The sequence below is a fragment of the Bubalus bubalis genome, chromosome 4, assembly GCF_019923935.1.
Source record: "Bubalus bubalis isolate 160015118507 breed Murrah chromosome 4, NDDB_SH_1, whole genome shotgun sequence".
Taxonomy (NCBI): domain Eukaryota; kingdom Metazoa; phylum Chordata; class Mammalia; order Artiodactyla; family Bovidae; genus Bubalus; species Bubalus bubalis.
Genome location: NC_059160.1, coordinates 129,047,954 through 130,201,386, shown reverse-complemented (window position 1 = coordinate 130,201,386; position 1,153,433 = coordinate 129,047,954). Strand labels below are relative to the sequence as shown.

The window sequence follows — 1,153,433 nt, the reverse complement described above, 5'->3', positions numbered from 1 at the left end:
AAAAGTTGGCTTAAAGCTCAACATTCAGAAAACGAAGATCATGGCATCCGGTCCCATCACTTCATAGGAAATAGATGGGGAAACAGTGGAAACAGTGTCAGTATCAGTGGAAACAGTATTTTGGGGAGCTCCAAAATCACTGCAGATGGTGACTGCAGCCATGAAATTAAAAGACGCTTACTCCTTGGAAGAAAAGTTATGACCAACCTAGACAGCATGTTCAAAAGCAGAGACATTACTTTGCCAACAAAGGTCCGTCTAGTCGAGGCTATGGTTTTTCCAGTGGTCATGTATAGATGCGAGAGTTGGACTGTGAAGAAAGCTGAGGCCGAAGAATTGATGTTTTTGAACTGTGGTGCTGGAGAAGACTCTTGAGAGTTCCTTGGACTGCAAGGAGATCCAACCAGTCCATTCTAAAGGAGATCAGCCCTGGGTGTTCTTTGGAAGGAATGATGCTGAAGTTTAAACTCCAGTACTTTGGCCACCTCATGCGAAGAGGTGACTCATTAGAAAAGACTCTGATGCTGGGAGGGATTGGGGGCAGGAGAAAAAGGGGACGACAGAGGATGAGATGGCTGGATGGCATCACCGACTCAATGGACGTGAGTTTGAGTGAACTCCAGAAGATGGTGATGGACAGGGAGGCCTGGCGTGCTGCGATTCATGTGGTCACAGAGAGTCAGACACGACTGAGAGACTGAACTGAACTGAACTGAAGTTATTAGTAGCAATATACACATATCTGACCTATTTAACAAAAATTAACATCATGCAGTGGCACCCCACTCCAGTACTCTTGCCTGGGGAATCCCATGGATGGAGGAGCCTGGTGGGCTGCAGTCCATGGGGTCGCTAGAATCGGACGCGACTGAGCAATTTCCCTTTCACTTTTCACTTTCATGCTTTGGAGAAGGAAATGGCAACCCACTCCAGTGTTCTTGCCTGGAGAATCCCAGGGACGGGGCAGCCTGGTGGGCTGCAGTCTATGGGTTCGCACAGAGTCGGACACGACTGAAGTGACTTAGCAACATCACGCCCAGGGATGAAAGAATACATACTACTTTCAAGTGCACATAAAACATTTACCACAATTTATTATTTGCTGGACTGTAAATAATTCTCTATTATTTCAGTCATACAAAGTATGGTTTCAGTTATATATAATTAAACTGGAAATAGACAACCATAGATTATGGGACACTCCTGGGGCTTGGAAATTAAACATATACTTTTATATATCTCATGAGTGAAAGATAAATCATTGAATGATTTATCATTAAAATTTATAAAATATTTTTAACTGAGTGGTATTGGAACAACATGCCAAAACATGTATGATGCAGCTTAGCATTTCTATATAAAGAACATTTATATCTTGAAATGTATAGAATAGAAACACAAAAAATATTATAATTAATGATTTAAGTATATATTTCAAGAAGGTAGAAAAAGAACAGCAAGAATCTACTAGATGACAAAAAATTTAAAAAGTGAGAGCAGATACAATGATGTAGAAAACCAGTTGAAAAAATCAATAAAATCTAAAGATGGTTCTTCAAAAAGACTAAAAAATTGCATAAGACCTTGGCAAGGGAAAAATGAGAAAACAGAGATCACCAATATCAGAAATGAAAAACTAGGCATCACTATGTACCATAGACACAATAAAAGAATACGGATTATTATAATAGCACTTAACTTACATAAATTTAAACTTTGAAATAATAGACAAAACTTAAATCTGACACCAGGAGAATAAAAAATATAAATATATATGTATCTGTCAATTAAATGGATATGTAATTTAAAACTGTCTCAGAGAAATGTTCAGATTCAGATGGCTTCATTATCAATCTTAAAAATTTTCTTCCAGACAATATAAAAAGAATAAATATTTACCCACTTGTTTTAGGGGACAACACAGTATGTATAACCAGATTATATTGGTATTTCAATCCCAGTTTGTAACTGGGCTATGTTCCTTATACTCAAATATCTGGAAGTGAGAACAAGTCATACTCCTAGGCTTAACACAATTTTTAGTCAACAGTTAATATAGCACAACTAATGTGAAGCACAACATTTGAAAATCACTAGTTTCTCCTGAAGCAGAATACACATTGTTTTGATGTTTTTGTCTATTTCTCTGTTTTTGTTTCCCTTATTACTGGAAAGAGAGGGAAGACATTTCAAAAGCAATACAGATAATGAATAGGAACAGAAAATGCTAAGTAATTAGTTTCCAAGCAGTATAGACAAATAGGTAACAACATTTAATATATTATTATCCATTAAAAGCACCATCTAACACCTCTCTGTCTCTCTCTGTATACTCTCTCTCTCTCTCTCTCTCTCTCTCTATATATATATATATATATATATATGTATACATACACATACACACACACAAAATAGAACACAAAATTTCTGTTATTATTTTACTGATTATCCATGTCAATTTGATCCATGGAATGAGAGGAATATAGAAAACTTTACAATCAATAAATCTATACTTCTAAATGTGGCAAGCAATCTGAATAAGTATATCCTTTTATGAATTTTTCTAAACATACATTTTTGGTGGACCTGTTTAAAATATGAAAGTGAACATGATGATTTTCCTTGATATTTAATTTTTTAGAGATGTTAGCTATTTTCCAAGATTGCACTTTTTGACGTATGAGACAAATTCACTGGAATTTTACAATATTATTCAGAGATTAGAGCTTACCTACAGTAAATTTTATTACAGAATGAAAGCATAACTAATAAATACCAAAAACTCAAAAAGATGTTAACAATTAAGTAAGCAAGGCTATATCAGTTGCATATCAGTAAATTCAGTAGGCATTATTATTAATTCACCTAGAAATAAAATTGATGTCTATTTTTAAATATTTGATTTCAAAAAAATGTCCATGCTTATATGAGATGTCAATGCTTATATGAAATGTCAATTCTTATATGAGTGTGTTTGAAGTTGTTAAATTCGAGGTCATTTCTGATACAGCAATAGACAATGAATACAAAATGTAATTGTATTAAGTTTTTATGTCACTTTTAGGAGCATTGACCTTTTCTTCTCATATATTTTCATTTGTCCTGACCCTGTTTTATATTACTTGGTAAGAACATAAACATCATTACAAATTTTGTATTTTTGTTTGGTAAATGTTTCTTCATTGAGGTTTTTATATTTTTGTTAAATTCATTTTATATTATTATTTTTATCACTACTATGGAAAATATTTTTGCAATTCTATTTCTAGGTGAATTCCCGCATTGGAGGCAGACGCTTTAACCTCTGAGCCACCAGGGAAGCCAATAATGTTCTAGAGACTAGAATTAATAGAGAAGAACTTTTTGATTTATGTACTTGTATTAAGAGTTCTTGCCATTCCTTTACTAATCTAGTAGATTTTTAATGTCTCCTGGATTTTTAAAGCTACAGCCATTTTATTAAGAAAGCGCTATCATTCTATTTATTCTGTTATAATATTTCTTTTCCTTTTTTATTTGAATCCTTTAGGAAGAATCCAGATGTCTATCCACTATTTTCTGGCAATGATCTTACAGTGCGTACATGCATGCATGCTAAGTTGCTTCAGACTCCGTGGACTGTAGGATTTTCCAGGCAAAAATGCTGGAGTGGGTTGCCATTTCCTGCTCCAGAGGTCTTCCCAAGCCAGGTGTTGAACCTGTGTCTCCTGCCTTGGCAGGTGGATTCCTTGCCACTGCAGCACTGGGAGGCCCTCATTCGGGTCCCTTTGTGTTACTGAAGCACAGGACACCGTGCTACACTTAAACTAGGGAAAGGCGGAGCTAAAAGGAGTCAATGCGAAAACCTCTCCCCCACACAGAACAACAAAACCTTAATCTTTCAAAATACCATCTTGTCATATGAGCACACACTGTGACTGTCTTGAAATCATTTGTAGACCTTGATAAGACAGTTTTGCTGGAGAGGGGAGGCAAGAGAGAAGTGGATTGAAGAAAGTATGGATGGGTATGAGAAAGTTAGAACAGTGTGCACATACTGTTAGAAAAGAATTGATAATGAAAGGCAGTGAGAGGAGGTAAAAAAAATAGAGATTATTGATTATTTAAACAAATGTTTAGTAAGCTGGTATGTCTTTATAAGATACAGTAATGGAAGTACCAAAAAACTCATGTACATAAATTGATCAGTTCATCATAATGGTAGTTACTGACAGGGTTATCAAGATTATAAAATTGTTCCAGAGTTGTTTAAACATTCATTCAGAATTTGATGTGATTTGCTATGTATACAAGATGGAGTAGGGGGGGGTGGGGAATTGAAGAAGATATAAATCTTGTCTTCATAGAAATTAAACCTCAAAGGATGAGAAAAGACATGAACATACATAGAACAGACAATATACATACCGGAATAAAAACAAAAGACTCAGAAAATATCCCATACTGGGCAGTTCTACTAATGAGCTCATCTGCATAATTTGTTTTAATAGGCTCATTTTCTTAATGCTGTTCATACTTTTTAGGGATAAAAATGCCATCTTTGCTTAATTCATTATTGTTTTGAAAAGGTAACGTTAATATTCTTGTTCTGGTTGTTTAAAAAAATGATATGTCAACATCCAAGACTTCAGGCCATTAGTAATCTACTGTCGTATGTTTGATAATATGTTTTACCACATCGTGATACCAGATGCTGTTCACATCCCTACATATATCTAAGTCATTGATGACAACTTCAGAAGCTTCAAAGCAAAAGTGTCACTTTGAATGAATATTTGGTGAGAGTTGATGTGACAAGTCTTAGCCAGTATTTTAGAATGCTTTGATTTAAAATGTTTAAAATAAAAATTCTGGCCAATATCTATACTAATTATAGTCCTATAAAAGAAAGATATATATCATTTCAACCTGAAATTTTAAGTGCTGTTATAGACCACATGCCAAAAACCCACCACGTCACCTGGGGAAGCTGAGGAAGGCTTAACTGCAAAAGGTAACACTTGATGTGATTCTTGAAGAATGTTACACCAATCCCACATATCTATAGCCCTTTGACACCAGACATGTAGAAAAATCAAGACTGTTCACTCAAAGGAGACATTCATCTCTGTATTGGTATTTGTACATCACTAAAACAGAAAAGTAATACTTCACTTATTTAACTCACAAGATACTAAAATTACTCTAAATAAGATATCGTGTATGTTATATTTATTGTCTTTGCAATAGTGTTATACCTTTTCTAAAATGGCATAGATTCAAATTATAAAAATAATATTAAAAAGTGGAGAATAGTGTTATAAGCCAGCTTAAGGCATACTCATTTTCAGTCATATTGTCCACCATCAAAAGGTAAACTGCACATTAAAATTTATTAGAGCTTATTTGAATAAACATCTATTCAAATTGGTCAGTACCAGACCTAAAGTGGTTGGGACTCCATTGATAGGAGACTGTTGTTCAATCACTAAGTCATGTCCGACTCTTTGTAAACCCCACGGACTGTAGCACACCAGGCTTCCCTCCTGGAGTTTGCTCAAACTCATATCTGTTGAGTCAGTGATGCCATCTAACCATCTCATCCTCTGTTGCCCTCTTCTCTTCCTGCCCTCAATGTTTCCCAGCACTAGGGTCTTTTCCAGTGACTCAACTCTTCAGATCAGGTGGCCAGCATATAAGAGCTTCAACTTCAGCATCAGTCCTTCCAATGAATATTCAGGGTTGATTTCCTTTAGGATTAACTGCTTGATACAGGGGACAGATTTTTATAAAGAAAAGATAGAAGCAGTCTATAGCCCTACCACCCTGAATGTGCCCAGTCTCATCTGATCTTGGAAGCTAAGCAAGGTCAAACCTGGTTAGGCCTGGTTGTGCTTGGATGGGAGAAAAGACACAAGCAAAGCAAGGCAATATATTTATTTGGTTATAGCTTTATCAGTTGCCTTATTTAGAAAGCCTAATTGTCTGTTTGTGATTAGTCATTTTGAAGTTTCATTTTCTCAGGTTTAAGTGCATTGATCTAGCATACATTAGTTTACATAGTCTGTGAAGCATTAGGGTCATCTCTGTCTAATGTCCTCCTTGTTTAAATACTTAACAACACTCAACCGTTACCCTGCATTTAAAAACTAAATTGATAAAAACAGTGCATTGGTATTTTTAAGTACGGGTCTCTATCCTCAATCTAAATATTCTAAAGGATCATTCCTAAAAGAGATACACACAGTGCTCCTTTGTTTAGGTTGGGGGAGTGAGAACAGAAGTAAGCCATGCTTAATTACTCACCCTGCCTAGAAAGCAAACTACATAAATCCACTTGTAAAAATTATACTATTTCTATTGGGAAGCATAGGTAATTGAAATAATCAGAATGGAATTGAGATTAGGAATGTGGTAGTAAAGCCTTCCTCAGTGATCAGTGCAAAGAAATAGAGGAAAACAATAGAACATAGAAGACTAGAGATCTCGTCAAGAAAATTAGAGATACCAAGGGAACATTTCCTGCAAGGATGGACACAATAAAGGACAGAAATGGTATGGACCTAACAGAAGCAGAAGATATGAAGAAGAGATGGCAAGAATACATAGAAGAACTATACAAAAAAGATCTTCATGACCCAGATAATCACGATGGTGTGATCACTCACCTAGAGCCAGACATCCTGGAATGTGAAGTCAAGTGGGCCTTAGGAAGCATCACTATGAACAAAGCTAGTGGAGGTGATGGAATTTCAGTTGAGCTATTTCAAATGCTAAAAGATGATTCTGTTAAAGTGCTTCACTCAATATGCCAGCAAAATTGGACAACACAGCAGTGGCCACAGTACTGGAAAAGATCAGTTTTCATTCCGATCCCAAAGAAAGGCAATGCCAAGGAATGCTCAAACTACTACACAGTTGCACTCATCTCGCACACTAGCAAAGTAATGCTCAAAATTCTCCAAGCCAGGCTTCAACAATACGTGAGCTGTGAACTACTAGATGTTCAAGCTAGTTCTAGGAAAGGCAAAGGAACCAGAGAACAAATTGCCAACGTCTGCTGGATGATCGAAAAAGCAAGAGAGTTCCAGAAAAATATCAATATCTGCTCTATTACCCATGCCAAAGCCTTTGACTGTGTGGATCACAATAAACTGTGGAAAATTCTTGCAGAGATGGGACTACCAGACCACCTGATCTGCCTCTTGAGAAATCTGTATGCAGGTCAAGAAGCAACAGTCAGAACTGGACATGGAACAACAGACTGGTTCCAAATAAGAAAAGGAGTACGTCAAGGCTGTATATTGTCACCCTGCTTATTTAACTTATATGCAGAGTACATCATGAGAAGCTCTAGGCTGGATGAGCACAAGCTGGAATCAAGATTGCCAGGAGAAATATCAATAATCTCAGATATGCAGATGACAACACCCTTATGGCAGAAAATGAAGAGGAACTAAAGAGCCTCTTGATGAAAGTGAAAGAGGAGAGTGAAAACTTGGCTTAAAGCTCAACAATCAGAAAACTAAGATCATGGCATCCGGTCCCATCACTTCAGGGAAATAGATGGGGAAACAGTGAAAACAGTGGCAGATTATATTTTTTGAGGCTCCAAAATCACTGCAGATGGTGACTGCAGCCATGAACCTAAAAGACACTTACTCCTTGGAAGGAATGTTATGACCAACCTAGACAGCATATTAAAAATCATAGGGATTACTTTGCCAAGAAAGGTCCATCTAATCAAGGCTATGGTTCTTCCAGTGGTCATGTATGGTTGTGAGAGTTGGACTATAAAGAAAGCTGAGCACCGAAGTATTGATGCTTTTGAACTGTGGTGTTGGAACAAACTCTTGAGAGTCCCTCGGAGTGCAAGGAGATCCAGCCAGTCCATTTTAAAGGAAATCAGTCCTGAATATTCATTGGAAGGACTGATGTTGAAGCTGAAACTCCAATACTTTGGCCACATAATGAGAATAGCTGACTCATTTGAAAAGACCCTGATACTGGGAAAGATTGAAGGGGGGAGGAGAAGGAGACGACAGAGGATGAGATGGTTGGATGGCATCACTGACTCAATGGACATGAGTTTGAGTAAACTCCAGGAGTTGATGATGGACATAGAGGCCTGGCATGCTGCAGTCCATGGGGTCACAGAGTCGGACACGACTGAGTGACTGAACTGAATTGAACTGAAATGAGTATTTCAGTAGCATTGATTTAGCCATAATGTTCCTGACTCCACTGGGAAAAATATGCCTAAAATACATGAACGAAAATGTAAAACTTACTGTTCACCTCGTTTGTACACTCTTTACAGGTAGGGCCCTTGTCTTATTGATCTGTTTTGGTCAGAGATCCTTTGCAGTCAATATTGGACTGCATGAATATAGACTGTCTCCTAGACGTTTTTTTAGAGTCTGTCTCTGTCAAGTCTTTAGATGTTAAAGAGAAAGCAAATCAAGTCACAGTGAGTGCCTTAAGGCAAGAATTGTATTATATTAACATTTGATTCTCTAGCACAGAGCTGTATATAAGTTGTCATTAAATAATGGATAAATGAATTAATTAAATGTGCAGATGTTGAGAGATCATACTCATAACTCTTACATTTTTGTTGTTGTAGTTGTTGTTTTAGTATCTAGGAAACACTTTAGTTTCATTTAATTCCAGATACTTAAGATTTTGTATTTTTTTTGTGTGATATGTGATCACTTCCTGATAACTAAGCTCTTTCATGATGTATACAAGGAAAACAGTCATGGTTCTGCCGTTAACTGGTAATACAGTCATAGACAAATGCCTAATTATTTTGGCTCATCAATTATGTAATTCTGATTCTTAAAAAATAAGGATAGGTGAAGTAGGGCAGAATATCAGTATGATGATTTCTTTGATAATTTCTCCTTGAGGATTTTGATATGTTGTCTTTTTCAGTTAATGTTAGTGTGTATAGTAATAATAAAATGTTTATGTAGTAATGACAGTCTTAAATATTCAGAATGCTCTTGCATATACATATATATATATATATATATATATATATATATCATTTGATACTTAAACAAAAAAAGCCTGTGAAATATTTAGTATTATACCATTGTTATGTCCATTTTATACTGAGGATACTGAGGCCCAGAAAGGGCATGTGGCTTGTCAAGTATGAAGGGCACTCAAGCTTGGGCACCCCAATCCACACCTGTTTGCACATTTCTTTTAACTACACCATGTGATTCTTCAAAAATGAGCTTTGGCAAAATCAAAGTCGATATGAATGTATCCTTTCCACTTAAAATTATATAGAAAGTGTTTATATTTTTGTCTTCCTCATTTTTTCATATCAATTATGAAGAAATAACACAGTGTATTATAATGAACAAGTAATCTCTAGGCCCATATGGAGCTTTAATAAGATTTATTTCATTTTATTTATTTTTCTTCTTGCATTCTTTTTCCTTTTTAATATGCTTTTGCAGGAATGGTCAGGGGATCTTTTATTAAGGTGGTAATTTAAATGACAATATACTAGTAGATAGATCTTACATCAGAGGTTGGAAAATATTTCTTGGAAAATAATATAGAAAAGCCTGGAGATAGATGATTGCCTAGGGTTTTGTTTGTTTGTTTGTTTTTCCCCAAATGCTTTTACAAACTTTCTAAGTCAGAGATTTGCCTTAAAAGCTATTTGCCATTTTATAAATATTGATTTTTCACAGCATTTGCTAAATATTTTAAATATTGTCTATAGATTTTAATATAAACTGACAAAATAGCAATAAAAAATAATGTTTATGCTGAGTCCCATAGTATGAATCTGTACTTACTAGTGAGGAGAAGGGGGTGACAGAGGATGAGATGGTTGGATAGCATCACTGACTCTTTGCTCAAACTGGAGTTTGAGCAAACTCCAGGAGATAGTAGAAGACAGGGGAGCCTGGTGTACTAAGGTTCATGGGGTCACAAAGAGTAGGATATGACTTAGCAACTGAAAAACAACTCTGTAATGAGATATTTGTTATAACTTTTCTCTGAATAATTTCCTGACCTTGCATTCTTTCACCAAATTCACAAATATTTCTTTATCATATACAATCTTCTTGGAAAGTAGAAATAATTCAAGTGGCTGGTAGCTGCTGAAAAAGGCAAAAAAAAAAACAACCACATCTATAAATAATCATATATCCCAAAAGCAAATCCAAAATGTCCTATCTAGGCACAGTTCAGAGAGCATTATTTTTTCAGGCTAAAGTTTGGTCTTGTCCATTGTTAAACGGTGGTTTACTTTCCACATTCTATTAGACATTGGTGTACCTTCTGCACTCCCTGACCTCAGGTAACTTGTATTATCAGGCAAGAGGAAATAAAGTGATTAATATTCATGAACACCATTGCAAAGTTAGAAAAGCTAAGGAATAGTGTTAGTCATTGACATGTAACATTTCTCAAAGTAAACCATGGAATAAAATGAATTTCTTTAAGCATGAAGTCAGATGTCTGCTTAAAATAAATCTTTGGCCACGTTGGAATACCTTACCAGCAGAATTATCTGAACTAAGTTTTTGCTTCATCACATCTTATGGCAGAAATTCTTAATTGATTCTCATTTACCTATTTCTATGAATAAGTGTGTTGCACATAAACATTCATAGTTTAAAATTTGGGGATCATATTTCTAACTTTCTTTCTGTTCTAATAGCTATAAGTCATATTTCTAACATCTTTCTACTCTAAAATTCTAATATTTTATTAATTATATATGCCAGACAGACATTGTTTAAAGATATTTATGGAATTATCTTTATAAAGAATCATGGTAAGTATATGATTTATCTATATGCCTCATACTTTAATATTCTCAAATTAGATATAGATGTTCTCAAATTATTTTTTACATTTAAACCTTGAGTATTTTATGCCTTAATAAAAAGATTACAAATTTCAGAAAATACATCATGAGACTCATATGTTTAATGAATATCTTCCAGAAGACTTTTTTTTTTAATCATGTTCTAAAATAAAAGAGCAAAAACTGAAAGGAAAACAAGTACTCAAGAACCAGCTTTGTACAAAACTTATTTTAAATTGCATTACGTGAAAAAAAAATTATTTCTGAAGAGCAGCAGATGAAAAAAAACAATTAAAACTAGAAATCCAAAGACAAAAATGACTTCAAGAAAAACACAGGATTTCCTCTTATGATACCATCTAGGGGTCACACAGAGTCACCACTGAAGCAACTTAGCAGCAGTAGCTTCAGCAGAGGGGAAGAGGCTGTTAAGAAACACAAAAGACTAATTATAATGTTTAGTTAAGAGGAATGATTATCAGCAAAAGTGGAAACAGGGGAGGGTGGGAGGATTATAGCAATGTAAATTGAATCACACAATGTAGGCATTCAACAGAATTCATTTATCTTGCTCAGAGCAATCAAAGAGTAAACAGAAAAAAAAAATTCTTCAAGAGCTTTTAGACACACAGAATTAGAAAACAAAACAGTCAGAACTCAGCTGCCAGCTTGCATAAAGGTAGGACTCTAGACAGTGAGGAAATGACCGCATGGGAGGAAAGCTTAGCTCTGCTCTTTTCTTTGTGGGTGTTCTTTTAGTTTGGGGAGGGATAAGCCAGAACTTTGGGGAACTTTTTAAAAGACAAGAATAATCCCACTAACTACATTTTCATTGAGCTACTTATTGTCTTATTGTTTTAGAGTTAATAATTGGAGGTATCATTTTACTTATGATTTTTAGATGGAAGGGCAAGGTTGAATTTCCCTAAAACTTGAAATAATAGTTGCAGCCTGGTAAAAGTTGGGGAGGTGGAATTTCTACATCCTCTAAACTCCATTTATAAATAGGAAGAGGAAAGTCACATGCATAAGGGGCATGTACTCTGTACACACAGAGTACATTGGTTTATGCCTTGCCTTGGTAGTTGCTCAGTCCTATCTGACTCTTTGCAACCCCATGGGCTGTAGCCCACCAGGCTCCTCTGTCCATGGAATTCTCCAGGCAAGAATACTAGAGTGGGCAGCCATTCCCTTCTTCTGGGGATCTTCCCCACCCAGGGATCAAACCTGTGTCTCTTGCATTGCAGGCAGATTCTTTACCATCTGAACCACTAGGGAAGCCCCACATTGGTTCATGTTGGGGCCCTAATTCCCTTAAATAGGAAAAGGAATCCCCATCACAGCCCTCCTTTCTACAGATTTGAAGACTTGAGAGTTTTTGATTCAAAGGAAACAACATAAAGAAGTAGGAATATAAACCTCTCCACGTTCCCATTTCTTCCACCTAAGTCTGATATTTTCTTTTTTCAGCTTCTTAGGTAAGCAATCACTCTTGCAAATCTTTTTGTTTTTAACAAGTAAAATAGATATACAGGCCCTAGAGATGCATCAATTGCCACCTTGAATAACATGTGAACTCCAGGTCTTTACAATAGCCATTCCCTTCTCCAGGGGATCGTCCTAATCCAGAGATCAAACCCAGGTCTCCTGCATTGCAGGTGGAGTCTTTACCATCTGAGCCACCAGGACTCCCATAATTATTCCTGCAGATATAGTCAAGTGACTATTCATCCACTTGGCCTGTGGCCCTTGATCACATAGAATCTTAGGGCGGATATGCTGCTTTTTGTGGTGAGGAAGTTAAACTGTACCTGAGCGTACAGACACACTAGAATCTCCTGTTCCTAAAAGCCTAAAAAGATTCTACTCTTTCTCCTCATTGGTCCAGAAATTAGCAGAACATGTCTGTTTTTTTTTTAATGATTCTTTTATGTCTAAACAAATCATATATATTTGTGAAATAAAATTTGAAATAAAATTCATATTTTGGGGGAATACAAGAAAAATATAAACAAAAAAGTCTGTGCCCTTTGGCCTCCTCTCTTCCCGCACTGTGCGTTGTGTATCTACATTATGCATGGACCAAACCTTCCCCATGGGCAGAAATACCCTCTCAACCATAAAGAGAAACGTTCTTCTAGCATCAGTGAAACAGCTCCTTAAAGATCATATTCCTTCTTGATCTCGCAAAGGGCCACAATGATGCTTAAATCTGAATTATATAAACTGTCCATAATACATTATTTGATATACAGCCGTCTGTCTCAAAAAACTTATATAACTATGCCTTGATTTCTAAGGGGCAAAACAGTTCTCAGAGATCTCTGAGATGCTTTTCCCCAGGTTATAATCCTCAAATTTGGCTTGAATAAAATTTTCCATTTCTTTCTTAGACAAACTGATTAATTTTCATCAAGGTATTAAATTTTAGTCCAAGTGCTGCTGCTGCTGCTAAGTCGCTTTAGTCGTGTCTCACTCTGTGCAACCCCAGAGACGGAAGCCCACCAGGCTCCCCCGTCCTTGGGATTCTCCAGGCAAGAACACTGGAGTGGGTTGCCATTTCCTTCTCCAATGCATGAAAGTGAAAAGTAAAAGGGAAGTCGCTCAGTCATGTCTGACTCTTAGCGACCCCATGGACTGCAGCCTACCAGGCTCCTCCATCCATGGGATTTTCCAGGCAAGAGTGCTGGAGTGGGGTGCCATTGCCTTCTCCGTTTAGTCCAACTAATAGATACTAAATTCCCATTTAGTGTCAAGCATTGAACTAACTGGTCTGTGGTATAAAAAGATAAACATTGCATCATCCTTAGTTTCAAGGATCTCATCGTATGTGGAAAGCATAGAGATAATGGTAGCATACCATTGTTTCAACATCTGTATGAGCCTAGCTCCAGTGGTCACTGGACCCTGCAGTGTCAATATCATTATCCCTACATTAAAGATAAGGGCACTGAGGAACAGAAAATTTAAATAACTTTTGCAAAGTCACATAGCACATGGCTGAACAGTATTTCAAGTCTTGGTCTTTCTACTATGTTGCACTTTGCATAACAGTCTCTGTCATTGCCTTGATACTAAGTCATTGTTCAGCCCTCGTCCTTAAAATCAAACAATCCTAAGTCCTTTATCATTTCTACTTTGTTGTTATGGTGTCTGTACGTTCTTGTGCATCTATTCAATCATTACTGATTGTCTATATGATTGAGTAATAATTTTGAGTTATATTGAATGCGTGAGAGCTCTCAATGATTCCCTTTAACGTCCTCCATTTTTCAGCAAAACAGAGAAAAACTTCCTGAATCCTAGTAAAATTTAAACCCTCCTCTAACCCTGGTACATACCACGTATGCACTCTGAAGCCGAAGTGTTCTGAAAAATATTTAGGAGGTACTGAGGTGTGAGGCACAGAAAAAGTAAAAATATTGAAATACTGCTAGAAAACATAACATTTTATTCAGAGAATTGTTGCTACTGCTATTGACATTTTCAGATGGAGCCTCAGGCTTTGACAATGACAAATGGTCTTTATTGTTAGTTCAGGCTATAAAGTCAACAGGAAAGCACTGAACATTAGTCAACTTTGACTTAACTGAAGTACTTTAATATCCTTAACCAGGCATGGTTTGACATAAACCACAGCATTAATTACCCTCAGGCTTTGCCTAAAATTTTATTTTCTACCCCATTCTTAATATCCTTTTGACATATGGATCATAACAATTGGGATAAAATTAGTCTTGACATTCTTGAGAAAGCATATTCATTAGCGTTCCACTTCATTCCTTAATTAGGCATGAAGAATCAGGAAAAGACAATTGGCAGGCAGTGTATGGTATCTACAAACATTCTGGGTTACTTTCAGTGATCTAAACAACTAGAACTTATTTTTAAGGAAATTCTCAAAGTATATCAAAATGTATCATAAGGATCGAACTCAAAAATATTTATCTGTTTATCTCAGCATTTAGTACTGTGCTTGACACTCCATAAGCTTTTGTTAAATAAATAAGCCTCCCAAACTATTGCTCTTTATGGTCTATAAAAAGACATTTTAATTTTAATTTTTCAAGTTATTTACAGTGAGACAGTATAAACTGAGAAAATTTACATCATCTTCATTGTGACCCTACAAAGTCCTGCAGTATTTTCTTATTCTTTCAAGAAATACTATACTTAGTGTTAAGTCGCTTCAGTCTTGTCCAACTCTTTGCGACCCCATGGACTATAGCCCACCAGGGATTCTGTCCATGGGATTCTCCATGCAAGAATACTGGAGTAGGTTGCCATTTTCTTCTTCAGGGGATCTTCCCCACACAGGGATCAAACCCAAGTCTCTTATGTCTCCTGCATTGGCAGGCAGATTCTTTACCACTAGTGCTACCTGGGAATATTTTACTCTAATTTTTTAAAAAAATTTTATATAGTTGATTTACAATTTTGTGTTAATTCTTCTGTACAGCAAAGTGATAGTTACTAATATTTATATATGTATATATTCATATATATATTATGTATATATGTAATATATGTATGTATGCTTTTTCATTATGGTTTATCATAGGATATTGAATATAGTGCCCTCTGATATACAATAGGACCTTGTTGTTTATCCATCCTATATATAATAGTTTGCATCTGGTAATCCCAAACTCCCAATCCTTCCCTCCCCCACCCCTACCCCCTTTCTTTTGGCAACGACAAGTCTGATGTCTATATCTGTGAGTCTGTTTCTATTTCATATATAAGTTCATTTTATCATATTTTAGATTCTACATATATGTGATATCATGTAATATCTGCTTTATCTTTCTTATTTACTTTCCTTAGTATGATAATGCTAGGTCTATCCATATTGCTGCAAATGGCATTATTTCATTCTTTTTTATGACTGAGTGATATTCCATTTTGTGTACATGTGTTTATATGTGTATCCCTTCATCTGTCAGTGGATGTGTAGTTTGTTTTCATGGCTTGGCTATTGTAAATAGTGTAACTATGAACATAGGGGTGCATATATCTTTTTGAATTATAGTTTTGTCTGGGTATATGCCCAGGATTGGGACTGCAGGATCATAAGGCAACTCTATTTTTAGTTTTTGAGGAACCTCTATGCTGTTTTCCATAGTGACTGTACCAATTTGCATTCCCACCAACAGTATAGGAGGGTTCCCTTTTCTTCACACCCTCTCCAGCGTACGTTATTTGTAGACTTATTAATAATGACCATTCTGACCAGTGTGAGGCAATAGTTCATTGTAGTTTTTATTTGCATTTATCTGATTTATTATATTTATAATAATTATAATTGATAATAATTGGTAATGATGAGCATCTTTTCATGTGCCCATTGGCCATCTGTATATCTTCTTTGGAGAAATGTCTATTTAGGTCTTCTGCCCAGTTTTCAATTGGGTTGTTTGGTTTTTTCCTACTGAATTATGTGAGCTGTTTGTATATCAAAACAATTAATTTTGAATGTATTTTATCATGTTCTTTTTATTTTATTTTATCATATCATCAACCAAGTGTGGTCACTCTCAGCCATAAGAATGAGTACCCCTGTGATCTCTTTCTAAGTGTATTACTTTCCTGGGGAGACTGTAACAGATTGTCAAAAATCTGGTGACTTAAAGCAACAGAAATTTATTTCTCACAATTCTGGATGCTCAGAGTTCAAAGTCAGGGTTTTAATAGGCCATGATCCCTCTGGAAGTTCTGAAGGACAGTCTGTGCCATTAATTTAGAGCCCACTTTAGACCAGTAGGATCTCACCTTAAGTTGATTACATCTGCAAAGACCTTATTTTCAATGAGATCATATTTGCAGGCTCTTATTGGACATGGATTTTGGGGAGACATCCACTCAATCCAGTGTGTCAAGATGAGGTTAGTCCATTTAGGTATCATCTTTTTAGTGTAAACAAAGTAGGATTGTTCATGAAATATTTTATTAACTTACTAGTAATGAGTTTGTTGATTAATATCGAGAATTTATCTAGGTGAAGTTACTAGGTAAGAAAAACATTGGTCTATAGAATGGCCAATGATAGTCCAAAGAAATCTGTTCATAGGGTTGAATTACAATCAATAGGAGACTTTATCCAATCATATCAGTTTAGTTCAGTTGTTCAGTCCTGTCTGACTCTTTGCAATCCCATTGACTGCAGCACACCAGGATTACCTGTCTATTACCAACTCCCAGAACTTGCTCAAACTCATGTCCATTGAGTCAGTGATGCCATCCAGCCATCTCATTCTCAGCCATCCCCTTCTCTTCCTGGCTTCAATCTTTCCCAGCATCAGGGTCTTTTCCAATTTGTCAGTTCTTTGCATCAGGTGGCCAAAGTATTGGAGATTCAGGTTCACAATCAGTCCTTCCAGTGATGGACCGATTTCCTTCAGGATTGGTGGATTTGATCACCTTGCAGTCCAGGGCACTCGCAAGAGTCTTCTCCAACACCACAGTTCAAAAGCATCAATTCTTCGGCGCTCAGCTTTCTTTATGCTCCAACTCTCACATCCATACATAACTACTGGAAAAACCATAGCTTTGACTAGATGGGCCTTTGTCAGCAAAGTAATATCTCTGCTTTTTAATATGCTATCTAGGTTGGTCATAACTTTTCTTCCAAGGAGTAAGCGTCTTTTAATTTTATGGCTGCAGTCACCATCTGCACTGATTTCACTTTCATCAAGAGGTTCTTTAATTCCTCTTCGCTTTCTGCCCTAAGGGTGGTGTTATCTGCATATCTGAGGTTATGGATATTTCTCCCGGCAATCTTGATACCAGCTTGTGCTTTATCTAGCCCAGCATTTCTCATGATGTACTCTGCATAGAAGTTAAATAAGCAGGGTGACAATATACAGCCTTGACGTACTCCTTTCCCAGTCCTGAACCAGTCCATTGTTCCATGCCCGGTTCTAACTGTTGCTTCTTGACCTGCATACAGATTTCTCAGGAGGCATGTAAGGTGGTCTGGTATTCCCATCTCTTTCAGAATTTTCCACAGTTTATTGTGATCCACACAGTCAAAGGCTTTGGCATCATCCATAAAGAAGTAGATGTTTTTCTGGAACTCTCTTGCTTTCTCTGTGATCTAGAGGATGTTGGCAATTTGATCTCTGCTTTTTCTGCCTTTTCTAAATCCAGCTTGAACGTCTGGAATTTATCGGTTCACATACTGTTGAAGCCTCACTTGGAGAATTTTGAGCATTACTTTCCTAGCATGTGAGATGAGTGCAATTGTGCAGTAGTTTTAACAGTCTTTGGCATTGCCTTTCTTTGAGATTGGAATGAAAACTTACCTTTTCCAGTCCTGTGGCCACTGATGTGTTTTCCAAATTTGCTGGTATATTGAGTGCAGCACTTTCACAGCATCATCTTTTAAGATTTGAAATAGCACAACTGAAATTCCATCACCTCCACTAGCTTTGTTCGTAGTGATGCTTCCTAAGGCCCACTTGACATCGCATTCCAGGATGTCTGGCTCTAGGTCAGTGATCACACAATTGTGGTTATCTGGTTCATGACGATCTTTTTTGTATAGTTATTCTGTGTATTCTTGCCCTCTCTTCTTAATATCTTCTACTTTTGTTAGGTCCATATCATTTCTGTCCTTTATCGAGCCCATCTTTGCATGAAATGGTCCCTTGGTATCTCTAATTTTCTTGAAGAAATCTCTCATCTTTCCCATTCTATTGTTTTTCTCTATTTCTTTGCATTGATCACTTAGGAAGGCTTTCTTATCTCTCCTTGCTATTCCTTGGAACTCTGCATTCAGATGGGTATATCTTTCTTTTCTCCTTTGCTTTATCTTCTCTTCTTTTCTCAACTATTTGTAGGGCCTCCACAGACAACCATTTTGCCTTTTTCCGATTGTATACAACCACTTGATCACAATTCCACTCCAATCAAAAGATATTCTTTACCATGATTGCAAATAAACATGTCTATTAATAACCCTTTTCTTCTTTGATGATCTGATACACTCTTTTCTGTATGGTACCCAGTTGTCCCTTCACAGTTTCACCTCCTGCTTCTTGTGCTATGATTTTGCTTTTAACCTCTTTCACTCCTTTCAGAGAATCAGACAGATAAACCACAGTAGAAAAAATTTTAGGCTGTAAGAAGTAAACTCTTTCTGCATATGTTGTTTTCACACTCGTTACTCTCTTTACACATGCAATGCCCTCTGTCTGAGATGTCCCCTCCAAATATTTATATGCCTCATCTTCTTACTTCAATCTGGCATCTGCTTTATTATGGGTTCCTCACAGAGGCCTTCCCTGACCACCCTTCTCCATTATACTCTCTCCTGTTACTCTGTTCATTTAATTGTTTATATCATTTAAATCAACCTGATAATACAGTCTAATTATATTAATATATTGATTTGTTTATTGTTTGTATAACCCACTAAAATATAGACTTCATAAAGCCATGACTTTTTCTAACAGTTGACCATTGTCTTTCACTGACAACAATAATGATAGTCTGCCCCATAGCAGCTCCTTAATAAATGTTTGTCACGCTAGTAAAGTAATGCTCAAAATTCTTCAAGCCAGGCTTCAGCAATACGTGAACCGTGAACTTCCAGATGTTCAAGCTGATTTAGAAAAGGCAGAGGAACCAGAGATCAAATTGCCAACATCTGCTGGATCATGGAAAAAGCAAGGGAGTTCCAGAAAAACATCTATTTCTGCTTTATTGACTATGCCAAAGCCTTTGACTGTGTGGGTCACAGTAAACTGTAGAAAATTCTGAAAGAGATGGGAATACCAGACCACCTGACCTGCTTCTTGAGAAACCTATATGCAGGTAAGGAAGCAACAGTTAGAACTGGACATGGAACAACAGACTGGTTCCAATTAGGAAAAGGAGTACCTCAAGGCTGTATATTGTCACCCTGCTTATTTAACTTATATGCAGAGTACATCATGAGAAGCGCTGGGCTGGAAGAAGCACAAGTTGGAATCAAGACTGCTGGGGATAAATATCAATAACCTCAGGTATGCAGATGACACTACCCTTATGGCAGAAAGTGAAGAGGAACTAAAAAGCCTCTTATTGAAAGTGAAAGAGGAGAGTGAAAAAGTTGGCTTAAAGCTCAACATTCAGAAAACAAAGATCATGGCATCTGGTCCCATCACTTCATGGCACATAGATGGGGAAACAGTGGAAACAGCGTCAGATTTTATTTTGGGGGACTTCAAAATCACTGCAGAGGGTGACTGCAGCCATGAAATTAAAAGACGCTTACTCCTTGGAAGGAAAGTTATGACCTAGACAGCATATTCAAAAGCAGAGGTATTACTTTGCCAACAAAGGTCCATCTAGTCAAGGCTATGATTTTCCCAGTGGTCATGTATGGATGTGAAAGTTGGATGGTGAAGAAAGCTGAGTGCCAAAGAATTGATGCTTTTGAACTGTGGTGTTGGAGAAGACTCTTGAGAGTCCCTTGGACTGCAAAGAGATACATTCTAAAGGCGATTAGTCCTGGGTGTTCATTGGAAGGACTAATGCTGAAGCTGAAACTCCAATACTTTGGCCACCTCATGCGAAGAGTTGACTCATTGGAAAAGACCCTGATGCTGGGAGGGATTGGGGGCAGGAGGAGAAGAGGACGACAGAGGATGAGATGGCTGTATGGCATCACTGACTCGATGGACGTTAGTCTGGGTGAACTCTGGGAGTTGGTGATGGACAGGGAGGCCTGGCGTACTGAGATTCATGGGGTCACAAAGAGTCAGACACGACTGAGTGACTGAACTGAACTGAACTGAATCATTGAATAAATGTATGATTTTGAGGTACATATCTCTGAAATGTCCCTTCATATTCTACCAGTTGGTCTAAAAATAAACATTAACAAATGTGTGACTCTCCATATTTCTTATTCCCTGAAATGTATCTGAGTCTTAACAGATTGCCAGAAATATAGAACATAATTGGGAAGAGCTGCATTTCCTCATGATGAATTCACCAGCCTTTACAAACACCACTGATAGTATATAATTTGGCCACTTATTCCTGAAGAATTTTGCTGCCTAGTGGCAAACTTTTTTTCGTTTTATCATACAACTAGACTAGGTAAACACTTTTTGTAATGGTAACCAATTGAAATAACTTATGATAATTAAAATAGCTTTTGATGCAGCCATGTGAGTATTTTAATTACTTTAGATCACAAAATAGACTATTGTACATCTAGAAATAGCATGACTTTTTCTTTTACTCTTCCAGGCTGTGGCTATTGAACTAGAGCACTAAGTTTGGGAAATACACCAAGCAAACAAGTCACTTGTCCCCATAAGTTTCATAGTAATACTCATTACTTGATGAAATCATCTGAAGAATTTAATGTTTATGTATTTCCTTGAAGAAAGCAACTCTATAATTGTTGTTGTTGTTTAGTTGCTAAGTCATGTCCGACTCTTTTGCAATTGCACAGACTGTAGCAGGCCAGGCTTCTCTGTCCATTGGATTTCCCAGGTAAGAATACTGGAGTGCATTGCCATTTCTTTCTCTGTGGGATCTTCCTGATCCAGGGATCAAACACATGTCTTCTGCTTGGCAGGCAGATTCTTTACCACTGAGCCACTAGGGAAGCCCCCTCTATAAATAAGCATTTATAGTACAATCATAAGGAAATATTCACGTTTTTTTCAGGAGAAAAAAGAGAAAGATGCTAGATTAAATAAAAATTAAGCAGCATATACCCACTGCAATATTCTTGCCTGGGAAATCCCATGGACAGAGTAGCCTGCCAGGGTTCATGGGATCACAAAAGAGTCAGACATGACTTAACAACTAAAGAGCAGCAGCAACATGTACCTTAATATAATGCTATCACAGTGAAACTTCATTGGGTCCTTAACACAGAAAAATAAATGATTTTATAATAAAAATATTAATATAGTTTATATATTAAAATATAAAATACTGTTTTATGGCATATTATTTTTCAATAAATAGTTTGCCATGTTACAAAGTTTTTTATTGTTATGAATATGCATCTTAATAGCTTTCCAGTGGTAGCTTTTTAATAGCTTTCAAATTCAATAGACTTTAAGTCTTTCAGAACAGTTTTCTCAAATTTTTTGATCACATAGCTTTGATGTTAAAAAGTAATTAAATGCTTCTTTAATGTGTAAGTATTCATATCCTATACACATATGTAATATATTATAAATCTAACAAAGTATGCAAAAATATGGGCATTAGAAAGTTTTAGCTAAAATAAATGTGAATAGACCGTGTTTTAATACTTTTATTCCAAACCCCCATGATAATTTTGCTCACACCAAAATGGATGAAGCATTGTAAGGAAACAGAAAGAAGACTAGAGGAAGCAGTTGTTCAGAAAGCCATGACAGTATTGAAACTTGTGAAAGCCATCCCCTACACTCACTTTTCAAAAATGCACAGATCTTGAAATATAATAGAAAATTTCTCTACCTTCAGCCTCTCTCTCCAGCCCTTCTGTATAGTAGGCTTTGAGGAATAGGTCTTCTGGCAGTTAATACTAATGTCTGCAGAGACACTATTCCCAGCACAAACCCTTATAATAGATCCTAATCCTCTGATCGTAAGTGGTGAGCACTTGAGAGTCTCAGGGCCAGGCAGCCTGTCTCTCCTGGCATTGAACACACAGGGACAGGAGGTAGTTGGAACTTCCCTCCTTGTGGCAGCACCTTAGCATTTTTATGAAGTTGCCTTGGCTGAATACTCAGAACTGCGCTGAGGCTGAGTACTGTCAGCACAAAGCTGGATTGTTCATTATGTTTTTCTATTCTTGAGCTATCTTAGTAGCTTTCCAAATAGCCTCTCTTCCTGCTCAGGCTTCTCAGAGGCAGTTTTTATTTCAACCAAGGAAACATAACTGGTATTTTCCCTACCACCACTGAATTTTCAGGAGCTCAAAGCTTCATTCATCCATTCAGCAAGTCATTCAGTCTTTTTTTTTTTTTTCAGAGTTCATAATTTTTATTCCAGGCAACAAAAATTAAAGCCAGAAGACATTAAGCTGGAAACACACATATACATGCATACACACAATTATCATCTAACTATAATAGCTATTTGTTGCAAGGAAAACAGCTAATACATACTACGTGCTATGAAAATATTTCTATATCTATATATATTAAAAGATTTACTAGACCTGCAGCATACCATAAAATCTTTAGTTTGCCTTCTAACAAATATTTATTGAATACTTATAATGTGTTAGGTGCTAGACCATAATAAAAAAAAATGAGTAAGGCATGTTTTGTTATTGTTGTTGTTCAGTCACCCAGTTGTGTCCAACTTTTTGCAACTGATGCAATGAATATTAACTCAGGCAACTCTGGGAGATAGTGAGAGACAGGGAGGCCCGGTGTGCTACATTGGTGATGCCATCCAGCCATCTCATCCTCTGACACCCTCTTCTTCTTCCACCCTTGATCTTTCCCAGCATCAGGGACTTTTCCAATGAGTTGTCTGCTCGCATCAGATGACCAAAATACTGGAGTTTCAGCTTCAGCATCACAACCAGTGAATATTCAGGGATGATCTCATTCAAGATTGACTGCTTTGACCTCCTTGTTGTCCAAGAGACTTTCAGGAGTCTTCCCCAGCACCACAGTTTGAAGGCATCAATTCTTTGGCATTCTGCTTTCTTTATGTTCCATTTCTCACAACCAAACATGACCACTGCAAAGACCATAGCCTTGACTATACAAACCTTTGTCTGCAGAGTACTGTCTCTGCTTTTCAACACCCTGTCTAGGTTTGTCTTCACTGTTCTGCCAAGAAGCGGTCATCTTCTGATTTCATGGCTGCAGTCACCATCCGCAGTGATTTTGGAGCCCAAGAACAGGAAATCTGTCACTTAGATCAGATCAGATCAGATCAGTCACTCAGTCGTGTCCGACTCTTGCGACCCCATGAATTGCAGCACGCCAGGCCTCCCTGTCCATCACCAGCTCCCGGAGTTCACACCTTCTATTTGCCATGAAGTAATGGGGCCAGATGCCATAATCTTAGTGTTGTTTGTTTTTTTTTTTTTTAAATACTTAGTCTTAAGCCTGTTCTTTCACTCTCTTTCTTCACCCTCATCAAAAGGCTCTTTTGTTCCTCTTTGCTTTCTGCCATTAGAGTGGTATCATCTGCATTTCTGAGGTTGTTGATGTTTCTCCCATCTATCTTGATTCCGGCTTTGACTCATCCAGCCTGGTATTTCTCATAATGTACTCAGCGTATAGGTTAAACAAACAGGGTGACAGCAGACAGTCCTGTTGTACTCCTTTCTCGATCTTGAACCAATCAGTTGTTCCATATAGGGTTCTAACTGCTGCTTCTTGGCCCACGTACAGGTTTCTCAGGAGACAGGTAAGATGGTCTGGTATTCCCATCTAAGAGCTATCCACAGTTTGTTATGATCTACACTGTTAAAGGCTTTAGTGTAGTCAATGAAACAGAGATAGATGTTTTTCTGAAATTCCCTTGCTTTCTCTATAATCCAAGGAATATTGGCAAGTTGATCTCTAGTTCCCCTAGTTCAGTGATGTCCATGTGTAAAGTCATCTCTTAAGTTGTTGAAAAAGAGTATTTGCTATGACTAGTGCATTCTCTTGGCATAATTCAGTTAGCCTTTGCCCTGCTTTATTTTGTTCTCCAAGGCCAAACTTGCCTGGTATTCCAGGTATATCTTGACTTCCTACTTTTTCATTCCAAACCCTGATGATGAATAGAATATCTTTTTTAGGTGTTATTTCTAGGAGGTCTTCTGGGTCTTCATAGAACTGATCAACTTCAGCTTCTTCAGCATCAGAGGCATAGACTTGGATTACTGTGATGTTGAATGGCTTGCCTTGGAAGCAAACAGAGATTATTCTGTCATTTTTGAGGTTGCACTCAAGTATTGTATTTTGGACTCTTTTGTTGTTTATAAGGGCTACTCTGTTTTTTTCTGTGGAATTCTTGCCCCAGTAGTAGATACAATGGTCATCTTGTATCTATTAAATTAAATCTGCTCATTCCTGTCCATTTTAGTTCACTGATTCCTAGGATGTTGATGTTTATTCTTACCATCTCCTGCTTCAGTTTAGTTCAGTCGCTCAGTCGTGTCTGACTCTTTGTGACCCCATGAATCGCAGCACGCCAGGCCTCCTTGTCCATCACCATCTCCCGGAGTTCACTCAAACTCATGTCCATCATGTCGGTGATGCCATCCAGCCATCTCATCCTCTGTTGTCCCCTTCTCCTCCTGCCCCCAATCCCTCCCAGCATCAGAGTCTTTTCCAATGAGTCAACTCTTCACATGAGGTGGCCAACGTACTGGAGTTTGAGCTTTAGCATCATTCCTTCCAAAGAACACCCAGGGCTGATCTCCTTCAGAATGGACTGGTTGGATCTCCTTGCAGTCCAAGGGACTCTCAAGAGTCTTCTCCAACACTACAGTTCAAAAGCATCAATTCTTCAGCGCTCAGCTTTCTTCACAGTCCAACTCTCGCATCCATACATGACCACAGGAAAAACCATAGCCTTGACTAGATGGACATTTGTTGGCAAAGTAATGTCTCTGCTTTTCAATATGCTATCTAGGTTGGTCATAACTTTTCTTCCAAGGAGTAAGCCTCTTTTAATTTCATGGCTGCAATCACCATCTGCAGTGATTTTGGAGCCCAGAAAAATAAAGTCTGACACTGTTTCCACTGTTTCCCCATCTATTTCCCATGAAGTGATGGGACTGGATGCTATGATCTTCGTTTTCTGAATGTTGAGCTTTAAGCCAACTTTTTCACTCTCCTCTTTCACTTTCATCAAGAGGCTTTTGAGTTCCTCTTCACTTTCTGCCATAAGGGTGGTGTCATCTGCATATCTGAGGTTATTGATATTTCTCCCAGCAATCTGGATTCCAGCTTGTGCTTCTTCCAGCCCAGCATTTCTCATGATGTACTGACCACATCCAATTTTCCTTGATTCATGAACCTAGCATTCCAGGTTCCTATACAATTTTGTACTTTGCAACATCGGATTTTACTTTCATCACCAGACACATCTACAGCTGAGTATCATATCCTCAAAGATATGATGGGTTTGGCCCAGCCGTTTCATTCATTCTGGGACTATTGGTGATTCTCCTCCACTCATCATCCATAGTAGCATATCAGATACCTTCAGACCTAGGGAATTCATCTTTTGGTATCAGATCTTTTTGTCCTTTTATACAGTTCGTGAGGTTCTCACAGCAAGTATACTGGGGTCATTTGCCATTCCCTCCTCCAGTGGATCACATTTTGTCAGAACCCCCTGGTATGACCCATCCATCTTGGGTGGCCTTGCATGGCTCATGGATTCATTGAGTTAGGCAAGCTTCTGCACCATCGCAAGACAGTGATCCATGAAGGGTAAAGTGTGTTTATTGTACTTCAAAACAACAAGTTTATAGTTGAGGAAATAGAGTGAATCAGATAACTGCCTTAGAGTTGTGATTTTATAATTACAAGATGCTGAGGGACAGGAAAGAAGCATAAAGTCCAGGTGTGAAAAAACAAAGGCTGCTTTTTGAAGAAGGTAATACAAATTCTAAGTCTTAAATGATTAATCCTACAGAATATATATACTGCTTGGAATATATATCCTAAGCAAAGGGGAACAACACCAACAAATGCCCAAGAAGTAAATTCAATATGGTGCATGAAGAACCATTGTACTTTGGTGTTGAATATTAGTTATGGCACCAAGGATGAAGCTAGGAGCTTAGGAGTTTGAACAGTGCCCCATTTTTTTTTTAAAGATTTCATTATCAAATTAGAATGCTTAGCTCATCTGCAATAAACCTGTTAAGTGTTCTGCAAATTCTTACACTATCCATGCAATTCACTCATAATTAAGTGCTTCACTAATAGGAAGAAATAACTCACAGAGAGGAAGGTCAGTATCAGTACAATTACTAATCTTCTTAAAGCAAAACCAGAAATCAACACTGATTCCATGATCAAGAATCTTATGATCTTTGGACTTCCCTGGCAGTCCAGCAGTTAAGACTGTGTGCTTCAAATGCAAGAGCTGCAAGTTCAGTCCCTGGATGAAGAACTAAGATCCCACATGTTGTGCAGTGTGTCCAAAAAAAAAGAAAAAGAATCTTTTGATCTATATTAATCAACACAAGGATGTATCAAGCCACTAAAAAATAGCAATAAACATGTTACTGAAAGTGTGCCTGGTGAGAATATATAAAATCAGAAAATTAAGCCCCATAGTAGTAAGGCTTTGCTAATCACATAGTTTGTTCTTAATATTGGTATCCTAAGTTATCTAACTGCCTTCAGTTTATCATATAGCATTGTATCCCATATATTAAGGGCAGGTCTTTCTTTTGTGCCCTTATTGAACAAACAGTCTTTAAACATATGCATTAAGTTGATTATCTCTAATGTTACCCACCTCAGGGGTTATCCAGGCTGGCATTCTAACAAGTGAGCATTCTGAAGAAAGCAATTACAATATTTATTCCCTCTGGCACGTGGCAGTTGATACTTTGCATTTTGATGCTTATTTGCCAAAGTTTGGCTTTTACAAAGCACTTGTCTTTTCAGAATTGCAAGCCTTTGATAACTTGTTGAAGAAAAAAGAAGAGAGATAAGACCACAAAAATCAAATCATGGATTTTCACCTCTTATAACCTTTTCATTTTGGACCTGGGAAATAATTTTATCGAATGGCTTTGCAGATATCCTTCTGAGATGAGATTAAGTGGTATAGGTGCCAGGTAATTATTTTTCCCCACACCCACTTTCAGTCTGTCTGATTCAGACACCTGCACTTGTTTTTGGAAAATGAAAATTAATTCAGAGAAAGGCATATTTAAAGGTCTTAGTTTCTAATAAAGGACTTTCAACTGGGAGATTAAAAGCCATTTGATTTTTCTTTTGAGATGCCCGATTCCTGGTCCCCCAAAAGGGATATAATCCCTCACCAGGGAACTCCAATCTCTAAAGAGACCACTAGAGATATGAAAACCCACATAAAATTATACCTGAAAAAATGTTTCTCCATTAAATGTTGCTGTTTTCCTTCTTTAATCTCTTTACCCTTCCAAATATTTCTTCCTCTTATAAGGATACACCAAAAAGCATTTGACTCCGTTATTTCACAGCTTTTCATGAACAGAAATCAGTCCTGTTCTCCCTTTGCAGCTCAAGAAATCATTACATGACTTCTCCAAAGGTTAGAGGGTACAATGTCTACATAATGTCTTCCTGTGCCACATTTGCACACACACTACCTGGGCTTATGGACATCTTCCCAAGGCTGCTGTTGGCTGTGACTTTACAGGTATCAGCAAACTTCATAAGACAGGGATAAATAGCCACAGAACTGATGGAGAAATGATTCAGCTCCTCCAAAGAATCTTAAATTTGACCCTGGGACAACTTCAAGCTGTATTTGGCACAGTGGGATGGGATGTACTGGGAATGAAGACACCCTGGAAAGCTTCTAATGAAGAGCATTGCCTGTTTAGGAAGACAGACCCAGCTGATCTGTAAGCACAAGTGGTGAGACTGTCATTTATCTGAGTCCTATTTTGAATTTTCAGTAATATGTGTGATTTTTGTGAATGGAGATTGTAATTCAGTTTCCTGTTGCAAAGGGTGCAATGTGGCAATGTCCACCAAATCACCACATCAAAGAAGCCAATTCCAGACCAGACTGCTTTAGTATTTTTTGGCTAGGAGAGAATGCTGGAGACAGAACGGCAGATTGGCCCCTCTCCATAACCTTGGTCTTTATTTTTTCCTCTGCTAATATTTTCAGTCTAGTAATTTACACAGAAATATTCTGTTTTCTGAAAGGAATCTACTGAACTCCACTTGAAGGATAAAGAGAGAACACATGCAATCCATGTCTTCAAGGAGCTTAGAGTCTAATGGGGATAACTGGTTGGCACAGGAGGTGTGGAGAACTGAGCCAGCCAAACTTAACTATCAGGTGAACTTTTTAAATATGAGTGTAGGTTTTCACCATACAAGTACTTGTACTTTCTTTTTTTTTTTTCATTTTTTAATTTTATTTTATTTTTAAACTTTACAATATTGTATTAGTTTTGCCAAATATCAAAATGAATCCACCACAGGTATACATGTGTTCCCCATCCTGAACCCTCCTCCCTCCTCCTTCCCCATACCATCCCTCTGGGTTGTCCCAGTGCACCAGCCCCAAGCATCCAGTATCGTGCATCGAACCTGGACTGGCTTCCTTAAAGAACAAGGCCAAAAGCTAAAGTCTCTTTGTGTTGCCCCCATCAGTTAACACAGTGGTTTGGATTTAGTGAATCGTCTATACTTGTTTTGAAAAAAATAAAGGTATTGAATGGAGTTCTTAACAATTACTATAAATATTTAGGAAAATACTTACCCGTTTCCTCTTCCAGTGTAAAAATTATATAAATTGAAGCAAATGTATACTCAGTAAACAAATCAATGCATATGAAAGTGTGTCCTAGAGTCCCAAGAGTCCCAAGAGAGAATCGAATTATTAGTGCCATGTTTTTTGTCTAAAGCACTGGGAACAAGTATTAATTTCTTCAACTCAATGGTTTAAAAGTCCTCAGAGTTTCAGTGTATGTGTAATATATGCATAAATATATTGGAAAGATGCTAGAGATTGGAGTAGTCAGGACATATTGACAGAAGACTGTTAACAGAATTATCTGAGAAGCCCATGGCAGACAATGGGGATATTTCTGAAAGTCAGGGCCACAGGATCCTCTTGTCAAGCCAAGTACCCATGAACACGACAAAAGGTGAATGATTTGGATAACATCCAGATGCTCTGCAACAAGACAGATGCTTCCAAGAGGAGACAGAAGTGTAGTTAGAATGATGAAGTTCTCCATGAAGCACATGCAAGAATGCAGGAGACTAGAGTTATTCATTTGCACCAGTGAAAGAAATCTCAGCTCCCTTTTCCAGGTGGTATCCTGAGAAGGTGAGAGGAGAAATGCTGCCACTTAAGCTTTCTCCCCCGGAGAAGGAAATGGCATCCCACTCTAGTACTTTTGCCTGGAAAATCCCATGGACAGAGGAGCCTGGTAGGCTGCAGTCCATGGGGTTGCTAGAGTCGGACATGACTGAGTGACTTCACTTTGACTTTTCACTTTCATGCACTAGAGAAGGAAATGGCAACCCACTCCAGTGTTCTTGCCTGGAGAATCCCAGGGATGGTGGAGCCTGGTGGGCTGCCGTCTATGGGATCGCACAGAGTCGGACACGACTGACACGACTTAGCAGCAGCAGCAGCAGAGCAAGAGGTCAAGAGGAGCCGGGGTCTGAAGCTTTTGAGCCTGTGGCAAATCGAAGGAGATGCCGGAAAACTCCAAGAGCACACTTACACAAGCTGCAGAGGAACAAATTGGAAACAGAATTGATGCTCATTCTTAGTCCTTCCTGCCCTGCTGTGGGGCAGAGTTCTGAGAGGTAAAAACTCTCCTGTGTTTCTCTTCTAGTCTACAGCATGCTACACTTCTGGTTACCAATTGTGTAAGGATTTTCCACACCAAGAAATTCTCCCACTGTTCAGCAGACCCAGACTAGATGTCCAACAAATTTAACTTAATTTTAACACTACCTACTTTAGTTAGCACAAAACCCATGGGTTAAAGTGCTCAGTCCCATAAGACTGCCCACCTTCAGACACTAATTACAAGGCCAAGTTGTCACCTGTTCTTCTAACAGACTTGCTGTAAATCTGAGGTTCCCATAGTCCTGTCTCAGTTTCAATCTTTTTCTGGAACAGCTCACAAAACTCAGTTTACTTACTATTGCCAATTAATTACAAAAGGTTATAACTCAGGAATAGCCATATGGAAGAGATGCATAAGATACAATGTGGAGAAGGGGTACAAAGTTGCCATGCCCTTTTTGACTGTGCCACCCTCCCAACACCTCCCAGTTCACCAACTTAGAAGCTCTGAATCCCATACTTCAGGGATTTTTATAAAGATATTATTACATAGGCATAATTTGTTAAATCAGTGGCTATTGATGATTGAACTCGATATCCAACTCCTCTTCCCTCCCAGGAGTTTGGGACAAAAAGTGTATCTAACCACTTGGCTGGTTCCCCTGGCAATCACCGCCCCATCTTTAGGGGGTTTCTAAAAGTCATCTTATTAACATAAATACAGTCGTGATTGGAAAGGATTTGTTACGAGTAGCAAAAGACACATTTATGTCTCATCATTTAGGAAATCACAGTATCACAGGGTCAGACTCTAAGATGTTCCCCAATGGCGCCACCTCCTGGTATTCATGCCTTGCCTTATTTTCTGTCCTTGATTTTGGGTGGAACTTGTGATTTTCTTCTAACCAATGGAATATGGCAAAGGTAATGGATGTCACTTGCATGATTAGGTTACATAAGTTTATGTTTTCTTCTTTACTGCCAGACCCTGGTTTCTCTTGCCTTCTCGGTTTTCATGGTTTAATAAAGCAGGTGGTCACGTTGGAGAGGCTGTGTGACCAAGAGATTATTGGTGACCTGTTCCCAACAAGCAACAAGAAACTGAGGCCCTCAGGGCAACAGCCTGCAAACAACTAATTTAGCCAACAACCAAGTGAGTTGAGACCCAAGGTATGACATCTTGATTGCAGCCTGGTAAGAGACCCAGGAAATGGCGACCCACTCCAGTGTTCTTGCCTGGAGAATCCCAGGGACGGGGGAGCCTAATGGGCTGCCGTCTGTGGGGTGGCACAGAGTCGGACACGACTGAAGCGACTTAGCAGCAGCAGCAAGAGACCTAGAACACAGTTAAGTCAGGCCTAGACTTCTGACCCAGAGAAACTATGAAATAATAAATGTGTGTTGCTTTTAGCGTCTTAAGTTTTTGATCATTTGTTACACAGCGTTAGATAATAGAACTCTTGTGGAAAGTGGGTGCCCATAGTCTAAACTGGAAGTGGTCAGATAATTGTCTGGCCTTGATTGTCTCTGGGAAGGGAATCTTTTCACACTCAGGAAATAGTGTGGTGATAATTTTGTGTGTCAGTTTGGCTGAGTCACAGGGCCCACATATTTGGTTAAATATTGTTTCTGGATTGTGCCTATGAGGATGTTTCTGAATGAGGTTAATATTTGAATCATTAGACTAAATAAAACAGATTGTCCTCTTCAATGTGGATAGATATCATTCAATCCATTGAATAACTGAATAGAATAAAAGACTGAGTCAGACAGAATTCTTTCTACTTGACTGTCTTTGAACTGGAACATCAATCTTCTGCTGATTTTGATTTCAGACTTGGACTAGAACTAACTCTGTTGTCTCTCCTGAGTGTTTGGCAACTGCATGTGTTGAAATTTTCAGCCTCCATAATCACATAAGCCAATTCCTTGCAATAAAAAAAAAAAATATATATATATATATATACACACACACACTCACACACACACACATATATGTATATATATATGCAGTTTTTAATGCCTTCTTTCCTGCCCTTCTAATTTTTTCCTTCAACCAAAGCCACACCCTCAAGAGAACTCTACCTGTAAGTAATTCTATTTTTCATCTCATCTGGGAAGAAAGTAACCTTAGAGAGAAGACTTAAAGTTTGTTGCACTTCTAAGGAACACTTTGAGCTCATGAAACATCATGAACAGACCTGATTCCTTTTGCAGAGGGCTGGAAGGGGTGCAGTAAGCACTGCTTAGAGCCTTACTTTACCTTCATCACTCCCATTCCCTAAGCCTCACTCACAGAGGCTGCCCCATTTATTTTAGGTCCTCTCCTTATGTTTCAGTTTCTAAACATGCTTGTAAACGATAAGCAAATATAAATGTTTTATTTTTACTCTAAATGTGACATTACATTTTCATTCTACTAGATAGTATTTCTTTTTTTTCTGACAAAAGTAGTGGTGAACATTTGAGACATGTACTCTAGATATTGAAAGAAATCTACATTATTAAAAGCTGAGGTGCATGTAAAAATGCCAGTTTAAATAGCACATCCTCTGAAGTATATACCCTGATACCTATTTTTCCAGGCTCTTAAAAATGTTTTGCTGTCATTAGCTTTACTCAGCCTGACTCTATTAATATTATTATATCTCTATTGGAAAGGTATAGAAAGTCAGACAGAAGGTGTAACGGAGAGTCCAAGGTCACAAGCTTCTGTGCCTGGAATATAAAACCTTTCAGAGTCAAGCGTTTGGAATGTTTTCTTTTCCCCAATTGACAAGAACTAGTCAAGCAAGTGACAGCTTAGAAACACTGTTATTTGCAAGTATCCCTTCCCTCTCTTTTACAAGTCCTTTGCATATCTATTCACACAGAGGTCAATGAATTATACATCAGTTGAATCTCTTTGTACCCTTCATGCACTTATACTTCTGTTAGTCGTGTAATCTTGAATTCATCACTCTGAATTTTCCCTCTGTACTCACCCTAATTTCTGGTAAACACTGTTTTTGCTGTACACCCACCACCCCTTGCCACTGCCTTAAGAAATTAGAGGGAAAGAAAATCCAACCTTTTCCTGTTTAGGTTTTATCTTCCAAATGAGAGAACACTCTTTTGACTTCTGACTGCGGTTAAAAAAGGAGGTTGTCTAATCCTCTGCCCAAAGAGCAACGCTACAGCTGAGAGAAATTAGTGAAATTAACCATTTCAGTGTTATATAAATTGACCAAAAACATACAGCAATCTGAAAAGAGCTTATGCTTGAAGAGTTACTGAACTTCAGGTGAGACTAGGAGTCTGTGGATAGGGCTTGGACTGTCCACCTCCTCTCCCCTGTGGCTCAGTCAGTGTGGAGGTTCTGCTAAGCACAGTAAGCCGTTAGACCAGCATTTTGCTGCCGTGGTCGAAAACAGGTCACTCAGTTGACAGCCGTAGAAGATACCTATGCGCATTGCAATTGTCAGTAAAAGTGATAACCTTGACAGTGAGTTAGCAAAAAGGGTTAATGGCTCTGTTATCCTGATGTCTTTGGATATAGTTGGGGCAAACCTTTTCCTGGATAAAACTGCCTAACAGTGGAGACCACAGAAGGACCAAGTTGTCCGCAGATGGCTGCTTAACCTAAGACCCTGCTGCTGCTGCTGCTAAGTCGCTTCAGTTGTGTCCAACTCTATAAGACCCATAGACGGCAGCCCACCAGGCTCCCCCATCCCTGGGATTCTCCAGGCAAGAATACTGAAGGAGGTTGCCATTTCCTTCCCCAATGCATGAAAGTGAGAAGTGAAAGTAAAGTTGCTCAGTCGTGTCCGACTCTTCATGACACCATGGACTGCAGCCTACCAGGCTCCTCCGTCCATGGGATTCTCCAGGCAAGAGTACTGGAGTGGGGTGCCATCACCTTCTCCGACCCTAAGACCCTAAGGGAAAGTAAAAGCTGGGCATGCTTGAAAACAGACTGAAGTTTGAAGGTGCTCCCTTGCCCACACATAGATCTATTGGTTAGTAAGTAAGAAGACTTACTGGCTTAAGATCTTTGAGCACAATCTCTGTGAAATTATTGACTGACGTCCAACTTTGCAGGTGTTGGGGCAACCACTAAGGAGTCAGGCTTAAAAATAAGAAGAACTTGACAGAAAATCAGCAAAAGATACGGACGACTTAAGCAACATAACTGACATGTTTCTGTTGTTCAGTCACTAAGTGCTGTCCATTTCCACCACAGGGAGTGCAGCACACCAGGTTTCTCTGTCCTTCCGATCGACCCAAATTTGCTCAGATTCATGTCTGTTGAGTCAGTGATGCTATCAAACCATCTCATTCTCTACCACCACCTTCTACTTTTGCCTTCAATCTATCCCAGCATCAGGGTCTTTTCCAATGAGTTGGCCCTTTGCATCAAGTGGCCAAAGTGTTGGAGCTTAAGCTTTATGAACAGTACTTCCAGTGAAAAGTCAGAGTTGATTTGCTTTAGGATTGACTGGTTTGATCTCCTTGTAGTTTAAGGACTCTGAAGAGTCTTCTCTAGCACCACAATTTGGAAGGCATCAGTTCTTCAATGCTCAGCGTTCTTTATGGTCCAACTCTCACATCAATACATGCCTACTGGAGAAACCACAGCTTTGACTATATAGACCTTTGTCAGCAAAGCGATGTCTCTGCTTTTTAATATGCTGCCTAGGTTTGTCATAGCTTTTCTTCTAAGGAGCAGGCATCTTTTAATTTCGTGGTTGCAGTCACTGTCTGCAGTGATTTTGGAGACCAAGAAAACAAAATCTGTTATTACTTCCATTTCTTCCCCTTCTATATGCCGTGAAGTGATGGGACCAGATGCCATGATATTGGTTTTTTGAATGTGCAGTTTTTTAAGCCAGCTTTTGCACCCTCCTCTTTCACCCTTTAGTTTCTTTTTACTTTCTGCCATTAGAGTGGTATCATCTGCCTATCTGAAGTTGCTGATATTTCTCTTGGCAATCTTGATTCCAGCTTGTGATTCCTCCAGCCTGACATTTCACATGATGTACTCTCCACATAAGTTAAATAAGCAGAGTGACAATATAAAGCCTTGTCATACTCCTTTCCCAGTTTTGAACCAGTCCATTGTTCCATGTCCAGTTATTACTGTTGCTTTTTGACCTGCATACATATTTCTCAGGAGACAAGTAACATGGTCTGGTATTCCATCTTTTTAAGAATTTTCCACAGTTTGTTGTGATCCACACAGTCAAAGGCTTTAGCATAGTCAAGAAAGCAGAAGTAGATGTTTTTCTGTAATTCTCTTGCTTTCTCTGTGATCCAGTGAATGTTGGCAATTTGATCTCTGGTTCCTCTGCCTTTTCTAAAACCAGCTTGTACATCTGGAAGTTCTCAATGCACATCCTGCTAAAGCCTAGCTTGAAGGATTTTGAATATAACTTTACTAGGATGTGAAATGAGTACAATTGTACAGTAGTTTGAACATTTTTGGCATTGCCCTTCTTTGAGAGTGGAATGAAAACTGACCTTTTCCAGTCCTGTGGCCACTGTTGAGTTTTCCAAATTGGCTAATGTATTAAGTGCAGCATGTAACAACATAATCTTAGGATTTGAAGTAGCTCAGCTGGAATTCCATCACCTTTACCACCTTTATTCCTAGTAATGCTTCCTAAGGCCCATAATCCAAGATGTCTGGCTCTAGGTGAGTGACCACACCATCGTGATTATTCAGGTCATTAAGACCTTTTTTGTGTAGTTTTTCTGTGTCACCTCTTCTTAATGTCTTCTGCTTTTGTTAAATTGTTACTGTTTGTGTCTTTAAAGTGCCCATCCTTGCATGTAATGTTCCTTTGATATCTCCATTTTCTTGAAGATATCTCTAGTCTTTCCCATTCTGTTTGTTTTTTTTTTCCCTTTATTTCTTTGCAATGTTCCTTTAAGAAGGGCTTCTTATCTATCCTTGCTATTCTTTGCAACTCTGCATTCACTTGGATATATCTTTTCCTTTCTCCTTTGCCTTTCATTTCTCTTCTTTTCTTAGCTATTTGTAAAACCTCCTCAGACAATGTCTTCTTGCATTTGTTTTTCTTTGGGATGGTTTTGATCACTGCCTGCTGTACAGTTATAAACCTCCATCCACAGTTCTTCAAGCATTCTGTCTGTCAGATCCAATCCCTTGAATCTATTTCTCACCTCAACTGTATAATCATAAGGGAATTTATTTAGGTCATGTATGAATTGCCTAGTGGTTTTCCCTACTTTCTTCAATTTAATTCTGAATTTTGCACTAAGGAGCTTATGATCTGAGCCACAGTCAGCCCTAGGTCTTGTTTTTGCTGATTGTGTAGAGCTTCTCCATTTTCAGCTGCAAAGAATATAATCAGTCTGATTTCAGTTTTGACCATCTGGTGATGTCCATATGTAGAGTCGTCTCTTGTGTTGTTAGAAAAGGGTCTTTGGTATGACCAGTGTGTTCTCTAGACAAAACTCCGTTAGCTTTTGCCCTGCTTCATTTTGTACCCTAAAGCCAAACTTGCCTGTTACTGCAGATATCTCTGACTTCCTACTTTTGCTTACCAATCCCCTATGATGAAAAGGGCATCTTTTTTTTGGTTTTGATTCTAGAAGGTCTTGTAGGTCTTCACAGAACCGGTCAACTTTAGCTTCTTCTGCATCAGTGCTTGGGGCATAGACATATTACTATGATGTTGAATGGTTTGCCTTGGAAACAAACCTAGATCATTCTGTCATTTTTGAACTTGCACCCAAGTACTGCATTTTGGAGTCTTTTGTCGACTGTGAGAACTACTCCATTTCTTCTAAGGGATTCATGCCCACACTACTAATGGTCATCTGAATTAAATTTACCCATTCTTGTCCATTTTAATTCACTGATTCCTATGATGTTGATCTTTATTCTTTGCCATTTCCTGCTTGACCACATCCAATTTATCTTGATTCATGGACCTAACATTCCAGGTTCCTATGCAATATTGTTCTGTACAGCATCTGATTTTACTTTCACCACCAGACACATCAACAACTGGGCATTGTTTCTGCTTTGGCCTGGCTGTTTCATTCTTTCTGGGGCTATTTGTAATTGCTGTCCACTCTCCTTCCACCTGGTGATTCATTTTCTGGTGTCATATCTTTTTGTCTTTTCATACTGTTCATATAACTGACATATATAGAATACTTAATTCAACATTTGCACAATAAAAATTATTTTTAAGTGCATACAGAACATTCTCTAGAACAGATCATATGCTAAGCAAGAAAATGTTTCAAAAATTTTCTAAAAATTAAAATCATATGAAATAGCTTTCCAGTGACAACAGAACTAAGTTAGAAATGAATAACAGGCATTCTTTCTTTTTGAATATCTCACTGTGTTCAACTCTTCTCCTGAGTTTACTGCACATCTTTATGATCATTATTTGAACTCTTTATTGGACAGATAGCTTATCATCACTTAGCTTAGTTCTTTCTCTGGAGTTTATCTTATTCATTCATTTAGAATATATTCCTCTGTTCTCTCATTTTTGCCTAATTCTCTGTGTTTCTTTCAATCTTTTAGATAAGTGAGCTACATTTCCCAATCTTGGAGATATGGCTTTGTGTCAAAGATGCTTTTATACTTCAAATAGAAGTATTTATATTGTAAATCAACTGCACTTAAATTAAAAAAAGAAAAAGATATTTAAAGTTTTCTTGGCTGCCAGGTCCTGCCCCATACAGAAGCTGCTAGGCTCATTGGTGTACAGGGCTGGGTCCCTTAGCAGCTGGTTGATCAGACTGGAAGTTCTCAGGAGCTGTACAGACCAACTGGTGGGAAAATAAGCCTCTGGCCCTAACCCCCTAGAGAGAGCACTCCAAAATGGTACTTGCCAACCTGATGGTAGGATTAACTTTCAAAAATGGCTGCTGCCAGGGTTAATATTTGCAGGGGATTTGTCATGGTTGCCTCCTGCCTCTCCAGGGGCCTCTCCAAGATCAGCAAGTGGGTCTGACCCAGGCTTCCTGCAAACTCCTGCTTCCCTGTTGGGTCTCAGAGTGTGTGAAATTTTGCATGAGTTCTTTTTTTTTTTTTTCCTTAGGTTTATTTTATTTTATTTTTTTTTAAACTTTACAATATTGTATTGGTTTTGCCAAATATCAAAATGAATCAGCCACAGGTATACATGTGTTCCCCATCCTGAACCCTCCTCCCTCCTCCCTCCCCATACCATCCCTCTGGGTCATCCCAGTGCACCAGCCCCAAGCATCCAGTATCATGCATCGAACCTGGACTGGCGACTTGTTTCACACATGATATTATACATGTTTCAATGCCATTCTCCCAAATCATCCCACCCTATCCCTCTCCCACAGAGTCCAAAAGACTGTTCTATACATCAGTGTCTCTTTTGCTGTCTCGTATACAGGGTTATTGTTACCGTCTTTCTAAATTCCATATATATGCGTTAGTATACTGTATTGGTGTTTTCCTTTCTGGCTTACTTCACTCTGTATAATAGGCTCCAGTTTCATCCACCTCATTAGAACTGATTCAAATGTATTCTTTTTAATGGCTGAATAATACTCCATTGTGTATATGTACCATAGCTTTCTTATCCATTCATCTGCTGATGGACATCTAGGTTGCTTCCATGTCCTGGCTATTATAAAGTTCTTTAAAGGCATAGTCTTTGTTTCCTGCACTCCTCTGGCTCTTCCATGTACAAGCTCTATTGGCCTTCAAAGCCAGACATTTTGGCTGCTTGTCTTCACAGTGCGGGAGCCTGATGTGGGCTCAGATTCCTTGCTCCTTGGGGAAAACCTCTATAATTGTGATTACCTCCCATTTGTGGGTTGAGTCTTGACTATACCATGTCTCTGCCCCTACTACTTATCTCATTGTGGTTCCTTCTTTATATGTTTAGTTGTGAAAAATCATTTCTACTCCTCAGGGTGTTCTCATGGATACTTGCTTTATACATAGTTGTAATTCTGTGTGCCCATGGGAGGAGGTTCAGCTCAGGGTCTTCCTACTCTGCCATCTTGGCCGCTGTGCCTTGAGTTGATTCTTTATAGGATAGCAGAGTTAAGTTAAACTGAAGAGAAAAACTATATGAAAAAATACAATTTTAGAGTGATTTGCACCCTTGGAACAGTAATTTACATCTGTGTAATTCACTTTTCTAAAGTAACATCAGTTCTCCTTCAGGATTATGTCAGATAGACTTGTTTTCAATGAATTACAATTAAAAGCAAAATTTTTCACATGGTTTAAGTTTGCAAAGTGTACTATTACAACATCAGTCAGGCCCTGAGAGTTTTACTGATAAAAGGTGTATTATTTAGAACATAATAGGTTTATAGGCTGGCACAAATAAATAAAACAATGTACAGCTTTACGAAGAAAGTTGGTATTTAGTTAGTTTTAATGATAGTGGCTTGGCGTGAGAAGTGCATAAAGTCTGTTAAAATGTAGTAGATAAGAGAAAATCTTCCACAGTGTGACTCTTGTTTTAATGATGGAGGCTCTCCTTATAATAAATTACTTTACACTAACTTTTATCAATTAATCATAGCAATCTAATTCACACTTGATTCAAGTCATGTCTTAAATAGTTTTATAGATTTGAACATAAACTATTTTATTTATAAAGGATGTATGGATTATGGTGGCATATCCAAAGTATGTTTCCTATACCACAAAATACACCATTTGAAAAGGATTTTGTGGTCAAATATGTTTGAAAAACGTTATTTACTGTATCCATCTCTTAAGGATTGGAATATACATTAGTACATCAAAAGCTCTGAGAAGTTCTTGAAATAAGCCTCCTGTTCTGCTTGACTTCAATATATCTTAACCTTTCAGCAAGATTACACATTGTGTCCTCTCCCCCACATGCTAAATGCTGACCTTGTTGGTGACAGCTTCACTTTTCTTTAGCTCTTTTCAGCTGATGCAAGGCCTGGTGATGTGAGTGGTCATATGATTGCCTCCCAGGATGTTATAATGGTAGGAAGCTCAGCTGCTAAGAGACAGTGGAAGATGACCCAACTGCTACAGGTACCACTGGGTCCAGAGGACAGGTAGGGGCTTTGGCCTGCCTCTGTAGCATCTGGCACAGCTTACTTGTCCCTCCATTAGTTCTTATCTATGCAGGGCTTCCCTCATAGCTCAGTTGGTTAAGAATGTTCCTGCAATGTGGAAGACCTAGGCTTGATTCCTAGGTCGGGAAGATCTCCTGGAGAAGGAAATGGCAGTCCACTCCAGTATTCTTGCCTGGAGAATCCCATGGACAGAGGAGCCTGGCAGGCTACAGTCCATGGGGTCACAAGCGTCTGACACGACTTAGCAGCTAAACCACCACCTGACAGCAGCTGCCTCCCTCCACCAGTCTCTGCTCACCATTTGGGATTTCTGAGTGAGTGATTTCTGTTGCTTCTCTGATTTCCATTTCATTCAGAAGTTGTCATGATAAGCAGAAGACAGTCTAGAGGCTTTCTGGGGCCGTGGTTCTTGACACAGTCACTAACTGAAGTGAAAGTGAAAGTTTCTCAGTTGAGTCCGACTCATTGCAACTCCATGGACTGTACAGTCCATGGAATTCTCCAGGCCAGAATACTGGAGTGGTAGCCTTTTCTTTCTCCAGGGGATCTTCCCAAAACAGGGATTGAATCCAGGTCTCCCACATTGTAGGTGGACTCTTTACCAGCTGAGCCACAAGGGAAGGCCAAGAATACTGGAGGGGGTGGCCTATCCCTTCTCCAGCAGATCTTCCTGACCCAGGAATCAAACCAGGGTCTCCTGCATTGCAGGTGGATTCTTTACCAACTGAGCTATTAGGGAAGCCCCAGTCACTAAGTTGACCTAATTAAAAAACACATGAGATACTTACTGTGTGGCAGGTACTGATCTTAATACTTCACAGATAGTAACTCATTTAGTCCTCATGCATCTTAAAATGCATGCCCCTTATTAGCCCCATACTATGACTGGAAATTTTTAAATAGAGAACTTTAGTAACTTGCTCATTACTGCTAGTAATAGTGCATGGTTGAGCCAGGATTCATACTTAACCAGTAAGCTACAGTGCCTCTTACAGGTCACTTATTTGCTTCTCCGTGTCTGTCATTGTTCAGTCTCTAAGTCATGTCTGACTCTTTGTGACCCCATGGACTGCAACATGGCAGGCTTCCCTATCCTTCACTATCTCCCAGAGTTTGCTCAGATTCATGTCCATTGAGTCAGTGATGCTATCTAACCATCTCATCCTCTGCCTCCCCCTTCTCCTTTTGCCTTCAGTCCCTCCCAGCACCAGGATCTTTTCTAGTGCGTTGGCTCTTTGCATCAAGTGGCCAAAGTATTGGAGCTTCAGCTTCAGCATCAGTCCTTCCAGTGAATATTCAGGGTTGATTTCCTTTAGGATTGACTGGTTTGACCTCCTTTCAGTCCAAGGAGCTCTGAAGAGTCTTCTCCAGCACCACAATTGAAGGCATCAATTCTTCAACACTCAGCCTTCTTTATGGTCTAATTCTCACATCCATACATGACTACCAGAAAAGCCAAATCTTTGACTATGTAGACCTTCATCGGCAAAGTGATGTACTGTCTAGATTTGTCATGGCTTTTCTTCCAAGGAGCAAGGGTCTTTGTGGATGGCTGCAGTCACAATTCACAGTGATTTTGGAGCCCAAGAAAATAAAGCCTGTCACTGTTTCCATTGTTTCCTCATCTATTTGCCTTGAAGTGATGGGACCAGGTGCCATGATCTCAGTTTTTTCATGTTGAGTTTTAAGCCAACTTTTTCATTCTCTCTCTGTAATCATTAAATAAGATGCACTGTAAAGAATGCCTCCCAGTCCTACGTTTACATCTCTGTCCTGCTTTATCTGTTCTTGTGTGTTTTCAAGAAATCTTTCCTAGATTCAGGAAAGTTTCCTCACTCTACTAACAGTCACAGTTTGACAGGTCAGACAAAGCAGTTGCAAGTGAGGCTGACAGGTCGTCACAGACAGATGCTTTACACCTGGCCATGATTATAAAGCGAGGCTGAGAGAGATGAAAGGCACGTGTGGTATTATAAAATTTAGGCCAGTAATCAACTGGTAGAGTGCTTGGCACAGAGTGGATACTCAATCAAAGTTTGAAGACCAAAGGGTGCACTATGATGAAAGATGACTATCAGTGAATTTGAAACCCTAATCCATTAAAAAAGAGAGACAGCTAGTTGCAGAGTGCCATTTAAGATAAAATTTCTAAAAGAGTAAGATTTAGCTATCAAGAGGATCTGCAAGTTTGAATGGATGGTGAAGTCAGAAGTCTTAAGTATAAATCATATTCATAATGGAAGATTGGCCTGAATGCCAGTAAGTTCCAGAACAGTAACAAAGTTAGTCATTTCCCTAAAGTTTTTAAAGTTTTCAGTCAGCAGTTACTCATCATTAATGTTTCATATGTGTCAGCAAATACAAGAAAATAGTTTCTTGAAACAGCAGGGGAAACATTAAAATGTCATTTAATATCTGCCTATAAATTGCAACTTAACTTATATTTAAACTGTGTAACTGTGCAAGTAAATCCATACAAGGAAAACATGCAAAAAAATTTTAAAGGTATATATGGTATTATGAGAAATTTTTATTTTTTGGAATTGTGTGGTTACCTTCCAACCTTTGCAGTAGTTTTAAAATTACTCAGAATAAATATAAAATAAACATTTTATAGTTCCTTCATGCTGTGCCACTAGATGGACTAACCCCTGTCAGGACCAAAACTGAACCACTGCATGTAGGACACCTGCACTGAGATAGAAATTAGTCCGTGTTCAGAATTTTAAACAAGCAAGCATTTTCTATTCCCTTTGTTCTAATAAAGATACTTACTTTTCTGTAAAAGCTACAAACCGATCTTAGTGTGAATTATTTAAGAGCAGTAGACAGCAGTAACAATTTACCAATGTTGTTTGTTTTCTGCCTACAAAAAGGAGGTGGGAGGAATTAATTGTGTGAAAAATATTAAGATCATAAATAGGAATGGAACCAACGTTCTCCCAGGACACTATGTCTAATGACTGGATTAGACCATGACTGATAGACCATCCTGGGTTGCTTCTCATCCCCAGAAGATTAGATTTATGGGATGGAAATAAGAAAGAGCCACCTCAGTCGGAGCCTTTTGCTAATCACAGGTGTATATATCATTTAATGATATGATTTATCCCTGATTTAAGCCTTCTGATTAATATTCTATTTCCTACTTCAGACCTATTGGATGGTTTTTTCCTTTGGGTTTTTACAAATACCTGATCACTTTACACTAACAATAGATACGTTGTTATGTAAAAATAGTATCAAAATGTTATCTGAATTTTTGTTTATATTTATTTTAAAATAGTACACATTTAAACATTCAGAAAAAAAATTTCTGAAAGTTCAATTTCAAGAAACTTTTAGCAGAAAAGGTAAAAGAAAAACTCCTATTTCAGGAAAAGTTCTGACTATTATTATAGAAAGAGAAAATTAGAATAAGCAGATGTTAGCGGTAATGTCTGTTGATGAAAATGGTGCACATATGGAATGAATATAATAAAAACTTAGCTAATAAAAAAGTATCTGCTTAATGACAAATAATGCCAAGATGAGAATTTACTTATTAGTCATTACCTAATGGTTTATTATTTGTTTTTGGTGTTGCTTGTAGACAAAGCAATTAGAAAACTGAATTTTCATGTGGATGTTCTAACAAAGCGTGTTACTGATTGTCACTTTTAGTCCTTCAAATGTAAGCAATATTCTGGTAAAATAATATCTTTCTTAATATAGAATGACTAATATTTATAGACATGATGAATTATTATTTTACCTTGATAATTTATACCAGAAAACTCAGATTCAAAGACTGTTTTAAACTAAGGCATATTTAAAAGAGATGTAGAATTTTTCAATACTAATCATATATATATATATTTTCAAGTACAAATACATCTTCTAGAAGGTTTCACATTAACCTAAGCAATTGAGGTTGATTCCATATTTAAATTTACACCTTGCACCTGGCCTCATTCTAGTGCCACTTCCTAATCACTACACTGCAACAAGATATTTTCAAGATATTGACAATGCTGTGATATTTTGGTAATGGTGCTTTAGGGAGGATTCAGTGAAGGTAATTATTCTATCTTCATGAATTTACATCTTAGCATTTCAAGTTGATATGTTAGCATATAATCCTGTAAATGTAATTAATTCAATAGCTCTACAATCAAAATTATTTTAGCAAAGGCTGAAGCTTTTCATTTTTTAACACCATTCTTAGAACTATTTTATCATTTTTTTCATCATGTATCTTTGCAATTAACGTTTAAATAAGGGCTCTTGATGAAAGTGAAAGAGGAGAGTGAAAAAGTTGGCTTAAAGCTCAACATTCAGAAAACGAAGATCATGGCATCCGGTCCCATCACTTCATGGGAAATAGATGGGAAACAGTGTCAACAGTGTCAGACTTTATTTTTGGGGGCTCCAGAATCACTGCAGATGGTGATTGTAGCCATGAAATTAAAAGCGGCTTACTCCTTGGAAGGAAAGTTATGACCAACCTAGATAGCATATTCAAAAGCAGAGACATTATTTTGCCAACAGAGGTCCGTCTAGTCAAGGCTATGGTTTTTCCAATGGTCATGTATGGATGTGAGAGTTGGAACTGTGAAGAAAGCTGAGTGCCGAAGAATTGATTCTTTTCAACTGTGGTGTTGGAGAAGACTCTTGAGAGTCCCTTGGACTGCAAGGAGATCCAACCAATCCATCCTAAAGGAGACCAGTCCTAGGTGTTCATTGGAAGGACTGATGCTGAGGCTGAAACTCCAGTACTTTGGCCACCTCATGCGAAGAGTTGACTCATTGGAGGAGACCCTGATGCTGGGAAGGATTGGGGGCAGGAGTAGAAGGGGACAACAGAGGATGAGATGGCTGGATGGCATCACTGACTCGATGCACATGAATTTGGGTGAACTCTGGGAGTTGGCGATGGACAGGGAGGCGTGGCGTGCTGCGATTCATGGAGTCGCAAAGAGCCGGACACGACTGAGCGACTGAACTGAACTGAACTGAAGGTCTCAATGCTGTCCTTAGATAATCATGCACAGAATTGACCGGATTATCTGGGGACAAAAATTGAACATTACTTCCTGAGGGAATTACACATGTTAATTGAGGGTAGATATTAGCCCTTGATAACTAACGGAAGTTATTCATGCTCATTGTACACATAATTTTATCATTGGCAAGTCTTTTATTACTGCATAGAAATAAAAAGACTGAGAAGCCCAATTTTCCAGTTTAAATATTCGTGTTTGGTTAAAATCTTCCATATAAAGTCATAGTTCTTAAATTCAATTATTATGTGGTTTCTTTTTTCTCTGCCTTACTCTCCTTAGTTATTTTTACCCTAGTAGGTATCAATGATGCTTTGACAAACATCTGATTTTCCTGGGTGGTATAAGAAAAGTCCACATTAACAAATTATGAAAAGAAAAAAAAGGGTGAATTAGTAATTTTTTTGCTAGATTAACATGTTGATATTTAAAATTGTCTTGTATCGAAATCCTTTGGGATTCCATTGAGATCTGGGTATTCTATATACAGCATAAAATCACAATACCTGTTTGCAGCCCAGAACTAGGGAGTGTAAAGAATGTGTTTTTTTTTTTTTAACACTATATTTTTAAAACAATTACAGATAATGTTAAGAAGGATAAAATATGTTTAAGGGCAGAGAATCTAGATCCAAATTTAGTCACTAATACTAAGAGTCAGAAATTTTAAGACCTATGGTTTATTTATTAATTCACCCTTGATTTTAGGACTGAAATTCTTCAACATCCTGTGATTTGATTAGCAGTCTGAGTTCACATCACTTCTCAAATTCACATGCTGTCTCAAAAAATAAAAGTTCCCTTCCCAAGGCACATCCACCTGATGACAGGAGCAGAACACCCAGGAGCATGACAAGGCACTCACAAACCAGCTGTGGGACTCCCAGGGAGGGAGTGAGGGGGTGAGTAATCTGCTCCTATTCACTGTACTTAGCCCCTGATTTTCATTGGCTGTTGCTAAGCTGAACACATTCTGTATGTGTGGAAAAAGCTTTTATTAAACATGCTCTGATTGTTAAAAAGACTATTTTACTAGTAAAAATTGAGTGTTATCAATAAGCAGTCACCTTCATGAATACCATAGTTGGTCATACTACTTCAATATCAGTAAGTAAATAGGATAAATAGCACAAGTTTTCTTTGCCTCATTTCACTCAAATCGATGTTATAACTGTTGAATTCTCCAAATGAAAGAAATCTACTGTGATAAATATTAGTTTGCTTTATTTTATCTTTTTTTTTTTTACAAGCAAACCCAGCACTGTTTGCATTTGTCATAATCCTAAACTGTTCAAGGAGCAAGGAAATCATAACTGCATGATCAGATCAGATCAGATCAGTCGCTCAGTTGTGTCCGACTCTTTGCGACCCCATGAATTGCAGCACGCCAGGCCTCCCTGTCCATCACCAACTCCCGGAGTTCACTGAGACTCACGTCCATCGAGTCAGTGATGCCATCCAGCCATCTCATCCTCTGTTGTCCCCTTCTCCTCCTGCCCCCAATCCCTCCCAGCATCAGAGTCTTTTCCAATGAGTCAACTCTTCACATGAGGTGGACAAAGTACTGGAGTTTTAGCTTCAGCATCATTCCTTCCAAAGAAATCTCAGGGCTGATCTCCTTCAGAATGGACTGGTTGGATCTCCTTGCAGTGCAAGGGACTCTCAAGAGTCTTCTGCAACACCACAGTTCAAAAGCATCAATTCTTCGGCACTCAGCCTTCTTCACAGTCCAACTCTCACATCCATACATGACCACAGGAAAAACCATAGCCTTGACTAGACGAACCTTTGTTGGCAAAGTAATGTCTCTGCTTTTGAATATGCTATCTAGGTTGGTCATAACTTTCCTTCCAAGGAGTAAGCGTCTTTTAATTTCATGGCTGCAGTCACCATCTGCAGTGATTTTGGAGCCCAGAAAAATAAAGTCTGACACTGTTGACACTGTTTCCCCATCTATTTCCCATGAAGTGATGGGACCGGATGCCATGATCTTCGTTTTCTGAATGTTGAGCTTTAAGCCAACTTTTTCACTCTCCTCTTTCACTTTCATCAAGAGGCTTTTGAGTTCCTCTTCACTTTCTGCCATAAGGGTGGTGTCATCTGCATATCTGAGGTTATTGATATTTCTCCTGGCAATCTTGATTCCAGTTTGTGTTTCTTCCAGTCCAGCGTTTCTCATGATGTACTCTGCATATAAGTTAAATAAACAGGGTGACAATATACAGCCTTGATGAACTGCTTTTCCTATTTGGAACCAGTATGTTGTTCCATGTCCAGTTCTAACTGTTGCTTCCTGACCTGCATACAAATTTCTCAAGAGGCAGATCAGGTGGTCTGGTATTCCCATCTCTTGAAGAATTTTCCACAGTTTATTGTGATCCACACAGTCAAAGGCTTTGGCATAGTCAATAAAGCAGAAATAGATGCTTTTCTGGAACTCTCTTGCTTTTTCCATGATCCAGCGGATGTTGGCAATTTGATCTCTCGTTCCTCTGCCTTTTCTAAAACCAGCTTGAACATCAGGAAGTTCACGGTTCTCATATTGCTGAAGCCTGGCTTGGAGAATTTTGAGCATTACTTTACTAGCATGTGAGATGAGTGCAATTGTATGGTAGTTTGAGCATTCTTTGGCATTGCCTTTCTTTGGGATTGGAATGAAAACTGACCTTTTCCAGTCCTGTGGCCACTGCTTAGTTTTCCAAATTTGCTGACATATTGTGTGCAGCACTTTGACAGCATCATCTTTCAGGATTTGGAATAGCTCAACTGGAATTCCATCACCTCCACTAGCTTTGTTCATAGTGATGCTTTCTAAGGCCCACTTGACTTCACATTCCAGGATGTCTGGCTCTAAGTCAGTGATCACACCATCGTGATTATCTGGGTCATGAAGATCTTTTTTGTACAGTTCTTCTGTGTATTCTTGCCATCTCTTCTTAATATCTTCTGCTTCTGTTAGGTCCATACCATTTCTGTCCTTTATCGAGCTCATCTTTGCATGAAATGTTCCTTTGGTATCTCTGATTTTCTTGAACAGATCCCTAGTCTTTCCCATTCTGTTGTTTTCCTCTATTTCTTTGCATTGATCGCTGAAGAATGCTTTCTTATCTCTTCTTGCTATTCTTTGGAACTCTGCATTCAGATGTTTATATCTAGTTTCTGGATTTGCTTTCTGTTCCCCACTATGGCCGTCTGCTCAGCATCATCCAGCCTCTCTTGTAAGTCTTTCCTTTTCGCCTTTGCTTTTCGCTTCTCTTCTTTTCACTGCATGATAGTCCCTTTCTGTTTCCTCCTTTTACACAGCCCAACTATGGACTGTTATGATGGCACCCAACAGGAATGGTGAGAAACACACTTGGGAGCACTTATTCAGTTTTTAAAAATCAACTCAATATTCAGTTTGAAGGAGAAACAGAGGGGCCCAACACAGTGATGGGAAGTCTAAGCTAGACTCGAGTAAATGTGTTTCCTTTCAAACTGAATACAGGCTTCATATCTGTACACTGTGTGGTCTGAAATAGTAAAGCACCATCCGTTGGCATTCAAGGTACTAACTAGCTAAATTAATGACACTTTTTAAAAAGGAAAAGTGTTTATGCTTGATTGGCCCTCTTTGGTCACTTTTGTTTTAATAGGCTCTGAGAGCCTTGTCTGACGCAACCCATTTCTGGAGCATCTAAGCGGCGTGGCCTCTAGGAAGTCTTCCATGACGTGGGGCATGCCTCTCAATGTAGAGTAAAATGAGCTGAGTGTGAGAGCACTTTGGGAAGCATAAACCACTTTCTTCATAAAAAAAGTGAAGCTTTTTAAAATCAGTATATTTATTGAAGTATGTATTTACAATATTAATTTCTGCTCTACAAAAAAGTGATTCAGTTATGCCTGTATGCATTTTCATATATTCTTTTTCACTGTGATTTATCATAGGATATTTAATGTAAATCTGTGCTATACAGTAGGATCTTATTGTTTATCAATTCTATATATAAAGCTGACATCTGCTAACACCAGCCTCTCACCTCATCCCTCCCACAACCCCTCTTCCTTGGCAAACCACCAGTCTGTATTCTACATCTGTGATTCTGTTCCTGTTTCATAGATTTTGCATACAGGTGATATCGTATTGTATTCGTCTTTTTTTTTTAAAGAAACTTTTCAATGCAGCTTGATATTTCCTTGCTTTAAGCATGTATCTGAAAGAGTCCAAAATGCAGTACTTGGATGCAATCTCAAAAACAACCGAATGATCTCTGTTCATTTCCAAGGCAAACCATTCAGTATCACAGTAATCCAAGTCTATGCCCTGACCAGTAATGCTGAAGAAGCTGAAGTTGAATGGCTCTTTGAAGACCTTTTAGAACTAACACACACAAATGATGTCCTTTTCATTATAGGGGACTGGAATGCAAAAGTAGGAAGTCAAGAAACACCTGGAGTAACAGGTAAATTTGGCCTGGGAGTACAGAATGAAGCAGGGCAAAAGCTAATAGAGTTTTGCCAAGAGAACTCACTGGTCATAGCAAACACCCTTTTCCACCAACACAAGAGAAGACTCTACACATGGACATCACCATGGTCAACACCAAAATCAGATTGATTATATTCTTTGAAGCCAAAGATGGAGAAGCTCTATACAGTCAACAAAAACAAGACCAGGAGCTGACTGTGGCTCAGATCATGAACTCCTTATTGCAAAAATTCAGACTTAAATTGAAGAAAGTAGGGAAAACCACTAGACCATTCAGGTATGAAATCAAATCCCTTAAGATTATACAGTGGAAGTGGAGAAATAGATTTAGGGACTAGATCTGATAGACAGAGTGCCTGAATAACATGGACAGAGTTTTGTGACATTGTACAGAATGCAGGGATCAAGACCATCCCCAAGAAAAAGAAATGCAAAAAGGCAAAGTGGTTGTCTGAGGAGGCCTTACAAATAGCTGTGAAAAAAAGAGAAGTGAAAGGCAAAGGAGAAAAGGAAAGATATGCCCATTTGAATGCAGAGTTTCAAAGAATAGCAAGGAGAGATAAAGCCTTCTTCAGCGATCAATGCAAAAAAATAGATGAAAACAATAGAATGGGAAAGATTAGATATATCTTCAAGAAAATTAGAGATACCAAGGGAACGTTTCATGCAAAGATGGGCACAGTAAATGACAGAAATGATATGGACCTAATAGAAGCAGAAGATATTAAGAAGAGGTGGCAAGAATACACAGAAGAACTGTACAAAAAAGATCTTCATGACCCAGATAGTCGCGATGGTGTGATCCCTCACCTAGAGTCAGCCATCCTGGAATTCAAAGTCAAGTGGGCCTTAGGAAGCATCACTATGAACAAAACTAATGGAGGTGATGGAATTCCAGTTGTGTTATTTCAAAGCCTAAAAGATGATGCTGTGAAAGTGCTGCACTCAATATGCCAGCAAATTTGGAAAACTCAGCAGTGGCCACAGGACTGGAAAAGGTCAGTCTTCATTCCAGTCCCAAAGAAACAAATGCCAAAGAATGCTCAAACTACTGCACAACTGCACTCATCTCACACACTTGCAAAGTAATACTCAAAATTCTCCAAGCCAGGCTTCAACAGTACATGAGCTGTAAACTTCCAGATGTACAAGTTGGATTCAGAAAAGGCAGAGGAACCACAGATCAAATTGCAAACATGTGTTGGATCATTGAAAAAGCAAGAGAGTTCCAGAAAAACATCTACTTCTCCTTTATTGACTATGGCAAAGCCTTTGACTGTGTGGATACAACAAACTGTGGAAAATTCTTCAAGAGATGGGAATACCAGACCACCTGACCTGGCTGCTGAGACATCTCTATGCAGGTCAAGAAGCAACAGTTAGAACTGGACATGAAACTACAGACTGGTTCCAAATAGGGAAAGGAGTCTGTCAAGGCTATATATGGTCAGCTCAGAAGGCTGAGTGCTAAAGAATTGATGCTTTTGAACTGTGATGTTGGAGAAGACTCTTGAGAGTTCCTTGGACTGCAAGGAGGTCAACCAGTCAATGGTACAGGAAATCAGTCCTGAATATTCATTGTAAGGACTGTTCCTGAAGCTGAAACTCCAGTACTTTGGCCACCTGTTGGGAGGAACTGACTCATTTGAAAAGACCTTGATGCTGGGAGAGACTGAAGGCGGGAGGAGAAGGGGACAACAGAGGATGAGATGGTTGGATGACATCACAGACTTGATGGACATGAGTTGAGTAAGCTCCGGGAGTTGGTGATGGACAGGGAAGCCTGGCATGCTGCAGTCCATGGGGTGCAATCCATGGGGTTACATGATTGAGGGACTTAACTGAAGCATGTATCCATTTAGTATGTTAAATACTTTGCTAAAAGTATTAAATAGAATGCACCCATTAATCAGGAGATCATAGATATACCTCGATGTATCTATATATATTGTTGTTGTTCTGTCTCTCAGTCGGGTCTGACTCCTTGGGACCCCCATGGACTCCACCTCACCAGGCTTCCCTGTCCTTCACCAACTCTCGGAGCTTGCTCACATTCATGTCTGTTGAGTCAGTGATACCATCCCAATCATCTTGTCCTCTGTCATTCCTTTCTCCTCCTACCTTCAATCTTTCCCACTATTGGGGTCTTTTCCAATGATTTGGCTCTTTGCATCAGGTGGCCAAAATATTGGAGCTTCAGCATTAGTTCTTCCAGTAAACATTCAGGATTGATTTCCTTTAGGATTGACTGTGGAGAAGGCAATGGCACCCCACTCCAGTACTCTTGCCTGGAAAATCCCATGAACGGAGGAGCCTGGTAGGCTGCTGACCATGGGGTCATGAAGAGTCAGACATGACTCAGAGACTTCACTTTCATTTTTCCCTTTCATGCATTGGAGAAGGAAATGGCAACCCACTCCAGTGTTCTTGCCTGGAGAATCCCAGGGACGGGGGAACCTGGTGGGCCACCGTCTATGGGGTCTCACAGAGTCGGACACGACTGAAGCAACTTAGCAGCAGGATTGACTGATGAAATCTCCTTTCAGTCCAGGGACTCTCAAGAGACTTGTCCAACACCACAGTTTGAAAGTTTCAATTCTTCAGTGCTCAGCCTTCTTTATATTCCAATTCTCACATCCATACATGACTACTGAAAAAAAAAACATAGTTTTGAGTATATGAATACTTATATTTATTATAATATATGTATGTGCTGTTCTTGGTCACTCAGTCGTGTCCAGCTCTTTGTGACCCCATAGACCGTAACCCAACAGGCTCCTCAGTTCATGGGGATTCTCCAGGCAAGAATACTAGAGTGAATTATCATTCCCTCCTCCAGGGGATCTTCCCAACCCAAGGATCAAACCCAGGTCTCCCACATTGCAGGTGGATTCTTTACCATTTGAGCTACCAGGAAAGCCCAATATGTATACTGATATTTATTAATAAGCCAGAATTCTGGAGTAGGTAGCCTTTCCCTTCTCCAGTGGATCTTCCCAACCCAGGGATTGAACCCAGGTCTCCCTCATTGCAGGTGGATTCTTTACCAGCTGAGCCACAAGGGAAATCCTTATTAATGGACAGTTCTTGTATATATAGGATTATCTTAATTTTGTGCATATATCCCACACTATAAAGTACCTATGTAGATGACACCAATATCTAGATTTTGTTCAGTTCTGCACATCTATATTTAACTTTAATTGCACATTTAATCAAGGAATTTCTATATTTGAAAATTGAGACAGTAGCAATGTGACTAGGACTGAAAAGCACCAAATTTACTTCCTCCATGGATGCAGAAAACATACACAACAATAAAGTGGAGGTAATTTTTAAGTAGGTTATTTTTTAAATTAACACAGTTCATCTTTGTTAATAACAGAAAGTAAGTATGCAGTCAGATTTAGGAACTGAAACACTGATAGAATTCAACATTCACAAACTTGAAGTTAAGAGTTTAAGATTAACATTGTAAACCTAGAAATAAACATAAGTATTTTTCTGTAAATAAGACATTATATCATATGCCTTAAAATTTCAGATACTATTGTTTGTTAAAATTTTTAAATGTAAAAATGCCTGCCTTAATGTTTATGAACTATAGCATATGATTGAGAAATAGAAATATAACCAGCTAAGAAACTCTTTTAGGAACACTTATAGTTTTACTGAGATATAATTGACATATAGGGTTGTGTAAGTTTAATGTACACAAGGTGTGGATTTGTTACATTATTTTGCAAAATGATTAACTCCATAGAGTTATTTAATACCTCTATCACTTCACATAATTACTATTTCTTTTTTGTGGTGAGAACATTTAAGATTTCTCTTCACAACTTTCAAGTATATATATCAGTATTATTAACTATAATCACCAAGGTGTACAGTAGATTCCCTAGAACTTATTCATCTAACTGAAAGTTTGTACTATTTGATTAACATCTCCCCATATAGGAATACTTTATATCAAGTCCAGGAAAGGAAGATGGCTTTCCGGAATTCCTCATGGCAAGGTTTTAAGGTTCGGCTGTGGGAAATTTCCAAGTTTCAAATTGAAAACATCTACTGGATTATAGAAAAAGCAATGCAATTCCAGAAAAAACAACATCTACTTCTGCTTCATTGATTATGGTAAAACTGCTGGTTGTGTGGATCACAGCAAACTATGGAAAATTCTTAAAGAGATGGGAACCTGCCTCCTGAGAAGCGTGTATGCAGGTCAAGAAGCAACAGCTAGAACCAGACATGGAACGACAGACAGGTTCAAAACTGGAAAATGAGTACATTCAGGCTGTATATTGTCTTATTTAACTTCTATGCAGAGTACACATATTGTCTTATTTAACTTCTATGTAGAGTACATCATGCAAAATAGTGGGCTGGATGACTCACAAGTTAGAACAAGAAACATTCAGAAAACTAAGATCATGGCATCTGGTTCCATCACTTCATGGCAAATATATGGGCAAACATTGGAAACAGTGACAGACTGTTTTCTTGAGCTCCAAAATCACTGCAGTGACTGTGGCCATGAAATTAAAAGACGCTTGCTCCTTGGAAGAAAAGCTATGACAAACCTAGACAGTGTATTAAAAAGCAGAGACGTTACTTTGCCAACAAATGTCCATATAGTCAAAGCTATGGTTTTTCTAGTAGTCATGAACAAATGTGAGAGCTGGACCATAAGGAAGGCTGAGCACCAAAGAACAGATGCTTTCAAACTGTGGTGCTGGAGAAGACTCTGTAGAGTCCCTTGGACAACAAGGAGGTCAAACCAGTCAATCCTAAAGGAAATCAATCCTGAATATATATTGGAAGGACTGATGCTAAAGCTGAAACTCCAATACTTTGGTCACCTGATGAGAAGAGCCAGCTCGTTAGAAAAGACCCTGATGCTGGGAAGGAGGAGGAGAAGGGGACGACAGAGGATGAGGTGGTTGAATGGCATCACCAACTCAATGAACATAAGTTTGAGCAAACTCAGGGAGATGGTGAAGGACAGGGAAGCCTGGCATGCTGCATGGTGTCACAAAGAGTTGGACACCACTGTGCAACTGTACAGCAACGATGGGAAATTGGCACTGGAAAAATAAACAGAAGAGCAGGTCTCCAAGTACCAGCCAAAGTTGAGTCCATCCAGAGACCACATCAGTTCAGTTCAGTTCAGTTGCTCAGTCGTGTGTGACTTTTTGCAACCCCATGAATCACAGCACGCCAGGCCTCCCTGTTGATATGAAGGAGTAAAACACTCTCCTGAGTAATATTTGAGGGAATCATGGAAAATAATTGATGCTCAGTTCAGTTCAGTTCAGTCACTGAGTCGTGTGCAAGTCTTTGCAACCCCATGAATTGCAGCATGCCAGGCCTCCCTGTACATCACGAACCCCTGGAGTTCACTCAAACTCATGTCCATCGAGTTGGTGATGCCATCCAGCCATCTCATCTTCTGTCATCCCCTTCTCCTCCTGCCCCCAATCCCTCCCAGCATCAGAGTCTTTTCCAATGAGTCAACTCTTCACATGAGGTGGCCAAAGTATTGAAGTTTCAGCTTTAGCATCAGTCCTTCCAATGAACACCCAGGACTGATCTCCTTTAGAATGGACAGGTTGGATCTCCTTGCAGTCCAAGGGACTCTCAAGAGTCTTCTCCAACACCACAGTTCAAAAGCATCAATTCTTTGGCACTCAGCTTTCTTCACAGTCCAACTCTCGCATCCATACATGACCACTGGAAAAACCATAACCTTGACTAGACGGACCTTTGTTGGCAAAGTAATTGGTGCTAGTGTTTCAGAAACTCACTCTGGACTAATGCAGTGAAAGTCCTGATACCTCATTGCATTTATCAGAGGGTCAATCCTTGGCCAGAAATTGGCATTTCTTTTCCTGAAACTGGATGCTTGGGGCTGGTGCACTGGGACGACCCAGAGGGATGGTATGGGGAGGGAGGGAGGAGGAGGGTTCAGGATGAGGAACACATGTATACCTGTGGCGGATTCATTTTGATGTTTGGCAAAAATAATACAATTATGTAAAGTTTAAAAATAAAATTAAATTAAAAAAAAATAATAAATAAATAAATAAATAAATTTTTGGCTTCAAAGAATCATCAGTTCCTCTATTTTCCCTTCTAAGAGCATACCAACAGTGTGCCATGTTGGTTAAATGAGGACAAGTTGATACTGTTGATAAATTTTCTTCCAGGACCCTAATCTGTCATCTTTTGTCACTAATATGTTAAGTGAACTTTAAAATCAAAATATAGATTTACTCACTTGCTTTCACATCCATCTTTATGGATTTCTTTGCCAAACTACTACCTGAGAAATTCTGGGTTAGCCTTCCTGCCCAGAAATAACTCCCTCAATTCTATACTTGACCATCAGGAAACTTATTTTGTAATAAAAACAATGCTAGTTCATTTTTTCCTTCTGTTATAAGAAGCCCATAGCATAGGGGTTTTGTTCATATGGTGACAGAATTTTAAAGAGTACGGAAAAAAGAGCAGCTTATAAAGTCCTTAAAATAACACCATTCATTTATTTTGCCTGGGTTTTGAAAGAACCTTGCTAAATTGAATTTTTCCATTTGTGCAAACTAGTTCTACTAATTCTATTTAATAACTCTTCTAGAATTGTTCTTATCTAGGAAAAGAATAGGATGTATATAGACGCGGAACCCAGGAAAACTGGTTTTATAAAGGCAAGGAGCTCAAAATGTTTTTCAGAAGCGAAATAGAAAACTAATGTAGTCAGCACACCAGCATCAAAAACAAGCTTCTTTATTGTTGTCCATAAAGTTGCTGGTTTGCAAGTTGGTCCCACACATGGAGGATAAAGAGGGAAGAAAGAGGCTGAGCACTCCAGATGGGTAGGTGGAAGGTTTAATAAGCAAGGGAGCTCACATGTGTGGCTTGTTTTGTATGGCCACAGATGGGTAAATGGCTTCACGCCATCAACCAGAATTTTTAAAGTTTATTTAAAAGTTTTATAACTGTTCATAACTGAACTGAATTGCACATACCATCCACATGGCCATAACACCTCACTCTCTGAAAGCTGCGTCCTTGAAACAGCTCTGGCTATAAGAACAGTGGTCAGAACATTTATTCAAAGGATGGGGAGGAAATGAGGAACCTCTGATCACCTGGGTCCAGCTCATGGGTCAGCCGGTGCTCAGGTCCTCTCCATCAGCTCCTCCAAACAACAGCGGATCTTAACGTTTATCTGCAACATCAGTTGGAACGGTGATTCAGTACATGCTTAGTGCATGATTGTCAACAGTTAAGGGAGCAGACAAATAGTCATAGGTTTTTAAATAATACTTCCCAGTGTTTTTAAAGTCATGAAGAAAAATGAAATTAGAACATTACAACAGTGAGATGGCAACTGCTAACACCTAGTCTTTAGGAGGGGACAATCAAAATCAGATAAAATGATCTTGTTCAGAAGAATAATTTAATTTTAAATGCTTGATGAGATCATTTCTATTATTCTTTATTTATGCCTGGATCTTTGTAGAAGGGAAGAACAAATAAGAGTTGCTTAAGTATAAATTTAGAATTATTTTCTGAAGGGGAGCAGAATAATACCACCGCCAAATATGCCTCTTTGGCATACTAATTCTTTTGAACTGAAGTTACATGGGAAACAGCCAGCTCAACAAGGCACTTTACCCTCCTTTCTATGTTCTGAAAGCACAAAATAAATACTCCATGAAATTTATTTAAAATAAAATATTTATTTAAATTATTTGATTATAAATATTTATTTAAAATATCCCTGTACTGTGGGGGTGGAAGGCATCCTTATAATCAGAGATAGGGAATTTAGGGTCAAGAAGGGTACACAAACAAACCTTGTTACTTCTTAACTAATTTACTAACCCATGCCCAAACTCCTTTGTATTGCTGCTGCTGCTGCTGCTAAGTCGCTTCAGTCGTGTCCGACTCTGTGCAACCCCATAGACGGCAGCCTAGTTCTTCACAAATTTATTGTTTCCTTGTCAAAAATCTAGACTGTCTAAAATATTTTGCCCTGGGATTTCATATTTTTATTGGCTCCCATATGTACAGGGCTTCCCTTGTGGCTCAGCTGGTAAAAAATCTGCCTGCAATGTGGAGACCTGGGTTCAATGGAAAAACTATAGCCTTGACTAGACGGACCTTTGTTGGCAAAGTGATGTCTCTGCTTTTGAATATGCTATCTAGGCTGGTCATAACTTTCCTTCCAAGGAGTAAGCATCTTTTAATTTCATGGCTGCAGTCACCATCTGCAGTGACTCTAGAGCCCAAAAAAATAAAGTCTGACACTGTTTCCACTGTTTCCCCATCTATTTCCCATGAAGTGATGGACTGGATGCCATGACCTTAGTTTTCTGTATGTTGAGCTTTAAGCCAACTTTTTCACTCTCCTCTTTCACTCTCATCAAGAGGCTTTTGAGTTCCTCTTCACTTTCTGCCATAAGGGTGGTGTCATCTGCATATCTGTGGTTATTGATATTTCTTCCAGCAATCTTGATTCCAGCTTGTGCTTCTTCCAGCCCAGCGTTTCTCATGATGTACTCTGCATATAAGTTAAATAAGCAGGGTGACAATATGCAGCCTTGACATACTCCTTTTCCTATTTGGAACCAGTGTGTTGTTCCATGTCCAGTTCTAACTGTTGCTTCCTGACCTGCATATAGGTTTCTCAAGAGGCAGGTCAGGTGGTCTGGTATTCCCATCTCTTTCAGAATTTTCCACAGTTTATTGTGATCCAGACAATCAAAGGCTCTGGCATAGTCAATAAAGCAGAAATAGATATTTTTCTGGAACTCTCTTGTTTTTTCGATGATCCAGCGGATGTTGTCAATTTGATTATTTGCCTTCAGGACTTGGAAATTCCTCTCTGTCTCCATTTTCATTTTCCCAATTTTTTCCTTTGTTATCCTCACTTTTACCATATGCCCTTGAGCAGGAAACTGAACTAGATGGTTTGGTGCCCTCATTCACTTCAGGTCCCCAAACAGCTAAGCCAGGTGATAAAACATGTGAAACTCTTGTTTTATTATTTATTGAGTGTGAAAATGCTTCTATTGGTTTGAAAAGGTCACACTTCTATCTCTGCATTCAATCTGTTTTCAGACATATTCCTATATTTACTCAAAAGAACTGCTCTCCTTTCCTCTTTCATTCAACAACTGTGTATTGAATTACTGATGTGTGCCAAGAATAGAAGGTGGTAAGAAAATCAGATACGGACCCCTACCGTCTTGGAGTCAGATACACCATTTTATCAAAATGTGGTTTCTGATTCATCTCCTTACCTTCATTCTCCCTCTAGAATCCCCATGACCCAGGGAAACAATCATGCTTAGATGATCTCTAAGTTGGAACAACTCTCTTAGATGATGTGTTGCCTTTATTCTAGCCTTTCTGAATTTCAAAGAGTTATACAAATGAATTTAATTAACATGCTCACAAGTCACCACATTCTTATTATGACCAGAGGTGATATGATTTCTCTAGGATCAGGAGTGCAGTGTAACATAATCTTTGATACCATGTGGCACTCACTTTTTTGCAGAAGGAAATCTCATTTCACAGTTCCCTTATAAGGCTTCCAATTTTTGTTTCATGAGGAATTATTATTAAGTATCTTTTAGAGTTTTTCAAGATAAACTTCAGTTTTCAAATTAACAATTTCTCTTAGAACACTGTGGCTTTGTTAAAAGTTTAGGTTGGTTGCTTTAAAATAGACTTACTCCTGTCAAAATGAGATAGTGAGAGGCGAGGAACAGCATTGAAGTGGGAAAGAGTGTACTTTATAGTGACATCTCCACAGTTCTTCAATGTTTTAGCTGAAATAATTAAATTGAGACTTGAGCCTACTCTAATATAAGCATATTTTTTATATAACTTACTAAATTATTTCAGTCCCAAAGGCCCTATTTCAGGGTAGTGAATGCCTCCTGCGGTACTTGGATGGGAAAACAAAACTTTGAACCACATTGCTAATAAATAAAAGACTTTTCTCTCTCTGGTACACCAAGGGGAAAATATTAGAAAATGGGTCTTATGAGATAAGTACATTTAAAAGTTAACATGATATGGTGGAAATAAAACTGGCCCAAGAGCCAAAACAATGGATATCAATGTCAGCTCAGCCACTAATAAGTTTTTGACCTTGGATAATTTGCTCAACTTCCTTGAGCACAGTTCCTAGTCTATAGAACTAGATTAGTAGGTAGATGAGTACCTCCCTCATGGAATTCTAAGAGTAAAGATAAGAAAATATATATATAAGTACATAACAGAATGCCTGGCAAGTGGTTAGCCATTGGTAAATAAGTTTCTTCTCTCTTGTCTTTCCTTTGCTTGCTGGAAAACCCTGTGTGAGGCAGTGGAGAGCCTAGATTTCATTGATCACATCAGGAAGCTACAATCTGTATATGAAATAGACCAATGATACAGTAAGTAGGGAAGTTACTGCTTTTTTGGTGTGGTGTGGTGGCTGCCACAAAACCCACTGTGAGACCATGGCCTCTTCACAGCACAAGTGTGCTGTAGTAACTGTGCAGTATTATGCCATGGTTATCACACTATTAGGTTGTCGTTGAATGCTTTGAACCTTCTGAAACAGAGCAGGACCCTATGGGGCCCTCCCTGGTACAAGTCCTTTCTGTGTCCCCCGTATCTTGTGTGTGTGAAACCACACTTCTCAGGTAGATCTCAAACTCAGCTAAAATGCAGAGTTGGGACTTGAACCCACTGTCTTTTAATTGAAACTACTCACCTGGTGTCAGAACTTTCCAAAGTCCAGGTTCTTTAGTCTCAGTGCAGGAAGAATGCAGCAAGAGACAAAGTGGGAGGTGAAGAGTGAGTTTATTAGCATAGAATGCTTGTGAGAGATACAAGTGGGCAGGCAGGAAAGCTCTGCCCTGAGAACTGAGAGGACTTTATAAGCAAAAGAAAAGTGGGGAGGGGAAGAACACCACCTTCTTCCTCATTCTTGGCCAGACGTCAAGGCTTACATCAGTAGTTCCTCCTTTGACCGTATGTGGTCTAACCAGGACTGTCATGGCACTACTTAAATCATAATTCCCAGGTGGCACAGGGATAAATAATCCACCTGCGAATGCAGGAGATGCGGGTTTGATCCCTGACTTGGGAAGATCCCCTGAAGAGGAAATGGCAACCTACTCCAATATTCTTGCCTGGAAAATTCCATGTAAGAGGAGACAAATTACATCAGTTCTTTGGTAATAGAATATAGTGATCTTTACTCAAGTCAGTTCAGTCACATTCTTTGCGAACCCACGGACTGCGGTACATAACCAGCTCCCAGAGCTTGCTCAGACTCATGTCCATCGAGTTGGTGATGTGACCCAACCATCTCATCCTTTGTCATCCCCTTCTCTTCCTGCCTTCAATCTTTCCCACCATCAGGGTCTTTTCTGATGAGTCAATTCTTTGCATCAGGTGGCCAAACTATTGGAGTTTCAGCTTCAGCATCAGTCCTTCTAATGTATACTCATGACTGATCTCCTTTAGGATGGACTGGTTGTATCTCCTTGCAGTCCAAGGGACTCTCAAGAGTCTTCTCCAACACCACAGTTCAAAAGCATCAATACTTCAGCACTCAACTTTCTTTATAGTCCAAATCTCACATCCATACATGACTACTGGATAAACCATAGCTTTTACTAGATGGACATTTGTTGGCAAAGTAATGTCTCTGCTTTTTAATATGCTGGCTAGATTGGTCATAGTTTTTCTTCCAAGGAGCAAGTGTCTATTAATTCCATGGCTGCATTTACCATCTGCACTGATTTTGAAGCCCAAGAAAAAAAAGGTCTCTCACTATTTCCATTGTTTCCCCATCTATTTGCCATGAAGTGATGGGACCAGATGCCATGATCTTAGTTTTCTGAATGTTGGGTTTTAAGCCAACTTTTTCACTCTCCTCTTTGACTTTCATCAAGAGGCTCTTTAGTTCCTCTTCACTTTCTGCCTTATGGTGGTGTCATCTGCATATCTGAGCTTATTGATATTTCTCCTGGCAATATTGATTCCAGCTTGTGCTTCATCCTGCCTGGCATTTCACATGATGTACTCTGCATATAAGTTAAATAAACAGGGTAACAATCTTAGTGTAAGAATTCTATATTTTGAAAAATGATCATTTGAATTTTGTTTATGTTTTCTATAGCTTTTGCTTGTTTGCCTTATTATTTATTAAAGATCTGTTTTGAAAATGTAAGCTTATGAGGATTATGATAAAAATAGAACCAGGAGATGGGTTTAGAATGAGCAGTGTGCCCCTGGAGCTAAGTGTGATAGAAGGAGGAATTATAATGAAAGAACCCCAGTTCTGGGGATACAGGGGACTTCTAGAGCTAAGGATAATCACTCAAAAGATTATCCTTAGGAAAGTTATCTCTGCTAAAACTTTGAACTTTGTGAAATTACTTTAAAGGAAGACATTATCTATACTTTCTGCCCCAAATATTTCCCTATTACCTCTCTGTCCCTTGATAAGTTTTCAGAAACTCCAGTACTAATCACTTTTCTGGAACTCTCTTGCTTTTTCCATGATCCAGCAGATGTTGGCAATTTGATCTCTGGTTCCTCTGCCATTTCTAAAACCAGCTTGAACATCTGGAATTTCACTGTTCACGTATTGCTGAAGCCTGGCTTGGAGAATTTTAAGCATTATTTTACTAGTGTGTGAGATGAGTGCAGCAATTGTGCGGTAGTTTGAGCATTCTTTGGCATTGCCATTCTTTGGGATTGGAATGAAAACTGACCTTTTCCAGTCCTGTGGCCACTGCTGAGTTTTCCAAATTTGCTGGCATATTGAGTGCAGTATTTTCACAGCATCATCTTTCAAGATTTGAAATAGCTCAACTGGAATTCCATCACCTCCACTAGCTTTGTTCATAGTGATGCTTTTTCTTTTCCTATGTTTTTTATTCATTTTTTAATTATTATTATTAGTATTTTACTTTACAATATTGTATTGGATTTGCCATACATAAACATGAATCCACCACGGGTGTACATGTGTTCCCAATCCTGAACCCCCCCTCCCACCTTCCTCCCCATACCATCCCTCTGGGTCATCCCAGTGCATCAGCCCAAAGCTTCCTGTATCCTGCATCAAACCTTGACTGGCGATTTATTTCTTATATGATATTATACATGTTTTAATGCCACTCTCCCAAATCATCCCCCTGTTCCCTCTCCCACAGAGTCCAAAAGACTGTTCTATACATCTGTGTCTCTTTTGCTGTCTCGCATACAGGGTTGTCGTTACCATCTTTCTAAATAACATATATATGCGTTAGTATACTGTATTGGTGTTTTTCTTTCTGGCTTCACTCTGTATAACAGGCTCCAGTCATCCACCTCATTAGAACTGATTCAAATGTATTCTTTTTAATGGCCGAGTAATACTCCATTGTGTATATGTAACACAGCTTTCTTATCCATTCATCTGCTGATGGACATCTAGGTTGCTTCCATGTCCTGGCTATTATAAACAGTGCTGCAATGAACATTGGGGTACACGTGTCTCTTTCAATTCTGGTTTCCTCGGTGTGTATGCCCAGCAGTGGGATTGCTGGGTCGTATGGCAGTTCTATTTCCAGTTTTTTAAGGAATCTCCACACTGTTCCCCATAGTGGCTGTACTAGTTTGCATTCCCACCAACAGTGGAAGAGGGTTCCCTTTTCTCCACACCCTCTCCAGCATTTATTGCTTGTAGACTTTTTGGATCGCAGCCATTCTGACTGGCGTGAAACAGTACCTCATTGTGGTTTTGATTTGCATTTCTCTGATAATGAGTGATGTTGAGCATCTTTTCATGTGTTTGTTAGCCATCTGTGTGTCTTCTTTGGAGAAATGTCTATTTAGTTCTTTGGCCCATTTTTTGATTGGGTCATTTATTTTTCTGGAATTGAGCTGCAGGAGTTGCTTGGATATTTTTGAGATTAGTTGTTTGTCAGTTGCTTCATTTGCTATTATTTTCTCCCATTCTGAAGGCTGTCTTTTCACCTTGCTTATAGTTTCTTTTGTTGTGCACAAACTTTTAATTTTAATTAGGTCCAATTTGTTTATTTTTGCTTTTATTTCCAATATTCTGGGAGGTGGGTCATAGTGGATCCTGCTGTGATGTGTGTCGGAGAGTGTGCTTTCTAAGGCCCAGTTGACTTCACATTCCAGGATGTCTGGCTCTAAGTCAGTGATCACACCATCGTGATTATCTTGGTTGTGAAGATTTTTTTGTACAGTTCTTCTGTGTATTCTTGCTACCTCTTCTTAATATTTACTGCTTCTGTTAGGTCCATACCATTTCTGTCCTTTATCGAGCCTATCTTTGCATGAAATGTTCCCTTGGTATCTCTAATTTTCTTGAAGAGATCTCTAGTTTTTCCCATTCTATTGTTTTCCTCTATTTCTTTGCACTGATCACTGAGGAAGGCTTTCTCATCTCTCGTTGCTATTCTTTGGAACTCTGCATTCAGATGTTTATATCTTTCCTTTTCTCCTTTGCTTTTCACTTCTCTTATTTTCACAGCTATTTGTAAGGCCTCCTAAGACAGCCATTTTGCTTTTTTGCATTTCTTTCTCTTGGGGATAGTCTTGATCCCTGTCTCTTGTACAATGTCATGAACCTCCATCCATAGTTTGTCAGGCACTCTATCAGGTCTAGTCCCTTAAATCTATTTCTCACTTCCACTTCCCTTATGATTATAAGGGATTTTATTTAGGTCATACCTGAATGTTCTAGTGGTTTTCCCCACTTTCTTCAATTTAAGTCTGAATTTGGCAATAAGGAGTTGATGACCTGAGCCACATTCAGCTCCCAGTCTTGTTTTTGCTGATGTGTAGAGTTTTTCCATCTTTGGCTGCAAAGAATATAATCAATCTGATTTTGGTGTTGACCATCTGGTGGTGTCCATGTGTAGAGTCTTCTCTTGTGTTGTTGGAAGAGGGTGTTTTCTATGACCAGTGCGTTTTCTTGGCAAAACTCTATTAGCCTTTGCCTTGCTTCATTCCGTATTCCAAGGCCAAATTTGCCTGTTACTCCAAGTGTTTCTTGACTTCCTACTTTTGCTTTCCAGTCCCCTATAATGAAAAGGACATCTCTTTTGTGTGTTAGTTCTAAAAGGTTTTGTAGGTCTTCATAGAACCATTTAACTTCAGCTTCTTCAGCATTACTGGTTGGGGCATAGGCTTGGATTACTGTGATATTGAATGGTTTGCCTTGGAAATTAACAGAGATCATTCTGTCGTTTTTGAGATTGCATCCAAATATTGCATTTTGGACTCTTTTGTTGACCATGATGGCTATTCCATTTCTTCTAAGGGATTCCTGCCCACAGTAGTAGATAAAATGGTCATCTGAGTTAAATTCACCCATTGCAGTCCATTTTAGTTCGCTGATTCCTAGAATGTCAATATTCACTCTTGCCATATCTTGTTTGACCACTTCCAATTTGCCTTGATTCATGGACCTAACATTCCAGGTTCCTATGCAATATGGCTCTTTACAGCATCGGACCTTGCTTCTATCACCAGTCACATCCACATCTGGGTATTGTTTTTGCTTTGGCTCCATCCCTTCATTATTTCTAGAGTTATTTCTCCACTGATCTCCAAGTGCATATTGGGTACTTACTGACCTGGGGAGTTCCTCTTTCAGTATCCTATCATTTTGCCTTTTCATACTGTTCATGGGGTTCTCAAGGCAAGAATACTGAAGTGGTTTGCCATTCCCTTCTCCAGTGGACCACATTCTGTCAGTGACCTCCCTCTTGAGAAACCTATATGCAGTTCAGGAAGCAACAGTTAGAACTGGACATGGAACAACAGACTGGTTCCAAATAGGAAAAGGAGTACATCAAGGCTGTATATTGTCACCCTGCTTATTTAACTTATATGCAGAATACATCATGAGAAATGCTGGGCTGGAAGAAGCACAAGCTGGAATCAAGATTTCAGGGAGAAATATCAATAACCTCAGATATGCAGATGACACCACACTTATGGCAGAAAGTGAAGAAGACCTAAAGAACCTCTTGATAAAAGTGAAAGAGGAGAGTGGAAAAGTTGACCTAAAGCTCAACATTCAGAAAACTAAGATCGTGGCACCTGGTCCCATCACTTCATGAGAAATAGATGGGGAAACAGTGGAAACAGTGTCAGACTTTATTTTGGGGAGCTCCAAAATCACTGCAGATGGTGATTGCAGCCATGAAATTAAAAGATGCTTACTCCTTGGAAGGAAAGTTATGACCAACCTAGATAGCATATTTAGGAGAGACATTACTTTGTCAACAAAGGTCTATCTAGTCAAGGGTATGGTTTTTCCAGTGGTCTTGTATGGATGTGAGAGTTGGACTGTGAAGAAAGCTGAGCACTGAAGAATTGATGCTTTTGAACTGTGGTGTTGGAGAAGACTCTTGAGAGTCCCTTCGATTGCAAGGACATCCAACCAGTCCATCCTAAAGGAGATCAGTCCTGGGTGTTCATTGGAAGGACTGATGCTAAAGCGAAACTCCAATACTTTGGCCACCTCATGCAAAGAATTGACTCATTGGAAAAGACCCTGATGCTGGGAAAGATTGAGGGCAGGAGGAAAAGGGGACGACAGAGAATGAGATGGCTGGGTGGCATCACCGACTCGATGGACATGAGTTTAAGTGAACTCTGGCAGTTGGTGATGGACAGGGAGGCCTGGTGTGCTGCTATTCATGGGGTCACAAAGAGTCAGACACGACTGAGTAACTGAACTGAACTGAACTGAATCACTTGTAGATAAGACCATAAAAGCCATGTTAGTACTTAAGTATGTTCCTTGGGCGGAGAAGGCAATGGCACCCCACTCTAGTACTCTTGCCTGGAAAATCCCATGGATGGAGAAGCCTGGTGAGCTACAGTCCATGGGGTCGCTAAGAGTCAGACACGACTGAGCGACTTCACTTTCACTTTTCACTCTCATGCCTTGGAGAAGGAAATGGCAACCCACTCCAGTGTTCTTGCCTTGAGAATCCCAGGGACAGGGGAGCCTGGTGGGCTGCCATCTATGGGGTCACATAGAGTCGGACAGAACTGAAGCCACTTAGCAGCAGCAGCATGTTCATTGGAAGGAGAGAGTCCTTAGATTTTTTCACTTACTAACCTCAGATCCTTATTGTCTTGTCAGATTTATTAGCAGAAGCTGCTGTTGCTGGGGAAGAAAGAGAGAGCAAGATAGGTGGGACCAGGGTATGGAGCATGAGACCCAGTAGATGCTCCTTAACTGACAAAGTGCACACTAAGTACCACAAGAAAAAAGATTGAGTAAGCTAAGAAGAAAAATAAATAAATAAAAAGGAAAGAATTGGAGATAGAGAGACACACCTACGGTATTTATTTTAAATATTTGTTTGAGAGCAATTCTGTAATAATAAAGTCCAAGTAACTCCAGGTTCTGTGAGGGCTGCACCACTGCCTGGAACTGTGAATGGATGCTGCTGAGAGTTCATTCTTGTCTTCCCCAGAGGACCTGATCATCATGTGACATAGAGTAAGCAATGGATACCTGTCTCTCTTAAACTGCATTTTTTATTTTGTCAGCACTTTTTCCCTCAAAATTGTTAAGGAATTTGCAAAAGCAAAGTTTACTTAACAAGTTATATTAATGATTCAACATTTGTACATTGGCCAGTTCCCAAGCAGAAAGGCATCTTTAGTGACCTCATACTAGTGCAACATACTAAATGAGGATACATGGGTTTTAGACTTGACTCAACATCTGGCATATAACTTTGAACCTTTGTAATCAAACCCTGGGGATATCACACTTCTAAAGTGATGAGAACAGGGCTGTTACTGATAGAAGCAGAATTAGCTTTTCAACTGTGGTCTGGCCTCAGAGAGCACTGGAGTTCAGTTTACTTGCCCTGCAAAGTTATTATTACTTTTAGGGTAAATAGAACTACTCTGTGGGCTTCCTTGGTGGCTCAATGGTAAAGAATATGCCTGCCAATGCAGGAGACATGGATCAATCCCAGGGTCAAAAAGATCCCCTGAAAGAGAAGATAGCAACCTACTACAGTATTCTTGCCTGGGAAACCCCAAGGACAGGGGAGCCTGAAGTGCTATAGTCCTTATGGTCACAAAAAAGAAATTACTTAGCAACTAAATAGCAACAAAAGACAACAAGAACCACTTTAGCCAATGTGAGCCTGTGCTACTAACAGGCAAGAGCAAGGGAGGGCCTCCCGTGGTGCCTTCATGATCTTCCCTCCCTAAGAAGTTTTCTATCTTTACTATTACTTAAAATGAATAAAGAAAGATCTTGTGTCCTCCTTCAATACCAATGTTGTGATGTAAATATTTGTGTTTTGTCTTGTTTGGAAAGTGAAAGTAGCTCAGTTGTGTCTGACTCTTTGTGACCCCATGGACTGTAGAGTCCATGGAATTCTCCAGGCCAGAATACTGGAGTGCGTAACCTTTCCCTTCTCCAGGGGATCTTCCCAACCCAGGGATCAAACCCAGGTCTCCTGCATTGTAGGCAGATTCTTTACCAGGTGAGCCACAAGGAAAGTCCAAGAATACTGGAGTGGGTAGCCTATCCTTCTCCAGTGGATCATCCCAACCCAGGAATCAAACTGGGATATCCTGCATTGCAGACAGATTCGTTACCAACCTCATTCTATTTTCTGCATCAGAGGGCATTTCTGATGCTCTCAAGGTTTGAATCACAGTTATATCGAGAGCACAGTGATTCAAAGCCCAGGTTCTAGAGTCAGATGAGGATATTCAAGTCCCTGCTCTGCCACCTCCAGGTTGTTAAGACTCTTTACATGAACCTCCGTTATAGTAACCTCTGCTAACATCGACCTTTTAGGAATCACTGAACTAAAATCGACTGGAATGGGTGAATTTAACTCAGATGAGAAATACCAGTAACCTCAGATATGCAGATGACACCACCCTTATGGCAGAAAGTGAAGAACTAAGAGTCTCTTGATTAAAGTCAAAGAAGAGAGTGAAAAAGTTGGCTTAAAGCTCAACATTCAGAAAACGAAGATCATGGCATCCAGTCCCATCACTTCATGGCACATAGATGGGAAACAGTGGAAACAGTGTCAGACTTTATTTTGGGGGGCTCCAAAATCACTGCAGATGGTGATTGCAGCCATGAAATTAAAAGATGCTTACTCCTTGGAAGGAAAGATATGACCAACCTAGATATCATATTAAAAAGCAGAGACATTTTAAGCCTTTCTTGCATCTCCTCAATCCTTGTCTCCAGGCTATTTATCTGTGATTCCATTTTAATTTCAAGATTTTGGATCAATTTCACTATCATTATTCGGAATTCTTTATCAGGTAGATTCCCTATCTCTTCCTCTTTGGTTTGGTTTGGTGGGCATTTATCCTGTTCTTTTATCTGCTGGGTATTCCTCTGTCTCTTCATCTTGTTTAAATTGCTGAGTTTGGGGTGTCCTTTCCGTATTCTGGCAGTTTGTGGAGTTCTCTTTATTGTGGCGTTTCCTCGCTGTGTGTGGGTTTGTACAGGTGGCTTGTCACGGTTTCCTGGTTAGGGAAGCTTGTGTCAGTGTTCTGGTGGGTGGAGCTGGATTACTTCTATCTGGAGTGCAATGAAATGTCCAGTAATGAGTTATGAGATGTCTATGGTTTGGGGGTGACTTTGGGCAGCCTGTATCTTGAAGCTCAGGGCTGTGTTCCTTTGTTGCTGGAGAATTTGCTTGGTATGTCTTGCCCTGGAACTTGTTGGCTCTTGTGTGGTGCTTGGTTTCAGTGTTGGTATGGAGGCGTTTGATGAACTCCTGTCAATTAATGTTCCTTGGAGTCAGGAGTTCCCTGGGGTCAGGGTTTAGACTTAAGCCTCCTGCTTCCAGTTATTGGTCTTATTTTTACAGTAGTTTCAAAACTTCTCCTTCTATACTGCACCACTGATAAAACATCTACATTAAAGATGAAAAGTTTCTCTACCATGAGGGTCACTCAGAGAGGTTCACAGCGTTACATGGAGAAGAGAAGAGGGAGGAGGGAGTTAGAGGTGACCCAAATGAGATGAGGTAGAATCAATAGTGGAGAGAGTGGGCTAGCCAGTAATCACTTCCTTATGTGCATTCCACATCTGGACCGCTCAGAGATGTTCATGGAGTTATACAGAGAAGAGAAGAAGGAGGAAGGAGACAGAGGTGGCCAGAAGGATAGAAGGGGGGAATGAAAAGGAGGGAGACAGATCCAGCCAGTAATCAGTTCCCTAAGTGTTCCCCACCGTCTGAAACATACAGAAATTCAGAGTTGGGTAGAGTAGAGAGGGGTTAGGGAGGAGACACAGGCGACCTGGTGGAGGAAAAGGAGAGTCCAAAGGGAGAGAGAGCAGTCAAGCCAGTAAACTCAAAATGGATTAAAGATCTAAACATAAAACCAGAAACTATAAAACTCCTAGAGGAGAACATAGGCAAATCACTCTCTGACATACATCACAGCAGGATCCTCTATGACCCACCTCCCAGAATACTGGAAATAAAAACAAAAATAAATGGGACCTAATTAAACTTAAAAGCTTCTGCACATCAAAGGAAACTATTAGCAAGGTGAAAAGACAGCCTTCAGAATGGGAGAAAATAATAGCAAATGAAGCAACTGACAAACAACTAATCTCAAAAATATACAAGCAACTCCTACAGCTCAACTCCAGAAAAATAAATGACCCAATCAAAAAATGGGCCAAAGAACTAAACAGACATTTCTCCAAAGAAGACATACAGATGGCTAACAAACACATGAAAAGATGCTCAACATCACTCATTATCAGAGAAATGCAAATAAAACCACTATGAGGTACCATTTCACACCAGTTAGAATGGCTGCAATCCAAAAGTCTACAAGTAATAAATGCTGGAGAGGGTGTGGAGAAAAGGGAACCCTCTTCCACTGTTGGTGGGAATGCAAACTAGTACAGCCACTATAGAGAACAGTGTGGAGATTCCTTAAAAAACTGGAAATAGACCTGCCTTATGATCCAGCAATCCCACTGCTGGGCATACACACTGAGGAAACCAGAAGGGAAAGAGACACGTGTACCCCAATGTTCATTGCAGCACTGTTTATAATAGCCAGGACATGGAAGCAACCTAGATGTCCATCAGCAGATGAATGGATAAGAAAGCTGTGGTACATATACACAATGGAATATTACTCAGCCATTAAAAGAATACATTTGAATCAGTTCTAATGAGGTGGGTGAAACTGGAGCCTATTATACAGAGTGAAGTAAGCCAGAAAGAAAAACACCAATACAGTATACTAATGCATATATATGTTATTTAGAAAGATAGTAACAATAACCCTGTGTACAAGACAGCAAAAGAGACACTGATGTATAGAACAGTCTTTTGGACTCTGTGGGAGAGGGAGAGGGTGGGAAGATTTGGGAGAATGGCATTTAAACATGTAAAATATCATGTATGAAACAAGTTGCCAGTCCAGGTTCAATACACGATACTGGATGCTTGGGGCTAGTGCACTGGGACGACCCAGAGGGATGGTATGGGGAGGGAGGAGGGAGGAGGGTTCAGGATGGGGAACACATGTATACCTGTGGTGGATTCATTTTGATATTTGACAAAACTAATACAATTATGCAAAGTTTAAAAATAAACTAAAATTAAAAAAGAAAAAGAAAAAGCAGAGACATTACTTTGCCAACAAAGGTCCATCTAGTCAAGGCTATCGTTTTTCCAGTAGTCATGTATGGATGTGAGATTTGAACTATAAAGAAAGCTGAGTGCCGAAGAATTGATGCTTTTGAACTGTGGTGTTGTAGAAGACTCTTGAGAGTCCCTTGGACTGCAAGGAGAGCCAACCAGTCCATCCTAAAGGAGATCAGTCCTGGGTGTTCATTGGAAGGACTGATGTTGAAGCTGAAACTCCAATACTTTGGCTACCTGATGTGAAGAGCTGACTCATTTGAAAAGACCCTGATGCTGGAAAAGATTGAGGGCAGGAGGAGAAGGGGATGACAGAGGATGAGATGGGTGGATGTCATCACCGACTCTATGGACATGGGTTTGGGTGGACTCCAGGATTTGTTGATGGACAGGGAGGCCTGGCGTGCTGTGGTTCATGGGGTTGCAAAGAGTTGGACACAACTGAGTGACTGAACTGAACTAAACTCAGATGACAATTTTATCTACTACTGTATCCCTTAGAAGAAATGGAGAATTGCTTAGAGCAAATGGAGTAGTCATCATAGTCAACAAAAGAGTCTGAAATGCAGTACTTGGATGCAATCTCAAAAATGACAGAATGCTCTCTGTTCGATTCCAAAGCAAATAATTCAGTATCACAGTAATCCAAGTCTGTGCCCCGACTAGTAAAGCTGAAGAAGCTGAAGTTGAACAGTTCTATGAAGACCTACAAGATCTTCTAGAACTAAAACCCCCCAAAAATGTCCTTTTCATCATAGGGGACTGGAGTGGAAAAGTAGGAAGTCAAGATATACCTTGAGTAACAGGCAAGTTTGGCCTTGGAGTACAAAATGAAGCAGGGGAAAGGCTAACAGAGTTTAACCAAGAGAACGCACTGGTCATTGCAAACACCCTCTTCCAACAACACAAGAGAAGACTCTACACAAGGACATCAACATGGTCAATACCAAAATCAGATTTACTATATTCTTTGCAGCCAAAGATGGAGAAGCTATATACAGACAGCAAACACAAGACTGAGAGTTGACCATGGCCCAGATCATGAACTCCTTATTGCAAAATTTAGAATTAAATTGAAGAAAGTATGGAAAACCACTAGACCATTCAGGTATGAAATCAAATCCCTTATGATTATACAGTGGAAGTGAGAAATAGATTTAAGGGACTAGATCTGATAGACAGAGTGCCTGAAGAACATGGACAGAGTTTTGTGACATTGTACAGAATGCAGGGATCAAGACCATCCCCAAGAAAAAGAAATGCAAAAAGGCAAAGTGGTTGTCTGAGGAGGCCTTACAAATAGCTGAGAAAAGAAGAGAAGATAAATGCAAAGGAGAAAAGGAGAGATATACCCATTTGAATGCAGAGTTCCAGAGAATAGCAAGGAGAGATAAGAAAGCCTTCTTCAGTGATCAATGCATAGAAATAGATGAAAACAATAGAATGGGAAGATGAGATGTCTTCAAGAAAATTAGAGATACCAAGAGAACGTTTCATGCAAAGATGGGCACAGTAAATGACAGAAATGGTATGGACTTAACAGAAGCAGTAGATATTAAGAAGAGGTGACAAGAATACACAGAAGAACTGTACAAAAAAGATCTTCACGACCAAGATAATCACAATGGTGTGATCACTCACCTAGAGCCAGCCATCGTGGAATGCAAAGACAAATGAGCCTTAGGAAGCATCACTATGAACAAAGCTAGTGGAGGTGATGGAATTCCAGTTGAGCTATTTCAAATCCTAAAAGATGATGCTGTGAAAGTCTGCACTCAATATGCCAGCAAATTTGGAAAACTCAGCAGTGGCCACAGGACTGGAAAAGGTCAGTTTTCATCCCAATCCCAAAGAAAGGCAATGCCAAAGAATGCTCAAACTACCACACAATTCCATTCATCTCACATGCTAGTAAAGTAATGCTCAAAATTCTCCAAGCCAGGCTTAAACAGTACATGACTGTGAACTTCCAGATGTTCAAACTGGATTTAGAAAAGGCAGAGGAACCAGAGATCAATCAAGTTGCCAACATCAGTTGTTTCATTATAAAAGCAAGAGAGTTCCAGAAAAACATTTGCTTCTGCTTTATTGACTATGCCAAAGCCTTTAACTGTGTGGATCACCACAAACTGGAAAATTCTTCAAGAGATGGGAATACCAGACCACCTGACCTGCCTCCTGAGAAATCAGTATGCAGGTCAAGAAGCAACGGTTAGAACTAGACATGGAACTATACAGACTGGTTCCTAATCGGGAAAGGAGTACATCAAGGCTGTATATTGTTACCCTGCTTATTTAACTTATATGCAGAGTACATCGTGAGAAATGTTGGGCTGGGTGAAGCACAAGCTGGAATCAAGATTGCTCAGAGAAATATCAATAACTTCAAATATGCAGATGACACCACCCTTATGGCAGAAAGCGAAGAAGAACTGAAATGCCTTTTGATGAAAGTGAAAGAGGAGAGTGAAAAAGTTGGCTTAAAACTCAACATTCAGAAAACTAAGATCATGGCATCTGGTCCCATCCCTTTATGGCAAATAGATGGAGAAGCAATGGAAACAGTGAGAGACTTTATTTTCTGGGGATCCAAAATCAGTGTAGATGGTGACTGCAGCCATGAAATTAAAGGATGCTTGCTCCTTGGAAGGAAAGCTATGACCAATCTAGACAGCATATTAAGAAGCAGAGACATTACTTTGCAACAAAGGTCTGTCTAGTCACAGCTTTGTTTTTTCCAGTAGTCATGTATAGATGTGAGAGTTGGACTATAAAGAAAGCTGAGCACCAGAGAATTGATGCTTTTGAACTGTGGTGTTGGAGAAGACTCTTGAGAGTCCCTTGGACTGCAAGGAGATCCAACCAGTCCATCCTAAAGGAAATTAGTCCTGAGTATTCATTAGAAGGACTGATGCTGATGCTGAAACTGCATTACTTTGGCGACCTGATGCCATGAACTGACTCATTGGAAAAAACCCTGATCGTGGGGAAGATTGAAGACGGGAGGAGAAGGGGATGACAGAGGATGAGATGGTTGGATGGCATCACTGACTCGATGGATATGATTTTAGTAAGCTCCCAGACTTGGTGATGGACACGGAAGCCTGGCGTGCTGCAGTCCATGGGGTCACAATGAGTTGGACATGACTGATCAATTGAACTGAACTAAACTTAACTGTCGGACATGACTGAGTGACTGAACTGAACTTCTCTCATCAGCTATATATGTACAGCATGCACTTATATCATGCCTAGCACAGCAGGAATCTTATTGTTGGTGTGTTTCACATACTACCTCATTTATTCTTCATAATAACCCTCATTTAAGGATCACAATCAACTTTCTGAAGTTGATATAATGAAAATCCCCATGTTATAAGTAATGACATGAGACTAGGGAAGGTTATGCTATTCACCTATGGTTGCAGAGCTAGGAAGTGATAGAGGGAGAATCAATCCTCTGTCAGTCTGACTCCAGTTAAGACACAAGCCATATAATGTATCATAGCCATTACATCAAAGGTGTACTAGCTATTTTTATGTATTTCTGAGAGACTGGATTGTCAGCAGAAACAAGTGAACCTTAAATAACAAAAGACAACTCAGTGAACAAACCATAAGTTAAATCCGTATTACACTTTATTAACTTGGGTGAAAATAACCCACCTAAAATCGTGACATCTACCAGTATGCCAAACAAAAGTAAAGTTGAAGGAGCCAGATTATGCACTACTATCAGGATACAAGACAGTGTTGCTGCTCTTGAGTAGATGGTAATCTAGTTGGACCAATTAAATATTGTTCTCATACATGTAAAAAATAATCATTGCAGGTTCACTGTATACTCATCATTAGGATGCATAATGACTAATAAAGGGTAACTAAGCAAGCATTCCCCACTCCAGTACTGTTGCCTGGAAAATCCCATGGACAGAGGAGCCTTGTGGGCTGCAGTCCAGGGGGTCGCTAAGAGTTGGACATGACTGAGCGACTTCACTTTCACTTTTAACTTTCATGCATTGGAGAAGGAAATGGCAACCCACTCCAGTGTTCTTGCCTGGAGAATCCCAGGGACGGGGGAGCCTGGTGGGCTGCCGTCTATGGGGTCGCACAGAGTCAGACACGACTGAAGCGACATAGCAGCAGCAGCAGCAAGCAAGCATTTGCTCTCAAATGATGAGCATGGGCTTCTGAAAAAAATTGAAGTAAATTGTATGGTTCAGGTATTACATGCTAAAGGATTTTTTTCTAAATTATGAAAATATGTTAACACATTTACAGGAGACTTGAAAAATATAGAACAAAGTTGCATATAGTTCCGCTATGTATTACAATTATTTTTAAGTAGATAAGATATTTAGTTGGGGGAGAAAAAAAAGATATTTAGTTGGAGTTTCAATATCAATTCTCAAAAACTAATAGAAAGGATAGAGAGAAAAGTAGAAAGATATAGTAGACCTGAAAACCACAGTGAACTAGTTCAACATAATCAAGATTTACACAGTTTCCACACAACAGCAGGGTACAAATTCTATTCAAGTTCCATATACTATAAACCAGGAGACACTGGAACATATCCAGGGACGTAAAACAAGGTGCAAAAATTTCATGGTCTAAAGGTATTGAAATCATACAGAGCCTGTTCTCTTATCACTGTGGAATTATATCAGAAATCAATATCAAAAGATATTTGAAAAGAACCCACATATTTTCAAATGCAAAGTGACATTTGCCAAAAGGGATCTTTGACTTAGCCATTGAAAGCCTCGGGAAGGTTCAAAGAACACAGAGGGTGATTCTGTGTGAAAAATCACAGAGGGTGATTGCAGAGAAGAAAGCATTTAAATGAGAAATTAATATCAAGAATACTGTAAATACGCCATGTATTTGGAAATTAAATGTCCACTTTTAAATGATTGATGTGTCTGAGAAGCCATAACAAGGAAGATTAGAAAATATTTGTAACAGAATAAAAACTAAAAGAGAATTTACCAGATTTTGTTGCATGCACTGAAGCTGTTCAATGCAACTAAATACAGTGTGGAATCTTGAATAAGGTATGAAAACAAATAATGGACACTAACATAAAATTTTGTAAATTTGAACAAAATTTGTGTTTTAGTTAATACTGTATCACATGCTACTTTCCTAGTGTTTTTTCCAGTGTGATATTTCTTTATATTTTCAGAATTGGATTAGAATTTCAAGCCTCATTCAAAAACTTTTTTAAAAATCGCTAAAATAATATTTCTAGACTTTTAGCAATAATACTAGATGCCAGAATAAATGGAATTATATCAAAGTTTTGAATAAATATAAATTAGAAATCTAGTATTCTATTCATACGTAGTCAAACAAGTGAAACCAAAATGTTATAAATTTTTTAGCTAAGGAAAAATTCATGTTTTCTAAAATACATATATTATACTTAATATATATGTATACATGCACACACACACAAAGCTTTTTTACTACACTTGATAAAGGCTTGAGAAAGAGCCTAAAAAAAGAAAAGATGGAGAAATTGAAAAACATAAATGAAATGAAAGCCCTGAATATGAAATAGAAAAAGTGAAACAAGCTAAATAAAAGTAAAAGATCATCATATAGTCCATTTTTAAAAATATGGCTACTCATTAGAATCATATCTGGAGTTTTTGAGCAAAAAACAATACCTGGGCATTTGTATTTGACAAAAAATTCCAAGATAATAGGAATGTGTATCTGATTTTTTAAAAGTGATTACAGGTTTTTCTATTAAATGGTAGTTTCAGTGATAATAGAATTCTGTTATTTTCTGTTGACCAATCATGATACAGTGGTATTATAATGAATAATAGTTCAGTTCAGTTCAGTCGCTCAGTCATGTTTGACTCTTTGTGACCCCATGAACCACAGCACGCCAGGCCTCCCTGTCCATCACCAACTCCCGGAGTTCACTCAGACTCACGTCCATCGAGTCAGTGATGCCATCCAGCCATCTCATCCTCTGTCGTCCCCTTCTCCTCCTGCCCCCAATCCCTCCAGCATGAGAGTCTTTTCCAATGAGTCAGCTTTTCTCATGAGGTGGCGAGGTGGCGAAAGTACTGGAGTTTCAACTTTAGCATCATTCCTTCCAAAGAACACCCAGGGCTGATGTCCTTTAGGATGGACTGGTTGGATCTCCTTGCAGTCCAAGGGCCTTTCAAGAGTCTTCTCCAACACCACAGCTCAAAAGCATCAATTCTTTGGTGCTCAGCTTTCTTCACAGTCCAACTCTCACATCCATACATGACCACAGGAAAAACCATAGCCTTGACTAGACGGACCTTTGTTGGCAAAGTAACGTCTCTGCTTTTGAATATGCTATCTAGGTTGGTCATAACTTTCCTTCCAAGGAGTAAGCATCTTTTAATTTCATGGCTGCAATCACCATCTGCAGTGATTTTGGAGCCATGAATAATAGTTACATAATCACAATAGTAAAAGATGTTTTTCAGTTTTCACAATCAATAGGCAGACAAAAAAATAAAAGATAATTATAATTGCAAGCCATGATGGTAACATGACTAACCAAACAGTCATAATGGCTCAAGCAGTAAAGAATCCGCCTGAAATGGAGGAGATGCAGGTTCAATCCCTGGGTTGGGAAGATACTCTGGAAGAGGAAATGGCAACCCACTCCTGTATTCTTGCCTGGAAAATCCCATGGACAGAGGAACCAAGTGGTCTACAGTCCAGAGGGTGACAAAGAGTTGGACATGACTGAACATTGGATGGTTGGAGGGACAAAATAATTACATACGATTTAGGGGTTTAAGGAGAGTGATGTGGTAAATGGAAGTGCAAACAAGCACATGTTTTCTTCCACCCAGCCAGTCTATGTCTTTTAGTTGGTGCATTTACTCCATTTACAGTTAAGGTGATTATTGATATGTATGATCCTGTTACCATTTTCTTAATTGTTTTGGGTTTATTCTTTGTTGGTCTCTTCCTTCTCTTGCGTTCCATGCCTGGAGAAGTTCCTTTAACATTTGTTGTAAAGCTGGTTTGGTGGTGCTAAATTCTCTTAACTTTTGTTTGTCTCTTGTCCAGAAAGCTTTTCATTTCTCCATCAAATCCAAATGAGTGTCTTGCTGAGTTGAGTGTTCTTGCTTATAGTTTCTTCCCTTTCATCACTTGAAGTACTTCATGCCATTCCCTTCTGGCTTATCGAGTTTCTGTTGAGAAATCAACTTATAACCTTATGGGAGCTCCCTTGTATGTTATTTGTCTTTTTTCCCTTGTTGCTTTTATTATTTTATCTTTGTCTTTAATTTAGGTCAGCTTGATTAATATCTAATCTGTTTTGGTGTGTTTCTCCTTGGGTTTATCCTGCCTGGGACTGTGTGCTTCTTGGCCTTGGCTGACTGTTTCTTTTCCCATGTTAGGGAAGTTTTCAGCTATTATCTCCTCAAATATTTTCTTGAGTTCTTTTTCTCTCTCTTCTGCTGGGACCCCTATAATGCAAATGTTGGTCTGTTTAATGTTGTCCCAGAGGACTCTTAGGCTGTGTTCATTTTTTTCATCTTTCTATATTCTGCTTTACAGTAGTGGTTTCCACCATTTTGTCTTCCAGGTCACTTATCCATTCTTCTGCCTCAATAATTCTGCTATTAATTTCTTCCAATTATCATTCATCTTTGTTTGTTCTTTAGTTTTTCTAGGTCTTTGGTAGACATTTCTTTTATCTTGCCCCTTCTTTTTCCAAGATCCTGGATCATCTGCACTATTCATTATTTTTGAATTCTTTTTCTACAAAGTTGTTATCTGCACTTCCATTTAGTTGTTTCTTGGGGGTTTTATCTTGTTCTTTCATTGCGAAATAATCTTCTGCTTTTCATTTTGATTAACTTTCTATGGTTGTGGTTTTCATTCTGGAGGCTGTGGGATATTGATTCTTCTATCTGCCTTCTGGTGGATGAGGCTGATGAGGACTGGCAGTGGGAAAAACAGGTTATTGTTCTGGTAGGCAGGGTCCTTCTCAGTAAAGCTTTAATCTGTTGATGGGTGGGGCTACACTCTCTTCTTGTTAGCTGTTTGGGCTGAGGCAACCCAGCCTTGGTGCAGGCTCTATGGTAGGGTTAATGGCAGCCTCCAAGAGGACTCACTTGCCAAGGGTCACCTTCCAGGATCACTGCTGCCAGTGCCTCTGTCCCCACAGTGAGCCACTGCTGACTCACACCTCCACAGGAGACCCTCCAACACTAGCAGGTAGATCTGGTCATCTCCTGTAGGGTCCTGGTGCATGCAAGATTTTGTGCCTGCCAAGAGTGGAGTTTCTGTTAACCCCAGTCCTGTGGAAGTCCTATAATCAAATCCTGATGACCTTCAAAGACAGATTCCCTGGGGGTTCTTAATCCCTTTGCTGGATCCCCCAGGTTGGGAAGCCTGACACAGGGTTCAGAACCTTCACCACAGTGGGAGAACTTCTTACCTCCAGTTTGTGGGTCGCCCACCCAATGGGTATGGGATTTGATTTTATTGTGATTGTGCCCTTCCTACCAACTTGTTGTAGCTTCTCCTTTGTCTTTGGACTTGGGTTGTCTTTTTTTGGTGGGTTCCAGTGTTCCCCTATTGATGATTGTTCAACAGCTCATTGCAATTTTGGTGCTCTCATAGGAGGAGATGATCGCACTCATGTCCTTCTAATCCACCATCTTGATTTGATCTCTTGCTATAGGATTTTTGAGTTGGAGAGATAATGACATTACTGTAGAGCCAAGATCTGAACTGAGTCTTGAACGAAGAGATTTGGATAAATGCACAGTAGATTGAAAGGCCTTCCAGAAAAAGGGAAAACATAAATGAAGCCTTGGGGCAGGAAAAGTCTAACATGGCTGGGATAGCAAGGAAAAGAAATGATAACAAAGACTGATTCTAGAAGATAAAATACAAAGTTGTCCAAGTTATTCAGTTTATGAAGTATTTTCATATATGATCAATTACTAGCTAACTCTGCAAAGCAGAAATATGTAGGTATTAGTATTTCCATTTAAAAAATAGCTGAGAATTTATATACACAGGTATTAAGTTAGTATTGTGATAGCAGTAAAAATAGAGTATTTTACCTCTTTTATTTTCGTTAGTAATGTATTTCCTATAGTACAAAGGATAGGGAAGAATGTTTAAGTCAGGAAAAATGATTAAATAAGCATCATAGAGTCAAATGTAATAATAATAAATTGAATAGACTAGCATCTAATACACTCAGGATGTTACTATAGGGTTCTGTCTTAAAGGGCATCTATCTATCTATCACATGTATAAAGTACCTATCCTAAGAATCACATCTGAACATTTTTCCCTTGAGTTTTGTTTTTGTGTAAAAAATAAGCTATGTTCAAAAAAATATTCAAAAAGCAGAACAGATGTTACTTTAAATCAGCATAGTCCACTTTGCATGTCTTTTCCTCCTTTTTCTTAAAATTTTAACTTGAGCTATATGCCAGTCTAGAATATTTGAAGATTTTTTTAAAAAAAATATTCTTTATAAACTGAGATGATAGACTTTTGAAAACATACATATAAACCCACATAATAGAAGAAAATTAAATTTTATAACCTTCCTGGAAAGATTCTGACATAGGGTGGAAAGTTCATGCACATTTTTTAAAACCTTCCTCAGTGTTAGGATCCAAATGATTTGTACATTTTAATGCTGAAAGTTGAATTTCAGCTTAACAGTCACCTTATCCTGAAAAAGGTCATATGCAGGTCTAGCTTTTGTTATGTGTTTGCAAAGAATTGAGGTGGTTGGAACTAGGAAATTGCTGCTTAAAAAAAATTAAAAAAAAAAACTGGAGTAAAGCCAGAGTTCTATAATATTAATGATGATGGCAGCTATAGTTTGTTGATGACTTATAATATGTGAGCCTCTGCCTCCTCCCAGAGTCCTGGAAAGAGAACCTAAAAGAAATCCCAAAGCCTAAAAATGGAAGAAAGCATGGCCAGAATTTATATACATGGTGCAATAAGTGGAACAGCAAACAGGTGAGAGGCAAGGATGCATGGTACATTCAGGGAATGAAATTAAAAGTGATGGGGAGCAAGGTAGTTACTGAAATCTCCTACCTGCTGCTAGTCAGGGTCTTAGCTAATTAGCTGGAAAATGTTTTCGCTACAGTTGTTTTGTTGATGTGGGAGACCATAGGAAACCACTGGATGCAATGAAATAGATTAGAATGTGGAGCCATACAAGCAGCTAAAGTTTCACATCCCAGCTCTGCCTCTCATGGGCTGCATCACACTTAATCCATCATTTTTTTATCTGTAGAAATCTCCAGGATAATACCATATAACAAAAGTAGGGGTTCTCCATGCAGTAAATGACAAAATTAATGTCAGCAAAAACAAGACCTGGCGCTGACTGTGGCTCAGATCATGAGCTCTGTATTGCAAAATTCAGGCTTAAAGTGAAGAAAGTAGGGAAAACCACTAGGGCATTCAGGTATGACCTAAATGAAATCCCTTTTGGAGGTGATGAAAAGATTCAGAGGTTTAGATCTGATAGACAGAGTGCCTGAAGAACTATGGACAGAGGTTCATAACATTGTACAAGAGGCAGTGACCAAAATAATCCCAAAGAAAAAGAAAGGCAAGAGGGCAAAGTGATTGTCTGAGGAGGCTTTACAAATAGCTGTGGAAAGAAGAGAAGCGAAGGGCAAGGGAGGATGGGAAAGATATACCCAACTGAATGCAGAATTCCAGAGAATAGCAAGGAGAGATAAGAAGGCCTCCTTAAATGAACAGTGCAGAGAAATAAAGAAAAGCAATAGCATAGGAAAGACTAGAGATCTCTTTGTGAAAATTGGATATATCAAGGGAAGGTATCATGCACAGATAGGTACAGTGAAGGAGAGAAGCAGTAAGGACCTAACAGAAGCACAAGAGATTAAAAAGAGTTGGCAAGAATACACAGAAGAACTATACAAAAATCTTAAGTACCTGAATAACCATGCTGGTGTGGTCACTCAACTAGAGCCAGACATCCTGGAATGTGAAGTCAAGTGGGCCTTAAGAAGCATTACTATGAAGAAAGCTAGTGGAGGTGATGGAATTCCAGCTGAGCTATTTTCAAATCCAAAAAGATGTTGCTGATAAAGTGTTGCACTCAATATGCCAGAAAATTTGGAAAACTCAGCAGTGGCCACAGGACAAGAAAAGGTCAGTTTTCATTCCAGTCCCAAAGAAAGACAATGCCAAAGAATGTTCAAACTACTGTACAATTGCACTCATTTCACATGCTAGTAAGATAATGCTCAAAATCCTTCAAGCAGGCTTCAACAGTACATGAACTGAGAACCTCCAAATGTACAGGCTGGATTTAGAAAAGACAGAGGAACCAGAGGCCAAGATTTGTTGGATCAGAGAAAAATCAAGAGAGTTCCAGAAAAAACTTCTACTTCTCCTTCATTGATTGCACTAAATCCTTTGACTGTGTGGATCAAAACAAACTGTGAAAAATTCTTAAAGATTTGAGAATACCAGACCACCTTACCTGCCTCCTGAGAAATCTGTATGCAGGTCAAGAAGCAACAGTTAGAACCAGAAATGAAACAACAGACTGGTTCATAATTGAGAATAGAGTTCCTCAAGGCTGTACATTGTCACCCTGCTTATTTGATTTATATGCAGAGTTCAGTTCAGCTCAGTCGCTCAGTCGTGTCCGACTTTTTGCAACCCCATGAACCGCAGCACACCAGGCCTTCCTGTCCATCACCAACTGCCAGAGTCTACCCAAACCCATGTCCATAGAGCCCGTGATGCCATCCAACCATCTCATCTTCTTTGTCCCCTTCTCCTCCTGCCCTCAATCTTTCCCAGCATCAGGGTCTTTTTAAATGAGTCAGCTCTTCACATCAGGTAGCCAAACTATTGGAGTTTCAGCTTCAACATCAGTCCTTCCAATGAATACCCAGGACTGATCTCCTTTAGGTTGGACTGGTTGGATCTCTTTGCAGTCTAAGGGACTCTCAAGAGTCTTCTCTAACACCACAGTTCAAAAGCATCAATTCTTCAGTGCTTAGCTTTCTTTACCATCCAACTCTCACATCCATACATGACCAGTGGAAAAACCATAGCCTTGACTAGATGGACCTTTGTTGACAAAGTAATGTCTCTGCTTTTTAATATGCTGCCTAGGTTGGTCATATCTTTCTTTCCAAGGAGTAAGCATCTTTTAATTTCATGGCTGCAATCACCATCTGCAATGATTTTGGAGCCCAGAAAAATAAAGTCTGACACTGTTTCCACTGTTTCCCCCATCTATTTGCCATGAAGTGATGGGACCAGATGCCATGATCTTAGTTTTCTGAATGTTGAGCTTTAAGCCAACTTTTTCACTCTCCTCTTTCACTTTCATCGAGAGGCTCTTTAGTTCTTCTTCACTTTCTTCCATAAGGATGGTGTCATCTGCATATCTGAAGTTATTGATAGCTACTACCTTGTAAATGCAGTCCTCTGGGAGGACAAGCCTAGGAAGCCTGGGAAGTAAAGAGTGGAGAAACCCTCACTGGTTTGCGTCTATCATATCATTCCTGGGGAGCTCTAAACAACCATAGTCCTATTACATTGTCTTGTGTCTATATTGAGATTTTTCTGATCATTCAATAAAATAAAAAGAAATCCCCAGAAATAGTCTAGTTCAGATAATATTTACTTTGAGTTAGTTTTCAAAACTCTTTTATGTCCATTTACTCATTTACCTTTACATTAAACCTGTGCTTTTGAGAATGAAAGACAGGTCCACAGCCTCACAGACAGTTGGATTCAGTTCTGTCTATTGACTGTTTGTTCTGTCTGCTTCCTCATGTTACCAAACACCGTCTCTTCACAAAGAGTTTTTTTCGAATATGTACCCTGATAAAAGGTGTGTGTGTTTCAGGTCCCAACTGGGACATGGCCATTGTTAGAAAACACAAAGCCAGGTTACTTCCACTGGAGGTTTGGGTTTTCTGGGGAGTCTGGTTTGTAACTCTGTGGCAGGGTCCCAAATACAAACACTGTTCATATTTTTATTTAAAGTTTGGAGGAAATAGAAAATACTTTCACTTTGTATGCAGCATGAATGACCCAGGAGACCAACTCTCTAGGATCCATAGCTGTCAGAAAACTAAACAAAATGCCTTTCTGTGCAGTGCAAGTATTTGCTTTAGATGTTTTGAGGAGTAGATGCTGCAGTCAGCAGTGATATTCTTTCACAGGGTTCAGCCAAAGTCAATAGGCTTTTTATTCCCAGAATATCTTAGCCCAAAGACATAACATCCTTTTAGAGACAGCCTCAGAAACTTGTCTGCTTGACTGCTTGCCGGCAGCTGCTCCTTCCTGACTATAAAGCAACTTTTCTGCAAAAGCAAGAAGGAACTAGGCCAGTAAGCTTAAACTATGGTCCCTTTAGCAAAATGTCATAGTGAATTTCTGATCCCTGATCATGAATTATATTTATGGAAAATCAAAAGTAAAAACCAAGTAAGTCCTATCAACATATTCTGTATAATATATTTTTCCTTAGTATTTATAAATGGTTTTGTAATCTGTATTTGTAAATCTACAGTATAGAATGCCACTTCTGAGTATGCAGTCATATTCTGTATTTTCTTCCTGAGTATAAAAAAGTATTTATTTATGACTCTTCTTTTATAGGCTTCTCCTCATAGCGTTAGAGGCGCTAGGGGCTCTAAATAAGTAGGAATGACTCATTGACTAAAGATTCTGATCTCAGGTTTCTTAAAACCACAAATAAAGACCCCTATTTCTTTCTGTCTCTCTTATCCTGATAGATTGTAAAATAGCTACATTTTGCTCTGAGTAAGAATGAACTTAAGATCAGCTCCCTTGCCCCAACTCAACCTCCCATTCTTAGGTCTGTGAACACTAAATCTTCAGTCAGCCCTGAAATTGCACTCAAATACTGTATGCATGTGTAAGTTTTTCAAGGTTCTCCTCTTTTTCATTTCACAAAAGATTTTGAATAGAGAATTAAGAATACTCTGCTAGTCTTAGAACATTTTTTTTTTTTTTTGAGATTTTTGTCAAGTCTTTACAGTGTTTCTTCTTCCCTCTGATCTGTGATATCCTGTACTGCAGCAGTTTTATAACCCATGATCCATTTTTCAAATGTGTCTTGGAAATAGAGTGATCATACAATAAACATTGCTCAGTGCCAGCCAAATAATCTTCAGTTTAGAACTTATTCCATTTCAGAATGATTGGTCACCATTTTTTAAGAAATAGATGATCCAATATTGACCCACAGAAAATGGTCCCCAGTCACGTTTCTAAATTCATAGGGATTACTTTAAACATAACTTTAACTTTCCCCAACATTAGAATGCCTATCTAATGGCCATGACCTCCCTGAAGTCATCAAGGTAACAAAAACCAATCAAGTTTATTGAGTCTTGATAACTTTACCAATGAAGTTGCCGTAGGTCAGTACAAAAAAAAAAAAAAAAGAAAGAAAGCTTTGTACCATCATGCTCATAATGCAACCTGCCAGCAAAGGTATCTTGTTGTGCATGCTCCCCACAGCCTGTTCAGACTCTTAAGAACACATGTAAAAAAGCCAGAAAAGGGAACCGACAAACAGGGATCCTTGTCCCCTGTTTGAAGGATTGTATCATCGGAATTTTCATCCAGGGATTTCTAAAAGTTCACAGAACCATTTAAAATCCTCCTTCTGGATTAGTTCTCCCAAATTTGGGATGCTAGACATACTGATCTGAGCCAGAGTATTCTCCATGAGAATAAGCAGAATTATCTAGCTCTTTGTCATGCAATATGGTAGCAGCTGGCTACATGTGGCTTTTGGGCACTTGAATATGGCTAGTTCTAATTAGGTGGTTTTGAGTGTAAAATACACAACAGACTTTGAAGATTTAATAGAGAAAAATTTATAAAATATTTTACATTAATTACTTGCTGAAATGGTTATTTTTGGATGTATAACTTAAATATACTATTAAAATTAATTTCTCCTGTTATATTGACTTTTTTTAATATGGCTAGTAAAAAAATCTGGGAGGGATTGGGGGCAGGAGGATAAGGGGACGACAGAGGATGAGATGGCTGGATGGCATCACTGACTCGATGGAAGTAAGTCTGGGTGAACTCCGGGAGTTGGTGATGGACAGGGAGGCCTGGAGTGCTGCAATTCATGGGGTCATGAAGAGTCGGACACGACTGAGCGACTGAACTGAACTGAGTAAAAAAATGTAAAAATCCATGTATGACTTACATTTATATTTCTGTTGGTTTCTTCCAACTGCAGTGTTCTAGATCCTAAACAGCAAAATGATAAGGATTGTTTAAAGCTCTTTCTATAAACCAGGCCCATCCTCAGCACAAAATGGAAACTAAAAGCATGCCAGGGTAAAAGGGACATGAAGAATAACATCTTACATTCACCAAGAATGCAAAATGTTAGGAAGCAAAATGGGAGGGAAATGTAAATCAAGCCAGTGAAACACAATAGAGAAAAAAGAAGTCTAAGTCCCAGTGACTCAGCAATCTAAATGTGATAAATGCAATTACTTAAGTGTTAGAAGACAACAGGTGAATTTCACTGTAACCTCAGAGTAAGGGAAGGTTTTCTAATTATAGCAAAAAGAAGGTTCATACACACACACACACATACACACAGAGAAAAGGTTGAGAAATTGACTATACAAAAAAATTTTAAATACTTTATTTTGAATTGAAAAACAACATAAGCAAAGTAAAAAGACAAATTGGAAGCAAATATTTGCAACATATATGACAGACTAATATCCCTACTACACAAATAGGAGCATTTAAAAATTAAGAAAACAAAACCCACAAATTCTAGAGAAAACATAGGAAACAGACTGGAACAAAGAAAGAATCTGCCTGCCTGTGCAGGAGACATGGGTTTCATCCCTAGGTCAGGAAGAGCCCTTGGAGAAGGGAGTGCAACCCACTTCAGTATTCTTGCCTGGGAAATCCCATGGACAGAGGAGCCTGGTGGGCTGCAGTCCATGGGGTCGTAAAGAGTTGGACATGATTTACTGATTAAACAACAATGCAAAAATAACACAAACATATGAAAAGCTGTTCCATTTCATTCATAGTAAAAGAAGACAAAACCATATGATATATCATTTCTCATCATCAGATTGACAAAAATTCAAGGTCTTGATCATTCCTGTCTGTTATTAGAATGAAGAATGATGCACTCCATGTACTACTGAAGGGAATTACCAAAAAACATGACCTCTATAGAGGGGAATTTGTCAACAATTTGTCCCAAAACCTACATTGACATTCACCCTAGAACACTCACTTATCTTGATGCTCAAATTGTACCAGATTTGTCGAGAACTCATTCAAACTTGCCCTTGGGTCTTTTTGATTTGCTTCCATCACTTTCAGAGCACTATCTTACTTTCTGTCAGAAGATATTCAAATTATTTCACACCTTCCCTGTTCCAAGCCCAGAATCAGGCATTTTCCCAAGGAGATCTGGCTCTTCCTCTAAGAATTTGCTCTGAGATTATACCTCCAACAATACAAAAATACCTCCATAGAAGGTCATTTCTTGCAGCATTATTTATAATTATAAAATACTGGAAGCTATCGAAATGGGCAAGCATAAGAGAAATGTTAGAAAACTGCATCTGTAAAAAGGAATAAAAATATCTCTATGAAATGATGAGTGAGTTCCAGGATATGATTGAAGTGACAAGACCAAAGTGCTTTATGCTAGGGATTCTTACTGAGTATGACTCACAGCCTGAAAATTTTAATATATATGTTAGGGGAAGCACACTGACTGAAACCAGCCACCCTGGCCAGGCACCATAGTAACCATTTGCATGAGTTGTTTTACGACAGGAGGTCCTGGTAAGGCGGAACTAATAAGCCACTACCAACCGGAAGAGTTTGGGAAAGGTCATAAGGAGACACCACATGTCCTACCACCTCCCAGAATCCTTCTCTCTGGCATCCATCTTGGCTGAACAAGGTGTGCACCACCAGGAAGGACTCTGAGTCAGAAAGATTTGCTAAAGACTAATCCCATCACCATAAAACCTGAGGCTGCAAACCATGTGGCAGAGCTGTTCTCCTGGGTTCCCTTACCCTACTGCTCTCCACCCAGGTGCCCTTTCCCAATAAAATCTCTTGCTTTGTCAGCACATGTGTCTCCTCGGACAATTCATTTCCAAGTGTTAGATAAGAGCCCAGTTTCAGGCCCTGGAAGGGGTCCCCCTTTCTGCAATATATATATTAAAATCAGAGGGGAAACAAGAAGGTATACATGTTCTTTTTAATTTTTCAAAAATAAATACAGGTGGAATCCACCAGAAAGTAATGTAAACTGGCTAATTATAAGGGATTTGAAAATAAAGTAAAAGAATTATGAAGTATGGAAAAGGGAAGGACCCTTGTCTGAGTCTATTTTCTTGTATAGTTTTGCTTTTTTCATATTAATGTTCAACGTATTAAAAAATAACACTAAATCAACAAGAATCGGTGGAACCCTAGAACTGATGCATTGTTTCAAATGAGTAAGTCCACTGAGGGGAAAACAATAAATCCCATCCAAGTAAAATTGCATATTGTATTTTGGTTGTATGTGCCCTCATTCAAAGAAAGATAAAGAGCTGCAAACAAGTCTTGATCTGTTTGTTTATATTGTGGAGTTAATACAGGAATGAGGATTCTGAAACTATTTTGTATGTATTGTAAGATTGAGTAAATAAATATGGATGTGGTTGGCAGTCAAGGTCTCACTGTGGAAGAAAAGGAGCTACAATTATGGAATGAGTTAGGCAGAAACACTATGGGATTCACAGTTCCATGTGTGTTTCTAACTCTGTCCTTTGAAAGAGTGCAGAAGCAAAGAGTACATCTAGGCCCCAGAAATTGGTTTCTAAATATCATTCTTAATGAAAAAGAATTAGCATCCTTGGAAAAATGAATGACTGTGGGGCTGGTGCCACAAATGGATAAGATAAGCATAGAACATCTTGTGTCACAGCTAAGGTGCTCCCCAGTGGAAAAGGAACGTGTCAGAAAGACACAGGAGCAAGCCTGGGAGTCTTGTTGGACAAATGCATGGCAGTTTTAGCATCAAAATAAATAAGGATATTAAGAACTTATAATTTATTATATAAGTAAAGATCCATGAGTTTATACTGATAATAGGGATGATAGATTAGATAGATGACATATAAATAAGTGATTGATGGGTAGGTAGATATGTAGATAATATGTAGATGATAGGTAGGTAGGTAGATAGGTAGGTAATAGGTAGATGTAAAGGGAAAGAAGGCTCTGTTTTATCCTCATGTATCAACTTATAAAAGAATGATAGATCAGAAAATTGCTATTTATCCTGTCATGGTAAAAACCAATTTAAGCAAGCATCATCAATAGTTGAGGGGGGCCAGTTTTGATAAGGAACAGAATATCATATAATTTCAAAGCATTTCCTTACAATATCCTTATTATTGACAGAAAAAATTATGTAGTAGAGAAATGGGACAAAACTTTAACCAAATGCTCAAAGTTACCATCTCCAGTAAGGGCCACATGGAAACCTATGCAATCTGAGGAGGACAAAATGTCATTCGTGCTGTGTTGTAATGAAACACAGATCTTGACGAAACTTTGAAGAATCTGAAATGGAGAGATGTTATTTTATGGAGTTCTTCACAAATACCCATAATATGAGAGAAAAAGAAAAACTGTTGAATTGTTCTACATTAAATTATATTCAACAAAAATGACACCCAAATGCAATATAACTAGACTAGGAAAATGGGTACAGAAAAGAAATAATTGGAACAATTGATGGAACTGAAACACTGACAAGTTGAAATATGGACTGTAGATGACATTAAAATACTGTACCAGGATTAAATTTCCTGAGTTTATTAGCTGAACTATGGCTATGTAGGAGACTACTTGTTCTGAGGAAATACACACTGAAATATTATGGGGTAAAATGGAATGATTCATGCAAATTACCTCAAAGATTTGAGAATTAAAATGTGTATTAAGAGAGGGAGAATGATAAAGAAGTGCTTGTTGTTCAGTTGCTCAGTCATGTCTGACTCTGTATGGCCCCATGGACTGCAGCATGAGAGGCCTGCCTGTCCTTCACCATCTCCTGGAGCCTGCTCAAACTCATGCCTATTGAGTCAGTGATGCCATCCAACCATCTCATCCTCTCTCATCCCCTTCTCCTCCTGCCTACAATCTTTCCCAATATTAGGGCCTTTTCTAGTGTGTTAGCTCTTTGCATCAGGTGACCAAAGTATTAGAGCTTCAGCATCAGTCCTTCTAATTCAGGGTTGATTTCCTATAGAATGGATTGGTTTGATCTCCTTGCAGGCCAGTTCAGTTAAGTTCAGTTGCTCAGTAGTGTCTGACTCTGTGACTCCATGAACTGCAGCACACCAGGCCTCCCTGTCCATCGCCAACTCCAGGAGTTCACTCGAACTTACATCCATCAAGTCAGTGATGCCATCCAGCCATCTCATCCTCTGTCGTCCCCTTCTCCTCCTGCCCCCAATCCCTCCCAGCATCAGTCTTTTCCAATGAGTCAACTCTTCACATGAGGTGGTCAAAGTACTGAAGTTTCAGCTTTAGCATCATTCCTTCCAAAGAACACCCAGGGCTGATCTCCTTTAGAATGGACTGGTTGGATCTCCTTGCAGTCCAAGGGACTCTCAAGAGTCTTCTCCAATACCACAGTTCAAAAGCATCAATTCTTTGGTGCTCAGCTTTCTTCACAGTCCAACTCTCACATCCATACATGACTACTGGAAAAACCATAGCCTTGACTAGATGGAATTTTGCAGGCCAAGGGACCCTCAAGAAGTCCTCTCCTCTCCAACACACAGATCAAAAGCATCAATTCTTTGGCGTGCAACCTTCTTTATCGTCCAACTCTCACCTCCATACATGACTAGTGGAAAAAGCATAGCTTTGACTATACAGACCTTTGTCAGCAAAGTATTATCTCTGCTTTTTAATATGCTGTTTAGGTTTGTCATAGCTTTGCTTCCAAGGAGCAAAAGTATTTTAATTTCAGGGCTGCAATCACCATCTGCAGTGATTTTGGAGTCCAAGAAAATAAAGTCTGTCACTGTTTCTATTGTTTCCCCATCTATTTGCCATGAAATAATGGAACCGGATTCCATGATCTTAGTTTTTTGAATGTTGAGTTTTAAGCCAGTTTTTTCACCTTCATCAATTCATCAGTGTTGTTAATTTTAAATATGTATGTATAAAGACGTGCAGCAACATATTAAAAATTAGCCAAGTTGGATAAATAATATACAAGATACTTTGTACTGTTCTTGACTTTTTTTCTGGAAATTTTAAATTATTTCCAGGTAAAAAGATTTTTTAAATATCTTTGAAATACATTTGTCAGATCAAAGAAGGAGGCAAATTATGTCCATTTCCCTGCTAGAACTCAGGAGCAGTCAAGCTTGTGAAATTAAATGGCCATATGGACTTTCTAGGGAAGGACAAGTAGCTAATTTGGGAGATATCTGTGATTTCTCTTGAAAACAGATTCAGTATACATTCTGTGTGCTTGGGAGTGGCTGAGAAGAGGAAGAGGAAGATTCTCAATGGAAGGAGACATAGATCTTAGACTAGAAGATAATCATGCCAGCTGATATTTGACTGGCCAGGTGCATGAAGGACAAAATCCACCTCCTCCCCTCATCCCACCTCTTCACTACCTCCAAAAATACCCTATCCCTGTCAATACACAAGCCCTCCAAATCTACTGAGATTACAGTCAGCCTTCTCCACAGGGGCCTCAGTATAAAACTGAAGTTGAATGTTGAATGTGTCTAAAAGAATTCCTAAGTTTTTACACTTGGTGAGATATATTTATACTTAACAAATAACATCCATCTCTTATCTTGACTCTGAAAACATGTATTTTAATAGCCTGAGTGATTTTTTTTAAGCTAGATATGAGCATCCTTAACTTCTTCCTTCAAAGGGAGAATGTCTGCTGAAATTAGATCTGATTTCAGATTAGACCTAAAAAAAATCAGTTGATATCAAAATACATCCATTCTGACAACAACCAAAAAGCAATTATGTTCACATTTAACTTCAGCTTATTTGATACATGCAAGAACTACAAGAAAAATTCTCTGGCCAGCAAAGCCACTATTGGCTGGACCGCTCATTTCCAAAATCCAATAATGCCACATGATGCCTCTTGTGAACAGAATTTCTATTTCCTCTGCCTCTTAAAATGATCTTGAGGCCAGGAAATTTCCTATGAGACAGTATAAAACAACTGTTCTGCCTGAGTCTCAGAGTAATGATGCCTTCTTATTCCCAGCTTCTGTGCCACCTCTGCTCATCACTCAAGAAGTGGAAGACTTGACAGATGCAAAGCAGTTATTCTTCTCTGCTATTCTCCTTTCAGTGATGCTCATGGGATGCCCTGAGGGGAGACCCTGAAAGTGATTTAATGTACTCTGCAAGACAAGGGCTTCTTCAGCATCCACAGTGAGGTTGCTCTCATAACCAGGGTTACAAATTACTAACTGTCCAGTCTCAATAAAAGTTCATGCTTCCAAACTACTACCATCCTGATTAAAATGCCAGAATCTTTCTTTGTTTATTGTTTTATAGCTTAGTAAATCGCTTCTCTACATAATTACATTTTAAACTCATGCTGTAATGTCCTCATTAGAAAACTGTTGTTGTTTAGTCGCTGTCATATTTGTGTGTATGTGTGTGTGTGTGAGATCCCATGGACTGTAGCCCACCAGGCTCCTTTGTCCATGGAGTTTCCCAGGCAAGAATACTGGGGTAGGCTGCCATTTCCTTCTCCAAGGGATCTTGCTGACCCAGGGATCAAATCTGTGTCACCTGCATTGACAGATGGATTCTTTACCACTGAGCCCCATTAGAAAATATATTGGCCAAAATCCATGACTGGTAACCAGTGGAAAGAAACTCAAGATATGACCTTCGTGTGCCCTGTCTAATATTGCTTCTCCTCAACCTAAATTTATGTTTTTTAAAAATTTTATTGGAGTATAGTTGGTTTACAATATTGTGTTAGTTTCAGGTGTACAGCAAAGTGGATTTGTGTCATATATCCACTCATTTTTAGATTCTTTTCCTATGTAGATTATTATACAGTATTGGGAAGAGTTCCTTATGCTACACAGTAGGTCCTTGTTGGCTGTCTATTTTATGTATCAGTTCAGTTCAGTCGCTCAGTTGTGTCTGACTCTTTGTGACCCCATGAACCACAGCACACCAGGCCTCCCTGTCCATCACCAACTCCCTGAGTTCACTGAGACTCACGTCCATCGAGTCACTGATGCCATCCAGCCATCTCATCCTCTATGTCCCCTTCTCCTCCTGCCCCCAATCCCTCCCAGGATCAGAGTCTTTTCCAATGAGTCAACTCTTCACATGAGGTGGCCAAAGTACTGGAGTTTCAGCTTTAGCATCATTCCTTCCAAAGAAATCCAAAGGCTGATCTCCTTCAGAATGGACTGGTTGGATCTCCTTGCAGTCCAAGGGACTCTCAAGAGTCTTCTCCAACACCACAGTTCAAAAGCATCAATTCTTCGGCACTCAGCCTTCTTCACAGTCCAACTCTCACATCCATACATGACCATAAGAAAAACCATAGCCTTGACTAGATGAACCTTTGTTGGCAAAGTAATGTCTCTGCTTTTGAATATGCTATCTAGGTTGGTCATAACTTTCCTTCCAAGGAGTAATCGTCTTTTAATTTCATGGCTGCAGTCACCATCTGCAGTGATTTTGGAGCCCAAAAATATCAAGTCTGACATTGTTTCCACTGTTTCCCCATCTATTTCCCATGAAGTGATGGGACTGGATGCCATGATCTTCGTTTTCTGAATGTTGAGCTTTAAGCCAACTTTTTCACTCTCCTCTTTCACTTTCATCAAGAGGCTTTTGAGTTCCTCTTCACTTTCTGCCATAAGGGTGGTGTCAACTGCATTTCTGAGGTTATTGATATTTCTCCCAGCAATCTAGATTCCAGCTTGTGTTTCTTCCAGTCCAGCGTTTCTCATGATGTACTCTTCATATAAGTTAAATAAGTAGAGTGACAATATACAGCCTTGACATACTCCTTTTCCTATTTGGAACCAGTCTGCTGTTCCATGTCCAGTTCGAACTGTTGCTTCCTGACCTGCATACAGATTTCTCAAGAGGCAGGTCAGGTGTTCTGGTATTCCCATCTCTTTCAGAATTTTCCACAGTTTATTGTGATCCACACAGTCAAAGGCTTTGGCATAGTCAATAAAGCATAAATAGATATTTTTCTGGAACTCTCTTGCTTTTTCCATGATCCAGTGGATGTTGGCAATTTGATCTCTGGTTCCTCTGCCTTTTTTAAAACCAGCTTGCACATCAGGAAGTTCACGGTTCACATATTGCTGAAGCCTGGCTTGGAGAATTTTGAGCCTTACTTTACTAGCGTGTGAGATGAGTGCAATTGTGCAGTAGTTTGAGCATTCTTAGGCATTGCCTTTCTTTGGGATTGGGGTGAAAACTGACCTTTTCCAGTCCTGTGGCCACTGCTGAGTTTTCCAAATTTGCTGGCATATTGAGTGCAGCACTTTCACAGCATCATCTTTCAGTATATGAAATAGCTCAACTGGTATTCCATCACCTCCACTAGCTTTGTTCGTAGTGATGCTTCCTAAGGCCCACTTGACTTCACATTCCAGGATGCCTGGCTCTAGGTCAGTGATCACACCATCGTGATTGGCCGAAAGGAGCTACCCTGCATCTGAGGTCAAGGGCCACGACGAGAGGAGTTACCCTGTGTCCGAGGTCAGGTGCGGCGGCCCAGAGGAGCTTCCCCACGCCCCCAAGCCTGAGGCCAGGGTCAGCAGCTGGGAGGAGCAACCCCACGCCTGAGGCCAGGGGCGGCGGCCAGGAGGACCAACCCCACGTCCAAGGAGCTGTGGCTGCGCGGGTGCAGGAGGGCCTAGAGGAGCTATCCCACGTTGAAGGTCAGGAAGGGCGGCGGTGAGGAGATACCCCTCATCCAAGGTAAGGAGCAGCGGCTGCGCTTTGCTAGAGCAGCCGTGAAGAGATACCCCACGCCCAAGGTAAGAGAAACCCAAGTAAGACGGTAGGTGTTGCAAGAGGGTATCAGAGGGCAGACACACTGAAACCATACTCACAGAAAACTAGTAAATCTAATATGACTCAATGGAACTAAGCCATGCCCGTGGGGCAACCCAAGACAGGCGGGTCATGGTGGAGAGATCTGACAGAATGTGGTCCACTGGAGAAGGGAATGGCAAACCACTTCAGTATTCTTGCCTTGAGAACCCCATGAACAGCATGAAAAGGCCAAATGATAGGACACTGAAAGAGGAACTCCCCAGGTCAGTAGGTGCCCAATATGCTACTGGAGATCAGTGGAGAAATTTTACATATAGTAGTGTGTATATGTCAATCCCAGTCTCCCAGTTTATCCCTCCCTGCTCCCATTCATCCCCAGAAACCATCAGTTTGTTTCTACACCTGGAACCCTGTTTCTGTTTTGTAAATAGGTTCCACATATAAGTGATATCATATATTTGTCTTTGTCTGGCTTACTTCACTCAGTACAACAAGACAATCACTATATCCATCCATATTACTGCAGATGTCATTATTTTGTTATTTCTTATGGCTGAGTAATATTTCTTTGTATGTATGTGCTACATATTTATCCATTCTTCTGTGGATGGACATTTAGGTTGCTTCTATGTACTGGCTATTGTACATAGTACTTCAGTGAATACTGGGGTGAATCTATACTTCTGAATTATGTTTTTCTCCAGATATACACCCAGGAGTGGGATAGCTGAATCACATAGTAGCTCTATTTTTAGCTTTTTAAGGAACCTTCATACTGTTCTCCATAGTAGCTGTACCAATTTGCATTGCCACAAACCCTGAACATCCCTCCAGCATTTATTGTTTGTAGATTTTTTGATGATGGCCCTTCTGACCAGTGTGAAGTGGTACCTCGTTTGTAGTTTGGGTTTGAATTTCTCTAATAATTAGTGGTATTGAGCATATTTTCATGTGCTTTGGGGCCATCTGTATGTCTTCTTTGGATAGATGTTTACTTAGATCTGCCTCCATTTTTTATCGTGTTGTTTGCTTTTTTGTTATTGAGCTGAAGAGTTGTTTACATATTTTGGAGACTAATTCTTTGTCAATCACTTCATTTGTAAATATTTGCAATGTAAATGGGTTAAATGCTCCAACCAAAGGGCATAAATTGGCTGAATGGATACAAAAGCAAGACCTGTATATATACCATCTACAAGAGACCCACTTCATACCTAGGGCACATATAGACTGAAAGTGAAGGAAGAGAAAAAGATACTCCATGCCAATGGAAATCAAAAGAAAATAATTACAAGAGACAGGAAGGATACCATATAATGATCAAGGGATTAATCCAGTGAGATATAACAGTTGTAAATAGATATGCACCCAACATAGGAACACCTCAATATATAAGGCAAATGCTACCAGCCATAAAAAAGAGAAACTGACAGTAACACAATTCTCAACCCAAATTTAAATGCATGGTGTGATCTTTAATTTTATGTATTGATTTAATTGGGATCTTGGGTACTCGGATAATTGGTCAGACATTGTCTTAAATGTATCTTTGAGGGTGTTTTGTGATGGATTTAGTATTTAAATGACTAAACTAAATTGCTCACCCTTAGGTGGGTGGGCCCTATCCACTCCAGTATTCTTGCCAGGGAAATCCCACGGACAGAGGGGCCTAGTGGGCTATAGTCTATGTCAGGATGTGCATACATCTCCCAAACAAGGGGAGATTCCTCCTACCTTATTGTTTTTGAGCTTGGTCATTGTTTTTTCCCTCAACTGAACTCAACTGAAACTTCAGCTATTCCTGGTCTCTTTGCCAGCCTTTGGTCTTAAATTACACTACTGACTCCCAATCCTCAAGCTTTGGGGCTTGGAGTGGATTGTATACCATCAACTCTCCTGGGTCTCCAGCTTGCTATCTTGCTCTGTAGCTCTTGGGACTTGTTAGCTTTCATAATCACATGAGCTAATTCCTTATTAAATCATAAGAAATATATATAAATCCCTTGATCATTATGTCATATCTTTTCTGTCTCTTGTAATTGTTTTCTTTTGATTTCCATTGGCATGGAGTATCTTTTTCTCTTCCTTCACTTTCAATCTATATGTGTCCCTAGGTATGAAGTGGGTCTCTTGTATACAGCATATATACAGGTCTTTCTTTTGTATCCATTCAGCCAATTTATTTTCTTTGATTGGAGCATCTTTGGTTGGAGATGATTCTTGAGAGTCCCTTGGACTGCAAGGAAATAAAACCAGTAAACTAAAGGAAATCAACTCTGAATATTCATTGGAAGGACTGATGCTACAACTGAACTCCAAATACTTTGGCCACCTAATGTGAAGAGCTGACTCATTAGAAAAGACCTTGATGTTGGGAAAGATTGAAAGCAGGAGGAGAAGGGGACGACAGAGGAAGAGATGGTTGGATGGCATCACCAACTCAATGGACATGAGTTTGAGCAATCTCTGGCAGATGGTGAAGGATAGGAAAGCCTGGTGTGCCATAGTCCATGGGGTCGCAAAAAGAGTAGGACCCAACTGAGTGACCGAAAAACAACAATAATCCATATAGGTATACATACCCTATGGGTTCTTTTCCGTGGAGAACCCTAATAGACATAGGGTTAGTTTGGAAAGTTTTAACAAATTTGATAAGAGTTCGCTGTTTGGAGGTTGCAATCCATTATCTGTGGCCTTCTCTGTTTTTTTAACTTGTGAGGAATTGCTGGCTTGCTGTCTCTTGCCAATGAGAAAGAGGTCACTGTGCTTTATGTCATGTTCTGAACACTGGGACTCCATCTAGAGCCAACTGCTTGGTTATCTTAGAGAAGGACGACCTCCAAAATGCTCTGGTTTGCTTCTGATTTCTTGGGTTATGCATTTGTAGTAGCCTAACAGAATTCACAGAGGGCAATGGCAACCCACTGCAGTACTCTTGCCTGGAAAATCCCATGGACAGAAGAGCCTGGTGGGCTGCAGTCCATGGGGTCGCGAAGAGTCAGACACGACTGAGTGATTTCACTTTCACTTTTCACTTTCATGCATTGGAGAAGGAAATGGCAACCCACTCCAGTGTTCTTGCCTGGAGAATCCCAGGGATGGGGGAGCCTGGTGGGCTGCCATCTATGGGGTTGCACAGAGTCGGACACGACTGAAGCGACTTAGCAGCAGCAGCAGCAGCAACAGAATTCACACCTATTGTAAGTATTGAGAAGATATAACTACCAGCTGACCCACAGGCTGGATGCCAGCAATCAGAGACTCTCCATCCCTTCTCCTGTGCTTGAAATGTATGTTCTGCCCATGATACTCCTGGCTGGAGCTGTTTCAAGGATATAACCTTGATACAGTAATGTGTGTTTGAATACGTGACTGAACCCAATTAAGGCCTCTATAAATCTTAAAGATTCTGGTGGGAAAGTGTAGAGATCTCCTCGTTTTGTGGCTGCCCAAGACAAACATACGTGTAAGTTCCCTTGCTTGTTATACCTACCACCTACCAGCCTAGAGTTATCTGCCTCTCTCCTTGCCGTCTATGTACAGAAGCCGGTTTGCAAACCAACAAGGTCACCTTGTAAATTTATTTGCTTTTACCCATTAATATTTCCTTCAGGATGGAAAACACCCAGACACCACATAGGGCTACAGAGCCTGAGAAACTGAAGTTCTGACACCAACCCCCTCCACTTATCAGCTATGTGAACTTGGTACATTTCTCTAATTGAGATTTAGTTTCCTCATATGTGTTATAGTGATCAATAATTCACAGAATTATTGCAAAAACTAAGTGGAACAACTGGGGTAAAATGCCTGGCATCTTAAGCAAACAATGAACATTAGTTTCTTTCCTTTCTCTGTAGTACTTTTGGCCAAGTTTAGGGTAACTTCATTAATAAATGTTATTTTAAGTCACTAAGTTTTGGGAGGTTTTCCCTCATAGTTCAGTTGGTAGAGAATCCACCTACAATGCAAGAGACCCCGGTTTGATTCCTTGGTCAGGAAGATCCCCTGGAGAAGGGATAGGCTACCCACTCCAGTATTCTCAAGCTTCCCTTGTGGCTCAGCTGGTAAAGAATCTGCCTTCAATGCAGGAGACCTGGGCTCAATCCCTGGGTTGAGAAGATCCCCTGGAGAAGGGAAAGGCTACCTACTCCAGTATTCTGGCCTGGAGAATTCCATGGACTAAAGAGTCCATGGAGTCGCAAAGAGTCGGACACAACTGAGCTACTTTCATTTTCAAGTTTCGGGATGGATTGTTATGCATCAAAAGATAATCATCTTTTCTGTTTTTTATCCTCTCTGAAATAATCATTAAAAAAAAAAACAAGCATTATAAGTAATTATCAGTTTCCCACATCCATCACTCTTCAAACTCCACATGAAGAATTTCTTCCCCATACATCTGTAAGTAGAGCTTACCGAAGGCTGTAGGCCCAGTTTTGAGCCTAAATGATAGCATAAGCCCTGGAATAGTTACACAAATGGCCAGCATTAATTCAGACTTAACACTGGTCTTCCCTTCATTCAGGACCTTTGCTTCTTCAAGCTCCTAATTTGTACCCTGAAACTGATCCTTGACTGAATCAGTTTAATTTCCTAAATACCTACCTATGCTAAGAACTGTGCCCAAGAGGTAGAGGCACAAAGGGGATTAGGGCACAGCCTTGCTCTTGAGAAGGAGAAGTGTCAGCAGAGTAAAGTAAACAAGAAAGTATCACCTAATAGAAGGCAGTATCTAACTGGAAGCTCAGTTCTTTACTAACACATATTTGCCTGGGACTGCCCAGCGTCTCAGCACAAAGCTCTACTTTTGGTGAATCTACAGTTTGACTTGTTCACATTGCTGATCTGCCTGCTTGAGCCTCCTTGCTCTTGCATCTTTAGAGTTACAAACTGCCCTCTTGTCCCTGCTTATTAGAGGCCCATGGTCCTTTGGCTAAGGTAATTAGCACATCTACTCCCCTCCTCAAGGTGTTTTTGTTTATTTCAGACCTACCTCTGGATTCACATTCCTGTCAACCAGCCTGGATCCCATCCCTGCCCCTGCTCTGTGGTATGACCCAACCCATATGTCTACCTGGGTATCTGATGACACCATTCACTGACAACTGGGTCCTGTCCTATTGAGTCTCCTCTTAGTGCTACTTGTCAGCATGGGCTTTGGACTTTCCACCACTAACCTATTCAGTGATCTTGACTAGTTAGCCTCTTCTTACTATTTTCTGTACTCTATTCCATTGCTTTCCCTGCTTTAAACACCTTTGCGTGTGTGGGTGCATGCTCAGTTGCTTAGTTGTGTGATTCTTTGAGACGCCCTGGACTGTAGCCCACCAGGCTTCTCTGACCATGGCATTTTTCCAGCAAGAATACTGAAGTGGGTTGCCCTTTCTTCTTCTGGATGATCTTCCTGACCCAGGGATTGAACCTGTGTCTCCCAAATTGGCAGGTGTATTCTTTACCACTGAACCACTGGGGAAACCGTTAAACACCCTCTGTATCTGCGTGCATGCTCAGTCGTGTCCAACTCTTTGTGACCCCATGGACTGTAGTCTGCCAAGCTCCTCTGTCCACGGGATTCTCCAGGCAAGAATACTGGAATAATGTGCCTTACCTATCTCATAACTAATTTAATTATTGTAAATGTCCAAACTAGAAATTTTAAACTCAACATGAATCAGAAAAGAATAATTGAATCAGCCTATATTGGTCAAAATCACTCTTTAGGCTGTTATTTATAAGAGAACAAATAATTTTAATTAAGAAGAGAACATTTTAAGATTCTTAATAACAAGAAGTTTGATGCAGGAGAGTCATCAACATCTCAATGACACATTCCTTTGGAAATATTTTAAAGGATAACTAGTAGGTGGGGAGAGTCTAGAACAGGTTTCCATGTTCCTGCTACCTTTCACCCTTGTGGTGAAACTCTGGAATGAGTTGTTAACTCACTGCCTCAGAATCTCAGGCCTCATCCTTCCCCTCCTCTGGGCAGCCTGATTAAGGCAAAGGCAGATAACAAAGCCCAGGCAAGTGTCTCCTGAGTGTCTCCTACTGGGGCAGGCAACCAACAAAAATAAAAAGATCCAACAACTGATGAAAACTGGGACACTGAAACCCTCTGCAGAACTTGGACTGTTCAGCTGGGGATCACTGTGCCCTGGAAACTCCACCATCAATTATCCTCACCCTGCGTAACCTCATTTTTCTCCTAGCAGCCTATGTAAATAAAGTAAAATCTTCCCTGAAGGCAAAACTAATGGCTACCCATTAACATGAAACTGTTTGTCCTACACAAATAGTGGACAGAGTATCTATAATTCCACAGGAAATGACCGATATTTTCTAAACAACTGAGGTGCTAGTAAGATCATTATGGGACTGCACTTAATAACTCTAAATGTTAAATGTAGCCCAGCCTCCCTTGAAACCAATTTGAATTGGCAAGGAGCATAATGTCAGGATTGAAAGTGATTGGTGCATATCATGCATAACTTTTGTGGATAGATGAATAAAATATTTGCCAGGGCTTGGGCACTAACTAGATATGAGGCACAAGAGGGAAAAAAAATACTGTAGTGCAAATAGGAACCAGTATTGCTGGGAAGATGGCAAATTTTGTTGCTGTTGTTCAGTTTCTCAGCCGGATCCGACTCTTTTCAACCCCATAGACCGCAGCACGCCAGGCTTTCCTTATCCTTCACAATCTCCCAGGGCTTGCTCAAACTTATGTCCATCAAGTCAGTGATGCCATCCAACCATCTCATCCTCTGTTGTCCCCTTCTCCTCCTGCCTTCAATCTTTCCCAGCATCAGGGTCTTTTCTAATGAGTCAGCTCTTCACATCAGGTGGCTGAAGTATTGGCCACTTCAACATCAGTCCTTTCAAGAGCAAGCGTCTTTTAATTCCATGGTTGCAGTCACCATCCACAGTGATTCTGGAGCCCAATAAAATAAAATCTGTCACTATTTCCATTGTTTCCCCATCTATTTGCCATGAAATGATGGGACCGGATGCCATGATCTTAATTTTTTGAAAGTTGAGTTTTAAGTGAGGTTTTCACTCTCCTCTTTCACCTTCATCAAGAGTCTCTAGTTCTTCGCTTTCTGCCACAAGGGTGGTGTCATCTGCATATCTGAAGTTATTGGTATTTCTGCCGGCAATCTGGATTCCAGCTTGTGCTTCATCCAGCCTGGTATTTTGCATGATGTACTCTGCATAAAATTTAAATAAGCAGGGTGACAATATATAACCTTGATGTACTCCTTTTCCAATTTTGAACCAGTCCATCGTTCCATCTCCAGATCTAACTGTTACTTCTTGACCTGCATACTGGTTTCTCAGGAGGCAGGCAAGGTGGCCTGGTATTCCCTCTACAGCTTGTTGTGATCCAAACAGTCAAAGACTTTAGCATAGTCAGTGAAGCAAAAGTAGATGTTTTTCTGGAACTCTTTTGCTTTTTCTATGATCCAAGGGATGTTGGCAGTTTGATCTCTGGTTCCTCTGCCTTTTCTAAATCCAGCTTGAACATCTGGAAGCTCTCTACTCAAATACTATTGAAGCCTAGCTTGGAGGATTTTGAGCATGACTTTGCTAACATGTGAAATGAGTGCGATTATGCAGTACTTTGAACCAAATTTGGTTTGTAGTATAAGCCAGATCTTAGTTGCTCTTAAAAAAACTGATGAGAACAGACCTTAATTCAAATCCATGGCCAGTGACTGTCCACAGCCTCCCCCACTATCTCCATTAGTTTCTCTGGCTCAGTTGCATACAACTGTCTCTTCCCTGCCCCTCCTGTGCCATAGAGTTGGATGTTTGTGGTTGCCTTCATCAGCTCTGAAAGAAATGCTTTAGATGTACTGATGATATGGGTTTCACAGGAAGGCATGAAACTGGCCATCACTGTGGCTCCCCATCCACCAACTTTCTCTTTCTCTATTATCACGCATCTTTCCCTCCTGAAGCATCTGGGCGCTGTCTCATTACTATATGCTGGTCAACTCTACACACACCTAGATGTCTATTCCTTTACACCAAGTAATCAACAAGGAGATTTTATGAATATATATACTTCCTTCACTGAAATATATAGTGGTGTAATTTTTTTCTTCACCCTATTGAACTATATATATATATACATATATATATGTATATATATATATATATGTATATATATTATATATGTGTGTGTGTGTGTGTGTGTATTTCCTTCATCTTTGGACTGTGTTGAAATTCCATTTATATTCTAAATTTTCTCTTCTTTACTATTGCTGCTGCTGTTAGTAGTAATACTAGTATTTCTCCTACTCAATTAACATTGTTAACAGCTTTATTGAGATATGGTGAAAGTGTTAGTTGCTCAGTCGTGTCTGACTTTTTGCAACCCTATGGTCTATAGTGTACCAGACTCCTCTGTCCATGAGATTCTCCAGGCAAGAATACTGGATTGCCATTTTCTTCTCCAGAGAATCTTCCCAACCTAGGGATTGAGCCCAGGTTTCCTGCTTTTCAGGCAGATTCTTCACCATCTGAGTCACCAAGAAAGCTCTTTTTGAGGAATAATGATACATAAATAACTGTACATACTTAATCTGTACAGTTTGATGAATTTGGACATATGCAGATACCCATGATCCCATCACCACAATCAGGCAATAGATGTATCTCATCACCTCCCAAGGTTTCCTTGTGTTCTTTTGTATATGTTTGCTTTGTGATGAGAACACTTAACATGAGATCTACCCTCCTAACAAAATTTTAAGTGTACACTTGAGTGTGTTGTTGGGCCTCCCTCATGACTCCCTGTTAAAGAGTCTGCCTGCCAATGTAGGAGACTAGGATTTGATCTCTGGATTGGGAAGATCTCCTGGATAAGGAAATGGCAACCCACTCCAATATTCTTTCCTGGGAAATCTCATGGACAGAGGAACATGGTGGGCTACAGTCCATAGGGTTGCAAAAGAGTCAGACATGACTTAGTGACTAAACAACAACGGTATTGTTAACTACAGGCATTGTATTGTAGAGCAAATCTCTAGAACAAATCATCTAGCACAACTAAAACTTTATACCTATTTGAATAATAACTTTGTATTTCCACTCAACCCCTGACAACACTGTTATATTCTCTGTTTTTAATACTTTGACCATTTCACATACCTCAGGTCTGGGGAATCATCCAGTGTTTATCCTTCTGTGACTGATTTCACTTAGCATAAGGTCTTCCAGGATCATCCTTGTTATCAAAAATGGCAGAATTATCAGGGAGATGCAAATCGGAACTACAATGAGATATCACCTCAGATCTGTTAGCATGACTATGATTTTTTTAAAAGATAAGTATTGGAAAGGTTGTGGAGAAATTAAAACCATTGTACATTGTTGGTAGGAATGTAAATTGGTACGGCCACATAAAATTCTCTCAAAAAATTAGAAACACACCTACCGTATTTTCCAGCAATCCCATTTCAGGGGATTGAACAGAACTGAAATTAGAATCTTTAAGAAAACCCAGGGCTGATCTCCTTTAGAATGGACTGGTTGGATCTCCTTGCAATCCAAGGGACTCTCAAGAGTCTTCTCCAACACCACAGTTCAAAAGCATCAATTCTTCGGTGCTCAGCCTTCTTCACAGTCCAACTCTCACATCCATACATGACCAAAGGAAAAACCATAGCTGTGACTAGACAGACCTTTGTTGGCAAAGTAATGTCTCTGCTTTTGAATATGCTATCTAGGTTGGTCATAATTTTTCTTCCAAGGAGTAAGCGTCTTTTAATTTCATGGCTGCAGTCACCATCTGCAGTGATTTTGGAGCCCAAAAAAATGAAGTCTGACACTGTTTCCACTGTTTCCCCATCTATTTCCCATGAAGTGATGGGACCAGATGCCATGATCTTAGTTTTCTGAATGTTGAGCTTTAAGCCAACTTTTTCACTCTCCTCTTTCACCTTCATCAAGAGGCTTTTTAGTTCCTCTTCACTTTCTGCCATAAGGGTGGTGTCATCTGCATATCTGAGATTATTGATATTTCTCCCGGCAATCTTGATTCCAGCTTGTGCTTCTTCTAGCCCAGCGTTTCTCATGATGTACTCTGCATACAATTTAAATAAGCAGGGTGACAATATACAGCCTTGACATACTCCTTTTCCTATTTGGAACCAGTCTGTTGTTCCATGTCCAGTTCTAACTGTTGCTTCCTGACCTGCATACAAATTTCTCAAGAGGCAGGTCAGGTGGTCTGGTATTCCCTTCTCTTTCAGGATTTTCCACAGTTTATTGTGATCCACACAGTCAAAGGCTTTGGCATAGTCAATAAAGCAGAAATAGATGTTTTTATGGAACTCTCTTGCTTTTTCCATGATCCAGCGGATGTTGGCAATTTGACCTCTGGTTCCTCTGCCTTTTCTAAAACCAGCTTGAACGTCAGGAAGTTTACAGTTCACGTATTGCTGAAGCCTGGCTTGGAGAATTTTGAGCATTACTTTACTAGCATGTGAGATGAGTGCAATTGTGTGGTAGTTTGAACATTCTTTGGCATTGCCTTTCTTTGGGATTGGAATAAAAGCTGACCTTTCCAGTCCTGTGGCAACTGCTCAGTTTTCCAAATTTTCTGGCATATTGAATGCAGCACTTTCACAACATCATCTTTCAGGATTTGAAGTAGCTCAACTGGAATTCCATCACCTAATGATGCTAAAGCTGAAACTCCAGTACTTTGGCCACCTCATGCAAAGAGTTGGCTCATTGGAAAAGACTCTGATGCTGGGAGGGATTGGGGGCAGGAGGAGAAGGAGATGACAGAGGATGAGATGGCTGGATGGCATCACTGACTCGATGGACATGAGTCTGAGTGAACTCTGAGAGTTGGTGATGGACAGGGAGGCCTGGCATGCTGCGATTCATGGGGTCGCAAAGAGTCAGACTTGACTTAGCGACTGAACTGAATTGAACAGTTATATATACTCTCATGTTTATTGCAGCTTTTTTCATAATAGCCATGATATTGAAACAACTTAAATGTTCTTGCACAGATAAGTGGACAAAGAAAATGTAATACATATGTATACAGTAAAATATTATTAAGCCTTAAAAGAGAAATGAATCCATTAACATTTGCATCAACATTTGGGTTTACAAAGTACTTTATAATTTCCAAACACCTTTTACAACCTTTGTCTTATTTGCTCCTCACAACATTTTGTGAAGGAGTCAAGATTTAATTATTGGCTACAAGTTATAAAGGAGGACTGAGGTTGTGTGACTTGCCCAAGTCAGGTGTGACTTGCCCCAAATCCTAGGGTTAGTTCATGTTCAAAGTGGACAGGATAGAATGGAGAACTTTTGATTCTTAAGCTTGGAATATTTCCTTTTGATAAAATCATGCTGCATCAATAAGAACATTCTGTAAATGGCTCAATGACTTTTTCAACAGATGTGAGTTTTAAGATCTGACATTTCCAGAGAAAATAAGGACAATGGGCTTTAATTTATAAAGAGAAAATGTCAGCTGAAGGAAGAGAGCATAGGAAAGGGACAGAAGGTGAGCTGGTGGGAGAAACCAGAAGTAAGAAATTTCTCATTGTTTTTAAAAAACATTCAGTAGAGATCATCCAGAGACCATAACTTCATTGATTTAGGTACTCAGCTCAGGAAGGACCATGTATATACATAGTAAAGAACATGTCAGAGCTCTCAATCAGAGGCTCCTGGGTCTTTCTGTTCATGCTTCAGTACCTCATTCAAAGAATCTGATTGAAATCAGTGCCCACTTTAGTTGTCTATGGACAAACAGAGGAGTCTCATAGCATCAACATGCCAGTGACCTCCCTGTCCTTCTAAAGAGAAAGTGTATTAAATCTGGGGACACCCTAATTGTCTCTTACAACATATTATACGAATTAGTTCTTAAAGAACTGACAAAATGTTGGCAAGATGATATGAAGAGAAACAGAAAAACCTTGATCATTTTTTTTTTTTTTTTGGTAGCAGTTCTCCAATTTGGATAGAACACTGGGAATAGTGAATGTGCTGAAACTGGACAGACAGAAAGTAGTTATGACAGGTTCTCAAGATAAATAGTTTTAATTGGCTGTTGGAAGTTGACAAGAAGACACATACTTTGCTGCATTAGATATTTGTGTTTAAATATTACATACATTTATGAAAATCTTTTAGCCTCATAGCGCACTTTCAGTTGGAATTACTATGAATCAGTAAGCTGTACCATGGGGCAAAATTCCTTAACACAAAATTGCTTTCTTTAGTGTGGCCCTTCAAATTTTACTGCATTGGTATTGGGTCTTTTTTGCTAAATAGGGAAGGTGGATCATGACCAAAATAACTTTTATTCATAGAGCAGTGGTAGTAATCACAGCAGAAGATATCTATTGTGTTTACTCCAATGACAACTGTTTGCATTTAGTATAAATATCCTCCCTTCAAATTGGCCTCATTGGAAAAAAATTATCTTGGAATTTTAAGTTATCTTCTCTTGCCAAGTCTAGAAGTTCTGTCCTTTCATCAAAATAATAATAATAATAATAAGTCGTATTTTCCTAGGTTGAAAAGCATTCTATTATCTGAAGGGGAAAGGATGTCCTGGAAAGGAGCAGAATGAGAACTCCATCTTGGGTTACTGAGAGAATGGCCATAATTGAGATTTGAGGCTTCACCCTGAAAAAAACACCATTGAAGAAACAGCATATTCCAGTGGTAAAAAGTACTAAACTAGAAACTAAGAACTGGTAAACATTTTTTTTTTTTTATTCTAGAGCTCAGAAATGGTCACAATTCTTAGACATCTAATTTTCTCTCTTATTGCCTCCCTCCTACATTTAATGACAAAAATAACTGATGATGGGTTACAACCACGTTATGCTCTACAGGCACAGGAAGTGTTGATGTTAGAAGCTTCTTCAAGAGTAGAGCATTTTAGAAAAAAAAAAAAAAAGATTCTTGTACTCTATTTCAGAAAGTTTCAATGGAATTAGCAAAACTACTTTCAACATTCACAGTTTGTGAACTCCAAAATCTAGAGGGCTTTTTCTTTTTAATGTTTTTTAGGAGAGGGAGGGCAGATACCAAATGTTTTTGCTTTACCACAGTTAAAAATCAAACCATCTCGATTAATTTCCAATGACATTTTAAACCCCATGTTCTCTGGAGCAAGTCTTGAGGGTTTTTATAATTTTCTCATTTCAAATGCAAGCTATATGAATTGAGTTTAACATTTGAAAATATAAAAATGTTATTCATGAGTCTTTAAAAAATATATATGTGCATGTAGTGGCAACTAAAGTCTTTGAAAGTAATGTACTCTGTTCTCCCTGGAACATACATAATATATGTAACTTCTTTTAAGTTAAATGCCTAAAGAAATTAACATACACTAAAAGGAAACCCTAAGGTCTAAATTAATATTCTTCACTTGTATCTAAATACTTACCAGGGAGCCATTGAACAAAAAAGGTGTATCTTTTCTTGGCTGCACAGCATGGAGAATCTCAGTTCCGGAACCCAGATTGAACCTGTGCTCCCATGAGTGGAAGCATGGAGTCTTAACCACTGGACCTCTAGGGAGGTTCCAGGAATGTCATTTTAAATTGAAAGAATTTTTGAGAACCAAAGTCATTAATGGTTACTACTTTAGTATTTCTCACCATACGTTTGCATTTTTATGATATTATGATATTAACACTGAACACAAAGTCTACTCAGCCATTATTTAGATCCATAAGTGATTAAGCTAAGCTAGTCTTTTGACTTTTTATTCATTACCTGGTGGTTTTATTGGTCAGATGTTTTGGCCTGATACAGCCATCTTCTCACCTTAAGCCTTACAATCCAGTCACTGGATTTGTGGCCGGATTTGTCAATGCCTTTTCCTTTTCCATGTGGTAGGACCGAGAAACAATTTGAAAGTTCCCTTCTTGCTTTTTTTTTAAACGCTAGCTACAAAAATGTAGGAAGGACCTCCCATAAGGGAAAGAGCATAGTAGATCCAACTAAGGAAACTATCACATTCTAACTAGGGTTAGTTATGTGTAACCATGTTTGTTATTTAATTGCTAAGTCACGTCAGACTCTTTGTGAGTTTGTAGCCTGTCAGGCTCTTCTGTCCATCGCATTTCCCAGGCCAGAATACTGAAGTGGATTGCCATTCCCTTCTCCACAGGATCTTCCTGACCCAGGGATCGAACTCATGTCTCCTGCATTGGCATGTGGGTTCTTTACCACTGAGCTACTAGGGAAGCCTGTATAATTATATCCTTACTGCTGCTAAGTCGCTTCAGTCGTGTCCGAATCTGTGCAACTCCATAGACGGCAGCCCACCAGGCTCCCCTGTCCCTGGGATTCTCCAGGCAAGAACACTGGAGTGGGTTGCCATTTCCTTCTCCAATGCATGAAAGTGAAAAGTGAAAGTGAAGTCGCTCAGTTGTGTCTGACTCTTAGCGACCCCATGGATTGCAGCCTACCAGGCTCCTCTGTCCATGGGATTTTCCAGGCAAGAGTACTGGAGTGGGGTGCCATTGCCCTCTCCCATATAATTATATCCTTAAGATACAGTTAATTCCTTTGAGAACAGAAACTATGACTTATTTACTTCTGTTTAGCACCGAATGCATGTAAATATTCAAAGCCTATTTACAGAATTAAATAAATGAATGAATAAATAGATGACTGAATGAATCAATCAGTCAGTTGTTTTCCCTTGACACTGAATTACCCTAAACCTTCAAAGGGGATGGGATAAGAAAGAATAGAAAAGCTGTTCTTGCTTAGTCTCTAAGTCATGTCCAACTCTTTGTAACCCCATGGACTGTAGCCCGCCAGGCTCCTCTGTCTGTGGAATTTCCCAGGCAAGAATACTGGCATGGGTTGCCATTTCTTCCTCCAGGAGATCTTCCTGACCCAAGGGTTGAACTATTGTCTCTTGCATCTCCTGCACTGGCAGGCGAATTCTTTACCACTGAGTCACCTGGGAAGCCCATGGGAAAACTGGGAAGCAATCATATATTGGACTCCGTATAGTCATTCACCTGTATTATTTCATAAGGTTCAGAGATGTTCCATGACATTGACCAAAGTCACACAACTAGTACATGGTGAGATTGGGATTTAAAACTAACCCTGGCATTAAAGCCTGTGATCTTTTTACTATCCAAATAGTTCTTATTCTACATCCTGTTTTCCAATATGTGGGGATTAGGAGAGAGTAGGAAGTGAAAGTTTCTTTTTTCACCACCTAACAAGGTTTTTCTCTCATCCTAAATTTGGGAGGTTGCATTTTGGAGGATGTGAAATTAAAGCATCTTTAACACTGATTTAGAACTGGACATGGAACAATGAATTGATTTGAAATTGAGAAAAGAGTTTGTCAAGGCTGTATATTGTCACTCTGCTTATTTAACTTATGTGCAGAGTACATCAGGAGAAATGGTGGGCTGGATAAATTACAAGCTGGAATGAAGATTGCTGGGAGAAATATCAACAACCCCAGATATGCAGATAATATCACTCTAATGACAGAAAATGAAGAGAAACTAAAGAGCCTCTTCTTGATGAGGGTGAAAGAGGAGAGTGAAAAGCTGGCTTAAAACTCAGCACTCAAAAAGTCTAAGATCATGGCATCCAGTTCCATTCCTTCGTGGCAAATAGAAGGGGGAAAAGAAGCAGTGACAAGCTTTATTTTCTTGGGCTCCAAACTCACTGAGGATGGTGACTGCAGCCATGAAATTACAACATTCTTGCTCCTTGGAAGGAAAGGAAAGACACACCTAGACAGTGTATTGAAAAGCAGAGACATCACTTTGAAGACAAAGGTCTGTATAGACAGAGCTATGGTTTTTCCAGTAGTCATGTATGGATGTGAGAGTTGGACCATAAATAAGGCTAAGGACTGAAGAATTGATGCTTTTGAATTGTGGTTGTAGAGAATACTCTTGAGAGTCCCTCAGACAGCAAGGAGATCAAACTAGTCAATCCTAAAGGAAATCAACCCTAAATAGTCATTTAAAGGACTAATGCTGAAGTTGATGCTCCAATGCTTTGGCCACCTAATGTGAAGTGCCAACTCATTGGAAAAGACCCTGATGCTAGGAAGGATTGAGGGCAGGAGAAGAGGGAGGTAGAGGACGAGATGGTTGGATAGCATTGTCAACACAATGGATATGCACTTGAGTAAACTCCAGGAAATACTGAATGACAAGGAAGCCTGGCAAGCTGCAGTCTATGGGGTCACAAAGAGTCAAACACGACTTAGTAACTGAAAAACAACACTGATTTAGGGAAATCAGCAATCATGGAGAAAGAAAAGACTGGACCTGCTGTATGTTAAGGGACCAGGGGAGAAAAGTTTCAATATTCTGTAAGTTTTCAATTGTTTACAGCCAACTGCCATCACCCGCATTGTGTGGTTCATCAGTGAAGCACCCCTGCCTCAATTCAGCAAATAAATCACCAAGGCCAATAGCTGTTTGACCCAAATCAACAAATAGCATATATTCACCTTGGATAAGGATCTGAGTCACTGCATGTGTTTCTTAAAATGTAACTTCAGTCCTCTTTAGCACCAATAACCCCATGTTCTTAGGGATGTTCCTGCAGGACATATACTTTCTGCAGCATTTGCTTATCTCAGCTAATATCTTGCCCCCCCCCCCAAAAAAAAAGTCTTAAGTAAGGGTCTTTTTTTTTTTTTAATTATTGAAGTATGGCTGATTTACAATGCTGTGTTACTTTCTGCTGTACAGCCCAGTGATTTTTATCATATTATTTTCCATTATAATTTATCACAAGATATTAAATATAGTTCTCTGTGCTATATAGTAGAACCTTGTTATGTACCCATTCTATATGTACTAGTTCACATCTGGTAATCCCAGACTCCCAGTCTTCCCCTCCCCTATCCCCTCCCCCTCCTAGTAACCACAAATATGATCCTTATGTATGTGAGTCTGTTTCTGTTTTGTAGATAAGTGCATTTGTATCATATATTAATTCTACATATAAATGACATGATACGCTATTTGTGTTTCTCTTTCTGACATATCACTTTGTATGATCATTTTTAGTTGCATCCATGTTGCTGTGAATGACATTCTTTCTTTCTTTTTATTGCTGAGTTTTATTCCATTGTATCTGTGTATCAAATCTTCATTATTCATTCATCTCTCAATTAACATTTAGATTGTTTCCATGTATTGACTGTTGTGAAAAGTGCTGCTATGAACTTAGATATGCATGTATCTTTTTGAATTATAGTTTTACCTGTATATATATATCCAGAAGTGGGATTGCTGGATCATATATCAACTTTGTTTTTAGTTTTTTTGAGGTACTTCTGTACTGTTTTCCATAGTATCTGCACAAATTTATATTTCCATGAATGATGTAGGAGGTTCACCTTTCTCCACATACTCTCCAGCATTTATTATCTGTAGACTTTTTAATAATCATGGCCATTTTGACTGGTGTCAGGTGGTACTTCATTGTAGTTTTGAATGAGCAAGGGTATTAATGTGGGTCCAGTGCACTTTTATTGGTCTGAACTTGGATTTCAGAGAATCCAAGATAACCTAAAATTGTAGAGAACAATTGTTCTGTGTGTTCTTTTTTTTTTGCAAGAATTTTATAGCTATTATTAGATTCTAAAAGTGGTTAAAGAAAACCAAAAAGGTTAAAGATTTGGGATAAAGAAAATACAGCTTATAGTTTTAAATTTCTACTTTGTCTTATTTTCCTGCTGATAATCTGTATTCTCATTTATATTTTATGATCGGATAAAACCATGAAAATATTCCTCATAGTTTAAAATTTCTACTTTATCTTATTTCTCTGATGATAATTTGTATTTTCATTTATATTTTATCATTTTTGCTGTAAGCTCCAAACATGAGAATTTAAACACCTAAATCAGTATCTGTTTAAGTCAAAGCACTAATAACACTGCCAGTTGTTGAAAGGGAGCCTGCCAGTGCATGCTGGCAAGAAGAATTAACTCAGAGCTCAGACTTTCTCCCCAAGGAAAGCCTCACACAGAGAACAAGAAGAAATGCCAACAGCTTCTTAATGGAAGTTCAAGTTTATGCAAGGCATGCTACTAGGCACTGCCTTAAAGACACCAAGGTCATTGCTGTTGAGGAAGCAGTTGCCATCTTAGTATAAACATGAGAAGAACAACGATACGCAGTAGCTATACTAAATGGAGATGTATAGCACCTCAGTAACAGAGCTGCAAGATGCAGGCACCTTGTTGTCATAAGGCAGCTGGGGGAGAGATAAAGGTCATTTCAGTTTCACACACTGCCACTTTACTACAATGCATCCTGTTCAAGCACTCACACTCAGTAAAGTCCCTGGGAATCATCAATACCGCTTTTTCCTGTGTTCATTTGAGCCAGTATGTTTTGTGATTCGTATGTACCAACTGACATAATAAACTCTAACTACACCCAAGGAACCAATATGGCACATTACATCAAGAGCATAGCATGAAAGAGTCCCTGGTGAGATTCTGTTAAGTCACAGTGTAATAGTTTCAGCAGAGGCATTTACTTGTTAAAGACTCTCTAAACAGATAGCGACATGATAAGAATATATTAGAAGCTGCTTGCCGTGTCAGTCATCCAAAGCTAATGTTATAAGATGTTGCATAGAAAAACCAGAAGGAAAATAGATTAGGTTTGTTAAAATTCAACTACACCTAGTTTGTGGAGTATAATAACCTTGTCAAAACCCTTGGTATTTTGAATTGAAATTATCCCACTGTACAACCTTCCCAGATTCTAACACTAAATAAGCAAGAATAAAGATTAGTTATCTGTGCTAGTTTGTTCACAGAGCTATTACTACTATCAGTAGTACAAGATGAGGTAAGGGTCAAGAAGGATCACTTAATTTTACCCAAGTCCATGACTAAAGATAAAATGCCCAAACCCTGGACAGCTTTTTTGCTGGTGGGCACCAGGGGACCAGATAGGAAAGGGCCAGTCTTTCACTACCAATAAGCAAGATTGGGAGTGGGGTGAGGCCCACATTTTACAGAATTCACAACTAGTGACATTTAAAAATAAGATTACAACTTAATTCTTTTCACTATGCCTTGCTGCCATCTCCATTGATGGAGATGAACAGTTGTCCACACGGAGCTACTGACAGAACAGTAGCACCATTTAGACAATTTAGGCCTCTTTTGTATTCCTCAGAGAATGTCACAGGATGCCAGGAGCTTGGGACTAGATTGTGCTGTTAGAACATACGTAAATATCTTTTTTTAATAATAATAGTTTTTCTCAGGAAAAAAAGTAAGCCAAGAATAAAATCTCAGACACATGCATATATATGTACATATACAAAAATACAAATCTTTTTTTCTATGCATACATATGTCTATTTTCCACAAACAGGGTCATATTGTATATACTATTTTATTATGTAATTGTTTTTTTCCCTTAGTGATATGTCAGAGAAATCAGCTAATTTAAGACAGAGAATTTTCTTAATATGCTTAATAGTATATAGTACAAAATGATTGGAAACAATTATCTTCAATGCAAGTTCCTCTTGACCTTTGGAAACCTAGAATCTGTAGACTGAGACTATAGATCTGAGACTTTGGATCAGGCAACATCCCTATCTTAACTCTCTCCTATGCCATGTCCAAACGCCTTCCTCTAATGGCGGGAAGCCATGATGCTCCTTCACTGCCAAATAATGTGAGTTTCAACTTTTAATCTAGGTTTCTGCTGTCTAAGGGCTTCTCTGGTGACTTAGATGGTAAAGAATCTGCCTGCAATGCAGGAAACCTGGGTTTGATCCCTGGGTTGGGAAGATTCCCTGGAAAAGAGAATGGCTACCCACTCCAGTATTCTTGCCTGGAGAATTCCCTGGACAGAGGATCCTGGTGGGCTACAGTCCATGGGGTCACAAATAGTCAGACATGACTGACGACTGACACACACACTCTGCTATCTATGTACAATAACTTTATATCTTTCGAAAACCATTACATTGATGGGACCTGAGGGCTCATTTCGAGCAGCATCTTCAGAGTCTAGGCCATCATTATTTAACGTATTGTGAACTCAATTTCATTCTTTAGAAAACCTACTAGAAGAGAAAGGAGTAGAGAAATAGTGAGTATATGCATCACAGGAAGAAAATGCAGATATTGGATTATGAACTTTAGCTATATGGGTGTATGTTTGCTTGGGTCACAAAGTAAAATGAACACAAATTTTAAAACTTGAAACAATAATGAATCTAGCTAGAGAAACCTTTAGAACAGCAGAATTCCAGAGTTCCCCTAGAATCTCTCTGTACCAAAAAAAAAAAAAAAAAAAAACCATAATGCATAAATTCATTAAGTATGGAATTACTCTGACAGCTTCAGGGCTCACAGTAGCTGGCCTCCATATTTGTTAAAAGAAGCAAACTTTTGACATTTTGTTACTCCTGCTTCTGAGCCTTACAGGAAAAAATAAAATGTGTGCAGCCTGACTTATTTTAATCATAAAACTAGGCATGTTTCTATAATAATGAATCTTCTGATTAAAGACTGCCAAGTTCAAAGGCTCGTTTTGGCTGCAGGAAAGAAATTAAATGATTCAGAATTAAAGATGAAGGAACTAAAGCAGGTGAAATGTTGAAATGGCTTAAACTACTGCTCTGGTACTAGTCTCTCACCTTCAGTGGAGTTTCAACAGGAGTAGATTATCAGAGGAGACAATTTGTATTGAAACCATTAGCCCTTGTATATGTCTGTAAATTTTAAAACCTGGTAAAAAGTTTCAGTTTTGACCTTTGACAGTCAGTGACTATGAAGCTAAACACAGTGATATCCATAGCCAACTGTAAGATGTCATAATACTCCCATTAACTCATTAACATAAGCCACAACTCAAAAATGTGGTCATCGATTGGGGTTGAATTGATCCGCTGAAGAGTTCACTTTGGGAATTAATTTGAGAGTTCTAAGTCTCTGTCCTTTAAAGTGGTCTATTTCTTGTGAAAAGCATGAATAATTTTATGTATCTGTTTAACTCAAGATCTACAACTTTTGCAAACCTTCCCTGATTCTCTTGTCTTTCCCTTTTAACAGTAATAACACATATTCTGAACCATAAGGTGGCATGCAAATATGTATTACACTAGACTGTTCACTATATAATATTTGATTTTTTAAACCTAGCTTCTCACAGGTAAGGAGTAGTTTCATATCATAATTCTCAGATTTTATAGGACATTACTGAGCACAAACCAGTCCCTCAACAAATATTGATTACACAATAAAGCAGAAAACAAGAAGGAAACCAGCATTTATTGAATAATGATGTACCAAACCCTTGGTGTGCATTATGTCATTATGAGCCCCAGGTTATCCTGAATAGCATGGACAGTTATCCATATTCTACAAATGAAGAAATTGAGTTCAGTAATGTTTAACAATTCACAATTCCCCCTAGGTCTCCAGAACCTGGAGATCTTCTTGCTATAGCAAGGATGGCAAATATGCGCCACATCCCTGGCAAGCAATCTTGCCTACCTTACTGAGCCAATATATAACCTCAGAATCTGACTCAATACAGTGTTCTGGGCAGCTTCTGTCAATTGATCATAGTTCATTCAGGAGTTGAAAACAAATTGCAAATTTGAAATCAGACATATAGTCTCCAAGAAACTTTCCAACTCTGATACCCTATACCTCCTACCTACATCCTTTAAAGAGTTTTATTATAATAAGACATTTTTACAATAAAAACTTTAAATGAATAAAATAGTTTTTATTATATATTTCATTGTAATAAATTATAAAAGGCAAAATCTTAGGTGAGTGAAATATAAAACTGTCACCTTGTCAAGAGTTCAACTGCCACACTGGACTGCCTGTGCACCTTCTCTCCGACTTACCTTTCCCCAGCCTTCTCTGCTTCCCTGTCTCTTTTCTGGCGTTAACTTCAATCTGCTCTGACATGGCAATTCTATCCACATATGGTTTTTGAACACATGAAAAGGTAGCTAGTTCGAACTGAAATATGCCATCAGAATAAAATACTCTAGATTTTGAAGACTGGTATGAAAATGAGATCGTTAAGTATCTCATTAATAATTTTTATGTTGATCACATGTTGACATTATAATATTAGAATATAATTGAGTTAGAGAACATATAGTGTTAAATTAATTTCATCTATTTCCTTTTACTTTCTTATAATATGGTAACTAGAAAATGCAAAGAAACACGTGGCTCATATTTATGGCTTGCATTATGTTTTTGTTGGATAGCCCTCCCATAAAGGCTTTCATCTTCCATCTTTGATTCTTCTGTTTGCCTTGCTTCTATGTGGCTTCCTGTTCCATTTCAAGGATGGATGGTCCTTCATATTCCTTAGCTGTTGGCTCTTGGCTGCAGCCTTGTGTCTGGCTTTCATGTGATGAGTTCTTCCATCTTTCCTCAGTCCACAATAGCCTCCCTAAGCTACAGCTCTCTGCTGCCCACTGCTGTTGCCAGGAAATGTCTGAACTCTGAGCTGGATTTCAGTTCTTCTAGCCAGACCCCATCAATTCCAGCACTCTTAGTTTCCTGTGAGTTCTTTCAGATACATGGCAAGAGATCAGATTTTAAATGGGGAAGTGAGAAGATAGTCAAGCTCTTCCCCCCTGACTTGGAGTACACCTTCTTTTGCAGGGCATTCGGCCATCATACAGTAGTCCACCAGTGGCTGATTGATTAAGCAAGTGAAGTAGGTGATCCACGCTGATAATAACTTACTAATGGTCTGTGGAGTAGCATGGGCAGTGGTAAAAGAAGTAGAATAGCTGAGACCACAACTGAAAATGTCCAGAGCAAGTCAGATGGCTGTTAGGGTCTAAATGTGAGATTACGAACAGGAACTGCTTGTTTGTAAGGCAGAGGGGAATAATGGGAAGATTCAAAGCTGAGAAATTCATGTGTAGAGTAAAGATAAAGAGAAAATCTCCTAAATCAAAGATCCAACCACCAGGGGGCCATAGAAAAAATGTTAAAAGATCTGAATTTATGTCTCAGCCCTGTCTCCCAATTACACTTCCAGTTGTTTATCATTTAATTTTTGCATCTAAAAACTATAGAGAATAATGCTTTTCTTACCTGAGCATTGTGTCAGTTATATAAAACATTCAGTGAAGAGGGAAAGTTGCAGGAGGAGAGGGTAATAGAAGGGGTGGAAGTCTCTCCCCCAAATCCCAGACTGGGGGGAAATGTGTAGCTATAGGTAATATGATCTTGACAAGAAAAGCACACGAAAACACCTATGTATATTGTAAAATATAAATCACAGTCTACTTTTTTTCAAAACAGTATATAATTACAATGTGTAAAATCATGAATGAACATTTTTGAGAAGGAAAGAGAAAGTGACTCTGAGAACATTGCCTTTGGAAGGCACACTCATGACCATGCCAACTTCTCTAGAAGTTTAGTCCCACAAATGAAAGTGTGAATATAAAAAGTCTCCAAAACCCTTGCCAGGGTGACACTAGCCTTCTTGTTTTTCCTCAAGTCATGTTATACTGGTTCCTGCTTCAGAACTTCCACACTTCCTTTTCTCCCTGCCTGAAACACTTTTCCTTTGGCTCACTGCCTCGTTTCTCTTCTACTCACAGCACCAGCCCTTCTATGCCCAAGAGACCTTCTGAGGTTAAACAACATGTGTAGTCTCAAAAAATTACCCTGCGCCACATGAGTCACTGGTGTCCTGAGAAAGGCTCTCAACAAGAAGGAAACTGAGCCTTCTAAACCATGGCCTCAGGTGTTCCTCTTCAGCAGTGGGTGACCTTGCAGTAACCCAGGTGTGACCATCCACACCAGGGCAAGGAGTAAAGACCCTCATCAGGAGCTGCCCAGACTTAAAAAGCCTCCTGCCCCACAAGAGTCAATAAGTCTTGCAATCCATTCATGGACATATCTTCCAGAGTCCCCAAAACCAACACGCCAGTTACAAGACTCACAGACTCAGAGAAGCCCAGAAAGCTCAGGCCTCCATCAGATACTTAGAGATTATTTGCTGTACCTCCTATTTCAGATGCAATTTACCTGTATGCCATCATTTTTATCATAAGCAAGTTTGCTTAATTACATGGTTGGCACTTTTACTCAAATCAGATCACTAGAGAAATAGATCTAAGCAGTTGGACTGAAGCTCAGGTTCTCATGAAGCAGATTTGGTTAACCCACACCATCTAAAATAGCCATGGATTCTGTCCCTTCAGACTTTCAACCCTCTGGCCCTGCTTCATTTCTATTTGTAGCATATATCATTATTTATTTATCTATGTGCTTCTTTGTTGCCTGGTGTCCCCCATATTAGCTCCATTAGAATGAAGAAGTTGTCTGATATGTTCCCTGTTGTACCTAGCATCTAGAAGAATGTGTAGCATAGAGTAGGCACTCAATAAATATCTGTTAAATGAATAATGTCAGTATCCAGGATTTGGTGCAAAGAATTCATGCTATGGACAGGGAGGCCTGGCATGCTGCCGTCCATGGGGTCACAAAGAGTCGGACACGACTGAGCAACTGAACTCAACTCAAATAGCAATTATGAGCAGATGTGTGTGGGCAAGCAATTCGTTAGTATGCCAAGTGACCTGCCCCTCCCCCTGCCCCGGAAACCTGGCCCCAAGGACACACAGGTTCCAGAGAAATAATTACATTCTCAAGAAAACTAGGGTATTGGTCAGGACTTTTCGTTACAGAGCAGCACAAAGTGACCTAGTCTGTAGAACCTAAAACACTGGAAAACAACAACAAACAAAAAACAACCAAATGCAGGAATCTAGCTACTGGAACATTTGAATTCCGACATCAAAATGGATTCACCACCAAGATGGCTTCGCTGGCAGTTTCACTTCTATAAGATGCTTCAGCACAATGGATCAAATTACCACATTTTCCACCATCATTTCCCAAAGTGTTCTGTGAGATGTTAATATATACAATTTAGAAAAGGGTTCATGCCTGGGAAATCCAGTTAAATATCTTTATTAAAAGACCTCTCTGAGAGTTTACTTTGTAAATTTCAAAGACAGACCACAAAATACAAACTTTCCCAAACTTTGCAAACTGTAGAAACCCTTCTTTCTCAGTGCATCTCACTGTATTTTGCAATAGTTTTCATGAATGTGTTTTATGCTGTTTGGCAGAGAACCATAAATATGTATGTTATGACCAAAATTCCCCAAATGAGGAAACAGGAACTAGGAACTGAAAGTAACATTAATACAAGCATCCCTTGGAAGTAATGCATCCCTCATGAGTTATTTCTCAGTGCATGCAAAAGTTATGTTTACACTGTAGTCTATTAAATGTACATGCTAAACATGCTAATCACTTGAGCCTTCAGTAAGCTGTAGTAACATTAATGATCATTGACCACAGATCATCATAGCAAACATAGTGATAATGAAAAAGTTTGATGCTTTGTGAGAATTACAAAAATGTGGCACAGAGACATGTAGTGAGCAAATGCTGTTGGAAAAATGGCACCAATGGACTTGCTCAGCTCAGGGTTGACAAACTTTCAGATTTCAAAGTCAACAAACTTTAAATCTGTAAAAGGAAATATCTGGACAGCACCATAAAGCTAAAGTGCAGTAAAATGAGGTAATCCTGTATTCAGTATGTTTTTGAATGTATACCTTAACTATTAAAATTTGAGTTTTAATTTAAAAGGTTTGGTTTTTTTTTTTTTTTTTTTTCAGAAGAAAAGTGAAAGTTAATCAGTCAGTCATGTTCTACTCTTTGTGACCCCATGGACTGTAGCCCACCAGCCTCGTCTGTCCATGGAATTCTCCAGGCAAGGGTACTAGAGTGGGTAGCCATTCTGTTCTTCAGGAGATCTTCTCAACCCAAGGATCAAACCCATATCTCCCACATTGCAGGCAGATTCTTTACCATCTGAGCCAGCAGTGAAGCCCTTTTTTTTTTTTTTTTTTTCCCAATAGATATATATGTATAGTTAGTCACTTAAAAAAAAAAAATCTGTCTGTGAATAACTAATAGCTCCCTTATCCCAGTTCTGTTCCAGTCTCCACAAGAATGAACCCTTTAAAAGTCTTCCAGTTTTAACAACCGTGAATATTCACTGACTACAGTGCTTAAACAACTTGAATAGAATTTAGCAGCTGGCTTAATACCTATGCTTGATAATAGGCAATCTAAGAAGATAGCAGTTTTATGTTTAATCAGGTACCAAATGGAACATACTTTTCCTCAAATGTACCAAAAGTGAGAAGAAAAACAAATTTGAAAATAAATCTGCCCACCCACTTTATAACCTAGACTTTCATTAGTTCTGTGAAGTGTCTAGATATCTAAAGCCCACTCCTTCCTCTGTGTCCATGGTCTGCGAGGTGGCTGCCTCTCCTCACACTCTTTTCTAGCTCCAGCCAAATTTGCTTCGACTGTTGACATATAGGAAATTCGCAAAATCTTTTGAAGGCAGAATAATGTGCTACCGCACAGAAGGGGAGCAGCATGCAACAAAGTCTAAATCAAATAGTGCTGTTTTATCACTGTGGCCCCTGGCTGCCTCTATCAACAGCCAAATTAAGCCAAAAACCATTTATTTAAATAGATAGAAAGAACCACTAATCACTTTTCATATAAGTTAAGCTAATAGCAAGTCGAGAATCTCACAGTTGGACTAAACATGTAAACAAGGATTGTACCCAGCATTAATATTCATCTCTGAAATACTGACTTCTTTACATTCCCTGTAGTTCTTCACACTTCATGACAAGCATTTATTATATATAAAAGAATTTTAAATGTCTACTTCTGACAGAATAATCATCTATTTTTTACCATGTGTGAACAAGGAAACATCTTAATTCCAATTTTCATATCAATATATTTCACTGTGTGGGTCCTGGCTGCAGAGCCTCGAAATGTTTGCACAAACTCTTCCCCTGCAGCTTTTTGGCAGCCAGCTTACTTTTTAAGCACAGTACAAATCATAAAACATTAAAAAACTTTATCTGTTTCGAGGTTAAAAACATTGTTTTTGTTGATTGGTTTATAGAAAAAGCAGAGAACAAAGTTGAAGTCATTCTGGAAACAGTTTGCTTCTGTGTTCATGTGCTGATATCTCATTCCCCAATTTGCCAAGGGAAAGCCTTTCATATCCAGAAGCAGCATTTTCAATGTGTGTGAGAAACCAGCTGTACATATTTGGTCATAGCAGGAAAACACAAAATGCCCAGGGAGTCTCTTGCCGATCAGTCAACGAGCATCGGAAGGCAGCACTGTGTTCCTCTTGGGGAAGCCTCCATCATTCATTCAGCTGTTGCCTGCTTACCTCCTCATGGATTGTTTTCTCCCACTTCCAATTTGGTAATTTGTCACAACCAAAATATCAGGCCATTACATTAAAAACCTACCAATGTTGAACAGTTTATAGTGTCATAGCAGATGTGAAGTGCTAGAAACACTTTCTGAAAGAATTTCCAGAAATCCTCCAAGCAGCTCTAATGAACTGTCAGTTCGGTTCAGTTCAGTCGCTCAGTCGTGTCCAACTCTTTGTGACCCCATGAACAGCAGCACACCAGGCCTCCCTGTCCATCACCAACTCCCAGAGTTTACCCAAACTCATGTCCATTGAGTCAGAGATGCTATCCAACCATCTCATCCTCTGTCATCCCCTTCTCCTCCTGCCCTCAATCTTTCCCAGCATCAGGGTCTTTTCAAGTGAGTCAGCTCTTCACATCAGGTGGCCAAAGTACTGGAGTTTCAGCTTCAACATCAGTCCTTCCAGTGAACACCCAGGACTGATCTCCTTTAGGATTGACAGGTTGTATCTCCTTGCAGTCCAAGGGACTCTCAAGAGCCTTCTCCAACACCACAGTTCAAAAGCATCAATTCTTCTGCACTCAGCTTTCTTTAATGAACTATAGGCTTACATAAACCTAGACCAGAAGTGTCTGTTGCCTGTTTACTGTGTCTTACTATGTATGACCTTAACCTTTATTTAAGGGGTTATTCTGTTCTCCCCAAAATGTAAAGCACATGTTAACATCTATCCTTATATTTTTTTCAGTATTTCTCATGTCAAAGCAGAAAATAAAGTCTCACATGAAACACATAATTTTTTATAGCTAGAATAATCATCAAAGTGTTTTCCTGAATCTTCTGGTGCCATTTAAACCTCCATTGTAATGTTTTGTCCAGAAATGACTCATGAAACAAAAAGAGAGGAAATTACATTTAAAGTCAGCAGCTCTATAAGATACTTCTGTGGAAGAGAGATTTCAAACTGATGCTTTTGGAAATACCAACTAAATAAATCAGAGCAAGGGGAACTAGAGAGAAATTTAATTTGGATGCATCTATGGTTAAATAGCCACTTGAATGGATAATAATGCTTTCCTAGTTTGTGCTTATCCAACCTCTTAGAGGGTTTGATATTAGACCAGGCAATTCAGATCCACACTGTGTACTCTCCTGAACTCACTTCACTCAGCTCTCAAGCTGTAATATCCAAAATGAATCCTCTGGCACTTTTTGTACAAGTACAGATTATTTGTTTTGACCACAATTCCTTTGGAGGAATCACATTCCCTTAGCTTAAATTACCTGCCTAAAAATAATTGAGCTTGGCACATTTCTTCCTGAGTGAGTGGAGAAAAAATTGTCAAATGTTTCAGAGATATGGTCTTGGTTTTCAAAAAGCCCAGTATTGAGTGTCTTTTTTAATTTACCATTGCATGACTCTGAAAATATTTTCCTGAATCAACTGCACTATGAAACTGATTTTCTAAATACCAGATTCTTCATTACTTCCTTTAAATAAGTAAATGCTAAAGCATTTCAATGTATTGGCTTTATAAACATTAATATTACTGTCACAGTCATGATCCCACCTTAGTGTGTGATCCTAGAGAAACCGATTTTTCTATCAACTGGAGCAAGAATATGAAGTAAGGCTGACTGATGTATTGAGAATAAGTATGTTAGTTAATCTTTATTGAATATTTCCTAGGTGTCAGATATGGGTAATACTGTCATCTCCATCTACAGGTGAGCAAACCAAGGAGCAGAAAGGTTAAATGACTTGCTTGCAATTACATGACCAGTAGCGGCACAGCTGGGACTGGGCTTGGCTGTCTGGCATCAGACTCCATGCTGGGAACCATGGTGCTATTGTGTAATGAGGTTAGGAACTGATTCTGCAGATGTCAGCAACACAGTTCACCTCAGGTGTCAGGTATCAACTTAACCTTCAATGGAACTCTTAGAAACACATCAGGCTCGGTATCTCCTTTCACCTACAGGAAAATTAAAAGGTAAATGTAGTAGGAATTTGGAAGACAAGTAATTACACTTTCCCAGTTTTCACAACGTGTAAACTGTCTAACAACCTGTTGTATAACACTTTATAAACTGTAAATCTCTAGAAACCAATACTTCTGGTCCAACCAGTATAACATGAGGTCTAGGAACTGGCACTAATGTACATGTAAGTTAGTCAAGCTGTAGTCTGTCAGGGCTGGTGGAGGTTTTCAGAGAGTTGTTATCTACGTTTCACTGGGTATTCTTGAACAGTGCTGATGTATTTCTTTATTCATCTCACAAAGGACAGTAGATGCCATAACAAAGTAGTCTTCTGAGGCAATATTATTTCTTTGTAGACATAAAGGCAATTATTAAATATAAAATGTTGATGATTTTTTTAAAAAATAGTGTGTCTATTGGGTGTTTGTGAAGATACCCAAGTCACAGTGAAAGCACAGGGAATTACAAGTATATAATGACAAAGTACAGATCTGGGTGATGGAATATGAAGAATAAACTTAATTTCCAAAGTAGAGTTAACACTAAATTTTCACATTTTTAAAAAATACCAAGTGTGGTTACTCTGCTTCTCTAAGAAAATCCTCATTGCTCCTTTAAAGAACAAAGATTTAGCATTGAGCTAGCTGTTTTTATTAATATTAAAATCACCCAGCAAGTGTTGATCTTAACCAGAGGCTACACATCAACATATCATCTTCCAAAGGATCCATCATTGGCAAGTACCACGCGGATTCCAAAAAAATTATAAAAGTCTCAGTTTGATGAGCCTCTGGAGATGACTGATAAAAGAAGCTGTTCTAACAGCTTGAATTCCCTAGATGACTTGGGAAATGTCACAGAATATAACAGGGAAGTTTGGAATGAAGTAACAAATTGATGATCCCTGTCAGATTAGAGCACAGATTTTTATCAGTTTCAAAGGATTTGCTGAGAGTACTTGCAGAGCTCTAATCATTCTAAATAATAGATCTAATTGGTTCATATTTTATTAGGCAAAATTAAAGCTCTTGGAAAAGTTCAAAGTATTTTCTACATGAACAACCTTATTGTAGAGTTTTCAATTCATAAGAAAAAGTTGAAGAGGCCTTTCTTAAGAAAACATTCTGTTATTTAAAAGACCCAATGTTAACATTAAATAACCAACGTGAACAACAGAACTTTCAGGGTCAAGGCTTTGAACTCAGACTTGGTTAAATTTTTGACTTTTCTGATTAGTGACTGTGAGCTTAGTGCATTACTCATTTTCTCTAAGTTTAATATTTCATCTGTTCAATGATCTTAATATTGCATATTTCACAAGATTGTCCTAAGCCTGAAATGAGATGTTTGAGAAGTGTTTAGCAAAGTGTGTGATATATGGTAAAGATCTCAATATACTGGACTTTATTTATTCAATATATAGGTATCCTTCACTGTCTCTTTCTTCTAGTAGAATAAAGGAGGCTTAGTGAGTACAGGGACGTCTTTTTTGTTCGCTACTGTGCCTAAAGCAGTGTCTCATTAATATTATGAGGACTCAATAAATACTGTTGATTGGAGGACTAATACTTTATTACTTCATATGGAAGATCTTGTTACTCTAAAATTCATGCTTTTCATATCCTTTTATTATAAAATATGAGAGGGGCCATCACTACTGATCCTGTGGACAAAGAAGGGTAACCAAGAAATATTATGGACAATTCCATGCCCACAAGTTTGATAACTTAGATGAAATGGATCAATTCCTTGAGAGAGACAATCTACCAGAGCTCACCCAGGGATAAATAAATAATGTGAATTGAGCTGTGACTATTAAATAAATTGAGTCAATAATTGACAATTTCCAAAACAGAAAGAACGAGGCCCAGATAATTTCCTTGGTAAATGCTACCAGATATTTTAGGAAGAAACAGAAACTATTCTTGACAATTCCTCCCAGAAAACAGAAGCAGAAGGAACACTTCCTTATTCATCCTATGAGGCCAGAATTACCCTAATACCAAAACCAGATAAAGACATTACATGAAAGAAAAGGTACAGACCAACATATGTCATGAACATGTCATGTTCAGATTTTATGAACATGAACATTTTATGAACATTTCTATATCATGAACAGATTTTGTTGAACTCCTCCATAAGATAATAGCACATTGAATCCAACAGTGATCAAAAGAATTACACACTGTGACCAAATGGTATCAGTTAACCCATAATATCAACAAGATAAAGAAGAGAATTTCTATTAGTAGAAGCAAAAGAAGCATTTGAAAAAATCCAATATCAATGTATATTAAAGACTCATAAAACTAGAAATCAAGGTGGGCTTCTTCAAATTGATAAAGCACAGAAACACCTTTGTTCATCAGTTTGTCCATTCATGAAGCCACAGTTTCCAACCCATATGAGTTGATACAAATTGGTTGAATTCTAACCTTAGTTTTCTTTATTAAATGATGGTAGAAGCAGGGCAAAGACTAATAGAGTTTTGCCAAGAAAATGCACTGGTCATAGCAAACACCCTCTTCCAACAACACAAGAGAAGACTCTACACTTGGACATCACCAGATGGTCAACACCAAAATCAGATTGATTATATTCTTTGCAGCCAAAGATGGAGAAGCTCTATACAGTCAACAAAAATAAGACCAGGAGCTGACTGTGGCTCAGATCATGAGCTTCTTATTGCCAAATTCAGACTTAAATTGAAGAAAGTAGGGGAAACCACTAGACCATTCAGGTATGACCTAAATCAAATCCCTTATGATTATACAGTGGAAGTGAGAAATAGATTTAAGGGCCTAGATCTGATAGATAGAGTGCCTGGTGAGCTATGGACGGAGGTTCGTGACATTGTACAGGAGGCAGGGATCAAGACATTCCCATGGAAAAGAAATGCAAAAAATCAAAATGGCTGTCTGGGGAGGCCTTACAAATAGCTGTGAGAAGAAGAGAAGTGAGAAGCAAAGGAGAAAAGGAAAGATATAAGCATCTGAATGCAGAGTTCCAAAGAATAGCAAGAAGAGATAAGAAAGCCTTCCTCAGCGATCAATGCAAAGAAATAGAGGAAAACAACAGAATGGGAAAGACTAGAGATCTCTTCAAGAAAATTAGAGATACCAAGGGACCATTTCATGCAAAGATGGGCTCGATAAAGGACAGAAATGCTATGGACCCAACAGAAGCAGAAGATATTAAGAAGAGGTAGTAAGAATACACAGAACTGTACAAAAAAGATCTTCACGACCCAGATAATCATGATGGTGTGATCACTGACCTAGAGCCAGACATCCTGGAATGTGAAGTCAAGTGGGCCTTGGGAACCATCACTACGAACAAAGCTAGTGGAGGTGATGGAATTCCAGTTGAGCTATTTCAAATCCTGAAAGATGATGCTGTGAAAGTGCTGCACTCAATATGCCAGCAAATTTGGAAAACTCAGCAGTGGCCACAGGACTGGACAAGGTCAGTTTTCATTCCAATCCCAAAGAAAGGCACTGCCCAAAAATGCTCAAACTACCGCACAATTGCACTCATGCAGAGTGCATCATTGGAAATGCTGGACTGGAAGAAACACAAGCTGGAATCAAGATTGCCAGGAGAAATCTCAATAACCTCATATATGCAGATGACACCACCCTTATGGCAGAAAGTGAAGAGGAACTAAAAAGCCTCTTGATGAAAGTGAAAGTGGAGAGTGAAAAAATTGGCTTAAAGCTCAACATTCAGAAAACGAAGATCATGGCATCTGGTCCCATCACTTCATGGGAAATAGAAGGGGAAACAGTGGAAACAGTGTCAGACTTTATTTTTGGGGCTCCAAAATCATTGCAGATGGTGACTGCAGCCATGAAATTAAAAGATTCTTACTCCTTGGAAGGAAAGTAATGACCAACCTAGATAGCATATTCAAAAGCAGAGACATTATTTTGCCAACAAAGGTCCGTCTAGTTAAGGCTATGGTTTTTCCAGTGGTCATGTATGGATGTGAGAGTTGGACTGTGAAGAAGGCTGAGTGCTGAAGAATTGATGCTTTTGAACTGTGGTGTTGGAGAAGACTCTTGAGAGTCCCTTGGACTGCAAGGAGATCCAGCCAGTCCATTCTGAAGGAGATCAGCCCTGGGATTTCTTTGGAAGGAATGATGCTAAAGCTGAAACTCCAGCACTTTGGCCACCTCATGCGAAGAGTTAACTCATTGGAAAAGACTCTGATGCTGGGAAGGATTTGGGGCAGGAGGAGAAGGGGACAACAAAGGATGAGATGGCTGGATGGCATCGCTGACTCGATGGTCATGAGTCTGAGTGAACTCCAGGAGTTGGTGATGGACAGGGAGGCCTGGCATGCTGTGATTCATGGGGTCACAATGAGTCGGACACGACTGAGTGACTAAACTGAACTGAACTGAATCATATCTACCTCATTGTTTTATATTGAGACTTAAATAAGATCATCACTCTATAACTCTTAACTTAGTGCCTTGCATTTAGTAAACATCAGCTGTTCTTTATTTGTTTTCCTGACTGATCTTCAAAGTAGAAAAAGAAAGGGGAAAGAAAACAGATTGTTGATCTATTTGTCCCAGTCTGATGCTGCATCAAAATCTCTCACACGACTACCTTTCTGCAGCTTGACTAGCACATATTTATGGTTCCTGAGGCCATCAGCTAAGATAAAGTCTAGAAAAACAAAATATTAAAGATGAATATGAATAAGTATTATTAGAGACAAAGATGAATCTTGTCAAAATTATATCTGATTGGTTCTTGCCATGAAGATTAGTCAAGAAGAAGAAACAGAAGACATCCAAATTGCTAAAGAAGAAGTAAAACTATCTCTATTTGCAGGTGACATGATCTTGAATATAGACTATTCTAATGAATCCCATTAAAAAAAATCATTAACACTAATAAACTAGCATACTTGCAGAATTAAGATTAATTTACAAAAATATATTCTATTTATATAATAGTTTTGAATGATCTAAAAAAGAAATTAAGAGGACAATTTACATTTACAATAGAATTCAAAAGAATAAAATACTTATAAATAGATTTAACAAAAAAATACAAAATTTGTGTAATAAAAACTACAAAATATCATTGCTAGTTTAAAGTAGATCTATATAAATGGAAAGGCATCCAATATTCATAGATGAGAAGATTTCATATTGTCAAGATGGCAATACTCTCCAGATTGATCTATAGATTCAGTATAATGTGTCAAATTTTCAACTTCTTTTTTCTTAAATTGGCATTCTGATCTTAAACTTCATGCAGTAATGCGAGAAACTCAAGTAGCTAAAACAGCCTTACAGTCTTGAAAAAAGAAGAACAAAATGTGAGGACTCACATTTCCTGAGCTCAAGCCTTACCACAAAGATCAGTAATCAAGACCACATGGTATTGGCACAAGAGGGGTGTATGTGTGTCTGTGTAAAAGAATAAAGAAACCAGAAATAAAACCTCCCATTCATTTATGGTCAATTGACTTTTGACAAGGGTACCAAGAAAAGTTTTTTCAACAAGTGGTATTGGGACAACCAGATATTCACATGCAAAAGAAACTGGACTCCTGCTTTATATCTTATATAAAAATCAACTCAAAATGTGTAGACCTAACTGTAAGAGCTAGAAGTATAAAAACTCTTAGGAAAAAAAGCATAAACGTATATCTGTATGACTCTGTGTTAGGCAAAGATTTTCTAGATATGACATCAAAAGCACAAGGGACCAAACAGATAAATTGACATCATCAACATTTTTTTAAATTGTATTTTCAGTGACACCATTAAGAAAGTGAGAAGAACCCATAGAATTGGAGAGGTTTTGAAATTATATACCAGATAAGGGACTTCCACAATGTGTTAAAAAAAAAAAAAAAAAAAAAAAAAAAAAAACAACTTTGCAATGCAACTGTAAAAAGACAAATGGCCCACTTTTTAAACGGGCAAATTTGAATAGACATTTCTCCAAAGGAGATATGCAAATAACCAATAAGCACATGAAGAGATGCTCAACATCACTGGCTATAAGGGAAATAAAAATTAAAACCACAATGAGATACCACTTTAAAGGATAGCTATAATCAAAAAGATAGGCAACTACTAATGTGGTTGAAGATGCAGGGAAAGTAAAACCCTCAAGACATGGCTAGTAGGGTTATAAAATGGTGCAGCCCCTTTAGGAATGAGTTACTTAAAACAGAAATATCATATACCCAACAATCTTACTCTGTACTGGCTACTTTGAAGCAAATGATTCAAGAGTCCATCTTTGATAAATCATTTCAAATCAAAGGAACAATGACAAATTATACCATTAAAATGTCACAGGTCACTTTTACATGTATATGCAGATCATACCTGGCAAAATCATTGTAAATTATACAGAGGCAAACTCTCACTAAACCCTTATTAATATTAGCACTAGGATTAGTTCTATTCATTGTTGGTGCTACTTTACCTATTCGGTGTATCATAATATTTTATATCCTTTTATATAATTAATGGTATAGTTTTAGATAACAGGGATATAAATATTTACTTGGCACAGTATTTTAACATTATAAATAGTTTATAGGTTTATAGTTGTGTTATTTTTCCTTTGTCTAGCACAAAGATCTCCTTTGTTAAAGTTGGACAGGAAAGCAGGCTTAGTGTGTACTCTGAAGGACATCTGTGTTTTCTGACCCAAACTAACTCCTGTTCCTCCCATCAAATCCATCTTCCCCACACATTTTCTGTTCCCTTACTAGGCAGGGCACTCTCCATTCTTGGAAGGTCCCTATCTCTGGGATTCCCTTTCATTCTCATCTCTTTTCTCTGTCTCTCACTTTCTTTCACTCCTTTGGTCTCTCTTCCTCTACGTATCAAAATCCCTGTGGGCAGGGAGGGCAGGGCAGGAGCACCCCAAAGGCTGGCAGATGGAGCGGGGGCGGGAAACCTGAGGGGTGGAAGCAGACGGCAGCAGCAGCTGAGTGGGGTCAGTTCACTGTAGTGTTTGCCAATGTTGGCGTCATCTCCAGAGTGTCCCTGGCGAAAAGTTTTTGGAGCCAGTGAGGGATACAGCTCTTTGGTCAGTATTGTTTTAACATGCTTCAAATAAATCAGAGATCAAGCCCTGCACCATTGGAATGGGAGCACTGACTCTAAGACCCTAGACTACCAGAGAACTAACCCTAGGGAGTATCAAATAGTGAACACTCACACAAAGGAAACCACTTGGATATAATACCCAGCATCACCCAACCACCAGTTGCACCCTGCGCAGGACCCCTCATCTAAACAAACAAAACAAAAATACAAACCCAATCATCAGCACACAGGATTACCGCCTCAATCAGACCTGCCCATCAGAGGAAAAACAAATAAATAAACAAAAACTCACTACATATCTCACCCTATACAAAGCTCACGCAAACCACTGGACCAACCTAAGGAGGGCAGAAACCAAAAGGAAGAAAGAATTCAAACTTGAAACCTGGGAAAAGGAGAAATCAAACACAATAAGCTAAAAACAAAAAATAATGAAAAGGCAGAGAAATACTACAAAAATGAAGGAACAAATTAGAAACACAAAAGTACGAATAAATGAACAGGAAATAGGCAAACTACCTGAAAAAGAACTCAGAATGATGATAGTAAAGATGGTCAAAAACCTTAAAATGGAGAAAATGCAAGCATGAATCAACAAAGACATAGAAGAATTAAAGAATAAACATAGAGAAAAACAACACAATTACTGAAATTAACAATAGAAGGAATCAATAGCAGAATATCTGAAGCAGAAAATGAATCAATGAGCTGGAAGATAACATGGTGGAAATAAGTTTTGAAGAACAGAATAAAGTAAAAAAAAAATGGAAAGAACTGAGGATAGTCTCAGAGACCTCTTCTACTACTGCTGCTAAGTCACTTCAGTCGTGTCTGACTCTGTGTGACCCCATAGACGGCAGTCCACCAGGCTCCTCTGTCCCTGGGATTCTCCAGGCAAGAACACTGGAGTGGGTTGCCATTTCCTTCTCCAATGCATGAAAGTGAAAAGTGAAAGGGAAGTCACTCAGTCGTGTCTGACTCCGCGACCCCATGGACTGCAGCCCACAAGGTTCCCCCGTCCATGGGATTTTCCAGGCAAGAGTACTGGAAAGAGTACTGGAGTGGGTTGCCATTGCCTTCTCCACAGAGACCTCTGAGACAATATCAAATGCACCAACATTTGAAATATAGCCGTCCAGGAAGAAGAAGAGAAAAAGAAAGGGTATCAGAAAATTTTTGAAAAGATTATAGTTGAAAATTTCTCCAACATGGAAAAAGAAACAGTCAGTCAAGTCCAAGAGGCACAAAGAGTCCCATACAGGAAAAACCCAAGGAGAAATATGCCAAGACACATACTAATCAACTAACAAAGAATAAACACAAAGAAAGAATATTAAAAGCAGCAAGGGAGAAGCAACAAGTAACATACAAGGGAAACCCCATATGCTTAACAGCTGATCTTTCAGCAGAAACTCTGCAGGCCAGAAGGGAATGGCAGGCTATATTTATAGTATTGAAAGGGAAAAATCTACAGCCAAGATTACTGTCCCCGGTAAGGATCTCATTCAAAATTGATACAGAGATAAAAAGCTTTTCAGACAAGCAAAAGTTAAGAGAATTCAGTACTACCAAACTAGCTTTACAATAAATGTAAAGGGATTTATATAGTCAAGAAACACAAGAGAAGAAAAAACATCTACAAAATCAACCCCAAACAATTAAGAAAATGGCAACAGAAACATGTATATCAATAATTACTTTAAATGTAAATGCATTAAATGCTCCAACAAAATGACACAAACGGGCTGAATGGATACAAAAACAAGACCCATATATATACTGTCTACAAGAAACCCACTTCAGACCTAAAGACACATATAGACTGCAAGTGAGAGGATGGAAATATATATTCCCTGCAAATGGGAAGCAAAAGCAAGCTGGAGTATCAATCCTCATATCAGACAAAATAGACCTTAAAATAAAGAAGATTACAAGAGATAAGGAAGGACACTACATAATGATCAAGGGATCAATCCAAGAGGAAGACATAACAATTGTAAATATCTATGCACCCAACATGAGAGTAGCTCACAAACATTAACAGACATAAAAGGAAAAATTGACTGTAACACAATAGTAGTATGAGAGTTAGTAACACCCCACTCACACCAATGGACAGATCATCAAAACAGAAAAGCAATAAGGAAACACAACTCTTAAATGATACATTAGATGAGATGGATCTCATTGCTATCTTCAGGACATTCCATCCAAATGCAGAAGAATACACCTTCTTCTCAAGCGTACATGGAACATTCTCCAGGATAGACCACATCTTGGGTCACAAATCAAGCCTCAGTAAACTTAAGAAAATTGAAACCATATCAAGCATCTTCTCTGACCACAATGCTACGAAACTACATATCAATTACAAGAAAAAACTAAGACACACAAACATGTGGAAATTAAATGACACATTCTAAATAATCAACAGGTTACTGAAGAAATCAAAAGAGAAATCAAAAAATTTCTAGACACAAATGACAATGAAAACAAGGCAACTCAAAACCTATGGGATACAGCAAAAGCAGTTTTAAGAGGGAAATTTATAGCAATACAATCCTACCTCAAGAAACAGGAAGAACGTTGAAGAGAGAACCTAACTTTACACCTAAAACAGCTAGAGAAAGAAGAACAAAAAAATCCAAAAATTAGTAGAAGGAAAGAAATTAAAGAAATGAGCAGAAATAAATGAAAAAGAAATGAAAGAAACAATAGTAATGATTAATAAAACTAAAACCTGGTCCTTTGAGAAGATAAACAAAATTGACAAGCTTTTAGCCAGACTAATCAAGAACAAAGAGAGGTGAATGAAATCAACAAAATTAGAAATGAAAAAGAAGAGGTTACAAAAATACAAAAAATTATAATAGATTATTATGAATGACTATATGGCAATAAAATGGATAACCTGGAAGAAATGCACAGTTTCTTAGGAAAGTTTAGTCTGCCAAGAAAAACCAGGAATAAATAGAAATTATGAACAACCAAATTACAAGCACTGGAATTGAAGCTGTGATCAAAAATCTCCCAAAAAACAAAAGCCCAGGACCAGATGGCTTCACAGGAGAATTCTGTCAAACATTTGGTGAAGAGCTAATCCCTATCCTTATGAAACTATTTCAAAAAATTGCAGAGGAAGGAACACTTCCAAACCTATTCTATGAGACCACCATCACCCTGATACCAAAACCAGACAAAGACAACACAAAGAAAGAAAACCACAGGCCAATATCACTGAAGAACATAGGTGTAAAAATCCTCAACAAAATTTTAGCAAACAGAATTCAGCAACACATCAAAAAGCTCATACATCATGATCAAGTTGGGTTTACTCCAGGAAAGCAAGGATCCTTCAATATATGCAAATCAATCAATGTGATACACCATGTTAACAAATTGAAAGATAAAAACCATATGATCATCTCACTAGATATAGAAAAAGCCTTTGACAAAATTCTGCAACCATTTACGATGGAAACTCTTCAAAAAATGGGTACAGGTGAAACCTACCTCAACATAGTAAAGGCCATGTATGATAAGCCTACAGAAAACATAATTCTCAATGAAAATTATGAAATAGATGAATTATGAATAGGTGAAAAACTGAAAGCATTCCCCCTAAGATCAGGAACAAGACAAGGATGTCCACTTTCACCACGATTATTCAACATAGTTCTGAAAGTCCTAGCTACAGCAATCAGAGAAGAAAAAGAAATAAAAGAAATCCAGATCAGAAAAGAAGAAGTAAAGCTCTCACAGTTTGCAGATGACATGATACTGTACATAGAAAACCCTAAAAGTAGTATCAGAAAATTACTAGAGCTAATCAGTGAATTTAGCAAAGTTGCAGGATACGAAATCAATACACATTGCATTTCTATATACTAACAGTGAAAAATCAGAAAGAGAAATTAAGAGATCAACCCCATTCACCACTGCAGCAAAAAGAATTAAATATCTGGGAATTAACTTACCTAAGAAGACAAAAGAACTGTACACAGAAAATTATAAGGCACTGGTGAAATAAATCAAAGATGACATAAACAGAGAGATAGTCCATGTTCCTGGGTGAAGTGAAGTGAAGTGAAGTCACTCATCCATGTCCGACTTTTTGTGACCCCATGGACTTTAGCCTACCAGGCTCCTCTGTCCATGGGATTTTCCAGGTAAGAGTACTGGAGTAGGTTGCCATTTCCTTCTCCAGGGGATATTCCCAACCCAGGGATCAAACCCAGGTCTCCAGCTTTGTAGGCAGATGCTTTACCGTCTAGGCCACCTATTTTGAAAATGACTTTACTACAAAATGAAATCTACAGATTCAATGTGATCCCTATCAAATTATCAATGGCAGTTTTCATATAACTAAAACAAAAATTTTGCAATTCATATGGAAACACAAAAGACCCCAAACATCCAAAGCAGTCTTGAGAAAGAAGAATGGAGCTGGAGGAATCAACCTTCCTGACTTCAGATTATACTACAAAGCTACATTCATCAAGACAGTATGGTACTGGCACAAAAACAGAAATATAGACCAATGGAACAAGATAGAAAGCCCAGAAATAAACCCATACACCTATCGGTACCTTATTTTGACAAAGGAGACAAAAGTATACAATGGGGCAAAGACAGCTTCTTCAATAAATGGTGCTGGGCAAACTGGACAGCTACATGTAAAAGAATGAAATTAGAACACTTCCTAACACCACACACAAAGATAAACTCAAAATGGATTAAAGACCTAAATGGAAGACCAGAAACTAAAACTCTTAGAGGAAAACATAGGCAGATCACGCAATGACATAAATCAAAGCAAGATCATCTATGACCCACCTCCTCAGTTCAGTTCAGTTCAGTCGCTCAGTCATGTCCGACTCTTTGCGACCCCATGAATCGCAGCACGCCAGGCCTCCTTGTCTACCACCAACTCCCGGAGTTCACTCAGACTCACCTCCTAGAGTATTGGAAATAAAAGTAAATTAAGTGGGACCTGATTAAACTTAAAAGCTTTTGCACAGCAAAGGAAGCTCTAAGCAAGATGAAAAGATGACCCTCAGAATGGAAGAAAATAATACCAAATGAAACAACTGACCAAGGATTAATTTCCAAAATATACAAGTAACTCAAAGAACTCAATGCCAGGAAAACAAACAACTCACTCAAAAAGTGGGAAAAAGACCTAAACTGACGTTTCTCCAAAGACATATAGATGACTAACAAACACATGAAAAGATGCTCAACATTTCTTTTTACTAGAGAAATTCAAATCAAAACCACAATGAGATATTACCTCACACCAATCAGAATGGCCCTCATCAAAATGTCTATGAGCAATAAATGCTGGAGAGGGTGTGGAGGCTCTTGCACTGTTTGCTGGGAATGTAAACTGATACAGCCCCTATGGAAGATGGTATGGAGATTCCTTAAAAAACTAGGAATAAAACAACCATATAATCCAGCAATCCCACTCCTAGGCATATACCCTGAGGAAACCAAAACTGAAAAAACACATGTATCCCATTGTTCATTGCAGCACTATTTACAATAGCTAGAACATGGAAGCTAGCTAGATGTCCATCGACAGGTGAATGGATAAAGATGTTGTGGTACAGATACACAATGGGATATTACTTAGCCACTAAAAGGAACACATTTGAGTCAGTTTTGATGAGGTGGATGAACCTAGAACCTATTTTACAGAGTGAAGTGAGTGAGAAAGAGAAAGATAAATATCATATTCTAATGCATAATATACAGAATCTAGAAAAATGGTACTAAAGAATTTATTTACAGGGTACAAATGGAGAAAATACATAGAGAATAGACTTATGGACTTGGGAGAGGAGAGGAGAGGGTAAGCTGTATGGAGAGAGTAACATGGAAACTTACATTACTATATGTAAAATAGAGAGCCAACAGGAATTTGCTGTATGGTTCAGTAAACTCAAACAGGGTCTCTGTAAATCTAGAGGGGTGTGATGGGGCAAGAAATGGGAGGGAGGCTCAAACAGGAGGGGATAAATGTATACCTATGGCTGATTCATGTTGAGGTTTGACAGAAAACAACAAAATTCTATAAAGCAATTATCTTTCAATAAAATAATAATAAAAAAAGAAAATCCTACCGTATCCATATTTAAAAACTTTCCCTCTCCCTTCCATCATGATGGTGTCTTCTCTGTGCTCCAATTGAATTGAAATGGTTAAGTCTAACAGGTTGGGAGTTTGCTATGCGACAAGCCCTAATGTTAAACACTACAGTGATCTATCACTTCTTTTAATCCTTCCAGTATCCTTCATGATGAAGGTGTTATTAATCCCAACTCTACTAAGGATATCAAGATGCATAAATGTCGAAGATGCCTATCTTAAAAAACAGAGCTGGTATCCAAACTCAGGCAGACTGATTCTAGAACCATCCATGGGCTTTTGATCCCAGTGACAAGAATCCTACTTATATAAAAGTTACTGTTTTCTGAGCCTGCACTTTTCATTGGATAGTGAACCTAGGAGCAGGGGTGTGAACTGGGGTAGAAAATCAACATCTTATTCCTCCTCGTACCTAGCCAGCCCTTGGCACAATGCCTGTGGCATAATGGTACTCAATTCACATTCATGGAGTTAAATTATAATAGTATTCCTATGGAAACTACAATCAGCTTTATGGTAATTGTGCTTCATATTTGTCTAGACACTTGCAGCAAAAATACTAGACTGCGTGACTTGCTATTTGCACACTCATTATCTGGAATGAGCTGCCTTATTAATATTACTCACTCTTGTTCTTTGGCACTCACATGGAAAGTGGCTCTAGCCAATCATCAGATGAAAAGATGAAATGATTACAGTATAACAATTCATATCATATCATTATCAATAACAGTGTTCTGGGTGTTTAGGCATACATCCTTTCATACATACAACTTATTAAGTGTGTACTGTTATCTCCATTTTAAAGATGAGAAAACTGAGACTCAGGTTAAGGAACTATCCAAGGTCACAGAGTTTGTAAGGGAACCCAACCCTACCTGTCTCACCGTAGAACTTGGGCACACGTGCATCTCACCACATCTCCCACCAGTTCTGCCATTGGAACAGGATGTATAGGGACAGATAGCAGTTCCCAACAAATGCACTCTGTGCTCCCTGAAGTTTCCTCAAGGTCTGAGAAGTCCCACAACACTCCTCAGCCCCCACCAACTACCTTTTATGTAAATAACCATTACTTATTTGTTAACACAAATACTATTTTCCTTTCTTTGAACGTGTGAGTGTTTGCTTTTCTATTGCTAGCCTTGACATTGCCACAAAATTGCTTGCAGCATAATGATTGGATCAATTCCATTTTGAAGAACTGAGTAACCATTGCCTGGGGGTATGGTCAGCCTGGCATGCAGTCTCCCTGATGTTTGCAAGTGGCTTCATGGATTCAGTACGCATTTTAGATTTAAGTATGTGCTCCACAATCAAAGAAGTATTTATTTGTGTGTTGGTGTGTTATGCATAGTATTGTCTTATCTTTTCTTATGTTACTGACATAATAAAAACTAGACTTTTTGGTGGTGAAAACCATTTTCTGGGTAATTTCAAAGTAGTCACTGGAAATTCACTTTCCAACACTGAGGGAGAATTGTAAGCTGTTGACATCAGTAAAAAACACAGCACTTACATGCCCATGTGAAGTGCCTTGTTCCTTTTTGCATTCTTTCTCTTTTTAATCCCAGTTTTCTTCTTTGTTTGCCTGCTCAAAATGGCTTGGATTTATCCTCTGTTAACAAGATCACTTGCCAACATTCCCCAGCAAGCTGGAAAATAAGAAAATGGGCAGTCTCTCTGTAACTCTTGCTTCCCTGGGACCTTCCCACCAGATTTGAAATAATGGATTCCACAAATAGGAAAGGACAGCATTTCTCCAAAGGAAAACATTTTATGGATGTTTGTACAAAATCATCCCAGGGATGAGCTCTTAAAGAGGAGATATTCAAATGGATTAAATTTGCAATATAAATCCTCTGACATTTCCATTAATTTGTTTAATAATTAGCCTGGCATTTTTGCTGTTTAATTAGATGGAAAATAATTGTTTCTTCTAAGCCTTGCCTAATCAGTTTTAAGTAATGTTTATGTAAATTTGAAAATTGAATAGAAGGAATTAATATTATAACAAGGGTGATTCTTAAATTAAGGCATGTTTATCTGAGAAATAAGAACCCACGAGAATGGCTTGTCCATTGTTGCCAGTTTCTCTGTTTCCTTTAGGATTTTGCAAATGGGCATCATTTCTATTTTTGGCCCAGTTTCCATTTCCTTGGTAACAAGGATCCTGCAAATAGAGGACTGTGAGTCCTATAAGGTTCACAGACCACAAGCAGGGCTCACTCAGGTCTCTCAGAGTGTGCTGAGAATCCACAGCACTCCTAAGGAGAGGAAACAAGAAGTCACTGGCCAAGGATATTGTGTTCACTGTGTATATCCTGTTGCCTTGGATTTTCAGTGTTTCACTTTACTTTCTATTCCAAATATTTTACACAGTCAATTTCTGACTAAAAGCCAGGGAAATTAAATAAACAGGGAAGTGTGGAATGAAACAGAAGCACTGAGAATTGGGGTGAGGGTTGTCTACCACCAGGGCTAAGACGGTGGTGAAGCAGATGCTTTGGTCCACTTCTCTGACAGTCTACATGCTCAGTGCCCTCTGGATCCCTACATTCAAGGTCCAAAACTGCTTTCTTCCACGCCTACCTCCACTGATGGCCAGTGGACCTAGTGCCATCTGACAGAACCTTACAAAGGCTAACTGAGCAAGTATATATGGGCTAAGGTTTTCATAAGTTAACTTTTTGGAAATCAGTTTTTAACTCTTAAACCCAAAAAAGTTAATGTGAGATGTCAAATTTTCCCCAGTGAATTAATAATTAGTATCTGTTTTTTCAAAACCGTATCAGTTCAGTTCTTTCGTTCATTCGTGTCTGACTCTGTGACCTTATGGACTGCAGCATTCCAGGCTTCCCTGTCCATTACCAACTCCCAGAGTGTGCTCAAGTTCATGTCTATCTAGTTGGTGATGCCATCCAACCATCTCATCCTTTGTCGTCCCCTTCTTGTCCTGCCTTCAATCTTTCCCAGCATCAGGGTCTTTTCTAATGAGCAAGCTCTTTGCATCAGGTGGCCAATACAAAGTATCGTAGCTTCAGAACCATATAGATACAGGTAAATAATCATTTTGCTCTGCAAAATAAAATAAACCTGTGAGGTATTTTATAGTAAATACTTTATTGTCTATCATCTGTGAAGTGGAGATAATTCCTTCATAGTTGTTGGGAAGCCCAGTACAAAATAGCCGGGAGGAAGTCCTTGGGAAAATGGCGAAGGGCCAGAAGTACCCCGGCTTGGTGCTGCGGGCAGAAAAACATCTCCTGCCTTTGGTTATGCCCGGCGCCAAGATTTAATAATAAATATTAAGGATGTTGCTTGAGAAAACGGGTTATGGGATAAGTACATGGGTCACTTAGAGCGCGCTGTCCTTGAAATATTTTTACTGATTAGGTGTTAACCCTGTACACACTCTGCTGGCTGTATACTCTAAGCTCTTTGTTTCTACTTCTATAAAAAAGCTTGACTGCAGAAATAAACTTGTCAGTCCTTGCAAGAGACTGTCCGAGTGTCATTCTTTCAGGTTCATCGCTTCCAAGTCCCAGGGAGAAAATCCCCAACAATAGTCTTATCAGAATAATTCAGTTCAGTTCAGTCGCTCAGTTGTGTCTGACTCTTTGCAACCCCATGAATTGCAGCACGCCAGGCTTCCCTGTCCATCACCATCTCCCAGAGTTCACTCAAACTCACGCCCATCAAGTTGGTGCTGCCATCTAGCGATCTCATCCTCTGTTGTCCCCTTCTCCTCCTGCCCCCAATCCCTCCCAGCATCAGAGTCCTTTCCCATGAGTCAACTCTTCACATGAGGTGGCCAAAGTACTGGAGTTTCAGTTTTAGCATCATTCCTTCCAAAGAACACCCAGGACTGATATCCTCTAGAATGGACTGGTTGGATCTCCTTGCAGTCCCAGGGGATCTCAAGAGTCTTCTCCAACACCACAGTTCAAAAGCATCAATTCTTCAGTGCTCAGCTTTCTTCACAATCCAACTCTCACATCCATACATGACCACTGGAAAAACCATACCCTTGACTAGACAGACCTTTGTTGGCAAAAATAATGTCTCTGCTTTTGAATATGCTATCTAGGTTGGTCATAACTTTCCTTCCAAGGAGTAAGCGTCTTTTAATTTCATGGCTGCAGTCACCATCTGCAGTGATTTTGGAGCCCCAAAAAATAAAGTCTGACACTGTTTCCACTGTTTCCCCATCTATCTGCCATGAAGTGATGGGACCAGATGCCATGATCTTAGTTTTCTGAATGTTGAGCTTTAAGCCAACTTTTGCACTCTCCTCTTTCACTTTCATAAAGAGGCTTTTGAGTTCCTCTTCACTTTCTGCCATAAGGGTGGTGTCATCTGTATATCAGGTTATTGATATTTCTCCTGGCAATCTTGATTCCAGCTTGTGCTTCTTCCAGCCCAGCGTTTCTCATGATGTACTCTGCATATAAGTTAAATAAGCATGGCGACAATATACAGCCTTGATGTACTCCTTTTCCTATTTGGAACCAGTCTGTTGTTCCATGTCCAGTTCTAACTGTTGCTTCCTGACCTGCATATAGGTTTCTCAAGAGGCAGATCAGGTGGTCTGGTATTCCCATCTCTTTCAGAATTTTCCACAGTTTATTGTGATCCACACAGTCAAAGGCTTTGGCATAGTCAATAAAGCAGAAATAGATGTTTTTCTGGAGCTCTCTTGCTTTTTGCATGATCCAGCAGATGTTGGCAATTTGATCTCTGGTTCTTCTGCCTTTTCTAAAACCAGCTTGAACATCTGGAAGTTCACGGTTCACATATTGCTGAAGCCTGTCTTGGAGAATTTTGAGCATTACTTTACTAGCGTGTGAGATGAGTGCAATTGTGCAGTAGTTTGAGCATTCTTTGGCATTGCCTTTCTTTGGGATTAGAATGAAAACTGACCTTTTCCAGTCCTGTGGCCACTGCTGAGTTTTCCAAATTTGCTGGCATATTGAGTGCAGCACTTTCACAGCATCATCTTTCCGGATTTGAAATAGCTCAACTGGAATTCCATCACCTCCACTAGCTTTGTTCATCATGATGCTTTCTAAGGCCCACTTGACTTCACATTCCAGGATGAGATCAAATATAAAAATCACTTGGCACATGGTCTAAAAACTAGTACACAGTTACAAGTGGTAGGTCATTTTTAATATTCTGAGCCCTATTCTGAATGTGAGCATAACAATTTGAATGTTGTTCAGTAGCTAATGTTGTATCTGACTCTCTGTGACCCCATAAACTGTAGCACACTTGGCTTCCCTGTCCTTCACTTTTTCCTGGAGTTTGTTCAAGCTGATGTCCATTAAGTTGGTGATGGTATCCAACCATCTCATCCTCACTTGCCTCCCCCTCCTCCTGCCCTCAATTTTTCCCAGCATCACAGTCTTTTTCAATGAGTCAGCTCTTCACATCAGGCAGCTGAAGCTTCAGCCTCAGCACCAGTCCTTCCAGTGAATATTTAGGGTTGATTTCTTTAGGACTGACTGGGTTGATCTCTTTGTTGTTCAAGGGACTCTCAAGAGTCTTCTCCAGCACTACCATATATACATTATACATATATGATATATATTAATATATATACATACTCTGCATGAATGGCAAATTGTTAAATGAGGGAAAAAAATGCTGATATAATTCCTGCTTTAATTCAGAGCTTGAGAAAAGTTAACATTGCTGAGATAGTTTTTTCTTATTCAGTGAAAACCTTTTACTTCTCTCTTAAGCATTGGTATTTATGATTACTTTTTCTTGTACTTTTAAAAGAAATACATAATTTTAACCAAAAAACTCAAAATGAGTTATCTTTTGTTCATTAAACATTGATCATTCATATTCTTAACATCACATATGTCATTGTAAAGTTAATTCCAATTCAATGGTTTCAGAAAAGAGTTTTTATTGTTGATAATAAGTATTAATCATCTTTAAGCATAAAATGAAGCAAGTAAGTCTTTTTTTAGACTATCATAACATTGCATATTGGAAATAACTTCAAATCTAATGTTTTAGCTCTGTGATAAAATTAATTACACTTGAAAGGAATTCTGGCTTTTTTGTATTAGATGAATTCCTTACTGAAATAAATTATTTTAGGCTAAAAAAATATTGGGAGCAATAAAACACTAATGGCATCTATTAGGGTCAGAAAGATTTTTGAAAGAAGCATTTTGTACTGTCTCTGTCCTAATCATCCAATAAAAGAGTTCCAATTCAGAGCAGGCTCTGATTTACCATTCTGATTAGATGCATATGGTAAACATTAGTGGCATTCACCTGGGAACCAGCACTGCCCAATCAATTCACTTAGAAAACAGTACTATCCAATTCCTCTTCCTCTCAAATAGGTACATAGCCTCCCCACCTATCTCCCAAGAATAGAGTTCAGCAGATCTCAACTTTGTGATATGAAACCTACTAGCTTTTTGGAGGGAAAACATGTCTGTTTCTTCCTGTTACCATGGAGGAAATGTTCCTTCTTTTATTTAAGATCAGTCCCTCAAATTATGTAATGAGCCTGTTTTCTCCTGCCTTTGCAGGATTCTTACACTACCAATGACCTCTTCTTTTCCTGATTTCTCCTTCTCTGTCTAGTTAATTATTTTACTCCATCAGTTTTTAGACAGTCTGAAGTCTCCTTCATCCTAAAATAAATTTCCTTCTGCCTTTACCATTTATTCTCCAAGCTACTGCTCTTTGTCCTCTCTTGAGACAAAAATGGCAAAATAATTGTATTGTCTCAGCTCTCTATCTTTATGTTCTCATCTCCCCAATCTCAACTCTCTTTAATCTGGCTTTCATCACTTTCTCTATCAAATTAGTTCTATAGAGATTGTCAGTGTCTGTGATGACAAAGAATCCAATGGGAATTTTTCAGACTTCATCTCACTTTAATCTTTCAAAAAACTCTGCTGACCTTCTTAAAATGTTCTCTTCTATTGGTTCTCATGCACTTCACATCACTGGTTTCCTGTATCCACTCTCCAATCTCCTTGGTTAATTCATCCTTCTCTGCCTACCATTTTAAATAAGGAGGCTTGACTCCTCAGAAATTAAACTATAGGTGCTTCCCTCTTGTTTTACTGTTCTCTTTGTTCAGACAACTCATGGCATCAAACACCATCCAGATGTTCCAATCTAAGTATGTAACCCAGAGCTTTTCTTTGAGTTCCAATCCCAGTACAGCCAACTGCCTATTGAGCATCAAGACAGCATCAGGACATGAAGCTCTGAAGGCACATTAAATAGAGCATGTCCCAAACCAAACTCAGGATCTCCCCTCACACCCTTAAACCTGGGTTTCCTCTGGTCTTCCCTATCTCAGTGAATGGCATCCAAACCATCAGGCTGTGGACACCAGAAATCTAAGGGCCAATCCTGACACCATCAACCCCACCCCCTTCACGTCACCAATCTTGCCACTTGCTTCTCACCTAATTTCATATTGTCACTTCTCTTGTCTCAATCACTACCATCCTAAACCAAACTACCATTTCATCCTACCTGGGCTACTGCTAAAGTTTCTAACTGACCCTGCCATGTCCAATATTGATCTTTAATCTGTTCTTCACACTACAACCAAAGTAAGCTCTTCAAAAGGCAGATTTGTATATTTCATTCTCTAGTAAAACCTTGTAATGGGTTGCATTGCTCTCCTGATAAGAAACAAAATACTTTTATGTATTTGTTGTAGGAGGCTCCATGTGATCTGGCCTAGACTCATGTTTGCAGCATCTTTTCTCTTCTCTCTCCCCACTCCAGCCACACTACCCTTCTTTTAGTTCTTTTTGGCCAATCTCATAGCCCTCTTTATTTGTTATTCACTGCTCTTATTGTAATTTTTATCTATCATTTTTTGAGCACTTGATTACCTGTCTCCTCCAAAAGACTGTTGTCAAAATCAGGGCCCAAATCATGTATACTTTGCTCAACAGTTTATCTCAAGCATTTTGCTCACACATAGTAGGTTCTCCTCACATTTATTAGCTGAATGTCTGAATTGGAGATACCAGATTTGTGATTCATCAGTTAAAAGCATGGGAGTGGATGAGCTCTGCTAAAATGGGAAGGCAAGTAGATCAAAGAAATAAGCCTGTGAGAGTCCATTCAGGGGACTTGAGGAAGAATGTGTAGGGTAGTCCCAATTGTAGAAAATTAAACCAATATGGACTATTTAATGGAGAAGGCAATGGCACCCCACCCCAGTACTCTTGCCTGGAAATTCCCATGGATGGAGGAGCCTGGTGGGCTGCAGTCCATGGGGTCCCTAAGAGTCTGACACGACTGAGTGACTTCACTTTCACTTTTCACTTTCATGCATTGGAGAAGGAAATAGCAACCCACTCCAGTGTTCTTGCCTGGAAAATCCCAGGGACGGGGGAGCCTGGTGGGCTGCCGTCTGTGGGGTCGCACAGAGTCGGACACGACTAATGCGATGCAGCAGCAGCAGCAGCAGCAGAACTATTTAAAGTAGCTCTGAAAAAGGAACTCCTTAACATTGGTTACTTTTTCTCCAGTTTAACTTATTTCTTCTGATTTGTTAACAGAACTAAATACAAAGTTTCTCATGGATATACTGTTATCCTTTCCTTGTGGAGTAGAGACTTGCTTTAGCACCTAAGATGAAATGAGTACCAACTTGTTTTCACTAATGGGCAATTGTCACTGAATTCTCTCCTTAGGTTTCCAAGGCATCATTCCCTCAGAAATTGGCAGCACAGGTGTGTCATACACATCTTCCAGGTGCAAAGGCTTCACTCTCTAATAGGTGGTAGGAGTGCAGCTGAAGGACCCACTTGGGTGAAGTGGCTATTACAAACCTCCTGTGTGTTCTGAAAGTCACATGTCAATCAAACACCTTCCTTCTCCTGGAAAGGGTAACTTAAATATCCCAATAGCAAGGAAGATAAAAATACAGCAAGAATATTGAACCTCATAAAAGCAATGCCAGATAAAATACAGGACTCCCAGTTAAATTTGAATTTCAGATAAATAACAGTTTTTAATATGTCTGTGCAGTGTTTAGACATATTATAAAATAATTCATTGTTTAATGAAAATTCATATTTATTAAGCATACTGTATATTTATTGCTAAATCTGATAGCTCTAAGTAAAGTCCACTTGTTCATTCATCACCTATTTGAACTTTCAGTCCATAATAAAGAACAAACCCAGGTGCATGTGGAGTCTGGCCAGCTGCCTGCCTGAGGATGGTCCCAGCCCACTACTGTGCACAGGCTGCCCTCAGTCAAAAGATATGCAGGTAGTTGCCCTTCAAACACTTTCAACTCCTTGTCATTAAGTTTGGGAGTTCAATGATTTTTTTTTTTAACTTTTTTCATTTTCTAAATGAGGATATATACTTATTTTTTATTGAAATATGTTTGATATATGTATGGTATGACATGAGTGCTTAGTTCTGTCCGACCCTTTGTGACTGAATGGACTGTAGCTCACCAGGCTCCGCTGTCCATGGGATTTCCCAGGCAAGAATACTGGAGTGGGTTGTCATTTCCTTCTCTGCTGCTGCTGCTAAGTCGTTCAGTCGTGTCCGACTCTGTGCAACCCCGTAGACGGCAGCCCACCAGGCTCCTCCGTCCCTGTGATTCTCCAGGCAAGAACACTGGAGTGGGTTGCCATTTCCTTCTCCAATGCATGAAAGTGAAAAGTGAAAGTGAAGTCGCTCAGTAATGTCTGACCCTAGCGACCCCATGGACTGCAGCCTACCAGGCTCCTGCGTCCATGGGATTTTCTAGGCAAAAGTACTGGAGTGGGGTGCCATTGCCTTCTCCACATTTCCTTCTCTAGCACTGTGTAAATTTAAGGTGTATGTAACTAATTTGATACATTTATATATTGATGTGCTTACCATTGTGGCAATAATTAGCACTTTCATCATGTTACATAATTACCCTTTCTTTTCAGTGATTAGAATAATTTAATTTTAGTCTCTTGGAAAGTATGGTGATTATAATACAATATTTTGTCTATATTCACTATACTTTGCATGAGAGCTCTAAGGCTTATGTATTACTTAACAATAATGGTATGAATTGTTCCATACTCTAAAGTTGCCACACAATCATTTTTTTAATTGTTTTTCAATTAATGATTTAAGCCCTGATCTCCTTTATTAGCAGGAAGTCCATTATCTACTTCTGGGATGGCTTTTATCCCCAGAATTGTCCAGATACTCTAGTAGTCCAAAAGAGAGGAGAGGATGGGATGGAAATCTCTTCACCCAAGCAGTGCTTCTGCCTCATGAAGTCTCCATGCCTGTGGATGGCCAGCCTCTGCCCACTCCAAAAGGGACCTGAGCCTCTACATGAATGGCTATCTGCCCAGGGCTACAGGGTGTCTACACTAGGGTCCATCCACCCACTCTTGTAATGTTAAAACAATATAGTGTGCCCCCAGTCTGCAGAACTTAGAGTTTAGATCTTTCCACTGCCACACCCAGTTATTTCCTGGGAGACCAGCTGGCTTTCTCATGCAGACTCAAGGCTGGCTCTGATGTGTCCACCCACCTCACCACTCACTAGACCACCTTGGTCTCCTCCCCCATGGCTGCCTCTCCCCACCACCCCCAACAGGAATCTGTGCTCTAAAGATCCCCAGCCTTTCCTTGTAAATTCACAACACAAAGAATCTGAATATACTCCCTTTTTCTACATGCTGCTGCTGCTGCTAAGTCGCTTCAGTTGTGTCCGACTCTGTGCGACCCCATAGACGGCAGCCCACCAGGTTCCCCCATCCCTGGGATTCTCCAGGCAAGAACACTGGAGTGGGTTGCCATTTCCTGCTCCAACATGTGAAAGTGAAAAGTAAAAGTGAAGTCATTCAGTCGTGTCTGACTCTTAGCGACCCCATGGACTGCAGCCTTCCAGGCTCCTCCGTCCATGGAATTTTCTACATGAGCGGAGCTCATTGTTCAGCTCTACCCATCTAAAAGAAAGTTCTTCAGTGATCCCAAAAGCTCTTACCCTTCTGAGAGGAGCCTGGTTGGGGATTCCAGGAGAACCAACACGCCTTCTTGAGCAATGGGTGGTTCCCTTCCCATGTTCCAAAGCACTTTTCTGGCTCTTCTTCCCTAGAAGGGCTCCCACAGCATCTGTAGAGGATACATAAAAGCAAAATAAAATAAATTATACTGAGCCCATATCTCACCATTAACCAGCAGATCTGATTCAGCTTCTCAAGTCCTTATGTCAGGCAAAGCCATTCTCTCATTCCCTTTATCTTACTGGGCAACTCTTAATAGCAAAAATCACCCATTTGGACTAATTCTTAAAAATACAAATAAAGCTGAAGGACCAAGTTAATGTGTCTTGACTCGTTTAACTGAAAACTATTCATTTTTTAAAATAATATGTTATATCATTGGTATTGGTATGGACTCAAATGCCTAAATATTTCATAACTATCTATATATGAGTTTTTAATTGAAGTTTAATTTACAGTGTTGTGTTAGTTTCAAGTGTGCAGCAAAGTGACTGTTATATATATTCTTTTTCAGATTTTTATGAGCTATTATAAGATATTGAGTATAGTCCCCCATGCCATACAGTAAGTCTTTGTTGTTTACCTAGTTTATATATAGCAGTGTGTATATGTTAATCCCCACATCCTAATTTATCTCTCTGTCCACCACCCCCCAACCCCAGCTATCCCCCTTGGTAACCACAAGTTTACTTTTTATGTCTCTGAGTCTATTTCTATTTTGAAAATAAGTTCGTCTCATTTTTTTAGATTCCACAAAAAAGTGATATCATGTTATGATTATCTTTAATATATGATTTTTCTTAATTCACAAGGCTTAAATCATAGAATTTTAGTGCAGTAAAAGTGATCAATAAGCATACTTTGATTTTCCAGCAGGAGAAACTGAGACCCAGAGAGGCATATGCACAAAGTCCATGAATCGCTTGTTATCCATTGAGTCACACATTAGTTGACACATCTTATATGTCAGCCATATGGTGGGAAGTTCAAGGATGAATCATACATGGAAAACTCCACTGGAATTGGGAATCAGAACTCCTCACTTCAAGCACGAAGTTCTTTCCTTCCATTGAAGGCAGGCTGTTAGAATGACCTCTGCTCCCTTTGGATTTTGAAGTGGAAGACCATTTAACACCTTGTTGTCCACCCAACATCCCACTCTCAGAGCTTCACTTACCACCAAGGGCTCACTTATACACCAACTAGACTAGTAACCCGGAGAAGGCAATGGCACCCCACTCCAGTACTCTTGCCTGGAAAATCCCATGGATGGGGAGCCTGGTAGGCTGCAGTCCATGGGGTCGTGAAGAGTCGGACATGACTGAGAGACTTCACTTTCACTTTTCACTTTCATGCATTGGAGAAGGAAATGGCAACCCACTCCAGTGTTTTTGCCTGGAGAATCCCAGGGATGGCGGAGCCTGGTGGGCTGCTGTCTATGGGGTCGCACAGAGTCGGACACAAGTGAAGCGACTTAGTAGTAGTAGTAGTAGACTAATAACCTGTGTTTGAAAATAAACATTTGGGAAGTTAGTTGTTTCCGAAGTCACACATGCCACTTTGAATCCAGTGGTAATATCAAATCCCCTCATGACTTTAAATTCTTTTTCATTTCAAGCCACTGCCACAGAGCATAAAGATGCCACACATAAATCAAAAATGAATGTTTCTTTCCTTTCCTATATTATTGCAGAAATGTTTATTTGCCACATCATTTAATAGCAAAGAAGAAAGCTGTAGATAGGAGAAGGGAAGCAGGGGCACTGAGCCTGCTTACTTGGGAAAAGGCTTGAAACTTCTGACCAGAGTGAATTCCTTGTGATTTTAGGGAAGGGCTTTAGCATGCAGATAAAATAGGAGACCTGAGGAACTGCCTCCACTTCCCAAATGTTCTGTTTTTGTTTCAATTATGTTAACTTCTGATTCTCTCCCCTTGAGCTATCCAGACCACCGCCACTGTCGCTGTCATCCTGGTGTTTTCCTTTTTTAATATATATATAACAATTATATATATAGTAATAATATTACTATATATATTACAATTGATGGTTTTCCATGCTAAGACATCCCTTATCTATCTCAGCAAGTATGAATCTATGTTTTTAAACTACACAGAGGAAAATCCACACACACACACCATCAAAGAGAACAGCTGTGAGAAGCTATTTGCTTCTATAGAAGAGTTCTTAGGCAGGGATTTAGGAGAGCTGGGTTCTGGTTCCAGATCTGATATTCAAATATTAATGTCTCAGGAACTAAAATACTCACCCCCGTATGCTTCTCTCCCAGGGCCTGGCACAAGAGAGGAGCAAAAGCTATATCATCTATCAAATTTCTCTCCCACCAGAAATTCCCTTCTCCACTGGGCATGATCCTTTCCTTGTCTCCCACCTTTATCCTGTTGATTTCTGTTCTAAGTGCTTATTCATGCCTTTGGTCATTTGATTTTCATTAGTCCTTCATTCCGGAGAAGGCAATGGCACCCCACTCCAATATTCTTCCCTGGAAAATCCCATGGACGGAGGGGCCTGGAAGGCTGCAGTCCATGGGGTCGCTGAGGGTCAGACACGACTGAACAACTTCCCTTTCACTTTTCACTTTCATGCATTGGAGAAGGAAATGGCAACCCACTCTAGTGTTCTTGCCTGGAGAATCCCAGGAATGGGGGAGCCTGGTGGGCTGCCGTCTATGGAGTCGCACAGAGTTGGACACAACTGAAGTGACTTAGCAGCAGCAGCAGGCCTTCATTCATCAAATCTAGAACAGCCTCCTTCCTCAGCATCTGTCTTATCCCATCCCAACCATCCTCAGCTGAAGTTCAAATTTCACTTCAGTATAGCTTTTCAGTTTTAATGCCATCAATCTTGTCCTGCTCAGAAGTCCCAGCTGTTTTCTACTTGTATCACATAATTTTCACTTGGTTATACAATGTCTCATATTACTGTTTTAGATTATTTTGCTTTATTTATTAATGGCTTCATGATATTTGCATTGCCTCCCATCTAAATCTCAACCCCCTTTCTCTAAAAAATTAAAAGTCCTAGTTTCTTGTCTAGTCTCAACTATTCCATGTGACTCTGAGCAAAACCAATGATCTTCCACTTTCTTGTATAAAAAATAAGAGCTCCTTAAAATTGCTTTCAGCTCTACTAATCTGTAAGTTTGAGATTTTATTTAGATTTCAGATGTCTTCTTTTTTCAGATTTGTTATTATTTCAGATTTGTTCTTTTGAATGTAATTTGTATTATTCTTTTGATTTTCTAGCACCATCCTGGTATGTAATAGATGCTTAATCAAGGAATATGTTTAAGTAAGGTCAGTGAGATCATGTCCCAGGCTATTCTGTGCAAGTACAGGAATTCCAAGGGTTAAATTGAGGTTTCTTTGAAAGTGTACCTCAATTCCTAAGGCTTTTCCTATTATGCTGTATCAGAAGTGTCTTTCTCCTTCAAAGTATGGGAGAGGATGTGGAAACACAGCTCAGTGTTTGTTGGAACAAAAGCTTTCCTATAAATCCAACTTCAAACTTATAATTTTCAACCAATGAGCAGCAATTCCTTTACCTCCAGGGGCCAGGAGTCTTCTGTATTTTTAAATAAAGGGAAAGGCACGAACTGTCACACAATAAGCTGACAACATGACCCAATTTAAGAAGAAAGAAATGAAACAATCAACAGTTTCTTTTTGCAATTTGGAAGGAGGGAGTGAAATCTGATAATCCTAGCCTGTTCCTCATTTTCTGCTTGAAGAAAAAGTAAAGGGTATTTATGAGAACTGTCCTCTGTTATTAAACTGAGATGATTGCTTCGGCCCTTCTAAACTGTTTTGTAATATTAATTTTTCACTAATGACATTTTTAATATACTGTGTGATAAATCCCTGCCAGTGTCTCACTCTCAGTAGTGTCGACATGGGGAATGTAATAAGCATGACCCCAGTCTCTTACATATATTGGAGCACTCATTACCCAATGCTGTGGCCAATTTGCATCTCCAATTCACAAGCAGTCTTTCTCCAGCTGTTACCTCAATTTGTCCTTGCAACCATTTTCATCAGTTCTAGAGAATTTTATGTAGTAAAACTTTGCAAGTATCATAGGAGTGGAGGTAAAGGAATGAGGAGGGATTTGTGTTCTCCATCAGAGGAAATCAGATGAGTTCACAGTCAGCTTCCAGGGAACACTCACAGGGGCAGCTCTGCTTAGCTTTTGAATCTGTGACTCCCTCAATCATAGGCACTAGCCTCAAAGCTAGTTGTTGTCAGGCTCCTGCTGAATTTGGAGGAAACTGACTTCAAATATTGTCAGCATCAAGTAAATCAGATGGTTCTATAAAACTAGAGCTTTGAAGTTTGAGAGGGAAAAAAAAGCAACCTTGATTAGGCTCTTTACTTCTGATTCTAACCTGTCACTTACCTGCCATGCTAAGGAAAAAAGGAAAAGGAAGATAGATGGAAAATAAATAAGAATATTGAAGGGATTCTCCGGAACACTCAGCACCTAGTCAGAAAGGACAGCCCCTAAATCACATGCCCCAATAAAACACTTCAGAGCTGCTGGGTGCTTTGAAGTAAAGTGTATAGAAATATTTGAAAAGAGTTTACTCATGATTTTATACTTTCATTTATTCATTCATTCTTAACAAACATTCTCTGTCAGACATTGGGCTAGGTCTGAGGGATACATGTGTGATTAATTATTGTTCAGCAAATTATATCACCTGTAAGTTCTGTGAAACCAAGTCTCTCTCTCTCTCTCTTTTTTTAACATATATCTCTGAGCCTGGAATAGCATGTGGCAGAAAATACATCCTTTGAGAGAGAGATTAGGATGCAAAGAGAAAGAGAACCAGAAAATGAGGCAGGAGAGAGCTGAGTTTAATTCCCAGGATTTTGGAAAATATCCTGTCTGGAGTAGATGCTCAGTGAATGTTAGCTATTGTTTATGCATATAGTGGAATTAGGAGAAGGCAATGGCACTCCACTCCAGTACTCTTGCCTGGAAAATCCCATGGCCGGAGGAGCCTGGTGGGCTGCAGTCCATGGGGTCGCTAAGAGTCGGACACGACTGAGCGACTTCACTTTCACTTTCTTTTTTTTTTTTTTTAATTTTATTTTATTTTTAAACTTTACATAATTGTATTAGTTTTGCCAAATATCAAAATGAATCTGCCACAGGTATACATGTGTTCCCCATTGTGAACCCTCCTCCCTCCTCCCTCCCCATGCATTGGAGAAGGAAATGGCAGCCCACTCCAGTGTTCTTGCCTGGAGAATCCCAGGGATGGGGAAGCCTGCTGGGCTGCCGTCTATGGGGTAACACAGAGTCAGACACGACTGAAGCGACTTAGCATAGTGGAATTAATTCCCAAAACATTGACTACACTGTATGACTCTAGTTATTTATGTTCAGGCTGTATAAAAAGATCTTAATGCAAACATTTTATGCTTCTATTGATATTTGCTTAGAGGGAAATGAACACAGTAGGCAGCTACTCTTCTTCACAGTGTGTTCTTCTTTGTACATGAATTAAGTGTTAGTTACTCAGTCATGTCCGACTGTGACCCCATGGACTGTAACCTGCCAGGCTCCTCTGTCCATGGGATTTCCCAGGCAAGAATACTAAAGTGGGTTACCATTTCTTTCTCCAAGGGATCTTCCCAACCCAGGGATCAAACCTGAGTCTCCTTCATTGCCAGCAATTTCTTTACTATCTGAGCCACTAGGAAGGCCACAATAATCATGAGTATATTTTGGCAAACTCATTTAACTAGACCTCTTCTGGGGAAGGTTGTAAAGAAGATTAAGAAAACTTTAACTGGGAGCAAAAAGAACTGCTAGTTTTATATGAAATGCAGGGAATAAAGGTGCAAGGGGGAAGGTGGGGCCTTTAGTGGGATTTTAAAATTTTGTCTAAGCTGAATTCCAAGATGTGGCTTTGCTACATTGAAGACATTGAGCTAGAAGGGACAGACCCTGCACTCAAAGACCCCGTGGCTGTAAAGGACCCATACAGAGGATGAGATGCACTGGGAAGGGTTACAAGAGCAGAAAGCACTAAACTGCTCAGGGCACAGCCCCCAACCCGGCTAGGTGGCCAGTGACCAGAGGAGGGTTTCCAGAGGAGGTGATGCCTCAACCAGATTTTTTAAAGAATAAGATGTCATGATGCATGTGTATGCATGGCTGAGCCCCTTTGCTCTCACCTGAAACTATCACATCCTTGTTACTCAACTCTACTCCAATACAAAGTAAAAAGTTAAAAAAAAAATAAAGTGTAAGATGCAGTGAAATAAAAGTAAGCCAAACAGGAGCAAACAAGCAGACAAAGCAGGAGAGGGTTGTTGACTGGGGGAAAAGAAAAACAAAATGAAAGTACAACCTAAAAGTTAACGATTATGTTTTGTTCTGTAGATTTGCTGAGGATTTAAGCTCAGAATGCAACCTCTCATAGCTCTGAAGGACTGCTCTGAACAGGTAAGGGAAGAACCAGGATATAGGGGAGCTTTTGCAAGCAAACAAATCAAGAAGCAGGTAGTCAGAACATCAAAAGATTGCTGTTAATTAAAGAAAACCGGACATCTCAAGTTAATGAATTTAGTTCTTTTCTATGTATGGGGAAGATGGCAAGTCTGGGCTCACTGAAACCATCTCTTCAATGTGCACCTTAAGTATCTAGGCCAGAATCCTGTTTAGTACATCCTGAATCCCCTCAGGGTATACAGGCAGGGGCAGCTGCAGTGGCCAGTGGCCTGATGTCCACAACATCCTTTGTGGATTGATATGTCACAGTCCATGGGGCATCCCAGCGGTGAAAAGAGCACAGACCACAGAACAGAGGGGAGAGGTCAGAGCAGGTTTGAGAGACTTCAGAGGATCTTTATTTGACCAGCCACTGGGAAGAAGGGGGCCACCCTAGAAACATGGACAGAGACATGATTAGGGAGAGGTGGCCATGCTGAGGAGCCTGGGTCTTCCTCTGGAGAAAACAGGAAGTATCATTCACATGCTCAGTTAGCACAGAAACACAGACTGGTGGCAAGTAGAAAGTAGGCCTTGCAAAACCAGCTTCCTCTAAACAGCAATCCCCAACCTTATTGGCACCAGGGACTAGTTTTATGGAAGACAGTTTTTCTACAGACCAGGTTGGGGAGTGGGGATTTGGATGATTTCAAAATGGTTTGAACACATTACATGTATTGTGCACTTTACTTCTATTCTTATTACATCTGCTCCACCTCAGCTCATCAGGCATTAGATACTGGAGACTGGGGACCCCTCATGGATGCAAACCACTGGACCAGTGGACCAGAGTTCACTCATCTCAAAAATATGGAAAGTAATGTGGAGAACATAAAGATGAGTAAGACATGTGCTTCAAAGACATTACAATCCAGAAAGGGAGAGTCCTGAATGGTTACTGTCCCAGGAGGAATACAGATAACGCGTGTTGGTTTTTCAAACTAGGTAGGAATTCCCTCCAGCTGGGCGATCAGGAAATGTTTTATGGAGAAGGTGACTTGGGTGTTCTACCCTAAGGCAATGGTTCTCAAGCCTGAATGTGTGTCAGAATTACCTGGAAGACTTTACCATAGACCACTGGGCCCCACCCAGAGTTTAATCACTGGATCTGGAGTGAGGCCCCAAACTTGCAGCCCTCATAAGTCTCCAGGTGACGCTGATTCTGCTGGTCCAAGGGCAAGGCTTTGGAGAACGTTTACTCAATTGTGACAGAACTGGTCAGATAGAAATGAAGCTTTAAGTAGCTCATGAAGAGGAAACCATGTATGTAAGGCACATGGCTAGAAAAGCAAGGCTATATCCTGATTACAGCCAAGTTGAAGTAAAATATAAGACCTGTAAGTATATAAGGTATTATCAGACACAATAAACTTCGTAAATTAATTACCCAGTCAACTCCAGTTAGCTGAGAGCAGTCATACTAGAGTAGTTATCCAGCATAAGGTAATGGCCAATGTGAGCATTTCCTCCTACTGTCTACCCTGCAGCGGTCTTAGCTCACTGGTCTGCCCTCCTCTCTGAACTGAAACAGCCATTGATTGGTACCAGTCAACTCAGCCATTGTATGCATTACTGACCTTTTATGCATTCTGATCTAAACAGAATGGAACTTAAAAATCCCTTTAGTTACCTGAAGTTGGGAATGTTTAAAAGAGCTTTTAACAAGGTAAGAAAGATTATAAAAATAAAAAATGAAAGTACTCAAAGGAAAAAAAGAAAAAGAAACAGAAGTATTCTCTGTATACATCAAGTTCTCAAGTCACTTAAAAAAAAAATAAAAGGGCCCCAAGCAAAGACTAGTTTGACCGATGCAGGTGTATAATGGTTTGCAAGGTGTTTTGAGCTGAATTGTGCTTAAATATACATTGAAATCCTAGCCCAGAAAAGATGGCTGGATTTACCTCTTAGTGAATGTTGAACCAAAAGACACAACCAAGCCAAAGATTGGGAGAAGGAAGGACTTATTTCTACTTGAAGCAAGTAAGGACACGAGGGATCTTTCCCAAAACAGTGTCTCCTGAACAGCAAAACTGGAGAAGTTTTAAGCTAAGTTTTCACATGCATTTCCCTAAAGGGCTTGTATGCATGCTCAGTCATATCCAACTCTTTGCAACCCCATGGACTGTATCCCGCCAGGCTCCTCTGTCCATGGGATTTTCCCAGCAAGAATACTGGAGTGGGTTGCCATTTCCTTCTCCAGGAGGGGGCTTGAGCAGAGGAGAACTTAGCATGAAATTGAGACAGAGGTTGACAAAGTCCAATCTTCAGTTGATTGAAGTCAGGAGAGTTGACATCACCATTAGTCCTCCACTGGTCTGGGGGGTCTTGGTTCCTGCAGAACTCAAAGACAAGTATCAGATTGTTACATACATCCCTTGAGGATGAGTTAGGCCTCTGCTTCAGTCACTGAACTCCTGTTTGCCTTTTCTGTGTTTCTGCATTCCTTTGTTCCCTTAAGATCATTGATTACTGAGATGTGTTCAAGGACAAGCATCATGCCCATCTTAGATCACAAAATGGCTTAGGCCAAAATGACTTTTCTTATGTCAAGAAGGCCATTTCCAGTTCTCTTTCTCTGGGGACCTCCTAACCTATCTGCTATCATACAAAAATGTGACATTATTTGGAAATCGGGTGTTTATGGAGGTAATCAAGTTAAAATGGGATTAGTGTGGACCCTTATCAAATATGGCTGGTGTCCAGTTGAGCATAATTAAGGAGAGGGACAGGTATTATAATAAATACTGTGAACTGAACTGAACTGAGGCCAGAAAACTCACACCAACTTTACCTGATATTCCCACCCCGAAGTCCTTAATTTTAATTCTTTTTTCTTTAGCAAATTACTCTGCTATCTCTTTCTTAATTACTTTATGACTTTCTTAACTACTCTTTGACTTTGAGAGAGAGGTAGCCAGTACATTGCCATTCGTCTCAAAGTCCAAAAGGCTGTTCAGCTGGGCACCCTCCTACCTGTGAGAAAAGGAAGGATAATTTCCCCTACTGGCAATGGTCTTGGTGATGGAGGAAGCGGTGGAGCAGGAGAGGCAAGACAAATCAGAGCAGAGTTGGGGCTGGGCAGCTAGGGCAGAGGGTTTCCTGACCAGGAAGGGAGGGAGGGAGCCAGAAGAAGACCTGGGGTTGAGACTCATCACCTCACAACTGACTCAGGCTCAAAATGTGTTCCTGCTTGCTGAGAAGGAAAACCATGCAGTACTTAGAGGATGTTGCCTAATGTCCTCCTTCAGAAGCAAAGTGTCCTAATTTCTACCACACACCAAGAACAGCTAGGTGCCCCCTACTGATTGGCACACACATGGTCTAATTGGTCCTCCATATTTGAGGGGTAATTTTGATTATTGCTTTTCCACACTTGGCAAGGGCTTCCTGGGGCTTTGTTTATATGATACCCCACCTTCCAGCCAGGAGGGCACACTCCAGTCACAGCAAGGAAAACGCTGTCTGAAGCCAATCTGAAAAGAAATCATTATGTGTGCCCATTTTCAATCAGGAACATATTAGCTAACTTGGCACAGCTTGTTCTTTAGTTTAAATTGAAACATTCATATGTAACTCAAAAAAGATAAGCCCAGACTTGATGCCAAAATCTCAGTTCTCTATATACTGGTGCTGGGTCAATTGTCAGAGACAGAGTTTTAGGTGAACTAGAAAAGGATAGCTTTGTTGTTTTGCTGGGCAAAGGGAGAGGGATATAGCAGGCTCTTGCCCTCAAAACCATGTGTCCCCACTTGGGGACAATATTGAGAGGCTGTATAGTAATTGTTCAAAGAAGATGTGATCAGCTCATGGACATTGTTCCAACAGGTTGATGGTAAGGTAAGTGAGAGTCAGCGTCATCAACCTTCAGATCCAACTGGTCTGGTCTACGTGCTTGTGGGCAGCCTACCATCCTTAGTCATTAACTTCCCCACCTGAAGGGGGTTTCAGTATCTGCAAAATAACTCAAAGATATTGTGTGTATCCCTTGATGGGAAACAGGACCTTGTCTGAAGCCTACTCTCTTAACTGTTTCTCTTAGTCTCACATCCCCTCCCTCCCCTAATTAACAACTGCTTGAATCTGCCCATTGAAACTCAGAGAAGGTCACAGAGGCTGAATGAAGGCTGTTTCCTAAAGTCAAAGAAATGGGGGACACAGAAAGTCTCTGTGCCCAGGAACCCCAGAGGTCCCTGCATGGTATCATTCTGACCGAGATTTTTGGAAATCAGAGGTTGCTTTTCCACAGTGGTGCAGGTGCTGCCTAAAAACCTGGCCTCTGTTCACCAGAGCCAAGTAAAATGTGGAGACAGTGATTTGGAGAAGTAGAAATGAGTAGCTTTATTACTTTACTGGGGAATGGGGGACACAGTGGGCTCCTGCCTTGCAAAACTGTGTCCTGTGTCTCCACTTGAAGAGGATAGTGAGAAGTTTTATAGTAATGGTTTGAAGAGGGTTATCAGCTTGTGGACATTGTTCTGTTTGGTTGGTGGTGAGATAAGTGGGAGTCAGCATCATCAATCTTCAGGTTCCAATTGGTCTAGGGTGGTCTTCATGCTTATAAGTAGCATGCCATCATTAATCGTTAACTTCTCCCACCTGGAGGCATTTTCAATATCTGTGAAACATTCAAAGATATTGTTATGTGTATCCATTGATAAGGAACTAGGACCTTGTCCCAAGGCTGCACTATTTCTCTTGACCATTTGTTTCTCCCTGGTCTCACATCCTCTCCTTTCCCTAATTAACAACTGTTTGAATCTGCCCACAGGGACTCAGGGAAGGTCATGAAAGCTGAACAAAGGCTGTTTCCTGTAATTATAAAATGGGGGACACAGGAAGACTTTGTGCCCAGGAGTCCCACAGGGCCCTGCTTGGTATCACAGGCTGTTCTTGTCCTCCCATCTCTTGGGAACTCTCAGGGGCAAGACCAGTGAATGAGGAATGAGCAGTGTTTGTGTTAGGGTTCTCCAGAGAAACAGAACAAGTAGGGGATAGAGATATATATTTATTATGAGGAATTTGCTCACATGTTTATGGAGACTGAGAAATCCCATGAACTGCTATCTACAAGCTAAAGACCCTGGATAGCCAGGGGTATAATCCAGTCCTCTGGTAGGTGACACAAAGTGGATCTAGATGAGTGTACCTAGAACACAGAAAGTGATGACGGGGTTTTCCATAAGTCTACAATTTATGGTGATTTATATTCCACTTATATGTGAGTGCTAAGTCACTTCAGTTGTGTCTGACTCTGTGCGACCCTCTGGACTGTAGCCTGCCAGGCTCCTCTGCCCATGGGACTCTCCAGGTAAGAATACTGCAGTGGGTTGCCATGCGCCCCTCCAGGGATCTTCCCACCCCAGGGATTGAACCCACGTCTCTTACATCTCCTGCATTGGCAGACAGCTTCTTCACCACTAGCGCCACCCAGGAAGACCATTCTACCTGTAGTCCTACTGAAATTATTTTCAAATGATTGGATGATTCTAGCAAAAGAAAAGACTAAGAACAGCATTTGCCCTTCCAGATCCCAAGGGCAGAGAGTTACTTTTGAAATGATAGGGACTTCTCAAAGTGGATCACACACTATCAGTGTGTTTTCTCTCAGGAAACCGAATCATGTCATTGAATAAAGATGTCCTTAGAGGATTTAGCACAGAAGTAAGTGTGAAATCACCTCATCTCAGCCCTGCTGGTGTATCTTAGGATTCACCGTTCATCATCAGGGTAGATGACTTACAATTTTCAAAAGTTTCATACCAATGATTTCGTATATTTTCATAATAACCCTTTTCCCCCTACCTGTATATTGTCCCTCTCCTTCCTCTCCCCACTGGTAACCACTAGCTTGTTCTCTATATCTGTGAGTCTGCTTCGTTTTTGTTTTATTCACTAGTTTGTTGTATTCCTCTTTATTCTTATACTTAGAATCCCATGTATAATGACTTGAAGAAAGAACACCTAAAGATTGTTATGAGTTTGAGACTGTCATGAAATGAATCTATACCAGTGAGGTTGGGAAACCACATTTTCAAGGGAGTTAGCCTTAGGACATGGCTACTAATGAAAGCGTGTTCATTGATCCCTTCTTTCCTCAGGAAACACTGAATACACACTGTCTAATGCTTTCAGGATGCAGTGAAAAATAAAACACAGTCCCTGCCCTCAAGTGCTTCTAATAGGGACACTGAGTCAATAAGAGGCCATTAAAATCCAGTGTGGTAAGTCCTGTGAGCAAGTAAATGGGATGTGATGGACTAATGGCCAAACCCAATCCAGATGTTGGAAAGTCAGATCCCATCCCTGAGGGCAGAGGCCAGCATTCCCTCAGTGTTGTTTGTCACTCTGTGGTTAAATGAGTCATGCAGTTTCACTGGGAAGACACGTGCTCATTTGTTCTCTTTTATTGCTGTTGTTGTTAAGTTGCTCAGTTGTGTCCAGCTCTTTGTAACCCATGGACTGCAGCACACCAGGCTTCCTTGTCCTTCACCATCTCCCAGAATTTGCTCAAACTCATGTCGATTGAGTTGGTGATGCCATCTAACCATCTCATCTTCTGTCATCCCCTTCTCCTGCCTTCAATCTTTCCTAGTATCAGGGTCTTTTCCGATGAGTTGAAGAGAATTAGAGATACCTGGTTATAAGTTCTCAATGCTTTGATTCAGATTCTTGGTCAACTTGGGGAAATTGTTCACATGATAAATATTAGGCTGAATACAATCAGACGAACATTCCTGCCAAGTGTGTGAGTGCTCAATCAGTTGTGTCTGGTTTTTTATGACCCCACGGACTGTAGCCTGCCAGGCTCCTTTGTCTGTGGAGTTTTCCAGGCCAAAATACTAGAGTGGGCTGCTATTTCCTATTCCAGGGGGGTCTTCCCGGCCCAAGGATCTAACCTGCATTTCCTGTGTCTCCTGCATTGGTAGGTGAATCCTGTATCCCTGCAACACCTGTGATGCCCTCTCCTGCTGGGAGATAGTCCCAATTTACAGATGAGAAGACTGAGTTTCTGAGAGGTGGTGACTCACCAGTTCATACAACTCATAAGTGTCAGAGCTATACCCAAATATGCAAGATTCTAAAGGAAGGTCATTAAGCTAGTAAGATAAGTGCTACACTAAGTATCTGTGAGGAAACCTATTTTAGCTAAAAAGCACCACATTGTTCCTGGGCTCTGAAGACTGCCTGATTTCAATATTCAAGTGGTGCAGCTGAAGACTGTGGCCTAAAGTGAGTGATGCTGGAGGAATCACCCTTTCCAAAGGAGTCCCACCTGCATACTACACAGACATGCACCTGAAACCAGCTTTCCCTCTGTATTTTAAGGGGCTTGGGGGAGCACAGGCTCTTGGGAAAGGAAGTGTAGGACCAGAAAAGTAGTCAGTAAGACTCCTAGCAGCACCATGTGGCTGCTGCTGCAATTTGTCTGGCTCTGTTTTCTATTGTCTCTTGGTCTGAATAGCCAGCATCAGTCCGAGGTACCTGAGTATCCTGACGAACTACGCTGTGGGCTAAGGAGCTTTCAATTCACCATAAACCCTCTCAGTCAGGAGACGGAGACTCCTCCTGCACTAGTAGCATGGGGTAAGTTTGAAGGCTGAGTTAGGCAATGGCATGTCTCCTCTACTGTGTAAAATTGGCCTCTGTTTTCTGTTCGAATGCCTCCCTACCTTTGCTAAACTCGGCTGCTTCTCTATAGAAGTAATCTGAAGTATAACTTCACCTCTGAACCTGATTTCCCTCTTGTTTCTCCTTTCTTGGCAGCTGCTCTTGAGTCTAAGGCAAAGCTGGCTGTCCCTCCCCAGCACTGGTGACAGGGATGACTGACCATATGTGTTTTCTTCCCCATCCACACTCCTAGATAACCATGGGCTGCCGCACAGCCTGCAGAATGACTCGGACTGTGGCACCTGGGTCAGTGAGGGCCCTGGCCGCTCCCTGGTGGGGGAAGCCTCCTACAGTGGCTGCTATGTCACTGAGTGGGTAAGTATGACCTGTCCTTAGGAAGGCTGAGATGCCTCTGCCACCATCCAGGCTGACTTCATGGGCCTGTCTCTCCAGGACTCCTACTACATCATGACTGTTGGAATTGAAAGAGCAGGTGTGAGTGGATCTGCAGCAGTTATAGAGACAAAGCTGTTCAAGTGCCCTGTGAATCTCCCAGGTAAGGGCTGGATACTTCTGGGTTCTGGGTGGTATGGAGCTGCCTGAAATGTGTCCTTGGGTATCTTCTACCCATTCTGTGCAGTGATACCAGGCACCCATCGAGAACTGTGTTCCAGCCCTTCACAGGCGACCCTAGGATAAACACCACCTGAGCGATTACTTGGGGCTCAGGAACTTTGAAGGGTACTTCACATGTTACCTGTAATCCCAACCTAGCGCTATTGCTAGCCCCAGCAGGGAGCTTTCCAAGCACCCCTCACTGGTAGGTGGCAGAGCTGAGATTCAACCAAGAGTTATCCCAGGACCAGAGATCGCCTTCTTGAAGGGTCTGGAAGGAGACTCAGCAAACGCCTTCAAGAAGCAGACTCTGTTGAGAATAGGGCTCAGTCCCTTCAGCTGGGGCTACTGGACTGCTTAACTTGGTATTTAACTGGGTGATTAACAGGAAGGTACAATGCCAGCTCAACTCCAGTGAATCTTGCCTTGCCCCCCAAGAGCCCTACCTCAGTCATAAAGAGTCAAACTTCTGTTTTTAAACTTTTAACCATACTGTGCAGCATGTGGGATCTTAGGTCCCAACCAGAGATCAAACCCAAAACCCTTGCAGTGGAAGCACACAGTCTTAACTGGCCTCCCAGGGAGGTCCCAAGAGTTGAACCTACAATTCTTCACATCTGCATTGTTATGTGATCACCCAGTGGAGTAATACTGATAAAATACATAATCGTAGGCCCCACTCCCTGCTTACTGAACTGCATTTCAAAATGATGGTAATTTAGAGTACACTAAGTACTTTTTAAAGAACAGAAGGAAGAATTCTTTAATAAAGTCTCACCGCTTCTACCAATCTTGTTCGTAATTCCTCTTCCAAAGAGTACTCATTTCAGGGCACTCTTATAAGGTAACCAAGTAGTGATCTTTATAATCCAGACTTAATTTCTAGTATGTAAATATCTCTTCCAATCCCATGGATATCTATGGGAACTTAATGTTTCTTAATGAAAAGATCTCCTAAAGACTAGACTTTGTTACCTAGTTCAAGTTACTCTTCAATATCTATCCTAGATGTCCCAAATGCTGGCCTTTGTGACTCTGTCCCAGTGTGGGACAGACTGCCATGTGCTCCTTCACCCATCACTCAAGGAGACTGCAAACAGCTAGGCTGCTGCTACAACTCTGAAGAGGTCATTTCCTGTTACTATGGAAACACAGGTGAGTCACTATGTTTTTGAAATTAGCTGAAGAGTGCCTGTAATTACCATTAACTAAACCCAAAGGAAGGTTATCTCCTTCACCCCCCATCCAGAAGGCAAATACTGAAAGATGACCAAAAGTTAATGTATAAGTTAGTACCTCCTTAGAACACTTGACCTTCAGTGACCCAGCTTTCTACAGTCTTCCATTGCATATTCTCCTAGAACCCAACAGAAAGCAAATAACATTCAATGAACTCAGGAAGCTAAGTCTATGTGCAGGATGTTAATTGATAGAAACTTAGCCAGTTTCAAGAAAGATAATCTGGTGGCTGATTGTGTGTAAAGAACTTTATTTCAGAAGATGAGCCTTATTTCAAAAGAACACTGTCTCAAATCATGCTCCAAGTCTTTCTCACGTAAAAATGACCTTCATGAAACAAGATGCTACATAATTCTAAGCTCTTAATCCTAGCTGATGAGTGAAACAGCAGGTATGGCTATCTTCATTCTACAGGTGAAGCTGATACAAGGAGGTTAAATACACAGTAAGTAGTGGAGGCAAGATTCAAATCCAAGTGCCCATCCAAAGCCCCAGCTAAACTCTGGATGGCTGAACCTCCTTCAAGGTCATTACCTAGAATGCCAGCTTTTCTAGCTGGAGAAGAGGAGGGTGGGGAATTTAAAATAATGAAACTATAATTTTTAGACTCGTGTCTGGCTGGATCAATCACTTGAGGTGACCTGCCTTCAGCACAGTTGCTCTGGTGTTTCAGTGACTTCACACTGTACCCAAGATGGCCACTTCTCTATTGCTGTGTCCCGGAATGTGACCTCGCCCCCACTGCTCTTGAATTCTGTACACTTGGCCTTCAGGAATGACAGTGAATGTAAACCCGTGATGGCAACACACACTTTTGTTCTGTTCCGGTTTCCATTTACTACCTGTGGTACTACAAAACAGGTGAGAGGAGCTGACCCTGGGCTCTGTTTAAGTTGGTCAGGAATGCCTTCGTGATTGGGGGAGAACTGGACTAGCTTAGCTGTGAAGAATATACCTGACTTACTGCTTGTCATGTAGGATGGCCTCTAGGACAGAGGGGCCTTCATTACTGAGAAAGCAAAAACCTCTGCTGGGTGCTTGGCTAAGTCATCCCACCTGCCCGCTAGTGAGGGGCTAGCCCCCATTACCAAGGTGTAGAAGAACAAATAACAGGTTCCTCCCACCACACAGCCCTGGGAAAGGACCAGGGAAATCAGCTGAGATAAGTAGTATTTCTGGCTTCATTACTCAAAGCCCCTTCCTGTTCCTTTGCCCTGAAAGTAAGATGAAGTGATAATTTCCCTACTAGTCAATGGGCATCCTTTCTGAGTGCTGGATGAAAGCAAAATTGAGTGAAGCAGCATCTGGCTTGCAGGAGTGACAGGAATTCTTTACCTGCCCTTGCAGATCACTGGAAAGCAGGCGGTATATGAAAATGAGCTGGTTGCAGCTCGGGATGTGAGAACTTGGAGTCGTGGTTCTATTACCCGAGACAGTACTTTCAGGTAAAGGTCTTAGTTAATCTGACCTTGCTTGACCAGAATGCCTGAATTTCCCTCCATAAACAGGAGTTCTAGAGAAAACATTCATAAATGACCATAAACAACCATCTTCCTCATGGCAGAATCTCTATTGCCTTGACTATCCAATCTCACAGACCATTATTTGATCTAGTAGCCCTGCATTATTACCACCGACTTGATCTAAGCCTCAGACTCGACCTGACTTCAATTTCGTTTCACTGGATCTTTGTTTCTCTAGTCTCTTCCTTCTACCTCCAATATCTAAGCTGTAGTAAAATGAATCTTTTTAAAAACCTTAGCTAGTATACTTAGTTTTCTCTTTGTCTTCCAGAGCTTAAACTTTATTATGAACATAACTTGCAGGGTCCTGCATGAAACTGCTGCTACTTCTTCAGCCAAAACTTTCCCAATGTTCTCAGTCCTTCCCTAACTGTTCCCTAACCTCAGATTGTGCTTCCATAGAGTATTCAAGGGACCCCAGACTTCTTGCTTCCATACTTTACCCTTCTTTCCTCTACCTCTCAGTTACTGCTTTCCATTTTTCCCTCATCAAATTACCTGCCACATCTTCCCTGACTACCGCCTCCAGAGAACACACCTGTTTATCATAGAGCCATATCTATCTTTTAAAATCTACTGAAGTATAGTTGATTTATAATGTGTTAATTTCTGCTGTACAAAGTGACTTCAGTTACACATCTTTTTCATATTTCCATTATGGTTTATGGCAGGATATTGAATAGACTCCTGTCCTATACAGTAGGACTTTGTTTATTGATTCAACATATAATAGTCTGTGCTTCCCTGGTGGCTCAGGGTTATATCAAACTCTCTAATATGGATCTTGTTTACCTATTGGTCTCCCCAATGATAGCTTTCACAAGGCCAGAACCAAACCCCACTTGTTTATAAACTTGTTCTAACACCTGATACTTAAAAATGATTCCTCAAACCTTAAAGAGGTGACATGGTCTACCCACTGAAGATAGTAGCTAAAATCTTTATTTTTCTGCAGGCTCCAAGTCAGTTGTAGCTACTCTGCAAGTAGCAATGCTCTCCCAGTTAATGTCCAGGTTCTTACTCTCCCACCACCCCTTCCTGAGACCCAGCCTGGAAACCTCACTCTGGAACTTAAGATTGCCAAAGGTATGACCCTCTTGGGTAGACTGTCTGGCCCCTGGGTAGTCTAAGTCATCTTCTGGGCAGGAAGACTCTAACTTGGTAACAAGATATTATTCCTTTCAAAGGCATTTATGTGGGTGATGGTTTATCCCAAGCCACCTAGAGGTTCCAAGCTCTTTACTGCTTCAACTTGTTTTGGCCTGTTGCAGATAAACGCTATCGCTCCTACTACACGGCTAGTGACTACCCAGTGGTGAAGTTGCTTCGGGATGCCATCTATGTGGAAGTCTCCATCCATCAGAGAACAGACCCCAGTCTCAAGCTGCGCCTGGACCAGTGTTGGGCAACACCCAGCGCAGATGCCCTGCTCCAGCCCCAGTGGCCCTTGTTGGTGAATGGGTGAGTGTCTTCCCTTCACCTGTGTTACCATCCCTCCAAGAAGCCCATCTTGACTGCTGGATATCCTTGCTTAGGTGCCCCTACACAGGAGACAACTATCAGACAAAACTGATCCCTGTCTGGGAAGCCTCAGACCTGCCATTTCCTTCTCACTACCAGCGCTTCAGCATTTCCACCTTCAGCTTTGTGGACTCAGTGGCAAAGCAGGCCCTCAAGGGACCGGTATGATGCTGCCTCCTGTGCTCTTCAGCTGGGCTCTAAATCCCCCAACTCAAATGTTTCCACACAGTACCACTTTTCAGCTGAGGTGGCCCTGTAACATTGGCTTTTGGTATTGCCTCAGAGCAATCAAGGGATGCCTGTGGCATGTGACATGGGTCAACTAGAGTCTGGTATCATAGTGCTTCTGTGATGTCAGTTTGGTTTATCAATTTTCTGATAATTCTTTGACTTCTTCCTGGGAGAGAGAAAGCAGGTTTGAAGACTTAGGATGTGCTAGACCCATGATCCCAATTCTTTTGGTTCCCAGGTGTATCTGCACTGCAGTGCATCAGTCTGCCAGCCTGCTGGGACACCATCCTGTGTGACACTCTGTCCTGCCAGACGTAAGTATCCAACCTGTCTATGCCAGAAGCCAGAGTGAAGTGTTATTTGGAGTCCAGTGCTAACCTTTAGTCTGTGGCGCATGAATCAAACTGAAGATTCATCTAATTAACGAGTCTTCTTTAAGTACTTTCATGATGCAATAGAACAGAAATACAACTAGTGTCCTAGAGTTCCAGGCTTCTAAATATTTCAGGATTAATAGCTTATATTTATAACTTTCAGCCTTAGTTTTTCTCCATATAAAATTTTACTTAGCAGGGAGTCAAGTGGGTTCACAGCCTATAATCTAATAAAACACTTCTGTGGTATCAGATATACATGTAGGCTTTTATTTATCAGATATAAATGTTGGCAGGTCTGGCAACATGGCCTCAAGACTTATAGATGGCATAGGATTGCAGACTTAGTATGTGTTAATTGGTCAGGCCCAGTGCTCATACAGTCATATTCTACCTGATCCCACAACACTTACCTGGCTCCTGAATTAATTGGGAGTCATGACTCTTAATGATCCCTGGGTTGGGAAGATCCCCTGGAGGAGGTCTTAGCAAACCACTCCAGTATTCTGGCCTGGAGAATCCCCATGGACACAGGAGCATGGTGGACTACATCCATGGGGGTCACAAAGAGCTAGACACGACTGAGTGACTAAACACAGCACAGCATGACCCCTGAAGGTTTAAGCCTGTTCTGGTAGGAAGAAAAACTCATATACTACTATTCAGAACTATCATTTAGTAAACTAAATACTCAACATCTAACTGCAATTATATATTTATATATACTTAGATATCTAAAATTTTTGAGAAGTACAGAGACCCTATAATTAGCAATAGAAATAGGATTCAAACAGAGCTTTGCTGTTACTGTTACCAGGTGCCTTTATATCATAGGGTCTCAGTATTAAGACATTACTATTCAAGTACCTGTACTTAGGAAGGATGACAGTTTGGGGATAGTCTAAAATCATAATTTCTCTGAAACTGCTAGCATTAATACAAATGAGCAAGTCTGAGACTTTGTGTCTAATGCATTAAGGTTTTTCTTGGAGAAAAACTTAATGGAACAGAACTGTCTGTGACAAGGGACCTAGTCCTGTTTTAGTACTCCACAACCACTCATATGTACAAAACTAACAAATCCTTAACTCCTCTCTCCAACAGGAAGAAGAAGCTCTGACATCCATTTTCAGAACAACATGGCTAGCATTTCTAGCAAGGGTCCTTTGATTCTACTCCAAGCCATTCAAGACTCTTCAGAAAAGCTCCACAAATACTCAAGTGAGTGTAAGGAGAATGATATCTGAACCACTGGTCAAACCAAAGCTACTTGCGCATCCCTACTTCTTAATTCCTTACTGGTTTGGTCAATATGAACCTCAAAAGGAATTACCTAGCTTTTTCTCCCCCTATAGCTCAAGACTAGCAGTCTTTATTAGGATGTAACATCACTTGGCTTCAGCATACTAAGCTACGTTTCCATCCTGCAGGGTCTCCTGTAGACTCTCAAGCTTTGTGGGTAGCTGGCCTATCTGGAGTCTTTATCGTTGGAGCCTTGTTCGTGTCCTACCTGGCCATTAGGAAATGGAGATGAGCTGCTCAGCCCAAATGTGTTAATAAAACCAGATTGCACTACTAGTCTCCTCAGCTCCTCATTTGACAAGTAATCTCTTTAGACTAGCTCATCTGCTGTTGGCCTCCCCTCCTTTCAACTTGTAATCTGTTCTTCAGCCCTTCCATCTTCTGAATAGAACATCTCAGTAGAACTTCCTAGTTGGTTAACAACTCAAGCAGAACCTACAAAAATATCTCAGGCTTAGCAGACATATTTACAAACTTATGAGGGTGTAAAACAGAACTCGTCCAGAAAACCAAACTAAGGAAGAACTAGTTTAGACTAGTCATGAATCTCCTAGACCATCAGTATTCTGACTTCAGTGTGCATCAGGGTCAAAGGAGAGTTGGTATAAACAGATTACTATCCCCACTCCCAGACTTTGACATCTTCAAAGAAGTTTAAAGACTATTTGTCTTATCTGTTGTGCCTTAAAATCTCCCTAAACTGCAGTGGCCTAACATTAATCATTAAGTGGGTCTGGGCTGAGGCTTATGAACTTGCATTTGTAACCATTCCTCAGGTGATACTTAGCTTTCTATTCAAGCATCACACTTCAAAAACTAATGTCTTAGGACAATGCCTAAAAAGCAGCATCAGATCATGGATTGATCAATTGGAAGTAACTTGCTCAGAAGAGGCTTTGGTTTGAGCTAGAACCAACAAGTAATTTCCCAGTTTAGTTTTTAAGACAATTAGAAAAAGACAGAGAAAGTCACAATAATTCATTTTTCCCCTATGTAGACATCCTATCCAAAGGACTCAGCAGTCCCCAACCTTTATTTTTAATTGGAGGATAATTACTTTATAATGTTGTGTTGGTTTCTGCCATACATCAACATGAATCAGCCAGAGGTATACATATGTCCCCTCCCTTCCAGCCCCCACCCCATCCCACCTCTCTAGGTCGTCACAGAGCACCGGTTTGAGCTCCCTGTGTCCTACAGTAAATACCCTCTGGCTATCTATTTTACATACAGCCATGTATGTTCCAATGCTACTCATTTTGTCCCACCCTCTCCTTACCCCATTGTGTTCCCAAGTTTCTGTTGTATCTATATTGCTGCCCTGCAAACAGATTCATCAGTACCATTTTTCCAGATTCTGTATATAAAAATACAATGTTTCTTTTTTTTTACTTCACTCTGTATTTAGTTCAGTAGCTCAGTTGTATCCGATTCTTTGTGACCCCATGGACTGCAGCATGCCAGGCTTCCCTCTCCATTACCAACTCCCAGACATTGCTCAAACTCATGCCCATCAAGTCAGTGATAGCATCCAACCATCTCATCTCCTGTCATCCCCTTCTCCTCCTTCCTGCAATCTTTCCCAGTATCAGGGTCTTCCCCATGAATCAGTTTTTCTCATACAGTAGCCACAGTACTGGAGCTTCAGCTTCAGCATCAATCCTTCCAGTGAATATTCAGGGTTGATTTTCTTTAGAATTGACTGGTTTGATCTCCCTGCAATCCAAGGGACTCTCAAGAGTCTTCTCCAACACCACAGTTCAAAAGCATCAATTCATTGGTGCTTAGCTTTCTTTATAGTCCAACTATCACATCCATACATGACTACTGGAAAAACCATAGCTTTGACTAGATGGACCTTTGTTGGCAAAGTAATGTCTTGGCTTTTTAATATGCTATCTAGGTTGGTCATAACTTTGCTTCCAAGGAGCAAGCATCTTTTAATTTCATGGCTGCAGTCACCATCTGCAGTGATTTTGGAGCCCACACAGGTTCTGTATCTTTAACCTTTTTGGTACCAGAGACCATTTCAATGAAAGACCATTTTTCCACAGACTGGCATCAGGGGATTGTTTTGAGATGATTCAAGGGCATTATGTTTATTGTGTACTTTATTTCTGTTAATCAGTTCCAACTCACATCACCAGGTATTAGATCCTAGAGGTTGGGGATCCCTGCTGTAACTAACACTGCTGGCCAAAGTCTGTGGATCCCCTGTCTTCCCAGAGGGAGGCTCTGAAAGTATGCCTCGATTAAACAAGATGCCACCACTTATCTTCCTGGAGGAACTTCCAGGTCTTTTTGAAGTATGTTGTTGATGAGCACTGGAGTTGTTTCTAGCCTGGGGTGGTTGGTAATAAAGCTGCTATAAACATTGGGGAATTCATCTTTCAGTGTCCTATGTTTTTGCCTTTTCATACTGTTTATGGGGTTCTCAAGGCAAGAATACTTAAGTGGTTTGCCATTCACTTCTCCATTGGACACATTTCATCAGAAGAGGTGGCAAGAATACACAGAACTGTACAAAAAGATCTTCATGACCCAGATAATCACAATGGTGTGATCGCTCACCTAGAGCCAGAAATCCTGGAATGTGAAGTCAAGTGAGTCGTAGGAAGCATCACTATGAACAAAGCTAGGGGAGGTAATGGAATTCCATTGGGCTATTTCAAATCCTAAAAGATGATGCTGTGAAAGTGCTGCACTCAATATGCCGGCAAATTTGGAAAACTCAGCAGTGGCCACAGGACTGAAAAAGGTCAGTTTTCATTCCAATCCCAAAGAAAGGCAATGCCAAAGAATCTTCAAACTACTGTACAATTGCACTCATCTCACATGCTAGTAAAGTAATGCTCAAAATTCTCCAAGACAGGCTTCAGCAATACATGAACTGTGAACTTCCTGATGTTCAAGCTGGTTTTAGAAAAGGCAGAGGAACCCGAGACCAAATTGCCAACATCTGCTGGATCATGGAAAAAGCAAGAGAGTTCCATAAAAACATCTATTTCTGCTTTATTGACTATGCCAAAGCCTTTGACTGTGTGGATCACAATAAACTGTGGAAAATTCTGAAAGAGATGGGAATACCAGACCCCCTGACCTGCCTCTTGAGAAACCTGTATGCAGGTCAGGAAGCAACAGTTAGAACTGGACATGGAACAACAGACTGGTTCCAAATAGGAAAAGGAGTACATCAAGGCTGTATATTGTCACCCTCCTTATTTAACTTATATGCAGAGTACATCATGAGAAACACTGGGCTGGAAGAAGCACAAGCTGGAATCAAGATTGCTGGGAGAAATATCAATAACCTTAGATATACAGATGACACCACCCTTATGGCAGAAAGTGAAGAAGAGCTAAAGAGCCTCTTGATGAAAGTGAAAGAGGAGAGTGAAAAAGTTGGCTTAGAACCCAACATTCAGAACACTAAGATCATGGCATCCGGTCCCATCACTTCATGGCAAATAGATGGGGAAACAGTGAAAACAGTGTCAGACTTTATTTGGGGGGGCTCAAAAATCACTGCAGATGGTGACTGCAGCCATAAAATTAAAATACACCTGCTCCTTGGAAGAAAAGTTATGACCAACATAGACAGCATATTAAAAAGCAGAGATATTACTTTCCCAACAAAGGTCCATCTAGTCAAGGCTATGGTTTTTCCAGTGGTCATGTACGGATATGAAAGTTGGACTGGAAGAAAACTGAGGCCGAAGAACTGATGTTTTTGAACAGTGGTGTTGCAGAAGACTCTTGAGAATCCTTTGGACTGCAAAGAGATCCAACCAGTCCATCCTAAAGGAGACTGGTCCTGGGTGTTCATTGGAAGGGCTGATGCTGAGGCTGAAACTCCAGTACTTTGGCCACCTGTTGTGAAGAGCTGACTCATTTGAAACGATCCCGATGCTGGGAAAGATTGAAGGCAGAAGGAGAAGGAGACAACAGAGGATGAGATGGTTGTATGGCATCACCGACTGGATGGGCATGTGTTTGAATAAACTCCGTGAGTTGGTGATGGACAGGGAGGTCTGGTGTGCTGCAGCCCATGGGGTTACAAAGAGTTGGACACAACTGAGCAACTGAACTAACTGATGAACATGGGTAGCCAACCTCCTTCTTGTGTACAACAACTTTGTACCATTTCCTGCTTGGAATCAGAATGGCCTTGTGTGACAATTACCATGGTAAACATTATGGTACTGCTGGCACTGGCTTATGAGAGATGTCACAGCTTCTGCCTTGGATCACTTCCTCTGGACAAGCTAACCACAGTAACGATGCTGAAGCTGCCCTGTGGAGCAGGTCTGTGGCTCCCTGGCTAACAGCCATGTCAGTGAACCTCCAGTGGTAGTCCCCATCTAATCAAAACCTTAGGAAAGACTGCACCAGAACCACCCAGCTGAACCATTTCTGAATACCTGCTCCACCACAGCTGATGAAAGATTAATGTTGTTATGCCATCACAGTTTGGGATTTTAAGATAACTAAGACAAAGTCTTTCAACGTCTTAGATGTCATGTCAGCTCTTCAATACCAAGGAGAAGAAGTGTTCAAAGCGTATTAACTTTATAAGCAACTGCCAAACCATTTTCCAAAGTATTTCTAATGTCTTTACATTCTTACTAGGTTTGTAAAGAGTTCTAATGATTCTAAATCCCTTAAGGATAGGCTTAAGATTCCCTCCCAACTTCTTGTTGGGAGGGAAAACTTGCTAGAGTTAGGTATTGGCTCCTCCTTAGTTTTTACCTACTTCAACCTATGGGGGCCCAGAGCTGTCTCACTTCTCTCTGTCATCACTCAAGTTTTTGACACTGCAAGTTTAACTGCATATTTTGTTAAGACTGTTTCCTCCTCTTCAGTGTTTGCAAGCTGAGGGGGTGGGGGGTTGCTGCTTGTGTCTAAATGGCCAACAAGCAAGGGAGCTTTTAAGCCCATGAGATATACTAGAATTCACAAAAATTACACAGCTGAGAGACAAAATTAATACCTTCAGTCATACAGATGAAGATCTACTGGTCACCAACCATTTAGAGACTAAAGAAGTATCAAGTTTCCTTCATTTTCCAGGGGGACGGTTTTCTTCAGGTGAGTCTAAGAAAACCCAAAGCAGCTGGCAGCAGGCTGAAAACAATATCTTGACATCAGATCAGATCAGTCGCTCAGTCATGTCCAACTCTTTGCGACCTCATGAATTGCAACACGCCAGGCCTCCCTGTCCATCACCAACTCCTGGAGTTCACTGAGACTCACGTCCATTGAGTCAGTGATGCCATCCAGCCATCTCATCCTCTGACGTCCCCTTCTCCTCTTGCCCCAAATCCCTCCCAGCATCAGTCTTTTCCAATGAGTCAACTCTTCACATGAGGTGGCCAAAGTACTGGAGTTTCAGCTTTAGCATCATTCCTTCCAAAGAAATCCCAGGGCTGATCTCCTTCAGAATAGACTGCTTGGATCTCCTTGCAGTGCAAGGGACTCTCAAGAGTCTTCTCCAACACCACAGTTCAAAAGCATCAATTCTTTGCTGCTCAGCCTTCTTCACAGTCTAACTCTCACATCCATACATGACCACTGGGAAAACCATAGCCTTGACTAGACGGACCTTTGTTGGCAAAGTCATGTCTCTGCTTTTGAATATGCTATCTAGCTTGGTCATAACTTTCCTTCCAAGGAGTAAGCGTCTTTTAATTTCATGGCTGCAGTCACCATCTGCAGTGATTTTGGTGCCCAGAAAAATAAAGTCTGACACTGTTTGCACTGTTTCCCATCTATTTCCCATGAAGTGGTGGGACCGGATGCCATGATCTTCATTTTCTGAATGTTGAGCTTTAAGCCAACTTTTTCACTCTCCACTTTCACTTTCATCAAGAGGCTTTTGAGTTCCTCTTCACTTTCTGCCATAAGGGTGGTGTCATCCACATATCTGAGGTTATTGATATTTCTCCTGGCAATCTTGATTCCAGCTTGGGTTTCTTCCAGTCCAGCATTTCTCATGATGTACTCTGCATGTAAGTTAAATAAGCAGGGTGACAATATACAGCCTTGACGAACTCCTCTTCCTATTTGGAACCAGTCTTTTGTTCCATGTCCAGTTCTAACTGTTGCTTCCTGACCTGCATACAGATTTCCCAAGAGGCAGATCAGGTGGTCTGGTATTCCTATCTCTTTCAGAATTTTCCACAGTTTATTGTGATTCACACAGTCAAAGGCTTTGGCATAGTCAATAAAGCAGAAATAGATGCTTTTCTGGAACTCTCTTGCTTTTTCCATGATCCAGCAGATGTTGGCAATTTGATCTCTGGTTCCTCTGCCTTTTTTAAAACCAGCTTGAACATCAGGAAGTTCACGGTTCACATATTGCTGAAGCCTGGCTTGTAGAATTTTGAGCATTACTTTACTAGCGTGTGAGATGAGTACAATTGTGCGGTAGTTTGAGCATTCTTTGGCATTGCCTTTATTTGGGATTGGAATGAAAACTGACAGTCCCAGAAATTGAAACATGATTTTATGTTTATGTGTCAGGAAGCATTTAACAGGAGGCTTCCTGTGTGCTGTTTTGGATCTATCATGAATCCTCTGTTCCTTATTAATTCCTGAATATTCAGGAATTAAGAGGGGTGGCAAACTGCTCCCAGGGCTGCGGAATGCATGCATTTCCTTCATTAGTTTTTCCATACAGTGGTAAGTAACTATTTATGACCCTCTTCCTTTTTATGAACCATACGGTAAAAGTAATTATTTACAACCCTCTCTTTTTGATATGGATTGCCTTATGTTTCCCTGATAATTTGTAAGTCTGGACTTTTGATCTTTATCTTTGCTGAAAACAGCTACCTCGTATGACAGTATATACAGTGTCAGACTTTATTTTTTGGGCTCCAAAATCACTGCAGATGGTGACTGCAGCCATAAATTAAAAGACGCTTACTCCTTAGAAGGAAAGTTATGACCAACCTAGATAGCATATTCATAAGCAGAGACATTACTTTGCCAACAAAGGTTCATCTAGTCAAGGCTATGGTTTTTCCTGTGGTCATGTATGGATGTGAGAGTTGGACTGTGAAGAAGGCTGAGCAGCAAAGAATTGATGCTTTTGAACTGTGGTGTTGGAGAAGACTCTTGAGAGTCCCTGGACTGCAAGGAGATCCAACCAGTCCATTCTGAAGGAGATCAGCCCTGGGATTTCTTTGGAAGGAATGATGCTAAAGCTGAAACTCCAGTACTTTGGCCACCTCATGCGAAGAGTTGACTCATTGGAAAAGACTCTGATGCTGGGAGGGATTGGAGGAAGGAGGAGAAGGGGACGACAGAGGATGAGATGGCTGGAATGCATCACTGACTCGATGGACGTGAGTCTGAGTGAACTTCGGGAGTTGGTGATGCACAGGGAGGCCTGGCGTGCTGCGATTCATGGGGTCGCAAATAGTCGGACACGACTGAGCGACTGAACCAAACTGAACAGAAGACAGTATATATACCCACACTATGTTGAATAAAACACTCTTGTTCCATCAGAGCTTGGGTGCCTGTGTCTTTCTTTCTTTCTTTCTCTCTCTCTCTCTCTCTCCGGCTAATTCTCTGGAGCATAGAAACCCGTCGTGCTGACTCTCCTGCCTGGGCTTCTAAGACCCTCTCAAGAAGGCACACTGTGCCTTCTTGACCCCCTCAAGAGGGTGCCTGGTGCCTTCATGAGCGACGCAAGCTCTGTGTCAAGAGCTTTATTGTTTTTCTGCTTAAACCAAAGAATATCAACCTCTTTCTCTGTCTCTTTTACTTTCTTATTATCAACTCTGGACCACCAGGTTCTGATCCATTAAAAGACCTCATCATTCATGTTCTTAATATTCAGTGAAATAAGCTCCCTTTCATACTAGGGACTGACAGTAGAGGACTCTATTTTAGCAAACAGGAAACTTATGGATGTGGCCTGGGAACAGGAGAAGCAATAGGAAACCAGAAGTTCGATATCACAGTAGCTATTCAGGTGGAATCCTGTGATTTTTAATAGAGAATATCAGCCTTCTGCTACTTGCATCTTCACCCGGAATATTTAGAACAGGATATGGCATGACTGTTTGCCAGACATTTAATCTCTACAGATTCAACCATCTCACTTCTGAAATAAGGACTAAATTATTTCTTTCTGCCTTTGAATTCTTCATTCTTAGAATATTCTTGCTAAGTCACTTCAGTCGTATCCGACTTTGTGCGACCCCATAGACGGCAGCCCACCAGGCTCCCCCGTCCCTGGGATTCTCCAGGCAAGAACACTGGAGTGGGTTGCCATTTCCTTCTCCAATTAAGAATATTCTTAATCTCCAATAATTTTCCATTGGTCCTTATTCCTAGCTCTTCCTTGGAAATTCTACTTCCCTGATTCCTTGCTCAGAATTTTCATGCTGTGAGCTGGTGATGTGCTTCTGTCTTTTAGACCATAGCATACTTCTGTCTTCTGAAAGCTAAAATTTAGCTTTTATTTAATATTAATAAAAGTCTCTGCATGCCTTACTAAAACAACCATAGGCCAGAGGGAGCAGAAATTAAGTAGTTCTGCCACTTACCAACTTCTTCTTACTTTTCCCAAGAAGTATTGCTTTTTCATCCTTGCTAATATGAGACTGAAGACATTGCCACAGAAAAATAAATCACCTTCAAGCACACCCCAGTAGCCCGGTTCAGGTGTTGAAAAGTGGCCAAATCAAGTACAGGCTCTCATTTTAAGCAAAGTGATTAGGAAGGGAGGGGGCAGAGAAGAAAGGACTGACTATACAAAGATTTATGGCTGTAAAATAAATAGGTTTCAATGAAATTGGATTAAAAAATGTTATATGTACAGAATTTTGTCTTTTCATCTCAGTAAAGGGTTGGATCATAATAGCTGCTTCTTCAAGTGTACAAAGTGTTCTTATTATGTGCCTGGTCAGTTAATTTGTCCCCTCATAGCATAGAAATGCTGCTGTCTCAGAAGGCTGAATTTGTTTTACATGTGTCAGAAAAACCTATGAGGTTAGTTTCAAATAAGGCATCTGCTTTTTACCTTTGGCCTTATTGTCCTCTGTGGGATAAATGGTAGGGATTAGGGGACAAGGAGTGGATGGAGACCAGGAAAATGAGAGAGGTGCCAACCTAGGGAGAGAGACCCACGTGTCCACCAGACATGGATTCCTCACCATGGTGAAGGTGTACATGAGAAGCAGTCCTGAGAATGAGGAGGTGGTTGTTGGGAGGTCTGGTTCCTGTTGCCAGTGGCCTTCATGGCTGGTTATGCTACCTAGACTTCATCAAATTCAGACTTTCATCCAAAAACTTCCCTTGTCCTTGTCCAGGACAAAAGCCCTGGCACAGACCAGGAACTGAATGAATCACACCAAACTATGTCATAATTTAACCAGATTTAAAGAAGTCTTGAAAATTCCCAGAAATTGGATGGCCAGATTTTAACGAGAACACACTGATCTCCCAGCACAAAACTCCTGACCTGGCAGGCCTATTAGGCATGCAGACTGTCTGCCTCTTCAGCAGCCCCTGGTGGTTCACGGAAATGACAAAAGCTTCATGATAACTAAGGACTGTCCCTTTGCACATACTTAAATGTCTTTATCTTGTGATAATTAGGAAAGCAACAGACTTCAGATTTCTCATTAAAACACTCACAACTCTTTTCTCCCCTTGAGGAAAAGTACTTAAGCAAGAAATAAAACTGCCACAACAAAACAAAACAAAAACACAAATCCAATGGCAACTGTATCATGCTTTTCTCTTCGGAATCCTAGCCTTCAGTTCTCATAGTTTAGTTCAGTCGCTCAATCATGTCTGACTCTTTGCGACCCCATGAATCGCAGCATGCCTGGCCTCCTTGTCCATCACCAAATCCCAGAGTTCACCCAAACCCATGTCCATCGAGTCAGTGATGCCATCCAGCGATCTCATCCTCCGTCGTCCCCTTCTCCTCCTGCCCCAATCCCTCCCAGCATCAGAGTCTTTTCCAATGAGTCAACACTTCACATGAGGTGGCCAAAGTATTGGAGTTTCAGCTCAGCATCAGTCCTTCCAACGAATACCCAGGACTGATCTCCTTTAGAATGGACTGGTTGGATCTCCTTGCAGTCCAAGGGACTCTCAAGAGTCTTCTCCAACACCACAGCTAAAACGCATCAATTCTTCAGCGCTCAGCTTTCTTCACAGTCCAACTCTCACATCTACATGACAACTGGCAAAACCATAGCCTTGACTAGACGGACCTTTGTTGGCAATGTCTCTACTTTTGCATATACTATCTAGGTTGGTCATAAATTTCCTTCCAAGGAGTTAGTGTCTTTTAATTTCATGGCTGCAATCACCATCTGCCGTGATTTGGGGGCCCCCCAAAATAAAGTCTGACACTGTTTCCACTGTTTCCCCATCTGTTTCCCACGAAGTGATGGGACCAGATGCCATGATCTTAGCATGATTTTTCAGGATTTGAAATGGCTCAACTGGAATTCCATCACCTCCACTAGCTTTAGTGACATATAACTCACATTCAATTCATCCATTTAAATTGTATGATTATTCAGTGGTTTTTTTGGATATTCAGAGCTATGTAACTATCACTACACTCAATTTTAGGAAATTTTCTTCATCATCCTCAAAGAAACCCTATTTGAGTCACTGCCAATTCCCACCTCTCCCCAGTCCCTGACATCCACTATCTATCTCTGTAGATCTGCCTGATTTGGAGTATCTCACATAAATGAAAGCATATAATATGTGGGCTTTTATGGCTGACTTGTTTCATTGCATGATGTTTTCAAGATTCATTTATGCTACAAGGTGTGTCTGTACTTCAATCTTTTGTACCGTTGGATAATCACTATGGTCTGATCACTCACCTAGAGCCAGGCATCCTGAAATGTGAAGTCAGGTGGGCCTTAGGAAGCATCACTATGAACAAAGCTAGTGGAGGTGATGGAATTCCAGTTGAGCTACTTCAAATCCTGAAAGATGATACTGTGAAAGTGCTGCACTCAATATACCAGCAAATTTGGAAAACTCAGCAGTGGCCACAGGACTGAAAAAGGTCAGTTTTCATTCCAATCCCAAAGAAAGGCAATCCCAAAGAATGCTCAAACTACTGCACAATTGCACTCATCTCACACACTAGTAAAGTAATGCTCAAAATTCTCCAAGCCAGGCTTCAGCAGTACGTGAACTGTGAACTACTAGATGTTCAAGCTGGTTTTAGAAAAGGCAGAGGAACCAGAGATCAAATTGCCAACATCTGCTGGATCATGGAAAAAGCAAGAGAGTTCCAGAAAAACATCTATTTCTGCTTTATTGACTATGCCAAAGCCTTTGACTGTGTGGATCACAATAAACTGTGGAAAATTCTGAAAGAGATGTGATGGGAATACCAGACCACCTGACCTGCCTCTTGAGAAACCTATATGCAGGTCAGGAAGAAACAGTTAGAACTGGACATAGAACAACAGACTGGTTCCAAATAGGAAAAGGAGTACATCAGGTCAGATCAGATCAGTCGCTCAGTTGTGTCCGACTCTTCGCGACCCCATGAATCGCAGCACGCCAGGCCTCCCTGTCCAACACCAACTCCCGGAGTTCACTGAGACTCACGTCCATTGAGTCAGTGATGCCCTCCAGCCATCTCATCCACTGTCATCCCCTTCTCCTCTTGCCCCCAATCCCTCCCAGCATCAGAGTCTTTCCCAATGAGTCAACTCTTCGCATGAGGTGGCCAAAGTACTGGAGTTTCAGCTTTAGCATCATTCCTTCCAAAGAAATCCCAGGGCTGATCTCCTTCAGAATGCACTGGTTGAATCTCCTTGCAGTCCAAGGGACTCTCAAGAGTCTTCTCCAACACCACAGTTCAAAAGCATCAATTCTTTGCTGCTCAGCCTTCTTCACAGTCCAACTCTCACATCCATACATGACCACAGGAAAAACCATAGCCTTAACTAGACGGACCTTTGTTGGCAAAGTAATGTGTCTGCTTTTGAATATGCTATCTAGGTTGGTCATAACTTTCCTTCCAAGGAGTAAGTGTCTTTTAATTTCATGGCTGCAGTCACCATCTGTAGTGATTTTGGTGCCCAGAAAAATAAAGTCTGACACTGTTTGCACTGTTTCCCATCTATTTCCCATGAAGTGGTGGGACCGGATGCCATGATCTTCGTTTTCTGAATGTTGAGCTTTACGCCAACTTTTTCACTCTCCACTTTGACTTTCATCAAGAGGCTTTTGAGTTCCTCTTCACTTTCTGCCATAAGAGTGGTGTCATCCACATATCTGAGGTTATTGATATTTCTCCTGGCAATCTTGATTCCAGCTTGGGTTTCTTCCAGTCCAGCATTTCTCATGATGTACTCTGCATGTAAGTTAAATAAGCAGGGTGACAATATACAGCCTTGACGAACTCCTTTTCCTATTTGGAACCAGTCTGTTTTTCCATGTCCAGTTCTAACTGTTGCCTCCTGACCAACATACAAATTTCTCAAGAGGCAGGTCAGGTGGCCTGGTATTCCCATCTCTTTCAGAATTTTCCACAGTTTATTGTGATCCACACAGTCAAAAGCTTTGGCATAGTCAATAAAGCAGAAATAGATGCTTTTCTGGAACTCTCTTGCTTTTTCTATGATCCAGCGGATGTTGGCAATTTGATCTCTGGTTCCTCTGCCTTTTCTAAAACCAGCTTGAACATCAGGAAGTTCACAGTTCACATATTACTGAAGCCTGTCTTGGAGAATTTTGAGCATTGCTTTACTAGCCTGTGAGATGAGTGCAATTGTGCGGTAGTTTGAGCATTCTTTGGGATTGCCTTTCTTTGGGATTGGAATGAAAACTGACCTTTTTCAGTCCTGTGGCCACTGCTGAGTTTTCCAAGGCTGTACATTGTCACCCTGCTTATTTAACTTATATGCAGAGTACATCATGAGAAACGCTGGGCTGGAGGAACACAAGCTGATATCAAGATTGCCGGGAGAAATATCAATAACTTCAGGTATGCAGATGACACCACCCTTATGGCAGAAAGTGAAGCAGAACTAAAGAGCCTCTTGATGAAAGTGAAAGAGGAGAGTGAAAAAGTTGACTTAAAGCTCAACATTCAGAAAACTAAGAGCGTGGCATCTGGTCCCATCTCTTCATGGCAAATAGATGGGGAAACAGTGGCTGACTTTATTTTTCTGGGCTCCAAAATCACTGCAGATGGTGATTGCAGCTATGAAATTAAAAGACACTTACTCCTTGGAAGGAAAGTTATGACCAACGTAGACAGCATATTTAAAAGAAGAGACATTGTTTTGCCAACAAAGGTCCATCTAGTCAAGGCTATGGTTTTTCCAGTGATCATGTACAAATGTGAGAGTTGGACTATAAAGAAAACTGAGTACTGAAGAATTGATGCTTTTGAACTGTGGTGTTGGAGAAGACTCTTGAGAGTCCCTGGACTGCAAGGAGATCCAACCAGTCCATCCTAAAGGAGATCAGTCCTGGGTATTCATTGGAAGGACTGATGTTGAAGCTGAAACTCCAATGCTTTGGCCACCTGATGCAAAGAGCTGACTCATTTGAAAAGACCCTGATGCTGGGAAAGATTGAGGGCAGGAGGAGAAGGGGACGACAGAGGATGAGATGGTTGTTTGGCATCACTGACTAGATATAATGGGTTTGGGTGAACTCCAGGATTTGGTGATAGACAGGGAGGCCTGGTGGACTGCGTTTCATGGGGTCACAAAGAATCGGACACGACTAAGTGAGTGAACTGAACTGAATGTCCCATTGTTACTTTTTGTGTGTCCATTTATCATAGGCACTTGGGTTATTTCTACCTTTGGTTATTAAGAGTAATGCTGCTATAAAATTGTATACAAGTTGTACTATGAACATATGTTTCTCTCTAGGTTATAGACCCAGGAGTAGAATTTCTGGGTCATGCAGTAACACTGTGTTTAAAATTTTGAGAAACTTTGGAACCGCTTTTTAAATTGTTCCACCATTTTACATTTCTGCCAACAATGTATAAGTGTCCCAATTTCTCTGCATCTTCACCAACACTTACTATTTGTCTTTTTGTCTCATATTGCAAAGTAAGATGAAAATGATTTTTAAACATGGAAAAAGGGAAAATAAAGGCACCCATTGTTCTACCAGTAAAAATACTAATATGTATGACCAAATTAGAAAAATTCAAACTGTGTAGAAAAGCACAAATAAAAGGTACTCCAATTCCCTCTCCCAGTCACTCTTCCTGAAAGTGAGTATGTCAGGCCAGAAGAAAGAAGTCTCGTGTGTACATGGTATACTTTTTATTTGGTATGTTTGATTTTGTTGTTGTTCAGGCACTTAGTAATTCCTGACTCTTTGAAACCCCATGTAGTGCAACACACCAGGCTTCCCTGTCCTGCACCATCTTCTGGAGCTTGCTCAAACTCATGTCCATTGAGTTGGTGATGTCAGCCCCTTCTCCTACCTTCAATGTTTCCCAGCATCAGGGTCTTTTCTAATGAGTGGACTCTTCACATCAGGTGGCCAAAGTATTGGAACTTCAGCTTCAGCATCAGTACTTCAAATGAATATTCAGGAATGATTTCCTTTGGGATTGACTGGTGTGATCTCCTTGCAGTCCAAGGGACTCTCAATAGTCTTCTCTAACACAACAGTTCAAAAGCATCAATTCTCCGGTGCTCAGCTTTCTTTATGGTCGGAGTCTCAAATCCATACATGACTACTGCAAAAGCCATTGCTTTGACTAGATGGACCTTTTTTGGCAAAGTAATGTCTCTGCTTTTTAATATGCTATCTGGCTTTTCTTCCGAGGAGGAAGCATCTTTGAATTTCACGGATGCAGTCACCATATGCAGTGGTTTTGGAGCCCCCCAAAATAAAGCCTCTCTGTTTCCATTGTTTCCCCATCTATTTGCCATAAAGTGATGGGACTGGATGCCATGATCTTAGTTTACTGAATGTTGAAATTTAAGCCAACTTTTTCACCCTCCTCTTTCACTTTCATCAACAGGCTCTTTAGTTCTTCTTTGCTTTCTGCCATAAGCGGGGTGCCATCTGCATATCTGAGGTTATTGATATTTTCCCAGCAATCTTGATTCCAGTGTGTGCTTCATCCATATGACATTTCACATGACATATTCTGCATATAAGTTAAATAAGCAGGGTGACAATATACAGCCTTGACATACTCCTTTCCCAATTTGGAACCAGTCTATTGTTCCATGTCCAGTTCTAACTGTTGTTTCTTGACCTGCATACAGCTTTCTCAGGAGGTAGGTAAGGTGGTCTGGTATTCCCATCTCTTTAAGAATTTTTCACAGTTTGTTGTAATGGACACAGTCAACCAGGACTTTCCTGGTGGCTCAGATGGTAAAGTGTCTGTCTAAAATGCAGGAGATGAGGGTTTGATCCATGGGTCAGGAAGATCCCCTGGATAAGGAAATGGAACCCACTCCATTACTACTGACTGGAAAATCCCATGGATGGAGGAGCATGGTGGGCTGCAGTCCATGGGATCACAAAGAGTCGGACACTACTGAGTGACTTCACTCACACAGTCAAAGACTTTGATGTACTCAATAAAGCAGAAATAAGTTTTTCTGGAATTCTCTTGCTTTTTCAAGGATCCAATGGATGTTAGCAATTTGATCTCTGGTGTATCTGCCTTTTTGAAATCCAGCTTGAATATCTGGAATTTCATAGTTCATGTACTGTAGAACCTGGCTTAGAGAATTTTGAGCATTACTTTACAACTGTGTGACATGATTGCAATTGTGCAGTAGTTTGAACATTCTTTGGCATTGCCTTTCTTTGGGATTGGAATGAAAACTGACCTTTTCCAGTCCTGTGGCCACTGCTGAGTTTTCCAAATTTGCTGGCATATTGAGTGCAGCACTTTCACAGCATCATCTTTCAGGATTTGAAATAGCTCAACTGGAATTCCATCACCTCCACTAGCTTTGTTCGTAGTGATGCTTTTGAAGACCCACTTGACTTCACATTCCAGGATGTCAGGCTCTAGGTCAGTGATCACACCATCGTGGTTTTCTGGGTCATGAAGATCTTTTCTGTATAGTTCTTCTGTATATTCTTGCCACCTCTTCTTAATATCTTCTGCTTCTGTTAGGTCCATACCATTTCTGTCCTTTATTGTGCCCATCTTTGCATGAAATGTTCCCTTGGTATCTCTAATTTTCTTGAAGAGATCTCTAGTCTTTCCCATTCTATTGTTTTCCTCTATTTCTTTGCACTGATAGCTGAGGAAGGCTTTTTTATCTCTCTTAGTTATTCTTTAGAACTCTGCACTCAAATGGGTATATCATTCCTTTTCTCCTTTGTCTTTAGCTTCTCTTCTTTTCTCAGCTATTTGTAAGGCCTCCTCAGACAATCATTTTGCCTTTTTGCATTTCTTTTTCTTGGGGATGGTCTTGATCCCTGCCTCCTGTACAATATCACAAACCTCCATCCATAGTTATTCAGATGCTTTATCAGATTGAGTCCCTTGAATCTATTTGTCACTTCCACTGTATAGTCATAAGGAATTTGATTTAGGTCATACCTGAATGATCTAGTGGTTTTCCCTACTTTTTCAACTGAAGTCTGAATTTGGCAATAAGGAATTCATGATCAGGGCTACAGTCAACTCCCAGTCTTGTTTTTACTGACTGTATAGAGCTTCTCCAGCTTTGGCTGCAAAGAATATAATCAATCTGATTTTGGTGTTGGCCATCTGGTGATGTCCATATGTAGAGTCTTTTCTTGTGTTGTTGGAAGAGGGTGTTTGCTATGACCAATGCATTCTCTTGGCAAAACTCTATTAGCCTTTGCCCTGCTTCATTTTGTACTCCAAGGCCAAACTTGTCTGTTACTCCAGGTATATCTTGACTTTCTATTTTTGCATTTCAGCCCCCTATAATGAAAAAGTCATTTTTGAGGGTGTTAGTTCTAGAAGGTTTTGTAGGTCTTTATAGAACCATTCACCTTCGGCTTCTTCAGCATTACTGGTCGGGGCATAGATTTGGATTTCTGTGATATTGAATGTTTTGCCTTGGAAACAAACAGAGATCATTCTGTCATTTTTGAGATTTCACCCAAGAACTGCATTTCAGACTTTTGTTGACTATGAGGGCTACTCCATTTCTTCTAAAGGATTCTTACCCACGGTAGTAGATATAATGGTCATCTGAGTTAAATTTGCCCATTCCAGTCCACTTTAGTTCACTGATTACTAAAATGTCAATGTTCACTCTTACTATCTCCTGTTTGACCACTTCCTATTTACCTTAATTCATGGACCTAACATTCCAGGTTCCTATGCAATATTGTTCTTTACAGCATCAGACTTTACTTCCATCACCAGTCTCATCCACAGCTGGGCATTGGTTTTGCTTTGGCTCTGGGTCTTCATTCTTTCTGGAGTTATTTCTCCACTCTTCTCCAGTGGCATATTGGGCACCTACCAACCTGGGGAGTTCATCTTTCAGTGTCCTATCTTTTTGCCTTTTATACTTTTCATGGGGTTCTCAATGCAAGAATACTTAAGTGGGTTGCCATTCCCTTCTCCAATGGGCCACATTTTGTCAGAATTCTCCACCCTATGAAACTTTGTGGGCAAAGTATTGTCTGTGCTTTTTAATACACTGTCTAGGTTTGTCATAGCTTTTGTTCAGGAGCAAGTGTCTTTTAATTTCATGGTTGCAGTCACCATCTGCAGTGATTTTGGAGCTCATGAAAATAAGTCTGTCACTGTTTCAATTGTTTCCCCATCTATTTGCCATGAAGTGATGGGACCAGATGCCATGGTCTTTGTTTTTTGAACATTGAGTTTTAAGCCAGATTTTTCACTCTTCTCTTTTACCTTCATCAAGAGGCTCGTTAGTTCTTCACTTTCTGCCATAAGGGTTGTGTCATCTGCATAACTGAGGTTATTGATATTTTTCTATGCAATCTTGATTCCAGCCTGGCATTTCACAAGATGTACTCTGCATTTATGTTAAATAAGCAGGGTGACATATACAGCCTTGATGTATTATTTCCCCCATTTTGAATCTGTCCACTACTCCTTGTCTGATTCTAACTTGCTTTTTGACCTGTATACATGTTTCACAGAAGGCGGATAAGGTGGTCTGGTATTCTCAACTCTGTAAGAATTTTCCACAGTTTGTTGTGATTCTCAGAATCAAAGGCTTTAGCACAGTCAGTGAAGCTGAAATAGATGTTTTTCTGAAATTCTGCTTTTTTTTTTTTTTAAATGATCCAATGGATGTTGGCAATTTGATCTCGGGTTCCTCTGCCTTTTCTAAATCTAACTTGAACATCTTTAAGTTCTTGGTTCACATACTGTTGAAGCTTAGCTTAGAGAATTTTGAGCATTACTTTGCTAGCATGTGAAATGAGTGCAATCTGTGGTAGTTTGAACAGTCTTTGGCATTGCTCTTCTTTGGGATTTGAGTGAAAACTGACCTTTTCCAGTCCCATGGCCACTGCTGAATTTTCCAAATTTTCTGGCGTATTGAATGCCACACTTTCACAGCATCACCGTCCAGGATTTGAAATAGCTCATGTGGCTTTCCATCACCTCCTCTCGCTATGCAGTTATATACCTGTACATGGTATCACTGTCATTTCTTGCTATACGTATATGTCATCCGTCTCTTGTCCAGAAGGCCTGTAGCCTCCAAAGAATAAGGACGTGTCAGCTCAGGATAACCAGCCAGGCTTCAGGAGTCCTGGAGGGCATAGCAGTGCCTTTTCCCTTTGTGTCTTCCCATGGGCTCACCAAAGTACTCTGTATGTAAGAAAAAACATTTTTACAAGCTGGCTTTTTATTTAACTGTGGCAGGAAGAATACTCTAGTGTATGTGTTGGCTTTCTTTTTCTGCTGAGCTTCCCAAAGTAAAGCCCAAGGGATGGGGAAGCTGAGCCCAGGGTCAGTGGTCCTCTTATGTGCCTGCTTTGTACTCTGCACTAGGCGATTAGATCAGGCTCCATGCTCTTGATAATGCCTGCATGCGCTCAACCATATCTCCTTCAAATAGATTTCCCTGCAAGCATGCTGTTTCTGGCATTTGCTGTTGCCCAGGAAGCTACAGGGACAGGTGATAGGAAAGCATTCGTAATTACGTTTATTCATAATGATGGCTAGGGAAGAAGCTTTCTGTCAAAGGCACATTTAAATTCGATGAGTCAACCCTTTTTGCAATTACCATGCAGAAAAGCTTAATATAATCTATTGAAGTGGCCTCCGTAAGATGACACAGAAACCCTTAGACACCTCCAGGATGACTCGATGCCCTTGGTTTGGGACAATCAACTTAATGTTCTGTGTTTCCTGGGAATGAACTTTCCCTCATTTCACCCCATAGTCTACATTATAAGATTCCCTATGCTGTCAAGAACCATCTTCTTTTAGCCAAAATATGGAAACAATTGAAACAGTGTAGCACAATGAAAGTACTTCCCCATTTCAGATATGATAAAAAAAAATTTAGTAGAATATATTAATGGAAAAGTGGAAAGAGCACAAAAGCAGTGGTATTTAAATATTATGATTGTAGTAAATATTTATTTCATGCTAATGATGCATTGGGTAAAATAAAAAACAAAATGAGATGCAGAATTAATCATGTGTCTACCCTGGTGATCTTAGCTAAGTGAAAGGTTATTCTATGAAACAGATGATGTGGAAAGGGAAAGATTAATTTGTGCATTTTAACCTCTGAAATAAGTGTTTAGGAAGCATAAAATAATAAACCTTTTTAGCATATATAACATTCCAGACACTGTGTGAGCGATTTCCATGGATTATATAATTCTTACAATGCCAAAGAAGTATATGTTTAATAAATGATGATGACCAAGGTGATAATGGGGCTTCCAAGGTGTCACTACTGGTAAAGAAACTGCCTGCCAATGCAGGAGAAGCAAGAGATTGGGGTTTGACCCCTGAGTTGGGAAGATCCCCTGGAGGAGGAAATGGCAATCTACTCCAGTATTCTTGCCTGGAAAATTCCATGCACAGAGGAGCCTGGCAGTTACAATCCAAGGGTCACAAAGAGTCGGACACTACTGAGCAACCGAGCACATGGTAATAGTAATGATAATGTTAATATAGAGAATATCTACCATTTTGTATGCACTGTGCTAAGCTCATTAAATATATCATTATATTTAGTTCTCATAACTCTTTTCTACATATTGATGTAGTTTGTGATATCACAGTTGTTAAATATATAGACACAGACAAAAATAGCAAAACTTACTATTTCTAGTATGCTGCTGCTGCTGCTACTGCTGCTAAGTCGCTTCAGTCATGTCCAACTCTGTGCGACCCCACAGACGGCAGCCCACCAGGCTCCCCCGTCCCTGGGATTCTCCAGGCAAGAACACTGGAGTGGGTTGCCATTTCCTTCTCCAATGCATGAAAGTGAAAAGTGAAAGTGAAGTCGCTTAGTCGTGCCTGACTCTTAGCGACCCCACGGACTGCAGCCTACCAGGCTCCTCTGTCCATGAGATTTTTCCAGGCAAGAGTACTGGAGTGGGTTGCCATTGCCTTCTCCTCTAGTATGCTATATCCTACAAAAGAGAAAAACTCTTACTTATCTACACAAAGGTCTCTTTTTAATTTATCATGGGAGGTTGACAAAGATTGTTTTGGTTTCTCATCCGTCTGAATGAGAGACACACTCACTTGTGAAAGCAAAAGTAAAATTCATTGCTCACCTATATTTTCTTAAACACTCTGTGCTGGGCTCTGTGTGAGCGAGATACTAAGGATCAGAACTCAGTGTCTAAAGAACAAAAACATATTAACTGTGATACAGAGATAGAGACAAGAAAGGGCATTGACTATGGCCACATACAGGTACCAAAGTATGAAGACATTGTGTAAGCCTGGGGTGTCTCTTCCACCAGCCATGATGAGAGTTTAAATGCAAATTTATTGAAATAAAATTAAAAATACAGTTCCTCATTTATACTAGCCGCCTTTCCAGTGCACAAAGCACACCTCCCTCCTCACCACTGGGCTGGGTATATAGCCTAAGCTAAAAGAAATGATCTCATTCTTCTGGACAGGGACAGATTTGGGGTCATTGTTTGACTCAGGAAGGGTCACTTTTCCATGACTGATCTAGGTTCACACAGACAGCTGTTTGTCTTCGGAGAGCAGAAGCTCTGAGAATCATATTAGCCTAAATCTACTACAGGCCATCACTACAACCAAGTGGAGAGAACGTGACAGAGAACCCCATCAAATCTAAAAAGAGCAGAGAAAGGAAGAGGGAGGAGGCAGAAGAGAAGGAAGAAGTGAGAAGAAGCTTTAAAGTGATTTTTGTTTGTACTTCTGGGCTCACCTGTACATGAAGTGCCAACCTCATAAACAGTCAGTATGCTTCCACTTTGCTGGAAGGAGTCTAAGTTAGTTTATTTCATTTTCAGCCAAAGGACTTGGCTGAAATTCATTTTCTCCACATCCTGAAGCCAACTAAGTACAGGGAAGAAAATTAGCTGATAATGTAGTTTATACTAAGTTGTAAGTTACTCATGGCTCAGTGTTCCATCTGCTCACTAAAATGTCAGATTTTTTAAAGGACCCTGAAGAGTTGATGCCCTCTTTCCATAGTATTCTATGTTACCTGCTTTTTCTTTCTTTTCTTCATACTCTCTTTTTCATTAGGAATTAGTTTTTTAGAGCAGTTTAGGTTTATAGAAAAATTGTAGAGAAAGTATCAAGAATACCCCTATACTCCCTCCCTCCCCAACAATTTCCCCACTTATTAACATCTTGTATTAATGTGGTGCATTTATTGCAATTGATGAACACATATTGATATATTATTATTAACTTCATGACAAATAGATGGGGAAAAAGTGAAAACAGTGTCAGATTTCATTTTCTCGGGCTCCAAAATCACTGTGGACATTGACTGCAGCCACAAACTTAAAAGACACTTGCTCCTTGCAAGAAAAGTTATGACAAACATAGACACTGTATTAAAAAGCAGAGAAATCACTCTGCCAACAAAAGTTACATCTAGTCAAAGCTATGGTTTTTCCAGCAGTCGTGTATGGATGTGAGAGTTGGACCATAAAGAAGGCTGAGCACTGAAGAATTGATGCCTTCAAACTGTGGTGCTGGAGAAGACTCCTGAAAGTCCCTTGGACAGCAAGGAGCTCAAATCAGTCAGTCCTAAAGGAAATCAACCCTGTATATTCATTGAAATGATTGGTGCTGAAGCTGAAGCTCCAATACTTTGGCCACCTAATGTGAAGAGCCAACTCATTGGAAAAGACCCTGATGCTGGGAAAGATTGAGGGCAAGAGGAGAAGGGGGTTACAAAGGATGAGATGGTTGGATGGCATCACTGACTCAATGGACATGAGTTCAAGCAAACTCATGGAGATGGTGAAGGACAGGGAAGCCTGGCATGCTGCAGTCCATGGGGTTGGAAAGAGTTGGAAATGACTTATCAACTGAACAATAACAATGATAATTTACATTAGGGCTTCCCAGGTGGCACAGTGGTAAAGAATTCACCTGCCAACGCAGGACACACAAAGGACTCAGGTTTGATCCCTGGGTGGGGAGGATCCCCTGGAGGAGGTTCATGGGGTCGCAAAGAATCAGACATGACTGGGTGACTGAGCACACACACATAATTTATATTATGGTTCACTCTTATTGTTCTACATTCTAAGGATTTTGACAAATGCCTGATGTTGTATATCCACCATTACAATATCACACAGAATTAATTTCACTGCCCTAAAAATCCCTTGCTTCACTTATTCATCCCTTTCTTCACTCAAATCCCTGGTAACCAGTGATCTTTTCACTGTCTCCATAATTGTGCTTCTCCAGGATGTCATGTGGTTGAAGTCATGAAGTACAAGAGTTTTCACTTTGGTTTCATTCACTTAGTAATATTCATTAAAGTTTCCCCATGTCTTCTCATGGCTTTGTAGTGCCTGTTTTAATCACTGAAAAATATTCCATTGTCTGGATGTACCACAGTTTCTTTACCCATCCAGCTACTAAAGAACATCTTGTAAAGCTGCTGTAGATATATGACCTTTTTCTGTTATGGCTGCCTATCCTATTTTGAAAGCTGCTTCTCTTATTCGAAGAGCAACTCAGATGTCAGCTGCTTGACAAAAATTTCACAGCTCCCCTGGATGATATAAATCACAGCAAATACTCTACCTATAGCATTTCTTACATGCTTCTATAATAACTCTATTATCATATTATTGGATAGTTTCTTTGTCTCTCTACTCTTTACCAAGTGATCTCTTTTGTGATGTCTTACTCTCTATTCAATCACTTAGTCTTTACTTCAGTTTCCTTGTCTGTAAAATAAAAATTGTCAGAATTAAATACATAGATACAATATATACATTATATATATATATATACACATTTTGAATATATATTTAGAATAATGTCTGACACACAATGTACACCATATAGGTTTTCCCTGTAGCTCAAATTGTAAAGAATCTGCCGGGTTTGATCAGACTTCACAGACCCAGGTTTGATCAGACCGCAGTTTGATCCCTGGGTTGGGAAGATCCTCTGGAGAAGGGCATGACAACCCACTCCAGTATTCTTGCCTGGAGAATCCCATGGACAGGAAGTCTGGCAGGCTATAGTCCATGGGATCACAAAGAGTTGGACACTACTGAGTGACTAACATGACTACGTACACTATATAAATTTTATTTCATTTATTTTTCACTACACTTGGGGCATGCAGGATCTTGATTCCATGACCAGAATTGAGTCTGTGTCCACTGCAGTGGAAGCACAGAATCTTAACCACTGGACTACAGGAAAGTCCCTAAAGTATATAAATTTTAACTGCTACTAGAGCAACCATCAGAGAAGGCAATGGCACCCCACTCCAGTACTCTTGCCTGGAAAATCCCATGGACAGAGGAGCCTGGTAGGCTGCAGTCCATGGGGTCGCTAAAAGTCGGACATGACTAAGCAACTTCCCTTTCCCTTTTCACTTTCTTGCATTGGAGAAGGAAATGGCAATCCACTCCAGTGTTCTTGCCTGGAGAATCCCAGGGGAGCCTGGTGGGCTGCTGTCTATAGGGTCGCACAGAGTCAGACATGACTGAAGCTGCTTAGCAGCAGCAGCAGCAGCAGAGCAACCATCGGAGAAGGCAATGGCACCCCACTCCAGTACTCTTGCCTGGAAAATCCCATGGACAGAGGAGCCTGGTAGGCTGCAGTCCATGGGGTCGCTGAGTCAGACATAACTGAGCAACTTCACTTTCATTTTCATTTTCATGCATTGGCGATGGAAATGGCAACCCACTCCAGCGTTCTTGCCTGGAGAATCCCAGGGAGTGGGGAGCCTTGTAGGCTGCCATCTATGAGGTCACACAGAGTCGGACATGACTGACACGACTTAGCAGCAGCAGCAGAGCAACCGTATCAGTTCACTTCAGTCACTCAGTTGTGTCTGACACTTTGGTACCCCATGGACTGCAGCACACCAAGTCTCCCTGTCCATCACCAACTCCTGGAGTGTGCTCAAATGCATGTCCATCAAGTTGGTCATGCCATCCAACCATCTCATCCTCTGTTTTCCCCTTCTCCTCCTGCCTTCAACTTTTCTCAGCATCAGGGTATTTTCCAATGATTCAGGCTATTTTCTTCGCATCAAGATAGCCAAACTATTGGAGCTTCAGCTTTAGCATCAGTCCTTTCAATGAACATTCAGGATTCATTTCCTTTAGGACTGACTGGTTTGATCGCCTTGCAATCCAAGGGACCCTGAACTCTCCAACAACACAGTTCAAAAGCACCAATTCTTTGGTGCTTAGCTTTCTTTATAGTCCACATCTCACATGAATACATGACTACTGGAAAAACCATAGCTTTGACTAGACAGACTTTTCTCAGCAATGTAATGTCTCTGATTCTTAATATGCTGTCTAGGTTGGTCATAACTTTTATTCCAAGGATAAGTGTCTTTTAATTTTGTGGCTGCAGTCACCATCTGCAGTGATTTTGGAGCCCAAGAAAATAAAGTCTCTCACTGATTCCATTGTTTCCCCATCAATTTGCCATGAAATAATGATCTTAGTTTTTTGAATGTTGAGTTTTCAAACAGCTTTCATGCTCCTCTTTCACTTTCATCAAGAGGCTCTTTAGTTCCTCTTCACTTTCTGCCATAAGGGTGGTGTCATCTGAATATCTGAGGTTATTGATATTTCTCCTGACAATTTTGATTCCAGTGTGTGCTTCATCCAGCCTGGCATTTCACATGATGTACTCTGCATATGAGTTAAATAAGCAGGGTGACAGTATACAGCCTTGACCTATTCCTTTCCCAATTTGAAACCAATCCATTGTTCCATGTCTCTTTCTAACTGTTGCCTCTTGACCCTGCTACAGATTTCTCAGGAGGCAGGTATAGTGGTCTGGCATTCCCATCTCTTTAAGAATTTCCCACATTTTCTTGTGATCCACACAGTCAAAGGTTTTGGCATAGTCCAAAAAACAGAAGTAGGTGTTTTTCTGAAACTCTCTTGCTTTTTCGATGATCCAACAGATGTTGGCAATTTGATCTCTGGTTCCTCTGTCTTTTCCAGCTTGAACATCTAAAGTTCACAGTTCACGAACTGTTGAAGCCTAGCTTGGAGAATTTTGACCATTACTTTGCTAGTGTGAGAGATGAGTGCAATTGTGCAGTAGTCTGAACATTCTTTTGCATTGCCTTTCTTTGGGATTGGAATGAAAACTGACCTTTTCCAGTCCTATGGCCACTGCTGAGTTTTCCAAATTTGCTAGCATATTAAGTGCAGCACTTTCACAGCATCATCTTTTAGGACTTGAAATAGCTCAACTGGAATTTCATCACCTCCACTAGCTTTGTTCAGATGTGATGCTTCCTAAGACCCACTTGACTTCGCATACCAGGATGTCTGGCTCCAGGTGAGTCATCATACCATCATGGTTATCTGGGTCATGAAGATCATTTTTGTATAGTTCTTCTGTGTATTCTTGCCACCTCTTCTTAATATCTTCTGCTTCTGTTAGGTCCTTACCATTTCTGTCCTTTATTGTGCCCATCGTTGCATGAAATGTTCCTTTGGTATCTCTAATTTTCTTGAAGAGATCTGTAGTCTTTCCCATTCTATTGTTTTCCTCTATTTCTTTGCAATGATCACTGAGGAAGGCTTTCTTATCTCTCCCTGCTATTCTTTGGAACTCTGCATTCAAATAGGTATATCATTACTTTTCTCCTTTGCCTTTTACTCCTCTTCTTTCTCAGCTATTTGTAAAGCCTCCTCAGATAGTTATTTTTCCTTTTTGCATTTCTTTTATTGGGAATGGTCTTGATCCCTGCCTCCTGAACAGTGTCATGAACCTCTGTCCATAGTTCTTCAAGCACTCTATCAGATCTAATCCCTTGAATCTATTTGTCACTTCCACTGTATAATCATAAGGGATTTGATTTAGGTCATACCTAAATGGTCTAGTGGTTCGTTGTTGTTCAGACACTGGCAAATGCTCTTGGCCAGTACCAATTTGTAGTTGACAAGCAAGTGCAAATTTGTAGTTGACAGTGTTAATCCCAACCTCCTAGTTTATCCCCCACTGCTTTCCCCTTTGGTAACCATAATCTTGTTTTCTATGTCTGTGCTTCTATTTCTGTTTTGTAAATAAGTTCATTTGTATCTCTTTAGTTTTTGGATCCTGCATATAAGTGCAGAGAAGGAAATGGCAACCCACTCCAGTACTCTTGCCCGGAAACTCCCATGGACAGAGGAACATGGAAGCTTGCAGTCCATGGGGTTGCTAAGGGTCAGACACGACTGAGCGACTTCACTTTCACTTTTCACTTTCATTCATTGGAGAAAGAAATGGCAACCCACTCCAGTACTCTTGCCTGGAAACCCCAATGGATGGAGGAGCCTGGTAGGCTACAGTTCATGGGGTCGCTAAGAGTCAGACACGACTGAGCGACTTCACTTCACTTTTCACTTTCATGCATTGGAGAAAGAAATGGCAACCCACTCCAGTGTTCTTGCCTGGAGAATCCCAGGGACGGGGGAGCCTGGTGGGCTACCATCTATAGGGTCGCACAGAGTTGGACACGACTGAAGCGACTTAGCAGCAGCAGCTACAGCAGCAGCAGCATATAAGTGATACCATATGATATTTATTTCTATGTCAACTTACTTCACTTAGTATAATAATCTTTAGGTCCATCTATGTTGCTGCAAATGGCATTGTTTCATTCTTTTTTAATGGCTGAGTAGTATTCCATTGTATATATGTACCACATCTTTTTCACCCATTCATCTTTTTTACCACATCTTTTTTATGATGGACACTTAAGTTGTTTCCATACATTGGCTTCTATTAATAGAACTACTGTGAACATTGGGGAGCATGTATCTTTTTGAATTAGAGGATTTTTTCTGGATATATGCCCAGGAGTGGGATTGCTGGATACCGTAACTCTGTTTTTAGTTTTTTAAGGGATAGCTATTTCTAAGGGTTGTTGTGGAGTTAAAGGAGGAAGCACCAGGCAGAGAGCTGACCACAAGTTCCCTTTCTTTTCCTTGTCCACCTGATTTGCCAGGACAGGAAGATTCTGAGGATGCAAATACAGCTCTTGCTTCTAAGAACCCACTCATCAGTCCAGCTGGGTTTCCAAGTGTACCTCTGCCTTATTCACAGCTGACTTTCTTTAAGGCTTGCTGCTGCTAAGTCACTTCAGTCGAGTCCGACTCTCAGCGACCCCATGGACAGCAGCCTACCAGGCTCCTCCGTCCATGGGATTTTCCAGGCAAGAGTACTGGAGTGGGGTGCCATTGCCTTCTCCATAAGGCTTAGATATAACCAATTCTCAAAAGTTGAGTCAAAGATTAAAATTTTAGAAAGATTAAATTCCTTTGAGCCAGAATAGCACTTGAAACTTACTTTATAAATGAGCTTTGATTCCTCAGTAGTGACAGTCTCTCCATCCTCCTTCCCTCCCACAGTTCAGTAGATGATGTCTAACTATCTGATCTTGCGAAGTTATTAAGTATGCATTTGCTACAGTCATTCCCTTCTACCCCCACTCTCCCTGGAGATTTTATCCTAATTACCGACTTGCTTTCCTTCATTAGACTATGATTTGTTTGTGAATTTTTTGTTTTCTTAACAGTCTAAGTAGCTGGAGGGCTCTGGGAATTTTGTGCCTGGATGTCAGTTGTTTTTTTCCTCTTTCCCTCCAAAGGGATGAATTGCAAATACCTGCCACCTCTTCTCAGCCTTCATGGATTGGGCCCAACGTCAACCAGCAGTCTTATCAGTAACGAGGTTTGTGCCATGCAGCAATGTTGGCTGCACCTAGATAGGGGAGATGAAGGAGAACACCAGGTTTGCCAATCTGTAGCTCAGATCATGCCTTGTTCTTTTGTAGGAAGTACCTGTGAGCACTTGAGACTCGTGCCCTCAACTGTTCTCTTCATGCTGGCTCTCAGGGATCAGCAGGCTGCTTTGAGAATGGACATTTGGAGGGAGTGCACTTGAGCAAGCGGTAGAAGAGGGGTCACAGCTATAGTTGGTCTCAATGAGAATTTTGGAACTTCATAAGCAATTTGTGCCTTGGCCTGGGCTCTCCTGAAAGCAAAGACTGAGACAACATCCTCTGGACAGGTAGTTTGTTTGTTGGCAGGGCATGGAAACCTAGGAAGAGGAGCAAGAGACCAAGAGGAGAGAAACAGAAAGAGCAAGAAGTGATGCAAAGAGGGTGTTGCCATGTTAGCAACTATTCCGACAGATGGGCTCCATGTCCTGGAATTATCTGAGGAGCTTTCTGACATGTGACTCCAAGCTTTCCCCCGGGGTGTAAGAAAAGACATTATTTATCCATTGACTCTGATTTCCCTGTCAGTCAAGGTGGGGTCCCTTAGGACAAAACTCCTTGAGTTGTACTTTTGAGCAGCACATGCATGAGTAACCTTAAAGGTGATGGGAAACCTCAGGCATGGCCCACTGCAGCCCCAGAGAAACCGAGGAAGGAGACAAGGGATGCACAGTACCAGCCAGACCAAGCACTGTTGGGGCAGAGGTCCAGAGCTGGCCAAAGGCCTACATGGAAGTACAAGGATCCCACTAGTCCTTTTAATTTTCTACTCTCAATCTCATTTGACAAATGGCACAATGCTTTCTCAAATACTGTATATGCTGCTGCTGCTGCTAAATCACTTCAGTCATATCCGACTCTGTGTGACCCCATAGATGGCAGCCCACCAGGCTCCCCCATCCCTGGGATTCTCCAGGCAAGAACACTGGAGTGGGTTGCCATTTCCTTCTCCAATGCATGAAAGTGAAAAGTGAATGTGAAATCGCTCAGTCGTGTTCAACTCTTCGCGATCCCATGGACTGCAGCCTACTAGGCTCTTCCATCCATGGGATTTTCCAGGCAAGAGTACCGGAGTGGGTTGCCATTGCCTTCTCTGTATCTGATGCTACTCATTTCCAACTGAAGGTTAGAAGGCAAATTAAAGGTGATTCCCAGCACTGTTTAATGATACTCTGGGTGCTGTCAATTATTTTGAAGCACATTGTAAAACTCTCCAAAATAATTCAAACCTGCATATTAACATACCCTAGAATATATTTCAGAGGAGTATTGAGGTGGGAAGGGCTGCATATTGTTAAGTCAAGCCGTGGTGAGATGTCCCTGTTTGTAAAGCTTTAGAAGAGCTTAAAGAGCAACACTCATCTTGACACTGGAGCTGAGTGACTTCAAGTCCTCAAAGGTGTAGGCGGTGATGATTCAGGATGTATTCAGCAAAATAATTTCCTCCAATAATAGAGGAAACCATTGTCTGATCCTGAAGTGTCTCAAATGTGATTCAAATGGAGCATCTTTATATCTTTTCAGTGTAACAAAAAGTAAATTAGAGTATAAATTTAAATGTGCAAAGTCCTAGAGAGCAGGGAGTTGATTTATATACTTATCACATTGTGACTAATCATGTATTTGAAGGGCATGGGGAAATTATGCTAAGACAGGCAGGATGCAAAGGCCAGGGTGTCCTCAGAAATCAATTACTTGAGTCTGGTTCAAAATCACATCATGGTAACTGACAGCAGGAGGTTTCTATTCAGATCTGTAGGGAAACCATGTCCTTCACCATTTAAGTTAAGGAAAGAACCTGAGGAGAAACGCCAGTGCTCTAGCCGGTAGTAAGGTGAGCTACTGGGCTCACATGGCTGTAGTCTTTGGCTGTGATTTCTCATTCTGAGGATGTTTTCAGGAAGAAAGCATGACATTGGGACAACATGGCAGGATATTTGCCTAAAGAGTGGGTCTAAAGCCTTAAAAAATACATATATTTCAACTGTGTTACAATTTTTGGAGAACAGGCCTTATGGTATTTGTCTATGCTATTTATAATCCAGAGCAATGGGAATTTGGGCAAAGTCACTATCCCAGACATCACTGTGGAGTATCAGTGGAGGCATGAGAAAGAGAAAGGGGGAAGGGAGATCCAATGAGAGAATGTTCCAGTGAAGTAAGTTGGTATGGGTTAAAGATAATGTCAGAGACAAGCCAGAAACTAGGAAGGATTGTTTATGAGACTAGTCATCTTTAGACTGTGTGAGAAGTGAAGACAAAGTATTTTGAGAGGGACAGACAAGGTCAAGGCATTAAGAAACAATGGCAATTTATGAAGTTGATTTTAGAGGCTGAAGCAGTATATTGGAAAGGTTATGTTAAAGGCACATTGGTATGAGTGAGAGATTAAGCTGCAAGCTATGGATATATTTGGCTGCAACTCAATAAAAATTATTAAGGATAAGAAAAGAAAGCCATGACTTGACTCTCCTGTTCCAATAATGACTGAAAAGTTTAACCTTTGCAGTTCTGGAATTGAAGACACAGCAAAAGTTCAAGGCTGAGCTTGACAATAACACAAAGAGATGGGGGAAGGAGAGAGGAAGAGAAAGAGCAATGCTCTGGAAGGCATCCACATGAAAGCAGCCTGCCAATGTATTTATAAATGTGATCAACTTCCTTCTCTAAATTCTCATCAAGGCAGATTAAAACATTTTTAATATAAGATACTTTATAATTGGCTTGGGAAAATTAGGTGGAAGGCAAATGCAAATCAGATAGGAGACAAATTCCAATTAAAGAACACAAGAGAAACTTTTAGATGTGATCAGCTTCCAGTAAGCAAATGAAATGATAAATGAACAGAAAAGATCATAATCTTTCTCTTAAATGCCAAAGGAAAGTGTCATCTTGAGGTTTATCCAATTTATTACAATCCCATGGTGAAGATTGCTATAATGCAGAAATCCTTGCCACAATTATATTCTGCAGTATTCTAAACTACTGAAATAACTGAAAACACTAAAGAGAATTCAATGTATTTGATTTACCACACCCCTAAAGCATGGATGCAGAATATTAACAAATATGATAAAGACTAATAATATTTGCTGAGCATTGTTCAGACACACAGTAATATTGGGTGCTTTATCTCATTTAATTCTCCTGACAATGCAATGAGGTATGAAACTGTTATCCTCATTCTACAAGGGGAAAAACTGAGATTTAAAAGGGCTAGAAAATGTGCCATATTTGGTTTTGTTCAACCCTGTATTCATAGTACCTCCTAGCCTAGTGACTGGCAAATAAAGAAAGGCATTTAGTAACTATGAGTGATGAGTGAATGGATGAGAAAATGAATTGGTGATGCCTAAACTCATATCCTGAGCTGCCTAAGGCCAAATCTTTAAGCGTTCTACTCTATTGTTTATTACTAATATGACTGTGAAATACAGTTTGAAATTAGTTTTAGAATATTAATAACCTTCAGCAATCACCAAGACAAGTAAATCACATCCTTTCTTTGGCATTTTGATGACAAATCTGATGGGATAGCTACCAAAACAATTTAAACACCCATGGAGAGAGTAGACAAAAGTTGCAATTTAGCCCTTTATTCATTTTCCAAACCCAAAATTTATCCCTAATTTCAGGGTAGTCTAAAAAAAATTCCAAAAAAATAAAATGTACATTGACAAAAAAGTGAAGTAGCTGCCAAAAAACACCTATCCTTACAAGTAAACTCCAAAGTATTCAATAATCAGGTATATATCACAGTGATTTTTTAAGAGCCTAAAAAGAGAGAGAGAGAGTTAGAGGGAAATAGGGAGGGAAGGAAAGAGAGAGAAAAAGAGAAATCATGCTTACAGGAGACAACAGTGAAGACCTTTCAGAGAAGTTTCAAAATACTGAGAAGAAACAAAATCAAAGTTGTGCAACATAGGTGATCCATGTCATGTTCACCACAGCAAAGAGAAACCTTGTCCCACATTCACTTGTGAATCTCCTTCAATTCAGTAGTCGAGTTGTCTCAACCTGATGCAACATGATTGTACAATAATTATATTAGGAGCAGAACACGCTGTGCTGATTAAAACTAGCGGTGGCATCAAACACACCCAGCAAGAGTGTTTTGCTGATGCTCCTCACTTGTTTCCTCTGTTAGTGATCCCCAGGGAGACATCCAGCCTGAAACTTGGTGCTAATATAAAAGCTGAGTATGTTTAGCTCGATTCAATTGCTTTTTCCTGGCTCTGATTATACCTTGCCTTCTCCGGTGGTATTAATTAGGTTGCAAAGTTACACTGCCACGGCTGAAACAATTTCAGTATGATGGAAAGTTCCGCCAGAATCTTGATCGAGCATAAAAAGTTGGGTCTGACAGTGAAAAGCCCCCCAGATCCAAAGCCTCAGTGAGATTAAACCAAGGCCCATTCAGTTGGGTGCTATGCAAGAAAGTCAGAAGACTTACGTCAGTCAAAAAGTACTTTTGTAAAGGTGGAGCATAAAATTCCTCTCACAGCACCAACTCAAGAGGCAAACATTCATGTAACAAACATTTACTGAAAAGCTGTAACTTACGGAAAATTGTTCTAGGCAATGCTGAATAACAGGAGAGTAAGGCGGTAATGCTGACCTTCAAGAGTTCACCATCTAATAAAACAAAAGAGATTTGCTTTTTAAAAAAGCGTTTCAGTATAGTGATATTTATTTATTTTATTTTATTTTTTAACTTTACAATATTGTATTGGTTGTTTCTTGTGGGCTGTCATGATCATCTTCTTCACTGGAAAACAAACAAAAACACCAAATGAGATATAAAAGCTGACTTTGGTTTAAAAAAATTTTTATCAAAGCACAACATGCTTAGAGAAAAATGTGCTAATAACTACATAGTTGAATAAGCACAGAGTGACACAGCAACCTCCCAGATCAGCAAATGTAATCCTGCGTCCATTGCAAAAGCCAGCCTGTGCCCTTTCTTAGCCACAAACCCCCTCTTCTTCCCTCAAGTGGACTTTAAAACCATAGGTTACTTTTGTATATTTGTTATTATGCCGTATTTATTGCTTTTGGATCTGACTTCTTTCATTCAACTGTGAGATTCATCCATATTGTTGCTTGTGTGGTAGCTCATTCATTTGCATTGGTGTATAGTAGGTCATTGCATAAATATGGCATATCAGTAGAGTTTGTTCACTGAATTATTGAGGGGTATTTTCCTACTGTTTGGTCAGGCCACTCAAGGTGGCTGTTCTCTTGATCTCTGCACGTCCCTGGCAGACCAAAGTCTGCTTCACCTATACCTACTCACCTGACTGACCTTCCTAATCAGTAAATGCCTACCTATCTACTTATCCCAGCTGTTGATTGTTCTTGTCAAAGGGGTGTTGAAGGGTGAGCACCTCTGATGGTTTCCCTGGTAACTGATGACCCAGCTTGATATCAATACCACCTGTAATTGACAATCTCCCCTTCCCCCCCAGAGCTGAGATTGCTGTAGTGTCCTGCCTTCTGTGTCCTTCCTGCTGTCTGCCACACACACAATGGGGTATTGCTCCAAGATCCTGCTTCAGACTGTCGAGCTCCCCCTACTCATTAAAGCAGCAACATCTCCATCTGGGTTCTTTCTTCAGTCTTGAAGTTGGTTGAGCATAGGACTTGCAGTCCTCCAGTTGAAGTCCTACAGCTGGTGAACCAGCCAGGAGACAGAAGAAACTCCTATGAGCGCCAAGATGTTGAGAAGGATGGGAATGAAAAGTTACAGGGGTCTCCACTAACATTTGGGGCCTGAAAGTTTGCAGGGATTAGCCCAGAGTGACTGTCCACTAATATGTGGGACCCCCAAAGTTACAGGAATAACTGCAGTGTGGCCATCCACTAATGTGGTGCCAAAAAGTTCCAGTGAAAGTGATGTAAAAGGGAAAGTCGATCAGTCGTGTCTGACTCTTTGCAACCACATGGACTCACCAGAATACTGGAGTGGGTAGCCTTTCCCTTCTCCACGAGATCTTCCCAACCCAGGGATTGTACCCAGGTCTCCCACATTGCAGGTGGATTCTTTACCAGCTGAGCCACAAGGGAAGCCCAAAAATTCCAGAGGTGATCCCAAAAGTTGCTGGGGTAACCCCGGGGTGGCTGTCCATTAGTATGGGGGTCCTGTGGTGGCTGTCCTTGATAAGTGGGGGCTGCCAAGAGATTTAAAGAGCAGCATTACCCTAATGTCTCTGCTGTTGAATCAAAGTGAGCCTTTTTATATTTGGTTAAGCTAGATTCTAGGGGGAATCGGTCTTTCTTTTCTTGTGCTTTTGAGATGTAAATGATCCACCTGGGCTCTCAGAAACTTAAATCAAATGTGATCTCTAAAAGTGGGGGGAAAAGAACTTCTAGGTAAATTCTATAGGAATGATTGTTCGGGGGACTATCTATCTAAAATCATCTCTCCAGAGTTTGGTAACTTGAAATGAAACAAAGTTGAAATGAAGAGAATTCATTGACTATCTGTATCATTTCAAGTAGAATAAAATATTGGAACATTAATTGCTAGGCAGTCTGTTTACCTACCTTATCTTCTTGGGAGAGTTAGACTAAAGCATAAGTTTTCCAATCAGGAAGTGCTGGTATGACAGTTTAAATTACTTACTTCTTGGTTTTTGCCTGAGATTAAAATTTTTAAGGGTTATAAGATTATAACCAGTCATAATTCTGGTTATTATAACTAAGTTTCTTTATTAAGTAAGTTGTAATCAGGTATTTAATTCTGATGCTTTTGTAAATGTGCTTCATCTTCAAGAAGATTCATATGAAGGACCTTGACCAGTATGAGTCTCTGATAAATTTCAGATTATGCCACTGAACTGGGTAAAAATTTTAAAAATCCTAATGGAAAACCTGATGCCTTCGTAAAAAGTTAACAAAAGGATTGTTTACCGAGTGAACTGGTGCATATGGTTATAATTTGTATGGTTTTAGTCTGGAGTGTTACTGATTTTGATCTGTGTTTTCCCCTTCCCATCAAGTTAATTGTGATTTACAGCAATTTGATAAATCACACCTGTGAGTAGAATTGAAACTTTTTTTCTCTCTCTCTCTCTCTCTCTGCCTGGTCCCTACATAGATTTGAGACTCTCGTGTTCTGAGCAGCCTTATCAGGTAAGTAGGAAAGAATGTTTCCTGACATGTACAGAAATCTTGATATTTTGGAGAACTCCAGAGGTGAACCTGATGGCAGGGCTTTGGCATTGCTTTCCTGGCCTCCAGAGCCCTTTGGGGAATTCAGTCTGCGATTCCTTCTGAAAAATTCCTCCACAACCAGTTGGAGCCAATTGACCAGGCATGTTTTAAAGACAAATTAGCCTTAATTTGCTGTGTTTGGTAGAGAGTAAGGTCGTTTTAGAGAGGAAAGTATTGTTTCAGTGGATATTAAATTCTGGTTTTGCTAATTGAGGTCTTTATTTATGAAAGTTTCTGCATTAACCATACTTTTACCCTGATGATCAGGAGGGGGAAAGTAACTAACGAAGTTGTCAGAGTATAACTACTCAGGATGTGTGACACGGCTTGCTTTTTTCTGCTGTTAAAAGTACATGTACAGTGCTTGTGTAACAATTGGCTATAGATGATAAGATGCATGATCACCATATCTGATTAGTTTTCCCCAGTGTGGATGAGTAGGAAAATATAAAGGAGGCCTAGTACTGAGGGACATGAGCTATACCCAGGGCAGGCAGCTGAACCACCCCAGCTTCTAGGGACAAATATTTTGATCATCAGTGCTTTCTATTAAATATTTGGAATCAAAAGGGGAAATGATGGGAAAATCTGCATATATTGAGGTATGGGGAAGTCAAAAGGCTTGTGCATTAAGTTAAATTTTAGTGATCAGAGCAGCCTATTTAGACATGCACTGTGCATATGCTTTGTCCACTAAGGAAGGGAATGCATTTGAAAGTCAAAACTTAATAGCTCTGGTTTCAGACATCCATGGTAAAACAAGATGGACATTGCAGTTGTGATTATTTGTTTGTTTTTGACTTGATTCACTGTCTTTATTTTTTAATCAAAGTACAATTGATTGACAATGTTGTGCTAGTTTCAAGTCTACTGCAAAGTGATTCAGTTATATAAATAAACTTTTGCAGATTATTTTTTCTTATAGGTCATTATAGTTCCCTGTGCTATACAGTAGGTCCTTGTTGGTAATCTATTTTATATATGGTAGTGTGTATATGTTAATCATAAACTCTTATCCCTCCCCACTTTCTCATTTGGTAGCCATACATTTGCCTTCTATATCTGTGGGTCTTTTTCTGTTTTGTATATTAAGTTCATTTGTATCTTTTTTTTTTAAAGATTCCACAAAAAAGTGTTTTCATGTGATATCAATTTTTCTCTTTCTGGCTTAGTACTCTAATCTCTAGGTCTGTTCATGTTACTGAAAATGACCTTATTTCATTCTTTCTTATGGCTGAGTAATATTCTGTTGTTTATATATGTCACATCCCCTTTTTCCATTCCTCTGTCAATGAACATTTAGGTTACTTCTATGTCTTGGCTGTTGTAAATCTTGCAGCAATGAACATTGGTGTGCATGTATCTTTTTATTGGGATATAAGTACTTTACATTATTGTGTTTGTTTCTGTTGTGCAACATCGTGAATTGGCCATATGTATACATATATCCAGAGAAGGCAATGGCACCCTACTCCAGTACTCTTGCCTGGAAAATCCCATGGACGGAGGAGCCTGGTAGGCTGCAGTCCAAGGGGTCGCTAAGAGTAGGACATGACTGAGCGACTTCACTTTCACTTTTCACTTTCATGCATTGGAGAAGGACATGGCAACCCACTCCAGTGTTCTTGCCTGGAGAATCCCAGGGACGGGGGAGCCTGGTGGGCTGTCATCTCTGGGGTCGCACAGAGTCGGACATGACTGAAGTGACTTAGCAGCATACATATATCCTCTCCCTCTTAAGCCTCCCTCCCACTCTTTCATTCCACCTGTCTAGGTCATCACAGAGCAACAAGCTAAGTTCCCTGTGCTATATACAGCAGCTTCCCGCGAGCTATCTGTTTTACACACAGTAGTGTATACTCCGGAGAAGGCAATGGCTCCCCACTCCAGTATTCTTGCCTGGAGAATCCCAGAGAAGGGGGAGCCTGGTGGGCTGCCGTCTATGGGGTCACACAGAGTCGGACGCGACTGAAACAACTTGGCGGCAGCAGCATATACTCTCTCAATTCATTGCCCCCATCCCCTCTGTGTCCACAAGTCCATTTTCTACATCTCTGCCTCTATTCCTGTGCTGTAAAAGGTTCAGTACCATTTTTCTAGATTCTATATGTATGCATTAATATACAATATTTATTTTATATGATATTTTTCTCTTTTTGTTTTTTTTTTTTTTTTTTTTTTTTTTTTTTTGTGATAGCCATAAGATTTTATTTTTATTTGGCTACAATAAATTACAAGGACATTTTTTTGGAAGAAACACTTCAATAGGAGGGCTGTAACGTGGGCTCTTCACTCAATATGACGGGCTCTAGATTCATTCACATCACTTTGACTCAATTTCATTCCTTTTTATGGCTGAGTAATATTCCATTGTATATGTGCACCACAACTTTTTTGTCCATTTTATCTGCCAGTGGACATCTAGGTTGATTCCATGTCCTGGCTGTTGTAAGTTTTGCTACAGTGAACATTGGGATATGTGTGTCTTTTTGAGTTATGGTTTTCTCAGGATATATGCCTAGTAGTGGGATTGCTGGGTCATTCTATGTTTAGTTTTTTAAGGAACACCCATACTGTTCTTCACAGTGGCTGTACAAAAGTACATTCTGATGAACAGTGTAATAGGATTCCCTTCTCTCCACTCCATATCCAATATGTATTATTTGTAGATTTTTTGATGATTGATGGCCATTCTGGCTGGTGTGAAGTGATACCTCATTGTAGTTCTGATTTGCATTTCTCTAATAATTAGTGATGTTGAGCATCTTTTCATGTGCCTCTTGGCCATTTGTCTGTCTTCTTTGGAGAGATATCTATTTAGGTCTTCCATCCAGTTTTTGATTGGGTTGTTTGTTGTTTTGATATTGAGCTCCATGAACTGTATATTTTTTAGATTAATCCTTTGTTGCTTCATTTGCAAATATTTTCTCCCATTCTGAGGGTTGTCTTTTTGTCTTGTTTATGGTTTCTTTGCTGGGCAAAAGCTTGTAAGTTTAATTACGTCTTAATTATTTATTTTTTGTTTTTGTTTTCATTATTTTAGTAGCTGAATTACAAAACTTGCTGTGACTTATGTCAGAGAGTGTTTTTCCTATGTTTTCCTCTAAGAATTTTATACCATTTGGTCTTATATTTAGGTCTTTAATCCATTTTGAGTTTATTTTTGTGTATGGTGTTATGTAGTATTCTAGTTTCATTCTTTGACATATAGCTGTTCATGTAGCTGTCCAGATTTCCCAGCACCACCTACTGAAGAGGCTGTCTTTTTTCTGTTTTATAGTCTTGCTTCCTTTATCACGCGTAGATTGTGACCATAGGTGTGTGGGTTTATCTCTGGGCTTTCTATCCTGTACCATTGGTGTATACTTCTGTTTTTGTGCCAGTACCATTCAGTTTTGATTAGTGTAGTTTTATAGTATGGTTTGAAGACAGGAAGCCCGGTTCCTCCTGCTCCATTTTTCATTCTCAAGATTTCTTTGTCTATTTGGGATCTTTTGTATTTCCATACAAAGTAAAAAACATTTTTTTCTAGTTCTGTGAAAAATGCCCTTGGGGATTTAATAGGAATTGCACTGTATCTGTAGATTGTCTTGGGTAGTATAGTCATTTTGGCAACATTAATTTTTCCAATCCAAGAACATGGTATATTTTCCCATCTGTTTGTGTCATCTCCGATTTCTTTCATCAGTGTCTTAGTTTTCAGAGTGCAGTTTTGCCTCCTTAGGTAGGTTTGTGCCTAGGTATTTTATTCTTTTTGATGTGATGGTAAACAGGATTATTTCCTTAATTTTTCTTTCTATTCTTTTTATCATAAGTGTATGGAAATACAACAGATTTCTGCATATTAATTCTGTATCCTGAAAACTTACTGAATTAATAAGCTTTGGAATTCATCCAAAACTCTAGAATCTTTGGATTCTTTTATTTCTTCTCTTATTGCTGTGGCTCAGACATACAAAACTATGTTTACTGGAAGTGGTGAGATTGGGCATCCCTGTCTTGTTCCTGATCTTAGAGGAAATGCTTTCAGCTTTTCACCATTGAGTATGATGTTACCTGTGGATTTGTCATGTTGCCTTTATTATATTGAAGTAGGTTCCCTTTTTGCCAACTTTCTGAAGAGTTTTTATCATAAATGGGTGTTGAGTTCTATCAAAAGATTTTCCTGCATCTATTGAGATGATCAAATTTTTTTTAACTCAGTTTGTTGGAGTGGTATATCACACTGACTGATTTGTGGATGGTGATACCATCCAACCATCTAATCCTCTGTTGTCCCCTTCAACTCCTGCAATCAGTCTTTCCCAGCATCAGGGTCTTTTCCAATGAGTAAGGGTCTTTTCTTCACATCAGGTAGCCAATGTATTGGAGCTTCAGCTTTAGCATCAGTCCTTCTGATGAATATTCAGGATTGATTTCCTTTAGGATTGATTGATTTGATTTCCTTGCAGTCCAAGGGACTTCAAGAGCCTTCTCCAACATCACAGTTCAAAAGCATCAATTCTTTGGGATTCAGCCTTCTTTTCAGTCCAACTCTCACATCCATACATGATCACTGGAAAAACCATCGCTTTGATTAGATGGACCTTTGTTGGCAAAGTAATGTCTCTGCTTTTTAACATGCTAAGTTGGTCATAGCTTTTCTTCCAAGGAGCAAGCATCATTTAATTTCATGGCTGCAGTCACCATCTGCTGTAATTTTGAAGCCCAAGAAAATAAAGTCTGTCCCTGTTTCTATTGTTTCCCCATCTATTTCCCATGAAGTGATGGGACCAGAAGACATGATCTTAGTTTTTTGAATGTTGAGTTTTAAACCAACTTTTTCACTCTCCTCTTTCACCCTCATCAAGAGGCTCTTTAGTTGGAAGGTGAAAGTGAAGTAGCTCAGTTGTGTCTGGCTCTTTGCGACCCCATGGACTATAGCCTACCACACTCCTCTGTCCATGGGATTCTCCAGGCAAGAGTACTGGAATAGGTTGCCATTTCCTTCTCCAGAGGATCTTCCCGATGCAGGGATCAAACCCAGGTCTCCAACATTGTAGGCAGACACTTTACCGTCTGAGCCACCAGGGAACCTGGACTCGATACTAGTTACCCAAGTAAGAAATCTACCTCCAATAAAAGTCAAAGTAGGTGAGCACATCCTGATATTTCTGCCACTAGCTTTGATGACCCCAGAGAGAGCCACAGTCACTCCTCACCTCCCCAGGAGACCATCAAGCAGATAGATCTGACGCAGGCTCCTAGGAAGTCACCACTTTAGACTTGAGTCTTGTCACACTTGAGACCTTGTATATGCCCTCCAAGTGTGGAGTCTCTATTCTTCTCAGTTCAGTGAAGCTCTTGCATTCAAGCCCTGATGGCTTTCAAAACCAAATGCTCTGAGGGCTCCTCCTTCCAATGCCTGACCCCAAATCTGGGAGTCTTGACATGGGGTTTAGAACTCTGTAAGAGAACTTATGCAATATAATTATTCTCCACTTTGTAGGTCACCCACTTGGTGAAGGGTGGTGTGGGATTTGATTGTATTGTGAGTGCACCCGTCCTGCCATCTCATTGAGGTTTCTTCTTGTTATTTGGATGTGGTATTGTTAGTTCCAGTCTTTTTTTAATCAGTATTGTTCAGCAATTAATTGTAATTTTTTGATGTATTCCTAGGAGGAGGTGAGCTCAAGGTCCTTTTACTTTGCCATCATGTCTCCAATCTAGTAGATGTGAATTTTTTGGACACATTGTCTTGTATAAGTGAAAATTTGGGTTTTCTATACCATATTGCCAGAGAAGACAATGGCACCCCACTCCAGTACTCTTGCCTGGAAAATCCCATGGACAGAGGAGCCTGGTAGGCTGCAGTCCATGGGGTCGCTAAGAGTCGGACACGACTGAGTGACTTCACTTTCACTTGTCACTTTCAGTTCCATGCATTGGAGAAGGAAATGGCAACCCACTCCAGTGTTCTTGCCTGGAGAATCCCAGGGATGGGGGAGCCTGGTGGGCTGCCGTCTATGGGGTCGCACAGAGTTGGACACGACAAGCGACTTAGCAGCAGCAGCAGCATACTATATTGCAGACCTCCTCAAAACCACAAGGAGCTGTGATACTATCTTGGAATGCAATTACTGCTTGTATTTTGCTTAATTGTCATGATCTCGCCTGTGTTGTGCCTGTTAGATGTCTTACATTTCGTCTCTGGCAGGAGGGAGGAAATCTATTTGGGGACTGAGTAACACTGGTCTCACTACAGTGTGTCTAATTTCTGGGTCTACAGTGAGATGCTGTAATCCTCTGGACTTCCATGAAAAATTGACCTGGCTAATGACTATGTGAGGAAGCTGACCATGGGGGGAAAAAACCCTCACCATCTACCCTCACCACCACATGGCAATACATCAGAAAGACTCCCATTGGTAGGCGTTTCTCTACAGCTGACAGCACATAGCGCCTATGGGCTATGCTGTGTGGAATGGAATAGACTGACTTCTGGACACACCAGTCCAACTAGTGGGATTAACTGTTTTTGTTGTTGTTGTTTAGAAGGACCTAATCAGTCCACCCCTAATGGCACGCAGCATAACTTGGGGTGGCAGACCTGTACTGTGACTGCTGACTTGTGCCTAGGCCACCAGAATGTTTCTTTTGGAACCAGGGCCTTCTCCTCCCCATGGGGGTGGCTCTGCCCAGCCAGTGCCTGCTTCACCTATACCCTACTCACATGAATGAACTTCCTGTGTACTTGCCCTCAGCCCCAGCTAAAGATTGCCCTTATGAAAGGGGCAGTGAGTGGTGTGCCCCTCAGCTAATCTCCTTGGTAACTGATGAGCCAACCTTACATCAATTCCCTCCATAAATGGCAATCTGCCCTGCACCAGGAGCAAAGACTACCTCCATACCCTGCCCACCATGTGCCACACATGAAGGGGTATTGTTCCAGGGCCTTACTTCAGACATGTAAAACTCCCCATCCATTCTCTTGCTGACTACAGACTCTTTGTTTGGTTTTGAAGCTGGAGATGCACAGAGCTTAGTCCTTAGTCATGCGTAGTTCAGCCCAATACCCACAGTGCTTAGCTATTATGGAAATTTTTCCTATGAAAATTATTATTTTTGTTGTTGTTCAATTTTATTTTATTTTTAAACTTTACATAATTGTATTAGTTTTGCCAAATATCAAAATGAATCCGCCACAGGTATACATGTGCTCCCCATCCTGAACCCTCCTCCCTCATCCCTCCCCATTCCATCCCTCTGGGTCGTCCCAGTGCACCAGCCCCAAGCATCCAGTATTGTGCATCGAACCTGGACTGGCAACTCGTTTCATACATGATATTTTACATGTTTCAATGCCATTCTCCCAAATCTTCCCACCCTCTCCCTCTCCCACAGAGTCCATAAGACTGTTCTATACATCAGTGTCTCTTTTGCTGTCTCGTACACAGGGTTATTGTTACCATCTTTCTAAATTCCATATATATGCGTTAGTATACTGTATTGGTGTTTTTCTTTCTGGCTTACTTCACTCTGTATAATAGGCTCCAGTTTCATCCACCTCATTAGAACCGATTCAAATGTATTCTTTTTAATGGCTGAGTAATACTCCATTGTGTATATGTACCACTGCTTTCTTATCCATTCATCTGCTGATGGACATCTAGGTTGCTTCCATGTCCTGGCTATTATAAACAGTGCTGCAATGAACATTGGGGTACACGTGTCTCTTTCCCTTCTGGTTTCCTCAGTGTGTATGCCCAGCAGTGGGATTGCTGGATCATAAGGCAGTTCTATTTCCAGTTTTTTAAGGAATCTCCACACTGTTCTCCATAGTGGCTGTACTAGTTTGCATTCCCACCAACAGTGTAAGAGGGTTCCCTTTTCTCCGCACCCTCTCCAGCATTTATTACTTGTAGATCTTTGGATCGCAGCCATTCTGACTGGTGTGAAATGGTACCTCATAGTGTTTTTGATTTGCATTTCTCTGATAATGAGTGATGTTGAGCATCTTTTCATGTGTTTGTTAGCCATCTGTATGTCTTCTTTGGAGAAATGTCTATTTAGTTCTTTGGCCCATTTTTTGATTGGGTCATTTATTTTTCTGGAGTTGAGCTGTAGGAGTTCCTTGTATATTCTCGAGATTAGTTGTTTGTCAGTTGCTTCATTTGCTATTATCTTCTCCCATTCCGAAGGCTGTCTTTTCACCTTGCTAATAGTTTCCTTTGATGTGCAGAAGCTTTTAAGGTTAATTAGGTCCCATTTGTTTATTTTTGCTTTTATTTCCAATATTCTGGGAGGTGGGTCATAGAGGATCCTGCTGTGATGTATGTCAGAGAGTGTTTTGCCTATGTTCTCCTCTAGGAGTTTTATAGTTTCTGGTCTTAACGTTTAGATCTTTAATCCATTTTGAGTTTATTTTTGTGTATGGTGTTAGAAAGTGTTCTAGTTTCATTCTTTTATGAGTGGTTGACCAGATTTCCCAGCACCACTTGTTAAAGAGATTGTCTTTAATCCATTGTATATTCTTGCCTCCTTTGTCAAAGATAAGGTGTCCATATGTATGTGGATTTATCTCTGGGCTTTCTATTTTGTTCCATTGATCTATATTTCTGTCTTTGTGCCAGTACCATACTGTCTTGAGAACTGTGGCTTTGTAGTAGAGCCTGAAGTCAGGCAGGTTGATTCCTCCAGTTCCATTCTTCTTTCTCAAGATTGCTTTGGCTATTTGAGGTTTTTTGTATTTCCATACAAATTGTGAAATTATTTGTTCTAGCTCTGTGAAGAATGCTGTTGGTAGCTTGATAGGGATTGCATTGAATCTATAGATTGCTTTGGGTAGTATACTCATTTTCACTATATTGATTCTTCCAATCCATGAACATGGTATATTTCTCCATCTGTTAGTGTCCTCTTTGATTTCTTTCACCAGTGTTTTATAGTTTTCTATATATAGGTCTTTAGTTTCTTTAGGTAGATATATTCCTAAGTATTTTATTCTTTCTGTTGCAATGGTGAATGGAATTGTTTCCTTAATTTCTCTTTCTGTTTTCTCATTATTAGTGTATAGGAATGCAAGGGATTTCTGTGTGTTGATTTTATATCCTGCAACTTTACTATAGTCATTGATTAGTTCTAGTAATTTTCTGGTGGAGTCTTTAGGGTTTTCTATGTAGAAGATCATGTCATCTGCAAACAGTGAGAGCTTTACTTCTTCTTTTCCAATTTGGATTCCTTTTATTTCTTTTTCTGCTCTGATTGCTGTGGCCAAAACTTCCAAAACTATGTTGAATAGTAATGGTGAAAGTGGGCACCCTTGTCTTGTTCCTGACTTTAGAGGAAATGCTTTCAATTTTTCACCATTGAGGATAATGTTTGCTGTGGGTTGTCATATATAGCTTTTATTATGTTGAGGTATGTTCCTTCTATTCCTGCTTTCTGGAGAGTTTTTATCATAAATGGATGTTGAATTTTGTCAAAGGCTTTCTCTGCATCTATTGAGATAATCATATGGTTTTTATTTTTCAATTTGTTAATGTGGTGTATTACATTGATTGATTTGCGGATATTGAAAAATCCTTGCATCCCTGGGATAAAGCCCACTTGGTCATGGTGTATGATCTTTTTAATGTGTTGTTGGATTCTGATTGCTAGAATTTTGTTAAGGATTTTTGCATCTATGTTCATCAGTGATATTGGCCTGTAGTTTTCTTTTTTTGTGGGATCTTTGTCAGGTTTTGGTATTAGGGTGATGGTAGCCTCATAGAATGAGTTTGGAAGTTTACCATCCTCTGCAATTTTCTGGAAGAGTTTGAGCAGGATAGGTGTTAGCTCTTCTCTAAATTTTTGGTAGAATTCAGCTGTGAAGCCGTCTGGACCTGAGCTTTTGTTTGCTGGAAGATTTTTGATTACAGTTTCAATTTCTGTGCTTGTGGTGGGTCTGTTAAGATTTTCTATTTCTTCCTGGTCGAGTTTTGGAAAGTTGTACTTTTCTAAGAATTTGTCCATTTCTTCCACATTGTCCATTTTATTGGCATATAATTGTTGATAATACTCTCTTATGATCCTTTGTATTTCTGTGTTGTCTGTTGTGATCTCTCCATTTTCATTTCTATTTTTATTGATTTGATTTTTCTCCCTTTGTTTCTTGATGAGTCTGGCTAATGGTTTGTCAATTTTATTTATCCTTTCAAAGAACCAGCTTTTGGTTTTGTTGATTTTTGCTATGGTCTCTTTTGTTTCTTTTGCATTTATTTCTGCTCTAAGTTTTAAGATTTCTTTCCTTCTACTAACCCTGGGGTTCTTCATTTCTTCCTTTTCTAGTTGCTTTAGGTGTAGAGTTAGGTTACTTATTTGATTTTTTTCTTGTTTCTTGAGGTGTGCCTGTATTGCTATGAACTTTCCCCTCAGGACTGCTTTTACCGTGTCCCACAGGTTTTGGGTTGTTGTGTTTTCATTTTCATTCATTTCTATGCAAATTTTGATTTCTTTTTTGATTTCTTCTGTGATTTGTTGGTTATTCAGCAGCGTGTTGTTCAGCCTCCATATGTTGGAATTTTTAATAGTTTTTCTCCTGTAATTGAGATCTAATCTTACTGCATTGTGGTCAGAAAAGATGCTTGGAATGATTTCTATTTTTTTGAATTTACCAAGGCTAGCTTTATGGCCCAGGATGTGATCTATCCTGGAGAAGGTTCCATGTTCGCTTGAGAAAAAGGTGAAATTCATTGCTTTGGGATGAAATGTCCTATAGATATCAATTAGGTCTAACTGGTCTATTGTATCGTTTAAAGTTTGTGTTTCCTTGTTAATGTTCTGTTTAGTTGATCTATCCATAGGTGTGAGTGGGGTATTAAAGTCTCCCACTATTATTGTGTTATTGTTAATTTCTCCTTTCATACTTGTTAGCATTTGTCTTACATACTGCGGTGCTCCCGTGTTGGGTGCATATATATTTATAATTGTTATATCTTCTTCTTGGATTGATCCTTTGATCATTATGTAGTGACCATCTTTGTCTCTTTTCACAGTCTTTGTTTTAAAGTCTATTTTATCTGATATGAGTATTGCTACTCCTGCTTTCTTTTGGTCCCTATTTGCATGGAAAATCTTTTTCCAGCCCTTCACTTTCAGTCTGTATGTGTCCCCTGTTTTGAGGTGGGTCTCTTGTAGACAACATATGTAGGGGTCTTATTTTTGTATCCATTCAGCCAGTCTTTGTCTTTTGGTTGGGGCATTCAACCCATTTACGTTTAAGGTAATTACTGATAAGTATGATCCCGTTGCCATTTACTTTATTGTTTTGGGTTCGAATTTATACACCGTTTTTGCGTTTCCTGTCTAGAGAATATCCTTTAGTATTTGTTGGAGAGCTGGTTTGGTGGTGCAGAATTCTCTCAGCTTTTGCTTGTGTGAAAAGCTTTTGATTTCTCCTTCATACTTGAATGAGATCCTTGCTGGGTACAATAATCTGGGCTGTAGGTTATTTTCTTTCATCATTTTAAGTATGTCTTGCCATTCCCTCCTGGCTTGAAGAGTTTCTATTGAAAGATCAGCTGTTATCCTTATGGGTATTCCCTTGTGTGTTATTTGTTGTTTTTCCCTTGCTGCTTTTAATATTTGTTCTTTGTGTTTGATCTTTGTTAATTTGATTAATATGTATCTTGGGGTGTTTTGCCTTGGGTTTATCCTTTTTGGGACTCTCTGGGTTTCTTGGACTTGGGTGATTATTTCCTTCCCCATTTTAGGGAAGTTTTCAACTATTATCTCCTCAAGTATTTTCTCATGGTCTTTCTTTTTGTCTTCTTCTTCTGGAACCCCTATGATTTGAATGTTGTAGTGTTTAATATTGTCCTGGAGGTCTCTGAGATTGTCCTCATTTCTTTTAATTCGTTTTTCTTTTATCCTCTCTGATTCATTTATTTCTACCATTCTATCTTCTAATTCACTAATCCTATCTTCTGCCTCTGTTATTCTACTATTTGTTGCCTCCAGAGTGTTTTTAATTTCACTTATTGCATTATTCATTATATATTGACTCTTTTTTATTTCTTCTAAGTCCTTGTTAAACCTTTCTTGCATCTTCTCAATCCTTGCCTCGAGGCTATTTATCTGTGATTCCATTTTAATTTCAAGATTTTGGATCAATTTCACTATCATTATTCGGAATTCTTTATCAGGTAGATTCCCTATCTCTTCCTCTTTTGTTTGGTTTGGTGGGCATTTATCCTGTTCCTTTATCTGCTGGGTATTCCTCTGTCTCTTCATCTTGTTTAAATTGCTGAGTTTGGGGTGTCCTTTCTGTATTCTGGCAGTTTGTGGAGTTCTCTTTATTGTGGCCTTTCCTCACTGTGTGTGGGTTTGTACAGGTGGCTTGTCAAGGTTTCCTGGTTAGGGAAGCTTGTGTCGATGTTCTGGTGGATGGAGCTGTATTTCTTCTCTCTCCTTTCGAAGAGTTGGGTTGCTTTTCTGTGTGCCTGATGTCCTCTGCCGGCATTCAGAAGTTGTTTTGTGGAATTTACTCAACGTTTAAATGCTCTTTTGATGAATTTGTGGGGGAGAAAGTGTTTTCCCCGTCCTACTCCTCCGCCATCTTGGCTCCTCCCCTGGAGAGATTCTTCATTGTAGAGATCCTCATCTGTCTTAAGGAAAAAGGACTTTGCGTTCCTCCAGAAAAGCGGGAAAACAGTTGTCCCTCAACCCGGAATAAAACAGGGCACGGGAAAAAGCCTTTCCTGTCACCTCTGCAGTCTCCTATGAAAATTATTGTACTTACTTTTTGGTGTACATATGTCACAGTTGGATGAAGACCAAGCAGTGGGATTTCTGGTTCACATAGTATGTATCTGATTACCTTTAGTAGATATTACTACACAGAAAATTATCTTATTAAACACCCTTTATGAATTAGCAAGAACATAAAGAATAGTCAAGGGACAAAGTTTCCTCCCTTCCATCCTTCTGTCCTCCTTCCTCCCTTCCTTAATGCTGCTGCTACTGCTGCTAAGTCGCTTCAGTCGTGTCCGATTCTGTGCGACCCCAGAGATGGCAGCCCACCAGGCTGCACCATCCCTGGGATTCTCCAGGCAAGAACACTGGAGTGGCTTGCCATTTTCTTCTCCAATGCATGAAAGTGAAAAGTGAAAGTGAAGTCGCTCAGTCGTGTCCGACTCCTAGCCACCCCATGGACTGCAGCCTACCAGGCTCCTCCATCCATGGGATTTTCCAGGCAAGAGTACTGGAGTGGGTTGCCATTGCCTTCTCCGCCCTTCCTTAATAATTCAGCCTAAAAACCAGTAGATGGGGCATCTGACAGGAAATGGCAATGGTAGCAACCTGGTCTGTAGTGTAGGAATCTCAGAGGAGTGAGGAGCACAGCTTCATGGGAGAGTGAGAGTGAACATGGAGGGGAAGCCAGGAGAGGGCTGCTGAGGGATGAGAAGGGTGTCCAGATTTGAGGGAAGTGACCCAGCTGTTGGCAAAAGTGACTGGGTGTGGGTGGCTGCACAATAAGAGCAGCCCAGTGAAGATATCAAAGGCTAAGTGAGATACGGAGAAGGGACCAGATGCAGAATGATGTGGAAAAGACAGTTTAGTTACATAGATGGAGTAAGGGTCCAATGAGTAAACTTGTTTAGGATAAAGGGATCCAGGTTTCTAACTACTGGAGAAAGGAGTTACAAATATGGAAGAGGAGAAACTAGAATGAACTCTATGGTGTTGAATTGGACTTGGAGATATCAGTGTATATGGTCTCAATACATAGAAATAGATATAAAATAGATATAGATGTAAGTGTGTATATATGGAAACATATATATTCCCCAGCTCAGTGCACTGTGCCTAGGGATAGTTTGATGTCTTCTTTGTCTCTCTGGGTGCCTTTTATTTTTCTTGCCTAGTTTCCTTAGCCAGGACCTCTTGTATAAAGTTGAATAGAAATGGTGAGAGCAGATTTTTTGTTGTTGTTCCTGATGTTAGAGGGGAAAACTTTGTCTTTCACCAATAATTATGATATTAGATGGGTTTTTTGTTTGTTTTTTGGTAGATGCTATTATCAGGTTGAGGAAATTTCTCTCTTTCTTGTCTGTTGGAAGTCTTTATCATGAAAGTGTATTGGGTTTTGTTAAGTATTTTTTTTTTTTTGCCTCTATTGAGATGATCATGTATATTTTGTGCTTTAATCAGTTAAAAAATTAGCTCTCTATTTTCAGTCTTTTTTCTCTTTGTTTTATTTTGGGTAATTTTTTTTTTTTTTTTTTTTTTTTTTGCTATTTCTTCAAGTTCACTTTTCTCATGCATTCCAAACTTCTGTTCAAGTGTTAATCCCATCTCACATAACTGTCATCTCAGATACTGTACTGTTGTATTATTTCGTCTCTACTGGTATTTGTTTTCTATTACTATCATAACAAATTACCACAAATGTGGCATCTCAAACCAACAGTCACTTATTACATCACAGTTCTACAGGTCAGAAGTCTGTGTCCCATGTGACTTGGTTAATTCTATGCTTTGTTGAGCTCAAGGTGGCAGCAAGGCCGTGTTCCTTCCTAGAGGCTCTGGGGATGAACACATGTCCAGGCTCATTCAGGTCATTGGCAGGAAGTTCTGTGCTGCTGTAGATCAGAACTTCCTGTTCCCTCCCTTGAGTGATTTTGGCTTCTAGAGGCCACCCACATCCCCTGTCCCCTGTCTCCTTTCCTCCATATTTAAAGCTAGCAACAGTGGTTCAAGTTCCTATCACACTTTCAATCTCTCTAACATTGCCTTTTGACTCATGTCTTTTTTGCCTGCAGCCTGAGAAATTTTTTTTCAGGTACTTCCCTCCGTAGATTCAGTTTCCTCACCTGCTTGTGTCGATCTCTACTCAGCTGAATATGAGAAGGGTACCCTCCCCACACTTGTAGAGCTCTCCATTTCTCCCTCTCTCTGTATATTTCTTTTTATCTGCTTCTCCTTCCACAGAACACCAACCAACTTTGACCTCCCCAGAGTCCTAGCAACATCTTGTTAACTTGGACAAGGTGTGGTGGTGGTTGTTTCAAGTAAGAGAAATTAACCAGCATTACCTTAAATAGTGGATTGATATTTACTTTGAAATGAAAAACAAAAAAACTTAAATTTTTATCACATAATAATTTGAGGTATAATATAAATATAGTAAAATGACAAATCTTAAAAATATAAGTTGATGAATTTTTACATATGTATATGTGAATTGATGCTTTTGAACTGTGGTGTTGGAGAAGACTCTTGAGAGTCCCTTGGACTGCAAGGAGATCCAACCAGTCCATTCTGAAGGAGATCAGCCCTGGGATTTCTTTGGAAGGAATGATGCTAAAGCTGAAACTCCAGTACTTTGGCCACCTCATGCGAAGAGTTGACTCATTGGAAAAGACTCTGCTGTTGGGAGGGATTGGGGGCAGGAGGAGAAGGGGACGACAGAGGATGAGATGGCTGGATGGCATCACTGACTCAATGGACCTGAGTCTGAGTGAACTCCGGGAGTTGGTGATGGACAGGGAGGCCTGGCGTGCTGCGATTCATGGGGTTGCAAAGAGTCGGACACGACTGAGCAACTGAACTGAACTGAACTGATGCCTATATAACCACAACCATGATCAAGTTATAGAACAGTTTTAATACTTTTAATATGCCTGTTTCACAACTCTGTTTCCTTTTGCTACACATAAGATAGCTGTCTGCCCAATTTTAAATTTTGTTTTTATTTTATATTATTATATAGTATATTTATAATATTGTTTTAATTTCAGGTATACAGAAAAGAGATTGTTAGACATACGTCCATTATTTTTTCATATTCTTTTCCCATATAGGTGATTACAGATTATTGAGTAGAGATTCCTGTGCTATACAGTAGGTCCCTGTTGATTATCTATTTTTTATATAGTTGTGTGTGTATATGCTAATCCTAAACTCTAATTTTCCCTCTCCCTACCTTTCTCTTCATAATTATGTTTGTTTCTAAGTCTGTCTGTCTGTTTCCATTTTGTAGATAAGTTCTATTGTATCATTTTTTTTAGATTCCATCATGTAAGTGATAACTGTATTTTTCTTTCTCTGACTTACTACACTTAGTACAATAAACTCTAGGTCCAACCATGTTACTGCAATGGAATTATTTCATTCTTTACTATGGCTGAGTAACATCTCATTGTATATATGTAATACATCTTCTTTATCCATTCCTCTGTTGAATTTAAGCTGCTTCCATGTCTTGGATATTGTAAACAGTGCAGCAGTGAACATTGAGGTGAATGTATCTTTTTGATATATTATAGCTTTCTGGAGATAATATGCCCAGGAGTGGGATCATATGGTAGTTCTATTTTAATTTTCTTAAGGAACCTCCATACTGTTCTCCATAATAGTTGTACCAATTTACATTCCCACCAACAGTGTAGGAGGATTCTTTTTTCTCCATACCATCTCCAACATTTATGTTTGTGGGCATTTTGATAATGGCCATTCTGACTGGTATGAGGTAATAGTACCTCATTGTAGTTTTGATTTCCTTTTCTCTAATAATTAGTGAGGTTGAACATCTTTTCATGTGCTATTTGACCATCTGGATGTCTTTTGACAAATGTCTATTTTTATTGTTTTTTGGGTTTTTTTTTTATATTGAGCTACATGAGTTGCTTAAATATTTTGGTGATTAATCCCTTGTTAGTCACATACTTTACAAATATTTTCTCCCATTCTGTGGGTTGTCACTTCATTTTGTTTATGTTTTCTTTTGCTATGCAAAAGCTTGTAAGTTTAATGAGGTCCTGTTTGTTTATTTTTGTTTTTGTTTCCATTATTCTAGAAAATGGATCCAAAAAGATATTACTGTGACATGTTTCTCTAAAGGTTTCGTAGTATCTGGTCTTACATTTAGGTCTTTAATCCCTTTTGAATTTATTTTTGCATATGGTGTTGGAGAATGTTCTGATTTCATTCTTTTACATGAAGCTATCCATTTTTCCCAGCACCACTTATTGAAGAGACTGTCTGTTTTCCATTGTGTATTCTTGCCTCCTTTATTGTGGATTAGGTGACCCCAGGTGCATGGGCTCATCTCTGGACTTTCTATCCTATTCCATATCCTGTTACTCTATATGTCTATTTTTGTGCTATTGGCATATTGTTTTGTAGTATAGTCTGAATTCAGGGAGCCTGATTCCTCCAGGTCCTTTTTTCTTTCCCTGGGTTGCTTAGGCTATTTGGGATTTTTGTGTTTCCATATAAATTTAAAATTTTTTTGTTCTAGTACTGTGAAAAATCCTATTGGTGATTTGATAGGGATTGCATTGAATCTGTACATTGCCTTGGGTAGTATAGTCATTTTGACAATATTAATTTTTGTAATCCAAGAGTGTGGTATATTTTTCCATCTGTTTGTGTCATCTTTGATTTCTCTCATCAGTATCTTACAGTTTTCAGAATACAAGTTTTTGCCTCCCTAGGTACTTTTATGCCTAAGTATTTGAACTTTCCAATGTGATGATAAATGGGATTGTTTCCTTTATTTATTTTTCTAATCTTTTCTTGTGAATATATAGAAATGTAATAGATTTCTGTATATTAATTTTGTATCCTGCAACCTTGCTGAATTCATTGATGGGCGCTAGCAGTTTCCAGTAGCATCTTTAGAATCTTCTATGTATAGTATCACATCATCTACAAATAGAGACGGTTTTGCTTCTTGTTTTCTAATTTCGATTTTTTTAATTTCTTTTTCTTCTCTGTGTGGCTGTGGCTAGAACATACAAAACTATGTTGAAAGTACCAAGAGTAGACATCCTTTTCTTTTTCCTGATCATAGACAAAATGCTTTCAGCTTTTCACCATCGAGTATGATATTAGCTGTGGATTTGTCATATGTTGCCTTTATTATGTTGAGGTAGGTTCTCTCTATACACACTTTTTGAGGATATTTAACAAATGGTGTTGAGGTATATTTATGGCTGATTCATGCTGATGTATGACAGAAACTAACACAATATTGTAAAGCAATTAAATTATCCTCTGATTAAAAATAAATTTATTTAGAAAGCACTTTTTCTGCATCTATTGAGATGATCATATGGTTTTCGTTCAATTTGTTAAAAGCTTTTCTGCATCTGTTGAGATGATCATGTGGCTTTTGTTCTTCAGTTTATTGATTTGGTGTATCATACTGACTGATCTACTTGATCATGGGGTATGATCCTTTTAATGTATTATTGGATTCACTTCACTCATATTTTGTTGAGGACTTTTGTGTCTGTGTTCATCAGTGATATTGGGCAGTAATTTTTTTGTGTGGTATTATTTTGGTACCAATACAAATATCAGACTTTGGTATCAAGATGATGGTGATTTTGGTATCAGGGTGATTGATGGTGGGCTAATAGAATGTATTTGGAAGTAGTGTTCCTTCTTCAGTTTTTTGGAATAGTTTTAGAAGGATAGGTGTGAACACTTCTCTAAATATTTGGTAGAATTCACCTGTGAAGCCATCTGGTCCTGGGTTTTGTTTAGGAGTTTTAAAATCACAGATTCATTTTCAGTGCGTGCCATCGGTCTGTTCATATTTCCTATTTCTTTCTGGTTTAGTCTTGGGAGATTGTATCTTTCTAATAGGTTGTATTGATGTATAGTTGCTTGTAGTAATCTCTAATGATCCCTTGTATTTCTGTGATGCCAATTATAACTTTTTATTTCTAGTTTATTGATTTGAGTTCTCTCCCTTTTTTCTTGATGAATCTGAGTAAAGGTTTATCAATTTTGTTTATCTTTTCAGTGAACCAACTTTTAGTTTCATTGATCTTTTTATTGTGTTCTTCATCTCTGTTTCATTTATTCTGCTTTGATTTTCATGATTTCTTTCCTCTAAGAAAGAAGATTTCCTCTAAGTTTAGGGTTTTGTTGTTCTTCTCTCTAGTTGGTTTTAAGTGTAAGTTTAGGGTGTTTAAGGTTTTTCTTATTTCCTGAGGTAAGATTGTATCACTATTAACATCCCTATTATAACTGCTTTTGCTGTGTCCCATAGGTTTTAGATAATTGTAGGTTTTTTCACTTATCTTTCAGTATTTTTTAATTTCTTCTTTGATTTCTTGATTGTTTAGTAGCATATTGTTTAGCCTTGCATGTTGTTCCTTTTTGCAGTTTTTCTGGTAGTTGGTTTCTGATCTCAGTGTGTGGTGTAAAAAGATGCTTGATTTGATTTCAGTATTCTTAAATTTACCAAAGCTTGCCTTGTGGCCCAGCAAACCACAAGTGATCTGTCTTGGAGAATATTCCATGTGCACTTGAATGTGTATTCTGCTGCTTTCAGATGGAATGTTCTATAAATATCAGTTAAGTTCATTGGTCTAATGTGTCATTTAAGTCCCGATTTCCTGTCTGGATGATCTGTCCATTGAAGTAAGTGGGATGTTAAAGTCCCCATTATTATTGAAGTGAAGTGAAGTGAAGTCGCTCAGTCGTGTCTGACTCCTTGTGACCCCATGGACTGTAGCCTACCAGGCTCCTCCATCCCTGGGATTCTCCAGGCAGGAATACTGGAGTGGGTTGCCATTTTCTTCTCCAGGAGATCTTCCCAACCCAGGGATCGAACCTGAGTCTCCCGTATTGCAGGCAGACGCTTGACCATCTGAGCCACCATTATCATTGTGTTACTGTCAATTTCCCTTTTTATGGTGATTAGCAGTGCCTTATATATTGAGTTCCTCCTGTGTAGGATGCATATATTTATAATTGATATATCTTTTTCTTGTATTGATCTCTTGATTATTATATAATGTTCTTCTCTGTCCCTTGTAACAGTCTTTATTTTAAAGTCTATTTTGTCTGTAATGAGTGTTTCTGCCTCAGCTTTCTTTTGATTTGTATTTACATGGAATAACTTTTTTCATCACTTCCAGTTCGTATGTGTTCCTAGATCTGAATTGGGTCTCTTGTAGAAAGCCTATATTCAGGTCATGTTTTTGTATCCATTCAGTTGGTCTGTGTCATTTGGTTGGAGCATTTAATTCATTTCTGTTCAAGGTAATTATCGATGTGTATATTCTTACTTTTATCCTGTTACTTGTTTTGCATACATTTTTGTAAGTCTTTTTATTTCCCTTCCTCTTTTATTCTCCTGTGATTTGTTGGTATCTTTAGTGTTGTATTTAAATTGCTTTTTATTTTCTTTATGTGTATCTATTGTAGATTTTTGATCTGCAAGTTTATGAGGTTTTGATATAACCGTCTACATATCTACAAGATTGTTCTAAGTTTCTAGTCTTTAGTTTCAAATGCAATTTCAGTATCCTATTTGTACTCTGTTCTCATGATTTCTGGTTAAGGTGTCATATTTGTGTATGGATGATTTTCTACCATTACGTATGATATGCCTTTACTGGTGAGCTTTCCCATTTCATAATTTTCTAGTTTCTAGTTGTGACCTTTTCTCTTTTGCCAAGAGAAGTTCCTTTAGCATCTGTTGTAAAGCTGACATGGTACTAAATTCTCTTAGCTTTTGCCTGTCTGTAAGGCTTTTGTTTTCTCATCAAATCTGAACAAGAGCCTTTTTGAGTAGAGTATTCTTGGTTATAAGCTTTTCCCTTTTATTACTTTATATATATCTTGCCACTCCCTTCTTGCCTACAAACATAGCTGATAGTCTTATGGGGAATCTCTTGTATGTTACTTCTTGCTTTTCCTTTGTTGGTTTTAATATTTTTTCTGTCTTTCATTTTTGTCTATTTGAGTAGTATGTGCCTTATTGTGTTCCTCCTTGTGTTTATCCTTACTGGCACTCTGTGCTTCCTGTAATTTAGTTGAGTGTTTCCTTTGCCATGTTAGGGAATTTTTTGGCTCTTATCTCTTTAAGTATTTTCTCAGGCCCTTTCTCTCTCTCCTCCTTCTAGGACTCCAATAATGTGAATGTTGGTGCATGTAATATTGTTCCAGAGGTCTCTTAGACCATCTTCATTTTTTTTTTTCATTCTTCTTTCTTTATTCTGTTCCATGGCAGTGTTTTCCACTACGCTTGTCTTTCGTCTCACTTACTCATTATTCAACCTCATTTATTCTGCTATTGATTCCTTCCAGAGTACTTTTCAGTTATTATATTGTTCATCTCTGTTTGCTCTTTAAAGCTTCTATTTCTATTAAACATTTCTTGTGTCTTCTCAGTCTGTACCTCCATTCTTTTTCTCAGATCTTGGATCATCTTTTCTATTGTCTTTACCCTGAATTCTTTTTCAGGTAGATTGCCTATATCCACTTCACTTAGTTGTTCTTACAGGGTTTTATATTGTTCCTTCTTCTGTAACATGTCTCTGCCACCTCCTTTTGTCTAACTTTCTGTGTTTGTGATCTCTGTTCCTTAGGCTGCAGGACTGTAATTCTTCCTGGTTCTGGTGTCTGCTTCCTGATGGGTTAGGTTGGTCCAGGGGCTTGTGCAGGCTTTCTCTTATGATGGACTGGTGCATGCCCACTGGTGGGTGGAGCTGGGTCTTGTCCTTCTGGTGGGCAGAGCTGTGTCAAAGGGTGTGTCTGTAGGCAGCTGTGGGCTCGGGATGACTTTAGGCATTGTGTCTGCTGGTGGGCGGGACTGTGTTCCTGCTCTATTGATTGATTGGACTGAGGCATCCTAGCACTTGAGCCTGTAGGCTGTTGGGTGGGGCCGGGTCTCTGTGTCAAAACGACCACCTCCAGGAGAGCTGATGCCAGTGAGTTTCCCCTGGGGTGTCCACCATCAGTATCCTTACACCTGCAGTGAACTGTAGAAGACCCTTGCCTACCCAGGAGACCCTGAAAGACCTGAAGATAGTTCTGATCCAGGCCCTAATGGAGTCATTGCTTTGCCCTGGGTCCCATTGCACATGAAACCTTGTGTGTGCCCTCCAAGTGTGGAGTCTCTGTTTCCCTCTATCCTGTGGATCTCCTGCTCTCAATCCCTGTTGGCATTCAAAGCCAAATGCTCTGGGGGTTCCTCTTCCTGATGCCAGAACCCCAGGCTGGTGAGCCTGACAGGCTCAGAACTGTGACTCCTGTGGGAGAACCTCTGTGATATAATTATTTTCCAGTCTGTGGGTTGCCAACCCACCTGGGGATTGGGATGTATCCTGAATACTGCCCTCCTACTATCTTTTCATGGCATGACTTCTTGTTTGAGTGTACAATATCTTATTTGGTAGGTTCAAGTCTTTTTTGTTGATGATTGTTCAGCAGTCGTGAATTTTGATGTGCTCCTGAGAGGAGGTGAGCTCAAGTCCTTCTATTTCACCATCTTGTCTCTTGTCTAAAATTTTAAATTCTTCTAGATAATTCCCTGTCACTAAAGATTATACCCTTGAACATTAGTTTGAGAAATGCTGATCTCTGGGAACAAATTCAAAGTTCATTACCTCAGGACAGTTATGGATTGAGTTATATCTCTAGCTCCCCATCTCTAACCTCAGAATGTGGTCTTAGTTGAAGAGAGTCTATGCAGTGGTAATCAAGTTAAACTGAGGTCATTGGGGTGGGCCCTAATCCAATGTGACTGATTGCCTTATAAAAACAAGAAATATAGCCAAAGACACGCACCCAGGGAGAATGCCACATAAAGGTTAGAGTTGCTTTGCCACAGTGAAGGATCTCCAAAGGCTTCCAGAAAACATCAGAATCTAGGAGAAAGGCATAGGACAGATCTCCCTTACAGCATCCTCTAGAACTTAGACAATAAATTTGTTTAAGCCACTCAATTTGTGGTGCTTTGTAACAGAACATAATATGAATAAACTAGGCATTCAACTGGGCTTCACTCATAGCTCAGTCAGTGAAGACTCTTCCTGCAATGCAGGAGAACCCTGGTTCAATTCCTGGGTTAGGAAGATTCCCTGGAGAAGGAAATAGCAACCCACTCCAGTATTCTTGCCTGGAGAATCCTATGGACAGAGGAGACTTGCAGGCTACAGCCCATGAGGTCACAAGAGTTGGACATGACTTAGTGACTAACCCACAAGGCATTCAACATGTTTCTAAATCAACAAACTATAAATATGTCCATTTTCTACAAATTAATCAATAATTTAACAAAATTATAACCAAAACCTCAAAGGAAATTTTTTGGAACTTGAGAAAATGATGTTAAGTGGTATCTGAAAAGAATTAAAGCATTAGAAATATAGGGAGGTTAGAGAGGAAAAATAAATTATGATAGAGGGCTAACTTTATTATTATTAAAACATACTTTAAAGTTTTAGTAATTAAAATACGGTGCTAAGGTAGAATTTGTTCAAATACTTATTGTTGCCAGTAACAGAAAGCTACTTCAAATTAGTTTAAACATTAATGTCATTGTTTAATATAAATGAAAAGATGTATGGCAGGCTTCCTGTGATGGTTTAATTTAGAAGCTCATGATGACATCCAGGATTACAGCTCTGTTTCCCTGTTATTCTCTCTTCTGCCTTTCTCCTTCTGTCAACTTTATTTTCAGACTGTCTTCTATATAGTAGTAAAATGAATATCTGACCTGCTACAGCTTAATGCTTGTCATTCAAATCCAACAGGATAGACAGATTGATACATGCATATAACTATCAAAAAAGAAAGTCCCAAGATTACTGCTTTTAACCACCTACCCTGTAACAATCACACGGTCAGTGATATAATTACTTCATTGCTGACTCTCTTTGAACTATATGAAAAAGTTCTTAGGCAATGAGAATTAGAATCAGAACAAAAGGATACTTGAAAATAATAGGGAAGAAACAAAGTTTGTTAGAATTCACTAGTGAAATCACCTTTGAAGGAATGTGTTTTTTTTTAATTTTTATTTTTTTTGTATTTTTTAAATTTTATTTTATTTTTAAACTTTACATAATTGTATTAGTTTTGCCAAATATCAAAATGAATCCACCACAGGTATACATGTGTTCCCCATCCTGAACCCTCCTCCCTTCCTCCCTCCCCATACCATCCCTCTGGGTCGTCCCAGTGCACCAGCCCCAAGCATCCAGTATCGTGCATCGAACCTGGACTGGCAACTCGTTTCATACATGATATTTTACATGTTTCAATGCCATTCTCCCAAATCTTCCCACCCTCTCCCTCTCCCACAGAGTCTGTTTTTAATGACAAATTCAATTACTTTGTTAGATTAAGGGCTTATGACATTTTCAATTCATCTTTTCAATGTGGTATAGTGTTTTTCAGGCATCTGTTCATTTCATTTTAGAAAAAGGCTAAATTATCAAATTTATTGCCCTACAGTTGTTAATGTTCATTGTGTGTTTAATATCTGTAGTATCTTTAATGGTATCATCTCTTTTATTCCTGAAATGAATAAGTTGTGCTTTTATTTTCATGCTCAAGTAATAATACTATAGATTTGTCAACTTTTTTATTCTTTTCAAGACCAATTTTGACTTCACTAATCTTTTCTATTTTTCTGTTTTCATTTTGTTGATTTTAGCTCTTATCTATCTTATTTGATTTACTTTGGATTTAGTTCTCTTTTTTAAATTCTAGCTTCAAGTATAGAAACCTGCACAATTGATTCTAAACCTTTCCTTTGTACTAATAAAAGAATTTAAAGCTAAACATTTAGCTACATCCCATAAACTTTGTTCAACTTTCATTATCATCTTTTCTTAAAATACTCTAATTTCTTTTTTCTTCTTAAAAGTTTTAATTTCAGCTATTAAAAGGGGAGCAGGACTAAAAAAGAGGGAGCAGCGCTAACAACAAAAAAGAGAAAGTGGTGAAGTCCTTATGTTAATAATTTTGGTCCCTGGTCACTAGTTCCTAAGTGGCTTTTAGTCTTTGATTTTTATATTAGGCTTGGGAAGAAAGGGGTCATCAATCCCATCTCCTTATCTTCCTCCCAACTTAGAGCTTTAACCAAGACCTTGCTGTTTCCTCTTTTCACAATGGCTCCTTATCCAGTACTACAGCCAAAGATAACATTCAAAGCAAGTGATCACTGATTGACTTCCATCTGAACCTTAAACCTGAATGGATTAGTCATCCTAGGAAGCTAATACTCCTTACCCTTTCTGGTTCTCCCTCAGAAGAGTGATGTGTGTGCATGCTATGGCCTCAGGCATGACTGACTGTGTTTGTGGTCTCTGTAACCTACCAGGCCCTTCTGTCCATAGGATTCTCCAGGCAAGAGTACTGGAATGGTTTGCCATTTCTTTCTCCAGGCAGAAGAGCAATAGGAAACTTAGAAAAACCAAGCATGAAATTTACATGAAATAGTAAATATACAATCTAAATATTCTTTTGCAACCACAGAGAATGAAGTAGAAACAAACTATCAGAATTACAGAAAAAAATAGACTATTTTAGATTTGCCTAATTATTCAGAAGTTTAAAACACTGAATTTTACAATTATGAATACACTGAATTGATTAAAAATTTTTCCTTGACCTTGGAAAATCTTTAGATTTAGGAGTGCTGATTATCTCCTGTGAAATCTCATTTCATTATTTCGGGGAAGTTTATAATATAAAATCCCTTTCTTCGAATTGTATTTTTCAGTTCTTAGCATTTACTTTGAGTTTTAGAATTCTGTCATTAAGCATCAGGTAAAGTAATCTAGTCTTAGCCAGTTTAAATGACGTCATCAATGCAGATTAAATGTGTATCTAGTAAGTGTTAGAGCTGGGGCTGGAATCCAGGTCTCTTGACTCCTAGGCTAGTGCTTTTACACACTACGCTTGAAGACCAGTACATCATAACATCATCAAATGATCTTAGGCTCTCAGGGTCCTCAAGATCATGTAAACTCCCTTAAATTATAATCTGTGAACCACTTGTATCAAAACACTGTGCATTGGCAGAGATTGGGTGCTGATTTTAAAAGCAGCTTCCCTGACCTTATCAGACCTTCCAAATCAGAATACTTTGGGGTATGGCTGAGGAATTTGATAGATTTGTAAACTTACAGATTCTCAGATGATTGTTATGTACCTATATTGAGCATACTTTTCTAGAAATGCTGAAAAATTACAGTCTCTACTTAAAATCTTCTCATAAGGGCTTCCCTGGTGGCTCAGTGGTAAAGAATCCACCTGCCAATGCAGGAGATACAGGTTCGATCCCTGATCCAGAAAGATCCCACATGCCTCTGCACTACAACTGTTGAGCCTGTGCTCTAGACCCGGGGAGCCACAGCTACTGAGCCCGCATGCTGCAACTGAAGACCACACGCCCTAGAGCCCATGGTCTGCAACAAGAGTAGCCCCCAATCACCACAAGTAGAGAAAAGCCCCTGCAGCAATGTAGACCCAGCACAGGCAAAAATAAAAATTTTTTTAAATTCTCACCAGGAAGCACTTTACTTCTAAAACTATCATAGCCCACTGTTAGGGAAAAGCATTAAAAAGCCATTGGAAAGATGAACAAAATCCTGTTTTTATTACTTCTAACAGTTGGTTCTAGCTTCTTGAAACAAAACAGAATAGATTTTTCTTTTTTTTCCCCTGGAACTTAAAATTTTCAAATTCAGTAAACAGACTCTCTGTACTTTCATTCAAGTAATCGATTGTACGATTCTCCTTGTTGGAGAAAATGGAAGTAAATTAAATGTTAAGAAAATTTTGTTCTCTTTCTGGACCTGCTAGCATTATGCCACATTTCCCTAAGATTTGAAGCTATTTTTTCTCATTCATTTTTGATTATTATATATTTCAAATGTATAACATTCCAACAAAAAAGTTACAGGATGGACACTTGTATCAGACCCAGATCTCATTTGCTTCCTTGGATCTCTTCCATGCCACCTAAGTCCTGGCCTCCAGCCTCTGGCTATCCCTCAGCCTCCCCCACCAGACAATTTTGTTCATGTCCTTGTGGTTCTACTGCCTGGGGCTATAGCACCCAGAGAATGTTGGCTCCTTTGCCTACTTACAGACTTGGACCAGCCACCCATTGAGAGTATGGATCTGTTACGCAGAGTGTCCTGTTAGAGGAACCCTGGTGATTCAGTGGAGCAGGTGTTAGGAGGAGCTGATGTGTCCCAGGCTGAACTCTGACCGAGGAGGACAGGGGATAGAAGAAAAGTAACGGATTCACTTTCTGCTCTATCTTCTCTCATCAACTATTGCAAGACACAATTTCCTTTACAGAATGTCTTGTGAAGTCCTGGTGGGCCAACTACACAGCACCTGCCCAGCTGCTCTCTTGCTCTTTGTGACTCATGGCAGAATGGAGCCAGCGCATACATGGATTGATTTGCATTTCTGCGCAGCCGTCCTTTACCCACTCTTACTGCTTGATTGCCACAATAAAGCATAATCACTTAATATCCTTGTCTCAAGCTACCTTCTAAGACAATACCATGTTGGTGCAAGCCCAGATAAACAGGAAATAGTTCCTTTCATAATATTGTACCTTAATGAGTGATAGTGTGTATAGCATTTTGCCTCTGCTCATTTAAACTGAGCTTTCATGACAATTTCATATGCAGTCATTTCACAATTTATACTTTTTAAGCAAAATTATAGAGTTTCTATCATTTACCTCACTGGTGAGAAAACTTCATGAATAATTGTGTTTCTTCTGTATATAATAAATGATGAATAAGCTGTCAATCTATACATTTTTATTAATTTACATCTAGCCAAACCTTCTGCTCAATTCATCTTTTTAAATTTTATTGAGGTATAGTTGATTTACAATGTGTTAATTTCTACTGTACAGAAAATGATTCAGTTACACATATATATGCATTCTTTCTCATATTCTTTTCCATTATGGTTTATCTAAGGATATGGAATATGATCTCCTGTGCTATACAGTAGAACTTTGTTATTGATTCAATATATAATATTTTTCACCTGCTAATCCCAAACTATCCACTTCAAGGATCACTGCCTTGTGGCAAAGGGGCTTGCATAACTCAATGAAGCTATGGGAATAGAGGGATAGGGAGGCCTAGCATGCTGCAGTCCATTGGATTGCAAAGAGTTGGACAGGATTGGGCAACTGACCAGCAACAACAACAGTCCCAAACACCAAATCCATCCCTGCCCTACCCATCCTCCTCCAACCACATGTCTGTTCCCTGTGAATCTGTTTCTGTTTCACAGGTAAGTTTATTTGTGCCATGTTTTAAATTCTACCTGTAAATGATATCATATGACATTTGTCTTTCTAACTTACTTAGTACATTAATCTCTAGGTCCATCCATGTTGCTGCAAATGACATTATTTTATCTTTTTTATGGCTGAGTAATATTCCATTGTATATATGTACCTCATATTCATCTTCTTTATCCATCCATCTGTTAATGGACATTTATGTTGCTTCCCAGTCTTGGCTATTATAAATTGTGCAGCAGTGAACATTGGGGTACATGTATCTTTGTGAATTATGGTTTTCTCTTGATATATGCCCAGAATTGGGATTGCTAGAGTCTAATGACAACTCTATATTTAGTTTTTTGAGGAATCTCCATGCTGTTTTCCACAGCAGGGGCACCAATTTACATTCCCACCAACAGTGTAGGAGGATTCCTTTTTCTACACACCCTCTCCAGCATTTGTGATTTGTAGACTTTTAAATGATGGTCATTTTGACCAGTGTGAAATGGTGCCTCATTTTAGGTTTGATTTTCATTTCTCTAATAACTAGTGATGTTGAGCATCTTTTCATATGCCTGTTGGCCATGTATATGTTTTCTTTGGAGAAATGTCTATTTCAGTCTTTTGCCCATTTTTCAGTTGGGTTGTTTGTTTTTCTGTGGTGTCATATGAGCTGTTTATTTATTTTGAAAATTAAGACCTTATTGGTTGCATCATTTGCAAATATTTTCCCCCATTCTGTAGGTTGTCTTTTCATTTTGTTTATGGTTTCCTTTGCTATGCAAAAGCTTTTAAGTTTGATTGTTTCTCATTTGTTTATTTTTGCTTTTATTTTTATTGACTTGGTAGAATGACCTCAGAAAATATTGGTACGATTGTCAAATAATGTTTTGCCTATGATGTCTTCTAGCAGTTTTATAGTATCATATTTTATGTTTAAGCTTTTAAGCCATTTTGAATTTATTCTTGTACAGGGTGTAAGGGTGTTTTCTAGCTTCATTGATTTACATGCAGCAGCACCACTTGCTGAACAGACTCTTTTTCTCATATTGAACTGTTTTGGTTACTGTAGATTTGTAGTATTGTCTGAAATCTAGGAAAGTTATTCCTTCTGCCTGGTTCTCCCCTACCCCTCAGGATTACTTTGGCAATTCTAGATATTTGTTCTAGTTCTTTGAAAAATGTCATGGGGTAATCTAATAAGGCTTGCATTAAATCTGTAGACTGCTTTGTATAGTATTGCCATTTTAATAATATTAATGTACTTTCTATTTCTTTGAGTAAACTTTAGTTTCCTTTATTAATGTTTTATACTTCTAAGCATATGTCTTTCACCTCCTTGGTGAGGTTTATTCCTAAGTATTTTTTGATGAAATTTTAAAAGGGATTGTTTACATTACCTTTTTGATATTTTGTTTTCAGTATCAAATTTTCTTTTTTGATAATCTCTTTGTCTGATTTGGGCATCAGGGAGATGGTGGCTTCATAAACTGTCTCTGGGAGTGTTCCTTCCTTTTTAGTCTCTTGGAAGAGTTTGAGAAGGATGGGTATGGGTTCTTCTTTGTATGCTTGGTGTAATCTGTGTACCAAACATTGTATGTGAAGCTATCTGGCCCTGGACTTTTGTTTGTAGGGAGGTTTTTGGTTTGTTTTTTTTTTTTTAATAACAGATTCTATTTCACTGCTAGTGACCAGTCTATTCAAATTATCTGTTTCTTCTTGGTTGTGGGTGGGTTCCCCTGTTGGTGGGTTGTGTTTCTAGAAACTTGTCCATTTCTTCTATCTTGTCCAATTAGTTAGTATATAATTATTGATAATATTATCTTATGGTGTTTTGTATTTCTGTTATATTGGTTGTTATGTTTCCTTTTTCATTTCTTATTTTGTTTATTGGGGCCCTCTCTTTTCTTCTTGATGAGTCTGGCCAGAGGCTTGTCATTTTTGTTTACCCTTTCATAGAACCACCTCTTAGTTTTACCATTTTTTTCTATTTTTTAGTCTTTTATTTACTTCTTCTCTGATCTTTATTATTTTCTTCCACCTGCTGACTTTTGATCTTTTAAAATTCTTTTAGGTGGTATGTTAGGTTGTTTATTTGAGAGTTTTGTTTATTCTTGAAGAAAGTCTATATTGCTATGAACTTTCTTCTATGAACTGCTTTTGTTGCATCCCATAGATTTTTGTATGGTTGTGTTTTTATTGTCACTTGTATCAAAATACTTTTAAATTTCCTCTTTGATTTCACTGTTGACCCATTAATTTTTTCATAGCATGTTGTTTATGGTCCTCGTGGTCATGTTTTTCTCATTTCTTTTTCTGTGGCTGATTTCTAGTTTTATGCCATTGTGGTTAGAAAAGATGCTTTAAATCATTTCTATACTCTTAAATTTGTTGAGTCTTGTTTCTGTGCCCTTATAGATGGTCAGTCCTAGAGAATGTTCCATGTGCACTTGAAAAGAATGTTTGTTCTAGTTTTTTGGGGGGGGGATGTAAGATCCTGAAAGTACCAATTAAGTCTAACTGTCCTATTGCATCATTTAGGATCTCCATTGCCTCATTGATTCACTGTCTTGAAAAATCTGTCCATTGATGTGAGTGGGGTGTTAAAATATCCTACTATTTTGTATTCCCATCAATTTCTTCCTTTATGTCTGTTAGTATTTGTTTTATATATATGGATGTTCTTATACTGGGTACATATATGTTGACAAGTATAATATGCTCGTCTTGTATTGATACTTTTAACACATTATTGACCAGAGACATATTAATATGTCTTTTGCTATCCAAATGCTATTGACTAGAGGGTCACCCTGCTTATTTAACTTATATTCAGAGTACATCATGAGAAACACTGGGCTGGAAGAAGCACAAGCTGGAATCAACATTGCCAGGAGAAATATCAATAACCTCAGATATGCATATGACACCACCCTTATGGCAGAAAGTGAAGAGGAACTCAAACGCCTCTTGATGAAAGTGAAAGAAGAGAGTGAAAAATTTGGCTTAAAGCTCAACATTCAGAAAACTAAGATCATGGCATCTGGTCCCATCACTTCATGGGAAACAGATGGGGAAACAGTGGAAACAGTGTCAGACTTTATTTTTTTGGGCTCCAAAATCATTGCAGATGGTGACTGCAGCCATGAACTTAAAAGACGCTTACTCCTTGGAAGGAAAGTTATGACCAACCTAGATAGCATATTGAAAAGCTGAGATATTATTTTGCCAACAAAGGTCCATCTAGTCAAGGCTATGGTTTTTCCAGTGGTCATGTATGGATGTGACAGTTGGACTGTGAAGAAAGCTGAGTGCCAAAGAATGGATGCTTTTGAACTGTGGTGTTGGAGAAGACTCTTGAGAGTCCCATGGACTGCAAGGAGATCCAACCAGTCCATCCTAAAGGAGATCAGTCCTGGGTGTTCATTGGAAGGACTGATGCTGCAGCTGAAACTCCAATACTTTGGCCACCTCATGCGAAGAGTTGACTTATTGGAAAAGACTCTGATGCTGGGAGGGATTGGGGGCAGGAGGAGAAGGGGACGATAGAAGATGAGATGGCTGGACGGCATCACCAACTCGATGGACGTGAGTCTGAGTGAACTCCGGGAGTTGGTGATGGACAGGGAGGCCTGGTGTGCTATGAATCATGGGGTCGCAAAGAGTTGGACACTGACTGAGTGACTGAACTGAACTGAGAGGATTTCAGTATTCACTTACATAACAAATGGCTGGCCACAGACCTTAGTTTCAGCAAAAATCCCCCAGTCAATAATGTGTTAACATTATATAGTATCTTGTTTTATGTTTCCTTATGGCCTATGTTTTAAAGTCTATTTTGTATGAATATTGTGACCCCCTACTTTCTTGTCATTTCCATTTACATGAAATATCTTTTTAAAACCCTCACCTTCATTCTATGTGTGTCCTTTGCCCTAAGTGGGCCTCTTATGCACAGCATATTGTAGGCTTTTGTTGTTAACCAGTCTGTCACTCTGTCTTTTAATTGGAGCATTTAGTCCACTGACATTTAAGGAAGTTATTGATAGATTTGTATTTATTGCCACTTAAATCTCTTTTTTTTTCCATTGACTTTGTATTTCTTCTTTGTTCCTTCCTTTTTGTTTTTCCTTTTATGTTTTTGTTTTCTTTTATACTACGCTTGCATTCTCTTCTTTTGTTTTTTTTTTTTTTTTTTTTTTTTGTGAATCTGTTTTATGTTGTTGATTTGTGATTATCCTATTTTTCAAGTATGTTCTTTTTTTCAAGTATGTTAACCCATTGCTGCATTTACTTGCTTTAAGCTGGTACTCATATAGGTTCAAACACATACTAAAAAAAAGTATACGTTTCTTACTCTCCTCCCCAACATTTTATACTTTTGATGTCCTTCTTTGCATCTTCATGCTTTTCTTTTTGCTGTTCATTTTGGTTATCATCACTTTTACAATTTTTTTATTTTTATTTTTAATCTGTGTACTGTCTTATTTAAGTGATTTACTTTTTCACTCTATTTCTTAAACATTCTTGCTTATTTTCTATTTTTTTCATTTCTTTTAGGATATCTTTAGTATCTCTGTAGTCTTTATTTTCTGCTTGTCAGAGAAATTCTTCCTCCTTCTGTTGTAAATGATAAGCTTGATGAGTAGAGTATTCTAGGTTGCACGTTTTTCCCTTTCAGGACTTGGAATATATCTTGCCATTCCCTTCTGGCATGCAATGTTTCTGTAGAGAAAACAACTGATGGCCTTATGGTGGTTACCTTGTAGTTAACTCTGATTTCTATTGTTGGACTTATAAAACTATGTTGAAAAAGAGTGGAGAGTGGACATCCTTGTCTTCTTTCTGATCTTAGACGAAATGCTTTTAGTTTTGCGCCACTGAGAATGGATTTGTCATCTATGGCCTTCATTATGTTGAAGTAGTTTCCCTCTATGTCCACTTTCTGGAGAATTTTTATCATAAATGGGCATTGAATTTTGTAAAAATCTTTTTACACATTTTTTTGAGATGATCATATGATTTCTAGTCTTTAATTTATTAATGTGATGTATCATCGATTGATTTGTGAATATTGATAAGCCCTGTCATTGCTGGGCTAAATCACTTTGGATCATGGTGTATGATACTTTTAATGTATTTTTGGATTTGGTTTGCTAGTATTTTGTTTCAGATTTTTGCATCTGTGCTCATCAGCGATATTGGCCTGCAATTTGTCTGTGTGTGTGTGTGTGTGTGTGAGATATCTTTGGTTTTGGTGTCAGGTTGTTGGTGGCTTCAATGAACTTAGGGGTGTTCCTTCCTCTGCAGGTTTTTGAAATAGTTTGAGAAGAGTAGGAGTTAACTCTCCACTAACTGTTTAGTATAGTAGAATTTGCCTACGAAGCCATCTGGTCCTGGACTTTGTTTGTTGGAAGTTTTTTAAATCACAGTTTTAATTTTAGTACTTGTGATCGATCTGTTCATATGTTCTGTTTCTTCCTGGTTTAGTCTTGAAAGGTTGTACCTTCTAAGAATTTGTCTATTTCTTTTTGTTTTTCCATTTTATTGGCATTTAATTGCTTGTAGTAGTCTCTTATGATCCTTTGTATTTCTGTGATGTCAGTTGTATTTTCTCCTTTTCCATTTCCAATTTTATTGATTTAAGTTCTCACTGTTTTTTCTTAATGAGTCTGGATAAACATTTATCAATTTTGTTTATCTTCTCAGAGAAGCAGCTTTTAGTTTCATTGATCTTTTCTATTGTTTTCTTCATCTCTATTTCATTTATTTCTGCTCTGATCTTTATGATTTCTTTCACTAACTTTGGGTTGTGTTTGTTCTTCTTTCTCTAATCACTTGAGGTATAAGGTATTTACTTGATATTTTTCTGGTTTCTTGAGGTAAGGTTGTATTGCTATAAACTTCCCCCTCAGAACTATTTTTGCTGTGTCCCATAGGTTTTAGATTCTTGTGCTTTTGTTCATTTGTCTCAAGGTATTTTTTATTTCCTCTTTAAGTTCTTCAGTGATCCATTGGTTGTTTGGTAACATTGTTTATACTTCATAGGTTTTTGATTTTTACCATTTTTTCCCTATAATTGATTTCTAATGTCATAGAGTTGTGGTTGGAGAAGCTACTTGATATTACTTCAGTTTTCCTAAATTTACTGAGACTAAATTTATTGATTTGTCACTCAAGATGTGTGATCTATCCTGAAGAATGTTCCATATGCTCTTGAGTAGAAAAGTGTATTTTGTTACTTTTGGTTGGATTGTCCTATAAATATCAATTAAGAATACAACACTGTTAAGTAATTATCCTCCAATTATTTATTGATAATAATAAAAATATCAATTAAGTCTGTCTGGTCTAATGTGTCTTTTACAGCTTTCATTTCCTTATTGACTTTCTGTTTGGATATCTGTCCATTGGTGTAAGTGGTTGTTAAGTCCCCAACTTTTTTCCCCTTTTATGGCTCTTGAGTTCAGTTCAGTTCAGTCGCTCAGTTGTGTCCGACTCTTTGCGACCCCATGATTCGTAGCACACCAGGCCTCCCTGTCCATCACCAACTCCCGGAGTTCACTCAGACTCACGTCCATCAAGTCAGTGATGCCATCCAGCCATCTCATCCTCTGTTGTCCCCTTCTCCTCCTGCCCCCAATCCCTCCCAGCATCACAGTCTTTTCCAATGAGTCAACTCTTCGCATGAGGTGGCCAAAGTACTGGAGTTTCAGCTTTAGCATCATTCCTTCCAAAGAAATCCCAGGGCTGATCTCCTTCAGAATAGACTGGTTGGATCTCCTTGCAGTCCAAGGGACTCTGAAGAGTCTTTTCCAACACCACAGTTCAAAAGCATCAATTCTTCGGTGCTCAGCTTTCTTCACAGTCCAACTCTCACATCCATACATGACCACAGGAAAAACCATAGCCTTGACTAGACGGACCTTTGTTGGCAAAGTAATGTCTCTGCTTTTCAATATGCTATCTAGGTTGGTCATAATATATTGAGGTGCTTCTATGTTGAGTGCATGTATATTTATAACTACTATGTCTCCTTCTTGGATTGATCCCTTGGTCATTAGGTAGTGTTCTTTCTTGTCTCTTATTAAAATCTTTAAAGTCTATTTTGTCTGATATGAGCATTGCTACTCAAGGTTTATCTTGATTTCCATTTGTATGGAATATGTTTTTCTATACCATTGCTTTCGGTCAGTATGTGTCTCTAGGTTTCAAGCAGATCTCTTATTAGAAAGAGCATATATACAGGTCTTTTGTATCCATTCAGCTAGTCACTATCTTTTGGTGGAGCATTTAATTCATTTACATTTAAGGTAGCTATCAATATGTATGTTCCTATTGCATTGTTTTCAGTGTTTGGGGTTTGTTTTTGTAGCTGTTTTTCATCTCTTTCTCTTTTTGTTCTCTTATATTTTGATGACTAGTGTTATGTTTGGGTTGCTTTTTCTTTTGTGTGCATGTGTCTCTTGTACTTTTTGGTTTGCATTTCCCATGAGGTTTTGGTAAAGCAGTCTATACATATGCAAGATTGTTTCAAGTTGCTGATCTCTTAATTTCAAATGCAATTCTCATTTCCTGCATTTGTACTCTCCTCATGGTTGCTGGTTTTGATATCATATTTATGCATGGATGGTTTCCTGCTTTTACTGTATGTTATCCCATTTGTTATTTTTTATTTCTAGTTATGGCCCCTTTTTTTCCCCCTTCCTAGAGAAGTTCTTTAACATTTCCTGTTAAACTGGTTTGATGGTGCTGAATTTTCTTAGGTTTGGGTTTTCTGTAAAACTTTTGATTTCTCCATTGGAGCTGAATGAAAGCCTTGCTGGGTAGAGTATTCTTGGTTGTAGATTGTTCTGTTTCATCACTTTAAAGATATCATGCCACTTTCTTCTGCCTGCAGAATTTCTGCTGAAAAATCAGCTGATAACATTATAGAGATTCCCTTGTATGTTATTTGTTGCTTTAAAAAATGTACTTATTTTTGGTTGTGCTGGGTGTTTGTTGCTGCATGCAGGCTTTCTCTGGTTGTGGTGTGTAGAGGCTACTCTGTGCGGCAGTGCACGGGCTTGTCATTGTGGTGGCTTCTCTTGTTGTGGACACGGACTCCAGGCACATGAACTTCAGTAATTGCAGTATGGGGGCTCAGTAGTTGTGTCTTGTGGGCCCTAGAGCTGGAGGGCTTCAGTCGTGGTGCAAAGGCTCAGTTATTGCAGCTCGTGGGTTCTAGAGCCTGGGCTCAATTGTGGTGCTTGGGTTTAGTTGTCCCACAGCATGTGGAATCTTCCTGGACTGGGGATCAAATCCGTGCCCCCTGAACCCACATCCCCTGCGTTGCAGGCAGATTCTTATTCAGTGTACCACCAGGAAAGTTCCCTTGTTGGTTTCAGTCTTTTTCTTTGTATTTAGTTTTTGTTAGTTTGATTAATTTGTGTCTCAGCATGTTCCTCCTTGGCTCAGATGATAAAGAATTGCTTGCAATGCAGCAAACCTGGGTTTGGTCCCTGGGTTAGGAAGATCCCCTGGAGAAGGGAGTGGTTACCTGCTCCAGTGTTCTTGCCTGGAAAATCCCATGGACAGATGAGCCTGGCGGCTTACAGTCCATGGGGTCGCAAAGAGTTGGACACAACTGAGAGACTAACACTTTCCCTTTCATCTTCCTACTTAGCTTTATCCTGTATGCAGCTCTCTGTGACTTGAGTGACTGTTAACTATTCCATGTTAGGGAAGTTTTTGACTATAATCTCTTCAAACATTTTCTTAGACCCTTTCTGTTTCTCTTCTGGGCCTGCTATAATTTGAATGTTGATACATTTTAATGCTGTCCGAGAGGTCTCTGATACTGTCCTCATTTCTTTTCATTCTCTTTTCTTTATTCTTTAATGCAGCAGTGATTTCTACTATCTTGTCCTCCAGCTCACTTATCCATTCTTTGGCCTCAGTTATTCTGCTATTGATTCCCTATAGTATATTTTTTCACTTCATTTATTTTACTGTTCATCTCCATTTTTTCTTTGTTTCTTCTAGGTCGTTGATAAATGTTTCTTACATCTTCTTGATCAGTGCCTCCATTTTTTTTTCCTCCAAGATCTTGAATCATCTTTCCTGCCATTGCTCTGAATTCTTTTTTCAGATAGATTGCCTGTTTCCTCTTGATTTAGTTCTTGTAGGTTTTTATCTTGCTCTGTTATCTGTAACATATTTCTCTGTTGACTCATTTTGTCTAACATACCGTGTTTGTGGTCTTTTTTCCACAGGCTGCAGGATTGTAGTTCCTCTTGCTTCTGGGATCTGCCCCCGCCCCCCCAACCCCGGTGGATGAGGTTGGTCCAGAGGCTTGTGCTGCTAGCCCCTTGATAGGGGGTTTGACTGATGTGGTAACCAGAGCCTGCCCTGGATATTGAGCAGGACCTTCCCTTTGCCCTATGGTTGTTACTGCCATGTCAGGGGTAGGTCTGCTCCCTAGTTGCTGATCTGTTTCTTAGCTGTGTTTCTGATTTTCAGTGCAAGGTAGGCAGGATTGGAGCACTCCCACTGGGAGAGATGTCATTGAGTATTCCTCTTCTGAAGCTGTTCTCCTGGGAATGTACTCTGTTGAGTCCCCTTTGCCCATCGTGCAGGCTCACAAAGTACTTGTTGTTGGCTGCCGGGGTCCAGCCCCGGCTGATCCAGGGTATTCGAAGCGGGGACGGCGTCGGCGACCTATTTAATTATTTATTTATCAAAGATATAAAGAGTAATAAAATAAGGATAGCTCAGTGAGGAAATTCAGTGGAGAAAAGAAGCTGAGTGGCTTGGTTTACGCGGAAAATCAATATAACCCATGACACCAGGTTAGCTCTGACCACGGAGGCCGCAGGTGCCCTCTCGAATAGCGGAAGGTGCCCCACCTTAGACACCTTCTCGAGTGGGTCTTAGAAGCCCAGGCAAATAAATGGTCGCAGAGGACATCCACGCTCCAGATGGACGCTCAGCTGAAATTTGGGAGAGATAGTGACATGGGGAGACCAAGTTTTAGTGAACAAGGCCCGCACTTTATTTTCCAAAGTAGTTTTTATACCTTAAGTTATGCATAGAGGATAATGGGGGAAGGGGTAGAGCCATGCAGCAAGCCAGGCTTTCTTCCTTATCATATGCAAAAGTTCAGGTGATTGACATCATCTTCTGGCCAGGAGGCCTGTTAACATTTTAAGAAACTTATCTTTCTCTAAAGGTGATTATTCCAAAGTCAGGCGCCAGCCTTCCAAAAAGCATTGGACAAAGCTGCATTTTACATTTCTATACACCCATTATATCAATCAATACACTGCCAAGAACACAGTAGGTAAGGAGTATGGAGACTTAGCAGCAAACATTGGCCCAACAAGTGAAAAACCCTTCACCAATACAATTTCTAATCAATCTTTTAACTACTCAAAGGAATCTGTGTTTAGGCAGTTTAGAACATCTCCTGCCTCTCACAGTTGGGAGGCTCTGAACAATCACATGTGGCCGGAAAAACCTATTCAGGCAGGCTAGAGGATTTCCAAAGGAGTTTGTAGGTTGAAACACTGTCACACCCAAGAATTATTAACTGGAGCTGTAAGCTAACTCTCTTTTCAGAGAGAGGTAGTGGGGGACAGCCCCCTGTAAAGTCAGAGGTGTAGGTGAAAGCACAAAGCAGAAAGTAGGCAGACTCTGGTTTTGGGGGTAGATGCTCGAGAATTTCCAGGGGGACTCCTGAGGCTCGATCCCGCCTTTGCGTATGCCGAGCCTCCTTCCTCATGACCTTTGTCATGGGCGGAGTGCCTCACGCTGGCTCTCGGCAGTGATAGGATTCCAGTTGAGCTATTACAGATCCTCACTCAATATGCAATATGCACTCAATATGCAATATGCCGGCTCCCGGCAGTTGGCACTGCTCTTGGTCCCACCTTAACTCTGTGAGTATGCTGGCAGTTGGCCCTGGTAGTTCTCAGATGTTATTTTCACCAAGCCTCCAGGGCAGATCCAATGTATTCAAGCCCCAGGACTGCAGTACCCAGGCACCTGGGTCTGCTACAGGAGCTATGGAGGTAGCTCAGACTCTGGCTTGATCCAACCCTCACATGTAGATCCCCACAGCTGCTAAATCCAGGCACATCTCAGCAGCAGGAACACTTGTCCATTTCGATGTTCTGCAGGTGCTGAATTTAAAAAAATGTCAGCAGAGCTGTAACTCTGCAGTTCACACAGCCATAAGGAAAATTTTTAATTCTTCTTTAGCCACAGGGCTCCTGGGGCTCAGCTGTGGTTTCAGCACACCTCTGTGTGTCTTCCTTCTACTGGAGTCTTGCTCTATAGGTTGCCAGAGCGCACAGGCTGTCAGGTGGGAGGAGGCTAAGGCAGTAACCAGAGCGAGTGGGTCACCCCGGTGGGAAGATGAGGGCAGTAGTAATCGGAACCTGTAAGCCTGTCAGTCTAGAGGGAGCCGAAGCAGCGATCGTGAAGCAGGTCACCAGGCAGGAGGGGAGGGGCCAAAAGGTGATCATGGGGGCATGCTAGCCAGCTCCAAAAGGAGACTCCCTCCCCCAGTGCCCTTGGCACATAAGGAGAGAGAGATTGCAGTGGTGGCCCCACTCTTTGCACATCACTCGACAATGGCATCTTGCTTCTGTGTCGGTCCACGCTTCCTCCACAAGCATTCCTGGCTGCAGAGCTCCTCACTCCCATCCCCTCAGGCTGCCCCTCGCCGCCAGCGGCCGTCCTCTCCGCAGGTCTGCTCTCCACACCCCACGTGGCAGCACCCAGCTGCCGTGTGCACCAGACGACACCCAGCTCAGTTTGAAGCACACAGAGCTGTAGCGCAGACTACCTGTGTAGGTCTCACTCTGTCCTGACTGCCACAGACGGGTGCTCTCTGCCAAGGGCCTGACGCTCCCCTTCTGTCCTAGCTGATCTCTCTTCTGGTGAGGGGGTGTCACCCAATGCAGGACCCTCTCCTCACCTTCAGTGTCCCTCCAGGGATGCAGGTTCCATCCTGCTTCTCCTCTTCCTTTTCCCTTCTTCATTCTGTCCTACCAGGTTATTTGGGGGTCTTTCTCATCCTTTTCGACGTCCAGGGTTCTCTGCTAGTGTTCAGCAGGTGCTCTGTTAAAATTGTTCCCTTTGTAGACGTATTCTTTTTTTTTTTTAACTTTATTGTATTGTTTTTGCCATACATCAACATGCATCTGCCACGGGTGTACATGTGTTCCCCATCTTGAACCCCCCTCCCACCTCCCTCCCTGTATCATCCCTCTGGGTCATCCCAGTGCACCAGCCCCAAGCATCCTGTGTCATGCTTCGAACCTGGACTGGTGATTCGTTTCTTATATGATATTATACATGTTTTAATACCATTCTCCCAAATCATCCCCTCTTCCCTTTCCCACAGAGTCAAAAAGATTGTTCTATACATCTGTGTCTCTTTTGCTGTCTCGCATACAGGGTTATCGTTACCATCTAGTGCTGAGGAGAGATGAACTCCTCACCTTCCTGCTCCCCTGCCATCTTGAGGATCTCATGTCAGCTTTTATAATTAGTTATCATACAAGTTAACGTTCTGATTACATTTAAAGAGCACTGACTTTGACAAAAGCCAGGTCTCAGCCAATACGTCACCTAGCTGTGTAAACTCAGACAAGTTGTTCCTTTCTGAACCATAATTTCCTCATCATGAACGAGGAGCTGTGGCCACACATTCTTTCCTGCCAGACACTCATACAAGATTCTGAGAGCAAGACGGAGATCAGGGAGGACAATAAGTATCCAAATTTTCAGCACAAACTGGTTTAAATTTAAGGGGTGGACTCAGGTATTGGGAGGGAAAAAGGAAAATAGTGACTATGGATACTCAGCTTTGGCTCCATGAAGTTTGTTTGTCATTTTTGAATAAGAGCTTCAGGTTCTGAAGAGGCTCACTCATCCACTTGGCCTCTTCCGGCCATCCAAGGTCCACTGTGTCCTGTGAAGACTCGGGGAGAAGGGTAGCTTTAATTCTAGAGAGGTGCACCCAACTAGTGCCCCCTTTAGTTTTACTGTGGTGGAAGTGCTGAGAAGGACCTAACTAGGCCCTTGCACTTAGGCGGTACTTAATCAGAGCGGGACCTTTCTCTCTGTGTTTTTAGGAGAATAAAATCTCCTAGCTGACCCTGAATGGGGCCCATTTCTTAGCTGGGAACCAGCAAAAGCCAGTTTCCATATTCTGAAATCACCATCAGGACTTGTCATAATTAGGTACTTAATGAGCTCACTGGTTTTGCCATTCACCAAAATGTGAGGGTAGGAAGGGTCTACCATAAGTCATTTCAAAGGAGCTGAGCCTTAGCCCCATTTCAGGTGCAACCCTGATTCTCAGGAGGGCTATGGATAAAAGCTATGACCCAGAGGGATGGTATGGGGAGGGAGGTGGGAGGGGGGTTCAGGATGGGGAACACGTGTACACCCGTGGCGGATGCATGTTGATGTATGGCAAAACCAATACAATATGGTAAAGTAAAAAGAATAATAAATTTAAAAAAAAAAGAATATGTAAAGTAAAAAAAAAAAAAGCTATGTTCAAGTTTATGATGTCATTTTTTATTGGAAGATAATTGCTTTACAGTGTTGTGGTGGTCTCTGCCATACATCAATGGGAATCAGTCATTACTCTGTGTGTGTGTGTGTGTGTGTGTGTGTGTGTGTATCCCCTCCCTCTTAAGCGTCCTCTCCCCGAGCCCCCATTCCACCCCTCTGGGTCTTCACAGAGCACCTGGCTGGACTCCCTGTATTATACAGGAACTTCCCAGTAGTTGTCTGTTTTACACATGATGTTACATATATGTCAGTGCTACTTTCTCAATTCGTCCTAGCCTGTGATATCTCTTGATAGAGTTTAGCCAGGATTGTATTTATTTTTCTCTCTTTTTTAATTGTAATATTGTTTTCAAGTGTACAGCAGAGTGTTCAGATATATATAGATAGGTAGATATAGATATATATGTGCTTCCCTGGTGGCTCAGCAGTAAAGAGCCTGCCTGCCAACGCAGGAGACATAGGTTTGATCTCTGGGTAGGGAAGATCCCCTGGAGAAGGAAATGGCAACCCACTCCAGTATTCTTGCCTGGGAAATCCCATGGACAGGAGCCTGGTGGGCTACAGTCCATGGGGTTGCAAGAGTTGGACACAACTAAGGAACTGAGTGTGCACACACATACACATATAATTCTTATTAAAAAGTATTGATCATAGTTCCCTGAACTATCCAGTAGGTCCTACTTGGTTATCTATTTTAAATATAGTAGTGTGTTTATGTTAATCCCAAACTTCTAATTAATTGCTCCTGCCCTCTTACCCTTTTGGTAGTCATAAGTGTGTTTTCTATGTCTATGGATCTATTTCTCTTTGGATATTAAGTACATTTGTATCTTAGAAAAATAAGTTTCCACATATAAGTGATAACCTATAATACCTGTCTTTGTCTCTGGCTTACTTAATATGGTAATTTCTAGGCCCATCCATGTTGCTGCAAATGACATTATTTCATTCTTTTTTATTGCTGAGTAATATTCCCTTGTATATATGTGCCACATCTTTAACTATTCACCTGTTGATGGACACTTTTTAGGTTGTTTTCATGTCTTGGCTAATGTAAATAGTGCTGTAATAAACACTGGAGTATGTATTTTTTTGTATGGTTTTCTCCAGGTATATGTCCAGGAGTGGGATTGCAGGATCATATTGTAGTTGCATCTTTAGTTTATCAAGGAACTTCCATTGTGTTCTCCAATTGCTGTACCAATTTGCATTCCCACCAAGATTGTAGGTGGGTTCATTTTTCTCCACACCCTCTCTAGTATTTGTTATTTGTAGCCTTTCTATAATGGCCATTCTGACCAGTGTAAGGTGATACCTCACTGTAGGTTTGATTTGCGTTACTCTAATAATTAGCAATGTTAAGCATCTTTTCATGTGCCTTTTCACTTCTTTGGAGCAATGTCTATATAGGTCTTCTGCCCATTTTTTCATTGGTTTTTTTTTTTTTAATTGAGCTAAATAACTGTATATTTTGGAGATTATCCCATGTCGGTCACATCATTTGCAAATATTTTATTCCATTGCATATGTTGTCTTTTTGTTTTGTTTATGGCTTCCTTTGCTGTGCAAAACTTATAAGCTTAATTAGGTCCTATTTATTTTTTGAAAGAAATCTAAAAGATGACACAAATATATGGAAAGATATAGTGTTCTTATGTTGGAAGAATCTATATTGTCAAAATGACTAAAGTGCCCATGGCAATCGACAGATTTGATGCAATCCCTATCAAATCATCAGTGCCATTTCTCACAGAATGAGAACAAAAAAAATTTTTTATAGAAGCACAGAAAGACCCCAAATAGCCAAAGCAATCATGAGAAAGAAAAATGGAGCTGGAAGAATCAGGATCCCTAATTCAGACTATGCTACAAAGCTACATTAATCAAAATATTACCAAACTGGTGTAAATATAAAAACAGAAATATAGATCAGTGGAATAGGATAGAAAGCCAGAAATAAACCCACATATCTATGATCAATTAATCTACAACAAAGGAGGCAAGAATATACAGTGGAAAAAAGAGTCTCTTTAATAAGTGATGCTCATAAAACTGCACAGCTACATGAAAAATAATGAAATTAGAACATTCTCAATCACCACACACAAAAATAAACCCAAAATGGGTTAAAGATGTAAATATACGACCAGATACTACAAAACTCCTAGAGGAAAACTTAGACAGGGTTATTTTTAAAGTAGATTTGTCCTTTCTCCTTTTCCCACTGATTAAGTTCTCCAGCTAGCATGGAGGTGGTAGCAAATGCCTAGGGCAGTAGAGATTTGTTATATGACCTTAGCCACAAAAGAGGGGCAATTATCACTTTGTAAAAACTGTAAGGTCTGAACTGAGGAATTATTTTCTTTCATAATGCCATTATTACTTCCTGAGCTCTCTGGGTCCATGTTGGAAAGGCTTCACCAACCTATTAACACTTTAACAACCAGGAAGTATTTATATCTCTGAGGATGGCATCTGTGAAAAGTCTATTTGTCAGTTTTCTACCAGATAAATTCCTCTTCTTTGGAAGGACTGGAGGAGGGGTGGAGACCTAAGCTTTCCCCCTGGGTTGTTATGGTAGTATATATTACAGGTCTTTGTGATTTCTGAGACAGTCTGAGAAAGCCTATGCTGGAAAAACTTCTTCCACCAGGTTAGTGAAATCACCCCTCCCCAGAAGAGAGGAGTCATAGAATGCCTTTAAAATTGTCCACTGTAATGCTCTGGGCAGCATTATTGTTTGTTCTTCAATTCACCTTTCACTGGGGCCACTTTGTATCCCCTAGTTCTGGCCTCGGAGAAGGCAATGGCACCCCACTCCGGTACTCTTGCCTGGAAAATCCCATGGACGTAGGAGCCTGGTAGGCTACAGTCCATGGGGTCGCTGAGGGTCGGACACGACTAAGCGACTTCACTTTCACTTTTCACTTTCACGCATTGGAGAAGGAAATGGCAACCCACTCCAGTGTTCTTGCCTGGAGAATCCCAGGGACGGGGGAGCCTGGTGGGCTGCCGTCTATGGGGTCGCACAGAGTCAGACACGACTGAAGCGACTTAGCAGCAGCAGTAGCAGCAGTTCTGGCCTACTTTATTTCCTCGTTTGTCTGCTGGGCTGGTGAAAGCAGGTTAGTACACGAAGGAGTAAGGTGGCCCAAGTTTCAGGGATTTTAAGAACTACACTCTACTGTCTTATCGGCCAGGTTATTTCCTGATACTGTAAATTTCCCTTCTGGCGTCTCTTACAGTGGACTCTTAAAGTGCTACTTTCTTAGGGTCTTGTTCTGCCTCTAGGAGTTCTATGTGAACTCCTGGCAGTGCCGGGGGGAGAGCCCCGTGCAGTTAGAGTCCCCTCTGTTTTCAGATGGCAGCATGAGTGTGTAACACAAAAAAATGCAGACTTAAAATTTGTCTAATGTTGACTCTCTTGTCTTTTCCTAGGTTTGGAGCTAAAACTAGAGCTATAAGGTTGGTTGTGTGTGTGTGTGTGTGTGTGCGCGCCAAGGTTTGAGGTGGCAGGGCATCGGTCTCTGTGAGCTTGTGGAAATCTATTCTGGCATACCTGGATTTCTGGATGCCATCATGTATCTAGCTAACTTCCATCAATAAACTAGAGAGCATCAGGGTCCTCCAGGGGCTGGTCCCCTAAGATCAGGTCTGCTGGAATATTGTTCAATGGTCTCAGTACAAGAATGAGACAGCTCCTCTGGGCTTTCTACTTGCATAAATATAGCTGGATTTAAGGCATGTCATACTTGTAAGACTTGACTCTTATAAGGGTCACCTCACAAGAGTCAAGAAGGAGGGCTTGATATTTTGTGAGGCAGCCTCCAGTCAGCCCTTGTCCTTCAGTTTCTAATATCCCCTGTACCTGTGTGGGGTGGAAACCTCAGGGCTTGACCCTCCTGTGGCCTGTTCAACCAGCATAGCTGTGGCTGCTATGACTCTCAGACAGCCTGGCCATCTGGGGGCCACTGGGGCCAGTTCCTTGGAGAGATGCTACTGGCCATGGAATTGGCCCTCTTTTTGGGTGAGAATTCTCAGTGTTATTCTGCTTTGAGGTCAATAGAGGGCTTGTTAAGATCTGGGATCCCTAGGGCTGGGCCACTAGGCAGGGATGTCTTAATATAATCAAATTTTCTTTTATACATCCCTTGTCCAATCTAGAGGTTCTATGTCTTGTCCCTTCAAGGCCTTATGGTGGATTTTGTTTTTATTTTTTGACTGTGCTGGGTCTTCATTTTGGGATGTGGGCTTCTCTAGTTGTGGAGCATAGCAGTATGTGGGATCTTAGTTCCCTGACCAGGGATTGAACTCAGGTCCTCTGCATTGGGAGTGAGGAGTATTGTCCACTGGACCACCAGGAAAATACCCTCATACAATGGTTTTTCCTTGAGACCAAATCCAGGGACCCAAATCTTATAAAACCCAGCCATTCCTAAGAAGGGTCTAAGCTGTTTCTTCTTTTGTGGTGATTGTAAATGGACAATTGCTTCCTTATGCTTCCTTATGCTGGGTCGTAAGGGTGCACTTCCCTGGGCTTAGAACATGTCCCAGTGAGGTGACTGTCTGGGGGAAAGTTTGGGCTTTTAGTGGGGATACTTATGCCCCTTGGAGCCCAGAAAATTGAGGATACAGAATACAGTGTATTGGCTCAGAGGGCAAAGTGTCTGCCTGCAATGCAGGAGACCTGGGTTCGATCCCTGGGTTGGGAAGATCCCCTGGAGAAGGAAATGGCAACCCACTCCAGTATTCTTGCCTGGAGAATCCCACAGATGGAGGAGCCTGGTAGGCTACAGTCCATGGGGTTGCAAAGAGTTGGACAGGACTGAGCAACTTCACCCTACACTTTACACAGTGTTTTAGTCTGAAGCTTTCTTTGAAGGGCTACAGATAAGGAGGTTATCTACATATGGTGATAATGGCCCTGTATCTAACTTTCAGTCAGTTCAGTTCAGTCGCTCAGTCCTGTCCAACTCTTTGCGACCCCATGAATCGCAGCACGCCAGGCCTCCCTGTGCATCACCAACTCCCAGAGTTCACTCAGACTCACGTCCATCGAGTCAGTGATGCCATCCAGCCATCTCATCCTCTGTCGTCCCCTTCTCCTCCTGCCCCAAATCCCTCCCAGCATCACAGTCTTTTCCAATGAGTCAACTCTTCGCATGAGGTGGCCAAAGTACTGGAGTTTCAGCTTCAGCATCATTCCTTCCAAAGAAATCCCAGGGCTGATCTCCTTCAGAATGGACTGGTTGGGTCTCCTGGCAGTCCAAGGGACTCTCAAGAGTCTTCTCCAACACCACAGTTCAAAAGCATCAATTCTTTGGCGCTCAGCTATTGCATAGGAACCTGGAATGTCAGGTCCAGGAATCAAGGCAAATTGGAAGTGGTCAAACAAGAGATGGCAAGAGTGAATGTTGACACTCTAGGAATCAGCGAACTCAAATGGACTGGAATGGGTGAATTTAACTCAGGGGGCCATTATATCTACTACTGTGGGCAGGAATCCCTCAGAAGAAATGGAGTAGCCATGATGGTCAACAAGAGAGTCCATAATGCAGTACTTGGATGCAATCTCAAAAATGACAGAATGATCTCTGTTCGTTTCCAAGGCAAACCATTCAATATCACAGTAATCCAAGCCTATGCCCCAACCAGTAACGCTGAAGAAGCTGAAGTTGAACGGTTCTACGAAGACCTACAAGACCTTTTAGAACTAACACCCAAAAAAGATGTCCTTTTCATTATAGGGGACTGGAATGCAAAAGTAGGAAGTCAAGAAACACCTGGAGTAACAGGCAAATTTGACCTTGGAATACGGAATGAAGCAGGGCAAAGCCTAATAGAGTTTTGCCAAGAAAATGCACTGGTCATAGCAAACACCCTCTTCCAACAACACAAGAGAAGACTCTACACATGGACATCACCAGATGGTCAACACTGAAATCAGATTGATTATATTCTTTGCAGCCAAAGATGGAGAAGCTCTATACAGTCAACAAAAACAAGACCAGGAGCTGACTGTGGCTCAGATCATGTATCTAACTTTAGCTCCCTTAATCCCAAGACCTTGCCAGGCAGGTGTGGACAATCCTGGAATCCATGAGGAAGGACATTATAGGTATATTGTTGGGTTTCATCAGTGTCTGTGTCAGTCCATTCAAAAGAAAAAAGGGGGTACTTTCCTGGTAGTCTTGTGATTGAGAATCTGCCTTCCAATGCAGGTGACATAGGTTTGATCCCAGATCCTGGTCCAGAAACTAAGATCCCACACGCCAAGGGGCAACTAAGCCCATGTGCCACAACTGCTGATTGCCACAACTGCTGAGCCTGTGTGCTCTAGAGCCCGAGCTCTACAACAAGAGAAGCCACCACACTGAGAAGCCTGTCACCACAACTCGAGAGTTTCCCTTCCCCTGCTGCAACTAGTGAAAGCCTGCATGCAGCAAGAGCCTGTGTACTATAATGAAGACCCAGCACAGCCAAAAATCAATAAAATTTTAAAAAATTACATTTGGACTTTCCTGATGGTCCAGAAATTAAGACTCTGAACTTCAAAATGCAAGGGGGAAGAGTTTGATCCCTGATCAAGGACTAAGATCTCAAGTGTTGCAAGGTGTGGCCAAAAAAGAAAGAGTATTGAGAATCAGGGTGAGCTGGTATGCAGAATGCATCTTTACGAGGAAGGACTGTAAACCAGGGTGTATCCTTGGGTATCTGAGTAGGGTTGTATTTGGACTGGGAACAAATGGATGAAGAGGAATTATCACTTCATTCAAGATTCAGAGATCTTGAACCATTATATATTCCCCACTAGGTTTGAAGACAGGTAGAATTGAAGTATTGCAGGGAGATTGACATGGCACCAAAAGCCTATATTTGATCAATTTTGAGGTCAGGGTTGAAGGCCTTGTCGAGCCACTGGTTCTATGGAATATTGGTGCCTGGAAGAGAAGTTACTAGTTTTTTTCAAGGTGATTTTTATAGGGATGACAAACTTAAACATCCCTGGGATTCTCTGATCCCAGTTTTTCAATTTCTTGGGGGAATATTTTGTGGTGGACTGTCCATGTCTGTATAATACAGAGCACAGAGAAAAACATTTCTTGCTTCTGGTCTTCATGGAAAGTAAGAATCACCCTCAGGCTGAGAGAAAGTCCCTTCCTAATAGTGGGCTGGGACATTCAGGCATGACAAGAACTTGTGAGTTATAAGGGTCTTTCACCAGGCGAAAGATAGAGGGGTAATGAAGTGTTTTAGCTTTTATCTTCCTCCTACCCCAACAATAGAACAGGTTTTGGGAGCAAGGGGTCCAGTGTGAGAAGTCAGGACAGAGTATATGGTTCCTCTGTCCCCTAGAAACTGGATAGGCTTACCTACCATTTCAGTGTTGTTGTTCATTCGCTAAGTTGTGTCCAATTCTTTGCAACCCCATGGACTACAGCATGCAATGCTTCCCTGTCCTTAACTATCTCCTGGAGTTTGCTCATACTCATGTCCAGTGAGTTGATGATGCCATCCAACCATCCCATCCTCTGTTGTCCCCTTCTCCTCCGGCGCTCAGTCTTTCCCAGCATCAGGGTCTTTTTTAGTGATTTCACTCTTCACATCAGATGGTCAAAGTATTGAAGCTTCAGCTTCAGCATCAGTCCTTCCAGTGAATATTCAGGGTTGATTTCCTTTGAGATTTACTGGCTTGATATCCTTTCAGTCCAGGGATTCTCACGAGTCTTCTCCAGCACTACAGTTCAAAAACGTCCATTTTTTGGGGTGCTCTGCCTTCTTTATGGTCCAACTCTCACATCATACATGACTACTGGAAAAACCATAGCTTTGACTAGCTGGACCTTTGTCAGCAGAATGATATCTCTGCTTTTTAATATGCTCTCTAGGTTTATCATAGCTTTCCTTCCAAGGAGCAAGTGTCTTTTAATTTCATGGCTGCAGTCACTGTCTTCACTGATTTTGGAGCCCAAGAAAACGTCACTGTTTCATATTTTTCCCCATCTATTTGCCATGAAGTGATGGAACTGGATGCCATGATCTTAGTTTTTTGAATGTGGAGTTTTAAGCCAGCTTTTTCACTCTTCTTTTTCACCTTTATCACATTCTTCAGTTCCTCTTCCCTTTCTTCCATTAGAGTGGTATTATCTGCATATCTGAGGTTGTTGATATTTCGGTCAGCAATCTTAATTCCAGTTTGTGATTCATCAGTCCCAGCATTTTGCATGATGTATTCTGCATATAAGTTAAATAAATAAGCAGGGTGACAATATACACCCTTGTTTTGTTATGATGGCTGCAGTCGTTCCTTTCATATGTCACACTGTACCTTCCTTTCCTCCTCAGCCTGGTCTCTATTGTTAGAGATGGTGAAGGCTGTATCCGTAAGAAGGTTGCAAGGCATTTGGGACCCCATAGCAAACTTTTGAATCTTCCTACTGATGTTAGGTGCTGATTCGCTAATGAAGTGAGTTGCAAATACAGGGTATCCCTCAAAAATGTCTGGGTCTACATCTGTCTAGTTTCTGATGGCATCTCCCAGTGAGGCCTGAAATAGGGCTGGATTTTCATCTTGATCTCTTTAACTTTAGCATGGTTAACAGGTGTAGTTATGCATCATTTCTTCCCTTCCATGAAGCAAAGGATCATATGGTCCCTTCTCGTGATTCCAGGCTGGCCTGGCAGATAGTCCTATTGGGATCCATCAGACGCACTGCTGTAATGCCCACAGGGCATTGGTGAGGTTGGGTGGCATGTCATCCAGAAGCATATGTTTGAACCTGTGCCCAAATATAGGTCTTTCCTCTGGCACAACAGTGGGAAGGGACAATATCTAGGTCCTCCAGGTAACATCAAAGGATAGAGTTAGTCCCCGGAATTTACTGGGGTCCTCTGAGAATCAGCCTAAAAGAGTGCTGCACTGGTTGAGGTTGAACAGAGAAAAAAGGGGTGTTCAGTTCAGTCGCTCAGTCGTGTCTGACTCTTTGCAACCCCATGAATCACAGCACGCCAGGCCTCCCTGTCCATCACCAACTCCCGGAGTTCACCCAAACCCATGTCCATCTAGTCGGTGATGCCATCCAGCCATCTCATCATCTGTCGTCCCCTTCTCCTCCTGCCCCAAATCCCTCCCAGCATCACAGTCTTTTCCAATGAGTCAACTCTTTGCATGAGGTGGCCAAAGTACTGGAGCTTCAGCTTCAGCATCATTCCTTCCAAAGAAATCCCAGGGCTGATCTCCTTCAGAATGGACTGGTTGGATCTCCTTGCAGTCCAAGGGACTCTCAAGAGTCTTCTCCAACACCACAGTTCAAAAGCATCAATTCTTTGGCGCTCAGCCTTCTTCACAGTCCAACTCTCACATCCATACATGACCACAGGAAAAACCATAGCCTTGACTAGATGGACCTTTGTTGGCAAAGTAATGTCTCTGCTTTTGAATATGCTATCTAGGTTGGTCATAACTTTCCTTCCAAGGAGTAAGCGTCTTTTAATTTCATGGCTACAGTCACCATCTGCAGTGATTTTGGATCCCAAAAAAATAGTCTGACACTGTTTCCACTGTTTCCCCATCTATTTCCCATGAAGTGATGGGACCAGATGCCATGATCTTAGTTTTCTGAATGTTGAGTTTTAAGCCAACTTTTTCACTCTCCACTTTCACTTTCCTCAAGAGGCTTTTTGGTTCCTCTTCACTTTTTACCGTAAGGGTGGTGTCATCTGCATATCTGAGGTTATTGATATTTCTCCCAGCAATCTTGATTCCAGCTTGTGCTTCTTCCAGCCCAGAGTTTCTTATGATGTACTCTGCATAGAAGTTAAATAAGCAGGGTGACAATATACAGCCTTGACATACTCCTTTTCCTATTTGGAACCAGTCTGTTGTTCCATGTCCAGTTCTTACTGTTGCTTTCTGACCTGCATACAGATTTCTCAAGAGGCAGGTCAGGTGGTCTGGTATTGCCATTTCTTTCAGAATTTTCCACAGTTTATTGTGATCCACAGAGTCAAAGACTTTGGCATATTCAATAAAGCAGAAATAGATGTTTTTCTGGAACTCTCTTGCTTTTTCCATGATCCAGTGAATGTTGGCAATTTGGTCTCTGGTTCCTCTGCCTTTTCTAAAGCCAGCTTGAACAACTGGAATTTCACGGTTCACGTATTGCTGAAGCTTGGCTTGGAGAATTTTGAGCATTACTTTACTAGCGTGTGAGATGAGTGCAATTGTGCAGTTGAGATTGGACAGAGAAAAAAGGAGTGTAGTCCTCGGGAATTCCCTGAGGCCCACCTGCTACTTCCTGAAGGGGTCAGGGAAGCCCTGGCTGCACTTTTGTTTCCAAAGAGTAAACAGGCTTGTAAGGCAGGGAGGATATGAAAATGGTGATAGAGTGCTAAGGTCTTCTGTCTGGGGCTCGTTTTCCTCTGGAGATGCCACTAGAGAGGGCTTTTTTGCAGCATCCATTGGTCCCAGCTGGTAGGGGGGGTCATCTAACATAAGACTTGCAGAGCTCTGAGTTCTCTCTCAGGGTTATAAAAGCCTGAATATAGAAAGATCTGTCCATTTCCCCTGCCTTTTACCATAGATGTCTAACTGTACGGTGATATTATAATTGAGGCTTTCATTTTCTGGCCAGGCTTCATCATCTTCAAGATTATATTCAGCCAAGCTATGTTACAAAAGAAAGTAAGCTTTTCTTATTTTAAAGAATCTAGATAAAACTTGTCCCAGGGACTCAGAACCACCTGAGGGGTGGGTCCTTGGGGATGGAGGAAGTGTTTCCCATTGCTCCTTCAGGGAGAGGGGGCTCCCATAACAGAGAGGAGCACTAACATTAGGAGATCCAGAGTACATTTCTGAAGACAGGATTGGCTCCAGATATCCCCATCCACTTAGTCCTGTTGACACTGGCCGCAGCAGGGGTTAGCTTCTCCCCTATGTGGTAGTCGTACTGGCCCCAGTATCCTGGGGTCTCTGTCCTACCCTGGCACCTTCAGTACCCAAGATGAGTGACCCTCCTGAAGACTTCTCTATATTGGATCCTGTGGCCATTTATTAACCTCTGTGTTCTGGGGGATGTTCTTCTAGAATTGTTGTTGCTGTTCCATTGCCCAGTCATGTCCAACTCTTTGCAACCCTATGGACTGCTGCACACCAGGCTTCCTTGTCCCTCACTATGTCCTGAAGTTTGCCCAAGTTCACTTCCATTGCATTGGTGATGCCATCCAGCCATCTCATCCTCTGACACCCTCTTCTCCTTCTGTCCTCAATCTTTCCCAGCATCAGGGACTTTTCCAGTGAGTCAGCCATTCAAAAAGATGACCAAAATATTGGAGCTTTAGCTTCAGCTTCAGTCTTTCCAATGAGTATTCAGGGTTGATTTCCTTTAAGATTGACTGGTTTGATCTCCTTGCTGTCCAAGGGACTTTCAGGAATTTTCTCCAGCACCACAGTTTGAAGGCATCAATTGTTTGGCGTTCTGCCTTCTTAATGGTCCAGCTTTCACAACCATACATGACCACTGGGAAGACCATAGCCTTGACTATATGTACCTTTGTCGGCAGAGTAATGTCTCTGCTTTTCAACACCCTGTCTAGGTTTGTCATAGCTTTCCTGCCAAGAAGCAATCGTCTTCTGATTTCATGGCTGCAGTCACCATCCACAGTGATTTTAGAGCCCAAGAAGAGGAAATCTGTCACTATTTCCACCTTTTACCCTTCTATTTGCCATGAAGTAATGGAGCTGGATGCCATGATCTTGGATTTTTTAATATTTAGTTTTAAGCCGGTTCTTTCACCCTCCTCCTTCACCCTTATCAAGAGGCTCTTTAGTTTCTCTTTGCCTTCTGCCATTAGAGTGGTATCATCTACATATCTGAAGTTGTTGATGTTTCTCCCTCCTATCTTGATTCCAGCTCAAGATAGGAGCTCATCCAGCCCAGCATTTCTCATGAGGTGCTCAGCATATAGGTTAAACAAACAGGGTGACAGTAGACAGCCCTGTCATACTTCTTTCTGGATCTTGAACCAATCAGTTGTTATATACAGGGTTCTAACTCTTGCTTCTTGACCTGCATACCTGTTTCTCAGGAGACAGATAAGATGGTCTGGCATTCCCATCTCTTTAAGAGCTTTTCACAATTTGTCATGATCCACACAGCCAAAGGCTTCAGCATAGTCAATGAAACAGAGGTAGATGTTTTTCTGGAATTCCCTAGCTTACTCTATGATCCAGCAATGTAGGCAATTTGATCTCTGGTTCCTTTTCCTTTTTGAAACCCAGCTTAGACATCTGAAAGTTCTTGGTTCTCAAGTCTAGCATGTAAGATTTTATGCATGACCTTACTAGCATGGGAGATGAGTGCAGTTGTCCAATGGTTTGCACATTCTTTGGTACTACCCTTCTTGGGAACTGACCTTTTCCAGTCCTGTGGCCGCTGCTGGGTCTTCCAGATTTGCTGATATATTGAATGCAACACCTTAATGGCATCATCCTTTAGCACTTGAATAGTTCTACTTGAAAGTCCATCGCATCCACTAGCTTTATTAACAGCAGTGCTTCCTAAGGCCTACTTGACTTCACTCTCCAGAATATTTGGCTCTGGTGGCTGACCTCACCATTGTAGCAATTGGTTCATTTGGATCTCTTTTATACAGTTCTTCCATGTATCCTTTTCATCTTTTTTTGATCTCTTCAGTGTCTACTAGGTCTCTACTGTTGCTGTCCTTTATTGTGCCCATCTTTGGGAGAAATGTTCCCTTGATATCTCCAATTTTCCTGAAGAGATCTCTAGTCTTTCCCCTTCTGTTGTTTCCCCTTCTTCTAGAATAGACATCCTCATAGTTCTAGGACCTATTTAGATGCCAGCTTTTTTTTTTCTAAAAGAGTGGTAAATTTCTGGAAATTGGCCATTAAAGCAGATGGTTTGTGAAAAAGCCTCTCTTTTCCCTTCCCTTTTGTGGGAGATGCCCCTGGACGTCAGTGCCGCCCTTTCACCACCCCCTCTCACAAGCACTCTGTCTAGCTGGTGGTGGGGCTGGACACAGGCAGGAGATATCATGGTCCAAGGTGGAGGTACTGTGTCTGCACGTAGGGGTATGAAGAGCCCAACATCCCTGCAAGAACATTCCCCAAAACACTCCCAATTATATGACCCTGGGGAGGTCAGCATGGCAAATGTCACTGCCCAGGCATGTATCCCTGGGGTATAACCATGTATGGACCCTATGCTGGCACACACTGCCCTGTCCCAGCAGTGTGAGGTGGATGGCACTGGGGCAGGGACAGACCCCCATCACCTGGTGGACCACGGAGAAGGCTGGCTGAACACAGGGTGGCTTGCAGAAGCCAGTGGCAAAGGATGGCGGCCCAGATGCAGTCCCACCACCATGGGGCAGGACTGCCCCCCTTCCCAGCACCAGGGGTTTTGCACACAGACTACCCACTGGACAAAAGAGCTCCTGAAGGGCTGCAGTGTGAACTTTCTTACACTCTAAGGTTGCATTTATATTTCCACACAATTGCACCTGATGACAGTTAAATGGCAGATAAGGCAAATCCAGAGGGTCAGGCTTCTATGGTTTAGGTCCCTCACTGCCTGTGAGAATGGTTGGAAACCTTTCCTGACATGCCTTGCACATAATGAGAGGTATAAGACCTAGTGAACTCCGGGAGTTGGTGATGGACAGGGAGGCCTGGCGTGCTGTGATTCATGGGGTCGCAAAGAGCCGGACACGACTGAGGGACTGAACTGAAGACCTAGTGGCAAGGTTAGAAAATGCCTGGCAGATTTTTTCCCCATTTCCAGGGCATGAAATAAGAGTGGAAAGTAAGAGTGAGATAGGGACACAGAGGGAAGACAAGGATGTTCAGGCATAGGTGAACCAAGAATAAGCTGCAGGGAGGAGGCAGTATTATGCTTTTTACTGTGTGCCTAGAACCGTTGCGTGGAAATTGCCTTGGGGTGGGTGGACAGACCCATCATCTCTCTAGTCTGTCCCATGACCCAGTCATCTGGATCAGAGTGTTCCAGTGATGAGTGCCCTGATGGTTTTAAATGCTTGACTCATGCCCGCATCTTTGCAGCAACAGGTCTGAAAATGGGAAATTAGAAAGTGAGGGGCAGGGAGAGGGGTGGGGTGGTGGGAGGTAGGAAGGAGAAATGAATGAATGGCAGGAAGACAGCACCTGTCAAGTGCAAGGAAGGCAAGAGGCTAGTTTCTTGTCTCGCAGAAAAAATTTAGAGACAAAACAGGCAGGTCAAGAAAGTAAGTAAAGTCGCTCAGTCATGTCCAACTCTTTGCGACCCCATGGACTGTAGCCTACTAGGCTCTCAGGAGCCTCTCGGTCCATGGAATTTTCCAGACAAGAGTACTAGAGGGGGTTGTCATTTCCTTCTTCAGGGGATCTTCCCAACCCAGGAATCAAACCCCAGTCTCCCGCATTGCAGGCAGATGCTTTACTGTCTGAGCCACCAATAAAGTAAAGCAAGGATTAATTTACATGATAGTATGCCCTCAAGGGGCTTCCCAGGTGGATCAGTGGCCAATGCAGGAGACACGAGACACGAGTTCAATCCCTGGGTCAGGAATTTTGCCTAGAGGAGGAAATGGCAACCAACTCTAGTATTCTTGCCTAGAGAATCCCATGGACAGAGGAGCCTGGCAGGCTGCAGTCCTTAGAGTCGCAGAGAGTCAGACGTGACTGAGCATGCACGCACATCTCTCAAGGAGAGAGCAGGGTGGCCGCCATGTTTCTCTGACAAACTGGTTACGTGGGGCATAGAAATGAAGAAGTGGACTATTCATTTGGGAGGGAGGGTTTTGAGGTTTGTTTTTACTGATTTTCATCCCAGCTCCATATGCCTGAGGGGAGGAAGGATTTTTGTTTTATTTGACCTTGATCGGAAGTGTCATGGCATTGGTGCATGATGGGAACCTTTTATCTGCAAGGCTAATTTTATTATAATAAGGGCATAGTGAACAAAATGTTGTATTTGGGCACCGGAAATTCCTGCCTTTTCCTACCTTTCTTTGCCTTCAGGACACTCAGGACAGGCCACGAACCCCAAAATGTATGGTTTCCTGTCATTCTGGAAGTTCCTGCTTTTCATCTACCTAAGGATACTTGTTGTTTACAAGATGTGGGGTTTCCTGCCCTTTGGCCCATGGTCCCCTATTCTCTGCTCATGGCTAGCTAAGTGCTTGCTTTAGCACTACGACTGTTTATTTTATGCAGTAGGATCAAGAGATGTTTCCCAAAGAAAAAGAGTGGTGGGAAGAGTAGATAGGAAAGGCAGAAAATGTTGAGAGTGGAAGTGGAGATGTGAAGGTATGATATTACAACACTCTTTGCGATTTTTTGAATATTTGAAAATTTCTAAAGAGATTACATTTCTTGAGTTTGAGTCAGGCAGCCCTGAGTTTAATCAGAGAAATAGAGAGTCCCAGTGTATTTGTAATTCATGCAGCATTTCATGGGAGAATAATAATGCTAAGGAAGAAAAGCCACCCTCCATCCCTTTGAGGCCTTGAGAAGGGAATAGAGAGATGCCCTCCTCTAAGGGTAGGCCACTGACACCACCAGTCACAGTGTCTAAAGTGAACGACTCAACTACTCTCCTCTTCTTCCAACACTGATGCCGAGTCCACTCATGGGAGGAAGCTCCGTTTCCTGAATTTAGCCTCTTTCTCTGATTCTCCCTGAGTACTTGTCTGTCACCTGCTAGGGTTCTAAAGCCAGGAGCAGTCAACCAGGAGAATCTACAAGAATCTGCAGAATCCAGGCAAAAGAATCTGCAGTATCCAGGTAACAGCTAGGAATTTGTTCACTCACCTCTCACTTGTACTGTTGTTTCATGTAAACACTGACTTTGGCAAAAACAAAAGATCTGAATCAGATTTTATATCCCAGAAAAACATTTATTCCTCTCCACTGTGTACTTCCTCTAAAGTGTTTTGTGGCAAAGGAAACGTGGTCTTGGATGTTTCGCAGAGCTGATGTCATTTATTTTATCCAAATTCCTCAATACATGGGGTCACCTCCTAAGCAGGACTGGGGATAGAGACAGTACAAATTAACTCCTTCTGTTTAATGAAAATGTTACTGAGAGGTTTAGTATGAGCTTCTCCAGAATGTGTCACTTTGATGTGTGAATTACTTTGAGCTAAAGTCAACCAAGCCTCAAAATACACAGGAAGAGCTTTTTTACCTTCCCCTTAAGAGTCTAAAAGAATTCACATTGAAGACCAGGTCTAGGAAGAGAACTGACACCAGGCATAATTATGAAGAGTGTGGGCTGGTGTGGGAAGCTGTGGGTAGCCTGGCAGGACCCATTTGTTCAGTCCCCCTTGTGTCCCATTGCCTATACCTAGTGTGAGAATCCATAGTTTACCAAATATTTACGCACCAAATATTTGCTCTTCCCACTTTCCTGTGAATTATTTTCTTTCCCTTTGAGAGCCCAGACCCCTCCACACCCCTTCTGAGCTCAGGAAGGTATATAAGCCTCAACTGCCTTTCATGTCTTTTGTGAGGCTCATATACATACAAAGTTTGTTTTTTCTCCTGTGAATCTGTCTTATGTCAATTTAACAGCCAAAGAACCTAGAAAGGAAGAAGGGCAAAGTTTTCCTCCCTTACAATATCAGAAGAGAAATGCAAAATCTAAGTACTATAGCTCTGATGTTATGAGAGCTCCAATGAGCTGAAAAATGACAGCTGATACCCAGCACCATGCTTCCTACATGGCAAATGTCCAATGAACAATTGAATGTTGAATACATCACTAACTTGTGGGCCAATCCTCTTTCAGATTAAGACAGAAAATGAATCCCTGGTTACAGTGTAGAAACAAATTTGCCCTGAACAAGGAAGAGCTGTCTAAAATGAAAGAAAGCTGGATAAAAATTAAACTAATTTGGGAGATGATGGCATCCAGTCCCATCACTTCATGGAAAATAGATGGGGAAACAGTGGAAACAGTGTCAGACTTTATTTTTCTGGGCTCCAAAATCACTGCAGATGGTGATTGCAGCCATGAAATTAAAAGACACTTACTCCTTGGAAGGAGAGTTATGACCAACCTAGACAGCATATTGAAAAGCAGAGACATTACTTTGCCAACAAAGGTCTGTCAGGTCAAGGCTATGGTTTTTCCTGTGGTCATGTATGGATGTGAGAGTTGGACTGTGAAGAAAGCTGAGTGCTGAAGAATTGATGCTTTTGAATTGCGGTGTTGGAGAAGACTCTTCAGAGTTACTTGGCCTGCAAGGAGATCCAACCAGTCCATCCTAAAGGAGATCAGTCCTGGGTGTTCATTGGAAGGACTGATGTTGAAACTCCAGTACTTTGGCCACCTGATGTGAAGAGTTGACACATTGGAAAAGACCCTGATGCTGGGAAAGATTGAGGGCCGGAGGAGAAGGGGACGACAGAGGATAAGATGGTTGGATGGCATCACTGACTCAATGGACATGGGTTTGGGTAGACTCCAGGTGTTGGTGATGGACAGGGAGGCCTGGTGTGCTGCGGTTCATGGGGTTGCAAAGAATTGAACACGACTGAGCAACTGAACTGAATTGATTTTTCTGTCATTGGTGGTTTCTAAGAAATCTGGATGACCCCAAAATAAAGAAATGATGGGGATGGGGCTAGGTGATTCAAAATGCTAGACAGCTCTGAGGTTCCATAATCGTATGTGATGAAAACCTGCTTAGTTACAGGGAAGTATGACAGGCTTTAAGGCAGTGTTTAGATTGCCCTAGACACACTCAACTGAAAGTTCAAGGCTTTTAGGATGAATCCCAGGTTATAAGTGAAATGGAAAAAGAAGAAGGTGAGAAAGTTAGTTAAATAGTTTAATCAGAGCAGTTTTACAATTCTAAAATTAACAAGCAGACTTGTAATAAAAGAGCGCCAATATTTGCAAAATGACCTTGCTTCCATTCTGAATCTTTTTATTTGTAAAGATTCACATCACATTTAAAAGGACTCAAAATGGAGTGATTGATATTATCATCCATGGTTTTTGATGCAACTGGTGAAATCCCTGAATGGATATTGCTTCAGCTTTGATATTAAAAAAATGGCCTGAAAAGAAGTCCTTAATCCACAACTGATCACAGGTGGCTGAAAAGAAAGAGAAAAACCCAAAACTGCTGTCAAGTTCATGATGTATCATATGTGGATGACACTGGCTCCAAATACACAATTAAGCCCACAACACTTGATTACTATGAATATAATTATCATGAAAATTCTCTCACGTGGATCAATTTGCTTCTGAAAGTTTTCTTGGTTTGTTTAAACTTGCATAATAAACATGCAATAAATTATTTCTTTTGAAAGTGTATTTTTTGCAGTCTTTTTGTTTTCATACAAAGATTTCATAAAGTTGCAATATTGCATCAGAGCATTACCAAAATAAGAGCAGGAGCACAGGGGGAGGGGAAGTGGGAATTTGGATGAATGAGAAGAACCTCCTCTCGTCCTGAGACAGGCCACCCGTCTTTTTCAAAAGGTGCACGCAAACTGCTTTTCTTACCCTCCCCCACCGAAGAAAAGCATGAAAGAAAAAAAAAAAAAAAACCTCACAAAAGTCAATCTAACTAAGAAAAAAAGTCGACATAAAGAAAATAAAGAATTTTTTTTTCATGCACATATCTTCTGCATAGCTCAACCCACATATAGTAAGGCACTATTTCCCTTCGTAACTGGTGTCCACAGCAATCTGGTAAGTGCTACAGTGCTCTGTGACCATTAGAGAGTTCCTTTCCGGATGGTGAAATAAAGAGGCTGAATGAGTGTGGCTGCCACGCTTCCCTGTGAATGTCCAGAGTGCAAGCAGATTTCCAGGAGTCTCAGAAGGAAATCTGTCTGTATAATAATGATTGAGAATCTCCGGAATGTCTTACTTTTCAAAATTCCTATTTTTTCTGTGTATGAATTTAGATTATTCTTCAAGAAAATACCCTAGGTGGGGGGAAAAGCAGAGTCAGGTCTTCAGAAACACAGCTCCCAACTCTGGCAGTTCACAACATCAGCAAGATGTTTCCAAGAGAACAGAGAGAGACAGTCTAGAAACAGAAGGACAGAGACAAAGAGAGAGTGTGTGTGTGTGCATGTGTGTGTGTGTTTTGGTTTTTGGAGGTGATCTGGGACTGAGATTAATTTAGCTGGTCTTCATACTGTTTCCGGAAACAGTCTCCGGCTGGGAAAAATTCCCAGCACCTTTCTTGATACATCTTCCAAACATAAGATTCCTGTAAAAGTAAAGGCAATGTGTTAACAACATGTCTTTCCTTAGGATCTGTGTGTTACCACAAAATACAAGATAGAAAGAAACTCAAATTTGTTATTATATATATCACAAAATATCATGGTGTATTACATATAGTTATATTAACTAGAGTCTCAGATTCATTTAGATGACGCCTAAATACTCCAGGTTGTTTCTACTAATAATGGATCTTCATCCTGACCATAATAATGATAAAAAACTATTTGTGACATACGATTTTGAGAATTCCTTAAAATTAGTATTATTAATTTCACCATTCAAACTATTAACAACAGGAGGTGAATATTTGAAGAGGGAGAATTTCAAATAGCTTGATCAGAACCTTAAACATGTCATATGCAATTATTTCTTTTTATTATTTTTTTTTACTTGAAATATAGTTGATTTACAGTGTTGAGACAGTTTCAGGTGAATAGCAAAGTGACTCAGTTACACACACACATATATATGTGTGTGCGTATATATGTCTGTGTATTGTTTCCAGATTCATTTCCCTTATAGGTTATTAGAAAATATTGAGTATAGTTCCCTGTGCTGCACAGTAGGTCCTTTTTGATTGTTTTACATATGGTAGTGTGTATATGTTTACTCTTGCCTGGAAAATCCCATGGATGGAGGAGCCTGGTAGGCCGTAGTCCATGGGGTCGCTAAGAGTCAGACACGATTGAACGACTTCACTTTTCACTTTCATGAATTGGAGAAGGAAATGGCAACCCACTCCAGTGTTCTTGCCTGGAGAATCCCAGGGGCGGGGGAGCCTGGTGGGCTTCCGTCTATGGGGTCACACAGAGTCGGACACGACTGAAGCGACTTAGCAGCAGCAGCAGCAGTGTGTATATGTTAATCCCAAACTCCTAATTTATCCTTCACCTCTCTCCCCTTTGGTAACTATACATATGTTTTCTATGTATGTGGATCAATTTCTGCTTTATATATAAATTTATATCATTTTTATAGATTCCACATTTAAGAGATATCATATGATATTTGTTCTTCTCTTTCTGACTTCACTTAGTATGATAATCTCTAGGTCAATCCATGTTGCTGCAGATGGCATTATTTCATTGTTTATGACTGAGTAATATTCCATTGTGTTTGTATGTGTGTGATATACATACAAAGGTTGTTTTCATTCTTGGCTATTGCAAATAGTGCTGTAATGAACACTGGGGTGCATGTATTTTTTCAAATGAATGGTTCTCTCCAGATAATGCCCAGGAGTAGAACTGCTGGATCACAGAGTAGCTCTAGTTTTAGTATTTTAAGAAACCCCCATACTGTTCTCCATCATGGCTGGACCCATTTACAATCCCAACAACAGAGAAGGAGGGTCTCTTTGTCTCCATACCCTCCTAGCATTTATTATTTGTAGACTTTCTGATGATAGTCATTCTCACCAGTATGAGGGGATACCTCCAATGAGGTATCATTGATTTGCATTTCTCTAATACTTAGCAATGTTGGGCATTTTTCATGTGCTTTTTGGCTATCTGTATGTCCTCTCTGGAGAAATGTCTATTTGGGTCTTCTGCCCCTTATTTGATTGGGTTGTTTGTTTTTATAATATTGAGGTATATGAGCTGTTTGTGTTTTTTGGAAATTAATCCCTTGCTGGTTGCATCATTTGCAAATATTTTCTCCCAGTCTACAGATCATTTATTCATTTTGTTTATGGATCCTCTGCTGTCCAAAAATTTAATTAAGTTCAACTTATTTATTTTTGTTTTCACTTCCATTACACTAGGAAGCTGATCCAAAAAGACATTGCTGCAATTTATATCAAAGAGTGTTCAGCCCATTTCCTCCCCTAGAGATTTACAATGTCAGGTCTTACATTTAGGTCTTGAATCCATTTTAGGTTTATTTTTGTGTGTAGTGTTAATGTTCTAATTTCATTCTTTGACATGAAGCTCTCCAGTTTTCCCAGCACCACTTATTGAAGAGAATGTCTTTCTCCATTATGTATAGTGCCTTTCTGTAGATTAATTGACCATAGGTATGTGGACTCATTGGAAAAGACTCTGACGCTGGGAGGGATTGGGGGCAAGAGGAGAAGGGGACAACAGAGGATGAGATGGCTGCATGGCATCACTGACTCGATGGACATGAACTCCGGGAGTTGGTGATGGACAGGGAGGCCTGGCGCGCTGCGATTCATGGGGTCGCAAAGAGTCGGACACGACTGAGCGACTGATCTGATCTGATCTGATGTGGGTCTATCTCTGCATTTTCTGTCTTGTTCCATTGGTCTGTTTTCTGTTCTCGTACCAGTAGCACTGTTTTATTGTAGCTTTGCAGTATAATCTGAAGTCAGGGAGTCTGGTTCCTTGAATTCCATCTTTTTGTCTCCAGATTGCTTTGACTATGCAGGGTCTTTTGTGTTTTCACACAAATTAAACATTTTATTGTTCTAGTTCTTTGAAAAATGCCACTGATAATTTCAGAGGGATTACGTTGAATCTGTAGATTGCCTTGGGTGGCATAGTCATTTTGACAATACTGATTCTTTCAATCCAAGAACATGATACATCTTTCCATCTGTTTGTGTCATCTTTCTTTCATCAGCATCTCATAGTTTTTAGAATAAAGGTCTTTGCCTCCTTAGGTAGGTTATTCCTAGCTACTTTTATTCTTTTTGATGGAATGGTAAATGGAGTTGTTTCCTTTTATTTTGTGTCTTTATGAAATTTTTCTTCTTTATTATAGCTGATTTGCAGTATTGTGTTAGGTTCTACTGTACAGCAAAGTGAGTCAGTTTTACATATGCTCTGTGTGCTCAGTAGCATCTGACTCTTTTGCTACCCCGGGAACGCCTGCCAGGCTCCTCTGTCCATGGGATTATCCCAGCAAGAATACTGGAGTGGGTTGCCATTTCCTCCTCTAGGGGATCTTCCCAATCCAGGATCGAAGCTGCATCTCTTACATCTCCTGCATTGGCGGTCAGATTCTTTACCACTGAGCCACTGGGGATGCTCTCATTTTACATATACATATATTCATTCTTTTTAGATTCTTTTCCCATATATATTAGAGAGTTTCAGGTAGACTTCCCTGCGCTATACAGTATTTGTTGATTATCTACTTCATTTATAGTAATGTATATATATATCAATCCCAATCCCAATCTCACAATTTATCCCACCCCCCCTTCTCCCTACTTGGTAGGGAGATTGTTCTCTACATTTGTGACAGTATTTCTATTTTGTAAATACTTTCATTTGTACCATTCTTTAGGTTCCATATATAAGTGATATCATATATTTGTCTTTCTCTGTCTGGCATACTTCACTCAGTATGACAATCTTTAGGTCCATCCATGTTGCTACAAATATCATTATTTCATTATTTTTTTTTAAATGGCTGAGTAATATTCCATTGTATGTATGTACCACATCTCCTTTATCCACTCCTCTGTAGATGGATATTTAGGCTGCTTCCATGTCCTGATGATTGAGACAGTACTGCAATGAACACTGGGGTACATGAATGTTTTCGAGTTATGTTTTCTCTGCATATATGCCCAGGCAATGGATTGCTGGATCATACGGTAGATGTATTTTTAGTTTTTTAAAGAAACATCCATAGTGTTCTGTACAATGGCTATACTAATCTACATTCCCATCAGTGTAGGAGGGTTCTATTTCTGAACACCCTCTCCCACATGTGTTATTTGAAGATTTTTTGATGGCTGTTCCGAATGGTGTGAGGTAATACCTTGTTGTAGTTTTGATTTGCATTTCTCTATTAATTAGTGATGTTGATCATGTTTTCAAGAACCTCGTGGGCATCTTAGATGTTTTCTTTGGAGAAATGTCTGTTTAGATCTGCCACCCATTTTTTGATTAGGCTTTTTTTTCCTTTAGATTGAACTTCATGAGCTGAATCCCAGGGACAGGGGAGCCTGGTGGGCTGCCGTCTATGGGGTCGCACAGAGTCAGACACGACTGAAGCAACTTAGCAGCAGCAGCATGAGCTGTTTGTGTATTTAGGAGATTACTCCCTTGTCAGTGCTTCACTTGCAAATAGTTTTTCCCATTCTGTGGGTTACCTTTTCATTTTTATTATGGTTTCCTTTGCTGTGCAAAAGCTTTTAAGATTAATTAGGTCCTGTTTATTTTTGTTACTCTAGGAGGAGGACCAAAAAATACTTTCTGTTGATTTTTGTCAGTAAGTGTTATTGTTGTGTTTCCCTCTAAGGGTTTTACAGTATTTGGCTTTACATGTAGATTTTTAACCCACTCTGAGTTTATTTTTATGTGTGATGTTAGAGAATGTTTTAACTTCATTCTTTTGCATGCTGCTGTTCAGTTTTCCCAGCACCACTTATTGAAGAGACTGTCTTTTCTCCACTGTATATTTTTGCCTCCTTTGTCATAGATTAGGTGAGCATAGGTGCATGGTGTTTTGCTTTTTAATTGGAATATAGCTGCTTTACAATGTTTGTGTTAGTTTCTACTGTATAGCAAAGTGAATCAGCTATATATAGCTCTTTTTTGGATTTCCCTCCCATTTAATTTGCCACAGAGCACTGAGTGGAGTTCCCTCTGCTAAACACTAGGGTCTCATTAGATATAACTAATTTAACTAATTGTATACATAGTATCAGTGGAGTATATATGTCAATCCCAAGCTCCCAATTCATCCTACTCCCCCTTTCACCTTTGGTATCCATACATTTATTCTCTGTAACTGTGTCTCTATTTCTGCTTTGTAAATAAGATCATTGATACCATTTTTTTTCAGATTCCATATATATGCATTAATATACAGTATTTGGTCTTCTCTTTCTGACTTACCTTACTCTGCATGACAGTCTCTAGGTCCATCCGTATCTCTACAAATGACCCAGTTTCATTCCTTTCTATGGCTGAGTAATATTCCATTGTATATATATATATACCACATCTTCTTTATCCATTCCTCTGCTGATGGACATTTAGTGTCCTGTCTATTATAAATAGTGCTGCAGTGAACATTTGGAGACATGTATCTTTTCGAATTATGGCTTTCTCTGGGTATATGCCCAGTAATGAGATTACTGGCTCACATGGCAGTTCTACTTTTAGTTTTTAAGGAACCTCCATACTGTTCTCCATAGTGGCTGTATCAATTTATATTCCCACCAACAGTGCAAGAGGGTTCTCTTTTTTCCACACCCTCTCCAGCATTTATTGTTTATAGATTTTTTGATGATGCCCATTCTGATTGGTGTGAGGTTATGCCTCATTGTAGTTTTGATTTGCATTTCTCTAACAATTAGTGATGCTCAGCATCCTTTCTTGTGTTTGTTGGCCATCTGTATGTCTTTGAGAAATGTCTTTTTAGGTCTTATGTCAATTTTTTGATTGGGTGTTTTTTAAAAAAATATATTGAGCTGCATGAGCTGCTTGTATATTTTAGAGATTAATCCTTTGTCAGTTGCTTTGTTTTCAAATGTTTTCTCCCATTCTGAGAGTTATCTTTCCATCTTGTTTATAGTTTCCTTTGCTGTGCAAAAGGTTTTGTGTTTAATTAGGTCTCATTTGTTTATTTTTGTTTTTATTTTCATTACTCTAGGAGGTGGATCAGAAAGGATCTGCTGCAATTTATGTCAAAGAGTGTTCTGTTTATGTTTTCTTCTAAGAGTTTTACAGTTTCTGGTCTTATATTCTTTATTATAGCTGATTTACAATATTCTGTTAGGTTCTGCTATACAGCAAAGTGAGTCAGTTTTATATATGCTCTGTGTGCTCAGTAGCATCTGACTCTTTTGCTACCTCATGAATGCCTGCCAGGCTCTCCTGTCCATGAAATTTCCCAGGTAAGAATCCTGGAGTGAGTTGCCATTTCCTTCTCCAGGGGATCTTCCTGACCCAGGGACTGAACCCATGTCTTGTGTATTGCAAGCAGATTCTTTACCACTGAGCCACCAGGGAAGCCCTCTGTACCGGCAGCACACTGTTGATTGTAGCTTTGTAGTACAATCTGAAGTCAGGGAGCCTGATTCTTCCAGTTCCATTTTTCTTTTTCAAGATTGCTTTGGCTATTTGGGGTCTTTTGTGTTTCCATACAAATTGTAACATTTTTTTTTTCTAGTTCTGTGAAAAATGCTATTGGTAATTAGATAGCGATTGCATTGAATCTGAAGATTGCTCTGGGTAGTACAGTCAATTGCACAATATTGCTTCTTCCAATCCAAGAAAAAGGTATATCTCTGTTTGAGTCATCTTTAATGTCTTTTATCAATATCTTATAGTTTTCTGCATGCAGCTCTTTTACCTTCTTAAGTAGGTTTATTCCTAGGTATTTTATTCTTTTTGATGCAACGGTAAATGTGATTGTTTCCTTAATTTCTATTTCTTACCTTTCTTTGTTAGTGTATAAGACTGCAATAGATTTCTGTGCACTAATTTTGTATCCTGCAAGTTTACCAAATTCATTGATGAGCTCTAGTAGTTTTCTGGTAGCAACTTTGGAATTTTCTATGCATAGTATCATGTCATCTGCAAACAGTAACACTTTTATGTCTTTTCCAATTTGGATTCATATTATTTTTTCTTTTCTTCACTGATTGCCACGGCTGCTGCTGCTGCTAAGTCGCTTCAGTCGTGTCCGACTCTGTGTGACCCGAGACGGCAGCCCACCAGGCTCCCCTGTCCCTGGGATTCTCCAGGCAAGAACACTGGAGTGGGTTGCCATTTCCTTCTCCAATGCATGAAAGTGAAAAGTGAAAGCGAAGTTGCTCAGTCATGTTTGACTCTTTGCGACCCCATCTGACTCTTTGTGACCCCATGGACTGTAGCCTACCAGGCTCCTCTGTTCATGGGATTTTCCAGGCAAGAGTACTGGAGTGGGGTGCCATCGCATTCTCTGGATTGCCATGGCTAGGACTTCCAAATCTATGTTGAATAAAAGTGGAGAGAGTGGACATCCTTATCTTCTTCATGATGTTAGAGGAAATACTTAGTTTTTCACCATAGAGAATGATGTTTTCTGTGTTTGTTGTATATGGCCTTTATTATGTTGAGGTACATTTCCCCTATGCCCACTTTCTGGGGAGTTGTTTTTTTTTTATCATAAATGTAGAATTTTGTCAAAAGTTTTTTCTACATCTATTGAGATGATTACATGGTTTCTGTTCTTAAATCTGTTAATGTAGTGTATCACACGGACTTCTTTGTGGATACTGAAAACCCTCTGGCATCACTGGGATAAATCCCTTTTGATCATGGTGTATGATCCTTTTAATGTATTGTTGGATTCAGTTTGCTAGTGTTTTGCTGAGAATTTTTGCATCTATGTTATCAGTGATACTGGCCTGTAATTTCCTTTTTTGTTCTATCTTTGAATGGTTTTGGTATCAGGGTGATTGTGTCCTTATAGAAGGCGCTTGGGATTGTTCCTTCCTCTATAGTTTTTTTTTTTTTAATAGTTTGAGAAGAATAGGTGTTAACTCTTCTGTAAATGTTAGATAGAATTTGCCTGTGAAGCCATCTTGTCTTGGACTTTTGTTTATTAGAAGTTTTTGAATCACAGTTTTAATTTCAGTACTTGTGATTTATCTGTTCATATTTTCTATGTCTTCCTAGTCCAAGCTTGGAAGGTTGTACTTTTCTAAGAATTTGTCCATTTCTTCTAACTTGTCCATTTTATTGGTGTAAAGTTGCTTGTAGTAGTCTCTTGTGATCCTTTGTGTTTCTATGGTGTCAGTTATAAGTTCTCCTTTTTTCATTTCTAATTTTACTGATTTGAGTTCTCTCCCTTTTTTTCTTGATGAATCTCCCTAAAGGTTCATCAGTTTTGTTTATTTTCTCAAAGAAGCAGCTTTTAGTTTCATTGATTTTTGCTATTGTTTTCATCATTGCTTTTTCATTAAATTCTGCTCTGGGCATTATGATTTCTTTCCTTCCTCTAACTTATTGTTTGTCTGTTCTTCCTTGGGTTGCTTTAGGTGTAATGCTAGGTTCTTATTTCAGATTTTTGTTTCCTGAGGTAAGATTTTATTGCTATAAACCTCCCTCTTAGAATTGTTTCTGCTCCATCCCCTAGGTTTTGGATTGTCTTGTTTTCATTTGTCTCTAGTATGTTTTTATTTCTTCTTTGATCCATTGGTTGTTTAGTACAGTATTGTTAGTTTTCATGTGTTTTTGTCTTTTACAGTTATATTCATATAATTTATTTTTATCTCATAACCTTGTTGTCAGAAAAGATGCTTGATATGATTTCAATTTTCTTAAATTTACCAAGGCTTTCTTTGTGGCACAGAACGTGATCTATCCTGGAGAATATTCCATGTGCACATAAAAAGAATGTGTTTTCTGCTGCTTTTGGATGAAATACTCATAAGTATCAATGAACTACATCTGGTCTAACATGTCATATAAGGCCTATGTTTCCTTATTGATTTTTTGTCTGGATGAGCTGTCAATTGATGTAAGTGGGATATTACAATTATTGTGTTACTGCCATTTTCTCCTTTTATGTATGTTAACATTTACCTTCTATACTGAGGTGTTCCCATGTTGGGTGCATAGATATTTATAATTGTTATATCTTCTCGATTGTTCCCTTGATCATAGGTAGTGTCATTCTTTGTCTCTTGTAACAGTCTCTATTTTAAAGTCTATTTTGTCTGATGTAAGTATTGCTACTCCAGCTTTCTTTTGGTTTGCATTTGCATGGAATTTTCCATCCCCTCATATTCAGTCTATATGTGTTCCAATTTCTCAAGTGGGTCTCTTGTAGACAACCTATATAGGCATCTTGTTTTTGTATCCATTCAGCTAGTCTGTCTTGGTTGGAGCATTTAACCCATTTATAGTCATGTCAGACTCTTTACAACCCTATGGATTGTAGCCTGCCAGGCTCCTCTGTGGGATCCTCCAGGCAAGAATACTAGAGTGGGTTGCCATTACCTTCTCTAAGGGATCTTCCCATCCCAGGGATTGAACCCGAGTCTCTTATGTCTCCTGCATTGGCAGGCAGGTTCTTTACCACTAGTACCACCTGGGAAGCTCCATTGATATGGCATTCTTATTACCATTTTGTTAATTGTTTTGCGTTTATTTTTATTAATTTGTTAATTGTTTTGCATTTATTTTCTTCCTTTCCTCTTTTGTTCTCTTTGATTTGATGATCATCTTTAGTGTTGTGTTTGGATTCCATTTTTCTGTGTGTGTGTATCAATTATAGATTTCTGATTTGCAGTTGGCATGGGATTTTGATATAGCAGTCTGTGTGTATACTTGATTAAATTGCTGATCTCTTAATTTCAAATATCCTGCATTTGTACTCTCCTCCTCCCACAATTACTGACTTATATGTCATATATGTGTGAGAAGTATTTCCTACCTTTATTATATGTTTGCCTTATTTGTGAGCTTTCCCATTTTGTAATTTTCTTGTTTCTAGTTTTGGCCTTTTCTTTTCCACCTAGAGAAGTTCTTTTAGCATCTATTATAAAGCTGGTTTGGTGGTGCTGAATTCTTTTAGTTTTTGCTTGTCTGTAAAGCTTTGGTTTCTCTCCATCAAATCTGAATGAGAACCTTTCTGTGTAGAGTATTCTTGATTGTAGGGTTTTACTTCTCATCACTTTCAATATATCACACCACTCCCTTCTGGCCTGAAGAGTTTCTGCTGAGAATCAGCTGTTAGTACTATTATATAGAACCCCTCTTATGTAATTTGTTGGTTTCCCCTTGTTGCTTTTAATATTTTCCTGCCTCCCGAGGAGACCCTCCAAAACTAGCATGCAGGTCTGGCCCCGGCTCCTATGAAGTCATTGCTTTTGCCTTGGGTCTGATGCACATGAGACCTTGTGTGCACCCACCAGCAATGGTGTCTGTTTTTTCCAGTTCTTTGGATCTCCTGCACTCAATCCCTGCTGGCCTTCAAAGTCAAGTGCTCTGGGGGCTCTTCTTTCTGATGCCAGACCCTCAGGCTAGGAAACCTGACATCAGCTCCGAAGTCTCACTCCTGTGGGAGAACTTCTGTGATATCATTGTTCTCCAGTTCACATGTGGGTTGCCCACCTAGGGGTTATGGTATTTAATTACACTGCTAGTGCCCCCTTTATACCATCTCACTGTGGTTTCTTCTTTGTCTTTGGACACAGAATACCTTTTTTGGTAGGTTCAGGCATTTTCATCAGTGGTTGTTTGGCAGTTAGTTGTGATTTTGGTGTGCTCCTGAGAGGATGTGAGCTCAGGGTCCTTCTTCTCTGCCATCTTGTCCCAGGATATGCAATTATCTTCAAATGACAGTAATACTGTTGGATGAAGTTCACTTGAAGTAATCTGCTATCTTATTAAGCAATCAAGTACATTATAATTATCAAAACCCAAGCTCGGCATTTTCAGCTAATAAATGTTCAATTCTAATTTTACTTTTTTCTACTATGGCAATCTTTGTATACTCATCCAGAACAAAAGGAATTTTTATTCTAAGATACCATGACCAATATCTGAGAGTAATTCTGATATTAATGTTTAATGTACACGCTTATTCCAGCAAGCAGAGATTTTTTTATCAATGTTTTCAGATGATGTAGCTCAGTGTTTACGTACCTGTCCTGTGTGCTCTGTTTCATCTTTGTTTATGAGATACATCAGAAAAAACCTACAGATACAGAGAGAGTAATCAGAAACGGATTGTATGGAAATAGCATAAACAGATACCTCTGATCTTGCTATGGGCTAACTCTTTATGGCAGAGCATAGAAATGTGTCAAACATGCAGGGCAAAAAAAAAAAAAAAAAAAAAGAAAAGAAACAAGAAATGCCATGGGGACCAAAAGCTTATCTTCTTTTAAAATATTTTTTCAAAAGAGCTAAAATGTATGCACTGGTCAAGTTATACTTCTTGGGAGCTGCTTTATGCCAGGTTTAGTGCCAGACCCTGCCTGCAACTATATCCTATTTACTCACTTATGAGGCAGGAACTGTGATCCTCATTTGGAAAATCAAGGATTAAAAAGGTTAAATAACTTGTCTAATGTTGCATACTTTTGAATCCCAGAGTCCACTTCAATGCTATTCTGTATCTCTTCTTTTAGATATTAAAATCAGGTTAGAAACAGATTAAGAATTAATATTGTACCAAAGTATAGTTTCTGGCTAGTCTTGAGTAATAGCTAAATTTCTATGTATTAAAAAAATGTAACTTTTATCTGGGTTTTCCAATAGTGCCTAAAGCGCTCTGTATTTTCTCAGAAAATACAGAAAAATGAAGATTCACATATCTCTAAGGAGCAGATGGAACATTCCTGTTCGAAATAAGAAACACAGACAAAGCTTTCTGAGAGGCCTGGTACACATTCTGCGCATCCTTTCCACCTTTTCATTTCATGTTTTAGAAGGTATCATTCACACGGAGCATTGCAACTTCATTTCCTAAGTTAACCTACTCTTGAGGAAAAAGAACCACTAGCTGTGGCTGTTTCGCTCCGGGAAGCTTATACGAAGTCTGAGGCCGGTGGTAAGGAGAGGGGTTCTCTCTCCAGTTTCTCCAGCTTGCTGAGTTGAGGGATGCCTGGGAGGGGCAGGGGAGTGAGTCAGGCATACTCACAGATAATTGGCCAAGTTGTGTTCCTGTAAAGTGTGGGTTTCAAAGCCATGTGGCACGGTGTCAAAGTAATCATTGCCTATCCCACAGATGAAGCACTTGGTCTAGAAGGCAAAGGCAAATATTCAAAGGTCAGAGTTGAGAAAGGAAAACCTAACTCACCACTTGGGGGCAATGACTTGATTTACTCAGTCTACATAGAAGATCATCCCAGAAGGCTGCACCAAGTACTTGAATACCAGTTTAACCGCTGCCACAACTATGTCTTATTGTGGAGTTTCAGTGACATAGGAACCAGCAGCAAGAAGCAACAGAGGCAGAAAGAGTACAGGGTGATGATAGCTGAAAAGCAATGTCTTCTTTTTTTCTCCAGCCTGAGTGAGAACACCCAGGCTTGGTGATCACTCTTGTTTATGACGCTGGCTGTAGCTAGGCATGACTAAATGTGTCCTCAGTTGAAACCACAAAATTGGTACCTATCCTAGCCATGTCTGATGACCAAGCTGGGTGGGCGGGGGACACCAAACCAAATACCAACAAACTAAGAGGTATCGAATCAACAAGTCAGAGAGGGTCCACCATGTGCCAGGTACACAACCAGTGGCCATGTATTGGGATGACAATCTACTCTAGAAATAGGATGCCTTCTCTCCCTGCTTCCTCCCATCCATCCCTCTCTCTCTTCACTTGCTAGGTCTGCCATCTGCAGGCCCAAAACCCAGGGAGAAGCCGGCTTTCCATTTTACCATTAGCACTGCCTATGTATCAACTCAAATGAATTCAATAACTATTGTCCTCATGCAGCTCCAGATGCTCATCATCCCTGCAAATTAGAAGCTATTTTGTACCACTAGAGGCATATTTATGATGCCCTAGATGCTAGAGCCCAGAATCAAGATTATTAAGATATTTTATAATTCTCTTTGTCTTACTGATCAACAACTGCTGACAACAGAAAGGCTCCATTCAGAGGTCCAGTCTTGGACACCATTCAGTGTCTCTTATATAAATAGGTTCACACTTAACAGCTTTCCCCAGGAACCTGCCCTTCCTCTGTTACCTCCCTTGGTCACTCTGTGTTTAACTGAGCCACCATGCTTCTTTCTAGAGGCTCATGTCGGAACCTCAGTATCATTTCTGCTTGCTCCAAACTTCATCCTCTGCATATGGCCAATCACCAAGTTCTTTTCATGACAGCTCCAAAGTGCTCCTTGAGTCCATCTGGTTCCCGCCTCCTCAGTGGCACTTCTTTAGCAAGAGCCTCATCATCTCCTACCTAGAAAACGCTGACAGCTGCTTCCCTGTTCCTGGTCATGCCTTCATTCCCTTTTTAATTGATATTTTTTTTATTGTAAATCTGATCACGTCACTGCCCTGCTTAAAACCCTTTTCTTGTTTCCTAGCTTGTAAGTTATACTGTAAATTTCTCAAATGCGTTTTTAGGCTCTTAATCAGTTGGCCTTCCTTGCTAGTCCCATTATTAGAATGTAATACTTCATCCTACACCAATTATGCTTCCAAGGGAAAAATCTGCATATCAAATTCCTGAAAATAAGTGTCTTGGTATATAGAACCTCAGGCAGTGACATCTCACAGAATCCAATGGGCATAGTGGGGCACATAGTAGGGGTGAGAAGGTTCCCTAAACTATCCTGTGCTCGCTCGCTCTCTCTTACATCCACATCTCTGCAATCGTCAGGCCTCAGTTTGTGCATCTCTTCTCTTAAGAACTTCCCTGATTATCCAAGATGAAATGAGACACAAGCCTCAAGGACCCCAGTACTCAGGGTTTCCTCCTGTAAATGCTCATCACACTGCTCTGTGATTGCCTGCTAACTAATCTGTCTGTGAATCCATCATTTAGAACGGATGGTCTTCCCACTCCTGGAGGGGTGGATGCTGCCATATTACTGTCTGTATGTACCTGGAGCCCACCACCTTGCTCAACTACACGTATTGCCTGAACCAAAAACAGGCCAATGAAGTTACACATTGTTCATGTTCTTCCCCCTTCCTCCCACTGCCATAATTCTTTGATAAAGGCAGTGAAGACAAAGAGTGTCCACAACAAAAACGTAGAGTGAGAAACAGACTTACCTCCATGTCTTCTTTGACTTGTTCCTGTTGGTCTCTTAGTTCCCCAAAAGCATCGATGATTAAACCTAGTGTTAAATAAAGACAGGATTTAATCTTTAGCAACCAGAAAATGATAATGAAATTCACAGCCCCTTGGCTAATCCTCCTAAGGGACAGGACCATGTACAGCTACTCTGGGAAATCTACACACTGGATACTCCTATGAAGGCAGTAGCATTATCTTCTTGGGGTGTGGGGCAGAAATACATGCAGTTACCAGGCCACACACTATCCAAAAAGGGGTTTAAATATGAAGCAACAGAGCAGGGAAACCTTTGGTTACCTTGGCATCAATAAATGGTATGTTCATGCGAAGAAAGAGCAATTGAGATTTATGGTCATAAAGTATAGAAAATCCCACCAATGAGTTTTCAAGTGCTAATTTGCAAGTCAAACATGTTTAATTCATTGTGAGGAATTTGCCCCAAATCTTTTTTTTCCCCACAAATTCCTTATCAATAATCTCCCTGTAACGTTATTAACTGTGGCAATCAGCCAACTAATGGCTTCCTTCTGCTCTGTCCCCTTTTCTCCTGTGACTTGCCTGACTGTACACTATCTTCCAAGTGTTTTAAGACTTTGCATTCTTATAAAACACATTATTGTTGCACTCAAGAAGGACATAAAGGAAAGAAAGACATAAAGGGGAAGATCATAAATCCTTTAAATGTGTTCCTGTGCTTTACTGAAAAAAAAGGTACCATATTTGCCTGTGGAATTTAGAGGATAATGTGTCATTTATAGACATTTAATTCAAGGTAGGAAATACATAAGCAGAAAAAGACAACATGAATGATTTTTCTAAGGGGAAAAAAAAGTTACCTTGGAATAAAAGGAGGGGAGAAAAACCACCCAGTCCAAGTTACATTGGGGTGAAAGAAAAAACGAGGGGGTCAACATGGTGCTGTGGTGGCATGTGAGGGGTTGGTTTCCAGCCCTGTGGGTTTGGATTCCAGCCCCGACACTTTGCAGCTGAGCACTTCAGTTGAGTTACTTGACTTATTATGGCTCAGTTTCTTCAAAGATGAAGAACAATACTCTGCTCACGGGGCACATGGAACAGACATCATTTTTAGAGAAATATTTTCTATAATCCATGGCTTAGAGCTTTATATAATTTCCATGTGATAGACCCAAAGATGTTCAATGGCTCGCCCACCATTAGTTGTAAAGGATGTCAGTGGCAGGGCTGGAAATCAGACCCAGGAAAGTGCTCTTTCCATTATGTTATTTGAAAGGAGTTCAAAGAAACCTGTATTCATCTCTTCCCCAACCCCCAGACCAAGGTCCACTACTCTTTGTTTTTCCCTCTACAGATTTCCATGAAGAAACACTGAAAGGAAAAGTTCTATTTGGCTTTTCTAGGAAACACTTGAGGAGAAGGCAATGGCACCCCACTCCAGTACTCTTGCCTAGAGAATCCCATGGATGGAGGAGCCTGGTAGGCTGCAGTCCATGGGGTCACTAAGATCGGACACGACTGAGCGACTTCACTTCACTTTTCACTTTTGTGCATTGGAGAAGGAAATGGCAACCCACTCCAGTATTCTTGCCTGGAGAATCCCAGGGACGGGGGAGCCTGGTGGGCTGCCGTCTATGGGGTCACACAGAGTCTGACACAACTGAAGCGACTTAGCAGCAGCAGCAGCAGCAGGAAACACTTGACAGTCTTACCCTATCTGTAATGTCAGCTTCAACAATAAGTAGGTCAGATTCTAGATCTTCTTGACATTCAGTGAGCTTACCTTGTATTATGGCCAAGAGAATGACAATTACAAAAAAGAAGAAGGTGATGTCAAAGATGATTCGATATATCTCATATTCATCACCAGCCGGATCTTCGATTTCATCACCAATACCCCCTCCAGCACGTACTCCAACATACATGTGGAACATATAGCACTGGAAAAGAAAGGAATGGCATCACCGCCTGGAGGATCATTGCCCATTTTTATACTCAACACACCTAAGGTTCTCTCTAGCTCCTAACCTTCACTCTGGAAATGATGAGAATCTTTGCCTTCTACATCATCTCTTTTTGTCTCAATATTTGTAATTGTGATGCAAACACTTGACTTTGCTGTCTTTTAGAGAAAACTCTGTACTGCATACTCTGCTTAGCACCTGCTGACACACTTTGTAGGAAATGCATCTGGCATTAAGATCATACTAGGGGGCACAAAACTATATTTAATTGCAGTGTTCAATTTTTTTTGAGCATAACACACAAAGGAATGGGGAAGTAAAAGTCCAATGTATAACTGAATAGAATGTTAGAAATAAAACAAGGGAAAAAATCAGACTTATCATCCCCTCATCTATCATATGTGAAATATAATGCAAAAAGGTTTTTAATTTCTAGAATAAAGAAAAATGAGAGAGGCAGGGAAGAAACAGCATCTCATCATTAACATGCTGAAATTTTAAAGTAACCAACAATATGTACTGCTGCAAATGTCACTGCCGAAAAAAGGGTGCAGCAAAATGCTTTGGGGCGGGGTTTCTCAGCCTCATCACTATTAACATTTCAGACCAGATAATTCTTGGTTGTGGGGTTTCCCTCCCCTATATTTCTGGTCATTTCTTCTCAGCCCCGTTGGGCACTTCTTCCTCATCTCCCTATCTCTTCATAAACTAATCCCCAGGATTGGGTTCTCTGACTTCTTCTTCTTCTTTTTTTTTTTCTTTTAGGACATTCCCTTAGGAAACTTTTCTAGTTTCATACTTAAGCATCATCTGTGGTAATTATAAAATATTTCTGTTTACACCTCAGGTCTCTTTCCTGAATCCCAGACTTGTATCTCCAACTTATTTTTCATTTGATGTTTTATGATCTCATTTCATTATAATTAGTCCCATTATAAGAAGAATTACTTGGGTTGCTTCTTTGTCATCTTGCATCTTTGCATCTTGCATGAGTGCTCAGTCGTGTCCAACTCTTTGTGACCCCGGGGACTATAGCCTACCAGGCTTCTCTGTCCATGGGATTTCCCAGGAAAGAATACTGGAGTGGGTTGCCATTTGCTTCTCCGGGGCATCTTCCTGAGCCAGGGATCAAACCCACGTTTCTTGCATTTCTTGCTCTGGCAGGCAGATTCTTTATCACTGGCACCCTGGGGAGCCCTCTATCATCAGTGCCTAAATAATGTTCAGCGCATGATAGGCCCTGAAAACTCACTCAGGATGACTGAAGAGTGAAAAATTATGACTAGTCAGTTGTTTCCTGGAGAACAGCTCAGATACACCTCAAATTCTCAAGTAGTTTTACAGAGCACCAAATTCAAGCAAAGAATACAAGATAACACCAAAATGCTCATACAGATAGCCTGATGAGACCAGTGGTGTCTAAACTTAATTCCACATCCACATCTCCCAGAGGTTTAAACATTCCGAATTCCTAGTATCACCTACTGAATTAGTCTCTGGAAGTAAGATTTGAAGACACTTTAAAAAAGCCTCTGGGGAGATGCTCCAAGAGGCTCCTCAGTGTGGGTGAGTGAATATGCCCTGGATGTGAGAAACAGGCCCAGACCATCTTGGCTGTGTGTTCAGATGTACATGTATTTCTTCTAAGTTGATTAAAGTTGTTTTGGAACTATCAAGTACCTCAAAGAAATGTACTGCACTGAATAATTGTCAATCATGCATAAAAAAGAAAGAACTGTTTTTGGTGCAGTGAAGGAAAGTCTTGCAAAAAAAATTGTTTTCCAAATTCCGAGTGTCCTTTCAGTTGTTCATTTTGGTTAAACTGTCAAGAGCTCTCCTGTTGTTGTTCAGTTGCTCAGTTGTGTCCGACTCTTTGCGACCCCATGGACTGCAGCACACCAGGCTTCCCTGTTGTTCACCAACTCCTGGAACTTGCTCAAACTCAGAACTCAAGTCTATACTGATGGAAGACCACACACAATTTGCATTCTTGATGGTAGTGGTCCTGTATATAATGAATAGATAACTGAAAACCTGGATCACCCAGAGAGAGAAGAAGGAAGCTTCTTCAATGATTTTTGAAATCTACATGACAAATTTTAACCTCCTTTGAAAAGGATATTCAATGCCTTTTTGGAATAAGGCAGTATTTTCCACAGTCAAGTTGCTGCCTGGCCAAATCCACCAACAGGGATGTTTTTAAAGAACGTCTTCACTGGACTGTAGGTTTTAGAACACAAAGTAACTGACTCCTTGTCAGTTAGTACAAGAGCACTGATACGGTTGTCAAGACAAGGAACTGTAATTAAGGTGGGGGGAGAACAAGATGGCAGAGGAGTAGGTGGACGTGGAGTACATCTCTCTCCACAGATACATCAGGAATACACCTTCGGACACAGAAGTGCATGCAGAACACTAGCTGAGAGCAGAGGAGGAATACCTGACCAGTGGAAAAGAATATATAGAGCCACGCAAAACTCAGTAGGATGAAGGAACTAGGGGGAAAAACAGGAGTGTTAGTAGGATTGGACCTGCCCTTGGCGGGTGGGGGAACTGAAGCAGGGGGTCCAATCCCCACATCAGGGCAATTGTCTGAGTCAGAGGAGAAACATTTAAGGTTGAGAGTGAAACAGCTAATCTGTGGCAGCCTAAATGGAATGAAACTCACACAGTCCTTGCTGCAGCCATACATACCCTGGACAGGAACACTGGTCCCCTGGAAGGCACAGTGGCTGGGAGGTGGAGTTTAGGGATTGTGGAGCAATCCCAGTGTTAGGGCTGCTGTTGACCGCGGAGAGATGGATTGAGGGGATGTGAGGGAGGAGACTGTGGTAGGAAATGCCGGTGGAGCAAAGCCAGGCAGCCATGGAAGCAAGGGGATACTGCTGAGTCATGCATAGGGGGTGGAACCATCACCATAGCTTCTCTCCCCACAGGCTAGCACCAGCAGCTGAACAATAGAAAGGTTGGCCCATCAATCGCCTGATGCACTGAACTACAGAGCAGGACCCCACCCAGGGTGCCCCTTTAAGTTCCTGACGCTCCATTCTACAGAGCAGGACCCCAGCCAGGGGGGCCCCCCTCTATATGCCAATGCGCCGAACAACAGGGAAGGACCCCAGGCAAGGGAGCCCTCTAAGCACCTGAATGGGCAGAGCTACAGAGAGACTGGCCAAAGAGGCCTTCTGATTGCCAGCTACAAGAGGCTCAAAAAAGACTGATAGGGCCATAACTCCTGCAGGGGAGGCAGTCCATGTCCCTGCACACTTGGTGCCCCCAGGGTCCCTACAAACCACGCTCAACTCTCACTGGGGCAGAGCTGCCACAGGCAAAAATGTCTTGCATCTAAGCCTGCAGGGTCACTTTGGTCATGTCTGACTCTTTGTGACCCTGTAGACTGTGGCCTGCCAGGCTTCTCTGTCAGGGAGGGGGGTTCTCCAGGCAAGAATACTGGAGCGTATTGGCCAATACTGGTTGCCATACCCTTCTAGAGCACTATATTTCCTGCTGCCCTAGCTTCCAATCCCCCTGAGTACCTGGTGCTGCCAGAACCTGTGTGACCCAAGCAGCTGCACCATCTCCACACCTGGCCCTCACAGGGGCAAACACATGCCCTCCAGGGCAGCCTCAGGAGCAAAGCCCAGTGGATGACTCACATGGAGAGGTAAAAATAAAACCACAATTGAAACCAAGGGGCAGTGTGGTTAAGGAAGAAGATCCAAAACTTTCCCACCAGCTGTACAAGCTGCAGAATAAATCCACAAGATCAACTAGGCAGACTCTGTGTCCATGGACTATATAAAAGGCCATTGAGAGCTCCCACAAAAGAAAACACACTAGTTCTGATAGCTGTGGACATTGAAGGCAAGAACACACAGGAGTAGGACCAGATTAGAATCTGAGCTGCCCCCACAGCAGGTCCAGAGATCAGCACAGTGTGGGAGGGCATCCTAGGGAGGTGAGGTGGACTGTGACTCCCAGCGAGGGAAAGGTCTCTGACAGCAGTGACTCAAGAAAAACATTTATTATTCTAATTTTTTCACTTGTTCTGTGGATTTTTTTGGATTTTTTTTTCATTTATTTTCCTTTTTCCCCCCTTATGTTGTAGTTGTCAATTTTATTGGCACTAAGAAATCCAATTAAGCTTTTTGAGCTTTTTTTTTCCTCAGTCATTTTTATTGTTGTTATAAACCTCTGCCTCTACATTGGGCTTTTGCAGTTCTGTGGAATTTTCCTTTTTTTTTTTTTTTTTTTAAGTTTTTAAACCTATTATTATTTTTTTCTACATTTATTCTTTGTTTGCTTTTCCTACTATTCTTTTCCCCTTGCAGTTCATCTTTAACATATATAAATCTTCTTTATCTACCTCTATTTAACTTTGCATATCTATTCTTTCTTTCTTTTCTTTCTCTCCTTTCCTGTCAACATATTTGTTAGGTTTATTTTCATTGCTTTATACCCCAATTGGCACCTAGCTTTAGTTTTGTTTTCCGGTTTGTGCTTTGGTTAGTTTAGTTATGGTAGATACAATTTTTGGTTTCCTTTGTTTGCTGGGTCAATCTATTGTACTTTATTTTTGTTGGACTGTTTTGATTTTATTTATGAGTGTGTGTGTGTGTATGTGTGTGTGTGTGTATTGTCACACATTTTATTGTTGTTATAAACCTCTACCTATGTGTTGGGATTTTGCAGTTCTGTGGAGTTTTCCTTTTTTTTTTTCCTTTTTCTTTCTTCTGGCTTTTTTTTTTTTTCTTTTCTTTTTTAATCACTTTAAATTTTAATTTTTTTAAACCTATTAAATTTCTTCTACATTTATTCCTTTGTTTGCCTTTCCTGCTCTTCTTTTTCCCTTGCATTTAATCTTTTATGTATATAAATCTTCTTCATCTACTTCTATTTAACTCTGCATATCTATTCGTTCTTTCCTATCCTCTCCACATATTTGCTAGTTCTCTTTTTATTGCTTTATTTCCCACTTAGCACCATGCTTTAGTTTTGTTTTCCAGTTTGTGCTTTCGTTCTTAACTGGTAAATATAAATTTTTATTTCTTTTGTTTGCTGGGTCAATCTACTGTACTTTATTTTTGTTGGACTATTTTGACTTTGCTCATGGGTGTGTGTGTGTGTGTGTGTATATATATATATTGTGTGTGTGTGTGTGTATTCCATTATTTTAATTATTTGCCTGATTTTATAACTGCCATTTATCTGGGGTTCATTTTTGGTTTCTCGAATTGGATATTTGTTTTAATCTCACTAAATGCCACAACAAACCACTTGTGCAACCTTCTTCCTGACCAGAGATCAAGCATGAGCATTTGCAGTTGCAGTACTGAATCCAAGACCCTAGACTGCCAGAGAACTAGCCCTAGGGAGCATCAAATAGTGAGAACTCACACAAAGGAAACCACGTGAATACAAGACCCAGCATTACCCAACCACCAGTAGCACCCTGTGCAGGATGCCTCATCTAAACAACAAACAAAACAAAAATACAAACCCAATCATCAGAAGACAGGATTACCACCTCACTTAGCCTTTCCCATCAGAGGAAAAACAAACAAATAAACAAAAAATCACCACAAATCTCACCCTATATGAAGCTTACACAAACCACTGTTATCAACCTTAGGGGGGCAGAAACCAAAAGAAAGAATTTAACCTTCTTCAAGGAAACAATTCAACTTTCCTTGAAGTCTGGAAAAGGACACCTCAAACAAAATAAGTTAAAAAAAAAATGAAAAGGCAGAGAAATACTACACAAATGAAGGACCAAACTAGAAACACAGAAGTCCAAATAAATGAAGAGGAAATAGGCAAACTACCTGAAAAAGAATTCAGAATAACGATAGTAAAGATGATCAAAAACCTTGAAAACAAAATGGAGAAATGCAAGACTTAATCAACAAAGATCTAGAAGACCTAGAAGAATAAACATAAAGAGAAAAACAACACAATTACTGAAATTAAAAATACTCTAGAAAGAATAAATAGCAGAATATCTGAAGCAGAAGAATGAATCAGTTAGCTGGAAGATAACATGATGGAAATAACTTTTGAAGAGCAGAATAAAGTAAAAAGAATGAAAAGAACTGAGGACAGTCTCAGAGACCTCTGCTGCTGCTGCTGCTAAGTAGCTTCAGTCATGTCTGACTCTGTGTGACCCCAAAGATGGCAGTCTGCCAGGCTCCCCCATCCCTGGGATTCTCCAGGCAAGAACACTGGAGTGGGTTTCCGTTTCCTTCTCCAATGCATGAAACTGAAAAGTTAAAGTGAAGTCACTCAGTCGTGTCTGACTCTTTGCAACCCCATGGACTGTAGCCTACCAGGCTCCTCTGTCCATGGGATTTTCCAGGCAAGAGTACTGGAGTGGGTTGCCATTACCTTCTCCCAGAGACCTCTGGGACCATATCAAATGTACCAACATTTGAATTATAGGGGTCCCAGAAGAAGAAGAGAAAAAGAAAGGGTATGAGAAAATTTTTGAAGAGATTATAGTTGAAAATTTCCCCAACATGGAAAAGGAAATAGTCAAATCAAGTCCAAGAGGCGCAAAGAGTCCCATACGGGATAAACCCAAGGAGAAACACACCAAGACACATACTAATCATACTACTACTACTACTACTACTAAGTCACTTCAGTCGTGTCCGACTCTGTGCGACCCCATGGACTGCAGCCCACCAGGCTTCTCTGTCCATGGGATTCTCCAGGCAAGAACACTGGAGTGGGTTGCCATTTCCTTCTCCAAATATGCTATCTAGATTGGTCACAACTAATCAAACTAACAAATACTAAACACAAAGAAAAAAATATTAAAAGCAGCAAGGGAGAAGCAACAAGTAACATACAAGGGAAACCCCATATGCTTAACAGCTTATCTTTCAGCAGAAACTCTGCAGGCCGGAAGGGAATGGCAGGATATATTTAAAGTATTGAAAGGGAAAAGTCTACAGCCAAGATTACTGTCCCCAGCAAGGATCTCATTGAAAATTGATGCAGAAAATAAAAAGCTTTTCAGACAAGCAAAAGTTAAGAGAATTCAGTACCACCAAACCAGCTTTACAACAAATGTTACAGGGACTTATATAGTCAAGAAACACAAGAGAAGAAAAAAGATCTACAAAATCAACCCCAAACAATTAAGAAAATGGAAATAGGAAAAAGTATATGAATAATTACTTTAAATGTAAGTGGACTAAATGCTCCAACCAAAAGACACAGACTGGCTGAATGGATACAAAAACAAGGCCCATATATATGCTGTTTACAAGAAACCCACTTCAGACCTAAACACACATATAGACAAAAAGAGGATGGAAAAACATATTCCCTGCAAATGGGAAGCAAAAGAAAGCTGGAGTAGCAATCCTCATATCAGACAAAATAGACCTTAAAATAAAGAAGATTACAAGAGATAAGGAAGGACACTACAAAATGATCAAGGGATCAATCCAAGAGGAAGACATAACAATTGTAAATATCTATGCACCTCAATACATAATAGTAGCACCTCAATACATAAGACAAACATTAACAGGCATAATAGGAGAAACTGACAGTAACACAATAATAGTAGGAGACATTAACACCCCACTCACACCAATGGACAGATCATGAAAACAAAATTAATTAGGCAACACAAGTCTTAAATGATACATTAGATGAGATGGATCTCATTGATATCTTCAGGACATTCCATCCAAATGCAGAAGAATACACCGTCTTCTCAAGTGCATATGGAACATTCTCCAGGACAGACCACATCTTGGGTCACAGATCAAACCTCAGTAAATTTAAGAAAACTGAAATACTATCAAGCATATTCTCCAACCACAATGCTATGAGACTAGATATCAATTATAAGAAAAAAACTGTAAGAAACACAAACATACAGAGATTAAGCAATGCATTTCTAAATAACCAAGAGGTTACTGAAGAAATCAAAAGAAAAATCAAAAAGTTTCTAGAAACAAATGACAAAACATGACAACTCAAAGCCTATGGGATGCAGCAAAAGCAGTTTTAAAGAGGGAAGTTTATAGCAATACAATCCTACCTCAAGAAACAAGAAAAACGTTGAATGGACAAAATAACTTTACACCTAAAACAACTGGAAAAAGAAGGAGGAAAAAAAAAAACCCGAAAGTTAGTAGAAGGAAAGAAATCATTAAAATCTGAGCAGACATAAATGAAAAAGAAATGAAAGAAACAATAGTAAAGATTAATAAAACTAAAAGCTTATTTTCTGAGAAGATAAAATTGACAAACCTTTAGCCAGACTCATCAAGAAAAAAAGAAAGAAGAATCAAATCAACAAAGTTAGAAATGAAAAAGGAGAGGTTATAACAGACAATGCAGAAATACAAAGGATTATAAGAGACTATGATGAACAACTATATGACAATAAAATGGATAACCTGGAAGAAATGGACAGATTCTCAGAAAAGTTCAATCTTCTAAGACTGAACCAGGAAGAAATATAAATTATGAACCACCCAATTACAAGCACTGAAATCGAAGATGTGTTCAAATATCTCCTAAAAAACAAAAGCCCAGGACCAGATAGCTTCACAGGAGAATTCTATCAAACATTCAGAGAAGAGCTAATGACTATCCTTCTAAAACTCTTTCAAAAATTGCAGAGTACAGAACACTTCCAAACTCATTCTATGAGGCCACCATCACCCTGATACCAAAACCAAACAAAGACAATACACACAAAAAGAAAACTACAGGCCAATATCACTGATGAACGTAGATGTAAAAATCCTCAACAAAATTTTAGCAAACAGAATTCAGCAACACATCAAAAAGCTCATACACCATGTTCAAATTTGGTTTATTCCAGGGATGAAAGGATTCTTCAATATACACAAATCAGTCAATGTGATAAAGCATATTAACAAATTGAAAGATAAAAACCATATGATAATCTCAATAGATGCCAAAAAAGCCTTTGACAAAATTCAGCACCCATTTATAACTAAAACTCTTCAAAAAATGGGCAGAGAAGGAACCTACCTCGACATAGTAAAGGCCATATATGATAAGCCTACAGCAAACATTATTCTCAATGGTGAAAAACTGAAAGCATTCCCCCTAAGATCAGGAACAAGACAAGGGTGTCCACTTTCACCACTGCTGTACAACGGTCTGGAAACCCTAGCTACAGGAATTAGAAGATAAAGAAATAAAAGTAATCCAGATCAGAAAAGAAGTAAAGCTCTCACTATTTGCAGATGACATAATACTGTACATAGAAAACCCTAAAGATAGTATCAGAAAATTACTAGAGCTAATCAGTGAATTTAGCAAAGTTGCAGGATACAAAATCAATACACAGAAATCACTGACATTTCTATATACTAACAATGAAAAATCAGAAGGAAAAATTAAGGAATCAATCCCATTCACCATTGCAACAAAAAGAATTAAATATTTATGAATAAATGTACCTAAGGAGACAAAAGAACTGTATACAGAAAATTATAAGACATTGTTGAAAGAAATCAAAGATGACATAAACAGATGGAGAGATATTCCATGTTCCTAGGTAGGAAGAATCAATATTGTGAAAATGACTATACTACCAAACACAGTCTACATATTCAGTGCAATCTCTTTCAGATTACCAATGGCATTTTTCACTTAACTAGAACAAAATATTTCACAATTCATATGGAAACACAAAAGACCCTGAACAGCCAAAGCCATCCTGAGAAAGAAGAATGGAGCTGGAGGAATCTTCCTTCCTGACTTCAGATTATATTAAAAAGCTACAGTCATCAAGACAGTATGGTACTGGCACAAAAACAGAAATATAGACCAGTGGAACAAGATAGAAAGCCCAGAAATAAACCCGTACACCTATGGGTACCTTATTTTTGACAAAGGAGGCAAGAATAAAAAATGGGGCAAAGATAACATGTTCAATAAATGGGGCTGGGCAAACTGGACAGCTACATGTAAAAGAATGAAATTAGAACAATTCCTTACACCATACACAAAGATAAACTCAAAATGGATTAAAGACCTAAATGGAAGAGCAGAAACTATAAAACTCTTAGAGAAAAACATAGGCAAAACACTTGATGACATAAATCAAAGGGAGATCCTCTTTGACCCACCTCTTAGAGTAATGGAAATAAAAAGAAAAGTAAACAAGTGGGAAATGATTAAACTTAAAAGCTTTTGCACAGCAAAGGAAACTCTAAGCAAGGTGAAAAGACAACCCTCAAAATGGGAGAAAATAATAACAAACGAAACAAGTGACAAAGGATTAATTTCCAAAATATACAAGCAGCTCATACAACTCAATACCAGAAAAGCAAACAACCCTATCAAAAAGTGGGGAAAAGACCTAAACAGACATTTCTCCAAAGAAGACATACCGATGGCTAACAAACAGATGAAAAAATGCTCAACACTGCTCATTATTAGAGAAATGCAAATCAAAACTACAATGAGATATCACCTTACACCAGTCAGAATGACCATCATTAAAAAGTCTACAAACAATAAATGCTGGAGAGGGTGTGGAGAAAAGGGAACACTCTTGCACTGTTGGTGGGAATGTAAACTGATACAGCCCCTATGGAAGATGGTATGGAGATTCCTTAAAAAACTAGGGATAAAACCCCCATATGACCCAGCAATCCCACTCCTAGGCATACACCCTGAGGAAACCAAAATTGAAAGAGACACATGTATCCCATTGTTCATTGAAACACTATTTACAATAGCTGGAACATGGAAGCAACCTAGATGTCCATCAACCAATGAATGGATAAAGAAGTTGTGGTACATATACACAATGGAATATTACTCAGCCATTAAAAGGAATGCATTTGCATCAGTTCTAATGAGGTGGATGAACCTAGAACCTATTATACAGAGTGAAGTAAGTCGGAAAGAAGAAGATAAATATTGTGTTATAATGTGTATATACAGAATCTAGAAAAATGGTACTGAAGAATTTATTTACAGGGCAGCAATGGAGAAACAGACATAGAGAATAGACTTACGGACGTGGGGAGACGGGAGGAGAGGGTGAGATGTATGGAAAGAGTAACATGGAAACTTAAATTACCATATGTAAAATAGATAGCCAACAGGAATTTTCTGTATGGCTCATGAAACTCAGACAGGGGTCTGTATCAACCTAGAGGGGTGGAGTTGGGAGGGAGATGGGAGGAAGGTTGAAAAGGGAGGAGATATATGTATACCTATGGCTGAATCATGTTGAGGTTTGACAGAAAACAGCAAAATTCTGTAAAGCAATTATCCTTCAATAAAAAATAAATTAATTAAAAAAACTTTGGATACTACATTAATTTCTTATAACTATTTGTCTAAAACAGTGCTTGAAACTGTTAACAGTGGATATGTGGGAAGGGAAAGTTTTATTTTCCTAATATACTCTTACATACTATTGGAATTATTTTTACCATATGAATTTCTTGCTTTTATTAAGAAAAACCGGGGGCTATATGTTTTTCTCCAAATCTATCTTCACATGTGCTTAACTGTGGCCACATGAAACAGAATTATTACTGCAGCTGCTCACTATTTAATGAACTAGCACCATCCATCCATTACTGGCTTTTCCATCCTTAGCTCTGTTTGCAATCTGTCCCTCCCCCTTGCCTGGGCCTCAGTTTGGACAATCTACCTGCCTATCATCTGGCACTTCTCTGTGTCCTATTCTGGCCCTTTAACTCCTCACACTAACACGTATTGTGAGTCAACAGTGGATCAACTGCAGTTCCCCGTTCAGGTCCTAGAATCACAGCTCTCCAAGTCCTGCCTGCTTGACATGTATGTGACTAAGCTCATCCAGCTAATTCCTGCTGATAAAGACTCTGGATTACAATTTGGCTCCCCAAATAGAGTTTTTCTATGGGATAAAGACTATCAGCTTATTATTTGAACTCTTAATGAGTGGAATTCTGACTCATATGTCTGACTCAGGAGTCTGGTTAATATGAGTCTGTCTTCAGGCGAATGATCCACTTTTACTTTCAAATACTGAAGTTGAAAACAAGACCATGGGATGAGGCTAAATTACTGAGGTAAATATCTTCTTTTTAGATTTCTCTTCAGCCACCTAGCCTCTCCAGCAGTATCCTTATCTCACTGTCACCTTCATTCTATAATAGCACTAAGAATTTTAAGGAGGGGATTCTACCATATTTCATTAAAATGAAATATGGCCATTCTGTGAAAAGACAGGTAGCGTTTTGTGGATGTGATCAATTAGACTCAATAAGATACCAAAGTTCTTAATAGGAAAACAAGTAAAATGTACAATTCACCAATGGAATTTTGATACAGATTTTCCCAGCATTCTCCTTCATTATCGGAAGTTATCACCAGAAATATCAGAGAGATGGCTGCTGTGGTAGAATAGAAGGAAATGTGGTGATCACCCACTCACATGGGGTGAAAGGCTTTCAGCTTTCAGATTATCATTCTGCTCCTGAAAAGGGAAATTCTTTCATCTACCTTCCTTTTCAGAGAATCAGCTTCAACCCGATAATAGGAGCTGGAGGGGCAATGCTGGGCAGCAAAAAGATTTACTACTTCAGAAAATCTGAGTAATGAGGAAGGAAGATGCCTGGTGCTACACAGACCAGGCCAGGGCAGTTGTTAATCCTCAAGATTTAATGTTCAGTGACTTTCCCCCTTGATCTACCTCCTAAACTGATACATTCTGGGGTTAATCATTGTTTATGTTGCCTTTAGGGAACACTGGATGAGTAGCAGTTTCTAGTGAACTGGTGGTTTGATCCCTGGATGGGGAAGATCCCCTGGAGGAGGGCATGGCAACCCACTCCAGTATTCTGGCCTGGAGGATCCCAAGGAGAGAGGAGCCTGGCGGGCTACAGTCCATAGGGTTGCAGAGTCAGACATGACTGAAGTGACTTAGCACGTCCACACACACACATGCAAGATCCTTATAAGATCTTTATCTTGGAAAAAGGAAAAAAGCAGGGCTAGGGACGAGTAAGACACAGGGAGAGAAAAAGAGAGACTGACTCTAGAGAAAAACAAATTATTCCTTGAGAAGATAAGGTAAAATAAGTAATTTAGAACAATTACCTAAGCAGGTTACTTCCCTAGGAGTATACTTTTTATTTCAACCACCTAGAAAGCTTTTTCCAAAATACATGGGTCTTTATATCTTCCCTACAGTTTCTGACTCAAGGGATCTGGGGTTGGTCTTGAAGATCTGTGGATTTACAAAGATTTTTCCTGGTATTTCCTCTAGTCATTTGAGGCTGAAAACCACTCCTTTTGTGAGGAATGCCCTCATATATGACATGTCAGTCTTTCTAGCTACAATCTGCTTTTTGCCCTGAACTTTAAAACTTTACTTTTCACTTTCTCCTCCTACATTCATGGCAAAGAGGTTCAAATTCTATCAGGTTACTCCTGGTTTAATTAGATTCTCTGGCTCAAAACACCATGATCCTAAATAAATAAGTAAAGAAAGAAGGAAAGAAATTTAAGTATGACTCATCACTAAGTCTGCAAAACTGCAGCCACAGTGCCACCTGCTGTAAGTTATAAAACACTGACGGGTGAATTAAATCCTTGGGAAACCTGCAGTGTTCCTTGAGACCCAAAGAAGGGACCTGAAACAACAAAGGAGATGAAAACTCAGGGTGACAGGAATAAAACAGGATGTGAGTGAGGAAAACCTATCTCAGGTGAGCATACTAGATTTCACCCGTTGAAAAAGAAATGCGAAGGAGACTGGCATAAAGAAAGGATTCTCTAGGGGAATTACAATAATTAAATCCAACCATTTCCTACTCCATAATTTTGTCTTGCTAGATATTTGGTTTTACTGCGCCTCCACTTTTAATAAACTCTACAGCGGTTGGCTTCTTCAAAATCTACCTGCACAAGCATTTGTAAGAGGCAAATTAAAGGGGGCTTTCAGATCTAAAGTTTCCCTGGTAGCTCAGCTGGTAAAGAATCCACCTGTAATGCAGGAGACCCTGGTGTGATTCCTGGGTTGGGAAGATCCCCTAGAGAAGGGAACAGCCCTGGAAAATGGAATGGCCCTGGAGAATGGAACGGCAACTCACTCCAGTATTCTTGCCTGGAGAAGTCCATGGACAGCTGAGCCTGGCAGGTTACAGTTCATGGGGTTGCAAAGAGTCAGACACAACTGAGCGACTTTCACTTTTCAGATCTAAAACTGAAAGGTTACTCTAGATAATGTGGCCTCTGACACCATAGTTATTAAGACCAATCAGCTGGATTTGAACGTGTGTGAAACTACTCAGACTCTTGTCTGGTTCAACTGATTGACAGCAGTAGGTAGTTACAAGACAGGTAGGAACTGAGGTATGGTTTGTATCTTGGAACTGAGTTTTCTTCTGTAAGAAAGAAACACTTAAGATGAAAACTATGATGCCTCCAACCTCGCCTCAGTCAAAGGCAAGGTACGTTTACTCTTCTGTGTAGAGACAGAAATACCTGCAACAGAGTTGGTCAGAGGTAGTCCATATGGACAGAGATTCTTCAAAATGAACAAAATTCTGGCTGTAGCTCAGTTCCAAGCCCATAGTTGAAAAGATCAACAAGCCTATTTCCTCATCTGCAGGTGAGGCAAACTCCACTACCTTCTTTATACATATGTCATGTCATTGGGTAAAATCAGTCAGATAAAGGCAGTGGTCTTCCTAACCCACCTCTTGTTCAAATAATGCATGGATTCTTCTCATAGTAAGTCCACTGACAAAATTTACAAAAGCAATGGAAATTCATTCCTAGAGCAAAATTCAAAATGTAGTCATCTAAGGATACCATTAGCACAACTTAATTAGGGTCAAATATGACCCATGATGTGATAAGGAGAGTCCAGGATATTTGGCAGCAGGGGTGGGAGGTGGTCTTGCTGTGGTGGGAGAGGGGAATCTAAGTCACATATTGTTCCCACTCTGTGACACAGGCCACTGCATATCCCCGTCTGAAACCATTCCTCCTTTCCATCAATCTTGAGGGGTTCACTGAGCATCACACTCGCTGGGACTGAATGACTCCAGAAAAACTTTATGACCCGAGGCTTGTGAATTTTGAGATTTAGAACCAGTGTGGTGTTTCTCTTGGAATATTAATGAATCTCCCCTGGGTTGTGTAGGCACAAATGCCTGCCCTTGATACTTATCCTCTGTGTCTTGTTGCCTCCATCTGTCCTCCACTCCCCTGCCTGCCTCTGGCCAGCCGCTACCCCAAGTTTTCAGGGTCATGGGATACAGACAATGTGGTTTTAAAGGCAGCCCACAGAACAGGAGTTGAAGGATCCCTAATGTACTTTCCTCCCTGGGCCTGGAATGGCAGGGTAGGGATGTGGAGAAGCAGGAAGGAGGTGTTAGCGACTCTGGTGAAGGTTATTACTAGTGACCAGGCAGTCTGCCAGCGCCTAAGTTTTCTCTCTCCTTTATCTGTGTCCCCAATTCCTGTAAGAACTCTTGTTAACAGTTTCTTATGTATCCTTCCAGAAAAATCATATACATAGTCCAACATATCTAATATATACATTTGTGTGAGTGTGTGATATTGTATGTTAGGATTCTATCACAATACTGTTCAGGATCTTGCTTTTTGTCCCCACCTAAGTATAATTTGTATGTCTTTGCCTATTAGCATATTCAAACTTATCTATTATATGAAAAAGCTACATACTTTTCCATTATATGGATCTATCATAATTTATTTAATTAGGACCCTATAGATGATGGAGAAGGCAAGGGCACCCCACTCCAGTACTCTTGCCTGGAAAATCCCATGGATGGAGGAGCCTGGTGGGCTGCAGTCCATGGGGTCGCTAAGAGTCGGACACGACTGAGCGACTTCACTTTCACTTTTCACTCTCATGCATTGGAGGAGGAAATGGCAACTCACTCCAGTGTTCTTGCCTGGAGAATCCCATGGACAGAGGAGCCTGGTGGGCTGCCATTTATGGGGTCCCTCAGAGTCGCACACGACTGAAGCGACTTAGCAGCAGCAGCAGATGATGATAATTTATATTATTTTCAATTTGTGATAGCAACTAATATCCTTGAATATACAGAGACATATTTATGAATGAAATTAGATCAGTTAATAGCAGGGGGACATAAGTATAAGTCAAAGATGAATACACTTAAAAATCTGATAGTCATTATAAAATTTCTCTAAAATTATTAATTTAACTTCCTACTAGGAGAAGGCAATGGCAACCCACTCCAGTACTCTTGTCTGGAAAATTCCATGGACGGAGGAGGCTGGTGGGCTGCAGTCCATGGGGTCGCGACTAAGCGACTTCACTTTCACTTTTCACTTTCATGCATTGGAGAAGGAAATGGCGACCCACTCCAGTGCTCTTGCCTGGAGAATCCCAGGGACGGCAGAGCCTGGTGGGCTGCTGTCTATGGGGTGGCACAGAGTAGAACACGACTGAAGCAACTTAGCAGCAGCAGCACTGTTCATGAAGATGCCAGTTTTTCAATCAATTCAATAACTCTAGGTATTAACAGTCTTCAGGTGGCAACTTCAGGTGCAACTGAATTGTTTTGATTTACATTCTTAAACTTTTGATAGAGCTGAGCATCTTTCCATATTTACAACCCCAATTTATTTTACAGTGAATTATCTAGTCATATAATGTGCTTGTTTTTCTTCTTCTGGATGTTATTAAGACTTTATAAATTAAGGAAACTGGCTCTCTGTTACAGTGTTGTGTTTTTCTTACCTTGTCATCTGCCTTTGAAAAGAAACAACTATAAGGAAAATCTTAAAGTAATTTTCTGTGCTTGCATGAGTCCCAGGTTTTATGTCATACAAACCCCTTTCCCCATTAAAAAATTGTTATTATTTCAAAAGTCAAAATCTGTTTTAACTTTCATTTTTTCTTTCTTTTGCATTGAAGTTTATTTATTAATATTTCATTTGGGATTTATTTTGATGTAAAGAATTTGGCTGGCATTCATTTTTATCAATTTCCCCCCGAAAGCATGTCCATGGTACTTACTTCTATCATTTATTGAATTATTTTTCATTTTATAATTTCTAAAGCCACTTTTATCATTCTTTTAATATCTATGTGTATCTAAATCTATTTCTAGGCCATTCAATTGTTTTGTCATTCTCTACTAAAAAAATTGTCTTCATACTAGTAAAGTAATGCTTAAAATTCTCCAGGCCAGGCTTCAGCAATACGTAAATTGTGAACTTCCAGATGTTCAAGCTGGTTTTAGAAAAGGCAGAGGAACCAGAGATCAAATTGCCAACATCTGCTGGATCATCGGAAAAGCAAGAGAGTTCCAGAAAATCATCTATTCTGCTTTTTTGACTATGCCAAAGCCTTTGACTGTGTGGATCACAATAAACTGTGGAAAATTCTGAAAGAGATGGGAATACCAGACCACCTGACCTGCCTCTTGAGAAACCTGTATGCAGGTCAGGAAGCAACAGTTAGAACTGGACATGGACCAACAGACTGGTTCCAAATAGGAAAAGGAGTACGTCAAGGCTGTATATTGTCTCCTTGCTTATTTAACTTACATGCAGAGTACATTATGAGAAATGCTGGGCTGGAAGAAGCACAAGCTGGAATCAAGATTGCCAGGAGAAATATCAATAACCTCAGATATGCAGATGACACCACCCTTTTGGCAGAAAGAGGCTAAAGAGCCTCTTGATGAAAGTGAAAGAGGAGAGTGAAAAAGTTGGCTTAGAGCTCAACATTCAGAAAACTAAGATCATGGCATCTAGTCCCATCACTTCATGGGAAATAGATGGGGAAACAGTGGAAACAATGGCTGACTTTATTTTGGGGGGCTCCAAAATCACTGCAGATGGTGATTGCAGCCATGAAATTAAAAGACGCTTACTCCTTGGAAGGAAAGTTATGACCAACCTAGGTAGCATATTGAAAAGCAGAGACATTACTGTGCCAACAAAGGTCCATCTAGTCAAGGCCATGGTTTTTCCAGTGGTCATGTATGGATGTGAGAGTTGGACTGTGAAGAAGGCTGAGCAGCGAAGAATTGATGCTTTTGAACTGTGGTGTTGGAAAAGACTCTTGAGAGTCCCTGGGACTGCAAGGAGATCCAACCAGTCCATCCTAAAGGAGATCAGTCCTGGGTGTTCATTGGAAGGACTGATGTTGAAGCTGAAACTCCAATACTTTGGCTACCTGATGCGAAGAGCTGACTCATGTGAAAAGACCCTCATGCTGAGAAAGATTGAAGGTGGGAGTAGAAGGGGACGACAGAGGATGAGATGGTTGGATGGCATTACCGACTCGATGGACATGGATTTGGGTGGACTCTGGAAGTTGGTGATGGACAGGGAGGCCTGGCGAGCTGCAGTTCATGGGTCACAATGAGTCAGACACCACTGAGCGCCTGAACTGAACTGAACTGAACTAGTCTTTTATAATGTTAGTAGTTCTTTCTCATTATTCCTTTGAGAAGTTTATTTTTTCCTAGAATAATTTTAGCATCATTATATCTATCTCTTTAACTTATACCGACCTCAGTGGTATAGGTGTCTCAACTTGGAGCTCATTTAAGGATTCATCTATTTCCAGGTAAAGGTTAATATTTTGTCTAATTTTTACTTCCTAGTCTAGGGTCCCATGTATGTTAATTTCTGATTTGCCAGTATCCAAGATGCAGGTTACAGAAGAGTGATAAAATAATATAAAAGCTTTAACATCTGTTGATTTTAAAGTCAAGAGTAAGAATAATTTAAGCCAAGATACTCAATATAAAAAGTATTTTTGGACATCAGTAATTTCAGCTTTCATTAAGGTGAACAAATACCTAAGCCTTCAACATGTTCTACAAGGAAAAAACTTTATCTGCTGTCCTAGAATATATGAACAACAGGTTAAAGGGTTTATATTAATTCTTCCAGTTCTAAGGACTTTACTTGATATTCTATTAATTATCAGGCTGATGCAGCAGATGCGCAAAACTGGCAGAAATGCTTCATGTTCCACAAAACATGAAAATCTTTAAAAAGCCACATAGCTTTTTGCTGTATACACTACTTTATATTATGCACTCTTAAAGAATAAGTATACAGTTCCTTGAATTGAATAAGCAGGAGAATTTTTTTCATTCATATGAGATCAGAGTGTGAACTTACCGTTAGCATGTCATCACACTTCATGTCTGGTGTATCGCCATCTTCACTTTTATTGTAGAATTTTCGGAAAAAATTGAATGCCACAACAGTATATAGGTATACAACAACAGCCAATAAGCCAACAGTTAATACAAGCTGGAAAGCAATGTGATGTTGAACATACATTAGAAATACAAATCAGTGGATTTACTGACTAAAAGCTAGTGGAATCCACACCTTATAATCATCCTTTACTTATACCCTCAGTGGGGAAATCTATTTTCATGGTCTGTTTATTTTATCAAGTTGTCAGATTACTTTATGTAAAACTTGACTACTTGATTTACTAATAAATGCATACTATCACTGGAATATGAATAATCGCTGATTTAGTGTCCTGTCCAAATTCAATTTGGATAATTATTAATTAATATTTATTTTAATAAAATTTAATTATTTAAAATAATTATGTAATCATTAATATTAATAAGCAGCTTAATAAGTTGATTTTTCTATTATCTAAATATTTGGTGGTAGATACTATACTAAATACTTTCTTTTCATAAGGTCTATTCCCTTTAAATAATTTACATTCCTAATAAAAACGATCTCATTTTTGTTATGATAGTAAGAGGGGTTGTAAATCAAGTTTTCCTTCAATAACATCCTAAATTAAAATAGGAATTTCTTCTAATACCTGGAAGTGCATAACTGTTAATAGTATGTAATATACATATTTAAAAAAATAAAACTAAGAAGTCTGGCTTTGTTACTCTAAAGCAGTGATCAAAGGCAAAGACTCCTTTAATTATATATTTACTTTTTTGGCTGTGCCACATAGCATGTAGGATCTTAGTTTCCCCACCAGGGATTGAACCCACTCCCCCTGCATTGGAAGATCAGAGTCTCAACCACTGGACTGCCAAGTAAGTACTGGGAAAAACACTTCAAAACAGTGTTAGTTATTTGGTATTAAAGGCTAATTTTCTCGTTGTATAAATATAATTCACGGTTTGAAAGGTCTTCTTAAAGCTGTATGTAATTTTTAATTCCAAACTATACCCTATATATATATGCATGTATATATAAACACATTTTATAGAATATGTATATATATGAATATACACATAATTTGTATATGAATATTTTGGAGGCTACCCTGGGGGCTCAGATGGTAAAGAAACTGCCTGTATTGCGGGAGACCCAGATTCAATCCCTGGTTTGGGAAGATCCCCTGGAGAAGGGAAAGGCTACTCACTCCAGTATTCTTACAAGGAGAATTCCATAGAGAGAGGAGCCTGGTGGGTTTGCAAAGAGTCGGACACGACTGAGCAACTAACACTTTCACGTTCATGTATATTTTTTAAATGTGCTTTCCACCAAGCTGGTGAAAATACTTTTCTGGTTCCATCACAGAAATTCTAAACACACTAAAATACATTATTTTTTATGTCAACTTCCTCTGATTACACATACCCCTTATGTTGTGGCAGCATATATTAGGTCTTTGAAAAATCACTTTATAATTATCTGGAAAAAAACATGTCTTAATAGAGGGCTTAATTCACTCCTACCAATTAAGTACAAAGCCACTGTAAATTTTACATGTTTACTATAAGACTAAGCTCTCTGTATCTCTGCAAATGGAAATCTGATACCTCAAAAAGAGAGGGAATAGAATTTAGAAACAAGCAAAGTTTAGCAACTGAGAATAGTGCTAGATTTTTTGTGTGAAAATACTCCACAGATTCAGCATCTCCAATTCTTTGAATATGCTTGGAGCTCAAAAGTAATCTTCTAACTTTTCAAATAAGCTTAGTATAGTTTTTGTCACTGGATTTATGCCGTGCCATACATACCATACTCATATTCAGAAACTAGAGTGACATATATAAGAACAGTATGCTGACATTTAGAAAACTGAAGGTCATGATAATGTGAATTTAACTGTGGACATAGTTCAAGGTTTTAGGAAGGGCACCAATTTTAAAATATGCTGGATTATAAAATTCTGGAAAAAGAAAGACTCTTATTCCAAGTAAATAACATAGAATGTGTTACCTCTCAGTGGACACTTGATAAATAGAGAATGAATTGATAAGTTTATTAATAATGAAAGTTTTAACATGACAAGTGTGTTGCATTAGAACATAAGCTGATTATCTGAAATTAAGCCAACTTTCCTCTAAGTAGGCATGACCTTGTCAAGTGTGAAACATTATTATTCATTTTGCCCAATATAAAAGTGGAGAAAAGAGCCCAAGAAGATCTGGTTTAAAATACTGTATTAAATTACAGATGCAGCATCTGTTTTATTACTAATGCAACTAGTGTGTTAGGATACTGCAGCATACTTTGGTTTCCTCACAGTATCAAATACAGCAAATATCATATTAGGAACAAAACAGTAACTATTTTCCTGAGAATTTACTGTGCCAGGGCCTGTGCTAAGACCTCCAAGTTTATGTTTTTATTTTAAATTCTCACAAAACCCTGGTAAGGTAGGTACTTTTGTTGTTTTCATTCAAAATGAGGGAGTTGAGGTATAGGAATGGTAAGTAATTTATCCAGGGTCACAAAGCTAAATCAATCAAACCAAGACTTGAACGTAGGTCTAGGGGACTCTCAAACTACAAATCCTTATGGTTTCCAGGAGAAAGAGTACAGCTCCTCTCTCCACAAAAGCTTTAAAACCGTACACTGTATTTGAGGTTTGGTTTTACTCCTGCTGGAATATTTGTTAGTTTTTCAGTTTTTGCAGGGGAAAGAAAAGATAAACTTTTACCTGTTTGCCATTGTGAGTTACTGATGACAAGATGGTTCTTAACGTCTTGAATCCCATAGCAATGTCCAGAAGATGAGCAGCAAAAAAAAAGTTGTTGTAGTGTCCAAGAATGGACATGGTCATATACCAGGCAAGGTAGAGGAAGGACTATTAAGATGAAATGAGAGAAAAGAATGTCAGAAAATAGAATATATATTATTGTCAAAAGCTACTCTGATCTCATTCTAACTGCTCCATTGACTTTATCTTTTAATTATATATTCATATAATTCCAACTAGTTATATGAGTTGGTGTATTTTAATTTAGTTCATTCTGCAGAGTTCAATGCCATCCATTCTCTCCTTTACACCAGAGTGGTGGTTTTTATTTATTCTCCCACAGAGAAAAATGAATTGACTTACTATTCAACAGCAGCTTGTATCAGCCTCAGCGCTATTGATAGTTTAGGGCAGTTAATTCTTTGACACGGGTGCCATCGTGTGCATTATAGGATGGTCTGCAAGCAGCATTCCTGGTCTCTACTCACCAGTTGCCAGTAGCATTCCCTTTTCCCAGTCATGACAAAACCCAAAATATCTTTATATGTTGCCACGTGTGGCTGAGTTGAGGTGACCTTCTTTTTATTCAGGGAAGCTGCTTCCACTGTTAGATGAGAAGCTAGCTGAAAGACACCTTACTAGCAGCTGACAAAAGATATTTCAAGACAAGTTTGAGCTCTTTGGAGGGTTCTCTAAGATACCCAGGATTCTGGGCCATGACTGGATGAGGCAGGGGTGGAGACAGAGGTTAAGAGTATGCGGGAGAGGGGTGTCACAGGTCTTTAGGAGAATGGAAGTAAGGGTCACTATAAAAGTCAGCGCTAAAATTGGAGTGAGATTTTTTGAGACTAAATGAGATGTCCAAGGAAGAAAGCACAGAAGAGAGAACAGCAGAAGGCCTTAGGGGATGTTCTTACGTTCCTTTCTGAGTGGATGTGAGAAGATGGCAAAAAAATTAAGAAGCAAGAATGAGGGGATGAGCTGAGATCTACAGAAACAATTATAGTCAGTGTATTCAGCCATGTTTCACGATTCTCTCTCGCAACTCCCCGGCAGCAAATAGTAGCATTAAAAACAATTGACAGTAACAGTTATTTAAACTGAAAATTCTAAGATTCAAAAATGTCAAGCTATTGAACCAATGAGATACTATAATGTGATTCTCTGCCTTGACAGCTGGTGGCTTTTAGTCATGGGTGATTTTTTTTTCATAATATTTGTACATATATGTGGGTCCTATGGTTTAACTCATAGGCTCTTTGATAAGAGGAAGATCCATCAAGAAAAAGAACACAATAATGTACTTAACTTGGCAGAAACAAATGGATTGCAATCAATGTTAAGAAAAACTTTAAAAAATGTATTTAGAAGTTTCTAACATCTGTAAAAATTTTGAAGAATGCCATTGTTCAACTAAAACCTGAATGAAAATACACGTGAATTTTCATCTGTTTCATTTTCTTGTGTAAATATATTTTCATTTTAATCTTTCAGCTATTGAAAGAAATGGAATGAGAGATGGGCTGATGAATCATGTATTTCTGTGGGTTTTTCTCAGATATGGTCAATATTAAATGAACCGATATTTGAATAACTTTCTTAAGTAGCCGTCTTTCCACCTGCTGAAGCCCAGCAAACTCATCTAATCAGAGTTCGTTTTACTTTGTGGTATTGAAGGTAGCTTACGTTGTCAGTGAAAACGACTCCTAGTTTCCACATCTGATACTTCACATCAATAGAGTTCAGTCTGGAAAAACAAAAGAATTTGTAGATATGTACATGAAGCAAAGGCTCACAGGCTTGCAAGAGCCTGCTGGCATTCACTCCCCATGGGATGGGGTAGGGCTGGCAACCATCTCAGAAGATTAGTTCTAGTTCAGGTGCCCGGGGAAGAGCTTGAGAGCTCCGTTGGACAATGTATTCCAGAGTTTTGTGATTTTTTTAGAGGAATCTTAGAAAACAAAACAAAGCATCAGTATATCTTCTATTATTTAAAAATAGGTTTTTTTGACCTTTTCTTTTCTCTACATTAAATGTAAGATAAACACTTTAACACTTATTCCTAAAAATTGTACAAATTAACCAACATAGGTATATCAAGACTTTCCTCCCTAACTTTCGCTATACATTTGTAACTGCATACCAACAGAATTATTTTTAGTTCAACTAATAAAAAACCTGCATAAATAGCCACATTTACTTTATAACTGTACTGATTTTGCCAGTGAACAGGCTTATTGGTTCTATTTTTGTTTCCTTTTGATTTCAGAAATGCCCCTTCTCACATCCTTCTCTATCCAAAAAGGAATTTAACCCTTCCCCTTGGTTCCCACAGCACTTTGCAGTCACCTCCCTTTATAATCATATCCCACAGTTTTGTAGCTGTAGGTGTGTATGTATGTACATGTATTTACATCTCTCTCACTAGTCTCTAAAAATCCCCATCACCAAGCACATTATATGATACAGTGTATCATATAATATTGAATAATGTTGAATGAATGAATTGCAACATAAATATTTTTGATCTTTGCAGAATAAAATAGACATGTATTAAAATATACTTTTCAGCTTTCTTTTTTCAGAACTTGCACTGGTTTATAGGGCTAGAAATTATAATTTTCTTCCCAATGCCTTCCCAACATTCTAGGAATTGATATAATAATACGATGTAATTTTTAGTGCGATTTTCAAAAGGGCTTCTCTAGAGTTCCTGTTTTAGTCTTTAATTACTTTTTTAATCATTTCTTTAATTAGGCCAATCTTAAGTTATAAGTGCAGTGATAAATAGTTTATCATCTAAAGTTGATTTCATAGGAGGTTTTTCCCCTTGGAGTTAAGGTTTAATTTACTTTAGCCTAGAATCTTTGACTTTTAAGGAAATAAAACTGTCTTTGAGTTGTAGTTTTGTGATTTTAAATAATCATTTTTAAAGTTTCATGAATATTTACAATAGGTTTCCATATAACAATACTTTTTCTTAAAAGGATAAACAAACTGGGAAGTTTGCACGAGAGCATAATTATATTCCATGAAAGCAATCCTAAATAAAATAAGGGTTTTATCAGGATGTCTGAATTTCCCATGGTAGTTTCGTGATTTAAAAATTTATTCTTAGGATTAGTTCTTTTCTATCCCTATCACTCGTTAGGGTAGCAAGTCGCTACCAACTGCATGAACAGCATTTTGTAGTACACAGTGCTCTCTTCTCACCAATGGTGGTAGTAACGCTCTCTGGGCAGAGCTGACTCCACCCTCAGGGATGCAGCACAGCTGATCTAGACCAGTCACGGCCTCCCCAGCCACAGGACTTGGTTCAGAGGTAAACTAGAAGCCAGAGAGCTCTGAGACATAAGCTCCACTCTCACTCCATGAAGACACATAGTGAAGAAGTATGCAGGCTTTCTGGCTGTTGGAGGCCATTCTACCCCAGGAGGTAAGTTAGCCACCTATTTAAATGGGCACATTTGTCGCTGTTGTTGTTTAGTCGCTAAGTCATTTCCAACTCTTTTGCTACCTCATGGACTAGCCCGCCAGGCTCCTCTGTCCATGGAATTTCCCAGGCAAGAATTCTGGAGCAGGTTGCTACTTCCTTCTTCAGGGGATCTTCCTGACCCAGGGATTGGACCCATGTCTCCTGCATTAGCAGGTGGATTCTTTACCATTGAGCCAACAGGGCAGCCCAAATGTGCACATACCAAGCCCTATATATTTGATTGATAAATACATGCACACACAGATGCATGAATCATCCTTGTATGCAAATGTTCACATTAAGATAATATTCATATAGAAACCACATAATCTTTTAAAACTCCATCTTTTTAAACACTTTAATAAAGGAACACTACATGTAAATTTTTTCCTAGTAATGTGTGTTATTCACTAGCAAACTGTAATTTTATTATCCCTACTTAATGGTATTAATAAAGTCCACATTAATTTCTTGGTACTTTTCTCGTGGTCAAACCTGCAAATATTTACTATGTAAAACAGTGGAAAATTCCACTAATTTATAACTGTTCATAGTAAAACAGTAGTCTAAACTTTTCTGTTTTTTCAGACTTATTTTCCAGAGTCACAAATATGACCATGTAAAATGCATAATTCAGTGAAAGTGAAAGTTGCTCAGTCGTGTCCGACTCTTTGCAACCCCAAGGACTGTATAGTCCATGGAATTCTCTAGGCCAGAATACTGGAGTGGGTAGCCTTTCCTTCTCCAGGGGATCTTCCCAACCCAGGGATCGAACCCAGGTCTCCCGCATTGCAGGCAGATTCTTTACCAGCTGAGCCACAGGGGAAGCCCATGTAAAATGCATAATTCAGTAAAACTATTTAATTCTACCTTGCTTATCAGGGATCTGAAAATGTTAGTGGGAAACTCAGCATACTTTTCACCACTATCCTTGTTTCACATGATATTCTAACATAAAGGTCTTAATGCCTAAGGGTTATCAACTGTGTTTCTTCTTATATATAGTGCTTTGGTCTTTAGGAAACATATTTGTTTTCTTAAAGTACCAGACAATACTTTAAACTTAAGTTCATCATTTCTGTTACACATTTGCTTATTGAACTACTTTTCAACTGGGTTCACATTATTTTTAAAGACTCAACTAGCTCTAACCAAGGCTTCAGAGAGAAAAAAAAAATGACCAAAAAGATAGGTCAGCCAAAGTGTCTTTTTTAATGCTAACTAAAATATTTATCTAAGACAATCTAACACTGCTCTACAGAACCTTAAATATTTATGTTTTCAAAGAAATCATCACATACCTAGTTGACTGATACCTTAAATACACCTAAATAAGGGACAGTAACCACTGTTTTTTCTAAAATTGTTGTGACTACAATAAGAAATTACTTTTTAAAAGCATGTGGGCTTTACATTTCTTTTCAGATTATAGTTGATTAAATTTGTAAAATAGAAATAGATGTATATATACATATACTCACACTACACATGTGTGTGAAAATCAGTCCTTGGTGAGGTCAACCAGTTTACATTCTCCTAGTTATATCATAACATTCCATACAAATACTATATAAGGGTGCCTCATTTTAATGTAAACTTTCTTAGTATGATGACATGGTACCAAGTCTTTGCTATTTAAATAAAATATAACAATTATAATAAAAGGATATGAACTTTGAACATTTCTAATAAAAGGCCTATATTGCTCCTTTTTCCAAAATAAGAAAATTAACTTCTTTTCAAATAGGAAGCTTTAAGAAAACATAGTCAAATATTATGTTTTTGTACCTCTGACTTCGACTTAAGTGGCATTTAGGGGTAAAAAGGCAAATCAAATGAAGAACATAAATCTTTTTCTCTTGCTTTATACAAATAACAAAAAAAGACATGTTCAAAAGTTATAGATTAAATCCAATGATTCCAGAGCTCAGAAGTACAAAGGCAGATTTTGTATATATACTGTTTCGCTCATCTCTCTATTCTTCTGACACTGAAGGAAAGGAAATCAATGCACTAGCAAATTCAGAAATGTATTCATTTTTCCTCCTTTCTACCTACATCTTGAATAGAGCAGAATTAACACTCACACAGCTGACAGGGAGCTGTCTTTCTTTGGCTTCTTCTTTTCCCGGGCATCACTGAAGTCCAAGGCAGCTTTGTCCATGCCAAGTAACTCGCTGATTCTGTCTCGGCCATAGAACTCTCCATATTTATCCATAACCTGGGGCAAGAATAAAAGCATTTTACAGACCTCCACCATTAAGTAGTCTCATCTATGTATGCACATACAAACATCAGAGTATTTTAATACATAATACATGTCTTACTTTCAAGTTCACTTAAAAATCTAACTTACAGCTCATGTTCTATGATCATATTGTTAAGGTCTAAGTGAATTTAACAGCATTTATTTATTTAGGGCATGCTGCACAGCACGTGGGATCTTAGTTCCTCGACTAGGGATTGAACTTGTGCCCCTGCATTGGAAATGTGGGGGTCTAAGCACTGGACTGCCAGGCAAGTCTACTTAAAGAATTTTAAATAATACCTAGCTGAAGAACATGATTTCTAAGGCAAGAGGAAGGCATGCAAATAGAAGAGGATGGGCTGAAGGAAATGGGTAAAGGGGTGGTGGGAGGTAATGGAATAAGGTAACTTCTACCAAATTCATACTTTATGTCGGGAATTATGCTAAGAATTTTGACTTGTTTTCCATCATGGGGCTGTTTCAATATGGAAGTTTCCTCTTATTAGCATCCTGCTCTGCAGACAAAGAAATTGTATCTTAGAGAATGTAACATGCCCAGGGTTGGTCGGCTTGGCAAAAGAGCAGATGAGGAAGCATCCAGGCAAGGCTGACTCAGCAAAGGTCTCCTGCATAGAGCACAGCACACCACTGGGATGGTCACGACATGCTGGTATTCCCTCTGTGGTCTCCACCTGAACCTGAAACCTTGTCACATCCTCAGGTCTTCAGTTAATTCTAGTATAGATGCTTTATCCATCACTAGAATCACTTCTTAGCAACCCCCCTTGATTGCCTTGCCCCTCTGTCCTGTCACATTTGCCTGGCTTTGCCCAAGTACTGGGTTTTTAATCAATGCTTAGACGTGGGCTCACAGATCACCTGTGAGCTCAGTACCTCTGTCTCTTATATAGCAACTCTTGGCCTAGGGTTTATATACCATGAGGATCCTACACATCAGTGAAAATGGAGGCAACAGCAAAAGTAATGAAAGAAATCCAGAAGGAGAGAGAACTGGCAGCAAAAGAGGGATAAGAAAGCAAGGAAAAGGGATGTAGGAGAAACAAAGGCACTGGGAACCAGAGGGAAAGGAGGGGGAATGTTAAAAGATTAGAGTAGGTAATGGAAAAAATACATAAATAGAAAGAAAGGATTAGCAGAAATTAAAATAAGCATTTTTGGAAAGTGTACAAACAGGTAAAGTGAAATAAACATAAAAGAGCAATGGTAATTTAGAAGTCCTATGAATGTATACTATTTAGGTTCATTAAAACAATTTGTTTTGCATTATTCTCACAGTACTGAAAAGGGGCTGGGCTGATCTGAGTGGGAGTTCTTTAGGGGTTATATTCTCACCCAGGAGGACAGACTGGACCCCAGAGCAGGAACGCCCTAAAGAGTCTTAGCCGCAATTACAATCTGTCTACTTATCTGACTCTAGATATACCATTTCCTTTGGAGATAACTTAAAGTTGCTTCTTTATACTGTTAAATAATTAATATGAATAAAATATTCAAATAAACATGAATAAAATATTCAAATCTATTTTTTTTTAATTTAACCTGTGGCGGATTCATGTTGATGTATGGCAAATCGTCTATTTTAAGTTACTTAAAAATGATTCTTTCACAGCTCTGGCCTAATTTGGATGACTCATCTGCATTAGTGCACTGCTACTACTTTGCGGTCCCAAGGAGACAAAAAACTTGCACCAAAATGAAAATCAGCAAACATTCTGCTCCTTCCAACTAGAAAGTCTTGAGGGTTTTTTGTGTTGTTCTGTTTTCTTTAATGTGTTTCATTTTAAATGATGTACTTGATTTAAATTCTTGGCAAACTCTCTTTCTCCCCTCAGACTGGTAACAAAAAATTTGCAGCTGCTAATCACCAACCACCCTCTGAGTCCCACTAAACTGGTGGAATCAAAGGGGGAAAAGATCACTTCATTCAGCGGATATTTGTGGCCATTCTACCTCAGACCATATATATACCCTGGAGCTACAGCTCATTATGGTACATGGCATGAATTGATTCAGCTTGGCAACTGGAGGGTTCAAGGAATAAGAAGGAGCTGCAAAATAATGTTTACTGTATTTTACAATGTACAAGTACTGTGTATGCCTTGTTATATTTTCTTTAAAAAGTGATCTACAGTAAATAATATGTGGTAGGAAGAACATAGATAATCCTTGACTCTCAAAATCAGAGCTGACAGTCTTAACTCTCTGTCTTCTTCCCACCATCCTATGATGCAGTGTGCATCAGAAGAAAAAAACTATCAAAATAAAAAGGTCTTTTAAATTTATATAAAGTAAATAAAATTTAGTCGTCTGTTGTTATACAACTTTACTTCTTTATTGTAAGGGAGGATCCCAGCCCTGGTAACTTAGCTGTCTTATCAGAAAAGAACCTTCAGTTAGGTACCCAATCTCAGAGAAAATTCTTATCAGTTCTTTTTAATGTACAGGCTGAGCACTGTTTAATCACCTGAGTCAGAGGATGGGTGGATGAGCAATGCTTATTTAATTTTTAGCTGCAGAGTATGGATTTCTTATGAAATTTTTCAAACTTATATTCAATCCTATTTCCATTTTGAAATGACATTGACAGATAAAGCATACCTCAATATCTCATTCTACATATGAGCCACAGCAAATTCAAATCTGAATTGCACTTTAGGAAAAAAGAGAAAATGTAAAGTGCTCTAAGTAGTATTACCTTTCTTTTAACAAATTTGTCCCAGTAGTTGTTGGGAAATGACCTAAAAGATATAAAAGCACAGAAGTAAAATATAGTATCATTTAAAAAAATGATAAATAACAATATATTGTTTGGAATAAACAAAATCCTAAAAATAATATGTAAATGTGTTCTTTCATTCATAGAAATTACAATGCATTTTTCCCATCTTATTCTATAATTTTTCTATAAGAATATTAAATATTATTTTAAATATTAATATATCCATGTAAATCACAAAACATATGGACTAATATTGTTATGGATAAAAATATGAACATGTTTATTAATAAGGAGTTATATTTTATTTATGTACAATATGTCAATATATACATTTCTTTGTCAACTGTCTTTAAAAATTAAAGTATCTAAAAATCTGTCCTTGTTTCTCCTATGAAGTTTTAAAAAAAAAACTCATTCCCACCTTGAGAAAATTCAAGGAAACTGAGCATATTATCATCACATGATCCTGGCATCTTAAGAATTCACCTAAGGGGACAGACTTGATTGGATTTAGTATTAGTAAATAGAGAAGGCAATGGCACCCCACTCCAGTACTCTTGCCTGGAAAATCCCACGGATGGAGGAGCCTGGTGGGCTGCAGTCCATGGGGTCGCTAAGAGTCGGACACGACTGAGCGACTTCCCTTTCCCTTTAAACAAAATATTGGGCTTCCCTGGTAGCTCAGAGGCTAAAGCGTCTGCCTGTAATGTGGGAGACCCGGCTTTGATCCCTGGGTTGGGAAGATCCCCTGGAGGAGGAAATGGCAACCCACTCCAGTATTCTTGCTTGGAGAATCCCATGGACTGAGGAGCCTGGTGGGCTACAGTCCAACGGGTTGCAAAGAGTTGGACACAACTGAGTGACTTCACTTTCAAACAAAATATTGAGCATTTAGAGTAAATGTTTATGTGGCTATGTGCTATGGCTGGTCGCTCAGTCGTGTCCGACTCTTTGTGACCCCATGGACTGTGGCCCGCCAGGCTCCTCTGTCCATGGGATTCTCCAGGCAAGAATACTGGAGTGGGTTGCCATTCCCTTCTCCAGAGGATCTTCCCGACCAAGGGATAGAACCCGGGTCTCCTGCATTGCAGACAGATTCTTTACTGTTTGAGCTACAGGGTTGCCCTTCAAATGTTAATAACACACATATAAATCATCCCCATTTGAACTTACTAGAAATCATAACTTTTTAAAAATAAAAAAACTAATTACAATTAAAAAGAATTTATTTCACTAAAGTAGTATAAACTACTAGAAAATATTGTATAATTAATACCTCTGCTGCTGCTGCTGTGTTGCTTTAGTCGTGTTCGACTCTATGCGACCCCATAGACAGCAGCCCACCAGGCTTCCCGTCCCTGGGATTCTCCAGGGAAGAACACTGGAGTGGGCTGCCATTTCCTTCTCCAGTGCATGAAAGTGAAAAGTGAACGTGAAGTCGCTCAGTCATGTCCGACTCTAGCGACCCCATGAACTGCAGCCTACCAGGCTCCTCAGTCCATGGGATTTTCCAGGCAAGAGTACTGGAGTGGGGTGCCATTGCCTTCTCCGATTAATACCTCTAATAGTGTAAATTAGACTTCAATGATGGATTTATACTGAAGCAACAGCTAGTCATTTGGATTTTGATCTTGTAAGGTTAAATAATTAGAACACAGAAAAAGCACTTGTTTTTCTGTCATATTGTACATGTCATAATGCTTAGCTAGGTATATGCCAGACTGCTGGATGATACCAATTAAAAATTTCCAAGTTAGATTAAACATGTGAAATCAATATTTTTGCCTTTAATTCTACAACCCTTTCCTTAATGAATAATTTTTGCTTCCTCTATGCTTTTCTGTGAGATAACCTTGCATTGCAGGTTGTGTACACACTTCCCTGAACACTGAGTAATGGACGTTAAGTTCCATTACTGCCGTGGAAATGGACTTAAAGCCATTTTTGATGAAGGAAAACAGAACACAAAGGGCAAAAATTGATGGCATCCATTAAGAGGATGATGGAGCTTAGTCATTTGATTTTCCTGGCTGGATATATAACTATTATTCACTTCTGCTAAACTTTTGACAAATCTGCAGGAACTCTGGCAAAGTATTTTACGTCCTGAAATTTTCTGAGCACAGAAATGTCTCATCTAATTCTTTACTCACTGTGTGTTGATTACGAGTCTATCCCACTGGCCTTTAATATCATCTTCTGAAGGCTGTTCTGTAATATAAAGCCCATCAAATTCCAATTTTCGAGCTACTTCCTTTTCTCGCTTAAAAATAACCAGTGGGACCTACATTTGAAAAATAAACATGTTAAAATTAGTTTACATTAACTGGCATCTCTTGTGGTCACTATCTATACAAAACAGCTTTTGGAAAGAAATATTTCCCATGTTACTTCCAGGAAAGTAAAAAATGAGTGAAAATGAACCAGCCATATTTAGGCAGAAAGAGGCATCTAGAGGTTCTAGAAAAACAGAAGATAGTGTAGGTATATGTATGCATATGCTTTTAAACACAGAGAGGTTCATAGATAATTTGCATTAATGAAATAAATTTTAAATATTGAGAAAAAGATTATATAAAATTTCTTTTCTTTTGCATATAAAATATATATATATATGGATGCAACAAAAGATAGCACTGTTATAATGTTCCAAAATGCATACTTTTAAAAAATTTTAGAGCTTTGAAAAATCTCTTTAATAACTGCATGCTCAGCATGCCTATATATGCTATTTTGAAATAAATTTTAATTTCAACATCAGCAAAATTGTTTGTCAATTTGCCAAAATGTGTCCAGAATTTACTGACACTCTTTTCATATGCACAGAGTTTACACAAGACACAGATGCAAAAAAGATGCAAATATTGTGCAAGTATCTAAGAACACCCCCCCACCCCCCACTCCCTCTCATAAAACAAGGGAAGGAAAGGGAGGTACAGGTGTTTCTGAAGAAAACTTTACATTCTAATCATTTACTCCGGACCCTAGTTTTTCAAAACTCTTGTATAAGCTTCCCAATCAGAAGCAAGGAACAGTGAAACAAAAGCCCTGCAGCATAACAGTGCCATGTTAGGAAAAGATAAAAGAGGTTTGCAAAGGTTTGAAGCTCTGAGCACTTGGAGAGACAACCTTGAGTTCTATTCACCAAACTATACCACTCCCTTAAAGGGTCTAGGAATGAAGCTACACTGTTTTCTGGGTGATGTGTGACAAACTATGAAGCATTTCTGCCAAGGATGGTGAGAAATATGTGCCTAATAGCAGAATAATTGAAATGACTCGGAGGTCGAATATGATCTATTTCTAGAATTTTTACTACACTGAACATTGCTAGTTACATAGTGGGTTGGTCACTGCTGTGCTGTCAAGTTATAGGTGAAATTTTCTATATGTGAATAATTACTGCGGGGGAAAAACAAAACAAAACTACAATGTGACAGCCACATCCCCTTCCCAGGGCAGCCTGTAGCCAGTGACTGGTCAACACAGAGCTCTAAAGGCCAGGCTCCAATGCCCCCAGCCCAGGACCACCCTGAAAGGGTGTCTCAGCTTCAGAACAGAGGCTGTGACATGCCCTGTTGGGTCTGTACTGTAGCCCCACTGTTCTCTCTTCCCCATGCTGCTTCTTCCCTTTGCCCCTCAGGTGTTGATGGAACAGTCCCTAAGAAACTATGTGTCTGCAGTTTTCATCTCAGAATCTGCTGCCCCAGAACAGCATGCATGCATGCAGACACACACAAGTTCCTTGGTGGCTTACTATCTTACTTTCAAGCAGTAGTATCCAATGATGCAGAAGAAAGAGATGACCGTGTGCAGAATGGCTAATATCCGCAGTGTGGGCTCCATGTAGCCACTGCTCTCCTCCAGCACATAGTGCACTGCGATGATTCTAGGCGAGCTGCTGTCCAAGCTGCTAACTCTGGCGTTTTCACTTGAACTGCGAGTGGGTAGTTCCTTTCCTTCAACCACAGAAGAAGTGGAGACCTGATTCAAACCATTTAGAGAACAGTCAGTTCATTTTCTTTAAGAGATCAGGGTAAACAAGAAACAATGGAAACTCAGACTTATCAGCAAATAGCTGGATGTTTAGCCACCCCATGATGAAAAGACTAAAAGCATAGGCTGAAAAGATAGCTTTTCAAAAACCGAGCACGGGGAACTATATTCAATATCTTATAATAACCTATAATGAAAAAGAATCTAAGAAAGAAAATATATGTGTACACACACACACATAAATGAATCACTTTGCCATAAACTGAAACTTAGACAACATTGTAAATCAACTAAAATTCACTAGAAAAAAAATGGCAAATAATGATCATATTTTAAAAATTCCCTCTAGTCTAACCAGTTACCAGGGTTAAAATGCATGCAGGGGAAAATTATATGGCTAAGCTGTCTTGTCAATGATCAAAAGAATTTAATGGAATACAGGTATGCCATACCAAGATACATGTGACATATTCATACATGTGATATATCCAGCCAAATCTGGCTATAAGTATTGTGGGCAAACCCTCTAAAATCCCATATTCTTCAGTGGGGGCATTTCTCAGTGCTAAGGAGCTAATCTAGTTTTGCTGTCCTAGACAGTCAGTGATGTGCCTAAAATTCAGGTTTTCTCTTTCATCAAAATACATTTCAGAAAAGGTGTTCATGTGCTTACTAGTGGATCTGTCAAATAATTACATTCAATTCAGTCTATTTGTAGTTTCATATTGGTTATTAAAAGACTAAGGCGTACATACCTTATAAAAGAGCAAGATGAAATTGATCGCAAATGCGACAAATAAGGCTAACATTCTCATGTTGTAGAAGTTGCGAGCAAAATAGTTCTGAAGGTGAAAAAAATTATTAAAAGGTCATCGGCAGATTCATTTTGATATTTGGCAAAACTAATACAATTATGTAAAGTTTAAAAACAAAATAAAATTTAAAAAAGAATAAAATTCAAAAACAAACAAACAAAAAAAAAGTCATTGAATCAAGAGATTTGAAATTTTCAGGCAATTGAAATAAAGCATTCATACATTTACCAAAAACCGTTTCTTGAGGGCCTACCATTTATTAAGTCCCATATTTGGTGCTATCAACATAATAGTGAATAAGAAAACTTAAACCATCACGGAGTAGACAGGTAATAAAGAAGCACACTCACAGATTAAAAAATAGCCTAATTTCAGGGAATGGTAAATGCTATGAAGAAAAATCCACCAGACTAAGGATTTAGGGAAGGGGGTACTATCTGGATGGGTGGTCAGGGAAGGTTCCTAGGAGGTGACATTTGAGCTGAGGCCCAAATGCCACAGGGCAATAATCAAGTGAACATCTGTGGGAAGGGAACCTCATAGAAAGAGCTTGGAGGGCAAAGGTCCTGAATTCTGAGTGATGCTGGTGTATTTGATGGATAGTGAGGAGGCACCACAGTGGGAGGAGGAGAGAGTGGGAAGGAATGAGGTCAGAGAGGTGAGAGGGGGACACCGTTCTGTAGGCCTTTGATAAAAAGTCTGTGCTTTGTGCTGTGGATAATGGTCACTACACAGATGTTATGTGTGTAAACATTTATCCAGCTGAGCTGTACCATTGAAGTCTGTAGACTTAACTGTTGCTTGTAAGGTATATCTCAATAAACACAAAAGAAATGTTAAAAAAAGAAAAAGTGTTGCCTCTTACAGTGCAGTGGTTCAGTGTCTGATTGCTGGGACCATACTCCCTGGGTATGAAGCCTGACCCCACCACTTCCTCACTGCAGGATGTGGACAAGAGACTTAATCACTCTTGTAAGCATCACTTTTCTTATCTGTAAAGTGGGGATAACAAAATCTGTCTCGTAAGTTTGTTATGAGGATTAGATAAGTTACTATAGGGGAAGGTAATCATTAATCTTATTATTATAACTGGAATTACTATTTTACTATAAATGAGATGGCAAGTTCTTGAAGGAGCTGAAGAGGGCTTGATGTGATCAGATAATGATTTGGAAAGATGATTCCAGCTACTGTGTATAAAGTAGACTGGAGGCATGGAAGGCAGGGGACCGGTTAGAAAGTTACTGCAGGATGCAGAAAGAGGATGTTGGTGGTGGTGGTTTGAACCAGTGGTGGCTGTGGAAATGTTAAGAATCGGGAAGATTCTGGATATATTTGAAAGAGAGAGCTGAGAATTATTCTTGGATTTATCTGAGGTAGGAAAAAGGAAAGGATTCAAGAGATGGTAACTTCTGGATCCTGGGGTCTGAGCAAGTAAGTAAATGCTTGGTGTCATTTATTGAGCTATGGGGGAAAAGTACAAAACACTGATTGGAGCAGAAGTGGGTTTAAGTGAAAAGATTTGGGGACATACCAAGAATTTGTTTTAATATTAAGTGCAAGATGACTGCTGCTGCTGCTAAGTCGCTTCAGTCGTGTCTGACTCTGTGCGACCCCATAGATGGCAGCCCACCAGGTTCCCCTGTCCCTGGGATTCTCCAGGCAAGAACACTGGAGTGGGTTGCCATTTCCTTCTCCAATGCATGAAAGTGAAAAGTGAGAGTGAAGTCGCTTGTGCATGCAAACAGGTGTGCAAAGAAAGTGATGGTGCAAAGAAAAACAGGAAAGAAGGCACCTCTGGGACAGAAGGATGGGGAAAAAACCTACATTACTTGCTTTGTTCAACTGTGGTTACACAAACTCTTCAGGAACCCACTGGGGCTGCTACAGCTTATCACAGCGCCTGTACAACCTCACACCCTAGCCAGACCACACGGGCAGCCATGGCCACTGTGACAACAAGCCAAATCATGGATTATCCAGAGTTACCTCAAAAACATTTGCATTCTGTCTACTCTTTATTAAATAATACAGGAAACATACAATGTAGTTTAAGAAAGCATGCTGCTCCTGCTGCTAAGTCACTTCAGTCGTGTCCGATTCTGTGCGACCCCATAGACGGAAGCCCACCAGGCTCCCCCTTCCCTGGGATTCTCCAGGCAAGAACACTGGAGTGGGTTGCCATTTCCTTCTCCAATGCTGAAAAGTGAAAAGTGAAAGTGAAGTCTCTCAGTTGTGTCCGACTCTTCGTGACCCCATGGACTGCAGCCTACCAGGCTCCTCCGTCCATGGGATTTTCCAGGCAAGAGTACTGGAGTGGGGTGCCATTGACTGTAAATTATTTAAAATATGTCATATATATACATTTATGTACAAGCAGTTAGAATATATCATGACTGAGAACAATCCATTTTCCTTATAGGTGAAGTTCTATACTATATGAGTTTTTGCTCTTTTTTTTTCCCCAAAGGTTTAATGATTTTGCCTTTCAAATGGCTTTATTATGGAGTGTTGTTCTTAATTTCTAGGTCTGACATTTTTGGTCAGTACCTCATGTAGGTTTATTTGAGACATTCATCTCCCAATCTTTTCCTATTTATATGATACAAATATATCATATTTATACACATATACATACATACTCTTATAAAAGGTCTTTTAGACAAAATTTTTAACAATTCCATCCTGTATGAATAGGAATAGAGAACTACATCTTCTTTGTTTTCCACATATAAGCAGATATTTTATTAACTAAAGGAACATTTCTGAAAAATGTTTAGGATACTACATAAAGAACTATCTTCTCCCTCTTCTTTCATTTTACTTATTTCCATTTTAAGAATAATTTCTAATAGATCGTCTTCTTATCATTGGAGAGTTGGCTCACTGCATTAATATTTTTATAACTGGAATTTTAATAAAAGGGCAATTCAAGAAAGATTGACTAACCCCACTCTGAAACATCAAGATGAATTACTTGTCCCCTAGAAGATCTGTTTTGCTATCATGTATTGCAGAGCCTTACATAGTGTCCTGCAAAGAGGGAGCCTTGGGGTATGTTCATTAACTTACCCTTAAAATGTCCTTTTGGGAAGATGCTGGCAGTCACTAAGTCATGTGGTCTCAGGTCATGTGAATGTGTGCAGAGATTATGGGTTTGACAATAGGGAGCCATGGACCAAGACACTGATTTTAACATATAAACACTAAGATGGGCAAACACAATATACGTTCAGGGCTGACTTGGTTCCCTGATTACCACCCAAGGGAAGGTCAGTAGATATTTACTGCACCCGAATGATTATGGTCTTACAATATATCAAAAACAATATCATTCTAAAACATCTTACTAGAAGTTTCTGTTGATAGGCTATGATTTTCTTCCAGAATGCTGACTCAGGAACTTCTGGCTCTCCATATCTGTGTGTGTGGAGCTGCCTCAGTTTTTGTTTACCCTTGTCTTCTTTGGCTTTTTCTTCTTTTTCTCCGTCTTCTCCTCTATGAATGCAAATGAGTGAAGTATAAACCATCCAGACACCAAAGAACTGAACAAGTTTTATGCCAAAATATATAAACATACAAGTATTTAAATCATAGTATCAGTTTAAATAACTGATACCTCTTCTAATTTAGAATTAGGGGTAGAATTTCTGGCTTATCATAGCCTCTTATATATGGATAATTCTGTGAAGTTCAGCTCTAGAGGACATCTTACAGGCTTCAATTTTCTTTGTATCTCTACCCATCATATTCCTTTCCAAGTGTACAATGAAATAGTTAACTTAAAAAGGAATAATGGAGACTTTCTTTTGGTTGTGACTTTCAACATACCTTATTTTTCAATTCTGATTTTAATGTTCAGTCTCTAACACTGACTAGCTATTAGGATTTAAAATCAGAGGCATATGCATTTGGTTGTTGACAGATATAGAGAATGTCAATATGTTGATTCTGCAGACAATAATGGAATTGGGAGCACTGAAATTTGATACCTAAACCTCTCCAGGTACAAAATACCAAGCCTTCATGGAGATGCATTTATGTACATATGTAATCATATATATGTAAGCCACATGATATAACTCATACTTAACCCATATGAGGCTTTTCCAACATTATTTTTAACATTTAAGAGTCGCCACTGAAATGACTGTCAAACTCTGTTACGTTTGTCTCTGTTTCATTGTTATAGTCCTTTACACGGCCATTTTTACAACTGACCCAACCGTGCAAGATCTGTGACAATGAATGGCTCTGACTGTGAAGAATAGACAACAGTGACTCTCATATGAGGCCTAATTCAAACGAACCAATGGTAAAAATACACCTTTGAGACAATAAAGGAAGCTTGAAGCTTAAATGTTTAGCAGCTATTAGACAGTATTTAAAGAATTGCAAATTTTGTTTAGTGTAAATAGAATGATAAATATGGTTCTTTAAACAGTCTTTAGCAATTAGTAATGTATACAAGGTACTTACAGGTGAAATGATATGGTGACTAGTACTCTCTTTAAAACAACTTGTCCCACAGAAGGCCCCAAAATATGTGTGTGTGTGTGTGTGTGTGTGTGTGTGTGTGTGCATGTGCATGTGGTGGGGATGGTTGGCAGAAGAAAACCTACATGAAACAAGGTTAGCAAAATGATAATAATTATTAGAACTAAAGTGAAAGTGAAAGTCGCTCAGCTGTGTCCAATGCTTTGCAATGCCATGGAATAATATAGTCCATGGAATTCTCCAGGCCAGAATACTGGAGTGGGTAGCCATTCTCTTTTCCAGAGGATCTTCCCAACCCAGCAATTGAACCAGGGTCTCCTACATTGCAGGCAGATTCTTTACCAGCTGAGTTACCAGGGAAGCCCGTATTAAAACTAGGTGATGGGTTTATGGCTGTACATTATAACCTTCTCTCTTTTGTATGAGTTTGAAAATTTTACAGGCTTCAAGTATCTTTGTGTCTATATATTGCATATTCCTTTCAAAGTGTATGATGAAATATTTAACTGAAAAGAAAATAATAATGATGACTTTTTTTGGCTGTGACTTTTCAACATACCTTGTTTTTTAAATTCTGATTTTAACGTTCAGTCCTTAACAATGACAAGCTGTTAGGGCTTAAAATGCTTCTAAATTTTCTCAAATATCTTAGAAATTAAAAACTATGATTTTCCATGCAAAAGTGTTAAATTACTCAAAAGGTTAACTCTAGTAATGTCAAGCATGCATGTGAAAAAGTTGAATAAAACTGTTTCCCCATGAGAATATTAGAAACAAGAATTATTTCTGAATTATTCACTTTAATATTATTTTAATGTTATAGGTATAACTAAATTAACACAATTCTAAACCAACATTTGTCTAATCTAGGGGGGAAAAAACAGACAATGAAAACAGGCCAAAGAAAATAACAGAAAAGAGGAGAAAAATAAAGTGCCACGCGAGAACAGTGGCACTTATGCAGTTAAAAATTTGCTTTCTCCAATTTTAAAAATATGCATATAAAACTGTGCAAACTTGGGGAATGATGTAGGTTTCCATTGTTAACTGGAAGCCAATTTTATAGGAAATTACACATTTTCATTGTTTCATATGCAGCTTTTTATGTCTTCGTAATGCATTTATAACTGTGCTCTCCATAGCACTAAGACTGTAGGTGAAAATGAAGCTTCCTAAGCCCCACACCAGCCCTGCTGACTCAGAACCTGTGCAGGGGCCCAGGAAACTGTGTCTTTATCAGACTCTCCAGGTGGTTCTTCAGCAGGTGGCCCTGGGACAGTGTGTTGAGGACCACCACTCCCTAAGAGTCTATGCGATGGCATTCAGAATGCCTGTCCCCTCCCTTCTTTACAAGGACAGAATAGAGGCTCAATTAAAAAAAAACTGCAACAGTCATCTTGCAGAGAACATCACATGGAATCATAAAGTCGTTTCTGCTGAGAAACACACAAACAAATTTCTCATGGAACCAGAAAGAGACAGGAGTGCCCCCCACACCTCTCCAGGCAGGTGTTTACACTGATCCCCGCCCACTGAGGATGAGGCCTCCACTGAGATGACAGGTGTTACCTTGTAACCTGAGATTCTCCCCACTGCATCCCCGAAGGCAGAGGATGAGTGAAAGACACTAACACAAAGGAAAGGGCACAGAAATGACACGTACTCAGCTTTCTCAGGTTCAGATTTGCTTTCTTCTTTTTCTTCCTTTTCTTCTTCTTTTGCCTTCTGCTCCTTGGATGAGTCCATGGGAAAAGAGAAGCGGGATAACACGTCACCTTTGAATGAGTTCAGAAAGCTCTGTGACCCTGTGTCAAATTGTAACCTATAAATGATACCCTCCTGCCTCAATCGAGGGGATAAAACTGCCACATGAGCCCTTCCTTCTGCTGGTTCATGCATTTCCCCTTCCCCACACTCACCCGCCAGGCCAGCAGGGAGCACCAACTTTCTAATCTCCTTCCCACTTATTTCACAACCACCTTCTTTCCTTTATTCACCTACTCAAATCTTACTCATCCTCCAAACCAACGTAAGTCCCACTTCTTCAGTGTCAACCAGGTACTCCAAGCCATACTGAGCTTTCCATTTTCTCACGTAATCTCCACAGTCTGCGGCCTATGCTACTCACCACTTAATGATTTTCTAATTTTTTTCATGAGTGGTTTATCTTTCTAATAAACTCTTTAAGGCAACTTGAGAGCAATGATTACATCTTGTATTTCTTTTAATTCCATATGATACCCAGGGGGACCAGACACATGGCCAATCCTCATAAAATATTTATGGATGGAATGATTATTGATCAACTGCCTAATGTCTTGAGAGTGAGTACCAGAGTTTGTACCTTCATAGTTTAATGAAATAATTTGTAAAGGACCTTCAAAAAGCCGGCTGGCTCTGCCTACTAAAAAGCCATTACTCTTTGGCAAGTCAAGTCATCTACTGAACACCACTCTGGCACAAGCAAAACAGCTGATGTCAGGTTATCATGCCCACCTGAAGTCCAGAGAGCTGCTGTGACTGGAGGTAAGTTACCTGGAACTTTTCTTGCACCTCTGGGATGGGGACGGGGTTGCTCATGAGGTCACTCAGGCCAGCATTGGGATTGTGAGGAATCAGTTTGTACTGCCCTCCTTCTCGCTTCAGGTCCAAGCCAAAGATATCAGAAAGCAGGTCACTCTCCTCTGTCAGTTCCTTCAAATCCGTCAGGTCTTCAGAGGGCAGGGCCCCTTCCAGGGTTTTCCTCTCCCCCTCCTCCCCGTCTCCTCGAACCTCATCTTGTGTGGGGTCTGGCATGTTGGCCAAGAGCTCCGCCACTTTGATCTTCTTCGCACCTTCGACCAGGCTTCCTCCCAGCAGGAGGCTGCCGATGATGCGAGAGAAGCCTCTGAAAACGCTGGCTGCAAAGTGCAGGAGGCTCATCAAAATACTCCAGTAGGATGTAAAGAAGGCTGTGATCATGTCCTTCACTGTCATCTTCTTCACCTTCTTCATCTGCTTCTTCAAGCTCTTCAGGCTGAGCATCCGCATAAGGGTCAAGATATTGTACCTGAGGGCAAACAGGGCGGACTTGACCGTCATGATGGAAAAGAAACCCATCCTCGGACCCTGCTCCTCCGGCTTCTCCTTCTCACTCTCCTCTTTATTCGCTGACCTCTCATTCAGATCTGACTCTGATATCTGAGCCGCCAGCTGCATCTCAAAGATGGTATCCTCGCAGAAGTTTACGAAGAGCTCCATCTTCTCTTTCTCCCCTCCTTCATTGACCACGTCAAATATAAATTGCCTTTTGGATTCCTTGACCTGGGGCTTTTCCCACTGGGTTCGGCTGGACTCACTGATTTCAAAATACACCCTCTCAATGCGCTTGGCACTGCCCATGATCTCGATGCGGCCCAGGAAGGGCTGGAAGTAATTGAGCACGCTCTCAGCCAATTCCAGAAAAGTCTGCAGCCGGGTGTCATTGGGCATGTGTTCGGAGAGGTTTGTCAGAAGCACTGCCACATTGAAGCCAATGTCCTTGGCAGGCTCGTGGAACCGTTTGACAAATTCTTCATAGTCCAGGGTTTCATTTTCATCTGTCTCTGCACAGGACAGGAGAAACTCAGTCTCGGACTGGGTGTAGTGTTTATGGCTCTCCATGGCTTTGTGAAAGTCCCTCTTGGAAATAACTCCCTTACCATCGGGGTCATACTCTTTGAAAGTATCAGAAGACGTCAAGTCCTTGAGCTTTAAGAACATGTCAAAAAACTTGAGAATCATCTCCACGTTGTTGGAAGATTCCACGAGCATATCAACCATCTGTTTGCCAATGGTGCCATTAACAACATTGCCTGGGGATAAAGAATTGCATTGGTTCAAAATGAACATTCCCAATAAAACCAGTGTCGACGGCAGATAGGAGCCAATGTACGTTGAGTGTGTGTGCTCAGTTGTTGTACCCTGGTCCAACTGAGTAAGTTGCTGCTAACTTGAGCAGGTAAATAGTAAACATCTTAAAATGTCTTTTAAAAAAGTGTCTATAGAGAAAATAACAATATAAATCTTATATGACATCTGAATCAAAGACAGCTCTTTTCCAATGTGTGAAGGAAAAGATGGATAATTACTTGTAAACTCTAATTTTAGAAAGTGATTACATGAACACATGCAAAAGCATATTTACAAAGTAATTAGACTAATGCATGTAAAACAACATGTGATGAAAGGCTGACATATTTTCCCTTTAATTGATCCTAGAAGCAACATGCTTTAGGATTTTTTTTTTTAAAAAAAGAAAAAAGACAGACATTTATATTATCCGAAAGCCTGAAATGGAAATCCAGTCTCATATTAATAATAAAAATGAGTGTTTGCCTAGCCCTTTGGGGATGAAAAATCACTGCTCACAGACATTACACCTAATTTCATGTTCATACCTGAAAATACCTGTGAGACAGGTACTTTTTATTATTAATTATGATTTTACTATTGAGGAAACTGTGTTTAGCAAGGTTAAATTAAAGTGTATGCTGTAACATGATTATTGAGAGCTAGGGCCAGGACTTCAAACGGAACCACTGAGGGCAAATTAGATGTTCTTTCTGATGTAAAATGTAAAAGACCTCCTTACATTTCTTCATGGTTCAGAATGTTTATAGCTAGAAAAATGGCATATTATGAATAAGCCTGAGAAAATGAGATATTACCCTAAATTATAGAGTCATCATTCCTTGAACAGAATGTGATATGTAACACAAAGACAGGCATCAGAATAAAGATACATGATGATGGGTTTGTGGAGTTCATCTGTGAGGCAGTAAACACCAGAGTTAAGAGCATGGGCCCAAGGGCTTTCCTGGTGGTCCAGTGGTTAAGATTCTGCCTGCTAATGAAGGGAACACGGGTTTGATCCCTGGCCCAGGAAGATCCCACATGCCTCGGGGCAGCTAAGCCCATAGGCCACAACTACGGAAGTGGTACATCTAAAGCCCATGCTCAGCAATGAGAGAAGCCCCCACAATGAGAAGCCTGAGTCCTTCAACTCAAGAGTAGCCCCCACTCACCCCAATTAGAGAAAGCTCACAGGCAGCAATGAAGACCTAGCACAGCAAAAAAAAAAAAAAAAAAAAAAAGGCATTGGCTCAGGAGCCATGCTGTTGGGGTTTGAAACCAGATCCCACCATCTGCTGGCACAGCAACCTGGGCAGATTTCTTGGCCTCTCTGCACTATTTGCAAAAGAGTGATAATGTACTATCCAGTTCACAAACCTGGTATTCAGATGAAAAAGTACTTAAACGAGGTTAATTTTAATTCATTATTCCTTCAGTTATTATGTCTGTGTTGCTACTATTTAGACTAAAACTTGAATTGAGGTCCTGGGAAAAGGAGCTGTGCCTGGAGGATATACAGTGGCTGCCAACTAAGGGTTTCAAGCAAAGCCTGCATCTTTAAAGTCCTAGAGCAAGGTGTGTCTACTACCTTAATTAGCTAACGCAGGGCAGACTAAGTGAGAGAGAGAAATTAGGAAGGACTTAAGAAAAAAAGGATAGGGAACATAATAGCAAACATTCTGTGGTGGCTCTGGTCGCATTCACATGGTTTCACAGAATGCTCGCAAAAGCTGTCCTGAGCTCCGTCTCATAGAGGAGGGAAGTGAGAAACGGAGACGTTACTCACGTCAGGGTCACGCTGCCTGGGTCAGAAAGTGAGATGTGGGTACTGGTGGCGGATCTCAGAACCCAATCTCTTACCCACTATATTTACTGCCTGAGACAGAAAGAAAACACAGTAGCAAAGGAAAATAAGGTGGAAAGAGAGAGAATGAAAACCCAAGAAAGAGGCATGGAGCGGGGAGAACTTAGGCTGCCATGAGCCTTGGTGGGTGGGGTGCTCTCTACTGCTTTCTCCACCTGCAGAAATGGAAGGACCCACAGGAGCTATCAGGCAGTCAGCTCAAAGCAGCAATCTATGCATTTGGAGTGTCCCCAAACATCTGTAATCCCTACTGCTTACAAACAAACAAAATGACAACAAACAAACCCTCTTTAAGGTACTCTCTGAAGAGCATACCCTTTAAGGTATCACTGTGAAATGAAAAATACCACTATAAAATGAATTACTACTGGTTTCACTCCATAGCTTTGTGACCTAAGATTGGCAGGATTTCTTTTTTTTTAATTAAAAAAAAAAACTAACTTGAGAAAAGAGTAGTCAAGCCAGCAATAAGTCCGAGGTATCTGTCCCATTTCGGCACTGATATTTTATCCTTTGCAGCAGGCTGACTCCCAGAGCAAGCATATATGGAATCCTTTAAAGAATAATGGGGATTTGAAGATATAAATCAAAACTACCTTCCAACATGGACAGCAACATGACCACCATGTCCTTCTGAAGATCCATCAATTCTTTTAGTAGCTCAATTTGACTGGAGTCCTGAAAGTATTAACACAGTGCATTTGAGATAACATGAGAAAATTACGCAGCAAGCATGTCATACTTATTCTCACAAAAAGAATACCTTTCTACCAATAGCAGACTTTACAGCATTATACAGCTAAAAAGAAGCCAAATAAAAACCTGCAGCTTATTAAAAATACGCACTTCAGAATGAAAGAGTATTTACTGTTGATTCCAACTCATATTTTTTAAAGTATTCATAAGGACAATGAATAAATCTAACAAGAGTATGGAAGAGCTAAAGCAATGGTGGAGACCCTCGGGTCAGGTAGGCAAGACTCAGGGACTTTTGAACACTGGGCATCTTTCTTCTCCTTGAAAACACTAGACTTGTCTTTTCTTCTTTCTAACTTACTACACTGAGATGCTATACACATTGTAAAATTAACTTATTCTGGAAAACACAGGAATAACAGTGATATGAGATGAACTTACCCTACATAAATCTAGCCCAAAAATGTACACAAGTATCTTATTTACCAACTTGATTAATCTCTTGGATATTTCTCTGTTTAAAATTTTCTGGGTTTTTTGTCTTTGATTTTTCACCATGAAACAAAAAATTTTATATAGCTATGCTGTGTACAAATATCACTATGCTTAGATTCATTGCCTGAAAACATGGAATATTGATATCTACATTATAACCCCATGCATCATCCGAGTTTTTTATTTTAAAACTATACTTTTTTTTCAAAAACAATACATATAATATATATATATATATATATATATATATATACACACACACACCCACAAGGTATTATTTTATTCACATGAGTTTTTCTATACAGGAAGCCAAATTTCAACACTGTATGAAGGATGAGATGTATTTCTTTCTAAATAGTTGGTACCTCAACTAGGTCTATAAACTATGAACAACTGTTAGGTAGCACTGCTAGATGTTAATAAAATGATGGAAATACATCCAAATAAGAACTCTCTTGTGATAAATTTGGTTCATATTGATTTCTTTACTTACTAAAATGTCACTGGCAATTAGATGAAAGCAATCATGATATTTCCTTATTTGGTAGAAGTTACCAATAACTAGACACTGACAAAGATTCTCTCCTTGACCAAACTAGCCAACTCCTCTGGGCCCTCTTCCCAAGTAGGCTTTAATCTTGGTTTATAAAGCCTTGAACAACTGGGAGATGGGATTAGCAGATGCAAACTATAGGATGGATAAATAAGATTCTAGTATGTAGCACAGGGAACTATATTCAATATTCTGTGATAAACCATAATGAAAAAGAATATTAAAAAAAGAATGTCCATATGTATATAACTGAGTCATTTTACTGTATAGCAGAGATTGATACAACACTTAAAATCAACTACATGTTGTTGCTCAATTGCTACATTGTGTCCAACTCTTTGTGACCCCATGGACTGTAGCATGCCAGATTCCTCTATCCTTCACTATCTCCAGGAGTTTGTTCAAATTCAAGTCCACTGAGTCAATGATGCTATCTAACTGTCCCATCAACAAATCAACTACACTGCAGTTAAAAAAAAAAAAAACCAAAAGACTAGAACAAAACATGACCATGGTTTCTAACAGCCCAAAGCTACTTCACTAGGAAGACCTCAAGCCTTCTTAGGGTGCTTGTCTAAGAAAACTCAAGGCTGCCAAAAAAATTTATTATTTGTTCCAGCCAACACCTGAGGATGCTAGAGTCTGTCTCCCAGGCTCTGTAGGAGGTAGAATCCTAATGTCAATACTTGCCAGCTAGCAGACACAGCTGGCCCATCACATTTACACTGACCAGCCTTTTATAATTTTTCTCTTCCCTGAGCCCTGATCATCCTCTCCTCCTCCCATCATCTCTGTACAAGTCCAAGTTGAGTTCAGCTCACACTAGATTTTCCTCCCTACAGTGACAGTTATCACTGATTAAATCTGTTCTTGCCACTTTAACCTGTGCCTGGCTCTATTTGACAATATGTTCCAGTGTGGAGGGCAGGGTGGAGGTGTGAGTTTCCTCACTTTGCTGGAGGCAAGGAGACTCAAGGAAGAGATGGACACATAAATGAAATTGTGGGGGCTGGACGGGTGGTCCTTTGACTTTAATCTAGCATTCTCTCCTCTCTTGACACCTGACAGATATCCACGCTCAACAGATATGTCAGATCTCAGGACATCCCAGTAAAATTCCCTGCATCAAAGGGACATATTTACTCAAGATTTATATTTAGAATTTTTCTATTCATGTATCTCTGACTCCACATGCAATACAGGGGTGAGAAAACAGCATGCTCATGTTTCCAAGATGTGCTCCCAGATTAACATTAAGCATGGTGAAAAATCTGTTTCTTCGTCATTTGCCTAACTGTACTGCTATTTTTTTCTCTTTGGCTTTCGAAGTTAAATGTCTGGTTAATTGGTGAATGTCATCTTTTGAGAACAACTGCTTGTTTATGACCCTATAAGAAAACTGTCTCTCCTTAACGAGGGATTTGGAGCAGATTACAAATCCTCTTCCAATTATATGTATGGATGAGGAAAATCCCAGCGAGTAATCGTTGAACTGTGGGTCTATGAAGGATTGTAAAATGTACAGTGTTTGGTGACTATACTCTTTTATTTCTCCATTATAGTCAATTCCTTTATCTTTTATTCCCAAACTTGAATAATGTCTCCCACCTATTGTCAGTTTGCATAAAATTTTTATTTAAAAAAAGGATTTTTTAAAAAATGTCATGTAAAAGATGTATAAAGAAGTCATCTAAGAAAGATAACATTCTGACATGGGAAAGTGTGTTTAATTTGCCAATGATCACAGTGTACAGTGTCTCGTCTAGGCTGACAGAGGACAGTGACTTTACCTGAGACAGCTTCATCTGCATGTGGGCAAATACATGAAGAAAACCCACCACAGCATCCCAGAGCCTGCTGTGAGCCAAACTCTGCTGGTTGCCGGTGCAAGGACCCTGGGCCAGAAACAGACAAACAACAGTCATTCCTGATAAATTAACTGCCAAATTAAACTTTATAATAATAGATTTTACTTTAGCAATAAGTGACTGGAAGAGAGGACTGCATTGAAGATACTGACAAGATGTCAAAATGGAAGCTTCACTTCAGGACCTAGAGCTGAGGATAAAAGATATAACTGAGCCAGGACCGTATGCTGCTGCTGCTGCTAAGTTGCTTCAGTCGTGTCCGACTCTGTGCAACCCCATAGACGGCAGCCCACCAGGCTCCCCCGTCCCTGGGATTCTCCAGGCAAGAGTACTGGAGTGGGTTGCCATTTCCTTCTCCAATGTATGATAGTGAAAAGTGAAAGTGAAGTCGCTCAGTCGTGTCCGACTCTTAGCAACCCCATGGACTGCAGCCTTCCAGGCTCCTCTGCCCATGGGATTTTCCAGGCAACAGTACTAGAGTAGGTTGCCATTGCCTTCTCTGAGGACCCTATGAGGCCCTCCCAAAACAGACCTCCACTCAAGTCCTCGGCCTTCCTTTTGTCTGTAGAAAAACTTTAGTCAAACAATAAATTTAATCAAAGAAGGGGAAAAATGCAGAAGGAAAGGAAAACAGGCAAGACAAAATAATAATACTTTAGCCATTAAACAAAGTCAAAGACCTTCAGTTCCTTCTCAAGGACAACAGATAACATTCTGAGCCATGTCCTCTGAGCTGTTTGGCAGAGACTGAAACTCCTACCAGGTGGGTGAAGTTAACTATATACTGCCCACCAACATGTAGACCCAGACAGGTTGATGATGTTGACTCCCAGTGACCTCACCACTAGCCAATCAGAGGAACGTCCATGAGCTGATCACACACTCCACAAGCCCCCTCTCACAACCTGTCCATAAGTTGTTCACATACCCCTCAAGCCCCTCTCTCAACCTGTCCACAAGCTGATCACACACCCCACAAGTCCCCTCTCTCAACTTGTCCATGAGCTAATCACACACCCCACAAGACCCCTCCCTCATCCTGTCTTTCTAAAGCTTTACCAGAAAGCCTTCAGGGACTTCAGGCCTTTTAAGTTCTAGCTGTCGTGGACTCCTTATTTGGTGCCTTCAATAAATGCTGCACTCTCCTTCACCAGCACCAGCTGTCAGCAGATTGGCTTTATTGCACACAGACAACCAGACCCTAATTTGGTTCAGTAACAAAGACAGTAAGTGCTAAGTATCTTCATATTTCAAAAGTAAGGTGCTAGATTCAGTACCTGTGAAAGGAAACTAAATAGATCTTTCTAGCCTTAAGACATAAAGGTGTTGAAGTTGAAAAGGGACAGACTTTGCAAAGTGCTCTCCAACCTCCACCCCTGCAGCAGTGGGTGAGGACAGGGCTACCCTTGCCTTCCTTTACATGAAGAGAGAGAGGAGGCCTCAAGAGAGCCATCAGGAGTGCTTGACTTCTGTCTTCTGAAGTTGGGCAGTGATATGATTTTGTAATCACATAGGTTAGGGGGTCCCCAGAGAAAGAGAACCAAGAATATCTTTTTTTGACATAAGAGAAGCCATTTTGGCCTGAGCCATTTTTGTGATCTCAGCCTGGTCACAGTGCTTGCCCTTGGATAGATCTCAGTAATCAATGATCTTAGGGAAACAAAGGAACAGAGGAATAGAGAAAGGGCAGTCAAATAATAGTGCAGTGAAAACAGAGTTTTAGTTACTCCTTGAAGGAGGTACATAATCTGATACAGTCCTTGAGTTTTGCAGGAGCTAAGGCCCTCACCCAGGTGGGGGACAGAATGATGACATCCCTCCTGACTTCAGTCAACTAAACTTGGACTCTGTCAACCCCTGTCTGAATTCTTCAGTGCTGAAGCCTCTTCATGAATATGCATGTACCCTTAGCTTAAAACTTTCCCAATTTTGCTGTTTGGAGAAACACTACTTTGGGAAAGAACCCTGGTGTTCTCCTTATTTGCTGCAAGTAATAATAAATCTTTCCTTCCCCCAATCTTTGGTTGTATCTATTGGTTCAACATCCATCAAGAGAAGAACCTAGTTTTTGGGTAACAGCCTGGTATTAGAAAGTGTAAAAGATGGAAAGTAACAAAAAATTGATTTCTTAAGGGGGAGCTATTCTGTCCAAAAAGACTTTGAAATATTGCTAAGCAAACTGTCTGAAACGGTAATGTGATTTTCAGAAGTGGATGGGGGCCACCAGATGCACAAAGATTGTGGAATAATTTGAAACTGGAAGGGAAAAGACACCTTTCCAGGCACTGGAAGCAGCAGGAGAGCCAAGCCCCCTCATCAGAGGAAGAATATAATACGCCACCTGGGTGGCCAGGCCACAGTGCAGTCCTGAATTTCACGTGCCTGGAGGAAAACCTCCCTCTCCTTACTCTTCCTCTTCACAGTTCCAACCCCAAGGAAGCCTAGGCTGGCTCGCGGGGGGAGGAGGAGGAACAGACACCCCTTGGAGAGAAGGCAGAGAAGCCCAGAGCCTACTCCTTGCCCTCCACCCTCAGCCCACAAGGCCTTTCCAGCATAAAATCAGGCATGAGGGAACATGTTCTTTGAGGGGGGGTTTTAAATTGGGTAAGAGTTAAGTGATGGTGTCACCACACAATGACTGAAGTGAGACAATTCTTATGACAAAGTGACTGAAGAATTTTATTTATCTGAGAGTGGCTGGTGCACAAGATCCACTCAAAGAGGGGTAAAGAAATGGGCTACAGAGCAAGTTTGAAGAGACGGTGGGGAGAAGGCATCACTTAACTTAGAGGTTAACACGTTCAGTGTACCTGGCCAAACTGATTTTATAGTGTGCATCAGTCCTCTCTGGCTTCGGGGTCAAAGCAACAGATTCTCAGGATTTCACTGTGGTCCACTGTTGGCAACGTGCCCTGTGCACTTGCTGTAGAGAAGAAGCCAACTCTGACTCCATGTTGGAACTGTTTCTTTGACTCGCTTTTTGTTGCTTTTGTTATTACTATCATGCATAATGGCCTGCCTAGAAGGACCCTGACCCTCTGCCTGACTGTAAAGTAAAATGCCTTTGTTCAACTCAAAAAGAGATAGTGTGACACCACCTACCTCTGAATGGAAGAGATTAGCACATCCCTTTCAAAGGCTGAACCTTCCTGGAGATGTTGCCCAAGACTGAAGACCCTTTTACTTTCCTTCCTCACTGCGTCTCCCTCTCTATTCTGCCTTTTGACTTTAGTTCCTCATTGCTTCTTTCTCTCTCTCTGATTCTATAAAAGAAGCTGTCATCCTGACCACAATAAGATGGTTACTTTGAGAAATTAGTCTGACATCTCAGTCAGCTGGCTTTCCTGAAGGAGGAAACAGAACAGGCTGTATCTTGAAAGCAGGACTCCATCTTGGGCCAGACTGTGGACTTTGAGCTATATGCCCAGTATCTATGGAAATGACATACCAGTGGAAAACCAGACCCCCTCATTTATTCAGTGCCTGTAACATAAAATCCTTGCTACTATTATATAGAGAATGGATCAACAACAAGGTCCTACTCTATATAGCACAGGGCACCATATTCAATATACTGTGTTAAATCATAATGGAAAAAATATGAAAGTGTGTGTGTATATATATATGCATGTACATATATACCTATATGTAAATATATACATATATGTACATATATGCATAAATACACATGTGCATATATACATACGTATATATACATGTGTACGCATATACACACGTACATGTGTACATATACATATGTACACATGTACATATATACATACATACATATGTACATATATACACATGCACATATATGCATATATACACATATTTTTTATATATATATATACACAAAATGCTGAAGAAGCTTAAGTTGAAGTTGAATGGTTCTATGAAGACCTACAAAATCTTCTAGAACTAACACCCAAAAAAGATGTCCTTTTCATTATAGGGGACTGGAATGAAAAAATAGGAACTCAATAAATACCTGGAGTAACAGGCAAATTTGGCCTTGGAGTACAGAATGAAGTCGAGCAAAACATAACAGAGTTTTGTCAAGAGAATGCACTGGTCATAGCAAACACCTCTTCCAACAACACAAGAGAAGACTCTACACATGGACATCAACAGATGGTCAATACCAAAGTCAGACTGATCTTATTCTTCACAGCCAAAGATGGAGAAGCTATAGAGAGTCAGCAAAAACCAGACCAGGAGCTGACTATGGCTCAGATCATGAACTCCTTATTGCCAAATTCAGACTTAAATTGAAGAAAGTAGGGAAAACCACTAGACCATTCAGGTATGACCTAAACCGAATCCCTTATGATTATACATTGAATGTGACAAATAGATTCAAGGGGTTAGATCTGATAGACAGAGTGCCTGAAAAATTATGGATGGAGTTTCATGACATTGTACCAGGAGGCAGTGATCAAAACCATCCCCAAGAAAAAGAAATGCAAAAAGGCAAAATGGTTGTTGACAAGGCCTTACAAATAGCTGAGAAAAGAAGAGAAGCTAAAGGCAAAGGAAAAAAAGAAAGACATACCCATTTGAATTCAGAGTTTCAAAGAACAGCAAGGAGAGATAAGAAAGCCTTCCTCAGTGATCAGTGCAAAGAAATAGAGGGAAAAAAATAGAATGGGAAGACTAGAGATCTCTTCAAGAAAATTAGACATACCAAGGGAATATTTCATGCAAAGATGGGCACAATAAATGACAGAAATGGTATGGACCAAACAGAAGCAGAAAATATTAAGAATAGCGGGCAAGAATACACAGAACTATACAAAAAAGATCTTCATGATGCAGATTATCATGATGGTGTGATCACTCACCTAGAGCCAGACATCCTGGAATGAGAAGTCAACTGGGCCTTAGGAAGCATCACTATGAACAAAGCTAGTGGAGGTGATGGAATTCCAGCTGAGCTAAATCCTAAAAATGATGCTGTGAAAGTGCTGCACTCAATATGTCAGCAAATTTGGAAAACTTAGCAGTGACTGCAGGACTGGAAAAGTCCAGTTTTCATTTGAATCCCAAAGAAAGGCAATGCTAAAGAATGCTCAATTGCACTCATCTCACACACTGCAAAGCAGCCAGGCTTCAACAGTACGTGAACTGTGAATTTCCAGATGCTCACCCTGCATCACGAAAAGGCAGAGGAACCAAAGATCAAATTGCCAATATCTGCTGGATCATCAAAAAAGCAAAAGAGTTCCAGAAAAACATCTATTTCTGCTTTACTGACTATGCCAAAGCCTTTGACTGTGTAGATCACAATAAACTGTGGAAAATGCTGAAAGAGATGGGAATACCAGACCACCTGACCTGCCTCTTGTGAAACCTGTATGCAGGTCAGGAAGCAACAGTTAGAACTGGACATGGAACAACAGACTTGTTCCAAATTGGGAAAGGAGTATGTCACCCTGCTTATTTAACTTATATGCAGAGTCCATCACGAGAAATGTTGGGCTGGAAGAAGCACAAGCTGGAATCAAGATTGCTGGGAGAAATATCAATAACCTCAGATATTCAGATGACACCACCCTTATGGCAGAAAGTGAAGAGGAACTAAAAAGCCTGTTGATGAAAGTGAAAGAGGAGAATGAAAAAGTTGGCTTAAAGCTCAACATTTAGAAAATGAAGATCATGGCATCTGGTCCCATCACTTGATGAGAAATAGATGGAGAAACAGTGGAAACAGTGTCAGACTTTATTTTCTGGGGCTCCAAAATCACTGCAGATGGTGATTGCAGCCATGAAATTAAAAGATGCTTACTCCTTGGAAGGAAAGTTATGACCAACCTAGATAGCATATTCAAAAGCAGAGACATTACTTTGCCAACAAAGGTCCGTCTAGTGAAGGCTGTGGTGGTATTTATGTTTTAGTTCTTTTAAGAAGCCATTTGCTGTTTCTATAAAATTCACTTGCTTGTGAATGTCAATCAATAAGATCAATCAATCTTATTATTTAATCAGGACAGTTCACACCAAACGTGGTATTGCTCTCTTTTTAGACACTGATGAGAATATTAAGGCAATAATAGAAGCCAAGGAGATAAGGAAATAGGTACATGAATGGTCTGGACTGGATTTAAAACTTCACTTGTGTTTGAATAAAGAAAACTTATAAGAATTATCAAGTGTGGCTTTCCCGTTTTGAAATGCTAAAATAAGAATCCTCTTCCCTGCCCAAGGAGAAAAGAGAAAAAGTGAGATCCTTCCAAGGTATGAATACAGAGGAGAGAGTGAACCTAGGGGAGGTAAGGAGTAGCCATGCTTCCATCTTTCCTCCGCACCACTCAGCCCTGGTGGCTTCACTTGGCCATGAAGAGTTCTCTCACTCAGTCATTCTACAGATACCTGCAAGTATGCCAGGCTTTGGAGACACAATCTGTTATTTTTACTTAACCTTTTCCCCCTTAAGACTATGTTTTGTCTGACAAAAGAAACTGTAAGTTTCTTCCTCCTATTTTATTTTTGTACATGACACTTCAATCACAGTGATGGAGTCAGAGTAATATTAGCCATGGACACAAGTCTTCTAGAAAATGGCAAAGTTTTACTTGCTGAAGAAAGAAGAATTTTATAAACTCTTTTAAGAATCTGTAGATCAAAACTAGAAGTCTACCCCAAGAAGAATATAAAGCAAATCAATGTAAAAAATGTATATTATTCATGGGACTTGAAAATTTTACCTATAATTATCACATTGTATTGCTATATATTTATATATACACACATATATGTACACATACTGCGTGGACAAAGAATGCAGCCTGCCATTTAATTAAACAAAGGATGCTGTCGCCATCAGCCCAGCAACAACTGCAGCCACCCAAACGGTGTACCTGAGGGGATGCAGGATGGAGAAAAGCAGGATCCAGGCCCTGAGAGTTAAGGTGCGTATCAAAGGAAAGATTTCAGGGAGCCCAGACTCTTGCATCTTCCCATATATAGAAACGCACAAAATTCACTAACTTCAGATGTCTGGTTTTCTTTAATTGTAATCTTTTGATGTTCTGACTACTTTATTTATTTATTGCAAAAAACTGCATATCCTGGCTCCTCCCTTACCTTTTAGAACAGTTGCCCAGAGCTGAGAGGCTGCTCCTGGGATTAAGTCCTAAGTCCACCAAATAAAACACAACTTCCAACTTTTAGATTGTGCAATATTTTTTTTTTCAGTTGACAACACACACACACACACACATACATTAAAGTGAAGTTTTTAAATGCTCTTTTCCTTTTTGTAAGGTTTCTAAAAAACTCCCTCCTCATTTTCACAAGAATACTATAAAAAGTGGTTTAAAGTTCTGCCCTTTCTCCTTCACTTCTCTCTCCTTCTTCATTAATATTTATTGAGTGCTTAATATATACACAAGGTATTGGAGATACGACACATTCAACCTCATGGTTCATGTCTTGGTATCTCATGATATCTCAATCCTAAAAGTGGTAAGGCAAGTTCATTCCATATAACTTCACATCTGATTTTAAATGACCCATTGGCTAAGATTCTACAGAAGGGGTCATTAGAAAATGTGGATGAGAGCAGGAAAATAGGCATGCTGCATTTTTTCCAAGGAATTTAATGCTAACCAGTTGACTCTTTTTTCTCGTTCTTTTTCAAATAACAGAAATGTTTAAAAGTTTACCTGAATATACTCTGTAAGAGTGTTAAAGACTTGTTTTGCCACTTGAATAGCTTTGGAGAAATTCCTTTGTCCTTGTTCATCAATGACATCTTTTCCAGAGTAATACCAATAGAAATCACTAATTGATTCCTGAAAAAAAAGAGATGATAGGATTTAGGATTAAGGCATATTCTGAAGCTATCAAAGACAGTTTTGGACTCTTTAAAGGAAATCATTTTAAATAACAGATTGGAAGCAAACAAAAATATCTGTGAAATAAACACTATTTTCAATGATTTTCCTAAACATAAAATATGGCAAATCCTCCCTAGATATAAATAACATCTGGAGAGAAAATAAGCAGAAAACTTAGCTTTAAAAATGACTTTTTGTCTCTGATGACCTTGAAATTCACAAACATAAGGATTTATAACACTAATGCATATTTATCCATAGAGTATTTAAATATTACTATGTGAACACAGAAATTAGACAAATCATAGAATATAAACATCTAGTCTACTTTTTCTCCAGTAAAGCCAGTAACATTTCTTTAATGAGAATTTCAGAATGTTCCTGACTTGTATAAAGGCCCTGGAAGAAACTGGCTGGATTCCTTATAAATACTGACAACAATTGTAAATAAACATCTAAATATGATCGATCTGTCCAAACAGGATGTTTTCAACAATGGCTCACATTTTAAAGGAATTTTAGTTGCCTAAATGAATAATATAATTTGGGCTACCATGTAAACCACATTCAGGTTTTGAGATATGATTTTGAAAGTTACAGATACATTTCAGCAAAGCTTCTTGATATATTTGCTTCAGAACTAGCCTTTTTCTCCATTAGTTTTAGGTAAGAGTGTTGTGCTTTTACATATTCAAAAATTAAGCAAGAAACAGAGTTTGTGATTTTAAATGTGCTACACCTGATTTCCTTCTAAATAAAATGAAAAATAAGAGTATAAAATTTCATTAAGAGACCTACACATTCAGATTCAGTTCTAGTAACATGGAGAACATTACTAGAGTATTGAAGATATTTTTAAGTGATGGAGTGTTAGGCTGAATTTTTTCATCAGACATTTGGAGAGCTGAAAAGAATTGACCATAGTCTCTTATATTTAAGCATATGTTAGGTAGTTTGAAAGCCTTTCTTTCCCATTTTTAGTAATGTTTCAAATATTCTTCTGCCATTTATTTATCAACCACAGAGGAAGGAAAAGAGCATGTTCATGCTTTACAAATTGAAAAGGAATTTAAAATGCCATCAAGCTAAAAACTGCAGGGAAAAAAATATTCCCACTTATAGAAAGAGCCAGAATCAGAGGCAAAGACAATAGGGGCGGTTTTAGTCTAATATTTGGGGAAAGACTGTGATCCAAGACAAAACACCTCAGTAAGTTTTGACCTCATAAGTCAAAACACATTATACCATGTCAGTTTCACAACTGCCATATCATGACAACTAGCCAACGTTTTAATTTGCTACTAATATAAAGCTACATACCTGAACTCTCAGAAGGTAGTCTACAGTAGAGATGATTATGTTGACAGTTGTATTATTGCCAGTCTGAGTTCTCAGATAATTTTGAAAATCTACATAAGATCAAAAGATGTTATTAAAGTGCATTCAAAAATTTAAAATGAATTCTTTGAACAATTCTAAGAGCAAATGGTGTCTACACCAAAATCACTGCAGCTTCTGTAGTGTTATATCTGATAGTTTGAACACTGAATAATTTATATTTTCCATAAAAAGTGAGCACCTCAAAAACAAACCTTGGTGCTTCACAGAATATCAATATTTAAATTTCACCTAAGAGGCTTGTTAACACCTGTGTCCTGATTCCTTGCTCTAGAGCTCTGGGCATGTGAATGACTGAAAAGGACTTCTATCCTGTAGGATGGAGTAATTAAATGATTTATTCCATAATCTCTTGTTCTTCAGTACTGTGTTATATGTTGGGGAAAGAAAAAAAAAATCAAGATAAAGCTGCTGCCTTCACAGATGCACAAGCCTGATACATATGGTACGTAAACAACGAATGGAAATACATCATGGCAAGTTACATAGTGAAGTAGATTCCCCCAGTTAAAGAGAAGAGGTAAAAAAGAAATAAACCTATATATGTCTCCATAGCTATTTATTGTATTTAATCTACATCTTTCTTCACAATCTGAATCTTTCTATCAGCTGTCTTCTCCAGCATGAGAACTAATAAGAGTTATGAAATTCATGTTTTGAAAGTCTACATTGTGAACAAAATTTCTTGAGATTTTCTTTATATCAAATATGCACATTACATTTTTAAAACCTAAAAATTGTCTTCAAGCAAGTCAAATTTAATTAAAAAATAGCATATATGTGTAAAATGTACAAACCAATGCTATTCTAGAGCTTTGCTTTTCAAATTATTGATTGTACCCATATGCCATTCAAATGGGCTTCCCTGGTGACTCAGATGGTAAAGAATCTGCCTGCAATGCCATTCAAGCAATAGTGTATTAATTATTCCTTTAGAAAATTCAGCATTACTGTAATTTTATCAGTAAAAAAAAAATCTCTCTTTAGAATATCAATACCTTAAAAGGATTTATTTAGAGGGGAAAAAAAAAGAATTAACTGAAATCACTAGCAAAAGACTTTGAAAGACTCAGTGACATAGAAAAACCCCAGGGCCAATGCTCAAATTTCAAGAACTGTTTCTCGACCTAGGAGAAGCAGAATAATTAGAACTAAGAGGCTCCTGTTATTACTGCCTTCAAAATGCTTATTTCTGGGTACCATGAACCGTCTGGGGTCTCACAAACCTGAGTTGTGTCCCTCACAAAGCAGTTGCAAGAAGCGGAAGAGGTCACAGGTGAATTCGTCATCCTGCAGAACCTTTTCTCCTGCAGGAAGTCCAGAGACCCCATGTTATCAACCACTTTAGCCTCAACCTCCCTTTGTATCCCCACCTCCATCAAACTTGCATGTTCATCTAGCATCGTCTGAACCAAAAACAGTCACAAATCATAGCCACTTTTCTATCTGAAGCTCTTAAGATCATGCGCTTGACAGATAGATGCACTTTTTCTTGGTAAGAAAAGAACATTTGACTCTTAAAAACTCAGATCTCTCTCTGTTAAAAGTAGCAGCATGGGTTTGGCAACATTTTAGAAACAACCTGAAGAGGTTGAGAGATTTGAACTTTTCCCCCCTTCCTATCTTTCTTTTTGTGTAGGATCTCTGCCTCTCTTACAAATGTGGAAGTTAAATCTGCTTTGTTCCTAGAGTCTGACCAAATGTTTCAATACAAAGGCGTTCGGTATATATATAAAACAGGGCTAAAAGTTTCTGGTATTCACATATTAATTAAAGGATTTCTGTGAAAATTCTAAATGACCAGAAAATGTTTCTTAACTCATTTCAATGAATTCTCTCATGAGCTTGTCCAAATAGAGCGCTCATTGGTCGTAGCATTCCACCAGAAGAGGAAGAACTGACAAGCAGACCTAACTCCAAATACCAAACCAAAAGAAAGACTTTGCTGACTCCTGCTAAGAGAGCTAAACCTAACAAAGCAATGTGCAAAGAAGGACATCTCACAGCCATTGGAGGTGTTCTGCATCATTCAACACTAACTATACGTGTGGGGGGTGGCCAGCATGAAGCCTTAGGAAAGGGTTCAGATATTTCACCTCTATTTCAATTTAAATGTATCTTGATCACAAGTTACTCTGAAAGCAAAAACACAGAGAAGGAAACAAACAAAAAACCAGCACCACACAAATGAAAGTTGAGTTTAAAAGCATAGAGTGTCCATGAAAAAAACACTGTCAACATTATGAGTGTATGCTCTGGAATCTCAATTTGTTTAGAAAGCAAAATGACAAAAAACATAAAAATGTTGTTTGGCAAGTGAATGAATATACTCATGTATTAAAAAAAATAATAATAACTTTTCAGACTGGAAATACTTTGGGCTAGGAAAGAAAACTATGCAATGATCATGTGTTTACTGGAACTGAAATTATGAATGATCATAATGATAGAGAGGTGATGGACTTACCAGTCTGCAGTCTGTGACTTTCAAAGTGAGAGGCTTCATATAATGGGAGGGTTAGGAAGCAAAACCATTTTGAAAACTAATATAAACATTAAAAAAAGTACATAAAATCACTGTACTGGTTTCCCTATGAGCCTGCAAGATATGATATTTGGTGACCAAACTAAGGTCACCATGTCTATAAATGTGACATGGCAAGTCTAAATGTTTAAATGTGTATTGTTTTGAATCTCAATACATGGCTGATAAGCCCATTTCTCAGTGTTTACATTCATGACAGGATAGGAAAAAAGGAACAGTCTAGACTAATAAACAAACTAAACTCTTCACTGATGACACTTTGTATCATTTCATGAAGATACTTTAAAATGATATTTAAATCAAAATATTATGAGTTAGTTACATAGACTTATTGACTTTTTTCTTATTGAACCCATCTAAAATGTTTTTGTTTTTTTTGATTTTCAGAAAACTGAATCAATAAAACCAAGGACATACTATCAATCTTCATAACTTCAATGTGGAATAAGTAACCCCTGGTAGAAAGTATTCAGAAAAGTTAACACTGAAATAAATTAACATGTAGTCTACCAGTGTACCTAGAAATGCTCTGTACAATGCACATTAATTTATAACGTAACATTTTATTTTTTGTTGGCATGCACAGTATCTTTTAGACTGTACACCGAAACACACACAAGTGACTTCACTTACGGTGGACACGCTGCACACAGCAGAATGAGAGAGAGAAGGGAGGGGAAAGGGGGCAGGTCAAGCCTTCATTTACCATCAGGCGGTACCAGGTTATTGACTAGGGTGCTACTGCTTAATGAATACATTCCTATCTGATTAAAATGCTGCCATTGCCCATGCTGCCTGTAGGTGCTGCAGGAACAGAGATGGAGGATGGCTTTATGTCTGCAGAAGGTACACGAGCACCAGTCTATTTTGGGATGTGCGCAAAAGAAATTCCATTGTAAGATGGAAACTAAGGTTAATAAGAAATAACGAAATGGAGTAAAATGTAGTTGAAAGTGCTCTTACATTTTAAATATCTTATTTGCAATAGCTGCATGATGGCCAAATGTAGCTATTGTGAAGGGCACTCCTTTGGTTTTGTTTTCAATTATAAAGGGCTTATCATTTCTAACACCGTAATAAAGGGGAAAGTTATTTCAATACTGTTGTGATGATGAGTTTGTTCCTTGTACTTTAGGTTTCTCATCTATAAAATGAATGGAAAATGTATACTGTATACCTCACTGGCTCTATATAATCTATCTGACCCTTTTTTTATCAATTGTGGAAAGGTTAATATTATTAGGAGCAGTGGCAATGACACTAAATAAAGATGGGAACAACATGCCTATGTGATAAATACAGTTACATGAACTTAGGTGTTAAGAATGTTTATATTTTCAAAAAGTTGCCTGAATTTTAATGGGCCAAATATTATAAAAAATATAAATTTTCACCTGAAAATAACATTAGGTAGACCTTATTTATTCAAGCTACCAATAAAAAGTAATTCCTCTTTTAGAGATTTAATAAAATTAAAATACTTTTGGGCTTTTCTACTCCCAAATGGTTTATCTAATTAATAAAAAAGTACACAAAGTTTTGCTTAAGTTCAATTAAAACAAAGTTGTTTTTACTTAGACTGTCCATAGATATAGCTCGAAATTTGCAGACCTAGCTCCAGAAAAGATTTAATTGTTAATAATTATCAATAACTGTTACTAAAATTAGTGAAATAAAAAGACTACTAAATATATAAACAATTGCATAAGCATCAATAGACTCCAGAAGACTAAGATCTCCAGTGTTGTACAGTCTTGCTATGTCAATATCTCTATAATGTGGAGATTAAAAAGTGAGTAGTATGAAACATGAGACTGGCTGCATTGAACAATTCCCAAAAATCTACTTCTAAGTGGATCTCAAGAGCCCCCATTGCCATGGAGGAAATAATTCTGATCACAGATCTTTAGAGAACTTAAATAATTACTTTGTATATGGAAAAACTGAAGGATAAAGGCTAAACATACTTTTAAATAGTGAAAAGTTAGGTATTTAATTCCATGTGTGTAGTTTTAGTATCATTGCTTAAATGATCTAAATATGGCTGCTTAAATAATATAACAACTCAACTAGTAAAGAATTAAAAATTTATGATTTATTCATTTGGTCATGTTTTGTGGCTTTGGGGATCTTAATTCCCTGACCAGGGATCAAACTCCTGCCCCCTGTAGTGGGAGCACAGAGTCCTAACTACTGGGTCACCAGGGAATTCCCCAAGAATAAAACACTTGAAAATGGATTTATAGCTAGCATTTAGTGACTATAGTGTGCTAGGCATTGTGCTAGACATATTTTCTCATCATTTCATTTCATGTTTGCAATAATCCTAAAATGAGGTGATATGACCCCATTTTGTGGTTTGGGAAACAACTGAGAAATAAGTAACTTGACTACTGTCGTAGAGCTATTAACAGGTAAAAGACTTTAATTCAGTAAACTTCAAGAAACACTCATTACATGTCCCCTGTGTGCTAGGCACTTTGTGAGATGCTGGGGATAAAAAAGACTAATGGACACAATTCCTAATCTCAAGAAGGTCACAGTCAGGCAACAAACAGGTGATTTCTACACTGTGTGGTCTCTCTAAATGCAGGGTGCCATCGTTCCTCCACTTCATAAAGTTCACATCAGTAATCAATCTTTGACTAACAATCATTTTGCTTATTCTTTATCTTAAATTGTAGACTCCTAACTTGTTTTCAATTTTAGAACCCAGGGAAAACCATATTTTAGACATGTGGCTTTGGAAAAATCAATTCACCTTTCTGACTCTTTTTTCATCATTTTGATATGGGACTTAAAAATCTCCTGACTTCCATATTTCATAGGGCTGCTATGATAATCAAATTGGTTCAAACAAGTACAACTGCTTTGAAATATGCAAAGCACAATAGGAATCAATGTGAAGTTTTTATAGCATGAAGTAATTTTAAAAGCCCTAGATTTCTAAAATACAGAATTCCAATGGGTTGTGAATATAATAAATCAGTTATAATTTGATTAAATGCATTTATTTAAACTAAGGTAACAACCTAATACCATGTATAAAATGCATTCCTAGATAATAAAAATGACCACTGTGTGAAATAAATTAGATAATAGATAATACGGATAATAGAATTAAAGGCTGCTGCTAAGTCACTTCAGTCGTATCCAACTCTGTGCGACCCCATAGACGGCAGCCCACCAGGCTCCCCCGTCCCTGGGATTCTCTAGGCAAGAACACTGGAGTGGGTTGCCATTTCCTTCTCCAATGGACGAAAGTGAAAAGTGAAAGCGAAGTTGCTCAATTGTGTCGGACTCTTAGCGACCCCATGGACTGCAGCCTACCAGGCTCCTCTGCCCATGGGATTTTCCAGGCAAGAGTACTGGAGTGGGGTGCCATTCCCTTCTCCGAATTAAAGGCTAGCAGTGGAGAAAAAAATCTTTTGCTTTCAAACATGATTTCAGATTGTTTTCCTTGTAGCCTTTTCTCTTCATTTTTTTCCTTTTTTTTAACTGAAATATATATATAGTCTATTTGGTATCCTAGCACTACTGAGAATGAGAAATCTGTGAATTTTAGTTAGTAGATTCTACTGGAAGCATTTTGAAGAGTGAATGTGGGAATTTAGATTCCAAGTGAATCAACACACAAAACATAATATCACAGAAGTGTTACTTATATCATGGCTCTCCAAGGTCTCAGAAAGAAAGTGCAAGTTCCCTGTCAGGGTAAAGAAGGTCCTTTAGGGTCTCCCACAAACTACCTTTCCATCCTCTAGTGAGTTCATTTCTTTTCAATCACACCAGGTTAGTTACCCTTCTCCCATATGTTTTGTACCTTAAACTTGGCATATGGGGATCTCTTTCACTGGGATGCTTTTCTTTGCCTTCTTATCTACCAGATAAACTTCTACTTCAGGCTGTGTGTTACATCTATGATGATATACTTCCCCCAGCCGTGGCGGCTAAGTATCAGTTCAGTTTTCTTTTAAACAGAGGGCATTGCTCTGAAGTTGCTTATTTACAAGTGTAAATGGCAACCCACTCCAGTACTCTTGCCTAGAAAATCCCATGGATGGAGGAGCCTGGTCAGCTACAGTCCATGGGATCGCAAAGAGTCGGACATGACTGAGCTACTTCTCTCTCTCTCTCTCTACACAATACTCTGGATTTCCTATATAAATCCAATGTCTAGGACAGTATCTAGCACGTAATAGCCACTCAAATTTAAATGAGTGCTTCAAAGTTTAAAAACTGTGCAAGGATGTTTAAAAAAATCTATTTAGTGCCATGAAACATAGGCTTTCCTTGAAGAGAATATTTACACAGGCATGGGAGAGTAATATAGCTAGGATCCAGATGGATACCAGGATCTACTGGATTCCATGTGGGAAAGTACCCTTGGGACAATCTGGGGTGGAAGATAGCCAACAAATAATTAAGCACTAAAAACACTAAAAAAAAAAATAGGGTGGTCAATATTTAAAGATTGCTACAATTATCCTTTTGATTAATTAATTAAAAGGAAACCTTTTCACTCAACTTCACATAAACTTCATGAGGTCACTATAAATATATAGGCAAGAACCTCAATGCAACACATTACCAAATACAGGTGTAAATGGAAGAAGCTTAACTTGTATTAATGTTTTATATAACATTTTAGAAAATCAAACAATTTCTGAGGAATCAGATCAGCTTGCAAATTTTAACTTGTTTATGAAGACAAGGATCCCTGCAAAATGATTAAAAATATAATGCAGTGTCTTTGACTCTATTCCAAGAAGATGTTTGAAAGAAGAAAAATTGCACTTTCAAGCTCATCATGAATTTGTAATGAGGATAAATGTTACTGAGGAGAAACAAATCAAAAATCCAAGGATGGAATGAAATTTCAAAAATTCATAGAAGTTTTTGGTTTTGAACTTCATTTCATATAGTAAAATAAAACACATAGGACTAAAAAAATATACAGAGAAGACGACACTGAGCACATCACAAGATCTAAACACATCTGAAGAATGTTCTCTTTTTTTTAACAAGGGGGAAGTCCATACTCTTGTATTGAGTGGGCCAAAAATTTCCTTCAGGTTTTTCTGTAAGATGTTATGGAAAAACCAGGTAGGACTTTTTGCCAACCCAAGACAAATGAGGGAAATTTAATAAGGTGGGATAAGGATACATGGCAAACTTACATGACAATGACAGTATAGAAAAAGGAGTATCAGCAAGTAGTCCGATAGCCTTACACAGCTGTCCTTCTGTATTTGTGGATACAGGGGGAGGACCATGCTATGCCATTTTATATAAGGGACCTGAGCATCTGTGGACAGGAAGAGGGTCCTGGAACCAATTCCTCATGGATACTGAGGGACAGCTGTATACAAACCTCAAAGGAGCATATATTTCCTAATGTTATCTCAATCCAGATGGGGAATATCATGTGTAATCATAAAAAGCTTAAAAGTGGTATTAAAACATTAACAGTGGGTTCAAAAATTGGCAATAGATGGGTGCCTTTGAAGGGAGACATTAGGGGGCCAATAATTCTAACCTAAGCCAATGTGCTGGACACAAAATAAGTCCCCCAAAGACTACTACAGACTGGAAGGAAAGGGAACCGGCTTGTGGAACTGGCAAATTAAAGAGAGAAAGAATGGCTGCATTTTAGCCTTGATCCTGCCACACTGCTGTATGACCCTGGACAAGCCATAGAATCTCACTTTGCCTCACTCTAAGTATAAAACAGGGAAAACACCATGGGGAAGTCATGGGTATGAAAAAGTTCATGTATTTAAGTTACACATTTTCCATAGTAATATAATTTATGGTCATTTCATCATCAGGAACAGATTTAGCTTAATAAAGGCAATTGGTTAGGATGGAGATTTAGATCTACCAGATTATTTTCTCAGTCCTGAGCTTATACTGTGTAAGCCTCAAGCTCTGAAGCAATGAGATCACTAACGGATTCAGATTTTTCAGTTTTTTTCTGTATTTTCCAAGAGGGATGACCTAAGTTCTTTCTCCTATAAAGGGTACATACTGTTCTTAACAGTTGCGGAATCTTAAAAGAATGGCCACGTAACCAAAATTTTAAAAATATGCCAAAGATAAAGTCAGTATAGGTGTTCTCAATCTGGGAAATAGTATAGTAATCATTAGAGCCAATGAGTTACCATTGCACAGTCTCCTAAGAGGTCTCTTGATGCAGGCAGCAGTGTGTATTGAGAAAGCACAGCTTAATCTCTGAAGCCGTGTTGACACACAAAATACTGTTCAAGAAAATCTCAACCCTTCTTTATCACCATCACATGTCATGCCTTTTAAAGACTACATTGCAATATCAATGCCATCTTTGTTATTATGCTAGCCTGAAGAGTAAATACTTGCTACTGTTACTAGTGTTCTTTAAATTTGATCTCAAGAATGAAAGTTCATTTCATGTTAGGTTTTTAATATATGATATTTTCAAAGGCATAGAGAAAATCTCTGTAAATCTCTTAATACTTGGAAGTGAACTGGCGGAGTCCAGGGGCTAAAAGGAGACTCTACCATTCACCACCCACCCTGGATCAGCATTGACTTTCCCATGCACCACTTGGTGCAGCCATAAAGCCACAGTATGTCCAAAACAGAAACGCCACAGGGCAACTATTGCACACATTCACTCATTTACACAATAGCTGCAAACACTGGGTCCACCAGAACTTCTTTTAAATGAAAGAACAGAACCAAACAAATCCAAGACCATCGTTTAAATGCTTGTTGCCCCTTCATGTCTACTATGTTAATAACTACACATCCTCATAGGAAGAAAAGAAAAAAAAAAGGAAAGCTTGATACATAAGTTTTAAAAGTAAAAGGATGCATAATGATGAAAAGTAAATAATCTACTTGCTAAAATGGTCTAGAAAAGGAAAAAGGCACAAAAACTGTCACTATGAAGACTGTACATCAAGCTAACAACAAATAAAGGAGCAAATAAAGAAAAGGCAGTTCATTTTTAATAATTACCACGCTCATGAGTGATGACTGAGGAAGGGAGAATATACATGGACAGTTGTTGAAAGGAAAGGAAATGGGGAAAAAGAAAAGAAGTTGAGACACTGTTTTTGTTTTGCTGTTTGTAAGGAAATAAAATATAAACGTGTTAATCAATTTGGGCAACAACTTTTGTGTGCATTTTTAAAAAGAATAAACTAACCCAACCAATCTCATATTGAGAGACAGAATTAATTCTTACATCAGGATGGCTGCTCTTATCAAGTTATTTCTGAATTGGGACTCACAAGTGTTATTCCAATCCATATCTGGTTGATAAAAGTCTAGGAGGCCAGGAAAATAAACCTGTGTGGTCACTATTTCTTTGTGGGAGCTGATGTAAAGAGTGACACAGAACGATGAATGGAATTATGTTCAGAGCCTCTGGTCCATTAGGTAAAAACTTCAGGGGAAAATAAAATTGACTTCTAATTCCAAAACAGGGAAGTCAGACTTTAGATAGAGAACTGACTCATTTTTAGGCACTTTACAGCTGGAAAAACCCTAGGACTTCTGTGAAACCTTAAAGGCAATGCAGTTAATGGGATGTGGGCTTTGCAGTGGCTTGGAATTCTCCAGGCAGGTCCACTGGGCCCGGAGTTGTAACGGATGACACAAATGTTAGTAATGAAGATATTTAGCTTGATGTTCCTTTTCAGAATATCTAAGTAAGTTCAGAATTCTGCTAGTGATTTTTATTGAAGGTAGCTAACCCAATTAAATAACCAATAATAATCAAGTATTAACTTGATGTCTGAACTTCTACATTCAAATGCCAAGCAGAAAATAAAATTACACAGGTGATATAGAAGCAGCAGCATTAGAATATGTATAAATGATCATCTTTAAAATACAGGAAGAAAAATGCAACTAAATTATTTTTCCTGTTGTGAGAACAAAAATATACAGAGATAATTAGAAAGATTTGTTAATTCTAAACTATTTCAGAAAGGCAAGCAGACTACCAATGGCAGAGGGGAGAAAATTTATTCTTTTGCAATAAGTGTAGTTTTTAGAAGACCCAATGTTCTAAAACTAGTAATACATTGATCAGATGACAACTCCAAACCAGACAAAACAAACAAAAACAGATAAACACACGGGGCCTTACTCAAACTAAAATAACTTAAAAATCAAACACAAAAGAATAAAAACAAATCAAAACCAAAAATAGAGATGATACTTTTTTCTTAATAGATACCAAAATGAATGTGAAGCAACAATTATTTCTGCTTTAAATGCACAGTGTGCTAAATTTTCTAGTTTATACATCTATTTAAAGAGAGAAAAACTCTATTATGTGGGTTATTTTTATGCACACGTACATTAAATGATCAAAGTTATTTAAACACAAAAATTACTCTTTGTTTTCTTAAACAATTTGTACTTGCAAAGACATACGGATTTATCAAATAGAAGGATAACTGAGCTAAAAGGGAAGAGTAGTAAGAATACTGATGGCCTGAAGGCTCTGAAAGCCTAAGGAGATAGAATCTGGAAACCTGACAGTTTGCTAAAATGGCCAAAGGAAGTCAAACATTATTTAATTTGGCTCATCCATGCACTTTATAATTTTAGATATAATTCTCTGATAAGGGTTATTTATTTACTACCCAGCTAGGGGAAAGGTCACAAACAGTGGATCTGGAATAAAAAGGAGTCAATTACCAACATGGAAGGTTAGGTTTGGGGTCTTGGATGTGACCTACGTGGGTGTCTAACTATGAACTTTTAAATGAGTCACATAAGCATGGTGTCCATTTAGATAACCTCACATCTCTCTGTACTGGAAAGGTAATTTCAGGGAAGAAGTGGGGACAGGTGATCTTTTTAATTTAAGTGAGCAGTACCTGATCCTTCCTCAGTCACCATCCCAAGTCCTTCAGCTTTGTTTTGTCGCTCAAATGCATTTAGGTCGAGGACACTGCAGTAACAGGGAGAAAAACATTTAGAGGACTAACAGAACCTTTCCTTTCTTCAGAAGGGCAAATGTATATCATGAAGTGTGAACCAAATGTTATTATGCATTGAAAACACACCCTGACTCAATGTCTACCAACAGGGTTTTTTCGTAGCAGACTACCTCTCCAAGGACCACACTGAAATGATCCATGTGAAAGTCAAGTATATGGCATAAATGTGTTTCAACTTGGGAGAACATTACAAAGTCAGCAGGCATACTGAAATATAATTATAATAATCATGTTTTTCCAATTGGAATAGCTTATCACATTAAGTATGTGTCAGGTTCTTTAGTCAAATGCTATCTGAATGATTTTAAATACTGTAAAAACTACAAAATGATCATAAATTAGTTGGTTAAGGATCATTTTAGGGAAGATGAGACGTGATCTCAAAGCTCACAGATGAAATGGAATTTTATGGTTTTCAAAAATCATATAGTATTCATTTTCAAATATGGAGAATATATATTAATTCTCCAAGGTCCTTATTTAAGTACAAGGAAGACTATTTTAAGACAGTATTAACATGGAACAAGTTAGTAATGAAGACATTACTAACATTTAACAGCAAGATAGAATATAAGACACTTGCACATTTTTGCCCCACTTGAAAGTGTATTTAACCATTAAAAAATCTTCTGTGAACACAACATTCTAAAACAGCTATATACTCCAATAAAAATTAAATTAAAAAAATTGTTTCAATAAAAAAATTTTCTGTGTATACGTATTGTCAGTAATGTAAAACAAGTACTTTTAAAGATACAACCACTGAGTGGAACTAAAGCAAGGAAAGCAGGTGCTTACCTGCATGACTGCATCAGGCCAGCCAGGCTCTGAAAGAAGCCCACGTCCTTTTTCTCCTTGAGGTAGTCAAGCATTTTCTGCAGTAAATAGATAAACCACATGGTCACTGAACACAATCTTATTTTTTTTGTTAAATGAGAAACAACAAAACATTCTTTCTATGCTAAAATAAAGATAAAAAATACCAGTGCATACAAACATGACCATGAAACAGTGACAGGCATGTCACATCAAGAGACTGGCACATTTCTGCGCATGTGCCACAGGACATGCCCATGGCTTGGAACAGGGAGCCGCCTTACAAAACACCAGGAGCAGCATAAATATTGGGGAAAATAGTACTCTTAGTTCTCTTCAAGTCACTCTGTAAGTATTTGGAGATTCAGATACTTAGTTCAAGTTTACTGGGAAGAAGGCCCACCTGAATGCTATTCACAGATTTCACTACAAAAGTGAGCTCCAATGCAAGTTTGATGCATGACGCAGGGCACTCAAAGCTGGTGCTCTGGGACAACCCAGAGGGATGGGGTGGGGAGGGAGGTGGGAGGGGGGTTCAGGATGGTGGGACACATGTATACCCATGGCTGATTCACATTGATGTGTGGCAAAAATCACCACAATATTGTAAAGTAATTAGCCTCCAATTAAAATAAACAGATTAATAAAAAAAAAAAAAGTGAGCTCCTTAAAAAGCAGTCATCCAAGAGCTCTGGGAGAAGGCAATGGCACCCCACTCCAGTACTCTTGCCTGGAAAATCCCATGCATGGAGGAGCTTGGTAGGCTGCAGTCCATGGGGTCTCTAAGAGTCAGACACGACTTTCACTTTAATGCATTGGAGAAGGAAATGGCAACCCACTCCAGTGTTCTTGCCTGGAGAATCCCAGGGATAGGGGAGCCTGGTGGGCTGCCATCTATGGGGTCGCTCAGAGTCGGACATGACTGAAGTGACTTAGCAAGACCTCTGACTACCATATGCTGCTAAGACAGAAATTCAGTTTCCATTACCATAGTCTCTAAACTCAAGGAATGGTGGGAATCATTTGACTATTAATTTTTCTCCTCTGTTCTCAGAATGATGTCCAGATTCTGTAGTCAACATATTGGTTAAACATAAATGTAAAAAATACTAACACAATGCATTGCTGTGAGTATATTGTTACATGCCATAGGGAAACAGCTACTTCGAATGTGAATAGGATGTGCTGTAGGTTTCAAATAAGAAATACATTCAAGATGATAAGAGAAACACTAAGAAGATAAAGACACTGATCTTCTCTGAATCTTAAATCAGTTCAGTTCAGTCACTCAGTCGTGTCCGAAAATAGCGGGGAACAATTCCTACTATCAGTGCTATTTAGACAGGGCTCAGCTAAGCAGTCAAAATGGTGGTAAGTAATCTTTTTCCAGAAATTAGAGTTAAAGGTAATATAAAACTAAATATGTGAAGGCTGCATACACATACACAAAGTGCAGTGTGTGTGTGTTTGCACACATATGGATACACCTACACATGCGTGCTAAGTCACTTCAGTCGTGTCCGACTCTGTGTGACCCCACAGACAGCAGCCCACCAGGCTCCCCCGTCCCTGGGATTCTCCAGGCAAGAACACTGGAGTGGGTTGCCATTTCCTTCTCCAGTGCATGAAAGGGAAAAGTGAAAGTGAAGTCGCTCAGTCGTGTCCGACCCTCAGCGACCCCATGGACTGCAGCCTTCCAGGTCCTCCATCCATGAGATTTTCCAGGCAAGAGTACTGGAGTGGGGTGCTGTTGCCTTCTCCACACATGCGTAGATACATACAAACACAAACACAACAACAATCCGTTTTGGGGGTGTATGCATGTGTGTGATAACTTACTGGTATAATAAACATGAAGCAGTTATTAATCACCGGTCTTTTAAAACAAAATGAACATGGTTTATATGGCAAAGGAAGGTATATCTGAAGGTTTAGAGAGAAAATGAAAAGATCTGTACATACAGTGAGTATATTTATTACATGATCTCCCAAGGTTCCTTTTGACTTCAAGGATTCTGGAGATATATATATATATATATATATATATATATATATATAAAATTAAGATCTTTTGAAGTAATACATAAGCTAAGGGAACCTATTTCTTGATCAGTATTGTGGAGAGATTAGGTAAGTTTTCTTTATTTTTCCTTACATTTTAAAGAAGTCATATAATCTTTTACTATGGAAATCAAAAAAGAAAATCTGTAAATTGGATAGGAAAAAAATTCACTTTTATTTTTATTAAATTCTAACTGAAATTTAGCATTCCTTTCAACAAGTAATCTAAGCAACAAACACAAGTAGGATTAATAATGGCTATGATTTTGTTACCAATAAAGATTTTGGATATTTTCCCATCACATTACAGTTGTTATAGCTACTTAAAAGTATTTAATCTTTTCTACTCAATAATTATTAGACTAAGCACTAGATCTTTTACTTAATGAATTCATAATGAAATAAACAACTTTATATAACATTTTGATAACCACATTTCAATATACTTTCTTTCGTCAACCTGTATAATTTTACTTCATGCACTTACAAACATTACACCAAGAAGAGGCCAGAGATTTCAATCCAATTATAACATGTAATGATTATATTTACAGTAAAAAAAGCACACGATTTGAGAACAAGATAAAGATGAATTTTGCAGTTCTTCTACTACTAGTTTGGCCAAAAATATTGTTCATATTTTCCTATAAGATATTACAGAAAATACCAAATGAACTTTTTGGCCAACTCAATACTTCACCTAGTTCAAAACTTAAGCAATCCAAAAGAGGCCGTCAACATTTTCTGTTTTTCTTTTCTTAGACTCAAAGGTCTTCTCAGAGCATATTCATGGCTTGGTCCCACTGTAGTGATTCCCACCTCAGTGATTCTGAGGTTCACAACAACTTGAAGTCAAACATTCTAAGGTTCTCACTAGCCTTCCTGTCCTTCAATGAGAGAAGCCCTTTTTACCTGCCTCACTAATACTTAGCCAAGAAAGAATAGTTATTACTTCCCTGTTCATCAACTGTTCTTTCTCATATACAAGCCAAGATATAAAAATAAGAGATCTTAGTTTTAGAATAACACAATCTGAAGTTTATATTATATTTTACTGTTTTTCAATGAGCATAAGAATTTTTTCTGTGCTCAGAGCCACACTGTCAGGTGTGGCCCCAGAGTCATGCAGTACATGCTTGTCAGCCTGTTTCTGTTTTGTTTTTTTTTTTTTTTCCTCCCTAAGTCACTCATATATATATATATATATATATATATATATATATATATATATTTTAGTGAAGCAAACTTGATTTACAGTGTTGTATTAATTTTTGCTACATAGCAAAGAGACTCAGTTATACATACACATACCTTTGTTTTATATTCTTTATTGCAGGATAGTGAATACAGTTCCCTGTGCTATACAGTAGGATGTTGTTGGTTATCCACTCTGTATATGATAGTCTGCATCTTCTAATCCCAATTTCTATTCCCTCCCCTACTCTCCTCCCCCTTGGTAACCACAAGTCTCTACATCTGTGAGTCTGTTTTCATTTTGTAGATAGGTTCAATTGTGGAATATTTTAGGCTTCATATATATGTGAAATATGGTGTTTGTCTTTCTGAGGTACTTCACTTCTTATGAAAACCTCTAGTTGTATCCATGCTGATGTGAGTGTCATGGCATTATTTCATTCTTTTTAGTGGCTGAGTATTATTCCATTGTGTATAGGTACCACTTCTTATTTATCCATTCATATGTCATTGGGCATTTAAGTTGTTTCCATGTTTTAGCTATTGTAAATTGTGCTGCTATGAACATAGTAATACATGTTTCTTTTTCAATTATAGGTTTTTCTGAATATATGTCCAGGAGTAGGATTGCGGGATTATATCTTAATCCTATTTTTAGTTCTCTGAAGAACCTCCATACTGTACATACTTTTCATAGTGACTGTACATTCCCACCAACAGTGTAGGAGGGTTCCTTTCTCTCCACACACTCTCTAGCGTTTATTATTTATAGTAAGTCACTCAGATACTCTTATTCTAACAAACTTACAGATCTTTGCATTCAGTTGTATAGAGACATTGCATTATCAAATCCCCAGTCCTGATAACGTCTAACTTTCAAACTGAATATAAAAACTTGGTTGGGAAGTGATTTTCTTATTTTAGGAGAATAGAAATATTTATAACTAGAAAAAATTCTGAACAGTGCATTCTATTTACATGTTAACCCATGAGCCAGCTTCATACTAACTATTAACAAAATCTCAAGAGTCAATTTATAGGAGGTATAACACTATAAAGCATGTTCCTAAACTAGGCTGCCTAGGTAAGGATATTTATATTTCACTATTAAAACAAAACAGCTGCTTTATGCTGACTTAGTCACATGAAATGCAGCATTACAAATGACAACACAACATGACATGACTTCAGACTTCTAAAGAGAAATATTATCTATTGTCGTACCTAGAAGCTGTGTTTATTGCGCTAACTAGAAGATATCTGGATACTAGGACAAGACCATAAAATAAAGACATATTTTACATAGAAAGTGAAAAAAAAAAGTACAACTAATTGTTCTTTTACGATGATTGTTCAACAGGGTGACTATATGGTCCATCTATTTGAAAAGCACATTATGTGAAAGGCTTAATGACATACCTGCTGTACTGTAGAATTCCCTCCATTTAAGATAGCAATTCCAAGTTTCAAAGTAGCAGCCACCATGGGTCCAGTTTCACCTTAAAAATACAAAATATAGTGTTCCTTGTATCTCTTCACTTGCTACATGAACCAATTGTATCTCAAAATGAGCACTTTTAAAGTCCTTAACAGCTTCCTACAAATGTGTGTCATGGTGGAGGAGGACAGACTGATATTTATATACCAAAAAAAATTAAGAGTCATAATGCATATTTTGCCATCAATGTTTTTACTAAATTCTGTGTAATATGTCCATGAATTGAAATTACATGAGAAAGCAGAAAAAAAGAACAGGCAGAAACAAATGATTTTGAAATACTGATACTTAAAATTATTAAAATTTAAAACTGATTAGTTTTAACAATTTTAAATATCAGTATTATATATAATATATTATATATATATTATTATGAGTAATAAAATAATATTGAAATGAACATAAGCCACTTAAAATTTTCTCCTTCCTCCCTCAAGTATGTTTGAGCAACTTTTATGATTTTCATTTCATCACTTTTATCTTCATGTGTTTGTAGTAATGCTTTATTAAGATGACTAGTCATAATTTTGTTATTCAAGTAATAATGACAAAATTTAAAATCCAACTTGTCTATAATTTAGCATATTATGTTTTATTTTTAATGTAATTCACCTCCACTTATCTTAGAAATGAAACAATCCTTATATTTGGAAAGGAGTGTTTAATACCCACTATTACTTTTCTATTCCATTCAAATTAGAATAAAAAGTTTTCATAAAGAAGATGTTACTAATGGAAGAAAAAGCAGCTTGAATTGGCTGGCTATTGAAAAATGCAATAGCACTTCAACTGCTAAAAATGACTCACGTTAAAAATCTAAACATTTATATCAAGGGTCCTGAGGGCCACATTCAGCTTGGCACCTATTTTTGTAAATAAAGTTTTATTGAAACAAGGCCACACATTGTCTCTAGATGGCAGACACCATGGCAGAGTTGAAGAGTTGCCCCTGAGACCCCAATGGCTTGAAAAACTGAAAATATTTACTACCTGGCCTCTCACAGAAAGTGTTTGCCCACCCCTGATTTACCTGATCAGTTTGTTAGCATTGTGTCCCAATATAATTTCCAAAACTTAATGAACAGAAACAAAATAGGTCTTTCAGTAAGACTCTGATTGAAAATAATTAACATTGGATTGGGCAAGAGAGAGTTGGCCTTTATGAATTCACCTGACTTCATCATAAACATCAAATTCAGGGACTAAATATATCAGTATAATACAAATAAGGGCGCTCCCAGAAAAATCTGAAGAATCAGCCCTTCCAAGGTATGGTAATGAGCCTCACCTTTGCTGGCACTGATGGTCTGCAGCACCATCTCAGCAGCACCGCGGTCATGGAGCCTGGCTTGTTGGTACAGAAGCTTTTGCTTTTCCATTTCTTTTTCCTGAACACAAATCCCAACCATTTATGTTGCGACTATCATTAAGCAGAGTAGCTTTCTATAAACCATATTTTCATCATTTCTTCATGTATGGGCTCTATGACAACATTATGGACCATTTCAACACCAACAATGTTATTCAACAGATGTTAACATAGTCAGCTCTTGATTTTTCCCTTTTTATTTCTTGTGATAGACTTTTGGTACTTGTTTATCAGGATGAATTTTCTTAATTTTAATGACTGGATTAGTCCAAAGCCTGTATCATACTTTTGAAGTACTATACTTCATCATTGAAACTTGCACTTTCTGAATGATACATTTATTTGTGCATCAGTTTGTCATGTTTTTAATCATCTCCCAAGTCATGGCCATAACTTGATACTGCTCAGCAAATGGCTTGAGTTGCAAGTTATCACTGAGTGACAGAAAAACATCAACTGAGGACGTGTTGGAGTTTAAGCAAAATTGAAAGCTGATATGGATAAAAAGGTAGGCTTCAACTAAGTAGTGAACTTATGATAACAGATCTCCCCAGTTCCCCCCAAAGAATAAAAGAAGCAATGTGCCTTTATATTTTGTATTCTCAGGTGGTAACAAACGATACTGCATGGTACTGCTACAGCAATGGCTGGAGATTGTTCTTTTCTACTTAAACTACCACTGAAAATATACAGAAGGAAATCAAAATAAAATATAAAGGCACAGCAAGTTCAAGACTGGTAGGATCATTCACTTGAGCTATTCAGTTCGCTGGAGAATTGAGACGGAACCAAGCAGTATAAGTTGCAGAATGAAAGTTGCATAGAGCCCTATGACAGCGCGTCCATCAAATGGCGTGGTAGAGAAGCTTAGTCAATGGGACATGAAACAGTCAATTAGTATCATGTCCATAAACACAACGGCCAAAACATATATGACCTAAGAGCAGGAAGAGCTGCAGCAGAAGTAGCCAGAGTGACAGCTTTGCTGCCGTAAACTTTCCATCCAAAGTACGGAAAATAGACACTGGAAGATGGAAGAGGTTTAAAAAATGAAGGCTTGCTAGTTACAGAATATGAAAAAGAAAGTAAACTAAAAGGAGGGGGGGAAGAAATGGGCTCAAACAAATGAAAAAAGAAACCTTTAAATCAAAAGCAACCAACACAGACATTTATGCTGTTACCAGAGAGTTCTCGCCGAGGCTGGCAAATTTGTCTCTTAAATCTTTGATAATATCGTGCTGCGAAAACAAAATTGATCAGGGTTTTTTTCACACTATATAAGAGCTCCTGTGATTAAATTTTATTTTTTCTTAAATTATGTGATAGGCCTAAATGGAAGCAGAGAAAAGAAAAAAAAAGGCAGCTTTGCTTTATATGTAGCCATGCTAACATCTAAAAGGTTTGCCTTCATGTTTAAACCTCTTCCTGTGAAGTCAAAAACAAAACGAAAACAAAACCACACAGACACACAAAATCATACTGTCATTACAACACAGTTTGAGAAAAACTGAAAGAAGACCCTTTTGTCTGCTCTTCAGGTGTTTTATAAAATTAGTGAGCAACATTTGATTCTTCCTTTTAGACCCAACAATCTTTGACTTTCCTCCCATTGCCAGAGCTACTTATGGAACTTTTACTTCCCACTTTTCCCTTTGTGAAAGGCTTTGCCCGGAAAACAGTGATAAGAAATTATTGGCTTAAGGAACTGCACTATAATTTTTATCAATTAAAGAAGCAAGGGAGCTAGAAAGAGGGATTCTTCTACTGACTCAGTAGAACATACAAAGATAGTCATCAAGACATCCAAAGAAGATGGAAGATGCCAGCATGCTGTATATTCTTGAGGAAAAACAATAACAAAAAACAATGGCCATTGGTGCTCCAAAAGTAGGTAGACCAACTCAAAGATCTGCCAGGGCCACTTGCACAATAGATTCTAAAGTCACAACATCCTCTTCAGTAACTGAAATCACTCATGATGGATAGACCCTACAAGCACCAAGAAAGACAAGGTATCAAATTGCCTTCCTTACAAACTTAACTTCCTGAGCAAAGATTACTCATTTTTCTCACATAATATATAAATTTCAATAATAATGCTTTGGGGGAGATGATGAGACTCATTTGAATAAAAATGTTGAGCAAAAAAAGATATGCTGATCTAGAAGTGGGAAAACTATTTCATAAAGAGGGATCGACCACTCTTTTGAATTTCTTCTGTTAGACTGAATTGGAAGCTCTCTCTTCAGAACATCTTTAATATTATTTATTTTTGTACTTTGTTGTCCTTTGAGGATTGCTTCTGGGTATATAAAGCTCCAGGAGTTGGTGATGGACAGGGAAGCCTGGAGTGCTGCAGCCCATGGGTTCGCAAAGAGTTGGACATGACTGAGCGACTGAACTGAACTGAACTCTGGATGTATAATTTAATCTCATTAGAAATTTGATCATGACATAAAAAAATAAAACTTTGAAAGCGAAAATAGAAAGTTTTCATGCAATAAAATAATGGACTATGTGGAAAAAATCTTCCATTTTATATCTACTGCAGATTAGCTTTTCTAAGCATACTGGAGACAGATCTTTTAAAAGTATCTTACCTGGGGAAAACAGCAAGTATTTACTATAGCATTTCTCCAAGTAAGATACTTTTAAAAGATCTATCTCCAAGGAATCCTACTTTTTAAAGTAGGGTTCCTTGTCCCTTTCCACTTCAAATTCCATTTGAACTGCCTAAGGGTGTTATACATGCACTATACCTTCAACCTATAGTTTCAGTCTTTAAATTATTCCAAGGTCACAAAGGAAGGTTAAGGGGAAAAAAAAAATAAACAGGAACAGCTCCACAATTTGAATTTTCCCTTAGGCAAAAAGTTCTGATCACCAAAAGCAACCAAGCATTATCAGCTGTTTTCTAAATAAGATTGTTACGAGTCTTTCAAGGTCAAGGGTGATCATATCTCAGACCTATGATAAAATCAGAGTCATTGAAAGGAAGTATTCAACATCATGATTTGCTTCTACTATAACTGAAGTCTGTAATAAAATTGCTAATAATCCTCCTCTTTGTCTAAGAGTGGCTCAAGTCTTTAGCACTTGATGGAGGGGAGGGAGGGAGGAAGGAAGGAAGGAGAAAGATCTGAAGAAAAAAAAAGCCATTCGATTCCTCAGAAATTTGCCTTATATGAGAAAAAATATTGAGATAAGAATAAATTATACCGTCCCTTGCTTCTTGATGGAGAAAACAGTTTATCCCCACAATAGAGATGAAAATATGATAACAGCAAAGAAATTCACACTGTTTCTGAAGGACCCTCCTGATTTCATGGACATCACAGTTTGAGGACAATTCTATAGCCTACACATGCTACTGGCTTGCATTTTGTTGCATTTTCAAGTCTTCAGCAACTGGTGAAAAGGTTTTCATATGTTTTCCTCTTAAACTGAATGTGAAAGCTGATTATAAGTGAAGAGAAATTTCCAGGATATGAACCCTTTCTAAAAAAGTCATAATGTAGTAATGTTACAAGTCAATATTAAATCATCTTATTTGGCATCTTAAATGTAGTCATAATCTACAAGGTGATGTTGAGACTTAGTATTTCAAGAAGAAAACTTCAAAATACAGAAGGTTCAATTAAATACCTAAGAGGACAAAACTGAAAGGCAGTGAAATAGTACTAATAGTTTGGTTTACAACATAAACAGGCCAACTCAGACTAACAAAGAAACAAAAGTGATAGATAACAGTCACATTTCCAGAGATTCACCTAATTCTGTTCTGTATTCCAGCTTCCAAAACTATGGATTAGCCATATTCATATATGGGTGACTCCCAGTGCTAGGGAAACACTTATAAGATTATAATTTTACTCAACAATGGATGGTTCCCCAAATTTTTAAATTTTAACTTTTTAAATAACCAAATGTACATGGAGGTTTCTAGAAGTAAAGCTTCATGAGGAAAAGGATCACTGCTTGTTTTTTTTATATTAAACACGAACCAGTACACATACACTGAATACCCAGTAGCTCCCTGAACATTAAAGATGTTCAAGAATGCATAAATGAATGATGGAACTGAATCATGTGATATCATTTAGTATGCAAAATTAATCTGAAACTTAACAAACATTTTCTTTCATCTGAAGAGCTACTAAGTTAGTAACATGTGAAAAGTTTAGTTTCCTTTTAGTACATGGTCTATGAAGTTGAATTATACGCACACAAAAAAAGAATAATTCTCAAATTGTAGTTTTTAATTCATTTAGCAGCTTAATTCTTTCCCTGTACCTTTCATTACTACACATCCTCTTTGTTGCTGAACTATCGAATGGTACAATAATCTTTCAGAGTTGTTCTCAATAGGATGGTAAAAGTTTGTAATGTTCTCTTTAATTAAAAAAAGTGTCTTTACCCAAAATAAACTTTGTTTAAATGCCAAAAATTTACCAATATATGATCAGAGACAATAAAAATCACTAAACCAGAAAAATTTAGTTCAGATAATGTGTTGGAGGCTCTGAAAGTCAGACTTTATGCTTTACTTCTTCCTGTATCAGATATACTTGCATTTGTTAGAATATCATTTTCACTATACTTGGCATATTTAGAACTAATTAATACTACCGTGAACTTCCAGATGTTCAAGCTGGTTTTAGAAAAGGCAGAGGAACCAGAGACCAAATTGCCAACATCTGCTAGATCATTGAAAAAGCAAGAGAGTTCCAGAAAAACATCTATTGCTGCTTTATTGACTATGCCAAAACCTTTGGCTGTGTGAATCACAATAAACTGTGGAAAATTCTGAAAGAGATGGGAATATCAGACCACTTGATCTGCCTCTTGAGAAATCTGTACACAGGTTAGGAAGCAACAGTTAGAACTGGACATGGAACAACAGACTGGTTCCAAACAGGAAAAGGAGTACGTCAAGGCTGTATATTGTCACCATGCTTATTTAACTTATATGCAGAGTACATCATGAAAACGCTGGGCTGGATGAAGCACAGCTGGTATCAAGATTGCCAGGAGAAATCTCAATAACTCAGATATGCAGATGACCCCACCCTTATGGCAGAAAGTGAAGAAAAACAAAAGAGCCTCTTGATGAAAGTGAAAGAGGAGAGTGAAGAAGTTGGTTTAAAGCTCAACATTCAGAAAACAAAGATCATGACATCTGGTCCCATCACTTCATGGCAAATAGAGAAACAGGGGAAACAGTGGCAGACTTTATCTTTTTGGGCTCCACAATCACTGCAGATGGTGGCTGCAGCCATGAAATAAAAAGACGCTTGCTTCTTGGAAGAAAAGTTATGACCAACATAGACAGCATATTAAAAAGCAGAGACATTACTTCACCAACAAAGGTCTGTCTAGTTAAAGCTATGGTTTTTCCAGTAATCGTGTATGGATGTGAGAATTGGACTGTGAAGAAAGCTGAGCGCCAAAAGAATTGATGCTTTTGAACTGTGGTTTTGGAGAAGACTCGAGAGAGGCCCTTGGACTGCAAGGAGATCCAACCAGTCCATCCTAAAGGAAATCAGTCCTGAATGTTCACTGGAAGGACTGATGTTGAGGCTGAAACTCCAATACTTTGGCCACCTGATGTGAAGAGCTGATTTATTTGAAAAGACCCTGATGCTGGGAAAGACTGAAGGCAAGAGAAGGGGACGACAGAGGATGAGATGGTTGGATGGCATCACCAACTCAATGGACATGAGTTTGAGTAAACTCCAAGAGCTAGTGATGGACAGGGAAGCCTGGTGTGCTGCAGTCCATGGGGTCACTAAGAGTCAGACATGACTGAGCGATTGAACTGAATACTATGCTGGGCTCAGTTGGTAAAGAATCCGCCTGCAATGCAGAAGACCTCGGCTGGATTCCTGGGTTGGGAAGATCAGGCTGGAGAATGGATAGGCTACCCACTCCAGTATTCTGTCCTGGAGAATTCCATGGACTGTCTAGTCCATCGGGTCATAAAGAGTTGGACATGACTGAGCGACTTTCACTACTCTGCTAAAGCAATAAACCCAGCTGAGTTAAAATGATTTTCTAATTCAAGATCCTATTGACAAATTTATAATATGCAACAAAAAGCTCTAGTAACCAAGTACAAAATGAAAGGAAAGAATGAGTAACTCTAATATCAGAGGTTATCAAATTAGCAATGTTACACTGATTTATCATTAGAGGGCATGCAGTTTGTCCTGAGTACAATGTTGACTTAAAACAGGCTTCATCTACCTATTTGTTTGTTTAAGCCTTAAAAGCACTGGATACTGCCCTGACTACAGAGAATAAGTGCCTATGCAGTCTACTAAGAGAGCCTGACAAAGGAGAGAATAAGGACAATAAGGTGATTTATGACCTCCCATAAATGCAAACAGCTGACTCATTGGAAAAGACCCTGATGCTGGGAAAGACTGAAGGCAGAAGGAGAAGAGGGTGACAGAGGATGAGACAATTAGATGGCATCACTGATTCAATGGACATGAACTTGGGCAAATCTGGGGAGGTGGTGAGGGACAGGTAGGCCTAGCGTGCTGCAGTCCATGGGGTTGCAAAGACTTGGACACAACTTGGCAACTGAACAAACAACATGACCTCCAATCACAGGAAGGAATGGTTAGATGAGAAGGTGCCAGAAGGTTGGAATAATTAGAAGAAGCAGTTAGAAGAAACTGTATCATAAAATGATCACAGCAACTCATTATTTGGATTTTGAGCTCTCTCAATTCTAGTAGTTCAAGTATTAATATTTACAATTCTACGTTTTCACGAATGGTTATTAATCCCACCCCAGACTAACTCTTAGCTACACTTTAAGTACTTGACACAGTCTCAAACTCCCTGCCAGGTGTTCCCTGTTTAGCTGAGAGAAGGATTTTTCTTGAGACCGTCTTGAGGATTAACAGACCTTCCATTCTTCAAGACACCTGGTGCTTATTCTACATTAAACTATCCCATGATGGCATCTATACACCTGGACTTTATTGTATTAATTCTCAAATAATTACATTTACTGAATTACCAAGGACCTTTTTCATTATATCACACATTGTTATTCCCAAAAAGATCCTCAGGAAGAAAAATGCTTCAGGTATTCTTTTTTTTGTTTTTCCCTGAAACAAGAACATTGTCTCTGTATTTTATTGATATAGCAAATTTTTACATTTATATGGTTTTATGTTGACTCCTAGAAACCTTCGCATCAGTAGTACTAACAACCTGCAGCAAATTAGCAACACTGTGGCATGAACTTCTGGATTACTCGTATTCTTGGAAGACCCCTAAATGCTTTCCATCTCCCAATACATTTTTTCCTTTGTCTAACTGTATTAGGTATAATTATGTGGTATTTTAAATAACAAGCGAGGAAGTGATAGAGATACATATACATGTACAGAAGCTAGACATTTTCTAGAAATCATTTTTATTGTGAAATCCCTACACTAAAAAAAAAATGGAGTTTTTCTTTTTCATTCCTTCAGAAAAGATCAGAAGAAAAGTAATCAAAATTTGCATGCTTCTAATTGGTATTTATGCACCTAGAAATTATAAGAGTTTTGAAATTGTCCTGAAAAAGGAAAAGAACTTCTGCAAAACCAGCAAATCAGACAGTTTTAAAGATGGATATTACCCCTTAGAAAACAGCTCAAAGCTTTCAGTCCAAAGATGAAAACGCTGAGGTACAGGGCAATTAAATATGACCTGCTAAAGGTCATCTGGTTAGCATCCAGATGAGAACCCAGATCTCCTACCTTGTGAGGTTCTGTGCTCACTATGCTGAAAAATTTCCTCTGTGGACTTCTCTGGCTTGATTTTAGTAAAGAAGGGAAATTGATTAAATATAATGATAACAGCAAATACTTAGAGCTTGCTATGTGATATGCAATGTTCTGAGTGGAATATGTATATAAATTAATTTAATCCTCATCATAATCCTATGAAGTAGAGACCTTAATTAGCTCCATTTCATAGATAGGCAAATTGAGACTTAAGATTACATATCCATATGGTAGAGCTGGGATTCAAACACAGGTGGTTCATTCAAGTGTCTATGCTCTTAATGATTCTGCTGTATCTCATTTCCTGTACATAATGTGGTCAAGCATAAGCTTCAACTGAGGTTATGATTATTATTATTTTATTTTTATGTGATATTAGAGCATAGTTGATTAATGATGTTGTGTTAGTTTCAGGTATACAGCAAAGTGATTCAGTTATACATTATCTATTCTTTTTAAAATTCTTTTTTTCATTTAGGTTATTACAGAATATTGAGCAGAGTTCCCTGTGCTGTATAGTAGGTCCTGTTGGTTATCTATTTTAAATATAACAGTGTACACATGTCAGTTTCAACTGGGATTATTTTTAAAAACAATAGCACATGAAGTCAAATTATCGTGCATATCAAACACACAATTAGCTGCACAATTAGATGTTTAAATATGTGTTGTCTACATATCATATGCTGTTTAGGACTACACATTCGTGTGTATAAATTAACATATACAATTTAGAGGACTGTGCTTTGGAGGAATTTTCCTTGTATCAGGACCTGTACTCTAGCCTACCCTAAACCCCCTTCTCTCTGTCTTAGCAACTTGTCTTGCTTCTGAAGTACAGTGGCCCTAGAAATGGTTTGTACCAGTTATTTGTTTATGAAAGCTAACTCTTAGCACCAGGACCGCTGTCTAAGGAGACCACATACTGATGGAAATGGAGAGACAGCAAGTGCCTGGACACTCAAGAGGCTGAACCCAAGTTGGTTCTGGTTTCCCCAGGGGTCTGCCTTCTTGAAGAGCTGATTAATATCAGGAGATAAATGAACAAATTAACACCCTGTGACCAGAAGTGCCCCCTTTTTCCCAGGAAGTACCATTCCATGATGCATATGGCTTCTTCAGGGCCATCTAACACAACCAAGCAAATAGCTATACTGCTGGTTTGCTGTGGTTAACTAGTCAGCTCAAGAATGCATTACTGTGTTCTCTCTGCCTCCAAGTATCAGTGCTCCCTTTCCTCACCCTTACTTCCCTAAGACTGTAACAACTCCAACAAAGTGCTAGCAAATAACCTCTTTGCTCTGTTTTCTACAGAACCTGGGCTAAGATGGGAGGGTATTACTTGAGATCAACAATTTCAGTATATAAACATGGAGTTGGCAGACTGCAACAATAAGCATGAGTATTAGAGAACACTGGCCATGAAAATTCCTTCCCCCTTTCCCTTCAATCATTCAACAGTATGACAGTAACTCAACACTCTAGAGTCCATATGCTGATACCACAGAGATTCTGAGGAAGAAACGAAAGAAGTATACATTTTCTTAATAAAAGAGATAATTATTTCCATGTTTTATAACCATAGATGTATCTCAATTTTTAAAATATTTAATGGTTCTCTTTGGTTAAGATTCATGAAGTTATAATTTAAATTACTGTGCTCTTATAAACAGAAGTAAATAAGCCCTTCAGAGATTAAATTATGAGTAGCTATTGGAAAGGGAACATCTTATAGTCAATTCATTACCCAAAAAATGAATTCTATTCAAAATTAGAATCATTGGAGGGGCCAAATAAAAGTGTTTTTATCATGGTATTTAGCTATATAACATCGGTCCTTAAGACATTTTAGACCTAAATTGATTCCTCCACATGTAATCATACATTCTTTGGAATGTGAGCTGGGTATTGCTCTAAGTATTGGGTGGGAATGATGTCGCTTTAGTTATGTCTGAGGCCCATCAGGGAGAAAACACAGATTAATCTAAATTTTTATTACAGAATATCAACTCTGCCACAGCCATATTTGGCACTGAAGACACAAGGAATTCTCCTTAATCAATAGTACAGAATAATAGGACCTCAGGGACTCACCAGAGAATTCATCTGTGAAGTAGAAACTGGGCATTTGCCAAAGGATGACGCAACTTGCTTAATATTGTACTTGAGAAAGATGGTCTAGAAAGCGAGTTAATGGTCCATTCCTCTAGATTACTTAAGCTTCACTGTCATTAATTTAGGCTTTTCCATAAGTAATAAATCTATATTATAGCACTTAACATTCCACAGAAATGCCTTCATTGAATTATCACTGAACGCTGCACCCTCAGATGTGAAAGAATGGTAATAGGAGAAGTAACCATTGGAACAATGTTTCTGTATGTTTTGAAAAATCTTAATTTAAAAATGTGGTCTGCTCTGGTACCAAAGTTTCTTGTTGTTCTAGGTGAGAAAAACCTGTCATGCTCAGAAATTTACTTGACTTGAAACATTATTTCTTCTTATTATGTGTTTTGCTTATGAAAAATTCAAAGGCCAGAAAAGCACTGGACTGTAGTAATTAACACTCTGGGTCATTGCTAAAACACTTCTTTCCTTTCAGTTCATACTGGCTTCTTTATAAGATTTAACTATCCCTTTTCATAGTTTTCGGAGAAGGCGATGGCACCCCACTCCAGTACTCTTGCCTAGAAAATCCCATGGACGGAGGAGCCTGGTGGGCTACATACAGTCCATGGGGTCACTAAGAGTCGGACACGACTGAGCGACTTCACTCACTTTCACTTTTATAGTTTTAATATTAAAGTTGCCTGAAGTCAAAGAAATATATAACTACTAATTGTGCAATAAAATTTTTAATAATTAGTTGTAGGTAAATATACATATATTACAGATTAAGCTGGGAATTAAATTATCAACTTAAATCAGGCAAATTTTAGCAGGATCTCATCAGTAAAACACATGTGACGGAAGAAAAGGGCTGGCTAATACCAGGCACTTTAGCCTCTACTCCTTGTTTTCCATGTTTCTTGAGCTTTATTTAGTTTACTTTATTCCTCATGGAAATTTTCCTTATAATGCTACCTTTTTAATCTACTTCTTTCTTCTTCTCAGTATCTTTATGGACAGAGAATTTAAGTAGAAAGTACAGCAAATATTAATAATCAGCCAGTTATTGGGATAAAATTCAATAATCACACACACTATGTTATTCCCAGATTTATTTAATATAATTTGTTTAAAGAATTACTGAAACTACCAAATGACCTTTCAAATTCATTATAACTTAGATGAAAAATTCCACTATCTGACTACAGCTAAATGATGTTAGCCAACCAGACATCTCAATGTAAAAAGTCTAGGGCGTTACTAAATTTATAAAGAGAAAGTAGTAATTCAGTTGTCTGGCCAAATTTTTTCAGTTGTGTTATTCGTATCAGAGAGTCAATTTCAGACAAAATTATCTTCATAGGTTGTTGACTCTGTCAACTCTCTGAAAACCATGATTCTCTTTTTTCACTTGGGAAGAGTTCAGGTTGTTTACTTACATAGTATATATTTTACAAATAGATTGTTACACATATTAGGCATAAATGATTACAGTACAAAATTACATGAAGAATGAGTAAAGCACTGGTTAAGAAGTGAAAATTTCCAAATCTTGTCTATTGTGTTATGCATATGAATATATGGCAACCACCAGTAACTTTAAAATCCTCTCTTCTGCTGGGACAGTCATATCTGGTGGCCTCTAGCTCCTTTGGGGGGATTAATTACCAGGTTTCACCATTATGTGAGCTTCTCTCCCAACATCCTAAATCCATGGCATGTAGTCCATTCTCCCAGGTGGGGCTCCACAGTCTCCTGATTTCTTGTTCTCAGTATGACCTGAATCCTACACTCTAAATGCTAAGATTCCACTACTAATTATTTCCAGACTTTTTTTTTTCTGAATAGGGAACCTTTCTAATGTCAGCAAATTTGATCCTATTTACCAAATTGTATTTGCTTTTAGTTCTTCCTGAAACTACATTCCTCTTCAGAGTAAAATGGTTTTCTTAACCAGCAACACTTTCTTATCCCAGCCTTCCTTATCCACCCCCACTCCATGGATGTCAATATATACTCTGGGGCATGAACTGCAATGGTGTCTAACGAAATCAAATCTTTGGTGAATGTTAAGAGGTCCCTTCATATTTTCCAACCCTCAACAAGTCACAGGAATTCTATCTGAGATCATCAGTGATAAAACTATAAAAATCCACCAAATCAGGATTATATCCATTATACCTGAGAATTATAATTTATAAATTTCATGCATATTATATGCCATTAAATCATATCCATTTGCTTGGAGCTAAATCTAGTAGCATCTGCATGAAGTCAAATTTTAAAATGATATAACAATATATTTCTCCAAATATAAGTGAGTAAAAAAAATTATAATTTGTTTCTTAAAAGTAGATTCTTTATGACATTCTAAATTCACTTTAACAGCAATAGTTCACTTTATAAAATAGAAGGCAAAAAAGGACACTCTACACTCAGAAAAGTTTTTTTTTTTCTTTTCTTTAACTAAAGTCATTATAGGCATTTTCTTTTTGGGATGTTTATGACTGATATTCGGAGAAGGCAATGGCAACCCACTCCAGTACTCTTGCCTGGAAAATCCCATGGACAGAGGAGCCTGGTAGGCTGCAGTCCATGGGGTCGCTAAGAGTCGGACAAGACTGAGCGACTTCACTTTCACTTTTCAGTTTCATGCATTGGAGAAGGAAATGGCAACCCACTCCAGTGTTCTTGCCTGGAGAATCCCAGGGACTCGGGAGCCTGTTGGGCTGCCATCTAAAGGGTCGCACAGAGTTGGACACGACTGATGCGACTTAGCAGCAGCAGCAGCAGCAGCATGACCGATTTTCTGACTAAACAGTCTCATGAAAATAAAATGTAAGTTTAACAGGGTTCAAATGAAAGGCAAATTTTTGTGATTCTAAAATATTTTCTGTTAGCAAACTTTCCATACACTTAGCTCTTCAGAATATTCAGAGATAGAAAAGGTCATCTAGCTCTTTCCTATAAGGAAATACTAAATCAACACTGAAATCATGGAATATCCTCTCTAATTACCAGTTGAAGGTATTTCTAGCACAAAGGAAAAGAAGATTATTTCTAATTCCACCAGCAATACCATATATCATATCTCTTTTCTAGAAATGAGACCAGTATAAAAACTCTCAAAAGGGATAAGGCATGAAATGTTACAATGAAAAGTCACCAGCTAAAATTTAATCACCTAAAGGGTAGACTTTTTCATCTCAGCACAGTACTCAGTTCAAATACAACATGGAGGATAAAATTTCAAATTATGAGTCATTTAAATTGCAAGAAGAATAAACTTATGTCAAGGAAGGGATACTGAAGAGACCAATTGCATTGGAGCTACAAACTTGGTACAAAGATTGCAAGATCTTTTTTTTTTTTTTTTTAAACAAAAGAATCCAAGATGTTGGGTCTAACAAAGGTAAATGTCACAAGAAACTGAAACTCAGACCCAGACAAATACACACATATATATAGTTTTACCTTGCTGCGTTGGGATCCTGTGACCTTAAGGAAGGATGAGGACAAGAAGCAAAATCGCAATAAACAATTGCTCGGAAGACAACCGATAGAGTATATATGGTGTGCACTTCAGAAAAATAGTATGACTTGCCGCTCACAGCTCATTCTAATTTATCTCAGTTTCTTATCTTATTGAGACTAGAACACACATACATTAGAAAAGATTATAGTGTTATCTAGGAAATAAATCTTAAGGCATTTTTTCTCAGCCAGCAATAGTCATGGGTGATTCTCAAACTAGCCTGTTCCAGCATCTTTTTTTACCCAATGACTTCAGGGATGCAATGCCACAAGGATGCTCTCTTCCAGTTGTTCCAGAAAGGAGTCCTACTCAGTATCTACTCCTCACCTACATGTTTTCTGTGGGTCCACTTTAATTAAAGACTTACAGCTGGCTACTAATATATTTCCAAACTTTCAGCTAAAAACAGACATGTAAATTAAAAGCAGGAAAAAAAAAAGAGTCTAATCTATTTCATTTAATTTCTTTTTGAAAATTAAAAAAAATAAATAAATAAGGAGAGTGGTAGTTAGCAACAGCTAGTCTTTCTTAGATATATATATTTAAAAAAAAGTGCAGCCTAAGCCAAGGGGGGAAATAATATTTGCTTTCTTTTTGGCTAAAGAATATTGAGCAATATTTCAAAGTATAAGGAAATTTAAAAGCTGAGAAGGTTTGAGGGAAAATCATATAATAGAACATAATTCTAGGAATATATGCAATCCTGCCTCATGCAAGCAGTCTGGGTGCCACCGTTTACATATGTACAGGGAATGAGTGACCTAATTGGGCAGAAGTCGAAAGAGGCCAAACCTTTCGGACTTCATTGATTCAGAAAAAAATTCACACCAAGGCTTTAATTAGAAACTTGATGTTGGGTTGCTCTTCCATAAATATTTTTCTCCCATGGCTGCTGGAAATTTCAGACCCCATCCTTCACCGAGATGAGAACAATGTGAAGCAACCTCATCTCCAAGGGCTGTCAGGAACACTCATCCTGAACATATGGGCTTTATTTAATTCTTTAACTAGCCTATGTTCCTTGGCCTTAACTTCAGCAAATGTTAGGACTCAAATTTGTCCATCCAGCTTCTGACATGCAGTTCCTTGACACAATAAGCTGCAATAAGCCATGAAGCAAGAAACATAAATGTCAGTTATAAGCTATGAAACAATGTTTCAACATAAATAAAAGACAAATAGCGAAAGATCCATCTTACTTCAAAACTCTTCACTTCCTCTTCCCCATCATCATCTTCCTCATCATGACAACTCTGATACATGTAAAAAAAAAAAAAATTGAGAAACGGTCAACAGGATAAGAATATGCTGAGACAGAAAATATAAATGAATTAGCACAGAATAATAAATCACTTGTGCTACTTTATCAATATTATTTGAATATATTCCTTATATGCAATAAGCTTACATGACATGATCAATGAATTTGTGAACTAAAAGAAAACTATACTGTGCAAATACTAAATCACCAATTTTATATATATCATAGAGATATTTATGAGGTCTGTATCATACTGTACATATTACTTATTCACGCATTTTCCTTGTTGAAATAGACAACATCACTGTTTTCTCCTCTTTTATGCTTCCATTACAATGTGTTAATACAAACGTATTTAATAGCTATGAATTAAAATTAACAGAAAGCACTATTAATTAAAGTGAATCTTGTAATCTATTTTTTTTTGATAAATTCATTTTTTGTTATATTTGGTCTATAGGAGGAAAGTAAAATTCTAACTGCTACCAACATCCTTCGTTTACAGAAAAATTATAAAACTGACCATTGAATTATTTTATTTTTCCAGAAATAATAAAGGAGCTGTGCATATATTCTTAATTAATTCCCACAGCTGAGAGTTCTGGTGACTAAGGAAGAAGAGCTGTGTGGTGGTTAGGAACATGCCCTGAGGATGCAAGAGTGCCCAATTCAAATTTTGATGTTGCCATTTAAGAGCTGTTTAGTCTAGGGCCAATTCCTTTACCTTTCTGAGTCTCTGTTTTCTCATATTTAAAGTGGAAATAATAAAAACAGTAACAAGATTCCTAACAGGATCACATGATTTAACATATGGACAGAAGTTCCTAACACTGTACAGGAGGCAGTGATCAAGACCATCCCCAAGAAAAAGAAATGCAAAAAAGTAAAATAGTTGTCTGAGAAGGACTTACAAATAGCTATGAAAAGAAGAGAAGTGAAAGGCAAAGGAAAAAAGGACAGATATATGCATTTGAATGCAGAGTTCCAAAGAATAGCAAAGAGAGATAAGAAAGCTTTCCTCAGTGATCAGTGCAAAGAAATAGAGGAAAACAATAGAATGGGAAGCACTAGAGATCTCTTTAAGATAATTAGAGATATTTGGGAACTTTTCATGCAAAGATAGGCACAATAAAGGACAGAAATGGTATGCACCGAACAGAAGCAGAAGCTATTAAGACGTGACAAGAATATACAGAAGAACTATATAAAAAAGATCTTCACGACCTAGATAATCATGATGGTTATCATGATTAGACATGATAGAGCCAGACATCCTGGAATGTGAAGAAGACAAATGAGCCTTAGGAAGCATCACTATGAACAAAGCTAGGGGAGGTGATGGAATTCCAGTTGAACTATTTCAAATCCTAAAATATGATGCTGTGAAAGTGCTGCACTCAATATGCCAGCAAATTCGGAAAACTCAGCAGTGGCCACAGGACTAGAAAAAGTCAGTTTTCATTCTAATCCCAAAGAAAGGCAATGCCAAAGAAGGCTCAAACTACACAACTGCACTCATCTCAGATGCTAGCAAGTAATGCTCAAAATTCTCCAAGCCAGGCTTCAAACAGTACGTGAACAGTGAACTTCCAGATGTTCCTGCTGGATTTAGAAAAGGCAGAGGAACCAGAGATCAAATTGCCAACATCCGCTGGATCATCGAAAAAGCAAGAGTGTTCCAGAAAAACATCTATTTCTGCTTTATTGACTATGCCAAAGCCTTTGACTGTGTGGATCACAATAAACTGTGGAAAATTCTGAAAGAGATGGGAATACCAGAACACTTAACCTGCCTCCTGAGAAATCTGTATGCAGGTCAGGAAGCAACAGTTAGAAATGGACATGGAACCACAGACTGGTTCCAAACAGGGAAAGGAGTATGTCAAGGCTGAATATTGTCACCATGCTTATTTAACTTATATGCAGAGTTCATCATGAGAAATGCTGGACTGGATGAAGCACAAGCTGGAATCAAGATTTCTGGGAGAAATATCATTAACCTCCGATATACAGATGACACCACCCTTATGGCAGAAAGCAAAGAAGAACTAAAGAACCTCTTGATGAAAGTGATAGAGGAGAGTGAAGAAGTTGGCTTAAAACTCAACATTCAGAAAACTAAAATCATGGCATCTGGTCCCATCACTTAATGGCAAATAGATGGGAAAACAGTGGAAACAGTGACAGACTTTCTTTTTTGGGGCTACAAAATCACTGCAGATAGTGATTGCAGCCATGAAATTAGAAGACACTTGCTCCTTGGAAGAAAAGTTATGGCCAACATAGACAACATATTAAAAAGCAGAGACATTACTTCACCAACAAAGATCTGTCTACTCAAAGCTATGGTTTTTCCAGTAGTCATGTATGGATGTGAGAGTTGGACTATAATGGAAGCTGAGCACCAAAGAATTGATGCTTTTGAACTGTGGTGTTGGAGAAGACTCTTGAGAGTCCCTTGGACTGCAAGGAGATCCAACTAGTCCATCCTAAAGGAGACCAGTCCTGGGTGTTCATTGGAAGGACTGATGCTGAGGCTGAAATTTCAATACTTTGATTGGAAGTATTGAACACCAGATGTGAAGAACTTACTCATTGGAAAAGACCCTGGTGCTGGGAAAGATTGAAGGTGGGAGGAGAAGGGGACGACAGAGGATGAGATAGTTGGATGGCATCACCGACTCAATAGACATGAATTTGAGTAAACTCCAGGAGTTGGTGATGGACAAGGAGGCCTGGCGTGCTGCAGTCCATGGGGTCACAAAGAGTGAGACACGACTGAGCGACTGAACTAAACTGAACAAATATGAATACTATTTAAGCAAATGAGAATATGAATACAAAACGTCTCTTAAGGATATAAAGTTGTACCTTCTCTCAAACACATCATCTCCTATATGTATTTCGTTACCTTCAGAAATACTGGGTATGAACAAGGTGTGAGTTAAAGAATACATTTAGAGAAGTTGGCATTTAGTAAAAGATGTGTTTGCTCTTATACAGAGAAATTTGGGACTCTTATCTGACAGGTATTTCAAAAGAATCCTTTGTAAAGAGTACCTTAAACCTTTTTTTTTTTTTTTTTTAAGAAAATGTAGTGAGATTTGCTTCTAAAAAGGTAAAAATTTGTAATTAAAAATAATCTATTAAGTTTGAACTACAGAATTCAACAAATCCATAAGCTAAACTTGTACTGATTGGCATGGGACATGCTAGGGCCACAAGAAAATTACAGCAGATGTCTAGCACTTTTCAATGTACTTAAGAGAAACTGTAAGATTTATAGGCATAGGAGATAAGTTTTTCAACAGCAAATTGCATCCATGTAATATGATAATGCTAGATAAACTGTAGGTTGTATTAGATGGTCCTAAAATACAGGACTCAATTTTCTGGATCAAACTGATCATTTCTAGGCAAGGAAGAGTGATACTGTATGCCAGAAAGGAAACAAAAGTGAATAAAATCCATACATAATGGGGCAGAAGCATGACAGAGAATTTGAAGGAAAAAATCAGAACCAAAATAGAGGATACGTCTTCAGACCATTCAGATATCTAGAGCAAAACTCAAAACTAGCAATGAGAATTCATAAGCATAAAGTTTACATGGGGTACTTCTCACCATCACCATCTGCTGGAAATTTCATTCCACAAAACAAGTACATTTCTTATCTTTTTCACTTGCTTTGCTGATTATGTCACTCCTCAGAAGACAGAGGATGCAAAAAGAAATTTTCAGGTTGAATTTCAAACTGAAATCCATTTTGGATGGATTTGGATGAGGTAGAAGAGAGAACTTTCATAAAAAAGTGACCCTTGCATTTTATAATTTTAACCAATGAAGAATGAAACACTGGGCATAACTTAATGTGTATCTTTCAATAAATTAGTAAGAGCAAGAAGAGACAAAGTTTTTGTTAGCCAGAAACTCAAAAGAGTATTTACTTTATGATGGTATTATTCTAGATACTTCTACATAGTTATCTTGTTTAAATTGGTAAAACCATTCCATTTGGACAGAACAGCTTCAGACAGTTTAGAAAGGATGCTGGGATATAAAGAGACATTCTGAGAGTCAAGCATGAATGATCACAATGAGGAGAAAACGAAAGGGCAACAGCAAACCAACATGGATGAACTGGAAATTTTCTAAGATGTTCACAAGAAGAGATACATATGATAGAAGGAGGGTGTTGGGAAGATTAAAACACACACACACACACATTAACCCAAGGTTTGAAATAAAGTGTGGCTTGAAGAATACAAAGATTAAAAATGAATTTTAAACATACAGCCAAAGGAAGGAGAACAAGGAATACTAAGTTATGATTTACTGCAGAAACTGTAGTAATAATAAGACAAAGTGCAGAACTACTCATCAGCGGTTTGCTTCAGACTTAACCACCAAAGAGAAGTGATTTTTAAATGTGAAAATTACCTACCCAAGAGAAATGAAAACTAAGACCCCAGTGAAATGTCATACCACATCCACCTGGTTGACAGAAGTTGGTAAAACATAAAATATCAAATATTGGAGAAGATACGTATCACCAGAATCTCTCTCAAATGTAGCAAGGAGGACTGTAATTTGGGGCAGTAACTTTGGAAAACGGCTGGGCATCTTCTCAAATTTAACATTCATACATACTATGACATATGGCTTTTGGACGTGAATAAGAATAGGCATTTCAAGCCCATTTTCACATCAGCAAAAACAAAAATTCAACACAAAGGTTACAAACAAAAAGGTAAATGGATAAGCTATGGCATAGTTGCACAGGGGAATATAAGTCAAATCAAATGATCTCCAGCACACACAAAAGCATAGATGTATCTTAGAAAACAACAGTATAACTATTAAGTACCAAAACTTTACACATAGCATCATGCCCTTCTAAAAGTTAAAACAACTAAAATCTTTAAAAGTACATAATTTTATATATATATATATATACACACACATATATATATATAATGTACACACATATATATAAAATGCATGTTTATATGTAATAGGGCTTCTCAGGTGGCTCAAGGATAAAGAATCTACTTGCCAATGCCAGAGACGCAGGAGATGTGGGTTCAGTCCTTGGGTTGGGAAGATCCCCTTGGAGGAGGAAATGTCTACTCACTCCAGTATTCTTGCCTGGAGAATCCCATGGACAGAGCAGCCTTGTGGGCTACAGTCCATAAGGTCTCAGAGTTGGACACAACTGAGTAACTGACAATGCATACATATATAATATATATAGTAATAAATTCATATAACTAATGAAAACTATGTAAAGCTCCCCTGTCCATGGAATTCTCCAGGCAAGAATACTGGAATGGGTAGTCATTTCCTTTCCAGGGAATCTTCCCAACCCAAGGATCAAACCTGGATCTCCTATATTGCAGGTAGATTCTTTACTGTCTGAGTCACCATGGAAGCCCCCAAAGGAAAGCAAGGTTATCCTGAACAAGGGATACAAGATGATGATTTCCTCATATGGGGAGGCAGGGTATGGGTTGAAGAGAGAACCATTTTAATTAAGGTAGGTAATTATAAAGGTCTTAGCTTTTCTTGCATCACTACGAACAAAGCTAGTGGAGGTGATGGAATTCCAGTTGAGCTATTTCAAATCCTGAAAGATGATGCTGTGAGAGTGCTGCACTCAATAAGCCAGCCAATTTGGAAAACCCAGCAGTGGCCACAGGACTGGAAAAGGTCAGTTTTCATTCCAATCCCAAAGAAAGGCAATGCCAAAGAATGCTCAAACCACTGCACGATTGCACTCATCTCACACACTAGTAAAGTAATGCTCAAAATTCTCCAAGCCAGGCTTTAGCAATATGTGAACCGTGAACTTCCAGATGTTCAAGCTGGTTTTAGAAAAGGTAGAGGAACCAGACACCAAATTTCCAACATCCGCTGGATCATCGAAAAAGCAAGAGAGTTCCAGAAAAACATCTATTTCTGCTTTATTGACTATGCCAAAGCCTTTGACTGTGTGGATCACAATAAACTGGAAAATTCTGAAAGACATGGGAATACCAGACCACCTGACCTGCCTCTTGAGAAACCTATATGTAGGTCAGGAAGCAACAGTTAGAACTGGACATGGAACAACAGACTGGTTCCAAATAGGAAAAGGAGTACGTCAAGGCTGTATATTGTCACCCTGCTTATTTAACTTATATGCAGAGTACATCATGAGAAATCCTGGGCTAGAAGAAGCACAAGCTGGAATCAAGATTGCCAGGAGAAATATCAATAACCTCAGATATGCAGATGACACCACCCTTTTGGCAGAAAGTGAGGAGGAACTAAAAAGCCTCTTGATGAAAGTGAAAGAGGAGAGTGAAAAAGTTGGCTTAAAGCTCAACATTCAGAAAACGAAGATCATAGCATCTGGTCCCATCACTTCATGGGAAATAGATGGGGAAACAGTGGAAACAGTGTCAGACTTTATTTTTTTGGGCTCCAAAATCACTACAGATGGTGACTGCAGCCATGAAATTAAAAGACACTTACTCCTTGGAAGGAGAGTTATGACCAACCTAGATAGCATATTCAAAAGCAGAGACATTACTTTGCCAACAAAGGTCTGTCTAGACAAGGCTATGGTTTTTCCTGTGGTCATGTACTGATGTGAGAGTTGGACTGTGAAGAAAGCTGAGTGTCGAAGAATTGATGCTTTTGAACTGTGGTGTTGGAGAAGACTCTTGAGAGTCCCTTGGACTGCAAGGAGATCCAACCAGTCCATTCTGAAGGAGATCAGCCCTGGGATTTCTTTGGAAGGAATGATACTAAAGCTGAAACTTCAGTACTTTGGCCACCTCATGCGAAGAGTTGACTCATTGGAACAGACTCTGATGCTGGGAGGGATTGGGGGCAGGAGGAGAAGGGGACAACAGAGGATGAGATGGCTGGATGGCATCACTGACTCAATGGATGTAAGTCTGAGTGATCTCCGGGAGTTGGTAATGGACAGGGAGGCCTGGCGTGCTGCAATTCATGGGGTCACAAAGAGTCGGACAGGACTGAGCAACTGAACTGAACTGAACTAAACTAGCTTTTCTTGTGAGTAGGGAGTTTATGGGTAGTTACTACATTATTAGAAATTGCTAAGTAACTACCAATAATGGGAACTTCCCTGGAATTCTAGTGTTTCCAATGCAGGGGGCGTGGGTTCCACCCCTATTCAGGGAACTAAGATCTCACATACCATGCAGTGCTGAGGGGTGGAGAGGGATTTAAAAAAAAAAAAGGAGTCGATAATGGGAATGTATCATGGATCCAGAGTTCTGATTAACCCAATTCTGGGCTTCAATGATTAAAAAAAAAACAATGAAAACTGAAATTTTAGAAAAACCAATTAAGATGTGAATGCTGCCTTCATAAAGTCCTACAATACTGAAGAAAGATAGGATGACATAAGTCTTTTGAATAGAGTTCAAGTGTCAAGATTGAAGTCAAAAATCATCATATGTAAAAGTAAGATGACCACTAGTAAATTCTGAGAAACCATGAAGTCCAAGAGAAATTTTCAGACTCCTGGGATGCTGACTGTCAAAGTGAAGAAAGACAGCCTCCTGAAACTACTTACTAAATAGTTTGATGTGAATCACCAAGAGTAGCAACTTAGGGAGACACTGGGATAGCACACTTACCACCAAGTCTGTGGGTAACATAAATGTAAAGAGATATTTAACACTGCATGAAAGAACTGAACTTTAAAACTATTTTGGCCTTGGACAATGGTTCAACTCCAATTAGAGAACTGATGACTTAACTAAAGCCTACATCAACTGTCAAAATAGAGATATGTATGATAAACCTCAAAAGAAATTCATAAATGACCTGGAATTGAGGTGAAAAGGCAAGCTCACAATGAGAGAAAAAATGCAACCTGGCTGTCAAAAAACTAGTGAGTTCTTACAATTTCTTGTAAATGTATAGAATCCCAGGGCAGAATAAGTCAGGATAAAGTCCCACTGTGCTCTACACAGGTAAACTCATAGCCAGCACACTGTGTTCAAATAATTTCTAGGGGCACACGTCTTGATGACTGATTGAGAGAAGAATGAAGAAGTGATGAAAGCTTGGCATTCCTGGGATACATTAAACAATCAATGGAAAGAGATTAGTTAATTTTGATGGGAAAATCTTGAAGAAAAGTGAGCATCAATATTTGATCCTTTCTCAAAAGAGATTAGATTTAAGTGTAGGATGGAACCAGGACAAGTGTGGGGTGGGGGCTGACTCTTCTCCCGTCACAAGGAAGAATTTGAAGGTCAGGAATCTCTTACTTTCAAAACAGGAGCTTTTCCCTTTTCAGACCACTTGCTCATTGCTTCTTCAGCTGAAAGGAAAACAGCCCATGGACTACTTTACAATCCCCTTACTTATCAGCTCCCTCTTGTCTCATTTCCTTATTTGTCTTACTCAGAATCCAAGATCCAATGCCTCAGCCAGTCTCATAATGACAGAAAAAACCCCTATGATCCTCTGTCCTTCAACAACAGTCTGGTAAAAATTGCCATCCTTGATGAATCGAACTTCTTGCCTTCTCTGACTCTGCATTTGGTTCTGGGAACTGGTAGGGAAAAGCCACCCAACCAGGAAGACTGGTACTGCCCAAATTCATACAAAGCGACATCAATGAGGCTTTCCTCACTGTCTGGGGGTTCCATTTTAGTTTCTAGTCAATACTCAGTACCAATTTCCATAGAAGGAAATATCTTTCCTCTTTCATCTTTTAATCAAGTGTTTTTTAAAAAATTATCTTATTGAAGGATAGTTGATTTACAATGTTGTGTTAGTTTCTGGTGTATAGCAAAGTGATTCAGTTACACATACATGGCTTCCCCAGGTGGTGCTGGTGGTAAAGAACTTGCCTGCCAATGCAGGAGATGTAAGAGACAAGGATTCGATCCCTGGGTGGGGAAGATCCCCTAGAGAAGGGCATGGCAGCCCACTCCAGTATTCTTGCCTGGAGCATCCCATGGACAGAGGAGCCTGGCATGCTACAGTCCACAGGGTCGCAAAGAGCTGGACATGACTCAAGTGACTTAATACAACTATCCCAAACTCCCAATCCATCCTTCTACTTTCCTGAAAACCACAAGTCTGTTTACTACGTCTGTGAATCTATTTCTGTTTTATAGATAAGTTTTCTGTGTCATATTTTAGATTCCATATGTAAGCAATACCATATAGTATTTGCCCTTCTCTTTCTGACTTACTTAGTATGATAATCTCTAATTCTATCCATGTTGCTACAAATGACATTATTTCATTCTTTCTGTGGCTTCTGCTGCTGCTAAGTCGCTTCAGTCGTGTCCGACTCTGTGCGACCCCATGGATTGTAGCCCACCAGGCTCCCCTGTCCCTGGGATTCTCCAGGAAAGAACAATGGAGTTGGTTGCCATTTCCTTCTCCAATGCATGAAAGTGGAAAGTGAAAGTGAAGTCGCTCAGTTGTGTCAGACTCTTCGCGACCCCATGGACTTCAGCCTACCAGGCTCCTCCGCCCATGGGATTTTCCAGGTAACAGTACTGGAGTGGGGTGCCATTGCCTTCTCCCTTCTATGGCTGAGTAGTATTCTATTGTATACATACACACACACACACACATATATATGGAATTCATCTTTTTTATCCATTAATCTGATGATGGACATTGAGATCGTTTTCATGTTTTATACACTATGGCTTTCAAACCATTAACTGGACATGAAATCTATTGAGAGAGTCATGATCTCAGAGATCTTTTTATTTAAATAGAATAGAAAATAAACCATATACTGCTCATAATATAAATATAATTTCATGATGATTTTCTTTAAAGGTATCTGCTTTTATGTCTCCATAAATATACTGGTAAATGTATTACTGACTGTGAGTGGGAAGCCATGACTTTTCCCTTATGCTCTCTAACCTGTCTTGTCACCATGCTCCTACCTGTTCAAAGCCTCATTTCACAAATTATTTCCTGTCTATTCTTTTTGATCCTTCCCACCAGAATAGAAGCATGGTAACATCTATTTTTCTAAAACGTTAAAAAAAAAAAAAAGGCAAACAAGCAAAAATAATCCCCCTTCAACCTTATAATTCCATCTAGATGTTTATCACCTTGTATCTTTCTCCTCCTTCTCAGTCTTCTCAATAAAGAGACTTATGCCACGTCTACTCACATGGAAATCTCTACTTCCCCACAATACACACTTGGACATCAATGTTCCCTCAAAATTCTCTGCATCATGGTCACATGATGTCCATGGAATAAATCCTGGGGAATATTCAATCCTTATGGTCAGTCCCTCAGCAGAGTAAGACCTTGTTGACCACACATTTCAACAGTTCCTATGTGTGCTCACACTTAAGATTTTCTCCTTTTTTTCTGGGGAGAAGTCCTTTTGTTCTAGCCATCTCTTAAGCATTCATGTCTTTAAAGGCTTGGTCCTATGCTGACTGTTCTTCTCATGCTTCCTTTTCTGCCTAAGCAAGATTATCTACTACTATGGCTTCAGTTTCCTTCTAAAGCTGACCAATAACACAGCTATATTTATAAGCCTTCCATGAGATACAGAAATGTCAGAAATGACTATCTTACCACACACTGGACATTTCCGCTTAGATGCCTTTAAAGTTAAACAGGCATCTTTACCGAACATGTTGAAAATTTAATTTGCCATCTTGCCTCTTCACTATAAGCCTGCCTTGATTCTGGTGCTCCCCACCTTAGCATATGGTACTACTGTTAACTCAGATGCCCAAGTCAGAAGCCTCAGAGAAACCTGACTCCTTTTTTATACTCATCACCTCATTCATCTCCTTGTTCTAAGGTTAAATGAAATAAGCACCCAGTAAATACGTAGCTATTACTATTTTTGCACGGTCAACTCATCATTCAACAGTCAAGGACTTCCTTAAAACTCAGTGCTATGCAACTTACTCCATATACTCCTAATTGCTCCTCTACCATTAAACTTGTCAGCATCTTTTGGGTAATCATTTGTTCAAAGTTTGCCCTTTCCATCAGATGATGAACTCTAAGAAGACAGGATGTGTGTATTTCTCTCTGATTCACCATATTATCTCCAGTATCTTAATGCCCAGTGAATATTTGTTGAATAAATGAATGTTTGGAAAATTAGTGAGATTCCCATAAATAAAATGTTAAATGAAGAAACAATGATTATCTGTCAAAAAAGTTAGAACAGATATTCAAGCAACAAGTGCAAAGTTGAGATTAATGCACTTACGTTTTCTAAAATTTAAGAATAGTTTATTTTAATTGAGAAATATGTAGATTTTTATATTTTACCATTAAAATCAAGAATTTATTTACCTTTGCCATAATATCTGCATAAGCCATATATAAAAAATCTTCCTCCAGTTTGCTATGAAAAATAAGAAAAAAACAACAGTTTTTAAGTAGGTTAGTTACACGAAAAATTACCATCACTATATAAAATAACCTTCTTTCAACAAGTGTGTCTTTTTTTAAATGAAACAAACACAAAACTTAGAGAAATCATTCAAAAATATTGTAGAATCAGAAAGCAAAGATATCAGACTTCCTCAAGAGTTGGCCCCATCTTACCTTACAGTCTAATATAATAAATATGTTTGTGTGTAAATAAACAATTTACTAATTTACACACAAATGTAGTAACATTTTCTTAAAAATACAAACATTGAAATGAGAAAATTTACATGATGTCAGGTATCTTGACAGCAGAAGTGATATCTGACATTTGTTCGAAAGACTACCCAAATTATTATGACTACATACTGAAAAAATATTACGATCATAAAAGATTCTTAAAAATTAAGACAGGTTAAATCTATTTATTATCTTCTTTTGAAAAAGCATGAAAATCACTAATTCACTGAAGAAAGACTTCCATCAAAAAACTCCTGTTTGCAAAATTATCTTAGCAGTTTTAAACTTACAGCCATCAGAAAAGTCCACTTATGAGAAATACCTCATTACCTGACAATGCCAGACAGGGAGCTGCTCTATGCTTAGGGATGAGATGATTTTGTTAGTTAGGAAATAATAAGAGAGAGAGAGAGAGAAATAGTGAGAGAAAGATGGATCACATTAGCTAAGAGGGAGAAATGTACATTATTATGACATGCACAGAGGTCAGATGAACTCGTCAAGACTCACGTGAATAGGAATTGATAATTAAATTCTTTTCCTGCTTTGCCTAGGGCAAAGCTGGCTTTCTTTCCCAAGACAGGGAAGCTGATGAAGGTTTTGAAACCTCTGCAAGGTCTCATCTACAGAATGAATCTACGCCGTGCCCCTATCATGGGCAGGTGCTGGCACACTTTAATTATCAAGCTTATGAATGCATTTCTTTTTTAATTCCATAGAGGTTTTGCCCTCTGTGGTTTTCATGAATTCAAAAGAACAAGAACCAAGAAAAATGGAGAAGGCCTTTAAAACAGATCTCAAAGAAACTTCGCATTGAGGGGATGGCTTAGCCATCTCCTGAAGTTTCCTAACACTCACTGACAATGGAGATAATCTATCCAGGATATTTGGGGTCACCGGTGGTCTCCAACACTTTTGGTATTGAAATTGACTTTGGGCTCTTTTGTTTTAATTTCTAAAGGACATTTGTGATAAAGAGATTATAAGAAGATTCAGAATCAACTCAACCAGCTAATTACAATATTGTTAAAAGAATTGGAGCTAGGTAAATATTAATATTTGATAGGTAAATATTAAAGTCTGAAGTTGAACGAGTGTTGGTTCATACATGTATACCAGACTGGTCCTGTGAAGTGAAGTGAAATGAAACTCATTCAGTCATCTCCTACTCTTTGCAACCCTATGGACTGTAGTCCATGGAATTCTGCAGGCCAGAATACTGGAGTAGGTAGCCGTTTCCTTCTCCAGGGGATCTTCCCAACTAACTTTGAACAATTTTCTCTCCTCTCAAGAAGATGAAATTGAAACATGAACATGTGACGAACAGAACACTCAGACATGGGTTTCTGTTTGTTCCTCCTATGTCTCCTGTGAACTCCCCAACCATACCATTTCTCCGTTAAAGCTGTTCGACTAAACAGAAGGATCAGCTGATGAAGAGGATCAACCCTCTTAGTTCCTTCATCTTCTTCTGGAGGTTCTGCTCCAGGTTTCTATAAAAAAGTCAAATTCATAAAATTTCACATTAAGGTGAAATGTTCACTCAAACCTAGGAGCACTGTGAAGGCTTGGAATAGCAAATAAAAAGAAAGTCTTTTTCTTCCTATTGTGGTACATGTCTGTGTCTATGTTATATACATTGTACCTGGATGTGTGTCTTATATTATCGATGCAAAAGTATACAGTTTTAAAGAAGAAAGTTGGGACTTCTATGGTAGTCCAGTGGTTAAGGCTCTGCACTCCCAATACAGGGGACACAGGTTTGATCCCCGGTTAGGGAACTAAGATCTCACATGCCACACAGCATAGCCAAATAAAATAAAAATAAAATAAATTTTTAATTTAAAAAGTTGTTGAATAATGGGACAAAAAAACATTGTGGGCAAGCATGATTTACATCATTTAAAAAAAACTGAATACTATTCCTATAAGCAGCATCATAACTAACTGAAAAGTGAACTGCTACATGGATTTCAGCAGCTCTAGGGAGATCTCAAATACAAAACATTGCAATAAAATGCTGTCACTCCATGTATAAAAATTTAGTGCACCTAGCAAGGCAAACTGTTTTATCAAATGAAACATTTTTGTTGCCTACATAGACAGAGATAGGTAAAGAATGCTGAATGAGTTAATGTTTGAACCACTTACATGTTATTCTCATTTTTACTTTTAAAACTTAAAAAAAGTAATTTCATTTATTGAACAATTACCATAAGGAAAATTATTAAGCATTTTTTACTGACTTGAGAATGAATTAATCCTGTTTGTTGAATGACTAATGAATTTTGTATCTCTTTTAGACTTACGCATTCAAACTGATATTCTTTATATGTAAGTGATGTTCTTTCTTGGATTTAAGGCTTAATGTTGCAGCTAGTATGCTAAATCTGCAAGGTTAAAATATTCTAATATTCTAAAGATTTGATTCTAAAGAAAAATGAAACTCACTTAAAATATATAGGATCATTGTACAGCAAAAACTAACACAATAGTGTAAATCAACTATACCCCAATAAAAATAATAACTAAATAAAATATATGGGAATAATCAGGGTTAAGGTTTTATGAATTAGATTAGTTTGCCCATCACATTCCCTGATTATTTGTGTGTTTTTTCACGAAAAACTTTAGACCAAAGTTTTAACTTTGGAATTATGGAGCCTCTCAGTCTACAAAACGCGGTGGAACTACATGCTTGTAAATTTTCCTGAGAAGGTGGTTCTTGATCAAATTTTTAAATAGATCCACAGCTTATAAAAAATTGAGACAATGGCTCCCTTGAGTGAAGCATTCTCAGTAGCACAAGCCTCCTTATCATCATGGTTGGATGAAAAATTCTACTTCTCCGTTTATTTTATATCTACTGTGACATTCTGCTCTTCCTGCATCCAATCTATCATTCTCTGCCCTGCGTATGTTTAACAACCAGCCACTTTTCATTGGCTTTTGTTAAGTTTCAACTTATTTTTGGTGAAGCATTCTTTATGGTTCAGCTTTTATAGTTCTATCCTGGTTCTGAGGTGTTTGAAGTTCCTTTGAGGAATAATTTTAAAGAACAATAGAGTCGAAATTTACTTAAATTCTGAACTACTGGCTGTTGATGAGATCTCTTCAAAATAAGAAGAGTGAATTTTCCCTAAACATTGCATGCAGTAACAATCCAGAATAAAGTTTCCTAAGCCCCATAGGCTGCAATAATGTTTCCTTTTCAATGTTATAAGATAAATGGCTCACACCAATGTTATTCCACCAATCCCAGACCTTCTTTCATCTTCTAACCCAGTAAAAACATACCGCTAAGTCTTCTATCAATTTATCTTCAAAGTAATGTTCTTCTGTCTCAATCCAAGACTTTTCATATCCTTGAAGAAAGAGATTGACAGCCCGATGCCTAAAAGGTAAGCACAATTTCAAGAGCTTTTTAAAAAATAAATTGAAAAGGCACTCAGTAGCACTTAATCACTGGATTATCTGTGCACTAAAAGAATAAATAAAAATAAACTTTCCAATCTCGACTGGAGAAGCAAGATATTGCAGTAGATAGAGAAAGCTTTCTCAGATCACATCCTGACCTGGATTCAGTTATTTCTAAGTTTTGTAACATTTGTAAACTTTGTAACAAAGTTTTTAACATTTGTAACATTTGTAAACAAAGTAAACTTTGTTAACTTTACTTCTCTCATTTATAAAACTAGAATAACCCCAACTATTTTTCAGTTTTGTGAGACTCAAACTGAGATAAAGAACATAAAACATGTTGGATAGATGCTCATTACATGGTAGCTCTTATGACATAAAGTGGCTCTGGATAAACAGTTGTGAGCTTCAAGAGAGGAATTATTCAGTCTTCCTGTTAACATCAGATACAGCCTCTGAGGATTACCAAAGTAAACATATTAAGGGAACTTTATGGGAGTATATATCCAAAGATTAAATCCTAGAATACTGATGAAAATAGTTGCCTATGAAATAAAGAAGACCTGTAAAGACTAAACTCATCTTGAAATTGATGTGATATATGGCTAAGGTTCCACTCTAAGAAAGTCACATCAATAAGGGAACATAAGAGCATACCAGACGTGTTAAAATGAGATGGTGCCATTGTAGAGTGGAATGCTACAACATTAACAGTATCAAAGGTAGACTAAGGAATCGTGAGACATAAACTTAGGTTTATGAAGGGCCTTGAAATCCAGGGAGAAGAACTGACCAGGCACCTGGAATGGCCAGAACTCACCATCAATTCTTCTACAAGAGAGAAGCTCAACTCTACTGGTACATCAGAATCCCCTGGGGAGCTTCTACACAGTACACATGCTAAGCCCTCAGATAGTCTGATTCAACAGGTTGAGGCTTGGATACTCCTCAAGTGAATCTGAGTGTATTTCCTTAAAGCACCAGGTCTGAGAACCATTGGAATAAGGAATACAATTTTGAATATGTTATATCAGAGAAAGTGGAATAGCAGACTCTGTTGTATTGTAGAAACTAACTTGTAATCTGCTAGTTGATGGAACTGGATGTTGAGTCAATAAAGTGAGTTGAAGAGGTACCATGAAGGGTAATGTATTTGCATTATTCCCAAAAGTTAGTTCCCTATCAATTCTTTTCCCCAAAGATGAAATAATCACAAAAGTAACAAACAATGATTAACATTGTGTTATGTTCAGTTCTAAGCATTCTGTCTACCTCGACCCATTAAATAACCTAAACAACTCTATGAGGCAAACATTATGGTACAGTTGAGAAAACTACAACAAAGTCAGGAAAGAACCTTGACCAAAATCATGCACTCATAAGCTCTGAGGTCAGGATTCAAATCAAGGCAGTCTGACCCCAAAGACTGGTTCCTGATTACTCTGAAAGTGAAAGTCACTTAGGTGTGTCCAATTCTTTGTGACCCCATGGACTAGACAGTCCATGGAATTCTCCAGGCCCGAATACTGGAGTAGGTAGCCTTTCTCTTCTCCAGGGGATCTTCTCAACCCAGGGATGGAACCCAGGTCTCCTGCATTGCAGGTGGATTCTTTACCAGCTGAGCCAAAGCGAAGCCCAGGAATACTGGAGTGGATAGCCTATCCCTTCTCCAGAGGCACTTCCCAACCCAGGAATCGAACCAGGGTCACCTGCGTTGCAGGCAGCTTCTTTACCAACTGAGCTATTAGGGAAGCTGATTTCTCTATCCTGCCTCAAATATGTGAGCAGATCCTCCTAATTATTCAAAAGTAACAGATAACAAACTTATAGTTACCAAAGGGGAAAGGGTGGGGAGGGACAAGTTAGGAGTCTGAAATTAACATATATATGCTATTATATAGAAAACAGATAACCAGCAAGGACCTACTATATAGCACAGTATCTATCTACTCAATACTCTCATAGCCTATACAGGAAAAAAAATCTGAAAAAGAAAAGATAAATGTATAAATCATTTTACTGTACATCTAAAGCACAAATATACTTCAATAAAAAAATAAAATCTATTCAATAATGACATTACAGGCCAATGAGAATAACCAACAGGAAAAAATGAAGTTAAGCATTACACAGAAGAGGCAATAAATCTCCTTCATCCTTCTCTTGGACTACTATATCCATGTCAAGGTATATGCTAGCCTCCTATCACTTCTTAGAGGAAGAGTAATTTTAATCTATTAGCAACATTAAAGAAATTCTGACCTCGGCAGATTATATAAAGGAGCCATCCGGAAGCAAGCAACCACAGCTCGTTTCCTCTGCTTAGAGAGCAGTTTGTGCCACACGGCCTTTTTTGATCTCTGAGGATGCTCAACCTGAGGTAGAAAGACAGAGACATACGTATTTAACCCCCCAAACATCTTCAGGAACATAGTACTAAACAGCTGTACCTTTTAGCTAAAAACTTTTAGATTTTCAATTTTCCAAAAGTATCTTACAATTATTATGAAAGTATCTTCAAAGTCACCCAATGCTACATTTGAAATAGTTTCAGATGTTATGTATTTTCCTTAGAAAAAACATATTTTCCCAACAATGTGTACTTTAGAAGCTATATCATTTTTTTAAAACCAAAGAAATAGGAAACCATCCTATATGAAATAATTTTGCATCCTTTTTAAATTTGTTATGGTGCCAAAACATAAGTAAAGAAAAATTAACCTATCCTGGCTTATGCATTTTCACTAATTTTATCCTAAGACCTACAACAGTAAATATAAATAGAGGCAGTTAAAGAAAATTCTAACGAAGTCTATTGTTTCTTAATATATTTAATAAGATGGAGAGAAGATGACAAGTCTTTGTGAACACATTAGTAGAAGTGAGTAAAAGAATTTAATTTTGAAAAAATGTTAAACTATATAATTATTTTGTTAGATAGGGACAAATGAGAATTTATAAGTTGCAGTAAATGATGCAAGCAAGCTATGTGTTTAGCTAATAGCATTTGGAATTTCAAGGAAGAGATTAATCATAAGTATTAGAGAGAAAAAATCCCAACATGGAATTCTACATTCATTAGTAATTTCTAGGCAATTGAACACTGTACTTCCCAGATTGTAATATCTCCGGCGCATACATGTAGATTTCTGGAAGAAATAAAAATGTTATGTTAGCTAAAAAAAGAGTAAAACTAAAGGTATTATCCTCTGCAGTAAAGAGTCAAAATATGAATGTAATACTAATGCCTGAAGAAAACATTTAGAATGTTTGGATAACAGTGGTTTGGAAATTTTAACAAAGCAATTTGTGTAATTTGAAAGCACTTATTTCTGTGATCCTCTTTCCTCTATAAGATCAAGAAACACTTTCTGATAACTATCCAGTTAGTTCAGTTTTCTTCTCGGTTATGTTAAGCAAAACAAAGCACTGTTAAGACAGTGTAGGTGAAAATAGAATCAAGGATAATGCTATTCCCCGAGAATAAGGCATTGTGATTAACATGGGTAACACTCAACAAACATAATTAAGTACCTAAGCCCTGATGAACATGTTGGAAAAGGTCTCCGCTGTCATGAAGGCTGCCATTTGGCAGAGCATTTTAATACCCAAAGGAAAGACTTTAAATAGTGAATTTTCCTATAAATGAAGTAAATAGATGTTGGTAAGATCTGTGATCCAAAAACGAACATCAAGATGTGTCTTGCAACTGTTTGAATGTCTGGCTGTGCTGATGCGTTAGCTTGTCTGGTGTTTGAGTATTAGACAATCCCAAGGAGACAGCTCACTCTTCTGAGAAAGATGACCAGATGTACAGTACAAAAAGTCACTTGCATGGGTCACTGGCATTTGAGATAAATTAAGTCTTTTCTGTGCATCCACCGCTTTTGCAAGTGAAAATATTGTTTAGCAAGCGAAAATATTCTTAGCAAACTATTCTATGACTCACGAATTAACATAAGAATAGAGAAATGAAAGGAATGAATTCTGCACACACATATTTCCCACTCATTTCTGTTTTTTGATAATTCATGAGTTCTTTTATTCATATTCTTAACATTTTTGAAGAATATTTGGCCATTAAAATCTGACCTGCTTACCTTTTCCTAGATATTCACACATCTTAAAGATTTACACAGGGATCAACCTCATCACAGCTAGAGAAAGTCTGGGTTTCTTTTATTCTCTCTTCAGTACATTCTGTATCCTAGCACATCTAAATCATTACATAGTTAACTATGTGTCTGTATCCTCTCCTAGAGCACCAGCCACTTGAGTTGAGCAACAGAATTCAAGCCCCAGGACCTGCAGAGTACAATGCTGTTACACTGTACTGAACACAATAAATATTCATGGGATAAATAGTTGCTCAGTAAAATGAATTTCATTACTGTGCAAATGATATCATTCATTACGTCACATGTATTTATGAATATATAACATATGACTATAATAAAACATAGTTAGAGTTCAATAAACTTCATTTAATGTATCTAAAAGTCATTCAAGGAAACTTAGATATGTGCAAGAAAACCAGGAAGAATTAAAAACTCATGACAAAGTAATGCCATTTAATTGGTGATGTTAGTGGTAAAGACTGCAGTCCATGGGGTCGCTAAGAGTCGGACACGACTGAGAGACTTCACTTTCACTTTTCACTTTCATGCATTGGAGAAGGAAATGGCAACCCACTCCAGTGTTCTTGCCTGGAGAATCCCAGGGACAGGGGAGCCTGGTGGGCTGCCGTCTATGGGGTCGCACAGAGTGGGACATGACTGATGTGACTTAGCAGCAGCAGCAGCAGTGGTAAAGAACCTGCCTGCCAATGCAGGAGAGATAAGAGATGCAGGTTTGATCCCTGGCTCAGGAAGATCCCCTGGAGAAGGGAATGGCTACCCACTCCAGTATTCTTGCCTGGAGAATCCCAAGGACAGAGAAGCCTGGCAAGCTACAGTCCATAGGGTCACAAAGAGTCAGACACAACTGAAGCAACTTAGCATGCACAAGCATATGTAGCACAATCTCCTTTAATATGTGTATCATTTCAGATATACAATTCTATGACTTTCTTTTAACTTTTCTATTTTTAAAAATTTTTGGTCAAGCTGCGTGGCATGTGGGATCCTGGTTCCCCAACCAGGAACAGAACCTGTGCCCCCTCACATGGAAGCACAGTGTCTCAACCACTGGACCACCAGGGAATCCTCTATGACCTTAACATATCACTTAACATATCATTACCTCAAATCTTGTCATCTGCTGATATATGATTATTTATATTTATTTAATATTTCATGGCAATATTTAGGGAAACATTAAGTTGCCTAAATAATATTCTATTATCATATTATATTATTAATATTACAGTGTTATACAGTGTGAATACATATTGATAGTCATATGGCATAAGAGTATCCTAGCTTAATTTCATCGGGTATAGTGATAAATTGCATGACTTTTGAGAAGTTATTTGCATTTCAGTAAACAAGAAGGAAATTAACAGATACTGCATTAGATGATATCTTTAGTTATTTAACTGGCTGGGGCAGAGATAGGAGATCATGAGATAAAATAGGAATCAAAGAAATATATTTATTATCGCTATTCTAGTGTGTTCTACAAAACATTCAGATAACAATATCCTGAGACGACACAGGGCACTTTATTATTTTATGTTTAATGTAAAATAACTGCCCCTCCATGTCAGGCGGGTATTGTCATGGAGACCCAGGACAGCACACTTCTGAGTTTGCACTAAGCACCTTCAGTCTGGTGTTAGTGGTTGAATGGGTCTCATGAGAAACAGAGAAAGTCTCTCTGTTGCAGATATTTTACGTAAGCTAGAAGATTCCTTATACAAAAGCACAATCCACCAATTGATAACATTTCAGATATTATTGGTTTGGGAATTCTTGAGCGAAGGTAATAAATAAGAAAATAAGACACACAGTAAGCTTTGTAGTTTAAAATAGAAAATAACTGAAAAATGATATAAAACATTATTCTCACATGGTTTTAATATCAATGCATTGCTGCTGCTGCTGCTGCTGCTGCTGCTGCTAAGTCACTTCAGTCGTGTCCGACTCTGTGCGACCCCAGAGACGGCAGCCCACCAGGCTCCCCCTTCCCTGGGATTCTCCAGGCAAGAACACTGGAGTGGGTTGCCATTTCCTTCTCCAATGCAGGAAAGTGAAAAGTGAAACTGAAGTCACTCAGTCGTGTCTGACTCTTAGCAACCCCATGGTCTGCAGCCTACCAGGCTCCCCCATCCATGGGATTTTCCTTTTTGCTCTTCTCTAAATGTAATGTATTGTTGATCCTGAGAAAAATCAGCTCAAAAATATTAAAATGAAGGGTTAAACAAGTGACCTTAAATTTAAATATGAGACCAGGGAAAGACAGTATCTCATATATGTTGCTATGAGCAGTAATGAAAAATAAAGATATAAAACATTTGAAGTCAGGAGTAACTCCTGAAATTTTTGTTAGAATGGTTTAAAATTAAGTATATAATCCTAATTATCTGTTTAATTTTAGAAACATTTTGGAAAAGACAATAAAAGAGAGGCCTTGATCTCCCTCAATACATTATCTATCGATGGTTACAAAAATTATGAGCTTGGAAATAATGTTGATTAGATACTAAGCACTCCCGAGTCACAGATTATTTTTAATGAACATGCTGAACACGTATGCTTTTTGGCTCACAAGTTAGCACACGTCCTACAATAACCCTGTGTATGAGACAGCAGAGGAGACGCTGATGTATAGAAGAGTCTTATGGACTCTGTGGGAGAGGGAGAGGGTGGGAAGATTTGGGAGAATGGCATTGAAACATGTAAAATATCATGTATGAAACGAGTTGCCAGTCCAGGTTCGATGCACGATACTGGATGCTTGGGGCTGGTGCACTGGGACGACCCAGAGGGATGGAATGGAGAGGGAGAAGGGAGGAGGGTTCAGGATGGGGAACACATATATACCTGTGGCGGATTCATTTTGATATTTGGCAAAACTAATACAATTATGTAAAGTTTAAAAATAAAATAAAATTAAAAAAATAAAAAATAAAATAAAAAAACATTCTTACAAGGTTAATCCAAATGTGACTGAATCAACACAAAAGCTAACCTGTTCAAGGTGAAAAAGTACATTTGCTATATCCAAGACCCTTTCCACTGTCTTCTCAGGATCTGAAGTGTCTTCTGTCCTATTGGGTAAGTCTTTGTAAAGAGCCATTTGCCATCTAATAGCAGGATCCTCCAACTGCAGAAAAAAGAAAACCGTTCAAAAAATACAGAGAAAAGAGAAGAACACCCACTTCTGAAGAGTCAATCTATAGCTACATATAGAGCACAGGCTCAGGGTGAAAACATGATGCAGAGATCAAGACAGAACTACCTTGTACTCGTGAAACTTGTCATCTGGTAAGACAGACAGACATCAAATAAATGTTTACAGTGGTACAGGGCTGCTAGGAAGAAATATAAGGTACCTTGGGGACTTAACCCAATCTGTTGTGGTTGGGAAGATTTCTCTAAACAAGTGGGATTTAAGGATGAACTGAAGATCATCAGGGTAAGAAAACAGGCAAAAGCTATTTTTATTTTTTTCTTTTCCTTTGACTCAAATCAGTGAAAGATTTACTTTAGAGGCAATGATATAGGATCAAAAGGACTCAAGAACAGAGCCTAGACTCACTGAAACTAAGATACCAATGAATATAAATCAATGAAGGCATATCGAATCATATTTTGATAATCTATGGACTCTACTTTTTAATACTGTCAAATTTCTTGAGTTAAAGATATAAAGGAATTCTGAAGGTTTTTAAGAAAGATTATTTTAAACCATAGAAACGGACAAATACAAGCATCTTTCCAGGGATAGATCACTTCAAAGAAATAATTTAGGATAACTATGTCATTAAAAACAGGCAAAACAATACTTTTATGTTTTTCCTCCCATTAAATATTTCCTTTCAACATGGGAAATGTAGAATAATGAAGAAGAATTAGATCAACAACATCCAAAGCTTTACAACTCCTAGCCAGAGAAAGCAGAGCCTGAATGTTTCAAAAAAATAACTTTCACGTAGTCGGAGACAGAATTTTGTACACTGAGTAACTTGTCAACACCTATTTGTCCTCTGATAAAACAAAATGTGTTTTATTCATATACTTTTTTCATTTGAGGACTATTGGACGTACAGATTTTATTCTTTTAATATAAAATTACCCCCTCTTGTCCCCAGGATTACCAGTCCTACAATTTTAAGACAATGTTCAAGAAGGAGCTGAGAACAAAAGAACTCATTGTTTGTAAGTCCATATATATGGGGGCCCAACCCTTAGTATAAAAAGTATATAATGAAATGTTACAAAGAATAAGTATTCATTATGTCTTTACTTTCAGGTTTCATTCATTGGGAGATGAAATACTGATTATACATGTTCATCCTTCTCAGCTCTTCTCTTTCTTCCTGATACCACAATATACAGCATACCTTGTCCAAAGTATTCCTATAAGTAACCACTAGAATAGAATGGAAGGATTTCCTCCTGCTTATCCAAGACATAACTTTTTATTTGCTGTTTCCTGAGAGTGGCATACACACCTCAGAGGTACTGAATATTTCCTGTCTCTATTTGAGACCATGGTTGTCAAAGAATGGGCCCAAATTTCCTAAAAATCTTGAGATCCTTTCAGGGACACATGATCTCCTCAAACACCCATGTATAAACTTGAGGTTAAGCTGGAGGCTTTATGAATATTTTGAATAATGTTCAAAATCTTTTTGATTTTATCTGCAAAGACATCATGCTCATGTGGGAATTAACCTCCTACTCTGTTAAAGTTAAAATTAAATGAATAATGGACTTCATAAACAAGTGCACATGAAATCTGTCCTAAATAATTTCTGTGCTTTGCAAATATTGCAAAAGCATGTCACACCTTTATCACATTATATTCTGAAGAGTTAAAAAAATGAATATGGTTTGGATCTTTGGAAATAAACATTTTAATACCCAGAAAGGGATACATTATACTATAATCAATCCTTTTTGACATCTGGACATTTTCATAATTTAAAAAATCCTCAGGAGGGACATCTGAATAGAAGCAAATAGTTGAGTCAAAATAATTAACTGCAAGACTTTTCATATTAAATAAATGGTCCAGTAAACAAATGAATAGTTTATCCACTACTATGAAATTATTTCCAAATAATGGTAAATACTTTGACAACAAAAACTACTTACAGCAAACATTTTACCCACAGTTAAAAAATAGATGTTATAATGGTTTCCATTCATGTTTCTCTTCTAAATGTACACTGGCTTTCCTATTACAGTAATTCTTACTATCTCCTATGTGCTAATGACTCTTAAACTTATTTCATTCCTGAGAACTAGGTGTAAAATATCAAATTTTCATAGACAACTGTCTCCATGTTAAAAAAGTCCTCAAAAAAAAAAATAAAATAAAAATAAAAAAGTCCTCAAATTCAGCTGTATGAAGGAAATTCCCAACCTTTATTTCAACTGGTGCCACCTTTTTTTTTTTTTAACAAAGTTTGACAGTCTTTGGTGATGTACTTTAGAAATACATCATTTGTTATCTTAAGAGTCATTAATTCATAAGGATTTGCAAGCAGAATAATGAATGAATAAGATGATATATTTTCACTACCTTACTTGTTAAAGTAACATTATTTGTAGTATTTCTTCTAAAGAGAGATTAACTATATAGTTTATAGGTGCTAAGTATCCTTTTGAATAATATTGGGCTTACCTTGCCTTGTAAGTGAATATTACTGCGGATTATATCTCGAACTTCATCCTCAGTGTCTTTCTGTCAAGAAATAAATGTTACTTAAAAGAAGTCTTACAGTGCATCCATGGTCACAAGTCAATAGAAATAATTCCAACTTCTTTTGAAATAGTCTATGCCTGAACAAACATCTTTATAGGATTTAATACATGCCATAAATCTGGGGGATTATCACTCAGGTAATTCTTTGATATTGCTGGGACTTGAAACAAGACAACCACCTAACAACTTCACTGAAAGTTCACTAGATTTAATGCAACTGAATTTCCAGGTCACAAGAAGTAGAACAGAGGCATCTTCCTTTAGGTTCAAACATAAGGAGGTCTCCAGTATTCTCTAAAATCTCCATGAAGTCATTTTAGCCAATAACATCTACAAATATGCAGTAATCATGAGGAGCATACCCTGAGAAGCAAATATTAAACAACAGCCAATGGGCCTGTATCCCTGTAGCTCCCTTGGCCACAACCGCCCCTCAACTTGCTCACAGTAGGGCCTCAAACTGTGGATATATAGAGAGGTTCCTCAGTGTGGGAGGGAGGATATACCTTTTATTTTACATGTATATAACATAGCATGCCTATTTTCAAAAAACTTCATTCTCTCTGTATAGCCATAGAGGAAAGTTGAAGGCCATCAAGAAATCGTGAGAACTTTAATCTTGATGCTCACAAAGGAGAAAAACTGATTTAAAAGTCAACATCTTATCCACCCACGATCAGCATAACACATTATGCATCTAACCTAACACATTATGCATTTATGAAAAAATACCCATCATAAATCTGCAGATACCTCTCATCACAAATTTGATATAGGAGTTCATATGAAATCCATTTTTTCCCTCACTACTAGTGACTTGTTGCCATCTTTCCATTTTGTGTGTGAATATACCCTTCAGGTGATTAACATAATTTAGAAATAAAAACAGCCTCCAAGAAAAATATTAGGCCATCTCTGTGTCTGAGTCCTAGGGCCTGTATAGAAAAACTGGTTAATAAAGCCTTCAATGAAAATAAACATGGACACAGAACAGTGAGACAAAGGAATCCAAGCACTTGAGGAGCTGGAGGTCAAATGATCTTTCCCAATGGGAAGAACAGGAGCCTTACCAGACTAAAGCGATTTTTGGCCAAAGCAATGAGCTCCTGGTCCCCAGGGGCACAGATGTTCAACCCAATGGGCAGCAACCGCTTCAGAGCGGCCACAATAAGAGATGTCTGCATGGAATATCGGTCCCCTTTGCGCTTCATTTTCTTCCTTTCCTGATCAGAAACAGCTGCCTATGGAACAAAGATAAACATTGGAATCTGCAACAATTTCTTGTCTCAGGATTCATAAGCCTTTTCTAACTGACTGTGGTTTTCATCTTCCTCATTTTCTGCTGGTCCCTGTTTTTGAAAATCCTACTGAGGATACCTCTTCTCTTTCTTTTCAGCATCTCTTGCTGATTTTAAGTCCTATTTCTCAGATTCCCAAGTCACTATAATTCCCCCATAGGCATTTCTATATTTTTTAAGAAAAAAAAAGGGTTATTATTTTGTTGGCTTGTTTTTGTTTTTAGTCAGGCCACACCATGTGGCTTGAAGAATATTAGTTCCCTGGCCAGAGATTGAACCTAAGCCCCTGCCAGTGGAAGCGTGGAGTCCTAACCACTGGACCAACAGGGAATTCCTCTATATAATTTCAGAAGGAACTTGCACATTGTAATTTTAGAGAGGCATATGGATGTATGAAAAATTCATGGTAATTTCAGATACTGTGTGTTATATAATTATCAATGCTTAAGAGGAAAAAAATGTAAGAATAAATAGTTTTTACTTTGACAAATGCTTGCTTTGTCACACACACACACACAGCATATATAAAACTCTCAAACATTTATTTGCCTTTTACATAGGCTGAACACTTGTCTCCCCAAGGCCTTAATCCCCATCTAACAGAAAGAGACATATTAATAATATACTAATCAGTGTTACTTAAATATTTAGGATTATCTCTGGATGACTTGCTTACAACTGAGCACAGCCATGATACTTAAGTTCCCTTGTAATTCTGTTGAAAACCATGCCTGTGCTAGGGTTACCTCAAACTACAGAGTCTAATTTTCACTGGGTAGTGAGGATCCTTTTTCCTATTTAGAGGGCACGTTCGAAGACTAAAATTAAAACAACTGTCCCATATACCCTTGTTCGTATATGTTAAATTTCTTTGTAGCAACAAATCAAACATTAAAGATACTTTTATGATAATGATATGGTGTAACAGTTTTGAGCTAAGAAAAAACAGAAGAAAATTTAACATACAAATGATTTGTCTTCCCCAAAAGAAGGCAAAATATATCATAACATGATACTCAAAATATATCACAGCATTGATACTCATGATACTTTTGCATAGTGAAAGTTTTCAAACAACTGAAATCATGTAGTGACAGTAGCTGATATGTTAATAATGTCATATATATTATATAATGTATTATATCATTACATATATAGCATATTTTGATATATATATTAAATCTATAAAATCTGAACCATAGTAATAAGAATCACATTCACGTTCCAAAGAGATGTACTTATAGCTTCGGTCATGTCCAACTCTTTGTGACCCTACAGACTATAACCCGCCAGGGTCCTTTGTCCACGGGGATTCTCCAGGCAAGAATTCTAGAGAGGGTTGCCATTTCCTACTCCAGGGATCTTTCTGGTCCAGGGATCAAACCTGTGTCTCTTACGTCTTTTGCACTGGCAGGCAGATTCTTTATCACTAACGCCACGTGGGAAGCCCACTTATTGCATAGATCCCACTTTCATCTGTACCAATTTGTTAGAGATTATTAAGTTTCATAAAAAAAGTACAATGAATAGTTATTTGTACTCTTAAATTCATTAACCTATAAAAATAATGAATTAGTGGTTTTGAATGAGCTCTATGCTAAAAGGAAACATAGCCACAGTGATTAAAATAATCAACCCATATGAGGAAACACCATCCTAAAAATTAAACAGATTATGCAAACATATTTCAACCTAACACTGGTAATTCGGTCTTAGAAAAACAATATTACTAAATATTAATACATTAAAACCTACATTGTATTGGTGTTGAAATTTTCTTTGATTTTAACTTCTAAAACTCTTTCAGCTTTATGGTTGCATAAATAAATTGAACTTAAACTTGGTTTGATATTTATAAATATTTAGGTAATCTTATAATAAAAATAATTTAAATCAACACTAAAGGCAACTCTACACTGTTCAATTTTGAGAAATATTAGAAAAATTAATTCCACTTATGCTCAAAATATTATGTAATCTCATTTTCTATACCACAGGAAATCTGTAAACCGAAAAGAACAGTTAATATATCTTTGAACATTTATGGCTGATAACAGTCCACTGTTGGTATGAAGAAATTAAATATACGCAAAACCAAATATCCTCATGGACATCTGTATGTGTTGGTTTTCCTTCTTCAGTGCCTGTTTCCTCCCCAGACTTTGGAGCTCCATTAGGGAACTGGTCAAACCTATTTTGTTCCTTTCAGTATATAGAACTAAGCACTGTGCCTGACTCATAGGAGCTGTTCAATAATGGGAACAGAACTGCTATAGTTACTGAATGTGCATATTTTATTTTCAATCCATTACCTAACATTTGATTCAGACATGAATACACAATAACGTGGTCAATATGTAGGTACTGATGGAAGAAAATTTCAGATATTGAGATCTGGGGAAGTCATTCTTAGGTCACACATAATTTAACTGAAATTTTATGCTAACCAGAACAGCTTGTTTTGTGACCCGCCAAACACTCATTGCACATCTGCTTTAACCATTAAAGAAAACAATACATTTAAAAAATTAAAATAGAGTAACAATCGTTCAGGCATCCAAAATGGAGCTCAGTGGCCACTGTGAGTGTGGTTGGAGACACGATCCTGCATTACTGAGACCTGAATTTTCTGAACTCTACCAGACTCAAGGACACCACCAGCCACCCTCAAAACAAGATCTGCTAGCAGCTTCCAGCTGTAACCTTACAGTCTCAAGACCTCCTCTGGTAACTATGCAACTATTTCAGATCCCAATCAACCCTTACTTAACAAGCACACTTCTTGCCAGCTCCAATCATAATTCTAGACAAACAACTTAAGTAATTTTCTGGTGTTTGCCTTTATTAGTCTCCTGCATTTTGCAGTATAGCAGAACACACCTCTGATGAGTGCTTCTTGAATCTGTGTCCTCCAGGTTACAGTTCTGTTTGGCTCTGATAAAACTCTTGTTTATTCCTATTATTAAACTGTTCATTGATTATTTCTGTTGACAGTATAGTTAAGGAGGAAAGTAGGACAAACAAACTCTATCTTAAATAAATCTGTGTGTGTGTATTTCTATCTTTTTCTCACACACACCACAGATATAGCTCCAACAAATTCACCTAAAATGATCTAAAATTTAATAGAGGACCAAGAAAAAGGGAAGAATTTTCTAGTATTCCCCCAATGAAATGGCCTACAACTCTCCCAAAGTAGACACAAACAAAATCATAGATGACTTAAACATTTTTAGATATATGAAGTATAAAAGTGACACTATACATCAAAAAGACAAAAGATACAAGTTTTGGTGACAAAGTGGAAGAAAGGGAACCCTCGTGCACTATTAGTGGGAATGCAAATTGGTTCAACCACTGTGGAACTGCATGAAGGTTCCTCAAAAAATAAGAAAACTAGAACTACCCAAGTATTATGGCCAATTATCTATACACTAGCCTCTCTCTAGGCTACAGATATTTTGCTTTAGGTCAAACTGAGCTTCCCTATCCCAGATTACCTTACTCCACATTGGTCTGCTGGCCAACTTACAGTCTTCTTGTAGTTTTAGAAATGGTACTCCATACACATAGTGATTATCCCTGCTTGAGGGACTAGCTGAAGACTTGATATGTGACAATTTGTCTCTTGGTTGGTATTTGTATTTGGTCTCAATCTCTGTTCAGAAGGAGTTCCTGACAATCAATTTCAAATATGATAATATGCATGTTTCAATGCTGTGCTCTCAAATCATCCCACCCTCACCTTCTCCCACAGAGTCCAAAAGTCTGTTCTTTAATCTGTGTCTCTTCTGCTGTCTCACATATAGGGTCATCATTACCATCTTTCTAAATTCCATATATATGCGTTAATATAGTGTATTGGTGTTTTTCTTTCTGACTTACTTCGCTTTGCTTAATAGGCTCCAGTTTCATCCACCTCATTAGAACTGATTCAAATGCATTCTTTTTAATAGCTGAGTAATATTCCATTGTGTATATGCACCACAGCTTTCTTATCCATTCGTCTGCCGATGGACATCTAGGTTGCTTCCATGTCCTGGCTATTATAAACAGTGCTGCGATGAACACTGGGGTACACGTGTCTCTTTCAATTCTGGTTTCCTCGGTGTGTATGCCCAGCAGTGGGATTGCTGGGTCATAAGGCAGTTCTATTTCCAGTTTTTTAAGGAATCTCCACTCTGTTTTCCATAGTGGCTGTACTAGTTTTGCATTCCCATCAACAGTGTTAGAGGGTTCCTTTTTTTCCTTACACTCTCTAGCATTTATTGTCTGTAGACTTTTGGATAGCAGCCATTCTGACCAGCATGAGATGGTACCTCATTATGGTTTTGATTTGCATTTCTCTGATAATGCGTGATGTTGAGCATCTTTTCATGTGTTTGTTAGCCATCTGTATGTCTTCTTTGGAGAAATGCCATTTTTTGATTGGGTCATTTATTTTTCTGGAATTGAGCTGCAGGAGCTGCTTGTATATTTTTGAGATTAGTTGTCAGTTGCTTCATTTGCTATTATTTTCTCCCATTCTGAAGGCTGTCTTTTCACCTTGCTTATAGTCTCTTTCATTGTGCAAAAGCTTTTAAGTTTAATTAGGTCCCATTTATTTATTTTTGCTTTTATTTCCATTACTCTGGGAAGTGGGTCATAGCAGATCCCGCTACGATTTACGTCAGAGAGTGTTTTGCCTATGTTTTCCTCTAGGAGTTTTATAGTTTCTGGTCTTACATTTAGATTTTTAATCCATTTTGAGTTTATTTTTGTGTATGGTGTTAGAAAGTGTTCTAATTTCATTCTTTACAAGTGGTTGACCAGTTTTCCTAGCATCACTTTTTAAAGAGATTGACTTTTCTTCATTGTATATTCTTGCCTCCTTTGTCAAGGATAAGGTGTCCATAGGTGCATGGATTTATCTCTGGGCTTTCTATTTTGTTCCATTGATCTATGTTTCTTTCTTTGTGGCAGTACCATACTGTCTTCATGACTGTTGCTTTGTAGTATAGCCTGAAGCCAAGCAGGTTGATTCCTCCAGTTCCATTCTCCTTTCTCAAGATTGCTTTGGCTATTCGAGGTTTTTTGTACTTCCATACAAAGTGTGAAATTCTTTGTTCTAGTTCTCTGAAAAATACCGTTGGTAGCTGGATAGGGATTGCATTGAATCTATAGACTGCTTTGGGAAGTATACTCATTTTCATTATATTGATTCTTCTGATCCATGAACATGGTATATTTCTCCATCTATTTGTGTCATCTTTGATTTCTTTCATCAGTGTTTTATAGTTTTCTATATATAGATCTTTTGTTTCTTTAGGTAGATTTATTCCTAAGTATAGAGACTCCCCTGGTGGCTCAGATGGTAAAGCATCTGCCTACAAGGCAGGAGACCTGGGTTCAATCCCTGGGGAGGGAAGATCTCCTGGGGAGGGAAGATCTCCTGGAGAAGGAAATGGCAACCCACTCCAGTATTCTTGCCTGGAAAATCCCATGGATGGTGGAACCTGGTAGGCTACAGTCCATGGGGTCACAAAGAGTCGGATACGACTGAGCAACTTCACTTTATGCCTAAGTATTTTATTCTTATCATTGCAATGATGAATGGAATTGTTTCCTTAATTTCTCTTTCTGTTTTCTCATTGTTAGTGTATAGGAATGCAAGGGATTTCTGTGTGTTAATTTTATATCCTGCAACTTTACTATATTCATTGATTAGCTCTAGTAATTTTCTGGTGGGGTGTTTAGGGTTTTCTATGTAGAGGATCATGTCATCTGCAAACAGGGAGAGTTTTACTTCTTCTTTTCCAATCTGGATTGCTTTTATTTCTTTTTCTTCTCTGATTGCTGTGACTAAAACTTCCAAAACTATTTTGAATAGTAGTGGTGAGAGTGGGCATCACTGTCTTGTTCCTGACTTTAGGGGAAATGCTTTCAATTTTTCACCATTGAGGATAATGTTTGCTATGGGTTTATCATTTATGGCTTTTATTATGTTGAGGTATGTTCCTTCTATGCCTGCTTTCTGGAGGGTTTTTATCATAAATGGATGTTGAGTTTTGTCAAAGGATTTCTCTCCATCTATTGAGATAATCATATGGTTTTTATGTTTCAATTTGTTAATGTGGTGTCTCACATTGAATAATTTGCAAATACTGAAGAATCCCTGACCTCTTATGGCCTCTCTCTATGCCTCTGTTGCTGCTGCTAAGTCACTTCAGTCGTGTCCGACTCTGTGTGACCCCATAGACAGCAGCCACCAGGCTCCACCATCCCTGGGATTCTCCAGGCAAGAACACTGGAATGGGTTGCCATTCCTTCTGTTAACACTGGTCTAAACTTACAACATAATGACAAAGCAAAGTGATTCACTAACAGTTTTCAGTTCAAAATACCCCTGTGAAATGTATACTCTTAGTACACCATCTTCCAAAGGAGCAACTCCTCACTCTTCAGGCTTATTGTCTTCCCAGAGAAAAGAAAATTCATCATCTTTTTGAGAGTTTCAATAACATAGACACACAAAATAATAGCCCATAGCAGTCCGACAACTAGGGATACAAAGCTTCAGCTAGCATTAGTTTTAAGTTCATGTCTAGTAGTGTCAAATACATGGCATTTACAACTCTAAATAAGACTAGAGTATTGGGTGATGCTGTTTTATTTTCCCAGTGATCATCAACGGAACAAATCAGATGGACTCTTGGGGGTCAGTGGGGTACCATCTCCCTTCTCCCAAGGCATCTCTCTTCAGTAATTTGTTGAGTTGGTAGAGACTGATATCCTTGGCTAGAGTGTCATATTATTTTGCATATTTGACCATTCGCTAGCATACCTTGTGTGCTATCCCATGTAATATATTCATCTTCTTATTTAGTGGTAATACAAACAATAAAAGCACATATTTTTCAGTGTTTTGAAAGGTCCTCTGCAGAGCTGGACATGACTGAGCAACTATGTGCACATGCCAGTCCCCAACTTGAGTGATATAGAAAACAAAAATTTCCATTTCATGTGTGAGAATTTGGAATTTATCCATGTGGTTCTTTCTTAAACAATGCAGCTAATTATTTTGAGGTGTATATATGTACATATATTTACTCTTGATGAATATATATCATTGACTAATTATATGTACATCATACTGATTGCCAATTTTGTGAATGTGTATGTCTATTAAGCATGCCTTATTATTCTGATGCTTTGACATCTTGGGCCTTGCTGATCTTTGATTGCTCCTCCCAGAGCTCCTTCCCACAGAAACCATAATAAAGGTTCCTGTTCACATTTTCCCCTTCCTCCCTCTGCCTCATGACTTACCCTTCTGCCTCCATGGAACTGTGAATAAAATCTTCTTCCTCCGTGATAGTCATTTCCATGTCTTTATATCTTACCACACCTGATTACAAATCCTAGGTCTCCTTAAATCTGTGTGGATGTGTGTTTATTCAGTAAACAATATTATCAAATCTATCAAATTCCAGGTATAAACCTTCAAAAGATCTAAAAAATATCAACCTATTCAATGAATGAACATTATATTCAAACATTTTCTAGAACATAAAATGGATTATAGTCATACCTTGGACATCTTTGACTTGGTGTCCATAATAAGGAAAGACATATTATTGATTTCATTCTGCACCACGAAGTTCTGCTCCTCCCTTTTGAAATTCTGAGAAGTTCCAAAGGAAGTTTCAATTGATACCACAGAGATAAGAAGTTCAAATAATTAGAGATTACACAGGACCCCAAAGTTTCTACCAAGATAAGTAGTAATTTAATATATATAAGACATAAAGAAAGGAAACAAATAGTTGTTGAATATCCAGTGAGGGTGCCTGGCTGCAAACAACGATTCTGGGAACTAAGATAGAAATATGAATGCTTTAAAGATGGGAAAATTAAGATTTAGGAAATTTAAGTAACCAAGTCACACAGCTACCAGGGGATAAAATGAATACTCGAACTCCAACTACTTGATGAAAAGCATATGTACTGCTTTTGGAATAAACACAGGTTTACTAAGGGCATGCACAACTATAACACAACTTTCTGTCAGATATTTTAACTATTTTTTCATGTACCCTAACATTATTTTATTCACTTTAAATTTAGGAACATAAAAACACCAGCAGTCAAGTGTTTAAGCACTGGTAGTAGTTAAAGCAAATATAGAATAAAAGCAGAAACCACAGAGTTTTAAAAGAGAGGCTAACAATATAACTGTATGTCCTTCTTTTTTAAAGAAGCATAACCTGAACAAAACAGCTTCATAGTAAGCATTTACATATATTAATAATTAATAAGTAATTAACAATTTCTATTGAGGACAGAGAATAGACTAAGCCTAGGTTTTCATCCAGCTCATATTAATATTCTACTTTTACTATTAATCTTATGGATACTTATATAGTTTCACCTTTAAAAATTTGGCTTAGAATATATATGGGGAAACAAACAATGATACTTTATTTTGGGGGGCTCCAAAATCACTGCAGGTTGACTGCAGCCATGAAATTAAAAGACGCTTGTTCCTTGGGGAAAAAAAATTTCTTTTTGACCAACCTAGACAGCATATTAAAAAGCAGAGACATTACTTTGCCAACAAAGGTCCATCTAGTCCAAGCTATGGTTTTTCCAGTAGTCATATGGATGTGAAAGTTAGACTATAAAAAAAAGCTGAGCGCTAAAGAATTGATGCTTTTGACCTGTGGTGTTGGAGAAGACTCTTGAGAGTCCCTTGGACTGCAAGGAGATCCAACCAGTCCATCCTAAAGGAGATCAGTCCTGGGTGTTCATTGGAAGGACTGATGCTGAAGCTGAAACTCCAATACTTTGGCCACCTGATGCAAAGAACTGACTCATTGGAAAAGACCCTGATGCCGGGAAAGATTGAAGGAAGGAGGAGAAGGGGATGACAGAGGATGAGATGGCTGGATGGCATCACTGATTCTATGGACATGAGTTTGAGTAAGCTCTGGGAGTTGGTGATGGACAGGGAAGCCTGGTGTGCTGCAGTCCATGGGGTCACAGTCAGACATGACTGAGTGACTGAACTGAACAGATTTGTGTTTTAAATATATTCATGAAATTCAAAAGCACATATTCAGATTTTTTATTATTCTTAAAACTATCATTGGGCATTCATCTAAAAACCTACTGATTATGATAAATCAGTTATGATAACTCAGGGCAATTAAAAATCATTGTGACTGAGGATAAGTTACAAAAGTCAACAGAAGGATTACACTGCCTCAAACTCCCCAGAGAAACCTTGTCTCTCTCCTCACCAGTTTAATGATACTTATGAGACAAGCTTGAGAAACTGTAATAGGTATTAACTAAGGGGACTGGGAAATTGATTAAATTTTGTAAGTCCTTAACATATATGAAACAGTAAGCATTGTCAATATTTTTCTACTTACATGGGATTTTGACCAGTAGATAAACACCTCAGCAACCATGCGGAAAAGATCTTCTGCTTCTTGGTTAGGCTCTTTCAGCCATTTTGCCCTGGATCATATAATAAAGTGGTGCCTCAGTTACTTCTTAAAGTTAATTAAAAAAAAAATCACCTCTCAAAGTTCGAAACCAAGTAAACTGAGGGCAATCGTGCTTGCTCACAGAGCTCAAAAATTGTTCAGTGTACAGTTGTAACCTTTAAAATAATTTAAACATTGTAACTGACAAACTACTAGCTTTCACATATGAGAGGTGGACTGCTCCAGAATGGGATCGCCCACTGTAATTTTTGCTTGGCGAAGCTCACTTATCTACAAACATCTGGTAATGTCATCCTCATGCAAAATCTCATTGCTAAGTAGTGAATGAAGCAATTCCACTGGGACATATGAACCCAGTAAAGTTATGACTGAATTAGAGACATTAAATCACTTTTGAACATTCTACTTCAGGGGTCCCCAATCCATCGACTGTTACCAGTCCATGGCCTGTTAGGAACAAGGCTGCAAAGAAGGTGAGCTGCAGGCAAGCGAGCAAAGATTCATCTGTATTTACAGCTGTTCCCCATCACTCTCTTTATCGTCTGAGCTCTGCCTCCTGTCACAGCATGAGTGGCATTAGACTCTACTGTAAACTGCACACACGAGAGATCTATGTGTGTTCTCCTTTTATGTTGTTGTTGTTTAGTCACTCAGTTGTGTCTGACTCTTTTGCGACCCCATGGACTGTAGCCCACCAGGATCCTCTGTTCATGGGATTTCCCAGGCAAGAATACTAGAATGAATCGCCATTTCCTTTTCTAGGGGATATTCCCAACTCATGGATCACATCCATGTCTCCTGCATTAGCAGGCAGATTCTTCACCATGGGAAGTACCCCTTATTTGCAGAAAAACAAACTCAAGGCTCCCAGTGATTGTGCATCATGGTGAGTTTCATAATTATTTCACTATATATCACAAAGCAATTAATAATAGAAATAAATGTAATGTGCTTGAATCATTCCAAAACCATCACCCTCAACCCAACCCCAGGTCCATGGAAAAATTATTTGCTATGAAACCAGTCCCTGGTGCCAAAAAGGTTGGGGACCGCTGGTCTACCTGTTATAGTCCACAAATCTAATCAGGAGTGGATAGAAGGCATAGAGATCTCTGGCCAGTGTGGTGAACTCATCTAGGATGAGAAGTTCGGCTTCAGACATATCTCCCCTGGCCTCAGATTTCAGATGGTCCTCTTCTGATACCACCATTGCTGCCTTTTTCTTGAGCTTCTCCATTAATGGCAAGAAATGAGTTTTCAAGAGCTGAGGTTTCACTTTATTTATAATAGGCTGGGAAAACACTGTTTGAAGAAAGACATTAATATGCTGTTCTGCATAAACATTCATTAAATGAGGATTAGATGGTCATTACAATGGTAGCATGATTAAGCCTCCCTCTGCTCCAGCACATGGCTTCCTTCAGAATTCAGCCCATGCCTCAGCCCCTTTTCTAGTCCCAAACCTAATTACATAGCTGCTGCTCAAAAATGATTACTGAATTGAATTTGATGTGCTTCCTTGTTTTCAAAAAAGAAATTGGTAGCTAACTGAGAATTAAAAAAAAAAAAAGACCTTCATTCACTTTGGAAATCAATTACTTTCCCACAAAGAAGAAAAGTCCTCCAATGGAAAAAGTCCCCTGGGCCCCTCTTTTTTTTTTTAAAGAGGAGATACACATTGAATAATCCTATGAGACCACATGCCTACTACGACATAACCACTATGCCATTACACTTTAACTGTCTTCATCTTTGTTCCAAAGGAAGAGTTAGATTACATATACTATTGCCTTTTTATTTAATAATAGTTGAAGCTGTTAACAACAGTTGTAAGCTTGATGGGGCCATTTTTTAAATTTAATTTTTATCTTATATTGGAGTATAGTTGATTTACAATGTTGTATTACTTTCAGGTGTGCAGCAAGGTGATTCAGCTATACATATACATATATCCATTCTTTATCAGACTCCTTTCCCATATAGGTTATTACAGAATACTGTAGAGTTCCCTCTGCTATATGGTAGGTACTTATTGACTGTCTATTTTATATATAGTAGTGTGTACACGTTAATCCCAAACTCCTAATTTATTCCTCCCCGCCCCCCCCCCCCAACCCCGGCAACCTTTCCCATAAGTTTGTTTTTTAAGCCTTTTTTAAAATGAATTTTTTTTCCTGTAAGTGTAATAATAGATGCATTGGGGAAATGTATAAAACAGAGATGTTAAAAATGAACCAAAATCACCCTATCCAAATTAATAAGACATTGGTGTATTTGGGGGGGTGGGATTCTGTCAATAAACAACTTCATATGTATACTTTCGAACTCAAGTTTTTAAAACTCTTCTTTCAATCCTCCATGATATTCTGAATATTCTCTAAAGTCATAAAATTTTGAAATCTTAACATTTAAAGAAAGCATAATACTCTGGAATATAGATATACACAACCTATTTAACCATTCTCTAGTGCCTGGTCACTCAGATTGCTTCCAATTACTCAATATAAATAGTGCAATCCTCCCTGACTCCTGCAAAGATAGATTACTAAAAGTGGGTGAGTTCAAAATCCAGTTTTATTTTTGTCTCTGTCTACAGAATCATTAATTTTGATTGCTGTGTTTTAATTAATCTTAGCAAGATTAATCTTCATGAGATTGGTCAAATTAAGAAAATGTTTACTCACTTAAATGTACTAACTATATGGAAAGTTACACAATGTCTGATTAAATCTAGTTTTTTGTTTTTTTTTTTTAAGAACAGCAAACAGCATGAAAGAAATAATCAAGAATATTTTTTGAGTACAGAAGCAAATATTAATCAAGACTGAGAGAGGAAGATTCTAGTCTTCTGTACTTTGAACCTTTCTGAAAATAAAACGTAAATGGCACATTCCTTCTCAGTCTTACCTGCTAACCTCTTCATCCAGGCTCCCTCATCAATACCCAAGTTATTATATATGATTTTCAGGATATTGCCCAGCAGTGTGTTCATGTGCTCTGAGTTCAGAGCCGTACAGCACATCTCAGCCCTTCCCGGATTGTTCTCAGGTCCATGCTCCCACCAACGAGACATGTAACTACAAAGCATGGGCAGGATAACTTCCATCACGTGTGGCATCTGTGTGTAGCGAATCCCGGACTCAGCCAAGTCCACAATTTCTTCCATGAGCTTCTCCAAAGATGGTATATTTGGACAAACATCTTCTACATTAGCAGGCAAATTAAGAGCTAGAGAAACACACATACAAGTGACATGCGTTCAGTCAAAGAAGTGACCTGCCAGCCACGTGGCCACTGTTAATAACAGACATGAGCAACCATTTCATGCTGAGCTTCAAAACTCAGCCAGACCTGGCATGTCTTCAGCTGGATCCCACTCCCTCTTCTCATGGTAGCTATTTCAAACTTTCTTTGCCCCCAAGTCCCAACTCCACCACCTGAAGATCAGCAAATGACCACCCCTTGTACTTCAGAGCAAACAGGAATATCAGATGTCTCTCCCTCCAACTGCCTGCTCTCATGTGGCCAGGATTTGTGCATCTGGTTTCACATTCACCTCTATTCCCCTTTTCAGAGGAAGGAGTTCCGAGGTTCACTGTTCCACCTGTGACCTGATGTCAAGCCTACACTCCAGCAGATGCCTTGCTCAGGATTGCATCTTCAGCTCCTTCTCCACTGTCTCCTCCCTAGCAGCCTATACATTTGCTTAAGTCTCTCCCAGACTGTTCACTTTTCAGATGCTCTCCTAGCCACAGATGTGAATGCTCTGCTTTCTACCACTAAACAATTTTATTTTTTTAATCCTTATCTAAAGTAAAACTTCACATCACTGACCAAAATTCCCTTTTCCTAAAATCCCCCTTTCCTTAACTGCAATGCATTCAGTCTTTCTTGACTCTCTTCTAAATTTTTCCAGTCTCTTTTTACTAAATCTTTTCACCTTGCTGAACTTTTATATGTGGGTTTTGTTTAGAGATTTGTGTTGAACTCCCTTCTCTTAGCTTGTATGTTTGCCTAGGCAATTCTGGCCATTCCTTTGAGATTCTGATCAGGCAAATTAACTCTCAATCCCATATTTCCTAAAGCTTTGTGTGAGTATGTGCTTCATAAGGAATGTGTCAAAAAGCCAACTGCAAATGGGTCTAAATTAAACTTGACCTTTCCTCTCCAATCTACCTCTTCACCTGTACTAGTAGTATCTCAGTGAGGACAAGGTTGTCTGGCAAGTCACCCAGGCTAGAAACCTGGGAGAAATTCTAGGCTGGGAGGCTCCTTCATCTCCTATAGGAGACGCTTGTATCTCGAGGATTTCTCATAACCTCTGCACTACAAACTTAAACCAAGGGGCCTTATCCAATCAGAACTCTTCTGAATTACCACAATCATTTTCTAATTGGTGACACACACTACTCCATCTCTCTTATTTCTATCATGATGTTTTTCTGCAATGCAAATCTACTCATGTTACTCCACTTTTCAAAGCCAGTGAAAGGGTCCTATTGCACTGGTACAGTCCCCATTCCTTACCTGACCTGGAAAGCCTGCCTCACCTCTTCTTGGTTTTCCAATACTTACCTCATCTTTTCTCTTTCTTCCCTGAAAGCTATCGCCACCTCAAAGTACTTGAAGTTTCCCCTAAGTACCAGCGTTGCAGTGTCCCTAACTTCAAGGCTCATATTGTACCAACTTTGCTAAGTCTTCCCAGGTGCTCTTAGCTCAAACTGCTTTTTTGCATCCCCAGTGTTCTTTATTGTGAATTCTATCACATATATTCATCAGTTTCTCTCCCTTGATGCATCTAGAACCTCCCAGAGGAAAAGAACCAAATCATATTCATCTTTGTATCCTGTCTCCTCCACCTACCAACAATCATATGTTGAATGGCTTGAGTAAAAAGTGAATGAAGGAGAATCACTAAATGCAGTTCCTTTGCTTTGTTATGAAAATGATGTATTATAAGAAATAAGCAGGTAAATTATTGGCTCTGTGTATTTGCTTATCTGTAATGAAATAGCAATCTGCTTCATTCTTGATTCATTGCAAAAATATTAAAGGATCAAAAATCCTTAATAAGACAACAAGACATGCTTACACAGATAATAATACAAATTCAACTGTGTTTTACTGTTTACAAATATATTGTGCAACTATCTAGAAAATATCACTAAGTTATAGTCAACATATTTTCCTTTAGCTTCCTCTCTGCGATATGAAATTAGAATCACAAACTACCTAGGTAAAGTAAATGATAATTATTCAACTTTTAAAAAGCATTCTTACTTGAAAAATTCACTATAAAATTAGTGTAACCAGTAACTCCCATACAAACATGAATTACACAAAATGATCTCATTAACTAAATGATCTCATTAATTAAATGCATACGTCTCATTAACAGAGACTTATGCATTTGTGAACAGCAAATATTCTTGTCCCAGTTTGGGGAACTCAACATCTACTTCTGTTTAATTGACTATGCCAAAGCCTTTGACTGTGTGGATCACAACAAACTGTGGAAAATTCTGAAAGATGGGAATACCAGACCACATGACCTGCCTCTTGAGAAATCTGTATGCAGGTCAGGAAGCAACAGTTAGAACTGGACATGGAACAACAGACTGGTTCAAAATAGGGAAAGGAATACGTCAAGGCTGTATATTGTCATCCTGCTTATTTAACTTATATGCAGAGTACATTATGAGAAACGGGCTGGATGAGGCACAAGCTGGAATCAAGATTGCTGGGAGAAATATCAATAACCTCAGATCTGCAGATGACACTACCCTTATGGCAGAAAGTGAAGAAGAACTAAAGAGCCTCTTCATGAAAGTGAAAGAGGAGAGGGAAAAAGTTGACTTAAAACTCAACATTGAGAAAACTAAGATCATGGCATCTGGTCCCATCACTTCATGGCAAATAGATGGGGAAACAGTGGGCACAGTGACCGACTTTATTTGGGGGGCGCCAAAATCACTGCAGGTGGTGATTGCAGCCATGAAATTAAAAGACACTTGTTTCTTGGAAGAAAAGTTATGACCAACCTAGACAGCATATTAAAAAGCAGAGACATTACCAACAAAGGTCTGTCCAATTCAAGCTATGGTTTTTCCAGTAGTCATGTATGGATGTGAGAGGTGGACTATAAAGAAAGCTGAGTGCCAAAGAACTGATGCTTTTGAACCATGGTATTGGAGAAGACTCTTGAGAGTCCCTTGGACTGCAAGGAGATCCAACCAGTCCATCCTAAAGGAAATCAGTCCTGAACATTCATTGGAAGGACTGATGCTGAAGCTGAAACTCCAACAATTTGGCCCCCTGATATGAAGAACTGACTCATTTGAAAAGACCCTGGTGCTGGGAAAGATTGAAGGTAGGAGGAGAAGGGGATGACACAGGATGAGATGGATGGCTGGCATCACCGACTCAATGGACATGAGTTTGAGTAAGCTCTGGGAGTTGGTGATGGACAGGCAGGCCTGGTGTGCTGTAGTCCATGGGGTCCCAAAGAGTCCGACACGACTGAGTGACTGAAGTGACTGATTGCAAGGCTTTTGGAAAACAACTAATATACAATATAGTTTATCAGACTTAGAGGACAATACTGTTAGAAAAAATCACATGAAATAAAACTGTCCCAATAAGATGGATCTAGCAAGTGAACTGAGAAAAAAGCAAAGTATGAATCCATGCTGCTGCTGCTGCTGCTGTCATCTCAGGCGTGTCCGACTCCGCGCGACCCCATAGATGGCAGCCCACCTGGCTCCTCCATCCCGGGGATTCTCCAGGCAAGACCACTGGAGTGGGTTGCCATTTCCTTCTCCAATGCATGCATGCATGCTAACCCGCTTCAGTGGTGTCTGACTCTGTACGACACCATGGACAGCAGCCCACCAGGCTCCTCTGTCCACAGGATTCCCCAGGCAAGAATACTGGAGTGAGTTGCCATTTCCTTGTCCAATGAATCCATAATCATAACAAATAAGAATATTGTACATGTGCTGACTACCTATAAGAGATAACTGAATTAGAGTGACCTATTTTTTCCATACTGCTGATTATTCTGTCTTATTATTAAGAGGGTTAACTTGTCTGTGGTTCATTAATTTAAAAGAAACTAATTTTCTTTCAGAAAAACAATGGAGATAGTATACAACACTCCAAAAACTTCCAAATAATAAGACTTAAGAACAAATAGCATTGGAGATAATAAACTAAAATAGCCCATTAAAAAATTATGGTTGTAAAATACTACAAATGTCATTCATTTTTAGTTTAAAATATCAAGTACCACACATGCTTCTGTGCTACCTGCTCTCTCTCTCGAAGACTTTGTATTGTAGATGGAGTAAATATTGTGCTTGTCCAGGTGAGTTTCCAAAAATGCTACAGGAAAGGCACCAGCAAAAGCAGCCAGACATTCTCCCAATGCAGAACGTTGCCTGTAAATGGAAACTTTACATTTTTAAAGCCTTCTAAGTGAATAACGGAAGAAGTTATATTAAAATTGGCAAAGTCAACCTAAAAGAAGGACAATCATTGAGCTACTGATAAAAACTACCCCTCAGATCCAACCTCTATATTGTAAAATATCATCTGCTTTCCATAGCAAGTTCCCTACCATTTTTTTTAAAAGCTAAATCACCTGTCAGCTAAAGAGAAGTTAAAAACAGTACAGCCAAAAATATCAACAACAACAAACACAGTTATAAATGCCTCCAAGAGTTTGGACACTTCATTTGGTTTCCTTTTCTTTCTTTTTTAACACAGTGTTCTAAGGAACAATTCTTGCCATATGAATAAATGGATTTTGATAAAAAATTAAAAAAAATAAAGTACTAATACACACATATAACTTTCTGAAAATTTGCCATATATAATTAATTTCAGGGTTATATAAATAATTTCAGGTTATTAGTTATGAAATAGTAAGATACACTAGATGCTAAAGACTATTGATAACGCTTAAAACTGATTTATCATTTTTAAGAGAAGGTGGTGCCTTGGGAATCAAACTGTGATCAATTTATTTAAGAATTCTCCTGCCACTGATATATTTAAATTCTCTCTCTCCCTCAGTTTTCTACTTAATCCAAGGCTTTACTGGCACCTTAAATGTTTATTAAATATAGAATAATATGAGAGTTCAGCAAATTATGAACTCTTTAAATGACTTTGTATATATATTTAATTTAAAAGTCAATAAAATGGATTGAGTTAACAAGATAACATAATTCTCTTGGGTAGTTTTAAATTTCTTACTAAAAAATAATAAATAATGCTTGATTCTTTAATATTTTAATTAAAACAACTAGATAGGTACTCTGCTAGGAGAAAATATCCCTTCACAGAAAGAAACTGAATAAGGTAAACTTCAGTTTACACATTGAATAACATTGCATTACTAAAAATAAGACATCAAGAAATTACAAAGAGCACAGGCTTTTATTCATACAGATCCAAGACCTGATCTTACTCCTAATGCTGCGTCACTCATTGTAGGAAAATTACTTACACTTTTCAAGTTTTTCTTTCCTTACCTAAAAATGAGGACAGAATTGCAAAATATCTAGTACACGATACGGGTTCAATAAATGTTTTAAAATAATGAGACATACTTTAAGAAGTTAATAGCCTAAAATGCTTCATGTATGACCCCAAGTTAGGTAATCAGTTTCCTGACATCTGATTCAAAGCGTGAAAGCGGTAGTTGTTCAGTTGTGTCTGACTCTTTGCGATCCCATCCATGGACTGTAGCCTACCAGGCTCCTCTGTCCATGCAATTCTCCAGGCAAGAATACTGGAGTGGGTTGCCATTCCCTTCTCCAGGGATCTTCCCAACCCAGGGATTGAAGACTGGTCTCCCGCACTGCAGGTAGACTTTTTACCAACTGAGCCACCAGGATATTGAGCTAGTCCTTTTATTTCATTAATAATTCTTCTGAATTACTTAATGATTCACTTTAAAATACCAATTCAAATAGTAATTCTCAGATTAATTTTGATCATTTGTGTTGTGTTCTGGAAATAGCAACATTTCTTTTAAATGATTTGTATAAAAATAACATTTTTATAACATTACATTTTTTAGTATACCATCATTTTTTCAAAATACCTTTTATTCACCTTCAAATTTTTATTTTTATATTTGCCCAGAATCACTCTACAATTGTGAAGTTAACTGAATAAAATGCACATATACCTTTTTTTTAGACTCTAAGAGAATGATCCAAATTTTATCAAGAAAAATATCCAGGCAAGAACAGCAAAAAACAATAACAGTAAGTGCTGAGGTATAAGAGAATAACTGCTGAGGCATAAGAGAATTTTGACTACCAGGTATTAAAATAAATTACAAAATACTAATAATTTAGGTTAAACAGTACTGCTCTTATCATTCAAAAAATCAAACAATAGAACAGAATTCTAGAAATGTATATTCTAGAACACATTCTAGAAATATAACCTATCATATTTAGTGTATGATTGAGTTTATTTTAAATCAGTGAATAAAAGAAACATTTAATAAATCATTATGTTAGACACAATGGATGATTTAAAAATTGAATTTAAATTCTACATAACAAACACCAAACAGAAACACGAAATTCAGATGCATTTCTAGTAAATTCTCTTCTTAGCCCTGAGATAATCATTTCAGAAGAGGGCAACAGATGATTAGATGGTTAGACACCATCACCAACTCAATGGACATGAACTTGAGCAAACTCCGGGAGGTAGTGAAGGACAGAGAAGCCTGGTGTGCTGCAGTCCATGGGGTCGCAAAGAGACACAAATTAGCAACCGAAGAACAACAAACGATTTCAGATATTCTCTGCCTTCCTCAAGCTTCTCACGCTTGCTTTTTTAACCATGATTTGGCTAAAGACTCCAGTCATATTTCAATGAGACAACAAAAGTTATTAGACACAAACCTAGACTTACCTTCTACTTGTTTCCTATTGAGTAAAGAAAGTTTTGAGTTCCAAAGAACCATGTTTTAAAAAATACATTCCTGACGACACCATGTAATTCTCTGTATTGTGTGCTCCTCACACACAATAACTTGCCACTATAACATTTATCAGTTTATTTGTTCTGTTTCTTCCACTTGACATAAGCTCTTTGAGAGCAGGGATCTATCTGTTCACTGTTGTATCCCAGAATCTGACATTTAATAAATATTTACTGAATGAACAAAAGAATGAAAAAGTAAATCTAGACAAATGAAAACATGAAAAACCTAGGAGAGCAAATATTTTAATTTCTAGTTGTTAAGGTATAGTATAAACTTTTTAAAATCATGAAAATAAGAGGAAGACACATATGATGTAACTGGTAGATTTGATTATATAAAAGTTCAAAACTCTCATGACATAAAAACTATCTGTACATTATGTCTTATATATAAGCACTATAAAGGGATAAAAATGTGAAAAATCATAAAAACAGGAGAAATGACAGACAAGAGGTTAATAATGAATAAATAGAAAGGTTATTACTGATGAGTAAGACAATAAACTAATAGAAAAATGGACAAAAAATTAGAAAAGGTAATTTATCAAATAAATAAAAATGGCAAAGTAAACATAACAGAGTAGCCCATATCGAGTAATCAGAGAAATGCACCTGAAAATAAAAATGATATCCCATTTTAACTATTAAATTTATAAATAGTTAAAAAGAATAATCAGAAATGAGAAACATGTGAGGAAGTAAGAATCCTCTTGCAAACTTTATAGTATAAAACGAATCAATTTTTTAAAAGATAGTAAAATGTGTATCATAAACCTTTAATATGTGCATACTTTTTAACCCAGATCTCCAAATTCTGATAAAGGAAAGAAAATAAATACACACAGAAAATTTTGAACATAGATTTAGCATTATTTATGATAATGAAAAGAGAAAAGAGGCTATATGTCAAAAATGAAGGAACATTTCAATATGATACTTCCTTAGGATAAAATATATTTTATAGCCACAAAAAATTATTTAAAAAAGATTAACTTAAAATGCAGATAAAACTTCAGAAATATTTAGAAAAAAGCAATTATTTTTTTCCATTGATCTACTTTCCTATATACTGGTAATTGCAACTTTACCATTTTTAAAAAGTTTTAATATTTGGTAGGCCACATACATACCCATTTATTATTTTATTTTTCTCTCTCAAAATTGTATATGCTAGTCTCATGCATTTATTCTTCCTAATGAACTTCTGAATTATTTTTTCAAGTTCAGTAAAAAAGCAAATATCTACTTGAAATTGTATTATAATTAAGGTTAATTTGAAGAGAATTTACATCTACTCAATATTCCTCTCTCAGAATACCTTTGATTTATTTACTTCATTTATTGGTCTTTTATTAGCATATCTTTTTATTTATTTTAACTGGTAAAAAAAAAGTCTTCTTTTTCTTCTCTCTTCCATAGAAATTTTTTACTAAAGTTACCAGTGATCCCTTTGTTTCAGTTCAGTGGGGACACCTTATCTTACTTGATCTGTCCACATCCTCTGACCCTGCAAATCTTCCCCTCTTGAACTTAAGAAAAAATTAAACTGGTTTAATAACTACCCATATTCAGTCTTTTATAAGATTCATTAATGCTGTAAAGTTTAAACTTTATATTAAATATGGTCTTTACCATTATTGCTTTACATTTTTCATTCATAAATTGTCATTTATTATATTAATAAACATATCAATCAAATTTAGCATTTAGCTTAAAGATTGCATAATTCCTCCCAAGGAATTCAACACATCAATCTGGTTGTTTAGCTTATAACTAAGGAAAAAGTTATAAAATGAAACCCTGGAAATGAATAATTATAACATCTAAAAAAACTATTAGTAAGAAGTTAAACTCTTAAAATCTTACCTTTCCACATAAATACTCTTGCTGGTTCCCAAAGCATACAAGCTAGTCAGAATTCTATAACATGACACCTGTACATCTTCCACTAAGGAAAAAGAGAATTTCATTCAAAACACTTGTTATCAATACACTGTCCTGAGAAAGTTTAGGCTAAAAACAAAATTCTATATCAAAGACATACTAATATTTTAATATTTGACAAAATATAAGAACATATACAATTATATTTAAATTCATGATTATATTTTAAAACACAAAATTTTAAAATTACATTTAAATTACATTTAAAACTTTTTTCTCAAATAAAAGTCTTCTTCAAGGAGCTAAAAGCATTCTAAAGACTCATGCTCTGATTATACAGACAGAATATTATCAGGAACAATTTATCATTTTTCTTTAGGCATAAGAATAAGGATTTCTTCAAGAATAAAACTAAGCACAAGAATATCTGGGAGGACAGGTCCATTTTGACTCCTGTTTCAAAGGTACATAAAGACAGTATCTTTTATTTTAACTCTCAAATGAACAAGAATGAGAATGCTGGAGAATGGGGTGTATCATTTATTTCTGAAACAAGTTAGAATTCAAAGCGTAAGAAAGTTACTCTTGTAGTTTCTAAAGCTAGAAAATAAAACTTCTAAGATGATCTCTGATTCAATAAACATGTTCAACAGGCAAAGAAATACAAGAACCTTGGATTTCTAATGCCAACTCTGTTACCACTTTCTGGAGGACACACCATATCATGAATGGAGAAATCATTCTCCTCTCCCATACTTGTTTCTGTGTCAATATGGGATGGGAAGTAATGTTCCCACTGGTTCAAGTAGTGTCAATATTTTGAAACTAGTCTTTGTGCCATTCTCTGATTACCACAATGGTTTTTACAGAACTTTACCTGGGAGACCTACACCATTTGAGAGTCTGAGTGGGTGGGTCTGTGGGCAAGACCCACTTGACTGCTAGATATGGGCTTTTATCTTCCTTCATGTTCATACAGGCAGAAGGGAAGGAACTTAGGTCACGTGTTCTCTTTCCACTCGAGCTTGGGCATTCTGTGGATATTTTTAATAACTACAGAATTCCAGACAAAAACAGCAGATGAAATCCCCTATGAAAACAGACTGAAATCTATAAACCAAAGACATTTGAGCCACCCTGGTAGATCAATTATTTAGACACAGACTTTGTCTCAGCAGTCTTCACATATTGGTAGGAGAGCTTGCAGAAACAATTTGCATCAACTCAGAAATAATTTGAAAACACTTAATGCTGCATGTCCTATGGTGAAACTGCATTAGAAAATTTCCATGGAAAAAGACATCATAAAAAGAGTAAAATTTGGAACTTGTATGTCAACAATGTAGACTATCTATAACCACTACCTTACTGGTCCCTCCTGTGAATTCATGATCTATCTCTATAATAATAGTTTTGTAACTCAAATGTCAACCTCAAGTGTTCTTCCAAAAAAAAAAAAAAATTTAAAGCAGTGTTTGAGTAATCTCTATGATGTGGCTGTTACAATTTCCGATTGTACTATTTAGATAATGAAACTCTAATAGATTTACATACATATTAGATCTTCTCCGAATTGATGCTGGCCAATATGCTCAAATAATGATGACAGCATTGGCAACAGTGCCACCGTGGTATAATTGATAATCTGAGTAACACCTTTGGGTTGGTTTCGGGTGTGGGTGAACTGGCCCTGCTTAAGATTCTCCATCGTCTTCTCCAGATCCTCTGCAGCATTGTCCAGGAAGGCTCTGAGAGCACTTTTAACACTCTCCAGGCCAGTCTTCATCACAGTCCTAGGGAGGAAAGAAGGGACAACTTATACCTTGTGGTAGGAGCACATAAAATACAAATATAACATGCTTTTAAATCATGTTTATTTGTTCATGACGATAGTCAACTTAATTTTTTTAATCCACTTTCAAATAACATTTTTTTTCTTATATACTTGAAGTTATAGTAATATCACTCCATACATGCATAATCTTTCCTAAATGCCTTTAGAGTCAACTTAATTAGGATCTTGAAGCAAAATGTAGTTCTTTTTTTTTTTTTTTTCTCAACATCCTCCCTACTCTCCCGACCCTCCCTGTGGACGCACAAATGAGGAACCTTAATCCCCCAACCAGGGATCAAACCCCAAACCTGCCCTCTATGTTGGGAGCTCTGAATCAACCACTGGACTGTTAGGGAAATCCCAAATGGCTCCCAAAGTTATAATGATTTATGCTTTTCAACTGTGGTCTCAAATTTTGAGAATACTTATTTCATGACTAACAAAACTTAGGTCCTGAGCCAGTTTAGTTCACCTCAGATCCAACAAAACTAGACTGTTTTGTGAGGCAATGGGTGTGAAAGAAACATTTAATGGCGGTTAAACCAAGTTACCAACTGATAGACTTTTTTTTTTTTTTTTTTACTTTTAATGGTAGAAAATCAGTTTTTTCTAAATACGTCTCTGAAGACTGAACTCTGTATGAAAGTGGCATGCTAAAAGCCACTATTTCATGTAGAAAATCAAGGTGCATAATTGTATCTTCTTTCTTCATTTATTATATAAAACATCTCAAATAAAATCTTAAACATTAAAATGAATAATTCAAGGTATCACTGAATATTCTCTGTGGAAGACTTTTAGGAACTTTTATTTAGATATATCCTGGATAATTAATGAATTAAATGAATGGTTTAATGGCTGAATCAAGCTAACCAAATTGGTTTTGTATTTGGATTTCTGGTCACGGTGATACTAGGGCAGGGTAGAAAGTGCATGGACTTGGAAATTGGCCTACTTCCACACTTATTATGGAATCTTGAGCTTCACTTTACTCAACTGTAAAATAAGAATAAAACCCTCATGTTTCCTATAAAACTAAATATTATAACAAAATGGAGTACAAATATCATGCTTTGAAGTTAATAAGCTGTCTAGAGTTGTACCTCATTATTTTTACCTCACATGATATAGTCCCAATGCAACTCTCAATTATATACCTAGCCACTACAGAAATTACTTGAAATTTAAATAACAATCTGTATCTGATTATATATAAAAATAATATAATGCTCTTGTATTATTGGGCTTCCCTTGTAGCTCAGTTGGTAAAGAATGTGCCTGCAGTGCAGGAGACCTGGGTTCGATCCCTGGGTTGGGAAGATCTCCTGGAGAAGAAAATGGCGACCCACTCCAGTATCCTTGCCTAGAAAATCTCATGGACAGAGGAGCCTGGTGGGCTGCAGTCCATGGGGTCACAAAGAGCTGGGCACGACTGAGCGACTAACACTTTCTTACTTGTATTATTAATTTATAAGATATTTTCTTTTTCACCTGAAGTCTTCATTACAATTCCAACGAAGACACTAGCTTTTTCTTCAGATTCCTATATATCATTTTTACACTCATTGACTGAGATAAAAACATATCCATTTACCTTGCATCCAAAGTCTGACCCAAAATATGAAGACAGTTGACAATTGATGTTGCATCATTTCCTAAAGAGGAAACAAATAGCTGTATAAACTGCTCTGAGAAATTCTCAGTGTTCCTCTTTCTATTACCGCTTGTGTTCCAAAAAATTAGTCAAGGCACAACTCAATAAGGATAACTCAATTCAAGGGACTTTTTGATAATCAAGTTTAAAATCATGCAGTTTTTCTGCTTAAAAGTGGTTATGCAAATGTAAGTAGAAAAGCAATAAAGCATGTTTCATCAAATAGCTGACATACTCAAGAAGCATTCAAAGCACTGCACCATCCAAAGAATTTTAACTGGATTCTTCAAACATATCCCCCTCCCAATACCAGTTCACATTATTTTTAAATCATATTGTATGTCAACTTTTTAAGTCAGCCAATATCCTCTGTGAAATGAGGTGAGTTAAAGTCTAATAAAATTTAATTCCCTTTTAATTACCCCAAGTATGTCTGCTTTCTTATTGCATTCAACTGCATTAAGATGAATTATTTTGCCTGAATTTAACTGCATTCACATGAACATGCCTGAATGTTGTTGGTCTTTGGTGAAAAAGAAGTACCAAACCATCATGTAAGAAAGTATCAGAGGCTGAAGAAGTTAGACGTTACTTATGAGATATCTAAAATGGGGCAACTCCCCTTGAAAAATAAGATGAAACTCAGCCATTTTGATAGGAATATTTCATCACTAAGTACAGAAATATGAATCATATAATACATATATTTTACTTTATGATAAGGATACAATAAAGAACATATGAATCCAAAGTAACAAAGTGACCACGCACAATATAGTCTGACACTCATCACTTCTTCATTTCATGCTTTCCTACATGTAATATATACAATAATTTCCTGGTCCTTAGGTTAACAACTCTTATTTGAATGTGAGTTTTTAAAACATTTGAGTATACTATACTCTTTATACACAAAAGTACCCTAAAATGAATGAATTAAACATACATGGAAATTAATCATTTCCTTAGTATGTGGGCATTCCAGGTATAACACAAATACGAAAAAATAAATTAGGTATTCATTGCTGAGACTCTTGAGTTCTTTCAGTAAATGTTCCATTAATCTCATGCTTTGAATCTCAGAACTTCCAATAATAATGATGATAAAATCCGTAGAAGGGCAGAACTTGCCATGCCCCTGTCTATTAACTCGTGGCAGTGCTAGGGCTTCTACTATAGTCCTTAGAAGTATTATTCATTTAGTTATTCATTCACTCAATAAATACACAATAAATACCAGGTACTCTTAAACTTCCAGTAATAAGCTAGAGTTATGGTACTTGCATTTTAATGGAGGACACATAATGAACTATTAAGCCAAAAAAAAAAAAATCAATATGTTACATAATATATAGCCAAGGTAAAAGTATATATAGCAGGGAATGGGGATGAGAGCAACTGGACAGAGTAACAGGGGGAGTGGTCATTGGGTCCTCCCCAAGGAGATGGCATTTGATCAGAGATTTAAATGAACTGAAAGGACAAACCATGCATATATATGGGAGAAGAGCCCAGGTGGTACAAACAGATGTGCAAAGGCTCTGGGGCAGAAAATGAACCTACTGATCCTGGCAAGGAAGTCAAGATGGATGCTGTGGACAAATTCAGGAAAAAGAAGGAGAATATATGGTGGAGACAAGGGAACCAGGTTCTAGAGTATCACAACCAGAGCAAGCACTTTGGACTTTTTTTTTTTTTTTTTAAGTGCAATAGGAAGACATTTTGAACAGAATGTGAGCCAATTTATACGTTAAGAGGATTCATTCCAGTGTGCCAAATTCTGGGAGGGCAAGAGTAAAAATGAGTTAGGAAGCCCTTGCAGTCGTCTAGAACCAGTAGATTGAAGATGGCAAATTTGGCCTAGGATATTATTGGTGAAGCAATTAAGAACGTATGTTCACTTTTTGCTTATGTGTTGCCTGTTGGTGAGAGGGAAAGGAGGCAAGGATAACTCCGCAACTGTTTGGGTGAGCAACTGTCTGAGCAGTTGGGTGAATGGTGGTAGGATTCAGTGATGTGCAGAGAGTACAAGGTGGAGGTCAGAGAATGCAAGGGGAGGGGAGGGGTGGGAGTTGGATATTCTGCTTTCAACAGGTGAAGTGCAATGGGCCTATTCATCTCAGCTTGAGATATGGAATAGGCAACTGATACAAAAATCCGGAGTGCAGAGATGAGATCTAAGTTGGAGCTGTAAATCTGGGTCTCCTAAGCATATGGACATTTCTTTGAATCATGGGGCTGAATCAAATGTTAGCATGAACATAAATATAGAGGCAGAAAGGTCCAATAACCTCTAATGTTTGGAGGTAAAAACCATAAGGAGGATGCAGCACAGAAAATGACAGAGGGAAGGCCTGGGAGGGAGAGGGGATACAAAGCGATGCCTATGAATCTCATGCAACCAAAGTCAGCACCAATTCAGAGAGGCTGGCCTCTAACTCTTTTCCTAAAACTCACAGTTCTATTGTCCCTTTATACAGATGATCAGTATCTGTACTTCATACTGAGCCTGGCAATGCCTTTTTCCAAAAGGAGGCTCAGGGCATTTTAAACTCCTATTTGTATAAGCTTGTGAGGTGTGATTTTTGTTTGCTTTGTACCCTGATGTAGCCCAGCACCTAGACTAGTGCCTGACACATAGCAGGAGCTCAATTAGTATCTGTGGGATGACAATGGGATGTGAGTATGAAGAGTAAGAAAGGGCACCAGTGGCTAGACAAGTTCTGTGGGTCAAGTGAACATTTGTATGGTGAATATGAGATTTCTGTGATTAACAAAGTCACAAAACTATAAGCTCAGGCAGAATACACATTTTCGGACACTCCAGATCAGACAGAGTACAACTTTAAATGGAAACAGCCCTCCATAAAAAATGGTGGGGAAAAGACCCTAAGGAATGAAAGAAAGTATTAACTGAACTTTAGTGTTATAATGTATGGACCAAGCAAAAGAATCTATTTCATTGGCATGTATAGATGCCTAAACTAATGGTTAATCATGAAGAGATAAAGTATGCAGTAAGACTTTTAAATAAAATAGCAACCTGGATATTGTCCTTCTGAAGGAGATATAGATCACCATCATCAGGAATGTCAATCACACTATTAGTAAGAACCAGAAGGGCTAGTTCAGAGCATAGTAAGCTGTTAAAATTTTAAGGTCATGACTGTATTTTCACGTACTTAACTGTATGCAATTTCTTAACTGCTCTAAGTAGTATAAAAACCAAAAGTTTGATACTTTCAACTGGTGTTTTTTCCAAGTTCAAGCTATGTCCTCTGTCTTCAAACATAACTCTCATACTTCTAAACACAGGACAATACTTACGGATTACCTAATATCTTTAAGATTATGTGTTTGTGTGTGTGTGTGTGTAACATCAAAGATACAAAGGTACAAAATTAAAATTACAGCTCATAGAATCTAATGACAACATACCCAAGCACAGGGTTTTTAAAAACATTGTTAGCAACTCATAAAATAAAACAACTCCCTAAATAATAACAAAGCTAAAGCTGTTAGAGTCAAAATATCCTTTTTGCATTTTAATCTCAAACTGTTTTATGGTTTTAAATATAAGGTTTCTACAGTTCAGGAGTTTTCAATGGTATCCAAAATTTGATACATGTAACTGCTGCTGTTTTATAAACTAATATACTGAGAATTCGCAGAATGTTGACTTTCTCCTAGGAAAACAGTCAACAGTTATTCTAATTTTTATTCTTCTTTACTTTCCTAACATGGCTCCTGATACAATATCTCATTTTACTATCTTCTCTGAAGAGATGATTAACCTTAGAAAAATATTTATTAATAAGATGAAATAAAATTATGCTAAAAGGTAAAAATTTCTCTCCAAATTATGAGTAGGTAGAAATTGAAGCATGCTGAAGATTTCATTACTTCTGAAGCCTGTGATATTGAAAAGATTAAAATTACTGAGTCCCTAACTTGGTGAAAAGTTTCAGTTCAACTGAGAACATATATTGTACATGCTTTTCTTTTGCTCAAAGTCAGGAAATCCTCTCAGAGTGGCATATTGAAATGAAAGAAGTATCTATCTATCTTCTGATATTATGTTCATTGAAATGTCTGAGTCTGATATTTACCCTCTATAAGAATTAAGCTATTTTTAATATAGCAAGTTTCCTTTATAAATTGAAACTCTTGCTTTTCTCATACATACTGTCCTAAAACTACAGAATCTTTCAGTCACAGGAGTTAGACACGACTTAGTGACTAAACCACCATTCATCATTAAGAGGATCCTTAAGGTCTTAATATGACTGAAAGATTCTGTAGTTTTAGGACAGTATGTATGATAAAAACAAGAGTTTCCTAATGTATAAAGGAAACTTGCTATATATGCAAAATAGTAATCAACAAGGACCTACTGTATAGCACAGGGAACTCTGCTTAATATTCTCTAGCAACCTAAATGAGAAAATAATTTTAAAAAGAATAGATGCATATGTATGACGGAATCACTTTTCTGTAGACATGAAACTAGCACAACATTGTTAACCAATTATACCCCAATAGAAAACGGAACTTTTTAAAAAGTAGATTGTCCTACTTTTAAAATTTGATTTAAACCATTAAATTCTTAGCATAATGACATTCTCAGTTCTCCCAAAGGCACTATCCTCAGGGATTCTTAGTGCTTCAAATGACTTTCATTTCATTATATGTATCCTATTAAACAAACACATACACAATCTGAACCTTTTTTAGGGACAATACAAAATTAACAGTCGTTCCTCAGTATCCGCAGGGGACTGGTCCCAAGACCCTCCCCCAACACCAAAATCCAAGGATGCTTGAGTCCCTTGTATAAAATAGCATAGTATTTGCATATAACATACACGCATCATCCTTTTTACATTAAATCATCTCTAGATTACTAATAATACAGAATATAATGTAAAAGTTATGCAAATTTGTTGAGATATGGTGAATTCAAGTGGTACTTTTTGGAACCTTCTGGAATTATTTTTTTTTGAGTATTTTTGATCCCTGATTGGTTGAATTCATAGATGCAGAGCCTGCGGATATGGAAGGATGACTGTAATATTTCCTAATATCTCCTGATACAAGAAAACTCTTCATTTAAATACATGAACAGGGTTTGGGGGGGGGCGGTCACAGGGGAATCAACATAAACTTAATCCACTAATTTTTTAATCAGAGAGAGATATCAATGGGTAGAATTCACAATATAAAACTATTTTAAAAACAATATTAAGATTTTGGCACCAGTTTAAATCAGTCATACTCACCTAGAGAGAGAAAACAAGTATTTTAACAAAACCTGTTGTTTCATTTAAACATGTGATAATACTTGTCCAATATTCCTGAAGCTAATATTGGAGCTGTATTAATGATGTGCAAATGTTGAGTTCTAGGGTTATTGAGGTCAACCAGAAGAAATATTGCTGATAAGAAATATTCTGATCATGCTGCAAAATGCTTCCTTTACTCCAGGCATTCCTAGAAACCTGTTTGTCATCAAAGCTGGAAATTCTCCAGTAAATCCTAGGACTCTCTGGACTAACTGTCTTGCTAATTAACTGTCTTGCTATTGTGTTAAAAACTCAGCAGAAAACAGGAAAGTAGACAAAGCCTCTAAATGATAACTATTTTATGCCAGCCTTCTGGAATAGTATCTTGAACTGAATAGATCATTGTTAGTAGAGTTTAATGATCTTGTTTTAAGAGTCATGAGTTATAGTGTTACTTCCTTTTCAATGGAAGTGCTCTAAGTAGAAGGCTTTAAGAATTTTTTAAAAATGTGATTCTCACCAATTGTGAGATAAGCTAAGCTAAGCTAAGTCACTTCAGTCATGTCTGACTCTGTGCGACCCCATAGATGGCAGCCTACCAGGCTCCCCCGTCCCTGGGATTCTCCAGGCAAGAACACTGGAGTGGGTTGCCATTGCCTTCTCCAGTGCATGAAAGTGAAAAGTGAAAGTGAAGTCGCTCAGTCATGTCCGACTCCTAGCGACCCCATGGACTGCAGCCTACCAGGCTCCTCCATCCATGGGATTTTCCAGGCAAGAGTACTGGAGTGGGGTGCCATTGCAATTGTGAGATAAATGGATACTATATTTTTCTTATTCTCAAGGGGAAAAAAATGTAAAGTTTGGGCTATTTGTGAATGTAAGAAAATTCCAAACTGATAGGCTTATCTCATTGCTAAAAGCATCTGCTTACTTATCTACTCTTTAGACTGTAGTCTTCTTAAAGGTAAGACCTGGTTGGTTGATTCATTCCATCATAAGATATTTATAAAACAGCCACTATGTGCCAGACTTCCTCCTGGGCTCTGAGGATACAAAAATAAGCCTTCAAAGAGCTGAGTTTTGCACCAGAGACAGAAGTTAATCTAGTAACTCACAAGTGAGATGAAGGAAAAGTACATAGAGCTAAGAGAATGTTATAATAGTAGAGAGAGTATAATCAGAGAGGTCAGCTATGATTTTCCAGAGAGACTACTACTTAGGTTGAAATCTGAAAGGTGGGTAGTTCATCCCATTATAGGTGTCAGGGACTGGAGAGGGGCATATATAGGATCCCATTACAGTCAGTAATCACGGATGGTGCAAATGGCCTGAGGCAGATATGAAAATGACACTTTCAAGAAGCAAAGAGAAGACCACTTAAGCTGAGGCATCGTGAGGAAGCAAGAATTCTTTGGGAAACAGGGATGGAGGGGTACACAGGGGGAAGACTATGAAACACTAACCAGATTAAATGGCCAGATTAACAATTCTGATCTTAATTCTAGAGAAATGGGAAGCCACTGGCTACACAAGAGTATATTCAGTTTTGAGATCATTTTTTGCTTTGTCTTGCTTTCTGGAGGGGAGGAGAGAGATATGATGGTTTTGGAACACAGTTTAGAAAGGCAAGAGGGAGTTCTGAGAGCAGGGTTAGCATGTTCTTAGAGGCATACAGGTGAAAGACACCTGTAGATTGGCTTAGGTTGGGAGTAGTAAAGAGGTAAAGACATCTTCATTTTTCCATCCTCAGAGCCTAAGAGAATGCCTCACACACAGAAAATATTTACTGAATGAATGCATAAAATGAATGTCATGAAGGCACTTGATTTATTTCCACATGGAAAAAGAAAGCCGTGAAGTGCTGTGTCACTACTGCTATTCCTGTTGGAGTTATGGTTACCAGATTCCACTTCCTCTAAAAATAACTGAGAGCCTTAAATAGGCTATAAGAGTAGACGTTGAGGATTCTCTAATTGCCTTAAAATTAGGCAGTTAGACATTCAGAATTTCCACTTAGCATACCAAATACCAAATGTTGCTCAGTCGTCTCCGACTCTTTGCTACCCTATGGACTGTAGCCTACCAGGTTCCTCCGTCCATGGGATTTTCCAGGCAAGAATACTGGAGTGGGTTGCCATTTCCTTCTCCAGATCTTCCCAACCCAGGGATCAAACCCAGGTCTCCTGCATTGTAGGCAGATGCTTTACCATCTGAGCCACCGGGGAAGTCCAAAGCGAGGGACTTAGCATAAGTGAGGGAAAATGGAGGCATTAAAAGCAGTATTTCATTAGTCAACAATGTGTCCCTGAATATGGCACATGGGGTCCTTATACCTTGTCAACCTGCCTGGGTCTTAGCCAGTTCTAACTGATTTTCCAAAGTACAAGAACTTACTTGTTCCAAAATACACCAACTTATAATTACTAGCAAGCATTTCAGAAGTCAAAAGGGAAGACTACATATAAAACTGTTGCTATTTAGTCGCTAAATTGTGTCCAACTCTTTGCGATCCTATGGACTGCAGCCCTCCAGGCTCCTCTGTCCATGGGATTTCCTAAAAAAGAATACAGGAGTGGATTGCCATTCTCTTCTCCAGGGGATCTTCCCTACCCATGGATTGAAACCACATCTCCTGCATTGGCAGGTGGATTCTTTACCACTGAGCCACCAGGGAAGCCCTATATATAAAACAAATGCTATTTTACTTACTATTTTTTCCATAAAGTATTTTACAGGTATACCAGAACTACTGTTATGCTGGGAATATGGCTTGTTCCCCTTTTTAAAAATCCTACCTTTTTCTAAGATAAAATGAAGTGGTTTAAACACCTTCAAAAGCATATATGAGGCATAAAAACATGACCCATCTCTTTAATTCTTAGTGTGCTTCAATGTATAGAAAATATTTTAAAGTAGGTAAAAGATAAAGCAAATATAGAAGTTTAAATTTGGGGAATCCTCATTTTATATATTAGAAAATTTTCTGAACTAGAGATGAAGTTTTAGAGATATAATTATAATCTGGCAGCCACCTTGGAATAAATATTCCATTGCTGATCAAACTCGCCTCCCCACAATTACCACCATCATGACAAGAGTTTCACCTCCTGGTGTTTTTTAATGCTTCCTTCTTATCACTAATCCCACCTTCCTGACATGTTTCAGGTTAATGTATTTCTTTCTATATTTTTTGCTACTTGACACAAGCCCAAGTATTTCTTTGTTAAATTCAACTTTCACTTCTGTCTCACTTTATTCTTAAGTTAGGCTGTGAACAATTTTTTGAACTAAGTACAGGAAAAACATTTTGATCATCAGTTGGTATCTCCCAGAACACAGAAAAAAATAATGTAAAGATAGGGTGAAAGAAAAAATTAAGAGATTAATATGTCCATATACAAAAGACCACTGTATATATGCTGTTAGGTCTCTTTTTCTTTAGGAAAATCCACAATGGTAAAATTGATACATCAAATGGTCAATACTTGGGACTTCCCAGACAGTTCAGTGGTTAAGACTCCATGCTATCACTGTGGGGGGCACAGGTTGATCCCTGGTTGGGTAACAAAGATCCCGCATGCCCTATGATATGGCCAAAAGATAATAAAAGTTATTTTTTTTAAAGTAAATACCTGAATTATACCACTTCTGCTTTCATGTGAAAATGCCTAGATTTTAAAGATTTCATGGTGCATGCACATTAAATAGCTAACTGCCCTAGTTTAGCCTGTATGTAATTTGAGTCATCTAAATATAAGCTGTACAAATAAGACTAAGAATACCTTAGACTTGAAAGTGGTATGATTACAGTTTACAAAGCACTTTAACATTCATCATCTCATATGAGATTTTATATATACAATAGATCTCTAAAGTTAGTAGTTATTTTAATCTAGTTTCAAAATGAAAAAAATAAAATAAATAATTATCAAGAGAAGTTAAGTCCCTTGTCCAGATCATTCAACTGGTTCAGTTACAAAGAGGGGACTTACATACAGGTTTTCTGATCAAAGTCCATTATTTTCTTCAGGACATCATGTTAATGTCTAAAACCAAGCTATTTCTATAATATGTAAAGTTTACAAGTCTAAGACCTAACATGCTAAAATGTTGACAAAGCTATATTAGAGTATTGTTGAATAATAAAGACTTCTTGACCTTTGTATTGTTTTATAAGCAAATGCCAAAGCAAATTTGAAAAAATAATGTGACATTAATAAAATGCACATTAAAGTATGCTTCCCAGATAAAGACACACAGTAGTTCTCCAATAAATTCCTGTTAAAAATAAAAAATAGTTATATTTAAAGGCAAAGGGATTATAATATACAATGCCTAGATGAAATATTAGAATCACAGATGAAATGAATATTAAAATCCAGTTCTTCTCCTCTGATTATTACAACAAGTTACAGTATGTATTTATCTTCCATTACTGAGCCCTTAATATATTCAAAGGGAAAAAAGGAGATTAAACAACAGGCAAAACTAATACATGGTAATGAAAGTCTACATTAGTAGACCACTAGTTTAAATATAGGTCCTTTGCAGAGGGCCATAAATTGCAAAATGGCACGAGGTAGGCTTCTGGGATGCTGAAAATGTTCTATGCCTTGAACTGAGAAAATGGGCAAATACATGTAAAATTCCATCAAGCTATGTCATCATGCTGCTCTTAAGATTTGTGTACTTCACTGTATATATGGAATACCTCAAAAAATTTAAAAAGTGAAGTTATAGCAAAATGTAACACTGGAAACCAAGAGGTTAAAATATGTAAGAAGCTAGAGATAAACAACAGAAAGTATTATGGGGTCCCCACCAGAGGTAGATATAATTAGACAGTATTCTCTGAAGACAGATGGAGAATTTTTGAATACATAATTATTATGAGAAGGTTAAAGAGTACATGAAAGTTCTGTCTGAATAATTTACATAGAAGTTTTTCTAAGTTGAAGAGAAGTCAAAACAAAAGGCAGTCAACTGGAGATCATTCTGAAGGCAATTTCCCCATGAATTTTGGATAACTGAAACATTAATGCAAAAAGCTCAGCAATTTATGGGAATCATATCTTAAGAGTACCCAAACGTTGGATATAATAATATTAGAAACCAAATGCAGCATTAAGTAGTCATATCCAGAAGCTATCATTTCTCAAACAAATGTAAAGAATGTAAAAATTATTTGCATATATATATACACACACATATACATGTACCTATTTCTCAGTTTATCCTTTGTGGCTTTTATAGAAATAACATAATCCTTAGGTTTTTTGGTGAATGGACTAGGACTTATAAATCTAAACACACTCAATGTTTTCTTACTGAAGTCACCACAACACTGTCTCAAAATCTAGACAGCCTTGGGCTAAAATTTGCCTTGGCAGTTTATAAAAGCAGATGCAGGAAAGTATAAAAAATAAACTGCCAACTGCTATAGAGTCTTAAAGCCCCACTGCAAGGAGAGTCTGTGAAAAGTGAGTGACTGCCCTGCATGGCTAATGGAAAGCAGTGTTTGGGAACATGAACTTCAGCTACATGAATTCTCAGAAATGAACAAAAACTGACTACCGTGGGGTTTGGAGGTACCAGGGAAGTTGCTTTTGGCAAACCCAGGCCTGTCTCTATTATGAAGTTCCAATGTCTGGAATACAGTCAACATGCAAATTTGTAGTCAAGAGCACTGAAAAAGTAAGTTCAATTAAAAACTGTGGATGGGTATTTAATCTATCAGAGATAACCAAACACAAATTCAGAGGCCCAGTTTTGCTTCACCCCTCTGAAATAAAATAAGGTAGAAACTGCTGTTTTCATTCATTTGATCTTTAATAACATAAGTTTGTGATTTTCAAGTGTGCTTTGGACTGGTATACAAAGTTACGGTCTTCAATTTTACTATAGGTAATGCTACTCATAAACAACCTTGAGGACCTTACCTTGGCCTATGACGACCATGCATGCAGCCATGCAAACATGCATTCATGCAACATAGCAGCACACAACACAGTGCAAAAATGGCAAAGAAAACCAAGCGATGGCCATGCTAGTATTTGTTTAAGGGTCTCCTTACCAAATAGTGAAATCCTATGCCTGACAAGAACTCCAAGTTTGCAGAACAGGCTGAAGACAAAAGAAAAACAAAAGAGAAAAGGGAAAGGGGGAAGGGAAGGTAGAAAAAACAGGGAGAAATTAAATTCAAATGAAATAAAAAAAAAAAGAAGAAGAAAAAAAGAAAAATAAACAGCTGATATATGAGCCGGAAAAAAGCAACATGATGTCACGCAGAAAGAATCAATTCTCTGAGCAGAATGTGGAGTAAAGGTATTAAATAAAGAGTCTTTGAGTGCATATCTTTAACAAACACGGTTAAAAAAGCACATATTATAAGTAAAGGAACCAAAAAAAATCGAAAGCAAAGCTAATTAATATAAAAGCAATCTATACAAACCCCACAAAAGTATAACTACAGAAAACCATAAGGAAAAAAAATTAATTTTATCTGTACCACAGTACTACTGAAATTCTAGAATTTTTTGTTGTTGTTATGGGCATTATTTAACAATGGAAGTATGGTGCTTTGTGCACAAAATGCTACTTTTAGTATGTTTTCCCATTTGAACTTTCCTTCTTCTAGACCTTGACCATTATCCCATAGACATATACCAAAGCATCCAGTGAATTTCACACAATGAACTAGAAAGAGAATTTAAACCATTTATAATCACTCAAAGAGAAACATTACAGCTGTTATAATTTAAAGGACTTTGAATGCTAATGCATGAGTCAAAAATACCTCTCCTCTAGAGTGAGTTCCCAGGTCTTTGTGCCCTTCCTGGGGCTCACCAACATTAGACTCCAAATAAGGGTGCCCAGCACTCAGCATAATGGCATTGCTGTGCACAAATGCTCACATCAGAACCCAGAATCTGGGCAGTACCTGGTCTTGTCCTGTCTTGTCTGTCACCAGGCAGTCTGGTGACTTTCTTGTTGGGTCCTATTTTTAAGAACATCTCACTTCCACATTACAGCCCCTTCTAAATATCCCTTAGGATTCAGCTCAGGACATGTTTACTCCAAGAAGCCTTTTCTAACACCTGGGAGTGCTCCTTTAGCACTCCCAACCCAAGCTCACAGAAGTCCCCTCCCAGCCAGGGGCCATTTGCAAATATCTATCATGACACTTAACCTCCATATTTATATACCTGACATTATTTTCACATCTATCCACACTCTCCTGAACTCTCAGACACACAGGTGTTCCACAGCTAGAACTTGCCAAAGCTCTAATTTTGAAAATCCACTTTATAGCACCACCTACACTCAGCCTGATTTTTCCAGTCATGGTAGCAGCTATGTCCTGACAGCCCTGCCCTCTCTTGCCATCTTTGCCATCGCTACCAGGGTACAGATATACATCTCAGTACTGGGGATATAGACTATGCCACGGAATACAGTGCTGGCAACTGCTCATGGCAGAATGGGAAAAAGGAGACAGAATCACTTTTTTGATGTTGACCACTTTCACAGTAAGTTTTGCCCATTATTTCTCACTTTAGTAACAATGTGATATAACTTATTGGTGAAAAGTCATTATATAGGGCATAGGGTGGCTTTTCCAAGAAAATATTCATCCGCAAGTGCTTAAATGACTTTGAAGTCTTAGGAAATCTCTAACCAGTGCTCTTTTTTTTTTTTTTCAATGATCTTGTCAAGTAGACATTAGACACAAGATTCAAACTTAGTCCACTGAGCTGCATTATCTATCTTTAAGCTCTAACTGAAATGAACAAAGACAATAAACAAAAGCACCTTTCTCCAGGTATCCTCATTCACTGAGCTTTCTCTGTGTTAAGTCAATAAGGATCTGTCTCTGGGACTTCCCTTGTGGTCCAGTGGTTAAGACTCCAAGCTTCCACTGTAGGAGCCATGGGTCTGATCCCTAGTTGGGGAACTAAGGCCCCATACGCCAAGTCACATGGCCAAAAAAAACCCCACAAGGATATGTCTCCATCTGAAGAGAGTGTTTACATCTTAGAATTGCTTACATTTTGGATTATTGGAAACTATTTTAAGTGGTATCTTTTATCTGTTACTCACCCTCTCTAGTATTAGGGTGAAACATTCTGAGATGATGTTGAATTTGTAATACGCGGATCATGTTGTAACCTGATTAATCTAAACCTGGGATGTTTTGTGATGATGGGAAACAGAATTGCTCTGTATCCCAGTCCCATTAGATCACATTTATGTCTGAGAATCTGTCACAGAAAAATGACTTCTTATGATATCAGCTGTTTCCTAACCCTGTTGTTAGTTGCTCAGTCGTGTCTGAAGTGCTCACTCTTTGCGATCCTGTGAACTGAAGTCTGCCAGGCTCCTCTGTCCATGGGGATTCTCCAAGCAAGAACACTGGAGTGAGTTGCCATTGCCTTCTCCGATTCCTAACCCTAGTCATTCCTAATTAGTAACAGATGCGTCACCAGAGAGACATACAGATATATGTTGGGTTGGCCAAAAAGTTCATTCCAGTTTTTTCAGGACATATCGTATAGATGGGAAAACCTGAATGAACTCTTTGGTAAACCCAATGGAAAGCTGCTGCTAAGTTGCTTCAGTCGTGTCTAACTCTGTGTGACCCCATAGACAGCAGCCCACCAGGCTCCCCCGTCCCTGGGATTCTCCAAGCAAGAACACTGGAGTGGGTTGTCATTTCCTTCTCCAGTGCATGAAAGTGAAAAGTGAAAGGGAAGTCGCTCAGTCGTGTCTGACTCTTAGGTCCTCAAAAAAGACAAATCATATCTCTCCCTTTCTGTGCTATCCCCTTTCAGGGTGTAGTTCCCGTGCAAACTCTAGGTCTGACTATTATCAGTGCTAACCTATAGTTTCTTTAAAGCACTTTCCATAATCCTGTTACTCCCTTTCCCTGTACCCTTCACTACTAACATACTTAAGAATTCAAAATGCATCTGCAGCTTCCTTCCTGATTCTCTGCCTTGTGAGTGTCCTTTCCACCCCTCAAGGCTTCTCCTTGAAGTTCTCAATACCCTCCAAATAGTTCATCTAATAACCTCTTTTTCAGCCTCCATCCTGCAGAGCTCTCCACAGTACTTGGCATCATTAACTACTCACTTCTGTGAAACTCTGGTCTCTGTTTTATAGTATTATTTCCCACTTATTTGCTAATGAATTGTTCTCTCTGTTCTTCAAATATCCACTTCTGAAAACCCTCCAAGTGTAACAATTCTCCAAGTTTTGGTGTTCAGCCCCCTTGGTTTCCTCTTGCTTTCCAAGCTTCAAGCATTAGATGGGTATAGATTGTCCCCAAATACATCATTTCTTCCCCTGTTCTCTCCAATACCAAACACCTATTTCTCACATCCTGCTGTACACTTCCAGCTAAAATGACCTGTTAGCACTTACTTCTTCTTCCAGAAACACCAGTTTAAACAAACTCAAGCTCTTCTCAAAACTGTGTTGTGCTGTGCTAAGTTGCTTCATTTATGTCCGACTCTTTGCAACCCCACTGACTGAAGCCCACCAGGCTCCTCAGTCCATGAGATTCTCCAGGCAAGAATACTGGGGTGGGTTGCCATTTTCTTCTCCAGAGGATCTTCCCCACCCAGGGATTGAACCCATCCCTCTTATGTCTGCTTCTTTGGCAGGCGGGTTCCTTACCACTAGCGCCACCTCAGTTCAGTCGCTCAGTCATGTCTGACTCTTTGTGACCCCATGGACTGCAGCATGCCAGGTCTCCCTGTCCATCACCAACTCCTGGAGCTTACTCAAACTCATGTCCATAGAGTCAGTGCCATCCAACCATCTCATCCTCTATCATCCCCTTCTCCTCCTGCCTTCAATCTTTCCCAGCACCAGGGTCTTTTCAAATGAGTCAGCTTTTTGCATCAGGTGGCCAAAGTATTGGAGTTTCAGTTTCAGCATCAGTCCTTCCAATGAACATTCAGGACTGATTTCCATTAAGATGGACTGGCTGGATCTCCTTGCAATCCAAGAGACTCTCAAGAGTCTTCTCTAACGCCACAGTTCAAAAGCATCAATTCTTCAACATTCAGCTTTCTTTATAGTCCAACTCTCACATCCATACATGACCACTGGAAAAACCATAGCCTTGACTAGACGGACCTTTGTTGGCAAAGTAATGTCTCTGCTTTTTAATATGCTGTCTAGGTTGGTCACAGCTTTTCTTCCAAGGAACAAGTGTCTTTGAATTTCATGGCTGTAGTCACCATGTGCAGTGAGTTTGGAGCCCCCCAAAATAAAGTCTGTCAGTGTTTCCATTGTTTCCTCAAAACTAGTTCTTCTGAAGTATCTTGCTTTCATTAGTCACACCAGCATTGTTCTAACCACTCAGTAGAGAAACTTCAGCCCCACGTCGGCCTTCTCTTGTTTCTCTGCCACAAGACTCACTACTGAGGCACGCTGGTTTCCTCCTTCTGTGTTTCTCACACACAGCCTCTTTCTGTATTAATGTCTCCTCTGCATTCCCAGCGCTTTATATATGGCTCCAATGACACTCATCACAACGTAGTATATGGCCTAGCTCTATATGTATGTGTCTATTCAGCTGTACTTCTAAGTCCATTAAAGCTAGGAACTGTGCCCTCGTACCTGTGTGTTTATCCTCAGACCTAGGATAGCGTCTTGTACCCAGCGGGCATTCAGAACACTTGCTGAACAAACCCAAGGGTAGCACCACCTACTGGAGGCATCACTTCTGTTACAACAGCCTGCATCCCTGTCATAGCTCTGAACGGCTGCTGTGGTCTCCTAGCCATGCCACTCTTATAAATCCCACTTTTGCTGCCAGGCTGTTCTCAATTCTTCTATTTAAAAAGCATTAATGTCTTCTTAGTGCTCATGAATTATTTAAAAAAATTTTTTTTAAAAAAAGCAAAATTAAATTTTATTCTGACTGCTACTATCAATTACAGTGTTCCATAATCTATATAACCTACATTTCCCCTAAATGACCCAGCTTCTACTCTTTATGTTGTTTTCTAAAAAATATCCCCCTTTCTTAATCTCTGATCTGCATGTTTCTAAGATCATCTTTGACTGTCATGACTTCCATACATCTCTAAGCCCATCCATACCGATCCAAAGGAGTCTTACTTTATTTGGAATCCCATAGCACTGCTTGGCTTTCTGCTATTGGGACTATATGTATTCCCATACACTCAGCCACTGCCATGAACACTCCTGAAGTACAGCAGAGCAATAAATGCTTGATATATAATTTCTAGTGCCAGAAGGTATTCAAACAACTAATGGGAACAACTTGGTTTTAACTGTGGAAAAGTTAACTTAGACCCACTCAACTATAGCTACACACAGCTATTAAATCATGGCAATGCTTATTATGTGTATGAAGCTATGCTTGTATGTTCACAGTAGCAGGGTCAGTTTTTTTTAATCTATTTTTTTCTTTTTCTTTCTTTTTTTTTTTTTTTTACTTATTTTAGTCACTAAAGTAATACTTAGCTGAAGTGGTACAAAATCAGATTTATAAATTTCAGTGATTCCACTTCAACATGCCAAACACATTGTTTGTTTTCATTAATGTGGTAATGATGTTGGTTATTTTAAAACATACTTTTATGATTATTAAGGTAAGATTTTTTTTCATTTTAAAAACTTAGAAAACACATAAAAATAGTAATACAAAATCTACATGTACTACATAAAGAAAACTACCATTAACATTAAATTTATCCCTTACCACTACTTTTCTATACCTAAATATTTAGTTTAAAAAAAAATCCAGATCAATACTATTTGAACATGTATTTTATTTTTTAAATAATTTCCCTAAGTTGTCACATATTTATATCCATCATCATTTTAATGACTGGACAACATGTACCATAATTTGCTTATCATCACCTTATTCATTTTTCCACTCTGATTTTTTTTCTCTCTGAGCTTAAGTTCAACCTATGTTTGGCACAAAAGTACTGTAAAGAAATCAGTTACTTTTCCTATTATATCTCTCATTTCTGTGTGTTGGAATTTTAATGGCATATATTCCTTTTGGAAGTGGTCACTGGAGAAGTAAAACTTATCAACCCTCTTTCCAAGAGGTGAAGAAAAATTTGAAGATGAAACCATTAAAAACTGGGGAAGTATTACTATAAGGGCCCCAAACTACATCAATGGAGGCTAGCACAGACTCATGCTATTTTCTGATTTATTATATGAGGGATATATTTGGTAAAGGAAAATTAGTTACTTCTATAGTTAGTGAATTATTCTCAGAGTAAGACTAAAACTGAAATGGCGATAACAAAACCCAAAAGGGGAGGGGAAAGAGCAGAATTCACACATTTTTTTAAATTTCCCCCCTATATTCTCTAATTATATTGTGTTCACTTATGTAACTGAATGTCATTAAATTAACACCACCTGTAAGAACAGAGTTTCTGTTACAAAAGGCTAACTGGCCAGAGACGACCAGGTGACTGTGCAGTTGCCTTGGTTTCAGTGTTTAAGGGTAGCGCTGCACTGGTGCTCTTCCATCTGTGTGCATTCAAGTGTCCACAGGGGGACATGGGGCCAGCGATGTGGATGAGTGCATGTATGAAATGAGGCGGGAAGGGTCCCTCTCTCTCCCAGAGAAGATGGAAAGAAGGCCAGGCCCAAGTGGGCAAGGGATGAAATTTGCATCTTGGAAAATAGTTCTTCCTTCTCTTTTCTTCCGGTAACACAGTTGGTGTAAACAAAGTAAGCCACTGGGATGGATTCTCCGTTATCTTTATCAGCTTCACAAGAACCTTATTATTTGAAGGAGTTTGGAAACTTTTTTAATGCTGTTGCAATCCTACATCACATAACTGGCTACTTATTGCTTGGTAAAACAGGCAATAAACAAACTCAAGAGATGAGCTTAACATCCCACCCCCAGTGTTATATAACAAAGGAATCTTATTTATTTTTTACCCTCTGGTGGCAGGCTATATTCAATCTCATCTCATTCTGTTCAATAGGCTGATATTGCACTGCCATTCAGCATATTATTAAAGTCAAGTCCATGCTATGACTCTAAAACTGCTCTAAAATGTCTTAAAAAAAAAAGAGGCTTGTTTTCCAAGCAAGGTACTGTTGACAGATAGATAGACACTGTGAGATAATAAATGCATATTCTTTTAAAACATTAAACCTGTGATAATTTTGCTAAACAGCAATAGATAGATAAAAAGAAAGTGAAGTCCAAGGAACCTCCTGTATTCTGCTTTATACACGGTACTCATTTTCACAGAAATTTTTTTCAATACAATCTAAAAGCTTGGTATAGACTCCTGAGCAATGTAATACAGAAGCAGACTTTCTCAGGAATTGATTCTCATGCATCCTAACTTCTGGCAGAATTTTGAGGACTCGGACTTGAAATTGCCAGCAGAATCACAAATCTAAAGAATATTTAGGTTTAAACATAAATGAGAAAGCACGACTAGGATGTGGCTTGAGTGGTGTGAATGGAAAACCTCAGAAAGTATATATGTTTACATCATTTTATCCCAGGATTGGTAATAATTTTTTTCATTTAAAATTATAATCACTGTAAATGAGATCTTGCCCTCCTGAAAAACACAGGCTGGCAAAAATATTAGATTTGAAAAAATTTTAATGAAACCAATGTTAAGAGCATCATTTATCAAAAATACTAATATACTGATGTATCTCTAGTCTCTACTTGTGGATTCTGAACTGTGTGTTTTTATTCCCTCAACTCAGTATTATATTTAGCAGTAAAATATAAGAAAATTCAATACCTAGAACACATGTATTAACTTGCCCAAACCATCATCTTTGTAGCATTTGATTCCCAGGGGCCAAGGAAGATGGGTAAACGCTCTGCATGCTCCTACTTCAAGATCCTGAGATACTCTTTCTCAAATGCAAATACACTTAAACAATAGTCTTTATTTTTATAGCTGTTTACCTAGTCACCATTTCTTTCTCTTTGTTTGATGCATGTCCTCCAGAACAGAGAGGTCTGCTTGCTGCAGATAAGAAGTATAAACGGTGGTTTTTGAAATACTGATCAATTAAAGGAAGAACGACCTGAAAGAAAGGAAAAGAGAACAGATCTACACAGTGGAATCTTTTGGGGGACCAATGCATGCTGAGTCTTTGGTGCAGGCAGAGCTCTGTTCACATGCAATGAGTCCCCAACATTCACAGCCATGCCAGTCAGCACCATTTCAGAGTATCCCTCTCTGCTCTCTCCAGTCCATGTGTGTGTGTGTGTGTGTGTGTGGTGGGGGGATGCAGGGGTAGGTTGGGGTGGGGTGTCATTATGAAAAACACACTGAATTTTCAGTGTTTGAAATTAGTCTCAATACTTTCTCAAAATGAAGTAGTCTTAATATTTTCACACACTGCAGTTCTGTGCCCAAAAGATTCAACGGCAATCAAGGATGACCTTCTATGGAGTCTCTACTATGTCTGAGGACTGTATCTGACATGCTATAATCCCATGTGTCCCAGTGACCACTTTGTATGGTAGGTGTTATCAACTCTGTTTTCGAGGTTGAAGATGGAGATGAAGATAAATTGAGATGAAGACAGTGAATGATTTACTCAGCCACATCGCCACTTACCGACTTACAAAGTTCTTCATCCCTGGCCTTGATCAAAGCCTACCTCTCAATTCTGCACGCTAATCCTGCTGGCCTTTGTCCAATCGCCCCTCCCCCATCCACAGGCTGTATACATGCCATGCCCTCTGTCTGAAATGTCCTTCCCACGCCCTGTAACCACCGAGTCACTCCACCCCTCCTGCAGGCCTCAGCGCAGTAGCACTTCATCAGGTAAGCCTTTGCTGGCCTATCAATGACATAAACTCCCCATATCCTCTGGTCCTCTAATATCATTTGCAATTTTATATTTTATTTGTGTGACTTTGGATTAGTCTGTCTCCCTAAGCGTCTATAAGGTTCATGAGAGATAAAAACATTTTGGGGATTGTTTAAACCCCTCTCTTGGCCTCTATGACCCCTGCTTGCTCTGTTTCATTTATCAATGATTCACTTGTACCTAGGACTTTGCTGCAAACCTGCCGTAAGCACTAGATATATATTCATTGAATAAATAAATGAAAAAGGTGATAATAATAGGCATTATCAGTATTTAGACTCTAGTCTAAATCTAGTTTTTTTCCTACATGGTATATTTTAAATAATATATTTATTATTTTTTAATAATAGGAATACACAAGTTTCCAGTGATCTGCCTAAAAAGTTGTGACATTGCCTGAACTTAGCAACTGACATATAATAGGTACTCAGTAAATATGTGAATGAATGAATCACAGAGTAGAAATTAAGCCTCATTAGGCATCTGCAAACAAAATCACTAGGAGTGCTGAGCACGCTGGCAATGGTATACAAGAATGTATTCTAAATGCATGATTAGAGGTCATGAATACAGCATTTCTTGATCACTGGTTATCAAGGAGGATTACACCCTGGTAGAACAGATACCTAGCAATGTGCAGCCTAAGACAAACTTCAGATGACTGATACGGACTTTGGGTGCTATACTGAATGCAAAGAACAGACAGGAGAAATTTCCCTTATAATAAAGAATAACAATTCTGAAAACATAATAGAAGCCAAATATTAATCAATCAAAATAACATGGCCTTTTACAGATGACCACATACAAGTACTTTGAAAGGAACCTGACAGAAATAATCAGGTCTTCAGGTTAACTAAAACATGTTGTAAATAGGAAAGCTTCCCAAGGGAATTCTGTCTTTGTGACGCTGAATCTATATCCTTGTAGGCTAATGCATGACACAGACCAGACACACAGTAAACACTGAGTAAGTGAATGGACCCAACGTGGAGACTCTGCAACTCTTCATCTCTTTCCTGTACTGGCTGAAAGGAAGTCAGGAATGTTTCAGACATAGAGCAGAGTTTTGCTGAATTCATATTAAGTGGAATAAATAAAAATGATAGGCTATACTCTAACCATGAACAACTGATCCTGTCTGAGCTTCAGTTTTCCTTTTCTGAGTAGGACTCAGGCTTCACAATAAAGACTCTATACTATAGGCTATAACATAATCATTAAAAATTAACTCAGGCTTTTCCTCTTTAATGAAGAAATATGCATCTAAAATTTTAAAGTCAGATCAATATTCAAATGTTAGGAAGTAGCTATTTCTCCTTTAGTCATATGATGAAGCCAAAAAAAGAGAACTTTGAGTCAAACTTCATAGAGAACAAAGTCATTTGAGGAATACCGTACGGAGAGCAGAACAAGTTATTTTAAGTATGACCAAGGATGCTGGGAGCAAATTTATCCTACATGATTCATGCAGTTATTTTCGTGCCACAGAATATTTACTTAGAGGAGAATTCATATTTGTAGACAAGTGCATTCTGCAAAGAGGCGACTATCTAAAGAGTATATTTGGTAAACAAACATATTGAAGGAAAAACAAGACAGATTGTATACTGTACTTTAGCAAAGAACTTGATTTCTTGTTCATAAGGGAAATGTTCTCCTTTGCTTCTGCTGCCACCATCTGTAGACATGAAGAGTTTTTTAGGTACATGTTGCACTTCAAACACTGCAAAATATTCACCCAAAACGCAAAGTTTAGAACACACTGCTAAACGTGTTACCCTCCTAAACTGAACACAAAGAGAGAAAGGTTAACCTTAGCAGTGTCATTAATGAAAAAAAAAAAAAGATGAAAAATGTACCCAAGTCAAAATAAAAAAGCTTTTGAGACAGCCCACACATGTGGTTACAATCACAAACTTCCGATATAACTCTGAGATCTTATTAACATGTACTGAGAAAACTGGAATAAAGTAAAAAGTCCACATTTTTAGCAGTAAAATCCCACATTTTCTTTCAGTGAGAAAGAAGCTCACAGAGGTAAGAAAAGTGAGTAGAGAAGTGTTTTTAAATAAACAAAATTCATTAGATTTTAATACTAGTCTCCAAAAAGATAGTTACTTCTTGGTGTGACAAAGCTAAAGCTATTAATATTAATATACCAAAGGAAAAATTGCAGGAAGCCAGTGCCTGTGATGAGGGGGAGGACTACAATTATAATACTAGGTTGGAAAATTAACATTCTGCTAAAGAACAAAGAAGTTCACCAATGTCAAAAGATAATCTCCATAAGCAAAGGAAAAATCCCCAAAGTTACCCCATGTATAGAAAATGAGTTCAAGGTTAAGAACTGATTGACCTAATGTATTTAGCTTAAAAGGTGGCCTTTCCTCATTCCCTCATGCATACAGAAGAGATTTCATGCATACTGAAGAGGTAGTAATAAACTATAATAATCACAACGATATGCAGAACAGATTGGAGAGCTAAGAATTTCAGAACTGGATATAAGGATTTAGTAAAATTTGTAAGCAGAGCTTCCATATTTTATAAGAATCAAACTGACTTTTCCTTGAAAAAGTTCTTTTGCAAAGAGAAATAAAAACAATTGAAAATAGGCTTTTAAATTTTTAAAGACACAAATTTGGCATAAGTTTTAGATAACCTAGGTAATATTTTGTAAAATGAGACAATGATCTTCTCATGAATAAGTAAAAGAAAATTATGTATTTTTAACATTTAAGAATTTCATTTTTTAAATCAACTTGGCACTAAATCTCTCTCAAACATTTGCACAATGGTTGGATCTACCTAAGGGGCTTCTCAAATAAATGTTATTCAGACAGAATTTTGTACCTATCTAAATCTTACCACACTTCAAAGCATTAAATAGGAAATATTTTTCCATTAATTACACATTTTAATAAAAATGCTTATGCAGAAACTATGAAAGGATTTGGAGAGAGGATGATCTATGATATAACACAAAAATTAGAAAAGGCACATGCATATTCTTATCGGCACCATGAGTCTATGTTTAAGAATGGCTATATTAAAGATGTGTTGCAAAGGCAATAATCATAAAAATTTGGGATTTTAGTAACAGTGGAAAATGAAAATAAATGACTGTATAGACAATCTCAACTCTGTCTGATCCTCTAACAGAGTTCTTATACATAACTTGCTTTTCAGTCATCTGAAAAAGGAACGACTAACATCAGCAATTGTAAGCAAACAAAAAACTAATTTTGTTGGGCTCTATTCTAATCTAACCTTATTTCTCCCCAGAATTCTGTCTACAAGACCTTCTCCTATAGAAAAAAAAGAAATGTGTGAAGTAGGTGAACTTGCCCTGTAGTAAGCTTCTCACCACTTCTTATACAGAAACACTGTCCTAGGATGTTCATTCAGAAACTGGAATATAGCACGACTAAAGTCTAAACAAATTTCATCCTTCAACGTTCTGTTTCTGTTATCCATAGGGAGGCAAGAGAAAAGTTTGCTTTTCTTGTTCCCTTCTCCAAATGATCACTCTTTTTTCCCCTCTTCTCCTTTCTCTGGTCAAAACGAAGGCTGGATGCCAGAATTGCTGTTCATTCATATACTCTTAAATGTGGATTAGAAATGTCAACATTTAAGTTTGTGCATAAAAGCTTCAAAAATCCACCATGGCCTCATGCTTGTTCTCTGGTGAAATATCATTGAGGGCAATTTGGCTATTAGTCAGGATGACTACCATATTTGAAAAAATACTGATGGATGACATACAAAGAGATTGCATATTATGGATTAGTTTATATAATTGGTCTTTATGAAAAAGTTGGTTAAGAGATCAAAAATATAGCATTTGTACTGTAGATAAGGAGGCAGGTTGAAAGACAGGAAGGTTCTCTAAGAGACTGATGCTCAAACTGAATATCTCTAATCATATCTGGGATCCAGGGACCCAGCAACAAGAAAATATCAGAGCTCAAATTTCTATAAACTTTAATCTGATGCTATGCTGAAAACTAAGCATAAATCCTAAGATAACAGCAGCAAAAAGAGCCCCTGGTTAGGAGGGATCTTTTGCTGATGTATTGCTATGAGACCTAGGACTATGGACCCCAAGGAAAGGGGCTGAAAACCGAAAGAATGTGGGTTAAAAAAACCAAAATAAAAACAGAAATACAACCCTAAAAGTGGAAAAGAAAATAAGATGACCACCAGCAGAGCACACAGTTTTTCAAAAAGGACAAAACTCTACTCTTTATATCTAATACCAACCAGTGGCTGGAATGGGATCTGACATGAAGGTAAGTCATTAACAACTTGAATTTTAATTCAACAATGCTGAGGACAAACACAAAATAAGAGAAGTGAGAGGAGGCTGTCTTGATGATCTGATTCAAATCTACGATTTAAATTAAGGAGTTCTTTTTGTACTTAAATGTCACTGAGCCAGATGGAGAAGAGGTCTTTCCTTTCACCCTAAGGGGATAATAAAGTTTCGCATTGCTGATACTCTAGTACAAATGTGTGTTCCTGCAAAGGCTAAACTTGAGGACTTTCCATTGTCTAGACATTTGGAGAATCCAAAGAGTTTTAGTTCCTTTTTTAAAAGAGCAGAACAATTAATTTCATAAGGAAGGATTTAACTGTACCTTAAAATTTGATGTCCATCCAATGTATCTTTCAAAATGAAAAATCAATGCCAATATACATTTTAAGGAGAAAAGAATTGCATGTTAGAATTTTTTTAAAGTTCTCAAAATTTACCCATCCTTAAAAAATGAGTTTTCCTATTGACTTTTAGACTCAAGTTAATATTAGGATGGATATAAAAATGTTTACACCATCAGGAAACAGACCATAAGCATCCCAGTGGTCTATGCTGTTCTAGATCCTGATGTTGTAAATAACAAACATAACAAAAACTGGGCTGTTAGTAACAGGACCATGGTACCTACCAAACTCCAGGATATACTGATGGGCCTCGTCTACATAGCGAATGAGTTGCTGAAGGAAACTATAGGCAAATCGTTTCTCAATAGAAGGTGTGTCCAGTTCCAGGTCTTTGAACCCTCTAGGATGGCAAAAACAAAAAATGGAAACCAACATCTAACAAAGACTATTAGAAGGCAAGGTAAAAACAAAATATATTTTGTTAAATATCTACATACAGAGAGGTATCTTAACATTTTACATATAGCAATATACACATTTATACACAGATATAGATACATTTGCAAGGTTAGCTAATATTTTATAGCTAAAATAAATTATAAAAAATACTTTGCATATAAGAAGCTGTACTTAATAAATATTACTATACAATAAGATCTTGCATTTAAAAATACAGACTGTCATTTCTGCCTAGAGATTTTGCCTAAATGATGAATGGAGACTTGACATAAAAAGTGCAGGGAACTCAATTATATGGCAGCTAAGGGCATTAATGTTTTCAACATGTATATTTTGAACACACTAAATAGAGCTCTGACATTTAAAGAGGCCACGGAGCTCATTTTCAGCATTAAATCTGACAGGGCTAATTGAATATTCAGTCTTATAACAAGTCTTATAACAGTCTTATAACAAGTCTTATAACACCTACTTATAACTGGAGTAGGTGTGCTTTTACCTGGATACAGCATAGCCATTGATCTGCAGGAACTTGAGGATGTCCTGTGCTTTTTCCCTATCCTTGGCTTTCTCTTTGGCCGTCAGTGTATCATAAGGTACCAGTAAGGGATGGTTTCCACCTCCTAAGAGGATGTCAAGATGAGAACACAGCATAGTATTTAGAAAATAATCTGAAATGAGATATGGGTGCATTTGGGCTTCCCTAGTAGCTGAGATGTAAAGAATCTGCCTGTAATTCAGGAGACCTGGGTTCAATCCCTGGGTTGGGAAGAATCCCCTAGAGAAGGGAATGGCTACCCACTCCAGTTATCTTGCCTGAAGAAGGACAAGAGGAGCCTGGCAGGCTACAGTCCATGGGGTTGCAAAGAGTCAGACACAACTGAGCGACTAACACTTTCACTACTTTCACAACAGAATTTTCACTTTCACTACAGAATTCCTGGTATCCTCTAATTATACATAGGATACATAGGACTCATCCAAGACTTTTCTCTCTAGTGCCTTTAATGCTCCAATTAATTTAGGAAACCTGTTCAAAAAAGACTATGCATATGCCTTCTAAGATGCAACTAAAGCATGAACATAAAGACACCTGTAGTATCAGGTGCCAAAGACATCTAGAGTCACACAAGAAGGAAAAAGAGGCCACATTTTCCTTCCTGCTCAAATGAACTCTGAATGCAGAGTGTACTATGCACTAAAATTTGCACAGCCGGATCCAGTAAAATTACAAGGCAGGTTTCAAGCAAAATGCTTCATTTTCTAATGCACAGAGAAAAGAGAAAAAAATTGTCTTAAATACGTAATTTTCACTATGCCTTCCAGATCAGAAAGTACTTTATCGTCTTTGTTGTTGTTGTTTAGTCACTAAGTCTGACTCTTTTGTGCCCCATGGACTTCAGCTCTCCAGGCTCCACTGTCCCTGCAATTCTCCAGGCAAGAGAACTGGAGTGGGTTGCCATTTCCTTCTTCAGGGGATCTTCCTGGTCCTGGGTCTTCTTCATTGCAGGCAGAGTCTGCCACTGAGCCACAGGGAGCCTACTTTGCAGTCACATATTTCTAAACACACAAAACTCAGACTGTTAAGGTACAAGTTGATTGCTGTTAATTATCTAACAGAAGTAGCATATGTAATTGATTGACTTGGAATTCTGGCAAGAATCTAAGTTTCTAGCATACCTCTTCTGATAAGAAATACTAAAAGCATTCTTTTAGATTTAAAAATTCTGGGAAGCATTTAAATTTTAAAAAATCTGACCAAGAGAAAACCATTTATAAAACTATAGATTTTGTAAAAATGTTTGCAAAAATTATAAAAATTTCAAAAGATTGTATCCAGATGTAAAGGTCTGTTACAAGGAACACTATTAAAGTAGCAGCAAAAAGAATAGCTTGGTATGTCCCAGATTAAAAGTTTAAAAAACACATAAAGGAATATATTTTACATGAGATGCTGAAATTCCTTGAAATATAACTGCTAAGGAAACTCCAGAATAAAAATAACTGAAATGACTATTTTGTTTGAATTACAATGAAACATAAAGCCTATGAAAAGTCCAATGGGGTTAAGTCAGGAGTTCCAGAACAATCATAAATGTTGAATTGGCCCTCAAAAAAGAAATAAGCAAACAAAAGGACAAAGGAGAATATGCGATGCTCTCCTAGAGCTTGCTTGGACTGAGAGTGCCATCTACAGAAATGTAATCACGCAATGAACCTTCTGACCATTAGGTGACACTATGTGATCGCAAACGCAAGGGGCAGTCAGGCGCTACTCCACTGTTATGAAGCATATTAAGAAGCTGTCAGTTATTTTACAGTCTGATACAATTATAACTGTCAATAGACTACAACTGTCATATGATAATACTAAAAAACATTTGGGACCAGCAAGAAGGATATGGAATAAATTACTAAGCCCGCTGAGAACAAATCTGACTTCTAGCATATTTTATGAAAAAATTTATAAAGCAAATATTTAATTTAATCACCCTGCAGTTATGACCTATTTTTGAATGCAGTTCTTCATTCCTAGGGAAACTGACAACTTAATTTGTAATCCCCAATGATTTAGGGATCAGACAGTAACAGATCATTTTGGGAAAGGTAGAGAGGCAAGGGAGGTGGGGGGAAGTGGGGAAAAAAGAGACAGAGACAGGGAGAAAGAGAAAAAAGCTTAAACTTTAAAAATCCTAAGGACACAAAGGGATTCCCTTGCAGCTCCTACATTCCGCCTGCAATGTAGGAGTCTGGGGATCAGTCCCTGGGTCAGAACGATCCCTTGGAGAGGGAAATGGCAACCCACTCCAGTATTCTTGCCTGGAGAATCCCATGGAAAGAGGAGCCTGGTGGTCTACAGTCTATGGGGTCACAAGAGTCTGACACAACTTAGCAACTAAACCACCGCCAAGGACACAAAGAACCTTCAGCCTTAGATAGGGCAGATACTTAAAGTCAGCCAGCAGACTTGAAATTATGTCCTTTGCTGTGCCACTTAGCTAAAGGGAGTGGACTACCTTGATCTGGCCCATTTATAAAAGATACTGTGTGGAAGGGAAGTAAAGAAACTAGCTTACACTTGAGAGGTGAATAAATGTTTAGTAATTTCTAGGACTCTGCCTCAAACATACAGCACCGACCGAGTGCATTCATTCATGCTAAAGGGTCAAAACTGCTTGATACCTCTGCTTTTCTTGGCTTCATGACAGATCAGAGCCCAAAATATGTGTTAGTAGGAAACAAAGAATAAAAAGGAATGCCAGATGTTTCCATTTTTCACTAATTGGGGAGCATAGATAAAATTTCTTGGACTTTCACTCCTTTATTCTATTCCTGATATACTCCTTAAACGGCCTGGTTTCCCCCAACTCTGCTAGATTCTTCAAGGAGGTTGGGAAAGCACTAAGGAATAGACAACCTGGGAGAGCAGAAGAGGAAACTTTCTCCAGATTTCTCTAAAGTGGATCCGTCTTCTGTACATAGATGTAGGGATGATAAAAAGGGCCCTGGATGGGGCCGAAAGAAAAGTGGGCGGCTTCAACACTGATCTTAATTGCCCAGGTGTCTGAAAGACTAAAGGGGTATTTCAAGTTGTTTCCTTATTATCTCTCTCAAACATCACACACACACACACACACACACACACACACACCCCATCACCATGCCCTCCCCAAGAGCTACATGCAGTAGGTGACAGGCCCCTGGTACACTTCCACCCAGATCTTCTTAAAAACAGAAGTAGAGTTGTCAAGACATGAGTTGGCTTTCTCCAGGAGAGAGACAAAGTGGAGAAAATACACCTGGAGTTTCTGTCCTAAAACTGTCCCACAGTCTCAAGCCTCTCTGGTTCCAAGACTCATTTCTCCCTTCTATCAGCCGCAATACTTAAAAGCCAAGATCCAGTGCTCTGCATTTCAACACCTCTCCTACTAGTCTGCTGTTTTAATGCTAAACAACTCACTGTCTCCTTTGAAAGGAGTAAGAATACTAATTTTGCCACCTCATCTTTTACCCTTTGCTGTAACCATGTTCGTCTTTCCACACAATGAATTTGAATCAAGACAAGCTGGATGCAGAGGTACGGATGCCTCATTTACAAGTGATGTCCTTCAAAGAAAACACTGATGGTAGGGCACTTAATGGCTGGCTCAGAAATTACAGGATAATGATGACTGTAGCGCACTTACTTAGAAGGAAGTAGTAAGATAGCTGCTTATTACTTTTTTTTTTAATTGGCGTATAGTTGATTTACAATGTTATGTTCATTTCTGCTGTATAATGAAGTCAATCATCTATGTGTGTGTGTGTGTGTGTGTGTGTATACACACATACATATACCCTCCCTCTTGGACCTGCCTCTTACCCTCCCATCCCACCACTCTAGATAATCACAGAACACCAAGCTGAGCTCCCAGCAGTATACAGCAGTTTCTCACTAGCTATCTATTTTGAAGTGAAGTGAAGTGAAAGTTGCTCAGTCTTGTCTGACTCTTTGTGACCTCATGGACTATATATAGCCCATGGAATTCTCCAGGACAGAATACTGGAGTGGGTAGCCTTTCCCTTCAGGGAATCTTCCCAACGCAGGGACTGAACCCAAGTCTTCCACAAAGAATCTGAGGGCAGATTCTTTACCAGCTGAGCCACAAGGGAAGCCCAGCTATCTATTTTACATATAGTCTGATTAATTACTTTTAATCATAACCAAACCATAGTAATTGAAACATACTTGGAAAAGAAAAACTAAATTTGTCATGTAATTTGCACATGGAACAAAGAGTAACTTTGTTAACTAGTTATGTGGACAATGCCCCAAGAACTTTACTAAGTGAAAATACTGTGACTCTGCTCTCCACCCATCCTTCTATCTATTCATACATCTATCTGTCAACCAAAGAGCTGATCATTCATTTTACAAACATTTATAGGATGTTTCTAGAAAAATGGGCCTAGCCCTAAGCCAAATTCTGGAAGAGGCAATTTTGGTACATGAAATTCTCTCTGTTCATTCCTATGACCACTTTTAATTTGTGTGATTCTGTTTCCCAGTGCTTAGTACCTGGTACTATCCTCCAATGAAACCTATTCCTTTCATTATGACATATTCTCACTCTTCAAAATGATCTTCCTCCATACTTTTACCTATATCAATAAGTAAGAAATAGAGCTTCCTGGTATCCAGAGCTATACAATAAGGATGACAAAAATCATAAAAGTTACAGCCCTGAGCTTGAATTATATTTTCATTGGGGAAAAGAAACCCACATAGAAGATAATAAGAGAACACACACAAACATAAACAATATGCATATAATCTAATGCTGAATAAATAACAATGAAAGAGATGATCAGTACAAGATGCATGTAACTGAACAAAATATTTATGCAAATATTACATACTTATTTTTGAGAAATATAATTTTCTTAATAAATTAAGAAAAGATTTTAGAAATGACTAAGGGAATATTAGGTCATTTTAGTATTCAACAAAAACAGCAGGAAAGGGCAAGCAAAGGCATGTAAGAGACAGTACACAACTGGACTGAACAAAACAATGAGGCCGAGGATAGGAGATACAATGAAATAAGAGAAATATTTAGGCTGGGGTGGAATCATTGAAGGAGATCTAATTAATTAAAAGGATGAGAAATATAGATATCTACAGGCTAAAATGGACAAGAGAGACCATTTGATGGGCCATCAAAATTCTGAGACATCAGGAACTATATATTAGCAATAAGGAATCAGGAAATAGCATTTCCACCTTGAAACTATTATAACTATATTTGAACCATTCTAATAAACTAAAGATATAATGAGCTCTTGTGCCAAAAAGACTACTTTATCCTTATCGTACGTTCATAGACTCAACCTCTGGTCATTTTTTAACAAGGATTTTTAAAAATATTACCTTTGGCCTCCAGTTCCAGTTTCTTTTTCTTTGCCCATATATTATGGTAGTTTTCAGCCATCATTTCTGCCATAGCCTTAAACAAACAAAATATTTTGCAACTAAGTTATACTTTAAAAGGATACTAGAAAAAGATAATTTTGGTTTCCAATATGTAATAACAAACATGTTTTAAATGAGTAAATTATAGTGTGTTAGTGCTAAAATACATCTAAAAGAAAATTATTTATAATCTGAAATTTCAAAGGTTTCTAATGATCTGTGAAATTATAAAGTAGTAAATAGCCAGAGATGATTCGATGGGAAAGGTCATTGTTCTTTGAAATGTTTAAAGACACGTGTTTTATTAATTTAATAATGAAACTTCAAACTAGCTACGGACTTTAAAAATATGTCCATTTACAAGTTCTTATTTCAATTTCTAAAGCTTTACAAGATGATTAAACCTTGCTGAATAAACACTGAACACAGGGAACATCCAATGAACAGATTGAATGAATGTCTGTCCCAATCTAGGTGAGAGACCTTGGAGGCTCATTAACTTTTTCTGTGGCCTTTGGACTTTGACAAGATTACCTCTAAGATTCCTTTCACTTAAGACAAGTTTACTATGTCATTTTAACACATTCATACCAGAAAATGACAAAAGGGAAGCCCAAGATTTAATAATCTTAGATTTTTATCTTTGTATACTTACTTCTCTTAGAATGATACTAACAATGCCAATGTCATTGTGTGATCATTATATTGACCTGTCAACTTATGTCCTGTGGTAACAAATTTTATCTTTTCACTCAAATCAGGCATTTCACAGTAGGCTCCTTGTTGACAAAAGAGAACTATGGCAGCAGCAAGCAAAATGTTGTCAGTTTGGTTAAATAAACAACTTATGGAGAAGACTCTTGAGAGTCCCTTGGACTGCAAAGAGATCCAACCAGTCCATCCTAAAGGAGACCAGATCTGGGTGTTCATTGGAAGGACTGATGTTGAAGCTGAAACTCCAATACTTTGGCCACCTGATGCGAAAAGCTGACGCATTGGAAAAGACCCTGACGCTGGGAAAGACTGAGGGCAGGAGGAGAAGGGGACGACAGAGGAAGAGGATGGCATCACTGATTAAATGGACATGGGTTTGGGGGGAGTCTGGGAGTCGGTGATGGACAGGGAGGCCTGGTGTGCTGCAGTTCATGGGGTCGCAAAGAGTCGGACACGACTGAGTGACTGAACTGAACTGAACAGCAGTCTCCAACATTTTTGGCAGCAGGGACTGGTTTCATGGAAGAAATTTTTCCATAGACTCAGGGGGTTCAGGATGATTTAAGCTCAATACATTTACTGTGTACTTTATTTCTATTATTATTATATCAGCTCCACCTCTGATCATCAGGCATTAGATCCCACAGGATGGAGACCTCCAACTTATAACACATATTTTTTCATGAGTAATTAAAATGATCTTTGAGCATTATAAATTACTGATTTAGTTTCTTCTTCTTCTATATAATTATATAAGGGTTTTAATAAATAGATATGATCTTTAAAGAAAATATATTATTTGAAGGAAACACCCTGAAAAAGTTCTATCAACTATCACAGCATTAAAAGCTTAGGGTACATAATCAATAAATTCCACGGACCTTCTCTATGATCAGTACATTCAATAATTCATGCTGTAAAATACATGCAGGAAATGCATGTATACTTTTTAAAAATGAAATTTGCAGAGTATTTTTAAAAGTACTCACGTGCAGATCTCTGGATAGTGTAACATTGCTCATGTCAATGGCTCGTGGGCTGTACCCATGGGCGGCATCTACAGAAACCTAGGTAATTTACAACAAATAACATCTCATGAGAAAACCCAGTGGAGAGAGATTTAAGAGTTACCATGAAAATATAAGGCAAGTAAATTCTCAAATGCACCATCTCCTCAGATAAAATGGGCTATAGCTAAACAAGCAGATTTTGCAAATGTTATCTAGCAGATTAAATTATATTTGGGTGTCTGACAATTATTTCAGGTTGAATAATACATCCCAATATCTTAGGGTCTGCCAATCCAAAGAGTTAATGCTCGGGATGTGCACAATTCTGAAATATTACTCAAGTCAAAGGATAATTGATTTCTTGAGTTTCTTATAAATTCTTATCAGCTGTAGTGAAATTTACTTCTCCTCACACAAATACTAGCTAATAAGAGGTCAGTATTTATAAATGTCTTTATAGGCCAAATAGCAAAGCCTCAGGAAAGCAACCATTCCAAAGAGGACGGTGACTCAGGATCACCTTTGTAAACCAAAATTGTGCCTAACACAAAATCTAAAATCAAAAGCATTATCTGCTCCTTGCTACCACCCCGCCCAGTACTAACCTCATTTCACATACCATACCCAACCAGGTTGCCCAGTCCAGACCCATGGCAACCACCTCTGATTATTCCTCCTCAATTGCTATTATGGATCAGTCACAAAATTCCATCTCTTCTACCACAAAAACATCTCTGCTATACAACCGCTTCCCTCCATAACCACTGTCTTTGCTCTAACTTAGATATTTAATGTTTTTGTTTTGTGGGATGTATACAACTTCTTCTAAGGAGTTTCTTTCAGCCTTCTATCTCCCCTTTCTCTGATTCCTTCTCTACTCTATTGTAAGAAATATACTTCCAAAAATATTTATTGTGTTATTCCCTGAGTTATAAGCCTTTCCACAGCGCAGTAAAAATCTGCAGGCCTGGACTAAGTCGTATTTGTCTTAGTATTCCCAGAGTCTGGCACAGGCCATCTTTCATCAAATTAGGATTATAAAATGATTGCCAATCTCACAGATATTGAGATAGAGCAATCATATGTCTTACAACTAATAAAAAAGTATTAGACTCTCTGCAACTTTTGTTGAATAAATGAATAAAATACAGCTGATGTCGATAACATTATTTGTTCCTAAAATAAAATTCTTAGTATTTAATATCCTCTTAGACCATGTTGCTTATATAACTGAAACGTATATCCTCTTGGTTTTACATTGAATTATTGAGACTGATTTAAAGAATGCAAGTAGACATCTCTCTATTCAGAGAGAGATTCTTTTAAAAGTTTTCATCACCTGTTTCTCCTCTTTATATATGCAGAAATCAGAAGACTGGCCAATTTCTTCTATAATCTCAAGTTACCTGGAATATGTACCCATTCAGAATTTAATTAACTCTAGTCTTCTTAGCAATAATAATAACAACAAATAACAATCACCATGTGAATGGTTATATATAAAGCATATAGATTATTTCATTCAAGTTTTAGAACAACTTTGAAAAGGAGATATTGCTATTTGCCACTTTAAAATGAGAAAGAAAGTGATTCAGAATAATTAAATAATTTTAATGACCATCATGTGAATAGTAAACAGCAGAATCAAGGTTTTAAATTAATTATATCTGATTCCAAAGCACTTCTCAAATATCTTAAAATGGCCCCCTGTGTCCTGCCTGATTTGGCTCCTGAGACCTCTCCTCCCATCTTGCTGTTGGTCCCTAGCTCCAACTTTACTGCATTCCTTGCTGTTTCTCACAAAGTCAGGCTACTCCCACACCTCAGAGCATGCGCATGACTTGTCACATTCTTCCCCTGGATATGTCTAACTCTCCCAACTCTATTCAATTTATCTTCTCCATGAAATCTATTCTGATAACACCATATACAATTGCAACTCATCCCCACAGGTTATTCAGCTCCCTCCTCTACACTCATAATCTGCCTTTCCATGCGGGTTTCTTTTTCCAAAATATTGATCATATTGTGATATAACATGTAATTTACTTAAATCTATTGTTTACTTTCCCCATAAGCAGGAAACTCCGTGAGAGCAGAGGTGTTTGTCTATGTTGTTCAGGGAACTATCTGAAAAGCTTAGGACAGTGCATGGAACATAGAAGGTGCTCACGAAATATCTACTGAAAGAATGAATGAATCATTCCTCTATCCTAGCCTATATTTTAGTTCAAGATAGGTAACAAAGCACAAGCTGGAATCAACATTGCCAGGAGAAATATCAATAACCTCAAATATGCAGATGACACCACACTTATGGCAGAAAGTGAAGAACTAAAGAGCCTCTTCATGAAAGTGAAAGAGGAGAGTGAAAACGTTGGCTTAAAACTCAACATTCAGAAAACTAAGATCACGGCATCCAGTCCCATTGTTTCATGGCAAATAGATGGGGAAACAATGGAAATAGTGACAGACTTCATTTTTGGGGGGCACAAAAATCACTGCAGATGGTGACTGCAGCCATGAAATTAAAAGACACTTGCCCCTTGGAAGAAAAGTTATGACCAATCTAAACAGAATATTAAAAAGCAGAGACATTACTTTGCCAACAAATGTCTGTCTAGTCAAAGCTATGATTTTTCCAATAGTCATGTATGGATGTGAGAGCTGGACTCTAAAGAAAGCTGAGCACCGAGGAATTGATGCTTTTGAACTGCGGTATTGGAGAAGAGTCTTCAGAGTCCCTTGGACAGCAAGGAGATCCAACCAGTCCATCCTAGAGGAAATCAGTCCTGAATATTCATTGGAAGGACTGATGCTGAAGCTGAAACTCCAATACCTTGGCCACCTGATGCGAAGAACTGACTCACTTGAAAAAACCCTGATGCTGGGAAAGATTGAAGGCGGGAGGAGAAGGGGACGACAGAGGATGAGATGGTTGGATGGCATCACCGACTCAATGGACGTGAGTTTGAGTAAACTCCAGGGGTTGGTGATGGATAGGGAGGCCTGGCATGCTGCAGTCCATGGGGTCACAAAGAGTTGGATACGACTGAGTGACTGAACTGAACTGAACTGAGGTAACAAATTTTACTCATCCTCTTCTCCTTCTTAGGTTAGAAGCTTATTTTTAAAATTTGTTTAAATAATGTATATTCTATATGCGTGATAAAAACCAGATACAAGAAAATAAAATTGGGGCTAAAAAGTAACTATTAAGAGCCTATGGAATACACCTTAAATTGCCAGAAATGTCCTCCTTTTCTGCTGATGTGACTATCAAGTCAAAATTCACCAGTTTAGCACCTCGAATCAGATCTCCCCACTTCTAATTCTGTCAGCATTTTTACACTCATTCTTTTTTATTTTATTAATGTATAATTGATTTACAATGTGGCACTAATTTTGCTGTGCAACAGTGATTCAGTTACACACACACACATTTATATATATTCTTTGTTCACATTCTTTTCCATTATAGCTTATCCCAGGATACTGAGGATAGTTCCCTGTGCTGCACAGTAGGACTGTGCTGTTTATCCATCCTGTCTGTGTATAATAGTTTGCATCTGTTAGTGCAAACTCGCAGTCCTTCCCTTTCCCACTCCTTCGCCTTGGCAACCACAAATCTATTCTCTATGTTTGCACATCTGTTTCTGTTTAATAGATAAGTTGATTTGTGTCATATTTTATTGATAGATTCTACATATAGGTATTGGAGAAGGCAATGGCACCCCACTCCAGTACTCTTGCCTGGAAAATCCCATGGACAGAGGAGCCTGGTAGGCTGCAGTCCATGGGGTCGCTAAGAGTCGGACACGACTGAATGACTTCACTTTCACTTTTCACTTTCATGCATTGGAGAAGGAAATGGCAACCCACTCCAGTGTTCTTGCCTGGAGAACCCCAGGGATGGGGGAACCAGGTGGGCTGCTGTCTATGGGGTCGCACAGAGTCGGACACGACTGAAGTGATGCAGCAGCAGCACATATAGGTCTACACTCTATTCTATATTCTATCAAGTTATTGGCTTTGTCTATGCCCATATATTATCTTAATATGCAAATTATAAAACTGTAATTGAGTAGTACATTTCCTGAAATCATGCTTACAATGATCGTAAGGTCCAATGTTGACTGCAATATATGCTCACCACACTTTTAAGTGATTTGTAAGCATTACGATGCAATCCTCACAATAATCTTGTAAATTAGATGCTCTTTGCTGTTTTATTTTTAAAAGGAGAAAACTGCAGCATAGAAAGGTTAAGCAGTATGCCCAAGCTCATAAAAAAGCTATCTACTCAACAGCGAGGCCAGGATTTCAAACCCAGATCTTGCTGAGTTAAATACAGGCCACTTCTGCCTTGCAGAGACAGTGCTGAGTCCCAGCAGAAATAAATGAAGCGTACTGGCTCAGAATCATGTCAACAAGTGATCTCAATTCATCCAAGTATATAGTCCTTAATATAAAGTGATGCCATCAAAAGTGTTCCTTAATTTATTCAAGAGTGTACCTATTACATAATAGAAAATATCTTTATAATCACACGGGAAATCAATACAGGAGAGAAGAACGACATTAAGAAGCTTGGCAAGATGATAACTGAAAAAGATGATAATACTGTAACATTAGTAATTAAGAAATGATAATCCATTTTAACATTTCAAATTATATTGGATTATGTTTCAATAATGTTAGGGTGAAAATAATGACAAGGATTATAAATATATTTGCAGAATTTGCTGCTTTCTGTTTCTGACACTGATAGAAATATTCTTTCTTTACTAAAAGTCAAAGTACCACAAACACAAACAAGCTCTTTTATTTACCTTTGAAAAAATGCTTCCTGACATTAAAAATATGTAAATAATAATGGTAATCATGAGTTACCATCTACTGAGGTAAACAGATTAAGTAATATGCCCAGCAGTTTATTTCTACAGAGTGGAAGTCCCAGGATTGAAGCCTACCTCTAGGGCTGTCCCTCTTAATCCATACATCTAGCATAGGCACCTCCTAATATTTTTGAATGACACAGGGGGTTTAACAATATATGTCATATATCACACATGTCACTGAAAATCAGTAAGACTTAAGTGATGGTTATATGGGTATCATATAAAATCATATTTATTGAGGGCTTAATGGGCACTGAAAACTACATTACGAGCTAAAGGGGAAGTAAGGAAAAAAGGAAATAAACACAACATAGCATTTTTTAGCACTCTCGAGAAAAGTTTAATTCAGCAAAACAATGAATTTTCCTGGGGTTAAAGAAAAAGGTAATCCTTTTCTGACAATGGATTGGTTATAGTTTATACCTTATAATTTACAGAGTCTGTAATGACTTTCAGTGTTTTAGAATCAGTTTCTTAAATCTGGGGTAAGATTTTACATCTGACATGATCCAGAACCATTTTGGAGCTTGTTATGTTTCATCATCAGTTACCGTTTTTGTTTATTTTTTTTCAGGGGTGTTTGCAAAAGTATGCAACCCATCAATTACTTTAATCTTCAGGTGAGCATGGCTAAAACCATAGAATGGCCCTTTGCTTCTCTTCCTTTGCTGGTATTCCAGAAATACTCTAGAGACAGGACAGGGAGAGGCTAATTAGCAATCGGCCCTACCCACTCTGACACCAGCGGTGAGAAAACATCTGGCAAAGGCAGCAACAAGAGAATGGAGTTCCCCTCATTCTGCTGCAGCCCCTCCCTTGCCTTCTCTGCGCTGTGCTCCAGCATGCTATATAGGCCCAGTTTTTTCTGGCTAAGAGAAGGTCTTTTTTCTTATCTGCCTTCTACCATTTCTACTCTTTAGTACTGGCTCACAGAATTGGGACCATTATTATTTCAAAGGGCATGCTCTCATTCAACACATGCAGTTTTAAATTAGAGCCCATAATTTTTGCTATCAAGAGTGGGGGAGAATTTATGTTTCCTGGCAAAGCTTCACATCACTTCCATTATGTAATAATTTCCTTATTTCCTATACAATTTAGAGGGGAAAAAAATAAAAACCCAGATAATTCCATTCTCTGCACTCTGAGTATCTTGTATGTATCACTAGCCTAAATCTTATCATTGGAGTAGGTTTAACCTGATTGTCTCTGACACCAAACTGTGAGTCTTTTGGAACAGAATCAGATCTTATTATCTTTATATTCCTATGGCCCGGGACTCAGTTTGTGCTCAATATTTGTTTAAACAGATTAAAACAAAATGGAATTTAGTTAGAAATATGTGCAATCATGATAACAGGAAAAGTATGCTTTTACAAACTTCTATGTTCATGATACTTAAGAGAATTTGATGTAAAATATGCACCTGGGCTACCAGATGGTGCTAGTTGTGAAGAATCTGCCTGCAAATGCAGGAGACACAAGAGACCCAGGTTCAATCCCTGGGTCAGGAAGATCTCCTAGAAATGGAAATGGCACCCCACTCCAGTATTCTTGCCTGGAAAATTGCATGGGCAGAAGAGTCGGTTGGGCTACATTCCACGGGGCCACAAACAGTCAAACATGACTGAGTGACTGAGTAGAGTAGGCCCAAATCAGAACTTAAATCTATTTAACAGTATATTTCAAATGTGAAGTCTGTGAAACACATGCTTTGAGTGTCTTCATTTTCTTTCTTCAAAAATGTTATCAATATAAATGGCAACAAAAAACACAATATTTTGGCTAAACCAAATATAGTAACCCAAGCAGTTTGAAAGGGACAAGGTCAGGTTTAGCTCCTAGGAGAAATCAAAGAGCCAGCTGGTATCTGGTCAAGGAGAGGTTCTCTTCCAACAACAAAGAGACAACTCTACACATGGACATCACCAGATGGTCAATACCAAAATAAGATTGATTAAATTCTTTGCAGAAGATGGAGAAGCTCTATATAGTCAACAAAAACAAGACCTGGAGCTGACTGTGGCTCATATCATGCTGCTGCTGCTGCTAAGTCGCTTCAGTGATGTCTGACTCTGTGCAACCCCATAGATGGCAGCCCACCAGGCTCCCCCGTCCCTGGGATTCTCCAGGCAAGAACACTGGAGTGGGCTGCCATTTCCTTCTCCAATGCATGAAAGTGAAAACTGAAAGTGAAGTCGCTCAGTCATGTCCAACTCTTAGCAACCACATGGACTACAGCCCACCAGGCCCTCCGTCCATGGGATTTTCCAGGCAAGAGTACTGGAGTGGGGTGCCACTGCCTTCTCCGGCTCATATCATGAGACCTTATTAAAAAATTCAGACTTAAATTGAAGAAAGTAGGGAAGATCACTCAAGCCATTCAGGTATCACCTAAATCAAATCCCTTATGATTATACAGTAGAAGTGACAAACAGATTCAAAGGATTAGATCTGATAGACAGCGCCTGAAGAACTGTGGATGGAGTTTCATAACACTGTACAAGAGGCAGTGACAAAAACCATTCCAAAGAAAAAGAAATGCAAGAAGGCAAAGTGTTTGGTACTTTGCCAACAAAGGTCCATATAATCAAAGCTATGGTTTTTCCAGTAGCCATGTATGGATGAGAGAGCTGGCCCATAAAGAAGGTTGAGTGCTGAAGAATTGGTGCTCTCAAACTGTGGTGCTGGAGAAGACTCTTGAAAGTCCCCTGAACAGCAAGGAAATCAACCCAGAAGATTTGGAAGGACTGATGCTGAAGCTGAAGCTCCAATACTCTGGCCACCTGAGGCAAAGAGCTGACTCACTGGAAAAGACCCTGATGCTGGGAAAGATTGAGGGCAGGAGGAGAAGTGGGAGACACAGGATAAGATGGTTGGATGGCATCACTGACTCAATGGACACGACTTTGAGCAAACGCTGGAATATAGTGAAGGACAAGGAAGCCTGGTACGGTGCAGTCCATGGGATTGCAAAGAGTCGGACACAGCCTAGCAACTCAGCAACAACAAAGGTTCTCAAGATCAAGGCTGTCCTTTCTGTGCCCTCTTGAGCACAGAAGCCCCACAGCCACGCTCTGCTCAGTTGACTGACTTCCTTGACTCGGCCCACTAACAGTGTGCTCTTTCATTCCTGCTGTGCCTGTCCAGTTGTATATCTTCCCTTTGCAAGTACATCCATGGAAGCTTTAGATCCAGATCACTACTGTCTGACCACTCCACTAGCCCCTAAGAACCAATCTGCAGTTCTTATTGGCAAGGAGACAAAACCTTAATAGACAACCTAATTGTAGGTAAGGAACTCACTTATTAACATACCTTCAAGACTTTATCACCAGGTACTCCTTTATATACCATCAGGAGAAGTACAGCCTGACAGATAAACTCCAAGGCCTAAGCTTACTTAAAGAAAAAGTAGACTTTCTAAACTTTATATTAGTCTTCAGAATTTTCAAATGAGTTGTTGTGGAAAACACAATAATTAAATGAAATACTCAAATTATTTTAAAATGACACAAACATCACTGTGATATTTACCTGACTTGTCTGAGAAATACGACGAGTACGGTTATAAAGGGCCATGCTGTCTCCCTCTCGGGTCCTTTCAATTCTCCATCCCCAAGCCAGCATAGTTTTTAAAGATTCTTTGATTGGCCAGCGATAAATTTCTTTTTCCTAGAAAGAAAAAAAAAAAAGATAAAAGGATGGCATATTATGAACCTATATAAAAGTTTAAAATATTTAATGCTTTGTTCTGAAATACTCTACCTTCACCTAAACATTTTTGATTACCACTGTTTATTTAAAAATATAAAAGGAAAGTAACAATTCTGAACAGCAGAGTGTGAGCTGAAATCTAGTTTGACTAAGGCTGCTAAGAGGGATCCTGGCTTACTATAGCATGAGGTTAATTTTCTTTAGTTTCCCTAGAAAGCAGGATCGCTATTAGGAAAAAGTTCCAGATTGTATGACATGTGCTTGATGGCTTTTCTACAATCTGAATAAACAGAGAAGTAACTTATTCTATAAGCAGGGAGCCAGAAAATCCTTTACAGTTCATTTGTTAAGATACTGCTTTTCCCCCAACAGAAGTAAAGTACATGAAAACATAAATAATAAAAATATTAAAATATATTACTTCATTATAACTTAACAAAAGACTCTAGATTGATAAGAATATTTTCTAAAGTTCTTAAATATATAGGAGAGGAATAAAAATTTTTTTTAAAAACAAGAATATTACAAAGGAAGGAGAATAACCAGTTAAATACTGACAGAAAATGGGATTATGAAGAAAAAGACAGAAGACAAAAAAAATGTAAAAAGGAGACCTTTGAGAAGACATTTTAATAAGAAATTTACATAGCAAAAACTTCCACCCCCAAATTAAAGCTATGTAAACTTAAAAAAAGTCACCTTTTCAGATAATAGTTTATATGGCTTCATTAATGGTTGAACTTTAGATGAGTCTGAATATATTTCTCCATAAATCCATCCATTTGCCAACTAAAAAAAATCAAAATTGTTTTACATGCATTAATTTTAGAGTGTAGGTGTGCATGTGTTTAAGTATGTACTCGATAAATCTAAAATCAACCAAGATAAGCATTAAGGTTTGAACTTTTATCCAGTATAAGTCAATATAAAGATTTTCATCTTAGTCAATACTATTTTGAGTAATCACCTGGAACAATTTTTGTTTGTTTGTTTCTCAGACCAATTTTGTTTGTTTGTTTGTTTCCCTGCAGCCTCTATAGGGAAAGTGGTGAGTCGTAACTACTGGACCACCCGGGAATTTCCTGGAATACATTTTTTTTATGCAGAGATGAATATTATCCAGCCTTCCTTAGACAGATCTGTGATTATGTCAATCGCCCTCCCCTAGGAGGAAGCTACAGGCTGCACAGCCAATGTGATATTCATTTTAGCTCATCATGTTTAACTAAGGACCTCAACCTGTGACACATGTATGTGAGACACTCATTTTAATCTGAAGTAGATGTTTAATTTGGAAGCCTCCTTAAATACTGCTATTTGTTTTGCTATTCCTATGTTCAACGACCTATCAACACATTCGTCCCACATGCTTTTGCCCATATAATTTGGCACACTTCACTGTTTCCCTGTATGTCTATGGAATCTGAGTAACTAGGCTGAAACAGCTCAGGACCGCTTTCCTGTAAACTTCCTCTCCATCACCACCCCCCAACAGCTTAGAATCTAATAGCGTCTTTAAATAGGGCAGATACTTTACTCTTACTGACTTACCTACTAACATGGTTAAATTACTGAACAAAGAATAAGTCATGTGCTTAACAAAACAAAAATGGGGTTTCTTAGAAGAAGGAAGGGACTGGTTGGCCAGAGCAAGGATTGAAACTGGGTAATACTGAATTGCCACGTAACACAAACATCTTTTGGAACCATTGCTGTTTGATTTTCCCTTCAGCAAAGCAGTATATCGTCATTTTAGATTCCTGCATCATCTCAACTTAATTTCTCTGACAAACCTATTTTAACCATCTTCTTTCAAGTTTTACTAGGCTCAACTGAAATGTGACCACTGTGCACGATGTTTCCTCTAGAAAAAAATCTCATAAAAGTATGTAGGACTTATGTCAGACATTGGGGCTACTTAGTTATCTCATTCAAGTCGCTCCTCTTTTATCAACAATGCAAATAAAACATGCCATCTTGCCCTGTAAGGGAAGTGAAGATCTACTTAGTGATAAGAGATGCAACTGAAGACAAGAAGATGTAAATAATTACTAAATTCTGATTAAAAATTTTCAAGATCGTTTTGTAATGTAAAATTACACATAAAAGGTAAAGTTTTCTTAAAAGATTTCTGGATGCAGAGTCACTATGTCTTACTGAATTTGTCTTCCCGAGTTTATTTTTGTGTATGATGTTAGAAGGTGTTCTAATTTTATTCATTTACATGCAGCTGTCCAGTTTTCCCAGCACCATTTATTGAAGAGGCTGTCTTTGCCCCATTGTATTCTTGCCTCTATGGTCAAAAATAAGGTACCCATAGGTGCATGGGTTTATTTCTGGGCTTTCTATCTTGTTCCATTGGTCTATATTTCTGGTTTTGTGCCAGTACCATATTGTCTTGATGACTGTAGCTTTGTAGTATAATCGGAAATCAGGAAGGTTGATTCTTCCAGCTCCATTCTTCTTTCTCAACACTGCTTTGGCTACTGGGGTCTTTTGTGTTTCCATATGAATTGTGAAATTTTTTGTTCTAGTTCTGTGAAAAATGCCATTGGTAATTTGACAGGGATTGCACTGAATCTGTAGATGGCATTTGGTAGTATAGTCATTTTCACAGTATTTATTCTTCCTACCCAGGAACATGGAATATCTCTTCATCTGTTTATGTCATTTTTGATTTCTTTCATTAGTGTCTTATAATTTTCTGTGTACAGTTCTTTTGTCACCTTATATAAGTTTATTCCTAGATATTTAATTCTTTTTGTTGCAATGGTGAATGGGATTGACTCCTTAAGTTTTCCTTCTGATTTTTCATTGTTAGTATATAGAAATGCAAGTCATTTCTGTGTATTTATTTTGCAACTTTGCTAAATTCACTGATTAGCTCTAGTAATATTTTGATACTATCTTCAGAGTTTTCTTCTTCTCTTGACTTTCCTGGTGGCTCAGATGGTAAAGTGTCTGTCTACAATGCGGGAGACCTGGGTTCGATTCCTGAATCGAGAAGATCCTCTGGAGAAGGAAATGGCCACCCACTCCAGTACTCTTGCCTGGAGAATCCCATGGACGGAGGAGTGTGGTAGGCTATAGTCCATGGGGTTGCAAAAAGTCGGACATGACTGAGCTACTTCACTGTCTTTAGAGTTTTCTATGTACAGTATCATGTCATCTGCAAACAGTGAGAGCTTTACTTCTTCTTTTCTGATCTAGATTAATTTTTCTTCTCTGATTGCTGTAGCTAGGACTTCCAGACCTATGTTGCATAATAGTGGTGAAAGTGGACACCCTTGTCTTAATCTTAGGGGGGAATGCTTTCAGTTTTTCACCATTGAGAATAATGTTTGCTGTAGGCTTATCATATATGGCCTTTACTATGTTGAGGTAGGTTCCTTCTATGCCCATTTTTTGAAGTTTTCATTATAAATGGGTGCTGAATTTTGTCAAAGGCTTTTTTCTGCATCTGTTGAGATGATCATATGGTTTTTATCTTCAATTTGTTAATATGGTGTATCACACTGACTGATTTGCATATATTGAAGAATCCTTGCATCCCTGGAATAAACCCAACTTGATTGTGGTGTATGAACTTTTTGATGTTGCTGAATTCTGTTTGCAAAAATTTTACTGAGGATTTTTGCATCTATGTTCATCAGTGATATTGGCCTGTAGTTTTCTTTCTTTGTGTTTTCATTGTCTGGTTTTGGTTATCAGAGTGATGGTGGCCTTGTAGAACAAGTTTGGAAGTGTTCCTTCCCCTGTAATTTTTTGAAAGAGTTTTAGAAGAATAAGCATTAGCTATTCTCTACATGTTTGATAGAATTCTCCTGTGAAGCCATCTGGTCCCGGGCTTTTATTTTTTGAGAGATTTTTGATCACAGCTTCCATTTCAGTGCTTATAATTGGGTTGTTCATAATTTCTATTTCTTCCTGGTTCATTCTTAAGAATCTATCAGTTTCTTCCAGGTTATCCATTTTATTGCCATTTAGTTGTTCATAATAGTCTCTTAAAATCCTTTGTATTTCTGCATTGTCTGTTATAACCTCTCCTTTTTCATTTCTAATTTTGTTGATTTGATTTATTCTCTCTTCTTTTCTTGATGAGTCTAGATAAGGCTTATTCTTTGGTTCTTCTTAAAGAACCAGCTTTTAGTTTTATTAATCTTTAGTATACTTTCTTTTTCATTTATTTCTGTTTTGATCTTTATGATTTCTTTCCTTCTACTAATTTTGGGGGCTTTTTTGGTCTTCTTTTCCCAGTTGTTTTAGGTGTAAAGTTAGGTTGTCTATTTGATGCTTTTCTTCTTTCTTGAGGTAGGATTGTATTGCTATAAACCTCCTTCTTAGAACTGCTTTTGCAGAATTCCATAGGTTTTGAGTTGTGTTTTCATTGTCATTTGTTTCTAGAAATTTTTTTATTTCCCTTTTGATTTCTTCAGTAACCTGTTGGTTATTTAGAAACACGTTGTTTGTGTTTCTTACAATTTTTTTCTTGTAATTGATATGTAGTCTCACAGTGTTGTGGTCAGAGAAGATGCTTGATACAACTTCAATCTTCTTAAATTTCCTGAGGTTTGATTTGTGACCCAAGATGTGGTTAATCCTGGAAAATGTTCTATGTGCACTTCAGAAGAAGGTGTATTCTTCTGCATTTGGATGGAATGTCCTGAAGATATCACTGAGACCCATCTCATCTAATGTATCATTTAAGACTTGTGTTTCCTTATTAATTTTCTGTTTTGATGCTCTGTCCATTGGTGTGAGTGGGGTGTTAATGTCTCCTACTATCATTGTGTTACTGTCAATTTCTCCTTTTATGTCTGTTAGTATTTGCCTTATGTATTGAGGTGCTCCTATGGTGGGTTCATAGATATTTACAATTGCTATGTCTTCCTCTTGGATTGATCCCTTGATCATTATGTAGTGTCCTTCCTTATCTCTTGTAATCTTCTTTAAGATCTATTTTTTCTGATATGAGTACTGCTACTCCAGCTTTCTTTTGCGTCACATTTACATGGAATGTATTTTCCCATCCTCTCACTTTCAGTCTATATGTGTCCTTAGGTCTGAAGTGGGTTTCTTGTAGACAGCATATATTTATATGGGTCTTGATTTTGTATCCATTCAGCCAGTCTGTGTCTTTTGGTTGGAGAGTTTAGTCCATTTACATTTAAAGTAATTATTGATATACATGTTCCTATTGCCATTTTCTTAATTGTTTGGGGTTGATTTTGTACATCTTTTTTATTCTCTTGTATTTCTTGACTATATAAGTCCCTTTAACATTTGTTGTCGGAGAAGGCAATGGCACCCCACTCCAGTCCTCTTGCCTGGAAAATCCCATGGAAGGAGGGGCCTGGTGGGCTGCAGTCCATGGGGTCACTAGGAGTTGCACACGACTGAGCGACTTCACTTTCACTTTTCACTTTCATGCATTGGAGAAGGAAATGGCAGCCCACTCCAGTGTTCTTGCCTGGAGAATCCCAGGGACGGGGGAGCCTGGTGGGCTGCCGTCTATGGGGTCGCACAGAGTCGGACACAACTGAAGCGACTTAGCAGCAGCAGCAGCAGCAGCAGCATTTGTTGTAAAGCTGGTTTGGTGGTACTGAATTCTCTTAACTTTTGCTTGTCTGAAAAGCTTTTTCTTCCTGCATCAATTTAGAATGAGATCCTTGCCAGGTACAGTAATCTTGGCTGTAGATTTTTCCCTTTCAGTACTTTAAATACTTCCTGCCATTCCCTTCTGGCCTCCAGAGTTTCTGCTGAAAGATCAGCTGTTAAGAGTATGGGGTTTCCCTTGTATGTTACTTGTTGCTTCTCCCTTGCCGCTTTTAATATTCTTTCTTTGCATTTAGTCTTAGTTTGATTAGATTGTATGTCTCTTGGCATGTTTCTCCTTGTGTTTATCCTGTATGGGACTCTTTGTGCCTCTTGGACTTGATTTGACTATCTCCTTTTCCATGTTGGGGAAATTTTCAACTATAATCTCTTCAAAAATTTTCTCATACCCTTTCTTTTTCTCTTCTTCTTCTGGGACCCCTATAATTCAAAGGTTGGTGCGTTTGATACTGTCCTAGAGGTCTCTGAGACTGTCCTCAGTTCTTTTCATTCTTTTTACTTTATTCTGCTATTCAGAAGTTATTTTCACCATTTTATCTTCTAGCTCACTGATTTGTTCTTCTGCTTCAGATATTCTGCTACTGATTCCTTCCAGAGTATTTTTAATTTCAGTAATTGTGTTGTTTGTCTCTGTGTGTTTATTTTTTAACTCTTCCAGGTCTTTGTTAACTGACTCTTGCGTTTTCTCCATTTTGTTTTCACGGTTTTTGATCATTTTTACTATCATTATTTTGAATTCTTTTTCAGGTAGTTTGCCTATTTCCTCTTCATTTATTTGGACTTCTGTGTTTCTAGTTTGTTCCTTCATTTGTACAGTATTTCTCTGCCTTTTCATTATTTTTTTTTTAACTTATTGTGTTTGAGGTCTCCTTTTCCCAGGCTTCAAGGCTGAATTCTTTCTTCCTTTTCATTCTTGCCCTGATAAAGTTGGTCCAGTGGTTTGTGTAAGTCACTTAGTGTGAGATTTGTGCTAATTTTTTGTTTGTTTGTTTGTTTTACCTCTGATGGGCAAGGCTGAGTGAAGGGGTAATCCTGTCTGCTGATGATTGGGTTTGTATTTTTGTTTTGTTTGTTATTTAGATGAGGTGTCCTGCACAGTGTGCTACTGGTGGTTGGGTGATGCCAGGTCTTGTATTCAAGTGGTTTCCTTTGTGTGAGTTCTCACTATTGGATACTCCCTAGGGCTACTTCTCTGGTAGTCTAGGGTCTTGGAGTCAGTGCTCCCACTCCAAAGGCTCAGGGCTTGATCTCGAGTTTTGCATGGTTCTATATATTCTTTTCCTCTCGTCAGGTACTCCTGTCTGCTCTCGGCTGGTCTTCTGCATGCACTTCTGTGTTTGAAGGTGTATTCCTAATGTATCCGTGGAGAGAGATGTACTCTACATCCAACTACTCCTTCATCATCTTATTCTCTCTAACACTGTGCTTTTTATGAACACAAATATTCTTATTCATAGGTGTATCCTATGTACATCCATGGCAGAGCTAAATATTATATTAGCAAATCATAATTAAATCTAATTAAATCTTTCCTAATCTAATGCTCATACTTGAAAGTAGAAAATTGGCATGGTCAGAAATATGTGAGCCAGAATCAGTCATTAGGCACATTCATTAATGATTTAGAATGTGATATTCTGACTTTTACCTTATCCATTGACCACTTGTCATGGGCATGTTCTGCATATTTGTTAATGAAGTATTCCAACTTCTCAGGAATTGTAATACTATGAGAAAAACAAAGAAAAGAGGCTTGATTTTCATAGAATTTTCAGGGAATCATTCATAATTTATTCCACAGCTTATGACTGTTCATATCTCATTCAATGCAAAACTGTTAAAAAATTGGTTTAACAAGGTATTACTTTTCCATATGGTAGAAACAGTATGAGAAAAGTCAAGTGAATAAGGTTCTATCTGCTCATCTTATATTTATTCATACTTTATATCTTAATATAAATTATACACAATAAAAATTTAAATAGTATGAGAAAAATAATTTAAATGTATGCAAGAAAAGGACAATAGATTGCACCAATTTTTTTTTAATTTGAATGAAGATATAGTTAGATAACGAGCTTAAAGACATACTTTACTCTCACATTGGTCCTTTGAAGTTATTCTTTTTTGATTTTAATCTCTTCTGCAACAACTATAAATGGGTAAAAGGCTGCTGAAATCTGATCTGTTACATTTTTTAAATGTACTAAAATTAATTTTAAGTTAATTGAATATAACCAGTGATGTGTTAATGGTTTTAAATAATAATGATCTATTATAAATTCTAAGTGTTACTAATATGAACAATAGGGAAAAGCATTTAATCAATTCATGCTTTATGATTTTGATAACATTTCTTCTTGAGTTCTTTCATGTTTAAATAAATATTTAATCTCTCAAACAGACATGAAGTCCATGCAGTTGGTGACCAAGTCTGATGGTAAATGTAAGACTTGGTACTATCACATATATCTATTAATGAAAAACTAAGTATGTATATAATTCCATTCACTGATGAAAATAACTTATTAATGCAGTTAACTTTGAGAATAGAATTATAAGACCTGATATAATGAGGTTTACTGTTCTTTTCTCACATGTTATTAGTTGGTAACTGAACTTTATTACACACACATATTTAAAAAACAATATGTAAAAATCATACAGATGTAGACACTACTGATATCACTATGCAAACCTAATCTGTTAAGAGGTCCCCAAAGGGGTAAACTGAGGTAAATTAATATACATGCCCAGCATTTACTCATTAATTGGATTCAATTAATCAACATCAAAGCCATGACACAGTTCTGATGTTATTTGAAAATTCTGGATTACATTGTATGTTAGCAAACCACAAACTTACCCATGTAGGAATGTGAACATGTGACATTTTGGTTTACTTACTTTAGAAGAGATACAAAGGATCAATCAATCACATAAGCCAAATACTGGGGGGTAGAGTCTTTTCTCACAGGACTGTCATCAAATACCAAACATGCAAATTTAAGGCATTATCAAACTAATGGCATACCACTTGGGTCAAAATTTTGATCTGGTTATGGAAGCTAAACCAGCTGGGGGGACACAAGAGGCCTGAAAGTTGAACACCCAAGCAAATTCAGATGCTGTGGATGATAACTACCAAGTCACTACCTTGCTAATACTGATCTTGCTGAGTAACTACAGAATGGATAAGACAATGTGGCATGAAGAACAGCCTCTTTGCAAGTGGAAAACCATGATTCTACTTAAAGATGGTTAACAAAAACAAAAGTGCTGAGACCTCAAACACCTAACATACCCAAACACCTGATCTGCAGAACAATTCACGCAACCAGGTCCATGGAAGAACTTTCATAATGTTAGGTAACATTGTATCTGTAGTTGAGATTGTCATCCTGCACCCTCACTGCACGCTAAATTTTGCAGAGATATTCTCATTTGATATTCCGTTCACTCTCACGCTGTGCTTTATGAGGCTGAACACTGACTGCCAACCCCAGGCCTGGCTGAGATGTAGTGATGATGAAGTGATGCCCCATTGCCCGTAAGAAATAGCCTTGCCTGCATGCTGGAAGCATCCCAGTCAAAGACTCTACACAGAGGTTGACTGCAATTACTAATTTAACATTTAGGGTAGAACTTCAACTAAAAAGATAACTGATATCCTTTCTTGATTCTCATGATTATAGATATAACCATGTGGTTACATACAGAGAATCCTGGTGATGTTAAGAGTGTATCTCTTAGGAGGGTCAGCTTATCTATTTTTGGTATTCATGTAACCATTAATACTACTACTATCATTTCATCAAGTAAAGGGACCCCTATTAAAAGGATACCAATTCAAAGGGGGCATGGATGAGAGAAAGTTCACTTTAGTACCTTATTCAATTTCAGACTTCACACATCATTTACAATAAAAATCTGCTGCAATAGAAAGAGTCCATACTTTGAGGTATCAACAGGTTGTGGATTAAAGTTCCCTTCAGAATCCATTGATGACTGTTTTTCCATCATACTGACATAATTTGACTCCATGTAGTCTGGAGGCAAAGCTCCCGCAACTGCACTCAGGCAAGGCAGTGCCAGTTTGAAAAGTTCTTGTTCATATTTCTGGGAAGAAATGGAGGACCAAAAAAATAAATATCCCATTACAACTTGGCAAAAGTTGTTAACATGAGCACTGAGACGGACAGGATGTTGTAGGAGAAAATCTGAATTACCTTCAGCTAACTCAATTCCCCCAAAGATTCTTTTCCTAGAAAACGGAAAGTGAAAGTGAAGTGTGAAGTTGCTCAGTCGTGTCTGACTCTTTGCGACCCCCGTGGACTGTAGTCCACCAGGCTCCTCTGTCCATGGGATTCTCCAGGCAAGAATAATGGAGTGGGTTGCCATTTCCTGCTCCAGGGGATCTTCCCAACCCAGGGATCAAACCCAGGTCTCCTGCATTGCAGGCAGATGCTTTAACCTCTGAGCCACCAGGTAAGCCCCAGAAAACGGAAAATATGGCCTTAAATCCCACCAAACGTAAGAGAAACTGAAGCTTTTCCTGAAGTTGTAGCATAAAAAGAATAAAATCTTTGCTTCTCTAAAAGTTTGTTTTCCAATATGTGAAGTGAGGTGAACCTGAATATTCAAAGTGTACAATATGCTTTTACAACATAAACATGATTTCAGTTGAGGAGTGTATTAGTTATAGTTTATCACAGCTAGTTACAGATTATTGCTGTACCACACTATAAAGACTATATATGAAAAATACCTAAAGGATAACACCCAGAGAGTAAGAAATTTTAATTTTATACCTTGCATTTCAAGGTATAAAAAAAATTCTGAACAGAGAAAGAACTTTTACAGGAAAAATGTATAACCAAAACTTCCAGGGAAAAGTATATTAGTTACATAGTTAAACTGTATTTACAGATTTTTTAAAAAATCAAAAATAATAATTATTTTAAAGTTATCTCACTTTAAGTGCTTTTAAAGTTGCAAATTCTTCTAAAAATACATTCTACATATTGTTTTAAAAGGACTCTCAGTTTCCCAAACACAATTCAACAAGAAAAAGCATTCAGATGTAGCTACCATATGTTGTCACAGATAAACTTTCTTTATTATGTATAAACTTCTGTTATACTATTCCAGTCATCTGATAATGTCTGTCTGGGAATTCAAACTGATTTTGATTAATGATTTAAGCATAAGCATAACAAGCATGTTCTGATTTTCACTGAAATACTATGCTTCAGTTTCCTGAAAAGTGTACAAAACCATTCACTGCAAATATGGCAAATATTCGAGGATGTTGTGCACTTAAAGCAAGAGTGAATGCAGACACTAAGTCACCATAGCAGCTAAGTGTGAAAAGTCAATAAGGCTACTGGAATATTATAATTTTATGAGCTTTAATATTTAGCATTCTTACATTTGAAAAGATTTCTTCAGGCTTTATAAGATTGGGGAGGTGACTGACGAGGGAGGGTTTGAGTCCAAATAAGTCCAAATATACCAGAAACTGATCAATCCATGTGAATAATTTGCTAAAATGCTTAGCCATTTTCAAGTCAAAAAGTGTTGTAATTACAAGAAACATGTTACCATCATGATTATGAAAAGTCAATATAAATTGCATTCTCAACATTTGTTATAAAGAGAAAAAAACAAAACTATGTCAAGTCTTGATAAGTAAAGGTGGCATTTCACTATTCTACTAGGAACACTTTCTTATCAAGGACCTATGGTTCTTCAATTATTTTATGATACAAATAAATCCACAAAAGATTAAATTACCTTCTGAGACAGGGTAAATTACCTTTTGAGACAGGGCATCAAAGATGCCCCAGAACAGCTTTCTTGATAAATGAAGTTCTTCTTCTGAGGCAGCGCCAAAGTTGCCCCACCCTCCAGGCAGGCAGTAATATTTCCAGCATCTTTCATAATGATTTGTCAGCAGCTACGTAGGAAAACAATTATAAGAGCACTGAACTAAAGATACTTCAATGTTTGTTTGTTTGTTTTTTCCCCATTTCCTCCCAATGGCATTTTAATGCCATGTAACAAGGCCAAGTGAAAAAAAACTACTCAATTCCATATGAATTCTTTTGGAAAATACTATTACCTTATATAGGATATCTCTTTAAGACTTAACACTGATTACAAGATAAAGACCAAACACCCAATTCCACAAATTATCTCGAAAAGAATTCTTTAGAAGGTTGTTTGGCTATCTGTGTACTGAGATTTACTTTAGTTGCTATCATTTACTTATAATTTTATGACTTGTTATCTCCTGGAATCCATGCATTTAACAAAGTGATTGATGTCAGGGTAACCCAGAGCATACAGCACCTAAAATGTGCATTCTCAGGGGACAGTAACTCTGGGTATTTTTGCTTCCTCTCTGCCTAGCCTTATTCATCAAACACTTCATTATTCCATTATTTAGTAACTCTTTGGATAATGTATTCATGATTAATACACTAGGAAATAGTCACAACTAATTGCCAAATTAATAAAATGATCTTTATAAAGCAACTATACATTTTGGACTTTTACCTATATCTAACAAGGAAAATAAACTGATAAGAGTTACTCTTATTAAAACTAACTACATATCTTACTGTAGACATATTTTTTCTCACTTAGTATCCTTCTCAGTTACAAAACACACAAACACAATTTAGGAATCTCAAATGATGAAATACTGAGATCTAATTTGCTTGGAATATCTATAATGCAAAAGAGTTTTATCACATGAAGTGATCCTGTATCTTTTTTTAGGTATCTTCTAGCTCATTCGTACCAAGAAAATTCTATGTGACAAGCATTATCCCAGGTAAAAATGGGATTTTCAGCAAGGACAGAATTTACTTTACAAAATTCATTAATTTCCCTAGGTTTATTAAACCAAAATTAATTTTCATAGAGAAAGACTATTTTTGTTAAATACCTTGGTATGTTTAGTGTAATGGCAGTTCAAAAAATAGCAGTTCATTTTTATCTCAAACCTCTTTGTATAGCACTTATACTGTGTGGCCATGAGAAAAAAATATAATGCTTACCAGGTGGCAGAGCAGAGTGGTCACCTATAAAAAGTCCATTACAGGACAATGACCTCCATGCACAGACCATGCCACTAGATCATTTATTAGTATACACCTCTTTGGAAGGAATGATGCTAAAGCTGAAACTCCAGTACTTTGGCCACCTCATGCGAAGAGTTGACTCATTGGAAAAGACTCTGATGCTGGGAGGGATTGGGGGCAGGAGGAGAAGGGGACAACAGAGGATGAGATGGCTGGATGGCATCACTGACTCGATGGATGTGAGTCTGAGTGAACTCTGGGAGTTGATGATGGACAGGGAGGCCTGGCATACTGCAATTCATGGGGTCGCAAAGAGTCAGACACGACTGAGCGACTGAACTGAACTGAACGGAACATCTTAATCCTCAGTCTGGATTGGGATATTCAACGACAAGAAAATATTCCAAGTCAATAAGACAGAATGAGACTTGATCATTTCCTGTACAGAATAATAAATCTGGGAAGCAAATATGTCAGGGAATTGTCTATACTCTATGGTAAACTGCAACTGCATATACATAAGGATTATTTTGAATCTTATGAGATGATATTTGGAAACTGTCATTTGATTACAGACTTAGAAAATGTTGTTTTTAAAAATCTATTCTTAATGACTTGAGGTTGTTAATACTTTAGGCCAGGCCTATTACCATGTTTCCATGGTATATAAGAATATATTGGCTTAAGAATATATTGGCTCATCTTTTTCTTGTGGCCTGTTTTCTTTCCACTGATTTCTATTTCCACTGACATACAGTAAACCAATCTTAGGATTTCTATGGCCTTTTATTACTTGTTTGTTTAGGCTGATGTACACACAAATACAACTTATATGTCCATTTCAATAACTGGAAGAAATTTTCCAGCATCCAATATTAAACATGATGAATTTAAGAAATGTACATATTGTAATAGGAAACAAAGTCAGAGTACCCAGTAATCAAATAACTACAAACATTTCCTGTACTTACCTTAAGAGGCATCTTTGCATGTTCATTTAATAATGGGACATCAAATACTAATCTTCTGAGTAAGTGTTGCATCATAGAAGGTCTCAATTGGCTGGTGGAACAAAGCTAATTTTAATAATGAATATCTAGTAATGCTTAAACTAAGCAGATCATTCATTAAACCAGATTATACACCCCAAGAACCTATACCTACACTTCTCTTCAGATGATGTTAATTTTAGGTGTTCCTAATTCAAAGATTAACTGAGAGTTATGTAATTTCATAAAAGGTTATATTTCAAACTCATCTCTAGCTCCCTGATCTGAAAATCAACCTTCATTTGCTACAGCAGATGTTCCTTTTCAGCCCCTTCTCTTCTCACCAGTCATAACCACAGAGCCCACTGTTCCTATTAATTTAGTAAATGCTAGTCTCTCTTTTCAGCGTGTGGGAAGGGTCTCAGGGACTAGATCAGAAGCAGAAAGAGGAGGGAGTGTAGGAGCAAGAGGAAGAGAAAAAGACTAAGAAATTTTGCCAGAGGAGGAAGGGAAAGAAAACTAACACCCTATGACCATTTATTATTCTGGTAATCCCGAGTGCTTCACCTCATTTAATATTTTGAAAAAATCAGTGAGACAGGTTTTGATTCCATTTCACAGAATTGTAGGGTCGGGGAACTAAGATTATGAACTAATTTCTAACCTCTCTCAGTCCCTTCTGGCTCCTACACCCATACACTCATTCCATTGTGAGTGAAAACCCTTCTTTCACCAATGTTCTGGACAGACTGCAAGCTTTCACCTCCAAGAGCTCCTGTCTATTAGAAAGAAACCATTAAGCTAGGTAAGGGTCTAAGAAATTGTCACTTGCACTTGTCAGAACTTCACAAGAAGATAAATGTTTCTGGTTTTCATAGTAAGACCCTTGATTTTCATCACTGTCAAACATAGGTCATACTTTCCTATTATTACTATATTACTAGATTTTTTTTTTACCTTTAATAAGTCTCTTTTTTTCTCTTTTCTCTTCTAGAAGAGGAGTTAAAACCATTACACACAGTTGAAAGGTTAATCCTACACTAACACAGAAAGGGATTCCCCACACAACCACCTCACCCACCAACATCCAGAACAGCATCATCGGTCCAACACCATATTCAATGGCTAGATACCTATAGAGTCTTGGAGGAACACTCCTGAATTTGATCAGGCGCAAGAGTGCTCTGGTAAGACTCATAACTCGGTACACGACAATGACTAACATGAATTAATTTTTTGGTCTGGAAATTGTTGCTAACATTCATAACAATTTGTCAAGGACCACAGAGTAAATTCTCTCATTTAAAGAAACATGAAATCGATTTCACAGTCCACTTACCCACAAATAGAGAGTAAACACACTTCTATGGAATCCCGTTGAGCTTTGGTAAGTGAGCAGCCCTTAGAAAGCCTGTACACAGTGTGAAGTAACGAGTCAATGAGAGAAGCATGGTGCTCGGTGCCAGCAAAAAGAGGAGCACACCTTGTTAACAAGGGTAACACGGCTGTGCACAGGTACCGATTGAGGGCCAGGGCCATGTCTGTAGCACTCAAAGCAGCCTGGAAGGGAATTGGAGAGGAGACTGTCATTTGCGTTGGTCAGGAGACAACTTTCAAAGGGATCATACATGTTGACATGTTATTTCACTATCCAGAAATTGACAAAAGTATGTAATATAGAAATGGATTCCTCTGTTATAGCTTTAACTGTGGTTCATATGCTTTTTTTTTACCACTAAAAACAACAGATTTTCAATTGCTCATCAACAGATAAAAATGAATGAAATAATATCTATCTCTTCAAAAAGCCACAGAAGTTCATGTTCTATAATAAAATGTCAAGGGTAGGATGGATGAAAGATGAAGATGCTAATGATATCAGAGTGGGAGAGTCTCCCTTTACTAGAAGAGGCAAAAGAAAGGAGTTTATTCTCACAGTAAATTTCAAACACTTTATACTCATGTCATATATATACTCATCGTATTTATACTCATGTCGATCAGAATCAACAATCAAAGGTTGATTGTCTTACCATGTTATCATCTATAATACTTGGGTTCAGAAATTCACATAAATACAACCGAAAAAAGAAAAAAGAATTCAGTTTCATATTTCTGATTCTCCTCTCATGGTTTTCATGTGGGAGCTATTGCCAACTCAAGATCTGATTTCCTCTGATATCAACAAGACATATAATTGAGAATAAAACAAGGTATTATTACAACTACTAGAATAACATTTAGCATTCCAGCTTATTTTAAACATGTTTCAAATAGTAGAACATTTACAATGATGGCGGCAGGTTCTTGACATGGGCCACTGATCTCACAAAACAGATTTTAATCTATATGTACATTAAAAATGAATACACCAGGGTGATACTGTAGTTGGAAAGGCTTAACAATGCTCACTAGACCTTTTTAATACTTTAATTGCTTTTACTGAGATGCACAATTATTTATGTCGACTTAGAAGCTGAACAGGAACCACTGTGACCTCCCTAATTAGAGCTATATAAACTTCTTACTGTCTTCCATTGCACTGATCAGAATTTTTACTGTACTCTTCGGGCTGTACATTTTCTCCACTATTCAGTAAATTCCTTGAGGATATAGTCTATCTTATTTTCTATTTACTCTCTGCTACCCTAAAAAACTGGCACTCGATAAACATGTGGGGGCAATGAATGAATGAATGACTATATCTGTGAAAGAATATCAGATGGCAGAGACTGAAGAGTTAAAAGTTGCAGAAGTCATCCGTTCAAATCATTACCGTGTCTAAAGAAGCAGCAGCCCGGAGATCTGGCAGAAAGCCAACCTCGAGAAGATGGAGGAGGAAATCTTGAACCTCAATTCCATAGACCCTGTCAAGGAACAAAACCATGGCTGCCTTGTGATCTGGACAAAACCCCGCAGACATGTCAGGCTCCACCACATTCCCATCTAAAAGAGAGAAGGTGATACACTGTTGTTAATGGCCATGCCATCCATGAAAACTGATTACAAATGGCTACTTTCCAGCCTGCTCATGTTGTAAATAAAGTTACCAGTTGAATGGGTTTCTGTTCTTCTAATACATTCAAGCAAGGGCAGGAAATATGGCAGCACACTGTAAATCCAAGGTCATTTAAATGCTATTTTAGCATCCACTTGTTAATTGTGTATGTGATTAGGACAGAGTATTATGCCAGATTCTGAGAAGGAAACAAAATGGCATCCATAATCCAAATTATAAAACTAGGGGTAAACATCCTAAAAGCTAATATGTAAAGCAAGGTTTGCAGTCTTTTCAAAGCAAGAGCCTCTTTAAAACATTAGTAAGACTCAGGTCCTCTATGTGATAATCATGGTACATTTACATCATTTACATATATATGGCTTAAAGAATTATAAAATAATGAACAAAACTCTATGAACCAGTTTGACTTTCAAATGAAATATGTTTCATTAATCATAATAGCATTTAATAACATGTAAAACATATTTGAGAGCCATATTATTTTCTCTATCAACAGTCAACACTTGATGCCTATACAGTGGAGTGAATTCCTTAGTATAACTCCATAGATTCATAGATGGGATCACTGAAATGAAGAGTTAGGGAGTTATGTGCCAATTTAAAATACTGGAGAACAAACTTGTTTTCTGTTTGACGATGGGATAGTTATGTCAAATTGCTGCTGAAATACACTGTAAGAGTCCACAAATTATATCACAGAATTTTTAACACTGATGCAAATGTTGAAGAAAAGTAGTCCCCTGAGAAAGATGATACATGACCATACCAACCTGAAATAACAAAGTCACAACATTTTTGTTTTCATTCATACTCAATGACTGAATCTGATCATAAAAATGAACAAAAGGTGTTTTAAAGAAACTTGGATTGAAGGCTAATACCAAATTATTTCCATTCAACAAACAATATAACTAATATAGTCCTTCCTATAATTATTAATACAATAACAACTCTTGACATTTGTGCTGTTGTCAGTTACTCTGTTAGGAATGTTCCAGACACATCTCATAAAATGTTCACAAGAGCAGTATGAAGGTGGTATTATTATCTTCCTTTAACACAAGATAAAAATCAACTTTCAGAAAAGTTAGCTAACTTGTCCAAGGTTGTGTATCTAGTCATTGGCAAACTTTAGACTTAAACTAAGTAAAATTGCATTTAAAATCCACCCCAGGTAATATAATCCCTACATTAAATCAGCAAGCTCTAATGAGACTGAACTGGAGTAAGAAACGCCAGCTGCACTGGCTTTCCTCTGTGGTCCCTTCATTATTCATCCACCTGAAATTACTGGCTCAATCTGTGGAAATATGCTCCGACCAAGAGCTGCAGGAAAACAACATCTATTTTTGAGATTAGATACCTGACCCTTACATTTTCTAAACTCCTCCTTCTTTCACTATCATTTTGGACTAGGATAAGTATAATAAAAATTTTTAAGACTGGTAAAAACTGGTCCATCAAAAAGTCTACAAACAATAAATGCTGGAGAGGGTGTGGAGAAAAGGGAACCCTCCTACATTATTGTAGGAATGTATATTGGTGTACCCGCTGTGGAGAACAGTGTAGAAGTTTCTTAAATAACTAAAAATAGAACTACCACATGACCCAGAAATCCCACTCCTGGGCATATACCTGGACAAATCCATAATTTCAAAAATATAACACACCTCATGTTTGGAGCAGCACTATTTATAATAGCCAGGAAGCAACCTAAGTGTCCACTGACAGATGAAAGGATAAAGAAGATGTAGTACATACAAACAATGGAATATTAGCCATAAAAAGAATGAAATAATTGTTGCATTGGAGCAACATGGATGGACCTGGAGACTACCATACTAAGTCAAAGACAAATGTCACTTACATGCAGAATCTAAAAAATGATACAAACTAACTTATTTACAAAACAGAAACCAACTTACAGACTTAGTAAACAAACTTAGGGTTACCAAAGGGGAAAGGTGGGGAAGGGAGGGATAAATTATGAGGTTGGGATCAATATATACACATTAGTATATACTGGCTTCCCTGATGGTTCAGTGATAAAGAATCTGCCTGCCATGCAGGAGATGAGAGTTAAATCATTGGGTTGGGAAGATCCCTTGGAGAAGGAAACAGTAACCAGTTCCAGTATTCTTGCCTGGAGAATCTCTTGGATAGAGGAGCTGGGCAGGCTGCAGTCCATAGGGGTCACAAAGAATCAGACATGACTTAGTGACTAAACAAAAACAACTCTTATATATAAAATAGATAATCAATAAGGACCTACTGTATAGCACAGGGAACTCTATTCAATACTCTGTAATAACCTAAATGGGGAAAGAACACTACAAGAATATACAAATATATGTGTGTGTGTATAACTGAATCAATTTTCTGTACTTTTGAAACACAACATTGTAAAGCAACTATACTCTTATATAAAATAAAAATGTTAAAAAACCTCAGACTTAGGAAAATAATGTATGAAAAAGGCTTTAGCTTTATATACTAAATACAAAACAGAAATTATCACTGATAACTGGTGATGCTTAGAGAACCAACTGATTTGCCATTGAAACATAAGAATATTGATGGTTTGAGTTTTAAAGTTGGTTTAAGGTGTAACACAGCAAAACAAAGACATAAAAGTTTCTCTCTACATTCTCCATTTGTTGTTATTTGGTCACTAAGTCACGCCCAACTCTTTATGACCCCAGAGACTGTAGCCCTCCAAGCTCCTCTGTCCATGGGATTTCCCAGGCAAGAATGCCAGAGTGTGTTGCCATTTCCTTCTCCAAGAGATCTTCCTGGACCAGAAATTGAATCTATGTCTCCTGCGCTGGCAGGCTGATGCTTTACCATTGAGCCACCATGGAAGCACAACATTCTCAACAGAAGTTAAATAAAAAATGCAGAACAATGACCAGTAGATGGCATTTAAAAAATTAACTTTGACTGTGATTATGATAGCCCATACACAAAATTCTATAATCCCAAGTTTGGCAATATACTTCATTGTCGTTATCCAGTCGCTCAGAGTCATGTCCGACACTGTGACCCCATGGACTCCAGCATCCCAGGCTTCCCTATCCTTCACTATCTCCGGGAGTTTGCTCAAAGTCATGTCCATCAAATCAATGATACAATCCAACCATCTCATCCGCTGTCATCCTCTTCTCCTCCTGCCTTCAGTCTTTCCCAGCATGAGTCCTTTCCAATGAGTCGGCTCTTCATATCAGGTAGCCAAAGTATTGGAGCTTCAGCATCAGTCCTTCCATTGAATATTCAGGATGGATTTCCTTTAGGACTTACTGGTATGGTCTTTTTGCAGTCCAAGGGACTCTCAAGAGTCTTCTCCAACACCACAGTTCAAAAGCATCAATTCTTCAGTGCTCAGCCTTCTTTAATGGTCCAACTTCCACATCCATACATGACTACTGGAAAAACCATAGCTTTGACTATACAGACCTCTATCGGCAAAGTGATGTCTCTGCATTTCAATATGCTGTCTAGGTTGGTCACAGCTTTTCTTCTAAGAAGTGTCTTTTATTTTCATGGCTACAGTCACCATATGCAGTGATTTTGGAGCCCAAGAGAATAAAGTCTGTCACTGTTTCCATTTTTTACCCCATTTATTTGCTATGAAGTGATGGGATTGGATGTCATGATCTTAATTTTTTGAAGGCTGAGTTTTAAGCCAGCTTTTTCACTCTTCTTTTTCACTTTCATCTAAAGGCTCTTTAGTTCCTCTTCACTTTCTGCCATAAGGGTGGTGTCATCTGCATATCTGAGGTTATTGATACTTCTCCCAGCATTCTTGATTCCAGCTTATGATTCATCTGGCCTGGCATTTTGCACGATGTACTCTGTATATAAGTTAAATAAGTAGGGTGACAATATACAGCCTTGACATACTCCTTTCCCAATTTGGAACAAGTCTGTTGTCCCATGTCTGGTTCTAACTGTTGCTTCTTGATCTGCATACAGGATTCACAAGAGGCAGGTAAGGTGGTTGGTATTTCCGTCTTTTTAAGTATTTTCCATAATTCGTTGTGATCCACACAGTCAAAGGCTTTAGTGTAGTCAATGAAGCAGATGTTTTTCTGGAATTACCTTGCTTTTTCTATGATCCACCAGATGTCGGCAATTTGATCTCTTGTTCCACTGCCTTTTCTAAATCCTGTTTGTATATATGAAAGTTCTCAGTTCATGTACTGTTGAAGCCTAGCTTGAAGGATTTGAGCATAATCTTGCTAGCATGTAAAATGAATGTAACTGTGTGGTAGTTTGAACATTCTTACAGCTCATATTTCTGACCCAAAAAAAAGCATAACTTTATTATAACACAACAAGGTGGAACAGAAAAGTAACTAGAAAAATCTAAAAAGTTAGTAAAGAGAGGAAAAAGAGGCACATTGTAGTTCATGAGTTGGCAGAGTCGGACACAAGTTAGCGACTCAATAACAATAACAAAAGATAGATAGTTGGAGTAAAGGAGGTCTATTGCGGCTTTTGGAGCAATTCTGAAAGAGATATCTCAACACTCATACAATCCTTGTTCTTAGTTCCTCATTACTACTAATTTCAAATGTAAAATCTAGCATTTCTTTATTTCCTAGTCTGTGTCACTGGTATTATTCTTATCTTTTATCTTAAGTGTATCAATTTTGTGGCTCAAAATGTAGGGGAAAGACAAAATATTTTAAATAAGTAAATGAACATGAGTTAGAAGTGAAGTGAAAGAGGTAAATGAGGACAGTCTCCTTAAAACAAGAAAAAGAAACTGCCTAAAGTGGGGAATGAGCCATGCAGTGTAGGGCCACCCAAGACAGATGGATCATGGTGGAGAGACCTGACAAAACTTGGTCCCCTGGAGAAGAGAATGGCAAACCACTTCAGTATTCCTGCCTTGAGAACCACATGAATAGCATGAAAAGGCAAAAAGATAGGACACTGAAAGATGAACTGCCCAGGTTGATAGGTGTCCAAAATACTACTGGAGATCAGTGGACAAATAAGTCCAGAGAGAATGAAGAGACAGAGCCAAAATAAAAACAACACCCAGTTGTGGATTTGACTGGTGATGGAAGTAAAGTCCAATGCTGTAAACAGCAATATTGCATAGGAACCTGGAATGTTAGGTCCATGAATCAAGGCAAATGGGAAGTGGTCAAACAGGAGACGACAAGAGTGAACATCATTTTAGGAATCAGCGAACTAAAATGGACTGGAATGGGTGAATTTAACTCAGATGACCATTATATCTGCTACTATGGGCAAGAATCCCTTAGAAGAAATGGAGTAGCCATCATAGTCAACAAGAGAGTCCGAAATGCAGTACTTGGATGCAATCTCAAAAACAACAAAATGATCTTTGTTCGTTTCCAAGCCAAAACCATTCAATATGACAGTAATCCAAGTCTATGCCCTGACCGGTAATGCTGAAGAAGCTGAAGTTGAATGGTCTATGAAGACTTACAAGACCTTCTAGAACTAACACCCACAAAAAATGTCCTTTTCATTATAGGGGACTGGAATGCAAAAGTAGAAAGTCAAGATATACCTGGAGTAACAAGCAAATTTAGCCTTGAAGTACAGAATGAAGCAGGGCAAAGGCTAACAGAGTCTCACCAAGAGAACACACTGGTCATAGCAAACACCCTCTTCCAACAATGCAAGAGAAGACTGTATACATGGACATCACCAGATGGTCAATAATAACATCAGATTGATTATATTCTTTGCAGTCAAAGATGGAGAAGCTCAACACAGTCAGCAAAAAGAAGACCAGGATCTGACTGTGGCTCAAATCATGAAGTTCTTATTGTTAAATTCAGAATTAAATTGAAGAAAGTAGGGAAAGCCACTAGACAACTCAGGTATGAATGAAATCAAATCCCTTATGATTATACAGTGGAAGTAACAAATAGATTCAAGGGATTAGACCTGATAGAAAGTGCCTGAAGAACTATGGATGGAGGTTCATGACATTGTACAGGAGGCAGGGATCAAGACCATCCCCAAGAAAAAGAAATGCAAAAAGGCAAAATATTTGAGGAGGACTTACAAATAGCTGTGAAAAGAAGAGAAGCAAAAGAAAAAGGAGAAAAGGAGAGATATGCCCATTTGAATGCAGAGTTTGAAAGAATAGCAAGGAGAGATAAGAAAGCCTTCCTCAGGGATCAATGTAAAGAAATAGAGGAAAACAATAGAATGGGAAAGACTAGAGATCTCTTCAAGAAAACTAGAGATACCAAGGGAACATTTCATGCAAAGATAGGCTCGATAAAGGACAGAAATGGTATGGGCCTAACAGAAGCAGAAGATATTAAGAAGAGGTGGCAAGAATACACAGAAGAAATGTACAAAAAAGATCTTCATGACCCAGATAACCACAATGGTGTGATCACTCACCTAGATCCAGACATCCTGGAATGTGAAGTCAAGTGGGCCTTAGGAAGCGTCACTATGAACAAAGCTAGTGGAGGTGATGGAATTCCAGTTAAGCTACTTCAAATCCTAAAAGATGATGCTGTGAAAGTGCTGCACTCAATATGCCAGCAAACTTGGAAAACTCAGCAGTGGCCACAGGACTGGAAAACATCAGTTTTCATTTCAATCCCAAAGAAAGGCAATGCCAAAGAGTGCTCAAACTACCGCACAATTGCACTCATCTCACATGCTAGTAAAGTAATGCTCAGAATTCTCCAAGCCAGGCTTCAACAGTATGTGAACTGTGAACTTCCAGATGATCAAACTGGATTTAGAAAAGGAAGAGAAACCAGAGATCAAACTGCCAACATCCATCGGATCATCAAAAAAGCAACAGAGTTCCAGAAAAACACCTACTTCTGCTTTATTGACTATACCAAAGCCTTTGACTGTGTGGATCACAACAGACTCTGGAGAATTTTTCAAGTGATGGGAATACTAGATCACCTGACCTGCCTCCTGAGAAAGTGTATGCAGGTCAGGAAGCAACAGTTAGAACTGGACATGGAACAACAGACTGGTTCCAACAGGAGTGTGTCAAGGTTGTATATTATCACCTTGCTTATTTAACTTATATGCAGTATACCTCATGAGAAACACTGGGCTGGATGAGGCACAAGCTGGAATCAAGATTGCTGGGAGAAATATCAATAACCTCAGATATGCAGATGACACCACCCTTATGGGAGAAAATGAAAAAGAACTAAAGAGCCTCTTGTTGAAAGTGAAAGAGGAGAGTGAAAAAGTTGGCTTAAAAGTCAAGATTGAGAAAACTGAGATCATGGCATCTGGTCCCTTCACTTCATGGTGAATAGATGGGGAAACAATGGAAACAGTGAGACTTTATTTTTGGGGACTTTAAAATCACTGCAGATGGTGACTGCAGCCATGAAATTAAAAGACACTTGCTCCTTGGGAGGAAAGTTATGACCAACCTAGAGAGCATATTAAAAAGCAGAGACATTACTTCACCAACAAATTTCCGTGTAGTCAAAGCTTTGGTTTTTCCAGTAGTCATGTATGGATGTGAGAACTATAAAGAAAGCTGAGTTCCGAAGCTTTGATTCTTTTGAACTGTGGTGATGGAGAAAACTCTTGCGAGTCTCTTCAACTGCAAGGAGATCCAATCAGTCCATCCTAAAGGATTCATTGGAAGGACTGATGCTGAAGCTGAAACTCCAACACTTTGGCCACCTGATGAGAAGAACTGACTCATTGGAAAAGACCCTGATGCTGGGAAAGACTGAAGGTGAGAGGAGAAGGGGACGAGAGAGGATGAGATGGTTGGATGGCATCATCAATTCAATGGACATGAGTTTGAGAAACTCCGAGATTTGGTGATGGACAGGGAAGCCTGGTGTGCCACAGTCCGTGGGGTCTCAAAGAATCGGACACAACTGAGTGACTGAACTGAAAGTGGGGAAGACAAAAAGCTAGGGCACAATCTTTAAGGTCCAGCTTTCCTTAAAATTAGAATGAGTATTCAGTTGGTATGACTTTTCTGTCACCTGGAGATGTGAGTGAGTAAGGTTACACATGAAACTTCACTTCCTAACAATCATATAATTGGCAGGTAGGATACGCATCTTCCATTACACAGCCGTCTCCTCATTGTAGATTTGAGTTATTAACAGCTTATTTTCCCTGGGCATAATTCATGAAAGAAAAGGGCCATCACATGTACTTCCTAACTAATCAAATTTTCGGTCTAAATTCATCAGTTCTGTTCAGTTCAGTCACTAGTCGTGTCCAGCTCTTTGCGACCCCATGGACTGCAGCACACCTGGCCTCCCTGTCCATCACCAACTCCCGGAGTCTACCCAAACCCATGTCCATTGAGTCGGTGATGCCATCCAACCATCTCATCCTCTGTCATCCCCTTCTCCTCCTGCCTTCAATCTTTCCCAGCATCAGAGTCTTTTCCAATGAGTCTGTTCCTCCCGATAGGTGGCCAATGTACTGGAGTTTCATCTTCAACATCAGTCCTTCCAATGAATATCCAGGACTGATTTCCTTTAGGATGGACTGGTTGGCTATAAAAACAATGTATAAATGGGACTTCTCTGGTGGTCTAGTAGTTGTGAATCTGCCATGCAACACAGTGGACGTGGGTTCAATTCCTGGTCCAGGAACTAGGGTCCCTAGTGGAGCAACTAGGCCTGCACATCACAACTATTGAGCCCACGTGCCACAACTAGATAGTCCCTGCACCGCAACGAAAGATCCCACATGACGCAACAACGATCATGCACCCTGCAACCAAGACCTGACCCAGTCAAATAAACACATAAACACTGTTTTTAAATGACATACGTAACAATATCCGATAAAGTCTTTAGAAGTTAACAAAACTCCAGTTGGAATAAGGGAAAATGAAGTATAATTTGGATCTAACATATCTTTTAGGTGCCTTCAGTAACTGCTAATACCTTTTTATATTAGGCAGAGTGAATTATAATACCAACAGGGAATTAGGCCTTGGGCCCAGACCATGTGCCATTTGTGCGGTAGTCTGGGGCATGACAGAGGCTCAGTGTGAGAGAGGACTGGGACTTTATTATCTACCCCCTCACTCCATCCCTTCTGTGCTGCCCGCTCCCATCCTCTCCTTAGACCCGGGCAGGGGCATGAGGAGCCATAGCTCTCGGGTATTTATATGCAGAGTCTGTTGATTTTATTTTCTATGCTTTTGAATTAATGCTGTAAACTAATCATGCTGCTGCTGCTGCTGCTGCTAAGTCGCTTCAGTCGTGTCCCACTCTGTGCGACTCCATGGATGGCAGCCCACCAGGTGCCCCTGCCCCTGGGATTCTCCAGGCAAGATTACTGGAGTGGGTTGCCATTTTCTTCTCCAAGGCATGAAAGTGAAAAGTGAAAGTGAAGTCGCTCAGTCGTGTCCGACTCTTAGCGACCCCATAGATGGCAGCCTACCAGGCTGTTCGGCCCATGGGATTTTCCAGGCAAGAGTACTGCAGTGGGTTGCCATTGCCTAAGCAGCTTCTAAACCAAAAATGGCATGTCTTACCGCCAAAAACCCAAAACATAAACAACAGAAGCAATATTGTAACAAGTTTAATAAAGACTTTAAAATTGGTCCACATCAAAAAAAAAATCTTTAAAAAAACAGAAAGAAAATGTCCATGAAAACGATCAAAAAGAGTGAATTAAAGTATTGCTGTCAAGAAAGACAGTAAAGAATGGAGGACCAAAGAGCTCCAGGAGAAATATTAGACAGTTGAGGTGTCTATTTCCTCTTCTCTGGAAACTGCAATGTCACATGAAAAAGAATAAAATCCCATTGGAAACATAGCTGTTTAAAAACAAGGACTACAGAAAATATTTTATAGAATAATGTACTTTGTGGTTCATTTTTTAAAAGAAACTTATGTAATTGTACTACGCTGCAAGGAAAGAAACTGCGAGTACTAATGACATTATTGAAAACAACACATCATCCAATGCCCTGTACTCTGTCACTCATCATGTCTGACTCTTTCTGATGCCATGGACTGTAGCCTGCCAGGCTCCTCTGTCCATGGGGATTCTCCAGGCAGGAATATGGGAGTGGGTTGCCATGCTCTCTTCCAGGGATCTTCCCAACCCAGGGACTGGACCCAGGTATCCTGCACTGCAGACGGATTCTTTACCATCTGAGGCACCATCACATCATCCAGTGCCCTACTGAATTACAAAGAATGGAAGACTGCCTTACCTTTGGCTATTGTGGGCATCTGAAAAGCGATGCTGATCACTCCCACCAAATCTCCCAGTGGAATCAGAGATCTCAAAATAGACCTGATTCTGATGGCTTCTCCTTTGGCAGCATGAATCAACTACAGGCAGAAAAACAAAGGAATGAAGAATATTGTGTGAAATGAATGTTCTAATTGTATCTGAAAAAGTGAAAGAATGGGAATCTAAGTCTGAAATAATTTCCTGTTAATTACACACAATTAGATCTCCTCCATAATAGAACCACTCTATGATCCAGCAATTTCACTCCTGGGTATATATCCAAAGAAAAAAACACTAATTTGAAGAGATATATGTACCCAAATGTTTATAGCAGCAATATTTATAATTGCATAGATACAGAAGCAACCTAAGTGTCCATCCACAGATGAATGGATAAAACTGTAGTATATATATAACATATAATAAGATATATTATTGTATTATTATTATTATATATTATATATACCCAGGATACTCTAGAGTGTATTATCCTTAGTGAAATGAGTTAGACAGAGAAATACAAATACTGTATGCTATCATTGTATGTGGAATCTAAAAAAAAAAACACAAATGAACAAATGTAACAAAAACAGAAAGAGACCACACTTATAGAGAAAAAAAACCAGTGGATACCAATGGGAAGAGAGAAGGGTGGAGGGGCAAGAGAGCATGAGGGAATTAAGAGATAAAATTGTTATATAGAAAATAAATAAGATACAAGGATATATTATATAGCACAGATAATGTAGCCAGTATTTTCTAATAACTTTAGAGTGTAACCTGTAACAATCTTGAATTACTATATTGCACATGTGAAACTAATATAATACAGTAAAGTAATTATACTTTAAATTTAAAAATTTAATTAAAAATAAATAATTAAGTTGAACCTCTCTCAGAAATTGCCACTTCAGGCTTACAGACAGATATTTACTTGCCCACACCAGTCTCACTGACTTCAACACCACGAGTCATATGTTGCAGTCTAGGCCAACAGGTACATCCATTAGAACAATAGATTTTATCCTCTTTGGGGTATTAAAATACTGGATTAGCCAAAAAGTTCACTTGGATTTTTCCATACCATCTTACAAAAAAACCCAAATAAACTTTTTGGCCAACCCAATATTTTAAGCCTGATAAGTCAATGAATGCTTACCCCCCAAAGTTACATAACATATCTATCCATAAAATGAGCAATCATACAAAGGGAAAAATTATTATCTCTAGGCTCTGAACACATACTTATATTTATGACTTCTTTAGTCTCTTCCTTGTTTTGTGATGAAAATGTAACTGTATCTGTACCTATAGTCTACACTGATTTCTTCCAGGAATGGGTTTATAATGGGGGAAAATGATGAACATGGATGCTAGCAGGTCTGTTAGACCTGGGGTCCCCAATCTTCTACTGGTCTGTTAGAAACCGAGCTGCATGGCAGGAGGTGAGAAGAGGGGCAAGCCAGCGAAATTTCATCTGTATTTACACTTGCTCCTCATTACTCACTTCAGGTGTCACTGTCTCCCAGACCCCAGGGAGATGGGAGACAGTCCCCAGGATGGGACTGTCTAGCTGCAGGAGAACAAGATCAAGGCTCCCACTGGTTCTGCATTATGGTGAGTTGTATAATTATTTCCTTATATATCAATGCAATAATAATAGAAATAAAGTGTACTATAAACACAATGAACCTGAATCATTCCCGAACCATCCCTCTCTTCCCCCAATCCATGGAGAAACTGTCTTCCACGAAACCCATCCCTGGTGTCAAAAAGGTTGGGGACCACTGTGTTAGACCTCCACTGGCTAATAAAATACCTATGAAGAATGTTGATCTGCCATGGTTACAGGTCTCAGCCAGTCTCTGAAACAGACTGGACACTTCCAGAGCCAGGGAGTCATTTGTTCCTTCACTGTAGGGTATGAAACACAGCACAATTTCTAACACCTAGGAGACCCCTCAATTAATGGTTGCTGAAGATGAATAGATTTTAGAAATGCCAAGATTAGCTCCTTATTAAGTCATTTAGTTTTTCTTCCCTTTAATATTGTAGAATAAAAATCTTCTATTTACTAGCATTATTTCTCTTGTGATTCCTTTGATCATCTATTTTAATAGGGAAAGAACACATATTGTCAGCATAAAAGTTTTTGTCTGAAATCACTCCCAACACACAATTTTTTAACAATCAGGTCCAATTTACTATAATGAAAAACTCACTGGCGCCAAGTTCGTACAAAAAATCAGACTCCAGGTTTCCCAACATTCTAATATTTCTTCACCCTGCGATTCCTCTCTATTCACAACAAAAGATTACATCCAGAAGCAAGAACGTTTTAACTTCTGGGTGTGAGAGGAAAAAGACAGAAACAAACAAAGCCTGCCTGAAACCAAACATTTGAAGGGTAGGGAGAAAGGTGATTTAACAGGCACTCTGGCTTCATGCTCAGAGCAGTTAGAAGTATATCTACCTTCCTCCATAGTACTGGTCCATCTGTTACAAACTCTGGTTGTTTCCCACTCATCAACAGATCATGAAGCTAATTTCATGGACCCTGGCTAGCATTTTTTAAATTAATACAATGCGGAAAAACAGAAAAACGTATAAAATATCAGAATGTATCACAGAGAATCATTCCACAAACTTCAATTACATTTTGGTCAGAGAGTTTATGAAAACACTAATCAATACCTCTTTCCTTTCCCCTAACCTGCTCTTATTCCCACTTTCCCTTAAAAAGGTGGTCAGCTCATAGCAGCTCCTTCAAAAGGACTAAATACTATATAGCAAGGAAATAATTCTTGAGCAGAGCGGTGCTTTATACATACAGTAAAACAGGAAAGGACATTATATAGGAAAAAATATGCTCTTTCCCTCTTAGAGTGTGGGAAGTCTTATATGAGTTTTAGAGATACATTAGAAACTGACTATTCTATTAATGAATCATACTGAAATCTCATTACTAATTTTTATAACCAAGGTATTTCCAACTAAACAAACACTTGTTCAGCAATTATGCTGCAGCTATTATTTTTAATGGAGCATGAAGATTACTGGTTTTGGATGTTTTGTGCTCTTCATCAGTGATGGATCTCTTAACAGAGAGAGATAAGCCAGGATTTTTGCTCCTGGACTCCAAGACACTTACATGCATTTCAGGAGCACAACGTCCTAACAGGTCAATCAAAGCTGCATAAAAGGTCATGATGGCATTTCCCATGTGGATGGTATCATCCTCTTCCTCTTCTGTATCACTTTCATGGATTTTTCAAAAGAAACAAAAAAAGCAAACAGGATAATAAAGTAACATTTCAGATTTATTACATATTTCTCAAACGAAAGGGACCAGCATGGTAATAAATTCTGCCTCCTCTGACAGTTTTCACATATATGTTTAATAAACAGCTTATCATTTCTAAAAGAAAAAAATGGGTTAAAGATATGATTTGAGATTCTATCCCCAAGAACACATGTGTGGGAACTTTAATATTAAGCATCCTTCAAAAAGAAAAAGTAGACTTATTAATTTGATGGTTTCTGCTTACTTCTACTGGCAAACAGCATATTAACAAAGAAAATAACTGATGGATGGAAGTGGTAAATTTGATTTTCTATACAACACACAATTAGAGAAAGGGTGATAAAGATCTGTCCTACAAGACTCCCAGAACAGTGGTTTTCCCAGAGTACTTCATAAACGTGATTTCATTTACTTACCTTTCTGTTTATTCTGTCCAACCACCCACTCCCAAGTAATATGATATGAAAAATATAAATATTTCATTATCTCATTGATGAGAGATAAATCTGGATGGCCATGGAAAATCATCTCATTCTTCCCTTTGGAGGCCTGGCAGACAGCTGCCTCAGCTGGACTTAACTGTCTGCAGAGTGACAGGAAGACTTCTTGACAATATTGTTCCTGGCCTGCAAGGCTGTCTTCAAAGCTCTCAAGTGTACACCCACTCTCATGACACTTGACCAGCAAGCTCTTGATGTACATTCTACTACTTAGAAAAACTAAGAGATCCCTAGTTGGTCAACAACTAACTGATAAATACATAACATGATTTTGGAGTGCTCCCATCCTGAAACACTTGCCTTAGAGTGAATGGAACACTTATCCCAGAACTTTAAGTGGGAAAACCAGGATTTGCAGGACAACTTCTCTGCTTGGAAATTTTCCTTCACTAAGCCTATCTGTTATATCTCTACCAACATTGTTAGTAGTGTGGTTACATGTCCCCCAAGCAGGACACTCAACTCCACAGATTAAAAGAATAGGAAGCTGGAACTTCCCTGGTGGTCCAGTCATGAAGACTCCCAACTGCAGGGGAGACAGGTTCCATCTCTAGTTGGGGAACTAGGATCCCAAATATCATGTGATGTGGCAAAAAAAGGTGGGGCAACATGCCTGGGTAAACTTATTGCTGGAAGTGAGTTAACAACATATACTATGGAGAAATATAAGTTAGTCACAGCCTTCCATTATCATCACCAAGACCTAAACAAAGCCCTTTATTCCTCAAAATGACAACATCCCCTTTTCTTTACTTTGCCAATACACCAGTTTAATTAAGTCCCCATTCTCTTGCTAAAGGCCTCTTTCTCACTTACAATTATCATGAAAACTCATTCCAGCTATCCTCCCAGTAAACTCTAACTTTAAAGGTTCATCTGTCATCTTTTGTAATAACTCACTATGCCATAGAGCCTTAAAAAAATTCACAAAATACATCTTCTACAATCTCAATTTCTTTTTACTAAATCCACACAATATTCCTGATGTCTCTTTATTCATTCACCCTATTCCACCCTAATTCCATCCCTTCTCCCAAAACACGTTTGATTTTCAGGGGGAGAAATCCTGAGTACTGGAGTATTAACTACAATTAAGAGAACAAAAATTTATTTTGTAAAACTAAAAGTCAAGTGCTGCTGCTAAGTCACTTCAGTCGTGTCCGACTCTGTGCAACCACATAGACAGCAGCCCACCAGGCTCCCCTGTTCCTGGGATTCTCCAGGCAAGAACGCTGGAGTGGGTTGCCATTTCCTTCTCCAATGCATGAAAGTGAAAAGGGAAAGTGAAGTCACTCAGTCGTGTCCGACTCCCTGCCCACGGATCACAGCCCACCAGGCTCCTCCGCCCATGGGATTTCCAGGCAAGAGTACTGCAGTGGGGTGCCACTGCCTTTTCCAAAAGTCAAGTAGTATCAGTGAATTTTAAGAGTGTGTATATTTGACCTACGGGGTTTTGCTGGATCCAGTAGTTGGTGAGGGACCATCTCTAGAGGGATCCTCGGCTATTTTTATGGCTTCTTCCATGGCTGCGAGCAGGCCATTCCCACCTTCCCCCCTCAAGGCGGGACCAAAACACTCAGGCCTCCGGATGAGCAATCTCACCACAACATTTGCATTCTCCTCCACACTTTCCCCTAGGATCAAATGGGAAAAAGGAGGAAACAAGCATTGACTACATGGAAGTTCAGAGGAAATAACGTTATACTAATTCATTTACATTTGAAGAAAAATAACTAAAATCAAATAAGGCAGTAGCAGAGTCAAAGTCCAATCCAAATGACTAGGGTTCTATACATAAAACACAGGAAAGCTCTTTTCTTTCACTTAACATTTTCAAAGTAAAGAAAAGCATGATGGAGACAGAAACTATTTATTTTTGTTAATTTGTTACACGGAGTGAAGATCGTAGCTATTATTAGAGTCTAATGATATAAAGAGCGAGAATCTAAGTGCCTAAAATTTTTAATTTAATAATGAAAGCCTAGCATGTATCAAAAGAAATATTTTAAAATAAATGATTACTGTGAAAAAACTTAATGGTTACAAAATAGTCAATTTCTTTATTACTATTTACTTCCTTCATGAAAATGCTGGGATGCCTCATTATTTTATACCCTTTATTTTTTTTTTAAGTTTTAAAATAATGTTTTTAAAAGACCCTGCGAGATTCATCCTACCATTACAGAAGACAGCAAATCTGAGAAAGTCAAGATATCTCTCTCCTTCAACTGGATTCCACCCAATGTCTGGATAACCCTTTGACACTAGCATCTGGCAACTCTGCAGTCCACAACCAGCCAAATATCGAACCACCTAAAACAGAGAAGAGGATAAGCATAGTTTCACCTGCGGAGTGAGAACTCATTTAGATGCTTGCACTAGACATGGTAAATCATATCCTCAAAAGATGGTTTAAAAATCACTTACAAAAACACATTCATTTTAATCTCATGACCATCTACATGAACTCCCTGTAATAAAACCACAGAAATCAAGAAATACTGATAAATCATAACAAGGTGTTGTCACAGTAAAAATGTTTACAAAGCAACTTCATGGAAGAAAAATATCCCTAAATTTCATATCGTCTGAGACTTTTACCCACAAGAGTTGTAATACTGATAAACTTCAAAAATGCCTAATGATCTCTGGCTCAATGTAAAACCTGAATCCATCTGAGATATTGCAAGTTCCACCTGAGATATAATGATATTTTAAAGAAGTTAATTACTCCCAAACTAAAGTATCAGTTTAATGGGGGGATGGGTGTGTGTGAGAGGACACCCTAGAGAAGTAGAGAAATCTAAGCTTAGAGAAGCTTAGAGTCAAATATCCTTAGGTTCAAATCTGACCTGCATTAGGACTTCGTCTATCATGAGCCATGTATCATGGCTTAGTGTCCTGAGCCATGGGTTTACTATCTATAAAGTTTGAGGTAACATTCCCTATCTTTCTATATTGTTAAATTTAACACATTAAAATTTCTGGTTAGCTTGGTCTTTTAAAATATTCCATCTTATGTGAATATTGATCCTCTATAAGATTTCATCACAGAACGAGTTTTAAAAAGTAATCCCTAAAGCAGATGGTAAGAGAAGCAACTTATCAAAAAAAAAAAAAAAAACACCAAAAACCTACATCCAGATCAGTCACAAGAGAAGTCAGTCTTATATAAGACAGCTAAAAATATTTTACATCATCCTCATTGAGGTATAATTTATGTACAATAAACTCATCTATTTAAAGTATAAATTCAATGAGCTTTGAGAGATTTATCCATCTGTAGGAACACCCACAGTCAAGATGCAGAGTGTTTCCATTGCTTCTCAGATCCTATGCTTTTTGCAGTCCATCCCTCCCTACAAGCCTAGGTCTTGATCACCTGTGTTCTGCCACTACAGACTAGTTTGCGTGTTCTAGAACACTGATACATGCAGTCACACATGGGTCTTTCTGAGTCTGGCTTCTTTCACTCAGAATAATGACTTTGAGATTCATTCATGTTAGAATACATGTCGGCAATCCATTCCTTTTTAAAGCCTAATCATGGCATTTTGCTACTTATGGAAATACCCCAGGTTGTTTTTGTTTTTGTTTTTTTGTTTTTTTTTTTTACCAGCTGATGGACATTTTTGGGCTCAGGTGAGTAAAACCATTATCAATATTCATGTACACATCTTTGTAGAGACATACATTTATATTTCTATTGAGTAAATACCTAGTACCAGAAAGCCTACACATATATTTATGATAAGTGAATATTTAACTTATTAAAAAGAATGCCAAACTGCTTTCCAACTGACTAACCATTTTTCATCCCAACAGCAATAGATAAGTGTTTCAGTTGCTCCAAAGCCTACTCAGCATTCAGCATTGTCTACTTAAAAAAAAAAAAAAAAACTACTAGCCATTTTATCCATGTGGAGATTAAAATATTTCGGATTATATATGGGAAAAAATTTTCCAGAGGTTATTCAGAGATGCAAAGCTGCATGATGCTTGACTAGCACATCAGAAGGATTTGAGGAAGAATCCACTTTTTAATGCCTTCAACAGCTATGCACTGACTGGAAAAAAGCAGAGAGTGACAGAGAAAAAAAAAAGCCCTGTGCTCATTGGCCTGACATTATACAAAGAAGTAGATTTTGAAAAATACATATAGATTTTAAATATAATTTTAAACCATAAATATTTAAACTATAGCACAGATATTGAAGAGTAGAAGGGTGACTTTGGAGCAATGACTAGAAGGATGTCTGGAAAAGAGCCATGAGGACATCTGGCAAAAGAATACTACAGATGGAGCGAACAGCAAGTACCAAGGCCCTAGGGCAGGCACAGACCTGGCAAGTTCCAGTCACAGCAAGAAGACTGGACCAACAAGAACTGGAGAGTGGCAAGAAATGAAGTAAGACAATACGTGATAGTCAGATAGGGTAGGAACTATTCAAATGCCTTTTACCGTTGCTCAAAGTGAGAAAGAAAGTCTAGAAGGTTCTGGGCAGAAGATTAACATGAAACTTTCAAGAGACTCACTCTGGCTGCAGGGGAGGCTCAGGTAGATTATTTAGAATGGAACTGCAATTAAAATATGGGGGAAATTTATCCGTATTTTGGTAAACATACATATGGCTTACTATAATTAGAGTGCACAGCCTTTAGTATACTAGTAATACCTTGCAGTGTAATATGCAAACTTGTGTGATATAAATTATATACATGAGATGTTAACACAACCTTTTAAGAAAGTAAAAATGCATAAAGTAAAAGTGACAGCAAATTACTGTGAAAGGACATAAACATCCAAGAATATAAAGCTGATTCTCTTTCCAAAGAAAAATGCATGTGATTGGAGAAAATATCTTAAATTTATTGTTTGTTATAACTTAAAATTATATTACATATGATAGTATGCATTAATATAATAACATATAGTGTGTTAGTCACTCAATCGTGTCTGACTCTTTGCAACTCCATGGACTCTAGCCCACCAGGTTACTCTGTCCATGGAATTCTCCAGGCAAGAATACTGGAGTGGGGAGCTATTCCCTTCTCTAGGGAATCTTCCCAACCCAGGAATCAAACCCATGTCTCCTGCAGCACAAACAGATTCTTTACTGTCTGAGCCACCAGGGAAGTCTATTACATATACTAAGTGTAACATATTTATAATACATAGTATATTATAGTTATAACAACATATAATTATAACTATTTATAGCTAAATATCTTGAGAAACAACTATAAACAACTGTAACTCACACAAGCACAGCAGGCAGAGATTGTGCCTACCTTTTCCAGATCTGGCTCCCGCAAAGCTAAAGCTAGTTCATTATTATCCATCACTGAGGCTGCTGCCACATCCAGTGGTGTTGAACCTCTCATAGCTGGTGAGGCTGTTAATTAAAGCAAAGATGGAACAAAATCTGAATTGTGCTGTAACTCTGAGTCCCATATAAAAACATAGAATTTCATTTCTAAATATAATGCACACTGTACCGATCCAAAATAATTTAAAGTTTAGTTTTAAAATGCAGTTTGTATATCCCTTTTATCTTAAAGATGCAATGAAAGTCATACATTTACTTACCAAGACCAACACTGCTGTTTTCCAGTAAATAACTTAGATGATCAAACATGGCTTTCTGATTCTGCCTACTTATACGACAGAAGTAACAGAGAAAGCGGCAACAGTTGGCCACCATCTTCGGAAAAGTGATTTCCTACATAAAGAGCATTTAGTTAGCTGGGCAAGTAAAGAATCTTTGTTAATAGCGAGTTCTGAAGTTGAGGTCTCAATCAGATTGTGCATCCATGTGTGCCCACGTCTACCAAGCCTCGGGTACTGAAGACCTCTGAACGTCCAGAGGAGGGCTCACCTAGTCCTAGAGCTACCAAAAACCAAGCCTGGCCCTAATAGGAAACCTAACTATTGTCAGTGGTTTGATATGGAATTAATCTACAGCCCTATACTTAAAGGTAGCATGAGCCTACTTTAGGATTCAGGCAGGCTCAACTGTGATTCTTGATGCCCACTATTAGCTGTGCTTCCTTGGAAAATTAAACGATCTCACAGATTTTGTTCTGCAAAATTGGAATAAGATGGATAACAATATTTACTTTAGGCAAAGGAAGGACAGTTCAATGAGGCATTTTGTGAAAAATACCCAGTTTAATATTTGGAACCACATAATAGGATGCTCTTATCATCAGCGTTGTTGTTGTATTATTATTAAGATTCCAGGAATTCAGATCTTCCCTGACTGGCTCATGACTTGTCTCCTGTGATGAACACCCTTCCTGGAAGGTCTGCCTGCTAGGCCCCAGCAAACATATCTCCCTTGACATCTAGATCTTATTCTAGTATACCATGGATAATCCCCAAAGACTCCAAGTTCTATTAAACAGAATATTTTATAAATATCTTTATAAGTTTGCCTAACCAAGAGTCTGAACATGAGAAATATGGACTCAGGAATTCAGTGGAACCAACTGTAGTCTGAATCAAGGAAACAGTTAGGTCTGGATAGCATGTTTTTGTTATGGACTTTGAATGTGATGGAAATGTATTTAATTTTATAAAAATTAGCATACTATTAACTGTTACAGTTTCTAAACATCTTCTAAATGAGAATAATACATAAAACAGCAAGTTACATGGCATTAGACAAATTATCAGGCTTCCCTGGTGACTCAGATGGTGAAGAATCTGCCTGCAATGCAGAAGACCTGGGTTCGATCCCTGGGTCTGAACCCTGAGTCAGGAGATCCCCTGGGAAAGGGAATGGCAACCACTCCAGTATTCTTGCCTGGAGAATTCCATGGACAGAGAAGCCTGGTGGGCTATAGTCCATGGGATCACAAAGAGTCAGATACAACTAAGTGACTAACATGTTCACTTTTTCAAGCAAATTATCAATATCAAAGAAAAAAACTTCAGTCAGACCTCTTTATCTGCAGGTTACACATCTGCACATTCAACCAAACAGCAAAAATTACAGAATGTTTTAAAAAGCAAAACCTGAGTTTGCTACGTGCCAGTAACTATTTAGATAGCATTTATATTAGGTATTATAAGTGATCTAGACATGATTCAGATATGAGAGAATGAGAGAATGTGCATAGGTTTTATACAAATACTCTGCACTTAACCTAAGGGACCAGAGAATGTGGATTTTGGTATCTGCAGTAAGGTCCTGGAACCAATCACCTGTGGATCCTGTGGGGGTGACTGCGGAAGCACAGCCGCCTCTCAATCTGTAAGGGATTGTTTAAAAAACAGTCCTAAGGGGATTTACAAAATCCACATCAAGAATACACAATGAATGTACTCTAGGAGGTTGTAGTCAATGGCATCCCAAGAATTAAAGGGTTTCCTTTACCTTGGACTCTCCACCTCCAAGGACATTCACCATGACCTCCATCACTGTCTCATGCATCCCAAGTGCCCTCATGAGATTAGGATGCTGGTAAAACACTTTATTGTTCATGATATCCCTAGAAAGGACAACACAAGTATAAGCGAAGCAAAGAGTTACAGCAAAATGTAAACAAAAATTTATCTGAGATCATGCTAAGTATTTTGGAAATAATTACTGGCATGTATGGACAAGTAAGAGAAATCATCACCAAACCTTAAAAGTAAATAAGGCTAATTGGGCTTTCCTCAAAAATACAGAAAGTTTTCCAAAGATATTATACCAATTAATTATTCTTTTAATTGCCAAGAAATGTACTAAGTAAGTAAATAATCATTTATATGACATAGAGTTTGGGACACTTATCATTCCTAATTCCATGGATATCCAAATTCAACCTTATTTTGTACAGAAATATGAAGCAGTGCTATTCTTACATTCTTTTGAAAGTTCCTATATAAATAATTGCTGTACAAGTATCTCTCCTTTTCATATACACTGTTTTTAGAACTATATTCATGATTTGTACGTTTAAGAACAGTAGTGTTATTTCCTGCTACATTTATCTTATTATTCTTGTGAAATTCTTTTAAAGGAGATGTATTCCCCAAGAGACACCAAACTAAACTGAAGTCCAGGTACAAGTAATCCTACTTATTAAAAGAGACATTTAATTTAAAGAAATGGCAGGAAATGATACCTCAAATATTTCATTATTATTGCATTACATATTATTATTATAATATGTATATAAAGGCATTTTTAAAGATCTTAATGTTTAACAACCATAGCAAAAGAGAGCTCGGTTAACTTTTACATATATCAAATCATGCAAGAGTCTTTTCCATAAAACATTTTTCTGTCAGAATCAAAGCAAAAAAATAACATACAACTGATAGGAAACTTGAAGCTTTCCTTTTGAATCTGATTACCTTAACTGAGTTACTCATCTATTCATTTAGTCCTATTCTGGCCATATCAAGAAAGTGGAATGGTATGATTATTTTCTTTTAGTTTTAGTTCTTCACTTTTAATTTATTAATCACTTTGTTTAGGTTGTGCTTATGAAGACAGCTTTTAGGTAGCACTACTCAGAAAAATGACTTGGGGGCCCAGGGCTAATTGTGTGTGTGTTCAGCTGCTCAATCATGTCCGACTCTGCAGCCCCACAGACTGTAGCCCACCAGGCTCCTCTGTACATGGAATTTTCCAGCCAAGAATACTGGAGTGGGTTGCCATTTCCTACTCCAGATCTTCCTGACCCAGGGATTGAACCAGCGTCTCTTGTGTCTCCTGCATTGGTAGGCAGATTCTTTACCACTGTGCCACCTGGAAAGCAACCCAGGGATAATATAGGTCTGATCTATTTCATGCAAGGACAAATAAGGTAAAGACGTCCTTTCCTTCACAAATGATAGCAGCATATTTGCCAAGAGAACCTCAACTCTCAAACCACAGATGTAATCATGAGATTTGTCCTCCTGTTAATTCAAATCCTTTTACATGACCTAACTTTGCAAGGTATCTAATTGAAAAATCTCATTTGCTTTTAGTTCAAGGTAAATTAAATGGATCTTTAATTCTACCACCAGCAGGCAGGTTGTCACTCATTAAATGTGTCACTTTGGGATCTTTCTAATCTGACAAAAAAGTAGCATTTTATCTTGTTTCATAATCATTTTGAGTTTTATCCCTATTGAGTGATGTATATGTTAATAGTACCTCTTACTGTTACATGGTCATTTAGGAAGAAAGTGCTCTCCATTTCCTGGAAGGCTTCCTTTCTCATTTAATTAAGAAGACTTCTCACCAGACGCTCCCTCAGGTTAGATTTAAGCACTAATATTCCCAAAAAAGGCTCATGCACAGACAGTCATAAATAAAGAACATAAAATTAGCTTATGTTGTTTCAGTCTCTTTGTTTTCCTTCTTTGTCCCAAAAGTACACTGATTTTTAGTATGCAATCATTATAAGGATTTCTGGAATATAACCTCTCCAGTTTATGATTTCAAATATTTAATAGCCCCCAGGAAATATATAGTATAATGTTCTGAATTTAAAATTTACATAAATATCATATAATTTGTGTCTTTCCATATTTTGGTTTTTTTCTTCCCCCCTCAGAATAAATTTTTTAGCCAGAGAAAACATCGGTTATTCTGTTTCCTTAGTTGTTTTTCAAAGAGCCAACTCCAAGGTTTTTTAATCCTATTTATTGATTACTTGTAGATGGTAAAGAATCTGCTTCAATGCATGAGATTCCTGGAGAAGGGAAAGCCTACCCACTCCAGTATCCTTCCCTGGGGCATTCCATGGACAGAGAAGCTTGGCAGGCTACAGTCCACAGTGTCACACAACACGACTGAGTGACTAACACACACACACATTATTAGTGTTTTATTTTACCTATGTCACTGGATATCATTATCTCTTTTATCTGTTATTCATAGAACCAAATTAGCTTTTTTGGTAGTGAGGGGCCTAAGTATTTGTCTTTTGCATCACTTTTCAGCATTCTACATTCCAGATTTTTACATCTTTACATTTAGGTATTTCTTTCTTATGAATATCATACAGCTTAATTTAAGCTTTTATTTTTCTCTGGTTATTTTAATTCTCTTATATTTTCTTTTTTAAAGATTTTTTTGATGTGGACCATTTTTAAGTCTTTATTGAATTTATTACAATATTGCTTCTGTTTTATGTTTTAGATTTTGGTCATGAGGCATGTGGGATTAGCTCCCCAACCAGGGCTTGAATCCACACTCTCCACACTAGAAGGTGAAGTCTTAAATCACTGGACCACAGGGAAGTGCCTTTCTCATATTTTCTGATTCCCAAACCATGCAGGCTTGTTAATGAATGCTTACATATATGCATATATGTGCCAGTAACATACTCACTGAAACAGATTACCTCCCACTCTTCTGAATTCCATTTTCTTTTTCATTATATACTTACAGCCTTTAGAAGGCCTTTCAATGAGGGACTATAAGTAAACATTCTGACATTTCTGTTTTGCCCTTACTCTTGAATATGGAATATAAACTCCAATATTCAAATCCACATGAAGCACAAGCTTATGATGATAAAATTTTAGTTGAGTAACACATTCTAAATAAAAGGTTATTATTTTGTGGTCTGTTAGAACTTTGTGACCTTTTGTTGAATTATGATCACTGGTTTTGCAGTTGAGAATGCTAAACGTTGTTTCAAATGTCTGGGCTTTTCTATTTGCTTTCAAAATATTCTATTTATCACTGGCTTTATGGAGTTTCACTACAATCTACCCAGCTGTGGGTGTGGACGTATTTGTACTCTAGGAATAGGTAAGTTCAGGTTTGTCATCAGTTCTGAAAAACTCAAGCCAATAGCTCTTCCAAGTTCTCCTGCTATAGTTCATCTATTCTGTCTTTTCCATAAACCCTACTTGGCATATTAAGGATCTTCTTATACTATTCCCCAGGTTTCTTAACTTCTCCATCCGCACTGCATTACTAATCTCCTCAGATCTATGATTCTATTTATTAATTCTCTTCTGCTTTATTTATCTACACTTTTGATACTTTTATTAATCACTGCTCTTAATGCCAATTATTATATTTTTCACTTCTAGAACTTCTCTGTGGATATTTTTCAATTTTTCATGGACTTTGTGTGTGTCTCATTTTGAGGATTTCATTTGTTTCTTAGCATTTTTAAACATTTTAGATATAGTAACTTTGTGTTCTCTTTCTGGCTTTCTATGAGTTGAAGTTCTTAGGGGAGGTGTTCTAACCCCACTCTTCATTGTATCTGCAGACCTGCCGATGGTGGACTATTGTCTTAGGTGCTCGGCACTTTCTGACTGGAGGCTAATCTTTGGTAGCATGGAGGCTTTTCCTGTTCACAGAGAACTGAGAAAGCATAGCTTCAGGCCAAATTTTATGTTTTGTATTTTCTCAGCTAGTGGATCCTTAGACTATGCATGAGGCATAAATGTCAATCCTGTCTAGGGCAAGCAGATGTCAATTGCTACATACAGGATGGATAAACAAAAAGGTCCAATTGTATAGCACAGGGAACAATATTCTAATATCTTGTGATAAACCATAAAGGAAGAGAACATGAAAAAGATAACAAAAACATATCTATATATATAGAAGATATATAGACATATCTGAGTGTGTGTATGTATGTGTGTATGAACATATATATATATATATATCTGAATCACTTTGTTGTATACCAGAAACTGAGACAACTTTGTAAATCAACTATAATTCAATAAAGAAAATGTTAACCCTGAAATTTACATAAAGTACAACCTATGGTGTTGAATTTTCAGAATAGCTGTTTTATCCCCTGTTATTTTCTCAGGAGACATGGAGAAACTTCTTTATTATCTCCTGCTGGTAATATCTGTACCCCTATGGATTTTAATGTTTTTATTAATCTGTATTTTTATATGTGATTTGATATCACCGAGACACTAATAAAAAAACAAATCTAAGATATTTGTTATGTACCACAGCCACCTTGACATCTAGTTGTAAAATTAGTCATGCTTTATTACTGAGCAATTTTCCTATTTAGCTTTAAAACATAATCTCTAGAAAACTAACAATCTCATGATCATAAACTCTAAATGGTATATTTATGCTAAAGTGCCTACTGTATTACTACTGGGATAAACAATTAGAAAGAAGACATTTATAAGTCAAAGGTTATAATATCAATAGTTAAATAACTTACCCTAATCCACGAATCATAAGTTTCTCTTCCTCTTTGCCCATTCTCACACTTAGCAGAGAACGAATCTGACCAAGAGATGCCAGCAGATTGATGGTATCCTCCACAGAAACACCATTTATAGTGTAGGTCTTTGGCAGAGCCCGTACCAGACCCCCAATGCCATCATACTGTCGATGGAGCAATACAAACATGGCCCTCACCAACTCAGGGTCTTCAATAACAGACTCTTGAGCCCATCGGACCATGGTCTCAGAAATCAACTGCTGAAGAGTGGCTGCAAAGTAATCATGGATACTTCTTAAGAAAGGAAAATAATAAGGCAGATGAGATGGGCATTTCAAATGCATATTTCAGATAACCCAAAAGTGAAAGTGAAGTCGCTCAGTTGTGTCTGACTCTTTGCAACGCCATGAACTGTAGCCTACCACGCTCCTCTGTCCACGGGATTTTTCAGGCAAGAGTACTGGAGTGGGTTGCCATTTCCTTCTCCAGGGGATCTTCCCCACCCAGGGATCGAACCCAGGTCTCCCACATTGTAGGCAGACACTTTACCATCTGAGCCACCAGGATATAACCCAAACTGCCATCTATATTTGTACAAGAATTGAAAAGGAATAATTTTTTGAAAAAATATATTCTTTAAACAATTATCAGTGACAGTATGTCAATAAAGATGAGTTAACAGGTATGCAAGGATAAAAATATACAAACTTTCTTTAAAAATTATTCTTATAACTAAGGCATTTAACCTATTTCAAAATTATAGCAGCTTTTCCAGAACTACTATTGGCAATCCCTAGGGCAATCAATGGGTTGTCTTATTACTTTTATTTTCTTTGTTTCATTCATTTCCTCCCAAAAGATTTGACATCATAGATCCTTATAAAGGTCAGTCATGGTCATTCAAGGAGCTTCTTTTTTAATCCAACTGTATCCTCATTTAAGTACTTAGTAGTAGTGACCTCATAAAATTACATTTCTACTTCAATTTGTATCCCTAATTGTCACTTAAAATGTCTTCAAAGGATTTGACTGTAAAGCTGTACTAAGTTGAAAAGTTATCCCATACATAGATGATTACTTGCAGTGTGATCAGCAACAACACATTTAAAAGCAACAGAACTTTCAAATCTCTTAAAATATATAGTAAAATTATCAAAGCTAAGTAGGGTTGATGTGACGACTCATGTTGTTGCTGTTCAGTCGCCAAGACGTGTCTGACTCTTCGTAACCTCACAGGCTGCAGCATTCCAGGTTTCTCTGTCCCTCACCATCCCCAGAGTTTGCCCAAGATCATGTCCAGTGAATTGGTGATGCCATCCAGCCATCTCATCCTCTGTTGCCCTTTTCTCTTTCTGCCTTTAATCTTTCCCAGATCAGGGTCTTTTCCAATGAGTCTCTGTTCACATCAGGTGGCCAGAGTATTGAAGCTTCAGATTCAGCATCAAACCTTCCAATGAATATTCAGGGTTGATTTCCTTCAAGATTGACTGGCTTGATCTCCTTACTGTCCAAGGGACTCTCAAGAGTCTTAATTCATACATAGGTACTAAATTCCTATCATCAATACACTGGCTGATTTCCAAAAGAAACTGCTAATCTGTTTTAATCTATGCCTTATTAAAGGAAAAAACACACACACAAAGCTCAGATTACCATCTGAGAACCTGCCCGTAATGCAGGAAACCCAGGTTTGATCCCTGGGTTGGGAAGATCCTCTGGAGAAGGAAATGGCTACCTGCTCTAGCATTCTTGCCTGGAGAATTTCATGAACAGAGAAGCCTGGCAGGCTACAGTCCAAACAGGGTTGCAAAGAGTCAGATACACTTTACTTTTCACCAATTTTAACCAAATATAAAATTTAGATAAAATGCCAATATACTTCTACATATCTCAAAACCATGTAGTCATTGTTAATAGTTCAAAATCATGAACCTGATAATAACAAAAAATGCTTCATAAGAAACTCTGAACTCTGATTTGGAAGACCTGACTCAAATGTGGTTGTGATACTGAAAAATAAATTTAGAAGTAATTATATGGATAAAAGCTTCCATTGTAAGTTAGTGGGAAAAAAGACAAAATTTGCATGAGTTTGTTTTTTTCTTTCCATAAAAGCTGTTAATAAACTGACACTGCCTCTTAAATGAATGGAGTCTCAGAAGTGAGACAGTAAATCAGCTGATCTCACAGACCTACTTCATGAACCTTTTCTGAATGAGTGAGCAGGTCTGAGAGACCTGTTGCCTCAGTGCGTTTTATCTGGTTTCACAGAGTATCAGCTATGATATCAGCTAAGACTTTTCAGTTAAATAGGATGCGGATGAATCAGAAATGCATAAGGCTCTAGAAAATATTTCCAAACCAAAATATAGTTACAGACAGTATCTATTTAAACTTTAAGAAAAGGCTTATTTAACTTGATGCAAGAATATTTGAAGGTCAACAGCAAATATTTAGATATGAAGGCTAAATTACTCATTTTATACTTTCTCTTGATAGACTCTGATCCAATTCCTTTTTTAATTTATTTATCTTAATTCAAGGTTAATTACTTTATAATATTGTAGTGGTTTTTGCCATACATTGACATGAATCAGCCATGGGTGTACATCTGTTCCCCTAAATCTTTACTTCTGTAGGGATAGCCCATCCACCCTTACAAAACTGCCATCTCTCAATCTGTTCCTGCAAATACAGTCTGATGCTGCTATCTACTTCTGGTGGCTATGGGGATCTACTTAACAATCTGATTCTTGCAAGTTGCAAATTCAATTTTCTCACTGGTTCATCTAGTATGATATTTGTTCAAACAATGAATAAATGCCGTGGTGGAGTCATTTTGGCAGTGCCCTTTTATAGCTTACATGACTTCTTGGAGTCACTCTCAACTGGCTTTTCAGCTTGCTTCTTCTTCAGGTATGTCACCTTTTCTACCAAGGACAGCAGGCGTCCTCTAATAGTTAAATCATTGTTTCCATCCAGAGACCTATCTTCATCCAGCTCAATTCCTAGTAGGAAGAAGACAAAGAGAAATAAGAAAAGAACAAACAATGTTTAAAAAATACATTGAGGGGAAACAATTCTCAGGTTTTGCAATTTTTTCCACTCATAGCTTAAAGCAATGCTACCATGCCTAAAACATCTGCGGAAACCAAGTTAAGTGATCTTTTCCACTAGCATTCACAGGTAAGATTCATTCTTTGCTCTCTTTTTCTGCTTTCTCTTTTCCCCCTGTTTTTGTGAGACTGGAGCTATCAGCAGCTAGCACAAAATATAAAGCCAAGCAGAGAGCAAAAAGACTCTTTTAGGAGATAAAATCCATTCTACTACTTAAGCTAACCTTAGGCATCTCTTGACCATGGGCACTGTCTAGACCTATGGTTCTGCCCTCCCTAAACACCCTGCTGGCTTTTTATCCTCCTTACTTGCCTCCAAAAATATCAATGATATTTTATAATCTGAGAGACAGAGAGTGCATATATAGTTAGATATCTAAAACTAAGGAATATTTTATGTCTGAAGCAATAATTCTACCATTTTAGAGTATCCCTTATTTATAGCATGTGTGTGTATTTATTTATAGTATAACCTTCTGGCAGTCATTTAGTGGTTCCTCATTCATAAGCTGAATTAATATACGTTTACTGTCTTCATTAAAATAAAATACCACTTAAGATATGGCTAATTTGTTTTCCTTCATTGAGACACAGACTTATTCACATCACCCCATAAAGAGAGGAAAAAATCAACTGACTGGATTCAGAACATCCAATCAATTCCATTTTTAAAGTATTTAGAATCAAAAGAGGGGCATGTGTGCTCAGTCGGGTCCAACTCTTTGCAACCCCATGGACTGTATAGCCCGCCAGGCTCCTCTGTCCATGAGATTATCCTGGCAAGAATACTGGAGAGGGTTGCCATTTCCTCCTCTAGGGTATCTTCCTGGTCCAGGGACTAAATCTGTGTCTCTCGCATTGCAGGCAGATTCTTTACCACTGAGTCATCTGAGAAGCCCCCAAAAGAGGGAATAATTGCCTTAATAGATTTGGGCTACTGACCTACAACTTATTGAAGGAATTCTTTAGACATTAATTAATTTCAAACATGCCAGATTTCCTAGGTCAACCCTTAAAAGGGGCCCCTCAACCAGCTGAAATATAACAGTCTATGAACAAACTTCTTTAGACTAAATCAACTTAAAACTTCCCTCTTTGACCAAAATACCTGGCTACATGTCCCCATTCCCTGGGCCACTGAAGGAAGAAGAGGTAAAAAGAAAAGAATGTTGGTCATGTTCTGCTTGGTCTTAATGCCTTTCTGATCTCTATATCCCTCAAGACTTTCCACATCAGAACTTTTGTACCAATATATGTGTACTAAAATATATATTCAGTAAGAGTTATAGGTCAAGAAGACCCTACCACAATGTGTCATCAAATCTTCGTGAAAATCCAAGAGTTGGTCTCGGATTTCTTCAGGACATGGACATTCACTTTTGTCATCCTTAAAATTGAGAAGCATATTGATCTGAAAGTTTAGAAAAAACAAGAGGAAGAACTAGAATAAAGGAAAGGTGAATCTAGGAATAGCATAATGAAGAAAATTATAAAAATCAAAAATGTTCAAACTCTGCTTTTGGGTATTCATGGACTCGTACCCAACAGATGAAAAATCATTATCTATTACTCAATCCAACAAATAACACAATCAAGTAATTCAAAGCTTAGCATGCTAAAATAGTCACATTATTTGAGTCTCCTTTCTCAATTTCACAAAATGTTAGACCTGTGTATACTTAGCGTTCTTAAACCAATTAAGACCTAAATTTACTTTTTAAATTTTTATTATCCTTCTAGGTTTTTTTTCTAGTTAATTTCCATGCATTATTGACTGTTTTAAAGAACTATTTGTTAGAAGGATACAGAAAAGAAGGAAAACCAAACATAATTGAAGAGCTATATAATGGATCAGTATGCCTTTTTATTATGTTAATATTAATGGTTCAATTGAACAAACTAAGAAACTTTCTTCCATTTGTTTTAATTTTTAGATACAATAGTATTAAATTCATGAAGGAAGAAAAGTCTGTTCCATAATTTTCCTTTATGAAACAACTGTAAGTTTTCCTTTTAGAGATTTATGTATGTAAATTTTTGTTACATTATTGAGAAAATTATAGATTCATATGCTATTATAAGAAATAACACAAAGAGATCCTTGTGCCCTTTACTCTGTTACCCACTATAGTGACATCTTGCAAAACAGTAGTACAGAATCACAACCAGGATACTGGCTCTGATACAGTCAAAAGAGAGACCAATCCATCACTTCAGGATCCCTCCTGTTAACCCTTTTATAACCACACCCTCTTCACTCTTGCTTGTTCTTCATCCCTAATTCCTATCAACCACTAATCTGTTCTCCATTTCTATATTATTGGCATTTCAAGAACATTATACAAACAGAATCATACAGTATGTATACATACTACATACATATATAATACATACATGTATTCCCATATAATCTTTTTGCCATCTGTAGTCTGTAGCGATATCGCATTTCATTTATGATTTGGTAATTTGTGTCTTCTTTTTTACTTTGCTAATTCCTTTAGAATTTTATTGATGTAGTCTGCAGCGATATCACATTTCATTTCTGATTTGGTAATTTGTGTCTTCTTTTTTACTTTTCTAATTCCTTTAGAGTTTTATTGGTTTCACTGATTTTTAAAAATAACTAGCTTTTGGATTCATTGATTTTTTAATTGTCCTCTTTGCAGTTTCATTCATTTCTCCTCTGTTCTATATTACTGCCTTCTTTTCGCTTATTTTAGGCTTATGTTGTTCTTTTTCTAAATTCTTGTGATGGCTGTTTAGATTATTACTCTGAGTCTTTTGCTCTTTTATATATAAGTATTTAACACAATAAACTTCCCTCTCACACAGTTTCAGCTGTTTCCACAAAGTCTGATATGTCATATTTTCACTTTCTTTCAGTTCAATGTATTTTTTATTTTTTTTCTTGAGACTTGTTCCTTGAACTAAGTGTGTTGTTTAGTTTCCAAGTGTTCAGAGATTTGCCTGTTATATTTCTGTTACTAATTTCTGATTTGATTCATGGTCAAAAACCATTCTGTATGAAAAAAAAAATCAATTCTACATTTGTTGAGGTTGTTTCATGGCTCAGGTTATAATCTATCTTTGCAAATGTTTCAGACATTTGAAAATAAAACTGTATTCTATTATTGGGCGGAGTGTCCCATAAATGGAGAAGGCAATGGCACCCCACTCCAGTACTGTTGCCCGGAAAATCCCATGGACGGAGAAGCCTGGTAGGCTGCAGTCCATGGGGTCACTAAGAGTTAGACACGACTGAGTGACTTCACTTTCACTTTCCACTTTCATGCACTGGAGAAGGAAATGGCAACCTACTCCAGTGTTCTTGCCTGGAGAATCCCATGGACGGAGAAGCCTGGTAGGCTGCAGTCCATGGGGTCGCACAGAGTCGGACACAACTGAAGCGACTTGGCAGCAGTCCCATAAATATACAAAGATCCTGCTAGTGATAACACTGGCAGGATCTCTTCCATTCTTCTCTTCCATTCTTGCTGATTTTCTGTCTATCTTGTCCTTCAAATATTTAGAGAGGGGTGTTAAAGTCTCCAACTACAACCCTGCATTTGTCTATTTCTCCTTTCAATTCTATGTTGACTTCACATATTTTGCAGCTCTGTTGTCTAATGCATGCATGTTTGTCTTCTTGGTGACTGATCTCTTATTCTTATATAATGTTTCTATCTATGATGAATTTCTTTGCTCTGATATAGTCATCTTACTTTCTTTTAATTAATTTTTCATATCTTTTTTCATCCTTTTTACCTTCAACATATCATCACATTTTAAGTGAATTTCTCAAAGACAGCATATAGTTAAGCCAAGCTTTGAAAATTCACTGTCAATCTCTCTTACTTTGTGTATTTAAATTATTTATACTCATGAATGTATTGATATGTCTGTCATTTTACTTGTTTTCTTTGTTTTCTCTCATTTATTTTTCCAAAGTGCTGTGGGTTCCCTGAACTATTTTTAGGATCCTATTTTGAACTATCCATGGTATTTTTTAGTGTATCTCTTTGCATAGCTATTTTAGTGATTACACAGGATATTATATTAATATATACATAATTTATCTCGGTCTACTGATATTAACACTCTATCTGTTTAAATGAAATACAGAAACTTTATCTTCCTTTATGTCCTTTATTCACCAGCACTGAAAATACAATTGCCTTAAATATTTAGTAAGCATACATTTAGAACATATCAGAGTTACCATTTTTGCTTTGCCCATCAAACATAATTTAGAAGGCTCAAGAGAAGAAAAAAATTGTATTTACCCTTATTTCAACACTTTCTGTAGGGTAAGGGAGTTAGAGAAGGCAAGGTTTGGAAAAAGAACAAGACCAGCACTTTACAGGAACAGATCACCTTTAATGAGGCAAGAAGGGGCACCAGTCAGATTGGTGAGCTGCTGCACAAACCCAAGAAAAGAATAAGTATATGTAGGCATATATGTGGAAATCTACTGTCTTAAGGGGGCCCATTCTTCTCCAAGGTTGTTCAGAGTAGTCATCTCTTAAACGGCTGGGGCAAGGAATTCTGGAGATCAGCCAGAAGCCGGGACCAGCTGGGAGCTAGGCTTAATCAACCCTAATGTCCATTTTTTCCTTCTGGTGAGAGAGTTCTTTGTTTTGCATAGAATGGTAGAGAGGGCCCAGAGAGGAATTTTAACTCCAGGCTATTTTGAGCCTTGTAACTTTCCTTCACTGTATGTTGTTTATTTCTTCTTTCCAGATTTTTCAAATTTTCTTCTTTTATCATTTCCTTTCTGTTTACAGAACTTCCTTTAGGCATTCTTTTAGGATAATCCAATTCTGGTAGTTTTCCTTCATTTGAGAAAATCTTGATTTTCCCTCAATGCTGAAGGATATTTTCATTGCATATAGAATTATGGTTGACAGGTCTTTTCTTTCAGCATATGAAACATGCTGTGCCACTTCCTTCTGTCCTCTGTATTTTCTGATGAGAAATTCGTTGTCACTTGAGTTGTTTTTCTCTTTCAAATGTCATTTGTTTCTCAGTGCTATCAAGATTTTTCTCTTTCATGTTCAGAAGTCTCACTACAATATGCTTTGGCTTAGACTTGGGGTGTATCCCATTTGGAATTTACTCAGTTTCTTTGGAATCTCTATACCTTTTGCCAAATTTGAAATCTTTTCAACCATTATTTTTTCAAAAATGTTTTCATTTCACTTGCTCCTATCCCTCTGGAGATCTAATGCCATAAATGTTAGACTTTTTGCTATATTTGCACTGGTGCCCCAGGCTCTATTTTTTCACTATTATTTTCTATGTGGGGGGCTAAATAACATCTATTCTCTCTCAGTTCAAAATTTTTTCTTTTCTTTTTCCCCTCCACTGTGCCGTTAAATCCATCTATTGATGATTTTTAATTCGGACATTGTATTTTTCAGTTGTAGAATTTCCATTTGGTTCTTCTTTGTAGCTTCTATTGTTTTTTTGCTGAAACTTTTTTATTTTTGTCATCATAGAGTTGGTAGCTATTGATTGCCACTTTTCATTCAAGTGTTTGCTGGATCTTGGTGTGATGAGTGGTTTTTAATTGAAATCTGAACATTCCTGGTAGTACACTATGAGACTCTGGAGAGGGAAATGGCAACCCACTCCAGTATTCTTGTCTGAGAATCCCATGGACAGAGGAGCCTAGCAGGCTACAGTACATGGGATCACAAGAGTTGGACACGACTTGGCAACTAAACCAGGAGACTTTGTTTCTTATTTAAACTTACGACTTCTTCTGATACCATTACTGCTAGGTGGCATACAAGTCCATTTCTCCACTTGACCTCCCTGAAGGAGAGAGGAGACCTCATTTCTGCTGGGTGAGGCTGGGAACAATGGACCTGAATTCACACAACCCTGGCTGGAAAGGGTAACAGCGCCTTGATACGCCTCCTTCTGTGGCCTTACTGACACTTTGGAAGGGATATGCCTCATTACCACTCAACCAGGATAAAGTCTCAGCTGCTCAGGGCCCCAGCCGGAGCACCTGTGTACAACCTGGTGCGAGCAGAAGTCTAAGCTGTCCACTCAGTGTCTGCTGGTTTGGGTTGGGGGTGTGGCACAAGATTACTGTGGTGGTCGGCTGCAGTAGCATGGTCATTACCTAAAAGTTTTCTCTCTTGCCAGAAAAACAGTTTTTCTGCTTCTTTGGCTAGACAGAGAAGGTACTTGTTGAGGCTTTTCTTGGTGTTTCTGAGTTGTTGGCTTCTTTAGCTCCAAGTTTGTGATAGATGAGGCAAATAAAATAATAATAATTACCCAGGGCACTCACCACCATGTCATTCCTCAGCTCCCAAATTCCATAGCCAGTCTTTCTTCTGTCTTTCATAGTCTTCTTATGTTTTCTTTTGTGTAATGTCCAGGGTTATAGTTGTACTTAGAAGGAAGAATAGGCAGAGGTATTCCATCTTTTCAGAAGCAGAAGTTTCCCAATAGTATTTTAACAAATGGAGTTACTCTGGGAGAAGCTGGATTTGTTCTCTGCTCAATAAATGTTATTTACAGCAATAAACAAAATTCCATGTCCCTTCCCTCAAAGATTTTACATTCTGGTGAGAAAAAGATAAATTCTACAATTACTCCCTAAGTACCTCCATTCAGAGCTATCTTGGATACAGAGGGAAAGAGCAAGGTAAGATATTGAAGATGAGATCTGTATAAGTTATACCTTTTGACCATCATAGCTACTGGCTGAGCCATAAAGTTCATTTGGGTTTTTATGTATCATCCTATGGAAAAACCCAAATAAACATTTTGACCAACTCAATACATTTTGGTAATTTGTCACAGTCAGAGACCCATCCTGAGGCAGATGCCAGAAAGCTCACAGCCCTAGAATAGCTCATTCTTGGATTTAGGCATAGGCTTCTGACTTGGCTGCACCCTAGGGAGACCTGGGTTTGAAGGTGAGCAACCAGAGGAAGACCCACAAAGAGGTGACCAATATTCCTGCAAGACTGGTGGCAGTGACATGGGGTTCTTCTAGGAGACAGAAAATAAAGAGTATTAAGTCTTAGAACCTGTCAAGGGTTCCTATTAGCTGGGGTGCTGCTGTGCCAGCCAATGAAGACCCCCACCCTGTGCTTGGATACTTTTCCTATTTGAAGAACTTCAGAATCTGGCACACTGGCTTCCTCCAAGGGTCCATAATATGCTTAATATCTTTTAATAAGTCTCTCATTTGTTCAAACTAACCAAGTAGATACTATTGGTGAGACCTATGAATACTGACACAATGAACTTAGCCAGTATAAAGAAAAACAGGAAAAAAAAATACACTTGCAACTTCTGGTAAAATTCTGCAAGGTGTCAAATATGAATGAACTAAAACCCAAAGTAAGGAAGGAAGACTTTTCTGTTCTTTCTTATACCTGTTCTTGAGGCGGGGATCTGAATTCCTTTGTTTTCCTGGCTGTGAGTGCAGCCGACATGTTTAAGGCTTGCATAACTTCGTTATATCGGAATCGTTGATTGTCTTGGAGCTTGGCTACAAAGTCATCTGAAAAGGCCACAATGGCTTCTATCCGGTGCCGGACCTGGCAGTCACAGAGGTATTGAAGTAGCAGGCACATCTAAAGAGATGATTAAAAAGACACCAAGTTTACTTTCTGAATTTTTCAATAGTTAATATGTATCAAATCAAAATTTGTGACAGACACACTTAGTTGTCAACTCGTCTCCTTTATTAACAGAATCCTGATTTTATGTAGACAGCAGTGTGCTCAGTCCAGGGGATGAAATACAATTTGTCTAAGCTCAAATGGCAAATACCCTTTGATGTCCCTTTGATGAACACTCACTGGCCATCCTCCTCTGCAGCTAGAGGGGCTATAGCAAATGAGGTAGATAAGGAAAAGTTTGCAAGGGGTCTTCTGGGAAAGCTTTTTCACCATTAACAAAAGACTAGAATATCCTATTTTCAAAAACTGGCTAATGGCACGATCACTGATGGAAGAAGGAGGTAACACACTTTAGGATAAAAACCATAAACTGCAGATCACAGAAAGATATTACAGTCTGGGTTCCTGATGACACCATTAAACTACTACATTCATTCTAGAACTGTCTACCTCCAGACTCTGCATGTACGTTAACTAAGTGGTTCATTGCTTATTCATTAAATAGTCAGTTGGGTATTTTCTTACCAGAAGCCAAGAGGATTTTTAACTGATACAGTGCATCATAGAAACATGCCTTCCAGAGAATGTTCGGCCCAAGTTTTGGGAAATATTTAAATACACTTTATACCAACTGTGATATAAATGCAAAGCAGTGTTAGAGGACTTTAAATCCTCGTATTCCACCATCCTAAATATAGCCATTTCTGTCAATGCTACCTGTAAGCTAGCCCTAGGGTCTAAGCCCCACTCTCCATCTGCTTTGTCCCACTCCAGTGGAAACACTGTCTTCTCAGCCTTGACCCTGCATGTCAGCCTCCCGACTAGGTGGGCTCTGGACCACCCTCCCTTACTCCCCTTATCTATCTTCCTCACAGTAGCTATGTTGAGATTTTTTAGAATAGACTCATCCTGCTAAAATTCTTCAATGGTTTTAATTGAACTTAGAATAAAATTCAAAATTTATTTTTTTTATTAGTAAATTTGTTTTATTGTCAGAGAATGATATTGATATCAGATCACATTCAATTGAAAGTAAGTAAAGCTTAAAAAAGAACCTCCCAAACCCACACATAAACATGACAAAGAAAAAAAATAGAGAAACAATCTACAAACACATCTGAACAGGTATTAAGTTGAATTACCATATGGCTAGCTTTAGCAAAGAGCTAGACTCTGTATCAACTGCCTTCCGCCTATCTCACCCTCCCTCCTCAGCTCATCAAGCTGCAGCCACACTGGTCTCTTCTCACCTCAGAGCCTGTATGACAAGCACTCTTCCCCTCCTTCGTCACAAGTGTTGAACTTCTGCTCATCAACCTGACCTCAGCTTAAAAGGCCTCAGAAAGGGCTTCTCTCACCTTTCTCACAGTATTCGAGTTGAAATTTTCATCCTTCTAGAAATCCATTCTTTTCCTTCCAAGCATTTAATGTGATTAATTATAAGATATTCTAACAGAAATACATAAATATGTATTTCCCCCAGGGACAGTGATCTTCCTTGAGCCAGCACCCAGTGCCTGGATCAGAGGAAGATGTCAATCAATGCTGACTGAAGAAGGAGAGCAGAAAAGGGAGTCAAGGATGTAAGCATCAAACTGATATTAATGGAAGCATCTGAACTGAGCCAAAGAAGCATTAGGAACAAGTCTCTCGGACACCTGGATGAGCACAAAGGCAGGTAAGATCTTTGTTTCCTTAGAAACATTGATAGGAAGTAAAATCTTGCCATTTGAGAATAGACACACCCACTGGTGAACAAGTATCCTAAGGTTGGAAGGGTGGAGGTTGGGTAGAAAGGGGTACGAAAGTCTTGCGTTTCAGGCATTCCAACAGAACGTCAGTGAACCACTGACACAGAATGTCAGTGAACCTGCAGAAACAAGGAGAAACACAAGGAAATTGCTAATGAACAAGAAGGAGACGTGTAACAGGGAAAACAAATCTGACTCTATATTGGATCCATTTCTTTAACCTTTACACTCCATTGTTTTCGCTACAAGTTAATTGTAAAAGGTGCCAACCATTTTGACACCAGGGACCAGTTTTGTGGAAGACAATTTTTCCATGGATAGGGGTAGGGGTGGTGGTTTTGGGATGATTCAAGAGCTCATGTGAGAATCTAATGTCACCACTGATCTGGCAAGAGGCAAAGCTCAGGCAGTAATGCAAGTGAGTGATTCAGAGCAGCTGCAAATACAGATGAAGCTATGCTCACTTGCTGGCCTCTCACCTCCAGCTGTGTGACCCAGTTTCTCACAGCGGGTTAGGGATACCAGGCTTACAGTGTACATAATAGCCCATCTTCAGCCTTTCCTCCCATGCCTGAACATTAAGCTAAAATATCTTTGTTTATGCTCACAGGAAACATCCTGACCAGGCCCATCTGTGAATGGCTGTAGGAAAGAAGAAATTGACATATCCTGGGCTTCCCTGGTGGCTCAGACAGCAAAGAATCTGTCTGCAATGCAGGAGATGCAGGTTCTACCCCTGGGTCAGGAAGATCCCCTGGAGAAGGGAAAGGCAACCCATTCCAGTTTTCTTGTTGGAAAATCCCATGGACTGAGGAGCCTGTCGGGCTACAGTCCATGGGGTCGCAAAGAGTTGGACATGACTGAGTGACTAACACACCCACATGTCTCCCAAATGTGGCCAGAAACAGGAAATACTTGCTATAACTCAACACCTTTTTTACTTAACCTCCACATCTCTTCTTATTTGTTCTAAAAAAGAAACTAGCATCCCAACCGGGGCAAGATGGGTCTTTGGGAAACAAGTGCCCCATCTTCTCAGCCTGCAAACTTTCTGAATACAGTCACTATTCCTCATTCCAACACCTCAACTCCCAATGTATTGGAATGTCATATAGGAAGAAGATGAGCTGGGGCTCTGTAACACTGGCAGGACAAAAACCCATCTCCTGTGCTCCTTTCAGACAGACACACACATGCACACACACACACACAAATATACATACACACACTCAGAGAAACAGTGACATGCCATATCACATATGTGTATGACAGGCAGGCCCATCTTGACCAAGAAAATTTTGCCCTGATAAAAATTTGAAATGTATCTTTTACTAACTATGGTCAATTGACCTGATTAGAAAATTAATGGATTTCATTCCAAATGCCAGAAAATTAGATGGGCGTGTTCCCAAGTACAACAAGAAGCTGGTTACGTTTATGAAGAAATATAAAATTACCCAGGAACACAAATACACACACACACACACACACACACACACAGAAAGAAAGAGACCAAGGTCAATGTTAATAGGTTGTGAATTCACTGCGATCTTTTTTCTCTGTTTACCTGCAATTTTACTGGCTCTGGCAGTTTCATTTGGAGCAGGCCCTCCTTGGGCCTCTTACCCCCTTTGTTTTCTTCCTCAGCGGCTCCTTCCAGCTTGGAGTCTTCCACAAAGGGTTCCTTCTCCGCCACCTCGCTCTCCTCCTCCGGGCTGGCGGCTTCCTTGAACACACTAGGCTCAATCAACTGCAAGACGTGTTTCAAGTCCTCGTTGTGGAAGACACCCATGATGAGCAGGGTATAGAACAGCTTGATGAGAGGGACGAAGAGGAACTCAGTGGTGCCCCCAACGGGGTCTCGGGCGTGAAGGCTGCCCTCTTTCACGGCTTCTGTCAGCATCTGTATGGTCTTGGCCTTCAGGATGTCCAGCGGGAACTCTGGGCTGTACTGGTAACCCTCGGTATTAATGCTGACAAAACTCGGGGAGGAAAACTGCATCCGCGGCCTGAGGGAGGTGCTGAGGCCGATGCCTGGGAGCCCGTGCTTTTTCTTCTCATCCGGGAAGAGGGTGATGCTCTTCGTCTCCTCGGTCATGGGGACGATGAACTCGTTGTTCATCATGAGCCTGGCGGTGGCGTAGGAGCTGAGGTGGATGTCAATCAGCAGGTCGTAGTAGCCGGCGCGCAGCAAGCCGGGCATGTACTTGTTCTCGATGGCGTAGAGCAGCTGCGGCTCGTCCACGTGGCTGCACAAGGCGTGGGCCACCCGGTGGTTCCCGAGCGCGCAGACGGCCGAGTAGAGCCGGAGAGTGTGATAGTGGAATTTCAGTAGTTCCTCCTGCTCTGTCAGTTCCAGTATGTCCACAGATCTGGAGACGGGAGAAGTTAAGCATGGACATTGAAAATGGTTCTCCATCAGAGGAGAAGACTGCCTATCTCCTACGTTTCACAAGTTATAGAAACAGACACTTAAATAAGTATGTGTAAGTGTTTGTTCAGGATGGGGAACACATGTATACCTGTGGCGGATTCATTTTGATATTTGGCAAAACTAATACAATTTTGTAAAGTTTAAAAATAAAATTAAAAAAAAAAAAACATCTACTTGTATTTTCTGAATCCCCTTTTTATGGCTTTTTTTTTTTTTGGTTGTTGTTTTATTTTTGTTTATTTATTTTTAGGCTGCACCATCTGGCATGCAGGATCTTAGCTCCTGGACCAGGGATGGATAGATAACCTGTGACCCCTTCACTGGCCGCCCATGAAGTGGCCCCTTCACTTCACTGGATCGCTAAAGAAGTCCCTACAGTAATTTTTTAAATTAGTTTTTTATGCTATGTTTGATGACAGCACAGTTGTTTTTTTTTTAATCAATTCTAGATATTAAAAAATTTTTCTTCCAGATATAATTTATGTTGAAAATAGTGCTTGGAGCTTTCTTCATGCCCATCACCCCAAGATTCTGAGCATCACTTTTATTAATAGATATCTGGGTCTCAAGTTGAGCCTGGGGACTCCCCTCCTCTCAGAATTTAAACACTCTTTGGAAAATGCGGAATCTCCTTTTCCACTTTGGCTAACCAGCTTCAAGAAGCCAGAAAACTCTGCCTTAGGCTGACTTGTCTCTGACTTTAGGATCAGCTATTAGCCTAATAATAGTCACAAATCAGTCAATTTCACCAGTCAGTAGGTGAAACGGAGGGATAATTCTTTTGACATAATTGCCTACTTATGAGTCCTTCACAGACCCAAACATATGCCACCCAAACAGTGCCACCCTATTTCCACCAGGCATGTGCTGCTCATGAAACAAACACTATCAGAGACATTTTCACTTAGGAAAGTTTCTGTTGGGAATCTCGAGTTTACATCAGATCATTTTGCTCCTGCCATACATCGTCACCTTTCAGCGCAATTAAACTTTTAACATATGGTCAGAATATGCCTAAAGTCAAGTCATTCCTTTTATTTTATTTTTTTTTAATTTTATTTTATTTTTAAACTTTACATAATTGTATTAGTTTTGCCAAATATAAAAAATGAATCCGCCACAGGTTAGAAGAGAGTCTATTTTAAAAGCACATAATTTCTTTAGAGGTACTAAGTTTTCAAAACTATTTAAATTACATATATTCTTCACGGACAACACTATAGCATTAAAGGTAGAAATTTGATACATTCATAATCAAGGAACTACTCTTTCATCTCCAAAGGTGCCCTTGGTGAGACTGTAATATAATCTCATTAGGACAGGGGCTGTTATATACTTTGCTTATTAGTATTCACCCAGCACCCAGCCTAGCACACAACAGATAATGAGCAATTATCTGTGATTCTTTATCATTAGGCTTTGTCACTATCTTTAGATGCCCTGTCATCCTGTCCATACTTATCCACTGTACGTGTCCTTTTCAGGTCATAGGCATTCTGTAAAAAGCCACTGTGACGTGATGCTACTGACTTATTCCAGACCCCACGTTCTGACTCATAGAGTAATTACCTACCTGTGTAGCACCTAGGCTTCCAGGAAACCACACATCTGCTGGGCCCAGCTACTAGCACCTCGCTCTTGGAAAGGTATGATTGAGTGTAGTAGAGGATTCCCATATTTTATCTGGGCTCTTCAGTCTCCCAAAAAGACTGTTGCCTCACCCCTCAGCCTAGCTGATGATTAAAATATATAAATCCATTCATTGTAGCAACACAGAGTACCTACACTCTAGGTTCTTACTGAAATCACTTAGAAATTATTTCTCTGGTTCCCTCTCTACTATCTTGCAATTCTGTGATACTCTCTTACTCTGCTGCCTTAACTCAGATGGTAGCTGTACCTGTCTGAATTTTTACTTGCTGTTTTCTCATCAGCAAAACAAGAATGAGGAAAGAAATCACAGACTACTAAATCACACCTTTAGCAGTAATACAATCATTTTCTTTCAGTAAGCAAGGAGTTGAGATATAGACTGAAACTTGGAAAGTGCAAAATAATGTCTGCCTTGCCACATGATATTAGCATTTTATAAAGCCCATTTTGTTTCCCCAGCAGTACCCCTGAACTCCTGGGCCAGGGTCTAATTTGATAGGTCCCCATTGGACAGTAAGGGATGTTTGGGTCTGACCTGTTCTCCTCTGGGATGTGAAGTGACATGAACTGCAGAGGCTCCACGCACTGCACCAGCCAGCCCTGGCGTTCACTTATTCGAGAGACGTCTACCTTCAAGAACTGGTTGGGCATTCTGCTCCACAGGACATGTGAGAGAAATTGCACATGGAGACGTGGGGGACACTGTGGCACAGGATTTTTGTGCTCACTCTTGAATAATCCCGCTGAGAGAGGCATCACATTCTAGGAAATGGGAAAGCAAAAAAGAATGAATGGATAACACACTCCTTGGGGTCAAAAAAGTGATGACTAGAGTTCTGTGCAGGAAAGAGATAATGAAAGATACACTGTGTGTTGAGCAGAGTCAATACAAAAACTCACAAATTGGGTTGGGTTGTTCCTGAAAGGACCAGCAGAGAAAATCTGAGGATCTTTTCTCCCCCATACTAAGTGCTACATGGAGAAAGCAAGAGCAGCAAGTATAACCATGTATCTGTTCTACATCTTTACAAAGCAAGGTCCCCAGGACACCTGGCAAGGCTTTAGCTGCTTTTATCCAAAGGTCCTGAAAGATGGGTCACATTCACTTGGCTTTCTTCCTCTCCTCTTGTCTGTCCTTTGTCACCTGCCTCATTCATCCTTAAATTACTTACTACCTCACTCATCATCAGGTTTGCCAGGTTTGAGTAACCAGAAATATAACAGAGACAGCTCAACAGATAAACATGACTACTAAATAAGAAAAGAGAATTAACCAGGTATGAACCAACACAGCTTCTTTCTCCACCTTCCTCCACCTCCAATACATACCTTCAGCCATCCCAATTCCTGCACTTTGGTCTCAATCTGGGGAACACACATATACCTGTGGTGGATTCATTTCGATATTTGGCAAAACTAATACAATTTTGTAAAGTTTAAAAATAAAATAAAATTAAAAAAAAAAGTCTCTACTTTGCCAAAGCTTATTCATTCATTTTTGACCATGATACCACCCTGCCTGCCTCTTCTGGACCAATAAAACAATGAATTCATCTTTCTGCATTGCTTCTGGTCTCTCCCTCTCCTCTAGAACCTTCTCTACTGCATTATTTACACTTCCTCATCCTCAAGCTACTTTCCTGTTCTCTTCTGCAAATGGGGAAGAGAAACGAGGCACTTGTATCAGACACTGAGAATGTATCAGTGAACAAAACAAACTTCCTACCCTCATACAGCTTCTATTTTTATTAGAGCTATAAAACAAACAAAATAAGCAATTGAATATTTTATTAGAAACAAAAGTCATGGAGGGGAAAAAAGAATGAGGATGAAAGAATCAGAATGCAGGACAGCACTAATAGAATTATCAGCATACGTGTCACTGAGAAGACATTTAAAGACAAATCCAAAGAAGAACCATGTGGATATGCAGAGAAAGAAACTTCTGTGCAAAGGAATCTGTGAATGCAAAGGACCCAAGGAGGGAGCCTGCCTGGCAAATCTGAGGAAGAGTCAAAGGACAGTGTGGCTGCGGTGAAGTAAAAGAGGAGAGATCAGGAGAAAATGAAGTCCGAGGGCAACAGGATGTCAGGTGGTTTAGAACTTGTGAACCTTCATGAGACCTCTGAATTTTATTCAGGGAAACAGGGTCTTGAGCAGTGAAGTGACATGATCCGATTTTCATTTTAAAATAATGACAGTCACTCAGGTGGTTCTATGATAAACAGATGGGTGATGATGAATTAGAGGCTACTGAAGAAATCCAGATGGGAAATGATGCTGATGGAAAACAGCGTGGTGACCGGCAGGACTGATGGTCAGCAGGTGGAGGATTCGCTGGGGGATAGAACTAGGATGCGGAATGCAAAGGAGGGAAGCCAAGGATGACTCTAAGGTTTGGGGTCTGAGTTATTAACTGATAGAACAGGAGGACTTAGGCAGGTCAGGAGGAGGCGGGTAGTGATGGTCAACAGTCCAGTTTTGGATATATCCATCCAGAATGTGATATTTATAACGAAAAATGGAAAATGTCAAATAAACCAATATTAGAGTCTGGGTTCTGAGAAACTACCACTTTTCTGTCAAATTTTAACTTTCTTTCAATTGTCCAATCTTGCTGCCTTTCCTTCACGTTCAAACTTGAATACTATGCATTGAATAATTTTGAACTGAATAACATAGCTTCTTTCATCATTTTATTGAAATTTTTTGAAAGGTCACTAAAGCCCTCCTACTTAACCAAAGCAGATTCCTTTAGTCCATATTATATTGACTTGTCTGTGGCAGCTGGAATCTCATTTTACAAAAGCAGAAACTGAGTTCACACGGTTTAGGGAACATGTCCAACGTAACCAAGCCAGCATGGTAAAGTTGTCTATTAATTTCACTGTGAGTTGTGCCCAGCATCTCAATGTGTACAACTGCAAATTTCAACTAAATTCCTTTTCCCAAATTTCAACAGGCTCTTCTGCTTGTTGTTATGCATTAGTATGCATTGTCTGGCCCAACTAAAATTATTTAAATTAATCCTTTTGGGATTAACATATACCCAATACCATATGTAAAATAAATAACTAATAATGATGTACTGCATAGCAAGGGAACTGTACCCAATATTTTATGATAACCTATAAAGAAAAAGAATCTCAAAAAGAATATGCATATGTATACTGAATCACTGGGCTATGCTATACACTTGAAACTAACACAACATTGTAAATCAACTATAATTTAAAAAAAAAGAAACATCTCCCCCTCCACAAAAAATAAATAAATAAATAAATAAATAATTCTTCATTTCGCCTTGAGTTCTGAATCCAGTTCATCAACAAACTCTATTAATCCAATTTATTGACAAACTCAATTTCTCCCCTAAAACATCGTCTCATGTATCATTCTATCCCTATGACTTTCATGAATCTTATCATTCTTCCCCCACATGGATAGAATCAAATTGTGATATCTAATTATTACTGCCTGCTCTCATTTTCATGAGAGCAGATGTTTTCCATATCACTACCAACATATTTTTCCAAAACAGGTTTGATTTACTCAGGCCCTTCTTTCAAACTTCCAGTGAATCGCCACTGTCTATGAAATACGTGTCAACTTCTTAGTGTGGCAGTTAAAGCTGTTTAAACCTGAACTTGGTCTACCTTCCATCCATATTAATCTCTGGCCACATCCCAGAAGCATCCTTTGATACAGTAACACTGAATTCCTTAACCCACAGCATTTTTAATGCCTTCAATTTTTTATTCTTTCACTTTCTGTATAGAATGCCTTCTCCAAGCAAATATACCTTAAGATCTGCTGTTCAGCTGTTTAAAATAAACCTAAATCTCCCCTCCTCTTTCAGCTGCACCTGATCCACACCATCCTACTTAGCCATTTTCTCAGTTATGTTTCCAGAGTACTCAATACCTGCCACTCTTCTAGCACTTACCAGTATGTAGCACATTTCCAGCCTTTCAATCCCATTCACTAACTCACCTGTGAGTTCAATGATTACTGACTTGTATATAATGTGGCATATTTGTTCTCTGTAAGCCTAGTTTTATTGAATAATTTATTTATGATGACCAAAGAAAACCCTTTCTAATTAATGATATTACCCTAGTGACCTGAACAAGAATTACAGAATTTTCAAACATGGTAACATTTTCTTAGAGAGTGATTTATATGATTAATATCAGTACTAATAAAGAAGTGAATTCATTTAAGAAGTAAATGCTATTTCCTAATGGAAAATAACCCAAATATAATAACAGGAATGGGTCTTTCTTACCTTTATTCTTCCCAACTCAAACTGAAAAACATTAGGACTTGTAGCTTGTGCAAAAACTGCAGGAAATAATTTTGTGCTTGGTTCCACCTTAAATAAGCAAATAAATTTCATAATATTAATAAAGGAAGAAACACAAAGAAAATATACTTTCTTCATAACACTTAAAGGACACTTTTACAGAAAAAGACTTTCCCTTCCTCTCATACGGATATTCTCTTTCAATAATTGTTTGGAGTATTTCATTTCAGGACTGTGTGAACATTTTTTGAGAAATATACTGCTTACTCTGAAGGACTTGTGGCACGGTTATTATTCAAAGAGAAGTAAAAATACAGAATCAAGTCATTTGTGTCTTCTGTCTTTCTAATTTCCTTTTTTTTTTTTTTTAATCTTTTTGGCCATACCACATGGCATGTGGGAACCTAGTTTCCCAACCAGAGATCAATCCTGTGCCCCTGTATTGGCAGCATGGAGTCTCAACCACTGGACCACCATGAAGACCCCGCAACTTCTAATTTACTTTTTGGTATTGCAAAATGTGTTTTCCTCTCTAACGAGGACAAAGGTTTCTTCTCTGGAGGCACAAGGTCATCCCTGACCACACACCTGATAATAGGTGCTCAGTTCCTTGCCGTTGGCCGTGAAGGTGAGCAGCCCACTGGCAGCATCCACCACGCAGCCAATCTCCAGGCCGTTGTTGTTGCGTCCTTGCCCCGGGCTCAGGCTCTCACCCGCACACACCATGTAGCAATTGCTGCGTTTGATGCTGAATTGCAAAAAGACATATTTATCTTTGTACAAGCAAAGACAGTGTGGAAAGCATGGATGTCTGGCAGAATAAACCTAAGTTATGCTGTGCAAGCAACAAGCTCATGCTGAAATGGGACAGGTGCACAATGGGCCCGATTCTATGATTCTGAGCAAAATTCCACTGACTTAGTGGACATTCTGAGTCAAGTCTTCCAGTCTCTCAATTCACACCTAATGAAGACAGGTCAACTGGCAGGAACCAAGGTTAAGAACTGACCTGCACCTTCCCTCCAAAAACTCAAACCAAACTGGACCTTTTTCTGAGGTTCAAAAAAGTTTAAGTATGTAATAATCATCCAAATTGGTAATTTTCATTCTCATAGTTTTTATTTTAAACCACTTGTTCTGAGATGCTGCTGCTGCTGCTGCTGCTAAGTCACTTCAGTCGTGTCCAACTCTGTGCGACCCCATAGACGGCAGCCCACCAGGCTCCCCTGTCCCTGGGATTCTCCAGGCAAGAACACTGGAGTGGGTTGCCATTTCCTTCTCCAATGCATGAAAGTGAAAAGTGAAAGTGAAGTCAGTCATGCCAGACTCTTAGCAACCCCATGGACTGCAGCCCACCAGGCTCCTCCATCCATGGGATTTTCCAGGCAAGAGTACTAGAGTGGGGTGCCATTGCCTTCTCCTGTTCTGAGATGAGAAGCATCCATTTCCAGACACTATGGAGTCCTAGGCCAATTCTACGTGAGCCGTCAATGACTCGACAGATGTAAACTTTGGCTAAAATTAAGCCCCTGGATAATTCCTGGTGATCTGTTATGAGAGACAGACTTAAGCTGGGATGTGCACCAGATCCATGATGTTAACAATAAACCCCACCTGAGTTTCAAGCTCACCAAAACCTTTATCAGAGATGGTAGCAAACTTAAATTCTTTGAGTTTTACTTTATTTTCTTTCTCTGCCACTACACAGTACATGTGTGAATGAGGCTAGAAGAAAGGCCAAATGCAGACAAGCAGTAAGAAAAGAGTAAACAGGCCGAGATAAAGTCAGTTTCTGAATAATCAAAAGTTGGCTGTGTTTCTATGCCCTTTTTACGTAAGTTTCAACAACCTTCCTTAGCCTGTATTTCCTACACCAAAATCATCAATCACATAACAGGGGGCCCCAACCGCTGGGATCTAATGCCTGGTGATCTGAGGTGGATCTGATGCAATAATAATAGAAACAAGATGCACAAGTAAACATAATGTGTTTGAATCATTCCCAAACCATCCCCTACCCCTGGCCCGTGGTAAAATTATCTTCCATGAAACTGGTCCTTAGTGCCAAAAAGGTCTGGGGACCGCTGATGTTATCACATCCCTATTCTGATGTATCTCCTTTCATTGTCCCCATCTATGAAAATCAATATATATCCATCAGAATATGCCTGGAAACAGGTAGTTTGGGCCCCCCTACTGATGTACAATACTCTTCATTGGAGGATTTTTTGCTAAGTTCACTGCGGTTCAAGTGTTACAACCTGAAGGCAGGAGAGGGAGCTTCCGGTCACCAAAAATAATGACACAGGTAGAAAAGTAATATTCTAGGGGAAGAGAGGCTCTTTCTATGAGAGCCATCACGGCAGATCAGAGAGGATGCATAGGCACAAAGGGCAGACGCAACCGGCCAGGTCTTCTCTTGTCTTATTCTGCAAGGAAGATAGCCTTCTTCACTTTTTTGAAGGTTTGGTTTGAGTTTCGTTTGTTTTACAAATGAGAAAGGATGGCACAGAAAGTGTAACTGACTTACCCAAAGCCACACAGCAAGTCAATGGCAAAGCTGAGGAAAGAATCCACTGCTCCTCAGTTGGAGTTCAAATTCATCCATCTGGTCTAATCCACTAGCCCACACTGTCTTCACGGTTTTCTCCCCACCACCTAACCAGTTCCCAAGATACAGACCGGACTACAGGCTAAATGCCTCACATTCACCTGTCTCTTAATTCCTGGAAAGAAGGCTAAGTAATGGCAACCCAAGTCGTTAGTCATGTCCAATGCCACCTAAGGAACATATGATTAGTACCCCCAAAAGATGCAATGCTCTTACTTTATATGAGTTTGCACTTGTAATACACTCAGATTCCACACTGGCTTGTTTGAATAATAAAAAGGATACTGACGTTAATGGTTTGGTTATATTGTTCCTATAAATAGAATATTATTTTATGTATAAAAATCCAAGCGAAAACGATGCCTAGGTTTATCAACATTTTTATTAGATATCATTTATGTAACAAAAAAATGGAGGAAAAACCAACCTTTCGTGCACCTTTCCTTTTTCATCTCCCAGAGTCACGGTCACTGTACGAACTCTGTCCAAGTCAAAGCCTGTATCATACTGATGGAAATCGGATGTGATCCAGCCCACCCAGACATTGGCAGGTTCTTGTCCAGGAAAGATTCTCACTGAGTAATAGTACTGTCGAGATAGCAACACCAAGTATTGGCAAAGCAAAAAGAAACAAAACTTTGACTTTCAATGTCTTTAACTTGCCTAAAAAGATATGTCTTTATTTAAAATCATTTGACCTATTTACAGCAACATCAATGCAACTAGAGATTATCATACTAAGTGAAATAAATCAGAAAGAAAAAGAAAAATATGTTATGATATCACTTATACATGGAATCTAAAATATGACACAAATGAACCTATCCATGAAACAAAAACAGAAACTCAGACATAGAGAACAGACTGGTGCTTACCATGGGGAAGGGGGTTGGGAGAGGGATAGGCTAGGAGGTTGAGGTTAACAGACAGAAGCTTTTATACATAGAATGCATAAAAAACAAGGTCCTACTGTATAGCACAGGAAATTATATTATCTTATAATAACCTATAATGGAAAGGAATCTGAAAAATACAATATATATATATGTATAACTGAATCACTTTGCTGTACATCTGAAATTAATACAACATTGTAAATCAACTATACTTCAACAAAAAATAAAATAATAGTATATTCAATTAGGCTATAACAACAGCAACAAAACTCAAAGCTTAAAGCAGTAAAAAGAAATATAACTTTGCCTAATTAAAACAACATAGGCACAAAGGACTGATGTGGCAAAATAAGAAAAGTCTTGAAACAGAGATCCGCAATTATTTCAGAAATAATGGGAAAAAGAGAAAAGACTATCTTGAGCAAAGATGATCTGAACCTTTTTATTAAAAATACTTTCAAGTATGAATGTATGGTGATGTATATGTATGTGTGTGTATATATATATATGTATGTGTGTGTGTGTGTGTATATATATCTCTATATAGATCTATATATAGATCTATGTTTACGTAATAAAATCATCAGTCCATTAGGCAGGTAAGCTTTGAATTCTTCAAGCTTATTCAAGAACACTAATCTAGAGTTTTCATACCTGTTTTAGACTTGTTTCATATTGTTTTATACCTTTATACCTTTGCTTTAGCTATCACTAACATAAGATGCTTAAAATCACTTTGAAATAGTTCAGATCTAATATGTGAAAGTCAAGTTCAAACACGGGGAACTTTATGAGGGACACAGCTACGTATTTTTTTTTTCCGTTTGGAGTTTTATGAGGAGTGCTTTAAAATTTTTAAATGGCAGACAGCACAACTTGATGTCTAACAGAGTATGATAAATGGTCTTGTAGATACAACACTGAGACGAAGGAAATTACACAAGGTGCTTGGAAAACTTAGGTGGCAAATAAAAATGTTGCCAAGAAAGAGGATAGCAAAACCAGGACTGAGGGTGTCCTTAGGTGCTATTTTTCCTCAAGTAGCTTGCATAATACAGGGCATCCAGTCCCATCAGTCAGGCAAATAGAAAGGGAAAAGGTGGAAATGGTGGAAGATTGTATTTTCTTGGGCTCCAAAATCACTGCGGACGGGGACTGCAGCCATGAAATTAAAAGATGCTTGCTCCTTGGAAGGAAAGCTTTGACCAACTTAGACAGCATATTAAAAAGCAGAGACATCACTTTGCTAACAGAGTTCCGTATAGTCAAGGTTATGGTTTTTCCAGTAGTCATGTACAGATGTGAGAGCTGGACCATAAGTTCAATTATGACTGAACTTTGGCGGAGCATCAGAGAACTGATGCGTTCGAATTGCGGTGTTGGAGAAGACTCTTGAGAGTCCCTTGGACTGCAAGGAGATCAAACCAGTCAATCATAAAGGTAATCAACTCTGAATATTCATTGGAAGGAGTGGTGGTGAAGCTGAAGCTCCAATACTTTGGCCACCTGATGTGAAGAGCTGCCTCAGTGGAAAAGACCATGATGCTGGGAGAGATTGAAGGTAAAAGGAGAAGAGGGTGGATGAGATGGTTAGAAAGTATCCCCAACACAATGGACGTGAGTCTGAGCAAACTCGGGGAGATAGTGAAGGACGGGGAAACCTGGCGTGCTGCAGTCCATGGGGTCACAAAGAGTCGGACGGAACTTAGTGACTGAACAACAACAACAACAACCACCTCAGAAAATACACGTCTTTCAACTTTTTGGTCCCTAAAATATAAGTGAATAATTATTTTAAAAATACACTTGCCAAATAGTGGGCTACCCTGGTGGCTCAGATGGTAAAGAATCAGCCTACAATGCAGGAGACCAGAGTTTGATCTGAATCAAAGTTAACTGTTTGAAATGCAAAGCATGATCACCAGCAAACAGAAATACATGGCAAAAGTGGGAACCTCATACCGTGGATGTTTGCATCAAGTAATCATAGTCATCCCTCTCATCTGCAAGGACATCTTCTGTGAGTCTTGCAGAATGGCTGGTGCTATAATCTGGCTTTGTTCTTCGAAGCAAAAACCTGAAATATATTAGAGGATTAGGAATAAGCAACTTGAAAGTGTTTTGCCTATCTCAAACATAAACATATAATTAACTTGGTAGACTGGTTGTCAAACAGTATGATTAACCCCCAAGAGGGCATCAGACAATATCTGGAGATATTTGGGGTTGTAACAACCAGTGGAGTATGCCACTGGCATCTAGTGGTGGAGGCCAGGGACACTGCTAACCACCCATCAATGCACAAGGCAGACTCTTACAATAAATAATTATATGACCCAGAGCACTGGCAATAGTGCTGAGGCAGAGAAATTTGCATTTATTGTAAGAAAGGATGCTAAAACAATTTGCCTTCTTCTCCATTAAAAAATACTATTAAAAATAAAATACTAAAAATGCTATTTAGAATATAAAGATAGAATATTTCAACCAATGCTGTAAATGGAAACATCTTAAAAATGAACTCTAGGGAGAAAGTACTTACAAATCATATCTCTGAAGATAGCTTAGTATCTACAATATATAAAGAACTCCTACAAATCAGTAACAAAAAAGCAAATCACCCAATCAAAGAAAAAAAAAATGGCCAAGAAGTTGAATAGACATTTCTCTAAACATGATATACAAATGACCAATAAGCATATATAAAAAGATGTTCAACATCACTAATCATCAGGGACATGGAAATGAAATCCACAATGAGATATCACTTCACACCGTTTAGGATGGCTACTAGCAAAAAACCCAGAAAGTAACAATGGTTGACAAGGATATGGAGAAATTGAGACCCTTGTGCAGTGGTGATGGAATTGTAAAATGTTACAACTACTATGGAGTACAATAATTTTTTTCCTCAAGAATTTAAATACAGAACCACTAGGCATCCCACTTTTGAGTATATATCCAAAGGAACTGAAAGTAGGGTCATGAAAAGCTATTTGCACATCCATGTTCATAACAGCATGAATCACAATAGCCAAGAGGTGGAATCACTCTAAATGGCCATCAGTGGATGAATGCATAAAAAAATGTGGTGTATATACACACACTGGAATATGTTCAGCCTTAACCAGGAAGTGAATTCTGACATATGCTGCAACACATATGACCCTTGAGGACAATATGCTACATAAGTCAGTCACAGAAAGACAAATACTGTATGACTTCATTTACATGGGGTATCTAAAGCAGTCAGGTTCATAGAAACAAAAAGTGGAGGTGAGCAGGGGTTGGCACAGGTTGGAAAGGGAACACTGTTACATGGGTGTACAGTTTCAGTTTTGCAAACTAAAAATGTTCCAGAGATCTGTTTCACAACAATGTGAATACACTTAGCACTACTGAACTGTACACTTAAAAATGGTTATGATGGCAAATTTTAGTTTTGCCACAATAAAAAAAAACTCATATGGAAAAGTAACTCTTGAGATAGATTGTTAGTGCCAACAAATCAGAGGGCAAACAGGCTGCTTTATTCTTCTGTGGAATCCTTGGTACATAAAGAAGGAAGAAGAGGTGGAAAAAATGGACTTTGGACATCCCTTACCCTCTACTGCCCTCTCCTGTGACCCCACATAATAATTACATATTTAAAATCATTTAAAAATTAAAATTACAAAAACTTTAAAAATCATTTTGCACATATCAATGACCTCTGTTTCAGACGAGAGGGTTTTTCCTGAGCATAATCTTTGTGGTTATTAAACTCTGGTTTTGTAGCTTCTTTGTCTTTGTCTCCTCGATCTGGCACCAGATGGCCATGAGCTGTCTTCATGAGAACCTCAAAGTCTGAATCCACATCATAATCCTCCAGATCATTCTTGGGCCCAAAGAGCCCAGTGCCAGGGATCCCTCCAGCTGCCGTCTTGGAGAAGACCTCTGCACACTCGATGGGCATGCTCAGACGATAAAACATGATATCCGTGCTGCTGTTCTGAGAGCCAAAGGACTTCTGAGTGACTTTTAAACACGGGGAACTGTCTATGGTGCCATCTATTCTGGTCACCTAGCAAATGAAGAAGCAATCATTCAGATGCTCAGCACTGTTGACTTCCTGATTCCAAAACCCCTTTAAAAGTGCATCACACCTTTAAAACTCCAGACATGGCCCACTCATGGCATAATTTTATAAATGAGATCATTAAACATAGGGATGGCTGTGTAAGGATATGCTCACAGTTCTGCTTCTAACTCAGAAGACAATCTGGGAAATTCCCGTTACAACTGTATATACTCAGATTGAGCCTGCCATTGCTGATATATGTATATATATATTAAAAAAAGAATTGCATACCGTTGACCCTGAACAATGCAGGTTTGAACTGCTTGGACCCACTAAGATGTGGATATTTTCAAGGGGAAACACTACCAAGGGTACTACATAATCCACGGTTGGTTGAATCCGCAGAAGCAAGAGGACCAACTATAAATTAAATGCAAATTAACCACAAAGTTATTCCAGGCTCAACCATAGTTAATCAGTCTAATCAGCCTCTCACACAGTACCTAAAATCAGAGGGTAATTCTATCCTTAGATTCGCCTATAATGGAACATTAGAACCATTATTTTAAGTAAATGACAGTAATTGTCTAAGTAGGAACTCCCACTCCTGGTTTTGGCTGATGGTCCAAGTTTTAAAAAAAAAAGCAAACCTCAATATGTTCATGGTTTGATGGAACTTGGAGAAATTGAGGAAGCCTCTTGCTCAGCCACATGGTAATATCCCTATTTGTGTTAACGGCAAATGGTTCATAGCCCTCTTGTAAGCCACAGATGGTGAAATATTTCAAGGTGCTGACATCCTTTCCAAAGTTCAGCCTGCCCACTTGAGCCACTCCCAGGCTACACACAGGTATGAATCCTGGGAAGAAAAAAATACATGTCAAAAATTTTAGGATCATTCATATAAAATCCTTTCAGTATGGAATTACCAAAAGTATCACTCCAGAACTCTTACCTTTGTGAAAGCTGTCACCCCAAGGCAAAAACAACAAACCACAGACACTAAGTCTTTTTTTTTCTTTTAAGTGGAGGCTAATTACTTTATAATATTGTGGTGGGCTTTGCCATACATTTCACATGAATCAGCCATGGGTGTACATGTGTTCCCTATCCTGACTCTCCTCCCACCTCCCTCCCCATCCCATCCCTCAAGGGTCATCCCAGTGAACCAGTCCTGAGCGCCCTGTCTCATGCATCGAACCTGGACTGGTGATCTAGTTATATATGATAAAATACATGTTTCAATGCTATTCTCTCAAATCATCCCAGCCTCACCTTCTCCCACGGAGTCCAAAAGTCTGTTCTTTACATCTGTGTCTCTTTTGCTGTCTCGCATATAGGGTCTTCAATATGAGGATCAGAAGACCAGTATTTGCCCTTGGCATTGTATTTCAGTAAATGTGGGCAAGTGCCTTCTTTCACCTTAAACTTCTTCTGTAAAATGAGATAATGGCTAAGCATCCCCCAAGTCCTCCAAGGATCTCAGTGAGCAAAGTCCCCATCCCACAGTCCCCTAGTTCCGAGGTGCAGGTGACTCTGCACGGGGAATGTGAGAAAGAAGAGCCAAATTGTGCTACAGAGCCTGAAATGTGTAAACACAAAACACAACTAAGCTATACATTTCTTTACATGTAATGCAAAGAAAAAAAAAAGAACGTTGGAGACAACATTTTCAAAGGTTTTCATTCACTGATAGCTGCTTTTGATCTTTGAAGAGAATTTTGCCTGTTTTCTTTCCTAGAGTTTCCTAGATCTAAGCATCAAAAATGTACATATAAATAAAAATTTTGAAGTAGTTGCTAAAATCCTGCTGAAACTCATCTGTCCCATTCCCTTCAATATCACTGTCAGTATAGCCTAAGAAGGGTAATGCATAATTAACATATATAAGATATGAAATCAAAAAGTAAGTTAAAAGTTAACAAGAAACTAAATCAAAAGCAACAGCAATGAGAAATGAAGAAACAAACATTTTAATGTGTGGCAGGGTTAATCTTTCCACTATTAAATAAAGAATGGAAACCCCATTAATTATGTTAATTTTTTAAATTCTTTGGAATTAACTGCCTCGTAAGGGGATGAGACAGTGTATTTCAGCAGCATTTATGTACTTTTAAAAACCTCAAATATGCAGATGACACCGCCCTTATGGCAGAAAACGAAGAAGAACTAAAGAGCCTCTTCATGAAAGTGAAAGAGGAGAGTGAAAAAGTTGGCTTAAAGATCAACATTCAGAAAACTAAGATCATGGCATCCGGTCCCATCAGTTCATGGCAAATAGATGGGGAAACAGTGACTGACTTTATTTTTCTGGGCTCCAAAATCACTGCAGATGGTGACTGCAGCCATGAAATTAAAAGATGTTTACTCCTTGGAAGGAAAGTTATGACCAACCTAGACAGCATATTAAAAAGCAGAGACATTACTTTGCCAACAAAGGTCCGTCTAGTCAAGGCTATGGTTTTTCCAGTGGTCATGTATGGATGTGAGAGTTGGACTATAAAGAAAGCTAACCACCAAAGAATTGATGCTTTTTTTTTTTAATAGATTTTCTGATTTTGTTTTGTTTTGTTGATATTGTATTTTTTTAATTTAATTTTATTTTTTAACTTTATAATATTGTATTAGTTTTGAACTGTGGTGTTGGAGAAGACTCTTGAAAGTCCCTTGGACTGCAAGGAGATCCAACCAGTCCATCCTAAAGGAGATCAGTCCTGGGTGTTCATTGGAAGGACTGATGTTGAAGCTGAAACTCCAATACACTGGCCATGTGATGCAAAGAACTGACCCATTGGAAAAGACCCTGATGCTGGGAAAGATTGAGGGCAGGAGGAGAAGGGGACGACAGAGAATGAGATGGTTGGTTGGCATCACCGACTCAATGGACATGGATTTGGGTGGACTCTGACAGTTGGTGATGCACAGGGAGGCCTGGCGTACTGCAGTCCATGGGGTCGCCAAGAGTCAAGCACAACTCAGAGACTAAACTGAACTGAATTTCTTTCTGCTATACTTTACATGAAATTTCAAACAGCCAGCACAATAAACAAGGTCAGTATTGGGATGCAGACTACAAATGAGACGCTCTAACTTGTAGATCAAAGAAGCAGAGGATCCTATGAACAAAATACCAAATTTCTACCATTATGATGTCTACTCCTTTCCTTGTTGAAATTAGCGGCAGTGAAAGCATTGTATCGGGCTTCCCAGGTTGCTTAGTAGTAAAGAATCTTCCTGCCAGTGCAGGAGATGCAAGCTTGATCCCTGGGTCAGAAAGATCCCCTGGAGGAGGAAATGGCAACCCACTCCAGTATTCTTGTCTGGAGAATCCCATGGACAGAGGAGCCTGGCAGGCTACAGTCCAAAGGGTCACAAAGAGTTGGACATGACTGAGCAAGCCCAAAAGCAATGCATAACTCCAAACAGTACAAGACAATAGAAATAACATCTGATAATTCATAAGGATTTCACCCAGTGTGTATCTTCAGTATATACTTAAATAAACGCTTGTGTCACAGTGCTACCAACCAGGAAGCATGAACACATCCAGCTGGGTTCAAGGAAGTGTGAATGATGAGTTTCTAGTTAAAACTAAAAAAGCCACAGCTGTGTCTGTAGCTGTGCCAGTTCTTGATGATGTAGTCAAGGAAATAAGCATCCCCAGAGGAATCAAAAAAGAAAAAAAAAGAATAAATACAATAGATCTGAGACAGTTTAAACTACATGGGCACAAACTGGCAAACCTAAGTAGGGGATATCAAGATAGAAATACCTCCTCTGATGCTAAACATTTCTTTCTTTCTAATCACTTTATGTGTAGATGGAGTTACTACCCTAAAAGTGAAGTTATCGAATACCTAAAAATATCTGTATAGATATCAGGTATTTATTTATTAATATCTGAACTTTTCTGTATGTCTGATATGTATGTAAACATTTGCATGTCTGATGTTTTCATCTAAAAAATCAAGTACTTATTGCTGTGTCCAAAGATTTATGGGGAGGGAGGAGGGAGGAGGGTTCAGGATGGGGAACACAAGTATACCTGTGGCAGATTCATTTTGATATTTGGCAAAACTAATACAATTTTGTAAAGTTTAAAAATAAAATAAAATTTTAAAAAATATATCTGAAAACAAACAAACAAACAAACAAAGATTTATGTCCTAGACTGTTAACTATGACTATATTTAGAATCCTAGAATATTGTTTGGACAATAAGTATGTTTTTTCTTTTCCAAGGTATACTACTTAACTTTTGAAAATCTGTTTTACAAAGGTTCATTAATATTTATGAAATAGTCATAGTAAATATTACTTCAATAAAGAAAGAGGTAACCCATGGCTTACTTTTAAAGATGCAAAAACACAAGAAGGTTTTTTTAATCAAAAAAGTTTAAGAATTTTGGAAGTTTTAATACTTTTTTCTCTTTTTATGTCTCAATTTCACAATTTTTAAATGAATACATATTTTATTATGAAAAGAAGTGATAGTGTGTGTAAAAATACTCATTTAAGAAAATAGGATACAGAAATGTGGAAGAATGATGGGGATATAAGATGGTTCAAATACATGTTCTTCAAGTTATTGAAGTTCAAATTCTCAATGCTAGTGAGTTTACACTGAGCTCAGTACCAGAAATCCTGCTGACAAAATTATACTTGTACAAGAGAGATCAAGAGTGATTTAGTAATATGCATTACTAACTGTACCCAATATTCTATAAAAACCTATATAGGAGAAGAATATGAAAAAGAATGAATATATGTATAACTGAATTATTTTGCTGTATACTTGAAATTATCACAATGTGTAAATCAACTATACTCCAGTAACTTTTTTTAAAAAAAGACACTTTCAACTATTCATTTCTTTATCCAAGTTTTTTGAGCAGCTACTGTGTGCCAGAAACCAGAAATATTAAGTGACTAACACAGACCCAGCTAAAAGGTTCTCACAGTCTAATATGATGGGAAGACAAGTGAAGCCAAGATAGCCTACTGATCCATTGAAAAAGAGGGAGTGACAAGAGACCAGGAAGAGTAGAGAGATGAAGTCTGCAAGATTTTGCAGAAGACCTACCATCTAGTAGAGGGCAGAAGGCAGTACTAGGAAGTGACTAAAAACAGAGTTTGGAATCCAACAGACCTGGATTCAAGTTTCAGCTCTACTGCTTCTTGGCAAGTTACTTAAACTCTCCAAGCTCTAATCTTTGCTTCTGTAATATCTATGCAATACGGTTGTGCTTTTAAAAACAAGATCCTGTATGTACAGTACTTGACATGTATGTTCATTAAACTAATTTTAAATGGGGGAAAAAAAAGGTAAAAGAAACTAAATAGCCATAATAAGAGAACGGCTAATTATGATACACACACAAGATTAAATAGGTACAGTCACGACAAATCATGTTTAGGACTCACAAAAATAAAACTGTAGAGGGAAATAAAACTAACCTGGCAACACTTTAAAATGGGTTATTCCAGGTGAGGCATATACAGGTGTTCACTGCACTATTTTTGCACTTCTCGAAAAGGCTGACATTTCTTAAAATACAAAATTAGTAAAAATATCAAAAGTTATGCTTAAAATGTTTTTATGACTTAGGGCAATATTTATCAAATTTAAGGTAGCAAAAGAAAATTATTTTTACACCTCCAACTTTTAAATGGGAGAAAACACATTAAAAATCAAATTTCTCTCTGGGTAGTAGAAACATGATTTTAACCATTTTTATTATAATCCTTTATATTTTACAAATGTTCAAAAATGTATTAATCTTATGAAAGATAAATGAAAATAATTTTTCATCAGCTTATAGCAGTAGGGTTTTTTTTTTTTTTTTTTTGCTTTAGCATTTTGGTCTCCTTTAGGGGAATATATTTGTGAAAGTACATCCACAAGTAGAAATTATGCTATTTCTTTCTCTTTTTAATTTAAATGAAGTAGAAGCTAATAAAAATTAAATTGTATTCTGACCTCTGAAGATGCAGTTTCAGTAGCAACTATGAAGATACCCTGGAGAAGGAAATGACAACCCACCCTAAAATTCATGCCTGGGAAATCCCACAGACGAAGGAGCCTGGCGGCTACGGTCCATGGGGTCACAAAGAGTCAGACACAACTTAGCTACTACACAGCACAGCATGATAATAAAACAATGGTTATTTCTAAAAACTATGTTTTTAAAATGAGCATCTTACAGTAGGAACGACTAGATGACAATACTATCAGAGCAAACAGAGAGTGGAGAAGAACTCCAAGTACTTTTCAGTTGCCAGGCCTTGGTCACTTCCATTTGGCCAGTGTCCTGCTAACAAATGCTTACCACACAGGGCTCCCTAACAGCAGCTAATTCCCTGAATGTTTATCTAACGCATCATCTCAGTGACCATTAACAATCATTCATTGAGACAAGAATTATTATTATCTTTTCCCAGTGACTGAATTCCAATCTCAGTTTAAATCACAGCTAAGCGGTCAGAAAGAACCCCAGGTGTGCCAGATCTCAGAGTCCACGCCACTTCATGCGAAGAGTTGACTCATTGGAAAAGACTCTGCTGCTGGGAGGGATTGGGGGCAGGAGGAGAAGGGGACGACAGAGGATGAGATGGCTGGATGGCGTCACTGACTCGATGGACGTGAGTCTGAGTGAACTCCGGGAGCTGGTGATGGACAGGGAGGCCTGGCGAGCTGCGATTCATGGGGTCGCAGAGTCGGACACGACTGAGCGACTGATCTGATCTGATCTGATAAATTCCCAAAGAGTAGAGATTTTCGGTTTCACGATCATACAGTCTCTGTCAAAATTACTCAAGCCTGAGTTGCAGTGCAACCACAAAGAGTCTGTGAACAAAGGGGCATGGGTGTGTTTAAATAAAACTTTACTCACAAAAACTGGAGGCAGGGTGGATGTGGCCCTCAGGCCTTAGTCTGCCAACTCCTGCTCTAAGTTTTCAACATTCAAACACTGTATCCAGTCCCTCCATTTGGCAAATATGTAATGCATACTGACCACATGCCAACCACTGTTCTATGCATTGGAGATAGTTGTGAACAGGACAAAAAGGAGCCCCTGCCTTACCAAATCTTACCTTTATGTAGAGAAGGCAGATAATAAGTAAATAAAGAGCTATCAATATACATAACGTTGGGAAGTCATAAAAGTTATCAAGACTGGTGTTTTACCATAAATTACACAAACTGATAAATGACCTCACTCTTAATAATTGTCCACAGTAAAACATGACAGTTGACGTTCAATTCTTTAATAATGTGAGGTGAGATGAACTCAAAAATATTCCAACCCAATGAAACAGATTTCCACAAATTCATGCACACACCTCCCTCAGAACAGGTTAAATATCAGTCCTGCCTTTCTGTCCCCTGTGTTCTCCCTCTTCTATTCCAGTTACCTTAACTGACATCCTGCAAATAACAAAGTCTGATGTATCTAAAGGAAGTTTTCTTCCTGGCAGTGGGTCTTAAATTAGTACACATGAGTCCAGTTGGTTACTTGAGCCTGTGCCAGACCCGCCCTAACTATTTGTAAATCTGTTAAAACAGTAGCTACAACTTATGGCTAAATTGCTTCCTCCACCAAGAGACAGATGGCTTCAGCAAATTTTAACTTTCTCCCTCGATGAGCCACCTCACTCCTGAGCAGAGGGGTATGTTGGGAGCATGCAAAGAAATTGGCAGTCACAAGGGTGTGGGGGCGGGATGTGGGTGTAAAATCTGTGGTGGGAGCCAGAATTAAAAGAATATAAAGTAGATCACAAGCCTACCAGCTTTTCCTAAGAATACACAATTTTAGATTTTGGAATTTCTGAAATTCAGGTAGAAATCCACATTTATAACCTAAACTAAACAGACAAAAGCAGATAAAAATGGCTAATATTATACTAATGTGTAGATCTGAATTATTTGATCAGAAGGAAAGGCAACACTTACTAATGGTCTACTATGTGCCCGATTATATATAGCACCTTTCCATCTATTATTAAATATTAACCCCATTTTTCAAGGTGAGGAAACAACTAAGATGTTAAATTATTCTGTCTAAGGTCCTATAGTTAGTTAAATGGAATGCTAAAATTTGACTTAAGAATGCTGATAGGGAATGTAAAACAAAAATTATTTGCCTTAGATTTCTGAGATCTTTAGAACTTTGAAAGAGGTATGAAAAGACTGTTTCCAATTAGTGTTTTGTTTTTTTTTTTAAGGAAATGAAAACAGAAGGCTATATGCCCAAGACCATATAGCAAGTATTATTTTTCAGAACTGGATCTAGAAGCCAGGACCTCAGACATGATATTTGTTGCCTCTATTCCATTTTGGCTTTGAAAATGATTTAAGAAATCATGCTACGTGAGGTCTTAGGGAATTTCCCATGATGCAAATGCATGTTTAGTGCAGGACATTGTAACACCGAGGCTGGCACAACAGGGCATTCCCATCCATACCTTCTTCCTGGCTCTTGATTCAGTAGGATTTTTATTTTTGACCTTGAAAGCCATCACAGGGCTTCCCTGGTGGCTCAATGGTAACAAATCCACCTGCCAAGGCAGGAGACACCGGTTTGATCCCTGATCTGGGGAGATCTCACATGGCGCAGAAATACTTAGTCTGTGTGCTACGACTATTGAGCCTGTGTTCTAGAGCCTGGGAGTCCCAACTACTGAGCCCACATGCCCTAACTACTGAAGCCCGTGCACCCTAAAGCCTGTGCTCTGCAGCAAAAGAAGCCACCACGATGAAGCCCGCACACTGCAAGTAAAGAGTAGGCCCTGCTTGCCACAACTGGAGAAAAGCCTGCATAGGAACAAAGACCCAGCATAGCCGAAAATAAATAGATAGTAAAATTATATACAAAAAGTTCAGGGTTTTTTTGTACCATCTTACAGAAAAATTGCAATGAACTTAAAAAAAATGAATAAAACCATCCCATTCTCTCCATCAGTTCAAATCCAGAAAAAAAGAATGTTTAATATACACAAGGTCTGACATCCTTTATCCTGACTCCTTGACCTTTTCTGTATAATTTAAACCCTAAATCTTGCTGTTTGGCTTTACTGTATTTACAAATAATAAGCTTCTGGTGTTGTACATCTATATAATTCCTTCTAGTACCTCCAAGTTATATTAAAAATATGCAAAACTTCCAATTTTCACAGAGGTAATTATGTATACAAGTTATTTTATTAACCATCCACCAACTTTATTCATTCTCAAAATGCTCTGTAAGGTAGAAATTTCCTCTGTTTATCAATATATAAAATTTAACTGTCAACTAACTGGTCAGCTTAGGTTAAATAGTTTGATTTTCACTGAATTAATCAATCATTTCACAATGAATTTCCCCAAATGACATGCTATTTAGATTACATACACACAAGCTCAAAATACATACTAAATAATAATCTGAAATTTTACTGTAAAGATTAAAAATCTTACATTTAAAAAACTTTATTTTTTGGCCACAAGGCATATGGATCTTCCCTGACCAGGGATTGAACTCATGTCCCCTGTGTTGGAAGTGCAGAGTCTTAACCACTGGACCACCAGGGAAGTCCCAGAATCTCCTCAGTTCTTAAAAGTATTCCATGTAATGTACAACGTATTTTAAGAGTTATACCTGGAAAAATCCAGAGAGTTTCTAGGATAGCATTCCTTTTTGATTCTAGACAAAACTATGAGACTGTTTATGCTGGTTTCCAACATCTTCATATTCTTTAGAGTTTTCTATCACTTTATAACTAAATGTCCTTATCTACACTCAAAATATCTAGTGTCCCAATCCATTATCTCAGCTGTTTGGATTGTCTCACTGCAGTGACTCATAGTCTTAATTTCTTCCTTCTTTCAACAAGCACTTATTTTTAAGAGGAAAGTAGAAAAAAAAAAAAAAGTGAAAGTCGCTCAGTCGTGTCTCATTCTTTATATCCATGGAATTCTCCAGGCCAGAATACTAGAGTGCGTAGCCATTCCCTTCTCCAAGGGATCTTCCCAACCCAGGGGTTGAACCCAGGTCTCCCACACTGCAGGCAGATTCTTTACCAGCTGAGCCACCAGGGAAGCCCAAGAATACTGGAGTGCCTAGCCTATCCTTTCTTTAGGGGATCTTTGCAACCCAGGAATCGAACCAGGGTCTCTTGCACTGCAGGTGGATTCTTTAGTGGTGAGCTACAAGGGAAGCCCTATTTTCAAGTGGGGAGATTCCCAAAGATGTTACTTTCCTGGGTCTGTTGTAAACCTGGGTCCCAGTTCTGTATCAAGAACAGGTTGTACAGGTTGGTACCAGCTACAGAAAGGACAGAGATGTTATGATGGAGTCAGAAAGGCAGTAGGTATTTGGGACAGTACAGACCCAACCTTAATTCACACAATGTTGATAGCTACACTGGATGAGTAATACATATCCACCAAACAGTCTGTACTTCAAATGAGAGTAAAATAATATTGTAAGATAGACTGCTAACTTTCTATACTCTTTTTCTTTCTTTTTTTAAGGCAGCATAATAAAATCAATAATGGAAAGCTATTCCTCCCTTTTCCTTTAGCGGTCCTTTCTGCCTAAAGCTATGCAGCTATTTTAATTATTAAAAATATTCTGTATTCTCCCAAGGAATTCCATGCAGTCTCAGCACCAGGAATTGAGTTTTGCTCACTGTCCTTTCAAGTTTTAGATACAGAATCAAAAGCACCCTTTCTGGATTTGATTATAATCATTACAGGTATAAAACCTGAGGGCCCAGAGGTGATTAACAGAAAAGCTGACAGGCTTGAAAAAGCTCCAGTGTAATGAGACACTTACACAAGATACGTACTCACAGCCTACTTTGTAAAATGCAGGGAATCTCTAAACAAGATAACTATTCTTTTACCATCTGGCAAGATGTTAAATAATTCTCTTCCTTGCCTTAAATTAAGGATATGATTAGCTCTTCAAACTACTGGTAACATGAAGCTCTTGTACATTAAGTATAAATTAAGAATGGTACTAGGGATATAAGTATAGAGGGGGGGTCATGGATTCATTTCCTAGAATTGCCATAGCAAAATACTACAGACATTTTCTTTACTCATTCATCTATCCACAGGCATTTAGGTTGCTTGCAATTGCATCACAATAGCCACAACCTAAATTGCATTTGCTGCTAAGTCGCTTCAGTCGTGTCCGACTCTGTGCAACCCCATAGACGGCAGCCTACCAGGCTCCCCCATCCCTGGGATTCTCCAGGCAAGAACACTGGAGTGGGTTGCCATTTCCTTCTCCAATGCATGAAAGTGAAAAGTGAAACTGAAGTCGCTCAGTCGCGTCCGACCCTCAGCGACCCCATGGACTGCAGCCTTCCAGGCTCCTCCATCCATGGGATTTTCCAGGCAAGAGTATTGGAGTGGGGTGCCATTGCCTTCTCCAAAATTGCATTTAGGTTGTGGCTATTGTAAGTAATCCTGCAGGGAACATGGGAGTGCAGGGATCTCTTTGAGATCCTAATTTCTATTCCTTCAGGTCTATATCCCAAAGTGGGATTGCTATATAACACGGTATTATATTTTAAATGTTTTGAGGAAGCTCCATACTGTTTTCCATAGCAGCTGCACCAATTCTCATTCTCATGAATAGTGTACCAGGGACTCCTTTTTCCCATACTCTCACCATTTATTATCTTTAGGGTTTTTTTTTTAACATATTTTTGCAGGTGTAAGGTGATATCTCATTGTGGTTTCGATTTGCACTTCCCTGGTGATTAGTAACATAGAGTACCTCTTCCTATTTATTCAGTTTCTTTGCTTATTCTTAAAATGGGTTATTTGGTTTTTATTGATTTAGGGTTTTACTAATGAGCTGCATCACCAGATGGTCAACCCCAAAATCAGATTGGTCATATTCTTTGCAGCCAAAGATGGAGAAGCTCTATACAGTCAACAAAAACAAGACCAGGAGCTGACTATGGCTCAGATCATGAACTCCTTATTGCCAAATGCAGACTTAAATTGAAGAAAGTAGGGGAAACCACTAGACCATTCAGGTATGACCTAATTCAAATCCCTTATGATTATAGATTGGAAGTGAGAAATAGATTTAAGGGACTAGATCTGATAGAGTGTCTGATGAACTATGGAATGAGGTTCGTGACATTGTACAGGAGACAGGGATCAAGACCATCCCCATGGAAAAGAAATGCAAAAAAGCAAAATGGCTGTCTGGGGAGGCCTTACAAATAGCTGTGAAAAGAAGAGAAGCGAAAAGCAAAGGAGAAAAGGAAAGATATAAGCATCTGAATGCAGAGTTCTAAAGAACAGCAAGAAGAGATAAGAAAGCCTTCCTCAGAGATCAATGCAAAGAAATAGAGGAAAATAACAGAATGGGAAAGACTAGAGATCTCTTCAAGAAAATCAGAGATACCAAGGGAACATTTCATGCAAAGATGGGCTCGATAAAGGACAGAAATGGTATGGGCCTAACAGAAGCAGAAGATATTAAGAAGAGATGGCAAGAATACACAGAACTGTACAAAAAAGATCTTTATGAGCCAGATAATCACGATGGTATGATCACTCATCTAGAGCCAGACATCCTGGAATGTGAAGTCAAGTGGGCCTTAGAAAGCATCACTACAACAAAGCTAGTGGAGGTGATGGAATTCCAGTTGAGCTATTTCAAATCCTGAAAGATGATGCTGTGAAAGTGCTGCACTCAATATGCCAGCAAATTTGGAAAACTCATCAGTGACCACAGGACTGGAAAAGGTCAGTTTTTATTCCAATCCCAAAGAAAGGCAATGCCAAAGAATGTTCAAACTACTGCACAATTGCACTCATCTCACACACTAGTAATGTTCAAAATTCTCCAAGCCAGGCTTCAGCAATACATGAACTGTGAACTTCCAGTTGTTCAAGCTGGTTTTAGAAAAGGCAGAGGAACCAGAGACCAAATTGCCAACATCTGCTGGATCATCGAAAAAGCAAGAGAGTTCCAGAAAAACATCTATTTCTGCTTTATTGACTATGCCAAAGCCTGTGACTGTGTGGATCACAATAAACTGTGGAAAATTCTGAAAGAGATGGGAATACCAAACCACCTGACCCACCTCTTGAGAAATTTGTATGCAGGTCAGGAAGCAACAGTTAGAACTGGACATGGACCAACAGACTGGTTCCAAATAGGAAAAGGAGTACGTCAAGGCTGTATATTGTCACCCTGCTTATTTAACTTATATGCAGAGTACATCATGAGAAACACTGGGCTGGAAGAAGCACAAGCTGGAATCAAGATTGCCTAGAGAAATATCAATCACCTCAGATATGCAGATGACACCACCCTTATGGCAGGAAGTGAAGAGGAACTAAAAAGCCTCTTGATGAAGGTGAAAGAGGAGAGTGAAAAAGTTGGCTTAAAACTCAACATTCAGAAAACGAAGATCATGGCATCTGGTTCCATCACTTCATGGGAAATAGATGGGGAAACAGTGGAAACAGTGTCAGACTTTATTTTTTTGGGCTCCAAAATCACTGCAGATGGTGACTGCAGCCATGAAGTTAAAAGACGGTTACTCCTTGGAAGGAAAGTTATGACCAACCTAGATAGCATATTGAAAAGCAGAGACATAACTTTGCCAACAAAGGTCCGTCTAGTCAAGGCTATGGTTTTTCCAGTGGTCATGTATGGATGTGAGAGTTGGACTGTGAAGAAAGCTGAGCACCGAAGAATGGATGCTTTTGAACTGTGGTGTTGGAGAAGACTCTTGAGCGTCCCTTGGACTGCAAGGAGATCCAACCAGTCCATTCTGAAGGAGATCAGCCCTGGATTTCTTTGGAAGGAATGATGATGAAGCTGAAACTCCAGTACTTTGGTCACTTCATGCGAAGAGTTGACTCATTGGAAAAGACTCTGATGCTGGGAGGGATTGGGGGCAGGAGGAGAAGGGGACGACAGAGGATGAGATGGCTGGATGGCATCACTGAGTCGATGGACGTGAGTCTGAGTGAACTCCGGGAGTTGGTGATGGACAGGGAGGCCTGGCGTGCTGCGATTCATGGGGTCGCAAAGAGTTGGACACGACTGAGCGACTGAACTGAAATGAACTGAATGAGCTGCAGGAATTCTTTATTTTGGATTACCCTTTATCACATATGTGACTTGCAAATATTTTCTCCCATTCCATAGGTTGCTTTTTCATTGTGTTAATAGTTTCCTTTGTTGTACAAAAAGTTTTTAGTTTAATTCTACTTCTTCATTTTTCCTTTTGTTGACTGTTCCTGCTGAATAAAATCATTGCCAAGGCCACTATGAAAAAGCTTCTCCTTTATGTTTTCCTCTTAAGAGTGCTAAAGTTTCAAGTCTTATGATGAAGTTTTTAATCCATTTTGGGTTGATTTTTGTGTATAGTCCAAAATCATGTTGTGCACACTCACAGCAACATTTTCTGTATGGTTCAGAATTATGTAAGGGTCCAATTTCATTCTTTGCTTATGAATATCCTATTATCCCAACACCAGTTATAGAAAAGATGAATCTTTCCTGACTCTGTGTTTTTGGTATCCTTGTCAAAGATCAGCTGATTATATATGATCAATCTTACAATAAATTTTATCTCTCAATAAAGTTTAATGATTTTCTCTATAAAAGTATAGTATACCTTATTAGAGTGATAACTAGTGACTACTGAAAACTCCTAATATTACTGTAAATGGAGTTTTCTATTTAGTGTTGCAGGTTTTCTGTTAGTGTAGAAATGATAGGTTGCTAAATCTTCCAATTATTCCTAATAATATCTGTAGCTTCTTTAAGGGCACTGGTCCCCAACCTTTTTGCCACCAGGGACCAGTTTTGTGGACATCAATTTTTCCACAAAAAATTGTGGGAAAGGGAGAGGGTGGTTCAGGCAGTAATGATTACCATGGAGAACGACAGATGAAGCTTCGCTTGTTCGCCCCATCGCTCACTTTCTGCTGTGTGGCCTGGTTCCTACCAGGTGGTAGACTGGTACCAGTCATGGCCTGGGGGTTGGGGACCCCTGCTTTAGGGTTTTCCCTAAATGATTTCCCTAAATGTAAATGATTATCTGCAAATACAGATTGTTGCTCCTCTTATTCCAGTTCTTAACACTGCCAATTTCTTTTCCTTGTCATATTAAAAGTTTGAAAATCAGTTCAGGAATAAACACGTTTTAGCACAAGAATAAACTAAAGTACTAAAAGAGTTTATAAATACTCCATATTTAAATTTTTCTTACATCTACCCATCTTTATATCTGTGCCATACTTGACTTGGAATATTTTTCCATCTTCATAACTTCTTCTTATTGCTATAAAGAATGTCAGCTCAGACATATATTGGCTAGTAAAACATCAAAAGAACAATGTTGTTAAGATATATAAAAATATATTTATTCTCCACTAGCCCTGTTCTTGTCCGTTATAGTAAGAATTACTTCCACTGGTCTCCAGAGGAAGGGTATCAAGAAATGCTCCATATAAAAATTATCACTTAAAAAACAAAAAAACTTTAGTCCCAAATTTGATATGGAATAAACTCTGCCTTTGGTAAGATGAAACAGACTCTGGATGAGTCAGGAGACTTCCTTTCAGGTCCCTGCTATAGAGCATGCATCTTAGTTTGATTGGCTACCAGGCCTCTGTGAATAAAAGTTAGAACATCTTCTATGTTATGAGAAAGACAATTTGTGATAAAAAATAACTCCTGATTAGTTAACTGGATATGGATAGGGGGAATATATCTAAAGATTCCTGATGAAGAGACATGCTTGAGGTGGAGCGGTGAGCAAGCATAAATTCCTATTCTATTCTGAATAGACAGGCACCAAGGATGCCTTTTGATAGGAAGTTCAGCTGAAACTAAAACTGTATTGGTCAATTAATTTGTTTTCCATTGCTGTGAAACAAATCACCACCAATAGCAGTTTAAAATAATGTCCACTTATTATTTCCCAGTTCTATAGGTCTTCCCTGGTGGCTCAGATGGTAAACAGTCTGCCTGCAATCCAGGAGACCTGGCACGATCCATGGGTTGGGAAGATCCCCTAGAGGAGGGCATGGCAACCCACTCCAGTATTCTTGCCTGGAGAATCCCTATGGACAGAGGAGCCTGGCAGGCTACAGCCCATAGGGTAGCAAAGAGTTGGACACGACTGAGTGATTAAGCATAGCACAGTTCTATAGGTCAGCAAGTCTAGGCATGGCATAACTGGGGTTCTCTGGTCAGTGTCATAAGAATGTAATCAAGATACTGACTGGACTGTGTTCTCATATGAAGCTCAGAGTCCTCTTCCAAGCTCCTTGGTTGTTAAAGCAATTCAATTCTCTGTAGTTGTATGGTCAAGATCTCCTTTTTCTTGTGAGTTAGCAACCATGGGCTGTTCTCAGATTTGCACCATGTGGCCCTTTCATACCAGAGCAGTTTGTTCCTTCAAGTCTGGGAGATTTTATCTCATACTTTGAATCTCTCCAACTTCAAGAAGCACCCAATCTCTTTTAAGGGCTCACTTGATTAGGTTGAGCTCATATGGTTAATCTCTGCTTGGTTAGCTTAAAATCAACAGATTACTAGCCTCATCACAAAGCTATACCTCATCACATTCAGATTCTGCCCGCACTCAAGAAGAGAGGGTTATACAAGGCATGTCTACCAGGGAGCAGGACTCTAAGAGGTCCTCTTAGAATTCTGTCTGCAGTAGAGGGTATTGCTACCTCTTTTCCTGGCCTCTTCCCAATCTTGATCCTGAATGTGTGTCAGTCTAACGGTGAGAAGAGACAAGGAAGAACTCACAGAAAACCTTAGCAGGGACAGCAACTGCACTTGCCAGCACTCTTCCTCAGTTGACATTATAGCCACAGGGCTCTTTGAAAAATGAAGATTCAATTAATCTCTTCGTTTTATCTACAGATGCTCTGAAGTGATGTTTTTTTTTTTAATCCAAATCGAAGGAAGAATCCTAAAAGAGGATCTGCCACATAGATGAAATAGCTTTTAAAGTCTGAAAACTCCACTCCAGGACTACAGCTCTGTAACACTCTTGATCTTGACCATGTAAGTCCTGGTCCTTTGAGGGGAGTTAAAAGACTAACAGATCTTGTTCTTCTACCAGAGGCCAGTATGTCTCAGCAATTTGTTCTTTGTTCAAATCACATACAAGCTTTAAGGTCAAGTCTGTGGTCACTGAGGGACAGTGCAGTTTCTCTTTGGGAAAAAGATCTGTAGCCTTTTAGAAAAGCCTCAATTGCATCTTTATGAAATAACCAGATCCTCACCTTGAACTAACTGGATGGCTATATCTCCACCTGGATGTAACTGGATAATCCCATCAGTCTTTCAAAGATTTTTGTAATTTTCCTTTTGATGTTATCTAGAAATAGTTTATACTGGTCAAGCCATCATTTCAGCTATGTAAACTATACAAAAGGCAGAGACATCAAAATATATTTAGCCGTGTTGTCTACTGAGCTGATCAGATAGGGATCTGCAGAGTGCACATATGCATGTATGTGTACATATATGTATACGTTTTACAGAGAGAAAACTTTCTGTCCATTTTATTACATAGTCCTTTTGATTGCTTTACATGTGACTAAGCTATTTCTGCAGAAACAAAAAGAAATTATGGGATCTTTAAAAACACCAAATCAAGCACGGGACAGACACAAAGACAAGGTAGGTATAAGAACAATCTGAAAAAGAGCACTTATGAACCTTTTTAATACTTTAGCTACCACAGCATACTCTGGTTGACCTAAATTAAAGGTTTTTTAATATAATCCTTTGAGCTGTAGACATCCCGAGGGCTCACTCTCAGTGGTGATGGGTAAGTTAGAGAGCTCAACTCAGGGCCTCATATTATACTTTTACCCAGAGCAGTCCCATTGCAGTTTTTTAAGAAGCTATGTATTGAGTAGAGTGTACTTTGTAAAGGACCATTTGGGAAAAGAATTTTTTAAAAGGGTGGATCTATGATTCATTTTGCTGTATACCAGGAACTAACAGACCACTGTAAATCAACTATACTCCAATAACAATTTTTTAAAAAAAGAAGCAGCTATGTAAAGTAAATTGGAAGGGAAAGGGAAAATTCCACTTCCAAAAAAAGCATTTGAAAGTCACAGGCATGGATAAGCTTTGTAGTCCTTTTAATGGCAGAAAGTTTAAAATTATGACTAGCCCTTACAAAGTTAACGGTCATGGCTAAATAAAACTTAACACCTGCTTTGGAGACCAAAAGGATACTTTTTAACACATCCAATAATAATCCAATGAATGGACTACAGAATTTTAAGATAATTCATCAGAAAGCTCTTTATAATTCTAACATCATTCTATGAATCTATGTGGTATAAATTAAACATGCAAAATCTACAAAGTCATTTTAAAAATTTAACTTCAAAATAATAAAAGCATAATATGCAAGCATTTTAAAATAACAATTATAGAAATAAAACCTCAGGTTATATCCATAGTACTGGACAGTATAGACATTACACAGAAAAAAAAACACCCCCTCTCACCTTCCCTGTGATATACTGACACTCATATCCCAAAAACAAAACCAGAGGAGGGGAGATAGGTGATGGAAGGTTAAGGGAAGAATGGGAGCACCCTGCGGGGCTTCTGAGCTGGAATCCTTTCCTTGTCCTCTATTTCTTGTTTGTACGAAATAGACTATGGCCTCCTTGAACTACCCCAAGTTCCAAAGGGCAGATTCGAACAGTTGCTAATCAGGAAAGGGAGGGGATGCAGAGACAAGAGAGGAACAGCCAAGAAACAATAGTGCAGCCTTGGGACAGGGTCCAGGTTCTACCTTAAAAGATACACATAAAAATATCTTTAAACTCTTCACAGAACCAAAACCCCCAGCAAATGGAGGATGCCAGCATTCTGCACTCCAGATTAAAGGAACCAGAGATACTCATCCGATTATCTGAGATCAGATTGAAGAAATTCAGGCATTATGCACACACACCCTGATCTCAGTAACCCCACTCTAGAACCAATCACCATTAAAGTCCTCACCAAATCCTCCTGATGGCAGGAACCCACTGTGCCCCCCTTTGCCTGCAAAGCAATAATGCTATTTTCTACTTCACCCCAAACTCTGTCTCTGAAGTTCAATTTGGCACTGGTACAGAGGCCAAACTTTCAACATCAGTCTCATCCACTACCCAGAGATAAAGGTATTCAAAACAAGTTATAAAAAGGCAAAATTCCTACTATTTTCACAAATCTATGTTTGAAATCTATGGTCACAACTGCTCAAATCCCTGGGTCATGCCTGCTTGAAAAATATGGGCTTACCTGTTCAATTCCTGGACCAAGAACATTCCTTGTAGGAGGAAATGGTAGTAAGCTGCATTATTCTTGCCTGGGAAATCCCATGGACAGAGGAGCCTGGTAGGCTGCAATCCTTGGGGTCACAAAGAGTCTGACATGACTCAGCACACCTGCTCAAAAGCTCAGTTAATGAATAACTATAGAACTTAATGCAAATAATGAACTGGCTAAGGTTTTTTAAGGATTGGTGAGAAATTTATAGACTGTTAAAAGTATTGATTGAGGTACATCTTAAAATCCAAGACTATATATACATATATTAATATAGTCAAGTAACAATTACTCAGTTATATCCAACTCTTTTTGACTGCATGGACTGTAGCCCTCCAGGCTCCTCTGTCCATGGGATTCTCCAGGCAAGAATACTGGAGTAGGTTGCCATGCCCTCCTCCAGGGGATCTTCCAGGCCCAGGGATCACATCTGCATCTCTAACATCTCCTGCATTGGCAGGTGAGTTCTTTACCACTGGTGTCACCTGAGAAGCCCCAATAGGATCTATTCAGTCATTTTGGGAAAAAAAACAGTGTTAGGTTATTTTGTTTATATGCTCTAGATTAACACCATTCAATAGAATTTTTGTTGACGATTTAAATGTTCTGTATCTCTCCTGTTCAATTGGGCACCACTAACCATAGGCTCCTGTTGAGCATTTGAAATGTAGCAAGTGCCATTAAGAAACTCAAGTTTTAACTTTATTTCTTCTAAATTAATATAAATTCAAAGAACCTCATGTTATGACAGTGGCCACCCCATTGGAAGTACTGTCCTGAAAAACACCTACCCTCTCATTTCTTTGACAAACAGCTTTGACTTTCTCTTACAACCCTTTTCAAGGTCATCTCAGAGCCCCACAGGCAGAGGTATCTCTACCTTGCATTGTGCTTCCATGGAATTGTCTGCATTTCTTTATTTTTGAACTTATCCATGGAATAGAAATTGTGCAGGTGCAAACTTGTCCTGCTAAACTATTGTCTGCATGACGGTAGGACAATGTCTCATTCCTGTCGTCTCAGAATCCAGCAGAGGGCCTAGTAGGCTTTCAATATATTTTTTGAAATGAAAGAAAAGAAGCTATAAGCAGCTGATTGAACAAAGAAGTTCTAAATGAACATTTAACATGTGTGGAAAACTATCCTTTGCCTGCCATTGTATTTTCTTACTCGCATTCATAAAAACCATTTATGCCTTAGCAGAATCCTAGCTCCGAAGTACAGAGAGAGTTTCTGCTTAAGTCATTTCAAGGCTTTTGGATCCAATAAGCCTTATGGGCACCATTGTGGTTTACAGCTGCAACTCATTTGCTCGCTCACCCTCAAACTGAGATGGTTGGTAAAGAGGCATCAGAACAAAAAGCTTCCCTGTATCCCAACCTGAAAACAACCCAAGACGCAGTACACTTACCATCACCAACATCAAAGTCCTTGAAAGCCAGTTCTGAACCGGAATCATCAAGAAGGATTTCGCCATTCAGTGTGAACATCATGGTGTGTTCTGTCATGTCAACCATACACCCCACAACATCGCCAGCTTGCCAAGAGCGCCCATAGTGCTCATTGCCCTGGTGCCACCGCTGGGCCTGGAGACAGAAGAGTCATCGTCACAGAAAAAGCCAGAACAGCACCCGCCCACCGCTACTGGCACGATTCACAGTAGTCCTTGTATTAACGTAGCGGGGGTAAGAAATGTAGTCAGCCCATCTGTCTACAGCAACTCGCTAAGTGATGTGGAGGTACCCAGGGATTCTGAATCCTTGACATTAACATCATATGTCATTGAATGTTGAGAAAAACTCAAATGTTACTTCATGATTTAAGAGTGTATTATTTTAAAAAATCGAACCCTATATCCTTTCTGTTAAAAGAAAACCTGTGTCTTTAGAAATTTATTTTTCTCACTACAGTGAACACTTCCCAGGATATGAGTTGTTTTTCTCCACTCCCCCAAATACAGGGAATTATGAACAGAGAATCAGCTGGGAACCGATCATTGAAAATTACATTCCAATTTTCAACTCTTTCAAAATAAAATTCCATTTCTTGGAACCAGTGGCACTCACATTTTAGCTAAATAGAAAACTAGAAGCATTTTAGTATATACTAAAATGAGAAAGGGTTTGAATCAAACTTAAAAATATTCTTAAGATATTTACTGAAATACTAAGCCAAAAATTGTATATATATGTCAACACTGCTTTATCTATAACACAGGCGAAATCTCATAAATACATTTGAAACATAGTCTTGATAAATGTGACCTTTGAATCTGTAAGTATATTCCAATGATTTACAGATACAAAATTATAGTATTTTATCAGATAAATCTTTTTAGTTTCTCCTAATGTATCATCTTCATTGTAAACTGATATATAACAGAATATACTCACCAATGCAAAACAATGATTTTTCTACAGTATAATACACTGTACTTTTTAAAAATTTATTTAACCAAATTAAGTACCAAAAAGGGTTAAATTTTTTTATCTGATATAGAAAATAGGACTCAAGAAATGTAACATTTCAGAACAAAATGGGTCAGTTGCCCTAGAAGACACATTACTGATTTCTAGTCCAAAATGCTTTCCTAGACACACACCTGGCTACCCAAATGTCAAATATCTTCACAATTGCTGATTTATTTTAATTTTCTTTTCTTTAATTAGGAAAAAAGCTCCCTCCAAAGGAATACAAATTTACTGAAGAAAATTAGCAAATTAAGATAAAAGAATAAAATATCAATACCTTTATCAACCAAAATTGACTATTATTTTCTAGTGTGGTTATGTCCATATATACATATTTTTAATTTTAAAATATTTTATACAGAAAAGGTAAACATTCAATATTTATATAATGTACAAATATCAATGTACCAAAAAAGAAGAAACTTACCAGCTTTCATCAAACTGAAAAAATTAAAATTACTCATAACATTGAAAATGGAAACTTTTGGTGATTATAAACAAATAGCATTACTATGGCTATTAAATGTTTATATCTATCATTAATTATTGCTTAGGATAAATTCCTTCTATGGAATTGTTATGTCAAATGGATATATATTGCATTAGTATACAGAGTTTTAATGCTTTTGATAGATGAGGATGATTCATCTTTTTTATATGATAGAGAATATTTTACTTCTTAAATTTTGAACAGTCTTGAATTTTCACAGGGTGAGGGGTCTCAAAATGTTTTGAGACTACAAAGACAGAAGTTCTCCTAGAAACTGTTTTCTGAGTTTGGGTTCAGGAAATCACAATATTAATATTACGTGTGTGTGTACTCAGTTGATGTTCGACACTTTGTGACCCCAAGTTCTGTAGTCTGCCAGGCTTCTCTGTCCATGGGATTTCCCAGCCAATGATACAGGAGAGGGTCCCCATTTTCTCCTCGAGGGCATCTTTCCGACCCAGGGATTGAACCCACATCTCCTGCATTGGCAGGTAGATTCTTTACCACAGAGCCACCTTGGAAGCTGGACCATGAAAAGGAAAACCAGTGGAAATGCAGTGAGGCAGTGTGGAGCTCACAGCACATGGATGCTTAGTGCACAGTAGCCTACAAAGACAGGAACCTACAAACTCCAGTGTCTGGAGCCCAGCAAAGCGTACTCACCTTGAAGCCATCAAAAGCAAAGGCACGTTCATCTGAGCCAAGCTCCTGATCAGGTTGACACCCTGGCCTGCTCCAGCCAACTCGCATGTCTCCAGCAGTGACCGCCTCGAATTCAAAATACCACCTTCCAGCTTTCACAGCATATGTTTTCTCAGCACGGAAGATGCGGAACCTCTCTCCCGTGCCGCTGCACACTTCAGCTCTGGCAGCTGTGAATGGAAAGGGGTTCTGGTGATCACTGGATGGGAAATTCAAAGAGGAGGGCAGATACCACGTAACCTACAGGAACAATGCTAATGACACCTTCTCATCTTGATTCATATGTAACAAAGTGTTTTCACATCGTATGGAACCAGCTGGGTCAAGTGTAAAGTATACAGAAGGCCTGCCTTTGGAGGCACTGGTGGTTAAACTTCACTAACTCTGTAAGAGCAGATGATGGTAAGTTTTGGTTTTTTTTCCTTTGGAAAAAAGTTTATCAGACACTTGGTGGTTTGGTAAGGAAAACCAAAATGGTGCTGGAAAATGAGATGCACTTAAGGGTATGAATGGGAAGAAGACAATTAAAGAGATCAACATGGTGGGAGAAGAGGAGGGTGGAAGGAATGAGGAGAGTAGCACTGACATATATATACACTACGATGTGTACAACTGGCAGCTAGTGGGAAGCTGCTGTATAGCACAGGGAGGTCAGCATGATGCTCTGCGATGACCTAGAGGGGTGGGACGGGGGTGTCATATGTAAACATATAGCTTACTGGCTTCATTGTTCAACATAACTAACACAACATTGAAAAGCAATTATACTCCAATTAAAAAAAAAAAAGAAAGAAAGAAAGAAATAGACATTTCTGGGTTGGAGAAAAGAGGGAAGAATCAGCCAGGAAGTGAGGAGGAAAGAGAGAAAACAACAAGAAAGAGATCAACATTCACAGAGAACAGTAACCATTGATAAACTTCACAGACAGGATGGCTAAGCGCATTAAGTCTTCCTCTAATCTACGTCTTCACTGTAACGTGCTACACATACCAATGCTGTGTTTAAGAGTTTTGAGGAAACAACAAAAGGGTCAAATCCAATATCAGGATTAGTGCTGTGTGAAGGGAAAAAACATCTGTGGAAATGAGATGTACATGAGATGGATGTGCCAGTGAAAACTTCAGACCAGGGAACCTGGAGCCAGGATAACTTTAAGATCGTCGCCTCCTAGGAATTCACAGTGCATGGGGATATCAAACAGATATCAAAGGGTATGGTCAGCTCTGTGAAGATCAAGGTTAAATACAGAGGAGGAAATTTAAGTGACTTGACCTACATCTCACAACTAACAAATGGCAGAATCTGGGAGCTGCCAAATGCTACAGACTGTGTTCTTTCCACTCTGCCTCCAGCAGCTGACACGGAATTAGTAGACACCAGCTACATGTTAGTTCTCATCTGTTCTCAAGTTAGGAAAGACCTTATAACTAATAAAAGTTTAATAAGAACTTAACTATTGATATGGCTAAATAAATAAAAACAGTCAAGATAAGCTCTGCTGCTGCTGCTGCTGCTGCTAAGTCACTTTAGTCGTGTCCGACTCTGTGCGACCCCATAGACGGCAGCCCACCAGGCTCCCCTGTCCCTGGGATTCTCTAGGCAAGAACACTGGAATGGGTTGCCATTTCCTTCTCCAATGGATGAAAGTGAAAAGTGAAAGTGAAGTCGCTCAGTAAGCTCTACAGGTTGCCAATTAACACACAGTTAGATCATCTTTAACAATTTAAGATTAGATTGAAGAAAAGAAAAATGGACTAAAGAGGTCCTGTAAAGAGGCCTGTAATAGGGGCTGGTTTAATGAAAGGATCAGTTATTGTTTTTTGATGATTATATGATGATTATAGGGCATATAGAGAACTATATCTGATAAACCTTTCAAAAGCTGTATTAAATTTCTGAATAAACAATATTTTGTTTCTTCCCCTCACCCACATACACACACATGCTCACACCTAACAGCCTAGTCTGCTCCAGGCAAATCTCCTGTGTCCAACAGTGAAGCCTCAAAAGTCACACACTCGTATCATGCAAGACACTCAAACATCTTCCTGAAAAAATAGATGCATTCAGGTCAGTCGCTCAGTCATGTCCAGCTCTTTGAGACCTCATGAACTGCAGCACACCAGGCCTCCCTGTCCATCACCAAACCCTGGAGTTTACCCAAACTCATGTCCATTGAGTCGGTGATGCCATCCAACCATCTCATCCTCTGTCGTCCACTTCTCCTCCTGCCCTCAATCTTTCCCAGCATCAGGTCTTTTCAAATGAGTCAGCTCTTTGCATAGAGGGCCAAAGGACTGGAGTTTCAGCTTCAACATCAGTCCTTCCAATGAACACCCAGGACTGATCTCCTTTAGAATGGACTGGTTGGATCTCCTTGAAGCCCAAGGGACTCTCAAGAGTCTTCTCCAACACCACAGTTCAAAAGCATCAACTCTTCAGCACTCAGCTTTCTTTATAGTCCAACTCTCACATCCATACATGACTACGGGAAAAACCATGGCTTTGAGTTTAAAAATGAGGCATTTATACTACTCTATACAGCAGACAGCATGTACAACCTTCTCTGAAAAGAAAAGGCTTGCTTTTGATACATTCAAGTTAGGAGTGGAAAGGGACTTGAATGAGAAAAACCTTCACCTTTACCTTCTCGGTGAAGGGTAAAAATTTCTCACATCTATTATTTAGAAACTGAATTATTTTTGAAAGATTGAATAGTAAACTACTTTTCAAGGACAAGAAAATTTACTATTAAGAAGATAATTCTAAATGTCATAGTACTAAAAAAAAAAAAAAAAAAGGAAACGACACATTTCCAGTCAGTGTCTCCCCCAAAACAGAACACTGATCCATTGTTTCTTTAAGCCATGCTTGTAATCTTCCTGAAATGCATGATGGAGGTACAGAATATGATCAAGGAGCTACACGAACCTTGGAAGATTACGTGTCAGGAAAATAAAATTCCCTCACGTATTTATCCTTATTTTTAGTGATGCTGACATTTGTAAATACAATCATACTTATTACGTTCTCATGTGGACTAACAGATTAAATTCCCAATTTCCTAAGTATGGAATATTCCATTTTTTAGAAATCTAAATTACTGAAAAATTCATGGGTCCTTTTTCCTATTTTAAGTTTCCAGGATATCGGACTCCACAAAATGCAAAGTGTGCTCAAAGAGCCAAATATATTTTAATATTAGTTTAAGTCCAAATACACTGGGAAATCTGATACAGAAATATAACCAACCACTACATAATTTCCTTAAAATCCTACTACAAATTTCTTTTAATATTAAGATTCATCCTTAATCTTCTCTACTAATACAGGTAATAAAAATAGGGGGACTATAAAGAAAATCTGGGTCAGTAAGAGGCAATGATGAAGAATTTGTTCATCCTGGCATTTTTCTCCTTGACCTCAAGATGCTGTAATATTCTGTTTCTTATTGAAGTATAGTTGATGTACAACACTGTATATATGTACAACAGTGATTCACAATTTTAAAGGTTATACTCCACTTATAATTATAAAAATTGGGCTCTAATCCCTGTGTTGTACAATATATCCTTGTACCTTATTTGATACATGTAGTTTGTACCTCTTAATCACCTACCCCTACACCTTGCTCCTCCCGCCTTCTCTCTCTCCACTAGTAACTACTACTTTGCTCTCTACTTCTGTGAGTATTTCTTTTTTTTTAATATATTCACTACTTTGTTTTATTTTTTCAGATTCCAGACATCTGTTGTTGTTCAGTTGCTAAATTATGTTCGACTCTCTGTGACCCCATGGACTATGTGTAGTACGTTGGGCTCCTCTGTCCTCCGTATCTCTGGAGTTTGCTCAGAATCATGTCTATTGAATTTGTGATGCCATCTAAGCATCTCATCCTCTGCTGCCCCTTTGTCCTTTTGCCTTCAATCCCTCCCAGCATCATAGTCTTTTCCAATGACCCGACTGTTTGCATCAGGTGGCCAAAGTATTGGAACTTCAGCTTTAGCAACAGTCCTTCCAATGAACATTTAGGGCTGATTTCCTTTAGGATGGACTGGTTGGATCTCCTTGCAGTTCAAGGGACCCTCAAGAGTCTTTTCCAGCAACACAGTTCGAAAACATCATCAATGTTTGGCATCGATGGCATTCTTTGGCACTCATCTTTCTTTATGGTCCAATTCTCACATTCATACATGACTACTGGAAAAATCATAGCTTTGACTTTCTGAACTTCTGTTGTCAAAGTGACATCTCTGCTTTTTAATATGTTGTCCAGGTTTGTCAAAGACATCCAAGAAGCAAGTGTCTTTTAATTTCATGGCTGTAGTCACTGTCCACAGAGATTCTGCAGCCCAACAAAATAAAATCTGTCACTGCTTCCACTTTTCTATTTGCCATAAAGTGATGGGACCAGATGCCATTATCTTAGTTTTTTGAATGCTGAGTTTTAAGCCAGTTTTTTCACTCTACTATTCCACCCTCATCGAGAGGCTCTTTAGTTCTTCTTCACTTTCTGCCATAAGGGTGGTGTCATCTGCATATCTGAGGTTATTGATATTTCTCCTTGAAATCTTGATTCCAGCTTGTGATTCATCCAGCCTGGCGTTTTGCATGATATACTCTGCACAGAAGTTAAATAAGCAGGGTGACAATGTACACCCTTGTTGTACTCCTTCCCCAATTTGGAACCAGTCTGTTGTTCCATGTCCAGTTCTAACTGTTGCTTCTTGACCCACAGACAGGTTTCTCAGGAAACAGGTAAGGTATTCTGTTACTCTCATCTCTTTAAGAATTTTCCACAATTCATTGTGATCCACATATATGTGATATCACACAATATATGTCTTTCTGACTTATTTCACTTAGTATAATGCCCTTCAAGTGCATCCATGTTGCTATAAATGACAAAATTTTCTTCTTTTTATGAGTAATATACAATTGCATGTCTATACCATATCTTCTTTATCCATTCATGTGTTGATGGACACTTAATGTTAGTTGCTCAGCCGAGTCAGACTCTTTGTGCTCCCATGGACTGTAGCCCACCAGGCCCTTCTGTCCATGGAATTCTCTACCAAGAATACTGGAGTGGGTAGCCAATCCCTTCTCCAGGGGATCCTCCCAACCCAGGGACTGAACCTGGGTCTCCTGCATTGAAGGCAGATTCTTTACCATCTGAGTCAACAGGGACACTTAAGTTGCTTCCGCACTGCAGGCAGATTCTTTACCAGCTGAGCCACATGGGAAGCCCCTAAGTTGCTTCCATATCTGGGCTACTGTAAATAATGCTCTTATGAACACTGGGATGCTTGTATCTTTTTGAATTAGTATTTTTATTCTTTCAGCTACATATACCAGGAGTGGAATTTCTGGGTCATAATTGCTGCACTATTCTTACACTCATTGATGGCATTCAACTGAACTTGAAGCGAACATGGTGTTCATAGATATCATCATGCAAAGGACTTGCACACTTCACGGATTTTCCTCCAAATGTCCACGTGGCTCAGTTTATATTCTAATTTTCTTACATTAGTATATAGTAGCTTGAAATTATGGTTTAAAGAAGAAACAGATCAGTATTCTGTTTCTTGATAAAATCACTAAGTGGAAATCTGAATCCACAGACATTAAAAAAAAAAAATACCCAGGCAATCTGCAACAAATTTCTGTTGCATATCCTAAAACATTAAGCAGCTGAACACAAAAGTAGGCCCTATAAGTACCTGCTGAATTGAATCTAAGAACAAAGACTCTCTTGAGCCCTGGACACAGGAATGCTGGCAAATGGCTAATCAGCAGCATCACTGTCAAAATACAGAACTTTGCTCCAAATATGCAATTGTTATTCTTTGCTTGAATTTAAACACTCTATATTCATATATTTCTAGCTCATGTAAGTATGTTACATAAATGATTTTTATACAGTTATAATAAGTGCAATAGTAATTGACATTTTTAAAAATGAGCAGCAGATAAATTCCCATCGTACTCTATCAAGGCTACTCAAAGAAAAAATTCAGGATTTAGGCCTTTAAAAACCACTTTAAGATTAAGGGCAAGGTCTGATAATACACTGTGTTCCTTGTACCCCAGAGATCCTACCACCGAGAAGGCAAACACCAATGACCATTCAAATAGGACCTAAAATAGCTACTCGCAATGGCACCCCACTCCAGTACTCTTGCCTGGAAAATCCCATGGACGGAGGAGCCTGGTAGGCTTCAGTCCATGGGGTTGCTAAGAGTCGGACACGACTGAGCGACTTCACTTTCACTTTTCACTTTCATGCATTGGAGAAGGAAATGGCAAGCCACTCCAGTGTTCTTGCCTGGAGAATCCCAGGGACGGGGGAGCCTGGTGGACTGCTGTCTCTGGGGTCGCACAGAGTCGGACTCGACTGAAGCGATTTAGCAGCAGCAGCAGCAGCAGCATCTAAACCATACACTAAGAGACACTTACCACTAGAGGGCAGTCAAGATCTAACTATAGATTAAAAGTATACATTATTTATAATAAACTGGAAGGCAGGCTAGTCTCTTGAAAATTTTACACTTATCTAGAATCCTTTAGGTATATCTACTAACTAATTTTTAAAAATCATTGATATTAATCAGTCATTCTTTTAACTTCCTGGTATAGTCTCTAAGTAAGCAATTCAAATCTTGATAAAGCCTTGCAATGAATAAGCATAAATGACTTTTCCAAATATCTTAAAATATTATTTAGGACAATTCTCCAAAGATAGCACAATTTCAACACTGAGTTCATATTCATCCTGGAACACATAAATCAGCATTCTGCTGACTAACAAAATAAATTATAACCCTGATGAATTACATAAGGTCCAGGATTCTGGTCATCTGATGTGAACAGCCAACGCATTGAACAAGTCCCTGGTGCTGAGAAAGACTGAGGGCAGAAGAAGAGGGTGTCAGAGAATGAGATAGGTGGACGGCATCACCGATGCGATGGACATAATAAACTTGGGCACACTTTGGGAGATGGTGAGGGACAGGGAGGCCTGGTGTGCTGCAGTCCCTGGGGTTGCAAAGATTTGAACATGGCTCGGCGACTGAACAACAGCAGATTCAATTTTAACAAAAATATCATGCCCTAAGGCAAGGTACACACTCTATATTCAAAATGGATAACCAACAAGGACCTACTGTATAGCACGTGAAACTCTACTCAATGTTATGTGGCAGCCTGGATGGGAGGGGAGTTTGAAGAATGGATACATGAAAATGTATGGTTGAGTCCCTTTGCTGTTCATCAGAAACTACCATAACATTGTTAACTGGCTATAACCCAATCAAGTTTAAAGTTAAAAAAAAAAAAAATGTATGCTGTTAATTTTTCTGATGTCAGCAAAACAGTATAGCCAATTACAAACGAAAGTTTTAAATCTTATCTTAGTGATCACCAGACATTTTGCTTCATTCCATAAACCATCTCACATCTATCTTAAACCATCTCACATCTATCTTTTCATTTCCATTTTTCACCATCCTTGTTCTGGAGACCACAATTTTCCAAAAGCCTCGCAACTGGTCTCTCTATCCAAGCACTCTCCCCCTCCAATCTGTTCCTTTCTACTGTTGCCATAGTTGTACTGCTATGGAACACTCTAACCACAAATCAAACTTTTGCTTTAAAACTTTCTGAGGCTAGAATTTCTCACACAAATTTACCATATATCTTAGCTGGGATTTTCAAAATATTCCGTATTTTAGCCTAATCCTTCTATTTCTAACTATTGCTGTTCTCTCCCCACTTACACTCTGTATCTTAGCCTAACTTGACAATCAATTTTCCCTCATCTCTTTCTGTATTCAATTACATCAGATGCACTTCCCCTCAGGCAAGAATGCTTTTTCTACCACCAATCCCTATTTAGTATTTTGATCTCTGTAACAGTGAACTCAGACATCATTCCTCTAATTGGAAAATGAATCTTTCTTATGTATGTTCCATAGATTTCAGTGGCCACACATGATGAACAGAATAAACTCTACAGAACAAGTTAAGAACATTCATTAAACAAGTAACAACAACTCTAACAACAAACATAATAACAAATCCTGCAGGAAGGGAGAATCCAGAGCTACCTCATTTTATTGTTTAAAATTTTCAATTTTCAACAAAAATAGTGAGACATGCAAATAAGAAAGTATGTTTTATACATATGGAGGGGAAAAGTCAATAGAAACTGCCACTGAGGAATCCCCCAGACACTGGACTTTTAGACAAAAATGTTAAACTAGCTATTTCAAATATATTCAAAGAATTATAAGAAATCTTGTCTAAAGAACTAAAGGGAAGTATGAGAAAAATGTCTTACCAAATAAAGATTATAAATAGAGACTGAAATTACTTTAAAAATAGAAATTCTGGAGTTAAAATTATAATGACTGAAATTAAAAATTCTCTAGAGGGGCTAAACAACAGGTTTGAGCTGGAAGAAGAAAGAATCAATGAATCTGAATAAAGATCCACTGAGATTACTAAGTATGTAAAGCAGGAAAAAAAATAGAAGAAAAAAAAATAAGCAGAGTCTTACAGACCTGCCAGATGCAGCAAGCCTAACAATGTACACATAATGAAAATCTCAGGAGAGGAGAGAAAGAGGTAGAAAGAATACTTAAATACTGACAAAACATTTTTCAAATTTGGTGAATAAAATTAATTTACAGATACAAGAAGCTCAACAAAATCCAAGTAAGATAAACCCAAAGAAACACACAATGCATATCATAGTCAAACTACTGAAAGACAGAGAGAATCTTGGAAGCACCGAGAAAGCAGCAGCACACCCCATACAAAGATCCTTCATACGAGAAACAGCTGACGTCTCATTTGGAAACATGGAGGCCAGAAGGCAATGGGATGAATATACACAGTGCTGAAGGGAAAGTCAACTAGAATTCTACATTCAGTAAATCTTTGTTGTTCTCTCCAAGGCTTCTAACATACAGCATCACTCTTTCACTTCTCCCTCTTAGCAAATAACCTCACTTAATATTTCAACAGAAAATTCTTACTAAACAGTAACAGTTCCCCCAGCTTCTTGATTTTCCATAACATAGTTTACTGCATTTTTTAAATCCTTACTGCTCCCCCATCAAGCTTAGTGGTGTATGTATTCTCCTTATATAAGGCCAAACCTTTTACCTGTGTTGTAAATTTCATTTCCCCACCCCTAATCATCCTCAGATCAAACTTCATCAAGTTCCTCTCCTTTATTTTCAACCTTTCCTTTCCTCTGGTTCTTTTTCTTAGAACCAGAAAGCATTTCTTAAAATTGTCTAAATTTCTCCTATTTAAAAAAAGGAAAAATGTAATCCTCTCTTTCTCTCTAGCAAAGGTCTCAGCTACACACACACACACGTGTGTGTGTGTGTGTGTGTGTGTGTGTGTGTGTGTGTAAACTGAGTCTTGGTTGCTGTGTATAGTTGTCTCAAACACAACTCAAACTGAAATTCAACATGTTTAAAATCAAACTCAGAGTCTCCCCAGTTTCCCATCTCTGACTGTTCCAAAACCATTCCAGACACCTCCTTCATCTTTCTACTGATTCTATTTCTAAATGTCAAACGAGTCTGTCCTGTTCTTTCTATGCCCAGTACTGGTTAAGTTCAGGCCAAAACAAGTTCAGAAGTGTCAAAACACTCCTCATCAACACCAAACTACTGTCCCCACCTTTCAGTTTGTTCATATCCAGCCCATTCTCCAAAGAGAAATGGAGTGATTGTTTCAGCAGAAAAACCTTCTGTTTCAGTTTCTGCCTTCTCTCCTTCATCTCCTTCTACTTCTCAAACTCCACTTGACATTCAGCCATGCAAAGCCTGCTGAAAATTCCCAGGTGCAGTCTTTCCTTGACTGCCAAGCCTTCACACACTATTCCCTCTGTCTGAACAAATGAACCTGACTGATTCCTACTGATTCTTCTAAGTAGATGGTTTTGGAACACATCTCCAAATATTTTGTCACATTTCTCTTCAAAAACTGTGGGCTTAAGTGTGAGATGCATTTAATGACTCACTTCCAACAAACAGAATATGGTAGAAGTCATTGCAGTATGCATTGAGGCTTCTTTCTTGCACTATCTCTTAGATTACTCACTCTGGGGGGAAGCCAGTTGCTACATGAAGGCACTGAAGTATCTCTGTGAGGAGGTCTTCATGACAAGGAACTTAGATCTCTTGCCAATACAGAGAAAATCTGAGTCTGAGTCCCTTAACCAACAATTATGCAATTGAACTGTCTTAACAGCAAATCCCCAAGCCCCACTGAAGTCTTCAGATGACTGCAGCCCTGGTGGACTTGACACAAACCTCAAGAAAGGCCATGATCCAGAACCACCTGACTAATCCACTTGTGTGTCTGGACTAAGGGGCTTCAGTCATATCTGACTCTTTTGACCCTATGGACTATAGCCCACTAGGATCCTATCCATGGTATTCTCCAGGCAAGAATACTGGAGTGGGTTGCCATGCCCACCTCCAGAGGATCTTCCTGACCCAGGTATCAAACCCACGTTTCTTATGTCTCCTGCATTGCCGGGCGAGTTCTTTACCACTAGCGTCATCTGGGAAGCCCAATGAATCCATTCACAAATCCCTAAAAGATAGAAACTTTGAGATCAACAAATGTTTGTTGGTTTAAGCCATTAAATTTTAGGGAGGGATTTGTTACACAGCAGTAGATAACTAATACATCTCTTTAAGATTTCTCTGACAGCTCAGTTAAACCACTGCTGGGATACTTGGGGATTAATGCTTACATCACACAAAAGTGTGAAAAATTTAATCTATCTTCCCTGCCTATGATGAAATCTACCTGTGGGCAAAACTTTTTCATTCATTGTTGAATTTAAGCACAGTAGATGTTCAATAACTACATATTAAAATCAAATGGAAATGAGGATGATCTGAAATATGAAAGTAATATGAAACCCAAAGATGGCATCACTGATTTGATGGACAAGAGATTGAGCAAGTTCTGGGAGTTGGTGATGGACAGGGAAGCCTGGTGTGCTGCAGTCCATGGGGTCACAGAGTCAGACACAACTGAGAGACTGAACTGAACTGAACTGAACTGATGCTGCTTTTATTCCTTCTTGAAATTCACATAAGTCACAAGAAAGTAGGGAAGCATGACATACTAATATATTGCTTCACTGATGTGTTAAGCAAAATTATATTACACTTGTAAATAATATGTATGTAAATATGTATGTCATCAGAATAACATCCAGCATCCAGGAAGCCTTACAAATAGTTGAGAAAAGAAGAGAAGAAAAAGGCAGAGATATTGCTAGATATTTGTTGTATGCATATTAGGTATATACCTAATAGAGTAGTTGAATCAAATATTTTTAAAGCATGCAAAATACTGGAAAATGGTATACTATCAGAGGCATTCTTAATGAATATTTGTGTGCTCGATATATCCAACTGTTCATTAAAGAGTGAGTTTAATAGGTAGTTACAAAAAAGGTTTGTAGATTTTTGAAAGTAGGAGCTCTTAACACTATTACTAATGATTGAAGTTCTCCATAGGATACCACAGTCACCAAAAAGATGTAAGACAAAGACACTTGCAATTATGAGGGTTTACTCATAATAATTCATGAGTGGGTATTTGTAAGTCTTCCTCAGGCAACCACTTTGCCTTATTGCATTTCTTTTTCTTGAGGAGGTCACCACCTCCTGTACAGTGTTACAAACTTCCATCCATAGTTCTTCAGGCACTCTGTAATCTTGAATTGATTATTGGGAATAGATTGGGATCCCCTTAAATAGAGTCCCTTGAATCTATTGGGAATATACATAAATACATAAATGTAATCTTGAATTGATTATTGGGAATAGATTGGGATTCCCTTGAATAGAATCCCTTGAATCTACTGGGAATATACATAAATGTCTGAAAGTGTAGCCAAAAAATGACAATAATTTATCTTTGTGCCAAGAGAACATGCTGATCATAGCAAATATCTTCTTCCAACAACAAAAGAGATAACTCCATACATGGACATCACCAGATAGTCAATACTGATCAGATTAACTACATTCTTTGCAACTGAACATGGAGAAGTTCTGTTTATAGTCAGCCAAAACAGCTCTATCCTGGAGCTGACTGGCTCAGATTATCAGCTGTTTATTGCAAAATTCAGGCTTAAATTGAAGAAAGTAGGGGAGAGCACTAGGCCATTCAGGTACGACCTAAATCAAATCGCTTATGATTATACAGTGGAGGTGATGAATAGATTCAAGGGGTTATGGAGTGCCTGAAGAACTATGGATGGAAGTTTGTAACACTGTACAGGAGACGGTGACCAAAACCATCCCCAAGAAAAAGAAATGCAATAAGGCAAAGTGGTTGTCTGAGGAAGCCTTACAAATAGTTGAGAAGAGAAGAGAAGAAAAAGGCAGAGGAAAAAGGGAAAGATAGATCCAGCTGAATGTAGAGCTCCAGAGAATAGCAAGGAGAGGCTGTTGCACCACAGACGAGGAACTCTGAGCTTAAGGATCTCATCCCTTTAAGGCAAGCAGTAAGCAAGCATTCTCTTTGTACACAGGGAGTCATTACCTCATCGCTCAGAGTTACCGGCTGCATGAAAACGCATGAGAGATGGGGAACTGCCTGGTGGTCCAGTGGCTAATACTCCATGCTCCCAATTCAGGGGGCCTGAGTTTGTTAGCATGCTGCAACTAGAGCTGGTGCAGATAAATAAATAAATATTAAAAAAAAAAAAGAAAGCCTTCTTAAATGAACAATGCAAAGAAATAGAGAAAAAATACAATGGGAAAGACTAGAGATCTCTTCAAGAAAACTGGAGATACCAAGGGAACATTTCATGCAAAGATGGGCATAATAAAGGGCAGAAACAGCAAGGACCTAACAGAAGCAGAAGAAATTAAGAAGAGGTAGCAAGAATACACAGAAGAACTGTAAAAAAAAAAAAAAAAAAAAGTCTTAATGATCTAGATAACGACAATGATGTGGTCACTCACCTAGAGCCAGACATCCTGGAGTGTGAAGTCAAGTGGGCCTTAAGAGAAGCATTACTACAAATAAAGCTAGTGGAGGATGGAATTCCAGCTGAGCTATTTCAAATCCTAAAGGACAATAATGTTAAAGTGCTGCATTCAATACACCAGCAAATTTGGAAAACTCATCAGTGGCCACGGGACTGGAAAAGGTCAGTTTTCATTCCAATCGCAAAGAAAGGCAATGACAAAGAATGTTCAAACTACCACACAATTGAACTTATTTCACATGCTAGCAAAGTCATGCTCAAAATCCTTCAGGCTAGGTTTCAGAAGCTCATGAACTGAGAACTTCCAGATGTACAAGCTGGATTGAGAAAATGCAGAGGAACCAGAGATCAAATGGCCAACATCCGCTGAACCATAAGATAACCAAGGGAATTCCAAAAAAAAATCTACTTCTGCTGCATTAACTACACTAAAGCCTTTGTGTGGATCACAACAAACTGTGGAACATTCTTAAAAGAATGGGAATACCAGACCACCTTACCTGTCTCCTAAGAAGCCTGTATATGAGACAAGAAGTAACAGTTAGAACTGGACATAGAACAATAGATTGGTTCCAAATTGCAAAAGAAGTACACCAAGGCTGTATATCATCACCCTGCTTATTTAACTTATATGCAGAGTACATCATGAGAAATACCAAGCCGGATGAATAACAAGCTGGAATCAAGATTGCTAGGAGAAATATCAACAACCTCAGATATGCTGATGATACCACTTTAATGGTAGAAAGAGAAGAGGAACTAAAGAGCCTCTAGATGAGGGTGAAGAAGGAGAGTAAAAGAGATGGCTTAAAACTAAATATTAAGAAAACCAAGAAGATGGTATCCAGACCCATTACTTCATGGCAAATAGAGGGGAAAGGGGGAAAGGTGGAAGTAGTGACAGATTTCCTCTTCTTGGGCTCTAAAACCACTGCAGATGGGACTGCAGCCATGAAATCAGAACACGATTGCTTCTCGACAGGAAAGCTATGAGAAACCTAGACAGTGTGTTGAAAAGCAGAGACATTACTCTGCCAACAAAAGTCCATAGAATCAAGGCTAAGGACTTCCCAGGGTTCACGTGCAGTTCTGAGAGCTGGAGTATAAAAAAGGCAGAGCGCCAAAGAATCGACGCCTTCAAACTTTGGTGCTGGAAAAGACTCCTGAGAATCCGTTGGACAGCAAGGAGATCAAACCAGTCAACTGTAAGGGAAATCAACCCTGAATACTCATTGGAAGGACTGATGCTGAAGCTGATGCTCCAGTATTTTGGTCACCTGATGCAAACAGCCAACTCATTGGGAAAGTCCCTGATGCTGGGAAAGATTGAGGGCAGAAGGAGAAGAGGCATCAGAGGATGAGATGGCCGGATGGCATCACCATCGAACTTGGACAAACAATGGGAGATGATGAGTGACAGGGAGGCCTGATGCGATGCAGTCCATGCAGTCAGGGTCGGACATGCCTGGGCCACTGAACAACGACGACACACGATGACTATATATAAATATTCACTTGTTACACATAGTAACAGTTTATAAATATTAACAATCATTACTATTTAAGGTTGAATTTCTATGCAGAGATACTACACTAAAAATATTAGTCATTAGAGAATATTCGGCATAGATCTTAAGAGTTTTCTACCAAGAAATATAGGCAGTGCAATGAAACACACAACTCATGTCATTTTTGGCAATTTTAAAATATGGATGTTAACACAACTCAAACCACACGAGCAACTGAATACGGGGTTGACTATCTTAAGCCATATTCTTAAAAGGTATTATTCAAAGGAAATGTGTTCTTCATAAACCCTTTAAAAATCCATGTATTCAACACATTTATTCAGTGTCTGTTCTAGAGTTTTTTCCTTAAAGCAAAATATTGCACTAATTAATTACTATGGCCTATATGTGAGAATCTAAATAATGAAGATTTAGAAAACACTAGCTCATCATGCTAGATTTACAGTAAGTTCCCCACATATGAATGAGTTCCATTCCGAGAACACGTTGGCAAGTTTAATTTGTTCGTCAGTTCCACAAAATTAGCCTAGGCACTTAAGTAACACAGTCAACTATATAGTATTGTAATAGGTTTAGAATACTTTTCACATGAATAATACATAAAAATAAACACAAAAAATAAAAGATTGTCACCCTTACGTTACAGAACTTTGGAAAGTACAGTAGTGCGGTACAACAGCTGGATACAGGGGTTGGCATCAAGTGAACAGGCAAGAAGAGTTACTGCTGGAGGAGGGTGAGGAGGTAGAAATGCTGGAGCTGAAGGATCGTCAGTGATAGGAGACGGAGGGCAAGCTGCAACGTCACTCATGCCTGACATGACTGGACATGTGAACCCACATCCGCAACTTTGAAAGTTTGCAACTTGAGGATTCATATGCAGAGGACTTACTGTTCTCCCATCAACAACTACAACCAGCTCTTCTGAAAGAGAGCTGGTAAGGTGAGTGGGATTGAGGGGCAATATCAGAATCACAGAATGAACTGTGTCCTCAGACTCTTCGAGAAGGTAGCCTCATTTCTTCCCCTTTGCAGAATCGCTGAGGTCCTGAGTCACTCTGCTGAGAGATGATCTAGTCCTTTAAGTGTCCTTCAGGATAAAAGTTCCCTAAACTCCTGGCCTGAGTCACATACTTCAAATAAAAGACTCCTATCTCACACTCCCTTTTATTCATGCATTTGGCTTTAAAGAATTTACAATATGATTTTGCAATGAGAGGAGAAGAAAGTGAAATGGAAATACCATGATCTTGATCAGGTGCCTCCAGGTTGTAGCCATATCCCAGCAGTGTGCGTACAGCCTCACGGAGGCTATCCTTATTGGATTTCTTAGTTCGGTCATCTAGAAGGGCATAGGGAACAAGCCGAGGGTTTCTTCTGTTCTTTACATCCTACAGGAAGGAAAAAAAGAATAAGGTATGTGATCATCAAAGGACAACCAACAGCATTTGGAAATGACACAGCCACCAAATACATCAAAATATAGTGTCTGAAGGTAGTTATTGTGCCTTCTACCTTCCCTTTGTCTTTCCAGGTTGTAGGAGTTAGTGAAATACTCCCAGTACGAAGAATCTATCAAGTGAGTCACTGATCAATGTAAATCAGGCTCTCTCCATGAAAAGAAAATGTAAAAATAACAGCAATAACAAAAGCCAACTTTAATGATCTCAATAACCATCATCCATCTGTCAAGATCACAAGGCAATGGACTAACTTAAAAGAACCTACCATTTCCTTGCCAAGTTGACTGACAGGTCTTTGTTACAAAAAGAGCCTAATTAGTAACCATCATCTCTCTGACTTTTGAGTCAATGTACCACACAAGGCAGCTGTCCCTTCCTCAGAGAAAAGTCTGTGTGTGGATGGCCACCTCACGACCTCAAATGGCTTAAAAAAATAATAAACTGACTCCATCAACTGGTAAACCTGGTAATAGTGGGAGTATTAAAAGAACTACAAACCTCACAATTTGTCTTTTATAAAAGAGGCTCCAAGTTTAAAGCATGATTAAAATGGCAGTGACCAAGCAAGAAGGCAGGCTATCTTATCATCTTAACAAAAGGATACATAATTTAAGAGTAAATACAAAATCTAGGCAGTGGAGATGACCCAAGACTGCGAGTCTTTCTAACACTTAAGAAATTATTTATTTACATTCATTCACTGCTGCAGATTTTATCAAACTTTCCATATTCCAGGAGGCATGCTGCTGCTGCTGCTAAGTCGCTTCAGTCGTGTCCAACTCTGTGCGACCCCAGAGACAGCAGCCCACCAGGCTCCCCCGTCCCTGGGATTCTCCAGGCAAGAACACTGGAGTGGGTTGCCATTTCCTTCTCCGATGCATAAAAGTGAAAAGTGAAAGTGAAGTCACTCAGTCGTGTCCGACTCTTAGCAACCCCATGGACTGCAGCCCACCAGGCTTCACTATCCATAGGATTTTCCAGGCAAGAGTACTGGAGTGGGGTGCCATTGCCGTCCACCAGGAGGCATATTCAATCTCAATTTATCTTAGCATGAAGAACAATTTGGAGGCTGTATATATTCCCAAACATTCTCCAAAACATAAGCTATTTGGTGGACAGCATTTGTTCTGGTTGGGGAGGAACAAGGAAAACTATTTCCCTATTTCTTCTTCCCCTTCTCTAGCAAATCTGTAGTAATACCTTATACTGACAACCTGACCATTTGGACCACTGTTCAAATCATCTGGGTTGCTTACTGGGGAATTCCACTCCAAAGCCACCCCCAAAGAAATAAGCACCATAAACAGCTTCAAGCCACATTACCCAGCACCCCTCCATTTCAAAATGGTTGCTGCCCCCCAGCTTTTCCTAGAGAAAAATTAACAGGCCTCTGATGAATCACACTTTCTGGACATGGTGTTCTGGGAATCTGATTATACAAAGAAGCTGCTCCAGGGGTTTCCATGCACATGAGTGCTTGAAATCTAGTGTGCTGGAGACACAGAAGAAATTCAAGCAAATGCCTGCTCTCAAGGAGTTTACAATCCCATGCTGAACCAGATTATTTTAAATAGAGGGTGATGAAAAATTAAAGACAATGCTCATTCAGATACCCCAGCAAAACTGTGTTCTGTCAGCGGGGAATGTGGTGGAAGCTGGGAGAAAGGGTGGACACAGTTCCAAAGAGAGCTTTGGCCAACTCAGACAGAACCCTGTGCTTTTACAAGGAGGATCCACCTGCACAAGGAAGAGATGGAGAGCAGAGGGGTCCTGGTTTGTCCCACAGACTCATGTGGTCTGCAAGGCAAGGGAGCACTCCTTTGGCAAAAAAAGAGTGAGGACCCCCCAATCCCCCTGTGGCATATGGCTCAGGTTCTCACACACAAACACACACAATGCTGAAGCCAGCTGAGTATTGATAATCCCCTCAGTTACAACAACTTTAACTCAATACAAGAATAGCTTATTTTATGAAGTATATCAAGGCTATGCAGTTTTCCTTAGCCTTTGAAATGACAAAAGTTTGTGGGCTAAGAATTTTGGAAATATCAATTCGACATTTAGTTTTTATCCTGTTGTTAACTAACAATCCAGTTTAGTCCTGAAAAGCTTTAAGTAAAGGTACTGCCCACCATGAGCTGCCAAGAAGCACTGTGACAAGAAAGAGGAGAATTTGAGCTCTGGAGGCAAAAGGCTTGATTCCCAGCCTGGTTCTGCCACCTGGGTAGAACTGAATAAACTGCTTTCAAGTTCCCTGTGTAGCATATGTGAATTGCGAATAAAAATTGTTCATCCTTCATAGAATCATTGTAAGAAAACAGCATAAAACTCTAGACATAGTGACTGCCATTTAATAATAATAGCAGTTTTCTGTACCATTTGTTAGCTGTTAAGCCTTTCTCATATATGTTATATATTGAAATTCAATAATTTAGTGAGGAGGAAACAGTGGTACAGAGAGAATTTAAGTAGCCACTCCCAGGTCACACAGTCACTAAGAGACAAGGCTAAAATTTTCTCTGTTTTGCTGTCCCCATACAGACCCAATGACTGTTGGTTATTCTCATGAGTGTGACCATTAATAGAGATCCATGGACTTGCCTGGTGGGCCGGTGGTTAAGAATCTGCATGCCAATGCAGGGAACATGGGTTTGATCCCTGGTCTGGGAAGATCCCACATGCCACAAGAAAACTAAGCCTGCATGTCACAACTGCTGAAGTTTGTGCCTCTAGAGCCAGTAGTCCACAACAAGAGAAGTCGCTGCAGTGAGAAGCTTGCACATTGCCACTGGAGAACAGCACCCACTTACCATAACTATAGAAAGCCCAGGCACAGCGACAAAGACCCAGAGCAGCCAAAAATTAAATTTAAAAAAACTTTTAAAAATAGAGGTCCATGATTCTGAAATCTAGAAAAAGAATCTTTTTTAATTAAGCTTAATAAAAACTCAGTTGGTGGTAAAAATGACCTGCATTGATGTAAGGCTGTTGATTGTCTTTTTTTTATCACTCCTGGTTTCATCAGTCTACGCTGCTGAACAAAGAATAATTTATACACAGTCCGCTGCTCTGCTGAGGGCACTATGGAACAACCTCATTTTACCACCATTCGAAAAATCTGGATTATGAAATTCATCTGGCCCAAGGGGCGTTAAATGTGAAATTATGGACCTCTCTTATTATTAATTTATCTTGATGTTCTTGTATTTTACAGACTTGTCTTAAAATACAATCTCAGAGAAATGTCACAAAACCACATTATAAGTCATTGGTCTGGAAACATTCACTGGCTGCCTCATGATAAAAACCAGACTTGAGGAGGTCTGACTTCTTGAGTCCAGCAATAAACAAGTGCTTCAGTGCATATGTACATTAAAGATATCTATATGATGTGAACTTCAATATAGTCATTATTTAATCTCTTCTGTTACAGATTATACTAGTCCCCACTTAAGTCAATCTCAGAGCATGTGCTGTAGAGCTAAGGTCCCACATACCTGTTGGATCCCATAGGTCCAGCCTTGTCGAATTCGATCCCGAGCCCACACGTTGTGAGCATTTTCTGCCAACTTGTCCACCATAGCCTCCTGAGATGGGGTGAGTTTAATAAAGCTCAGGTCCATCGGGGCAGGCTTGTATCCACTTGTCAGTTGGTAACTACAAAGCAAAGCCAAAGATATAGACAATAGGCCTGTCCAAAAAAAATCAAGGTTGAGAAATTCCTGTATTAATATTTTAACTCCAATTGTTTCTAATTTTTATTGTTCCATAGACCACAGTGGGCTTCCCTGGTAGCTCAGCTGGTAAAGAATCCACCTGCAATGCAGGAGGCCCCGGTTCAATTCCTGGGTTGGGAAGATCCCCTGGAGAAGGGACAGGCTACCCACTCCAGTATTCCTAGGCTTCCCTGGTGGCTCAGATGGTAAAGAATCCACCTGCAATGTGGGAGACCTGGGTTCGATCCCTGTGTTGGCATGATCCCCTGGAGAAGGGCATGGCAACCCACTCCAGTATTCTTGCCTGGAGAATCCCCATGAACAGTGGAACCTGGAGGGCTACAGTCCATGGGGTTGCAAAGAGTCGGACATGACTGAGTGACTAAGCACAGCACAGCACAGCCCACAGTGGTGACCCGTGGTGATGTGCCTGGTCAGCAAGCGTGGACCCCTTTCACTTAAACTAAAAACTCATCAGGTGGAAAAGCCACGTGATCTTTATGTTTTCATTTTTACATCACTAAAACAGAAATGAAGCAATACCTCTCTCTCAAATTTGAGAATATACCAAACAGTTTATGTTTTGGTATAGCATAAATCAAAGTATCAGTAATTAAATTATTTAATGAATTTCTCTTTCTGTTAAGTCCTCAGGTTTCAACATTTATATCTTATATTCATGTAATATTTATTTCAGAAATCTGTGTATCCTTTCAGACACAAGCTGTCCATTATTCTACAGGGGAATCCTAACACATTCATACATTATTTTTCTATTGCCATTCCAAGTTACATAATTTTAGGAAGCCTCTAGATAAGACAAAGACTAGAAAATACCAGGCATGTAATCATCTAAAATATGATTAAGGCCTGGATTTTAGGGAATGCTTACCATAGGCTATTTCCACACTTTGAGCTAGAGAAGAAAGGTATCAAGACAAGTATAATTTTTAATTTGGGGGGAGAAATAGAAAATTGAAAATATAAAAAATTTTCAGACTTCCCTCATGGTGGTCCAGTGATTAAGAATCCGCCTGCCAATGCAAGATACAGGTTCCATCCCTGTTCTGGGAGGACCATACACATTGCAGGGCAACTAAGCCCGTTTGCCACAGCTACTGAGCCTATGCTTCAGAGCCTGCGAGCCCCAACTACTGAAGTCCATGTGCCCGTGAGCCCATGCAGCCAAAAATAAATAAACAAATAAAATCTAAAAAAGAAAGAAAATATAAAATTTTGCACACACATATATTAGGGCAATATGACTGCTACACTATACACACACACACACACACACACACACACACACACACAAACACACAGAGAGACATCTGCCTCACCTATTAGAGGGATTGGCACAAAGCCTACTATACAGCTGGTTCTCTTTCATTCTCTGTCCCCTACCATCAACTATGCCTTGGGGTCAGGATCTGCTTCTGATCCATTTTTCTAATTATATTATACTTAGAAGAGTGCCTGGCAGAGAACAGCCTTTCCATCTATAGTTTTCAAAAGAACTCACTTTATGTACAAAATGAATATAAAGAGATACGCATCTTCATCTCAAAGATTCTCCTTTGGTGCAAACAAAGTAAAGAAAATTTGCCAGATGATTATGCTAAGTTAAAAAAAAATGCCCAGAACATGAGAAAATAGTCTAACATAAAACTATAAATAATCTTTATTCTTGTAATTATTCTGGCTTATGGCTAGCCAAATTAAAAGGTAAGCTCCTTAATATCAGGGAGAAAACCTAAGATAGTGCCTGATATGTGGTAGATATTCAATAAAAATCTGCTGATTGAATCTGTGTATGACAGAAATAAATCATTTAAAGTTGAATAAAGTTGACTTTACCTTAAATAACTTCTACTTCATTATAAGACATCTTGCATTGTATAAAAGATTTATCTATAGCCAGAACTCTTAAAGAACATTTTGTTTTGTTTAAGTAGATCCCATTGGTCTGGCAATTGCAAAAATTGTGGCTAATTATTACCTATGTCACTTCATTTACATCCACAGTTTAATTTACTGACATGAAATTTTGTTCTGTTTTAAATCAGAACTCTGCATGTTTGGGTAATTAACAATACATTTTATTTTTCTATAAAGAATCCACGTGGGACTTCTTAATCACTCATACAAATCACTGCCTTTTATAGAATCTGTATGTTTAAAAGGACAAATCTGTCAACTATAAGCACAGTCTATACTCAAATTCTTGGAAAACATTTTCTTCAAGAAAGCACGCAATACATTTCAAATGTACCAAGAGGTGATCAAGCCCACCATCATCTAATTTCCAAGTTTAACATTATTTGCTGGAAGAAGAGTTGGGGGCAATGATAAAGAACTTGGTCTTTTGTACTCAACCCCTTTCCACTTCTGTTGCTCACCTCTTTCTCCTGAATTTCCCTAATATCACCCAGCACATAAGTCTCTTTCTTCTCTAATTTTCCCATGGTCCTGATCCCTCCTAGCTGTAACAGACATGGTCAAGTTTTGAAGGTACTCTGTGAAGAACTGATTACAGCCTATGCCACCTTACTGAGTGATATATGTTTTCTAAAAAGAGGAAAGATACTCCTCTTGTGATCAATTCCAGTAGTAGACTTGTCAGCAAGGTCAAAGAGAGAAGAATTTTTGAAAGGTATTTTCTGTAAAAACTTACAGATAAATTCTACTAGTCTATAGTAACTACACATACTATTGTATGTCTGTAGAGTAGAATGACATATACCATATGTACATGCCATAATTTTGGCATAAGCATTTCTCTTTACTTTCTAAATTTTTCTCTCACTATATACAATATCTATTAGAGTTGCTGTAGTTTGCAATCACAATGAAAGCCTATGGAGATTGATTTGCATCTATTGATTTGATATGACCCAATAATTAGTTCACATTCATTTTTAGATGTAGACTATAATTCATTGTACCAGCTTTCCTTCATAGTCTTGTGTAAGAAAGAATTTAAAGTTTCAAGTAGTTCTTTTAAATGGCAAATAATCCCATTCAAATTGAAGTTACTAATTCCCATTTCACCTGAACCTCATTTCCACACAGTTGTACTTCATCTTTTACATGAAAAAATAAATACAAATATCTTTGAAATTAAGACTTCAACCTCAGTGTGTTAAAAATGGTGACATAATGAATGCTTTTATTAGTAGCATCAATAATGACTTACAAAATCATTCATAGGACATGACAAAGTAAGAATCAAAATCACTATACCAAAACGAGATTTTTAAAAGTACATAAGTGTACTTTAGCATATCATGCCCATTTCATCTTATTAATACAATCTAATTAGGTACATAAAGATCACCCAACTACTAATAGAAACTTTTCTTTCTGCAACTGGAAAAGGACAAAGAATGAAACTTTTGAATAAAATGCAATTGAAGTGAATCTTGGAAGTTAAATGATTCCAAGTAAAGTTTCAGATTGATTTCCAGAAATTCAAAAGAAATAAAGGAACGATGGCTACAGTTCTTGGGAGATGGAATTTTGTAGCCCAAATACTAGGGAAAAGGCATGTCATTAATAATTACACTAATAATGATCTCTGTTCATTTCCAAGGCAAACCATTCAATATGACGGTAATCCAAGACTATGCCCCACAAGTAACACTGAAGAAGCTGAAGTTGAATGGTTCTATGAAGACCTACAAGACCTTTTAAAACTAACATCCCCAAAAGATGTCCTTTTCATTATAGGAGACTGTAACGCAAAAGTAGGAAAGTCAAGAAACACTTGCAGTAACAGGCAAATTTGGCCTTGGAGTACAGAATGAAGCAGGGCAAAGGCTAAAAGAGTTTTGCCAAGAGAACACACTGATCATAGCAAACACCCTCTTCCAACAACAAAAGAGAAGACTCTACACGTGGACATCACCAGATGGTCAACACCGAAATCAAATGATTATATTCTCTGCAGCCAAAGATGGAGAAGCTCTATACAGTCAGCAAAAACAAGATCAGGAGCTGACTGTGGCTCAGATCATGAAATTCTTATTGCCAAATTCAGAATTAAATTGAATAAAGTGGGGAAAACCAGTAGACCATTCAGGTATGACCTAAATCAAATCCCTTTTATACAGTAGACGTGACAAATAGATTTAAGGGACTATATCTGATAGACAGAGTGCCTGATGAACTATGGACGGAAGTTTGTAACACTGTACAGGAGACAGGGATCAAGACCATCCCAAAGAAAAAGAAATACAAAAAAGCAAAATGGCTGTCTGAGGAGGCCTTACAAATAGCTGTGAAAAGAAGAGAAGCAAAAAGCAAAGGAGAAAAAGAAAGATATAACCATTTGAATGCAGAGTTCCAAAGGATAGCAAGAAGAGATAAGAAAGCCTTCCTCAGAGATCAAACCAAAGAAATAGAGGGAAACAATAGAATGGGAAAGACTAGAGATCTCTTCAAGAAAATTGGAGATACCAAGGGAACATTTCATGCAAAGATGGGCTTGATAAAGGACAGAAATGGTATGGACCTAAGAAGCAGAAGATATTAAGAAGAGGTGGCAAGAATACACAGAAGAACTGTACAAAAAAGATCTTCACGACCCAGATAATCACGATGGTGTGATCGCTGACCTAGAGGCAGACAACCTGGACCGTGAAGTCAAGTGGGCCCTAGAAAGCATCACTACAAACAAAGCTAGGGGAGGTGATGTAATCCCAGTTGAGCTATTTCAAATCCTAAAAGATGATGCTGTGAAAGTGCTGACTCAATATGCCAGCAAATTTGGAAGACTCAGCAGTGGCCACAGGACTGCAAAAGGTCAGTTTTCATTCCAATCCCAAAGAAAGGCAATGCCAAAGAATGCTCAAACTCCCGCACAATCATATTCATCTCACATGCTACTAAAGTAATGCTCAAAATTCTCCAAGCCAGGCTTCAGCAATATGTGAACTGTGAACCTCCAGATGTTCAAGCTGGTTTTAGAAAAAGCAGAGGACCCAGAGATCAAATTGCCAACATTCGCTGGATCATCAAAAAAGCAAGAGAGTTCCAGAGAAACATCTATCTCTGCGTTATTGACTATGCCAAAGCCTTTGACTATGTGGGATCACAATAAACTGTGGAAAATTCTGAAAGAGATGGGAATATCAGACTACCTGACCTGCCTCTTGAGAAACCTATATACAGGTCAGGAAGCAACAGTTAGAACTGGACATGGAACAACCGACTGGTTCCAAATAGGAAAAGGAGTACGTCAAGGCTGTATACTGTCACCCTGCTTATTTAACTTATATGCAGAGTACATCATGAGAAACGCTGAGCTGGAAGAAGCACAAGCTGGAATCAAGATTGCTGGGAAAAATATCAATAACCTCAGATATGCAGATGACACCACTCTTATGACAGAAAGTGAAGAGGAACTAAAAAGCCTGTTGTTGAAAGTGAAAGTGGAGAGTGAAATTGTTGGCTTAAAGCTCAACATTCAGAAAACGAAGATCATGGCATCCGGTCCCATCACTTCATGGGAATTAGATGGGGAAACAGTGGAAACAGCGTCAGACTTTATTTTTTGGGGCTCCAGAATCACTGCAGATGATGACTGCAGCCATGAAATTAAAAGACGCTTATTCCGGGGGGAGGAGCCAAGATGGTGGAGGAGTAGGACGGGGAGAACACTTTCTCCCCCACAAATTCATCAAAAGAACATTTAAACATCGAGTAAATTCCACAAAACAACTTCTGAATGCCGGCAGAGGACATCAGGCAACCAGAAAAGCAACCCAACTCTTCGAAAGGAGGTAGGAAAAAATATAAAAGACAAAAAAAGAGACAAGAGAGGGAGGGACGGCATTCCGTCCCGGGAAGGGAGTCTTAAAAAGAGAGAAGTTTCCAAACACCAGGAAACCTTCTCACTGCCGAATCTGTGCCGAGCTTTGGAAGCACAGATGGCAACATAAAAGGGAGAAAAAATAAATAAACAAATAAAAATCGCAGATTGAGAGCCCTACGGTAACTCCCCCAGCGGAGAAGCAGCGCAGACGCCTGCACACACCATTAGCAAGCAGGGCGGCGGTGGGGGGGATGGGGCAGGGAAGCACGGCGCGGGCTGCGTCCCTTAGAGTAAGAATCTGGCCCGAATGTCCTGAGCGCTATCTGAGCGAAATAATTTGGGCTAGCAAACCAGACTGTGGGATATCTACCACGTGAAAAGCCAGCCCTAACCTAAGACACCGCCAGGCCCGCGCACGGAACAAAGGACTGAACAGAGATAGCCGGCTGCAGACCTTCCCCCTCCGGTGACAGGCAGCCAGAGCCAGAAGGGGCCAATAGCAGCCCCAGAGAGACACTATCTATAAAACTGTAAGCAGGCTTCTTTGCTAACTAAAACTTCTTGGGGGTCTGGACGGTCAACATCTGCCTGAGAAGGTGCACTGGTTTTACACCCAGATAACCGAGTGGCGGGGAGGCGATAAGTCGCAGCATTGGCGCCCACCAAACACATCACCTGAGCTGCTCGGATCTGGGAAGAGCACAAAACGCAGGCCCAACCAAGTCTGCGCCTCTGAGGACTACCCGAGTGCCTGAACCTGAGCGGCTTGGACCTGGGAGGTCAGCCCAGGGCCGGCTCTGATTGTTCCCAGTGGAACAACCTAGAGCCCGAGCAGTGTGGGCAGGGAGGCTACACACGCCGTGAGCGGGGGCAGACCCAGTGTGGCTGAGGCACTGCGAGCGCACGCCAGTGTTATCTGTTTGCAGCATCCCTCCCTCCCTCCCCACAGCGCGGCTGAACAAGTGAGCCTAAAAAAAAAAAAAAAAAAAGTGTCCTCCACCGTCCCCTTTGTGTCAGGGCGGGAACCAGGCACTGAAGAGACCAGCAAACAGAAGAAGCTATAACAGAGGGAAACGCCTTGGAAGCTACAGGCCATAGATTAAAACCCTGTGGTTACTACGGACTACATAGGAAGAGGCTTATAGATCTTGAGAAATATAAGTCGGACCAAGGAACTAGCCAAAAATGAACTGAACCCACAATACTCACAACAAAACCAGAGAAAAACCTAGATATATTTTTACTATTTTTACGATCAATCTTTCTTTTTTTTTTAATTTTTTTTTAAAAAAATTTTAAGTCCTCTAGTGTCCTTTAATTTTCACTTTTATAACCTAGTACTTTGCAAAAAAAAAAAAGACCCTATTTTTTTTCTTCTTCAGCAAACTTCAAATATATATTTTATAATTTTTTGACCGTGTTTTGTTTTTTCTTTTTCTTCTTTGCTTTAATATTGTATTTTTGAAATTCCAAACTCTACTCTAGATTATTAATTTTAACCTTTTGGTATATGTTATCAATTTTGTACCTATAGTTTTTTTTATACTTTCTGTGACTTTTTTTTTTCTTTTTTTCTTTTCCTCTGTTTCTTTCTCTTCTTCTTTTATATAACATCGTATATCTGCAATTCCAAACTCTACTCAAGATTTTTAATTTATGCTTTTTGGTATTTGATATCAACTTTGTACCTGTATTTTCTTTATAATTTTTGCGACATTATTTTTGTTGGTTTGTTTGTTTTCTCTCTTTATCTTTCTTCTTCTTTTTTTTTTAACATTGTATTTTTGAAATTCCAAACTCTACTCTAGATTTTTAATTTTTGCTTTTTGGCATTAGTTATCAATTTTGTACCTGTAGTTTCTTTATAATTTTCACGACCTTGTTTGTTTCTCTTTGTTCGTTTTTTCTCTCTTTCTTTTCCTTCTTCCTTTCACTAACATCGTATTTTTGAAATTCCAAACTCTACTCTAGATTTTTAATTTTTGCTTTTATGTATTTGTTACCAATTTTGTACCTTTAAGAACCCAATCTTCAGGACCCATTTTTCACTAGGGAATGAGATAACTGGCTTGACTGCTCTCTCTCCCTTTGGACTCTCCGTTTTCTCCACCAGGTCGCCTGTATCTCCTCCCTAACCCCTCTCTACTCTACCCAACTCTGAATTTCTGTGTGTTCCAGATGGTGGAGAACACTTAGGGAACTGATTACTGGCTAGATCTGTCTCCCTCCTTTTCATTCCCCCCTTTTATCCTCCTGGCCACCTCTGTCACCTTCCTCCTTCTTCTCTTCTCTGTATAACTCCGTGAACATCTCTGAGTGGTCCAGTTGTGGAGTGCACATAAGGAAGTGACTACTGACTAGCCCACTCTCTCCACTATTGATTCCACCTCATCTCATTTGGGTCACCTCTAACTCCCTCCTCCCTCTTCTCTTCTCCATGTAACGCTGTGAACCTCTCTGGGTGACCCTCACGGTAGAGAAACTTTTCATCTTTAACGTAGATGTTTTATCAATGGTGCTGTATAGAAGGAGAAGTTTTGAAACTACTGTAAAAATAAGACCGATAGCTGGAAGCAGGAGGCTTAAGTCCAAACCCTGACTCCAGGGAACTCCTGACTCCAAGGAACATTAATTGACAGGAGCTCATCAAACGCCTCCTTACCAACACTGAAACCAAGCACCACACAAGGGCCAACAAGTTCCAGGGCAAGACATATCAAGCAAATTCTCCAGCAACACAGGAACACAGCCCTGAGCTTCAAGATACAGGCTGCCCAAAGTCACCCCAAAACCATAGACATCTCATAACTCATTACTGGACATTTCATTACACTCCAGAGAGAAGAAATACAGCTCCATCCACCAGAACATCGACACAAGCTTCCCTAACCAGGAAACCTTGACAAGCCACCTGTACAAACCCACACACAGCGAGGAAACACCACAATAAACAGAACTCCACAAACTGCCAGAATACAGAAAGGACACCCCAAACTCAGCAATTTAAACAAGATGAAGAGACAGAGGAATACCCAGCAGATAAAGGAACAGGATAAATGCCCACCAAACCAAACAAAAGAGGAAGAGATAGGGAATCTACCTGATAAAGAATTCCGAATAATGATAGTGAAATTGATCCAAAATCTTGAAATGAAAATGGAATCACAGATAAATAGCCTCGAGGCAAGGATTGAGAAGATGCAAGAAAGGTTTAACAAGGACTTAGAAGAAATAAAAAAGAGTCAATATATTATGAATAATGCAATAAGTGAAATTAAAAACACTCTGGAGGCAACAAATAGTAGAACAACAGACGCAGAAGATAGGATTAGTGAATTAGAAGATAGAATGGTACAAATAAATGAATCAGAGAGGATAAAAGAAAAATGAATTAAAAGAAATGAGGGCAATCTCAGAGACCTCCAGGACAATACTAAACGCTACAACATTCTAATCATAGGGGTCCCAGAAGAAGAAGACAAAAAGAAAGACCATGAGAAAATACTTGAGGAGATAATAGTTGAAAACTTCCCTAAAATGGGGAAGGAAATAATCACCCAAGTCCAAGAAACCCAGAGAGTCCCAAACAGGATAAACCCAAGGCGAAACACCCCCCAAGACACATATTAATCGAATTAACAAAGATCAAACAGAAAGAATAAATATTAAAAGCAGCAAGGGAAAAACAACAAATAACACACAAGGGAATACCCGTAAGGATAACAGCTGATCTTTCAATAGAAACTCTTCAAGCCAGGAGGGAATGGCAAGACATACTTAAAATGATGAAAGAAAATAACCTACAGCCCAGATTATTGTACCCAGCAAGGATCTCATTCAAGTATGAAGGAGAAATCAAAAGCTTTTCAGACAAGCAAAAGCTGAGAGAATTCTGCACCACTAAACCAGCTCTCCAACAAATACTAAAGGATATTCTCTAGACAGGAAACACAAAAACGGTGTATAAATTTGAACCCAAAACAATAAAGTAAATTGCAATGGGATCATACATATCAGTAATTACCTTAAACGTAAATGGGTTGAATGCCCCAACCAAAAGACAAAGACTGGCTGAATGGATACAAAAACAAGACCCCTACATATCTTGTCTACAAGAGACCCACCTCAAAACAGGGACACATACAGACTGAAAGTGAAGGGCTGGAAAAAGATTTTCCATGCAAATAGGGACCAAAAGAAAGCAGAAGTAGCAATACTCATATCAGATAAAATAGACTTTAAAACAAAGGCTGTGAAAAGAGACAAAGAAGGTCACTACATAATGACAAAGGATCAATCCAAGAAGAAGATATAACAATTATAAATATATATGCACCCAACACGGGAGCACCGCAGTATGTAAGACAAATGCTAACAAGTATGAAAGGAGAAATTAACAATAACACAATAATAGTGGGAGACTTTAATACCCCACTCACACCTATGGATAGATCAACTAAACAGAAAATTAACAAGGAAACACAAACTTTAAATGATACAATAGACCTAGTTAGACCTAACTGATATCTATAGGACATTTCATCCCAAAACAATGAATTTCACCTTTTTCACAAGCGCACATGGAACCTTCTCCAGGATAGATCATATCCTGGGCCATAAAGCTAGCCTTGGTAAATTCAAAAAAATAGAAATCATTCCAAGCATCTTTTCTGACCACAATGCAGTAAGATTAGATGTCAATTACAAGAGAAAAACTATTAAAAATTCCAACATATGGAGGCTGAACAACACGCTGCTGAATAACCAACAAATCACAGAAGAAATCAAAAAAGAAATCAAAATTTGCATAGAAACGAATGAAAATGAAAACACAACAACCCAAAACCTGTGGGACACGGTAAAAGCAGTCCTAAGGAGAAAGTTCATAGCAATACAGGCACACCTCAAGAAACAAGAAAAAAGTCAAATAAATAACCTAACTCTACACCTAAAGCAACTAGAAAAGGAAGAAATGAAGAACCCCAGGGTTAGTAGAAGGAAAGAAATCTTAAAACTTAGAGCAGAAATAAATGCAAAAGAAACAAAAGAGATCGTAGCAAAAATCAACAAAACCAAAAGCTGGTTTTTTGAAAGGATAAATAAAATTGACAAACCATTAGCCAGACTCATCAAGAAACAAAGGGAGAAAAATCAAATCAATAAAATTAGAAATGAAAATGGAGAGATCACAACAGACAACACAGAAATACAAAGGATCATAAGAGAGTACTATCAACAATTATATGCCAATAAAATGGACAACATGGAAGAAATGGACAAATTCTTAGAAAAGTACAACTTTCCAAAACTCGATCAGGAAGAAATAGAAAATCTTAACAGACCCATCACAAGCACGGAAATTGAAACTGTAATCAAAATCTTCCAGCAAACAAAAGCCCAGGTCCAGACGGCTTCACAGCTGAATGCTACCAAAAATTTAGAGAAGAGCTAACACCTATCCTGCTCAAACTCTTCCAGAAAATTGCAGAGGATGGTAAACTTCCAAACTCATTCTATGAGGCCACCATCACCCTAATACCAAAACCTGACAAAGATCCCACAAAAAAAGAAAACTACAGGCCAATATCACTGATGCACATAGATGCAAAAATCCTTAACAAAATTCTAGCAATCAGAATCCAACAACACATTAAAAAGATCATACACCATGACCAAGTGGGCTTTATCCCAGGGATGCAAGGATTCTTCAATATCCGCAAATCAATCAATGTAATACACCACATTAACAAATTGAAAAATAAAAACCATATGATTATCTCAATAGATGCAGAGAAAGCCTTTGACAAAATTCAACATCTATTTATGATCAAAACTCTCCAGAAAGCAGGCATAGAAGGAACATACCTCAACATAATAAAAGCTATATATGACAAACCCACAGCAAACATTATCCTCAATGGTGAAAAATTGAAAGCATTTCCTCTAAAGTCAGGAACAAGACAAGGGTGCCCACTTTCACCATTACTATTCAACATAGTTTTGGAAGTTTTGGCCACAGCAATCAGAGCAGAAAAAGAAATAAAAGGAATCCAAATTGGGAAAAAAGAAGTAAAGCTCTCACTATTTGCAGATGACATGATCCTCTACATAGAAAACCCTAAAGACTCCACCAGAAAATTACTACAACTAATCAATGACTATAGTAAAGTTGCAGGATATAAAATCAACACCCAGAAATCCCTTGCATTCCTATACACTAAAAATGAGAAAACAGAAAGAGAAATTAAGGAAACAATTCCATTCACCATTGCAACGGAAAGAATAAAATACTTAGGAATATATCTACCTAAAGAAACTAAAGACCTATATATAGAAAACTATAAAACACTGGTGAAAGAAATCAAAGAGGACACTAACAGATGGAGAAATACACCATGTTCATGGATTGGAAGAATCAATATAGTGAAAATGAGTATACTACCCAAAGAAATCTATAGATTCAATGCAATCCCTATCAAGCTACCAACAGTATTCTTCACAGACCTAGAACAAATAATTTCACAATTTGTATGGAAATACAAAAAACCTCGAATAGCCAAAGCGATCTTGAGAAAGAAGAATGGAACTGGAGGAATCAACCTACCTGACTTCAGGCTCTACTACAAAGCCACAGTTATCAAGACAGTATGGTACTGGCACAAAGACAGAAATATAGATCAATGGGACAAAATAGAAAGCCCAGAGATAAATCCACGCACATATGGACACCTTATCTTTGACAAAGGAGGCAAGAATATACAATGGATTAAAGACAATCTCTTTAACAAGTGGTGCTGGGAAATCTGGTAAACCACTTGTAAAAGAATGAAACTAGAACACTTTCTAACACCATACACAAAAATAAACTCAAAATGGATTAAAGATCTAAACGTTAAGACCAGAAACTATAAAACTCCTAGAGGAGAACATAGGCAAAACACTCTCCGACATACATCACAGCAGGATCCTCTATGACCCACCTCCCAGAATTTTGGAAATAAAAGCAAAAATAAACAAATGGGACCTAATTAACCTTAAAAGCTTCTGCACATCAAAGGAAACTATTAGCAAGGTGAAAAGACAGCCTTCAGAATGGGAGAAATTAATAGCAAATGAAGCAACTGACAAACAACTAATCTCGAGAATATACAAGCAACTCCTACAGCTCAACTCCAGAAAAATAAATGACCCAATCAAAAAATGGGCCAAAGAACTAAATAGACATTTCCCCAAAGAAGACATACAGATGGCTAACAAACACATGAAAAGATGCTCAACATCACTCATTATCAGAGAAATGCAAATCAAAACCACTATGAGGTACCATTTCACACCAGTCAGAATGGCTGCGATCCAAAAGTCTACAAGTAATAAATGCTGGAGAGGGTGTGGAGAAAAGGGAACCCTCTTACACTGTTGGTGGGAATGCAAACTAATACAGCCACTATGGAGAACAGTGTGGAGATTCCTTAAAAAACTGGAAATAGAACTGCCTTATGATCCAGCAATCCCACTGCTGGGCATACACACTGAGGAAACCAGAAGGGAAAGAGACACGTGTACCCCAATGTTCATTGCAGCACTGTTTATAATAGCCAGGACATGGAAGCAACCTAGATGTCCATCAGCAGATGAATGGATAAGAAAGCAGTGGTACATATACACAATGGAGTATTACTCAGCCATTAAAAAGAATACATTTGAATCGGTTCTAATGAGGTGGATGAAACTGGAGCCTATTATACAGAGTGAAGTAAGACAGAAAGAAAAACACCAATACAGTATACTAAGGCATATATATGGAATTCAGAAAGATGGTAACAATAACCCTGTGTACAAGACAGCAAAAGAGACACTGATGTATAGAACAGTCTTATGGACTCTGTGGGAGAGGGAGAGGGTGGGAAGATTTGGGAGAATGGCATTGAAACATGTAAAATATCATGTATGAAACGAGTTGCCAGTCCAGGTTCGATGCACGATACTGGATGCTTGGGGCTGGTGCACTGGGACAACCCAGAGGGATGGTATGGGGAGGGAGGAGATAGGAGGGTTCAGGATGGGGAACACATGTATACCTGTGGCAGATTCATTTTGATATTTGGCAAAACTAATACAATTATGTAAAGTTTAAAAATAAAATAAAATTAAAAAAAAAAAAAAAAAAGACGCTTACTCCTTGGAAGGAAAGTTATGACCAACCTAGACAGCATATTGAAAAGCAGAGCATTATTTGCTAACAAAGGTTCGTCTAGTCAAGGCTATGGTTTTTCCTGTGGTCATGTATGGATGTGAGAGTTGGACTGTGAAGAAAACTGAGCATTGAAGAATTGATGCTTTTGAACTGTGGTGTTGGAGAAGACTCTTGAGAGTCCCTTGGACTGCAAGGAGATGCAACCAGTCCATCCTAAAGGAGATCAGTCCTGGGTGTTCATTGGAAGGACTGATGCTAAAGCTGAAACTCCAATACTTTGGCCACCTCATGCGAAGAGTTGACTCATTGGAAAAGACCCTGATGCTGGGAGGGATTGGGGGCAGGAAGAGAAGGGGACGACAGAGGATGAGATGGCTGGATGGCATCTCCGACTCGATGGACATGAGGTTGAGTGAACTCCGGGAGTTGGTGATGGACAGGGAGGCCTGACGTGCTGTGATTCATGGGGTCGCAAAGAGTCGTACACCACTGAGCAACTAAACTGAACTGAAAACATACTTAGCTCATATTAAAGACACCTATGTAATATATCCTACCTTTTCAAGCTTTCAGGGAAAATTCTGCCAGAATCAGTCAATAGATCTCTTTCTTCTGTCATGTATTTGTCTAGTAGTTGTAGTTTTTAACTTCCTTTACTTTCATACTCTAAGATGCAGTACCATCAATCTTTTTGCAAAATTAGGTTATGAGGAATATATATGATACTAAACAAATACATTCAATATGGTCATTTTCAAAGTATCAGAGTTCTTTTGTAGTTACTGTTAGTTTCATTTGATGTGATATATAATACTTTTTTTTTAAAGTGTGATTAACAAATCATGTAAATTCTCTGAGCATCAGTTTCCTTTCAGCAAAATTTCTTTTTAAAAACTTCTTTGCCTGGTGAGGGGGAAGGGTTGGGGTTGGGGGGAGGACTGACAAACTCCAGTTTCATTTGCATTGAATTATCAAAGATGTAAACAAACAACTGATAACACTTGGCCCCAGGGGTGAATGGTCATCTGAAGCAGCAATTCAATTCTGTGCTTCATTCCCACCTGATCCACATTTTTTCCCCAAGCAGGAATTCCTAATGAGGTTTTTTTTTTTTAATGTGTTCAGTATAATATCACTCAAGGGCCAATTAAAGTAGTGCAACAAAAACGTGGCAGAATACCAAAAACACTAAGGATAAGCCTTTTCTGTTTTTCCAGCCTCTCCCACCTCTCAAGCTTACTTGTTTAGCATGAATCAGAGTAAATGAAGCTTGGAAGTCATTACATTGTGAAAGATGCACAGTAAACATGAAAAGAGTATGTCCAAGTTCAGTGGATGTTAGCTGTAAATTTCAAAACCAAATCAGACCTCCAAGTACCTTGGAAAAAATAGGAAAATCTCAGATGACTGCACACCACAGATATTCAGAACAAGTTTTGCTAGAAGCACAGCTACTAAAAATGGTGCTGGGCTGACATTCTCAAAGAAAGGAGACAGAAAATATTAAAAAAAAAAAGAAAAAAAACCCTCCAGCAAACAAATACAGAAGAATAATTTCAGTTGAGAAATTAGAAGGGATCTGTTTCTTCTACTATTTCGCTTCTCTTTACTTATATTTTTTAAAATAATTTATTTACTTATTCATTTGGTTGTCACTAAATGGAAACCGTGACAGACTTTATTTTCTTGGGCTCCAAAATCAATACAGATGGTGACTGCAGCCATGAAATTAAAAGAAGATTGATCCTTTGAAGAAAAGCTATGACAAACCTAAATAGCATATTAAAAAGCAGAGACATTACTTTGATATTACAAAAGTCCATCTAGTCAAAGCTGTGGTTTTTCCAGTAGTCATGTATGGATGTGAGAGCTGGACCATAAAGAAGGCTGTGTGCTGAAGAATTGATTCTTTTGAACTGTGGTGTTGGAGAAGACTCTTCAGAGTCCCTTGGACTGCAAGGAGATCAAACCAACCAATCCTTAAGGAAATCAACCCTGAATATTCATTGGAAGGACTGATGCTGAAGCAAAGCTCCAATACCTTGGCCACATGATGCAAAGAACTGACTCATTGGAAAAGACCCTGATGCTGGGAACCACTGAAGACAGGAGAAAAAGGGGAGTACAGAGGATGAGACAGTTGGATGACATCACCAACTCTATGGACCTGAGTTTGAGCAAGCTCCTGGAGTTGGTGATGGACAGGGAAGTCTGGTGTGCTGCAGTCCATGGGGTCACAAAGAGTCAGACACGACTGAGCAACTGAACTCAACTGATTTGGCTGCACTGGGTCTCAGTTGCAGTGGGATCTATTTCCCTGACCAGGGACTGAACCCAGGCTCCCTGAATTGGGAGCTCAGAACTTAGCCCTTGGATCACCAGGGAAATCCCCATTTTGCTTTTAAATAAACATGTAATATGACATGCCCTGTGCCTCCATCATCTTTAATCCCTTTTTTACTCCAAGTTCTTCTTTGTACTCCATATCCCCTTTGAAACAAACCAAGAGAGGATCATTTCAAGAAAGATCAAAAAAGCCATTCTTGGCTTTTGGGTTTTTAGAATAGGCTTTGAAAAGTCATACAAGAGACAACAGTATTTAGAAAAAAAGCCTTCTGATATGAATAGCTCTACTTTTGAATATTAAAAGAGCAAGACCCTGATGTGCTGGATGAAGGTTTCAGAGCCTAGAGGAGGAGAGAATTAGAGGAATTCAGCGTTCTCCACCCGCTTGCCCAGATGGAGACCAGATAGATCCCACAGTCAAGGGAGCCTCTGGAGTTTCCAGAATCTCCCACACCCAAACCCTTGTGCAGCACAGATTCAGGAGAACAGATTTGGCACCAAACCAAGACTAGGCTGCCAGGCAACTTTCCCTTCTCCCTCTGCCAAGAGACTAAAGTCCTCAAGTTGCCAAAGACAGTATTCCTAGGTTTCCAACCTCCGAAAGAGGCCCAAGTGGAGGTGAAAGCACAGCAAGAACCTGGAGGACTCAAAAGAGACGAGGAAGGAAGATCCAGTGTGCGGTCCAAAGATCAGTCAGGAAAACATGCATCTCAAAATGAGGCAGGAGATAGACGGACCCCAGGCTGAGTAGCTGGAGTTCATCCCCTGTGGACAGATACTTCAAGATGAGGACAACAGCAGGAGAATATTTAGAGGTGCTGAGCCCTGTCCAGATAAAAGATAAAGAGACTACAGTTTCCTCATTCTCAAAGTCAAGGAGACCTTCCTGACTATATATGTACAGAAGGGCTCGTTGGAGATCAAAAAGGAAGGGCTATCACGCCATATTCGGTGATGTTACCCTGCCCACTAGAATCCATCTTGGCTAAGAGATGAGCACACACACACGGGAGGATCCTGAGAAACACTACAGATGGACCCAGAGCCAGGCAAAGCAAGAGGACTGTCCAGAGGAAACCCAGAAGAAATGCTCCATAAAAGTGATTCAAACTACCCAGAGGGCACAACTCTCTGAATCTGTCCTGTGAGTATATTCACATGTACCTTTTTTCTCCTAATAAACACTTGGTTTCACTACTTTCTGTCTCTTTGTGGGGATTCATTATAACAAAGCCGATGGGTCAGGAACCCTGTCACATTGGTCACTGGTCTGGTGGCTAGAATTAAGTGCACTCACCACTGAGACCCGACTTTAATCTCCGGCTGGGAAAGCAAAATACTGCTTCAAACAGCTGCAGGAGAAGGCCACTCAAAATCAGTAAGATGTCAGAAGAAGTAAATGCAGACAATTCATAAAGAATCTCCTTTGACCAAACCTGACTCAAGTTCTTCTGAATCATCTTTCTGACCTGGCTTCTGATTGTAGGATTTGACCTTGTTTTGCTTAGTCTAGTTTTAGCAAGACTCCTGCTTAGGTCAGCTTGGTGGAAATCCCCCACTCATGATATCTGATCACATTCCTCATCTGCCACCTTTGACATCCTATCACTCTGATCTGCCATTAGCAACAATCCTACAAATTTTGTTTACCAGAATCCCCCTTTTCCTTGATGTTTCCTCTTAGTAATTTTTCATCCACTGACCCGTAACTCTGGTCCTGTCTACAAATCCCCACTTGTCCTTGCTGTTCTGGGTTTGCCAAAAATTCATTTGGGTTTTTCCATATCATCTCACGGAAAAACCCGAATTTTTTGGCCAACCCAGTGTATGACTACTGAGGTTTCTCTTCCCCTATTGTAATAGTTCTGGAATAATATTTGTCTTTATGCCTTTAACTTCTGTCTGGCTCTGGTTTTCTTTGATGTCTTTCAGTTCCTGACAGCAAACTCAAAAGAGAATGCCCAAGAACCCAATGTTTCCTCCCCATCAGGTGAGTGTCCCAAAGATACACAGCCCTGGGAGTAAGAAGGGGGTAACCTTTGAATTCAAACTTAACAACAAATATTTATCCTGTGCTCGAATGTTTCAAGTCCTGTTCTGGGAACTAATGATACATCATTGAATAACATGGATAAACAATCTATTTTTATAGATAATTATGTTTAGATGAAGACTAGGGCAGTAAGCAAAATAAACATAATATAATAGTATGTTAGATGATATTTAAATACTATCAGAAAAAAAATCAAGTAGAAAAGGGGATAGGAGAGAAAGCACAATTTTAAATAGGCTGCAATTTTAAGGAGGCAGAGAAAGAGTGCTTTCAGAAGATGACCTTTGAAATCAAAACATAAAGGTAAGAATAAACACATAAAACTGTGATTTCAATTGAGTTTGCACTGAACAGACTAGGACTAGGTTTTCACTAACAAGCTGCAATCTGGCTGCAAGGCCCATTGGGTTTAAATAGGAAATTAAGTCCAATGAGAACAAATGAAGAACATTACATGCTGGCACATTTTAAAATTTGTGGTCTGTGAAATTTACTCACTACAAATAAAAAGAGTATATAAATATTTCTTTCTTCACAATCACAGTGCCTCAAACTTCTGGAAAGAAAATCCAGCTGCATTTGTAACACTTTTTCATTTAGGTAAATATTTATAGACACTGAATTTTGTGTGTGGGCTTGTGTCTATATGCACTACATAAATATGGGTCTGCATATTCTGGATCCATCTAAGCATTCATTTCTGAAAGTCATTTAAAATTTATACACATATATGAACACTGAGAATATCATTTTTAACCTTGTATCTGCCCCAATATGCCTGAGAGATACCAGTTACACCTCAGCTTCACATTACTATAGTGATTTTACAGCATCAGAGTAAGACTTGGTGCAGGAGGGAGGGAATTTAGCACTCATCTTAAATACTTCTCAAATAATTCTAATATACTTTTTCATAACTTAGCACTATCTCTTACTTCCCAGTGATATATAAAGCAACCAGGTTCTGACCTACTACATTTGGGGTTGACATAACAGCAGATAATTGCTAACAAAGTGTGAATAACAGGCGTTGGTACTCAGATAAGAACTGCATTTTCATTTAAACTTTTAGATTTAAAAAAATTCTCAATTACTCAGGGATATAGATATTGTGAACCACAGTATCTGGGAATGTGTTTCTTTTCAGTTGTGTTTTACTTTATTCCTTCAGCAATTGGACTCTGCTCATCAAACTCTGCAGTGGGGCAAGAGTTTAATTTTATAACCAATGTGGCAAGATTTACAAACTTAAGAATAGACAATAATATGCTGTACTATTCAGTTGCCTGCTGGTTTGTTGAGAGAGGAGGGTGAGGAGGAAGAGGGAGAAGAAGGAAAACAGAACTACAATGAATCACATATTCTATAAAAGTCCTCACAGATTTTTAGAGAGATGATCTGTATTATCAGGGGAAAAAACCAACACTCAGATTGCCTATTTTCAAAAAGGGAATGAAGCACATCATTCTAACTAAAATTTGAATCTACATGTGTTCTTAAATCTGAAATGGATCTCCTGTAGGCAGTGTATAGTTAGGTCTTTTTTTTTAATCCATCCAACTGTTCTATACTTTTTGAATGGTGAATTTAATCCATTTACATTTAGAGTAATTATTGACATGCAAAGGCATACTAACGCCATCCTATTAATTGCTCTCTGGTTACTTTTTATTTCCATTGTTTCTTTTTCCTTCTGTCTGTATCAACATCCATAAATTATTTTCCATGTTGGTATGCTTTGTTTTCTGTTTCTTGGTCTTTGTGAATCCATCCTAGGTTTTCCTTTTGTGGTAACCTTGCAAATTACATAAAATATCATACAGATAAAATAGTCCATTTTAGGCTAATAGCAACTCACCTATAAAGGATCCAACTTTTTCTCCTCTCTTTTACATTACTGATGATACAATTTCCTTCTTTTTATGTCCTGCATTCATTAATAATTTATATTTATAGTATCTATAATTCTTTTTACAGGCTTTCCTTGTAGCTCAGTCGGTAAAGAGTCTGACTGCAATGCAGGAGACCTGGGTTCGATCCCTGGGTCAGGAAGATACCCTGGCAACCCATTCCAGTATTCTGGCCTGGAGAATCCCATGGACAGAGAAGCCTGGCAGGCTACAGTCTATGGGGTCACAAGAGTCATACAAGACTAAGACTAAACACACATAATGCTTTTACTATTTTCTTCCTTTAACTTTTGTACTACAGTGAAGTGATTGATACACCACCCTAATACTTCTTTACATCAGAGTGTCTTTGTTTCTCTAAAACCAGTGTAGTGTGTATTTTTGTATGTTGTTTTGTTGCTGATCAGCATCTTTTCATTTCAGCTTGAAGAATTCCTTTCAACATTTCCTGCAAGGCAGGTAGGTCTATTGGTGGTGAACTCTCTCAGCTTTTGTCTGGGAAAGGCTTTACATCTCCTCGATATCTGTAAGGCAACTTTGTTGCATAAAGTATTCTTGGCTGGCAATTTTTATTTCTCAACACTTTGAATATGTCATTCTATCCTCTCTTGCCCCATAGAGTTCCTGTTGAGAAATCAATTAATAGCTTAATGGGATCCCTTTGTAGGTCACTTTCTTTCCCCCTAGTTTTATGTAGGATGATTTCTTTCTCATTGATTTTTGACAGTTTCACTGTAATGCATCTTGGAGAAGGTCTTTTTACATTGAGATAATAGGGCATTTTTTTAGCTTTATGGACTTGTATGTCCAAGTCTTTCCCCAAGCCTGAGATGATATAGTTTCTTTAAATGAATTCTCTGTCTCCTTCTCCCTCTCCTATCCTGAAACCCAATTATTCAGATATTTGTGTTTCTGATAGAATATGATAGTTTTTTATAGGCCTTCATCATTCTTTTAATCGTAAGTGTCCCCTCCTCTGGTAACTGTATTATTTCTTCATTCTATCCTCTGGGTAATTTACTCTTTCTTCTACTTGGTCTGCTCTGCTACAGATGCTATCTGTTACATTTGTCACTTGATTCATTGAATACTTTAGTTACAGTGTTTCTGTTTGTTTCCTTTTATACAATAGGCCCCCTACATACAAATGAGTTCTATTAGGAGTGAGTTTGTAAGTCCAAAAAAGTTAGCCCAGGTATCTATCTAACACAATCGCTATATGGTACTGTAATAATATTTTCACACAAATAATACATGAAAAACAAACACAAAAAATAAAGAAAAGATTTTTAATCTTACAGTACAGCACCTTGAGGGCTTCCCAGGTGGTGCTAGTGGTAAAGAACCTGCCTATCAATACAGGAGACTTGAAACACAGGTTTGATCCCTGGGTCAGGAAGATCCCCTAGAGAAGTGCATGGCAACCCACTCCAGTATTGCTGCCTGGAGAACCCCATAGACAGAGGAGCTCGGCAGGCCATGGTTCATAGAGTCATAAAGAGTTGGACACGACTGAAGCGACTTAGCAATCAAGCAGGCACAGTACCTTGAAAAGTATAGTAGTCCAATAGTGGGCATACAGGGGCTGGCATCGAGTGAACGGGCAAGAAGAATTACTGACTGGAGGAGGGAGAGGGGGTAGGAGACAGTAGAGCTGAAGGATTGTTAGCAACAGGAGACAGAGGGGAGGGCATGCTGCAATTTCATTAATGCCTGACATTTGATGGCACAGGTTCTGGTTCCTTGCTGGAACTAGATGCACATCTTCATCTTTGAAAGTTTGTAACTTGAAGGTTTATATATGCGGGACTTGCTGTATATGGTTTTGGTCTCAAAAATTAGTCCTACACTTTATACAACTTTGTACAATGTGTTTTTAATACCTTTCTTAAAATGGAGGACCTGAGTAAAAATGTTTGTTGGCCTAAAGGATCTGCTAGAATTTGCATTTGCATAGCAAGCACACTATTTGTACTTTATGTTTATCTGGGGTGACGGAAGAAAATTATGGAATAGCTACGTGTACCTTGGTCTTCCCATGTGGCTCAGCTGGTAAAAAACCCGCCTGCATTGCAGGAGACCTGGGTTCGATTCCTGGGTTGGGAATATCCCCTGGAAAAGGGAAAGGCTACCCACTTCAGTATTCTGGCCTGGAGAAGTCCATGGACTGTATAGCCTATGGGGTCGCAAAGAGTCGGACACGACTGAGCGACTTGCACTCATTTACTCATGCGTACTTTGTTTTCATCTCCATGATAGTACTTGGCAAACTTCCAGGCATGCTATTTATGAGACACAGGCCCCAAAAGAGTGGTTTGAATACTTAACAAAAAAGTAACAAAATGAAACAGCTATAATTCATTAAGCACTTATTTAATCCCTAAAACGTCCCTTATTAATACCTGTGAGGGGGTAAGAAAGCTGAAGTTTTAAGAAGTTAAAACAAGGTCACAGAGGCTGCAGTACAGTAGGCAAAATAACTCCCAGAGCATCCCATGGCTCAGTTTTCTCATCTTAAAGTGAGAGTGGTAACACTGACTTCATAACTCCTCCTAAAATAGACTTTCTTTGTGAAAATGAATAAAACGACACATTTTCTGATGAAAAGTGGGAAACCACATACAATAAGGATGTGGACACATGTGCTCACACACACATACAAGGAAAATAACCTACTCATAACATACTACCAAATATTTTGTGAACCTGTTTCCCCTTTGGGCACTGTGATGGAAACTCTCACCCCACCACCATAAACTTGACAAAGCCCCTACATTAATGCAGCATGTTTCAATTCTGAATCTGAATTTTACAGCTTACGTGTAAGCAAGGAATCTAGGATTCCATTGCGAGTTCTGCGGGTGCAGTAACACTAAAGTAAAGCATGGACCATCTAACATTGCTCAGACATTCAACTTACTTCTTTGGTAGCTTCATTTTTTTCACCTTTTCTTCAGCGTGTTCATCTGATATACCCACATGACATCCTAAAGCCAACAACGTCCTGGAAAACAAAACCAAACATAAGTTGCAATAATCTGTTCCCCATGTCCACAATAATCCAATATAATAGCAGCTGAGAATGAGGTACAACAGTCCACTTTACATGCAGAGAGGTCTTTTGCTTTCAAGCAAAAGGAAAGCTTACTTACTTGTAAATTATTTACTACTGAGTAATGAGTAGGACATTTGAAAATTGAACGTTTCAAACACAAAAAGGAAAATATTGAAAAGTCTCTCTCCAATCCTGTCTCTGCAACTTCTGTTCCTTTCCCTAAAGGAACTGGTTGCTACTAATTATTGGCTGTCCTGCTAGAATATATGCATATTCTAAAGCAGATTTGTGTGTGTGTGTGTGTGTGTGTGTGTGTGTGTGTGCATGTTGGTGCTTTCCTTCTACTCAATGGTTAGCTGTAAGAGACAGTTTTCCATAATTTTCTATCTTGACTTCACAATATAATTTTGATACACAATGTGACTTTGATCACTATCCTTCATATACAGCTGGTTTATTTTTCAACAGTTCTGAAGTGTTCCATTCACTGGATATGTCACAGTGTTTAACCCAATTTTCTGTTCACAATTTTTGTTATTACAAACAGGGCTGCAATGAATAACCTCATACATTGAATATATGCACTGTAACCTACAGAATGTAGCACAGAATGAAGCAGGGCAAAGAATAATAGAGTTTTGCCAAGAGAATGCACTGGTCATAGCAAACACCTCTTCCAAAAACACAAGAGAAGACTCTACACATGGACATCACCAGATGGTCAATATCAAAATCAGATTGATTATATTCTTTGCAGCAAAAGATAGAGAAGCTCTATACAGTCAGTAAAAATAAGAATGGCAGCTGATTGTGGCTCAGATCATGAACTTCTTATTGGAAAATTCAGACAAATTGAAGAAAGTAAGGAAAACCACTAGACCATTCAGGTATGACCTAGATCAAATCCCTTACAATTATACAGTGGAAGTGAGAAATACATACAAGGGATTAAATCTGATAAGAGTATCTGAAGAACTATGGAAGGAGGCTCATGCACAGGAGGGAGAGATCTGGAACATTCCCAAGAAAAAGAAATGCAAAAGGGCAAAATGGTTGTCTGAGGAGGCCTTACAAATAGCTGTGAAAAGAGAGAAGCAAAAGGCAAAGAGGAAGAGGAAAGACATATCCATTTGAAATGCAGAGTTCCAAAGAAGAGCAAGGAAGAAAGTCTTCCTCAGTGATCAATGCAAAGAAATAGAGGAAAACAACAGAATGGGAAAGACTAAAGATCTCTTCAAGTGAGTTAGAGATACCAAGGGAACACTTTAAGCAAAGATGGGCACAATAAAGGACAGAAATGGTATGCACCTAACAGAAGCAGAAGATATTAAGAGGTGGCAAGAATACACAGAAGAACTGCACAAAAAAGATCTTCACGACCCAGATAATCATGATGGTGTGATCACTCACCTAGAGCCAGCCATCCTGGAATGCGAAGTCCAGTGGGCCTTAGGAAGCATCACTACGAACAAAGCTAGTGGAGGTGATAGAATTCCAGTTGAGCTATTTCAAATCCTAAAAGATGATGCTGTCAAAGTGCTGCACTCAATATGCCAACAAACTTGGAAGACTCAGCAGTGGCCACAGGACTGCAAAAGGTCAGTTTTCATTCCAATCCCAATGAAAGGCAATGCCAAAGAATGCTCAAACTACTGGACAATTGCACTCATTTCACACGCTAGTAAAGTAATGCTCATAATTCTCCAAGCCAGGCTTCAACAGTACATGAACTGTGAACTTCCAGAAGTTCAAGATGGATTTTAAAAAGGCAGAGGAACCAGAGATCAAATGGCCACATCCAATTGATCATCATAAAAGCAAGAAAATTCCAGAAAAACATATATTTCTGCTTTATTGACTATGCCAAAGCCTTTGACTGTGTTGATCACAAGCAAACTGCGGAAAAATTCTTTAGGAGATGGGAATACCAGACCAACTGACCTGCTTCTTGAGAAACCTTTATGCAGGTCAGGAAGCAAGTCAGAACTGGACAGGGAACAACAGACTGGTTCCAAATCAGGAAAGGAGTACATCAAGGCTGTATATTGTCAGCTTGCTTATTTAACTTATATGCAGACTACATCATGAGAAACGCTGGGCTGGATGAAGCAAAAGCTAGAATCAAGACTGCCAGGAGAAATATCAATAACCTCAGATAGGTAGGTGACACCACCCTTACGGCATAAAGTGAGGAACTAAAGAGCCTCTTCATGAAAATGAAAGAGGAGAGTGAAAAAGTTGGCTTAAAATTCAATATTCAGAAAACTAAGATTGTGGCATCTGGTCCCATCACTTAATGGCAAATAGACGGGGAAACAATTCGAAACAGTGACAACCTTTATTTTTTTGGTCTCCCAAAATTATTGCAGATGGTGACTGCAGCCATGAAATTAGAAGACGCTTGTTCCTTGGAAGAAAACTTATGGACGCTTGGGGCTGGTGCACTGGGACGACCCAGAGGGAGGGTATGGGGAGGGAGGAGGGAGGAGGGTTCAGGATGGGGAGCACGGGTATACCTATGGCGGATTCATTTTGATGTTTGGCAAAACTAATACAATATTGTAAAGTTTAAAAATAAAATTAAATTAAAATAAAAGAAACAAAAAAATAAATAAAGATACAGGAACAATAAAAAATAAAAAAAAAGAAAAATGAATGCCAAAGAATTGATGCTTTTGACCTGTGGTGTTGGAGAAGACTCTTGAGAGTCCCTTGGACTGGAAGGAGATCAAACCAGTCCATCCTAAAGGAAATCAGTCCTGAATATTCACTGGAAGGACTGATGCTGAAGCTGAAACTCCAATACTTTGGCCACCTGATGTGAAGAGCTGATTTATTTGAAAAGACCCTGATGCTGGGAAAGACTGAGGGCGAGAGAAGGGGATGACAGAGGATGAGATGGTTAGACAGCACCACCAACTCAACGGACATGAGTCTGAGTAAACTCCAGGAGTTGGTGATGGACAGGGAGACCTGGCGTGCTGTAGTCAATGGGGTCACAAAGAGTCAGACACGACTGAGCGACTGAACTGAACTGAAATGTAACCTTCATCTGTAGGATAAATTCCTAGACAGGCAATTACTGGGTCACAGGGGATATACATTTCAGAGTTTGACAAATATTGTCAAATGTCTTTAAAGCTGGTAATCATTTATATTCTCATAAGCAAAGGATGACACTGCCTATTTCCCATGCCTGTTCCAGCAGAGTTGTCCATTAATATGCTAATGGATCTCATTTATAGTTTTAATTTGCATTTTTCTTAATACAATTGCATTTGAGCACCTTTTTCCTCTGCTTTACGGATATCTGTACTTCCTTTCTTCTATGAAAATATTCCTTTTTCACTTTTCTGTTAGATTTGAGCTTTATTGTTGTAGTTTATAATCTCTTCAAATACACAAGTTAAAAATATTATATAATACTTAGAGATTGGGCTTCCCTGGTATCTCAGTTAGTAAAGAAACCACCTGCAATCAAGAATCTGCCTGCAATGCAGGAGACCTGGGTTTGATTTCTGGGTCAGAAATATCTCCTGGAGAAGGAAATGGCAACCCACTCTAATATTCTTGCCTGGGAAATCCCATGGACAGAGAACCTTGGCAGGCTACAGTCCATGGGGTCACAAAGAGTCTGACACCACAGAGCTACTGAACCACCACCAGAAAGAGATTACCCATTTGTTAAATTGTTTCAAGGAAATATCCATGCTTTTTAAACAAAAGTCTGCTGCTGCTGCTAAGTCGCTTCAGTCGTGTCTGACTCTGTGCGACACCAAAGACGGCAGCCCACCAGGCTTCCCCGTCCCTAGGATTCTCCAGGCAAGAACACTGGAGTGGGTTGCCATTTCCTTCTCCAATGCATGAAAGTGAAAAGTGAAAGTGAAGTTGCTCGGTCATGACCGACTCTTAGCGACCCCATGGACTGCAGCCTACCAGGCTCCTCCGTCCATGGGATTTTTCCAGGCAAGAGGACTGGAGTGGGGTGCCATTGCCTTCTCCTAAACAAGGGTCAGGGAGGCCATATAGTGTCAGGAAGCATTTTACAGGAGGCTTCCTGTGTTCTGTTTTGTATCTGTCAGGAATTCTCAGTTCCTGATTAATTCCTGAATACAGGAATTAAGAGGAGAGGCAAGCCTCTCCTGGGGGCTGAGGAATCCAGGCATTTACTTCATTAGTTTTTCTATACAGTAATAAGTACCCTCTTCCTTCTTGTGAACCATAGGGTAAAAGGGAATGTTTACAACTCTATCTCTAATATGGATTGCCTATGTTTTGTAAGTCTGGAATTTTAATCTTTATCTTTGCTGAGAATAACTACCTTGTACGACAGTATATATGCCCACACCATGTTGATTAAAACACCATTGCTCCATCAGAGCTCTGGCCCCCGTGTCTGTATTTCTCTCTCTCTCTCTCTCCCTCTCTCTCTTTTTCAGGCTGATCCCCTGGAGTGCAGAGGCTCTCTGAGTTCACTTTCCTGCCCGGGCTTCTAAGACCCTCTCAAGAAGGCACTCTGTGCCTTCACCCCATTGAGAGGGCGCCTGAGGCCTTCGTGAACAGAGCAAGCCCTGTGCAGGGGCTTTATTGGCTTTCTGCATAAACCAAGGAATATCAGCCTCTTTCCCTCTCCTTTACTTTCTTATCGGTCGACTCCGGACCACCAGGTTCCTGTCCAATAAAGGACCTCAACAATATATATTAAGATTAAGCCTTTATTTCCCAGATGGATACTCAGTCATCCATAAAATATTTACTGAATAATCCATTTAAAAAATGTATTGGCATATAGTTGCTTTACATGTTAGCTCCTGCCATACAGCAAAATGAATCAGCTATATGTATATGCATAACCCCTCTTTATTGGATTTCCTTCTCATTTTGGCCACTATGGAGAACAGTATGGAGGTTTCCTTAAAAAAGTAAAATAGAACTTCCATCAGACCAGATCAGTCGCTCAGTCGTGTCCGACTCTTTGTGACCCCATGAATCGCAGCACGCCAGGCCTCCCTGTCCATCACCAACTCCCGGAGTTCACTGAGACTCACGTCCATCGAGTCAGTGATGCCATCCAGCCATCTCATCCTCTGTCATCCCCTTCTCCTCCTGCCCCCAATCCCTCCTAGCATCAGAGTCTTTTCCAATGAGTCATGACCCAGCAATCCCACTCCTGGACATGTCCCCAGAGAAAACCTTAATTCCAAAAGATATATGCACCCCAAAGTTCACTGTAGCGCTATTTACAATAGCCAGGACATAAAAGTAACCTAAAGGTCCATCAACAGAGGAATGGATAAAGAAGATGTGATATATATATATAGGGAAATTACTCAGCCATAGAAAAGGAATGAAATTGCACCATTTTCGAGTCATTGATGGACCAAGAGACTGTCATATAGGGTGACATTAGTCAGAAAGGGAAAACAAATATCATATATTAATGCATATATATGGAATCTAGAAAAATGGGACAGATGAACAATTCATTTTTAACACTGATTTGAAATGCTACTTTTCTGATATACTTAAGTCCCCTTATGCTTTTAAATCCTTTTCTGGACTTTCCACTCTAGAAAAATCTCCTTTTTACATAATAAATTGGGATTCCAATTTGCCAATAACAGTTTTTCCACTGGGTAGACACTCCATTTTGTTTTTTTACTCCCTTTAATGAATGACCTTTTGTTGATTTTCCCAAGAAAGACCATCATCATTCACATTTAGAGTTCATCCTTAAAAGTCCCCAGACTTAGGCAGAATAACATCCTTTAGTATTCCTGATAATGATTGGTTCTACCTACTTCAATAGAATAAGATGCTATGGCATAAACTTTTTGGATGACAATTTCTAATGTCTGGTCAGTTCCAAAAGGAACAGTCAAGTATCTAAAATCCATTTATACTTATCCTCCTTAACATTTAAAAAAGTGACAATCTGGAGACAGATATAGATACACACACTTAAATATCCTGTTATTAAGTTAAATTTTAGATTATATATGGTAAAAGTGAGATTGACTGTTAAACTGCAAGACCAGGAACTAACTGAAGCTGTACAGTTTGTTAAAACATGTGCCAAATAAGGGGCTTCCCTGGTGGCTCAGTGGTAAAGAATCTGCCTGCTAATGCAGGAGACATGGGTTTGATCCCTGATCCAGGGAGATCCCACATGCTGCAGGGCAACTAAGCCTGTGGACCACAACTACTAATCCTGTGCTCTAGAGCCCAGGAACCGTGACTACTGAAGCCTGTGGGCCTAGAGTTGGTGCTCCACAACAAGAGAAGCCACCTCAATGAGAAGCCCTCACACCACAATTAGAGAAAGCCCATGCAACAACGAAGACCCAGCACAGCCAAAAATAAATAAATGAAATTATTAAAAATAAAAGAATGTGCCAGTTAAAATGAGATAGATCAGCAATAGAAAAATAGAAAATTGACTCAGAACAAACACAGGTTATGCTTGTTCAAACACTGCCCAAGGAACAGAAAGTTCCCTGCCATCATCTTCCATTCATTTATCTACTCAGTAAGCATCTTTTGAATTCCACTGTGTGCCAGGTCCCGTGCTAAGTTCTGGGATAAGCTAATAGGCCAGTGAGGACTAAGACAAAAGTTAATTATAAGGCAGTGTCTTGCCTGTAGTGACAAATATATAGGGGTATGAAAGAGTCAAGCAGGATACCAAACCAGCTCTTATGGAAATCAAGGATGACAATAATATTGAGATTTATCTCAAATCCAGGTTACTAAACTTCCAAGTATATGCCTACCAAGAAATCTGATTAGAACATAGAAAGCCCTGCTTAATACATTAAGTAAGGGTAATGAGTGTCATTGAATGACCATCACTACAATCCAGTTTTAGAATACTTCCATTACTCCATCAGATTCTCCAAGCCTGTTTGCAGTCATTCATCATTCCCACTCTAAGCAATCATTAATCTGTTTTCTGTCTCTATAGAATTTCCTTTTCTGAATATTTCATATAGATAGAATAATATTAAATCTTTAATGTCAGGCTCCTTTGACTTAGCATAATGTCTTTCAGGTTTATCCACGTTGTAGTGTATATTAATAGTACATTTCCTTTTATTACTCAATAGTATTACATTGTATGACTGTATCACATTTTGTTTATCCATTCATCAGTTTATTGAAATTTGCAGTTTCCAGTTTGGGGCTGTTATGTATGATGATTCTATGAACACACTTTGATGAACATTCATGTACAAGTCTTTGTGTCAACATAGGCTTTTATTTCTCTTGTGTAGGTATGTAGGAGGGGAATTGCTTGGTTGTTGTTCAGTCACTCAGTCATGTCTGAGTCTTTGCAACCCCATGGACTACAGCACACCAGACTTCTCTGTCCTGCACCATCTCCCAAAGCTTGCTCAAACTCATGTCCACTGAGTCAGTGATGCCATCCGGCCATCTCGTCCTCTGGTGTCCCTAGTCTGTCACTGTTTCCCCATCTATTTGCCATGAACTGATGGGACCAGATGCTATGATCTTAGTTTTTTGAATGGTGAGTTTTAAGCCAGCTTTTTCACTCTCTTATTTCACCCTCATCAAGAGGCTCTTTAGTTCCTCTTCACTTTTTGCCATAAGGGTGGTGTCATCTGCATTTCTGAGGTTACTGATATTTCTCCCACTAGGCTGTATCATAAATTTATGTTTAACCTTTTAAGCAACCACCGAGTGGCAGGGCCATTTTACATACCCACCTGAAATACATGTAGATTTCAGTGTTTTTCTACATTTACAACAATACTGAGTGTATCTGTCATTTTGATTATGACCATTCTAGTATGTGTGGTTGTATCTCATTATGATTTAATTTGCATTTTCATAATGACTAATGATGTTGAGCATCTTTTCATGCATGCATTAGGCATTTAATATCTTTATTAAAATATGTTCTCAAATGTTTTGTCCATTTTTAACTGGGCTATATGTATTTTTACTATGTAGTTGTAAGAGTTACCTATATATTCTGGGTACAAGTTCTTTATTGGCACGTGTAAGATTTACCACAAATCCAACAAATGTAAACTTACATGATTTATAAATAATCTCCCACTCTGTGCCCTATGTCTTCATTTTCTACATGGTTTCTTTTGTAGTACAAAAGATTCTACTTTTAATGAGATCCGAAGTATTGATTTTGTTTTCTTTTACAGATATTTTTGATACTATATCTAAGCACTTTATGTCTAATTCAAGGAGATTTTTGAATGAGAACAACAAATCTTTTAAGAAATCTATGTAATACTATTAACCACACCAAGTTCTTTGAGTAAGAACTCTTTTGTCTTTATATGATCTTTTTTAAAAATTTAAAAAAATTTAAAAATAGTTGCTTTATAATGTTGTGTTAGTTTCTGCTGTACAACAAACTGAATCAGCTATATGTATACATATTTCCCCTCCCTCTTGAGTCTCCCTCCCACATAACCCCCATTCATTCGATCCATCTGGGTCACCACAGAGCATTAAACTTAAAAGCTTTCGCACAGCAAAGAAAACCATAAATGAATTGAAAAGACAACCCTCAGAATGGAAGCAAATATTTGCAAATGAAGCAACTAACAAGGGATCAATCTTTAAAATGCACAAACAGCTCATGAAGTTCAATGTCAAAGAAACAAACAACCCAATCAAAAAATGGGTGGAAAACCTAAATAGACATTTCGCCAAGGAAGACATATAGATGGTCTTTATGTAATCTTTATTAAGACAATTCTATTTGACTTAACACTGTTCAATTCACCCATTTTAAATGGTTTTAAGGTCTGCAGAAGACTGGGAGAGAGCAGTGTGAGCCGTGAAGCTTGTGCAGAGGTTAACAGACAAGAACAGAGTAGGGGAAGTGGAAAAGGACATGCTAGGGGTCAGCTCGTCATCTGATTCCTCTGTCTCCCACAGTAACTTACATATGCATTCAGTACATCTTGACTATAAGATTAAGTGGCAATAATAGGCTCATGTGGCATTTTATTACTTCAAGTATAAGCCACCAACAAGAAGAGGAGACAGACTGGCACAAAGCCACAGAAAGAACAGAAGGCACCCTGTTTCTATGATAAGCATTTGCTATGTACAAGCCTGCCTAGAGACCGAGCTTTATTGCTTATCTGTTGCTTCATTCATTTGACAAATATTACTGAGCTCTGTGTAAAGTTCAGATGATGGTGACTAAAATCAAGTGAGATGCCTGCCCTCAAGAAACTTAGGTCTGGGACTTCCCTGATGATCCAGTGGTTAAAAATCTTCCTTGCAATGCAAGAGGACATGGGTTTGAGCCCTGATCAGGGAACTAAGATTCCACATGCCTCAGAGCAAGTAAGCCCTTATGCTGTAACTACAGAGCCCTCACACCACAATGAAAGATCTGCAGCATGCAACAAAGATTGTGAATGCTGCAACTACTAAGAGCTGACTCAGCCAAATAAATAAATGAATAAATAAAAAAAAAAATTAAGAAGCAAACCTTACATAATAGGCCTGGTGGAGTACAGCAGCCATCCTGTGATTATACATAGAAAGATTCTCTGCTGAGAGATGCCAAAGGGCTGAGTGCCTGTCAAAAGGGGGCTTTATTGAGTCAAGCAGCTCAGCAAATGCTGCCTGAAGTGACCGGAGATATAAAGGATAAGAACAGGGCCTGGAAGAGAGCATTACACAAAGTGGACACAAAGGAGAAAGGAACATGCAAAGAGGCAAAACAAAGGCTAGTGTGATATCAAGCAAGGGAAAATAAAAGCAGTCTCCTGTACGATGATGCTGGCTGGAAGGGAAGGAACTTGAAGGACCTTGAAGGACCATTCAGCAAATTAGGGTATTGTCTTTATCTCAGGAGCAATAAGAAGGAATTCAAATAGGGAGAATGGTATAACCTAAACATTTAGAAAAAGTTCAGCAGGCTACAGAGGGCAGAATGGGTAAGAGAGGAGCTAGGTTAATATTTCAACTGTATCTGTCAGGATAGTTTTATAGTTTCAGGTGGGGCATAGCGGTAGCTTAGGCTAAAGACATGGAAGCAACCTAAATGTCCATTAACAGATGAATGGATAGAGAAGATGTGATACACACACACACACACACACACACACACACTGAAACAATTACTCAGCAATTAAAAAAAAAAAGGATGAAATAAGCTATTTGCAGCATCATGGATGGACCTAGAGATTATCATACGAAGTGCAATAAGTCAGAAAGAGAAGACAACTACCTTATGATATCACTTATATGTGGAATCTAAAATATGACACAGAGAAACAGACATACAGACATGGAAAACAAACTTATGGTTAGCAAAGGGGAAAGGAGGGGAGGGATAAATTAGGATGTTGGGATTCATGTATCACACTAATACATACAAAATAGATAACCAATAAGGACCTACTTATAGCACAGGGAACTATACTTAATATTTTACAGTAACCTATAAGGGAAAAAAAAATCTGAAAAAGACTATATATATGTGTGTGTATGTGTGTGTGTATAGATAACTGAATTGCTGTGCTGTACTCCTGAAACTAATACAACATTGTACATCAATTATACCTCAATTTAAAAAAAAAAGGCAGCTTAGGCTAGGGTGGTACAGTGCTGCCTTGAAAGAGGATGTCAGAATTTCTGCAGTGCTGTACAATGTACAGATGACCATTCAAATCTGGACGTTAGCTGTCTTTGTCAACAAGTGGCCAGACAAAAATCACATAAAGTGCAACAACAAAAAAAAATCATATTCACATGAAATCACCACAAATCCAAAATAAGGAATATTCTGAAATAATCGTTTGCTTATTTGTTACTGGACACTCCTCAGGATTTAATGAGTAGAGTTGCTAATCTCCCCCATAGTTTATATAAAAAAGAAAAAACATCTAAACTTTATAGAGTGCTTCTTCTATTAGACATGATGGTGCTAGAGGCTTTATCAGTTATGTGTCATTTAATCTTTTTACTACAATTTCGCAAAGTAGATATACTATGATCCTCATTTTAAACTGATGCTATTAATAGAAAGTCTAAGGTTCAGAGATACTAACATTCTCTCTGGAGAAGCAAGTCCTTAAATCCTAACCATCCAATCATCTAGATTCCTTGTTCTTACCCAGCCTGTTCTAGTGCCTGTAACTAACCAAGTGAATAAAAGAAGCACAGAACATACTATACTTTCTTTAAACTACTGAAATTGGGCATAGTATGAGTTTTGGATAATAGGAGCTCTATTTTAAATTCTAAAGCAACAAGTGAAATGAGTTCATCATAACACCATGTAAATATTAAGAATGAGTTCTTGCAAAGGTTGATTAGCATCACCGTAGGCAACAGCACAACGTGTGCAGTCTTAGGGTTAATCAAACCAGCCACCAGGGACTGAAAGCAGCGAGACTGGATTATGTGTAGCAGTCAAAGGCTCAACATGCCAAATGTGAATGTGCAGGCTTCTACATTGCAAGTTACCCAGGATTTGCCCAGCTGGCTTAGCTGTCGATTGTTAAAATTACAGGGAATGTACCACACATTTAATGAAATTATCTTAGGTCATGAACTTTCAATAAAAGCATTTTGTTTTAAGAGATGGATAAATAACGGGCTGTCATGAATTACCAAGCTAAATGTACAAGCTTCACATCAAGAGGAAGACGAGATGCGAAAAGGAGGTACACGGGTCTCAGTGATGTGTTCTGCGGTCCTTATTACAGAAAAGCTTTGTCATTAGTTACCTGTAGTGGTTTCTACATTTACTCGATTTGTATTCATATATTCCTTTCCCTTTTAAGTTACTAGTAGAGCCTAAACTCCAGAGAAGGTAACAGCACCCTACTTCAGTACTCTTGCCTGGAAAATCCCATGGACAGAGGAGCCTGGTGGGCTGCAGTCCATAGGGTCATTAGGAGTCAGACACGACTGAGCGACTTCACTTTCACTTTTCACTTTCATGCATTGGAGAAGGCAATGGCAAGCCACTCCAGTGTTCTTGCCTGGAGAATCCCAGGGACGGGGGAGCCTGGTGGGCTGCCGTCTATGGAGTCACACAGAGTCAGACACAACTGAAACAACTTAGCGGCAGCAGCAGCAGAGCCTAAACTCAAGGCCCTATTTACTTATTTATTTTCATAATGAAAATCACTACATCATCTTTGCAGATATATACCTGGACTGAAGTCATAGAACTTGAAACAGTGTTTATGTTCTGGATCTTTGGTAAAATAATTTCAATAGAAATAGCTCTTTACACTTGACAAAACTGAAACAAAACAAAAATAGGAAAAAAAGTATTGTTTCATTCCTAACATAAGCAGGTATTAGGATAAGTGATCTCCTGGAACAAATTCAGGTCTTCAAGTCCAACAACGATGGAAAAGCACAAAACTATATACTTAGTAAGTACTTCATAAGTACTTGCTATTTGACAACTGTCTAACCATTACTGAGTTAGTGAAAGGATCCCGTTTTCTGATCATGTATCAGCAAGTCTTACAGTGAAAAACAGTTCTAGATGAGAAGCTAGAGAAACTGGATCCCTGTTCTAGCACAGCTACTAACTAACTGTCAAGGCATTTGACAACTCCATGAGAATCCTCAGCTGTGACATCATCACTGGTAAATCTGAAATAATAACACACAGCCCAGGGTGTTTTAGGAAGATTAACCCAATATCTGTAAGCGGAAAGAAAAAGCTCTAAATAAATACATATAATAATTAGTATAAAGTAGCACATGGTATTACTACTAACACTAATAATGCATGTCATTATACAAAGCTCAACACAATACCTTAAGTGGTATAAAAATTCTGAAACAGTCATTTTCGTATCTTCACTTATCTTGTCACACACCAGTAACAATTTATGACTGACAATCTCGGAAGTACTGAATACAATGGCAAAATCCTTATATTCCCAAATACCCACAAACATCCATAGAGTACCCTTTAGGAAACACATAGAGCACAAAGTCATAAGGTAACATGCTCAATGCCTAGTCCAAGCAAATACTGATTGAATCCACCAATGCATTATGAAAAAAATCTAACTGGAGCTAAAATAAATTAAACTGTAATATCAACACCTTGTTTCCTTCAGGGAATACAGAGAGGAAAATGAGAAATTTAAGAAACTCACTTCAGGGTCTCGAGTGACATCTGTAAATTGTAATTGCGTTCCTGTTCAGGCAGCTTGGAGAACTCCACCAGACACGGGTGCTGTCTCTTATTGTCATCTCTAACCTGAAACAGAACAGGAAATCAGCATATAACAGTTTCAAAGATCATATACTAGTGATGGTTATCCAATTGCATGGAGGAAAGTGAAGTGGGAAGCAAGAAGGAAAACTGAGACCCTCATCGCAGCAAGGCTGCCTCTGTCAACCCTCAGGCATGGCTAATGCTCAAGGTCAGTGGTTAACCTGGCATTGTCTGGGCTACCTTACATCTTCTCCTTGCCACCATTCCCAGTAAGTCCCAGCTTCACGTCCGCTCTGCCCTGAAACCTCCATGCCCACTCTCACAGCAACTTACAGCCTTTGCTTCAACCTTACTTTCTCAGTGTGGCTTGTCCTGCCCACCTTCCTGATCTGCCAATCTGCTACTCATCCTATTTTTTTTTTCCATAACAGTTACCACTGGCTAACAGACGAGGGTCTTATTTATGGGATTGTCTGTCTTCCTGCAACTGCAAGAATGAAAGACCAAAGGAATAGGGACTGGCCTCTTTTGTTCTTTAATAATGTATTCTCAGCACCAAGAACATGCCTGGCATATGGCAGGCAAGCAACAAATGCTTTGTAAACTGAAAGGAACTCTAGGTAAGAAGGTGTAGTAGTAACTCAGTGGTTATTGTTACATGTTTAGATACAGATGAGAGACATCAATTAACGTCATGACTGATGGATACAAACTCTTGGTGGTGGTTCCTTCCAGCTGTTCATTTCATCCCATGTAAGTTACTTCTGCTCTCACAAGTCACTCCAGTGCCTTACCAAAGCCAGGTAATATCCCACAGATACTTTTCATATTAATCCTTCAAAGTGCGAGCAATCAGAATAAACTAAATTCAAGATTTGGGGACTGAATTAATGAGAGAGATGTTCCATATCCTTGCATCAGTAATTAGATTTTTGTCTTCTTAGAGGCCTAAATTACACAAACATTACTGCTGCAGTGAGACCTCAATCACAGCCATATGCTCTCAGGGAACAAATTACTCCCTGGGAATAATTACCAGGTTTTATAAATGTCACATAAAAAAGTAGGAAAACACGAGCAAGAATTTTTTTTTAAGTATTCAGGAGCTGACAAGTTAAAAACAAGATAGTTATTCTTTTCTTTCTTGATCATTGCAAATGAACAGGACTTAAGAGCACATAGCTTATTTACTTAAGGGTATAAGTGAGGAAATGAAGCCGTGAGTTACAAAACCAAACACTAAATGCTAAATATAAAGGTAAAAATGAATGTGTCCAAGTTCAAAGACAATTTACTCTCTATCTATATAATTTCCACTTACTCTCTACACCACAGGGTAACTGTCCCCATCATCCTCTTGGGTGCCCAAGCTAAAACAAGAAATCTATCCAGATTTCCTTCCTTCTCTTAAACACTTCCCATACTTGAACTTCAAAACAGCTGCAGTCATCTCTCTCCATTCCTCCTGCCAGCACACAATTGGGAACCTAACCACCTCTCACCTGAGTCTGCTCCCTGACCTTTTTCCTTCCTCCAGGTTCACTGCTCTTCCACAGGAACAGCAGAGCTCAGATCAAGTCTTTACCACCCTCTGGAAGCCTTCCTTGATTTCACCAGGAGAGTTGTAAATATCTCTCACTTACAGTTAGCATATCCATCATAGTTTTTAGCTTGTAATTGTGTGTGTGTCTATTACTCAGCTAAACCAGAAGCTCTTTAAAAAGGCAAACTCACTAAAACAAGGTCTTTTCAATCTGAGGACCACAGTACCAAATACAAGGTCAGGCAAATAGTATGCAAAGGGGACAGATGAAGGCTTGAATGGATCTGCCTGATGTTTTTCCATAAAATAGAGCTCCCCAATCAAAAAGCGGGAAAAAGACCTAAACAGACACTTCTTCAAGGAAGATATCCAGATGGCTAACAAACACATGAAAAGAAGCTCAACATTGCTCATTATTAGAGAAATACAAATCAAAACTACAATGAGATATCACCCCATACCGGTCAGAATGGCCATCACCAAAAAGTCTACAAACAATAAATGCTGGAGAGGGTGTGGAGAAAAGGGAAGGCTCTTACACTGTGGGTGGGAATGTAAATTGCTACAGCCACTGTGGAAGACGCTATGGAGATTCCTTTAAAAAACTAGGAATAAAACCACATATGACCCAGCAATCCCACTCCGAGGCATATACCCTGAGGAAACCAAAACTGAAAAAGACACATGTATCCCATTGTTCACTGCAGCACTATTTACAATAGCTGGAACATGGAAACAACCTAGATGTTCATCAACAGATGAATGGATAAAGAAGTTGTAGTATATATACACAATGGACTATAACTCAGCCATAAAAAGGAACACATTTGAGTCAGTTCTGATGAGGTGGATGAACCTAGAACCTATTATACAGAGTGAGGTAAGTGAGAAAGAGAAAGATAAATATTGTATTCTAATGCACATATATGGAATCTAGAAAAATGGTTCTGAAGAATTTATTTACAGGGAAGCAATGGAGAAACAGACATAGAGAATATGGGGAGGGGAGGAGAGGGTGAGATGTATGGAAAGAGTAACATGGAAACTTACATTATCATATGTAAAATAGATAGCCAACGAGAATTTGCTGTATGGCTCAGGAAACTCAAACAGGGGCCCGGTATCAACCTAGAGGGGTGGGATGGGGAGGGAGGTTCAAAAGGGAGGGGATATATGTATACCTATGGCTGATTCATTTTGAGGTTTGACAGAAAACAACAAAATTCTGTAAAGCAATCACCCTTCAATAAAAAAAAAAATTAATTAATTTTAAAAAATAGATGCTCCAGTGAAATACACCCCAAAGACATTTAAAGAAACTAATTTCTTCGGAAAAAATAAAAACAAAAATCCATAATTTATTCAAGAGTTCAAATTACTCCAAAGAAAAACACAGTTGCTACACAATGGAATATTAAAAAGGAACCCATTTGAGTCAGTTATAATGAGGTGCATGAATCTATAGCCTATTATACAGAGTGAAGTCAGTCAGAAAGACAAATATTGTATATTAATGCATATATATGGCATCTAGAAAGATGGTACTGATGAAGCAATTTGCAGGGCAGCAAATGGAGACGCAGACATAGAGAACAGACTTGTGGACACAGGGCAGGGGGGAATGAGAGCATAGGATGAACGGAGAGGGCAGCATGGAAACATACACACTCCCACATGCAAAACAGCATTGGGAATTCACTGTATGATTCAGGGAGCTCAAACTGGTGCTTTGTGACAACCTGGAGGGGTGGGATGGGGTAGGAAGGAGGGTCAAGAGGGAGGGGACATATGTATACCTATGGCTGATTCATGTTGCTGTATGGCACAAAGCAATATAATATTGTAAATCAATTATCCTTCAATTAAAAATTACTAAATTAAAAAATAAAAGGTTACTGACAGACAGGAAAAAATAACAACAAAAAACATGGACCTGCACTCCTTAAACGGATGAGTTGTGTAGCATGTGAATTACATCTCAATAAAGCTTCTAAAATATTAACTCAGAGAAAAACTAGAACACACCATTTAAAATGTTAAAGAATTTACAGAATTGGTCTCAGTAAGAGGTGTACCTAAGTCTAGAATAACAGAGATGATAAAGTCAGGGATCAAAGACACTGATCTGAAAAGAGTTTTAGGAGAGCCCGAATCAAAGAAGACACAAGGTCAATTATGAGATGGAAGGACAATGTGAAACCTCTTCACGTGTCAGTCTCAGACTCTCCTAAATTACTGATCTGATAGGATACTCGTGGTTGTGCTTGCCCAGAGTCAGACCTAAGACAAAAACCATTTCATTCTTTCAGCAAGTTTTTGGTCTATTCCCTGCCCCAGGAAAGGTGCCAGGTGCCAGCACCACAGCAACAGACTAAGTGCTTAATCTCCCCCTGGAGGCACGTAAAACCCGAGGTTGCTGTCATCAGTCTCAGACCAGGTAAAGCGTAACTGGCCACAGTCAGTTTGGCTCAGAAGCACTGTGCTTCCTTTCAGCATCTGCAAACTAGTAGCAATAAAGGTATGGTGTGGAAATGAACTGAATTTAATTGCAAGAAAGATAATAATGAGACCTTATATTTCCTCTTTTTTTTAGAAGAAGAAACATAAGGAAGTTCATTGTAGAATGCAATCATTTAGGCAACCTATAGAAGCTTGCAATAGAAATCATCTGTTTTGAGTGTAAACCTATTAAACAATTCCTGTTACTATGCTTTTTTTTGGCGGGGGGGGGGGGGGGAGTTATTTGTTTGCATGAGATCTTTTTAAATCCTAGCCTGTAATTATCTTTCTCTGAATTTTGTCTGTAATTCAAATCTTTCCCTATCTCGAATCTTGTGGTAAATTTTGTCTGTAATTCCTCTGCCAATTGACTAGGAATACTTTTACAATATCTCACCTCTTACTGACTTTAATTAATGATAAATATCTTATTTAACACTCATTCACTTCCTCAATTTTTAAAAGTCAAAGAATATTGCATAAAACCACATACTTCATAAGGTACTTTAAGTGCTTGCTGATTTGAAAACTGTCTATCATTGAATTTATGAAAGGATAGCATTTTCTGATCATGCATCAGCAAGTCTAATAGTGAAAAATAGTTCTAGACTAGAAGCTAGAGAAGTTGGATCCTAGTTCCAGCACAGTAACTAGCTGTCAAGGCATTTGAATCATCGGCAGTGGCATCACTGGTAAATTTGAAATAATCACACACAGCCCAGGGTGCTATTAGGAAGATTACCCCAATACCTGTAAGTGAAAAGACAAAGCTCTAAATATATAAACATACGAATTAGTATAAAGTAGCATGGTATTCCCTGGTGGCTCAGTGGTAAAAAATTTGCCTTCAATGCAGGAAACACAAGTTTGATCCCTGGGTCAGGAAGAGCCCCTGGAGAAGGAAATGGCATCCCGCTCCAGTATTCTTGCCTGGGAAATCCTATGGACAAAGAAGCCTGGCTGGCTACAAGTCCATGGGGTCGTAAAGAGTCAGACGTGACTTAACAACTAGTCAACAACGAGCATGGTGTTACTACTAACACTAATAATAAATGTCATTATTCAAAGCTTAATGCAATAAATTATGACTGGACTGAATACACTCATTTCTATATTCAGTCAAATGTAAGTGTTATATAAACTTTGGGATAGTTGGACTATTAATATCGTAAAAGTGAAAGCACTACCACAGTCCTGCTAAAAAAGGTGTATAATACACTGGAATTACATGAGACCTGGAGGAGGAAATGGCAGCCCACTCCAGTATTCTTGCCTGGAAAATCCCATAGACGGCAAAGCCTGATAGGCTACCGTCCATGGGGTCGCAAAGAGTCGGACACGACTGAGTGACTTCACTTATTACATGAGAAGTCCATTTGGTTTTACCTAAATTTTATTGATAAACTATAAACTAAGTTCTCTAAGCAATAATCATTTGGAAACATATGCAATGATTCTTTCTCAGCTTGTCTTCCACTTATGAAACCGACTATGAACCTCTGCCCTGAGAACTTATACTACTAAATACAACTGGGACTAAAAGAAACATCAGAGGAGGAGAGTAAATTAACTTCTTTCTTTCCAGTTTCAGTTTTCACTTTCAGTTTTAATGAAATTTCTTCCGAAGGTCCCTAGAAATCAATGCCTATTGTCTGTATATGTTAACTTTGATTTAAAAACTGTAACTTTCAACCTGAATATTAATAACTTTTCAATTGTCTAGGCAACTAAGCCATCCTTCAATGACCCCACCACTAACGTCATTCCCTTTCATAAAGAAAAAACTGCACACAAAATAAAGCTTAGGGTGAAAAAACTCGATCAGATCAATTCATGTCATCATACAGCAGGATGAGTGAGAAGTAATATTTTCAGAAAGATATATTAACAGAATCTGAGAATAAATTTCAAAATTATGTACCGGACCATACTGCCAGCCAAGTTCAATTTTATTCATCACCCAGAGCTCATGGATATTCTCTGCCAGTTTTTCTCGTATCCTCTCCAGGTGGGGAGGCAACACAATCTAAAATTTAAAAAAGAGAAAAAGAAAACACACATCAGAAACAAATGCAAGAAAATGCAATGTTAACTGTTCTTACTGTGAACTGAACTAAATAAAATCGTCTCCTCAACCATTAAAATGTAATCATATAACTAGGTTCCAGATAATCCATTCTAAATTTATAAAACCAGGTATCTAAATAATTATTAGGTAAATTTGGGGAATTTAGGAACAAAATTTAGAAAGAAAGAAAACAGAGTACTACTCAGGACAGCCATCATTAAAAAAAAAAAAAGTCAATGGATATGGGATAATCACTGGAATACGCATTATTTAAAAAGAGAAATCACTCAAGACTTCTTAAACCAACCTGGCCAGCATTCACAGGCCAGGAGGAAGGCAATTCAGTGTCCAAAATATAATCCACTGAGTTTAGAAATATCTGATGGCAATGATTTATATCGTCCCTTAACTCTTACTTTCAGTGGTTTCTAAATATAAGCCTCAGGGGGAAAAATCTGAACATGTTTCCACTAGAAGGGGAAGTTTAATGGCCTCTTCATAAAGAACACAAATGACGTTCAAGGCGAGGGGTTGGCTGTGCATGTCTGATGAGGCACAGACATTGCCGCACAATCAGTCCCTCATCACAAATAGCAGGCAACTGCCTACAGTGTCCATGGGTGGGGTGGAGTTTCCATGGGGAGCAGACCAGCATTGCCTCCTTCCCTTCGAAACAAGAGATTATCCAGGTCTCAGGGAATCCTAAATGCTAATGACACCATGGAATCCCACTGTCTGTTCCAGTCCACTTCCATCCTCCAATCACGTTTACCGCTCAACTCTGAAGGCACCATATCCACCCTGCCTTGTTCCAGCAATGGCAACACAAACTGAATGTGAGCCATGAACGAAGCATGCTTATGTTATGCGTCATATAAAAAGCTGGCAGGGAGAGAGAGGAAATACGTTTCAAGGCACTAAATCACAGAGGCGTCTGAAGCCTGCTCTTAATTCTATATCAGACTTCAGAAGCAATGCCTCTGATCTTTGAAAGTTAATGAACAAACTATGAATATCTAACCAACTGGACTGAAGTTACTTCACCATCAAAATAAAATAATATCTAATTCAGTGTCAGTGTCAGGATAATTTCATATCTATGCAAGAGAAGAGCATGAATAATGGCTAACATTGCTTGGATGCCTATTTGCAAAGTATGATGCCAGTATGTTCTTTATTATACATTGAACATACTCTTAGCATTCCAGTCAATGAGATGAGTAATTTTTTCAAGTCTCAGAGCATGCACTGGATCCAAGACATTTTGACCCTAGAGTTTATGATCTGAATCTCTACCTGAGATAAAAGTCAGTTAAATCACTTTAAAGTGCCAACTGTATATAGACAAGAAGAAGAAATTTAAAATTCTACTACTACCTTAGGTAAAAAACACTCTAAAATTAGTAAGCATTGACTTAGGTTGCAGTCCAATTGTACATTATAAAATCAATTTAGTGACTTAAAAACACTTTTAAAAAACAGAACAGACTCAAAATGAGTAAGTGGACACGGTAAAGGTAAGCATTATTTTATGAAACTTGCTTCACTTATACATATAAAGTATATTACTGTGAAATGCATTCCTATAGGCTGCAGTCCAAGGAGTCTGAAACCCACTGCATGTAGGAATGGCTGCAATTCAAACGTTGCCATCACAGCTGATGATCTGGTACCTGGCTGGTGTCCACTGGGATTGGTGTGAAGGCAGCTTGCGTCAGGGAAACCGTGGGGCCCAGGAGGTCCCGCGTGTAAGTCCTTTCTTGCTTGTACTCTCGGCTGTGCTCCACCTTCAACTTCTCTTTCGGCAGCACAGCTTCATAACAAGGAGCATACCCAGGCGGAGGAAGGAATTTAAATTCTCCATGTCTCCCCCCAAGCAGAAAGCGTACTCTAAAAAGGATGCATGTCAAGGTAAGTTATATCTCTGGCATACAGAAAAGTTTCGTAATCAACAAAATTCAAGGAATAAAGTCTTAGTATAAAATTAACTTTGTCAGAAGTCACATCTTTTCCCCTAAGAACCATCATGAAGGCAGTAACTGAGAGTTTAAGAGCCTCTAATCATAAAAGTAAAACCTGATTAAATTATGTTAATTGCTCAGCAAAAACTTATCACTCTCTGGAGAAATAATAAAAGCACGTACACCATATTCCTATGTGAATGAAATACCTGTCTGTAGTATTTGGTCATTTAATACCTCAAGGTGCCCAAATAACCAACAGAGAAAGACAGACTTGATCTAAATACCTATATACCAATACTTAAAATTACAGGGCTGGATGAGATCTGATAAAAAGAAAAAACAGTCACTTTGTAGCATTCAACTTCCCTGTGAAATTCCTTAGGGGAACTCATATGACACTTCCTGATACTGAATTATCATTTTAATTACTCTTTCCGTCTGGTAGTAGCAAAAAAGCAAAGGGTTAGAGAAAACCACCTTGACCCAGCTGATCATAAGCAGATTATTTACAAGTATAACAAGTAGAGGGTGACAAGGAACGGCGTCATCTTGACCTGATCACCCAAAAACGTGTCATTTCTGTAGAAATGAGGGGGTTTGGAGTAATATAATGAAAATAAAAATGAATGAAAATAAATATGAAAAAATTAGTGACATTTTTAATCCAACATTGTGTATTTATCCTTAGTAAAGAAAAAAGTAAACTTAAGTGGACTGGAAATATTTCTGGATGCTGGATAGAGTAAGAGATATTAGACTGAGTTATTTAAATGGCTGGATATATGGACAAAGCACTCAGCCTCCTGAGAGTCCCCTCTTGAATACTTATCTCCAGCCTTCAAGGAACAGGTTGCTTGTTGCTTCAGGGAACATTTTGCTACAGGGCAAAAGTGCCCTGTAGATGGATGCCCAGGACAGCAGGTTAGTGAAGCAAGCGTGATGGCAGTGTAGAGTCTTCTGTGAAAGAATGGGAAATGAGAAAGCAAACAGACCAAAAAACAACGGTACTAACTTGATTCCTGCAGAGAAACTGACGACTGGAAAGAAGAGGCCATCAATGTTGAAATTCTCAAACATGCCTTGAACAGGCTGTCCATTAATTCGGAAGGAGATGCTTGGGGCACTTAGATCTAGACAGCAACTGATGACATCATCAGTTCTCAAGAGATGCTGGTTTGGTGAGCTGACAGTCCGGGCAATACAACCTGTGGGGAAACACATTTAAGGAGGATGATGTCTTTTTATCTCAGAGAAAATCATCGTCAGAGATTAAGTCAAAGATTTGAATAGGCTGTGACAATGAATAGTATTGGACTAGAATAAATCTTGAATACATATTCACATTATATGTCAGATCTTTAATTAAAAAAATGTTATTTTTTTTAGGAGCAATGCTACTTTTATTGTAAAATGGACCTTCTGATATGCAGAAAATTTTGCATGCAGATGGACGGTACTTGATACAGATATCACCTTAGAGTTGATAACATAATGATGTCAGGGGAAAACCTCTAGGGAAAGACTTGAAGTCAAATATCTACTTTACCATCAGCAAATTACTTAACCTCTATAAGCCTTGATTTCTTGTAAACCAAATGCCATTGCCTTGCAGAGTTGTTATGATCATTAAATTAATGTTATACAAGAACAGAGTCTCAGACATGGAAGGTATTCACTTCAGTCCCCCATCTCAATGATTAAATTCCCTTTATTTTATAAAATAAAAACATAAAAGGATATGGAAGAACACAGAAAATATGATCATTTGTGCATTGTTTATTGAGAGACAATACACATCAATTGGTTTGTTTCTGTTCTATAATTTATTTCCTACAAGACCTTGGTTGGCTTCTTAAGTAGGAAACAGCAGGATACAAGTTGAGGCATGAAAATGATACTGGATAAATGTCATTTCTTGCACTGGCCAACCTATGATCTATACTCACTCTTGACTGTATCAAAACTTCTTGGCCTATGAGTCCTATGGGCAAACTGGAAAACAAGAAGATAAGATTCTCCCAAACACACATGCTCACAAATGTGAACATACAGTATTTTTCAATTTGAGCAAAGACAAAAATAGATTTGATGATGCCAGCTTTGAATTTTTTATAACACTTATTTAAAATTTCTAGCATGTCCAGATTTTTATCAACAATATGTTGAAATGCCAATAGTAGGGCAGATCTACATTATAAAATATGTAGATTTTTAATTTTACCAATATTAAAAATTACAAGTGGTAAATTCATTATGAAGTGGTCCCTCTAGAATTTCCTAGACATAATAAAGGGAATTGTTTAAGAAAATCATGCAAAAAGCAACAGCACTCACAGACAAAGGTCTGTATTCCTGTCTGTATCAAGATCTGTAGCTGACAATGTGGTTATACAGATATTTGTTGCTGTTTAGTCATTAAGTCACATCTGACTCATTTGCGAGCCCACGGACTATAGTCACCAAGCTCCTCTGTCCATGGGATTTCCCAGGCAAGAATATTAGAGTGGGTAGACATTTCCTCTCCAGGTAATTTTTCCAAGGTTACCTGGTAGATTCTTTACCACTGAGCCACCTGGGAAGCAGTCAACAGATATTTACTATAATCCAAGTATTCTGTTCAGTCTGAGGAATGAGTATGCTAAAACTAATGACTATCTAAAAGTCCCCATGGTAAACTGTTTTGTAATGCCTGAAACAATTAGGTTAGAGAGAAAAGATCACTAGCAACCAACCTAAGTCCATGGTTTCAGTGGCACTGACGCTGCTGAATCTGCTAGGAAGCATTCTCAGGTTGCATTTATGACTTAATAGGTGTATTAAATCAATATGAGAACTACACTCCTATTTCCAACATTAGCCAGAAAGGAAGATAGCAGTGGGCTTTTCATAGGTCCTATAAGAGAATCCTTACCTTTCTTTCCTGTACTATTCTCTGACATTCCTTCATTCTGTTATATACCTAAATTCTTCAAAAGCACCGAGATTTTTTTCACACTATTGACCCTAATATACAGAAGATGTGGATGCTAGAAACAGAATCATTATTCCTCGAAGAGGAACACAGCAATGCCGTGCAAAGTTTAAGGTGGGAAGAAGAAATGAAAACAGATAACCAAAATTTTTGCTGATGAACCAAACTCTGGTACCAAGGAACAACTCTACTCTCCAATCACAAAAAGCTAAGTGTTCCCCACCACCCCGCCCCCACCAGAAATCACAGATCCTTAACACTTTAAATTCTACCTCAACTATTAGAAAGAAAAGGAATAGGAGAGTGAACCTGAGAAGATTATGCGACTTAAAATGAATTCTACCATGGTAACTCAGTCAGAAGCCAATTAATTTAGATCTGCCTTTATTGATCATGAATCTAAAATTAACAAGCAATCCCAGGAGCTTAAGAGAACACAGCTATCAACTACAGGCATGGTAGAGCACATATTTTCTTGCCATTTGGAAAAACAGTCAAGTATGTTCTCTTGATAAATTAAAGTTTCAAGATGATTTTCTCCTGAAATTCCACAAACTATCCTCCTTTCTGTGATAGATTCATTGAATATTTTTGTTGCTCTTATCATTCTATTTAACAGATACTTAGTCATAAAAGGCATATTGGACACAGTCCAATTCCAGAAGCTCTGGGTTCTTCCCATGTATTGATAGAAAAAGCTTCAAACTAAATGCAAACTTCACCATTTAGTGAAGTGACGTTATATGGCTGAAATTAGATGCAATGCAGCATTAAAAGAAAAAAAAAAAAAAACAGAGTAGTGTTTTGTTTTCCCCTAAATTCTATGTAATGGGAAAACAAGTGAACCTGTTTCATTCATCCACCTGAAGATCCATTTTGTATGCAGTGATGTGTGAAGGTACAGAGAGAGGATGACCTCTAAAGGATAATAGTTGAAATGTATTATAAAACAGACATTAATTCTATTTATGTTTTTCAGGTCTTCTGAAGTTAGGGCTCTTTGCCTTTCTGGTCAGTAGAAAAATTCTGGAACGAGCACTGTGACTCTTTCCGACCACCACAGTACACAGTGTATAAGATGAAGCACACTGTAGCCTGGGCCCCCACAGCTTAGACAAAATATCCAAAACACAGCTTCATCGCTTCCAGGCTACTGAGCTGTTGGCACTGAATAAAGGGAAGATTTAGTAAACATTACTGTTCAACACAAAGATAGAGTGCTTTCATTTATAAACCCCCTTACCACAGACTCTTAGGCTTTAATTAAATTTAAATTAAAATACCTTTTTATGATTTATACAGCATTAATAAATGAATATCATTTGATTTGCCCACAAGAGGTAAAATTCAACTTTTTGTAATGTAAGAAACCTCTGCATATTTTCTGTAGGTTGTGTGTGCTCAGTCACGTCCAACTCTGTGATCCCATGGACGGTAGGCCACCAGCTCCTCTGTCCACAGAGTTTTCCAGGCAAGAATACTAGAGCAGGTTGCCATTTCCTACTCAGGTGACCTTCCCAACCAAGGGATCGAACGTGCGTCTCCCGATTCTCCTGTGTTGGCAACAGTCTTTACCACTATTGCCACCCGGGAGCCCCTTCTATAGGTTAAATGTGTTATAAAACCAGTTTGGATTTATTCTAAATGCAGCTTTATGAATATAAGCATAAGTTTGCAGAATCCAGATAAAACCTAGTATCTATATAATTGAAAGCTAAACTTTTAAACAGAGCCAATCAAAATAAATCTTTTTAATAAATCAGAAAACAGTATATTTTATATATTACTAATTTTTAATATATGTCCAATCATTAAAGCTTAGGGTTGTTAGCTAGTGAAATGAGCTATACATTTATTTTTTAACAGCTCCACACTTCTGAAACAACACATCATTTGATTTTGGACTGTTTCTTCATAATACATTTAATAAATTACCCATTCCTGACATTAAACTATCAACCAAGAGATGAAACTTAGTCTTTTTATTATGATTATTGTCCAGGATTTTTTTTTTATTTTTGGTTCCTGTGTATACTGGAAGCTAAAGCTTTGCACCTACCAACTATAGCAAGTAGGAAACATTTAAGTTTTTGCATTCAATTAGTGAATCAGAATGCCACTTCTGATATATATCATTCATACACAATGAAGTCTTTTGGAGAGGTACTATAATTGTAGGAGTATTCTTTTTCCTCTAGTGAACTTTTGCTTTTGACTTACCACTTTCATCATTTTAGTGTTGCATTTTTGAAATCAAAGTATCTGACATGAGCAACACAAATAGGTTATGGAAATGTACAGTAAGGGCAAAAGATTTCCTTTGAGAACACTGTGAAGGAAAATGGATGGTACTTACCTGACCAGAGGTGAAGGCCATCAAATCCGTAGGAGAAGAGGTCATCTCCAACACCATTTCCACCCCACTCTTCACCCCCTCCAGGGTAGGGTGAGTACCCCTCTGTGGAAGCCCAGCCCACTCGCAGGTGAGTGGCTTCAGCAGTCACGAATGGCTCAGTGTGGTCCACCATCAACTCATAATACCACTTCTTATACTGTGCAGATCCTTCACTGACACCCAGAAAAATATTGGGTCTCATGCTTTGAAGAGATGGGAACAGTATATGAGAAAATCCAAATAAACCTTTCATTGTCTCAATTTATTACATCATGCTATCCTGAATTAGTCCTGCTTTTCAAAGATACATTTCATTGACCAAGAAGTTTGTTTGGGTTTCCAAAACATTGTACAGAAAAACCTTATTGATTTTTTTGGGCAACCCAATGTTTCCTTAAGTGCAAGAAATTATTGAAACAATCACTGAAGTCTACTGTAACAGCCAAACTTACCGTTAATGTTCAGTGACTTCTGTTTGCTTTGGGGAAAATTTGGCTACATCACTCAACAGTCCACTACATTTTTTCTTAACTGTTCTTCAACCTATTTTCATATCATAAATCATATTTAAGGGGAGACACTCAGGATAGCATCAGGCCCCAGAATTAATGGAGTTATTATTAATCCAGGACATAGAGACATTTTCCTAAGCTAAGGTTTGTGTCATAAAAGGTTTGAGGCTGACGCAAGTCATAGCCTTAGTGAAGGAACCAAAGTGACTAATCATCTTTGTTGTTCTCTACGTCTCGCTGTGAAGAGTCTCTAGTTAGTTGTATTTTAATTGCAATTTATGAAGAGATCCTAACCCTAAATTAACATTAGGGATTAGAAAAAGTCTCAGGAATACCACTCATTAACAACAGGTCTAGTATAGAAAGAACAATAAAGGGAGTCTCAAATCAATCTTAAAAAAAAAATACAATATATTTGTGTTTAAAAAAAAAACAAACACAGAGGAGAAATACATTCTAAACCCCACATTTTTGTTTGAAACATGGTGAAGTAGCAAGTATTTCCTGGAAAGCTGCTAAACACTGTGCTAAGTGTATCAAAGTCATTGCCATCACACATAATGTCTTCTTAATTATATTCAATATTATCATTATTACATATGGAAGGCATTATAGCATGGTGGTTAAGAGCTCAATCTCTGGAATTAGACTCGAGTCTCATTTTCAGTTCAAACATTTTAATTTATAAAACACAGATAATAGTAATACTTCATGCACACACAAACAGTATAGAATGCTTATAAAAAATCTGGCATTGTGGCTGGCACAGAGTACCCAATGAACGTCTGACACCTTGGAAAGTAGATCTAACTGGAAATGTAGTTTCACTGATTTGTGGAATTTATTGTATTTTGGATATCTGAATTCTTGTTATACAACCACTTTGGTGACATGGTCTGTCTGAACCTACCTGCTCACATGGTTCACAAGGCGTGTCTGCAATAACAGGTCTCTTCCTGGCAGAAGATTGTCACAGATGAGATGCTGGTTAGAACGGACTGCTACTCCGTGGCAAACACAGAGAGAGCATAAGACATCCAGAACCTGAAAAGTGAAATCCCTTTCAGCTGGCTCTCATTCCCTTTTCAGATTCAAGCAGCAGCAGTAATTTCCACAAACAGAAACACATTCCCTCCAGGGACCTCTGACCCAGTCACTTTAAACATGATAGCAATGTGTCCACTTATTTTCCACAAACTGAGAACTGCTCCATTCTCCCACTGGTGCTATGCATAAGCACTACATAGTATTATCTGATTGAAATTAAAAAGTGAAAAACGTGAAAAATGTGACACACCTTTTAAAAATTATCTTTTTAAAGAGTATGTTTGAAATTATTCCAGAATTCATTTCAGGCAATAAAATGGTTCACTTACCTTGTGATTTCTTCCATGCTTGTCTAAAAGTGAGATAATGGATTTTATATGGCCTTCTTTAATAATATTTAGAGCTTCTGGACTTTCTACTAACACACAGTGTAAAACTTCAAGAATACCTAAACAGAAAATAAAGAAAGGGGGGAAATATGATTAACCAGTCTACAGTGATCAGTGACTTTCCTCCTATGTGTTTATTGAGGTGTTGACTGAATGTAGTACAATTATGAGCTCAATGCGTTTGTCTCCAAATATCTGTGATTAGGGACAGCTGGTGTCTGGGAGGCAGGGCTGGTAATCAAATATGATAACAAGTGAGAACAAGGCAAATATACAGTGTTCAGCTAAGTAAGCAGGTAACCCTGCCTATAGAGAAATAAAAGAAAGTAACATTAAGTGGGACCACAGAGAACTTATACATGACCATTTTCCAGACAGGAAACATGGGTTGACTGAAGTCTTGAATGCTGGGCAGAGCTGATGTGCCTGAGGTACAAAGCCAGTAGGAGATGGAACAGGTAGATTATGGCCAGTTTAGGATGATTTCAGATGCTAAAAGCATAATTCTGCAGCAATGCATCTAACCCATGGAGATCATTACATTCTTCTGGAGATTTAAAGTCAAAAATGTTTCTTGGTTTATAGAACAAGAGAAATATACAAGATTACACAAAAAGAAAAATACAGTATTTAAAACCTTAAAAAGAATGGTAATATTTTGGGGCAATAGTCATCAGAGAGGACAAAATAGAATATATATTTTCTTACAGTTTAAAACAGAAATTAGAAATAAATCTCATTATCAGAAATTTTAGTGTGAAATTGCAAAGCTCAATGGGTCCATGTGTATTTATACTTTCAAAGCAAGGCTGCCTTGTCAACATAGAGAATGTAGTTCATTTGCAGCAATTAAACATAAAATTAGAACCTGTGATCACTGTCTGAGAGCTACATAGTACTAAGAAGGATCTCAAAGGAACCTTGTAGAAAGGTTTATTCGTTTCAAATGGAGATCTCTTTCTTAGAACAGAAATGTAAAGTACTCAGGTGTACAAATTGTATAGAAGTAATTCACAATAATTGTCACAAATGACACTTGATCTAAACCCCAATCCATTACAAGGGCTGTTAATGTTAATTTCTTCACCAATGACTTAATTCTTCAAAATATATAAATGTAAATTCAGTGGGAAAAAAAAAAGGTTAAATTAATTTTTGGTGTGGTTCAATATCTGTTGTTGTATTCCAAAAATCCACTGCAGTTGAAAATCAAAGAGAGTAGAAAATAATCATGCAATAGACTAATGGATAAATTAAAGAAGATATTTATATAAAGTTATGGAAATTATTTCTGCTATTAAAAAAGTAAGCAATAAAATAAACTCCTTTATTCTAAGCACAAAGACACTAAAATAACAGAAAGGGAAGAGCATTTTTAATAGATTAGTCATCCTGATGTCATTTGTCATTCTGATGCTTTTTGTTTTCTTCCTATTTCATATTACTATAGAGCACATGGCTGCCTATATTTATAAATAACGTTGTACTGTGTATACACATCCATTCATTGACACATCTTCTTGGCAGTAAAAGTATGACTCTGCAGCAGTGCATCCTAACCAATGGAGCTCATTCACTCTCCTGGATGTTTACAGTAGAAAATGTTTCTTAGTCTCCAAAGCATGAGATACATAAAACAATACAAAGGATGTCTTTGGACTAAAAAGGCAGAGTTGAGTGGCTACAGCAACAAAGCCCTGTGATCCCAGAGCCTAAAATATTTACTATCTGGCCTTTTACATAAAAAGTTTGCCAATCTCTGATATAAAATGTAATTATTAAGAAAAAACAGGTAGTAGATTTAAAAAAATCAATTATTTCTGTAAATAAACATTCATGAAAGCCAACAGCATTTACACACCTAAGTATATTAGAAAAGATTAAAGACTAAATTTTTGGAAAGAACAGCACATATCAAAAATGCAAGAATAGCAATGTGAAAATAAATCTCTGATTTTTTTCATGTTCAGCCTATTTTAATGGGTTTTCAGAGTTTTGAGTTTTTATCAAAAAAAATTTTTTTTCCAATGGAGCCATATCAGATCCAACAAATAAGCAAACAGTTGAAAAGAACTAACTGCTACTGAGAAATGAAATTTTTCCTGCCATACCAATAAATAAGGATGTCACAGTCCTCAGCAATTCCAGCCCTCCAAGATGAGCTGGTGAGCCCTAAGGGCACTTAGGAAGGAGAAGAATATCTGCAATACAACAGCCATCAGGCTGCAGCCACTCCCTAAGGTGAGCCCAAGGGAGCTCAGGATGTGAAAAACCCAGATAGGTGAGGTTACATATCAAAGGAATGATTTCATTAGCCCAGACTCTTGTATCTTCCCATGTATAGGAAAGCAGTAAATTCCTTAAGTTGGTATATCTGGTTTTCTTTAAGTAACAATAATTTTTTAATGTTCAGACTGTCTGCCCTTTGTTGTAAAACTTTTATATAACCTGGCTCCTCCCCTTGCCTCCTAGGAGCACTTCTCTGAGTTACTTGAGATGCTGTCCCCCAGGCCTGAAGTCCTACAAATTCCCACAGAAGAGAACATAACTCAATTTCTACATTGTCATTATTTTTTAAGTCAAAACCTCTGATTCTGAAAATAAAAAGTGGAAGAAAACAGTTTTTAATTTCAACTGTTGGAATAAAATGCAGGTAAACGTTTGTTTGTTTGTTATAATAAGAAATTCCTAAAGGAAAACAAATTAGAAACACCAAAAGAATAATTTTCAAAAAGTCAAGACTAGCAAGACTGACAGCATTATGCGTCTATATAAATCATGCTGATATATGCCTCAAAAGCCTATTTAAAAAACGAGAGACACAATGCTTAACATTATAATGGCAATAGTTGACTAAAGATGATTTAACATTTAAATTTTCAATTCACTGAATAAGACCCAAGAATGGCAATACCACATAAAACTTACGGTGAGCTTCTCAAATAAAAACTTGAAAACTTGGTAGATTATATCAGAATTATCTAAATGAAAGAATTATGAATATGCTACACAGTGTTTAAAAAAACACCCAAGACAAAAATTTTATTTTATAAATTTAATTGAACAGGAAACATTTAAATTTTACCTCCTTTTGCCTCTCTAACTCACCTTGCCCCTTGCAAAGTCTGGATCACACAGGTCATGTAGTCTCAGAAAGTGGGGACTTGCAATACGATGAACTGGAGTTTATCTCACTCACCCTTGTCCTGCTCTTTGCAATCACCCAGCCCCTGCAAACCTGCTTAATCATGCCTGTCCAGGCCAGGCATCACCCTCCCCATCTTGACCACTGTTCTCGCACATGCGAAAACCCCTTAGTTTAAACCAGCCTTAGTTTAAACCACTTAGTTTAAAACAACTAGTGTTGCCCACTACAGTCTGTCTATAAAAACTGAGTAATCCCTGTGTTCAGGGCTCAGAGCTTAGAGTGTTAACTCCTCTGGGCCTGCTGGCATAATAAACCTGAATTCTCCAACTCTCCGAGTGTGGTGCTTAGTTTCTCCAGTACTGGTTTCTGCAACATTTCTGGAGGCCCCAGCGAAATTCCAACCACGCTAGGCTCTTGCGCAGCCCGACTGGTGGCTCAGCCTGGCTGGAGTGAAGGAGCCCTGAGACAAACGAGGAGGCACACCACCTGATGGTATTCAGGGTCTCTTTCGGACCAGTGTTCTGACTCTCCCAACAGCTGCACCCCAACTGGAGTCAGTAGAGGGACGGACCAACTCACCAGGAATGGCCACGGGATAAGGTGAGGCCCCAGGGCCGGTCCCCAAGCAGGAACCTACCCCAATGACTGATCACCTCCTTGGGGCTCGCAGGGAGCATCAGATAGGGAGACCTGGGGACTCAGGTTGAAGGGAGGCATCATGACTGATAACCTCCTTGGGGCTCCCAGGAAGGGTCCAACAGTTAAGGAAACCTGGGGACTCAGGGAGGCATTGTGATAGCCTCTGAATGATTGTGAGTGCCTGATTGCTAATTGAATGGAGTGAGAGAAATTCTTCTTTTTGGAAACTGCAAAACTAATTCTTCTCGCATATGCAATTAAAAACAACTAGCTTGTAAAAAGACCTGCCCAGGGAAAAGCTTGACGTTAACCCTTTCCATGTTCTTGAAATACACAGCCAGCTTTGCCTGAGACCTCACCCTTGGGCAAATTAGAATGTGAAGTGGGGAAAAAAAAAAAAGGAGGGGTGGGGGGTCAAAGAGGTATTTTAAATCTCAAACAGAAAACTGTAAGATCTCTGTCAGTCTGTCTGTCTGGATTTACATATGTCTCAGTATATGTCTTTTTTCTGATAATATTGTTGAAGTTGTAAATGAGTTCTAATTTAATTGGCCTAAAGAAAAGTAAGCACTTACAAATTAAACAATTCTAAATACAAGAAAAATTAACCTAAATAAATTTCAAATTCAAGTGAATTGGGAAAAACCAATATTAAATATTAGTATTAATGTTTGTTTGCTGATCTAATAAGAAAGTAGGATGTATGTTTTTAATAAAGAAGATATAAAAATAAAATTACATTTTATAAAGGGAAAAGAAAGTAGGTCTGACTTACAGGTGGCTGTTACAGAAAGTGATTAAAAGGTTTGTGGAAGGTGAACCCTGAAAAAGTTTTGTACATGGTTAGGACTAAGTTTAAAATAAATTTAATTAAGCTTACCTAAATGCTTATTTAACTTCTATGCAGAGTACATCATGAGAAACGCTGGACTGGAAGAAGCACAAGCTGGAATCAAGATTGCTGGGAGAAATGTCAATAACCTTAATATGCAGATGATACCACCCTTATGGCAGAAAGTGAAGAGGAACTAAAAAGCCTCTTGATGAAAGTGAAAGAGGAGAGTGAAAAAGTTGACTTAAAGCTCAACATTCAGAAAACTAAGATCATGGCATCTGGTCCCACCACTTCATGGGAAATAGACGGGTAAACAGTGGAAACAGTGTCAGACTTTATTTTTTGGGGCTCCAAAATCACGGCAGATGGTGACTGCCATGAAATTAAAAGATGCTTACTCCTTGGAAGAAAAGTTATGACCAAACCTAGATAGCATATTAAAAAGCAGAGACATTGCTTTGTCAACAAAGGTCCGTCTAGTCAAGGCTATGGTTTTTCCAGTGGTCATGTATGGATGTGAGAGTTGGACTCTGAAGAAAGCTGAGTGCCAAAGAATTGATGCTTTTGAACTGTGGTGTTGGAGAAGACTCTTGAGAGTCCCTTGGACTGCAAGGAGATCCAACCAATCCATTCTGAAGGAGATCAGCCCTGGGATTTCTTTGGAAGGAGTGATGCGAAAGCTGAAACTCCAGTACTTTGGCCACCTCATGCGAAGAGCTGACTCATTGGAAAAGACTCTGATGCTGGGAGGGATTGTGGGCAGGAGGAGAAGGGGACGACAGAGGATGAGATGGCTGGATGGCATCGCTGACTTGATGGACGTGAGTCTGAGTGAACTCTGGGAGTTGGTGATGGACAGGGAGGCCTGGCGTGCTGCGATTCATGGGGTCGCAGAGAGTCGGACACGACTGAGCGACTGAACTGAACTGAAATGAGTTTAAAGTAAGCTGGTGCAAAAACCTAAATTCGGCCTTTCTCTCTGTTAAGAGGACATACTTTCTTCAGATGTTGAACGCTTTTAATAATAGATTTAAGTTTTTTTACCTCTTAATTGCTCTGTTCTATATTTACCTTTGAAATCTTTTGTTAACTTTGGGTAAGTAAATAACTATTACTTCACAGTAACTTATATGATCCTTCATGACTGTTATAAACCCTTTTGATATTTACTGACAAAACTTCCTAAATAACTTGACTGCTAGCTAACTTTGGGACGCTTCAGAGGGCCCCTGAGATATCCCAAAGAGCTATTAAGCTACTTGGGTTCACTGAACATGTTAAATTACATGGGAAGTACTGTTAAAGGGGTGAAAAATCTTTTCAGGTTATGCTGTATGGTTGATGTTACTAATATAGATATTTTAAAATTATGTGAAATTAATATAGATCTGATATGCCCTGATAAAATATGGTCACATAATTCTAGTTATCATATTAAAGTGTTATAACCAGGTTTCTTTGTCAATTGCAATAGAATCAGATTTTAAACATTCCTTCTATGGTTTTACTTTCAAGCCTTTAGAAGAATACTGCTAGCTCTTCAAGATTTATGGAAAAGACTTTCTAAGATTAAACAGATAAAAAAATTTTGTTATTAACAGTAAGCTGGTATCAGACTGGAATTTGGTCTTCTTTCTGTTTAGAGAACAAAGTTTTCTTAAAATGCAGGTTTTGATAACAGATTATTAATTTCTTTGCCTTTAAGTGATATATATGTTTTTAAAGTCTTTTTGTTTCTTTGGTAAAGTAAATAAACATTGTTTAAGATTATGGTACATGTAGACAAAGCTCATTCTGCTTCTACAAAAAATAACCCCGCATGGTTAGACTTTTGCTATCTTGATGTCCTGAAAACACGGCAATAGTCTGCTCTTAAATCAGGAAATTAAAAATGGATAAACAACAGCTGAAAATCAAAGAGCCAGGGCTATGGGAAATCCAAGACAGCCGCTTGGCTTTTGCCAGCTCCCTGACAGACCTCATTTTTATTTGATGGGTTAAAGCCTTACCTGGCTACACAGTTAATACCCTCACAGTGAGTTCTTCAAAAAAAAAGAAAAAATTATGTTTCATTAAACCTTAAGTTCTAGTTTTGTTAATTAAGGTCTATGCTTACCAAGACTCAATTGTGAGATAGTTTCTTGTTATGTTATATTGCTAAAAGGTTTAATTAAGTTATTAAAAAGAACAAGATTGTTTCTAAAGCTTATCTCAGTCTTTGGATAAAGGTCAGATGCTCCATGATATACAACCAGGAGATTAACACTTGGGAGGCTCAGAGGTTAAAGCGTCTGCCTGGAATGAGGGAGACCCGGGTTCGATCCCTGGGTCGGGAAGATCCCCTGGAGAAGGAAATGGCAACCCACTCCGGTACTCTTGCCTGGAGAATCCCATGGAGGGAAGAGCCTGGTAGGCTACAGTCCATGGGGTCACAAAGAGTTGGACACAACTGAGCGACTTCACTTCTTCACTTCACTTCATAATCATTTAACAGAGACAGATGACCTGGGGTATACCGTGCTATACCCAGTGGAAGTTCTTGACTTAAATCCTTGCTTGTGAACTTACTTATGACTGCTAGCTATATTATTTTCTATGTAGCTTGTTTCAGAAGATTATCTCTTATGTTACCAAATGTGTGACTGAGCCTGTGATAAAATGCTGATATGTAGTTCCATATGAGATCAATAATTATAATAATGTAACTCTAGATACGGGAAGAAGCAACAAGAGAAAATATTTTCTTGGACCAAGAAGTTAGTAAGACAGGTATGTTCCAGAGACTTTTGCTACTTACAAGGCCTGGTCTAGTGATAACACATTGAGTGGCCTGTCAATGGAATCTTTGTTAGACCTGGGAAAGAGCCTTCCCAGCACCGCGGGACACAATGACCATGAAATGCCCCCAAACATGGTCAAATATGTGGCTATAAAGGGGCCCTGCTGACTGGAAGTTAGCCCTTACCAGCTACCTCTTCAAAGATTAAGTCATGACCACTACAAGATGCTGACCTTCAACACCCCCTTGAAAGGACTTCAGGGTGGAGACAAGAAATAAGGCACTCTGTGCTCTGGGAAAATCCAGAAAAACAGGCCTTCAGATAGTCAGATGTTTTCAGGTAAAGATTTTTATGAGTCCAAATTCTTGCATCTTCTCATACCTAGAGAAACACTAATGTCACGAACCAATGTCTGGACCTGGTTCTCCTAGCCAGCACCTCAGCAGCTTCCCTACATCTATTAATCTTTGGGCCATATATCTTTAACTTTCTTGATAAGTTTGTTTCTCCAAGTACTAGTATGACAAGAATATCCCCCAGCCAACACCCAGACAGTGCTAGAACAAGCTGTCTTATTCTGTGGACTCTCACTGCCCTCCGTAAATGAACCCCAAGGTCCTCAGGCTATTCTCCCTTTGAGATCTTATATGGGAGACCACCCCCAGTGATTAAAAAAGCTCAAGGGAGACCACCAACAACTAGCTGACCTGGAGATGTCCCAACACCACCAGGCCCTGGGAGAAGTCTTCCACATATCGCCCGAGAAACCTAAGAAAGGACACCCATTCCACCAGGCAACTGGGTTCACCCCTATCAGCCAGGAGATGAGGGATGGGTTAAAGATTGGAGAAAAGAACTACTTCAGCCAGTTTGGACAGGCCCTCACACGGTCATCCTGACAACCCCTACTGCTGATAAAGTTATGGGTGTCATCCCTTGGATCCACCACACCAGAGTCAAGAAGGCAGCGACTTCCTGTGATGAGGACACCTGGAAAGCAGTTCAGGACCCCAAAAACCTCAAGGGCTGGTTCCAAAAACAATGACCCTCACCCATGAAGGATGCTGAGCCCTGCTCTAGTCACTCCAGGAGCTGACTAGTCAATGCACCGCAGAAGCTTAAGGATTCTGCAGCCTTGCTCCAGCCACACTCCAGCAGCTGTCTGGTCAACACGTGGTGGAAGCTTGAGGATCCGGCTATCAAAATATCAATGGATCATAAAAAGGAGAGAGGAACTAGCAAACTCCTGGGGCAACTGGAACAATATCTGGAGCTGAACATTGTGACTTCTCCCTTTAGCCAGTCTTCTCTTCATATTCTTTGTGGCAGTCTTGTTTGGCCCTGTATTCTCAATGCAATTACCCATTTCACAACCTCTTGGACTGAATCCATAAAGTTACAAATGGTAATAGCTCAATATAGCTCCTAAATGATGGGGAGCCTTGGATATCCTACCAAAACATGAGATGATGCTTTCTACAACAAGTGATAGAAGCATCAAGAGGGGGGAATGAAGAGGAAGAGTTAAAATTTTACCTCCTTTTGCCTCTGTAACTCACCTGGCCCCTCGAAAAGTCTGGATCACATAGGTCACGTAGTCTCAAAAAGTGAGGACTTGCAATACTAGGAACTGGAGTTTATCTCACTCACCCTTGCCCTGCTCTTGCAATCACCCAGCCCCTGCAAACCTGCTTAATCATGCCTGTCCAGGTGGGCATCCCCCTGCCCATCGTGACCACTGTTCCTACAAGCATGAGACCCCTTAGTTTAAACAAGCCTATTAACAGCTAGTGTTGCCCACTACTGCTACTGCTGCTGCTAAGTCACTTCAGTTGTGTTTGACTCTGTGCAACCCCATAGACAGCAGCCCACCAGGCTCCCCCGTCCCTGGGATTCTCCAGGCAAGAACACTGGAGTGGGTTGCCATTGCCTTCTCCAATGCAGGAAAGTGAAAAGTTAAAGTGAAGTCGCTGAGTCTTGTCTGACTCTTAGTGACCCCGTGGACTGCAGCCCACCAGGCTCCTCCGTCCATGGGATTTTCCAGGTAAGAGGACTGGAGTGGGGTGCCACTGCCTTCACCGTTGCCCACTACAGTGTGTCTATAAAAACTCTGTAACCCCTTTGTTCAGGGCTCAGAGCTTGGAGTGTTAACTCCTCTGGGCCTGCCGGAGTAATAAACCTGAGTTCTCCAACTCTCTGAGTGTGGTGCTCGGTTTCTTGAGTACTGGTTTCTGCAACATAAAAACTTTTATAAAAATGATTTGTGAAGTTTCTAATAATGATACAGAAATTATAATATAAACTTTCAAATCTAGATACAAAACTGGATATATATTAGGATTGCAACTATGTAAAATATTTATTGGTATAATAATACATATATTTCAAAAAACATCAGAAGTTACCACATCAGGATGTTAGTGCGAGTTATTGCTGGAGTATGTACAACTCAGTTTGAACTGGCAAGCCCACTTCTATGTGGATTTTTTTCACTAAATATGTACTACGGTGGTACATGATCCAAGGCTGATTTAACCTGTGGATGTGGAACTGCACATACAGAGCCAACTGTAAAGTTACACATGGATTTTCAGTAGCACAGATAGTCGGCAACCGTGAGCCCCAGGATGTTCAAGGGTCAACTGTTCTTCTCTTCCAAAATTTAGTCCACTCAATGAAAGGAGCACACAAAACTTTTAAAGTAGAAAATATTTCTAGGTTCTGGTTCAAGCTAGTGACATTGGCATGCCTGGCATGCTGCAGTCCATGGGGTCGCAAAGAGTCGGACATGACTGAGCGACTGAACTGAAAGACTAAAATGACATTGGAAGATCCTGAACTCACCTCCCAAGAACACACTACATGTATATATGGAACAGTTTCATTTTAAAGGAACTAAAAACCTGAGTGAGTCCTACATATCAGGCAATCACACACATACACAAAAACCCACCTTGAATCAGGTGTGAAAGGCTTTTACACGATCTTGCTATAAACCCTACTCCCAGAGCCATTTGCCTTAAAATATTTATGGCTGTAACTTCCTGAATTGTTTATATTGTCATCAGCAAGAAAAATCTTTGAGGATGTAACGAAGTGTCTGGAAAGAACTTAATGATACTGGAAACATCCAAGTGCTGGGATGGGACAGTATGCTCCTCACAGTGTTTCCTGCAGGTGAAGTATAATGGCTCAGTTTGCTTTTTATCATGAGACTTACATGCTTGTTACTTGGCTTCTAAAACTAGGAGAGCTCCATCTGGGATCAAACTTAACTGCCCTACTTTCTGATCACGGCTCATGCCCAAGGCTTTCCAGGATTGAACCAAATTTGTTGACAGTCTGTATGGAAAAACTGGAAATAAGCCACAGAGTAGAAGTCTTGTATTTGGTCTAACTTTACCTACCAGGAAGAATCTAATCAGGAGATTTTACCCAAAGTCACTGGTAAACTTTCACCAGTCCATTTCAGAGAAGGAGTGAAAAGAATCAGACTGGTAGCGACTCTAACACAGAAGACCCTCTGGAATCAGTTGCAAGAAATAATACATGCAAAGTTTTTAGAACAGGGTTTGGATCCAAGTATTGTTATATAAACACCTGTTACTATTTTATGGTTGCAACAAAATAACATAAAAAACAAATAAAGTGAAATAAAAAGGACCAGTAAGAAAACATTATAAACTATCTTTCCCTTTAAACAGAGGATAAAAATTAAAAAATAGGAAAAGGTAGAGAAATGCTGAATGTACAACTCTGATTAGAAGAAAATTTCAGGAAAAAATAAAAACCCATTGATCAGCAGCAACACAGAAAAGCTCCTGTGTAAATCAACTATACTTCAACAAAATTAAAAATAAAAGGTGAAACTTCATTTCTGTCCATGGCAATGGGACAGAAGAAGTTCAGTACCCAAGAGGACTAGAAACCAATCCTGTAAAATGTAGAGATCACTGTGATTTTGTTTTTAATAAGCAATTTTTATTAAGTGAGTCCTTCCTGGATTATACAGCTATTCTAAGAAAAGATTTCCTCTTTTATTTCTCTAGTTCACCAGGATTCTGTAGAGTAGATGAGTCTCAGTCGTTCAGCTGTGTCCAATACTTTGTGGCCCCATAGACTGTAGCCCACCAGGCTCCTCCATCCATGGGATTCTCCAGGCAAGAATACTGCTATTTCCTCCTCCAAGGGGTCTTCCAGATCCAGGAACTGAACCCATGTCTCCTACATCTCCTGCATTGGCAGGCAGATTCTTTACCACTGTGTCACCTGGGAAGCCCGGATTTTGTGGAATGCCACCCTAAAAGACTAGGTGCAGGGAGAAACAAAAACAGCAAAAGGAGTGAACACTCCCATCTTCAAACCAACTAAGGAGACTCTAAGGAGGCAGGATGGAAACCTGAATTCTAGGAACTGCCCAAGAAAACCCCTGGGAGACAAAGGCTCTCTTGAATTTGTGGAGATAGTGGCTGCAGCCTGGACGGAGACCAGGTACCCCGGACAGGTGGGACAAGTATTAATATAAGGCTGCTGTAAAACAACTGCTTGCCCTTGGCTGCAAAATGGGTAGCAGCAGCCCAGGAGGCTGGAACCAGTATAATTTTAGGAGAGTACTAGAATCCTCCAAGGACAGGGAAGTGGCCATAACAGGTGCTGACTGACCACCCGCCCTTGGGAATTCGCCCTTTCACATGCTCCTCATCTAAATTTTTAGGTGGCTGGTTAGTTAGAGCCTAGGGAAACCTCTTCTGTATATATGCTCCTTTCTAAGGTGTAAAGACCTGGCCATCTTTCTATAAAAGCCATCTTTCTATGCCGCTGATGCTACTAAGTTGCTTCAGTCGTGTCCGACTTTGTGCAACCCCATAGACAGCAGCCCACCAGGCTCCCCAGTCCCTGGGATTCTCCAGGCAAGAACACTGGAGTGGGTTGCCATTTCCTTCTCCAATGCATGAAAGTGAAAAGTGAAAGTGAAGTCGCTCAGTTGTGTCCGACTCTTAGCGACCCCATGGACTGCAGCCTACCAGGCTCCTCCGTCCATGGGATTTTCCAGGCAAGAGTACTGGAGTGGGGTGCCATTGCCTTCTCCGCATCTTTCTATAAGAGCCCCTAAAGTCAGGAACAAGACAAGGGTGCCCATTCTCAATAATACTATTCAACATAGTTTTGTAAGTTTTAGCCATGGCAATCAGAGAAGAAAAATAACTAAAAGGGATCCAGATTGAAAAAGAAGTAAAACTCTCACTGTTTGCAGATGACATGATCCTCTACATAGAAAACCCTAAAGACACCACCAGAAAACTACTAGAGCTAATCAATGAATATAGTAAAGTTGGAGGATATAAAATTAACACACAGAAATCCCTTGCATTCCCATAAACTAACAATGAGAAAACAGAAAGAGAAATTAAGGAAACAATTCCATTCACCACTGCAACAAAAAGAATAAAATAATTAGGAATAAATCTACCTAATGAAACAAAAGACCTATACATCGGTTCAGTTCAGTTCAGTTCAGTAGCTCAGTCATATCTGACTCTTTGCGACCCCATGAATCACAGCACACCAGGCCTCCCTGTCCATCACCAACTCTTGGAGTTCACTCAGACTCACGTCCATCCAGTCAGTGATGCCATCCAGCCATCTCATCCTCTGTCCTCCCCTTCTCCTCCTGCCCCCAATCCCTCCCAGCATCAGAGTCTTTTCCAATGAGTCAACTCTTTGCATGAGGTGGCCATAGTATTGGAGTTTCAGCTTCAGCATCATTCCTTCCAATGATGACCCAGCTGGTCCACCTGGGCCAGCAGTGCAATCCCACTGCTGGGCATAAACACCGAGGAAACCAGAAGTGGAAGAGACACGTGCACCCCAATATTTATCGCAGCACTGTTTACAATAGCTAGGGCATGGAAGCAACCTAGATGTCCATTGGCAGACAAATCATAAGAAAGCCGTGGTACACATACACAATGGAATATTACTCAGCTATTAAAAAGAAGGCATTTGAATCAGTTCTGATGAGGTGGATGAAACTGGAGCCTATTATACAGAGTGAAGTAAGCCAGAAAGAAAAACACCAGTACAGTATACTAACGCATATATATGGGATTTAGAACGATGACAACAATGACCCTGTATGTGAGAGAGCAAAAGAGACACAGATGTAAAGAACAGACTTTTGGGCTCTGTGGGAGAAGGCAAGGGTAGGATGATTTGAGAAAATAGCATTGAAACATGTATATTACCATATGTGAAATAGATGACCAGTCCAAGATCGATGCATGAAACAGGGCACTCAAACCCGATGCACTGGGACAACCCTGAGGGATGGGATGAGGAGGGAGGTGGGAGGGGGTTCAGGATGGGGGACACATGTACACCCATGGCTGGTTCATGTCAATGTATGGCAAAAACCACCACAATATTGTAAATTAATAGCCTCCAATTAAAATAAATAAATTTATTTAAAAAAAAAAAAAAAAGCCAGGCATGCTCTCAGCCCAGTCACTTTCAGTTTTCCTTCACACTTAAATGTCTATTGTTAGAAATAAGTTATGCGGTTAAACAGTAAGTATGGAAAATGATTATAAAATAAATTCTATGTGGTAAAGTGGTAATTTTTCTCTAATATGAGACCATTGAAGATTTATGTTTCAAGAACTATTTTCTAGAAAAGTAGTTTGCCATCAATCCCATACACGGGTTTGTAGAAAGGCATTCTGAAATAGGATAAAGATTGTGGATAACCTAGCAACTTGAATCATGTTTGCATTCAGAAAAGAATGTTCTTGTTCATTTGGACTTTACTTTGGGAGAATTCGTTTTTCATTTCTCACATTCAAAATACAGGAAGCCCTCCAGATCCAGATTTCCCATTCTCTTCCCTCTTTTTCCTTTCCAGTTACAACTTAATGCTTTACTAAATACTGTAGGCTGTATACTGACTGTTTTAGTGTCATTCAAAAATAACTAATTTTTGACAAGAGTCTTAGCTAACTATCAAATTACTAATCTTTAACTTCTAATGCTGCCGCTGCTGCTAAGTCACTTCAGTCGTGTCCGACTCTGCGACCCCATAGACGGCAGCCCACCAGGCTCCCCCGTCCCTGGGATTCTCCAGGCAAGAACACTGGAGTAGGTTGCCATTTCCTTCTCCAATGCATGAAAATGAAAAGTCAAAGTGAAGTCGCTCAGTTGTGTCTGACTCTTAGCGACCCCATGGACTGCAGCCTACCAGGCTCCTCCATCCATGGGATTTTCCAGGCAAGAGTACTGGAGTGGGGTGCCATCATGATTTCAAACATTTACAGTGACTATCATTGAAAAATATAGATTCTGTTCCCCTATATTTAGTGACCCATCAGCATTAAACATCATTTACATATCTTCATGACCCAAGATCATTATTAAAAACACCAATCATAATGTGCTCTAGGCGAAATCTCTGGATGCAAATAGATGATTACTGTGTGGTATTACAGAGTCAAACACATATTGATCCCAATAACTATCATAGAAGATTTTCTTTAAAAGGTCTCCAATATCACCGTGATTCTGATTCAGTGTTTCTCATATGGTTCAGGTACATGATCTCCTGGGTTTAACATAGCTGACTTTCTGCAAAATCAAAGGCTTTCAATCAAGAGCTAAAAACACTTTTTCTATGGCTATCTCCTAGAAAATGGTCTCTTTCTCTAGTATCACTGGTGTTGCTTGGATTGCTAGTATCACTTTAGAAGGTTAGCTATATCTACGTCCCTAATACTGGATCTCATACAATATCCTGTGAGCCCATATTCTTTCTAACTCAACTGATTACATCTAAGTAAATATTAAGGTGGAGGAGTTTCCTAAACACAATCTTCTGTGACAAATTATTCCAGTAGCTACAAAGCTTTTCCTTTGAAAAATGACTGGTTTATGCTCTGTAAGAAACAGCTGTGACATCTTTGGATGCTTTAAATTGTCATGCTTCCAGGTAACAAAAGCTGTACCGTATGTTAGTGCAAAACTCTGGCAATTCAGGAACACTCTCAGCCCCTTATTCTGCTTAAACCCAGAAGGAACACCATTCATGGCACTTGCTAAGTATAGGAGGAATTAGCAGGAATCCAGAAGAAGCCCACTTTGATCCCTGCAAAACTATCTGGGGGAACAGACTATATTAAAAATAAGAAAAAAATAGTCAGCCTCCTGACCAGCTGATTGTTCTTAACCACCTTCTGAAAAAGTATCTTAAGGGCTGAAAAAAATTCTAAAGAAACCCTGAGCCTGAGTGGATTATATCAACTCAATCAACAGTATTTTTTATACAAATCTTTTGTCTTTTCAATTACATTTGGCCCAGGCACAGAATCACACGGGAAGTTTGGGACATTGTCTAATTTTCTCCCCCATACACAGAATCACACATAAAGTTTGGGACATTGTCTAATTTATCCCCCCACATCCTACCAAAAAAATTCATAGCGGATATTCTTATAAGCTGATTAGACAGTCTAATAAGGCTTTATGCAGTGGTGATATTGGTCAACTTTAGATAATGCAGAATATTAAAAAAAAGAAGAAAGCTGCCTATTTCTATCATACAATGAAATAGCAGCAGCAGGGTAGTGGATGCTGCCCTGGTCAGACTCTCACCTTCTCCATTTGGTGAACGCTGCCTGACTTCTAACTGCCAGAGTCTGCATTTCTTTGTTTTAAGATTTGCTCTGACTCCAGCAACAGCTAGAGGAGCCCTACAATTAATGTCCTCAGGAGATAGCACCACTCAACTACAGAAGACAAACTGGTAATGAATACTCCAACCCCCTCGCCTCTCAGGTGGGATAATGCTAATGCAGGTGTTTGCAGAATTCCCCCTGGCACCAGAAAAATAAAAGCCTCAAGTACCCATGGGTGTAACTTGCTTTATCAACATACCCTCTCTACCTGTCTCACGTCCACTCAAATCAAATAAACTTGCCTTTCGATCCTTGTCTCAAGGTCTACTTCTGGTGGAACCTAAACTAAGGTAAGCTTTTTTCATTAACACATCCTCTTGCTGACTCTTCTCAAGACTTCACAGCTTTCTACTTAATTGTGCACAAGTTTATTTTGAGTTTTGTCCACTGCCCTTTTCTGAAGGCAAGTGACAGCTGTCAGACCCCCAGCTCTGCTCTGCTGCTCATATTCTGATACAGAAGCTACTAACACAGTTGGGAGACTGACAAGCAGCGGGGCATGTGTGTTCAGCAATCCCAGATAGACAGAAAATAAGATGATGCATGTGGAAGCACTCAGTAAACAATACAGCATGACTGAAATATATTTATATTATTTCTGTGTGAGGACACACATATATATGCAGAGCTTTATTGTTTCTGTCTATTTTAAAAACTGAGCAATGTTCTACTTCCTCTAGGGGGGGAAAAAAAGAGTTCACTGAAACTTGTACTGTACTCTCCACAGTAGAGAAAAATATTTGTTTTTCACTTGTTTCATGAAAAATATTTTAGATACTTAAAATATAGGAGGCTATCAGGCATAGTGAACATATTAATATTTCAAGGCTGATATGAGGGAGCTGGTTTTCATCTTGGCTATAAAAGTTAATTCTAGCATTTCAAAGCAGTCATTTCAAGGTTTTGTGCTTCAATTTTCTTCCTCCAAAGTGAGAATGTGAGGGGAAGCATTCTCTAAGGACCCTTCCTACTCCTGACTTTCAGTTTGCCTTCTCTGACCACAAGCCTTCTATTTTAAGTAGAAATATCTGCTACTAGCAGTTGGATTGGGAAATGATCATATCAAGTAGGGATGTGCAGCCAATAGATCTGTGCCTTTAACTGACTGAATTGAATACTAAACAGTGGACTCTGTGTGGCTGAGCTTGAAACCATATACCAGCCTCGGTGTCCCTGTTCTCTGAAGTAAAAAGGCTTTTGCTTTAGTCTCTCAGGCCTCCATTAAGTCTTAAAAAAGTTAATGATTAGGAATCAAATAGTATTTGTCTGTAACTAATGCATACTTGAATGCATTTTTAAGGTTAACTTAATATATATCCTAAAAAGAGATTGTATTTTTTCCATCTCTGCTATACAGTAGACCCTCACCAGCCATCCAAATTCATATGTAGTAGTCAGGTCAATCCCAATCTCCAATCCATACCCCTCACAGCTGCTTGGTGTCCATACATTTGTTCTCTACATCTGTGTCTGTATTTCTGCTTTGCAGTAATAGATTAACCAGCAAAATCCAAATTCATAAAAGCACATTGGTAAATGTCAGGAGCCAGAGGCTAGGGGTGGGGTAGAGAGGGAAGATGGGGAGCTAAGTGTTTAATGGGGCAGAATTTCAGCTTAGGAAGGTGAAAAATTTGGGAGACAGATGATGGTAAGAGTTTTACCATTTGTATGAAATTAATGCCACTGAATTGTACAGTAAAATATGGTTAAAATTGTATATTATGTGACTTTTAACATTAAAAAAAGAGTTAATGATTCAGAAATGTGAAGATGTTAAAAAAAAAAAAAAGAATAGCATTGAATTGGGAAACTGGTAACAATTTAGACAACAAATCCTTCACATGGCTGAATCACCAAACTCCCAGATCCCAAAAAATAAAGATAAAGACCTGACACACATTCCTAAGTTGTTTTTACAGGAAGCAGACACCAACCAGATGAAAACTGCTGACCACAATCACATAGACTCTACACTGAAACTAGAAGGTTGATGATGCTGGAAACTTCGCCTTGATGCCAACCAATCTGACAACTGTGCGTGAGCTGATCATGCACTCTGCGGCTCCCACCCCCACTTTTGTTGAAGGCTTCCCTGAAAGCCATCACACTCACACTTTGGAGTGTGAGCTGCCCATTCCACCAGCCTGGCATCCTGCAATAAATGCTGCCCTTTCTTTCAACACAACCCAGGGTCCGTAGACTGGCTTTACTGTGTGAGGACAAGTGGACCCAAGTTTTGTTTGTTAAAAAGGTCAAAGGATGCTCTGCTCTGTTTTTTCCTTCTCTTTCTCCTCTTTTCCTTTGAGTTTTTTTTCTTTTTTTCCTTTTGCTGTGCATATTTTAAAAAGTGAAGCAACGTATAGAACCCAAACTTCATCCTGAAGGTTGCTCTGTTCCTTTCTCTTTCTACATGCTCCCTGGGCCAGTGAAAGAGACCAGCATACTCTTTTTTTGTATACACTGGAACTTGCCAACAACTCTAGATGCTTTGAATCAAGAATTTATCCATTTTTGCAATCCCTGCCATCATCTTACTACTATCTGATCACGTCCTCATAGTAGCTATTCAGTTTTTCCTTAATGAATATATTCTATATTGATTCATCGTCATCTCACTCACACGGTCGTACCCTGAAAATATTTGTCTCATAATTATTATACCTTTTTTTAATCTCAACAATCTGCTTTTTTATTTTTGTCACCCAATGGTCCAGCAGTGCCTTAGAACTCACTGTTACTCAAATTTCTCTTACATTAGATTTCTAAGTTATTCAATCTTAAACTCTGAAATTCTGTTCTCTGACTTAAAACCAACCTCCTTTGACCACAACCATCTGTACTTCTCTCTCTCTAGTCATTCAGTTTCAACAAACATGTCCCTGAATGGGCCTCTATCATGCACAGCCATGGAATTATTTCTGTATTGAGAAGTATTTTCTTAAGTGAATATAACCATTCATTCAAAAAATGCTATAAAGTACCTACTAGGTGCCAGACAGTATGGTAGATGCAAAGAACACAAAGATGAATAAAACTGAGCCCCGGACTTGAAGGAGTTCACCACTAGTATAGACAATGGAGAGGAAAAATAAGTAACAGAAATGGGCATTAGTACTATAGAAGAGCAACTAATGGAATGCTATGTGAACTGACATAGGAGCAATAGACTCAGCTTGGGATGTCCTTGAGACAAACTGCTGTGCCACAGAATGCATGGGTACATCTCCACAACATCAATACAAAAATAACATTCTTGTTAGACACAGACATATCTGATTTTATGGTCTTTAACTATTTTACAATGATGCAGACTTTTATTTGTATTTACTAAATCCCTTTAAAATAAATTACTGTGACTGAATCTCACAAATATACTGAATGAAATAAAGCAGACACACAAAAATTTATTCTGCATGATTCCTGGTACATAGAGTTCAAAAATTGGCAGAATAAATCTATGACATTAATACTTAGGCACTAGGGCAGAGGAGTGGATGAGTGGAAGAAGGTTCTGGAAGAAGGTTCCAGGGTATGTTTCTGATAGGTGATAATATTCTGTTTGTTAACCGGTTGTTACACAAATACATCCTATTTGTGAAAACGAACTGATCTGTATACTTATATTTACAAACTTTTCTATAGAAATACAAATTTCAATACAAAGTAAAAGGAATGAAGACTTGGAATAGCACAGGTTAAAATGCTAACAGTAAATATCTCTGGTTGATGGGAACATGATTAACTTTTGAAACAACATTTCTATGCTTTTGTATCTTCCAACTTAGTAACAATAATCACATCTTATGATTTGACTCTGAATAAAAATACTATTGTTTAAAAAATTAAAAAATAAACTATTACCCTATATAATTTGGAAAACCATTTTTCCCCCCAAATCTGCCCACATAATTATTAAAGAAAAATTTTAAATAGGAATTCCAAACCAATCTATTTTTTTTAATTAAATTCACCTCAACTAAAAAACAAAAACAAATCACCTAAACAAATATTTTTATCTGTAGAGTATTGTAAGGTGCTAAGTTGGAAAAGGAAATGGGAACCCACTCCAATATTCTTGCCTGGAGAATTCCATGGACAGAGGAGCCTGGCAGGCTAGAGTCCATGGGGTCACAAGAGTTAGACACCACTTAATGACTAAACCACCAATGTATTAGTACATTAGGAAGAATTGATTTGAAAAATAATGGGAATTCTGGCACTTCAGTGGCTTTCTGAACTTCATTCTTTTATAAATGAAGAAGATACTGTTACATTGCTTTTCAGAAATAATTAATGAAAATACCAATGATTTCAGCCATCAGTAAAAATTTTAACCTAGTAATAGGAAAAGGTTTATATTGCACTGAATCTGTTTTTACATCTTAAAGGACATAAAATAGAAAAAAAGGAATACTATATCATTAAAAGGAGATATTGGAAAACATACCAGAAGAAGCTTCCAGTCTTTCCAGTCGGCTGATTAACCAGTCAAGGGAGCCAGAAAATTGAGCACAGTTTTTACGATTTCCTCTAATTAATGCCGCTGCAAAAGAAAAAGCAGATTTTACAGTTATGTGATTTTCTAATTCGAAACCAAAGTAAGCCCATAATAGGCACAAAATATTGGATCAAAATCACAATACATTAATTTTATACCAAAAACACATACAAATACACACACACACACACATATACACATATACACATAAAATTGAACTGATATTTATTAATGGGGACTGTAAAAACACTGCTTATTAGAAGAAATACATTTTTGAGAAAGTCACATTTCATATTTCAAGTAATAATGAAGGGTAACGGAAAAACTAGTGTCCTGGGATTTTCCTCAGTTCAGTTCAGTTCAGTTGCTCAGTGGTATCCGACTCTTTGTGACCCCATGAATTTTCCTCACTTGGGTTCTAATACTCATTGCTTTTAATTAGCTGTGAGACTAAATTATTTAATTTCCCTAGAGTTCAATTTTCTCACCTGTATAATGAAGACGTTAAGAGAATATCAGTTTTTCTGAAAATGTAGCACAAGATACTAGGAGATACAACAAGTAAGTGTAACAAATACAAAGATGTATCATCAAATTGTTATAGGAAAAAACAGGGTGTGAGGGCAGATGGCTAATGAGTTTGAAAACCTTCCCCTCCCCTGCATCTCTTCTTTCCACTTAGAGATTCACAATGCATATGAAAGACTCTAGAAACTAATTTCTGCAGTAAAGTTACCTATTTCAATCTTTTTGTTTAACCTAGTAGTGTTTTCTGCACCTCTTGAACCAAAGAACCCATTTTATCTGAAATTCCTCTGTTACCTTTATGATATCTTTCAACCTAATTGATATACTCAATTTAAAACTCATGTTTCTAAATCATTCAGTTATTTCAAAGCAAATATGGTAAATATTTTATGTAAATTCTACTCTTATGCCCATAAGATTGTTCAGAAAGTGTATAACTGCTTAAAAATGTCAAATGATGTTTTTATATAATATATTTAATGTGAAAAGTATGTTCCTATAAGAAAAAAATCACAATTTTAAAATCTGGTAGTGCCAAGAGGTAGTTTAAAGAACTGAAGTTTGAGAATGCCACCTGTTCATCTCCTTGTTAAGAGCAACAGGGTTCAATGAAACTAAAATGATTCCTTCATATTTCCTCTTTCTTCCTCCCAAAAGCTGTTACCTGGCCTGAGAGGAAGAAAAGCAATAATGACACAAAAGACAAGAAGGCTTAGAGGTTTGTTCAACTACATAAGAAAAGCTCTTTTGTGAATGGAGTCCCCATAACATTTGTACAAATATTACAAGGCAATGCATTCAATTACTTAGGCTCTCCTCCAGGTCTGGAACCAATAAGAGCCAGTAACCAGGTACACACACACACATACACATAGAATGATAAGTGCCAGGGACAAGAGCATTCAGCATGAGGTGTGCTAGAGGAGTCTGACATGCTCAGTGGGACTTCTACTTTTAACCTGTAAGAATATCTTTTCCTGACCAAGAACAATAGCAACTGATAGAAAGTATATGGTGAACAGTTTGATTCTTTATAAAGTGTCATTTGCTTAAAATTTAACCCCCTCCTTTAATTCTGCCTCAGGCTATTAAAATTAAAGATATCAACAATTTTCTAGAGGTCAATAGTGAGAGATAAGGTATCTTGAAGAAACTAAGACTTCTCTAGTGGTCCAGTGGTGAAACTCCATGCTCCTAACACAAGGGGCATGGGTTCAATCCCTGGACAGGGAAGATCCCACATGCTGCAGAAAAAAAAAAAAAAAAAACTAATAATGCACAAATAAACCCTTTTAATAATCCATGGAATATTTAAGAAAATCATACAGTAAGCCACTGAAAAAAATATCATTAAACTTACTGCAAAGATGGTATATAAACTATGCTCTCAGACAACAATGTTAATGAAATTAGTAAGAAAAGCAGAAACAAAAATAATCTACCCAAAATCAGAAATAAAAAACAAACATAAAACTTGAAACCAGTAAGAAAAGCAGGAACAAAAATAAAACCTACATAAAAGCTTAAAATTTTTCCAAAATAATACTTTTAATCAATGAGAGAATCAATACCACAATTTTAGAATATCTAGCAAATATCAAAAATAGGCACTACCTTACACAACCAACTGTAGATGGCCAAAACTGTACTCAAGGAAAAATAAACATTCTAATTGTAAGAAAAAGAATGCAAAAAAGCAAAATGATTGTCTGAGGAGGCCTTACAAATACCAGAGAAAAGAAGAGAAGTTAAAGACAAAGGAGAAAAGGAAAGATATACCTATTTGAATTCAGAGTTCCAAAGAATAGCAAGGAGAGATAAGAAAGCCTTCCTCAGTGATCAGTGCAAAGGAATAGAGGAAAACAACTGAATGGGAAAGACTAGAGATCTATTCAAAAAAATTAGAGATACCAAGGGAAACTTTTATGCAAAGATGGGCACAATAAAACAAAGAAATGGTATGGACAAACAGAAGTAGAAGATATTAAGAAGAGGTGGCAAGAATACACAGAAGAACTGTACCAAAAAGATCTTCATGACCCAGATAACCACACTGGTGTGATCACTTACCTAGACCCAGACATCCTGGAATGTGAAGTCAAATGGGCCATAGGAAACATCACTACGAACAAAGCTAGTGAAGGTAACGGAATTCCAGTGGAGCTATTTCAGATCCTAAAAGATGATGTGAAAGTGTTGCATTCAGTATGCCAGCAAATTTGGAAAACTCAGCAGTGGCCACAGGACTGGAAAAGGTCAGTTTTCATTCCAAACCCAAAGAAAGGCAATGAAAAAGAATGTTCAAACTACTGCACAATTGCACTCATCTCAAACACTAGGAAAGAAATGCTCAAAATTCTCCAAGCCAGGCTTCAACAGTATACGAACTGTGAACCTCCAGATGTTCAAGCTGGATTTAGAAAAGTTAGAGGAACCAGAGAGCAAATTGCCAACACAGGTTGGATCATCGAAAAAGCAAGAGAGTTCCAGAAAAACATCTACTTCTGCATCACTGACTATGCCAAAGCCTTTGACTGTGTGGATCACCACAACTGTGTGGAAAATTCTTCAAGAGATGGGAATACCAGACCACTTAGCCTCCCTCTTGAGAAATCTGTATGCAGGTCAAGAAGCAACATTTAGAACTGAATATGGAACAACAGACTGGTTCCAAGTCGGGAAAGGAGTATGTCAAGCTTGTATATTGTCACCCTGCTTATTTAACTTATATGAGACTACATCATGAGAAATGCCAGGATGGATGGGGCACAAGCTGGAATCAAGATTGCTGGGAGAAATATCAATAACCTCAGATATGCAGATGACACCATCCTTATGGCAGAAAGCAAAGAAGAACTAAAGAGCCTCTTGATGAAATTGAAACAAGGAGAGTGAAAAAGTTGGCTTAAAACTCAACATTCAAAAAACTAAGATCATGGCATCTGGTCCCATCGCGTCATGGTAAATAGAAGGGGAAACAATGGAAACAGTGGCAAAATTTATTTTTTTGGGCACCACAATCACTGCAGATGGGGACTGTAGCCATGAAATTCAAAGACACTTCCTCCTTGGAAGAAAACTTATGAATAACCTAGACAGTATATTAAAAAGCAGAGACACTACTTTGCCAACAAAGGTCTGTCTAGTCAAAGCTATGGTTTTTCCAGTAGTCCTGTATGGATGTGAGTGTTGGACTATAAAGAATGCTGAGCTCCGAAGAATTGATGCTTTTGAACTGTGGTGCTGGAGAAGACTCTTGAGAGTCCCTTGGACTACAAAGAGATCAAACCAGTCAGTGGTAAAGGAAATCAGTCCTGAATATTCATTTGAAGGACTGATGCTGAAGCTGAAGCTCCAATACTTTGGCCACCTGATGCGAAGAGCTGACTCATTTGAAAAAACCCTGATGCTGGGAAAGATTGAAGGCAGGAGAAGGGGACGACAGAAGATTAGACGGTTGGATGCCATCACCGACTCAATGGACATGAGTTTGAGTAAGCTCCAGGAGTTGAATATGGACAGGGAAGTCTGGGGTGCTGCAGTCCGTGAGGTCACAAAAATTCTGACGTGACTGAGTGACTGAACTGAATTGCTATTAACAGAGTGAAAAATGTTAACTAAACATTCCTTCCAAAACATTCAAAAAGAATATAAAAAATAAGTAGAACAGAAAAAAGAAATAGAGCGATAAAAGTAGACATTAATAAGTTAGAAATAGTAGAAGTGATCTATGTAATAAATTGAAATAACAGGGCTGATCAACACTGTCAAGGACTCCCTCCCTTCAAAATATAAGCTAAATGCCAACAACTTTAATCAAGAAAAAAAAGGACATAATTAAGAGGAACAGGAATCATACACAGCCACTTATTACTATACTGAAATTTTTAAACATTTAGAAAAAAAGAATGACTTCCAAATATTTTTTTCATAAAAATTGACCCAAAGAAGCAAATCTAAATAGAATAACAAACAATAAGTAATATTTAGAAGTATGTCAAAGTCAAAAACATTTTTTCTAAATTCAGGAAATAAGTCATTGCTATGTTAAACTGTTCCAAAGTAAAGAAACTAAGAAAACCCTTCCAATATATTTTATCAAGACAGTATAACTTTGCTATCTACACCTAATAAAAAGGGTATGCATATCAGAAAACTAAAGGAAACTCTTAGCTATGAATACATATCCCCAAATCTTATACAAGGAGGCAATTTATAAATCACTATCAGTCCGTCTAGTCAAGGCTATGGTTTTTCCAGTGGTCATGTATGGATGTGAGGGTTGGACTGTGAAGAAAGCTGAGCACCGAAGAATTGATGCTTTTGAACTGTGGTGTTGGAGAAGACTCTTGAGAGGCCTTTGGACTGCAAGGAGATCCAACCAGTCCATTCTAAAGGAGATCAGCCTTGGGTGTTCTTTGGAAGGACTGATGCTAAAGCTGAAACTCCAATACTTTGGCCACCTCATGCGAAGAGTTGACTCATTGGAAAAGATTCTGATGCTGGGAGGGATTGGGGGCAGGAGGAGAAGGGGAGGACAGAGGATGAGATGGCTGGATGGCATCACCAACTCAATGGACGTGAGTTTGAGTGAACTCCGGGAGTTGGTGATGGACAGGGAGGCCTGGCATGCTGAGATTCATGGGGTCACAGAGAGTCGGACTCAACTAAGCGACTGAACTGAACTGAATCAGCAGGGCATTCAGTTCAGTTCAGTCGCTCTTTGCAACCCCTTGGACTGCAGCACGCTAGGCCCCCCTGTCCATCACCAATTCCCAGAGTTTATTCAATCTCATGTCAATCAAGACAGTAATGCCATTTAATAATCTCATCCTCTGTCGTCCCTTTCTTCTCCTACCCTCAATCTTTCCCAGCATCAGGGTGTTTTCGAATGAGTCAGTTCTTCACATCAGGTGGCAAAAGTATTGCAACTTCAGCTTCAGTATCAGTCCTTTCAATGAATATTCAGGACTGATTTCCTTCACCAATAATAGGCTTGATCTCCTTGCAGTCCAAGGGACTCTCAAGAGTCTTCTCCAACACCACAGTTCAAAAGCATCAATTCTTCAGTGCTCAGCTTTCTTTATAGTCCAACTCTCACATCCATACGTGACCACTGGAAAAACCACAGCCTTGACTACATGGACCTTAGTTGGCAAAGTAATGTCTCTGCTTTTTAATATGCTGTTTAGGTTGGTCATAAGTTTTCTTCCAAGGAGCAAGCATCTTTGAATTTCATGGCTGCAATCACCATCTACACTGCTTTTGGAGCCCCAAAAAATAAAGTCTGTCACTGTTTCCCCATCTGTTTGCCATGAAGTGAAGGGACCAGATGCCATGATCTTAGTTTTCTGAATGTTGAGTTTTAAGCCAACTTTTTCACTCTCCTCTTCAATTTCATCAAGAGGCTCTTTTGTTCTTCTTCACTTTCTGCCATAAGGGTGGTATCATCTGCATATCTGAGGTTATTGATATTTCTCCCAGCAATCTTGATTCCAGCTTGCTTCATCCAGCCCAGCATTTCTCATGATGTACTCTGCATATAAGTTAAATAATCAGGGTGACAACATTCAGGTTTGGTGTACTCCTTTCCCAATTTGGAACCAGTCTGTAGTTCCATGTTCAGTTCTAACTGTTGCTTCCTGACCAGCATACAGATTTCTCAGGAGGCAGGTCAGGTGGTCTGGTATTCCTATCTCTTTAAGAATTTTCCACAGTTTGTTGTGGGTTCATTACTCCAATGAGAGAGAAATATGCTAGAATAAGTCAAAGGTGAAACATATGATGATCACCATAGACTCTGAAAATGTATGTACTTTTAATAAAAAAAAACTTAACTCTATTAGAATGCCTCTGGAACATTATCCAAACAAGTGTACATGTGTGTGCACGTGCAGAGTATGCTTTACAGATAAAGTGTGATCTACTATAATTCAGCAAGTTAGTCTTCAAGAAATCAGTTAAGGGAGTTTCTAGAGTAATGAAAAAGTATACAGAGAAATGCAAGAACACTCATCCTAACACTGTTTATAATAGCAAAGCTTTGAAAACAGCTTGAATGTGGGCTAAATAAATGATGACACATGCCATCAGTTGGGTAGAATACATCCACTAAAGCCTGATGACAGCTTTAGTTCCTGCCAAGGAAAGATGCCCACAATACCGAAGTCAGTGGAAACAAATGCTATATAAGGATATGGAGAATATGAGCCCATTTTGATGTAAGTATGCACACAGAATGAAGGACTATTATTTTTTAGAATATTCCTTAGATGGTAAGAGCTCATTTTTTGACAGAAAGCTTCTGGTAGGTGTCTGGGATAGAAACAGACCTTGATTGATAAGTGTGGGACTCCCTGGGTCAAAGGGGGAAATTTTCTTATTCTATAGCAGGGGGGAAAGGATAGACCTGGTGGTCCAGTGGTTAAGACTCTTAAGACTCTGCACTTCCACTGCGGGGAGCAGGGTTTCAATCCCTGCTTGAAGAACCAAGATCCCACGTGCCACGTGTGTGGCCAAAAAAATAAAAAATAAAATGCGGGAGGGGAGATGAATGAAGTTAGGAGGAAAAAGTCATGCCCTGTGATATGATCCTGCACAAGGACTTTCTGAGGGCACAATAAATTCTATAAATAAAAAAATAAATAAATGACTCACAATTGTTCAATAGAATGGAAGTGTATATGAGTGAGGGGGTGATAGTCTGCAACTAAGATACTATGTAACCTCAGAGAAACATTAGATAAAAAGGAAAAAGTATGAAAGTGGGAGACAGTGTAACCAAATAACCCCCCCCCCCCCAAGAGTGTACAGATATCAAAGGCAAGTCTTAAGCCCATCTCAGCTCATGAAGCTGGAACATGGACCAAGCCAACAAAACCTCAGGGATCAGGCCACAGCTGAAGTCCAATAGCAGGGATTTGCTATTGTTTGTGTGTGCATGTAGATGCGTAAAGTGGTTTACATGTGTTTAATGCTATAGTAAAAGTGAAAGTCGCTCAGTCATGTCTGACTCTTTGCGACCCCATGGACTATACAGTCCATGGAATTCTCCAGGCCAGAATACTGGAGTGGAGTGGGTAGCCTTTCCCTTCCCCAGGGGATCTACCCAACCCAGAGATCAAACCCAGGTCTCCTGCACTGCAGGATTCTTTACCAGCTGAGCCAAAAGGGAAGCCCAGAGAGCCACTCTCATGGCCAAAGAAAATGGCAAATTTACAAGGTGTTTCTAAGTACAGAAACAAACAAACTCAAGACAAATGTTGTTTCTTCAAAGCAAGACATGCATACTATACCTTAAAATACTCTTGTCATTGTTGGCTAATTGGCCTGAAGTAAAGTTAAAACCTTTCACCCATCAGACTACTTTTCCTCATTTATTTAAGAAATATTAACATAAGTGCATCAGGCGCTATGGTTGGCGCTGCAAATATAAGTTGAAATAAAGTGTGAATATAATATAATTGTCTGCAGGTCTTCTCTGAGCACATCTTAAGCTCCTTTAGATCAGACACTCTGTCTTACTATAACCCTGAGCATTCTCTGAAACTCACCATGTATGTTATCTCTTAAGGAATAAATAGTATTTAGTCTCTTATGGAGTAAGATCAGTGGTTAAGTACAGTAAAACTTAAATACTATAAGCACACTTTGAACTAAGTTTCATAAAGGACATGCATGTTCACTGAATTTTTTCTGATGTTGACTAAATAAAAAAAAAAAAAAAAAACTATAGGGGGAAACAATGGAAACAGTGACAGATTTTATTTTGGGGGACTCCCAAATCACTGAAGATGGTGACTGCAGCCATGAAATTAAAAGACACTTGCTCCTTGAAAGAAAACTTATGATCAACCTAGATAGCATATTCAAAAACAGAGGCATTACTTTGCCAAAAAAGGTCAGTCTAGTCAAAGCTATGGTTTTTCCAGAAGTCATGTATGGATGTGAGAGTTGAACCATAAAGAAGGCTGAGTGCCGAAGAATTGATGCTTTTGAACTGTGGTGTTGGAGAAGACTCTTGAGAGTCCCTTGGACTGCAAGGAGATCAAACTAGTCAATGGTAAAGGAAATCAGTCCTGAATATTCATTGGAAGGACTGATGCTGAAGCTGAAGTTCCGATACTTTGGCCACCTGAAATAAAGAGCCAACTCATTAGAAAAGACCCCCATGCTGGAAAAGATTAAAGGCAGGAGGAGAAGGGAATGACACAGGAGGACATGGTTGGATGGCATCACTGACTCAGTGGACATGAGTTTGAGCAAGCTCTGGGAGATGGTGAAGGCCAGGGAAGCCTGATGTGTTGCAGTCCATGGGGCCACAAAGAGTTGGACGTGACTGAACAACAAAAATCATTAAATCTTTAAACTGTTATCCAATCAGAATATGAAATACAAGTAATACTTGCAGATATTGAAAGACCATTATTAACAATATTCTGCATTGCTTATTAGTATCCTAACATCTCCATGTCCTCATGCTTCTGTATTTTAAACTCTAATTCATAATTTCTCAAAATATAAAATCAGAAAATTACAGATGGATTAAGATTTATAGAATTCCAAGAAAACGCTCACTTTAAACAACAAAATTCTGTAAAGCAATTATCCTTCAATAAAATATAATAAATTTTTAAAAATTATTCAATAAATACTATCTGCTTTGTATCAAGGACTATTCTAGGTGCTGGAGACACAACAAAAAACCAAACTATATTCCTTCTTGGAATTTACATTCAAAACCTAGAAATATTATGAGAACAGGCCTTAAACAACATTGACAAATGGGGAGGAAATAGAACTAGAATCCAGAAGGATATTTAAAATGTTCAGGTGCTCTTAAGTCTTGTCAACCATAAACAAACAAACAAAAAACCCATCAGAATGTTGTTGGAGAATTTAAGACAGTAGTCTGTGAGGGTCCAGAGCAGGCTGCCCCAAAATGTGCCTCCATGGAAGACTGAGTATTTTGAATTAAAGTTACTTAAGAAATGGCCAAAGCAAGATGGAAACTCTGATTCCCCCATCTGTCTCCCTAAAAGCAAGAAATAAATCTCTCACATGAAAGATTCACCTTCATTCCCTGCATCTGGAGGTAGAAGGGCACCCTTATTGCCAGAGATGGGGAATTTGCTATCTTCTCCCCTCTTTCTACCCTGAGGGGTGAGAACAGCAACTTTCTTATATAATATATTAAAATATTAATTAATTTGGCTGCCCCGGATCTTTGTTGCAGCACATGGGATCTTCAGTCTTCGCTGTGGCATGTGAGATCTTTAGTTGCAGGATGTAGGATCTACTTCCCTGACCAAGGATAGACCTCGTGCATTGGAAACATGGATTCTTAATCACTGGACCACCAGGGAAGTCCCCAGCTTTCCTGTAAAGGAGAAGAAAAAGCTCTTCGTGCACACACAGCTCACAGTGGAGTCAAGACTTAAAGCCAGACAATTTTGATCCCTGAGTCTGTGCTCAGGTCCTGAGCTATGCAGCCCTCCTCCCCCACAATCTTTTCCTGCTGGAATTCTGTCTAGAAAGTTTAGAAGGGCAGGGTCATGGTAGTATACAAGCAAATTAAGAAAACAGGTATCTCACAAGCTTGATTAGATAATGAATTCCTATCAAAATTAATGACTTTGATTTCATAGCCATGAGATCATTACCAAGTTGGAAAAAAAGTAATGTGTCTTGGTAATGAAATGCCTTTTTAGGGTTTCCTGAGAACAAGATGAGAAAAAAATGTAAGTACGATTGCCAGGGTAATATCTGGTATGAGCGTGTTTGAAGCCAATGCCCCTCTTTTCTACCCCTTGACTGCCTTCCCACAGTGTTTTAGGGCATTTAGGAAGATCTGTGTCCCTAAGATACTGGGAAAATACTCTGGATCTGCAAAAATCTTTCCTTGCTCTATCCTTCCTCAGTCTTTAAAGATTCAGAAACTGGTAACTTATGCCTTCCTAAAAGAGAAGATGTGTACCCTGTTTGTTTTATACTCTGAATTTTCATAAAATGAGTATTCACAGAGAGAGTTTACCAAAGAGCACTTTTTAGACATCTTTAGAAAATTATCCTGGCTTGTAAGCCTCCTGCAGATTAATTGTGTGGATGCCAAAAAAGATGCATGAAAGCATGTCCCAGTGATGCTTTTCAAACTATGAATATCAGTGTCTATAAGATCCCCGGGTCTTCCAGATGGCAATCTACTTTTGTCATTCTGTATCTAAAACACATATTAAATATATTCATATCAAATTTTTAAATTGTTATAGATTATCATCCCATCTCCCTTTTCTCTCCATGCTAAACAAAACTGCTGAAGTAAAAGAAGGAAAAGGTGTATTTTACACATAACTACACAAGAGACTCTACTGTCTACCTTTCTGCAAGAATGAGGAGAGGCTTAATTAAGCTGAAGTTACTGATGGGTAAACCAAACTTTCTGATAGTAGGGTAAAGAGGGACAATGACATAAATATATTGTTGAACTCAAAGTATTGCTGACAATCGGAGAATTCTCCAGCCAAGGTAAAATAAACACTTACATATACAGGTCTACCTATTATATGATTACATCAACTTCAGTAGAAAATTTTGGTGTCAAATGGTTCTTATGTCAAATAAGATTTTATTCACTATTTTTTTTCCTGATCATGAAATCAATGTTCACTATAATAAAAACAGAAAATGAAGAGTAGTCAAAGGAACAAAAAGTGGTCAAACAAAGTGACAAATCTCATAACTCTATTCACCTGAAACAACCATTATTATGACCAAACTAGACAGCATATTCAAAAGCAGAGACATTACTTTGCCAACAAAGGTTTGTCTAGTCAAGGCTATGGTTTTTCCAGTGGTCATGTATGGATGTGAGAGTTGGACTGTGAAGAAAGCTGAGTGCTAAAGAATTGATGCTTTTGAACTGTGGTGTTGGAGAAGACTCTTGAGAGTCCCTTGGACTGCAAGGAGATCCAATCAGTCCATTCTGAAGGAGATCAGCCCTGGGATTTCTTTGGAAGGAACGATGCTGAAGCTGAAACTCCAGTACTTCGGCCACCTCATGCGAAGAGTTGACTCATTGGAAAAGACTCTGATGCTGGGAGGGATTGGGGGCAGGAGGAGAAGGGGAGGACAGAGGATGAGATGGCTGGATGGCATCACTGACTTGATGGACGTGAGTCTGAGTGAACTCCAGGAGTTGGTGATGGACAGGGAGGCCTGGCGTGCTGCGATTCATGGGGTCACAAAGAGTCAGACATGACTGAGCAACTGATCTGATCTGATCTGAACCATTATTAAACCATGTGTATACCGAGAAATATTCTATTTATATGCAGTGACATAAATATTCTATCTTTTAACTCAACTAGAAAGAATAAATTAGCTTTCTTTTCATTATCAATTATCTAGCATTACACATTTCTGTTAATCTATTTTTTTCAACAATAAAAGTAATACATATAACACTTCCCCGAGTGATAAAAAGTCTGCCTGCCAATGCAGGAGACATGGGCTCAATTTCTGATCCAGAAGGATCCCACATGCCATGGAGCAATGGAGCCCGTGCATCACAACTATTGAGCCTGTGCCCTAGAGCCTGTGCCCACAGCGGGAGAGGTCGCCACAATGAGAAGGCCTCTCACAGCCAACTAGAGAGTAGCTCCCATTTGCTGCCATCACTTAAAGTTCACACAGCAATGGAGAATCAGCACAGCCAAAAACAAATGAATAACACATGCAGACAGATTAAGAACATGTTTATTATTACACAGAGACAAGTAAAAGAACTCTCTCCCAAGGAGCAGCTACTGAACAGTTTTCTGGGCATCCTTTCAGAAATATCCACTGTATACACATGAATGTATCTTACTCCACGTATTTTTAATTGTATGTAATTGAAATCTAACTATACATACAGTAAGCATCTTGCTTTTTTTTTTTTTTTACTTAATATCATATCCTACATTGCCATACTAAAAAGATCAGCAGTCTAGCCTGTTTCATACAATTTTTCAAATGGTATACTTTTCTCAATTTTCAATGATAATACAGTTTTATACTCTATAGGTATATTATTACTTATATAACCAATTCCCTGTTGATAGAAAAATTGTTTTCAATTTTACGCTATTTATAAATAATTTTTCAGTAGATATCCTTTCCACACTTGTAGAAATATGTCTCTAGACTGTATTTCTTAAAGTGGAAATTCTGAGAGTAAAAGGATATACACATTTAAAGTTTTGTATATACTGTTGACTGAGGCTTGCTTGGTTTTTTAAATTTTCATCAATTTATACTCCCACCAAGAAGATCCTACTCAACATTTTCCCCAATGATGGGTATTACCATTTTGTCTATGCCAATCTAATAAATGAAATATGATCTCTGCTTATTTTAATTTCCAGTTTCTTATTTGTCATGTTGAAAATCTGTTATTTTATTCATTGTTCTATAAACTATCCATTGCTATTAGTGGTCTGTTTTTCTGTTACATGATATTTTCTTATAGATTTATGAAAATTATATTACAGAAACTAAGCCTTTGTCTTTCATATAGACTGCATATTTTATAAAATTCCCACCTGTTTATTTTTAATGATATTATTTATCCTATAAATTTTCATTCTTATGTAGTAAAATTTATCAGTCTCTTACTAATCACTAACAAAGATTAATAGTAACATGTATAGAGATGGTCAAGGCATTAAATGCAGTAACTACACAGCACTGTGGCTAGCTTTGCTATTTATACCACCTGTCTCTCTCTTACTCAACCATAAGATTCATGACAGCAGAGAATATATGCTGCTCACAACTGTACCTCACTTCCCAGATTAGAATATTTCCTATAGCAGGCATCCAATTAATCTCTGATGAATGAATGAAGCTTCTATTGAAACCCACATCCACTGGATTCCACGTTCCCCCAACAGGACACAGTCTCTGTTACCAAGGATGCCCCTTCAGAATACTGTATAAGGAATTAAGAGGCAAGACACTTGGGAAAATATGCAAAAGGGAAAAGGAATATATATATATATGTGTGTGTGTGTGTATGTATGTATGTATATATTCAGAAGATCCTTATTTATATACACACACACACACACACACACACGCACACATATATATCGTCAGAAAAGCTTCCTTAATTATATACACATACCTACACACATACACACACACAGGAGTAGCAGATTAACAAAAACCTTCTCAGGAATAGCAGTGTGAAAATATAAGTTATAATTAAGAGTGTGTGTGTGTGTGTGTGTACGAGTAGAAAATATATTGAGAATTTATGTCTCTTGTTGCATGAAAAAATCAATTTGAAAGCCACAAAACATGCATTGCCTGAAATCATTGTATTCTATCTTAGTTACATATGTTGTTATTATGCTATTATTTTCCATTACGATGTAAGTTTTAGGGGGTTCTAGTTATGTCAGTTTTAAGTCCCTTAAATGGACTTAATGTAGCTCCCTTAAATCCTCCCTTAATCAAAAAGGATGCAAAGAATTAAGGAAATAAATGCATATATTTAAGAAATACATACTATATATGCATATGTAATATATAGCATATATTACAAATAAATATACATTTACTGCATAACAAATCTCTGATATAAAATAATTCTAGACAGTCTGAAAGGACGGTGCTGGATTAGAGATAAAGACCTAGGTAGGACTGAGAGACTAGAGATAAAATGACTGAGGTCACAGGGGAACAGGAAGGGACAGACCAGCCATGGGGCTTGAGGATTTCAAGACTACTCAAGTATTCTTCTTATTCTAGAATAAGAAGTTGTATTTCAAGTATTGGAGAGTCAATGAAAATGCTGACTCTGTGTGTGAGGGCTTCCTGGAGTCTGAAATAAATATCGGTGGAGAGAAGAGGAAGAACTGAGAAATTAACCAGAAACCTATAATACCAGGTTCTCAACACGATCTTGAGGTTTACATCTCAAATATCTACTGAACACCAGCTATGTACCAGACATGTAGGCTACCAGTGTATGAGATGTGTGATGCTGTTTTCAGAGAATGAGTAAAATAATAGAATATAGCTTTTCAACCTGGAGGGAACTACAAAGAAAACTTTGTTTCCTCCATCTTTGATAAAGAAACCAAAAGGAAGGTGTATCTGCAATAATCATGAGGCTATGACCTTCTATCAGTTGATCTGGAACTTTCTTGCTATACCCAACAGTTACAAGTAAAGTTTATTTTCTAAGACACATTTAAAAGGCAAAAACAACATAAAAAATAAAGAAGTGGAAGAAGAGAACATTACTATGAGGGAGAAGATGACAACAAAAGTATCCAAAAGAAGTGAGAATATATGATAAGAATAATATGTTATGCTAAGCCTGTGACATAAATCACCATGTTAAAGCCATCCAACCACATTATGAATGTCTGTAAAGAGCAAAGAGGAACACAGAATAAACTACTGCAATTTTTGCTGAGTGTATGCCAAGCTCACCTAGAAGTACAGATACAGATCTCCACAAGCTTAAAGGAGATCCCTGACAAGATGGAATGGTGAGAAGATGGGCTCATGTGGGACTAACTTCAGAATCAAAAAGGAAGTATTTAATATGCATCCCTTTAGAGTCTGCTCGCTCACAAAACTATACCCTAGACGACTCTCCTCTTTTAATCAAAAGTAAATCTACAGCTATGACCATCTTTCATGCTCAGAAATAGATTTAAATATTAATACTAAACATCATTTGCTTTAGTGCAATAATAAAACATGTAAAGCCTCAATTAAGAAGCAAGTTATAAAGCTGCTGTAAGTAACTGTTATATGATCATGTTGAATAGACAAACTCAGTTGCCTTGAAAAGCCAATCATACTTCTTACCCAGCAACTCATACAGAGAATTCAGAATCGATTTCCAAGATTCCCCTGCTTCTCTCCCAGCAACGTCAGCGAAGTGTGCGGCACTGCTATACACATGCAGCCTGTCTATACACTCCAGCACAAGGTTGATCATCCCCTGGAAAGGTAGAAAGACAACCATCAGAAACTGTGATTCTGCTCGCAGGCAAAAAAAAAAAAAAAAAGAAATTGTTGATTTTTTTTTTTTAAACGTCTGGCTTAAAGTAAGTCTGTTAATCATAAAGAACATTGAGATCATTTATTCAAAGAACAGGAAGAAACACACTTGCATGTGAAATAAAATGTTCTTGAAATATTTCAAGTGGTTTTTAAATCCTGAGTGCTATTCTCAAACAGAAACAGAACTAATAAAAATATGTATTTCTTACTTACTGCAATAAATTGCAAGGTTTAATAGTAGGTTGATTAACCACATCAAAAAAGCATTCTACTGTGAGTGAAGAGGTTCAGAGAGTGCCACCCCAAAATAAGCCACTTCAGCATAAGGAATATTGGGGCTGAAGGCCATTGAGAAAAATCAGACACGAATAATTCCTACCCTTCTCCACTCCACCAGAAGGACAGGAGGACATCTGAGACAATGCCAGTCTATTATCAGCCCAGAGCCTGCACAGAATAATCTATGCATCACACTAGTCATTATTATCCATTAGTTTCCACCTTATATTTACCTTCTGACAATTTGCTGCTCCCAGAAGCTCAAAATTCCTTTCCTTTGTCTTATCACTTCTCTACAGTTGTTTTTTTTTTTTTTTTTTAATTAGCATGCTACATAAACCTGAGTTCTAACCACTTCTTGTGAGACAGGCTGGGACCTGGGACCCTCTGTTCTAACCACTTCTTGTGAGACAGGCTGGGACCTGGGACCCTCTGCCTCAACGCTTGCTTGCACCTGGACATACCTCTTCTAGACAACAAAATAAAAGGAAACTGCATGGGACTAAAAATAACTGCGTACATGCACAGCCAGGACAAATTCTAGACAAAAGATACAAAGAGACTGAAAAACTCAACTGCCACTTTTGAAGAGCCTGAAGCAAAATCAAGTTGCTGCACATGTCCCCTACACACAATATCACTTAAGAGGTGGGCAAACCATCTAAGCCAACCCTCCCACCTGACTCCTGGACACAACGCTACCCTGCCCCTTGTAAGGAATCAGGCTGTCCCCCTCCTTCATGGAGTGAGCAAGCAGAGGAATCTGTTGCTTGTTCTCCCTTCCCCTGCGCTACAGCAGGGACCCCAATAAAGCCTTGCCTGAATTCCTCGTTTGGCCTCTGATCAATTTCTACTGACTGAGGAAGGCCAAGAACTCTGGTTGGTGATATTTGGAGTCACTCATCACTGAGTACTCTCATGCACACACACAGTGCATACATTGGTAAGCTTCTATTTGTTCTTCACTTGTACATCTGTCTTTTGTTGGTGCAACCTGCAGGGCCCCAACCAATGACGTCGAACGGAAGAAGATGATTTTTCTCCTCCCCTACATAAACATAAGAGGAGATCCTTACTCTTAGGGAAGATATAATCACCACCACCACCACCACCAATCATCATCATCATCACTTTTTAACAGTAAACTGAAGATGTACTAAATACAGGAAAGCTCACTGAAAGATATTTAAGGCAAATCAAAAATTCATTATAGAAACTTTGTAAGAAGCTATCTACATTTCAAATTATACTTTTATTATTATTCCTAGATCAAGATGGTCAAAATGAGGCAAAGCACATGAATGGAAAAGCTATAAGGAGCTGGCAAATTAACTTACTTCACACCAAGAATTTAAGAGGCACTATGGCCCTAAGAACACTTCTAGGTTCCCACCCAGAGAGTGTTATATGAGAAACTGAAAAAAAATACACTAATCCAAATCAATACTTTAAATTTTCACAGCTCAGTATTTCATTCTAGTTCTTATAGATATTAAATAAGTGTGGTATGCCAGCAGTTTGGCATGTACAAAAATAAATACTCCCAGGCAACGATTCCATATTGCTATTATATGTTTATGTTGACATTTCCTGTGCTTTCTTGACGTTATGGTCTCTAAGTGGGTTGTTTCTTTTGTATACAGTGAAAAAAATTCTCAAAAATTAGTTATCAGTTTCAATGGCTTTTGATGGAAAATTGGGAAACAGCTTTAACACTAGAAGAATATAGACCCAGGGACTATGGGAACTCAGTAATGTCCACTAATCTTTTTTTTTTTTTCTCTTAGTTACTTATACTCAGAAAAATGCACTAATCCACACAGTCCATTAGTACAGGGAGAACTGAGAAGAAAGGGAACAGAGGCTGATCTGGCCCGATCTGCCAGCTCAACTCTGACACCCTCCCACGGAAATTCTTGAATACTAGTTCTAACATTAGCATTAGGACCATTAGATACATCACACGGTCCTTTTGTTCCTTGCCTATAAATTATGGCTTAGCAGTGGAACTTCTGTAAGATATAATCATATAGAATCTTAACACATACAAAAAAGAAAAAGAGGGATTGCTCTGTCTCAGCAGGGAGCCTAGAGTCGGCCTCCCCAGGTGGCCCTCTCCCAGACAGCTTCCATCCCCAATACAAAGCTCCAGTGAGTCCTGAGGCATTTCCGCAAGCCCCAATGAACCCGCTGAACAGTGTGAAAACCCCTGTGCTTCCCAAAGTCCGTGTTCATTTAGACACTTGGAGAGTCTCTTTTTATATGATGACCATAAAGCAAACTGTAGCACAACAATGATCAGAGTGAAGGCTGAGCTGCTGCGGCTGTCGCTTCAGTCGTGTCCGAAGCCTGAGCAGACAGGGAAATAAAAATGCCTTCTGCCAGAGGAGTAGAGTGTCATCTTTTAAAATTAATACTTATTGAGAGAGTAATAAAAACCATTGCAGGATTCCTCCAAGGCCTGATTCTCTTCTTCCCTTGTACAGTTGCACACCTGTTCATATGTATCTCAATATGCAGATAGTCAAACAGATAGAGAATGTCCCCACCAAGAAGTGTTTCCCCAAGACAATGACAGAAATGAGTGTTGGTAGAAACTCACCTCTTCCTGGAAGAGATTCTGCCTATTCTTCAGAGCTCGTAATCTGTTCTGCTTATCTTCATGCTCTAAATGCTCATCTGGTGGGTGGAAGTAGCCAATAAGGTCCTGCAGACTCAGACTTACAGACTCTATAGGTAAGTCTACTGTGGAAGCCTTCACCTTTTTGCTGAGAGCATCAAGGCCCCTAAAATAAATAACAAATATTTCTCCACATCAGTGAACCACAATTTTATTACTTTTTAATCTACAGATGATTGAAGCTTTACTTTCTCTCCCTATATGCCTGTAAAAGGAACAGTAAGAAAGGCCCTGTGTTCTGCTTAGTTGCTGTCATGTCTGATTCTTTTGAGACCCCATGGACTGTAGCCCGCCAGGCTCTCCTGTCCATGGAATTCTTCAGGCAAGAATACTGGAGTGGGTTGCCATGCCCTCCTCCATGGGATCTTTCCAACCCAGGAATCAAACCCAGGTCTCCCACATTGCAAGTGGATTCTTTACCGTCTCAGCTACCAGAAAAGCGCTAGAAAGGCCCTAGTTTTTTCTCAAACAAAAATAAGGAATATTTTTAAATTAGAAATGTTATATTCTATCAAGTATATATAATGCTATGTTAAAGGCACCAGTATCAAGAAAAACTCATCTAGAAGAAAATCTAAAGGATCTGGATAACTGATACCTACAAAACCGTAGTCTAAATAATCAGAAACCAGTTGATTTTCATTTTAAAGCACAACATACTTTAAGGATTGAGATGCAATTTCCCAGGTTTCTAATTCTGAAATTTACTTGTTTTTGGCATAGGAACTGTTTATTGCTATCCCATCACTAACACTCACTGTCATCCTGCCCAACTTCTGCCAATTTAAAATTTATCCTCATGATAAAAAATGAGAAAATTCACTCAATCAGAAAACAAAATATTAACATGCTTTTCCATCGTCTGAAAGAGATGTATTTTAAAAGTAGGATAAGAAATAGCATCAAGTTGTATTTTCTAGACTTTGAAAAAAATATGACTGAAATTTAAATGTGATAATTTGCTGTGCTTTGAGACTGAATTTAAAACTAATAGCTGTGTATGTATCTTAAAAGAATTTTAAACAATAGTGTTTGTAAATAAAAAGTATTTCAAAATACAATGCTTAGTAAAAGAATACCCTACAGATAGCATAAAGAATGGGAGAATGCCTATACTATAGTTGATACAGCAATATTCATATTGGTCATGACAAAACTTGATGCATAAAAATATTACACTTCCTTTCCTGCCCTCTGCATTAGCAAAACTGTAAGACAATATTTTATTCCAAGGAAATATGTCTTTTGAGTTATCTGACTGTACTGCAATTTATATTAAAAAAAAAAAATTGTTGGTTCAGTCACCAAGTCATGTCTGACTCCTAGTGATCTCATGGACTATAGCTCGGCTGGCTCCTCTGTCCTCCACTATCTCCCAAAGTGAAAGTGTTAGTCACTAAGTCATGTCCAGTTATTTGCGATCCCATGGACTATAGCCTACAAGGCTCCTCTGTCCATAGGAGTCTATAGGCAAGAATATTGTGGTGGGTAGCCATTTCCGTCTCCATGGGATCTTCTGACCAGGATTTCAACCCGGGTCTCTTACATTGGCAGGCAGATTCTTTACCCTCTGAGTCACACAGAATTACCACTATCTTCCATGGTTTGCTCAAATTCATGTCCATTTAGTCAGTGATGGTATATAACTATCTTATCCTCTACCTCCCCTTTTTCCTTTTTGCCTTCAATCTTTCAATCATTAGGGTCTTTACCAATGAGTCAGCTCTTCACATCAGGCGGCCTAAGTGTTAAAGCTTCAGCTTTACCATCAATACTTCCAATAAATATTCAGGGTTGATTTCCTTTGCAATGACTGGTTTGATCTCCTAGGAGTAAAAGGGACTCTCAAGAGTCTTCTCCAGCATCACAGTTTGAAAGCATCAATTCTTTGGCACTCAGCCTTCTTCACAATCCAACTCGCACATCCTTACATGACTACGGGAAAAATCATACCTATGACTATACGGACATTTGTGGGCAAAGTGATGTCTCTGCTTTTTAATAAACTGTCCAAGTTTATCATTGCTTTCCTTCCAAGAAGCAAATGTCACATCTACAGTCACCGTCCACAGTGATTTTGGAGCCCCCCAAATAAAATATGTCACTGCTGCAACTCTTTTCCCTTCTATTTTCCATGAAGTGATGGGACCAGATGTCTGATCTTAAGTTTTTTGAATGCTGTTTCAAGCCAGCTTTTTCACTCTCCTCTTTCACCCTCATCAAGGAGCTCTTTGTCCCTCTTCACTTTCTGCCATTAGAGTGGTATCATCTGCATATATGAGGTTACTGATATTTCTCCCATCAATCTTGAGTCCTGCTTGTGATTCATCCAGTCCAGCATTTCACATGATGTACCCTGGAGAAGGAAGTGGCAACCCACTCCAGTATTCTTGCCTGGAGAATCCCATGGATGGAGGAGCCTGGTAGGCTACAGTCCACGGGGTCATAAAGAGTCAGACACGACTGAGTGACTTCACTTTCACTCTGCATATAAATTAAATAAGCAAGGTAACAATATACAGCTTTGTTGTACTGTTTTCCCAGTTTTGAACCAGTCAGTAGTTCATGTCCACTTCTAACTGTTGTATCTTGACCCATATATAGGTTTCTCAGAAGACAGGTAAGGTGGGGTCTGATACTCATATCTTTAAGAATTTTCCACAGTTTGTTGTGATTTACACAGTCAAAGGCTTTAACGAAGTCAGTGAAGCCGAAGTAGATGTTTTTCTGGAATTCCCTTGCTTTCTCAGTGATACAACAAACGTTGGCAATTTGATCTCTGGTGCCTCTGCCTATTCGAAACTCAGTTTGTACATCTGGAAGTTCTCAGTTCACGTACTGCTGAAGACTTGCTTGAAGGATTTTGAGTATAATCTTGCTAGCATGTGAAATGAGGGCAATTGTGTGGTAGTTTGAACATTCTTTGGCATTGCCTTTCTTTGGGAATGGAATTAAAAGTGACCTTTTCCAATCCTGTGGCCACTGCTGTTTTCCAAATTTGCTGACATGTTGAATGCAGCACTTTAATAGCATCGTCCTTTAGGATTTTAAATCGCTCATCTAGAATTTCATCACCTGCACTAGCCGTGGTTGTAGTAATGCTTCCTAAGGCCCACGTGACTTCACAATCCAGGATGTCTGGCTCCAATTGAGTGACCACTGCCGGGGTCCAGCCCCAGCTGATCCAGGGTATTCGAAGGAGAGACGGCGTAGGCGAGGGTCAGGAAACAACTGCTTAATTAAACGTTAATTAAGGATATAAAGAGTAATAGAATGAGTATAGCTCAGTGAGGAAATTCAGTGGAGAAAAGCAGCTGAAATAAGGATAGCTCAGTAGGAAAATTCAGTGGAGAAAAGAGGCTGAATAAAATTCCAAAGCAGGGAATTAACGTCACCTATGAAGGCCGCAGGCGTCCTCCCATTCTCCCGAAGGAGAGGAGACACTAAGGCCTCCCCGTCGGATCTTAGAAGCCCAGGCAAAATTAGTAGGCTTGACGAGCTTCCCCGCCTCAGAGGAAAAATTCAGCCAGGTGAAAGAAAGAACGACATGGGGAGACCAAATTTCAGTGAACAAAAAAAAAGGGGCGTACTTTATTTTCCAAAGTAGTTTTATACCTTAAGTTGTGCATAAAGGATAATGGGGGAAGGGGTGGAGTCATGCAAGGACAGCAGTTCCTGGTCCTAATCGAAGCCAGGCTTTCAAACTTATCATATGCAAAAGTTCAGGTGATTTACATCATCTTCTGGCCAGGAGGCCTGTTAACATTTTAAGAAACTTATTTTTCTCTAAAGGTGATTATTCCAAAGTCAGGCACCAGCCTCCAAAAAAGCATTGGACAAAGCTGCATTTTACATTTCTATACACCCATTATATCAATCAATACACTGCCAAGGACACAGTAGGTAAGGAGTATGGAGACTTAGCAGCAAACATTGGCTCAACAAGTGAAAAAACCCTTCACCAATACAATTTCTAATCAATCTTTTAACTACTCAAAGGAATCTGTGTTTAGGCAGTTTAGAACATCTCCTGCCTCTCACAGTTGGGAGGCTCTGAACAATCACATGTGGCCGGAAAAACCTATTCAGGCAGGCTAGAGGATTTCCAAAGGAGTTTGTAGGTTGAAACACTGTCACACCCAGGAATTATTAACTGGAGCTGTAAGCTAACTCTCTTTTCAGAGAGAGGTAGTGGGGGACAGCCCCCCGTAAAGTCAGAGGTGTAGGTGAAAGCACAAAGCAGAAAGTAGGCAGACTCTGGTTTTGGGGGTAGATGCTCGAGAATTTCCAGGGGGACTCCTGAGGCTCGATCCCGCCTTTGCGTATGCCGAGCCTCCTTCCTCATGACCTTTGTCATGGGCGGAGTGCCTCACGCTGGCTCCCGGCAGTGATAGAATTCCAGTTGAGCTATTCCAGATCCTCACTCAATATGCAATATGCCGGCTCCTGGCAGACCACACCATCGTGGTTTTCTGGGTCATTTAGATCTTTTTTGTATAGTTCTTCTGTATTTTTTTGCCAATTCTTCTTAACCTCTTTTGCTTCTGTTAGCTCCTTACCATTACTGTCCTTTATTGTGCCCATCCTTGCATGAAATATTCTCTTGATATCTCCAATTTTCTTGCAGAGGTCTCTAGTCTTTCTCATTGTATTGTTTTCCCCTATTTCTTTGCATAGTTTACTTAAGAAGGACATCTTATCTCTCCTTGCTATCCTCTGGAACTCTGCATTCAAATGGGATTATCTTTCCTTTTCTTACTTGTCTTTTGCTTCTCTTCACTGCTCAGCTATTTGTGAAGCCTCCTCAGACAACCACTTTGCCTTCTTGGGTTTCTTTTTCCTTGAGATGATTTTGGTCACTGCCTCCTGTACAAGGTTAAGAACCCCTGTTCACAGTTCTTCAGACACTCTGTTTACCAGACCTAATCCCTTGAATCTGTTCATCACCTCTACTGTATAATCATGAGGGATTTGCTTTAGGTTATACCTGAATGGCCCAGTAGTTTTCCCTACTTTTCTTCAATTTAAGCCTGAATTTTGTATTAAGGAGCATCTTTGTAACCAAAGATGGAGAAGCCCTATACAGTCAGTAAAAACAAGATCTGGAACTGACTATGACTCAGATCATGAGCTCCTTAAAAAAAGAAAAAAAAATGTTTTAAATTAAAAATTTGAACTTATGATGCTCAAAACATAATTTTAAATATATCATCATTTGCCCTAAATATTACTAATAATTTTGGAATAACTGACTTCAACCTTATAAACAGCTGAAATAGTTAAACTGCATGACTATCCTCAAGTTTCTCTCTGAACTTCCAAATCAGATACATCAATGAAATTCATCTATTACCTTGTCTCGTTATCTCTGTAAGTTCTTTCTATGCTAAAAAAGCAACAGAAATGACTTGGCAGGAGAAAATTTTTTCTCCCTTTTTAAAATGAACATGTATATACAATGAAATATTGCTGTTTTAAACATTTTAACCCATTAATTCTAGTTGAATGAAAAATATAACAAATTCAAATTCAAATCTCACCTACAAATGTAAATAAAATTCAAAAATAACTCATATATAATATCTACATTTTCAAACTTAAAGGGAAATAATAGTAAATGTCAGTTTTTAGATTATTAGGTTAAATATATCTGCTACAAAAAATGTAATCAATTAATTGCTTTCTAGGAGAAACTTGTCAGAAAATGCTGTCCAAGACTCTTAAAATTGTTAATGATGCAAGTTTTAGAACTTCTATCCAATATAAGGATGTTTTTCATCTTAATTTATCAAGGACAAAAGAATGAAAAAAAAAAATAGGGGAAACCAAAGGTGGTAGAATCACATTATGTCAAAACAAAAATCAGAGTTATGAATTCCATCCCTACGTTTCATAACTTAAAGATTAAACCATATTACAAACAGATTTATTCCTTGTCCCATTTACTTCAGGAATACATTTATTAATATATACCTACAGGGAATTAATACACTTTAAAAAAAAATAGTCCAGAAGAATAGAATACATTCCCCTGTACACAACCATTTACTTCAGGAATACATTTATTAATATATACCTACAGGGAATTAATACACTTTAAAAAAAAATAGTCCAGAAGAATAGAATACATTCCCCTGTACACAGAAACAAATGCAAACACATACATCCTCACACACACTCCACGACCACTACCTTAACCTTGGTGACAGAGACCAGAATGATCACAGAAAATAAACTACATTAGAAAAACACAAATGTATAAACACAAAATAGATTTTGACTTTCACTCTACGAAATAAAAAAGGTCTGGTTACATATTTTAAATAAGGCTTTTAATACTATACGAATCTATATTAATAAAATGAATATCTAAAAAATTACCTTGAAAAATATCTGAATATTGTACAGATATTGCGGTTTTAAATACTTTTAGTGACTTTTATGGAGAAGGCAATGGCACCCCACTCCAGTACTCTTGCCTGGAAAATCCCATGGACAGAGGAGCCTGGTGGGCTACAGTCCATGGGGTCGCGAAGAGTCGGACACAACTGAGCGACTTCACTTTTACTTTTCACTTTCATACATTGGAGAAGGAAATGGCAACCCACTCCAGTGTTCTTGCCTGGAGAATCCCAGGGACGGGGGAGCCTGGTGGGCTGCCATCTATGGGGTTGCACAGAGTCGGACACGACTGAAGTGACTTAGCAGCAGCAGCAGCAGTGATTTTATGAATGTGATAGAAGGATCAAATTATGTTACTTAACATAAACCTACCCTTTACAATTTCTATAATCATGTAAAATTTTTCAGTTTCTAAGGGATATTAAAGAAGCTAAATTAAATTATATCAGGCTACATTAAAGCTATATAAATTCAGGAATTCAAATAATTCAGTAATATGAACAAGCACATAAATAAATCTATATATACAGATACACATATATAGACATGATGAACAATATAACCAGCAGGGAAGTATTCCAGAAAGAAGAGGGGAAAAAAAGCTAAATTAAATTTTAATTAAAAAAAAATGAATACACAATTAAAGTTAGGTAAGTGTAAAAAAGAGGGAAAGAGACTCATTATGTTCATCCATGGCACCTGTTACATGATCACAGTAGAGAGAGAGATTTTAAAAGGAGATGCTGGGTAACTCAGGAAAAGATAGTAGCTTAGTGATAGGCTTGTGGTGAGACATCAAAAGGAGAATAAATATAAATACAGAAGTATAAAAAATTAGATTACATTTGCCAGAGGAAACATGGACTCTCATCCTGAAGTAAGAATTACATGTGTCAACTTTTGAAATTACTTTTGGACAAGATAAAATGAACAGGGACAGCATTTACTCTCTTCTGAAACAATTCCTCCCTCCCTCCACCCCCCGAAATATACCAGACAAAATATTTGGAGAAGAACACATTTCAAGACACTGACCATCAAGATACAAAGGATAGATAGGGTAACAACCAAGGTGAGCTGTACAATTGTTCCAGTTTGCCTTAGAAGAATTTCTAAGCTAAGATGTAGGTAGACAAGAGACCCCAAGTGAGGCACGGAAGACTCACTGAGTTGAGGAGACATTGCTGAGAGTCTGGAATACCAAGGATGCTAGAGTTTGCAGGACACAGTACCAGAGAGGAGATAGCTTTACAAGAGTGGACTCGAGAGGACTAAAGAGGATCCCTTTCAAATATTCACCTGACTACTGATCAACATGTACACATGAGAAAACTGCCTTCAGCAGGGAACAGAACCCCCTGAAATGATTAGAGGTCAACCCTTACACAGGTTCTGAAGTCAACCTCCTTCCATCAGCCAGACTAGAAGTTCTCACAATTCATGGGGCACCAAGCTGAGGATACAGATAGGCTTGCTTCAATAGCAGAGAATAACTAGCCCTAGATTCAACCCTGCTCTGTTCCACCCCAAAAATTCAAAAAGCAAATTCCAGAAGAATCAAACTTGACTGAGTAACTTAACTGCCTCCCAGAAAAATCTTAAAAACATTGACAGGAAGACAAAAATATACAGTACCCAACAAATTTACAATGTCTGACAACCAAACAAAAATGACCAGATATATATATAAGCATAAAAGATAATCATCAGTAAAAAGAAAAATCAATGAACCAAAAAAACTCAGCTGAGAATATTATACCCAAGGGAAAAAAACCACTTAAAATGAAGGTAAAATAAGAACATTTCAGAAATAAGTACAGTGGCCAAAAGTGCTCATCTCCAACTGACCTGCACCATAAGAAATGTAAAAAGAAGAACTTTGGGACTAAAGATAAACTACCTAAAGGAAATGCAAATCCTCAATAAAATAATGAAGACAAAAACAACTGAAATGGTAACTCTGGGCACTAAATGTTAAATGTTTCTGTGTGTATTTAAATCTCTTTAAAAAATATAACCTTAAATAAAAATTATAAAAATGTAGTTTGGGGTTTATAATATCAATAAAAGCCAAATGTATGACAAAAACATAACAAAGACTGGAAGAGAAGTATTCTATTGAAATGTTCTTACATTATTCATAGAGATAAAATGACTTGAAATTACAAGTTAATGACATGTGCTAAAAATCTTAAGCAACCATGAAAATGACAAAACATTACAACTAATAAGCCAATAAAAACAAGATTAAGATAGAATAGCAGAAAATATTCAAACAACACAAAAAAAGGCAGGAAAAGAAGGAAAAGGGACCAAGACCACATAGGGCAAATACAAAAGGAATAATAAGATGGCAGACAAAACTATGTATCAATAATCATACAAATATAAATGGACTAAATTTTACAGTTAAAAGGAAGTGACTGTCAAAGTGGATAATAATTCAAGACCTAACTACATACTGCATAACAGAAATGCCCTTTAAAGATGCAAATTAGTTAAAAGTTCTTTTTAAAAAATATACAATGCTAACACCAAGAAAAGCAAGAAAGCAGGAGTTCAATATTAACATCATACAAATTTGATGTCATAGAAATATCAGGGATTTTAAAAAGGTAACTTCATAATAAAGGTGGCAGTTTATTATATTCTAAATTTTTATGAATCTAACAACAGAGCTTCAAAATACATGAAGAAAAAAAAAAAAAACAGAACTGCCAGGAAGAAGTAGAAAGATCCAATTATAGTCAAAAATTTCAATACCCTTCTCTCAACAATGAATAGAACACAGAGACTGAAAATCAGTAAGGAAACAGACAATCTAAACAACATTATCTGGAGAAGGCAATGGCACCCCACTCCAGTACTCTTGCCTGGAAAATCCCATGGATGGAGGAGCCTGGTAGGCTGCAGTCCATGGGGTCACGAAGAGTCGGACACGACTGAGCAACTTCACTTTCACTTTTCACTTTCATGCATTGGAGAAGGAAATGGCAACCCACTCCAGTGTTCTTGCCTGGAGAATCCCAGGGACAGGGGAGCCTGGTGGGCTGCCATCTATGGGGTCGCACAGAGTCAGACACGACTGAAGCGACTTAGCAGCAGCAGCAGCAAACAACATTATCAGCCAGCTAGATCAAATGGACACTTGTTAGTACTCTACTCAATAAAAGGAGAATGGGCACATGGAACATTTATTTCCCAGTGCACACAGAATACTCAACAAGACTGAACATTTCCTCAGAGAGCAACTAACAGCAAACATTATGAAAATGTCTGAAAGGACTTGTGACTGAGTTGGTTCGTATGATCTTGGTTACAAAGCTAACAAAAGAGGGACCCATTCTTAGACTGAGTTATAACACTGTTCCTGGTTCAGTGACAGTGAGCGATGTAATTTTTTCAGGTTGAATTGGAGTAGACATGCCTGCCTCTGCATCAACCTATGCACATCCTCCAGTGTACCTAAACCATCTCTAGATTATTTAGGATACACATTACAATGTAAATACTATGTAAATAGCTCCAGCCTGCAGCAAATTCAAGTTTTGCTTTTTGGAACTTCCTGGGCCATAAGTCACATCTGGATAAATTTAAAAGCACTCAGTCTTTTAAGTATGTTTTCTGACCTCAAAGATATTAAATTAGAAATCAGTAACAGAAGGATCTTTGGAAAATCCCAAATATGTGGACGAGGAGGGCATAGCAACCCACTCCAGTATTCTTGCCTGGAGAATCCCCATGGACAGAGGAGGCTAGCGGGCTACAGTCCATGGGGTCGCAAAGAGCTGGACATGACTGAGCAACTAAGCACAACCTAAATATTTGAATACTAAACAACCTATTGGTCAAAGAAGCAATTAAAAGAAAAATTAAACACAGCACAAGAAAAAGTGACAGGGGAAAATAAGGACAGATATTTTAGCACTAAAGGACATAGGAAAGGCCTCAAATTAATGATATCAGCCTTCATCTTCTGAAACCAAAAAAAAGAAGAGCAAATTAAACCCAAGGGAAGCAGAAAAAAGAAAAGATTACAGATCAGACTGGGAATCAGATAATCTTTTTAATTGATTATCCCTCCCTCAATTCCAGGATCTCCCTCAGATATCAAAATCTATGCTCAAGTCACTTATATAATAATGGTATAGTATGGGTTTCCTGGTGGCTCAGAAGATAAGAATCCACCTGCAATGCAGAAGGCCCAGGTTCAATCCCTGCATTGGGAAGATCCCCTAGAGAAGGAAATGGCTATCCGCTTCAGTATTCTTGACTGGAGCTTCCAATGGACAGCAGAGTCTAGTGGGCTACAGTCCATGGGGTCACAAAGAGTTGGGTATGACTAAGCGACTGAGCGTGTGTGCGCACGCACACACGCGCGCACACACACACAAACACACACATATAATTCTTACTAAAAAATATTGCGTATAGTCCCCTGAACTATCCAGTAGGTCCTACTTCTTTATTTTAAATACAGTAGTGTGTTTTTGTTAATCACAAACTCCTCATTAATTGCTCCTGTCCTCTTTCACTTTTGGTAGTCGTAAGTTTGTTTCTATGTCTATGGGTCTATTTCTGTTTGGACATTAAGTATATTTGTATCTTAAAAAAAAAAAGATTCCACATACAAGTGAAATTTCACTTTCATATAACCTACTAATATTCTTCTATATACTTTAAATCATCTCTAGATTACCTACATAATACTATGTAAATAATTGTAAATACAATATAATGTTATGCAAATAGTTGCCATCATGCTTCAAATTCAAGTTTTGCTTTTTGAAACACTCTGGAATTTTTTCCTAATATTTTTGATCCATGGTTGGTTGAATCTATAGATGCAAAATCCTTGGATATAGAGAACTATCTAAAGTTAAATATGGGTTATATAACTAACCTATTTTATCAAGAGAAGTCTAATGAATGAATTTCATTCAAATAACCCAAATAAAAATTGAAATTTATTATGAAGCAGCAAATACTTAGTAAGTACTTTTGCCACAGAACCCAAATTTCGCATGTTTGGTTCTCTAATCAATTAAGCAAGAATTAAGATTCTAAAATTAATCTTCCATATCACAGGTTCTTTTAAAAAAAAATATGAGTACTCTTGAGCAAAGAACGAATGTGTGAAAGTCAATCACATCCAAGATGAATTATCCTATCTTGATCAACATAGAAAACATCACTTAAGACATAGAATCACTATATTAAGTTTAAACACTGATATAGCATCTTTCTGACCAAATATACTTTAAAACAAATAATTTTTTTCTGTTATTAAGCTAGCTCTTTCTTGCCAAATGGAATCTCAACAGTGCTTCTGAAAACACCACACAAGTCACACTGTAATAAAAACCTCTCTAGTTGAAGAAGTCAGTACTGATGGATAGACTACACAGAAAATAGGCTATTTTAAAGATTTATGGTTATTTTCTTCAATAGAACTGATTGGGCAGTATTAAAGAAGAACTATGGAAAGAACAAGAGGGAAAAAGTCTAAGTCAAATTGATCCTAATAAGTTACAATTTTGCAGTTAAAGTGTTGTTATAAAAAATAAGAATCTGATGATGCCTACTCCAGCAAGCATTACTCCATCTGAAAAGGGTTAGGATTTATATGAGACAGAGAATTGAGACAAATACTAGGGATATGATGAAGCTGAATGCTGTGCACATGCTTTGATTTCATGAAAGTATGCACAGAATGCACACACAGTGCAATGGTTTATAAAAGAAGCAAAAAATAATTAACATTCATACAACCTTAGGCGGTAAAGGTCTTTTATATGCTGTAAAACCAAGACATGATTTATTGAGCAAACCATGATGGAAAAAGCACTTTAAGATCTTTTCCAAACCAAGAAAATGGGGAAATATTTACAATTTATATATGAAATTAATATCTCTAACACAGAAAAAGCTCATAATGGCCTAATATAAATATTATCAAATAATAGGGCAAATCACAAAGAAAAAATAAATGAAGAAATCTGGCCAAAAATTATGAGATATACTCATTGGTTTTTTAACAATTTTCACTGATGTGCAGGTCAAGAAGTGACAGTTAGAACTGGACAAGGAACAACAGACTGGTTCAAAATAGGGAAAGGAGTATGTCAAGGTTATATATTGTCACCCTGCTTATTCAACTTATATGAAATGCCGGGGTGGATGAATCATAAGCTGGAATCAAGACAGTCAAGAGAAATATCAATAACCTCAGATATGCAGATGACACCACCCTAATGGCAGAAAGTGAAGAGGAACTAAAAAGCCTCTTGATGAATATAAAAGAAGAGAGTGAAAAGGCTGGCTTAAAACTCAACATTCAAAAAACGAAGACCATGGTATCCAGTCCTATTACTTCATGGCAAATAGATGGGGAAACAATGGAAACAGTGGAAGATTTTATCTTGGGGTACACCAAAATCACTGCAGACAGTGACTACATCCTGACTATATCCTGAAATTAAAAGACACTTCCTCCTTGGAAGAAAGGCTATGACAAACCTAGACAACGTATTACAAAGCAGAGATATTACTTTGCCAACAAAGATCAGTATGGTCACAGAATGGATACTTTTGAACTTTCTGAAGACTTCTGATGCTTCTCAAGGAACTCTTGAGAGTTCCTTGGACAGCAAGATCAAACCAGTCAACCCTAAAGGAAATCAACCCTGAATATTCATTGGCAGCACTGATGCTGAAGCTCCAAAACATTGGCCATATGATATAAAGAGTCGACTCACTGGAAAAGACCCTAATGCTGGGCAAGAATGAGGGCAGGAGGAGACGGGGATGAGAGAGGATGAGATGGTTGGATGATATCACTGACTCAGTGAACATAAGTTTGCGCAAACTCCAGGAGATAGTGAAGGACAGGGAAGCCTGGTGTGTTGCAGTCCATGGAGTTTCAGAATCAGACACAACTTAGTGACTGAACAATAGTTAGATTAAGAATGTTGTTATAGTTTCGGGTGAACAGCAAAGAGACTCAGCCAGACATATACGTGTATCCGTTCTCTACCAAACTCCCCTCATATCCAGGCCGTATTGGTACTATTTTTCTAATAGCATTTGCTCACTTCACATCTCTGTGTCATATTTTGGTGGTTTTTGCAATATTTCAAAGTTTTTCATCATTAAAAAAAACTAAATATTATTATAAATAAATATATGGAGAAGGAAATGGCAACCCACTCCAGTATTCTTCTTGCCTGGGAAATCCCATGGACAAAGGAGCTTGGTGGGCTGCAGTCCATGGGGTCTTAAAGAGTTGTACATGACTGAGTGACTAAACACTAACAAATAAATATGTATATACTATAAATATATACATGCATGCATGCATGTTCAGTTGCTTCAGTCATGTCTGACTCTGCGATCCTACGGACTGTAGCCCTCCAGGCTCCTCTGTCCATGGGAATTCTCTATGTAAAAACTGGAATGACTTGCCATTTCCTCCTCCAGGGATCTTTCCGATCCAGGGAACGAACCTGTATCTCTTATGTTTCCTCCATCGGCAGGTGGGTTCTTTACCACCTGTCCACTTGGGAAGAGCATATACACATATATATCAGTTTTTCCCATCTTTAAATGGGCAAGTGTAAAAACAGATATAATACCTATCACCAACCAGAGTATATCTTGGGATAAGGTTCCTAGAAAACACTCTGGACACTAGTTAGACTTAGTTTTGTAGATATGCGATTGTTTCCATTATTACATGGGAAAACTTACTTATTACAAGAATCACTTAAAAAAAAAAAGTTCAAAATTCACAAAGTATCTAGGCAGTACCACCCTCAGTGTGAAAGAGCTAGCACAAGGGTATGTTATAGAATAATTCTCACATACAGCTAACAATTATAAGTTACACATACAATTCCTAAAACCACAGTCATTTCTTAAAAAATCATTTAAAGGAAATATACTCAATACTCTATAATAATCTATAAGGGAACAGCATTTGAAAAAGCACAGATATATGAATATGTATAACTAAGTCACTTGGCTGTATACCTGAAACTAACACACTGTAAATCAACTATATTCCAATTTAAAAAAGAAAAACACAAAATCATCTAACTAGCATTTCCTAATGTGTTCAGCAGAATTGTCAAACTGTATGAGATTTACCAACATAATATGTTTTAGAATTGTTTATTTGTAATCTGAAAACGAAACTGAAATAAAATATCAAGCAATCACAACAAAGAAGGAAAATGTACCTAATAAATCTATTAAAAAGGAAGACTGTGCTCCGGATGACGCGTGCTGTCCGTGATTCTTCATGCTGAGATCTGGATAAATTTAGGCCATCATCCATGTGTCCTTCATGATGCATAATAGCCTGCATGAAAACAAAAATAACTCCTTTACTCCCAACATCCTTTTTTCAAATGGGTGTTAGGAAGATGTGCACTCAACAAGGTGAGCCGTGACAATAAACAGAGTCTAAAGACAGGTGAAACAGGCTGTACGCAGTCATGGTCAGGTAAAGTGATATGCACAGGTTCCTGTACAAATTCCTCCTTCAATATATTTATTCAGCTGTTGCTTTAAAGATGAATCAGTTGTTGTTTAAAGCACAAATCAATAAATGTATTGATTTGAAAAACAAATATTAGAGTGTTTTCACATATCTATATTCAATAATTCATCCACAGTCTAAACAAACTCTGAACAAAGAAGCAAAGGAAAACATTACATGGAATACCAGTTGTACAGTAATTCTGAACATAGCAGGGTTAATTTATAAGCACTGAGCAATGCTTCTACAGAGAAGGCAATGGCACCCCACTCCAGTACTCTTGCCTGGAAAATCCCATGGATGGAGGAGCCTGGTAGGCTGCAGTCCATGAGGTCGCGAAGAGTCCGACAAGACTGAGCGACTTCACTTTCACTTTTCACTTTCATGCATTGGAGAAGGAAATGGCAACCTACTCCAGTATTCTTGCCTGGAGAATCCCAGGGACGGGGGAGCCTGGTGGGCTGCCGTCTATTGGGTCGCACAGAGTCGGACACGACTGAAGTGACTTAGCAGTAGCAATGCTTCTAAGGTATCTTAGTTCTTTTAAAAAATGTATTTTATTGTATTATTTCTTTTGTTAGGCTTTATATTTCTGAATATACAACATAAAGAGATAATTGAACAGCTGAATGAATTTTACAAAGTGCAACAACTGCGTAACACCCAATCAAGAAAGAGAATGTTAAGGCACCTTAAAACCTCCTCTAGTGTTCACTTCCTGTCCCTGTTTTCCAAGGTATTTCCCATCTTCAGGACTTTCAACAGCAAAGATCACTTGTGTACTGTATGTAAATGGAACCAGTTGTGCCTAACTCCCTTCAGTCAACACCAACAGCAAAAAGTCTTTAGAACATTTAACCAGATAAACTGAACGAAAATTAGCAACTACAACTAATATCACAAACTACCTAAAAAGCAATGTAAAGAGGATTTTCCCTATACCAAAATCACTGAGACAGAGATACAAAGTCTTTTTTTCTATTGAAAGTTTTTTTTTTTTCTTTTTGCCACTCCACAGAACATCTGGGATCTTAGACTAAACCAAACTGGGTTTAGTCTATGAATATAAGGATTCTTAAGTATTGTGATGTCTTCTACCAGATATTGAACCTTTGTCCCCTACATTGGAAACTGGGAGTCTCAACCACTGGACCATTAGGGAAGTCCCAAAGTCAATTCCAAACCTTAAATGCATTCACTGACAAAGAAAAAAATGACCATAATGAAGCAGTGTATTACTCATTTTAAGACTCTAAAAAACAAACAAACAAAAAAATTAAAAAGAGAAATTAAATAAGATAAAAAGAGAATTTAATGAACTAGAAAGAAAATGGTATAGTAGGTAAGGATGAATAAACCCCAAATGTTTATTTTTTGAGAAGATAAATGAAAGAGATTAACCTCTCACAAAGCAGGCCAAAGATAAAATTGAAAGAAAGAAATAAACACAGGAAATATAAGATACAAAAGACATTAAAATTATAAAATATAATAAATCAATGCCATATGAAACTTAATGCCCCTCTCCAATTTTTTTTTTAAGAACATAACTGACTACCCCAGAGGACATGGATATCTTTCTAGCAAATTAAAAAAATCATCAAAAGGAATTTCCTTAATGTAGAAAATTTGATGATATCAACTTATTTAACAGAGATTGGAAAGGAAATTTAAGATCCAATATTTAAAAGATCATAGGACTAGACAATTTCACAAGTGAGCTCTAATGGACCTTCAAAGAGAACATACTCTTTTAATAGTAGACTAGTAAGTGAACAATGACTGCTGCCTATCTTTACAAAGTCTGTCACCTATGAAAGGTCTATATTTTCTAATGGTTGAAAAAAGACAAAGGAAAGAATACTTTGCAAAATTTGCAAATTGTTAGAATTTCAAATTTCAATATCCATAAACAAAGAAAAATTAATGCATAAATTTATCAAATGAATATATGTGGCAATTCTAGGTAAGTTCTAAAATAAAATATAAGTAGAAACCAATAAGATTTAAGAAGAATAATAAACTAGGCCAAACTGGGTTTAGTCTATGAATATAAGGATTCTTAAATATTGTGATGTCTATTCACTTATTTATCAACAAAGTAAAAGATACTAAAACATGATTTTTATCTCCTTTCAACTAATAAAATTTAGCGATCATATCTAATTTTATTAAGTCAGGTAAAATGAAATAGCAGAATATTATTTAAGTATATAAACTAGTTTAATTGTCTACAGGATGCAAGAAGGCATAACTTCAGTGAAAGAGGAATGAAAATTCACAATCAGAAGTCATACTGAGATGAACAACCAGAATAGATGAAATGACAGCAAGCTGAGATAAACGTGACTTGGGTGTGATAACAAAAAACACAAGAAAACTAAAATTTCAACCCTTTCATGGTTCATAGCCTTGTTGTGGCGAAGGGGCTATGTAACTCAATGAAGCTATGAGCCACGCCCCACGCAGGGACACCCAAAAGCGATGGATCAAAGTGGAGAGTGCTGACAAAACGTGGTCTACTGGAGGAGGAAAGGCAACCTGTTTCGGTATTCTATCCAGAGGAGCCTGGCAGGCCATACAGTTCATGGGGTCAAAAAAAGTCAAACAGGACTGAGCAACTAAACGGCAACAACAAAGCAACATCTAAAACTGCTCACCATACAAAACCCAGAGAGCTTATCAGGGTGGGACTGGACCTCTAGCATGTACATAACAGAGCAAGTGGCTGAGAGTGTTAGCTACTTGTTTTGGTCTTGCATTTGTATTTTTCAGTCATTAAGAATGACTGCCATAGACAGTGTTTTTGTACATTCTTACCTTACGTTGTATGGATCCCATTCTCACCGATTTCACATCCACAGACTGGTAAGTTAGCCACAAGCCTGTATTGATATGCTGTATATAACATACTGAGTCTCCATATTTTATTTCAGAGGTTCCCATGCCATCAACTTCTTTTCTCACTCCTACATCCAATTTTTCCTGAGAGAGGGGAAAAAAAAAAAAGATAAGCAAAGGCTTTTAAAAAATATGGGTTTAATATCAAAAGAACTTTGCCTTGTTGTAAATCATGTCCCTTGAAAAATGTAGCCCTCTGAAATGATAATGGTCAAATGTTCTATTGTAGCAGTTAAATCTCTACTGGAAACTGAGTAGGAGATTGCAAAGATAAATAACATACTCCTGAATTATTCATACGGGTAGAAAATTATTTCGGCCATAACACAAAATTTTATATTGCTTCATGGCAAACTCCAAACTGGAGATCTTAAAATCAGTAATTTAGGTTTCATATTCTTTCCAGATTATTATTTTTATGATTGATGACTAAGAGTATAGGTTGGGGGGATAGAAAATTCAATTTTGAGCCTAATCTCTGCCACTTAGTACCTCTGAGGTCTTAGGATAACTTAATTAAACCTTTTAAGCCTCTGTTTTCTCATCTGTAAATAAAGCTAACAAGAGAACCTCCCCCACAGTATCAGAAAAAAATGAGATAATGAATGCAACACTTTCAGCACAGAATCTGGGATAAAATAAACACTTTAATAAACTTTCATGATTTTGACCATGAATCTGTTACTTATAATGGTAATGATTAATTTTGTTTTAATGAGGGTATTAGGAATAATGATGATTTCTTTCAAACACTAATCAAGGGTATAATTCAGTTTCAATATAGTTTTTGGACTACAGAGCTCCCTATGCTAGGAAGAAATAATCAATCCTCTGATACCAACTAAACATTTCCTTTCAATCCTTATTTATTTTAATGCTTCTTCCTTCAATTTTCCCTTCCATGTTTCATTCTGGTCTTCAAAAACTCATTATATCTTGAAGTTCTGTATAATTCTTAAAATAACAAGAAAAAAATCTAATACTCTTTTGGTTACAATATCTTCTTTTGTGGTTCCTTATTGTCCTTGTTCTAATTTTCTTGTTAAATTTACTTTTTGTCTATCTCTTTGGCTGTTAGAGCATTGTTTGAAATCAGTACTAGTTATATAAATGTTTCTGAAAATTAGGTTGGAGTCAATTTTATGTCTGTTAAACCACCAAACGGAACAATTCAAGTAAAACAGAAATTTTGATTTCTTATGGCATTATTGCTGCTGCTCCTGCTGCTGCTAAGTCTCTTCGGTCGTGTCCGACTCTGTGCAACCCCATAGACGGCAGCCCATCAGGCTCCCCCGTCCCTGGGATTCACCAGGCAAGAACACTGGAGGGGGTTTATTATACCACACTAATAATTAAGAACTCCAAAATAATTAAGGACACTCCGTCAACAATTGAAAATTAAAACTAAAATGAGTTTCGATTCTTAATGCAAAAAAGGTCAAGGTCATATAAGAAAGTGAATGCAATTGTAAGTTAAGTTGATTTAACCATTATGCAAATAACCTGAAACACTGTTCTAAGAATATGCAATAAAACAGATAATAAACCATTCCAATTTCATTCTATCAAACCAGATAAACTACAAGTCTACTTAAACCAACCCTCTAAATAGAAAAATTAAATTCTAGGGAAAATATATAACAATGCAATTATCTCCTCAAAATAAAACAAGGAGCTTCTAACATGCTTTTTGTTTTTCCTTTATCCCAGGAAATTGGCTTGTAGTCTATTTATAGGTTTGAGGATTGGGCTTTGAAAAGTGCAGCTACTAAGTGCAAAGGTAAGCTGTGCTTGCTTTTTACTGAAGTGCTTCACATCACTCTCTGGATTAGAACTTTTAATTCCAAAACTTCATGATGACCATGTTTTTGTAATTATTCTGATCCTCAAGTCAAGTAAGAATTGCTAAAGTGACATTAGGAAAAAAAAAAAAAAAAAAAACCCTGATTATTTGCTGTTTAAAAGAACAAAAGCCAGTCATGTCCTTTCCTTCTTTTATTTCGTATCATTTTCTGTAGCTCAAGTTTAGGAGACATTCAGGTAAAAATAATCTCTATGATCTGACCCATCACCATGTTAAGAACATGGCAGCTGGTAAAAGCATCTAATAGAAAACTAGTCTGTCTTACCAGAAATAAAGTGTCCAAGTTAGGTGAGAAGTCAGATTCCTAAAACCCTGTATTAGCTAACCTATATCTAAATTAGTGATCTTTAGTTTTAGCATTACCTTGATATATTTTATAAATCATCTGTATTTAGTTTTCTTTTCAGTTATTCTGGCTTTGGGAAATGATTGTAGTTTAGTTAGGCTAATCATCCCACAGTTTTCTTTTCAGTTATTCTGGCTTTGGGAAATGATTGTAGTTTAGTTAGGCTAATCATCCCACAGACAACAGTTAGAAAATTGGAAAAAAAATATTTTTTAGAATCTATTGTTAGGCATTTCAGAGACCTAAAGTAGAAAGTGAACAGCAGACTTCTCTATAAAGACAAAGAGTACCCAAGTGATTGGTAAGATGTAGCCTTTGCCTAGGGGCATGCCCTGTGCAATCTGCTTGGAGCTCAAGCAGAAGAAAAGCTGCTGCCTTATTTGATACTTAAGGTATCAAAGGACACAGTTTCAGGCTCACAAGCAGACAAAAAAATTAGACGAGCTAAATCCTGGATGAGAAAAGTAGCCACAAAATCTGTTTATGCAATCTGCCAGTTCTTGTTAACCACTATGCTATGCACACCCAGGGGAGGCCTAGTAAAGAGCAGCAGCTAGACTCCAAAATAACTGAGCACAAACAGTACAAGCAACAGCCCACTGCCAAAGAAAGAAGAAACTGGAGCTTCAGTTCAGCAAGATTCAGTGCCTGAAGAAACCAGTCACTCTTCAGAAAAAATAAAATAACCCCAATCCCAGCATTCAAACAACCCTACTCATGAATGCTTGGAAAATCTAATTTCCAAATGAATATTCATATGGTTCCAGAAGTTTAAAAGATCAGGCTGAAAAATAAAAAGTGATGTTTTGGCATTGGGTATGTCAATCTGGCTCATGACCAAGTCACAACTATGTCTGAGCAACTGTTCTCCTTAAATTATATATACTGGACATAATATTGGAGATTAGACTCATTAGGAGATTTAAACTAGTCCTAATAGCATTATATTTTAATTATATGGACCAGGTAGTTCAAGGAGATTCTTCTAGCATTAACCGAAATTTTCCTTAAATGTCCACAAATTATTCTATCAAGTGGCTGAGAGAAAGAAGACAAAGGCCTATATCCTTAGATGATGGAGTATTTTGGTACAAGCCAGTTTTCCTTAAGACAAATAGTGGCTAAAGTTATGAGAGTTAAAAGGTCAAAACTTAATTTATTTGCTTCTATACAGGGGCACATTTTGGCAAAGAATAGCTGGTCACTGTGAAATATGAGTCTAACAATACTACATGTTAAGAGAAATTGCTGGGACGGGCAGGCCAGGTCAAGCTTAGTCCATCCAGGGCAGAATTGCAAAAAAACACACAGCTGACTTTAGTCCTGATGTTCAGAAGCTTCATGAGGAAAAACTCCAGTGGGTGGGTTTGTGGAGAGAAGGGCTTTAAAACTTTTCCTGTATTGGGAGATGTAAGCAGCTTGCAGAAGGCCCTCTATTGTCTCTTCACTAACCTTAAACCAGGCACCCCCATGCTCTACGCATTTTTGGCCCTAGCTAACCTTTCAAATCTTTTCATCACACAATAGTTTGCAACTTGTGGGTTCTTTCCCTAAATCAAAGAAGCAGAAATGAATAAGTGATTAACAGATGACCAGATCAATTCCCTAGCATCCCCTTCAGAAATCTCACAAATAAACTGTGTGAACAAGAAAAAGAAAGTGAAGTTGCTCAGTCATGTCCAACTCTATGCAACCCCATGGACTGTAGCCTACCAGGCTCCTCCATCCATGGGATTTTCCAGGCAAGAATACTGGAGTGGGGTGCCATTTCCTTCTCCAGAAATCTCACAAATAAACCGTGTGAACAAAGCAGTATCTAAAGAAAGATCACGAGAAGCCGATGAGCCTGCACAGTGTGGGGGATGGCCCTGACTCTGACCCCCCATCTCAATGATTCACTAGATTACTTCCTTCAGTTCAATTCAGTCGCTCAGTCGTGTCTGACTCTTTGCGACCCCATGAATCGCAGCACGCCAGGCTTCACTGTTCATCACCAACTCCTGGAGTTCACTCAGACTCACGTCCATAGAGTCGGTGATGCCATCCAGCCATCTCATCCTCTGTCATCCCCTTCTCTTCCTGCCCCCAATCCCTCCCAGCATCACAGTCTTTTCCAATGAGTCAACTCTTCGCATGAGGTGGCCAAAGTACTGGAGTTTCAGCTTTAGCATCATTCCTTCCAAAGAATTCCCAGGGCTGATCTCCTTTAGAATGGACTGGTTGGATCTCCTTGCAGTCCAAGGGACTCTCAAGAGTCTTCTCCATCACCACAGTTCAAAAGCATCAATTCTTCGGCGTTCAGCCTTCTTCACAGTCCAACTCTCACATCCATACATGACCACTGGAAAAACCATTGCCTTGACTAGACGGACCTTTGTTGGCAAAGTAATGTCTCTGCTTTTCAATATGCTATCTAGGTTGGTCATAAGTTTGCTTCCAAGGAGTAAGCATCTTTTAATTTCATGGCTGCAATCACCATCTGCAGTGATTTTGGAGCCCCCCAAAATAACGTCAGCCACTGTTTCCCCATCTATTTCCCATGAAGTGATGGGACCAGATGCCATGATCTTCCTTTTTGTGAATGTTGAGCTTTAAGCCAACTTTTTCACTCTCCTCTTTCACTTTCATCAAGAGGCTTTTTAGTTCCTCTTCACTTCCTGCCATAAGGGTGGTGTCATCTGCGTATCTGAGGTGATTGATATTTCTCCCGGCAATCTTGATTCCAGCTTGTGCTTCTTCCAGCCCAGTATTTCTCATGATGTACTCTGCATATAAGTTAAATAAACAGGGTGACAATATACAGCCTTGATGTACTCCTTTTCCTATTTGGAACCAGTCTGTTGTTCCATGTCCAGTTCTAACTGTTGCTTCCTGACCTGCATATAGGTTTCTCAAGAGGCAGGTCAGGTGCTCTGGTATTCCCATCTCTTTCAGAATTTTCCACAGTTTATTGTGATCCACACAGTCACAGGCTTTGGCATAGTCAATAAAGCAGAAATAGATGTTTTTTTGGAACTCTCTTGCTTTTTCCATGATCCAGTGGATGTTGGCAATTTGATCTCTGGTTCCTCTGCCTTTTCTAAAACCAGCTTGAACATCCAGAAGGTCACGGTTCATATATTGCTGAAGCCTGGCTTGGAGAATCTTGAGCATTACTTTACTAGCGTGTGACATGAGTGCAATTGTGTGGTAGTTTGAGCATTCTTTGGCATTGCCTTTCTTCGGTATTGGAATGAAAACTGACCTTTTCCAGTCCTGTGGCCACTGCTGAGTTTTCCAAATTTGCTAGCATATTGAGTGCAGCACTTTCACAGCATCATCATTCAGGATTTGAAATAGCTCAACTGGAATTCCATCACCTCCAGTAGCTTTGTTCGTAGTGATGCTTTCTAAGGCCCACTTGACTTCACATTCCAGGATGTCTGGCTCTAGGTCAGTGATCACAACATCATGATTATCTGGGTTGTGAAGATCTTTTTTGTACAGTTCTGTGTATTCCTGCCACCTCTTCTTAATATCTTCTGCTTCTGTTAGGTGCATACTATTTCTGTCCTTTATTGAGCCCATCTTTGCATGAAGTGTTCCCTTGGTATCTCTAATTTTCTTGAAGAGGTCTCTAGTCTTTCCCATTCTGTTGTTTTCCTCTATTTCTTTGCATTGATCACTGAGGAAGGCTTTCTTCCTGGTCTCCCTTTAAAAGCTTTCACTGCCATGCAGAATCTTCAGAGGTGGTTTTGGGGGTTGCTGAGTCCACCATCTCCCCAGACAGCTAGTTATTCTGATTCAAGGCAACCTTTCTTTGTATCAACGTTTGTGGCTATTGATTCTGTGAGCAGCAAGCAGCAGACCTGATTCAATAACAGGGTCTTTGAGGAGCTTCCATGAGGACAGTGAAACAAGGATACAGAGCCTTAGGAGAAGCCCTCTAAAACCTTGTACTATATTTTCTCTCCCCTGGAGTGTGGACAGAACCAATGAACATGATGGGGAATCACTTCTGCGATTAGATTGTGTTACACCACGAAGGCGAAGAAAAGACTCAGCAGATGTAGTCAGGGTCTCTATTCAAGTGACCTGGAGCAAATAAAATGGGAGGCTTCCCAGGGTGAGTCATACTTAATCTGGTGCGGTCTTTAAAAGAGGATTTAGGCTTTCCTTAAGCACAGAGGCTACAGTGAGTCCCATGGATTCCATTCTGCTTACAATCTTCCTCTTCAGGACATTTACACTACAGACTCCTTGGTCAGCTTTCCGATCTCAGAAAGCAAGTCCATATAAAACATCCCTTCATATATATGTCTCTCATTCTGGCACTCTCTCTCTGGTTAAACTCTGACTGATATGCTACTACTAAGTCACTTCAGTTGTGTCTGACTCTGCGTGACCCCATAGACGGCAGCCCACCAGGCTCCCCTGTCCCTGGGATTCTCCAGGCAAGAACACTGGAATGGGTTGCCATTTCCTTCTCCTCTGACTGATATACCTCATCTTTTTTTTCATTTGTTTTTTTTTGTTGTTGTTGTCTTTTCTTACTTCATTTTTAAGGGCGTTGTTTTCTTTCTAATTTTACAAGCAAAATCTGTTCATTGCAGACAACTACAAATACCTAAAGGTATCAAAAATTAATGATCACCTATAGTCCTCATCTCTCCCAGACATAACCATCATTAACATCTTGTTGCATTTCTTTCCAGCATCTCCATTTTTAAACTTGAAGTATAATTGGCCTACATTATGTTAGCTCCAGGTATACAACACAGCGATTCAATCATAATGCTATACATTACAAAATCATCACCATGATGTTGAATTACCATGTGTATTATCTAAGATACTGCTGCTGCTGCTGATACTACAATATTATTAATTATATTCCCCATACTGAACATTTCATTCCTATGACTCATTGATTTGTAACTGGAAGTTTGTACCTTTTAGTCTCTCTCCCTTCTGGCAACCAATAGTGTTTATTCTCTGTATCTATGAGTCTGTTCTGTTATGCGTGTTCATTGGCTTTATTTTTTAAATTCTGCATACATATATATATATAAATATATAAGTGAAATCATACAGTATTTGTCTTTCTCTGACTCAGCAGCATACCCTCTATGTCTATCTATATTGTTGTAAATGGAGAGATTTCTTTTTTCAGATGAGTAACATTTCATCATATATATTTGTATGTATACCATATCTTCTTTATCCATTCATCTATCGATTGGCACTAATCAATCTTAATGTAAATAATGCTGCAATGAACACAAAAATGCATATATCCTTTCAAATTAGTGAAACACCTCATCTTAACCACAGATGGTTTCACCAAGCTCACTGTCAGGCTTAATGCTCTTTAAAATTACCATAAAAACTAGAACAGAATTTCTCTTCTCTTCTGTAAAAACATAGTGGGCATTACTTTCTATTATGCTATCAAAACCCTTTAAGAAATACCACTTGAATGCAAGAATGTATTCTGAATTTAATCCTGATTAAAAGCAAAAATCCATCTGCATTGATAAACATCATATAACTATTTTGATAATAAAAAAGCCCAAGTTATCCATTTTGATTTTAATTTTTAGATATTTAATCAATCACTAAGCAACCATAATATACAGGTGATCACAGATGAGCAACATTTTTTTTTTATCTGCTGCTGCTGCTGCTAAGTCGCTTCAGTTGTGTCTGACTGTGCGACCCCATGGACTGCAGCCCACCAGGCTCTCCGTCCATGGGATTCTCCAGGCAAGAACACTGGAGTGGGTTGCCATTTCCTTCTCCAATGCATGAAAGTGGAAAGTGAAAGAAGTCGCTCAGTTGTGTCTGACTCTTAGCAACCCCATGGACTGCAGCCTACCAGGCTCCTCCATCCATGGGATTTTCCAGGCAACAGTACTGGAGTGGGGTGCCATTGCCTTCTCCCTTTTATCTGCTACTCATTACTAAATCACAAGTTTTATCATTAAAGGGGGCTTTAGATTTACTATTAACACTTAGGTTCAGAGTCTAGATCTGCCACTTAACTAATCTAAGCCTAAATATAGTCACCTACATAATGAAGATTAAAAACAGTATCTAAGCTTTATAGGTTTGAACTAGGATTAAATATGGAGAAGGCAATGGCACCCCACTCCAGTACTCTTGCCTGGAGAATCCCATGGACGGAGGAGCCTGGTGGGCTGCAGTCCATGGGGTCGCTAAGAGTCGGGCACAACTGAGCGACTACACTTTCACTTTTCACTCTCATGCATTGGAGAAGGAAATGGCAACCCACTCCAGTGTTCTTGTCTGGAGAATCCCAGGGACAGAGGAGCCTAGTGGGCTGCCTTCTATGGGGTCACACCGAGTCAGACACAACTGAAGCGACTTAGCAGCAGCAGCAAGATTAAATAAGAAAACACATAAAAAGGACTTAGCACGTTACTTGGCACATTATAAACTGTTAGCTTGACTCTTATTTTTATTGTGTGGGTCTATACATTTTAAAGCATCTTAAACATTTTTTGAGCCAAGAATAAAAATCTCAAATAAAAACATGCTAAAACTATGTCCTAAAAATATTTTGTTCTATTTTTACAATTTGCTCCATAATCCTTGTAATCTCATTGGAAGTCTTATTTGAGGTTGGTATTCCATCATTTCAATAGCCAAAGGTTTCTATTCATGGTTCATGAAAGGAAAAAGACTGTATAAAATCACCCACAGAGGAATATTTCAGTGGTATTTTAAGCTAAAAAAAAAAAATGACATCTTGGGGGCAGTGTAATACAGGGTAATTGTCAACCTACCTTATGATTAAAACTGACATTTCAATACACTAATGTAATGGTTTAAAATTCTAGGAGTAGAGCAAGTGAAGAAAAGGTCTATGAAAACCTGCATGAATCAAACTGAATTTTTCATGATATAAAATGCTTTCTTTAAAAAAAAGACCAAGGATTTCACAATATATATGTGCATCAAAATATCACATTGTAAATCTTATTTTCACACATTATTAAATGTCAGTTATATGTCCCTAAAGCTGAGGGGGAAAAGGGGACAATGTCGGTGATATTATAAATTGTCTTTCACTTTATTGTGTTTATTCTGAATATATACAATCATCAACAATTGTTGATTATTCTTCAAATCCTGAATATGAGAATGGCTAGTGAGTACTCACATTAGTACAAAGATATCCCAATGACAATTTTAAAAATCACTGCTTATATTAACTAGCAGAACAGTTTTTTAAAGCTGTTCTCAAAATTTTAAGTAAGAATGATCTTGAAGTGAAGTGAAGTGAAAGTCGCTCAGTCATGTCCAACTCTTTGGGACCCCAGGGACTATACAGTCCCTGGAATTCTCCAGGCCAGTATACTGGAGTGGGTAGCCTTTCCCTTCTCCAGGGGATGTTCCCAACCTAGGGATCGAACCCAGGTCTCCCACATTGCAAGTGGATTCTGAGCCACAAGGGAAGTCCAAGAATACTGGAGTGGGTAGCCTATCCCTTCTCCAGCAGATCTTCCTGACCCAGGAATTGAACTGGGGTCTCCTACATCACAGGTGGATTCTTTACCAACTGAGTTACAAGGGAAGCCCAGAATGATCTTAATGTTTTCTTAAAAAAAAAAAAAAATATATATATATATATATGTTTTAAGAATATACTTTCAAAGCAGTTTCACACAATCATAGGTAAGGGAACGCTAATGTAAAATAAGGGTCCTAAAGAGGTGATTTTCACTTCAGAATTTCTAAAACCATACCCTTTATTCTAAGAAAAAGCTGGGATTTTCAACTGTTCTAAAAAAGGTTTAATTTTTCACCAGTAATAAAAATTTGGCTTACAACATAGCAACTGTGTCAACCAATAGTCATTTATTAATTGTATACTCAAAGTACACCAAGAATCAGAGAAATATCTTACACACATATCTTTGCCTTCCAGAAATATAAGTACTCATTATTTTCATTGTATATAGTATAGCAAAAATATGTAAAAATATAGCAAGCATTTTCAGCTTGTCAGTGGCATTAAGGGAAAACAAGAATGAGATACACCTTTAAGAAAATGTGATTATTTATTCAAAGGCCAGGGACCATGACCAAGTATGATGCTTAACAAAAGGATGAAAGAAATCCTTTACCTATATCATCTTCTCTAAAATGTTAACAGTATAAAAACAGTATTTTATTTTAAAAACATATTATGTCATCTATAATTATGAACTGTACTTTTACTCTATTTTAGTTCTAAGTTCAATGCTTTTTTATTATGCAATCACACCTTTCATCATGAATAATTTTTAATTTTAATAATTAGCCTTATTAGTATAAAAATATGTATATAGTTGTTAAAGACTGAAATACATACACTCAATAGTTGTTTCTGAGTGATGGATAGTACACAATTTTAATTTACCCCTCCCATATTTTTGCATTATTTCTTTTTAAAATCTTCTATAATGATTACACATTATATATAATAGAACAAAGTAATTTTAAAAATAATAGACTTACTGTCTTGACTTCATAGAAAACACTTTATTACCTTATCTGTCAGTGATTTTAAAATGAAAATTCTGTGATTTTAAAAATAAAATTTCCCCAAAAAATTAAAAATAGAGTTTCCATGTGCTCAATTGCTTCAGACATAACCAATTCTTTGAGACCCTATGGACTGTAGTTTGCCAGGCTACTCTGTCCATGGGATTCTCCAGGCAAGAATACTGGAGTGGGTTGCTGTGCCCTCCTCTAAGGGATCTTCCCGACCCAGGAATCGAACCCGCATCTCCTGCATTGCAGATGGATTCTTTACAGCTGAGCCACCAGGGAAGCCCCCAGAGTTAGCATAGCATCCAGCAATCCCACTTCTGGGTATTTATCCAGAAAAACTCTAATTCAAAAAGATATAGGGACTCGTATTTTCATAGCAACGCTGTTCAGAATAGCCAAGATATGGAAACTACCCAAATGTCCCACAACAGTTGAATGGACAAAGAAGATGTGGTACACACACACACACACAATGGAATACTACTCAGCCATAAAAACAATGAATGCCATTTGCAGCAACATGGATGGCCCTAGAGATTATCATACTAAGAGAAGTAAGTCAGAAAGAGAAAGTCAAAAAACATATGATATTACTGACATGTGGAATCTAAAATATGATACAAATGAACTTACTTATGGGACAGAAACAGACTCACAGACACAGAGACAAACTTGTGGTTGCCAAGGGAGAGGGGTGGGGGAGGGATGAATTGGTAGTTTGGGATTAGCAAGTGCAAACTATTATATATAGGATGGACAAACAATAAAGTCCTACTGTGTAACACAAGGAACTTCATTCTATAAATCATAATGGAAAAGAATATGAAAAATAATGTATATGACATGTACAACTGAATCATTTTGCTGTACAGCACAAAATAACATAACACTAAGTCAACTATACTTCAATACAATAAATTAAAAAGTAAAATGTTTTCCTTGATTTCACCTCTGTTATCATGACTCTCAACCATGTTATACACAAATTGATAGTGTGTTATTAGCAACCTGTGTATTAGAGTGGTTCCATGAATGGGGGCTCCACATAGGAGACCAGTTTTAGAGAAATCAAACAGTTCATTGGGTTTCCCAGGTGGTGCCAGGGGTAAAGAACCCACATGCCAGTGCAGGAGACTTAAGAGACCTCAGTATGAGCCCTGGATTGGGAAGATCCCCTGGAGGAAGGCTTAGAAACTAAATCCAGTATTCTTGCCTGGAGAATCCCATGGACAGAGGAGCCTCGCAGGCTACAGTCCATGGGGTTGCAGAGAGTCAAACATGACTGAAGCAACTTAGCACGCACATATGCATGCAAACAGTTCATTAAAAGGCAATATTGAAATTCCAGTTCTCTGTGCTTTCAATGTCAGCTATGACAGTGTAAAATCACCCAAAGCCAGGAACAGAACCTCTGAGCAGAGACCACAGAAGAATCTGGTCAGTAAAAATTCTTCATATGTAAATTATAACACTGACAGAACAAAAGCAGAGATATTTATGGGGAAATGTTTCAAAAGCTATTGCCCTGTGCGAGAACTGTTTTGAGATTTTAAAAATATTCATAGCTTTTGAGTCAGTATTTCTGCTTCGAGGTCTCCCCATGAAGAAAGAAATTTAAAATGTGCACAAAACTTATGTCCAAGTATGTCAGTACAATGGTTGAATTTTTTAACTGATTTTTTTGTTACAGAGGAAAAATGGCTATCATAACAGGCAAAACAACCAGAAATTTTTTTTTAAGTTAAATAAAAATGTTCCCCTTGCACTCATATTCTCATATATCTTCCATTTTGATCTGTTTTTAGGTTTATTTTTTTATATTTTATTGAAGTAGAGTTGATTTACAATGTTATATTAATTCTCACTGTATAGCAAAATGATACAGCTGCACATATAGGCATATTTTTTCTCAAATTCTTTCCCATTATGGTTTATCACAAGATATTAAATATAGTTCCCTGTTGTACAGTAAGACCTTGTTGTTTATCCATTCTCTACATAATAGTTTGCATTTGCTAATCTCAACCTCCCAGTCCTTTCTTGTCTCTCCTGCCTCCTCCATTTTGATCTTTCTAAAGCAGTCAAAATTAAAAGATTAGTGCAGATTTTTCACATCTAACATATTGTCATATACAAACACACACACTCGGGTCTTTTTCTTCAGTTAAAAAATAAAGTAAGATTTTAAAATTGCTTTATAATTTGCTTTTTTTTACTCAACAATATTATGATGGATATCTTTTCAAATCAATATATTCTCATAGCTAATACCGCTAAGTTACTAACTTTATTAATATTTGTTAAACATTTGAGTCTTTACCAGATTTTTTTTTTTCCCCATGGCAAGGAATAATAAAGGTAATGTGCACAGTTTTATTTTAATTCCAAAAGAAAACCCCTCTCATTTAAAATGCACTTATATAGAATGTTGCTAGATCAATGGAGGCATGTATGCAAGACATTTTGAAATGTTAATATATGTGTCTGTTTTGTATTTCCATTTCCATTGGAATAACCCAGCCCCTGTTTTGCTCAGTTCAGTTCAGTTCAGTCACTCAGTCATGTCCAACTCTTTGCACACTCCATGGACTGCATGCAGCACACCAGGCCTCCATCTCCATCACCAACTCCCAGAATTTAATCAAACTCATGTCCATTGAGTTGGTGATGCCATCCAACCATCTCATCCTCTGTTGTCCCCTTCTTCTCCCGCCTTCAATCTTTCCAAGCATCAGGGTCTTTCAAATGAGTCAGCTCTTTGCATCAGGTGGCCAAACAACATCAGTCCTTCCAATGAACAGTCAGGACTGATGTCCTTTAGGATGGACTGTTTGGATCTCCACGCAGTCCAAGGGACTCTCCAAGAGTCTTCTCCAACACCACAGTTCAAAAGCATCAATTCTTCAGTGCCCAGCTTTCTTTATAGTTCAAATCTCATATCCATACATGACCACTGGAAAAACCATAGCTTTGACTAGACAGACCTTTGTTGACAAAGTAATGTCTCTGCTTTTGAATATGCTATCTAGGTTGGTCATAACTTTCCTGCCAAGGAGTAAGCGTCTTTTAATTTCATGGCTGCAGTCACCATCTGCAGTGATTTTGGAGCCTAAAAAAGCTAGAGGCATCCATTTACCTCCTGGAGAAGTAGGACTGTTATAGTAGAAAGAATGAAAAGAGAAAGATTGTGGAGGTATTCAGATTTCTATAGTAAAATAGGATTTCTGAAGACTATAGGAATGTGATTGTTAAAGAAATAATGAAAAGAGAAAGATGAATTTCAGATTTCTCCAGCAATAACAGGAACTGAGGAGACAACAATTAGACAATAGTGTCAGGCAGCTGCCTGGGAGCCTGCAGAATGGGTAGGAGAGTGCTTCACTACATGAGGTCCTGGGGAGCTCTGACAGCCTTGGGGGTGAATAAGTGACTAGCCAGTCCAGGGTTCCAGACCTGGAGATCAGGCCTGGTTATTGAAACCTACCCTGGGCAGTGGTTTGGAGCAGAGATAACCTCATGTTTACCAGCTCTTCTATACACCCAGCTAAGTGACTATCCATAGAAGGTGGGCAAGTGACTCATCTCTCCTGCCTTTAGTTTTTCCATCTGTAAAATGGGGATCCTGTTTCTCAGTGAGATCACTTACAGAAAATACTCAGCTCAAACTGTAGACTTACCAAGGATCACAGAATGGTAGCAATTATCATCTTTAAAAGGTGAAGGATTTAGGGAAGAAGGGGTCCCTGCTTCCCAGTGCCCTTAACAAGATTTAGGAAGGCATGGACTATCAGCATCTTCCCTACCCGTAGTTGAGATCAGGTGAGCCCTCATACATTCTGGGTGAATAAATGTCAACTTCCCTTCTTTTACAGACTTCCCTTTCTTCCACTACTTAAGTTCAGTAAATTTTATTACAGTTGAATGTTTGGCTTTTTACTCAGAAATATCTTATTTGTTACTTGATTTTGAAATTTTTAGGAAATATTATTTGACTTTTCACTGTTTTACTGGAAGCAATCAGAGCACCTTTTACTTTTCCTCTTTTGCCTCCAGTTTTTGTTAGATATATATTTACCTTTTAAATGCCATGGCTTGAAAAAATTTCTAATGTTATTTCAATGTGATATGCCTGTTCATATTTTTCCCCTTCTCTGGGATTTTATTTCAGAAGATATATTTTGCTGGGATGTCATGCATTTCTTTGCACTTTTCCAATTTTCTGCCATCTTTTTTTCTTGAAAAGGGCTTTCACCATCAGATAACTGATCATCTTTGGCAGGCTGAATTTTTTGCCTTTCTGGACTGAGGGATTATCAGTGGACAAACTAGTAAATCCCCACCTCTGCGGTTAAAGTCTTGAGAAAGAAGCCCACTGGCACCAAGTCTGTTCATAATGTGATTGACTGCACTTTCCAACCACAGAGACAAGGAGCAACTGACTGCCCACCTGAAGTCCACCCAAGTTCTCCCCCCTTCAGAGCTCCCCTGAGGGTCCCAATAACAACTACAAATGCTGATCCTGTCTCAGATTATCCACTGGAACTGACCAGCCTTGTCTGTTTCCACCAGAATGAATAGGGACCTACACTGGCTGTCGTTCCTGGAAAACTTGGGAGAACTCATCAAATCAGAAGCATCTTCCACCATTCTGTGTCTTCCAAAGCAAGAGAACTGAGAGCATGGCATTAGGGATGTAAACTCAGGCTACCATCTTTTCAGAGTTACTTCTGGTCTTGTTCAAACATAGCTTTATCTATAACATGGGCATATGCATCTCTGGGACAAAGCTAACCAGTAATTCAATACCATTTCTAACACAATGCCCAAATTTCACAATAATCATTAAATTAAGGACAGAAATATACAATTATCTTAAAAAGGCACACAACAGACACTTGGCATGTGTCAAGTGAACAAGTGATTTTCAGCTATTCCTGAGACACTTGACTATTCAGGAACTGTCCTGTTTTGCTGAGGCATGGTTAGCAATCCACTGCATGCTGGGGTTGGTGAGCTGGGAATCTCTTAAGAACCTGTCTGCCAATGCAGGAGATGTAAGAGACCCAGATAAGAGACACAGGTTTGATCCCTGGGTTGAGGAGATCCCTTGAAACAGGAAATGGCAATCCACTCCATTATTCTTGCCTGGAGATTTCCATGGACAAAGGAGCTTGTTGGACTACAGTCTATGGGGCCACAAAGAGTCAGACATGACTCAGCTCACACACACACACACACAAACACACACACACACACACACATTAGGTACTGAGAGAGTCTAACTGTGCACCAGCATTTCAACCTGACTTTGATGTGCACTTATTTTGTCTATTCTACTCAACATCTACTTCAGAGGAATTCTTGTGAAAGATCTAAGGACATTCTTAGATGTTTTGTCCTTACACAGGATTCAACAGACGTTAAGAAGAAAGGTCTGTATGTAAGAGCACATGTGTAAGCTAGCCTGTGAGGAAAAGGGTCTGCTGATGTGCCCCTCACACTGTTATGCAACAGGAGCACAAGATCTGTGCTTACTGCATTGTCAATGCCTAAGAAAACTAAAAGGAGTTGGATGGATATGCTACATGAAAATAACCAAAGAACAATAAACCAAGTGAAACACCTGGGCAGGTTTTAGGGGTTTAGGAAATGGGTTTGACTGAAGAGGAATGAATAGAAGAGAAACTGGGAATTTAGAAATTTGTGTACAACATACATCATTTTCCTTTGTATTTCTAACATCAAAGGAAATGCAGTGGGAAATCCAAAATTATATCTCCGTCTTACCTTGGAAGATCGGAAGGTAAATGCAGTTGATTTGACATCAGCTTTTTCTTTGTCCATGAGTAGAAGGCTTTTGTCTTCCATGAGACTCAAGTATTTTCCTGTTGTGACATGGCGTAGTCGAAAAGGTTGTCCCCACCTTATGTGGCTTCCACTCCACCTAATAAAAAATGTTAAGACTTGATCCAATAGCAAACACAATGACAGGAGAAACAACAGTTAAAACGTATGTGTCGGACAATGAACAAGGAGGTTTGACATATACTGTCTTCTTGAGTGTTTCCAAAAACCTTATGATGGTGGTGTATTTTTATTTCACAAATAACAAAATGGTTATTTGGAATGGTTATAGGTAGTATTCAATGTCATGTAGATAATAGTAAGTAGAAGCAAAATCTATCTCAAGGACTTCTGACATTAACTGTAATACTATCCACACCGAACACTACTAAGATGACTAAGAACTTGTGTTCTGAGTTAATTTCTAATCACCAGTCACAAATAAAGACATTATGAGATTAAAATGACACTTTAAACTCATAAAACTCATAAACTAGGATTGACTAGTTTTTTGTTGGATTTGAACAGATTTGAAGGCAAGTGGTATTAGAGTCAATGCCTAATTATGGTAACTGGAATTCATATATACGAACTGAATTAGATATTTATCTGAAAAACAGAAATCTCATCCTATGCTTTCAATTTTAATAATATGGAACAATGATGTCAATAAAAACCAAGGAACAAAAGAGACAAATGAAGAAACTAAATTTGAATAGGGTCAAGAGTAAAAAAGGCAAGAAAAATTACATGCAAAACACAGAAAATGCAAACTAAAGTTGCATAAAAAAGACAAAAAGCAAAGTTGTGATCATCAAAATCTGCTTTTAAAAATAGTGGATTTCAGATAGAAAAGAAAAGAAAAATGAAGATACAGACCATTCTCACATTGTACAGAACTGTGTTACCTGAAAGCTATACAGAACAGAACCTTGCCCTCACTATGATAAAGAGTGGAAAGAAGGTTCCAGTAATGGAGACTTAGAGTTATCATGCTAGTGTGCAAAGCAAGGACAGCCTCTTATCAATGATAAGAAATGTGCTAAAAATCAAATACTTTTTTTCAATAAAGTAAAAATAAAAAAGAATCACCGTGCCCATAAAGCCAAGAAAAAATAATGATGGTAAAATTGCTATCAGACAAATTAAAATTCAAGGCAAAAAGTATAAAGGAGATATTATTGTTGTTGTGGAGTTATTAAGTCATGTCCAACTCATTTGTGATCCCATGGACAGTAACCCGCCAGGCTCCTCTGTCCATAGAATTTCCCAGGCAAGATTACTGGAGTGGACTGTCACTTCCTTCTCTAGGGAATCTTCCTGAGCCAGGGATCAAACTCACATCTCCTGCTTGGCAGGCAGGTTCTTTACTACTGAGCCATCTGGGAAGCCCATAAAGAGGATACAGTTGATTACTTTACAATGAGAAAGATATACTCTAAAATGAATGTACAACGTCATGAAGCCTCACATGCCAATGGCAAACAGAAAATGAAACACAAGACACACAAGCATAAATGTTTAAAAGATAATTACAGTAGAAGCTCTTACCACTACAAAACGAATCAAACAGATAAAAAGTAAATATTAGAGGATTCCAGACCAGCGTGCTGCAATTCATGGGGTCGCAAAGAGTCGGACACAACTGAGCGACTGAACTGAACTGAATATGATTTATTAGTTAATAGACTTCTTTTCATACAGAATCATTAAAAACTTTTAGATTCTATAAATTACAAACACTATTTTTATTTTTTTTTAGATTTACAGTAGATTTATTAATGCCAATTTTGTTTCAACAAATTATCTTTACGTCAATTTTATGCTGTTGTTGGACTATAAACAAAGCGGAGCACCAAAGAATTGATGCTTTTGAACTGTGGTGTTGGAGAAGACTCTTGAGAGTCCCTTGGACTGCAAGGAGATCCAACCAGTCCATCCTAAAGGAAAACAGTGCTGGGTGTTCACTGGAAGGACTGATGCTGAAGCTGAAACTCCAATACTTTGGCCACCTGATGCAAAGAGCTGACTCATTTGAAAAGACCCTAATGCTGGGAGAGATTGAGGGCAGGAGGAGAAGGGGACGACAGAGGATGAGATGGTTGGATGGCATCACCGACTCAATGGACATGAGTCTGGGTAAACTCCAGGAGTTGGTGATGGACAGGGAGGCCTGGCATGCTGCGGTTCATGGGGTCACAAAGAGTCGGACATGACTGAATGACTGAACTGAACTGAATGCTGTTTCCCTAACCTGGATTTTTTCTTAACCTTAAGTATTAGCCTGGAAAATTAATACTAGAATGATACTGTAATAAGTTCAAGTTTTGCATGGAAATGTTTATAAAGATAATTACTTTGGATAAGTCCTCCTACTAAAATAATAACCATGTACCAATAAATCCTGATAATAACACAGTAGTGCCTTAAAAATGAAATTTAAGTTTGTTTACCAACAATAGCATGTTAAAGCATTTCTACTCTGGTAATAGAAAAGCTTTGTGTATTCCCCTCATAAAATTAAGTATACTGTTAGCAGATGCTATAAAAAAGTAATTATTTTTAATACCATTCCATTATTTCAAGGAGCATTTGAAAATTTTATCAAATAATGACTCATCCTAACTAGAGAAAACAACTCCATTTTCAAATAGTCTGTAAGTATGTCCAAAGACGTACTTTTCACCAGAACTTCTAGACAGTATTCTGAATACCATGCTCAAATCTATTTGGGCTCAAATCTAACAGGGTTCATATACATAAGCCCTCTTCTCAATCCACCAAGGGAATTCTATTAGAATTGGAATGAACTTGCCCAATTCTCAAACATTGTGAAGTCTAAACACATTTTCTTTAGCTCACAAGCGCTCAAATTAGCTCATCTCATGTGTCCACGGTCCAAAAGAAAAGAGGACAAGACCAGGAGAATCAAGGGCACGAAACTAATATTTCAGTAAAAACTGGAAACAGTTGAAATATAGTAGTTATATAAACTAGTTTCCTATATTAACATATTAGACAGCTGTTCCCAAGGTATTATCTGCATTTACTTGTAAGTATCTCAAAAGAATGAGGATGTTAATTATTAAAAAAAAATTGTAACATAATAAAGTAGAATTGTAAGTATACATAATGTGTATTTATAATTGCAGTGATCATTTCTATTACAGAAGCCAATATATATCCTACATGTAATAGTCTTAAACTTTGCATTGGGGTATAATACAGGAATGTGTTTTCTATTACATTTGATTCCCCAAATTAAAGCTTACTTCATTAAAAAGTTAATGATACTGAAAAATTTTTGACACAATTAATGTTATTTGTATGAGATTGCAATATAAAATATATAAATACTGGACTACATAAATTGTAACAAATATATAGTTTGGCACCTCACTGGAGAAAAAAACCATATGGTATCCCAAAGATTACAATATAAACATTGACCTTTGGAATATAGTTCTGTTATACACATAAGCAGTAATTTGAATATCACTTTTAAAGTAAAAGAAAAGCAATAATGTGACCACAGAATATAAAAATAACACATGCAAATTAAATGCAATCTAATTTATATATTTACAGTGATGCCAAAGGAGGTCAGAGATGCAACCAAATCTTTAAAAAAAAACTTCAATGAAGAAATCCATTCGGATACTTTCAAGAGTATTTCTGTAATTACAGCTCATCAATAACATTGCTGACAATGAAAAGGAGCTCTCGTCAGGCTTTCAGGAGCTCTTATCCATTTTTTTTTTTTTAATAAGCAATAGACAGATTTAGGACCTGGCTTCCTCAAAAAAAAAAAAAACCCACAATAATTTAAGAACACAATCGTGAAGGGTAGGTAGATCTACAAATGTGAAAAAGCATCTGAAATCTGTTTTATAAAGGCACTATTTCACCTCTAATTAAGCTGTCATTTTAATAATACACAAGGCAAATTACAGAAATATATGCATATATTTGGAATTCCTTTCCCTAGATTCTCTATATAATTTATGAAGCACATAAAGACTACGAGCTTTCTCCCTTTTGCTTTATAAGTCATCCCTTCTATTTCCATCCCATTAATAGATTCACTGTCCAGAAAATTATACTTTTAAGTTCAAGATTTATCAGTTTTAATATTTCAGTGGGTTTGACCAACTGTGAATTTATATAGAAAGAAACTTAGTATTATCAATTAATTGATAACGAATGGATTAATATAGAGCACTTTTTAAAAGTTGCATACTTACAATCAGAGAAAATATAGAAATAAATTTAATTTACATGCATATTTTTGTTGAGTAGGAGTACATAGAGTGAGCAGAAAATCAATCATAAAAAATCTGATTGGGGTAAAACTGTGTCATGGGAGAATAAACTAATATGATTTCAATGAGAAAGATGAACAACATATTTGTTCACTGTTATAGAGACCATGTTCAAGCATTTTTAAATAAATAAAGATGGGTATTAAATGGCAGCAGTACACAAGGTCAATGGGATATTTTTATGAGAGTAGGTTACCCATGTTATCTTAAAACGTCACTACTTACAATACACTGTAAGTTATATTCTATGTATCTATTTAAACTGATAATGAAACAAAATTCTATGTTGAGCCTAGCAATGTTCAAGGAAATACAAAGTTTTTGAAATTATGACACAGAGTATATAAGCAAAAAAAAAAAAAAAACCCTGAAGACCACTGAACTATTTTAATCATTAATCTCAAAATATCAAGTTAATAAAATGCAGCAATTCCATAATAAGACAGTTCCCTACACACATCCATGGAAGTCTATTACCCTAAATCAATAAATTTTTAAAGTGTAATATAACAGGGAACAAATGCATTGAAAACTCTGTTTTCCGGACAAAAAATGACCTTCTAATCTTTTCTTTTAATTTGATTGATATTTAAATTCTATTTAAAATAGTTCAAAATGACACCTTTACCATCAGTATTGCATTTACTTAGAGTAGCTAAAAGTCAATCTCTGGACAGCTTTTTGAAGTCACCAGAAAAAAAAGATAATCATTATTTGTATAATGAATACACAGTGAGTCTGTTTTCAATTCACATTTCTCACTCAGTTATCAAGCTAGTTTTAAGTAAAGATAGTGACTGCTAGTGATGACTCTCACACCTCATTTGGGTTCAAGTTTCCACTGGTTTACATACGCCTTTGTAATCTGAAATGTGAAATGTAATCTGAAATGTGATTCAGATCAAGCCTGGATCTGAAATGTGTGACAGGCCTGCAAACAATTTGTCCTGACTCCAAACCTTACGTCACTCTGCACTAGGAGCTCTTCCTGCCAGGAGAGGCACAGACTGGGATGAATCGATAACACAAAACCAAATGAGGCTAAAAATAAGCAGATGGTATAAAACCACTGCTTACTACCTGGTGAATGGAGGCCAGTGAAAGGTAAATAAATGCAGGGGGAAGGTGAAAAATGAGAGTGTTTCATCTACGTGTTGTTTGTTAGCATGACCATTTTGAAGAAAAGTTCGAGAGCACTAGATATATGGGGTTGGCCCAAAAGTTCATTGAGGCGTTTCCATAAGACGTGACAGAAAAAACCAAAAGAACATTTGGCCAGCCCAATCTTTTGTACCCAAAGCATCAGGATGTATTCAGATGTTCTACTTACGCAACTCTTAGTGTCTCTAGTCGCCACAGGGAACGTGCATGAACCGATACAGCACCACCTTCGTAATGAACAGTTCTGTTAAAAAAAAAATATGAATATAAAAAGCCTGATTTTAATGTATTCTTAGACTCTATTTTTCAAGTCAATTAAGAAAGAAAGTAAATGAGAAAGCTTTGGATAAACAGTAAAAGCTATACTTTTTGGTCAGAGAGAATATAGCTGGAAATATAAATAACAGTGACAACAGTGATCTGAATAAACAATTGATTTAAACACATTTCTTTGTCATTTACTCCCTGTAATCCCATTCATCCTCTCTCCCTCACCCTGGCCATTGTTTTCTCTCTCCCAGTGAATACTTTCACTATTAAACTTAAGTCTATAAAAGTACTCTGTTGTGAGTTTAAGTGCTGTTGAAGTGTAATATATTATAGCTTCTCAGGTGGCTTGGTAAAGAATCCACCTGCCAAGCAGAAGATGCAAGTTCGATCTCTGTATCGGGAAGATCCCCTGGAGAAGGGAATGGCTACCCACTCTATTATTCATGACTGTGAAACCCCATAGACAGAGGAGCCAGGTGGATTACAGTCCACAGGGTCACCAAAAGGACTTAGCAACTAAACGATAACACAAAACAGTTCTATTTTTTTTCCTTCTTACTATTTATTTGTTGGAAAGAAAAACTGTATCATTTGTCCTGGAGTACTTTCTACCTTCTGATTTTGCTGATGACATCCTCATGTTTTTTTAACATCTGCCTCTAAATTGGTAGTTAGATTATAAAACCTAGAAACTTGCTCATGTTCAAGATTGAGATAGTTTGGCAAGAACGCTTCAGAAAATGGTGTTTGCCTTCCTCTTACATCACATCAGGAGGTAATAACGACTCCTTTTTAACTTTTTATAGTAACATTAACTCAAGATCACCCTGATCCATCCGTTAGAACTTAAGAATCTTAGGTACCTCAGTGACCAGGGTCCTCAGCAGGAATTTTCAATTGTGGTTGTGAGTATAATCATGGGGATAGCTTTTAAAATCCTGGCATATTGCCCTTAACACTGGCCAAATTAAACTAAATTTGGAATCCCCAGCTGGTCATAAGAGGGAGCCACAGTTGGGAAACTAGTGTCTACCTCTGTTTCTGCACAGCAGCACCACTGACGCTTTGGTCCGGGTAATTCTCTGCTGAGGGGCTATCCCGTGCGCTGGAGTAGGGTATCTGACACACCCCGGCCTCTATCAACTACACGCAAACACGAGCCATCCAAGTCACGACCCACAACTTGAGTCACGACTTGCATGTGATCACCCAAGTTGTGACAACCTAAAATGCTTCCAGATAAGATGACATGTCTTCTGGGGACAAGATGACTCGTAATGTCAAAAGACTGTTAGACATCAGTAGTTCTCAATCTTTAGTGAATACTGGAATCCTCTTTCAAGTTTTTTAAAACACAGATTGCTGGAGGGAAGCAATCTAAATGTCCATCAAAAGATGAATGATAAGGAACTTGTGGTACATATATACAAAGGAATATTACTAAGTCATATAAAGGAACAAAATTGAGTCATTCTTTAGTGATGTAGAGGGACCTAGAGTCTGTCACACAGAGTGAAGTGAGTCAGAAAAACAAATATGTATATTAAGGCAGGTATATGGGACTCTAGAAAAATGTTACCGATAAATCAATTTGCAGGGCAGGAATTTGACACCGACATAGAAAACAGACATGTGGACACATGGGGAAGAGGAGGGTGGGGCAAAATGAGAGAATTAGCACTGACATATATACACTTGGGCTTCCCTGGTGGCTCAGACAGTAGAGCATTCATTCACCTGCAATGCAGGAGAAGTGGGTTTGATCCCTGGGTTGGGAAGATCCCTGGAGAAGGGAAGGGCAACACATTCCAGTATTCTTGCAGGGAGAATTCCATGGACAGAGGAGGCTGCTAGGCTACAATCCACAGGGTTCCAAAGAATTGGACATGGCTGAGCAACTAACACTTTCGCTTTTTTATCTACACTATGGTGTAAAATAGATGTGGGAAGTGGGAGCTACTGTATGGCACAGAAAGCTCAGCTTGGTGCTCTGTAATGACCTAGAAGGGTGGGATGGGGGTAGGTGGGTGGGATGCTTAAGAGGGAAGGGATTCTGTGTATACAGATTGCTGATTCACTTCACTGTAGCAAAGAAACTAACACAACAGTGTAAAGCAATTATAATGTAATAAAAATATAAAAATATACAGACTCCTGGGCCCCCAGAGTTTCCAGTTTAATAAGATCATTAATTTGTATTTTTAACAAGTTCCCAGGCAATGTTGGTACAGCCAGCCCACACTCTGAGAATCACTGGACTAAACCCATTATTTCATTAGGATAGTGATTCTTAGTATTGGTTGTGTGTTATAATCACATGGAAAGCTTTAAAAACTCCAATTCTCAGATCATTAAATTAGAATCTCTGGGTATGTACTTGAAAGGTAATGAATGACAAAATATAGATATATGTTCACATGCATTTGTGTACAATATATATTGTACATAGTGATAGATACACACATAGATTTTTTTTTAATTTGTTTCTAATTGAAGGATAATAGCTTTACAATATTATGTTTGTTTCTCCCAGACTTTTAATAAAGATCTCATACTTGGCCATAAGAAAATTTTATAAGATTTAAGTGTAGCTATTTACTCACATATTTTCTGATCATAACAAATAAAATTTGGGAATAAATACTAAAATGATGAAGAAAAGAACAATTCAGGAAAATAAGAAACTCTCCTAAATTACTTATAGGTCAAAGAGGAAATAGAAATTATACCCTAACTAGAATATAATTAATAAAAGAAAACTTAATAACACATTTATGATGCAAGGGTAAACTTTTAGAGATTGTAGCCTACAATCCTTAATTATTGAAGAAATAATGAAATCCAACAAACCAAAGAATTGTCTGAAGAGATTAGAGAATGCAAAAGCATGTGTGCCCCTTTCTGTTCATTAACTCTATTGAACTAATGAACCAAAACAATGTTACAGATAAAGAGAAAAAAGAAAGTGTTAAAACTACTGGACAATGATATTATTTGTAACAAAATTTTTAAAGAGTCTTCTACTTCATAAATCAGAAGTCACTGAAATTTCACTGAATAGGAATTTTTAAAATATGCACACCTGTTAACCAACAATATGTGCCTTGTTCAACAACATTTTAAAAAATTCCAGGATTCAGGCTGTAAATTATGGCCTACATAAAACATTATCCTCCAATATAACAAACTTCATTAATGAACTCATATTTCAGGCTGATCACATAAAACTGCCCAAAGAAGTCCTTTAAAGTTATTCTTTTAATAAGGACAAATTATTCCTGTCATCAATTCCACTTCTCATAAGTGTTATAATGTTGTTCACTGAATGAAAGCAGTGAACTATTTTTGTATTTTCAGCTACAGAATACTCTTTAAGCCTTATCTCAGATGTCAAACCACTTATTTCTCAGCAAAAAGCAGGCACTTTGACAGTCGGGATAGCTCAACTTCAGAGTCTGAGCCCCAGAAAAATCTAGCATTAGCATACAGATAAAAGCATAAGTCCTTACAAAGACTTCACAGCCTGACAGTTTGGCATTTACCAGAATGTATTTATACCAAAATTTTACAGGATACACAATTCCAATTAGTGGGCTTCAGCACAGAATCATAAAACACATTGTTAATAAAAGAGTCAAGGCTGAAAAGAGACCGCTCCCTTCTGCAGAGAAACTAGAAGCACCCAGAATAATTTGATCAAATAGTTTTATCAAATATTTGTGTACTTGGTGACCCACACAAGTTGACACACAAAATTAAACACCATAATAACTAATTCAGAGAAAATTCAATTTATCTATCTATATTTCTCAATCTATAATTAATATCCACATTGCAAGGGATTCCTATTCTCCTCTTCAAGATAATGATAGATAAATTCACAGTGTTTCACAACAGGTCTACGTGCAGGTCTATGTTCCAATAAAACTTTATTTAGAAAAACAAGTAGTGGGCCAGATTTAAGCCACAAGTTAAGAGTTTGCTGACTCCAATCCAAAAGATCATACCCATATTATTGTTAATTTTAATCTCAGAGAGAGACAACTATATGAAATTCAAGGTCTAAAGTTTTCATAATTGTTTTAGTCAGGGTTCTTCAGAGAAATAGAATTATTCATATATATATATATGCCCATATGTACATACGTATGCATATATGTATGTGCGTATAAATATATGCACCTATGCTGCTGCTGCTAAGTCACTTCCATCGTGTCCAACTCTGTGCGACCCCATAGACGGCAGCCCACCAGGCTCCCCCGTCCCTGGGATTCTCCAGGCAAGAACACTGGAGTGGGTTGCCATTTCCTTCTCCAATGCATGAAAGTGAAAAGTGAAAGTGAAGTTGCTCAGTCGTGTCTGACTCTTAGTGACCCCATGGACCGCAGCCCACCAGGCTCCTCCGTCCATGGGATTTTCCAGGCAAGAGTACTGGAGTGGGGTGCCATTGCCTTCTCCAATATGCACCTATATATACATATAATTTTATATAAAGAGTTTACTATAAGGAGACTGTTCATGTAATTATGGAGGCTGACAAGTTTTAAGATAAGCATGCTGGAGACCGAGAGAGCTGATGATTTAAGTTCCAGTCCATGTCTGAGAACCAGCAAAGCCAATGGCGTAGTCCTAGTCCAAAGATCACAGGTTCAGATTTCAGGTCAGTTCAAAGGGAGGATAATATTGATGTCTCAGCTCAAAGACAGTAAGCAGAAAGAGTTCCCTCTGATTAATGAAGAGTCAGCCTTTCTGTTCTATTCAGGTCTTTGCCTGATTAGATTAGGACTACCCACATAAGGGAAGGCAGTTTTACTCTTCTGAAAATTTTAATGTTAAACTCATCTAAAAACGCCCACATGAAACACCCAGAATAATTTGATCAAATAGTTTGATCAAATATTTAGGTACTTGGTGACCCACTCAAGTTGACACATAAAATTCAGTTCAGTTCAGTCACTCAGTCATGTCTGACTCTTTTCAACACCATGGACTGCAGCACGGCAGGCCTCCGTGTCCATCACCAACTCCCAGAGTTTACCCAAACTCATGTCCATTGAGTCGGAGATGCCATCCAACCATCCCATCCTCTGTCATCCCCTTTTCCTCCTGACTTCAATCCTTCCCAGCATCAGGGTCTTTTCAAATGAGTCAGCTCTTCACATCAGGTGGCCAAAGTATTGGAGTTTCAGGTTCAACATCAGTCCTTCCAATGAACATTCAGGAATGATTTCCTTTAAGATGGACTAGTTGGATCTTCTTGCAGTCCAAGGGACTCTCAAGAGTCTTCTCCAACACCACAGTTCAAAAGCACCAATTCTTTGGTACTCAGCTTTCTTTATAGACCAACTCTCACATCCATACATGACCACTGGAAAAACAATAGCCTTGACTAGATGGACCTTTGTTGACAATGTCTTTGCTTTTTAATATGCTGTCTAGGTTGGTCATAACTTTTCTTCCAAGGAATAAGTGTCTTTTAATTTCATGGCTACAGTCACCATCTGCAGTGATTTTGGAGCCCTCGAAAATAAAGTCTGCCATTGTTTCCACTGTTTCTCCATCTATTTGCCATGAAGTGATGGGACTGGATTCCATGATCTTTGTTTTCTGAATGTCGAGCTTTAAGCCAACCTTTTCACTCTCCTCTTTCACTTTCATTAAGAGGCTCTTTAGTTCTTCTTCACTTTCTGCCGTAAGAGTGGTGTCTTCTGCATATCTGAGGTGATTGATATTTCTCCCAGCATTCTTGATTCCAGCTTGTTCTTCACCCAGCTCAGCATTTCCCATGATGTACTCTGCATATAAGTTAAATAAGCACGGTGACAATATACAGCCTTGACATAATCCTTTTCCTATTTGGAACCCGTCTGTAATTCCATGTCCAGTTCTAACTGTTGCTTTCTGACCTGCATACAGATTTCTCAAGAGGTAGGTCAGGTGGTGTCATATTCCCATCTCTTTCAGAATTTTCCACATAAAATTAAACATCACAATAACTGAAAGAAAATCCAATGTATCTATCTATATTTCTAAATATGGAATTAATATCCACATTGCAAGGTATTCCTTCTTTCCTCTCCATGATAATGATGGATAAATTCACAGTGTTTCAGAGCACTTGAATTATCCCCCTAAAAATCTCTGCTTGATCAGTAAAGCATGAGCAACAGTACTATCTTCTGCCTGAATTACAAAAACAGCAGTTAGGTTGTTTCCAATGTACCTTTGTTTCTTCAACACAGGGAAGCCCTACATTTAGTATATTATTTTAACACTGAACAGCTTATAGTCAATTATTACTGCAATACCACAGACATCACCTTTTTTCTTCCAACTGAACTTCTTTTTTCTTAACATTTACCATATGACCTTAAAGCATAGGGATAAGAAATGTTGCTATTAGAATTCTATTTTTGAACACATTTTGGTTTCATTTTTGTCTTAATAGAGGCTGGAGTGTGTAACAAATCCTCAACAACAAAAGAAGAACAAAAAAATAAATAAAAGGGAATTTACTCAGTCACAATCAATTTTGATAATGAATCAGTTACACAAATTAAAAATAGAGAAGATCAGTTTACTGACCTCTGAAGATTGCATTGCCATTTCAAATGTTTATGATATGTTTATGTAGAATTTAGTAGGGACAAAAAAAGTAATTATCATTGTATTTTAGTTACCACAATGCAGGACAGTAAGAACAAATAGCAGAATTCTTCATTTTTCCAAACTTAATGTTCAATAAATGAATGAAAGACCACAGAATTAATTTCTTTTAAAAAATGATTTTTTTAATGCTAACAAAATAGATTTTAAAAGACACAATTGGTATCCACAGGAACTACGACTATGTTTTATCTCAAAAGAAATATACTGCTTTAATATAAGTATGTAGCAAAAATGATTGCTTTTCTCTCTTTTAACACACAAGTTTATAAATTTAAAATATCATTGAATATTCATACAATCCATCACAGCCACAGGCTAAAGAATAAAAAACAATACAGTTACATGAACAAATGCAAAAGGAATTTGAGAGAATCCAACATCCATTCACAATGAAACCTCTGTCAACTAGGAATAAAAGGGAACTTGCTCAACTTGATAGACAGTACATACAATTAACATCTTACTTAATGGTAAGAAAGATATGGGAATACCAGACCACCTGACCTGCCTCTTGAGAAACCTATATGCAGGTCAGGAAGCAACAGTTAGAACTGGACATGGAACAACAGACTGCTTCCAAATAGGAAAAGGAGTATGTCAAGGCTGTATATTGTCAGCCTGCTTATTTAACTTCTATGCAGAGTACATCATGAGAAATGCTGGGCTGGAAGAAGCACAAGCTGGAATCAAGATTTCTGGGAGAAATATCAATCACCTCAGATATGCAGATGACACCACCCTTATGGCAGAAAGTGAAGAGGAACTAAGAAGCCTCTTGATGAAAGTGAAAGAGGAGAGTGAAAAAGTTGGCTTAAAGCTCAACATTCAGAAAACGAAGATCATGGCATCTGGTGCTATCACATCATGGCACATAGATGGGGAAACAATGGAAACAGTGTCATACTTTGCTTTAGGGGGCTCCAAAATCCCTGCAGAAGGTGACTGCAGCCATGAAATTAAAAGACGCTTACTCCTTAGAAGGAAAGTTATGACCAACCTAGATAGCATATTCAAAAAGAGATATTACTTTTTCAACAAAGGTTCGTCTAGTCAAGGCTATGGTTTTTCCTGTGGTCATGTATGGATGTGAGAGTTGGACTGTGAAGAAAGCTGAGCGCTGAAGAATTGAAGCTTTTGAACTGTGGTGTTGGAGAAGACTCTTGAGAGTCCCTTGGAATGCAAGGAGATCCAACCAGTCCGTCCTAAGGGAGATCAGTCCTGGGTGTTCAATGGAAGGACTGATGCTAAAGCTGAAACTCGAGTACTTTGGCCACCTCATGCGAAGAGCTGACTCATTGGAAAAGACCCTGATGCTGGGAGAGATTGGGGGCAGGTGGAGAAGGGGATGGCAGAGGATGAGATGGCTGGATGGCATCACCGACTTGATGGACGTGAGTTTGAGTGGACTCCGGGAGTTGGTGATAGACAGGGAGACCTGGTGTGCTGCAATTCATGGGGTTGCAAAGAGTCGGACACAACTGAGCAACTGAACTGAACTGATCTAATGGTAAGAAACTACATTATTTCCCCCTAAGATCAAGAACAAGGCAAGAATTTTCCCCTCTTATCATTCCTTTTCAACACTGTACTAGAAGTTTCAGCTAATGCAATAAGAGAAGAAAAGGAAAGAAAAGTTATGTTTATTGGAAAGGAAAATTTTAAATTGTTTTTGTTATTAGATGACATGATTGTCTACACAGAAAATTCTAGAGAATCAACAACAACAAAAATAAAACTCCTGGAACTAAGCAGCAATTATAGGAAAGCTGAAGGATACAAAATTAAGGCACAAACTGGACTTCTTACACACCAATGATGAACAACAGGAATTTGAAATTAAAACACAAGACATTTATATATCAACCAAAAAGAAAATGTACATTTCTTAGGTATATATCTAACAAAGTATGTACAAGATTTTTTCCTAAATGTTCTATGTTTTACATTTATGCCCATGATCCATTTTAATTAGATTTCATATAACGTGTGAGGTTTGGACTGTGGTTCATTTTGGGTGTGGGCATATGGATATCCATTTGCTTCATCTAAGTGTCTTGAGTCTAGGGAAAATCCCTTCTTCTCTTCTTTTCCTGTTCTCCATTGTGTGTAAGACACTAAACACAATGACTTCTTTGGATTTAGTCTTTAGGGAATAAAAGTCAGGAAGGGTAGTACCTTGTAGAAAACTTAAGCTTTCTGCCAACTCTCAAATCTTCCCTGAGAAGAAAAGTGCTGTGGGACTGCTAGTTGCTTCAGTGGGAAAAAAATAATGGTAAAAGTACCAGGAGAAAACATACTAACATCACAAAAATTGCCTCACAGGCAAAAGTTCTGCATGCTGGCAAGTATACGAATTTCCTCTGAAGAAGCTATAAGATACATCAGATTGTCAAAATACCCACAAACCCCCCCACTATTTTTTTTAATCACTGTCTTTAAGCCTCAGATTCGTGCTATAGGAACAGGGATTCTTCCCTGTAGAGTGATGTGAAGTTCAGATGCTCCCTCTTAGCCAAGGATGTGGGACTCATTGTTCTCAAAATAGTGTTCTATTCACTCAGATTTGTAGGCTGGTTTAGTTATGATGGCATTTCTTCCCCTCCTGGAATTGCAAGTGGATAATAATCTTTTAGGAGTCACCAAAATCATACAAATGAGGGCATCAAACCTTCCTGAGTTAATCAGAGTGGTTCTCAATGCAGGCATCCCACTGCTCTTCTTAAACAACCTACAAGAAAGTGCGTGACTTTTTTCCTCCATTTTTTACTTTCACAAATACAAGATCATCAGCACTTGTGTGCAGACTCCCATATACACAGAACTATATAAAAGGGGTAAAGAATGAATAATACATTTTGATATTTGGCAAAACTAATACAATTTTGTAAAGTTTAAAAATAAAATTAAAAAACAAAAACAAAAAAAGAATGAATAATACAATCCTGGATGAAAACTAAAAAGAAGAGATGAACACACACACCAATAATGATAATAAAAGGCAGTATGTGACACAGGGCACTTATCTGGGGCAGTTAAAGACAAGACAATTCTACTACCAACACATCTTCAACCAAATTAAGTTTCGTGTAGTAATGTACTACCAGACCCTAGATACTGAGGATTCCTCCATGAATCCTTGAAAAACAGGCAAATCACTCACACACAATTTCCACTGAGAGCTGACACTATTTGAATGGCAGTTTCAAAGAAATTATTGGGAAGAAAAGTTTGTTTTATTTACTTATAGGCTAACAAAAGTATCACCTTAAAATCAAGGGCAACAAAGATTCATCCTTGCCTGAGCTTCCTCAGTGGGTAAAATAGTAAGATATGTTTTCCAACCTAAGCCACCCTCTTTTGACCTGAGCCCTGGACATACCTCTAACCTCACCCCGTGTAAGGAATAAGCCCGACCACCTCCCCACAATGAAGCAAACAAGGAAAACTGTTACTTGCTCTTGTTTCCTCCTGCTACTGCAGAGGCCCCAATAAAGCCTTGCCTGAAAAAATTTTTAAAAAGATATATTTTCTACAATCTCCTACAATCTCATTTTTTATAGTCAGCACACACACACACCAAATGCCTAGAACCTACAAGCCCTCAATAAACATTAAAGGAATTGAGTTAAAGTGACTGAAAGACAGACCTACGATTAAAAGATTATTACATATTACCTCAGTAGAATTTCTGCTTGGACCCCATCTACTATGTATGTGCCTATGAGAGTGTTTGGTTGATCCACTCAGCCCCAGGCAGGTGCTAAGGTAAGCTGTCAAGAATCTCTTCATCTAACAGAGAAATCAAGAAGTATATGCCTATACAGCTCTGAAAGAAGTATTGCATATTTACTCAAGGCTGAGTTTGTGAGATTGCCATTGAAGTTGTTTCACAAGCAGAAAGGTCATGTTTTGACATAACACATCTATATAAAGTGTAAATGAAGTATTGTGGATTAAAAACAATAACATCCTTACACTCTGATTCCATATTAAAAGGATCATATAAATACAACTGGAGCAGCAAAATAACAAAATACACTCTGCCGCTTTTACTTTTCGGTCTAGACAGAATAAAATACAACCACAAAGTCGTGGAAACAAAAAAGAAGAGGAAGCTTGTCTTTTCTTTTCTTCCTGAAAGATATTGCTTACACCTGGATTAAGTTAAAAAACTAAACGTGAACCAGTGAAAATGATCTTAAATTTTCACTGAGAAAATAATTGGGAGATTTCTCTTTTTTTCTCAATGTTGATGTTTAATCCATTGTCTCTTGCAATTCACTCACTTTCAGTGAAAACACCTCAATTGCTTTTTAATTTTTACTGAAATCGAATGGCTCCAATTTTTATATTTTCAATCCTTTGCCTTCAAAGTCTGTATTTTTAATTATTTTAAAGAATTAAAAAAATTTTTTTTGGGTGCTCTGCAGCCTGTGGGATCTTAGCCCCTGACAAGGGATAGAACCCATGTCCTGCATTCGAAGCTGAAGTCTTAACCTCTGGACTACCAGGGAAATACCAAAGCCTGTGTTTTTGTAAATACTGTCTTCTAGCCCAGTCATTCTCTGAGAGTCTGACTCTAGACCAAGTCAGGCTCCTAAAGGATGACAGGCCAAAGCAAGATCAGGTTGCTCTCTGCAATCAGCAGGGAGGGCAAGTTTGGTTGAAAGACTGAAGTTCTTTCCGTGGAGAAGAGACAAAGAATCGAGAATAGCTCTCCTTCATGTGCTTACTCTTCTAGTAAAACTATTTGACAAACCTATCTTATTTCCAGACCAAGGCTAAAGAGGTATGCACAGGACATGAAGGAGTAGAGAAGAAAGGAAAGTTCTTGTGTGATAACCTGACCATTTTGGAGCAAAACAGAGCAGCTTTGAAAGCTTGCTCCAAGGTAGAGTGACTGAGGGCATACATACCCTGTAGGATATTAGTCATCCAATTGTGTACTCAGATATAAACCATGCATCTTCTGCTAGCCAGAGAGACATTTAATTCATTAGATCACACTCATCTCATGCCTTAATCAATTATTTACCAAGTAAAGCTCATTAGTCATAATATTAAAAGGGGCATGACAGTAAAAATATTCTCATGCATACACACAGCAAGACTTTTGCATGCCGAGTCACTTCTGGAAAGCAAATGTAGCATTTATCTCCAGACGTTGTCAGAAACAATGACTTAACAGTTCTGCATTTGAAAGCAAGAGGACAGAGCAAGTATTACATGCCAACAGTGATGCCTGGTAAGATGGAAATAGGACAACCTCTCTTTCACCCTCTCTCTCTCTCCCTTCAACCCCAAGACATGCACACATCACTGGGTGTACTTGATCTATGCACACATGTATATGTGTGTGCATTTATAGACCAGCATTTTAAGCTTTTACTGTCAAATATCCCCACTAGGATGTAAACTCCTTGAGAAAAGTGACTTGGTATCTTTTAGATACTATTACAACCCCAGCACCCAGAACATGGCAGTCTTTTCACAAATTTTTATGGAGTGAATAAAACTACTTATGAGCTATGTGGTAAAACATGTTTTAACATATCAATAATACTTTGCAAAAAAGAGTTCCCCTAACAATGGTTTGCACATTAGAGATACCAAACAATAATTCTGAATAATATTCTAACTGATCCCTTTTAAAATCTATTCATTTAAAAGTATGACATAATTCAGAGAGTGCATATTTAATCCATTAGTGTGTACACATAAAAGAAATGTGTTCGTTGATATTTTATTATATTCACATAAAAAATGGACAGAAGTAAATAAGGTACAATCCAGAGACAGAATCTAGAATAGAAAATATCCTCATGTAAAAGATTTCATGCTTGAAATAAAAACTGGCAATCAAATTTCAAGCCTCAAGAATGAAATCTTATTTTAAAAGCAATAATTAAAAACTGTGTTGCATCTGACAAATCTCTTGCCAAGCACCCGAACTTGTTCATCTTTAATTTATTCTATCTCACTATTTGAAGAGTTTGAAGAACTAAGAAACTACAGTTCTACAGTTAATCTTCATTGCATTTCTCCCTTTCACCTGAATGCTCCCAACTCTCATTGATGATATTTTTATGACTCTTAACTGTTGTTCAGACAAGTTGGATACTGGTAGTTTTAGAGCCATGTATCTTTCTGAAAAATTCTCAAGAAATTTAAAATAAAACCACAGTAATGCTTTATTTTGCAAACATGTCAATATTCAATCCATAAAAGCAACATGAACAGGAAGCATGGGGAAACAAACAAACAAACTATATATATATATATATATATATAATTTTTTTTTTTTAACTTTGGTAGGCCTCATTCTCCAATTCAATTACACTTAATTGAATGGGACAATATATGCTCTTTGTTCTAGGACTCTGATTAAAACTCCCATGAGAATGCACAGGAAACAACATACATATACAAATTTAAATGTGAATAGGATTTATCCATCAGATACAGAACAGATTTGTGACTGCCAAGGTGGGGAGGGTAACAGATGGAAGGATTGGGAGTTTTGGATTAGAAGAGGCAAACTAATATATATAGAATGGGTAAACAACAAGATCCTAATGAATGGTATAGGGAACTATATTGAAATTCCTGTGATAAATAATAATGGAAAAGAATATGAAAAAGAACATATATATGTAAAACTGAAACATTGTGCTGTATCCCTGAAATTAACACAACAATGTAAATCAACATACTTGAAAAATTGTAAAGATAATAAAAAAGATCAACACATCAGTATTTAGAACTGCAGCACTCATCACTGAATTGCATCTTAAATTGCTACAAGTAAGAGTTGTGTTATGTATATTCAAAAACTGTCAGTGGAACAAGGCATAAGCAGACAGAGAAATCTACTTACTAACAAGGATTTACAACCAAAAATGGTCCTAAATTGCTCAGAACTAACTGTAATTTACAGTGATCTCCTTAATCAATTCAACTACTTCTCATAACAAACCAGGTGTGACATTAGTTATTAAACTTTAATAACAGAATATAATTGTGTATCAGTTCAGTTCAATTGCTCAGTTGTGTACGACTCTTTGTGACCCCATGGACTATAGCATGCCAGGCTTCACAGTCCATCACCAACTCCCGGAGCTTGCTCAAACTCATGTCCATCGAGTTGGTGATGCCATCCAACTATCTCATCTCATCTTCTGCTCCTTCCTGACTTCAATCTTTCCCAGCATCAGAATCTTTTCCAATGAGGCAGTTCTTCACATCAGGTAGCCAAAGTACTAGAGTTTCAACTTCAGCATCAGTCCTTCCAATGAATATTCAGGACTGATTTCCTTTAGGATGGACTGGTTGGATCTCCTTGCAGTCCAAGAGACTCTCAAGAGTCTTCTCCAACACCACAGTTCAAAAGCATCAATTCTTTGGCGCTCAGCTCTCTTTATAGTACAACTCTCATATCCACACATGACTTCTGGAAAAATAGCTTTAACTAGACAGACCTATGTCGGCAAACTAATGTATTTGCTTTTTTGCATGCTGTCTAGATAGGACATAGCTTTTTTCCAAGGAGAAACTGTCTTTTAATTTCATGGCTGCAGTAACCATTTGCAGTGATTTTGGAGCTCAAAAAAATATTTTCTGTCACTGATTCCATTGTTTCCCCATCTAGTTGCCATGAAGTGATGGGACTGGGTGAAAATGATCTTAGTTTCTTGAATGTTGAATTTTAAGCCAGCTTTTCACTCTCCTTTTTCACTTTCATCAAGAGACTCTTTAGTTCTTCTTCACTTTCAGCCATAACAGTGGTGCCATTTGTGTATCTGAGATTATTGATATTTCTCCCGGCAGACTTGATTACAGCTTGTGTTTCATACAAGCCAGCATTTCCCATGATGTAGTCTGCATAGAAGTTAAATAAGCAGGGTGACAATATACAACCTTCTTGTACTCCTTTCCTAACTTGGAACCAGTCCATTGTTCCATGTCCGGTTCTAACTAATGCTGCTTGACCTGCATACAGATTTCTCATAAGGCAGGTAAGGTGGTCTGGTATTCCCATCTCTTGAAGAATTTTCCACAGTTTGTTGTGATACACACAGAGGTTTTGGTGTAGTCAATAAAGCAGATGTTTTTCTGGAACTCTCTTGCTTTTTTGATGATCCAGCGGATGTTGGCAATTTGATCTCTGGTTCCTCTGCCTTTTCTAGATCCAGCATGAGCATCTGGAAGTTCAAGAATCATGTACTGGTGAAGCCTGGCTTGGAGAATTTTGAGCATTACTTTGCTAGGGTGTGAGATGAGTGAGATTGTGCAGTAATTTGAGCACTCTTTGGCATTGCCTTTCTTTGGGATTGGAATGAAAACTGACCTTTTCCAGTCCTGTGGCCACTGCTGAGTTTTCCAAATTTGCTGGCATATTGAGTGCATCACTTTCACAGCATCATCTTTAAGGGTTTGAAGTAGCTCAACTGGAATTCCATCACCTCCACTAGCTTTGTTTGTAGTGATGCTTCCTAACGTCCACTTGACTTCACATTCCAGGATGGCTGGCTCTAGGTGAATGATCACACCATCGTGGTTATCTGGGTCATGATGATCTTTTTTGTATAGTTCTTCTGTGTATTCTTGCCACTTCTTAATATCTTCTGCTTCTGTAAGTCCATACCATTTCTGTCCTTTATTGTGCCCATCTTTGCATGAATTGTTCCCTTGGTATCGCTAATTTTATTGAAGAGATCTCTAGTCTTTCCCATTATATTGTTTTCCTCTATTTCTTTGCATTGATCACTGAGGAAGGTTTTCTTATCTCCCCTTGCTATTCTTTGGAACTCTGCAGTCAAATGGGTATACCTTTCCTTTTCTCTGTTGCCTTTAGTGTCTCTTCTTTCCTCAGCTATTTGTAAGTCCTCCTCAGACAACCATTTTGTCTTTTTTGCATTTTTCTTGGGGATGGTCTTGATCACTGCCTTCTATACAATGTCACGAACTTCCATCCATAGTTCTTCAGTTACTCTGTCCGTCAGATCTAATCCCTTGAATCTACTTGTCACTTCTACTGTATGTTCATAAGGGATTTGATTTAGGTCATACCTGAATGGTCTAGTGGTTTTCCCTACTTTCTTCAATTTAATTCTGAGTTTGGCAATAAGGAGTTCATGATTTGAGCCACAGTCAGTTCCCAGTTTTGTTTTTGCTGACTGTATAAAACTTCTCCATCTTTGGCTGCAAAGAATATAACCAATCTGATTTTGGAATTGACCATCTGGTGATATCCATGTGTAGAGTCTTCTCTTGTGCTGTTGGAAGAGGGTATTTGCTATGACCAGTGAGTTCTCTTGGCAAAACTCTGTTAGCCTTTGCCCTGCTTCATTTTGTACTCCAAGACCAAATTTGCCTGTTACTCCAGGTACCTCTTGACTTCCTCCTTTTTCATTCCAGTCCCCTGTGATGAAAAGGACATCTTTTTTTGGTGTTAGTTCTAGAAGGTCCTGTAAGTCTTCATAGAACCATTCAATTTCAGCTTCTTCAGCATCACTGGTTTCAGGATGGACTTGGACTACTGTGATATTGAATGGTTTGCCTTGGAAACGAAGAGAGATCATTCCGTCATTTTTGAAATTGCACCCAAGTACTGCATTTCAGACTCTTTTGTTGACTATGAGGGCTACTCCATTTCTTCTAAGGGATTCTTGAACACAGTAGTAGATATAATGGTCATGTTAATTAAATTTGCCCATTCCGGTCCATTTTAGTTCAGTGATTCCTAAAATGTTGATGTTTACTCTTGCCATCTCTTGTTTGACCACTTCCCATTTACCTTGATTCATGGACCTAACATTCCAGGTTCCTATGCAATATTGCTCTTCACAGCATCAGACTTTACTTCCATCACCAGTCACATCCACAACTGGGTGTTGTTTTTGTTTTGGCTTTGTCTCTTCATTCTTTCTGGAGTTATTTCTCCACTCTTCTCCAGTAGCATATTGGGCACCTACCAACTTGGGGAGTTCATCTTTCAGTGTCATATCTTTTTGCCTTTTCATACTATGTATACATATAATTGATGGGCTTCCCTGGTGGCTCAGAGGTTAAAGTGTCTGCCTGCAATGTGGGAGACCTGGGTTCGATCCCTGGGTTGGGAAGATCCCATGGAGAAGGAAATGGTAGCCCACTCCAGTATTCTTGCTTGGAAAATCCCATGGGTGGAGGAGCCTGGTGGGCTACAGTCCACAGGGTCGCAAAGAGTCGGACACAACTGAGCAACTTCACTTTCACTTTCACTTTCATACATATAATTTCATACATATAATTGTGTATAGCCTGGCTATAAGAGTTATGAGTTAAAAGAAAGGTCTACATATTTCCCTGGATCTTCTCCAACTCTCATATTGCTGTCCAAAAGTCAGTTTTTACTTCTTTTAAAAAAATGAATCAAAATATATTTTTTAGGTTGTCATTATGTGTTTCTCATAGAGAGTCCTACCAGTTAAAGAAAAGTTGCCTCCCGGCTGTGCTTTCCTGTGCTGCCCCCTCATTCTGTAAGACATTGAAATTGACGTACGGTAAGGATAGAGGGAGAGAAAGACATTTCTAAACAGAGGTGTGAAAGAAACAGTGCTCTGTAAACATAAAATTTAAGGACCACTTTTATTATTATTTGCAAGTAATTGCTCAATTTCGCTGTATAATCAAGATACAGGTAACCCTCCTTCTTAAGCAAGATCCCTCATGATCCTGCTGCCTATTTCTGACTTATTTTCTCCCTCAATTCATGACTTGATATCCATTTTCATTTAATTTTACCCATGTAAACACGCTGTACAAGGGGCAATAGAAATGTGTTCCTACTGACATCACTACCTAAAGAGAGCAATATGTTGATCTGAATGTATGTTGAGATTAATTTGACACAGAAATAATCAACTTTAAATCAAGAATAATACTGCAAGGACATTTAGAATGGATAAACAACAAGGTCCTACTGTATACACCACAGGAAACTATATTGAATATCCTATTATAAAATATAATGGAAAAGAATATAGAAAAGAATATGTATATATGTATACAAAAAGTTATATGTATATAACCGAGTCACATTCTTACAGAAAGATTGGCACAACATGTACATCAACTATACTTAAATAAGAAATTTAAAAAAGAATAATTCCAGCATGAGGGAGTAGTCTTCAATAAGGATGCAATGGAAAATTGGACCCAGAACAACATCAAAATGTCTTTGACACTGCCTCAAGTTTTCTCAGAAATGATTAATAACCAACAATCTAAAGAATTAGCAGCAGACATTATCATTCTAACTGAGCTAAGTCAGACAGAGAAAGACAAATTTAATACGATATCCCTTATATATGGAATCTAAAAAAAAATGATACAATTGAAGTTCTTTACAAAACAGAAACAGACTCACAAAATAAACTTATGTTTACCAAAGGGAAAAGGTGGAAGGGGGATGGACAAATTAGAAGGTTGAGATTAACACACACATGTGATATAAAATAATCAACAAGGACCTACTGTATAGCATAGGGAACTCTACTCAACACTCTGCAATAACCTACATGGGAAAAGAATCTGAAGAAGAATAGATACATATATGTGTACAACTGAATCACTTTGGTCCATACCTGAAAACTAACACGACATTGTAAATCAACTATATCCCAATATAAAATAAGAATCAAACAAAATAAAGGACTCCCTCCCCCCAAAAAATGTGTTAGCAGGAAATCTTCTCTATAAGTTTCAGGTTTAATAAAACCCCTCTTTAACATACAGATTCTCTGGAATTCCTGGTGGTCCAGGAGTTAGGACTCTGCTTTCACTGCAGGGGGCATGGGTTTGACATAACTGTGCAATGCAATAAAAAATGAAAAAAAAATCTCTAATATCCAGGAGAGGTGGAAAACTGAAGTCACTGCCAGTGAGCTTAGTCCAGGAAATCTGGGATATATCTAATGCTGAATATTCTCATTTGAAAATGAGAATTAAAACAAAAACTACACTCATCCATTCCTGGGTTCTAAAGCTGATCAAGAAAGAGGGGTCCTTCTCCACCACATACCTACCACATCCTGTTCAAAACAGTAGAGGATTTTCTTTGATATAGTTTAGCTTCTCTTTCTCTAAAGTCTACGCTCTACCATTCTTTCATTGGCTTACCCAGGGTCCCTCAAATGCTTCTATATCTGACTAAATGCTATTCTTCTAAATAACAGTGATAACAGTAACAACAAAAGCAATAATACATTTGTCGATCTCTTAATATGCATCAAGATTTTATGTGCATTTTCTTATTGAACCTTCACAACCATCCCATGAAGTAGCAGCTAGTATTTAAACTGCATTTTATAGAGGAGAAAAATCATGTTTAAAGAAGTTTAATCATCTTCATGAGTCACACAACTAGTAAGGGGCAGAGGAGAGGCCCATGCCTAGGTCTGTCTAATTCTACATCCCTAATCTCTACAGTGAAGAAGGCAATGGCACCCCACTCCAGTACTCTTGCCTGGAAAATCCCATGGGCGGAGGAGCCTGGTAGGCTGCGGTCCATGGGGTTGCTAAGAGTCGGACACGACGGAGCGACTTCACTTTCACTTTTCACTTTCATGCACTGGAGAAGGAAATGGCAACCCACTCCAGCATTCTTGCCTGGAGAATCCCAGGGACGGGGGAGCCTGGTGGGCTGCCGTCTATGGGGTCGCACAGAGTCGGACACAACTGAAGCGACTTAGCAGCAGCAGCAGTCTCTACAGTAATTGTACAAACAGTAGAAGGGCTCAAAAAATCACTTGGCTTAAGTGCTTGATTTAACAAATCAGAAATTAAGACTCCAAAGACTATGGCACAGTGTCTCTTTGCTCCTAAGTCTCTATGATTATATTATAGTATTGAACACATCTACACCAACAATCCTCCTTTGGACTCCATAACTTACCTGGTTCTCCACTTAACTACCATTCTGGCTTTCTAGCAACTCTCCTCTGCCTGTCCATGTTCTAAGTGTCAGCCTTCTCTAGGACTCCATCCTCAGCCTCCTCTCTAGTTTATCTATGTCAAGGTTTTTCAAACTGCAAAAACATTTATTTTTTTAATTGGAGTATAATTGCCTTAAAATATTGTGTTGGTTTCTGCTGTACAACAATGTGAATCAGCTATAAATATACATATATTCCCTCCTTTTTGAGCCTCCCTCCCTCCTCCCCGTTCCACTACTCTAGGTCATCACAGAGCACCAGGCTGAGTGCAGCTTCCCGCTATCTATCTATTTTACGCACTGTAGTACATATATGTTAATGCTACTCTCTAAATTCTCCCCACCTTCTCCCATGTTATATCCATAAGTCTGTTCTCTATGTCTGCATCTCTATTCCTGCCCTGCAAATTGCTTAATCAGTACCATTTTTCTAGAGTCCCATACAACATTCTTCTCTTTCTGACTTACTTCATTCTTATGACAGACTCTAGCTTCATCCACATCCACAGGCCACAAATGGCCTAATTTCATTCTTTTTTATGAAAAGAAAGAAAGAAAGTGAAGTCACTCAGTTGTGTCTGACTCTTTGTGACCCCATGGACTGTAGCCTACCAGGCTCCTCCATCCATGGAATTTTCCAGGCAAGAGTACTGGAGTGGGTTGCCATTTCCTCCTCCAGGAGATCTTCCCAACCCAGGGATCGAACCCAGGTCTCCTGAACTGCAGGCAGACGCTTTATCATCTGAGCCACCAGGGAAGCCCTATTCATTTTTATGGCTGACTAATATTGCATTGTATATATGTAACATAACTTCTTTATCCATTCATCTGTCGATGGACATCTAGGTTGCTCTTAGCATACTTTTTAAAGCTATGCCCAAGTTGCTAAACATACCCCTCTAATTACAGTTCCTTCCTCTCTATATAGGGCTTCCATTCCTTCAACTACCCTACACGCACTTGTGATTCATATCCAACCCAAGCTTTGTCTAAGTTAAAGATTCAAAAATTCCAATTTCCCATAGACCCTTTATTTCCCATGACCCTTTGTACTCACCAGTGTCCAAAATCTCATTCAGTCCTTCATACCATATTTGTATATCTCCTACGATCTTTAACAACATCTCTCTTCCTTTGAATCAGAAACATCAGCTCACCCTTAAATCTGATACACTCTTAGCGACCACGTTGAGTTCATCCTTAAACCAGTCAATCAATCTGACCTGAAATGTCTCTGGACCAGGCCATCCTATTCTAATGGCCACTGTCCAAGCTAAGCTTCTCCTTTTCTCTAACAAGAATGACTATATCAGCCTTCTGATTTAATTGGATTGGTTTCCCCCATCCACAATCTCTCTACCTTTGGTCTAAGTTCTTCTTGTTCATCAGAGCAACACTTTTCAGAGATATTGACTATGTTATCCCTGCTCATCCCCACACACTCCTTCCCAACTCACTCAGAGTAAGAGCCAACCCATGGTTATGGCACTAAGGAGCCTTCAAAAGCTGATCCAGCTCCTCCCTCCTGTCTAGCTTCTATCCTCCTTCCATCCTGCCCCTCATCACTCCACAATAATTACTATTTCCAGGACACACTTCTGTTCATATTTTTGTTTGGAATTAATCCCTCAAAACAACAGCTTTTTGAAGTCCCTCTCATTTTCGTACAAACCCTTATGAACACCATCAACATCTTCTTCCTAGCCTGCTTTAAGCAGCGCTTTTTAGTTTGGGGAATTTTTCCCGGCTCTGTATTTCACACTTCGCCATAACTAGCTCTGTCTGGCAAGAGAGGTTAAGACTAGTATCCAGGTCTCAGACTGATTTTTCCCAAAGTTAAACAGCTAGTTAAATGATTGCTATTAATTTTCTAAATGTTTTCCTTTCTAAATATTCATATATTATTAGAAATCTCCACCAAAAGACTTAAAGCCATGTAATAAATCACCCAGATCATGCCTTCTCTCATAGTCATCTCTTATACATCCTACCATATCTATTCATTAATTTGTGAGGCAAATGAAACATTCAAATCACCCTAAATATGTTTATGGTTTTTTATTACTTGTACATTTTTTCCTATGATCCAGACTACTTCTATCTTGGCCCAGTGCCAAATAATATTAACACAAGAGCAGCATTAAAATCACATACAATGTTAGGGGAAATGATTAATTGCTTTACTTATGTCAGGTGGCACAGGTGGTAAAGAGCCCACCTGCCAATGTAGGAGACATAAGGGATGCAGGTTCGATCCCTAGGTCAGGAAGATCCCCTGGAAGAGGGCATGGCAACCCACTCCAGTATTCTTACCTAGAGAATACCATGCACAAAGCAGCCTAGTGGGCTACAGTCTGAGATCGCAAAGAGCTGGACATGACTGAAGCAACTTAGCACACACATCAGTCAATGGGAGGTAACAGAAAAAGGTCCTAAACTTCTGGGCACTTTGAGAACTTTGACTTTGCAACTGAATTTGAGACTAAACATTCCAGAAAGAGAATTCATCAAAAGAAAAAAAAAAAAAAGAACATTTAATGAAGCCCTAAGTAATTAAATGTGTCCACTCTTCCCACTCAGTTTCTTGTATTCAATGCTTCTAACCATGTTTTCATTATACAAAAATTTTCAGCAACTCTACTGATAGGCAGTGAAAACCTAATATGAGAAAAAATTTCAGAGGAGATCAACAAATGGGTCACTTCACTGGACAGACAAACCATAGTGGTCCACTTTCTATTACATGAATGGCCTGAACAGACATATCCTTAATTTATAAAAATTATATCAAAACATGAAAATGCAAGGCTTAAAGTGCTGGGCCCAGGTACCAACCTCCGCTGCTCTTCACCGTGTTCTCCTGAAGGGACAGTGAGGCATTCATCCATGTGCCCATGAAGCAACCTGAGGACGTCACCACCAATCAGATACCCTAGAAGGATCGAAATGCAGTCACATTTGAATTGTCATCATTGGATATCGAAAGCTAAACAGATCATCTGATCTGATCTCCTATTTTCATAGACAGAGACACAGAAGTCTGGTAAGGAGTAAGTACTGGACTGAAGTCGCAGAGATGGGTGGGGTCACCTGCCTTCCACCCCTGAGCCCTGGGTTTCCAAGTCCCACAGTCAGTGATATTCCCACTACTATACGTGACCTCAGCCTCATAAAAGCCTCCACTAAACATACAAGCCTGAATAGGCTCAGATTTAAACTTTTATAAGTGAGAATAATCAGAACAAACTGATACATCCCGAGAAAACCCTGATGCCCAAGCATTGCTGTGATCCAGCACTAAGTCACACATCCTGGAAGATGAGAAATCTTGACGTTAGCCTAACCAAGCAATACCCTAAGGCCAAAACATGGAGAAAATAACCCCTAGAAAGCTAGCACTTCAAGTACACACAGGAATAAGCTAAAGTTGACAATAGCGTAAAAATAAGGAGAGCTACATCTTAACATAAACTTCACTTTTAAGTAGCAATTGAAATAAGTTTCTTAAATGTCATGTATCTTCATTATAGAATATTTTGACACAAACAGCTCTAATTTATTTGCTCATTATCACAATTCTGAAGATGACTCTCAACTCTGTATCAGGGACCAGCCTCCTAATGCAAGTGGAGTCTTTACCTTGGGCTGCTTCACTTCCTGAGCTGATGGGGGCCACGCTCCAGAGGGTCTGCTGGAAAGCAGCATCCACGTGCAAGCTGCCGTTACCGTAAGACAGGTGCTGCAGTAGAGGCAAAAAGAGGCATCACTACAGGCTCTGGGTGCATCTTAACATGCAAGTGCTTCTGGCCACTCTAACTGCACACTGCAGATTTGGAAATGTCCACAGAGAACCTCTGCTTCAATCCTGTCACTGAAACATGAAGAGACTAGGAGAATGAAAGTTAAGAGTTTATATCTGACTTTGGGTATTTTCAGCTTCCTTCTAAGCATTACTACTCAAGTCGCTAATCGGAGAACATACAAATTAAAGTAATAAAATAAATTTGTGAAAATGGACTACTCTGTCATAAAGGCTTACTGTACAGACAGAGGGCACTTATCATTAAAACTACAATTAAAGTTTTACATATCACACCATGACAGTGTTTTGACAGTGAAGTAGGTGAAATCCATAGGACTGATATGTCTCGGTTTTACAGGGTCCTTTAGGAACCTTTATCGACAATTTGACATAATAGCCATTACATGGCAATACTTCCTAATAGGTATCAAAAATCAGGACAGTAAATGTCCTTCAAAATTCATTCATTTCAAATTTCAGATGTTCCTGCTTAAAATCAAATGTATTAAAAGATGGTCATATTTTACATCTTTAAGAGCCATAATTGATGAACTCCGAAATGATAAGTAAAGAAAAACAAATTATGAGTACAACCAAATGCTTTGCTTATTTCATTAACCATTACCTGGCTGCTGCTGGAACAACCACCTTTTCTCTCAGAGTCATCTCAGTAAACATCACCAACATCCTATAATATTCCTGCAACATTTTTCAATTTTGACAACAGCTTAAGCTTTTAAAGATTTTCATTGCACTAGAACTTTTCCAGAAATCTGACTCTCCTAGTTAAATAAAGAGCAGCCACAGCATGAAAAGTCACACTGGTATATGTCACAGGTCCTTTTAATACCCAAAGGTCTCTTGTTAGTATACAAATATTTATTATATATATAATATTTATACTAAATACACTAAGTCACCAGCACAGATAGGTACTTCATTTTCTTTCTCTTAAAAACAAAACCAAAGAAATTTGTGACATTTGACATATATGTAATTATCTAGAAAATAATTTTTTCAGTCAGTAAGATTAAGAGTGAATGCATCAGATTCAGCAATAACATGCTCTTACCCCTCACCCCATACCCTCCTAGTCACCTGAACCCATCACTCTTAAGCAAACTTTCAGCTGAAATGCCTTTACTGAATCAATTTCTTCTCTAATATGTTAAAATTCTTTAACTAAACAGTGCTCCCACAAACAAGAAACACATATTTTCCTACATATCCTTCATCATACAACATTATTCTTTAGTGTATTTTTCTTTCTCCCTCTTGTAAGCTATCTGGCACAGGCTCACAACTGTATTCCTCACATCCAGAAGGGTTATTAATAAAGAAGTAAGTGCAGAAGCCAGCCAGACTTTTCAGATCAAAGTACCATAAACTTTAAAGACTATATTTTAAATTATTTCATAAGCATTCTTATTTCAATGACCAAATCCAGAATAACAGCAAAATAATAGAAAAATACCTACCAAAAAAACTCCATAAAACTGTATGGAATTTATCAAACCATCAGAAGATGATTCAAAATATCAATGCTTGTATTTTCACTTTTGAATTCAAGTGAAAGTTCATGCCACATTATAATACATAGATTTGTTCATTCATCCAGGTTCACTGAATATACTATGCATAAAGCATTGTGCTAAATATTAATAGAACAAATTCCCCACCCTGAGGGTGCTTGCAATCTAGAACGAAAGGTAAAATATATGTACAAAATACTGTGAGTCGGTATTTTTAACACATTAGCTGAACTGTAATTACAGTGCTACAGGAACTGAGACATGAGACCACTTGGACCTGCCTAATCAGAACCAAGTCTATTGTCCTGGGCCTTGAGGATAGGTGGCATTTCCACAGGAGAGACTGGGTTCCATGTGGGATGAAGCACTTCAGGAGCCAGTATGATCATTTGGCCTGAACCTCATATTGAAATACTTAGAGATGCTATCTCCAAAAGTTTGCACATACATTGGATTTGGGTATCTGTATTCATAATGTTAATGTGCTAAGTGTAAATATACTAAAAATACCAAAACTTTTCTAACCTAGTTCGGAGATTTTCATTCCTAATATTCCAGAAACCTCATAGTTGGAAGTCGCCTGGGCTATTTTTTTTTTTTTTTGGCCCTTTAAGCTCTAATAAGGGAAATAGGATGCAAAGAGGCAGAGATAAAGGAATGTAAGCACAGTAAAGAGTTTCATCTTTGGGGCATACAGCATATACTTAGAAACAAAATGAGACATATGCTTACAGACTAGGCAGGTGCCAGATCAAGGACCTTATTGGGAATGAGGAGCCACTGCAATGAAAAAATAATGGAGGAAGGAGTACTACAATGTAATTTACAAATCATATCTAAGCCTGAACGTCAAAATGTTAATTGCTTAGTTGTGTCTGACTCTTTTTGCTACTCAATGGTCTGTCCATGGAATTCTCTAGGCAAGAATACTGGAGTCGGTAGACATTCCCTTCTCCAAGGGATCTTCCCAACCCAGGGATAGAACTAGGGTCTCCTCCATTGCAGGCATGTTCTTTACCGTCTGAGCTACTAGGGAAGCCCAAGATACACAATAAATATAAGCATAAAAATAGGAAAATCTCAGCCTGTTGGAAAAAAGTTTTAAAAAAATGTCCTTAAGATCACGTTACACCATTTAAAGTTATCTAAATAATGTGCACTCTTCTCAAAGAAAATTCTCTAGGCATAACTCTTTTGGATGCCTCTATTTAATTTTGCCACTTCACCAAGAAAGGGAAATCTGCAGGAGAACCACACTGTTTGTGAATTCACAGGTCTGTGATGTTAAATATTCAGAAAGCAGTAACAGTTTCAGTAAGTAACACTAAGATGAGTTACCTTAAAGCAAAAACAGATGCCCAAGGTTGAAAGCACAATTGGCCTTAGGCTGAAACATGTAGCTGCTCTCAAACGTACACACCCTCCAGGGCACTGGAGGGACTTGGGAGAGTCATCTGCTCCCTTCTATCACCTTGATTCCCACGTTAGTGACTCATTCTCACAGACCATGAATCATCTGAGGAGCTTGCCCAAAAAAGGAAGATTTGGGGAATTTCCTTGGCAATTCAGTGGTTAAAATTTCACCTTCCAATGCAGGGGGGTGCAGATTTGATTCGTGGTCTGGGAGCTACGATCCCAGATGTCTCATGACCAAAAAAGCAAAACAAAATAGAAGCAATACTGCAACAAAATCAATAAAGAATTTAAAAATGGTCTATATTAAAAATCTTACTAAAAAGACAAATTTGAATTCATGAGGTGGGGCCAGTGGGGCGGGAGGGGAGGGGGTTGGGCAACCAAGGCCACTAATCCAAGAAGCAAGCTTTGAGTAACAAGACTTTGTATGATAGACGCACACAATCTCAGGCTTAGAGAAGATGCTATAAATCCCCTTCCAGGAGTTCTCAACCTGGACTCCACTTTGATACTTTCCGTTTCCTTTGTAATCCAGTGTATATATATATATTGTATGCATTTTTAAAGCTAAGGAGACAAGGAATATCTGACTGCTCAAAAAGGTCCAAAGCACAAAAATTTTTAAGAATATCCAAATTCAACCTTTATCTGAGGCCTTCATTCACTCATTTATTTCTCTCTCATGAAGGGCCAGGCACTTGGGCCCTAGTGACATGACACTCTGGAAAAATGATCCTCCAGCGACAGGGAACACAAATAAACAAGATATATCACCCTTCAGACTTCATTTTTTTAATTCTGAGAAAAAAAATGAGAGACACAGTCTATGTTTTCATTACCTGTGCCACGGGGAGGCGGGGGGAAGAAAAAAGGTGACTGCTGTCTTTCTAGCTATCAATATTTTTATGCAACTTGAGGCAACTCAGTAATCTATACACTCAGACCACCTAGCATTTCTTATCAGAAATAAAGAGGTTGGTATGAGAGAGGAAATTTTTATGAGCCTTAGAATAGCTTTCTTTTAAGCATTTTTCATCACTCTTTCGATTGTGAGGTTCTGCTTTTCCCAACTTACTTTTAGACATTGTTTGGTAATATTTTCATTCATTAAAAAAAAAAAATCTGTTTCTATAGGTGACAGAGAATATTCAAAAATCAATGTTTCAAATGAGAGCAATGCAATCCATGGGTTGAAAATTCATGTGCATACCAGGGTGGTTTTATCTCTTTCTAACACAAGTAAGAGTTATTTTATATGCTTTACTTTATTTTGTGCAGTTTGAAATAGATTCACAGTAATAGCTATTTGATCATGTTTCCTCTCTTTTAAATTGTATTGTTCTCTAATAATTTAAGCTGCTTTGCTAAAGCCTTCTTTTAAAAAAAAGAAATCATTCCAATGGGGAAAAAGAATTCCACACCCCACCCCACACCCCGGCCTTGGATATTCCTGAAAAGAGGATGAAGGTATCATTTTTTATATTAAAATAGATAAGGAGAAGCCTGGGGCTCCAGGAGTCCAGCACAGCGCCCTCTTCCGTCCAAAGACAGAGGAGAGAAAAATCAGTCCTTCAATCAGTTTCAATTTACCATCCCAACAGATGTAACCTTGATTAGAGCAGCAAGTAAACAATTAGATAGTTTAACCTTAGCTTAACAATCACTGTTAGTGAAGGGAAATTAGATCAAAGGCCAACTGACAGCAATGACTTAAAAAAAAAAATCAATGACTGGCAATGTTTATTTTCAGTGTGTGTGTTAGTCGCTCAGTCGTCTCCGATTCTTTGTGATGCCATGGACTGCAGCCCACCAGGCTCCTTTGTCCATGGGATTCTCCAGGCAAGAATACTGGAGTGGGTTGCCATTTCCTTCTCCAAAAAGGCTGATGAAAGTGTGTAAAATCAAGATGAATTTATTTTCAGTCGTTAGTTATAACTGCTGTTTTCAGTCAAATTTCTCAACTAATTTTTAACCATATCAGAACCTTCTCAGTATATGACTCTTGCTTACATACACACAATAGACCTTTATTTAAAATAAACTGTTACATCAGAGTCTGTTTACTATTCACTTCCCCTCTTTCTCTTCTTCTGGTTAAATATCTAAAGTTCCTTTAACTATTCTTAATAGGTACAAATCTCCCAGGTAAATAATGATAATTTTTAGATGTGTCATAGAGCTAAAAGTCTTGTCTGGATTAAGCATTCAATTCTCTTAATATCCCTGTGAATGGAGCTATTACCTGGATCCAGAAGATGAAGAAACAGAGAGTTTGAAGAGGTTATGTGATTGGCCCAAGCTCATGCTTATCGGGCTCTGTACTAACAAACAAGTGTGTGTATGTGAGAATATATGCAATCCATTTTCAGTTATTCAGGCTCAGTATGTGGATTATTCCAGCACTACTGTTTATTCCAACGTCTTTTATTGCCTCACTTTTTACCCTTTCACTTGCTCCAGGTCCTTCTAACTAAGCACCATGTGGTCCTTGAATCCATGAACATAAGACTTCATATTCTTACTATAATCACCCACGTGGAAATGGCAGGTAATAATTGCTTATGCCTAAATTCATTCAAACATCCCTCAGCATCTCTAAGCTAAACTTGAACACTAAGTTACTGTCTTAATGGTATTCTCCTATAGTTCCATGGGCTTGGTCTGTTTTTTCACTACTTTTTCAAGGGCAGAAACCATGTGTAATATGTGGTTGTTCCTCTGGTTTCCATTATTATATGTGAGGTCCACAGAGATAATCACTAAAATTACTGACTTCGTCACCAAATGAAAGTAATTGAAATTTTAACAATCTGCTTGGTCAACTATCTGTAGTTGATTTTTTTTTTTAATTTACCTATGTTTTAATTGAAGGATAATTGCTTTAAATAATTTTATTGTTTTCTATCAAACCTCAACAAGAATCAGCCATAGGTATACCTATATCCCCTCCCTCTTGAATCTCCCTCCCATCTCCCTCCCCATCCCACCCCTCTAGGTTGATACAGAGCCCCTGTTTGAGTTTCCTGAGCCATCCAGCAAATTCCACTTGGCTATCCATTTTACATATGGTAATATAAGTTTCCATGTTACTCTTTCCATACATCTCACCCTCTCCTCCCCTCTCCCAAAATCCGTAAGTCTGTTTTCTATGTCTGTTTCTCCATTGCTGCCCTGCAAATAAATTGTTTGGTACCATCTTTCTAGATTCTGTATATATGCATTAGCATACGATATTTATCTTTCTCTTTCTGAATATAAAAGGTTATCAGAGGGACAATCCTGGAAGTGCAGTGGTTGAGACTCCACCCTTCTATGCAGGGAGTGCAGATTTAATTCCTGATTGGGGAACTAAGATCCTGCATGAAGGGCAGTGTGGCCCCCCAAAAAATATATTCTTTTAAAGGGTTATGAGAAAAGGAATGTAAATAAACTGGCTAAAATGTAGCTTGCTCTGTAAATGTAATTAGTCATGAAGTTCATTTATTTTCCAAGGTAACAGAAGGGGAACCTCATGCATTACAATTACTACCACTGTTTGTACAGTGGTCTTTAATTCCAAGAATGTTCAAATTTATCCTCTCATTGCTTCATCACGGTAACTGTGGTGTTAGGGATAACTGTCACCATTTTGCAATAAGGAAGCCAGAATTCATGGAACTATGTGATTCAAGAACTAGTGGTACAATGGACACTTAAAAGCCCTGACCTCAGTGAGATTCTGAACTTTCTACTCCTTCTGTGCATACTGATGCCAGCCTGTCAAACTCTGCTCTGTAGTGGAAAGAACAAGTCGTACAGCAAAAACATGCAGAGTTATACACAAATAGAAATAAGCTATATGTAGAATTTATATACTGAGAAGCAGGCATGAATTATTTTTATTACTGCTATTGGTTTCCAAGTAAAATGACAATTCGAAATGTCTACCTCCTGATCAAACTACATCACCATCACGTACACAGCACAGGCACACAGCAAGGGCTTAATAGAAGTTTATTTGACATGCTGGCACACTTGCATTGTCCTAGAAATGTGCATGGTTTCTGTTTCCACCTATACTGGTTAAAAAAAAATGAGAGCGATGCTCCAGGCCTCCCTTTAGCTCTGCATTATTAGCTGCTCCATTTAATAGTTCCTGTCAGTTACATAAGGCCTCATTCCACCACTTCCCTGTCTTCCTCATTACTTCTTCCCTCAGAAGCAGGTAAAACTACACCCTTCCTCCTAGCAATGTCTTGAAAATTGGAATTAATTGTGTTGGGTAGCAAAAACTTACTTAACCCACAAGACCCACTCTATTTAGAGCCTCATAGAGCCAAGGGGTACCAACTACATTCTTAATTCAAAATCACAAGCAAATATTTTGATTTAAGGAAATGGAAATAAACTCATGCTAACTGATAGAAAGTGTAATTGCAACAATGCTCTATTTCTGATTTCTGTTTCAGTCATCATCCACTATGATGTCTGGGATTTTTTTATGTGGATATTCATGTAGAGTTTATAATACTCCATTTTATATTTGTTTACTTTCTCAACTTTAAAATAAAAAATATTTTGCCCTGATATCTTATACACTTCCATTGATTGCAATCTTTTGTGAACTTCTGCATATGATTATTTTTACTAAAAATACAATTTACTAAATAAGTTAAATTAAATAGATATTGGCCTTACCACAAAAATAAAAAAACACCTCCTCTGATTAAACATAAACTTCTTTCTTTAATCTTTCATTTCCAGCCCTTTTCCTCTGGAACAATGCAATGTAAGTGAGAGAATTAAACTGCATTTTGTTTATTTCTCCTTTCTTAGCATGACAAGGGTTTCTCCTATAATAATTTGCTTTCATAAATATCAAAATAGGTAATCACAGCCTCATTAATACAGCCTTCTCTTTGGGCACAAAATAACATCTATGGAATTTCAAATTCCTGATTGGATTGCGTTTACATGCTATTAATAAAACAATCCAAGAACAGGCTCTATCAATGTCATGAATATACATATCCAGGGCATGAGGGAAGTCTGTGTAAATAATCCTGCTAAGCCACACTTCCACACGTGTCACATCTTTCCCTTTATTTATGGAGTTATTTATAACTCATCAAATAGAGATACAGGTTTGTTTCTAAGCAATTTTCCTAGATACTGGCAATCTCAGCTTTAAAGGGATCATTTTATTGACCTGTCGCTTATCTGATTCCCAAGTACACGATTCCACTTTCCACACTTACCAGGTACCTTTCAGAGGACACGCTCACTAAGATGAGGTCATCTCCAACCCGCACTTTTTCTCCTTCTGAGCGCTGCTTAGAGGCAGGATGGATGGTCCACCAACAAGCTTCACCTGCACGATGATTGACAAGTGAAACACAAAGAAGTGCCTCTTAGTTTAAAACTTGATGTTCTTGGCCAGTGACTCCAAAATAAAAGAGGGAAATGAAATAAATCGTCAAAATTAGTCTCCTGAAAATAAAACTGTCCTGTTTACACAAACTTTAGAAATTTGAAATAGAATGCAAATTCACCTCGCAGACCATGCAAATCAAAAGAATTAGGACAAATTAGCTTTAGAATCTAAAAAAGAGTGAATATATGCTTAAATGATTCAGTGTGCTGCACACCCGAAACTAACACGACATTGCAAATCAACTGTACTTCAGTAAAAATTTAAAAGGAAGAAAGGAAGGGAGGGAAGAAGGGAGGGAGACACAGTGACATGCAAAGATTCTTCTCATAGAAAGTGATTGTGACATTTGGGGAAGTGTGGAGTCTCTTTCCCCCACTAAGAACTGCTTTGAAAGGATATTTATTTATGCCAACATAAGACCAAATTCACCAGCCACACTGATCCAACTTCGTTCCTTAGACAATCACATGTCATTAAGCAGCTCACATGGCTCCTTCCAATTATATCCAGTTTTTTTACCACTTGATTTTCAAAAGGATTTGGGGTTTTGTTATGTGACAGTTATATTGTGATAATTAAAAAGCTTCTAATTTGGGTGGACAGTGATTCAAAATGAGCACAAATATTGTCACTTAAGTTTTACTAACTACCCTGTGCCTTATTTTAAAATGTAGTCGTTTCTATTAATTTAGAAGTAAAATAGAAGAGAATCCTACAGAATTGTCTGGGATACATTCTAAAAAGACACATTATTAAGCTATCTGAGTAAACATAAAATTAAATAATTTCTTCTAGAACAAGTCAAGCATAAGCCTCATGAACCGTATAACCGTTCTCCATTCTTCGGTCCCATCACCAAGGATATAAGTGTAAGCACGCAATTCTTCAATCTGTTCATGGCTCTTTTTAAACCTAAATATAAGTTCTATTGCAAAATGAGAATAGTTTTAGTAATGCATTTGTGCTTGTGTGCTAAGTCACTTCAGTCGTGTCCGACTCTTTGAGACCCTATCAACTGTAATCCATCAGGCTCCTCTGTCCATAAGATTCTCCAGGCAAGAATACTGGAGTGGGTAAGCCAAGCCCTCCTCCTGGGTATCTGTCTGAGCTAGGGATCAAATCCACTCCTCTTACGTCTCCTGCACTGGGAGGTGTTTTTTTTTTTTTTTTTTTTTTTTTCTAACTAGTGCTACCTGGGAAGTCCCATCTAATAATTATCACTCTCTTTCTCTGTGCCTCCAACTTTATTATTTCTCCATAACACTTATGTTTAGTTTTTTGTTTGTTTGTTTGTTTTTTACTAATTACCAAATGCCAGAATGTAAATTCTACAATAGCAGGGCATTTGTATGTTTTATTTACTAGGGCTTTGTCAGCTCCTACTAGCATTTTGGAGGCATTTGCTGAATATTTTCTTACACAAACCAGTCTTACTTGACTGTCACCTTGCAGAATTCCATATCTTCATTCACTCAATTCACATTTTTAGAGTTGTAGGAAGTTTTTCATTCGTTCACCCAAACATTGATAAAGCACATGCTTTGTCAACCACTGCTTTAGTAACTGGAGATATATCAACAAATATGGGGAAAAATGTATCTGCCTTATGAGTTTCATTCTGATTGAGGCAGGCACACAACAAACAATAAATATAGTAAATAGTTTGGTAATTCACAATTAGTACAGAGTTACAGGGAAAATAAAGTAGCATAAAGGAATTAGGGCACAGAGACGAAGATGGCCTTGTTTGGTGAGTTTCACTATTATATAATAGTATCAATGAATGAAAACAAGTTATAGATCATGCACATGGTTTTACTTGTTTTGAGAGAGAGAACTGAAGACCTTTTTCCACATAACTATGTGCAGAAGTAAATTACGGTGAAAAAACTAAAAAAAAAAAAAAAACACAAAAAAAAATCTAGCCAAAACACAGAGGAATGGCTGAGAATATATAGAATTATATAAAAATGAGAGGAATATATTTATCTTTTTGGTGCCTGGGATTCTCAGAATTCCCTGTATAAGGTGATGTGTTTGTCTATTAAAAAGTTAATTAGGTTGGTAAATAGAACTTTATTTTATCCATTTGTTATTGGTCACATTTTTAGAGTATGGGAAAGTATTTCAAAAAGGAGGGCAGATGTGAGTTTCATGTCACCTATAAAAGCAACAACCTGATACAAGTTGATCTATTTCCTTCCATTCCATTTTCTACTTGGTCCTTAATCTTTAATTCCAAAGGCAGATATGCTCATTGTAAAAAATAAAAGAATCAAATCATACAGAGGTGGATATAGTGTAAAGTCTTCAGAGCATTGAGAAGAAAAACACAATAAAATCTATACTCTCCTATTTTGAGTCTTCAAAAGGATTAATATACTAATATATGTAAATAAATACATAAATATATATATATAGTTTGATGACCCTTTTCATTTTCTGTCTTTTTGGTTGAATGTTGACACTGATTATGTTGTATTTGCACACTTAAAACTGTTTTTAAGATGAAATATAAAAGAAAGAAATATGCAATAATACTTTACAAACTAATCAGTGCATGTTAATATGGTTATCAGACAGCAGAGCATGTTGTAAGTACTGTTTTCCTACCCAAGTCCATCAAAAGAATAAAGTTTAAAGTCTAGTTTGCAAATCAAGCTAATTATGTTGGGATGACCTTCCAACAGAAACAGTGCACATTTCCTCCTTCTAATAAAACCTTCCCATAGTTAGTCACTGGTTTCATCCTGAAACCGTTCCTAAGAATATCCAGCCAATATATCTTCCATCGGGTCTCATGATGTCTCCCAATCCAGTTCCTGCCATTCTCTTCTGAACACAGCTTCATCGTAGAACAAGGTGCTCACCTGTTGTATCCTCTTGCAAGCCAACATCAAAAGCCAGCTTATCAGTTGAAGACCGAGAGGTGGACAGGCAGCACAGATACTAAAAGACACAGAATCAGTAGTCGTCACTAAACATATCCCGTTCTTTCCAAGTCTAATTCTGAGCACTTAGCATTCACTGGGAGCAATGTTCTAGAGGAAATGTGGGGTTTTTTTCCCACTCAGAAAATATTGCAGAAATATGTCCTGTAGACAAAACAAGATGAGTAACTGGGGATATGTCTCTACATCTCTCACTTTATGTGATATTCATGATCATACGCAAAAGAACAACCTGATCTGTCAGAAATCTTTATTTCAAGCAGAAATTTGAACACTATTCACTTTTATCTTCTAGTTTTATTTTCAAAATTTTAAACTCTTTAAAATTCATCTAGAATTGATCGTGGCATGTAGCATATTGCTTCACTGCAATGAGGTTTTGTCAGGTGTATACCTATGTGTGTTTACCCAGGAAGAATGCAACTCTGCCCAACACCATCATCTCTGACTCCTTTCCCTGCCTCAAGTTTTCCTAACTGGATATTCTTGGACATAAAGTTTAGGATCATTTTTCTGCCCAACTCCCCTACTCCCATGCTAACCTCAAAATCTACACTAAGTGCTACAAGACTGAGAACACAGAGATGAATCTAGTATGAGCTCAAGATACACTGTCATCTACCCCAACCAAGTGTAGTGCTTGAAAGAACAGGAACTATGCCGACAGGACTCAGGAACAGCTCTGGGGATTAGGCCAGCCCAGACTTCCAGAATCACTGGACAAGTAATGCAAGACCTAGACAATCCCTACAACGGAAAAGGGTCTACCCAGCTCAGTGGGTGTCTGTGAGTGTAAGGAGGCAGGTGATAAATGGATTGGGGATAGAAGTCAAGTGGAATTTGGTGCCATGAGGGTGTAAATTCAATGAACCAGGAGAATCTGTTCCCTGACGGTAAACCACTGACTCCCAAAGATATAGAAAAGATGCTTCAAAGGTCCTCAAACATATTCCTAGCTAGTTAGGAGTAGGAGTCTAATCACAAGACATTGTGGTCTCTGAGGTTTACAGACTTTAGATCTAGGCACATTAAATATCAATGTTAATTTGAGGAAAAGTTCCAATGTTGTAATACTGACTTCCCAGAAAAAAAAATGTAGAGTGATCCCTATTAAAGTGTTCTGTGATATTTTTCAATAATATTACAGTACCAGGCTCTGGAGTTGTTAATGTACATTCTCTCTCCTTAAATGTTCACTGCAACTGCTAGGTAGAGACTATAATTATTCAACTAAAAGTTAATTAAATTTTATATGGCAAAGACTAGTCTTTCTTACTATATCTAGCACCCAGAACAGTATCTAGCACACAAGAGGTGCTGACTAATATTTACTGACTGAATGAGTAAACTTTTCAGAGGCATTTACAGGCTTAGAGAGGTTAAGCAAGGTACCCAAAGCAGTATAGCATATAGGAAAGTAAGCCTGAACCCAGATCTACCAACCAAGTTTAGGCTCTTTCCCATCTACTATGTATAGAGAGGGTAGTTATTTTAAAACAGACTCTCATATTTGTTAGTTTATGTGTTCTGATGGCTCCTGAAAGTGAAATTCTTTCCATGAAGTTTTAATGTATCAGTGTTATATGCAAAAATGCTATTTTTATACATTTGTCTTGTATCCAGTCACTTGAAGTGTTTTCCTTTATTTTACTTCATATCTTAGTAAGTCAGTCAAGATTTCCAGAACAATGTTAGACAGCATATTCTTGGGGTTTGTTTTTTTTTTTTTGTCAAGAATGGACTTAGTGTTTGACAATTAACTATGAGGTTGGCCATTGATTTAACATAAATATTTTCCTCATCATTGAGGAAATAACCATCAATGATCAATTTTTATTAGGAACTGGTACTTTTATTAAAAACTTGTTTCAGTACCTGTTAAGATGATCACATTTTTCTCATCTGATGTACTAACGTGATGTAGGCCATTAATAGTAATGATACTATTAAGTCATCATTAAAATCATATCTATTCTTTTCCTATACTTCTCTTCCTATACTTTTCAATTCCATTAACCAGATTTTTCACATCAGTATTCCTGATGATGAAGACTGATGATTTTTTTTCTGTTTTGAGGGGTATTGCTATAGAGACTATGCTTAAGTTTTTGCTCAAAAAGAGTCTACATATTTAGGGAATTATCTCCTTCTTGAAAGTAGTGATTATTTTATATTTCCAAGTACTGGACTATCATGTAGTCACTAAAATAAATCTGATAAAAATTTAAATAACATAGATAGTACTTGTACTGTGACAATATGTTAAAAAAAACTGTATAAAATTTAGTTATGTAACAAGATATCAGTTATTCAAAAAAGTTAAGAAAATATTGAAATTTTTTAAACAGTTTCCAAGAATTTTCTGTCATTGGTGTGATCATGAAGATTTCATTCTTCTGTAATTTCCAAATCTTACAGAATGAATATGTATTGTTTGCACAACTCAATAAAGCTTTCAAAAGAAGAGAATGCTTATATATTTTATAATACTTTATACCTATAAGAGTATATACACACACATATATAAACGATAATCAGTAAACTGTATCTGAGAGGAACCCAGTAGATAAATGGATAATTGGGTGTAAGAAGGAGCTGATATGGGGGAAAAAAAGAAACGCTCCTCCTAAACCTAGTCTTTCAAAATAAGATACAAAGACAGAAGTCATACATGATAGAACTGAAGGACCTTAAAGGTCCTCTAAGCAAATCATCATATTATAAATGAGAAAATAAACAGTGTTCAAAAATATTAAAAAACACACACAATTCAAGCTTATTAAAGCCATAAGTGGAATGGGATTACCAAATATTTCTTTGCCCTGTATGCACAAATAGATCAGCATGACCACAGGGGAGACGAAGTCTACACATGCACTCACCATGCCGCTGTAGGAATGCCGCAGCAGTATTGCATGACCATAGAGGAGTGTTCGGTGGCCACCACCTTGAGCAGTCTGCATAGAGCAAAGAAAGAGTCCACAAAGAAAAAAAAAAGAGTAAATTTAACTAAGTGTATAAAATGCTCTCTTATCCTCATGAAAAGTTTAATGGGAACAAAATAAGAGCTAGTGCAAATGTAGCAGAGAATCCTCTTCCCAATGAAGGAGAGATTTAAGGGAAATGGGTTTGATTTCTGGGTCAGGAAGATTCCCTGGAGGAGGAAATGGCAATCCACTCCAGTATTCTTGCCTGGAAAATTCCACGGAAAGAGGAGTCTGGTGGGCTACAGTCCATGGGGCTGCAAAGAGACAGATATGACTGAGCATGCATGCACACAGATGAGCAAAGTGCTATGGAAAGAATCCTTAAATTGGGACAAAGCTACCAAGGGAGTAGCTGGGGGTGGGGGAGGGGAGAGCTAGCAGTTTAATTAGTTCTTGAAGAATGAACTTGAGTTCAAAAATATCATGATTTGTAATTACTGATTCCCAGTTGTTTATTGTCTGTATTTCCCATTACACTCTGGTCCATGTTGAATAGGGACTATGGTACTTTGGACACCATGGTATCTCAGGTACTTTGCAAAATGCCTGGTACATAGTAAGGACTAAATAAGCATTCTTCAATGACTAAGTCTGATTAAAACACAAAGATCATCAAATGAATCTTCAGGCCTAAAAACCTTTCATACCTTCCAAATGTTTCTAAGAAAAAATCCAAATTCTTTTCTATGAAATAGAAGGTGGGTGCTCACTCATTCAGTCATGTCCAACACTTTGTGACCCCCATCAACTGCAGCCTGCCAGGCTCCTCTGTCCATGGAATTCTCCAGGCAAGAATATTGGAATGAGTAGCCATTCCCTTCTCCAGGGTATCTTCCCAACCCAGGTATCAAACCAAGGTCACCTGCGTTACAGGCAGATTCTTCACCGTCTGAACTACCAGGGAAACCCACATGAGATAGCAGAGTGCTTCTCAAATTCTAGCATGCTTAAAAATCAGCTGGAGAGCTTGTGAAAACACAGAACCCTTGGCGTGTCCCTGAGATTCTGCTCCAGTAGGTCTGGGATAAATACAGAGACACTGCATTTCAAAAATTTCCCAGTGGTGCAGGTACTATTGTTTTGGGGACAACATTGAGTAGCATAAGCATCAAGGACATTCAGCCCTTTCTAACCTTGCCCCCAAATCCCTTTGTGCTCCAAAAAGACACGCTTTCCCTGCCCTGAGCTTTCTTGCTGCTCTTAACACAATACCCGCAGCATGTGCGGATAAGTGCCTTAAAAAACAACCGCAGGGTATTAAGAAAGAGGAAGAGACAACCTGATTGAAGGACTGGGTCACAGATCAGGTTAAGATCATGGGAAGTAGAGAACATTATACTAAGGAGCTTTTACCTGTTTCTATAGGGAAAAGAGATCTTTAAGGATGAGTATGAAGATACTGACTTAAACATACCTGTAGTGGATTCATTTTGATATTTGGCAAAACCAATACAATATTGTAAAGTTTAAAAATAAAATAAAATTAAAAAAAAAATAAAAATAAGAAAATGGCTAAAAGGAAAAAAAAAAAAAAAAGACAACCAAAATTCAGGTAAAAAAGATGAAAATAAAGCTCACCTAAATTCCTGAGGAAATCACTCTCAATATTTTTTTTATCTTATAATCTTTTTTTTCCCTAGCTACATGTCAAAATAAAAATGCAACTGTATAAGAAACACTTTAATAAAATGCAGTTAAAAAAAAAGAAGTACAGAAGAAAGCACTTTAATATTCAATATCATTATACCTTTTGTACTAAAAATATATCTCCTTCCTATTATTTCAATTAATTTCTTCTTCAAATTTATTTTTTTCTTGAAAGATAATTGCTTTAAAGAATTTTGTTGTTTTCTGTCAAACTTCAACATGAACCAGCCATAGGTATACATATATCCCTGCCCTTTTGAACTTCCATCTCATCTCCCTCCCCACCCCACCCCTCTAGGTTGAAACAGAACCCCTGATTGAGTTTCCTGAGCCATACAGCAAATTCCCTTGGGCTATCTCTTTTACATATGGTAATGTAAGTTTCCATCTTACTCTTTCCATACATCTCACCCTCTCCTCCCCTCTCCCCATGTCCATAAGTCTATTCTCTATGTCTGTTTCTCCACTGTTGCCCTGTAAATAAATTCTTCAGAACCATTTTCCTACATTTCATATATGTGCATTAGAATACAATATTTATCTTTCTCTTTTGGACTCACTTCACTCTGTATAATAGGTTCTGTGTTCATTCACCTCATCAGAACTGACCCAAATGTGTTCCTTTCTTTGGCTGAGTAATACTCCATTGTGTATATGTACCAGACTTCTTTATGTATTCATCTATTGATGGACTTCTAGGTTGCTTCCATGTTCCAGCTACTGTAAAAAGTGCTGCAGTGAACAATGGGATACATGTGTCTCTTTCAATGTTGGTTTCCTCAGGGTATATGCCTCGGAGTGGGATTGCTGGGTCATATGGTGGTTTTATTCCTAGTTTTCTAAGGAATCTCCCTCCATACCCTCTATCATAGTTGCTGCTGCTGCCAAGTCGCTTCAGTCGTGTCCGACTCTGTGCGACCCCATAGACGGCAGCCCACCAGGCTCCTCCATCCCTGGGATTCTCCAGGCAAGAACACTGGAATGGGTTGCCATTTCCTTCTCCAATGCGTGAAAGTGAAGTCACTCAGTCGTGTCCGACTCTGTGCGACCCCATGGACTGCAGCCCACCAGGCTCCTCCATCCATGGGATTTTCTGGGCAACAGTACTGGAGTGGGGTGCCATTGCCTTCTCCCTCTTTCATAGTGGCTGTTATCAATTTACATTCCCACCAACAGTTCAAGAGCATTCCCTTTTCTCCACACCCTCTCCAGCATTTATTGTTTGTAGACTTTTTGATGAGGGCCACTCTGACTGGTGTGAGGTGATATCTCATTGTGGTTTTGATTTGCGTTTCTCTAATAATGAGCAATGTTGAACATCTTTTCATGTGTTTGTTAGCCATCTGTATGTCTTCTTTGGAGAAATGTCTGTTTAGGTCTTTTTCCCACTTTTTGATTGGGTTGTTTGCTTTCCTGCTATTGAGTTGTATGAACTGCTTGTATATTTTGGAAATTAATTCTTTGTCAGTTGTTTCATTTGTTATTATTTTCTCCCATTCTGAGGGTTGTCTTTTCACCTTGCTTAGAGTTTCCTTTGCTGTGCAAAAGCTTTTAAGTTTAATCAGGTCCCACTTGTTTACTTTTGTTTTTATTTCCACTACTATAGGAGGTGGGTCATAGAGGATCTCCCTTTGATTTACGTCATCAAGTGGTCTGCCTATGTTTTCCTCTAAGAGTTTTATAGTGTCTGGTCTTACATTTAGGTCTTTAACCATTTTGAGTTTATCTCTGTGTATGGTGTTAGGAAGTGTTCTAATCTCATTCTTTTACAGGTAGCTGTCCAGTTTTCCCAGCACCATTTATTGAAGAGGCTGTCTTTGCTCCCTTGTATATTCTTGCCTCCTTTTTCAAAAATAAGGTACCCACAGGTGCATGGGCTTATTCCTGGGCTTTCTATCTTGTTCCATTGGTCTATATTTCTGTTTTTATGCCAGTACCATACTGTCTTGATGACTGTAGCTTTGTAGTATAATCTGAAATCAGGAAGGTTGAGTCCTCCAGCTCCATTTTTCTTTCTCAAGACTGCTTTGGCTTTCAGGGTCTTTTGTGTTTCCATATGAATTATGAAATTTTTTGTTCTAGTTCTGTGAAAAATGCATTGGTAACTTGATACGGATTGCACTGAATCTGTAGATTGTGTTTGATAGTATAGTCATTTTCAGAACATTGATTCTTCCTACCCAGGAACATGGAATATCTCTCCATCTGTTTATGTTGTCTTTGATTTCTTTCATCAGTGTCTTATAATTTTCTCTGTATGGTTCTTTTGTCTCCTTAGGTAAGTTTATTCCTAGATATTAAATTTTTGTGTTACATGGTGAATGGGATTGATTTCTTAATTTCTCTTTCTGATTTTTCCATTGTTAGTATATAGAAAAGGAAGTGATTTCTGTGTATTGATTTTTGTATCCTGCTACTTTGCTAGATTCACTGATTAGCTCTAGTAATTTTCTTATACTATCTTTAAGGTTTTCTATGTACAGTATTATGTCATCTGCAAACAATGAGAGCTTTACTTCTTTTCTGATCTGGATTCCTTTTATTTCTTTTTCTTCTAGGTTTGCTACATTTAATTTCTTAAAATAACTTTATTTATAGATTAGGCTTAAAACACTTCCAAACCATTTAAAAACTGATATTAAAAGGCATTAAAATTATCAGAAAAAGTGTTTTATCAAAAAATGAAAATAACTTCATGCCCTGAATGAGAAAGGGAAAAATCGACTTTGCAAAATTATATTCCTACTAAGAATGAGGAACTGTTTAGAGAGTACTTTCATTTTCTATAATAACTTTGATTTGTTGTGGCCAAGAAAAATTGATTTACCTTGTCTGATCTGTACTACGTGATAGGACCTTACCTTTTCCTATCATATATATGTTCCAGAGCTACAGATCCAGTTGAAGTTTAATGACACTACACAGTCAAGGTACTTTGACTTGTCCTCTTGACCAAAACAAGGTATTTCTAAATGAAGAACAAGGCTTCAGATTTAATTAGAATAGTATTGAGTGCTCTTTTTTCTATAAAGCTTTGCTATGCACTTCATATATTCATATGCACGTATAAACAGTGCTATGCTTAGTGACTCAGTCATGTCCAAGTCTCTGTGACCCCAAGGAACTGTAGCCTGCCAGGATCCTCTGTTCATGGGGATTCTCCAGTTAAGTATACTGGAGTGGGTTGCCATGCCCTCCTCCAGGGGATCTTCCCAACCCAGGGATCAAACCCAGGTCTCCCTCATTGAATGTAGATTCTTTACCATCTGAGCCACTAAGGAAGCACATGAATACTGGACTGGGTAGCCTATCCCTTCTCTAGTGGATCTTCCTGACCCAGGAATCAAACTGGGGTGTCCTGAATTGCAGGTGGATTCTTTACCAACTGAAGGTATAGGTTAGCCACTCCATATTTTTAAAATATATTTGTATCATATAGTTGCTTATTAACATATCTAATGCAATTGCTGTTTTAAAATAATTTAACTTATTAAGTATATAACATCTATATATTTTGAGGTTTCCCATTTTAATAATATTTTCTGGACAAAAATGCTGTGCTAATCAGTTTAGCTCATTTCTTGCAATTCCAGGCTTTTGTTATTCAAGAGGTCTTTTAAAAAAATAAATAAATCAGACTCTACAGGAGAACTTTTACATATCTCTTGACTGCTATAAAACACGATTTCAGAAGAAACACAAGGAAATCTTAAAAAAAGCTTACTGCTTAGGTAATCCTAAACTATGCAACCAAGGTTTAAAACAATAGACAACAACAAAAAAAATCTGCCTTAGAGCACTTTCATAGTGCTCAGATATTAAAGCAGAGAAGCTTTTAAGTTTTGGCTTCAAACACAAATAATAATAGTTGGGCAAAGAGTGGTTTCAGGGAGAAAAACAAGTATCTCTAAGGGGAAGCCTATACATCACCTGAAGATAAGTTTCATGCAAACATGAACAGTACTAACTGGACAGGAGCAGCACAGAATCGCTGATCTTGGCATCTGGTCCACCTGCAGGTCTCTAGCAGCAGAAACTATGCAAACATGCCTGCCATCTTCAATAATGAATCATATAACAGATTCACAGGATGATTGTAATAATTAATGAGAAATCTGGCTTCGGTGCAAATCAATATGCCTGACAAAGCCAGTTGACCACTGTCAAGACAGCCACTTAGCATCAGATGGCCAGCTTGTGATGTGACTTAATGAAAAGTCTCCAGAGGGAAGAGATCAGGACCAGGACAATTCAGTTCAGTTCATTTCAGTGGCTCAGTCATGTCTGACTCTTTGCAACCCATGGACTGCAGCACGCCAGGCTACCCTGTCTGTCACCAACTCCCGGAGTTTACTTAAACTCATTTCCATTGAGTCAGTGATGCTATCCAACAACCATCTCATCCTCTATCGTTCCCTTCTCCTCTGACCTTCAATCCTTCCCAGCATCAGGGTATTTTCAAATGAGTCACTTCTTCACATCAGGTGACTAAAGTATTGGAGTTTCAGCTTCAGTATCAGTCCTTCCAACGAATATTGAGGACTGATTTCCTTTAGGATGGACTAGCTGGATCCCTTTGTTGTCCAAGGGACTCTCAAGAGTCTTCTCCAACATCACAGTTTAAAAGCATCAACTCTTCAGCACTCAGCCCTCTTCATAGTCCAACTCTCACATCCATACATGACTACTAGAAGAACCATAGTTTTGACTAGATGAACCGTTGTTGGCAAGGAAATGTCTCTGCCTTTTAATATGCTGTCTAGGTTGGTCATAACTTTCTTTCCAAGGAGCAAGCATCTTTTCATTTCATGGCTGCAGTCACCATCTGCAGTAGTTTTGGAGCCCCCCAAAAAAGAAAGTCTGTCACTGTTTCCATCATTTCCCCATCTATTTGCCATGAAGTGATGGCACCAGATGCCAGGATCATAATTTTATGAATGTTGAGTTTTAAGCCAACTTCTTCAATCTCCTCTTTCACTTTCATCAGGAGGCTCTTTAGTTCTTCTTCTCCTTCTGCCATAAGGGTGGTATCATCTGCATATCTGAGGTTATTGATATTTCTCCCAGCAATCTTGATTCCAGTTTGAGCTTCATCCAATCCAGCACTTCTCATGATGTAGTCTGCATAGAAGTTAAATAAGCAGGGTGACAATATGCAGTCTTGACATACTCCTTTCGCAATGTGGAACCAGTCTGTTATTCCATGTCCAGTTCTAACTGTTGCTTCTTGACCTCCCTTCTCAGGAGGCAGATCAGGTGGTCTGGTATTCCCATCTCTTGAAGAACTTTCCACAGTTTGTTGTGATCAACACAGTCAAAGGCTTTGGCATAGTCAATAAAGCAGAAGTAGATGTATTTGGACCTCTCTTGCTTTTATGATGATCCAACAGATGTTGGCAATTTAATCTCTGGTTCCTCTTTGCAGCCAAAGATGAAGAAGCTCTATACAGTCAGCAAAAACAAGACCAGGAACTGACTGTCGCTCAGATGATGAACTCCTTATTGCCAAATTCAGACTTAAATTGAAGAAAGCAAGGAAAACCACTAGACCATTCAGGTATGACCTAAATCAAATCCCTTATGAATATACACTGGAAGTGACAAATAAATTCAAGGGATTAGATCTGATGGACAGACTGCCTGAAGAACTATGGACAGAGGTTGGTAACACTGTACAGGAGACAGTGATCAAGACCATCCCCAAGAAATGAAAAAGGCAAAATGGTTGTCTGAGGACTTACAAACACCTATGCTATGCAATGAAGAGAAGCAAAAGGCAAAGGAGCAAAGAAAAGATATCCCATTTGAATGCAGAGTTCCAAAGAACAGCAAGGAGAGAGATAAGAAAGCCTTCCTCAGTGATCAATGGCAAAGAGATAGAGGAAAACAATAGAATGGGAAACACTAGAGATCTCTTCAAGAAAATTAGAGATACCAAGGGAGCATTTCATGCAAAGATGGGCACAATAAAGGACAGAAATGGTATGGACCTAACAGAAGCAAAAGATATTAAGAAGGGGTGGTAAGAATACACAGAAGAACTATACAAAAAAGATCTTCATGACTCAGATAACCACGATGGTGTGATCACTCACCTAGAGCCAGACATCCTGGAGTGCGAAGTGGGCCTTAGGAAGCATCACTATGAACAAAACTAGTGGAGGTGAAGGAATTCAAGCTGAGCTATTTCAAATCCTAAAAGATGATGCTATGAAAGTGTTACACTCAATATGTCAGCAAATTTGGAAAACTCGGCAGTGGCCACAGGACTGGAAAAGGTCAGTTTTCATTCCAATCCCAGAGAAAGACAATGCCAAAGAGTGCTCAAATTACTACACAATCTCACTCATCTCACACCCTAGCAAAGTAATGCTCAAAATTCTCCAAGACAGGCTTCAACAGTACATGAACCATGAACTTCCAGATCTTCAAGCTGGATTTAGAAAAGGCAGAGGAACCAGGACCAGGACTGTACTAACTAATCACTGTTCAGTGCCAACCAGCAGAAATAGCTCCTGTTACAAGGAAGCATCTGGCTGGTTCTAGGAAGTTATTAACAGTGTGTGTCCAGGTCTGAAACCCAAAGCCAAGTCATGATTGAAAAGTGAAAGTTGAATAAAATTTAGCATCCTTTTCCTTGTAAGTGGCTTAAATTAACTATAGTTGAACGCATATGCCTTCACTCAGTTAAATTCTAACCTTTCTAGATGATTCAATGCAGGTATAAAAATAAGTCATTGGGTTAAAAGACCTTGCAATTAAAAGAAATCACAGCCTAACTAAATTATTTTAGGTATGCCACCTGGTTTAAACTAAATGGACATCATTTTTCTATTGGCATTGATTTTTGTTTGAATCTGCTCATGAAAGAACTTGAGGTACATGCTTCAGGGAACTATCCCATTCACCATCCTCCAAGGAAGCGTAGATATGAAACTGACAAGAGATTTGGATAGGGGTGAGATGGTATTAATAAAATGAGTACAATAAATGCAGATTTAGTGAGCAAAACTGCTAATTTTTAAAAAACCAAACCCAAATTTATCATTAATATTTGCAAAGAAAGAACATATTCATGTTTCCCACTATTGATGACATTTTCCAACCAAATCCTTCGTTTCGTGATTTTCATTGAGCAGTTCATGTCTTCCTTTGCAAGGTAATAATATTTTTTACTGAAAAATAATAGATGGAACTATTTGAAATTCTAGAAAATGTTTTGGGTCCTTGTTGACAGGGACTTCAAATAAAGACTGTGCTCTGTCATTCTATTGAAACTGTTAAATTCTTAAGGCTAATGAATAGATCCATGTGTCAGTACAATGCCCCTCTTCACAGTTTTGTTAAATAAGAATGTAACTCCACAGACAGACACGGATACTTTGCTTTCTTTTTTTCTAAGCAACCATTTAAACCTACATTCAGAATTTTAATTTCATACTTTTCAGAGTTTCCATCTTTTGAAGTGATATTCTTTTAACACCTCAAAATACATGAAGCCTTCATTACCTGAACACAACTTCTCTATACATTGTTCCTCAGCTTTTAGGATAAAAAATAAATTTTGTTAAAGTTCTAGGAAAATGTGGTAGGTATATAAAAATGAAAACATTTCTATGTTTTGTCTCAAACAACATTCTGCTGTTCCACTTTTCCCCTACATGTGTCTTTCAATGATATGACCACGGATTTTACTCTACAATTTTAGTTTGTCTCTTTTTAAAATGTTTTCAGTTTTCTAATTTGATAGAGGAATAAAAAGAAGCTGAGGGGCTCCCCTGGTGGCTCAGTGGTAAAGAATCTGCCTGCTAGTCCAGGAGATATCAGGGCCATCCTTGATCTGTGAAGATCCCACATGCCACGGAGCAGCTTAGCCAATGCACCACAATTACTGAGTCTGTGCTCAAGAGCCTGTACTATAGAGCCCAGCGGTAACTGAGCCCACATGCCACAATTACTGAAATCCATGTGCCCTAGAGCCTGTGCTCTACAACAACAGAAGCCACTGCAAAGAGAACTCCATGCACTGCAGCTAGAGAGTAGTCCCACTTGCTGCAACTAGAGAAAGCTCATGTAGCAACAAAGACTCCGCACAGCCATAAATAAATAAATAAGAATTTATTTATTTTAAATAAGTGAATTTATTTTAAATAAGTGAATTATTTTCACTTCTCCTGGAGTAAGTAATTCACTAGGAGTTTCTTGGTGTCTCTTGTAATTTTCCAGTGTATGAATTTCCTATTACATTCATGCAAGAGTGCATAAACATGTAACAGTCTATCCGGCCCCCACAGTAAACATTCTAAATGGAGAGCTGTAGAAAAAATAACTGCTTCAATGGAAGAAATTCCTGACATTGGCTAAGTAAGACCTAATATGTCACAATGTGACCCAAAGATATAAAATGTCATTTTTAAAAAATCTAAATGTGGGATGTACTTACTTAGATTTAAAGTTCTAAAGTTTGGTTTAATTTTTTAAAACTTGAAAGATTGAAGAAAAAAGCCACAAATTTAAAAATTAAACAAATGTGACTAACCAAGCATAAAACATACAGAGTAATACACATACAGTAGATGATCCAATGTCTTACCTTCATCATGAATTTCTGTAGGGGCATAAGGAAAAAAGAGAAAATATTAAATACACATTATTTCAAAGACATTTTAAAACCTCCTATTTATAAAGACTATATTGTTGTTAAGTGGAGTAACGTGAATAATAAACAAAAAATATCCACTGTGTTGTCACAACAAAACTCAATGTCAACTACATGCTAGAGAAAAGCCGTAGCAAGCAAAACTCTCTTTTAATATGTTTCTAGATTAGTTCATTCTTTTTCCGTGAAAACATGCTGTTTGACTTTAATGCGTGATTCAATTTACAACATTTCTAAGCATCTCAAAAAAGGTATACTCTTAAAATTATACTCTGAAAATGGTCTAGATTTTTTTTCATCTGTTACATAAAAACGCAGTAATATAAACAGCAACTCAGCTATTTTACTTGAGTAAAATAGTGGATTAGAAACAGGTACAATAGACAATCAATTAATATGCTGTGATGGGCTGCCCATATTTCATGCAAAAAATGACCAAAAGCAATTCCTTAGGCACTACATATTATTATATGTGAATTTCAAAGAAAAAAGTCACACAATTTTTCTTTTTCTCTTGACTCAGCCACCGCTAATGATTTATAACACCCCTTTTTCATCTACAAATTATAACATGTACATATATTCCTTTCTTTTTCTTAAGACTCATAAAGTTTCTTTGACTTCTTATTCCTGGGAGAGATACACAGATGAAAAAGCGTGAAGAAGGAAAAATATTATATTTGACAAGTTAGGGCACAATCTAGTTGCCATGAGCATGGAAGTCCTACAGAGGAAAACACACACATATCCACATTAGTTTTAAAGAAAACAAGGGAAAGTTTTCTAACACAGATGTTAAATACCACACTTGCTTCCCTGAAACATACAGACATGGTAATATGTATATGACTAAATGGCAATTCTATCATGATTGATTCTTTCATTTTCAGTATTATAATTTTAAGGAAAAATTGTAAAGAACCATTTCATTTTCATCTCAGAAAACACAGCCTGTGTAGTTACATTTTTGTAGTTAATATTCATGGCAAATAATATCCTGGAACTTATTTTCCATGTTGAAACTGACTAATCCCATGCCTACAAATGATCACCAGTGATATAGAATATCACTGAGGAATTACAAAAAATCATTTTAAGTCCTAATTCAAAGAAAAACTGCAAAATCAAGTTACAGAACATGGTCTGTAATAGATATTTTCTTCATGAGATTTTTGGTTTTTTTAATTTATCTAAGTTTTGGAGATATTTCTTTCAGAAATGGTCCCAGCTTGTTTTTGTCAGTTATTTAGGTTGAACTACTTCAGAATTGTAGCAAATAGAAAAAAGTGGTCAATTCAGTTTTTGAAGTCTGCTTGTCATAATTTTTGGCTGTGTGTGAAGGCAGCATGAGCAAGCCAGGGAAGAGTAATCTGTATAAATGATTAAATAAAAATGAGCCCTGTAAATAAGCAAAAGCTGAAATAACCACCATACAAAGAGAAAGAAGAACAGATGTAACAGACACACATTATTTTCAAAAGATAAGAACATGAAAGGTTATTTCTGGCATTACTGACATTAACTTTTTGTACAAATCATCTATTGGTTCATTTGGCTTATTTCTTTATGAGATATCCAAAAGGGATCATTCAGGGCAAGAAAGAAAGTAAAACACTGTAAAATATAAAGGACAAATATATTATTTTAATCTCAATGTCAATGGCATAAGTATGATAAAAAAGCAACAGAAAAAGAATAAAAATAAAAATTCCTTACAAGTTGAAAATGATAGGAGAAAAAAAAAGAAAATTCATGAATGATAATACTGAAACAAATAGCTTTGATTTAGGTGAAAAGAATTATCATTTTTATGCATGCAGTAAGTATAATTATTTAAGATATAAAATATTAGACAACATATGGAGATGGATGACTATAAAGACAGAGGCCAGGCATGGTGCTTTCTGTCTTAGAAGAAATTTGAGGATGAAAATCAATTCACAGAGAAACACAAAGAGGGAAATTTTAGTTCTTTAGGGTAAAATTCCAAGTGGCAGCAATTCAGTTCCTCAGGTTTAGTTTGATTACTCCAGAATGGACAAGTCAGATGAAGTGTCAAATGTGAGCAAGAGACGGGGACATATTCCCTCTTCCCATTATGCTACATTAACATGAAAACCAGAAAGAGACATAGCAATTCTTACATTTTAACTCAAACAGACATTGCCCTGGGAGTCTAATGGATGATAAAAACAATCAGGAGCCTTTGATCTATAAGCTTATGAAACTTGATCTAGTAGATCTAAAAGCCCTAAGGGATTTTCTTAGCATATGCCAATGAGTACAAGTGGAAAAACAAATCAAACAGCAATACTTTATTCTAAAAATTGCAATCAAATATCAGAGTTCAAGAGAATGCATAATTATATTCAATCTGTTACTGATACAAAAAGACACAGTGATGTACAAAGCTTTTCCACCATAATTATGACTTTCACCTCAACATTGGATTATTTTTAACTCTTATTTTAGTTTTGTGAGATGATAACTGATTACAAAACTTAATACCCTATAAATGGAGTTTTCTTAGTAGTTTTAAAAGAACCTTTACTGAGATGTCTTCTTAAAAATTACACAGGTAAGGGATTAGCAACAAAATTAACATAGGAATATAAAGTGGAAGTGACAAACAGATTCAAGGGATTAGATCTGATAAAGGAGAGCCTGAAGGACGGAGGTTCATGACATTGCAGAGGAAGCAATGATCAAGACCATCCCCAAGAAAAAGAAAAGCAAGAAGGCAAATGGTTCTCTGAGGAGGGCTTACAAATAGCTGAGAAAAGAAGAGAAGCTAAAGGCAAGGAGAAAAGGAAAGATATACCCATTGGAATGCAGAGTTCCAAAGAATAGCAAGGAGAGATAAGAAAGCCTTCCTCAGTGATCAGTGCAAAGAAACAGATGAAATCAATAGAATGGGAAAGACTAGAGATCTCTTCAAGAAAATTGGAGATAGCAAGGGAACATTTCATGCAAAGATGGGAACAATAAAGGACAGAAATGGTATGGACCTAACAGAAGCAGAAGATATTAAGAAGAGGTGGCAAGAATACTCAGAAGAACTGTACAAAAAAGATCTTCACAACCCAGATAACCACGATGGTGTGATCATTCACCTAGAGCCAGACATCCTGGAATGCAAAGTTAAGTGGGCCTTAGGAAGCATCACTACAAACAAAGCTAGTGGAGATGAAGGAATTGAGTTGAGCTATTTCAAATCCTTAAAATGATGCTGTGAAAGTGCTGCACTCAATATGCCAGCAACTTTGGAAAACTCAGCAGTGGTCACAGGAGTGGAAAAGGTCAGTTTTCATTTCAATCTCAAAGAAAGTCAATGCCAAGGAAAGTTCAAACTGTCGCACAATTGCACTCATGTCACACACTAGCAAAGTAATGCTCAAAATTCTCCAAGGCAGGCTTCAACAGTACATGAACTGTGAACTTCCAGATGTTCAAGCTGGTTTTAGAAAAGGCAGAGGAACTAGAGATCAAATTGCCAACATCTGTTGGCTCATCAAAAAAGCAAGAGAGTTCCAGAAAAACATATATTTCTGCTTTATTGACTACACCAAAGCCTTCAACTGTGTGGATCACAACAAACTGCGGAAAATCCTTCAAAAGACAGGAATACCAGACCACCTTACCTGCCTCATGAAACTCTGTATTCAGCAACATACAGAGAAATCTGTATGAAACAACAGTTAAAACTGGACATGGAACTGGTTCCATGCTGGGAAAGGAGTACGTCAAGGCTGTATATTGTCACCCAGCTTATTTAACTTCTATGCAGAGTACATAGAAATGCCAGGCAGGATGAAGCACAAGCTGGAATCAAGATTGCTGGGAGAAATACCAATAACCTCAGACATGTAGATGATTCCATCCTTATGGCAGAATGTGAAGAGGAATTAAAGATCCTCTTGATGAAGATCAAAGAGGAGAATGAAAAAGTTGGCTTAAAACTCAACATTCAAAAAACAAAGACCATGGCATCCAGTCCCATCACTTCATGGCAAATAGATGGGGAAACAATGGAAACAGTGACAGACTTTATTTTTGGGGGCTCCAAAATCCCTGCAGATGGTAACTGTAGCCATGAAACTGAAAGACACTTGCTCCTTGGAAGAAAAGCTATGATAAACCTAGACACTATATTAAAAAGTAGAGACATTACTTTGCCAACAAAGGTCCGTCTAGTCAAGGCTATGGTTTTTCCAGTGGTCATGTATGGATGTGAGAGTTGGACTATAAAGAAAGCTGAGTGTGAAGCATTGACTTGAAACAGCTGTGGAGTATCTATGAGAAAGGTCCTGGAACCCTTCTTAATTTAACCAAGCAGACAGCAGAAGGAACCCTGAGGCAGGCTGGTAGGCAGAGGGTTGAACTGTTTTCTGTTATTCTTCAAGTGACAGAAAAAGGGAACAAATTCTACCTATGACAGCAGACTTTCAAAATTCCTAGAGCAAGTGCATAAGATTTGACCTCTGTGGGTTTTCAAAGAAAGAAATAACTCAGATCTAAAATTTACTGAGACCTACACATAAGTTATAAATTGATTCACTTGCAAAACTAAGCAGCATGATTGTCAGCTCAGTGTTTTCTCCAATACTTTCTCATAACTAGAAAGCAACCACTAACTTAAAGATTTGCAAATAAACATACCAAGAATAAATTTTGAGATGAGAAATTATTATGAAAATGAGAGAGAAAAACTACACAGCAAGGCAGGATCAAGAAAGCAACCAAATGCACGGAGGAAAAATGGGAATACATCTAGATGATAGTAAAAAGGGGTTTTATTCATTTACACATTCTATTTCCAAAGGAATTAAAGTTTCTTGAGTGGTTGGTTTAAGAGATACTGGTTTGGATACAGCACAGAAATACTGGAATATAAGTGAAGGGATAAAAAGATGAGAGAGGGACTCATCTTAGGATGGCTGATCTTGGGGAAGGAGCACAAAAAGGTGAAACACACATTCTTAGAAAGAAACAGGCTTCCATTTCCAAGATAAGAATTTGGATCAGAACTTTAACTACAGGCAAAGAAGAGAAGACATTGCAAAAGGAAAGGATTGAACAAAATTAGTAATAGGCTAGTTATGAAGAAACAGATGAAGAATTAAAATTATTTCCAGAGTTATAACATCGAATTAGTAGTTCTCCAAAATCCACACAAGGGTGTCATCATCAGGGAAATGGTAAATTTAATAAACAAAACTTCCCTTAAATAAAGGGCTGAAATAAATGAAAAAAGAGCAAAGAATCACACACACACACAAAAGCAGGTGGACATATGACTGGGAAACAACTGAAAGGCTACTGAAAAGACAGCAAAGGTCTCAAAATGTTGCCTCAGAGAAAAGCATCCCAGAATTAAGAAAAACAATAAAAATAAAAGGAAGCCATCAGTTAATCCAATCTTAGCTGATTCATCATATTAAGTCACAGAGCAAAGAACAAAACAATACAACAATGAATGGCCTCACTGTTTTGCTCATTTGGGAAAAAAGTGGATCCAGAATGTCAGTGGTGGAAAAGGAGATTCTATTTTCCACTCAGAATCACAGGGAGTTCAGAATTAGAAGGCTCTTTCCCTGTCTGCCTGCCTCCCTTCTTTCCCTCTCTTTGTCAACAGTTGAAGAAACTGAAACCAACAGTAATAACATAATTTGGTCACATTACACACTTTGTCACTCTGTTGGTCTCCAAACTTATCCTCCAGATTCCTGGCAACTGTTAAATTTCCTTGTGATATTTTATCATTCACCTTCACTTTTTAAGATTGTATGAATATTTAAAAAGTCTTTTTCTATAGGACATGGAAAAATATGAGCTAAACAATAAGAACTTAAGGCTAAATGGTCAAGATTTTTCAGTAAAAGATATACAATATTAATAATACAAGTCTTCCTGTTGGCCAGAAAGTCTTCCTTTCGACGATCATAATAACAAAGCCAATTATATAGAGATGATAATGTTCACACTAGCAAGTAATGCTCAAAATTCTTCAGGCTTCAACAGTATGTGAACCATGAACTTCCAGATGTTCAGGTTGGATTTAGAAAAGGCAGAGGAACCTGAGATCAAATTGCCAACATCTGTTGAATCATCATAAAAGCAAGAGAGGTCCAGAAAAGCATCAACTTCTGCTTTATTGACTACACCAAAGCCTTTGACTATGTCTATCACTATAAACTGTGGAAAATTCTTCACGAGATGGGAACACCAGACCACCTGACCTGCTTCCTGAGAACTGTGTATGCAGGTCAAGAAGCAGCAGTTATAACTAGACATGGAACAACAGACTGGTTCCAAATAGGGGAAGGAGTAAGTCAAGGCTGTATATTGTCACCCTGCTTATTTAACTTATATGTAGAGTACATCATGTGAAATGCTGGGTTGGATGAAGCACAAGCTGGAATCAAGATTGCCGGGAGAAAGTTCAATAACCTCAGACATGCAGATGACACCACCCTTATGGCTGAAAGCAAAGAACTAAAGAGCCTCTTGATGAAAGTGAAAGAGGAGAGTGAAAAAGTAGGCTTAAAACTCAACATTCAGAAAACGAAGATCATGGCATCTGGTCCCATCACTTCATGGCAAATAGATGGGGAAACAGTGACAGACTTTATTTTCTTGGGCTCCAAAATCACTGCAGATGGTGACTACAGCCATGAAATTCAAAGATGCTTGCTCCTTGGAAGAAAAGCTATGTCCAAACTAGACAGCATATTAAAAAGCAGAGACATTACTTTGCCGACAAATTCCATCTAGTCAAAGTTATGGTCTTTCCAGTAGTCATGTATGGTTGTAAGAGCTGGACTATGAAGAGGGCTGAGCACTGAAGAGTTGATGCTTTTGAACTGTGGTGTTGGAGAAGACTCTTGAGAATTCCTTGGACTGCAGGGAGATCCAACCAGTCCATCCTAAAGGAGATCAGTCCTGAATATTCACTGGAAGGACTGATGCTGAAGCTGAAACTCCAATACTTTAGCCACTTGATGTGAAGAATAGACTTACGGGAAAAGACCCGGATGGTCAGAAAGATTAAAGGCAGGGGGAGAAGGGGATGACAGAAGATGAGATGGTTGGATGGCATCACCAACTCGATGGACATGAGTTTGAGCAAGCTCAGGTAGAGTTGGTGATGGACAGGGAACCCTGGGGTGCTGTAGTCCATGGGGTCAAAAAGAGTCCAACACGATTGAGTGACTGAAATGAAATGAATGTTCTAGTAATAGAGAATATTTGAATAGATCCCATTTTCAAAGAAACAAAACTAGAAATTTAGAAAGTTCCAACTGAAGACTGGTAAAATACGTATTAATTACAACATGGCAGTTACTTTGAATACTAATAGTACCAGCCATACCAGGAAGCCAAACAAAAAGATTAGAGGCAACAGCAAACATGCAGCCATTCAGATCACAATCTCTTAGAAAACACATACCCATTTTTCCACATCAACCTTCTGTGGAAAGAAAAAGCCAAGATAAATAATAAGCAAACAAATAAAAAGCTAGCAAGGTTTTAATTAGTGTCACTTAAATAAACTGAAATGTAGTCCCTGCACCAAAACCTATCTCCAATTCTGAAGGACAGGTAACAGTATTCAAACTTTTAATTTACAGCATTTAATCTCAAGCAAACAAAAAAATTTCAATTCAGTTAGTTATCAGAACTTCAAAAGGCTTTGGGCTGAATATGTACCAGGTACATGAAATAAAAATAACCTAATTTATTCAAAAGCAAATGCAAACATTTATCACATTCTCAAACCTACAAACCTTTGATTCAGGAACCACTGTTCTCCTCTAACTAAAAGAATCTATTTAATAAAAAAGATCCATTTAGAAATACAGCATCTAACTATACATCTCTGATATAATAAAATCTCTTAGCCAAATCTTTCCACTCTTATATAAAAATTCACAACATAACAAATGGTATATGCTGCCAAATAATTCTGAAACTGCACCAAAATATTATTTAAAACATATTTATTAATGAATGTATGTTAGTCTCAACCATTATGTGACTCTTTAAAAAATAAGTGAATATAATTATATCCAAAGTGTAAAACAGAACAAATCACAAAGCCATATCTTAACAAAAACTGCCTGCTCCTGCTCAATCCATCAGAATTTTAAAATCTCAACACTCTCAGCTTAAAGGTTAAGTTTCCATAACCAACCTCCCTTCTTTAGCACATATGATTGGTAATCAGTGAAACTTGAGGTGTGCTTCAAACTCCTCATTCATTTAAGTTTATTTGCAATTTCTTTCCTTAGAAAATTCACTAATTGAGTCAAAAGCTCACACTACCTAGACAGGAAGATTTGCCATAACTAAGAACCTCCATTCCTTAGTAAACAAGCTTCAAGAAGGAAATGTGCATAATATTCATATACATACTAAATATTTTTAAATGTTATAAAGTGATATAAAAGTATCAACCTAAGTATACAGGTAGGATTGTTTTGAAGGCCCAGTGAAATTCAATAGATTCAACAGATTACTTGTAACAGAGCATTCTGGCTTCTTCAATAATTTACTTCATCTTCAGAAAAATCTCTTCTAAGCCTACTCCCAACCTTTGAACTTAAGAATACATTGTTATTTAAGAACGAACACTTTACTGAATGGAAAGTCCTGGTTTTCACTATATACTTTCAAGATATCTAGCTGTTATCTAAAGTTCAAGCCCTTATTTGAAGCTTGAAACCTATTAGAATAATGAATATATTTCTTTAGATCCTGAGTCACAGGAAATCAATCTAATCATGGCAAGTATAATGTAATTATTACTCTTTTCTACCTTTAAAAGAACAAATTCTTATATTTATTCCTTTCATGAAAAATAAGGAAACCTGAAATGATTTCCCTTTCATGTTTACCAGGAAAATAGGATATGTCATATTTTTCAATGATTAACAAAGACACTGCATTATCCCATCATGATTGTCACATCTCAGTTTTAACACACACACACACACACACACACACTTGCATCAGCACAAAGATAAAGTGCTGTGGGATTTTTCTAGAAGAAAGAGAACCTGTAATCAAGAGTCATAGTTACTAGTTATTAATAATAAACAGTCTTTAAAGATCTATATTATAAAACAGAAAATGTCTCTTAAGAAGCAGGAATTAGTTAGCAATAATATAACAGACCCAGTATCCAAATAGCCAAAGAAAGGCATAGCAATAGCATGTGCTGGGGGTGAAATTTCAGCTAAACATAAAAGACAAGACAAATGATCCAGAGTTAAAAGACTGATAAAGTGCAAAAGTTGTACCTATGCATAAGTGATGCAGAGAGATTTCATGACACTTATGAATGTTAATAAGAACTATTTAATTAAATGCCTATTAACAGAGAAAAATAGAATGATTTATATGGAGCTCATCAAGGAAGGAAAATATAAAGCACACAATGAACCAATTTTATAGTTTAAACAATTACCAAATCCATAAAGCACATAAGATAAATGAATATTCCAATAATTTTTTATCCAAGTATGTGGGATTTTTTAAAAATATATCAACTCCATTAATTTAGAGAAAATAAATATTTTACCATCTGTAGAAAGCTGCCTTACATATTTTAAGACCAAAAATGAGCAATCTTATTTTCAAATAAAAACAAAATTTCCATTAAAGAAAATAAACAGTCATTTAAGGAACAGCTTGATTTAGCAAAAAGGACATAAGTTAAGAATATAATACAAAAGTAGTTAAATCTAAATTTTATTATAGCATCATACAAAAGCTGAAACATCCATGTGACATCTCCATTTTTGTATTTATATTTTAGTCGATATGTACAATTAGCATGTTTCAATAATTTGATATATGTTCAATGAACATATAAATTATAAATTAGGGTACATAAATATGAACTATTCAATAATCTACAAAAACAAATTTGGTTGATTCTTCCAAGTTGCTTAACTTATTTTACTGTTTAAGGTAAAAAATGTTATTATTACTAAACCGATAGGTCATATAGTTAGAAGTTATTATGTGCCAGACTTTGAGCTAAACACTTTAATGTAACCTTACTGCCCGCATTTTATACATGAGGAAAGAAATGACATACAAATGTGTTACAAATTTTCCTCAACAACAACAAAGTTGTTGGAAAAAAATGATTGGACTTGATCTTGAAATTGGGTTTTTAACTTTAAAGGCGCATTCTCCTAAGCACTTCTTTGTAGACCAATACCAAGGTACCTCATCTTTTTGCTTATCTTTTGCTTCAAACTTTTAGTCTCTATCTAATTTGGAATTTTTTACCCGGTATCTGTTATGGTTAAGTGTCACCTAAATACAATGTGTTAACATCAAGATAAGAGAATGTAAAATGAACCTAGAGATTCTTATGATATCAAATATTTTACTTAGTTTCAGTTATTCAAACGGCAGGTCTGCTTTTTCACCTAGATAAAGTTCACCTGGATAATTGCAACACAACAATAAAACATCTATCATGAATATAACATTTTTAATATCAAGGTATAACATAAGAAAAGTATTTGAAATATTTAATACATGCCTGCAATCCATTACCCTTTTTAAAAATAGACAAACGTGAAAAACAAAAAACTACCCTATAAATAATTCTCCACTGCACATGTTTATTATTAAGATTGAGAAGAAGAACATGAGAAATTTGCACAGTGTGTTCAAGGATTCAAAATTCAATAAAGTCATTTCAATTTTTTAAAGTAAAATTACAGTTTGGAGGGCCCACATTTTTAATAAATATAACAAATTCAGAAAAATATATAAATCCTTAATATATAACTTCATAAAACTTTCAGTTCAGTTCAGTCGCTCAGTCATGTCCGACTCTTTGTGACCCCATGAATCGTAGCACACCAGGCTTACTTCATAAAATATATAACTTTATAAAACTTCAAGTCAATAAAAAAATCCATGTAATCATCACCCAGATCTAATAATAGGACAGAACCTACAACCCAGATGCTGCCTTCATGCCCTCTCCAAAGGCAACTACTATTCTATTACCATTGATTATTTTTCTAATTTGGAAATACAGCCTGTGTTCTCTTTTTATCTAGCTTCTTTAGCTGTCATTAGGTCTCTAAGATTCATCATGGTGTCACATGTAGTGGTAAGTAATTCATTTTCTCTGCTTATAATATTCCACCATATGAATATGTCACAATTTATTTACCCATTCAACAGTTGAATGGGCTTCCCTTGCGGCTCAGCTGTTAAAGAAACCACCTGCAAGGCAGGAGACCTGGGTTCGATCCCTGAGTTGGGAAGATCCCCTGCAGAAGGGAATGGCTACCCACTCCAGTATTCTGGCCTGGACAATTCCATACACTATATAGTTCACGGGGTTGCAAAGAGCAGGACATGACTTAGTGACCTTGACTCACTGAACAGTTGAACATTTGGGTTGTGTCCTGCTTGGAGCTATTACAAAAAATTTTGTGGTGAACATTCTTATACTTATCTTTTGGTGAATATAGGAAAAAAAAAAATATATATATATATATATGTATCTCCACTGGTATAGACCAAGAGTGGAATTTGTTGATCATAGATTTATAAATGTTTAGCTATAGTTGATACAGCCAAAGAGATTTCCAAAATGGTGGCATGCATTTAATTCTCATCAGAAGTATATTAGTTTCACTTGCTCCCCGTCTTGCCAATACTTGGTATTACTAGTCTTTTCAATTTTAGCTCTTCTGGGGAATGTGATACCTCATCACAGTTTTCAGCTGCATTTCCCTGCCATTTGATGAAGCACTTTTTCATATGCTTTGGAAATTTGCAACATCTCCATAGTGAAATATTTGTTCAAGTCTTTTACCCATTTTTTGCTATTAGTTGATCTGTTTTTGTTCTTACTTATTTGTCAGAACAGTTTATGCTTTCCAGATATCCTCTCCACGTCTGTGTCCTGTCTTTTCCATTTTTTAATGGTAACTCTGAAGACAGACATTCTTAGTTTGGGCATAATTTCTGAATCTTTTCCTTCATTGCTGGTGCTTTTTGTCCTGAAAAGACCCTTCTACATTATTTTTGAGACAATTCATTATCTTAACTCTTACCTGAGACCTACAATCTGTTTCATATTGATCTGGGGAGTATATGGTTCTATGGAAAGAATTTAGATTCATTTTCCCTTCATTTATCTCTTCAACTGACCTGATTATTTTTAACAAAAAGATAATTCTTGAGCCCACTGCACTGCACTGCCACCTCCGTCATAAGTCAAGCTACTAACCTGTAGAGGTACTGATGAACTCTATTCTATTCTGGCCTATTTTTCTACTCCTGGTATCGTAACCACTATTCCATCAAAATAATTTTTGATATCTGGTAGCCAAAGGCTCCAATTTTGTTCTTCAACATTACATTTGTTAATATTGACCCTCTTTACTTCCTGTAATATGAGAACAGACTTACAAATTTTCATGTACACAAAAAGGAAACCTGTTGGGATTTTGATTTTGCTTGCACTGGTTAACTGATAAACTTAGAACTGCCATCTTTATAATATACTGCCTTCCAACATCGTACATTCCTCTTTATTTTAGGTCGTCTTTAGTTTCCTTCAAAATGTTTTTCAATTTTCAATAGAAAGGTTTGCACATCTTTCATTATAATTATTCTGAGGTACATGATGTGGAATTATACTAAGATAAATGAACTCATTTTGAAATTTTTATTTTTGCTAATATATAAAAGGTAGCTGAAAATTTATACTGAGTTCTAACTTTGCTAAATACACTTTTTAATTCCAAAAGTGCCTACCATCATTCCTTTATTATACTAAAATAATTCAATATTTCACTGGTATTCCATTTTAGTTTCTATCAGATTAAAGAGTTTCTTACCTTACAAATTTACTGTTTGCAACAAATTACTTACATTTTAAATGTTTTGAAGGTATCAACTAAAATACACAATCTTTCCCTTTTCGTCTTTTAATATGGTCAAAGACATTAATCGGTTTTGTGGATACATTAACTACTTTTGAATCCCATGTTAGATATAATATGCTATAGATTTTATATATCCATAAATTTGATTTACTAGTATTTTACAGAGGATTTCTGAGTCTATTACTTTGATGAATATAAACGTATAACAACTTTTTTCTGGCAAGATCTTTCTTATAGTTTAGGACCATAGCCTTGTTGACATCATATAATTAGTTGAGAAGGATTCTGAAACAGGTTAAGATTAAGATTATCGCTCTCTCAAATGTTTTTTAGAATTGACCAGAGAAGCCATCTGGGTCTGGACTTCTTCATGGTGATGTGAATTTTAATAGTACTTATTTTTTCTAATATTTTAAATCTGAGATATAATTGACATAACTTTATATTAAATGAATGATTTTATATTTGCATATACTGTGAAATGATCATTACAATAAATCTAGTTAATATCCATGACCACACATACTTACAATTTTTTTCTTGTAATGAGCACTTTTTAGATCTACTATCTTAACTTTTAAATACAATGTTATTAACTATAGCAAACATGCTGTACATTATGTTTCCAGGGATTACTTACTTTATAACTGGAAGGTTGTATATTTTGACCACATTCACCCATTTTGCCTCTTCCAATACCCTGCCCCTGCAACCACTGTTCTCTGGAACTATGGGGTCAGTTTTTGTGTATGTTTTTCTGATTCCATACAAAAGTGAAATTACAGTTTTCGTCTTTCTCTATTTCACTTGTTCCAGCATAATCCCTTCAAGGTCCATCCATCTTGTCAAAAATTATTTCTTTTGTGGCTGTATAATATTCCACTGTGTGCATATACCACATTTTCTTTATGAATTCAACCACTGGTGTTCACTTAGGTTGTTTCCATGTCTTGGCTACTGAAAATAATGCTGTAATAAATATGGGGAACACATATTTTTCCAAGTTAGTATTTTCCTGTCCTTTGGATAAATACCCAGAAGTGGAATTGCTGGATCATACAATGGCACTCCACTCCAGCACTCTTGCCTGGAAAATCCCATGGACGGAGGAGCCTGGTGGGCTGCAGTCCATGGGGTCGCTAATAGTTGGACACGACTGAGAGACTTCACTTTCACTTTTCACTTTCATGCATTGGAGAAGGAAATGGCAACACACTCCAGTGTTCTTGCCTGGAGAATCCCAGGGACGGGGAGCCTGGTGGGCTGCCGTCTATGGGGTCGCACAGAGTCGGACACGACTGAAGCGACAGCAGCAGCAGCAGCAGCAGCAAAACAGTTCAATTGTAGCTTTTCAAGGATCCTCCGTAATGTTTTCTGCAGTGGATGCATGAATTTACATTCCCACCAACAGTGCACAAGGATTCTCTTCTCTCCACATACTTGTCAACAGTTGGATTTTTTTTATTACAGCCATCCAACAGTCAAAAAATTAGATTTCACCAAAGTTTTGATTTGCATTTCTCTGATGATTAGAGATCTTGAGCATCATTTTATGTACACTTTGGCCTTTATATATCTTTAGGAAAATACCTATTCAGATTCTCTGCCCCTGGTTTAATCAGATTGTTTCGTTTTATTATTGAGTTGTATGTGTTCTTTATATATTTTGGATATTAACACCTTATCAGAGATGTAATTTGCAAATATTTCCTCCTATTTCATAGGTTACTTTTTTATTTTGTTCATGATTTCCTTTTCTGTCTGAAAGCTTTTAGGTTTGCTGAAGTCCCAATTGTTGATTTTTGCTTTTGTGGTCTTTGCTTTTGGTATCAAATCCAGAAAACCTTCACCAACACTGATGTCAGGAAGCTTACTGCCTATGTTTTCTTGCAAAAGTTTTATGGTTTCAGGTCATAGAACTTCAAGTCTTTAACCATTATCAATTGAGTTTGTGCATGGTATAAAATAGTGGTCCCTTTTCATTCTTTTGCGAGACTCTGTCCAGTTTTCTCAGTACCATATTTTGAAGAGACTGTCCTTTTCCCACTGTTTACACTGGCACCTTTGTCATTAGTCCATTGGCCATCTATGCATGGATATACTTCTGGGCTCTCTGCTATGTTCCACTGATCTATGTGTATTTTTTGTTTTTTTTGCTAATACCATACTCTTTTCATTACTATAAGCACAGAATATCTTTGCATTTATTTGTTTCTTATTCAATTTCTGTCACCAATGTCATAGTTCTCAGTGTAAAGGCTCTTCACCACTGTGGTTAAATTTATTCCTATTCTTTTTGATCCAGTTGTAAATGGCACTGTTTCTTTAATTTCTTTTTCTGATAGTTTCTATTCGTGTATAGGAATGCAACAAATTTTTGTAAATTGATTTTTTTTAACCTGCAGGCTTACTGAGTTCATTTCTCTATATAACATCATATCACCTGTGAAGTGTGATAATTTTAATTCCTCCTTTCCAATCTCATACCTTTTCTTTTTCTCTGGTTAAGACTTTCAGTACTGTGTTGAATAGACATAGGAAGAATGGGTATTCTTGTCTTGTTCCTGATCTTAGAGGAAAAGCTTTCATCTTTTCACTGTTGAGTACAATGTTAGCTGTGGACCTGTTAGATATGACCTTTAGTAAGTTGAGGTATGCTCCCTCTACACCCACTTTATGGAGAGTTTTTCAATCATAAATGGATGTTGAACTTTGTCAAATGGTCTTTCTGCCTCTGTTAAGATGGTCATGATTTTTACCGTTTGTTTTGTTAACGAGGTGTATCACATTGACTGATTTGTGGATGATAAACCATCCTCGCATCACTGGAAAAAACCCCAGTTGGTCATAGCATTGATCCTTTTAATTATTGTTGAATTCAGTTTTGTACAGAATTTTCTCCTCTATATTCATCAGAGGATATTGACCTATAATTTTCTTTTCTTGTGGTGTTCTTGTCTGGTTTCGGTTTCAGCTAATGCTGGCCTCAGTGAACATGTTCAGAAGTATTTCTCCTCTTCTATTGTTTCAGTTCAGTTGCGTCCGACTCTTCGTGAACCCAGGGACTGCAGCGCAGCAGGCCTCCCTGTCCATTGCCAACTCCTGGAGTTTACTCAAACTCATGTCCATTGAGTCAGGGATGCCATTCAACCATCTCATCTTCTGTCATCCCCTTCTCCTCCCACCTTCAATCTTACCCAGTATCTGGGTCTTTTCAATGAGTCAGTTCTTCGCATCAGATGGCCAGAATATTGGAGTTTCAGCTTCAGCATCAGTCCTTCCAATGAATATTCAGGACTGATTTCCTTTAGGATGGACTAGATGGATCCCATTGCCATCTAAGAGTCTTCTCTAATACCAAATTCAGAAGCATCAACTCTTCAGCACTCAGCCCTCTTCACAGTCCAACTCTCATATCAATACATGACCACTGGAAAAACCATAGCTTTGACTAGACGAACCCTTGTTGGCAAGGTAATGCCTCTGCTTTTTAATATGCTGTCTAGGTTGGTCATAACTTTTCTTCCAAAGAGCAAGCATCTTTGAATTTCATGGCTGCAATCACCATCTGCAGTGATTTTGGAGTCCAAGAAAATAAAGTCTGTCACTGTTTCCACTATTTCCCCATCTATTTGCCATGAAGTGATGGGACCAGGTGCCATGATATTAATTTTCTGAATGTTGAGTTTTAAGCCAACTTTTTCACTCTCCTCTTTCATTTTCATCAAGAGTTTCTTTAGTTCTTCTTCACCTTCTATTGTTTGGAAGAGTTTAAGAAGAATTGGTATTAATTCTCCTTTAAATGTTTAGTAGAATTTATTACTGATGCCATCTCATTCTTAAACAACATAAGACCACAAAGTTCTCTCTGCCGTCAATTTGTGAGAAAAACTCACCATAAATTTAATTAAACAAATGAAGTTACCAAGTAAGTCCAATAATGCACTGAATTATACTTTAGCCCAATTTCCTTTCTTTATTCTGATTTTGGTATTAGACAGAATGTTATTTTAATTTGTCAAATAATGTCAAAAATTGAAACAGACTTATACAATACAGTAAACTTGGCCATCTCCCACAATATTATATTCAACTTAATAAGGAAAAAATTTAGAATTTTCACTTGGAAGTTTAAATTTTTTCTTTTAAAATTTAAACTGTGTAATAGAAGACAAAGATCTACTGCTTCCTAAGTTATTCCTCTTTTAGAATAGGAAAAGATCCTGTAATGCTCTTTACATTGCTTTCTGAATTTGTCCAAATTCTGAAGAATGGTATATACACTCTCTAACTCAAAACTACCAATATCTCCATTTTCAAGTATAGAATATATTAAAATGGGGCTTGTACATAAAGTTTAATGTTAACAAATTCAAACCGATGGGTGCTAAGCAAATATAGTAATTCTCTTCTGCGTAAGCTCTTACCAGAATTACTAAGTTTGATTAAATACCACAAGTAAATCCATCTGGGAAAATAAATATTTAAGAAAAGTACACACAATTAGTGAGGGGAAAAAGAGAATATTATTAAATATTAAATGTTTAATATTTAAATATTAAAATGTTCCTAAAATACAGTGATTAAATCAATACTGTTTTGGTATAATAATAGACAGACATGTGTGACAGAATATTCAGCTTAGAATAACCCATCTGGGAATGTATGAACTTAATGTATGACTAAGAAAGGCATCACAATAAATAAGGAAAGGAATTATCAGTCATGAAAAGCGATGGGCATTCTTCTTAGCCACTGGGGGAAATAAAATCAAGTTAAACAGTAATCTTAAATGAACTCTGGATCGATCTACTATGAATAATAAGAAACTCTTAAATAAATTCTACATCCATTTACTATTTAAAAAAGGGATGGGTATAACAAAGGGTATACAATGATTTAAACAAAACAATTCAGTGCAATCTCAATCAAAATATCAGCAAGTTATTTTGTAGATACTGAGAGAAACTTACTCTAAAGTTTCTATGGGAAAACAAAAGACCCAGAAAAGCCGAAACAACATTGAAGGAGAAGAATAAAGTAAGAGAACTGATACTGCCCAACATTAAGACTTAACTATAAAGTTACAGGAGTCGAGACAGTGTGGTACTCATGAAAGAACAGACAAATGGACCAATGGAAAAGAATACACAGCACAGAAATAGACCCACACAAATGGAACCAATTTGTCTTTCATAAAAGTAATTCAATGAAAAGAGGACAGTCTTTCACCAAGTGGTGCTGGAACAACTTGACATCTGTATACAAAAAAGAAAAGAAAGAAAGAAAGGAAAAAGATTCTAAGATACGGATTTTAAAACTTTCACAAAAATGAGCTCTAAACAGGTCACAGCCTTAAAATAATATATGAACTGTAAAACTCCTAGAAGATAACATGGGAAGCTATCCGGATGACCTTGGGTTTGGTAATGACTTTTATAGATATAATGACAAAAGCATGATCCATGAAAGGAAAATTGCTAAACTGGACTTCATTAAAATTAAATCTTCTTCTCTGTGAAACACATGGGCAGCCAAATGAAAAGTCAACTCACAAGTGGGAAAAAAACTTTACAAAACATATATATTATAAAATTCTGGTATTCAACATATACAAAAAACTCTTAAAATGCAAAAATATGATATACAATAGAATACTATTCACCCCAAAAAAGAATGAAAATGTCATTTGCAACAACATGGATGGACCTACAGAATATCATACTAACTGAAGTCAGAAACAGAAAGATAAATATAATATCCCTTATATGTGAAATCCAAAATATGACACTAATGAACCTATCTACAAAACAGACTCACAGACACAGAGAACAGACCTGTGGTTGCCAAGGGGAATAGGGGATGGGGAGGGGTGAATTAGAAGTTTAGGATCAGCAGATGCAAACTATTATATAGAGAATCGATAAACAACAAGGTCCTACTCTATAGCACAGGAAACTATATTCACATCCTGTGATAAGCCATAATTGAAAAAATATGGAAAAGGAAACATATGTATATGTGCATGTGTGTATAGACATCCCTGGTGGCTCAGTGGTAAAGAATCAGCCTGCTAAGCAGGAGATGTGGGTTTGATCACTGGGTTGGGAAGATCCCCTGGAGAAGGAAACTACAGCCCTCTTCAGTATTCTTGTCTGGAAAATCTCATGGACAGAAGAAACTGGCAGGCTGTAGTTCATGGGGTTACAAAACAGCTGGACATGAGTGACTACAGAACAATTACACACACACACACACACACACACGTACATATATGTAGAACTGAATCACTTTGCTGCACAGCAGAAATATGACATTGTAAATCAACTATATTTCAATTTAAAAACTTAACAATATGAAAATAAACAATCCAATTTAAAATTTGGCAAAAGGTATCATCAATAGATACTTCACAAAAAAGATATCAGATGCCATGTAAGTATATGAAAAGATGGTGTACATCATATGTCATCTGAAGCTTTCAAATTAAAACAACGGTAAGATACAACTACACAACTATGAGAATGGCCAAAATCCAAAACTGATACCACCAAATGCTGATGATGAGCTGCAGCAATAGGAACTTTCATTCATTATTAGCTGGAATGCCACAAGGTAAACACTCTAGAAAAGTCAGTTTGGCAGTCTCACAAAAATAAACACAATTTTAACATATGATCCAGCAATCTCTTTCCTTCATATTTACCCAAAGGAGCCGGAAGCTTATGTCTACATCAAAGTCTACACGTGAGTTTACAGCAGCTATATTCATAATTGCCAAAACTTAGAAGCAATCAAAATGTTCTTCAATAGATAGACAAACTACTGTATATCCAGGTGATGAAATACTGTTGTTGTTAACTTGCTCATTCGTATCCAACTCTTTGCAACCCAATGGACTGCAGCACACCAGACTTCCCTGTCCTTCACCATCTCCCAGAACTTGCTCAAACTCATGTCCATTAAGTCAGTGATACCAACTCAGTAATAAAAAGAAATGAGCTCTCGAGCTAAGGAAAGACATAAACCTTAAACGCATCACACTATGTGAAAGAAGCCAGAATGAAAAGGCAGCTTACTGAACGATTCTAAGTATATGACATTATGGAAAATGTAAAACTATGGAGCCAATAAAAAGATCAGTGGTTAGAAGGGAGGAAGGCATGAAAAGGTGAAGTTCAGGGGACTTTTAGAGTAGTGAAACTATTCTGTCTCATACCAGGAATAGTGGATACAAAACATAATATATTAACTTAAAAAAAAAAAATTGGCCATGCTGCATGGCATGTGGGATCTCAGTTCCCTCACCAGGGATCAAACTCTCATCCCATGCATTGTTAGCACAGAGTCTTAACCATTGGACCATCAGTTAAGTCCATGTCAGAATTTTTAGATTGTACAGTACAAAGAGTGATAATGTAAACTGTGAAGTTTAAATAATGATTTGTCAATATTGGCCCTAATGTAAACTATGAACCTGGGGTGGTAATATTTGTGAGTTATAACAAATGTACCACATTAATGCAAGATTTTATAATAATAAGGGATGTAGGGGAGGCAAAAGGCTATGGGACATTTTCAAACAATTTTCTGTAAATTTGAAATTGCTTTCAAAAATTAAGTGAAATAAAAACATATTCAGAAGTTAAAAACATATTCTAATGTAAAGAAATTATATATAATGTATACCCAATTATTATGAGAAAAATGAGGAAAAATTTAAAAATCCAGTGATATGGATCTCTGAGTAAAATATTACTTCTGGCTGGGAAGATTATGAAAATATTCAAGGAAGACACTTTCTTGGACATTAGCATAGAAGGACAGGGTAAAATTCTGAAAGATGCAGAACTGCAGGTTGAAGAATTAAGTGTGGTAAGAATATGAGAAATGTATCAGGGGAAAATAGAGCTTATTCAGGGAGTGAATCCAACCTGATAGAGAGTGGACAGTATGAAAAACTAACTAATGGATAAAGAAGATGTGGTACATATATTCAGTGGAATATTACTCAGCTATCAAGAAGAATGACATAATGCCATTTGCAGCAATATGGATGGACCTAGAAATTGTTACACTGAGTGAAATAAGTCATACAGAAAAAGATAAATACCATATTATATCCTTTATATGTAAAATCTAAAAGGAAATTATACAAATGAACTTATTTACAAAACAGGAACAGACTTACAGACTTATGGTTACGGGGCAGGGGAGGAAGGATGAGGAGAAGCGGTAGTTAGGGAGTTTGGGATTGTACAAATTGTACATTCAATTTGTGTACATACAATTGGGATTGTATGTACACGCTGCTACATTTAAAATGGATAACGGACAAGGGCCTATTGGACAGCACAGGGAACTCTGCTCAATGTTATGTGGCAGCCTGGATGGGAGGGGAGTTTCTGGGAGGGTGGATACACATGTATGTATGACTGAGTCCCTTTGCTGGCTACCTGAAACTATCACAACACTGTTAATCTGCTACACTTCAATATAAAAGCTTGAGAAAAAAAGAAAAACCAACTAAAGCTAGACAGAGAAACTAAAACCTCAAGTTCCTTCATAAAACTGATTGTTCACTTGGCAACAATTAAATTAATGAAATTAGGAACAGTCTGCTCGGGGAACAGTTTATTCAACAGTTACAGCCAAGTTAAATACCTAGAAAGAAGCCATAATCAAAACAGTCCTCGATAAAACACAACCAGAGTCATCTAATAATTGGCTGAATCCCCTGTTCACAGGTTTATTCCTAAGCAATTCTTGAATTATTTTCAAAGGAACTACAAACTCTTTATGGTGAAACAAACTACAAATTTACTGAATTTAAATACCTATGTAGCATTTACCTCAAATCCATACTGGAGGCAAAGAGATTATACCTCATGAATAAATAACACAATATCACTCATTTTCCTACTCATAATTGTTGGACACACTAATACCATTAGAAATAAAACAGTCTCCAGACCATGGGTGTGTAAAGAAAATCTCAGTTTTTATCTTTTCCCTGGCATCTTGTTTTTATTTCTTCACCCTCCTCACTCTAACATTTATAGTTTATAAGGCACAGATTCCACTTATGTCCTTTTCTGGAAAAAACATTCCTAGTTCTTTAGCGTCTACCTCACCAGTTACTGTACACAGAACCTGGAACATAGTTATTCATCACAAGTCTATAGAACAAACAAATACAAGTAACTCTAGTGAATGAAGTATTAAATTTTGTGGCTGACCATTGCTTCTTCTATTGTCTCTGCTGTGATTTCTCTCTCACTTCTCACTTCCTTTGCACTGTCTGATCTCACTGGGACACTTCTCTCTCATGTCAGATCATGTAGTGATTTCAGTAGGTTCTTCTTATCTCACACCAGGCTCACTGCCTCCAAAACCACGGACATCAGTTGCCTACAATGCACAGCCCATTCTGTGTGCCTTTGGTGTGCTGCTCTCTGTACTCTGTCAATGGTCTAAGGACAGTTTCAAGGTTTCCTATTCTAATAAAGAACCCGACCCCAGCTCTGTTGAGGTCTTAAGAGATAATTACTTCACTGTTATCTCAGAAGTCACACCTGGTCATACTGCCCATATTGGCCTTTCCTTGTCCAGGCGGTCCATCTGGTCTCTAAGCTACACAGAGCCCCCTGGATTCTGTCTTGCTCTCACACGTCTGAGGTTAGTTGCAAAAAAGTATAGATTCTACCACTATGCAGCTACAAGTCAAAAGAGTTGCTTGATTTCCACGTAAGTCCTTAAATCTGAAATTATATGAGATTCTGTATGTGTAGAAATTATCCTTTTTTTTTCCCCCTGGGAACAGGTTTGTAATTTTTATCTGATTCATCAAGATACCACAACAGGGAATGGCCAAATAATTTCTCACCTCGACTGGGGCACTATGGACAGTGAAGGAGGGATAACGGGAATTGAGTTGTGACGCGTGTTAACCTGAGCTGGGCAGGGAAACAAGGACGCATACTGTTCTAACCCCCAAAGTTTACCCTCACTTCCTCTTGTGAATAGAGTTCTTTTCTCTCAGAGTAGAGCCGGGCAAGGAGAAACATAGCTGTGCTTAACAGTCAATGCTATACTTAGGTTCAAAACTGCTACCATCGTAGTAGGCACAGAATTGTTGGCACTTTTCAGCCCCTTAATTCTTAGGTTTATAAAACCTATTTTTCAATGTCTCAAGTCAGCAAATATTCACTGACTGTTTCATTACATGCTTTGTCCTAGGTGTTCATGCTAAAGCCAGTGAACACAATAGATCAAAAGCTCTGCATTCATGGGATTCACACTCTAACAGAGATGAATAGCTTATTTAAAAATAAAAATAACCCAGAGAAAAGCATAAATCAAAAAGACATATGCACCCCAATGTTCACTGCAGCACCATATACAATAGGCGGGACATGGAAACAACTTACATGTCCATCAACAAATAAACGAATAAAGAAGATGTGGTACATATGGAATATTATCAACCATGAAAGGGAACAAAATCCAGTCATCAAAATCCAGTCCATCATGGATGGACCTAGAGACTATTGTACAGAGTGAAGTAAGTCAGAAAGAGAAAAACAAATACTGTATATTAACACATATATATGGAATCTAAAAAAAAAATGGTGTAAATGATCTTATTGCAAAGTAGAAATAGAGACAAGTGTATGAATACCAAGGGTTAATGGGGGTGGGATGAACTGGGAGATGGGGACTGACATATAAACACTATAGAAACTGTATATATAAACTATTAATAGAGAACTGGTGAGAGCCTACTGTAGAGAACCGGGAACTCTACTCAATATCTGCGACCTAAATATTCACCAAGCTAAGTGAATACAGCTATATCCATGTAGCAGTATGCACTTAGCTGTATCGTAGAGATTAACACAACACTGTAAAGTAACGATACTCCAGTGAAAATTAATAAAGACAAAAAATAAAAACACGAATGCACAACATTAATATGACAGAAGGAAAAGAAATGCTTTAGAGAAAACTCAAGTGAGGTAAGAAATGGTGCTAGTGAGGGTATGGGGGAAGTAAGGAGAAGTAGCATTTGATAAAAAATAGTTCAAAAGGATATATTCTGTCAAATTAGACTGCAATTTTTTAAGAAAATAAAGTTTACTTTAAGAGAATAAAAATTAGAAGTTGTTTAGTTCAACAGGTCATGAATATCTTTAAATTACTGGTAAATTCAGAATCATCTATCACAAATATTTGATAGCAAGTGAATTAAGCAAGTATTTACACATGAAAATTTTTTTACTTAAAATAGAAAAAATCTGAAGAAGATGTTCAAATTGAATGACAGTAATATAATAAAATAATCTATACATTAAAGAGTCATAATCTAAAACAGTGCACAACTCTGGCATGGTGATTCAATTACATGCTGATGAAACTGACCTCCTTATTGAGTTTGGTGCTGGTATCTCTGGAAACCACATCATTCAAACACATAGAAATATGTAGTATACTTTGCTTCAGAGTAGGAAGTTGTCTTTTTAGAGACAAAAAGACAATAAAACAAAGCGTCTACAAATAGAGGGCATATGTTTCAAACATAGACAAAGGTCCACATTCTTATAAGTGGTAGACAAATAGTTGCTGCTCAGTGAATATTTTTAGCTGTAAGCCTCTCAAGAAGTTATAATCATGTTCACCTTCTAAATCACTGCACTAATTTCACAGATGAAAGACAGGTAATGGTTATATACAGAGGCTTTAGAGAAGATGCTACCTAACGAACACATTAGTCAGTAATATGTTGGTTCATTTATTAGCATCACAGAGCCATTCCCAAAGCAGTATTTTATCAGGGATGCTCCTGAACAGCAAGGTATATAGTACCCCGCTTCTTAAAGTAAAATGTTATTAGTAGTTAATTGGGAATTTCAGTTTCAATATAAATAGCTAGTAACATCATTTTGTCTATAATATAAACAGACTAATCTGTTAAGTTTTTCACTGTTTTTAACCTGTAGAAGACCTCAGGCATTTATGAAGGGATGTGTGTCTTTATACAGGGGAGGTAGTGCTGGGTAAGTAATTAAGACTTCCCTCCTCTGGACTCTCATTGGACTTCAGTATCAAAGCATATTTCACCCATGTTCAATCATTATTTACTTTTACTTTTCACTATTAGATCACTAAATTCCTCACAAACAAGGTGCATTTTTATTTATTCCTGCATTACCAGCATGGAATTCACAATAGCATCTCAACGTACTTTTGTGGAACAAATACTACATGAATCAGTTGGGTGAAGAAGTAAGCAAGGGTTTAACATTCCCCAGATATAGAAACAACTGAGCACAGACTTTGATTTTTCTTTCTGGATAAGGATTTACTGACAACTTGCTAACCTAGTTTGGCTCAAGAACCTGGAGGATCTCAAATATAAATAACTTTTTCGAAATAAGGCTTAAGGAGGATAACGCCATGTCTGCTCAACATTCATTTACATATATAACCCTGCTGTTTCTTCCAGAAAAATCCCTAATTTTGTAAAGGTGTCCTCTCTCCCCTCTAAGCCAGTTGTGTTGGCCACATTTCCTCTTGCTTGTTAATAATCTGGGCAACGACTATGTGACAATGGATATAAGGGGAAGTCCACCAGGTGGTTTCTGGGAAAATCTCATTAGTCTCATAAATAAAAGCAAAGAAAGTCAGATGCTTTGTGCGCCTATGGATGATGCTGAATTTGAATCATTCCTGAAATTGCTGCAGCCCTGCTATAACTAGAGAAACTAATCTAAGAACCAAAGAACAGAGCCAAGAGAACTAAAGAAAATCTGTGCCAGAGCCCTAATCAATTAAGCCTGGATTCTCTTGCATTTTTAGTGTCTTAATATTTTTAAATGGAATATAATAGCTTTACAATGTTCTGTTAGTTTTTGCGGTACAGCAAAGTGAATCAGCTATACTTAGACATGTATTTCCTCTTTTTGGGGTTTCCTTCCCATTCAGGTCACCACAAAGCGCTGAGGTCCATTGTGCTGTACAGGAGGTTCTCACTAGCTGTCTATTTTATACATATTAGTGTACATACGTTAATTCCAATCTCCAAATGCCAAGTTCCACATTCCACCAGTCTTCCACCCTTGGTATCCATACATTTGTTCTCTATGTCTGTGTCTCTATTTCTGCTTTGCAAACAACTTTCATCTACACCATTTTTCTAGATTCCACATAAATGTATCAACATGATATTTCTCCTGACATCACTCTGTACGACAGTCTCTAGGTCCATCCACATGTCTGCAAATGGAATAATTACATTCCTTTTTATGGCTGAGTAATATTCCATTGTATATTTATATACGACATCTTCTTTATCCAATCCTCTGTTGGTGGACATTTAGGTTGCTTCCATATTTGGGTACTGTAAATAGTGGCGCAGTAAACCCTGGGGTGCATGTATCTTTTTGATTTATGGTTTTTCTCCCGATATATGCCCAGGCATGGGATACCTGGTAGCTCTATTTTTCATTTTTTAAGGAACCTCCATACTGTTCTCCATATTGGCTATACCAATCTACATTCCTACCAACAGTGTAAGAGGATTCCCTTTTCTCCATACGATTTCTAGCATCTATTGTTTATAGATTTTTTTGATGATGACCATTTTGACTGGTTTTAGGAGAAATTCACTGTAGTTTTGATTAGCATTTCTGATATTTTTAACCATATATGATTAAATTATAAAAGATGATACAACAGTCCATGGAAAAAAAATTTTATACATGATGTTCTAGACAGATATAAACCAATATTAGCTGTGATTATCTTCAGGGGAAAAATGGACTATGAAGAAACTATCTTCAGTTTATACTCTTTTATATTACTGTTATGAAACCAGAAGATGGAAACGGCTCTGAAATTTAAACTTAAGCTGAAATTTAAGCTGAATTTAAACTTAAGCTGAATATTGCATGCATGGAGGGCACCACTTTTTCCTAGTTTTATTGAGATATAATTGATAAATATCATGGTATAAGTTTAAGGTGTATAGCATAATGATTTGACTTACAAATATTGTACAATGATCACCCAATAATTTTAGATAGCATTCATCATGTTATGTAGATAAAATGAAAAGAGAATACAAAAAAAAAGAAAAAAAAACATTTTTCCTTGAGATAAAAACTCTTACGATTTAATCTCTTAACATTTTTCTTATATACCATATAGCAGTGTTAACCATGATGTACATAGTCACCATGATGCACATTACATCCCCAATACTTAGTTAGAACTGGAAGCTTGTAATTTTGACCCTTCCTCCAATTTCCCTCTTCTCCACCTCTGATAACCGCAAAGCTGATCTCTTTTCCTGAGTTTCTTTTTGTTGTTGTTGTTTCAGATTCCACAAATAAGTGAGATCACACAGTATTTGTCTTCCTCTGTTGGACTTAGCTAATACCCTGAAGGTCCATCCATGTTGTCCCAAATGGCAGAATCTCCTCATTTTTATAGCTAAACAGTATTCCACTGTACACAGGTAACACAATTTCTTTATCCGTTCATCCATCAATGGTTGTTTCCACTGTCGTGGTTATCATAATGCTGCTCTGAAAATGGGGGGTGCAGATATCTTTCCTCATTAATGTTTTCATTTCCTTTGCATATATTCCCCAAACTGCTGGATCATATGGTAGTTCTGGATCCTATCCAGCAATCATATGGGATTGCTGGATCATATGGTAGTTCTATTTTTCATTTTTGAGGATCCTCTATACTGTTTCCCACAGCGGCTCTACTAGTTTACAATCCCACCAAGAGGACAGGATTCCCTTTGCTCTGTAACCTCATCAGCATTTGTTATCTTTTATCTTTTTGATGATGACTATTTTAAAAGGTATGAGATGATATCTCAGTGTGGGTTTGACTTGCATTTCACTAATGACTAGCGGTGATAAGCATCTTTTCACATATCTGTTTGCCCTTCACACATCTTTGGGAAAATGTCTATTCAGTTCTTTTGTCTATTTTTGATTGCATTATTTGGGGTGTTGCTATTGCTATTTGTTATTTTGGAATTGCATGAGCTTGTTATATATTTTGGACATTAACCCCTTATCACATACTATGGTTTGCATAATATGGTTTCCCATCCCATAGGCTGCCTTTTCATTTTGTTAATTGTTTCTTTTGCAGTGTAGAAGCTTTTTAGTTTGTTGGAGTCCCACTTGTTTATTTTTTATTTTGCTACTTGTGCTTTACATGTCACTAATGACTTTCAGCAATACCAATATATAAAATTTATTGATTCCTTACCATAGTTCAGAAGGCATCTTCCTGACACAAAAATAAAAATTGTGAGTCTGGTTATTATTTTTCTTTATCAAAAAGGAGCCCTGTTCAGTCTTTTGTCTCTTCAGAGGCAGATTTCTACTGCACTGAGAATATTTAAAAGTATAATCACAGTTTCATATCCTAATTGTCTGAGTCTGTGTTTTAAGGAGACTTAGAATGTAGAGCAGTAACATATTTGAAATGATGAACAATATCAAGTGTTTAAGTAAACTTCATTTTTCTATCCAGTGAATCATTAGCCCAATCATCTGAGTAACTTATTTTTAATAATGTGCAGAACTTATTATTAAATGTTAGAACACCATCTATCTTATATGAACCACAAGCAAGACGTGCCAACACTTCCTTTTTCCTTCACACTACTCCAATTCACTTTAATGAAGAGAAAGCAAACTGAAAAATAATCAGTATGAAAATAAAACTCAACCAGGGTAGATACAACATTAATTATTAATTTTTGATCCTTGGCCTACATGCCCAAGAGCATGAACAAATAAGTCTTTTAGATATAGTGAACATGTACCAAAATCTACTTAAATACAAAAGAAATATTGAGCACCACTTTTGGAATGACAAGTAAATACTAAAAACTCTTTAGAGAATAAAGTCTTTTTAATTTAAAATGTGTGTGAACCTATTAATTCATATGTGTGTGTGCATGTATATATACACACACATAGGATAGACTGACATTAATATTGATAGCTTTGCAGAAAAGCCAGGCTCCTATGAAACCAAATCACACTTTTCAGTCCTTATTCAACTAGATATCTCTGGTTCTCATCTCATCTTGCAAACAACATCTTACTCAAACTGTGTTTCCATGATGTAGAAGGGCAAATAGTGGCACCTCAAAGCCATCTGCATCCTAATACACAGAAACTATGAATATATAACGTTGCTAGCTTTAAAGATGAAAGAGGGGCCACCACCCAAGAATAGAAGCTAGAAAAGGCAATGAAGTATAATAGATTCCTCCCTAGAGCTATCATCATTAATGCAGTCCTGCTGACACCTTGATTTAGCCCACTGAGACTAATTTTCAGAATTCTTATCTGAAGAACCTGAAGATAATTAGTTCATGGGACTGCTCCCCTCTTATTACATGAATACTCCATAGTAAAGAGCTAAAAAGCATCGACTTCAGACTCCAATTGAGATTAATTTGTTTCCTAGTTCACTTACTAAATAAGTAAACTTTTCAGATAATGTGGTTTTCCATTTTACAGAAATTCCATTTTGTTACTTGAATCATTTTTACATGTTGATTTTTGAATTCTTTTGTTGAGAGTAAACATACTTTCCTTGATTGCACTGAATATAGCCATAATCAATGGCACCCCACTCCAGTACTTTTGCCTGGAAAATCCCGTGGACGGAGGAGCCTGGTGGGCTGCAGTTCATGGGGTCGCTAGAGTCGGACACGACTGAGCGACTTCACTTTCACTTTCCACTTTAATGCACTGGAGACGGAAATGGCAACCCACTCCAGTGTTCTTGCCTGGAGAATCCCAGGGACGGGAAGTCTGGTTGGCTGCCGTCTATGGGGTCGCACAGAGTCGGACACGACTGAAGTGACGCAGCAGCAGCAGCTGCTTTAAATCTTCATCTGCTAAGACTGTCCCTCTGTAGTTCTTGGCAGTCATTTACCTTGAGATTGGGTCACATTTGATTGTTTCCTAAGCAACGGTGAATTGTGTCCTGTCCTTTTATATTGTTGCAGTTCTACTATACACCGCTGAAGAACACTGATGTGTTTGTTTTAACGAGAAATCCACTTGGTAGGACTCAAACTGCAAACTGCAAAATGCTTGGTGGCAGTGCAGATCTCAGAGCAGTAATAACGTTAGCAGTGGTAACTGAATTGACGTCTGTCCCCCATACAGATGGTTAAGCATCAGCCAGAGACCCGGGCAGAGTTTATGCACAAAATGTGGGTCTCCCTCTCTCTGGATTTCTCTTTTCTAGAACTACTCCTTGACTTTCAAGAGGCCCTGAATTTTGTCTTCGGAGAGACTGTGCTTGTTCTTTCAAAGTTTTAGCGACCACAATCTTCAGGCTAAAAACCTTAAAAATGTAAAACCAATCTGCCCCAATTCTATTTTCCAAGGCTGGCTTCTCTCCAGAATCTTCCTGCTTTTGTTAAACTCTCTGGAGCCCTCAGGTAATTGCTGTTTGCTTTGCTTTTATTATTTGGACCAAATATTTGGTCTGGAGAAGACATTTGCATCCCAAAGCAAATACAATAACAATAAGATAAGGGCTATAATAAGATATGGGCTTCCCAGGTGGCGCTACTGGTAAAGAAATAGCCTCCCCATGCAGGAGACATAAAAGAGGTGGGTTCAATACCTGGTTCCTGAAGATCCCCTGGAGGAGGGCGTGGCAACCCACTTCAGTATTCTTGCCTGGAGAATCCCATGGAGAGCGGAGCCTGGCAGGTTACAGTCCATGGGCTCACAGAGAGTCGGACATGACTGAAGCGCCTTAGCATGCATGCACAGTACGGCTATAGTGTGCTTCCTATGTGCTATGAATGTTCTATACACTTCATATTGACTTATTACATCCTCACAACAATATAATGGGAGGACACTATTATTTGCCCCCACTTTACAGACTAGAAAACAGAGGTACAGAAAGTTTAAGCAGTTTTCCAAAGATTACCAGAAATTTAACTCATGGAGTTTCTCTATAATCTATATGCCTAATCACTATGCAATATAGCACACATCTTGAACTTCAACTTCTGCTCTTGCATTTATATAAAATGATCTTAAATGCAATTACTTGCCTGAAATTATTACTTCATTGTTTGATAAATGTATTTTTTAAAAATTGATTTATGGTGGTTTAATGTTTATAAAATGTATTTTAAAAAATGATACCTCATTTACCAGTTAATTTAAATGGCTACTTCATGATGCATTTTGAATACTTTCAGAATATATGCTTCTAAAAAAGCAGAGGTTTTATTAAGAGAGTGACACAATTGTTTTAATAATACTCCCTATTCTATAACTTCATTTTTCATAAAAACTGAAAGTGTCGGAGTCTGATATATCTCTCGATTGATAACTAAGTCTATTGATAACTCTGGCATTTTGTAACTTTAATTACAAGATTATATAATTTAGAAATATGAAACACTCAGGATTTCATATAAAATAATAAACTATTTCAATAAATTTAAACATAAAAATCATATTAAGAATATCCCTGAACATGTTATGTATAGTCCTCTTGGCAAGTACCAGTTTCTAATAGAATTCTAAAGAACAGCATAATGAGATTAAATTGTTCCCTGGAGAAAAAATTTAAGTGACTTTTATATTAATAGCTTTAATATTATTTCCATTTGTCTTAGAAATGATGTAGTAATAGAAAGTCCAAAGAAAATTCAAAAGAATGCCAAGTTCCACAAACTCAATCCCTTCCTTCTGCTAATACAATAATTATATCTACTCTTCTATGATAACACACATCATACGGCACTATAATTGTCCTTCTATTCTTGCATTAGACTGTGAATCCATTGATGGCAAAACTCACTTATTATTCATCTTTCTACCCACAGAGGTTTATAAAGCATATCTTCTAAATATTCAAAGCTTGCATTAAATATATAAATGATTAGAACTGACTTATTCATACTAAGCAATATTTATAATTACATTGTAATTTTATAGATATTTAAAGCATCATTTGTAATTTATATTATAGGAAACTACCAAAAAAAACCCTACCAATTACCTATAGTAATGAGGAAAATACGACATGAATGAATGATACTAATCAGAACCATTGAAATTAAAAATTTTAATCTCCTTCCCCACCAAAAAGCAGGATATAATGGACAAATACTGGTTTAATTTTAGTTTTTGTTTCTTGGTTCAAGCTACTAATAGTCTAACAATAAGGCACCAATAGTCAAGCGGCTACAAGCAAAAGTCAGAAGGGAAAGGACCCTACAATTCTCCTGCTGCTGCTGCTTCAGTTGTATCTGACTCTGTGCAACCCCATAGATGGCAGCCCCCATCCCTGGGATACTTCAGGCAAGAGTACTGGAGTGGGTTGCCAGTGCCTTCTCCTACAATTCTCTTAGAAACAGCTAAACCAAAAGATAGAAAGGACACTCAATGTTATTTTTGTATATACCCTCCGAACACTAATACGAGTAAGTCACTTAATATATTCATGATGTTAAAACAAAAGCAATGCATTGTCAACAAGTGAAACTATTAAAAATAGTATTTGAAAAAAAAATCAATAAATTTCACAGATTGTAAAACAAAAGCCCTTTCCACTATACTGTCTCACTTCTCAATTCATATCTGTGCTTCTATGAAACAGAATCCTAAGTTAAACTAGATATTACAAAAATAAACTTGAATGGAGAAAGAATTCATTGAAAATGCTTCTGAATTAAGGTATAATGAAACAAATGGCCAAAAGCATACGATCATCTACATTATTAAACTTTATTAACTAGAACACACACAAAAATGAGCAAATATTATCACTGACATATATAATTTCAAAATCATAAAAAATCATCAGATTTAGTGATTATTAAATGAGAGTATATAAGGAATATTTAGCATCCATTTAAAAGTGGCTGTTTTTATTGTTTTATTTATTCCTTTTCTCATACTTGTATGTGCCTTTGATTGAACTGCTACTAATCCCTGACTGCCTTTTCCCTGGCCTTGGTAGTTTGCTTCTCTGCAACCATGGCTATTTCAGGAACCCCTTCCCTCTCCATCCAGTCTCCCAGCCAGCCAGTTCTGCCATGTGATCCTGCCAGTTTGATGATGGCACAGTTAGGTTAAAATATAGTCAGTGATACTGTTTGCTTATTTGTGTGTGTGATCTAGTTAATAAGATTTAATGATTTAGATGGTCCTATGCTTTTGGCCATTTGTTTCATTATACCTGAATTAATTAAGAAGCATTTTCAATGAACGTTTTCTCCATTCAATTTTATTTTGTAATGTCTAATTTAATTTAGGTCTCCATTTCACAGAAGCACAGATACAAAGTGAGAAATGACACGGCATAATAGAAAGGGCTTTGGTTTTGCAATCTGTGAAATTTACTGATAATTCTTTTTTTTAAATACTATTTTTCACTAAATTTGATGACTGGGGCTTCCCAGGTGGCACTAGTAGTAAAGAACCTGCCTGCCAATGCAGGAGATGTAAGAGATGCAGGTTCCATCCCTGGGTGGGGAAGATCCCCTGGAGAAGGGCATGGCAACCCACTCCAGTATTCTTGCCTGGAGAATCCCATGGACAGAGGAGCCTGGCGGGCTACAGTCCATGGGTTCACACAGAGTCGGACACGACTGAAACAACTCAGCACGCACAAACCTGATGATAAAGACTGACCTTCCTTAAAGCCACAGAGTGAATATGTGGCACAACGTATTCTTAACCAGTTCTCAAATTCTAGAAAACCTAGCTTTTAGCCCATGTATGGATGTGACAGTTGAACTGTGAAGAAGGCTGAGCACCGAAGAATTGATGCTTTTGAACTGTGGTGTTGGAGAAGACTCTTGAGAGTCCCTTGGACTGCAAGGAGATCCAACCAGTCCATTCTGAAGGAGATCAGCCCTGGGATTTCTTTGGAAGGAATGATGCTAAAGCTGAAACTCCGGTACTTTGGCCACCTCATGCCAAGAGTTGACTCATTGGAGAAGACTCTGATGCTGGGAGGGATTGGGGGCAGGAGGAGAAGGGGACGACAGAGGATGAGATGGCTGGATGGCATCACTGACTCGATGGACGTGAGTCTGAGTGAACTCCGGAAGTTGGTGAGGGACAGGGAGGCCTGGTGGGCTGCGATTCATGGGGTCGCAAAGAGTCGGACACAACTGAGTGACTGATCTGATCTGATCTGATATCACAATATGCAAAATAAATCTGAAGAATGAGAGGAGATAGACAGAAGTAGATACAGAAGCAGACTAGTGATCCAGAGCCACCTAAAACCTGGGGGGCAGGGAACAAAAAATTAACAGAAGCAAGGAAGTGCATATACAGAGGATACAAGAAAATTTGGCCAAAAGGGATGGGCATTGATCCTGCGGTCATTTTCTCCTTGTATTATTTGTATTGTCTCCACTCTCAGGATTTTAAAGTCCCTGTGAGCAGCTATTCATATAAAGCTAAAAAGCTCTTGGCCTGTTTACTACTGGTATGCTTTGAATAAAAGCTGAATTATATTCAATGGAATTGCATACTGATCTGGAATTACATATAATTAAACTGATCTGGATCAGTTTAATCATACTTTTTTAAAAAAGCAGATATTTTAGAAAACCTCTTTTAATAAAATATTTCAGAAGGCTTCTTACACCACTTATACTACTAGTTCCCTCTTCCCTGGTGGCTCAGCTAGTCAAGAATCTGCCTACAATGCGGGAGGACCTGAGTTCGATCCCCGAGTTGGGAAGATCACCTAGAGAAGGGGACATCTACCCACTCCAGTATTCTGGCCTGGAGAATACCATGGACTCTATAAAATCCATGGGGTCACAAAGAATCGGACACGACTCGGCGACTTTCACTTTCGTTGTATGTTCTAGTTATTTTACTAATAAGCCACAATAATCAATTCTGTGGAATCAAAGCTTCATTAAATTAAGTAATATTTTTCCTGTTTCATCTTACACATCTGTTTTTGTTATCAATAATCTTCATGATGTGTTTGACACAAATGATGTTGGGGATTTCCCATTAAATTTCCTGCAACTTTATAAAAACCATGCATCTATTTGGTGGAACCTAAGAATATAAAGCAAATGGTGCTTAACCACAAAAAAGAAAAGGCATGGTTCTAAGTGAAATTTTTTATCATTATCATCAAGTGTGTTTGTATTGCTATGTGCATTTTTGGATAATAAATAGTATCAGTATTATTAATAGCATTGAATTACATAAGGAAGTTTAGAATTTTTTTTTTAAAAAAACAAGGCTTCTCAAAGAAAGCTGATCATAAGAGAGTGGGGGAATTAAGTAATACACAAGATTCTTTTGGGTACACTCTTTAACGTGTAGGGAGAGAAATGATTTCTAGCACTGACATATATACACTACCATGTATAAAACAGATAGCTGCTGGATAGCACAGGGAGTTCCATGAGACCTAGAGGGGTAGGATGTGGGTGCGGTGGGCACAGGGAAGTGTGAGGGAGGCTCAAGGAGGGCACATATGTATACCTAGAGCTGATTCACGTTGTTGTGCAGCAGAAACTCGCACAACACTGGAAAGCAGTCACATTCCAATTAAAAAAATAAAGCAGATGCTCAAAAAATTAAAAAATAAACATATCACAAAAAAGAAATGATTTCAAGAAAATTAGCATCTCCTTGCTGACATACTTCATCCAAGACAAAGTGGATCTTTATAAGCAAATCTACTGCATATAACTTATTGTTAGAGATGATAGTCTGCTTGCCAAAAGTATTTGCTACTGATTCCCATGAGTTTAAAGAAGACACATGAGGGGCTAGTAAAGAGGGTATGGATACCTATGGAGTCCAAAGACTTGACTCCTACGAGTGGCAGCAGCATCCACTGACGACATGTAATCAGATATGATCTTTTGCTGTTTGCACCATTATGATGAAGACGGTTGTTAGGTGGCAAACTAGCTCTCCTAGTGAATAACCTCAGCCCCAAGTCCCTATCATTCCCTAATTCTGACCAGCCCATGACTCCTCCAGAATACCCCCAAATTGCTCAGACTAACCCCCAAATCTTGCCAGAACCTTGACTCAAGCATTCTGGCTGAGTTCCACTCTGAATAATTGATGCCTGTGCCAAACTAGTTATGAAATATTTTGAGTATCACTCTTACATCTCCTGCATTGGCAGGCAGGTTCTTTACCACTAGCGCCATCTGGGGAGCCCGAACATCACTCCCAGGTACAATCAAAACTCTCCGGTAGTCTAAGAGAGCATTTTCTTTTCCCCAAATATAATATCCTCTGAGTCACTGGAGAGTGGTTCTTCCTAGTGTGAAAGTGAGATTTGGCTCAATGAAATATTTTCCTTTTCTGAAGCTGTTTTTTCTCAATTTTCATTTAAGAATTAATGTCTAATGGTAGCTACACTGGGCTTTATAAATGATTTTCCACATATCACATAAATTATCATGTTATCTCTGACAGAAGCTTTCTAGAGGAGAACAACTCAAAATTAAGCTAAATAAATATATTTGGGGGGGCAGAAATTCTAACTAATGAGTATCTTCAATAAGTCAAAAAATAGTATTTTCAACACGTTCTATATACACAGATAATTTGAGAGCTTGCCTAATCCATTCTCCAGATTCTGGGGAGATAAAACCTCTTATCAAGAGTTTAAATTTAGAAAAAGCAGCTTAGCAACCTGAAAATTTTATGGTAATTTAATCATAAGTTGGTATCTACAAAGATAAGTGAAATGACAATACACACTTTTCTTATGCTCATGCAAAAGGAAAAGAATTTTCCTTCATAAAGACAGATTGGAATTTCAAAGCAGATATGCCTCAGTGAGTGGAGAAGGCAATGGCAACCCACTCCAATACTCTTGCCTGGAAAATCCCATGATCGGAGGAGCCTGGTAAGCTGCAGTCCACGGGGTCGCTGAGAGTCGGACACAACTGAGAGGCTTCACTTTCACTTTTCACTTTCATGCATTGGAAAAGGAAATGGCAACCCACTCCAGTGTTCTTGCCTGGAGAATCCCAGGGACAGGGGAGCCTGGTGGGCTGCCGTCTCTGGGGTCGCACAGAGTTGGACACGACTGACGCGACTTAGCAGCAGCAGCAGCATGCCTCAGTGATGTTTAAAACCCAAGAGGGGTTGGTTATCCAGGTAGAAAGAAAACTAGTTGAATTGAGAAAGGCTTAAATTCAACCCTACTCCAAAAGCACTGCATTAATATAAAGAAAAACAATTTTTTAAACTTCATGTAGTTTAATACTGTAATTTCAAACTGTTGTAACCAAAAATATACTTGAAAAATTAAATATGCATAACATAGTTGGATCTTTTAAAAAATAAGCTGTTACTCTAATATCAAAGAAAAATCACTAAAGTATCTCTTCCATATATACATACATGTGATATAGTATTAAAATTTTAAATTAATTTAAAATTAATGCACAAGGCAATTAAAGTCCTACCTGTGTGATACTAAAATTTAAAAAACTACAAGGCTAATGAAAATATATCACATCAGAATTTATCATTCATTTTCTGTTAAATGGTTTATTATCATTTTTTAATCTCTTTACTTATCCAAACCACAGCAATGATTAACAACAAAAACAGTAACACATGGACCAATAATGGCAAATCAATAAGTTCAGTTTCATTCCTGGAAATAGTACAGTTTGTCTTAGTTTATTATATAAACTATTATATAAACTATTATAGTTTATTATAGTTTATTAAAATATATACTGCAGTAATTATAGCAACAAGCAAACACATAAATAGGAAACAAAAATTTGACCAACACCCTCCTGCTTAACTCTAAAATTTAATGAATTAGCTAAGAATGGGTAGTAGCCCAGAATCACTCAACATAGAATGGAACATAATTTAAATTACCAAATAAGCTTTCAAAGAAAAATGTCTGCATTTGGCGACAGAATAAAAATCTCAATTTTCAGAAGAAAATGATTAGCTATTTGCAAAATTACAACTGATTAAAGCTGTAACACCATAATTTCGTTACTTCAAATATATGAGTGCCATGAAATTTTACTTGCCATAAAGAAGCTTAGAACACAGTCACATGGTTAGAGGCATTTGAGAATGAATAAAGATTAATGACAGCCATGCATAAAGCAATTAATTGGAAGAGTCAAAATAACAGCTCTGAAAATGTAAGAAATGCTCAAAGAAAGAGATTCTGCTTTAACTGCTGAAATAAGCATGAGGTTCAAGGACACAGATTACCCTACGGATGGGTTTGTTTTGTTTTGTTTTGTTTTTTTAAGTTATTTAAAACATCACCAGATCTCCTGGATAAAGCAGAAAGGCAAACTTAAGAAGATCAGAACTAAATGGCATTGACTTATTTCAGTCAAAAGAACATCTCCAAAACCTGTGAAGAAATCATTTATAATAGCTGATTTCTTTAAAATACTGCCAGCCTACATAAATTAAGTACTTGCCCCTTCAGACTTTTCCACAGTGTTAGCCAGCATCTCCTGCAGGGCCCGGACAGACAAGGACTGCTCCAGCACGAAGGTGCAGATGGAGAGGTCTGGAGGCACGTTCTGTGCGGAAAGAGGGAAAGTCGCCATCAGCATCACCATCAGCATCACCATCAGCATCACCATCAGCATCACCATCACCTTCAGTCATCCAGACCCAAACTTACCTTGTGATACTTCAGCTTCTTTCACAGAAAGAGAGAACACTTGTCAGTTCTCTGACATGAGCTCCCAAATCATCCAAATATACTCTCTACACCACTCACACTTAAACCGTGTTTTAACTAGTGGATAACTACAGCTACCATTTACTGAGCGCCTCCTCTGATTAGGCACTGCACTCAAAGCTTTCTCAGTAATGCTCATGGTCATCTACAATAACATTACTGTGTGGATAAGAAACTAGACAAGTTACGTTACTTTTCCAAGTCACAATTACTAGATTTTTCAAGCTGGGACCAAAAAGCCAGATTTCTTTGACTCTCAAGCATTCATTTCTAATTTACCAAGTAGCTTGTTGATAAAAACTAAAAACACTTCACTCAGTAGTGAAGTTCAGTTCAGTTCAGTCGCTCAGTCGTGTCCGACTCTTTGCGACCCCATGAATCGCAGCATGCCAGGCCTCCCTGTCCATCACCAACTCCCGGAGTTCACTCAGACTCATGTCCATCGAGTCAGTGATGCCATCCAGCCATCTCATCCTCTGGCGTCCCCTTCTCCTCCCTCCCAGCATCAGGGTCTTTTCCAATGAGTCACCTCTTTGCATGAGGTGGCCAAGGTATTGGAGTTTCAGCTTTAGCATCAGTCCTTCCAATGAGCAAATATAAAAATGAATTGGTATAAAATATTCATTTACATAGGCTTGTTTTTATCCACAAAGATAACAACTACCCTGTCTTACTCAAGTTGGATATCATATCTAGCTTCTAACTTTGTATGCAATAGTTTGACTTTTATTTGGTGTGTATGTATTGCTTTATTTGGTCAATCATTCTTTTTTTCTATTTCCTTCCGTAAACTTCCACTTCAATCAACCCCATAAATTCTGAAAATCCCAAAAAGTAACTACCAAGGAGACAAACGAAACAGGGTGGGAAGTGACTGCCAAGTTAGACAGTACTATCCCAATCAGGAACAAATATGTTATCAATCATGCATGCTTTTGTTTTAGATAAGCAGGATCCAGTAGGCAATGCAGCTGTTCAATTAAGATGTTCAAGCTAGCATTTTCTTAACAGAAGAACATTATAAATGCATTAAACACAAGCAAGAATACGTCTTCCTAAAAAGAATATTAGGAGGATAAATTGATAACCTGATTCAGTGCCTCAAAATTACAATTTACAGTGTTGACGTATTTATTAAATTGAATCACTACCAATAAAAATATCCTTATCAGCAGAGAATGATGCTTTCAGGTTTCAAGGAAAGATTAAGTACTAGGGTTCTAGGAGTTTAAATTATTTTATGGAAAAAAGAAACATAATCTCTAGGTTTCCTCATACCCCACAAGCCTTCTTGGCACCCATGTTTTGTTTTTGAATAAACTTTTCTGAATTCCTCTACCCTTTATCACATGTTTCTGTGCGTCTCCCTTCCAGCCCAACTTCCTCTCATTTCTCCTCAGACTATCTCGGCTAGTAGTCAAATGAATCTCTCAAATCTGGGTGCAGCCGCTGCTTTTATACTCCACAGTGATTGAAAGAAGTTTTCCTTACTGAGGTACGGGGAAGTCATTCTGGTTTATACAACATTTGTCTTGCACTTTATTTTAACCAGAACAGCTTGTCTTATGGTCTACCAAACAGGCATTGTACATCTGCTTTAACCATTTTTAAAAATTGCATTTACCAGATTGCTTAGAGAAGGATAAATGTCCATTTGGAAGGCAGAGATAAATGTCCCCACTTCCTACATTCCTAATGCTAGTACTCCTTCAGTGATGAGCTTTGGGGCCCAGACACCAAGGTTCACGCTGATTTGCTGTGTTTGAGCTAATCCTTCTCTTTAGAAACCTAGAAGGGGTGTATCCCCTGTCATATTTGGTGTTCGTCTTTTGTTCTGAGAAGATATAAAACTGTGGTTCAGGCATTCAAAATGGGGCTAGTTGGCCACTGTGGATATAATTTCAGACACATTCCTGTATTACCGAGGACCTGAAATTTCTGAACTATATCAGATTCAGGATGCCACCAGTCATGGTCAAAACAAGATCTATTAGTAGCTGCCAGCTGCACCTTTATGGTCTCATGGTCTCCTCATGGAACTATTCAACCATTTCAGCCCTTAACCAATCCTGGTTTAACATGCATCCTTACCTTCTGCCAATCCAATTATAACTGACAAACTTATGTAACTCTGTGGGTTTTGCCTATATAAGCCTCCCCCACTTTGTAGTCCAGCAGAAGACAGTTCAGATGCTCCTTGAATCTATGGCTTCCAAGCTATAGTCCTCAGTGTGACTCAACTAAAACTCTTATCTACTTCTATTATGGACTGTTTACTGATTATTTCCATTGACAGCAGTCAGCTAGACAAGGGCTTTCTTTTCAAAAATCCTCAGATGAAAGGCTGGAAGCTAGGAAACAGACTCTCTTCCACCCTGAAATTCAGGATAAGGTCTTTTAAATTTAATATTCTCAGTTATAACTATATTAATAACAATTTATCACACTAAAACAAATGCTACTGGAAAAAACTGATTGTTTATTCCATTCATATCCACTTAAACTCTGAGAGTTTGGAAGTTACATTTTGACAAATAGCACCGATAGAGAACTTTGTTAAGAAATGGTGTGCGGGTGAACTAATGTCTCAAAAAAAAAAAAAAAAAAGTCTTGATTTGCGGTGGTGTAAATAAAATACTGTGGTGTAAATACTCCAATGATGGCAGATTTCAAAGTATCAAAGTTTACTAATCAGCTCACACTAAATATGTAATAATCAGCTCTCAGAAATCTGTAAGAGCCATTGCCAACATACCACTGAACTGATTTCAGACACATATTCATGAATTGCTTTAGAATCAGTATATTATAATAGTTAAAAGACTGGATTCTATAAACAGACAACCAAAGCTAAAATCTAGACCTTACTACTTAAGAGCTCTTAACTTTTATAATCTTTCCTTTCCTTCCCTGAGAAATGGGATAGTTTTTATCCCATTTGAGGGTTATATCATCCTCATAGGGATGCTGTGAAAAAATAAATGAGATGATCTAAGCAAAGAGCTTATCGTAGTGTTAACACCATAACAAGACACAAAATAAATGAGCTACTGTCATTGGTTTTGCATACTGTCATTTCTCCCCATTTATGGCATTTATGAAGCACCACTCATTTCTTAAACTTGGTTCTTAAGTGAACTCTACTTTAGAGAAATAGTATTTGAAAACACAAAGTATTAACTATGCACCTGTTCATAACACCTAAAGTGTTCTGGTATTTTCAAGAAAAGGCACTTTCTGGTCATATTGAAGAGTTTACATCTTGGGTATATTTAAATTGTTTCCTGTTTCACTTTAATCAAAATGTTAAAGTATGAATCACTGAAATATCTTACATTTATTTTAAAGAAACTTGAAAATCACATGAATTTGAAATGAAATAATCCTGCCAACCAAATTCATATTTTTAGACTGGCATGCTCATAACAGATAGCGAGAGTTAACAGGAATAAATGAACAGATAATCAGCAAAGGAAGTTCTCTCACACAAACTCTAGGCTTTTCTTGCTTTAGAGCTATCTTTCTCTCCCTCTCCACCTCTCTCCCCCGCCACACCTCCCCGCCGCCTACAACTCCCCACAAAACACGCAACTGTAACAGAAAGGCTGAGCAGTGTAGAAACAAAAAATGTTTACCCTTTACAGGAAAATTTTGAACAATACAAATGAGAGCTTTGCACTGTTATCTGTTTCTTTTGCTCTGAAGAAAAATGGTCTGGTTGTTTTAGGCAAGAGAATCATTACCAAAACTTGTATACTTTTTAAAGTAAACTACCAAAAATATTCCTTCATTTAGATGCATATTTCTTCAAATAACCCTGAATTTTTAAATCATACTATAGTATTGTTGACTCAGATGGTAAAGCGTGTGTCTACAATGCGGGAGACCTGGGTTCAACCCTGGGTAGGGAAGATCTCCTGGAGAAGGAAATGGCAGTATTTCCCACTCCAGTACTCTTGCCTGGAAAACTCCATGGATGGAGGAACCTGCTGGGCTACAGTCCATGGGGTCGCAAAGAGTCGGACACGACTGAGCAACTTCACGTTCACATATAGCATGTATATTAAGACCTTTTACCACTTCCCCAAAATGAAGTTGTCAGAGGAAAATAAACGGTCTCATCCATGACTTAAAGACCAACTAAATGGCCCCAAATCAAAATGACTCCTAACATCAAGCACAAGAGATAAAGTAAAACAGTCAATATTTCTGTACTGGGAACTTCAATTCACAAGCATTTGCAAATCACCATTTATTCTTTAGTTTTTTGTTTGTTTTTTTTTAAAACTCAAGTCTAATTACTGAGAAAATTAATTTTTAGAACTTCAATTTTAAAGAACTTTACTTGCCCTTTCAAGTATGATTTGGGAGTATGCTCCCAAATCATAAAATAAATCCTTATGCAATATATGCTTTACCTTCTAGGTGCTTCAAAACAGACCGCATGGGAACATGAAAGAGAACTACTACTCAGTCTGTACACCTACCTGCCTCTTAAGCATTACACTTGTCATACAAAATTAAACCAGAGAAAAGTATATACTTCAGTCTATCTTAATGTATATCTAGGCTGCCCAGAACCCAAAGTAGGTAGACAGTAGGTTCATAATGCTTTTCATATAGAGACAAGGTCAATTTACTCAGGATAGGTATTCTTTGGCAAAAGTAACAAACAAGCAAGCAGCATGGCTGTGTACCTTTTATTCTTTTGAAAACACAAACTGGTCCCCATTCTCCTCCACCTGACGATGACATGATCTTATGGGACAAAAACAATTTCCAAGAATAACCACAACAGAGCATCTGGCTTTGTTGGCACTGGAGAGTGAATGTAAAATCAATTAGGTTTTTAACTGAGGTATACATCAAGCCATCTGGCATCCATGGATATATCTGCCTAACTCATTTACAAGCCTATTGAAACATGTCACTGCCTTGACTTAACTGTAAGCAATAATTTGGGACTAAATAAGCCACTGTAGGGGGCTTCCCAGGTAGCTCAGCAGGTAAAGAATCTGCCTGAAATGCAGCAGACACAGGAAACAGGTTCTATCCCTCAGTCAGGAAGATCTCCTAGAGAAGAGAATGGCAACCCACTGCAGTATTCTTGCTTGGAGAACCCCATGGTCAAAGGAGCCTGGCAGGATACAGTTCACAGAGTCTCAGAGAGTCGGACATGACCAAAGCAACTGAGCACAGGCCACTACAGACTACCTCTCTTGTTATCACCATGTAAAAATTGCATACTAACAAACCACTCCATTTAAAGACATTGATTCCTTTGCTTATATTTTCTTCCTTAGTGTGAAATATCCAGGTATCCATCAATGGAAAACAATAAAATCAAATATAAAAGCATTTTTGGTGAAAATTCAAATACTGATTTTTTTTTAAATTATCTCTTTCCAAACTTAATTGTTCATAAACTCCCTCCTACATAGGAATTGGATGAGGTTTTGGATGTTTATCTTTCCAAGCCTTTTTCTACACATTTACATACAAATGTATGTTCACATAGAAGTAGACTGGGGACTTTCTCAGTGCCCAGTTGTTGAGAATCTGCCTTGCAGTACAAGAGGTACAGGTTTGATTCCTGGTTGGGGATCGAAGATCCCACATGTTGTGGAGCAACTGAGCCAACACCACAACTACTGAGACCACATGCTACAACTAGACAGCCCACATGCCATAACTAGAGTTCATGCACCACAATGAAAGCTCCCTTATAATGCAACAAAGATCCCATATGGTGTAACTAAGAAACTAGTAACTGATACAGCCAAATAAACAATGTCTTTTTTTTTTAATATAATTTTTAAAGAGATGGGAATACCAGATCACCTTCGTGCTTCCTGTGAAACCTGTATGCAGGTCAAGAAACAACAGTTAGAACCGGACATGGAACAATGGACTGGTTCCAAGTTGGGAAAAGAGTACGTCAAGGCTGTATATTGTCACCCTGCTTATTTAACTTATATGCAGAGGACATCATGTGAAATGCCAAGCTGGATGAAGCACAACTGGAATCAAGATTGCAGGGAGAAATATCAATAAATTTAGACAGGCAGATGACACCACTCTTATGGCAGAAAGCAGAGAGGAATTAAAGAGTCTCATGAAGAAGATGAAAGAGGAGATTGAAAAAAGTTGGCTTAAAATTCAGCATTCAAAAAATGGAGATCATGGCATTTGGTCCCATCACTTCATGGCAAATGGATGGGGAAACAATGGAAACAGTGACACACTTTATTTTACTGGGCTCCAAAATCAATGTGGATGGTGACTGCAGCCATGAAATTAAAAGATGCTTGCTCCCTTTAAGAAAAGCAATGACAAATCTAGAGAACAAATTAAAAAGTAAAGATATTACTTTGTCAACAGAAGTCTGTCTGGTCACAGCTATGGTTTTTCCAGTAATCATGTATGGATGTGATAGTTGGGCCATAAGGAAGGCTGAGTGCCAAAGAATTGATGCTTTCGAACTGTGGTGCTATATAAGACTCTTGAGAATTCTCTTGGGCAGCAAGGAGATCAAACCAGTCAATCCTAAAGGAAATCAAGCCTGAATATTCATTGGAAGGACTGATGCTGAATTTCCAGTACTTGGGCTACCTGATGTGAAGAGTCGACTCACTAGAAAAGACCTTGATGATGGGAAAGACTGAAGGCAGGAGAGGGGGATGAGAAAGGATGAGATGGTTGGATGGCATCACTGACTCAATGGACATGAGTTTGAGCAAACTCCAGGAGGGAAGCCTGGTGTGCTGCAGTCCACGGGGTTGCAAACAGCCAAGACACAACTGAGCAACTGAAAAACAAAGACTGGCTTTACCCATTAATGGGCTCACTTTATGTCAATTACATATTGTAATTACTAATATGTATTGAAGATCACTGTTAATAGATCTCTATTTACTTCACTCTTCATGACCCCTAAAGAATCTAGATAAACCATATTCCTCCTGAAGACTGGATCAAAGACTGGTTCAAGTTTAATACCATGCAACATTGTTATTCAACTTGGACCTTCACCCTCCCACCCTGCACCACCAGCCTAAAACAGTGACTTACAAAAGAAAGTGCTCAATGTTAGATGAGTTGGCCTCAAGCTACGATTTTACCTCTTTCTGGAAAATTATGCAAATGTCTAGACAGGGACACAGTAGTTACAGCCCTAATGGCAGATCTTTACTTTGGGTTTTTGTTTTTTTTTTTTTCATAATCTTAGGATTCTAATATGAAAACAAGCAAATTTACCTTTCTGTGTCACACAATTAACCAAAGTCATGCACCAAATAACCTTCAGAGTAATACAGAGATATATCAAAATATATTTTGAAAATTAATGAGGTATTAAATTTTGATAGTTTAATAGCATAAAAAAATAGGCAGGGCACCATACCAAAGAACATGAGATTCTGACTCAGTGCATAACCAGGCAAAGGACTCTAGGTAAATCAGCCTGAGTTTCCCCATCCCTAAGTGGCAATATACTCAACTATGCTTCAAAGAACAGTTCTGAAGCAAATAAGAAAATCAATGCACTGCAAACAGAAAATGTCGATAAAATCATTTTCTCAGCCTAATTAAAAATGTATCTCACAATGGAAACTCAGAAACACAGGGATATAAATTAAGACAAAAGTTGGTCTTCTACCAAGAAATGTGAAGATGGTGTTCTCTGGAGTGGAACAGATGGTCTGAAGTTGACACAGGTTTGTTTTTTCTCAGCCACCCATCTGCTGAGTGGCCTTTGGCAAGACACAATAACCACTGAGGCCAACTTGTCCACGAACTATGGAGATATCAAATTTCTCTAAAAAACAGAGTTGTCATTGCTGTTGTTTAAGTTGCTATCTGAAGACAAGAACCAAGCAAAATTACATCCACCATATGGGGCAAAATATCCTCTAAAATGTTTACATATCCCACAATTCCAATATAATTGTGGTGCTGTATTCCACTGACTTATTAATACATGGAACACTGTAGAAAAGAAATATCAAATTGGATATAAGGAAAATCTTAGTTCACATTTTCTGCTTTATGTTTTCAAAATTCTAATCACAACATTTCCCCAGACTAGGAAAGTGAATATCACCAGACTTTCACACATTCCATAGGAGTCCATAGTTCTGGGCAGTTTTCCTTGTCATATTCTTTTTCTCTTCATCATTTTGCACCAAACATTAACAGAAGATTTCCTTAAATAAGGATATATGTACCCTGTTCTCAATCACAGGATTCTTTCGGAGATCAGCTTTTTCAAAGACAAGGTTAAATGTGACAGTAAGAGATAAAACTAATATGTCTGGGTTTCCACAGGTCTCAAGCCTTTGGATCCCTTCAGAAAAGCTCAAGTCATTCCAAGTGGCATTGTTAAGAACACTGATCCACATGGGAAAGGCTCTCTTAGCAGGCAAAACAGGTTAACTGAGAGTACACCACCATGATAGAGAGTCACAGCCTGCAAATTTAGCAGTTAACTATGAAACTCCCTAGTGAATTAATAGGGGTTCATATGATTTGCTCAATGTTCATATTTTCTCCTTGGCATACATCTCTTGTAATATAATCTTATTAAACATAATATTAAGTAGATATGTCAGTCTATCTTATTTTTCTAATTATTTTAACATGCAGCTGACTCAAATACGACAGTGCAAATCTAGAGGTATCCTAGTTTGACATTCTACCCCACACGACTTCTCTCCTTTTGTATATTGTAACAGGAATGTTGTATTAGGTCAATCCTGTTCATATGTATCTTTTTATTCTTTAAATTATGGAAGTATGATAACACATTTTCATGAGATTTGGAAAATACAGAACAAAGTTACACATAGTTTTACTATATATTACAATTATTTTTTTAATAGATAAATTAAGATTTTTGGAGTTTCAATGTTAAACTCTCAAAAATTAATAGAATGAATAGACAAAAAAAGTAGAAGGATATAGTAGACCTGAAAAGCACTATGAACCTATTCAGCACAATTAAGATTTATATATTTTTCACACAACAGCAGGATATAAATTCTAAGTTCCCATAGACTACAAACCAGGAGACACTGGAACTATAACCAGATATAAAACAAGATGCAAAAATTTCATGGTCTGAGGGTATTGAAATCATACAGTCTGTTCTCTTATCACTGCTGTTCACATGTATCTTAAGTAGAAGTCACTGTTGGTGAGAACCACATATAAGGCATTTTGAAAGTAAGACATTCAAAGAGAAACTGAGGAAAGACTTCTGCTATGAATTAAGCCTCAAAATGATATGCAAGAGTCTATTAAAATTCACATGTGCTACTAATGATTCATTGGATACGGCCTCCTGCTTTCAAACACTGATAAGTCAACCCTATATCTGTCACAAGCTCAATAAAAACTTAATAAACCAACTCTCCACACTCTAGATAATGGCCCACTTATCTAATTTACATGTAAAGCACATAACTTCCAGCCATATATGTCAATGATGTTCCATGAAGTTGGGCTCAAATTTGAGAAATCTGATGTTAAAAAGCTATGGAGCTTCACCATTAAATTCAGAGTTTAGAGCTGAGTAACCAGCTAAATAAATGGATGAATAAAGAAACCACAAAAACAAAATCAATCAGTGGAAGTGCCCACAGATTACTTTGGAGCAATGTTTCAGTCTATTCAAGAGTCTTTTTTTTAAGAATTAGCGAAATACATACATGTTTATTACATATGTATACAGTAAATAATTGGCAGAGTCATGATATCAAGTATACAAAAATAATTATGGCAGAAATAACATATGTCCTAAGTATTTGTCAGATATCAGAGTCTGTGACGTCTCAGCCTTGCTCCCTGCAAGAGCCCAGTGTACCACAAACAACGATCAAACTTGGCAGATTGCCCCACTGAAAATTTCCAATGATCCATAGAGATGTTCCTATGAAGATTTGCAAAAAAAAAAAAAAAAGAGAGAGAGATTTGGGTAGAACCTATTCATTAGCTCATTTCCTGAAATTTTTGGGAAAAAAATAATTTTTACTGTAACCTGGCCAACCTAATCATCTGACATATGACCTCTGTCACAAAATCCATACCGCCTTATCTCAAAATCTGCTTAAAGAATAGGGAACAACTCACACTACCTTGTGGCTAAGGGCAATCAACAGGCTCTAATTTAGCTAGAGCACTAAAAAAATCCAAAGGAGCGTGGGAAGTGAAAACAATAATCATGGCTTCCACATCAAGTTATGCAGGTGATGAGATGATGTCTTCAAATTTAATTAACAATGTAACACAGTGCAAATTTATTCAGGCATAACCATATAGCCATCTCACTCTTTGCAGGCATCTCATTCTGTGAAAGTGTGCTGGATAATTTCATCTAAATTAATTTAAAATGGCAAGGGCTAACTTAATTACTCAGTATCAGTCTGAACAAATTAAACTGGAATCATGTCAGTAATATCACTCGAAATCTCAAAACTGAAACTCCAAGCAGACTCAGACGGAGACAGTTAACACCTCGGCATTCCTACCAGGAACTCCACTTGCATGGATTTTCTATATAGCTTTAAGAACGTAGGAAATAGCCATGTAGACACAATTACGTAAATAATAATGGCTATATATAACTTTTCAAGTGTCCTCTGTGTGCTAAGTCCTAAATCGCATCAAAACTCGACAAGTATTACTATCACTTCAGAATTGAGTAAATGGTGACTCAGAAAATTAAATGACTTGATTTAAACTAGAAACTATTAAGAGGCATATTTGCTTAGCCCAAAACCCATATATCACATTGTCCCCGTCAAGGTACCCTAATTACCAGCTTTTTTTTTTTTTTTCATTTTGTTTTCCTGTACCTTTGTCGTAACAATTTTATTATCGATAAATCAAACCTCAATGTAACAGTGAGAGCCCACACACAGAATTAAAGCCACAAATACCCCCAAACTCTAAGACTTTGGCTTAAGGGACAGTTCCTAAGTTCATTACCCAGTATGAGCCCCTTGGGAAAGTACTAGCAAAAGCAAAAGTGTAAGGCATTAAAATAGTGATCCTCCTTAGGTGTTGCCCTGTGGGTATATCTGGATAAAGGGATCATTCCCTTGTTGTCTGAAGGTATGAGGCATTATGTCAATGGGTGATGTAATACTTTCTGACTGAAAAATCTTGACAAGAGAGAGGTATAGAGTACAGTTAAAAAACAAGTAGATACTTCAGCTGTGTTTGTGATACCTAACCTGAAATAATGTTAGGTGATCTGGACATACTCAAGAGTCCTATTAATCCATTTAATTTACAAACATGTAGCTTAAGATAAAAGGATACCAATACAATTTGCGTAATCAAAAATTCCATTCCCCCCAGCACATAATTTAGACCAGAAGTGGGCTACTGGTAACACAAATAATACTTTAAGAATGATAACTAGAGCAGCTGTGTATATGATGTATGAGAGCTGACTTATGACACTTTCTAGTGACACTTTCTATATTCAAGGATCAAATTGGGAAAGATAAAAAGATTTATAAGCTACATTTTTAAAATCATCCTCACTCAGCTGTAAGGAGAAATTCTCATAATTTCTTTTAAAAATGTAGGCAGAAGTATAACCTATACTTACTGAGAGAAAACATATTCAAGAGAAGTGGTCAGTGAGTGTCCCCAGACGCTGGAATTAGTAGATAAAGACTTCAAAGAAAACTTTAAACATAAATATATCTTAAGTCTGGACAAGAAAATGACAACCCACTCCACTATTCTTGCCTGGTGGACTACAGTCCAAGGAGTCACAAAGAGTTGGACACAACTTAGCGACTAAGCAGTAACATATTTAAAGAACTGAAAGGAAAAAAAAAATGTTTAAAGAAATAAAGTATGATAATAATGAATCAATGAATAGAAATGCTCAATAAAGACATACAAATTATACAAATAGGAGTAAATGTAAATTCTATACTTGAGTATAATAACTTAAATGACAAATATATTAGAGGGGCCCAACATCAGATTTAAAACGAAAGGAAAAAAGTGAACTTTAGTGAACTTAAAGATCATTCAACAAAAATTATTCAACTGGAAGTATACAGTGGGAAAAAAAATTAAGTCTCAAAACCCTATGGAATAATATCAGTGTAAATGTAATGGATGCCCAGAAGAATAGGAAAGAAATAAAAGAAAAGAAAATATATTTGAATAAATAAAAGCCAAAAGCTGCCAAAATTTAATGAAAAACATTCATACTGCTGAAAGTCAAAGAGAAAAACAAAAAGGAAATATTTAAAGCAGCAAGATAAAAAATTACTCATCACAATATGATTAATTGCTGACTTCTCATTTGAATCAAGAAAGAACAGATGGCAGTTGATGACTTATTCAAAGAATTGAAAGAAAAAAGTCGTCAACACAAAATTCAATATAGAGCTAAACAATTTTTCACACATTAATTAAAATGAAGACATTCCAAGATAAAAAATGATGGAGAATTTATTTCTACCACAGTTGCCTTACAAGAATGTCCACTCTCACCACTTTTATTCATAATAATACTGAAAGTCCTAACCAAAGCAAGAAGGAAAGAAAAATAAAAGGCACTCAAGCTGAAAAGAAAAAGCAAAACTCTTTCTATAAGCAGATAACCTACTATTATACATCAAAAATCCTAAAATGCACACCAAAACTCTTCTAATAAAGAGAAAGATATTCTAGGCTCATAGATTGGAAGAAGTATCTTATAAAAATATCTACACTACCTCAAGTGATCTCCAGGTTCAATACAAGCACTGTCAAAATTCCAATTCCATTTTTCACACAAATAGAACAAACAATCCTAAAACTTATATGTAACCACAAAAGATCTCAAATAGCCAAGGTTATCCTGAAAAAGAAGAAAGCTGAAGGCTTCATGCTTCCTAAATTTATAGTACATTACAAAGTTACAGTAATCAAAACATGAAAAAGACATATAGACCAATAAAACATTACAGAAATCTGGAAATAAATCCATGCACATATAGTCAATTCATCTACAGCACTGAGGCCAAGAATACAAACTAGGGAAAGGAGAACCTCTTCAATAAGTCGTGCTAAGAAAATTGTATGGTCACATGTAAAAGAATGAAACTGAACCACTATCTTACACACCACACATAAAAATCAACTCAGTTCTAATGAGGTGGATGAAACTGGAGCCTATTATATACAATGAAGTAAGCCAGAAAGAAAAACACCAATACAGTATACTAACACATATATATGGGATTTAGAAAGATGGTAATGATAACCCTGTATGCAAGACAGCAAAAGAGACAGAGATGTACTGAACAGTCTTTTGGACTCTGTGGGAGAGGGCGAGGGCAGGATGATATGGGAGAATGGCATTGAAACATGTAAAATATCATATGTGAAACAAATCGCCAGTCCAGGTTTGATGCATGATACAGGGTGCTCGGGGACACTGGGAAGACCCAGAGGGATGGGATGAGGAGGGATATGGGAGGGGGGATTAGGATTGGGAACACATGTACACTCATGGTGGATTCAAGTCAATGTATGGCAAAACCAATACAATATTGTAAAGTAAAAAAAATTAATTTTAAAAAAAGAGAAAAAAATAAATAAAATGAGAAAAAAAAAATCAACTCAAGACCATTTAAAGACTTGCAGCAAGACCTGAAGGTGTAATACTTATAGAAGAGTATGGGGGCAGGGGGTCTCCTTGACATTAGCCTTGGCAATATTTTTTTTTTTAATTTGACACCAAAAGCAAAGGCAACAACTAAATAAGTAGTACTACATCAAAGCAAAAAGTTTCTATACAGTAAATAAAAACACCAACAAAAAGAAAAGGTAAATCATATCTCTGGCAAGGGATAAATACCCAAAATGTAAAATGAATGTATATAACTCAAGCAAACAACCTGGTTTAAAAACTGGCAGAGAAAGTGAACAGGCATTTTCCCAAAGAACGCAAACAAATGGCCAAGAGGTATAAGAAAAAGTGTTCTACCTCACTAATTATCAGGAAAATGCAAATCAAAACCACAATGAGATATTACCTCACACCGGTTAAAATGGTTATTATAAAAAATAAGATAAGAAATAACAAGCACTCAGCTGGACATAGAGGAAAGGAAACACTTTAACACTCTTGTAGGAACTTAAATTGGTGTAACTACTGTGGAAAACAGTATAAAGAAAAATTAAAAATAAATCTACCATATGATCCATTAATTCTACTTCTGGATGTAGATCTAAAATCTTCAAAGAGATTTCTGCAGTCCTATGTCCACTGCAACATTTTTTAAAATAGCCAAGATAAGGGAACAATCTAAGTGTCTATCAATGAATAAACGGTAAATGAGAAAGATGTGAAATATATATATATACACACACATATATATACACAAATACATATATACATATATATATGTATTTATACACACACACACACACACACACACACACACACACACACACACACACCAACCATGGAGAATTATTCAGCCATGAGAAAGAAGGGAATAATGCCATTTATGACAATATGGAGTTTAAGGTTGTTGTGCTAAATGAGACATCAGACAAAGAAAAATAGTATATGATATGAATGTTTTAAAAAGCCAGAGACTCAGAAACAAGAAACTAGAATGGTGATTACCAGGGGAAAGGGGGAAATATTTGTAAAGGGTACAAACTTCCAGTTTAAGATGAGTAAATTCTGAGGATCTAATCTACAGCACAGCAATTACAGTTAATAAAACTATATTATATACCTTAAAGTTGCTAAGAAGGAAAGTGTTAAATGTTCTCATAAGAAAAAGAATAGTAATTATGTGAGGTAATGCATTTATATATATGTACATACATAATAAATAGACATATATATGATAACAGTAAAAAGTGAATGAAGCTATGTGGAGTAAGGTTTCTATATTTTGCTGGGCTTAAATTAGTATTAATCTGAAGGTCCCATCACTTCATGGGAAATAGATAGGGAAACAGTGGAAACAGTGTCAAAGACTTTAATTTTGGGGGGCTCCAAAATCACTGCAGATGATGACTGCAGCCATGAAATTAAAAGACGCTTACTCCTTGAAAGGAAAGTTATGACCAACCTAGATAGCATATTCAAAAGCAGAGACATTACTTTGCCAACAAAGGTTCGTCTAGTCAAGGCTATGGTTTTTCCTGTGGTCATGTATGGATGTGAGAGTTGGACTGTGAAGAAGGCTGAGCGCCGAAGAATTGATGCTTTTGAACTGTGGTGTTGGAGAAGACTCTTGAGAGTCCCTTGGACTGCCAGGAGATCCAACCAGTCCATTCTGAAGGAGATCAGCCCTGGGATTTCTTTGGAAGGAATGATGCGAAAGCGGAAACTCCAGTACTTTGGCCACCTCATGCGAAGAGTTGACTCATTGGAAAAGACTCTGATGCTGGGAGGGATTGGGGGCAGGAGGAGAAGGGGATGACAGAGGATGAGATGGCTGGATGGCATGACTGACTCAATGGACATGAGTCTGGGTGAACTCTGGGAGTTGGTGATGGACAGGGAGGCCTGGCGTGCTGCGATTCATGGAGTCGCAAAGAGCCGGACACAACTGAGCGGCTGAACTGAACTGAACTGAATCTGAAGAAGACTTGGAAGTTACAATGATGAATTAATATAAGGCATATTATAATCCCTACAGTAACTATTAAGAGCACAGCTAAAAAGATATAAACTTAAAAAAAAAAGTTTTCAAAATGCCACACTAACCATTAACAAAAGAAAAATCAGAAACAGAGGAACAACAACAAAGGAGGCATATTAAAAAAAAATGTCAGGTGTGAATCCAACCATCTCCTGTTTATTTTAAAAAGAAAATGTGTTATATAGAATGGAATATTATTCAGTCTTTGATGTATGGCAAAACCAATACAATATTGCAAAGTAATCAGCCTCCAATTAAAATAAATAAATATATTTAAAAAAATAAAAAGAAATGCTGACATTCAATGACAGCATCAATGAACCTGGAATTATGCTGAGTGAAATAAACTGGATTTAGACAGACGAATACTGTATAATTTCTTATATGTGGAATGAAAAACAGTCAAAGTCATAAAAGAAGTGGAATGATTGTTGCTAAGGGGTGGGAATTAGAGGCAAAGGAGAGATGCTGGGCAAGGAGTACAAAGTTGCAGTTATCCACAATGAATGATTCTGCAGATCTAATGCACAGCATAGTAATAGTTCATAATACTAGATTGCATACTTGAAATTTACTAAGAGAGTTAATCTTAAATGCTCTCAGCACCTAAAAAGCAATTGTAACATGTGAGTGATGGATATGTTAACTAGCCTGATTGTTGTAACATTTCACATGTATATATGAAAATATCGCATTTTATACCTCAAATATCTATACTGTTTGTCAATTACAACCTCAATAAAGCTGGGGGTAAGGGAATCTCATTGTCTAATAAATTAAGACCTATCTTCCCTATCTGGTATTCATACTCTGGACCCAACCTAATTTTCCACCCTACACTAAATGCTTACTGCTGCTGCTACTAAGTCGCTTCAGTTGTGTTTGACTCTGTGCAACCCCATAGACGGCCTACCACCAGGCTCCCCTGTCCCTGGGATTCTCCAAGCAAGAACACTGGAGTGGGTTGCCATTTCCTTCTCCAGTGCATGAAAGCGAAAAGTGAACATGAAGTTGCTCAGTCATGTCTGACTCTTAGTGACCCCATGGACTGCAGCCTATCAGGCTCCTCTGTCCATGCGAGTTTTCAGGCAAGAGTACTGGAGTGGGTTGCCATTGCCTTCTCCAAAATGCTTACATACAAAATGCTACAATACACTAAATTAGATAATTCTCTATTTTTCATAAATACATCTAATTTTCCTGTCTTTGGCCTTTGTCCAATTTCTACTCATCATTCAACTCCAACCTCAACTACAATCCCATCCATGGAGCATCTCCTGATGACTCAAATTGCCACGTATTACACCTATTTGTATACAACATATCGTTCATGCTACTTTGTAACTCAATAAGACTTTGTTACCCTCCATAACACCTTGCTTCTTATGTGCTTTGTTGAATATTCTTAATAGTCTTAAAGAGTTGGGAATACCAGGCCACATTACCTGCCTCTTGAGAAATCGGTACACAGGTGAAGAAGCAACAGTCAGAACCAAACATGGATTAACAAACTGGTTCGAAATTGAGAAAGGAGTACATCAAGGCTGTATGCGGTCATCCTGTCTATTTAACTTATATGCAGAGTACATCAGGCAAAATGCCAGGCTGGATGAGGCACAAGCTGGAAACAAGATTTCTGGGAGAAATATCAATAACCTCAGATAAGCAGACGACACAATCCTCATGGCAGAAAGCAAAACTAAAGAGCGTCTGGATAAAGGTGAAAGAGGAGAGTGAAAAAGTTGGCTTAAAGTTCAACATTCAAAAAATGAAGATCATGGCATCCGGTCTCAGCACTTCATGGCAAATAAATGGGGAAACAATGGAAACAGTGACAGACTATTGTCTTGGGGCCCAAAATTAATGCAGATGGTGACTGCAGCTATGTAATTAAAAGTTCCTTGGAAGAAAGCTATGACAAAGCATATTGTCTAGCATACCTAGACAGTGCATTAAACAACAGAGACATTACTTTGTGAACAAAGGTCCATCTAGCTATGGTTTTTCCAGCAGTCATGTATGGATATGAGAGTTGGACCATAAAGAAGGCTGAGTGCTGCAGAATTGATGCTTTCGAACTGTGGTGTTGAAGACTCCTGAAAGTCCCTTGGACTTTCAGTCAATTCTAAAGGAAATCAACACTGATATTCATTGGAAGGATAGATGCTGAAGCTCCAATACTTTGGCCACCTGATGTGAAGAGCAGACTGACTGGAAAAGACCCTGATGTTGGAAAAGATTGAGGGCAGGAGGAGAAGGGGGCGACAGAGGATGAGATGGTTGGATGCTATCATCGACTCAATGGACATGAGTTTGAGCAAACTCCAGGAGACAGTGAAGGGCAGGGAAGCCTGGTGTGCTGCAGCCCATGGAATCACAAAGAGTCGGACAAGATGGAGCAACTGAACAACAAATAGTGCTGCCTGTGCCTCATGTAAATGTCTACTGAAGAAAAACAATTCTGTGACATAGTACATCTACCATCTCATTGCAAACAGAAAAAATTTTTGTATATAAGTGAAAAAATATTTGTATATAAGCCCTAGGAATATTTTAAAATTACTTTTTAAATATTGACTGATAAGTTTTAAATAATGAAGGGTATGAGTTTTCAATAATACAGGTATGACTCTTCAAAGATAAACATATGTTAAAATAATGTAAAAACTAACATTTTGATATTATGATGACCTAAAATTTGAATTTATGCTGACTGGAAAAAATATCTTCAAAGGATTGAATATTAAGCAATCAGAAATATCTATACAGAATTTAATTTCATTATTTCAGGATCCTTTATTATAGGAAATGAAATAAAATTGATACATATCCAATCCATTCACATGCAGGTTACTGACCTGAAAGATTCATTGGCTTTTTACAGGAATAAATTCTTTACTAATAAAAATTACAGGCTTGTAAATCTTTTATTTGGCAAGTACCATAATAGACTTGAAGGTCTGATGCCAGATCTAATCCCAGTAAAGAGACTTAATGATAAAATCACCTCATCAAAATAACCATCCATCTATTTCCTACAAGCTAATCCCAGTTTACATTAATTTCATCCACATTAACCACAGCTTATGTTTATACCCATAAGCGGTTAAAGAATGAATGACCTACTTAAATGTTGGTGTCTGCTGAAATGCATCTTTGTTAGACTGATCTCATTTCCTGCAGAAACCAATTTCACTTTCTTTATGACAGAGCACCAGATCATAATGATAAGTGAAAAGCAAGCAACATAAAGTACCACGGACTCCAGGAAAACCTTCATCTCTGTTCAACAAAACATTCCCTTCTTTAAGCATTAAATCACCCAAACTTTTACAGGTTATACCTGCAACACTAAACAACTTAAACAATTCACATAAAGGGCCGGAGAAGGCAGTGGCACCCCACTCCAGTGTTCTTGCCTGGAGAATCCCAGGGACAGGGGAGCCTGGTGGGCTGCCGTCTATGGGGTCGCACAGAGTCGGACACGACTGAAGCGACAGCAGCAGCAGCAGCGATAAAGGGCTTCCCCAGTAGTTCAGTGGTTAAAGAATCCCCTGCAATGAAGGAGCCGCAGGAGATGCAGGTTCAATCCTTGAGTTGGAAAGATCCCCTGGAGGAGGGCATGCAACTCACTCCAATATTCTTGCCCGGAGAATCTGATGGGCAGTATTCTCCCCTGGAGAATCCCTTGGAAAGAGGAGCCTGGCAGGCTACAGTCTATGAGGTCGCACAGAGATGGACACTACAGAAGTGACTCAGCAGAAACACTTGTACACATCTTCAATAAAACTAGCAATTAATTTGTCATAGTGTACTCAAAATCAGATTAGCAGTCTGACCACCTGTAAGGCTACTATCACATTTTACCTATATAACTTTAAACCTCTAGCTAGAAACAGGTTTTTAAAGGATAGTATAAAAATTCAACTTCTTAAGTAAAGCTTTATTTTCAAGGATGCCTAATTGCGATGTGCAAATCTTTCATACGTTATAAAAGATTAAAAATGAAAATTAATAACACAATAGCATTTTCTATAGTACAAATCTGTTTTATATAATTTCAATAGAATACATTAATTTTTGCTTGGGTTATGAATAAAATATCACTAAATGTGTTTCCTTATTTTTAAAATCTTAAGACTGAAATTCTGTGAAACAATAATATGAAAGGCTGGCTTTCAAGTTCAGTCTCTCCCAATGATTCGTTTTAATGGCTTTCAAAACAGGAAAAACATGCACAGATCCAAATGAAAAAGGATTTCTGTTTTTCATTCTAATTCACCAATTATAAAAGGATTTTTGTTGAAATTTAGCTAGGAACTCTCCATATTCCCCGTTGTTAACCAGTTCTTAAACTAATTACATGGTTTTTTTTTATATATTTTTAACAAATGGGTTCAAATTTCACTTTACCTTATTTAAACAATTAGAAAATTTTACATTCATATTTTTCAAAGTCTGCTTATGTCAAAGCTTATATACCTGACAGATTTAGATAATTTTCGGCACATACTGATGCAATGTAAAAACATACTCAAATATCCATTTTCAAAATGTTCTCTCCATGGTAAGATTATTTAGAAAGCAGGCACTTTTTCATTGTAAAAATGTCATCTTCACCTTGGAAATATCTCCAAGGGAACTATGTCACGAAAAGTTCCTGATTATGTCACTGCAATTCTGGAACAGTTAAATTTTTGTAAAAATAAACATTAAAATGAAGTAAATTCAAATTAAATACTTTGCCACAAAATTGCAAGAAGACTGTCCATAGTATAAATATAGTATAAACAGTATAAATGAGATGTGCACATCTCATTTTAAAGAATCGTGAAGAATTTATATTGTAGCTCCAACTTCTTTGCTGCAATAGTGTGCCTACGAAAGAAAGTATGAATCAATTCCATGTAAGGATTCTGTGAATTTAATTCTGTGAATTTACCCAAGATTCTTGATATACCCAAGATTTGCCCAAGTGTTTTCCCCCCAAAATATGACATGTTGTCTTTTACTATTAAAGAAGACAAAATAAGAAGCTGCTAAATATTTTTCAGGGATATTTGAAGTCATGAAACTCAAACTTCATGTTCTAAATATTTAGTTCTTAAATATCTTACTGCGATGACGACATAGTCTCATTACCTTATATTAAAGGAACAACTGATCCACAGAGTAAGGTTTGCAATGAACAATAATGTAAATCCCTACATATCCCCTGATAGATTTAAATGGTTTGAGCTTTTCAGATCTAATTACTGTCATTGTTTTGCTCTCTTAACACAGGTAGCAAAGAGTTTATGGAAATAAAAATATCAGCTATTCTATTTTTTTTTCATTTGTACTTAACATTACTAGCATAGTTTTCAATTTGTGTCTCTCTGCAGAATACCTTAATGCCAGTTGACCACTTTTCAAGCTAATTTAAGCACAACTAAAAGATTTATAATAATGATGCTAAGAATAACACTCATCTAGTGCCTATACTTACCCTCTTCTTTAAGCACTTGATATTTATTAACTCAATTCATCTATAAAGGTATATAAGATAGATATCTAATAAACTAAATTAATGTTACGTTATGAGATAATGTATCAAACAAATCTTAACTGTGGGATGCCCACTCATCTCCAGGATACCTTGCATTCATTAGGCAACAAATGATGATGATATGAAACCAAATGTCATTGAGACCAACAGAGGGAGAAACAAATTGTGTCATAATTATTAGTGAAATTTCATTGTTTTCTTTCCTGTTTTTGGCTAAAAATAGTATTAAAAATGTTACATTATCCTTCCACACTCCATTGAATTGCCATATCTAACCCCTAGAGGCAACACTTTAGATTGGAGTCTACCACAAGAAATATTAGGAGTCTGCTATTTTGTTATTTTGTAGACTACAATAGAATAATAATACTGGGCAGACAGTACAGTTAAACTGAAAGGTCATACTTAAGATAACTACTAAAAACTTTAAAATAACTTACATATATATATTATATAGTAATAAAGTGTATTTAGTACTGGGAATAATAATTTCCATGATCTGTATAAATATCACAGAAATGGAATAGACTCTGGTTAAAGGACTGGATATATCAGGAGTCATGAAATTTGATAGAACACTAACAAATAAGGAACAAATTTCAAAGGAGTTTAATAAATAAGACACATGGAAAAGTTCAATAAGCAAATAAACCAACAAATATACAAAGAGGATAAAATCATAATGAACGTATTATGACAGTAATTTTAGATTTACTGTAGAAGTTTTCCTTCTATTCCATATATCTTTTTCACCATTATACTTTGAAAATCAAGACCAGTATTCCCTGATGCTTTTCAAGTGTTTTAAGAATATCTATAAATTCACTAGAGTCAAATGCTTAACTCATGCCAAAGATAGTTTATCACACGGTAGTTAGAAAGAAGTGTGTAGGATCCTGACTTGGCTATTTAGCCGCTGTGTGCAGGGCTATGCTTAGTTTTTCAGTCGTGTCCGACTCTTTGTGACCCCACAGACTGCAGCTCACCAGGCTCCTCTGCCCATGGGCATTCTACAGACAAGAATACTGGAGTGGATTGCCATGCCCTCCTCCAGGGGATCTTCTCAACCCAGGAATTGAACCCAGGTCTCCGGCATTGCAGGTGGATTTTTTACCATCTCAGCCACCAGGGAAGCCCCAGCTGCTGTGTAATCCTGGATAAATCACCTAAACTCTCTGAACTTCAGATTCTCCTCAGGATGAAAAGTGTATAATATCTAGGAGAATCTCTGATAATCATGTGCATATTAAAAAATGGTAATTGTGTTATGATTCCACAGCTTTTAAGGTAGAAAAGAAAATACTGTCTGGATTCAATTACAGTAGACAAAATGATATCTTAAGTTAGGGAAAATATAAAGAAACTGAATATGTCTCATACTGCTATTTTCTTAGGTACAAGTTACTGAAAATGTTGGGACGTAACTCTTCATCTCATAAGGATTAAATTTATCTTCCCACTGATTAAACTGTATATTTTTACTGTAATGAGGTGCTATAATAAAGTAGAATGGATACCAAAGAAATGATGATGAAAGTTTCAGTCTTAAGTTGACCAATATAACGACCAACTCTTATTAAGTTACTTAATCTAAATGCCTCAGGTTCCTCACAAGAAACAAGCAGGAGGGGTAAAATCATTTTAAAGTGACTTCAAGTTCATTTTCTAAATGACAGTCAGTCACCACTTGCTTGGTTTGGTCACATCCTTAACAGATCTGTTTCTGCAGTTTTTAATACAATGGAAACAATTTAAATCATGGAAACAAAAACCCACACAGAAAACCCAAAGCATTAGATAAAAGAAAAGGGCAAATAATTACTTTCGGTGTCAATCAAATGAAGCATAACCAAGAGAACAACGTTAAATAGTTATCCTCCATTTTCATTAATTTCAAAAGAAATCCATTTAAATGTCCTCAACAGGTTCACATGCAAGTAAATGGAACTTGATATTGTAAAAAGATTAAATGATGGAAGGGCTCACAGACTCTTCATACACAAACATTTAAAATAATGCTATAGTCTAGTTATAGTGAAAGTCGCTCATTTGTGTCCGTCTCTTTGCAACTCCCTGGACTATACAGTCCACGGAATTCTCTAGGCCAGAATACTGGAGTGGGTAGTCTTTCCCTTCTCCAAAGGATCTTCCCAACCCAGGGATCGAACCCAGGTCTTCTGCATTGCAGGATTATTTACCAGCTGAACCACAAGTGAAGCCCAAGAATACTGGAGTTATTAGCCTATCCCTTCTCCAGCAGATCTTTCTGACCCAGAAATCGAACCCGGGTCTCCTGTATTGCAGGCGGTTTCTTTACCAACTGAGCTATCAGGGAAGCCCAGTGTTAGATTACCATAATTGACTGTTAAGTCATTGACCAATCTGAGGATTAAAAAACTGTGAAATTATATAACTGAATGTTTAATAAGCACAAATATTACCTTAAATTCAGACACAGCATAATTTAAATTTTGTGATAGGACACAATACCTCATTAGGTTAATTCTTAGCATGGTAAATAGATGATAAGATAATTATAAAAATAATCCCATTAGGTACTGTATGACTATTCAATAGTCCAGTCTTAGCAAATATTTTAAGCTTCTCTTCTCAGATTGAGTCGTTAATTTCCTTATCCACATAGTTGCTCTCCTGCTTACTAATACAGCAAAGATTAGGAGAAACCTTTTCATTTATTACTAGCATTTTCTCTAGGTTATAGCCAAGTTTTCAGACTGGGCCTCAAGCACAGTTTTATTAAAAAGGTATCATATACTCAAAATTATATAAAGAAATGCATGTTTTAAATGAAATGAACACTCATGAATCATCAAGCAATTTAAAAATATTAACACAACAGTATGAGTAATTTTGAAGGTCCGTATATCCCTCTATTCAATATTTCCTTGCTATTGTTTATAATATTATCACAAATTTATATATATATTGTTTAAATTTGCTAAGGTTTGCCGTTTATATAATCTGTAACATAAAGTATATATTCTTCTGTAACTTTTTTTGGTGGAACAATATTACATTTTTGAGAATCATCTATGCTGATGTGAATAACTATAGTTCATTTTTACTGCTATAGAGTACTCCATGTATAAAAATTGTTTCCTTTTTTTTTTTTCTTATCAACAATACTGCAACAGATGTTCTTGTATGTGTTTCCTTCTGTACCTGTGCAAAAAATCTCTCAGGAAAGAATACTTTAAATTACAGTGTATGCACATCTTCAAGTTTATTAAATAGCCAATTTTCTAGTACACATTCCTACTAGAGGTGAGTGGAAATTCCTAATGCTCCGCGTTCCCACCAACAATGATATGCCCAGTGTGTGAGATGATCCTTTATTATGCTTTTAATTTTCATTTTCCAAAATAATGAGGGTTGAGGGTTTTCATGGTGACTTAGTGGTAAAGAGTCTGCCTGCCAATGCAGGAGACGCAGGTTCCATTTCTGGTCCAGGAGGATCCCACCTAGCACGGAGCAACTAAGCCTGCGCACCACTACTGAGCCTGTTCCGGAGCCCAGGAACTGCAACAGCTGAGCCCACATGCAGCAACTACCGAACCCTGGAGTTCATGCTCTGCAACAGGAGAGGTCACCACAATAAAAAGCCCAAGAACCACAACCTCAGAGAGGCCTCCAGGTCACCACAACTACAGAAAACTTCACGCAGCAATGAAGACCCAGCACAGCCACAAATAAACAAATAATGAGGGTTGATGATGTTTTTATATTATAATGGCCCATCTGTATTTCCTCTTCTGTGAAATGCCTAGTCACATGTATCTGTTTTCTCTTTGGTTGTCATTCTCATATTTATTGACAGCAATATTCTATATATTCTGATACTTCTAGATTTTATGTTTCATGTTTTGGTATGCAACAAACCAAATAATATTTTTGGGTTTTCTTTCTATGGTCTACACTTTTTACTTAATTGGTAAAATACATTTCCATAAAATACATAGCACTTTAATGGTTGATGTTATTTTCCTTTTTCATTATATCTATGTATATCTCTCTATATAGATATATGAATAATATACATATAAATATAAACCAAGAGAAAACCTTCATCACTTTTATTTTGAAACTTGATCCCAAGTTCCCCACACCCAGCAATGGAAAAGGGCATAAAGTATAGCCAAGTAAACTTAAAGGGCCATGGAAACATCTATTAGTAAGTAGCCTTTAAAACAGGCAGCACTTTTTTTACACATCTTCTGGACGCTGAGCTTATGCACAGAGATTCAGGATAATCAGAGTGGAGATTTTTCTCTTTTCTTAACAGTAACTTATATATGTGTAGCATGTTAGCTATTTTCAGTGTTCTTTATACACTTTATATGATGCTCAGAACAACTAAAACGGATGAGGAAAAGAAATTATTGTTGCCACTTCAGAACTGAAAAAAATAAAGGAAGTGAAGGGATTTGCCTAAAATGGGAAAACCCTGGATGCAAGTCTAGGCCTCCTGCCCTTTAGTCCAGGCTGCCTTTCTCAACACTGTACTACTTTTCAAGGTAAGGAATGAACACTGTCAAAGCTGAGGACATGGGGACATCCCGGGCAGTAATGTGGTTAAGACTCTGCACTTCTAAGGCAGTTCAGTCCCTGGTAAGGGAACTAAGATCACACATGCTGGGGGGCATGGCCAAAAGAAAAAAAAAATTTAATTAAAAAAAATAATAAAGTCCCAGTCTTGAAAAGAAAAAGAAAACAAAAGCTGAGGAGACGGCATTTTTGTAAAGTATGACTCGTCAGCGTAGTCAACTTGTACTTACTGACTATGAAAGGATTATATTGTCCTCAGAAAGCATTCTATACTTGTACTTACTGACTATGAAAGGATTATATTGTCCTCAGAAAGCATTCTGTACTTGTACTTACTGACTATGAAAGGATTATATTGTCCTCAGAAAGAACTCTGTCGTAGGGTGGCAGCTGTGGAAGGGCAGAGAGAGAAGTGGAGCACACTCATCCGCTCCCTCCTACGCCACACAGACTTAGTTTCCTATTCACTCAAGCTTTTCCCTAAACACAGATCTCTTACCCATCCCAGAAAATTTATGCAAAAAAAGTAAAACATGCTGATGGTGGTTGAGATTATTATCTAAAAACTAGGAACATATACTTAGATAAGGGATACTTAGATGTGGCCTCATGAGTCTATGTTCCCTAGCAGTATGATAACCACAAAGAGTGCATTCCAAATGTATCTGAACAATCACCAAAACCGTTTTTAAAACTTGCAGACAAAGAATGTCACCTGCCGTATCGGTAGACAAAGGATGTGGCTGCCATCAAGACATCAGCTATTGTCATACGAAGTAAAGTAAATCAGAAAGAGAAATAAATATATCAACACGTGGAATCTACAAAAGTGGTACAGATAAACTTATTTGCAAAGCACAAATAGAGACAAAGATATAGAGAACAAATGTTTGAACAGCAAGGGGGAAAAGGGGGGATTGGAAGATAGGGACTGAAACATATACGCAATTGATACTCTGTATAAAGTAGATCACCCCAGTGAGAACCTACTGTACAGCATAGGGGACTCTACTTGATGTTCTGCGGTGACCTAAATGGTAAGGAAATTCAAGGAAGAGGAGATATATGTATACATATTAAGTGATTCAATTTGCTCTTCAGCAAAAATTAACACAATTGTAAAGCAACTATACCACACACACACACAAAAAGACATCAACTTCTGCAGTCACCCCCACCCACCAACACAACCCTGATGGTGCACGAACAGGGGGTTTAAGATAGAAAAAAAAAAATATCTAAGGTGTATATCAAAATAAAGATTTCAATGAGTTCAGACTCTTATTTTCCTATGCATAGAACAGCACTAAATTCATTAACATGTCTGTTTTTTCTTTAACAGTAATTTTTTGATGTTCCAACTACTTGGTTTTTGTTGCAAGAACTCCCATATATTCTGGCTCCTTCCTTACCTCTTCATAACAGTCCCACAGAGCTATATAAGAGGCCACCCCTGGGCTTAAGTCCTCAGCAAATCTGCCAAATAAAACATACTTCTCAAATTTTAGGTTGTTTAGTTTTTTCAGCCAACTGGGGAAAATCTCTACTTAGTGTGTTTGTGAAGACTATCATTAAGTCATGTGATGGGCAAGAAAAAGTAAAGAATAGGCTATATGTATCTATAGTATCACAAATGCATTAAGCTTTCAGGTAATATAAACACAGCTTTTTAAAAAAACTTTTTATTTTGTATTGGGGTACAGCCGATGAATTAACAATAAACATTGTTTATTGTTCACAGTTTTAAGTGAACAGTAAAGGGACTCAGACATACATATACATGTATCCATACTCCTCCAAACGTTTTTTCTTTAAAAAGAGACACAGATGTATAGAACAGTCTTTTGGACTCTGTAGGAGAGGAAGAGGGGGATGATTTGGGAGAATGGCATTAAAACATGTATAATATCATGTAAAAAAAAAGAGTATGAGATAAAAAAATAAATAAAAATTCCAAATCAAAGGAAAAAAATAATAAAAATAAAATTTAAAAGGCTAACCACAGGACATTATTGTACAACTACAAACAAAAGAATGCTTGGTTATTAAATAAGAATTAAAGTCTTTGGAAATTTAATATAGTGATATTCACATTCGTCAGGGGTAGGAGGAAAACGCTCATTGTATTTTTTGAATCTTGTCCCAAATAAATATATCACTTATTCAGAAAACATATATAATTCAAATCTCTATGTCTTACACCAAAATTCACTCCCTAAAGATTAAGAACATAAAAAAAACATAGAAATTTTTATAATTATCTTATAGGAAAGAATTCTTAAAGACCTTCCTAAAGGCAGAAATATTAAAAATAAAATAGTTTACTAAACACACTTTTTAAACTTCAATATAACAAAAAAAATTATAACCAAAGCAATATGTTAACAAGAAAATTGAAAATTTTAATATATATATGGTAGTGTGTGTTTGTGTATGCTGCTATCGTTGAGTCACTAAGTCATGTCCAACTCTTTGCAATCCCATGGGATTGTCCAGCCAGGAATACTGGAGTAGGTTGACATTTCCTTCTCCAGGGGATCTTCCCAACCCAGGGATCAAACCTGAGTCTCCTGTTTGGCAGGTGGATTCTTTACCACTGAGCTACCTAGGAAGCCCGTGTATTTCTGTATGTGTGTGTATAAATGGTAACTATTCACCAAAAAGAAAAACACTCTAATAGAAAAAAAAGGCCATAGATATAAACAGGGAATTCACAAAACACAATAAATATGAGAAATGGTCTACCTGATCAGTAATCAAAGAAGTACAATTTTGCAAAACAGAGAACTTCTGCCTTTCAGATTAGCATACTTCATATTTTAAATAAAAATGTTTGGAGGGGGCGCTGCTAAGTCACTTCAGTCGTGTCCGACTCTGTGCGACCCCATAGATGGCAGCCCACCAGGCTCCCCCATCCCTGGGATTCTCAAGGCAAGAACACTGGAGTGGGTTGCCATTTCCTTCTCCAGTGCATGAAAGTGAAAAGTGAAAGTGAAGTTGCTCAGTCGTGTCTGACTCTTAGCGACCCCATGGACTGTAGCCCACCAAGCTCCTCCATCCATGGGATTTTCCAGGCAAGAGTACTGGAGTGGGGTGCCATTGCCTTCTCCGTGGAGGGGGTGAGAGAATAGGAAAAATGAATGCTCAGAAAGATAGCTCATAGGATTGTAAACTATCCTGGAGGGTCATACAGTAGTTAACTACCAAAGGCCCTAAAAATTGTATGCCTTTAGCGTAGGAATTCCGTTTCTAGGAATTTATCCCATGAAAATAAATGAATACTGCCCAGAGATACTAATAGTTGCATGTGATATTCACTGCAATGATGTTTATAACAAAAAATAATTGAAAACAACGCATAAAAGTCAGAGCTGGGATTGTAAATGAAGACCTTTCTGCCTTCAGCATCTGTGCCCCCTGACAAAGTTAGGTTCCATTCTCTTTGTCTAAAAGTCTTTCTGTCATGTCCTAACCCTGTTGCAACCAACATGTAATGCAGCTATATTCTGAAGGAGACTCTAGCTGACCACCCTGTAACAGGGGAACAAGCTGTGTAACCAAGGGAGCCTTGTAAACACAATCAACCACTGTAAATACACTAAGAATGGTATTCTAAGCCTCTCTTAGAATCTGTTAGTGTAATAAATGCACCTTCGTCCATGTTCCTGAAGCTCTTAAAGGAGATATGTTTTTTTTTAATTTCTTCCTGTAACTGTAGCCACACTGATATATTTTCTGTCATATTAAAAACTTATGTTGGGACTTCCCTAGAGGTCCAGTGGTTATGATTTTGCTTTCCAATGCAGGGTGTGAGAGTTCGATACCTGGTCAGGGAGCTAAGATCTCATATGCCTCAGGACACAATGACATATCACGAATGACACGATGAAGACCCCACATGTTATAACTAAGACCCAATTCAGTCAAATATGAATAAAAATTTAAAAAAAAGACTCTGTGCTCTCAATGCAAGGGGCACCAGTTCAACCCCTGGTTGGAAAACTAAGAGTTCACATACCTCACAGGGTAGCAAAAAAAGATAAAATGAAAAACAACCCTGTTATGTATTCAATTTAATCAGTGTTTAAAGAACATATGGTAATTGGTCACTACAAAGTTAGTTTATATTTAAATCAAAGTCATGTTTCACAAGAAACATTTTCATTTCCTATAACATTTAAATGTTTGTTACATATTTCCTTTGGGGAACAGAAGTTCTTATCAATTCAATTAGAGAAATATTTAGTGAGTAATTACTATTGAAGTTACTTCATGGCAAACAGATTGGGAAACAATGGAAACAGTGACAGACTTTATTTTGGGGGGCTTCAAAATCACTGCAGATGGTGACTACAGCCATGAAATTAAAAGATGCTTTCTCCTTGGAAGAAAAGTTATGACCAACCTAGATAGCATATTAAAAAGCAGAGATGTTACTTTGACATTACAAAGGTCCATCTAGTAAAAGCTATGGTTTTTCCAGTAGTCATGTATGGATGTGAGAGTTGGGCTATAAAGAAAGTTGAGCACCGAAGAACTGATGCTTTTGAACTATGGTGTTGGAGAAGACTCCTGCGAGTCTCTTGGACTGCAAGGAGATCAAACCAGTCCATCCTAAAGGAAATCAGTCCTGAATAATCATTGGAAGTACTGATGCTAAAGCTGAAACTCCAATACTTTGGCCACCTGATGCGAAGGACTGACTCATTTGAAAAGACCCTGATGCTGGGAAAGACTGAAGGCAGGAGGAAAATAGGACGACAGAGGAGGAGATGGTTGGATGGCATCACCGACTCGATGGACATGAGTTTGAATAAGCTCCAGGAGTGGGTGATGGACAGGGAAGCCTGGCACGCTGCAGTCCATGGGGTCACAAAGAGTCGGACACAATTAAGCAACTAAACTGAACTGAATTACTGTGCGCCAGAAACTCTAGTTTTCCATTAAATTCACTTCCATTACTTATAAGACAGTTACAAAGACTTGGTTATATCTTGGACTGATAGGCAGAAAATTCAACAGGTAACACTGGTGCCATGATGTCATTAGGACTGAGAGAATAAAGCTGGAACTCACCAGCAAGCTCATAAATGTTTATTTTATCAAAAGTGTGGAAAAGTCACATGTATCTCTTCTGAAGTGAAAGTGTTAGTCGCTCAGTCACGTCTGACTCTCTTCAACCAGATGGACTTTAGGCTGCCAGGCTCCTCTATCTTTGGAGTTCTCCAGGCAAGAATACTAGGGTGGGTTCCCATTCTCTTCTCCGGAGATCTTCCTGACCCAGGAATAGAACCTAGGTCTCCCACACTGCAGGCAGATTCTTTCCCATCAGAGCCACCAGGGAAGTCCTTTATCCCTTCTGGCATCAATTAATTCTCTCCCATCACTCTAACTAATATCTGATGATGAACTATTAAGAGCATTATCAGAAAAATTAGGAGAGAAGCCCCTTTTCTAACTCAACATTGAAGATGTGGTGTGAGTTGCCAACGACTCATTGATGACAGTCAGTGAACAAATAGGATCACAGAAAAGTTTACAGTGGAGCAGGATTATACTCAATATGTTAGCAACAAGGGTAGCATTTAAGCCTCACTCATTTTTAGTAGGGGGATTCCCTGATAGCTCAGTTGGTAAAGAATCTGCCTGCAATGCAGGAGACCCCAGTTCGTTTCCTGTGTCAGGAAGATCCACTGGAGAAGGGATAGGTTACCCACTCCAGTATTCTTGGGCTTCCCTTGTGGCTCAGCTGGTAAAAAATCTGCCTGCAATGTGGGAGACCTGGGTTCGATTCCTGGGTAAGGAAGGTCCCCTGGAGAAGGGAAAGGCTACCCACTCCAGTATTCTAGCCTGGAGAATTCCATGGACTTTATAGCTCATGGGGTCCCAAAGAGTCAGACACAACTGAGCGACTTCCACTTTCATTTTTAGAAATAGGAGATCAGACAAATATTAAAATTAACATATATGTACGTTAACTGGGATACAAAAGAAAATACACCTGATGCCCCCCAACCTCACAGACAGCCGTGTTTAATAGACTAAGAGTTTGCAGAAAATGAAGAGTACAATAAAATCAAGCAAGAAAAACACTAACAGAAGTAACCAGATTGCCAATCAGCAGAGGAAACCTAATGTCTCTATTAGTTAAATGCCTTCTCCCAAACTAAAACAACAAGGAAGAAATCTCTTAAATATTCACTGTCCATATTTCACCTTATTATAATTTCTCAATAATCCTCAGAAGCCTCCCCTATGTGACACCTCTTACCCATAATACAGCCAAGGCAAAGGAAATGCTTCTTGTTTGATGACTTGCTCAAATCCAAACAGAGAGGAAGTGAAAACCTTCACCTAAAATCCAGGTCTCCCAAAGTCAAGGGCAACACCCTCTCCTCCAACCTTGCAGATGTGAATGCCACGAGTCAACTGTACTCTTCGACCAGAAAATAAATGTGAGAGGTGGCCTCTCTGCCAAAGAAACTATTTTCCAAACATTATTCCAGGCTAAACCTTTGGCTTGTGCTTTCCATCCTAGCAATTTAAAACACATTATGAATTTGTCGGCAGCTCCACCGCCCTTAGCATAATTAAAACCCATTAGTCTGGTTCACTTCATAATGGCACCACATGTGCTGTGAAAACATATTCACCTAAAAGCTCCTAGGAGGACATTAAACATTCACAACCCACAATGAAAACTTAGCAGAACATGTCAAAGGATAAAACTTTTTATTAGCAGATGCGGTAACTCACCACTCAGGAACACTATACTTAGGTTCAGCCAGTACTAGTTTATGACTTTGAAATATTAGAGGTGGGGGAAGTATCTGGAATGCCTCAGAAAAGTTTTTCTGGTTCTGAAAGCCACCACATCATGTCATTACAATGCTGCGAATTTCCTACCGCAGAATTCTGAAACAAGTAACATGTTCAAAGATCCACCCTAACCTAATAATCTCATTTTGTATAATTCCTTCTGTTTATTATTAACCTTTCATGATTTAAACCTTACACTTTTCTTCTTCCATACTCAGAGTAAGTTTCATCCCCAGATCCTGTCCTTCAACAAAAGATCACCTTCTGAAAGTCATATTAGGTTAAAAACATTCTGACCAATGATTACAATTCCACCAGCAGACTATAGAGGAGGAAACAGAAAAGTTGACAATATTTTAAGAATTTAAGCTAAGACCAACTCTGAGTTTAGAGCAAAACCTATGCAGATCCCATGATAAAAAAAAACAAAACTCTAAGAACTGTACTTTAAGTGTTTATGATTTTGACTAAAAGAAATATCTTTTTTCCCCAAAATTTTAAAGGGGTTTTCAGGTTTTATTTATACCCATAAAGGTTATATGAAAACCCCAATCACTGAAATGAAATGAAAACCACAATCACAGAAAACTAATCAAACTGATCACATGGACCACAGCCTTGTCCAACTCAATGAAACCATGAGCCATGCCACGTAGGGCCACCCAAGACGGACGGGTCATGGTGGAGAATTCGGACAGAATGTGGTCCACTGGAGGAGGGAATGGCAAACCACTTCAGTATTCTTGCCTTGAGAACCCCATGCACAGTATATCTCTGAGCACATTTATGCAAATGCTGAATAGTTTATCAGAGGCACTCAAATATGACACAAAAACAAGATAAAAGTGAATCTTACAAAAATATTTTTCCTTCTATCTATATGAAAATTATCGTCATTCACTCTATTACATTGCTGTTATGTTGGTGCTGATGGATGCCCTCAAGAAAACAGAATGAAGCCAATTAAGCAAAGATTAAGAATTCTGATTCCCTTAGATTAGAAGAATTGAAAAGCAAAACTTAAAATAACACTGTGTCACCAAGTCAGTCACATATTACATCTGTAAAGCCTAGAATAATGGCTCTTAGTATTTTTTTTTCTGGTCACAGACCCCATCATTAACCTGATGAAAAATGTATGTATTTGTAATTGTGGCTACAACTTCCACAGATTTTGAGTCCTCCTAGGTCAGCCCTGGATGATTAGAATCCCTGCTAGGAACCATTTGCTCCTGAGGTCAGGAATCTCACCTTTATCTTTCTGCGCTAGTATGCAGCACCGTGCCTGCATCCAGATGGTGGCAGAGTTGATGAATGAATGTGTGTGTCCGTGGTCAAGTGACCACAAAGAAGAATTTGATTGGCTAAGGGAATGATATAACGTGCTCCTGAAGGATAAATGATTCAAAGGCATCAGAAGCATCGTTGTTTTACATATACACATATATGTCTGTGTCTGTGTGTGTGTATTCCTTAACTTGGGGCTTCCCAGGTGGCTCTAGTAGTAAAGAATACGCCTGCCAATGCAGGAGACAAAAGGGAAGCAGGTTTGATCCCTGGGTTGGGAAGATCCCCTAGTGGAGGAAATGGCAACCCACTCCAGTATTCTTGCCTGGAGAATCCCATGTGCCGAGGAGCCTGGCAGGCTACAGTCCACAGAGTTGCAGTCAGTCAGACATGACTGAAGCAACTTAGCACACAATTATTAAATCTGTATTTGAGTGTTTCCAATTAATTACAAATACTCATTTCGTATTGAGAATTTCACAGTGAAATTCTCAATATGAGTTCCAGAATACTTTTTTTAAACTAAGGAACTTCAAAATTAAAGTTATTGTTGATATTTAAGGGTGCTTCAAACTTATTCTAAATCAAACCATTATTATATACTCTCAACTGATGTGATTCTCCTAAAAATGCTTTAAAATTGTTTGAAGTACTTATTTTTCCTGGGTTCACCCACGTCTTTCAACCTAATGCCTCCCTTTACCTTACTTTTCTGTAGGGAGGCTATTTTTAAAATGACATGTGATTTCAACCTATATGTAAGTCATCAGTCGGTGTTAAGACACACTGAAAAGTTTAAGCCGTGTCTGTTCCTGCAGTTTGTTAGGGCAGAGCACAAAGATTACTTCCATCCCTCCTTCAGTTATTTAAATCTAAGGACCGCCTCATGGCTTTGTCTTCTTTTATTCATTTCCCTCCTTTTCTTTACACATCAATGTTCTTCCCCCCTCAAGTATTTCTATTTCCAGGATAGAATTTTCTATTAGTTTCCTTTCTCTTTCCTCTCCCACAGAGGAAATAGGACTATTAGTTATATCTTTCATTTTATCATTTGTATTTCTTGACAACTGTTTTGTTCCTTTCACATTCTTTACTTTTTCCAAAATGTGCATTTCTTCAATAATTTCTAAAGCTGTGATTTTATTTTCATGTTCATCATTCACTTTTCCAGCAATAAAACAGCTACCACTAAAATTCAACTATATATGGCATTTACATTTTAGTCCTCTATGACTTTGTACACTATTAAACTCACAGCTATTCTAGTTTGTTTCAATGAAAAAGATTCCAAGAAAGATATTTATATTCTTAGAAGACCGGAAAAACTATCTCCTTTGCTGAGCCATTCTTCTCTGATCTACTCAACATGATAGCCCTTTCTTCTACATTCACAAATCCCTCAGGGGATTTTCACCCAAACCCATGGTTTTGAATATCATAATATAACCCAATGACTCTCAAATCTATTAATATGTCATGAGACGTGATCTCTCCTTAGGACTCCAGGCTGACATTAAGCTGCTTATGCGACATCCCTACTTGATGTCATAAATCCAACATAGTCAAAATAAAACTCTTAATATTAATGTCTTTCTTTCTCTATGCCTTCCACCAATCTTCCTCATCTCAACAATATACTCAAATACAAACATCTTTGATTCCTTTTTTCCCCTTACCTCTCAAACCCAATGCAATAAAGATTCTGAATCCAATTACTCCTATTGTCTTTACCCAAATCTTGTTCCCTAGCTTGCAAAGCCCATGATGATCTGGTCCTTGCCTATCTCTCTGACATCTTCTCATGTCACTTACCCACTTGACCTGCTAGATTCAAACCATACTAGCCTCTTACTGTCCTTGGAACAGTCCACACTCATTCTCACCTTAGAGTCCTTGAACCATCTCATCCATCTGCCTACACTGCTCCTTCTGCAACATCCAAAGCATGGTTCCTTCTAGCTATTCAGCAGAGAGGCCTTCTATGATTAAACCAATCTAAGAGAGCTATCCTCTCAATTACCACCACATTATCTTCCATAAAACATATCACTGCTATTGCTGATTGTTAACTAAATTATTTATTTTCTGTCTTCATTCACCAGAATGAAAGATCACAAGATGAGAAATTACTTCAGTCACCACTCTATCACCACGATTCCAGATATTGCTGAGCACAAAGTAGGCACTCAATAAAGTGTTAACTAAATGAATGAATTTAAAGAATTTAAACACAAATTCTATGAATTTCATGGCATTGACATTTTTCCGTTTTACAGAAAATTATCACATTTACTGAAAGATCTCAAGCAGACATTCATTTTAGACAATTTTCATGGAAATTCTTGGCAATAAAGAATATTAACATATTACAGTACAATGTTTAAAATGTTCCAGAAATTATAGTACCTCCAAACTCTACCTGGTGTTAATTATACAGAATAAATTATGACATTTTCAATAATTAAAATGCAAACAACCCATATTTCAATGTTGTTTCATATTATCTAAAATACCATATTTTATATTTCTCTGAGTTTAAGGAATTTAATTTCAACTTCATGGGAATTTTGCTAGCAATGTGAAATATACCATCAAGTTCAGCTATAGTTTATTTTTTTCCGGTTTTTCTGTACCCCAACCCTCTTGTACTAATGCAGATTAAGACTTTTCATTGCATTATACTCAAGATGACTCTAAGAAGTAATCCTCCCTCTCTTCTTCTGGCTTTTCTGCCTCCATTTTTATTCCAAACACTGTAAGTACAATTTTTAGAAGAACATTTTTTTAGGTTATTTCCATGTCCAGTCCCCCTCCCCACCTGAAAAGTCCCATACTCTTTAATACTATTTCACTAACTCTTCTCACAAAGACTTTGTATCCTAGGTTAATCAACCCTTCTTAAAATCTCCAACCCATAATTCAGTGGTTGCCCACTTGTGAGCCTGGGATTAGGGATTATAAAAAGGAATAAGTGTAACCACTATACATTTCTGATTCTAAATAACTTACACAACTTGGACATGTATGCTTATGCATATATGTGTGTGCATAAGAATTGCATATACTATATTTAAATGTATTTGATTAATCAAATAAAACATTTTATTTACTTATTCAATAGTGCTTCCAAATTCATAGTTTAGTCATGTTCCATCTTCATAATAGACACTTTAAGCTATTATGAGCTTAAAGTCCTAAAAGTTCTTTTGAAATTTAAAGGTGGCTCCATATTTAAGTTTTATTATATTCTATTTCATTGGTTGAATTTATAATACAAATACTATGCTGCCAACCCATGTGCCTGTCACACCAAAGCAAGATCAACAAACACTGCCTTAGAAGTCTCCTTAATAAAGTAAGCTTTAGCTTTAAACATTAATGAGCCATCAATTTCATCCAACTAAGGTAAATAATACTTATATTTTAATTCAACTCACTTTTTACTCATCAAATATTAAGTAAGAAAATGTATTAAAGTTATTTCTAAAAGCCTCTATAATTTTATTCAGGTAGGTCTGAAAATTGCCAATACTATAATATACTCATTAGCACTGAGGAAAAATTACTTGAGCATATCTCTACACCAAAAATGAACAAAAAAATTAAACTTGAAACAAATTTTTAGAAAACATGGCTCATCATTTCTTATGGGTAGATCCATAAGGGCAGCCATCAAACTGAATACTAGTAAACTCACTACCTTAATTTACTGATTTTAAACTATTTAATTTATTGCTTATTCATATTACCTATTTCACTTTATCTGAAATAAAAAGAGGAGACATTTAATGCAGAGGAGACATTAAATGCAAGCAGTCAACTCCTTGAGTGAAATGGAATATATTACATTTTAAATATGTAAAATGGCATTTTATAATGTCAATATTAAAAAAAAAAACATATCTCAGAAGTTGACTGCATTCTAAAATCATTCCAAATGTGTCTGATTACCTTTAGTAAACTGACTTAAACCTTAAGAATGCATCTCAGATAGTAGGTGAGTATATATTTATGAGAAATGAACTTATTACTACATTTCTGTGTTTCTCCAAAGAGCAAACCCAAGGATAACACAAACACATTTAGGTATTGTTCCTTTCTTAGGGCTGAACTATCCCCTGTGTACCTCTAAAAATTATGCTTTCTGTGTAGCCATGGTCTACTAATCTCCAGGTTCTTCCTCCAAATAACTGGACTTATCCTGCAGGGTTTGACTTTGGCATCTCTTTATCACTGAGCAAGATGACCTTCCTATAGTTCCATAAACATCATGTACTGGACCCTAGAAAGCACTTATGACCCAAAAATAAAGACTGACTTCCTGTCTCCACATGCATGCATGCTAAGTCACTTCAGTTGTGTCCAACTCTTCGTAACTACGGACTGTAGCCCTCCAGACTCCTCTGTCTATAGGATTCTTCAGGCAAGAATAGTGGAGTGGGTTGCCATGCCTTCCTCCAGGGGATCTTCCTGACCCAGAGACTGAGTCTGTCTCTTAAGTCTCCTGCATTGGCAGGTGGGTTCTTTAACACTAGTGCCACCTGGGAAGATCAGCTCATTAGCTGTGAGCAATTAGCTGTAAGCAGACTTGACATGTGTCTCTTAAAAAAAAACACTCAAAAAGGAAGTCAGTCCTCTGTACTCTTTTCTTCCCTGCCATGGTAAATAAAGTCATTCTAGAGGTGGAAGGGTAGTTACCTGGGGCTACTAAGTGACCAACTGGAGTAGAACTCCTAACCAGTGTTGGACATGTACACGAATTAGACCACTGAGGTTTGGGGGTTCATATTTTTTTCTTACAAAAGCATAACTTAGCTTATCACTAAGCTTATCAACTAACCCAGGATGGTAAATCAGTTTCATTTCAGGTGCAATTGATTGGCAGCAGCTTCCTGGAACAGGGCATTGAAAAAAATATTGAGACACTTTGGAAAAGTTAGAAATGAATGCAACGCACAGTCAGCATCTCCATAAGTATGGGAGACTGGATGAATCGTGAAATCTGACTTAGGTCATATGTTTTATGAAAAATGAGGCTTATGCACTTTAGTTACTAATGGCCTGAACAGTGAGCCCAAACCATAGCTAGTTATTTCTCTTAGTTGCAATATAGTTCTCTAGTACAAACAGCCTTAGTTTTTCTCTACTCCTATATTCTCTTCACCAAGTTGAATGTCTTGCTGCTGCTGCTGCTGCTAAGTCACTTCAGTCGTGTCCGACTCTGTGCGACCCCACAGGTGGCAGCCCACCAGGCTACCCGGTCCCTGGGATTCTCCAGGCAAGAACACTGGACTGGGCTGCCATTTCCTTCTCCAATGCAAGAAAGTGAAAAGTCAAAGTGAAAGTGAAAAGTGAAAGTGAAGTCACTCAGTCATGTCCGACTCTTAGCGACCCCATGGACTGCAGCCTACCAGGCTCCTCCACCCATGGAATTTTCCAGGCAAGAGTACTGGAGTGGGGTGCCATTGCCTTCTCCTACTCTCACACTAAACCATGAATTACAGTCATTTCCAGTAAGGCAATTACTGCTGCATGCTTCTAAGGTATAACCTTGAAAATGTAAATCTAACAAGACAAAAAATTATTATTCATGACATCAAATCCCAGTTTAATTACTTGAGTGTTTACTGAGCATTTTTAAAATGTTCTGGCTATGAATCAACAATAATCTTCCATAAGCTATTTTCTAATGGAAACTTCAGAAATGCAAAATAGTATAAAAGTATTACAATAAACAAGAAATGTTTCAACACCCAGCTAAAAGATAAATTATTACAAATACAGATGAAATTAACCAGGTACCCAGCCCAGATTTTATTCTGTTTGTTCCCCTAAAGAAGTAGTAGGTTACACAGAAATAGTACGTTCCCCTACAGGAGTGGTAACACTTGTCACAATCAGTGAATCTATACTGAAATGCTATATTATCACCAGAAGTCCAGAGTTTACACATTAGAGTTCACTCTTGGTGCTGTACTTTTTATGAGTTTTGGCAAATGATTTGTATCCACCATTACAGTGTCATACAGAGTAGTTTTGTAAGGGAACCACTGACCAAAATCACCTGCCTTGGCCAAACATGATGATAACCACTTGGAGGAGTTGTCTTGCAACAGGGGGTCCCAGTAAGAAACATGGTCCTGCTGCCAAAAACTAACAAAGAATTTGGGAGCGGTCAAATGGAGGGAGGACACGCCAGCCTGTAATACGTCCTACCAACTTTAGAGAATTCTTCACGCTGCAATCCGTCTTGGCTGAGAGATGCACATGCCAACAAGAAGGCCCTCAGTCAGACCAAATACAGGCCAAGCAAGATGACTGGCCAAGAACAACCCAGAGGCTAATCTCATTACCATAAAATCTGAGACTGAGAACTACAAGCTATGTGGCAAAGCAGTGTTCTTGAGGTCCGTTACCCTGCTGCTCTCTGCCAGGGCATCCCTTCCCAATAAAGTGTCTTGCTTTGTCAGCATGTGTGTCTCCTTAGACAACTCATTTCTGGAGTGTTAGACAAGAGCTCCCTCTAAAGCCCTTGAAGGGCTCCCTCTTCTTGCAACAGTTTCACTGCCCTTAAAGTTCTCTGTGTTTCATGTATTCATCCCATCCTCCCCATAACACCTGGCAACCACTGATCCTCTTACTGTCTCCATAGTTTTGCCTTCTCCAGAATGTCATATAGTTGAAATCCTATAGTAAGGAGCCTTTTCAGATAGGCTTAAACATTAATTTCCGGCACCAGGAAGACTATGTCTATGCATTCACTGGAAGGTAAAATACGACTAAAAAATATCCAAATGAATTGGTGCATTGTCAAAATAGATACATCAGTATTAATTAGGTCATCACTCCAAAGAAGGAAAATCAGTTAAAAAATCAACCAACATTTATTAACCATCTACTTCCTGCAAAAATGTATTATGAACTTGAGATGTAAGATGGATGGGATAGTGCCTCCTTCTGCAGGTTTTTTCCTGGTTATTAATCAATAGGTTCAAAAAGAAAATGTAAAGGGCCAAGTGATTTAGCAGCAAGAGGGTCAGTAGAAGGGATACATGAATAAGAGAGAAAGGAGGAGAAAGGGAGGGAGGAAAGGGAGGAGGAGGTGGAGAGGGAGAGAAAGAAGGGAGGGAAGATAGTGAGAAAAGAAAAAAAGAGTGATCTTTTCAGAGAGGAGGGGATGCAAATAAATGCAGGAGAGCTTCACATATTTGAGAGCTGCCTAAAGGCTGAGCAGGCTTCCTTTAGGTGAAGAATTATGCAAGGATGTTTCAGGTAGAGAACTGAGCATATTCAAAGGCAAGCTGTCTTTTTGTAAACTCAATCAGGCTGGACTGATTATACCTCCAGGGAAGTTTATGCCTGTCTAAATATACAAATCAGTACAAAATGACAAAGATTCACTCTTTGACCAAATTCTCCCCAGGCGCCTCTATATCCTCTTTTCAACTAGGCCTCAACCTTGGCCTGTAAAAACCAAAGACTCAAAGATGATTTTGTTCATCCCTGCCCCCACCAAACTCACATTCCTGCACTGGGCATGCAGAGTCCTGACCACTGGATTACCAGGGAAGTCTCAAACACAGTTTCTAATGACTCAGTGCCACTCTAGACCCCCTAAAAGGGCCTCCACGAGAAAGCTGAGGGCTACTCAAAGTATTTAGTTTGTTTTAGCCAACACCTGACAATAGATCCCACCACCCTTTCTTAAAGCATATACTAAAAGACCTCACAAATAGTAATCATTCTTCTGTCCTTTTCAGATATACTAGTATCTTCAACAGCTCAAGACTACATTTCTCAAGTACCTGAAAGCTATCCCTTTGAAATGCAATCATCAGGAAGGATGGCATCCCTGTCTCCCAGTCTCTCTGGAAGTAGACAATCCTGCCTTCAGTACTTGCCAGCTAGCAGCTGCTGTGTAGCAGGCCTAATCAATATTTACACTGAAAAACCCTTTGAAATTCTTCACTTTCCTTACTCATTGACACCCTATTTGCCCCTATCTGTTGCCTCATCCTCCCCTTAAAATACCCAGAAACAGAGAGAATGAGATGGCGGAGGAGTAGGTGGATGTGGAGTACGTCTCTCCCCATGGATACAACAGGAATACACCTTCAGACACAGAAGTGCATGCAGAACAATAGCTGAGAGCAGACAGGAGTACCTGACCAGTGGAAAAGAATATATAGAACCACGCAAAACCGGTAGGACAAAGGAACTAGGCGGGGGAAACAGGAGTGTTAGTAGGACTGGACCTGCCCTCAGTGGGTGTGGGAACTGAAGCAGGCGTCCAACCCCACAGCGGGGCAATTGTCTGAGTCAGAGGAGAAACATTTAAGGCTGAGAGTGAAACAGGTGATCTGTGGCAGCCTAAATGGAATGAAACTCACACAGTCCTTACCGCAGCCATACATAGCCCAGACAGGTATGCAGGTCTCCTAGAAGGCACAGCAGCTGGGAGCTGGAGTTTAGGTATTGTGGAGCAATGCCAGGGTGAGGGCTGCTATTGACTGTAGAGACACGGATCGGGGGATGTGAGGGAGGAGACTGTGGTGGGAAATGCCAGTGGAGGAAAGCCGGGCAGCCATGGAGGCAAGGCGATTCTGCTGAGTCACGTGTAGGGGGTGGAGGCATCACCACAGCCTCTCTCTCCCCACACGCCAGCATCGGCAGCTGAACAATAGAGAGGCTGGCCCATCAAACGCCTGATGCACTGAACTACAGAGTCGGACCTCCCAGGTACCCCTTTAAGGGCCTGATGCCTGATCTACAGAGTAGGAGCCCAGCCAGGGTGGCTCCTCTATGTGCCTGACATGCCTAACAACAGAGAACGATCCCAGGCAAGAGAGCCCTATAAGTTCCTAAATGGGCAGAGCTATGGAGAAAGACTGGCCAAAGAGACCTTCTGATCACCAGCTACAAGAGACTTGAAAAAAGAGTCTAGGAGGGCCATAACTCCCACGGCAGAGGCAGTCTGTGTCCCTGCACACTTGGTGCCGCCAGGATCCCTGCAAGCCAAGCAGCTGTGCCACCTTCATGCTCAACTCTCACTGGGGCAGAACTGCCACAGGCCAAAAAAAAAAGTCTTGGGTCTATGCACGCAGGATCACTTCGGTCGTGTCCAACTCTTTGCAACCCTGTGGACTGCGGCCTACCAGGCTTCTGTGTCAACGGGGTCCTCCAGGCAAGAATACTGGAGCATACTGGCCAGTACTGATTGCCAAACCCTTCTAAAGCACTATATTTCATGCTGCCCTAGCTATCAACTCCCCTGAGTACCGGGTGCGGCCAGAACCCCTGCAATGCAAGCAGCTGCACCACGTCCACACCTGGCCCGCATTGGGGCAAACCCAAGCCCTCCAGGGCAGCCTCAGGAGCAAACCTTAGTAGACGACCCACATACAGAGGTGGAGATGAACCCACAATTGAAACCCAGGGGCAGTGTGGCTAAGGAAGAAGATCCAAAACCTTCCTACCAGCTATATAAGCTGCAGATTAAATCCACACGATCAACTACGCAGACTCTGTGTCTAAGGAATATGGAAAAGGACACTGAGAGCTCCCACAAAAGAAAACACACCAGTTCTGATAGTTGTGAACATTGGAGGCAAGAACACACAGGAGTAGAGCCAGAGTAGAATCTGAGCTGCCCCCACAGCAGGTGCAGAGACCACCACAGAGTTGGAGGGCATCCGGAGGGCATCCGAGGGAGGTGAGGTGGACTGTGACTCCCAGCGAGGGGAAGGACTCTGACAGCAGTGACTCAAGAAAAATATTTATTATTCTTATGTTTTGAATTATTCTGTAGATTCTTTGGGATTTTTTACATTTTTTCTTTTTTTTTTTCTTTTTTTCCCCCCGCTATTGTAGATGTCAATTTTACTGGCACTATGAAATCTAATTAAGCTTTTGAGCTTTTTTTTTTTTTTCTCAGTCACATTTTTTACTGTAATAAACCTCTGCCTCTACATAGGGCTTTTGCACTTCTGTCGAGTTTTCCTTTTTTTTTTTTTTCCTTTCTTCTTCCATTTTTTTTCCTTTATTCTTTTTTTAATTCTAATATTTTTAAACCTATTATTATTTTTCTACATTTATTCCTTTGTTTGCTTTTCCTACTATTCTTTTCCCCTTGGAGTTAATCTGTAAGGTATATAAATCTTTTTTAAGCACCTCTATCTAACTTTGCATATCTATTCTTTCTTTCCTTTCCTCTCAAAACATTTGTTAGTTTTGTTTTCATTGCTTTATTCCCCACTTGGCACCTTGCTTTAGTTTTCTTTTCCAGTTTGTGCTACAGTTAGTTTTGTTCTTAACTGATAGATATAATTTTTAGTTTCTTTGTATGCCAGGTCAATCTATTGTACTTTATTTTTGTAAGACTGTTTTGATTTTGCTTGTAAGTGTGTGTGTGTGTATATATATATATATGTGTATATATATATATATATATATATATATATGTGTATATATATATATATATATATATATATATATATATATGTATGAAAGTGAAAGTGAAGTAGCTAAGTCCTGTCTGACTCTTTGCGACCCCTGTAGACTGTAGCCTACCAAGCTCCTCTGTCCATGGGATTCTCCAGGCAAGGATACTGGAGTGGGTTGCCACTTCCTTTTCCAGGGATCTTCCCGACCCAGGGATCAAACCTGGGTCTCCCACATTGCAGGCAGATGCTTTACTGTCTGAGCCACCAGGGAAGCCATATATGCGTATATTCAGTCACAATTTTTATTGTCATTATAAAATTCTGCCTCTACGTTGGGCTCTGCAGTTCTGTGGAGTTTTCCTTTTTTTTCTTTTCTTTTTTCATTCTTCCATTTTTTTTCTTTTCTCTTTTTTATAATTTTTTATTTTTAATCCTATCATATTTTTTCTACATTTATGCCTTTCCTACTGTTCTTTCCCCCTTGCGGTTAATCTTTAATTTATATAAATCTTCTTTATCTATACCTGTTTAACTTTATATATCTATTAGTTCGTTCTTTCTTTCTTTCCTTTCCTCTCAACATATTTGTTAGTTTTGTTTTCATTGCTTTATTCCCCACTTGGCACCTTGCTTTAGTTTTGTTTTTCAGTTTGTGCTTTAGGTAGTTTTGTATCTAAGTGGTAGATATGAATTTTGATTTCCTTTGTTCACTGGGTACTCTACCTTATTTTGGCTGGACTGCTTTGATTTTGCTTATGGGTATGTAAGTATATGTGTATATTCCATTATTTTAATTATTATTTTCCTGATTTCATAATGGCCATTTGTCTGGGGTTCATCTTTGCTTTCTTGTTTGGGGGCATTTGTTTTAATATCATTTAATGCCAAAATAGAACACTTGTGGAATCTTTGTTCCTGACCAGAGATCAAGCCCTGAGCCATTGGAGTGGGACCACTGACTCCTAAACTCTAGACTACCAGAGAATTAACTCTGCTGCTGCTGCTGCTGCTAAGTCGCTTCAGTCGTGTCCGACTCTTCTGCGACCCCATAGATGGCCTCTCACCAGGCTCCCACATCCCTGGGATTCTCCAGGCAAGAACACTGGAGTGGGTTGACATTTCCTTCTCCAATGCATGAAACTGAAAAGTGAAAGTGAAGTCACTCAGTCGCGTCTGACTCTTAGCGACCCCATGGACTGCAGCCTACCAGGCTCCTCTGTCCATGGGATTTTCCAGGCAAGAGTACTAGAGTGGGGCGCCACTGCCTTCTCCAGAGAACTAACTCTAGGTAGTATCAAATAGTGAGAACTCACGCAAAGGAAACCACGTGAATACAACACCTGGCATCACCCAACCACCAGTAGCACCCTGTGCAGGACACCTCATCTAAATAACAAACAAAACAAAAATACAAACCCAATAATGAGCAGACAGGATTACCCCCTCACTCAGCCTTGCCCATCAGGGGAAACACAAGAAAACAAACAAACAAACAAACAAAACTCAGCCAAAATCTCACCCTATAGGAAGCTTACACAAACTACTGGATCAACCTTAGGAGAGCAGAAAACCAAAAGGAAGAAATAATTCAACCTTGAAGCCTGGGAAAAGGAGACCTAAAACACATTTATTTTAAAAAAAAAATAATGAAAAGGCAGAGAAATACTACACAAATCAGAGAACAAACTGGAAACACTGAAGTCCAAATAAATGAAGAGGAACTAGGCAAACTACCTGAAAAAGAATTCAGAAAAATCATAGTAAAGATGATCAAAAACCTTGAAAACAAAGTGGAGAAAATGCAAGAATCAATTAACAAAGACCTAGAAGAATTAAAGAATAAACATACAGAGACAAACAACACAATTATTGAAATTAAAAATACTCTAGAAGGAATCAATAGCAGAATATCTGAAGCACAAGAATGGTTCAGTGAGCTGGAAGATAAAATGGTATAAATAACCTCTCAAGAGCAGAATAAAATAGAAAGAATGAAGAGAATTTAGGATAGTCTCAAAGACCTCTGGGACAATATCAAAAATGCCAACTTTCAAATCACACAGGCCCCAAAAGAAGAAGAGAAAAAGAAAGGTATGAGAAAATGTTTGAAGAGATTATAGTTGAAAATTCCCCCAACGTGGAAAAGAAAATAGCCAATCAAGTCCAAGAGGCACAAAGAGTTCCATACAGGATAACCCCTAGGAGAAATATGCCAAGACACATATGAATCAAACTAACAAAGACTAAACACAAAGAAAGAATATTAAAAGCAGCAAGGGAGAAGCAGCAAGTAAATACAAGGGAAACCCCATACACTTAACAGCTGATCTTTCAGCAGAAACTCTGCAGACCAGAAGGGAACTGCAGGATATATTTAAAACACTGAAAGGGAAAAAATCTACAACCAAGATGACTGCACCCATCAAAGATATCATTCAAAATTGACGAAGAAATAAAAAGCTTTTCAGACAAGCAAAAGTTAAGAGAACTCAGTACCACCAAACCAGCTTTACAACAAATGTTAAAGGGACTTATGTAGTCAAGAAATACAAGGGAAGAAAAAAGATCTACAAAATCAACCACAAACAATTAAGAAAATGGCAATAATTACTTGAAATGTAAATGGATTAAATGCTCCAACCAAAAGACACAGGCTGGCTGAATGGCTACAAAAACAAGACCCACATATATGGTGTCTATAAGAAACCCACTTCATACCTAAATACACATATAGACTGAAAGTGAGAGGATGGAAAAAAATATTCCCTGCAAATGGGAAGCAAAAGAAAGCTGGAGTAGCAATCCTCATATCAGACAAAATAGACCTTAAAATAAAGATTACAAGAGATAAGGAAGGATATTACATAATGATCAAGGGATCAATCCAAGAGGAAGATATAGCAATTGTAAATATCTATGCACCCAACGTAGGAGCACCTCAATACATAAGGCAACCACAACCAGACATAAAAGGAGAAATTGACAGTAATACAATAATAGTAGGAGATTTTTAACACCCCACTCAACCAGTGGACAGATCATCAAAACAGAAAACTAATAAGGAAACACAAGTCTTAAATGATACATTAGTTGAGATGGATCTCACTGATATCTTCAGGACATTCCATCCAAATGCAGACGAATACACCTTCTTCTCAAGTGCACATGGAACATTCTCCAGGATAGACCACATCTTGGGTCACAAATCAAACCACAGTAAATTTAAGCAAACTTAAATCATATCAAACATCTTCTCCAACCACAATGCTATGAGACTACATATCAATTACAAGGACAAAACGGCAAAAAACACAAATACATGGAGATTAAACAATACACTTCTAAATAGCCAACAGGTTACTGAAGAAAATAAAAGGGAAATCAAAAAACCTCTAGAAACAAATGACAATGAAAACACAACAACTCAAAACCTATGGGATGCAGCAAAAGCAGTTCTAAGAGGGAAGTTATAGCAATACATCTTACCTCAAGAAACAAGAAAAACAATGAATAGACAACCTAACTTTACACCTAAAGCAACTGGAAAAAGAATAACAAAAAAAAAACCACTCAAAATCAGTAGAAGGAAAGAAATCATAAAGATCAGAGCAGAAATAAATGAAAAAGAAATGAAAGAATAGCAAAGATTAATAAAACTAAAAGATGGTTCTTTGAGAAGGTAAACAAAATTGACAAGCCTTTAGCCAGACTCATTAAGAAAACAAAACAGAAGAAAATAAATCAAGAACATCAGAAATGAAAAAGGAGAGATTGCAACAGACAATGCAGAAATACAAAGGATTTTAAGAGACTATTATGAACAACTATATGGCAATAAAGTGGATAACCTGGAAGAAATGGACAGATTCTTAGAAAAGTTCAATCTTCCAAGACTGAACCAGGAAGAAATAGAAATTATGCACAACCCAATCACAAGCACTGAAATTGAAACTGTGATCAAAAATCTCCCAAAAAACAAAACCTCAGGACCAGATGGCTTCACAGGAGAATTCTATCAAACATTTAGAGAAGAGCTAATGCCTATCCTCCTAAAACTCTTTCATAAAATTGCAGAGAAAGGAACACTTCCAAACTTATCCTATGAGGCCACCATCACCCTGATAGCAAAACCAAAGACAATACAAAAAAAGAAAACTACAGGCCAATATCACTGTTGCAAAAATCCTCAACAAAATTTCAGCAAACAGAATTCAGCAACTGTATGAAACAGTTCATACACCATGATCAAGTTGGGTTGATTCCAAGAATGAAAGGATTCTTCAATATATGCAAATCAATGTGATATACCACATTAACAAACTAAAAGATAAATACCATAAATAGATGCAGAAAAAGCCTTTGACAAAATTCAGCACCCATTTATAATTAAAAATCTTTTAAAAAATGGCAAAGCAGTCAGAATGGCTGCTATCCAAAAGTCTACAAGCAATAAATGCTGGAGAGGGTGTGAAGAAAAGGGAACCCTCTTACACTCTTGGTGGGAATGCAAACTAGTACAGCCACTATGGAGAACAGTGTGGAGATTCCTTAAAAAACTGGAAATAGAACTGCCATATGACCCAGCGATCCCACTGCTGGGCATACACACCAAGGAAACCAGAATTGAAAGAGACACACGTACCCCAATGTTCATTGCAGCACTGTTTATAATAGCCAGGACATGGAAGCAACCTAGATATCCATCAGCAGACGAATGGATAAGAAAGCTGTGGTACATATATACAATGGAATATTACTCAGTCATGAAAAAGAATACATTTGAATCCGTTCTAATGAGGGGGATGAAACTGGAGCCTATTATACAGAGTGAAGTAAGCCAGAAAGAAAAACAGCAATACAGTATACTAACACATATATATGGAATTTAGAAAGATGGTAATGATAACCCTATATGTGAGACAGCAAAAGACACACAAATGTATAGAACAGTCTTTTGGACACTGGGGGAGAGGGCGAGGGTGGGATGATTTTGGGAGAATGACATTGAAACATGTATATTATCATATGTGAAATGAATCGTCAGTCCAGGTTTGATGCATGAGACAGGGTGCTCAGGGCTGGTGCACTGGGATGATCCAGAGGGATAAGATGGGGAGGGAGGTGGGAGCGGGGTTCAGGATGGGGAACACATGTACACCCGTGGTGGATTCATGTCAATGTATGGCAGAACCACTAGAATATTGTAAAGTAATTAGCCTCTAATTAGAATAAATAAATTTATATTTTAAAAAAAGAAGCAGCAAAAAAAAAAAAAGATAAAGTTAAAAAAAAAGGGGCATAGAAGGAACCTACCTCAACATAGTAATGGCCATATATGATAAGCCTAGAGCAAACATTATTCCCAATGGTGAAAAACTGAAAGCATTCCCCCTAACATCAAGAACAAGACAAGCGTGTCCACTTTCACCATTATTATTCAACATAGTTCTGGAAGGCCTAGCTACAGCAATCAGAGAAGAAATGGAAATAGAAGGAATCCAGATTAGAAAAGAAGTAAAGCTCTCACTGTTTGCAGATGACATGATACTGTACGTAGAAAATCCTAAAGATAGTATCAGAAAATTACTAGAGCTAATCAGTGAATTTAGCAAAGTTGCAGGATACAAAATCAATACACAGAAATCACTTGCATTTCTATACATTAACAATGAAAAATCAGAAAAAGAAATTAAGGAATCAGTCCTATTCACCACTGCAACAAAAAGAGTTAAATATCTAGGAATAAACTTACCTAAGGAGACAAAAGAACTGTACACAGAAAATTATAGGACACTGATGAAAGATGACAATAAACAGATGAGAGATATTCCATGTTCCTGGGTAGGAAGAATCAATATTGTGAAAATGAGTATACTACCAAACATGCAATCCCTATCAAATGGCATTTTTCACAGATTTAGAACAAAAACTTTTCCAATTCATATGGAAACACCAAAGACCCCGAATAGCCAAAGCAGTCTTGAGAAAGAAGAATGGAACTGGAGGAATCATCCTTCCTGATTTCAGATTATACTAAAAAGCTACAGTCATCAAGACAGTATGGTACTGGCACAAAAACAGAAATATAGACCAATGGAACAAGATAGAAAGTCCAGAAATAAACCCATGCACCTATAAGTACCTTATTTTTTACAAAAGAGGCAAGAATATACAATGGGGCAAAGACAGCCTCTTCAATAAATGGGGCTGGGAAAACTGGACAGCTACATGTAAAAGAATGAAATTAGAACACTTCCTAACATCATACACAAAGATAAACTCAAAATGGATTAAAGACCTAAATGGAAGACCAGAAACTATAAAACTTAGAGGAAAACATAGGCAGAACTCTCAGTGACATAAATCAAAGCAAGATCCTCTATGACCCACCCCCTAGACTAAGGGAAATAAAAACAAAAGTAAACAAGTGGGACCTGATTAAACTTATAAGCTTTTGCACAGCAAAGGAAACTCTAAGCAAGGTGAAAAGACAGCCCTCAGAGTGGGAGAAAATAATAGCAAATGAAACAACTGACAAAGGGTTAATTTCCAAAATATACAAGCAGCTCATAAAACTCAATGCCGGAAAAACAAACAACCCAATCAAAAAGTGGGAAAAAGATCTAAACAGACATTTCTCCAAAGAAGACATACAGATGGCTAACAAACACATGAAAAGATGCTCAACATTTCATTCTCAGAGAAATGCAAATCAAAGCCACAATGAGATATCACCTCACACCAGTCAGAACGACCATCATCAAAAAATCTACAAACAATAAATACCAGAGAAGGTGTGGAGAAAAGGAAACTCTTTGAACTGTTGGTGGGAATCTTAAATAGATACAGCCATTATGGAAGATGGTATGGATATTCCTTAAAAAACTAGGAATAAAACCACCATATGACCCAGCAATCCCACTGCTAGGCATATACCATGAAGAAACCAAAATTGAAAGAGACACATGTATCCCATTGTTCACTGCAGCACTATTTACAATAGCTAGAATGTGGAAGCAACCTAGATGTCCATCGACAGATGAATAGATAAAGAAGTTGTAGAACATATACACAATTGAATATTACTCAGCCATAAAAGATGGCAACCCACTCCAGCACTCTTGCCTGGAAAATCCCATGGACAGAGGAGCCTGGTAGGCTACAGACTATGGGGTCGCAAAGAGTCGGACATGACTGAGCAACTTCACTTCTCACTTTGACTTTCAGCCATAAAAGGAAACGCATTTGAGTCAGTTCTGATGAGGTGGATGAATCTAGAACCTATTATACAGAGTAAGGTAAGGCAGAAAGATAAATATTGTATTCTAACGCATATATATGGAATCTACAAAAATAGTACTAAAGAATTTATTTACAGGGCAGCAATGGAGAAACAGACATAGAGAACAGACTTATGGACATGGGGAGAGGGGAGGAGAGGGTGAGATGTATGGAAAGAGTAACATGGAAACTTACATTACTGTATGTAAAACAGATAACCAACACAAATTTGCTTTATGGCTCAGGAAACAGGGGCTCTGTATCAACCTAGAGGGGTAGGATGGGGAGAGAGATGGGAGGGAGGTTCAAAAGGGAGGGGATATATGTATACCTATTATTGATTCATGCTGAGGTTTGACAGAAAACAACAAAATTTTGTAAAACATTTACCCTTCAATTAAAAAATAAATAAATTAAAAAAAATGTACCCAGTTACATCCTTACAAACTGACATTGAATTAAGCTCACACTGGGCTCTCCTGCCACGTGCAGCCTCTGCGGTGAATCTGTGTGTGTCAGAGGTTAACTCCAGGTAGGTTTTTCTCCAACTGGTTCCATCTGCCTTAGAGTTAGTGGGTATTTCTCCCAGATTTTTGATTCAATTGTTTTTAAGTCTAATATCTCAGTGTTTTTATGAAGTTTTCATTTCATCTCAAGAAACACTGATCAGAAGTTCATCTCTGACCACAATGAGAATTCTTTAAAATCTTTAAAATATTCCAAGAATGGTTTTAGCTTCTATGACAATTTATTGATGCTATATTATTCACATAGTCCATAAAGTGCTTCCTACTTAGGGGATTTCAATTATATCATCTTTGTCCTTGTGAAACACCACCCTTTCCTAACTGGGCAGCAGAATCATTGTACGTTTAAAAAAATAAATTATTTCCACACAGCTTACAAACTGTAATTTAGGAAACACTTCCATTCTGGCCAATATAATTATCTACTGAAAATATTAGACATTCAGTAGACAAATGTCTACTGCAAATTAGACATTTTCTTTTAACTTCTATGAGAACTTTATGCAATCGCTTATTCTTTATACACTGGGTATTCATACATCATTAGGGTATTTCCTTTCTGCCACAATTACCATGTATTGTGCTTTGCTCCAATGTATTGGGGAAAAAATAATTACATAACTAAAACACAAGGTTTTAAGAAACAAATATGGCTATTAATAATACATGCTCTTTCCTAAATAACCGGTCTTTCTTTTACCTCCCTTTTGCTCAAAATTCTGTGACTATCACAATGAATAACAGATTAAAAGAGCAACAATATTTATTTTCCTATAATTATGTTTTATTACTATAAATTTTATGAAAAGACTAAAAAGTATCTGATATTTATGTTTCATAAACTTGATTTTTAAGGTGAATGTTTCTCATATCATCCAGCATTTATCATATACTGACATTTTTATTATTCAAAAATTCTCACTTGCATGAGAACAGTTCATCTGGAATATCGCAAATATTATGCATCATTAATACACTAATGCATTATTTATCATTGTGAATGATATTCTGAAATGAGAGTCAGTGAAGATAAAACATTGCTCTATTATGTTTCATTATGGGAAGAAATACTTTTAATTAAAGTGATGGAAATTGGAAGAGACAGAATTCTTGATACTGCTCTACCCACCAGTAGGGAAAAATCAACAGTGTTATTTCATAGGTACAGTACGTATAGAACAGTCATAGAAATAGAGAACCATTGGAGTGCTGGGCTGAAATAAATCTTAAAGATCCTCTTACTGTATCTGCCCTGAGTCCACAAAAAGAGGAACACCAGAAAGTCATGTGTGAATATCATTAAACAAGAATCCTGTTTTTTTATGAATTTTCTTTTCTGAGGGACCACTTCATTACTATTGATAAAGGATTGGTCTAAGACAATCATTGGTCTCCTTTGAACTTAACATAAATTCGAGTTTGTATGTGTGTATGTATGTGTACAAAAGCATCATTCCATAGATGTGGAAGTTTCAGTGTACCCTATAACTGGTCTAAATATATTAAGGCTGTACACTGCTTTTATAACCCACTATTTATAGATGTCTCTCATAAATTCATTTTGGGTAGTTTTTCCATTGATTCATTTGAGACTCAGATATATCATCAAATCATCTGCAACTAGAAATGTAATATGCAAACTTAACTCTATATGCCTAATAACAGTGGCTTGTTCCTCCAACCCACACATGCATAGCAGAGATACTGAAACTGAGCACGTGTGTTTAACTTATATCCACCTCAAACCACTAGCATGTCCCCTGTAAATATAAGGTGCTGAGTTTTGAACTGAAGTGTGTGAGTATATGTGAGTGTGTGTGTGTGTGTGTGTGTGGGTGTGTTTGTAAAATAAATGTTCAGGAGATATCCATCAATTCTTATTTTATTGTTTTTTTGAAAAATAGATTGTAAGTTTTATAAAGTGATTTTTCCCTATCTTCAGAGATGTCAAAAGGATTTTTCTCCTGAGCTCTACAAATATGAAGAATTACACTAATTGAGTTTTTGGTATTGAGCCATTCTTGAATTCCTGGAATAAACCCCACTTGGTTATGATGTATGTCTTAAGGCAACACTGTTTTCTGTTAAAACATTTTACTTTGGATTTGTGAGTCAATATTCATATTTAAAATTATTCTACAATTTTCCAAAATAATTTTTTAAGATTTTAGAATCCATGTTATAATAAATTTGAAAATTTCCCACTTTCCCTATCTTTGGAATAATTTAAGCTGCATAGTTAAATTGAGGTTTATCTAATCCTGGTGCATTTTTTATCAGGAAATTCTTTTATTTATGACAATTTGTCTGTTTAGGCTTTCTGTAGTGTATTTAATTTTTCTACAGAATGATTCATTTCATGAAGATTTCCAAATCTAGTTGCATATAATTGAGCAAATGGTCCTTTAGGATTTAATTTACTAAATTTATACAAAATTTTGACTGTTCTCCCTTTCATATCCTTATGTAACCTCTAATGTTTTAATATTTGTACTTTGTTGATTTTTTCAAGAAATCAATTTTAAATTAATTCATTTTTATCGTTATTAATCCTATCCTGTTGCTTTTTCTTGTTTACTTTGTTCGTTTAGTTTTTATCTGCTTGCTTAATTCATTTTATTTTCTTTTTAATTTCATTAATACATGCATTTGATGATACAAGTTTTCTCCTGGTAACCTTCTTAGATATGCCCACATATTCTAAAATGTCATGTATTCATTTTTACTATATTCAAGAAATTCTTCCATTTTAGTTTATTTTTCCTTTGACCTAACATTTAATAGTGTACTTTGCAATTTTCAAGTAGAAGGAACATAAAAGTCCCTTTGGGAGCTTTTTTTTTTAATTTTTAGTTTTGGTTTTAGAAGTCCTGTTTGTTTTATTGCTGTTCTTTGGAATTGACTGAGCTTTGCTTCGTGGGCTAAAATGTGGTCAATATTCTTTAATGCTGTATCATGTTTTGATATGAGAGTGTCATGTTGGTCTCATAAATGAGTTAGGAAATATTCCTTCTGCATCAATCAACTGAAGAAGATTATAAAGAAATAGTATAGTGTCTTCCTTAAATGTATGATAGAATTCACCAGTGAATAATCCGCTGGGCCTGATGCTTTCTCTCTGGAAAGTTATTGAATGAATGCATATAAATATATTTGGATACAATATTGCTATTATTATTTTCAAAGATCTGCTAGGAAAATTAAGAACAAGAAAAATAAAACTTTTTATTTTCACTTATTCATTCTCTGATGCTCTTCCTTCTTGCTAAAAATCTGAGTTGCTGACCTATATATTTTATTACTGAAGAACTTATTTAACATTTCTTACACAGCAGGTCTACTGGCAAAAAAACTCCCTGAGTTTCTGTTTGTATGAGAAACTCTTTATCCAATCTTCATTTTGATGGGTAGTTTTGCAGGATACTGAATTCTAGGTTGGTAGAGTTTTGTTGTTCTTGTTGTTTCCCCTCAACACTAAATATTTCACTACTGTCTCTTCTTGTTTCCAATGGTGTTTTGAGAAGTTGAATGTAATACTTATCTTTGCTCCTCTATAAGGACATTTTTGCCTCTGGCATCTCTCTGGACTTTTTAATTTTCTGTACACTGAAAATGATACGCCCACATGTAGGGGTTTTTCATTTATTCTGCTTATTATTCTCTGAACTTCCGGTATCTGTGGCTGTCTGACATTAATTTGCCAAAATCATCAGTCTTTATTATTTCATATATTTCTTCTATTCCTTTCTTCATGATCCTAGAGAACTTCTGTAGTTGCCCTATAGTTCTTAGATACTCTATTCTGTTCGGTTTTTCTTTCAGTAATTTTTCTTTTTGTTACCAGTCTTGCAGGCTTCTTTTGAAGTACTCTCAAGCTCAGAAACTGTTTGCTCAGCAAATTCTCATTTATTCATAAGCCTATCAAAGGCATTCTTGATTTTGGTTCCAATGTCTTGGATCTCCAGCATTTCTTTTCCATCATTTCCTAGAATTTCCATCTCTCTGCTTACATTGCCCATCTGTCCTTGCATTATCTGCCTTAGCCATTGGAACCTTTAGCACAGTAATCATGTTTCTTATAAATTCCTGGTTTAACAGTTGTAAGTCTGATGGACAGATATTATTCTGTTTCTTATCCTCTCTCTGACACAGAAAATGCATAGATATACATAAAGGAAAATTATAAATGATTATATAAATAAATGTAATTAGATTGCTCCACTTATATAGTATATATAAATTATACATGATTATTTATAAATTATACATGATTATATACAAATTATGTATGATTATATATAATTATATTCATATATATAACTATATATGTGTGTGTGTGTGCATATATAGTTTAAAAGCAAAGAGACAAATAAGGAGCAGAATTAAGTCTACAGGCAACAAATAAACAGTAAAGATTGAAACGACCTCTCTTGTATCCTTAGGAAAGGAGGGTGGGACAGCATAGCTTTTGTAACTTCATGGTCCTATAGCAACTTGTTCTGCTGTTTTCACCCACTGGTCAAAGCAAGGACTTTTTGATATGAGATCTATTGGTTGTCTCCCTGCCCTACTTTTACCTGGCCCTTCTCTATCCTTTGTCCCATCAACCTTGCTCCATCTGAACTGGATTCCCAACAATTTTCCCTCAGAGGAGGACTCGGTCATTGGAAGAGACTTACTGGTTAGTTTCATAAGTCTACAGGCCAAGACTGCTCTAGAAACATCCCTCCTTATCACAGCTCCTTCGCAGTTTTCTAGTTTTAGCTGCCAGTTTCACGTAGTCCCCCATGATTTCTAGTTAATACTTGTTACCAGTTTCCAAAGATGGCAGAAATCATGTTGTCTTCCCTGTACTTCCTCCTCTTCACTTACTGACATCAGATTTGGGATAACTTGTCACCTAGGTTTTCTTAGATATTATATTGTCTGTGGGTTTCACGTTTTGGCATCAGCACACATCTGTTTTTAAGTAGAGATTCAAAGAGAGTAACAACTATGCCTCTCTAATAACTTCTAATTTCTCCATAAACTTTTAGTAATAATAAAGTGGGTATCTCTGAAAATCACTAAAATACAGAAACAAAAATGTCTTTCATATAAAGAGTGCACAGTAAGTATCCATAATTATGAATTACAAATAACCAATTAAACATATCAAACATATGTTTACATTTTCTGCAAGAAAATCTATGTTGAAATTATGAAACATTCACTTTCAGGCAGACATTAGCCTGAATAAGTATCCTAGGAGACTGAAACAGTCTTTGAAAAAGTAAGTCTTGCATTTGATTAGAAGATTCTGTAGCTTAAGATATTTCTGGGATCATTTCCAGGAACACATGCATAATTTACAGTGACTGACCACTCAATGCTAACAATAATTCTGTTCTCCCAACCTTTATAATAAATGCAGGAGAACCAATTTGAGAGGTAAAAAAAGGCGATCTCTCATTTTCTACCAATGAATGTCAAATTCAAATGCATCTGCATGAAACATATCAGTATCTAAGTTTGCCATCTATGGGGTTGCACAGAATCGGACATGACTGAGGCGACTTAGCAGCAGCAGCAGCAAATGTTATAAATCACTTATTTCTGCTTTGTACTAAGAAATAAGAACATAAATGATCTATACCCAGGGTCCTCAGAGAATTCAGAAGCTACTACATGTAGCTGGGAGTATACATACTTACAAATTCAGGGAGAGAAGGTGCTGTGGATATTACACAGAATTAAGCGCAACTGACAATATAATAGCAATATAAACAAATCGTTTGAGAAAAACAGTCCATAAGAGGGACTGTTGTAGATAGACTTAGAAAGACAAGCAGTATTTTACCAGCAGGAAAAGTAAAGGAAGGATATACAATTCAGTGAGAACAAAGTAAAACAGAGGTATGAAAAAAGGAAAACAATACTGACATAGTAGGGAACTGTCAAGTAATCTGAGTAGGAGAAAGAAAAGAGTATTTATGCTATAAGAACTATAAAAAAAAAAAGTTCAAATCGGTTTACTAGACTTCAATTGCTATTTTAGTCTATGTTTGATAAACAATTTCAGTATCTCATCCTAAACACAAATTTTCAGATAAACCAAAAAGAAAAAGGGAGCACAACAAGAACAAAAAAATGGCTGAAATGGTCAGTGCATTACATCATCAGCCACACCTAACAGCCAAGTGGCCCTTGATGTACATAACTGTGTAAGTTTTTGCTGAAGTATCAGTGATTACAGTATTATATTTGTTTCAGGTACACTAACAGAGTATATTAAATAGAATGTTCTGCTTATGTTCTCTTCTAGGATTTTATGGCTTCAGGTCTAAGATTTAGGTCTTTTATCCATTTTGAATTTATTTTGTATACGGTGTATGGAAACATTCTAATCTCATTTACAAGAAACTGTCCAGTAGTCCCAGTACCACTTATTGAAGACACTGTTTGTAATCCATTGTATATTCTTATCTCATTTGTCATAGACTACTTGACAGTATGCGCCTGGCTTTATTTCCGGGCTCTCTATTCTGTTCCATAGTCTATGTGTTTCTTTCTATGCCAGTACCATGCTGTTTTCATTACTACAGCTTTGTAGTATAGTCTGAGGTCAGGAGCATAATACCGCCAGCTTTATTCTTTTTTCTCAAAACCGCTTTGGCAATTCAGGGCTTTTTGTGTTTCCATATACATTTTAGGATTATTTGTTCTAGCTCTGTGATAATTGTCATGGGTATGTGACAGGGATTCAGTTTAGTTGCTCAGTCGTGTCTGACTCTGCAACTCCCATGGACTGCAGCCAGGCCTCCCTGTCCATCACTAACTCCCGGAGTTTAGTCAAACTCATGTCCATTGAGTCAGTGATGCCATCCAATGATCTTATCCTCTGTCATCCCCTTCTCCTCCTACCTTCAATCTTTCCCAGCATCACGTGGCCAAAGTACTGGAGTTTCAGTTTCAGCATCAGTCCTTCCAATGAGTATTTAAGACTGATTTCCTTTAGGATTGACTGGTTAGATCCCCTTTCAGTCCAAGGGACTCTCAAGAGTCTTCTCCAACACCACAGTTCAAAAGCATCAACTCTCCAGCACTCAGCTTTCCTTATACTCCAACTCTCACATCCATACATGACTACTGGAAAAACCATAGCTTTGACTAGATGGACCTTTGTGGGTGAAGTAATGTCTCTGCTTTTTAATATGCTGTCTAGGTTGGTCATAACTTTTCTTCCAAGGAGCAAGAGTCTTTTAATTTCATGGCTGCAGTCACCATCTGTAGTGATTTTGGAGCCCAAGAAAATAAAGTCTGTCACTGTTTCCATTGTTTCCCCATCTATTTGCCATGAAGTGATGGGACCAGCTTCCATGTAGATTGCTTTAGGTAGTAGAGATATTTACCAATATTATACCTTCCAATTTATGAATGAAATATATTTCTTTATATCATCTTCAATTTCCTTCAACGGAATTTTATAGTTTTCATGGCAAAGGTCTTTTACTTCCTTAGTGTATTCCTGGGTATTTTATAATTTTTGATGCAATTTTAGACAGGATGTTTCTGTGTTTTCTGTTTCTGACATTTCATCATTAGCAAATAGTAAGCAGGGCTGGAGTGTTCACTGGGCTCAGGCTGTGGCATGCAATAGAGAAGGTGAGGGAAACCAAGCAGCCATCTCCACAGTTTTCAATCTGCCCTCTCCACCCTGCTTTAGGAGCAAGCTAGCGCTTGCCCACAACTCACAAGCAAAATCTGGGCTTCCCATAGCCCTCCTGTGAGTCCCACCAGCTCTCCAACCAGCAAAGGAGCTCAAGTTCCCTGTGCCAGACCCCTGGGCTGGGACACCCAACATGTGGCTGGAACTGCTCACTCCTCAGGAAAAATCTCCACCTGTATAATTTCTCTTTTCCTCTGAGTCCCCTTCCAAAGGCATAGGTCCCAAACTGATCACTTCTCTTCCCTTCTTACAAGATTCCATGTGGATCTTTCTTACATCCTTGGTTGTACAGGACTCTGAGCCAGTTTCTAGTTAGTTTTCAGTGAGAAATGTTCCACATGTAAATGTATTTTTGATGTGCTTGTTGGGAGAGGTGAGCTCCACCTCCTTCTACTCCATCTTGGTGGATCTCAATATTAACTGCATGCCTAGCCTATTTCAGTGCCTTGACTACCACATGACACACCTGCTAGAGAATCAGGAGAATTCATCTTTAGTACTGGAAATCAGCTCTTATATTAAAGACCAAGGCAAGGACAGCCAGTACCGTGAAAAATCAAAACCTAGCTAACTGGCCTGCCTGGTTCTAGCCACTACAAAATACCAGAAACCACAGGGAAAGTACTAAATATTAAATTCTTGATATGCTTTCTAAGAAGAATATTTTTCACAACTGGTAGCTAGCACTTTGTAATTTTCACAAAGAGAATGCTCAATAAACATTTGTCAAATTAAAAATAAATCAAGGCAGGGCGATAAAATACATAATGTTATGTCACCCATCATTGTAATATTAGTAACATGACTTGGCACTAAATTATTTTAATAAATCATATATAGACATTGTTCCATTGTTCACAGAATAATCAAAGGGGTACTGTGTCATTAAGAATCAGGGATTCGGGTTTCCTGGGCTTGGAACGGAGACTGGGTTTATGGCTGGGGGGTTCAGGCTGGTGCAGGGCGGGCACCGTGGTCCATCGCGGATCCTGGGCGATGGCGATTTCTGAGTGCATGCCATTGCCCGGCAGGGAAGGGGGGCGCCTGGCTCCGTGACCCAGCCTTCTTGGGGGTGGTCATGGTGTCTCAGCTGAGCTCATCTGCGAGGGGTTGGGGGGTGGTGGATGAGGGGGCGGGGAGCATCCAGGTGGTGGTGAGATGCAGACCGTTTAATTTGGCAGAGAGGAAAGCTAATGCCCATTTGGTAACAGAACATGATCATGTGTGGAAGGAAGTCAGTGTTCGAACTGGAGGACTGGCAGACAAAAGCTCAAGGAAAACATATACTTTTGATATGGTTTTTGGAGCAAATACTAAACAAACTGACATTTACCGAAGTGTTGTTTGTCCAATTCTGGATGAAGTTATTATGGGCTATAATTGCACTATTTTTGCATATGGCCAAACCCACGCTGGAAAAACCTTTACAATGGAAGGTCAGAGGTCCCCTAATGAAGAGTATACTTGAGAGGAGGATCCTTTGGCTGGTATAATTCCACGTACTCTTCATCAGATTTTTGAGAAACTTACTGATAATGGTACTGAATTGTCAGTGAAAGTGTCACTATTGGAAATCTATAATGAAGAGCTCTTTGATCTCCTTAATCCGTCTTCTGATGTTTCTGAGAGCCTGCAGATGTTTGATGATCCCCGTAACAAGAGGGGAGTGATAATCAAAGGTTTAGAAGAAAGTACAGTATCCAACAAGGATGAAGTCTATCAAATTTTGGAGAAGGAGGCAGCAAAAAGGACAGCCACGCAACTTTGATGAACGCCTACTCTAGTCAATCCCACTCAGTTTTCTCTGTTACAATACCTATGAAAGAAACTACAGTTGATGGACAGGAGCTTGTTAAAACTGGAAAGCTGAACCTGGTTGATCTTGCAGGCAGTGAGAACACTGGCCGTTCTTGAGCAGTTGACAAGAGAGCTCGGGAAGCTGGAAATATCAATCAGTCCCTGTTGACTCTGGGAAGGGTTATTACTGCTCTTGTAGAAAGAACACCTCATGTTCCTTATCGAGAATCTAAACTGACTAGAATCCTCCAGGACTCTCTTGGGGGACATACAAGAACATCTATCATTGCAACAGTTTCTCCTGCATCTCTCAATCTGGAGGAAACTCTGAGTACATTGGAATATGCTCATAGAGCAAAGAACATACTCAGTAAGCCTGAGGTGTACTCAATAAGCCTGAGGTTAACCAGAAGCTCACCAAAAAAGTTCTGATTAAGGAATATACAGAAGAGATAGAGCATCTGAAACAGTATCTTGCTGCAACTCGTGAAAAAAATGGAGTGTACATTTCTGAAGAAAATTTTAGAGCTATGAGTGGAAAACTAACTGTTCAAGAGGAAGAAACTGTAGAATTGGTTGAAAAAATTATTGCTGTTGAGGAAGAGCTAAATAGGGTTACAGAATTGTTTATGGATAGTAAAAATGAACTTAACCAGTGCAAATCTGACCTGCAAATTAAGACAAAGGAATTTGAAACCACTCAAAGATATTTGCAGGAAACGAAATTACAGCTTGTTGAAGAAGAATGTATCACCTCGGCTTTGGAAAGTGCTGAGAGACTTCATGATGCTGCCAACAGGTTGCTCAACGTAGTTGAAGAAACTACAAGAGATGTATTTGGTCTCCATTCTAAACTGGATCGTACGAAGGCAGTTGATCAGCATAACGCAGCAGCTCAAGACTTTTTCGGCAAAAACTTGAATCCGTTCAGTTCAGTTCAGTCGCTCAGTCATGTTCGACGCTTTGCGACCCCATGAATCGCAGCACGCCAGGCCTCCCTGTCCATCACCAACTCCCAGAGTTCTCTCAGACTCACATCTATCGAGTCAGTGATGCCATCCAGCCATCTCATCCTCTGTCATCCCCTTCTCCTCCTGCCCCCAATCCCTCCCAGCATAAGAGTCTTTTCCAATGAGTCAACTCTTCGCATGAAGTGGCCAAAGTACTGGAGTTTCAGCTTTAGCATCATTCCCTCCAAAGAAATCCCAGGGCTGATCTCCTTCAGAATGGACTGGTTGGATCTCCTTGCAGTCCAAGGGACTCTCAAGAGTCTTCTCCAACACCAGAGTTCAAAAACATCAATTCTTGGGTGCTCAGCCTTCTTCACAATCCAACTCTCACATCCATACATGACCACAGGAAAAACCATAGCCTTGACTAGATGAACCTTTGTTGGCAAAGTAATGTCTCTGCTTTTGAATATGCTATCTAGGTTGGTCATAACTTTCCTTCCAAGGAGTAAGCGTCTTTTAATTTCATAGCTGCAGTCACCATCTGTAGTGATTTTGGAGCCCAGAAAAATAAAGTCTGACACTGTTTCCACTGTTTCCCCATCTATTTCCCATGAAGTGATGGGACCGGATGCCATGATCTTCATTTTCTGAATGTTGAGCTTGAAGCTAACTTTTTCACTCTCCTCTTTCACTTTCATCAAGAGGCTTTTTAGGTCCTCTTCACTTTCTGCCATAAGGGTGGTGTCATCTACATATCTCAGGTTATTGATATTTCTCCCGGCAATCTTGATTCCAGCTTGTGTTTCTTCCAGTCCAGCATTTCTCATGATGTACTCTGCATATAAGTTAAATAAGCAGAGTGACAATATACAGCCTTGATGTAGTCCTTTTTCTATTTGGAACCAGTCTGTTGTTCCATGTCCGGTTTGAACTGTTGCTTCCTGACCTGCATACAGATTTCTCAAGAGGCAGGTCAGGTGGTCTGCTATTCCCATCTGTTGAAGAATTTTCCACAGTTTATTGTGATCCACACAGTCACAGGCTTTGGCATAGTCAATAAAGCAGAAATAGATGTTTTTCTGGAACTCTCTTGCTTTTTCCATGATCCAGTGGATGTTGGCAATTTGATCGCTGGTTCCTCTGCCTTTTCTAAAACCAGCTTGAACATCAGGAAGTTCACGGTTCACGTATTGCTGAAGCCTGGCTTGGAGAATTTTGAGCATTACTTTGCTAGTGTGTGACATGAGTGCAATTGTGCGGTACTTTGAGCATTCTTTGGCATTGCCTTTCTTTGGGATTGGAATGAAAACTGACCTTTTCCAGTCCTGTGGCCACTGCTGAGTTTTCCAGATTTGCTGGCATATTGAGTGCAGCACTTTCACAGCTTCATCTTTCAGGATTTGGAATAGCTCCACTGGAATTCCATCACCTCCACTAGCTTTGTTCATAGTGATGCTTTCTAAGGCCCACTTGACTTCACATTCCAGGATGTCTGGCTCTAGGTGAGTGATCACACCATCGTGATTATCTGGGTCATGAAGATCTTTTTTGTACAGTTCTTCTGTATATTCTTGCCATCTCTTCTTAATATCTTCTGCTTCTGTTAGGTCCATACCATTTCTGTCCTTTATCGAGCTCATCTTTGCATGAAATGTTCCCTTGGTATCTCTAATTTTCTTGAAGAGACCTCTAGTCTTTCCCATTCTGTTGTTTTCCTCTATTTCTTTGCATTGATCACTGAGGAAGGCTTTCTTATCTCTTCTTGCTATTCTTTGGAACTCTGCATGCAGATGTTTATATCTTTCCTTTTCTCCTTTGCTTTTCACTTCTCTTCTTTTCACAGCTATTTGTAAGGCCTCCCCAGACAGCCATTTTATTTTTTTGCATTTCTTTTCCATGGGGATGGTCTTGATCCCTGTCTCCTGTACAATGTCACGAACAGTCTGTTTAATAATATGGAAGAATTAATTAAGGATGGCAGCATGAAACAAAAGGCCATGCTAGAAGTCCACAAGACCTCGTTTGGTACCCCGCTGACGTCCAGTGTCTGTATTAGACACTATTACTGCAGCAGCAGTTGGATCTCTCACATCGATTCCAGAAAATGTGTCTACACTTCTCAGATGTCTAATATGATATTGAAAGAACAGTCATTAGCAGCAGAAAGTAAAACTGTACTTCAGGAATTGATTAGCGCAGGAAACTATGAAACAGGAAGGTCTGGTTCCTTCAGAAAATTGCAAGCAAAATCCCTCTCCTCGGACTGCGCATGAAGGAGCTCGGCAGCAAAGCCCAGGGCTCTTAACCCTGAAGCTCCCCCTACCTGCGTCTTGGCACCACCTGGATGTTCTTCCCCTTTTCGTCAGATGGCTGGATGGCATCACCGACTCAATGGACATGAGTTTGAGTGAACTCCGGGAACTGGTGATGGACAGGGAGGCCTGGCGTGCTGCGATTCATGGGGTCACAAAGAGTCGGACACGACTGAACTGAACTGAAGATAGTGCTGTGGAAGCACAGAAAAGAGGTCCAAAGGAAGCCCCTTTCTCAGAGGAAGCATCCAGAATTGTCTTAAAGAATAATTAGGAAATGTTAAGGCCACCACAGGTACTAAATCGTGATGAAAAAGACACTGAATGTTACTTTAGGACTATGAATGTATCCTTTGAGTGATGAGAACTCATCCTCGCCAAATGATTCCAAGCAAGAAAGCAAGGTCAGATTTGCGTTTTCCTACCACGGTCCTGCAGTAGCTGTTGCAGGCTCAATCTACGTGGCTCAGCATCCCGCAGGCCTCTCAAGGAGGTTGTGCAAACACCCAAGGCCATCAGCCTACAACTCCCTGCAGGCAACGCTACCCGGCTTCTCTTCGCGCTCCGTGACTCCCTGCTTCCATAGGAGTAGTACTCTGGGCGTTTTGGCAGTGTTTATGGTTAGTCAACATGATTAGATGTGGTCGCAGACCCAGGAAATAAAGAATCATGGGCCTGTGCTAATAAAAAAAAATAATAATGATAATCAGGGCTTCAAATCAAAAGACTGAGGTGTTAAGTGTGAAAACTTGCCATTATCAATGCTGTGGCACCAAGTCACAGGAAGCCTCTGGTCTAACACCTGTCGTCTCTCAGCCATCCATGCCCTCAAGTGTACCGTGAATAGAACAGCAATAACTATGCATAGCAAACTCTTATTGTGACAATCAGATGTGATCATGCATGTCAAATGACTCTGTAAACTAAAAAGTGCTACCCAAAAGATTAATAAACTGACTGTTTTCTGGTTGACTGTCTACCTGCAGAGATATCTGCCTTTCCTCTCTTTCCTTTATTCTATACACTCTGATCTATCAGCACACCCTCTAAATCCTCCAAGCATATTCCCAACCCCTCACTAAGTTTCCTCACCATCACTGCTTCTCATCAGCAGACCCAGCAGTTGCCCTGCAAACTTCTGCAGGCACCTTCCACTGCTCTCCATGCTTTTAATCTTAATCTTTCCACATTCTCTAATCCAGTGGTCCCCAACCTTTCTGACACCTGGGACCAGTCTCACGGAAGACAATTTTTCCACCTACGAAGGGACAGGGATGGTTCGGGTGGTAATGCAGGCAATGGGGAGGGGTAGATGAAGCTTAGCTAGCTCACCCACCACTCACCTCTTGCGGTGAGGCCCAGTTTCCTAAGAGGCCACAGACTGGTCTGCAGACCAGGTGTTGGTGACCCCTGCTCGAATCCACAAAAAAGTCAAATCAATCTTTTAAATATTACATAGAACTGCATTGCTCACCTGATCCAATGGCCTCCTTTCTTACTAGGAAAGAGTATCAACTATGGGGTTGGCCAATAAGTTTGTCTGGGTTTTCCCGTAAGATGGGAAGATAAAAACCCAAAGCTTTTGGTCAATCCAATGCTACCAAGGGCTGGTAAGCCCTTCACCTCCCCTCACTAGTGGCCCCATTCATGGTACCAGAGCTGCAGTGCCTATTGGTCCTTCCTTCAAGAGACTGTAAGCACATTCTTAATGAGGGGCCCTTGTACTGCCTGGTCCCTCTTTCCAGAATGGTCAGGGTACTACTCCCTTTCTCACTTCATTCAGCTAAACGTCACTGTCTCAGAATGGCCTTCCTTCCATACTCTTTGCAAAAGGGTGAGTCCTTACCTCAGCACTCTCCACCCTGTCACTCTGCTTTTCTTCAGAGCCCTTATTGGTTCTGAAATTATTAACATGTTTACTTATCCCCTGGGATATAAATAGCATGGGAGCAAAAACACTCTGTCTCTTCCTGTTAACAATTGCATCTGAGTTATTTACATGGATTAGGGGCTCAACTGAAAAGTGCTTAATGGATAGTGAAAAGACTGTTCAATTTCCTTTAGTTGATGTGTTTCACAGAAAACAGAAGAGTGCCCACAAAATAATTTCAATGCCACTAGTAAAACCTGAATGTCTGAATGGCCTGAAAAGGCTTTATCTCACCTTGGAATTCGAAGTGGACTCCAAGAAGCAAAGTCTGTTGCCAAATCCTTCTGCCGCCAAACATAGTTTCTGTTGTTCTTTGTGGATGGTTGCAGTACACTGTAGGACCACTTCATCATCCTGCAAAAGGGAGAAAAAGAGGAAAACAGTGAAATTTAGCATGACTCAGCCTAAATCAGATCTCAAAGATTGTTATTTTAGTGCATTTTAAAAATCAGAGCAAAGTGAATCTAAGAACTGTCCTTCCCAAATCCACACAATCAAGTCTTAGAGCATTTTTATTTACCAAAAAAAGATAACTGGGTGGCGAGAGTCAGAAAAAGTTACTACCACTGAAGAAAATTAACAGCTTTTTGCAATCGACAGAGGCAATCTGAATAGAAAATAGTAAAATACAGGATTTCTATGTTAGAGTTCTTATACACTGCTTTAAATCATCAAAATTATCAAGAAATGGTCTGACATATTCCTAGGACATCGAGTATCATCAAAAATAGAACACAGTCTACTAGAAGGCTTACAATCACATTGTTCCAAAACTGACTCAGGAAAACAGGTCAATAACAGAGCTTCTGGGTTCAAATCAACCCAAAAAATCATCTTAGTTCAACCACACACTGGCAACTTGATCCTCTGTGAAATAATCCTGGATTGCTTAAAAATGTACAGAGAGGTGATTTGTTAGTTCAGTCCTCTGAGACCCAACTGTTGGTTTCCAATCAATTAAGTTCACAGAATTAGAGGAAAAACTGTACAAGGGAAGGATGATCCACAGGATGACTCAGTACAGGCAGTATGAGCACAGCGAGAAGCATGGGCTTTAGAATTTGCAATAGCTGGGCCCCTATTCCAGTTCTGCCATCGATAAAGTGAGGAGAGAAGTGAGATAAACTTCCACCGTGACTGACATACAAAAGGCCCTACATCAACAAGAAATGGGAGATGGCATTATCATTTTTAAACAAAATATCTCAATTTAACAGGTTCTAAGTGACAAATACCTAAAAAGTCTAATCATTTATATTTTGATATTTCAATCTCAAAGAAACAGTATACCTAACAGAGAAGTAAAAACAAACAAATATACTTATCAACACTTTTAATTAGAATCAAGGTGAAAAGGGAATATGAGTACATGCTAGAAGACCCATGGTAGAATGGTAGAGAAGAGGTAATGTGACAAATATTCCAAAGCAGAACACAAGCCCTTTTGGTTAACCTGAGGAAAATGCTATATCCATTGGGAAAGTACCCCTCTAATTTAAAAACCTTTATCAATGCCATGTACTTGCTTTATTTCCTGCGTGGTAGCAGCAGTACCTAATAGCTGGCTTATAGCATCGGTCATAGCCAAGTCCAATCTCTTAATAATTACCTTCCAACTATCCCCCCAGTGCTCATTAATTTCCAGTGAGCATTCAGTTGTTGCATTTCAAAAGTCAATTGCTTTAAAAAAAAAAAAAGGCTTATTTTCATATAATGAGTACATCTGAAGATTACTTCATGTTCAGCATGGCTATAATAAAAAATAATGAAGTATCTTTGTTACTTATATAATCTGCAAGATCAAAGATACATTGTGTTTGCCAAATAGGTGGTGTTAATAACAAAGTGCTGAATTGTGCTGATGTGTTCAATGCCTTCCCAAATCCCCAATGTCTTTGCTATCCTGTCTCACTGCCTCTGTGGAGTGAACTCCAGCGTGGAAACTACACTCTTGGGTAAGACAGACTTCTTTGAATACTAGAGGTGATCTAAATACCAGTTAGGGCTCTTCCCTGGTGGTCCAATGGTTAAGTATCCACCTTCCAATGCAGGGGATACAGGTTTGATCCCTGGTGGAAGAACTAAGATCCCACATGTCACAGGCAACTAAGCCTATGTGTTATAATTAGAGAGGCCCGTGCACTGCAACAAGAAAAGCCTGTGTGCCTCAACAAAGAGCCCATGCAGTCAGAAATCTTTAATAAATATCACTTAGTAAGTAATTACTGCAGTGGACTAATTAAAGACATTTTAGGAATGGGAATAAGAAAATACAACAAGGTACAGGGCAGGTAAGAATAAACAGTGCTACCCAGTAAGCTCCAAAAGAAGAGAAGGCACATCACATTTACCAAAAATGTAGCGTGTATCAGTCCTGGCATTAATTTAATCCTCCCAATATTCTAGCAATATACTGATCATTCATACAAACAAACAGTTGAGGAAATAGTTGAGAAAAACGAGGCTCAAAGTAACCTGTCACTCACAAACGGCTGATCATACTTATTTCCAAGAATTGGTCATGAAACCTAATTTAACTGAAAGTCCCCGGCCCCACATTGGTTCTGAAGGCTCAAGTGACTTTTACTACTTCTGTTATCTAAAGATGTACTTCTCTATCTTTAACATGCATCCTCTCACTCATGGGTCTTGGGTAGATTCTGCATTTCTAACAAGTGGTCAAGTATGAGGGAGATTCAGAATGAGTCCCAGAAAGGACCCTGATCCCAGAAAAGATGTGATAAGTCTTTTATAAGAGTTTGGAGGCAATCAGTAACAGTCGAATGTAACAGTTAAAATACATCATGGATTTTGGACAGAACTAGAAATGAGAGCACATGTAGAGATGCTCATCAGTATGTGGTGCTGCTGCTGCTGCTGCTAAGTCGCTTCAGTTGTATCCGACTCTGCAACCCCATGGACTGCAGCCTACCAGGCTTCTCTGTCCATGGGATTCTCCAGGCAAGAACATTGGAGTGGGTTGCCATTTCCTTCTCCAACTTATATAAGGGAAAGGAGCAAAGTACTGAACTGCTCCATCAAACCAATAAAACCAGCTCACTGTGCAGTTTCCTTCCGATTTAGTACCTCAACATTGTGTGATGTAGTACCTAGTCGTGAAATAACATTGAATTCAGGGAGCTCCACCACACCACCAACAAAACAGCCTATGACTTCAACTTTCAACCTTGATCCAACCTTGATGGATAGAACCTAGCTTGACACACACAATAAGATTTTCTCCAGTTTATCTGGGAGCTGTGGGGTTCCTTTTTGACAAAAAGTAAAATCATCTCAATGCACGGTTTTTCTCCAGAACCACTGAGGTTTGAGAGCCTACTGACTATGCATTTGAAAAGTTTTGACAAGTAGCTTTATTTTTAATTATTATAACCAACGTACAATAAATAAATCTGGCTACGGTTGACACATACATATGTGTATATGATATTGGTACACACACTCACACATGAAATCTATCCAAAAAGAAAGATTAAACAGTGCCTGATACTGATTGGATCCAGACAGTTAACACTGCTCAGGTAACAGAAAAAGAAGGATACATTAAAATATGACTTTGGGGTCATAAAGCATCTTCTAAATCAGTCTTTGCTACCCAGGCCTTGGGGTCCAGGCTGCTAACTTAACTCTCATTTCTTGTGTTCATATTGTGGTCACATGTGCCCTTGGTGTGTCTCAACCTGTAAAAACTAAAATCACCCTTCAATACTCACCACCTTTTGGTATACTTTGTTTTTTGAGTTCCTAGCACCTAGGGCAACAGATTTTGATTCAACTCACAATGATGAAATCACATTGCAGGAAAAAATTCTACAAAAATGAATTGTTCTTCTGTTTTGTTATTTCACTTTCTTAAATGTCAAAGTCTTTTAACTACTCAACCATGAATGACTAGCCTTCAAAGATACTAATATCTTGCTGTTTCCAGAAACACTTGAACCTACACCAACCCCAAAGCAAACATGAAGAAACAAAATTACTAATCTTGTTTTTATAAGATTCTGAATAATGGGTTGTGAATAAAGAAATCTTTTAGAAGAAACTTCATGAACAATTAGATAAATGGCAGGGCTTAAGAGAGACATCCAGCATATAGTCACCAAGTCCTATGACATCTGCACCATCAGTATCTTTCGCCTCCATTACTCTCTCACCACTCTCTCAGCTCTTACTTAGACATCTTCAAAATCTTCAGAACAGCTTTCCACACTGCAAACTCCCTTACAACAGTGCTTCACCTTGAAGTCTCATCATCAGCCCAACCATACTGTTTCCTGGCTTACAATCTTTTCCTGGCTTCTCACTGGTCTAAGGAAAAAGACTAAAACCAACCTCTAGCCTAAAAGGCTTTGCACTGCATGGTCTATGCAAGCCCAACATTTCTTCCTACCAACCTTCCTTCATTCCTATGCTCCTACATGACTCTTGTCATTAAACCCATTCTCCACCCTCTAGCTAAGACAATCATCTTTCAAATATCAATTCAAACATCTCTTCCAGAGGGTAGCCTTCCCTGACCCACCAGGCTATGGCAATTCCCTTGTTTTGTGTTCCTATGGCACAATTTTCCTTCCTTCAGTTCCCTTGATTGTTACTATGCATTCATGTATGTAATTATGAGAGTATACAGTATCTAACACTGTGCCTGGCAAATATATACAATAAATGATTATTTATCATAATCCACTTTACGATTACCCAGAAACATGAACTGCCATGCTGACAACTGGAGTTGCTTTCTAAAATTGCCAAGGTAAGAAACTATTTAATTTCCCAAATTAAGGTGAGCATTATATGATCCCATTAAATGATTTCATAGTTACATGTGCCAGAAAATAGGGCATTATTGGGGAGAATCACGGATCCTATCACATTCATGAGAAATTTTAAAGTATCACAAGTACACACTGGATCAATGAATAAAAGCAACTGAGTCCTTCATTTCCCCCCTATTTCCACATAAACACCATAAAAATTAGACTACAACTCTTTCCATATACAATCTAAGCTATCCAAGCATAATGTACTTTTGAAAAGTCCAAAAATGCTTTTAATAACTCTAGTCATTAAAAAGTCCCTTATCACACCAAGTACTCTCCTTAGGCTCTGATTAGGCTTATCTTTCAAAATGTTTATCCAGGTTTAAACCTTCCATAACTGATCCTCTCCTTTAGTTACATTCTGATACTTTTGCCACAGTTAGCCCTAACTCAAAAAGTTCACCATGGGTATTGTATCCAATGCTATCTGTCAAGCAGGTCAGATTAGACTCTATGAAAACCAGGTATCCAGTGAAAATAAACAGCTTAGTTAAAACCTGAGGGAATCATAAGACCATTCAGTTTACACCTCTGCACATAGTAAATACTTCATAAGTATATGTTGGATTGAATTCCTTTTGTTAAATGCTCCTGTATTTTTCCTGTGATCTTTCTTACAGCTCTTAAGTGTAGAGATCAATTATTTACAGGGGGGAAAGCCAGCACTATGATACTGCATTCCAGGCAATTTTACAATGAGTAAATACGACATGATTTCTATAACAAATGCTGCCAAGTCTGCTGGAATGGTACAAGATGGAAAATAATTATCAAATAACACCACCAACAGCTTCTTTCAAACATTCATAACTGAAATATTTTCTGAGGACATAATGTATGCTAGGAAATGTTCTAAGCACTTGAGAAAATTTAGTAAATAAATCAAAGAACTCTGAACTTATTAGGCTTACCTCCTGGCAGGGAAGAGAGACAATAAACAAAAAGACAATAAGTCCACAAATTATGTTAAAGGTGAAAAGTCTGTGGGAAAAAAAGGGAACAGGATAAGGGGATCTTAGTGATGCTGCAGTGGGGGTGATTAAAATTATGAATAAAGTTACCAGGCTTCACTTGGGCAAAGACTTGAAGCAGGGAAGAGGAATCAGTCACATGAGTACTTGCAGAAGGGGCATTCCAGAAGAAGGAAGGCCTGTGAAAGTCTCTCCGGCAGAAGAGTACCTGGCAAGTCCAAGAAACAGGGCAGATATTGCAGAGGGAATGGAGTAAGCCAGCGGGAGGATGGTGGGAGATGAGGGTCCAGATCAATACAGACCCTAAGCCCAGTGTAAAGCCTCTGGCTTTTTCTGAGGGACTGAAATGTATTGTACTAAATGTATATGTACTAAATACATAGTACTGTGCTATGTATTGTACTAAATGTATATGTACTAAATACATAGTACTGTGCTATGTACTAAATGCAACCTACAGGGAGGTGAGGAAGAAGCAGGGTGACCTCACAGGATCACTGCAACCATTTAGCGGACATGAAGGTGAATCAGACCACAATGGGAACAGTGGAGGCAGAAACAAATGATCAAATCCTGGATATGCTTTACACTGATCTAGGGTCTACTATGTTCCAGAAGCTGTGATAAGTAGTCACAAGTTTATTTCATTTGTTCCATCATCATGTCTACCTTTTCTAGCCTATTGCCAAATAAAATGTTAACCGTACTATTTTGTTTTCTTACAGCAAATATGTAGATAGCAGAACAAATGAGCTAAGAGAATCCAAAGACAACCAACCCATATCTGTGATATCACATTGAGTCTATATTTATTCATTTTAAAAATGCAGGCAGTCCTCAGTTTGCACATTAGTACAGGACTCTAAAAAATGACTATGCAAAGCAATATCTGGGACAATTACTTATGAACTGTTCCTTGATCTTTAAAATTTTTCATTCAAACATTAAAACTCTCCCTAGTATTAGTTATGAAAGTACAAAAAATAAAATAGTAAAACTAATATTGATTTCAGTTCAGTTCAGTCGCTCAGTCATGTCCAACTCTTCATGACCCCATGAATTGCAGCACACCAGGCCTCCCTGTCCATCACCAACTCCTGGAGTTCACTCAGACTGACATCCATCGAGTCGGTGATGCCATCCAGCCATCTCATCCTCTGTCGTCCCCTTCTCCTCCTGCCCTCAATCCCTCCCAGCATCAGAGTTTTTTCCAATGAGTCAACTCTTTGCATGAGGTGGCCAAAGTATTGGAGTTTCAGCTTTAGCATCAGTCCTTCCAAAGAACACCCAGGGCTGATCTCCTTTAAGATGGACTGGTTGGATCTCCTTGCAGTCCTAGGGACTCTCAAGAGTCTTCTCCAACACCACAGTTCAAAAGCATCAATTCTTCAGTGCTCAGCTTTCTTCACAGTCCAACTCTCACATGCATACATGACCACTAGAAAAACCATAGCCTTGACTAGATGGACCTTTGTTGGCAAAGTAATGTCTCTGCTTTTGAATATGCTGTCTAGGTGGGTCATAACTTTCCTTCCAAGGAGTAAAGTGTCTTTTAATTTCATGGCTGCAGTCACCATCTGCAGTGATTTTGGAGCCCAAAAAAATAAAGTCTGACACTGTTTCCCCATCTATTCCTCATAAAGTGATGGGACTGGATGCCATGATCTTCGTTTTCTGAATGTTGAGCTTTAAGCCAACTTTTTCACTCTCCTCTTTCACTTTCATCAAGAGGCTTTTGAGTTCCTCTTCACTTTCTGCCATAAGGGTGGTGTCATCTGCATAATATTGGTTTAGCATGCTGTAATTGACTACATTAGAAATATGGAGAATGGAAAGTGTTTTATTTCTTCACAAAACACTTCTCAAGAGTAGTCTGAACAGTGCTTGCTTTATCCTTCTCATGGTAACTTACCCTCGGGAACGTACATTTTTTCAAATGTCATGGCCAGTGGTCATAATCCCACATTTTTCAGCAGTTTCAATGTTATAAAATATCACAGAGTTCTTTAATATGAACATCTTGTCACTGTCACTTCCTCTGGGACATCTTCATCCTTTTGTCACATCTGTTTCCCTCATTCATGTCAGTAAGCTCACCTTCACTCCGTTCTCTGGCTGCATGGCTGTATCTTCTCAAGCAGCTACAATGGCCACACTCCTGCATTCAGATGTTGCCCCTACAACTCTGTGTTCAATCAGAATTTCATTTTCACCACCTTTTGTTTCACTACCGGACCTTCGTCTTTGTTAGGCAATTCCCATGTATCCATCTGTGTAAAATGTCCTGTGCCATGATCACAGGAGACAGGAGGGAATACAACAGCACACTTGCTGTCTGTGTGTGAAACAGGGAACAGACACGCAGTGACCAATCACCACAGACTCTGAGAGAAGCGATGTGATTGGCCATGGATCACAACAGGCATCTGGTATCCAGCAGGGAGTCACAAACTCAGGAGCCAGCAATGGAGGCTGTACTTTATGCAATGACTCATACTGAATAAATCATAGTAAATGAATGAGCCATTAAGTTGGGGTATCTGTGCTATTTAGTTCAATGATGCTAATGGCAAGCTGTACAAATCACAACCATGCCAGGTGCAGGCCACCTATGTTCACTGACAACCTGCTAAAGACAAAGCAATTGGAACATAATATATTTTGAATGCAGAAGTTGGAAAAAACTGCTGACAACTTATATGAAAGAAAAAAACTGAAAGCTTTGTTTAATAAATTGTGCAAATTGTGCAAATGGAAAAAAATACAACTGTCACACTGGAGAGAAACCCTGTAAATGGAGTAAATTTGAAAGAGCCTTTAAAAACAGCGTTAACTTTTATACCCACTGAAAAACTCACAAAAGACACTCAATGAATGTGTTCCCTATGGAAGAGCTTTCAGTTACCACACATCCTATTAAGTACATGAGCAAATTCACACTGGTGAAAAAAACATAAGAATGGCATTTCTCTGGAAAAGTCTTTAATACACACTCTGTCCTTAGATAACATCAGGTCCTTCACACTAGAGAGAAACCCTATAAATGCAATGAATATGAAAGAGCCTTCAGGCAGAGCACACACCTTTATAGAAACCAGATAATCCACACAGAGGGGTGAATTGCATTAATATAACGATTATGAGAGAAGCGTCGGCCAAAACACCAACCTTTGTGCACAACTTAGGTAAATCAGAATACCTTGAATGCAACTAAAAATGCAGACTACAACAAAATGCACCTTAACTATTATATGTCAAAATGTGTAAGTATATGACAAGAATGAAAGGAAATACAGATAAATATGTAATTTGTTCATTAAAATTACACATGGAAAATCAACTCTAAGGTTTAAAGATTTTTAATTGTGAAAGGCAAATTTTAAGACTTTTAGAAGAAAATATGAGCGAATATCAGTATTAGATTACAATTAGAAAGGATTTTTCAAGCAAGAATCAACACCAAAAGAAAGACTGATAAATTCACCTTCATTAAAAAATTAAGAACTTCTGTTCAATAAAAGCCACCACAAAATAAAATGAAAAACCAAAAACTATGGAAGATATTTGAAATACTACATAAGATAAATGCATATATAAAGAAATTATTAAAATCATTGAGGAAAATAAAATAATAGGAAAAAGGCATAAAGAGCATTTCACAGTAGAAAAAATATAAATGGTGAATTAACACATGGAAAGAGGTTACAAGTGACTAGAATATTAGTAGATCAAGAAATATAGGTATTAGCAATTAGAGACAGAGAAGGCAATGGCACCCCACTCCAGTACTCTTGCCTAGAAAATCCCATGGATGGAGGAGCCTGGTAGGCTGCAGTCCATGGGGTCACTAAAAGTCAGACCTGACAGCGACTTCACTTTCACTTTTCACTTTCCTGCACTGGAGAAGGAAATGGCAACCCACTCCAGTGTTCTTGCCTGGAGAATCCCAGGGACGGGGGAGCCTGGTGGGCTGCCGTCTCTGGGGTCGCACAGAGTCAGACACGACTGAAGTGACTTAGCAGCAGCAGCAGCGGCCGCAATTAGAGAAATAGAGAATAAAAGCAAAATAAAATCTATTTTCTACTCTGCAGAGTGGAATAAAAAAGTCTGACAGTACTAAGTGTTGACAAAAATGTGGAAAAATAGGAACTTTTATGCCCTTCTGATAGTAAAGTAAATTATTTATATTTAAAAAAAAAAAAAAAAAGCCCTTTAGAAAACAACTTGACATAGAAGTTGAAAATGGGAATGCCCTTTAACCTGGAAGTTCCATTCCTAGATAAATTCACTAAGAAAAATTTATATGTATGAGAAAGCTTGTATAAGAATGTTAATTATGACACCAAAATCATGAATGAGAAAATGGTGCTAACTATAAAATTCAGCAGAAGAAGCAAGAAGAATAAGTCAGCAATAAAATGGATAACATCTGCAAGGAATAAGCTGAGGTAAGCATTTCAGAACTGAGGCCACAGTCAATGTGCACTGGAAGAGCTCTCTTTTGTGGTGCCTAACACAAGATCTGGAGAAGGGAACGGCACCCCACTCCAGTACTCTTGCCTGGAAAATCCCATGGACGGAGGGGCCTGGTAGGCTGCAGTCCATGGGGTCGTGAAGAGTCGGACACGACTGAGCGACTTCACTTTCACTTTTCATTTTCATGCATTGGAGAAGGAAATGGAAACCCATTCCAGTGTTCTTGCCTGGAGAGTCCCAGGGACGGGGGAGCCTGGTGGGCTGCTGTCTATACAGTCACACAGAGTCGGACACGACTGAAGTGACTCAGCAGCAGCAGCAACACTAGATCCAGGGGCACACACAGTGACCAAGGATCAAAGCAGAGCTGGACAATCATAAAAATGGTCACAAGTCTTGGAAAAAGATAGGAACCATGACATCAAATGCTACTGAAGGATGCCAGATTCCACAAGTTCAGTTCAGTTCAGTTCAGTCGCTCAGTCGTGTCTGACTTCTTGTGACCCCATGAATCGCAGCACCCAGGCCTCCCTGTCCATCACCAACTCCAGGAGTTCACTCAGACTCACGTCCATCGAGTTGGTGATGCCATCCAGCCATCTCATCCTCTGTCGTCCCCTTCTCCTCCTGTCCCCAATCCCTCCCAGCATCAGAGTCTTTTCCAATGAGTCAACTCTTCACATGAGGTGGCCAAAGTACTGGAGTTTCAGCTTTAGCATCAGTCCTTCCAAAGAACACCCAGGACTGATATCCTTTAGGATGGACTGGTTGGATCTCCTTGCAGTCCAAGGGACTCTCAAGAGTCTTCTCCAACAACACAGTTCAAAAGCATCAATTCTTTGGCGCTCAGCTTTCTTCACAGTCCAACTCTCACATCCATACATGACCACTGGAAAAACCGTAGCCTTGACTAGACGGACCTTTGTTGGCAAAGTAATGTCTCTGCTTTTGAATGTGCTATCTAGGTTGGTCATAACTTTCCTTCCAAGGAGTAAGCGTCTTTTAATTTTATGGCTGCATTCCACAAGTTACTAGTTCAAAACTTCCAAAAGACATGCTTTGCAATAAAGCTAAAGGCACTGAAGACAAAAGGAAAGACTTGTAATATCCCAGTAACACACAACTAGAAGGTCTGTGAAAGATTCCTGAAACATAGAAGGGACCCATGAACTCACACTAGAGACGCTTCAGGGAAAAATCTATTTTTAGCAATATTCTTATTTACAATGATATGATCCCATCTGAACTAGTGTGTCTGTCCAGTCCTCAGTTCCTCACTAGCAAATATATTGAATATCCTTCAAGGTCCCTTCCAGCACTCATATTCAATGGTTTTGTGGAAAAAGGCAAAAGGAGAGAAGGGAATCTCTCTCCCATACAAATTAAAAGAGAGAAATTAAATGTACCTTTCACACTTTTACTGTATATGCCTGTCTCTTGAGCCACCACCCTTTTTTGGTGAGAGAAAACTAGAGGCTATATCATTAGTATCATTTTGTGTTTGTGTTGTGTAGGTGTTTTTTTTATGTAAGACCATAGTTATACCTTTTTTAATCTCATGAAAAAAAAATACAGTTACGGAAGTAATCTATTGCTCTGTGCTGATGACTATGAAGCAAAAGCATATATACCAAATGTCACATAAGAGTTTACAGCCTGTGATGACAGCATGAGCCATGCGTCGGGTAATGTCAGCTGGACATTGACAGGAGTCAGACAGAAACATACAAATATCAGAGATGATCTAGACATCAGACCTCTCAATTTCCAACAGTCACAAGAGGCATCTATCCAAACATCAGGGAGAAGGCAGAATGCTTCCTCTGAGCAAATAAACATTTCATCAATGCCTTTCTATTCTCAGTTTAGTAGGAAACATCACTTCCATCAGAAAGGAACTTCACCTGTAATGCCCTAAATTAAGAACTGCATCAGGGTGGGATAAATTTATGTCACCAATAATCTCTAAGTAGACCTTCTGGTATTCTCTAATAGTTCCACTGTCACCAACCGCCTAATCCAAAGTCAGACTCTGCTGGTCTTCCCACAGGCCAGTAGCAGTCTTATTACTGACAAGAGTCTTTAGCTTCTGCCAACTGAGACTTAACAAAAGTAAAAGCTGGAAAAACTTCTAAAGAGGTCTTAAATGCCTATCTTGAATGTCATAGAAACAAAGAAAAACATAAAACATGATATAGATAAGCCTTTTTTTCTTATGAAGAGCCACAAATAATGATCATATTTTAATAAGTCTATATTCTGCTTGAATTTAATATGCACAAAATGTGAATTTTTCTTCCTCAAAATTTTGCTATTTTCCATTGTTCCTTATCTCCATAAGTAACACTGCCAATCAAAGTAATTAAAATCAGACAACTTTGGAAGTCAGAAAAAGAAAGTCAAATACCATATATCACATATGTGGAATGTAAAACAGGATACAAATGAACACGTTCATGAAACAGACTCCCAGACACAGGGAACAGATTTGTGGTTGCCAAGGGGGACAGGGTTGGGGGTGGGGGTGGATTGGGAGTCTGGGATTAGCAGGTGCAAACTATTGTATGTAGAATGGATAAAAAACAAGGTCCTACTGTATACCACAGAGGACTATATTCAATATCCTGCAATAAACCATAAATATGAAAAAGAATGTATGTGAGTCACTTTGTTGTATGGCAGTAATTAATACAACATTGCCATTAAACTTCAATCAAAATATTTATAAACTAAAAAGAAATCAGACAATTAGGCACTATCTTTATTATTTCCTTCTACTCACTGGCCATGTTCCTTTCACATGGCCCACCATCACGCCAGGCCCCATGTAACTGACCTTTCTCATGGTTCATTAGACCCTGCACAATCTATTTTCTCCCATCTCTACAACAATATCTCACAGCTTCCCCCACTTTGTCACAAGCCAGATATATATGTTACCTTCTGGTTTCTCCAATGCAGAAAGCCCCTTTATATCCTAAATTTTTTGCTTGTTTTTCCCTTTACCAGAAATATTCTTCCTCAGGACCTTTGCAAAGCCTGCTCTTTCTCATCCTTGAGGTCTTGACTTACAATCCTCTCCTCTCCTTATCACCCTACCCAGACTCTTTCTCGTTCCTTTATAACATGGATCACACTCTGTAACTTCTTTATTTAACTGTCTTCTGGCCCACTTTCTGTATATTCCATGAAGAAAGGTATTCCGTCTACCTTGTTCATACTGCATCTCTAGAACCCAAGGCACAGAAGATATTCATAAAGGACATCTGAAGAGTAAAAGAATAAATGTATTACACCTACATCTTTCAAAGAAAAGGGAGTTGCAATTTATTATATGCTAGCAGATGGTGACTGCAGCCATGAAATTAAAAGATGCTTACTCCTTGGAAGGAAAGTTATGTCCAACCAAGATAGCATATTGAAAAGCAGAGACAATACTTTGCCAACAAAGGTCCGTCTAGTCAAGGCTATGGTTTTTCCTGTGGTCATGTATGGATGTGAGAGTTGGACTGTGAAGAAGGTTGAGCACCAAAGAATTGATGCTTTTGAACTGTGGTGTTGGAGAAGACTCTTGAGAGTCCCTTGGACTGCAAGGAGATCCAACCAGTCCATTCTAAAGGAGATCAGCCCTGGGATTTCTTTGGAAGGAATGATGCGAAAGCTGAAACTCCAGTACTTTGGCCACCTCATGTGAAGAGTTGACTCACTGGAAAAGACTCCCATGCTGAGAGGGATTAGGGACAGGAGGAGAAGGGGACGACAGAGGATGAGATGGCTGGATGGCATCACCGACTCAATGGACGTGAGTCTGAGCGAACTCCGGGAATTGGTGATGGACAGGGAGGCCTGGCGTGCTGCGATTCATGGGGTCGCAAAGAGTCGGACACGACTGAGTGACTGAACTGAACTGAACTGGGCACTACCTCCTCTCTAGGGGCAGCTAACAGCCATTAAGCACCTCTGTTCGAAGAACAATGCGTTTTCTCAATGACACATTAAGGGAAGGTCCATGTCAGTTCTGTCCATTAACTTCTATGCAACATAGAGCACAGCATCTGGCACAATACAGTCTCAATACAATACATAAATAAATGAAGAGATATATGAGTTAAGTATTTATACTTAAAGAGATGGGAATACCAGGCCATCAGACCTGCCTCTTGAGACATCTGTATGCAGGTCAGGAAGCAATAGTTAGAACTGGACATGGAACACAGACTGGTTCCAAATAGGGAAAGGAGTACATCAAGGCTGTATATTGTCACCCTGCTTATTTAACTTCTATGCAGAGTACATCATGAGAAATGCTGGGCTGGATGAAGCACAAGCTGGAATCAAGATTGTGGGATAAATATTAATAACCTCAGATATGCAGATGACACCACCTTTATGGTGGAAAACGAAGAAGAACTAAAGAGCCTCTTGATGAAAGTGAAAGAAGAGAGTGAAAAAGTTGGCTTAACATTCAACATTCAAAAAACTAAGATCATGGCATCTGGTCCCAGCACTTCATGGCAAATAGGTGGGGAAACTGTGGAAACAGTGTCAGACTTTATTTTCTTAGGCTCCAAAATCACTGCCGATGGTGACTGAAGCCATGAAATTAAAAGACGCTCGCTCCTTGGAAGAAAAGTTATGACTAACCTAGACAGCATATTAAAAAGCAGAGACATTACTTTGCTAACAAAGGTCTATCTTAGTCAAAACTATGGTTTTTCCAGTAGTCATTTATGGATGTGAGTGTTGGACTATAAAGAAAGCTGAGTGCCAAAGAACTGATGCTTTTAAACTGTGGTGTTAGAGAAGACTCTTGAGAGTCCCTTGGAATGCAAGGAGATCCAACCAGTCCATCCTAAAGGAAATCAGTCCTGGGTGTTCACTGGAAGGACTGATGTTGAAGATGAAACTCCAATACTTTGGCCACCTGATGTGAAGAACAGATTCATTTGAAAAGACCCTGATGCTGGGAAAGACTGAAGGTGGGAGGAGAAGGGGACAACAGAGGATGAGATGGTTGGATGGCATCACCAACTCGATGGACATGAGTTTGAGTAAACTCCGGGAGTTGGTGATGGATAGGGAAGCCTGGCGTGCTGCAGTCCATGTGGTCACAAAGAGACAGACATGACTGAGTGACTGAACTGAACTGATTGATATTATGTTTATTAGTATGAGTAGGTGACATTATTATGATTACTTTACAGATGAGAAAAACAGCCATTGTGAGAATAAATCATTTGCCCATGTTTACCAGAAAAGTGGTTGAGCAGAATTCAAACCTGGGTCCACCTGACTCTGTGTTAGACTCCTAACCTTTGTTCTATACAGCCTCCTGCAATGATACAAAAGAGCCGCACTAACAGTCTAGCTAGGAATCTACCCAGAAACTGACCCTATTATAATCCCCTGGCTCTTTTTTATCAAATGCTTTAACAATGAGGCTATAGGTAAAGTGAATATAGTTACTATATGTATCCAGAGTTAATTGTGTTAAAAACAAAACCAAATGAAAAAAAAAATCACATGAAAAGTTTATATAAAATAACAAGCTAAATTTCTTTGAAAAGAGGAGTAGCCAGCAATAGTGAGATGAGAAATAAGGTTGTCTGTATCATTAGTACATAATTAAAATTTAGCCAATAATTAAATTTTAGATTGAGAAAGGGCTATCCAAAGCAGTGCTACTTAATGGGTTTTTAGGTAAGGGGAGAGAAAGGCAATGGGAAGACAAAGATCAATATAGACAAAAGAGGAGGAAGGGATCTTGGTAACTTCCATGTTAGAGATGGAAAAATAACTATTTTCTGGGCTACTGTAATGTATTAATATCTGCCATATCCTTTGAAACTCATTAAAATACTTGATAAAATGAAGTTGTTGGCTTAGAACTCAGCAGAGCATCTTTCTTTTCAATTACAGCTGCCCCACATTTCCTTGTTACTTTAAAACTTAGGAAAGAGGAGCTGCAGTAAATCAAGATGGCAGAGGGTCATGGCCCCAGGGGCGGGCAAAGGAGGCGGCACTCTGCAGGGAGCTTCCAAACTGAAATGAAACCACCCACAAGGTTGGCCTGATTTTTAGTACCACCATGTTCAAATGATTCTAAACATTGTAGGGGAACACAGTTCTATCCACCTGGATCACTGCTCCTTCTAGGACACCCTTTCCTCCGCATCTAGATCACACATAGAGTTGCTAAAGCATCAGGAAATCTACACACATACACTCACACACACATGCACAGAAGCTGGTGTATTAAACAGCACAACTAGATATTTCACGAATAATTTTGGATGCAGACACAATCCTGTAATCTGATTCCAACTATAGAAGAACAGATGTAGATCAGGATTGATGTACCTGTAAGACCAAACAAAAAAGCCATTTCAGTATCATAATATGATATACCCCATGTATTCCCTAGTGAAATTTTATTTCAAAATATGAAAAAAAACACTGAAACTGCCCTCATGAATATCACCTAAGATACAGAGATGGCACACTATACTTTTTAATAAGACAGTAAGTAATAAGAAAAAAAGTTTCCCAGAGATCATGAGGTTAAAAAAAAAATGTCTTTGTTCCTATGTTATAAATCCTTGAAATCAGGATTTCAAGTGCTCTAAATATTTTTTTAAATGGAATTTTAAAATGATAAAGAGTCTAAAATAGCTTGGATAACATATGAGGTCATATAGGTAGAATCACAAAAACAGAAGCAGTTACAAAAATTAAGCATTTAATTTGACCTTTGTAATGTGAACTGCGGAGAAGGCAATGGCACCCCACTCCAGTACTCTTGCCCGGAAAATCCCATGGACAGAGGAGCCTGGTAGGCTGCAGTCCATGGGGTCGCTAAGAGTCGGACACGACTGAGCGAATTCACTTTCACTTTTCACTTTCATGCATTGGAGAAGGAAATGGCAACCCACTCCAGTGTTCTTGCCTGGAGAATCCCAGGGATGGGGGAGCCTGGTGGACTGCCGTCTATGGGGTCACACAGAGTCGGACATGACTGAAGCGACTTAGAAGCTGTAGCAATGTGAATTGACTTGCAAATAAAAAAAATCATATCTAGAAAGGCTGAACATACTTCAGACACTCTCAGTAATTGTTTCAGGTGAAATAAAGATTAAGGTTGACACACAACGTCACTAACAATAACATCAGCATAAAGGTATCCTTACCACTTTTCCACTTCAAAACTAACATGCATAGTATCTACACCTGTGTTCCCAGCCCAGATTTGATCTGAATGTCCTACTTGAAGATGACCTCATATAATAAGGCTGAATTTGTTAAAATTCACCTGAATATATATGCTGAGTATGAGACTGTCATTCTGACTTTCTCACACCTGCCTACATGGAATATAACCACAGAAACAGCTAGTAAAGAAAGGAGTGTTTCAATTTGTACCTAGAGCATTGACATCACACAGAGAGACAAGGAGAGTAACTGAGCACTCAATGTCTCCCTGTCACCAGGAAGATGCTCAAGTATAAAGTATTAAGAGACCAAAGGGAGTGCCAGATGCGCTGGCCCCTTAGGAGTCATTCTGCAACACATAGCAAGTCTTAACTATTGTACAAAGTGTTACTGAGATATTATGCTTCTATGAAAAATTAAATGTACTTATATTACTTTCAAATATTCATTAGCTATACAGAGCAGATGAGACCCATATTTAAGTATAAATATATGTGTATACTATACATAATATATTGGTTGAGATTGCATGCATATTTTAGAACATTCAAAGTCCTCTTTCTCTTCCTCTTCTAAGCAGAATGGCAGAGACCAGAGGGATAAAGCAGGAGAGCTTCTCAAAGATCCATGCCGTACTTGGATTACAGAAACCATGGTTAAGTCCTGAAGAGAAAACAACTGTATATAAATTACCACAACATTTTAAGGATGGATACTGAAAAGACTGCTAAGGAAGAATGCTGAAAAGATGAAGAAGTAATTTCAGAGGCAATTTTCAAGATCTGAATCTATACATCAAAAACGGTTTCAAGATAGGCAATTTCTGACTCTTGAGGACACTACCCTTTCTTGATTACATATATAGAAAGACTCTACCTTGCTCTCACATGTACAAGTCTATGACCTCCAGTAAGTGTATTTTTCCTGTACTACACAACATGGACAAATTTTTAAGACTAACCAAAAAAATAATTAACAATAGTCTGGATATATATACAATCATACCTTCCACAGAAGAATAAACATCAAAGAGTTTTTAGTAAAAACACTGAGTATAGTTATGTAAAGTTTAAAAATAAAATAAAATTTAAAAAAAAAAAAACACTGAGTATGAGAAAATATTACTCATAGAAACTGTTTAATCTTGTTTCTGGAATATGTTTTGATATGTCTCTCCCCACTTGCATGTCTGTGCAAGGGTTCACAGCCCAGAATGTATGGATGTAACATTTATTTATGGATTCATAGAACTGCTTTTGAAAAACACAGTGAGATGAGTTTGCAGTTTCGGACTCCAATTTACTTTTGTCATTGGCAATCTTATTAAATTCTGTTCCTACTAATTATAATTCTTTAATTCAAATGGAGATTACCATCCAGTGCACCAAAACATACATATTTTTATATGCTTTCAGTAAATTACCTCAACTTTTCTTGCAATTTGTAAATATTTCTGCTGAGGGCTTTTCTCTGACCTGGGAATGAATCAATGAACCAACAAATTATATCTGACCATTAAACTGTTTCTGATAAGAGTCAGGTTGTATATTTGTACTCTAGAAAGTGAGTATAAGCAAAATAGCGAATTTCAGCTTTTCTGTTGTTTTCACTAAGCTTGACACCAGTATTACACATTACTTATTATTCTGTCTTCAGTGTTTTCATCTATTAGATGGAAGTCACATAATGTTATATAATAAGCTTTATAATAAGAGTTAATATGATAATAAGTTATATAGTAAGAACTAAGTTGTGAGATCATTAATAACTTGTCCACTATACATAACTATTCCTTAATCACTTGTAATACTAAATAATATGAATTAAGTATAAAGCATTACTTTAGCTTTTGGGGGTTGTTTATTTTTGCCAGGCCATGTGGCTTGTGGGATCTTAATTTCCTAACCAGAAATTGAACACCCTGGGACCTTGGCATGAAAGCACAGAGTTCTAAGCACTGGACCACCAGGGAATTCCCAGACAGTATTACTTTTGGACTAGACTCAGCGTTTAAATCCCTGATCTCCAGCTTTCCTTTTACAAGTCACTGTGATTGTCTGTATCTTCATCTATGAAATGAGATAACACCTACCTTACAGAATTGCTGCAAGAGATTAAATTAATCAAGAATATAATATTTACAAAGTGAACAAGAAAGGGTGCCCAGAATACAAAAGATTAGTAAGTATTAATTCATCATTCCTATTTTTCTAAGCAGTAAATTCGCTTATTCATGACATGACCAGAACATAGCAGAACAAGTTTTCACACATGGGGCTTACACTCAGGAAGAGATAAATAAGTAAATGAATGGTTTATAAAATTTAATACCAGATAGTGATAAAAGCCAATACAAAAGGACAAGGTCAAATGTTCAAGAGTAACAAAAGGGATTAAATTAGAAGCTGGTCAGAGTCGTACTCTCTGATGAGACAACAATGAACAGAGATCAAAATAAACCTGGGAGAGACTTCCCTGGTAGTCCAATGTTTAAGACTTCATGCTTCTGCTACAGGAGGCATATGTTTGATCCCTGGTCTGGGAACGAAGATCCCCCAGGCCATGCAGCATGGCCAAAAAGAATAAACTTGGGGAAGAACATGTGGAATATTTCAGGCAGGGAAGGGAAGCAAACACAGAACCAATGCACTAGGAAAGGGTCTGATGAACAAAGGGCTGTGGGGATAATAGAAGAAACGAGCACAGAAAATTAGTAGAGTTAGATCAAGAGGGGCTTGTAGGTCATGGGAAGGATTTTGGAGTTTAGTCCAAGTATGATAGTAGCAACCTATAAATTTAATGCAATCCTTATCACCATTATCCAACATTTTTCACAGAAAATAATCCTAGAATTTATATGGAATCACAAAAGAGAATTACCACACTAATGCTGAGAAAAAAAAAAGAACAATTCTGGTGGTATAACCCTCCCTGACTTCAGACTATCCTACAAGCAACAGTAATCAAAATAGCATGGTTTTAACACAAAAAAAACAGAAACATATACTATGAAGCAGAAATAGAGAGCCCAGAAGTAGACCATACACCTACAGTCAATCTACAAAGACAAAGGAGACAAGAATATAATATAAAGATAGTCTCTTCAACAAGTAGTGGTGAGGCTGCTGGTCAGATACATATAAAAGAATGACACTGTAAAAGTCTCCAGTACCATATACAAAAATAAACTCACACAGGTTTAAAGATCTAAATGTAAGACATCATAAAACTCCTAGAAGAGTACATAAATGAAACATTCTTTAATATATTCCATGGCAATATTTTCTTAGGTCAGTATCCCAAGGCAAAAGAAATAAAAGCAAAAATAAACAGATGGGACCTAATCAAACTTAAATGTTCTTGCACAGCAAAAGAAACCATTAACAAAATGAAAAGACAACCTATGGAATGGGAGAAAATATTTGCAAACAATGAGACCGACAAGGGGTTACTATCAAAACATACAAACAACTTATACAATTCAACATCAACAAAACAAACAACCCAATCAGAAAATGTGCAGAGACCTAAATAGCCATTTTTCCAAAGATTTACAGACAGCTAACAGGTACATGAAAAGATGCTCAACATTGCTAATTATTAGAGAAATGGAAATCAAAAACCGCAATGAGGTATCCTCTTATATAGGTGAGAACGGCTATCATCAAAAGCTCTACAAGTATTAAAAGCTTGAGAGGATGTGGAGGAAAGAAAACCCTCATTTGCTGTTAGTGGGAAATTGGTGCAGCTACTAAGGCAGAGTTTGAAGATTCCTTGAAAAATTAAAAACAGAATTACCATATGATCCAGCAATTATACTTCTGGGTATATATCCAACAAAAACTCAAAAAGATATCTTCACCCCACTGCTCACTTATACAATAGCCAAGACATGGAAACAACCCAAGTGCCCATCAATAGACTACTGGCTTAAGAATGTGTTGTACATATATACAATAGCATATTAATCATAAAAAAAGAATTAAATACTGCCATTGGCAGCAACATGGATGGGCCAAGAGAAAATTATGCTTAGTGAAATAAGTCAGACAGAGAAGGACAAATACTATAAACTTACATGTGGAATCTAAAAAATAATACAAATGAATCTCTATACAACACAGAAACAGACACAGAAAACAAATCTATGGTTACTGAGAGAGAGAGAGAGAGAACGGGGAAAGGACAGATTAGGAGTATGGGACTCACAGATTAAAAACTAGTATACACGAATGGATACGCAACAAGGATTCACTACATAGAACAGGGGATTATACACCATATCTTACAACAATCGATAATGGAATAATACAATATGCAAAAAAGAATCATTATGCTGTGTGCCTGCAACTAATACAATATTGTAAATCAATAATACTTCAATAATCAATCAATCAGATGGTATCCATGGAGGGTTGTAAGCAGAGGAGAGATATGACTCATTTCCACTTTAAAAGAATTACTCTGTCTGCCATGTTAGGAGCACAAATACCATTTGAATGGTTATCTTTACAGCCAAAGCAAAAGATGATGGTGGTTTCTATTAAGAGTGTTGCCTGTGAAAGTGCTGGGAAGTGGTTAGAATCTGGATATAACTTCAAAATAGAGCTGACAGGATTAAGCATGAAGATAGAAAAAAGAATGATTTTAAGGTTTCAGGCCTGAACACCTGGTTAAATGCTGGTACCATGTCATGAAACATGGAACATTAGGGGAAAGGCATATTCAGCAAGGGAGGGGCTTGTGAATGCAAGTTTGGACATATTAGGTTTCTGATGACTTTCATCCAAATGAGATCTCAAGTAGGCAGCTGAGATATAACTCAAATTCAGGGAAGATGCCATGGCTGAAGATAAGTAGTCAGGAGTCACCAGTATTAAAATGTATTTAAAGATCATCACACTTGTCAAGGGAAATGAATGGATAAGTAATAACTAGAGATTCTGAAGATGAATCCTGACCCTGGTGCACACTGATATTACGAATTTCAGATGAGAGAATTCAATAAAGGAGAATTACAGTGAATTATAGTTAATGCGCTATAAGGGAGGAGGAAAATCAGGAGCCAAATGAAATAAATGTGTTACAAAGGAAAAAGCAGTCAACTAAGCAGAATACTATGCAGACGCTAAGTGAGAAAAAGGCTTAGAATTACCATAATGGTTGGCAATATGGTGTTCATTGGTGGTCTTGCCAAAGGTTGATGCAGTGGAACAGTGGGGCTCAGATTCAGAATAGAGGGGATTTAACCTAGCTCCAGGGCATGAAGAGACACAGACATAGAGAAGACATGTGGACACAGGGCAGAAGGGGGCACGGGGCTGGAGTTGGTGCGGGGGGACTAAGAGGGAGAGGAGGGATGAATCGGAGACTAGGAATGATATATATACATATACACACACAGTATCATGTATAAAACAGATAGCTAATGGAAATCTTCTGTATAGCACAGGGAGCTCCTGGTGGCTCAGATGGTAAAGAATGTGCCTGCAATGCACAAGACCTGGGTTCAATCCCTAGGTCAGAAAAAAACCCTGGAGAAGGGAATGGCAAGCCACTTCAGTATTCTTGTCTGGAGAATCTCATGGACAGAGGAGCCATGAGGTCTCCAGACAGAGTCCATGCGATCTCCAAGAGTTGGACACGACTGAGCAACTAACACACAGGGAGCTCAGCTCAATGCTCTGGATGACCTAAATGGGTAGGATGGGAGAAGGTGGGAGGTTCCAGAGGGAGGGGACATATGTGGACATGTGGTTGATTCACTGCACAGCAGAAGCTAACACAACATTGCAAAGCAACTGTTGTTGTCCAGTCATGTCTGATTCTTTGTGACCCCATGGACTGTAGCACGCCAGGCTTCCATGGTGACATCTCCCAGAGTTTGCTCAAACTCATGTCCATTGACTCAGTGATGCCATCCAGCCATCTCATCCTCTGTCCAAAGTATACTCCAATTAAAAAATAAAATTAAATTTTAAAAGGAGAATGAGAGGAGAGGACATGGATGGACCAACAGGAATAGACAACTCTTGAATTGTGCTAAAAAGAGGAATAGAGAAATGATACAGTAACTGGAGGGGAATATGGAGTTAAGGAATGAAATACTGAGGAGCTTCTGTAATATTTCAGGTATTCTTCTCAGCATTATGGAGACTGGTGATCAAAACAGACAAAACTCTTAACGCTCCTGGGGAGGTGTAATAGGAGAAACAGACAATACACAAATATATAGATATACAGGTTGGGGAAATTATATAAAATAAAGCAGCCTAGGACAAAGAAATGATGAGCATTGATATTTTAAATGGCTACATGTGGAAAATGCCATTTGTGTGAATGAAGTGACAAAGCAAGTCATGAAGATAGATAAGAGAAGAAAGATGCTCTTGATATATGTTTGAGAAATATATTATCATACTGATAGGAATAATCCTGAAAAAAAACAGAAAAGTAAAAAGGCTTGTAATTCAGGGAGAGATGGGCTCAGTGACTCTACACCTGGCATCAAGAGCACAGGTGGAGGTAGTGGCCTCAAGCAGGAGGAGATCCTGGAAGGGTGACTGACGCAGTGGTGGGAGGACGCAGAAGTTTTCCTCCAAGGACTTCAGTTTTCTCAGGGAAATAAGGTCATTAGCAGCTGGAAGCAAGAGTTTGAGGAATGCAAGACAGCGTGCTTGGCTGAATAGTGAGGATAAAATGCACTACGATTGTGGACACAAGCTGGACATGGTAAGTCAAGAATTCTCAAAGTGCTAGGACACGTATCCTCAAAGCACTCAGAGTCCATTAAGAAGAGAGTACAAGTAGATAGTTGATAGCTGATGCTAGAGTAAGTGTGGACTATAGCACCATGAGTAAAACAAAGACCAAATGGAAGAGGCGCAGACAGACATCTGGATAAGTCATACTGGGAGTGTTGTCATGGCTGTTCCTCCTTCTGTGCCTTAGTCTAGCTTTAATTTTTTTTTTTTAATTTTTCTGCAGGATAGTGGCTTTACGATGATGTGTTGGCTTTTATTTCATAGCAAAATGAATTGGCTCTATGTATACATATGTTGTTTCGTCACTAACTTGTGTCTGATTCTTTTGAGACCGCATGGAGTCCTCTGTCCGTGGGATTTCCCAGGCAAGAACACTGGAGTGGGTTGACATTTCCTTTTCCAGGGGATCCTCCCGATCCAGGGATTGAACCTACATTTCTTGTCTGGCAGGCAGATTCTTTACCACTGAGCCCCCAGTAAGCCCATGTATATACATATATCCCCTCCCTTTTGGATTTGCCTTCCATTTAGGGCACAACAGTGCATTAAGTAGAGTTTCCTGTGCTATACAATATGTTCTCATCAGTTGTCTATTTTATATATAGTATCAATAGTTTATACATATAAATTTTTAAATTGAAGTATAGTTGATTTACAATTTATCAGGTGTACTGCAGTGATTCAGTTTTATATATATATATATATATATACACACAGAGAGAGAGAGAGTTTTTCAGATTCTTGCCCATTGTAGACTATTACAAGGTACTGAAAATAGCCCCCTTTCTTTATAGTAGGTCCTTGTTGTTTATCTATTATATACAGTAGTGTGTGTTAAATCTACCTTCTAATGTAACATTTCTTTAGAGCTCTTCCCTGCTTTCTGCCCAGTTTACTTCATCCCAGTACAACTTGAGGCGCATTAGGAAAGGCTGTTACAGTCACCTAAAAAAAGGTACACAAGGTCAAAGTATAAATTACCCTCTGTACATCTTGAAGTAGACAGATGGAATTTCTCATGGAGACCAGGACTTACACATTCATCACGCTTTCTCTTTACATCTTTCTTTTCCTGGACTACACTCCTCAAAGACAAGGACCATGTTTCATTCTTGTGGCACTTGTGTCAGCAATCACACCCAGAATATAACAGATGTTCAGCAAATGTTTGATGGATGAGTGGATGAATTAGAAGGTACAAAATATTTTTTTTAATCTCTAGCAAACATGAGTTAAAGAGAAATTCCCTCATTTTCTAGCTGCTTAACCTTGGAATAGTCTACCTTAAGGAGATTCAAGGAAACCAGAAGAGAAAGAGACACGTGTACCCCAATGTTCAGCGCAGCACTGTTTATAATAGCCAGGACATGGAAACAACCTAGATGTCCATCAGCAGATGAATGGATAAGAAAGCTGTGGTACATATACACAATGGAGTATTACTCAGCCATTAAAAAGAATACATTTGAATCCGTTCTAATGAGGTGGATGAAACTGGAGCCTATTATACAGAGTGAAGTAAGCCAGAAAGAAAAACACCAATACAGTATACTAACACATATATATGGAATTTAGAAAGATGGTAACAATAACCCTGTGTACGAGACAGCAAAAGAGACACTGATGTATAGATCAGTCTTATGGACTCTGTGGGAGAGGGAGAGGGTGGGAAGATTTGGGAGAATGGCATTGAAACATGTATAATATCATGTATGAAACGAGTCACCAGTCCAGGTTCGATGCACGATACTGGATGCTTGGGGCTGGTGCACTGGGACGACCCAGAGGGATGGTATGGGGAGGGAGGAGGGAGGAGGGTTCAGGATGGGGAACACATGTATACCTGTGGCAGATTCATTTCAATATTTGGCAAAACCAATACAATATTGTAAAGTTTAAAAATAAAAAAATTTTAAAAAATGACCCTTACCTTTATCATTGGATTACTATAAAGATTCATTAAATGAAACACATGAAGTCCTTTGCAAACTGTGAAGTACCATATAATGGTTGGCTATTACTAACATCCACGTAACTGGTAACCTGGACTAGCAACAGAGGTCACAAACAAGGTCATCACGAGTTTTAGCAGCATGGCGCACCAGTCAAGATCTATCACCCCTGAGAACCTTGCACTAGGTCAGTATTATCCAAAATTGAGAGACACTCCTGCTAAGCAACACAAAACTTAAAAGAAGAAGTAAAAAGGTATTTACTATAAGAAATGCATAAACCACACTGATTAGGACAAAGAAAGTATTAACTTCCCAAAAGTACTCATCAAAAATTTCATCTAGAAAGAAAGTGGCACTTTAAGTTCCACTGGTTTCTGATATATGATGAAGGATGTTTAATTCAGCAGCTTTTTAAATCTCCTGATTTTAAAAAATTATCTAAGAGGAAATTCACTGTCTAGTCACCTTTGTATGTCATTTAAAAATCCAAACTGGATTTTTTAGAAATTTCTCACTGTTAAAATAGTGTCACAAGTCTTTCTTCTTAAGTCTTATTATCATGAAAACTGCGTTCATTCCTTCATTGCTTTACATGCCTCTCAGAACAAATTTGCAGTTACATTAAAACATCCTTTTCTAGCAAAAGACGTAATGACTATATTACAAGCAAAAGCTAGATTTTTTTAAGAATAAAGAAAGAAGGAATATCCTGCCTGGGATTCTCTGGATGATTATTGATAAGGAGAAATAAAAACAAAGAAAATATCATCCCAGTTCTTGTGAAAGATATCTTGGCAAAAGATGATTTAGTCAAATACTGACTGAATACTGACAACCTGAATAAATGGATTTTTCCAAATTATGTATCACCTTCATATGATTCTAATCAGATTCTACAAAAAGCCAAAACACTGTGATTTGTAGTCAAGATTTGGGAAGTATTATGGAAACATTTGAATTTTTGGCTTATTCTTTCCATATGTCAATTACAGTGCAACTTTTCAACTTTAAAAGACCCATCTAAGATATCCTGGACTCTATTTTCTATTTTTGCTTTTAACATAACCAGCAATAGGCTTCCCTTTCAAAACAATCATTTCTCCCCTTCCCCTCCACTGCTATAGGTTCCATCCACCTTTCTCCAGCTACCACAATACCCTATAGAGGGGTCATTGTTTTGCAGAATGTTTCTCTTTAAAGAGCCTCTTGATGAAGGTAAAAGAGGAGAGTGAAAACCCTGGCTTAAAACTCAACATTCAAAAGACTAAAATCATGGCATCTAGTCCCATCACTTCATGGCAAATAGATGGGGAAACAATGGAAACAGTGACAGACTTTATTTTTGGGGAGCTCCAAAATCACTGTAGATGGAGAATGCAGCCATGAAATTAAAACATGCTTGCTCCTTGGAAGAAAAGCCATGTCCAACCTAGACAGCATATTAAAAAGCAGAGGCATTACTTTGCCAACAAAGGTCCATCTAATCAAAGCTATGGTTTTTCCAGTAGTCATGTATGGATGTAAGAGTTGAAATATAAGGAAAGCTGAACACTACAGAATTGATGCTTTTGAACTGTGGTGTTGGAGGAGACTCTTGCGAGTCCCTTGGACTGCAAAGAGATGATCCAACCAGTCCATCCTAAAGGAGGTCAGTCCTGAATACTCATTGGAAGGACTGATGCTGAAGCTGAAGCTCCAATACTTTGGCCATCTGATGCAAAGAACTGACTCATTTGAAAAGGTGCTGATGCTGAGAAAGACTAAAGGAGGGAGGAGAAGGGGACGACAGAGGATGAGATGGTTGATTGGCATCACCGATTCGATGGACATGGGTTTGAGCAAGCTCCAGGAGTCAGTGGTGGACAGGGAAGCCTGGAGTGCTGCACCCATGGGGTCGCAAAGAGTCAGACACAACTGAGCAACTAAACTGAACTGAACAGAGTGCAGAGCATTCCTGATTAATCTACAATGGCCAGCTAGGGACAGCTTATCCAGCAATCATCACCCCCCTTACCTGATCAACTGAGGAAAGAAGTTTCTTGTGCAGCTGAACATAAAGAAACTACTAGAAGCATCTCAAAGCTTCCATGACCTCTGAGTGGGCTTCCTTCCTAAAGTTTCCTTCACCCTGTGGTTACCGTATGTCTTTTATTAAAAATTATCCCTGACAGGAGTCCTTCCACAATGAATGGGCCAGAGAGGGAGGGTGGTGAGCTGAACATCAAAGTCTGTGTAATTTAAAACTCTATAGCCAAAGGAAATTACAAGAAAAGTGGAGCTGCAGCTCAAAAGCTGATTTTACAGAAACAATTTTTTTTAAGACATTCAAATGCTCCTTCTTCCTGAGTTATTTAATAGTTTTGAGGTCTTTCTCTTTTCCCTTCTTCTGAAACAATCTCAGAAAAAAATCAGAAAAGATACAGTTATACAACTATGATAAATTATGAATCACTGAAAGTTGTTTTCTTCCAAATTAAAATAAAAAGGAGATAAATGCAACAATTAAGCAAATGCCAGTCCTAGACAAGATAAAATTCAAAAAGATATCTTTCAACTAGTACCAATAATCACTTGCACAATAATACATAGGCCTGCAAAAAACAGAATAATAACAAGGATAACAATTTATCTCCCACTAAAATTGACTATCAAATGTTTTAAATTATCCATTGCTTGGTTGAATTTATAAATTGGAGAAGGAAACGGCAACCCACTCCAGTATTCTTGCCTGGGAAATCCCATGGACAGAGGAGCCTGGCAGGTTACAGTCCATAGGGTCGCAAAGAGTCAGACACAACTTGGCGACTAAATAACAGTTGCTAGGCTGAATTTATAAATTAAGCTAGTGGTCACTGAATCACAGAATCAAACTGTTAGAAGCAAATATCATTTAAAAAGTAAGAATCATCATGTGTACTCCTATTTTTGAGGGAAAACCAATCAAATAAGAAGACAAAAGCTGCAAATGACCAAAGCAAAAAAACAGGAAAATAGAGGAAGTTTCAGGTATTTTGAAAATGAGTAAGAAGTTATCAATATTACTTGAGGAGTCAAATATTTCAGAAATAATATTAGTATTCAAAAAGCAAATATGTCTCCTAAAATTGAATAGGATTGACAATTCCATAATGCTGCTGGCATAGAGGGTGTAAACTGAGTGAAAAAAAGCAGTAAAACAAAGAAAGAAAACAGATTTAAACATTTATGGTAGGGGTTCCCTGGTGATTCAGTTGTAAAGAATCTGCCTGCCAAAGGAATTCAGTTCAGTTCAGTCGCTCAGTCATGTCCGACTCTTTGCGACCCCATTTATCACCAGGCCTCCCTGTTCATCACCAACTCCCGGAGTTCACCCAAACTCATGTGCATCAAGTCAGTGATGCCATCCAGCCATCTCATCCTCTGTCGTCCCCTTCTCCTCCTGCCCCCAATCCCTCCCAGCATCAGAGTCTTTTCCAATGAGTCAACTCTTTGCATGAGGTGGCCAAAGTATTGGAGTTTCAGGCTCAGGCTCAGTCCTTCCAGTGAACACCCAGGACTGATCTCCTTTAGGATGGATTGGTTGGATCTCCTTGCAGTCCAAGGGACTCACAAGAGTCTTCTCCAGCACCACAGTTCAAAAGCATCAATTCTTTAGCGCTCAGCTTTCTCCACAGTCCAACTTCTCACATCCATACATGACCACTGGAAAAACCATAGCCTTGACTAGACGGACCTTTGTTGGCAAAGTAATGTCTCTGCTTTTTAATATGCTGTATAGTTTGGTCATAACTTTCCTTCCAGGGAGTAAGCGTCTTTTAATTTCATGGCTGCAGTCACCATCTGCAGTGACTTTGGAGTCCAAAAAAATGAAGTCTGATGGGACCAGATGCCATGATCTTCGTTTTCTGAATGTTGAGCTTTAAGCCAACTTTTTCACTCTCCTCTTTCACTTTCATCAAGAGGCTTTTGAGTTCCTCTTCACTTTCTGCCATAAGGGTGGTGTCATCTGCATATCTGAGGTTATTGATATTTCTCCCGGCAATCTTGATTCCAGCTTGTGCTTCTTCCAGCCCAGCGTTTTTCATGATGTACTCTGCATTGTGGATGTGACTGGTGATAGAAGCAAGGTCCAGTGTTGTAAAGAGCAATATTGCATAGGAACCTGGAATGTTAGGTCCATGAATCAAGGCAAATTGGAAGTGGTCAAACAGGAGATGGCAAGAGTGAACATCGACATTCTAGGGATCAGCAAACTAAAATGGACTGGAATGGGTGAATTTAACTCAGATGATGATTATATCTACTACTGTGGGCAGGAATCCCTTAGAAGAAATGGAGTAGCCATCATGGTCAACAAAAGAGTCCAAAATGCAGTACGTGGATGCAATCTCAAAAACGACAGAATGATCTCTGTTCGTTTCAAAGGCAAACCATTCAATATCACGGTGATCCAAGCCTATGCCCCAACCAGTAACGCTGAAGAAGCTGAAGTTGAATGGTTCTATGAAGACCTACAAGACCTTTTAGAACTAACACCCAGAAAAGATGTCCTTTTCATTACAGGGGACTGGAATGCAAAAGTAGGAAGTCAAGAAACACCTGGAGTAACAGGCAAATTTAGCCTTGGAATACGGAATGAAGCAGAGCAAAGGCTAATAGAGTTTTGTCAAGAGAACGCACTGGTCATAGCCAAAGGAAACTTTGGTTCAATTCCTGATCTGGGAAGATTCCACATGGCTTGGAGCAAATAAGCTCATGCTCCACAACTACTGAGCCTGTGCTCTAGAGCCTGGGAGCCACAATTACTGAGCCCAGGTGCTGCAAGTACTGAAGCCTGCACACCCTAAAGCCTGTACTCTGCAGTTAACAGAAGCCACTGCAATGAGAAACCCACACAGAGCAAGTACAGAGTAGCCCTTGCTTACCTCAACTAAAGAAAAGCCCAAGCAGCAACAAAACAACCTCAGAAAAAATCAGGAAAGACATGGTTATAGAACTATGATAAATTATGAATCATAGTTCATAAATACATAAAATAAACAGATACCCAGCACAACCAAAAATACATAAAGTTATATTTAAAAAAAAAAACTGAAGGGTCTGCTGCTGCTAAGTTGCTTCAGTGGTGTCTGACTCTGTGCAACCCCATAGGCCATCAGGCTCCACCGTCCCTGGGATTTTCCAGGCAAGAACACTGGAGCGGGTTGCCATTTCCTTCTCCAATGCATGAAAGTGAAGGGGCCTTTCACATTAAATACACTTCTGTGATCAAATAAAGGTTCAACAACTACTGATTGATAAATCTGTTTAAGAGTCTATGAAGCAAAAGAGATATCCTCAATTAAAATTCATCTGCAGATTTTCTCTAATCAGCACTGCCCTTCTGCAACATTATTCTCTATTGAGTTTCTCCTCCCACTTTGATACATTATTTAAGACTCTTCAATCACGACTTCCCTGGTGGTCCAGTGGTTAAGACTTCACCTTCCAATGCAGGAGAGCGTGGGTTGATCCCCTTGTTGGGAAACTAAGATCCCACATGCCTGGAGGCCAAAAACACAAAACATAAAACAAGCAATATTGTAGCAAATTCAATAAAGACTTTGAAAATGGCCCACATTAAAATAAATCTTAAAAAAAAAACCAGACATCAAACCTGAGCCTGAGTTTGTAGAAAACATTTTTCAGAGCTCTGTGATTTCCATCTATTTGGATGTTTAAATGAAAATGAGCCTACACATGCTAACCCTACCGTTAGCATGTTCTTGGATCCTGACAAATCAGGAAATAGAGCTGAATTTTATTTCCACAGTAAAAGGTTCATGTTTGCCTGCACAAGCTTATGTAGAAATTGTCTCATAGAGCTGTTCAGCTCATGGTGAGCTCTGCCCTGACCAAGCTCCAAAGCCCAAAGAGAGACATTCCAACAGAACCAAACGGGCCTCTAAAGAGGCTGATCATAACACAAACACAAGTTATCTTTCACAAGCGCTGACAAAACATGAAACACTGACTGAATATATGATCCAGCAATCTAATTCCTGGGCATATATCCAGACAAAACTGTAATTCAATAAGATACATGCACCCCAAAGTTCACTGCAGCACTATTTATTATTCAAAAAGATGTATGTACCCCTATGTTCATAGCAGCACTGTTCACAAAAGCCAAGACATGGAAACAACCTAAATGCTCATTGGACAGATAAATAGATAAAGAAGAGGTGGTCCATACATACAGTGGAATACTACTCAGCCATTAAAAAGAATATGCCATTTGCAACAATGTGGACCTAGAGGTTACCATACTAAGCAAAGTAAGTCTGAAAGATACAGACAAATACTGTATGATATCACTTATATGCAGAATCTAAAACACAACACAAATGAACTTATCTATGAAAAAGAAACACTCACACACATAAAGACTTGTGGTTGCCAAGAGAAAGTGGGATAGGAAAGGCATGGATGTGGAGTTTGGGATTAAAAGGTGCAAACTATTATATAGAGAATGGATAAACAACAAGGTCCTAATGTAAAGAACAGGGGACTAGATTCAATATCCTGTGATAAACCATAATGAAACAATGTGAAAAAGAATATATATATATATATATATATATTTTCAGCTATATCAGCTGAATCATTCTGCTGTACAGCAGAAATCAGCACATTATAAATCAACTATACTTCAATAGAATTTTTAAAAATTAATTTTTCAATAAAACCATGAATCCATTGGTTTTTATGAGACAAACATACTTTAAAAAGCCTTTGCTATAAATGGCTTTGAAAAAGGGAGTCTCTATTGGAACTCTTCAGATCAGACTGGAAACACTAAATGTGGAAAGATGATTTTTTTCTAAATACCACCTTATGCATGAGCGTAAATGGGTGGTAACATTTTAGCAGAAGGGAGCGGCAATCTGTTGTTTGGACAGCCCAGTCATCACTGCCGCTTTTCTGGTGAGACGCTGATATTCCTCTTTGGAGGGACTTTCTTCTCCCAGACGCTCAGTCCAGGTGGTTGGGTAGAGCTGATTCTGTCCTTTCTCCCCTGTGAGGGGCAGGGGGCACACACATGACCAGGACCTTCCATCTTCCTAGTGACATGACCCAAGTTGGCACAGTGACACTCAATCCCAGCAAGGGAACTCTTAGGGAGGAGACATCTCTATCTGCCAGAATCAAAGCTAGTAGAATATGGGCCTGGAGCTGCTGGTGACCATGCTGTCACCTCATGGGAAAAACCTGTCTGCATACAAAGCCAACCAAGAAGAAAACAGAGCCAAGAAACAAGGGGATCCCCCGAAACAGTATCATTTGAATCCCTGGAAAGTGCTATGCTTGAATTTAAATCTACCCTGAACCTTTCAATAACATGAGTCAACAACACATCCCTCCTGTATTTTGACTAGAACCAGTGTGAGGGGGATTTCTGCACATACATCCCAAAGAGCTCCTCCAGGAACCTGAGTAAATCAATACTGCCCGGACAACACTAGAACATGAAACTGGAAGCACTTCAAACTTCCAGCTTTTTCAATGAAAGGAAGTCATTTTCTGTAGGAAATTTGCATGGGGACCTTGTGCTGAAGTGATTTCCACGAGGTCACTACTCATCTTTAAGACACTATGGTATTTATCTTCTTAATCCCTTATGGCATTTAGTCGCTCAGTCATGTCTGACTCTTCGTGACCCCCATGGACTGCAGTCCACCAGTCTCCTCTGCCCATGGGATTCTCCAGGCAAGAATACTGGAGTGGGTTGCCATGCCCTCCTCCAGGGGATTTTCCCAACCCAGGGATCGAACCCAGGTCTCCAATATTGCAGGGAGATTCTTTACCATCTGAGCCACCAGGAAAGCCCACACTTCACAGTAACAGGACAATGGTGACTTCACACTAGCAGCTGAACATCGAGGCTTCTAAAAAAAATTCAGGACTCAAATTCTTTTTATGATACCAGAAAATTAAACCCCAGGTGAAAACAATGACTGGAAGAGGCAAAAACTTGTGACGTTTTTGTGTGCTGAAGCACTAATGGCAGCTTTAATGAGCAGGCAAATGATCTTCTCTAATGATAAAATCCTAAGAGAGAAAGAGAAAAATGTCCTTTTATCCAAACTCCCTCCCTCTAAGCTGGGAATATTTAAATCTTAATTATTCCTCAGTGTCCTTGCACTCATGTAGAGTACACCGATGATGAAAAAGTGACATGTTCTCATGACACATACTACATTGTAGAGCAACAGCTAAGAAGAGAAAATTAAGAGCCTTCTTCAAGTGCACTCTGCGTGAGCACTGAATGCTGAGCACCTCCCAACTGGATACGCTCAGAAACATCTTTCAAAAGCATCAAAACACATGTATTTCCATATATGGGTAAAAGTTCCCCCATCTTTTGCATTACAAATTTTTGCATTTATATATGTCGATTTGAAAGAGGAAGCAAGAAAAGCTTCACTGGGAAAAGTGTATTAGGTTGATGGTGACCCGCCTACCTAATTGATTTAGATCCCTTTATTGTTATTTTCCCAATCAACTTACAGATGCTAGTCAGTAAGTTAGAGACTATCTCATTATCCAATTCAAAACAAAGTTGAACATTAATTGCAAAGGTCAGCTGCAAATCTATTATAGATCCTTGGTGAATCACGGGTCTGTGATCAACCTGAATATCCAGGGCAGCTACAAATCAAAATAACAGAACTCCAGTACAGCCCCTCTGGCCAATGGTTCCACAGTTCCTCCTACTGGAGAAGTTCAAGACCAGATGATCGAGAGAGAGATTAAAATCGTCAGTATTCGAATATCAGTATTTTCCCTCTCTGAACTACAGGATCATCAAAAAACCACAGGATAAAAGGATACTCACAAGACCGTCAACCGTTCTGCTCCTACTTGTAGAAAAGGCCCACACAAAAACATTTTAGACTGCAGATCTCCTCAAAATAATACCTCAAAGCACTCCATTCCATTTTCTATCACCAAAACTATCTTAAATTACTTAAACTCAATCTAAGTTCTGTCTTGTTGACTGCTCAAAGGATTTAAAAAAAATTGCTGCCTGCTATCTTAATTATTGTATTGTTTCTTACTTTTAATACTGAAAAGAACCTCAGACTTCTTTTCTGTACCATTCACTATGCATGCAACCTTGGCTATATCATTGAATTTTCCTAAATCTAAATTTCCTCCTCTACAAAATAAAATATCAGGACAAATCTGCGATTCTTAAGGCTTTCCCTAAGTTAAAGTTCATCATGTAACTGTGGATTGATTATTGTTCCCTACACTCTGTTCTACCTCTTAAACACATGCCTCATTTGCATTTTTCCTAAATCCCTGGCTCTGTCTTGCCAATCCCAAGGGAAAAAAAATGATAATAATAAAGTAAAAAGAGTTCAAAACAAGAAAACTTCAATGCTATTCATTGATCCCCCAGGTCACAATAAACACCCCTGGAGAACAGAAGGTGAACTAACTCAGCAAATAGTAAGCTTCTAAAACACAGCAGGTACATATCAGGGGTAATAATAGTCATCCCTTTGTCATTAGAAATAACTCTCTCCAATTTGTAAATGAGGTTTTCGGTGTTTTATTGTTGTTGTTATTTTTGAAAATGGATGTGTGATAAGATGCTGTGGAGGGGAAGGAAGAACTTTGTGCACATGAACTCATGGTAGTTCCTCAGAATATGCTGGAATGAATGAAGGGTTGAAAAAATTCCTAGTCACAGAATTCAAAATAACACTGGGACAAAGGCAACTGTGTGTTGAACACCAAGGCTTATTTCACATTCCCACTCAAATATACGTACATATGACACACTAGAAATTAGCATGTGCCAATTTAAATAATGGCACATCTATACCCCACCCTTTTGGAGAAGGCAATGGCACCCCACTCCAGTACTCTTGCCTGGAAAATCCCATGGATGGAGAAGCCTGGTAGGCGGCAGTCCATGGGGTCGATTAGAGTCGGACACGACTGATCGACTTCACTTTCACTTTTCACTTTCATGCATTGGAGATGGAAATGGCAACCCACTCCAGTGTTCTTGCCTGGAGAATCACAGGGACGGGGGAGCCTGGTGGGCTGCCGTCTATGTGGTCACACAGAGTCGGACACGACTGAATTGACATAGCAGCAGCATACCCCACCCTTCGCCCTAAAAACTATCTTAATGGAGCTGGTGCCCAGCCCTAAAGGATGATGGGGAAATAGCTCAGCAGTCTCTCATTCTCTTAGACCCTTGTTACTTTGATGGTATCAATAATCATAACTTTGTTATCTTCACATCTGCTTGGGGAGCATCAGTGTCCCAAGTGCTGTAGCCAAACTCAAACTTTTCCAACTGTTTAAAAAACCAGACCATAAGTAGCTCACTCCACAATCTCTACTTGGAAGGAACTGTGCCCCAGTTCAGGTTATTCCGGGTTAATATCCAGGAACCACTTTGAGAAGCAGCCGTACAGTGGATAGAAACCATAAAACAAAGCAAGATAAAGAATCTGACTGCTAATGTCGACATCATAAACTGCATGGACTCCATATGATCTTATCAGACACTCCCAATTCCACTTTTGGGACTGCTCCCAGGAGGTTTGATGTCATATCAAGAAACAAATGTCCATCACTGACCAGGAGAAGGTGAGTCAGGAAAGCCTAGATAGTGACTTCCATACAAACAGGTGGGGGCTTTGGCTAAAAGTAGGAAAACTCCTTGTATTTACATGACAACTCTCTAGAGTTAATTCTGCTTTTTGCAAATACTACACAAAGAGGAAAAGTCAACACACATTGACTGGGGTAGAGGAAAGATCTAATGGTAACATCTAATCCTTTATCAATCAGTCAGAATTGTGGAGAGTATGCACAGGCTTCTAAATCAAGACCTTTCAGAGAAGATACCAAGTGGACCCTGAATCTCAAGGAGGGCTAAGTACTGCTTTCAACCACCTCTATCATTAAGAGTAGAGAGGATATATTTTTCACAGCATCCATAAGCTACTTAAAAAATTAAAGAGACTCTTGAGCATTTTTAAAAATTCACAAAACTAAGGACAGGGAGGCCTGGCATGCTGCGATTCATGGGGTTGCAAAGAGTCGGACACGACTGAACTGAACCGAACTGAAGCTTCTTCATGATAGTGATGAACATCTACCTCAACTTTGAGTCCCCTACATTTACTCCAATTTCAAGAAATAAGTTGCTGTGGTTTAGTCAGTGTTACTTGTCAATGCAGGAGACACAGGTTTGATCCCTGAGTCGGAAAGATCCCCTGGAGAAGGAAATGGCAACCCACTCCAGTATTCTAGACTGGGAAATCCCATGGACAGAGGAGCCTGACTGCCTAGAATCTATGGAGTCACAAAAGAGTCTTAGCAAATAAACAACAGTAATGCGCTTATCAACCCACCTACCTACAGTTAGCATAGTCAATGGTTTAAAGAGTTATTAACACATTTAAACTGAAGTTTGCATTTGCAAAATTTCTAAACAGGTTACACTTAAAAGGGCATATCACTCCAAGGTACACTCTAAAATATATATGTAAATAAGATGTGGTGTGTGTGTGTGTGTGTGTGTGTGTATATGTGTGTGTGTATATATATATATAATGGAATATTACTTAGCCATAGAAAATGAAATAATGCCATTTGCAGCAGCATGGATGGACCTAGAGAGTGTCACAGTAAGTAAATCAGGGAGAGGAAGATAAATATACAGTATCACTTATATGCAGAATCTAAAAAATTATACAGATGAATTTATTCACAAAATAGAAACAAACACAGAAAACAAACTTACAATTACCATAGAGGATAGAGTGGGAGAGATAAATTAGAAATTCGGGATTAACATGTATGCAATACTATATATAAAAAATAGGAAAACAAGGACCTACTATATAGCACAGGGAACTACACTCAGTATCTTATAATAATCTATAATGGAGAAAAAACTGAGAAAAAATAGATACAAAAGTATATGTATAACATAATCACTTTGCTATTCACCTGAAACTAACACAACATTGTAAGTTAACTGCAACTCAATAAAAAAATATATATATATAGTATAGAAAAAAAATTTTAAGTATATAAAACTACCAAGTTGGGAATGGCAAAACTAATAGCCATGACACTTGAGTAATGCTTCCACATGCTAAGTTCTAGACAGGTAACATGAATAAAAATGCAGTAAAGATTAATCAGAAATTTATCCAATGGAAGGAGAGTACAGAAAGTGGGACGACCCAGAGGGATGGTACGGGGAGGGAGGAGGGAGAAGGGTTCAGGATGGGGAACATGTGTATACCTGTGGCGGATTCATGCTGATGTATGGCAAAACCAATACAATATTGTAAAGTTAAAAAATAAAATAAAATAAATAAAAAGTAAAAATAAAAAAAAGAAAGTCACCTAAAAAGGCTCCATCAGTAGCTAATACAAAATCACTGAATAAGATCAAGAGGAAAAAAAAGAAAAAAGAAAAAAAGCTCCTTATGTACCAAAATTATCATTTGTGTCATAAACTTCTTTCTCCAAAAGTACAAAAAATTATGTTCAACCAATAGAGTTATACTCAGACAAGGGGGAATTTCAAGATGGATAAAGCCATCTCTGACCCTCTAAAAAAGTCCAAGTTCCAATCTAGTAATATGTTCTTACATAATTAAGTACATTTGGGGTATTAAAATTAATTGGAGCCCAGACACTCAAACAGTAATTTACAGTATTCACAGGAATATTCACAGGGCTTCCCTGGTGGCTCAGTTGGTAAAGAATCTGCCTGCAATTCAGGAGACCGAAGTTCGATCCCTGGGTTGGGATGATCCCCTGGAGAAAGGAATGGCAACCCACTCCAGTATTGTCTGAAGAATTCAATGAACAGAGGAGCCTGGTGGGCTACAGTCCATGGGGCTGCAAAGAATCGGACACGACTGAGAAAATAACATACATACACACACACACACACACACACACACACACACACAGAGAGGAATATAAGAATAATCTCAGAGCATTTCTTTTTAACACATATGCCTTCCTAGCTGCAAGGTGGTGTTTTTTCAATCTTCACACTCTTCTGTAAGTTTCCTTCTTTCTCCTTCAATATCCTAGCCTGCCATGAAAGGTAAAGAAAAAAAAATGATGCATGGCTTACCCCAAAATACTGTGAATGATGCAGTAAATAAAAATGCCTTCTGTGTTGAAATACATCCAAAAATTATTTCCTATTATTCCAGCATTCAAAACTTTCTCGCCTCTCTTCAAATCTTCTCATGTACTATGGTCTTGTGTGTCCCCAGAAAATTCATCCAACTACACTGGCACGGCACACTGATCTCAGAATTCCAGCCTCCAATAACGTGAGAAATAAATGTCTGTGCTTATAAGCTACCCAGTGTGTGCTATTTTATTATGGCAGCCCAGATGGACTAAGATATCATGTGGAATACAGAGGTTGCTACCTAAAATTAATTAGACCACATCTTGTTTGGCACCTCTTGCAGTCAATAGGCCTCATCACAGTATTAACCCACAGGAATCCCAAAGATGCTAAGAAATTGGTCCACCACCACCTGGATCCTTGGCAAAAGAAATAGCTATTGATGGTGGCTCCTTTGAAAAAGTCAAGGGGAACAAGACTGGTGAGAGGGGGGTATTCTTCACAGTCCAGTGGCTAAGACTCCTCGCTTCCAATGCAAGGGGTCAGAGAACTAAGATCCCATGTGTAGTGCAGCACAGCCAAGAAAATATTTTTTTAGTTGAAGAAGAAAAGATTAGTGGGAGCTACAAAGACTGAATGACATGTAACTACTAACTTGGGCCATGACTACGATGTTATGGACACAAGCCTCATGTGGGACATTTGGGTCTGTGTTGCTTGGCTGTGCATTCTTTAGCGCCACATACATCACCCTTCACTGGGCAACATGGAGAACCACTTTCTGTACTTATAACCACATACTATATTCTGTAGAGAGCAACAAAGTTTCAGCCTCAGGGGAAATTTATATGGGTAAAACAAAAAGGTATGATATTAATTAATTAACCATTTCCACTCCCTAGTGCTAATAACAGGTTCTCCAACATGAACTCACAAATATTTCATCAACATGAATTACATTTGTTCAAGAAGTTTTAAAAAGCACTCATTCACTTTACCCACTGCTGTTCAGAAAGGCATTTAACTGGCTTAAAAAATAAGCAGGAAAAAGCAGATTTTAAAAATGACCAACATATACAATTCTTTGATTTTTTTTAATATAAAGCTGATTAGAGACAAAACAATTCTATCAGCCACATAAACAAATCTCATAATCCCCAATCATTATGTTAAAATCAAGTTCATCTTAAAATTACCACAGATTTAACTTGTGCACAAAGAAACACAAGTGTGCCCTAAATTAAAATCAATCATAATTTTTGGAGCAGATTTAAAAAATAAAAACATCTCAATAAACAATTGACTTATATTAAGCCAACCATCAGAAGTAGGACTATAGTACAGCCACTATGGAGAACAGTGTGGAGATTCCTTAAAAAACTGGAAATAGACCTGCCTTATGATCCAGCAATCCCACTGCTGGGCATACACACCGAGGAAACCAGAAGGGAAAGAGACACGTGTACCCCAATGTCCATCGCAGCACTGTTTATAATAGCCAGGACATGGAAGCAACCTAGATGTCCATCAGCAGATGAATGGATAAGAAAGCTATGGTACATATACACAATGGAGTATTACTCAGCCATTAAAAAGAATACATTTGAATCCGTTCTAATGAGGTGGATGAAACTGGAGCCTATTATACAGAGTGAAGTAAGCCAGAAACAAAAACACCAATACAGTATACTAACGCATATATATGGAATTTAGAAAGATGGTAACAATAACCCTGTGTATGAGACAGCAAAAGAGACACTGATGTATAGATCAGTCTTATGGACTCTGTGGGAGAGGGAGAGGGTGGGAAGATTTGGGAGAATGGCATTGAAACATGTATAATATCATGTATGAAACGAGTTGCCAGTCCAGGTTCGATGCACAATACTGGATGCTTGGGGCTGGTGCACTGGGACGACCCAGAGGGATGGAATGGGGAGGGAGGAGGGAGGAGGGTTCAGGATGGGGAGCACGGGTATACCTGTGGCAGATTCATTTTGATGTTGGGCAAAACTAATACAATTATGTAAAGTTTAAAAATAAAATAAAATTAAAAAAAAAAGTAGGACTAAATCCACATTTGGTATAAAAATAAGCTCGCTTTTTAAAAGCTGAGTATGTCTCTACTTTGAATGACAATTCCTTAAAAATATCTCCATTTGGGGGAAAAAAAAGTAAGTATAATTCTGAGAGGCTTCTTTATTAACTTCAAGTGACTATAGGTTGCTGCTTTTATTGTATTTTTCTAAAGCTATTTGCTGTTACATGATTCGATAAGTCTAAAACTACAATTGTGATTTATAGAGGAGAGATTTAAGTTAACACACTCAAATAAATCAAGTTGTATTAAGGATAATATCAGAAATATTTATTTTAAAAGGTTTTGAACCGATCACTAAGGTTACATTTTCCCTCTCTCTGCTTATGCCAACCACAATTTAAGTTTGATTTTATTCAATTCAGTTTTTCATTTGGCCTAAATAAAAGACAGTTGCTTTTTATGATTAGTTTCAGTTATTTTTCTTAGAGCAATATAACATTTCAACATTTTGTCTACCTATAAAATTAACAAAATATATGACACTAAAGAAAGCATCTAGATTGCATTGTCCAGGCAGAGGGCAGAGCTCTATAAAAAATGAAAGGTACTTTGCTAGACTCCTACTCTTATATATGAGAAAAGAGAGATGGCCTGGGGAAAGTGCTCTGTGACACCCAGCAAGTTCATCATTTGCCCAGTCTGTGGGATGCAGAAATGGTGATTAGGTTTGGAACCCATGCAGGTACACCGAGGCACTTCAGTTTACATGATAAGGCTTAGCCATAAGAAAGAATGAAATAATACCATTTGAAGCAACATAGACAACCTAGAGACTATCATACTAAGTGATGTAAGTCAAAAAAGAAAAACAAATATCATATGTTAATTCATCTATTTGGAATCTAAAAAAAAAAATGGTATAGATGATCTTATTTGCAAAGTAGAAATAGAGACACAGATCTAACCGTAATGTTAATTTTTTGCTAGATTCCAGACTTGATCAACTCATATCTCTAACATTAGAGGACAGCCCTTTCTCACCATTTCAGAGGATTCTCCTTGACCACCCACTCTAGCCTTCCACCCCCAGGAGATGGCCTGACCTCGCTGACTGGTAAGCTTGGGGAACAGCAGGCACATTGGGCTCAGCTCTGCCTTTTCTTCTTGGGAACATGCTGCTTACAAGGATGGGTCCCCTACCAGGAACTTATATTTTAATCTTTCATACGCTTTACTCTTGTATTTCTCATGTTCTTCGGAACTGAAGCAAGCAACCAGATGCTACTGACTGGGTGTACTCAGAGACCCAAACACAGAAACCACCTGAGAAGGTGCAAAGAAAACCAAAGCTCTCACTGATGATGCAACAGAGAATAAGCACATGTTCTGAAATCATTAGGACCTCTGAAAGCATGGCACAGTGGTTAACAGTGAAATATCTACAGCTTCAATGCTATACTTGAATCCCTCTTTGCCAACTATAAAACTGAGGGCAAATTTCTTAACTTCTCTGGGCCTCAGTTTCCTCACCTGTCAAATGGGGATAACAATAGCAATTCTTATGATTATTAATATATGCAAACAGAAAGAACAATGTCTGAACATAAGCTAAGTAAACGTTAGCTATTACTGATACTACCATTTTTCTTGTTTCTTTTTCACCATTATTACTATTTTCATCACAAGATAAGACTTGAGAAGTACTCATCCATGATAGGTTAGATTACATTTTGTAAGTTCATATCTGTAGTAGAACTCCAAGACAAAAATGAACTCTGATGAACTTGACTAAAAATACACTTGTGCCTTACAACAAGAAGGCTTTCTTGTACCTCAGATGGTAAAGAATCTGCCTGCAATGCAGGAGACCCAGTTTCAATCCCTGGGTCAGGAAGATCCCCTGGAGGAGGAAATGGCAACCCACTCCAGTATTCTTGCCTGGAGAATTGCATCGGCAAAGAAGCCTGGCGGGCTACAATCCATGGGGTTGCAAAGAGTTGGACATGACTGAGTGACTATCATACACAAACACACACACAACAAGAGTACACCATTTGATACACACAAAATTCTTTGCGTTTCTGTTTTTGTTTACTTGTGTGTCTACTCCTGTCTTTCATGTCAGTAAGTGCTCCTCAGCGGCTACCCAAATTTGTGATGTGGGTGAATCTGCCTGATGATAGACTGATAGGGGCAAATCTGTGGTGTGGCCAATTTTTTTCTGGAAGACAGAAGAAAAGTCACACATACATCCTTTGCTCAGGGTTTTTATGACCCGAGACAAGTTACTTCTCTCTATTACGTACCTTAAGAAAATAGGAGGGGAAAAGTAAATTTTGTTACTTGACTCACCAGAGTACATCTTAACTGACCAAATGTGCCTACAGCTAAAATATGAACTCCGAGAAGAAAGTTAGGTTTTCAAAGACCTTTCATCTTATTAGGAACCAAAATGGACTTTATGCCTTAACTTAGCATTATTCAGGAACGCAGGAGACATTAGAGCCCTGTAAATGGGCTCAGATGAATCACCAGCACTGGGCTTTAGGACACACATTATCTTAAGGGGTCAATTTGCTCTGGCAGCAAGCACTCAAAACCTAGGGTCAGATGGAAGATAGGCAGATAGGCAGCGTAGAGACATCCCATTTATAGAAAAGCACAGAGTGTTTTGAGTTACTTTTGGAAAAGTTAATCCACAGAGGTTCTAAAATTCTCATCTTCTAATCTAGAGAAATGGGTGCTATAAACAGAGGATTAAGCAAAATGTTGAACGCTGTGGATATTTTCATTTTCTTAACTTTTATCTATTATTATACTATAGTTCTCGCCAAACCTGTATCTTTTTTTAAGGTTAAAATATATTTTGTTTTTTAATATAAATTTACTTATTTTAATTGGAGGCTAATTACTTTACAGTTTTGTATTGGTTTGGCCATACATTGACATGAATCCAACACAGATGTACATGTGTTCCCCATCCTGAACCCCCCTCCCACCTACCTCCCCATCCCATCCCTCTGGGTCATGCCAGTGCACCAGCCCTGAGCACCCTGTATCCTGCATCAAACCTGGATTGGCGATTCATTTCACATATGATAATATACATGTTTCAATGCCATTCTCCCAAATCTTCCCACCCTCGCCCTCTCCCACAGAGTCCATAAGACTGTTTTATACATCTGTGTCTCTTTTGCTGTCTCGCATACAGGGTTATCGTTACCATCTTTCTAAATTCCATATGTATGCGTTAGTATACTGTATTGGTGTTTTTCCTTCTGGCTTACTTCACTCTGTATAATAGGCTCCAGTTTCATCCACCTCATTAGAACTGATACAAATGCATTCTTTTTAATAGCTGAGTAATACTCCATTGTGTATATGTACCATAGCTTTCTTATCCATTCATCTGCTGATGGACATCTAGGTTGCTTCCATGTCCTGGCTATTATAAACAGTGCTGTGATGAACATTGGGGTACACGTGTCTCTTTTGATTCTGGTCCTCAGTGTGTATGCCCAGCAGTGGGATCACTGGGTCGAATGGCAGTTCTATTTCCAGTTTTTTAAGGAATCTCCACACTGTTCTCCACAGTGGCTGTACTAGTTTGCATTCCCACCAACAGTGTAAGAGGATTCCCTTTTCTCCACACCCTCTCCAGGACTTATTGTTTGAAGACTTTTGGATCGCAGCCATTCTGACTGGTGTGACATGGTACCTCATTGTGGTTTTGATTTGCATTTCTCTGATAATGAGTGATGTTGAGCATTTTTTCATGTGTTTGTTAGCCATCTGCATGTCTTCCTTGAGAACTGTCAGTTTAGTTCTTGAGCTCATTTTTTTATTGGGTCGTTTATTTTTCTGGAATTGAGCTACTTAGAGTAAGGACAGGGCCTGAATGCCCCCAGGGCAATCTTAGGGAACTAACTTCAGATAGCAAACCTGTTTCATTTTAAACCAACTTGTACATGTAAAAAAGGAAGACCTTAAGTAAAATGTTGACCAGAAGTAATACAGACAAGCCTACCTTTTTATTTATCCTGAAAACAATAATTTCCTTTCAAGTACATATATCACAAGTATCATTAAAACCTTAAATATAGACTGAAAACCTCAAGGAAGAAGAAAAACATTTCTTTGGAGAGTACTACCAAATATCTGAGCAAGGAGAAGATAGATATAGCCAAAAGAAAGAACTCCAGGTAGAAAAAATAAGATGTATGAGTATGTTTCAAGAACCATAGCATTTACAGCAGCTCTCTGGATTATTTTTACACCAACATATCCACTGGCCCTAAGCTTCCATTTTGATATGTTCTGGAAAATGACACAAAATGTCACACGAATGTAATAGTCCCAGGATAAAACAGTCATACAGGTCATCCTGTAACTACTTCAGTTAAGTTCAGTTGCTCAGTCGTGTCCGACACTTTGCAACCCCATGAACTGCAGAACATCAGGCTTCCCTAACCATAACCAACTCCTGGAGCTTATTCAAACTCATGTCCATCAAGTCATTGATGCCATCTAACCATCTCATCCTCCACCGTCCCCTTCTCCTCTCACCTTCAATCTTTCACAGCATCAGGGTCTTTTCAAATGAGTCAGTGCTTCGCTTCAGGTGGCCAAAGTGTTAAGAGTTTCAGTTTCAGCATCAGTCCTTCAAATGAATATTCAGGACTCATTTCCTTCAGAATGGACTGGCTGGATCTCCTTGCAGTCCAAGGGACTCTCAAGAATCTTCTCCAACACCACAGTTCAAAAGCATCAATTCTTCAGCTTTCTTTATAGTCCAACTCTCATATCCATACATGACTACTGTAAAAACATAGCCTTGACTAGATGGACTTTTGTTGCCAAAGTAACGTCTCTGCTTTTTAATATGCTGTCTAGCTTGGTCATAACTTTTCTTCCATGGAGAAAGCATCTTTTAACTTCATGGTGGCAGTCACCATCTGCAGCGATTTTGGAGCCCCAAGAAATAAAGTCAGCTACTGTTTCAACTGTTTCCCTATCTATTTGCCATGAAGTGATGGGACTGGATGCCATGATCTTAGTTTTCTGAATGTTGAGCTTTAAACCAACTTTTTCACTCTCCTCCTTCACTTTTATAAAAAGGTTCTTTTGTTCTTCTTCACTTTCTGCCATAAGGGTGGTGTCATCTGCATATCTGAGGTTACTGGTATTTCTCCCCGCAATCTTGATTCCAGCTTCTGCTTCATCCAGTGCAGCATTTCGCATAATGTACTCTACATTAAGTTAAATAAGCGGGGTGAAAATATACAGCCTTGATGTACTCCTTTCCTGATTTGGAACCAATCCGTTGTTCCATGTCTGGTTCTAACTGTTGCTTCCTGACTTGCACACAGATTTCTCAGGAGGCAGGTAAGGTGGTCTGGTATTCCCATCTCTTGAAGAATTTTCCAGTTTGCTGTAATCCACACAGTCAAAGGCTTTAGTGTAGTAAAGAAAGCAGAAATAGATGTTTTCTGAAACTTTCTTGCTTTCTCAATGACCCAATGGATGTTGGCAATTTGATCTTGGTTCCTCTGCCTTTTCTAAATCCAGCTTGAACATGTGGAAGTTCACGATTCATGTACTGAAGCTTGGCTTGGAGAATTTTGAGCGTTAATTTGCTAGCGTGTGACAAGAGTGCTATCGTGTGGTAGTTTGAGCACTCTTTGGCATTGTCTTTCTTTAGGATTGGAATGAAAGTTGACCATTTCCAGTCCTGTGGCTACGGCTGAGTTTTCCAGATTTGCTGGCATATTGATTGCAGCACTTTCCCAGCATCATCTTTAAGGATTTGAAACAGCTCAACTGGAATTCCATCACCTCCACTAGCTTTGTTCATAGTAATGCTTCCTAAGGCCCACTTGACTTCACATTCCAGGATGTCTGGCTTTAGGTGAGTGATCACACCATCATGGTTCTCTGGGTCATGAAGATCTTTTTTGTAGTTCTTCGGTGTATTCTTGCCACCTCTTCATATATTCTCCTTCTATTAGGTCCATATCATTTCTGTTCTTTATTGTGCCCATCTTTGCATGAATGTTTCCTTGGTATCTCTAATTTTCTTCAAGAGATCTCTAGTCTTTCCTATTCTATTGTTTTCCTCTATTTCTTTGCTTTGATCACAGATCAAATGTCAAAGAATGTTCAAACCACGGCACAATTGCACTCATCTCAGATGCTAGTAAAGTAATGCTCAAAATTCTTCAAGCCAGGGTTCAGCAATATGTGAACCGTGAACTTCCAGATGTTCAAGCTGGTTTTAGAAAAGGCAGAGGAACCAGAGATCAAATTGCCAACATCCGCTGGATCATCAAAATAGAAAGAGAGTTCCGGAGAAACATCTATTTCTGTTTTATTGACTATGTCAAAGCCTTTGACTGTGTGGATCACAATAAAGTGTGGAAAATTCTGAAAGAGATGGGAATACCAGACCACCTGACCTGCCTCTTGAGAAAACTGTATGCAGGTCAGGAAGCAACATTTAGAACTGGACATGGAACAATAGACTGGTTCCAAATAGGAAAAGGAGTACGTCAAGGCTGTATATCGTAACCCTGCTTATTTAACTTATATGCAGAGTACATCATGAGAAACGATGGGCGGGAAGAAACATAAGCTGGAATTAAGTTTGCTGGGAGAAATATCAATAACCTCAGATATGCAAATGATACCACCCTTATGGCATAAAGTGAAGAAGAACAAAAGAGCCTCTTGATGAAAGTGAAAGAGGAGAGTGAAAAAGTTGGCTTAAAGCTCAACATTCAGAAAACTAAGATCATGGCATCCAGTCCCATCACTTCATGGCAAATAGATGGGGAAACAGTGTCAGACTTTATTTTTCTGGGCTCCAAAATCACTGCAGATGGTGACTGCAACCATGAAATTAAAAGATGCTTACTCCTTGGAGGAAAGTTATGACCAACCTAGACAGCATATTAAAAAGTAGACACATTACTTTGACAACATGGTCCATCTAGTCAAGGCTATGGTTTTTCCAGTGATTATGTATGGATGTTAGAGTTGGACTATAAAGAAAGCTGAGTACTAAAGAATTGATGCTTTTGAACTGTGGTGTTGGAGAAGACTCTTGAGAGTCCCTTGGACTGCAAGGAACTCCAACCAGTCCATCCTCAAGGAGATCAGTCCTGGGTGTTCACTGGATGGACTGAGGTTGAAGATGAAAGTCCAATACTTTGGTCACCTCATGCGAAGAGTTGACTCATTTGAAAAGACCCTGATGCTGGGAAAGATTGGGGGCAGAAGGACAAGGGGACGACAGAGGATGAGATGGTTGGATGGCATCACCGACTCAATGGACATAGGTTTGGGTGGACTCTGGGAGTTGGTTATGGGCAGGGAGGCCTGGCGTGCTGCAGTTCATGGGGTCGCAAAAAGTCGGACATGACTGAGTGACTGAACTGAACTGATCACTGAGAAAGGCTTTCTTATCTCTCCTTGCTATTCTTTGGAACTCTGCATTCAAATGAGTGTATCTTTCCTTTTCTCATTTGCCTGTAGCTACCTAGCCTCCCTTTTCTTTTCTTTTTTTTAATTTTATTTTATTTTTAAACTTTACATAATTGTATTAGTTTTGCCAAACATCGAAATGAATCCACCACAGGTATACCCATGCTCCCCATCCTGAACCCTCCTCTCTCCTCCCTCCCCATACCCTCCCTCTGGGTCGTCCCAGTGCACCAGCCCCAAGCATCCAGTATCGTGCGTCGAACCTGGACTGGCGACTCGTTTCATACATGATATTATACATGTTTCAATGCCATTCTCCCAAATCTCCCCACCCTCTCCCTCTCCCACAGAGTCCATAAGACTGATCTATACATCAGTGTCTCTTTTGCTGTCTCGTACACAGGGTTATTGTTACCATCTTTCTAAATTCCATATATATGTGTTAGTATACTGTATTGGTGTTTTTCTTTCTGGCTTACTTCACTCTGTATAATAGGTTCCAGTTTCATCCACCTCATTAGAACTGATTTAAATGTATTCTTTTTAATGGCTGAGTAATACTCCATTAGCCTCCCTTTTCTATGATTCCTACCAATGATTATTTGTAAACCTCTCACACTGTCTGCTCTGGAGCAAGCTGTTGCTTACAGTTCAAGCATCTGTCCTACCCAAAAAAAAAAACAAAACAAACAACAACAACAAAAACCCACAAGTAGGGTGCCTAACGTTCAATTAAAATGTCACTTATAAAATGGAACACATCATTCCCACAGGGTCCAGGCTGAAATGGCAGGTACTGACTCGCTGACATGGAAAAGAAAACCCATGTCTGTGCTGAACTTGACCACCACCCAGAAAAGGTCACTTCAACGAGCTACTTGAAAAACACATAAAAGCATCTCCTTCCTTGTTAAATACACAAATGCTTTATATGTGTTTAAATCAAGAAATAGGTAAAGTACCAGCTACTGATTCTACATAAGAATATGTATCTACTAAAATGAACAGTAAAGGATTTTCCTTTTTAAACAACTGATAGTGTAACATACCTAAATCAATATAGGTGTTATCAGCAAAATGTAAGGGATGGCCAGAATTTTCCCAGGATTTTCCATGCCCTTCTCTTTCTAAATCATATCTTTCTGGTACAGACTAGCTCTATTGCTTGTTAAACTTGCCTCTGAATCTACAATTATCTTAAAAATAAAACCTGGATTACAAATAAATCAATCAATCACATTTTCTCCCATCATCATAATACCTATAAAGTATACTGTGTAAGAAATGCCATGGCTGTGACCGAAGCAAAGTCAAATTGTTATTTCTACTACTATTTTCTTTAAAAAAAATATATCACCCTTCTTTTTGCACATCTCATAAACTAAACATCTTAAGTGAGCAAAAGTGAGCTTTTGTTTTACTGTTTCATCAAATCAAGTCTTTCATTCAAGTCTTTCACTGAACAAAATAATAATAAATGAATATTTTTCCAGTAAAGCAATGGGTTTAAAGAATATAAATGTGCAAGATATTTATGTTAGCATGGAGGCATATTTCCAATGTTGATGAATGAAAGAGACAAGCAGACTAATTCACTGGACTACTTTCAAATGCTGAGAATGGTTTTGTCCTCTGAGGTGGTTTCTCCAACCACTACTTCTTGATAATATTCACTTGACATTCCTAGATGCATTTCTTCAACTATAAAGTACTGCAGATAATGCATATGGAATAAACAGTACAGTGCGGGACACAACTGGTGTTCAATAGTACATGATCAGTCATACATGCTATGCAGCACATAATCACAGTTGTAAGCATAGACACACATATGGGGCAGGTATGTCCTGGATCTGCTGCTCAGCACAATGCTTTCCACGGGGCAGGTCTCAAAAGATAACTGTTGAGTAAATGGAAAATAGAGATTCCAAGATTGTTTAAAATCACACAGTTTTAAGAAACTAAGCATAAGTAGCGACTGGAACTTATGGCCCTGGTCTCCTGATTCTTCACACTCACGGTGAGTCCTTGTTCTGATGCTGGCCTTTGGTGCCTGGCTCATTTAACAACTGTGTGAGGTAGGTGCTGTTTATATGTGAAAAAATTTATATGTGAGAAAATAAAAGCTGAGAAAGGAGATAAACATCTTTTCCGTCCTTTTGCCGTTCTACAAGATCTCATTTTTGTGCAGGTATTTCTGTGTCTCAAGGGGTCACCCTACTCGGAGATGCAGAGATTGTTTTCACCTTGTCAGAAATTATTACAGAAACAGGCACTGGACCATTTTCTGATTGAAGAGATCTAAGAGAAATATCTTTGGGAAAAGGATTCTGGGAAAATGTTCTGCTCTATCAGGAAAGGGTCACAGATGAAATGGTCTTTTTTTTTCCTCTGGTCATTGTCACATCTGGATATGATGCCCAGCAGTCCTGCAGCCAACTTGCTATGAGTTAATAAATAGGCTAACATCAAGTATGGCAGATTAGAGATGGACTACCTGGATCAGCCAACTCTCAATGGGCTTGATCTGTGGATTTCACTTAGTAATTCCCTTTGGTATAACGTATTTGAAAAGAAGGTCTCTTACTTGTAGCCAAAAGCACCCCCAAGTGTCTCCTGCCCAAAGTTAGACAGCTCCCCATTCACACTCAGGTCTCTCTGAAGCCCTGATTTGTTCCATGATTGTTACCCTTCACTGGATGGTGTGCCCCACCCAGAGTTCATGAGACAAGAAAGCATTATGTGACTGGTCCCTTCTAGACACTTCACATACATTATGTAATTTCATCCCCATAGCCTAGCCTTTGAATCTAGGGCTCAAATACCAAATTCACCATCATGAATTGCCTTCTGCAGAAGGCTAGATTTTACTAAAGTGGAAAAAAATTTCTTTTAAGAAGCCATCAGTTGTATCAGAAGCCTTGATTTGCAAACCATGGCAGAAAGAAATTGTGCTTAGGAAGTGAAATCTGTAACATCTTGGGTAAGTTATTCAACCTCCCCGAGCCTACATTTCCTCACCCATAGAATGCCTTTTTGGAGAAGCTCATGTGAGACAGCAAGTGTTCAATACTCAAAAAATACTCTTAGTTAACAGCCCTCCTGTATATAGGTTTCTCAAGAGGCAGGTGAGGTGGTCTGGTATTCCCATCTTTCAGAATTTTCCACAGTTTATTGTGATCTACACAGTCCAAGGCTTTGACAAAGTCAATAAAGCAGAAATAGATGTTTTTCAACAGTTAGAACTGGACATGGAACAACAGACTGGTTCCAAATATGAAAAGGAGTACTCCAAGGCTGTATATGGTCACCCTGCTTATTTAACTTATATGCAGAGTACATCATGAGAAACGCTGGACTGGAAGAAACACAAGCTGGAATCAAGATTCCCGGGAGAAATATCAATCACCTCAGATATGCAGATGACACCACCTTTATGGCAGAAAGTGAAGAGGAACTCAAAAGCCTCTTGATTAAAGTGAAAGAGGAGAGTGAAAAAGTTGGCTTAAAGCTCAACATTCAGAAAACGAAGATCATGGCATCTGGTCCCATCACTTCATGGCAAATAGATGGGGAAACAGTGGAAACAGCATCAGACTTTATTTTGCTGCTGCTACTACTGCTAAGTCGCTTCAATCATGTCCGACTCTGTGCGACCCCATAGACGGCAGCCCACCAGGCTCCACCATCCCTGGGATTCTCCAGGCAAGAACACTGGAGTGGGTTGCCGTTTCCTTCTCCAATGCGTGAAAGTGAAAAGTGAAAGGGAAGTCGCTCAGTCGCGACCCCATGGACTGAAGCCCACCAGGCTCTTCCATCCATGGGATTTTCCAGGCAAGAGTACTGGAGTGGGTTGCCATTGCCTTCTCCAAGACTTTATTTTGGGGGGCTCCAAAACCACTGCAGATGGTGACTGCAGCCATGAAATTAAAAGACACTCACTCCTTGGAAGGAAAGTTATGACCAACCTAGATAGCATATTCAAAAGCAGAGACATTACTTTGCCAACAAAGGTTCGTCTAGTCAAGGCTATGGTTTTTCCAGTGGCCATGTATGTATGTGAGAGTTGAACTATAAAGAAAACTGAGCACCGAAGAATTGATGCTTTTGAACTGTGGTGTTGGAGAAGACTCTTGAGAGTCCTTGGACTGCAAGGAGATCCAACCATTTCATCCTAAAGGAGATCAGCCCTGGGATTTCTTTGGAAGGAATGATGCTAAAGCTGAAACTCCAGTACTTTAGCCACCTCATGCGAAGAGTTGACTCATTGGAAAAGACTGTGATGCTGGGAGGGATTGGGGGCAAGAGGAGAAGGGGATGACAGAGGATGAGATGACTGGATGGCATCACCAGCTTGATGGATGTGAGTTTGAGTGAACTCTGGGAGTTGGTGACGGACAGGGAGGCCTGGCATGCTGCAATTCATGGGGTCGCAAAGAGTCGGACTCGACTGAGCGACTAAACTGAACTGAACAATCCTCCTGAATCTATCCATAGTAGCACTGGAAAGGAATCCATGAGCAGGGAAACCTCTGAGTGGTTACTTGTTAATCCTGTAAACATAATCAATAAATCACAGTTTTCATTCAGCAAGGGTTCCTCTTACAGTTTATCCACCATCAAAATGAAAAATAACCCTTAATAATCTATAATCTTATTTATCTTTCGAGAGATGACAGAGAATTATTAAACCCTATTGATGTTTCCTCAATGGAAGAACAAAGATGAAAAATGAATGTGTAACAAAAAAATCCAGCCAGCTTCTAAATAGCTTAGAAATATTAATAGGAGAGCCACCCTGCATATCCAGATACAGATTTCACAGGCGATCAATTATTAGTCACTAAGTGATTTTAAATTCTGCCATTAATTACCTTGCCCCCATTAACTATTATTTCACATTCTGAACCCCACAGTAACAAGCCCTCTGAGCCAAACCAACACAGTGAAGTCTCTGTATGCAGACCACCAGTCTCAAAGTAAAAATCCCTTCTCTCCCTCAGTAGGTACTCACAGTGCCTCAGAGAGAACAGAGGTCTCCTCCAATGGGCACAGGGGAACGGCAGTCAGCAGTCCCTGTTCCCATTTAATCATACGTGCACGTTCAGTCGTTCAGCTGTGTCTTTCTGTTACCCTATGGATTGTAGCCCACCAGGCTCCTCTGTACATGAGATTTTCCAGGCAAGAATACTGGCGTGGGTTGCCAGACACTGCTTAAGTTCCAATACTGTGCAACCCTATCAACTCAGTGTTCTTATTATTCCCATTTGACAGAGAAGAAAACAGAGGCACAGAGAAATTACAAGGCCAGGGTTGCATGGTTAGTATGTAGTATGCAGCCAGGATTCAAAGCCAGGCCAACTGACACCAAAACCTCAACTTTAAACGACTGCCCCCTTGGTAACAACTAGTCAGTATCCCAAACTCAATCTTCCCATCACTTAAGATACATTTCACTTTCCATCCACTGTCTTAAAAAATGTATCTTTTTGACTCTTAACATCAAAAAGACAAGTGGCTCCACAAGTCACCTGAAGCCTGAATCACCAAAAGGGAAAAGGTTTGTGCTTTTATTTAAGTATAGTTAATTTACAATGTTATGTTAGTTTCTGGTGTATAGCAAAGTGATTCAGTTATAGATATATGCCTGTGTGTGTGTGTTCTTTCTCATATTCTTGTCCATGATGTTTTATCACAGGATACTGAATATAGCTTCCTGTGCTATACAGCAGACTTTTGTTTATCCATCCTATATAAACGCTGCTGCTCCTGCGGCTGCTGCTAAGTCGCTTCAGTCGTGTCCGACTCTGTGCGACTCCATAGACGGCAGCTCACCAGGCTCCCCCGTCCCTGGGATTCTCCAGGCAAGAACACTGGAGTGGGCTGCCATTTCCTTCTCCAATGCATGAAAGTGAAAAGTGAAAGTGAAGTCGCTCAGTCGTGTCCAACTCTCAGCGACCCCATGGACTGCAGCTCACCAGGCTCCTCTGTCCATGGGATTTTCCAGGCAAGAGTACTGGAGTGGGTTGCCATTGCCTTCTCCATATATATATATGCTAATTTGCACCAAAAAGTTTTATTATAATGTCACCAGGAACTAGCAACACACAACAGAGAAAGAGAGCAAAAGATCACCAAAGATTTCTTTGAAAGAAAAACCAAGTATATAAGACACATCAGTGTTGGACTGAAGACAACCTTTTTAAGCTCACTTGTCTGCTCAGGATGCTCAGTGAATTGCCAATCAAGTTCCCCACCCCATTGGGAAAGGCTCCCCCAGGGTAAGGAGCCTCCTTGGACAGAGGTGCAAGAAGCCTTATTCCACCAGCCCACTGTAAGAACTCTTCTTCCTATTAGAGACTAAATACTATACTATCCAGTAGGGAATTTCAGGTACCCTGAAGGAGCAGGAGAGAGGCAAGACAGAGTCCTCCACTTCTGCAGACAGTAAGTAAATACCCACTGTGCACAAGGCATTAGGCCACCAAACACTGGGCGTGCGCTATGCCGAAGCCTAGAGTAAATGCTTCAAATTACAGTATCTGAGTAATGTATTGAATTCATTACAGGTTTTAAAACATAATCAATTTAACCCCAGCACCAGGTTTATAATCTTTATTTTTCTTGGTTATATTTTAGATTCCTAAAATATTTTTCCATTTTATTGATTTTTTAAAATAAGCAGAGAAATTTTTGTTTTGAAAGCTAAGAGTCAAGGATAAATTTGCATTTAATGTACCTACTGAAACAGGTGTATACTTGGAAAAGAGTGAATTCACAGTAATTCAGATGTCATATGGAATCTAAATTCCATCTATAAATCAAAAAAATTCTTCAAAAATCAAAAGGGAATTTAAAGGCAAAATGTTCTAAAGCATGATCTTACTGGACTAATAATTTTCAGCCCATGTGTTGTTACAGGATTTGTACTGAGAATGATATAATTTGTTAAATACTTTTAATTTATATTTAACTTGAAATACTAGCTTATTAACTTGCACAAACTGGAGTGCCAATAATACTATCATGAGGTGACATAAGGAGAGGTCCAAATTTTTAATTCCTTAAATTTTGTGACCTAACACAATCTTAAAAATATAATTACTAGAATATACTAGAACATATTCAGAGGATTTTCAAGGAACAATCTGTAAAGTTCAGTCCATATTTCTACTAAAATGTTACTCTATAATGTAGCCACTATGGAGAACTGCATGGAAGTTCCTTAAAAAACTAAAAATAGAATTACTATATGATTCTGCAATCCCACTCCTGGGTACAAATCCAGAGAAAACTCTAGTATGAAAAGATGGATGCCTCTCAATGTTCACAGCAGCATTATTTACAATAGCCAAGATATGGAAACAACCTAAATGTCCATCAACAGGTGAATGGATAAAGAAGGTGTGGTACATGTACACAATGAAATATACTTAGCCATAAGAAAGAATGAAATAATGCCATAATAATGCAGCAACATGGATACACCTAGAGATTATCACACTAAGTGTAGTCAGTTAGACAAAGATGTATACCATACGATATCACTTATTTGTGGAATCTTTAAAAATTAAACAAATAAACTTAGTTATGAAACAGAAATAGACTCGCAGACATAAAAAACAAACTTATGGTTACCAAAGGAGATATACCTGAGTGGGGGTGGAGTGGGTAAATTAGGAGTTTGGGATTAACATACACACACTACTATATATAAAATAGGTAAACAACAAAAACCTACTGTAGAGCCCACGGAATTATAATCAATATCTTGTAATAACCTATAAGGGAAAAGAATCTGAGAAAGAATATATATGTATGTTAAACTGAATTACTTTATTGTACACTTAACTAACACAACATTATAAGTTATCATACCTCAAGTTAAAAAAATAAAATGTTACTCCACTAAAATATGAACTTTGGCAACATGAGACTGCAAGTAAATAGTATGAACTCCTCAAACTGTTTGTTGTTATGAATTAACAAAGAAGCTCTTTATCATGGAATGCACCTGCAATATCCTAAGAACTGAGCTAAATGGTTTACATGTACATCTCATATAATCCTCATTTTAAATATGAAGATATAGCAACTTCCCAGGGTCACAAAACTAGGAAACCCATATCTTCCAGCCTTCAAAACCTAGTTTCCCTCTTCATCTGTGTATGAATATAATAAAAGTATTTTAATATGTTTACAATGATTACTATACATCAAAAATGCCCACTTAGGAGGCAAATACAGTCAGCCCTTGGTATCTTGAGAGAGACGAATTCCAGAACCCTCCCTCTCCCAGGTACCATCATCTTCAGATGCTCAAGTCCCTTACACAGCCCACACTCTGTATCAGTGGGTTCTGCATCCATCCCATTCAAACAACTATGGATCCACCCAAGTTTATTCAATCTGCAGATGCAACACTGGCTGATACAAATAGGAAATATGGCAACATAAACATGTGAAGAAAAGTATTCCGTATGTTTTCAGGAGTACCAGTAAACAGAAATCCTTATTTATAGCACCTTACTTTTAGGAAAAAAAGACCAATAAGTAATAAATACATGCTCCTGAGAATGAGATTAAACTATCTTGAGAGCCATATCAGTGTTAATCCATATTTAAGAGGCTTAGAACCCACAAAAACAGCATTCTGAAATATTCTAAAATATATATTGGTTTTCTGTACCAAATATGCTTCTAACTTGTAAGCTTACAAACTATCAAAAATGATTATATGTTTTACAGTAAGATAAGCCCTGGCTATTTCATTTTCCAAATTTAAATTAACTATATTTTCTCTATCAGCTTTTGATTTTCACATGAAAAGGATTTAAAATGGCAACAATATGGAAGTCCTAAAGGAAAAAGAAGGTCAAGGGAAACGCTATCTAACTTTTAACTTCCAGTTAAATCTTTACATAATAAATGGAAACAAATTCTGGAGAATATTATACAACCAAAAATATTAAATATGTTCAGAGAGGCAAAATAAAGGTCTTATAAATACAAGAGTAATAATAATCCGACAAACACAGGGGCCTAAAATGAGCTTGAAGAAAGTGCCAGTGGGAAGAGCTGGCAAGATGGTAACATACTAGAGATGTTAGTTTAATTTTAATTAGTTAGCATGTCATACTTTAAAAGTGATGTTCTCTTTTAAGCACTGAATTATAGATGCCTAGGAAACCAATCAGATCTCGAACAACGAAGGTTGATGAACCAAAGGCTATCTATGCACTTTACAAGGAAAAAGCCGTATTCCACTCAAATCTTGCCAGTGCTACATATTTTCTTCCTGGAAAGTTTTTCAAATGCTTATGGGAAGGAAAAAAAAAATTGTTTTCAAGGTTTTTTTTACCCTGGGATTGCTGGCTCAATTCCTGGGCCCAATGGAAGTATAATGGGTGCCAGCACTAAGATACCAGTCTTGTTTACAGAACAGAAGGAACTTAACCCATATTCCCCTCACCTTCCCTGAGTTGACTTCATCTAACGTGCAGAACACATCGCTTGGGCTATTTTCTTTCTCCTGCTCAAAAACTGCAAATCCTTGTAAAATTTCTAATGTCAAACTCCTTGGCATACATGTTTCAAAAGACTTTAAAAAGTGCATGTCTTTGGTCTAGCAATGCTATTTCTAGGCATTTTTCTTAAGAATTTAGTATGTTTAAACAGGAGCATATAAAAAGATTTTCCCTGTAATATTATTTATAATAGTGAAAAATTGCAAACTCTTAGATGTTCATTAGTAATTTTTTTTAACCTTTCATTGACATATCATATTTACTGGCAGAATGGAATTTCAGTTCAGTCACTCAGTGGTGTCCGACTCTTTGCGACCCCATGAATCACAGCACGCCAGGCCTCCCTGTCCATCACCAACTCCCGGAGTTCACTCAAACTCATGTCCATCGAGTCGGTGATGTCATCCAGCCATCTCATCCTCTGTCGTCCCCTTCTCCTCCTGCCCTCAACCCCTCCCAGCATCAGAGTCTTTTCCAATGAGTCAACTCTTCGCATGAGGCGGCCAAAGTGTTGGAGTTTCAGCTTTAGCATCATTCCTTCCAAAGAACACCCAGGACTGATCTTCTTCAGAATGGACTGGTTGGATCTCCTTGCAGTCCAAGGGACTCTCAAGAGTCTTCTCCAACACCACAGTTCAAAAGCATCAATTCTTCGGCGCTCAGCTTTCTTCACAGTCCAACTCTCACATGCATACATGACCACTGGAAAAACCATAGCCTTGACTAGATGGACCTTTGTTGGCAAGGTAATATCTCTGCTTTTCAATTCAAAGGGATATTAAAAATACCAAAGGCAGCTCTGTTTGTCCCAGACCAAAAGTACTGAAAGATTCTAGGACTCACTTTACATTTCCCCTTTCCAACCCCAAGTCCTGGCAGGCTCCCAACGCCTCTTATATGCTCCCTTTATGAAGAAGACAAACCTGCTACATTCATGTCAAAAGCTTGCTTTTTGTAACCCTCTAGTATTATAAAAAGTATTTTATAAATCTATAGTATAAAAAAGGAAGTATGGGGGTATTCATCTCTATATTATAGAAATAAATTGAACTTAATTTTTTCCTGTATTGTTTTTACTATTTCCTGAGCTTTTCCCAAAGAACATTCTTTGTAAAAAAAAAAAAAAAAAAAGAAAGAAAGAAAAAAACAAAATACACTGTAAGAAACAGTCAATAACAGGACAGATGTCTGCAGTTTTTCAAATGCTTAGTCATCTGCCAAACAGATTTAAGATGGTACTATCATAACATTGGCAAGTATATTTGATGCTCTGTGCAAATCTGACTTCAAATATTTTATCTATTTCATTTCTCTCATCTAATTAACTCCATTTGTTTCCATTATCAATTTTCTCTTAAGTGTGTTCCACATAAAAGGTGACAATTCCCTCAAGTGGATCCTACTTATCAACCATCCTCAGGAGTAATAAATCACACTAGATGGAGTGAAATTAAGGGAGTGAGTCACTAAGAATAATCTTTAAACACAAATGCAATTATTCAGTACACATGGAAAGCACTTTGGCATTCAGGTAAATTAAGCATGGTGTTGTTGATATTTCTTAAACATAGGGCAACCACGGTTCAGAGGCCTGTTAAATGGATAAATGATAAAGCAAAGAATAAATCCACTGCAATGAAACTGTCTTCTGGAAAATAAATGATTCATTACTTTGACTTAAATATTGGTACAATGGTGACTTCCCAGGTAGTCCAGGGGTTGGGAGTCCACCTTTTGGTGCAGGGGGTGTGGGTGTGATCCCGGGTTGGGGAACTTAGAGCCCACGTGTGCGCCACAGCTGGAGAGAAGCCCATGCACCTCAGTGAGACTCGACACAGCCAAATAAATATTTTTTAAAGAAAAAGAAGAGTTGGTACAATGGCGGAAACACCCTCAGACTTGGTAGAGAAAAAACCAGATTTTCATCCCAGCTGTACTACTTACTAACTATGATAACTCTGGCAAGTTTAAGTTAAAGGTTTCATTTCCTCACCTGAAAATTAACTCTGAAAAAAATGTCAGAAGTACAGGTACAAACGCACAATTATCTGGCTAAAAAGGATGACTCAAAAAGCATAACCAGTTCCTAGCCTCTGTAGCATCACTGTAGAATAAATTGATTTAGTTGTACACAGGTAGAGAAATGGTGCCAGCATGGCCCCCGCTCCCTGAGTCCATGCCACAGGATGGCACTGTACTTGAAACAGACCATAGTGAGCCTAGAGGTCAGTGATCTCTGGACCAGGTAAAGTTTCTATGCTCTATTCCAACAGGGAAGAGATGCACAAATTCATCCCAGGCTGTATCGTCGTCCAGGAATGCCATTCGATAACCTTAGCAGAATCCAAGGCCACGGGTGAACTCAAACATGGCACTGAATGAGACCTGCTCCCTCAGTAGCATGTGTGGGATGAAAACTATCTCAATAAACTCCATTTGCTCTCCCACAGTTCCCAGCAGAAATATCTAGGACAACACATAAAGGCTGCAAAGAGAACAGCACTGGAAGATAAGAAAATCAACTACATAGTTTTCAGCCTCTGAGGAATTATCCAGAACCTTGGTCCAGGTAGCCCTCATCCTGCCTTACTCAGGCTGGACTGCTGATCCCAGAGCCTGCTTTCAGAGGTGGTGGAGCAGTTTCCATCATCCGGCAGCCCTTAGCAGGCATCAGAACCTCTCTGCACAGACTCTCCTAAGACTGTCGCAGCCAGGGATGCTTATGGCAGGGGGAACTGAGACTGGGGAAGCTGATGTACCTCAGGACAGAATATAATCATGAAGACGGTGGGGGGCGGGGGGGACAAGGAGCAGGCATGCACCCGCGGGGCTGGGGGAAATGCTGACTCAGTGCAAGGTCAACCCCTCATGCTGGACATCAGAAACCAGCCAGCGCTACACTTAACCAATTTCACTTCCAGATCTGAGGCAAAGTTTTAGGATCACTTAAAAGCAAAGAGACTACTGGTAAAAGATGGGCTCTTTTAATTCAATGATGGGCACACAGGGGGAAATGGTGCCCAAAACAAGACTGTGACAGACAATAGAGAATCCCCAGCATTTCAGAAGGAAAACATACTATTAACTGAAATATGGGACAGTCACGGCAAAACCATTTTTACCAAGAGTTTATTGGTACAGAAGTGATATGAGATAAAAAGTGAAGAAAAACAGGATATGCATGATATAAGTAAGATGATTCCAAACTTATTTTTAAAAAGGAAAGAAGAATATACACAAAATAGAGAAAAAAATAAAATATATTAAATATTAGTAGCAGTTCATATCTGAATAGCAGAAGTCTAGGTAGTTTCTGTTTTCTTACATAATTTCTTTATATTTCCCTACACATTTTCTCCATGTTAAACACATTCCTAATAAAAATATGATTATAAATTAAGAAAAAAAGAAGTACAATCTTTCAGAAATCCTAAGGATGTTTCAGGTGTAACACACACCCCTCTCTGGCATTTTTAATTCACTTTGATTCATATTTCCCAAAGAAAAAATATATAAGTAGCAAAATTGGAGCATCAGAATAAAGCTTTAATATATGTAAACACATACATATATTATATGTAATTTCTAAAGACTTGATCATTTGTAATATAAAATAAAAATTTAAGATGATGGTATTTCCAAAAGCATGTCCATTCAGCAAAATGCTCTGTGTGCCTGTGTGTGTGTGTGTGTGTGTGTGTGTATGTAGCATCTAAAGAAGCAAGTACTACTCAGCACTTCTAATCCAACCACTGTATTATTCAAGCATTTTTAAAAAGAAATCACATTACATATGCATCTCAACACATTTTATGTAATAGAATACATTTTTTTCTATTTTTTTTTTCAAAGTTATCAGTACATTTTAATGGCTACAAAGAATGCTAGAATTAACATCTGTCTTCAGGTTTTGGTATGAACATGCATTTTCAAAGGAAATGAGACACTTACAGAAATGGTAAAGGCTTAACCATCCTGGGATGAGAGATGAAGAAACAAGGTAATTTATTGGTTTGGATTAGATTTTGGTTGCAAGAGAATAGTTCTGTAAATCAAACACAAATTATTATTATTAGTTTTGTTTTGTTTTTTTTTTTCTCATGGCAGATCCTGGAGATGTTGGTCCAAGGGCTGGTGTGCTCTATGGAACCAAGCATCTTCTTTCTTACTAATCAGACATTCAGGCCTCTTTTGTTAAGTGACCATAGATGCCCCCAAATTTGCTTCAACTCCAACCTTCATATTGTCATTCATTTGTCGTCCACTCCCAGCTCAGAGCAGAAAAGCCCTCTCAGCCTGGTCTTCCCTCTCACGTTCCACTGTTCCTGGGCAGGCTGTCTTATGTGTCCTGGAGAGGCCTCTCTTCACTCTAGATGGGCCTGGGGGTGTTTCAGGGGAAGTCCCCCAACATGTCCTTGTTCTCATCTAATCCCAGCACTGCCCACGTGAGAGTCACTAAGATACTCTGTGATGACTGCACAGAGAGGATACTTGTTCAATACTGTGTTTCAATTGAGCAAAACACACACAAACACCCATACAGAAGGCAATCACTCAGCTCCTCATGATATCATAGTCTTGGACATTCAAAATCATCACTGCTGTAAGCAAACAGTCGAGTCAGCATACTCCAGAATGATGGCACCTGGTTTTGTCACTGGCTCCATGGCTCCCAATGAGAACTTTGATTCCATTAGCTACATCACACATATTGTAATACAGAAAGACAACAATCACTGCAAAGATGCACACCTATGTGCACTAGTGCTGCTTGCACTAGAGCTAAGGTGCCCTAATATGTGAGCTTCTGCCCATGGTATTCACTGCCCAACCGAACATCAGCTCGCCCCAGGCAGTAAAGTTGGTGAAGGCCACCTGGGTCTCACTTTGAGCAAATCTGAATCTTTGTATCTTTCTTTTAAACCTAATACTCTACAACTGTGTTCAAAGATCCTAAGGTAAAAAATAAGAAAAAAAGTAATATTCTGTAATAGATCTGTACTTATGTAGAAAGCTGAAAAGGAGGGGACTCTTTTAGAGTGTTGGGACCCTATAGTGGAAGGTGGGGAGAAGGTAATGGCACCCCACTCCAGTACTCTTGCCTGGAAAATCCCATGGACGGAGGAGCCTGGTAGGCTGCAGTCCATGGGGTCGCTAGGAGTCGGACACGACTGAGCGACTTCACTTTCACTTTTCACTTTCACGCATTGGAGAAGGAAATGGCAACCCACTCCAGTGTCCTTGCCTGGAGAATCCCAGGGACAGAGGAGCCTGGTGGGCTGCCGTCTATGGGGTCGCACAGAGTCGGACATGACTGAAGCGACTTAGCAGCAGCAGTGGAAGGTGGATTTATATATATATAGATCAAGTTTGAAAAATTTTGAAAAGATAATCATTCAGTTGGGTGAAATAACATAAACTACTTCACAAAAACCATTTTTACCATAACAGCTATTCCTACAGGATTCATCAACTCTGATCTTTCAAATGTTTGGCTTCATCATGAAAATGCAATGTCCAGGAAAAGCATCCAACAGTGAATTGATGGGTCAAATAAGAGTTTTTGGAATAAACTAATGTGCCTCATTTATAACAGAAAAAGAATGGACACTACCTAAATAACTCACAGTAAGGGAATAATTTCATAAAATAAGGTACATCTACTTGAAACAATATTACTTAATATTTAAATTATGAGACAAATATAATAGGACATAACATTAACTGTAAAAGTCAACATATGCAAATATCTATTATTATTACACCTACATGAGCTATAATTAAACACACATGCAAAATACAGCTGAACTATTAGGGTGAAAGGACTGTGGAAAACTTTATCTTTTAAGAAAATGTTCATTATGGTACTTTATAAAGTTGTTTCCATGGTAACAATTTCATTTAGAAAAGTTTCACACTCACAGTATTACTCTCCTCGCCTACCTGCCTGCTCCCTTCTCTACATTTCCCTATCACAGAGCTAAGAGATCAGAATTGAGAGAAAACCTTTGAGTAGGAATGACATTCAAAAGATATAGATGGCCAGGGACCTACCTGGTGGCCCACTGGTTAAAGACTGTGCACTCCCAATGAAGGGGGCATGGGTTTGATCCCTGGCCAGGGAACATGCCATGCACTTGGCCAAATAAATATCACTGTTTTAAAAAATCTATTTAAAAAAAAAGATGTAGATAGCCATCTTCAAAATTTCTAAATGAGTGATATTCAGTGCAAGTTTCCAGTTAAAAAGTTTTTTTTTAAAGAATACTCATGCTTAAAGGAAACTCTGCGTATATTTTGCAAAGGAAATGGACTAGGGGAATATCAGGTTGTGTGATCATCAAATCTGTTGAAGTCTTTTATAAGAAAAATCTGGTGAAAGTGTTGCAAATAAAAATGAGTAACAAAGATATGAGAGTAGAGTATCATCAGACACAAACAGTAGATCCATCAGATCAGACACGTCTACTTTGAGAACAAATTTAACTCAAAATTTGTAAGTAAGTATAAGATTTTGATGATGTTTGGATGAAAAACTTTTCTTATATATGATGAAATTGATAATAGTTGATAGTACCACCTCCTAGGTCTTACACTAAGGTTTTTTTCTGCCCCAACTCCTCTCTCCAACTTCTCTATTATCAATGTGTCCTACACTCAAGTTTATCCAGAGCTGCCCTCTCCTAGAAAATCCAGACAAATTATGATAACCTATCTGTCAATCATCTAGCAGGTGATTCAACAAATCAATAGATAATGATGAAATAATTCAGATAGATCCAATGGTGTTTATCACACTAATTCTGAATATATTCTATCTTCCCATCCATCACCTAATAGATAATGTTAACAGAAACAGGTCTATTATAACACTTGCCCATAATCTAGCACCAGAGTCATCATGTAACCAAGGGAGGATTTAGACATCAGAGCCTCCAGAGTCTGCCATGCAATGAGAACCGCACATGGCAAGCTGGACCTTCCTGTAAACCTCAGTGAGGGTGTTTGGAGACAGGGGGACAGGAGGTTGCCAATAATGTCAGTGTGTAGAAAGCAGCTTGCCCAAATTATTACAAACACTGAACCTATAGACTAAGAATTACTTCATTTTTAGTGCATCAGCTTTTAGGAAAAGGACATCCTACTCATGTTTGCATGTAAGATTCCTCTAAACAGCCAGAAAAAGAAATGAGATTTCACAGCAAGAATCACAAAGCTATTTTTGTCCGAACTGACAAGTGTGCATCTCATCTGAAGCTACAAATCAACATATCTGTCCAGAACTATTAGGAAAAATAACAGACAGCTGTCAAGACCAATTTTGCCAGTGAAACAAGACCTTGAATAACAGCAAGGGCAGTGTCAGGACCTCACAGTGACACTAAGAGTCTACAGAAGAAAACAGGCATCCCGTCAGGCTGATTTCTTTCCTTTGGTTCCTGGAGGCACAAACAATGACAGACACAGGTCACACATGTCTTGGTCCAGTCAATTTGAATTCTTGGCTAAAAGAGGCTTATTTGAAACATACAACTCAAGAAAATGCTACTCTGATATTACTTATCATGAAAATTACATCTATCCATAACTGTTCTCCTGTATCATGAAACTCCATGTCGGAAGGCTGGGGAAAAGGAAGAAAAATGATCAGAGGTGGGAACCCTACACTGATCACTCTTACATGGTTGACACACAGAGAGTCAGATTCCTGAATGATTGACATCACCATATTCCAAACTGCAACCAATTCAGGGAAGAAATATTAAAAGAAGTAGTCGCAGAACGTGTAACTTTAGCCATGGTTGGAGAAGTGAGGTTCCTCTGAACCAAATTCAGAGAAAGAAAAATTCAAAATTATATTAACACCATATAACAAAACTGCTGTTTTCTATAGTTTGTGTCTTTCCAGCTTCTTTTGGAGAGGAGGGATGAAGAAGTTATAAACCCAAAATATCATACTGACAAATATTTAACATATGTCCCAGAACAACAAAAGTCATGCCCTAAAAATCTGCAAAATTTCCACTTATTTTCTGATGAGTATCTATTGCTACTTCAGTCATTAAAAGATAACACTGAGAATAAGTGGTAAAGAATGAAACAGAATAAACCAAAAATAAAGAGGCACAGTGATGCTGCACTGCTAGGATTCAAATCCTAACTCTACCACACATGAGCTCTGTGACTCTGGGCAAATTACTTAACCTCTCTGGTTTCCTTATCGTTGAAAGAAATATTATAGTAACAGGCCTATTTCATAGGGTTCCTAACCAGATAAAGGCGTTATCAGTTGCAAAACACTTAATACAGGTATAGAGCAAGTGCTAGAGAAATATTTATTACAGGACTTCCCTGGAAGAAGTCCCTTCTTCCCTAGAGGTTCAGAATCCACTTGCCCATGCAGGGCATGAGTTTGAGCCCTACTCCAGGAAGATTCCACATGCTGCAGGGCAACTGAGCCCATGTGCCACAACCACTGAGCCAGCACACTAGAGCCCTCTAGTCACAACTAAGACCATTTGCCTAGAGCCTGTACTCTGCAGCGAGAGAAGCTACCACGATGAGAAACGCATGCGCCACAGCTAGACAGTAGCCCCTCCGCACCACAACTAAAGAAAGCCCTCAAGCTCCAACGAAGACACTATACAGCCCCCCAGAAGAAAAAATTTGATTTCATTTAAAAAGACTTTAAGAAATATTTATGACAGTCACCAAAAATCAGATCATTAACAAAAGTTTCTGGAGTAAATTCAAATTAGCATAATTTTAAATATAATTATTGATGTAGCTATTGATACATTATTGAATTTGTACTAGAAAATGATTTTATGTTGCATTTTTCCATGAATCAGAGATGACTGCAGACATGAAATTATTCTTCATGATCCACAGAGTTGAGAGAACCCTAGAACTGTTGTGACCCTGTGCTGTTCTGTACTGTTGTTTCTCAAGCCAAAAATTTCTCGCCTCAGTTATGGAAGCAAAATGTCCCTGAAGGCAAAGACCACATCAGACTTTCTTTTTATAAACTCTGCAGAACTTTGCAACCTACTAAGCATGAAGTCTGCACTCATCAAGTTAATTGGATTAATCTGACAATTTTTTACCTTACGAACCTGGCATTTAATTCAGTTTATTAAATTCTTAGTGTAAATACAGAAAACTTGGTCAATCTTGTTTGGTTAGACTATAATCCTTCAATTTGTTGAAAACTTTCTTAGGGCATACATGAACTACCATTTCTTCAGAAAGAAAGAAAAAAGCAAATATACTTCCAGAAATAACTTCTACAGTAATTTTCTGAATCCTTTTCCCAGTTTTCCAAGACCTAAATATTGTGGATTACAACATAAATTCTGGACATTGGCCCATTCCAAAACAACAGGAACAAATCAGTCCTCCAAGCTGAAAACCTACTCTTGCCACATTTTTCAATACTTCTCAGAGTGGGAGCCTATTTGAGAAAACAGAAGATTTAGTCCTTATTTATAAATGCTAAAGAGATAGAAACTAGCACAGAACAAAGAATTCTAAGAAAAAGATTCCACCCTCAAAAAAATGTTAACGTTATATTCAAACATATTTAATAAATATCATTAAAAACCTAATTCCCAGAAATTTCCTGGTGGTCCAGTGGTTAGGACCCTGTGCTTCCACTGCAGGGGGTATGGATTAGATCCCTGGTTCTGGAACTAAGATCCTGCAAGCTGTACTGCATGGCTAAAAGAAAGTATTTAAAAAATCTGATTATCTTAAAATGCAAGGATTAAGCACACCACATTTCATGCAAATGCAATGCTGTTCAGATGGTAATACATTCATATAATGACAGAAAATGCTAACACTTTTGTAGACTCAAAACATAAACTATAGTCCTATAGTAATAAAAATATATTTATTACAGATAGGAACAAGTGGATCATTTCATTCGCATGCAATTTGATGAGCAGTGACTCATCTGCAGTACTTTCTGGAAACCATTCTATCAAAAACTCTGAAATGTATGGCCATAACCTAGACCTAATAAAAGTCATTATCTCAATACAAATCTCCTGTGAAATCATATACTCTAATTTGCCCACTGGACAATCTTCTTCCTTCTCTTTCCCACTGCCTCTTTGCCAAAAATTTGTCCACATGTATCAGATAGTGTTCCTGACTTCTTTTCCTTCTTTAAGCAGCAACCCCACTCACGCATGATTGATCAAATCAACTATACTTTAAACCCAGTTCCCTCAGTAATTCCCTACTTCCCTTGTCCTTCTGCTGCAACCACCTTGCATCTCACATCCTCAGATCAATACAGCTACTTGAATTCTTGTACTTCACCGTCAGACTCTAGTTCTGGAGCATTACTGCATAAAAGTCATAAGATTCTGCTATGCAGTGCTCCACGCAATCTAATTTTCATCTTAGCTGAAGTGGATTACTATTTCTCTTTCTGTTCCCCGAGCTACAATTCTAGAAATTGACCATTCTAGCATTCTATTCCGTCCTTATCATTCTCATTTCTATAAGATGACATTATGTTCCATCTCATCATCAGCTCCAAGACATTGCCACATGTCCAGGTCTATACAAACGCATCTTTTAGGAATTTGCTTGATATATTACATTTTCCCACTTTCCTCACTGAGATAAAAACAGCCAAGTCCTTTTCATCTGAATCTGAGTCTTTACATCAGTATTGTTAGGTCATTACGTAATTAAGGGATATACAAAGAGATTAAGAGAAAGAAAAATATGGTTGAGCAATAAAAGCAGAAGTGTATTTAATAAAATTCAAGACCAATTTAAAAAACTCAGCAAAGTGAGGATGAATGGGTACTTCCTTAATCTGAGATGTTATCAAATATCATCATTAATGTCTATTTACAACGCTCCTCATGAGCCCTGTACTAAAAATCTGAGCTTCTGCAAGGGGACAAGAAAAAAAAAAGGTATGAGGATTACAAAAGACAATGTTCACAGACAATATGATCAGCTACAGAACCTTTAGTCAATTTATCTAAATGAGAGTTCAGTAAAGTGCCTAATATAAGATCAGTATATAAAACAATTTATTTCACACATACCAAGAATAAACAGAACATGAAAATTCTAAAAAGGTTTCATTTACTACAATAAGAAAAAATATAACTACCTGGTACTTATTAAAAAGCAGAGACATTACTTTGCCAACAAAGGTCCGTCTAGTCAAGGCTATAGCTTTTCCAGTGGTCATGTATGGATGTAAGAATTGGACTGTGAAGAAAGCTGAGCACTGAAGAATTGATGCTTTTGAAGTGTGGTGTTGGAGAAGACTCTTGAGAATCCCTTGGACTGCAAGGCATTCCAACCAGTCCATCCTAAAGGAGATCAGACCTGGGTGTTCATTGGAAGGATTGATGTTGAAGCTGAAACTCCAATACTTTGGCCACCTGATGCGAAGAGCTGACTCATTTGAAAAGACCCTGGTGCTCAGAAAGACTGAGGGCAGGAGGAAAAGGGGACGACAAAGGATGAGATGGTTGGAGGGCATCACCAACTCAATGGACATGAGTTTGGGTAAACTCCAGGAGTTCGTGATGGACAGGGAGGCTTGGCATGCTGCACTTCATGGGGTCGCAAAGAGTCGGACATGACTGAGTAACTGAACTGAAACTGAAATACATGTAACAAAGGATATCTACATGTTCCTGAAGAGAATTATAAAACTTTGAAGATACATATTAATGGGAAGCAAAATTTATGGGGAGAGATACCATATTCACAGATGGGAAGACTCAATATTTTAAAGATACAAACTTTTCCCAAATGATTCATAAATTCAGTATCATTCCAATTAAAATACCAAGTGTACCTCATAGACTTTGATGAGCTAATTCTTAGATCTACAGAAAAATCCAAAGTGTCTAAAATAGCTATAGACATGTTACAATGAAGACCAAAGTACAAGACTTATTATCAAGACTTAGTATAAAGCCAGAGGTAAGACATTGATGATAATGGCACAGAATTGGGACAGACTTGGTAGGACCAAAAGAAATCCACAAGTATATCAGAAATTTGAAATATGTCAAAGCTGACACAATAATTGTGGTAAAGATGAACAACAATAAATCAGTATTAATATGGAAAATAGAAACTTGCAAGAAAAATTCCAGATGAATCAAATACGTAACTGTGAAAAGCAAAACTTAGAAGATAATACAAGAAGGAGGAAAAAAAATATGACTTCAAGAGTATAAAATATATATATATATATATATATATAAGAAAAAGCACACCGTCCATAAAAAGGAAAGGCTAAAAATTCCAACTTTATTAAAATCTTAAAATTCTGTGTATCAAAAAACAACATAGGGCTTCCCTGGTGGCTCAGTGGTAAAGAATCTGCCTGTCAATACAGGAGACATGGGTTCAATCCCTCATCCAGGAAGATCCCACATGCTTGAGAGCAACTAAACCCTTGTGCCACCACAATTGAGTCTGCACCCCACAGCCTGGGAGCCAAAACTGAGCCCACATGGCCAAAACCGCTAAAGCACAGGTGCCCCAGAATCCATACTCCACAACGAGAGAAGGCAACGAAATGAGAAGCCTGCACGCTGCAAATGGAGGAGTCCCCCGGGTGCTGCAACTGAAGAGAGCCTGCACAGCAACGAAGGGCCTGACGGCCAAAAATAAACTTATAATTTTTAAAAAAACAAAACATCATAACATTAAAAAGCAAATAAAAGACTGGAGGAAACATCTACCATATGAAGAAAAATTTGAACCAAGGAAAATAGCTCAATGATAAATGGACAGAGAATATAAATAGGCAATTCACAGAAGAGGGAACCCAAATGTCCAATAAATATACAAAAAGATATTCAAGCTTGCTAATCATCAGAAAATTTAATTTTCAAATGTTGTTACAGTATCCTATAGATTGGCAAAAAAAAAAAATTCTTTTTACTCAAAGTCTGATAATTCAAACAATTGAGACTCAGGAACTCATTCACTATAGACAGAAGAACTAATTGGAATAATCATTCAGAACTGTAATTTGTCATAGTTGCAAAAACTGAAAACACATAAACCCTCAGACTTAGCAATTCCTACACCGAGTTTATGCTCTAGACAGCTCTAGACAGATTTGCTCAAAGTGATATGAGCAAGAATTCTAACTAGAGCAGTGTCTCAAACAACAACACAACAAAAACAAACAAACCAGTAACACCTGAAAATAATATAAATACATAAAGACAGGAGAATGGATTAATAAACTGTGGAGTATATATGCAATATGATTACAATGGAATATTATACAATATATAAATCATTGAATCAACCTAGAGAAATCTCAAAACAATATTGACGAAACAAAGTTACAGAAGATGAAATATATCGTTTTATCATGTTTTAAAAAATACAAAAGAATATCATTTATTGCTTATGTATGGATGGAAGGGAAACATGCAGGAAAATGACAGATATCCAAAGGAGAAAGATTCTCTCTGGGCAGGCAGAGAAGGAATGAGGCCCAGGAGGAGCACATAGGAAGTGTCAGTAACATATGTAAGTTTTCTTCTTAATCTGAGTAGTGAGTACATGACTGTGTGTTATAATATTCTTCATGTTTTTTGGTAAGCCTAAAAAAATGATCAAATTATTTTTTTAAAGTGTTTAAAAAACAGAGAAATTTGAAGATAGACTACATGAGTGTACTTTTTTAAATGGAGGCATTTAATTTTATGTAAATTATACCTCAATAAAAGTTTCTTTCAAAAAAGGAAAAAACTTACAATCTGTGTTTAAGGAATTGTGGTATAGAACATGATCCAAATATTTTCAATGCATCTCCAATCTCTTTTCCTAAAGACGGAACCTATGCTAGATATGGGTGAAATATTTTAAAGTAATAAACACGAGGAATAATTTTTAGAAGTAAACAAGAGTTCGTTTAGAAGTCAAGAACTATTTTTAGTAAATTAAATTTCAAATTAGTAATTTAGATGAATTAAACTTGTAAAGTTTACATTTATTAAAGTATATTAACTTAGTAATTATTAGAGAAAAGAAGTGAAAGGCAAAGGAGAAATACACCTATCTGAAGACAGAGTTCCAAAGAAGAGCAAGGAGAGGGAAGAAAGCCTTCTTAAGCAAACAAAGCAAAAAAAAAAAAAAAAAAAAAAAGAGGAAAACAAGAGAACAGGAAAGACTAGAGACTTCTTCAACAAAATTAGAGATACCAAGGGAATATTTCATGCAAAGATGGGCACAATAAGGACCCATTTTATTATGTTAGGAAACAGCAAGGACCTAACATGAGCAGAAGATATTAAGAAGAGGTGGCAGAATAATAACCCAAATAACTATGATGGTGTGATCACTAACCTAAAGCCAGGCATCCTGGAGTGTGAAGTCAAGTGGACTTTAGGAAGCATCAATATGAACGAAGCTAGTGGAGGTGTTGGAATCACAGCAGAGCTATTTCAAATCCTAAAAGATGATGCTGTTAAAGTGCTGCACTCAATAGTCCAGCAAATTGGAAAATTCAGCAGAAGCCACAGGACTGGAAAAGGTCAGTTTTCATTTCAATACCAAAGAAGGGCAATGCTGCAGAATGTTCAAACTACTGCACAATTGCACTGATTTCACATGCTAGCAAGGTCATGTTCAAAATCCTTCAAGCTAGGCTTCAAGAGAGTATGCAGAGTACATCATGTGAAATGCTGGGCTGGATGAAGCACAAGGTAGAATCAATATTGCTGGGAGAAATATCAATAACATCAGATACGCAGATGACACCACACTTAAGGCAGAAAGTGAAGAAGAACTAAAGAGCCTCTTGATGAAAGTGAAACAGGAGAGTGAAAAAGTCGGCTTAAAACTCAACATTCAGAAAATTAAATCATGGCATCCGGTCCCATCAATTCATGGCAAATAATGGGGAAACAATGGAAACAGCAGCAGACTTTATTTTCTTGGGCTCCAAAATCACTGAAGATGGTGACTGCAGCCAATAAATTAAAAGACTCTTGCTCCTTGGAAGAAAAGCTATGACCAACCTAGATAGCACATTAAAAAGCAGAGACATTCCTTTGCCAACAAAGGTCCATCTAGTCAAAGCTATCATTTTTCCAGGAGTCATGTATGGATGTAAGAGTTGGACTACAAAGAAAGCTGAGCACTGAAGAATTGATGCTTTTGGACTGTGGTGTTGGAGAAGACTCTTGAGAGTTCCTTGGACGGCAAGGAGACCCAACCAGTCCACCCTGTAGGAAATCAGTCCTGAATATTCATTGGAAGGACTGATGCTGAAACTGAAACTCCAACACTTTGGCCACCTGATGGAAAGAACTGAATCACTGGAAAAGCCACTGATGCTGGGAAAGACTGAAGGCAGGAGGAGAAGGGGATGTCAGAGGATGAGACGGATGTATGACATCACCAACTCAATGGACATGAGTTTGAGCAAGGTCCGGGAGTTGATGATGCACAGGGAACCCTGGCATGCTGCAGTCCATGGGGTCACAAAGAGTCAGACACAACTGAGCAACTGAACTGAACTGAGGCTTCAACAGTACATGAACCGAGAACTTCCAGCTATAATAGCTGGATTTAGAAAAGGCAGAGGAACCAGAGATCAAATTGCCAACATTCACTGGACCATAGGAAAAGCAAGGGAATTCCAGAAAAACATCTGCTTCATTCAGTTCAGTTGTTCAGTCGTGTCTGACTCTTTGTGACCCCATGGACTGTAGCATGCCACGCCTCCCTGTCCATCACCAGCTCCTGGACTTTACTAAAACTCATGCGCACTGAGTCAGTGATGCCATCCAACCATCTCATCCTCTGTCCTCCCCTTCTCCTCCTGCCTCCAATCCTTCACAGCATCAGGGTCTTTTTAAATGAATCAGCTCTTCACATCAGGTGGCCAAAGTACTGAAGTTTCAGCTTCAGTATCAGTCCTTCCAATGAATATTCAGGACTGATCTCCTTTAGGATGGACTCGTTGGATCTCCTTGCAGTGCAAGGGACTCTCAAGAGTCTTCTCCAATACCACAGTTCAAAAGCATCAATTCTTTGGCATTCAGCTTTATTTACAGTCCAATTCTCACACGCATACATGACTACTGGAAAAACCACAGCCTTGACTAGACAGACCTTTGTTGAAAAAGTAATGTCTCTGCTTTTGAATATGCTAGCTAGGTTGGTCATAACTTTCCTTCCAAGGAGTAAGCGTCTTTTAATTTCATGGCTGCAGAAACCATCTGCAGTGATTTTGGAGCCCCCACTGTTTCCACTGTTTCCCCATCTATTTGTCATGAAGTGATAGAACCGGATGCCATGATCTTTGTTGAGCTCTAAGCCGACTTTTTCACTCTCCTGTTTCACTTTCATCAAGAGGCTCTTTTGTTCTTCTTCACTTTCTGCCATAAGGGTGGTGTCATCTGCATATCTGAGGTTATTGATTTCTCCTGGAAATTTTGATTCCAGCTTGTGCTTCCTCCAGCCTGGCATTTCGTATAATGTACTCTGCATATAAGTTAAATAAAATGACAATATACAGCCTTGACGTACTCCTTTTCCTATTTGGAACCAGTCTGTTGTTCCATGTCCAGTTCTAACTGTTGCTTCCTCACCTGCATACAGATTTCTCAAGAGACAAGTCAGGTGCTCTGGTATTCCCATCTCTCAGAATTTTCCACAGTTTATTGTGATCCACACAATGAAAGGCTTTGGCATAGTCAATAAAGCAGAAATAGATGTTTTTCTGGAACTCCCTTGCATTTTCAGTGATCCAGCAAATGTTGGCAATTTGATCTCTGGTTCCTCTGCCTTTTCTAAACCAGTTTGAACATCTGGAAGTTCACAGTTCACGTACTGTTGAAGCCTGGTTTGGAGAATTTTGAGCATTACTTGACTAGCAACTACTCTTTACCAGCTGAGCCATGACTGTGTGGATCACAACACTGGAAAATTCTTCAAGAGATGGGAATACCAGACCACCTGACCTGTCTCCTGAGAAATCTGTACGCAGGTCAAGAAACAACAGTTAGAACGAGATATGGAACAACAGACTGGTTCAAAATTGGGAACTTCACGGCTGTACATTGAAGGCAAAAGAGGAGACCAAAAAAGCTGGCTTAAAATTCAACATTCAAAATACGAAGATCATAGCATATGGTCCCATCACTTCATGGCAAATAGGGGGAAGAAAATGGAAACAGTGACAGACTTTACTCTCTTTGGCTCCAAAATCACTGCAGATGGTGACTGAAGCCATGAAATTAAAAGACACTTACTCCTTGGGAAAAAAAAGCTATGACAAACCTAGAGAGCATATGAAAAAGCAGAGACATTACTTTGCCCGCAAAGGTCCATGTCAAAGCTATTGTGTTTCCAGTACTCATGTACAGAAGTGAAAGCTGGACCATAAAGTCGGCTGAGTGCCAAAGAATTGATGCTTTTGAACTGTGGTGCTGGAGAAGACTCTTGAGAGTCCCTTGGACTGCAAGGAGACCAAAACAGTCAACCCTAAAGGAAACCAACCCTGAAGATTCTTTGGAAAGATTGATACCGAAACTCCATTACTCTGGACTCTTATGCAAAGAGTCCACCCACTGGAAAGACTGATGCTTGGAAAGATTCAGGGCAGAAGGAGAAGAGGGCAGCAGAGGATGAGTTGGTTGGATGGCATCATCGGCTCAGTGGGCATGAGTTTGAGCAAACTCCCTGAAGATAGTGAAGGACAGGGAAGCCTGGCATGCTGCAGTCCATGGGGTCGAAAAGAGTCAGACACGACTGAGTAACTGAACAACAATCAGAAAATATTTATTTCTTTGTTTTTCAAGCCAAAAGTTTATCTCCATGTAGACAAGTCCAAGTAGCCAATGATAAACATTCTATCGTGCATGATGACAGATAATAGATTCACTAAAAGACTACTGGATTAAAAATGAAGTCTTTTTGTTCTAATCTAGCTAACTAGTAGAATTTTGTAGAAAATCTAATAAGCTAATGTGTATGACAACATTTTGAAAGGTATGAGCTATATAATTAAAAATATAAGGCAATATTATTATTATCATAAAGTCAGATGAGTATGTTTCCATGTGTTATTATTCTACCCAGGCTCTCCAAATAAAAATTTTTTTTCATTTTTCCTTGTGTTGGTCAATGTAGTCAATATGGCTAAAAGACAAGTAAAAACAATTTGTTATTAGAACATTAAAAGTCTACCAAAATTTCATTTTACTAAGTATTCTTAGATCATAACACACTCAGTTGTTTCTTAAGCTGCCATTTATTTTACACTTGTAATTAATTATTTCTTAGCTTATCATGACCTCTGCATTATGAAAAAGGAAAGCACTGTTCTGATATCCTTGAAAGGTGAGCCTTGAGATTGGAAAAGAAATGAACAGATTCCTTTAGGTACCCAGTGTAGTAAACAATCTGCCAGACAAGAGGTACTATTAGACAATTAGCTATCTGCAGACTGAAATTACAAAGAACTTCTCCCAAAGAATTGTTTCTGTTTCTTCATTAATATTCACAATTCAATAAGAAGAAGCAGAGTTAATACTTGATGACTGCTTTTGTGATCGTATACGAAGCCCTTGTGGTCTCATGTATTACCTGATTTATTCCTCACATTCACACAATGAAATGGGCAATATTATGTCCTTTCACAGGTGAGGGAACGGCATAAAGAGATCAAATAGCTAACTAAAGATTACATAATTACAAGTAGTAAATTTGGAACCAGAATACAGATCTGTCCAGTGCCACATCTGGTATTTTTAACCACTATTCCACACTGCCTCAGTACATAAACACAAACGTATAAAAGGCAAGAGAGTCCACTTCTTAATTAAAGACAGACAAAGACCTATCAGATTCTAATACTGGATCTAAGTGCCAGAATTTTAGGTGACCTAATTTTTAAGTCAAATAAATTTTAATCATTGGAGTTTGAAATTCAGCCTTCTGTATTTTTCAAAATTTATATAATGAGCACATTCAACTTTATTGTAAAAATAAACATACTGGGAAAATAACAAGAAAATGGGTTTATATGTATGAACCTAGCAGCTTAAATAATCAATCAAAAGAGTTCAAAGAGTTGGGAGACATTTTTAAATATTTATTCACAAATCAGATTTAATTCAGACATGTAGATAACTTGATAGGTGCCAGACTCTCCATGAGGCACTTATTTGTGCAAACACCATCTTATTATGTGCTTACCAAGAAGACCTCTAGCTATGAAAAAACTGGGGTTCAGAGGATTCTCAGAGGAAACATGATTCCAGCCCCATGCTCCTCAGCTGCCTTCCAATTATATCAAAGAAAGCATCAAAGGGGGACAAGATGATGTTCAGAAACTAGAAGCTTCAAGTTCCTGGCTCTCTAGACAAATTCAAGGAGTAGCAGAGGTCCAGGAGTCAAGACTGTGCTTCCACTGCAGGGGGCACAGGTCTGATCCCTGACTGGGGAGCCAAGATTTCTTACACCCTGCAGTACAGTCAAAAAAAAGTGGAGGGAGAGTAGCAGTGATGCTCTCTCATCTTTGTCTCCAACAACTGACTGTGAGTCCTGCTCACTCTCCCTAATTCCATATACAAGAAGAATGTGGTCCTGCCTCGGTGTGGGCAGGGTCAGGGTCTACGTGAATGGTCAGTATTCATTTCCTTAACTCTCCAACCTCAGCACCTGCCTGCCTAATGCCCTAGACCCCACTGGTACCCTGCTGTTTCTGCAAATACCTCCTCTTTTCCAGGATTCGCCACACACACTTGATCTTCCAGACTCCCCTCTTCTGTACAATAATTTCAGGGACTGGCACACTGGCAGTTTGAGCTCTGTGTCACGTATAATACACAGTGGGTGGGCTTCAAAGGAATTAGGAATTGTTCATTCATTAATGATCTCGACTTTGTGCCTGAAAGAATTGTCACTGCCACAAAACCTTCTTCTCTGGATCTCTATTCCAGGTCCCTCTTAGCCACCCCTGCTGGTGTCTGGGATAAGAGAGGGAACTCGGCAGATGCCAAGAAACTATAAAGTCATATCTGTATGCTGCTAGCGGTGCCATCAAGGTCAAGAGAAGGAGAAGAAGAAATTAAATGCATTTATGCAAAGAATATATTTGAGAATGTGGAAGAAAGACATTTCCAAGCAAAATTTCTTTTTGAGTGCTCCAATCTATGGCAAGTACTCAGAGAGATTAAAAGGATTCTGCTTGCTCAAAGTTTTGGAGAAAAAAAGAGAAGTTAAAGATGGCATAACAGTTATGAAACAATGGCTCAAAAGAAAGACAATCTCTTCATTAGAATTTCTCATTTAACTGCCAGAAATACAGTGAGAGGCGGGAAAAAAGTGATCGAGAGGTAATAAATACATTCTTCTGGACTTTGATCAAAGTCTTAATGTCAATGATTTTGTTTTAGAGTGTTTTATAATATATTTGTGCTTTTTAAAAGTATTTGTCAGCTTTGACATGAGAAGAAAACACACATTTCACTTCCTCAAAGTTCTAAGAATTTCTAAAAAAATAAGAAAAATAAGAACCAAATACAAATACATAAATGTAAGGGCCAAGTACATTGGCAATTTACAACAGCTTCTTCCCTGTAAAGCAATATTCAGTACCTAGCACTGAAGGAAATGAGGCTACTGATCTGTGGAGGGCAATGAATTCCCTCAGGGTTGATCATTTTAATCAGTTAACATTGTCACTGTGCCTAGTTACAAGAAGTCATTCAAAAATGTGCAAGACACTTTTCAAAGGCAGAGAAAGGCAATTTTAGGAGAAACTCCAAACAGGTACTGTCTTATGGACAGAGTTTTAGATTTGAGACAATACAGAACAATGCCTGCTTCATCTATGCCATTATGTTTGGGTTCTAAATAATAAATAATTTAATTACATATACTATCTACATACTATTACAGCTAATGTCTATTAATGACTATTCTTTTTTAATTTTTATTTTACACTGAATATAGTTGATTTATAATTAGTTTCAGTGGCACAGCAAAGTGATTAGTCATATATATATACATATATATATATACACACACACACACATATATATACATATATACATATATGTATACATATATACTCTTTCAGATTATTTTCCCATATAGGTTATTATGGAGTACTGAGTAGAGTCTCCTGTGATCTACAGTAGGTCTTTGTTGGTTAATTATTTTATATAGTAGTGCTATATGCTAATCCCAAACTCCTAATTTATCTACACACACCCCCGCCACCTTCCCCTGCTGGTAACCGTAAGTTTGTTTCTGGAGTCTGTTTCTCTTTTGTACAGTTAGTCTTCATTTGAAAAGGCACACTGAAGTGGAGTAAAATAAAAAAATCAAGGAAACTGGCTTTTATGTTTTACTTACCTTATTTCATTGCTCTGTTCTAGCTGAGAATAACTGCCCTTGGCCTTCCTCCCTTTCTTGAATTTTAAAATGTTTAGTGTCTTCCAAGATCGTTTGACTTCCATGTAAAGCATTGTCCAAAGGCTAATTAATTAGCTGAGCAGTTGAATGTGCAGCTTCTGTAACATAAGTGAGTTCACAGAATTTGGAATGACTAACCAATGTACTGGGAGAAGGCAATGGCACCCCACTCCAGTACTGTTGCCCAGAAAATCCCATGGATGGAGGAGCCTGGGCTGCAGTCCATGGGGTTGCTAAGAGTCAGACACGACTGAGCGACTTCACTTTCGCTTTCCACTTTCATGCATTGGAGAAGGAAAGGGCAACCCACTCCAGTGTTCTTGCCTGGAGAATCCCAGGGACGGGGGAGCCTGGTGGGCTGCCGTCCATGGGGTCGCACAGAGTCGGACACGACTGAAGTGACTTGGCAGCAACCGATGTACTAAACATCCCTTGAAATGATTTTGTTCAGTCAAGTTTTGCCTCTGCCCTCTGGAGCCACCAGGCCTTGGACAATTCACCCCATTCCTCAAAGTTTAGTCTCTTCGAACTGAATATTCTACAGAAACTCCTGCCTCATCTGTATCACTGTGGTGTTGGCACAGGCCATGGAAGAAATTCAAAAGCTATGGCCATAGTTAATCAGGGACTTGCATACACAAAGTCCATTTATTCTCACTGAAGGCATCTGACTCAGAAATGGAGCAGGTATTACTCCGCAAATAATAACCACAGGGCAACAACAACAGAAAAATCCTATTACCTATTTCTTCCTCTATAAAAAATTTTATCAGTCATTTGCTATTTGAAACTGTTAACTGAGAATGTCTCACATAATGCTAACAGTTGTCAGCAAGCGTAATTAAATGCTCCCTGTTTCTACCAATAAATCAGATCAGAAGTGGTTAAGACCATCTTTTCATCAGTTAGAGCTGGAGAATACTTGCTTACTGACTGCACTGCATGGTTTGATTGTGCTGCCCCTTTAATCTGGCCTCGGTCAGAACACAAACATGGCAACACAAGCTGCCCTGAAGCAAAAGAAATGTTTTATAGCCAAGAGCTCATTTTCTTGTTAAGACTGGTGAACAGTTTTGTCTGATAAAATCTAAGGCAGTCAAGATTCAATGCATGCCCTATCAAAATCTCAATGGTATTCTTTTCAGAAAGAGAAAAAAAAATCCTAAAATTCATATAGAAACTCAAGAGATCCTGAATAACGAAAAAAACTCTGAAAAAGAACAAAAAAGGAGGCCTTGCATTTCTTGATTTCAAAACATACTACAATACAAAGGGCATCAAGATGGTGTGATACTGGCATAAAGACAGACATACAGATCAATGAAACAGAACAGAGTCCAGAAAAAAAAAAAAAAAAAAAAAACCTCTGTGTATACGGTCAAATGATTTTGAACAAGAGTGTTCACAATAGAAGAAAAAAAAAATAGTCCCTTCAACAACAGTGTTGGAAAAACTGGATATCCACGTGATAACCTGCAAAAGAACAAAGCTGGACCTCTACCTTATACTATATCCAGAATTAACTAAAAATAGCTAAAAAGTAATACAAATAAATCAATATACAAAACAGACTCACAGACACAGAAAACAATCTTACTGGTTACCAAACAGAAAAGGAGAAAGGGAGGGACAAATTAGGAGTATGGGATTAAGAGATACAAACTACTGTATATATAAGAGATAAGCAACAAAGATTTAGTTTAGCACAGGGAATTATATCCAACATCTTGTAATAACATAACAGAATATAATTTGCCAAAAATAAAAACTGAATCACTATGCTGTACACCTGAAACTAAGGCAATATTGTGAAAAAACCATGTCCTCAGTTGCTCCATCGTGTCCAACTCTTTGCCCCACTATGGACTGCAGCCCATCAGGTTCCTCTCTCCATGGGATTTTTCAGGTGAGAATACTGGAGTGGGTTGCCATTTCCTCCTCCAGGGGATATTTGAAACCCAGTAATCGAACCCACATCTCCTGCATCTCCTCCATTGCAGGTGGATTCTTTACTATTGAGTCACCAGGGATGCCCCTATACATCAATAGAAATTTTTAATAAATACATCAATAAACATGGATGAGAGACCTACACCAAAGACCTAGAACTAAAACCATCCTAGAGGAAAAGGCAATGGCACCCCACTCCAGTACTCTTGCCTGGAGAATCTCATGGACGGAGTAGCCTGGTGGACTGCCGTCTATGGGGTCGCAGAGAGTCGGACACGACTGAAGCGACTTAGCAGCAGCAGAGGAAAATAAGATGAAAGTTTCATGACACTGAATTTGGCAATGATTTCTTAAATGAGACATCAAAAGCACAGGCAACAAAAGAAAAAAATAAACTGGACTATATCAAATTTTAAAACTTCTTCTCATCAAAGGAAACAATCAATAGAAGGGAAAAGCAACCTATATAATGGGATAAAATATCTGTAAATCATATCTCTGTTAAGGGGACAATATCCAGAATATATAAAGAATTTCTACAACTGAACAACGTAAACATTTTCACAATAGGCAAAAGACTTAAATAAACAGTTCTCCAAAGAAGATGAAAAGATGCTCAAAACCACAAAACAAATACAAACCAAAACCAGATGAGGTACCACATCACACCGCTGCAGACGGTCATTAACAAAATAACAAGTGTCAACAAGGATATATGGAGAAATTGGAAGCTTTGTGCACTGTTGGTGGGAATGTGAAGTGGTGCAGCCATTATAGAAAAAAATGTGAGTTCCTCAGAAATTTAAAAATAGAATTACTATACTATCTGGCAATCCCACTTCTAGATAGTTACCCAAAAGAATTCAAAGCAGGATCTTGAAGAGATATTTGCACTCCTATGTTTACGGCAGCACTATTCACAATACAAGAGATGGAAGAAACCCAAATATCCACCAAAAGATGAATGAGTAAAGAAAATGTGATATGTGCATACAATGGAATATTATACAGCCAGAAAAGAGTAAATCCTGTCACATGATACAACCTAGGCAAGCCTGGAAAACATTACGCTAAATAAAGCCAGTCACAAAAAAGCAAAATACTCGGCAATTCCATTATATACCTAATGTCAGCAAAATCATAAAAACAGAAAGATGAAACATGATAGCCAAGGAGGTGGGAGGAGGTAAAGGAATTAACTTTTAAAGGGCATACTGTTCCAGTTTTGTAAGATGAAAAAGTCCTGGAGATCTGTTACGACTATGTGAATATACTGAACACTACTGCACTATATATTGAATAATGATGAAGATGGACATTTTAACGTTATATTTTTATTGCCATAATAAAAAATGGAAAAAACCAAAATGCAAAATAAAAACTTAAAAGGCAGTTGATATTGAGACTAAAGAATAATACTGCCACACTAGACTCCCCAGAAAAAAATCACCTAATAATTCATTTTAAATAACATAAAGGTAAGTGCTAACAATTAGCGAGTATATATACCATGTGCTATGCTAGGAGCTTTACATGTATTTTCTGATTTAATAATCCCAATAGTTAGATCAGAATTACTGTCTCCAGTTCCTGTAAAGTACTAAGGCTTAGAGAGGTCTCACTCTGACAAGAACCAAGTGACTCCCAGTCTGTACTGCTGAGTGTTGTGTCATATGTTACATGACCTCCTCACCTTCTCTGAACACTTACCCAAACCAGAGAATAAAATCCTCAAAGGATACCATCTTTTCCAAATCAAACAGCAATGAACAGCCAAAAAAGCAATGCTGAGCTTTAAAAAACTGAAGCACAGTGTCCCATGTGAATTTCTCATTTTTATTAGAGAGAGCTTACAATACCTACCCCAGGTGAGGAGTCCCTCACCCTTCTTTTTTTTTTGAAAAACTTTTTATGTTGGAGTACAATGAACAATGTTATGTTAGTTTCAAGTGTACAGCAAAGAACTAGATGCCTTTTTCAAATTCTTTTCTCTTTTGTCTTATTACACGGTATTGAGTACAGTTAGTGCCCTGTGCTATATCAGTGCAGTTCAGTTCAGTCACTCAGTTGGGTCCGATTCTTTGCAACCCCATGAATCACAGCACGCCAGGCTTCCCTGTCCATCACCAACTCCCGGAGTTCACTCAGACTCACGTCCATCGAGTCAGTGATGCCATCCAGCCATCTCAACCTCTATCGTCCCCTTCTCCTCCTGCCCTCAATCCCTCCCAGCATCAGAGTCTTTTCCAATGAGTCAGCTCTTCGCATGAGGTGGCCAAAGTACTGGAGTTTCAGCTTCAGCATCATTCCTTCCAAAGAAATCCCAGGGCTGATCTCCTTCAGAATGGACTGGTTGGATCTCCTTGCAGTCCAAGGGACTCTCAAGAGTCTTCTCCAACCCCACAGTTCAAAAGCATCAATTCTTCGGTGCTCAGCCTTCTTCACAGTCCAGCTCTCGCATCCATACATGACCACTGGAAAAACCACAGCCTTGACTAGACGGACCTTTGTTGGCAAAATAATGTCTCTGCTTTTGAATATGCTATCTAGGTTGGTCATAACTTTCCTTCCAAGGAGTAAATGCTTTTTAATTTCGTGGCTGCAGTCACCATCTGCAGTGATTTTGGAGCCCAGAAAAATAAAGTCTGACACTGTTTCCACTGTATCCCCATCTATTTCCCATGAAGTGATGGGACCGGATGCCATGATCTTCGTTTTCTGAATGTTGAGCTTTAAGCCCACTTTTTCACTCTCCACTTTCACTTTCATCAAGAGGCTTTTTAGTTCCTCTTCACTTTCTGCCATAAGGATGGTGTCATCTGCATATCTGAGGTTATTGATATTTCTCCCAGCAATCTTGATTCCAGCTTGTGTTTCTTCCAGTCCAGCGTTTCTCATGATGTACTCTGCATAGAAGTTAAATAAGCAGGGTGACAATATACAGCCTTGACATACTCCTTTTCCTATTTGGAACCGGTCTGTTGTTCCATGTCCAGTTCTAACTGTTGCTTCCTGACCTGCATACAGATTTCTCAAGAGGCAGGTCAGGTGCTCTGGTATTCCCATCTCTTTCAGAATTTTCCACAGTTTATTGTGATCCACACAGTCAAAGGCTTTGGCATAGTCAATAAACAGAAATAGATGTTTTTCTGGAACTCTCTTGCTTTTTCCACGATCCAGCAGATGTTGGCAATTTGATCTCTGCTTCCTCTGCCTTTTCTAAAACCAGCTTGAACATCAGGACATTCACGGTTCACGTATTGCTCATTACACAGTATTGAGTACAGTTAGTTCCCTGTGCTACATAGTAGGTCCTAATTGGTTATCTATTTTAAACAGAACAGTGTCTACATGTCAATTTCCAACTCTCAACCTATCCTTCCCCACAATCCTCCCCTCTGGTAACCATAAATCCACTCTCTTAATCTGTGAGTCTGTTTGTTTTGTAAATAAGTTCATTTGCATCATTTTTGACCTATATTTCTAAGTAAATGTGAGAAAACCATCTTTGGGGAAATATATTTACAGCAGAAACAAGCTCATTTAGCAACCTTGCACAGACAAATCACGGCAGGCATATATCCTGACATCCGTTTATTGAGAACAGCAGTCAATGGGTCCCATCGATGGCAGGTTTCTCATCTCAAATTAGCTGCTTACGGACTGGGGACCACGAGACATGGCCAGTACTGCTGGCTCAGCCACACAGCTTTAGTGATCTTGGCAAAGGGAAGAATTTAAATTCAAGTATGAAAAGAAAAGATTCCTCAGACGTATGCATAACACAACAGACAGCAAAGAGCTTTAAGGTTTTTCAAGAGCAGGACAACTAAAAAGCAAATCACAACTAAAAATTCAAACACAAGAAATCCCAGCCTTCATCGACAGTCTGGAGAAGACCTTGGGTTCTTAAAATAACCCCCCAAATCTCTCAACCCATAGGAGATTGTGCAATTTTTCATCTGCCTTTTGCCAAAGGAGCAATTTCAAAGTGAAAGCCTCTATGATCTTATCACTGCATTTCTGGTACAACTCTAATCTGAATTCAGAGGGTGGGGCTCTGAAGGATTCACTGATTGACTTTGTGAACTCAGCATGGAGCCAGACTTCAGAGGGTTGCAGCAAGCTCTGGCTCTAGCTTTTGGAGGTGGATGGAAAGCAGAGCTCCCTTCCCCAGGTCCCCCTCAGAGCTCCTCAAAAGCCTGCAGCGGCACAGATGTAGCCATCAGAGCCGAGCTCTCTGGGGGCCTCGTGATGCCGGCTGCGTCCTGCACAACCTGAGTTCTATAGTCATTTGACACACGTATGTTTGGCTGCAAACTCATTGCAGGTTTTGGCGACACAACCACAGGAAAAATCATTACTTTTTTTAAAAAAATAAAGCCTTTCCCCTCTGTTTTCAGCAGTAAATCAAGACAATGCAATTTCTGGGGACAGAAACGAAAGAACACAATGACGCAGGTCTCTTATGCAAGTGGGCCTTACTGTGCTCCTGTTGCTGCATTAGAAGCCATGGCCACAATAATCATCCAGAAAATAGCCTTCAATCTTGGTAATCAAAGTTGAAATCAGACAACTATAAATCAGAGTATCTAACCAAACACTGAGCATTGCACATACCTTACAAGTCAAAAATTCAAAAAAGCATCAATCTTCAGAGCCTCACACTCCACATGGTTCAGTTAAACTGAAATTGATGCCACTGCAACAGTCTGACAGTGGGATCCAAATTCCCCATCAGATAATAAGGATCTCATAGAGCCATGGATTTGTTTTTACATATGTAACCGGGTGTGCTATAGAAGAGGCAAACATGGTGATGCTTGCATTAAAATAGTTCTAAATGTACTAACTGAGTTAACGGGAAGACTTTGCCACAGATCGTAATTATGTCTGGAAACTATATACAGAGAAACGCAATATAGAAAAAAAGTGCTTTTCTAATTCACAATGATCAAGTCCTGCAAGACAAACACTCATCTCCAATGAGGATGCAAAATCAAGATGCATGATTTACCCAAAAGAGGGCTTTGAATTTCCAGGGGGAAAGCAGCTCCCAGGCTACAGACCCATGAGGTGCTGGAGCTACAGTGCGTAGACCTCTGAAACCTATGAAAACAAGGGCCTGAGACCCAGGCAGAGATTTTTGCCAGGACAATCCTGGCAACGAAACCCTCTGACCAGGCACCAAAGGAGTGGGCACTGCTGTTTTCCCAAGCTGTACAAACTTCAGGCAAACTGAAGACCACATGACACAGCTGTTAGAAGCTCTGCTGCGTCCGACCATGGTACAAAGAAGCAGTGAAAAGAAGAGCTGAATGCTGATGTCCCCTTAACTTTCAGCAGCCTTGGCATCACCTGTTATCTACAGCGGTCTAATTGTACCAGGAAGATGAATATTGACCACTGCCTGTGAACTTCCACTCACAATATAAACAGCCATGAACTATCATGCACCATAATGCACCTTCCCAACTGGACCCTGAGTTATGGAGGCAAGCAACTGTGTCTTCGGCATAGCTGGATCCCCAGTATGTATGGTAAGGACTCAGAGGTGTGTTGTTTCTTCTTGGACTGAGAAAGGGTCTGAGAGACCTCTTCTGAAGTCAAGGGGTACCAACCTAAGGATGAACCACAGGTGAAGAAGCTGGTGATTGGGGGATCTGTGGCGTAAAGAAGTGCTCTAGGGTATGATAAGCAGCTCTGTTTAGATAAACAGAGCATGTCTTGGTCCATTAGAGTTGCTATAACAAAGCAACTAGAAGTTGCTAGACTGAGTGGTCTGTAAACAACAGAAATTTACTCCTCGTGGTTCTGCAGGCTGCAAGTTCAAAGTCAGGTGACAGGAGAGCTCTGATGAGAACATTTCCAGGTCACAGACTGCTGACTTCTCACTGTGCCGTCACATGGCAGAGAGCAGAGGAACTCTACGGGGCCTCTTTTATAAGGGCACTAATCCGATTCATGAGGGCTCCACCTTCATGACCTAATCACCTCCTAACACCATCCCCTTAGGGATAATGTTTCAACACAGGAATTTTGAGGAGGATGCAAACATTAAGCCCATAACAGGGCACAAAGCCTAACTAAAGTAAATTTGGAGAAATATGCCAAAACCTAAATATATTATGCTAACTATACCTGTCAAAGACTGATGGTCAGGACTTCTTTGCATAAAAACTTCTTCAAATGGGAATACAGTAGGTTCTACACACTTCTAATCAAAATTAAAAAATAAAAAAACCATAAAGAAATGTATGAATCTGGAGAAACAGAAGCAGTGTCAAATGATAAACAATAATAATATACAAAAACAAGACTGTGAACATCAAAGTTCATTTACAGACTACCATCAAACACCAATGGCACTTCAGAGATAGCTGAAGTCAATCATTATCTAATTTATAAATAAAAGCAGATTACATAAGTATTATTTTTGTCACAAACTATCTGTTCTGCAACCATGCCTATAATTTAACAAAAAAATAAATTATGTAAGCCTCCAGGAAAAAAAAAATGCATCCTTGTTGAAATTAATGGTTCCTGGAAAGTTGTTCTTTTCTTGTAAATTGTATTCCATAATTTGAGAAAACTTGCATCATCTAGAGTAGATAAAGCTGAGCTGGCATCTTCCCATCCCATAACTGGGAGAAAGGAGAGGAGGCTCATGCCCTTCCAAGACTGCAGCAAGATGAATCAGTCATCAGTCACCTGCTCAGCCCAGTCCTGCCTGCTCCTTTGCATCCAATACTCTTCTTCAGAGCCATGGAATATAGGCTTCTTCTGGAGACGCAGGTTGCCTGTTGAGACCACACGCACCGTGCCAGGCCAGTTTGCCGCAGTATCCCTGATGCCCCACCACCCCACTCCCAGTACACCCCCTTCAAGGCACTTCCAGAAGGTGAAAGTGACACAGGCTGCTTCCTAAAGCAACAAATTATGTGAAAAGGATGGTCATAACCCTGATCCATTTAACAGCAAGATCGTACAATGTCTAGAACTTCCTTCCTTAAGTATCTGGGGTTTCAGAGTTCTCATCACTGACTCCCCCAGAAAACTGGTATGCAGTATGAGGCTTTATATTCAGTTGTCAAACTCAAAGGGATCATGGAAAATCTGACTAGTACCAGCCATCCTCTTTTACAGAGAAAAGCCTTCCCCCTTCTCTTCCGCCCCTGCCCCATGTCACTGGTATTTTAGCAAAGGAAATAAAGAATGAGACATAATACTGGATCTGAGTTCAGGAAGAACACTGAAAGGTCACCAAGTCCATCCCACTGTCTCTCCATCAGCCCAAATCTCAACTGTAACATTTTACTTTCTTTATAAGGTTACCTCAATAGTGTCTCCACAACTCGTTTCTATGTATATCCCTTGCCTGCACTATGTTCAGTTCAGTTCAGTCACTCAGTCGCGTCCGACTCTTTGCGACCCCATGAATCGCAGCATGCCAGGCCTCCCTGTGCATCACCAACTCCCGGAGTTCACTCAGACTCACGTCCATCGAGTCAGTGATGCCATCCAGCCATCTCATCCTCTGTTGTCCCCTTCTCCTCCTGCCCCCAATCCCTCCCAGCATCACAGTCTTTTCCAATGAGTCAACTCTTCACATGAGGTGGCCAAAATACTGGAGTTTCAGCTTCAGCATCATTCCTTCCAAAGAAATCCCAGGGCTGATCTCCTTCAGAATGGACTGGTTGGATCTCCTTGCAGTCCAAGGGACTCTCAAGAGTCTTCTCCAACACCACAGTTCAAAAGCATCAATTCTTTGGTGCTCAGCCTTCTTCACAGTCCAACTCTCACATCCATACATGACCACAGGAAAAACCATAGCCTTGGCTACACGAACCTTTGTTGGCAAAGTAATGTCTCTGCTTTTGAATATGCTATCTAGGTTGCTCATAACTTTCCTTCCAAAGAGTAAGCGTCTTTCAATTTCATGGCTGCAGTGGAAATATTTAAATACCTGTCCCTTCATTTGGTACTTGGTGGTTTTCACTCCTACGTCTTTCCTAAAACAGCCATCAAAAGGTCACCTCTGGCCTCCCAACTGATAACTCCACAGGTCTGTTTGTAGTTCTAAACCTACCAGACTTCATTCAACCCTGCTGGTTGCTGCCTTAATAAACTGAGTATACATATGCCCTCCTCTAAATTTTTCTTTCCTGGTTCTATTGCTTTCCCTCTAACTTATCTTTCCCAGACCATGTTCACAGGTTCTCTTCCACCACCAAACTTTTAAATAGGAATTGTCTAGGATTTCATGTACCAAGAGGACAGATACATGTAAAGTAGATTCTGCATGCAAAGGGTTAAGAAACTAGGATGGTATATTTTTGAAAAGAAGAAGAATTAGTGCTGATTGTTCAAATCGGTAATCTTGTAACAGCCAACTTGTTATGTGAGGACTGATTCAGAAGCACCAGAGTCAGGACTTTTCCATCAAAGAACAGCCACTTGCCTTCAACAGGATCTGTGTGCAGCAAATTGAATCGCAGTCTGGTTGACCCACTAATGTTTTCACTTATCATACTACAGACAGCGTTCAGTTTCCATGGTTGTTTCCTGAGATAATAAGTGTATTCTAAAAGATAACACTAAGGTCATTCATTATAAATTCCTCCGTATCAGGTCTCTACTTAGCACCCCTTGATGGAGTGTCACTGGATTTAGAATAAAATTTACACTCCTTATGCTGCTCTGGAATGCCTAATGTTGGGTCTCTGGCTACTTTCCAAATCTTCTCTGTGGGTCCCTCAAATATACCCATCTGAATCCAACCTCTGGAAACTGAAAGGTTAGATAATAACATATGTTCACAGCATGTAATATAATCAAATCACCCAATAATATATATATATATATATATAGTAGATGATACTATTTTTATGAAGTTTAAAACTCTAAAAATATATTGTTTAGGAATATATTTGTGTTTCTTCCAGTAAAAAATAAAGGAAAGCAAGAGGACGAAAAAAAACTAAGAGCAAGATGGCAGCAGTTTCTCGGAGAGGGCGGTGACTCCTGGGAAGGGATCGGGAAGAACAGGAGGCTTTATTTTATGTTTAAGCCACATAACCTCTGCTGGGTGTACCAAATGCGTCATAATTCAAAAGGCGAGTCTGCAGTGCCACACCACAGATGCCAGCAACCCAACCACAATTCACTGTATACCAAATTCCAGGGATAATAAGCCACTGCTCTTTGCTGGCAAGATCCTGACTCTAGTCCTTCTGGATCAACCGCTACATAAAAAGTTGGCTGTTACAGAATTACAGATTTGAATAAAATTAAGTCACCACTAACCCCTCTCTTTTTCAAAACTACATCATCCAGTTTCTTAATGCTTTGCATAAAGAATCTACTCTGCATCAATGCAGCCTATGTATGAGACCTATGCTTACATTCAGTAGCCATCCTGCAGTGGTTATTTTTCTAGAACACTGAGGCTGGGGGGCTGGCTTGTTTGGTGGTCCTTTGTACCACACTGTTCCGAGTTGAGGCATACCAGAGCCAACTACGCAAACACAGGCCCCGGCAGTCCCCAGCTCTGCCACATTATCTAAACCAAATCCCTGACACAGCCTGGCAGTTCTGACATCCCTTGACTGTCTCTTGAGGAATCCCTGGATGGGAAAATGCCCTCCACAGCCCCCAGCCTGAATTCAAATCTTGGCTCCCCTGCTCACCAACAAGTTTGACCTTGTTACTCAAGAACTTAACACAGGAATAATCACTGGACTCTCTCTCTCAAGCTATTGTGAGGATTAGATGAAATAATTCACAAAAGCATCTACAGCAAGAGCTGAATCTGCTTAGTGTGGGTCAGCGATACTTATTACTATTACTGCTGATGTGGTGGTGGTTTTTATTATTACTATTATTATCATCATTATCATCATCTGACATGACAGAAGATGATGATGATGATGGTGGTGATCTGATCTGACCAGAAAGACAAAGCAGAAAAAGAAGAGTTGCACTAAAACATCAAGAGTTGGAAAAGTAAGTCCCAGAAGACATAAAGTCGAGTTGTGTATTAGAAATGATGCGGCGAAGGTCAGTTACCAGAGGACAATCAATAGAGAAACCAAGGTCCAAAAAAAAAAGTAAAACTCAGGCCACACAGAGGAGTTCAGGGTCTACCGCTGAAAGAGGAGGGGAACAGACAAGGGCTAAGAGGCTGGGGTGGGCAGTCTGGAATCTTCCACTGTCACTCCAACAACACACCTGTGCTATTCTCACACCCTTCCCCCCACCTCTCAGCCCCATACGAGTCTTGCTTTCCAGATCAGGGGACTGAAATGCAGCATTAATGCATGACAAGGATGTGGCTCAGTAAGCTGGATCCCCTATCAACAGACCGCCTAGAATCAAATCCGTATCACCTGCAGTTTCACAGACCTGAAACTGGTTAGAAAGCCAGGGTCTGGCACTTTGCCCTATCCTCCAGCGCACAAAGGACATTCCCTTCACTCTCTTCTGCTGCTTCTTGGTCAAGCAAGCAGAATTCAGTCCCAGCACAGAGCTCTGTGAGATAATGAGAATCAGGAGACCCACAATGAACGGGAAAAGCTGCCCTACCTCTCAGTACCTCCGTCTATATGTCCAGTCTCAGAGCCCATATGGTGATTGGGGCAGCTGGTGAGAGTGGGAATTATGGGGGCTCTGGACATCGAGGCATGGAGCCCAGATCAGACATCTGGGAGCCATGTGACCTCCACTATATTATTTATTTCCCCCTTGAGTCGGTTTTCTCAGCTATAGGACAAGAGGAATAATCCTATCACTGAGATGTTAGAAGTTAACTGAAATTATATGAAAAAGAGTTTTAAAAAGTTAGAATCTGTAAGTTCTGATAAATATTGACTCTTCCTCTCTGCTTCGCCCTCCTTCCCTCTTATGGGGGACCAATGCAAGGGCTTCTGAAGGTTATTTCTGGTCTCCTAAATTTAGAGAATTTCTGAGGTATTACAAGGAGATTCTAATACAAGCTTCTAAATTTATTGCTAAATTTTCAAAGTTGCCTATAAAAAAATACAATGAGAAAGACTGGGTTAAATACGATGTGATTAACCTCATCAGAGAAGAGTTTAAGTGAATCTTTGTCCAATTAGCTTTATAAGTATATCTCTTAACTACTGGAAATATTTCAAAGGATGAGTGAAAGCGATGTAGAAATCCCAGTACTATTTTTGTTCCTCTGTGACTTGCAATGGGGCAGAGAGAACACTTGATATTCTTAAAGAAAGAAGAACATGGGCTGCCCTAGAAGATATCATATCACAATACCTATTGTAAATCAGGGAGGATAGTATTGAAACAGGATAGAGAGACTTGACAGAATAAACCTCAGAAACATGCAGGTGACAAGGGTGGCAATGAGCAAAGACAGTCTATTGGATAAATAGTACTAGGACAAAAACGTACATACACAGTAAAAAATAAGGTATCTACCTGAAACCACAGAGCACATACTAATAAAAATTGATGTCTATTAAGAACCTAAAAGGTTGAAAGCAAAACTTCAAAGTTTTGAGAAGGAAATTTTTTATAATCTCTTTATAACCTTGGAGGAGAGAAGGATTTCTAAAACGAAATATAAAAAAGTTCTAAATATAAAGAAAAATGATAGACATATTTTCCTCCTATAAGAATTTAGAGTTCCTGTTCACCACAGTGCTCTAAAGAGCGTGTAGAAAACACAAGTCATAATTGAAGGAAGACAGATATTCCCAGCATGTCATGGGCAAAGAATTGGCTCTTGAAAATATAAAGAAAATAAGGTAAATGACAACTGAATAGACAAAGTACTTCCAGAAGATGAAAGATAAATAGCCAATAATCATTTGAAAAGATACTTGAGCACATCAGAAATCAGAGAGATGCTAATTAAGGCCATAGTGAGATTTTATTTAACAACCATAATTGGCAAAAATTAATGTCTGATGATATCAAGCATGGCAATGATACTGGACATGCAGAATTCTTACATCTGAGAGTATACATCATAAAACTCTGGAAAACAATTTGGCTTGGTCATATAGTCATATAATATATTGTACATCTGTGACCCTGGAAAATATTTACCCAATATATAAACATTATATATGGATAACATTACAGATATATATATATATATTTCTATGAAAACTTTGGAAAACAACTTGCCATTATCTTATGAATATGAATATGCCCATACCCTACAACCCAGTAATTTCCCTTCTAGGCATAAATCCTAAAAAATTCTTGCACCTGTACATCAGAAGACATACACAAGATGGTTCATAGGAACTATTATTTTTAAAAAAAGAAAATCCAATCTCCATCAGTAGCAGTTTGTATAAATAAATTGCTATATATATTCATATACTTATAAATGGAATACCATACACTTGTGAAAATAAATAATCTATAGCTATGAGCATCAATGTGGATCAATCAGAAACATGTTAACTGAAAACAGCAAGTTGCAATAGATTACATTTATAGCATGAGAAATAATTTTCAAATTTAAAAAAAAAAGCAAATAACTCATATGTGGCTTTTAAAAACAGAAAAGCAAGTGAACAAGGACAAAATTCAAGATGGGTTTATTGCTTGAGAACTCGTGTAACAGGGAAGAACAAATCCGATTCCATATCAGATCTGTTTCTTTTACTCTAACCTTTGTATTCTATTGCTTCTAATACAAATTAAGAATGCTGCTTATAGCCTGAAATATACAGACTAGGCCATTCTCAAGGCTCTGACTTTTAAAGGCATAACATTTTCCCATTTATATGGCAATAAAAAGTTGCAGAACAGAGGATAACATTTGTCTTGTTGGAGGTTTACAGAACATTTTGACCTATGTGGACAGATGCAAGAACAAAGTTTTCCCACACCAACAAGTTTGGAACAACCATATCCCCTCTACTTTTAGCACAAAAGAAGCCTGAATTCTAACTTGAGGAAGATGGCTCTTTGGGATGATAGTCCATCATTTTCTCAGTCTTCTAGCTTTCCCAATAAAGTCACTGATTCTTGCCTTTACGACCTGTTTCTCAACTTACTGGCCTGTCATGTAGTAAGCAGTATGAACTTGGACTCACTCAGTAACATTAGGAATTCCAATCAGGAAAATGTTCACAGGGAACTAGTGAAGCTGAAAATGCTTTTTACCCAGAGGTGTGTATTCACACATTTTCAGTTTATTCCTAGTTTTTATAATCTACATAACTGTAACATGACTTTAAATATCTGAATTTTAATAACTTTGAAAAGAATTTTAAGATCAAATTTGCTATGTAGGTTGCATCATATTCCAAAATCACATTTCTAAAGTAGAAAGCTGACTTTATAATGTAGGGCTTTTCTGGTGGCTCAAATGGTAAAGAACCTGCCTGGGTTTGCCAGGGTTTGATCCCTGGGTAAGGAAGAACTCTGGAGAAGGGAATGGCTACCCACTCCAGTATTCTTGCCTGGAGAATTCCAAGGACAGAGGAGCCTGATGCGATACAGTCCATGGGGTCACAAAAAGTCAGACATGATTGAGTGACTAATACCTTCATATTTTTCTTTTTCAACCAATTCAGAGGGATCCAGGCAAAGACAGTGGCAGCAAGAGAGCTTAAAAATACAGTGAGAGCGAAAGCCAATTTCCATGCTCTGTGAGATTCATAAGAAGGTACTATTTTGAAGGACAACCCATCTTTTTATTTACAAAATGATCTAGTCATTCTATCTGCAAAAGCACTGATAATCTCAGTAAATATCAATATATCATTTCCTCCCCCATAATTAAACATCTGACACGTGTACCTGTCCCCCTTATTAACTTGTTTCAGCGACACGATTTTCTGGAAATACTGTGTGTTCCTGAACCTTCTAATAAGCTTCCATACAAAGTTGCAGAACATATTCACCATACACACAGCAGCAAAATGCAAATGAAGGATTTTCTATCAACTCTATCAAATAAAGTGTCAATATTTTCACTGCCATCCCAAGCAAAATGCTTAATGCCTGCAGTGTTAAAGATTTTTTTACTTTTTAAAGAACACGTAGTTCACGAGGTACAGACGGTACTGACAGTTTAATCACAAGTTCAGGAAAGCCAATGAAAACAATAATGTTCATGTAGTCCTAACAAAACCCATGATACTAAAGTTAGGTTTTTTAATCAGCAAGATTTCCAAGTCAAACCAAGGGTTTCCTTATATGAAACAATACTCATTGCAACTAGGTGACAGAACCCAAGACAATAATCTTTCAATGACTTTTTGTGAATTCATAACTATGGATGTTTGTATTTGATAGTGTGTATAAAGTAAAGAAGGAATGATTGTCAATTATAATTAGAGAAAATTATTTGAGAAAATTTTACAATGTGAATATGAGTGATAGAACACTGGCCGTTTGTCTATGAGTTAACAGGAAATTATTATAATTTAAAAACGAACTGTCTAACCCATCACATCTACAGTGTGCTTGATACTGACAATGCCAATGCTGTGGGGTGGGAAAGCAGAAGGCCTGCTGTGGGTTTTCCAAATTATAGCAGTCAATATAGGAAAGAACCTTATTACAGTCCTTCTGTCTGTAAATGAGGGATGTAATGAACCTGGGACTCAGCAGAGGCTGTGCTGGCTGGGATTGTCTTAGCACACTCTGCTGGCAATCAGAGATAAGTTTAGTTTCAAAGTCATTCAAAATTGTACATAAGAAATGCCATAGTAACATACCAAAGGAATCATATCAGGAGTTCAATGATCTCCACTAAAGTAAGTACAACACAATCAATTTCCAAATATATTAGAGACACACACATACACATGAACACATGGGTATGTAAGTATGTAGGTTCAGAGAGCCACATGCTGAAAGGACATAAGTCACATATGCAGTTATAGTGAAAGTGAAAGTCGCCCAGTCGTGTCCAACTCTTTGCAACCCCATGGACTATACAGTCCATGGAATTCTCCAGGCCAGAATACTGGAGTAGGTAGCCACTTCCTTCTCCAGGGGATCTTCCCAACCTAGGGATCGAATCCAGGTCTCCCGCATTGCAGGAGGATTCTTTACCAGCTGAGCCACAAGGGAAGCCCTGGGGTTATAGATAAGACTCTAAAAGTAATACAAAATGTCATAAAGGCCAAAAAAGAAAATAAATCTCCTAGAAAACTGACATCTATAACAGCAGGCTCCAGAGTAACCATTTTTGCTATTTTAAGATCCACTGTAAGAAAAATAATGAGAAGAAATTATTTCTGAAAAACATATAAAAGAACTCAAGAACTAAAGCATATAATTAAAATGCCCTCAGGGGACACTATCTAGATTGAATGTGACACGTACAGATTATATAGAACATAATAGAGCTATAAAATGTAATGCAAATGAGACCTAACACTTTTAAATAAACAGAAAAATATGAGCCTTCAGATTAGGAGTATTATAAAATTTGCATACTAAGTGCTATGCATAAGCTCATGATTCATTTGAAGTTATACATTATTAACAAGACCGAGGCTTTGCAATCATAAGGCTGACTCATGATAAGACACTTAAAATCTGGAGAAAAATATTTGTTAAGAAATGCTGCCAACAGAAAACTTTATTAACAAAGTGTTTTTCTTTTTTATCCTTCATTGGATATCCACAAACTTACATAACTCAGTGACTTGGTGTTTTTAAAATATGGAGTTGATCACATGGATCATCTTTCCTCACTAGTAACTGAAATCCTTTACAAATAATCCTGAATCCTGATCCTGGGTCATTGTTGGACTATTTATGACAGCAGAGTCCAAAAGAGTTCCATTATGAAAGAATTCCTAAATACTTAGCATGATTTAAATGTATTCCCCACACTCTGCTGACTGCTCTTTGAAAAGGCAATAGGTATATCAGAAAGAAGATGATATTGCACCTAAGGGGAAACAAAGAACTAAATACATAATTGCAACTGACCGTTTTGAGTGCCACCACAGAAGACACTGCATTGCAGGGAGGAAGGTACTACCACCACCAGGGCAATAGGGTCAGCGAAGGCTGAGGCTAAGGGTAGGGGGCAGCAGGTAGGCAGTGGGAGAGAGAAGGTCCACAAATGGGAAAGATCATCTAGAGAGAGTAGGAGCATCCAAAATCCAAGGGAGCCCAGTTTGGGAGGCAGCGACCAAAGATGGTGCCTTAGAGCTGGGCAAGAAGCTAGCTCACAAAAGGAAAGTCAGGTGGATAGTAACAAGAACATACTGGTTGTCTACAATTTTTTTTAACATTGCCACTAATCTGAGAACAGATTAAAAGTTAAAAACCCTTGAGGAAAACTCTGAGCCGTACTCAGATTTATTGTAAATGCACCACTCTCTAAATTCATTTAATACCTTGTTTAAATATTAAACTAGAGTGAATGAAGAAAAATGAAATGTTTTTAATTCTTGTAATATCATAATCAAGTATCCTTGGAATTCTCTCTTCTAAATTAAATAAAATCAAGTACACTAATCTTTTACCATCAAAGGTCAAACACTCTTTTAATGAGTCTGGCTGATTTTTCAATGCCTAAACAGGAAATGGAAAATCATGCATAAAAACTGCCTTTGCACATTATATAGACAGGTATTTAAGTGTGTGGATGAGCCAGCCTATCTATGTGGAAAATTTTAAATGCAGAAAAAGAGACCAATCGCTCTGACTACTGCATGACCTAGCTGCTCTCTCCTGTAATTCTGAGCTGGTGGTCAGTGGGTCCTCTCAAAGAAGTAACCATCACAATTGGCAGATGTAAACTATTATATATAAAATGGACTCACAACAAGCTCCTGCTTTATAGCACTGAGAACTATATTCGATACCCTAGGATAAACTATAATGGAAAAGAATATGAAGAAGGATATGTGTGTGTGTGTATATATATATAGAATCATTTTACTGTATAGCATAAATTAACAGCACTGTAAATCAAATATATTCAATAAGTTTTTTAAAAAGAAGTAACCACCACAATATCACTAACTAACAGTCAGGGAGAACTGGCATGATTTTTACACATATCTCCTGTAACGCTTACCAAAACCCACTGAGATGGATTCCATTTTATGACTGTCCTTGTTTTACAAATGAAGAAATTCAGATTTGGACACATTAATTTTTCCAAGGCACAGAGCTAATAAACAACCATGCCAGGCCTCCAACCAATTGTCTTCAGCCCCAAAGCCCCACAGAAGTAGTCAGCTGCAAAACAGCTGACTTGCTAAGGTGTTCGTTTGTTAAGGTGCTTTCGTTGTTAAGGTGCTTCGTTTTTATTTTCAGAGTTGCATCTAACCCTGTCTGGATGCACTGAGCTGCTTAGCCAAAGGGTCATTAGTTGAATCTATAGCAGCTACAGCAACGCACCTGGTTCCCAGTTAATCTTTCCACAGCTTTCTTTCCTCATCTGAAAAGCCAGGTCAGTAACACCTTAGTAGTAATAATAACAATCTTAACATGTTTCTATGAAGATGAAGTAGTTGATATGATTAACCAGGTGCATACCAGCCGGGTGCTCATATTCTCAGCCTTCTGGCATTTGATATCCCAAGCACGTGAACGTAAGTAAACAGCCTTACAGAAGATCTAACACCCACCCCTCTGTGGATATGACATGGCATATACAAACCACTGTTCCCGAAAGCGGAAAGTCTGGGGTCCTCGAGAACCTCCATGGGCGCCCCAGTCACACCCCTACCCAGACGGTGAGAGCACTTCCTCCTCCAACATTCCTCGGACGAGCCCTTAAAGAAAATGGGTCAATGAAACTGGTTGGCCAGAAGCATCCGAGGGCAAAAGAAAATCTGGTAAATTTCTGAAAATACGTTCTTGCTTTTCACATATCTTTTTATACCTCCTAATACAAATATTATATTTTGCCACTGGCTTTATAAGGATGTGGTACTCATTGGAGCACTGGCTTTCCTCTTTAAACTAAATAGGTATCGAAGACAAAAGAGCACAGTTTGTAAATTACCATCTGTTTCCTCTGCACACTGGTCTGTGAACTTGGTGACATTAATTTTCCGGATCTCACCTCTGACCTCTTAATAATGCCGCTCACAGGTGGTAACTAGGTGGCACATTGCTCCCTTGCTAACAATTAGGTTAATAATAAAAAGGTAATCTGTCTGAATCCAAACCTGGGAAGCATAAAGAGCTTCACGCACCCAACAGCAAATGAAACTCAAAGTCTAGGGAGAGAACCTACTGATTAAATTCATCTTTTATGACCACACATTAAGAACCAGGTTAAAGAGGAATAAGAGCTCTTTAATCGGAAGCATGAAAGAGTGGTTTAGTAGTAGTGTTAGTCACTCAGTCCTGTCTGACTCTTTGTGTCCCCGTGGACTGTAGCCTTCCAAGCTCCTCTGTCCATGGGATTCTCCAGGAAGAATACTGGAGAGGTTTGCCATTCCCTTCTCCAGGAGATCTTCCCAACCCAGGAATTGAACCCAAGTCTCCTGCATTGTGGGCTTCCCTGGTAGTTCAGCTGGTAAAGAATCTGCCTGCAATGCAGGAGACCCAATTTGATTCCTGGATCGAGAAGATCCACTGGAGAAGGGATAGGCTACCCACTCCAGTATTCTTGAGCCTCCCTGGTGGCTCAACTGGTAGAGAATCTGCCCACAGTGTGGGTTCGAACCCTGGGTTGCAAATATCCCCTGAAGAAGGGAATGGCTACCCACTCCAGGATTCTGGCCTGGAGAATTCCAAGGACTGTATAGCGGTCACAGTCAGACACAACTGAGCAACTTTCACTACCGCACTGCAGACAGATTCTTTACCATCTGAGCTACAGGGAAGCCCGAAATAGTGGTTTAATTATGTCCAAATAGCAGTGGTGAGAGCATTTAAGCCAGACCCTGATTAACTTACTACTCTCTTCTCAAAGGTCTGCACAAGTTCAAGGGCACAGCCAAGCCAACCTGCTGCTTAGCAGACACTGATGTGAACACCAACAGAGTCTGGTTCGGGGAACACAATGGAAACAAAAATGAAAGGCTTCTCACCTCTTGGGAGCAAAGCAGTGAACTCATGAGTCAAAACATTGATAGTCCAGCTAAGAAACTACTTGTGTTTGCACAGAGCCCTGTGGCTCTGTCAACCTGTTTGGGAAGCACAAGCACATTCCTCATCGACAGCACAGAGAGCCTTCTGAAGAAACAAGGCAAGTGCAAACAAATCTACCTCAGGCTCTTTCTAAACCACTACGCTGAATAATTAGAGAAACTCTGATGAGAGCCGATTTTGAATAATAACTTCCAGGGGAATCTTTTGCTCTTCCCTAAATAATAACTGATAATATTTTGATAATAGCCAATGTATCAATATACGATACCTATGTCAATACCTATGACAATATCAATACCCGTGACTTTCTAAAGCCTAGTAAGGAAATGAGTATATGCAAGTGATAATATAAACCACAGGCATCCTGATCCTGGTATTAACATCACTGCTGTGTTTTCTCTGGAGGCGGTCAGCACAGGACAGGCTTCGTGGGTTGTAAACTGTATAACCCACAGATGTGGTTTCACTTTTTTGGCAAGTGCTTCATGCCACATTTCACATTGTAATTAACATTTTAAAGCATTACATTTTAAAATTATTTTTTTAATGGGAAGACCTATTTTCAATGGAAGTCCTCCCATTTGGCCTCTCTCTCCTCTTTACCATAACCAACACCCTCCAGAAACCTCCCAGAAATCCTAGAACTACTTAGATTAAAACTGCTGCTCTGATGCATTTGCATACTCCTCCTCCACCGAGACCAGGTCCTACACCTACTCATACTCCTACCTCAGTTCCTACTCCTATTTCCACAACTACTCATACTCCAGTTTCTACTCCTTTACCTACTCCTAATCTACTACATCTAAACCTACATATCCACTTCTCCATCTAAACCTGCACTTACTCCTGATCCTATACCTCTATCTACTCCCACATCTATATATAATTATATATGTAATTATACCTATACTTTGCTGATGCCTCAGACGGTAAAGAATCTGCCTGCAATGTAGGAAATGAAGGTTCGATCCCTGAGTCAGGAAGATCCCTGGAGAAGGGAATGGCTACCCACTCCAGTACTCATGCCTAGAGAATTGAGAGGAGCCTGACAGGCTACAGTTCGTGGGGTCACAGAGAGTCCAGGTATCATTGAGTGACTAACACTTTCACTTTCACCTATACCTTTCCTTCCTTCTACATCAACACCTACTCCTCATCCTGTATCTAGACCTTTATCTATAACTACGTCTGCTGCTGCTGCGTCACTTCAGTTGTGTTCGACTCTATGCGACCCCATAGAGGGCAGCCCACCAGGCTCCCCCATCCCTGGGATTCTCCAGGCAAGAACGCTGGAGTGGGTTGCCATTTCCTTCTCCAATGCATGAAAGTGAAAAGTGAAAGTGAAGTCACTCAGTCGTGTCCGACTCTTCGCGACCCCATGGACTGTAGCCTACCAGGCTCCTCCATCCATGGGAGTTTCCAGCCAAGAGTATCTACACATATACTCGCACCTACTCCTACCCATACACTTATACCTACAAGTATTCTGTTTTCTAGAATGACTTTTAAGGCAGGTACTACTGTGCTTTGCATCAGCTGTATCTTCATCCAGCTCTACAACACTGCAGTTCAACATGTGACCACAAGTCATATACGTGCCTTTCTCAATCTGTAGGGTAATAATCTCTTTTCGTTCCTAATCTCTTTCTCGTATCATTACAAAGCACTTTAACAAATATTTATTTTAAACATTAAAAAAAAACATAGGCTTGCGATGAGGGTGAAATGAAATATATATTTCATTACCAAATTATTTCTCTTTAGTTTCATTTTATAATTAGTCCACAGGTCTTCTGAGTCATTGGCACCCCCAGACCACCTGGCGGAGACGGATGAGATGTGCTATGTGGGTTCAAGTCCTCATCTGAACCCTGCCTCCCACCACCCTCCACCTTATGCACTAGCTGCCCTCCTGCCACAATGCCCTCCAACCTGCCAAGCTTCCCCGCCCAAGAGCTCGGCCCTGGCTGCTTCTCTGTGTGGAAGGCTCTTCCTCTAGTTCTATCCACAGCTGGCGCCTTTCCATCATTCATGACTCGACCCAAGTGGCACATCCACAGAGAAAGAATAATTAGACCAAACCTGCCTAAAATGCCCTCCCTCTTACCCTCAAATACCATATCGCTGCCTTTCCCATTACTGTGTGGTTTTCTTCTTTAAAACAACATCCCTATCTGAAATCATCTTGCTTACTTATCTTGCTTTTATCAGTATCTCTCCATCTTCCAAGGTACACTTCATGAGATAAGGATGTTTATTTTGTTCACCACTGAATCCCCAGCACCTAGAATAATGACTCTACACAATAAGCACTCAAGGGAATGAATAGAGGAGGGAAAACATGTCCAAACTATAGCTAAAGCAATATTAAATAGCTAATTTTTGAGAGTTTTTAGATGTGAAGTTTTATGTGGTGTCTAAGAGCTCATAAAAGATACAAGTTTTAGTAATACCCACTCTTAGAAGTTTCACTAAACAACGTGTCACTCCTACAGTATGTGAATTATCCATACAACAAAAACTTAGGTAGGTACAAATGGTACAATTATTTCCAGGGCTCCAAACAGATCTGTTTGCTTTATCATTTACTGCTTAACATATTCCAATTATGCTATATGTTTAGAAATGTGAAAGTAAAATTCCAGTCATATTTATTTTTAAAACAGGGTGAGAAATTAGAAGCATATTTCACCTGGCAAGAAAGCAATTATTGTGCAGCAGGCTATTCGCACCATAAGCCAAAACAAAAACAAAATGATCTTTTGGTGTTTGGGGGAAAGCAATTTCTAAGTAATAGATGACATTTAGAAATGATGAATGCATGTTCACACTAACTACAACTTAGTAACAATTTAATATTTTATGTAATCACAGACATCTCATTCGATCACTATCAAAAGAAAAAAAGAAATCGCCATGGCCTACCAAAGCTAGTCAAAGTTTCCTATTATTATGGAAAACCCAAAGATGAAGAAAAGCAAGTCATAGGATAAAATATCTCAAATGAAACATTTAATCAATTCTTTTCTTTTTGGTTGGTTACCAAGAAAAAAACAAAAACAGAAAAATCAATAGCCAAATTGTTTCCAATGCCATACACTCCATGGGAATGAACTTAATAAAACAGACTTAAATATTCCTAGTATGTGTAGGTCAACATCCTAAAAGATCAAAAGCCAAAACTCCTTGTGACCATCAAATTAAATCGACAGCCAGTGTAGAGCATTTAACATCTGAAAGTAGGCTGTATCTAATGGCAGATAGTTCTGCTGTTTCGTGTAGTGTCATTTAAAAAAAAAAAAAAAACTAAGAAAAACAGATCACTGAAATCTAAAAAATTACTCCCATCCTTACATTTTCCCCAAACTATAATCCACATATTATGCAGTACACAGTTCTTCATTCTCCAAAGAAACGGATGTTTCTCTCAGAGAAAGGATCGAGAATACGTGGCATAGATGAGCAGAAGGCTTGGAAATCTATCAAGTTGATAATCAGTCTCTAAAGAATGAATAATAGACTCCACTTTTAACAGGCAAGGATAAGAGAAGACATGTAACACTAAAGTTCACAGGCCTCAAATAATTGACCCCCAGGAAAAATAGGATGCCAAAAACGCAGCTATGAAGTTCTCAAACCAGTCTCTCCCTCTGCACCCAGATCAAACCCATTTTTCTTAAAGCTTTCTCCCAAACAAAACATCTAACGAGTAACGCCCAGGAAGAGAAGGTTAGCAGTGAGGTTAGCAGTCACCCTCTGCTTGGCAGCTGGCCAGGCCTACCAATCCCATATGGGATCCACATAGAGTGTTTACAGGTAAACTGAGTGAGATGGAAGGCCATCTATAACAGCCACAGGTTCCAGCCTGGTCTTCTGGTCTCCTGGGATCAGGGTCCCAATAAATCAGTTTCCCTTTGACTGGGTATCCAGGAAAAGAAGGGACTGTTATTGCTGTTTTGCCTTTTTATTTGTTTGCTGAAGAAAAGCAAAAATTATCTTATTTGCAAAGCAGAAATAGAGACACAAACCTAGAGAACAAACATATGGACACCAAGGGGGAAGGAGGTGGGGTGGGATGAATTGGGAGAGTGGGATTGACACATACACACGATTGCTACTATGCATAAAATAGGCAACTAAAGAGAATATAGTGTATACCTCAGGTAACTCTACTCAGTGCTCTGTGATGACCTAAATAGGAAGGAAACCAAAAAAGAAGGGATATATGTACACAAATAGCTGATTCACTTTGCTGTACAGCAGAAACTAACACAATATTGTAAAGCAACTATATTCCAATAAAATTTAATTTAAAAACAGAAAAAGTCTGCCTAAACTAGAATCCCAACTTTCCCTTAAGGGCTCATGACATCCTAGAACTACAATGATTCCCTTCCAAATGCTGTAACATAACCAAGAATGATCATGCTCATATGCATCAAGTAAAAAATTATAGGAGACAAAAGAAGATCCTCACCATCACAGCCACAAACATTACTCAGCAATATTGCTGAGTCTTCACTGCAGACAAAACTCCTGAATAGTCTTTTTTCCTCTAAGAAAAGCTGGACCATTATTGTTTGATGTGAGAACCACTACTCTCACCATTCATGGAATTTTTATTAGAAGGTAGGAAATTCTGAGTGTTCACATGTCATTCTGGTGCCTCCCCACTGACAGGAATTATCATGCTACTCTTCTCTGTTCTCCAGATTGAGAGCTGACCCCTGGAAATTGCCAAGAGGACAGACGTCTCGGCTGCCAGCAGGTAATCACCCAAAATGCCACTGCAGTTATCTGCAGTCTGTTTCATCAAATATTCAACAAAGCACAACTCTGGAAATCAAAAAGCTTTGGTTATGACATTTGGAAGACGATCTTAAATGCTAACTGTTAATAGCCAATCCACAGTGAAGAGGTGGGTTCTGTTAGTATATCTGCTGCTTCATTATTCTTCAGCATATTTTTGTTCAAAAAACAAAACATGTAGCCTCATCTCATGTAATTTAATGGCAACTATACTCTCTGGTCAGAGAAGGCAAGGGCAACCCACTCCAGTGTTCTTCCCTGGAGAATCCCAGGGATGGGGGAGCCTGGTGGGAGGCCGTCTATGGGGTCGCACAGAGTCAGACACGACTGAAGTGACTTAGCAGCAGCATAATCTCTGGTGACTACTGATTTTCTTGTTAAGTTGTGCTGTACAGAGATTGAACCGAAACCCTAGAACTTAACAAGTACACCCATATGCTTCTATTTCCTTGCCGCTAAACTGGTAGAGGCAATAGAAATAGAGGAAAACAATAGAATGGGAAAGACTAGAGATCTCTTAAAGAAAATTAGAGATACCAAGGGAACATTTCATGCAAAGATGGGCTCAATAAAGGACAGAAATGGTAGGGACCTAACAGAAGCAGAAGATATTAAGAAGAGGTGGCAAGAATACACAGAAGAACTGTCCAAAAAGATGTTCATGACTCAGATAATCATGATGGTGTGATCACTCACCTAAAGCAAGACATCTTAGAATGTGAAGTCAAGTGGGCCTTAGAAAGCATCACTACAAACAAAGCTAGTGGAGGTGATGGAATTCCAGTTGAGCTATTTCAAATCCTAAAAGATGATGTTGTGAAAGTGCTACACTCAACATGTCAGCAAATTTGGAAAACTCAGCAGTGGCTGCAGGACTGGAAAACGTCAGTTTTCATTCCGATCCCAAAGAAAGGCAATGCCAAAGAATGCTCAAACTGTTGCACAATTGCACTCATCTCACACGCTAGTAAAGTAATGCTCAAAATTCTCCAAGCCAGGCTTCAGCAATACGTGAACTGTACACTTCCAGATGTTCAAGCTGGTTTTAGAAAAGGCAGAGGAAGCAGAGACCAAATTGCCAACATCCGCTGGATCATGGAAAAAGCAAGAGAGTTCCAGAAAAACATCTATTTCTGTTTATTGACTATGCCAAAACCTTTGACTGTGTGGATCACAATAAACTGTGGAAAATTCTGAAAGAGATGGGAATACCAGACCACCTGACCTGCCTCTTGAGAAACCTGTATGCAGGTCAGGAAGCAACAGTTAGAACTGGATATGGAACAACAGACTGGTTCCAAATAGGAAAAGGAGTACGTCAAGGCTGTATATTGTCACTCTGCTTATTTAACTTATATGCAGAGTACATAAGAAACACTGGGCTGGAAGAAGCACAAGCTGGAATCAAGATTGCCGGGAGAAATACCAATAACCTCAGACATGCAGATGACATCACCCTTATGGCAGAAAGTTAAGAAGAACTAAAGAGCCTCTTGATGAAAGAGGAGAATGAAAAAGTTGGCTTAAAGCTCAACATTCAGAAAACGAAGATCATGGCATCCGGTCCCATTACTTCATGGCAAATAGATGGGGACACAGTGGAAACAGTGGCTGACTTTATTTTTCTGGGCTCCAAAATCACTGCAGATGGTGACTGCAGCCATGAAATTAAAAGACGCTTACTCCTTGGAAGGAAAGTTATGACCAACCTAGACAGCATATTGAAAACCAAAGACATTACTTTGCCAACAAAGGTCTGTCTAGTCAAGGCTGTGGTTTTCCCAGTGGTCATGTATAGATGTTAGAGTTGGACTATAAAGAAAGCTGAGCGCAGAAAAATTGACGCTTTGGAACTGTGGTGTTGGAGAAGACTTTTGAGAGTCCCTTGGACTGCAAGGAGATCCAACCAGTCCATCCTAAGGGAGATGAGCCCTGGGTGTTCACTGGAGGGACTGATGTTGAAGCTGAAACTTCAATACTTTGGCCACCTGATGCGAAGAGCTGACTCATTTGAAAAGATCCTGATGTTGGGAAAGATTGAGGGCAGGAGGTGAAGGGGACGACAGAGATGAGATAGTTGGATGGCATCACCGACTCAATGGGCATGGGTTTGGGTAGGCTCCAGGAGCTGGTGATAGACAGGGAGGCCTGGCGTGCTGTGGTTCATGGGGTCGCAAAGAGTCAGACCTGACTGAGGGACTGAACTGAACTGAAACTGGTGTGAGAGGCAGCAAGTGCTCTGAGCTCAATGAGACCTTCTGGAAGTCAGTACAATTTGTAACTAGAATTGCAATTGCTCTATTGTGTCCAGTTGCCAACATGAAACTTAGGTGTGGCAGAGGATTATTTTGTTTTCTTGAATACTCATACCATGATTCAATGACATAACACATCTAAAGAATAAAACGTATTGTAGATTTTACCTGCTTTTCAACAATGAATAGCTACATTCATTGATTTTAAAACATAGGGCTAATTTTACTTACTAAAAAAGTTTTTCCAAATAATTTGAAAATCTGGGCTCCAGCCCTGAGAGATTTCAGTCTAAATATCACTGTAAACAGTAGCAAGTCACATATTTCATAAAGATCATCCATGTGTACAAATGTTACATATGCATCAGAAAACAAAATGTTTAATTGGCTTATCTTTCTGCCTCCAAAAACATTCATGCAGAAAGTATCTCTCTTATTGTTGGTGCTGCCTAATATTATTTTCAGGAGGCTGCTCACAAATAATTTCAGAGAAGCAGAGGGAAGCCAGCAAAACCTTCAGGTCAGATGACAGGAAACTGTCCTCAAGAAGCAAAATTCCCAGATTCAACTGAACTTAAAGGGATCAGCCCCATAGGAACACACGTCCATAACACCCATAGACGATACTCGCCCTGCCATGGTAGGTAGAGCACTAAGATCACCATCACACAATCTTTCATTTTGAAGTTTCAGTAACAAATGAAAGAAGACGATTTAAAATGAAGTCAACAACATTGCGTAATGGAGGGACAGGCAGGTCATTATTTACCCCAATCTTAGGGTTTCCCTGTAGCTCAAATGGTAAAGAATCTGCCTGCCATGCAGGAGACCTGGGCTCAGTCCCTGGGTCAGGAAGATCCTCTGGAGAAGGGAATGGCAATCCACTCCAGTATTCTTGCCTGGAGAATCCCATGGACAGAGAGCCTGGCAGGCTACACTCGGTGGGGTCACAAAGAGTCAGACGTGAGCAACTAACACTACTGCTATTACTATTACGAAAACCAGGGCCCAATTTTTGACTGTCTCAAAAATCTGTATTTCACAAATCTGTTTCTCCAATGTTTTCAGTGAAGCAAATCAAAAGCAAACAGATTCTCATTCACTTTAAGAAATATCCTTTTTGAGTTCAGCAGGAATATGCATATGAATTTGTCAATAATTCTTAAGCCAGTCTCCTGAAAAATCTGTTTCATTCTTTCCTGTCACTGATTTTTCAGCCATCTATCACTTCACCTGCCTCTTCCGCCTTCCCCATCAACACCCTCGTTACAGGCATAAAAACCAAAATGAGTAATAAATAACATGAGACAGAAAAGCATGGACTTTGCAAATATTTCTCTGAAATACATTCCTACAAGGAGCTGGATTATTAAATCCATCATAGCAGGTACATGGGATATGGACAGGAACTAGAGAGGCCCCCAGTGATTCTGGAAAAAGGACAAGATTGCCTTTTGAGACTGAGCATAATACATATACACTGCTATACATAAAACAGATAACCAGCAAGGACCTACTGTATAGCACAGGGAACTCTACTCAGTATTTTGTAGTAACCTATAAGGGAAGAGAATCTGAAGAATAGGCATATAAAGACATAAAATATCAATATATATGTATAAATGAATCACTATCCTAATCACTATGCTATACACCTGAAACATGATATTTTAAATCAACTACACTTCAATAAAAAATAACAAAAAGAAAGGAAAGAAAGCAAGCAGCAGAAACAAAATTGTTAACAAAGACAAGCAAAATCAACTCGGAGAGCTCTGGCCTGAACTGGGTTGCATTTACAAACATTTAAAAATAAAAAGCTTATGTTAAAAAGGTAGAGAGTCCTAGGAGGAGGAGAGCCTGAATTCCAAGCTCCTCAAGCACTCCAGTGTTCTTGCCTGGAGAATCCCAAGGACAGGGGAGCCTGGTGGGCTGCCGTCTATGGGGTCACACAGAGTCGGACACGACTGAAGCGACTTAGCAGCAGCAGCAGCAGCAGCAAGTGCCCTTTGGCGTAACAGTTACCAAGTCTTCGGCCTGCCAGCCCACATAAGCCAGCAAGCTGGCCCCTCGCTGTCACAGCTTCCCACTGTCACCTTCTGCTCCTCATCATTATCTACAGCTTTCCTGGTCTTTATTTTTGCCTGCCTACGCTCCCTCACCCAACCTCCCTCTCAGCACAACGTAGAGCATGTGTCCTGTCCACACTGTACCCTAAGAGCCAAGAAATACTGCTTGATGAACAAATAAGCATGGCTCACCAAGGTTACAGCCCAGCCACGGCAAAAACCAACCCCACTGACAAAGCATTTCTCAGCATCAGTTAACAAATCAGTGCTCGAGTATTACTTCTTAGTCTGGGGAGCTTTCTGAATTCGAGGCAGGGAATCTGATTCACTCCAGGACGTGAATGAAATTACTTTTCCAGTCCAGCAAGAAACAGAGTCTGACTTCATCTCCTCCTCCCTCCATCAAAAACCTGGGTGGGACCTCCCTGGTGGCCCAATGGTTAAGACTCCATGCTTGCTCTGCAAAGGCTGCTGGATAGATCCCTGGTCAGGGAACTAAGATCCCACATGCCTTGCAATGTGGAGGGGGGGTGGGGGGGAACCTGGGTGGGTAGGAGATTGGCTAAGACAGTCCCTCTGCCCCTTAGCTTGCCTCCTCCATCTTGTCTGTGTTTTATATCCAGTGGCCTGAAAGTGAAAGTGAAGTCGCTCAAGTTGTGTCCGACTCTTTGCAACCCCATGGACTGTAGCCTACCAGGTTCCACCGTCCATGGGATTTTCCAGGCAAGAATACTGGTGTGGACTGCCATTTCCTTCTCCAGGAGATCTTCCCGACCCAGGGATTGAACCCAGGGTCTAACATCTAGGAATGCATTACCTCTTTACGGAAACTTATTATGGTTCTACATGTACAAATAATTAAGTACAAATTACAATGGTTTAGAATTTAATTGCAAAGAGCAATTTTTTCTTTTATCAATTTTCAGAATCAATCTTTAGTTCCTCATTTCGCTTTCTTTACCGTCTATTGGGTTGGGGGGGAATCCAAGTTTAAGCCCATCACCTTGAGCCTGCAGAATTTCACCTTCCTAGAAAAGAACTATAAAGATCAATGAGAAGCTGTCAGTAGACATTAGTAAATGGACAACTCCATTACAAGCAGAATGAATGAACATCCAGACACTTAGAACTAAATTCTGAAACAGCTCTTCTGCTTTAAAAAAAAAAAAAAAAAAATCCACAAACATTTCTTCCAAGTCCAAAACAAGCACAGAGACAGAAACAAACAACAACAACAAAAGACATTAAATTTCGACGTCTTCCAGGATGGCATAATCTGAGTAATCTAGTAGAAAAGAGTATCACTTGGTATTGTTGACCAATAGAACTTAATTTAGAAACAATTTTAAACACATGAGGAAGAAATGTAATGGAAGACCATAGAAAACTTGTTGAACTAGATTGACACATTTGAAAAATATTTTCTCTAAAAAATGGGCAAACTTTTGTTTTCAAAATGTATAATTAATGTGTATACTCCAGAGTCTAATGAAATTAATGAAACATATACTTGTTTTCTAAATTGGACAATATTAAGGGCTTCCCAGGTGGCTCAGTAGTAAAGAATCTGTCTGCCAATGCAAGAGACATGGGTTTGAGCCCTGGGTCAGGAAGATGCCCTGGAGAAGGGAATGGAAACCCACTCTGGTATTCTTGCCTGGGAAATCACATGGACAGAGGAGCCTGGAAGGTTACAGCACATGGGGTCAGTCGCAAAAGAGTCAGTCATGACTTAGCAACTAAACAACAACAATACCAGTATTAGGTATACTTCTTCAGTATCGGGACAAGTAATCCAAAGATTTCACTGTTTATATCATACGCATTTGTCAGATACAGATTTCAGGGATTATAACAGTATTCTATTAACCTGTCTTATTTATCATTCCATTAGTAAGTCATGGTCCCTGACCTCAAATATTTAATCTGGAGGGGAAAATAAAACTCATACTCACATAGGAAGCAATCAGTGAATACTACAAGATGATAGAAAATTAAGTTTTCAACTGCAAATTAATAATTTCATAGGATTCTATTTTTATTAGGGGAGGATTTCATGGTGATTGATATGGGCCTTAAAACATAGCCTGGATTTCTATACTTTATTTCTCTGTAAGAATGAAATTTTCCAGAAGGATCTATCTCCACAAGCTCTTAGTATCCCTGATTCCAGTCCTTGCTGAGTACACAATCAACTAAGCATTTAATGAAATGAATCACAAGTGCCACAAAAATGTAAATTTTCTTCTCATCAAAGCACTGATACAGAACCTCTATCTTCATGTTTTAAACTCTCCTGTCCACTGGATCACCTTTTTCCTTTCTAGGTACACTGCCCTCAGACCACATTGTCCTGGGCCCAACATGATAATCTATGAATTAGTTCTCATTTCTCTTCCTGCTTTTTTCTCAACACTTTCTACCACCAATGAATAACCTGGATTACGCATGTACAAAGAGGATGCTGCTCTCTGCCAGATCACGTCAAGTCCGAGGGAAAACACATGTCTTCTAAGATTGGCTACCACCAGGCATGTCATATAAACTCTTCAGAGCTCCTTTGCCTCATCTTAGACACACAGGATTAGATCTATTTCTTATTCATTCATTCATCCATCCATTCACTCATGCAGCTGGCTATCATTTAAATCTTTTTTTATTGTTGTTATTGTTGGCCATGCTGCCCAGAATGTGGGATCTTAGTTCCTCGACCAGGGATTGAACCCACGCCCCTTGCATGGAAGCATAAAGTCAACAAAGGACCCTGGAGTCAATGCTATGGTTTTTCCAGTAGTCATATATGGATGTGAGAGTTGGACCATAAAGAAGGCTGAGGACCAAAGAACTGATGCTTTTGGATTGTGGTGCTGGAGAAGACTCTTGCGAGTCCCTTGGACTGCAAAGAGATCAAACCAGTCAATCCTAAAATACATAAACTCTGAATATTCATTGGAAGAACTGATGTTAAAGATCCAATACTTTGGCCACCTGATGCAAAGAGACAACTCATTGGAAAAGACCCTGATGCTGGGAAAGTCTGAAGGCAAAAGGAGAAGGGGATGGCAGAGGATGAGATGGTCAGATAGCATCACTGACTCAAGAGACACGATTTTGCACAACTCCGGGAGATAATGAAGGACAGGGAAGACTGGCGTGCTGCAGTTCATGGAGTCGTAAAGAGTCAGACACAACTTAGTGACTGAGCAACAACAGTAATGTGTAAAATACTCTCTTGATTCCAGGTGTTTATTCATCTTGTTCTCTCTCAATAATGTCCTTTCCTTTACCCTTATGTGTTCAAACCCTGTCAATCTCTTTTAACTCATATGATTTCAAATCCTTCCCCTCAGTATTTACTAAAGACTTAATCTGACCTCTGTTCTAGGACTACAGAGGGGGCTTCTCCACACCTTCAAGATCACCATTTAGTGTGGAAATAAGTGGACAACTGCAATTTACCATCCAAGAGAATATGAATTCGCTGGACATTAAATAGGAAATTGTGCCTTTTTTAAAGCCCCAGCTTTGCAAACTCTGAGTCAGGAAAGTCAAACAGGGTTTTAAGATTTCTCAGATTCTTTAATGTAAAATCAGGAGGTGAATATGAGTGTTTCCTAGACATTTCTGATTTATTAAAGTTAGAATATAATTAACATAAATTTTACCATTTTAACTATTTTTCAGTGTACAGTTGAGTGACCTGAAGTATATTCACAATGTATGCAACTGCCAACACCATCCACTCCAGAACTTTCTGATCATGGGTTTTGTGAAGAATACTACCAATGTAAGGTGCCAAAGAACACATTTTAAGAACTATGAGACATGGTAGCAGGGCTATGGAAGGGAATACATAGGAGGCTGTGAGAACTCGGGACCCAAGCCACTCCTGAAGGACTAGGGCAGGTCTCTCGAACACAGAAGGGCCAAAATGTGTACCCAGACATCTGCAGCCCAAGAGTTAAGCAGAATTGATAGATGTAAGCAGTAAAGGCCCACCTTGAAACAGATATTTCGTCCTCAGGCCCATGAAAATTACTCAGAGGCCCATCATATAAGTAAATGCCTGGTTAAATGGCAAGGAGACTGGCCAAGGAGAAGAACACATGAAGCCTGTGCTCCTTTCCTCAATGCAGTGGTGATGGTAATCTTTTATAACTCCTGGAGACATGGAATTCAACTTCTGCTCTCAGCGGGGAGGAGTAGCCCCCGTATCAACCATTCGCATTCAACCCAAACAGATCTAGAACTCCATAAATCATCATAGAATAGCTGGCCATGCATGAAATACTAAAGCATGCAGACACAAACCACAGGCACACTTACATGAACATTTACATTATTAGTCAGTGGACCACCAGGGAAGTCCCAACTAACACATTATTATTAAAAATTTAATAAATGTTCTTCCACTACAAAACTAGAAATATCTACCTTCAGTTTCACATCAAGCCATTTATTCTTCCCCTTCAATAAAATTCTAAAATCAAACCTAATGTCCTTTCTCTAGTTTCATATATTTCATATTTCACTGTCTGATTATGGTTGTTCATTTCTTTCACATGTTGATTTGATTCCCCCCCCTTTTTTAATATGGGAACTTAGTTTGAGAAAACAGAGACAACTGTAAATCCCAAAAGGCATAAAGACCACTGAGACTTGGAGTCCAACTGCTCCCCCATCTCCCACCATGACACCTGAGACTCAGTAAATGCAGTAGGAAAGCATGAACAGTGATAAGTATTCGATTTTACTCTGAAAACCAATAAGAACAAAGTCTAGGAAAACATATACAAGCATAATATACTTTAAACTCTGCACATTATGTACACTGAAGTCTATAAAATCTCTCTAGAGATAGGAAGAAGGTTTAAATCCACACAGGTCATTACTAACTTCTTTCATTTAAACGCTATATTATTTTCAGAAAACAGGATAAGCAGTTCCAAAGTATCTCTCTGGCCAATCAAAAACTGAAAATAACTTTAATGTGGAATCGAAAAAAGTTTAAAATGTGAATAAAAACAAGCTCATAGACCCAGACAACAGACTGGTAGTTGCCAGAGGCAGGGGGATGTTATGTAATGCATGGTGACTGTAGTTAATAATACTGCACTCCTACTTGAAAGTTGCTAATAATAGTAAATCTTCAAAGTTCTCAGCACAAGAAAAAAAAATGTTCTAACTAGAAATGATGATGGGTGTTAACTAGACTTGCAGTAGTGATTATTTTGCAATACATATAAATACTGAATCTTGTGGTACACCTAAAACTAATGTATGCCCATTATATCAATAAAAAATAAAAATCCTAAATAAAAAAAAAGAATAAAATCAACTTCATAGAAAGCTATACACTATATTTCCCAGTTGTGCATATGCTGTGCATATTAAAACACTCTAAAAACTTCCACAATAATGAAACATCGATTTTTCTCTCTAGGAGGAAAAAACCGCAAATAAGCTGCAACTCACTTTCCTTAGACCCTAGATCTTCAGCCTCACACAGAGGATAACGTCATACTGGAATAGCTGGATAACTTCATCATCAAAGCTCTGCAAGTCTAAATAGATCTCAGGCTGCCCACCAGCCACATTTTGCTCATGGATCTTCAGAGAAGCAAAAAATCACCCACTTATTACTGGGTGAGCTCTCTTGTATCATTGTAAAGTAACAATGGAACAACAAAGCAGCTAGGAATGTTCAGAAATACAAAGCTAAATTGAAGAGAAAGCCAGAATCCTTTTTGCAGAGAACACCGCAGAATTCATAATCTACAATTCCGGTGACTGCTTCCTTTCAGGGCTATAATAGGAGATTAGCAATGTCCTCTTGGGACAGCAATGTCACTGAAAGCCCCTCTCTCAGGCTGCAAGTTTTTACTCCTACTCATCCTTCTCTTATATGGTTTTATCTCCCCAAGGTTACCCACCCATTACATCCACTATACTGTAGAACAGAAATTTTTAAAGCAATTATGGAATTTTTCAAACAAGAATATTTTAAAAGGCATCATTATTTTCATCTGTTTTTTCAAAAACACTCTTTGCCTAGTGATGAAACAATATTTCTATAGTAGAAGACTACTTCTTTATTTCCAATACAAACATAGCCTTGGGGTTATTTAAATGAAAAATATGCAACAATTCACAGAAGATTCACCTAAATTTATGATGTTCATTTTCTACCCATGGCCTAAAAAATGGTTTTGCACATTGTCTACAAACTTATTGGAAAAACTAAAAGATAGTTATTGAGTTGTGGTTTATAACCTTCCAGAATCACCAAAAAAAATAAAACAATGTTCTGCATACACATCCATCGGTCTATAACTATTCCATGCCTGCTGACTCAACAGTAAATTCATTACTCCAAATGCATTGCATTGGCACACTAGAATTTATTCACGTAAATATGATCACCTAATGTGAACTGTAAGAATACAGATGGGCAGCAAAGGCTCAAAGCTTAAAAAAAAAAACACACAAAACAATTGTTTTCAATTAAAGAATTCTTAGGAAAAATACTGTCCTTCTTCCAATCCCCTACCAACTTGTTCCTTTCCTCCTATATGCCCTGTCTCCACTTACAAAGTCATCATTTACCCACTTAACAATGCTAGAAGCCTTTATTTCATCCACAATTCATTCTCCCTCTCTTAACATATCTTCCTGAAGAAGGCAATGGCAACCCACTCCAGTATTCTTGCCTGGAGAATCCCATAAACAGGGGAGCCTAGCAGGCTATGTTCCATGAGGTTGCAAAGAGTCGGACATGACTGAGCAACTAACACTCCAACATGTCTTCAATTAAATTCTTAACCATCAACTTCCGTCCATTCTTGCTCCAAATAGTCTCTCATATCTGTCTACTTTTTGTCCTGATGTTCTTCCGCAAAAGGATCCTAAATTATTCACTCTGATTCCAGTCATTCTACATACACCCTAAATCACCTTTCAGAAATGCAAACGTGATCCAACACCTACCACAGTGCCCACTATAAAAGTCCTTAGTAAACTTATGTCCTTAAGTCCTATAAAAGTCCTTAGTAAACCTTATGTGCTGGATCAATGGCCATATCATGGCCCAATAATTAGAAATCACTGTCTCCACATCTAGCCCACCTCCATTTCCTAAAGGGCTTGGATTATAAGGACCACCCAGCTTCATCAACAACTTGACATTCTATTATTACACACAACAATAATATAGCAATAGAGATCACGCCTGTTGCACTGAATATCACACACTGAATTTTTTTTTAATTTCACCTTGAAATTTTTTATAATTTCTATCTTCACTTAGTAGGTGAAAAAAAACAAAGATTTCAAGTAACAAAACTAGAATTTAGGTCTTTCTAACTGAACTCTACAACCCTGCCATTATCCTGCTAAAAGCTTGGTGGTAACAGTAAACACCATTTAATTTGTTATTTCCAAATAACCTGTAGAAGCAATCATTCAAGGGGCATTTTGAGAGATGTCTTATGTATTACTGAAAGTCATTTTCATGAGAGTCAAAACACCAAAGTTTGGGTGGCTGCCTCTTTTAGGATAATTACTTCACTCTGGTATATCCATCACTAGAACAGGCACAAGCTCAGTTTTTAATTAAGTAATAATACCTTTCAGAAGAAGCATGCTTTGGTCCCTGGACAGTTTTGTCAACTGCAGGATTGCATCTGAATATTAATGTCTTTATATACCAATTTTACGGAGAAGGCAATGGCACCCCACTCCAGTACTTTTGCCTGGAGAATCCCATGGACGGAGGAGCCTGGTAGGCTGCAGTCCATGGGGTCGCGAAGAGTCCAACACGACTGAGCGACTTCACTTTCACTTTTCACTTTCATGCATTGGAGAAGGAAATGGCAACCCACTCCAGTGTTCTTGCCTGGAGAATCCCAGAGATGGGGTAGCCTGGTGGGCTGCCGTCTATGGGGTCGCACAGAGTCGGACACGACTGAAGTGACTTAGCAGCAGCAGCAGCATACCAATTTTAAAATTAAAATCAGGCAGAGTACAATCTTAATGCAAAATTCAATAGCCCCAAAAACTATTTTTCTGACATCACATTATTCCTAGATCTAAAATTAATCAGAAGTAAAAATCAAGATGAAAATTAACCAACCCAGTTTACTTTCTCCTGTGATCCCTATTTGCTTCAATCTTGCCTTCAAAATCATGACCGTCCAATCTAAAAGAAGAGAGACTGTGTAAAACTAAAGCCACTGAGTTAAACCCTTGCCCCTCACGTTAGAGAATCAGAATTCTCTTCTTCCAGCAGCATATGGAGTAAGTAGACCCCTGACAATCAAAAGGAAAATTAAACACTTTGAAGCCAAAATCTATAGGATTTTGTATTAATTCCTTCAGACATGAAATCCAGGAGGATTTCCAGAATCCTCCAGTTGAAAGACTCAAGAGTTTCATCCCTGCATTTTTAAATTCCCCAAATCTCTTATTGAAAATCTGTAAAATGTATCATAGATTCAATTTCCATTTTCTACTGGTAATGTTTTTCTTTGACAGAATAAAGAAGATAGCTGTTTAGACTATGTTGTTTTAAAAAAAAAAAAAAGAAAAAACTTTCCAACTGCTAATACAAGAAAATACCTGCCTGACCTATGCTCAGGGGCTTTCCACATGCTGATGTTTTGTAAGTACTGAGGATACAAACATGAAAGACTTGGTCCCAGCCCCATCCTGAGGCTGGCTTTCCAAGACCCTTGCAGCCTATGACCTGGCTGTACCACTAACACTGCTAACCTGAGGGCCAAGCGACGCCCAGTACATGCAACATCAGTAGATGTTGCTTCTTGACACAGGAGTAGAACAACAGGAGTACTTTTTGTTGTAAACTGAGCCTTCAAATTTGTTACATAACACAAAGTCCCACAAATGAGCTTTCTTGAGTGAAAAACAGGCCAATGTACAAATCAAAATGCTAATGTCTCTTACATTAGAACATATTGGTATCTGGCTTTCTCACCTAAAAGTTCCCAGAAGGGCACCATTTCGATACCACTGAGGTTGTCTGGGCTTCCTTTCACATGAAAACAAGCTAATATGATAACCTAAGGCCAGCCATGAAATAGCTTGATGTTCCAATTCAGTTCCTGGAGAAGTCAGAATAAAAGTTAAACCAGTTCATAAATGGTATAAATTCTGTAAGAGAGGTGGGGAAAACTTTCATTTCATTTCTGTCTCACAGGAGAATAATAATACCCTCTGCTAAGTCGCTTCAGTCGTGTCCCACTCTGTGCGACCCCACAGATGGCAGCCGGCCAGGCTCCCCCGTCCCTGGGATTCTCCAGGCAAGAACACTGGAGTGGGTTGCCATTTCCTTCTCCAATGCATGAAAGTGAAAAGTGAAAGTGAAGTTGTTCAGTTGTTTCCGACTCTTTGCGACCCCATGAATTGCAGCCCACCAGGCTCCTCCATCCATGGGATTTTCTAGGCAAGAGTACTGGAGTGGGGTGCCATTGCCTTCTCCAAATAATACCCTCAGGTTCCTTGTAATGAGAGCTAACTATATTATTCTGCTTCTGTCTTGCACTCTTCCCCTCAATTTCAGAAAGCTGCCTATGATTAATCTTAAGCAATTGTCATTTTTTTGTTTACGGTACTTTACTGGCAAGTATGTTTGGGAGACCTAACAGCTAAATCTCACCAAAACAGCCTTATAAACTAACTCTCCATTTCAAGTACTTCTTATATGCCCCTACTCTAGCTCCTTTAAAATTTTCTTGCAATTTTCAAATATCTCAAGAATACAGACAAGCATATAAAATGTAAATGGCATCTTTCGAACAGACTACCCAGATCTTAAAAAAAAAAAAAAAGTGTCCTCTATCACACGTGGTATCAATTATTGCCTTCGTTTTGGAGGTACTATCTCACGGTACGTTTGACCCTCTGAACACCACTAATGCTTTGAACAATGCTTCCAACTTGATATGCTGTGAGGATATCCATGGGATTTTCCAGGCAAGAGTACTGGAGTGGGGTGCCATTGCCTTCTCTGGAGTAGGGTACTAGATATCTCCAAATTCTGAAAAATAAGGCAACCTTATTTAGAGCTTACAGAATAAGATAATTCCAATGCTGCAATTCATGGGGTCGCAAAGAGTTGGACACGACTGAGCGACTGATCTGATCTGACCCTGAATGATAATAAAAATAATTTCTACCGTTTAATACTTACTGCATACTGGGCTTTTTTATATTCATCATCTCTATCTTTGTAACAATCCTACAACATAGGCATAATGATCATGTTTATGTAAGGAAATGGAGGTTCACAGTGAACTGTCCAAGAATACACAGTCAGAACCAGGATTCAAACACAAATCAGTTGGCTTCAAAACGCATATTTTTTTTTTTACACTCTTCCATGATAGAAATGGACCATCCATTTTCCAATAAACTCTGGCTTCCAATAAGCATACCACATACACAGATTTCAATGGAAACCAATCTTCAAAAAAAAGGAAATTTAGACAGGAGAAGCTATTTTTTATTACCTACCTATCCCACTGATTATTATTTGACTCTGGACACTTAAGGCAAACTGCATGTACATGCCCAGGTCATCTCCACTACAATCCATGTGTGACCCAATACATGGTAAAGTTCAGGAGAGAACCAGCCTGTTACATCAAATTTTCAGATGACCCAACCACAGGGCTTGCTAACTATAATTAAGTCTGTCCTGAATAAAGCCAGATAGGAGTGACATAAGAAGGCCAAGGTCAAGGCCAAGGAAAGGAGCAGAAGTGTGTTTAAGGAAATATTGAAACTGGCCAGCATCATTTGCTTGGTTATTATCCCAACAGAAGAAGATTTTGCAATAGCTACCTACACGTCTCTGCTCTCTTCGGGTAAAACTGATTCTCCAATGCCACAGGGTTCCAAGATTCCAAAATGTCCACATATTCAGGACACAAGGACTATGTACCAGAATGCCATAAGGATGATACACAACAAATTAAGAAATTACTCCCCTAATCCAGGAGCTCATTTTACTGTTTATTGTGTAAGGGCCAGAAACCTCATAGTGAAGCTGCTCACACTGAAACGTAAAAACGTGATCAGCAATGAAATCCCAAAATTCCATGACTGCTCCTAAACAAATCCAAACTGTTGAAAGCGTAAGATGGATATTGTTTGAGCAAGAGGAAGATGGATTCATGAGGAAATGAAGTTTAAAATGAACAAAAATCAATTAAGAACACCCTAAACAGATGATTTGTGTGTCTATCCCACCCCTGTCTCCATGCCCTGGTAATGCTGTACTTTGTGGGGTATTGTTAGTGTTACCAGAATAGCTGCAGACTCCTTTCCTCTCAAACAGGAATACAGAAATTTATCAAAATTAGCAAGACCAAAAAGGCACTCACTGTTCGATTATTACACTAAATTTAAAATCCTCTATAAGTCTTTTTATCTCTCAGTCAAAAAGAAATATAATTCAGTATGTCATCCATCTTTTCTGGCACAATATATTGTTACATAAAAAGAGTTGCCTGGAATTGCAAATCTGTATTTTAAAGTTTCTGGTTGACCCCAAAGACTTCTTACTATGAGTTCTGTTTAGGCATTAATCATCCCCATCCTAGAAAAAAGGGGCATTTACAGCCCCCCAGATTTTAAAGCTTGTATAAAATGAAAGGCAAATTCAGATTTTAAAAGATTATGTTTGATGCTAAACTAATTATAAATTGGTGATTATTCTAGAATTGAAGGGGAAAGAACTCCAAGAGAAGGTATGCCTCCAAATCATTCTCTTTTTCAAAGATTTAACATGATATATCTGTATTTTAAAACTCAGAAATTAAACTACTAGAATAGATGAAGGGATTACTTAAGATGTGTTCTGGAAATAGATTAACACATTCTCCAAGAGAAAGAAAAAACTGGCAAAATGACAATTCAAACAAGTCCAACTCCCAGAAAGGTTCAGAAGTGTTTTCACTGGTGGACAGAAACCAGCTAAAGAAAAAAAAAAAAAAAACACGCATTTTAAAGGGATTTAAACTGTCTCGATTGTCAATGAAAATAGCTGGCAATACGGCACAGTGCTATGAGAAGAAACGCATCTTATAAACAGTGGGAATCATTGGCTCCGGGAATGCTGAATGCTATGTTATCTACATATTTGTTGAAGTGGGTTCCCAGGAGAATCATCTCAGTGATTCTTGGAACTTTCCCACGCATTCCTCTCCATGTCAACTTAACAACATTCTTGAGGACACAAACCACACACTCACTTCAGCAGCACCCCTTTCAAGCACCAATGTATTCTTTGGATAGACAATCCACAGCCTAGAGATGTCACATTAAACTAAAACGTGGAATTAAAAATAGTGCAATCCTTGAAGTTAGATTCTAAATCATACTCGGACATCTCCCTAAAATTTCCAAATTCTACCCTCTGATATATTTTTTCCTTCATTCTAAAAAGACGGCTTTTTTACGAAAAATTCAACAATTGATTGCATTTTCATTACACCAAAGACAACACTGCGTATCAAATTTGTTATCCAAATGGATGCTAACCTCCAATCTCTCCTCAGTCAGTTATGATTGATCTATTATCAGCATACCAATCTTGGCAAATTTCACTCTAAAATTCTCATCAATACTGACATTACCTTGTTTACTCAACATTCAAAGCTTTGAACATGATTTTTGTTTACTCACAGTGGCAGCTGGAAGAGAAAACCCCTTCAGTTTTAACTAATAATAGATCTTGACAGTCAAAACCCCCTACATTTAAAAATACAGATGAGGCATATAATTTCTTCCTTAAAAATCCTATTTTTAGACTAGTAACCATCAGTTTCCTAGTGTCCTCATTTTTTTTTTTTTTCCTTTACTGCCTTCATCAGAATGGAAAGCTAGTGTTCTCTGGTCTATTTAGAAAAGCCAGATTCGGGTCACTAGGGTTCATATGTATAGTAGGTCTAGACGCAGCATGTGTATAAAGGAGACGCAGCCAAGGGCCTGAGCTCGTAGAGCTCACGGTGCTGCAAGAGGGGAGGAGGCAGACAGTTAGCATGGAAACACACAGATAAATAAGGTATTTTCAGATGCTTAAGTGCTGTAAGGAAAATAAAATGTGGTACCCAGCATTCCACTCCTGGTATACACCAGGGATGCCTGCGTATGGCACCAGGAGACAGACCAAGAAAGTCCATAGGTTATCACCAGGCAGGGAGTCCACAGGAAGGAGAGTGAATAAATACATGCTTCTAAGTCCATGTAATGGAATATTAGCAACGGGCAAAAATTAATGTGCACAGGTGCAGGCAACACTATGTGAATCCTAGGAACATGATGCTTAATGAAAAAATGATACAAATGAACTTATTGACAAAATAGAAGCAGACTCACAGATAGCAAAATCAAACTTAGGGTTATCAAAGGGAAATGTAGGGGAAACGGGTAAATTAGGGTATTGGAATTAACATATATACACTACAATATATAAAATAGATAACTAACAGGACCTACACTATTCCACAGGAAACGCTACCCCATATTCCGTATATATATATATATATATATATATATATATATATATATTCCTATATATGTTGTTACATATATAGGAAAAGAATCTGAAAAAGAATGGACATATATGTGTGTATATATGTCCAGGGCTTCCCTGGTGACTCAGTGATAAAGAATCTGCCTGCCAATGCAGGATACCGGGATTCAATCTCTGGGTTGGAAGATCCCCTGGAGACGGGAATGGCAACCAACTCCAGTACTCTTGCCTGGAAAATCCCAGGGACAGAGGAGCCTGGTGGGCCACACTCCATGGGGAAACAAGAGTGGAACATCACTTAGCATCTACACCACCAGCAGCACACATACACATGTACATTTATATAACTGATTCATTTGCTGTATACCTGAACTAATGCAACATTTTAAATAAACTATACCTCGATAAAACCATAAAAAATAAATAAAATGATGTAAATTTTAACAAAAGAAGAAAAATAAACACAATGCTAACTGGAAAAGACTAGTCCCAAAGGACTATAGTGCACCTTTTTTAAGTCCAAAACTAAGCAGAGCTAAACTATTAGTTTAGTTTAGAACTACTGGTTAAGAAAACATGCATATGTGGTACAAGCAAGGAAATAATAAACTGAAAATTCAGGAGAGAGAGAAATTCCTCTGGGAGGAAGTCAGGGGGTCAAACAGAGGAAACTCAAGGTTAGTTCTCAAGTTGAACACCAGGTACACAAATATTTGCTTTATTACTAGACTTTATAACTCACGTATGTGTTACATACATTATTGTGTATGTATCAAATATTATATTCAAAAAGCTATGAAGGAAGATAAGAGTCTAGGGCAGCTAGGACTGAACCGTGATTTAAAGGCAAATGAAAAGTAAGAATAAGTTTAATTTTCACTGTTAAAAATAAGGGAAGTGATGTCCTCTTTCCTTTTTCTTCAAGTATTTACTTTGCAAAATTTGTAACTGTGGGTTTTTCTAGCCTCTTTGAAATATATTTAAATTCTTTTAAAGGTAACTAAGGCTTCTGCCAGCTTCCTGAGCCAGGAATCTTTCTTAAGGACCTAAGAACCAACTCTTTGGAATGGAAACATCTCCTGGTTTCTGTGGGAGGGTAGGAGTCACACTTATCTGGGCTGCACCAGGCTCCCAGATGCAAAATGATCTCCTGTCATACAGAGAGAAAAAACTGCTCCCAGATGCAAAACGATCTCCTGTCATACAGAGAGAAAAAATTTTTCCTGAGTGCCTGAAACCAATTAACAGTGACAGTCAATCCAATGACCAGGTGAGCTTAAGACGAACTATGTGTAATAAATGGTACCCTCAAATCTTCTTACCTGAGGACAAGTTACTGTCTCTTCTGAGAACATGTTTGCAGTGGGTTGTGTCTACTTGGCTACATAAAAGGGTGAGATTTCTTTGTCCTTACTAACTCTTAGCAGATAGCCTATGAAGCTCTTCACATTCTGGTTTAATGTTTGTGTGCATGCTCAGTTGCTAAGTCATGTCCAACTCTTTGCAACCCCATGGACTGTAGCCTGCCAAGATCCTCTGTCCATAGAGTTTTCCAGGCAAGAAAACTTGGATGGGTTGCCATTACCTCCTCTGGAGGATGTTCCCAACCCAGAGATCAAACCCTGCATCTCCTGCATTGGACAAGCAGCTTCTTTTCCACTGAGATACCTGGGTTTAATACTTATTCAAATAGTAAAACTGTTTTCTGTGTTTCCTTTGTACAAAGGATTTCTAGGTTGAAAGCAGATTTGAGTGAATTCTATTTCCCCGATAGTGCTTGGCAAGGGGTTATTGAACTTGGGTCTTAGGTCGGATTCCCATGGAGCAGATCCTCGAAGGAGGAGTCATGTGCAAGAGGATTAGTAAGGACATGCTCCCAGGAAGCTGGTAAGGTAGTCAACAGCAAAACAGAGATGGGGGGAGGGGGGTAAAGGAAGCCAACCAAAGGGACCACGGAAGCCAACATCCCTGATTTCACAGGGGAACTTGGGAGTGTAAATTCTGCCTCAACAGGGTACTGTCTTTCATGACCACAGAGTGGATGGTTTCCAGGGGGTGTAGGCAGCAGACAAGGACATAAACTCACAGGCACTGGCTCTTCGGCCAAAATAGCTATGGTAACTAAAGGAATCTCTCCCAAAGAAGTGCTGCAAGGGTCCACATCAGGAAGCAAAAGCTCTCCCATGCTGAGAGAGGTAAGCTTTAGAGAAAGGTAGTGAGTCAAGGCAGAACCAAATGAGATCAGACACACAAGCAGGACCCAGAGGCTGGGGTTACCTTAGCATATGTGAAGGAGTTTGGGTTTTATCCTAAATGCGCTAAATTCGGTGAGAAGCCACTGGAAACCTTGAAAGGAATGAGTTGATTTGTGTTTTACATAATGATTTCCATTTCTGAACCATCAAATCAGAAAAACAAGACAATAGGGAAATGTGGTTACTCTTGTGCCTCAGCAGATTTACAAATGTCTTGTCACAGACCTAGAGAGTTATTCTCCAAGACAAACTGTGAATGTTAAATTTAAGAACATCAAGGAGCTATAGAACCATCCCTCTTCAAGGAAAAAAGAATCCGGAACACAGTCTCAATCTATTTAGAGCTGGTGGGTGTCTTCACCCTCAAGGAGCTGGTAAGAGGAAGAAGCAGAGAGAAATCAGCAGTCCCACTGGTCCCCATATGTGTGGCAGATAACAGAGGCAGAATGCCTATAACATCCTCTCCCCAGTCTCAGCTTCCACGGAAACAAGGAGAGGATAAATTGTCAGTAGGGAGCCTCTTCTGTGTGTCTGACCTTGAGCTCAGTTGTACATTAGGGAAGAGTTTTGTATTATCTTACAAGTTATAGTCACTAACAGGATTTAAGCCTATAAACTTAAATTATACATAATTGCCCATTTCTGGGAATCCGGCCTCCCAGGTAATGAGCATTAAGCTAAAATACTTTTGTTTAGCTCACAAGAAACCTGACCAAGTCCACCAGTGAATGACTGCAGGGAGGAAGAAATTAACACATTCCCCCCAGAGGCAGACAAGAGCCAGGAAATGTTTGACTTCAATCCCTCCTCTTTAAGTACAAAAGGAATCTGAATTCTAACTCAGGCAAAATCCTTCTTTGGGACATGAGTCCACCATCTTACCAGTCTACTGGCTTTCAGAATATAGTTGCAATCCCTTGCTCCAGCAACTTGTCTCTTGATTTATTGGCCTGGTAAGACCGGTGAGCCAGAGAAGGTAATGGCACCCCACTCCAGTACTTTTGCCTGGAAAATCCCATGGACGGAAGAGCCTGGTAGACTGTAGTTCATGGGGTGGCTAGAGTTGGACACGACTGAGCGACTTCACTTTCACTTTTCACTTTCATGCATTGGAGAAGGAAATGGCAACCCACTCCAGTGTTCTTGCCTGGAGAATCCCAGGGACGGGAAGCCTGGTGGGCTGCCGTCTATGGGGTCGCACAGAGTCGGACACGACTAAAGCGACGCAGCAGCAGCAGCAAGACAGGTGAGCAGCACAAGCTTGGACTTGGTAACAACAGAACAGATGAGACCAAAGACCCCGTGTTGAGAAACCTCTTTATTGCAAAGATCAGCATGCTCCTCCCCATCATCACAGGGCAGTGGGAACCCTAGCAGTGTGGTTTCCTCCACACTCTATGATGTACCCCAGAAATCTGAGTATTACTCTTAATCCTACCACATTGCTTTCTTCCTGGAGTCCACACCCAGAAATACTATTTAAATTCACCTAAGATATATGGAGCATGAGGCCATTTTTCTAATGCATGGTTCAGCCTCATGTGGCTTTCTTTTGGAGAAAATGTGGCATTGAGACATGAAATACTGCAAAAGACACAGCATTCCACTCTGTGTCCACATTCAACACTTGGGTTTCTTACAAACACCTGAATAATTGTCTGACTACACTAGAGTGTAAGAAACATAAGAGAGAAGGGAGCTTGGAGCCCTCAGGGGCACACATCTCTCCTGAAAGTTGCTGGCCCATCCTACAGGCTCATAGGCTAAGGACAAGACTCAGAGGATCAGTCAATGCAATGCAGGGAGGTTAGGGGAGCTAACTTGTAAGAAGGTATCTCCATCAAGGAGCTTCTTAGATAAGAGTATATCTGATTGGCCTCCTATAAAAAAGGATCTTATTCTCACCTGGAAAATCCCATGGACAGAGGAGTCTGGTGGGCTGCAGTCCATGGGGTCATGAAGAGTTGGACACGACCGAGCAACTTCATTTTCACTTTTCACTTTCATACGTTGGAGAAGGAAATGGCAACCCACTCCAGTGTTCTTGCCTGGAGAATCCCAGGGACAGGGGAGCCTGGTGGGCTGCCGTCTATGAGGTCGCACCGAGTCGGAAACAACTGAAGCGACTTAGCAGCAGCAGCAAGGAAGGATCTGATGGCAAATTCCACAAGTGCTCAGGGCTTCCCTGGTGGCTCAGACAGTAAAGAATCTGCCTGCAACACGAGAGACCCAGGTTTGATCCCTAGGTCAGAAAGATCCCCTGGAGAAGGAATGGCTATCCACTCCAGTATTCTTGCCTGGAGAATCCCATGGAAAGAGGAGCCTAGCGGGCTACAGTCCATGGGGTTGCAAAGAATAAGACACAATGAAGCAACTAACACTTTCATACTTTCCACAAGATATAAAGGGGGCTTTCCACGCGGTGCTAGTGGTAAAGAATTCTGCCTGCAGAATGCAGGAGACATGGGTTCAATCCCTGGGTTGGTAAGATCCCCTGGAGGAGGAAATGTCAATCCACTCCAGTATTCTTGCCTGGGAAATTCCATGGACAAAGGAGCCTGGTGGGCTACAGTTCACAGAGTCTCAAAGACTTAGCACAAGGATGACCCCAAGATATAAAGGGTATATTTAAGTCACTACAGGTCACCAGATTACCCCATAAATCTAGGGACAGTGGGGGATTGGGGATGCCTCCATCTGAAACAACTTGGAGGATTGGATTAAGAAAAAACTGACTAAAAAGTATTTGACAAAACTCAACCACCGTTCCTAATTTAAAAAGAAAATCTTACTGAACAAGGAATAAGAGAATTTCCTTTACCTGCTGAATTCTATCAAAAACCAACAACAAACATCTTACTTAATGGTGAAAGATTAGAAATTCATACCCCTTCAAGTAAAAAATAAGACAAGGATTCTCAGCAACACTGTGTCATTCACCATGGTACTAGAAATTCTAGAAGGTATAATCAGGCAATAAAAATGTGTGCATGCTTTATTACTCAACCATTCCTAAGCATGTCTGGAAGATGTTCTCATTCTGTGCACAAGCAGACATGAACAAGATTGTGCAAAACTGTTGTGTAAGAGGAAGTTTTTTTACAAGAAAATAATCTAAATGTCCATCAACAGAAGGGTATTTAAATCTTGCAATCTATTTCTACAGGGGAGAGCAACACGGCACAAGTTTCCATAACCTTTCTATTTAAATACATCTACATACATATTGAGAGATATATCGATATACCTTAAATTCAAATATTTAAAATCATCCTACATACTACAAGAAATTCTACCAGCTAGGAGGGCCTACTTTCAAACTATTTGGAAAAAAAATCTGAACAAGACCATCTCTAACAGCCTCCTCTGCCTGCTCCTCTATAAGAAGATTATAAATAACCCTGTGGGTGACTGGATTTTGTGCTGGGGTGTGTCAGACACCCTCAGATGAACATCAGCGTTGTATGCTTTCTGAGAGAGAATTCAGGTTCACAAAGCACGGTGGAAAAAAAACCATAACCTCATCTGTGATAATTGACTTAATCATAAATTTGCATGTGCTTCTTTTAAAAGTTTGCATATCAGTTCAGTTGCTCAGTCGTGTCCAACTCTTTGCAACCCTATGAACCACAGCACGCCAGGCCTCCCAGTCCATCACCAACTCCTGAAGTCCACTCAAACCCATGTCCACTGATCAAGTTGGTGATGCCATCCAACCATCTCATCCTCTGTCGTCCCCTTCTCCTCCCGCCCTCAATCTTTCCCAGCATCAGGGACTTTTCAAATAAATCAGCTCTTCGCATCAGGTGGCTAAAGTACAGGAGTTTCAGCTTCAACATCAGTCCTTTCAACGAACACCCACTACTGATCTCCTTTAGGATGGACTGGTTGGATCTCCTTGCAGTTAAGGGATTCTCAAGTCTTCTCCAACACCACAGTTCAAAAGCATCAATTCTTCAGCGCTCATCTTTCTTTATAGTCCAACAATCACATCATACCTGACCACTGGAAAAACCATAGCCTTGACTAGACGGACTTTTGTTGGCAAAGTAATGTCTCTGCTTTTTAATATGCTGTCTAGGTTGGTCATAACTTTCCTTTCAGGGAGTAAGAGTCTTTTAATTTCATGGCAGCAGTCACCATCTGTAGTGATTTTGGAGCCCAAAAAAATAAAGTTTGCTACAGTTTCCACTGTTTCCCCATCTATTTGCCATGAACTGATGGGACTGGATGCCATGATCATAGTTTTCTGAATGTTGAGCTTTAAGCCAACTTTTTCACTCTCCTCTTTCACTTTCATCAAGAGGCTCTTTAGTTCTTCACTTTCTGCCATAAGGGTGATGTCATCTGCATATCTGAGGTTATTGATATTTCTCCCAGCAATTTTGATTCCAGCTTGTGCTTCCTCCAGCCCAGCATTTCTCATGATGTACTCTGCATAGAAGTTAAATAAGCAGGGTGATAATATACAGCCTTGACGTACTCCTTTCCCAATTTGGAACCAGTCTATTGTTCTATGTCCAATTCTAACTGTTGCTTCCTGACCTGCATACAGCTTTCTCAAGAGGCAGGTCAGGTGGTCTGCTATTCCCATCTCTTTCAGAATTTCCCACAGTTTATTGTGATCCACACAAAGGCTTTGGCAGAGTCAATAAAGCAGAAATAGATGTTTTTCTGGAACTCTCTTGCTTTTTCCATGATCCAGTAGATGTTGGCAATTTGATCTCTAGTTCCTTTGCCTTTTCTAAAACCAGCTTGAACATCTGAAAGTTCACGGTTCATGTATTGCTGAAGCCTGGCTTGGAGAATTTTGAGCATTACTTTACTGGCGTGTGAGATGAGTGCAATTGTGCAATAGTTTGAGCATTCTTTGGCATTGCCTTTCTTTGGGATCGGAATGAAAACTGACATTTTCCAGTCCTGCGGCCACTGCTGAGTTTTCCAAATTTGCTGGCATGTTGAGTGTAGCACTTTCACAGCATTATCTTTTAGGATTTGAAATAGCTCAAGTGGAATTCCATCACCTCCACTAGCTTTGTTAGTAGTGATGCTTCCTAAGGCCCATTTGACTTCACATTCCAGGATGTCTGGCTGTAGGTGAGTGATCACACCATCGTGATTAACTGGGTCGTGAAGATCTTTTTTGTACAGTTCTTCTGTGCATTATTGCCACCTCTTAATATCTTCTGCTTCTGTTAGGTCCATACTATTACTGTCCTTTACTGAGCCCATCTTTCCCTTGGTATCTCTAATTTTCTTGAAGAGATCTCTAGTCTTTCCCATTCTGTTGTTTTCCTCTATTTCTTTGCCTTGATCACTAAAGAAGGCTTTCTTATCTCTCCTTGCTAGTCTTTGGAACTTTGCACTCAAATGGGTATATCTTTCCTTTTCTCCTTTGCTTTTCTCTTCTTTTCACAGCTATTTGTAAGGCCTCCTCAACCATTTTGCTTTTTTGCATTTCTTTTTCTAGGGGATGGTCTTGATCCCTGTCTCCTGTACAATGTCCATTGTCTCCTCTACAATGGAACCTCTGTCCATAGTTCATCAGACACTCTATCAGATCTAGTCCCTGAAATCTGTTTCTCACTTCCACTGCATAATCATGCAAATAGTCAAGCACAACTTCTTATTCTACTTAGCTGGCACATATCAATCCATCAAATTTTTTTGGATCAAAGTAAATAAATACTCACTTTAAACTAAAATAATAAAGTTTGGAAGTTGTGAAATATAATCTAATCTAGTGATTCATAAATTACATTCTACAAAAGTGCTTCAGGCTTCTATGAACATTTGGTTCTAATTTCTTTTCCTAATAAATTTCAAACATATCAAAATTCTTATTAAAGAAACATACACGTCCAAATGTATATTGTAATCAAGCAAATGTATACTGTAATATTTCTTATCTCTAGCTTTTGAACAAATCACTTTCATGCATTGGAAAGGGAAATGGCAACCCACTCCAGTGTTCCTGCCTGGAGAATCCCAGGGATGGCAGAGCCTGATGGGCTGCCGTCTGTGGGGTCGCACAGAGTCGGACACGACTGAAGCGACTTAGCAGCAGCAGCAGTAGCAACTCAAATACAAACACAGCTTTTTCCTCCCCAAGTCTGAACTTGGGATCATCTCTGTACACGTTTTGAGCTATAAAATCACCAAGCCATGCCTGCCAGCCAGCAAGTTCCACTTGTCAAGGCTGCCATACTTACAGAGAAGTATCAGAGTAGTTGAAATTATTAGAAAATGTTAGTGCTTTTTGCTCTTATTTATAAAAAAGGAATATAAACAGAAATATTTTGAAAACACAATTGCTAGTGATAAGTGAGACAGAAGGTCATTAAGCGTTAGGCATATACGATTCATATTTAAAGTGTACAACTGACTGGCTTTAAGTATATTCACAGTTGGGCAACCATCACCACACTCCATTTCAGAACATTTTTACCACCCCCCAAAATGAATACTGTACCCCTCAGCTGCCACTCAAACTTCCCATCACCCTCTGGCCCTGGCAGCCACTAATCTACTTTCTATCTCTACCGGTGTGCTTACTGTAGGCATTTCCTATATGTGAAATCATACAACACAGCGTCTTGCGCATCTAGCTTCTTTTACTCAGCATTGTATTTTCAAGCTTCAGCCACATTGTAGTATACATCAGTCCTTCATTCTGTCTCACAATGAAATAACACTCCACTATGTGGATATGCCACATTTTGTTCATCCATTAACTCATGGATACTTGGGCTGCTCCTACGTTTTGGCTATTATGAATAATGCTGCTCTGAACATTTGTGTATAAGTTTGCGTGTAGATATATGTTTTCATTTCTCTTGTGTATACAGCTGGGAGTATAACTGCTGAGTTGTGTGTTAAGTCTGTGTTTAAACTTCTAAGGAACTGTTGAGTTGTTTTCAACAGCTTCATAACCTTACATTGTCACCAACGTGTGTAAGGGTTCTGATTTCTTTCTGTCCTCACCAACACACGTTTGTCTTTTTTAGTAGGATTAACCTAGTGAGTGTGAAGCAGTATCTCATTGTGGTTTTCATGTGCATTTCCTTAATAATTAAGGATGTTGAGTATCTTTTCATGTGCTTATTGACTACTGCATATTCAATTTTTATACATCTTCAAAATAAGATTACATCCAAAAGGGGGTCTCCTAATTACATTTTTTTTAATTTATTTTTTATTGAAGAATAATTGCTTTAAAGAATTTTGTTGTTTTCTGTCAAACTTCAACATGAATCAGCCATAGGTATACAAAATTACAAATTTTAACACACCAATATTGCCAATGTGCTGATGTGTTCTCATTTACTGATTTCATAATGAGTATATTTTATAAATATGAACTTACAAAATAATACTAAATTATTTTCATAGGTGGTTCATAAACAACTTTATCCCTAAAAAGGACTATGAAACCACTCATGTGTACATGCTCAGTCATGTCTGACTCTGTGACACCAAGGACTGTGTCCGTCGGCTCCTCTGTCCACAGGATTTCCCAGGCAAGAGTAGTGGAGTGGGCTGCTATTTCCTCCAACAGGTGATCTTCCCGACCCAGGGATCAAACCTGCGCCTCTTGCGTCTCCTGCATTGAGCAGGCGGATTCTTTACCAACTGCACCACCTGGGCCCACTAATCTAATCAAAGCTCATATGTTTATTTCTACATACAAATATCTAAATGGCAAAACTAGATAGGGATGGAGAAATAACAATAATAATAATAATAATAATAATGTCTTATCTCTGAGACTACCTACTCTTTCTATCAGAATTAGATGAATAAGAACAACAAAATAAATAAAAACACCTTAGGGATACATCGTACCATACTCCAACACAAAAGTGGTAAAACTATGAAGTTAAGCAATAAACGATTATCACTAAAGTCCAGTGGAGAAGGAAACGGCAACCCAATCCAGTATTCTTGCCTGGGAATCCCATGAACAGAAGAGCCTGGTGAGACACAGTTCATGGGGTTGCAAAAAGTCAGACATGGCTTAGCCACTAAACCACCACCACCAAAGTCAGGAGGGTGGTTATCCAGGAAGGGCATAGCACACTTAGGGGTTTCTGTAGTGCCCCAACAATGTCCTATATCAGGCATTGATTAAACAAGTGTTCACTACTTATTTAATTGCTAAAAGACTTTATACATCACAATAAAAACTTAAACAGAAATTTTTGCTCATGCAAACTTCCTAGTAATTTAGAGATTTTACTTTAGAAAAGAAACTGCTTAAAATCCTTAAAATCCACTCAAAGTTGACAATTAAAAAGAGAAAATTATCTTCCTTTGATCCTTCAGCCTTACTTGGAGACCACATATACATCTTAATTTATTCTATAAAGAGATGGCTTTAAAATAATCATCCATTTTTCCAAATAAACTCCTCTTTGGTAAATATCATTTGTTGCCAATTTACTGAAAACTATGTGAACTGCAAGGTCATAAACTCCTAGACATCTGTCAACTCTAAACTGAGCACGACCCCAGGAATCACACCTGTTCCCTCTCTTCATTGAGAAATCATTACCAGCAGAAAGGACATCTCACATTAGCCACTAAAAGCCTTATTATTTACACTGCTTAGCAGCCCAGAGCCTGCTCTCTAGTCAATTATTTCAGAGCTGAGAACTAACTAGAGGTCAGTCCAGCAAAACAAACATAGGCAGCAAGGTGCTAAAAATAGTGGCAGGCAGAAGTGATGCTATGCTCCCCAGCCAGAGCCTACTACCGGCAAAGAATTGTTCTTTACGGGAAATGAAACTAGAGGTTATAATGAAGACCCCTGCCCCTCCGGACGTACACACAAAATTTTGTTACTTGGTCATTCACGAAGCAAAGTAAAAATTTGCAAGATCCCTAGTTCAGACTGCTAGCATTAGGTTAAAACCACTGGCTGGCAGGATCTAATGGAGAAGGAAATGGCAACCCACTCCAGTATTCTTGCCTGGAGAATCCTGAGGACAGAGGAGCCTGGTGGGCTGCCGTCTATGGGGTCGCACAGAGTAGGACCCAACTGAAGCAACTTAGCATGCGTGCATGCATTGGAGAAGGAAATGGCAACCCACTCCAGTGTTCTTGCCTGGAGAATCCCAGGGACAGAGGAGCCTGGTGGGCTGCCATCTATGGGGTCGCATAGAGTCAGACACGACTGAAGCGACTTAGCAGCAGCAGGATCTAAAATATTCTAGAGAGGTCTAGAATATTCTACTCAGCATCCTTTTTAGCCACCAATCTATACCTCTGATGCACTGAGAGCCGTAACTTGGCTTTCACACTGCAGTATATTTGAACAGGCAAACCCTCTGCCTCCCCTCAGGATTTCTCCCTCCCACACACATCCTGCTCTAGAAAGATCCAATACGTAGAGCACACATCCTAAATAACTATCACTCTGCAAGATGCCAGGCCTGCCCAGGACCTGCCAGAGGAAGCAGGGTGAGTGCGTTACAAACTTCTTGGGAGTCTGACAACCCATATGGTAGGGAAAAGCAAGGGAGGGAGAAAGAGGGAAAGGTTGGATCTGGCCCTGGAGCTCACCAAGGCCCTCCTGATCAGCATGGACCTTGTTACACAGCCCAGGTGACGGCAGGAAACAGATGACAACAGGAGTAATTCAAGGTTATTGAGCGCTTTATATAACTCTGCCCTGCACCAGATATTGTTCCAAGAACCTCTGCGTTACAGCATATCACAGGCCACATCATTTTTTTTTTTTTTGGCCCTGCCAGGTGACATGTGGGGTCTTAGTTCCCTGACTGGGGATGGAACCCATGCCCTCTGCATTGGAAGCAAAGAGTCATCACACCAGAACATCAGAGAAGTCCCTCCACATCACTTTTTTACATGGCAACTGCATTCTAGACACATCGCAGAGCATTGCTTCTACTTCACTGCACCAAACAGCATCAATTAAATTCACTTGGCAAAGCTGGTGGTTTGGGTCAGGGTAGAAGGGTAGTTTGTCATGGACATTCAAGTTACGTAAGTTATTTGTTTGCAACCCTCCTTCCCAAGAACCAAGAGGAGCATGCAGCACAAACTGAGTGGGGCTCCTGCTGCCCACCCTCTGCCGGGGAAGCTTCCCCAGCACCCCTAGAATCCAATGACCAAACGGAGAAGCCATTAAAGCTAGTTCACCTGCAGGTCCCACCTCCAGGACAGAGGCTCTGCTAGCTCTCTGCCTCAAGCTGTCTGTATTCAGTTTTGGAAAAAGTGAGAAAGTTTTGGAAAAAGACTGTATTCAGTTTTGGAAAGATCCTCCAGAGGTATCCATACAGGTAAAGGCTTTGAAAGCAAAAGCTGTACCAAAGACAAACCCATCAAAATTGAGGATCCTCCATAAGCCATCAATCCAAACTCAATGTAAAATACAAGCGGCAGAATGAACCTGGCTGAGAGAGTGCCTTTGGAATTGGTCAGCCAGAGAGCAATGAGAAACCTCGGTTCCCCATGAAGTTCTACTAAAGGAACTGTTGTTGTTTTTTTTTACTTTCCTCTGTGGTATTACACCACAAAGATAACTGAGAAGTGATGCTACATCATCCTTGGTTGCTGTTGCTAAGATTTCTTGGAGATACCTGAAAATAAACTAAATGTAACTGAGTAACCTTACATAAGGCATTGAAAGCATGAGTCATCTACCAGGGAGAGTTTGCATACTAAATATGTTGCAAACAGCTTACTTGGTAAGGAAAAGTGATCTAACTTTTCTGTTTTCCAAACTCTGCCTCCACTTTTCAAATTCTACTTCATTATTTCTATTTTTCATTCCGCGATGAAATACAGTGGAAGGCAAAGTGTTCCGAGCCAAACTACCTGGGTTTGAGCCCCAGACCTTGCCTTTTTTCAGCTCTATAACTCAGTTTCCCCATCTGTGAAAGAGGGATGATAACAAAACTATCACAGCATGTCCTGAGGGTTGAAGAAGTTTACGAGTGTGGAGTACATAGAACAATCCCCAGCACTTTTTACAACTGTTTACTAGCATACTGTCACCGAAATTCAATTCCAAGTGTCCAACACACAGTGAGGCCAACTGATACCAAAACATCAGAGTTCAGAGCAAAGAAAGGTTTACTGCAGGGCCTTGCAAGGGAGACAGGCAGCTCAACCTTAAAATATCCAAACTCCCAGAAAGCTCTGGGCAAAAGCCCTTTTCTAGGAAAGGTGAAGGACAGGCATGGTTGCTGCTGCTGCTAAGTCGCTTCAGTCGTGTCCGACTCTGTGTGACCCCATAGACGGCAGCCCACCAGGCTCCCCGTCCCTGGGATTCTCCAGGCAAGAACACTGGAGTGGATTGCCATTTCCTTCTCCAATGCATGAAAGTGAAAGTGAAGTCGCTCAGTCGTATCCATGCATTGTTACTGCAATGCAGGAGATCCCAGTTCGATTCTTGGGTCGGGAAGATGCCCTGGAAAAGGATATGGCAACCCACTTCAGTATTCTTCATTCCTGGAGAATCCCCAGGGACAGAGGAGCCTGGTACGCTACAGTCCATGGGGTCACAAAGAGTCGGACACGACTGAGCGACTTAAGCACAGCACAGCACATCAGATCTCAAGTAAAAGAAGTAACCTGGGAAACGCATCCTAAACCAATGGTCTAAATCACATAGAACAATGTCTGAGAAAACTTTTGATTTCTAAAACTTTTCATTTCTTCCCTTCTAATGATCTTGTTCTCCATCAGATTCCATCCTCCATACCTAGGGTCACCCCTTAGGCCTTACGAAGTATAATTCCTCCAGAACCTCACTTTCAAGCATCCCACTTACAGCCCTGCTAGTACTCTGTCTGTGACTTGTGTGATCCTTGACATCTACAATCCCTGATCCTGCTGTCTCTCAAGCCCATCCCTACTCCTCCAAAATCCTCTGCTCATCATCCAGCTTCAGCCTATAAGCCACGATCACACTCCTCCCTGGTATATACCCTCACTTCCCTGTCCTCTCTACCTTCCCTCTCCCTGCCTGACAAGATCCCTGGGAACAGCCCAAAAGTACCTGGAACACCAAGTGGGACCAGACGGAATCACTGAGCTTGTCCCTGTTTAATCTCACATCATCCTAAGCTATTTCACTCTTCCTCTCTCTTTATACCTCCAGCATCTTCCCAACTCTTATTCTCAATGGAAGACAAGGCCATCTATTTCATTAAGAAAATAGAAGCAATAGGAAAAATCACACAAGCTCCCACAACACTCACCCACCTAGCTGTATCTGTGTCCATATTCCCTTGCCTTCTCCCCAGTTTATATAAATGACTTGTACTCACTCCTGGCTACGGCAAATCAACCCTCAGCTAGAAACACACAGCCCTATCCCCTCCTTTGTCCTATTCAATGACATTACTCCTCTATCTCCTGCATCATCAAGTGTTCCCTATCAACTAGACCCTTCACATTAGCATATGTATGTGCTTTGATTCCTTCTGTCTTAAAATTCTCTTGATCCTGCTTCCCAATCCGGTTACCATCCCATTCTTCTCCTTTCCTTTAGAGACAAATTTTATAAGAGTTGTCCACACTCACTATTCATTCCACTGCTCTTGTACCACTGTAAATAGTTCAAAAAATGACCCCACGTCAAGATCATGAAGAAGGTCCACAGTGATAAATCCAATTCTCAATCACCATCTTTTACTTCACAGCATGGCAAAGTGGTCAGGACTCTAGACTCTGAAGCCAGCCCACCTGAGTTCAAATCTTGGCTCCTCCACTTACATCTTGGGTGATTCTGGGTGAATCAGTTGATCTCTCATCCTTAAAATGATTCCCATTGTGGTGGTGGTGGTATAGTTGCTCAGTCGAGTGCAACTCTTTGTGACCCTGTGGACTGTAGTCTGGTCTGCCAGGCTCCTCCATCCATGGGATTTCCCTGGCAAGAATACTGGATGGGTTGCCATTTCCTTCTCCAGGGGAACTTCCCGAATCAGGGATTGAACCTGGCTCTCCTGCATTGCAGGTGGATTCTTTATTGATTGAGCCACCAGGAAAGCCTCCCTTAAAATGAAGGTGATAATAACATCTCACAGAAATTGTTGTTAGGATGAAATTAGCTATTGCATGTAAAAAGTATAGGAAAACTGGCTCAAACTATGTGCTAACATCAGCGACCTCTTCTTTGCAGGATTTTCTTCAGTAGGTTTTCAGCACACCACGATCCCTTGCTTTTCCTCCAGCTGTCTGTTGGGTCCTCTTCATCTCCAGGATTCCACCGTTCATCCTCTTATTTCTTTCCTCAGTGCTCTCCATCAAGCCTAACGCCCTAATGCAGATCTTCAGCCCAGGCTGCTCCTCTAACCTCCAGATTCATTAATATCATCTATGTTTTCATTCTGGCTTTCCAGGTGGTACTAGTGATAAAGAATCCGACTGCCAATGCAGGAGACACAAGAGATGTAGCCTTTATCCCTGGGACAGGAAGATCCCCTGGAGGAGGAAATGACAACCCACCCAGTATTCTTGCTGGGATAATCTCATGAACAGAGGAGCCAGATGAGCTACAGTCCATGGGGTCACAAAGCGTCAGATATGACTGAGCGACTGAGTACACGTGCACGCACATGTTTTCATTCAGTCATATTTTTAAGCATGTTATTTTAGGCCAGGCTAGTCACAGAACTATGGTGCTAGACAAGATTCTTGTGAGTCCCTTGGACCGCAATGAGATCAAACCAGTCAATCCTAAAGGAAATCAACCCTGAATATTTGCTGGAAGGACTGATGCTGAAGCTGCAATACTTCGGCCACCTGATGCGAAGAACCGACTCATTGGAAAATACCCTGATGCTGGGAAAGATTGAGGGTGGGAGGAGAAGGGGGCAACAGAGGATGAGATAGCTGGATGGCATCACCGACTCAATGGACATGAGTCTGAGCAAACTCAGGGAGATAGTGAAAGACAGGGAAGTCTGGAGTGCTGCAGTCCATGGGGTCACGAAGAGTTGGACACAAATGAGCAAATGAACAACAACAAGGCATTAAAGCCTTGTTAATAAAGAAATAAACAGCAGAAAATAAAACAGGAAAAGAAAAAAAAAGAATCCTGCTTCATGGGGCTATTGGATAAATGAAGGACACAGTAAGCAAAATGAGTGAAACATATTATGGATTAAAAAAAGAGAATGCTTATGATCATTCCCCTTCACAGAAGGTGCACACACTTCTCTTTGCAACCTGTCTATGCTACTGATGTCACATATTTTACTTCCATATATGCTACAAACCCCACAGTACACTGTTGTTATTTTTCTTCAGACAACCAATTACTGATCAAGGAGAGCAAAAATCAGAGGGAAATGTCTGTTTTTATTTACCCACGTTGTTACTATTTCCAGCACTCTTTATTTCTGTGTAAATCGAAATGCCCATCTGTTATTATTTTCTATCTGCCTGATGAGCTTCGTTTAAACTTACACTCATTGTCTGCTGGTAATGAGTTTTATCAGCTTTTGTCTGAAAATGTCTTAATTTTATCTTCATTTCTGAAAGACATTTTGTCTAGGTAAAGCATCTGGGTTGGCAGGGTTTTGTGTGTGTGTGTGTGTGTGTGTGTGTGTGTTTTCTTTCAGTACTTTAAAGTTACGACTCCACTGTCTTCTGGCTTGGATAGTTTATGAGAAGGCAGATGTTGTTATTACCTTGATTCCTCTGTTGCAATAGTTCTGTTTTTTCTGTTCATTCCCAAGTCTTTCTCCTTACCTTTGGTTCTGAACAGTTTGACTACTACATGCCTAGGTGTCTTTTCCTACGTAGTTACTTTGCTTGAGGCTCTCTAAACTCCTTGGATTTGTGGTTTGTTGTCTTTCATTAACTTTGGAAAGGTCTTACCCATTGTTTTTAAGCATTTTTTTTTTGCATCTTCATCTCTCTTCCCCCTCTATGAGTTCACCTGTATGTGTTTAATATGTGTCCTACCTATCTCAGATATGCTGTTCTCTTTTCTTTTTCCATACTTTTCATTCTTTGTGCTCTGGTTTGACTTTCATCAGACCTATCTTCAAGTTTACTGATCCTCTTGATTCCTCTCAAGTGTCCAGTCTGCCGATATGCCCATCTGCATTAGTTATCTATTGATGTGTATTAAATCAACCCAAAACTAAATGACTTAATGCACAGTCTCTGTGGATCAGGAATCTTAAAAAACCATAGCTGGTGGTTCTAGCTCAAGATCTCTCATGAGGTTGCTATCAATGTCATGAAACCATATTGTGGCTTCTGCCTTGCTCTCTGATTGGTTCCATGTTCTAGGGGAAGCCATCCCACCTCGTGATGAAGACCTATTCAAGTAATCTATACAGGAGCCCATGTAAAGAGGAATTATAGTCTTCTGGTTCCACTAGAACAACTAGTTCTGTGTGAGTTCAACACACTAGTTCAACAACTAGTACTGTGTGAGTGAGTCAACTTAGAAGCAGATCCTCTGGTGCCAACCAGTCCTTCAAATGATTACAGCCCCTTGCATGCACTGATACAAACAAACAAACAAACAAAAAATTCATACTTAAAACAGGCACTTGTCTGTTTTTCACCATTCTATTACATCTGTCATTTAAAGAACATTTCAAGGGCATTAACTAATTATCTTTAATAGGAGGGCCTATCTTTAATAGTCTGTCTTATAACTTTGAGCCTATTTCTTGTTCTCTGCGATCTACTTTTCTAAGAGACAAGACAGCCACTCCTTCTGGTGCTCAAAGCTTATTCCCTGGGTAATTCTTGATATGCTAAGTGCTAAGTCGCTTTAGTCGTGTCCAACTCTGTGCAACCCCGTAGACGGCAGCCCACCAGGCTCCCCCATCCCTGGGATTCTCCAGGCAAGAACACTGGAGTGGGTTGCCATTTCCTTCTCCAATGCATGAAAGTGAAAGTGAAGTCGCTCAATCGTGTCCAACCCTCAGCGACCCCATGGACTGCAGCCTTCCAGGCTCCTCCGTCCATGGGATTTTCCAAGCAAGAGTACTGGAGTGGGTTGCCATTGCCTTCTCCGAATTCTTGATAAGGACAACACTATTACTTGTATTTCATTAGCTAAGAACCTCATAAAGCCAACACTGCTACAGCACACCTAAATATCCTGTTTTTGGTTTTTAAGCGCCACATGAAAAAAAAATTTTTGCACTTACTGAAGAACTACTGCCAAGGACATTGTTTACATTACTCACTGTCCTTATATGAAGTCCCATGAGAAATTCCTCTAAGAATTTAAAGCCAAGAAAAACAAAGTGTCTCTAAAATAGATCTGTGCTTATGGTTAGATATTTGCTTCCTTTGCTTGATTCTGATTCATTATTTAAATTTCATTAATGTTAACTTATGCAAGTCTCTGACTGATCAGATCAGATCAGATCAGTCGCTCAGTCGTGTCCGACTCTTTGCAACCCCATGAATTGCAGCACACCAGGCCTCCCTGTCCATCACCAACTCCCTCTGACTGGTAGCTACTCCAAATTCTTTGGGAGAAATATTAGAAACGTCAATTATTAGATACACAAGACATACCACAACTAGGGTGAATAACTGTCCTGGTTTGCCCAGGACTGGGTAGGGTAGACACGAGACATTCAGTGCTAAAATGTGGACAGTCTATGCGGACTTCTCAGACTCTGCACTTTCAATGCAGGGGGCATGGGTTCGATCCCTGGTCAGAGAAATAAGACCCTGCATGCCACGTGGTACAGCCAAAAATAAATAAATAAATGAAACCTGGAAGGTCTCAGGCAGACCTGGAGGAGCTGGTCAACCATAGCTCAAGAGGAAAATGCAACAACTTCCAGAAAGGATCTTAAAATTCATGCAATCAGATTCTCTCCTATAGCATTCAGGCATGCAGCCCTGCCAACACCTTGATTTTAGCTCAGTGAGACCCATTTCAAACTATGGAATTACAAACCTGTAAGATAACAAATTTGTTTTAAGTCACTCAATCTGCAGTCATTTCTTACGGCTACAATAGAAACCTAAGGGTGTGAATGCCCCATCTCAGAAGGTAATCAAGCAGAAGTTGACTGGGCTATTGTGAACATACCACAGAACTGGGCCCTAAACTGGGAGAGAAGTTATAACGGGTGACCTCTACAACTCCTTCCAACCCTAAGACTCTGTAAGTAAATATTTCCTACGAATTTCCAGACATAAGTTGGCTGAGAGGTTTAGGGCAACTCATTACAAATGGCCATAAACCAGTGTTTATGGCCAGACTCCATCTTGTTTCCCATCTATGAGTCAACACTCACTGTAACTGCTCTCCATCTGTAAAATCCTTGGTCTAGAAGTATTTCACTTGACATCATTATAATGACACAATATGAGATGATTATATAAAAGTTCCTCCTTGGAAGAAAGAATGATTATAGCATTAAAATGCGGTTTGCAGCTCTGCTAGGCCAGGGCTTTAAAAACAGTGATAAAAATCAATAGAGAGGGTCTTCATCAGTATTTATAAATAACAAAAATAGAATCAAATACAGAAAAAAAATTAAAAGTTTTTCACAAGGGTTTGTGTCAGTTCTCTGTAAAGCGTGTGTGTGTGTGGCTGTGTGTGTGTGTGCGCACTGAATCACCATGCAAAATGTTGATCTCACTTTGGGTCACAGCCCCAAAAGTTTGAAAGTACTGTACTAGAGTGGATCAAAGACATGGTTTAGTAAAAAACAAACATACACACACACAAATTACACTATTATATGCAACTGTTACAACACTGACACGTGTTCATTAAGTAACTTCCAGGAAGATAGAAAAGTCTTTTCATTGCAGACTCTAGAAAATTTAGTTTAGCCTTTACGTACATAAGCTTTTCACTTTAAAAAATATTTAAAGAGAAAACCTGTTAACTTTCAATAGAAACTATTTGATAAAGTGATGGCACATTCACAAATAGCTCAAACTTGGCTGCAATTACAAAAATGGCTACTTCTGCAATCCCTATCAAGTATCAGGCAGCAGGCCTAAAAGTTAGCTCACTGCTTCTCCTATCATTTAATGAGGATCATAGAATTTGCTGAACAAGCCTTTACTCACCCTATATATGCCATCATTTTTGTGCTTGTTCCTTTTTAGCTTTCATCTTTTGAAAAGGAAAGGTCATAATCCTGTTAAGTCCTTCCTTATTTAGAAACTCAACAATCGTTGCAAATCAGCAGAAAGTTGACATGAAGGGACTTCACTGCTAAAATGACTCTTTTCTCAATTTCTTCCCTCCTGACTGGGATCATCACCATCAACATCAACATCCCTGACCTTCAACTGCAACCCCATTTTTCTGGCAGCTAACATGAATGACGAAGAAGGCAATGGCACCCCACTCCAGTACTCTTGCCTGGAAAATCCCATGGGCGGAGGAGCCTGGTAGGATGCAGTCCATGGGGTCGTTAAGAGTCGAACACAACTGAGTGACTTCCCTTTCACTTTTCATTTTCATGCATTGGAGAAGGAAATAGCAACCCACTCCAGTGTTCTTGCCTGGAGAATCCCAGGGATGGCAGGGCCTGGTGGGCTGCCGTCTATGGGGTTGCACAGAGTCAGACACGACTGAAGTGACTTAGCAGCAGCAGCAGCATGAATGAATCCTAAATTTTTCATTAAAATGATCAGCTTATCAATAACTCATTCAATGCACTGATGAGAATGTTGACCCCCAAAGGGACTAAGGCAGGCTTCCTCCTGGAGGGTCACCAACCCGCCAACTACTGCTTTCAGGAAACAGACAATGACAAACTTCTTTTGTCTCCACATTAACGAGCCATCGTCCAACATACTTTCTGTGGTTGTCTTTGTTTAGTCACTCAGTCTTGTCCAACTCCTTGTGACCCTATGTGCTGTAGCCCACCAGGCTCCTCTATCCATGGGATTTCCCACACAAGAATACTGGAGTGAGTTGCCATTTCCTTCTCCAGGGGATCTTCCCCAACCAGGGATCAAACCCACATCTTCTGCATCTTGGCAGGTGGATTCTTTACCCCTGAGCCACCTGGAAGCCCATCCTTTCTCCAACACCTCACTCCTTTTTTCGAAAAGGGTACCAAAAGGCCTTATCAAGTATAACATGTCCAAATCCATACATCCCATTGCTACAGCATTCAGCAAATGTTCCCAAGGTAATGATGCTACTTACAAACCCAACGAGCTCACCCGCCATGCTTGTTGGAGTGAACCCACGATGGGCTTTTGTTGACTCATGCTTCCCCTTCTCATAGAACATACATTTTATGTTAACACTGATTAACAGTCCAGAATTCATCTGAGACTAAAACTAAAGTTTAAAATCTAAAGTTTGTGAGACTCAGGTCTCTGTCCTCTGCCACCTCTTTCTATAGCTCCTCAATGACTAAGGACAATGATTCAACAATCACAACATAGACTAGAAAAATTCTAGGAATTAATTTGTTCAGGTCAGGAAACCAACTCATTTGGAGTTCACTTTCACCTTGTTTGTCCTGGGCTTCAAATCTCTTATAAGTAAGCTTTTCCAGCCTTCTCTTTGACCAAGAAAACAGAAGCAGCAGAGGAGTTACATGTTTTCTCTACCTTCAGGGACTCAAACTAAATGAGAGAATTTTTTTAATTTTTACTTCATATTGGGGTATAGTTGATTTACCTTATATGCAGAGTACATTATGAAACACGCTGGGCTGGAGGAAGCACAAGTTGGAATCAAGATTGCCAGGAGAAATATCAATAACCTCAGATATGCAGATGACACCAACCACCCTCATGGCAGAAAGTAAAGAGGAACTAAAAAGCCTCTTGATGAAAGTGAAAGAGGAGAGTGAAAAAGTTGGCTTAAAGCTCAACATTCAGAAAACTAAGGTCATGGCATCTGGTCCCATCACTTCATGGCAAATAGATGGGGAAACAGTGGAAACAGTGGCTGACTTTATTTTTTCGGATTCCAAAATCACTGCAGATGGTGATTGCAGCCATGAAATTAAAAGACGCTTACACCTTGGAAGGAAAGTTATGATCAACCTAGACAGCAAGTTGAAAAGCAGAGACATTACTTTGCCAACAAAGGTCCATCTAGTCAAGGCTATGGTTTTTCCAGTAGTCATGTATGGATGTGAGAGTTGGACTATAAAGAAAGCTGAGTGCCAAAGAATGGATGCTTTTGAACTGTGGTGTTGGAGAAGACTCTTGAGAGTCCCTTGGACTGCAAGGAGATCCAACCAGACCATCCTAAAGGAGATCAGTCCTGGGTGTTCACTGGAAGGACTGATGTTGAAGCTGAAACTCCAATACTTTGGCCACCTCGTGCGAAGAGTTGACTCATTTGAAAAGACCCTGATGCTGGGAAAGATTGAAGGCAGGAGGAGAAGGGGACGACAGAGGATGAGATGGTTGGATGGCATCACTGACTCAATGGACATGAGTTTGAGTAAACTCTGGGAGCTGGTGACAGACAGGGAGGTCTGGCGTGCTGTGGTTCATGGGGTAGCAAAGAGTCGGACACGACTGAAAGACTGAATTGAACTGACAGTTGATTTACAATGTTGTATTAGTTTCAGGTGTGCAGCAAAGTGATTTAGTTATACATTTATCTGTTCTTTTTCAAATTATTTTCCCATTTAGGTTATTACAGAATATTGAGCAGACTTCCCTGTGTGCTACACAATAGGTCTTGGTTGGCTATTTATTCTAAACATAGCAGTGTGTACATGTCAATCCCAATTTCCCCCCTGGTAACCGTAAGTCTGGTAACCATAGGTCTGTGAGTCTGTTTCTGTTCTGTAGATAAGTTCAACTGTATCATTTTTTTTGAGTCCACATATACACGATATACAGTATTTGTCTTTCTCTGACTTACTTCACTTAGTGTGATCATCTCCAGCTCCATCCATGTTGTTGCAAATGGCATTATTTCTGAATGAGGGAATTTCTGGAAAATGCCATCCATAGTACTTGGCTCTAAGCTAATACTCAAGAACATTTGCTTTCTTCCTGTTTCACCAGGAGCTGAATAATTGCTCTTCATTTTTCTCCTTGACCTAAATACAAACCCCAAAAGATGGTGCTTGTGGCTTTGTCTGCATTTTGCAATCTGCAGCAGCCTCACCTCTCTGAGTTATTCATTCTTTCTGTTCCTACATTTACAAGTCAGTACCATGCTTTCTACACACCACCTGTAGGTGTTACAGTGTTCTTACTATACACACACACACACAAACAGAGCAGTTTAAGTCTGTAGTGTGGGTTCCAACAGGAAAAGGAAGCGCCTCGTTTTTCTTTGCCCTTCTGTCTAGGAAGGTCACTGGCTTGGCTGCAGCCCACAGCATCAGGAGGGGTGTGCCTGGCATGAGGGCAGAGAGAGCGGCACACAGAGCCAGGTCACCTGGCAATCAGCAGGCTCACAGATGCACCACACAGACCATTCTCACAGCCACTCAGAACTCCATTCTGGAAAGCCTCGTCCCTCATCAGCCGTTATATATTTCAGAAAACCAATCATGGAAAACAACAACAATGGCAACAACATGAATAATACAAATCTGTATAAAGCACACGGAGCTTCCTAGCAAAGCTAAGGGGGTAAGTTCTGCCATTGTTTACCTTTTACCAGTGAGTCAACTGGAGAAGGCAATGGCACCCCACTCCAGTACTCTTGCCTGGAAAATCCCATGGGCGGAGGAGCCTGGTAGGCTGCAGTCCATGGGGTCGTGAAGAGTCGGACACGACTGAGCGACTTCACTTTCACTTTTCACTTTCATGCATTGGAGAAGGAAATGGCAACCCACTCCAGTGTTCTTGCCTGGAGAATCCCAGGGACGGGGGAGCCTGGTGCGCTGCTGTCCATGGGGTCGCACAGAGTCGGACACGACTGCCGTGACTTAGCATAGCAATGAGTCAACTGGGGCTTAAAGAGCTTCAGAGACTTACTTAAGGTCATGGAGTCACTCAGTGGAGAAGCTAGACCCAAACCAAGCTCAGACCCACCTCGATGCTGTACGTTTACCATTCATGAGCACTGACAAGATTCCATGTATGTGTTAAACTCCTTACAAGCACTACCTCTTGTCAGACTCATAAGGACTTTGCATTTTAAAGATGAATCAGCTACTATTTTCAACATATTTAAGCGGAACTAAATATCCAGTGTTGTTGGAATTCAAAGTGCAATTCCTGAGCTTCATAATTCCTCAGGTACTTAATGATGGGGTGTTTAAATAATATAAGAACAGGGCTTACTACATGTCAGGCAATCGGATATGGGCCATGAAGAAATGACCTCATTAATCCTCCCAATGTCCCTATGATGAAGAAACTTTTATTAAACCATTCTATAGATGAGGAAACTAAAGGTCAGAGAGGCCGATAAATTTGTTGAAGAATACAAAGCAAGGGATTCCCTAGTGGCTCAGACGGTGAAGAATCTACCCACAATATGGGAGACCTGGGTTCGATCCCTAGGTTGGGAAGATCTCCTAGAGAAGGGAATAGCTACCCACTCCAGTATTCTTGCCAGGAGAATCCCATGGACAGAGGAGCCTGGTGAGCTACAGTCCATGGAGTTGCAAAGAGTCAGACATGACTAAGCAACTCACACAAACATAAAGCAAAGTGGGATGAAAGGACTCAGAGACCATAAAAATAAACATTACCCTGGCATGGCCTCTGCTTTTAAGAACAAGTACATGGATATATGGCCTAACACATCTGCCTATACTCTTGGGGAAAAGGTAATGCTCTGCCCTTTATTACAACATGTTAGGATAAATAAGTAACATCACTTACTAACCTATAGAAGGTCAACTAAGTTCCAAATATGAGCAAAAGTGATCACAGGTGAGATCCAGTGAGGAGATGTGGTTTCAGGAAACAGACCTTAGGGATCCAGTGACCTGGTGGTGGAAGGCAGGGCTTCATTTCAGGAACATTCCTTCTCTCACCCTGACTTCAACCCATGAAACATGCACAGAAGAACAGCACCAGGTCCACAGGGACCAATCCAGCATTCCCCTCCATTCATCAGCTTTGTGTGGGTCTCCCAAACTCCCTCCCTGATAAAGAGGGACTCACTGGACCCTGGATGGCCCATCTGACACTGCACCCGGATGTCCCTCTCTGGACACGTGGAGTCCGGCCTGTCACAACTAGCCCACTCAGGGGCTCAGGATGAGACTCAAGACGACAGTGCAGGCACACACGCGTTTTAACAAGCACCCGCCATCTTGGTTTGCTAGGGCAGCCAGAGCAAAGAACTACAGCTGGCTGGCTCACACAACAGCAATTATTTAAGTTCTGCAGGCTGGAAGAGGTCACAGTTGGCTTCTTCTGAGGCCTCTCTCCTTGGCTTATCCATGGCCTCCGTCACCCTGTGTCTTCACAGAGTCTTCCCTCCATCTGTATCTTTATCTCTTCTTACACGGGCACCAACTCTAATAATCTCATTTTAGCGTAATTACCTCTTTAGACACTTTGTCCCCTAACACGCAATTTTGAGGTTAGCATTTCAACATACGAATTTGAGGAGACACAATTCAGCCTGTAACACTCACACTGGAAACAAACTTCTTTACCACTAGTCAGAACAATTTCGTGCTAAATTCATTTTCACGCTTTTTACATGTGAATTAGGTTCAAAAATAGTAATGAACTTAGGCTCCTTTAAATATTTAACCATAACTAATTGAATAATGCTAATAACAAGTAGAGAGTAAAATAATGCCATTTGCAGCTACATGGATGGACCTAGAGATTATCATACTAAGTAAAGGAAGTCAGACAAGAAAGACAAATACCATCTGGTATCATTTACAGGACTTCCCTGCAGTTCAGACAGTAAGAATCTGCCTGCAATGCAGGAGACCTGGGTTCAATCCCTGGGTCAGGAAAATCCTCTGGAGGAGGGAATGACAATGCACTCCAGTATTCTTGCTTGGAGAATCCCACAGACAGAGGAGCCTGATGGGCTACAGTCCATGGGGTCGCAAAGAGTCAGACACGACTGGGCGACTAACACTACATGTGGAATCTAAAAAAATGATACAAATGAACTTATTCATAAAACATAAACAGACTTACAGACATAGAAGACAAAATTATGATTACCAAAGGGGAAAGGGGGTGGAGGAGGGATAAATTAGGAGTTGGGGATTAGAAGACACAAACTACTATATATAAAGCAGATAAACGAGCCCCATTGTGTAGCACAGGGAACTGTCTATATTCAGCATCTTGTGATAACCTCTAATGAAAAAGAACAGGCATATATACACATATATATAACTGAATCACTCTGCTCTCCACCAGAGACAGAACACTGCAAATCAACTATACTTCAATTTTAAAAAATCAAAGAATCCCTTTTAAAGAAATGCCTGGCTGACCATGTGTAAGTTGGGCAAATAGCTCAGAGAGGAAGATGCAAGCTGTGTGTGTATTTGGAGCAAGAAAGACCCCAAATGGCCATTATGCCCAGGGCTACCTGTTCTGACTGAGCTAAGGACGCATGCTGAGTTTTCATTTCACTTCAATAAAAGTGTTAACTAGCATATCAGGACTTCCCTGGTGGCTCAGTGGTAAAGAATTCACCTGCCAAGGCAGGAGACTCAGAAGATGTGGATTTGATCCCTGGTTCAGAAAGATCCCCTGGAGAAGGAAATGGCAACCCACTTCAGTATTCTTGCCTGGAGAATTCCAGACAGAGGAGCCTGGCGGGCTACAGTCCATGGGGTCACAAAGTGTTGGACATGACTCAGTGACTCACACACACACACACACACACAACTAGCATATCAATATTATAGCTTTAAGAAGTATTCACTCTTACATCATCTTAAAAATAATGCCCTCAGAGATGCTGAAACTGACCGATGGAAATTCACCTCTTTATCACCCAACAGGTATTTGTTGGTCTACTGAATTCAACAGTCCAGCTCTCTATTCCTCTGCCTGCAAAATTCTGGTTCTTCTCTCTTTTGTCACAAGTGTGCTACACAGCTTCTCTACCCTAGTCTGTGGCAGTTTAAGTCACTCCACATTTATGAAGTGCCCTCTCTAGACCAGGAACTGTGCAAGGTGCTGGGTGATGCATTCGTTCGCCCTACAGTCAAGAGGAAGGGAAAAGGCCCCTTTCCAAGCTTATAAAAGCTGAACCCTGGAACTGATTAGTACCTAAAGATCAAGGATTTATTCTTGATTCCTGCAGAGTACTATGTCTTGGACACAGAAAAGGGGTAGCACATTCTGCTGGGATGTGTGAATACAGCCCCTGGTAAGATTCTGTGAAGCTTATTTAATAAATATTTATATAATGCTAAGGCTTTGTGAGGTTGGGCACTTAGGGATAAGAAAGCAAACAACCAAGACACGGGATTAAGAAGAAACCTGCTAAACACAAGAATGACAACAAATTATACAATGAACCGTAAACGAAATAGGAGACAGAAACTCGGTTGTTATTTTTAAAGTCAGCTGCGTGTCATGAAAGAATCACGGCCCCCAGTCCTGAGAGGCTTACAGCCGCCTCCTCGAGAGATAAAGGCACCTGGATCCCCAGCAACGTGAAATTAATTGTGATGCTATGGAGGTTGGAAAGGTGAGCCCTGCAACAAAGGAAGAAAACAGTAACTCATTTAATCTTCTAAATTTGCCTGGAAGGGGTAAGCCACAAGCCAATGTTGTTGTTGTTATTGTAGCTTAGAAAGAAAAGGAGAGTTGGGGTTCTCCCTGGCTAAGGCATAGGCTAGGCAAAAACAATTTTAATGGAAAAGGTCAATAAACTTTAAAAAGGAATCACTCAAGGGAAAAAAGAAGGGAACAGTTGGAAAGAATTGACTCACAGGGGCCCGACTCCCCTCCATCCGTGTATCACCTCCTGATCGTCCACTTGGGGTCACCCCACTTCCAAGAGAATCATCAACTGCGTGTCCATCTGCCAGTGCAACAAGGGGATGCCACAAAGGTTCCTGACACGGTGCCCACTTTCGTGGAGCTCGCTGTGGACTAAATTACATTTCATCATCTTGTTTTTACAGGCTCTCAGACAGCTCTCCCAGGAGCCAATGCTCGAGTTCCAACAGGGCAGAATCAGGCTGCAGGCAGGCAGGTTTATCTGGCCTCAAAATCACAAGCTTTCTGTTACCCTGAATGGTCCCCAACAAGAAGGCAAAAATGACCAAAACACTGATAGCATCCCAAGGGAGGCAGTCTCCTCCATGTGACACTTCTGGCTTGTCTCCATTTCCTGCCCTGAGCACCCTCCACACGCAGGACCTCAAACCTCCACGTTCCCTCAAAATCTACCTCTTGGGCTACATTCTCAAAGCAAGGGCCACTGCCTAGGACATCCAATTCTCTGTCACACACGGATGGCTCTGTGGGAAGTCGGCAGAGGAGACGATAGAACGATCATTTCCTCTGAGAAGCAAAGAGATTGATCTCTCCTCCATCCTCTGCGACTCTCGAGAGAAAGAAAAGAAAGCAAAATACAACCATTGGCATGGGCCACCCTATAACTAATTCAACAAGGACAGTGCTGCAAACAGCCTGCTAACCAGACTTCTTTCCCTCTCTCAGAAGCCTGACCAGCGTCAGAAATCTCACCAAGCAGACATGCATTTATTTCATCTCACACCCAGCCTCCAAGCAACTTCCAGGACACAAATGCTCCTGAAAAGGACTGCACAGCAAAGGGACCAACAGTGGGCTCTGCATCCAACGCCTGAGACCCATCATCACATTGGACCTTGATATAAAGTCATTTAATCCAGAGTCTACTCAAGGCTGTGGTTTTTCCTGTGGTCATGTATGGATGTGAGAGTTGGACTGTGAAGAAGGCTGAGCGCTGAAGAATTGATGCTTTTGAACTGTGGTGTTGGAGAAGACTCTTGAGAGTCCCTGGGACTGCAAGGAGATCCAACCAGTCCATTCTGAAGGAGATCAGTCCTGGGTGTTCTTTGGAAGGAATGATACTAAAGCTGAAACTCCAGTACTTTGGCCACCTCATGTGAAGAGTTGACTCATTGCAAAAGACTCTGATGCTGGGAGGGATTGGGGGCAGGTGAAGAAGGGGACGACAGAGGATGAGATGGCTGGATGGCATCACTGACTCGATGGATGTGAGTCTGAGTGAACTCCGGGAGTTGTTGATGGACAGGGAGGCCTGGCGTGCTGTGATTCATGGGGTCGCAAAGAGTCGGACACGACTGAGCGACTGAACTGAACTGAACTGAATCCAGAGTCTCCATGAAGGGAGGCTACACACGCTAGCTTGGGGGCGTGAAGAGCAGGTAACACGTGGAAGGACCCTGCAGCACAACCAGCCGCTCAGCAGAAAGTAGGCAGGTGTTAGTGGGTGCTGACTGGCCATCCCAATAAATCAAGCTGAAAGCTGGAGTCCCCAGCAGAAGGTTCCAGAGCACTGGCCCCCAGAAAAAGGAATGAAGCTGTGAGACATGGAGTAATGGAGGAGCAGAGCGAACCTTGGAAGTTAGGAACTGCTAACCTAAACGAACTGAATCTGCCAACTTTGCCGAGAGCAGCAGTTTTCAATGTGCAGCCAGACCAGCAGCATCAGCATCATCTGGGAACTTGTAGAGACTCCTCAGGCCCAGCCCCAGACCCGCCTGGTGAGAAATCTGGGTTTTCCTAAGCCTTCCAGGGGATTCTGAGGCTGGCTTATAGAGAACCATTAGCCAGGAAAGCCAAGTGCACAGAACATGTAGTTCTATGGTTCTGTAGTTCTAGAAGGAAAATTAATACAGGACATAGCACAATCCAATATTTCTACTGTTGAAAAGCACAGCCAGAGGATTAGACCTTCCAAGTGTAGCACAAAGGGGGCAGTCGGCCACGTGTGTCTAGGGACCAAACACCGGAACCTGTTATAGGAGGCAGTGCTCTTAGAGCCAGGTCATGTGCTTAGTAAACACAGTGAAACAGAGCAAGACCCTACAGTCCTTGCCCCTCCACCCGCCACAATGTTCTCAGCCTGCCTTTTGTCTGTGGAAAACTTTAGTCAAAGAATAAGTTTAGTCAGAGAAGTGAGAAATGTGGAAACAAAGGAAAACAGTCAAAGGAGACTAAATAATAAGAATGTAGTCATTAAGCGCAGTCAAGGACCTTTAGTTCTTTCTCTCTCCCTTGGGCTACAGGTAATATTCCGAGCCAGATCCCATGAGCTGTCTATAGATACTGAAACCTCCACCAGGAGGAAGAAGTTAACTACATAATGACCAGACCGTGCCCAGGACGTGAGCTGCCACAATTCCATGAACTAGCCTCAACGAAATGGGAGCTAACAGACCCTAGAACTGAAGATTAACTGAACCTAAAACAACCATGATGCTGCTGGTCAGACCACCGATGACCAGTTTGAAGATGACAGAAGGTTCCAGAACACAGGCCCCCAGAAAAAGGAACCAAGTTGTGAAGACACAGAGTAACGGAGGAGCAGAGCTTACCTGGGAAGGTACGAACTGACTGTGCTGTTTCTGCACGTAGCCCCCTCCTTCTGTCTATAAAAGCTCTTGCCCCACTGGCTGCCAGTCAGGAGGAGTCAGCCTTTGAACAAATGTCCACCCTCCCCCCTACAGCTGCCAGCATCTGAAATAAAGCAAACTTTCCCTTCCACCAATCTGTCCTGTTTATTGGCTTTTGGGTGAGGAACAGCCGAATCCCACACCTTTCGTTAACAACGGCGGAGCAGAGATGACAGTTAAAGCAAAAACCCCTATAGAGGTCATCCTACCTGGAAAATATCAGCAGCTGGATCAGCAATCATCTAGCTTTCTGTATTTCCCCCACCTGCCTCAGCACAGATTTTTTAACTTTCGCAAATCAATCAAGTGGCACTCCTGCAGCTAAGAGGGTGCTGCAGGCAGAGAGGGCGTCACGCAGCGGGCTGCAGACACTCCCATCCACAAGCCCGCACAGAGCCCATTCCGCATGACCCATGGTCTCGGCTGATTTTAGGGTCTCAAAGCAGATAATCAGTTACTGGTTTTCAATTTTCCAAAACCTACAGTTACCATCACAGACAAAAATCAAGGCAGAAAAACAAAATCACCCGTTTCAAGGCAATTTTCTCTCCCAGCAAATCTATGCCTGAATTTAACTGCACATAATTTGCCAACTTAGAAAAATAGTTTCCAATTTAAAATATATATATAAATTAGAAGTGCACAGACATTCCTCTAGACCTTTCTTTGCAACCTGAGAATCTTTGTTGTTGTTTTTAGCAGCTCAGTCATGTCCAACTCTTTTTCGACCCCATAGACTGTAGCCCGCCAGGCTCCTCTATGGGATTTCCTAGGCAAGAATACTGGAGTGGGTTGCCATTTCCGACCCCAGGGGATCTTCCTGACCTAGGGATCGAACCCGTATCTCCTGCACTGGCAGGCAGATTCTTTACCAATGAGCTACACCCTGGGAAGCCCTGAGAATCTATAATTATTTCAAAATAATATAATTAGTTGGGTTTTCCCACTGGTTATTTTGTTGTACAACACACACACAGGTCACACACCCCAAGAGATTGGTCTGTTCAAGACTCTGGCAAGTAAGCCTCAAAGCCAAGAGATCACAGACTAAAATTTTTAGTGATTTCAGAATTAAACCCACTTGCTCAGGCCTGTGTAGAACAGTGGAATCGCCAGTGTGGGCCCCACAGAGATAAACCAGTGAGGAGATCCTTTTTATCACCATCAGGCACACACTGCAGATGCTCTCTGGAGCCAGCACCCTCAAAACACAGCAGTAAGTCAGAAAGAGAGAAATATCATATATTAACACACACAGGTAGAAAAACGGTACATATGAACTGATCTGCACAGGAGAAATACATAGATGTAGAGAACAAATGTATAGATACCAAGGTGGAAAGGTGGGGGATGAATTGGGAGATTGGGACTGGCATATATACACTATTGATACTATGGATAATAGGTAACTAATGAGAATCTACTGTATAGCGCAGGAAACTCTACTCAGTGCTCTGTGATGACCTAAACAGGAAAGAAATCCAATAAAGAATTGATATATGTGTACATATCGCTGATTCACTTTCCTGTTCAGCAGAAACTAACACAACATTGTAAAGCAACTATACTTCAATAAAAATATTTTTTTTAAAAAGTGGGCTTTCCCAGTAAAAAAAAAGAAAGAAAGAAAAGAAATCACAGACAACAAAAGATAATACTGCCAAAGTCCTAAGACCTGCTTCACAGATTTTCCTGGCCATGCATATCATCTGAGGTGTTGAAGGGAGACGGCGCACCAGGAGGAGGGCTTCTCCCCCCATACCCACCCCTAGACTCCCCAGGTCCTCCCCTCACCCCGATACCTCCCGCTTCTGGGGAAGGAAGCAGCTTCTCAAACTGACATACGAGGGAGAGTTCCTGCAGGCAGCGGGGGGCAGGGGGCGGTTTCCCCGGCTCTCTCTGGAAGTGAGCTTCTGCAGGCTCTGCTACTGCTCCAGGGCCTCGGGCACAAGGGAAGGGTCAGCTCAAGGTTCTGAGACAAATCAGCCTCCATCCACAAATGTAACGAGCAGAACTCCTGGGCTGCCTGACTTGACAGCCTCACAGTCCACCCTCTGGTAGGGAATAAGTGAAGTTCTGACCTCTTTTTTGCCCTAGTCATTGTTTCTCTTCTTGGTGTGCTCAGAACCTGGGCAGCTATGAGGACCAGGGTCCCTGGGCCTGGTGGGATACCTGCCCCAGGTGTGTCTAATGATGCAGATGGCCGCCCCGCCCACGCCCCGAATCGCCAGCTCCATGAGGCCACATCAGAGCCCAGTGCTTCCACAAGGAGCCCAGGAGACCCTTGTTATCTGGACAATTAGGGAAACACTGTCTGAAAGAATGTTCTAGCATTGTGTTCCCTGTGATGCCAAATTGAAGTCTATGGGGGCCAGTTTCTGCAGAGGTTTGCAGCACTTTCTAGAAGTTTTGCTCTAATCACACCCATGGGAGAAAACTACAGAGAAATTACAGAGACCATGAGCTCAGGACTGGAATATTTTATCTGAAGGTTAAGCAGCCCGGCAAAGGAGTAGAGGCCTTCCAAGGATGACTCCTAAAGAATAAAGGAAGATTAGGGAAAGCACAGAGGCTTCTCCAGGGGTTCAGATGGTCCAGTGGCTAAGACTCCACCCACCCAATGCAGCGGGCCTGGGTTTGATCCCTGGTCAGGAAATTAGATCCCACATGCCCCAATGAAGATCAAAGATCTCGTGGGCCAAGACTAAGACCTGGTGCAGCCAAATAAATAAATACATTTTTTTAAAGGTAAAGGAGCAAGTTACCGCCTCTGCTTAACGCCCTGCAACAATTCCCTGATCACTGCTAGCAAAAAGGCAAGTCCTTTCAACAGCCCTCGCATTTTTGCTGCCTCTGCCCCAGCCCCTCTGTCTTCCCCCCGCCGTCCTACCCTACTGGAACTCTCCAGGTGCATTCTGACTCCAGTCTTTGCACTGGCCGTTCCTTCTACCTGGAGGCTCCTGCACTGATCCCCTCCCTGCTTCAAGACTGCTCAGACAGTGTCATCCAAAGAAGACCCACCCCAAAGACTGCCTTTAAAACCATCCCTGGTCCCTTCTTCAACCCCTTCATCCTGCTCTACTTCTCATTTTTACCCCAAAGGACCTTCTAACATACCATGCAATTCGCTCCCTAGGTTGATTTTTTATTATGTCTCCCCCACCACAGGGCTTCCCAGGTGGCTCAGTGGTAAAGCATCTGCCTGCCAATGCAGGAGACATGAGTTTGACCCCTGGGTCGGGAAGATCCCCTGGAGAAGGAAATGGCAACCTACTCCAGTATTCTTGCCAGGAAAATCCCATGGACAGAGGAACCTGGTGGGCTACAGCCCATGGGGTCGCAAAGAGTCAGACACGACCTAGCGACTGAGCACGCACGCATGCCCTCACCACAATCTAAGCTCTGTGAAGGCAGAGGATCTGTTCAACACAAACACTAGAAATGTGCCTGGAACACAGTGACCACGGCAGCTGGGCTGGCTCGGCCTCCTGCTCCTCACCCGACTGTGTTTGCCAGAACAGAGAATCTTCAGTTGGGAGGAGGGCTGATGTGCAAGCAGAAGGCAGCCACCATTACTTGAGATGTTATTTGCAAGGTTCCAGAAGGAGCTTCTGCATCAAAATGCCCTCCCACCCCCACCTTAAAAGTCAGCCAGCATGCCTGAATTTGCCAGCATCATCCCCAAACCTCAGGAGAGGGCCTGCAGGGAGGAGAGAGCATGGTGAGACCTTCACATCATTAGCATCTGGGTGTGAAGCAGTATGTTCGAATATCCATCTCCCAAAAGGGCTTCCCTGATAGCTCAGATGTTGAAGAATCTGCCTGCAATATGGGAGACCCAGGTTCATTTCCTGGGTCAGGAAGGTCCCCTGGAGAAAGGAACAGCTACCCACTCCAGTATTCTTGCCTGGAGAATTCCATGGACAGAGGAGCCTGGTGGGCTAGAGTCCATGGGGTTGCAAAGACTTGGACATGACTGAGCAGCTAACACTTTCACTTTCAAAAGTAAACCTAGAGAGGGCCTGTCGTGCCCAAGCACTGTGCTTAGAAACTCAGAACTAGGTTAAGGGGCGACTCCATCCCTACCAACAAGGATGCTGGGCTCTCAGCAGAGACAGAAGCGTGTACACAGACAGCTGTGTGCTCAAAGCTGCAAGGAAGACGTGCACAGCCTTCCCTGGAAAGACGGACTGGAGAGAGGAGAGCTCCCTTCCAGTCCATGTGAGACACGCTCAGGGGCCAGTCTGGTGGTCCAGTGGTTAAGAATCAGAGAGGAGAGATGGCCTGGCAAAGAAAGGAGGAAGAGGGAACAGCACCTTCAAAGTCACAAAACTGTAAAAGGCACAGCACATGTAAACAGTGGAGTTGCTAAACTCCCTGGGCTGGAGCATTCCCGGCAAGGGGCAGCGAAGAGGTGGAGGGCGGGGGAGATGCTTTGTCTTGTGGGAGGGGGTAGGCAGCAGGAGTGAAGCTAGTGCAGATTTCCAGGAAAATGGCCCTTAAGAGAAGCAGTGGAGGTGCCCAAGGGAAGAGGCCATGCTGCCAGGGGCTGTGATGCAAAGGCTCTGGGAAGTGAGAAAAGATAAGGAAAGGGTCTGGAGTGTGGGGCAGAGCTCCCAGAGAGCTGGGACAGCTGGTGGCCTCAGAAGCAACCACGGATCACTGAGAGTGATGCAAGAGAGACTCAGCCAGACTCCCCCAGGTCCGAGCCAGAAGCAGGCACCTTCCAGTGGTGACAGATACTGGTTGGTCCCTCCAGGTCCTACTACAACAAAAAGTGGGGTGAAGATGGACTGGAGAGAGGAGAGCCCCTTCCTAGCCCAGGTGAAACACGCAGAGGGGCCAACATGGTGGTCCAGTGGTTAAGAATCTGCCTTGCAAGGCAGGAGTTGTAGGTTCAATCCCTGGTCGGGAACTAAGATCCCACACCCCACACAGCAACTAAGATCCAACACAGCCAAATAAATAAATAAATCTTTTTTAAGTGCAGTTATGGCCACAGGAGATTAAAAAAGCCTTAAGGAACCTCAGCCCAGGATGATGGAAGCAAGAAACACCTAGATGACCACAGAGAGACAACCAGACCAAAGGGAGCCAGAGTTCATGGTTACAAACAACAGAAAACCACTGAGTTGGAATGCTGGTGGGCACTCCCAGAATTTTAATGGGAGAAGTGGAGAATCAGACTTGAAAAGTGAGCAGGAACCAAAGGAAGCTGGCGGCCAGAACAAGGCCCATGGCCAAGGCCCACACAGGAGCAGTTAGGAGAGCCCAGCACCAACACCTGAGTTAGCTCTGATCTGCCCCCTGGTCAGAGTCTAATCAGGTGTGGCCAAATGGGTCCCATGTAATGGGCAGTGATATTAACCTACTTTCCTATGTGTGCAGTAAGTGTAAATCTCCTGAATGTATCTGCATTAAGAAGGAGCATTACTATTAACAACAGACAAGATATGGAAACAATGTAAATGTCCATCAGAATGGATTAAAAAAAAAAAAGTGATATACACACACAGTGGAATACTACTTAGCCATAAAAAATGAAATAGTGTCATTTGCAGCAATATGAATGGACTTAGAAATTATCATCTTAAGTGAAATACCTCAGAGAAAGACAAATATCATATATCACATGTGCAATCTAAAATAGGACACAAATGAATCTATTTATGAAACAGAAACAGATTAACAGACACAGAGAACAGATTTGTGGTTGCCAAAGGCCAGAGGAGGAGGGAGAGGGATGGATTGGGAATTTGAGGTGAGCAGATGCAAACTATTAAACAGAAAATGGATAAACAACAAGGCCCTACTGTATACACAGGGAACTATATTCAATATCCTGTGATAAACCATAATGGAAAAGAATATGAAAAAGAATGTGTATATATGTATAACTGAATCACTCTGCTGTTCAGCAGAAATTAACATTGTAAATCAACTGTACTTCAGAAAAATAAATCCAAACAGAAAGAAGAGGCATTAACCATATGTGTGCATATATGCAGGGTGGGAGGCAGGGACAGACATCTTTTTTGACCTTCCCGGGTGCTTCTCCAGGCTAAGCAGTACCTACCACTCTCCCCTAAATAGAGCCTCCACTCAGGCTGAGTGATCTAGTCCCTCTGCCAACCCTTGTTCCTTCTGGACATTCTCCGCACCTGCCTGTCCTGCCCCCTACGTGCCTCCCTTCTCCCCACGCTGTCCATCTTTACAGGCTCATCTCAGGCCCAGTCTACTCAGCCCCTCCAGCCCAGAGCTCCTTGACCTCAAAATTCCTACAACACTCACAGTCAAGTGACCCAGGAGAGATTCATCTGATATCACCTGATTTCAGTAACTCACCTCTGATGAATACACAGACTTTAAACAAGATTGAAATCATAAACACAGAAATAATCTTCCTTCTCTTTCTTCACTTTATCTCCATAAATGTTAAGTGACTGATAAACCAAAACAGTGAAAAACAGAAAAAAAAAAAGAAAAGAAACAGATGAAAAGTACGTTTTGTGTTAATTCTTTAAGAGCTTCCCTGGTAGTGGGGCAATAATTACTCAATTAACAATGAGGTACCTGCTGTTTTTATTTTTCTACCAATAAAGGTTTGCAATATTTACAAACCTGTCTGGAGATCCATTTAGCACTTACTTGATACTGCCTTATACTATTAATTACCCTCTTCTGCACATATTGATTTTAAATAAGATTGAAAATACTATACAATTAAGAATTCTCACTCTCTATGTGTGTGGTGGGAATGAGGGTTGATATGACCTCTAGAGCTCAATGTCATTTGCCTGACTGTGGGGGAGGGATGGATTGGTAGTTCGGGGTTAGCAGATGCAAACAATTATATAAAGGATAGATAAACATAAAGTTCTTACTGTATAGCACAAGGAACTATATTCAACATTCTGTGATAAACCATAATAGAAAAGAATGTCTCTATGTATAACTGAATCACTTTGTACAGCAGAAACTAACATAACATGGTAAATCAACTGTATTTCAATAAAATAAATTTTAAAAAAGTAAAAATTATTTGACTGATTACCTAAAAGGATAAAAAAAATACATTACAGGTAAGTCTGTTTTCTGTATAACCACTGCTCTAAAGAGATAGTTTCCCTTACTAATAGTAAGACCATATATTATTGCACCTGTACGAAAAAAAAAAAAATTGGCTGGGGGCCTCCCTGGCAGCTCAATGGTAAAGAATCCACCTGCCAATGCAAGAGACACGGGTTCGATCCCTGATTGGGAAAGAAACTATATGCCACAGAACAAGTAAACCTGTGCACCTCAATTACTGCGCCTGTGCTCTGGAGCCCGGACGCCACCACGACTGAGCCCACATGCCCTGGAGCCCAGGCTCTGCAACAAGAGAAGCCACCACAAATAGAGAGCAGTCCTCACTCTTCACAACTAGAAACCAGCTCGAGCAGCAATGAAGACCCAGCACAGCCAAAAATAAATAAATAAACACATTTTAAAAATATATATATATTAAAAAATATAATGGCTGGAATCTAGTCGGTAATTTCCCTGGAGGCATTAAAGGGATGGTCTATGAAAATAAAAACGGCCAGAGCCAAGCATCTAAGCTGCTGATTCATGGAACCTGGGACTTAGAAGTTACATCAGCTCTGCCCATCAGCTAAAAGGGAGGGCTGTCCCTCAGATGGACCACTGGGTCCTTAGGAGATATCTCAATCTTAGCAGCACTAAAAGGGAAGCTTCCTGGACCCCACAAGGAAGTGCCATCACGCCACACCCTGAGAGACCCCCAACATCAGCTTAGGAAGTGAGATGGCCAACAAACCATCTGAACAATCACTTCTGGACAACCCAGCAGGGCAGATGGAATCAGACTGGGGTAAGGGGGAAGTTCTCAGGGCTGGAGAGAAAGGATACAAGGTGGCACTGACAGAGCCACAGGAGAAATGAACTCTGTTTTCAGGGGCCAGCATAACCTCAGAGGGACCTCGAGGAACCCATACAAAAGAAAAAAAAAGAATCAGTGGCTGAATTGAAAATCCCATGAATTGCAGGCACACATAAGCCTCTCTGGCCCTGGCTTCTGCTCACTCAGCAACTGCCCATTTCAATTCTGAATCAAAACTCCTCAGACGCCCAGACACGGTAGGAGATACTCAAGGAGTAACATTAAGGATGAGAGAAAGAAAAAAGGCTCTTTAACTTGATCTATTTCCCTATCTGCTTTTCTACCTTTTTTCTACTTTCAAACCATCTTCCCAGGCTTCCCAGGTGGCACTAGTGATAAAGAAACCACCTGCCAATGCAGGAGACATAAGAGACGTGGGTTCGATCCCTGGGTCAGGAAGATCCCCTTGAAAAGGGCATGGCAACCCATTGCAGTATTCTTGCCTAGAGAATCCAATGGACAGAGGAGCGTGGCGGGCTACGGTCCATGGGGGTCGCAAAGAGCCTGACAGCACACACGCACATCATCTTCTCACCCCTTATTTTTTGGTAAGCTCTAACTAGTCCCAACAGGGACCCAAGAAGAATGGAAACAAACCTATTTTAATGTAAGAGGTGAGTGAGGGCAGGCAGAAGAGTGCAAGAAGGAAGGTGTGAAGCTGGCAGTGACTATCACTCCAGAACTAAGGCTGAGAGCAGGCAGAACTGGGGCAGGTATATCCCAGAGCTAAGCATGGCTCTGAGGCCCAGGAGCTTGGGTTCACATCCCAGTTCCGCCTGTTTTGTTTTTTTTTTGCCTTCGCCACATGGCATGTTCCCTGACCAAGGGCTGAACCCTCACTCCTTTAATTGGAAGAGCAGAGTCTTAGTCATCAGACTACCAGGAAAGTCCCCCTAGTTCTGCTTCTTATGGGCTGATTCACCTGGGGAAGTTTCAAAATTCCTCTCTGCCTCAGTTTCCATATTTGTAAAATGGAAAAAATAAGAGTGCTTACTTATAAAGTAAGTAATTTATTTGGGGAAAAGTTAGTAAGTATTTAGAATAGGGACTGGCACTGAATATCCACCTCTTCCTTCCTTGTTTCTTCCTCCCAAATAAATACCAAAATGTTTTTCAAAAGAAGGTTCTACTGATCCACCCTAGGGCATGTGGTACTAAACAACTTCCTAGTACAGAGTAGGATTTTTAGTTTACATGCGTGTGTGCTCAGCTGTGTCCAACTCTTTGTGACCCCATGGACTGCAGCCCACTAGGCTCCTCTGTCCAGGAGATTTCCCAGGCAAGAATACTGCAGTGGGTTGCCATTTCCTTCTTTAGGGGATCTTCCCAACTCAGGGATTGAACTCGGGTCTCTTCCACTGCAAGTGAATTCTTTACCTACTGAGCCACCAGGGAAGCCCAATAATTCATCCTTATAAATTTGTGCCCTGTCCTTGGATTCACCTTGAAACCACTCAGGCTGGCCGGCTGTCTGTGGACCTGAAACACAAAAAAACAACCACTCTGCTGACCAGAGTGCCTGAGTAAACCTAAATAGTAAATTTACTGATATTGCATTTTCTGCTTTTGTATTATACTTACACTCATATCATATTTTCTAGGGTTTTTTCCTTAATGGTCACATTATTTTCTCAGTGAAAGATGACTGTTAAGAACCATTCATCTGGGACTTCCCTGGTGGTCCAGTGGTAAAGACGCTGTACTCCCAATGCAGAGGGTCCAGATTCAATCCTGGCCAGGAAACCAGATCCCAGATGCTGCAACTGAGAGTTTGAGTGCTACATCTAAAGATCTTGCGTGCCACAGTTAAGACCTGGTGAGCAAAGTAAATTTTAAACTTATTAAAAAATTTTTTTAAACTTTGAAAATCCATTAGTTTATTGGGGGAACGGGGGCTATGTGACTCAGAGTACTAGCAGGTGAGGAACTTGGGATTCCTTTGGCATCGTATGTAATGGGGTACACTGACCTTTGGTGTTGAATGTAACAGGGCACACTGATTTTGGCATCGTATGTAACAGGGCACACTGACCTTTGGCATCGTATGTAACAGAGCATACCGACCTATGCCATCAGATGTAATGGGGCACTGTGATATTCAGGGGCAGAGAAGGCCGAGATGTGTCTTAGGAAGACACTCCCTTGGGTCCTGCCTGAATATTGAGCAGGGTCTGCTGCTCTAAGCCTCATGAACTTCTTTCAGTCAAGACTGAGTCATGCACTGGCCCTTCTGTGTTCAAGAATCGGATAGCACAAGTGACTTTCTCTTCCAAATTGTCTACATTTTGAAGGTCTTAAATCCCCCTTTCATACCTGAAGAGTTGAATGTTTCCCACTGTGTGGGAAATGAGCTGGGAGTAAAAGAAATCATCAGAATCAATCTTGATTTTTATATTCAAGTACAATTTTAATGTGTACATTTGAAGACAGAAAACAGTAAAGGAAAGCGCACTGGAAATTCAAATCACGATCCAAGGTATTTCTCTGACACACAAATGTATATCAATAAAAAGCAATGCAGATGGATCACAGGAAGGAAGTCCAGCTTCTCAAAAGACAAGTCAGACTAGCTTAGACATAAAAAGACTTTGCCCACAGAGCTCTAGGCAGAGACAGGAATACTCAACACTGGAGAAAGCAGAGTGCATGCCAATGGTAGGAATATGAGGAACTTGAGGCTCAATGTCTGCAAAGATCACCAACCAACCAGATCTTGTGACAGATCCCATCAGCCTGTCAGGAATATGCCGAGAGATCAAGCCCTGAGCTTTTGGAGTGGGAGCACTGACTCCAGGACCCTAGGCTACCAGAGAACTAACCTGAAAGAAAGTGAAAGAAAGTCGCTCAGGCGTGTCTGACTCTTTGCAACCCCATGGACTGTAGGCTACCAGGATCTTCCATCCATGGGATTCTCCAGGCAAGAATATTGGAGTGAGTTGCCATTTTCTTCTCCATAACTAACCCTAGGGAGTATCAAATAGTGAGAACTCACACAAAGGAAACCACTTGAATACAAGGCCCAACATCACCCAACCACCAGTAACATGCTGTGCAGGATGCCTCATCTAAACAACAAACAAAAGAAAAATACAAACCCAATTATCAGCAGACAGGATTACTACCTCACTCAGCCTTCATGAGAAGAAAAACAAGAAACAAACAAACAAACAAAAAAGCACAAATCTCACTCTATATGAAGCTTACCCAAACCACTAGACCAAACTTAGGAGGGCAGAAACCAAAAGAAAGAAAGAATTAAACCTTGAACCCTGGGAAAAGGAGACACATAAGTTAAAAAAATAATGAAAAGGCAGAGAAATACTACACAAATGAAGGAACAAACTAGAAACACAGAAGTCCAAATAAATGAAGAGAAAATAGCCAAACTACCTGAAAAAGAATTCAGAACAATCATAATAAAGATGATTAAAAAGTTTGAAAACAAAATGGAGAAAATGCAAGAATCAAAGACCTAGGAGAATTAAAGAATAACATACAGAGACAAATAACACAATTACTGAAATTAAAAATACTCTAGAAGGAATAAACAGTAGACTATCTGAAGCAGAAGAACAAATCAGTGAGCAGGAAGATTAAATGGTGGAAATAACTTCTGAAGAGCAGATTAAAGTAAAAAGAATGAAAACAACCGAGGATAGTCTCAGAAACTTCTGGGACAATATCAAATGCACCAACATTCGAATTATGGGGGTCCCAGAAGAAGAGAAAAAGAAAGGGTATGAGAAAATTTTTGAAGAGATTATAGTTGAAAATTTCCCCAACATGGAAAAGGAAATAGCAATCAAGTCCAAGAGGCACAAAGAGTCCCATACAGGATAAACCCAAGAAGAAACGCACCAAGACACATAATAATCAAACTAACAAAGACTAAACACAAAGAAAGAATATTAAAAGCAGCAAGGGAGAAGCAACAAGTAACACGCAAGGGAAACCCCATACACATAACAGCTGACCTTTCAGCAGAAACTCTGCAAGCCAGAGGAGAATGGCAGGATATATTTAAAATACTGAAAGGGAAAAATCTACAACCAAGATTACACAATCCAGCATGGATCTCATTCAAAATTGATGAGCAAAAGTTAAGAGAATTCAGTAACACCAAACCAGCTTTACAACAAATATTAATGGGATTTATATAGTCAAGAAATACAAGAGAAGAAAAAGGATCTACCAAATCAACCCCAAACAATTAAGAAAATGGCAATAGGGACATATATATCAATAATTACTTTAAATATAGATGGATTAAATGCTCCAACCAAAAGACACAGGCTGGCTGAATGGCTACAAAAACAAGACCCACATATATGGTGTCTATAATAAACCCACTTCAGACATAAAGACACATATAGACTGAAAGTGAGAGGATGGAAAAATATATTCCATGCAAATGGGAAACAAAGGAAAGCTGGAGTAGCAATCCTCATATCAGACAAAATAGACCTTAAAATAAAGAAGATTACAAGAGATAAGGAAGGACACTACATAATGATCAAGGGATCAATCCAAGAGGAAGACATAGCAATTGTAAATATCTATGCACCCAACATAGGAGCACCTCAATACATAAGACAAACACTAACAGACATAAAAGGAGAAATTGACAGTAACACAATAATAGTAGGTGACATTAACACCCCACTCACACCAATGGGCAGATCATCAAAACAGAAACTAATAAGGAAACACAAGTCTTAGATGATACATTACATGAGATGGCTCTCACTGATATCAGGACATTCCATTCAAACACAGAATACACCTTCTTCTCAAGTGCACACGGAACATTCTCCAGGATAGACCACATCTTGGATCACAAATCAAACCTCAGTAAATTTAAGAAAATTGAAATTGTATCAAGCATCTGCTCCAACCACAACGCTATGAGACTAGACATCAATTACAAGAAAAAACTGTGAGAAACACAAACACATGGAGATTAACAACATGCTTCTAAATAACCAACAGGTTACTGAAGAAATCAAAAGGAAAATCAAAAAGTTTCCAGAAACAAATGACAATGAAATCACAACAACTCAAAACCTATGGGATGCAGCAAAAGCAGTTTTAAGAGGGAAGTGTATAGCAATACAATCCTACCTCAAGAAACAAGAAAAACATCGAAGAGACAACCTAACTTTACACCTAAAACAACTGGAAAGAGAAGAACAAAAAAAACCCCAAAATTAGTAGAAGGAAAGAAATCATAAAGATCCGAGCAGAAATAAATGAAAAAGAAATGAGAGAATTGGTTCTTTGAGAAGATAAACAAAACTGACAGGCAATTTTGATAAAATTTAGCCAGACTCAAGAAAAAAAGAGAGAAGAATCAAATCAACAAAATTAGAAATGAAAAAGGAGAGGTTACAACAGACAATGCAGAAATACAAAGGATGATAAGAGACTATTATCAACAACTATATGGAAATAAAATATGGAATATGGAATTCAGCAATTCTTTCAGGATAACCTGAAAGAAATGGACAGAATCTTAGATAAGGTCAATCTTCCACGACTGAACCAAGAAGAAACAGAAATTATGAACAACCCAATTACAAGCACTGAAATTGAAGCTGTGATCAAACATCTCCCAAAAAACAAAAGCTCAGGACTAGATGGCTTCATAGGAGAATTCTATCAAACATTTAGAGAAGAGCTAATGTCTATCCTTTTAAAAATCTTTCATAAAATTTCAGAGGAAGGAACACTTCCAAACTCATTCAATGAGGCCACCATCATGCTGACACCAAAACCAGACAAAGACAACACAAAAAAAGAAAACTACAGGCCAATATCACTGATGAACACAGATGCAAAAATCCTCAACAAAATTTTAGCAAACAGAATTCAGCAATACATCAAAAAGCTCATACACCATGATCAAGGTGGGTTTATACCAGGAATGCAAGGATTCTTCAATATATGCAAATCAATCAATGTGATATACCATATTAATAACTTGAAAGATCAAAGTCATATGATCATCTCAATAGATGCAGAAAAAGCCTTTGACAAAATTCAGCCCCCATTTATGATTAAATCTCTTCAAAAACTGGGCATAGAAGGAACCTCCCTCAACATAGTAAAGGCCATATATGATAAGCCTACAGCAAACATTATTCTCAATGGTGAAAACTGAAAGCATTCCCCCTAAGATCAGGAACAAGACAAGGGTGTCCACTTTCACCACTATTATTCAACATAGTTCTGGAAGTCCTAGCTACAGCAATCATAGAAGAAAAAGAAATAAAATGAATCCAGATTGGAAAAGAAGTAAAGCTCCCACTGTTTGCAGATGACATGATACTGTACATAGAAAACCCTAAAGATAGTATCAGAAAATTACTAGAGCCAATCAGTGAATTTAGCAAAGTTGCAGGATACAAAATTAATACACAGAAATCACTTGCATTTCTATATACTAAAAATGAAAAATCAAAAAGAGAAATTAAGGAATCAATCCTATTCACCACTGCAACAAAAAGAATTAAATATCTAGGAATAAACTTACCTAAGGAGACAAAAGAACTGTACACAGAGAATTATAAGACACTGGTGAAAGAAATCAAAGATGACATAAACAGATGGAGAGACAGTCCATGTTCCTGGGTAGGAAGAATCAATATTCCGAAAATGACTATACTACCAAATGCACTATACAGATTCAGTGTGATCTCTATCAAATTACCAATGGCATTTTTCACAGAACTAGAACAAAAAATTTCACGATTCATATGGAAACACAAAAGATCCCAAATAGCCAAAGCAGTTTTGAGAAAGAAGAATGGAGCTGGAAGAATCAACCTTCCTGACCTCAGATTATACTACAAAGCTACAGTCATCAAGACAGTATGGTACTGGCACAAAAACAGAAATATAGACCAATGGAACAAGATAGAAAGCCCAGAAATAAACCCATGCACCTATGGGTACCTTATTTTTGACAGAGGAGGCAAGAATATACAATGGGGCAAAGATATCCTCTTCAATAAATGGGGCTGGGAAAACTGGACAGCTACATGTAAATGAATGAAATTAGAACACTTCCTAACACCATACACAAAGATAAACTTAAAATGGATTAAAGACCTAAATGTAAGGCCAGAAACTATAAAACTCTTAAAGGAAAACATAGGCAGAACACGTGATGACATAAATCAAAGCAAGATCCTCTATGACCCACCTCCTAGACTAATGGAAATAAAAACAGAAGTAAACAGTGGGACCTGATTAAACTTAAAAGTTTTTGCACAGCAAAGGAAACTACAAGCAAGGTGAAAAGACAACCCTCAGAATGGGGGGAAATAGTAGCAAATGAAACAACTGACAAAGGATTAATTTCCAAAATATACAAGCAGCTCATACAACTCAATGACAGAAAAACAAAGAGCCCAATCAAAAAGTGGGAAAAAGACCTAAACAGACATTTCTCCAAAGAAGACATACAGATGGCTAACAAACACATGAAAGGAAGCTCAGCATCGCTCATTATTAGAGAAATACAAATCAAAACTACAATGATGCTGGGGTCCAGCTCCGGTGGATCCAGGGAAATTCGAAGGAGAGATGGCTTCAGCGAACTGGATACAATAGCTTTAATTAAATATTAATTAGAGATATAAAGAGTAATAAAATGAGGATAGCTCAGCAGGAAAATTCAGTGGAGAAAAGAAGCTGAATAACTTGGTTTACGTGGAAAGCTAATAAAATTCCAAGGCAAGGAATTTACGTCACCTACGTAGGCCGCAGGCGTCCTCCCATTCTCCTGAAGGAGAGAAGACACTAAGGCCTCCCCGGTCAGATCTTAGAAGCCCAGGCATAATTAGTAGGCTTGACGAGCCTCCACGTTCCAGATGGGAATTCAGCCAGAAGGTGAGAAAAAGAACGACATGGGGAGACCAGTCTTTCTAGGAACTGATCCCATTTCTTTATTTTCCAGGGTCTGTTTTTATATACTGAGATGTTATACAAGTCACACGGGGTCAGCAGTCCTGACTTTTATTAAAGTCAGGTGCTTTATACAAATGTACACGAAGGTCTTAGGGGTGTTACATCATCTTCTGGCCAGCGGGGGCCTGTTAACAATTTATGACCCTCTTCTTGTGACAGCAGTCAGTCAACCAGAACACTTATTTCTCCAGGGGTGATTATTCTTAAAACAGACACCACCTTCCGAAGGTACCAGATCAAGTTACATTCCTATAGGGTGAGGGTGTAGTGGGTTTTAATTAAGGAAAGAATTTGCTTAGCCTAAGGTCTAACATGATTAATATCAAAGTGTAATACTTATTTCTTCTATATATTCATTAATGTATATAAGGGCAGGGGATGTGGAGACTTAGCAGCAAACATTGGCTCAACAAATGAAAAACCCTTCACCAATACAATTTCTAATCAGCCCACTATACTTATACTAATAGTTTTCTAACTTCTCTAAAGAACCTGTTTTTAGAAAGTTTAAAGCATCTCGTGCCTCTCATGGTTGGGAGGCTGTGAACAATCACATCTGGCCAGACAAGCCTGTCAGGTAGGCTAGAGAACCTTCAGAGGAGTTTGTAGGTTGAAACACTCTTGTCATGCCCAGGAATTTTTATAACTGGAGCTCTAAGTTAACTCCTTTTCAGAGAGAGGTGGTGGGGGACAGCCCCCCGTAAAATCAGAGGTGTAGGTGAGAGCACAAAGTAGTAAAGTAGGCAGACTCTGGTTTTGTGGGTAGATGCTCGAGAATTTCCAGGGGGGCTCCTGAGGTTCGATCCCGCCTTTGCGTATGCCGAGCCTCCTTCCTCATGATCTTTGCCACGGGCGGAGTTCCTCACGCTGGCTCCCGGCACAATGAGATATCACCTCACATGGGTCAGAATCAGTTCAGTTCAGTCCAGTCGCTCAGTCGTGTCCAACTCTTTGCGACCCCATGAATCGCAGCACGCCAGGCCTCCCTGTCCATCACCAACTCCCGGAGTTCACTCAGACTCACGTCCATCGAGTCAGTGATGCCATCCAGCCATCTCATCCTCTGTCATCCCTTCCTCCTCCTGCCCCCAATCCCTCCCAGCATCAGAGTCTTTTCCAATGAGTCAACTCTTCGCATGAGGTGGCCAAAGTACTGGAGTTTCAGCTTTAGCATCAAGGGAATGCTCTTGCACTGTTGGTGGGAATGTAAATGGATACAGCCACTATGGAAGACGGTATGGAGATTCCTTAAAAAACTAGGAATAAAACCACCATATGACCCAGCAATCCCACTCCTAGGCATATACCCTGAAGAAACCAAAATTGAAAGAGACACATGTATCCCATTGTTCACTGCAGCACTATTTACAATAGCTGGAACATGGAAGCAACCTAGATGTCCATCGACAGATGAATGGATAAAGAAGTTGTGGTACATATACACAATGGAATATTACTCAGCCATAAAAAGGAATACATTTGAGTCAGTTCTGATGAGGTGGATGAAACTAGAACCTATTATACAGAGTAAAGTGAGTCAGAAAGAGAAAGATAAATATTGTATTTTAATGCATATATATGGAATCTAGTACAATGGTACTGAAGAACTTATTTACAGGGCAGCAGTGGAGAAACATACATAGAGAATAGACTTATGGATATGGGGAGAGAGGGGGGAGAGAGTGAGATGTATGGAAAGAGTAACATGGAAACTTACATTACCATATGTAAAATAGATAGCCAACGGGAATTTGCTGTATGACTCAGGAAACTCAAACAAGGGCTCTGTTTGAGGGGTGGTATGGGGAGGGAGACGGGAGGCAGGTTCAAAAGGGAGGGGATGTGTGTCTACCTATGGCTGATTCATGTTGAGGTTTGACAGAAAACAACAAAATTCTTTAAAGCAATTATCCTTCAATAAAAAAATAAATTAAAAAAAAAAGGAAAAAAAAGCAATGCAATATAAAGGCAAATACAACTGGGGTATTCACTGACCGGGAGATCACAGAATGGAAATCTTGGTTTGTCCATCTGCACATGTGCAGCCCAACTAATGACTATTAACATCCCTGGTCTTAGACATACATAGAATATTATCACAGTTGGTTTAAAAAAATAAATTTCCAGAAGGAGTAAACTAAAATATTTTACTTAAACCCATATCCTCCCTGCCAAAAGAATTTAAAGTTGCTTTAATTGTATTATAAAAGACATTTTCAAAAAAAAAAAAGACATTTCCTTCTGTTTTATCCTTTGCAATCTCTTTTACCAGAGTGTCATGGGGATCCCTGAAAAACAGAAATAAGGATTAAGAAGAAATCTATGTAAATATACCAGAGACCCAGAGGCCAGACTTCCAAAACATAATTCCTTCTTTTTTAACCTGATTTAAATAATGGAATAGATTTCAACAGTCACCCAATAAGAGAAAGTCAGTCCTGTCATCTGGGGTTCATTTCCTTATTAACAGTTAATACACAAGAACAAAGAAACCAGACAGGATAGATTCTCCCAGATTCCTTAACTCAAAAAGCTCAGCCTCTTCCCAACTCCAGGCATGTACCATTTTTCAGAGTTTAGCACTGATGGAAAAGGGCAATCTGGCAGCTCTAAAGAATTCCACTCTCTATTTATTTATCTACATAAGGGACATAGTTTGGATCCTTTATACACCGGAATACTTGAATCATACGGGTTGGAATACAAGTCATCCAGAAGTTGAGAAAGAAAAGAAAATATATATTCAAGCTAAAATGGATCCAATTTTTAGAAGGCCATTAGCCCCAATTTTAGTAAAGTTTTGAACAAACAGGCTGGACTAAAATAGAATAAAGTCACAGGGCACGTGAAAAGCTTTCACTTGGACACACTACCCCTCAGCAGACTGCAGGACAGATCTTCCATCAAATTCCTTCTGGGTGGAAGACCTCTGATGCAACACGGTTTAGGAGAAAGGCTTTCTGGGCCACAGCCTGCGGATTTAAAGGGGGCATGAGACATTGCTCTCGAGTGGCAAGGTCACAAAAGACAAGTTCCAAAGAGACTGGAGAGCTCCGTCTGTGCTCCTATGGAACAATCATCTCCTGGCCAAGTGGTGAACTCTTTTTTTCATTATTGTTAAGGATTTTCTTGAGGTGGGACATTTTTAAAGTCTTTATTGAATTTGTTAGAATATTGCTTCTAGCTGTTTATGTTCCGGCTTTTTGGCTACCAGGCATGTGGAATCTTATAGCTGCCTGACCAGGGATCAAACCCACATCCCTTACTAGACAGCCAGGGAAGTCCCCAAGTGGGACTTAAGTAGCCTTTGTTTTACAGTTAATTATCTTCAAAAAATTTTTTTTTCTGAAGCAGGTTACAGATGGTAAGACAACTAGCACAAAAGTCAAACTCCTCCCAGATACCATGAGAAACATGGTTAGAAAAATAAGAAACCAATGTATTAAATATCTTCCTTTGCCAAAGGCAAAGCTGCTCAGGGAAATTAGAATTAGAATTGAGAATAATGTAGTCCCAAATATTTGTTTCAGAGGCAGTAAAAAATCCATTCCCACAGAAAGAAACCATGAACTCCAACTGTTCACTTCTGTTTAAAAAAAAAAAGAAGAAGAAGAAAAGGTTCACAGTTTAGAAATAACACATGTACAACCATGGCTGATTCATGTCAATGTATGGCAAAAACCACTACAATATTATAATTAGCCTCCAATTAAAATAAATTTTAAAAAGAAATGACAGGGAAGAAGCAGGAGTATCTCAAGTATAATGACAAGAGCTAGAAAAGAGTTGCATGTGATTTAATCCCAAGCAAAACAAGTCCAGGAAGAGACTTCCCAGCATGTGGCAAGTGGACAGCAAAGGGTACTGTTCCTTCAGTGGAAAGTATTTGAAACAGGGCATTGCTTAATGTCATAAACCAAAAGGTCTGTCCCTTCTGTTGCAGGAAGAGACTATCAAATTCGGTTTTTATTCTTCCATACCATAAATCCAAAACTGTGGAAGTCTATGAAAACACAAAATAATTTTCAGGATTCCAGGAGCCATGACCTTCACCATTTTCCCATGACAGTTTATAAGTCCGATGCTTCATGGTAATTTATTTGAAGACACAGACCTCTGCATGAAAAAGGAAAACTATTCTAAGTACAACAATTCATGCGAAACCTAGTTCTCAGGGCACATGCTGTCCCTCCTGCCCACAATGCTCAGGGTTCAAGGTCAACCCCAAGTCTACTTCCCTGTATATATGTAGCTGACACCCTTATTTCTTGTGCTAACTCCTCTTGCCTGAGTTGTTGCCTGAGCCAGACTAAACCATGCAACGAGTAGCTTATTTCATGTCTATTTCATACCCATCCTGTTTTCTGATTGGTCTCCTTGGTATATAACTTCTCGCAGCTGAGAACACTGTGGGGCAATGGTTAGTTGTTAAAATTTCCCAAAGCGTTCACAGATAGAACACAAAAGGTTAGCTCTTTGATCTCCAGTTACCAGCCAGCGGGCTGCACTACAGTTTGCCAACTGGGCATTTCCTTTTAGTGAGCAAGAAGATTTCAGTGGTCCTGCTGTCAGCTAAAAGTATGATAAATAAGCCTTTCATTTTCAATAACACGTCTCGGCTACAGAGTGATTTCAGGCATGGTCTAGTAAAACGTTACACTTCTCTTCGCGTGGAAGAAAGAGGGACCCTTAATTTCTAGGTTGAAAGAGGGCTGCACGGCTCCACAGAAGCTGCTGTGGAAGTATGTGGTACAAGCTTAAGAGTATTTACAGTATTCAGTGGGAGACCAAATTCTAGAATTATGCAGTATTCAACTCTGACTTACATAATTCCAAGTTCCATAGCTGAAACCAAGGCTTGGCTTCCCTTAACAAGACAAAATGATTAAATATATAAACTAGGTCTTAGATACTCTTGATACACCCTTGTCTCTTTATTGTCTCTAAAACATTAAAAAAAAAAATACATACTGGCAGAAGAGGCTCACTACCTGTATGGTGTTATTTCTAACACTGTAATCTCCTAAAGGCATGCTCCAGGGGCAACCCCAGTTCACTTGCCATCTTGACTGTATGTATATAGTTCTCTTTCTGGGTCTGTTTCTTCTCTCAGCCCCAGCCTCACAGTGGGGTCTCTCCCCAAAACTTCCTTTACATAATGCCCTCAGCTCAACCCCCTCAGGTGAGCCCCTGACCCACTCCACACTGCTGCTCTCCAACTAAGGAAAGCTGGACCACCACTCTGCTTCCTTTCTCCACTGTCAGCCCACTGAAACCACCTGTCCAGTCCCTGAATCCACAGGGTGGGAAAGAAGAACAGGGGCTGTGGAGTGAGACAAGTCTGAAGGGAACGCCACCTCCCCCATCCTTTCTCTAGAATTTGGGGTGGAGGGTATTTAGGAAAGTGAGAAATGTTGGTAGTATTTCCAACATTTTCATTTGCAACTAGAATCTGAAGAATGTACTTAAACCCCCCTGATTCTCAGAAGTCTCACCTACAAAACTAGGATAACATTTAACCTCATGAAGTTGTCTGAGGTTCATGCCACATAAGCCCTATGCCATGCTTAGCACGTCATAGGGATTTAGTGCAAGGCACCCAGGAAGAACTCAATACATGGCATCTGAGGTTATGTGCTAGGAGAAGGAAAGGGCAACCCGTTCCAGTGTTCTTGCCTGGAGAATCCCAGGGACGGGGGAGCCTGGTGGGCTGCCGTCTATGGGCTCGCACAGAGTCGGACACGACTGAAGCGACTTAGCAGCAGCAGCAGCAGCAGCAGAGGTTATGTGCTACTGTCGTTTGGAAAGACAAAAACAAATGATGCATTTCTAAAACTATAGGATGCTTGATATAAAATGAAGTCACTCTTAATTAATATGTACTGGGCATCTTCACTGCTATGGTTTGATGTTTGCATTCCCTTCAATTCAGTTTGAAATCCTAAACCCCCAAAGGTGATAGTATTAGGAGGTGGAGGTGATCAAGTCATGAGGGTGGAGCCCTTATGAGTGGGATTTGTTTTTGTTGTTGTTGTACAGTCACTAAGTCATGTCTGACTCTTTGCCACCCCATGGACTGCAGCATGCCAGGCTTCCCTTTCCTTCACTGTCTCCCAGAGTTTGCTCAGATTCATGTCCATTGAGTCAGTAATGTTATCTAGCCATCTCATCCTCTGCTACCTCCTTCTCCTTTTGCCTTCAATCTTTCCCAGCATCAGTCTTTTCCAGTGAATTGGCTCTCTGCATCAGGTAGCGAAAGTACTGGAGCTTCACCTTCAGCATCAGTCCTTAGGATTAGCACCCTTATAAAAGAGACTTCGGAAGTTCCCTCAGCCTGTGACAACCCAGTGAGTAGGCGCTACCTATGAATCCGGAAGCAGGTCCTCACCAGACACCACAATCTGCAGGAGCCTCGATCATGGACTCAGCCTCCCAAACTGTGAGAAGCAAATTTCTGTTGTTTATAACCCACCCAGTCAGGAGTGTTCTGTTACAGCAGCTGGGATGGACTAAGTCATTTACATTCAAGAAGTGTTATCAAGGAACAGTAGGAGTGAAGAGTGACTCTTAGGAACTGGAGCTTCAAGAGCAGCCAGTCTTGACAGGCAAGGAATCCCTGTGGTCAAAGAGAGAATTCAGTTCTTCTGCTGAGTGAAATTAATTGTAAGGACATCCCTGTAAGTGAGATAATTTGTGTGTGGCTTGTGTTTGTCCCGACCTATCCTCAAAAAAGGAAAAGTTACCTAGTAGGTCTGTGACATACAGAATACACTTTAAAAAGTGTACAAGAGCATTTAAAGATCATACAGAAGTTAAAGCACAAACTCAGTACAGCTGAGGACCCACAGAACCAGTATTAGGTGGCAACTACTTGCAATAACAAAAGAACTTTCCACGGGGTTCCTGTATGTAGCAAGCTTCCTCCTAAGTGCATTTCAGCTGTATGTTGGTTTTTTTGTCATTCAATTCACCCTTTCAGGAACAGCCTATCTGTAAAGCCAGCTGTATTTTTCTCCATGCAAAGCCATGGAAGTGGAAGCAGAAGAATCACAGAAGGGGGTTGCCCAGCTCCCCTGTCCCACCAGCCCCTGAAAACACAGGCTCCCCTAGCTCTCCCTGCTGTCGACCAAAACTCATCGACTCTTGTCACCACCTGGAGTTCACAGATTCACCCTGCAAACATCCAGGACTCCTGCTTTCCCAGCTGCTTCTATGTCCACATCCTGCCCTGCCCCAACTCTGGTACAACACACTTCAAGTTGAACTAGTCTGTTTTGGCGTGAGGAGGAGAATTGCAGAAAACCATCACAGACAAATTATCCAACTTTCAGGGAAGGCATGACAATCAGTGTTGTTCAGCAAAAGAACTGAATCATCTCTCTGGCCACTGGGATTCCCTGCCTGCCAAGACTCTGGCTGGTCTTGAAGTTCTGATTCCTAAGAGTCACTCTGCCCCCTGTACTCCCCACTCCAAACCCCAAAGCTGATTTCCACTTCCACCTCCAGTACAAGACTGAGCACTCCCCCCAGAGTCCATGGTACTGGTGAAGCAAGGTGATGTTTCTATATAACCCCTGACCTCAAGGCTGACATTGCTCTCTTCCCAGTCACCGAAGCCCAGCTCAGAGTCAGCCCAGATTCCCTACAGAAGCTCCCTGGGGTGGTCGCTCCATCATGTCTCTCTGAAGTGCTTTTGATCTCCCATATCCTTCATCTCTCTCCTGACTGACTGCCCAGGCAGTTCCATGTCATGAATGAATCATATACCCTCTTTTTATGTTCTGAAGTCTTAAAAGTCTCAGTTTTTCTTAGCTCCCTTCCCAGGGCACCAGCATCATAGGCTCCAACTGTAATAGGAAAGAACAAATCTGACTCCATATTAGATCTGTTTCTTTCACTTTAACCTCTGTATTCTATTGCTTTTGCTACAAGTTAAGAATGTTGCCTACAGGGCTTCCCAGGTGATGCAGTGGTAAAGAATCCACCTGCTAAGTGGGAGATGCCAGTTTGATCTCTAGGTCAGGCAGATACCCTGGAAATGGCAATCCACTCCAGTGTTCTTACCTGGAAAATCCCATGGACAGAGGAGCCTGGCAGGCTAGTCCATGGGGTCTCAAAGAATTGGATACAACTGAGCATGCACACATATCCCCACCAAGAAGGCTGCCTATAGTTTGAAATATACAGGATAATCCATTCTCGAGGCTTTGACCTTTAAGGGTATAACACTTTTCCATTCACAGAGATTAAAAGTTGCAGAACACAGAATAACATTTCTCTTGTTGAAGGTTCACAGTAACCTCATGACCAGGCCCACGTGGATAGCTGCAAGAACAAAGGATTACCATACCAAGATATTTGCAACAACCAACCATACCTCTCCCTCACTTTACATTTAAAAGTTCTTTGCTAAAACCCTTTGGGGAGTCCAGGGCTTGGAGGGACATGAACCACCTGTGTGTTCTCCATGCACTTTCTGCAATAAACCTTTCTCTGCTCCTATTGTTTGGCCTCACCGTGCGTAGGCATGCAAACTTGAGTTCATCTTAACCCTAACATCTAATCCAAAGTCACTAAACATTTCTTAAAGAGCCTCCAGTCTCAGCTGTTGGATCATTTATACTCAAATTATCTTAGAGAACAGCACAGCCTAATATGGTAGCCACTAGCCTAATGTAGCTATTTAAATTCAAATTAATTCAAGTTAAATAAAATTTTAAAATGCAGGTCTTCAGTGGCATTTGCCACATGTCAAGGACTTAATAACCACAGGGGGCTAGTGGCCACAGCACTGGACAGTTCAGGTAAAGGACATTCCAATCATCACAGAGAGTCACAGAACATTGGAATAGACTCATATATTGCTGCTCTGCCATTGTCACATGGAGGGAAGAGTCCAATTTGTTTACAGTGGGATTTATCCAAAAACGGGAAGAGTTTTGAACTAGGTTTTTAAATCATTATAACACTATTTTATGTCTGTATGATATTTTGCATATATAAGGATTTTTTACCTATATATTTTAAAGAACATGATTTCAAATGGAGTAACATTTTCTATGGCATAATCACACATACAAAGACACACAGGAGGAAATGCAAAGCCTGAGAAGTCAGCAGAACTTCTCTCTCAAGAAAAAAATTTTCTTTGATTTGCAGGGCTTTTAAGGTTTCAAAAAGGCCAGTTAGATTCTGTCTAAAGATATTTCAACTTCCTTTTATATTCCTTAATTTGACCTTAACAACACTCTATGCTGCTTCTGGATGACACTAAAACCACTGTCAACCCAGACATGGACAGACCACATCCCAGTACACGATCTTAATGGTCCATCTTTTCTATAAGGACTCCCTTCCCAGGAAATCAGTATTATAAAGGTGCTTCAGGACATTTTAATCAAGAAGCTGTCATTTCAGCTATATTCATATGTCAAATCAAGACCAGAGAGGGTGAGGGAAAAAACAGTACAAAATAAAAGGAAAAAAAATACATATACCAAAAACCTATCTCCATTTTTTTTTTTTTTTGTTAATTTTTTTTTTATTTTATTTTTAAACTTTACATAACTGTATTAGATTTGCCAAATATCAAAATGAATCCGCCACAGGTATACATGTGTTCCCCATCCTGAACCCTCTTCCCTCCTCCCTCCCCATTCCATCCCTCTGGGTCGTCCCAGTGCACCAGCCCCAAGCATCCAGTATCGTGCATCGAACCTGGACTGGCAATTCGTTTCATACATGATATTTTACATGTTTCAATGCCATTCTCCCAAATCTTCCCACCCTCTCTCTCTCCCACAGAGTCCATAAGACTGTTCTATACATCAGTGTCTCTTTTGCTGTCTCGTACACAGGGTTATTGTTACCATCTTTCTAAATTCCATATATATGCGTTAGTATACTGTATTGGTGTTTTTCTTTCTGGCTTACTTCACTCTGTATAATAGGCTCCAGTTTCATCCACCTCATTAGAACTGATTCAAATGTATTCTTTTTAATGGCTGAATAATACTCCATTGTGTATATGTACCACAGCTTTCTTATCCATTCATCTGCTGATGGACATCTAGGTTGCTTCCATGTCCTGGCTATTATAAACAGTGCTGCGATGAACATTGGGGTACTCGTGTCTCTTTCCCTTCTGGTTTTCTCAGTGTGTATGCCCAGCAGTGGGATTGCTGGATCATAAGGCATGTCTATTTCCAGTTTTTTAAGGAATGTCCACACTGTTCTCCATAGTGGCTGTACTAGTTTGCATTCCCACCAACAATGTAAGAGGGTTCCCTTTTCTCCACACCCTCTCCAGCATTTATCACTTGTAGACTTTTGGATTGCAGCCATTCTGACTGGTGTGAAATGGTATCTCATAGTGGTTTTGATTTGCATTTCTCTGATAATGAGTGATGTTGAGCATCTTTTCATGTGTTTGTTAGCCATTTGTATGTCTTCTTTGGAGAAATGTCTATTTAGTTCTTTGGCCCATTTTTTGATTGGGTCATTTATTTTCCTGGAGTTGAGCTGTAGGAGTTGCTTGTATATTCTCGAGATTAGTTGTTTGTCAGTTGCTTCATTTGCTATTATCTTCTCCCATTCTGAAGGCTGTCTTTTCACCTTGCTAATAGTTTCCTTTGATGTGCAGAAGCTTTTAAGGTTAATTAGGTCCCATTTGTTTATTTTTGCTTTTATTTCCAATATTCTGGGAGGTGGGTCATAGAGGATCCTGCTGTGATGTATGTCAGAGAGTGTTTTGCCTATGTTCTCCTCTAGGAGTTTTATAGTTTCTGGTCTGACGTTTAGATCTTTAATCCATTTTGAGTTTATTTTTGTGTATGGTGTTAGAAAGTGTTCTAGTTTCATTCTTTTACAAGTGGTTGACCAGAGTTCCCAGCACCACTTGTTAAAGAGATTGTCTTTAATCCATTGTATATTCTTGCCTCCTTTGTCGAAGATAAGGTGTCCATATGTGCGTGGATTTATCTCTGGGCTTTCTATTTTGTTCCATTGATCTATATTTCTGTCTTTGTGCCAGTACCATACTGTCTTGATAACTGTGGCTTTGTAGTAGAGCCTGAAGTCAGGTAGGTTGATTCCTCCAGTTCCATTCTTCTTTCTCAAGATCGCTTTGGCTATTCGAGGTTTTTTGTTTTTCCATACAAATTGTGAAATTATTTGTTCTAGCTCTGTGAAGAATGCTGTTGGTAGCTTGATAGGGATTGCATTGAATCTATAGATTGCTTTGGGTAGTATACTCATTTTCACTACATTGATTCTTCCAATCCATGAACATGGTATATTTCTCCATCTGTTAGTGTCCTCTTTGATTTCTTTCACCAGTGTTTTATAGTTTTCTATATATAGGTCTTTAGATCCTATCTCCATTTTTAATCCATCCCCTCTCCATATTTCCATCCTCTTAGCAAAGAATCAAAGTACATTTAAAAGTCAAATTACAAACTGCACTTCACTTGAAGATCAGAGGAAACAGTCCTTTGTAACCAAAGGTACACAGAGTCTTATCCATTCAAGCAGGTGGCATTGACTATACCTATCACAATATCCTACTTCTGTACCCAACTGTAAGTTCTCACTGTCTCTGTGGCAAATCACCACAAACACCATCACTTAAAACAATGCAAATTTATTATCTTACAATTCTGGAGGTTGAAAGTCTAAAATGGGTTGGCAGGGCTGCGTTCCCTCTCAAGACTCCAACAGAGAATCTGCTGGCTCACGGTCCCTCCAACTTCAAGGCCAGCATCGCAGCACCTTCTAATCCCTCTCTCTCCAGCTTCTGCTTCCATTATCACATCTTCTCTAACTCTGATCCTCCTGCTTCTCTCTTATGAGGAGCCTTGCAATTACACTGGACTCACCCAAATAATCCAGGATAATCTTCCTATTGTAAAATCCTTAACTTAATCACATTTGCAAGATCCCCTTGGTCTAGAAGGTAATATTCACAGGTTCCATAGATTAGGACATGGATTTTGGGGTGGGGGCCATTATTCTGTCTACCATATGCTACCTAATTAAGAACAACCTTCTAAAGTATTATGGATTAATTACAAATTCATTATATAGTCTCACCAACTGAAGTTTCATATCTGCATTACATACTTGAATATCAGAGAGCATACAATGGGAATAGTTACAGAATAATGTTAATTATTTTACTAAACTATTGACTAGTCACATTTTTATATTTCTTAATAAGACAATATGCAATTATCATTTGCAAGAACTAGTGTGGATTTCACTATACCTTTGAGGGACTTGGGTGATAAAAAAATCTGAGGTTGTACATAAACTTGACATGAGATATTTTAGTTCAACTCACTTTTAGCAGCTTATTTCTTTAAAAGCATTACACTTTTTGGTTTGTTTGTTTGTTTGTTTAATTTTATTTTATTTTTAAATTTTACATAATTGTATTAGTTTTGCCAAATATCAAAATGAATCCGCCACAGGTATACATGTGTTCCCCATCCTGAACCCTCCTCCCTCCTCCCTCCCCATACCACTTTTTGTTATTTTTTATTAACTCATTACCTCCAAGTGACAAATCTGAACTAGGACTAGACTGAACAAATTATTTCCAACATAAATATATTCAAAAGTAATGAAACAGCATATGGAAATAAATGGTTATTGTTTTCACATTTATTGGTGTGCTTGGTTGCTCAGTCATGTCCAACTCTTTGCAATCCCATGCACTGTAGCCAGCCAGGCTCCTCTGTCCCAAGGGATTCTCCAGGCAAGAATGCTGGTGTGAATTGTCATGCCCTCCCCAAGGGGATCTTCCCAACCCAGGGATCGAACCCAGGCCTCCTGCATTGCAGGTGGATTCTTTACCATCTGAAACACCAGAGAAGCCCAGCTTATATGGAAATGCATCTAAAAATTTGACAGAGCAGTGGGAGAGGGGCCCCAAAGAGAGGGGATATATGTATACATATAGTTGATTCATGTGGTTCTACAGCAGACCATAACACAACATTGAAAAACAACTATGCTTCATTTTGTTTAATTTTTAAATAAAAATCTGACAAATGCCTGAGAAGAAGTTGGACTGATTTTCATATATGCCTACCAAGATGTTAACTTTCTTCATTTACATCTAAGAAAAATTAGTCTGAGATCCATTATGGAATAAAGTTTCCTATTTAAGAATGGGTTAAGTGGAATGCAGATGAAATGAGCAGAATGAACAGAGATCCCCTGAGAGGTCTGAAGTACTTAAAGGGAAGACTCAGCTGGTGAAAAGGGCACAAAACAAGAGGGTGCTTCTCCATGCATTTGGGGCTATTTTTAACCCAAGGATGAGCAGTTCAGCTTCAAAGGATCCACAAAGGTTTGGTTGGCTCAGCTCAGTTCAGTTCAGTTCAGTCGCTCAGTTGTGTCTGACTCCTTCTGACCCCATGAATCGCAGCACGCCAGGCCTCCCTGTCCATCACCAACTCCCAGAGTTCACACAAACTCATGCCCATCGAGTCAGTGATGCCATCCAGCCATCTCATCCTCTGTTGTCCCCTTTTCCTCCTGCCCCCAATCCCTCCCAGCAACAGAGTCTTTTCCAATGAGTCAACTCTTCGCATGAAGTGGCCAAAGTATTGGAGTTGCAGCTTTAGCATCAGTCCATCCAAAGAACACCCAGAACTGATCTCCTTTAGAATGGACTGGTTGGATCTCCTTGCAGTCCAAGGGACTCTCAAGAGTCTTCTCCAACACCACAGCTCAAAAGCATCAATTCTTTGGTGCTCAGCTTTCTTCACAGTCCAACTCTCACATCCATACATGACCACAGGAAAAACCATAGCCTTGACTAGACAGACCTTTGTTGGCAAAGTAATGTCTCTGCTTTTCAATATACTACCTAGGTCGGTCAGAACTTTCCTTCCAAGGAATAAGCGTCTTTTAATTTCCTGGCTGCAATCACCATCTGCAGTGATTTTGGAGCCCAAAAATTAAAGTCTGACACTGTTTCCACTGTTTCCCCATCTATTTCCCATGAAGTGATAGGACCAGATGCCATGATCTTCGTTTTCTGAATGTTGAGCTTTAAGCCAACTTTTTCATTCTCCTCTTTCACTTTCATCAAGAGGCTTTTTAGTTCCTCTCCACTTTCTGCCATAAGGGTGGTGTCATCTGCATATCTGAGGTTATTGGCTGCTGCTGCTGCTGCTGCTGCTGCTAAGTCACTTCAGTCATGTCTGACTCCTAGCAACCCCAAGGACTGCAGCCTACCAGACTCCTCCGTCCATGGGATTTTCCAGGCAAGAATACTGGAGTGGGTTGCCATTGCCTTCTCCAATGCATGAAAGTGAAAAGTCAAAGTGAAGTCGCTCAGTCGTGTCTGACTCCTAGCGACCCCATAGACTGCAGCCTACCAGGCTCCTCCGTCCATGGGATTTTCCAGGCAAGAGTACTGGGGTGGGGTGCCATTGCCTTCTCCGGAGGTTACTGGCTAGATGGGAGCAAAAAAAAGGCTTTTCCTGTTATAGTATAGGCAAGAAAGGGTTATTCTGGCTTTATAAATAATAGAAACACTTCACTGAAATTCAATGAAAAGCTGTCTTACAACACTGTCCTGTTACCTCTTTCAAATGTAAGATAATATGAGCCTTATCTTGTATTATCACATGACAGCTTAATCTAAACATGTCTAAGTACCATGAGAAAAACATTACCTACCATAGATTCAAGACTGGAGAGAATTAACTTGAAGCATAGAAAACTTACTTCACCCCCTGAATATTTTCTACAACATAAAGCCAGTGCAGGTTAATTTGCAAGGTCCTAGCGTCATCTTTTGTAAGTAATGGAACCCCAAAACATGAAAGAATGATAAGTCATTGATTCACAGCCTCAGAAAAATCAGGTACAACAATGATGCCCCTGGTTTGGGTTTTAGTTTGGTTTTATCTTGTACGGCACAGGAGTTTGGGGTGAGAGGTTGTGAAAAGCATTTATTTCAGCAGCCATCCAACATCTACTGACATATTTGTTGAAGGAACCTGTGAAGAGGGTCCACTCTTGCAAGGAAAGTTCACGAAGGAAGGGACAAGACAGGTACCTGCTCCCCATCTCTCCTGAGCAGGCACTGAGACTTAGAACCAATGCTAAAAAAAGTGAGATGGCGGCAAGGAGGACCTCACTAACTATCTGCATTTTGCCCAAATATCAAAGGACTGCACACATGCCAGGCACATATAAGCCAGGCAAGGCTTTGGACATGGCTCCTCCCAAGCACCTGTAAGTTGGGAAGAATAAACTCAGTGAGTAGCATGTCTCCCATCTATTTACATCAATCTCTAGCATTCTCTGGAAAACTGGAAGAGCAAACATGGCCATCACTCCATTTCTAAATTTGAAGGTGGACATACTTCTCAGCCGGTGCCAAAAGATACTGAATATACTATATACGAGTACATATACAGAAGACTTAAGCCAACATGCACAGAGAAATAGGGGGTGAAGAGTGTCTTTTTAAAGTGCTCTAAACATGGATGGGGGCTTCCCAGGTGGCTCAATATTAAGAATCCGCCTGTCAAACAGGAGATGTGGGTTGGATCACTAAGTGGGGAAGATCCCCTGGAGAAGGAAATGGCTAACCACTCCAGGATTCTTCTCTGGAAAATCCCAAGGGCTACAGTCCATAGGGTCGAAAAGAGTAAGACAGGACTTAGCTACTAAAGCAACAACAACAAAACCTGGATGGACCCAGAGGAGGTCATACTGAAGGAAGTCAAAGAGAGAAGGTCAAATATATGATATCACTTATATGTGGGATCTTAAAAAAATGGTACAATGAACTTATTTACAAAGCAGAGTCACAGACGTAGAAAACAATAATGGTTACTGAGGGAGGGGAAGTGAGGAGGGCTAAATTGGGAGACTCGGATTGACATGTACACACTACTCTATACAAAATAGATAACCAACAAGAACCTATTGTATAGCACTCTACTCAATACTCTGCAATGACCTATAGGGGGAAAGAATCTAAAAAAGAGTAGATATGCGTGTTATGTATAACTCAATCACTTTGCAGAACAAGCAGAAAGTAGCAGAACACTGTAAATCAACTACACTTGATTAAAAAAAATTTTTTTTTAAGAAGACCTCATAAACTACATGAGGATCTGAAACTTTCATTAAGGCTCCTTTGTAAAATACAACCAAGCCGACTGTGGTAGGAGGAAAGTGAGAAGAGAAACCCAAGATGGCCACCCCGATGTGGAGACAGACATCAATCCTGCCAGCACCTCAAATCTGAGAATGTGGGGAGATGCAGTTCAGTTTCCCTTGTGCATGCTGGGTCTCTGACAAAGTACGTGAATGCCATTTCTGCTTTACTGACATCTCCATGGGTTGAAAAGAACAAACGCATCCTGGCACATCTGGTATGAGGAATAAATCTACATCCACAAATGGTACTTGAAGAGTGAATCATTACTCATTACACTTCTCACACTGTGCCTCTCCGTTTAAACAAAAACATTTACATTTTTTTATCCTGATGTCGCTAGACTATAAAATCAGATGATTCATCACAGGTAGGTAACCAGGTTTGCAAAGCAGCAGAGGAAAACCAAATGAGCACAGATCATAAACCTGGGATTGAAGCTGTTATCAGAACAGTGGGTGAGAGAGATGCTGCTGCCAATACATTCAATAAAAACCAAGCCTGATGAAGGAAGACTGGTCAGTACATTGCTCTCTTTTCTCAGCTGGTTCAGGTGCCATTTGGGAAGCAAAAGTTAACATGTCAGGGAAGAAGAGAAATCTGGCAAAAGGTTCTCCCTGAAGCCATTCCTCTTGCAGGGAATCCAAGCTGTAATGTGAAAGCAGCCCTCCTATCTTTCTCAAGTACAAGTTGAGAATAGTGTTTTCATGGCCAGTGGCCATGAAAAGACACTAGGCAGCCTGACAAGAAAAGAATTCACATACCACAACAAGCCATAGACACTATAATTTGAGCTTTCTAGGTATAAACACACAAATACAGGCAAGTCAAACTTTTCCACGATCAGTATTAACTTGTGCATTATTACCAAGTCTATCTTAATTGAAAAGGCATAATTGTCACTGCTTTCAGACAACCTGGTTTCACTGCTGCTGCAGAATCAAGGCCCTACATGTTTACACCTCAAACCATAACACTGCCCATGACCTCTCCTCCCAAAGCCCCTATACTCCCAGCATCACAAGATGAAGTGATGTGGCCCCACCCGGTACCTCATGCCACCCCACCATCATCACCACCCTGCAGAGGGTACCAGTGATATTACAGGAAATAAAATTCCCCTAAGCAAGGCTTAGCTTGAATCAGCTAACCAACAGGCTTAAGCTCCCTCTTGAGGTCAGCACTCCTTCCTTTTCCACCAAGAAATCTTAGTAAGATAGAGGTAACAGGAATGGAGGAAAGGATGATCCATCACAGTAGAGTTTAAAAATCATGGTTGCTAAGATGGGAAGTGTTATGGACTGGACGGTCTCTCCAAAATTCGTATTTGAAGCCCTAAACCTCCTGGACTTCAGAATGTGAACTTATTTGGAGACAAGATCCTTAAAGAAGTAATTAAGGTTAAATGAGGTCATTAGGGTGGGTCCTTAATCCAATGTGACCTGCGTCCTTGTACGAAGAGAAAAGTAGGACATAGACACACACGGAGGAAAGAGCACGTGAGGAGGCAGTGAGCAGACAGCCGTGGACAAACCGAGGAGAGAGGCCTCTAGGGAAACCAAACCTCCCAATATCTTGATCTTGGACTTCGAACCTCCAGAGCTGGGAGAAAAGAAGTGTCTGTTGTTTAAGACATCCAACCTGTAGTATTTTGTTATGGCAGCCCAAGCAAACTAACACAGGAGGGACAAAGCGTCTTAAAGTATCGCAAGTTGAGTCCTCCTATCTATTTCCAGACAGCGGTCTTCCCCCTGGTGATCTCTCTCCTCAAGTCCCTAGAGCTTGGGAACCTTATACAGTCCCGCAGCGGAAATTAAGTAACAGACCATTTCACTGCAAATGCTTTTGGTTCCTGATATTAGGAAAGCAATCTGATTTAAAACACACACACACACACACACACACAATGACGCTACTCCAAAAATACAGCTGTGGAATATCCCATGGCTTCAGGCTGCTGTTCTTTTTCTTTGCTTCCTTCTCCCCTTTCCAGCTCCCAGAAACAGAAGAGAAGATACTTAACATTTATTGAGCAAGTTAAGAATTGCGACAAGCCAACTCATTGGAAAAGACCCTGATGCTGGGAAAGACTGAAGGCAGGAGGAGAAGGGGGCGACAGAGGATGAGATGGTTGGATGGCATCACCGACTCAATGGACATGAGTCTGAGCAAACTCCTGGAGACGGTGAAGGACAGGGAAGCCTGGCGTGCTTCAGTCCATGGAGTCACAAAGAGTCAGACATGACTGAGCAACTGAACAACAACAAATCTTACTAAGTAGACTTCATTTTGTGTAGAAGCGAAGCAACTCAGAGGCTAAAGCAACTTTTCCAAGAGTGGAACCAGAAACGTAACTCATTTTTCTAAATTCAAAGCCCTTATTTTCCCCACAAAGCCAGTTTCTTTCCTGCAGTCAAGATGGTTGAATGTTTTATAAAATAGTTCTGTTAGGGGCACAGGAGGGAGCCACTGTAAACACTCTCCTAATAGCCCTAGAGATTAATTTTAAATTGGTATTAATTAGATGCTGTTTACTATCTAAGCCTGCAGAACAACTAAAATTTCACTTCAATTTTCACAAATCATGCTAAAACTGAGCATAAATGACAATTAACACACCTTAGGTTTTATGGAAAGATAAACCAATGAAATACCTACTTTTAAAATTTAGCATAATGACTCTAAGAAGGTAATGTGAGTTCTGCGCTTTATACCATTTATTTTTCAGCCTTTGGGGACACAGCTCCCGTGACCAGGCTATGCCAAGCTCACGGAGGCCACGTGCCATGAGGCGGCCAGCCCTGCCCCTCCAAGCAGGCACTTCTCACACTTTCTGCCTGGGTGTAGCAGATGAAATCAGCAGTTCACTTCACCTTATAATGAGCCCAAATCAGCTTAATTTAATTTTCTTTCCCAAGAACTGAAAAGGGATGAATATCTTCAGGAACTGCCTGACTATAAGCCAAGTCCACAAGCAGTAAAACTGGGAACAGCGAAGATGCCCAAAACTGCAAGACCAGCTCCCAGGGACAGAAGAGGGGTGAGAAAGGATGAAATCGGAGCTCCAACCCCTCCTGGCAGCAGAGAGTGGAATGGGGGGTGGTTAAAGGATGCCCTCCCCCACTTTTCCATTTGTTCCTGGAAAGGCTTTCTCTGCCCATGAATAAAAGCAACAACCACCTTCAAGTTCATCAATAGCTCTATATGCCCAGTCACCTTGCTGCTTGGAAGAATTATGTGCATCGTTAAAGCTGCTGGCCCTTCCCATGTGAGTGCCATTCAATTTCCACCATACTCTCAGCTCCTGGGTTCTGAGTATTCACAGCTTTTGGCTTACACAGCACCATCATTCCCTTCCTGATTTAGAAACTTAAAGGCAACATTAGAAGCCAGGAAAATTAAAGAAGCATGGACAAAAGAGAGAAGCCAGCTTCCTACAGATAACTCTGACTGGGGACAAGCTGAGGGTGAGGTAATAACGGGGCATCTGGTGCAATGGTGAAGAGGTGCCAGGTAGTCCTCAGCACAGAGAGCTGGTATCAGGCTGTGAACAAACGGGAGGATGCGTGGGAAGATGAGGAGGACGACGGACCAGATTCTTGGGTATCCACATGCAGGCAGTGGGAGAACCCTGGAAGCCAAGGGAAACCAGGGAGGGCAGTGAGATAACCACTGTTGAGAGCCCACTATCCGGTGTGGCCCATCCTGTGTGCCTATGGGAACTTGAGGCTGGTCCCCACTGAGATGTGCTATAAGCATAAAACATACACTCACAGGCAGAGAGAGCAGACTTGTGGTTGTCAAGGGCAAGAGTCGGCCGGAGAGATGGACTGGGAATTTGGGATTGGCAGATGCAAATTAGAGTAAGTCCCCTACATATGAACCTTTAAGTTGGGAACTTTCAATTTGTTTGCAGGTCCAACAAAGTTAGCCTAGTAGGTACCCAACTAACACAATGGGATATAGTACCATCCTATAACAGCATCCACTATCAGGCTATAATTCTGGACGGGCTACAAGTCACTCTGTGTTAGTCATTCAGTCGTGCTTGACTCTTTGCAACCACATGGACTGTAGCCCGCCAGGCTCTTCTGTCCATGGGATTCTCCAGGCAAGAATACTGGAGTGGGTAGCCATTCCTTTCTCCAGGGTATCTTCCTGACCCCAGGATCAAACCCCAGTCTCTTGCATTGCAGGCAGATTCTTTACCATCTGAGCCACCATGGAAGCCCACAAGTCACTATGAACATTCATACAAAAAAAAGACGCAAGTAGTTATGCAAAAAAAAAAAGAAAAGATGCAAAGTAGTTATTTTCCTCTGGCAAACTGTTGAAACATCCAACCTTCGTTTCATAAACAACTAGACACTATTCAAGCTTTTGTAATCCTCTCTCCCTTCAAGAAGAAGCAAGAATTAAGGTCATCTGACACTGCTAGTGTGGATGGAAATATTTATTTCACATGCATATTGTATCACAAACTTGCCCTATTAAATCCCTCAAATAATGAACTTTAACAATAGCAGAGTCCAATCTGACAGTCTTTCCATACAGCAGAAACTCACCGAGAAACTAACAAGCACACAACCCACACACATCTGTTTACCCAAGCACTTGGTGGTACCCTATGGTACTGCGAACTTGGAAACACTACACGATTGCACAAGGGGTAATTTACATGGCAATGATCTCTTTGGTATAATACCAATATAATTTTCCCCCTAATTGGAGGTACTTAATACTAGGGTTTTTTTGAGGGGTATAGGACGAAAATTTTATTTTGTTTTACATCAGATCATACTCAATTAACATTATGTTAGTTTCAGGTGTACAGCAAATTGATTCAGTTATACATGTCGCTCAGTCGTGTCCAATTCTTTGTTGGACCCAATCACATGGGTTGGGGCCTGGCCTGCCAGGCTCCTCCGTCCATGGGATTTTACAGTCAAGAATACTGGAGTGGGTTGCCATTCCCTTCTCCAGGGGATCTTCCCTACCCAGGGATCGAAGCCAGGACTCTCACACTGCAGGCAGACTTTACTGTGAGCCACTAGAGAAGGCTATGCATAAATCTATTCTTTTTCAAATTATTTTCCTATGTAGGTTAATAGAAAATATTAAGCAGCATTCCTGTGCTATACAGTAGGTCCTTGTTAGCTATTTTAAATACAGCAGTGTGTACATGTCAATTCCAAAACTCTCTAACTATCCCTACCTCCCCTGCCACCATTTCCCACATAATTGAGCTCAGTTCAGTCGCTCAGTCGTGTCCGACTCTTTGCAACCCCATGAATCGCAGCACCCCAGGCCTCCCTGTCCATCACCAACTCCCGGAGTTCACCCAGACTTATGTCCATCGAGTCAAGTGATGCCATCCAACCATCTCATCCTCTGTCATCCCCTTCTCCTCCTGCCCCCAATCCCTCCCAGTAGCAGGGTCTTTTCCAATGAGTCAACTCTTGGCATGAGGTGGCCAAAGTACTGGAGTTTCAGCCTCAGCATCAGTCCTTCCAAAGAACACCCAGGACTGATCTCCTTCACAATGGACTGGTTGGATCTCCCTGCAGTCCAAGGGATTCTCAAGAGTCTTCTCCAACACCACAGTTCAAAAGCATCAATTCTTCAGCGCTCAGCTTTCTTCACAGTCCAACTCTCACATCCATACATGACCACTGGAAAAACCATAGCCTTGACTAGACATTCGTTGGCAAAGTAATGTCTCTGCTTTTCAATATGCTATCTAGGTTGGTCATAACTTTCCTTCCAAGGAGTAAGCGTCTTAATTTCATGGCTGCAGTCACCATCTGCAGTGATTTTGGAGCCCAGAAAAATAAAGTCTGACACTGTTTCCCCATCTATTTCCCATGAAGTGATGGGATCAGATGCCATGATCTTAATTTTCTTAATGTTGAGCTTCAAGCTAACTTTTTCACTCTCCTCTTTCACTTTCATCAAGAGGCTTTTTAGTTCCTCTTCACTTTCTGCCATAAGGGTGGTGTTATCTGCATATCTGAGGTTATTGATATTTCTCCCGGCAATCTTGATTCCAGCTTGTGCTTCTTCCAGCCCAGCGTTTCTCATGATGTACTCTGCATAGAAGTTAAATAAGCAGGGTGACAAAATACAACCTTGACGTACTCCTTTTCCTATTTGGAACCAGTCTGTTATTCCATGTCCAGTCCTAACTGTTGCTTCCTGACCAACATATAGGTTTCTCAAGAGGCAGGTCAGGTGGTCTGGTATTCCCATCTCTTTCAGAATTCCCCACAGTTTATTATGATCCACACAGTCAAAGCCTTCAGCATAGTCAATAAAGCAGAAATAGATGTTTTTCTGGAACTCTCTTGCTTTTTCGATGATCCAGCGGATGTTGGCAATTTGATCTCTGGTTCCTCTGCCTTTCCTAAAACCAGCTTGAACATCTGGAAGTTCACAGTTCACGTATTGCTGTAGCCTGGCCTGGAGAATAATTCCACAAGATACTGGGGCAGTGCAAGCAAGCGGCACCAACAAATTAAAACAGAGGAGCACTGACAATAACAATGTTAATGTTTCATTTCCAGGTCTCTAGAAATATTTAGCATGAAACTTCATTGATGTCTCCTACCAGAGATCTCTGTTTTAAAGCAGAATAGTGGCGCTATTAGCAGACAGGCTCTGGCACAGGGTGAAGTCCTGAATCCAAATGAAGAGCAGTGTTATTTAGCTTCCTTGTGCTTCAGTCAAAATGAAGATAAAAAACAGTATAGACGTCACATGTCCTGTGAAGAGAAAATCACTTAATACACAAACATAACAGGAAAAACAAATCTGACTCCATATTAGATCTGTTTCGTTTACTTTAGCCTTTGTATTCCATCTCTTTGCCTATAAGAATGTTGCCTATAGCCTGAAAGATACACATCAGCCCATTTCTGAAGCTCTGACCTTTAACAGTATAACACTTTTTCATTCTTTGTAAAGATTAAAAATTGCAAGGATAGATTGGGAGTTTGGGATGGACATGTACACACCACTGTATGTAAAACAGATAACCAACAAGGATCTATTGTATAGCACAGGGAATGCTGTTCAACATTCTGTAATAACCTAAATGGGAGAATTTTAAAAAGAATAGATACATGTATATGCATAACTGAATCACTTTGCTGTACACCTGAAACTAACATAAGATTGAATTAATCAACTATATCCCAATAGAAAATTTTAAAGAATTTTTAAGTTGCAGAATGGAGAATAATCTTTGTGTTGTTGGAAGTATACAGGAACATCATGATCTGACCTAGGTGAATAGCTGCAGGAACGAAGGATTCCCACACCGAGTCTGGAGCAACCAACTACACCCCTCCTCTTTTGGTATAAAATAAGCCCGAACTCTAACTTAGGTAAGATGGTTCTTTGGCACATAACTCTACCATCTGCTGGTTTTCTGAATAAAGTGGCTATTCCTTGCCCCAACAGCTCTTGATTTATTGGCCTGTCTTGAGGTGAGCAGTCCACACTTGGACTCAGAACTAAAACACTGATTTACAATAAGACCTGATGCCTACTAAGTCTCAATGATGTCACCTACTATTTCAATTGATTAATGCTTATCAGCACCTTGATCAGATGAAACCAAAATCCCAGATGGTGACTTCATAGACATAAACAGTGTGTGACCAGGACTGGAAGTTTCACCTCTAAAGATGTCTTTGTCTCCATTAAAAATTCACAGTGATCTTGGGGCTGTTAATTCTTCCCTTAACAAAGATCCTGACAATTCCTGCCTTCCAGGGAGTATTTCCAAATAGCACCTGGTGGAGTTTAAAAGAAAGAATAATTAACCAATGGCAGCCAGGGGAGGAAAAGCTGCTCTGTGAGAAGAAGCTGATGATTTTCCACGAGTAAAGCTTTTGTGTCTTTAGCTCTTGGATGTCTATCTCCTACAACATAAATAATGGGAGCCTCTGGGAAGTACGAGATTCCTATTAAGACGGGACTTCACAGGTGGTCCAGTGATTAAGACCAAGCTTCCACTGCAGGGGAGGTGGATTCAATTCCTGATTGGGGAACTAAGATACTGCATGCTGAGTGGCACAACCAAATAAAAATATTCCTGATAAAAGCCAATAAAAATATCTATCAGTTCTGATGGGTCATTGGGGCTGGGTCTCACAATGAAAGATGTGAGTGACATATACATTATATATGTACAACATGCATGTAACATATATTTTGCACATAAATTGAAAAAGTTTTACACTGTCATGAGGAATTTTATTTAGTAGCCAAGTTTATGGCAACCCACTCCAATACTCTTGCCTGGAAAATCCCATGGATGGAGGAGCCTGGTAGGCTTCAGTCCATGGGGTAGCTAAGAGTCAGGCACGACTGAGCGACTTGACTTTCACTTTTCATTTTCACACATTGGAGAAGGAAATGGCAACCCACTCCAGTGTTCTTGCCTGGAGAATTCCAGGGACAGAGGAGCCTAGTGGGCTGCCATCTATTGGGTCGCACAGAGTCGGACACAACTGAAGTGACTTAGCATCCAAGTTTAAGCAACCAACTTCAAGTGTATGTGGGTGTATATATGTATGGGTTGTTGTTGTTCAGTCACTCAGTCATATTCAACTCTTTTCGATCCCATGGACTGCGGCACATCGGGCTTCCCTGTCCTTCACCATCTTCCAAAGTTGGTTCAAACTCATGTCCATTGAGTCAGTGATGCCATCCAACCATCAATTTTTCCCAGCATCCGGGTCTTTTCCAATGAGTCGGCTCTTCACATCAGGTGGCCAATGTATTGGAGCTTCAACTTCAGCATCAGTCCTTTCAATGACTATTCAGGGTTGATTTCCTTCAGGATTAACTGGTTTGATCTCCTTGCAGTCCAAGAGACTCTCAAGAATCTTCTCCAACACCACAGTTGGAAAGCATCAATTCTTCAATGCTTAGTCTTTTTATGGGTGTGTATATATGCATATGTATATGCAAATGCACATATGCATGTTTAAAGGGAGGGACCTCTCACAGGTCCACACTGTCCCTTTATAATCTGCAGTCCCAGGCTTCCCAGTGGCACCAGTGGTAAAGAACCCACCTGCCAATGCAGGAGACATAAGAGACATAGGTTTGATCCCTGAGTCAGGAAGATATCCTGGAGGAGGAAATGGCTAGCCACTCCAGTATTCTTGCCTGGAGAATCCCCATGGACAGAGGAGCCTTGCGAGCTACAGTCCATAGGGTTGCATAGAGTCAGATACAACTGAAGCAACCTAGCATGCATGCATGCTAAGATTTCCAAACACAAAGATGAAAAGACAATATAATCTACAGTCCTAACCTGAAGTATGGGCCTTGGGTGGCAACACAAGAGGACGGAGGAGCACAAAGCTGTGGGCATCCTGGACCAAAGCAAAGGTCAATACATCACACAAAGGCTCAGGGTCTTTGTTGACATTCTTTCCCATAAACTGGATTTCATACTTGACTTGACTCTCTTCCAAAGGTAGAAAAAAATACAGGAGCAGAAGGGGTGAATAAGCAGAATTATGAAACACATTTTCCAAAATTTTGCATATAGCCTCAGATTTTAAAATCACAGCACTACCATCCAAGCACAAAACCTAAATCAGCAGGGTTGATTCTTAGGTCTCTAGGTCAATGATGATGATAAGACTTCCATACACCAATCTATGAACATGGTTCTCCAATGCAGCATCAGCTCTGACCCCACATCTAAGACCTGCCCTACAATTCCAGCTTTATCAGTATCTCTACCTACACATACACCAGCCTGAAAATCAATGACATCATCCTGACTTGCAAATCACCTCCACCCACTGATGTCCCTCTATTAATAATGTAACAGGGAAGAATAAAGTCTGACTCCATATTGGATCTGTTTTTTTACTTTAACTTTTGCTTTCGCTTGCTTTTGTTATTATAATCACACATAAAGGCTCGCCTCTGGGAACCCTGCCCCTCTGCCTGAAGGTGTTCAGTTGTGAATGGCTGCAGGAAAGAAGAAATCAACACATCCCCTCCCCTATGCTGGCCAAACCGGGAGATATTTTGCAAAATCTATGGCTTTTTTACTTCACTTCCTCTCTTCCTCCCCCTATCTGTTCTATAAAAGAAACTAGCATCCAGACCCCAATAAGATGGTACTCCAGGAGTGTAGTCTGCCATCTTCTCAAAGGCCTGGCTTTCCAAATCAAGCCACTAGTCCTTGCCTCAACACCTCATTTCCCGATTACTGGCCTGCTGTGAAGTGAGCAGACAGAGCTTGGACTCAGGAACAATAATACAATCATAGTTCCAGTCCACAAACGTAAAACCTCTTGAATCATCTCTGATAAACTGTTCTCAAATGTCCAGGAACAGGTCAGACTCTACAAAGGCAAAAAGATGGCTGCCCTGGGTTAACACTGGTCACAGCTGAGATGGTACTTGACTGTGCGTTGTACTTATGGCTTGTTCATAAAAGCAACCATAACACACACCACAAATCTATTTGTGTGGGCAGAGGTTGTGTGTGGTAAGGGCAGACTACATATACAGGTTTTGTAAAAAGACAGGAGCAAGTGACTCTGGATGAATACAAATGACGTCATGGTGACTCCTGTTCAAGGTCGGTTCAGTTTCAAGCAGCCTCTACGTGTCTCCCTCCATGACCACACCTTCCTCCCTAAGCATCTATCGTTTCCTCGTCCTCCTGACAACCGTCACAGAGTTTAGGGCAGCACTGTCTGATAAATTATACACAAGTCACATGTATAATTTTAAGTTGTCTGGTAGCCACACTGAATGGTTACCAAAGAGGGAAAGGGGGAAAGAGACAAATAGGAGCTTGGGATTAAAATATATGCATTACTATATATAGAATAGATAACTAACAAGGACCTATTATATAGTACAGGGAACTATACTCAATAGCTTTTAATAATGAAAAAGAATCTGAAAAAAGAATATATATGTATAACTGAATCACTTTGCTGTATACCTGAAATAAACACAACACTGTCGATGAACTATATTTCAGTAAAAAAGCTTTTTAAAAGATAGAAAGAAAAAAGGGAGCTAGATCTGGAGATCATCATACTAAGTGAACTAAGTCAGAGAAAGACAAATATATCACATATACACAGAATCCAAAAAAAAATTTTTTTAATGTTACAAATGAACTTATTTATTACAAAACAGAAACAGACTCACAGACTTACAGAATGAACTTATGGTTACCAAGGCGGAAGGGCAGAAGGGAGGGATATATATATATATATATATATAGTCAATTCACTTTGCTGTACATCTGAAACTAATACAACATTGTTAATCAACAGTACTCTAATATAAATTAATGTTTAAAATTTTTATTCCACTATAATTGATTTACGATGTTGTGTTAGTTTCTGCTATACAGCAAAGTGAATCAGTTATACATGTATCAATACATATATCCACTCTCTTTTAGATGCTATTCCCATATAGGTCATTACAGAGTACTGAAGAGAGTTCCCTGTGCTATACAGTAGATTCTTCTTAGTTATCTATTTTATATACAGCAGCGCACATATGTCAATCCCAATGTCCGAATTTATCCCTTCCTCTCCTCTCTCAGTAACTGTAAGGTTATTTTCTACATCTGTGACTCTGTTTTGTAAACAGGTTCATTTGTATCCTCTTTTTAGATTCCACCTGTAACTGATATCACATGGTATTTGTCTTTCTCTATCAGACTTACTCTGTTCAGTATGACAATCTCTAGGTATATCTATGTCACTCCAAATGGCATTTCATTCCTTTTTATGGTTGAGTAATATTCCATTAAGAAAAAAAGATAAACGTACTTAGCTCAGTCAGTAAAGAATCTGCCTGCGGTGCAGGAGACCCGCATTCGATCCCTGGGTTGGGAAGATCCCCTGGAGAAGGAAATGGCAACCCACTCTAGTATCCTTGCCTGGAAAATCTCACAGACAGAGGACCCTGGTGGGCTGCAGTCCATGGGGTCGCAAGGAGTCGGGCATGACTGAGCGACTAACACTTACTTACACTAATGTTCACTGCAGCACTATTTACAATAGCCAGGACGTGGAAGCAACCTCAATGTCCACAGAGGGAGGAATAAAGAATGGAAATTAATTTTAACCATATATTTGATATCATCTAATACATTTAAAGTAGTATCATTTCAACATGTAATCAATATGGAAAAACCACTAATGAAATATTTTACATTCTTTTTGCCACACTAAGTCTTTGAGATCTGGTATATATTTTACACTCACAAAACATCTCAATTCCCATGAGCCATGTTTCAAGTGTTCAAAACCCATGTGTGGTGAGAGGGGCTACCGTGGTGGACACTGCTGCTGCTGCTGCTGCTAAGTCGCTTCAGTCGTGTCCAACTCTGTGCAACCCCATAGACGGCAGCCCACCAGGCTCCCCCGTCCCTGGGATTCTCCAGGCAAGAACACTGGAGTGGGTTGCCGTTTCCTTCTCCAATGCGTGAAAGTGAAAAGTGAAAGGGAAGTAGCTCAGTCGTGTCCGACTCTTAGCAACCCATGGACTGCAGCCTACCAGGCTCCGCAGTCCACGGGATTTTCCAGACACAAATCCCTCCAAATAATGATTTCAAATACAGCCCCATGTGCTCCACAGGCCCCTTCTCCTTCTGAGATTCTTCGTTGGCCCTTGCCTGTTCTCTCCACCCACGTTCTATGATGCAGTTGGACTAATCTACCCAAAACAATCTGACTCACTTGCCCAAAGTATCAGCCATATTTGTACCATCAACACTTACCACAAACCATTCAATGAATGTTAAATAATCAATTGATTAAATACACCAGGATGAAACCCAGGTCCCTTAAAATGACATTCAGGTTGAGCCTTTAACTCTTCCACCTTCTTCTTTGTACATCCTCTACCCTCATTTCCAAAATTTCAGTGAAGGTAGAACGTGAACATTCCGTGTCTTCAGGAGTACCAGCTCCACTGCATGGTGAATATATTTAAATGTTTGTGTTAAAATGCTCTGATACAGGGACTCCCTGGTGGTCCCCTGGCTGAGACTCTACCCTCTCAATGCAGGGGGCCAGGTTCAAGCCCTGGTCAGGGAACTAGATCCCACCTGCCAAACTAAGAGTCTACGTGACACAACAAAGATCGAAGATCTTGCATGCTACAACTAAGACCCAGTGTAGCCAAAATAAATAATTTTAAGGACTTTAGAAAAATAAAGTAAAACGCTCTGATACATACTGCAAGGAAAGGTCAGACCCCTATCAGTTGTTAAGATTAAATACAGCTCTCCAAGTACATTCAGAGCACATAGCAAGCAGCTTTAAAGCAGATGCTGTACAAATCTCTAACCATGCCCACTGGCATTCACTCCCACTCTTGCTGGTTGGCACACTGATGGAAACACATGTCTGATGCTACCTGGTCACAATCTCATGCCTCCTTATCTCTACTCCACCAGGACTCCCTTCACCTGTCTCTTTCACACCCCCTCTCCCATCTCAGATGCCAGGAAGACCACCCTGACTGGTGAGAAGTAGAATTCCCTAAACTGCATGTGACCTTAAAAGTGGCACAATTCTCCTGGCATCGATTACACCCACTCACCAGTGTTAGGTGGCCAGTTTTCTCTCTGCCCCTACAGCATAGAATCCTTGAAGGCAGGGACTCTATTTCCTACAGCTTCCAACTCCCTAGTGTGATTTCCTGCTGTCAGATGGACGAACAGAATGTGCAGCCAATTTTGCATTAGGTCACACAGTGTGCAGGAGAAAACATAAAAAATGAAGAAGTAAAAAGTTCAACGCAAACATAAGTATGTAAAATCATCCCACAATGACTTCATCATGCAAACACGTTTTCCTTCTTTGTGGGTCATGAGTTTATAATAATGTGATAAGCAATGGAAAACAATTAAAAAGTTAGGGTGAGGAGAACAGAGGAAAATGTTTACTAACATCATGCCATATTCTACGTTCGTTTCAATGTTGAATGTAAATGTTTAAGAAAAGCTTACTAATAAAAGCATAGTTAGGGGAAACCAGTATTCAAGTGAAAAATCATAGAGTAAAACATATGCTCTGAACAATGGCCTAATAAAATAAGCTGAAATAAATTGATATTTGGCAAAACTAATACAGTTATGTAAAGTTTAAAAATAAAATAAAATTAAAAAATAAATAAATAAATAACTCTTAAAATAAAACATCATTTTAAAAGTCCAAATTCTTGCTTGACACTAGTTAGAATTTTAAAAAAATGGACTTTGCCAAAACATTGAAGGAAACCATTCAGTCCTGATAATTCAGTACTTCACTTAGGTTTTTAAAAAACAGTGAAAGTCAAAAGTATTGACTGGTAAAAAGCATCATCAATGATTTTCTTTGAGAAATATTTCTCTCTTAAGTTAAATATTATATAAACATTCCTGATTTCTTTGGACTACTTTAGCCATTTGGATGACAGACATTAATAATTAAGTCCAGTACAAAAGTACGCTCTGTACCCATCATACAAGCTATAAATGTCCAAGTTGTTGTTCTTATTTTGAAATGTATTATATACACTAGATGCAAATAAATGTTTAAATTATTAAATCCTCAAGGACTTCCCTGGTGGTCCAGTTTTTAAGACTTTACCTTCCAATGCAGAGGGTGCAGGTTCGATCCTTGGTCAGCAAGCTAACATGTCTTGCAGCCAAAATAAATAAATAAAACAGGAGCAATATTGTAACAAATTTAATAAAGACTTTAAAATGGTCCACGTCAAAAAAAAAAATTTTAAACATTTTTAAAATGTTTAAAAAACATTTTATTTATTAAGTAAATAAATAAATTGCTAAAAACTTAAATTTATATATTAATACACATTTTAAAATCACCCTGTTAAAATCACTCTCTTTAAATTCCATTGCTAAATATTTGAATGGTTCTCTTTATTCTTCCTCCTGCTTCCTCTTTATCATCACAGAATACAACCAGATTATCAGGAAAAGATGTATAACTGGGATAGACTGCAATTAATTACATGGCTTTTTCTAGAACCAAGAATACATTTACCAACACTCCATTAAAAATAAAAAATCACAGCTCAAGATCATACATCCTAAGAAGCCATTTTCTCCCATCCATCATTACATTTTTCTTATTTTAATAAGCTCTTTTCAGAAAAAGATCGTTCTCCTAAAGTGCCTATAACGCTAAATTTTAAGAGGTAAGGTATGAGAGATGTCTCCATTGTATATATTTTTTCTTCAACTGGCTCACCTAGGAGCAGGTTAGAAGAAAATGTCAGTAAAAGGTCACAGCACAAAGAGATTCTAGTAACAGTAACGGGAAGTTCATTCTATACATCAAAAGCCAGAAAACAGAATCAGGGAAACCACTTATGCACAGAGTATTTGGGTGAATAAGAATTGATTTAAATATTGGCTTCAGTCATAACTGAGTAAGAACTTTCCTACAGAAATTCCCGTACCCAAGCCCATTTTTGCAGACGTCAGGGCAAATGTAGTTATGATAGGAATATAGGGTAGATGACACCAAATTAACAAATGGGAAGCCTTTTTTTTAATCCCTAAGAATAGAGAACATCCAACCAACAGCAAAAACAGAAACTGTTTATGCAATTGGCTACATTGGCAGAGGACAGAAGGACAGCCAACATAATTTTATCCATCATAATAAAAGTTTCACCAGCACATGTGAAACAACAGCGATTTCAACTGTTCTGAAGCCATGTTAAAGGTTCACGATGTATAAAACTAGTATTCTTGCCAAGACACAAATTTTGCTGATTGGTAAGTGAGATCCCGTCAGTCACCCCGTCTCTGTCACTGTGGTTTTGCTGTAATCACCATACTGTATATGCTGATTTTCAAGAAGCAATAAAAAAGAGAAGAAAGAAAAAATTTTGTTTTCCTGAGAAATGAGAAAAATGGCCCCAGAAAGAAAGCCAAGTACTGTGAAGAGATCTTTTTTGAATTTGTTATATATAACAAATTCAATTCAACATTTTATGCCTTACTTTATCCAAAACTTTGAACTTTTTGGTAAGAAATATATATATTTATAATATTATATAAATAATATGTTATATATAATAATAGCATATATATAATATGGTATATTTTATATATATTAAGAACATATATTATATATAAATGGAATTTTCCAAGCAAGAATACTAGAGTGGGTTGCCATATCCTCTTCCAGGAGATCTTCCTGACCCAGGGATTGAACCTGCATCTCCTGGGGCTCCTGCATTGACACGTGGATCCTTTACTGCTGAGCCACCTGGACTGAGCCATTATATATAAATATATATAAGATGTTTATCAGTTCAGTTCAGTTCAGTCGCTCAGTCGTGTCCGACTCTTTGCGACCCCATGAATCACAGCACGCCAGGCCTCCCTGTCCATCACCAACTCCCGGAGTTCACTCAGACTCACGTCCATCGAGTCAGTGATGCCATCCAGCCATCTCATCCTCTGTCCTCCCCTTCTCCTCCTGCCCCCATTCCCTTGCAGCATCAGAGTCTTTTCCAATGAGTCAACACTTCGCATGAGGTGGCCAAAGTACTGGAGTTTCAGCTTCAGCATCATTCCTTCCAAAGAAATCCCAGGGCTGATCTCCTTCAGAATGGACTGGTTGGATCTCCTTGCAGTCCAAGGGACTCTCAAGAGTCTTCTCCAACACCACAGTTCAAAAGCATCAATTCTTCGGTGCTCAGCCTTCTTCACAGTCCAGCTCTCGCATCCATACATGACCACAGGAAAAACCATAGCCTTGACTAGACGGACCTTTGCTGGCAAAGTAATGTCTCTGCTTTTCAATATGCTATCTAGGTTGGTCATAACTTTCCTTCCAAGGAGTAAGTGTCTTTTAATTTCATGGCTGCAGTCACCATCTGCAGTGATTTTGGAGCCCAGAAAAATAAAGTCTGACACTGTTTCCACTGTTTCCCCATCTATTTCCCATGAAGTGATGGGACTGGATGCCATGATCTTCGTTTTCTGAATGTTGAGCTTTAAGCCAACTTTTTCACTCTCCACTTTCACTTTCACCAAGTTCTGCCATAAGGGTGGTATCATCTGCATATCTGAGGTTATTGATATTTCTCCCAGCAATCTTGATTCCAGCTTGTGTTTCTTCCAGTCCAGCGTTTCTCATGATGTACTCTGCATAGAAGTTAAATAAGCAGGGTGATAATATACAGCCTTGACGTACTCCTTTTCCTATTTGGAACCAGTCTGTTGTTCCATGTCCAGTTCTAACTGTTGCTTCCTGACCTGCATACAGATTTCTCAAAAGGCAGGTCAGGTGGTCTGGTATTCCCATCTCTTTCAGAATTTCCCACAGTTTATTGTGATCCACACAGTCAAAGACTTTGACATAGTCAATAAAGGAGTTGACAAAGTCAACAAAAATAGATGTTTTTCTGGAACTCTCTTGCTTTTTCAATGATCCAGCGGATGTTGGCAATAAATATGGTGGTGGTTTAGTCGCTAAGTCGTGTCCAAATCTTGTGACCCCATGGATTGTAGCCTGTCAGGCTCCTCTGTCCATGGGATTCTCCAGGCAAGAATACTGGAGTGGGTTGCCATTTCCTTCTCCAGGGGATCTTCCCGACCCAGGAATCGAACCCAGGTCTCCGGCATTGCAGGCAGATGATTTATCAACTAAGCTATTAGGGAAGCTCCATATAAAGCCCCAAAGCCCCATATAAAGCCCCATATATAGCCCCATATATATATAAATATATATAATACATTTATATTATATATAAACATATTTATATTATATATAAGCATATATATTATATATATAATATATAAGTGTGTATATTATAAATATATATATTTCTCAACCAAAAAATGCAAAATGATTAAGCCATGGAATGTTGAATTTGTTAGTGACTTAGTTGTATGATGTGACCAATTACACCACAAACTGTATGTAGAACAAGGCAATGGAGGTTCAATGTCACCATTAAGCAGAAAGGATGTGAAATTAACATGTTTGCAGGTTAAAAAAAAAACTCAGTTAAAGGAAATAAAGAAATACGATGCACTGAGTAAAACATGGAATGTAAACAGAAGTAAGTTAGGCAGGAAGAACCTTCATAATGGCATGGCAAGCCAAATCCAAAACACCTGGTATAATGGTCATGGATTGGAAGACCCAAAATAGTCAAGATGCCTATTCACCCCAAATTCGTACACAGGTTTAATGCAGCTCTTTTCAAAATCCCAGTGAGATATATTGGTAAATACAGACAAGACTATTCTAAAATGCACATGGAAAGGCAAAGGAACTACAATGATAAAGCAATGTTGAAAAAGAGGAATAAAGAAGGAGGAAACATTCTACCTGATTTCGGTACTTATTAAGTGGCTATAGCATTCAAGACCATGTAGGAGAATTACCTGGTGGTCCAGTGGTTAAGACTCTATGCGTCCAATACAGAGGGCACAAGTTTGATCCCTGGTCAGGGAACTAAGATCTTGTATGCCACCAAAAAATAAATTGGAAAAAAAAGGGACGGTAGTATTGATAAACAGACAAATAGATGATGGAGCAGATTATAGAACCCAGAAATAGTCCCATACAAGTATGGCCAAGTGATGAATCTGCATCTAGAAAATGAATCAAATGCAAATTTTATTACTAAAAAATGAATACTGAAAATTCAAGAATTCAGTAGATGGGTTCACCAGCTAACTGGACAAAGCAGAAGAGATTTGCAAACTGGTAGAAAGGTGAGAAGGAAATCTCCATATTGAAGCACACAGAGATAAAGGAGCAAAAATACAGAAGAGAATATAAAAAAGACAGGGATAAAAAGAGCAAAATACAAACGGGAGTCCCAAACAGTGGAAGAGAGAGAAAATGAGACAGAAGCAACTGTTTGAATAAATACTGGCCAAGAATTTTCCAAAAGGGATGAATAATATCAAGCCACAAATCCCAAACAGAATAAAAAGAATGAAAATATCTCCTTTAAAAATTAAAAAACATTAAACACATTTAAAAAAATAATAAGACTTACAGCTGACCTCTCAAAGAGAAACAATGAAAGCCAGAAGAGCTGAAAGAAAAACCACCAGCAACTGTCAATTCTATACTCAAACAAGGAGAAATAGATGTTTTCAAACAAAAACTGAGCAGATTTATCGTTAGTAGACTCAGGATAAAAGAAATCTTAAGAAAGTTCTTCAGACAGGAGAAAAATGATCTCACATGCAAGCATGGTAATGCAGGAAGGAATGAAAGGTACTAACCAGTGTAACTTACTGGTAAATCTAAAAGCATAGTGACTGTTTAAAAAAAAAAAAAAAAACAGTAACAAACTTGTGGTTACCAAAGGGGATAGTATGGGAAGGGTATATAAATTAGGAGTTTGGGATTAACATATACACACCACTTTACATAAAACAGGGTTCCCGAATTACAGGTGAGCTGGCTAGGAGGGCTCCCCCAAGTCTCCACCTCTGGGCCCTGGAGCTTTGGGTTTAGAGGCTCAGAAAAGTGATTTAGCCCCTGGCAGCCACCATTCTACTCTGTTTCCATGAATACAACTTTTTGAAATTCTACATATAGAGAATCAATGGCTCTTCTAAGGGGAACCTGTGCAGTGAAAATGATTACAGGCCTGGAAACTGAGAGCTGGATGCTCATTTTCATCTCTTCCACTAAATTACTTTGTGACACAGGAGATCAAGCCCTGAGCCTTTGGAGCGGAACACTGACTCCAAGACCCTAGACTACCAGAGAACTAACCCTAGGGAGTATCAAATAGTGAGAACTCACACAAAGGAAACCACTTGAATACCAGACCCAGCATCATCCAACCATCAGTAGCACACTGTGCAGGATGCCTCATCTAAACAACAAACAAAACAAAAATACAAACCCACTCATCAGCAGACAGGATTACCCCCTCACTCAGCCTTAGCCATCAGAGGAAAAACAAACAAAAACTTAGCACAAATCTCACCCTATATGAAGCTTACACAAGCCACTGGACCAAACTTAGGAGGGCAGAAACCAAAAGCAAGAAAGAATTCAGCCTTGAAGCCTGGGAAAAGGAGACCTCAATCTCAATAAGTTTTAAAAAAATGACGAAATGGCAGAGAAATACCACACAAATGTAGGAACAAACTAGAAACACAGAAGTCCAAATAAATGAAGAGGAAATAGGCAAACTACCTAAAAAAGAACTCAGAATAATGATACTAAAGATGATCAAAAACCTTGAAAACAAAATGGAGAAAATGCAAGAATCAATCAACAAAGACCTAGGAGAATTAAAGAATAAACACAGAGAGATAAAATGGGCTTCCCTGGTGGCTCAGCTGGTAAAGAACCCACCTGCAATGTAGGACATCTGGGTTCAATCCCTGGGTTGGGAAGATCCCCTGGAGAAGGGAACAGCTACCCATTCCAGCATTGTGGCCTGCCTGGAGAATTCTATGGACTGTATAGTCCATGGGGTCGCAAAGGGTTGGACAGGACTGAGTGACTTTCACTTTCACTTTTCATATATAAAACAGAAAAACAACAAGGACCTACTGTATAGCACAAGGTTCAATATCTTGTAATAACCTATAATGGAAAGAATCTGAAAAAGAATAGATATACATATACATATATATGTATAAATGAATCACCATTCTGTATATCTGAAGCTAACACAACATTGTAAATTAACTGCTTCAATTTTTAAAAATGGTTTTAAAAAGCTTGAGCATATGTATACTCTGGTCAGCAATTCCACTCACAGGTGTACACCAACTAGAAAGTACGCACACCTATATTTAATGGGTTCATTTAACTATTTAATATTTGAGAATACCAATACCAGTTTTATTCCTAATAGAGAAAACTGCAAACAACTCCATGTCTATCCACAGACTGTGGCATTGTTACTGTTGCTGTTGTTGTTGAGCGGCTAAGTCATGTCTCTTTGCAACCCCGTGGACTGCAGCACCCTAAGTTTCCCTCTCCTTCATTATCTCCTGGAGTGGGCTGAAACTCATGTTTATTGAGTCAGTGATGCTATTTAACCATCTCCTTCTCTGCCACCCGCTTCTCCTTTTGCCTTCAATCCTTCCTAGCATCAGCGTCTTTTCCAGTGAGCTGACTCTTTACAACAGGTGGCCAAAGCATTGGAGTTTTAGCATCAGTCCTTCCAATGAATATTTGGGTTGACTTCCTTTAGGATTGACTGGTTTGATCTCCTTGCAGTCCAAGGGACGCTTAAGAGTCTTCTCCAGCCCCACAGTTCAAAAGCATCAATTCTTCAGTACTGAGCCTTCTTTATGGTTCAACTCTCACATCTGTATATGACCACTGGAAAAACCACAGCTTTGACATACATGGATCTTTGTCACCAAAGTGATATCTTTGCTATTTAATATGCTGTCTAGGTTTGTCATAGCTTCCTTTCAAGGAGCAAGCATCTTTCAATTTCATGGCTACAGTCACCATCTGCAGTGATTTTGGAGCCCAAGAAAATAAAATCTGCCACTATTTCCACTTTTTCCCCTTCTATTTGCCATGAAATGATGGGACCAGATGCCATGATCTTAGTTTTTAGAATGTTTAATTTTAAGCCAGCTTTTTTACTCTCTTTACCCTCATCAAAGCGCTCTTTAGTTCCTCTGCACTTTCTGCATTGGAGTGGTATCATCTGGGTGTCTGAGGCTGTTGACATTTCTCCTGGAAATCTTGATTCCAGCTTGTGATTCATACAGCCTGACATTTCACATAAGAGATGTGGGTTTGATCACCTGGTAGAGAAGCTCCCCTGGAGGAGAAAATGGCAACCCACTCCAGTATCCTTGCCTGGAGAATCCCATGGACAGAGGTGCCTGGTGGGCTACAGTCCATGGGGTCACAAAGAGTTGGACATGACTGAAGGGACTTAGCACTAAAGCATGCACATTCTACTTAACTCCATGGACATAATCAGATATATAACACATAGTCCTTGTCTGCTAGTAGCTCTTCCTAAGACTTAATTTGCCTCTCATAGACTCTTTTTTTCCTATTAAAGTTTTAAGTACATTAAAAAAAACTTTTAAAATTAAAGTGTAGTATAAAACATTCATGTACAGTAAGGTACATATATCTGAAAAGTACAGCTTGGAGAACTTCTGCAATGTGAACACATGTGTGTTACCACCACTCAGATCAGACGTAGAAGCCTCCCTCAGACTCCTGCCCAGTAAGTACCTGCATCTCCAAAGGTACCAATATTCTGACTTCTAGCAAAATAGATTTGTTCTGCCTGTTTTTACAGTTTATATAAGTAGGATGATATCATATATGCTCTTTTGTGGTTGTTTCTTTGGATTAATATTGTGTCTGTGAGATGCATCTGATGCTGGCTCATAACTGTCATAGCTCAATGCTGCAAAAGTAGGAAGAGATACCTGGAGTTAACAGCAAGTTTTGCCTTGGAGGACAAAATGAAGCAGGACAAAGGCTAAGGAAGAGTTTTGTTAAGAGAACACACAACACAAGAGATGACTCTACACATGGACATCACCAGATGGTGAATATTGAAATCAGATCGATTATATTCTTTGCAGCCAAAGATGGAGAAGCTCTATACAGTCAGCAAAAACAAGACCAGGGGCTGACTGTGGCTCAGATCATGAGCTTCTTATTGCAAATTCAGGCTTAAATTGAAGAAAGTAGGGAAAACCATTCAGACATTCAGGTATGACCTAAATCAAACACTTTATGATTATACAGGCTTCCCTGATAGCTCAGTCCGTAAAGAATCTGCCTGCAATGCAGGAGACCCCAGTTCGATTCCTGGGCTGGCAAAATCTGCTGGAGAAGGGATAGGCTACCCACTCCAGTATCCTTGGGCTTCCCATGTGGCTCAGCTGGTAAAGAATCTGCCCACAATGCGGGAGACCTGGGTTCGATCCCTGGGTTGGGAAGATCCCATGGAGAAGGGAAAGGCTACTCACACCAGTATTCTGGCCTGGAGAATTCCATGGACTGTATAGTTCATGGGGTCGCAAAGAGTTGGACACCACTGAGTGACTTTCACTTCATTTCACTATGATTATACAGTGGACGTGATGAATACATTCAAGGGACTAGATATGATAGAGGGCCTGAAGAACTAAGGACAGAGGTTCATAACATTGTACAGGAGGTGGTGACCAAAACCATCCCAAAGAAAAAGAAATGTAAGAAAGTAAAGTGGTTTTCTGTGGAGGCTTAACAAATAGCTGAGGAAAGAAGAGAAATAAAAAGCAAGGGAGAAAGGGAAAGATATACCCAACAGAATGCAGAGTTCCAGAGAAAATCAAGGAGACACAAGAATGCCTTCTTAAATGAACAATGCAAAGAAGTAGAGGAAAACAACAGAATCAGAAAAACTAGAGATCTCTTCAAGAAAATTGGAGGGATCAAGGGAACATTTCATGCAAGGATGGGCACGATAAAGGACAGACACAGTAAGGACCTAAGAGAAGCAGAAGAGATTAAGAAGAGGTGGCAAGAATACACTGGAGAACTATACAAAAAAGGGCTTAGTTACCAGGATAACCACGATGGTGTGATCACTCGCCTAGAGCCAGACATCGTGGAGTGTGAAGTCAAGCAGGCCTTAGGAAGCATTACTACAAACAAAGCTAGTAGAGGTGATGGAATTCCAGCTGAGCTTTTTCAAATCCTAAAAGGTGATGCTATGAAAGTGCTGCACTAAATGTATCAGCAAATTTGGAAAACTCAGCAGTGGCACTAGCGGTAAATAACCCACCCGCCAATGCAGGAACACCACCTAGGAAGCCCCATCTGGGCTAAAAGGGCCAAGGAAGCTGCAGAACAGGATGCTGAAAAGAAAAAATAAAGTGCTGCTGGCAACCTGTGATTAAAACAAATACAAAAGAAGAAAGGTTTAAGATAAGCTCATATCCCCTCACAAATACTTGACACACAGGAGGTAATAAATATTAATCCATCATTGGTAAATGCAGGAATATGCATACACAGATAACTGTGGTCCCATCCAATACATTCATAATATCACCATTCAATGAAAACATCAGTTTAACATATGGTCAATCCAATATTTATAGCCTTCATAATGAACTGGAGAAACCACGAATCAATTAAATAAAAATGTAGTTAAATAAAAATGAGAGCCTGAAAACTTTCTAATTCATCACCTACCTCAAAAAATATAGCCTCTGTCTCCTATAATTTACAGTAACTTCTCTTCTCTCTTCCTCACCCACATGAAAAACTGTTACGCTTGTGATATTTCAGTTCATGACACAGAAGAATCTTATCAAAAAGACTTGAGCAATCATTTTCCCCTACCCATAAAAATTGGCTGAATTTATCTAACCTTAAAACTAGACTCCATTTATCCACAGTACCAGGCCCTTCCTTGGAAGTTGTCCTGCTAAATTAAGCAGAGTTCTTGACTCTGATGGTCTGAACAAGCGGAAGAGGGTGCCATTATTCATTTTCTCTTTTATGCAAAGATCTGCAAATCCTTCTCTTTGATTTATTTAGCAGGCTCTTTTGGTCAGACTTTAGTTTGCTCTATTATTCATATCAGAAGGCAACAGCATAAACCATCACTAATGCTAAGATCTGAAAATCCATTTCTGTATCCTGAGTCTATCCTCAGTCATCCAGCTTGCCTACATACACACCACCCCCTTACAAAACTCTGGGCTTCAGACTGCTCACATGTATAGAGAAACAGAGACAGGATGGCCCTGCTCTGTCCCTACTGTGCCTGCATGAAGCTGGTGTCCTGTACTGAATCGTTGGTACCATTCTCTACCAACATTCATGGCTTTGCTGGGGGCCTCTTTTGTTTGTGAGATCTTATGCCCGATTTCTTGTTCTGCCAACCAAATGAAATTCTCAAAATGTTCTGTTGAAAAAGTCCTTGGCAGGACCAAAACTGGAAGATGTTCTACTAACAGTAGACACAGTACTGTTATCATTCTACAATGAAAATTCTACAATGAAAATTTCATTCTACAATGAAAATGTTGGGAAGCTGTCTCACCATCTTCTAATTTGTGCTTGAGTGTTACCACCCTCATCTCCCCTTCTTTCGACCAGGATCCATAAGCAGTACAACCAGGTAAAAAGATGGTAGAGTCCCAGGGCTAGAGAGGAAGAAGTCTCTGGATTATATGGCCCAACACCTCTTTTCCTTCCACTAATTTCCAAAATCCTCTTCTACATTTGCACAAGAGTAATTTCCTTCTCTAAGAAAGGAGGCAGAACTGGATAGGTGTGATTGGGTAAGTCTGAATGAGAGCCCATTCTAACATTTAATGCTGGCACCTAGAAGAGTGAAAGGTAGAGTCCTTGACCTTTAAACTATGAGGATCTCCCATGCCCAGCAAATCCTGGCAGTCCTGGGCCTAGCTGGGCAAGACCAAGAAACAGATAACATGACTGAACACTTCACCTAGTGCATTACTGGTTGAAGAAAGTTCTTAAAAAAGTACAGACTATGTAAATTTAACTAACATTTGGCATACACATATACATTACATACCTATGTATGCTGCAGTGTGCTAAGTTGCTTCAGTTGTGTCCAACTCTGTGCGATCCTATGGTCGTAGCCCACCAGGCTCCTCTGTCCATGGTATTCTCCAGGCAAGAATACTGGAGAGGGTTGCCACGCCCTCCTGCAGGGGATCTCCCCAACCCAGGAATCGAACCCATGTCTCTTACATCTCCTGCATTGGCAGAAGGGTTCTTTGCCACTAGTACCACCACTAGAAAAGGTAAGATGTGCTGTATCTAACTTGATAGAGGCAAAGGTGATTTACTTTTATCTTAATTATGTGTCTGATACATGGTCAGCATGCAGTTTGGCTAGTTGAGAAGATCCTATAATAACCATCATCTCAAAAGGAGTTTTCTTTTCAGACCCTGTTGTGAGCAATGATTGAGGCCCTGAAGAGATTAAGACAATTCTTTGTTGTTAAGTGCAGACATCTGTTGAAAGCTTTTACTTTTATATCACTGATGTTAAGTATGAAACCAACTGGGATTTGCATACTTAAATGCTATATATACTTACTGCTCAAATTTTTTTTCAAAACAGATCTTTGCAAGCTATAAATTATATCTGTGGTGTGCTGCCAATTAAATTAACATGTAAGCTTTATGGGAATTAAAATATCTCAGAAACATGTAAATTGCTTAATTCTCTGAAAAATTACTGAAATTGACATAGCCAGCTAAACTATGTATCACAGTAGGAGAGCCAAGGGCTCTGTTACCAGAAGAACCATTTTGTCTTCTAAGATATTTTGACATGTTCCCCTGATCTAAGCTGTCAGAAAAGCGTTCTAACATATTCCATTTGCTGAAAATTATTTGTAAAAACGTACATAAGCAATCTTTTTGAATCAGTAGCTATGGAAAAAAATAAATAAAGCCACTAGCGAGATGAACTTCTCCCACTCGTCCTAATGGATATGCTAGGCTGGATTATTTAATCACCAGCGCCATGCAACATCCAAACAAAACACGCCCAGCTTAGGATCAATGAAGCTCTAAGTTTAATTGCTTACTGCAAGGTTCCCAGCAGAAAATGAAAGCTTGCGAAGCTAACCTGAAACCAAATGAAGATAGTGTGTGCGCTCAAACGAGGCAAAGTAGTAAGTAATTCTCTGCTAAAAGAGAGGATGTGTCCATGTATTTGTGTGCACAATTATGGCAGCAGGTGGAGGGCGGGGCAGTCTCTAGCCTGACCCGTATCTAGGCCGTTGCTCCACTGAAACCATCGATGGATTATGGGCTCTCCCATAAGGAAAAAAAAAAGGGGGGGCGGGAATAATCAGTAGCTTTCTGTCAACCTTGCTTCCCCCTCAAGCTACCACCTCTCCTCCTCGTCCTCCTCATCAATGATATCTACCTGTGTCATCTAACTCTGCTTCCCACACCCTCCTTGTCTGAGAACCCATCCATTTCCGTGGCTTTGCTATCACACCAGTGGTATCCAAATCTTAGGTCTTGCTAGGCCCATCCTCTCTTCCAAACATGAAATCCACGTTTCCAGCTTTGCCCCTGGACTGTTTCCTAGGACTGCTGTCATAAAGCACAGCAAGTGGATGGCTTAACAGAAATGCATTATCTCCCAGCTCTGGAGGCCAGAAGTCTAAGATCAGGGTGTCAGCAGGGCTGGGTCCTTCCAAGGATGTGAGGAAGCACCTGTTCCCGGCCTCTCTCCTGGCTTCTGGCAGCCCTCGGCATCCCCCAGCTCAGAGAGGCATCGCTCCAATGCATCTGTCTTCACGTGTCTGCTCCCTGTATATCTTCACATCAGCTTCCCTCTGCACGTGTCTCAGTCCAAATTTCCCCCTTTTTATAAAGACACCAGGTCATACTGGAGTAGAGCCTACCCTTGCTGCTGTGCATGCTGAGTCATGTCCAACTCTTTGCAAACCCATGGACTGTAGCCCACCAGGCTCCATGGGATTCTCCAGGCAAGAATACTGGAGCAGATTGCCATTTCCTCCTCTTGGGGATCTTCCTGACCCAAGGATTGAACCTGCGTCTCCTGTGTCTCCTGCATTAGCAGGCAGATTCTTCACCACTGCGCTACCTGGGAAGCTCCAGAGCCCACCATTATGACCTCATTTTAGCTTCGCTACCTCTGTAAAGACCCTGTCTCCACATAAGACCACATTCTGAGGTCCTGAGGGTTAAGACTCCTATTGAAACATTTGGAGACGGATGCAAATCTAACTATAACATACCTTAAAATCAGGATGTCTCAAACTAATCCCACCACCTTCCCCTAAAACGTGCACTTGGACCACGTTTGAGTCTCCCAGGCTCATCCCTATCTTTTGCTTTTCCTCACATCGAATCCGTTACCAGTCAATCCTGTACACTCTTCCTCCAGGACAGCATCTCTTAAGTCTTCCCCCTCTTTTTCATTCCCACAACCACCACACAAATTCAGGCTGAATTACCTTGCACTGAGTACATGGTGACTGTCCTTAATAAGCTTCTTAGCTCCGGTCTCTCTCTGATCTTGCTATATCCCAATTTATTTTATAAATTGCTGCCACATTAATCTTCCTGACAGACAGCTCTGACCCATTTCCCTCACGAGAGAGGAGAAAAAAAAATAATAATTTCAAGAGCCTTTCTTACCTTGTAAATTCAGTATAAATCCCTGTCCCTGGTGGTCTCAAGTTCCCACCCTTCAGGGATTAGCCCAACCCACACTCTCACATCATCTCTTTGCCGAACATGGCCCCATGTATTTCCGGCTGTTTCCATCAGAATCCTGCCAAGAAAAGAAACAGCAATCTCAAAGGGCTTCTTTAAAAGGCACTGAAGGAAGAGATCAAGGAGTGAGCGTGGAGGGTACTGGAGCCCAACAGAGAGGGAGAGACACCCAGTGACCAGCCACAGTGGGAAGCTGGTAACCAGGCCTCCATCTAAAGCAATGAGCAGAAGTGATGAGAGCTCCCTGGCACCCAGCAGAAACAAGCGCCTCCTGGACACAAAGCAGGTCAGAGAAAACATGAGAAAACAGAGAGTACCAAGCCACTGCCTCTACTTACATCCCTTCTCCCCTGGGATCCTGTCTGCCCACCTCCCCAGACCAATTCACCAAAATCCTATCCATCTTTAGAGGGTATATGAGTGACACGAAAGATCATTTTTTCCTGGGAAAAGCAGCACTCAAACAAAAATGCACATGTGTTTAAGATTTACTGAATTCATAATTAAATGAAAGCACCAGTGTGACATTACCACACGTTCAAAGGAAAATCCAAAGAACATATGACTATATGCATCCATCAGGAAACCTGAAATGAATGTGCTTGCTGCTGCTACTGCTGCTAAGTCACTTCAGTCATGTCCGACTCTGTGCGACCCCAGAGATGGCCTCCTACCAGGATCCTCTGTCCCTGGGATTCTCCAGGTAAGAACACTGGAGTGGGTTGCCATTTCCTTCCCCAGTGCATGAAAGTGAAAAATGAAAGTGAAGTCGCTCAGTCAGTCGTGTCCAACTCCTAGCAACCCCATGGACTGCAGCCTACCAGGCTCCTCCGTCCATGGGATTTTCCAGGCAAGAGTACTGGAGTGGGGTGCCATTGCCTTCTCTGATGAATGTGCTTGCTGAGTGCAAAGCTGCTCAGTATCCACACCTGCATGCCACCAGATACAATCTGCATTTTCTCTGATCAAGAATCTAAGATCCAGGAACCATTATCATCAGTTTTCTACAACTTAAAGAGTTGTAAAATAGCTCAAAGTTGAACGAAAGGTAAAGATAAATCAGGGACTGATGGAGAACAGGGAACCCATGATTCTTTTCATTATTGGCCAAATTTAGTCTTTCACAATGTTCCCTGACTACTGGAAGGGAGGAAGAAAGGAGGAAAGGAAAGAAAAGGGTTTTGGCATCAGAAAGACCTTGGGCTCACCACCAACATCACTTACTCATGAACTGACCTGAAGTAAGTAATTTCACTACCTACAGCTCAGTTTCTTGATCTGTACAACAGCAATTAACTGCTTTATGGACTAAATGAATTGCTCTGGGAATCAGATGAATGGTGGCAATCCTGAGCCAAATAAATGGTAGCCAACATACCTGATGGAGAAGGCAATGGCATCCCACTCCAGTACTCTTGCCTGGAAAACCCCATGGACAGAGGAGCCTGGTAGGCTGCAGTCCAGGGGGTCGCGAAGAGTCGGACACGACTGAGCGACTTCACTTTCACTTTTCACTTTCCTGCATTGGAGAAGGAAATGGCAACCCACTCCAGTGTTCTTGCCTGGAGAATCCCAGGGACGGGGCAGCCTGGTGGGCTGCCATCTATGGGGTTGCACAGAGTCGGACACGACTGAAGCGACTTAGCAGCAGCAGCAGCAGCAACATACCTGAGGTCCTTTCGTTTTCCATCACTACAAATCATGGAGTTAGACCAGAAGCTCCTTTTCAGTCTGAAAACTGTGTGACTGTAAATGCTGTCTCCTCCATGAAGACTTAGACCATCATCATTACCAGACATGGACCCCTGCTTCCTCAGCATCTTCTCTCAGCATACCAGTTCTCTGTCTCATGTCTACTCTGTAGTAGAACATTTACTCTCTCCTTATTCCCCGTCCAACCCACCAAACATAAGAAACTCAGGCCAAGGGGGAGAGAAGGGATGGATTGGGAGTTGGGGATTAGCAGATACAAAGTATTACACACAGGAAGGATAAACAATGAGGTCCCACTGTATAGCACAGGGAACTGTATTCACTATCCTTTGATAAATCAGGATGGAAAAGAATATGAAAAAGAATGTATGTATGTATAACTAAGTCGCTCTGCTATACAGCAGAAATTAACACAACATTGTAAATCAACTATACTTTAATACAATAAACTTTAAAAAAAGAAACCCAGGAACAAGCTCAGATATTTTGGAGTTCTAGCACACAGAATGGCCCCTGGTACACAGTAGGTACTCCACAAATATTTCAAAATGAACTCAAAGAAAAGATTAATCAAAACCACAGTGAGCTAAATAAGAAAAGGAAGATATGTATAATGGCAAAAAAAAAAAAACAGAGAACTATCACATAACCCCACTAGAATGGCTTTTCTCAAAAAGATAAGAAATAATAAGTGTTGGTAAAGATACAAAGGAAAGAAAACTCTTGTGCAATGTTGGGAATATAAGCTGGTTCAGCCACTATGGAAAACAGTACTGAGAATCCTCAAAAAAATTAAAATAGAAAGAACTACCATATGATCCAAAAATCCCACTTCTGAGTATTTATATGAATGAATCAAATACACACACAATGAAGTATCATTCAGCCATAAAAAAGAATGAAATCTTGCCAGGTGCAACAATACAAATGGACCATGAGGGTATTAAGCTAAGTGAAATAAGTCAGACAAAGAAAATACTGTATGATCTCACTTATAATGAGAAACTAAAAACAAAAACAAAACCACCAGACTCACGGAGAACAAATTGGTGGTTGAAGAGTTGACTCATTGGAAAAGACTGTGATGCTGGGAGAGTTGACTCATTATCTGATGCTGGGAGGGATTGGGGGCAGGAGGAGAAGGGGACGACAGAGGATGAGATGGCTGGATGGCATCACCGACTCGATGGACGTGAGTTTGAGTGAACTCCGGGAGTTGGTGATGGACAGGGAGGCCTGGCGTGCTGCGATTCATGGGGTCGCAAAGAGTCAGACACGACTGAGCGACTGAACTGAACTGAGGGAGGAAGGGGGGGTGGTGGCAAAATGGATGAAGGAAGTCAAAAGGTACAAACCTCCTTGATTTTAGTTATGAAATAAATAACTCCTAGGAATATAATACTAGGGGCTTCCCTAGTAGCTCAGACGGTAAAGCATCTGTCTGCAATGCAGGATACCCGGGTTCAATCCCTGGGTCGGGAAGATCCTCTGGAGAAGGAAATGGCAACCCTCTCCAGTATTCTTGCCTGGAGAATTCCACGGGCAGAGGAGCCTTGGCGGGCTACAGTCCATGGGGTCGCTGAGAGTCGGACATGACTGAGCAGCTAACAGGAATATAATGTAAAGCATGGTGATTACAGTCAGTATGATATTACTGTATCATGTGTGTGAAAGTTGCTAAGACAGAAGATCTTAAAAGTACCTGTTGCTGTTGTTCAGTCACTATGTCATGTCTGTTTGCAACCCCAATGGACTGTAGCACACCAGGCTTCCCTGTCCTTCACTATTTCCTGGAATTTGCTCAAACATGTCTATCGAGTCGGTGATGCCATCCAACCATCTCATCCTCAGTCACCCCCTTCTCCTCCCGCCTTCAATCTTTCCCAGCATCATGGTCTTTTCTAATGAGTCAGTGGCCAAAGTATTGGAGCTTCAGCTCCATCCGGTGGCCAAAGTATTGAAGCTTCAGCTACAGCGTCAGTCCTTCCAATGAATATTCAGGGTTCATTTCTTATAGGATTGACTGGTTTGACCTCCTTGCAGTCCAAGGGACCCTCTCAAGAGTCTTCTCCAGCACCGCAGTTCAAAAGCATCAATTCTTCAGCACTCAGCCTTCTTTATGGTCCAACTTTCACATCCATATATGACTACTGGAAAAACAACAGCTTTGAGTAAATGGATCTTTGTTGGCAAAGTGACATCTTTGCTATTTAAACACTGCCTAGGTTTGTTGTAGCTTTTCTTTCCAGAAGCAAGCATCTTTTAATTTTCTGGCTGCAGTCACTGTCCATAGTGATATTGGAGTCCAAGAAAATAAAATCTGTCACTGTTTACACTTTTTCCCTATCTATTTGCCATGAAGTGATGGGACTGGATGCCATGATCTTAAGTTTTTTGAATGTTGCGTTTTAAGCCAGCTTTTTCACTCTCCTCTTTCATTCTCAAGAGGCTCTTTAGCTCCTCTTCACTTTCTGCCATTAAAAGTGGTATCATCTGCATATCTGAGGTTGTTGATATTCCTCCAGCAATCTTGATTCCAGCTTGTGAGTCATACAGCCTGGCATTTCACATGATGTACTCTGCATATAAGTTAAATAAGCAGGGTAATGATAACACAGCCTTTACATACTACTTTCCAAATTCTGAACTAGTCTTTTGTTCCATGTCCAGTTCTAACTGTTGCTTCTTGACCTGCAGACAGGTTTCTCAGGAGGCAGGTAAAGTGATCTGGCATTCCCATCTCTTTAAGAATTTTCCACAGTTTGTTGTGATCCACACAGTCAAAGGATTTAGCATAATCAATGAAACAGAAATAGATGTTTTTCTGGAATTCCCTTGCCTTTTCTATGATCCAAAGGATGTTGGGAATTTGATCTCTGATTCCTCTACCTTTTCTAAATCCAGCTTGTATATCTGGAACTTCTCAGTTCACATACTATTGAAGCCTAGCTTGAAGGATTTTGAATATTACCTTGCTAGCATGTGAAATGAATGTAAAAAAGTTCCTATCACAGGAAAGATCCTATCACAGAAAAAAATATAAAATCTTTACATGTGGTGATGGATGTTCAACCAAACATGCTAATCATTTTGCAATATATACAAATATCACTATCATTATGTTGCATATCTAAAACTAATAAAATGGTATTTGTGAACTGTACCTCAAACAGATAGACAGACAGACAGATGGGTGGATACTAAAGCAGCCTCACAGGGAAAAAAATAAAGAAAAGAGAGGACACTGGAGCAGAAAGGGATGGGACCACAATTATTGCTTCTCCTTTCCCAATTCATTCATCCTCTTTTGCATGAGTAGGACTCAAGCTGGGCTGATATTTGCAGGCTTTCCTGAGCGATGCACTTCTCTGAAGCAGCAGCGAGACTTTTAAACTCAGTAATAATACCCCGTCTTCAGGAGATGATGGTCCCCTTTACTGTCACAAAGAGGACAGCAGCAGAACTGGAGGCTTTAAGCTTCTTTGACAGCCATCAATCAGAAACAGTTCATTCCAGCTTTTCATTTGTCTGTGACTCAAGAGGAAATGTTCTCCTGACATGTCACTGAACCCACAAGCCAGAACTTGTAAGCCGATCATAACTCCCAACAATGGGCACCGTCTTAAAAGACATCATGTCAGATGTGTCCAGGACCAAAGGGGGTGGAGGGAATATTCTATAACAAGGAGAGAGATAAAAGAGTGCCGAGGATTCAATTCAGTGAGTGTGGGCGAGTATCTGTCCCTGCTAACGTTTTCAAGTACCCTAATCATCCTTCAACGTGCTGTTCTTCTCTGAAAGGACTGTGTTCTACCCGATGGGCTCATAATTGTACGTGTCCCTGAAGTACTTTATGATCAAAATTTGGTAAAAAGAAATATGGAATATTTTGAAATATCCATAAAATAAATATGAAATATCTTTCTTTCGTGTGTGTGACCAAAATTTCCTCATGAAAATGTCTTTGTGTGTGTAAAATAAACACAGACTTTCAGTTCAGTTCAGTCGCTCAGTTGTGTCCGACTCTTTGCAACCCCATGAATCGCAGCATGCCAGGCCTCCCTGTCCATCACCAACTCCTGGAGTTCACCCAAACTCACGTCCATCAAGTCGGTGATGCCATCCAGCCACCTCATCCTCTGTCGTCCTTTTCTCCTCCTGCCCCCAATCCCTCCCAGCATCAGAGTCTTCTCCAAATGAGTCAATTTTTCGCATGAGGTTGCCAAAGTACTGGAGTTTCAGCTTTAGCATCATTCCTTCCAAAGAACACCCAAGGCTGATCTCCTTTAGAATGGACTGGTTGGATCTCCTTGCAGTCCAAGGGACTCTCAAGAGTCTTCTCCAACACCACAGTTCAAAAGCATCAATTCTTCGGTGCTCAGCCTTCTTCACAGTCCAACTCTCACATCCATACATGACCACTGGAAAAACCATAGCCTTGACTAGACGGACCTTTGTTGGCAAAGTAATGTCTCTGCTTTTCAATATGCTTTCTAGGTTGGTCATAACTTTCCTTCCAAGGAGTAAGCGTCTTTTAATTTCATGGCTGCAGTCACCATCTGCAGTGATTTTGGAGCCCAAAAAAATAAAGTCTGACACTGTTTCCACTGTTCCACTCACTGTGCCCTGCATCTGCCTTGACTCCCAGTGAGAGTTAAGGTCTTCTTCAAGAAACTGGCAAATACTGACGATTGCCTGGTGACAGTAGGTGCCAGGCACCGTTGCCTAGTGGAGGTCTCATCTGGGCACACGTGTCAGTGGTTCTTGCTCTGTGGACAGAACTCTGCTTGGATAATGGGCATGGAGGCAACTCTGTGCCAGTCCTCTGAACACCCCAAGTCAGCAACATGGAAAACTTCAAGTTTCGATTTCCAGAAGAAACATCATTTAGGACTCTTACTGGGCCGCTGGAAGCAGGAAAAACAGCTTTTTATCTGGGCTTTGAGGCCAACTATCTATAATGTTTAGGAAATCCCAGAAATATGGGTCAATTTTTCACCAGCCCAAGGAAAAAAAGGGAAGCCAGAGAAGCACTTCAAAGCTGAGATGCTGGAGAGCAAGACATCACTACGAGTTTAGTTGCTGATGCTGTGATCCACAAAGATGAAAATACCCAGGGACCCCCAGAATCATCCAAAGTATGTATGTCCAATATTTGTTCACAGAATGTATTATTAACATATGATGTTCTATACTTGTGCTAAAGGGCCCCTTATTTGTCTATGAACTTCTAAGCAGCCAATGCTCATATGAAATTTTTTTTTAATCCACAATAATAGCTGATGCGCTTGTTATACATAGCGCATCATAGGTACAAAATACATATTTGTTGAAAGCATAAGGGAAAAAAGATAATATATAGAAGAAACTATCCTTCAGCTTCTAGATTCTGAATCTAATGCATTTGTTTGACTGCTTATTACAAATAAATGACAACGGATGATTTTGTGAAAAAAAAAATGTGATGGCCGGTTTGAGTCTGGCTGACCCCAGGACTCTTCACAAGACAATGAGCCGCTCAGAGGTAAACAATTCCCCATTTTTCAGTTCCCGAAAGAATTTTTATGGAACCCTCACCAATCCCAAGGTTACCCAATCACTCACTGGCCAAGTCCCCATCCCAACATTCTTCCCATAATTAATAAAGACGAAAGTAAGTGGATAAACTCTCTCCACTAGATGCCCCTGTGATGCCCAGGAAATCACCTCACCATCTAGAAGCTTCTCATTTGAAGAACAGATTGTGAAATGAACCCAGGGTCTCTCCTGGGCAGCGCCTATCACTCAGACTCACTTAGCCCTTCCTCTATTCCCTTTCCTGCTTCGTTCACTTGTCTCAGTCACTTTCCTCTCATTATTTCCTCACAAGGGTGAGACCTTGCATGATGGGGAACCCAAGTAAGGCACCAAGAATCAGATTATTCTGATTCAAGGAGAGAAGTCAGACTGTGTGTGCCAGGAATTCAGAACCAAGGAGCGGTGGCAGGAACACAAGGGGGTTAAGGGGATGCAAAGGCAGGAGGATCCAAGGTGAGCTGCAGTGGCTGGGAAAGGGGGAATGACGAGGGCTAGCACAAGTGCTGGGGTGTGAAAGAAATCTAAACCTGAGCTAGGTGGCCAGGGAAACAGTGACAGGAGGTGATGACAAATAAAGAACGAGAGGAACAAGAAGAACTGAACTAATGCACTTAGTATCTTTAGGTTTTAAGGAAATTTTTTAAAAACTTTCTTGAGTCCCTAAACTAGGTCCTGATGGACTCAGGTGCTTTTCTGGAGATTAGGATCACACTGGTATGTTTAAGCCAGACCCACTGGCCAATGCACAACCACTGGGAAGAAGAGCCACTGGGGGACAGAATGCACATATACTCAGGATGGTGTGTACAGAGTAGGAGGGGATGGTGTGTACAGAGTAGGAGGCCTGTTAAAACAGGCCGTATGCAGCTGGAAATGAGAGTCCAAAGGCCAGCAGATCTGGGAGGGTTTCTTCTATGCAAAGAAACAGCATTGGGAAAGTTCGTGTCATTCCTTTGGCTCCCAGAGCTGGATGAAGCCACAGTTACGCTTTTCAAACTCTATTACTCCAAGGATCCCAGACCGTGAGGCACAGATAAGCTCACAAAGGCAGAAGAGTGAGAACTAGAAATAGGACAGCATCTTTGGGGACAACTGAAGATTTGGAGTAGACAAAGTGAAAAGAACCCCAAAAAAGTGTGACTGGAAATCTACAAAAATAACTTAAAATGTATCCTAGCTCCAGAGGCAGACAGAGGAGCTTCCAAAAGGAGAGCCAGGTTGGTCGAGTTGGTGAGGTCTCAAGGAACAGGGTTGGGGGGAATATTTAGATCTGGCACAGAGGAGGTTACTGTCATATCATCTACTCAAGTGATTTTAACAGAAGTGAGCTAACACTTACCTGGAGTGGTGGAGACAAGCAGTGGGTGGAGACCACATCTTAAGGAGTTGAGCGGTGAAAGAAGGCTAGGGTCAAACAAAAGAATTTTAAGACAGAAGAACTTAGCATGTTTCAAGATTGACCAGAGGGAACAAGTGGAGAGGGAGGCAGAGAAAGGATGGAATGCATGCAAGATGCCCATCGTGGACCAGCAAGCAAGTACTGTACTGAGATCTGAGACATAAGCGGGATTGCAACTTTAGAAAGGAAGAAAGAAATGTCCTTGTCAGCAGCTAGGACAAGAGGCCAGATTTAGACAATGAACCCTGTGAAGGTGACAATAAGTCTAAAATGGAACAGGTGGACTTAGATCTACTGTACAAAGAATGCTGTGCTAATAATCCAGAATTATGAGCAATTCTTCAGAGATTGTCACATACTTTGCCTTACTCAAATGCTGCTATCGGAGAAGGCAATGGCACCCCACTCCAGTACTCTTGCCTGGAAAATCCCATGGATAGAGGAGCCTGGGAGGCTGCAGTCCATGAGGTCGCAAAGAGTCGGACATGACTGAGTGACTTCACTTTCACTTTTCACTTCTATGCATTGGAGAAGGAAATGGCCACCCACTCCTGTGTTCTTGCCTGGAGAATCCCAGGGACGGGGGTGCCTGGTTGGCTGCCGTCTATGGGGTCACACAGAGTCAGACACGACTGAAGCAACTTAGCATCAGTAGCAGTAGTAATGCTGCTATTATGGGCTGAATGTTTGCATACCCCCAAGTCTCCTGTGTTGAAATCCTAACTCCCAAGGGGACAGTATCAGGAAGTAGGAGAGGTAATTAGATCATGAGGGTGGGACCATTGTTAATGGTGTTAGTGCCCTTACAAGAAGAAACAGACTCTCAGACTTAGAGAATGAATTTATGGTTACCAGGAGGGAAAGGATGAGGGGAAAGGATAGTTAGGGAGCTGGGGATCAACATGTACACACTGCTGTATTTTACGTGGATAATCAACAAGTATAGCACAGGGAAACTCTGCTCAATGTTATATGGCAGCCTGGATGTGAGAGGAGTTTGGGGGACAATGGATACATGTGTATGTATGGCTGAGTCACTTTGGTGTCCACCTGAAACTATCACAACACTGTGAATCTGCTAAACTCTAATATAAAATGTTTAAATAGATAGAAGAAACATAAGAGAGATGATTTTTCTCTCAGCTATGAGCATACAACAAGAAAACAGACATCTCAAACCAGGAAGAGAGACCTCATCATATACCAGCTCTGCTGGCACCTTGATCTTGGCTCCACCAAACTCCAGAACCATAAGAAAATAAATGTTTGTTGTTTAAAGCACCCAGTCCGTGGTATTCTATTACAGGGGCCTGAACCAAGACAGTCACTAATCTGCAGTGTGATGCTGGGCCAAACCATTTCACCTCTCTGAGCTTTTCTTTATCTGCATAATGACAGGGGAAGGAGACACAGGGGAAGACAGGGTAATGTTTTCCAACGGTCTCTTCCTACCCAAGTATCTCGGCGTTTCTACATGTGCTTTTTCCATCTAATTGTTCCATGCCAGCCTCTAAATCTTTGCTTTGCAATTATAATTGCAGACCACTTGTTTTCCTTACGTTGAATCCTTAACACCTAGCATCATGCCATGCACACAGAAAGTATTCAACAAACGGTTTTTTTAAATTAACAAAATCTCCATAATGTCAGAGTTTCAGGAGACAAATGCGTGCCTTGTCATCACTCCCTCTTCCCCAAGGGCTATTTACAGAAGCACAGTCACCCAGAAGTTGTAATCCTTTCTCTGGCAATTCAGCCTTGATAAAAACACCTATTTAAAGCCAAAGGACAAACAAGATGGAATGTCAAGTAAATTAGTGCCCTAAGTGTTTCAGATCCTGCCCTTCCTGCCAATGTGCACACACCAATTTCTAGATTAAGAAAAATAAGTGAAAAAAATAAGCCTGGGTCAGCTTTCCAACAGTTCCTTGGGAAAAGAAAAGAAAATACCTCAGTGCATATCTACTGATAGTTCTTCATGCCTTCATTATCAAGGGAGCAAAAAGTGCTCACCCAGAATCTGGTTTGTACTCTGTGACATTCCCATAGCTCAGAAAACTGACTGTGTCTCCTCTTTGCTGTAAACCAAAAACAAGCTTCAGCAGCTGATAAAGCAGGCTTTCTCTCCTGGAAAAGACATCCACCTAAGATCTGAGTTTTAGTCTTGGTTCCACACCGCTGAGCAGCTGACTTTGTACAGTTAACCTGCCAGGACCTCTACAAACTGGGGCTACACATTCCAGTCTGATCTATTTCCCTGAGTTGTGCACTGGCATTTACACGTTATAATCACTCTTGTGGCTTAGCTGGTAAAGAATCCGCCTGCAATGCGGGAGGACCTGGGTTTGATCCCTGGGTTGGGAAGATCTCCTGCAGAAGGGAAAGTCTACCCACTCCAGTATTGCGGCCTGGAGAATGCCATGGACTATACAGTCCCTGCAGACACACAGTCAGACACAACTGAGCGACTTTCACTTTCTTTCACCATTAATTGCTGAATCCCTTCTGAGAAGCTTCCTATCAACAGCAAGCCAGATGTGGAAGCATTGAGAAGAAATTTATGGTGAAATATTTCATTCTGCAAAGGAAGACACATTCCTATCGGAAGAACTTCTGCAACCTGGATTAAGTCTGAAGTCTCAACCTTTGCATAAATGCAAAACTACAAGACACAGCACACCGCCAGAGTAACTCCTCTGTGCTTACACAAAATGAAAGAAAAGCGAAGTACTTAGGAAAAATCAACTCCGGTATTTTACATCATAGTTTGCTTACAGTTAAGGGATTCCATCATCGCTATTCTGGTAAGCTAAGGATATTTTTAAAATAAAATAAACAACACGTCCCAAATCATGGTTGTGTGTGGAAATGATAGTGAATACAACCCATTATGGGCTGAAGGTGTATTTCACGATAGGATTCTTCTAAGTGTCCAGCATGTTCAGTGTTTACATGTATATATTCTTAATTTCTCTCACAGATAAACACATCAGAGTAGGCTTGCTTCTAGCTAGTGGGAAAGCCACTGAATGGATGATAATCTTTCATCTGTGTAAGCGTTTAAAAAGAATATTAGCAAACTCACAACTGCATAATGGAAAAGAGCTAGGAGAGAGACCAACAGGGGCTAAACAATGACAAAACTCCCCTTTACAAATGAAGAATTAATTAACTGATTAATTAACAGCAGCAGACATAACTCAGGGACAGAATCCATTCAAGGCTTTACTTTTGCTTCTTTTACAGTGATCATAAACCTCTGCAAGAAGAAGACGGAAGAAGAAAATCTTTCTGTGGACACAAAGATGCCAAAGATTCAACAATGCACTGCTGTGCTTGAATAAAAACCCAAGAAAATATTTAAGGTGCTCTACTCAGAATACACGATATGTCTGGTCCAATTCACCATTATGGCCTTTTAATGACTTACAGTTTGACTTTTTTTTTTTTTAAGCAGGACAGTTATTCATAATCTGTAACCATTTTATGTAGATGTGCAGGTTGTTAATACTCCCTGGGATACCAAAAAAAAACAGAGAAAAAAAATGCTCCCCCCTCAAAAAAGGTAAGAACTACATTCTCTCCATTCCTACTTCCATTAACATTTCTGAACCAACAACATTCTCGGATTAAGAGAATAAAATAGAAAGGAGCAAGGGCAGACAGAGGAGTGAGAAAAGGTTTGAGAGATTCTGTATTAAAACTAAAATTTAGGGGGAAAGGCATGTTTTCCATTTAGATGTTCATGCCACACCACACCAAAAAAATTCCCCTGCTCCACCAAGCTACCTCCTTCAAGGTCATTTATCATCAGCACAACAGCCTACGGATGTTTTATTAAAAGAAAAATCCCAGCCTAGGACTGCCAGATCTCTACCCAGGACCCACTTATCAAAGGTGTCGCTGGGGCTGACAGGCAGCTGTCCAGGGGCACAGACTTAACATTACTTTATATGTACAGAAGCCCATCAGCAAGCACATTACCTCGGTCCCCATTAAGTATTCTGATAACACCACCTCCATGAGCTCCGCTTAACATTTAAGCCTACAGGAAGCCCTTGAGTGCACAGAGGCTTTCAAAATTTTCTAGCTAATTTTAACCCTATGGAGTACAAAAAAAAACCTGAACTTAGAGATTACACAGCAACTAAATATTTTACCCACCCAAACAAAAGCTTTCACGGTACTGAGAAACATCTTTTCACGTGGCTTTTTATTAGTTATTAGAAAACCATATAGACAGTTTTCCACTAAAAAATAAATAAATAAATAAAGGTAAACTGTCTTACTAGTAGGCTTAAAATACTCCTGATGAGCAAGGTTTTCCTGAACTGGTTCTTTAGAGCTGGGTGGTGGAGCAGGAGTACCACCAACAGCATATGTAATGGTGCATGACTCGCAGCTATTAGATCAAATCATTGGCCAATCTGATGTGTACCCTGGATTTTATTCTTTCTAAAGCCCCTACCCCCAAGCAAAAACGAGTGCAAAAAAAAAAAAATTAGAAGAGCTCAATGGAAAAACAGGCCACTTAGAATGCTCTTGGACAAATGTATTGTTGTCACTCGTTCAGGACCCAAATACATCATCTAGGCTCTTTTGGCACCTAAAAGTTGCTATCTGGTTAATATTTCAAAACCTAAGTCTCGCTCTAATTGTGTGTGACTGTGGGGTAATTGTAAGTGGGCAGCGACAGCTTTTTCACTGTTGGGGAAAGAAGAGACTGGAGAAGCTGCAGTCTTTGGCGGGGGGATGGGAGGTGGAGGGAATCCTGGAAGGGAATATCCTTCGGAGAGGAGGAGGCAAGTGCAGGGAAAGGAAAAGACCGAAAGGATGCTGTAAACGCTAACCCGGCGATTCTTAACCAGAAGTTACGACATTTTCTTTTGCCAAGGGGCTCTCCAGTCCCAGCTTCGAGGGGACCAAAGCCTCAGCCAGGGAAGTATCTGCAGCGTTCGAACAAATCAGCGACAGGAAGGAGCAGTGCCAAGGGGTACTTAAGGAGAAAAAATTTTATTAGTGTTAAGCCAACCTTTCCCTGCTGCCACTCAGTATGGAAATTCCGGACAGCCTCCCTGCCCTTACACACACGCGAACACACACACACACACACACTTTGCTGCACTCAGCGTTCAACAAGCCAACATTTAGAGAACGACGCGTTCGCTAGGTCCCCCGCCGCCCCCGCGTGCGCGTGCACAGACACTCACTTCCCATCCCTTCCACGTTCTGCGAGCAGTCTCAGCACCACCAACGGCCCAAACCCAGGCACTTCGATGTCCACGGAGACGACTCTCCCTCCCCTGAGCAGCACCTCGACTTGGGGGCAGTCTCAGGACACGTCCTGCACCCGCTTCCCCGACCCCCGCCGCACCAACTAGGCGAATCCCGGGGTTGCGTGACTGCGCGCGGGTCTAACCCGAAAGCCGAGAAACCGCGCCGCGGCGGAATTCCGGGCAACAACCGCGTCCCCGCCGGTCCCCGCTCCCCACCGGCCACTCAGTCTGCACTGTGCCCCCAGCTGCCCCGAAAGTCCTAGCCTCGCCGACCGGTCAGGCCGGATCGGCAGCCCCCGAGTCCCCAGACTCCCGCTGCTCCGAGGATCCCGATCTCAGCGCCCCGGGACCAAGCCAGTGCGCCGCCGGCCGCTCTTCGCGCTCCGGCCACGCTCCGTCTCCGGGCTTTACACACGGGCGCACAGACACGTACCTCCCTTCCCTCGCCCCAGCACGCACACCTGCGCCCCCCGGGAGTTGCCCGCCTCCTCCCGCATCGCCGGAGGCAGCCCCCTACCCGCCCGCGTGTCCCACTGCCGAGAGCCGGCCAGTGGATGCCCCGGCTCCCTCTAGCCGCCCCCCCTCCGGGGGAACCCGAGACGCGCGGCGCTTACAGTTCGCAGGAATTGGATCTCATCCTCGCCCTCGCCCCCATCAGCCATGGCTCTGCTCCTTCTTGCAGGGGCCGGCTCCCGAACCCCGCGGAGCCCGGCGTCGCTGGCGGTGGCGGTCCCTCGCTGTGTCCCCTGCTGCTGCTGTTCCTGCTGCCGGGAGCCGGGGGCGGGAGGGGTCCGAGGCTGTTGGGTGCCGAGCGCCAGGCGGTCCCCGCCTGCAGAGCGGAGGAGGAGGCCGGCGGGCGGGGGCGGCGGAGGCGGGAGCCTCCCTGCGCCGCACTGTGCGGGAGGAGGGCGACCCGGCCCGGAGGACGCGGGCAAGCGGCCCCGCAGCCCCGCCGCGCTGGCTTCGCGCGCCCCGCCTGCCGCAGGCGGACTGCTCGGCCCCGGCTCCTCCGAGCGAGTGCGCTGAGCTGGCGGAGCCGGGGTGAGTGCCGCGGTGGGGGCGGGGAGTGGGGGCGGACGGGCGGGGAGGAGCTCGCCGGCTCCCCTCTGCTGCAGGTAATCCGCAGCCCGCTCCTCGGGGCCACCAAATCCGAGGCCCAGCGCCGCTTACTGGCCGCTCCGGGTATCGGAGCCGGAGCGCACCCGATGAGCGCGCAACCTTCCACCTGCGCCCTTCTGTTTCCCTGGGCTCCTGCACCTGCGGCTTCTGACCTTAAACCTGAGCTAGCGATTCCTTCTCCTGTGGGAGCGGAAGGGACTCCCACAGTACTTTCCGCGGCACTTCAGATCTCAGGCAAGAATCATCTTTCACCCGGATGCCTGGAGCGGACCACCTCCAAGTAAAGGTGATTTTTAAATTTAGATTAGCTCTCTTCCCCGATCATCATGAGAATTCTTTAGGATCTAGTGTCGGTGCACCATGCTCCTCACAGATCAGACACACAAAATGCATGGTACATAGAACTGTAACAAACTCATTCAACAAATACATGGTGAATGCCTGTGCCCGATACTGGAGTATAAAAAGACCGGACGGAGTTTATTAGAAGTGCTTAACTATGGATTGCGATAAGCTATGAGATATCAGTATAAATCATTGAGGCCGTCTAAATTCAGAATATGGTACTCTCTGTCCTCACTATACTGCCATTTACTTCTGAAGAAAATCGAGCATTGTAGTTCCCGCAATCCTCCGTGCAATTACCCACCAAATTGCCGTTTTAACAAACTGCTGTAAGAAAACGCAGGGTCTGAGACAATTTGGGCAGGAAAGCACTTATCTCTTGTTCCTAGTGCACGATCCCTTCATTTAAGATACTTTAAGTATATGCAAACCAAAGACTGCAAATGCCAATCCTCCAAAGATGCAGACGCTGTCAGGTGAAGGTTTCTCATCAGTTTACCTACATTGCAGATTTTGCAGCATATAACTAGTTACTAAAATCTGCATAGTAGATTCTATGCACTTTATATCCTATTTTCAGCTTTCATGAACTTTATACTTACTGAGCCAGTTTTGCAAAGTAGAATGAATAACATTAAGAATATGCCTATAAATACTGTCCCTCTTGGTGAGATTAGCAATGCTCTGCTCTATCTTATGATACTAATCATATTACCAAAGTTCTTGACATATTTTTGTATGTTGACCCATAATGACTAGCCAATTCTTTCTTTTTTTTAAGATTTTTTTTTTTTTTTTGATGTGGGCCATTTTTGAAGTCTTCACTGAATTTGTTACAATACTGTTTCCGTTGTTTATGTTGTGGTTTTTCCACCCAGAGGCATGTGAGATCCTAGCTACCCCACCAGGGATTGAACACACACCTCTGCATTAGAAGGCAAAGTCCCAACCACTGGACCACCAGGAAAGTCCCAAAGACTAACCAATTCTTAAAGCATAATTTACATGAATGTTTACTCCTCAGTTCAGTTCAGTTGCTCAGTCGTGTCCGACTCTTTGCGACCCCGTGAATCGCAGCAGGCTAGGCTTCCCTGTCAATCACCAACTCCCGGAGTTCACCCAAACTCATGTCCATCCAGTCGGTGATGCCATCCAACCATCTCATCCTCTGTCGTCCCCTTCTCCTCCTGCCCCCAATCCCTCGCAGCATCAGAGTCTTTTCCAATGAGTCAGCTCTTCACATGAGGTGGCCAAAGTATTGGAGTTTCAGCTTCAGCATCATTCCTTCCAATGAAAACCCAGGACTGATCTCCCTTAGGATGGACTGGTTGGATCTCCTTGCAGTCCAAGGGACTCTCAAGAGTCTTCTCCAACACCACAGTTCAAAAGCATCCATTCTTCAGTGCTCAGCTTTCTTCACAGTCCAACTCTCACATCCATACATGACTACTGGAAAACCATAGCCTTGACTAGACGGACCTTTGTTGGCAAAGTAATGTCTCTGCTTTTGAATATGCTATCTAGGTTGGTCATAACTTTCCTTCCTGCAGCAGCTGCTGCTGCTGCTAAGTTGCTTCAGTCGTGTCCGACTCTGTGCCACCCCATAGACTGCAGCCCACCAGGCTCCCCCTTCCTTGGGACTCTCCAGGCAAGAACACTGGAGTGGGTTGCCATTTCCTTCTCCATTCCTTCCTAGGAACCACTAAATAAACAATCAGGGAATCTCACAAAAGATAAAGTTCTGCATGAGAAATGGCTTTATTCTGAAATTGGCTCTTCACTTTATGTTAAATAGTTTGATCTTCCAAATTGGTGACGTATCAAATAATCCTTTCCCAAGTATTTTACGCAAAGCTATGCATAGACAGTTTCTTAAACATCCATAGTTTATGTGCCTTCTACACATATGTTCAGTAAAATACTATAAAAACTCTAATTCACCAGGTTTTCATTTTGGCATTTTAACTAGGCTGTAAACTTTCCTAACAAGAGCTCTATTTAGTATTTTACTACTTCTCTCAACATAAGTGATATATAATGCTAAATGGCCTAAGTACCCAATGATTATCATTCACCATATAGAGTCTTCAACAGAAATAGAGAAGAGGATGATTATAAAATAGAACATTTGAAAGAGAAACACATATCCCATTGTTCACTGCAGCACTATTTACAATATCTAGAACATGGAAACAACCTAGATGTCCATCGACAGATGAATGGATAAAAAAGTTGTGGTACATATACACAATGAAATATTACTCAGCCATAACATAAACACATTTGAGTCAGTTTCTAATGAGGTGGATGAACCTAGAACCTATTATACAGAGTGACGTGAATCAGAAAGAGAAAGATAAATACCGTATTCTAATGCATATATATGGAATCTAGAAGAATGGTTTTGAAGAATTTATTTACAGGGCAACAGTGGAGAAACAGACATAGAGAATAGACTTATGGACATGGAGAGAGAGGGGGAGAGGGGGAGATGTATGGAAGGAGTAACGTGGAAACTTACATTACCATATGTAAAATAGATAGCCAACACGAATTTGCTGTATGGCTCAGGAATCTAAAACAGGGGCTCTATATCAACCTAGAGGGGTGGGATGGGGAGGGAGATGGGACAGAGGTTCAAAACGGAGGGGATATATGTATACCTATGGCTGATTCATGTTGAGGTTTGACAGAAAACAGCAAAATTCTATAAAGCAATTATCCTTCAATAAAAAAATAAATTCATTCTTTGTGAAGACCTGCCTCTTGAGAAATCTGTATGCAGGTCAAGAAGCAACAGTTAGAACTGAACATGGAACAACAGACTAGTTTCAAATAGGAAAAGCAGTATGTCAAGGCTGTATATTGTCACCCTGCTTATTTAACTTATATGCAGAGTACATCATGAGAAACGCTGGGCTGGAAGAAGCACAAGCTGGAATCAAGATTGCCAGGAGAAATATCAATAACCTCAGATATGCAGATGACACCAACCTTATGGCAAAAAATGAAAAAGAACTAAAGAGTCTCTTGAGGAAAGTGAAAGAGGATAGTGAAAAAGTTGGCTTAAAGCTCAACATTCAGAAAACTAAGATCATGGCATCCGATCCCATCACTTCATGGCAAATAGATGGGGAAATAGTAGAAACAGTAGCAGATTTTATTTTGGGGGGGGCTCCAAAATCACTGCAGATGGTGATTGCAGCCATGAAATTAAAAGATGCTTACTCCGTGGAAGGAAAGTTATGATCAACCTAGACAGCACATTAAAAAGCAGAGACATTACTTTGCCAACAAAGGTCCATCTAGTCAAGGCTGTGGTTTTCCCAGTGGTCATGTATGGATGTGAGAGTTGGACTGTGAAGAAAGCTGAGTGCTGAAGAATGGATGCTTTTGAACTGTGGTGTTGGAGAAGACTCTTGAGAGTCCCTTGGACTGCAAGGAGATCCAACCAGTCCATCCTAAAGGAGATCAGTCCTGAGTGTTCATTGGAAGGACTGATGTTGAAGCTGAAACGCCAATACTTTGGCCACCTCATGTGAAGAACTGACTCATTGGAAAAGACTGTGATGCTGGGAAAGATTGAGGACAGGAGGAGAAGGGGACGACAGAGGATGTGATGATTGGATGGCATCACTGACTCAAAGGACATGAGTTTGGCTGAACTCCGGGAGTTGGTGATGGACAGGGAGGCCTGGCGTGCTGCAGTCCATGTGGTCGCAAAGAGTCGGACACAAATGAGCGACTGAACTGAACTGAAAAAATACATAAATAAATAAACAACATTTTTGTGAACTGTAAAGCACAAAAATAGAATACTGTAAAGTTTATGGGCCTCTAGAGTACATCATGAGAAATGCTGGGCTGGAAGAAACACAAGCTGGAATCAAGATTGCTGGGAGAAATATCAATAACCTCAGATATGCAGATGATGACACCACCCTTATGGCAGAAAGTGAAGAGGAACTAAAAAGCCTCTTGATGAAGGTGAAAGTGGAGAGTGAAAAAGTTGGCTTAAAGCTCAACATTCAGAAAATGAAGATCATGGCATCCGGTCCCACCACTTCATGGGAAATAGATGGGGAAACAGTGGAAACAGTGTCAGACTTTATTTTTCTGGGCTCCAAAATCACTGCAGATGGTGACTGCAGCCATGAAATTAAAAGACGCTTACTCCTTGGAAGGAAAGTATGACCAACCTAGATAGCATATTCAAAAGCAGAGACATTACTTTGCCAACAAAGGTCCATCTAGTCAAGGCTATGGTTTTTCCTGTGGTCATGTATGGATGTGAGAGTTGGACTGTGAAGAAGGCTGAGCGCGGAAGAATTGATGCTTTTGAACTGTGGTGTTGGAGAAGACTCTTGAGAGTCCCTTGGACTGCAAGGAGATCCAACCAGTCCATTCTGAAGGAGATCAGCCCTGGGTGTTCTTTGGAAGGAATGATGCTAAAGCTGAAACTCCAGTACTTTGGCCACCTCATGTGAAGAGTTGACTCATTGGAAAAGACTCTGATGCTGGGAGGGATTGGGGGCAGGAGGAGAAGGGGACGGCAGAGGATGAGATGGCTGGATGGCATCACTGACTCAATGGACATGTCTGAGTGAACTCCGGGAGTTGGTGATCGGCAGGGAGGCCTGGCGTGCTGCGATTCATGGGGTTGCAAAGAGTCGGACATGACTGAGCGACTGATCTGATCTGATTTGAATCCTCTATGAAATGTATTTATACACTGTTTGATAGTGATCCATATTTATTTTTTAAGGAAAACTGAAGCAAACATAGCACCCAAGTGGTGGTGAGTATATGGGTTTAATATTACTTGGGATACTCTGATTTTTTAATATATTTTATAATCATAAAAATAGAAATAATTTTTAGGATAAAACTACTAAAGCTATTAAAAACTATGGGAAATTTTTACTTACATAGTGTATTTAAAATGCTTTTTAAAATTTGACTATTCTGGTTGGTTTCATTTGTGTATAATTTTCTATTCTCTTTTGATCAGTTGTAGCAAGAAAAACTTTTTTGATGGAAAAGATCATAGAATGATAGCATGAGAACTAATCTCAGTTTTAAATATGACTTTTTTAAACATTTTGTATTAGAGTATAGCCAATTAACAATGTTGTGGTAGTTTCAGGTGAACAGAAGAGACTCAGTCATACATACATGTATCCATTACATACATGTACATACGTACATACATGTAGCCATACATGCACATGTATCCCAAATCCTCCTCCCATCCAGGCTGGCACGTAACAATGAGCAGAGTTCCCTGTGTTATACAATAGGTCTTTGTTGGTTTTTCATATTAAATATAGTAGTGTGTACATGACTTTCCCCAAGTCCCTAACTATCCCTTCCCTCCGGCAACCGTAAGTTCATTTTCTAAGTCTGAGTCTCTTTCTGTTTTATAAGTGGAAACAAATATAATTCAGATACAGCTTAATGTTTATGTTCCATGTCTTTAATTCTTATTATAGACTTAAGTTACAAAAGATTAGCTAGTATACATTTTCACAGACACAGAAGTCTGATTGATAAAATAGAAAAAATATTCTGTTTATGTAGAACATTCATAAGTGTCCAATACTTGATATCTATGATATATGTAATTTTTATAAAATATTTCTTTTTTAAAAATGCATATTACATGTAATAGTCTATTTTGCTTTTTGCTACTGAAATTTATTATCTTAGAATTGCTTTATTGGAACTGATGTTGTGTTTCCCATAACACTCCATTTCAGGTCTTTATTAATTATAATATAACACAGTTTAGAGGATAATGTTTCCATATTTGTAGTCCAAATTTAGGGAGTGTTTTTCTCTATGACCCATTTTATGTCCTATAAGAGAAGGGGAGAAAACCATATTTCTTTTTATTTTTTAATTAAGTTTTTTTTTTCTACAGTCACCTAATTAAGAATGAGCCAGCACAGCTCACTGTTCACTTGGCAGAACTCTAAACATCCTTAAAGGAGAAAAAAATTGAAACAAATGTAAATTTTTCATTTTGCCTTCCAATTTAACAAAGCTTACTGGTGATGTATACAGGCATTAGAAAATTACCTTCTTCTTCAAGGTTTCTATTAATATCAGCTCTCAGCTTCTTTCCTTAAGGTCATAAAAATTAAAGACCTTAGTGTGGAAGTGAGCATCTCTGGGATTTCAGTAGGTCGTTATAAATTTAGGGTTGGAGAGGGTCTCTCACCTTAAGGTTTAGCCCTTTCTGCATTAACTCAGATTTCCAGTTTCAATATTTCCAGAAAAGGGTTCATAGCATTTCTTCTAATCCCCTCTCAGAATTTAACAGACCAAAATTTCAGAAAATGGCCCCTTTATTTACATCTTTATTCTATGTATTCTAAAATACTATAGTCCCCATGTGTACCTGAACCAGAAAATAAACACCAGTAGACACCAGGTACTCACCGCAAGCTGGCCTCCGGGGGCAACAGATCTGGGAGTGACATCAAAGATAATGATGGTGATGGTGATGATAAAAGATCAATGACTACTGCACTCCAGGCACCTTATTTTTATTGTTTATTTTCATCAGCAACATCATTTTAGAGAAAAGGAGGCCAAGATTTACGAAAGTTAAGTAACCTGACCAAGATCACAGACTGCTACATGATAAGGCAGGAGTCTGAGGAGGCCAAACCTCTGCTCTTTATAACTGTTTTGGTCTGATACTCCTCCCAGATCCCAGGGTGGAAAACAAAGAAGAGTCTAGACTAGCAGGAACTAAAAAAGGCTCTGGCAGTCCCAGGAGATTTATTGCTGGTTTCCAGCCAACGTTAAGGGTCCTGCTAGCTCTTGGAGTGCCAAGTAAATTCTGGAGGAGACAAGGATTACTATATGCTCAGAAATAAAATCCAACTCATGACCTTCCCCATAGTTTGGATATTTAGGGGAAATCTGTTTTTGAAGATTTGGAAGTTATTCATCACCATCTCATCAGCTCCCTAGATTGAGCTTAAGATTATGATCTAAAAATTATGAACTTCCAGACTATAATGAGTATTCTGATATCCAGGGTCAGGATTGAACTGAATATGGATGACAAAAGTGAAGGCTGACCCTACATGACAGGAAGTTTACTAATCAATCACCTTCTCTATTGAAAGAAGTGCTCCTGAGGAGGTGTGGACGCCCTAAAGACATTCCTAACCCAAATCACGTCAGTGGCTTCACAAGTAGGTCACTGTGACTACCATACTCCCTGAGAGCAGATCTTCCTCCTGGTTTGACTATTTGTCTTGTACCATAACTCGGATCCAAAACCTAATCATCCTCTTTGATGCCCCCACCTAGTATGGGCTAAATGTGTGTGTGTCCCCAAAATCCATACATTTAAGCCTACCCCCCAAGTGATGCTATTTGGAGGTGGGACCTTTGGGAAGTAATTGAGTTTAGACAGGTCATCAGGGTGGGGCCCACATGATGGGATCAGTGCTCTTATAAGAAAAGGGAGAGAAATAATAAATAAATAAAAGGTCATACAATTACACAGTGAGATGGCAACCGTATACAAGCCAAAAGAAGAGGACTCAGAATGAACTACTTTCAAGCACCTTAATCTTGGACTTCTCAGCCTCTAGACCTGAGAGAAATAATTTTCTATTGTTTAAACTATGCAGTCTATGGGGTTTTTATTAAGGCCATTCAAGCAAACTAAGATATTTCCTCACCTTCACCACCCAACATCCCTTATGGGTAAAAAGATGTTTTCCTGATTCTTATCTTTATATCCCAAATTATTTCACTAACTTTGCAACCAGTCTTCCTGGGTTTTGTCTTTTACTGCTGAGTCATCTTCCAGACTCCCATGGAGATAACCTCCTATAACAATGTTTCCATCTTGTCAACTTCCTGGCTTGGAATTGGAGCCATTGAAGAATGGCTCCCAGACACCTACCATATTACATTCAAACCCCTCAGTTTGGCATTTGAGACCCACTGAGATACAGCCTCCTACAAACCTTTTCAATATTTATTTCCAAGCATCCCCTTCTTTTTGGCTCCAAACCAAACTACTGATTCCCAGATAAAATGTGTGCATTAATCAACCATGCTTTTTCTTATGCTGTTTCTTCTGCCACTGGGGCCAGAAAATCCTGTCAATATCTGTTTCATCCTCCAAGGAGTAATTCAAAACCTACTTCTGGGCTTTGGATTACTCTGGCCAGAGACTGTAACTCTCTCTGGTGAAACACAGCCCTTCATCCTACATTGCCCAGGATTATAGTTATGTGTCTAAGGCTAATATCCTCCCAAATGCACTAACAAGCACCTGGAGGCAGACGTAGTGTATCTGCTTATCATGCTCATTCTTCCTGGGTAGTAATTACGAATCAATTTCTTCTTAGATGCAAAGTGACTACTAGTTAGTGCTGCTGCTGCTGCTGCTGCTGCTGCTGCTGCTAAGTCGCTTCAGTCATGTCCGACTCTGTGCGACCCCATAGACGGCAGCCCACCAGGCTTCCCATCCCTGGGATTCTCCAGGCAAGAACACTGGAGTGGGTTGCCATTTCCTTCTCCAATGCATGAAAGTGAAAAGTGAAAGTGAAGTTGCTCAGTCGTGTCCGACTCTTAGCGACCCCATGGACTGCAGCCTACCAGGCTCCTGCGTCCATGGGATTCTCCAGGCAAGAGTACTGGAGTGGGATGCCATTGCCTTCTCCCTAGTTAGTGCTACCATTTTTTAAAGTACTTATTTGGCTGTGTCGGGTCTTAGTTGTGGCACATGGGCTCTTTGATAGAGAATGTGGGCTTCTCTAGTTGTGGCATAGGTCCTAGAGGATGGGGCTCAGTAGTTGCAACATGCAGGCTTAGTTCCCTGACAAGGAATCAAACCCGCATCTCCTGTATTGGACGGTGAATTCTTAACCACTAGGCCACCAGGTAAGTCCCACTGCAACCATTTGCACATGACTTTCCAGTTTCACTTTCCTTTTAAGAAGATTCTATCTTTTAAAACACCGTTTATTCTTCCATCTATCACTTCCTCTACATGGACATCATTTATTAACTGCTCACAAAACAGAAGTAAACCCAAAACCTTTATGAATACAGAGTCTATTCTAGAATACAACTCATCCTTCTAGTGCCTTCTAGGTTTTCATGTAATAACACAGGACAATAGCAGGTTTTTGAACTCACTCTTCATTCATCATTCATTCATTCAGTCCATCAGCAAATATTTATTGAGCTCCTACTATGTACCAGGCACGTACATAGTACCTACTATGTCCTAGTGAATAAAGCACAGGCCCCGTGCTCATTGGGCTTATTCTAGGGGAGGAGGTAGATACATACAAATAAATATATATATCAAGTGCATTTGGTGCTATGAAGAAATGTAAAGCAGGGTAAGGGAATTGAAAGTAGTGAAAGGGAGCGTTTTATAGATATAATAGTCAAGGAAGGCATCTCTGATGAAGCTTCGCCTCATGGCAGTAGAGACTTGAATCAGGTGAGGGAATGAGCCTCATGGGATCTAGAGGAAGTGCATTCCACATAGAGGGGCTGGTATATGAAAGATCTGTGAGGTCAGATGGCATGTTCAAAGAACAGTATTATGGGCAGAGGAAGGGAGCGGGAAGATGGTGGGCAAGGAAGTCAGGGAGGCAGTGAACACAATACATATCCTGCCTCAGTCCAAGTGGGAAGAGCCATGACTTCTTTTCAGGAAAAGGGTTTAGTGTCTGCTTTGAACAAGATCAGGTGGGTATCCATTTTAACATTTACCGTGAATGTCCCTGCTCTATACATCTCAAATTTCTGGCTATTGGAATCTTCCATCTGAGTATCAATTCTCTTTATCTGCTGAGCTTTTCTAGGAAGTCCAACTGGATAGATTATATTTATTCCTTATTATACTGCCCTTGGTAAATGGCCAAAACAAACAGACCTATGCATTGTTCCTGTCCCAGGAAATAGGGCATAAATGTGGGCTTTGAAGCTAAATAAACTCAGTTCCAATTCCTTCTTTACCATTTACTATGAAGTAACCTGACTGTCTAAACCTCTATTTCTCCATGTATCAGATGAGGGCAATACCTCATAAGATTGCTATGAGCATTAAAGGAGATAATGCATATAAATTGCGAGCACAATACCTGGAATATGGACTCACTCATTAAATTGTGAGTGCCTGTGTATGTAATTTACATTTAGAATTGCTAAATTTAAAACTCAAATTACCTATGTTGTCAAAAATCAATCAGATGGTATGCTTAGTGAAACAACTTCAAAAATAAGAATTTTTTCTTATTAGTAGTATAAAAAGTTTCTCTGGAAAGTTTTCATCTATGACACAAATGCACTAACTTTCCCCAAACAGTCCATTATCTTTTAGAATTTTTTTTAGCTACAAGTAATAAATACCTAAAAAGAAAGACCTTAAACAACATGAGGAATTTCTCTTGTGTAACACCGTCTAAAATTAGACAGTCCAAAACGGGTACAGCAACTCCACGATTTTATTAATGTGCCATCCTTCTTCTATTCTTTAGCTCTGTCATCCTTAGTTCATGAAATAAAGTCTCATTGCTGCAAAATGGCTGTTCAGTACCAGCCATCAGGTCCAAGTTCAAGATGGGAATGAGGGTGTATAATAGGCCAAAAGCCATTTGAATCAATCTAGCATTTAAGAAGCTTTCCTGGGATCCACACCAAAAATCTTGACTTCTATCTCATTGGCCAGAATTTACTTACCTCTATAAGAGAGGCTATGAAATACATGTTTTAGCTGGTTACATTGCAGTCCTCAAGATAATCAGGGTTCTGTTGGTAAGAAAAAAAAAAAATGAAAGTGAATATTGAGCAGGCAACCAGCAGATTTGGCCTCAACCTCCATACAAGAATCCTCCTGCAATGCAGGTGACCCTGGTTCGATTACTGGGTCAGGAAGATCTGCTGGAGAAGGGATAGACTACCCACTCCAGTCTTCTTGGGCTTCCCTTGTGGCTCAGCTGGTAAAGAATCTGCCCACAATGCGGGAGACCAGGGTTCGATCCCTTGGTTGGGAAGATTCCCTGGAGAAAGGAAAGGCTACCCACTCCAGTATTCTGGCCTGAAGAATTCCAAGAATTCCATGGTCCGTGGGGTCACAAAGAGTTGGACACCACTGAGTGACTTTCGCTTTTTCATACAATTGTCTTTTCATATGATATATGTACATAATGTTACAATTTTATGGTTAAGAGGGTGGTCTCAAGAATGTCTACAATTCCTTAAGAAAAGAAATATATTTTATGTCATCAAATCAGGTCATCATTTGCTTAATCCCTCAAATAGAAATTACTTTAAGTAATTCTCAAAAGCCTAAAAAAACTTCTGGAATTTACTAAAATAGACTTTTACCTGTTTTCATCACCAGTTTATTCATATTTTTCCTGTCATGCCTACTGAATGTATTTTACATATAATGTATTGGATTTTTTTTTTACAAGTTAATACCATATTCTAGCTTCAATTTGATCTGAACATAAGAGATCCGCTTGTCTGGGGTGGAAGTGTTGGTGAGAAAAGAGTAGGTTACACACACATCCAACATCGTAATACTTTTGGAAGAGTGTAAAATTCAGGAGCGTTTTAATACTGACTTCTACAGTGCTTAACTGGATACATATTAAATATGGTGTTACAATACAAGCAGATGTTTTTATTTTGTCACTGGATATCATGAACACAGTGAAATTTCTAAAGTTGATGGACAAAGACTGTGCGTTTAAGAAAAGGAGCTAGGTACATCATGACCAAAATGATTTGTCAGCCTTTGTGATGTGATACATGGGCACAATTCTATACTTACACTTCAGGTAGCAGCTATACTGACCCAGTAAAAGGAGCTTTTTTTTCTTTTTGCACCTTGTGGCTCATGAGATCTTAGTTTCCCAACCACGGATCAAACCTGTGCCCTCTGCATTGGGAGCACAGAGTTTCAATCACTGGACCTCCAGGGAAGTTCCTAACAGGAGCTTAATTCAGCCATGAAGGATGAAGTTGCCAGAAAAGGCATCTCCCTTTGATATAGGTGTGCTCTAATGAGGGCTGAAGGCCATTCAGACCCACCCCTGAAGCCCAACCTAGGAGGTTTTACAAATGGTTAGTGAAAGTCACTCAGTCGTGTCTGACTCTTTGCCACCCCGTGGACCATACAGCCCATGGAATTCTCCAGGCCAGAATACTGGAGTGGGTAGCCTTTCCCTTCTCCAGGGGATCTTCCCAACCCAGGGATCAAATCCTGGTCTCCTGCATTGCAGGCAGATTCTTCACCAACTGAGCTGTCAGGGAAGCCCTTTACAACTGGTACTCTGGTGCCAATCCATCTATTCATTGACTCACTCATTCACTCACTCACTCATGCATTCATTCATTATTCCTTACTGCCTGGCACTGGGCTCTCTCCTCAGAAAACAGAGGGAACCAGGCAGAGCCAGCGTTCCTGGAGCTTACTCCATGCTGTGTCAGGTACTTAGGATGGAGGGTGTTGAGGAGATAAATCAACAAGGGCAATAAGTAAGAAATGACTTGTAAACTGAATAATGAATAGGTATCATCCAGATTTGTAGAGGGGGTAGGCATAGGAAGAACAGTGATCCTCATGATTAAGGAGTATAGGAAAAACCTTACTGTAGTTTCTTGTTTATAATTAAATTGCTCAAAAACCTGTTATCAAGTGTCTACCATATACCAGGCACTGAGCTAGGTGCTAAAAACACAAATAAAACAAACATGGGAAGATGATACTTTTTTGTCTCAGCTTCCACTAAGGCACCAGAGCCAAAACCAACAAAAGAAGTAGCAAAGACTCCCACATTTCAAGAGAAATTCTAGAACATCTACATAGGAATTGCAGAGGAAGGTGCTGGAAACTGATTTTGAAGCCCTTAGTGCTAAAGGATACAAAAGGGCAGAGGTTTAAGGAGCTAAGAGAGAGACAATTTCTTTGGAGAAAACTGGACGGCTGTCCTATTTCTGAACCTACCCACCCAGTCTGGGGGAAGAGAGGCAGAGAGGAAAGACAAGGGCATTCCTCTCATCTCAAGCCATCTCATCTCAAGCCAGAGGCTAGAAGATACTGCTCAGAAAGTGTGAAATAGGTTCCCTGGAGAGTCCTGTCTGATTCCTGCCTGAGAAAGGCAAATAGTGAGAGACTTTCCCTGGGGGAGACACAGCCACACAAGCAGGTAACAGCCTATCTACAGACCACAGGTCTATTTTTCTGCAACTTAGCATCCTGTATTAAAGGAGCCTGGAGAAATGCAAATCACACTACAATGAGGTATCCCCTCTCCCCAGTCACAATGGCCATCATCAAAAAAGCTACAGATAATAAATGCCGGGGAGGGTATGGAGAAAAAGGAATCTTTCTACTCTGCTGGTGGGAATGTAAGTTGGCACAGCCACTATGGAAAACTGTATAAAAAATAGAGTTACCATACAATCCTGCAATTGCATTCCTAAGCATATATTTGGAGAAAATAGGCTTCCTTGGTGGTTCAGACAGTAAAGAATCTGCCTACACTGTGGGAGACCAGAGTTCGATCCCTGGATTAGGAAGATCCCCTGGAGGAGGGCATGGCAACCAACTCCAATATTCTTGCCTAGAGAATCCCAATAGACAGAAATGCCTGGAGGGCTACAGTTCATAGGGTTGCAGAGTCAGAGACGACTTAACAACTAAGCTCAGAAATTACAGGTTTCTCTTGTAGCTCAGTCCTCTGCCTGTGATGCAGGAGACCCTGGTTCAATTCCTGGATCAGGAAGATCCCCTGGAGAAGGAAATGGCAACCCACTCCAGTATTCTTTCTTGGATAATCGTATGGACAGAGGAGCCTTGAAGGCTATAGTCCATGAGGTCACAAGAGTCAGAAACAACTTAGTGGCTAAGCCGCCACCACCATATATATATATATATATATATATATATATATATATATATATATATATATATATATGTAGTTGTTGTTGTATACACAGTGGAATATTACTCAGCCACAAAAAGAATGAAATTATGCCATTTGCAGCAACATGGATAGATCTAGATAGTATCACACAAAATGAAGTAAGCCAGACAGAGAAATATTGTATTATATCACTTATATGTAGGATCTATTTTTTTTTAAAGGATACAAATGAACTTATTTACAAAACAGAAGTAGATTCACAGACATAGAAAACAACAAACTTATGGTTACAAAGGGGAAGAGGCAGGGAAAGGATAAATGAGGAGTTTGGGATTAACATATACACACTAGTATGTATAAACTTGGAGAAGGCAATGGCAAACCACTCCAGTACTCTTGCCTGGAAAATCCCATGGATGGAGGAACCTGGTGGGCTGCAATCCATGGGGTCGCTAAGAGTCAGACACAACTGAGCGACTTCACTTTCACTTTTCACTTTCATGCATTGGAGAAGGAAATGGCAACCCACTCCAGTGTTCTTACCTGGAGAATCCCAGTGACAGGGGAGCCTGGTGGGCTGCCATCTGTGGGGTCGCACAGAGTCGAACACGACTGAAGCGGCTTAGCAGCAGCAGCAGCAGCATGTATAAACTAGATAATCAATAAGGACCTACTATATAAAACAGAGAACTATACTCAGTATTTTGTAATAACCTATAAGGAAAAAGAACCTGAAAAAAGAACAGATTGTAATACATGCAACTAAATCACTGTGCTGTACACCTGAAACTAACATGAAATTGTAAATTAACTATGTGTGTGTTTCGTGGCTCAGTCATGCACAACTCTTTGCGACCCCATGGACTGTAGCCTGCCAGGCTCCACTGTCCATGAAGTTTCCCCAAGCAAGAATACTGGAGTGGGTCGCCATGCCCTTCTCCAGGGGGTCTTCCTGACCTAGAGATCAAATTCTGGTCTCCCACACTGCAGGCAGATTCTTTACCATCTGAGCCACCAGGAAAGCTCAAAATTAACTATACTTCAACAAAAAGCTTCTTTTTCTTTTCTTTTTTTTTTTTTTTGTTGTTGTTGAAATTAACTATACTTCAACAAAAAAAAATCAAACTAAAATAAAATAAAGGAGCCTAACCAACAGGGCTTCCTGCCCAGCACAAAGAGGTCAGAGATTGGGGGAGAGTGGGGGGGGGGGGGGTGGAGAGCGTCCTTTAAGGAACTTCCAAGTGCAAGTAACTCAACTCCATCCTTCCTACTCTTCTTCCTCAGCAACCCCCTCCAACCTGGAGGGGGAGAGGCTGCCTGTGGGGAGAAGGGGAGAGGAGGAAAGGACTGAAGTAGAGAAATGAGCAGCTAACCTCATGGTCCATCAGCTTGAGGCTTCTCAGCCAGCTGCCCCCATGTTCCTGGAGAGAGGAAACTTTTTAATGATGTTGAAAGTCGTGATTGTCACACCGGACTGTACTTTTGAGCATTGAACCAACACACTCCGGCAACTGAAAGGGACAGGAGAGTCCTCTAAATTACAGGGTCAAGATTTCATTCATGGATACGGGCCCAAAGCAAGCCTTTAAATAGTTTTAAAGAGAGTGAGAAAAAAGAATAAAGTTGCTTTCCATGGGTCTCTAGTCAGCTCTGGCCTTTCAACATAACAGTTGCACAAAGATGTATGATACACAGCCTTGCCTTCAGGAAGCACACAAAGCTTAACAGGAAAAAGGGGGTTAAATCAATTATAACCCAACATGCTAAATTTAGAGCTACAATTGTGGGGCATATGGAATAGAGAAAAAAGGAAGATAAATGGAAGTTTTCGATTTTTTGCAGATGTTGAAGTAGGGTTATCAGACAAAATACAGGCCCTCTGATGAAATGTGAATTTTAGGTAAACAAAGAGTAAATTTGTTAGTATAACTTATGTCCCATGCAATATCTTTACTTGCTAAATCTGGTAAGGTTATGCTAAAGGGACAGAGATTGGCCCTGGGATCCCTCTTAATTGATGTAATCTGTTCTCCTTATTGCTCTTGTCTATCCTGGACTCTGGGTTCTACACACATGCCTGTCACACCTGGACCACAGCATACCTGCCACTTATCTACTGTTATATTTATAACTACTTCATTGAGAAATTGTGAGGATGCCAAGGAAGTCATCTCAATATCGTCTCTGTGCTGTGATTTCTCAGTGGTTTCTCTCCAATGCCAACCTCTCTGCCTAAATTCTGAAATTATAATCCAGCTACCTACTCAATTAGGTGACACGGTGGTAAAGAATCTGCCTGCCAATGCAGGAGATGCAAGGGACTGCAGGTTCGATCCCTGGGTTGGGAAGATCCCCTGGAATAGGAAATGGCAACCTGCTCTAATATTCTTGCCTGGAAAAGCCCATGGACAGAGGAGCCTGGCAGTCTACAGTCCATGGGGTCACAAAGAGTCAGACACTATTGAGCAGCTAAGCACACACAACTACTCAATCCCTCCATGTGGATGGATAGCAGGATATCAAATTCAGTGCCTCCCACACAGAGAGGGCAACTCCCAAATTTCTTTCCCAAACTTGTCCTTCTTAAGACTTCTCCCATTTCAGTTTATGGTTCTCAGTCGATCAGTCCAAAGACCCAGGCATCATCCTTGGATCAACTCTTTTTCCTTATTCTCTACATCTTATCCATTGCCAAATCCTACTTCTAAAGATATTCCAGATTTGGTGCTCCTAACAATGCCTCCCCACTGGAGGCATCTTTGGCCAAGTCTCCCCCCTCTCCTCTATGTCAACAGCCTCTCTGCTTCCCCTCTTGCTCACTCTACTCCACCCTGTACCACAGCCATGGAATCTTTTACAAACAAAAATTGGACTATGTCATTCCCTGCCCCCAAACCCCTCAGCCCTCTTCCCTTTGCCCATAAAGAAAATCCATACCCTTTGTCACATATCCTCAGGGTCCAGCATTCTCTGTCCTTTCTGGCTCCTCTTATCATACTTACCCTCCTCTTTATTCAGTGCATTTCAACCCCACTAGCCTTTCTACCCATCAGAGAGGCCAAGGTCACCCACTAGCTGCTCCCTCCTATGGGGCACTCTCTCCTGGATTGATACATGACTGGCTACTCACCACTATTCAGATCTCAGCTCAAGCATTTTCTTCAATAATCCCCCTGATGACCATTTCTAAGGCACCAGCCATCACCCCCATCATGTTTTTCCTCATTCTTCTGCTTTATTTCCTTTGCAGCTGGTTATCACTACCTGAAATTATCTTATGTATTTTCTTCCCAAGCAGAAATCAGAATCCTTGCTGAAGTCATGATAACTAATATCTATTCCCTCCCCCTCAACCCAACAGACTTGTCAATCTGTCATAGGAGAAGATAATTTTAGTTTGACAGGATTTGTTCTTTACAAAGCCATGCTGTTTACTATTTCTCTTATTAAAATATTTATAAAATAGTTTCACAATTATTTTCTTCCACCCTCTTTCCAGTTAGGGAGGTTATGTTTATCAGTCTAAAGACATCTAGATTATTCTTTTCATAAATGTGTGACATTATTTTTGTTAATGTCCAAACTTCTCCTCCACAGATTCTTTAACATGGAACCAATGCTTACTCAGTACTTTAAACTGTAAATAACCAAACTTGTGAATACATATGACTCAGATTTTTTCCTTACTTTAGATTCAATTTATACTTCCAAAGTAAAACCACACAGTACTGTTCCAATACAGAAACACAGATGGATAGACAAGTTCATAGGGTTCTTTTTTAATACTTCTGTCCTATAGGTATCATTTAAAATTTTACCTAATAAACTGGGACTTTCTTGATGGTCCAGTGGTTAAGACTCTGCTTTCTAATGCAGGGTGCCTGGGTTTGATCCCTGGTTGGGGAACTAAGATCCCACATGCCACATGGCCAAAAATTGAGAAATAAATACAAATTAAATAATTGTGAAGGGACTTGCCTGATAGCTCAGTTGGTAAAGAAATCACCTGCAAGGAGACGCTGGTTCAATTCCTAGGTCGTGAAGATCTGCTGGAGAAGGAATAGGCTACCCACTCCAGTACTCTTGGGCTTCCCTCATGGCTCAGCTGGTAAAGAATCTGCCTGCAATGTGGGAGACATGGGTTCAATACCTGGGTTGGAAAGATCCCCTAGAGAAGGGAATGACTACCCACTCCAGTATTCTGGCCTGGAGAATTCCATGCAATTTACCTAATAAGTAAAAATACTTTCGTTTATATATCTTATTACTAAGATATTTAGTCTTTCAATTTTCCTATAGGAACTTTGCTTTAGTTTTCTCCTTTTACCTACTAACTTCCATCATTCTGCATGTTTCTCCTGGTAAACTGCCTCACTTTCATTCCTGTAAGATTCTCATTTATATTCCATGTACTAGAAAGTATTTTGCTTAGTCAATTTGTTTTCATTTTCCATTCTTCTATTTCCAAGTATGGAAATTACTCTTTTGTTCTTAATAAAGCATATGCAAAAATGTCCAGTCTTCTTGCTCTGGCTTCAATTTTTATTTCTTTTTCAGTCTATAGTAATCCAATTTGCATATCCTAAAAATGCATTTTAATTATTTGCTCATCAATCTTAATCTGTTTAGTATAAAATATCTTTAGATAGAAAAAAAAAATCCTTGTTTCCAACAATCAGCAGCAGCAAAAACAGCTTATTATTTAGGGAACTACAGCCTCATAGTAGGAATCATTTAACCCCAAATGGATGCTGGTTCCTTCACTGCTTCCCTAAATCAATCTGTCTTAGTTGGTTCAGGCTGCTATCACAAAAACACCATAGATGGGGTGCTTAAACAATAAACACTTGTTTCTCACAGTTATGGATGCTGGAAGTTCAAGGCCAGGGTACCAGCAGATCCCATATCTCTGAGTGCCCTCTTCCTGGTTTGCAGATGGCTGCCTTCTCACTGTGTCTTCAAATAGTAGAAAGAAAGAGGAAGCTCTCTGGGGTCTCTTTAAAGGGCACTAATCCCATCCAAGAGGGCCCCACCCTCATGACTTAATCATCTCTTAAAGGACCCTCCTCCTAATGCCATCACACTGAGGCTTAGGATTTCAGCGCATGGACTTGGAGAGGAAAGCAAACATTCAGTCCATCACAAGCCTAAGACAAGAAGCACTTGGCAGCTATGGTTTCGCAGTCTGGAGCAAACCTCCAGTCACTAAGGTTCTAGGTCATTCTGGGCTCAGCAGCTTGGGGCCTGCTTCTGAATTCTATTCTGACCCCTTCCTTGTCTCTTTCTAGACTGATATTGTGTCTCATGTTTTTCAGGCCCTACTCTGGCATGGGAGCTCTGCCTGAGACTCCAGCTGGCTGGTTGTGGCTGATAATCTCCCTACCTATGCTTCCAGTTGCCACCAACCCCACTCATTCTCTCCTCTCTCTTCTGTTAGAACTTCTGTTTATATGTTGATCCTCTCCATTCTCTGTCTCCTCTCTCCGCTGCACCACCCCCAATCCTTGGCAATAACCGCCACCATCACCTTTGGCTGGACTCTAATGCCAAAGAAGAGAAGAGCCATCAATCAGCTGGAACCATTCACCTCCAGTCTGCCTATGAGAGAGACAATTTCTTTATTATTTAGGCAATTGAAGTTTTGGGGCCTCTGTGTCACAGAAACTTGAGCATGGCCCCTAAATTACCCAATCTCTTAATCCTAAATAAGAATTCAAAGCTATGGATAAGTAGATATTTTAGCAAAGCCACAACTAGAATAAACAGCAAAAAAGGACTTCAAAAATAAAAGAAAATACAGGGTGCAAAATTAAGCTAAATAATGACAATAACAGCAACAATAAACATCACACCAGAAATAAAATGTTGCACCCCTAAAACAAGAACAGGCACCTCTGCAAAAAAAAAAAAAAAAAAAAAAAAAAAAAAAAAAAAGTAAGAGTTCTTAGAAATTCTAGTTCCAGTATCATTATCCACACTTGACAAAGAAAAGAATAAAGGAAGAGAATAACAACAACAAAAAAACAGTTCTTAGAAATTAAAAATGTTAACCAAAATAAAAATTTCAATAGAAATGTTGCAAGTGAAAATGAGATTTCCTAGAAGTAGAACAAATACAGAGATAGAAAATAGGAGAGAAATCGTGGGATGATTTGAGAGAATACAACCAAAACACATACATTACCGTATGTAAAATAGATGGCCAGTGGGAATTTGCTGTATGATGGAGGACGCTCAAATTTGGTGCTCTGTGACAACATAAAGGAGTGGGATGGAGTGGGAAATGAGAGGGAGATTCAAGAGAGAGGGGGCATAGGTATACCTATGGCTGATTCATATTGATGTATGGCAGAAATCAACACAATATTATAAAGCAACTATCCTTCAATTAAAAATAAAAATTTAAAAAGAAAACAAAAGCAAAAGAAAACAACAAAAATAAAATTAATAAAAGAAATTAAAAAAAGAAAATAGGAAAGATGAAATTTCAACTCAAAAGATTAGGCATCTTGTTCAAAATAGTTTTACAAAGAGAGAGATAAACAACAAGGTCCTACTGAGTAGCACAAAGAACTGTATCCAATACCCTGTGATAAACAATAATGGAAAATAATCTAAAAAAGGATGTATATATATATATATATAATATATATGCACATATATATTATATAATGTATACACATAATATATATGTATGTATAGCTTCCCTCGTGGTTCAGTGGTAAAGAATCCACCTGCTAATGCAGAAGATGCAGGAGACACAGGTTTGATCCCTGGATTGGGAAGACCCCCTGGAGGAGAAAATGGCAACCCATTCTAATATTCTTGTCTGGAGAATCCCATGGACAGAGGAGCCTGGCGGGCTACAGTCCATAGGGTCGCAAAGAGTTGGATAGGACTGACTGAACACATATGCATGCAATGTATAACTGAATCACTTTGCCATACAGTAGATATTAACACAGCATTATAAGTCAAGTATACTTCAACTAAGAAAATATTGATTAAAGACAGAGAGAGAACAGAGAAGATAAAGGGGACAAATTATCAAACAATAATACAGAATTGAAGCCTTTAAGTAGAAATTCTGAAATGACACGAGGAACCTTTTCTCTACTTTATATGTAATCTCTATCTGAGCTTCTGGGAGAACCAAGTGTTTGCTTTTTAATAAAATGTGCTGATTAAGTAGCCTAGGTCCCAGTGGGCACAAAGTATTGGGGGAAACCAGCAGTTCAAACAGACCAAGCAGGACCAACACACAGAGTGACATGAGAGTTGCAAAACCATTGAGCAGTAGATCCTTACCACGTAGCATCATCAACAATGGCAGAGGTGGGGACCTAGCCCTGTTCTCATAATTAGAAGAGGCAGAATCAAGTTAGAACATCAGTAATAACCCCTGAAAGGCCAGCAGTTTGTTGAGAGCTATCTACTTCTTTGTACTCGAAGCATCCCAGTTCCCCCAAGACCTGGCACATAGGAGGAAGTCAACGGACATCGATTGAAAGAAGGAACAAATGAGTGACTAAGGAAACAAAGAACTCTCCTGGAATGGGTATTATGGCGGGGGGCGGGGTGCTGTTTGGAAGGAGGATCAGGTCATGCAGGTTAAAGATGTTTGTGCTCTTACAATTCAGTGGGTAGGTGGAAAGGCTGGACAGACAGAGGACAGGGGCAGAGTCAGACCACCATGAGGCGGTAAACCCAAGCCCAGGAGGGCAACCTCCAGACTGAACAGGGAAAACCCTGGGGAAATGGCAAACTAGGTCAGTAAGTATCAGTGGAGAACTTCAATAGCCCACACATGGACTGGCGGACTGCCTCCTCTAGAGCAGGGGTAGATGAGGTTTGGGATAAGAAGCACTCATTTCAGAGCCCACAAGGAAAGGAAAGATACTGGGCTGTTCACTGAACTGGTAAGAGAAACGGGTACTGAATAGCTCTGCACAACAGCAATCGCAAGACAATTAAATTCAGTGTTCTGAAGACAGGAACAAACCAATCCCTCCCACCAGAAAACACAGCACTGACAGTGAAGAAAGCAGCCTTGGGAAAAAAAGAGCAAATGACTTGCAGAAAATCTCTACCTTTTCCAAAGCACCTTATTAAAAACACAAGACAAATGAGATACATCAAAGTCCAAAAGATCATATTTTTTCAACAAAAATCCTACATGACTAGGTGGCAGAGTGGTTTCTTTTATTTGTCTTTTTCTGGAAGATAACAGAAAAGGGGTGAGGGTGGGGAAACAGAAAAGAATCATAAAAAGGAAGAAGGAAGGAAAGGAGTTTGTTTTTTTTTTTTTGCTAGGTACTCATTTAGGTTAATTACTCCTCTTTGGGGCATATAAATTACACAGAGAGAAATTAAGTTAATAATGAAACTAGCTACCATGTCTTGAGAACCACATGAAATGGGCCTGGAACTAGATACTGAAACGTGTTCCCTTCCCCTAATTAGATTTAAGTTGTGAGACATGTTGGATTTGGATTTAATTCCAAGGGCAATAGGAAACAGTCGAAAGGTCTCGAGCAAGGAAGTAACGGGATCTGATTTTTTGTGTAATAAGAAACATCTTTTCTTATTTTTCTCCTTTTTAAATTGCTTTAAGTGATAGTTCACTGTTTAAAGCAAAACTAAGAACAAGCTATTGTGGAGTTTATAATATATTACAATGTGATGTAAAATGTTCGACAAAAACAAAGGATGGCTAGAGGCAGGGTGGGGGAGGGAAGGATGGAAGTTACTGCTGCATGGTTCTTATCCTAAGACCCAAATGCTAGGATACTATTTGAAGGTTTTTTGGCTTCCCACGTGGTGCTAGTGGTAAAGAACCTGCTGGCCAATACAGGAGACGTGAAAGATGTGTGTTCAATCCCTGGGTCAGGAAGATCCCCTGGAAGAGGGCACAGCAACCCACTCCAGTACTCTTGGCTGGAGAATCCCAAGGACAGAGGAGCCTGGCAAGCTACAGTCCATGGGTTGCAAAGAGTCAGACACAACTGAAGCAACTTAGCAGGCAGGCATTTGAAAGTTTGAACTGTGATAAATTAAAGGTGTACCTTTTTGATCCTAGAGCAAAATTTAATAAGTATATAAAAAGTAATAATAATAAAATAGAGGTATAACTAATAAGCACAAAATGTAGCGGGGTGGGGGGGAGAGTAAGAGAAACAATACAATAAGCAAAATCGATTTAAAGGAAGGAATAAAAGAGGAAACAGAAACAAGGGAGAAGTTGAGACAATGTCATTGTTAGACAGAGGTTTAGGCTCTCTTAACAAGCCTGGGTCCCTTTGCTACTCCTGAGCTCTTCATACTGCATTTGTAGCTCTCCTGTTTGCCAGTAAGAGAATTTCTTCCAGGCTGGAGTTATATTAAACACTTAAGTTTTTAAATTAAAACAATAGTAAAGTGCCCTGACATTTTGTTCCTAGAGCATGAGGAGTAATATTTTCATAGTTACTCTGGCAACCACAGAGGCAAGAGTGGGCAGGAAGAAAGGAGCAGAAGGGCTGGCATGGGTGGCGGGGAGGTAGAAGGAGCACCTCGCTGTGGCGTGCTGGCTCGGGTCCTAACAGGATGGGGCCAGAAGTCCAGCTACTGCCCAGAAAATGGCCCGGATCCCTGGCCTGAGTCATCATCCCGTGACTGGAGAAATGTTGACAGATTATTTTCTCATGAAACTAGCGATAAACCAAGGGATGCAGGAATTAAGAGCCAGTTCTAAAAAAGAAATGTTTACATAGGGCTAAACGTCAGCCTAGGAAGGGCAGTTGTTGGTTGAACCACCGTTTGTATACAATAGGTACAGGCATGGCCATGTCCACAGATACTGATGCGCTGTCCAGGACGTGATTTTACCAGTGGGACCAGGGTCTGGGGCAGAGTCTGAGCTGGGTTCCATTATCTCTGCTACCTCTGTGTTTATGAAACATGGCTCCATCAGTATTTCGTCAGCCACTACTGTGCACAGCACTGAACCAAGGGCTTTGGAAATATTAAAAAAACAAAAGCAATCAAACAAATAAAACCTCTACCCTACCCTGACCCAGATAGAATGCAAATAAGGCAAATAAACTCATGCTTATATGACCCACACATTTTAACTCCTGAATCTTAAAAAAAAAGAAAAGGCAGTGTTAGGAAGGAAAGAAAATCCAAGACTCCTGAAGGAAGTCAACACATCTTAATATTGGGTTGACCATAAAGGCCGTTTGAATTTTTCCATAACATCTTATGAAAAAACCTGGATGAACTTTTTGGCCAACCCAATAGTTCACAGTATTGGCTTGGCTCCATGTAGCCCTGGATGTGAATTTCAGACTTTTACTTACTTTGTTATAGATCCTTGCCAAGTACCTATACTTACTGACCTTGATTTTGCAAATGTAAAAAGGAGAGGGAAGTTCTTACCTCGTGAGTTTGTTCAGTCATCAGTTGGGAACCATTCAATGGGATGCCTGGCTCTAACCAATCATCCTGGGATTTACTATGGGGTCGCACAGAGTCGGACACGACTGAACCGACTTAGCAGCAGCAGCAGCAGCAGCAACTATAACAAATACCTCATCCAGGGGGCAGAGAACATGGCCTGGGTAGGGTGAGCCAAAATCTACTCCAGAGAATTCTCCAATATTGGGAGGAAAAGTGGTGAGTCCAGGGAGTAGTTACTCCTGAAGGAAGCTGCCTGGTTTCCCCTAGGGGCCCTGCTAGTGACCTCCCCTCACCACCTTCATTCTGAATTGTGCTGTGATTCAAGAGGCACAGAACTAGTCACACCTTCCTGCCTCAGGCGTGGATTAGTGGAGAAATAGAAGCTGTGTTGGGCCTTCAAGAGAATGGTCCAGGGCCCAGCTGTAGGAAACTGTGCAAAATAAAAGTGGGGTGACCGGCAATGAGACGAGGAAACTTGTCACTGCCTCTGTAAAGCAGCAGAATCCACTTAGGCTGAAGTTGTTTCACCTCTCTGTTGGATTAGTCACCCAGTTCAAAGTATTTTTAAGATAGTGTTCTATTTATATACCCAACAGCTAAGTATGGACCTCTATGACTCCACAAATATTCAAAATTATTCCACAGAGACTAAGATGAAAACACAATTGATAAATGAAACCAGACCAGATTACCTCAACTTTCAGATGATTGTATCTAGAAAGTAGACAATGTTAACATTTAGATGACTTTTAATCACAGTCAGAATCAGAGAAAAAGTTTCCATTTGTCAATCTCTTTTTCAAAAAAGAAAAAAGCCTCAGATATCTTGTAAGTATTAATGTAAGAAGTGATTTTGAATACAAATAATCTCTTTTTCCAAATGTGGTCAAATTGGTTATAAGAGCAGCTAAAGTCAAACTAGTTTCCTTGAGTGTCAAATGATTCTCCTTGACTAATAGAATTATCACACTGTCTGGTTAAACAAAGAAAATATCATAGTATGGGGGCATACATGCTGTCACTTCTAGAATAGTGGCTTTGTGGAACGAGAACTGGAGACCTGAGTTCTAGTCTCCCGCTCTGGATAAGTCAGTTAAAATGTGTAAAGCCTTCACCACAGCACAATTCAGAGTAAACAAGGGAAGAAGAGAAGGTTGGTCCTTTCCTTCAAGTGACTTAACATCTAGTCAGTGTCACAAAATTAAAACCAAAAGTCCAGAGGCACCCAGTAAGACCATTTGTGATGAGCTTCCACACTGATAGATGATTTGGAGAAATGGCAGGCATGAAATTTAAATGAGCAGGTTCCCAGCCTGGGTGAGCAGGTGGTCCTTGGTCCCAAAAATGGAGATAGTTGTCAGGTGACCTGGGCAGGGCCTTTCACAGAGATCTACTGGACAAATGAGGGTGGGAATAAGTTCGCTCCTGCTTTATAGGACTGTTGTCAGATGATGTGAGAAATTGTTTTAAAAATAATTTTAGGGACTTGCCTGGTGGTCCATCAGCTAAGACTCTGTGCTCCCAATGCAGGGGGCCAGGGTTCGATCCCTGGTCCGGGAACTAGATCCCACATGCTGCAACCAAAAGTTCACAACCACAGCTAAAGATCCCACATGCCACAACTAAGACCCAGTACAGCAAAATAAGTAAATATTTTAAAAATAATAATGGAAAGTGAAAACACATATCTGACATAGAATCAGACAATGTTTTATTTGGTTTGCTGATGAACAGGCTGCTGTCCTTTTGGTTGTAACTTGATTTCTCTATGCTTCATTTCAGACACACATTTTTTTTCTGACTCTAGATGACACCATTTTGGGGAACACGAACAATATATGCCAACACTTCAGCCACAGCCCCACTGCTAATGTGCTGAGACTCTTCTCTGGGCAGTGGCAACAATAACCACGTGTGAAGCCCTTTCTATTTGTAGCCTTATCACTTTGCCTGTGGATTCCTAATCTCAACAAGGTCTTCTCTAGCCCCCTATGGACAAAGTCAAGTTGCTCAGTCTAATTCTGCTACTTACCCGCAGGATAAAGACAGCCACTTAATGGATGCTGATTGCCATTTGTGGCATTTCTCCCTTCCCTGACTATAGTCCTCAGATGGCTAGAGACTGAGCATCCTGTTTACCGCACAGACCTATTTTGCATAGACAAACTGACTTCCAACCACTAGATTGTTAATGCTATGTTAAAGAGCCTCTGGACTTGTACTCGCAGAAGCTGGCAGTGTGGGGGAAAGAAAAAGACACATAAAGACAGCAGAGAGAGACAGGAGTGAATAACTGGAGTAAGAAAAAACAGTACAGATGAACCTAGTTCCAGGGCAGGAATAGAGACACAGACATAGAGAAACAGATGCATGGACACAGTGTGTGTTGGGGAGGGTGGGATGAGTTGGGAGATCAGAACTGACATATGTGCTGCTACGTGTGAAACAGCCAATAGGAACCTGTGGAATGGCGCACGGGGCTCAGCTCGGTGCTCTGTGATGACCTAGAGGGTTGGGATGGGGGATGGGGCCAAGAGGAGGGAGGGGATATATGTATACATATAGCTGATTCATTTTGTCATACATTTAGAAACTAACACAATATTGTAAAGCAATTATACTGCAATTTTAAAAAATAGAGAAAAATAAGAACCAAGCCTTCCCTGCCGCCTCCTGTAATTTGGTATCTCAACCCTCAGTAGTTCTTCTGTCCCAATTTCCCTTTCCTGTTATTGACATGAAGCCTGGAAAGAGGGAGGCAGTGGAGAGAGGGAATACAAAGACATAAAGGTACCATGCTGAGAGGCTTTAGGGAAACGAAGGAGAGCAGTGGCAGGCCCCTGACACCTTCTTGCACATCCTGCTTCTGCTCTTTCTCTGTATCATTTCCAGTTAAGTTTCATCTTTTGCTCAGCTGCTTAAGCCCTTAGAAGGTGACTTCTCTAACCCCTTCAGTGCTGTGGAGTTCAGCAGGGGATTCAAAGACTAAAGTCACTTTCACCTTTTCCTCTGTTCTCTTAGCGTTGAAGGAGTCTCAGACCACTGTGGAGTTTAAAACCCAGTATGTGTGCTGTGGCCTCAAAGAAGCTGAGACTCACTGCTTGAGGGGTTAAAAAAAAGTCTAGCTCAACCTTGCCTTGAAAAAAGAACTAAAGTCAAAGAAAAGACAAACATAGTTGCTTGACAAAATGGATGGGCTAGAAATTCCAGGATTGTCATAGCAGTTCATAATATTTGCACTACAATCTTCCATTTTCCCGAATTTTTAGTCCTCTACTTTTATGGCAAATCATTTACTATCTGAGACATTTATTACCATCAGGCTACAGTGTTTAGTTCCCAAGAATGCTATGCGGATTAACAATACATGGTCACGTGTTTTCCTGAGAGGAATGACCTAAAGTGAACTAACAAAATATTATTTATATCATGTTTAACCAATATTGGGTGCTACACACAAACTGGTATTACTAACACCAGTAATTATTGCATTACATATGTCTTACTGGTGCTGCTGCTGCTAAGTCGCTTCAGTCGTGTCCGACTCTGTGCGACACCATAGACGGAAGCCCACCAGGCTCCCCTGTCCCTGGGATTCTCCAGGCAAGAACACTGGAGTGGGTTGCCGTTTCCTTCTCCAACATATGTCTTCAGTCAGTCAGTCAGTTCAGTCGCTGAGTCGTGTCCGACTCTTTGCGACCCCATGAATTGCAGCACGCCAGGCCTCCCTGTCCATTACCAACTCCCGGAGTTCACTCAGACTCACGTCCATCGAGTCAGTGATGCCATCCAGCCATCTCATCCTCTGCCGTCCCCTTCTCCTCCTGCCCCCAATCCCTCCCAGCATCAGAGTCTTTTCCAATGAGTCAACTCTTCACATGAGGTGGCCAAAGTACTGGAGTTTCAGCTTTAGCATCATTCCTTCCAAAGAAATCCCAGGGCTGATCTCCTTCAGAATGGACTGATTGGATCTCTTTGCAGTCCAAGGAACTCTCAAGAGTCTTCTCCAACACCACAGTTCAAAACCATCAATTCTTCAGCGCTCAGTTTTCTTCACAGTCCAACTCTCACATCCATACATGACCACTGGAAAAACCATAGCCTTGACTAGACGGACCTTTGTTGGGAAAGTAATGTCTCTGCTTTTGAATATGCTATCTAGGTTGGTCATAACTTTCCTTCCAAGGAGTAAGTGTCTTTTAATTTCATGGCTGAAGTCACCATCTGCAGTGATTTTGGAGCCCAAAAAAATAAAGTCTGCCACTGTTTCCACTGTTTCCTCATCTCTTTCCCATTAAGTGATGGGACCGGATGCCATGATCTTCGTTTTCTGAATGTTGAGCTTTAAGCCCACTTTTTCACTCTCCCCTTTCACCTTTATCAAGAGGCTTTTTAGTTCCTCTTCACTTTACATCCAAAAAATCTACATAACTTTTTATATCAGCTTAAATAATGATTGTTAAATTGCCGTGAGGATCCTAAAGCATTAAGAACTGTACAAAGAAAAATTCAGTGCTTCCTTCCTTTATATACTCAAAACCTAGCTACTAGCATTCTTAAAATTCATTTTCCAACCTTTTTATAAAATTGAAAGCCAGCACATGGCATGGAAAGGGAGAAATAACTTGAACTATAAACCGGGTAAAAATGAAGACAACCTTCCGAAGAATGGAGCAACAATGCCCTTTACAACAGTATGTAATTATGGCTTGGCTAGGAGAAGAAAAGCCTATCCAAGGCCACATATTCTAATAGATTTGGGTTTCTCTACACAGACCACTTTTTAGCAATAAGCCAGAAGCAGAGAATGTGTGTGTGTGTGTAAAATTTACTCATTCATTCACTTAATTAATGTTGATTGAGCACCTAGTTTCTAACAGGCACTGGGGATAGGATAATGAATAAAAAAGACAAAAATTCCTGCTTTCGTAATATTTACATGCTAGAGGACTATACATATGCAAATGTACAAGTCACCTAATTATTTATATAGACTCAAAGCTATATGTGTACAACTACTATTACTAAGTCGCTTCAGTCGTGTCTGACTCTGTGCAATCCCACATACATATTCTAATAAGATATCTATTCCTTCCTATTTGCAGCAATATCTTAATAGTACAATCTTTATAATCCATGTTCCTAATTTTTTTCTGCTTCTATGAATCTTTCAACCTCTCCTAGGTGGGTACCTGAATAAAATGCTGAAAACGTCAACCAAATCAGAAAAATAGCTCTCATATGCTGGCCCTTGAGTTAAACCAAGACAATATTCACAAGTGAATATGTGGTTTTAGTTTCAGGATGGAAAACAAATGGAATGGAATAACTACTGTCCTTCTCTCCCAAATCCCACTCCCTGGAGAGCAAAAGAAAGAGACAAAAATGGAACAAAAACAAAACAGTACAACAAATGGGGAAAGTTAGCTATCGATGAAGTAGAATTGTTGACAAATTCTGGAATATGGAATATTTGAACAGAAAAAAAAAAAAGAGAGAGAGAGAGAGAGCAGAGGAAGCTACAGTCTGGAACTTGCATTAAAGAAGACTGATGTGGATGCCAGGGAGACAGCTCCATCATGTCTCCAAAATCAAGAATTGATGGGGCAGGGGTGACACCTCCTAGATGGTGGAGTAGGAGACTCCAGTCACTGTCCCCCCAAAAGATCAACAATTAGACAGCCATCCACAAATTAAAACACCTTTGAGAGAGCTCTGGAGTCCACTTAAGGAACCTCAGCAAGCAACACAAAGGAAGAAAAAACCTGAGAGTAACCACACAAGAAGAGAAGGAAGACGTTAGCTTCTACTGCATCATCTCATCCTCCAAGCCAGCACTGCGTGTGTCAAAGAGTTCCCCTAACTGACAAAGGGAGAGTAGGGTGAGCGACCAGCTTCCCCAGCCTTTAGGGGCACAGCCCAAAGGTCTCACTTTGAATTCACCCCACCCAGACTGGCCAAGCTGAGATGCAGAGAGATGGCTAGGAACAAGGAAGAAGAGCAGTACCAGGATCAATTCCAAAGAAAAAGCGACCAGAGTTCCCAGTTATCTGCTCTGCAAAGGACCCCGGCATCTTCTGCCTCCAGTGAAACCAGCAACCAGCTTCAGATTTCACTGGTTTGGAACCATATGTATTCATACCCACTAATGTCAGATGCCTGAGTCCCTCTGTGCCCACCCCGAAACCCACCCCAGCCTCCACGAAGCCCATGTGCACCAGCAGGCAGCTCGGGCCTGTGGAAGGCCAGGATGCCAGCCTAGAGCCCCTGCAGCCTCACTTCCTCCATTGCACACTAGCACACCTGACACTTGGCACAATCTCCAAGGCCATGTGTGCACCGACAGCAAGATTTTACCACAGAAATGTACTCTGATAACCAAGGCCTACAAAGCATGTGTGGGCCACGATTTGACCCCTTTTCCTGTCATTAGCCTATTCCACTGGGCTCCTCTATAACTAGCTCCTCCATCTGCACCCCTACACATGACAAGCCCACTCTGCCCATTTCTGGCCTTCACTGCTATATACATGCTGGTGGGGAGATTGTGCGGCCAGAGGAGGGCACAATGATAGCCAGGGCCCTGCAACTTCCATAGGCCTGCATCCTGTCACTGGCCTGTACCACTGGATGTACCTGCAGACAGTCCCTCAGGCTGTAGACCTGCATGCTCCTCACTCGACTCCTGACACTAGCCTGCACTGCTGAGCACCCATGATAAGAACCAGCATTCACAGACAGGATATCAATATGCAAACATTGGATGTGAACTATACTTTAGATGAAATGAAGCTAACACACATACAGATCGTTCCATCTAACAGCAGCAGAAGACATATCCATCCCAGGTACCCACAGAACATTCTCTAGGATACAGCATATGATAGGTCACAAGACGATGTGGCAAATTTAAGAAGACCGAAATCACAAGTACCATTTCCAACCAAACACAATGGTATGAAACTGGAAATCAATCATAGAAGGAAAATTAGAAATTTTACAAATATTTGCAAAATATCTCCCAAACAACCAATGGGTCAAAGATGAAATTTAAAAAAATCTTGAAATAATAATGGAAACATAACATACCAAAACTTATGGGATACAGCAAAAGCAGTGCTAATAAGGGGTTGTATAATGATAAATGCCTATACTAAGAAAAAAGAAAAACTCCAACAATTCAAAGAACTAGACAAACAAGAACAAACCAAGCACAAAGATAGCAAAGGAACCCAAAACCTAGTAGCTCAACTAAACAACAACCATTTAATTTACATCTCACAGTCTTGTGGGCCAGGAATTCCAGCAGGGCTCTGTCAGACCGTCTCCTATTCCACCTGGCAATGACTAAGGTCTCTTGGTGGTCCTCAGTTGGCAGGTGGCCTGATCTGAGATGGTTTCCATCATCTGTCCAGTGCTTTGGCGACAGTGGCTAGAAAGTTCACCTGGGACTCTGGATTGAAGTCCCAGCACACAGCCTGTCCAGTATGATGGATTCAGGGTCACTGGACTTCTTATGTGACAGCTTAGGAGTCCTTGAGATTGCCAGTCACACCTGAGACAAAGTGATCCTAGATTGAGATTCATGACTGGAATTTAACCAAAAAAGGACCCCCAACCAGGGGAAGCTCATGAGCTGAACCACAGAACCAAAATGGATAGAAGTGAGTGGATTTTTATTGTGCTAAAATATATATAACATAAAATTTGCCATTTTAACCATTTTTAAGTGCATGGTCCACTGGCAGTGCATATATTCACACTGTTGTGAAACAGTCACCACCAATCATCAGAACTTTTTCATCTTCCTAAACCTTTAAGTTTAGGGAATGTATCCATTGAACACTAACTCCCCATTCCAGCTCCTCCCCCAGTCCCTGGAAACCACCATTCAGCTTTCTGTCTGGATGAATTTGACTATTTTGGGTACCTCACAAAAGTAGAATCATACAATATTTGTACTTTTGTGTCTGGCTTATTTCACTTAGCATAATGTTCTCAAGGTTTATCCATGATGTAGCCTGTGTCAAAATTTCCTTCCTTTTTAAAGATGAATAATATTCCATTGTATATATACCACATTTATTTAACCATGCATCCATCAATGGACACCTGGGTTGCTCCTACCTTTTGGCTTAAGATATTAAGAGATAAAATTCTTAGAGAGATGGGGATACCAGACCACCTGACCTGCCACTTGAGAATCTGTATGCAGGTCAAGAAGCAACAGTTAGAACTGGACATGGAACAACAGACTGGTTCCAAATTGGCAAAGGAGTATGTCAAGGATATATATTGTCACCCTGCTTATTTCACTTCTATGCAGAGTATATTATGTGAAATGCCAGCCTGGATGAAGCACACGCTGGAATCAAGATTGCCAGGAGAAATATCAATAACCTCAGATATGCAGATGACACCACCCTTATGGCAGAAAGTGAAGAGGAACTCAAAAGCCTCTTGATGAAAGTGAAAGAGGAGAGTGCAAAAGTTGGCTTAAAGCTCAACATTCAGAAAATGAAGATCATGGCATCCGGTCCCATCAGTTCATGGGAAATAGATGGGGAAACAGTGTCAGACTTTATTTTGGGGGGCTCCAAAATCACTGCAGATGGTGACTGCAGCCATGAAATTAAAAGGCATTTACTCCTTGGAAGGAAAGTTATGACCAACCTAGATAGCATATTCAAAAGCAGAGACATTACTTTGCCAACAAAAGTCCGTCTAGTCAAGGCTATGGTTTTTCCTGTGGTCATGTATGGATGTGAGAGTTGGACTGTGAAGAAGGCTGAGTGCTGAAGAATTGATGCTTTTGAACTGTGGTGTTGGAGAAGACTCTTGAGAGTCCCTTGGACTGCAAGGAGATCCAACCAGTCCATTCTGAAGGAGATCAGCCCTGGGATTTCTTTGGAGGGAATGATGCTGAAGCTGAAACTCCAGTACTTTGGCCACCTCATGCGAAGAGTTGACTCATTGGAAAAGACTCTGATGCTGGGAGGGATTGGGGGCAGGAGGAGAAGGGGACGATAGAGGATGAGATGACTGGATGGCATCACTGACTCGATGGACATGAGTCTGAGTGAACTCCGGAGTTGGTGATGGACAGGAAGGCCTGGCATGCTGCGATTCATGGGGTCGCAAAGAGTCAGACACGACTGAGCGACTGAACTGACTGAACTGAACTGACTTGAAATCAATATGAACACACTCCTATATTTAAAATGGATAACCAACAAGGCCCTACTGTATAGCACAGAGAACGCTGATCAATGTTACGTGGCAGACTGAATGGGAGGGGAGTTTGGGGGAGAATGGATACATGTATATGTATGACTGAATCACCCTTCTGTGCACCTGAAACCGTCACGTGCTAAGTCGCTTCATTCTTGTCTGATTCTTGGCAACCTCATAGACTATAGATTGCCAGGCTCCTCTGTCCATAGAATTCTCCAGGCAACAAATACTGGAGTGGGTTGCCATGCTCTTCTCCAGGGGATCTTTCCAACCTAGGGATCAAACCCACATCTCTTTCATCTCCTGCATTGGCAGGAGGGTTCTTTACCACTAGCTCCACCTAGGTAGCCCTGAAACCATCACAATACTGTTAATTGGCTATACTCCAATATAAAATAAAAAGTTAAACAAATAAATAAACTTTACACAGCAATGTGAATATACTTAATGTTGAACTGTACAATTTAAAATGGTCAAGATGTTAAACTTTATGTTATGTGTATTTTATCACAATTTAAAATAAAATTTTTAAAAGTTATTTTTAAAAAAAAGAATGGAATAATGCCATTTGCAGCAACCGGATAGACCTAGAGATTACCATACTAAGTGAAGTAAGTCAGAAAGAAAAAAAAAAAAAACCATATCATATCACTTACATGTGGAATCTAAAATGGGACACAAATTAACTTGTCTATGAAATAGAAATGGACTAGTAGACTTGTAGCTGCCAAGGGAGGCAGGGTAGGAAAGGACTGGGAGTTTGGGATTCAGTTCAGTTCAGTCGCTCAGTCATGACCGACTCTTTGAGACCCCCATGAACTGCAGCACGCCAGGCCTCCCTGTCCATCACCAACTGCCAGACTCTACCCAAACCCATGTCCATTGTGTCAGTGATGCCATCCAACCATCTCATCCTCCGCCGTCCCCTTCTCCTCCTGCCCTCAATCTTTCCCAGCATCAAGGTCTTTTCAAATGAGTCAGCTCTTCGCATCAGGTGGCCAAAGTATTGGAGTTTCAGCCTCAACATCAGTCCCTCCAATGAACACCCAGGACTGATCTCCCTTAGGATGGACTGGTTGGATCTCCTTGCAGTCCAAGGGACTCTCAAGAGTCTTCCCCAACACCACAGTTCAAAAGCATCAATTCTTCAGCACTCAGCTTTCTTCACAGTCCAATTCTCACATCCATACATGACTACTGGAAAAACCATAGCCTTAACTAGACGGACCTTTGTTGGCAAAGTAATGTCTCTGCTTTTCAACACACTATCTAGGTTGGTCATAACTTTCCTTCCAAGGAGTAAATGCCTTTTAATTTCATGGCTGCAGTCACCATCTGCAGTGATTTTGGAGCCCAGAAAAATAAAGTCAGCCACTGTTTCCACTGTTTCCCCATCTATTTGCCATGAAGTGATGAGACCGGATGCCATGATCTTAGTTTTCTGAATGTTGAGCTTTAAGCCAACTTTTTCACTCTCCTCTTTCACTTTCCTCAAGAGGCTCTTTAGTTCTCCTTCACTTTCTGCCATAAGGGTGGTGTCATCTGCATATCTGAGGTTATTGACATTTCTCCCAGCAATCTTGATTCCAGCTTGTGCTTCCTCTAGCCCAGAATTTCTCATGATGTACTCTGCATATAAGCAGGGTGACAATATACAGCCTTGACATCCTCCTTTTCCTATTGGAACCAGTCTGTTGTTCTGTGTCCAGTTCTAACTGTTGCTTCCTGACCTGCACACAGGTTTCTCAAGAGGCAGGTCAGGTGGTCTGGTATTCCCATCTTTTTCAGAATTTCCCACAGTTTATTGTGATCCATGCAGTCAAAGGCTTTGGCATAGTCAATAAAGCAGAAATAGATGTTTTTCTGGAACTCTCTTGCTTTTTCAATGATCCAGCAGATGCTGGCAATTTGATCTCTGGTTCCTCTGCCTGATTAGCAGATGCAAACTATTATTTGTCTGTATAACTGAATCACTTTGCTGTATACCTAACACACCATTGTAACTAACACACCATTGTAAATCAACAATACTTCAATAAAAAAAGAATCTTAAAAAACAAAATCATCTAGCTTAGATGAGATGGATGTAACCAGTGGCGATAGCCCCAGATTCATAAATTGTTCAAGCAGTGTTTACTGAGTGTCTTCTGTGTGCCAGCCATCGTGCTAGGTGCTCTGCCTAAACCTGTGAATGAATCAGACAAAAGCCCCAGCCTCACTCTAGAGTGCAGAAATATAGTTAAAAGTAAATATCATAATTAAGTGACTTATCTAATGCTTTATATCACCATCATTGTATGCATTAACTTATTCATTTATTTATTTAATTACTCAACAAATATACACTGAATGTTTTATCAGCAGGCTCTGGGGTAGAGCTGAACACAGGATACCATTCTATTCTGTTTCAGAGCTGAATTAACCAGCATTCTATGTGTGAAATATGGTGTGTTGTATTTTATTTTTTAGCACTGCAAATAGATGGGGAAACAATGGAAACAGTGGCTGACCTTATTTTGGGGGGCTCTAAAATCACTGCAGATGGTGACTGCAGCCATGAAATTAAAAGACACTTACTCCTTGAAAGGAAAGTTATGACCAACCTAGATAGCATATTGAAAAGCAGAGACATTACTTTGCCAACAAAGGTCCATCTAGTCAAGGCTATGGTTTTTCCAGTGGTCATGTATGGATGTGAGAGTTGGACTATAAAGAAAGCTGGGTGCAGAAGAATTGATGCTTTTGAACTGTGGTGTTGGAGAAGACTCTTGAGAGTCCCTTGGACTGCAAGGAGATCCAACCAGTCCATCCTAAGGGAGATCAGTCCTGGGTGTTCATTGGAAGGACTGATGTTGAGGCTGAAACTCCAATACTTTGGCCACCTGATGCGAAGAGCTGACTCATTTGAAAAGACCCTGATGCTGGGAAAGATTGAGGGCGGGAGGAGAAGGGGATGACAGAGGATGAAATGGTTGGATGGCATCACCGACTCAATGGACATGGGTTTGGGTAAACTTTGGGAGTTGGTGATGGACAGGGAGGCCTGGCGTGCTGCAGTTCATGGGCTTGCAAAGAGTCAGAGATGACTGAGTGACTGAACTGAACTGAAATATATATATTTAAAAGCCATGAAATAAAGATTTGAACTAAAGAGAAGACTAACAAGTCTGTTCAGTTTCTGGAAAGTTAACTGTAAAATAAATTAGAGTCTCCATGATAAGATGATTTAATAGCATTAAAAACGAGGATAAAATAAACTCAGTGTGCTAGTTGGGGCATTCAGGCATAATTTCAGATTCATCCTTCAGTTATGTTGTAAGAGCTAGAGGCAAGACTTTCCAGAAGCCTGACAAAAATCACTGGATTCTAAAGTGTTTATACATATTTAGCATCTCAGTGATAACAACTCTCTTGCATGATTTTCACTTCAGAATATTACTAATTTTTGGTCAGAAAGCATAGCCACAAAATTATACAGGGGAGCTTATGTGTGTCAAAATGATGAGAAATATTCTTTTGGGTAAAGTGATTTGACATTCCTTAAAGAATGGTATGTCATTCCAGAGCTACAAGAGAGAAAGGAATATTTATAAACTGTCAAGAGATTAAAGAGTAGAAACTAAGACCAACCATCCTGTGTGGGTAAGAAACAGTTAGTTCATCCTCCAGCCCAGAAGGGGGCGGTGAGTGGGAAACTCTCAGAGCTGCCTCCATGCTCCCCTTTATGGCTCTGCTTGGAGGCCATCAGAGGCTTCCCCCACAAGGCCTCAGTCTATCCTCGGAAGAGGGGAGCCCCAGACAGGCAGACAGGAGGCTTTCATAGAACCCTGGCTCTCCTCCCCCAACTTCCCTTCTTCCCTCCCTCCAGGCCCTCTCAAGCCTCCTCTCTCTATCACAAAAAGCCACTGAGCATGTTATTGCTCCTGTTAGATCTCCGATGCAGCACAGCTTTGAATAGTAGTGTAACTGCTTGACATTAAGCTTTTTGATTATCGTTTAAGTGCCTGACATTAAGACACTGATTGTTGAGGCACCCCTTTCCGAAGACATCCACTTCAAATAAACACCCTGCCAGCTGTGGGACACAGCTCCCAGCCAAACCACCAGAGGAGGCGTTAGGCCAAGAAGCCCCCTCTCAGAAAACCCTGGGAACCCAGATATTTAATAGCGGGCCCACTTCTCCATGCCTGCATCCTCATTCCCACTCTTGGGCCTTAAATTAGCCAATAAAGAGTGCACTCCTTTAACCCTGGACACCCACCCTTGGATCCTGACAAAGGCAGACGCCAGGTCCATACTCCTTCTCTCTGCCTGTGACCTCACTATGTGGGTCCTGGGTATGCCGTGTACATTCCATGGCCTGTGAGTAACAGACCTTGGTCCTCAAAGTTCCATGATGGTTGCTGAGGGGCGTCCTGCAATTATACTAAGAACCACAAGGAAGGGCTGGTCTAGCCACCACCTTGGCTCTGGAAATGCCAGTGGGAGTCACAGAGGCCCAGGCAAGCACCACAGACCTTGCCAGCTGAGAGCATCGCTACCTATAGGCTGAGAGCCACACAAGGCAACTGCTGTATAAAGCATAAGAGCCACTGCCTGTGGCCTAAGCATCAGGCAGTCAGATCCCCAGACCCCCTTGAGAGCTCATCTCTCAAGTTGTCATAGATCCTAAATGCCTGAACAGGGAGAAACTGCTACTTCTGAGAGTGCTGTCTCCAGATGCAGGTTCATAATGAAGTCTCCACCGGTCCATCATGGAAGGAGAAAGAGGAGGGCAATTTGGTGGGTGTCTGTGTAAGGTGGCACTTTACAGCCAAAGACTGCCCTTTGCTCCATTGTTCTTAACCCCAGGGTGGTCCAGAGCTTGAGGCTGTTACTGCACACTCCCCGGGGGCTCCACAGCGATAACAGTGTTCCCGGGAGCCACATGGGCAGGCAGCCTGACCTGCTCATATGGTGGCAGTGGATGGGGCTTGGTTTTCTTCTCTCTCCTCTCTTCCCTCTCCTCCTCTTCCTCCTCCTCACTGGTGATCAGAGGAAGATGGGAAGGATGTAGCTCAAGAGCCAGACTTCCCCTGGAGAGCAGAGACCCACTCTGGGGAAGCATGGAGAAAAAAGAGAGAGAGGACTAGTTTATTTTGTTTTCCAAAGGGCAAATCATGAGAAGATAGACTTGCAGTTGCCAAAGGAGAAGGGGCTAGGGAAGGGATGGATTGGGAATTCAGGATTAGAGGGGCAGACTGGTACCCAGAATAGATAAACAACAAGGTCCTACTGCATAGCACAGAGAACGAGATTCGGTACCCTGGGATAAACCGTAATGGAAGAGAATATGTACACATGTGTAACTGTACAGCAGAAATTAACACAACATTGTAATTCAACTATACTTTGATAAAAAATAAACTTTTTAAAAACTGGGGGGAAATGAATATAACAAACTTAACAAAGCAGTCAAACAAAAACTCGTCAGGAATTCAGAAGCATAAGAGAAAGAAATGAGGAGATACAGGAATATAGACCTATGTCTCCTTTGTCCTATACAGAAAAATTTCAGCTGTAAGGCCCACCTGGATCCAGTAAATGACACAAAGGTGAGTACTCACATTCTGAAGCAAGTCCTTACATATTTTCCTGACTACCCACTCACTACATTTGTCTTTCAAGGTCTAGTCTTTAAATTCCATACCATTTCTATTCTCTAAAGAAGCAAGTCAACAGGGAGTCAGGGTAAGAGGTGAAAGGAAAAGATTGCAAAGCAGGATTCCTTGTAAGCAGTTAGTTGGGGCCTTTACCAGTGGGGAACTTGATAAATTATTTTCTCTGGGCCTCCTTATTTGAGAAAATGAGGGAATTGTATTAGCTGATCTTCTTCAAAAGATCATTTTGAAGTCCACTTTGGCCTTTCCCAGCTACAGTCAAAAGGCCAGAAATGAAGCTCAGGGCAGTTCATACGTGGAAGGGCCATCATTTGGCTCCCCCGTCCCCCTTTCCCTATGCTCAGATGCCAGAGTCCTACGGAATCAACTTCTATGAGCTGTAACAATTCAGTCCACACGTTGGAGCTCAGCACCCCCAGGGAAGATACCAGCAAGGCTCATATTTACCTTCCTTCATTTCCCACCCTTTGGACAACTATTTAATGGCCACTTCTGTGTGCCAGGCTCTGGAGGAGATCCTGGGAACCAGACAAATAATGCAGATTTCTCTCTTTAAAGTTCACAGCCTAGGGTGGGGAATTCAAGGCCCACATTGTCACAACAGGGTGACTGGTGCTTTGACAACACCTGAAGAGTGTGGGGCGGTCACCAGCACAGGTGTGCCCCCTGCCAACCACATCCTCCCTAGCCCCGGGCACAAGACCCACATGACTTCTCAATAAGGGAAAACAATCCGATTATAGCAAACAGTGACGCACATCACTATCTCCAGTGACAATCTGGAAAGGTTAAAACTAGGCAGCTCTACCCAGTGAAGGAAACCAATAGGAATTCAAGGAGCAAGGGGGCCTTTTGCTACTTGGAGGAAGCCTTGGGCCACCTGGAGCCTCAGAAGTTCTCTGTTGGGAAACAATCCTCACCTCTGAGCCTAGGAAGGTGGGTGAGCTTCATCTCAGGAAAGTCAGTGACAATTCAACTATTCCAGACATTGTCTGCCCCTCCACCACCACCTCCCTCCCCAGTTCCTCTCAGCCACACCATCTCTGAGAACACAGAGGGACCACTGTATCCCCACTCCAGATGCTCCTGGGACCCTGGGACCAGTAGGCAGGGGAGCTCTACTGATAACTGATGCTCAAAAGCATCAGAGAGTTGGCTGTCCGACCTCCCCCCTAGTGGGAGGGATGGCTCCCTGGGGAACATGAAACATTAATGAGGAGAAACTGAGCGGCTGGGCTTCTTTTCTCCCCAGACCAAACTCAATAACATTGTCTCGGCTTCTGCCAATAAAAGGCAGGATAGAAGTGTGCATTACCCCTGGATGGCCAGAGAGCCATGAGAACTACAGAATATTTGGAGCTGGAAGGCCCCTCAAGGCCCCCGAGTGCACAGAGAGGGAAACGGGTGTTCCGAGTCTCAGTGATGTAGTCACCAGCACCGCAGGCTGAGTGACAGAGTTTTGGTTGAGACCCACCCCTCAGGATAAGCTCTGTCCCTACCAGTCGGGATCAGGAAGCCCTCCAGCCTCACGAAGCCCATGAGGAGGTGGGTCATGGGGTGACACGTGGCAGCTCCTTTTTGTTTGAAGAAAAGCCCCAAGGGGGAATAGAAAAAAAGCTCACCCAGGCTCACCCACTGCCCGGTTCCTGCTTGGGCCCCTGGGCACACTGGTATCCTCTGGGCCTTGGGAGTAAACAGAACAAAAAGGCCTGGATTCCTGCTTGGTGGTGGTAGAGCCTGGGAGGCACAGTCAGACTAGGGTGCCCTGGGACTGCTCCAAGCCTGCAGTTCTGAGCACTCTGGGTGGCAGGGCACGTCCATGGCCAGTCTGGGCTAATTCACTCACAAATGAGGTAATAATGACAAAACTCTTCTGAGCCATTTGAGTTTTCTAGGCACAGAGTCAGGTAGCCTTATTTAGTCTTATAAATTAAACTGTTTTTTAAATCCCGCTTTGGGAATTGACCATGCTTTGGAAAATGTAGATTTTACTTTTTTAAAAGTTTTAGGTTCACAACAAAATTGTGAAGAAGGTACAGACTTTTCCCATATGCCCCCTGCCCCCACACATGCACAACTGCCCCTCCCCTACTTGTCAACAATCCCCCCACAAGGGTGGGACATTTGTTCGGGGGGTGGATCTACACTGGCCCATCAGCACCACTCAGAATCGAGAGTTTACATTAGGGCTCAGTCTTGGTGCTCTATTGAAGGTGATTTCTGGGGCTTCCCCAGTGGCCCAGACAGTAAAGATTCTGACTGCAACGCAGGAGACCCAGGTTCAATCCCTGCATCGGGAGGATCCCCTGGAGATGGGAATGACAACCCACTCCAGTATTCTTGCCTGGAGAATCCCATGAACAGAGGAGCCTGGTGGGCTACAGTCCATGGGGTCACAAAGAGCTGGACACAACTGAGTGACTAACACACACCCTGAGGCTTTTTTATTGAACCAGCAGTGTTTTCTTCCCCATGAGTTCGGGGAAAATTATTTTTTTCTGTAAAGTGTTCTGATGGCAAAAGTTCAGCCCCGAAGTTAGAAAGAACACAGCACAATGGACCCTGTTCCCCTGCTCATGCCATGTGAGGTCACCGAGTGCCACGGGATGCCAGCCATCCTGAGATCCATGGGAGAAACGAGGACAGTGACTTATCACAAGGGCCGCAGCCAGGGAGGGACAGAGGCCACCCCACAGAGGTGCTGCCTCCATGTCCAAGGGCTAAGAAGCTCTTCTCTCCTCGTCAGCTTTGTAAAAGCTTGTGAGCACTCTGCTGTCAGCAGGGGGACGGTGACAAAAGACGGAGAGCAGGTGACATCCACGAGAGGGGCCAGGCACTCCTGATGCTGAGAGCTCTGCGTCTCCATTCAGGGGAGCTGGGCATGGGGCCATCAAAGTGCGGTGACTGACTTGGCCAGAAAGACTGTCAGGAGGATACAAGGACATCTGAGGGTCACTGATGGTTTCTCACCACTGGGCTTTTCATAATATTCCACCCCTAAACCTCTGCTTACAAAGGCCTCATCACCAATTACGATGAGTGACAGGTGACTCCCCATCTGTCCTGTGTCCCCAGCACACTCACTCCTCAGAGCACCTTGAGGAATCTGGAGCAGCTCCAGAGGAGACTGATGACCCGGAAACACCCATGTGTCTGTTCTGGGAGCTTGTTCATCCTACAAGAGAGAACCATGACCAGAGGCTCCATGATGGCCAAATACACTGGGCTCCAGCCTGGACATCTGTCTCACCTTCCGATAGAAAGGCCATCAGGACTGTCCCACAAGGGCCCTCGGCCCTGCCTACCTCGGAGTTCTCTGTGATGTCATAGGATGAATTACAGAAGCACACGACCCAGAAGGGCAGAGAGGGGGCACTGGAGAAGAATCTGAGAAGCCTCGAGGGATGAACTGGTGGAAGTCACCCAAGTAAAGACAGGTGGCTGGAGACTTTGTGACAAGATGGTAGTTTGATTTTAAAATCTACAAATAATATTGCTGGAGAGAGTGTGCAGAAAACGGAACCCTCCTACACTGTTGGTGGGAATGTAAATTGGTGCAACCAATATGGGCAACAGTATGGAGGTTACTCTAAAAATAGAGTTGCCATATGATCCAGCAATCCCACTCCTGGGCATGTATCTGGTGAAAAGTATAATTCAAAAATAAACATGAACCCCAGTGTCCACAGCAGCACTGTTCACAACAGTCAAAACATGGAAGCAACCTAAATGTCCCTCAACAGATAAGTGGATAAAGAAGTTGTAGTGCATAAACACAGTGGAATATCATTCAGCCATTAAAAAGAATGAAATAATGCCATTTGCAGCAATATGGATGGACTTAGAGATTACTATACTAAGTACATTATACTAAGTGAAGTATTATATTAGTGAAGTAAGTTAGAAAGAGAAAGACAAATAACATGATACCACTTATATGCGGAATCTAAAATATGACCCAAATGAACTTATCTACAGAACAGAAACAGATTCACAGAGAAGACTTGTGGTTGCCAAGGGGGAGGAGGTGGGAGAAAAGGATTAGGAGGTTGGGATTAGCAGATGCAAACTATTATATATAGAATATATAAACAAGGACTGACTCAATGGACATGAATTAGCAAACTCTGGGAGATGGTGGAGGACAGAGGAGCCTGGCGTGCTGCAGTCCATGGGGTTGCAAAGAGTCAGACACAACTTAGCAACTGAACAACAAAACCTATGTATAGCACAGGGAACTATTCAACATCCTGTGATTAATCATAATGGAAAACAGTTTATAAAAGAATGTATGCATATGTATAACTGTACAGCAGAAATTAACACAACATTGTAAATCAACTGGACATCTATTTTTTTTAAAAAAGATGGCAGTTTGAACCTACACATTTACATTTGATCCCATCTATAGTGATAGGAGGGGAATGTTGAAGGTAAAAACTCACATTAAAAGGTGGGAGAAGAGAAGTAGCTGGAAGGCAGTTAGGAGGGTGGTGTAACTACACAGAAGACCTAAGAAAGCTGAACCTTAAACCAGCAGTGAAGAAAGTTAAAAAGCATCCAGTTAACATCAGAGCGTCCTCAAAAGCTCTGGAGCTGGTATCACTGGTTACCTCCAGAAGACAGGGACGTGAGGGGGCTGAAGTAGATCTAAACAGAATGCCACCAAATCACTTACCGAGAAGAGCCTGAGCTCTAGTCCCAACTCCCCACCTTAGGAAAAAACTAAAGGCTTTTCTCTGAAGAAGGTCTCTAGACTGGTGAATCCAGGTCCAGCCATGGGTGAGAGCACCATACTGAAAGCGAGGGAATTTAGGTGAGCATTTATTAATAGTTGTTGAGATTCCCAGCTCTCTTTCCCAAATCAGTTCTTAGGATACTGAAAGAGGAAGACTGGAAGATCCTTGAGGAACCAGCCTCTCTGTAAGACATGCTTAACAGAGTTTCTCAATGAAACAGCCAGGTACATTCCCTACGGTGAATCCCACAATCTCACAAGCCCCACCAACAAACCTAGAGCTGTCAATGGTCTTCTTAGTACCCCATTCTTAAGTGTGAACAACCAAGAGTCACTAAATATTTTATAAAAGCCTCTAGAAGAGGTGCAAGAAACCAAAAATTTTAAAGATAGCAGAAAAGAACTCAAAGAAAACAGAAGAGAACTTGAAAGAAACAAAGACTACATGAGGGGAATAAACTTTAACGATTTTTTCTTTAATGTCAACAGAGAGAGAAGATAATTGCTTCCATAAAACAAAAACAGAATGTTCTCAAAAAGGAACAAGCAGATAATAAAAAAGAACTCTTGGAAATTAAAAATATGAGAGCAAAAATGAGAAACTGAGCAGAAGCAGTGGAAGATAAAGTTGAGGCAGTCTTTCAGAAAGTGAAGCAGAAAGAAAAAGAGATGGATTACAGGAGAGAAATGATAAGAAATTTGAAGTACCAATTTAGAAAGTCTACCACCCAAATAGCAGTCACAGAAGGAGAGAAGAGGGGAAAAGGAAGAAATTATGAACAAAGTAATATAATTTCTCCAAACTGAAGGACATGAGTTTCCATTTGAAAGGAAGTACCAAGGATAATAAAGTTGGACCATAAAGAAAGCACTGGAGAATTGATGCTTTTGAACTGTGATGTTGGAGAAGACTATTGAGAGTCCCATGGACTGCAAGGAGATCCAACCAGTCCATCCTAAAGGAAATCAGTCCTGGATATCAATTGGAAGGACTGATGCTGAAGCTGAAGCTCCAATACTTTGGCCTCCTGATGCTGGGAAAGATTGAAGGCAAGAGGGGAAGGGGATGACAGAGGATGAGATGGTTGGATGGCATCACTGACTCAATGGACATGAGTTTGAGCAAACTCCAAGACTTGGTGAAAGACAGGGAAGCCTGGCGTGCTGCAGTCCATGGGGTCACAAAGAGTCAGACATAACTGAGTGAATTGACTGACTGACCAAGGATAATATAAAATTTCAGAATGCCAAGGACAAAAAATGGCACAGAAATCAAAATGGCACCAGAAACTAAAAACAATGTCAAACTGTCTTAAAAATGTGAAAAGAATATTATTTCCCACATAGAACATGATATCAAGTCAAGTGATCAATCAGATAACAGGGTAGAATAAAGACATATTTCGATGAACAAAGTCTTAGAAATTTATCTGGCATAAACTCTGGGAGCATCAATTTGAGGACACTATTCGATTTTGTGTTTCATCAACACACTGAAATAAACCAAAAAATAAAAAGACTTGGGAAACGGAATTCAACAGGTTGTTGGATAGTGAAGCAAGATTCAAGCAAGTCCAACTAGTCACCAGGCATGGAACACAGGCAGTCAGTCCAGAACAGAGCGCATCAGAAAGAAGATGGAATTGATATAATACATGCTGCATCTAAATATGTTGAAGAGAACTAAGACATTTGGCACGGAGTTTAGGGTTACATTAATGATTAGTATTGGATTAGAGAGAGAAACTAAGAAAACAAGATGATTATTTACTCTAGGGCTTCCCTAGTGGCTCAGATGGTAAAGAATCTGCCTTCAATGCAGAAGACCCAAGTTTGATCCCTGGATCAGGAAGATCCCCTGGAGAAGGGAAAGGTTACTCATGCCGGTACTCTTGCCTGGAAGATTCCATGGACAGAGGAGCATGCTGGGGCTACAGTCCATGGGGTCCCAAAGAGTGGGATGCTACTGAACAACTAACACTTTCACCTCCTCTTTTCATTTACTCTAAGGAAAGCAAAATATTTTAGAGGAAAGTTGAAATCATTACAGTTTACTTCATGGCTCAGCTTGGAGTAGCATTTACAAGGTCATATTAAAGTAAACTCTGAATACTGATCTTACCAAAGTTTATAAGTAGACAGTTTTGCAAGTGGGGTAGAGGAACCAAATAGGTGGATGTCTATAGTGGAGGAAAGGGTGAAAGAGAGATATGTCCTTATCTTCCATAAAAGAATATAAATTGATATTATCTAAAACTGAAAAATCAAGAAGTTGCCCTATATAACAATGTTATGAAGTCACATACCCAAAGAGTCATCTCAAAGAGTTGAAAGCATTATCCTCTAGGAAAGAAGGAAAAGAAAACCTGAGTGTTTGGCAGTAAGTCTTTTAAAATAATTGCTTTTAAACTGTGTTGTAAAAAAAATTTTTTTTTATAAAATAACAAAAATCAAGGCAAGAGAGTGCTGGGCAGGACATCCTCCAAAGAGGGAATGGACTGGCATTGCCTTAGCATCATAGAATGTTCTGTTTGTTATAGGACTTAAGATACAGAGCAAAAGGCAGGGTCTTTTTTTCAATTTCATATTTAATACTTAAGTGATTAAAGTGACATAAATTGTTTTTTGTTTCTGAATGAAAATAAACAGATGGCTCTGTAAAAGTCAGAAAATACCAGTGTCCCTTTGATTTCATCCTAGATTTTTCTGCTTTCAGCTGAATCCACTGTTAACAGTGAAGGATGCATTTCTGGATCTCATTCCAGATATTTGAAAGTAGAGGACATGATCACATACTTAATAGTGAAAGCACAATCTAAAGGCATGTGTCCTTCTGACACAGGGCAAATATTAAGAGAAAGTCACCATATTTATAAACAAGATTTAATAATGCTCACAAGAATAGAGTTTGCCGCCAAATAGGAAAACTATACATTGTTTCGTTTCAAAAGTTTACAAATTCAGTGCCTGAAAAATCCAACAGGTAAGCAGCAAGACTAAATGGGAGTCCCACTTCCATTTACATTGTGCAAAGAAAGCCCCAAGACAATGCCACTCCTATCCTAATAATGAGAAAAGGTTAGACAGTCTACAAAACCATAACTTGTCTTGAACCCAGCAGAGAGAAAAGATTTCAGGGCAAACAAAGGCACTGAATTCCTCAAAGAGTGACAAGCCCTTCCAAGGACAGCTGGGACAGAGTAACTCTTTCACCATTGAAAGAGCACATGAGGAAAAAGAGACTGAGTCAGACATGGATAACAAGAAAGCAGCTAGAAAGTGAACAAATCCCTAGAGGCCACGTGCAGCTAGGCTATCAGTTTAGAACTTGTAGCTCCAGGTGCACAGAAAGTTTGCGGGCATCCCAAGACTTTTCCATGAGTCTCCACTCCACTCCACTCATGGTTCACAAGTGACTGGAACTGACAGGGCACCCAGAGGACCTGGGTGAGCGCCCCTCTTTAGCACAGATGTGGCACGTGAATGCAGCTTCTAGAGGACAGGCACAAAACACCACCTGCTTCCCAAGATGTTCTTCTCTCGTGAAATAAAAGCCTTAAGTTGTGGGAAAGCAGCAACAGATCTCCCCTTTCCTCCCAGCTCTGCTGAGGAAGAGGAAAAAGAAACCTGTCTGCTTCTCGGGGACAAGGTGTGCGTTAGTCGCTCAGTTGTGTCCACTCTTTGTGACCCCATGGACTGTAGCCTGCCAGGCTCCTCTGTCCATGGGATTCTCCAAGCAAGAACACTGGAGTGGGTAGCCATTCCCTTCTCCAGAGGATCTTCCTGACCCAGGGATTGAACCCAGGCCTCCTGCACTGCAAGCAGATTCTTTACCATCTGAGCCACCAGGGAAGCCCATCTACTGTTCTATACATGAAGCCTATCATTCAATAACAAATTATAAGACACACAGTAAAGCAAAGAGAAAAGAAAAAAAAAAAAAACAAACATTGCTAGGAGACAAAGCAATCAGTAGAATCAGACTCAGAGATGACCCAGATGTTGTAACTCATAGACAGGGAATTTAAAGTAACTGATTAATATGTTAAAGGATCTAGTAGAAAAGATGGAACAAGGCATAAACATACTGGAAATTTAAGCAGAGAGATGGAAACTGTATTTTAAAAATCAAATGGAAGTTAACAATGGAAAACACAACATCAGATACGAAGAGTTTCTTTGATGAATTTATTAGCAAATCAAACACAGAAGAAAGGAGAAAATTAGTGAACTTGCATTTATATTTTTAAAAAATGATCCAAAATGAAACAAAAAGAGAAAATAGAGTTTAGGGGGGGGAAAGAAGAGGGTATCCAAGAACAGGTGGACAATATCAAATTGTCTAAAACATTAGAAACTGGAGTCTCAGGGGGAAAAGAATACAGAGAAAGAGGTGGAAGAGATATTTAAATAGACAGTGAATGCCAGTTTTCCATTAATGAAAAAACAAACTATGACTTCAAGAAACTCAGAGAACTCAGGAAGTATAAATAAAATACACATACACACAAATACAAATTGGGCATTTCAAATTGCTGATAGATAAAGGGGAAATCCTGAAAGCAGCTAGACAAAGAGATGAGCCAGAAGAGGTAAAGAGGAAGCAGAGCACAAGGAGTTTTATACCCTATATAAACAAGTTTGATCTTTTTCCCCCTGATGACAAAGAGAAGCCACTAAAGGATTTTAAACAGAGAAATGATTTGAGTGAATTTACACTTACAAGGGGCTTCCCTGGTAGCTCAGGTAGTAAAGAATCTGCTTGCAATGCAGGAGACCCCAGTTCGATTCCTGAGTCAGGAATATCCCAGAGAAGGGATAGGCTACTCAGTCCAAAATTCTTGGGCTTCCCTGGTGGCTCAGAGGGTAAAGAATCTGCCTGCAATGCGGGAGACCTGGGTTCAATACATGGGTTGGGAAGATCCCCTGGAGAAGGGTATGGCTACCCATTCCAGTATTCTGGCCTGGAGAATTCCATTGACAGAGGAGCCTGGCAGACTACAGTCCATGCGGTTGCAAAGAGCTGGACGTGACTAAGCAACTTTCATTTCACTTTCACACTTTACAAAGAACTCTCTAGCGGTAGTGTGGAGAGGTACTTGGAGGAGGCAAATCACAAGAATGGATAAATGTATCGTGGTGTGTTTCCATAGTGAAATAACACACAGCAGTAAAAATAAACGAACTATACATATTACCATGGATGAATTTTATAAGCATAAGATTAAATGAAAATATCAACTTGTTTAAGAAAACATATGATACAACTGAAATAAAGTTTTAAAGTGATACTGCTCAGGAATTAGAAACATAAAAATAATCATAAAAATTTTAAAGTAAAATAGCCTGGGGAAAGAGTAGAGTATATAGAAGAGGGTAACCAGCCATAAGTACACAAGGGTTTTAAAGATATTAGTGATATTTTATTTCTTATTTGCAAATCATATATTTGATGAAAGGTTAATATCCACAATACATAAAGAACTCTTATAGCCAAATAGCAAAAATCCAAACAATCTGATTAAAAAATGATCAGAGGATTTGAATAGACATTCTTCTAAGGAAGGCATACAGATGAGCAACAGGTACATGAAAAAGTAATATCAATAATCATCTGGAAAATACAAATCAGAACCACAATGAGATATCACCTCTCACCTGTTAGAATGGCTATTATCAAAAAGATAAGAAATAACAAGGGTTGGCAAGGATGTTGACAAAAGGGAAAATCTCTGCACTGTTGGTGGGAATGTAAATTAATGCAGCCACTATGAAAAACAATGTGGAGGTTCCTGAAGAAATTAAAAATAGAACTATCATATGATTCAGCAATTTTGTTTCTCTACCATATGATTCAGCAATCCAGTTTCTGGGTATCTATCCAAAGGATATAAAAACACTAACTCAAAAACATGTATGCACTCCAACATTCATTGTAGCATTGTATACAATAGCTAAGACGTGGAAGCAACCTGAATGCCCACTGATGGATGAATGGATAGAGAAAATGTGAGATACACACACAGAGAAGAATATCATTCAGCCATAAAAAATCAAATCTTGTCATTTGCAACAACATGGATGGACCATGAGGGCATTATGCTAAATGAAATAAGTCAGACAGAGAAAGACAAATGCTGTATTATCTCATTTTATGTGGAATCCAAAAAACCAAAAACCTGAACTCATAGATACAGAGAACAGATTGGTGGTTGTCAGAGGTAGGGAGTGAGGGATGGGTGAACCGGTAAAGGTGGTCAAAAGGTACAAACTTCCAGTTATAAAATAAATAAGTCCTGGGGATGTTATGTACTGCATTGTGACATAGTTCATAATACTGTATCGTATATTTGAAAGTTGCTAAGGGAGTAGGCCTTAAAAGTTCCCATCACAAAAGAAAAAAATGTAACTATGTATCATGATGGATGTCAACTAGACCTATTGTGGTGATCATTTTCTAATATTTGTATAATAGTGAATAATTATATTGAAACTAATATAAAGCTAAATGTCAAATTATATGTCAACTCAAGAAAAGAAAAAGAAAAATCAGGTTTAAGATTTTAAACTTAAAAAAGAAAAAATGGACAAAGAATTTAAATAAACATTTTTCCAAAGACATAAAAATGGACCAAGAATTTAGACATTTTTCCAAAGACAAAATAATGGCCAATAAACACATGAAAACATACTCAGTATCATTAGTCGTTAGGGAAATGTGAATCAAAACCCCAATAAGATACCACTTTATACTCATTGAGATGTCCAGAATAAAAAAAGACAATAATAAGTGTTACCAAGGAGGCAGAGAAATTGGACCCCTCGTACATTGATTGTAGGGATATAAAATGGCCCAACCACTTTGAAAAACAGCAGAAAGTTCCTCAAAAAGTTGAACATAGACCCAATAACTCCACTTCTGTGTTAGGTATATACCCAAGAGAACTGAAAACACTTCAGACAAACACTTCTACATGAATATTTATAGCGGCATTATTCATAATATCCAAAAGATGGAAAACACCCAAATGTCTATCAATGAACAGATAAGTAAACAAAATATGGTATATTCAAACAATGGAATATGAGTAGGCCATAAAATAGAAATGAAATCCTGATACACACTACAATATTGGATGAACCTTGACAGCATTATGCTAAGTGAATTTGAAGCCCGTCACAAAGGACTATCTAGTGCATCACTATATTTACATGAAATGTCCAGAACAGGCAAATCGGTAGCAACAGGAAGTAGATTAGTGCTCACCAGGAACTGGGTAAAGAAAAGAATAGGGAGTGACTTCTGAAGGGTATGACATTTCTTTCAGGGTAATGAAAATATTCTGGAATTAGATAGGGATGATTGTTGTACAACCCTGTGAAAGTAGTAAAAAACCACTAAACTGAATGCTTTTAAAAGGTGAATTTTATAGTATGTGAACTGCATCTTAATTAAAAGTAAATCAATGAGAAGAAAATGTTGATAAAGATAACGTTAACAACTCTTTCTCCATAGCTTTGAAGGATGTTACAATGCTGACAGAAGGACAAAGTTTGAAGACCGAAGAAAGGACTCAGATGGAGGAAGTGACGGGAAAAGTCCGTTAAAAGGCCGATGGGACAGAATCTAGACCAGCACCAGAGAAACTAACTATAAAGAATAATGCCTCCCACCCATGGGCAGGAGCAGGGAAAAAGGATGAGAACTGCAAGTATACAGCTGAGTGGATCTGTGGAAGGTCTAGAAGTTGAGAAGTTTGCCAAGACACTGTAGTGGCCAGATTGGATCTGGGGCTTGAAGGGAAGTGAGGTATCAAGGGTAATTGATAGATGCCTTCAAAGTTTTGAAACTTAGTGCCTAAAGAACACTGGTTAGAAAACAGAACTGCTTTGGGGGATATTAATGATGTCCATTTTGAATATGTTGAATTCAATGTATTGGTAAGACATTTGGGTGAAGATGCTTAGAAAGCCACTAGAAATTCAGGATTTCAGAAAGTGGTCACAGGTGGAGATGGGTTCTTGGAGAGAGATACACACAAGTAACAGCTGGAGTTGTAAAAGTGAATCATCTCCTTAGGAAGTCAATGGAGAAGGGAGAGATATAAGCCAAGGGCAAAGGTTTGAGGAATGTGTACTTTTATGGAAAGAAGAATTCAGAGGGATCCATGGAGACTGAAAAGGAGTAACCCAGAATAAGTAGGATAATAGAGGTAAAAAGCACCATAAAGCCACTGAATGGAAAAGCTTCAAGGATGAACTGGTGTGTGATGGCATAAAATGTTGCTGAAAAGACAATAATAACTACTAGAATCCTATTGAAAATTATGAGATCTTCAGTAATTCTGAAGCAACAGTTCTTTAGGAAAAGTTGGAGTGGGATCCAGGGTCCTAAGATCAAAGTTTAAATGCTGGGACTACAGAATGTGACAACTCATTGCTCTTGGCTTTACATGAGGACAAAGCCAGAAGGACCTTTTCGACAGATAATGCTCGACACAGTCTTACAATGTGACTGTAGACTACAGGGTAGGGCACCACGCACAAGTGTTTCAGCCTGAGAGCCAACATCAGACAAAAATATTCTCTGGGACTTCATAAAACAGAAGAGAATATCATTGCCAAAATGGGCTAGGATACCACATGGTCCTATCCTCTCCATTTTTAGATAAGGAAAACCAAAAATCTTAATATGTGATTACGTTAATTTTCCTAAGAATCTAAAGCTTTCTGGTGGCAGAGCCAACTTCATAACTAAGGATCTCTGCTTTCCTTATTATTGTCTCCCAAGAAAATACCACTCATTTCTATAAAATAACCTCCGGTGCCCTTTAAGAAGTGAGACGGGAAGGCAGTAGAGACACATGATGCCCAGAAAAATCTGTTTCTTAGGCTGGCCTGTTGGAAATCTATTCAGCCTGTTTTGCAGAGGTCATCCAGCTGTGAAAGCAGATATTTGTTCCTTTTTGTCATTGATTTGGTGAGTCTAGTAGAAGATTCCCTTTCTTTCTCTCTCACAATGAATCTTACTGCCATGTGTCATCCAGGATGCCAATAAATGACGGCATTCACCCAACAATATAATCAGATCACCTTCAGACAGTGCTTGATGCCCACCTGGAGGAATAAGTCCCTCTGTCCCATACCTGCTTATTTCACCCAAGATCAGAGCTATGTCTCAATTTTAGCAAAAGTCCTCTTTCTCTCTCTCTCTCTCTCTCTCTTTTTTTTTTTTTTTAGTTCTGTAAGCTGTCTATACCTAAATTTTCTTGCCTTTACTTTTTAAAATAACTTCACTGAGATAGAAGATATCAATACAATTCAATGGTGTTTAGAACATTCAGAGTTATGCAACCATCACCACAGTCGATATAGAACATTTCCATCACCTCAAAAATAAACCCTATAGCTGTCATTCTCCTATCCCTCCCACTCCACCCGACCCTAGCCTTGAAAGTGAAAGTGAAGTCGCTCAGTCGTGTCTGACTCTTTGCGACCCCATGGACTGTAGCCCACCAGGCTCCTCCCTCCACGGGATTCTCCAGGCAAGAGTACTGGAGTGGGGTGCCATTGCCTTCTCCAGGGGATCTCCCCGACCCAAGGATCAAACCCAGGTCTCCCGCATTCCAGGCAGACGCTTTAACCTCTGAGCCACCAGGGAAGCCCAAGACCCTAGCCTTAGGCAACCATTAACCTACTTTCTGTCCCTATAGATTTCCCTATTCTGGACTTTCATGTGAATAGAATCATATAACATGTGCACTGTGGCTGGCTTATTTCACTTAGCACAACTTTTCAAAGATCATGATGCAGCATGTATAAGGACTTCATTTCTATTCTAAGACCAAATATTATTCCATTGTATGGCTATGCCACATTTCTTTTATCCTCCTGTCTGCTGATAGACATTTGGGTTGTTTTGGTGCTGTGCTGTGCTTAATTGCTCAGTCGTGTCCAATTCTTTGCAACCCCATGGACAGGCTCCTCTGTCCATGGGGATTCTCCAGACAAGCATATTGGAGTGGGTTGCCACGCCCTCCTCCAGGGAATCTTCCCAACAACCCCAGGTCTCTCTCATTGCAGGCAGATTCTTTACTGTCTGAGCCACCGGGGAAACCAAAGAATACTGGAGGGAGTAGCCTCTCCCTTCTCCAGGGGATCTTCCTAACTCAGGAGTCAAACTGGGGTCTGCTGCACTGCAGGCAGATTCTTTACCAGCTGAGCTAACAAGAAGCCCTTGGGTTGTTTCTACTTTTTGGCTACTATGAATAATATTGCTGTGAACATTTGTGCACAAGTTTTTCTGTGGACATGTTCTAATTTCTCTTGGGTATATGCCTAGGAGTAGAATTGTTGGGTCATAAAGTAACTCTATGTTTAATCATATGAAGAGCTGCCAGACTCTTTTCCAAAGCAGCTGGAGAACCTCTTTTTTAAAGCTGTAGATTTTTAAAAAATTATTTTTCAGATACATGTTTTGACAACTGGCAAAAATTTGGAGGAAAAAATAAAACTCTAAGCTGAAATAAAAATAAATAAATTTTTAAAAAGCTCCACACTGAAAATCCTACAAAACATCAAATAAGCTCTAAAATTAAACTATTAAAGAAAATATGGATGGATATGTCTATCATCTCCAGATAGGAAAATCTCTGTAATCTTGGTATAAAAAGGGGAAAAAAAAAAAAAAGAATCATAATTTGACAATATAAAAATTGCTAAGGTGCTAAGTCACTTCAGTCATGTCCAACTCTGTGCGACCCCATAGACAGCAGCCTGCCAGGCTCCCCGTCCCTGGGATTCTCCAGGCAAGAACACTGGAGTGGGTTGCCATTTCTTTCTCCAATGCATGAAAGTGAAAAGTGAAAGTGAAGTCGCTCAGTCATGTCCGACTCTTAGCGACCCCATGGACTGCAGCCTACGAGGCTCCTCCATCCATGGGATTTTCCAGGCAAGAGTACTGGAGTGGGGTGCCATTGCCTTCTCTGAAAAATTAAACAATACTAACTGGCAAAACAAATACAATTTTTAAAAACTGAGACAAACAACAAACTAGGGAAATCTCCCTGTTATATATAATAATCTGAGGACTGATATCCAAATAAAAAAGAGAGTTCTTACAAATCAATTTAATATTATCACCTAACTCCCATATGCCCTTGCTCAAACAGGGGGCCCATGATGACAGTTTAGGTCTTTGAATATCAGTGTTGTCTTAGCTTCCTGGGGCTGCCATAACAAAGTAACACAGACTGGGTGGCTTAACCAATAGAAAAAAAAAATTTTTCCCTTTGTTCTGGGGACCAGAAGTCCAAAATCAAGGTGTCAGCATGGTTGGGTTCTGGTGAAGGCTCTCTGCCTGGCTTGCAGACAGCCACCTTCTGGCTATGTCTTCACACAGCAAAGAGAGGACACGCACCCTGGAGTCTCTTCTTATAAGAACACTAGTCCCCTACCTCAAGATCTCATATAACCTGAATTACCTCTCAAAGTCTTCCAATACCATCATATTCGGGGTTAGGATTTCAACACATAGATTCAGGGGTGGGGGTGGGGCACAAACATCTAATCCATCACAAATGCCAAGTAGGGCTCCGTGTCCAACCATCGTTTATTGAAATGTCTGGTATTTTTTCCTTGATGACTCCCTATGGGTTGGATGTGCCATGTACATCGTCATGATGTTCTGGGTCCTTCCTTTTGAAGATGCATATTCTCTTTCAGCTAATGGGTTTCAGATCCAAGATCTGGTCAGGTCTGGGAACAGGCAAGGAGTGTGATTTTTTTTTACTGGGATGATTTCTTCTGATGGCATAAACTGAGTGGTATCCTTGTTGTTTGCCCATCTCTTTTTCTTCCACGGTCCCATGTTCCAGTAACCATCTCCTTAACTCTCTTCAATCTACTTTTGTCACCAAAGCCTGCCTTATCTAATGATATGTCCAGATCTCCTTGATCAGACACTCTCATAACACAGTACCACATGTAATCAGTAAGTTCCTGTTGGGGAGCTAGGAGCTGCAAGATGCTGGGAAGACCTTACAGCCTCTTTGGGACATAGTCCTTTTCCCATGTGAATCCAAACTGGTCACATCTTTCTATCTGTACCCTAAAACTTCACTAGAGGTGAGCCACGTAGGAAGGCTATGACCCTGGTCGAGGCAGTTCTCTTGGGGCTCAGATTGTCTGCCCACAAGCCCCTAGTGACTACAACCAAAATCCTTCCTCAAGTAGGGTTCTAGTGATGCATCTCCAGCTCTGTCACAAAGTTTCATTGGAAGGAGTTTCCAGGACATTTTTCAAAGCAGAAACCCTCTCCTTGTATTTAATCTCCTTCCCATGGTAAAGAACAATATTCACTTCAGGGCCTCCTCTGGCTTAACACCTACTTTCTCCTGCTCTTTGAAAAAGCTGGAGTGATAGGGGTAGGGTAGGATAATTAGTTAGTTTTGAAATCCCACTAGGAGATTAAAGAGAGAAAAGGAATTTTAAGGGAGTTTGGGAGACTGTCCTAAGCTAATGACCCCTCAAGAAAAGAATCCAGTAACCTAGCAACAATCTAGTCTACCCTGAAGGTGGATCCAAGTGTCGACACACTCAAGCCACAGGTCCTGAAAACAGACAATAGATCTGGGATCTGAATCTTGTTACATGAAGTCAGAGAGTTAATGGTCCTTGAAGAGTAGCATTTCTGCACATAGCCAGAACTATACAGGTGAACAGTGAAAGAAAGTGGGTGAAAGAGGACAGTATACCGAAACCTGAGATGAATTACCAGATGTTTAGTACATGTCATCAGTTCAGTTCAGTCGCTCAGTCATGTACGACTCTTTGCGACCCCATGGACTGCAGCACACCAGGCTATCCTGTCCATCACTAACTTTCAAAGCTTACTCAAACTCATGTCCATTGAATCGGTGATGCCATCCAACCATCTCATCCTCTGGCATCCCCTTCTCCTCCTGCCTTCAATCTTTCCCAGGATCAGGGTCTTTTCAAATGAGTCAGCTCTTTGCATCAGGTGGCCAAAGTATTGGCATTTCAGCTTCCGCATCAGTCCTTTCAAAAAATATTCAGGACTGATCTCCTTTAGGATGGAATGGTTGGATCTCCTTGCAGTCCAAGGGACTCTCAAGAGTCTTCTCCAACACCACAGTTCAAAAGCATCACCCTTTTGCTAATATACATATGATTTAAATAGCATCTAACAGTTCCAGATAGACCATATAGAGTTAAAGGAGGAACTAATGATGTAAGCCTTGATGTCTACCTAAAAATGAGGAAGAAGGTGGCCTTCTCCTCTCCCAGTGTTTCTTTGATTATAAAACCATAGCCCTCTTTGTTCTCGAGGCTGCACTACCTTGCCTGCCTGTTTGTATCTCTCACAAGCATCCTACGCTAATAAACTCATTCTTCACCTGCCACTTTGCCTCATGCTGAATTCTTTCTGCATTGAGACAAAGGAACCTGAGCTTCAGTTAAGACCTGATACCAAGTAAGTGGTTTTAATTAAAAGACAGTGGGTTTTGGATTTCCCCCATGATCCAGTGGCTAAGACTCCGTGCTCCCAATGCAGGGGGCCCAGGTTCAATCCCTAGTCAGAA

General features: G+C 39.0%; 2 protein-coding genes, 4 long non-coding RNA genes and 1 pseudogene across 12 annotated transcripts; 3 read left to right on the top strand and 4 right to left on the bottom strand.

Annotated features, from left to right (window-relative positions):
• Positions 1 to 124,719: 124,719 nt before the first annotated feature.
• LOC123333408 lies at positions 124,720 to 152,268 on the bottom strand. 3 transcript variants are annotated; one of them, XR_006550729.2, is made up of 4 exons: positions 151,962 to 152,267; positions 149,312 to 149,439; positions 139,826 to 139,961; positions 124,720 to 125,049 (listed from the first exon to the last, which is right to left on the bottom strand). It is a non-coding gene; the product is annotated as an uncharacterized LOC123333408 (long non-coding RNA). The 3 variants fall into 3 exon arrangements; XR_006550728.2 differs by lacking the exon at positions 151,962 to 152,267 and adding an exon at positions 151,599 to 151,913; XR_006640990.1 differs by lacking the exon at positions 124,720 to 125,049 and adding an exon at positions 137,052 to 137,110 and having other exon boundaries at positions 151,962 to 152,268.
• A 10,922-nt stretch (positions 152,269 to 163,190) lies between these two features.
• On the top strand, positions 163,191 to 170,540 carry ZP4 (zona pellucida glycoprotein 4). The gene is made up of 12 exons (XM_044942060.2): positions 163,191 to 163,435; positions 163,713 to 163,834; positions 163,913 to 164,015; positions 165,083 to 165,229; positions 165,987 to 166,174; positions 166,661 to 166,758; positions 167,792 to 167,922; positions 168,108 to 168,297; positions 168,372 to 168,519; positions 168,827 to 168,902; positions 170,067 to 170,183; positions 170,393 to 170,540. Exons 1-12 carry the CDS (start codon positions 163,255 to 163,257, stop codon positions 170,494 to 170,496), a joined length of 1,605 nt encoding a protein of 534 aa, XP_044797995.2. The 5' UTR covers positions 163,191 to 163,254; the 3' UTR covers positions 170,497 to 170,540.
• A 31,315-nt stretch (positions 170,541 to 201,855) lies between these two features.
• On the bottom strand, positions 201,856 to 205,730 carry LOC123333407. 2 transcript variants are annotated; one of them, XR_006550726.2, is made up of 3 exons: positions 205,196 to 205,730; positions 204,602 to 204,819; positions 201,856 to 204,352 (listed from the first exon to the last, which is right to left on the bottom strand). It is a non-coding gene; the product is annotated as an uncharacterized LOC123333407 (long non-coding RNA). The 2 variants fall into 2 exon arrangements; XR_006550725.2 differs by lacking the exon at positions 205,196 to 205,730 and having other exon boundaries at positions 204,602 to 205,189.
• Positions 204,384 to 287,824, top strand: LOC123333406. 4 transcript variants are annotated; one of them, XR_006640986.1, is made up of 3 exons: positions 204,384 to 204,613; positions 205,749 to 205,783; positions 287,687 to 287,824. It is a non-coding gene; the product is annotated as an uncharacterized LOC123333406 (long non-coding RNA). The 4 variants fall into 4 exon arrangements; XR_006640987.1 differs by lacking the exon at positions 287,687 to 287,824 and adding an exon at positions 232,955 to 233,127; XR_006640989.1 differs by lacking the exon at positions 204,384 to 204,613 and adding an exon at positions 204,681 to 204,733.
• On the bottom strand, positions 265,327 to 1,095,158 carry RYR2 (ryanodine receptor 2). Its single transcript, XM_045165522.1, has 106 exons — positions 1,094,977 to 1,095,158; positions 865,897 to 866,016; positions 798,541 to 798,645; positions 767,546 to 767,566; positions 760,030 to 760,044; positions 749,685 to 749,759; positions 746,722 to 746,800; positions 743,676 to 743,788; positions 735,328 to 735,427; positions 734,524 to 734,620; positions 711,946 to 712,020; positions 706,237 to 706,393; positions 689,618 to 689,782; positions 686,496 to 686,617; positions 671,776 to 671,959; positions 668,697 to 668,832; positions 653,250 to 653,345; positions 632,618 to 632,736; positions 632,152 to 632,285; positions 630,691 to 630,932; positions 626,376 to 626,568; positions 625,073 to 625,289; positions 623,253 to 623,357; positions 617,228 to 617,331; positions 603,951 to 604,034; positions 580,494 to 580,653; positions 576,777 to 576,924; positions 560,917 to 561,125; positions 558,704 to 558,878; positions 538,603 to 538,811; positions 537,603 to 537,955; positions 535,855 to 535,969; positions 533,424 to 533,584; positions 530,974 to 531,133; positions 530,368 to 530,454; positions 526,615 to 526,841; positions 523,560 to 524,364; positions 519,993 to 520,193; positions 513,898 to 514,003; positions 512,341 to 512,484; positions 509,474 to 509,747; positions 504,703 to 504,817; positions 502,911 to 503,043; positions 502,613 to 502,716; positions 499,498 to 499,633; positions 498,768 to 498,954; positions 496,668 to 496,773; positions 493,494 to 493,614; positions 483,059 to 483,228; positions 481,622 to 481,842; positions 480,265 to 480,355; positions 478,021 to 478,161; positions 476,158 to 476,321; positions 473,851 to 473,929; positions 467,286 to 467,375; positions 466,407 to 466,544; positions 457,948 to 458,025; positions 456,203 to 456,278; positions 450,791 to 450,914; positions 450,117 to 450,232; positions 446,784 to 446,848; positions 444,251 to 444,372; positions 436,364 to 436,413; positions 424,949 to 425,009; positions 423,075 to 423,313; positions 421,503 to 421,584; positions 416,931 to 417,061; positions 412,530 to 412,850; positions 410,684 to 410,924; positions 409,545 to 409,632; positions 407,699 to 407,791; positions 399,901 to 400,071; positions 398,750 to 398,809; positions 396,086 to 396,220; positions 392,068 to 392,103; positions 391,217 to 391,329; positions 388,832 to 388,928; positions 386,924 to 387,027; positions 385,217 to 385,268; positions 373,818 to 373,871; positions 372,558 to 372,581; positions 359,104 to 359,203; positions 357,737 to 357,816; positions 353,045 to 353,121; positions 352,124 to 352,197; positions 341,926 to 342,006; positions 340,622 to 340,710; positions 339,128 to 339,256; positions 331,386 to 331,490; positions 328,448 to 328,529; positions 324,650 to 325,947; positions 323,778 to 323,845; positions 320,968 to 321,115; positions 317,558 to 317,644; positions 316,572 to 316,790; positions 314,960 to 315,090; positions 312,783 to 312,825; positions 309,906 to 310,039; positions 306,030 to 306,090; positions 304,305 to 304,451; positions 301,541 to 301,675; positions 282,205 to 282,361; positions 280,421 to 280,485; positions 278,327 to 278,427; positions 277,327 to 277,378; positions 265,327 to 266,744 (listed from the first exon to the last, which is right to left on the bottom strand). Exons 1-106 carry the CDS (start codon positions 1,095,022 to 1,095,024, stop codon positions 266,649 to 266,651), a joined length of 14,928 nt encoding a protein of 4,975 aa, XP_045021457.1. The 5' UTR covers positions 1,095,025 to 1,095,158; the 3' UTR covers positions 265,327 to 266,648.
• LOC102409580 lies at positions 859,346 to 863,693 on the top strand (annotated as a pseudogene).
• Positions 941,850 to 1,023,300, bottom strand: LOC123333405. Its single transcript, XR_006550722.1, has 3 exons — positions 1,021,833 to 1,023,300; positions 945,484 to 945,641; positions 941,850 to 942,258 (listed from the first exon to the last, which is right to left on the bottom strand). It is a non-coding gene; the product is annotated as an uncharacterized LOC123333405 (long non-coding RNA).
• Positions 1,095,159 to 1,153,433: the final 58,275 nt, after the last annotated feature.

Excerpts from the sequence above, each read along its gene's own strand:
- ZP4 (XM_044942060.2), top strand. The coding sequence starts at position 163,255 with ATGTGGCTGCTGCTGCAATTTGTCTGGCTCTGTTTTCTATTGTCTCTT. Across the intron at positions 163,436-163,712 it reads TCCTGCACTAGTAGCATGGG|ATAACCATGGGCTGCCGCAC; the intron begins GTAAGTTTGAAG and ends CCACACTCCTAG. Across the intron at positions 167,923-168,107 it reads GGAACTTAAGATTGCCAAAG|ATAAACGCTATCGCTCCTAC; the intron begins GTATGACCCTCT and ends GGCCTGTTGCAG.
- RYR2 (XM_045165522.1), bottom strand. The coding sequence starts at position 1,095,024 with ATGGCTGATGGGGGCGAGGGCGAGGATGAGATCCAATTCCTGCGAACT. Across the intron at positions 526,842-530,367 it reads TTGAGTTGGGAAGAATAAAG|AATGTGATGCCTCTCTCAGC; the intron begins GTAAGAAAGACC and ends CCCATTTCCTAG. Across the intron at positions 436,414-444,250 it reads GAGAAAGAAATGGTGACTAG|CCTGTTCTGCAAACTTGGAG; the intron begins GTAAACAGCTAT and ends TTTTGTCTTCAG.